Genomic DNA, 1,153,433 nt, shown 5'->3' on the forward strand with positions numbered 1-1,153,433 from the left:
CTGTGCAGTGCAGCACACATGCAAAGTCGGAAAAGAGAGTAGAAATAAAAGAATGTCTCCTTTTAACCCCTGCTTCAAAGTAGCATTATTTTTGGGAGAAAAAACTTAGCTACTGTTGTGAATTGATATTGTTTTGCATCAAAAAGCCGGGCCCACCCATATAACGCCCCTGTGATGCAGAGTAATGCAAAGTGCTTTTTGCACTGCTTTGTGTTACTTTTAGGCAAGTTTTGCACTTGAAAGTAAATCCAACAAAAAACATTTGTGCAGGTTTACATCACTTTTGTGACGCAAACCCAGCGCAAAAGGTTTGTAAATCTGCTCAAAGTATTTTGGGGCCCTAAACTGCCTACAATGTATTTTCTTTGCAATTATTGATGCCATGTTATGTTATGTTATGTTAATAACAATTTCTTAAGCGCACATACACCCTTGAGTTTCTTGGCGCTGTCGGTTCATGACACTAGACACAAATCTTAAGCATAGGCCTGTTGGAAGAGCCACGTTTTTAAAGACTTTCGAAATGTCAAAAGATCATTGCTCTGTCTGATACAAAGTGGAAGAGCATTCCAGGAAGAAGCAGCTAGGTGGTGAAAGCAGCTGCCCCCCTGGCGTTTCTTCTTAAATGAAGAGACATTTGCAAGCCTTAGATGTGTAGAGCGTAAGTTGCGTTGGGGTGTATAGTTGGTAATGGACTGCCTAATAAAAATAGGGCCATTATCGTGGAGCGCCCTGAAAGTGATGCATCCTGCTTTAAAAGCAATACGCTGGGCCCCTGGCAACCAGTGAAGTTTTTCCAACCCGGCTCTAATTGATTGCCACTTGGGTTGCTTCCAAATGAGCCTAGCCGCCTGGTTTTGAACCATCTGAAGACGTTTCAATAAGCCAGTTGGAAGACCCAAGTAGAGACTGTTGGAAAAGTCCAACCGGGAGAGAACAAGGGCGATCACTGCTTGAATGAGTGCAGAGTGTGTTAAAAGGTGGGCGATTTTCCCAATCTTCCTGAGTTGGAAAAAACTAGAGGAAACCACCATTCCCAACTGTCCTTTCAGAGTTAGATCCTCATTAAGTGTTATCCCTAAGCTTTTAACCGATTGAGTCTTTGTAGGGGGAGTACCCATATCGGTTGGCCAGAACTGGCGACCCCAGCTCAGTCCACTTTCCCCAGGCAAGATCAATTCTGTCTTGCCTGGGTTAAGTTTAAGATGGTTTAATGTCATCCATCTCTGTATATGTGACATTACAGCTGTGCATTCGGCGGCCGAATCCGGAGAATTTAAGGGGATGATTAACTGAAGATCATCAGCATAATTATATATGGTAAGATTGTAATTTTTTAAAGAGTAAATGAGTGGGCGGAGATACAGGATAAATAATAAAGGGCAGAGTGACGAGCCTTGAGGAATGCCACAACTAGATGATGTCTTGGAGGCAGTAAAAGAACCTAATCTCACTAACTGTGTGCGATTAGTAATGAAGGAAGCGATCCAGTTCAATGCGGAGCCCCTGAGGCCGGCCTGCTCGCCACGGCTGACCAGAATATTATGGTCAACCGTGTCGAACGCGGCCGACAAATCAAGGAGCACCAGGGCCTGATGAATACCCTTATCGGCATTGGATCTTAACGTGTCCTGGACAGCCAAGATGACAGTTTCCGTTGAGTGAGATGGTCGGAATCCCGCTTGGTTGGGTTCTAAGTAATCTGACCTTTCAATAAAATTAGAAAGACACCTGGATACGTGTGCCTCCAAGAGTTTGGAAAGGAAAGGGAGAAGAGAGATGGGCCTATAGTTGGCTAAAGCTAGGGGATCGGCTCCAGGTTTTTTCAGTAATGGGATCACCGTGGCGTTTTTAAATTTATCAGGAACCATACCCTGTCTGAGAGATTCATTCAGAAGAGGGGAAATTCCTGATGGAATAGCGGAACACACCTCCTTCAAGATATGAGGGGGCAGCTATCAAGGGGCGAGCCCGACTTGACATGCGTAAGAAGAGGAGGTAAAGTGTCTAAAGTGGCTAGATTATAATAGATATCTTCAATAGGATCTCCTCCAGGGAGACTTTGAATATCCTTTTTATGTTGACAATTTTGTCTATGAAGAAGTCGTTTAAAGAGTCACAAAGCTCCTGCGAGGACGTCATAGGGAGTGAAGTTCTTTCGCTATTACATAGGTCATTTACAATATTAAAAGTGTCTTTAGATTTATTTTGAGAGTTTAAAATTTTCTCAGAGAAATAATTCGTTTTACTTTGCCGAATGGTCTTGAAATAATTTCTGCGAGCCGCAATATATTCCTCCTTATCTTGGGGTTTATATTTTGCTCTCCACTTTCTCTCTTTCTGACGTACCTCGAGTTTTAAGTTCTTGAGATCCGAGGTGAACCACTTATGTGCATCCCTAGTACGTGCCCGTGTAAATTTTGTTAAGGGCACATGGAGGTCCGTAGCCTTTAAGAGCCAGTGTGAGATCTCCTCTTCCATAAAATTTACCTCCTTATTAGGTGCTGGAACCGTGGATGTCAGTGTTTTAATAAAGGCAGGTAAATCAATGGCTTTCCATTTCCTAGTTACTCCGCCCGCCAGAGGTGGAATTTTAATATATCCACCGATGGTTAACGCAAATTGGATAAGAGAGTGGTCAGACCAAATGCATGGCATGATAGATGATAATAAGCAGGAAAGGTTAAGCGACCAAATTTGGTCTAGCGAATGACCTTTTTCATGCGTGGCCATTTGTGTATGCTGGGTTAGATTGATGTTAGAGAGTAGTTCTGAGAGTTCCAACGCTTGAGGGTCACTGGAAGGATTATCAAACCAGTAGTTTAGATCCCCGACCAAAAGTATTTTTGAATATTTGGTCCCAAGAAGTGCCATCTGTTCTGCTAGCGACATTAGAAAGGTGGTCATGATTTGGGGAGGTCGATATAGCAAGACTAGCAAAAAAGCCCCACCAGCTGTATCCATTTTTATTACAATGTTCTCCGTGTCACACAGAATTATAGAGGGCAGTTGTATAAATGTATGCTCTTTACGAATAATAGCTGCTACTCCCCCTCCTCTTTTACCTGCCGGGCGATTCTCAGCTATGATGTAATACTCAGATGGAAGCGCTGCAAGAATGTCCGGTAGTGAGTCCTGGGAAAGCCAGGTTTCAGTGACCAGGAGGATGTCCGGTTTTTCAGTGGAAAGCAATAGGAAAATGTCAGTTTGATGTTTGACCATAGATCTGGTGTTACGGTATAGGCACCGTAGTTTTAATTGAGGTTCATTGACCAGTGGGGTATTATGAATTGTGGCGTTTGAGTAAGCTGGTGTATTCTGAGAAATGCCATACATGGCCGTACGTCTCCGTATATGAGGAGCAATGGGAGGACAGAGGTGGAGTGGGGGCCTAAGGGAGATAAGTTTTCCCGCCGAATAATTATGTCTTTGGACATAGTCCGTGGCCCCAGGTCCCGGTCGGTCGCGGACGGGCGCAGACGGGCTTGCCTTAGGCGTGCCTTCGGCGCGCTTCCGGCGCGCCCACTGCGCTCGTCCGCTGCGCGTCCCAGATTCACACATTAATGTAAGGAGTGAGGGCGTGGCCTCTCGGTAGTGGGCGTGGCCAGGGCTTGGCGCGAGGTGGCGGCAATATTGTAATCAACCCGCTGCTGCGCTTGAATCCGCAGCGCGGGGTTAGTAGGTCGAGATTGCGAGGGAGAGATGCCCAAAGGTAGGGAAAGTACAATTAAAATGCTAAACAATGATATTTTTAAAAACAATTACAGGCTAGCAAGCTAAACCTCCCGGCTATGCCTCAGGAGTGTTGGTGTCATAGAGCGCGACTCGTAATCAGCGCGACTTTATGCAGATCGGGTAAAGTGGGCGTGGCCTCTCGGTAGTGGGCGTGGCCAGGGCTTGGCGCGAGGTGGCGGCAATATCGTAATCAACCCGCTGCTGCGCTTGAATCCGCAGCGCGGGGTTAGTAGGTCGAGATTGCGAGGGAGAGATGTCCAAAGGTAGGGAAAGTACAATTAAAATGCTAAACAATGATATTTTTAAAAACAATTACAGGCTAGCAAGCTAAACCTCCCGGCTGTGCCTCAGGAGTGTTGGTGTCATAGAGCGCGACTCGTAATCAGCGCGACTTTATGCAGATCGGGTAAAGTGGGCGTGGCCTCTCGGTAGTGGGCGTGGCCAGGGCTTGGCGCGAGGTGGCGGCAATATCGTATTGTCATGCCATGACCAATTGTCTTTTTAATGTCTTTTCCTTTTAGAATCTAATTTCTGCTGCCTGTGCCATACTGCTTAGAACACATATGCAAAGGCTCTCACCATCTGTAAGGAATGGGTGGGGAGCACTTCAGCATAACATTTCTAATTAAGCTTTAACAAAAACCTCAAAGTTTAGCAACTAACTTGTTCTTATTAGATGATCTGCTATTCCAAACATTTGGGCCCTAATTACGCTGCGGGCAGACTTGAGTTCGACCGACACCGTCTCATTGTAGAAACCGACCAACTGTAGGTCGGCAGTTCCGAACACCGTATTAGGATGTGACCACACATGGTATGAGCTTGTGCTGCAGAAGGTTTCCGCTCGAAGCACAAGCTTCTATAGAGAAATGGGAATTTGTGTAAATCCCTGCACTATGTGGCAGGTGCTGCACTGTGCCTGCCACAAGGTGCAGGGATTTACAGGGGGCACCATAGCAGACCCCAACCGGAGGCTTCAGAGAGAAGTGAGCCCTGCTAGGGTTCCCAAAGCCGCTTTCTGACAGTTTTTCATGTCAGAAAGCCCAACATGAAAAGCCTGTTCCCAACCGACATCATAATCCTGACGGCAGAAACGCCATCCTTAGGGATTATGTTGCAGTTTCCGGCTGGCCGACGGGCTTCTTGAACCCATCGGAAGCCCGCCAGAATGACCAGTGGATTTTACTTCCAACCACCTACATTGTTATTAGGTGGTCAGAAGTCAAACCAGGGATGTTGGTCGGGGAGGCTTTCCAACCGACATACAAATGAGGCCCTTGGATTTTTACTATTTATGTATTACTCAACATGTTTACATGGTTAAATAGCTCATAATGCAATAAATGAAACAGTAATATGTCTTTTTACAATTACTAGGGTGACTCATAGCCTAGCTGATCCCCTTCATAGAAGAGAACTCCATCCTGGACGCCTCCCAATTTGATATCCGCAGCAACCACAGCACCGAGTCCGCCCTCCTCACCGCCACTGACAACATCTGCATGCTACTCGACCAGGGACACACAGCGACCCTCATCCTTCTAGACAGCTCTGCAGCCTTCGAGACTGTTTCACATTGCACTCTCGCAGCCAGACTGCACGACACAGGAATACAAGGAGCCACCCTCGACTGGATCCAATCCTTCCTCTCTCCGGCAGAACCTAGAGGATCCGACTCCCTCCCTTCCTCTCCAAGCCCACGTATATCAACTGTGGAGTACCCCAGGGATCATCACTCAGCCCCACGCTCTTCAACATCTACATGGCCCCCCTCGCCGCCATCGTTGGATAGCATGGGCTCAGCACCGTATCCTATGCTGACGACACCCAGCTCATCCTCTCGGTCATGAAGAATCCCGAAGACACCAGACTCTGTTTTCAGAGAGGTATGAAGAACGTGGCAGCCTGGATGAAGGGCAGCTGCCTGAAGCTAATCTCAGAGAAGACCGAGGTCCTCATCCTATCCTCGGTCCCTGCATCTCCACCTAGGACAACACCTGGTGGCCCTCTGCCCTAGGCAGCCCACCCACCCCCACAGACCACGCTCAGAACCTCGGCATCCTCCTTGACACCTCCCTCTCCATGAACCACCAGGTCAACGCCATGGCCTCCACTAGTTTCAACTGCCTTCGCATCCTCCGTAAGACCTCCAAATGGATCCCCCCAACTGCAGAAGGACTGTCACCCACACACTCATGAAAAGAAGACTGGACTACGGCAATGCCCTATACACCAGAATCAACAAAACTCTTCTACACAAAATCCAAACCATCCAGAACGCCGCAGCCAGACTCGTCCTCGGGACAACGAGCCATGAACACATGACCCTACACCTACGAGGCCTACACTGGCTCCCCTGTCGAGAAGAGGATCACCTTCAAACTCCTCATCCACGCCTTCAAATCCCTCCACAACATCGGACCTAAATACCTCAACGAGAGAGTATCCTTCCACGTACCCAAGAGGAACCTCCACTCCACCGACATCACCCTGGCAGAGGTCCCCCGCATCCACAGAAACAGAACCGGCGGGAGAGCTATATCCTACATCACAGCCAAAACCTGGAACAAGCTCCCTGTGAACATCAGATGCTCCCCGACCCTGCACACGTTCAGGAAGGACCTCAAGACCTGGCACTTCGACTGATCAGGAGCCACAACCCCCCCCCACAGCGCCTTGAGACCCTCTCGGGTAAGTAGCGTGCTTTATAAGCCCCTGAATGTTTGATTGATTGATTGATAGACTGAAGTTTTCATCATCATTCCTCGGGCTTAGAATTTGCTGCCAACAGGTCTAATCTTATAGAAAACGTGTTTCTGAAATCCTCTTTATAGAGTTTACTTCACCTCTGTTTTATCCCACAGGTTAATGCAACACATTTTACTGTCTCATGCACTGCAGTTTTGAACAATCCATTAGAATTGAAAAAAAAGAAACTGTGCGGGAGGCTAACCTCACTCATTTGATTCCTTAAAATAAACCTTGGGTTCTCACTTCACCTTCTCCTCTTGTCTATCACTTCACCGTTTGATGTTACTCTTCCTCCACTCCTTTAAAAAATGGAGGAAACAATGATCCTTATCTCTGGACACTAACTCTGCACACTCAAATCACTCTTTGTTTCATCTTGACAAATACAACAACATACTGTGTACCAAATGATCACCACGCAAGAGTGCTGCCTGCGGTCCTTCAAATGAATATAATTGGCATAAGCTGTTATCAGTTGAATTGAATTTCCGATTTGTATAGTGTACAACTGCTTCCACTGGGAAGCATCCCAGTGCAGGCCAGCAGAGTAATTCAAGGAGTCCTAGTTATTAGCAAATAGAAAGGTCTTCAATCTTTTTTTGAACAACGCTTCAGATTTGAGCACTCAGAGATGGGCTTTTAGCCCATTCCGAATCTTGGCAGCTAAAAGCACAAGCATTTGCAATGCAATAGGTCTCGCATTAGGAAAGTTTAAGCTATTGGTATTGTAAATGAAATTTTTTATTTATGTGTTGGTTTTGAAAATAGCGAATTTAATAGCGTGTCATTTACAATGCCAATAGTTATAACTTTCGCAAATGTGACACCTATAGCATTTGTAATGCAATATGTGTTGTATTTACGTGACTTAGATGTATTGATATTACAAATAACAATGGCTTTTATTTTTTTTAATAATTAATACTTAAATAAAAGTATTGTAATTTATAATGGCAATAGCTTAAACTTTTGTAAATAAATTTTGTGAAGATTATGTTCAGTGTATTTTATTGTGACGGAAATCAAAGAACAGAAGTGAAGTATAACTTTTTTATTTTACATTTGTAATAAAGCTTGAAACATTGAGAGAACATATTTGAACCCGTTGTTGAATGGTTGCACAGATTGATGCTGTGGTGGCGCTGAGTGAGGTTGTGGTTGCGATGAGTGATGCTGTAGCGTTCAGTGAAGCTGTGGTAGCGCAAAGTGATGTTGTAGTGCCCCTGAATGATGCTGTGGTGGTGCTGAGTGATGCTGTGGTGATGCGATAGAGTGAGGGCGATAGATAGATAGAGTAAGGGCGATATATAGACAGATAGACTGAGGGCAATAGATAGATAGAGTGAGGACGATAGATAGAGTGAGGATAGATAGAGTGAGTGGGATAGATAGATAGATAGATGGTTGTGTGTGTGTGGTTTTGTGTGTGTGGGGTTGTGTGTGTGGGGTTGTGTGTGTGGGCTTGTGTGTGTTTTTGTGGGTGTGTGTTGTGTTTGGGGTTGTGTGTGCGGTTGTGTATGGTTGTGTGTGTGGTTGTGGGGATGTGTGTGTGGTTGTGGGGATGTGTGTGTGGTAGTGGGGATGTGTGTCTGGGGATGTGTGTTTGGGGTTGGTTGTGTGTTTGGGGTTGGTTGTGTGTTTGGGGTTGTGTGTGTGTTTGGGGTTGTGTGTGGGTTTGGGGTTGTGTGTGGGTTTGTGTGTGTGTTTGGGGTTGTGTGTGGGGGGTTGTGTGGGGAGTTGTGTGTGTGGGTGTGTGTTGTGTTTGGGGTTGTGTTTGGGGTTGTGTGTGGGGTGGTGAATGTGGGGTTGTGTGAATGTGGTTGTGTGTGTGTGGGGTTGTGTGTGGGGGGTGTTGTGTGCGGGGGGTGTTGTGTATGGGGGTATTGTGTGTGGGGGGTGTTGTGTGTGGGGGTGTTGTGTGTGGGGGGTGTTGTGTGTGGGGGGTGTTGTGTGTGGGGGTGTTGTGTGTGGGGGGTGTTGTGTGTGGGGGGGTGAATGTGGGGTTGTGTGTATGTGATTGTGTGTGTGGGGGATTGTGTGTGTGTGGGGGGGGTGTTGTGTGTGTGGGGGGTGTTGTGTGTGTGGGGGGTGTTGTGTGTGGGGGGATTGTTGTGTGTGTGGGGGTGTTGTGTGTGTAGGGGGGGAGTTGTGTGTGGGGGGGGTGTTGTGTGTGTGGGGGGGTGTTGTGTGTGGGGGGTTGTGTGTGTGGGGGGGTTGTGTGTGTGGGGGGGGGTGGTGTGTGGGTGTGTGTGGGGGGGGGTGTGTGTGTGGGGGGTGTGTGTGTGTGGGGGGGGTGGTGTGTGTGTGGGGGGTGTGGGGGGGGTGGTGTGCGTGGAGGGGGGTGTGTGTGTGGGGGGGTGTGTGTGGGGGGGTGGTGGGGGGGTGTGTGTGGGGGGGTGTGTGTGGGGGGGTGGGGTGGTGTGTGTGTGGGGGGGTGTGTGGGGGGGTGGTGTGTGTGTGTGTGTGTGGGGGTGGTGTGTGTGTGTGGGGGGGGGGGGGGGGTGGGGGGTGGTGTGTGTAGGAGGGGGGTGGTGTGTGTGTGTGTGGGGGGGGTGTGGGGGTGGTGGTGTGCGTGTGGGGGGCGGTGTGTGTGTGGGGGGCGGTGTGTGTGGGGGGGTGGTGTGTGTGTGTGTGGGGGAGTGGTGTGTGTGTGGGGGGGGTGGGGTGGTGTGTGTGTGGGGGGGGTGTGGGGGGGTGGTGTGTGTGTGTGGGGGGGTGGTGTGTGTGTGGGGGGGGTGTGTGTGGGGGGGGGTGGTGTGTGTGGGAGGGGGGTGGTGTGTGTGTGTGTGCGTGTGTGTGTGTGCGTGTGTGCGTGTGCATGTGTGTGTGTGTGTGTGTGTGCGCACACTCACTGACTAACTCTCAGAGCCCTTAAATAACTCTTCAGCAACGGGTCTCTGGGCTGAATAAATTAGAGAGAATAACCTACTACCAGCTAGGTGGACTTAGTCCTTCCTGGTGGCAGCAATGTTGTTAATAGTAGGGACATCGGCGTAAGTAAGCAGACACAGTTGCTAGTGAAAGAAGTTTCTGAGGAGAGAGTGGGTCTTTTGTTTTCCTGAGTTGTCTAGCCTGGAAGGTTGACATGAGCCTTGTGTATAGCTTCACAGCCATTGTGCCAGTTTTGTAGGTAATCCTGCTTGGAGCCAGCATGGTCACTACCTACTCTGAGGAGCCCTCACCTTGTGCAAATAACCTATACGCTGTCGCAGGGTTTCCGTTCTGTCACAGAACTGTGCACAGAGATCTAGAACCTGGGTGAGTTAGGGTGACCCACAGCTCACCTTTGTTTCAGAAATCCCCTTACCAAGCTAGCTACAGTGTCGCATCGGTAGTAAATACTTCCCAATGACTTAGACAATCCAGAACATGAACTTAGAGTACCTCAGGTATCGTGGAACACATGAACACTCTTTCGTTATATTATCATTCCAAACCGAAACTGGGAGGCAAAGAATACAAGTGCAAGTTTGAAATGTTTATTTTTCAATGCAGCATTCTCAAACGCAGTATCTTGTATAATATCAACATACATATTATAAAAATCAGAGTCAGCAGCATAGTCACTAATCCATAGTAAGCAAAAGGTGATAACATGTTATGATGCAAAATCTATAGAATTCTGTATCACCTATATTTTGCGCACCCTAATTAGCATATTATATTATATCTAAGAAGGTCTCATCTGGGTTCTTAGCAGGGCGGACCCATACCTCTAATTCTCAGTAGGAGGAGATCACATCAACAGCTACCAGCTCTCAGCATGCTCAGCATCAAGTGTGTTGATTCATTCCCTGTAACTGTATCTTAAACCCACGTAGAGCCAAATGTTGGCACAAACATTATTTGTGTTATGACTAACGTGGTGCGAGGATCAGGCCTGCAGCAACCTTGTGTTAGGTTATTCTGAGAGTGTGCAGTTCTCAGTGTGCAGACAGTTGTACCAAGTGTACCAAGCACGACTGATACCAGTGCAATAACATATTATTCTCAAATAAATCACATCTTTCGTCTAGGTTAAAAGCTACAATAACAATTAGGTGTCGTGTGCAAACCGAAGCAGAAAGAAAATATGGCGTTTAAACATTTAATAAGCACATGCTAACTTAACACAATATATAGAAACGTAGTAACCATATGACACCCCCCCAATGATCCGAGGACGGTTAAAAGAGAAAAATATAAGCCAATACTCTATGAGAGGCAAGACATGAAAGCAGAGTTCAATGATATTGAGCCAAGCTAAATGTATGTAAAAGTATGTAAAATTTAAAAACACAAAAATGTATGTATGAATGCCTATAGTGGCCACACAAAATATAAAAAGTCGAACTTGAGGCCTACTTTCAATTAATAGGCCTAGAACATATGAAAAAATCGAATGTTCGTATTGAAAAAGGCACCATTCAGAATTACTAAAAAGTCACGTGCCATAAGGATGGAAGTATTCAGAGTCACTCATCGTTGAATGAATATGCAAAATAGGTAGCTACAGCTTCCAACATGAAATCACTGCCATCATCCGAAAACAGTTCAGCCATCCAATTAAGCAATGGGAAAGAACATACGTGCTCCTCCAACACCGATTCCTCTAGCAACATCAGAGGACAACTCAGTGGGTTCTCGAGAACGCCCTGTGCCAGAAAGTCATGCGCCGCTGCGAATATGTCCCACTGACCCATTAGTCCATGCATCGCTGCCACAGCCATAACCCTTTCGCCAGAACAGACCAACTCGTGAGCCACTACGGGGTACATCAGCTGATCAAAGTTGACGTCAGGAGAAGTCGGTAAACAGAGACACAAATCAATGGCCCAGTCGAAATCACAGCTCAGGCAATGAAACACAGGCTGGACACAGGTGAAATAGGAAAATCTGAAGGATAATCCAAAAGCCGTGCTTAATGTCGCAAGCGGCAAGGATCCATAATAATCAAGCATCCGGTTGCGAAACTGCATCAGTAGGGGCTGAGCGTTTCCTTGCGCAGGATGGGCATCCATGTTTTATAAAATAAAATATCACCAGAACGCCTGCAGCCAAAGCCAGCAAAACAGGAAATCCGCCAAACAGGCTAGCGAATATAGAATGAAAGAACGCAGGGATAATACCAAATACTTTTTCAAATGTAGTCACGAGACCACTGCTAACCATTTTAAAAAAATGAGCCAGGCTCGTTGTGGAGGAGGCATTGAAGATTTGATGAACCAGCTCGCAAAAATGAAACGGCAAATCAGTACTTAAAAGTGCTTGTACTTCTGTGCGTGTGTTTGCTATGTGAAGGACATAAGTTTCGCGGGCAGAGCTCAGGGCCACCTGTTTTTGAGACAAAAGGGCTCTTATACGGCCTAAACCATTGAACTCAGCTCTCAAGGTTGGTATTCTTGGCCAAATTAAAACTTCTGAATTCCCATGCGTGGGTGGATACAACACATTCTTGCAGCAAACCACCCTTTCTGACACGGTAACCACATAAGCGATACCAGCTTCTAAACCACAACAAAACTCGTTATTCAAAAGTAAATAACTTCCGTTGGACAACAAAGTGAACGTGGGAACTATTGCAGGAACTGGTGTCCCTTTCAAAACACAGGCCAAATTAGGTTTGTCCTGATTACAAGAACCATGCAACTGGATGTGTCTGCATATTAGTGAGCGGTCAGGCGACTGTGTACATTCTTCACCATTCAGATTCACTTCATTTCCCTCCTTAAGGCATCTGTAAGTGTATGGTAAAGACCATGTCTCATGGAGGAAAGCGCTGCCTAATGGTTCATATCGCCCAATGGCTATATATTTCATACAATTTGTAAATTTATACAAAGCAAAAGGTAATGTTATAACACCATGAATAAGCCATGTAGCGGCAGTCACTTCAGCCACCGAAAATGGCAGGGATTCTAATTTTTCAATATGTAACATTGAAAATGTTGCATCTCTCATTGATAGCATACGCTGTTTTTCAGTCAGATTAAACGGGGCAAATAATGATGAGACGTTCATAAAAGTCCATGGCACTCGACCAGACTTAAGAGTCTGTAGTGTCCACGCAAATTGCATCACAGAACGCAATTGATTTTGACCATGATATAACACGGACACTTCATCATGTACAATGTCAACAACAGAAGACACAATATTGTTTAACGTGTAAATTCGGGAAGAAAGCGTGTTAATGCTGTTATCAACAACTGCAAGCACCTTCTCTAAATTTGCTTGATCAATAGCTCTCAGGCGTTTAGCAGCCTCAACCTGGGTAACTTTCCAAATTTCATTGTAAATCGCATACAGCCATCGTTTAGATCTACCTTTAGCTGGGCCTTTTATAAAATCGTTCAAATCCACATTATCATTTAATAGAGACAGATGTAGTTTAACTGCAGCTAAAGTGGAATGTTGTAACCAATTCTGACACAGCTTCCCCACAGAATAAGTCGTGACAGTATAGTCTTCTTCAAAACGGGGATCGAGTCTGACTTTTGTGAACCCCTTAGCCAAATCCAGAAAACGGCGTTGGCAAGAATCAGCACTCCTATGCCACAGCAGCCAACCCTTCGAATCCAAACTGGATATGTTAAAGGACGAATTGTGTATAAGAGATTGCAACTCATGAATGGACAAATCAGTAAAATTACCCCAACCTGTATATTCCTCTAAATCTGGGATGGTTGGTGTATTCAATTTTTTGGAAGTAGCCAATCCAAAGCATGTTGTTTGGAAAATGGATGAATTTAAAAACAACATGTGATTCGGGATGAGACATGCACGGTGCAAAGCCTCAGTGCCTTGTACCTGCCAATCTTTGGTACCCCAAACCGATTTAAGGTCAATTGTTCCTTTCCAAAGCTCGTAGCCGTCTACAGCCAACCTGTCTAGAAAGGACTTCGAATACAGCACTTTTGTATCGGTAAGTCTAACTTTGGACATGGACTTTTGTGTCATTTTAAAATAAAATGACTCGGGATTAGATTGATTAAAGTCTGTAAAATAGGTGTATTTTTTCAGAAACGTATTGGAACTGCCCCCAAATGGAGTAGGGCAATGTTCCCATTGTGTATAATTTACAGCAACCCTCCTGAAATTTGTCTTATGTAAAAAATGATTACCATAGTGTTGAAAACAAAACAAATCACCATAATTAATAGAATCCGTGTACAGATCCTCAGCATCGAAGGCAGCATAATACTTTAAATCAGAGAATAATGCTTCTACGGCCTGAATATCCCAATCATCAGAACGTATATTTTGTTTAATTACATCTCCCATGTTTACTCTAAGCACATTTGGAACATTAATCACTTCAGTAGGCCCATGTATCTGAAACCTAACCGCATCCCACACAATCCCATCAAGGACAGGCCAAGCAGTAATGTTAACTGTATTTAAGTTTCGTTTCAGTCTGTGCGCCGAATGTGAAGAGGAAAGAGGGGCCAATGTTCCATTAAGGTACCGAATTCCTGTTCTTTCTTTAACTTAGTGACCATCAATCAGGCGGAAAAAATAAAACACAAAACCAATTGACATAAAAAGATAGAATGAAAATAGGATCAACCAAATGTATGTCCAAGGCGGAATTAAAAAATGTTTTTTAAACAACGTGGCATATCTTGCAATGTTTGTGGGTTTCTTTGAAGTTTCCGAAACAGAGTCAAAAGAGAATCTGGACTGGCCTGCCAAACGGGTCTGTAAATCGGGCATCGATAAATCAGCAGGATAAGTGTAGTTTAGCTCATCAATGTTAGTATCAGGAATAGTATTTAATAAAGGACTGGATATGGCAGGCATCTCGAGGGACACCTCCTGTTCTGCACCAGATGTAATAGCCAGCACAGAGTGCCTCACCATGGAAGGACAGGATGCAGCCGGTGTCATGCTATGAAGAATCGGCCACCCTGTGTGTCTTGACATTGTCAATAGAAATAAATCTGTTTTCCTTACGACCTGGAAGTGGTGGTAAAATGACTGTTCTTGTGCCCTTTCACTCCAAGAACTCGAACCGGTGCTCGATATGAGGGACCAAACTCTTTCTTGTCATCGATCTTCTCTCGAACCAGTTCTCCAACTTGGGGTAGCCAGCCAACTACCGGGATCTGCAGCGCATCATCCGATGTGGAGGGCAAATGTTCCTTTGCAAGACTGTCTCTGGTCTTTTGTAGATTCTGTAAAACATTGCAATGTTCATCTACGTCAAAGGACGTGGCCTGGGCCTTGCTGTCTAGCCCATCGAGGTCAGGTACATACATCTTGATACCAAAGAGCATTTCGTATGGGGTCCGCCCACCCAGAGACCTTCTAGGGAGATTATTAAGCGCACGCTGCACGCCTATGAGGTGGGCTAACCAGTTTCTGCCAGTGCCTATAACTCGAGCTGTCAAAGATTGCTTTAAGTCGCGGTTCATTCGTTCAACTACACTATTACCCTCGGGTCTGTAGGGACTCGAAAATTTGACTTGGACCCCCATCGAAACCATAGCATCCTTATACGCCTTAGAGGCAAATGCCGGACCCTGATCCGAATGGAAGGTACCACAGGCAAAAATTCCCACAAAGACTCGCAAATCCTTAATGACGGTACGTGAATCAGCGCTCCGATGCGGCCATACCCACACAAAGCGTGTGCATGAATCAACTGCTACTAAGATGTACTTATACGCAGTATCAGAAGAAAATGGACCGCAGTGATCCAAATAAACACATCCAAGCGGTTTATTTGAGATGTACAACTGTGTCTGAGGCGGACGCGCAGCAGTTGAAGGCTTAATCTGCTGGCAAATGTCACATTGAAGAACATATTCACGCGTTTGTTTGTACAGTCCCAGCCACCAGAACCTCTGTTGTAGCTGAGTTACAGTGGCCGAGACGCCCGCATGCGCAGACGCCACACCTTCATGAGCCGCTGTAATCAAAGCAGCCCTAAGATCCGAGTTGGGAACTAGGCGTTCGCCAACTTCAGGGATTTTCACATAAGGAACCTTATCAGGACTTAAGTGGTATGTGTATTTAGAAGGGAACCCCGCAGGATATTTACTTCCCATCTCCGTTGCAGCAACAGCTGCCAAGATGTCATCATCTATTTTGCTTTTGGACCTCGTGACTGCTGCAACTAGGTATTTCGATACCGCTGACTTCGCTGCTTCATCAGCAAGCGAGTTGCCAACAGCGTGGACCCCCACGCGCTGATGACCGAGAGTATGAATCACAAAGACAAGTGGCAGTTTCTCTTTAAGTTCCGCCACTCGTACCCAGATCGTCTTGTGTTTTATTGTGCTACCTTTGGAGTCACGAAATTCATTCTGAATCCAAAAGAACAAGTTTTCATTGTAAGACTGGACACAGTAGTAAGAGTCACTTACGATCAAAGTCGTCACACTAGGATCTGCGTACTCCAATGCAAGCATCAGAGCACGAAGCTCTGCTAATTGTGCGGTGCAGTCCCCAAGCGTCTGCGTGTGCACGACACTGGACTCGAACTCATTGTTCACCATGGCACCGACCACAATGGCGCAAGCGGAAACGTAGGCATGTTTAGAGCCATGCGCAACCTGCGCCGAACCATCAGTGTAAATGATGCAATGGAAATCCTCCAACGGCCGCATTGCTAATGGAGCAGGATGAACAAATTCATACTGTAAATACTCCTGTGACCGTAAAGTGGCGTAAAAAATAAACGTGACATCCTGGGACGTCAAGGATGCAGCCCATTGAATCCACCTAGGGTGCAAAGCTTTGGAATTAGGTACACTGGCTTTCGTAACCGCCTCTAAGGCAGGACACGGGGTAACAACCAACATGCGCTTTCCTTGTGACAGGGCACGTTCCTTAAGAATTGCCATCTGCACAGCCGTTAAAACTTTCTCTACAGTGGAAAACCGCAATTCAGCCGAAGTGTACAAGTGTGACTTGTAAGCAATAGGTACTGTGTCTCCTTCATTAAAAGTCAGGTACGTGAAACCCACCGCCCCAGGGATAATTCTTATCACCAGGTTGGTTTGATTATCACGAGTCTGTAAGTATTCAGAAGCGAGCAAATCAGCCTGCAAAGACTGCAGAATGGCTGAATGCTCAGGCAGCCAGCATGATTTGGAAAAAGATGGTTGTATCAAAGCATACAAAGGCTTGATACGCTGGGCATATTCCGGAATGTATGTCCTCCCGAAATTCAGAAAGCCCAGAAGAGATTGTAATTTTTTCAGTGTTGTCGGAGAGCACAATTGTGCGCATTTCTCCAGGAAATGGGGTGCTAAACCCTTCCCTTCGTTGTTAAGCTCGTAACCTAGAAACAACACTGTATACTCTGCAATGTGCGACTTTGCAAAGTTAAACTTGTAACCCATGTCAGCAAAGTTACAAATTATGCTATTTACTCGACACAGATGCTCCCAAAGATCGTCGTCTGTGAGATAAATGTCATCCACATACGAACAAGCAACTGGGTCGAAGCTCTCCAGAAGAGAGACAATGCGTGCGGAAAACACTCCAGGACTGTTCTTGTAGCCCATTGGGAGTCGTTTAAACATTTTTTGCACACCGGTGCATGTAAAACTGGTCCATTGGGAACTTAGACCGTCTAATCTATGGGCATAAAAACCGTTGGAAATGTCAAGCGTGGTTTTGAACCTTTTACGCTCAAGACTATTCACTAACGCAGAGCCATGAGTATTCTGTACTGCACAGTTACGGCAATGCGAGTTCAAATGCCTATAATCCAAAACCAAACGATATGAGCCGTCCGGTTTGTTCACAGTAAAAAGGGGGTTATTCATCGGTGACACACACGTTTCAATTACACCTTGATATTCCAATTGTTCAAGGATAGCTGCGACTGAAGCTTTCGCTTCACGCCGTATGGGATATTGAGGTTGAGGCTGTGGCTGCGACCGTAAAGGAATCTCGTGGCTTGGTGACAATTTATCCCAGCCACACTGATTGCGGTACACAGCCGGCGCAAGCGCCAGAGCCCACTCTTCTGCAAAATGCAGCGCCTCCACCCTCGGCACAGTGTGCGTGAAACTGGGTAGGATTACCTCCTCCCCTCGCGGAGCTGCGAGAACAAAAGGTGGGGGCCAGTCAGCCTCCGAAAGCAAAATGTCATACGTAGACGAGAGATTTTCCCAAAATACCCCTTTTACAGTTCGCTGCATGTCACCTTCAATTAACAGGACAATTTCAAAAAGACGTTCAGGGGAAGCAACATGCGTATCTGCAGTTTCAATCACAACATAAGAATCAGTCGCTGTCACCTTCAACAGTGGACGGAGGGCCTCTCTCACTATGGTAATCTCTGCTGCGCTGTCCAGCAAGGTCAGAGCCCACGTCAGATTCCGAAGCCGCGGTCTCACTATCTGGGGCATAACGATGCGCGGTCAGGGCAGCGACTTTCTTCGTGGCAAACCGTGGTCTCTTGGGCGTAGAGCCTTCCTGCTGATCTCCACTGGCACGCGGGCGGGGCTGACCACGTCCTTGCTGGCCACCCCGGCCCCTGCCGCCCCCTCCTCCACCGGTTGACGGAGCCGATGAGTCCTGAAAGGAACGAGGAGAGCGTTGGTCAGAAGCCTGAAACCTTTCAGGCGATTTAAACATCGCGCGGTCGCGCAAATCATAAACTCGATCCGACTGCGCAGGCAACGGAGACGCAGGAGCAGAAACCTGTGTTTGTTGTTGCTGTTGCTTACCCTGATTCTGATTTTTAGGCCAATTTTGCTTTTTGGACTTTTGTTGACCACTAGTTTCCGATGTCTGACCCTGGGGCTGTTTCTTCTCCTTTTCAGGAAAAGATCTAACCCCCTTCGCATTGCGGCCCACCATTCTGTAAGCAGTCACAATAATCTTTGCCAACTGTCGGGGTCGGTCGGCCTCTTGAACCAACGCCAAAGCGTTGGCCACCTGAAAGTTCACTGCATCCCCCTTGACATTCGCAAGGATCAGATCGCAAACCACTTCAAATGAGCCACACAGGCGCATGCCCAATTCAACAGCCGCCTCTGGTCCGTGTTCGTCTTGAACACGTTTAAGGACCCCACCTAGATTGGTCACAGACGGGGAGCCATAGCACCTCGAATAGACCGCCGCAAAAGTTTTTCCCCAGGTCTCACAGTCAGCAAGGTCAGGAGCCAGATCTTTCGGCAAACTTAGTGTAAGAATCCGGTGCTTATCACCCGGACTCGTATTGGGAAACACAGCTTCCAGCTGGCCGAACTTCTCAGCAAGCCAGAACGGAAAATCGTCCTTTTCCTGGGGCTTTTTACCCATCACGGAATTTACCATGACCGGATTGATTTTCAGACCAGCATGTTCTGCACGAAGCTGTGCGCCCCTAGGGGCCGCGTCCTGAACATTACGGCTAGTGTAATGAACAAGCGCTCTAATCACTTCCACCGCGACTTCATGAAGCCGCCGCAGTTCTCCCACGTTACAAGTGGCACGTCGGGGGTGAGGAGTAAATCCAGCCAAAGCGGGCCACGGAGTACCCGGAATGGACAATGGACGTAACCTCGGAGCGGTTAAAGCGTGCGGTAGGGCGCCACCAAACCAAACTCCATGCTGCCAAGCGTCAATAGGAACTTCCAGTGCTCTGTACGGAGCGTACGCAGCCGGTACAATCGGAAGCAGTGTATGAGTGGAACACACCAGAATTAGCGTCCACCGGCGGAAACGTCACCCACGAATAAAACAGTTCGTACGGGTAAGCATGTTCCGCACTCACCACCAGAACCACAGCCAAGCCCTCTAGAGGAACGTCATACATCCGCAAATGGTCACGCACAGCAATGCGACTATGCAGCGGGATGTCCACGGCTTGAGCCATGTTAGCACAGGAACGAGAAAACACAAAGAATACTTTGTAGCACAACTGGGTAGTAATTCAAAGAAACCGTTTTAGATAGATTCAAGCTTGAAAAGACCTATTTCAAAAATAGGTAGGTTTTTCCGACACTGCCGTTTTCCGGAAACGGGAATGTAGGTGTTAAGGTTTGAATGATATACTACTCGAGTGTCATGAAATAAGGCCAACCCACGTTGGGCGCCATGTCGCAGGGTTTCCGTTCTCTCACAGAACTGTGCACAGAGATCTAGAACCTGGGTGAGTTAGGGTGACCCACAACTCACCTTTGTTTCAGAAATCCCCTTACCAAGCTAGCTACAGTGTCGCATCAGTAGTAAATACTTCCCAATGACTTAGACAATCCAGAACATGAACTTAGAGTACCTCAGGTATCGTGGAACACATGAACACTCTTTCGTTATATTATCATTCCAAACCGAAACTGGGAGGCAAAGAATACAAGTGCAAGTTTGAAATGTTTATTTTTCAATGCAGCATTCTCAAACGCAGTATCTTGTATAATATCAACATACATATTATAAAAATCAGAGTCAGCAGCATAGTCACTAATCCATAGTAAGCAAAAGGTGATAACATGTTATGATGCAAAATCTATAGAATTCTGTATCACCTATATTTTGCGCACCCTAATTAGCATATTATATTATATCTAAGAAGGTCTCATCTGGGTTCTTAGCAGGGCGGACCCATACCTCTAATTCTCAGTAGGAGGAGATCACATCAACAGCTACCAGCTCTCAGCATGCTCAGCATCAAGTGTGTTGATTCATTCCCTGTAACTGTATCTTAAACCCACGTAGAGCCAAATGTTGGCACAAACATTATTTGTGTTATGACTAACGTGGTGCGAGGATCAGGCCTGCAGCAACCTTGTGTTAGGTTATTCTGAGAGTGTGCAGTTCTCAGTGTGCAGACAGTTGTACCAAGTGTACCAAGCACGACTGATACCAGTGCAATAACATATTATTCTCAAATAAATCACATCTTTCGTCTAGGTTAAAAGCTACAATAACAATTAGGTGTCGTGTGCAAACCGAAGCAGAAAGAAAATATGGCGTTTAAACATTTAATAAGCACATGCTAACTTAACACAATATATAGAAACCTAGTAACCATATGACAACGCTCTTTAGAGAAGAGCATAACTATGAAAAGAAAATTGAACCAAGACTATTTCTAAACTCTGCCAGTGGATATCCATGCCAATCTGAAAATATTTTTTTTTAAAAATGGGTTCCAACTTCCCCAATTTCCAGTTCGAGCTGATTCACTGCCACAGGAGAAGAGCAGCTGTGTACCAAGACGGATATCGCTGATAGCTAGTCCCCTCAAGGTGCGGAAACAGCTGATTTCTCGCAATCTTACAGGAAGTAGCTGTGGGTCAGCCAGTGACCCTAGGAGCTGCCTACTTGCAGAGAGAGCCGTGCAAACAAAAGGCTGCCTACCTGTGAAGGAGAACTCGGCAGCAAAGCTTAGTTGTGAGGAGTGGCCCAGTGTGAGTAGAGGAAGTGTAAGAGTGCAGATAAAACCAGTGAAGAGCCCAAGGTCCCTTCGTGTCCCGGCCTGACTGCCTGACTGCCAAGTCCTACTACAAGGGTCAGGAATAGGAGTATCGATACAGGTCCCTAGATAAACATGCTACAGGGGGAGGTGGCAGGGCTAGAGCAACAAAGAAAAGCATTTGCAATGCAATAGGTCTCGCATTACTGAAAGTATGGGCTATTGGCATTGCATTATAATTTGCATCACCAATAGCTTAAACTTCCACTCGCTAAGATACCTACTGTGCTTCGATTATACACAGCAGCTGGTTATGCCCTTTACATTAGTGCACATGGAGTTAATTCTAGTCCCCCTTGCTGCTTTTGCACCCTGCTGGAAGCACTTGCAGGGTATGACGTACTTTACCAAACCAACACACTGAGGTAAATAGGAAACAAATATATTGTGTGGGTTTATAAATTAAAAATGCCAAAAGATAACTGTGTCATAATGGGAAATTCCAAAATAACTACAATCCTCCGATATATAAGACAACAGACACTACCAGCGTCCCATGCCCACACTACTCCAATGGGCAAACCCTTTAGTGATCTAAACGCTGTACATTAGTAGGCCTTATGCTAAGAACAGATGACATTTTAGTAACGAGGTGTAGGCTGGTGAACTAAATTCAAACAGGAACAAGGGTGTGGTGTGCAAAGAACCAGATTACCTTGCATGAGGAAAGAACCTCCTTAAAGGAGGTCCACTGAAGTTATACTGCGAAGAATAACCACACGTTGCCGTCAGCCTTCGTGAAGGTCCACCTCCACTCCTATAAATGTATCGGGAGTCCCACTAACATTTGTTGCATGCTTTACTAGCAAATGTTTTCACGAGTGGGCTCACCCACTCTTTCAGATCCACGGCATGCAGGGGTGAGTTGCCGGTGAAGAAACAGCAGGGAAAGGCCTGTCAGCCCGATAATATCAGTGAAGTTGCCGGCTTGGGGACAGACACATGCATTGCTGTAAAGTAAAGAAGAGCTTCTTCTACAGCTACAAATGTGGATTATGAGTTATTATTTCTACTCACCGTGTACTCAGAAAGACACACAAAATAAACACAGTCTTAAAACGGAAGACAAGGAGTGAAAAACAAGCTGCAGAGCACTCGTAGCCCTACCTTAAAGTTTCCGGGATGATGTCAGTTTTTAAGAAACATGCACCTCTGCAGATCCGTAATTTGTTGATTGGTTGACATGCCTGAAATGAAGCTCATGGTTTCATAATTAGCAGCTCCAATTGACTTAGTTTCGAAACTCATACGTTGTTGTACAGAGATTGTCAGCTGCCATTACGCACCACAAATAGATGCTGCGAGGTATCCCGAGTTCCGTCAGAGTCTGCTCGTTACCATTTTGAAATCTGCCTACAATAAGCATGCCATGAATCATTGTGTTTCATTATGTGGCTATAAACTTCAGGGCTTTGCATATCTATTCTCGCTGATTTCAAATTAAAAAATCTGCTTGAAACCATTATTTTAAAACTAAGGTATTTTCAGGGGATGATGTAGTTGTCTGAAAGATTACATAAAATATTTTGTGCGCACAGCTTTCACCTGGCGACATGCATGAAGTGGCCCTTGAATAAGACGCAATATTTGAAAAGAATTCCCAATTTCTTGCCTGAATGGCTTTTCCAATACCTGATGGTTATTGCAGCCTCAAGTGGGCGGGCTGGGGTTTGACTGCCAGGGCTTCCTCGAGTAAATTGTGGGTCAGTTTAGGGGCACTCCTGTGGGCAGCTGTAAGTGGAGCTCCATTAAGAAAAAAAAACCTCTGAGGCTGCAAGGCAGCGCGCAAACTTCAACCTCTCTATTCTCCACCAACAGCTGTTAACGAGAGAAATGCGATTTAATCACTGTGTAAACAAGCAACGTCCACACTGACGAAATGCAGCCAGTGAATTGGAAAGCAAAGCCTGTGCGCCAAGAAACCATCACACATAATTGAAGCTTGTATAATTTCCATAGGTACATGCCCAGTCTCCGGGAAGCTGAACATATCTGTAATTTAAGATCACCGGGAGCATGTTCCAGATGTGATTTTCCATCCTGGGGTGCCCTCGGAGTAATCTGCTTTGTCCCCTCCAACTGATTAATTTGCAACAGAGCCTTCGGCACAAACTTATCACTAGCCAGGGGGGTCCTACTTGGCTGAGTTTAATAGTCCACGACCTACGCCATTCTTCAGTGGCTGGTAACACCGTCCACGCTCACTAATCACAGAGCGACAAGAAACAAGAAACAAAAAACTGGGCAGAGGGCGTAGGGGCTGTCAGCAGAAGTGAATGAGCCCAGGCAGGTTGTGATGGTGGGGCCAAGCAGCACTGAGAGGAACCGAGCAGAGCAGTCGGCCTGAGGGAGAAATTAAAACAAAAACACAATTGGGGCAAAGGGCATTGTAAATGTGACAGATACAGCATGATTTTCAGCCCTGTTTACAGAAACAGCCTTGCTAAGCTCAGAGCAAGAATGCTCTGCAAAAGAAAAGGAAACCATCACTAAACACGAGTAGGAAACCAAGAAAAAAGCCCCTAGGGAACAGATAAACAGGACAAAGGGTAATGATACTGTAGTTAGTCCCTGCTGCTGGGAGGAACTAAAGAGACAAGTCACGTTTAAAGTACTCGCACGGGGGGTGTGTCTCTGTACGTGACAGGCTGCATAACCAAAAGCTGCCTACGGAAATAATAAGCAAAGCAACAAAGGTGATTGGCCCATGCTGCCGTTTTTGCTGAGGTGCGTCCGTGGTTAAAATGATGGCGGACCAGAGAGGGAGCATGTCTTCAAGGGGTTCTGCCTCCTGATTGGCTGTTGAAATAAACACTGAATAGAAACCTGTGGTGCACGCGCACGCCAGAGGAGCCGACGCGGGAATCGAAACCAGTGGTGCGCGCACCAGAGGAGCGGGGGTAAGGGAGCGCGAAGACGCCGAGACAAGGTAGGGGATGTGTGTGTAAGGGGGGGGAGGGGGTTCTCTGTGTATGTGTGTGTGTGAGTTTGTGTATGCGGAGGGGGCAGTATGTGTGTTTGCACGTGTTGTGAACAGCCTGCCGGAATCAGAGCGCGTGTTGACGCGCGCGACCTGATCCCGGCAGGCTGCTGCGTGCATGCGCGTGCCAGTCTCTTGTCCTCCCCCTTTCAGTCCTTGAAAGCGAGAATGATTGCAATAGTCTCGCTCTGCGACAGCAGGCCTTTGGTCTGCAATCGCAGGGCGAGACCTAAAAAAGGAGAGTCCGCCCATCCTAGTTTGTTAAATCTCGCTACTTGGAAATATCCTTGATAGGCAGTACGAAGGGCTCTTGAAGGAGTCGCCTGGAACATAATTAGCAAAGCTTATAATTTGATTAGTTCATTCATTGGCAGCCAGTGAAATAACTTTAGGCCAACAAGGATAGATTGCACCTTAGGGCGGTTAAGGATTGACTTCGCTGCTGCATTTTGGACCAGCTGTAGTTTATTGATTAACAATGAGGGAGCTTCTAGGAAAACTGAGTTGGCAGAATCTAGCTTACAAGTAACTAGAGCTAGAGCAATTGTCTTCCAGGTCCAGACTGGTAAAATGTTCAGAATCTTTTTTAAAGGTTTTTTTTTTTTTAAGTTTGAAGTTTATTGAAATAAAAACAGACAAAGGCAGAAAAAGAAGAAACAGTCAGAAGTTATGAAAAACAAAAAATCTCTCTTACAAAATGATGAAAACTTATTAAAGCTATCTCATACATAAAAATAAGATACGCAATAAATGTCAGGAACATAAAGGAATGAGGGAACATCTTGAATAAGAAAAGCATATAAATAATATGATAAAACATTAGATGCAATGAAGAAACAGTATAAGCAAATAAGAAAATGCAATCATGGTGGTTTACGAACTTCAACAATACGTAATGGAGAGGTGGGAGGAGGTCTGGCAATCTTAGATAAATATTCGGTAAGGGGGAGCCATAAAAGGTCACGTTTAATTGCTAAAGAAATGGGAGAAACAAAATTAGTGTCTAGACGGTGATTAAAACAAACTGCGTTCCACCAAGCAGTAAAGGAAACATCTTTAGCCTGTTTCCAATGTGATGAAATATGGTGAAAAGCAATGGCTATTAAGAGGTCAAGTAATTTATGTTTGTGGTGTGACCTGGTAAAAGCAGGAGAAAGAGAACCTAGGAAAATGTGAATGACGGAAAAAGAAAAAGTAAAGTTGAAAATCTTTTGCAAGTGGGACCAAACCAAGTGCCAAAAACGTAAAATATGAGGACATTCAAATAGCATGTCTTTCAAATCAGCTAAAGGGCATGGACAGGACCAACAAGTGGAGGGAGTGTCTGGGGAGAATGATGACAGAGTTGATGGAGTGAAAAGTGTACGGTTATAAATAAAGAATAAAGTTTGTGTAGTGTTAGCAGCTCTGGATGTACTGTGAACCTTGGACCAGATTTTATCCCATAAAGTGAAGGACCAAATTTGAGACAAATCTTTTTCCCAAGCCAACTCAACCTTAGATTTAGTACGATCATTAGAAGACTGCAGAGATTTGTAGATAAATGAAGCAGAAAGGGATTGATCAAGGGCATTAGAAATCGAAAGATGTGTGACAGGGATAGAGTTGGTGACCGGGAGCGAAGCAAGGTATTGGGTAAGGGATGGAATCAGTGATAAATATTGCTTATGAGAAGAGGAAGGCAGCGAAAATTGTGTTTGAAGGTCTCGAAAAGGAAGAGGTTGAGTATTTGAAAGAAGTTGGGAGATCCATTTTAAACCAAGAGAATGCCAGGTTTTCCAATATAATGAGCGATTACGGATTTTGAGGAGTTTATTATGCCAGATAGGTTGGGTGTGAGTAGAGGAAGCAGAGGGGTATGTGGACAATAAATAGGGACGAAGAAGAGAACAGGAGTGAGAAATGATGGGGGAACGAAGAGATGATACATTAGAGGAAAAGGAGAGAACTTCTGTGAATTCATAAGGCTGAAGAAAAGAAGATTCCAACGTGAGCCATAAAGGAGGAATGTGAGGAAGATCAGAAGAAAGCCACTGCATGGCTTGTTTTAAGGAAAAAGCATTGTGATATGATTTAAAGTTAGGGAATTTGACTCCACCGAGGGATTTATCCTTTTTCAAAGAAGAGAGTGCTATTCGAGATTTTTTACCCTTCCACAAAACTTTTACTAGAAGAGAGTCTATCGACTTGAAATAATGATCCGGAATACGAATGGGAATCATGGAAATAGTATAGAGAACTAAAGGTGCTAGCATCATTTTGATGGAGTCCAAACGACCCCACCAAGAAAGGAAGAGAGGATTCCAACGATTGATTGATGTAGTAATTTTATTAGAGAGAGATTCGAAATTAAATTTAAGTGTGTCAGGAAGACGAGGAGCGAACCAAACACCCAAATACTTAATCTTAGAGGGCTGCCAGGAAAAGCCAGAGGACTCAAAGAGATGTTTTTGACATAAAGGATTTAAGGGTAAAATTTCGCATTTGTCAGTATTAAGACGATAACCTGAAACAGTTGAGAAAGAGGAAACTTGATTAAGGAAGGAAGGAAGAGTTGTTTGGGGGTTTGAGCAGTAAAATAAAATATCATCTGCGTATACCGATAATTTAGCTTGTTTTTGAGAACCATAATGAAAACCAGTAATATTATCATCAAGTCTAATCTTAGTTAAAAAGGGTTCTAAAGCTAGAATAAACAAAAGAGGGGATAGAGGGCATCCTTGACGTACCCCTCTTTGAAGGGGAAAGTAATCGGAAGTCATACCATTTGCAAAGATTGAAGCATGGGGGCTAGAGTAAAGTAAAGAAATAAGAAAAATGAATTTAGGAGGGAAACCGAACCAACGAAGTGCCTGAAACATAAAATCCCAGCCTATTCTATCAAAAGCCTTCTCGGCGTCCAGAGAGATGGCAGCAAGGGGAGTAGAGAGGGAGGCGGCTTTACTCAGAATGTTAAAGAAAACACGAGAATTGTCCGACGATAAACGACCTTTAACGAATCCAGACTGCTCAGGGCCAATAAGTTCCGGTAGTAGGGGGTCTAATCTAAGAGCTATAATTTTGGCGAAAATTTTATAATTAGTGTTTACTAGGGAGATAGGACGATAATTTTTACAGAGGGTATGATCTTTATCTGGTTTAGGTATTAAACATATTAATGCTTCTTGGAAAGTTCCCTGAGAAGAACCGGAAGTCGCAAAGGATTGGAATAACAAAAGTAGTTTAGGAAGAAGAAGGGAAGAGAAGTGATTGTAGAATTCAATGGTAAAACCATCGGGCCCAGGTGCTTTACCGCGACGAAGGATAGAGACTGCATGTGAGATTTCAGAAAGGGTAATATCCAAATCTAATGATTGGAAGTCAATATGAGAAGAATCCGGAGAGGGGATATCTTGAAAATATGTAAGAAGATCAATAGGGTCAGGATTAGATTCGGGAGTGTATAGAGTTTGGTAGAACGAAACAAATTGAGCTAATATGTCCTTGTCTTTAAATAAAGAAACACCAGCTGGGCCTTGTAAGGATTCAATTTTAGTTCTTTCTTTTCGTATCTTGAGATAATTGGCAAGAAGTTTGCCCATCTTGTTCTGTCCACCGTAATAGCGGGAGTTGCATTTAAGAAGAGAATTTGAGGCAGCATTGGTGGTATATTTATTAAAGTCAAATTTGGCGGATATAAGTTCACGTAGAGAAGATTCAGAGTTAGAGTTATAATAGGTATATTCTAGCTTCTTAATTTTATCTAAAAGTTGAGTTGATTTAGAGATAGATTGTTTTTTCTTTTGAGAAACAAAATTAATAATAAATCCCCTTGCAGCCGCTTTAAAAGAATCCCATACCATGGCAAATGAGGATTCTGGAAGATGGTTAAGTGTAAAAAATTCGGTGATAAAGGAATTAAAACGGGTGCAAAAGTTGGAATCAAGGAGTAAGGAGTTATTAAATCTCCAGCGTCCTGAGTGAGGGGAGAAGGGGATAAGGTCAATATCCACAAAAACGGGAGCGTGGTCTGAAATTAAAATGGAGCCTATATCTGAGTGAATAGCAAGTTGTGCTAGAGGTTTGCTGAGGAAGAGGTAATCAATACGGGATTGGGAGTGGTGAGTGGTGGAATAGAAAGTGTACTCTCTAAGGTCCGGATTACATAGCCTCCAAATGTCAACTAAAGCATTGTTCCGTATAGATGTGACAAATTGGGAATGCATTTTGGAGGGAACAAATTTAACTTTTGAATTCCTATCTAAAAAGGGATCAAGAACTTGATTACAATCACCACCAAAAATAACATATTGTTCATTGAGAGTTACAAGCTTATCAGAAATAGCAGGCCAAAACAATTTATCAACACCTGTAGGAGCATAAACATTGAAAATAACTAAAGGAATTTTATCAATAAGAAGATTAATGAGAACCCAACGACCATTAACATCGCATTCTTGAGATATAACTGAAACAGTTAACTTTTTATGACATAATATAATTGTACCATTTTTCTTACCTAAAGCAGGAGAGTGAAAAACATGACCCACCCAACAACGTTTAAGTTTGGTAGCCTCCGTTTCTGTAAGGTGGGATTCTTGGAGGAGGGCTACATCGGCTTTAAGCCTAGTCAAATGTGTTAAAACTCTTTGACGTTTAATGGGGTTATTTAAACCCTTAACATTCCAGGTAACTACTCGGAATATAAATTATCAAGAGAATGATATAAAAGAGATGATGAAGTAGAAGTAGAAAATGAGTCGAGAGGAAAGGAGAGAAGTAATAAGAATGCGAAAAAGAGTCTGTAAGAGAAATAAATCAAGAGAAAAGATCGAGAATAAGGTAAGTGAAAGGTAGAGAAAAGAGTAAAGAAAGAAAATAGAAAGAAAGAACAGTAGAAAAAATAGAAGAAAGTTAGAAAAATGTAGAAACATACCAACAAATACAGAAGAAAAATGAGGGGTGACAACGCCAGAAGAGGACGACATCGACAACAGAAACTCATGCCATCGAACACCTGAGGAACCAGCATAGGTTCAATTGAAGGGAGCAAAAATACACCGGGGTGGAGAACATGAGGAGAGGATCTGTAAGAAGACAAAAATGGAAAAGAGGATGTTAGAGAGACATAAGAAAAACCAAATATATAAACTGCGCAGTACTAGGACAAAATATACTAGGACTAGGTGTATACAGTAGGGTGGAGGAAACAGAAACTAGGTATAGTAGGATAACAAAAAGATAAACACTTTAGTCAAACAGGAGAAAACATGAACAATTAAACAGGTCTTGCAGTGTCCATGTAGACGGTTTCATGGTGACGGAGAAATTCTTGAAGGACTTGTGGATCTTCGAAAGTTGTTGTCTTGTCTTTGTAAGTGACCTTGAAGAGGCAAGGGTGAAGCAGACCAAATCTGGCACCAAGATCTCGTAGTCGTGGTCGTAAATCAAGGAACTGTTTCCGACAGTCAGCTGTTACTTTAGCTACATCTTGAGAAAGATATAAACGGTGACCTTCCCACATAACTTGTTTCTTAGCTTTTGCTGCTGAAAGTACTTGAAGTAGGTCAGTGTATTGTAAGAACAGCATGATGACTCCGCGGGGTTTAGTGGAAACTTTTGGACCAAGTCTATGTGCACGTTGAATGTTGAGTGAAGAAGAAGGAGGAAGATCCAAAATTTTTGGTAAGAAGGTTTGGAAGAAGGCAGTTGGATTGGACCCTTCTGTAAGTTCCGGAAGATTATAAAGGCGTAAGTTATTTCTACGGTTTCTATTTTCCAACTCCTCAGTCTGCCTTCTTAAGAGAGAGACATCCTTCTCCAACAACGAAATTTTAGCACAGGAAGATTGAAGAGACTCCGTAGATTGTTCCACCAAAAGAACCCGCGATTCAAGTGTAGACCATTTGTCATGAAGAAATTGCAGAGTTTTAGTAGTTTCAGCCATGAAGGGTTTAAGCGCACGAATTTCTTCAAGGATAAGATCCATGGATGCTGAGTGCGACGAGGAACCTGGAGAGGGAGGATCCTTTTTCAGACGTTTCGTAGAGCCAGGTTGCAAAAGCTTACTGGAGGTATTAGCTTTAGGAATTGCCCCATGGGTAACATCTGGTTTAAGGGAAACAGGGTCATCCATGGTCTGCGTCGTGGAATCAGAATCTGAGGATTGACGTGGTTTGGTCTTAGAAGCAGTAAGCTTGAGGGTGCGCAGCTTCCCCATATAAGGCAAGGGAGAAAAATAGCAGTGCTACTCCAGATTTTAAGAAAAAAGGTTCTGTGAGGAAGGCACTCTTTGGTGTGATAATATAGAATAACGAATAATAATGCGTGATATAAGGAGCAAAAGTTATTGGTATCACACACAGCCCCTTTGCAGGAAATCCTCCACAAGATAGAAGAATATAGAAATGCGCCACAAAAATGTCACCACATGATATGGAACTGAAAGTCCAAGCACAAGGACCGGTTTAGCAGTGAGGAGAATGAACAGTGGATTCAGACGCTGAGTTGAACATAAAAGTCACTGGTCATGAGGAAGAGAACTGTATTTATCACGTTTAAGAAGGAACATTGTTGCAGGCATGTCAGTAGCCTGTGAGGTAAATTGCTGTGAGAAGCGGTGCCCTTTAGGATAGTGCAGCGTAGAACGCTAAGCAGCGTAAAGGAAAAAGGCACTTGAGCTTGAAAAAATGAAGAAGAAAGGTTTCTGCTGAGGAGTTATCAGGTAAATGCGCATATTAGTGAGGCTCATAACCTCGAGGTGCATAAAGGAAGCGCTGTGGCGTAAAAAACAGCATTTGCCGACTGAGGGAGAATCGCGGCAAAAGGTGAGGAAATGGCGGCCGCCGAAATAGCGAGCCGCGTCACTAATTGAAGGTGCGCATTAGAACGGAGTAGAGGGAAGCAGCTTATAGCATTCTGCTCACCTCATGCTCCGATGTCCAAAAATGTTAGTGGCGTCCGCGAAAGTCCAGGAAATGCTGAAGAAATTGCTGGTGCCGGCGCTCGAACAGCGGAGCTCCGGAGTCAAGCCGCCATCTTGTGCGGCGCTCAAGCCACGCCCTCTTTTTTAAAGGTTTAAATATGCCAAAGCAGGCCCCTATCACAGTTTTAATTTGTAGTTTGAAATATAGTTCTTTATCAAACTTTACCCATAGATTTCTTACCACTTTGGATAGTGCAGGCGATTCACTAAGATCTATTGCTAAAGGTCAAAAGGATTGTAATTCTCCCCAAAAAGAAGCTCAGATTTACTGGAGTTAAGCTTTAAGCAATTATCTTTCATTCAGTTCACCACATCAGAAAGCCAGACCTGGAATCAGTCAACCAGGTTCACTTTAATCTGCTCAAAGGAAAGCATTAATTGAGTGTCATCTGCATAAGGCAATAAGTTAAAGCGCCTGTGCTCAACTACTTTGGCCAAAGGGGCTTAAATAGCGTGGGCTAAGAGCGGAGCCTTGAGGTGTTAAGTTCTTTGGGGCATATTATCAACGGCCTGCGATAATTATCGCTGGCCGTACATAGAGATAGAAATAATATCGCCGGCTATTGCAGCATGATAACGCTATATATACAATGCATAGCGCTATGGCGATAAAATTTCAGCGATAGCGGTGTTTTTCAGCGATGTTCCATTGAAAACAGCGATAGCATTGCTGATATGACCCTGTGGTCATATCGCCAAAAATGGGAAGTGTTCCTGCACACCTTATTTATATAACACTAAACCTCAGTGTATCAAAAGACTTTAATCAATTTAAACCTCGCATGCGTACTACCACTTGAAAAGAGAGATAAGACCCACCAGCCGCTCGATGTGTTTAACAATCATAAGAGGGCTGTGGAAAACCACAACCTAAAAGGAGCACTGCGTGTTGGACAACCACTGCTGTCTCAATAATTTAATCAAAAAATAATCAAAAGAGAATGAATTGCTCAAAAGGCATGTAAATTTATCATATCATATATTTAGCTTTCCGTAAGCTGTGTGTAGCACCAATTAACATTGTTCAAAACCTGAAACTGTTATGCACTTAATAGCAATGCATGTTTCAAATGTAAAAAAACATTCAATATAAAAGGTATAACATATAATTCAGTCAGCAGATTCTTGCGAAAAAAAGTTCAACATTGTGAAAGACGGTCCCAAGGCATTTCGGGTTCCAGAACTGAACCCTTCATCAGGGGATAAATATTAGAAGTCCATTGAGCCTGGGGGTATACAGTTGTATTATCCACAGGTAACCTACAACACAATAAGTGGCATTATACTCCAAAACACTGTAATCTGCAATGCCACTGCATCAAATGTACATCAAAGAGTTTAGAATTTGCACTCTCCCAGGTTAAAAGTGTGACCATGAAGTAAAGATAGTGCACGTGAAAATGTAAAAGTGCCCCTGAATCCTGTGACTATATCTGCTATGCAACAAGCTTCCCAATTGTCCAAGGAATTGAGTGAAGTGCTCTCAAACCAAACAGGTGATAAACAACAATGCCAACCAAAACTAGTGAATTGCGAAAAAAATAATAGCAAAAGATCGCTGAGGACTATGAAAGATTGTGCCTTAAAGCACCCCTACTCAACCATAGTGAAAATCGAAAACAACAGGGTTCTTACCCTTACATATACTGTGAGCACACTATTATAATGTATGGCTGTGCAGGGCTAAAAGCACATCTGACATCCTAAACGGAAAATAATGCATCATGAAACACATGATCACCCCAAATATCCTGAAAATCAAGCTCTCATATCAGCATTGTAAAACCTCACCCAGAAGTCTTCTAGTAGCTCGTCGTGAGACGAAGTGATCCTTAAGTGTAGTGCAACACACGACTGTTATCCGAGTTCTGGGAAAAAAGGAACGCTATACTGAAACCGCTAAAACATATAAACGATGCGCTCAATTATACTAAAATGCTATTTTGGCAGGCTTACCCAAATGAGATGCAATGCAAGAGTGTGAAACGCCGACCGGTAACTGCCTCTGTGCACTGTCGCCTCTCTTTTGATTATTTTTTGATTATATTATTGAGACAGCAGTGGTTGTCCAAAACGCAGTGCTCCACTTAGGTTGTGGTTTTCCACAACCCTCTTATGACTGTGGTCATATCAGCATAATCCATCTCCCATTAAAAGTATGCCTTAGTCAGGAATTTAACAGACGTTAAATTCCTGACTTAAGGTTGAGGTAGCGCGATTATTTTTATCTTTGCACCTCCTTGTTAAAAATCCGAAGCTGCCTTCACGATATTAATATGTGTTGTTTTCAGAGCCACGCCTTCTTTGCATCTCATTAGCGATGCGAGGCTGTGAAAAAAGCGGGCTCTACATCAAGGAAACACACGCTAGCGTGTCATTGATGATATTGCGATATAATTATCGCCGCTTTTCGCCCAAAAACGGACGATAAAGCAACGATAATTATATCACCAGCACTTGCTAAAATGCCCCTAAGTACCACAATTAAACAAAGGGTTATCGAAGCTCGAGGTTCGATAACCCTTTGTTTAATTGTGGTAGTGGCAGAATGTTCTAATAGCCTTATAGCCCTTCGTAGCAGGGCTATACCGGCAATTAAAGTCCTGCTGTCTCGTTAAAGTCCCTCGCCTTCAGCTCGGGCCTTTAACGATTCAGCGGGCCTTTAATAGCCGGTATAGCCCGCTACGGCGGGCTATAAGGCTACAGTAAGTCTTCAACTCTTTCCGAAATAAGAACAGTGTTGAGTCATCCTGAGGGATATTGGGATTTTGTTCTACATCCTGGATGCTTAGAAGAAGCGGTTAAGGTAGATATACACAGCTGGGACTGTGCTGTGGAGTATTGTGCCTTGCCTTCAAGTAGTACACCAGTAACATATGCAGAATTCACTTGTAATAAACAATCAATAACAGAAATCTACTACAGAGTACATCTCTTCCTTGTAACTAGACACATTGGTTAGTCAACAAACACCTATAAACAGTGATGTCTAGTCCAAAAGCACAAAGATAATTCTCAGTTCAGTCTTGCAGCAGGAGTGCACTAGAGTTTGGTTATGGTAGGGAGTAAACATGGTGCGAATAGACAATAGTGCGAGATCCTTGGTAGTTGGTCATGGTGGTATGCAGGCCTATAACGTTTGATCGCTGAAGCAAGCAGAATGAAAGGTTGGCGGGAGGAGAGACTGCAACACCTAGTAAGTGGTCAAACTGCATAACCGTAACCCCAAGTAGACTGGTGAAAAGGGTAACGTCACAGGAAGGCAAGGAGCCACATTAGGCCTCAGATGGGGCAGAGTTCCAGATCAAACTGGGGACCCAGAAACAGGAGGATGCAAGTAGTCGCTAAAAAACACAATGGCTGAGAACTCCATCTGTAGTTCTAGCTTCTGGATTAGGATGAGTCACTCCTAGGCTTGATAACTTGTCTAATGATAGTAGAAATGGGTTTCCTGCGATGTGACTTTGGCAAAGAGGCAAACAGAAGCCATGTTCAGATCCCATAGTATTGAAGGGGATTTTTTCAGCAATAGGTGATGTGTCCAGCATTGTGATGTAGTGTTCTAAAAAGAATTAGAACATTGGAATGTTGGGAGCTTCATTGCAGACAATGGAGTGCTCCCTGCTTCTACGGGCCGGTAAAGGCCCGCAGAGCAACATTCCAATGTTCTACGAAGGCTTCTCGAAGCTCGAGGGGATTTATATCCCCTCGAGCTTCGATAACCCTTTGTTTAATTTGTTAGAACATTCTGCCCTCTAGTGGCAGAATGTTCTAATAGGCTTATAGCCCTTCGTAGCAGGGCTATACCGGCAATTAAAGTCCCGCTGTCTATTTAAAGTCCCTCGCCTCGAAGCTTGAGTCCGTCTGCCTGCGTGCCCCCTGGCCTCCCCATTGATGTTAGGCCTCTGACTCCTGATGTAGTTGTGCCCCAGTGGATCCCTACGTGAGACAGCCGTCACATGCCTGCTATCCACGTTCACCCGGCTGGTTTACGACTCTGCGCCAACAGCCCTGCCCCCTCCAGAGACACCCTGCATAGACTTCACCCTCGGACATTGTCAATGTGGTCCCCACGTGGATTCCTCAAGAGTGGTGCATGGCGCGCAATGATTCCTCATGGGCTCCTCTTCCTCTGTGTTTTTCTGCCTAGCCCTTTCGTGAGCCTTGGGTGTTCACTCATGACCGCTCCATCACTCTCAATGTCGGGACTCCGTGCGGAGGCGGCACGGCACTAGTGGCCAATGGTGGCAGCCTTCAAAATTTATTTGGGGAACTGACACTACTCTCAGTGATTGACAGTGGTGTCAGTGAGTGTCCCCAAATAAATTATAAAGGCCGCTGCCATGGGCCACCAGTGCTACGCGGCTGCCGCCCCCAAACTTGTGCTGCCTGGAGCTGACTCCATAAGGCTAAAACCAGGAATAAATGGAGTACATTCTTGACCTTACAGGCACCCTTGAAGGGAGAAGTCCCCAAGGCTGATGATGGCCCACCACCAATGCTCAGATCACTGACATACGACCACTGACACACAACTGCTTCTAGATGATTTAAGGTTTCTTAAATGCCCTGAAAATATGATCAAAGTCAAACTAAAGAAGACAATGGTGTCATTAGACTAATGAGCCTATGCGTAGTGCCATTGACCACTTATTCAGTTTTCATAAAACATAAATGAGCATACTGGACAAAGGTTTTTTGAAAGTGAATGTTAAAGCTGTTAAAACTGTACAACCGCATTGTCCATCATTGTTTTACTAATATTTACCACCCTCAACTTTCTACATTCAAAGGAATTATGCCTGAAAACATCTCTTAAACAAACAGAAGACAAAGCCAGAGGAGTCAATTGAGCAGGATGCAGGTTCAAACAGTGGCCCAACCTCTGTAATTTATTTTTTAACAAATAGATTGGATATAGTAAAAACGAACTATCATACGACTTGCTAAAGTTTATTAAATAATAATAGGAATCAGAGAAAACATAACTATCACAAAATGTATTTTATTTTGTTTCAATACAAGAAAAAGAGATAGCAAAAATTGCTGATTAAGCATTTATATTAATATAAACATTAGAACGTTTTTACATCAAACTATAGGACAAAATGTTACACAAACAAGACAAGCACATACAAAGACTGTACAATCAACATGGAGCTTATTCAGAATTAAATAAAACTCCCATAATGCACGTATACATTTATTGGATAGAGACGTCTACACATAATCCATCCACAAGGCCTTCATCAGGACATAATATATGTACCACCATTCCTATATTTCTTAGAATTGAAATATAAACACTTACATTAAATAAATCAGAACTCCCCTTGTTAGAAAGTTGCAAATAACCCAATCTGACTGCATCATCAAATCATTTAAAGAGTATTAATATATTAACTTTTTTATGTACCCCTCAAAAGAAAATTAGTGCAAAATTAAATCAATTATTTTGAAAAGGGTCCTATCATTTGAATTACATAATTGACTAAAGTGCTTAAGTAATCTTGTGGCACCTCCACGTATACAAATAAGATAGTGTGTGGCGATTGGCAGCTACTGCCATACAAGGTGGAATTAGCTGCTGTTGATTTGCGATGTAGTAATGTTATCTGTTGAACAGAGACTCCTGTCCTTGCTGTATCAGTAGGATGACATTATGAAAAACAACCCCACTAGACTATATGTGGCGTAAATTTTGAAAAGTTGTCACCCCAATGCTAATGTTTTTTTTAGTTCTCCCATGAATATATACAGGTGTACAGTGGAGCACATTTGGCAAACATTGCAGTCCCTTGTAGTTGGAGATAAATATCCTGATTGAATGGCAAGAAATTGTTCTATGAGCAGAATTTCAGCATCTCCAGATTAATATTGCTCATAGTCCTAAAGTGAACAGACCTAGTTGATAATGCCTTTTAAAAAGTTTGATGGCCATCCTCATTGCTTATGGATGTATGAAGACTTATCATGTCAGTAGTTACGAACCAGAAATCTTCTCGACAAGTTAGGAAATGTAGTTTCTTTAAAACGTTCTTAGTGTCCTTTATGTAGGATGGTAGGCCTCATTATTGGTTGAAAATGTGCATCAATATATTCTCCCAATTTTGAAAAAATAAGATCAATTCCTCCTATAATGGGTTGTGATGCAAAGCCCCTTTATGTATTTTCAAAAGCCTATAGAAGGTGGCAACTCAAATTTCACTTTTGTATCTGTGTTTCACATATGCCGTGCCTCACTAGTGTGCTTCACTGAGTAAGTTAAGCTATTTAGAGAGTGTTATATTCTATCTTAAGGTATTATTGAATTCTTACATAAGTAACACCTAATTGTGCAGCCTTGAGCAAGCCCCAAGCTTAAAGGTCAATAGAGTGAAGTGCATGTTGGCTGTGCCATGATGATGCTGAGTCTAAATATGGAGATCTGACAAAGTCTGACTCCATAAAAAAACAAGCATTAGAAATGCAATAGGTCTCGCATTTGTTAGAGTTAGAGCTATTGGCATAGCTCAACAGCTACGGGACAGAAATTGCCACTTTGCAGGTGCAAAACAGAGCATTGCTCTGTGAAACAGCCTGAAAGACTAAAACGACGTTGATAGCCTACAGAATAAAAAGGTAGATCGGAATGACCAGAAGGAACCCCGGACGTATTGGGATAGCCAACGCAAGCAAACAATGAGTGAAATCGCCTGGACTTGACCCAAGCACGCAAAGGCGGGAGAATCAGACCCAATGCACCAATAAAAAACCTGTATTTCTAAATGGCACAACAATGAACAAATGGCAATTTATGGGAATGCCAAAAGCCGATAGAGGAGATAACAACAGGTCTTGCAGACAGCACATGTGCGCTGCCTAGGCTCGACCTAAAAATATCTTAGCCTTAGTAATTGTACTGTTAATAATGCTACAAACCCATTGATGTACTACAATTGTATATTAAAAAATGAATTGAGAAATGTAAGGTACAACACACTCCACACATTTGTGGTGTTACTGAAATATAACGAGAAAGGAGGACTTGCCCTTTGAGAATCACTAATATTAATATTTTCCTAAATTTGGAAAACTATTTGAACTCAGACTCACTTTTGTACTTATATAACCAACTGCAATGCCCATCACAGAGAGCATTCAACTTAGAGCACCATCTGTTAATGATTCAGTTACATATATCAGCTAATTCAACCACATTGAATATCACCTTTGGCACAATTAGTGAATGCTGTCTTATTTTGTTCCACAGAACGTAATATATTTTGTTCTCTATCTCAAATGACCAACCCGTTATTCAGGTATAAACTAAATTCTCCATGAAATAACCATTATGCTGTTGCCAAATTCAGTGGTGTACTCCTTGCCGCTTAATAGAACTCTACAGTAAATATGTATATGTGTGTGTTGTACCACAAGCAGGGCACATACCTTTCACAGGCAATGTTTCAGGAGCCACTGGTCCTCCATATTTATTAAAATATGATGGTCCTTCCCATAATGAGGAAGTGTGTACAGGGTGCTCCTAAAAAATCGGAAGTGGCTGTAGGCAACGAATAATAATTCAGAGGGCTTCAGCGAACATTCAATATCTGCAACATCTTCTCTTCTATAATTACTCATGTTGACAAGCAAAAGTGCTTGGGTCAGACTTGACAGCCCTTCACCATATGGCACATTGGAATTGTAAATTGTATTTATATAGTGCTTGATGAGGCATTGGAGTGCTTTTCAGTGAGTAGCATGCTATTCCGGACCCCATGATTAGAAGCTAATAGTTAGTAGATTAGTAATTCTTTTTCTTTTCATTGTTCATTAGTTATGGTACCTAGGTGCTCTTGATTTCTTGTGTATTTAGTAGAGTTTTAGAGTAGGGATAGAATGCTGGGAACGGATTTGTAAAGGCAGACTGCATCACAAAATAAACGTGCACATCAGACCATGTAAATAATACTGCTTCTATGCACATATGGATATTTATATAGAGGGCTTCTCGCCAGCCAATATATACTTACCAAGTGTCATATCTGTATGTGTATGAATAAGTTTAATTCAGCATTTTTATATTAAAAAATCCTCTTTTCAACCTGTGTCCCATCCCACCTCTCTCTGACTCATCACAAACCTTTCTGACTACTATGTAACCCAAATACCCTTCTCAAACTTTTCCCTCCTTTTTTTTGTTATGTCACCTAACTAAGGGCCTCATTACGATTGCGGTGAATCCGCATACTCCGGGCCGGCGGAAGCCACCACCGGCCCGGAGTATGCAGATTCACCGCGGCGGACACACAGATGACCCCCAGCCCGATTAGGACGGCTGGGGGGTCATTTTTACGTCTGCCGCTTTTCTGCCGCGGTCGCCTTCCGACCGCGGCGGAAAAGCTCTAACATGGCTGGCGGTATCTATCAGACACCGCCAGCCATATTAGGATGGTATGACAGACATGCTTTTCCGCGGCGGCTTTTCCGCCGTGGAAAAGCATACGGAGATTCACTTCAGGGGCCCGTTGCGGGCCCCCTGGGTGAAGGGGGGATGTAGGGTGCACATGGGGGGTACCTATGGTACCCCCTCTGCATTTGCGTGCACAAAGCAGCACGCACTGCGCGGTGCCTGCCGCTTTGTGCATGCAAATGCGATGCATGCATTTTCAGCCTTGCGGCGGGTGCAGCTTGAAGCTACACCCACCGCAATGTCAAAGATAGAGGATGTGACCGCCAGGGTGGCGGTCACATCCTAATCTGCACGGAGGGACCGCCGCTGCCCCTGCGGACGGTCCCTCCTACTCTGGGGTGGCGGACGGACGCAGGTCCATCCGCCATCCTAATGAGGGCCTAAGACTGGAAAATGTAGTGCCAGAACAAGCAATAGAGAAAGGATAAATACAGAAAGCAATAATAAAAACATCTGTACCTGGTATCAGAACATTCTTAAATATACTATTATAAACCTTTGCAACCTTGCTTGCCCCCATGTCATTGAGATACAGCACTGACACTGTCATCAATGCTTTGCAGTGAACGGGCTATGCCGCTTCCCGCTAGCTCGAGGCTCCGGCTGGATTTTGCTGGACTCTGTCAACTTGCTTCTTTTTGAAAAGCTCAGATTCAGAGCTCTAAGACACTGGGCTTGGAGGATTTTGGAGAGCAGAAGCAGGATCAGTGCAGGTTCCTCGTGTTACTGGCAGCTACAACTACATTTAAAATACAAAAGGTGTAACAAAAGAATGTTAGAACTGAAGTAAGAGCCTCTATTGGAGGAGGTAAACTGAGACTGGAGGAGAGGTGAAACGGGAGTTGAAGGGCGACGGCAGGAGTGCTAATAGTGAGTGCTGGCTTAAAGAAAACTGGGTAAAGTGACTTCGTTTGGCTTTGCTTGGGTAGCATTTTTGTTTCAGTCACTGCAGTGCTAACCTTGACTCTAATAATGAAGAAACAGCTCAAAATTGCCGCTGCTGCAGCAAAAGCAGAAGCTGCGATTGCAGCCAAAACTAAAACAAGGCTAGCAAAAGCTAAATTGAACCAGACTTTAACTAAAGGTGGAGGTAAAATGAATCTCGGGGAGTGGTCCTTTTGCTCTCAAAGTCCTGAGACGGATGATTTTTTACTAAAGGAGACTAACCTCATAGAGACTTCAGGACTCAAGCTAATCGATAATGATGGTTCTATCTTGCCAGGCGTTGCTACAAAAAGTGATGAGCAGCATAAGAATGCTAGGGAGTTCCCTCTTTTTGCTAAAAAGACTCTACCACCTCCTGGGTCGCCTGGAGCAGTGAAACCCTCCCAGGTTTCACTAGCACTGAACACTTCAGCCACAATACAAGATTCATTATCGCAAGTACAAACTTTAGTCTCAGACCCAGCACTCTCTCCCGGGCCTGTGTTCTCCTTCTCTCCAGGGGTTCTCGCCGCAAGCGTGCAGGGAGCTCAGCCTCAATCGCAAGATCAGCCGATGACTGTGCCAGGGGCGGACCTGTTTAGTAATTAATCTTCAAATTTGGCACTGGCAGCCGCGACTCCGCTGCCGCAGTCTCCTCCCTCCTTCCTCTTTGCTGTTAACAAGGATACCTTAACTCAAGCTAAGGATTGCGTATCAGCTCAGGAAGGTCAGCAAGATCAGTTAGGGGTGCAAGATCAGCGAGAGCATGTAGTAGCTTCAATATTAAGCAAGTTTAAATCGTCAGATCATTTGATGATCAGCGAAGAAAATGACTCTCAGCAAGGATCTAAAGAATGCAATCCTATTTATCATCAGGAGAAGGCTACTTCATATCAGATGGATATTAAAACCATGCTTAGTATGATTCTTGTTTGTTAAGTTGCTATATCTCTTCAAAGCCCAAGGGGCACACGCTTTCAGCAGGTAAATGACTTGTGTTAGCTTTCTATTGCTTTGCCTTTTCAACTAGGCTTCTTTTCTGTTTGGGTGATTAAGGCCAGTAGTATTTTGATGTCACTGTTTCTTTGAAAATTTGTATTTGGATTCCTCTTCGAGGGCTCCTTCTGTTCTTGTGCTTCTGGGGGGTTGGAAGGGGGGGGGGGGGGGGGGGGTCACTCGGGGTGCATTACCAGCGCATCAGAACTAGGTTTTGGGGGGGGGGGTGAGAGTCTGGATAGCAGGGAAAGCCGCATTTCCAAAGGGTGGGTTGGGAGCACTTGGGAGGTGGGGTGGTGGGCACAGTCAAATAATTAAAAAACTGAGCAGTAGCAATAAGGGGCGGGTGAGAATACATCGATCAGAAAAAGAGATTGGGATGAAGCAATGTCAATTCTTGAAAAATTAGTGTATTTAACAAATGTTGTATACTATTGATTAATGTTAATGGGATACTGAATAAGCGTAAATACGGGGGCCTAATACGATGGTTAGTTACCTTAAAACCCCAAATTCTTTTAATTCAAGAAACCCACCTTAAAACTAATTCAACAAAACTATATATCCCGTTTTATTTTTCTAGAGCTTTTTTTGCTTCAGCAGGTCTCGCAATGAGAGGGGTTGCGATTTATTTTTCGAGGGAAGTAGATTGGGAATTCGGGCAAGAGAAGCGTGATCCCCAGGGTAGGTGGATATGGGTTATAGTTAAAGTTATTGGGAGTATCCTAAATCTTATAAATTATTATGGCCCTATCATGAACGACCCAGCCCCTTTATCCGTATTACATAGGCTCCTGGTTGGGGTCCCTGGCCAAAATATTTTAGGAATTGATTTTAATGTTATACAAAATCTAAAATTAGACACTTCAAATAAAAATAAGAAACAGTTGAAGCAAAATACTAAAAAAGCACTAGGTGCTTTAATTCAGGACTATCAATGCATCGATGCTTGGCATAGGCTAAATCAGGCAGCAAAGAAGTACACCTGTTACTCTAGTCAATATCATACCGCTTCACAAATCAATTTCGTTTTGACATCACGATCGTTGGCTCTTATAGCTACTGAAATTGGCCTTAATGCCTTTTCGATCCATTCATTTGTCCAAGTCGAATTGGAAATTGGTGAAGTGAGGAGGAAGAGGTCAATCAATCAATCAATCAATCAATCATCGCATTTATATAGCGCACTACTCACCCAGAGGGTCTCAAGGCGCTGGGGGAGGGGGGTCCGCTACTGCTCGAACAGCCAGGTCTTGAGTTGCTTCCTGAAGGTGAGGTGGTCCTGGGTCAGGCGGAGGTGGGTGGGGAGGGAGTTCCATGTCTTGGCGGCGAGGTAGGAGAAGGACCGTCCCCCTCTGGTGGCTCTTCGGATGCGGGGGACGGCGACGAGGGCGTGGCTGGTCGATCGAAGCTGGCGTTTGGGAGCGTAGAAGTTGAGGCGGCTGTTGAGGTATCCTGGGCCTTGGTTGTGTAGGGCTTTGTGTGCGTGGGTCAGGAGACGGAAGGTGATTCTCTTGTTGACCGGGAGCCAGTGCAGGTCTCTCAGGTGTCGAGCTGAGGCGTTCTGGATCCGCTGGAGTCTCTTCTGGAGTTTGGCGGTGGTTCCGGCGTAGAGGGAGTTGCCGTAGTCCAGACGGCTGGTGACGAGGGCCTGGGTGACCGTCTTCCTGGTCTCGGTGGGGATCCACCGGAAGATCTTACGTAGCATGCGCAGGATGTTGAAGCACGACGAGGAGACGGCGTTGACTTGTCTGGTCATGGAGAGGGAGGAGTCCAGGATGAAGCTCAGGTTGCGTGCGTGGTCTGTTGGTTTGGGTGCGCTGCCTAGGGCGGGGGGCCACCAGGAGTTGTCCCAAGCGGCGGGTGAGGATCCCAGCATGTGGACTTCCGTCTTGTCCGAGTTCAGTTTCAGGCGGCTGTTCTTCATCCATTCGGCTACTCTGGCGGTGGCGGGGTCGTTGGTGAGGGAGAGGATCAGCTGGGTGTCGTCGGCGTAGGAGATGATGTTGAGGTTGTGCTGGCATGCGATGTCTGCGAGGGGGCTCATGTAGACGTTGAAGAGGGTTGGACTGAGCGAGGAGCCTTGAGGAACGCCGCAGATGACTTCGGTGGCTTCAGATCTGAACGGCGGGAGGCGGACTCTCTGTGTCCTTCGGGCGAGGAAGGAGATGATCCACTCCAGTGCCTTCTCCTGGACTCCGACGTTGCTGAGGCATTGTACTAGGGTACGGTGGCAGACAGTGTTGAAGGCCGCGGAGAGGTTGAGGAGGATGAGGGCCGACAGATGGATCACCTCCTTCTCCAAGACCCAGTTTGGGTGGAAGCTTTTAAGGAATGGATAGTAGAGTTTTTTGGGAATGATGAAGGCACAGCTGACGTTCTTTCAGTTTGGGGTGGGTTTAAAGCCGCCGCTTGGGCCAAATGATCGCCTCATCCGCACAAAATGCCCAAAAACGATTCGGTCAAATCGCAGAACTCCAGGCTGCTCTCTTAACTGCCTCAGGATCTTGTAATTCTCCATTGCGGGGCCTGTGGGAAACAGTTAAAAAGGACTTAAGGGATTTCTTTGTTTTAGAAGAAATAAACAACTCTCAAACCTATTTACAGCGGGTGTACGAAGAAAGCCAAATGGTGGGTAAAATGTTAGCCTGGTCGACAAAAACTCTTCAGGAGTCAGCCTGTATTCCAGAACTGCTTGACCCCAAATCCAATATAGTAGTAAGGGATAGATCAGAAATTGCCCGGATCTTTACTGAACACTATACACAATTATATACTACAGAATACGTGGTGTTAGACGGGACCTGGAGGGTCGGCCGAGGACAAGGGGAGAGGTCTCCGGGGAGAGCCGTCTCCAGCGATCGTACAGACAAGTAACTTCCCCCTCCACACATAGGCACCACACAAAGATAAGATTTAACGTTCTTTATAAGCAATCTTGAAGTACGGTAGAATGGTACAAGGAGGTCTGGACTCAGAGGTCCCCTCGATTCTAGTCTCTTGGATGGGAAAGGGGGTAGCGGGACAGTCTTATTACCAAACTGGTAGTTGCGATGAGATGATGGGTAGCTCACAATCCTCGAGCTCGGTGTTTCTTGAGGGACAGGCCGCTGCAGCGCCAGCAGGTCCCGATGAAGGTGGTAGATACAACGGATCTCGGCAGCGCCAGCCGGTTCCAACGAGGGCGGTGATTACAACGGATCGCGGCAGCGCCAGCAGGTCCCAACGAAGATGATAGTTACAACGGGTCGCGGCAGCGCCAGCAGGTCCCGACGAGGATGTAGGTTGCAGAGGGCCGCGGCAGCGCCAGCGGCAGGACGACAGTTCACAAGGTAGGGCTGCGGCAGCGCCAGCAGTCCGTCAATGATGAGTTCTTCTCGGTGTCTCTCGACTCCAGGATACAACTGCCTTCCTGCTCTGGAGCTGCCCCAGTTATAGGTCTGGCGGCCTTTGATGTCCGGACCCTCGCACTTGGAGGTCGGGAGGTCCGGGATGAGGGAGTCCAGACACCCAGCAGGGGGGTGGAGCCAGCGCCCGGGGAGGCTGGGGGCGATCGGCACCTGGCGGGGGAGAACCATCGACACTTCTTTCTCCCATTGACCTGCCAAGTGGGCCGTTCACCTCCTGGGTGGATGGTGGTGCCGGGATGTCGGGGCCTGGCCAGGCCCAGGGTTGGGGTCGGGCTGAGGCCACGCGGCCTCGTGGTGCAGTGTCCAAGATGGCGGCCCGGCCGGGCAATGGTGCTGACGGTGGCCCGGGCCCGTGATACAGAGATGTCCGGGAGTAGGAGTCCCGTAGGGGACGGAGTGTGAGTTGCTTCGGTGGGTAGCACCTGGAGAGCTGACGTCCCGGCTCTGTCATGCGGGGAGGGAGCGAGCCCGTCATGTGGCCTGTCCAACATGCGTCCCCCCAGCTGAAGGCGGGGAGAGTCACCCATCTTCTTGGGGACTCTCCTCGTCGAGGCGAAAAAATCGTGACAGGCCATCCGCGTTGGCGTGCTCCTGGCCGGGGCGGTGTTCCACCGTGAAGTCCATCCCTTGCAGGGAGATGGACCATTGCAGGAGCTTGGGATTCTCCCCCCGCATCTGCATCAGCCATTGCAGGGGGCGGTGATCTGTTTGCACCCGAAAGTGGGTACCGAAGAGGTAGGGCCGGAGCTTCTTGAGGGCCCATACCACAGCGAAGGCCTCCCTCTCGATGGTGCTCCAGCGCTGTTCTCGGGCCAACAGACGTCTGCTGATGAAGGCCACTGGTTGGTCGACTCCCTCGGGGTTCAGCTGGGAGAGGACGGCCCCAATGCCATGGTCGGAGGCATCAGTCTGGACGATGAACTCCCGGCTGTAGTCGGGAGCCTGGAGTACCGGGGCGGTGCACATGGCGACCTTCAGCTTTTCGAAGGCCGCTTGACAATCGGGAGTCCAGTCGACTCTTTTCGGATGGTTCTTGGATTTCAGGGCCGTGAGGGGCCCCACAATGCTGCCATAGTCCTTCACAAACCGCCGGTAGTATCCGGTGAGCCCCAGGAAGGCCCGGACCTCGGTTTGCGTTACGGGCGGTTGCCAGGACTGGATGGCAGCGATCTTGAGTTGGAGGGGGGCCACCAGACCGCTCCCCACTTGGTGTCCTAAGTATGTCACGGACCCCTGGCCAATCTGACATTTGCTGGCCTTGATTGTGAGGCCGGCCTGTTGGAGGGCCCGCAGGACCTCTCGGAGGTGGCGGAGGTGATCTGACCAGTGGCGGCTGTAAACCGCGATATCGTCCAGGTAGGCGGCGCTGAATTCTTCGAGGCCCGCCAATACCTGGTTCACCAGGCGTTGAAAAGTTGCTGGGGCGTTTTTCATGCCGAATGGCATCACTTTGAAATGGTAGTGGCCATCCGGGGTGGAGAAAGCTGACCGTTCTTGCGCCCTGGGGGTGAGGCCGATCTGCCAGTAGCCTGCTGTCAGGTCGAAGATGCTGAGGTAGCGGGCAGCCCCCATGCGGTCGATCAGTTCATCGGCTCGGGGAATGGGGTGAGCGTCGGTCCGGGTGGCAGCGTTCAGGCCCCGATAGTCAACGCAGAATCGGAGCTCAGGGGTGGTGCCGGGGGCAGCAGCTTTGGGGACCAGTACGACTGGGCTGGCCCAGGGGCTGTCCGAGGGTTCGATGACTCCGAGGGTGAGCATCTTGGAGACTTCTTCCTGGATGCAGGCACGTACCCGATCTGGCACGCGGTACGCCCGATGTCTGATGGGGGGACTGTCCCCCGTGTCCACGTCGTGCAGGCACCAGGGGGTGGCCCTTGGGTGAGGGAAAAGAGAGCTGCAAACTGCAGCAGGAGAGCCCGACAGTCTTGGCGCTGCTCTGAGGTCAGGGCATCTGACAGCCGGACCCCATCTACCGAACCATCCTTTTCACGTGTCCTCAGTAGGTCAGGGAGGGGCTCGGAGTCTTCTTCTGTCCCACTGTCTGTAGCCATCAATAGGCTGAGCTCCGGGCGCACAAAGTGAGGCTTGAGTCTGTTGGCGTGTAGGACCCGGAGGGGGTTCCGGGAAGATTCCATGTCAATGAGATAGGTGACGGGGCTCTTGCGTTCGACCACCTTGAAGGGTCCCGTCCACTTATCTTGCAGGGCACAAGGTTCGGTGGGGGACATCACCCATACTTGCTGGCCAGGTACGAACTCTATGGAGGAGGCGTTCTGATCGTACCATTTCTTCATGTCCTCCTGACTGGCTTCAAGATTGGCTTTGGCGATTTCTCGGAACCGCCTGGTCTGATTGCGGAGGGTCAGGAGGTACTTGTAGACGTCTGGAGGGGTTTTCAGGGGGGCCATCTCCCAACCTTCCTTGACTAGGCTGAGGGGCCCTCGAACAGGGTGCCCGTACAAGAGCTCGAAGGGGCTGAAGCAGAGGGACTTCTGAGGGACTTCTCGGTAGGCGAAGAGGAGGCACGGGAGGAGCACATCCCACTGACGGCGGAGGGGCTCTTCTAACCACATAATCATTCCCTTGAGTGTACGGTTGAACCGCTCAACCAGTCCGTTCCCCTGTGGGTGATAGGGGGTTGTGAATCGGTAGGTGACCCCGCACTGCTGCCAGAGGGATTTCATGTATTTCGAAATGAAGTTCGTGCCTCTGTCGCTGACGACTTCCCGGGGGAAGCCCACCCGGGAGAAGATCCCCATCAAGGCTTGGCCGACCACCGGTGCGGTTACAGTTCGAAGGGGGATGGCTTCAGGATAGCGGGTGGCATGGTCCACCAGTACCAGGATGAAACAATGTCCTTGGGCTGTTCGGGGGTCCAGGGGCCCCACAATGTCTATTCCCACTTTTTCGAACGGGGTGGTGACCACCGGAAAGGGCTGCAGGGGCGCCTTGAGTTTGCGGCCGCTCTTCCCGCTGGCCTGACAAGTGGGACAAGACCGGCAGTGGTTGAGTACGTCATTTCTCATCTTGGGCCAGTAAAAGTGGGTCACCAGGTGGTTGTAGGTTTTGTCCTGACCCAAGTGTCCGGCCAGGGGGACATCGTGGGCCAAGTTCAGCAGGAAGTCTCTAAAACGGAGGGGCACCACTAACACTCGACTGGCCCCCAACTCGGCGATTCTCTGTTCACTGTACAATAGATCATTGTCCCAATAGATCCAGTGGGCCCCGGCGGTATCTCCCGTGCTCTGGGCGAGGGCTTGTTGTCGGAGTCCCTCGAGGGAGGGACATGTCTTTTGCTCTTGACGGAATTGTTCCTGGGTGGGTCCCCCTTCTTGACGCCACTGAGCCAGGTCTGGGAGATCCTGGGGCTGAGCGAGTTCTTCTTGAGTTTGTTCTGGGGGGTCGACGGTGTCGGCGTCCCCCACTGGAGCGATCGGGGGAGGAGGTGCTGGCCATTCGGGTTCTTCTGGTCGGGGGATGGCCCGGGCCGCCATGGACCGGGTGGTTACGCACGCCCAGTCCGGAAGGCCCAGCATCCCCAGGTGTTCTCTTCTTTCTACAGCGGCCCATGGGGAACTTTCGAGATTGTTCCCCAGGAGACAGTCCATGGGGGCATCATCGCGGACCGTCACCTTCAGCATGCCGGATACTCCTCCCCACTCGAAGGGGACGCAGGCCATCCGACACATGCTCTCTGAATTGTCGGCTGAACGGACGGGGCAGAGAATGTTCGGTATTATTTGCTCGGGGGTCACCAGGTGACAGCGGACGGCCGTCACACTGGCCCCTGTGTCCCGTAGGGCTTCGGCCTTGCGCCCATTTATGCTCACCCACTGACTATACTTTCTAGTGTTGGCGGGTAGGGGCGCCCGCGGGACCATGTCTCTCCCCCCCAGGCACGCCAGGACCATGGCGGCCGGTTCCCACTCTTGTTGCTCATGTTCGTACTCTTCCTGTTCCTCGGAGACTTGCTCTTCTCCGAGGGCGGCGGCCGCTACCTGGCGGGGCCTCGGAGTCTGGTTCTGTGGACAGTTTGGGTCATTGGCGTAGTGACCGACTCGCTGGCATCGGTGACACGTGACATTGGCTCTGAACCCCGGGCGCATCGGGGGGTTGCCCCTGTTGGCCGGGGGCGGGGTGCTGGTAGTGGGAGCGGCCGGGACGGTGTCTTTTCCCCGGCCCTGGCCTCCTCCTCCTCCTCGGGGACGGTGATGGCCTTGATTGTTCCTATTCTGCTCGTTCGGGCCACCCCGGCCCACTCGGGTGCTCTCCCATCGGTCAGCCTCGGCGGCGAGCTGCCGTGGATCAGTCATTTTACTGTCGAGGAGGTGCTGCCTGAGCTTGACAAAGCAGTTATTGGAGAGGTGCTCCCACACAACAAGGTTAAAAAGCTGCTCGTAGGTCGTTACGTTGCTCCCCTTGATCCATCCCTCGAGGGCTCGGCTGAAATAGTTCACATATTCCACCCAAGTGGTACCCGGGATTCGGGTGCAGTCGCGGAACCTCTGGCGGTACATTTCGGGTGTTAGCCCATATCGAGTGAGGAGGGCGGCCTTCATGTGATCATAGGACGTCATTTGGTGATCCGGGAGCTGTAACAGGGCATCCCGGCCTTCGTTGACGAACCTCCCCCATAGACCGGCTCCCCAGTCACTTCGATCGATCCGGTGAGAGGACATGGCGATCTCATAGGCCTTGAACCACTGCTGTATGTCGTCGTTTCGGTAGAACTCTCGGACGACATCTTTGGGAATGTGGACCTTTGATTCTGAAGTTCCCGGGGTGCGTGGTCGCTCGGGCACCCCCAGGTCCTTGCCTTGCTTACATAGTTCTATTTCGGCTAGTTTGCGCTTGTGTTCATATGCCAGTCTTTTTTCTTCAAGCTCTCTTTGTCTTTGTTTTTCCTCCCGCTCTTCTCGGAGCCGTAAGTGTTCTAGGTTCAATTTTTGTTCCGCTAGTTTTAGTTCTCCATCCATTTTGAGCCGTGCCAACTCTAATTCATGCAGTCTGGTTTTCTCTCGCTCTTGGATCTCTTCCCGGGAGAGACCTGCTCTCCTTTCCTCGGAAGGAGCGGAGTTAGTTTCCGGGGCTTCGCTGTGTTGGTCCCGGGGACCAGCGGTGTTTACCTCTGCCCATGATTCTAGGGCGTGTTTAAAGTCATCTTTTGTGCTCAGACCGGTGGTAGCAATGCCCAGTTCTATACAAAATTGTTTTAATTCTCGATGGTTGTACTCCTCCAGCTTGTCCATTTGGAATTTCTCTGTAGACCTGCTTTCCTGGGCCGGCATTGTGGTTTAGTCGTGGGGTGAGTTGCTTTCTGTACGATTACGCGTTGGTTCGGATCGCGCCGCTGGCCACCAATGTTAAACGGGACCTGGAGGGTCGGCCGAGGACAAGGGGAGAGGTCTCCGGGGAGAGCCGTCTCCAGCGATCGTACAGACAAGTAACTTCCCCCCCCACAGATAGGCCCACACAAAGATAAGATTTAACGTTCTTTATAAGCAATCTTGAAGTACGGTAGAATGGTACAAGGAGGTCTGGACTCAGAGGTCCCCTCGATTCTAGTCTCTTGGATGGGAAAGGGGGTAGCGGGACAGTCTTATTACCAAACTGGTAGTTGCGATGAGATGATGGGTAGCTCACAATCCTCGAGCTCGGTGTTTCTTGAGGGACGGGCCGCGGCAGCGCCAGCAGGTCCCAATGAAGGTGGTAGATACAACGGATCTCGGCAGCGCCAGCCGGTTCCAACGAGGGCGGTGATTACAACGGATCGCGGCAGCGCCAGCAGGTCCCAACGAAGATGATAGTTACAACGGGTCGCGGCAGCGCCAGCAGGTCCCGACGAGGATGTAGGTTGCAGAGGGCCGCGGCAGCGCCAGCGGCAGGACGACAGTTCACAAGGTAGGGCTGCGGCAGCGCCAGCAGTCCGTCAAGGATGAGTTCTTCTCGGTGTCTCTCGACTCCAGGATACAACTGCCTTCCTGCTCTGGAGCTGCCCCAGTTATAGGTCTGGCGGCCTTTGATGTCCGGACCCTCGCACTCGGAGGTCGGGAGGTCCGGGATGAGGGAGTCCAGACACCCAGCAGGGGGGTGGAGCCAGCGCCCGGGGAGGCTGGGGGCGATCGGCACCTGGCGGGGGAGAACCATCGACACTTCTTTCTCCCATTGACCTGCCAAGTGGGCCGTTCACATCCTGGGTGGATGGTGGTGCCGGGATGTCGGGGCCTGGCCAGGCCCAGGGTTGGGGTCGGGCTGAGGCCACGCGGCCTCGTGGTGCAGTGTCCAAGATGGCGGCCGGGCCGGGCAATGGTGCTGACGGTGGCCCGGGCCCGTGATACAGAGATGTCCGGGAGTAGGAGTCCCGTAGGGGACGGAGTGTGAGTTGCTTCGGTGGGTAGCACCTGGAGAGCTGACGTCCCGGCTCTGTCATGCGGGGAGGGAGCGAGCCCGTCATGTGGCCTGTCCAACATGTGGCTACCCGTGACTAAATCTATGACTATTTTAGTCAGGTAGAACTCCCTAGGATTTCAACAGATCTGATCGCCCAGCTACAAAATGAAATTTCCGCGTCTGAAATTTCTTTAGTTATTAAGTCTATGGCGGGGGCTAAAGCTTGTGGGGAAGACGGAATACCGATAGAATTTTATAAAATTTTTGCTAAAGTGTTGATCCCGTTCCTTAGAAAGCTTTATAACTATATTAAAACGGGGGGAGCAGTTCCAAAGGAATTTAAGCAAGCAATTGTGGTTACCTTTCCTAAAAAGGGCAAGGATCCTATTAATTTGAAAGAATATAGACCGATAAGTCTATTAAATGCGGATTACAAGATCCTGATGAAGGTTTGGGCTCAGCATGTTACTCCAGCGGCACAGCTAGTCATTCACGGTGATCAAACAGGCTTTATTGCTGGACGATCTATGGCCTCAAATACAGTTTTTTTTATTCAGGCAATAGATTATTTTAATGTGAATAAGACTCCTGCATGTATCATGATGGTTGATGCGGAAAAAGCTTTTGATTTAGTTAATTGGGTTACTTTCTTTTTGGGGCTTCAATGGTTTGGCTTTCCGCATCAAGTTATCTCCATGATACAAAATATTTATCAGGGAGCCCAGGCACACCTTGTTATTAATGGTAATCAAATTGGGTGAGTTGCTATTAATCGGAGAACGAGGCATGGGTGTCCTTTGTCCCCCCTATTGTTTATCTTCTTTATAGAACAATTAGCATTAAAATTATGCGCTGAATATTTTTCCTCCAATTTCAGGTATGTCAAAACTTAAACTTTTCGCAGATGATGCCATTGTATTTCTTCGTCCCACTAAGCCAATGTAGATAGGATTTTAACTGAGTTCAAGAAATTTCAATTAATTGGCGGTTTCAAAATAAATCCATTAAAACAGAGATTATAATCCTTAACACCGGAGCAGAGTTTTTTCCAGAAAACCTTAGGCCGCAGGTCCTTAAAAATGATCCAATACGTTACCTTGGGATGCTTGTCACAGGGAAATATGGTCAGCTCGCTAAAATAAATTACGAAGCAACCAGTTTCAAAATTGAGAAGCTTCTGGAAAAAATGGGCTAGTTTACCGTTAACTTTGATTGGTCGTGTAGCGCTCATTAAAATGTCCATTTACGTCTGTTGATTTTCCTTTTTTCTACCATCACTATTAAGATCAATATTAGTTAAAACTTTATCAATAAAAATATTTTAAGGAATTAGACTCAATGATTAGATCCTTTATCTGAAAATAGGCAGCTAGAGTTAAACTTGCCGTTCTACAAATAGAGACCAAGCTCGGAGATTTAGCACTTCCTCATTTGCGCACATACTACGAGTCTGCCTTTCTTGATTTAATTGCTTCTCTACTGTCCAATACCGGACGCATGGACAATTTTTTAATAATAAAGAAGATTCAAGAAGCAGGAACCCAGAACCCTACTTTTCTTAAAACTTCCAAACTCCCCAAAATAACTAGGTACAAAACGCTTTTGGATTTTTGCAGTTTCTTTTTAAACAGAGTGCGTTTTCCGGTTTCCATACTTTAACATTGAGCGAAGGTAAAGACTTGGGCCTTCATATCCATTCGACTCATCTCAGAACTTGGCATGATTCTGGGCTTGGGTTAGTGAATCAGTTTTTTATTCAGGATAGAATGATTAGTTGGCAAGACGTCCAGGTGAGATGCCCTGAGCGGAACAGGTTATTGTTTTTTGAGTATTTGCAGATAGTTCATTTTTTAACAAAATTTAAGCTAATATTAAACTGCCCCCCTTCGATGCTTGCTTCTGCTTTATTTTCAGCAAAAACTCAGGGGATGGGTAATTGGTATTGCCTGCTATGATCCCAAAACGATTTCTCTCAAATAGATACGTTTCTGGTGAAAGTTGCTCTGGAAACTCAATGCTCTTTCTCCGGTCAAGAATGGCAAATCATATCATCTACAGGGAATAGGGCATTGAAAGCGGCTAATTTTAAAAGAATGGCCTTCCTTTCACAATGGATGGCGTACTATACCCCAAAGGCTTTAAATAGAATGTACCCTGGTGTGGAAAACAGGTGTTTTCGGTGTCTTTCCACTACAGAAGGGGGATGGCGGCATATATTTTTCACCTGTTCTAAATTAGAGGTGTTCTTGGAAAGCATTTTTGGTTACTTTAGTCGGGCAATTCAGAAACCACTTGCTCCAATAGCGGAATCTGCTCTTTTTGGCTTCACTAACCAAGGGATTATCCTGTCGAGATGGGAGGGCTATTTTCTAGCTATTACAATGTTAGTGGCTCGCTCTCTAATCTTACAAAACTGGAAATCGCCGGAGGCCCCGCTCTACCCTAAATGGTTAAATAAAATGTGTCTTACCAAAAAGTTTGAGGAAACATATGCAAAACGCATCGGGTTACTAACATTTTTTGCGATCTGGGGTTTCTTTTCGGAGGACTGGGTGTAAACCTATTGTTTGATTTTTCTTTTCTGTTCTAATTTAGTTATAAATATATCACGTGTGTCATGTATTTAATAATTGCATTCTTGTCTGTATTTGTTTTTTCTTTAGTCTTTTGTATATATTTTGTTACTTAATCATGAAGATGGATCTCTTTTGCTCTGCTCAATAAAAAATTCTAAAAAAATAAAATGCTTTACAGTATCCTTTTCTCACATGGGGCCATATGTTCGACCATTTTAAGCAGTCACAATAGAGATTTGAGCTGTTTGTTACTGCTAAAAAAGGTTGCAGCATGTATCAACCCTATTTTGCAAGTTGCTAACATGTTACCGACTCGCAAAATAGGGTTTGCGAGACGCCCTCGGGACGCCCCTTCCTTATAGCGAGTCGCAAGGGAATGTAAAATTGTTTTGCAACAGCAATGCGGTCATTTAACAATTACAGTTTACCACCAAATTCAAGTAGGTGGTAAGCCAATCACAAATGGGAAGGGGTCCCCAGGGGACACCTTTCCCTTTGTGATTGGCAGCGAAAAAGTTTTTTAAGGGTAGGCGGCAGTCCCAGGGACCACTGCCTACTCTAAAAAGAAAAAAATTAGGAAGCATTTCATTTTTGTGTTTGAAACGCATCCCGTTTTCCTTTAGGGAAAACGGGCTGCATTTTATTTTTTTAAGTTACTTTATTTCAAAAGCAAACACAGACTTGGGGGTCTGCTGTCCCCTTCAGGCAACCATCCCTGTGTTATTGCCCATTCCCAATGGGTTGCAAATTGCAATCTGCATCATGAATATTAATGAGGCAGGACATTTGCCCCGCCATTGGGAATAGAAAAATGTGTCTGAGACACATTAGGACACTTCCTTTTGCGACTCGCAAATTGCGAGTCGCAAAAGGAAATAGTTGTACATGTGGCTCTAAATGCACAAACAGAGCATACAGTACTAACTACACATAGCAAACATGAAGAAATGACAAGGACAGTTATATTACCTGAAGCAGTAGTGAAATCATAGTCATAGAACCATACTCAGATAAACTGCTTTTTGCCGATGCTCTGTAGCATGTACAAAAAAAATTAAGAATAATGCATGCTGAAGTGGCTGCTGCTGGTAGGTTTGTCATTATTGTGATGCTCGCATGCTTGAGAATGTATGCGCGCACCTGCATCACTACACATGTGTGCGCTTAGGGAATGACAGGGCCCCCATTTTCTTATTTACTGATCAAAGATGGCAGACGGCCTGGCATCCATTGGGCTCTCCAAAAGAAATAAAACTATAGGGCCTGATTTAGGGTTTGACAGACCAGGGAAAGACATAGAGGGTGGTGGAGGACGTTAAACCTGCCATCCTATCTTTACTCGGCTTGCCAAATTTAGAGATGTCAGCCCTCACCATCTCTATGCATTGGCAGGAACTGGCATCTTGGCGGCTTGTGTTAATGTAGGAAAAGTTTGATTGACGTCTCCATCAAACATGCCACTAGGTGTTAAATTTCTCAAAAGTTTTATTTAAAAAAAAAATACCAAACCTACAGTTTGTTTTTGAAAAAGAAAATGCTGATATTGCCCCACACCCTGTCAGTTTACTCCCACATGTGGGGTCATTTACTTTTTTTACTGTCCACTCCTGCCAGGATATACCAGGCTGTGACGGACAGTAAATAAATTCCATACGACTGCCCATTCAAAATACGGTGGACCGTCAAATGGCTTAACCCCAATGGTCCTTAATCCCTTGTGCCATTGGATGATGGTTTACTCCTGTGGTCTGCCCACCTCTATATCGGGTGGGCGGACCATGAGTTTGGCAGAGGGGGTACTCCACCACCATTACAGCCGGGTATGGTACGTGCTAAACTCTAAATCAGGCCTGAAATGTATAACCAAATACAGACTGCAAGAGGAGGCAACATAGGAGTGGCTTCGGTAAAGGTGGAGGAGAAGCATCTGGGAGTGGGAAGAGGTTAGGAAATGAACAAGGGACTTGAGGATTGGCCCAGTGAAGCCTTTAATATAACAAAAGTCAGAGAGCAGTGGGGAAAGGAATGGACGAATTTGGGAAGAGGAATAAATGAGCAATACGGAGCAGGGCAGGGTAGGGAGCAATGTTTCTGGGTGAAGCAGCACAAGGTAGAGAGCTAAAAAACACATGCACTCTCATAGACTGTTGAAAGAAAAAGAAAAAAAGAAGTTCCCTGAATGGGAAGGATGCAGACAATCAATTGTGCCACCAGTCAGTAAGCAAGAAAATACGAGTGACAAGAAAGCCAACCAATGGCAAACAATGGGCAAGACCACTGTAGGTCTTTTGGTATGGTCAACTAAAGGCTTTCACCTACAGACAGCTAAACACTGTTTGTAGGCAATACCTAAAGGCACTAACAAAGTACTTATGTAAATTTCATCTTCGAAGCATTTCTAAGTAAATATGTGAAAACACTAGGGAGAACTTTATAATAGAAGTAGAAACTTGCCAGGTTTCAAAGAATGAACAGTACACACATGCAAAAAAGTGTGCAGCATGTCAGACTGAAGAAGGTGAACGGGGGCCTACAAACCATTATATTAACTTTATACTTGATTACGTTTAGTCCATATTTTATCATATTTATCCTTGTGATATGTATGTTCCTCTCAAGACCCATAAACATTCCCAAGAAATTCCACACTTTCACCTAAACAATGATCCTCACCGAGCCGCACATAACTTGCTATCTTCACTGTGTCTATAAATCAATGCCATGTCAAGTTTTCAGTCCTACACACTTGAGGACACAGTTAACTTCCATGTCGTAATATGGTCAAATAGGAATACAAATTCATACAATACCAATTGTGTTAAACTGTTTTACTTAAACTGGATAATCTAAATGTTCAAGATAAATGTGTTTCACTATTTGGTTGAAATCAATTAATAGAATTTTTTTTTCACAATTGCCTGTTATAACGTTTTTTAAAGGTATTATGAATTAAGGTATTAATGATATTAATCTCAAAAATGGGTTCTCTTTGTTGGTTTTTTACAAAGATTGCATCAATCTTATATCCCTTTACCCTCCATCCTTCCCCACATACTATTATTGTGTGCTTTTACATGTTTTGTTGATATTGTTGCTCTGGAGGATTTCCCCCAAATCCCTACACTATGGGGCTTATTTATGAGATTTTGGCATTGGACAGCACAGCAAGACATCTTGCTGTGCAGCCCTATGCCAAAGTGAAAGGCAGGAATGCATCCTAGTTAAACAATATAGTGCAGTCCTATCCTTTCTCCCTGCGCTGGAGCCGTTTTGGCAGCCTAACGCCAACATAGGCACCCTTGCACCATGGTGCAACGGTGCCCCCATTGCATGCAAGATTGTTATTTGTGCAGTAAGAGGCAGAATGCAGCACACATTGAAAGAGGAAAAAACTAGGAGAAATAAACATAATTCTCCACATTACGCCTCACCTTGGGAGGCGTACGGATTTGGCGCTTCACTTAAGTTTACATCAGGAGACTATAAATGAGACTATTTGCTCACGTCTACATAAATTTTGTAAGCTGTTAGATGACTGAATTCTTCATGAATACAGATCCTAGAAACCTATGGATAATAAAACTTTTTTCCCCTAGATACTGAACTTCTAAATGACGGATGGAGACTTGATCTTTTGAGGGGAAAACAAATTTACCTAGGTACATGGAAATGTATTATCTCATTATTTATACTCAAATATGTTGCCGGCTGAGGCTGTATATTGACTCTTCTTTATGTATCTTTTAAATTTCACTAGTTTTGTATTGCACTGGGCCACAGACAGGTCATACCTGGAATGTGGTGTTTGATTCCGCGAGGAGTTTCTATGGTGAGTAAATGGCTTACTTGCCATGCTGTGATACAATAGGATCGATTCTGGTTACTGGGACTTATCTTACACTGGTATATCGAATTAAGTCCTACTAGCTGCATCTTGGTACGGTCTGAACTTACAGCAAATATGGGTCTTTCACTTGCGATTAGAATAGTGCTACAGTTATTTGATATCACTTTCTACTTTTTATGATTTTCAATTCTATCTTTTGCTTTCATCCCCTCGTAATGTGCACTTTGTGTCACATCACATGTGTTTCTGTTTATTTTGCATCTATCTTGACTACACTGGGTGATTTAGTGGTGACTTTGCGACATTTTCAACTTCCTTTGTTATTTCGTTCTGCTGTTCACCCCCCTATTGTTTATTTTAGTGGTGGTGAGGGACATTTAATTCTATATTGTTTGTGCTGTATACATTATTTATTTCTGCTATTCTATTGTAGCCCTGATGAAGTCATCGGGTGATTGTTTCCCGTGACGAAACACGTGTCAGCTTGGTTTTCTGGCTACATTTGTATGACTCTAATGAACTTTGAATGAAGACTGACTATGCGATGGAAATTTCATGACTGTGAAGAGAAAAGAAAGTAAAATAATATGAATTGACTGAATGAACATTGAATACATAAAGAATCTGATCTGGTTTCTCTTTTCTCTTAGATTCATTACTTTTTGCGCTGTGCTCAGGGACAATAATTTGTTTCTATTGTATTCTTTGTGTTTACACAGAGGAGTATTTAGGATGCAAGTGGCCGTTTTCCCTTTGTTCCCTGGAGCAACTTATAATAGGATTTTTCTGTGAAAATTGGATTTGTGCAAGGTTTAACCCAGCCAAGCTTTGTAATCTACTTAAGTTTACATCACTTTGTAAATCTGCGGCAGCATTAAATTCCATGGGTGTTGCTTGGGAAAACCCACCGCCACGCCCATGGAGACCCTCCCGGGCACAGAGTAAGGCGACGCAGTGATTTGCAATGCGTTTTGATTTACTCCTGATTTATAAAGCCACTCAAAGCTACACAGGGTGGCTTTGTGTGGCTTTCTAAATAAATATAAGAGCCCTGCATCACACATGTTCCACTTTACGTGGTGGAAATGAGACACAGGGCTCTCATAAATAAGCCCCTTTGTTCACAGCTTTTTCCCTTTTGTACCATCTCCACTCCTCCGCCTTCATCAAACCGGTCAATATTTTTCACTTTTCTTTCGGATGGGTACCCCCACACATTGTTCTTTACTGATTTTAACTTTTGTTTCTTTTCTCCCTGTCCTGTGCTCCTCTCCACTTACTTTTTGTGAAAGCCCCTTCTCTATCTTCATTCTTACCTTTATTACACTAATGCTGACTCCGTCTATCCTTGCCTCCTTACGTCCTTTTTTCGGTTCCTCGTCTTCATTATTCACAATTTCTTCCATCCTTTCTTCTGTTAAAAGCCATAATAGGAAGTACTAACGTGATCCCAATTATTGTATGCCTTTATACAACTTCTCTTTTTAAAAAAATCAAATAAAAGAAAGAAAGGAAAACAAACGATCTGTGCATTTGCAATTTCTTTTCAGGAAATTTAGAAGAATGCTCCTATCTTTTTATTATATTAAAGATACCATCCCAATCTTAGATCCGATATAGGGTCTACAAATATTCTTAATGTTAAAGCAGGTTTTTTTGTTATTATTTACCAGACTGTATTGGTACTGATTGGTTCTGAATAAACGGGTTTCTATTAGTGTGTATTTGCAAATTTCACGTTCACAGATTTCCATAGCCAAAATATCAATATTTAACCAACATGTAGAAACAAAACACCCATCACAGTGGACTCCAGTGTCACAGAGAAAATCCAGTGCACTAATGTGCACATTGACTATGATGGAGCGAGCTTTAGAAATGATTTTATTCTGGCTCGTGATGTCATACTCTCATAACTTGAAATAATATATTAATGAGAGTTTGCATGATTTGTTATAATTAAACCAATTTAGAGTAAGATTCCACATCATTATACAGGACTAATGTGCTTTATGTTGCATTTGCAAGTCTGTTTTGTAACATATAACTAATATTGTTTTGTTTGTCATGTTTGTCCTATTGTCTTTGTCACTATTAATATGCGGCTGATCATTCATGGCATGTGCTTTATTATATGTGCTTACATGTTTGTCCTATGTTGTGATTGTCTGTCTGTGTATTATTTAATCATCTTTTTACTCTTTCAGATTTATGAAGAATCCAGCTGGACTCTATGAAGAATGGTAGATATTAAATGTGCTGCTTTATTTGTGTGCTCTGCTAGGTGACTTATACTAATGGGTTAACATTAGCTATGTAGGATGGAAACAGAACGACTTTCATTACCTGAATTAATTATTGTTTTGTGTTTGTTTAAATAATAGTTTTCTGGAAAGTGACGTGAGCTAAAAGTGGCGCAGTGACGCAAGCAAAAGTGGCACAGAAAAAAGGCCTGCTGTTGAAAAGCCACATGAGAAAAACTTATTTTGAAAAGGATGAGAAGCCTATAAACTTTTATTGTGAAAAGGTTTGAAAAGAACTGCAAAAGGCACTCTGTGGAGAGGTTTGCTAATGTGCCACGAGAAGCTCAGAACGGACAGGCTCAAGGCCAGGATGTGAGTCGCTGCATTTTTGTGCACTACACAAACGATCTTTTGCTACAAAATGTAGCAGCCTAAGGAAGTGCTGCCAGGACTCTGTGCATGAACAATGGCTTTGTGTAAAAGCCTGGACTTGAGGTGGAAGATGTCACAGTTTACTGTGGCGTGAGGTGGTTCAGCCAATGGGGAGGCAGAATTCAGCTGATGGAATGTGAAAATAGTTAGTTTAACCATAGTTTTAGGGTATAAGAATAGGCTCTAGGAGCAGATTTTTTGGCTTACGCTTCTTGATTCCAGAGGGACGTGTTCTGCTGTCCGATGATTACACGTAAGGAAAGGTGACTTTTAAAGACTTTGTTTCAGGCGATGAGGGTAGAGACAGAGAGTTAGTTAGGATTTGGAAATGCTCTTTTCACTTATTTCTGCTAATGATTCAGCTGCTCTGTTATTTCTATGGATAGTGACATTATTTTATTTTTATTTTTTTTAAATATATTTTTATTTTTCCCCTTTTTCTTGTTAACTTGCACATTGAATTACAAAACAAAACAAAACAGAACATTTTTTTTTTAAATACATTTTACAGAATATCACTGGTTTGACGCTTCTCAAATCAAAAACCAAAATACATTCGTAACACCAAATCATATAGCAGAAGGACCTAACCTTTAATCTCCATCAATTACTATGCCATCCTCTCTTTCCATATGTTTATTGGTTCCCAAATTTTCAACCCCAATCTCCTTCCCCTCTTCCCCTTCCGAGCATATATAGCTCTCTCAAGGTTATAGCTAGCTAGCAGATTTGATAGCCATACTTGTAAATCAGGGGGTACCTTGTCCAACCATACTCTTGCAATTATTAATCTCAGTACTGCCATTGCTACAAACATAAATTCCTTATGATCCAGTCCAACTTGATTATCTACTCCAAACAGAATCATCCTAGGCGTTAGTTTAACTCTTATATCAAGAGTATTATTAATAAAATCTTCTATACTTTGGATCAAGGTATATAACTGAGGGCAAGTAGCAAACATATGGATAATGTCGGCAGCTGCTGCATTACACCGTGGACAAGTAATTCCAGTGGACCCTCCCCACTTAGCTAGCCTCGCTGGGGTGTAATACAGCGAGAATAGCGTCTTATAGTGTTGCGATTGCAAGGGTCCAGAGCGCAGGATGGTACATCCCAAGTTTAAAGAATCTTGAAAACTTCCTGCATCCTCTCCCAACTTTCCGACCCACTTAGTGCTAACTTTCTCCAGATCATCCATCTTCCCTTTGGTTAGTATTGCATAGAAAGATCTAATTGTGCAATCCCCTCCTGCTTTTATCTTTTCCAAGAGTTCATTTTTATTAAACCCCTCCCTGCCACCTTGCTTGTGCAATAAAAAACTCCGTACCTGCAGGTATTTGAAGAAGTCCTTTCTCTCAATCCCATATTTAGCACAAAGATCTATGAACTGGATTACCCCATCCCCATCTATTATATCCCCAATCTGCTCTATCCCTTTCTGCGTCCATCCCAACATTGTTGAGTCACCAAAAATTTCCATCGGAAAGGAACAGTTTTTGTAAAGCCTTACATACCTATTATATCTGCCCATTCCCATTCTCTTAAGAAATGTATTCCATATTCTAGTTGCTGCCATCATGGTCTTAAACCTTGTTCTTTTATAATATCCAAATTCTACTCTATTTAACAAATTATTTTCTGCCTCCGCCCCCAGTAAAATAGCATACACTTCCGTGGACAATATCCCAACCCTTGCAACACTTCCTCCACCCCCAATTATTCCCTGCATGTATTGTAATGCAGCAGCCATCTGATACATCCGAAAGTCAGGGGCTCCCCAGCCCCCTCTCTCTCTGGGTAAAGTCATGTACCTATACGCTCTACGGGTCTTTCCATGTGCCCAGATAAATCTGTTCAGAGTCCTTTCTATTAAATTAAACCATCTGGCTTCGAAAACTAAAGGAATAGTGCGGAAAAAATATAAAAATTTAGGTAAGATTAACATTTTAACAACATTTGTGCATCCCATAAGGGAAAGGTGTAGGTTATTCATTCTTTCAAGGTCTTTCTTAACTTTGCCTATTAGAGGATCCAGATTTAACTCTACTACTCTTTCCAATTTTGCAGTTAGTGTTACTCCTAGATATACTGCTGAATCAACCACCCTGCTATCCACACACGGAGTATATCTATTTTTAATAATCTGGGTCTTAGTTCTATTTAAGCTGTACCCTGATAGTTTCCCAAATTTCTGAGCCTCTAACTCTATCTCCTTTATAGCTAGAGTAGGGTTCGGAGTTAAAATTGCCACATCATCTGCGTAGGCTAAGGACTTCACCACATTTTCATTTCTTTTCATTGGAGGTATCCTTGCATTCTCCTCCAACCTACGTAGTAAGGGTTCCAGATATAGTGCGAACAATAGGGGAGAGGAAGGGCATCCCTGTCTGGTCCCCCTGGCTATTTTTACTACATCTGAAAGCCCCCCATTCACCCTTATCCTCGCTGCCGGATTCTTATACAGTACCTGGATCGCTTTTATAAAGGATTCACCCAACCCACACCATCTCATTACACACCAAAGATATTTCCAGTCCACCCTATCGAATGCCTTCTCGGCATCGAGAAAAAGTGCTGCTACAGGATCTCCTAGTATTTCTGCGTGATCGAATACTGTAATTACAGTTCTTACATGTTGCGTAGTCCCTTTCCCAGGTATAAAGCCATGCTGGATAGGGGTCACTAACTGCTCAATCACTCCTGCAAGTCTCTTTGCTAAAATCTTAGAATATATTTTAATATCCGAATTCATTAATGTTATTGGCCTGTATGATCCTGGCGTTTCTGGTGGCTTTCCTTTTTTTAAAATTACTATTATATTAGCCCCCCCCCATGACTCTGGGCTAATGTCTCCTACCTGTGCTTGTTGCATAATTATACACATGTCTGCTAATAGTTCGTTTTTGAAAGTCTGATAAAATTCTAACGGAATTTGGTCTGGTCCTGTTGCTTTACCTTTCGGCAAGCTATCCAGAGCTTCCTCCACCTCTCCTAGCAATATTGGACTGTCCAATATTTCTTTATCCTCTTCTGAAATCGCCGAAGGGGATATGTTATCCAAATACTCCTCAATCTCCCCCAAGTTTGGTACCTCTTCTGGAGTATATAAATCTGCGTAGAACTTCCTAAATACCTCTCTTACTGCATCTGTCTCCATAACCAAATTTCCCTGTATATCCCGTATTTCTTTTACTCCTGCTTCGGCTGCTCTCTGCCTAGTTCTAACTGCCAGCACCCGCCCTACCTTTTCACTAAGCTCATATGTCTTTTCCTTGTTGGACAAAAATTTGTCTACCGCCTGCCTAGCCAGGCCTTCCACTGCCTCTGCCTTTAATGCTATTATTCTAAACAGACAATCCTCCAGAGGACTATTATTCCTTATTAACCTACTTAGATTCTCCTCCTCCCTTAGTAAATTGTGCTCTACCAGCTCTCTCCTTACCCTTTCTCTTTTTTGTCTACCCAACACAAAACTCAATGTTTCACCCCTTATTCCTGCTTTAAATGCATCCCAAACTACTCCTACAGCTGCCGTCCCCCTATTAATGTCCCAAAACCCTTTAATCCATTTTGACATGTGCTCCTTATATGCAAGATCCCTTAAAAGTCCCCTCTCAAACGTCCATTGTGCAGGTGATCTTTGTAAGTAATTATTTTCAATGGTAAGTATTACTGGGCTGTGATCTGAGACCACCCTTGGAAGTTTCTCAATCTGTGCCCCCGATAACAAGCTACTAGTTATAAGAAAATAGTCCAGCCTAACCAATATTTTATGAGGGGCCGAGAAAAAGGTACTTCCATCAAGATGTGGATGTAATTTTATCCAAGGATCAATCAAAGAATTATTCCTAACCATATCCGCCAGCGCCCTGAACACCTTCATTTTTCTCCCTCTATAAATTGCATCTATCTGTGTAAATGAGCTCTCTAAATCATGTAAATTGAGATCACCACAACAGATTATGGGTTCAGGCCACTGTGCCAGCTCTGCATCAAGAAACTGAAATACCTCAGGATCATCTTCAGTGGATCCATAGATGGTGGCTAATGATATTTTCTGTCCCCGAAAGGAAATTTCCGCTATAGCCCATCTTCCCCATTTATCCTCCTTCTTTTTCCCCACTACCATATCCCTGTGTCTACCCAAAATTGCCACTCCTCTAGTCCTAGTTTCTTGTTTAGAACTGGCCAATACCCTGAACCCAAGTTGTTCCATTAGATACATCTTGCTCGCCTCAATATGGGTTTCCTGCAGACATACCAAGTCCAACCGCAGGGTTTTTAAATATGCAGCTACCTTCATTCTCTTATTCAAATCATTTAAGCCACACACATTAATTGATGCTATCCTACATATCATTGCATTAACAAGTGTATATACCAGCTAAAACAGTCAATCTTTATCAGCCTCAAACCAATCTGTATATCTCCTCTATACCCCACCAACATATCAATGTGCAAAATCATAATCAACCAATTGTTATTCTCCCCCCCCACACCCCCCTCCCTTGCCGCCCCTGCTCTACTCACCCCTCCCCATCCCCCCCCCTTCACAGGCAAATAGGTCAGCCGACCTATGTGTGCCCGCCTTGTGTTGCGCAAGTCGCTTCCTTCTCTCATCCAACTATTTGCTTTTTCGTGTCACCCACTGATCCCTTTATATCCTATATACTCCCCCGGGCACTTATGCTCCTTTTTGTTTCTTCATTTCCTCTAGAAAGATTCCTGCTTTGATTTCTGAATTAAACATCCAGGTTTTCCCTCTGACAATGACCTTTAGTCTAGCAGGGTAGAGTAAATACGCCTCAAAACCAAGAGCCTGAAATGGTGCAATCAACTGCCTCGTCTTCCACCTCCTCTCTACAGTAAAATGACAGAAGTCAGGCCTGGCGAAAAAGGTACTATTCTCAAAAGTTCTCCTACTCTCTGGCCTTGCTTTGGCTAGGATCTCTTCCCTAAGCAGAAAATTCCCAACATAGACTAGTATAGCCCTTGGCTGATTTTTTTGCCCACCTCTTCCTGCTCCCCCTACTTCTCCCCCCCTCTTTAATGCAAAGGGGAACCTGTGTGCTCTTTGTATTTCTGTTTCCCACTGCCACTGGGACTCTGGGAATGCGCCCCTCAAAAGATTTATCACAAACTGCCTGGCGTCCTGCCCCTCTGCCCCTTCCTCCACACCCAAAAGGCGGACATTGTTCCTTCTCTGCCGATTCTCAAAATCCTCCATCTTCCAACGCATATCCTCCGCCATTTTCTCATGTTCGGTCTTAAACGTTTGCCAACTCCCCACGTCGTCCTCGAGCTTCCCTGTCCGCTCCTCCACCTCTGTGACTCTGTCGACCAACTCATCATACAGTTTATTAACCTTCCTTAGGCTATTCTGTATTTTCTTTGATGCCTGCCTTGCTCTGCGGCTTTCTGTTCTTGCTTCGTGTTGCATCTGCCTTAACGTTGAGAATAAAGTCTGGAAAGGGTCTTGTGGGGGAGGGATATTGCCACTTGTGGTTCTCTCAGCCTTATTAGCATGCATATCTTCCTCCTGGTACACTTGAGAGGTTGCTGAGTAATCCCATAGGAGACGTTTCTCTACTTTAGTGTGTTTCCTCTTTTTCATAGTAGACTCTTTACCAGAGGTGCTTATGCCTGACTCTGTGCCTTCATCTTCCTCTGTACTTGATTTTGCCGATGACAGTGACTCAGAGTCTTCATTTACAGAGAAGAACTCTCCCTCTCCTTCTAGGGATGTACATTCTCCCCCATGGGGCTGTTTAGTTACATTAGTCCCCTCCTCAAGGCTTATTTTTGTGGAACTTGCTATACTTTCTCTGCTCCCCCAGGAACCAGTCACTTTACGAGATTCATTAATTTCTTTCTCTACCTGCATTAGTGCGCCAAGCATGTCTGCTGTAGTGTCTCCCCTGGTGCCTGTGTTCTCTTTTTCAGCTTTTCCACTGACATTCACCCCTTTACCTCTATCTTCCGCTGGCATTTCGTCCTCAGCGTGAGCTCCTGCATGTTCACCGTCTGTCTGCGGTGTTACAGCCTTCTGTGCCTCTCTCCACGCTGCCTCGGCCCGTTGCCTAGCAACCACCTTCGCGTCTTCCGTGTTCGTGTCAGTTGCGTCCTCGAGGATGTTTCCAGCAGCAGCAGCGGGAGTGTCAGCGTCTTGATTTTGAAGGATACTCGGGTTTCCTGCATCTACCGATTCTGTCGCTGGCTCCAAGGGTTTTCCCGCTAGCATCTCTGCCACGGTGGGTTGACGCATAATTATGTCCCGAGCCTTTTGCTCGTCTCCCTTCGCCGGCTGTGACATGCTTTTACCCGCCGTACTAGTTACTTTTCCGATCACGTTCAGTTTCCGCATGTCACTCTTCTTACTTTTTTCCGCTGGTGGAGGAATTAATTTTTTGATCGCGCCTGTATTCCTTGCTGGCAGGGGATCCCCTTTCCCACTACCAGCTCCCCCTGTCTTCATTGCAACCGGAGTATCGGGGGGTTTCCTTGTTCTATCGTTTACTTTTTCCTTTTCTTTTTCTTGATTGACCATGCGTGTGGGTGGTTTGGGAGCCATATGCCGGCGCGTTTTACCAAAGTGCAAAAGTCCTTCTTTCAGCAGTCTCCAAACCTGCCCAATCCGTAGCAGTTTCTTCTTGAGGGATATCCTTTCAAGCCAGCAACGCCCGGTCTCCATTAGATCCTTTCTTCATGGGTGGCACAGAATTCTCTTCCATTCATTTCTTGAGAGAAGGAGAGTGCGACCTCTCAGCACAACAGCTCGGCGGCCATCTTGCCTCCCCGGATAGTGACATTATTTATGCAGAATTTTAGTAGGAGCGCTGGATCAATTTTTGGTAGCATTCGTACGGTTATATGTTGTTTTTGACATACATGTTACATACATGATACATGTTGGTATAGTCATAGGATTAATGTTTAACATATGTTGAGTTTTTGATTTTGTCAGATTGTTATATGTACTTTTAAGGGTGTTTCCAGCAGTGTGAAAAATTCCTGGTTTGCCATGGCAAGGTAGTGTGACAAGAAGAGTTACACAGTGCATTTGTCTGTTTCAAAATTGTGGTATAGAATATATCACGTGTTGTGGACGTACAACACAAGTTTAGGGACCTTAGATGTGCATGGTTGAATGTATAGTGAGGATTGCCTATGAAATTGTAGCATTAAGCAGAGGGACCTGGTGAGCCTGTTTTAAAACTTTCTGTGAAGAGAGTAGTAGGATTTATCCAAGCTTGAGAGAAGGGTGAGATAGTGTCGTCTATTCTTATCAACGTTTGACGTTTTCTGTGGTTGGTTCAAGTCCTGCCAAGAATTTGTGTGTGTATGATCAGGGTTTTCTGTTTGAAAGTGTGTGAATGATTTTGTAATATCAATTGGGTTAAATTTTGAATTGCTAAATGTATTTGCATTCAATTGGAGACATAATTGGTTATTACCTGTTAGAAGGGTAGGGTAAGAATTGCTCTATTGGCGATTGAGACTATTCTGTGAGAATAGCGTTGTCTATTCCACGCTGAGAATTCTTGAATGAATGTATAAAACTATCTCTTTGTTTAGAGAAGCAGGCAGATGGTTTCTTTTGTGTAGTTACTAAAATGTCCCAAATGTAATTGTAAAGCGTTTTAAAAGTCTTCAGGGTAAAGTAAAAGCATTATTAAAGTGCTCCGCGCTACTTAAATACATTTAAAAGTATTGCGCGCTATTTAAATCAATTCAAAAGTGCCCCGATCGAAATTGTGAAGGAGGGGCCAATTTTAGGAGTGAGAGTGTGTGAGGAGAAAGCTTGGAGCCGCAGCGGCTGTGTGCGTCATAGCCGCCGCGCTCCGATTGGCTGTGGCGTCCGGAGCGTCACAGCAAGTCACACTGTGATTGGCTGGAGCGTACTTAATGAGTTGTGTACACATACAAGTCTTCCTCGCCGTACTATTGTTTTTAAAAGAAGAAGTATGTTGCAGCTGATGCGCGTGGTGAGCGATTGAGTGTCCTGTTAAAGTCACATTTCTCAGGAGTGGGGGCTGAGTACGTGGGAGAAGGAGAGACTGCAGAGGCAGTGTGTGTCACAGCAAAGGCGGACTGTGATTGGCTGGAACATCACCAATAGCGGTGTGATTGGCTGAGGCGCAGGGAGTGTGTCGCAGCTGATAGATGTTTGGGCTTTGGAGCGGCTGGAGAATGTCGCGCATTGTGCCTAAGCTAAGTGGCACGTTGTTGTGAGCTAACGAGCTCAGAGTGTTTGGCTTTGTTTCCCTTTGGTGCGAGTACCTTGGCATAAAATTTTTATTGTAAACAGGCAGATATCAGAGCCGCCGTGCACTAATTGGCTAAATGGTCCGGCGTGTCACAACAAAGCAGCGTTGTGATAGGTTGAAACGTTATAGACACCGTATTGTGATTGGTTGAGGCAAATTGAGTTGTTTTAATAGCGTGAGGGAAAGGAAAGGGATCGCAACGGCAGTATATAATACTGTAGCTATGCTGTGATTGGTCAAAGCATTTGTTGTGATGTAATTGGCTGATGTATGTTGTTTTCCTCTGCTGAGAGTGTTTTAGCCTTAATATTGCTTAGCGCTAATGTCCAGAGCTTTGTTGTATCTAAACAGATCACATAACTGTACAAAGTTTTAAATGTACTTTGGAGAAGTAGGTCTTATTAAAAAACAGTGGATAACAGTTATTACAGTAGCCACACTGCTAAAGACATCAGCTATAGAAGTAATAAGAGCAGAGGCAGCAGCAATATCAGCTGTCACAATATTAAGTAGTAGTGCAGCATTAATAACTGTCACCAGAGCATAGCAAATAGAGCCATAGCAGAATTAGCGTCTACTAGAATAGGAAAAATATGAAACAGGCATAGTTGTGATTTCAGCTATCCCCACAGTGGCATCAGTGATTATTAAGCCAAAATTAAGTTCGGAGAAGACTGATTTAAAGTTGATTGACAAAAGGAAAAATAAAAGGGTTGTGCAACATAATTAAATAAATAAATATTTCCAAGCATTTTGCTAGTTACTGTATTAATTACTGGTGTAATTATAGTGTACCACAAAGCTGCATATGATTTATTGATAGCAGCATAAAAATAGACAAAGTGCATTAGGAAGGTTGCGCTGTGTTCAAGGTGGCGCACGCAGAAATACATTTTAAACATACCCAATCACATTTAGGTGTTTGTTGTTGCAAAATAAATGTTTTACATTGCTGTTTTGTAAATACATATTTTTTCCGAGGTTTATTAAAAATAGTGATGCAGGTAAATTAGGAGATATATTAAATTGACCAGGTTATAAGGTTTTTCTACACCTGATATTGATAAATTAATTAATTAATTGATCAGCAAACGCTATAAGGCCAATTAAGTGAACCCATTTACCTATTGTAATTATTTTGATTATTTTTAAAAAAACATGGATAATTATTATCCAAAGAAGAAGAAAACATTTTTCTGCTATCAGAAAATGAAAAATGTATTTAAAAAGGTTAAAAAAGGTTGTTGAAATAATTTTAGAAGAAGAAGATGAAGAATGGACTCCCAAATCAGCGAATATAAATAATAAACCTGTCAGAGAATAATTAATTTATCATTGTAAAAATTATGTTGTAAATAAAGAACAGGACAGAAATTTATGCAGATCCCCAGAACAGATTAATGTGATGCCAAGAAAGCTGATTAATGTAAAGCCAAGAGTCCCAGTTCAGATTAATAGAGTCCCAGCTCAGACCCTTTCTCAAGGTGTCACAACAGGTAGGTATGATGAGATGCCTAGTACTTCTGAAATTAATATTCCTGATCATGTAAGTTCTACAAATGATTTAATTGACCAGTTAATGTCAGACATGGAAGCAGTGACAGTTCCTGTGGTAATTGGACCTGTTCCCCCAGTGCTTAGAAAAGATGAAACTAGTCCCACAGCTTTAACGGTTCCATTGAATTGTGAAATTCAAAAGTTTGCTGAAAAACTTTATTCTAATGTACCTGAAAACGAGCTAGTAATGATTCCAACTCAGCAAGAGAGAGTGATGACTCTAGTTTCACCTAGTGAAAACTCTGTTGTTGACCTGATTGACCTGACACAGCCTGGTAAGTACAAATTACTGGATAATACAATCAGTACAGACAGATTAAAAAGATTACAGGATGATGAGGACATTGAAGGCTTGAACAATACAGGTAGGATTGCCTCTGCCCATATAAAAGATTTAATTTGGGCTTTGAGAAAAAGGGGTAGTCTGAAAAAATGGAAGACAAAACGGACGAAGAAAAAGGAGAAGGAAAAAGCAAATTTAGCTGTTATAAGAGAGTGTAAAAGTCCACAGATGCAGAATGAGATAAATCAGCAGCAACAGTTACTGAATGAACAACTACAAATTCAGCAACAGGAGGTGATTCAGCAGAATGAGATACCAAATCATGTTAATAAGCAGAAATACAATACAGATACAGGATTCAGTGGAGTCCAGGAAGACAGACCTGATCCAGTTAAAATTGCAAACAAGCAGGGAAACTCATTTCCTAATGTTCCACAGTACAATATGAAGTCAGAAACAATTGAAGGAGTTAATCCTGTTATTGAAAAATGTATTGAGCAGGGTGTCCTAAAAGAGATTGAGAACAGTCTTTGTAACTCACCAGATATGAGAATTAGAAAGCCAGATGAAAGGTACAAAATAGTACAGGACCTGAGAAAGGTTAACAAGATAGTTATCCCTTGTTGTCCTATTGTGCCCAAACCAGCAGAGATATTTTGTCAGATATCACATGATGCTGAGTGGTATTCGGTCACAATGCACCCAGAGAGTCAAACAATTTTTGCTTTCAGGTTCCAAGAGAGAATTCCCAGTCAGGTAACTATTGAGAAAAATAAAATGATTCAGGCAATGGAATACCCAAAGACACAAAAACAGGTAAGAATGTTCCTAGGCATGGTTGGATACTGTTGCCAATGGATTAGTGGGTTCTCAGTAATTATGAGGCCATTGCAAAGTCTGACAAAAGCAGATATAAAAGACCAAATTGTCCTGACATAAATTGAGATCGAAGCCATTGAGCAATTTAAAAAGAGTTTGAGTGAAGCTCCTGTTCAGGGCATGCCAGACTTCAACAAAGAATTTGAGCTTCTTGACAAAATAGCAGTGATAATATGTGCTGCAAATGGAGAGAAAAATAATTTTGTCTCAAAAGGCAATGAGCACGCAGGTACCATTGTTAAATTCTGTGCTCAGGAGTGGGTTGCAATCAATGGGGAAAAATTCAATGTAAACGTTGCAAGCATCCTCATACTAATCTTTGCAATTCAGACATGGCAAGAATTAAAACAATTACAAGATGAGGCACATGATGAGGAGAAAAACACATGGCTCAAAGAAGGTTTCAGACAGCAAGAGGAAAATGAAATTTGCTTTTACAAAGATGACAAACCTGTTATGCCCAATTGCATGATTGCTGACATGGCACAGATGTACCATGGTCCAATTGAGAGTTTGGGAACCATAGGCCGGGAGGGTGGTTCATTTACAAATATTCAAACAGATCTTTTTGAAGTGCCCCAACATAACAAACTGAGATATGTCCTAGTCATCATTTGTTTATTTTCAAATTGGGTGGAAGCTTTTCCAACAAGAAAGAATGATACAGTTTCTGTATTCCATCAGTTGGGAACAGATGTGGAAAAGGAGCAGGCTCATGATCTATTGCCTGGAGACTTGGTCAGAACAAAGGTTCATCGGAGGCGAAACTGTCTAGTACCCAGGTGGCAGAAAGCAAGACAGGTGATACTAGTCACAACAGATACTGGGTGGATGCATATCAATCATACCCTTTGTGTACCTGCACCTGATAGCCCTGATGAAGATAGTGAATACACTGCAACTGATTCAGACTCTGAAGAAGAAATTTCTGAAGAAAATCCAGATCTTGAAAATCAACAAGGTGGTCGACATCTAGATGATGATGTCAATGTGAATGAAACATTGAATGAAGAAGATCTAGAGATTGTGATTCTAGATTCAGAAAATGATGAAAATCTGCTAGAAAAAGAATCTCAAGAAGAAATAGAAGATTCTGAAGCAGAAAGGGATTTAGGAGCAGAAAATTCAAAGCAAGAAGACAATAAAGTCCAGGAGAGTATTGAAAAGCAGAAAAGTAGCTCTGAATGCGGGAACAAGAATCCTGAAACTGGGAAGCTGAAGGTGATCCCTGAAGAAGAGGAAGAATTACCAAGTACCAGCTGTAAGGATGATGTTCCTAACGGAGTGAAGGTGCCGAGTAAAGAAGTTCCTAGGTACAGATTTAAAGTCTCAGAAAATGATACAGATGGGAGTGATGAAGAGTCTGAGATAAGAAAATTCAGAGGAAGGGCTTGGAAAGCTGAATATAAAGAAAACAAGCCTAAGAAGAAACTCTTGAGAAAAGGTGATGTCTGGCCTAAAGATTTAAAATTCAAATATGAAGTGTCAAGTCAGAAGAGTGATTCAGACAAAAAAGAGCAAGCTGAAGAGAAAATTGAAATGATTACCAGGAAGAGCAAAAGACCATTGAGACCAAATGTAAAATACAAGTCTTCAGAATGGGTCTACATAACTATCCCTCCAATAGTTGAGGAGCGCAGTAGCAGTCAAAATGGTGACAATGACTAGGTTTAAGGTTCTTTAAGTTGAGGTTTATTTTTGGCATAAGGCTGAAGAAATGTTGTTAGGTGACACAAGGTCGAAGAAATTGTGTTAGCTGGAAACACTTTTAAGTAAGACGCAAGGTCGAAGAAAACATGTTTTAGAATTTGAAAAAAAAAAGAGAGGGTATATACTATGTACTAATTTTTCAAAAATTTACTTTTTGTTTTTTGTTTTGTTTTATAATACTCAGATTGATATTTGTTTTGTTGGTGCAATTCAAAATGTAGTTATGCAATTCAAAATGTTGATACCTAAATTCATTGGGGGGTTGGGGATTCATAGGTGGAAAGGATCCAACTTAGCTGAATAAAGAAAGGGTAAAGGATATAGAATTAGTAGGATGTAAGACTCAATACTAATTATGAGAGTTGCAGAAATATAGATGAAATTAGATTTTAAGTACTAATCCTGAAACATGTTCAATAGATAACATTTTAAGTATAATTTTTGGGTGTTGTTTGGTGATTTTGAAATCACCAGATGAGGGAGTTGATGGAGCGAGCTTTAGAAATGATTTTATTCTGGCTCGTGAAGTCATACTCTCATAACTTGAAATAATATATTAATAAGAGTTTGCATGATTTGTTATAATTAAACCAATTTAGAGTAAGATTCCACATGATTATACAGGACTAATGTGCTTTATGTTGCATTTGCAATTCTGTTTTGTAACATATAACTAATATTGTTTTGTTTGTCATGTTTGTCCTATTGTCTTTGTCACTATTAATATGCGGCTGATCATTCATGGCATGTGCTTTATTATATGTGCTTACATGTTTGTCCTATGTTGTGATTGTCTGTCTGTGTATTATTTAATCATCTTTTTACTCTTTCAGATTTATTGAGAATCCAGCTGGACTCTATGAAGAATGGTAGATATTAAATGTGCTGCTTTATTTGTGTGCTCTGCTAGGTGACTTATACTAATGGGTTAACATTAGCGATGTAGGTTGGAAACAGAATGACTTTCATTACCTGAATTAATTATTGTTTTGTGTTTGTTTAAATAATAGTTTTCTGGAAAGCGACGTGAGCTAAAAGTGGCGCAGTGACGCAAGCAAAAGTGGCACAGAAAATTGACGCTTTCTGAAAAAAGGCCTGCTGTTGAAAAGCCACATGAGAAAAACTTATTTTGAAAAGGAAGAGAAGCCTATAAACTTTTATTGTGAAAAGGTTTGAAAAGAACTGCAAAAGGCACTCTGTGGAGAGGTTTGCTAATGTGCCACGAGAAGCTCAGAACGGACAGGCTCAAAGCCAGGATGTGAGTCGCGGCATTTTTGTGCACTACACAAACAATCTTTTGCTACAAAATGTAGCAGCCTAAGGAAGTGCTGCCAGGACTCTGTGCATGAACAATGGCTTTGTGTAAAAGCCTGGACTTGAGGTGGAAGATGTCACAGTTTACTGTGGCGTGAGGTGGTTCAGCCAATGGGGAGGCAGAATTCAGCTGATGGAATGTGAAAATAGTTAGTTTAACCATAGTTTTAGGGTATAAGAATAGGCTCTAGGAGCAGATTTTTTGGCTTACGCTTCTTGATTCCAGAGGGACGTGTTCTGCTGTCCGATGATTACACGTAAGGAAAGGTGACTTTTAAAGACTTTGTTTCAGGCGATGAGGGTAGAGACAGAGAGTTAGTTAGGATTTTGAAATGCTCTTTTCACTTATTTCTGCTAATGATTAATATTTTCTTGAATTAAGCTCTCTTTATAAATGCTGAATAAAACTTTCTTATGACTTTTTCTAATGCTTGCTTAATAATGTTCCAAACCTAAAATTTTCCTGAATATGTTTAAATAAACTTTTAAAATGACAAGCTGGTCTTGTTTATTGTAAATAGTTTTTATACAACATATCAGATCCATTCACCTCATGATTCAGCTGCTCTGTTATTTCTATGGATAGTGACATCATTTATGCAGAATTTTAGTAGGAGCGCTGGATCAACTACTTCAGACATCGCATGATAAGGCAAATTTGAAGAGAAATTCTGAGAAAGGAGAATACACAAGGGGGAATATTTATCATGATGTTGTCTCGCCCTTGCACTACACAAGGAGGTGCAAGGGTAACCCAACAACAAAGTCAGATTTACCAAGTCACGCAAAGCCACCTTGGGTGGCCCTGCACTGCTTGAAAAATCTAGAGTAACGCAAGGCAGCGCAAATCGCTGCCTTGTGTTACTTTCCTCCAGGGAGGCGATCCATGCATGGAGCATGGGTGTTTCCACCCATCGACCCATAGATTTTGGTGCAGTCCCAGATTTACCATTAATGGTAGACCTGGGAATGAGTCAAAATGCTATGCCTCCTCAGGGGACGCGTAACGAGGAGAAATATCTTAATTCCTCCTCTTATTTTTCTCCTTTAATTTGTGCTGCAATCTTAAACCCACATAGAAAGAGGGAAGAGCCTTTCAGGAATGTTTTTGTGCAGGAAGGTACCATTGTGCAAGGGTGGCCATATTGTTACTAGGCAGACTAAAGTATGCCAGTGCATTGAAAGGACAGGAATGTGCAGTTTAATGATAAATACCGCGCATTCCTGCACTTTTCCTTTCATGCAGCGCAGCAAGGTGGCTTGCTGCATTGTGTTGCGTTACGTGAAAGTTTGAAAAATATGCTCCATGATGTTCAGAGGTAGAAGAAGGTAACCCTGCTAACTGAGCATTACAAGTAGAATGTAACCAAATGGGAGAAGATATGGGCGGCATGGAGACTGTACAGGGGAGAATCAATGGATACCCAGTCTGTGTCTGACCCCGGTTAATGCGATACATGTATTCTGGTCTTAATTGCTGACTACGTTGTATGTGATGATTTTATGAGTCATTTTACCTCCTTTCAACCCACTGAACTTATGATGTTGACTACTGAAGGCATGTCATGGACCTGGGTGAAATGTGGGGACCGAACTGTTACTGATGATTTTCGGATGACCTTCCTCATTTTGGTGTCCTACGAGGTTCAGATGGTAACAAATGGACGAACATCCACGAGCTTGGTCTTTGTATGCAGGTCACAATGTTAACGATGAATGTATGATTGCCTTTGTCTTTTATGTGCCAATGAATTTCCGATGCCGACTACTGTGCGATTTTATGGAACTTGTTACTACAATAAAAAGATTTTCACAAAAAAAAGTTGAATGTAACCAACAGTGTATATAGTCAATGCAGGAGCAGTGCAAGCTGCATTCAAACGCAGGGGAAAGGAACAGCCAGAAACAGTGCAGGCTTCCTTAACACAGAAAAGGTAGGTACAGCATGGCAGTCGATGTGCAAGCCATCACTCAACAGAAGAGTTAGAAAAAATTCAAGTTCATGTAGAATTAAAACCGGCACAGTACAAGCAGCAATAGTGGAAGGCAGCTTACCCCATTGTCAGCACAAGTATAACACAGTAGCAGAAAGGCAAGTACGGGACAGGGAATACGTAGGATGGCACAGGTCTGCTTGGGGACCTTTATGCTTTATTCAGTTCGTCAGCTGACCACCCTTTCAACTCAAAGAGGTCCCAAGCTATTCTTCTACTAATCAAAACCATGCCCTCCTGCATCTTCAAAGGTCCTCTGCCAGTCCTGATACATCTTCAGCTGGCTCTCAAATATGTCTTGGGATCACAATTCGACCTTCAGAAACCATTAGTTGGCGCCAGGTCCTCCACTGTCCCTTGGTTAAAATCAATTATTCAGCACTCATGTCTTCCACTATCCCTTGGTTACTTGCAATTAGTCCTCATATGGCAATCAGACTGACTATGCCTGTTCCCCTTTTATAATTACCCTCTATTGAGCCACAGCCTGCCCTCAGAGGACCCATGAGACCTTCAGACAGTCTCATGTTGTTTTGCCTAAATCTCATAAGCCATTGGCAGGCCCTCGCATTCCCTCAGTTGGCCCTCATAGACCCTTAACCACATTCAGCCAGTCTTCATAGTCCCGGAGACACATCTGTTGAATCTTAGAACATATCACACAGCCTCGTAAAGCCCTATAGGTTTCTCTTGGGCCCCCTCCACTGACCTCTGAGATCATGAAAGGACACCTGCTAGCCCACAGTCTCTCACTTTGAGTCTTATAATAACATGGTCTTAACTAATCTGCAAATACTAGGGTTCTTCTGGCACCTTTCTTTCAAGAAAACCTGGACTTTAAGCTGTGCCTTCAAGAAAGTGTTAGGCCCATTTGCATCACTATGAAGTAAACATACTGATATTGCTAACAAATTAGGAGACTGTGCAAGCAAAGTGCATGTAAAAAATGAAATATGTGTGTGAGCACACTAAAACATACATCAGTCAGTACACACACGTTATTGCTTTTGCTTTTTGCAACATGTTATAGCAGTCTTTCACTTTTGCATCAATACTAATAAGTCATCTGGACAGCACTATATGCAAAATCAAACTTCACTTTTACTTAGAAGATTGATAGAGTGAATGTGATCGAGATTGGTAGTACCTGTATGAAGTACTAAAACCAATCTAGTCTGATTTGTGTACGTAGTTAATCATAAATAGCAAGAATACACGATATATTAACTATAACTATTTTTTAAAATGCATACGTTTTTCGTTTGGCTGTGAGAAGGCCATGTTATAAGACAACTGTTCTTTCTTACCAGACACATTTTAATGTATTTGTTTATCTGCCATCTGCTGTCTAACTTGTGAAGTGACAAGCACAGCACATTGTGGTTTTTCCTGAAGAAAAGCTGAATTTAGATGTAAACCGGAATTAGCGTCACAACTGAGTGTCCTTTAACCCCGGTATTGTCATAAATGTGAATACAGAAGGCGGTTCTTCCGGCAGCCAGCACAGGTTTTCCATTTTGGATCTAACACCCCCACGAGAGCAATTCGAGTCCTACAAGGGTGACCAGACCACAGTTTGAAAACCACAGCAGTAAAGGATCAATGTGTCTTTATCAGTGTGTCTACTGGTGCACTATTTATTTATAAAGTTTTATATAGCGCGAACTTGATCACAGGATATACTCTGCGTGTGCAAAGTGCAACTGAAGGTAAACATGATCGTAAAGTACTGTTGAGTAAGATAGTGTAACCGAAAAGGTGAAAACTTTTTGTTACAAGATAACAAGGAATTATTCAACTTCCACACATATTTATGTGTATTTTATTCAAGAAGTTTTAATCTAGAAGTAATATACTGAACAAGCCCTTGTGATTTTGCAAGTTTGCCAAGCATATCTTTACGATTTCCTGGTGAAACTTCATTTAGATGAGATAGATGGTGAAAAGCCATTAACAATTACTTAATAGCCATTTATATATGTTACAGTCAAAGTGTGAAATCCCGCATTCTATAGAATGCCTAGGTAAAGTATAGAATGCCTGAAAATGCCTGTAAATCGAACGTCAAAGTATGAAATGATTGATATTTTATACATTGCCTAGGAATTGTATACTTTGCCGGATTGTCTGCCGGCAAAGTATATAATACGCCTAATCCCGCCATTTTATTCCCGCCCGGCAATGTGTGAAATCAGGCATTCTATAGAATGGCTAGGTAATGTATAAAATGCCTGAAAATCGAACGTCAAAGTATGAAATGATTGATATTTTAAACATTGCCTAGGCGCTGTATACTTTGGCGGATTGTCTGCCGGATCCCAGAGACCAAAAAACTGCAAAGGGGTGGCTCTAATCAGTATGGCTGAGCCGTTATCTAGAAAAACAAAAAGAATATGCCAGTACTGATCCAGAAATTTAATTAACAAATGTTAGAACACAGAACCTGAACCAAAGATTCAAGACTGGGAGCTGATTAGTAGCTTTTATTATTTTGTTCAATTTTGTCAAAAAGCAGATATGTTTTTAGAAAATGTTGTTCAAAAAAGTAAACAATATTACATGCCAGGTACAAAAATACGGAAAAAGGAAATCTTTCATCATATCAAACAAGTCACAAGCATACAACATTCAACCATTCAGGAACAATGGGGAAAATAGGACGTGTGTAATATATTACAGTGAACAATATTTACAGTGGACAAACAAGCACAAGAATGCTGGAAAAAACCACGGTCTGAAAAGTATTTCGAAGGGTATTACTAAAAGATTATTTATACAAAAAGTACATTCCTTAAAAAAATTCAAATATTCACAGTTTTTTTGTTAGGGAAAAGAAAGTGGACAAAGTGATGTACAAAAAATAGTGATAAGCAACAAGGCGATTCAAATGAGCTTATCACCCATGCAGACTCGAGAGTGGTAGTGGGCCTACGCGTTTCGAATCCTGCTGGTCTATGAGGATTCTCATCAGGGCCTTTATTTATATCAAAATGGTGGAGTTACATCCAGGTATTAAATTTCACAGCATCATGGCTGGGGGGAAAATTGTACCTGCCTTGGTGGTAAGTAGGGATGCTATACTAAAGGCGGGGTCACTTGAAAGAACTGTGGTAGTACCTCCTATACTTGAGTCTTTGTCTTAAGGTACAGACGCCGTCGAGGTGAGCGTAAAACAATGCACGAGGTCAGAGAGACTGGAGATACAGTGTAGCAATTGCTGTAACCGACACTCTAGTTTACGTAGTTTAGCGGACCGTAGTTTAATTGCGAAGGGCGTGGTCCGCTGAACGCGACTTGCTGATTACAAACAAATCAGAGGCCCGTCAACGCGGCGCTGCACGCAGAGGGCATATTGGAGATAATTAATATGAAGCTCTAATCAAAAACCTCGGGCGACGGCGTGGCGGGGGGGCTGCACTCTGGGTGAAGCGCCTTAGCTTCACCCAGAGTGCAGCCCCCCGCCACGCCGTCGCCCGAGGTTTTTGATTAGAGCTTCATATTAATTCACACCAGATCACAATTCACCGTATGTCCAAAGAACTTAATGAGAATTGAAGACGTTCCTTACCACGAAATACCTCTCCGATCTGCAGCTACTTCTCAGTCCACAGGAAGTAGCCAAGGATTCGTCAGGTGTATGTGCAGAATATGAGGTGCCTTTGTGTGAAAAAGAAAATTAAGTGCAATTCAAAATGTCACTCTAGCCTTCCCTGCTGCAAGAAGTAGGTCATGCCAGTTCTGCTTTGTGTTTCACTGATAACAATATTCTGTTCGCATTCTTCTTTAAGTCGAGAAATGTATGTACAAGATGAAAGTGCCAAAATAGAAGGTGTTTTTGTGCTGCAACAAGTAGGTCATGCCAGTTCTGCTTTGTGTTTTACCAGTAACAATATTCTGTTTGCATTCTTCTTTAACTCGTGAAGTGTATGTACAAGATCAAAGTGCCAAAATATAAGGTGTTTTTGTGTGAAGAATAAAAGTGAGTACAATTCCACGTGTTACTCCGGCCTTTCTTAAGGTAACAAGTACTTCAAACTCAGTTCTGCTTTCATTGTTTTCCGGTAAGAATATCCTGTGCTTTATTTCATAGTTTTGTTCTTTCAGTTTCAAATGCGTATTAATTAATAAAGGTTTCTCATCTTGTGCCCTTTTAACACTTTGCGTAAATGGTACTGGTCATTCTGTATAATGCCTAGGAAGTGTATAGAATGCCTAGGAAAAGTATGTAACATTTTCACAAAAAACGTACATTTCCTAGTTCGCCTCTAAACCATCAGGCATTCTATACATTACCTAGGCATTCTATACAATACCAGGATTTCACACTTTGCCGAATGCCTAGGAATCTCATCTTGTGTCCTTTTAACACTTTGCGTAAATAGTACTGGTCATTCTGTATAATGGCTAGGAATTGTATAGAATGCCTAGGAAAAGTATGTAACATTTTCACAAAAAAACGTATATTTCAAAGTTTGCCGAAAACCATCAGGCATTCTATACATTACCTAGGCATTCTATACAATACCGGAATTTCACACTTTGACTGTAACATATATATTTTTTAAATCCCACTAAGCCAAAAGCAAGCAATTCTAATTACTTAAATTATTGGACAGTGTGGTGCAAGTTGAATTCCTTCCTTCCTGCCAAAATCTCCAGTAACCAAAATATAGCAATACTCTTAAGCACTAGATTAAACAGTTAATCAGGAAATGTTATGGAAAGATCCTTGTGTAATGAAAAATCCAGGTGTCCCTGCAAATCACTAGATCAAATAGATGGCTGCAACATATAAAATAATGTTTTTTATATATAAATTATTGAAATTATCTACCAAAATAAATTCTTTGCAACTGCACTAAACAAACACATATTTTCTTTTTTGTTTTTTACTGCAAATACATGTCCACGTAATCGGGAGGTTTAAGTGTTCTTGAGTGCAACATTTGTACATTTCGGAAGTAAATGTTTTGATTTGAAGGCTAAAAATATATCTTTGCGGTCGGTTATTTACTCAATGAACTCTTAACAAGGATTGGTGCCCATGAACTGGAAATTACTGCTAGAACTATGGCTAGGCACCTTCCATGTGACATCTCCCAACCCAAAACATACAGTTTATTTTTTCCAGTTTTTAAGTCATTTTCATTCTTTTACCTTTGTCTGCCCCTTGTGAACTTGCTTCGCCCTTTTTGCTGGTTGTGCTGATTTATATTGCATTTAGCTGAACAGCCATGTTATCTGATGGCAGCTTTGGCCTGCACTTTACCTGCACTTCTGACGTAAAACGCCTCTTTCGCATTGGCACTAAGCGGGAATTCACAAATGACAATAGAACTACAATCATCATTTTCTTAAGGGCCTCTTGATTCTTCTCCTGAGACTATCTGGAACCTGTTGAGATTTCCACTGTCTGAGTCCTAATTTCTGTCACGTGCACCCCTTCTATTGCTATCTATGAGGCAAGAATAAGAAGTGCTGTATTGTGGGAGGAATTACCATTGGTGCTCATTATCTTGGGAGGTAAAGCCCTGTTCACTCAGTGTCTTTTAAAATATTTTTATTTTAAAAAGCATGTTTTAGACTTCAAGTAGGCATTAAGGGCCCGATTCACAAAAGTAATCTAAGACAAAATCCTAACTTTATGACTTTCGGTATTCACAAAGGGCATTTAGGAGTAGTAAAGTTATGAATCCTACCTTTGCTACTCCTAAATGCCCTTTGAAAATACCGTAAGTCATAAAGTTAGGATTTTGTCTCAGTTAAACTTACCTTTAGGTCTGAAGTTAACCTTAAGTTAAATCGGGCCCTAGGAAAGTTTCTTCCACAGAAAATGGTGTCTTGTGCCGAAAACTGCCTACTCTCTGCCTTAGGAAGGAAAAGAGCTGGACTGGACTCCACACACTGACCCCATTATTATTACATTTCTTATATAGCGCCAGAATCGACCCCCAAAGGGGTATCTCCGTGCTTGCCTTGGGAACCCGTCCTGGTTTTTCCCTGTGAGATAGCCCCTACAGGGCATCCCCAAGGTGAAAGCCAGGCATCCCGCCGCGGGGGGGGGGGGCCGTTGTGGAGATTAAGCAAGCTTAATGCCCAGAGTTGCAGAGTGTGAACCCATGATTAGGTCAGGCACTGAAGCGAGAATTATCGAGTCCGTGGACATTTTGAGCTCAACACCCTGCCGCGTCGGGAATCGAACCCTGGTCCCGGGTCTGACCTCTGCTTCAGGGTCTGCCTGCTCTAATCAGTGAGCCACACTTCTCCCCATGCGTCAAAGGTAAGGGAGACATTTCTCGAGAGGAACCGGGTTCGAGAGCAGCCCGGCACTTAACACACAAATCAGTTCGGACACCGGACACCGTTAGCACAGTGAAAGTAAAGTCTAAATATTGCATTTTTGTTTGTTGTTATGTGTGCTTACTTGTCAGTTTTAAAAGATGCACAGTAGTCGTCCAGGTAGGAGACAACAGGTTTAGCCTGGTTGAATAGGCATAAGGATAGAAACCTCAGTGTGTGAGTGTATCCCACAACACAAAAGGACCAGAACGCGGAAGGATGAATGTAAGTGCAAAAGAGATATACTGATCCACCATGCTCCTCTGCTAGCCTCGTCAGGCCAACAGGGGTTCAGCCAAACACAAGGGTGCCTGTGAGCATGAGCAAATGATACCTTCCTTCTTCTCTCCAGGAAATCAGTTAGAAGAAATGATGGAAAGTTCCCCACCCTTACCAGTCTTCCAATTTCCATCCCTCCCTCCACGAGATGAGCTGCAGCACCAGGCTGGCAGACACCTTGTATTCCTGTGAGTAATTATGGAATGGCAGTGGGTGCTAAGAAATCCAAGGTAAAAGAAGAGGCCTTGGCAAAAGAGACTTCTCCCCATGCTGTCTATATTTGACCAATATGGAGTAAGCGCATATTTAAAAAGTAGGTGAGACTCACTAATGAGGATGGAAAGGGGAGCTTTCCAGAAGGAGTTAGCTTTGACGTAGAGTGCTTAGCTAATTTGAGAAAGCATCTAAAGGATCCTAATAAAATAAAATAGATGCAGAACAGTTGTTAGCGTTTCTTGATTAGGATGAGGACTGCTTAAGCTTAAGCATAAATTTCGAGTCCATATGGTGAAGCAGACTCACGAGAAACTCAAATATCAAATCAATCATTTGAGGATCAGGATGTGTTTTCCCTGTGCCCCACTGTTCCCACATCTGCCCTACTTTTGTTCCCAAATTACTGATGCACCGGAGAAAACTTTAGGAGGAATAGAGGAGGTGGGAGATGCTGGTGCTTCACCTGAATCAACTGCCAGAAATGAGGCAGTGCTGGTGGGTCTATCACTATAAGGAGTCAATGCACTGATGGACGCAGTGAGCGGAGCAAGACTAGTAATTAGCAATAAAGGGCCTGATTCACAAAGGTAAACTGAGACGAAAGTCTAACTTTATGACTTTTTCACAAAGGGCATGTAGACTGCCGACTTTGGTGCTGGACACCAGGGATCGAGACTCGGGTCGCGTCCACATCCTGTGATTCTGGGCAAATCACTTAATCTCCCCATGCCTGAATGTGTAATGTAAATACGGTGCTCGTGTAAAGCACTCCAATACCTTTGGGTGGAGTTTGCACTATATAAATAGGCAAAAAAGTAGTAAAATTAGACTTTTTTTTCTCAGATAAACTTAAGTTTTGGTCTTAAGTTTAACTGAGACCCAAAGTGACTTGAAAGTGAGTTAAACTTAAGACCAAAACTGTTTTTTTCCTAAGCTGAATTGGTCTGACATGATTCAGTTGTTGAGAATGGTGGTGCTGATTGAGATGAGAGATCAATTGGTGGATAAAAGCCATTAACCTCAAAAGGGTCCAGTGGAAGAAGGTGCTTCAGTAGCAGTAAAGAACAAGCTATTGAATGCTGGTTTGGACATCTGTCTGGTCAAGAAGACTGAATGAACTGACATGCAGCTCCCTGGGTATAAAAAGCAAAGTGCTCCGCTTTGAGTAAACAAGAGTAAAATTCTCTCACTTGTTCAAAGCAGACCACTTATTTGCTATGGCATGGCAGGAGCAGTGCTCCCACCATGCTAGAACAAAGTGCAATGTTCTGGGGTTTGGCAGGCCTGGACATTGCTGGAGTCGGACCTGGCAGTCCCCAGGACCATCTAGGGCTCCTGGAGGGGGGCCGCGTGGCCCTCCTCCCATATTCAAATTTGCCCTGGGGAGGTGGTATCAACGGACCCTCTTCATTCATGTATTTGTGCCCCGGGGAGGTGGTGATCACCGGGGCTGCAGTGGGGAACCAGAACCCCCCAGCATCATTATTAATTTTAGCCCCGGGTAGGTGGCGCACTCTGGGCTACTGGGGCGCATAACATCCCACATTACGATTATATGTTTATTCTTGGAGGGGGGCCCATGCTCCCCCTCTTATATTTTCAAATGCCCCAGGACCTGGCCAACCCGGTGCCAAAAATTAAACGACGTGAATCCTGAATCCAACGTGACTCCTGCAAAATTCTTTTTTTTTTTACAAAATGCCTTTTTTGTCTCTGTGGAACCCCCCAAGAGGCCTAAGGGGTCAGGGTGTTTCTACACTGCCCCTTATCCTCTTTTTACTGTTTTTTCTTGTGACTCAGTTCAACCGAGCCAATCAGATCTCAGGCACGAGATTGGGAGTGGTTGCGGATCCACTGCCGCCACTGTTGTATATCTGAGATATCTTTACATTTCTCAGGAACTACTGAATGAATTTACACTATTTATCAAAAGCGGCACTTTGTGGGCCAAGAGCTACATGTTTGCCAAATTTGGTGTAATTTTGTTCAACAGTTTGGGGTGTAGATTTGTCTAAATTTTCCTATGGAAATTAACATGGTAAAAAAGTGTTTTGGGACCCCCCCCCCCTTTTTCTTGGCCCCTATTTGATGGATCACCCGGAAATCTTCAAGGCTGCAGCTGAAGCAAGAATCAAACAATTTTTTTAAATTTTGTGAAGATTTTTAAAACAACGCCAAAGATATAGAAAACTGAAAAACAGCTTTTTAATGGAATTTAGGTCCTAACTATACCTACCTGCTGGCGAGCGTCAGTAGGTAATATATATTTAGAGTGCAGATAAATAAGGTAAGGTATTTTATATTTTACGTAAAATAGAATTTATATAAAAAAAGGAATTTCAAGGACATTTAGAAACCTCTTCAATCAAAGGCTTGTATACACCATGCAAAATAGCAATATTATTTAGATGAATGGTGGCAGCCCTTTCCATGGAAAATTAGATAGGTACAATATAAGGACACTCAGGTCTAGGGTTGTAACATATATAATACCACCAAGATTGAAAAAAAATGTTTTTTGAGTTTTTCCTTAGTTAGTTGTAATGCAACATCTAATATAAGTTCAAATATTTTAACATACAATAATTCCAGCCTTCTAATAAGCTGCCTAGGAACAAATTGTCCTATGAAAAATAAACATTTGATTAAAACACAAAATGTATCTATTCCCAAACCTTACTCCAAAAGTTGTGAGTATCATAGCAAATAAATAATAGGTGTTTGAAGTCTGTGTTACATTCGTTACATGACAAAAGTGTTTCGGGAGTTATCTTAGACAAAACCTGTGGAGTTATGAGAAGTTATTTATATTTGAAAAATTTGTATTGGGTACCATTTGCTCTTCTTGAGCATTTTCAAATCCTGAACCTAATTTTATTCGAAAAAGTTACAGTCCAGTTAACAGTAAGATCTTATTCCCACTTCAGTTCCATTGGTGATTTTTGCCTCTTTGTATCAGAAGATGTAATATTTGTATATAAAGAGTGGAGCTTGCTGGTGGGGGGCGTGGCCAAGCAGGCCAAGATGGCAGCAACATTCCTCTAGTGCTCCGCAAGGCAGCCCGAGATTATGTCTTAAACTGATCATACAGCACGGCAAGCCCAAGCATAGTTCAAGTGACGACGGGGGTGTCTGCCGGCCCCGTCGGAGTGATAAGGGAGCCACGGATAGAAGTGTAGGAGCCCACGGCGGGCTCGGAGACCAGACCGCAAAATGGTGGCATCCGTTGCAGCCTAAGCGCTCCCGTAATCGGACTGGGGACGGGGGCCTGGCCTGGCCTGGAAGGTCATCCAAGCGGAGCCACTCAGTTGAAGAGGGCAGGTGAGAGCATCACCGCAGCGGATTGCGGGACCCCCAAATCGCCGGATCCCCAGCCCGGGTGAAGGCCCTACCGGGCGGGAGATGCACGCCCACATTACACAGTACTGCAGCGGCCCCCATATCGAAACACACAACACCGGGGGGCACAGCGGCAGCGGGTGATGGCAGTCACGCCTAACAGGCATTAATCTCCCAGAGAGCCTTAAGGCGCGTGGGTGACGTGACGAGCTCAACGGATGGGCCCTGTATGCACGTCTGCACAGGTCACCACACCAGGATTTCCCAGACCTTCCGAAGGGATATCCAGACATAGTGGGCCCCCAGCTTGAAGCGGACGTTCTTAGCGGCCTGTGGGGCATAATTTAACCACAGAGCTTGCCAGTGGTCTGACCAGGAGAGCCCTGCGACCCACCATTAGAGTCACTCCTGATAGGAGAGGTACCAGCAGCAGACCCCGAAATGTCCCAGTGACCCCCTGAGGACCAGGGTGGGGGCCTGGGTGTGAGCTTCTGCCTTCCATGGAACCCTGAGCAATTCAGCATCGAGGAACCTCCACAACCCAGCGCTGCACACCCCAGGGCCGCAACACTGATGACACCTGTCGGTGGTGTCTGGCGGGCCGTCACCACGACACCCTTCTCCACGAGGAGACAGAGGCCCCCACCCTCCCCGCAATGGCGCCGGGCTTTGAGGCGCACAAGGGAGGCACACACTCGGGGGGAGGGCTGCATGAAGGGAACAACAGGAGGTGGTGGTTTCAACCTCCCTTAACAACCGAACGTGCCACCGGGCCACAGTGGCACCCCAACAATACGAAGTTCGAGTCCATGGCCCGTGAGGCGTGATGTAGCTGCTGTGTCCATAGGCGGCCATCCCCGGGAGTCCCAGAGGCTGCGAGGGATCCAAGTAGTAACAGCAAGCAGAAACTGCACTTCGAGTAAGGGAGTCCCCCCAGCACATCATAGCGACCGCGACGGGCAACCAGACAGCGTCAACAAATCCAACGCACAAGGGGAGTGCTGCGAGTGATCGCCGGTGGCGATCAACAGAGGACGTAACCAGAATGGGACGCCAACGGGCGACGACCACAGCTCAGGTTGCGGGGCCCCCCGAGGCTATCGTCCCCGATACCGCAAACCTCAGGACCGGGAGGGAACTTGACAAGTTCAGACTTGATGTCAGCCAAACTAGACAAAGTCCTAGCAGCGATTGAACAATCAAGAGTGTCCATGGAACACAAGTTCGGGGAGCTAGCCTCGGAACTCAACCTGCTCTGAGACGACTACAGGAAACTAGCGGGCAAGGTAATACAAAATGGGAATTGATGCTGCAAACATTAGAACCGCAAGTCCAACAACAACAAGACACCCTGAAAAACCTGTAAGCACGGATGAAGATTCTGGAGGACAGAACAGATGATTTAGAAGGACGATCCCGGAGAAGCAATATCCGCATTATCAATCAACTGGAAGGAGTGGAAGGTACCAATCCTCTCAAATACATTGCAACGTGGATTGCGACATTCACCCCTGCAGGCACACAGGGTGCCGGCCCAAAAACCACCACCGAAGTCGCCCCGAGACCATTCCTCCTGAAACTGCTCCATTACCAGAACAGAGACACTATCCTTCGGGTGGCTAGGAGACAAGACATGATCAGAGTGGAGGACAAACAGGTCATGTTGTTCCCGGACTACTCAAGAGCAGTACAACAACAAAGCTCCACCTTCCTAGCGGTTAAACGTGTCCTACGCCAGAAGAACGTCCAATATGCACTCCTGTTCCCGGCCAGACTTAAGATCATTCACGATGAAACCACGCATTTCTTCTCGGATCCCGTGTCGGTCAGCGAATGGGTTGAACAACACCTGACAAATGTGATTAATCCCAGAAAGTCACAAACCAATCGCCCTCCGGGCCGCCAACGGCATCAGCATAAAATGTCACACTTACCCTACTCAACTCACACTCAGATTCCTTCCAGCAAAAACTCCCCGGATCTTACCCAGATCGTCGCAGAACGCCGAAAAGCACTTCAGGCGGCTGCGGAGGTGGGGCTCCCGGGGGACAGCTTGGACAGCGAAAGGGGCCCGCACATATTCACGTCAGAAGAGGAGGGTAGCGACGGGAACACACCGGGGGATGGCTCAATGACTCTGCCAATAGTGACCCCCCAAATGGCATACACTTTGATTTAAACTTTCAGGGCCGCCAGGTCATACCCTGAAGAAAATGTAGGGAGCCGTTCAAGATCCATGAACTATCTACTCATGTAGGGTCATCACACCAGGACTATGGCAGATGGTCCGGCATCTGAGGGGCTGGACAGCCCGCCACCACAGCGGACTACACCACACGACAATGATTGCTGTAGATCTAATTGGGCAGCAGGATGACATAGACAATGATCGGGCTGCTGTAGCGACGGCAGCTGGTGAAAGCTGAAGACCACGCACCCTGTGAAACGAACTAAAGTTAGCACATGTTGTGCAGTTTGGACATACCACCCGAGCGATAGGTCCTTCTAGTTGGGATAGTTTCCTGTTTGTTTATGTTACTTTCCCCTGGTTCATTTTCCACACACATACCCGGGGAACCGAATACAGAACATGCAAGATGCCGGTGGGATTCATAGAGGTTGTCACTCAGGAGGGAGGAGGGCACGAGCGCAGAAGGGGGGGCCCCACTATATAAAACATCGCCTAGACATCAGGCACTATGACAGCTAGGCTCCCTAACAAAGACCTGAAAGTGGTAACATTGAATGTCAGGGGTATGCATACAGCAAACAAGCGATATGCAATTTATGCTTATATGAAAAGACAGCAGGCACAGATAGTACTCCTCCAGGAGACAGACCTTACAAAGACAGAGGTGGATCGCCTATGCAAAAAATGGCGGGGTATAATATGTGCCACAACATACTCAGCATTTGCCAGAGTAACCCTAATTTGGATTAGGCCTGGGATCCCCTTTAAAGAACAATTCAGGGTAGTCGACAATGATGGCAGATACTCCCTGATAGCAGGGCACCTCGAGGGCAAAGATATACTGATAGGAAGCATTTATGCTCCCAACGTGGGGCAAGAACAGTACTGGGCCCGCCTCACTGGGATATTAGCACACTACACTACAGTACCGTGGTTACTGGTTGGAGACTATAATTGCACCCTAGACATTGGGTTGGACAGATCGCATCCCCCGCCGGCGCATTCACCTGCATGGAAAGAGACAGAACTTTTTAACACTTCGGTTACCCAGTGGTCACTAGTAGATACATGGCGAGACAGGAATCCAAACACTAATATATACTCATTCCACTCCGTCCCACACAACCTCAGGGTGCGACTCAACAGATTCCTCTGCTCTGATGCATTACTTCCTCAAATACGACACACTGACTACTTAGGCAGAGTTTTGGCCGATCATGATGCACACACTGTGATCCTTACATCCTTAGATGGAGGCCAACGTATCCTCCAGTGCCCACGTGTAAATTGCCCCGGGAATGCCTCACAGACCAGGCGTCTGTCATACACACAGTGAACACATCCAGGGATATTTCTTGCTTAACGCAAACATTGCCTCATCCAGATCGGTGGAATGGGATGCATTCAAAGTTGACACTGTATTCAGCACATAGTAGGGGTTCGGCAGGTGCTAGAGCAGTCACTACGGACTGCGGAACTTACGAGAAAGCTAGATACGGGGGAGGCTACCCTTGCTCTGGTGGCGACTGCGAAAACAACATATGCGAAAACCATGGATGACCTTCGCAAATACAGTTTCAGAGAGTATGCTGCCCGAGCACATAGAGAGGGAAACAGAGCAGGTACACTTCGCGCCTGGTTCGCGAGACAAGACACGGACATGCCACCTATCACAGCACTACGGGACAAGGCTGATACTATTAAACAATCACAAGTAGATATACTTTGCATCTTCCACGACCATTACACAGGCATCTACTGTGCCCCGCCACAGTTAACCCACCTGATATTAACCTAATTCCTCCACTCCACTCCCTTACCAGGCATTCCACCGATGGACGTAAAGGCACTAGACACACAGATAATCTCCCCGGATGTTACCAGCGCGATCAGGACATTGGCACGTCGGAAAGCACCAGGAATGGACGGCTTTCCCCTTGAATACAATTCCGCCTTCTTGAGACAGTTGTCGCAACAACTAGTGATCATGTTTGACGATGCATTGAAGAGAGGCAAACTCCCCAGTTCGATCAGGGAATCTACCCTGGTGACATTCCTCAAACCAAACAGAGATCCCACACTCCCATCCTCATACAGACCATAATGTTACTTAAAGCGGATTGCAAAATTTTAGGGAAAATATTAGCAGCTACATCCAGGTCCTCCCGCAACTGATCCACCCAAACCAAAATGGCTTTCTTCCCAGGCATAATGTATCGCAGAACATATGTAGGCTCTTCCATATACAGGATAGGGCACTGGACCACTTCCCGCCAGCCGCATGCCTAATTTTCGACCTCGAAAAGGCCTTCGATACGCTCACGTGGCCCTATTTATATGCAACCCTTCGTAAGATAGGTGTTGGCCTGACTCTAATGGCATATACGCAACTTCTCAATAAGGGCCTCACCACTAGGGTGAAAGTAGGAAAGTACATTTCGACCCCACTTGCGGTGGAGCGGGGTACAAGGCAGGGGTGCCCCTTGTCCCCCCTGCTTTTCGCCTTGGGAGTGGAGCCCTTGGCCATTCGTCTACGACAGGAGGGTGAAGCCTGGGGTATTCCAATTGCGGATACAATTCATTGCGTGTGGTTATACGCCGATGACCTTTTGATTTATGTGCGAGATGTCACAAGAGATCTAACACCAATATGGACAATACTACATACCTTCGCAGAGGTCTCCGGACTTAAAGTTAATTGGGGAAATCAACGATCTTTCAACTCAGCCCCCACCTTGCCCCCTCTGAGATCACAATAGGACCCCAGAAACTCGGGTGGAATGCTGCGGCACCCAGATACTTAGGAGTGAGACTGTATCACTCACCTGAAGACCTCTACGAGGGGAACCACCGTGAGACGTTGGCAGGACTTCAAGCGGCAGTAGCCTTCTGGAAGACCCTTCCTTTGGCTCCCATAGGACGTGTAGCCTTAGCGAAAATGATAATGGTGCCCAGGCTGCTCTACACCTTTACCAATCTCCCAGTGATACTGCCAGGTCTTTTTTCAAGAACTAGACAAGTTACTCACAGCATTGATATGGGGGGCGGTAGACCTAGAGTGGCCTTACGAACCCTCTACTTGCCTACATCACAGGGGGTCTGGGGGCCCCATCCTTCGAGGCCTATTTTCTGGCGGCTCAGATCCAGTAGCTGTCCCATTGGACGGCAGAACGCCACATAGAGGAGACATTTACTAATGACGGCCGGATACCTCTCCCGGCCATTCAGAAACTGCTGATGCCAGGAACCAGACCAACGAGCACACACCCCTTACAAGTGTCAAAAGCCTGCAAATGCATGCTGCGCATACACCGACTTTCAAGGGGTCCACCCCTATACTCCCCATTTCTTCCATTAGTGGGATTCCCACAGAAAGAGAATTACTACACATCCGGTGCCCTGCGGGTATGGACGGAGCACGAGGTGACAGAGAGAGGGGCTTTGTTTGAGGACGGGCAACTGAAAACGTATGCTCAAATGTGCGATAGTTACAATCTTCTCCCTGGGCAATTCTTGATGCACAGACAGCTAGTACGCAGTGCACAACAATATTGGGATCTTACCCTGGGGGAACCACTGACACACCCAGTGCTACACACCATCCTCCGAATGGGCAGAGGCAGACATTTAGTTACCTGGCACTATAAAGCAATAGGGGAACTGATAACGGCCCCACTACAGGCCCTACACCTGAAATGGGAAGACGAGATAGGTTGAGTGCTTCATGACAAGAAATGGGAAAAGGTCTTAGAATACTCAAAGAAAGTATCGCGGAACGCACGATTCAAAAACATTCAATTTAACATTCTACACCATATAAGCTCCATCAATTTTACCCAGACACACATTTTGCATGCCCAAGATGCCAAATGTCCGAAGCAAACTTCAACCCCACGTGCTCTGGGGCTGTCCCGTGCTTCAGTCATATTGGGGCAGTATATACCGGGTTCTAGAGGCAACGGTCCATCTCATGCACATCACCTCATGGGAGGCCTGTGCTCTAGGGATCTTCCGCAGGCGGAAGACAGAAAAGGTGCAGTGCCGCTTTGCATCCCTAGCCCTGCTCCTGGCAAAGCGGGAGATAGCCATGTACTGGAGGGCACCTGCAGGACCCCCAGAGGCAGCCTGGATCGGAGGGGTAAAAAAAATGGGGGGCAGCAGAAGAAGCCATATTGAGAGACGAGGAGGTGAAGGGCATTCGTAAACACCCCATCTCTATGGAGTGGGCGCAACTCCAGTTCCAGTTCACGCAAGAGACAACACAAGACGGTTCACCCAGGGACACACCAGCCCAGTCCCAAACCCCACCCCTGTCCCCGATAGAATCAGCACATACCACGGCGCAATAGCTGCTCCAAATTAAATGCCGATCATGCATCGGGAACCCACTTGACTGGCTCCCTGACTACTGCAGGGAAACATTGCCCCACTGTAGATGTCTCTCCCATCCCGATTTTGACACCGTAGACACCTCGCGGACGTACTGGTACCTACCACATAGTAAATACCTGTCACACCATTTCTTTTTTTTTTCTTTTTCCTGCAAACTCCCCGGATTCCCCCAAACCCCTCCCCTCCCCACCCTTAGTTCACAGTTTCATGTTCACCCTTTGACACCGCGGAGTAGGAGCTTACACATTGGGAGCACACACATGGACATTAAGCAAGGAGGGGCGCCAATATGGAGTGGGGGACTACATACCAACCCGCACCATCGCGGAAACCCACTCAGTCAAGCACCCAGTGGCAGCCACCCCACTACATCCCACACTAGATTCCAAGCAGAGTAATACTGATGTACGATGGGATAACTCTTGATCGATATGGGAGATGTATAATGGGATGGCAGTTACATAATGTGTCTATATTATTTGCCTGTCTATATACACCTGACGTACCATCTAACTTGCACATGCATTATGTTGTACCATGAAGAATAAAACTCTCAATAAAAAAAATGTAAACAAAAAAAGAGTGGAGGCTGCTGGTCATAGGAAAGTATCTAAAGGGGATTACCTGACTACATTAGTGGTCAGAATTCTTTCATATATAGCAGATATTATTTGTGCTTTAGTGTTAAATTTTAATGTAAGTGAATTCAAAAATTTAACTATATATTCAGAGACAGATGATATTTTATGATCTTTAAATAGTTGACAAGCCTATATTAACCCTATCTTTCTCCATGGGTGTAAAAACAATCATCTGTTTTTAATTTTAATAGGTTTAAATGATAGATAAATGTAAGATATTATCTACATCACTAACATGCGGAAATAGCATACAGCACATTAATTTGCATATGTTTTTACGGATGAGTAATGTCATGTAAAAAGTTTCTTTTTAGTTGCACTCGCGAGAGGACAATTATCATCAATTTTACCTAATAGCCAATAAGTAGATTGTCTCCATCAAAATAGGTAATGCTATAAGTTATAAAATCTGGAATATTAACTCCACTGTACCGTTTATCCGTCTTTAACTTAAGTAAAAACAAAGTAGTGTTCTGCACATAATCCACATACACAGATAATTGTATTTGATTTTCACCACAAATCAAACATTGTACAGAATCTTGCCTTATTTTAGATTTTTAAAAATGCTCAAGGGCCAATATAAATAATATAAAAGGTAAAGGATACCTTTGTATAACTGGTCTGTTTATCTCAAATGGTGGTGAGATTAAACCATTACCAAACAAGAAACTTGTGGAGTGGGGTACAAAATAAATATTAAACTGATAATTCTGGGATCGAAGCCAAGCTAATTCGAGACTTGCACGTCAGTTCATACAGCAAAGGATTTTTCAGCATCAAGCACGGCAGTTGCTAAAAGACCTACTACTATTGGACCCGCTTCAAATATAAAAAAATAGCCTTTTATTATCAGCAATGTAATGTAATTGCCCATTTATACCGCGCTACAATCGCTCAGCGATGAATCTACCTTTAACAAAGACAGCCTGTTCCCATCTCAACAGATCTGACAGGAGCAGATCTAAATGAAATATTATAATGTTTGAAAAGATCTGATAATCAGTATTAACCGTGAAAATCAGTCTAAGATTCCTACAGAATCTATGATCTCTAATTCCATTTGGGATGAAACAAACCAATGCATTTTGAAATTTATCCTGAGCTGGCCTTCTTTTAGAAAAGCGATTATATAAATTATGTAATTTTGAAATTAACACGTGAGAGAAAAATTATTAAAATTCAAATGAAAATTCATCTGGATCTGGTTCTTTGCCTTTTATAAGTAATATAAGTACTGTTATAATCTCTTCACAAGAGATATCAGTTTTCCAGTACCTGTAAATCAATATTGTTTGGTTGTATTGATGCAAGATATGCCTTAAGTCACTCATATTGAGGTATTAGTGGAAATTGTAATAAATTGAAACTTGGCTTTTATAAATTGATCATAGACCTTCAGAAACATGGTTATGATTCAGACGATTAATATTGATGTTCTACATTTTTTAGATTTTGAATAATACTAAACTGTTCTCTATTTATAATCCTTTCTTTAATTGATAATTTTGTGATAATAAAATCCTGACCTGCGGCCTTGAGGAGTCCCAAACCATTTTTATAGAAACATCACTAGTAGAGTCACCCATTAAGAGAGTGTTGTTAAATCTCCATCTTCTGTTCCTATTTGGAGCACAAAATAATCAAGGTCAACAGTAATGGAGACATGATCAAATATTAGAATTGTAGCAACTTAGCATTATTTAAAGTTTGTGATATATTCTCAGATACAAATTTATGAACAATTTGGGACTGGTAATGATTGTTGGGAGAGACAAATGTTTACTCCCTTAAAGTAGGATTACACAGCTACCATGCATCAATAGTGATCTCTGAGTTTTTGTACTGAGAAATTATTTATCCATTTTTATTAGATAAAATATATTAAGAATTTCATTCCAGTAAAGGATAAGGAATCTGGTTACAAGTTCCACCATGTAATTAACTGTCATCAGTAATAATTAAAGCATCATTCTTAAAAAGTAACTTAACAGGCCTCATCATAATTCTCTGGAGAAATAAGTTGAATATTAAGACTTTTATCACATAAAATGAACACATATTTCTTTTTCCCTAACCTGAACAGGAAAAAACACAACCTATACAGCACTTTTTAGGCTTAAATATTTCTTTTTTGCTCAGATATGGTGCCTGTAATGCAATGTTTGCTTTAAGCGAGACAATCTATACTACTATCATAAAGGAAGAACTTTCAGCCTTTGAGGTGGGAAAACTCGGGAACCACAGCACCAATCCACACACCCGATACACCGTTGGAATCGTCAGGGTGTGTAGATGGTCATGGGCTTTATAAATGTAAAAAAAAAATGTTATTTAAAAAATTTACAGTAACAAAAAAAGTAGTCCCTCCGAAGTAGCGCCGGCCGGGACGTGTGTGCTCACGTCAGGAGCGCGGGGAGCGCGACGAGGAGCGGCGGTCATGGCGCGGGGGAGGAGCGGTGACATGAGGAGCAGCAGACAGGCCAGCGGCGGTGCGAGCAGCGGACAGGCTGGAGGAGCGGCGGCTGAGGTAGGGGAGTGGCGGACATGGCGTGGGGGAGGAGCAGTGAGGTGAGGAGCAGCGGACAAGGCAGCGGCGGTGCGGACAGGCGGGAGGAGCGGCGGCTGAGGTAAGGGGACCCATGTCGGGGCAGGTGGGGGTCGGGGCAGGCGGGGGTCGGGGCAGGTGGGGGACGGGCCGGGCGGGGGCCCGGGCTGCTGGACAATGTTGGGGCGGGCGGGGGTCGGGAAAGCCTTTTGCTCCCGGACAAGGTCGGGACGGGCTGCTAGTTTGTGCTAAAACTCTTTTGGGCTTATTTATAAGCCCTGTACGCCACTGGAACATCACTTTTTGTGATGTTCTGGTGGTGGACAGGGCTTAGCCATATCTTCAAGGCCATGTAAAGCCACCCTGCATGGCTTTTCGTGGTCTTGTGGCTATGGAGTGAGGCAACACAGCACAAGTCGCTGCATTGCCCCACACTGCGATGGAGAGGAGTGCCATGGGTGTTACGTTTGGTGTTCCCATGTAACAACCATGGCATTTGATACATTCTCAGATTTACAAAGATTGTGTTAACCTGGGAATGCGTCAACGTTTTATGATTCCACAGGGGAGCCACAACAAGGAGAAATATCATTATTTCTCCTCGTTTTTTCCTCTTTCTATGTGTGCTGCATTCTGCAGCACACATAGAAAGAGGAATAAGCCTCCATGGATTCTGTTTTTGCAGTAAGGTATCCCTTTCTGTACAGAAACAAGCCAGTCTGCGATGTAGGCTCCCTTGCATCATGGTGCAAGGGTGCTTGCGTCGACGCTAGGCAGCCCATTGTGCACCTGCACAGGGGAGAGGAAAGAAATGTGCTGTATCTTGTAGATACGGTGCATGTCTGCCCTTAGTTTGTGGCGCAGGGCAGCACAGAAAGGTCATGTGCTGCGATGCCCTGCACCACGCTGCTTGTAAAAAGGACATTTGTCTTTTAATTGGAGAGCCTAATCCCTTGACATTTCATAAAATGCTCTAACTACTATATTGAAAAAATAAGTGAAGACCTATTGGCTACACTTCAAAGAAATGGCATAGAAGAAAGATAGAAACAAAAATAAATGCATCATAGATTCATGATACTGACAAAGAAAGAGTAGTAGAATTAGGCTAGATTTGAAAATCATGCAAGAATAAAGGAGAAAATAAATATTTCCATGTATGGATGTGTCTGGAGTTTATAAAAATTATCAGTAATTACTGTGAGGGTGCTGGGCCACACCCTGCTATCCCTTTTGGAGACTTGGGAAGAGGAGAGCAGCTCTTTATAGGATATTCAGTAAGGGTTCAGGAGAGGGATGGGTACAGAAGACCAATCTATCAACCTCAGCTTCTGCATGGGGAAATATACAATCGCCAAGAGTGGCGCCCTCCATCTGGCTTCATGGATGTGTCCAGTGCCTTCGATCATGTATCCCAAACTGTGAGGTATCATGGAAGGTTTGGGCATAGATAGATCATTCATTACCACGATTAGGGAAATTTATTGTGACTCTAGTGCTTCTGTTTGGGCTGGCGATGGGGAGTGCTCTGAAACATTTAGGGTGTGCAAGGGCGTTAGTCAAGAATGCGTCCTTGCACCTTTCTTATTCTCCCTCTATATAAACCATCTGGAGAGGGCCTCAGTACTAAGGTGTGGGGACATGTCCCGTATTGGAAATCGCCCAATACCAGCCCTATTCTATGCTGACGATGTGTCACCATGCGTCGCACACCTGTAGCACTGCAGCGTCTCTCGCATGCTTTTGCATCCATCATGGAGGGACAAGACATGAAGATTAGCACTAAAAAAATCCTTTGTAATGTCTTGCCGTTATAGACCAGGCCCGAGGCCTGCTTTTAAACTTCATGCTACCCCTCTAAATCATTTGACTAATTTCAACTATTTGGGGTAACCTTCAATTGCAGGGGGTCCTGGTCTTCACAGATAGACAATAGAAACAATCAGCTAGCAAGGAGTATCAACACAGTTTATTCCTTCGCTGCAAACTGGGTAAAAGATCGCTCACTCATATATTGGCTATTTATCGTGCTAAATGTGTTGGGCTGGCTACCTAAGGCACAAGCGTTTGGGGCTCTCAAGCGCTATTGCAACTACAGATTACTGAAAATAAATTTAAACGCTGCCTATTGGGTTTACCACCATGTAGGAAAGCACTCTTTTTGACCTGGTCACCCCCACTTTTTGCCTGGTATTCGATGTGATTTTGACTGGAAAACCCGGTTCCAGCTAACCAGGCCCCCAGCGCCAGATCTCTTTCCCAAAACTGTACAATTGTTTCCCCCATTTGGTAATACCCTTAGTACCCTCTGAAAGCCCCTAGGAAATGGTACTACTGGTACCCAGGGTCTGAGGTACTAAATAGGGTCCCTAAGTGTGGCAGCACAAATTGTGCCAACCTAGGGGCCCCCCACCAAGCTCATGCCAACTGCCACTGCAGGCTGCGTGTCTTGTTGCAGACAAAAGTGAAAAACCGGCATGGCACACAGCATGTGTGCCCTGCCTACTGTCACTGCATGCAGTATAGGGAAGTCACTCCTACAGCAGGCCTTACAGACCTAAGACAGGGCGCACTATAGTATGTGTGAGGGCATCACCACATGAGCAGGTATGCCCCTGTGCTAGTGAGTTCCATTGCTGCCAGAACAAGTGAACAGGAAAGCCATTTTACAAGCATATGCTGGACACTGGTAGAAACAAGTTCTCCGGCTACATGATGGCTTCACTGAAAATAAGGGTTTTTGGTATCAAACATCTTTTACGAGTAAACCCACACTGAAACCAGTGTCGGATTGAGTAATACAAGCACACAGAAGGCACCGTAGGGGTGCCCCTGAAAAACTACCAGCCACTGGTGTGCTGACTGACTGTTTTTTGCAAGCCTGCCATCTGAGACAAGATGCTGAATGCCAAAGGTTAGGGTCTTTGCTTTCCTGGGTCATAAACGAAGACTGCGTGAGCAGGGGATGCTTTGCACCCGCCCACATGATGACCTGTGGATTAACATTCCACTGCCTTTGGTATGTAAATCTGGCTTCTCTCACAGGAGTGGAAACTAATGCCCTTTATTCAGAGTTCTTTGGCACCTGGACAGGCAGCAAAATCAGCTAGCGAGACAGGTGTGTCCACCCTCAGGTGAGCACAATCCCTGAACTGAACTAACTAAATGTGACTTTTCAGAAGCGACAATTTTGGTGTTGGCAAATTTACGATCTTTAGGAGAGGGTTATGTCCACTTCTCCAGGAAGTGGCCATATAGGAGGCATAGTGCCCCCAGGGATAACTAGCCCATTGGCTACTACCCTACATTCCCCTAACGCCCCTAAATTCAGTATTTAGTGGAGCCCTCACACTAGGAAATCAAATCCTACCAACATGAAGAAAAAGAGGGGCAGAAGAGCAAGAACTGCAGAAGAAAGCAACTGAGTTGGCAAAAGCCCTGCCGGCCTGTTGCCTATTTCTTGACAATTGTGCCAAAGTCATCTTGCCCTGAAAGCTAATTACTCTCCACAGCCTGGGTGGACTGCCAGCACTTCTCTAAAGACACAAGAACTCCTGTGGAACATCAAAGCTGTTTCCCTGCATTTTGCAGGTACCAAAGACTGGGCTGTGAGGCTCCAAGACTGTGAAAACCTGACATCGAAAAGCCCCACTGCACTCGAGCCGCCTAGCCCGAGCTGAAGTGGGTCAACGTGTTTCCCCAACTCTCCAGACTGGAAGCCCACCTGGGTTTTCCTTGCTGTGGACTTCTTGATGCAGCCTGCACCATCTGTTTGCAAGACCCATCTACCACGACTGCTCCCGGTGATGAAAACTCTTTGCCTTACGACACCTCTGCCTCCATTGCCGGTGGCCCATGGAGAAGAAGACCAAAGGCGTCCTGCCATCCCCAAGCATCGTGAGGATTGAGCCCCCCGTTTTGGTTCAGCTCGACTGGTCTCCCAATCCAACACTGCAGCATCTGGTCACGAAGACCAATTCCCCTTGTCTTGCACTGGGAACCCTACACTGGTTTGCACCACTTCACCCAGCCGCCATTATGCCACTGGAGGTGACCTGCTGGTGCTGTCTTGGACCTTGCCCGATACTCACCTAAAGTCCAGGAGGTTGACCTCGTACATTGCTGCAAATAACTCATATGCCATATTTATTTTTCCTTCCATAGGATACAATTGCAGCCTCTGCAAAATGCACTAAGTTACAACAGCTTAACTGCCAATGTTTTTCTCTTGAGAAATGTACTTATCTAAATGCATTGAGCCTCATGGCAAAACATACATAAAGATGAGTGTTATATTTATAAATTGGTGTGGATCTCCTTATTGATTCGTGGGGATCATTTGTTGACTATTGTGTGTGTGTGTGTAGATGTCTAACACTACTCTCTGATAAGTCTGAGGCTGCTCGACCACACTACCCCCTCATAGACCACCTTGGGATTGCCAGAGCAAGCCCGGTCCATTCGTAAGGGAATACCTAGACTCTTTGCACAGTGTATCTCGTTTTGATATACTACATAAACAGCCAGCTTGCTACACACCGTCTTTTACCTATTTCATCCCTCATAGAGAGTTAGGTCTTTCTCATCTTAAGGATGCCCTAAGAACCTGCCCACTGTTACTGTGGTGGAGAGTTTGGGTTATTGAGGCCCTCTCCCTAAATAGACTGCTAATCAAGGACTGGCTGTCCCTAGCACCCTACAGGAGTGCTAGGGACTTGGCAGTGGGCCTTGGTAGGCAGGACTTATTTGAAGAGCCTTTGCGATCCTTGCCCATAACACCCAAAAAGACACTGAGGGACTCATGCTATAGATTTTGGAAGGATGAGAGATGGGCCAAGGTGTCCGCACCCCCTTCTGTCATTCGCTATTTTCATCTTGATCCCCCTAGGAGCATGCAAACATTTCTATCATACAAAGCACATCATTATCAGCAATTTATTTAGCTCAGGTTTCACCTTAACGTATTTCAGAGACTGGTTACTTTTCCTCAATGCTATGACTGGCTGCGTCACCTTGTGCCCTGCCCATGCGATCAGGTGTCTATACAAAGTACATTACATGTAATGTTTTTTGCACCTTTTATTCTGTTCACAGGTCCATGGTCCTTTAACCATTTTTAGCCAAGCAGTCCTTGTGTCATTGCACAGTAGTTTTGCACTTTCAACAATCTTTGGGCTCAGAGGAGATTGCCTTTATTGTTTATTCATTTTTGAGGTAGGTGCTCAAGACAAGGAAATTGCATGGATAGCTCTGTCCGTAAGACCAACACTTTTGTGCACCGAGGTTACTGACTAATTTTAATCTTGTTTTTTATACTGATCAAATCATTTTGATTGCTGTGATGTATTTTGATCTATGCATTATTATCACTTTAATGAAAGATTTTTCACTTCTGTAGCATTATATCAGGTATTGAACCGTGGGATCGTACTTTGTGTGCATCCTGATTTTATCTTGGTGGGCATTGCTTCAACTTGCCATGTTTAATCCTACTATGTACTGTTTTTGTATTTTATTTTTACTCTTATGGTCTATTGTAATTCAAACGAATAAAGTTCATTTGACTTGACTTGACAGAAAATAGCCTTCAATCAATGAGAAACTTTAGGAGTATCCAAGCCTTTCACTAAATATATATTTTTTTAAATCCTCGATCTTCTACGGCCTTCATGTGTTGAAGTCTTGTTTTTATACATAACTTTGAAAAAACATGGATGAAAAGGACCACATTAAGAGCTTTGAGTTTCATCTATCGGCTGTGAATTGTGTCATATCTTGAGAGGAAAATAAGTTATGACTGGACCGCCTTTGCAGCCGTAATGAACTTAAGTAAGTCAAAAAATTCAAGAAAATGGATAATACCTCTTGTTTGTTAAACGACGAAACAAAATTGTTTTGTGTCCCATTCTGTGGGCTCTTTGAATATTTAAGAAATTGAAGAGGGCAATTCTAACACGTTTGGTATTAGGGTTTGAAAAGACTGAATAGGGTCACTTCCTTCAGGCAACACAGAAATTCTAGAAGTATTCCTCTCATTATGATTTCCCAAATCTTCTGCTTGTTTTTGAAGAAGATTTATTTGTGATTGCATGTTTTGATCTTTGTATTAGCGTTGTCTAGGTCACTCACCCATTATTCAACATCAGTCATTCTCTCTTCAATTGAATTAATTGTATGTAATCTTTGCTTAGTTTCTACGGTATATGGTTGCACCACTCGGATTTCTTGCCAAAGTAACTCCAGTGTTATGGAGGAAAGTATTTTGTCTGGGTGAAGGAGGGTTATTTTTAGGCTGTTTGTGTGTAGAGCTGCTAGGGTTTAGTGACACTTTAGGGATAAGGGAGCTGGAAGAGTTTCCTACTGGTATCAATTTTGGTGACAAGGTAGAGGCATTTGCATTTTGCTTGATAGTATGAGGTTCTTCAATAGTTTCTAGATAAGATTGTTTTAAGTTCAAAGTATTTTTTAAGATCGAGAAGAACAAGTAGTGTTATTTCATTTTAATGTTCTTATTTTGAGCTTGCAGAAGACAGCCTGATAAAGTAATAGTAAATACCTCAGAATCAGAGGAACCACTGGCTACCAATAACAAAAGCCATCCCAGCTGGAACTAAAGTAATCTGAAAAGTAATGTGTAAAGACTTGTTGGTATTAAAATCTCTCACTGAGTCTTTGGCATCCACATGCATGAAGGTATTTGTCAGCAAGCAAAAATGAAAGAGTATATTAGTACGTATAATGAAAGGATGACTGAAGGAGTAGCTCAAAATTAAAAGAGTATTTGGCATCTGTAATACTCTAGAGTTGTTGATATAACAGGTTAGAGTAACAAAAAATAAAAATGCTATATTTTGTTTGAGAACATTTTACTTGCATACCCATAAATAAATAAAATGTCATTTTACCAGCCAAGTAATGTTACAAATATGTGAGGCGTGACCTCTTTCAAGAAGCCACAGGACACTCTAAATTGCACTCTTATTCCCCATGTGTTTTTTCAGTATAAATACAAGGCCATATGTATTTCATTTAGAGCTAGAAATATGGCTTCAACTGCTGGAGATTTATGTCCTGTACTTGGCCTTTACTCCTCAGCTTGTTAAGATCTGTAAAGTTGGCAGGTAGGGCCTAGCACGTGTGTGACATGGGGGACCCGGACGAGGGGCCCCCTGGTATGCCTACTAATGTCTCTGCTCTTTTTATACAGCATACAGAGGCCTGGAACACACCAGATGTCATCCGTCGCCGGCCCGATGTGGAGAACCGGCAGCCTTACTCCTTTAAGGGGGCGGATCTGGAATGGCGGCACGCCCTCCCCGAAGAGGTAAAACCCATCCCGGAGTCGACCCAGGGGTGCGAGACACCCGGAGGCGGAGTAGGAGATTGGTGGCGTGAGTGGCGAGACAGCGGAGCGGAGTGGACGGAAGAAGACGAAGATCGGAGGACGGAGGAGGACGAGGAGGAAGGAGAGCGTAGTACGGAGGTGGAGGACGTGGAAGAACATCGCGGGAAAGACGAGGGAAACGGAGCGCGACCTCGGAGGAGGACGGGGAGAGAACATCAGGTGGAGCGGAGTTACGAGGACGTACCAGGGGAGAAGGCGGCGCCAGGACCGGAGGACGACACCGAGGACGACTACTGCTTTAAGCCAGGAGGCTCTGTGGATCGCGCTTCGCCCAGCCACACTAACACGGAAGTGTGGCTCACCAGGTACGGTCCAAGTTCACAGGGTGGGCGGGCATTAGACGAGGCAAGCCCCATTGAATGCACGAAACCCCTCACTGCACACCCTTGTTAAAGCTCATTACAAGGGGTCACGTCACTGAGTAGGGGTCAGGGTTTGCACGTGTGTTCCCCCACCCCCTTTTCCCTGCAAGAAGTGTCGTACAGAACACTTTAACTAAGAGGGCTTCTCTTTTCTTTTGGTATACCGGCACAACGAGGACATCAAGACGGCGGGGAAAAGGCCTACAACTCCCAGGAGACCTTGGGATCGACGCTCTGGAGGGGGAAGATCGACCACGGAGGAGGCAGAACAACCCCTACCGTTTTACCGTGTGCCTGTACAGAAACGCAGACTATATAAATTAATAAAACCTGCCCTACCCCGACAACCTGTGTCAGCGAATCTATTTGAGACCCACACTGAAATCCCACAAGGTGGCAATTAGCTCTGGCAATAATGGACATGGACTCTTAGTACAGGTTAGCCGGAAAGACCCCGAGCGGTCTTCCGCGTCTTTATTTATACCCCGGCGCGAGCCCGCCCCGGGGTTGTGCGTGCGTGCGTGGGTGAAAGATACAATGTAGTGGAGAGCCCGAGTGGCTCTCTACATCCCTCCTTTGTTTTAGTTCTTTCAGCTCCCAGACACTCGGACCACAGTTCAAGGAGATGTCCATGCAAAGTCTCTGAGCCGTTGGCTGGGCATCGGATTGGGCCTCAGGCTGTAGCGATGATTCCGGGTCCCAGATGGTTCGACAACCCCAGCCGGGGTTGTCCTTGGATCGGCGGACGCCTCTACTGCCCTTGGTTGACTCGGCTCGATGCCGAGGCCGGGTGACATTGGCCTCGGTTGAATCTCTCCTCGTGATGGTCCTGGCAGAGAGCTCGGGGACTGGGGATAGTCTGCATCTTCTAGCACCAGCTCCTCCGCTTCCGTTTCTTCCGCCCGCTGGTGTCCAGCGGCTGCTTCAGTTGCCTTCCTGAAGCATGAGATGTTTCGTGTCACGGTCTGTCCGTTTCTTTTTGCAGTGACCATTGTCCCTTAAATCTTGTCCACTCTCCACACTTCGGGTTCAAATGGTGTTCGAAACTTCCATCCAGGATGGCGGTCCTTGACGACCACTGCATCCCCTTCTTTGATGTCTGGTTCTTTGGCACGGCGATGCAGGCTTGCTTTGGCGTTGGTGGCCTGCCTCCGTGCCTGGGTGGCCTCAGCGTCCCTCTCTGCCGGCACCCACACACTCGCCGTGGGTATGCTGTCTCTGGGGGCCCGCTTGAACAGCACGTGAGCCGGGGCGCACTTGGTCGTCGAATGTGGGGTCTGTCGGTATGCCCCTAGAAACTGGTCTAGTGCCATCTCCAGGTCTTCACCATTGTCCACTGCTATCTGAATCATCAGTCTCTCCACTTCTCCGTTGGCCTGAGGCCACAGCGGGGTGATCTTTCTGTGTTTGATTCGGAGGGCTTCCAGGTATGACTGGAACTCTCTCCCTTGAAAGGGGGGTCCGTTGTCGGACTTGATTTCCTCGGGGAGTCCCATCGTGGCGAACACGCGGTTTAGTATCTTTTTGACCTGTGGGAATGCTGTGGATGCGATGACTTCCACGATTGGGAACTTCGAGAAGGAGTCCACCAGCACTAACATGTGCCTTCCGTCCGGGAAGCTGCCGAAGTCGATACTGAGTTGAGTCCAGGGAGCCTGAGGCACATCTTCCGTGATTACAGGTGCTGGAATGGGTTCGCCCCCGGTGATCGTGCAGGCGTGGCAGGCTCGTATCATTGCTTCCACTTGGCTGTCCATCGCTGGAAACCACACCTTGCTCCTTAGGCGCACTTTTGTTTTAGCCATGCCTTGGTGTCCCACGTGGGCTAGGCTTAACGCTCGTTGTTGGAGGCCTTCTGGCATGACAATGAGGTGCCCTTGCAGGATCACTCCTTCCTCTCCCACACTGAGTTCGCTGCGTATGTGCCATAGCTGCTGCTTAGCATGGCTGACTTCGGGTCGGAGGCTAGCGGCGCCATCGAGGAAGTGGGCCCAGCGGTTTTCCTCGAGGGCTCGGCGGACTTTCATGAGAGTCTCATCTTCTGCAGTGGCGTCTCCGATCTCCTTGAGTGACATGTTGTCTGGACACGCGGCCTGCGTGACCATGTGCACAATCTCTTCCACTTCCTCCCCGTCCTCGGTGGGCGGCTGTTGTGAGGTGACGTTCGGGTGCTGTGACAGGTAGTCAGCGGGGTTGTGAGCCCCGGGTCGGAACACAACCTTGAATCGGTAGCCCTGCAGCTGGACAGCCCACCATTCGATCCGTGGGGGAGCCAACCGTGAGGTCCCGGCAAAGAGGGGCAAGAGAGGCTTGTGGTCCGTGACCACCGTGAATTCCTGTCCACAGAGGTAGAGATGGAAATGCTGGCATGCCCACTTGATGGCCAGGGCCTCCCTCTCTATCTGTGCGTACCTGGTCTCCGTGTCCGTCAGCGCCTTGCTGGCATAGGCGACTGGTCTCCACTCTTCCGGACCATACTCTTGCAAGAGAACGGCTCCTAGTCCCACGGGACTGGCGTCCACAATCAGTTCGGTCCTTCTCCGTGGCTGGAAATAGGCCATAGTGGTGTTGTCCAGAAGACCAGCCTTGACGTTCTGGAACGCTTTATTTGCGGCCGCGGTCCAGTCCCATTTCTGATCGGCTCGTGTGAGGGCCCGGAGAGGTTCCGCGATGGCAGCCAGGTTCGGAATGAACCGGCCGCAGTACGTGGCCATGCCCAAGAAACTGCGCACTTCAGTTGGGTTTCGAGGTGTGCTGGCAGCTTTGATCGCCTCTGCTTTCTTTGGGTCCACTTTGAGGCCTTCCCTGGTGAATGTGTATCCAAAGAAGTCCACCGATTCTTGGTAGAAGGCACATTTAGCTCGGTGCAAGGTCAACCCGCTGTCGGCAAGCCTCTGTAGGGTCGCTCTCAGGTTGGTGTGGTGTTCTTCGAGGGTCGAGGAATACACAAGAATATCATCGCTAAGGTTAATTACACCTGTCAGTCCTGACAGAACCTCACGAATGGCGTTTTGAAAAACCTCGGCCGCCGATGAGACGCCGAAGCTGAGCCGGGTGTAGCGACGCAGCCCTACGTGCGTCGAAAAGGTGGTGATGTATCTGCTGGCCGGCTCCAACTCCAGCTGGTGGTAACCTGAGTTGAGGTCCAGCTTCGAAAACCACTTCGCCCCGTTGAGGTCCGCTATGATATCATCCATGGTGGGGGTGATATGCCTCTCGCGCTTGACAGCTGTGTTCGGAAGTCTCATGTCCACGCATAAGCGAATGGCTCCTGGCTGCTTTGGTTTGGGGGCGACGACCAATGGGGAGACCCAGGGTGTCGGTCCCGACACTTTCTCGATTACCCCCAGATCTTCGAGCTTCCGCAGCTCCTCTTCTACTTGTGGCCGGAGATTGAAGGGTACCCGCCTGTGCCTGAGTGCGACGGGTCTGACTGTCGTGTCTATGTGTAGTTTGAACCTCCGTCCCTTGAGTTTGCCTAGGCCCTTGAACAGCTCGGGGAAGTCCTTTAGCATGAAGTCCGCGTGTGCCTGGTGCACCTGGTTGGCAAAGAATACCAGGCCGAGATCTTCCGCGGTGTGGCAGCTCAGGAGGGTGCCCTTCTTGCCCTCCGTGATGTGAAACTTGGTCTCCGTAGAGTATTCCCCATTGACTACGGTGGTTTGGATTACTCCTCGAAGAGGTAGCGGTTCCGTCCCTCCATAGGTGTATATTTTTGCCATAGATGGTGCCAGTATCGGTTTCGGGGACATCCTTTCATATTGATCCGAGTCCATGACGTTGACGGACGCTCCGGTATCTATTAGCGCGTTGACGCTTGTCCCGTCAACGGTAATGGAGCACATGGGTGGCAGCCTTCTTTTCGTAGATGCTCGGCTGACATAGGAGACAACGTACACCTCGTCATCTTCGTCGTCCTCATATCTGGGCCGTCTGTCTTGTGCCTCGGTGTCAGGTGGAGGTCGCTCCTGATCAAGTGATAGCTGTTGGATTCGCTATGTCGCCGCTCAGGCACGTGGGCCTGCTGATCTGAATTTGCCTCCCCGGCAGACAGCGGCAAAATGATTTAGGCGTCCGCATTTGAGGCATGTCTTGCCTTTGGCGCCGCACGTGGCGGTGGCAGGGTGATCTTCGCCGCAGTATCCGCAGCGGTTGCTCCGTGGTGGGCCTTGTCTTTGCCTTACTGGCGGGAATCGCCTGTGAATTGCGTCTACCCGCTCTTCCTTGATGGTCGGGGGTCGCGCCGTTGTTGGGGCGATGACTGGGGTGCGCAACGCCACCTCCATCTCTTCAGCTCTGGCATCGGACAGTTCATGTGATCGGGCCAGGATAAGTATCTCGTCGAGCGATATCCCTGGTTGCCTGAGGATTAGTTTTCTCAGCAGCTTCGACTTGCATCCGACTATAATTTGATCCCTGATTTCTTCCCTGGGGTCGGTGAACGGGCACGTGCTCGCAAGTCGACGGAGTCGAGCATAGTACCTGTCGACGGATTCAGACTCGCGCTTGAACTTGAACTTTTCGAAGTCATTGTTCAGCTGTGGGTCGAAATGGGCGTTGAGGGCCGCGACAGCGGCATCGTAGTCATGCTCGGGTCCGGTATTGGGGAGCGATTTGAACAGGTCGTAGATTTCTTGCCCAACGTAGAGGATGAGAAGTGACCTCTTTACTGTCCCATCTGTTTCCCTGGTGCCCTTGAAGTACAGATTAAGGCGTCCGACCCACGCTCTCCATCGGAGCGCAGCTGTCGCTGGGTCTGAAGTCTCGCTGAAAGGCGGGATGGGCGCCGCGCCGGCATGCAGGTGGGCAGGAAGTGCAGGTGCAGGGGGTCCTGCCGGGGCTTGGGCTCCCTCTTGTGCTTGGGCCTGTGGGAGGACTGCAGGCACTACTGGTGGCGGCTGGTCTGCCGGCGGTGGGGGCTGAACAGCCCCGTCTTGGGGGGCTCCTGTCGCATTCTGGCTCATGGTGAGGCCCTATGCGCGGTGTTCTGGTGCTTTCCGGAGTCAAGGTGGCGTTGGGGTGCCACGTGATGGAGCGCTGTGAGGACTGGCCCAGGAGGTGTGGGCCGAGATGCAGGCGGGGCGCCTGGGGCTCCAGGTGTAGGCAGGCTGGTGTTTGACTTTGCCAAGGCTTGTTATGGCTGTGCAGTTCTTTTCTCTTTTAATGATTTTTTTTTTCAAACAGGTGTCTTGGTACAGGTGGCAGGTTTCGCGTGGATGCGCTGCTCAGGCGTGCACAGGACGTCCAACTGCCGATCCGAAATTGCCTTTGCCTAGGCTTGATGGTGGCGTGTGCAGCGCGGGCGGGCGTAGCGCCAGCAGGGCTGAGTGCGGAGCCTCGCGAGCACACGGGGCAGAGGCGCCGCTCGCGTGCCTTCTCCAGAAGGGGCGGGTCCGCTGTAGGCCGTGGCCACGTGGTGCAGCTGCGGGGCCTCGTAGAAAGCAGGCGCACCTCCTCCACGCCGATCGGGGATCGCGCAGGTGGGGCAGAAGAAGAACACTCACCCGCAGGACGACACCGCTATGCACCGGCTCCGCGAGTCCCGCCAGCTGAAGGCGCTCCCTCACGGGAGACGCGTGGGCGGGTCTCGGGTGGAGGATGAACCGGCACAATGGAGCGGGTGGGCACCGCAGCAGGAGACCGGCAACACAGCGAGCAGGCGGCAGCAGGCACGTGTGGGGAACAACCGGCCTCGTCGCCAGTGTAAAGTTGGCAGGTAGGGCCTAGCACGTGGCAATTAGCTCTGGCAATAATGGACATGGACTCTTAGTACAGGTTAGCCGGAAAGACCCCGAGCGGTCTTCTGCGTCTTTATTTATACCCCGGCGCGAGCCCGCCCCGGGGTTGTGCGTGCGTGCGTGGGGTAAAGATACAATGTAGTGGAGAGCCCGAGTGGCTCTATACAAGATCAAGATTTTTTTTGTTTTTCTGCCCTGTATCGCCTTTTAATTTGATAGTATATTAATCTAAGAAATCACAGTGTCAGAGTGTTCATGGTGACTGTCTAAAGTAAACAAAGAAGGTGAAATAATGAAATGTGTCAGGAGGTTAGACTAGAAATACAGTCAGGTCGACTCTCCATTGGACCTAAAGAACATGACATGGCAGACAGGGACTAACTGCCACAGTTTGTCCCTGATTTCCGCCGTGTGAGGGGATTGAACACAGCTGAGGAGTGTCTTCAGTGATACCGGACACCGCAGCCGCGGCAGCAGCAGGACAAGCGGGTTGGGTTGGGTTGGGTCAAGCAGAGTCACCCTATCTTCACTGCTCCCCTCTCCCTTCTCGCTCCTCCCTTCCACAGCTCTGACGGCTCTGACACTGTTGGTTTCTTTGCACCTTCGCACCCCTGCATCCAGCCCTAACTGCCAAACTGAGCCGGAGAACTAAACTAAAATTAAAAACGTGTGGAACCAGCAGCACCACGATTTAATTATGATTCAACCACATCACAACCATATTACATCGCAAGCCCAGTCTCAGGGCACTTGAACTGTCCTCACTGTCCTCTCTGTCCTCACTGCCTGTCTGCCTGATCGCGTTTGATCTCCCCAAATTTTACTTGATCACACCCCTGGCGGACTTTAAGAGACCAGACGTGTGGCTTGCAACGGGCCCAAAAGCAAAGCAAAGTAACCAGAGCAAGCAAAACAAGCAAAGCAGCACAAGGCAAGGCACGGCAAAGGAAAGCAAGACAAGGGAAGCCTAGCAAAGCGCAACGCAAAGCAAAGCACCAAGCAAAGCAAAGTAAAGCATCAAGCACAAAGTACCACAACCCAGCAGCTGGGAATGCGTTCAGGAAAAACCAGAGGAGCGCCCCCACCCAAATCAAAGCACAAGGCTAAGGGGGAGCTAACGGCACTCATTGCAGCCCTTTTCAGCAGGGCGCCACCAGAATCGGATCCACCACACGGTAGAGATCTAGACTTGCTGTGTGATCCAGCATCCTCGAAAATTCTAACAGCTTCAGCCAGCGCAACCCAACTTGAGGCAAGCATTGAGCCAATAGCGACTCCGAGCATATATACAGCATCGACCTCGGACGCCAAGTGTAAAAGGGCTCCACAGCCTCTTGTACGACCCATATCAGGTCCCACTCAGGCCAAAACAGTAGCAAACGGGCCCTGATTACTGACTTTTTAAAAATCGACACTGCAATGACCATAAGACTCCGAATGCAATAAATCAACTCAATCTACCACAGCCTCCACAAGTGAGGCGCCCACAGGCCCCTCACAGGATGGAACCACCATTAGAAGTTAAGACGACAGGGTAGCCACTTCCAAAACTACCACTGTAGTCCCAAGCCTCCAAACTCTATATTCTGGTGCACTTCACTCCTCAGACCAGCACCAAAGGCTAAAACCTGTGGTAATTGAGGCACAAATTCATAATCACTTCCAGCCTTTCCAGTCTCTCTTAGCATCCCCCTGCTTGCAACCACCACTCTCACCTTTTTTCTCACTAGGCTCCCAAGATCCTAAAAGCCTCAATGATGGCGCCACCAATCTTCAATTGATCTCAAATACCATGAGTCCACCTGGCAATTTGATCATGCTATTGGGCGGCTGCCACCGCGAGGCGATAAAGCCTACCAACCCTAAGACAAACTGCAGAGACTGGCCCATACAATCTTCGCATCAGCCTGAATCTACACAACATAAAAGCCACTTCCTAGCCAATCTGAACTACAGGAGGAGTCGTTCTTTTAGTTTGACACATACCGTTCCACCCCACTTTGTCACTCTTTCAAATTAAGGACACAAAAAAAGGGGCTTACCTTGCACGCCCCTCAGAAGTCAGAGCGATCGGCTCCCAGCCTTCACCAGCAATATGGAACACCACGCTCACGCTCCCACTGACATATCCAGCTGTTCCCCAACACCTTTTGTCGGGCCACTCTTGCTCAACACCCTAGATACAATTAGCAAAGCCATGACCCTCCATGCGGACAAGCTTGACACCCAAGTAGATCTTTTAAACATTCTAGCTACTCACGTCCAGGGGATCAAACAAAAAATATATAGCTTCAATGAGATGATTGCAAAGGTACAGCGAGACCAAGAAACTACATACCAATCATGCCACTGCCATTGCACCCAAATCATTGATAAACTTGCTATGGTTCCAATTTTACTGACAGACCTCCTGGGCACTACCAGGGAAGCCCTTTCAAACAATTCTCACAAGGCAGGGAAAGTTCACGAGGCCCCACGGGAAAAGGATTTTTCATACCCCAGGCCCACAGAAGAACAAATTATCGGCAGCATGGGCACCTCCTCAACTTCAATCTTTGAAAACACACCTGCACCCACGGCCGTAAATGCCCACGATAACTCTAATACCTCGGCTCTCAATTTCTCGACAACTATGATCAGTCTCCAGGAAGGCCGGCGAAAGTAACTAAGCCATTAACTAAGAGTAGAAAAAACACCTTAGAAAAGCGAGAAAAAGTAAACAACTAAGTCAATTAACGTAACTACTGTCCTACTTGAAGAAGGAAGGAAACAAAGCATTAAAGACGAGGTCTCAAATACTTTGGAAACAACAAGCAACAAGAAATCCCTAATCCCCCCACTTGACTCCCTCGCTACATTTAACAGTCCAAATTACACCAAAATTAAACAAACGCTGCCAGACAACGTATACAGTCTATTCAAACCGCCAACTAGGAAAGAGAAGCAACACCATAACACCTCATTTAAGCAAACAGCAAATACTGCCTCTCCGGCCAGGATTGAATTGAAAGATCGAATTACAATGCGCCCCAGACAGGACAACACGCTAAAGGATAATCATGGGAAAGACGGCCGCAACCTTGACAAAATTAAAAAGCCAGGTTCGGAATGCAACGCCACCACCAACATAAAGGTCAATAAAACTCCCACACAAAACAATACTAATGTCTCTCCGCTCTTGCCCTTGATGCTCTCAGGGCCCACAGGGGAAGCAACTACAATGAAACATGGCTCTCATTACGCACCGCAGCCTGAGATCTTCCCAAATAATAATAAATTGGACTTTATCCCCCACTATGTCTCAAGGGGCAACCCGACATCCTTAATAGAAGGGTTCTGTTAAAGTTATTCAAGGCACTCCCTTCATTGAGCCACATTAACTCCAGGGACATTGAAAGCACAGGGTTCTATCAGAATCAGCATTCTGCGGAATTCCAAGAATCAACCACCGCCACGTTCACCGACTCCCTCCTTACTGAGCAAATCTGGCAGCAGAGGGTCCCCTTTGAAAAAGGGGGCATTGTGTTAAAAAAGAACGACCCCCTGTGTTATCCCAGCCCATTACACATGCCTAAACGTCAAGAGGGTCTGTTAAAAGGCGCCAAAGGCCCGGACAACCAAAGTCCTCTTCCAGGCATAGACTCCAAGGCCAGGAAAATCACAATCACCTTTGCTCACCCCAAAGCCAGTCAGCCCACTGGACCCCGGCACTTAAACATGCCCGGAATCTTCCAAGCCGGGGCATGAAAAAATCCACAAGTTGCCACAAACTCACTCAAAGGCTATAAAGTCTGCTCCTGGAACGTGTTTGGTCTCGGTACGAAACTAGAAGACCCAGACTTCATGGAGTTTATCACTCAGTACAAAATACTCCTCTTCCAGGAAACCTGGCTAATAAAATCTACCACCCTAGTAGGTTACAAGGAATTCCAGAATCTGGCTATAAAAGGGACTAACCAAGGCAGAGCAAAAGGGGGCCTCTCCACCTTCATTTCAACCGATACTTCCGGACTGGCCGTAGCCGTAGACTTTGATTTCCCCTGGCTGTTATGCGTCAAACTTGACATTCCGCCTTTCACCAGCCTACTGATCATAAATATTTACATTCACCCCGCGCCCAAACAAAAACGGGAAAGTATTGACCACTTATTTGCCTCACTTGCCACTCTAAAACATGCCTACCCCGAAGCTAACATCATTTTGTCAGGGGAATTCAATATGACTTTATCGCAAGAAACAAATGGCACCAGGAGGCACACTCAGGCCAAAACTCGATGTGACACTCTTGGCAACCAATGCGCAGTCCACCTGTACGATCTCACAATGCGAATGCTTAATGGTCATAGCCTGACAGACACTCCAGCAGCATACACAAGGGTCACTCAAAAGTCAGCCTCAATTATCGACTATTCTTTCACAGACCATAACCTTGTTACTCAGATCACAAACTTTCAAATCTTGGACAGAGCAGAGAGCGACCACCAACCGCAATCCTTCACGCTCTTAAGAAACAACACAAATCCAATTCTAACTAACGCAATGTCGCAACAACCTCATTGCTACAACCTCAAATGCCTCACTTGGAAAAAGGATAATATAAGTGACTTTATGGAAACATGTATCAGCATCTTGTAGAATTCCAAAACCGAACCATCGAGCATTCGGGCTTGGGAGTCATTCACCTTTGAACTAAATCAAAAATAGTCCAAACACTACTTGGTGGGCAGCCATTTTACTAAGGGCGACGGTCTAGTCTCCCCGCACCTCCCTGACTACAAAAGGGTGGGACTCCAAAGCGCTCGAGAGATTGATTACTAACTTATCGCGCTAACGGGTGCACTAGTGATGCATTTGGGACAAAGTGTTTTAAATGTGTAAACTTTTTAAATTTAAACTTTTAAAATTGTCAGATTGCATTATTTGAATTATTGCAGTACCGTAATTTGTCGGGCTACTCCCCGGTCCACCGCAGCGATCTTAGGCTGTTTAAGTGGAGGGAGGAAAGCGCTAGTGTTGCCGGATTGTTACTTGGTGGGCAGCCATTTTACTAAGGGCGACGGTCTAGTCTCCCCGCACCTCCCTGACTACAAAAGGGTGGGACTCCAAAGCGCTCGAGAGATTGATTACTAACTTATCGCGCTAACGGGTGCACTAGTGATGCATTTGGGACAAAGTGTTTTAAATGTGTAAACTTTTTTAATTGAAACTTAAAATTGTCAGATTGCATTATTTGAAATATTGCAGTACCGTAATTTGTCGCGCTACTCCCCGGTCCACCGCAGCGATCTTAGGCTGTTTGAGTGGAGGGAGGAAAGCGCTAGTGTTGCCGGATTGTTACTTGGTGGGCAGCCATTTTACTAAGGGCGACGGTCTAGTCTCCCCGCACCTCCCAATCTTTATTAGCCTCCAACCCAAGCGCAGAGGTGACGCGCAGCGGGAGCGCCTCAGACGCGCCGAAGAGGCGCCAAAGAGAAGCCAGTCTGCGCCAGTCCGCGTTCAGACGCTTCGGGCTTCGTGGTCAGGCATTATGGTAGGGCAGCGCATTTCATACAGTGCTTCTATGCTGCACGCCTTACGTCCTATTTTTAATCATTGTTGCACTAATTCTATCCCTCCTCACCCCACTAATATATGCTGCAAAACCTGCGATTGGAGCCTATCTCCCTTGAGCATAGGCAAACAAGCTAGTAAACAACAGTCTTCACATATCATGAAAATGTTGCTTCTTAACTGTCGCTCACTCCCTAAGCATCATACAGAACTGGCACTATTGATTGAGGAATACAACCCAGAGGCCCTTTTTTTAACTGAGACTTGGCTTCAGCTCCAAAATGATGCAACTGTAGTTTGGGCCATCCCTCAAGGCTATGCCATTAAGCGCCTTGATCGCCAGTCAGGTAGAGGTGGAGGATTGGCTATTATTTATAAGGACATTTACAGCTGTCGTGTCACTCCCTCGACCACGTTAACATGTGAAAGTTTATACTTTTCTCTGTATTTTTCCCCCACTAGCACTTTCTCTGGAATTTTGGTCTATCGACCACCGGGCTCTCCCGGCGACTTCATTGCCGATATAACAGACTTGGTTGCTAATTCAGTGCTTACCTCAGCCAATTTCACTCTGTTAGGTGATCTAAATTTGCATTTAGACGATCCCCTTGATGTTGCTGCTAATAACCTTCGCCTAAACCTTCAGGCTATTGACCTGACCCAGAAGGGGTTTCAGGCGACACATAATAGGGGTCATCTCTTGGTTCATGTTTTTAGTAATTTAGACAAGCTTTCAGTGGAAACGCCGGTGCTACTGCCTTGGTCGGACCATTTTTTAATCCCTCTCACATGGTCTACTAACACTCCTATTACGGCTCAAACCCATGACAGGCATTGGGGTAGGAAATGGAATGCTCTTCCGCTTCCTACATGGGAACAGGCCCTCTCTGAACAGCCGCCCCGAACAACTAAGAATCCTGATCTAGCAGTTCTTAATTTTCACAACTGGATTTCCAGCACACTTGATGTAGTCCTCCCGAAGTGCTCTTTGCAAACAATAAAAAGACCGAAAGTTGCCCCATGGTACTCTCCTGCCCTTAGGATGTTGAAACAAGCCTGCCGGAAAGCAGAGAGAGCATGGAGGAAAGACCGCTCTCAACTCAAGAGTTCCGAGTATAGATCAGCGATAAGGCATTATGGGCCAGATGTAGGAGCCTTAATACCGGTCGGAAACGGCCAATTTCGGCCGTTTCCGACCGGTATTTGGCTTTTGAGATGTAGGGGGCATTTTATTTACAGAATCGGTATATTTACTGATTCGGTAAATATACAGAATCGGTAAAATACTGAATCGGTAAATTTACAGATTCTGTAAATCAAGATGTAGGTGGCACTGTAATCAGTGCCACAGGCCCTTACCGAATCGTTATTTACCATGGAATACTATTCCATGGTAAATAACGAATTCCAGTGTACATGCACATCTGTGCATGTACACCTGTGCCATGTGGCACACATACATGCCCTAAGGGCATGTCTGTGTGTCAAATGGCACACAAGCCAGAAACAGGGGTGCAACAGGGTGTCAAAGTGACACCCTGTCACCCTTGCAAAATTGGTAATTTTACCGATCTGTAATTACAGAATCGGTGTTTGCCATTAATTCCTATGGGCTTCAAGGCCCATAGGAATCAATGTCAAATACCGATTCTGTAATTACAGAATGGGTAATTACCGAATCATACAGATTCGGTATTTTTACCGATTATTTTACCTACATAGCAATTACCGAATAGTGAATACCGAATCTGTAAAATTTGGTATTTACCATTCGGTAAATTGCTATTACCTACATCTAGGCCTTAAAGAGCAAGATAAAACTTGCCCAAGCTGAGTTTTATGAAATCAAAATTAATACGGCAGCCAACTCCCCTAGGGAAATTTTTAAAATTGCAAAATCTTTGATATCCCCTCCGTCCGAGAGACTAACATCAGAGGGTGCACAGGCCCGCTTTGAGGATCTTGCCACCTTCTTCTCCCAGAAGATTCAGGCCATCTATTCCCAACTAGCGACAAATGGCGATGGCATATTCTCCCCCTCTACTTTAGACTCAGACTCGCATGTATCATGCTCTTTAGTCACCTTCCCACACCTGGATTCCAATACTTTAGATACTTTGGTCCAGAAGGTCACCTCAGGATTCCCAAATGACCCAGCCCCGCCCCAGACCTTAGTAAAAGTAATCGACACCATTCGCCCGTCTATGCTGGAGGTTCTCAATACCTCCATTACCTCCAACTCTGTCCCATCCACGTGGAAGTGTGCGTTGGTAAAGGCTTTGCTGAAAAAGCCGAACTTGGATTCTAAAAATCTTTCCAATTTCCGCCCTATCTCGCTGCTTCCGTGGATGAGTAAGCTGTTGGAGAGACATATCAACAAAACATATGGGGACTATTTGGAGTCCAATAAACTTCTACAGGTCTCCCAAACAGGGTTTCGTCCTCAGCATGGCACTAAGACCGCCCTCCTGACGGTCACTGAGGCAGCCAGAGCTATAATGGACCGAGGTGGAAAAACTGCTATTATACTTCTGGACCTCAGTGCCGCGTTCGACACTGTTAACCATGCCACACTATTACATCGTTTGAAGGGCATGGGGGTGTCGGGCGCGGCCCTGATGTGGCTGACCTCTTTTTTAGAGGAACGCTTTTTCCAGGTATTTGAAGGCGAGGTGGTATCATCAAAGCATCCGCTCAGCTGTGGGGTTCCGCAGGGCTCCTCCCTGAGCCCCACATTATTCAACGTTTATATGCAGCCTCTAGAGAAGATAGTCCTCCCTTTTGGTGTGCGGATTGTCACCTACGCAGACAACACCCAACTTGTGGTCTCTTTGGACCACAAGGAGGGCTCGTCTAACACCTTGGGCCCGTGTTTAGAGGCTGTTGCCTCAAACTCAACGGGGAGAAGACCGAGATTATGTTGCTAGGTAACTCTTCTCCTACCTCCCTGATGTCAAACTGGCCTTCATGTCTCGGCGCTCCCCCTAAAGACCAGATAAAGAGCTTAGGAATCTGGCTGGATAGAGCACTGGATTTCTCGGTCCAAGCTACTAAAACTGCCTCTGTATGTGTGGGGCTAATGAAAATGCTCAGGAAGGTGCTCCCCTTACTTCCATTCCAGGCAAGAAGGGTCATGGTACAGGCCCTAATACTCTCTCGCCTGGATTATGGAAATGTTTTATATCTAGGGGCCCCAGCAACAGTGACAAAAAAACTTCAAGTCACTCAAAACTGTGCCGCACGCCTTTTGCTTAACATCCCTCGCTGGCGGTCAGCGAGAACTGCCCTAAAAGAGCTTCATTGGCTCCCAGTGGCTGCCAGAACACTGTTTAAGGCCATGTGCATTTGCACAAATCTTTTCATCGAACTGGCCCGGCAGTGCTGTACACCTTAGTGTTGCCGTATGCGCCGCCTAGAACTCTTCGTTTGGCTTCATTGCATTTGGCAACCAAGGCAAAAATTAAGAAAGCCCGTTGGGGTGGCCGTTCTTTCACTCACTCAGCAGCGAAGGCATGGAACTTCTTGCCTCTAACCCTCAGACAAAACAACAACCTGATGTCATTTAGGAGAGATTTAAAAACCTACCTGTTTTCAAAGGCGTACTAATTTACCCTGTTGCCGGACACAGTAATCAGTCATCAGCGCTGCGAGGCCTCCGGGTAGTTATGCGCTATATAAGTGGAATTTTTCATTTCATTTAATTTCATTTCATTTCACAAGCTACTGGCAGAAAAGCAGGAAAACCATTGGGGGCAGCATGGGACACCAAGAGCCTCAGAGCTCAAAAACAACAACTGAATAAATACCTACGAAAACTAAGAACACAGGGCTCATCTTCCACCCAAGACCAACTACTTAAAATGTCCAAAGCCAGAAAAGTCCTTAAAAGAGACATCATGGTGGCCAAGAAAGTATTCCAAGAACATCTCTGGGCAAACCTCCATTACTCTTGAAAACAAAGAGACTCCAAGCTCTTCTGGGAAATCATCAACCAGTTAACAAATGGCAGGAACCGACACCATAACTCGGACATTATGGAGGAAACATGGAGAGCCCACATTGAATCATTATATAACAAATCTTCCCCCAGGCATCGTCGATTGTGGCTTCCAATCAAGTAACGGAGCCACTGCTAGAGACCCAGCCAAAAATTACTCCCCCCTCTGATTCAGATTTTCTTCCGCAGATCCTTAAAGAACAAGTCTTAAAAACAATAAAAAATTAAGATCTGAGGGTGCCCTTGGGCCTAATGGCCTCCCGAATGCCTTGTTTCGGCACAACCCACCATTCTGGGTAGATCATTTGTCTCCTCTGTTTTCGGAAATTCTAACCTCTAACACGATCCCGGACTCTTGGAGGGGAAGTATTCTAAGACCCATATATAAATCGGATTCCCGTTCCGATCCTTCAAATTACAGATTGATTGCGTTAATCGATGTGGAGGCTAAAATCTACGCATCAAACCTGCTGGTATATCTAGAGGACTGGGCTGCACGAAAAAACCTTATTCCACCTACGCAAACCGGATTTAGGGCCTGGATGGGCACCCTGACGAACATTTCCACTGTAACCCTCCTGGCCAATCAAGCTCTCAGAAAATCAAGGCCACTCTTCATATGCTTCATTGACCTTAAAGCAGCCTTTGACAAGGTTTCAAGAGCTAAGCTATGGGCAAAAATGCACAATTGAAGGGTCCCAGCTAAGTTGTTGGAGGCCATAATCAATCTGTACTCCCAGACATGGGTCCAGATCAGGAAAGGAGACGGGCTCTGCATTACTATGAAGATTCACACAAACAACGGGCTAAAACAAGGGTGCGTGCTGACACTGTGTCTCTAACATTTACACTGCCGACATGGATGAGCACCTTCGGTCAATCCAATGTGACCCTCCGAAACTTGGCAAAACACCCATACCCAGCCTTCAATATGAGGATGACATCGTCTTACTGGCGCAAACGCCAATTGGTTTGCAACAACTAATCACTGAACTTGAAGCTTATACCACCTCGGTCCAACTGACCATCAATCACCAAAAAACGAAGGTGATGCGCTTTAACAAACACCATAAAGCCGATCGCAAACTCACTTGGACTGTGGACAAGCGACCTTTGACCGACGTGGATTCATATAAATATCTAGGCTTCCAAATCGATCGCAAACTCACCTTCAAGATTCATCAGTCCCAAAGTCGCACGAAATGCAAACATCTGCAGTTTGCCTTCAAAATCTTAAAAAACAAGCTTGCAGGCGGCTCCACTGGCCACCTACTAAAGGTTATAGCAGCAAAATTCCTGCCCTCTATCTCATATGGCACAGAAATCCTGAATGGCAAGAACGCTACAGGCTTGAACCTGGAACAATCTGTTTGCAATCCCCCGCCATATTCTGCAAGCCCAAATCTGACTTGAGTATGGTCTAAGAAACCAGATCCCCGACAGACAAGGCACACTAGTCAAGTACTATTGGAGGATGCGGGACGCAGAGGAAAACACACTCGCACACCACTGTTGGGTAGAAATCGAAAAGCAAGCCAGCCTCAAGAATTCCATCTTCAAAGCTCTGAAGGCCTCACTCTCAGCACTGAAATTAGAGGAGGCATGGCTTACAGCTCCTACCTACTCCGGCTTTAAATTAGTGGTCAACAAAGCCATAAAATGGCATTCTTTATTATTATACAAAACTGCCCTAGCAAAAAACAAACACGCCTGGGCCGTGATGCAGTCATACCAGAGGTTGCAACCCCAATCCTACTTGCTAGATCACTTCCCGCATCAGAAAAAACACTTTTTCACTTTATTAAGGCTTGGGTCATACCCATCAAAGGACCTAACCCCGAAATGGAAATACGTATGGCAATCAAAGGAATGCCGCCTGTGCGGAGCTTGGGATGAGTCCTTACTGCATCTACTATGCATTTGCCCTGCTTTAACAGAAACGCGCAAAATGGGCCTCCGGGAGGTCTTCAGGAAGGAACAAATAAGAACTTGTAGAGCAGCAGTGATTCACTGTCTCATGGGCTCATCCATCCCACTGTCCTGCAGAGCCATAAACTTTCTAAGAAACGCAGCAAGAGACCTGCCAATGCAGAACCAGTTAACCAACTCCTGCAGCGTTAGATCATTCGGCTTCAAAATCACCAGACAGCTTTGCTAACATGTTAATACTATACAAAAAAAAAAAGAGAGAGAAACCAAAAAATACCGCCTTTTATATCTTTTATGAAATAATAATTACGTATATCTTTGTATGTTTTACTCATGGCGGTTTTCCCACCCTTTTATGTTTTTTTTTAATGAAATCAAATAAAAGTATATTGACTTGACTTGACTTGACATGGCAGGTACAACCTCATGGGACAGCCTGTTGCTTCATGAAAATAACCTTCACCTACAAGGAGGACTGAAAAAAGGGATGTTAATATAAATTCACTGTTGTCACTGTCCAATTTCTTCCAGTCTGTCAAGGAACTTGTTAGCAGGGGACCATCTTCTATTGGTGTCAGCCACTCTCCCCGCTTCTTTCTGCTACAAGGAGGACCTCTTTAGAAATTTCTGGTACACTGTGACATAAGACCGAGAAAAAGTATATATAAATATCACTTGGTGCAGTGTGGTTAAATAATAAGCGAATTATTTTATTCCTGTCTGCGGTCCGTGTACAGAGAAAATCGACAAATATTATGGTGTCTATAGCATGTAGTGATTGCATTCCATATAATTAAGCTCTGCAAATCTGCAGAGCTTGGCTGCTTAAGCAAAATGTTGGGCTTCCCTCCTAAAAAATAAAAACATACGATGTTGCTTAAAGCATCAGTTTTACCCCAACGATTTAAATGGTGGAATAGAAATGGTGTTTCCCTGTTTTGTAGGCTTCTGAGGGTTTCTTAATGCGCCAGTGATATTCAGAGAATACGTGGCAAATTTACGCTGGGTTCTTGAAAGTGCTAAGCACTACAACCATCGAAGTACACTAAAATAGTGAAGCACCACAGTCTCCTGACCTCCGAACGAAAAATGAAAACAATACTGCATGAGGGGACCCCACTAATACAGACATGGTGCCATAGCTGCAGCTTTATTTAACCTTGCCAGTCCCAAACTCACTGGCATGGGTGACCAGCACACTCTGACCTGCAGCCCTTCACTCTGCACAAAAGCACCAGCAGGGACAAGTGCTACCCTTCGCTTGGTCTTTGCTCTTATCTTGCCTGCCAGCCTATATGGGTGCCAGGGATCTCTTCAAGTCTATTTCCCCCCTTCATCATCATTATAGCTCAGTTGCTGAGTAAACTGAAGGCTGCCAACATACCCCTTGCATCGTGTCATTCCCACCTGTGTGCTGCAGCCAGTGAGATTGACACTGATGCTGAGGAAGGGAGCCGCACATGCTGACACCAACACAGCAGCCTCCCCACTTCAGCACCCCTCGGGAAAGTTAGCTTACATAACAAAGGTGTAGCATAACTACATATAGCAAATTGCATGAAAAGATATTCTTACTGTTCCTAGTCTGTTGGCATCGTTTTATAAAACAAAGGCATAATGGTAATGCCAAGGTAAGCGTAAATATGGGTCTGCGCCAAAATTAAGACCAGCTAAAACCTGGTCTTACTTTGGTGAAATGAGGAAAAGTGTCTCATTTCTCCTCGTTTTTTCTGTTTCCATGTGTGCTGCAGTTTTGCAGCAGACATGGAATCAGCAAAACGTCATTGATTGTTTAAATGCAGGAAAGTGTCCCTAGGCCAGGCAGCAAGGAAAGTGAAAATGTGTTACCCACCTGTTGGCTTCATTAGGATGTTGAAAGAAATGGTGTGGATTTTGGTGCAGCCTCTCTTTTTTCTTCCACAAAAGAAGAGCATAAAATGACAGGCCTTCTCAAAATGCTGTAATACTGGGACTTCAGCTGAATGCCAGCCTCAGTTCAATCAACCCTATATATGTCCAGGAAACCCATGTTCAGGAGATTCAGACAAAAACATTTCTGGATCCATCTACCTTATGGGCATGTTCCTGTGTCAAATTTGCAGAATAGGAATCTCAACACCCGAAACACATTGTGATTAATATATAGATCTTTTTTTTAAGAACCATTCAAGAGGGTCAATCAAGATGTACATTTGCAACCTACCTTTGGATTTCATGATGTGTGTGAAATATGACGATAACTGGTTTAGTTACAATTTTCGTGATGCTTACAAACAAAAGGGAAGAGTTGAGGGGAAATGCCATGCCAAGAGACATTCAGAGGAGTCATAATTATGCATATAACAAAACCAGAAACTGGGGAAAACCTAACTATGACTAGTATCATTACACTCACAGAGTCTAAAAATAGAGTTAATAATCTACCTGTTTGGCATGCATATACATGTATATACTACAGCAATTAGATATGCCAACTTCCACAACTTGTTCTTATGAAACAGAAAGAATCTCTCTTTCAAGGTGTACTGTTGTCCACTCAATCATGCGAGTAGATGTTATATGCTACATGTTTTTTCCTGAAACATAGTGTTCCCCAATTCCTCCAACTAATGTGGAGCTCTCTGTTGGGGGTCAGGTTTTGCGACTTCCTTAATTATCTATGTAACTGTGATCAATAGGTACACGAGCAGTCCAGATCAAGAGTGTGTATGTGATCTATCAGTTTGTTGGTGTGTGTTACCAATTAGTCTGTGATTTGTGGACCATCCTAAATGAGGGTTTTCCAAATTAATAGGTCAACTTCAAAATAGGACGGGTCACCTACTTCTAAAATCAACTTTGGCAAAATGCACCTAACACCCACTTTCTATTCAGTGGAAGCAGTGGGCTTCACACCAGAAAATCAGATTTACACCAACCATCTTCTACATGGATAACACACTCCTCATCACTTTCATAGGAAGCCCTTCTCTCCTCTTACTACTTCATGTCCCAGTAGACTTTGGCAAAGTAACTCATTGTGCCCTCATCATCCTCCTAATGTGCCGAACTCACAAACACTGTAGTACACTTGTTCTCATCCTATATCTCTGGCCGCTTTTCTGTCATTCAGATAGCTGCTTCCCGACTGAAGCAGCCACTAGTGGATTCATCTTTTCTTCAGTGATCCTCAACTTGTTAATGCAAGTGATCAGAGCTCTCTTCACCTACCATGGAATCATAATCCACCAATATGCCAAAGATGCTATTTGTACTTGAAGATTTCCATGTTCAAAAAGGTTAACTGCTCTAAAGTCTAGCTCTTCACCGTCCAAGCGTCTAGGTCAAGCTCATGCTGAAGGTGAGATGAAACAAGAATCAGAGTGAGACAGAGGAGTGTTTATGTTGCGTTATATTTTGTTATTGAATGTGTAAAGAGCTGCGATTACCTCTGAATATATCATATGAATTTCTGCTTAGCAACCACTAAATGCAGAATATGGCGCAACAGAAGCACAATCCCTTGAAATAGTGATAAGCAACATGGAGTCACCCAAGTGGAAAAGACACCCAACACCTGGAGTAATGTCATGTAACTACAGTGTACCATATCGAATCTAACCAAGGAGCGGCAAAAGCTCTACCTCTGCAGGCACTTTTAAGCAACCCATGAATAAAGTATTTGGTTTCTACCTTGGAGAGACAGAAGGCCTGATTTAGAGTTTGGCAGACATAGTACTTCAATGTAAATGCAATGGTGTATGCTGCCCCCCAAACTCTTAGTCGACACACCTCATTTAGAGGCTGGTGGACTGCCGGCTTTCCTTTAATGGAACCCCTGCTAGCTCTTTCAATGAAAATTTTTCTCTGACAGTGTAGGGGCTGTTGGAGGAATGGCCTTACACTGCCCATCTATTAACGGTCTTTTACGGTTATGTCTTTTTTTCTATTGTCACCAACAGAAAAAACATGGTGGTGAGGGAGATAAAAAGCTATTATGACCCCCACACCCCGGGAAAAATCTTCCAAAATGTAGGGATCATTAAGGTTTTTTTTTTGTAGAAAAAAAATGTTTTAACGTTTGATAGGCAGCCAGAAAAACCAACAACAGCCGTCCACCAAACTTTTTGCATCTTGCATGAACCACTGTGGTGGTCATCTCTAAATCTGATGAATGGAATGCCTTCTGCTGAACTTAAAATCATGCTTCGAGTCCAAACCCCCAGAGGCTCTCTTAAGCAACCAGTGAAAATAGTACATAACATAGTATGACTAAACACTATAAAAGCACACACAGCAGACCAAGGTCAAGCACATTAATTCCGTGTCCTCCAATTATCAGGTGGTGCAGTCGCTTCCAACATCCGCTGTTTAGGGATCTCTAAATTCAACCAGTATACAAGAACAAAAGGGAAGGTGCACTCCAATGAAGTCAATAGGGCAAAAAGTATTTTTTAAAGGTCTCTTCTTTATCCAGCATCAAAATAAATTTCAGTCATCAAAGGCACAGCCAACGCGTTTCGTTCCCCTTTGTGCCACGGGAACTTCGTCAGGGCAAAACAGTATATTTGGTGTGAAGCCAAACGTCACGTTTATAGAGGAGTAATCTATCCTTGTAGTAGGCGTCCCAATAATGTAGAACTTTTTAAAACGATTCTGAGGGTACCACATTCATGTTCCCCAGGGGTTTCATCAATTAGTTCTTAATACAGCCCCATTAGTAACAGATAAGCACCAAAATTAATCGCTGTTCTGTTAGGGTGAAGGGCGGTTGCGACAGTCGAAAATAGAGACCTTAGTCAGTAGAACTTCGTACCCAAGAAAGGAATTATATTTCCCCCGCAGAGAAAGTACCTCACTTTAAATCGGGCCAGGTTGCAAAATTAAATAAGTTGGGGGCCGTTCGAGGTGTCTCGAACCTTTGGCGGCCTACGACTCCGGTACCCGACTAAAGGTGCCGCAACTGTGTTCTTTATTGATTGCTACACATATTGGAGGTATCACTCTGGGAACGGCCCCCAACTTATTTAATTTTGGAACCTGGTCCGATTTGAAGCGAGGTACTTTCTCTGCGGGGGAAATATAATTCCTTTCTTGGGTGCAAAGTTCTACTGACTAAAGTCTCTATTTTCGACTGTCGCAATCACCAAAGGGGATGATGGACAGAGTGTTGAACAATGCACGCACTCACCCCCAGTCAAATGATCTGGGTTTAATCCATCATTATTCTTTAGCTCACTCGGCCACCCCAGTTCAGACATGGCCATATGCAGATCAGTCTGACCCTGTGCCTCATGGGAACAGTCCAGCCCGAACTGCCAAGCCATCTCTTCCCAGGACCGGAAACAAGCATCCCGAGACCGTTTTCTGGCTAATCAGCCGTCATCAGCCAGGCTACCTTGAATCCAGTGGCAAAGTGGGCAAGGGACCCACGTCTGGGCATACCCTGCCAACCATACCCGGCGAACAAAGTAAAACCTAAGGGGATGATGGACGGAGTGTTGAACAATGCAAGCACTCGCCCCAAGTCAAATTATCTGGGTTTAAAACAGAAAATGTGTGGTCGCTGCTGAGTGAGTCAGAGTGTCAGCAAATTATTTAGGGTTAAATCAGCATATTTCACTGATGCTGGGCCGGATAACCACATCCAAATCAACAGTTGCTGCAGAAGCCAGGATATGGCTAGATACCCCTCATTTCCTGTACTGATGAAAAGAAAGAACTAAAGAAGGGGAGAGTGGAAAGCTGGAGACAAAGCAAAAGAGATGACGTGATCTACAAATGGAGAATTTACTAAAGATGTCTGGAGATAAATGGCCCTGCAGTCTTGGCCTCACCTCGTCCAGATGGAGATGCAAAACTGGCTGTGATCCAGTATCCAACTGTGGGTGTATAGTGGTGCTTTACTTCACAGTTGGCATAGCAATAACTATTGCTCTCTGCGCATGTAGCCTGAAAGAACCACTAGCAGGCACAGTGAGAAGCTCGTCCTGCCATCAGCTTCAGGGCTCTCAATCGTGCACCATCCCCACCCACCCACAACCTGAACTCACTCTGATATATAGAGGCCAATCAATTAATAATATGTACTATGTAATGGTCATACGTTGCACGAAAATAAAACTACAGAATCATAACATCTGGAAAAATCAAATGCTCTTAGGGAATACATCATGAAGTAATGCATTTGAAATTTAAAAAGTTACTGCTGTTTGAGGACATGGATTACTTTAGGGTTTTTTACAATTAGTGGTTAGAAATTGATAAAAGGTTTTTGCCTTTAAAGTTAAGAACATGAAAATAGAGCCTTGTGAGCCATTCAACAGAAGGCATCCAAAAGATTAATACAAGCCAAGCTACTCTCAACAATTAGCTATGGCAATCTGGCCATCCCGGGGCTATTGTCTGACAAATTGGAGCACCTATATATCATGGCTTTCAGGAAGGTCTTTAGGCTGCCATTCTCAACAAGGCTTACACTGATTCGACTTGAGTTTAACCTAACATCAATGGACATAGAATGCAAAAAAGACATAGTGAAGCTGTACCACTGTGTGAATAAGGCTAGCCCGGGCACCATGAGGGAAGCACTTCAAATACTCTTCACGGACCAAACCAGTCGATGGGCTCGGTACCTTGCTTCAGCTAACAAAACACTATGCCTGACAGCTGATCACACAACGATATTACATCTGCCGACAGTTAGCCTACAAAACCTGTTAAAAAAACAGAGAAAGACCATCTCAAAGAACCATGACATAGACATAATAAGAGTTATCCGGGGCGCTGAGGGTCTTGCCAAATCACATGAAGCCACTCTATGTCAACCATACCTGAAATCCGGCCTGGGCAGACAAGCTCTTCAAAATGTTCTGAAAACGAGGCTTCTAACTCTTCCAATAAAGGACTATAGGGCTCATTGAAAATCCATACCAGCTGGAAATAGAGGATGTCGCCTGTGTCAATACCGTACAGAATCAGCAGAGCATCTCATCTGCTGTTGTCCAGCCTTGGTAAGCCTGGGGCGCAAATTCCTAAGAGCATGCAAGGAGGCCTTAACCCACATATATACCACGAGAGCACCAATGGAACTGGCACGTGCTGGAAAGTTTTTTGCTGCTGCTGGAAAGATCTTACGTCAAATGCAAAGTACGGAAAAATAACAGTGCCATTCCCGTTGAGCAATAAACAAACAAAGCATTTTATGGCCATCAATGATCTTGTACCAAGCCCGACAAGTTAAGATGTACCGACACTAGGGCACTGACTGACCAACCAATGTATATGTCTCTAGATATTTTTTCCTTTCCTTTTTTGCTTTTTTCTCTTTTTATCTCACCACATTTTTAGATGCTTTTTAAATTCTTTTTATTAAGCTATTGTTTTAACTATGATAGTAACATGTATTGCTTTTGTAAATGATTTTAGGTAATCATACAATAAAGTATTCATTCATTCATTCATGAAAATAGAGCCTGATAGAGACCCATTTCAAAGTCAGTTTAATGACCCACTCTTCTTAAAGTCCTGGGTTGGCGATACGTGTAAAGTAGCTGTATGGCCTGATGAGATTGCACAGGCCAAATCTGGTCAGAATGGGGGACAGGGCTATGGATGAAGGGGAATGGTGTGGGAAGGCACAAGAGATGTGATAACTGTGTCAGCAGAGTTGAGGGAGCACTAGTATTGAGATTTTGAGCGGAAACCCAAACAACCCCACCTGCTGCTTATCAAGACGGGGAGCTTTAGTCTAGGCTTTGCTGCAAAACAAGGACAATGACATAGGTGCTTTATAATGTTTAGCACCAGAGTAATTTTAGTGGCACTTTAAAAAGGAGGGCAGGTGATTGGTTAGAGGATGTCACTTTTCTATTACTTGCATTTCAGGACATTTTTACAGAAGATGTGGGGGTGTTTTGTCCAACTGGGGCGACCCTCACAGCTGTCAGATTGGACACTTCTCCTTTTTCTAGTAAGCATGGTTAATTTACACACAAACTGCTTTTCAAATTGTCTGCCACTATGTTTACTTTTACTGTTGTCCCCTACTGTCACAAATGCCTTGTAAAAGGGCTTATTGCTGGAATATCTTCAGGCAAACTAGATAAAATGGAAGCCTTGCCAAAGAAGATGCACAGGAATTACTTTAATACCAGGGTGGTTTCTTAATGCATTTATCATTGTGTGATGTTAATCCTGCATTGATTTAATGTACTATTTTTGGAGCCACACTACTGAAAGAGTTTTGGTGTTCCTGTATTAAAGTGAATTATTGTCTGTTATAGTCTACACTTAAAGATTGCATTTTTAAATGCTTATTTTGGGTTTGGATTTGTGTTTCCAAAAGTGAAAGTTATAAAGCCACAGAGGGGCCTGATCTTCAAAATACATAGGGGCTTATTTACAAGCCACGTGCACCGCCGGTGCGTCACTTTTAATATGGCAAAAAAGTTACGTACTGGCGGCGCAAGGCGCTTGTAAATAAGCCCCATAGTTGTTAATAGAATTCGATTTCGGACATGATTGTGGCAGAGCACTGGTGCCCAATGAACCTCTTCCCACCATACTTAAATTGAATAAAACTTAGAGTTATGCTTAAAATGTTTAATGAAGGCCTTTTTTTTATAAATTGAGAGTTGCAACTTAGGGCTGGTGTTGGGCTAAATTTGGGCTTGTACTGGACAACTGTGGACTGAGGGTGTGCCGGAAAACGTGGGAACAGACCGAAACTGGGACGATGCCTCAAGAAGACTCCTTTCATTGTTTTTACCTCCCCCTCGTCATCTAGGCAGGAGGACTTAAGAGGAGAGGTTAACGTTGGGGCAGCAAGAAGAGGGGGAATGGGACATGTGAGGGGATGGTCACAAAGCCTCCAGACCAGAGGGCGGGTGGATCTAGGGATGGGTAGGCCTGGCCTAGAGTAGGAAGCGGGGCAGGAAATGGGAGCAACAATTGAGCGAAACCTGCAATAAAAAAAACACAAAAGTATTCAGGGCAACAATAGAGATGAAAAGAAAATCCTGCGTTTACCAACTAATATGTGTTTCGGCCACTGCACTAACTCTGAAACAAGTTATTCAGTTTATTGTTTCATGTTTATAAACAAAAGCAGTCCTAGTTTGAGAGGTCAAACAATTAAGAAAAGAGCCACGCTATGCAGCCGGCTACTGTAGCCTAATTAGGGGTCTCAATGGATATACAGTGAAATTATAGAGAAAATGGTAGCCCCTTGGTCCTCTCCTTGCTGCTCCCTACCCCACAAAAGATGGCAGTCGTGCGAAAATGAAGCTTATCCAAATGTATTAAAAAAAACTTGTCATTGGCGGGTACAAAAACAAGGGCCTGCACATTCAGAAATGAAATGGCAGAGGGGATCTGGATGAACTGCACAACAGAAGGCTGCCTCACAGGGCGGGCTGGGTGCATCATATAGAAGAGCTGCAAAGCATGATGAGAGGTGGGGTGAGGAAAGTTACAACAGGCCACACCAATGAGCCACGCCAGGACACATCACTAGTCACATCAGGCTCTGGAAGCTGTGGGGGACAGAACAGCTGATAGCAAGAACAATGCAGGATGGAGGCCCCAGCCACCTGGGCCTGCATTTACCATAAGGACTCCATTCTCGGGGGAACACTGCTTACAAATAATGTGGCAAGTGGTGGGGGACAGCGGAAGCTGAGGGTGGAGGCCATGTTTATTAAGTGGTGCAAATTGCAACAGGAGAGAAAGTAATGTACCATAAGTTTAGGGACCAGGCTGTTTTATATGAAGTAGTGGAAGGGAGTGAGGCTCTGGTTCCAGAGGCAGCAGGAAGCAATACAATTTTTCCGGATATAAGTACCACATCGAATGGTAGGTATTCAGGGAGGGAGAGGAACATCACAGGCTGCTTATGCACTCTTACTTTAACTCTAAAGTTAACCTCCCTGCACTTTGTCTCAAAATGTGTGCATGCCCTTGTGTTGCATTATAGCCTGATTTTGATTTGATTAGATTGTGTGTGGGATTTATATAGCACACGAATGCCCAAGGGCGTCTAGGCGCTCTGCAGAGGAGAATGCCGGAGTTCCAGTTGAGGTTGGAATATGTTAGTTTGAAAAAAGCCAAGTCTTTATTAGCTTTCTGAATCCGAGCAGAGTTGGGCAGCTTTTAATATTTATCAGGAGCGAGTTCCAAACCTTCACTGTACCCAGGACAAAGCTTCTTCCACCCCAGCAGGCTTTTTTTAAATTTGGTGTCTGAAGGAGTTTGCTCTGTGCTGTGCATAGATGTCTAGGTGGATGGTACCAGGTAAGGTGTTGTTTCAAAAATGTTGGTCCATTTCCATGTACAGCTTTGTACGCCAGACATATGGATTTGAAATCTATTATTTTCTTCATAGGAAGACAGTGGAGTTTTTTCAAGCCTTCTGAGATGGACTGGAATTTAGGGATTTCCAGCAGAAATCTGGCAGCCGCGTTTTGTGTGCACTGAAGCTTGACCATGTGCTGTTTTTGAAGGCCTAGGTATAGGGCATTTCCGTAGTACAGTCTAGTGATGGCTAGAACCGTCACTAGTGTTTTTACTGCTTCGGGGGGGTGATGGTTTGTATTTTGTCGATTGATTTTAAAGTTAGAAACACCAAGGAGATGACTTTGTTGACCTGGTGTTGGAAGGTCAGTTTGTCATCAAAGATGATGCCTAGGTTCCTCACTTTTTGGACTGGGGTAGGGTGGGCTCCCATACTGGGGGCCACCAATTCTGTGACCTAAATGAGGTATCTGATCCCAATAGGAGGACCTCTGTTTTGGTTCCATTAAGCTTTAGACAATGTGTCCCCATCCTTTGGTTTATGTGGGACATACATTGTCTTAATCGATCTGCTGTTTCTTCAGGGCTACATGAAATGGACACCACCATTTGGGTGTCATCTGCGTAAGATATTAGTGTGAAGCCGAATTGCCTGATTATATTAGCTAAAGGGGTCACACAAAGGTTAAACAGGGTGGGACTTATGAGGAGCCCTACGGCACCCCACATGGCAGCGTAAACTGCTCTGAGCAGGAATCACAGATCTGAATATATTGGTATCTGTTGTTCAGATAGGATTTGATCAGCTTTTGAGCAGCATTTATGACTCCTACCTCTTGGAGCCTTTTGATTAAAATGTCGTGGTTCACAGTGTCAAAAGCCGCCGATAGATCCAACAGGTTCAATGCGGCCTTGGCACCCGTGTCCAGTATTGCCCAGATCTCCTCTGCTGCCATAATCAGGGCAGTTACTGTGCCATGCCCTTGTCGGAAGCCATATTGGGAGGGATCCAATTGGTCTGCCGAGGAGATAAAGGTCGTTAGTTGGGAGTTGAGAATTGTTTCCAAAACCTTGGCCGGGAAAGGAATCCTTGCTATTAGTCTGTAATTGCTATTGTCGCTGGGATCTAGATTGGGTTTTTTCAATAAAGGGAGAATTGACACCATTTTCCATGTGTCTGGAAAGACACCTGAAGTGACAATTTCTTTGAAGAGTATACTAAGTTGTTTGCCTGGCATTTAACAGAAAGGGGTCACACACTCACACATGGATTGCATACTGTGCACAGAATTACAAAATAATAAATTTTGCAATGCTTTGCTATAGTATTTAATTTCTATTGTATCATAAAATACGAGTTTATACATCAATTCATTGGCAAGGTGTGTTTCTCAAAATGCTGGCATGTGTTCCTGCTGCCTTAGCCACGGCAGAGTGGTCAAACGATGTGTAAACTTCTGGAAGTCTCTTCTAATTATTTTATTTTGTGAATACTAAGTAACCAAACTAATTGTATTTGAGGATGAAGTGGTAAATATAAAAATGTGTATATAATTAGTACATTAAATATAAAACGTAATTTCCATACTCGTATTTTCCTATCTCTTAGCAACAGTATCTCAGACAAGAAAATCTATAGGTTTGTGTAATACAGCCAGGAAATTCCAGAACTGCTAGCAGACATGTTATCCATGCCAGATGACGGTACATCCTTGCCATATCTATTAGTCATCGATCTAGACTACCATCAACCAAACCACAAACAATTATTGTTTATACCTCTCTGTATGAAATTGGCTAAGAGAGAGCAATGCGAGATTTGACCAGGTTTTCTATTAGCTCGGGAGCTATATTATCACCTCTTTTCCATTTAATAGGTTTGCAAGAACCTATAACATGCATATTTTACTAACTGTTCACCTAGATGAGCTTTATTTGAAGGTCCAGAATGTATCTAACTTTTTAATAGCACATATTTAAAGAGACATGGTGATGATGATATGAATCAACTGATTATTGAATGATTGGTGGTAATTAAATGCACATTGTTAAACCTGGCAGCTTTAGGTTGGTCTTCCCCCCAACTTTTTGCCTGCCTCCTCCACTTTCTGACCTTCGTTTGCTGGTATTAGGACCATTGAAAATGTAGGTGATGCGACTGCCATGGTGGGGTTCGCCTCGTAATTCAGATTGTGGAGAGGCTGCCTCAAGGGCGGCCGGTCCCAAATCCGAAACGATGATCACCATCGCAATGAGCCCCAAGGTCAGGAAGGGGCTGTATTACACCTGTGGCAGCTGTCACCATATCCTCATCCCTCACTCCTCATTCTTTATCTCTCACTCCTCATTCCTCACCCCTCAACTGTCACTCCTCACCCATCACTCCCCTTTCCGAATTTCTTAGCCGTGGTCCTTACTCCATGTCCAGTACTCCTCAGCCGTCACTCGTCATCTCTTATCCTTCGCTCTTGATCATCTCTTAGTCCTGATCCATCATTCCTCATCCCTCAGTCTTCATCTCTCGTATCTCACTTCTCATCCCTCATCCCAACTCCCTCCTCACTCCGCATCCCTCAGTTAGTATCCCTCGTCACTTATTCATCGCCTCACATTTCTAAATCCTTACTCTCCATCCCTCACCACAGATCCTTCTGCTGACTCGCCTCATTCCTCACCCTCACTCTTCCCTTATTATTAATCCTGCATCGAACACTCTTTAGACCTCACTCTTCATTCCTCAGCCCTGCACATTTTAAAGACACAATCATTGGCACAATTAACTCATCAGTTTTGAAGTGAGGGGAGGAAATAATCATTGGTTGGCCTGAGCAATGAGGGATGCGAATCGAGAATCCAAAAAGCAGATTGAGGAAAAATGGAGAAGGAGTGAGAAAGAGGAGTGAGGGTTGGAATGAGAGCTGAGAAATGAGAGATAGAAGTGAGGAATAAGTGAGAATTGAAGGCTGAGGGATGAGAACTTAGAATGGAGAAAGAGTAGTGAGTTGTGAGGAGTGGGATGATTAAGGGTGGATGAGAATGATGGGCGAGGAGTTAGGGAGCACTAGTTGAAGAATGAAGATTGACATACGTGGACAGATGATGAGTGGTGGAAGAGAAATGAAAGAATAGCAGAGGGGTGAGAACTGATGAATGAGGGTGTGCTAAAACAAATGATGGAGTGCAGTGCCAATGAATCAGCAGGGAGCCATCATTAACACTTTACGTTAATCAGGCTGAGCAGATAGCCAAACCTTCACTGGAGGTGAACATAGCACGAGAGGCATTGTCAAAATGATTGGTCAGTTACAGTATTGAGTCTGATCAGTTTCTGTAAAAACGGAAGACACAACTTTGTGATTTCATACATTTTTGGAATCTAGTTTAAAGTGTTCTGGGACTTCAAAGCACAGACAGAACTAGAGATGAAAATGTGTGTTTTGGATCCTCAGTGTGGTGGTCCAGGCGGTCATTTCTTGTCAGCTTTATGTGTGTACGTATAAAAGTAAGATAATGGTATAATCATGTATGGTTCAACTGAATGGAAAAATGTAAATATATTGTATTTCTGTATTATTAATTGTACTTGGTGGTGGCAAGTAGGCAGCAGGGGACAGAGGTGGGCTAAAATGGAGAGGACTAGGAATCATCGTCCACAGCCACACAGTACCTGTGGTTGTTGGGTCAGGCAGCAGTCACTGACACACATGACCCCATAGGTCAGAAAGGTGCTAACAAGCAGCACTGTCCCTGCCCAAACACTGTTTGTTGTGTTTATGTGCGGACTGGCTGAAGGACCACTGTTCCGTGTAGTGATGGTGAATGTGGTGACGCGAGGGCCCTGCCCTCACTGATGCTGAGCTGCTGCTGCCAGACAGGACAATAGAGGGAAGGAAGAGCAAGACCTTGGTTATGGGTGAAGACATGAATGAAACTTTCACAGGTAACTGTGGCTTGGCAGGGTATGGCAGTTGTCTGTGGGCAGACATGTACGTTTGCACACTCATTGAGCTAAATGCATCATCAGCCAATAAGAGGCGGGTGCGTGCGAGCCTTGGCAGTCCGTCTTCCTTGTCGGCCCATGAATCTCTGTGATGGCGACTCAAGCAGCCAAGCACTTTTTCACTGGCACGTGCCCTAATGAGCATTTGCCCTCAGTAGTCACGTCTGCTGTCGAAAGCCAGGGCTTACCTTGATTCAGCCTGGCCTGCCACTCGCCAGGGCCTCCTTGCACTGCCCCCAGATGATGTACAGCAACCGTCACTTTTCAATGTAGAACCGGCGATTTAGCTTCCACCCATATACTGCCCGGAGCCGGCTATCCATCAATCATGGGGAGGGCCAGTAAGCAAGTGACCAGGCGTCATCAGAGTCATGAGTGCTCGTGACCCTGTGAGGCGGGTCACGTGTAGTAGACACCCTGCCCATGCTTTAGCTGAGCACGCGCAGTATATTTGTTTATACAAGCACCTGCTTTCACTTTCCCCTAGCTGCTGCCAGCCCCCAGCATGGAGGCCACAATCAGGACATCCCCGTCAACTGCCAATCATGAGGGGTTAGAGGAAGGAAATACAGCAATTTTACTGCATTACCGCAATTACGTGAATTGTTACCAGGCCTGGGTATAGCTGGGAGGCCGGGTGTGCCAGGCCCACCCAAACATGAAGCTTGGCCCATACAGTCAGAGCAGAAGATGCTAGGGAGAACGCACGATGTCGAACTTTGCGAAGTTTTTTCACTTTACTTTAATTCTCAGTTAGGGGTCATTAAGGAATCTCTAGAACTACAAGTTTAAATGTGTACTGATGAAGGGGAAAATACAGGCTTTAGGTGATTTTACCTATTTTTTTACACTGGCTGAGACATTAAATTACTGGTTATGCCGTCAAAAAACATGCGGTGGCAAAACTAGCTCGTGCTTGGGTAAGCTCCATGCAAATGAAGGGGTGTTCTCTGAAAATAGCACTGGCGCTTCAAGTGTGCCAGCCCTATCAGTATTACAGAAGGGGCCGCACAAGCATCTGCGGCCTCTTGTGTATCTGCGATTTAGAAAAGGGGGTGGTGATGAACAGAGTGTCTGAATTGAGCAGACCACTCTTACCCAGTCCAAAGATCAGGGCTTGATCCATCACCGTTATTTATCTCACTGCCCCACCCCGGCTCAGAACCTGGCTATATGCAAATCAGTCTGTCCCTGGCCCAGTGCATCATGGGAACAGGGCAGACTAAACTACCAAGCAAATTCTTCACCAGAAAGGAGACAAGCTACCGGGGACCGGTTTCTGGCATTTCAGCCGTCTTCGGCCCGGCTTGCTTGAATCCTGATGGAGCAGTGAGAAAGGGACTCATGTCTGAGTATACCCTGCCACACCTATAGTGGCCAAAAACGATTTAGAAAAGGGGGTGGTGATGAACAGAGTGTCTGAATTGAGCAGACCACTCTTACCCAGTCCAAAGATCAGGGCTTGATCCATCACCGTTATTTATCTCACTGCCCCACCCCGGCTCAGAACCTGGCTATATGCAAATTAGTCTGTCCCTGGCCCAGTGCATCATGGGAACAGGGCAGACTAAACTACCAAGCCAATTCTTCAGTGAGCTAAAAAACGGTGTTGGATCTAGCCCTGATCTCTTGACTGGGTGAGAGCTTTCTGCTTAATTCAGAGACTCTGTCCCTCACCACCCCTTGTTGTAAATATTATTGTCCACCCTAAGCGTGGAAGGGTATTCTCAGATGTGAGACCCTTGCTCATTGCATCATCAGGATTCAAGCAAGCTGGGCCGAAGACGGCTGTAATGCCAGAAACCGGTCCCCGGGAGCTTGTTTCCTTCCCAGTGTAAGAATTGGCTTTTGTAGTTTGGTTTGCCCTGTTCCCATCATGCACTGGGACAGGAACAGACTAATTTGCATACAGCCAGGTTCTGAAACTGGGATGGTGCAGTGAGCTAAAAAACGGTGTTGGATCTAGCCCTGATCTCTTGACTGGGTGAGAGCTTTCTGCTTAATTCAGAGACTCTGTCCCTCACCACCCCTTGTTGTAAATATTCTTGTGTATCTGCAGCTCTCTGTGTAATACAGCTCCATAAGGTTACCTCTTTGACTGCAATTACCAGGTTTACAATAGTCAGGCATGACAACTGTTCTCAGTTGTCAACAATATTGCTTTCTTTTTCCCAAACCTGTTGTTGTTTTTTAAACTTATCAATGAAAGTATACCACAAAAGACTGACGCAAAAAGTCACAGTTTCAGAGTTCACAGTGTGCAAAGAAATATCTGTTGGGTAAATTGCAAGGATTAAATAGCCAGTCTTCTGAGTGTGAAGATGTAACTGGTAGCGGGGATCTACATAAGCTTGAACTATTACAAACTGCTTGGTATCCAGGTGCTTGTGTTGTAGCCTGGTCTGCTGAAAATTATAAGGGTTGGGGATGACAAGTATAGACATCAGCTCGTACTCTCAAATAACTCTATATGCTCTGGATGCCTGCTTGAAATAAGATCTGATGTAAATCTAGGGCTTGTAGGCTACCTCCAGAATTGACAAAAATTAGACCCACATCAGCCCAACCGAACGTACCCTTGGCCCATCCCAAAAAAAAGTCCTGGAATTGGGCCTGATTGTTACACAGATGCTCCCGTCTCGAAACCTTGCTCTCTGGGGCTCAGTGGTGTTCCCAACTCAGTGACAAGTCCATTTACAGGTCAGCAATGGTACATCATGTATTAGCAGCAGCATTTTAAAGCAAGCTCTGCAGTTAGTGGCCGGCTGAGGGCGTCAGGTCAAGATTCTTCAGCACTGGGCTTGGGGCAATATTGAACTCAGGGATGGCTGCTGCCAATTGAACCTGGTAGGGCAGTAAGGGCATGGGGGGAGGGGCTTCTCTGTTCCTGCTACTCTCCTCCAAGGAAATGGATGGGCCTGAATCCACAGGCTCCCCACCCAATCCAAACAGTGCTCTCATAGTATGAGAGCAGCACCAGGATTGGCCTGAGCAGCCTTATTTGACACTCAGACAGTGCATTGGAGCCTGTGGCATTTCACCAATCTGGCTGTGCAATACAGCTGGTTTGGATAAACATAAGTGTGCATGTCTTGTTTGGTCAAACTAGGACAGCCGGCCAAACAGACATGTACTCTTATAAGTGCCCACTACTCCTGCCTGTCATGGCCCGGCCTGGCCCACTCCCACGTAAGCAGCGCAGAGATATATAAAACTATACTAACAATGTTTTATTATCGTTTTATTTATCATCTGCTGGCAGTGGGGCGATACTACTCTGCCATTACGTAGAAGCAGCCCTTGCTGAGTCCTTCACTCTGCATCAGCCAATAAGAGGCGGGTGCGTGCGAGCCTTGGCAGTCCGTCTTCCTTGTCGGCCCATGAATCTCTGTGATGGCGACTCAAGCAGCCAAGCACTTTTTCACTGGCACGTGCCCTAATGAGCATTTGCCCTCAGTAGTCACGTCTGCTGTCGAAAGCCAGGGCTTACCTTGATTCAGCCTGGCCTGCCACTCGCCAGGGCCTCCTTGCACTGCCCCCAGATGATGTACAGCAACCGTCACTTTTCAATGTAGAACCGGCGATTTAGCTTCCACCCATATACTGCCCGGAGCCGGCTATCCATCAATCATGGGGAGGGCCAGTAAGCAAGTGACCAGGCGTCATCAGAGTCATGAGTGCTCGTGACCCTGTGAGGCGGGTCACGTGTAGTAGACACCCTGCCCATGCTTTAGCTGAGCACGCGCAGTATATTTGTTTATACAAGCACCTGCTTTCACTTTCCCCTAGCTGCTGCCAGCCCCCAGCATGGAGGCCACAATCAGGACATCCCCGTCAACTGCCAATCATGAGGGGTTAGAGGAAGGAAATACAGCAATTTTACTGCATTACCGCAATTACGTGAATTGTTACCAGGCCTGGGTATAGCTGGGAGGCCGGGTGTGCCAGGCCCACCCAAACATGAAGCTTGGCCCATACAGTCAGAGCAGAAGATGCTAGGGAGAACGCACGATGTCGAACTTTGCGAAGTTTTTTCACTTTACTTTAATTCTCAGTTAGGGGTCATTAAGGAATCTCTAGAACTACAAGTTTAAATGTGTACTGATGAAGGGGAAAATACAGGCTTTAGGTGATTTTACCTATTTTTTTACACTGGCTGAGACATTAAATTACTGGTTATGCCGTCAAAAAACATGCGGTGGCAAAACTAGCTCGTGCTTGGGTAAGCTCCATGCAAATGAAGGGGTGTTCTCTGAAAATAGCACTGGCGCTTCAAGTGTGCCAGCCCTATCAGTATTACAGAAGGGGCCGCACAAGCATCTGCGGCCTCTTGTGTATCTGCGATTTAGAAAAGGGGGTGGTGATGAACAGAGTGTCTGAATTGAGCAGACCACTCTTACCCAGTCCAAAGATCAGGGCTTGATCCATCACCGTTATTTATCTCACTGCCCCACCCCGGCTCAGAACCTGGCTATATGCAAATCAGTCTGTCCCTGGCCCAGTGCATCATGGGAACAGGGCAGACTAAACTACCAAGCAAATTCTTCACCAGAAAGGAGACAAGCTACCGGGGACCGGTTTCTGGCATTTCAGCCGTCTTCGGCCCGGCTTGCTTGAATCCTGATGGAGCAGTGAGAAAGGGACTCATGTCTGAGTATACCCTGCCACACCTATAGTGGCCAAAAACGATTTAGAAAAGGGGGTGGTGATGAACAGAGTGTCTGAATTGAGCAGACCACTCTTACCCAGTCCAAAGATCAGGGCTTGATCCATCACCGTTATTTATCTCACTGCCCCACCCCGGCTCAGAACCTGGCTATATGCAAATTAGTCTGTCCCTGGCCCAGTGCATCATGGGAACAGGGCAGACTAAACTACCAAGCCAATTCTTCAGTGAGCTAAAAAACGGTGTTGGATCTAGCCCTGATCTCTTGACTGGGTGAGAGCTTTCTGCTTAATTCAGAGACTCTGTCCCTCACCACCCCTTGTTGTAAATATTATTGTCCACCCTAAGCGTGGAAGGGTATTCTCAGATGTGAGACCCTTGCTCATTGCATCATCAGGATTCAAGCAAGCTGGGCCGAAGACGGCTGTAATGCCAGAAACCGGTCCCCGGGAGCTTGTTTCCTTCCCAGTGTAAGAATTGGCTTTTGTAGTTTGGTTTGCCCTGTTCCCATCATGCACTGGGACAGGAACAGACTAATTTGCATACAGCCAGGTTCTGAAACTGGGATGGTGCAGTGAGCTAAAAAACGGTGTTGGATCTAGCCCTGATCTCTTGACTGGGTGAGAGCTTTCTGCTTAATTCAGAGACTCTGTCCCTCACCACCCCTTGTTGTAAATATTCTTGTGTATCTGCAGCTCTCTGTGTAATACAGCTCCATAAGGTTACCTCTTTGACTGCAATTACCAGGTTTACAATAGTCAGGCATGACAACTGTTCTCAGTTGTCAACAATATTGCTTTCTTTTTCCCAAACCTGTTGTTGTTTTTTAAACTTATCAATGAAAGTATACCACAAAAGACTGACGCAAAAAGTCACAGTTTCAGAGTTCACAGTGTGCAAAGAAATATCTGTTGGGTAAATTGCAAGGATTAAATAGCCAGTCTTCTGAGTGTGAAGATGTAACTGGTAGCGGGGATCTACATAAGCTTGAACTATTACAAACTGCTTGGTATCCAGGTGCTTGTGTTGTAGCCTGGTCTGCTGAAAATTATAAGGGTTGGGGATGACAAGTATAGACATCAGCTCGTACTCTCAAATAACTCTATATGCTCTGGATGCCTGCTTGAAATAAGATCTGATGTAAATCTAGGGCTTGTAGGCTACCTCCAGAATTGACAAAAATTAGACCCACATCAGCCCAACCGAACGTACCCTTGGCCCATCCCCAAAAAAAGTCCTGGAATTGGGCCTGATTGTTACACAGATGCTCCCGTCTCGAAACCTTGCTCTCTGGGGCTCAGTGGTGTTCCCAACTCAGTGACAAGTCCATTTACAGGTCAGCAATGGTACATCATGTATTAGCAGCAGCATTTTAAAGCAAGCTCTGCAGTTAGTGGCCGGCTGAGGGCGTCAGGTCAAGATTCTTCAGCACTGGGCTTGGGGCAATATTGAACTCAGGGATGGCTGCTGCCAATTGAACCTGGTAGGGCAGTAAGGGCATGGGGGGAGGGGCTTCTCTGTTCCTGCTACTCTCCTCCAAGGAAATGGATGGGCCTGAATCCACAGGCTCCCCACCCAATCCAAACAGTGCTCTCATAGTATGAGAGCAGCACCAGGATTGGCCTGAGCAGCCTTATTTGACACTCAGACAGTGCATTGGAGCCTGTGGCATTTCACCAATCTGGCTGTGCAATACAGCTGGTTTGGATAAACATAAGTGTGCATGTCTTGTTTGGTCAAACTAGGACAGCCGGCCAAACAGACATGTACTCTTATAAGTGCCCACTACTCCTGCCTGTCATGGCCCGGCCTGGCCCACTCCCACGTAAGCAGCGCAGAGATATATAAAACTATACTAACAATGTTTTATTATCGTTTTATTTATCATCTGCTGGCAGTGGGGCGATACTACTCTGCCATTACGTAGAAGCAGCCCTTGCTGAGTCCTTCACTCTGCATTACTCTCAGCCGCAGTCGGTAGTGGGAGTACCTGCCGGGCGGTGACGTGGGGAGGGGGAGGGGCAAGGGTGGGGGGTAGTAAACTATGGATTACGAAGGTTTACAGGTAAGTAAACATATAAATAAAAAAATGAATTTCGTTGCGTGCACTGCATCCCCAAATGCGATGCAGTGCGCGCAACGAAATTCGTTTTATTTATTTATATGTTTACTTACCTGTAATCCTCCGTAATCCATAGTTTACTACCCTCGACCCTGCCCCTCTCCATCCCACGTCACCGCCCGGCAGGTACTCCCACTACCGACCGCAGCTGATTACTCTTATTCCCAGTCTGTCTTACTCACTCTGGCAATCTCACTCTCTCATCTTCACTGATATGGCCATTGCTCTGTGTGCTCATAAGAGAGGCCAGGGATTGGGTGAGCACATGTTCTACACACCTTTATAACCATGTGATAGGAACAGGAGAAGATTGTGTTGTAAAACTAATCTCCTCATATTTACAGGGCAGCGTGAAAGGGCTTATTGCAGGCATGTTTCGTTTAGGCAGGGATGTGCTGGTGCAGGACAAACTACTATCCCACGTGTTTAAAGGGAGCATTCACACCTGTGTACATGTCCCCTACAGTCAAGACCTCTATGCCTCTGGGTATCGCAGCACAGTGTGGCTCAGACCTACATCAAATTACAGAGGCTGAGTGTGGACTGTTAGCCATTACAGTCGTTTTACCGTGTTATTATTTAAAAAAGTAATGTTTATTCCAGGTGCAATCTTGATCAAAACTCATTGATAAACAAAGTCTAATAGGTCATTATTTCTGAAAGATTTACAAAGCGCTACTTTTTCACCGACCACCCAAGCATGATAAAACGTATAAAACGACAGGCAAAAGAATTTGTGCTAAATATCTGCTTCAGCAAACACTTTCAAAGACAAGGCTTCTGTGACATGACTTTTAAGATCCTTTTTAGGTCTCGCAGAGGCGTGGGCGGAGCAGTGAAGCTGCTGCCACGCCCAGCGAGAGATTTTTTAAGAAAAAGGGTACTGTAAGCCCCGCCCCGTCCCTCCTTTTCATTGGGTAGCATCAGCGTTTAGGATAAACGCTGGCTTCCCATCGAAAAGGAGGGTTTTCAGTTGCCGCCCTGTCCGCTTTTTAGATCGTCCCTCCAGACCCGAACTGTCCTCTACTTGTTGCTAAATGATAACACGTTTTTCTGATTCGAGAACCTTCGAGCAGTCAGCAGAAAGCCTAGTTGAATATTCCGTTTCTTTATAGCAACTACTGTATTTGTTCCTCAGGTCTGATTTTATTATCCATTTAATAGATCAAACCGAAATATAATTATTTAAGCTATCGTAGATAGCGGTGCACACTTGTGTGAAAATGTTGTGGTCCTCTATCCATGTCTGTGTTGGACTGTCCCATTATTGCACAAAAACAGAGCCGTGTTTGGGACGCAGAATGGCGGTGGGCGTCCCTTTTGCTCGGCCCGACTGTTCAGCTTTTTCTGGATTCCAAGAGTAGGAACCGCGTGTCAGGGGTGACAGGGGTTTAAAGACAGACCGCACCGTAGCGCTGTCGACACCATTATCTGGCTGCAGATAATACCGTTTGACCGCGTCTGCAAAATCAAATGGATGTCCTGCGCTGGCGACCATTGTTGAAGAATTTCGGGTCATTAATGGCAGCACGCGAACTCAGATACACTACTTTCTATACCCCTTCCTTAACGGCACCAACACCCCCGCATTTTACTTACAAGTAACTGGTATGTGGCATAAATATTTCTACTGATAACTCCATTTTCAGAACACCTTTGTTTTAATGAAGATGAGTCTTGTGCAGAAAGAGGCTTAGGTGCGATTCCATTGTTTCTCCCAGACAAAAAATGAAGAGAGCAGTTTTGTGTCATTTCATTTACTATATAATATATCGAGCACATATACCTACCTGGGTTCGCTGGGGAGGGAGGGACTTGCACAAAGCGCTGTATTAGCACAAATAAGCATAAATGAGCATAAATGTAAACATTCCCTTGCTGTTTGAAGCTGCTTGTCTGCCTTTCTTGATAAGGTGACAGACATTGCACCCCTTTCAAGAACTCCAATAAAATCCGCCCGCCCGCAGGCTGCTTCATGCCACTGGGGCTATATTATAGATATAGTGCTCCTGGGCACAGCGGATGTGTGTGGGCCAGATTTTTGCACTATAGATTTACAGATCGAGGTGGGCGAGTCAATAAATTAACAAGGGGAACCGAGCCGAGCCCTGACAATGTTTGGCGAGTAAACTGCGTAACAAACATACAAATATGAAAAAGATTCCTATGAATTAAAAAGTGCCTTTCTTCAACATGCACACGTTTTTCAGTTTAGCACATTACATTTTATCCCTGCCTTGAGAGATTTATTAAAAATGACAGCTTTAAAACATGAACTTAAAAAATATTGATGCCCCTCTAACCCCTTCCATGCAATTAGTAAATTAATAGGCAAGTCCTTTCTCATGTGCCATATATTCTTACATTGAGTAGCATTGTGGTTTATATAAATGCGACACAAAAGATACTTGTATAATACACACCCTGAATTCTTGTATTTCAGAGTGCTCTCAAATGCAATGGGGAAAAAAGAAGCACTGTCAAATAAAATATTTGACTAGGATCAAACAGTTTGGTCAAGTGAGGAAGCCAGGAAAATTTCTCGGTTTTCTGATTACACATTGTGCCATTCATCCTCTAGATGGGCATCTATTTCCCCCTCCTGTACTTATTCTGAGGGCAATGTGTTTTTCTTTCATTATTGGCGCTTTAGGTTAGTGTGGTGGCAGACAGAAGCAACATCAAAGCTCAGAGCTCATTTTGGGTTCAAGGGTCAAATAGCACTTCGAAGGGAGCCAGAGCCAGGCGTCTGGCTCGAGCTTTCAGTGGCTCGCCCATCTCCGATTACTGAAGGGTCATCAGACACTTGCACCGCCTCCTTTGTAAATTAGATCTCGCCAGCACTAAAGGTGAACCAAACTGATCCCAACAAGGCGCACCCAGATATAAATAAGGGTACCCTTTGCCTTAACACTAATGCCATGTTACAGCCACAGGCACAAAGGCAAAGAGTCGCTCCCTGTGAGAGGGTCAAGAAGGTTTCAGGGCACCCAGGCACTAGATTGCAGGCAGGTGGCATCAGTGCACCCATCTGCCCTCTGGGAATATCTGCCCCCCTTTGAGATGTAGACTGGGCACCCACCTGCAATGAAAGACAGACCAGCGACTTCAAATATCAGGTCTGCCTTTCACAATGCAGGCGTGAGTTTGTGGCTGCACTCCAAACACCCCAATGAATGTGTAAGGGCGCAGTGTGCCGTCTGCGCCAGGTGTACCCAGTTAATGTGCGCCACAGCACAGAGAGGGGCAGTGCATCCTATATATGGCCATGGTGCATCCGATCTGGCACATGTGTTAAATGGAGTACTAACCCCTGCGTTCTCCTTTAGGGGCAATGCACCTGAGGTGATGTGGTTTGCCACACTTTTACCCTGTGCAAGTGTGGTTTGTGGAACTGAATGGACCGCTATTTACCTAATCTTAAAAAATGAATTAGATGCCCCTGGTCGTTTTACCACTGCAGAGCACTAGGGAAGCGCTGCTTCAGGTTACTCCATCGGGTAGGCAGGTTAGCGTTAAGCCTTTTAATTTTTGTGAGGGTGTGACTGCAGCAGGTGCAACTTTAGCTGTAGGGTGGAGAAATCACTAAAGTATTGCATGGTGTAGCCAACATGATAGCTCCGGTCCTCACTGTTTTGTTTATTACTATCATTAAGGCGTAAAATGGAAAACTGCCTCAAACCTCTCCCTACTGAAACAAGCATTTGCAATGCAATAGGTCTCGCAGCTGTGAGAGTTTGAGCTATTTGCATAGTAAATGGCAATGCCTTTTATTTACGTGTTGGTTTGTAAAACATAAATAAAAGGCAATGTCATTTCTAATGGCAACAGCTTTAACGCTCGCAAATGCGAGACCTAATGCATTGCAAATGCTTGTTGCTCATTGTGTTTCCTAATGGGGACGGAGGTTGTCTTACGCAGTATATATAAAGATCCAGCCCAGTCGGCGACCCTGTGTGCCTCTCTGAATGAATGCAAAGGACACTAGAGGGGTGCAATGATATGATATCACACTATAGCATTACGTCATAAGACAGTGAAATAAAGTTATTTAAATAACTAATAATAATTGCTTCCCCTGCTTCTGAAGTTGAGCAAAGCGCCAAGAAGCCAGAACGTCCCACACATTAAAAATAAGTGCATCTGTTGAGCACCAGCAAAATAAACCACGAAGTCATGTTATTATAGAATCCTCTCATTCAATATCTCAGGAGATTAACGAACACTTTGTGGTTTGGGACGGTATAATAAGATCAACATTCTTAGAAGTTTGACGTAGCTAAACTGCAAGTCTCTCTTTCTCTGATATGATGCTGCCATCTTGAGGTTAATTCTAGTAATAGAGTATTCTGATTCGATAGCAGTACCATTTTGAAGCACCCCTCACAGCTAAAACAAAACACGAGGAAACAGATAGATAACCAATCACATTTTCTCTTTATTGCATGCGATTAGGGTGAAAATGGTCCCGCACTAATTATTTACAAACAAGAATGGAAATACACATGTGCCTGCAGTGACCGGTGATGGCACGAGGTTACCAGCTTGGGCTATTTCTAAACAACATACTCACCTGGGCCCAGAAAAACATTCACACAATAAGCTGGCAATTCTGCGCTGAGGGTTCAGAATCTTATCTGACTTGAATCTCAATTTACCTGTACACCTTTCCTTACCAAACCTTTATACCTTAGTACTTAATTTCCTCTGGTCGATAGATCAGGTATTTAGAATAATAGGCATAAAATAACCTTTACTTTATTTCTTTGAATGACCACAGACTCGGGAGAGTTATCAAAACTTTATCTTTGCAATATTTTGTGAGTCAAATATGAATACATGTCAATAACCAACTTGTCAAGGAGAAAAATAACTATCAAAGCAAAAAACTTTAGAGACTTAGTAAAATTTCTAGATATTAGTACCTGGGTAGGGTGAAAAAGGGATACGATACAGGACATATCACACAAATTTATATTTACCTAGAATGGTGCCAGGACCAACCCCTGGCTAAGGGCTGGAAAGAAAGGGCTTTTGACCAGTCAGGAGCCAAACAGGTCAAGACAGGTACAGTACAGGACAGGTAGCCTCCTCTAAGTGCAACGCCAGCGTTACAGCCCTCTCTGGGGATACTCTTGTTCCCCTTCTTGATGGACAGAGTCTTCTCCTTCAGAAATCACCCAGTTCTTCTTTCAGAGTGCTCGACCAGCCCTCTGAGCTCCGTGACATCCACGACCTCCTTCGGCAAACGTTGGGTCAGTGACAGGTCTGTGACAAGTCGGACAATCTAACTGACTAAGTCTACCTTAGTTATACCATTTTCAGGGTATGTACCACCCACCAATGTTTCAATATTCATGTATTCCCTTCATTCGATTGGTCAATGGGATGGGGAGAGGTCATCACACCATACTAATGTGAAGGAATCTTCTTTAGTTTAATTGTTCTATGCTCCCACCCTTACATTTACTTTCCCAAGCTTTATTCCTCCCAGCAACATTCATATTACTTTTAATACAATGTATTTTATTTGTTCGCATCTTCTTCCCCTCTCCAGGTCAAGAGGTAAAGTTCTTAGGCGCATTGATTATGAGACAGTTCTTGGCGGACATTCAATGTCACTGTCACAGGAGGTTCAGGGTTTCAGTATGCATGCTTAGAATTCAGACAAGATGGAGTATTCAGTCACCCTCCAGGCCAAAATACGAGCTAATAATAAAGTCAAAGAAGGACATGTTTGAATTCAAAAATATATGAATGCACTGTATACCACTTATTTCTACTCTAATCCCATTGGTTTATTTTAACTATTGCATTAGCAAATTAGCAAGACATGCAAGGTTTAGTTTAAGCAAAAGCAAATGCATTAGCATGTGAGAATAAAAGCGGTCATTTTAGCTATTACTGTGCACCTGCAAAGAATTCCCACCAAAAGCAAAGGACGTCATACTGGGTAGATGCAGTAGACGCATGCACAATAGAGTTCCCATGTTTTCGGCGGCCATATTAAGACACTCTGATTACTCGTTAGTAAAGCACATAGGTAAGCTTCCCCTTGATACAGAAAATGATGTGTGGTGCAATTATTAGTACTAACAAAACATGATGGTTAATTCGTTACATGTTATTTCGAGAGGATTGAGTCCAAGCAAGTTTCTTTTCGTATGAAACCTTGCTCCATCAATCCCCTGTTTGATGGCATTTTATGCAATCGCTAATTACTGAACAAGATGCCAACTTTAGCAGTTTCCTGTTTCAATTTCTTCTATTACTTTAGTATTTACCTTTATTTTCTCTTTTGGAAACCTTTCATTCTTTTATAAATATCTCCTTTCATTTCTTCAAGTTGAGTTTCATCATATTTTCTTTCCTTTCCTTTTTCATTTACTTCATACCATTTTCTTTTTTTGCAGCGTTTGCACCAAATCATTATCATTAAGACTAATGAGGTTATTTCCATTATTGGCATCAGTATTCGACCTACAATGCTTTTCCGAGCATTTGAAAACCAACCACTTACAGAAGAAAGACCATCAGTTAGTCTCTTCCATGCATTATCAACCTCCATTGGTTTCAATTCTTCTTCCAAATTCGTGATATTTCTGACATATCTCCCAATTGCGAGACTTTTGTCAGGTATGTAGGTGCAACACTGTTGCGCCTTCAATATTTTACAGACTCCGCCCTCTTTTGCCAAAAATATATCAAGAGCAAGTTGATTTTGCAAAATCATTGATCTTATCGCAACTAGTTCGGTATTGATCAATAAGAACCCTCCAGCAATGCAGGTCGATAAGCGATCAACCACTGTAGATAATTTACAAATTCTTTGCTTATTCAGAATTACTCCCACTGAAGGTATCAATGCACTGAATATATCTCCCACAATTTCTGAAAAACTAGCTCTTTTTTCATGTTAGTCCATTATTTTCTTCATTGCTTCCAGTGATTCTTTTTACATGGTATACCTTTGGGAATACTATTCCGAAATAGCAACTCCCATACCAATGATCAGGCAGCTTAAAATAGGCTTTGTTTCCATAAATATAATAGACTCCAGGAAATACTGGATCAGTTCCCCCTTTTAGTCCCCAAACCCCAAATATCAGGAAATTGTGTTCACATTCACTGGAACTAACGAATACATTGCTATACTCTGTTTTTAACCTATGAAAACAGATTTTCCCTTTCTTTTCAAGGTCCAGGGACATAGCGCATGAGTTTTGCCAGTTGCAATAAAATCACCCCATTTAGGTTTCTGAGGGTTTGGTTCAGTAGCCCTTCTATAGAAATCCTGTCTCCTTTTCTCTACTACATTGAAAAATATATTTTCTTTTTCATGTAACATGTATGTTAGATTATGCTTATGTGCTTCAGCTATAAGTATTGTTTTCATTGTTAGAAAATATTCCACCATGAACTGTGAATCTCTACTGCTTGGACAGGGTTCATATTTCTGCGCAAAGGAATTTCAGGAAAAATCACTTCTATGTTAGACTAATAATATTGCAGTTTTCCAGTTCTGTTAAATAAACTAGCACAAATACTACATGAAATACCATATGTCAATGGTAAATGTTATGTCACTCCTTCTGTTACTGATGTTGGTAATTTCATGCATACATAACAATCACTAACTTCCATAGTTTCTACATAATGTACTAACAAGTTAGCAAAAACATTTAAATCTGTCTCATTTCTATTTATACTGTGGTGTAATTCTCTCATCTGGTGCTTTTAATTCTACCATGTCTTGTTTAATGTAAGCTACCTTTCCATGTGTACTAGTGCTATTCTGTTTATTTGCAGTCATTAGATAGGGAATGGCTCTTGTCAGTCCTAACCATACTATGAGCACTAAAAATAGACTACCTATGCATATTCTACAGCATGTCTTTATACAGTTTTGTTTCGGTTTTCCAGAAGCTCTATTATCAGCCATTTCTGATTAAGGAGATTGTATTCCACTCTTTGTAACTTTTGTACAGAATACAAACTGTAATTTTAATTATTTGTTTTCAAGTTGGTCTCACTTCTTCATCAATTCAATCAGCACTAAATTCTTCATCACTGTCTCCACTTATTTCCAGATTCTCAAAGTCTTCAAGAACCACATATGTCCATTCAGGTCCCTTGAATTTATTATTCAGTCTTTTTAAACGTGGACTTCTCCTTTTTGGTTTTTCTGATGACAGTCAGGCCCGGACTGGCCGTTGCGGGCCCAGGGCAATCCCCCGGTGCGCTGCAAGGCTGGGGGCCGGTTTTGGGCCCAGTGGGCCATTTTTTTTTACAGGGCCGTTTTTGCAGCATAGCTGCAAAAGCGGCCCTGTTACAAAATCGGCCAAAAACCTGCCCGACAAAGAGCTCGGTCACACCCCCAGGGGGGCGGCCGAGCACTTTTCCCGGGCCAGTTTTGGTTCTCAGTCAGGCCCTGATGACAGTCCAGATTGACTAGTTACTTCATCTACTTATTCTGGCTCTTCACTTATTGTTTTGAGGCGATATTTCAGTGTCTTGATAATACTAGGCCAAGCATCACCTTTTGTGAGTCTTTTAGATGGCACTGTGCTTTCAATTTCTCCACGTGCTCTTTTGTTTTCGTTGATCTGTGGCACACTTCAAATAGTTCCATCTTCTGAATTCCTCTCTATCTGACCTTGTCCAGGGCTTATTACTTTTGCCGTTTCTGCCTGGATGTGTTCTTCTACACTATTCTGACCATGTTCAAGAGTCTTTTTGCTTTGACTTTGTTCTCCTTTTTCTTCCTGAACTTGTTCTTTTTACCTAACTGGTCCTGCTCAGGTCTTACTATTTCTTGATTGTCTTCTGCCTGGGCGTTTTTTCTCTAGTGTCTATCTATCCCTCTTCAGACTCACGAGTGCTGTTTCTATTTTCTTCTGTCTGAGTGTATTTCTCTTTCCTTATCTGGTCCTCCTCAGATTTAATGTTAGCTTTATTTTCTGTAATCTGAGTGTGTTCTGCTATTCCTGTCTCATCTTCACTATCACTCTGACTTTCTAATCGAGTTTGACTTCTGCTTCTTACAATGATTTCAGGTATGTCCACTATTGGGATCCAGTCGTCCTGACTAGTGCTAGGTTGTTCGTGATCAGCTACTTCAGAATCTATTGCTTGTGATTCTTCAGCTGTTCAACCATCTGCCCTCTCAACTCCTTCAGCTTATTGAGTTTCTGTTTCGACAGGTGCTGTTATCCTCTTTGTGTGGCTGGCATGTATCCAATTAGGCAATCCTGCACATTAGACAGCTGTTGTTGTAACCAATATAAGTGGAGAAGTGTGGCTCAATGGTTAGAGCGGCAGACCCTGATGCAGAGGTCTGACCCGGGACCAGGGTTCAATTCCTGCCTCGGCGAGTCTTGGGCTCAATTTCCTCGGACCTGATAATTCTCGTCTCAGTGCCTATTCAAATCATGGGTCCCACTCTGCAACTCTGGGCAATGGCCCCAACAGCGCTGGGATGCCTGGCTTCACCTTGGGGGTGCCAAGGAGTGGACATTTCACCGGGAAAAGCCAGGAAGGGTTCCACAGCGGTATGTGATACAGCACCAGGACACCCCAGTTGGGGTATTAGTGTGCTTTACAAGTACAAATTACATTTACATTTACATAACCCGATGTGGCTTTCCCCACCGTGGTGCTAGACAAGATTCTCGAGTGTGCTCTTTCACTACTACCCAATCACCAGGATTCAAATCATGTGCATGGTTTGGCTGCCTGGCAACAGCATCTTCCCCAACCTAGTGAGAGATAGAACGCACTTGGTCAGCCACTCTTTGCAATATTCCAGTACCAAATCATTAGTTATATTTAACAGCTTATGTCCTGGTATACATGCTTGCCTCATTGCCCTTCCCATGAGTATTTCATGAGGACTCAAGCCTGTATTTTTTGTCTGGTCTGCTTCTGAGTCCCATCAGGACAAGAGGTAAAGCATCAGGGCATTCCAGTGGGGTGGATGCACACACTTTTCCCAGTCTTGACTTAATTGTGCTGTTTAGTTGCTCCACCACTTCAGAAGCCTCTGGGTGGTATGCACAGTGCAGCTGTTGCTAAATTTTAAATGCTCCACAAATTAATCAAATTATTTCATTATTAAAATGAGACCCGCGGTCTGACTCAATAGTTACTGGAAAACCAAATCTAGGAATGAGCTCTTTCAATAGGAGTTTTGCCACAGTTAATCTGTCATTTCTTCTGGTCGGGTATGTCTCCACCCACTTGAAAAATAAACAAACAATGAAAAGGACATATTTCAATCCTTGACTTGCAGGTAACTGAATGAAATCAATCTGAAGTCTTATGAATGGACCCTCTGCTTTCCCAATTTTTCCTGGACCCTCTGCTTTCCCAATTTTTCCTGGACAAACTATTGTTTTTCTGCCTGGGTTCATTTGTTGACAAATTAAGTATCTCTGGCAAAGACCAGGGGCGTCACACAGGCCCCCGTGGTGCAGGGGGGCCCTCACTCTCCAGGGGCCCCTCAGCAGAGGAAGACGGCAGCAAGCAAGGCAGCAAGGCTAAATTAAACAGTGACGGGATCATAAACAATAAATTACAGGGGATATTAACACAGGCCCCCGCAGGGGGCCCCCATGCTCCAGGGGCCCCCTCGCTCACTCTCGGCAGAGGAAGACAGCAAACCAGGCCTATTAAAACAATGAGCGCAAGCCACGGTGACGGTCACGGGCTGCTATTTAACTAACCATTAATTATTTATATTGGGGTGTATTAACATAAGCCTCCGCAGGGGGCCCCACACGCTCCTCCAGGCAGGGCCCCCTCACTCTCAGCAGAGGACTGAGGAAGATGCAGTAAGCTGCTGAAGCAAGCAAGCAGACATTGGCAAGCCTATAAGCAGTTACAGTGCACAGCAGCCGCGCACGCCACGGACGGTGACGGGCCTCGCCCGCCTCTATAAACATTAATTATGGTGCCGTCCATGGTGCGTACGCCCTGCCGGCCTGCCTGAGCCTTTTTTAAATTACTTAGATAGTTGGTATGGGTACGCACTGCGCAGTACGCCCAGGCAGGCCGGGTCTTCTTCATAATTAAAATGGTGCGTGGGAGTGGCGGCGCGCAGACTCCGTTGCTGTCTATGCGTCTGCATGCCACGGTGCCGCGGTCTTCAGGGTGGGGGCGGGATTGGTGACCAAGGCTGACAATTTTGTCATGCGCATGCGCATTGTAATTAAAAATGCGCGTGACTTTAGTACTAGCTGTAGGGTGCAGCCGCCGTGGTAATAGAAGAGTACTAGCCCCTGCCTTGGCCTGGTGGCTAGCCTCACCCAGTCGACTTGTCTTCTGCTGCTCGCCCTGCTCGCCTTCAAAGCTGCAGGCCAGTCAGGCCTAAGGTGAACGAGTATTTCGTGTCCTGCCTGCTCAGGACTCGGAGGAATCGGTCGGATCTAATGATTAATATGAATGAAGCCGGCTATGCATTTTCAGGCATGCATTGGTGGTATAGAGAGGCACAGAAGGGAGATGACCGGAACCGTTAAGAAAATATCCCTTAGCACTGGCACGGGGCTGGCTGGATGTCGATGAGATTTGGGGGGGGGCGGGAGTACCGATAGTAGTGCTGAGCCTGAGTCTGAAACTGAAAGCAGATAGTAAAGAGTAGGTAGACCTGGGAGGGGCCAGCAAAGCTTCAATGTTCCCACTCAAGTGCCAAAGAGATGAGAGGCTCCCAGCGCAAGGCCGCGAGCGTGGGTAGGACACAGGGTGGATCCCTGGGTCCCAGATAGCGGAGGGCCCAGCTGGTGCTGTCAGCTGCAATGGGTTGTGATGTGTAGACAGCATTAGACCAGCAGGGGCATCGGGAGACACCCTCGCCATTAGGGACCAGCCTTATATTATGCTGGGTTCCAGAAGGTAATACTGTTGTATTATTAAAATCTTTACAATTGTATAAAAAAAGAACACTAACACTGGTGAGCATAAGACCGATTAAAAACCCATTATGGAGCAAATAACATCATCCTGTTTTGTAGTAATGCGATGCCTCAGGTTTCCAGGTCGCTTTGTGCCCATGGACTCTTTTGTGGCAATTAAAATCATTGGTTCCGTTAGACTAAAATGAATCTTAACAGCAGAACGACTTATAGTGGCAAGTAAAAGCCCTAAGGCTGAGCTGGAGACATGGTGTGTCCTGCTGACATGAAGTAATTAGAAGTCACTGGTGGAACGTGTATTTTTTGCAGCTTTTGAATTAGACAAGTTGTAAGATTTGTTTTAAAAATTGTAGATTGTCAGTCCAAACTATAATTTACCGCAAACAAATAAATAACAATCTAGGCATCTTCCTCTCTCTCCTCCATGTGTCTCCCTTTTTTTGCTGCATTCCCTATCTTTCACCATTGCCCTGCCACAAGTGTGCATCAAACACCTCCAATGTGTGAAAACATATACAGGTTATCAGGATCGATTGATTATTTTAGGATATACAAAAACACTTTGGCAACCCAGAAATACCTTTCCGATTCACTAGAATGTTTTTGAGACTGATTCTATATCGCAATTATGAATAGCATGAAACGGGAGTTCCTTCTTAATGGTGATGCACAATCACATGTATCAGTGGTTTGTAACCTCAATTGTGGTCGATAATCATTGATCAGATATCCACACTCATGCTAACAGTTGTGCTGGTATTTGATTCTCAAAGGCGAGTGTCTGTCATTTTGGTAAACAGGACTTGTCCCTTTAATGGAAGCTGGCTCTTAAAAAATGTTTGTCCTTTTCGAAATGTAGCAGCAGGGCAGAGGTTGCTGTCTCTCGCAGACCACCATATCTGCGTTTGCAGTCACACAGTGAGATGCAAATTACAAACAGCCTCATTTACGTTCATTAGAAAGGCCACTTTGCAACTAAATGGATAATTTACAATACCACATCTTTGAACACAAGTCACATAGCATATTGCTTGGCTATTTGCAAACTAGTTGGTGTGAAATTGGCACTTTCAGGTTTGTGAACAGGTATTAATACATTGGCCCCTTACTTTGTCTTTCTTTAAAGTTTAGTGTGGAAAGCTAAAGGATGAGCAGAGAGAGCACAATGCACCCAAACTTGTACTTCTGAGAATTCGGACCATAGAAGCCCAGGCTGGGGGTCAAGTGGGCCCATGTCATCACAGGCTTGGCTGCCACATGGCCCCCGTGTCAATGTGACACCTACTGCCAGTCTTGGCTTTTAGGCTACCTCAATATTCGTTTTTACACTTGCAGGTTCGCTTTCACATCATAAACATGAGCTTCCAAATCCCACAATGGAAACTGCTGTTGTCTGAAAAGCCAACCCTGGCTGAGTTTGTCCCACATGCCCAGGGACCAGTGGTGTAAAGCAAAATGACGGGCCACCATGCAAACTGTATTGCGTGGCCCCTGACATTACAAACCGCCCTGGGAGTTTTCCCAGGTGCATGCATCACTAGCTGCTCCATTCAAGGATTTTTCTCAATATTCTGGGACTTGAAGCCTTGTTTATTTCATTATAACTCAAAATAAAAAAAATATACCAGCTGGGCAAACATTGGTAAATGATTTATGACAAACCCTTAGTGGGTGTCTGCTGCACTTCAGATGAAGCTGGGCCAGACCTAGAGCTACGTAACAAGAGTGGAAGGAAAAAAAGAGGGGTGGGGGCGCTTAAAGACAGAAAGAATGGAAAGTAGAGAGCAGAATGGAAGGAAGGAGAGGTGGGGAGACAACATGAAAGAGAGTAGAAGGGAAGGAGGAAAAAGGAAAAGGGAGTGATGGAGAGAAGAAAGGAGGGTGGAAGGTAAGTATGGAAGAAACGCTAGAAGAAAATAGAGATGTGGTAAAGCAGAAATAAAGGAAGGAGAGAAGGAAAAAAGCTTGCAAGGAGATGGGGAGAGAGTGATGGGGTAAAGTAAGAAGACAGCAAGGGAGGAAGAGAAGGAACAAAGAAGGAAAAGAAGAATGGAGCTACAGAAAGTGTTGAGGGAGAATAAAGAGAGGGGAAGAAATGGAAAGAGTGAGAAGGGAAGGAAAGGAAATAGGAAAGAAGAGAATAAGAAAGGAAATAAAAGAAAGGTTGGAAAGAATGAAAAAGGTCGGAGGTACTGAATGTCGCCCGTTTTCAGTAGCCTATTTTGTAGCCTTAGTGTGGTAAGGGGTGATCCAAGGGCTCAGCGTGCGCACCTGCATTTTCTAATGCTGATAAAGGCAGATTAAGTGTCCTATTGCCACAGTATATGGTGGTCAGCAGGTAGCCTCCACCCCCCCAAATCCGCAAGGATAGCCTCAGACATTGTAGCCACCCTTTATGTGGTGGAGGTAGTTAGTTTTTTCCTGGCTGGCATGGCTCAGCATGGTTTCATCTCCTAAGGCTGATAAAGGCAGGTAGCAGGTCCTGTCGCCACAATGCCAGGGGCCAGCAGGATGGGGCCCACCCAGGAGTCAGCAAGGACAGCCTCAGACATTGTAGCCACCCTTAATGTTGTGGAGGTAGTTAGATTTTTCCTGGCTGGCAGGCCTCAGAATGTTTTCATCTTCTAATGATGATAAAGGTGGATACAATAGACTCCATCAACACACTCAGCTGGTGAAGTTGGCATTCAGAGGGCTGAACAAACAGAGAACTACCAATTATGTGCCATTCTGCCCTACCAAATCTGTGCCAAGCTGCTGTCCTACCAGATCTGTGCCATACTGCTGCTCTACCAAATCTGTGCCATGCAGCCCTACCAAATCTGTGCCATGCTGCTGTCCAACCGATTCTATGCCATGCTGCTGTCCTACCAGATCTGTGCCATACTGCCGCCCTACCAAATCTGTGCCATGCTGCTGTCCAACCAAATCTGTGCCATGCTGCTGTCCAACCAAATCTGTGCCATGCTGCTGTCCAAAGAAATGTGTGCCATGCTGCAGTCCAAACAAATCTGTGCCATGCTGGTGGCCTAGTCAAAACAGTAAACGCCAGGTAAGCCTCTTTGTTACCCTAAAATGTCCTTTGTTACTAATAATGAAAGTGAGAGTTGTTCTGGGAGGACATTCCAGAAGGCCAGGAGGATGCTATAAAGAGAAGGGCTATCGGGGATCTATGAAACGTTTTGTGTGGCATGGAGGGGTGAGGATGGAAGGGTGAGATGAGGCAAGCCAATTCGCTTTTGCGTTGTCAGGGCAGGAACCTACTAAGGCTTTGTCTCTCCCGCTGTCATGTGCAGGGTACCAGTCTGGGTCGGATATGAGCAACGAGCTGGCCAGGGCTCGGTCAACTGATGCTCGTTTGAGAGCCATGGAGGTGGGCTTGCGGCATGAGCCGCTGCTCAAATTTAGGATTACTTTGACCTACCAAGAGTAGATGATATCTAGTCCTTTTAAAGTTTGTGCAGCTTCTGCCAAGCTCGCCTACCTTGAGTGTTTTCCTCTTCTTTTTCTCCTTCATGGGGCATACTTGTTCAGCAGTAATCAGTGTCCCCATGCAAGAGGCTCTGGCTTGCTGAAGAAGTGACTGTTTAATTTTTTTTTGTTTCAACTCTTGTCCTGCCTGGCATTAAATCCTCTTGTTCCAGTCTGAACAGCCACCTCAGTTCACGTCACAGAGCGCTCCTAAATGGAGACAGACGTGTGTTTACAGTCACTCAGGGCAGCTTGTAAAATCCAGAGCCCAGTTTGCTGCTGCTAGGGCGTGCTTGATGGACTCTGGCATTTTCTGTTCCTTTAGGCTCCCGAGATTTCAGTAGGAGTTTGGCCACTTTCCCTTTCTATACACATTCTGCATAAGACTGACAGGCTAGTCCTTGATGTATTAACGCATTTAATGTGGTGAGAACAGGGGGCCTCTACATGCAGACATTCAGGCCAGCGAGCAATCCAGAGTAAGATGGGGTAACACAGGCAAGGTGATACCATGATATTAGGAGCAGCGAGAGGGGGGGTGAGAGAGAGAGGGGGAGGGAGAGAGAGAGAGTGAGGGGGGGAGTGTGAGATAGAGAGAGAGAGACAGACAGAGAGAATAGACCTGTTGATTTCTAGGACATATGTAGGGTAATGCCGTGGATGAACATGAAAGATGCAGTATCTATACAACCAGGGTAGCCCCAACGAGTGCAGGTAAGCAGGAATAGGAGAGCATAGGCAAGGCATGACTAGAGAATGCAAGCAGCACAAACCATGGGCCTGAGGCAGGATGACATCTGAAAGCCTAGGCATGCTGTGACCAAAAAAAGAGCCCCAGTCTGCCTATTCCTTACATTTGAAATTAGGAGTCATAGATTATTCAGGCACCCTGGAACACAATTAAAAGTGTTTTATATTTATATTTGTTGTTCGAAGTATGCACAGATAAGTGCTGAAAATACAGCTTTAGGTGACTGCTTATTTTTGTCCTGTATGGGGCATCACAATAATGAGCTGGCAACCCTATTCATAAGACTGGAAGTTTGTTGCAGGATCAGCACATTATTTCCCTCACCCTTGATCCCTATTAGTGCCAGAATAACAATAGTTTAACTTGTACCTGAAACCTTACACTGCTGTCAGTAACATGCTGAGTTACCTCAAGTGTCCGGGAATGCACCCTTCATTCAGACAACTCACTCCTCATTCTCGCCCTTAATTTTTACGCTCACCCTGCACTCACAGCAATCACAATGCACTCACACTGACCACCATGCATTCACACCATTCACCCGCTCACCCTGCACTCAGTCATTATTCTGCACTCGCAATGCACTTTCGCTGTTCACCCGGTACCTCACCCTGCAGTCATTGAAGCGCTGGGATGCCCCACGGGTAGCCATGCGCTATATAAGTGCGTATTCATTCATACAAGCACACTACTCATCCTGCACTCATGTCACACTTCACTTACCTGTCCCCCTCACTGCTCAATCTGTAATCTCACTCAAATAAGCCCATTACTAACCATGTATTCTTTCGTCCAAGCAACTCTGCACTTACATTTGGTCACCTCAATCTCCCTGCAGTCACTCCCATTACCCTACTCTCACACTGTTGCATCACTCACCATGTTCTCTTTAATCTATGCCTACTCAGGACCAGCAACTTTAAACGCTAGGCATAGTATTTTCAGAATGGACGACTCTGTGCAGTAATCACCAAGGTGGGATTATTAATAATAAAGTATCTTATAGAGCGCGCGGCTACCCCCGACGGGGGTGTACCGGCACTATACGGATACAAGGAAAAGGGCAGTTATCGAGAGGACTAGGGAAGGTTAAATAGCCATGTTTTTATTAGCTTACGGAAACTAAGTTCCGAGGGCGCTTTTCTGATTTGAAGGAGTAAGGAATTCCAGAGGGTGTGGTAGTTTTAACTACAAAGGAGCGTCCACCTATTCTGGCTTTAGAGAAACGGGGTGTGAAAAGGAGTTCCAGATGGTTGGATCTCAGGTTTCTTGTCTGGCGGGATATATGAATGCGTTTTCTCAGGTATAGGGGACCGTTGCCTTTTATTGCTCTGTAGGCAATGGTAAGAGCTTTAAATTCTGTGCACCTTTTTACTGGCAGCCAATGAAGGCTGCGTAAGTGGGGGGAAATATGATGCCTGAGTGGGATGTTTTTTATGAGCCTTGCTGCTGCATTCTGGACAATTTGCAGCTTCCTGAACAAAATATGTATACCATAAAGGGATCTGCAGAGATGAAAAACAAAATAGTGTGCACATATCTCACCTCTTAAGCCATTGCTAAGCCCTGCATCCTATTGCACAATAAGCCGCATGCACCCCAGTTAGTGGCCTTTATGCACAACATGGAATGGGAACACTTCTAACATAGCAACAAATACAACGCCCTTCCAACCACACACCCTACGCATATAGTAGCTTGCTACTCATGTAGGCAAGTGCTTCAGAGCTCCACACAGGGGTAGTAGGCCCTCTATAAGTATACCAAAACAATACATTCAAGACCGCTCCATCCCCTGTCTTCTTGGCTCTGTCCTTTAGCCCCTGCCTCCTTGCAGCCGTCCTTTCAGTTCATGCCTTCTTGCATCTTCCTTCAACTCCTGCATTCTTCGCTCTCACCATCCTCATCCAACTGTTGATTGATTACCTCCTCAATCAACCCCATTCCTTCTGCTATTTCCTTCTTGTGCTTTTTTCAGTTTTTTTACGGAGTTTTATATAGCACGAACTTGACCCGAAGGTATCGGGTATCAGAGCGCTTTACATAGCACCAGTTGCATTACATGTGGACACATTCATTTTTGTTAGGCACAGGAAAAATAACCGAGTTTCACAGGATGTTCAGCGTCATTGCCGAGACTCGAACCCAGTTCCCCAGTTTTGAGGTCGACAACTCTAGCTGTTAAGCCAACTCCTCTCCTCTTATATCTCTCCCCTGAGTACTCACCTTCTTGCATCCATTCCTCCAGTGCCTGCCTTCAAGTATCCCTTACTTCAACTCTCTACATCAATAGTTGGAATGGTTAAGCTACCGTAGTGTTTATTAATAATGCTTTGTATTTTCCTTCCTTTTAGGCAGTATTTATTGGAACAAAACCCACAATTACTATCTTTGTGGTGTACACAAAATATTCTTACTGCTACCTTCATATTTGTGGACTACTACATTGACTTTCTACAATTACATTTTAATCAAAGAAATGAGCAAACAGCCAAGAAAGTATTTAAGCGGTGCTCAAAAGCGGCAAATTAAATCAAAACAAGAGCAGTTTACAGGCAAATATATGAAAATTGACTCTATGTTTAGGTCTCCAGGTGATCGTGATGCATCATCATCTCATGCATCATTACCAGAAGGCGATGCAGCTGCATCATCAACAGGAGACAAAGCAGCATTGCCACAATCCCAATTGGTCCCACCACATGACAAAACATTACAGTGCTCTGATCAAACCACAGCTGTACCTTTTAGCATTGAAGCACCAATTGTGGCAGCACCAGCTAGGCCTACACTGCTACCAGTGACTGAAGGAAGCTCAGAAACTGAGAAAACACCATCAGCAAATGAATCTCTGAGTCTAATATTACAAACAAGTAAGTGCTGAAATTGTAAGTGCACCAGATGTATCACTGCTGCTACCAGTGGCTAAAGAAAGTGAAGAACCAACAAATGTGCTACTTGTTTCTGAAGTATTGCCAAACATTGAATAAGAAACTGAAGACATTATGAGTAAGGATGTGGAATTACATTTAGAAGAACTAGAATCAAGCAATACCCAGTTTTGCCAGGATTTGTACCCGAGTAATATAGGGAACTTTTTAGACAAACCTTGGCATGATACCGAGTTACGAAGGTTTGTCATTAGAAGTGGCCCATGCAAGCCTAGAGGACCCTTCCCACGAGATAATAAAAACAGGTGCTTTTCCACAAAGTACTACTACAAGGAAAATAGGACTGGAGATAAGACTCCAAGACTGTGGTTGTGCTACTCTTTAAAAATGGACAATGCATACTGTGAACCTTGTTGGCATTTTGGAGATAGAAAGCGTTCATCCTATCAGCAAGCATGGGCTAATGGTATAAAAGATTGGCAAGGCATGTCTCAAAAAATTAAAGAACATGAAATGACGCGCTCACATTTAGCGGCTTGTGCTGTACATGGAAGATGGAGGCAGGATGAGACGATCAATACACAACTAGAATCCGACTACAAAGAGCAGGTGAACTATTGGGCACACATTCTGAGTAGGATCATCGATGATACACTTCTGTTGTCAACTTGCAATTTACCTTTCAGAGGACATAGAGAAAAACTAAAAGAAAAAGATGGTGGCAACTTTCTGGTAGTCATTGAACATTTGGCCAAATATGATCCTGTTTTAAACCATCTGATTACATCAGAGAGTAGAGTTAAATACTTGAGTCCTGCTATTCAAAATGTGCTGATTGAAATGCTTTCAAATAAAGTGCAAAATGAGATAGTAAGTAACAAAAACACATTATTTTACTCTATGGACAACATGGGACATTAAAAAAAGAAGACCAATTAAGCTTGGTTATCCGATATGTACACTGTGCCTTAATACTGATGAAATTCCAACTGAAATCAAAATTAATGAAAGCTTTGTTGGCTTATATAAAATTACAGACCAAAGTGCTGAGGGGATAGCAACAGAACTTGTAAATCTTATAGAGGACAAAGGCCTAGTGCTTAATAAATGTAGAGGTCAGGGATATGATGGTGCCAGCACAATGGAATAAGACTAAAGTGGGCAGTTGTCGACGCCAACAAGGTACAAAAGGAAGTTATTCCAGTCAAGTCAAGTCAAATAATGCTTTATTCGATATTTCACTCATAAAAGCATGAACAATCAAGAATATAAAATCAGATTAACAATCATTTCTGTTACAAGATAAAACTTTCAGTTAAAAAATAGGACCTGATTACTATAAAAAAGATTAAAACTTGGATGCCGATGCAGAGTAAAATGTTATAATAAAAAATTTTTTAAAGCAAAGATAACAAGTATAAAATGCAGACAGACTAACAATAAAAGACAATCATGTGACTAACAATCTCTGTCTAATAGACCACGCCCATCCAAGGTTCTTAGCTGTGGCTATTGCTAGGGGCATTAAAGTGCTGGTGCATATAATATGTAAAGCTACGGTGCTACTAGTGGTACCCAAGTTCTTGCACGTTGGAGTTAGCCAAATGCGTCTTGGGTCAGCATAGGCTGTGCAAGAGAATAGGAATGTCCAATTGTTTCTTTAGCGGCACCGCAAGCGGGGCAGCTATCGGTAGATCCGCTTCCCCACCTTCCTGTCAGAGATCTAAGGGAAAGTGCGCCCGCTCTTAATTGGAAAAGGAGCTTTTTGTCGCCCGGTCTAGTTATAGCGTCCCACTAGAGTTCGAGGCAGGGATACAACTTGGCTTCTAAAAATCCTCCAGCTATGGACGCTGCACTAGAACTACTCCAGTTCCGGGCAGCCACCTTCTTCCAATAGATTTCTTTTATGATTTTTTTAGTAGGAAAGATGGTTCCTGCTGGATCTTCCCAAAGCGACCGGAGACCAAGTTCGCTCAGAATTGTTCTAAGTGTTTTAAGCCATCCGATATTATGAAACACATCCACTTTGATGATATCTAAAAACCCCTCGGCATAATGGGAAAGCTCAGGCGTAGTCCAAAGCCTTCGCCAGTATAGAATCGGGCGAAGCTTGACCAAATCTGCAACCGCTTTTCTGCCCAAGTCGTACCTAAGAGGCAGAAGTGGGGTGCTCTTAGGGACACCGGTAATAGCCCGAAAGAACTTGTTTTCCGAAGTTTGGAGTGCCACTACCTTCTTGAATCCCCATAAAGCGCAGAGCGAGAGCCTTCGCTTCGTATACCTGGAGAGCTGGCTTTATTAGTTTCGTCAAAGATTTTCTGTGTTCCGAACCAAGAGCTCCATCCAATTGCCTATGCCTTAATGTGGCAATATCTATGTGCTGGGACCATTTGAGATTATTAGATACATGGATTCCCAGATATGTAAAGGCATTCACTACTTCTAAAGAACGACCATTCATAGTCAACTTAGATTTGAAGCTACGGTGGGGGTTAAAGACCATAAGTTTTGTTTTAGCCACGTTCACTTCGAGGCCATGCTCCCCGCAAAATTGGTCAAAAATAGACAGAGCACACTGTAGTCCACTCGGGGTCTTAGATAAAATCAGCGTGTCGTCTGCGAACATTAAAATAGGTATTTTAGTGCCAGCTAAGGAGGGAGCATCCACATCCGAAGACAATATACGAGCCACAACCCGTTGATATATAATGTTAAAAGTGTGGGCGCCATCGAGCACCCTTGTCGGACACCCCGCTCCACCGGAAGTCTGCAGTCACCACTCCCTGGCCCCCCCCACTGGATTTTAGCGAAGTTAGCTTCGTGGAGCCTCATGATCATTGTCAGCAACTCTCCTGGTAGACCCTGGTTCCTCAGTACCTGCCACAGCTTAGACCTAGGTACCCCGCCCAGTAACACGGTCCTCCAGTGCAGCAAGGTGAAACGGAATACCTGATCCACCGTACTAGTAGACCTGCAAAATCCCGCTTGGAATGGGGACAGAGCGTTGTTCTCCTCAGCCCAGTCAAGAAGCCTGTTTACAACCAATCGACCAACTACCTTATGGGCCTATAGTTGCCCGGGTGGGATCGGTCACCTTTCTTGTATACAGGTATTATTACTGCACCCTGCCAGGATGTCAGAATGGATGCACCCTGAGCTATTGCATTGGTAAGGGGATATATATACTTACACCAACTCTTTGTCGTTTATGAAGACGTCTGCTGGCAGGCCATCTAAACCTGGGGCTCCACCACTGGGCACTGTACTGAGGGCCATCATCACCTCGCTGGTACTAAAAGAATTATCTTTGTAGTAAACAGGACTAAGTCGACCGCCACGGTGGCAGGCTTTGTCTCGGCATAATGGGGTTTAAAATAATTGACCCAATCCTCCTCGGGTAGGTTATTATTAGGATGGTCGGGTATTCCCTCTCTGCCCCACTTTACGATGTTCCATAAGAACCTGGAGTCTTTCCTATCGCTAGCTGCTTTTAACTCTAACCAATGGAACTCGTCCCACAGCTTCTTTGCCTTTATTATACTATCTTTATATTTTTTCCTGGCAGAACGAATAGCCACAGGTTGTCTACCTTTAATGGCAATTCCTAGGGCTAAACGTGCCTCCCTACATTGGGCGTTGTACCATTTTGCCTGCTTACGGGTTCCCCCTCTGTTGTTTTTCGCAGGTTTCAAAAAACAATTCCTGTTGGCACCAAACAGGGTATCATGGATTACAGTGACACAGCTTGTTTCTGGATTGGACAGATTAATTTGTTCAATGGCCAGTATTGCTTGTCAGCTTTGTCAGCTTCAGTGTTAATAGTGGCAATGGCCTGTTGATTGGTTTCAACGTGTGCCCATCTTAACCTGCGCATGTCGTTTGTAGGGTCGATCGAAGGTGGGGCAACCCCCTCAGTGTTTGTGATCACATTAACAGGTGTCCACCATTTGTGCTCTACGCACAATGGGTTGTGATCACTTTTGATCCTCCATTTAACCTCCATATCACAGACCAGGCTCCATATTTTTAAACTACATAAAACATAATCAATTCTACTACTGTGCCGCCCATTATCGAATGTACTGGTCCCAGTCTTATCACTCAGAGTCCTCCCGTTTAATGCCCTTAGTCCCTTTTCGTAGCATATGGCATTCAGACAAATGACATCCTGAGACCAGCGATAGATTATTGTCTAGGAGAGAGAGTGGACTATATCTCCCTGATTATTAACTTCCAAAAAATTAATGGTTTCATAGAAGGACTTCTTACAAGAAAACATAAGGCTAAGAAAAAGCCACACATAGGTTGGTTTAATAAGAACTGTACCAATGCTCTACATAATTTAAAAGAAGCACTGGGCACAAAACCACGTAACAAAGAGACGATTAGAGCACTATGCCACGACTATAAACTTATAATTAAGGCACGGAAAACAGAATTGCAAAATGAGGCTTGGGACAATTTTAGCTTGGCGGCAATCACAAAGAAAGGTAAACTCTTTTGGGAAACAGTAAATTGTCCTTTCTTAAAAGATGATAGCCAACCAGAACTTACCTCATATGTTAATAGCGATAATTGGATTAAACATTATACTTCCATTTTTAACCCAGATAGGTCCGACTTTAGTCAGTCATTCAGTACCACCTGGCCCATACTATCATTAACAATACAATTAGACGAAGTCCACGAGGGACTATCTGATAGCAAAGGAGGAAAGGCACCAGGGCCCGATGGAGTACCTATTGATTTATATAAAAGCGAGAAGGACCTCTGGGCACCTATTTTAACAAAGATTTTTAATGCGGCGGTTGAAGGCCAAATTCCTTTAACATGGGGTCAGTCCTTAATTATCCCCCTACATAAAAAAGGCTGCAATGTGAGGCCAGCAACTATCACCCCATATCGTTGCTGGACTCGTCTTTTAAAATAATGAGCAGGGTTATGCTGAAACGCCTTGAAACTCTGGCCGAAGATAATAAAATTCTTTCTGAAGCCCAATATGGATTCAGAAAAGGCATGGGCACCCTGGAACAATGTGTGAATTTAGATCTCATTATAAATAAATATACTGTGGCCAAGAGGGGGAATTTATATTTATGTTTTGCAGACCTAAGCAGCGCTTTTGACCTGGTAGATCACTCTATACTGTGGCAGATATTCTTGGATACAGGTGCCCCGAAAGAAATCGTTTACTTCTTGGCTAGAATGTATGAGAATCTGTCCAGCAAGGTGTGCTATGGTCCTGCGAAGGGGAATGCACCCCACTATTTAAGGTAAAGCGGGGCATACGCCAGGGGTGCGTTCTTGCGCCATTTTTATTTTCTTTATTTATTAATCACATGGACAATACGCTAAAAAAGATCCTGGCTGACGCACCATCTGTTGAGGGGACGGCTATCCTTATTTTACTTTACGTAGATGATGCAGTTTTGATTTCACGTACCCCCATTGGTCTTCAACCTCTCAGACAATTTTACAATTTTTATTAATGACAGAAAACCTAAAATTGACAAAACTAAGACATTTGTAATGTCATGCGGTAAAACTTCAAATAAACCAGGAAGGAGCTTCTTTCTAGAAGGGATAAAAATGCAAACAGTAAATTCATTTTGTTATTTGGGGGTAACCTTCGCAGGAAACGGAAAATGGGAACAGGAATATAAAAACATTTGCCTTAAAATGAACAGAAATGTAAATGCCATTTTCCGATTCGCAGCGAAGGTAGGAGCAAGAAGAGTTAAAGATATGGTGACCATATACAACGCTAGGTGCGTATCATCGGCACTGTATGGATCGGGAGTTTGGGGTCACCATATTGAGCCATCATTACAGTATGATGAAAATGCCTTTCTTAAACGATTACTGTGTGCACCACCGTCAGCTTCAACTGAAATAACACACCAAGAAGTAGGTTTAAAATATATTTCAGACCTAGCAGGACTCCACCGGCTTTTATTGTGGCGCTCAATTTGGGCAAAATCAGAGACTGCATTTACACAAAGAATAATAAAGGATTGTATTAAGCTCGACCGCAGTTCTAGTATCCTGTGGCTGAGCTACATTCAAGACTGGTACAGCCTTTTGTTTAATTGTGATACTTTAAATGACCCTGAGGCGGTAGACGCAATTTCTAAAAAAGACATTAAAGAAGCTTTTCTTGCCTACAAAAATGATACAAGAGGAAACATAGTCGACTGTTGCATTTTATAAAGAAATAATCCTTTAGACAGGCTTTCAGCTTTATATAGACGAGGTTACAATACTGTTGTACTAACGGGACTAAGGTTAGGGATTGTACACCACCTAGTAGCCTTTCCTGTTTTGAAACGAAGCTCGAATACATTATGCCCTTGTGATAATATGTCCGCGAAACGTTCCTGCCATTTTTTACTCTTTTGTAAACTTTACCATTTTTTTACGGAAATTTTATCTGAAACCTCTGTTTTTAAAATATAATGTTCATACCACCAAAAATGCCCTGAAATTGCTATTCTCATTGGAAAGTCCTGATATTTGTTTCTTCACGGCATCTTACATTATAAAAAGTATTGCAGCCAGGAAATCGATTATATTATAAAAATCGTATTGCGGAGTCTAAATTCTGCCGGACGGTCAAAAAGATAATTCTAGTAAATGGAAGTGAGAATCAACTACATTTTGCCACTTTATATTCGTCACTTTAGGCATACCGTTTTGCACAAGTCTTGTAAAGAACCTTATGGATCTTATTGCACATTAGCATAAGTCACTTTATTGTGCTCCTTTTACACACTGCTGAAATGTATTCTGTAAATTTGTTTTTAATCACTATGTCTAGCATTTGTATAATAATTTAATAAGAATTTGTATTTTATGTCTATGTATGCTTTTATGGTTGTTTATAACACCGAATAAAGCTTTTGAAATTGTGAGTGGTATATATAGTGGAGTGCAAACCACAATACGACAGAAAGAACCCAATGCAGTCTATGTACACTGTGCTGCTCATAATCTAAATTTAGTGTTTAATGATGCTTGCATGCACATTCCTGAAATTGCAGAATTCTATGACATTATACAGAAAGTATATTTATTTTTCAGCCAAAGCATCAAACAGTGGGAACTTCTTACGATTACAAAAGAGAGCACAACTCATTCAAAGCCAACACTGAAGAGACTCTGTCCAACACGTTGGGCATCCAGACATGATGCTCTCCATGCTCAACGCTATCGTTTTATGGACATCATGAAAGCACTCATTACCATTTTACTGCAGTCTAAAAAGGTTGAGGAGTGCACAGAAGCTTAGGGTCTTAGGAAGTGCATGGAGACTTTTGAGTTTGTAGTAATGGTTGTAATCCAAACCAAAGTGCTGGAGACAATAATTATTGTGTCCAAACTGCTTCAGTCTAAAGATCTGGACCTTTTACAAGCATCAAATATGTTAAGTAGTGCAGCAAATACGTTTGCCAGTTTCAGAGAACAGTTTGAAGATGTTAAAAGCTCAGCATCTTTACTTGCAGCTGCATGAGGAGTTCAATTGCATTTTACACAAAAACAACCACGATTCAAAAAAAGCACTTCAATGAACTCTGTGAAAACCAAAGGCTGTGCAATCCTGAAGACAATTTTTAGGTGTCTGTGTTTTATGCTAACATAGATATTGTTGTAAATCAGATTAAAAAAATCGATTTGCTGGTATGAACACCATAATCCAATCCTTTCATTTCATGATGCCTTCAGAAATCCTCAAAGCTAGTGAGGAGGAGTTGTTTGAAGCAGCCATGACCCTGGCAGCTCATTACAAAAAAGACTTGTCCCTAGAGTTTCCACAACAACTCATCGCTTTCAAAGCAGTGTTGAAAGAACAAATACAATTTATCTCAGGTGGCACAATAAAGGATCTGGCTTACCTTTTATTTTTGAGAAACTATGCAATTCTGCCCAGTGTTTTGGATGTTGCAACAGCACTGAAACTTTTTCTAACAATTCCAGTTACTGTGGCCAGTGCAGAAAGGTCTTTTCAAAGTTAAAATTAATCAAAAACTATCTCCGAAGCACAATGATGCAGGAAAGGCTGTCGGGGCATGCAACTTTATGCATTGAGAGTGATCGAGCAAAATAAATAAATGTGACAGCTTTAACAGAAGACTTTGCACCAAGAAAGGCCAAGAGGCAAACATTCTTTCAGTCAAGTACATCGCTCTAATTTAGTGAGCCAAGCAGTAGTAGCCTTCAGCCACCGGTCTAATTTGCCAGTCACTATTCCTGGTGTAAGCAGTCTTCAGCCCTGTGTTCGCTCTTTAAGTATAGTCTTCTGCTGTACCAGCCTTCAAACTCTGAAATACATTTCATCCGGCTCTTGCAAGTACTGTTCCTACTTCAAGTCTGATTTTCTAAATGTATCTGTCCTTTGAGTCCCTTGAGGAAGCAGTAAGTAATATGGTATTCTGCCAGTATATCATACTTTAAATATTTTTTGCATATATGTAGGCTACCTCAATATTCTGAACATACGTTTATAGAGGCAAGAAGAACTTTATTCAGTTTAACCTGACATATATGCACCCCCTACACACTTTTTTTTGCACAGACAGAAGGGACATTATTTGAGTAAACAGCTTTGTTTATTTTGCTGCTGAACTTGTTATTATTTTGCCGGTCCCTTAAATATTCGCGCCTTTATGCACAAACTAAAGGGGCATACTTTGTCGAAACTGGTTTAATGTTTATGCTCCTAAACTTGTTATTGTTTTTATAACTCACATTGAAATATTTGCACCTTTATGCACAAATAAAAGGGACCTTGTTTGACACAATGGGTTTGATGTTTATGCTGCTAAATTAATATTACTTTACCAGGCACTTTTAAATATTTATGCCTTCATGCACAGACAAAAGGGGAATTAGTCTTGACTAAATAGGTTTGATTTATGTATGCTGCTGTCCTTATTACTGTTTTGCTAGTCACTTTGAAATAGTTGAGCCTTCAAAAAGGGAATTGTTAGTTTAAACTGGTTTGATTATTGAATGTGCTGTAGTTGTTGGTTATCAATTGCTTTGCAATATATGTGCTTTAATGCACACACCAAACGGGGAATTGTTTGACTAACCTGGCTTCATTTTTGCATACTGCTGGACTTGTTTTTACCATGCACTTCCAAAGTATTTTCACCTTGATGCAAGAAGAAAGTTGGATTGTTTTAGAAAACATGCTTGATTTTATATTTGTATATTGCTGGACTGGTGATTGCTTTATGTTGCACTTTGAAAGTATTTGCACTTTTTCTTTTCCTTTACCAACTAGTTTGTATAGATTGTCATTAGGTACTTGCTGATATGGTTTGTTTTTATTCTACATGCAGCGTTATTTATGGCGTTGCTTGCACTTGTCTGTAATGCGTGTACCTTAAATCTTGTATTTAGCATTTTTTACACTACGGAAATGATAAATTAAAACAAACACCTGCATCAGTGTTGTTCTGAAGCATCCAAACAGTTTTCTTCCTCAGCCTTGTTTGCCTGCCTGTTTTGCAGTGCTTACTAATAAAGACATTGTGATTGAAATTGCTTCCTCAGTTCACATTATTATCATGCACAACCCTTGACAGTAGCTAGTGTGTGGCATACAGATAATTCACTGGTCTATTTCTCTTGACTTTCGCAGGATACTGAGTTATAGCTTGTTTACTCCTCATGTATATTGTCAGTCAAGTTTTTATGGAATTACAGGTTTGGGTTTGTCTTTCAAAGTTTCAAGGTATTGTCAATTCTATTTCAGACCCTTCATAGTTGTTCTTTCTTCTTCAGCCATAGGCATTTCCTGAGACAATAGGACTCACAATGGGAAAAACTCCATCAAAACAATGCCAAGGAGTGCCTTGGCATTGTTTTGACTGCTGCCTCAGTTAAATAATCTGATTTTGACAGTATTGTTACAAACGTCATAGATTGTATGTTAAGAGTGTTTCCCACTTTCTCATTAGAACTTTGAGAAAGACAATATAGAGGCATTTCATTTAAATGTTGGAGGTTTCAAATCAAAATATGCTAGATTTCTGGGTGGTATGGCAAAGTGGTACATAGTGAGCCATGCCGCCAGGGGGAGGCTCCATGTGCTTTGCAGGGGGGCCCCCTCAAGTTTCTTTACGCCACTGGCAAAGACTCTCTGCGACATTCCTGAACGTTGCATTAAACCAATCTCTTCGAAAAAGTCTAATCATTGCATCTCTGCCTATGTGTGTGTCTCCATGATACATTCTAATCTAGCCATTGGTGCAAGCATACAGTCAGGTAACACAGGTCTCCCATATAAGTAAATTATTACACCATCATCAGTTCTTCTCTGACAACCTATTTTCTCCCATTCTTCCTTTTCTTTAGTTTCTGCTTCAATTTGTAACTCTCTCACTTCGTCCCATGTTCCTATGCCCCCAAGTAGCATAACTTGGCAGCTGATTCCACATGCATCAATTTTCTTGTTTACTGCTATTTTGTATTTAGCACAATGTTGGACAACTTGGTCAGCATTACGATTACCAGCTGTCACTTTATCGTTTCCGGATTGGTGAGCAGCACACTTGACCACGGCCACTTCTTTTGGTAATTGAATTGCTTCAATTAATTCTTTTACAAAATGTCCTGAAGAAGCCATGAAATCCCTTTGCATCCTGAGTTGGACAAAGTCGTGCACAACCCCATAACCATACTGACTGTCAGTGTAAATGGTTACCCTCCAATTTTTCCCAATTTTGCAAGCTTTAATTAAAGCTACCAATTCGGCTACTTATGCAGACTTGTTTCCTGGTAAATAGGATGCTTCGACTATTCCAGCCAATGTGCACACAGCGTAAGCAGCACTCAATCCTCCTTCCTCATGACTCATGCATGAGCCATCTACAAACAGCTCATGTTCTGCATTCTTTAAAGGTTCTACCTGTCTGTCGGGACGTGGTTTGGTGCTTAGTTCAGTAACATCAAGGCATTCATGTTCGACCTCATCTTTTAGCTCCTCAAAAGGTGAATCAGGCAACAGAGTTGCTGGGTTTAAGACAGTACATCTGACTATCATTACATTTTCTGCACCTAGTATAACTCGCTCATACTTAGTCAGCCGACTAGGAGTAGATATAGAGTGCGAGTTCACGTCAGCAAAATCACAACTGCAAGTGGGACATACACTGTCACAGGGTGTCCCATTACAATGGATTCATTTTGTTCCAACTTATGCATGTTGCAGCTATAGATTTTAGGCACACTTGTAATGCAGATGCCACTGGGTCCAAAGTTAAATTTACCAGCAACTAATTAACAAGAATAGCTGTTTTGAATAGAGCAAAAACAACTTGCTTAAGGTATAGCAGATTTATTCTCTTTTGTTTTAAATTTTTCTTTCACTTATTATAACACTGTTTAAGTGCATGGGAATACAAACAAATTTATATACAATATATACATGAAACAACATCAATAACAATGAAACATTTACACGCTTCATACACACTTGGCCATTCAATCATACAAAACACATTCACACAAACATAACCTAAACAAAACTAATGCGTCCACGTAATGGTTGTAGCTCCAATGGAAACAATCCTTTCGTAATTTTGGTTATTAGAGTCTTTACAAATCACAGTTCAAAGGGAGTGTCCACATCTCTTGTGAATAATGAAAGGGTCGTTGTGAAGCACCAATTGTGGACCAAATACGGGACAGGGTCGGTCGACGCGTTTCAAACCCCTATTTAGTTTTGGGGTTCTCCTCAGGACCAATTGGGTTCTGAAAAAATGACAAAACAGCTACTTCAGAATAAAGCAAACTAGGGACTAAAGACCAACTCCATTGTCAAACAACTGCCGCTCCCTACCTCAAGCCATCAGACTGATCAGCCAAACGTCAAAAGGGTCAATTCCAGAATAAAGCGAAGTCATCAAACTTCTCCAAAAGATAACGTATTCCCAGGGGCTGCAGATAGACAAAGTGAATGAATGTACTACATTTAATTGCACACGCTTACACACAGTCACTCCGCCTGTCCTGTCTAGCGGTGTGAAACTTACCCGCTGGCGTGTTTACTTCTGACTCGCCGGTATATTCAAGTCCCTCCTTAAGCTTGAAAGGAGCTGAAAAATGAAACGAAAGGAGGTCGTGAATACCACGCTGTTGCGGGGATGGAAACCCCCCATCAAAACGCTAATGGAGTTTGGGAGAAAACGCACCGGCGAAGGGAAGGCATCCGTCCTTCACTCGGGTGTGACAAATGTTCCGCCCTTGATGTCTGCATGAACCGGCCGGTACTTCCTGGATACAAAGCGTCCCAGGCAGTTATGGGACTTGTAGTTCGATGCACGGGCGGACGTTGTAGAAAAACGTCAGGAAACGAGGGAAAGGATCTCTGGATAGGAGTTCAAGTAGTAGGCTTGTAGATTTCAGAAATTTCATTTAACCCCTTTATAGCCGTATTGAATTTCATGATCAACAACGCCTCGCGCTGTGATAATTTGGCCTCCAAATCACCTCCTCGTGGGTCTCTTTCAATTTTTGATAAAACTGTCCATTTTAAATCAGTTAACTTATGTTTCAAGTTGGTCCAATGATTCACCAAGGGCGCATTTTCAACCCCTCTGCGAATACGCGATTTATGTTGTGTTATCCGATTTCTGACTTCTTGCGTAGTCTTCCCAATATAAACCAAGGGACATGGGCAGATAATAGCGTACACCACGTTTTTAGTTTTGCAGTTTGTGAAGGTGTCATGCTTCCAATGAATGTTGTCATAAGTGAATACAGATTCTTCAATAGTTTCATTGCAGCAAGTACATGTCCCGCATTTGTGATGTCCTTTGGTTGGGGGTAATCCGAATAAGCTTTGCAATGTTGGAGCTTTAACTATCGGGAGAGCAGCCCTTACAATGTGGTTGGCCACGCTCTTTTCTTTTCTATACGCAAATAGTGGGGGTATGGAAAAGTCTTCATGAAGATTTTTCAATAAATGCCAATTGGACATTATGAGTTTTTTATGCTGGTTCGCTGATGGACAGAAAGTGGTGACACACACCATCCTTTTGAGGTCCTGTTTGGTTTTCTTTTCAAGTAAAGTCTCTCGTGGGGTCCACCACGCTCGTTTGATGGAATTTTTTAATAGTTTTTTGGGGTATCCTCTTTGAATGAGACGGTTTTTTAGATGGTCAGCATGTTTGAAATACTCCTCCTTTCCTGAACAATTTCGCCGGATTCTAAGAAATTGTCCGTATGGTAGGTTTTGTCTTAAACTCCGTGGGTGGTTGCTGGTAAAGTGCAAAGCTTTGTTCCTATCAGAAGGCTTGCGGAATAAGGTTGTGCTCAGGCAATCTCTTCATGGGGTTCCACTTTTACATCCAAGAAAGTGATAGCTTCATTGGATGCTGTGACAGAGAACTTAATGTCACTTGTTCGTGAATTGAGCCAACAAATGAATTGGTTTAAGTCCTCGTGTCCTCCTGTCCATATGAGGAACACGTCGTCAATGTAACGCATATAGTTGGAAATGCAGTTACTAAAGGGATTGTCGTTGTATATAAATTTATCCTCGAATAATCCCATGAACATTATAGCTAGCTCTGGGGCAAAGGGGCACCCCATCGCTACTCCCTTTATCTGGTAAAAGAATTCTGAGTCAAATGTGAAAAAAAAATTCTGAAGTGCAAAGCGGGCTAGGTCAAGAATGAAATCGGTGGGAACTCTCGTCGGTTTTTCCCTGCTTTCTAAAAACACCGTCAGTGTTTCCAGAGCTTGTTCCTGCGGGATTTGGGTGTACAAAGACACCACGTCTAATGTGACAAGAAGTTGTCTCTTGTTGTCAAATTTAATAGTCGCTATTCGATTAAGAAAAGCAGTCGTATCTTGTAAATGGGCTGGGATCTTGTGAATGAAAGGTTTTAGGAAAAAATCGATATATTTCGCTACCGGCTCAAAGAGTGACTCGCACCCAGAAATTATGGGGCGGCCTGGTGGATTGCTTTCATCTTTGTGCATTTTCGGGAGCACGTAAAATACTGGGGTTCTAGGATTTTTATTTTGTAAGAATGCTAATTCTTTTGGTCCTACAAAACCTTGGTCAAAACCTTTTTGAATTACTTCGAACATTTGGTTTTTTATTTCTGAAGTGGGGTCTTTTCCAATGCGTCTATAGCAATTTTGGTCGTTTAACTGGCGGTGGACTTCCTGTTTATATTTGGCAGCGTCCCAGATCACGATCGCTCCGCCTTTATCGGCCTGCTTGACTACAATGGTGTTGTCACTTTTTACAGATAATAGGGCATCCTTCTCTGCTTTGGATGAATTGTATTTAACAAAGGTTTTCTTTTTTTCAATTGAAGATATTCCTGATAACACCGTACGTTCGAACGTGGTCACTTCCTTCGGAATACTAGTTCCTTTAGGGCAAAAGGACGATTTTCTTTTGAAACCTGTCACTTCCCCTTGTTGTTCTTCATCTGATTCGTGGAAGAATGTTTTTAGACGAATCTTCCGACAGAATTCTAATGTCTCCAATTTCATCTTTACGAAATCTGTAGGTCTGGACGGGACAAAATTAAGTCCTTTAGTCAAAATAGATGTTTCAGCTGGTGAAAGGATCCTATCCGATAAATTATAAATTGGTGATTTATTTAATTCTTGTAGAATTTCTGACGTGTTCTCATTTCCCATGGTTGGGAAAAGCGAGTACGGCCTCTGAGTTTCTCCTGGCCGCGTCCTAAAAAAGGCGTTTGGTTTTGTTGTTGCTGATATTGATCCGATCGATTGCCTGTTCTATTTTGAGGTTGTCGATTAGTGTTGTCTGACTCACTTCCTGAAGATGAAGTTGTGTCGGAAAAGGTCACAAATTTCCGACGTGACCGTCCTTGGTTGTTCTGTAAGAAACGACGTGAATCTGAGTGTGTATTAAAGTCCTTGTTTAAATACGGGTAGATAGATTCCAAAGAGAAGTTCTTTTTGTCCAGTTCGAATTTGTTATTCTTTTGGGTAACTGTAAAATCCTTGAATTCCAAGATTTCCTTGTCAATTTTTTCCAGAAGTGTTTTAGAATCCGTGATTAGTTGGTTATTTTCAATTTCCCTTTGTAAGGTTGCTATCTCCTCTGCTTCTTGAAGAGATATCCTGTGTGCAGTCTCGATGGTTAGGACCATAAGGTCTCTACTGCATTTCGTTTCGATCCCACTAAAGCCTTTTTTGTAGACTGGGTCGTCAGTGAAAACGACTGGTATATTACGAATAACAAGTCCCGCTGGAATGGTTCCTGACCGGAGGTGTTGAAGTAAGAAATGACCATGAAGGTCCGTCCGGATCTGTTTTTTGCGTAAACGAGTTAGTTTGTCCGACTCGTTCTGAGTATTGGCCGTAAGGCTTAGAGCTGCTGAGGCAAACACTGGAGGGTCTCTAATCAAATTCTGTATATGTTCTTCACTAAAAGTAAGTGTGTCTTTTTCAGCCATCACACAAATAGACACGTCTCAAACACAAAAACACAAATGACAAAAATGAGTGAAAAGAGTACAGACAAATGAGGGAGGAAGAGGGGTTTTTTTTTCAAAAAAACAATACGAACGTGACCATACACAATTGCCCCTACAGTGGGCATGAAACCATATCTTCACAAGAAACAAATACCCTGCGGCAGAAGTTTTCCTACCAAACAGGACCTCGCGAGCAATTGCCCGCTCAAAAGTCAACAAACACACAAGGGCCTTGACTCTTAACTCAGCAGGCTGAGTCCAACCGAAACTATATAGCAAAACAAGGGCCAACGCTGAGAGGTTCAATTTACCAGCAACTAATTAACAAGAATAGCTGTTTTGAATAGAGCAAAAACAACTTGCTTAAGGTATAGCAGATTTATTCTCTTTTGTTTTAAATTTTTATTTCACTTATTATAACACTGTTTAAGTGCATGGGAATACAAACAAATTTATATACAATATATACATGAAACAACATCATTAACAATGAAACATTTACACGCTTCATACACACTTGGCCATTCAATCATACAAAACACATTCACACAAACATAACCTAAACAAAACTAATGCGTCCACGTAATGGTTGTAGCTCCAATGGAAACAATCCTTTCGTAATTTTGGTTATTAGAGTCTTTACAAATCACAGTTCAAAGGGAGTGTCCACATCTCTTGTGAATAATGAAAGGGTCGTTGTGAAGCACCAATTGTGGACCAAATACGTGACAGGGTCGGTCGACGCGTTTCAAACCCCTATTTAGTTTTGGGGTTCTCCTCAGGACCAATTGGGTTCTGAAAAAATGACAAAACAGCTACTTCAGAATAAAGCAAACTAGGGACTAAAGACCAACTCCATTGTCAAACAACTGCCGCTCCCTACCTCAAGCCATCAGACTGATCAGCCAAACGTCAAAAGGGTCAATTCCAGAATAAAGCGAAGTCATCAAACTTCTCCAAAAGATAACGTATTCCCAGGGGCTGCAGATAGACAAAGTGAATGATTGTACTACATTTAATTGCACACGCTTACACACAGTCACTCCGCCTGTCCTGTCTAGCGGTGTGAAACTTACCCGCTGGCGTGTTTACTTCTGACTCGCCGGTATATTCAAGTCCCTCCTATCGCTTGAAAGGAGCTGAAAAATGAAACGAAAGGAGGTCGTGAATACCACGCTGTTGCGGGGATGGAAACCCCCCATCAAAACGCTAATGGAGTTTGGGAGAAAACGCACCGGCGAAGGGAAGGCATCCGTCCTTCACTCGGGTGTGACAAATGTTCCGCCCTTGATGTCTGCATGAACCGGTTGGTACTTCCTGGATACAAAGCGTCCCAGGCAGTTATGGGACTTGTAGTTCGATGCACGGGCGGACGTTGTAGAAAAACGTCAGGAAACGAGGGAAAGGATCTCTGGATAGGAGTTCAAGTAGTAGGCTTGTAGATTTCAGAAATTTCATTTAACCCCTTTATAGCCGTATTGAATTTCATGATCAACAACGCCTCGCGCTGTGATAATTTGGCCTCCAAATCACCTCCTCGTGGGTCTCTTTCAATTTTTGATAAAACTGTCCATTTTAAATCAGTTAACTTATGTTTCAAGTTGGTCCAATGATTCACCAAGGGCGCATTTTCAACCCCTCTGCGAATACGCAATTTATGTTGTGTTATCCGATTTCTGACTTCTTGCGTAGTCTTCCCAATATAAACCAAGGGACATGGGCAGATAATAGCGTACACCACGTTTTTAGTTTTGCAGTTTGTGAAGGTGTCATGCTTCCAATGAATGTTGTCATAAGTGAATACAGATTCTTCAATAGTTTCATTGCAGCAAGTACATGTCCCGCATTTGTGATGTCCTTTGGTTGGGGGTAATCCGAATAAGCTTTGCAATGTTGGAGCTTTAACTATCGGGAGAGCAGCCCTTACAATGTGGTTGGCCACGCTCTTTTCTTTTCTATACGCAAATAGTGGGGGTATGGAAAAGTCTTCATGAAGATTTTTCAATAAATGCCAATTGGACATTATGAGTTTTTTATGCTGGTTCGCTGATGGACAGAAAGTGGTGACACACACCATCCTTTTGAGGTCCTGTTTGGTTAGGACCTCAAAAGGATGGTGTGTGTCACCACTTTCTGTCCATCAGCGAACCCCACTATTTGCGTATAGAAAAGAAAAGAGCAACCCCAAAACTAAATAGGGGTTCGAAACGCGTCGACCGACCCTGTCCCGTATTTGGTCCACAATTGGTGCTTCACAACGACCCTTTCATTATTCACAAGAGATGTGGACACTCCCTTTGAACTGTGATTTGTAAAGACTCTAATAACCAAAATTACGAAAGGATTGTTTCCATTGGAGCTACAACCATTATGAGGACGCATTAGTTTTGTTTAGGTTATGTTTGTGTGAATGTGTTTTGTATGATTGAATGGCCAAGTGTGTATGAAGCGTGTAAATGTTTCATTGTTATTGATGTTGTTTCATGTATATATTGTATATAAATTTGTTTGTATTCCCATGCACTTAAACAGTGTTATAATAAGTGAAAGAAAAATTTAAAACAAAAGAGAATAAATCTGCTATACCTTAAGCAAGTTGTTTTTGCTCTATTCAAAACAGCTATTCTTGTTAATTAGTTGCTGGTAAATTGAACCTCTCAGCGTTGGCCCTTGTTTTGCTATATAGTTTCGGTTGGACTCAGCCTGCTGAGTTAAGAGTCAAGGCCCTTGTGTGTTTGTTGACTGGGTCCAAAGTGGCAGAGAAATATGCCACAGGACATCACATTAGGCCATGTGTCTGTCTTAGGACTGAGAGAGCACAATTGTCTCTTGCATCACAATGCAAACTCTTTGAAATAATCTGGCATACCTAACGCAGGTGCTTCGCACAGACAGTTGCGTAATTTCACGAAGGCTGTTATGCTTTCATCATCCCATTCTACTGGATCTCCTGCTCTTTTCTTTGTCAATTGTATCAATGGTTTAGCTAGTACTGCAAATCCCACAATCCACTGCCTGCAATATCCTACAACTCCAAGAAACATTCTGATTTCTTGCTGAGTCTGAGGTAATTTCATGTTTCTAATTCTGATTCTTTCTGATGTCACTCTTTTGACCCCTCTTTCAATTTAGTGTCCCAAGTATTTGACCAAAGTAGTACAGAATTGTAATTTCTCAGGTGACACTTTATGTCCACCTTCAGCCAAGTGGTTCAACAATGCAATGGAGTCAATGACACAATCATTTTGAGTTTTAGACGCGACCAATAAGTCGTCTATGTATTGCACCAAAACGGACTGTCTGGGCAACACCAGAGATTCAAGACATTTTTATCTAAATTGGATTAAAGATTGATGAACTTTCTGTGTACCCTTGTGGAACACGATTCCAAACATAAACATGCTCATTAAATTTGAACGAAAATAAAAACTGACTGTCTGGATGCAATGGAATGGAGAAAAAGGCATGGCATAAATCAATTGCAGTGAACCCTCCTATATCAGAGCCATGGTATCTGATATAGGATCACTGCTGGATTCGGTACTATTGGACTACATGGCACAACAATTTTATTAATTTTGCGTAAATCTTGAACCACCCTATATTTTCCGTCTGGTTTCTTTATGCCAATTATTGGTGAATTTCAGGGACTACTCATTATTTCCTTCAATATGCCTTGCTCAACCACACGTCAAATTTCTGCTGCAACACCTGCTTTTATTTCTGGGTTCATCTTGTATTGTCGGTTATTTGGGTCGACTGCACCTTCTTTTACAGTCACTTTTACTGGGTGATCATTTGCCCTCAATCCTACTTCTTTTCCTTTAAAGTCCCACACATCAGTGTTTACTGTATTCTGGACCTCCTCTGGTAGCCTGTCTGCCGTCATCTTTTTAACTACTATATTTTAGGAAAACAAGGGAACCCAAACAAGTCGATCAGGGACCTTGGAGTTAATTATTTTAAACAACAGTGGCCCCTGGAGAAGGGAGAGTATAAGGATAATGAATATAGACTCAGTCGTTGCTATATTGAATTGATATGTCCAGCCGGACAGAGGTCCAACAAATACTTTTTAACAATGTAGACAAGATTTTTTTTTTTTTTCAAAACCATTTTTATTAGAGGTTCAATCAAGTGCAGGCACAGTCCTCCACAATCAGGAGGAGACTGTCAACAGTAAGCATGAAAAGGCACATTTGTGGCATAGCATCAAACCCCTCGGATATAGCAATATTCAAAACAAAAGATACATAACTACCCACCAACCCCCCAAAACCCCCCCCAAACCCGACTACTGCCACCCCTTATCCCTCCCTAACCCCGTGCACGTGATCATTAGTCAACCAGAATAGAAGATGTACATAGGTGGGGCCGGCCAGTGGCCTAATGCGCAGGGTCCACATCTTGAGGCAAGGCATCGTCCATGTCCATAGGAGGGTCGAGGGGGAGGCCCCTATAGTCCGCCCACCGTTTCCATATCTTGAAATGTTTGCGGGGACACCCCCGAGCCTCAAAAACAGGCCGTTCCAGTCCCATAATAAAGTCCAGGCCCGCCTTCCAGGCACTAAGGGGAGGGGCTCGCTCGCTTTTCCAGGCCTGTGCCAGGTCCCTCTTTGCCACCACCAGTCCCAGCAGCAGTAGGTGGCGCTTGTAGATGTTGCCCCCAACATTTTCTAACACATGCAGAAGGCCCAGCCGGGGCGTACGGGGCAGATCCCAACCCAGCACCTCAGACAGGCAATCCCAAACCCCGGCCAAAAACCGAGTCAACCGCTCACAAGACCACACAGTATGAAGGAGGGTGCCCCTCTCTGAACCACACCGCAGACATTCCGGGTTTGCAATTAGGCCCGCCCGCCACAGCCGCACCCTCGTAAAATAGGCTCGATGCAGATATTTGAATTGGATAAAGCGGAGGCGGACTGCAATGGCAGCCCGCCGGGGGGATTCAAGAGCTTCGCGCCAATTGTCTTCGTCCAAGGGGCCGACATCGGCTTCCCATAGGGCCTTCAGCGTCGAGAGTGAGGGGGAGCAGTGCGTGACCAGGGATCGGTAGATCTGGGAGACTTTTTTGTCTCCCAAGTCACCCATAAACAGCTTTGCTTCTATGGGACTGAAATCTGGGAGCTGCTCCAGCCCTACTAGGCTAGGGGTAAGGGCGTGGCGAAGTTGGAGGTAGCGAAAGAACTGGGACCTGGGCATGTTGAATTCGGTGCTGAGCTCCTGAAAGGATTTAAGAGCAGTGCCGGAAAGGACATGCCCCAAGGACGAAACCCCAATTGCGTCCCAGCCGTCAAAGCCCTGCAGCGACGCCAGCGCCGGCAGCAGGCCATTACGCCACAGCGGGGTCTCCGCCGTCAGTTTGCCCCACCACCCCATGCGGTGTAGGGCCCTCCGCCAAACGGCAAACACTACCTGGGTAACACGTGGGAGCGACCGTCTCCTCCTGGCCGAGTACAGCAGAGTGTGCAGGGAGGCGTCGCCCATCAGAGCGTGCTCCAGGGCGTAGGCCGGGTCACTGCGGTCCCCATACCACCACTCATTGAGCACCAGGAGATGGGAGGCCTGATAGTAGGACAGCATATCCGCGGTAGCCAAGCCACCGCAGTAGGTAGAGAGGAAGCACGTACGGAACGCCACTCTAGAGGCACCTCCAGCCCATAAGAACCTGCCTAACACAGAGTCAACACTGCGAAACCACTGCGGGTCAATCGGGTAGGGATGATTCTGCAGCTGGTAAAGAAGACGGGGCAAGGCTGGAGTTCTGGACTTTTTGGTTCCGTCCAGAGGTGTCAGGGAACAACACCCAAAGACCCCGGAGTTCCACCTGCCTTGGTGCGCAAATGAACAGAAACACGGGCTTCTCGATGGTGGCGTCAAAGACCAAAGGTTTATTACTGCAGGGACACAGAAATCACAGAATCTACACACGGGCAGAGACTAGGAGCCTGTTCGATTTGTACATTGAGGGTTGCTCCTTATATACCAAAAATTGTGCTTCAGGCAAATATTTCACATGTCAGTACATTCCCAAACCTTTGTGTCTTAAACAATAAATATTTGGCGTTACACAGGAACTGTCGATAATATCTGATGCCAAACATCACGAAGAGGGGTTCCCACTAGTCCATCACAATCCCTTGTCAATATTGCATTCAAGAGCCGGACCGCCTCATCGTAAAGTTCGTTACCTCCCCCTAATAAAGGCCCAGAAGGAAAGGAGCAGAGCCAGGTGCAGAAGATAGAAAAACGGGATAAGAGATGTTTGTGGGTTGTAAATGGGCAAGGCTACCAGCTTCGGCCGCCTAATCATGATCAGGACAATGGACAGGAAAACCAGTTCAGGTGGGCTGGCCTCGGGCAGAGGAGGCAGCCTTTGTCGAGTCATGCAGCTTCAGCGTGATCTGGTTTAAGGTGTACGTGTCATGAAAGAGGTGAATCTCCGGCTAAGGCTACGTGTCCTTAATCGAAATGAAGTGATCAGAGGTTATTGCATATGTGAGGGCAAGAAACACAAAATGGCTGCCATGATCTAAGATGGATGCCATGGGTAGATCGGAAATGTGTTCATAACAGGAGTGCTCTTGCTCGTAACGTAGCGAAAACGCCAGGATATGCTAAATGGATCATTTGCGGTTCACTGATACCAATATTATGTATTTCCGACAATATTGAAAACACGGGTTCAAATCGTCACGGAACCTCAGACCCTCCTTTTGCCCTTACATAGGCAATTAATCTATATCAGAGTCTAGTTCTATGCTCATCAGGTCAGTGACATGCTGTTGTATCATCATCCTTTCTCGTGCCTTTTCTCCAAACGCAGGTGGTTTCCTGAAACAGGTTGCAGCACAAAGACTACACAGAGCTGGACCACACTGGATAATCAGGCAACATGAGAATAGGAATACTAGGGTGACACCAACGACCATAAGAACCTTCCATCCCCACGCTGAGATTATGGTCCAAAACCACTCCATAAAGGACCAGTTTCCCTTCTCTATGTGTATAGAGTCGGAAATCTTGTGTAGCTTAGAGATCGCCTCATAGACTGTTGGAGCATTATTAGGAATAAAGACACAGCAGCTCGATTGGATCATTCTGCATACCCCACCTCGGTCTGCAAGGATAACGTCTAAAACCATACGGTTTTGCAACGTCATGAGTCTGTCCGCCTGAAGCTCAGCTGTCAGATTGCTAAGGGCACCAGCAGTTTCGGTAATAGTAGATTCAACTACCCGTGTTAGCTGACGTATGTTTCTACTATTGGCCATGGGCCCCCAGAACGGAAGGAAGCCTTTGAAGAAGTCTCCAGCTTCCTGACCAGCAGTATCTTCCTTGCTGAAGACACCTCTCGCTACTCTGGTTCTGTGGTAATCAGATGAAGCAGTGTATGTTGGAGGCAACAGTCGAGCAATGTAGCATGAACCTGCAAAGTCGGCAGGCAACCATGTATATGCTCTGTCTCGACAGATGAAGTAGGTACCCCTAGCAGTAAGAAAGGCAGGGGAAGAGTTAGACGGGAATACGTAAGTTTCTACGCACTCACTCCTCCCTAGCTGAGCTCTCGGATTTCTCCCATTACCTTGCAAACAGACCTGACCTCGGTGAGGTACGACCCAGATTGGAGTTGAGCTTTTACGCTTGCTTTCTCCTAAACTAAGGCGATACTCTGAAGTATTCCAACTTAAATACACTCGCAATTCGTCTCTCGGGTAAGATGGAGTATTATTGACATCCTTGATCATGTCAATAATTCCCTGGACTAAAGCTTTGTTGGCAGAGTTATATCTAGTGGAACGTGGTGGACGTGGAGGATAGGTCTCAAGGGCATAAGCAAAGATGGTTTGAAGGGCCTGAAATGATCCATTGTAGCTGAAAGGCAAAACCAGATAGGGAATACCTTTATCCATAGTGTGGGGTATCAAGCCACACACCCAGCAGTCTGTAGTGTTAACTACCAGTTGGTGTTGGTGCAAGAGCTGTACAAAAGTGTTGTTAATGAACTCTGTGCGTCGGGCTTGCTCATGTTCAGGAAACGAATGAAAAGAGTGCATAGAAGAAACAGTAGAAGTAGCAGGATCAAGGGGAGGTACTGTAGTAATTGGCACAAAAATCAAATTTATACTAAAGACGATTCCACCCACCAATGTTGCTAAAATAATCAAAAATGTAACGGCACATTGCATCAAAAAGCATTTGCTACGAAGAATTCTATAAAGTCTGTTTCTGCGAACATAAATCACATTTTCTCGTTGCAGCGCAGGAAGCTCCATCTTCTACAATCCGCTCGCGACCACTGATGATGTGTACGTAGATGAAAATGCCTCTGTCAGCCCTGGGAGTTCCCAGAACCAACAGAAAGATCGACCTTGTGTCAGACCCCTGCAAATTCAAACTAGGCACACAGCCACGACCCTACGGCTACCCAGACGGCAAGGCAATTAAAAACAATAGCAAACTTCCTGGCTGAAGGCAAAAGTTCAATACATCGAAATCACAATATGCAGTTGCCTGCTTTATTTGTCCATGTTTCGTTTTCTCAAATTGTATCTTTGTTTCGCAGGTATTGTCTGATCGGAAAATAGTGTATCACTAGTAACTGTTGCAGTGTTTAAGTTCGCAGATAGCAAAGTTTCTTCTGATGCTGGAGACAATTGTTCAGTGTTCAAAAGAGTCTTTTCAGGAGGAGAGTCAGATTTTGGAGTATCAGTAATCAATTCGGCATCGCTGAAAGGGATGAACTTCGGTGTGCTGTCAGTTTCGGAGGCACCAATTCCCTTTTTCACCCAGTTGTCGTAAGGTAGTGGCAAGGGTACACGCTTTACATGTGACGCGTGTACCCAGTGTTTGCGTCCAGCCACACGAACGGCTGTCCTCGTTGTCAGTAGGACCTGGAAGGGGCCGACGTAGCGGGGCTGAAGATTCTTTGTCCTCGCAAAATTTCTGACCACCATTTGGTCGCCGGGTTTCAGTTGATGCCCTGGACTCTCCGGAGGCTTTGGCAGTGCATCGAAAACCTGTTGATGAATAAGACTCAATTTAGCAGTCAAGTCGTAAAGGTAGTCTATCAACATAGGATATTCCAGCTGACTGAACTCCCTTGGCCTTGGCACCCCCCAAATATTAGCAGGACGACCAAATACAATCTCGTAAGGGCTAAGCCCCACTCGAGAATGTACAGTCGCTCTTGTGGATAACAGAGCCAAAGGAAGTGCGTCTGGCCAAGCTAAACCTGTGGATGCCTGTATCTTAGCTATCTTCAGCTTGAGGGTGCCATTATAACCCTCCACTAGACCAGCAGACTGAGGATGGTTTGCACTGTGAAATTTTTGTTTCAGCCCTAGGCCTGCACACACACTCTGCATAACTTTCCCTATAAACTCACTTCCGTTATCTGACCATACAATCCGTGGCATGCCATACCTAGGGAAATATTCTTTGAGAAGGATTTTGGCAGTTGATAAGGCAGTATTGTCCTTCAGTGGGTATGCTTCTATCCACCTGGAAAAAGCACAAACTACCACCAAGACATATTTCAAATTATTACAGCGATCCATGTGAATGAAGTCTAACTGAATCACTTCAAAGGGGCAGGAAGGAGGAGCGAAATGACCAGCTGGAGTTGGAGTTCCCTTGCCAGGATTATGCATCAAGCACACCATACAGTTTCTCACCACTCTCTCTGCACACTTACTGATCCCATCATTCTTCCAGACCGGAGCCAACATCTTACAGATACCTTTAGAACTTATATGCGCTATTCCATGCGCCATTGTCACCACTGCAAGCACATACGCATCGGGCAACATCCAACGCTGCTGCTCTGTCAAATCAATCCAACATCCATTCAAGTCCAACTTGCCCGTACTTTCTCTCCATACACGTTTCTCTTCCTCAGTTGCTTCTTTCTGAATCTCTTTCACACTTTCCATTGTATCTTCACACATCCCAGACTCAGCGATCCATCTTGCAGACGTTGCAACATACATTCTGCTCATCGTGTCTCTAGCTGTCTGTTTAGCAATTTCATCAGCAAAAGTATTCCCACGTCCAACATCATCCGTGATTGCTTTATGAGCACTGCACTTCACAATCGCAACTTCAGTCGGCAAGGTTAGAGAATCCAACAAGTCGTTAACTAGCTGACCATGTTGAATCTTAGTCCCATGGGACGTAATGAAACCTCTTTCTCTCCACAAGCGGCCAAAACTATGGGCCACGCCAAATGCGTACTGACTATCTGTGAAAACATTTACTCTCTTTCCCTCAGCTAGAACACATGCTCTTGTTAGAGCTATTAATTCTGCAGCTTGGGCAGAATTCTGACTCACTCTTGCAGTCTCCACAATCGTCTTCAAAGTCGTTACTGCATAAGCAGCAGTCACATCACCATTCTCCAATTTAAAACATGACCCGTCCACATACAGCGTACCATCCGGATCTGATAATGGAGTATCTTTCAAATCGATGCGTCCTTTTGTCTCTTCCTCCGTTTTAAAACAGCAGTCATGTGGCTCAGAATCACTCGACTCTTGATCAGTCGGCAACAACGTTGCCGGATTCAATACATTACATCTTTTGATCTGAATATGACTCGCTAGTAATGTCAGCTCGTAACCAGATAATCTTGCACTAGTAAGGTGTTGTGTCTTTGTTCGGTTCATGAGTGTGTCCACTGCATGAGGAACCATGACCACTAGCATGTTGTTCATCACCAAGCCAGCAGATTGTCGAATGGAAGCCGCAGCTGCCGCTGTAGCTCTCAAACAACTAGGTAACGCTCTAGCTACCGGATCTAATGTTGATGAGAAATACGCACAAGGGCGTTGTTTATCACCAAATTTCTGTGTCAGGACACTCAACGCGCAACCTTCTCTCTCATGAACGTAGAGCGTGAATGGTTTACTGTAATCAGGTGTACCCAATACAGGAGCTGAACACAAGGCTTTTCGTAATTCAGTAAAACTCTCTTGGCATTCATCAGACCAAGGCACCGGACTCGGAACATTTTTCCCAGTCAAAGCTACCAATGGTTTCGCTGAAAGAGAAAAATTTGGGATCCACTGCCTACAGTAAGAGGTAATACCTAGAAAGGCACGTACTTCTCTCTGTGTGCGTGGAACACTCATCTGCGTAATTGCTTTTATTCTTTCTGGGGTCAACTTCCTTCCCTCCTTTGACAAAAGATGACCTAGGTAGGTCACTTCTTGGCAGCAGTATTGCATTTTGGAAGGTGACACCTTGTGATTCAAATCAGATAAATGATGCAATAACGATACCGTAGCTGCTTTGCAAGTTTCCTTGTCATCGGCAGCCACTAAAAGATCATCTACGTACTGTACTAGGGCAGAACTTGGAGGAAGGACAAAAGAATCTAACTGACTTTTTAATGCTTGACTGTAAATAGATGGACTTTCACAGTAGCCCTGTGGAGCGCGTTTAAATCTGAAACTTCGACCTCCTAGACAGAAGCCAAAAATATCTCTGCTTTCTTCGGCTATCGGAATGCTGAAAAAGGCATTCTTCAAGTCGATGACTGAAAACCAAGTGGCTGTAGCAGGAATTAACGTTAACAAGGCAGTAATGTCTGGAACCACAGGAAACTGTGGAACCACAATTTTATTAACTTCTCTAAGGTCTATGACAAACCTATATACTGGAGGCTTCGTAGGGTCAGTTCGTTTCAGAATCGGCAATACAGGACTATTACAAACATTTCCTCGTGTTTCTTCAACCACACCCTTCTTAATCAAATCTTGCACAATCAATAAAAGTGCACGCTCTCCTTCACTGGATATTTTATATTGAGGAATTCTTGGAAATTTCACATTTGCTTTCAAAGTAACTACATACGGTGGTATTTCCAAAAGGCCTACATCATTAGGACCAGTCGCCCAAAGAGAATCAGGGAGTGAACGTAGCTCTGGTGGGAGTGCATCCATTGACAAATACATTGGAGAAGTGATTCTTTTACCCAACGTAAGCTGTACCCCTTCCGGAGAACAGTACAATGTCGCATATAGTCGTTTTAACAAGTCTAAACCAAGCAGATTTTCATTACAACCTGTCGTCAAAATCAAGGGTGCTTTCAATTGACACGGTCCAACAGAAATAGGCAAAGGACCAGATATCGGATTGTAAACAGGGGCGCCTGAAAAACCTACGGAAACATTTGTTGAGCCAGACAAAGGTGTGCCAGGGAGTTTCGCATGAATGATAGAACTTTTTGCGGCACCAGTATCCAACAGAAACGGTTCGACTACACCTGATGTTGCTACTGCGACATAAGGCCCACTCTGATCCACTGGAACTGATACTACTCCCTCCCTCTGTCTATGGCTGTCCTAGTACCCATTTTGTTGAAATTCCCCATCTGCTTCACAATAGTCTTCAACTAGATATTGCTGAGATCTATTCTGTTGAGCTGACTGTCCATTTCGTTGATCAAAGTGATTGGAGGGACGATCATTCGTTTGCGGAGGCATAGCACCTCGCCCTCGACCTCTAGAATTCTGCACAAAACCACCACGACCTCTCTGAGCTGCTGCAGCATTGTTTTGCGCTAAGATCGGACATTCATTCTTGTAGTGACCTTCTTTCTTACAGTACGCACACTGATTCCACTGGTATTGAGGCCTGGTTGAACTATAATCTGTCTTTTGATACGAGTTCTGTTGCATATTAGTCTGATTCGTGCGAGGCGGATACGCCTGCTGCAAAAGAACCTTAGTCTTTAAATCTTTCGTTTTCTTTTCTGATTTCTCCTTTTCTTCTTTATCCCTATTTTCGTAATATTGTGCAGTCGCAAGTATTTGCGCAGTTGTGGAAACAGCCCATGCACTCTCTGAATCCTTCAATTTATTACATAACTCAGGTAACAAATTATGCACAAATTTATCGACAAACAGTCTTTGTCCTCCTTCAGTGCTCATATCCTGACCACTATGATCTACAAAAGTCTCTTCGAACCTCGTGAAGAAGTCGGAGACACTTTCGTCTTTCTTCTGCTTGCATGCGGATAATTTATCCCAATTAACACGCAACGCAGGCATCAGAGTTTTCATTAAGTCAATTATTCTACCTGGAAGATTAGCAATTAGGGGTTCGGGTTTTGCACCACCCGTTTGCTGACCATCCGCTGCAGTGATAGCTGCCCAATCACCACCTAAGGCCGCTTGATGATCCTCCCTACGAATTTTAGCCCACACTGGTTGTGGAACTACATTACCAAATAACATGTCGATGTCTGCTAAGTTCATTATACAAGCCTCAACTGTCTGTGTCAATTCCTTGTAATACCCAGCAGGATTTTTACGCGGATCTGGCAAGGCCTGTTTCACCGCTAGCACTTCAGCTCGCTTCCATGGAATGTGTATCCACACTCGTTGGAACTGTGCTGGAGCAGCTGCGATACCTGCATTATCATCACGTTGTATTGCTTCGCGCCAGATTGGAGGAACCTCCCTCATAGGATATTGGCGACTTAGCTTCATTTTACCTTTCTCTAAATCTCTCGGCGAACGAAGAGATGGATCATTCCTAAAACTTAAAATAAGTTCCATCGCTTCTTCAATATTGTCACCCACTATCATTCCTGCAGCAAACTCTTTTTGCACCTTAATTAAATCTTCCAAGTCTGATTCAACATCATCTTCCTCTATTTCCTCACGTAACAATGAGCACATCTCATCAAAGACGTACCGTTGCGTTGGTTCCTTCCACTGCATAAACGTATCTAGTACATCTCTCGTACTATATCTTCTAACTTTCGTAATCCATCTAAGAGCCGTGGAATCTAAAATTCCCCGTTCTTCAGTACTTGGTAACTGACTACGTCTCTGAACTGAATCAGAAGTAGGAGTCTTAATCAAAGATTTATATAAAGGAGACAGTATACTAGCAACAGAATCAGTGATTTTTCTACGAACAGAAAGTGGAGTTAACACACTCGCAGATGTAGAGAACGCAGTAGAGGTAGGAACAGATTGCGAAGCAGTAGGAGTATCGATGAAAATAGTTTGTGAAGTAGTAGGTGTAAGCGAGACAGATACAGGTATAGAAGTCGGCAACCCAGGAAGAGGAGGAGCCGTAGGAACATTCATATTAACCACAGGAGGTACAGGAACTAAATTCTGAGGAACAGGAGCAGGAATGCCAGGTTGTGCAGCTACCGGCAATTGAACATTTGGCACAGGCGGAGCCGTAGCACCTTGTGCATACGGTGGAGGTGATCGTAACAGATAAGACAACAGTGGATCGTTTTCGGGATCCTCTAGTATCTTAGCTGTTTTCGATGGCAAGGCAGGATAGCACTTGTCAATCGCTAAATTACGCTCTCTAATGGCCACCTCAATAGCCTTCTCGCACTCATTATCTTGCAACTGTTTAGTTGCTTGCTCTAGAGTTAACTCTTCTTGCTCTTTCTGTTCTTTCTTTAACCTTTTCATTTCTCTCTGTTTAGACTCTTTTCGCCAGTAACGGAAAGAATCAAACATTGCCGGCCGGGCTTTCTTCTTAAACAGTTTCGCTTCTAAATTATCAAGAATTCCGGGTTCAAAACTACCATGTAGTGGCCAACTAAGGACACCATCCTTCGCAGTGTAGCGGACCCATACCTCGTTATAGGATATAGGACCCACACCAAATTTGCAATATAAGTCATAAAGGGGAGTCCCAATCGGAGGAACCAGACAGGAATCCTCCAATCGTGAGTCACGGTTGCAACCAAAACAAGACAACATTTTCCGACTTACCATTTTCAGTCTGGAACACAAGACAAACAAAAACACGGAACAAATATGTGCACTCGAACCAAGAACTTAGGCCTACCAAAACCAAACTAATGTATCGATACCCAAACTGAACCAAATAGATTATCGTAACCAGAACAACTAGTGATAATCTTACGAAACCAAACCAAACCAAGAACCGATCAAGGATTTTTAACAATCCTCACAAAGTAACCAGCTAGCTATCACTAAATACTTAACTGAGGCACTGAAGACGTCACCAAGGAGAAACCCGTCACGTTTCGCTGTACTAAGGCTGCACCTCGGGTCCAAGACAGGGCGACGGTCAAGGCAACGGCCCACTGCAGCCGTCCTGAACGGGAACCCTCGTGGAAGAGAACGTCAGGGCCACTTTTGCGATATGCCGGGATCGATGAAGTGGGGCGCCTCCCTCAGGAATCTTCACACGAAGCTTCTCGAACTCTTCAGGCTTTTGGACCGGTACCGAATGACGTCGCCCCACGTTGGGCGCCAATTGGAGTTCTGGACTTTTTGGTTCCGTCCAGAGGTGTCAGGGAACAACACCCAAAGACCCCGGAGTTCCACCTGCCTTGGTGCGCAAATGAACAGAAACACGGGCTTCTCGATGGTGGCGTCAAAGACCAAAGGTTTATTACTGCAGGGACACAGAAATCACAGAATCTACACACGGGCAGAGACTAGGAGCCTGTTCGATTTGTACATTGAGGGTTGCTCCTTATATACCAAAAATTGTGCTTCAGGCAAATATTTCACATGTCAGTACATTCCCAAACCTTTGTGTCTTAAACAATAAATATTTGGCGTTACACAGGAACTGTCGATAATATCTGATGCCAAACATCACGAAGAGGGGTTCCCACTAGTCCATCACAATCCCTTGTCAATATTGCATTCAAGAGCCGGACCGCCTCATCGTAAAGTTCGTTACCTCCCCCTAATAAAGGCCCAGAAGGAAAGGAGCAGAGCCAGGTGCAGAAGATAGAAAAACGGGATAAGAGATGTTTGTGGGTTGTAAATGGGCAAGGCTACCAGCTTCGGCCGCCTAATCATGATCAGGACAATGGACAGGAAAACCAGTTCAGGTGGGCTGGCCTCGGGCAGAGGAGGCAGCCTTTGTCGAGTCATGCAGCTTCAGCGTGATCTGGTTTAAGGTGTACGTGTCATGAAAGAGGTGAATCTCCGGCTAAGGCTACGTGTCCTTAATCGAAATGAAGTGATCAGAGGTTATTGCATATGTGAGGGCAAGAAACACAAAATGGCTGCCATGATCTAAGATGGATGCCATGGGTAGATCGGAAATGTGTTCATAACAGGAGTGCTCTTGCTCGTAACGTAGCGAAAACGCCAGGATATGCTAAATGGATCATTTGCGGTTCACTGATACCAATATTATGTATTTCCGACAATATTGAAAACACGGGTTCAAATCGTCACGGAACCTCAAGGCCACCATTTTGAAAATGGCCGACCGGCCGTAGATGTTAAGGGGCATACGTGTCCACGTTTTGATGTCCAGCTGGACCCGGTCCCAGACCGGCTGAACGTTCCGGCCCCACGCCTCCGTAGGCGAGGCAGAGAGGAAGACTCCCAAGTATTTCACCCCCTCCACTGCCATCCGAAGGGAGGCTGCCCACTGAAGGTCCACCGCGCCATCACCCAGCACCCAGAGAGTCGATTTGCGTGGGTTAAGATAGAGTCCCGACGCCCGGCCGAAATCCTGCATCAACTCCAAAACCCGGGGGCCCGTATTCCGAAGGTCGGACATAAAGAATAGCACGTCGTCCACATATAATGCGATGCGGTCCGTGAGATCCGTATTCCAGACGAAGCCCCGATACAGCGCGTCAGCGCGGACCCTAGCAGCCAGCGGCTCCATGGCCAGCGCGAATAGGTAGGGGGAGAGTGGACACCCCTGACGTGTGCCCCGGGTGACCGGGAATCGTGCCGAGGCTGCCCCGAGATCCGCACCGAGGCAGTAACCTCCGTGTAAAGCAAGCAGACATAGGAGATGAAGACCGGGCCAAGGTTCAATAGCGGTAGAAGAGTGAACAGGAAGGTCCAACTGACTGAGTCGAAGGCGCTGTCGATGTCGGCCAGCAACAACGCCGCCTGGTCCTCTGAAGCACCGATAGCATCAATCGCCGCCTGCGCCCGCCGTATGTTGTGTCGTGTCGCCCGATGCGGCATAAAGCCAGCCTGATCAGGGTGAACAAGGGCAGTGATGTGGGGGAGCAGGCGGTTCGCGAGTGCTTTGGCCAAGAGCTTGGCCTCGAAATTAATAAGGGAGATAGGTCGGTAGGAATCGTGACGGTCCGGGGGTCGCCCCGGCTTCTGGAACACAACGATCTCGGCATGCCGCCAGTCCGGTGGGAGGCGGCCCTGCCCGCGCGCCGTCTCCAATGCACGTAGGTAATGTGGCCCGAGCTGCAGATGGAATTTTCTATAGAACTCACTGGGGAAGCCGCTCGGTCCAGGTGCTTTGCCCACATTCAACTGACCCAGCGCGTCTCCGAGTTCCTCTGCCCTCAGGGGGAGGTCAAGAGCATCCCGCACCTCATCAGACACCGCAGCTGGGGGGACCGAGGCAAGATAGTCAGCGACGGCAGCAGGAGCGAGAGCCTCCCGGGAGGCATATTGACACCTATAGTAATTCGCAAAGCTTGCGGCCAGTGTAGCCGGGTCCGTGATAGCCACACCCGCAGCGTCCACAAGGCCTGGGAGCGTGAGGGGCTGTAGGGTTTGTTGACATAACCGATGAAGCATCGTGCATGATTTGTCGCCCCACTGATACACCCGGCTACGGGTGGCCAGCCACGCTTGTCGAGCCTCATTCAATAAGACCGAAGAGTGTGTTTGCTGCGCCTGCAGGAGTCGTCGCAGGGTGATGTCGTCCGCCGCAGCTCTGTGGCGAGCTTCTAGTTCTTCCACTCGCTCCGCCGCCGCAGCAATGCCCTCCAACCGTGCCCGGCGGGCCGACGCGCACCAAGCCAGATCGATACCCCGCAATGTGGGTTTCATGGCTTCCCAGACTATCACCGCGTCTACCCCTACATTCAGATTATCCTGCCAGTACTGGGCAATAGCGCCACGAATATGCTGGGAGTAGTCGGGTCGCTGCAGATGCCACGTGGACATCCGCCAACGGAAGGGCTGGCGTGGTCTGTGCAGGTCTATCTGGACCGCCACTGGGGAATGGTCGGAGAGCCCGCGAGGCCGTATCGCCGCCCCTTTCACTCTGGCGAGGTAGGCCCGTGGGACGAAGGCATAATCTAAGCGCGAAAGGGAGCCATGAACCGCTGAGACGTATGTGTACTCGCGGCGCCCTGCATGCAAATGCCTCCATACATCAGCCCAACCCAGCACATCCAACATAGCGCCCAACCGCGTAGGAGGGGGGACAGGCGCCACCCCGAGCCTCCGCTGACGGTCCACAGCCACATTCACAACATCATTCCAATCCCGCCAATTACCGCCAGGGAATCAGGGAGCTCGGCCCATAACGCGAATAGCCGTTCAGCCAAAGCCCACTGCAGAGGGGGGGAGCATACACACACCCAAACACCACCGGCTCCACACCCACTCTCCCTTGGATGAACACAAAGCGCCCCTGAGGGTCAAGCCACTGGCGCTCGTGTGTGTACGCCAGGCGCCTATGTACAAGAATAGCCACCCCTCTGGAGCCCCTGGCAAACCCTGCATGGAACACCTGGTGGAAGCCAAAGCGCTGGAGACTGAGGGCCTTCGTACCCAGCATGTGTGTTTCTTGGAGCATGAGCACGTCTGCAAGATCCCTTTTGGCCCAGCGTAGTACCGCCCCCCGTTTTATCTTATCTAAGAGACCCCGGACATTCCAACTAAGAATATGCATGGCGGCGCCAGTAGGCGCCAAGCGAGGGACGTCAGCCATCATCTCGATACATCAAACCCCACTCACCCCGGCCCCCGGCCCTGGCCCCAATCCCCACAGTAGCATAGGTCAGAAAGATCACGTGCACCCCAACAAACAGTACCCCAATACCCTCACCCCTCACACTGCCAACCCCCCCAACACACCACCAACCCATCCCAGACCCCCCACCCCCACCCCAATACCTCAAGAAACAATGAAGTACCTGTCGCGGCATGCTGTAGTTTAGGCACTAAACAGAGCACCAAAAGTTAGGCACGCCAATGGATCCCACTTAACCCTCAAATACTAACCAAGCACACACCCCAAAACAAGAACCTCCCCAACCCCAACAGCAGGAGGCAGCCCACCAAACATGCCCTTCCCCCCCCCCCCCCAATCAATAAGCAGCAGTGATAACATCACGAATACAGTGCATTGGTCCACAAGAGTCCCGCTGAGGCCCGTACAGGCCAAGTAATACTGCACCAGATCCGGCCCGGACCGTTGAACAGCAATCCGCCGTCTCAGCAGGTGGCCCCAAGAGAGATGTAGAGATCAAGGGTCAGCCGTCAGGAGTCACGACCCCCCGCCAGAGTGATCCGTCTCCGGCTGTGTGTCTCCCAAAAGAGGGTCCCGAGACAGGGATCTCCGCCTCGACCGGGACTTGCGGTGCCGCTTCCCTTTGGCCCGCTGATCGCCCCGCTCCTGAGAAGAACTGCGGGAAGAGCCGGAGTGGAGCCCCAGCTGAACATGCGGGCGAAGCCGGACCGCCTCGTCAGTCCAAGCAAAGACGGCCTCCGGGGTATCAAAGAAGTGTGTCCTCGAGTTATAGATGACCCGAAGGCGGGCCGGATACAGCAGGGAGTATTGGAGTTTTAGGCCCCGGAGCTTGGCCTTGGCCGCCAGAAAGGAGTGCCGCTGCTGTTGAACTAACTTTGTATAGTCAGGGAAAATCATGATTTTGCAATTATCGAACAGTAGAGTGTCCTTGAGCCTCGCCTCTCGGAGGATAACATCTCTGTCGTGGTAGTTCAGGATCCGGGCTATGATCGGGCGAGGCCGCTCCCCAGCCGGAGGCTTCTGTGTCAGGGCCCGGTGGGCTCGTTCCACCACAAAACAGTTTGATAGGACGTCCGGGGGCAGCCAACCCTCCAGCCATCGGGAAAGGAAGACGTCCATAGGCCCCTTCTCGCAGCCCTCCGGAAAGCCCACAAAACGGAGGTTATTTCGCCGTGCCCGCCCTTCGGCGTCCTCCACCCGGAGCGCTAGGCCCCGCTGCGTCTGTTCCAGATCGGCGACCCTCTTCTTCAGGGCATCGACATCACCCTCCACCGTCGTGACCCGGGTTTCTGTCTCCGTGATGCGGGCCACCGCGTTGCGGAGGTCTTGACGCAGTAACATCACGTCGGCGCCCACCGCGCCGATCTTCGCGTCCAACATGTCCCGGGATTGCGTGATGGCCGTGAGCAACGCTGCATTGTCCGGGCCGGCCGTCTGACTCCCCCCGGCCGCCCCAGCACCATTCCCGGGGCCGGTGAATTTGTCGATGGGTCCCGTTGTGGCCGGGCCGGAGCCGCCCTTGCCCCTCGTCATGGCCGCCAATGGGGCGAACCGGTGGAAAGTATCCGCTTCGGGTCACCTCGCCGAGACAAGCAGCAGGAGGAACGAACACAGGTGCGGGCCGTCCTACGTCGTCGGGAGAGAATGCCGACCCTGGAGCGATGGAGGGCTCCCCCTCTCACCGAGGCGCCGGGGCCACCAAGCCAGGGCCCTACGCTGGATCCTCCGTCTCCGGGCACGCCACAGTCCCGCTATGGGCAGGACGGGGCGATCAGGATATACTGTAGGTTCCCCCAACGACGTGTCGGGTCCTCTCTCCGCAGGGCACGGTCACGAGCCCCTGACTCCGGCTCCAGTGACTCCGCCCCGACAGCGCGGGCCAAGATGACTGAGGCCCAGCCAGCTTCGTGGCGCCACCAGCGGGCGGATGAAAATCGAGGCCCCGGCTCGCCACGCTGCAAGTAGGCCCAGGATGGACGGCCCTCGATGGTCGTGTAGGCGGGCGTCTGGGGCGCAAAGAAGCACACCACCGGGATCCTCCGGACTCCAGCAAACTCCTGCACTAGCAGAGATGGGGGAAGAGGAGGTAGGGCCAGGATAAGTTAGCGGATAAAGAACGGGCTCGCAGGAGCTCTACAGAGCCGCGTCCGCCATCTTCGCCCTCGAAGCCACGCCCCCCTAGACAAGATTTTTCAACAATACAGAAAGTGGTACACAAGCCTGTGCCCAACTTAACACGTGGAAAACATTACATGTACGGGAAAGGGACAAACAAAGGGCTTTTAGGCAAAAGCTTTATGGTTTGTTGTACTTGATGAATAACAGTGTCAAAGGGCAGCAAATCTCATTCAACACCTTTACAAATGGTAAGAGAATCACCCCCAGCAATTTAGACTCTGATTGAGCGTGTATACATCCCACTCTGATTCCTCCTCCTCTCCCCCCCTTTTTTCTCCCTAGGCCACTAGGCCGGCTCATTTCTCCTGAGTAGGCAATTAGAACTAATCGGTAAGTGTGCTGTCACTTACAATCATCAGGTAGTTCACGCCCTAATTATCAACCAAGCTAACCCCGCTCTTCCACCTTAGGGATAATCTCTGTGCACTCCGTTATACAACTGAGTTGCTCTGTTCAGTATAATTCAATACCGAACCTCACATCGAGACCTCTTCAACTCTCCTGGGCTCAGCCTTGAATCCAACTCGGTAAGCCCGTACACTGTTAATTAACTTGCGCTCACTATTATTGCCTATCACGGTTAATACCCACGGCTTTCCTCAAGAGTTATTTCCTTCTAACACTTCCAGCATGACATTATAACCAACTAGGGAAAGACCTCCGTTGAACGCTGTGATCATGCACCACAGTTTGTTCATTTATAAGGCACTGCATAATGAAAATGTATGCGTATTAATTCTACGTGCATGTTACTCGAATCTATGTGTCCTTGCCCAATGCACTTTTATCATGGTTATTATCCGGTTGGCTCTCTCCTCATGAGTGGTCTTTCTCGAGCGTCATCAGTACGTTAGTGTGTGTTTTTTCTTGGGCTTCATCAGTACGCTAATGTGACAAGTTGGTTGAAATTGCCTTTAATTCTGCTAATATGTACTGCTGGATTGTCCGTTCATGTGGCTCCACAAATGTATGTAAATTACTGCCAATTTTACCCATCTGCCTTACTTCTCACCACCGGTACAAAAGGGGGGTGGTGATGGACGGAGCATCTAAACCAATCAAACACTCACACCCAGTCAACAGATCTGGGTTTAATCCATCACCGTTTTTTAGCCCACTCTGCCACCCCAGTTCAGACACTGAACTGCCTGGCTGAAGATGGCTGATAGCCAGAAACCGGTCCTAGGATGCTTGATTCCGGTCCAGGAAAGACATGGCTTGGCAGTTCAGGCTGGACTGTTCCAATGAGGCACAGGGTCAAGACTAATTTGCATATGGCCATGTCTGAACTGGGGTGGCTTGGTGAGCAAAATAACGATGGATTAAACCCAGATCTGTGACTGGGGTGAATGTTTTGCCATTGTGCAATATTCTGTCCATCATCTTGTGTGTTTTGCTGTTCACCCTATGTGGGAAGGGTATGCCCAGACGTGGTCCCTTGCTCACTAAGCCACCAGAGTCAAGCTATCCTGGCTGAAGACGGCTGATAGCCAAAAACCGGTCCTATGATGCTTGATTCCGGTCCAGGAAAGACATGGCTTGGCAGTTCGGGCTGGACTGTTCCCATGAGGCACAGCTTCAAGACTGATTTGCATATGGCCATGTCTGAACTGGGGTGGCTTGGTGAGCAAAATAACGATGGATTAAACCCAGATCTCTGACTAGGGGTGAATGTTTTGCCATTGTGCAACATTCCCATTCAACATCTTGTGTGTTTTGCTGTTCACCCTATGTGGGAAGGGTATGCCAGATGTGGGTCCCTTGCTCACTAAGCCACTGGAGTCAAGCTATCCTTCGTGAAGACGGCTGATAGCCAGACACCAGTCCTAGGATGCTTGATTCCGGTCCAAGAAAGACATGGCTTGGCAGTTCGGGCTGGACTGTTCCCATTAGGCACAGGGTCAAGACTGATTTGCATATGGCCATGTCTGAACTGGGGTGACTTGGTGAGCAAAATAACGATGGATTAAACCCAGATCTGTGACTGGGGGTGAATGTTTTGCCATTGTGCAACATTCCGTCCATCATCTTGTGTGTTTTGCTGTTCACCCTATGTGGGAAGGGTATGCCCTGACGTGGGTCCCTTGCTCACTAAGCCACTAGAGTCAAGCTATCCTGGCTGAAGATGGCTGATAGCCAGAAACCGGTCCTAGGATGCTTGATTCCGGTCCAGGAAAGATATGGCTTGGCAGTTCGGGCTGGACTGTTCGGGTGGCTTGTTGAGCAAAATAACGATGGATTAAACCCAGATCTGTGACTGGGGGTGAATGTTTTGCCATTGTGCAACATTCCGTCCATCATCTTGTGTGTTTTGCTGTTCACCCTATGTGGGAAGGGTATGCCCAGACGTGGGTCTCTTGCTCACTAAGCCACTAGAGTCTAAGCCACTAGAGTCAAGCTATCCTGGCTGAAGACGGCTGATAGCCAGAAACCGGTCCTAGGATGCTTAATTCTGGTCCAGGAAAGACATGGCTTGGCAGTTCATGCTGGACTGTTCCCATGAGGCACAGGGTCAAGACTGATTTGCATATGGCGATGGCTGAAATGGGGTGGGTTGGTGAGCAAAGTAACGATGGATTAAACCCAGATCTGTGACTGGGGGTGAATGTTTTGCCATTGTTCAACATTCCGTTCATCATCTTGTGTGTTTTGCTGTTCACCCTATGTGAGAAGGGTATGCCCAGACGTGGGTCCCCTGCTCACTAAGCCACTAGAGTCAAGCTATCCAGGCTGAAGACGGCTGATAGCCAGAAACCGGTCCTAGGATGCTTGATTCCAGTCCAGGAAAGACATGGCTTGGCAGTTCAGGCTGGACTGTTCCCATGAGGCACTGGGTCAAGACTGATTTGCATATGGCCATGTCTGAACTGGGGTGGCTTGGTGAGCAAAATAACGGTGGATTAAACCCGGATCTGTGACTGGGGGTGAATATTTTGCTATTGTGCAACATTCCGTCCATCATCTTGTGTGTTTTGCTGTTCACCCTATGTGGGAAGGGTATGCCCAGACGTGGGTCCCTTGCTCACTAAGACATAGAGTCAAGCTATCCTGGCTGAAGATGGCTGATAGCCAGAAACCGGTCCTAGGATGCTTGATTCTGGTCCTGGAAAGACATGGCTTGGCAGTTCGGGCTGGATTGTTCCCATGAGGCACAGGGTCAAGGCTGATTTGCATATGGCCAGGTCTGAACTGGGGTGGCTTGGTGAGCAAAATAACGATGGATTAAACCCAGATCTGTGACTGGGGGTGAATGTTTTGCCATTGTGCAACATTCTGTCTATCATCTTGTGTGTTTTACTTCTCACCACCTGCATGCAACTCCGCCACCTTGTGGCATAGCCAAATGTATGCAAAATTAGTCCTCTACTACCTGCATGCCACCCACATGGCAATTACTGGCCATCCTTCTGGAAGTCCTCACACTACAGATGGCCAACAGGTTCATTAGTGCACAGCATGCGTACTCCCCATTTAACGACTGTCTCCAATTGTCCAAATGCACCCATTTCAACCAAGCACGTCTTAGACTGTAATGATTTTTGACACAGATAATTGATACAAGAATACCGGAACTCTACTGCTCCCACACTTGCTATTTCCCTGATAAATCAGTCATATCCATCCGTACACCCCTGCACCTCGTTTTTCCAAAAGTTTCGCATTGAGCCATGCATGGCCTGTTTCTGGAAGTGCATGCTGCATTGTCACGGCACAAACCCCACATCGAAACTCTTAACTCCTGACCAGTTTTCTATGCTTCCTAATTTCTGCAAATTTGTATTTTCCTTCCTGATTTCTTCCTTAGGCAATTGAGGCTTCTGATTATTAGGCATATTAGCCATGTCCTGATGATGATCCACGATATGTCCGGCTGGATCGAAACGCCGTCGACACTTTGAAACACCTTATGCACGAAAAACCTTGTGTGTATTGAATTTGTACATGTGTTGAATGAGATGTGTTGCCCTTTGACACTGTTATTCATCAAGTACAACAAACCGTAAAGCTTTTGCCTAAAAGCCCTTTGTTTGTCCCTTTCCCTTACATGTAATGTTTTCCACGTGTTAAGTTGGGCACAGGCTTTTGTCCCACTTTCTGTATTGTTGAAAAATATTGTCTACATTGTTAAAAAGTAAATATTAGACCTCTGTCCTCCTCGACATGTCAATTCAATATAGCAACGACTGAGTCTATATTAATTGTCCTTATACTCTCCCTTCTACCGGGGCCACTGTTGTTTGAAATAATCTTTTTAACTCCAGCTCTTTGTCTAGCTAACATGATTTTGTACACTTCGTCTTCATCAGGAGTCTTAATTGCAACACCCTCCGGTGAGCAATATATTGTGCAGGTAATTTTGCACAATAAATCCCTTCCTAACAAGTTCACAGTGCTCGAGTCACAGATACGAACTTGTGCATTTCTTTAAAGTTGCCAATACATACCTCCACTGGTTGTGTAATAGGGGTCCTAATCTGTTCATTAGAAATGCTCATTACATGGATTGCTTCTCCCCAGAGAGGGGTAGGCTTGGCATGTCTGCTATTTTCACATTAGAACGGGTAGCACTAGTGTACAATAAAAAGGTGATGTAATTTCTCTCAACCTTACCTACTATATATGGACCTGACTGATCTACCGGCAAGGATGCGCCAAGTACACATTCCTCTTCCCCCCTCCCAGGCACCGTCATAAAGTCTCTTCATCAAAAAATGTGTCCGGCAAAAGAAACTGTGGTGTTACAGAATTTTTCTTACCACTTTCCACCCGGAATCCGGTGTCCACACTGTGCTTGGCTTGACTCACAAAATCTGGCATAGGGGCAGGTGGCAATTGACTCTGTATTACCTGTTGTGGTTGCCTCATTGACACCTCATTCTGCGTCTGTGGATTTAAATTTTGAGTTCGGACATTATTATTCTGTATAAGTTTACACTAATTTTTCCAATGCCCCAGTTTTCCGCACCTGTGACAGGGAAACGTTTTCTTTGCCTCTTCTTTGCTTATTCGCCCTCTTGTTTTCCCCCCACTACCTTCTCCTTGTCCTTCTCCTTTTCCTTGATTATTTGTCTGATTACTCAGCTGAAGTTCTTGTTGCTCTGCAAATTTTACTTGAGCCCAGATTACTTTTTCTTCTAATTTCTTTCGTCTATTATCAATTTCATACTTAAGGATTTCATCAATAGGCTTTGCTTGCCAGCACAACTTATTTATTTTTGGTATTTAATAAAGCGCAAACAATTGCCCGTGGGAGTCTCGGCGCTGTTACTACTGCAAACTTCTCCACTACTGAGCTTCTGGCAATTACTGATTAAACAACCAGGTTTTCAGTTTTTTTCGGAATGACATGAGAGTGGGGCTAGTCCTGATGAACTGGGGGAGTGTGTTCCATAATTTTGGTGCTGCCACCAATTGCCATGATACCACGAGTCTTCAATCCCACACGGAGCCGACGCAGGTTAGGCACATGGTCAGTAGTCGCAGGCTAATTTTGCATGCTGCCAACACAAACTTCTGGAGGGTGGGTTGGGGGTTATGTTACTGTTCTGAGACCGTATGTCATTCCGCTGCATGTAACGGAGCAGATGACCACATGGTTACACGCAGCTGAATATATGTACACGCAGGCAGACTCCAGGCATGATTGTACAGCGCGACAAATGCGGACACCCCTGCCTCACAGATGACACAGAGGGTAGATAACACAAGTAATGCACACATAAACCTTCTCACATGGAATGTTCGTGGTCTGACGCAGCCCAAGAAAATTTGACGGGTCTTCGCATACCTAAACAGATGTCATATAGATGTTGCGTTCCTGCAAGAGACACACATTGCACCTAATACACATCAATCCATAGGCAAAAAGTGGGCTGAATCTGTTCATTCCGCCACGTATTCCTCTTATTCTAGGGGTGTGATGACATTGGTACGTAAAGGGTTGAATTTCAAAACACAGCAGGTTACACTGGACCCGAATGGCAGATATGTTATTGTATCAGGTACCCTGCATGGTCAAAGACATACATTTCTTAATGTATATGGCCCAAATGTAGATGCACCCGACCTATTTCAAGAACTGTGGGGTCACTTACAGCAGTTAACAGTTAACAGACACCCATATAGTGTGCGGGGGCGACTGGAATGTGACACTGGCGGACGACAAAGACCGCTCCGTGCAGGTCCCTTGAACCGCACAAACAAGCTAGAACCAAACTCCTGCACATGCTGAAGGACTTGTCATTGACGGACATATGGACATATGGAGACACAAACACCCTAACGTACCAGGCGCTACACACATCTCTGCTTGTCATAACAGTTGGTCGCGCTTGGACTACTGGTTAGGAACAAATAATGTCATACTTTGGACACAGGACGTGAGCGTCCTCCCCAGAACACTGTCAGACCACAACCCCGTGCTGCTCAAACTCACCGTACCAAATTATACTCCACCCCCCCTTCAATGGAGGTTCAACTCACGTGCTCTGACAGATATACTTTACGCGGACACTTTTCACACAGCGATCAAAGACTACTTTCAAATAAACGAACCCACGGTAGATGATCCATGTCTGTTGTGGGAAGCCTTTAAGGCCACGATACGTGGTGTGTGCATGAGCACCACAGTAGGCATCCTTCGTGACATACGTCAACAAATTAAACACTGCGAAACACGTATGAGGGAATTGGAGAGGGCTTACGAGATTACACATGATTCACTATACTGGGAGAACTACGAAAATTACACACGGAACATCAAACACTGGTTGATGATGAAATAAAATATCTGGATAAAAAAACACTCCGCTAGATCTTATGGGGAAAGTGGCAGCCAAAATTTGCGAAGGTAGAAGTCATACAGTGATTCTGGGTATTAAATCTGGTGATGGCGCAATACAGACACAAGCCACTGACATCCTGCATTGCTTCGTAGAATCCTATGGAGCGTTATACAAATCACAACCACTCGTGTCGACAGACAATATTAACAGCTACTTCAGGGAGGTGGCGATAGCGTGGCTTTCGGATAATCAAAGGGAATATTTAGCGGCCCCCATTACAGTAGAAGAAGTCGCAGATGTGATTAAATCACTGCCGAATGGTAAAGCGCCAGGCCCGGATGGTTACACAAACGAATTTTACAAACAATACGCAGACATACTGGCCCCTCATTTGGCGGGAATGTACGGAGCCGCTTTTGACCAAGGGGAACTCCCCGCAACGCTTCGGGAGGCAGTAATAATAGCTCTCTTAAAACCCTCTAAAGACCCAGCTCAGTGCGACTCCTACAGACCGCTTTCGCTGATAAATGTCGATTCCAAAATACTGGCGAAAATCATGGCAGTGAGACTGAAACCATTAATGAACAACTTGGTGCTACCTGACCAGGCGGGGTTTGTTCCAACACGTTCCACGTCCCACAATACCCGGACACTGATTGCCTTGTCCCACTATCTCCTACCCAACACGAAGGCCGTAGCGGTGCTATTGGATGCCGCCAAGGCATTTGATTCTATTGAATGGAGCTATCTGATTGCAGTCCTACACCGTATGGGATTCCCCAAGAGATTTGTTCAATGGGTTTCTTTAATCTACACTAAACCATGTGCCATGGTCCGAGTAAATGGGTACTTATCTGACAGCTTGGCGATAGAACGCGGTACTAAACAGGGATGCTCACTTTCCACCCTCCTTTTCGCCCTAGCATTAGAACCCTTGGCCTGCATAGTCCGCCAGAACTATAAATCATCTGCCCTGCAATTTCCCTCCAGACCATTACACATATCACTGTACGCGGATAATACGGTGCTCTACGTTCGTGACCCCGCTGAACATCTGAATCAGCTACTGAGAGAATATATTAAATTCGGCGGTCACTCCGGTTTAACAATAAATTGGTCGAAGTCCTACATTATTCCCCTCACGGACACGACAACTCCCCTAGACACAGAGTACCCACTAGAGTGGCAGCCCGACCCGATACGATACTTAGGGATACTATACCATAGAGATCCTGAGATAGTGATCCGCACGAATTACGGCTCCACGATCTCCAAACTAGAAGATAAAGTAAACCGCTGGATACAGCTGCCGTTGTCCTTGGCGGATCGCATCGCGATTGTAAAAATGAATATACTGCCTAAACTTTTGTACCTCTTTAACAACATCCCAATCACCCCTCCAGGAGAAGTATTCTGTCGCATAAAATGGTTAGTACTACGGCTCATTTGGGCGGGCAAACAAGCACACATAGGCCTCCAAACATTGACACTCCCCTGTGCCAGAGGAGGGTTCGGGGTGCCAGATTTTAAACTGTTCTACCTGTGTGCACAGGCGCAACACGCTGCCTATTGGTATCACTTAGTGCCATACCTCACTCACACTGCGATTGAAGAAGGTGACGCGAAACCTGTCCCACTTTCAGCTATCCTCTCATACAAACGACAACCACTGCATGATCATGACATCAACACAATAGACACCACAATTAGAGCATGGCGTGACCTTGGTCAACTGGCACATAAAACCCCTTTTTATGCACCGAATATGCCTTTACATGATCACTCTGCACTGTCAGTCACGTGCTAGAAAGTGGGCATGTCATTATTGCAACAGGTGGGCATTGAACGGATGGGTGATCTGTTTAGTGATGGCAAATTCATAGACAACACAGATCTAACATACATTCAGAACAAATCACAGATGTTTTGTTTCACACATTTCAGGTTAAAGAGGGCCATGAGGGAACTATATCCTACTTTTCCTAATGAGCCAGAAAGTCTGGACACACTACAATTCATTATTACAACCCAGGATCTATCGCATCTGGTCTCGCGGCTATACACCACTGCACAAGCCGAGATACCACACTCTACAGAGAAGGCTAAATCTAGATGGGACTCGGTTTTGGAGGACTCTTTGACAGAAAAGGAATGGCAACAGACATGCGCACTAACACAAATTCTTACGCCTAATGGCAATCTTAGAATCATACATTATAAATTTCTTCATCAGGCATACTACACTCCGGCACGCATGTGCAGGTACGGCATGCAGGATGACGACAGGTGTAAAAGATGCGGCGCAGAGGGAGCTGATTTTGTACATTTCTCCTGGTGGTACCCCAAGATCAATGAGTACTGGGGAGAAGTCATCACTAAAATTTCTGCCATGATAGGGTTTACAATAGACTGCACGATCTGCATTTGCTTACTGGGCATTGTAACGCAACTTAAATCGACTAAACGTAAGTTTTGTGCGGTTGCACTGTTACTAGCTAAAAGACAAATTTCACAATGCTGGCACAGTACTCTGGTGCCAACCACTACCAGGTGGCTGCAAGACATGTCCAGCTGTAGGGACAAACTCCTAACATATGAAGAAGACCTACCGTTACGTTCTAGGCCAAAGGACTTCTGGTTATACCTCACAGCATATGTGCGCACACTGGAGGCTGATACGGACTGAAGATGTTGGATTTTACCTCTGATTGACAAGGTTTAAAACACTGTGAGTGGGTGACTAGTGGTGTGTTCTGTATAGATGTGATATGGCATTTGCTAGGATTTTTCCGGAATGGACTACTGATATGTGAAGGTCTCATTGTTGGGGTTTTGAACTGTTCCTCTTTTTTTGATACACCAACAAAATGTAAAAAAACAAGACCTAAATTATATGTAATACGCCGCCGGACAATTGGTTGTCGGCCACAAGGCTGTGTAACATCACTTTTGCAATGTGTTTCTAAGCTACTGCAGCCGGCCCCCGGGTTGTAGGCTCCTGGCTGTGTAATCATCTTTTGCTATGAATAAAGGTCTTAAAAAAAAAAAAAATTTAAAAGTACGTACTCTGCCAATTAAAGACCCCCATTCCTAACATCAGGAATGAACTTGCTGCCAAAGTGTCTCTGCAACTGAACATTTGTAAAGATAATTTTGAGAAAAGACATCCTATCAAGTAGGTTTCTTTTGAAGTTGGAGATTAAGTTCCAATTCAAGAAGTCCAATAAAGTAAAGAAGGGAGAGTCAAAGTTTAAGTCTCTTGTGCAAATTACTAAAGTTTCTAAAGGTGCTATTTGGTTTTGGGAAAAGGGTGATGGAATAAAAGGAGTTTGGCAAAGTTATTACAGGAACAAGATAGGGGAATTTTTTTTTGTAAGGTTGTTAATCAAGTAGTTGGTTTAGATAGCACCTGGTGACTCAGGTCTGTTGAATCAAGTGCTGTGTCCTCTAGTGTAGTTTCCCATTTGTCCTCAAATGCCTTTCTCAATCTTTTACTTCAAGGTCTATTTACCAAATTCTCTCGCAGTGCAGCAGTCAGAAATGTTGCACTGGTGAGGAGGAGAGAACAGGAGAGCTCTATAAATAACATGCACTCCAATGTGACACCCCCTGACATCACGCTCTCCCCCTCCGCCACCTCCCCTGACTGGCACAATATATACCTCTCTCCCAGACCAAGTCTGAGATACGGCTCTGTTGAGACTCTCCAACCCTCTGTTGACCTCCACCTCCACCCCCGTCCCCTCGATACTTCTCTTAAAAAGCAACTAGTGAAACCGACCATCAGTCTATGACTTTGAACCCTCACCTTGCACTGGCGTTCAAGAGCTCCAACCCCAATCACAACGTGATTTTCCACACCACATACCCACGGCTATCCTCAGGGACAACACTAACACTGTAAGCCACGCCCCCATGGACAAGCTCCCTCCCTCCCGGGGCTGGCCAGCCCAAGACAACCGGATCCTAGACTCACCTACCCCCTCCTCCATGAATTCGACTCAAAAACTTGTTCTGCTGGAAAGCCAACTAGCGATCGTAATACTAGGTATCAACAAAATCCTATGGAACCTCCCCACACCTCGGGAGCTCACCCAAGGCACACCCACTACACCCACAGCTACCAACACTAAACACATAGCCCCCCTAATGCTCAAAGGCACAGCTGGAACACAACCCCCTCTTGAACCAACCTCGGAGGCCCAAAAGAGCGAGAGACGCAATGTCCATGAGCGAGGCGACCAATCTTGCCAACTCCTACGGCACATCCTCTATTGCCATCTCCAACTCCCAAATCCAGGTTATCACTGGATTTGGAAGAGACAGCGCCCCACCCAGAACGCAGAGGCCTCCAGCCTTTCTTACTAATATCCCCATGGCCCCCCTAACGAAGAGACTCAACAACAATGGGACAACCAACTGCATGCTCAAAAACTGCAGATCAGCTACCAAACACGCAACTCAACTGGCAGAAACTATCCTCACCCATGACATTGACATCACATTCATCACGGAAACTTGGCCGAATGAAACTTCTTCCCCAATCATGGATATGCTTGTGCCCCCAGGTTTCTCTATCGTCAATAAAGACAGGAAAAACCAGCAAAGTGGGGGTATTGCAATCATCCACAAGAGCAACATCTCCGTAACGGAAACGGACTACTTCAAATACAGCTCTTTTGAATACCTAACTTCCACCATTAAAACGATCGACAACAAAACGATATACTGCCACCTCCTCTACCACCCGCCAGGCAACACCCCCTCATTTGGAGAGCACCTTCCCGACCTGATAACTCACTGCCCACTCTCGGATTCCAACAATATAATTCTAGGTGACCTCAACCTGCATTGAAATGAGGAAAACCACTGCTGATCCAATCTCTGAATGATCTTCTTTGCAACAACAACCTTACCCAGCATTGTACAAAACATACCCACAACAGAGGCTCTATCCTGGATGCTATAATAGCTCATGAAGACTCAGTCACTATTGACCACATCCTTCAGACCACCACATCATTCTTTTCCACATCAACCAAACAATCCAATGCTATCCTCATACACCTGTTTCCACCCATTGGTCGAGAAATCTCAGACAGATTCCCCTGGCCGACCTGGAAGAAAGGGTAAGCTCACTCCTTCCCACCATCCCTTATGACCTTTCCGCAACAGAGCTCACCGTGCATTACAATGTCACAATGACTTCCATACTAGACCAAATAGCTCCCTTGAAACAAAAGAGAGTCAGAAACATTCCATCTAGATCTTGTTTCAACACAGACCTGAACTCCGAAAGAAGACAACTGAGAGCTGCTGAAAGAATCTGGCAGAACAACCTGTCCACAATCCACCTCGATCAACTCAAGTCTGAATGCAGCAAATACAACAAACACATCAAGAACGAAAAAATGTCCTTCTTCTGTGATGCACTAGACAATGCCAAAATCAACCCAAAGAACTCTTCAGTGTCATTAGACAACAAACATCCAAGCCCCCTTCATCCACAAAGCAAGCGTCCAAAGAGTTATGTGGTAACTTTGCCAACTTCTTCAATGAGAAAACCACCAAGATTGAGCTCTCAATGGGCGACTACCGCCGACCTCCCATCGAGACAGCTCCCAGGAGCAAAAAAGAACAACCCAACCAGCTTCTCTCCCAACAAAAGGAAATCATTCTACCCCATCTCAGAAGCAACGATCATCGAAATGATTACCAGTTTCAAACCCTCGTCATACATCGTTGACCCTACAAGGGCCCAACTGGCTAAAAAGCTTAAACTCACACTTGCCCCTCTCTGGACCAGGATTATAAATAGTTCCCTGAGAACTGGAGTCATGCCAGACTGACCCAAAATCGGCCAAGTCACCCCACTACTAAAACAAGCATTTGCAATGCAATAGGTCTCGCAATAGGTACGTTTGAGCTATTGGTTTTGTAAATGACAATTTTTTGTTATGTTTTTGTTTTGAAATTAGTTAAAGTAATATATTTGTCATTTACAATGCTAATAGTTATAACTTTTGCAAGTGTGACACCTATAACCTGGGTAGCGCTGAGTGATGCTGTGGTGGTGCTGAGTGTTGCTGTGTTGGTGGTGAGTGGTGCTGTGGTGGTGATGAATGGTGCTGTGGTGTTGATGAGTGTTTGTGTGGTGGTGTTGAGTGATAATGTGGTGGTGCTGAGTGATACTGGGTTAGCGCTGAGTGATGAAGTGGTGATGCTGAGGCTAGAAAGGAACGAAAAAAGAGTGTTACAGAGGGCAGAAGGTCAGAAAAACAAGGGATACAAAATGCTTGAGTTGTAAATGTAGGTATTGTGGTCAAAGTAACACCACCTTTTTTAGGACTAGATAATTACAATTTTTTTTTTCCACTAGAAAAAAAACGTAATCCTTGTGAAGAAAACAAGACTGGGAGGATGAAAGTACAATAAGCTCTTGGTATTGCTGTGGGGAGGAGGGGAGGAGAAATCTGAGACATGGCCTGGTAGTCATTAAAATTGTGAAGCAGTGGGAGGTTTTGAGAAACATTAGGACTTGTTCATACTTGAAAGGCATACTTAAATGGCCTGCGTTAAAAAAGTGAACAGCATTGGTAAATGTTTAGAAGTTGCGCTGCATACTTTGTATTTATGATGTGATTTGTATCACATGCTTTGATGTCTTGACGTAAGCATTAAAATACAAGTTGTTGCCACACTTTGTATTTATGATGTGACTTGTCAAATATATTTGGATGGAATGACGTAAAGAGCAAAATACAAGTCTTGCGACAAACTTTGTATTTATGATGTGACTTGTATATTTTTGTGATGCAATGATGTAAACATGCAAAATACAATTCTTTTGCCACACTTTGCAATTACGATGTGATTTGTATTACATATTTTGATGTAATGACGTAAACTGCAAAATACAAGTTGTGCGCCACACTTTGCATTTATGATGTGTATCACATAATAGAAATCAAAGACGGAAACAGCAAAGTACAATTTGCGGATCAAGTCTGTGGCCTGAGTAATGGGGTTTGAGATTTAAAAAAATGTGGAGCGATGAGCGTGCATGAGAGTGAGTGGGGTGGAATAGACGAACGTGCAGCTGACTGAGAGAGAGGCTGTGGTCTGCGTGTTTGCACGCAGTAAAGGAAAAGAAATGAAATGTACCAAAAGCATGAAACTAGTATCATATATTTAGATGCAATGACGGAAACAGCAAAATACAAGTCGGGCGCCACACTTTGTACTTATGATGTGACTTTGGATGGGCTGTTGTGTTTTTTGTTTCCTTTAGCTCAGATTTGCATTTCACAGCGGATAGCCGCCAACAGATAAGAATCTTTATGGCTGAGCTTAAAGCACTTCAGTATCCTGGTGTGGTTTCGTCCCCAGACGCCCCCCCCCCCCCCCACGAAAAAAAAAACATGATGGTACACACAATTGCAGAGCTTTGTGTTAGTCTTTGTTACAAATGTTCTGTGGTGCGGAGGGAGGGGGTGGAATGGACGAACGTGCAGCTGACTGAGAGAGAGGCTGTGGTCTGAGTGTTTGCATGCAGTAAAGGAAAAGAAATAATGTACCAAAAGCATGAAACTTGTATCATATATTTAGATGTAATGACGGAAACAGCAAAATACAAGTCGGGCGCTACAGTTTGTACTTGTGTGACTTTGATGTAATGACGTAAACTGCAAAATACAAGTTGTGTGCCACACTTTGTATTTATGAAGTGTATCATATAATTGAAATCAAAGACGGAAACAGCAAAGTACAATTTGTGGATCTAGTCTGTGGCCTGAGTAATGGGGTTTGAGATTTTAAAAAATGTAGAGCGAAGAGCGGTATGCAACTCTTACCACGCATACCATTACCACGCATACCATTACCACGCAGAACCCTTCATCACGCATACTTTTACCGCGCATTGCACTACAACGCACATACTATTACAACGCATACCATTACAACGTAAGTATAGGTAAGTATATCATTTAATTTTATATATAGGTTTTAGGGGTGGGTTTGGGTTTTGGGGTACAGGGGTATTTTTAGGTTTTAGGGCTGGGTTTGGGTTTTGGGGTACAGGGGTATTTTTAGGTTTTAGGGCTGGGTTAGGGTTTTGGGGTACAGGGGTATTTTTGGGTTTTAGGGCTGGGTTTGGGTTTTGGGGTACAGGGGTATTTTTAGGTTTTAGGGCTAGGTTTGGGTTTTGGGGTACAGGGGTATTTTTAGGTTTTAGGGCTGGGTTTGGGTTTTGGGGTACAGGGGTATTTTTAGGTTTTAGGGCTGGGTTTGGGTTTTGGGGTACAGGGGTATTTTTAGGTTTTAGGGCTGGGTTTGGGTTTTGGGGTACAGGGGTATTTTTAGGTTTTAGGGCTGGGTTTGGGTTTTGGGGTACAGGGGTATTTTTAGGTTTTAGGGCTGGGTTTGGGTTTTGGGGTACAGGGGTATTTTTAGGTTTTAGGGTTGGGATTGGGTTTTGGGGTACAGGGGTATTTTTAACATATATTTACAAATAATAAAATTTAAATTACTTTTATTAATTAAATTATTTAATAATTAAATAATAAATAATTAAATATAATAATTAAAACAAAATTATTTACATTATATATAAATATCATATACTTACCTATACTTACGTTGTAATGGTATGCGTTGTAATAGTATCTGCGTTGTAGTGTTTTGCGTTGTAAAGGTTTTCGTTGTAACATGACCTGCGTTGTAAAAAATGCTTGGTAATGGTATGCGTGCTAAAAGTACGCGTGGTAACGTCATATATCCGCGAAGAGCGTGCATGAGAGTGAGGGGGGGTGGAATAGACGAACGTGCAGCTGACTGAGAGAGAGGCTGTGGTCTGCGTGTTTGCGCGCAGTAAAGGAAAAGAAATACATTTTACCAAAAGCATGAAACTTGTATCATATATTTAGATGCAATGACGGAAACAGCAAAACAAAAGTCGGGCGCCACACTTTGTACTTGTGTGACTTGCATCACATATTTGGATGCAATGACGACTTGTATCACCTAAAAGAATAGCACGCAAGTAATGGAGTCTATGGCCTGAGTAATGGGTTTGGAGAGAGAAGAGCGTGCATGACAGGGAGGGGGGGTGGAATAGACGAACGTGCAGCTGACTGAGAGGGAGGCTGTGGTCTGCTTGTTTGCGCGCAGTAAAGGAAAAGAAATACATTTTACCAAAAGCATGGCATTTGTGACGGAAACAGCAAAATAAAAGTCGGGCACCACACTTTGTACTTGTGTGACTTGTATCACATATTTGGATGCAATGACGACTTGTATCATCTAAAAGAATAGCATGCAAGTAATGGAGTCTGTGGCCTGAGTAATGGGTTTGGAGAGCGAAGAGCGTGCAGGAGGGAGGGTGAAATAGACAAACGTGCAGCTGACTGAGAGAGAGGCTGTGGTCTGCGTGTTTGCGCGCAGTAAAGGAAAATAAATACATTTTACCAAAAGCATGAAACTTGTATCATATATTTAGATGCAATGACGGAAACAGCAAAATACAAGTCGTGCGCCACACTTTGTACTTGTGTGACTTGTATCACATATTTGGATGCAATGATGACTTGTATCACCTAAAAGAATAGCACGCAAGTAATGGAGTTTGTGGCCTGAGTAATGGGTTTGGAGAGCGAAGAGCATGCATCTTGTATCACCTAAAAGAATAGCACACAAGTAATGGAGTCTGTGTCCTGAGTAATGGGTTTGGAGAGCAAAGAGCGTGCATGAGAGGGAGGTGGGGTGGAATAGACGAACGTGCAGCTGACTGAGAGAGAGGCTGTGGTCTGCGTGTTTGCGCGCAGTAAAGGAAAATAAATACATTTTACCAAAAGCATGAAACTTGTATCATATATTTAGATACAATAACGGAAACAGCAAAATACAAGTCGGGCACCACACTTTGTACTTATGATGTGGCTTGTATCACATAAAAAAATAGGACGCAAGTAATGGAGCAAGTCTGTGGCCTGAAGGGGCATAAAAAAAAACTCTGCGGCCGCGAAATTAAAGCCTTTGATGCAGCAGGGGGCGGAGCGGAACCCCTTGAAGTGAAGCTGCTGGCGGCACCACGCTGGGGAAGTAACAGATGGCTTGGATGTCAAGTTCTTGGAGGCAGGCAGCTCGGACAAAAGCTTGTGCACGAGAGCTCATGCACTCGTGGAAATCCGCTTTTTTGGAGAGCTTAGTTTAACTCTTGGTTTCACGGCAATAGTCTCGTCCTATTTATTCCTGCGGAATGAAATAGGCCGAGACCTAAAAAACGGGCTCTGACCCAAATTACCTCAATAACTTCAGACCTGTCTCCAATCTCCCAATCCCAGCAAAAAATACTGAAAAGGTGTGTTCTCCTTCAACTCACCCAGCACATCGACAGCAACAACCTGCTAGACACTCATCAATCGGGCTTCAGAAAAGGGTGCAGTACAGAGACAGCGATCCTGACTGTCATTGGTGATATCTACAAATCTCTAGACACAGACCGATGCAGCATACTCATACTCCTAGATCTATCGGCAGCCTTCGACATTGTTGACCACAAACTTCTCATCAAGGTATTTCAAGAAAGAGTCAGAGCTGAAGAGATTGTCTTGCAATGTTTCTCTTCCCTCCTGCAAAACCACAATTAACGAATAAAAATAAAAAACTCCATGTCTAACCCACTCCCTATTAACAGGGGTGTTCCTCAAGGATCTGTACTCTCCCCACAACTATTCAACATTTACATGGAGGCTCTCACCAACATACTCAAAAAAGCCAATATTCCCTTCCACCTCTATGAGGATGATACCCAGATCTATCTAGAAACTTCCTCCACAGGTGACATTCTGAGACTAAACAACACCCTAAAAGAATTTCAACGCTGGCTATCCCTCAACCACCTGAAACTCAACAAAGATAACATGGAAATTCTTCTCATATCTAATAAGGAACAGACTCCCCAAATCACAGACTGGCTTAAATCTATCAACGCTCTCAACTGCCAGCTCACCCCAGCCAACTCAGTTAAATCACAGGGAATCACTCTGGATCTCAACTTAGACATGATCAAACATATCAAGAACACTGCAAAGAGAGCCTTCCTCAACCTAAAACTTCTCTACCAAATAAAACCCTTCATCCCTCCCAATGACCTCAAACAGGCAACTCAATACCTGGTGTTGTCCAGGTTGGACTACGGGAACACATCCCTAAGAGGAACAGCAAGAGCCCATCTTGCTTCCCTCAGATCAACTCTTAATGCAGCTGCCAGGATGGTCACTGGAGTAAAGAAATATGAACACATCTCTTCTGCTCTCAGAGAGCTAAAATGGCTCCCAATCGAAATACGTGCCAACTTCAGAACTGCCTGTCTCACACACAAAGCGCTGCACACTGGGAAACCTGCCTACCTGGCCGCCAAACTCATTATGACAAGAACCCTCAGGAGAACTAACACTCTAATTCTCATTCCCCCGAAAACTCGCAAGCAAAAACCACTATCACGCTCCTTCTCTGGAAACGCTCCCCAAAATATGGAACTCCATTCCAGTCCAAATTAGGACCATCCCCTCCTTCCTAAAATTCAAAAGTCAGCTCAAAGACCTCTACCTCAACTATACTCTCCCGAATGGTCAACTGGACTCATCGCGTCTCATTGTTTACCAATGTTTTACTGTGTGTACGACTGCCATACTATGTGCTCGATTTTCTTCACTATAAATGTTGTAAAGCGCTCCGATACCTCCGGGTCTGGCCAGCGCTGTATAAAACTCTAAAATAAATACATAAACTATATCTACAGAGATATGTCAATCTCCCCCCTTTCCATAGTGCTGGCCCACAATCAGGCAGCCATGCGCCAGGGACACAAGTTTGCACCATAATGCAAGGGTAACTGTATGAGTCTAGCGTAGGTTTTGTAAAGGGGTGAGCAGAACTCTCAGAATTTGGCTCTGTGTAATTCTGCAGAGTTACATAAAAACTCTGTGAGATTCTGCGAAGTTCCATCAATGGGACGAAATAGGCATGTTGTGCTGCTTGCATTGTGATTTAGCATTGGTAGCACGTTCTGCACTGAAACATCAGTGCGAATGGCACCACACACATGCCACAGCTACTCGAGTTGATTTTGCTGCTGCTCTGATAGATTTTCTACTCAAGCAGCAGCCTCCTAATCACAAACAGTTGTGACCGCCCGCAACCGTCCACATTAGAAAAATATCTTCGTATGTCATCCTAGCGACTGGAAAACACTCTAGGGGACACCAAATCTCCCTTGTGACTTTCATTTCTGGAGCCACATGCGAGAAAAAGATCCACCATGCATCAAGTGGCGGAATTTGGCCAGCACTCTATGTTACAAGAGTTAGACGGAGTCACCAAAATTCCGCCACTTTCACGGGTGGGGTGAATATTCCATCCATCCCTAGTTTTGTACTGGAGGGCACACTTCCAGTACAAAATACTATGCTTAACCAACTTTTAAACTTTTCCCACGCTATATGTATGCGCACAATGCAGCACTCATGCAAAGTTGGAAAAGAAAAGAGAAATAAAAGCATTTCTCCATGATGGCACCCATTTGAAATATCACTGGAGTAAAGCTAGCCTGTCTGTTGAGGGTTGAAACCCGGACACTGGTCCAAGGATGCTTGTTTCCAGCCCAGTGAGGACCTGGCCTGGCAGTTTGGGCTGGACTGTTCCCATAGGGAGCAGGGTCAAGACTGATTTGCATATGGCTGGGTTCAAACTGGAATGGCAAGGGAAGCAAAAAAACTATGGATTTAGGCCAAGATTTTTGTACTGGGGTGAATATATGACATTGTTCTGCATTCTGTCAATCAATTGTTCTTTTTGCACCTATTTGAAATGGGCACAATTTTTTGTTGCAAAACCCTGCCTACTTTGTTTAGTAGATAGGGATTTGCATCAAAAATCATGGGTCATTGCATCGAAACACCTATGCAGCATCCATGGAATGCCCCCTTGCTACTATACACTGCTTTGTGTTACTTTAAAGTAAATTTTTAGAGCAAAACAAGTTGTGCACTGGTAAGTATATTGGGAAAAAAATTGCGATGATTTCTCACTTTTATGACACAAACATGGGGCAAATCCTTAGTAAATACATCCCTTCTCCTTCAGCCTCTGTGTCAAGTTTGCTTACAGCTGATGATACTTCTTCAGTGCTTCCCAGGGCGCCTAGTGTAGCTGGCAGTTGTAGTTCTGATTCTGAAGTTTCTACACTTCCACATATGGTGCTTAGTTCTCCCCAGGTACAGATGTTTTCTTTTCCTTCTACTGCTGTACAAATGTATTCTTCTCTCTCTACTCGCAATCCCTCTATGCTTACGAGGTTTAACGATTTCTATTTGCATTAATCTTTTTTTCTTTGTTTTTTAGAGGGGGGAAATGGTGTACTAATAAGTGATTGTGTTGTTTGCTTTTGTAAATGTAATGTATTGTGCGCTTACAATGCACCTGCACTTACCTGAAATTACCTGTTTACTCTTGTCCTGAGTTCCACGTTTGAGTACAAGTCTCTGCCTGCTGTTCGGGCATACAAGCCAATAGACCTGGTTCAGGCATCTGTTTAATTAGAAGTCAATGGGCGAAATACATTCTCTCGATTTATTTATTTTAATCTCCCACTTTTCTCTTCTAAAATGTTTACAAGTATGTTTTGGTGAATTGTTCTTCTTAGTCAGTTAAGTCCGAACTTCAGACGGAACAGAGTGCACTTGTTGTGGGCTCCCTAGTTATGTATTAAAGTTACATTTGAACTACTGCAACTTGGGGAGTCTCATTCTTCCTTTCATCCGCCATTCATGTAAAAAAAAATGCTCATTCTGCCCTCAATTGGCTTACCAGTTTTCTGTATGACCGGACGTTCCAAGTTTTTTCGGCCAAATCTACGTCAAAAATCCACAAATCAATAAATAATATTCTTAGCCCCCTTCTCTTCAATTTGTATGTCAGACCCTTGGCGACCATTGTGGAGCAAGCGGGGCTCTCCATATTTTCATATGCAGATGACACTCAGATCATCTTCTCACTTTCCACCAGTCATCATGTCACTATATCTGCCCTTTGTTCTGGACTTAGCAACATTGCCTCCTGGATGCACAACAACAAGCAAAAATTAAACGGAGGAAAAACAGAACTCCTTCTGTTTGGCAATATCACCGCCTTATGGGGGCCCTCCCATTGGCCTGTCCAAATGGGTACCCCTCCCAATCCCTCCAAAACAGCACGCAATTTGGGCATCATTTTTGATAACCAATTGTCCATGAGGAAACACGCTGTTAAAGTCTCTTCCACCTGCACAGTCATTCTTAAATGGCTGAGGAAAATTGCCTGGATGCTCCCCCTAGACACCCAGAAAACCGTAGTCCAGGTGCTTATTACTTCTCGCCTGGACTATGGTAACATCCTTCTTCTGGGGGCTAGCAAAGAGGTAATTCATAAATTACAGACTGTCCAAAACATGGCAGCGCGTCTGTTATGTAATTTACCCTTTCAATCCTCAACCTCCCCCTCTTTGCGTAGCCTTCATTGGCTCCGCATTGAGAGTCGCTCTAAATTTAAGGCGCTCTGTTTCACACATAGAATCATCTGGGGTAAGGCACCTCAATATCTAACATCCTTGATTCATCTGTACGTCCCCTCGCGCTCTCTGCGGTCATCCAACCAACACAAACTCCAGATTCCCAGAATTAGGAGAGCCAGAATGGGCGGTCGTTCATTTGCCTTCTTAGCCCCGTCTCTGTGGAACTCTCTTTCTCTTCCTCTTCGAACGGAATCTAACCAGCTTACGTTCCGTAGGGATCTGAAAACCTGGCTTTTCAATCAATAAACGAGTCTGCAAGCACACTCCCTTTGTCTTTGGTTTAGTGCCGGGAAACGTTCGGGTAGCTGCGCGCTTTATAAGATTAAATATAATAATAATATAATAATAATAATCCGCCATTCATGTAAAAAAAAAAAAAACTGTGATGATACAGAGTTTACCGGGATGACTTATATTTTACTCTCCCTAGTAGAACAAAAATTTGAAAAAACAATTAAAACCGGTATTTCCCCTTTTCAGTTTAAACCCTACATCACAAAAGACCCGATTCAGGTGGGTGATTCCCGATTTTTAAGGAAAACATGGCTTTATTTTGGCTGTCTTCAAAGCTGAAATCGCCTCTGCTTCAGTAGAAGTCAACAGGGGAAATACATTCTCCAGATTATTGTTTTAAAATCTCCCACTTTCCTCTTTTATAATGTTTCCATGTATTATTAAACAGTAAATGTTAAACATTTTAAAATATGTTCTACAGCTGTGCTAATGACCCCTGACTGATAATTTTTGTTGTTGTTGCAGATTTATGTAGCGCAAACTCGACCCAAAGGTATTAGAGTGCTTTACAGGAGCACCAGTTACGTTACACAAGGACACATTCATTTTTAGGTCGAGTATTTGAGACCTATTGTAACCTCTCTTGTAGGCTTAAAGTCACCCCTGCTTTTGATTTGTTTATTTCAGTGTTCTTTAAAAATCCTTGCATGCTAGTGGTCAATCCAGCCTCTTTGTCCCTCCTTTTTCTCGTTGTTTCCACCCACACAGTAGGGGCTAAGTACTATATCATTACATTTTGCTTGCTTAGCTGTGTGTTGGGGGACTCTTTTTTGCCTTTGTTTCCTGCTTGTCTTTCGGTAGTTGAGTGTTCCCCTTCAGTGCCCGTAACTGTTTCAAATATATAACATTTTTCGATGGCTATGTGTAAATCTGGTCAAAAAGGGGTGTGTTTTCCTATCGTGCATCACTGTAAGAACAAGGGACTGCCAGCAAGATTCTCGTATCTACCTCCGTTTTTCTCCGTAAGCCGTTACACAAGCCGGCATGTTCGCGCGCATCAGGCAGCAGCACTAAGCAAGGATATTCTCTTCACGTCCCTGTAGTAGCCTGTTCTAGCTTGGTCCGAATGTTCATTGATTTGGAACCTCAGTGTGTGAGGATTCCGTACCGAGCATTGGTGCAGGAGTCAGTTGGTGGTTGTCGACGCCTCTGCTGCTCTGCCTTGACGGTCCAGTTGATCAAATAAACATCAAGTTCAACTTACCTGTTTCCAGTACCTTCTTCACAACATCGTTTTTGTGGCGATAAGCGCTGGGCCATCATCTCAAACCAGCATGCCTGCAAGCCGATTCACAGCTGTTTTCCGGAAGTGTAGCCGGTCAGCTTTTCAAGTATGGCTCTTCAAGTTTGCACACCTTCTGGAAGCGTGGTGGGCAGAGCGGAGTAATTAAGGTCAGTGCACGTCATGAAAGGCATGAAGGCCCTTGCGTTTCACCGCACATGATGTGGAGGCGTGCATGAAGTTAGCGCGTCAGCGTAAAAATTGAGCGGCGCTGCGTTTCAAGACTGGAACGCACCCCTTGAGTTCCAGAACATCAGTTTCCTGCTGTCCACAAGGATTACAGAACGTGCTCAGTTTCCTTTGTTCTGCTACATCACAATGCTTCCTCTCAAGTGAGCAAGGTCACAGACCCTTTTTCTTGTGCCTGTTGCACAGCAACCTAATAAAGCCTGCTAGTCTAACTTGCAATAGGAATGTGCCACAGTCCCACAGACACAGGGATTTTTCAGGCGAAGTTGCAGCTGTGCAACTCTATTTAGCCTGTGTGAGGTACTGTTATGGGCAGGTTGGGTACTGCAAATTGATAAGTGCAGTGTTTTTACGTTTCTAATTTGGGCAGTGTGCATATTACTGTGGAACAGCATGATTTTACAGAAATTTCATTTTTGGAGTTTCTTGCTTTCTGTGTTTCTTACTACCATATGTTATTCAAGTTGGCGGTTTTCACATTGAACAGGTTACTCAGTTTTCTGTGCAAGTATCCAAACTGTCACCCCTCCTCCACTTTTTTTGGAACAATTAGCAATCAGGTGTTGCAGCTTTTAACCGCCAAGAGGACGCCGACAGCCATCTCCTATTTGGGCTTCTGCTAACCTGATTAATGACTGCATCTCGACTCGTATTATCCGAGCCTGCGTCACAGCGACCGACTACAGAATAGGAAGTCACGTTTTAATTTTGCATCGTTATTGGACCCATGTGAAGTAATCCGAACTCACCATGATCACCCTGAGGACTATAGCGTAACCCCTTATGTGGTCATAAATAAAAACATCCCTCCGATGAAAATACATCAGCAAACCGTTGTCGTTGTGTCCCCGTGAAGGACTATATTTTTATAGACACCACGACTGGCAAGTCCTTATTGGTGCAGACAGTGATATCTCCAACAAGACTGCCTTGTGTCTTTAAATAAAATTAGGCCATCGCTATCATAATATCGAATACTGATAATTGAAAACAACATCTACTATTTTTTAAAGATATTTGTGGCTCCTGAAGAAGGCATTTTCCCAACGCCGAAATGCGCGTCAACACTAATCTTTGCCACTGTTTGATTTTAAATTGATTATTCTGATAAGCTGTGTATATTTTTATGTATTTTATTGTTTACTATTGGATTTGTCATCTATGAACTGTATATTTTATTATATATATGTCTAATTAAAAATAATATACTTTTTATATTTTTTGCCTCAATTGTTCTCCTACACTGAAATCTTGTTTCCCTCTATGTTGGTTCAAAATGCCTAGGTTTGATTTACACATTATGTTTTCCCTGTCCTAGGAATTGTATCTACTTTCTACAGGTGGTCCTTGTTACTTACACACCAAGTGTGTTGTAGATGGCAGCATGCCTTTTGAGGATGATGAACTCATTGATATAGATCTTAGGGATATGGTGATGGTGGTATAAGATGACGGATCAGGGTAGGAAATCCAGAGTTATGTGTCGACCCCTCTGTAGAAATCTTAGGGTGGAGATAAAGTCTTGAAACTTTTAGTAGACTCTGGTGCACGGATCTCTATGATCACACAAGAGCTTTTTGCCAAGACTTGGCCTTCTAGGTCACTTTTACCACCTGATCGTAAGGCAGTTTCTTATGAGGGGCGTGAGATAAATTTGTCTGGATACATTGAACACATACTGGAGTTCAAGGGAAGGAGAATTGCAGGCAAAGTGTATGATGCACACACCAGTTTGAACATTCTGGGCTTGTTTCACCAAGGACTATTTGGCATGGTACTTTGGCCTGGCACCGCAGAACAAGATCCTGTTGTAATAGAAAATCCTGATCTTGAAGAAATTGTCAGCAAATTTCCACATGTTTTTCAGGTGAACTTTTGAAGATTAAGGATTATCAGTATAAGATCATAGTGAAAGACGGTGCCAGACCTATCAAGCACAAGCTTAGGAATGTTCCTTTTAGTATAAGGCATGATTTAGAGAATGAACTTAATTCCCTGTGCGTGAAGATGATAATAGAACCTGTTGACTCCTCCATGTGGTTATCACCTTTGGTGGTTGCCCGTAAACAGAATGGGCAGTTAAGAGTATGTATTGATCTCCGCTACTTAAACAAAGAGATTTGGGTAGATCCCCATCCTCTGCCGAATATTAATGGATTATTAGCAGGTTTCAAGGACGCAAAGGTTTTTTCAAAGTTTGATAGGGCCACTGCCTACCACCAGGTAGAGTTAGCTCCTGAATCTAGACATCTCACTGCATTCGTCTCCCCTTTTGGCACTTACCAGTACGTCCGCATGCCGTGTGGCCTTGCGTCAGCGGCATCTGTTTTCCAGCGGTTAATGTACAACATGCTAAAGGGGATTGATGGTTTATCTGTTTTTCAAGATGATGTCTTGGTTTTTGCTCCAAACAGATTTGCCCCTGATGCCATCCTTCAAGAAGTGTTGTCGAGGTTCCAGTCCAATGGTGTAGTGCTTCATAGGGACAAATGTGTCTTTCTTATCAAGGAGGTTGAATACTTGGGGCACTTAGTCACTGAATTGGGGATTCACCCTAAGTCTAGTCTTGTAGATTTCATAATTAAGTCGAAGGCTCCTTCTGACAAAGCGAGCCTTAAGTACTTCTATGGGCTGTGTGAATGTTATTCACGTTTCATACAAGATTTTGCTAGCAAGTTGAGGCCTCTTTCACAAATGCTTATGAAGGGTGTTGCGTTTGAGTAACATGATGAGGGTCAAAACGTGCTTGAATGGGTCAAGCAACAACTGATCTCACCAAAAGTGTTAAAGCATTATGATCCTGTGCTTCCTTGTACACTGACTGTGGATGCCAGTAATTTTGGTGTGGGGGCTGTGTTGTGTCAAAATGAAGGTGGGGAGGTTGGAACAATTTGTTTTGCCATTAGGATGCTATCTCCCACTGAGATGAAGTATTATGTTATTGAGAAGGATTTGTAGGCTTGCTGGTGGGCGGTAATGCCATTTTGTAATTTCCTTTCGGGTAGGAGGTTTTGTCTGCGCATTAACCACAAGCCTCTGATTTTTATTTTGAGTGGGAAGAATGTCTATAGGATTCACTCATCGTATTGCTCGTCTGTCCTCTAAACTTCTTCAGTTCGATTTTTGTGCCAAGTATATTGCTGAAAGTAAGAATAGTTGTGCAGACTACCTTTCACGTTCCTCTGACATTGTGGAAAGTGAGCACGTTTTGGGTGAAGAGGACAATGAGGAGTTTATTGTTGCGGCTGTGGACCTTCCTCAGCTGTGTGCGATTTATGAAAGTGAAGGGTGCCAGGCTCTCTGTACTGATGTTTCCCTGGCTTTAGTCATAAAGTATGTGGCAATGGAGTGGCCTAGGGAGAGGAATCTGAGTTTTGAGTTTTCAAACCTATCTTCAAGTTGCAGATGAATTGTCCATTGATGATGGTTTGTTGATGAGGGCTGACAAATTATTTCCTCCTGTATGTTTGAGGGCTGAATTGATTAGGCATGCTCATGAGGGGCATTTGGGAGCTACTATGACTAAAAAAAGGCTGCGTCTCTCTTTTTGGTGGCCCTCCATGGACAGGGAAGTGGATGAAATTTTCAAGTCATGTGTGATTTGTTCTAGCTGTGAGAAGACTGCAAAGTTTCACACGCCGCCTCTTCCTCCTATTGAGGTGCCGTCTGCACCTTGGGGCAAGTTGGGGGGCGATATTGTTAGACCTTGTTATGCTCTTGACGCATCTTCTAGGTTTGTGCTGGTCATGATGGACTATTACTCCAGGTGGCCAGGGGTCAGGTTTGTGAGGGAGGTGACCTTTCATTGAGTTTTTAAATGATGTGTTTTTAAAGAAAGGTTTCCCAGAATTTCTTGTGACTGACAATGGTGCTCAGTTTGTTGCCAGTGAGGTCAAGGATTTTCTTCACACTAGTGGAATCAAGCATCTCAAGAGTTCACTGAATCACCCCCAAACTAATGGTTAAGTTGAAGCATGAACAGGGTGTTGGGGGAGTGCATTCAGTGGGCACTTGCTAATAGATGTGTTGTTGCCAACTCTGTGAAAAGCATGCTTTGGTTCTATCGCACCACCCCACATTCGACCACTGGTGTTTCACCTTTCGAGTTGTTGCATGGTCGGAGGGCTGCCACCACTTTTTTTCCAAGTTGGATGAGAAGAAGGGTCAAAGGTGGACAGTAGTATGATGTGTAAGGCGTTGTGTGAGTACGACTCAAGAGAAACAGATGAGATATTTTGATTCTAAGAAGAATGTAAAGGAGATGGAGATTGTCATTGGTGATCATGTTCGCGTGAAGAAACCTGTCCATGTGAGAAAGAGATGTTCCAAGTTTGGTCCCTCTGTTAGAGTTGTGGAAGTTAAGGGCAATCCTGTGAAACTTGTGAATGGACAGTGGTGGAATAAGTATTTGTTGGTGAAGTGCGATGTCTTTGATGATGGTTCTAGCGGTTGCAGTGTAGGTGGCAAAAGGAGTTTTGAATGTGTTGGTCAGTATGATTTGAGACACAGTTCTCGGGTTAAGAAACTTCCTTCTCGCTACAGAGTTTGACATATTCCCAGAGATGTTCTGTTTTCTACTTAATGTTGTTGAATATGTTTTTATAATGCTCTGTGTTTACCTTTCCACTTTATTCCTTCTTCTTTCCAGGTTATGTTAGTTTGCCATCTTTTTCTATCCTTCTCTTTTATTTTCCTTCCTCTTGTGTTTCTTTGGTTCTATCTGTGTTTTCTCTCTATTGTTTTCTTAAGGGAAGACCCATGTAGTAGCCTGTTCAAGCTATGTCCGAATGTTCATTGGTTCGGAACCTCACTGTGTGAGGATTCTGTACCGAGCGTTGGTGCAGGAGTCAGTTGGTGGTTGTCGACGCCTCAGCCTTGATGGTTCAGTTGAACAAATAAACGTCAAATCGATTTTTTATTCTATTGCTTTACTTTTGAAGCAAACACGGCACCCGAGCATCAGCTTTACATGTTTAAACCTAAAGCGCGAGTGCCCCTTTGAACTAAGGTTTCACCATGTCGGCCACTCGCCAAACTTTTATTTACACGGGCGCCGCTTTCCTTCAAAGGGTTGCGGCAGCCGGTATCTTTGTCCGCTTCTAATGGCTGAATTTTCGCTGGGTTTTCTGTACACTTTCTACCTCCATATGCCCTCTGTAGTAAACTACTTCTCCTCCCAACATGGCCACCTGTTGTCATTACACCTTTCTCTATGTCCCTACCTACTCAGCCTCCCAGAATGCCTGTGTACATTTTATGTGGTACTTGAATGTTCATATCTGTAACAAGAGGGGAGAGAGAGACTAAAGTGGATTAATTCTCCCTAGGTAATGTAAACAAACAAAATAGAATCCACTGGGGATAGATAGTATGGTCCCTACTATGGTTGGGAGCCCACAGTGTTGTTTTTAATACCCCTCACACACCAAAAGGACCCTTGGTGTCATTCTACCATCATTGGGGTCTTCGCACCCCTCTACGGAATGCGGCGTGCTGCGATCAAACGTTTGCGCGGGAGCACTTTTATTGTGTAGACTATGGGGGTCATTTGGATGGCGGACGGAAGTGCCTCCGCAGACCCTGAGTATGCGGAACAGGCCTATTTTCCGTGCACCCGTCGCGGACACTCCGACCGCCAAATCAGGATACGAAATACGTGCCAAAATCCGTCCGCGGCGGTAGAACAAGGTCCGCCGCACCACCACACCCAACTACGCGGCGGACGTAACCTTACCAGAGACTCCGCCGTACGGACTGACGACTAGGACCGACCTCCAAATCAAGATGGCGGAAAACACACATAAAAGCGCTGCGGATAAACAACCTGCCTGAACACGGCGGATGCTCCACAGCGACCATACCCACCACGAGCCGCACGCCGACATGGACCCTGCACTACAGGCTTACCCGATACTCTACGCGATCCAGTACGTCCTCGTCTTGGCCCACCATCGACGACGACGCAGGTAGGCACCTAAGCATTCGCTGTCTGGAGAGGAGTACCGGCAAGGGCGGTGACGTAGGGAGGGGGGAGTGACAAGTCCCAAAATGGCCAAATGCCTGTGTACGGCTACGCCTCCAAGGGCCGTGGCCCAGGTAGGGGAGAGTGACACGTAGCAGAAGCAGGGCACAAGTCGGGGTACCACGCGGGTGGATGGCGTCCCCCCACCAATTTAACAGGGAGCATGATAACCATAAACTGCAACTGAGTGGAAGCCACCTTTTGTGTCGTCACTTCCTGTCGTGATGTCAGCGTCCCCCCACTTCTTTTTGCAGGACTTGGGTCCTGAGCAGAACCCACCGCCCCCAAGAAAATACCAATCCACACCAGCATCACACACGCAAGAATGACTCTGACAAAGCACGACACATTAATCCCCATTTTATTTAAGCAGATTCGGAGCAAAGTCACAGTCTAGGATGGAGCATGGCCATAGTGGACACCAGAGCAGGAACATCAGATGCAGTACATCAGTATGAGGATAGCAACAGGGCAGTGTGGACACCAGAGCAGGTACATCAGATGCAGTACATCAGTATCAGAACAGCAACAGGGCAGCAACAGGGCAGTGTGGACACCAGAGCAGGTACATCAGATGCAGTACATCAGTATGAGGATAGCAACAGGGCAGCAACAGGGCAGTGTGGACACCAGAGCAGGTACATCAGATGCAGTACATCAGTATGAGGATAGCAACAGGGCAGTGTGGACACCAGAGCAGGTACATCAGATGCAGTACATCAGTATCAGAACAGCAACAGGGCAGCTACAGGGCAGTGTGGACACCAGAGCAGGTACATCAGATGCAGTACATCAGTATGAGGATAGCAACAGGGCAGCAACAGGGCAGTGTGGACACCAGAGCAGGTACATCAGATGCAGTACATCAGTATGAGGATAGCAACAGGGCAGCAACAGGGCAGTGTGGACACCAGAGCAGGTACATCAGATGCAGTACATCAGTATGAGGATAGCAACAGGGCAGTGTGGACACCAGAGCAGGTACATCAGATGCAGTACATCAGTATCAGAACAGCAACAGGGCAGCTACAGGGCAGTGTGGACACCAGAGCAGGTACATCAGATGCAGTACATCAGTATCAGAACAGCAACAGGGCAGCAACAGGGCAGTGTGGACACCAGAGCAGGTACATCAGATGCAGTACATCAGTATGAGGATAGCAACAGGGCAGTGTGGACACCAGAGCAGGTACATCAGATGCAGTACATCAGTATGAGGATAGCAACAGGGCAGTGTGGACACCAGAGCAGGTACATCAGATGCAGTACATCAGTATGAGGATAGCAACAGGGCAGTGTGGACACCAGAGCAGGTACATCAGATGCAGTACATCAGTATCAGAACAGCAACAGGGCAGCAACAGGGCAGTGTGGACACCAGAGCAGGTACATCAGATGCAGTACATCAGTATGAGGATAGCAACAGGGCAGTGTGGACACCAGAGCAGGTACATCAGATGCAGTACATCAGTATGAGGATAGCAACAGGGCAGTGTGGACACCAGAGCAGGTACATCAGATGCAGTACATCAGTATCAGAACAGCAACAGGGCAGCTACAGGGCAGTGTGGACACCAGAGCAGGTACATCAGATGCAGTACATCAGTATCAGAACAGCAACAGGGCAGCAACCGGGCAGTGTGGACACCAGAGCAGGTACATCAGATGCAGTACAGCAGTATGAGGATAGCAACAGGGCAGCAACAGGGCAGTGTGGACACCAGAGCAGGTACATCAGATGCAGTACATCAGTATGAGGATAGCAACAGGGCAGCAACAGGGCAGTGTGGACACCAGAGCAGGTACATCAGATGCAGTACATCAGTATGAGGATAGCAACAGGGCAGTGTGGACACCAGAGCAGGTACATCAGATGCAGTACATCAGTATCAGAACAGCAACAGGGCAGCTACAGGGCAGTGTGGACACCAGAGCAGGTACATCAGATGCAGTACATCAGTATCAGAACAGCAACAGGGCAGCAACAGGGCAGTGTGGACACCAGAGCAGGTACATCAGATGCAGTACATCAGTATGAGGATAGCAACAGGGCAGTGTGGACACCAGAGCAGGTACATCAGATGCAGTACATCAGTATCAGAACAGCAACAGGGCAGCTACAGGGCAGTGTGGACACCAGAGCAGGTACATCAGATGCAGTACATCAGTATCAGAACAGCAACAGGGCAGCAACAGGGCAGTGTGGACACCAGAGCAGGTACATCAGATGCAGTACAGCAGTATGAGGATAGCAACAGGGCAGTGTGGACACCAGAGCAGGTACATCAGATGCAGTACATCAGTATGAGGATAGCAACAGGGCAGTGTGGACACCAGAGCAGGTACATCAGATGCAGTACATCAGTATCAGAACAGCAACAGGGCAGTGTGGACACCAGAGCAGGTACATCAGATGCAGTACATCAGTATGAGGATAGCAACAGGGCAGTGTGGACACCAGAGCAGGTACATCAGATGCAGTACATCAGTATGAGGATAGCAACAGGGCAGTGTGGACACCAGAGCAGGTACATCAGATGCAGTACATCAGTATCAGAACAGCAACAGGGCAGCAACAGGGCAGTGTGGACACCAGAGCAGGTACATCAGATGCAGTACATCAGTATGAGGATAGCAACAGGGCAGTGTGGACACCAGAGCAGGTACATCAGAGGGCACAGTACAGCAACTTACAGCACACTATCAGGTGGATTGCGTGAAGTACCCGCATCGGACACACTGGCAGCACCAGAAACCGGAGTGTGACACACAGCCACAGATGTAGTGACTGACACGTGAGCCACAGACCCAGATACACTGCCAGCACCTGATACAGGAGTGTGACACACCGACACAGCCCGAGTCACTGACACATGGCCCATAGACCCAGATACACTGCCAGCACCTGATGCAGGAGTGTGACACACCGACACAGCCCGAGTTACTGACACATGGCCCATAGACCCAGATACACTGCCAGCACCTGATGCAGGAGTGTGACACACCGACACAGCCCGAGTTACTGACACATGGCCCATAGACCCAGATACACTGCCAGCACCTGATGCAGGAGTGTGACACACCGACACAGCCCGAGTTACTGACACATGGCCCATAGACCCAGATACACTGCCAGCACCTGATGCAGGAGTGTGACACACCGACACAGCCCGAGTTACTGACACATGGCCCATAGACCCAGATACACTGCCAGCACCTGATGCAGGAGTGTGACACACCGACACAGCCCGAGTTACTGACACATGGCCCATAGACCCAGATACACTGCCAGCACCTGATACAGGACATGTCTCGACTGATACCCTGCCACTAACAGACACATGCGAGTCAACTGCACCAGCGCCACTGTGACCACTGAAATGATGAGCCACAGGGCTGTATGGTCCAGGAGGCAGGGTGGCTCTGGGAGCGGGGGATAGTTGCAATTGGCCGATATCGGATTGTGCATGTGTCAATGCTGTGTGTCTACGCTTCTTTTGGACATGTGCCTGCACCCTGGACAGGACAGGACTCAGAAGTCGACCGGACTGAGAAGCAATGTCACCCACCATGGGAGGTGCATGTGCTGGGGGGGGAATGGTCTCTGGGGACGTGCTGGAGCCTGCTTGTCGTTTGCTGTGTGGCTGCCTTGTGGGCTCTGCAACATGTGTCATGGGGGATGCCACGACAGGGTCCACCTGCATCCGTCCCTGACGGGCCATGATGGGAGTGGAGGTAAGGGGTGACTCCACTGCTGAGTCTTCTGTATTCCGTTTGCCAGAAAACAGCTGTCTCAGAGCAATTATGGGTGATGTATGCCTGTCCCTGACAGCGCCACTGTTCATGGGCGAGTCCTTGGGCCTTGGATGTTCCATTTCCGTCGGAGTACTGTAGTCTGTGGACTTGCCCTGTTCCCTGGATGGTGCCCTCTTCCAGGCAGCAGACTTGTCGTCTGTGGTGTACATATCAGCAGGACACCCCTTCTGCCCGTGTGTGTCCCTGCCCCTGGGACTGTCCGTGGTCCTCTTAGGAGCGTTTGTCTTGTGACTATTCTTGTCCCTGCCCTTGGGAGTGGCACCTTCCTTCGTAGTATCCCTGCCCTTGGGAGTGCCTACATCCTTCCTGCTGTCCCTGCCCTTGGGAGTGGCACCTTCCTTCGTAGTATCCCTGCCCTTGGGAGTGACTACATCCTTCCTGCTGTCCCTGGCCTTGGGAGTGGCACCTTCCTTCGTAGGCTCCCTGCCCTTGGGAGTGCCCACATCCTTCCTGCTGTCCCCGCCCTTGGGAGTGGCACCTTCCTTCGTAGTCTCCCTGCCCTTGGGAGTGCTGACATCCTTCCTGCTGTCCCTGGCCTTGGGAGTGGCACCTTCCTTCGTAGGCTCCCTGCCCTTGGGAGTGCTTACATCCTTCCTGCTTTCCCTTGCTTACATCCTTCCTGCTTTCCCTGCCCTTGGGAGTGCCTACATCCTTCCTGCTTTCCCTGCCCTTGGGAGTGCCTACATCCTTCCTGCTTTTCCTGCCCTTGGGAGTGCCTACATCCTTCCTGCTTTCCCTGCCCTTGGGAGTGGCACCTTCCTTCCTAGTGTCCCTGGCACTGGGAGTATGCGAGCCCTCAAGAGATGTATTCGTCTTCTCAATGTCCTCGTACAGGGCAGTGTCAATGGAAGCGGGAGTGAGTCTTGGCCTGGTAGTACCTTGTGTGTGGGATGGCTGTGCAGCATGTGTACCCATTACACCCAACCCCTCTTTTGCCTCACGTGTGTGTACTCCACTACATCTGACGTTGTCCTTGTGAACACAGTTACCTGACCTAGGGGATGGGGTCTGAGGCCTCCGTGCCTTGACGTGCTGGCTGACGCTGCTTCTAGTGCAATAACCTCTATTAGAGTCCAGATCAGAACATTCACTCCCCCCTGACACATCCTGAGTTGTTGATGGTGGAACAGAAGTACCACCCAGTCCATGCGACTGTGCAATGGCAGACGACACACTGTTAGACAATGACTGGAGTGTCCTGTGTACACCAGCCAGATCACCATGCATACCTTCCATGAATGCCACCACCTGCCCTAACTTCCTATCGTGGTCTTGGAATGCATTAATCATATTGGTCTGGCCCACACACAGCTGTCGCAGCAGATCTACAGCCTCTGCACAAAGTGAATTTTGGGTCACCGAGGCTGGGGCAGCGGTGCCGACACCGAACGCCACTCTGCTCCCCCTACTCCTGCGTGCACGAACAGTACATGGTGCAGTTGGCGGCAGGGTGGGCCCTGTGTGCTGTGTCCCCACCGAAGGTGTAGGTTGTCCACTCCCAGTCTGTGACAACAGTGCTGACTCACCAACACTGTCGGAAGTTGATGACGATGTTGTCTCCACATGCGAGTCCTCCGGGACGGTCCTGTCCCCCTCTCCGCCGCTGGCCCCTTCGGTGTCAGTCTGCGTGTGCGCGACGTCTGATCCGGATGCATTGCCTTCTGTAACCTCCGCCGTCTGTGGCTGAGTGCCCTCTGCCAAAGCTGAAAAGCACAGGAAATGGGTGTAAGTAATGGGCACACACACGTACAGTACTGCTGCGGAATCCCTAAAGCCACTGATGACACTGTCCATCGATCCCCCAACCTGCACACAGCCCACCCCAACCAGTCATCCTCACAGGAATTCTGTGGCGTTGGCCGTAATACATGTACAGCATGCACACTGGGCATGAGGAACTACATCAGCACACAAGTGTTGCCAAGGGGTGACGGAGCACTACAGCATGTGCATGACAACTGAACAGCTTAGCAGGTGGCGTCTCAACATTACGCATGTGCAAGTGAAAAGTTAACTGTGGCAATCACACCAACATGCCATTGGAAATAGACTCACGATAGACGGAAGACCCTAATGTGTGTGGGCAACCATACATGCATTGCACTCACAAGCAACATACACTGACAGTAAGCTTACCGCCACGTTGCTGTTCATCCACACGCAACCGCTCGGACAGGTCAGGATGCGTCACAGCTATGATACGGTGCATGAGAGGGGTCATTGAGCGTCGGGCCAGACGTGCCGTCCGTGGAATCAGCCCTAGTGTCACTTCCGCTACATTCTTGCTCAGTCTGGAAATGTCGTCCCAGCGTTTGTGGCAGTGTGTATGTCGTCTATTGGACACCCCCGCTGCTCGTACTTCACGTGCAATGCTCCTCCACACGTCCTTGCGAAGGTGCAGCTTTACCTACCATGATGGGAGACAAAAGGGTGGAAGTCAGGGGACAGTTGGCCAGTCACACAGATAGGAGCAACACATTACTCTCAGCAGCCATGCACATATCGAATTTTTTTGTTGTTCACACATCACACCGCCAAGTTTCCCAGAGACCAGGTGCCATATCACACCTCATGCACCACAACTCATCCCCCACGACACTTACCGCCTGTCCGGGTGCGCCGTACAGGCGTCCGTAGTTGCGTAGCACAGCGTCCACGAGGACATCCAGCTCCGCGGCGGTGAAGGGACGAGACCGGACCTCTTTGACTCCAGACATGGCAAGGTCACGGAGTATGGCACTAGAGCGGCAGTCGGTGGTCAGCTCCGCAGCAGCAGGTGGAGGTGATGGTCACAGGCAGCAGTCGGTGGTCAGCTCCGCAGCAGCAGGTGGCGGTGATGGTCACAGGCAGCAGTCGGTGGTCAGCTCCGCATCAGCAGCAGGTGGCGGTGATGGTCACAGGCAGCAGTCGGTGGTCAGCTCCGCAGCAGCAGGTGGAGGTGATGGTCACAGGCAGCAGTCGGTGGTCATCGTAGAAAGTTTGCTTTTGCACATCACACATATATAGGGCCCTGTGGCCATGTCAGTGGCATACGGCGCCAGCCATTGGTCCGCCGTGAGAGCGTGTTTGGAATTGGGCCAATGATTGGCTCTGGTGTTGCGGTGAACACCATACGGTACTTGCAATTGGCCAACCGTGGCCCATGTCCACACCTCCCATTGGCTGCACTTGCACAGACCGTCACGCTCACACACCGGCAACTGCACGTGCTAGAGACCGGGACGGATGCATCATTTGCAACAAAGTTGTAACTGTGGCGCCACCATGGCGGGGCACGTATTCGGCGGGGGAGGTGGAGGCCAATACAGCCATTAGGTGATGTCCATGCACATGACAGGTCATGACCCCCTTACAGTGACATTGCATCAGCCAGCCTACACCGGCCGGCCCAGCTCTACCCACTACCGCCGTGCCAGACCTAGGCCATGACCGCCGTTGCGGCCGTGCCAACTACCGCCGCTTCAGGCCCCCTCCACTACCGCCGTGCCCTGGCGGCCCTGGCATAGGTCTGGCACGGCGGTAGTGGAGGGGCCTGAAGCGGCGGTAGTTGGCACGGCCGCAACGGCGGTCATGGCCTAGGTCTGGCACGGCGGTAGTGGAGGGGCCTGAAGCGGCGGTAGTTGGCACGGCCGCAACGGCGGTTATGGCCTAGGTCTGGCACGGCGGTAGTGGAGGGGCCTGAAGCGGCGGTAGTTGGCACGGCCGCAACGGCGGTCATGGCCTAGGTCTGGCACGGCGGTAGTGGAGGGGCCTGAAGCGGCGGTAGTTGGCACGGCCGCAACGGCGGTCATGGCCTAGGTCTGGCACGGCGGTAGTGGAGGGGCCTGAAGCGGCGGTAGTTGGCACGCCCGCAACGGCGGTCATGGCCTAGGTCTGGCACGGCGGTAGTGGGTAGAGCTGGGCCGGCCGGTGTAGGCTGGCTGATGCAATGTCACTGTAAGGGGGTCATGACCTGTCATGTGCATGGACATCAGCTTATGGCTGTATTGGCCTCCACCTCCCCCGCCGAATACGTGCCCCGCCATGGTGGCGCCACTGTTACAACTTTGTTGCAAATGAAGCATCCGTCCCGGTGTCTAGCACGTGCAGACAATTGGAATGTTGAACGCGGGCCGCGTATGGCCAGACGTCAACAGCGGAAGCAGTGCACCGCCATGGCGGCGTCAATGAGTGCATGTCAGCTGACGATGCACGATGCACTATGTTTAATTGTCTGCAGCTGCATGATGAGGGTTGTGTGCGTGATTGCGTGACTCCACACTTCAGGCTCTATCCCATGTTTTCCATGCCATGCCCATCGGTGTGCCACTAATGACCGTCACTTTTGGGTCATGTCACATGCCTTGTTGGCAGTGATGTTGAGGTGCAACAGAGTGCATTGGACATGTTGCAACACATCATGTAGCTGGTGGGTGCACATTGCTACGTCAATCCATGTTGTTGTGACAATCAGAGGTGTCACACATGAGCAAAGCGTACACTGCCTATTACATGTTGGATAGAGTGCGGTGACATGTGTGTGAGTTGCACAGACATGCGTTGTATGTGAATTGACTTCCATTCCATTTACTCCCACACAGGAGGGCTCAAAATGTCCATCGCCCATATACTGTGCTGGAGGACATGGTGGACGAGGAGGTGATCCGGAAATTCAGGCTTGATCGACGTAGATTGCTGGAGCTTGTGAACAAGTTGTCTCGTCACCTGCAGCCGCGGAGAACTTATCCAGGCTCAATTTCACCCACCCAAAAGGTGATGGCGGCACTCCATTTTTTTGCGACAGGCACATTCCAGTACACTATAGGACATGCCGGGGGAATGTCACAGGCCATGTTCAGCACGGTACTCAAGGATGTACTGACAGCCATGATGCTGTACAAGCATGAGTACATACATTTTCCACAGGCGGCAGAGTTGGCAGCGGTCAAGGCAGACTTTTATGCACTGGGTCGCATTCCACACGTTGTGGGTTCAATTGATGGCACGCATATTGCAATAATTCCGCCACGGGCACGTGAGCAGGTGTTTCGGAATCGGAAGCACTTCCACTCCCTTAACGTGCAGGTGGTGTGCCAGGCCGACAACATTATCTCACATGTGTGTGCAAGATTTCCTGGCTCTGCACATGACGCCCACATCATGCGGAGCAGCATAGTCCCACGACTGATGGCAAATCTGCGTCCGGCACAAGCCTGGCTTGTTGGTGAGTATGCTGTGGTGACTGGAGTGATATCTGGGTGGCTTGGTGTGGCCACATGTGCAGGTACTGATGTCTCTCTCTCTCTCTAATTCCCACATACACAGGTGACTCGGCTTACCCAAACAGGCCTTGGCTTCTGAGTCCTATTCGCAATCCCACCACAGCAGGAGAGATGCGATACAACGATGCCCATGGTAGGACACGTCGAGTGGTGGAACGAACTTTTGGCCTGCTTAAGTCTAGGTTTCGGTGCCTAGATAAGACTGGAGGGGCCCTGCCTTACGCACCTGGCAAAGTATGCATGATTGTGATGGCCTGCTGCATGCTCCACAACCTGGCTGTGCGGAATAACATAGAACTGATCTTGGACCCAGATGAACAGCAAGTTCCTCGCCCTCCCGACCCACCCATGTCGACTGATGAGGATAGTGGTGAGGAGGAAGGTGTGGACCAGAGGCGCCAGCTCATTGAACGCTACTTCCCTTGACTGTGAGTGTGCCCCTCTTGTGCTGCTTGTGTATGCCCTGTGTCGGTGTGCTGCTCTAGTGTCATTGTGTTGGGGATCATCTATGTGTTTTGTTATGTGATGTATGCATGTGTGTGTGTGTCTTCATTTATGACTACATGCACTCCTCCATGATGTGTGTAGTGTCAGCCATTCGTGTAGTGATGTGTGTGGTTTGTTGTAAGTTGCACTGCAGTGAGTTGGGATGAGTGTGATGCTGTTTACTAACGTCTGTTTGCGGGTTCTATGTTTCCCTAGGTCACTCCGTTGCGGCATGATTCTGTACCTGTTGGATCCCTGAACCTGGTTACGTCTGTTTCTGATGCAATCATGTGAATAAACATGGAGACAACACATCATTGAGTGAGTAAGTGGTATTTATTTACAGATTGTGCATTGGGGTAGGTGCATATTTACAAAGGAGTGAAGGGGTGGGGGAGTGACAGTCCAAGGTAATGGTAGATGTAATGGACGTGCAGACACCACATAGGGTGGTGTGTGCCTACTGCAGCAGGCCTGTGGGAGGTGTGACCGGATACTTTCCAGGTTGGATCGGAGCCTCAGGTACTCCAATGAGTCACTGTTGGCTCCTCTTGGAGCGTGTGCCATGTGCTCCAACACTGCTCTCGGCCACTTCGTTCCTCGGACGGCCCCTCCGTCTTTGTGCCGGGACGGGGTCGGCTAGGGGCGCAGGCTGATCCGGTACCACATCCGCCGCCAGGGGCGCAGTCGGCGGTGGCGGTGTTGTGGCCGGTGCCGTTGTTTGAGGGGGGGGGGGGGGTGGTGTTGGCGGATGCCCTGGCGCTGAAAATGTCGACCAGTTGGCCAAGCCGCCTCTCGATGGCCCCCAACATGGCGGTGTTTTCCACAAAGTCCTGGTGGGCCCGGTCTGCATTTTCCTGGCTACGTGCATAGCCCGCCTCCACCCGGACTAGTGCTTCATGGCACTGTTGCACAGCATTCAGTGTTGTGTCCTCAGCCCTTCTTTCCGCCCTGCTCCTGCCTGCAGGATCTGCCCTTGCAGTGGTGGGTTGCCTGACTGTCTCCCTGCGTGGCTGGGATGGCGCAGGCCCAGCGTTGGCGGCGGGGTTGGGCAGGGTGGCAGGGGCAGAAGTGGTGGTAGTAGTGGTGGTGGTGGAGGTGGTGCCGGAGGCAGCTGTGCAGGTCCGAGTCGCCGGGGTTGTTGTGATGCCAGTGCCCGTTGTGGTTGTAGTTGCAGGTGTGACCTGCGTGCCAGAGGTCCCTGGCTGGGTGCTTGGTCCGGCACCATCCTCTGCCCCGGAGGTGGCTGCACAATCGTCCCATGAGTGCTCGGAGTTTGGGGATGCTGGAGGCCTGGTGTCAATGGCGGCAGTCAGATTGGGATCTCCTGCAAAAGAAGAATGTGATGATGAGTAATGTTGCCTAGACGTGTACATGTATTAGTGGTTGACATTCAGTCGGCATTGGCACACACCCCACCCACCACCACCACCCTCTCTATGGACCTGGGGGCCTGTTGGAAGTTGTAGTTCCGACCCCTCACACACCCCACCCACCTCCACCACCCTCTCTATGGACCTGGGGGCCTGTTGGAAGTTGTAGTTCCGACCCCTCACAAACCCCACCCACCACCACCACCCTCTCTATGGACCTGGGGGCCTGTTGGAAGTTGTAGTTCCGACCCCTCACACACCATACCCACCACCACCACCCTCTCTATGGACCTGGGGGCCTGTTGGAAGTCGGAGTAGTGACCCCTCACACACCCCACCCACCTCCACCACCCTCTCTATGGACCTGGGGGCCTGTTGGAAGTTGTAGTTCCGACCCCTCACACACCCCACCCACCACCACCACCCTCTCTATGGACCTGGGGGCCTGTTGGAAGTCGGAGTAGTGACCCCTCACACACCACACCCACCACCACCACCCTCTCTATGGACATGGGGGCCTGTTGGAAGTCGGAGTAGTGACCCCTCACACACCACACCCACCACCACCACCCTCTCTATGGACCTGGGGGCCTGTTGGAAGTTGTAGTTCCGACCCCTCACACACCCCACCCACCTCCACCACCCTCTCTATGGACCTGGGGGCCTGTTGGAAGTTGTAGTTCCGACCCCTCACACCCCACACCCACCACCACCACCCTCTCTATGGACCTGGGGCCTGTTGGAAGTCGGAGTAGTGACCCCTCACACACCCCACCCACCACCACCCTCTCTATGGACCTGGGGGCCTGTTGGAAGTCGGAGTAGTGACCCCTCACACACCACACCCACCACCACCACCCTCTCTATGGACATGGGGGCCTGTTGGAAGTCGGAGTAGTGACCCCTCACACACCACACCCACCACCACCACCCTCTCTATGGACCTGGGGGCCTGTTGGAAGTTGTAGTTCCGACCCCTCACACACCACACCCACCACCACCACCCTCTCTATGGACCTGGGGGCCTGTTGGAAGTCGGAGTAGTGACCCCTCACACACCCCACCCACCACCACCACCCTCTCTATGGACCTGGGGGCCTGTTGGAAGTCGGAGTAGTGACCCCTCACACACCACACCCACCACCACCACCCTCTCTATGGACCTGGGGGCCTGTTGGAAGTCGGAGTAGTGACCCCTCACACACCCCACCCACCACCACCACCCTCTCTATGGACCTGGGGGCCTGTTGGAAGTCGGAGTAGTGACCCCTCACACACCACACCCACCACCACCACCCTCTCTATGGACCTGGGGGCCTGTTGGAAGTCGGAGTAGTGACCCCTCACACACCACACCCACCACCACCACCCTCTCTATGGACCTGGGGGCCTGTTGGAAGTCGGAGTAGTGACCCCTCACACACCACACCCACCACCACCACCCTCTCTATGGACCTGGGGGCCTGTTGGAAGTCGGAGTAGTGACCCCTCACACACCCCACCCACCACCACCACCCTCTCTATGGACCTGGGGGCCTGTTGGAAGTCGGAGTAGTGACCCCTCACACACCACACACACCACCACCACCCTCTCTATGGACCTGGGGGCCTGTTGGAAGTCGGAGTAGTGACCCCTCACACACCCCACCCACCACCACCACCCTCTCTATGGACCTGGGGGCCTGTTGGAAGTTGTAGTTCCGACCCCTCACACACCACACCCACCACCACCCTCTCTATGGACCTGGGGGCCTGTTGGAAGTCGGAGTAGTGACCCCTCACACACCACACACACCACCACCACCCTCTCTATGGACATGGGGGCCTGTGGGAGTGCTTTTGAGGTTGGTGAGTATGTGGACTGCATGCAAGGCTGGGGTATGTGGGATGTGTCTTCAGAGTTGTGTGGCCCACACCGTGTTGCTGTGTTTGTGGTGGTTGGTTGGTACTTACCAGCCTCTTCTCCATCAGGAAGTCCATCGAGGGTGTCAGGGTGGAGGATGGTCAGCACCTTCTCCTCCCACTCGGTGTATGGTAGGGGCTCCGGGGGGGTTCCACCGCCGGTGTGGTTGGCCCGGAGGAAGTTCCTGGCTCGAATAGACTTGACCCGGGTCTTCAGGTCGTGCCACCGCCTCTGGATGTCAGCCTTGGTTCTCGGAACGCTCCCGGAGGCATTGACCCTGGTCACGATACGGTCCCACAGGCTGTTCTTCCGAGCTATGCTCGTCTGCTGCACGAGGGACCCGAAGATGTGGGGTTCCACACGAAGGATCTCTTCCACCATTACCTTGAGCTCGGTGTCGGAGAATTTGGGATTCTTTTTGGGAGCCATGGTGCTCGGGGGGTGTGTTTGTGTGGGGTGCGGAGGTGCTGGTGTGTGCTGTTTGGGTATGGTGTGGATGGGTGTTTGTGTGCAGGGTGTGTTTGGGTGTGGGTAATGTGTCTGAATCAAATAGTTTGCTGTTAGTCAATTCAAGTATTGTCTCCTGCTGTCAGCTATGCTGGGATGCAGAGGATTTCGGGAGTGGGTGGGAGTCAATTTATAGTCTGTGTGTTGGCCCTGTGTGAATGTTGATTGGCAGTCAGGTGATAGGTGGGTGTGTTGTCAGGTGTGGTCTATGCAGTTTTTGGGGGTGGGTAAATGTGTCTTGTGTTTGGTTTAGATGTGTCAGGTGGGTTGTCGGCCATTTTGCTGTGTTTGGTGATGGATTCTGTCGGTATGTATGCCATTGGATTGGCTGTAGGGATGTTGGACTTCCGCAGTGGTGCCCCGTTTCTCATTGCATTGCTCCCGCCACGGACGTGGATCGCGGTGGCTACCGAGGTACTTGCGGAGTTATCCTAATTGCGGACACGGAAAGTACGCAGGTATCGCGGGGGAGGATGTTGTTCTCCTGGTCATGTGCGTACGCGGCGGTCGGTGTTTTGTGGGTTACGTCCGCATGGCGCGGAATCGGGTGTACTTCGACCGCCGCGGACGGGGATTGTTGTTCTCCGTCCGCCGCGGTCGGCGTTTCGGTCAGATTTGATCCTAATCGCTAATGCGGTTTTTCCGCGGCAAGGTCCGGAGTATCTTGCCACCTTCCGCGGCGGACGGAGCACGTTTCCGTCCGCCATCCTAATCGGCCCCTATGTGTGGTGGTGTGTGGGGTAAAAAGGGGTGAGTGGTGGAGTGGTGAAAGTGGTGTTTAAAAAATACCTGGATGGTGGGGTCAAAAACTTATTTAATCAAGCCCCCAGCTGGTAGTATTAAAAACGTGCTTGGCGACCGTCGGAGCAGCGCTGAGGGGCAGACAGAGGAATACTTCCCTGGAGACCGTTGCTGATTCTTAGCTGATGGAACGCCCCAATATCTATGCGCAAAAGCTCATGAGGCAATGTAACCTTTAAAAATAAGTCTGATCTGAACCACCAATTGGGCGTTAAGACTGCTAAAATACATACATATTAGGTACACATACACCTAATCCTATTTTATAGAATACACTTTTATATACATAATGCATGTGAGTAAGGTGGGGAATTAAGTGCTTTCCCGTCCTGAAAAAGGAGTTGGATACTCCGAAACATGTCCATGTCGACGCACTAAGAGGTAGCTGTACTTAACTATACAGCAACTACCTCGCCAAGCACGTTTTTAATACTACCAGCTGGGGGCTTGACTAAATAAGTTTTTGACCCCACCAGCCAGGTATTTTTTAAACACCACTTTCACCACTCCACCACTCACCCCTTTTTATCCCACACACCACCACACATAGTCTACACAATAAAAGTGCTCCAGCGCAAACGTTTGGTCGTAGCACGCCACATTCCGTAGAGGGGTGCGAAGACCCCAATGATGGTATAATGACACCAAGGGTCCTTTTGGTGTGTGAGGGGTATTAAAAACAACACTGTGTGCTCCCAACCATAGTAGGGACCATACTATCTATCCCCAGTGGATTCTATTTTGTTTGTGTACTTGAATGTTCCACACTTGTCAGTTGATGGTCTGGTCAGCTGGCGAGGTGTGTTGCTCTGCTGTAACTTAACAAACCTATCCTGTAACTACTAAGAAGTGTCCTGCTGCCTACTTAAACATCTTTACAACATTTTGGCGATAAGGATGGGATAGAGGAGGATGTGTAGTAAACTAGTTCTCCTCCCAACATGGCCACCTGTTGTCATTACACCTTTCTCTATGTTCCTACCTACTACGCCTCCCAGAATGCCTGCGTACATTCTATGTTGTACTTGAATGTTTCACACTTCACAGTCAGTTGATGGTCTGGTCAGCTGGCGAGGTGTGTTACTCTGCTGTAACTTAATAAACCTATCCTGTAACTACTAAGAAGTGTCCTGCTGCCTACTTGAACATCTTTACAACACCCTCCCTCCCAATGAGAACTGGGCTGGACGTGATTGGCTTGGGATGGGGTCCTGGTTTACATTGCCTTTAACTTTTATTTACACAGGCGCCCGTTTTCATGGATTCACAGGGTTGCGGCACCCGCCATCCAAAGTACAGGCGGCAAGCGCAAAATCCTAGAATTGGTAATCTACAAGGACAGTGGAGATTTCAAAATGTTGCTGTAGCCTGAAGCCTGTGCCTGAGAGTCTTTTAAGCTCGCTATAAATGTTTGTATGTGACTTTCGGATTCCTCGCAAGTATGACTTTGGCAGGGCATAGCTGAAAGAAATTATGACGGCTTGCGGCCGGTGCCATTTCATTTCAATGAGCAGCCAGCCTGGCGCTGGTACAGGCAGGCACTTTTATATTTATTGGGCATATGGATGAGGTACGAACTTCCACTGAATACTAAGGTCACCCCGGGTCAGATTTGATGCCCGAGGTGGTATGAGGCACGGGTTGGCTGCAGTTCTCATCATAATTTTTATTCGATGTTGTGTGCTGGTGTTTGTATGCATTCCCTGCTCACTTGGGTGTATGCAAGCTCCTTTATATCTGATTTTGCCACATTCATGTCTTGTCACACATACCGGTTTGTTTTGCCTTTCCTTCTCTAACAAAACAATCGCCTTATTCTGCTGACTTCCTCTTTGCACCATTGACTTCTGTCTGCTGTACACCACCTAGCTGTGGTTGCTAACTGTCGGTGCTGTGAAAATAAAGCCCTCACTGACCCATCAACTCTAGCTCATTCTACTACCCCTGAAAATTACCACCATAAAACCGAAGTGCATACAATGAGTGTTTAGTGTTACATGTTATGTTACTCCATTTAAGTGTATGTTTGTGCATGACATTGTCTTGATTTATGCCTGTGGGGAATACATAGATGGATTCCTGACAGACAAACTTTTTTTCTTGCTGCAAAAGTGATTATAGTTACACAAGAATTAAGCAAAGGAAAGAGAGTAGGTGGCACAATGTGTAATCCGCCCTGGCTCACAGTTATTTTTAGGAGCATAGGCTACAGTGCCAGTGCTGCCGATTGCTGGGGATGACTAATTTCAAGGCTGCCTTGATTTCATTTCACCACATGCCTCTTTCATCCAATTTGCTGCCTCTGTACCTCACTCTTGAATGTTCTATCATCCCTGTTTTCTCCCTTTTCCACTGTTTTCCTATTTTTAATTTCCTCTTTCATTCTCCCTTTTCTGCCCATCACTCTCCTGGTCATTGTCTGATGATGGACAAAATGTTCTGGAAGATGATAAAAAATAAGTCCTGGCCACCAAAAATAAGTGAGAGTGCCGACCCCCTGCAACCCCAGGCTCAAATTAAGTTATCTGTAGGACTGTTAAATGCTTTCACCATACCTTAACCTACTGTAAGCTGTATTGCTTCAGTTGCCTTTCGGTCACTCATTTTTAGATCTCGCTTAGATAGCGTTTACAGCCACTGAGCAGTCATTTTTTTAAAGTTTTTGCCTTTGCCAATCTATTTGTTTTTTTGGTATTAGGCTTGGCAGCCCCCCGACACTCACGCTACTAGGAGCTCACCTAAATTTGCGTTCCTTTGTTATCTAGATTGTAAGCAACAGTTGTATCTTCACATAGATAGTATTGTAGCCACCACTTTCCAGCAAGTAGAAGCAGTGGCTTGGATTACTAGCTGTGTCATTTATATGTTTAAATCCCAGTAGAGGTGTCTGCCAATTTTTATTAAGTATATGGTGTTTTCATTTTTGATGATTTGTACCTCTTTTCCGTGTTTGAAAGCGCATTGTGCAACAACTGTGCAATAAAAACTAAAATGTGTTTTATTTTTGTAGGAGACACAAATGCTGCTACTGGCTGCTTGCTTCAGTTCTTTTGCACTCTGTACTTTGTTCCCTAGATAGCAGGTAGCAGCTTTTCTTTATGAATATGGTGCTGTTTCAAATCCTTATAGCAAGCTATCAGTTGCTATAGTGCAACGGATATTTCGTTGCCTTGGAAAATATCTGGATGGCGGGTATCTCGGGCCGGGGGAGGGAGTTTAAATCATAGAGGAATTTCTTATAATCACATGTGCACATAAGCCCATTTCCTGAATACAGCGTGTCTCAAAGCAACATATGTTACCTTGAAAATTATAAGCCTTCGCTGTAATCCCTGTTGCCCAACTGTCATATACTTAGGGGTTAAAATAACATCAAGGATTGATCAAATAATATCACTAAACTACGATGAACTATTGAAAGAGACGTGTAGATCTTTAAAAAAGTGGCACTCATTACCGATTGGGATAATTGGGAGAGTCAATATAATAAAAATGAAAATTTTGCCCAAATTTCTTTATCTCTTTCGAGCTATACCCCTCCGTGTCCCAAACATATTTTTCCAAAAATTAGAAGGAGTATTAAGTAGTTTTATCTGGGGTTATAGGAAGGCAAGGCGAGCGATAGATCGGCTTAAACTTCCCTTCTGCCAGGGCGGTCTGGAGTTTCCAGACTTTAAACTATATTTTTGGTCAGCCTGTTTCACACGACTACGCAGCCTTATTAATCCAGCCAACACCATCTTTAGCCATAAGTTTACTTTGGGGACAGAGAGCCATACGTTTTTATACAGACTTAACGATCCTAACTACTTCAAAAGGGTCTAATTTAAGACTCTATGTGATGAGGTTTTTACCTTGCGCTCAATTGTGCGAAGTAAAAGTATTTCATGCTATCATAAGGAGTTACCTCTTTGGCAGAACCCAGGGTTACCGAAAATATTCCATGATCTGGTAGGAAAGAAATTGGATAATAGTGGGGTTACTTGTATGCGACATCTATATGATCATAATGGATTTGTTTCATTTGAAAGGCCACAGGAAATACATAAGATACCTGAATCTATGTGTTTTAAATACTACCAGATTAGAGATTTTTTTGTTAAACAACTAAAATTGGAGAAGACAAAGGACTCAGAGATAAAGGCCCTTTTCTATACTGGGGTATTACCATCTATGATTAGTAGAGCATGCAAATGGCTTAGTATTGGGAGACCTGATGACTGTGACAGATTAGCGGAAAAGTGGAGTGGAATTCTGGGGACACCAGTGGCGACAGGCACAATTTCTCAGGCTCTCAATATTATAGATAAGGCTGTACATGCAAATTATTTGAGATTACAACAACACTGCATGATTTGTTTGTTTTATTATACTCCCGATAGAATCGTAAAATGGTCATCGGGTAACAACGATAATAATGAGCGGGCAAAATGCCCAAAATGTGGGTTACATGCGGCAGACATTAAACATATGTTTTGGTTGTGTCCAGAATTGACAATGTTTTGGCAGAAAGTAGAAGATGTTTTACTTAAAAAACGAGGGATAGGGGAACACCTACAGATGTCCGAGGTTATGTTAGGATATAGCTACAGAAACATAAATCACCCAGGCTTGGTCACTGTTCTATTAGTAGGAGCAAGACTAACAATAGCTAGGGTGTGGATATCCTCGAAAACCCCCAACGGTGATGGATTGGTGGCTTTTAGTGAGGCAGATTTATGATATGGAATTTGCATTGGCTGGGACAACAGGGACGCGATCAATGATTAAATGTATGCAGTATGGGGAAATATCTTTGCTTGATAATGTACACTGTTTAAATCTGCTAGGTGGAAATATTTTGCTTTTTCCTCTCATTTATATATATTTCTTCTGTTTTATCACTTTCTGGAAGGAAGTAAACCAAATGATTATTTGTTTATATGTACTTTGCTGATACCTATTGTGATGCCTTTTTCAATTATTTTTTTTTTTTAAATTAGAAAGTAATCCCTGTTGACCATGTCTGCATTAAGTAACTTAATCTTTTTTTTGGCATTCTGGAACTTGTAGTTTTAAATTGTCCATTTTTAAAGCAGGACTACTTGTTGCAAAGAGCAACAAGTTCCAAAGAGCATGAGGCGGCATCTCTGTGACTGATCTGGTAAAGTATTTTAGTTCTAATCTTACTGCAAACTTAACCAGTGCTAAATGTTTTGTACTGACTCACTTATGTACAGTTGCAGAAGCATAGTGTCACACCAGCTCCTAAAGGTTGGAAGGCAGATATTCCTGCGTTGGTGGGGAGCCAGGATGTTAAACACATATGCCAATTAGCAGTTAATCATAGGCCATCAGTGAGCTGGGGATATATTGGGGCTTAATCTGCTAAACACCCAATTACTACGTGAAGGACGTCCAATCCTTGACTGATCACTATCTTAACAATATGACCGCAATAATTAATGAAGTTGCGCCCTTGCAGCTAAAAAAAGCCACCACAAAAATCTCCAATCCCTGGTATGACGGGAGTCTCAGTGACGATAGACGTGCCATGAGGTTGGCAGAGCGCTCCTGGAGATCAGCCCCCTCTGCACTGAACCTAAAAAACCTGAAGAAAAAGAGAAATGCCTACTTCAGGAAAATAAAACAATCAAAATCAGACTTCTTCAGCCGTCAGCTAGACCAAGCCAAAAACCGTCCGAGAAAGCTGTTTGAGCTTATCCGTTCACAAACCAAAGAACAACCCCAACCTCTCAACACTATGTGCAATGCCCCTTCCTGCGAAGACTTCGCCTCTTTCTTTAACCAAAAAACGGATAACATAAAGAATGATCTCCTCATGGACGCAAGCCTCTATCCCAAACCCCACTACATAACACCCACTAAACCAAAAAACAATGCAACCTGGTCAACCTTTGTCACCTACACGGAAGAAGAAATTGGCAAACTGCTCAGCACTCTGAAACCATCCAATCACCTCACGGACCCCCTTCCTGCTAACGCTGTAAAAGTCCTTACCCCGTCGCTCCTTCCACTCTGGACCAAAATCATTAACAGCTCACTTCAACAAGGGATCATTCCCGACTCCCTCAAAGTTGGACAAGTAACACCTTTGCTAAAGAAACCTACAGCCGACCCTTCTGACCTAAACAACTACCGTCCCATTACCAGCATTCCGACTCTTGCCAAACTGCTGGAAAAGTGCGCACAAATACAATTGACTAAACATATTAATCAATTTGATCTCCTCAACTCTCACCAATCAGGCTTCCGAGCCAATCACAGTACGGAAACTGCCATGATTCACATAATCGATGACGCCCTCCAAATACTAGATCATAACGATACCTGCCTCCTCATCCTCCTTGATCTCTCCTCTGCATTTGACACCGTCAAACATGAGAACCTACTCGAACTATTAAACACAAGAATGGGCCTATCTGGAACTGTGCTCAAATGGTTCACTTCTTTTCTGCATAACAGGTCGCAGAAATTCAAGAGCAACAACTTGATGTCCGCACCAAGACCTGTATCGCTAGGCGTACCACAAGGATCCTCCTTATCCCCAACTTTGTTCAACCTAGTTATGGAACCTCTCACCACCTTGCTGCAAGAATCCAATGTACATTTCCACATGTATGCTGATGACACCCAACTCTATCTCAAACTACAATCACCCAAAGACATCACGCTTTTGAACTCAACGATCAGAAGCACCCAATCTTGGCTGGCCGCTAATCATCTCAAACTCAATGCCCTTAAAACAGAGTTCCTCCTGATCGCACCTCCCGCGAAGATCACTACCGCGCAAATGTGGCTTAAAGACCTAACGGCACTCAATGTCCAACCCACCATCGTGGACTCAGCGAAATCCTTGGGCATAACACTTGACACCAATCTCAGCATGCAGGAACACATCAACAAAGCAACTAAGGGAGCAAACTACCAAATCAACACCCTCAGGAAACTTAAACCTTTCCTTCCAGCCAAAGACTTCCAAACTGCGGTACAATCACTAGTCATACCTCGAATAGAATATGGCAGCACCGCCCTCTGCGGTCTCCCCCTAGCTACTACGGCACCCATAAGAGCCTCTCTAAACGCCGCAGCGAGACTTATCACTGGATCAAAAAAACACTCGCACATTTCCCCTGACTTCAAATCCCTGAACTGGCTGCCGTTTGAAGCCAGAATACACCTGAAAATCGCTTGTTTGACCCACAAGGCTGTACACCTGAGCTCACCTAGATACCTCGCTCAGAAGCTGACGATTTCTGGAGGCTCCAGGAACACTAGAGGCACAAACAATCTTTTGCTAAAGCCTAAAAGATTCCGCAAGGAAAAAACCTATAAACGCTCTTTCTCAGGAATGGCCCCCAGGATTTGGAACTCGCTCCCCCCTGAAACAAGGCTCATCACCTCTACCATACTGTTCAAGAGAGAAGTAAAAGCAATCCTCATGGCTAAATACACTTGAACAACTATTGGGGAAAACTACAAAGACTCGATACTCATCTGTACTACTTGTTCGAACCCTTGTATCTTATGTTGACTCTGAAATTGATTTACTTGATTGTTTTATGATATCACTGCGATGTACTCCTAACATGTTTGATGTATCTGCGTATACATGCTCCCCTCCTCTGTAAAGCGCTCTGATATCTGCGAAGATCTTGTTCGCGCTATATAAAACTTTCAAAATAAAAAATAAAAAAATAAAAATACTAGGAGGTTCACTTCAAAGGGCAGAGAACCATGCCACTCTCAGGCCTATTTCAGCATCTCTTTCTTCAGAATGGTGATGCACACAAAATTAAGGGATTTTGTTTAAAATTAAACCTGCTTCTTTGAACTATGACAATTGTAAACTGAAACATACCTTTTTTAAGTAAATTTTGGTGTAAAAAGAGGACACTTTATTTAGCTAGAGCTCATTGTTTCCCGATATATGTAAAATATTTCAATTTCAATAAAAAATCATTTTCTCTTACTTTCTTTACTCTCGAATACAGTGCTCTATGTGCATTTCATTATTTTGCAATAATGCACTATATTTTGTACTCCCACAAAAGCAAAGGTATTTCTAGCTCCCAATTCAAAGCATAAGCGAGCAGAAGCACTTTCAGGAGACGGCCTCCTTTTATGCTGTTAGCCAGACCGCCTGAAAAAGGCAAATGTATGTTGTATTGTTTTGCCCTCTATAGCCAGGGAGGTAGCTATAGGAGACACATTTCAGTTAGACATCACGGGTCCTCAAGCCTTGGAATGTGTCCATAAATGTTTCTGGGGAAAGCCTATATTACTGAATCAGACTGCATGTCACAGTGTATAGTAATTGTATAGCTATTCAATCCCTGGCGGCACAGCTCCCCGGCAAATATATTGCATTGCTAAACACTTTTAAGCTCCCAAAGGCCAATGCGCAACACTTAGGTAAAAGACATTGTCATTTACACTGCTATTAGCTCCAACTCTCGCAAATGCAAGACATATTGCATTGCAAATGCTTGTTTTTTGGTAGGCACTGAGATTAAGTGATTTGGAATCGATCCGAAGCTCGAACCTTGGTTTCCCACCTCCAAAGTCGGCAGTCTAGCCGTGAGACCACATACTCTAAAGACAAATAGGCCATGTTCAAAATTATTACAGAAGATTTCATATGAAGTTCTACTTAAAAATGAGGTCGAGACCGTTGTAGAATATTAAAGGGTGAAATGATCGGCTGTATTTTTCTCTGGGAAACGTGTCGTATACTCACTCAATATGGCCGACTATTTCCCATTAAACAGACGATTCGCCATTGTAACACCCAATTTCAATGCTCGCCAGAGGAATCTCGAACGAGGCTTGAAACGCACAGCCAACTGCTAGAGCGACGGCGGGAGTTACGAATGGGTATACTTCCTGTTTTGTGAACCTGGACTATTGAAACCGAAAGTTACTGCTGGTTCCCGCCCCCTCACAGATCGTGCTGGGCTGCTGCTCCGCTACACTTGTTCCGTCCCGGTAAACGGGTTAACCTGGCGTCGCGCCAGGCACAGACAACTCGAAGATGGCAACACCAGCAAAGCGACTGGCTTCTCATACTAAGGAGGTGCCACTTCCCGACCCGGTGCCCAGCACTAGTAGTGGCAAAAGCCGGGACAAGAAAACGTCCAGTGGTCAAGAAACCATCGTACTGGGCAAGAACCCCGCACACGCCCAGGGTTTTGTGGAGGGATCTATCATAAGGATCCGCATGGAGAACTTTCTGTGAGTCATTTGGTGTAAGAGACGGGTAGTGTACGTACATTTTAACTTCTGCGCCATCATCACTCATCCCGTTGTGTGCTGCCCCCACCCAACACACATACACACCTCCTAGAGTCCCGTGATTCCTATGTCTTAAGGGTTCTATGGGCCTATCATAGACTCCCAAGGCCACCCCTATTGAGAGCTACGACACCATTCCACATTGTATAATGACCCCATCAAATACCCAACACGCTGTTTTTAGCTCGACATGTAGTCTTAAGTTAAATAGGCACGTTGACAGTTACTTTAAAGCTGTACACGCACAGTATAGAAAAAAAGGGTCCATGGTAGTTCTAACTATTCCATGTGATCTAAAATAGATGGATTTCTAGGTAAGGGTGTGTGTCCCATAGTATACATGCACAACCGCATGCTTATCTCCTTTCATAACATTTTAGGATATTTTTACTGTGCAAGCTTTCTGTTACTTGCACTTTTTATTTTAATTAATTTCAGTATTGAGCTGGAATATTAGACGGCGTCCAACTTAACCCTAAGGTGTTTTTAAAACACAACTAACGTTGGTTATCTTAACTTACCTTTTGCAGCGTGCCGTCCGTCCGTCTGGCGTCCGTCAGTCACCGGATGGCCAGTGAAACGTAGATATGTGACTTAAGCAGTGATTAGTGGTGGCTCAAAAGCAGAACCGTTCTGCAAGTTCTCCTCTTATATAGGATGGAGCCCTGGATTTTTAGCCTAAAGTGTTTTACATTTTGGCCTCTTTTAACTATATATTTAACTATACGTATATTAATCTCTATGGCATCGTATGTTATAGTGTTCATACATGCGTAGGTCTTTATGCCACGCCAGTTCTATTTTGCAAGCTCCTAAATGCTAGCATGTATAGACCGAGCTGCCGATGGGTTTGACCTTTTAACCCCTAACGCGTTCTTCTCCTTATGTCCTACTATCCCGTAGTAGTGGGTGGCACTAATGTGTTCCAAGTCTGGCAGGTCTGGTTCTCTAGTATATCTCTTCCCGCTCCCCAACATCTTTAATGTGAAGCCCTGCCACTGATATATATGGACATGCAACTACAATCCTACTTATTGCTAGTGCGTTTAACTTGCTTTGGAAATAAATGTAATGTACTAACCCAATTATTTACTAATAATTACTGGTGCATAGTCTAGTTGTTTGCTTACTGATGTCAAGCCAAACGACTCTAAGATACCTGCTCAGCACTCTGGATTCGTTTATTAGAATCGTCAATAAATAAACCTCAACTTGGTTCACGAAGTGCTCCAAGTATAAAAGTAATATCATTATGTTCGATTCAGGGAAGAGTTCAGGCATTGATAGATGCATAGTTGTTTGACAAAGTATTTCTTGCCTCCTACCGTGTGAAACCGTATCGACTCGTGGCAGAGTTCTGACAATTTAAGCTATTCTGATCTGGCTTGCAAGAATGAGAGGCTATGCGCAGTTTGTATTATAGAGTTTACAGTTTGCATATAGCTACCTACGCACGTGGATGCCATCTCTTCTCTGTTAAAAGATGTTTCGTAAGTGACACGTTATCTTCACTCTGACAGAGACTGTGCACAGAGAGACTAAAACAGCTGCACCTGGATTGAAATGAAACCATGGGAAATAACCCCAAATGTTATTCTGTCAGCAAAGGGCATGCAGATCAAGTGAACATGAAACCATACATCCCCCTTTCCTTGTCAGTTCCTTCATCCCAACAACGTTTGTGTGCAAGTGTGTCAGCCTTTGTGTGTTGGATTGTAAAGGCATAGGTAGCTGGCTCTCCGTGGCATTGCACCTGATTAAACACCCTTTAAGACCCAGGCCTACCAAGTCAAATGCGTGAGGACTGCAGGTCTAGAGCCCAAAAATGTTCCTCTAGCACTGTCCAAGAAGTACACACTAAACAGGTCCTGGATCGGACTTAGCTGGTACGAAACCTGGAGAGAATCTGCACACCGCTAAGTTCAAATTAACATACTTTAATACAAGGTGAGGCAGGCACTGGCACCCCCCAACTGGCCATTTCACCATTTCCTTCAGTGCCTTTACCTTGAGGCCTTCGAATGAGACCTACAACCCGGCAGCCATTCTGCATTTGAGCATGCCTGTGTGAGTAAAGATTGGGAACGCAGCTGCTAGAAACGAAAGTTAGAATTAAGGTGAAGATAGAAAATTATCAGCAACAAAAACAATAACTGGAACGGTAGAGAGAAGGTACCGTGTGGCTCAGGAGTACCACTTAGAGTCCATCCTTCGTAACTTTCATAATAAACACATTTCTTAAAATTTCTAGGTGAGTTGTTTTTGATGGCTAGGAAATCGGGCACAAAATGATTTGGTGGTGCTACAATTATTGGACAACGGTTGTTTAATGGAGCGTTTAGATTGAACTTTCACGTTATGATAGTTGTGACAGGAGGTTCCTTGTCAGTCAAATATGACACATTACTTAATTTTACCACGAGCAGCTTTAATCTGAATAGTTATTTTCGTTTTTAGGTAGCAGCCTATGAGACAACGCAGCTGTCCGGTTTGCTAAAGACATCTTAGGGGCATTCAGAAAGTCGACCTAGGAATGCATTCCACCGTTGCTTAACATTGACTTTGTGGTTTGGAACTCACATTATCTGGCTTTCTATTTGCAGGCTTTATTTGCTTCAGGCTGTCCAGCTCTAGTGCGTCACTCCCGTTGCACAAACCTTTTTTTATTGTATTCTTCCACAAACTCGCTTTCTGTACACAGGCCTTCAAATCTTGTTCTTATCTTGTCACATTTGCTGTGCATTCAAATATAGAGTTTAAATGTCAGACTGTGTCTTCCAGGGAGCTTGGTGTTTATTTTTCTTTCTCTGACTTCTAAGTGAGAATGTTTATGTGACAGTCATGCTTGCTAGTGTGGATCTGCTTGAGGAAGGCTGTACAGGTGTTATTTTTTTTCTACCACCCAACAAAATTTAAATGTCTATAAATTAACTGTGCTTACGATCAAATCAATACATTGGGCGAATAGATTTCCACACATTATTGTTTGTGTGCTGTATACGTCTATCAGTAAAACTGTATTTGGGTTCAAATGTAATGGCAATTTCAATTGAAGATGTGTTGTCTGTAATGGCAATACGCTGCCATACCATGCATATTCCACGTTACCCCAGTCTGCACCACTCCACTGTACTCTGCACCACTTCAGTGCACTCCACTCTGCTCCACTTAACACTACTCCGCTCTACACTGTGTCACTGCAGTCTTCCCTGCACTACTCCGCTCTACTCCTCTCTACTCCACAGCACTCCATTCTATGCAAATGCACTCTACCCCACACTATGCACCACTGCACGTTTCGCCCCTGCACTCTACACCACTCCTTGCAACTCTATTCTGTGCCACCCTACTGTGCACACTGCATTCTATGCCAGTGCACTCTACACCACGTTTCTAAAAACCAATGCAGTCTATGCCAAATTACTCTGCACCAAACCACTCTGCCACTACACTCTACCCTGTTTTACTCTACTTCACTGCACTCTACACCACTCTATTCTATGCCACTCTACTCCGCGCCACTGCACGCTATTCCATTATACTCTGCCCCACTGCACTCCATGTCATTCTACTCTGCCCACTGCACTCTACGCCACTCTACTATACGCCGCTGCACTTTACAACAGTATACTCTGCAACAGTGCAATTTCTGCCACTCTGCTTTATGCCACTCTACACCACTTAATTGTAAGCCAATACACTCTAAGCCACTCTGCACCACTACACCCTACAACACTCTACTGTATACCACTGCACTCTATGCCACTTCACTGTACTCTGGAACAATCTACTCACTGCAGTCTAAGCCATTCTATTGTACTCTACGCCACTCTACACCACTGCACTCTACGCCACACCACACCACTGCACTCTAAGCCATTGCATTCTATGCCAATGCATTCTTCACCACTTTACTCAAAACCAATACAGTCTACGCCACTGCACTCTATTCCATTCTACTCTGCACCACTGCACTGTACTCCACTATACTCTATTCTGTGCCATTGCACTATACGCCACTTTACTCTGCATGCCAATGCACTCTACACCAATACATTTTACACCACTCTACTGTACAGCACTGCACTCCACGACACTGCTCTGCAGCCCTGCACTCTGCCCCTGAACACACTGCCTCTGAACTCTGTGCCACTGTACTCCGCACCATTTTATCTATGCTACTGCACTCTACTCTGCACCACTCTAAGGCAATGCACTCTATCTCACTGTAATCTACTGTCCACTACTGCACTCTTCGCCGGTCTACTCTCCTCTGCAACACTCTACTCTATGCCAGTGCACCCTACCCCACGCTGCTATGCACCACCTCACTCTTCGTAAGTGTTCTATACCACTCCACTCTGCACCACTTTACTCCACCTCACTCTGAAACAATCTACTCTACGGCACTCTGTGCCACTGCACTTAATTCCACTCTACTACACTCTGCGCCTCTCTAGAGTACTGCAATCAACACTGCACCACTCTACACGACACCACTGCGCTCTACACCGCTACTCTACCACTGCTTTCTACCCTGCACCACTATACCGATGCACCAGCCCACTCCACATTGCTCTGTAGCAATCTGTAACTTGCTCAGGAGGTCATCCTTATGTCCCACAGAATCCACATCTTTGCCATGGGTACAAGAAATAGCAGGTCCTTTCTTCAGGGCTTCTCTCAAGTCACAGACAGCAGGTCCAGTTCTCTTATAATCTTCCAGGAAGTTCTTTTCAATGAGTACCTGGATGTGCCACATTTATCCCTTGAACTAGTTACTGGTGGGAATCATTCCTGGGCACTTCCTAATCAATGGGGCAAAAGTTACAGGGGCTACGTCTACCCCCTTTGGGAATTTTCAAAAGGGCGAAATTTTCAGCCACACTTAACCTGGACTCTGAGGGCTACGTGTGTGTGTATGTGGAGTGCACAATAATAATCCTAGTGTCCTCCCACAGCTAACACTAAAATTCAGTTTGAGGCAGTCACTGTACCGCCAGTAAACCCAGAGGCAAAAGTCTGGTGGGACAAACACTGAATCCTTCAACAACCAAATGGTGGATCCACAAGAATTGTCTTGGCATCCTGTTCTGTTTCCTTTCAAGTGTGCTGCAAGGGTTATATGTACATTCAGCAGACCTGTCAAGCAGGAATAGTGCCAAAAAGGATACCCACACAGGGCTAGAAAAATCCGCAGATTTAATTAGGTCTAGCTATTTTTGTGTCCTACTCGCCCTTTCTGGTGAATAGGAAAATAAACTGACTTTTGACTTCTGTCTCTGAAAGCCGAGGAAATGTGACCAAATTGTAAGATTTAAAGGCATCTAAGGCAAAGTAAACGAGCAATAAAAATTCCTTTATATCTTGTTAACTTGTCACATTTGCTCGGATTTCACAGACAGTCGAATGCATTTGTTAGGTCGAGTTGATTTTGTAGGTTACTAGACCTGCAGATCTAGTAAAAATTAAATGATTTTTCGAGCCCTGCTACAGCCTCCACCCTTCCTATTCTGGGGAGTTTGGGGCAACCATCTCTACTCATTTAAGTCAGCCTTTTGTTTGCTCTTGGCAGGGTATTCACACCCATTCAAATCTAATTACTGGCTTGAAGAAACTGAAGAGCCTATGCAAATTAGTCTCCAACAACATCGGGCAGAGAAACAGTAACTTTCCCAAAATTACTTTTCCTTAATGCATTTAAAATCCAACTTCACAATGGAACTGGATTTATAATAACGTGTAGCATGTGCTGCACTTCTTCAGCACAGAGAGCTTCACAGTACTGTTATAAGCGCACAATCAAATTTGCACCAAGTTGTAAGCTGAGGATGTGTTCGGAAATATCAGTGACAGGACATTCTTTTTTCTTTCTGCATGTTGCATGTCCAACTTTTTTTTTCACTTTCTTGAGGTAAATGATGAGTGATTAATGTTAATCTATAAACAGCAAGATGCTGCATTTGCGTCTGAAAGGCTATCGGTGGCCACTGAGCTGTTTAACCTCTGATTTCCTGCAAGAAAATAAAGCTGAAAGCCAGGAACAAAATTTCATGTTGCATTTCACAACTCTGTGCTTTGGTTGTACATGTAATATCACCATCTGCTTCTCAGACAGCATACAATGCTCTGTTGACTAAATGCCAGAATTGGCAACTTGCCAGCTATGTTCTAAAATTTGCAAAGCCAGCAATGGTGTCAAGTTTGACAAAATGTAGTACTCCATTAAAAAAAATAGCTTGTCTCATGTGTAAATCCAAATGCAGAGCTTCCAAAAATCCACTCGCTATGGCAAGCCTGATTTAATCAGGACAAGCTATTTTTAGGGCCAACTCGTCCTTTGTGACGAGTAGGAAGACAAACTGACTTTTGATGTCTGTCTCTGAAAGCGTACCAAGTGCGACAAGATAACACATTTTAACGGCATATTTATTGCTCACAAAGTGAATAAGCAATAAATATGCCTTTAAATCTTGTCATTTTCTCACTTTCAGAGACAAAGGTCCAGTAAATTACTGTTAGATTGAGTAGATTTTTCAAGTTACTAGACCTGCTGGTCTAGTAACATTTTAATGATTTTTCGAGCCCTGAAATGTAAACTCAGTGTGCACATTATGTGAGGATTCACTCACTCACTCCATGCATCAAAACGAGCATTGGCTGTGTGAATCAATTTTTCTTATGTGTAATAGAAAGTTTTATTCAGAGTTTTATGGCACAATAAATTTACAAAGCGTATAGCAGCAGTGCAGCCTTCCATAGCACAAGTAATAGCTTACCAACAGGTGGCAGTAACAGAAGAGACAGATCAAGATTCTTTCACACATACTGGGCAGGTACAATACTTATAGCTTTCACACTAAAGAGTGAGTGAGGGGAGTTAAAGACTGTTGTACGATTTCCATCAAAAACAACAAGTATAAAACTCCAGGAAGAAACAACTAGGGGCTAGATGTAGGTAATCTAATTTTACCGATTCCTAAATACCGAATTTTACCGATTCAGTATTTAGGAATTGGTAATTATGTTGTAGGTAATGAATCGGTAAAATGTACCGATTCGGTAATATTTCTTATTACCGATTCAGTAAATACCGATTCGGTAATAAGAAATACCTTCCCATTCATTCCTATGGGCCTGAAGGCCCATAGGAATGAATGGGAAGCCATTCACTATTACCGATATGGTATTTACCGAATCGGTAATAGGGGGAGCATATGCAAGGGTGGCAGGGTGTCACATTGACAGCCTGTTTCACCCCTGAATCGTGCATGTGTGCACATGTGGCACACATACATGCCCTAAGGGCATGTATGTCTGCCACATGGCACCTTGAAAAAAGCAAAATATTGCTTTTTTAAAGGTATTCGGTATTTACCACCAACTTGTAGTTGGTGGTAAATAACGAATCCTGAAAGCAAAAATGCACTCACTTGAGTGCCTCCTACATAGCTTTTAAGGATTCGGTGATTTACCCGTTCCTTAAAATAAGTAATCAGTATTTTACCGATTCCTTAAAATAAGGAATTGGTAAATTACCGAATCCTCAAAACCTGCCTCCAACTAGAGAACGTTCCAAATCCGGTATGTCGAGTCCCCCTTGTGAGTAGGGATGGGTGAGTACATCCCACTGTATCCTGGGCTGCCTGCCGCCCCAAGTAAGCCGGATGAGTGCTGTCTGGAGCATTGTGAAAAAATTCCTGCCTGGATTATGGGGTATATTCATGAATAAATAAAGAAGTTTAGGCAGGATAACCATTTTAATTAAGGATATGCGACCTGCAATGGTTAGCGGGAGGGTGATCCAGCACGTGATGTTGTCTCTTATCCCATCTAGGGCGCGCCCATAATTAATTTGCATCAGTTCGTCGGGGTTCGCGGAGATCCAAATGCCAAGGTATTTAACCTCGTCAGGACACCACTTAATTGGGAAGTCCGGAGTGAATACCGTGACCGAGGAGGTGAGGGGGAAGAGTTGAGATTTGGACCAGTTTATATGGACCCCGGATAGCCCCCCGAATCTTACAAATTCTTGAAGCAGTGGATTAAGGTTTGTTTGGGGCTCTCTGACATATAACTTGATCTAGTCTGCATAATGAGAAATCAAAATATGTCGGAGAGGGCAGCGGAGCTCCTTATCTTGGCGATACTATTTAACCTTGGCAGCAAGGGGTTGAACCGCGAGGGCGAATAGCAGCGGCGACAGCGGACACCCTTGCCGGGTTCCACAGGAAATCGGGATGGGGGATGAGGAGTGGCCATTAATAAGGACTTTGGCTACGGGGTCAGTGTAAAGTAGATTGACCCAGGATATAATTCCTCGTGGGAAGCCCATGTTTTGCAGGATGACAAAAAGGTGGTCCCATTCCACCGAATCGAACGCTTTAGTAGCGTTGAGGAAAACAGCGGCTAGGGGTATCTTTTGGGTCTACCGTGTGGAGAGTGGAAAAGAGCGTGTGGAGATTGTGTGTGGTCGACCGACCTGGAATGAATCCAGCCTGGTCGGGGATCACCAACTTGTCCATTAGGAGACTGAGGCGATTTACTAGTATTTTCGCGAGGATTTTAGTATCTGTATTAATTAAGGATAGGGGTCTGTAGGAGTTACAGAAATCCAGCGTGATACCAGGCTTAAGAAGGGACGATATTAATGCACGCCTCATAGAGGGGGGCAGATAGCCGAGCTCCTGTGCTTCATTAAAGACTAGCTTAAGGACGGGGAGCAGCTGGGCAATATATGCTTTATAAAAATCCACAGGAAGGCCGTCCGAACCCGGGGCTTTGCCGGACTGCATTTGCATCATTGCGCCGTGTATTTCGTCATTCTCAAAAGGGGCCGCCAGGAACTCCTCCTATGTGTCACACAGCCAGCCAAGGGTGATGTCCTGCAAGAAGGGGGCAAATGCAGGTGCCATACAGGGCAGTATAAAATTCCGTAAAGATATGTAGAATGTCTGCTATCTCTATGCCTTACTCCGTCCGAGTCAGTAACCTCTAGGACATAATTGGCGAATCTTGGGTGCCGTATTGATTGCGCTAGTTGCCCTTCTGGGTGATCGCCATATTTACTCGCAACATAATATTTTCCGCAAAAGCGTGCTTCGGAGTCGGCTGTTTCTTTATATTCCGTGAGCTTATCACGGAAGGTGGAAAGGGTTTGCCCCGAGTTCGTCCCCCAGAGGTCGGCCTCCATCTGTTTGAGTTCATTCTCTAGTTTGTGAAGGGTACGGCGCAGGTCTCGCAGAACTCCAAAGCTTTTGGCCATGCAAATCCCACGTATCGTGACCTTGAAGGCCTCCCATACCACACCCACTGAAGAGACTGAGTCCATGTTGGTCTGGAAAAAGGCGGTAATTTCATCCCCGGTTTCAGCTCTGAACACTGTATCAAAAAGGGTCTCTGGAGCAAGCCTCCATAGGCGGGCGGTGGAGCGTTGATCGGGAGGAGCAATTGTTATGAGCACAGGTGAGTGATCGGAGTAGGTCCTGGCGAGATGACCGGCCTGCTTGACCCAGGTAACAGTGCCCCTGGAGACCACCTAGTAATCTAGCCTGGCCCATGAGGCATGGAGAGCAGTGTAGTGGGCGCCCTCTTTGTCGCCAGGATGTACATGGCGCCAGACATTAGTAAGCTCATGGGTTTTGAGTATGCCCTGTATGGCCACTTGCGTCCTGGTGTAGTGTATGGGGAGGGGGTTAGATCTATCTACCGTTGGATTAAAAGCAGTGTTAAAATCTCCACCCCATATAATGTGTGTTGATCCTATTTGTAGAATTCGGCCCCATAGTGTGGTGTAAAAGTCAGGGTCATCAGTGTTCAGACCGTAACTGTACACTTTTGCGACGGACTGAGTTCCCAGCATGCCCCACAATATACAACTGCGCCCTGCTGTGTGCCTCCTAGGATGAAGGGTGAGTTCAGTTTAACCAGTATAGCCACCCCCTTGGAGTAAGAGGAGAAGACACGTGTCATGGCCCATTTACTAGCAAATGTAGGGGAGCGGGAGGGGTCCAGATTGGTTTCCTGTAGCACTGCTACGTGCACATGATATCTGTCCAAAAAGGAGAGGATCTGCCTGCATTTTCGAGGATCGCGAACGCCTCTAATGTTCCAGGATATTAGATTAAGATGTAAGGCTTCAGCGTGCTATGGCATGGTAATCTGTAGTATAAAGAATAGAGAGTGGCCTACACAATACATAGTGCCTTGTGTTTCGTGTTGTAATGTCTGCGTCCTGTCCATTGAGTTAAACAACAATAAGAACAATTAGCATAAACCCCCCCTCCACCCCCACCCACAGTGGCACCCCAAACGTGCCTGCAGTACTACCTGCAACCAAAACAAAAAACACATTGCAACAATGCAATAAAGAAAGAGTCATTGACCAAAAAAAAAGTGAGCCAGGGGGATCTCCCATATGGGGGTACGCCAGTGGGCTACGAGAACCTCCCCCGTTATTGTTAGACTGGGGGGGAGGGTACTTGGCAAACATAGTGTGTAGATTAATCAGTCTCCAGCAACTAAAAACAGTACGTATGAAAGGACCTTGTCATTTGGGAGATTAATCATACGAGTAGGGATTTATGAAAAGGCAGTGGCTTAGAACAGGGGAAATTATTTAAGCAACATGCATGCAATATCATCACTTATCGGTGGAGTGAGCGCAGGGAAGAAGATATTGCAGTTCATCATGAGCGAGCCGCGGTAATAGTGCATACAGTGTCACAGCACACGTAGAGCTCCCAGCCCCATTTGTTCATGCTAGAAGGAACAACCGAGGCTAGGGGGAGGGGAGACTGCGCTGAGAGATGGGGATTGGGAAAGGCGGTCCGGGGAGTCTCTCGTCTAGGTGTTCTTTTTTACCGTTCGGAGAAAGTCGTCCACTTGTTGCTCATTTGTGAAGAAGTACTGTTTATCGCGGTAGGTGACTCTCAAACGAGCAGGATACAGAAGAGCGTATTTGATCTGGAGCTTGCAGACTTTCTGCTTAGCTGGGAGAAGTTTGCGTCGGGCCTCCTGCACTGCTATTTTGAAGTCAGGGTATTTTGAAAAATGGGCTCCCTCAAACAGCAAGTTCTGATGTTCTCTGGCGAGTTTCAATGCAGCATCTCGATCCCTATAATTCAGGAGGCATGCGATTATCGGCCGTGGAGGGGCCCGGGGGCTGGACGAGGGCTGAGCGATCCATGTGCTCGCTCCACGATGAATTGAGAAGAAAAGGCGGTTGCTCCGTAGGTGGTGCGTAAAAGTTGTTCAAGAAAGTTTTCCGACCTGCCAGTATTCGCACTCTCAGGAATTCCGGTAATGCGGATATTGTTGCGGCGACTTCTGGCTTCCAAATCCTCATTTTTTGCGGAGATTACTTTCAGGAGCTTATACATCTAGGCCATTTGTTGAGTCATCTGTGAGGTTGTGTCTTCCGTATCTGAAATTCGCCTCTCTGCCTCCTTGAGACGTTCATCATGTTTCTCCACTTTTAGGACTATGTAATCCATGCGAGTGCTCACTGAGTCCATTATGGTGGAGAGGTCAGACAAGCTGCGTTGCATGGCCAGCAGGAGGGATTTGACTTCATCATCAGGGACCGGTGTGGGAAGGGAGGAAGCTTTGGTTGGCAGAGGGTCCGTCTCCTCGGTGGCAGAACGGGTGACAGCCCTCTTGGTATCAAAGGGAAGTTTGGTTTGGCGGCCTTCGGATTTTCCCATGGTGAGGGTGCCCTAGGGAAGACAGCTGCGCACAACAGAGACTGCAAGAGTAAGGCGTCACCGGAGGAAGGGGGCCATGCCGGGTCTCCACAGGTAAAGTCTTGGAGACCCGGCATGGAGAGTCTTGAGTTTCGTGTGCCCAGGCCAGAGAAGCCGCAGGCCAAAGTAGGTCAGCGCCTCAGGAATGATGCAGGGGTAGTCTTCCTCGACTCATTTGACAACCTGCACTCAGCGGGGGAACAAAAAGGCAGTGTTAGCCTCCTCTGCGCAGGGTATGATCTTTATCTCCTTGTGGGGTCTCCACAGGTAAAGCCGAGGTGTCCAGAGGATGCGCCAACCAGCAGGCCAGAGGAGTCGTGAGTTTAGTGTGTAGCAGGTCAGAGAAGCCGCGGGCCAGAGGAGCTCAGTGCCTCAGGAATGAAGCAGGGGTAGTTTTCCTGGACTGATTTGACAACCTGCGCTCAGCAGGGGGGGACAAAAAGGCAGTGTTAGCCTCCTCTGCGCAGGGTATGATCTGTCTCTCCTCGCGGGGTTATCGGGTGCAGGTCCGTGAAATATTGTGGTTCGTATGATGGCCCCCACCGCTCTGTCTCAGACGCGCTGAGAGATGTTGGTGCTACGCCTCAAGGCCCGGGCCGGGGAAGAAACCGGCCCTCCCGCAGGATAATGTAGACACTTCGGCGCTTCCCTTCGCAAAACGGGGCCAGGCAGCTTTGAAGCGCTGGGTATCAGTCAGCACAAGTGTCCACTGAGGCGCTATAGTTGATGCGCGCAGGGCCTGGTGGGGGGGGCCGTAAGGGGCGTTGAAATGGCGAAGAGGGGTGCCGCGCTGGAGGCAAGCGCAGGCTCCGATCATCTCACCTGGATTTTCTGATGCGCGGCAGAGATGTGGGTTCCACGGTGACAGCCGGAAGCCCCGGGGGCGGCCGCACTCATCTGCAGCGGCAGGCCCTGGGTCCCAGAAGGGAGAGGGAGACAACAGCGTCTCAGGCCTGGCCACCATGTGCGAGTCCCCGACTCTCCTCCAGACAGTGCAGCCGGCCGCAGGTCACCGCAGGATGCCGCTGCCAGCAGCAGTGAGTTTCTTCAGCGTGGAACTGCGGCGGGAAGCAAGTTCAAGGGCTGATTTCTTAGCCGCTGATAGCAGTTATCATCAGGAGCCCATTCCAATACAGGGGGATCGTGCTGTGATCACTTAAATCAGGATAAAAGTCGGATAAATGAGCCAAGTGTCCAGAGCCTCACAGGCGTGCGGCCATCTTGGTCGTACGCCACCTAGCGCCCCCAGCAGTGTTCAACTTTAACAGAAAGAAACAATATTTCCCATGGATCCTAGGGAAAGGTCAACATAGGTGAACCAGTCAGCAGTCCTGAACATCTTCAAAGGCACAAGGCTTCTGGGAAAAGTACTCTTTCTTGACTGCAACATTCTGCCCGTCACTGAATTCCTCTAGTCCATTTTAGCAGGTTCTGAGACCACAAGAAGCCAGAGGAAACAGAGATGAACCTGAACTTGTATACCCTGGATTCTCTTAGTACAACGGCCAAGGCAAACAAAGAACAACAGTATTCGGATTCTCCTACGGAGTGCTACATCAGCAGCTCTAACATTGGTCAGTACAGTAGTGTAAGCAAAACTTAGGGTCATACTTGTACCATATGCCGATCTGGCACACCCCCAATCACCTCTCTCTCTCTTAGACTGGCTGGGAAGGTGACTGATCACCTCAGGAAAACTCTGTGCGGGAATAATCCTCACCTCAGTGTCCTTAATAGAATTGAAACTTTCCTTCATGTCTACTAGGACATTTTTCATTCTATGGCAGGACCGGAGGCTGGGATTATGCTTGTTCAAAGCTGGTCAACCACCAGGGAGCCCATGTCCAGGATTCGTTTGAAATAGAATCTTTTGAACATGGAATCTGAAGATCAGTCTGGGGCATGAATTATATCCTCGAGGCGGGCCTGTGTGTAAAAGCCTTGGAGGCCAATACCCCTCTGACTGAGTGGGCTCCAAAGTGCGAAATGTCAATGCAGGCCTCCTGTATGACCCATCTGATCCATCTAGCTATGGTGGGGGAAGAGACCGCTTTTAAAGGTTTCCTGAGGGAAATCAGTAACTGTTTCTCCCCGTGTCGACAATGCTCATCTGCCATAGTCTCATAAGCCTTCAGACAGCGCACTACACATAATTTAGGATGTTTTCAAAGGCAGGATACAAAATTGTCCTGGACCCCGACTTTGTGCACCTAGAAATATGGAAGGTGACTCCTTGGGTGGGGGGGGGGGAAATGTTTGAAGACCCGACTGGAGACGTCCAAAGCCCTCACATCGGACTCCTACAAGAGACCAGGCTCAAGAGCATGGGAAGTTTTGCTGATAACCCCTTCCTTGACAGGTATTTGTTTAATTACCATGACTTAAAAACGGATAATACTTTGTTCGCATCCCACAACTTAGAGTATCTGGGTTGCGGTGGAAGCGACAAATGAATTCCTCTCATGAGCTTGCAGGCAAACGGTTGTTCGCCCACCGCATCCCCTTGAACAGAGGCATGGCACATCGAAATCACAGATCTGTGCGAGTTGATAGTACAGTATGCCAAACCTTCTGAAGCCAGGAAGTTCAGGATGTAGACCACTTCGCACTCCATGGGATCCCGATCCCACCTGGACCAGGCTGATCTGTAGCGCTTGTTGGTGCCCCCTGCCCAGGTTGCTTCCAAAATCTTTTGAGTTTCTCCTGATAGGCCATGTTATGTTATGTTATGTTATGTTAACAAAAGTTTGTATAGCGCGCTGCCACCGGTTGGTTTCCTGGCGCTGTGAGAACAGAGTGTGGTCAGAGGAGGAGGTTAAGGATTAGTGATAAGCTTGTGAAAAAAGCCAGGTCTTTAGTAGCTTCCTGAATGACAGGAGGTCAGGACATAATCTGATCTCGAGGGGGAGGGAATTCCATAGGCAAGGTGCCAGGATGCCAAATCTGCAGCCACCCAGCCTTTTGCGTTTAAAGGAGGGCGTTTGTAGAAGACATAGGTGTGCTGAGCGTAGACTACGAGGCGGATTGTATTTTATGATCAGTTTGGAGATGAATTTGGGACTTTTGCCATAGAGTGCTTTAAACATCAAGCAGCTGGCTTTAAAAATGCAGCGTTGAGTTACCGGGAGCCAGTGGAGTGATTTCAGAAGGGGGGTTGCTGGGTGCCATCTGGGCTGGCTTAGAATCAGTCTTGCAGCGTGGTTCTGCACCATCTGTAGACGTTTGAGGAGGAACTGAGGAAGACCCAGGTAGATTGAGTTGGCATAATCTAAGTGGGAAATCACAGTGGCAAGCACCACCTGTATCAAGGCATCGCGGGTCAGAAGTCGGCGAACCTTCCGGATTTTCCTTAGTTGAAAAAAGCATTTGGAAACTACCTGACCAACTTGCGTTTTGAGCGAGAGGTCGCTGTTTAAGGTGATGCCGAGCGTTTTTGCCGATGGAGAAGGGGATGGGGCTGGGCCCATGTCTGATGGCCAATAATGTGGGCCCCAGTATTTAGCACTGTCCCCAGTGAGGACCAGCTCCGTTTTCCCAGGGTTCAATTTAAGATGATTCTGGTTCATCCAAGCTTGGATGAACCTCATAGTAGACTGGAAAAAAGCGATGGACGTGGCTGAGTTGTCAATTGTAAATAGAAGCTGTAGGTCGTCCGCGTAGTTTAACACCGTAACCTGTTTTTTCCTGAGGGCCTGAATTAAGGGGGAGATGTAGAGGTTGAACAGGTGAGGTGATAGGGACGAGCCCTGAGGTACGCCGCAGGTGATAGCTTGTTTAGTGCCCACTAAGTTACCTAGTCGAACTGCTTGGGAGCGGTTCGACAAGAAGGACTTTAGCCAGGCCGCTGCCGTGCCCTGGATGCCAGCCTGTGTGACACGGTCGATCAAGATGGTGTGGTCGACCGTGTCAAAAGCGGCTGATAAATCCAGGAGCACTAAGGCCTGCGGGGTCCGGTTGTCAGCACAGTCCCTAAGTGTGTCCAGGACAGCCACTACCACAGACTCGGTTGAGTGCGCAGGGCGGAAGCCTGCTTGATGGATATCGAGGCAATTAGATGTTTCAATAAAATTGGACAAGCAGTTGGCGACATGTGCTTCCAAAACCTTTGCCAGGAAGGGGAGGAGGGAAATGGGTCGGTAATTTAAATTGCAAGTGGGGTCTGCGCCCGGTTTTTTCAAAAGAGGTATTACTGTTGCCTCTTTGAAGGCACGTGGGACTTGTCCGGTAGTCAGTGAACCATTTAAAAGGGAACAAGCAGGTGCCGGAATTGCTGATAAGCATTCTTTTAAGATGTAGGGGGGGCATTTATCAGAAGGAGCGCCTGATTTCACTCTTATCAGTAGTTCCTGGAATATTTCTGGGGTGATAGGGGTGAATTCACACAATAAGCTGGTTGCTATAAGTTCTGAATCCGAGGTAGAGAAGTCTGAGTCTAGAAGGGAGGGGTTAGGGCATCGGGGGATACTGGATTTAATGGTGGCGATTTTCTCAGTGAAGAAAAGGTTCAGTGAGTCACACAGAGCCTGGGTTGGGGGCAGACTGGGCCGGACTTTATCCAAGTTGGTTAGATCGTTAAGGATTGAAAATATATCTTTGGATTTGTTGGTCGAATTGGTGATTCGGGCAGAGAAGTAGATGGTTTTAGCTTCTAAGATGGATTTCATGTAGTCCTTCCTGGCGCTAATGTATCGGGTTTTAGCGTCAGGGGCGTAGTTGCGGCGCCAAAGACGTTCGAGTTGGCGAAGGGCTAATTTCTTTGCCTTCAGGTCAGGAGAGAACCATTTTTGGGCATCAGCTCTTCGGGCTAGTTTAATTATTTTGTACGGGGCATGTACATCGCTGGCTTCTTGCAGCCAGTGAGCAAGATTGCTTTCAGCTACATTGACATCATGGTGGTGGGAAGGGATGGAAGTGGCCAAGGTTTGTATAAAGTCAGGTTTGGCTAAGGAGTTCCATTTCCTGGCACGGCCGCCGGTAGCTGTAGCGGCGTTGCTTTTAGCTAGTTGGACTAAACTAAATTTAAGCAGAAAATGGTCAGACCATAGACATGGCGAAATTGCCAGGGATGTCACTAAGGGGGAGTTTGTCCAAACTTGGTCCAGTATGTGACCCTTGCTATGGGTAGGTGTTTGAACTTGTTGGTTAAAGTTAAGGTTTGTAAGGAGCTCGGTGAGTTCCTGCGACTGAGGGCTTTCCCTAGGGTCGTTGAACCAGTAATTGAAATCCCCTATCAGTAAAATCCTGGCATGTTCGATAGCCAGGTTGGCGATTTGTTCACTAAGCATTAGGGGGAATGATGGCATATTGTTGGGCGGTCTATAGAGAAGGACGCATACTATGGGAGAGTGGGGCGTATCGATTTTGAGTACTAGATTTTCAGAGTCTGGTAGCTTCAGATTGGTCAGTGCTGTGATTTTTAGGTTGTGGCGAAAGATTGCTGCCACTCCCCCGCCCGGTTTAGAGGGGCCCCGGTCAGAGTGAATAATCCGGTAATTTGGTGGTAAAGCCGATATGATGTCTGGGGCAGAGTCTTGAGTTAGCCACGTCTCAGTAAGTAGAAGTAGGTCGGGCTTATCCTCATCCAGTAAGAGGAAGAGGTCTAAGTTGTGTTTGACCATGGAGCGGGTGTTTAAATAAGCAATAGACAGAAGAGGGGGAGGGGGGACAGGTACTATGTGACTGTCGCGACCCACCGTGGACATCGAGGTGGTGTCCGTGGTTGGGGAGCTGTGATCAGAGATCCTCAGTCTTTGGGCTCGGAGGCGTGGTGGATCATTAAGGAGGCTGTGGCCAGTGTTGTAAGAGAGCAGCTCGTCGCGGGTATAGGTGATAAGGCCAGTAGCACGGCGGGTCCCGGGGCCCGTCAGGGCGCGGACGGGCGCAGACGGGCTTGCCTTTGGCGCGCCTTCGGCGCGCCGCCGGCGCGCCCGCTGCGCCCGTCCGCTGCGCTCCCTTGGTGGAGGGGCCATTTTGTACCGGTGAGGGCGGGATAGGCGGAGCCCTGAACCGCTCGCCTGCTCCGGCTCCTCACCCAAGATGGCGGTGATGGATGTGTCTGTCACTAAGCAGCGCCTAGTCAGCTACAGGGTCTGCAGCAAGGCAAGTGACTAGAGGCTGACAGTAGTCGTCCCTACGAGCTTAGGGGGGGTACAGTACAATTAAAAATGCAGCGCGAAGATCCTATTCAGTCAGGACTTTTAAAACAGATACAGCGATACAGGCCATGGAGTCTCCAACGTTGCCGGAAATCTGCTAGCCCATGAGTGGCATCCGACTCTGTAGGATCAGAGGGTGGGGACATCCCTGGGGATCCCAAAGGATTTTCTGATCTTGGGGTAGAAGGATTGGAGAATCCCAGGAAAGTCCCAGACTTTCAGACTGCAGACTTAAGCCGATAGGGGCATTATCATGACGAACGGCAGGAAGGCATAACCTGCCTCTGTCGACCAGTCTTGGAGGAAGGCATCAATTGCTACTGCCAGAGGGTCCGGCTTCCAACTGAAGTATTTGGGAAGTTGCTGGTTGAGCCAAGAGGCAAAGAGATTACTGAGAACAGGCAGAAAAGGGATTGCAGTCTCCGGAAGACTTGAGGGTCCAACTGCCAGATGTTCATATCCACCCATGCCCTGGAGCACCAGTCCGCGATCACGTTGGATGCCCCGGGTAGGTACTCCGCCAACACCGAGATATTGCAGTCGAGGCAAAATGTTCAAAACTCCTTGGCCATATCTGCTAGCACCTTGGATTTGCTGCCCCCCAGGTGGTTTATATATCGGACGGCTGAGACGTCCATTTTGAGGAGCACACTGCAGCTGACTTTGTCTTTGGTCCAGCATTTGATGGCGTAGGAGCCCACCAATAACTCTAGGCAGTTGATGTGGAGATGCTGCTTGTCTGCGGACCACTTTCCACCTGTAAAGGAGTCCCTGCAGCATGCAACCCAGCCGGACTTGCTAGCACCCCATTCTATAATAATGTCCGGGATGAGCCAAAAATGGCCCTCCCGTTCCACGCCTCCATATGGATCTCCATTCTCACTTCCTCTGTGAGTGGGACTTGCTCTGCATACCGCAGTTCCCTCCGCAGGTGGGAGATCTGTATAGAGGATGACAGGAGCCCCACTACCCTGGCGATCTGCCTAAGAGAAGTAGTCTGCCTGGCTAGGGTTCCCTTCAGCTCCCATCGAATCTTTTAAATCTTCCTGGCTGGTAAACTCAGAGCTTTGTCCACCGAGTCTATGACAAACCAAGGAAGGTAGTCTTCTTCTCTTGAGTGAGGAGGTACTTCTTTTCGTTGATGACGAAGGCCAGACCTTGCAATAAAGGCACGGCCATCTAAAGTTGTTCTGCTAACCATGTTGGGGATTGAGCCAAGAGGAGGAGGTTGTCGAGGTCTATGATGAGGCGGAAACCCTGAGCACTGAGGTACTTTACCACTGGCTTGAGTATTTTCGTGAATCTCCAAGCCATGGAGGATAGCCTGAAAGGGAGAGTTGTGTATATCTGACCCTTCCACAGGAACTGGAGAAACCAGCAGTGGGGGGTAAAGATCGGAACCGCCAAGTAGGCGTCCTTTAGGTCTAGGTGCACCATCCAGTCGTCTGGGCGCAGGAGATCGTGCAGCAGGTGGATTCCCTCCATTTTGAAATGGCGGTAAACCAACCAGCTGTTGAACTCTTAGATTTAAGACTGGGTGCTTGCCCCGTCGGTCTTGTCCACCAAAAAAACGTTGCTAAGAAAGCCCCTTGGGTGGATGTAGGCTTGGGCTATCGCCCCTTTGCGCAGGAGATCTGCCACTACCTTTTCTACCAGGGTGGTTTGGGCTTCGGCAAAGACGAGAGGAGGCAAGCAAGACTCCTGAACCGGGCACAGGTAGAACTCTATGTGGAACCCCCTGTGTGAGCAACTGAGACCAGCCAGGTCACTACTTTTCTGCTGAGCGACCAAGTCTCACATTTTCTGTGGTGGGTTTGAGGGCAACTTTAAACCAATGAATATGCTCTTGGTAAGTTAATGGAACGTCTGTGTCCTAGTATGAAGAGTATTCTTCTGGTGTCTCATCTCATGTAAGTATGAAACAAATGTGTGCGTGCATCTGCAGGTGGGAATTTAATTCAAGAATAATACCTCTGTCCTGAATGCCTTGTGTACCTCAATCACGAATGTAGCCATCCCACCTATTGATGAGAGGCCATAATCTACTAATTTCATAGTAAGTGCATGTCTGCAATTTTCTGAAATGTTAAGAGCACCTTCCTGCTCAGCTTTCTCTGTACTAACACCACTCGTACCAGCGTCTACATTGTTAGACATTATGAGAGGAAGTATTCAGAAAAAAAGAAAATGTTTGAACAGTGTGGGGAACTATAATCTTTCAAGTTTGGGCGAACTTGCAGCCAATACATAGGGTATACCTACTCGGCTACGGCAGATTTTCTCTTCCCACTCCAGACGTCTCTGGTTAAATGTGAGTTTGGGTCTCTGAGAAAGCACAACTGAACTACTCAGATTTGAGCGTTTAATGAGAACGAAACCAACGTTGGCGGCGCTCTGTCGTGTAGTTCCTAAAACTACATAGGATCTGCACGTTTAAACAACATAAACCAAGGGATTGGTGTCCAGACTGATTCCATACACCCCCAAAGGATATGTTAGCCTTTAGACCAGCTAGCTCACAGTGCCCCTCTAAGCCCCCTAACCTTACTCTGGAGCGAATAGTTTCTGGGAACTATCGAACACGACAACCCTTGATCCTGCAGGGATCGTTGAAACAGGACAGTATTTTTCCCTCTGTGAATCATAATCACTTAGTCTCAGAGAGATACACAGAGCAAACAATAGGGTCGTTTTCAATAAGCATTTATTGAACAAGCTTTATTCTAGAATAAAATATGTATGCTGTGACAACCATTAGACAGAAACAGATGTTTAAGATTACAAGCACCAACATAGTAAATAAAAGGTAGAATCCTACCATGGTGCTAAAACAGTGAATATATGCAGGCATATAGATACATGACTGCAATCAAGCATACTCCTACGATGCAAACCCTAAGTGTAGCTAGCATCTATGTGGGTGTAAAGCCAGGAATCCCCTATGAAAGAGCCAACCCCATTACCTGATGGGAGTGAACGAAGGACCACATCTTGGCCTTGAGATGGACACCCCAGAAGGGATGTCAGACCGCTGCATGTTGTAGCTTTCTGCAGGCAGGGACTTCAGTATCTAGTGTCAGTGTGAAGCATCTACTCTGCCTATCCAGTGTTGGTATGGCTCTTTTATAACATAAAGATCACCTTGTGGCTCCTTACACAATCAATATGTTGTGAGTATGATTATGCAAATGTGTCTAGAACAATACCTGCAATTATGTAAAGCAGTTTTTTCACCCTAGGAGGATGAAGATGACCATTTTTTTTTTAACAGAGTATGTTCATGCGGTTATGTACATCATGTGAGGCTAGTTTCCAGGAAACTGGTCGACATTTAATCAGCACCTAACTGTGTAAAAGGTCAGTGCTGGAACCGTTATGCAGAGCAAGGTAGAACAAATGTAGATAAAAGATCACGTAGCTACTTAGCTCTAGATTGGGGTACATAACAGTCGAACTACGAGTTGTGCCAGATTACGCATTTTCAAAGGATATTTTTTTGTTTTATGTATGGAATGTCATGCCATGGCATGCATAATTGGTTTATCAGTCTCTTGTGAAGATTGCATTTGGGATATAAGATCCCATTCCTGAAATCTTACATTGTAACCATATTGACCCCTATTTTGCATCCTTAGCAGGAAGATACGAGTAGTAAACTGTTTGTGACATATGATGAGCTTTGCAATATGACCACATATTGATGTATCTATATACTTAAAACATTTGTAGTCAAGGTTATGAGTAGTCTCGTACAAAATATTTTATCAGATCGTCGGTCTGACATATTGGACTATTGCCCTCAAGGAGAGTTTTAGTGGTTTCTATTTGGTGAAGTCTGCCTAAGTTTTGGCAAAAACAGTGGTTAAATTGTTGTGTACCTTGTTTGATAATCTGATATTGAGCGTTGCCAGATTTTTCAATTTTTTTGGTGACCCATTTGATTGGATATTGTGTTATAGATTTTGATGGTGTGTAAAGACATTGGTAGGGCTTCACGTTTCGACCAATTAATCTTGTACCCTGAGAAGACTGACAATTTAGACACCAGAGACATCAGAGATTCAGTACATTCTCACAATTTCGGGGGGTTTAATATAGTAGTTTGGTCTCCCATGCCTGGACATTGTATGATTTCACCTGTTTTGATTACCTGATGGCTACTGCAAAAGGTTCTAAATCTAGGGTGAAAAAGGGAAGTGACATAAGGCAGCCTTTATGTGTACCTCTTTTGCCATCAATAACATCCAGCATGAATCTGCCATAGGTGACCCTAGTTGTTGACTCCGGGTATAGTCATCTGACTGCCAATAGTTGCCCTGGAAAGAAGTTTTTGATATGATGCATATAATTCCATTCCACCCTGTTGAATAGCTTCTCAGCATAGCACTCAATTTATTTGTCAAGATCCTTATAGGCTTGCCATAGAAGGCATTGAGGAAAAAAAGTGACTTACGGATTGCTTGAATTAATTTCAGCCATTGGTAATTAACCTGGGCTGCAATCCAGCCCAGTCTCTGCTTTACCCATTATGCCATCTCGTACTGCAACCAACTTCACATCATATATCATTCTTGGTTCTGCACCAATGGCAACAGTCCAGTCTAAACTGCCAGGCAGGCCCCCTCTAATTCGCAACTCAAGCTTGAGTCCTATGGTGCAGTGAGCATGAGACTCCTGTCTAGGCAATGACCACAGATACAACTTTCCAGAATTTCTCAGACAGAATCGGCAGAATGCAGCTTGGATTGCGAGAAACAAAATATTCTCTCATGCTGGATTCGTGGACATATGAAACAAAAGTATATTCACAGTCTCTCAATGTTTATGTCTCCTTGGGTCCAGAATGGTGTGAATAGACATGAGGTTGTTCAGGGTTTCTTTGTCTCTTCCTCTGCTATAATCCGGTTTTCCGGGCTATCCTATTAATGGTTGAGTTCCAGGCTCCGCCACTTATCGTTGCCAAATTCTTTAAACATTTTTTCAGTGATGCAAAGAAATTTTATTTTTGGTTAATGACTTAAATTTATCCCACTACTAAAGCGATGTTGTTATTTAAATTTAACATTATTGACCCTCCTGTGAGTCCATCCATGTTTTTGAGTATACTCACAGGGAAATCCTTACAGAAAAGGATCTTCACCCATCTTTTTTTATTGCAAAAACCTGTATGGGGAGAATCATTTGCGAGAGTTGAGCCTGTGGAGGATTCCACCCACTCCCTTTTTAGTTTCTCTCATTCCTTGGCTGTGAAATGCTTTTTTTGAAGTAAGACTATCTTCAGTGATTTCGTAGCAATATATGATAGCAGGTTCTTTCTTATAATGTAAATAAAAGCATTTATATTCAATGACAATCTGTTGATAGGTTTGGTCCTGTCAACAAAAAAACCTGCATTGCTCAGTAATTAAGGACTTCTTTTGTCAATAAAGAATGTTATATATTCACTTTATAAGATACAAGGATCACAGTAACTTCTCAGTGAGGTGGGAGTTGTTTTGGAGTCTCGATAAAATGAGTGTGGGGGGGTTAGGGGGGGGACAGGTCACTTACAAAATGGAAAAAAGGCTGTGGCTAATCCAACAGAGTTGTTAGAAAATATGATATTAATGTGGGCACTATGAAACACCCCCTTTTTATAAAAGAGTGTGTGTGTGTAAGAGAGAGAGCGAGAGATTTCTTTGTGGGGGAATTATGGGATTTGTCAGACACTATTAAATATAGAACATAATCTTGGAATGTTAAAATGAAGGGAATATCTGGGAAAAATCAGTCTCCTTCCTGTAAATGGACTTTAATAGGTGGGCTGTTTGAGTAAGCTAGTCTCATTCATTGCAATGTGTGTTTCGGTATACAATGCACTAATGAACCGACTATATGTCAATCGGCAGGAGGGTGGGGATTATTGGGCCATACTCCAAACAGCCAAGCTTTGCTAAGTGCAGGACGTTTTCAAGGCATAGGAATGACATTTCAGATCTGTCCTTATTCCGTAAGGTAGGGGCAAACGGTGAGCCTCATTAATGTTGAGGGGGATTCAGGAATTGTTGCACACATGAAAGGGTGGTCTCGGTGACAGATAAGGAACTTTTTTTTCCAGTTGTATTGAGGCTCCAAAAGGCCTGTGGTCAAGTTACGATATTGGCCCCACAGGATATTTATTAATCCTTATGTTTGTGTTGTTTACATCTCTTTTTGCACTTCTAAGAAGGGCAAGTAAGCATTATTTTCAAGTTAGTGCAGAGAGTGTGGCGTGTTAGCTATGGAGGAGGGAGTATTGATCAGCTCTCCTTCATTATACTGCTCCCCTACATCCTGCTCCCTCCATACCATGTTATGAAAGTTTGAGGGTCTTGATTTGAGATGCTACATACTCCATCACTGCCAGGCTTAAAGGGTGATCTACATTTATCCTTTTCTTTTTTCATGCAACTCTTCTGGTCGGTTATTGCTGTATTTTGGATACTTTGTCCATTTATGATATTTATGGGTCAGCATTGTTGTTTCTGTGTGAAGGTGTTGCATACATGCTTTGTGCCATGTCCATGAAGGAGTCTTGGAGGGATATTGGGAAGCATTCTTGATCATCCACCTTATGAGAATGTTTAGACTGGCCATCGAAGGTAACCTGCATCAATGCTGGTTAGATAATTCTGCTCTCTTTGCTTCTAGAGAGTTAGGTTATCTCTGAGCTAGGGATGCTTCATATGTCTTCATAAGTGAAGTAGTGTGGCTCACTGGTTAGAGGCGGCAGACCCGAGAGGAGAGGACGGCCCGGGACCAGGGTTCGATTCCCGACGCGGCAGGTTTCTGGACCAGGGTCAGCGGACTCGATAATTCTCTCGCCTCGGTGCCCACTCTGATCAGCGATCACACTCGGCAACTCTGGGCATTAGCTTGCCTCATCTTCACTAACGGCCCCACCAGACCGCCGGGGATGCCTGGTCTCACCCTGGAGATACCCACTAAGGGACCATCTCTCAGGGAAGCCAGGAAGGGTTTCGCAGCGGTCGAAGCGCGGAGATACTCCTCCGGGAGTCGATCCTAGCGCTATATAAACCTGCAATTAATTAATTAATTAACTGTGTTCTCCAGCTGTGTGTTTTCAAACTCTAATTTTCAATAACGACTTAGTCGCTCTCTGTTTTAGCCATTTTGCTCAGGAGTAATGTATAGTAGGTAGTATGCCTTTTGCTAGTTTCAGTTAGCTTTATTAATCCCTATTTAGTCTGTGTTCCTTTTCAGTAACATCTAGTAAGCAGTACCTTCCTTTGTACATGTTCTATAATCTTGCTGCCGGTGAGGTTGCCCTGTTGCATTCCCCATTTCATGTCTGTGTGTGAATCTGCATCATCTCTCATATATATATATATATATATATATATATATATATATATATATATATATATATATATATATATATATATATATATATATATATATATATATATATATATATTCTCTCTCTAACTTCAGCCCCAGGTAAGATCTGTTCTTTCATGATGAATATTTCAAGTCCACTCATATCTGCGAGCTCACTTGCTTTTTGGGGGCCTTTTTCCTTGACACTCTAGCTATGGCACAGTATACATGAGAGGGGGGATAGACAGCCCTTTTAGGATCTGTATCTCTGCTTGAATTTGCCCCTTAAGTTTAATCTGTGCTGTTACTGGAATTGCTTGTCGCAATCAATTAATTTCCAAGCATACGTCCCCATAGATATGTTTAAAAATGTCTAGTCGCCCACACTCAAGCCAGAGCTTCACGTTCTATGGTACTATAATTATGTTCAGCCCCAGACAACCATCTGGAGGCAAAAGCTAACTACTGTACACTCTTTCCCTTCCACCATTTGTGACAGTACTGCTCTTAAACCAACCCTATTAGCATCAACCTTTACAATAGACTTGGCTTCATCTTTGAACCAGGTTAATGCAGGACCTTCCACAAGCAACCGTTTCAAACCTTGAAATGCATCGCCCCCGAAACATATTCAACCCCTTTGCAGAAAATGTTCCTAAGGGGTTCAGTTTGTAAAGCAAAATTCTGTATAAACCGGAATAATAATCACACAACCCTAAGAAGGACCTTAACTGATCTTTATCAGTAGGTTCCGGGCTTTGATTGATTACATAGTCCAAATCAACTTTGGGTTTAATACCAGTTTTGGATAAAATGCACCCTAAATACTCCACTCTGGAGCCATGAAACAATATTTCTCTCCCTTAACTAAAAGACTTTGTCTTTCCAGTGAGCCTAACACATTATCCAGTAATTTCAAGTGATCCTCCTCATTCCTTGCGAAAATGAAACTATCATCTTGGTACTCCAAAACCTGTCTGTCTCCAAAATGTTTAAACATTCATTTCTGAAAGACTGATGCAGCAGAGGCTAAGCGGAAAGGCAAGCGCAGACACCTGTACATACCATAAGGCATGTTAAAAGTAGTTAAAGATCTGGAATTAACACACACATCTATTTGGTGGTACGCTTCCCTCAGGTCAATAGTGGAAAATACGTTCGCATCACCCAGCTGTGCCAATATCTCTTGGGGTTTGGGAAGGGTAGAACAATCTAAAATAATGTTCCTATTGAGACACCTGAGGTACACACAGAACCTCTTCCCACCATTTTTCTTTTTGACTACCACAATGGGGGGAACCCATTCAGAAGAGTCAACAGGCTCAATAACTCTCGCTGAACACAATTTATCTAAAAGAGCCTTCAATCGATCCCTTATACTTAATGGAACATTTCTCACCTGTGCACCAATGGCATATTCTCTTTTTTTTTAAAACAATTTCATATTTGAATCCTTACACCAAAGCCAGACTATCTTCAAAAAGGGATTTCTATTCCTCAAGTAACTTTGTATCTGTTAAGGTTTGCACAACCGGGTCAACTAAAGAGATGGGAAATTCAGTTCCTGGTCTGAGCACCATACCAAGTGCTTCCTGATCTCTCCACCCCAAGATATTGTATCCTTTTACCGCTACATAAATCTTAGTTGCGATGTATCTCCCTTAAAATGTCAACACTTTATTGAAGAAACCCATTAAGTCAATAATATGACCACCAAAAGTGATAATGTGTATGTCAGGAGGCGACAGTGGAGATGAAGGCTACTCTGAATAGTACATTTTGTCAGTAACAATGGTGATAGGTGACCCAGAGTCTACATGACTGTTTGGTCCTACCAATACAGACATCACAAATTGGATCCCCACATTTCCCATTGCCCTGATTTAATTCCACAATTTTGATGGACAACACAACCCTAGTGTCTAATTCTTCGGCTAACTCAAGGTAAAAATGGGGTTTCTCTTCCCTCACAAACACCACATTTTGCTCACTCCTACACACTTGCAAAATGCCACAATTCTTTACACGTCAAACAACGTTTGTTGGCCGCAGGGCAGTGTTTAGCATTGGCCAAATGGTTGTTGGATTTACACCTGACGCATGTGTTGGGATCATCCCAAATCTTTTTCAAGTAAATTGAGAGATTTGGCTTTGGCTGTGATTGCATGCACCTGTTCAGTACCAACATGTTCTTTGCCCATGTTCAATTCATTTGAAGCCTGGGTCGATCTTTCAATTCCTCCTGCTATCTCTAGTGTTTCCTGGAGATTAGGATTCGAACAGCATAACAATTTCTGCTGGATACGTTTATCAAAACAATTGACAACAATTTGATCCCTGAAATAATTATCCAGGTTACCATCAAACTCACATGTTGAAGTTAACACCCTCAGTTCAGCCCAAAAAGTATCAATGGATTAGAATTGTGATTGTGTCCTGGTAAAAAACCTATGCGTTTCTACAATAATAATCATCCTTAAAATTATTTTAAAGCCTATTAACAGCTATGTGTCCCAATGTGTGCATTAATAACTCCACCCAACCCAGCAACTGTGTGTACTCAACAAGTGTAATCTAGAATGAAAATAGTATCAACTAGCATATCATGCTACCCGGCAACAAACAACTCTATTACCATTATGGCAAAAAATGTCAAAGGTTAATGTCAACAAAGCGTGCAGTTGTTGATATAATCCTCCATTTGAAATACCTGATAGAAGAGCATCCAGAATGACAGTAGGAAGTCAGTAAGCTTCCAAAATGAACGTAGAAGGCCATGCCCATCAGCAAAGACACTCAACAATTATGCCAATGGACAACTTGCAAATGCTGAACAGAAACTGTAGTACAACGTTAATGATGTATATAAGAAAGGCGTGCATGTCACCAAAGACTGGCCAATAATAAAGCAACAAGGTTTGCCTGTTGCACAACTAAGCGAACGGTACTACTGAAACTATGTATGACAGGAAGGCATGCCAATCGCCGAAGACAGGCCAATACGCAACAGGAAACAAGTGTAAGGTTGTGAACAGGCCTATGATGAAAGAGTACGGCATGCCTGTCACCACAACCTGTATGCTGAACGAAAAATTAGCCCAAAATATAGCAGCCTCGTGTAACTAACGTGCTTACGTGAGGCGTTTGTCACGCACAAGCTGCAGAGAGTGTGCCAGGGAAGGATGCCTTCTGACTGAGCCTAAAGTATGCGCACGGCCTCACTCGCACTCGTCGGTGGATAATGGTGAGCACGGGGGCAGAAGACCCGTGTTGCAGTTATCTCGCTTACGCAAGGCCTGACGCACCCAACCGCCAACTCCTAACTTGCTCCTAATCAATTACTGTGAATCTGTCCTCTTCACGAAAAAATACTTGGAGGGCACAGATATTACACTAAGCCGAATCCAACGCTTCGTGGCACGAGCACAAAAATACAATAAGCAGTGCTCCGTAACTTGCCTGTACAACTGCAGCACAATAAGCAACACGTAAAGTCCTACTGGTTCTGTCTTGAATGGGGATCAAGCCGCTTGTCGCCAAAACGTGTTGTAAGGAACAACACGAAAGGGGTGTCTTGAAGAATGAAGATTCAGTTTATTCAAGCTGACTGCACACAGCCTTTCCAGCAGCTTGTCCAGGGAAGACTAACTGTCTTATGAAACTCTCACCTAGAATGTCCGTGGCAACATTCTACACCATGTTCCAGGTTCCATTTGAATCCTACATGTAAACCACAACAATCCTTTTACAATAGTGACAGATCAGTGACAAGCTCATCTGGTAACACCAACTGCACCCCAGCTTTGTGACTTTTCTTGTAATCGCTGTTCATCTCAAACAAGCTTATTAGGGATTTGGTGGGATTTTAGGGGCGGGTAAGTTGGATTTGTGAAATTGGTGGTGGTGTGAGATTGTGTTTGGATGTTTAATTCTACTGTCGGGTGAGGAAGGAGATTGTGAATGGCTGGCAATACGTGGTGACCATGTGGAAGAGTGAGAGATTGCTATGTTTGAGGTGTGAATGATTATGAAGATTTGTTAAAGGGGATGTGCGTGGCTAGTGGGGGAGAAATCAGAAGTGTTGGGAAAGGAAGTCATGTGTTGAGGTGGGAGATTGTGTATAAGACAGTTGTGGGGAAAGGTGAACTTTTACAGATCAGTTCAGTGTCCTGCGGTGGGGAATGAGTGGGAAAGGACTGTAGTTGGGTTAGTAGGGTGGGATAAAATTGAGCGAAAGGAATAGAAAAAGGCATTAATAGGTGATAGTGTTGTAGGGAGGTGTAAGTGGTGTGGTCCACAAACATAATTTAAGACAAATTGAATTGAGACATTTTCTTCAAATGTACACTTGGGCCAACAGTTCTTGAATATACTGGCACATAAATATTTATTTCATAAAAGTGATAAAGTTAATATACAGACCCTGAAACCTGCCTGTTAAAGGTATAAGTGGCCGATGCTTTAATGAAACGTTGTGTCTGGTGTCTGCATTCCTGTGATAGTTTGTTTGTACTGTATAATTGCATTATTTTTAGGTACAATAAAGAGGTCTGCTTAAGATGATTAGTTTCTATTTTATACATCATGCTGTTTTCATTGCTCGTGTGGTATAGGAACATTGTCTTCATGTAGGATACTTTAGTTTGAGATGCCTTTTAAATATTTTTTGTTTTCAGAACATACGATTGTTGTGAAGTGTTTCCTGGGCCACACCTGAACATGATAGTTGGGGCGAATGGAACTGGAAAGTCAAGCATTGTTTGTGCCATCTGCTTAGGATTAGCAGGGAAAACAGCATTTATTGGACGTGCAGACAAGGTGAGTACATTTATTTTGTAGATATACGAAAAAATCCATCTTTAGTGTTTTTAGACCTAGAAATAAAAGATCGAATGTTTACATTTTCTTGCAAAAATGTCTTGGAACACATACTTTCATACAGTTGATTTGATAAGGGAAGCACCTTCTGACATACAGTACCACACAATAATTGTTTCCTGTGCCAAAGTGAAGCTTAGAACTGTTATCTAGGTCTTATCTGGAGCTAATGTTTGCACTTCGGATACATGTAGAAAACATATTATGGAATGGTGGCTTAGCTTAGAATTTCAGGGTTTTTATCCCATATTCTCATAAGGCATTGGGGTAAAAACAGTAGTTGGTTACATTACCCACTACAAGGGTATTGGTGCTTTAACCTAGCCTATAGGAAGAAATGGGAATGAGAGAGCATGTTCTACAAACAATCTTCTCAAGCCCAATGTTCAACCCCTTAGAAGGTATGGGGACCTGACATTTTGTGGGAAGTAAGGCAGCTCCATTGAGTGTTCTTCAAGTCGTGAAACTTTAAAAGAGGTGCATTTGGGAATGCACTGAACATCCTGGGGTACTGAACCCTTTTCTTACAAGACACTTGCTTGGCTGGGTTCTTGCGCGACTGCCTACCTGCTGACTGCTCCAAAGTCAATCTTCACTTTTGTTTTTTGGAATCGTTCGATCACCTTCAGTAAAGAGCACAGCTAGCTGGCTATAGTGGCATCATATCTAAGTGAGAGAAACAAACTTTACCAAATCAACTTGAGTTACCTGGTTGAGACTAGCAGAAGAGCGGTGAGAGCTGTTGTCTCATATGTCTGTGGCTTAAACATTGTAGGAGCTGGATTTCTACATCGCTTACAGTAGTGCTGTGACCGATCCTAGCCATGTGATTCCATGGTTCAAAAATAAAACTGAAGTATTAATCTTTGCTGCGGGAAAAGTGTCCTTAGCAGTTCCAGCCACTGCCATTGTCTGATCTGACTACAACCTCACTAGCATGTCTGAATACCTGCACTTGTAGCATTGTTTGAAGGAGGAGAAACGTTCCCAACCTTATGCACCGTTCCAGTCTGCTGACCACACATTAGCCTCAACAACTAGCTGAGTCCTTATGGAGTACAGTTTAGAAAAAGATGTTTATGAAGTTTAATCTTTAACCTTTTGACTGTTTGATTACTTGTTTAAATAATGTAGTTGTTCATTTTCTGTCATTGTGCTTCAATTTTCATTCTTGATACATGTTTCGGTTAGTTACTGCATTTCTACTGTCATATAGATGCACAGCCCTGCACACCCTTTCCCACACCCCAACGAAGGCTAGCCCTCGCCTCTTCTCTCTCAACTGTAACCTCTTGAACTATTGGCTATTCCATTGTGCTTTTTAGGTCGAGCCTAATGCAGCTCGCAAGCTCTGCCTGCTTAGGATGACCTCTTGGAATCACTTCGGACTTTTTGGGAATTACGTGCATGTACTGCACTGTTTCCAATGAGCACTCGTGCATGTATGAAGTTTCCTTTGCGGGAGCGAGCAGCTGCGCCATCTGTTTTCAATTATCACTTCCGCGGCAGCGCTTGTTTTTTTCCTAATGAGCTTTCAAGTACGCGCTTGTTTACATTCAGCGGCACACCCAGGGGCCATCTGTTTTGCACTGTTTTCTTTAATTGCTTTTGTCCTGCCTGACATGCTCTTCGGCAAAGCTCTTTTTTTTTTTTCAACCAACCCCACACGCCTGATGTTTCACTGCTCTGAAGAGACGGCATGCGATGCGAGGGGCCTTAGTATATGTCAACCTTTTTTTTTCTTCAATAAGGCGCTAGCATGGCGCCCTGGTGCATTTCTGTTAACACAGTCAACAATGGCGGGCGCGGCTTTAAGACACCCATCCCGCACCCGGACACCGCACTTTAACTTTAACATGAGCGCCGCGCTCAATATATTAGCAGGTACACACATTCAACCTGTTCCTACTGTGGATACTGTGGAAACTAAGGGTAGTACTCGGCCACCTCCTAGCAGGCCGCAGACGCAGTAGCAGCTCCTTGGACCTCAGCTGCAGGTAGCACCATGGTGGATAGCGCCGGCCTCGAGAATCACTGCATCATGCCTCAGCTTGCATTGTTACTTTCCTGTTCGTGTTCTTAGCTCTACTGCTATTTGTCCGTGTTCACTTAGCTCCAGCCCCCTCCCCGCAGTAGTTTGTGTTGCCTTTCCAGACCTCCACCTCCCATTGTCCGTGTTCAATTTCTTCCCGTTGTTTGTGTTGTCTGTACTCCTGTATCCCTCTACCCCTCATGTGTCTGTATTGTCTTTTACTCCTGCCCCTCCGTTGTCTGTACTCCCTCCTCCACCCGTTGTCTTTTTTGTCTTTACTCCCACCCCCTTTCGTTGTCTGTATTGTCTTTACTCCTCCCCCGCTCCTGTCGTCTGTGTTGTCTTTACTCCCGCCCCCTCACGTTCTCTGTGCCTTCTTTACTCCCGTTTTCCTGTTGTAAATATGCTTGTCCTCTCAAGATACATAGTTTGTAAAGCTCTTTAACACCCTGGGCATATGTTCCCGCTGTAAATAAAAACAAAAAAAAAACCTAACTAATGCAATTAACAAACCTTGTCAGCACGCTTGTGTTAAAAGTACTTTCAGTTTTAGTTCCTCACTTACTAGAAATGCAAGCTAAACGAAGGGGCGAGTTGCAAGGTAAGGAGCAAACCTATTTAAGTTTCACTTGTAAATAGCTATTCACATTGGCTTTCATTTACAAGCATTTTCAGTACAACAGTTTCTTAAGAGTGAACGCTGGATTTTTCACTGTACGAGGAAGCTGCCACGCAACCTTCCCTGGGTGGGTAATTAGTTAATTTCTATTAGTAACTGTGCATGGCTTGAAGTTGTTAAATAAAAATGTTAAAACACTGTTTCTACAAACGTAATACACTAAACTATTACACTCTTTTCAGTAAATATCTGATTTCTTCAGCCATTAAACCTATATTTGCACGCAAGAAGTATGTTTACTATTGTTGACTTTATTCCATCTGCGTTTTAACATTGTGCACAGCATTTTGTATGAGGGCAGAAGCGCTACGTAACATTTTGTTTATTTAATATGACTGTTCTCTTTCGTATGCATTGCTTACTGGTTCTGTCTACAGCTTACCTCTTTCTCAAGCCTGCGTCATTTACAGTTTACAACTTATGTCAGTTGTCACAGCATGAAGGACTGGGTTCTTTGGACCCAGCGGTGCCAGGGCACAACACCTGAAACCTTCGTGGGTAACCTGCTCCGGCGTACAAATCACAGAGACACGGGACACTTCCTTCGGCGTCAAAGAGTCAAGGTTTATTTACTGCAGGGAACACAGAAGTCACAAGAAGTACATCGAGTGTAGTTCGGGGAGACTGCTTCAAATTGTATTTGTGGATCGCTCCTTTTATACAGTTTCTACCCATAGGATAACATGATACACAATAGTTTACAACCTGGTTCCCACAAGTCGCTCTCAGAGGGGTCGCTTAGATCACTTTGAAACACACAAGATCCGGAACATAAGTGCGGAAACATTTGGCGGTTCCCAACTGTAAAAACCCATCTTCCCACCATTAGCAAATTCCAATCAGCAGTAAAGTAGATCGAAACAGGAACGAAGACAGGTGCAGAGGAAGACGGAAACAGTGGGGAAATCGGAAAGGGTGTAAAAGGGGAGTGTCGAGAAGCACGAGATACAGGCATCAAAGGGACGTGCCTAATGAGATGCACGGCTGAGACAATAAGCCCGTGCGGCAAGATGAGCCTCGAGCGGCGCCATCTGCCTTACAGTAGCATCCCCCTCGTCATAAAGACACTTTCAAAGAACATGTGTCTTCCGCAAATATCTTGGGAGTCCCAGGGTCGCGAAGCGGACAGCGTCCGTTCGCTGGCTACTTGAGGGCAAGAGACAAAATGGATGCCGTATCTAAGATGGAACCCGTGGGTACAGATGACAAACCCACATAACAAACGAACGGTTTAAGTTAGCACAGCGAAACTGCGCACACTTGCTAAACTCGTCTTTTGCGGTTCATAGATACTAGACTCGACCATATTCGTGTGAGTCGAAAACACCACTTACAATTGTCACGGAACCTCAGACGCTCCTTTTGCCCTCATGTAGGCAAGCACTAGTCGGAATCATACTCGATATTCATCAGACCATCAAGATGTCGTTGTAGCATAGCTCTGTCCAACCGAGTCCCCTTGGTAACAGATGGTTGTCTCATACACGTTGTAGCACAGAGGCCACATAAGGCAGGACCACACTGCACACAAAGGCAACACGTGAACAGGAACACTACCACAACCCCGATGATCGTCAGAATCTTCCAACCCCAAGTCGACACCAGGCCCCAAAACCAACCAAGTAGCGTCCAATCCCCTACATCCACGTGTATGGATTCGGAGATCTTGTGCAACTTCGAGATGGCTTGATAGACAGTAGGAGCATTATCTGGAATGAAAATGCAACAGCTCGAATGGATCACTTTACATACCCCACCGCGATCTGCTAAGACAACATCTAAAACCATACGGTTTTGTAATGTCATAAGTCTCTCCGCCTGAAGTTCTGTGGTGATATTACCAAGGGCACTGGCAGTAATGTTAGCTGTCGATTCTACCACTCGAGTCAAATGTCTCAGGTTCCTACTATTAACCATAGGTCCCCAAAACGGGAGGAAACCCTTGAAAAAGTCTCCTGCCTCTTGACCGGCAGTATCCTCTTCACTAATTACGCCTCGTACAACTCTAGTCTTATGATAATCGGCATCTACAGTGAACGTCGGAGGCAACAGATTTGCAACAAAACATGAGCCCATGAAGTCTGCGGGCAACCATGTGTATGCACGATCATGACAGATGAAGTACGTACCCTTGGCAGCCAGAAACACAGGGATCGGGGACATTGACAGAACGTAACTTTCAGTGCAAGCACTTACTCCAAGTGAGGCTTGCGAGCCACGACCCACAAGACAAAGATTACCAGTGTGGGGTACGACCCATATTGGAGACGAGCTTTTAAGCTGCTTTTCATTAGTGAACGTACTATATTCCCCTCTATTCGGTGCCCTATAGGCTTGTACCTCTGCCTTAGGGATGAGATAAGCATCATGGATCTCATCTTCCAAATCCTGTATTATCATCGATACCACCCACTGCCATGAGGTAGGACCCGGTTTGGGGGAACGTTCTGGAGAGGGGTGGAAACCTAGTGCGCTTCGAAGCATTGTTTGGTATGCTCGAGCTGACCCTTGGGAACTATACGGTAACACCAGATATGGAATTCCCTTACCCGTAGTATGTGGCATCAACCCACACACCCAACAATTAGTAGTGTTAACCACTAACTGATGCTGATGGAGGAGCTGGATAAAGGAATTGTTGCGGAATTCTACACGTCTAGCCTGTTCGTGTTCTGGTAACATATGAAAGGAATGAGGAGAAGCAGTAGAAGTAATGTTAGGGTAAGGAGTAGGAGTAGGGGTAGGAAGTAAGAAGTAAGACATAGTGTAATACACCCCACCCGCCAAAAATGCAGAAGCAGTTAAAAAACAGTACAAACAATTGGGATACAAAACATTTAGTACGACTAAGTTTCTGCAGTTTGACTCTATACGCCTGAGCTCCTTCCAAATCGTTCAGCTTTGAAAATGCCATTTCCCTATGACCGTCCGCAACGTTTCTTGACGCACTTCGTTCTGTGCAGCAATAGTCAATTCCCAGGAGTTCCTAGGAACCGACGGCCTTTAACCTAGCGTCAAGACCTACTGTCCAGAAGGAAGTACGCGCGCGGCCCTACGGCCCTCAATACACAATATGTATTTATTTAGCACAAATAGTTCAGCTGTGGAAGGAAAAAGATACAAGGAAGAAGCTTGATATATATATATACAAAACAATTTTCAATGACACGAATGTTCAAAGTTGATCATGGGAAACGAAGATATTGCAGTTATCAATTTCAGCAAAGCAAGCAAAAATTTTTATTTGTCCTTAGTGTGAGAACGCAAAGAATATCGATGTTTCCCAGGACGTGTCTGCTCGTCGAACAAAGGATCTGTCGAAGAGACAGCGTCCTGTTGATCAGTTCGTTGGTCTGGTCTTGAGTCTCTTGCTGACAATGTTCCAACAATGGCTTTCTGCTGCGCTGAGTGTTCACCAACAAGTTGTGCGTCACTGAAAGGTACAAACGCCGGCAATGTCGCTGCTTCTGTTGACGCAATGCCTTTCCTCACCCACGGGTCTGCCGGCAAAGGAATAGGGACTCGCTTACAATGGGTAGCATGTACCCAGTTCTTCCGTCCCTCAAGACGAACGGCAGTCCTCGTGGCCAAAAGCACCTGGTGAGGTCCAACAAAGCGGGGGTCCAGATTCTTCTTGCGCGAAAAATTTCGGGTGACAACCCAATCACCAGGCTGAAGCTGGTGGCCTGGACCCTCCGTCTGCGTCGGCAAGGCGTCGTAAACCTGTTGATGAATTAACCTCAGTTTAGCAGTCAAGTCATGTAAGTAGTCAATCAACATCGGGTACTCAAGATCAACGAATATACCTGGCCTAGGAACCCCCCACACATTCGCAGGACGGCCGAACACTATTTCATAGGGACTAAGCCCTATTCGGGAGTGTACAGTCGCCCTAGTTGACAGTAATGCTAGAGGCAAAGCGTCAGGCCACGAAAGTCCAGTCGTAGCCTGGATCTTCGCTAATTTCAGTTTAAGGGTGCCATTGTACCCTTCAACCAGTCCAGCTGACTGGGGATGATTGGCGCTATGGAATTTCTGATTAATTCCAAGGCCCTTACACACACTCCTCATCACACTTCCAACAAACTCACTTCCGTTATCTGACCACACGACTCTAGGCATTCCATACCGAGGAAAGTATTCCTTCAGTAGGATTTTCGCAGTAGACAAAGCAGTATTATCTTTGAGGGGATAGGCCTCGATCCATCGGGAGAATGCGCAAACCACAACCAAAACGTATTTCAGGTTATTGCATCGCTCCATATGGATGAAGTCCAATTGGATCACCTCAAAGGGATACGAAGGAGGAGCAAAACTGCCAGGGGGAGTTGGGGTTCCTTTGCCAGGATTATACATTATACACACCATACAATTCTTCACCAAACGTTCAGCACACTTAGTAATTCCATCATTCTTCCACACATCAGCCAACAACTTGCAAATACCTTTCGCGCTAATATGTGCTAACCCATGTGCCATTTGCACAACGGCCAGTACATACGCATCAGGCAACATCCATCTTTTCTGATCTGACAAATCAATCCAGCAACCATTCACATCCAACCTTCCCGTACTTTCTTTCCACTTCATCTTTTCAGTGTCGGTGGCCTCATTCTGAATTGCTTTCACACTCTCTATAGTATTCTCACACATACTTGATTCTGTAGGCCACCTAACCGAATTCGTCACATACATTCGAGTGCTAAGGTTCCGGGCAGTCTCCTTAGCAATCTCATCTGCAAACGCATTACCACGACCAACATCATCCGTCACCTTACGATGCGCACTACATTTAACAATTGCAACTTGAGCAGGCAAAGTCAATGCATCCAAAAGATCGTTCACAAGCTGGCCATGCTGTATTTTCGTGCCATGTGACGTCAAGAAACCACGTTCTCGCCACAATCGTCCGAAACTATGCGCTACACCGAAAGCATACTGACTATCGGTGTACACATTCACACGTTTACCTTTTGCTAATACACATGCTCTAGTAAGAGCGATCAGCTCTGCAGCTTGGGCAGAATTCTGATTCAATCTCGCAGTCTCAACAACAGTATTCAATGTCACCACAGCATAAGCAGTAGTCACATCACCATTCGGCAATTTAAAACATGACCCATCCACATACAGGATGCCATCCGGGTCTTCCAATGGGGTGTTTTTAAGGTCCACACGACCTTTTGTTTCCTCCTCTGTCCGCAAGTAACAGTCATGTTCTGTTACTGCATCTGACTCTGCACTAATTGGTAACAAAGTTGCCGGATTTAGGACATTACAACGTTTTATCTGAATGTGGCTTGCCAAGAGCGTCAATTCGTACCCAGATAACCTCGCACTCGTCAAGTGCTGAGTTTTCGTACGGTTCAAAAGAGTATCGACTGCATGCGGAACCATCACCGTAAGCATATTATCCATGACCAATCCTGCTGATTGTCGGATGGAGACCGCAGCTGCCGCAGTTGCTCTCAAACAACTCGGCAATGCTCTAGCTACTGGGTCTAAGGTCGAGGAAAAATATGCACATGGACGTTGCTTACCACCAAAAGGTTGCGTTAAGACGCTTAAAGCACAACCTTCCCTCTCGTGAACATATAACGTGAACGGCTTGCTGTAATCAGGGGTACCTAACACAGGGGCCGAACACAATGAATCACGTAATTCAGAAAAACGTTTCTGACATTCTTCCGTCCATGGTAAAGGAGTCGAAACATCCTTGCACGTAAGAGCCACCAATGGTTTCGCTAGCAATGAAAAATTAGGAATCCACTGCCTGCAGTACGATGTGATACCTAGAAAGGCACGCACATCTCTTTGGGTTTGTGGCACAGCCATGCGCGCAATCGCTGCAATTCTCTCTGGGGTCAATCTCCTTCCCTCCTTTGACAATAAGTGACCTAGATAGGTTACTTCTTGACAACAATATTGGAGTTTAGAAGGTGACACCTTGTGATTTAACTCACAGAGATGTTGCAGCAACGACACTGTAGCAATTTTGCAAATGTCCTGAGTATCAGCAGCCACCAATAAGTCGTCGACGTATTGGATTAAAGCCGCACCAACCGGCAACCTAAACGCATCTAGTTGACCCTTCAAAGCTTGACTGTAAATCGATGGACTTTCACAGTAGCCCTGAGGAGCGCGTTTGAACCGGAAGCTACGTCCACCAAGAGAGAAACCGAAAAGGTCCCTGCTCTCTTCGGCAATCGGGATGCTGAAAAACGCATTTTTCAAATCAATCACCGAAAACCATGAAGCCGTAGCTGGAATCAGAGTCAGTAGCGCCGTAATGTCAGGCACAACAGAGAATTGAGGAACCACAATTTTATTCACCTCCCGTAAATCAATAACAAAACGATAAACAGGCGGTTTGGTAGGATCAGTACGTTTAAGAATGGGCAGTACAGGACTATTGCACACGTTTCCCCGAGTTTCTTCAATGACATCTTTCTCGATCAAATCATAGATGATCGCTAACAAAGCTCGTTCACCATCCAGGGAGATACGATATTGGGGAATACGTGGCAATCGCACATTCGATTTCAACTGAACAACATAAGGGGAGATATCAAGTAGGCCCACGTCGTTTGGACCCGTCGCCCACAAAGATGCAGGAAGAGAACTCAATTCCGGTGGAAGCTTATCGAGGGACAAGTACATGGGAGAGACTACCCTCTCTCCTAACGTAAGCTTTATACCCGCAGGAGAACAATACAAAGTCGCATACAAGCGTTTAAGCAAATCCAGACCCAAAAGATTTTCACCACAACCAGTGGTTAAAATCAACGGAGCTTCGAGCTCACGAGGCCCAATTTTAAGGGGCAAAGGGCGCGAAACTGGATTGCTAACGGGGGCGCCAGAGAATCCAACGGATACATTTGTTAAGCCAGACAAAGGTGCGCCAGGGAGTTTCGAATGCATGATAGAACTTTTCGCTGCACCAGTGTCCAACAGAAAAGGCTCAACGACGCCCGATGTAGCAACTGCGACGTAAGGCCCTCTCTGATCAACCGGAACTGATACCACTCCCTCTCCTTGTCTTTGGCTGTCCTAGTAATTACTATCGTCAGTTCCCTGATCGACGTAATAATCGTCTACATTGTACTGCGCAGATCGTCCTTGCGATGATCCACGTTGGTCGAAACAATTATTAGAATTTGACGAGTTATCAGAACGGTCGTTCTGAGCACCACGACCTCTACCACGTGATGCGTGCTGTGCACCACCACGACCTCCTCTAGACGAATTACCACCACTACGGTCATTTAAAGCAGGACAATTGAATTTAATGTGTCCCTCCTGTCTACAATAAGCACATTGGTTGTACCCCAACGAAGATCTCTGAAAAGATGAATCATTACGCGGCTGCGATCGATTTGATTGCGACTGCGATCTATTCTGCTGAGGCGCATTCTGATTAGAACGCGGCGGATATGCTTGTTGTAACAACACTTTAGTTTTCAGCTCTTTCGTCTTTTTATCGGCACGGTCATTTTCCTCTTTTTCTCTATTTTCGTAATATTGTGCCGTAGCCAATATCTGAGCTGAGGTAGAAACGGCCCACGCACTTTCTGAATTTTTCAATTTATTGCACAAGTCGGGCAATAAGTTCGATACAAATTTATCCACAAACAACCTCTGTCCACCCTCAGTACCCATATCCTGCCCACTATGATCGACGAATGTTTCCTCGAACCTCGTAAAGAAGTCTGAAACACTCTCATCTTTCTTCTGCTTACAGGCTGACAACTTGTCCCAATTTACCCTCATAGCTGGCATAAGCGTTTTCATTAACGTAATGATTCGCTGGGGAAGAAGTTCAATCAACTGATCGGGTTTAGTAGCAGCCACTTGTCCAGCGTCTGCCGCTGTAATGGCAGCCCAATCACCACCTAATTCATTCGCGTGATCTTGGTGACGAATCTTGGCCCATACCGGTTGCGGTACGACATTGCCAAACAACATGTCGATATCGGCCAGATTCATTATCGTAGCGTCTACGAGCTGCGATAATTCTTTGTAATACCCCGCAGGATTTTTGCGAGGATCAGGCAAAGTTTGTTTCACCTGAAGCACTTCCGATCGTTTCCAAGGGAGGTGTATCCACACTCTCTGGAAATGTGCTGGTATTGGAGCATTAGCATTAGTATTATCAGCGGGTACCCAAACTGGCGGAACTTCTCGCATAGGATATTGGCCAGACCCATCTCGTTGTTCAATGTCCTCAACGAACAATGCATGAGGAATAGGAGCGGGACGAAGAGATAGCAACCGTTCAATAGCACGTCGGACATTAGTGTCGACTATCAGTCCAGTTGCGAACTGAAGCCGGAGTTCAGACAGGGCGGTCAGCACCTCGTCAGGCGCAACAGCCGCTATCTGATCATGTAAGAACTTGCACATTTCATCAAACACATATCTCTGAGTAGGTATGTTGAATTGATCAAACGTTTCGAGGACAACACGAGGTGGATTTCTAACAGGGTTTATCATCCAACCCATCGCCATATTGTATAGCGCAACACGTTCTCTATTACCAGGAAGCTGGCTACGTCTCTGTGGACCATCAGAACCTGCAGACCCAAAAACAGGTCCGAGCGACTGAAAGAAGTTTGTCGCAAAGGGAGAATCACGATTACGAGTAGAGGGAGAAGAGTAAGACACAGGACTAACAAGAGAAGGAGTAGAGACATTAGCAACGACAGGGGTTAACAACACAGGAGCAGTAGCGTGAGCAGTAGCGGGAACAGGAGTATGTGGAAGCGGAGGAGCAGTAGGAATAGAAACAGGCACAGGAGCAGGAACAGTCGGAAGAGCGGGTGCAGGTTGAGGAATAGGCGGAGGAATAACAAGTGGGAGAGCAGGTACGGCAGGGACCACAGGAGCTGCGGTACCCTGTACGTACGGAGGTGGCGACTTCATAAGATAGGACATTAAAGAATCCTCAACTGCCTCTTCCTTCTTATCCGACTCCGTAGACAAAACAGGATAGCATTTGTCTATGGACATACGCTGTAATCTCTCAAACACTTCCTTATCCTTATCCTCCTTATCACGCTGAAACTGCTCAGCTTTCTTCACTATAGTAGCAACAGTATCTCGCTGACTACGTTTATTTTGTCTGATCTCTTTCTGTCGGGCTTCTTTGCGCCAGAACCGAAAGGCATCAAACATGGCCGGCCTAGATTTACGTTCGAACAACTTTATTTCCAAATTATCTAAGATCGACGCTTCGAAGCTACCGTGAGGTGGCCAACGAAGATCGCCGTCTTTCTTTGTATATTTGATCCAATAATCATTAAAAGCAATCGGGCCTAGCCCATGTTTGCTATATAAGTCATATGTAGGAGTTCCAACCGGAGGTATCGGACACGAGTCCTCCAGCAGGGAATCCGCACCACAAGGTCTAAAGCAACTGAACAAAGTACTGCGACCAGGCATCTTGCACACTAGCCGAGTTTCACAAACTTCAAGGGTTACGGGATTTACCAAGTCCCAGCAAGAACAAAACCCTCGGTCTTTGGCGGCTGCAGTCGTCAAACAAATACAACAACAACAAAGTACGCTAGCAAAGTGTCACCGACAAAAACACTCACACAGCGTGTACAACAAAGACACCCGCTAAAGTGTCTACAACAAAAACACTCGCTAAAGTGTTTACAACAAAGAACTCTGGGAGCGACCCACAAATACTTAACTCAAAGATCAATGGCGTCCTCAGGAAGGCCCGTCAATCGTCTCGCTATACCAAGGTCTACGCCAGGCGCCAAAACAGGTCTACAGTCAGGGTAGCAGTCCGTCGCAGCCGTTAGGAGGCGGGAATCTTCGCGGGAAAAGTCTTCGGGCCACTTATTTCGACAACAGGATCGATGAAGCGGGGTGCACCTTCCCTCGGAGATTTCACACGAAGTTCCTCACGATCGTCAGGCTTGGACCGGTACCACTGATGCAGCCCCACGTTGGGCGCCAACTGAAGGACTGGGTTCTTTGGACCCAGCGGTGCCAGGGCACAACACCTGAAACCTTCGTGGGTAACCTGCTCCGGCGTACAAATCACAGAGACACGGGACACTTCCTTCGGCGTCAAAGAGTCAAGGTTTATTTACTGCAGGGAACACAGAAGTCACAAGAAGTACATCGAGTGTAGTTCGGGGAGACTGCTTCAAATTGTATTTGTGGATCGCTCCTTTTATACAGTTTCTACCCATAGGATAACATGATACACAATAGTTTACAACCTGGTTCCCACAAGTCGCTCTCAGAGGGGTCGCTTAGATCACTTTGAAACACACAAGATCCGGAACATAAGTGCGGAAACATTTGGCGGTTCCCAACTGTAAAAACCCATCTTCCCACCATTAGCAAATTCCAATCAGCAGTAAAGTAGATCGAAACAGGAACGAAGACAGGTGCAGAGGAAGACGGAAACAGTGGGGAAATCGGAAAGGGTGTAAAAGGGGAGTGTCGAGAAGCACGAGATACAGGCATCAAAGGGACGTGCCTAATGAGATGCACGGCTGAGACAATAAGCCCGTGCGGCAAGATGAGCCTCGAGCGGCGCCATCTGCCTTACAGTAGCATCCCCCTCGTCATAAAGACACTTTCAAAGAACATGTGTCTTCCGCAAATATCTTGGGAGTCCCAGGGTCGCGAAGCGGACAGCGTCCGTTCGCTGGCTACTTGAGGGCAAGAGACAAAATGGATGCCGTATCTAAGATGGAACCCGTGGGTACAGATGACAAACCCACATAACAAACGAACGGTTTAAGTTAGCACAGCGAAACTGCGCACACTTGCTAAACTCGTCTTTTGCGGTTCATAGATACTAGACTCGACCATATTCGTGTGAGTCGAAAACACCACTTACAATTGTCACGGAACCTCAAGCAGAGTAAATTGACGCTGCAGTTCATTATATTCAGGGAGGGATAGAGGAAGCTTAGGGCAGCAGCTTCACAGTGTTACAACAATGGGTTAGAGGAAGCATGTGCAAGCCTGAACCAACTGACTTTGTTGGGAACTATGTTTTCTTGTTACACTTGTTTCCTCTTTACCAACCTTTGCCTTCCCCCTTAAAATATCGTTGTCTGACATCCCTCCCCCCTGGTAGGGACACATACTAAGAAATTCAAAGCTTGCACTTAAAGGTTTATTATCCTTATCGGATCCCCTCAGGGCACAATTACATGCTTGCCCACGCCTCAGTTTGTAGAAACATTGGCAATTCTTGTTTGTTAATTGTATGATTTAAAACCGGATTTAAATCTAATTATCTATCACAGCTTTCTTGATGAAGTTGTGATGTGTTTTATTCCACCCTCACCTAAAACTGCCCCTTCGTGCAGTGACTTAACTAAACCCCACCAATCAACAGGGAGATGGGCTGCGTTTTATTAGGCACAATCACCAGTGCATTAGAAGCTCATTCTCGTGAAATTCAAAGGCATCAAAGGTTGATGCCCCCAAACGCTCATAAAGACTGTGCCCTTTTGTACTGCCTAAAGCATTCTAGACAGCAGCCACACTGCTCTACAACATACTTTTAACACATTGGCAAAGCCAATAGCTCTAGCAAAACAACAAAAGAGGATCTCCACAGCTGACCAAGCGATTAGCACCTCAACTTCAACAGTCCCATAAAATGTTCAATGTCATGTGCTGATAACCTCCAAGACCTGCTGTGGTTCGGTCTCACTGGGTTCCCAGATAAAAGCTTGCAAAGATGTAGAGGCAGCACCATGTGTCAAGTAATTCGCAGAGGCAAAGTTTTCTGAAAATATATTCTTCTTTTTATTGATTTTTTTTTTAGGGGTGCTAAAAAAAGATCAATAAAAAGAATATATTTTCAGAATACTTTGCCTCTGCGAAGCTTTAGCAAAACACTTAAAAGGTCCGAAACGCGAGACCTATTGGCTATGCCAATGCTTGTTGGTAATTGCGTTCCTCGGTTAAACCATACCTAGGAAATCTTGCTAGCTATGTCTGGTTGTTACATAAGCATGTTGATTAGTTTTGTCCGATGCTGCCCTGCAGCGGTATTCATACAGTATATTTAGACATTGTGTTTCTTATAAAGGTTAGACTGTAACACAGATTGATATACATTGGTAAAACATTTAAATACATTTTCGCTTTAGTTGCTGTGTATGCATTTGAAAAACCTGTCTTAAATGATCTTAATATCTGATTATCATGAGAGTGCAGCAACTTCACCACAACAAAATAGATTTCGATTGTAGTGTAAGTAAGAGCATTTGATTTACTTTACCTACAGGATCAATCAGTGATGCCAAAAGTGAGCACTCTTTTGGGATAAAGGCAGGATATTAATTAAAGCTACCACAGAAGTTCACATGACCCATTGTGGTAATTAGTTTGGGCTATTAAACTGCCTAGATCTAAACATGAAAAATGTATCCTTGAATTTAGTTTGGTTCCCAGGTGGCCCAGAACCCCTTTTTCTGGCAGTAAGATTTTATTTAGTCCCAATTGATTTGGCTCGACCTTGAATGGGACAAATTGGTATGTGGAAAAAATAGCTGTCTGTGATCAAATATTCCCATTCTCAAACGTGGTTTTCCTTCTTTGTAAACATGTATGCAAAATGAAGATCTCTATAGAATGATGGGTCAGATCACCACTTTTGTTATCGATTGAAACTTGTGCTGTATTGTCTTCCTTCAATGTTTTTTCCCTAGAATTATATTTTACGTGGGCACCTCAATTGTGTCTTGACTCCAGTGCCTGTAGATTTGAGTGATGTTGTATTGGTGAATTAGATTACATATCCAGCTGCTCCATCAGCATAATGAAAATGACTAGAGTGCGGGGAGTGGTTAGGGGGACAAACTCCACATCCCTACACGCAACAATATTTTATTGTTTTACAGGCAACAATATTTTATTGTTTTGTTGCATTTATTTGGTATGCTGTCATCCCAGTGTCTAAATCCTCACCACATTAGTTCAAAATCAACTATTCAAATGAAAATGTATTCAAAAGAAAACGTTGGAAAGCATTAAAAATTAGACCCACTAAATTGCAACCTTTTTTACTTCTTTTGTTAAAAAAAAAACAACAGCATTTGTTAACCCCCCACCTCCCAAATAAGTCTCAACCAATGTCCGATTAAAATAATAAAAAGAAGTATAACAATTCTTTGCAGAAGCCCTGTCTTACAGCATTGCAACACATAGAACAGGATTAGAGAGCGTGCCGCAGACAAAGAATGAGATGAGCAAGATAAAGTCTAAATACAGCAGGGATGTGAAGTATGCTATTGGAACAGGGGTGGGAACCAGTAGGAAGGCGCACCAGCAGGGCGGAGGGAACAGGGAGCCCCTGGGATTTGGTGCACTGAAGGGAGGAATGTGCATAAAGCAGAAGTAAGAAAAAAAAGGAGAGGTCATTTCTCCTTTGGAAAATAGAAACAAAAATATTTTCCACACTGGTTTTTCAACGAATCCTACTCAAACTGTTTGATTCAGAGAATCTGTCTTGTCAATCATTTATTAAACTGTTTGATTCAGAAAATCTGTTTTGTTAATCATTTTTTAAACTGATATAATAGTGCTTCTATTCACTGCTTCATATGTCTATTGTAGAATAATAATGTAACTATGCAGCCTTGACCTCTTAACCATATTTACCCTAGTTCCCATTGGAAAGGAAAATTGCTGGCTCTATAAGATGAAATGCTGGCGCTGACGCTATAAGGGTCCGCTCAAAAATTTGCCTTGGCCACAATGTATGATTTCTGGCCGAAGATAGTGTACTCTTGTTAAAGGGTTTTGTTAATAATGAAAGTGTTAATACCATGCATGTCAGCGGGACCCAGAGGCCAGAATCAGGGAAACATATCTGTGAAAATATTGCCACTCTTTAAGATTACATAGGAACTCAACATACTGGGGGGTGGTTGTTAGTAGGATAACCTTCCGGGAAAATAAAAACTTGACTAGTTATCTGAAACCAGTTTACAGTGAGATAAATAGAAGTAAAAGCCTGAATGCACAGTCCACTGTCCAGTTCTAAAACACAAAATGACAATCCTAGAAAATGTATTACATGCTGCGATCTAAGTCAACAACCTCTGATATTTTACTCTGCTCAATTGCAGAATAAATGTAGGCTGAAAGCCTCAGCATCTCTTGAAGCTTGTTGTTGTTTTTATTGTAAGTGAGATTTGTGTTGACTTCAGTTTTAAAAATGTCCCATTGTTTATTTAAATGGTGCATTTTTAAAACGCAAGCTAACAAAAACCTTACTTGCGAGAAGAAGTAGAGGCAAGCACGGGAACATGGACAAACAGAACTGGCAAAAGGAAACCAGGACAATGCTTGCCCCCCCCCCCCCCCCGGCGCTTTTTTCCTGTCTTTTCCCACCCCCCCATGTGTTTTTCACTCTGCACCATGTATATATGCTCTTTTTTTTCAATAAAAATTACTGAAATAGAAAAAAAACCAAAAAAAACCAAATGGAAACGTAGGCTTGGCTGCAATATTTCTATTTATAATTGCTTTGAGGGTGCAGTGCCATATGTAGCTAATAGAGGTCCATTTACAACTCCACAGGGAGTCCTACTAGCAGCCTGTGGCACTGCACCCTTTCTTTGCTTAGTAGAATTTTTTTGAACAAAAATAAATAAAAACAAACATTAGCATATGCAACGCCAATAGCTCAATGTTTCACTAATGCGAGACCTATTTCCTTGCAAATGCTTGTTATACCCTTCTTTTTGGGTGCAGCAAGGGTCGTGGTGAAGTGTTACCTATCAGTCTTGAATTTCTTCACATTCAAGTTTGGCTTGATATTCATTCTGCCCTACTTCTACATCTGTATATCCTCTCTACCTGCCCCCGATTATCTCCTCTTGTCTTAGTCTCTCCCCTATCCCCTTTTTTGATTGTCCCTCCTACTCCAGTAGTGATCTTCTTCTATACCAATTGAAACGGCTACTATTTAAGACGAACTATATAAAGCACTAAAGACCGGATTGTCTGAAGTGTCTTCTGTAGTTCATATTAGGATATCCTTATGCTGACTGGACAGATAGAGTGGAGTGCTCCTTGATCTCACTCAGTAGGCCCATCCACCAGTCTTGAAGCATAAACTGCTGTTCTGGCTGAAACAAGCAAGTTACATACAAGTCCTCCGCTACTTCTTTGATAGTTGGCACATCTGTAGGAAGATCTGTAGCAGAGTACGATATGGAGATTCATCACAGCCCTACCCTCCTCTCTAGTACTGCTTTACATCACTTCCTATCAGTGTCCTTACTGCTCATTGTCCGTGTCTCACTTCCCTTTGAACTTCCTTCCCACCACTTAAATTCATATTTATTGATACTAATATCAATCCTCTAATTTTCCTACAACTTATGATGGAACCAATGGGCATTGTGAATATAATCTCACCGTTGCTTGCAGTTCCAGGGCCAGTACCCACACAACTTTGCTTCATGTACTCCAATGTATTGTGCAAACTTTATATTTTTAATTTTAACTTACAATATTAGCATTATTTTATTTCAGTGCATGAAGTCCATTCCTATTTGTCAGTTGCATTGGTTTCTTGAAACTAGTTATTTTTAAGAAGCACAAACCAGAACATTGTACGTGGCAAATGCTGTGTTTTTGTAAAGCTGTTTTTGCAGGTTGTGTTTAGATTGAGCCTACCAGGCAGTGCAAGCTGTCTGTTTGCAAAAGAGCTATTGCTGGCTTACCAAGAACATACAGGGGCTTACAGCCCGCCCACTGCTATACATTGTCTTTGTCACTCTTATTGCTTGTTTCTTATTTGATGGCTTTCATTTCCTAGTCTGTCTATCTTAACCCCTGGAACATAGTCTATTTACCATCTCTCTCAAGTCTTGGCTTCTAGCCTTTCAGTGCTCACTTTTAGGACACTATTTTTCTTGTTTTGCTTAAGCACCTCACGAGAGTGCAAGTCTCTTCCAGTTTTCTCCCTCGTGTGTTTCTCTGCTCACCAACTACCTGCCCAGTGTTGTTGGTGCTTCTCATGTTTTGCAATATCCCTTGTGTTCTTTCCCGTCGCCAAACACCCTGCCTTCCCCAACTTCAGTATTGATTATCACTTATAAGATTCTCCCCCTCCGTGTTGCCCTTGCTATTGAACTATCTTCCCCTTAAAAACCTACTGTCCCCCATCCTTCTCACTCTCTGCCCTCGCCCCATGCCTAACAAATTCTTCCAGGAACTCTGTTGGAACTAGACATTGTAACCTACGCCGACGATACACAACTGGTTGTATCTATGAACCAGCCTAACACCTCCCCCCCTAACCTCACTAAATGTTTAGTAGCAGTAAATCAGTGGATGACTTCCTCACACCTAAAGCTCAATGGTGAAAAAACTGAGCTTATGATTTTGGGCAACTCACTCTCTCCTGGTCCTATGTTAGATTGGCCCCCTAGCATGGGAAACCCGCCTCAACCTAAAACCCAAATAAAGAGTCTGGGCATGTGGCTGGACACAAAGCTAAATTTCAAGCAACAAGCTACTGTCTTGTCCGCCACTTGCTTTGGCCTGATGCGGATGCTTAGAAAAGTGCTACCACTTCTACCCTTCCAAGCACGCAGAATCATGGTGCAAGCCATTATTCTATCCCGATTGGACTACGGAAACTCTCTATATTTGGGAGCTCCTATTTCCACCACTAGGAAACTCCAGATCACCCAAAATGCAGCTGCTCGCCTCCTTTTAGGCCTGAGCCGGCGAGACTCTGGTACAGCAGCTCTGAAGGAACTGCACTGGCTGCCCATCAAGGCCAGAGTTTTGTTCAAATCTATGTGCACCCCTTATCTTCCTCACAGATCCTTGAGATCTAGTTCAGCTTTCTTGGCCACTGTAAACAGAATCAAACGGGCTAGTTGGGGCGGGCGATCCTTTTCTTGGAATGCCGCCAAGGCTTGGAACGCCTTGCCGGATACCCTTCGCAGCGAATCTAACCTGCTGAAGTTCCGGAAACACTTGAAAACGCTCCTTTTTATCTAACTTGGCTCTCTGACCCTCTCTTGATTCAGACAATACAGCGCTACGAGGCCTCCGGGTTGTCTGCGCTTAACAAAACTCTGTTAATAATAATAATAATAATAACTACCCTCCTGTTATGTTATTGATATGTTTATAACACACTAATTACCTGAGAGGGTATCCAGGCACTTTTAGACGGCATATGAGGAAAGCCAGAGGGCTTACTTGAAACAGCTCTTGTGGAAGTCCAGAATAGAGGGGGTGCTCTAATGTGTTGTGAGAGGTCGTTCCAGACTTTGGGAGCCTGGTATGAGAAGGTGCGACCCCCTGCTCTGCTTTTGTGTATGCATGGGATGTATGTTAGTGAGGGTCCGGCAGAGTGGAGGTTTCTGGAAGGCCTGTGCTTTGTAAATGTGGGTGAGGAGTTTGGAGTGTGTGGACTTGTGCATCGGGATCCAGTGGCATACCCGTAAGTGTGGTGTGACGTTCGGCATGGGATGCTATTTTGGAAGCTGCATTCTGGACGGTCTGAAACCTTCTTATGAACTGTTTGGTGATCCCTGCATACATGGTTTTTCCTTAGTTCAATCTGCTAGCGATGAGGGCTTGGGTGATGTTGCCCGATACAGACTTTTCATCAGCATCCTTAGGGTGTTGAAGCAGGATGAGGCAACTGCTTTGGCAGCCATGTTCAGTTTGTTGTCTATAATGATTCTGAGGTTTCTTGGTTGTGAGCTGGGTGTTGGTTCGAGGTCTGTAGGCTACCACGAGGAGCCATGGCGTGGCGTCTTTCCCGAAGACCACCACTTTGGTCTTGTCTCAGTTCAGATTGAGGCAGTTGGACTTTATCCAGGCGGCCACTTCGCTCATGAATGAGGGGAACTTGTTCCTGGTATTCTGTGTTTTGTCAGAGAAGAACAGTATCAATTGCTTGTCATTGTCATATGAGAGGATGGTTATGTTGTGAGTCCAGATGATATCTGCCAGTAGAGTCATGTAGATGTTGAAGAGCGTTGGGAGTTCCCATGCTTCAAAGGAGCAGGGAGGCATGTTGACAGTTTGGTTTGTTCCAGTAATGAAAGAGCACATTCACTCAAGTCCATGTCCATGGATGCCTGTTTAATGGAGCCGTCAGATCAGAATGGGATGGGAGATGGTGTTGAAGGCTTCTGATGGGTATAGGAGGATAATGGCTGCTGTTTCCCTTCTGTTGCGGATCATCCCGATGTTGGCCATTGCTGCTATGAGGTCGGTTTCCATGGTGTGGTTGGGTCTGAATCCTGATTGTGTGGCATTGAGAAGCAAGCGATTGGCGAGGTGTTAGGAGAGCTTTCTGTCTATGGCTTTTTCCAAGAACGTGGCTGGGTAAGGAAGAAAGGATATTGTTCGGTAGGTGGTGAGTTTGGCCGTGCCTATCGAAGGTTTGTTTTTTGAGGGCGTTGACTGCTAGATGTTTCCATGGTTCTGGAAATATGGCTCTACAGATGGAGGGGTTGAGGATGGGGTTAAGGGCCTCGCTGATGTTTATCAGTCTTTTGTTGAATGCATGATGGGTGCAGGGGTCCAATAGGAATCAGAGGGTATGGTTCTCATGAATGCTGTGGTTACCCCTGTGCTCAGTGCGTCCCATGTTGTTATTGTATAGTCTTCATTCATCCCTGGGAGACTTCTGGTGAGTCCGGGGGTCTGGTTGTGGGGCGAAATTGCAGTATATTATTGTGCTCTTGCTTCAAAAGGTGGGTGAGAGGTCTTTGTACAGATCTTGAATTGGGCTGGTATTACTACCGGTGGCCGCTGTGGATGTGGTGAAATCCTTGAAGATTGTGAAGATTTCTTTGCTGCTTTAGGAGCTGATGTTTATTCGTTTAGTTAGGGCCTGCCTCTTGGTTTGTCACCTGGATTCATCCCACATAAAATTGACTGTTTCACATACAAAATTGTTAACCTGAGCAACTACCCTGTTGCGTGCTAATCTAGGACCCTGATCGATACTGTGACCTTATGCCCCTATTCGGCTATAAATCCATTTATTCCCTATATTGGCATAACCGTTCAAGTGCGATATTCAGAAACTCATCTCTGGCCTCACACGAACAGAGCCACATTCCAGAATAGCTTTCTCTGCCACTTCCTTTGCAACCAATTAGTGCAATGACAGAGCAGAAGTCACTATCTGAGATTCCTAGATTAACACTCTGAGTTCTTCAACAAGATAAAAACTCAGCAAACCTGGAAATCCCCGCTTGCTGTGTTTTGATTAGTAATAGAACTCTAATGAGCACTGATAGACGATCACTTCCTAGTGACATCTTTATTGACGTCTTATGTCCAGCAAACTTACGTCAAACAAGGCACCTTTCAGGTATAAATACTACCAACGTGGTCTTAAGCAAGTCCCCTGTTGCCCGTCGCCTGAAGCTGCTGTTATGCTGAAGATATCATAGCTGCTATCGCTACTGCTATCGCTGCTAACTAGCGAACGATGGTGTGGTGAACCTAGGAGCTGAACAGCCGTCCCCTACAAGAACCCAGCAGATGCAAGCTGCCCGCGGACGCTGTCCCCCCTCCTACTCCTCCTCGACGCGCTGAAGAAGAGACGCTGCCTTTCTCCTGCCGAGAAATCCAGCTCCAGCGTTTCTGGTCTACCCTTGCGGGTGACTGGGATATCGAGCCCTGAGGGAGATACCAGACCTCCATCATTCTATTCCAGAGGTATGGTGTTGACTAAACCCTTGAGAGAGAATTCTTGAAGCAAACCTTGGCAAAACCAACTTAACTTAAAGCTACTTACTTACTCCCCTCCCAAGTATTAGGCTTAGGTCAGGTACACTGGGGTAGGCGTAGTTGGAAGCACCAGTTGAGTATTTTAGCCTAATGTATATATGAATGTATATATGTTTTATTCCTTTTAAACCATTGTATGGCTAAGAAACCATATCAATGCTTTTACAGTATTATTTCGCAATACTTATCTTACTGTACGTACTTTTTATAATAACAAGTCTTGCAATTGTGGCAATTCATTTCTCTTGTACGAGAAGAAAGACTGATCAATAAATGTTAACCCTTTATTGACAAACGCCCGTCTCTCTATTCTCTACATATTTTGAAAGTAAACTGCACCAACCTGACTGAGTAAAATAACTGTCTATTGTTTCACACGACCCTAGAGATTGACTCTTGATCTGAGGAGCAAAGTTGTCATGTTGCACGGTTGTTGGAAAACTGAATCCCTTCTTGTCTGTGCCAGGGAAGCTGATCACTTCCTATTTCAGTCAAGAAAGTTTCCAGTGACCTCTGAGCTAGTTGGTAACAAACCCAATTAAGTTTAGCATAGTCAGTAGAGGCCTGGAAGATCCGCACTTCTACGTCGATACTACTGTTTATGTTATTCCAATGCGCAGGGCCTATTGGGAAAATAGGAACTACGCTACATGGCGCCCAACGTTTGGTAAGGCGATAAACTAACGCAAGACGTTAGAGTAACTCAGTCGTGCATATTTCACACAGACCCCTTTCTCCCGTAAATACTCCAATAGACGTCTGGAGTGGGTGAAAGGTTAAAATCCGCCCGAACTCAGTAGGAAGAGATTCCTATGTAAAGCTCTGGTTTATTCAACGTTGAAGGATACAGTGTTCCAAAATATTGTGACCTAATCTTTGTCTCCTTGGAGACCTACTCTGCAAAGCCTGCATTTATAAAATGTCCGACAGTGAAGAAGAAAGGGAAGCAGCTAGGCTGGCAACCCTACTAATAGAGGAAGACACAAGTCTCCTACAGACTGAACCGGATGCAATTATCATCCCGGTACATTTAAGAAAGTCTATAACGTTAAAACTTATAGAAAACGGACTGACACCACAAGGTGGTACAGTAATCTTCGTGATAGAGGCACACGAATATCGGCAGACAGAGGTATTCTATTCATGGATAAATTTTCCAGCGGCAAACGCTAGAAAAAAGAGTTTCACTATTACAAGATAGAGAAACCTCCGGAAGAGTACGCTCCTTTCGAGGAGACTGAAATCCCACTAAAATTCCAAGAGCACCTGCTCTGGTTTAATGGCGCCCTAAAACATAATGATCATATTACCAGGCTCGGTCCACTAGGTAGACCAGGAGCAACGTGGCCGGTTCTAGCCAGCTACACACCACATCCGGACATTGCAAAAATTTCAAAGGAAGAGCTGTTAGTACAGCTAAAAACACTTATAAAAATACATAGGCAATTAGTCCAATATGTAATGCGGACTCCAACAGTCCAGCCAGCTGTTAATGTACCACAGCTGACTCCTCATCTGGGGAACACTAATAAAATTACACCACAGAACATACAGTCATGTCTTGGTAAAACACCCGTAAAACGGGAACAAATCCCTTTCTGGTTAGCACAGAAAATCACTCAAATAGAGGCAGTATTTCCTGATACTACCCCTATTGAGAAACACAGAATCTTGACAATCTGCCTTCCTATGGGAATCGCACCACACGTGGAGGAGTGCGACACTTGGGGTACAGTCTTTGCTTCCATTTACACAAAAACACATGGTGTTCCGTCTATGGCGGTAATACCAGAAGTGCTAAAACAGATTCAAAATGAATACGGTCCAGAACCCGCTTTAACTCTTGGTATGAAATTACTGAAAGACTTCAAGCAGGTCTCGGCTATATTATTAGCCAACATAAAGGGAGAAGCAGCATCTGTGGCGATCCGCCAGAAGTTGAAGGAAACAGATACAACAGATCAGCCAGTTGAGCTTGCCAGAATCATAGAAAAATGCTATGAAGAATTAGGTAGAGACAGCTTGGGTGGGAAACCAGTAAAGCCCCAACTGCTCGAATATCCTGAAAAATTATTTATTAAAAATAATTCAAACACTCCTAAAAAGAGCTAGGATGGAAATAAACAATCCACTCCCAAGGAAAAAGTTTTCCAGTCCAGAGGAAGGTCTCCTCGACGGAGGGAAAGAACTCCGACTCGAGAACACCAGTCTCCCCAGAGGGAGCCCTCTGAGAAAAGATATAACCTTAGAAATAGGGATAATCTGAAAAAACCTGATAGATATCAAAGTATTGATACACGTCCCTCTCGATCTTTTTCGCAGAAATCGGAAAGAAGAGGACGGTCAGACCCAGGAGAGCACACCAAGTCCAAAGACAAGGAACCTGCTCAGAGTAAAAAATCTCAATTTCTAAAAAAGAAGGTAGCCAGTATTAGAGTAATCAACCATGCCGAGAATACTGAGGACACAGTTGAAAAACGGGGAGTGGGCATTGACAATGTTGGACAGTGCAGCAGAAATCAGTATAGCCCGCAAGATCTTGATGAGTCATCTGGAGACAGTGGACACGAATGAATACATTCAGGTTGAAACTGCCGACACCAGACTTAGCGAGCCCCATAAGATATACGAAATAACATTGCGTATAGAGGGTGATAAGACTAGGAAAATAAGAGGTCTATTTTGGGGTAAACTCTCAAAAGGCTATGATATTCTGTTAGCTGAAAAAGATTGGCCCCCAGAGTTTGTCAGGGAGTGCCCTCGTGGCGAAGAAGTGATTATGCCTTCCTTCTCGAATCACATTCCGATTCACAAAAAATATACTTATGCAAGGAAATGGGCGGTAGCCCAGGCACCGGCATTATATAAAAATCATGTAGGATGGGATGAGGACTCACCTCCTCACAAAATCCAGTTAAAAAGTGAACCAACTGCCCAACGGCAGTATCCCATTAAGCAAGAAGCTAAAAAACAGGTCAGGGAGATCTTAGATCAACTTGAATACCAGGGGGTGATTGAAGCATGCACCTCTCAAATGAACAATCCTTTGTTTCCTGTCTCCAAGACAGACAATTCATATCGTCTAGTTTTGGACTACAGACACCTTAATGCATGATGTAAAACATTTGCAGTACAAAACTCGCATAGTGCAGCCCTAATGAATAACATAGTTAGGAAAAAATATAAAACGACATTAGACATATCTAATGGTTTCTTTTGTCAAAACATTGCACCAGAAAGCAGATATTTGACCGCTTTCTCAGCATTTGGGTCATAGAAAAAATTCTGTCGACTCCCACAGGGGTTCAAGAACAGCCCAGGACTATTCTCAGCTAGGGTAACCGAGTTACTACAAATATATGATGATGAGGCATTATCTTACGTAGATGATATCTATCTCACAGACGACGACTTGGATACTCACTTGAAAAGAGTGAACACCATTATACTTGGGTTCGCAGCAGAGGGTTACAAATTCAACTTTAAAAAGTCTCGAATTGCCCATCTGACAGTACTATTCTTAGGGTACGAATTATCAAGTGAAGGAAAAAGCCTAGCGGACAACTTCTTAGAGAAGTGCGCTGTACTCCAAGCTCCAAAAACGCTGAAGAATTTACAATCCATACTAGGTTTTCTGGATTTCGGAAGAACATACATTCTAAATTACGCAGAGAGGGTTAAACCTCTCTACGAACTAATTAAACCTGATTTTAAACAAATCAATTGGACTCAAAAACACAGAAATTTTGAGATCACTGCAAACAGACATGTTAGCTAAAACAAAATTAGATACACGTGACAACACACGCGATCTTGTAATCCGAGTCATCTCAGGAAGATGCAGATTCACGTACCTAACCTCTAATGAGGGAGAAAAGGTACCAATAGCATACAAATCACATTTGTACACAAAGGCTGAAATAAAATTCAGTTCAACTGAGAAAATTCTAACTGCGGTTCAGACTGCTGTAGCAAAAGAAAGGCCCCCTAGCACAAGGGTAAACGAATAGTAATCGTAACACCTATACCGGCTTTAGAAGCGGTAACTAAAGCAAGCATTCCTAATGCTAAAGCTTTGCATCCGAGATGGATCCAGTGGGTTAATTCTCTTGCTGCAACAGACGTAGTTTACGAATTTGATCCTAATTTAAAGAAACAAGAATTTTTACAATATGAATATGAATGTCTTCTGCCAATTGAAATCCTGCCTCTCGAAGTATACGGAAGTATTATATATACTGACGGATCAGCACAACCGCAGTTGGGGGTAAGCAAGCTTACATTGCTGCGTGCGCGATTGTCAAAGGTCGTTGGCACAAAGGAAAATTTAGACCTATGGTCACTAAAACATAATCTCTAGGAGATTGCTCAGCTCAACGAGCTGAATTAATTGCATTTAAGATGGCGCTAGAAAATACCGATCGCGAATTCCCCACACCAATAGTGTGCGATTCTTATTATTGCGTACAATCTTATAATGAATAACTGCAGAACTGGAATGAAAACGATTACAAAGATGACACAGGTGCCACAATAAAGCATAAATTGCTCTGGAAACAGGTAGCTCTTTTACAGAAAGAACTACAAAAGACTCACGTGATACACGCACAGAGTCTTCAACGTGATGGCGTTCACGTTGCAGGGAATTCATTGGCTAATACAGCCACAGCGGAAGCAACTAACCCGGCTTCCGTAGCCACAAAAAAGCGTACAGAAAAATACATAGACGGGGAAACCATGCTGGCAGTAAAAACGACCGTAAAAGGCGACACTGCCCGTGAACTATCCACTCAATTATGCATACGTAATCGATGCAAACTCCGTTCCTTTTGCTCGAATCCCTGGAGTGGGGGATAGGGTAATTCCAAACAGGGACCGGAGGGGCTTCCTCATACAGGAAGCACATATGGGGTTGGGTCTGAGACACCAAACAATCAGCGACTCTCGGAGAGAATTAGAATCAGAGTACTGGTGGCCGGAAATGAGTGAAGGCATTCATGAGTTTGCAAAAAACTGTGAAGACTGCAACAGAGATCGCAGTGGAGAACCGGCCAGTGTAGTGTCAGAAGCCCTGATAGAAAGCATTAGGCAATCTATCCGCGCTATCAAAAAAGAGAAACGCGTCCCATTGTACATCATTAAGGCTAAACACACTTAAAAAATGTGGCCTCCAGCGCTCGGCTGACGCCAGAACGGTTATAAAAGATCTGCGAGTCTTTATCTGCACATACGCAATTACCACGTTCCGTTCTGACCAGGGTCCTGCTTTCAGCTCTCGAGCTTATGAGGCCATGGCCAGCATGGGAATTGGGTTGCGGTATTCTTGTCCGTCGCACCCCGAAGGGAATAGTGTGGTTGAAAGAAAAAACCGGGACATAAAGCGATCTATAACAGCGAAGGTATTAGGTTCAGGCGCTGGGTGGGTCAAACATTTAATAAGTGTCCAGTCCAGTCTTAACAATTTGCCAAGAAAATCTCTAAAAGTTTTCAGCCCTTACAAACTATTGTTCGGAATTAGAATGAGAATTCAGGACTTAGATAGTCAGGTGTCAGTGGTACAAGATAAGAAAACAGACTTTGACATCAAAGATCGTTTGGCTGTTTTACAGGAACTGAATGAAACAAGGAAATCCTTAAGCAACATAAAGTTAAAGCAACAGCCAGATACCACTGACGAGGCACCACAAGCAACAGCCCCAGCAAGGCCTGTCTGGATTCCAAAGATTGGGGATCTAGTCAGAGAAAAAATTGCGGTGAAGAAGGAATTTGGGCCTTCTTACAGAAAAGCAGTACCTGTCTTGGCAGTCACCGGAACAAGATCAGTTGTACTACCGCCCCTTGCTGGTAAAAAGGAGAACAGAGTCGTGTCTATCGACCTGGTAAAACCACAACCATGTGGCCTATAATCAACAGTAGGCCCAGTGGACTCCTAAGAAACAACAGAATACCCAAACTTGCAACAATCCAAGAGGTTCAAACTGAAAGACTAATCACATTCGATCAGCCTGCAGTGCACAGAGAAGGACTATGCAATAATGCCATGGAACTCGTGCCTCTTGAGACACAGATTGAAACAGTTTGTCAAGAAACACCAGTCTACAACAATGTGGCATCAGAAAGTGCTACCGAAAGACAGATTGAAGGAACAATCCCAACAATTGACAGAACTGCCTCTGGTTATTTCATCAACTTCGACAACTTCTCTAAAGATCAAAACGACCCCGAAGTGATGCCAGAAACTAAAAAGACTTTTAAAGAAAAAGCAACGGAACTCTTTCATCAACTGAAGGAAATCTACCTTATTTAACCTTGGTTAGAGTTCTGGTTCGGTCTAGGTGTATTTTTCCTCCTGCTTTGGCTCATCATGGTACTTTGTTTGGGAAAATTCATTGAGGGAAAATATAGTACAACGGACACAGCAAGTCAGAACATCAACCTAGTCCTCAAACCACACAGATCATCCCACGTGAAGAAAAGAGAACTGTCAACAGTAAATGTCACAGCAATTCCAATACCCGGTGGGGTAGTATGGGAGAAAACGGACTATGAGATCTATGGTCCGGTCGAAATCCTGAAGTATCCTCATCAACTGAAGGTTTCCTTAAGTGACTTTGTAAAACCTAGTACATTCTCTGATGATTGGGACTTTAACAGTATTAATGACATGATGTCTGATTTAGTAATGTCAGCTAGATTCACAGAACATGATTATTTACAAGGTTCGTCTAGTTATGAGCAGTTATTCTGCTACACACATTATGGCGATCATTATTTGCATAAATCTGCACAGCCTAGAAATGTTTTAAGTATAATCAATGGGAACATTGTGCTACACCACCTAAAAGCAGTTCGAAAGCATTTTTTGAGAAATTAAAATACTTCTCAGGGCTTAACACCAGTGATGCAGAAATGTTTTATTACAAACTGTTAGATAAAACAGGAATGAAAACAATGCTGACAAATTCTAAATTAATATATTCAGAAGCATTTTATGAAAAAATGATGACATTTGGTTTTGATTATTGGAAAAATAACATTGAAACGAAAACCATTTGGGGTACAAAAGATTGGCAGGTACAAGGTCTTGAAGCACTATTAAGAACCTGCATGATACCAGAACAAATGATGTTTTTAAATAACACAATTCACCAAACATCCTGTCTTGGCCTAGCTAAGATCAAAGAACTTAACAAACCGTCCATTCCAAAGCCAATACCTGAAAATGTAACGACAGATATTGAGATAGACGTATCTAAAATTTTACATTTTAACAGAACACATCCTGATTGGAAAAAGTGGTTAATCTGGCCTACTGACACAAACAGCTGTCAAGATAGATTCCTGAACAAAACACAGGGGTTAAAAATGACCAGACAAGACCCTAGATACTCCCAGAGACAACATCCAGGGATAGTAACAACATACAGTGTAGGGAAACTCTGCCTCGAATGGCTAGGATCATCCACACTGGCTGAAATTAAGCAACACTTGTCTTTACTAAAAGATGGTGCTGATTTGCGCGATTTCATTCTTGGACCACGCAAACAGCGTCAAAAGCGTTTCATAGCGACCAGTATCTATGCTGCGTACAACGAGGCTTGTAAAGTCACACAAATTGAAACAGCTGAAAAAATACGAGAAATTGATCGTATTAATTTGGAGAAATCACTTTCTGTAGTGGACAATGGGTTAATGACTCTGTCCTCCAAAATATATTTGTTGGACAATATTGTATCTTCTGCCTTTGACATAATAGACAGAGACTTGCTAATGTTACAGCATGGCCAATCTCAATTACGTTCTATTGTACAGGCTATGTGCCTTGGTGTTTAATCAACACAACGTCATTATTTTCCATTTTTAACCTTACTGATAAACAAATCAGTTTGGCACAGAAAGGAGCAGACTATACAATCCTGAGCATCGAAAAACTTGAGAGATTACCATTGACAATGTCAGAAAGTCCTGTCATTGAATGGATAATACACGGAATTATCACAATTCCGATAACAACTTTCCGATTTAAAAAGTGCCTTGAATACATACCTACTGGCCAGTATGAACAATTGGGTAAAGGATATGTAAAATCAGAATGGAAATTACCATACACACATTCATGCTACAGTGACAGCGACAAAAATGTATTTCTTAGTGGTGAAAACTGTAAGCATTCACTAAGCGGTATACTTTTGTGCCAGGGTATTAATTTACACGGAGCCTGTGAAGGTAATTCTAACAACCTTTCATGCCACCAGCTTGTCACACCTGCAACTCAGATAGAGCCCTTCTTTATGCAACTTGCTAACGGGAGTTACATTCTTAGAACGGATCACAGATGTTGTGGCCTTGTGCCAGGGAAAAGTTATCTAGTAAGTGTAACATCCATGGTCAAATGCTGTATGCAAGCATTGTTCCCGAGCGGGCTTGTAGACACATAGACTCCCATCTGGCCTCGTAAATGTAAATGTAAATGTAAATGTGGGATACTTGTATAGCGCACAGTTACTCTACCCGAGTGTCCCGGCGCTGTAGACCGCTGGGGAACCCGTCCTGGTTTTCCCTGTGAGATGGTCCCTTTTCTGGGTATCTCCAGGGTGAAACCAGGCATCCCTGGCGTCTGTGGGGGGCCGTTGTAGAGATGAGGCAAGCTAATGCCCAGAGTTGCCGAGTGTGCTCCCCGGTCGGAGTAGGCACCGATGCGAGAATTATCAGTCCGCTGACCCTGGTCCAAGACCCTGCCGCGTCGGGAATCGAACCCTGGTCCCGGGCCGTTCTCTGCACTCGGGTCTGCCGCCTCTAACCAGTGAGCCACACCTCTCCACAATCGTATAGAATCTCTATTCTATACGAATTGATACTTTAGGCAAAATGAAGTCTGTGCTTTTGCAGACAAGAGTGCCCATAACGTCATCAAAAGAGACGTATGATCTTCTAGTTGCAAGGACAGCTACGGAGGTTCATGACCTTTTATCAACAAATTGCCCCGTGCATTTCGTAGAAATGCTTAGCCAACTCCTTAACATGTCTAGTGCCACAGGCATCCCAGGCATATTTAAGACGATTTTTACGGGACTGCTAACCCCATTTCAAGCAATTCTGGGAATCGTTCCAAATTTTGTCCACTCTGTTTTTGGCGGCATACCCCTATTTTTGGGACTTGTAGCAGGGATTTTATTTTTGACCCTCCTGCTTCGTTATGGCAAGCCAAAGCTCAGACATAGCTCCTATGGGAATGGAAGAGACAATCCTAGCAATCCGCTACCGGGACAGAATAACTAGAGTCCTTGGATTGGCCCGGCTGAGAGATCTAAACATGACCTGGTTCCTTTCATTCAGACCTATACGGCAGAACTGTATCTTACCGGTACTTCGATGTATGCTATGCGGAGATGAGTGCGTGTTGGACATCTGTCTTTCACTTCCATCAGCAGTACCAATGGACGTCGAACCTTTGCTCAGTCCGATAACGGCTCACGCATTGTGTTGTCCCCAGCGGCTACCAATCCTGATGACGGCATTCGTTGAGACTCCTGTGCTCCGACTAGGTGGTAACAGTGGAGCGAGTGACAAAAGCAACATCACCCAGGTACGACCTTCTGTGAGCATTGCTGATCCCGACTATGATGACAGCAATCATTCTCACACTTGCCAAGTTACAGCACTATCGAATTTGGTCGAACTGTCACCCGATTTTGTAGACCAATTCTTTGAGAGCCTGTCTGATATGATGTTCTCACCCGAACAGAAATAATAACTTTGGAGAAGCTTTCCGACACACAGCGTTCCCATGAACTCTGAATTCGGCCTTCAGTTTTGAACAACAAAAACTGCTAAAAGCGTTGGAACTCTATTTCCCCGTTCAAACAATAATTCTTTTGAATTGAACACTTTTTAATATTCACCCTTTTTGGCACAAAAAATTGTTTGCTTAAAGTAAAAACTATTCTTAGAGAACAGAAGCTTCAACTTCTATTTCTAAACACATCTAGAGACATAATAACTTTACACCAGCCTCTAGCAGATTTATTGCAATGCATTTATATGTGATGATTTATCTCGCCCTTCTTCTGTTTCAGAGATATTTCATGTGTAATTCTTTTTGCATAATCGTTCATTGATTTCATATGCTATAATTTTTGAATGATTTCTATGCTTCAAAAACGTACAGTACCTAAATTTTCACGTATTACAAATACGCCTATTTCGAATGCATTTATGTATTTTGGGGTGGGCAATGTTACACATGCATCTTATTGCTCTAGTTTTAGTAATTTGATGGACATGAATTCGTGGAGTGGGTGTTGCGTGCTAATCTAGGACCCTGATCGATACTGTGACCTTATGCCCCTATTCGGTTATAAATCCATTTATTCCCTATATTGGCATAACCGTTCAAGTGCGATATTCAGAAACTCATCTCTGGCCTCACACGAACAGAGCCACATTCCAGAATAGCTTTCTCTGCCACTTCCTTTGCAACCAATTAGTGCAATGACAGAGCAGAAGTCACTATCTGAGATTCCTAGATTAACACTCTGAGTTCTTCAACAAGATAAAAACTCAGCAAACCTGGAAATCCCCGCTTGCTGTGTTTTGATTAGTAATAGAACTCTAATGACCACTGATAGACGATCACTTCCTAGTGACATCTTTATTGACGTCTTATGTCCAGCAAACTTACGTCAAACAAGGCACCTTTCAGGTATAAATACTACCAACGTGGCCTTAAGCAAGTCCCCTGTTGCCCGTCGCCTGAAGCTGCTGTTATGCTGAAGATATCATAGCTGCTATCGCTACTGCTATCGCTGCTAACTAGCGAACGATGGTGTGGTGAACCTAGGAGCTGAACAGCCGTCCCCTACAAGAGCCCAGCAGATGCAAGCTGCCCGCGGACGCTGTCCCCCCTCCTTCTCCTCCTCGACGCGCTGAAGAAGAGACGCTGCCTTTCTCCTGCCGAGAAATCCAGCTCCAGCGTTTCTGGTCTACCCTTGCGGGTGACTGGGATATCGAGCCCTGAGGGAGATACCAGACCTCCATCATTCTATTCCAGAGGTATGGTGTTGACTAAACCCTTGAGAGAGAATTCTTGAAGCAAACCTTGGCAAAACCAACTTAACTTAAAGCTACTTACTTACTCCCCTCCCAAGTATTAGGCTTAGGTCAGGTACACTGGGGTAGGCGTAGTTAGAAGCACCAGTTGAGTATTTTAGCCTAATGTATATATGAATGTATATATGTTTTATTCCTTTTAAACCATTGTATGGCTAAGAAACCATATCAATGCTTTTTACAGTATTATTTCGCAATACTTATCTTACTGTACGTACTTTTTATAATAACAAGTCTTGCAATTGTGGCAATTCATTTCTCTTGTACGAGAAGAAAGACTGTTCAATAAATGTTAACCCTTTATTGACAAACGCCCGTCTCTCTATTCTCTACATATTGTGAAAGTAAACTGCACCAACCTGACTGAATAAAATAACTGTCTATTGTTTCACACGACCCTAGAGATTGACTCTTGATCTGAGGAGCAAAGTTGGCATGTTGCACGGTTGTTGGAAAACTGAATCCCTGCTTGTCTGTGCCAGGGAAGCTGATCACTTCTTATTTCAGTCAAGAAAGTTTCCAGTGACCTCTGAGCTAGTTGGTAACAAACCCAATTAAGTTTAGCATAGTCAGTAGAGGCCAGGAAGATCCGCACTTCTACGTAGATACTACTGTTTATGTTCTTCCAATGCGCAGGGCCTATTGGGAAAATAGGAACTACGCTACAACCCTTGTTTTGGGTAGTAGGACCTCGCGTCGGTGGTGTGGTACATGCTGCAGTAACGGAGTCACATCCAAGACCAAATGTAGGGACCAGAAGACAAGATCCCAACATTCTTCTACTATTCTCAAGTGATCTGGAGCTGCCTTAACACTCAGATCTGTCAAACTCTAGCATTTTAGGAAGTGACAAAAGACTGTCCTTTTCATGCAATAACTTGTCCACATGTAACCATCTGTATGATGGCAGAGAGCAGGGCTGTGTGAAGTCTCTCCCTCCTCCACTCTGTAGTCCTCCATTCAACTCTCTGTTTTTTACAGAGTTTTATTACTGTATCCTGGGTTGCTCTGCACATGTCTCCTAACATACATTTGTAATGGATATTGCAACCTGCAAATTCCTCACATTAGGAATATCCCCAGGCACCACACTGCACAAAAATAATTTTCTCAGGAATGCCGTGTGCTTGTAGGTGATGCCGTGGGAGTCTTAAACCCCGGAAGTGACCGAACGGTGCCTTGTACGACAGCAACCCATTGTGTGCTGGGGTCAGTTATTTTCTTTCTGCACTATTCGTCATGGATTTGGAGTTCTGATCCCAACTTTGAGGGTTTTCCGACGCCTTTTAAAAATATATGCTCAATGTGCCAAAGGACATGGTCTTCCCTAAAAACGACAGTATTCCAGTTATGCCATAATTGCAGGAAGCAGCTGCTGTGCTACTGACCCACTCAAAGTGTCTCTTCGCTGCTTGGACTTTTACAGGCTGCAGGCTCATTTGATTCATATCAGTCGATTAGCAGCAGAAATGTATCTAAGCTGGGCTGTTTCAGTTGAATAACTGAAATAGCCAAGGCCATTCTTTCTTTTTTGACCTAGCTGAAAGAGTTTGGTATCAGTACGAAATCTCATAGATTTTATCCAAAAAGAATACTACAAGGTGTATTTTCTTTGCAGAAACTTGCGGGTGCTTGCCATTTTGTCCACTTATGTCCCCAATGTCAGAGAGTCCATCTAGTGTTATCCTTGAATAGTCTTTCATCTACGTGAGCTGATACTTCATTTGAGCCTTTTTCTCATAATAGTTACAACTATTTTTCTGGTGGGCAAATTTCATACTTATTGTTTTCTTTTACTCAAAGTTGCTTCCTGATTTTCCTGTGAACCTAGAAATGGGACTGCTTGTTTCTTCTGATTTTAATTGAATTTGTCATGTTGTGCATGGTCTAAGATTTTCTTGAATGACTGTAGGGCATCAGGGTTTTAGGTATGGTTGCCCTTCATCAGACAAGAATCCTATGACATCATGTTTGTGTATTTCCTGAATATAGGAATGCTCCTCTGTAACAGTAGTGTTGGGCATTTTAGTGGTTTTGTCTAGCCATCCTTTCTGAAAGCTCAAGATTAGGCATGCAGCATGATCAAACCATGGTAATAAATTGCTCTGGATACCCACGCTTGTATTTCACTCACCTTTTCTTGAAATATAGGTTAGTAATATTTCAATGAATAAAAAAGAGAAAGTGGTGCATAGGATTTAGCACAAGTTGCTTATTCTTTGATCTATATTGCACTTCTAGTCCATACTCACAACAGCCCTTCCTTCATCCACGTCACTCACTGTTTATCTCTGTAGGTTTTATTTTTTATATGGACAGAAAATGAAGATCTATCATTCTGAGAGGCCACCACAAGGTTTATGGGGTTGAGTTGTGGGTGGGGCTGTATCTGAATGTTGGTTTCTTCATTATCAAGAGAGGCAACGTGTCTACTGTACCCTATCGTACACAGAAGCATGTCTTATTAGTTGGAGCAATGGTAGACTAGGAACTAAGATGTGGGTCCAGGAGGGCTGGATCCATACTGGATTTACAGGATCGCTACAGATGTTACATTTACCTAGAGTCCAGAAGGAAATAATTTACATTGTCTGTAGTTACCCTGAACATCTGGTATGTGCCAGCCCTGTCTGGCCTATGTTGGGCTCCCTGGCCTAAGAGAACATTTATTGCTATGATGAAAAACATGTGTTTTTTTAATTTCAGGTTGGTCTTTATGTAAAGCGTGGGTGTGCCAAAGGCCTTGTTGAAATAGAGCTGTAAGTACTGTGTACATTTTAATCCTATTTTCTCTCGTGCCCCTGACTATGTCTTACAGTGGGCAAACGTTTTAAAGATGTTGCATTTTCTAAAATGTTTAGTTATCAACACTTTAGCACAGAATAATATACAAATGTAATGATCGGCTTGTTAAATTGTTATATTTGTGACCCAACTCCATTCTCGAAATGGAATTATTAAATTCTTAGTACAATCACAATTATGAATTCTAAAATTAGTATTGAAACAAAGCTGCGTTGAAAATCGACGCCCTTTATCCATGCATGTAACTAACGCTTCCTTTCATGCCAGGGTAGGAATTGTGCATATCCGAGTGCTAATTTGCTTTTACTTATGCTATCCTTGTGGATGTAATTTATTTCATCGAGATTACTAAGCGCTGCTTTACGCATCTTTACTCATGGTATGTTTATTTGTTCAGATTCAGTAAGCTGGAGCTTGAAGTCTCCTGTCAGTTTCTTGACCTTCCACAAGACAGACAAACATATTATAGTATTTTGCACTCTATGTACTCTCTTATACGATTCTAAAATAACTGCCAACTTGTTCTTCAGGCCTAGGCTATCAAGACTATTGTAAGAAGATATGCATGTATTCAGCACTGTACACAAAACAATGATGCACCATGAAGTAAATACAACTCAACTGTATTTTGTGTTCTTATACCTCAGGAGAGGAAGGATGAGGAACTGTGGTAAACCTATTTAACATGTGGGTGAATTATTATTGGGAAGTAGTGCAACTTGATTTCTATCCTACTTATCTAGGTATTTTCCGCTACACGGACCACCCTTTCGAGCTTTGCTTACACTTTAAATGTTGGTCATTGCTTAAACCTCCACACTGTGGAGAATTCAGCATAACGTTTTATTAGACGTTCTATAGATCCCAGTCACTCGTTTGAGTGTCTTTTGGGTTTTCTGAACAGTGAAGAGGCTGACACAATGTCCCTGGAACACGGGGTGTCAACATATGAAGTAGAACAGTGGTTCCTTGTGGTACATATAATTTTTAAGCAAGCACTTTGGTAAAAAGAATTAGCCTTCAATTAATTTTACATGAAGTGAAAAAGGAATCATTAAATGTTCCCAAAGGTATCACTGTTCTCCTTCATAGCTATATTCATATCATAGGAGGGAAGATGTGATGTACCTGCCAGAGCAGGCTACTTTGGAACTGGGAAACCAGGTTTGAGTTTCGGCGTCATCTCAACATTCTGTGATTCTGGGCAAATCACTTAATCTCCCTGTGGCTACAATAAATGAATGTGTATTTGTGTAATATAACTGACGCTCTTGTAAAGCGCTCCAGTACCTTCGCGTCAATTTCACGCTATATAAAACTGCAACAACAGCAACAAATTTGCTGCTACGGCAGGTTGGTGATTGAACTCTTTTATATTCTAAAACTTGGTGTTTTTAGACCCTTAGATTCATTTCCTTTTTCTAATTAGGAATTTCTTCTTTTAAAATGTGAAAATGAATTTGTTTTGCCATACTTCTTTTAATATTATAATACCTTTGCTAACCTAGGACTTTCATATGATAGTTGTTTTATAACTATGTGTAGATTTACCCCAATGAGGATGCTCCGTATTAAATGCTTGCTTCAATGTTAAGTACAGATTGTATGGATTATGTTGTTACTTTAGGTGGCAGATGTTGAAATCTTCTTTGACATTGGGTTCATAAAGCTGTGAATGCTTGTGAGAAAGTGCCATCGAACTGCTGATGTGCTTTGACTGAGTGTGCCCTGGGCTCCTGCCAACCAGGTACCCAGGGCCTGTGTTCCTTCCCTAAAACTGTGTTAAAACTAAAACCCAATTGGCATCTCTGACCACCTGTCAGCCCCTAGTAAATGGTACCCTAGGTACCCAGGGCATGGTGACCAGAGAAGACCCCTAAGGGCTGCCGCACTTATTGTGCCACCCTTAGGGGCCCTGTACCCTGACACCCACAGACTGCCTTTGCAGGCTGAGTGTCTAAGTACAGAACTAAAGAGTTGACATGGCACACATCCCTGTGTGCCATGCCCACATGACCCACTGCCCTGGCATACCTCAGTCACCCCTCTAGCTGGGTGCCCTATGCCAGTGGTGTGGGCACAGGTGCATAAGCCCTGTGCCCCTACAGTACCCAGGGCCACTCCTGGGCACTGTAAGTGCAGTGCTGTCATTAAGAGTATATGGTGCTGGGAGGTCGACATTGCAAACACCACAGCACCATGATGGCCCCACTGAAGACTAGGAAGTTTGGTATCAAACGTCTCAGCACATTAAACCCGCACTGATGCCAGTGTGAGATTTAATGTAAAATGCACCTGTGGGCATCTTAGAGATGCCCCTTCAAACCTAACCTACAATCCACGTCTGGACTGAGAGGCTATTTAGGCTGCCACACAGCAGACATGTTGCTGGACCCTTGGGTGGAGAGCCCCCTCACTCTCCTGGACCTGCAACAATGTACATCCTGGGCGAGGTGCTCGGTCTCCTCCCCCAGGTTGGGCAGGGGGAAGCTTCAAAGGCCTGCCGCCTCTGTGAGCTTCTCCAGACCATTTGCTGTACCCAGCAACTGCCCCCCCACCGGGCTGACCCCCACTTTGGCGGGAAGACTGGCGGGAAACCCTACGCCAGGAAGGGGGTGTGCCAGCCAGTGCCAAACCCACCCCTCAGGTGAGAGAGGCGAGGTGAAGCACGACCCCGGGCTCCGGCCATCTTGGAGATGGGAAGCCCTGCCCAATCTCAGCTAGGCTCCGGCCCCCTTCCCACCGGAGAGGAGCAGACTAGGGGGTGTACCCACCCCAGGACAGGGACCTATTGGTCCCTGCCCTTGCCCTACCTGTAACGCCCCTAAATTCAGTATTTAGGGGCTCCCTGAACCTTCCTTCCTCAGATCCCGATAAGAAAAGAAGAAAGAAGATCAAGAAGAAGAAGACCCGCCATGCAGCTGCAAACAACAGGACGACCCCAACTGACTTGGCCCCAGCCCTACCGGCCTGTCGATCCTGGAACCTGCTCCTGCTTATTCCCGGCGACTACTGCAGACAGCAACCTAGGGACCCCCGGAGGACCTACCGGCCTTGACCCTCTTAAAGACTGGAACTCCCATAAGCAGAGGCTCTGCTTCAACAACCCTACCCCCGGTGCCAGCCAGGAAGCACAAGACCAACCCACTCTGCACCTGCCGAGCCCGGCCCGTGCAGAGTGATCCAAAATCACGAGGACGTCCCTGCACCCCGTGGCCCCCTGTGCCCTCCTTTGGGGTACTCCTCTTTTCTCCAAGATCCCAACTTACCTCTCGAAGTGGTAGTGGTACCTGAAGAATCTTCGTCCCCGAGTCTGCAGCCTTTGTTCCCTTTTTACCTTTTCCATTGAATAACATTGGGCGCTCGATGGCTCAAAAGCACCTTGCACCCAGCCGCCGAGTGCCGCTGGAAGTGCAGCTACTACCCTACTCTACCTGCCCACTTGCCCTGAGTAAGTGACCAGGAGCTCCGCTCCCACAGCCGTGTGGCCTGCTTGCTTGCAGCCACCAACCGAAGGCCCCCTCCCCTCTATTGGATAACATTGGGCCTAACTATCTCTGCACCCGGCTGCCCCTGTGCCGCTGAGGGTGTACCAACTGTACTTACCTGACCCTGGGGGACCCCTGAGTCTATGCCCTGAACCTTAATTTCACTGGTCGAGTCCTCGCCTTTAAAAACCAATACCCCACTTTCCTGCCATAGGATAACATTGACAGGTTTGACTCGAAAAATCTTCTAAGTAGTGTGAAGTTTTGAAACTCCTAAGATATTCCTATAAAATCAACCGCATACCGAATTCCGATGTACTCACCTGTGATCAGGAGAGAAGCCAGTACTGTACCTTGTAGCCCACTATTGAACTGCAAAAGTAATCCTAACCGGGTTTACTAGTACCGTATTTTCCGGCGTATAAGAAGACCCGGCGTATAAGACGACCCCCTACTTTTCTTGACAAAATGTAGGTTTCGTGCTATACTCGCCGTATAGGACTACCCCCACTTCCTAACATCCTACAGTCCCCTTTCTATCTCCATGGACTGAGGAGATCATGTGGTACTGACGCTCCTCTCCTTCCGATGAGCTTAAGAATTACGGAAGGAGAGAGAGATCAGCACATGTGGAGGAGCGCCTCGTCTGCCTGGGGATGTGCAGCTGCAGTATAGGTAGGGCTCACGGCGCCATTTGTTTGCTTTTAAAACTTGCGCAGTGTTTGTCGGTGGCTTAGAAGGTTTGCCAGGCGTACTACACTTACCACTTGATAAGTCTGTTGTGGAGGGGAAGGTGATTGCCCAGGACATGCTATGGACACAGCAGCACGTTAGCAGTTTATTTTGTAGTTGTTGCATGTAGCCATTAAATTGTTGCTTGCTAATGATTTGTGAAATGTCACCACAGTCTCAGTTCGTACCCTTGAGTGTGCCCTAGGCCACAGCAATTTTTGATAACATAAGTGGTTACTAGCTTGTCTTATAGGAGAAGCGGTCTGACACCTTCGGGTGAAGTCCGCGCTATGTAAAACATACCGTCAATTTTGGTACCCGGCGTATAAGACGACCCCCGACTTTCCAGAACATTTTAAGGGGTTAAAAAGTCGTCTTATACGCCGGAAAATACGGTAACCTGAATTTTCTCCGTAGGAATCCATTGTCTACTTTTCTATGAATTTTCTTCTGTCTACTTTTGAAAACTTGAAATATTCCTTAAAAATCGTACCTACTACTGAAACGTAATTACTTACCTGTCTTAAGTAGAGATTCCAGTGCTGGACCTAGGAGCCCACTACTGGATTACAAAAGTAACGAGAAAGTACTTTACCTGTAACCTGAATTTTCTCCCATTGGATAACATTGCTAGATTTGCACTGAACAGTTTCTAAGTGTGAACTTTTAAAATACCTTTATATTCCTTAAAAATCATTGCAATAACCAAAACGTTTTTACTAAACTGTTTTCAGCTTGGACCCCAGGACTGAATCTAGGATCCAGTCCTGGAATTACAAAAGTAATTTACAAAGTAATCAACTGCATTTTTTGTAGAAAAACCCATAGAGCTCAATTTTAGATTGTGTTTAGAATTGGGTGCCTACTGCAACCCCTGTACCTGTTGTGCTTACAAAGTTATTTCCTTTCTGCAAAGTAATTACCTGAGATCACTCATAATTGAGAAAAGTATATTTTGATACCTGTTGGTTCTAAAAATAAAACAACTATATCTTTTTATATAAAAACAATTGGCCTGGAGTACAGTCCTTGAGTGTATGAAACCTTTTGCTGACTGAGTGTGTACAACAAATGATTTACACTGTCCTCTGGCACTGCCTTACTGCTCGACCAAGCTACCACTTTTGAGAGTAAGGTCAGCCCTGACTTTAACCTCTGTTATGCCTCTGGGGTTGGTGGTCTCTATACACACTGTACCCCACTTTGGTCCAGTATATATAGAACCACTTTCTCACACTGCTGTGTTAAGATTTTAGAGCACTTATCCAACATGCTTTGCCCATCATCTCTGATCTAAATTTAACTGAAATTGGACTATTGCTCTTCAATAGTTTTGTTATGTTCTCTTCATCCTCTTGAGGAAACTAGATATTCTTTCAACTGTATGAAACCTGAGATCTGAAAATTTGAATGAATTTTGACTTGTCAATTTTATTAACTATATATCACTCTTTAGTGATGACATAACTACACACAGTTTTGCTTGTTTAAGAGTTGTCTCCGAGATGCCTCTTGTTGCCCCTTTCAACATTACTGAACCTAAATTCCATAATATTTAAGATGTTTTCTTTTCCACTGCAAGTTCCAATATTTCATTTTAAATTAGTATTACTAGGTGTTGCCTCGGTTTTCAATTCCAACATTTCATTTTTAAAGTTAGTAATGATTATCTAAGTCCCAGTCTTTTTTTAGATTTTCCTATAATCACTGCAGTGATTATCCAGGTTATTCATGTCTCCAGTCCGCCTATGGTTAGTTTTGCCCCTTTCCTTCACCATCTCTTCCCTCATCTTCTAAACTTTTGCATACAAGGGGCTTAGGGAGGGCAGCCATAGTTCTTCCTCAGTTCTTCCCGGGAAGCCGATACCTCCACCCTCCCTATGTTCAGTGTGCATTTGCCTGGTTTCACTTAGTTCTTGCAGCATCCACTTTGACTGCCCTAACTGTACACCATGTTAGTCCTTGCTACCATTCCAAGTGTGTAGACACTGTTGAAGGATTACCAGAATGTACTGCTATTTAAATGTCAAAACCAGGGAATGCACTATTTGAAATTTAGTTTCCATAATGCCCCCCTTCCCACTTCTCTTGGAGTATAATGTAATTGGACAAATGCATCCATTTATTAACTACATTTGTTTGATCCGAATTACTTAAAACTTTATAAAATTCTGAAGGTAACCAAGATGATTACTATCAAAATTGTGAAATAACCATTATTTTGCTTTTAGCAACATTTATGTTGTAGCCTGATAGTGATCCATACTGCTGATAAATGACACCAGTAATCTTTTCTGTCATCTGTATGCATAACAGCTTCATGATATCTGGTCTTAAAGATTATACATTGAGTGTCCTTGTTAAGTACTACGGTTTTTGCACATTGCTGCAGAATTTATCAAATGACTACAACAGCATATTAAAAAAAAGTCTTGTCTGGTCCTTGGCCAGCAAAATTAATATATAATGATATATAAACCAGGTCAGTTCACTCTGATGAACGTCTATTTCACAACCTTGATTATTGCTTGAGTTTGTTCAGTTTGAAATAAGCATTAGGTGTAATATCTTCCTTATGTTATTAGTTTCAGTTCTCTCTTAGATGAATATTGATTGCTCTATTTTAATAATGTATTCAATAAGATTACTTAATTCTGATCAGAAACCTTTGGTGGAAATAGTCACATTTTATTTTATGTTTGTCTTTATTACATATTGTATTACGATCTTAATTTTTACTTTGGTATTGCCAATCTGCTCTTTAGTTCACCCAACTTTTAGGACTGTGTTGGACTTGGCCCTTTTTTGCAGGGTCATCCCTGAACTTATTGCCTTCCTCCTGTATTTTGTCTGACCTGTTTTTTTTTTTTTTTATTTTATTTTACTCTAGGCACTTTACTACTGCTGATCAGTGCTAAAGTGCCTATATTCTTCCTATTATACATTGATGTATGGATTAGTGACTCCATGATTGGCTGGTTTGGTTTACTTGTTAGAACCTAGTACAGTGCACTGAGTGTGCCCAGGGCTTGTAAATCAAATGCTGCTGGTGGGCTTGCTGCACTGGTTGTGCCACCCACAGAAGCAGCCTGTAAAGTGTGTCCCAGGCCTGCTATTGCAGAGCCTTTGTGCAGTCTGGTACTGCCATGTTGACTGGGCAAGTGCACCCCCTTGCCAGTCCCTAAACCTTCCCTTTGCATTAGAGGTAAAAGGTACGATATGCCCTGGTGTGTGTGGCATGTCCTAATAATGAATTACAGCAATTTCCGTTTTTCACTATTGCAAGGCTACCTTCTCCCCACAGGCCAGAATGGGTAGTTTGATTATAACATCTTATAATCCTAACTGACTTTGGGAACTAGGTAGAAATTCGAGTTTAGTATGCCTGAACTCAGAATGATAAAATACATATTTTAGTGAAGTTGGTTTTAACATTCTGTGTTTGAAAATAGCACTTTTAGAAAGTAGGTATTTTCTTGCCTAACTATCCAGGCCTGCCTCTGCTAGGTTGTGTATTCCATGTCTGGAGTTTGAGTGACATGGGCTGGGGATTCCAGGAGATAGGGTGAGTCAGCACAGGGCTGAATAGAGCTATGTGCATGTAGATGGGTGGGAGGAGTTGCACCTGGGACCTGAATAGGGCTGAGCCTGCCTCCCACAATTCTGGCTCCACCTCCTGTGGTGCGTCTGATGTCCCTGGCCCACACTGTCAAAGGAAAGAAGGAGTCTAGTCAACAAAGTGCTCCAGGACTGCATAGAACTGGTTTGGACTGGGTACAGGACCCCCTGCCTTCAGAGGACAAAAGATTTGGTAGTATAAATTTTGGGACCCAGACCCAAGAACTTTAGATCACTTTTGGGAAACAAGAAGAACCTTTGCCGAGGAGAGGAACCCGAGAAACTGCATAGGGCTGAATAGAGCTATCAGCATGTAGATGGGTGGTAGGAGTTGCACCTGGGACCTGAATAGGGCTGGGCCTGCCTTCCACAATGCTGGCTCCACCTCTTGTGGTGCGTCTGATGTCCCTGGCCCACACTGTCAAAGGAAAGAAGGAGTCTAGTCAACAAAGTGCTCCAGGACTGCATAGAACTGGTTTGGACTGGGTACAGGACCCCCTGCCTTCAGAGGACAAAGGATTTACTAGTATAAATATTGGGACACATACCCAAAAACTTTATATCACTTTGGGAAACAAGAAGAACCTTTGCTGAGGAGAGGAACCAGAGAAACTGAGGAGGAGACTATCCCTAAGATGACTGCTGTTTGGGGGATTGGCCTGCAGTAGTTTCCTGACTGCCAATGAAGGGAGAAAGGACTTTGTGCTACTTTCAAATCAACTTGTAAAGGAGCTCCATGGGCTTGAGAAAGAGCTTGCCTCCTACTGAAGTCTCAGGTTCAACAGACTGCACCTACCAGCTCCCCAAGAGTTCTTCTGAAGTGCCTGCTGTTGTGTTGGGCCTTCTGAGGGACTGCGTGTTGCAAGGAGCTGGAAGCACGACTCACGAAGAAGAATCGTGTTGCTGCCGCAGCCGCTGTCGTCGCATCACTGAAGAAGGGTGTCGCCACTGTCGCTTCGCCTCGCAGAAGCGCCTTGAACGCTGGAGAAGAGTGTAGCCTTCACATCAGACGCCGTCGCATCATTGGAAAAGCGTGTCGCTGCCGCTGTTGTTGCATCACTGAAGAAGAGTGTCGCCGTTGTCTCGTCGCATCGCTGAAGCGCCTCACATCATCGGAGAAGAGTGTCGCAGTCGCAACAGACGCTGTTGCATCACCAGAGAAGCGTGTCGCAGGGCCTGACGCGGCTCAGAAGAATCCTTGAGTCGCCGCACGGCCATCGGGCGTGCAGACATTGTGTCGCATCAAGAAGAACGATTCAGAAAAGGGGGTGGTGATGAACAGAATGTCTGAATTAAGCAGACCACTCTTACCCAGTCCAAAGATCAGGGCTTGATCCATCACCGTTATTTATCTCACTGCACCATCCCAGCTCAGAACCTGGCTATATGCAAATCAATCTGTCCCTGGCCCAGTGCATCATGGGAACAGGGCAGACTAAACTACCAAGCCAATTCTTCACCAGAAAGGAGACAAGCTACCGGAGACCGGTTTCTGGCATTTCAGCGTCTTCGGCCCGGCTTGCTTGAATCCTGATGGTGCAGTGAGAAAGGGACTCATGTCTGAGTATACCCTGCCACACCTATAGTGGCCAAAAACGATTCAGAAAAGGGGGTGGTGATGAACAGAGTGTCTGAATTAAGCAGACCACTCTTACCCAGTCCAAAGATCAGGGCTTGATCCATCACCGTTATTTATCTCACTGCACCATCCCAGCTCAGAGCCTGGCTATATGCAAATCAGTCTGTCCCTGGCCCAGTGCATCATGGGAACAGGGCAGACTAAACTACCAAGCCAATTCTTCACCAGAAAGGAGACAAAACGGTGTTGGATCTAGCCCTGATCTCTTGACTGGGTGAGAGTATTCTGCTTAATTCAGAAACTCTGTCCATCACCACCCCTTGTTGTTAAATATTTTGTCCACCCTAAGCGTGGAAGGGTATACTCAGATGTGAGTCCCTTGCTCATTGCACCATCAGGATTCAAGCAAGCCGGGCCGACGACGGCTGACATGCCAGAAACCGGTCCCCGGTAGCTTGTTTCCTTCCCAGTGTAAGAATTGGCTTGGTAGTTTGGTTTGCCCTGTTCCCATCATGCACTGGGACAGGAACAGACTAATTTGCATATAGCCAGGTTCTGAGCTGGGATGGTGCAGTGAGCTTAAAAACGGTGTTGGATCTAGCCCTGATCTCTTGACTGGGTGAGAGTATTCTGCTTAATTCAGAAACTCTGTCCATCACCACCCCTTGTTGTTAAGCATCAAGAAGAAGACATTTTTGTTTCATTGCACTGGATCTTCATTGCATCACGGCGCTGCTGGTGGCATCGCCACGGAAGCGCAGTAAGAAACCGACACATCACCTCCCCACGTGTAGAAGACCCGACGCACACCCTACGCAGCCCTAGGGACCTGTCACACCACCGTTCTTTTATTTATTTATTTATTTATTTTTGTAAATATATTTTTATTGCAGATGATCTTTACACATTTACGCCGGTCAAAAATTACATAATCGTCATTTAGATTCAACGACATAGAGAAATTTGGTGTACACAGCCATTTAGCCCACAACCCGGAGGACGGGCGGCAATAATCAGAATTGTAATATGTCTACGCACTTCATACTATCATTGCTACATCCGGCAATCAAGGATTCTGCATCTGCTTTTCTTTTCCTCCCGGTTCCCCAACAAACAAACTATTCTATCCCTAGAGTCTAACAGTAAGGTATCTACGTGGTTGTGCCTATTTACTCCCCCCTCTCGCTCGGACCCTCAATTAAAGCTAGTTGTTGGCTTATGAGGCGATCCTGGTCATCTGGTTACAAATCCGAGGAGGGCTTCCTCATCCTGTCCACTGTATCCTTAGTGTATATAGGAATAGAAATTGAAGCTTAACCCCCCCTCCCCCCCGGACTCTGCCATCGGTGCGTCGTTATTAGGTTAGTCATTGTGGGTCTGGAGCATTGGAACTGTCAGATAGGGAAACATGCATTGAACCTGTCGTGTTACGGGAAAGCAGTCCGGTCGTTACATCAGTCCTCTGAGTCGCTTCATGTGTCATAATCACGTAGTGCTTGTACCAAGGCCTCCCATGCCTGCGCAGACTCTAAAGCTTTAACATTCTGCTGTCGCTGCGCTAGTTGAAATCTCAGAGTGCTCTCCCCCCAGCCCATTTAAGGAATTCGTTGCGCCACTTAGCATCTACTGGACCCGTTCGTGCCTTCCAGTTCCGCATGATTTCGCGTTTCGCTAGGATAAGTCCCATATCTATAAATTTGCTAGTGACTTTGTTTTTGGGGGTATGTGGGAACTGTAGGAGAGTAGGGTCTGCTATCCTATGGTCACCCCAAATTTTTGCTTTTTGCTTCACAGGTTTATGACTTAATGTGGCTGTGGGCCTGCTAATCAGACCCACAGCCTGCTGTTCTCTCTCTAAATTACTGCCAATGCACTTTAGGTGCATTACGAATTGGAACTGGTTCACCTTATTGGCCCCTGTAACAGTGTACCCTAGGTACCCAGGGCATCGGTGTTTCCAAGGCCTACCAGGGGCTGCAGCATGTATTGTGCCACCCCTGGCCTCCATATTTGACACAACTGGCTGATCACTCAGCTGGGGTAAGTTGGTGTAATCACCTCTTACTTAGGTACAGTATGCCTGTGCCTAACCCTAAACTGGACACATATGTTCCTATCAGCCACTCCTATGGGAGGCCTCATCAATCCTGGAGGCAGAGTGCTTGGAAATACGGGAGATGGTGCTCTAGCATGAGCTGAGCCTGTCTGCAGCTGTCGGGAACCACTCCCTAAGCTGTTCCGGGATATTGCCATACCATATACTCTTAAGTGCATTATAATCCTCGCGGTTAAATGCTATCTTTGGTTTGGCTTTATCAAAACATGTCGAGTAAGGTGTCATACGAATTGGGATACTATCCCCTCGACAGTTCTGTCGACGGGGATAGCATTCCACTCTTCTAGAGGGACACGACATGTGTGTAGCCTTAACCCCGGTTAAAGTTAACCAGAGCCTCAGCATCACAAAATGGATGCTGCCACCACAGACACGAGTCTGGCCTCCTGCTGCTGACCGAAACTCGGCAGATGGTGGCCTGGACAAAGGGTTTCCTGCCTTGGGAGGTGCGAGCACCACCCCAGACAGGGTTTTGTGTATTGGGTGGGACAGGGCTGAATAGAATCAGACATGCCCGGGGCACACAAGGTGTCCCCGTGCATAAGCCAGTCCAAACCGGTCCTGGGACTTTCCAGACCCAGGCCTGGCGAGGAGCTGGACAAAGGAAAGGGGGTGTAACCGCCCCCCTTCCTGGTTCCTCCCAGAGGAGGGACCTAGTAGGTGATCCACCCCTCAGATTGGGAATAAGAGTGGGAGCAGTGCCATTGCACAGCAGATCATCCTGAAATCAACTTTAAACAAAGAAGAAGACTGGACTTCGACATTCTGCTGCTCAGAAGACTGAAGAGAATCTCCCTTGTGGCCTAGGAGTGGCCACCCTGTGAACACAGGCACCAACCAGCAACTCGACGTCTGCTTTGCCGCCGCCTCCCGCCGGAGCCGGAGCCCAGAGCCCGACAAGAACCAGACTCCCAGACCTCTCACAGCCCGATCCACAGTCCCTGCAAAGAAGGGACCCGTGGAGGCACCGAGTGACGTGGGACCGGACCTCTTGGAAGACACTCGAAAAGCTGACTGCGCAGCATCTGAGGCATCCTCGACGTTGTGCTTTGGGGACTGAGAACCCCCACCACCGAGCAGCCCTTGCACCGAAGATCAGCCCCCCAGCATCTCCACGATCTGCGTGGGGCCCTTTTGCATTGTGCCACTCGACGCGCCATCCCGGCCACTAGCCACGTGGTCAGCGGCCATCTTGGCGACGAAACCGACGAACTACACAACGGGTCTGGTTGCTCCAGACTTGCCCAAGCTCCTGTGAAAAGGAGCACTCGCTCTGACCTTGCTGGTCCGAGTGTTAAGCATCTTTCGATTCCTGCGTGGCTTGCATTAGCCAAGGCCTGTTTGCTCCGATCAGGTCGCCGACACCGCCGACAGCGAGAAGCCTGCGTGGGACAGCTCGTGACCGACTCCTGGACGTCCTCGACCCTCCGGTGTCCACGTGGCTGCAGAGAGAAGCTACCCGACAACGCCTGTTTGCACCCGACATCGCCTGGTTCCAATCTGGTTCCACGGTAGTCACTGGCTAGTGACTTTGAACATTGTCCCCTCTGCTTTCAGGTCTTCACATTTTCAGATCCACCGGAACTCTTCACATCGAGCCGCCTGCAGCATCTCCAGCTCCAAGCACCATCGACCAGCGTGACGAAACCCGACACTACTTCGACCCTGTGCACCCGCTTCCTGTGGGTGAGGTAACTCGGCTCCGCCGGTGTTCCTACACTGGTACACATCTCAAGGGCCTGTGTCTTAAGTTTCAACGTTCTAGGTCACTCGGAAGGTTCCTAACTATCTAACTTTGTACTTTTTACGCACCATAGACTTTACATTGGAAAGTGCGTGCACTTTGAACACTGCACCCGAGTCCCGCGGGCCTTTCCCGACTTAGTGACTGCTAGTCTCGAATAGCTCCAGCGATTCCCAAGGCCCTAGGCCTGTTCCCTTTCTGATTGGTATCTCTTATACCACTTTCTTAGTATATGGTTTAGGTGGCCCCTAGGGCTCATCCTTATTGTGCAACTTTTGTGTATTTTAAACTGTCTTGTGATTTAACGCTTGTGCTTCTGTGCTCATAAAGAGTCCAGGGGATTTTATAGTTAATAAATCAATATATATTTTCAATATATATCTGTGTGGTGTCCCTTTCATTTGGTATTCAAGGGGGTTGTGTATGGTAATACAGCTGGCTTCACATGCCTTTTAGAGTTTAGCCTAAGACTGCTTTGTCCACGTTACCACTAGGATAACTGGTCTACAAGGTTGAATTACAACCAATCATCATAAGGGTTGCTTGGCATGGTACAAAGTGATCACTAAGAATTAGTGAGCATTATATACCAGGCCAACTTCTCACATTGGTGAGCAGCGGATTGGGATCTGAGCTTGCTGTTGTTTTACCATTACAATCTTTGAGATTATCATTTGAAAGATCATACAGGTATCTGCTAGGTACATATAAAACAAGACTAGTATACTTAAGTTCTACTGAACTTAGTTGTTGTAGAGCAAAGGGAGTAGCACACCCTGACTACAACTACTAGATAGGTTTAGTAGGTAAACACCAGTGAAGGTAGATTGCAACACATCCACCCACACTAGAGCAATGTCTGGAGCAGAGGGTTCCACTGGGAATGTCTCTGTTGAGAGTGACCCTCCAAGGGCACCATCCAAATTTGCTATTTTTTCCTTTAAGGAATTAAGACAGCTTTGTGTCTTAAGGGGTCTGAAGACAGGGCCTTCCCCTACTACAGACCACCTAAGAGAGCTCTTAGACCAGTCTGAGACTCTAAAGCCCTCTAAGGCAAACCCCACAGGGGATGCTGAAGGAGGCCATCCTTCAGAGGATGACACTGTAGACACCCCTGTCCCTATCATCCTGGTAGATGAAGAGGAAGAAGAGACAGAAGAGGGGGGGAGCAGTGAGTCAGATGATGACAGAAATAGTCAGGTGCTGGTCAGTAGACTGAACCAGGCTAACTTAAGCCTATTTGGGACTGAATCAGGTAACAACCCATTCAGACCCCCAAGTGGACTTAACCAGAAGCCTAGGAGGAGAAGGACTCACTCAGGTGACTCTAACAACTCCCATGCTTCTAGAGGTTCTCATGGTCACTCCAGAAAGGAGATGACTAGCCCTCAGAGAAGGGAACATGAGGCCAAGATGAGAGAGGCTGAGCTTAGGATCCAGAGACAAGAATTAGAAGTTGCCCTGGCCCAAGAGAAACTTGCTAGAGCAAGACAGCCTTGAGAGAGTGGGGTAATAGAACCCACTGGTGGCAGCAATATCCACAAGGATAAAGACAGGTCTTTTGATAACAGAAACCTGAGTAAGATTGTGCCCCCCTACAAAGCTGGGGATGACATCCATAAATGGATAACTGCAATGGAGAGAGCCTGCAGAGTACAGCAGATCCCTCAGGAGCAGTGGGCAGCAATCTTGTGGCTCTCCTTTGAAGGTAGAGGCCGAGACAGACTCCTCACAGTTAGTGATGGGGATTCTAGAAACTACCTGGTCCTGAAGAGTGCTCTGATTGATGGGTTAGGCTTAACCACTGAACAGTACAGGTTAATGTTCAGAGATACCCAGAAGAGACAGACTCAGGACTGGTCTGAATTTGTTGTGTGCCACTAAGGCTCTGGAGGGATGGTTGCTGGGAAGCAAGGTTACAGACTATGAAGGATTGTATAATTTGCTGATGAGAGAACAAATTTTAAATAATTGTCAGAACCAGCAGTTGCATCGACATTTGGTTGACTCAGATTTGACCTCTCCCCAAGAATTGGGAAAGAGGGCAGATAAATGGGTAAGAACCAGAGTTAAGCAAAAGAACCAGAACCAGAACCAGGGTGGTGACCAGAAGAAAACAGACCAGAAGGGTGGGGAGCAGAAAGCTAAAGACCAGAAGTCTTCAACAGGGCCCCAAAATGATACAGAGGGTGGGTCCCAACTTCCAAGAAGAAAGAAGGTCAGAAGAAACCCTGGTGTAAAACTTGTAAAAACACCTCTCACTGGACAAGTGAGTGTAAAAAGGGTGGAGCCCCCAGCACTGCAGCCCCTAAGGCAACTGCACCCACTAGTACAGCTAGCAGTGCTGGTCCACAAACCAAGGGGGTAGTGGGTATCACTTTGGGAACTGAAGGAGATTCTGACCTAGTCAGAACCCTTACACAGGCTGTTCTGATTTGTGAAGGGGACATAGATTTGACCCCTGACATAAGTCCCAGTAACCTGGGCAAATACAGACAGACACCTTTGATTAATAACAAAGGGGCTCAAGCTTACAGGGACACATGTGCCAGTGTCACAATGGTGACACCTAACTTTGTGGACCCTGGACAGTACATGCCAGGTGATAATTACCTGGTGACCAATGCCAGCAATGTCACTACTACACATAGTGTGGCACTTGTTAACTTTTCCTGGGGAGGGGTAACTGGCAGTGGCGGCTGGTGACATTTGAAAGTGGTGGGGCGGAAAGTGGTAATCACACTGCACCGTAGCACCTCAGGACCTCACACTCTGCTGCCTGCTGTCTCCAGGCCTCTGGGCTCAAGCCCTCAAACCCAAGACCTCAGGCCCACTCATCCTGTAACACAGACCCCCACACTCTCTCTGTAGCCCTCTCACCCCGGACCTCAGACCCTCCCACCCTCGGACCTCAGTCAGCCCCTCTCACCCTCTCAGACCTTAGACCCTCACACCCTGGCTGCAGCCCTCTCACCCCCGGACCTCAGACCTTCACACTCTCGGACCTCAGCCCCTCTCCGACCTTAAACCCTCAGGCTCACACCCTGCAGGCAGCCCTCTCACCCCCGGACCTCAGACCCTCACACTCTCGGACCTCAGCCCCTCCCACCCTCTCGGGCCTTAGACACTCACACTCTGCAGCGCTCTCACCCTGGACCCCAGCCCCTCTCACCCAAGACATCGGGCTCTCACACTCTGCAGCCCTCTAACCCCCGGACATCAGGCCTTCAAGTTCTCACCCTCGGACCTCAGGCAGGCCCACGGACCCTGCCGTGCTTGGCTGAGTGAGAAGCGATCACGGTGGCGCGTCCGACTTTGTGTTAAGACCAGTCACGGCACTGACATTGCTGACAGCATAGTAAAGGCACTAAGGCAGGCATGTTTGATCTTTACAAAAGGTAACTACAAACAGTAAGGAAGGACTGGACCATTCACATATTGTTCCTATTAAAGTGGCAGAGGCTCAATGGTTGCAGAGTTATTGTCACATACAATGCATAAAGACAGTGCATCTTCTCGCCATTCTTATCATGCAGTTAAGTCTTTAGTAGTTACATGACTTCCCAAATTTCATTTCAGCACTGTCTTAATTTAGCGTCTTTTATTCATTTCACAATACTCGAGACGGACCACAGTAGCCACAACGACGATTTGTTCTTATATTATCAGATCCCAGACCTTACCCGTTTCATCTTTGGTTTACTGTTTCATTCCATCAGTGTCTCTTCAAAGCCATTAAAGAATTCTTTTCCACACATGGCAAAGACATTTGGTTTCAGTTGATGTCACGGAGATGTTGCCCACATTCCCAACATACTTGTCACATAATTCGTTCGTAACTTGCCTTTCTTCCATGTCCTTCAAATCGCACGTCGTGCTAGGGTAAAATACCCCTACTACAAACCCTGGCCGGTCCATTAAGTTTTTAAAAATAGAGGCGGCCCTTACAATCATACTCTGTCCGTGTCCTGTTGTTCTTATTTTCATATCAGAACCCTAGGTCTGGATCTATATATCCATTGTGTCTGTCCTGCAACCAAACCCAGCTACATCCACCTCTCGGGCTGGTACAAATCATCGGATACGGGTCCCATAGTACACTCATAGCAGTCATGGACAGGCAGTTGCTATGAATGCCGTCAGCTGGTACCTGCAGATTAAGGACGACCGACGAGAATACATTTTATGCAAGAAATTCACAATTGCACCCAAGCATTCCAGTGTTAATAGCAAATAAATTTGCTTTCAGTCGCTAAAATGGAGAAGCTCTGATAGTAATTTGAGGCAGTGGGAAACAGTACTACCCACTATGCGCATTCTGCCCCCAGTGCATCATCGCCGGCGCCGCCAGTTAAACGCAGACAGTAACTCTGTACATGTAAGCATAGTAAAATATGCGATAACATAAACCAACCAATGGTAATAACGCACCACCTGATGATTGCGGGGATGTTACCACATCGAGGTATTACCAATGTGGTAATACCTCGATGTGGTAACATCCCCGCAATCATCAGGTGGTGGAATGAGTTTACTGACGACGCCCTCTAAGAGCGGTATTGAAGCATGATTCTTAACTAATGCAACGAGGTGCAGTAAAACATTCAGAGTCCAATCAGGGCTTTTACCTGAAAAGAAAAATAACTTTAATCATTCACTACTACATTATGTTAGCGCACGTGTACATAAACAGTATCACAATCACGTACAATAGGCCTAAAAATACCATTTGCCATAATGTAGGACAACAAACAATACTCACCCCACCCCACAGACCTAAAAAGTTCTTTGTTGTGGAGCAAGGAGTAAACAAGAATGCCAGGAATACTTCCAGACTGTTTATTCTGAGAGCCTCTAAGCCTGCAGGCAGGGAGAACGCGTAAAGCTATACTGCAGGCTTTCTAACTTGGCATCTCAGAACTGGCGCAAGGGCATTGTCTGGCATACACTCGAACCGGAGTGGGTGGTAGCGTAGCAGGCAGGCGCAGAGGCGCGGGAGCCATCCTGTGGGTATTTATTTGAAGAACACAAGTTTTTTGCACTTGTGGCGCCTCCGAGCCTGTGGGTCAAATGCGACTCTCACTCTTCATTCTGGTCACAAGACAGTCCCACCCCACAGTTCACACCAGTTTTCAGCCTTCTAGTAGAGTTCTCAGTACAGAGAGTTCTGGACTGGTATGCGGTCATCAGATTCAGCAGGGTAGGTTAAGTTTAAATTAGGGTCACACAGGCCGAGTGCAGCCGACTACTCACCTGCGGCAAGTTACAGTAAGTAACACTAACGCATTTCATTCACATTATGCTAACTGTAGCAGCAGCCTACAGGCAAAAGCGCGGGGGGCGTCTGTAACATGCAGGTACAGGTGAAACAGTACTCGTGAAACAGTGGTGTGGTGTGCGCTGCTACTGTCTGTGCTGTGCACAGTAAAAGACTTACGTCGTAGACGGTGGACGAGGTGCCGTGTCACGGTGGTCGTGAGGTCCGGTCCGGGTCCGTAGGGGCACACTGGGCACACACACTCTCAGTCTCTCACTACTCTGTAACCAGGCCAGGGCAGGACGACGACGACGGACGGACTCCTTGTGAGTTGTGAGTGACTCTAGATTAGAAGACACACTCTCTCTGACGATGACGAGTCTACTTCTACTTTCACTTAGTAGACTTGTTGTTAGTTTCGTATTCTGGTTGTTGTTTTGGTGCGCCACGCGTGGTAATGGCCAATCACCTCTACTTTGCTGGATAATAGCCACAGGTGATTGGCCATGCAGTGCGGGCCGCAGCAGAGCAGCCAACACCCACGCCGCGAGGTACCATCCTGCTGCAGCAGCCAATCCTGGCGCAGCGTTAAGAGCGCCACAGCGCCAGGATTGGTTTACGAGCAGACTGCTATTTGCCCCTAATGAGACCGGGGCCCGGGTCCCATGCCTGTCTAGTCTCTGAGTGATATGGGGGGTGGGGGGTGGATGGACCACAGTACGCATGCGCAGGTCAGTCAAAATATCGAGGCCTCCTGGATTTCACTTGCGCGGTGTGTACAGTTACTGTAGTACACACTGCGCATGTGAAACCCACGAGTCCTCAATATTTTGACTGGCCCGCGCGCAGTTACTGCCAGTGCCAACGCAATTCTGCTTGCGCCGCCCCCCGCACGGCCCACTCCCTTATGCGCTGCCCGATTCTGTCGGGCTTCTCCCGGCCGGGGACGGTAGCACGCTGCTCAGATTAATCCCGTTCTGAGAACGTTCTGACTTAGTTTTTAAATTATGCATGTTGTTGTTGTTGGCAGGTGCGTCCATGGCTAGTGGGGCAACGCCCCAACGCCCCCAATGGACGCACCGCCACTGGTAACTGGCCTAAAGAGAGTTGTGGTTAGTGCTGATCTCCCAGTAGAATGTTTGTTGGTCAATGACCTGGAGAACTCTCTATGGTCAGAAGTTGAGTACAGGACTCATGCAGAGATTTTAGGGATATCATCACATGTCCTTGCTGTGACCAGGTCACAGGCCAAAAAGTGCCTCTCTGAACCCCAGGTCTTGGATCCTGGAACAATGGACCAAGCACCTTCCAAGAAGAAGAACATGAGGGTTAAGGCTGTGCCTTCCCAACTGCCTGCAAGTGAGGATCAGGCTTCACAGGAAGCTGGTCTTGAGACCCCTGAAGGAACTGTCTCTGAAGAACTTGAGCCTGATCAGGTTGAGTTTCTGGGGACAGGGGGACCTTCTAGGGCAGACTTGGGGCAGGCTCAGTTAACCTGTCCTTCTCTTGAACCCCTCAGACAGCAGGCTGCTGCTGAGGCTGCTGGGAATGCTCAAGGTACCCATAAAGTTTATTGGGATGAAGGACTCCTTTACACAGAGGGTAGAGACCCCAAGCCTGGTGCAACCAGAAGGTTGGTTATACCTCTGCAATTTAGGGGTTTCCTTCTTACCTTAGCCCATGATATTCCTTTAGCAGGACACTTAGGCCAGAATAAGACCTGGGACAGGCTTGTCCCTCACTTTCACTGGCCTCACATGTCTGAAGACACCAAGGAGTTTTGTCGCTCCTGTGAAACCTGCCAAGCCAGTGGTAAAGCAGGTGGAACAACAAAGGCCCCCCTGATACCACTACCTGTGGTGGGGGTTCCCTTTGAAAGAGTGGGGATTGATATTGTAGGTCCAATGGATCCCCCTACAGCATCTGGGCACAGATTCATACTGGTGGTGGTGGACCATGCCACCAGGTACCCAGAGGCAATTCCACTTAGGCCACAACAGCTCCTGTTGTGGCCAGGGCCTTACTTGGAGTTTTCTCTAGAGTGGGGTTTCCTAAGGAGGTAATATCTGATAGAGGTGCCAACTTTATATCAGGATATTTGACAGCTATGTGGAAGGAATGTGGTGTTAACTACAAGTTCACCACTCCTTATCATCCACAATGTAATGGGCTTGTTGAGAGATTTAACAAGACCCTAAAGGGCATGATCAAAGGATTACCTGAAAAGCTCAGGCGAAGATGGGACATCCTACTGCCCTGCCTTTTGTTTGCTTACAGAGAGGTCCCTCAAAAGGGGGTTGGCTTCAGCCCCTTTGAATTGTTGTTTGGGCACCCTGTAAGAGGACCCCTATGTCTGGTGAAGGAAGGATGGGAGTTACCTCTCAAAAAGCCTAAGCAAGACATAGTGGACTATGTACTTGGTCTCCGCTCCAGGATGGCAGAGTACATGGAAAAGGCATCCAAAAACCTTGAGGCTAGCCAAGAGTTACAGAAAGCTTGGCATGACCAAAAGGCTGTCCTTGTTGAGTTTCAGCCTGGACAGAAGGTATGGGTGTTGGAGCCAGTGGCCCCAGCAGCACTCCAAGACAAATGGTCTGGACCCCATACAATTCTGGAAAAGAAGGGAGAGGTTACCTACTTGGTGGACCTAGGAACTCCCAGGAGCCCCCACAGGGTGCTCCATGTTAACAGATTGAAGGCATATGTCAGCAGGGAAGACATGGGCTTGCTCATGGCTACAGATGAGGGACAGGAGGAAGAGAGTGACCCTCTCCCAGACCTGCTCACTCAGAACCCTGAGGATGGCTCAGTTGATGGTGTGGCCTTAGGTGGCAGCCTCACTGAACATCAGCAACATGACTGCAGACAAGTTCTACAGGCATACAGGCATATGTTCTCATTGACACCCAGTCAGACTAACTGGTGTACCCATGTGGTGGACACTGGTGACAGTCTTCCTGTAAAGAGCAAGATTTACAGGTGTCAAAAGCCAAAACTCGTTCCTTACCTTAAGCAGAGACTGAAGATCTTGAACGACGTAGAAGTTTTTTCGCAGAGACGCAAGGGACCAACTTCCCAGAAATCTAACTATAAACTTGCTGTCTTAAATTATTCACAGCTAGAATAAACTTAGACTTTAGGGAGGAGGGCCGGTACTGGACGAGATGGGATGGTGAAGGGGTTTTCACTGCCGACCTGTGAAATAACGAGTAAATGATATTTACTATGGGTCTTTTAGTTATCCTGGCCCCCTAGTTCCCTCCTCTTGCCCCTAAGAGTTAATTCCCCTAAACCTTGTCTTTCTAGTATCCTACCTGCGGTCAGTGCCAACTGTCCTTCGTCCAGTATTTCTTGTCGTGGGTTGAGTGGTTGTCGAGGAGTCGTGAAGTGGAGTAGAGGAAGTCCTTTGAAGACTCTCCAGCTCCAAGCACCATCGACCAGCGTGACGAAACCCGACACTACGTCGACCCTGTGCACCCGCTTCCTGTGGGTGAGGTAACTCAGCTCCGCCGGTGTTCCTACACTGGTACACATCTCAAGGGCCTGTGTCTTAAGTTTCAAATTTCTAGGTCACTCGGAAGGTTCCTAACTATCTAACTTTGTACTTTTTACGCACCATAGACTTTACATTGGAAAGTGCGTGCACTTTGAACAATGCACCCGAGTCCCGCGGGCCTTTCCCGACTTAGTGACTGCTAGTCTCAAATAGCTCCAGCGATTCCCAAGGCCCTAGGCCTGTTCCCTTTCTGATTGGTATCTCTTATACCACTTTCTTAGTATATGGTTTAGGTGGCCCCTAGGGCTCATCCATATTGTGCAACTTTTGTGTATTTTAAACTGTCTTGTGATTTAACGCTCATAAAGAGTCCAGGGGATTTTATAGTTAATAAATCAATATATATTTTCAATATATATCTGTGTGGTGTCCCTTTCATTTGGTATTCAAGGGGGTTGTGTATGGTAATACAGCTGGCTTCACATGCCTTTCAGAGTTTAGCCTAAGACTGCTTTGTCCACGTTACCACTAGGATAACTGGTCTACAAGGTTGAATTACAACCAATCATCGTAAGGGTTGCTTGGCATGGTACAAAGTGATCACTAAGAATTAGTGAGCATTATATACCAGGCCAACTTCTCACAGGAACCAGTGGAGAACCCCAACCGCCATGTCAAACTGTAGCGCCCGCTCTGTCACCCCATTAAGAGTATCTCCTACCGAATTCCAGTAGAGGGTCAAACTAGGGCAGTTCCACAACATGTGGCCAAGTTCCACTCCAGTAGCCTGATATCTAGGGCAAGCAGCTGTGTCTATGGCAAAGTATTTTTGTATCTTTCCCGGGGTCTAGTACGCTCGGTGCAAAATATAGAAGTGTACTAATTGGAACCGCGCGTTACGTGTACTCTTCCAGCCCCGGCGCATCAGCTGAGCCCAAGGGGTTTCCTTTCCTATATCCGCTTCCCATTTACCTCTAAGCGCCTCCAGCGGAGGTAGTCACTCATAAGGCATTCTGGTGTACAGGCATGTGACTGCTTTAACCGTCCCAGCCGCCATCATAGTATATTGGCATGCCATTGTTTTTTTGGTTCTTCAAGCCCTCCTCTTCCAGTGTGCCTGTATTGCCCGCGTGATCGCCGCGTGCAGTAGGAATCCAAGAGCGCTGGAAACGATAGTAACATCCCGTCTTCGTAAAGGTCCCCCAGGACTTGGATCCCTGCTTCCTCCCAGTTCTGCAGTTGTGACCAGTCTCCACCATGCGGTAATGCTGTGATGATCCCCAGCGGAATCTCAGGGGCATAAGTGTGGTTCAACCCCGCCTTACGCTGTGTTCGGTTCCAGCATAGCCTAAGTGTACATTCCTCTTGCGTGAGGCCCTTGAGATCTAATCTCTGCTGCATTGCTATGTAGGAGAGCACGTGTCTAGGGGGTGGGCTGGCCATAATCGCCAGAGACACATACCCGGTTAGAACAACCGTCATTCCTTCCACCGCCTGTGAGGCCATGCAATTTTCTATTAACATCTCCCCTTTATTCAACTTTAAGGGTATGTTAATATATTGGCCCCCGGGATCAAAAACTACTTTTCTGTCCAGCTTAAACTCTATAATGGAATCTGTAGCTACAGAAACCAGTTTCACAGTTCTCGGTGACCTGAATTTTCACTTAGATCTTGATCACCTAGCTGACTCCGTTGCCCTCACCACTGACCTTGGCAATCTAGGGTTAAAACAGCTTGTCATGTCCTCCACACACCAAGCAGGCCACATTCTGGACCCCATTTTTTCCAATTTAGAAGGACTCCAAATCACTAACATTTTGCCCATGCAGTGGACAGATCACTTTGCAATCTTTGCGAACATTGCTACTCGCAATGATTATAATAACAATTCCCAATCGGTTCCCAAACTACCGTTTAAAGACTGGAAAAATATAAATCTAGAAAATTTTAAGCTCACACTCATACAAACTTGTCCAGAGTTCGTTGCCGACCCCAATATAGCTCTCCAGCAATTATATGACTGGATTGGTCAGGCATCCCACCAATCAGCTCCTTCCAAGGAACACTCTAGCAACCGAGCTAAACCCTCCGCTCCTTGGTATAACGACAAACTTAGGACACAAAAACAGATAAACCGCAGCAAGGAGAGAACCTGGAGGAAAGACTATGACGCTGTCAGTAAGTCTGCCTATAGGGAAGCTGTTGCCCTATATAAAAATATGATAGCACAAGCCAAAAGAGAATACTATACTGACCAAATCGAGCAGGCCAGGAATTCTAGTAAGCAACTATTCTCCATTACCAAAGCCTTATCAGGTAACTCCCCGGATCTCACGCCTCCCCCGTCACAATCCCTGTGTGACGCTCTTGCATCTTTTTTCTACACCAAAGTAGATGACATTTACCAAGCATTTTCTTCCAAATCACTTCCGGTCTCCACATCATCTGTCACCTCCTCCTCAGCTAATGTCTTTCCGTGCTTTCAATCAGTTACCCAGGAGCAAATAAAAAACACACTTCTGACCATTAAATCAGGCTCACCCCTCGACCCCTGCCCCCTATCTGTCCTCAGACCAGTTTTAGAAGTTATCTTACCGGCACTCACACAGGTCTGCAATTTGATACTGCGGTCAGGCCAATACCCTAATTCGCTCAAAAACACGCTACTAAAGCCTCAGTTAAAAAAACCTTCGCTCGATAAAAATGAGCTGAAAAATTACCGACCAATTGCCAGTTTACCGTTCATTGCAAAGACCATCGAAAAGATCATGAACACCCAGATCTGAGTTCATTGAAGTTCACCAGCTCCTGGACGATGCGCAGTTTGGGTTCCGAAAATTTCACGGGACCGAGACCGCCCTGATCAAAGCCGCTGATGACATCAGGGATATTAGGGACCAAGGTAGCACTGCCATATTGGTTCTGCTAGACCTATCAGCGGCTTTTGACACGGTCGACCACAACATCTTGGTCGACCGTGTCCAAGGATTTGGCATCTGTCATACTGCCAAAAACTTAATAGCCTCCTTCCTTGCTAATAGAACGCAGGCGGTCATCCTAGGACCCTTTCAATCAGCACAACTCTCCGCCCCCGTGGTGTTCCTCAAGGCTCATCCCTTAGTCCGACACTCTTTAACATCTATGTGTCGGACCTAGCTAAGACCATCAAAGCTCATGGGATGAGCCTTACCTCGTACGCCGACGACACCCAACTAGTGTTGGCGATCAAGGGTGACGGAGAGCAAGTAGCTGAAAAATTTAAGAAAGGGCTCCTAGATATAGGAGACTGGATGGCAACAAACTGCTTAAAGTTAAACTCAGAGAAAACTGAGGTGCTTATTTTCGGTCCATTGTCCCCAGCCTGGTCCACCAGTTGGTGGCCAGAGACTTTTGGTACCCCTCCCACACCGACCTCGAAGGTCAGGAATTTGGGGGTTATCTTCGATGATGGACTGAATTTCATGGATCACGCCAATAAGACAGCATCCACTGCGCACCTAAAACTAAAAATGATTCGCAAAATACGTCCTTTTCTTCCCGAATCTGCGATTAAGACACTGGTTTCGGCTCTTGTCCTCTCATCCCTGGATTATTGTAACGGTTTATTTCTCAATGCGCAATCTCGAGTCACCACAAAACTTCAAACTATACAGAATGCAGCAGCCCGTCTTATTACCGGCAAAACAAAGTTCGAACCTATTGCCCAAAACATAAAAGACCTTCACTGGCTGACTGTACAAAAAAGGATCCACTTCAAGGCTCTCTGTATAGTCTTCAAATCAGTTAATAATCGAGGACCACATTTTTTAAGAGACAAACTTCAACTTTACAAACCGACAAGAGCTTTACGCTAAGCCACTCTTAATCAACTGCCTGTCCCACGCACCAAAACAGTGTCCTGGGGAGACCGTCGCTTTCTGGTGGCGGCCCCCAGACTTTGGAACACCTTGCCTCTCAACATCAGACGAAGTGCTACGCTGTTTCAGTTTCGTAAACTCCTGAAAACCTGGCTTTTCTCTCATTAACCATGCCCAACTGTCAATTCTGTTTATTCTCTCTTTTCCCACTTTCTTCAATAATGGTTTTCAGCGCCTTGACGCCTAAGGGTATAAGTAGCGCTTTATAAGTGTCAAAAATAAATAAATAAATAAATAAATAAATAAATTTCCAGGCCCTGTGTTTCCTCGGGACCTCGAAACTCTTGCGCTATTTCTTGTGTGTATGTCTGTAATTGCGCTGCTAGGTAATACGCTTCGAAGTCTGGTACCGCCAGCCCCCCTCTGATTTAGGTCTCATCAGAGTTGTAAGTGCCACTCTGTCGGCCCGTTCCCCAGAGAAAGGACACTATCAATGATTTCAGGTGCCGAAACACAGCAGAAGGAATCCAAATCGGGAGCGTCCTAAAATAATATAGCAGGCGAGGTAACTCCACCATCTTGAGTAGCGCTATACGACCTACTACCGACAGTGGGAGGGTGGTCCAAAAGGTCATACTACCCTTAAGCGCTCTGATGCTGCGAGAGATGTTACCCTCTAAGGCGCCAGCCGGGGTGTGATAAATATAGACCCCTAAATATTTCAGGCAGTTAGGTTCCCATCTGATCGCCCTGGTCATAGTGGGCTAGAGTTCACCCTTGCACATTGGGAATAAGCACGCCTTAGACCAGTTCACCTGTAGGCCCGATATTTCGCCGAAGGTGGTCAGTACGGTGTCGGCTCCCCTCAGAGCTCCGTCTGCGTCTTCTAAGAAAAGCAAAAGGTTGTCTGCGTATACGGAGATGAACTGTTGCCCCGACAGGGATCGTAATCCTTTATAATGGGCACCCATACGAATCGTCATTGCGAGGGGTTCAACTGCCAGTGCAAAGAGCAACGGGGATAGTGAACATCCCTGCCTCGTACCCCTTTCCACCGGATATTGTGGGGATATCAGCCCTCCCGATCTCACTCGCGCCAACGCTGATGCATATAGCACAGAGGTCCACTGTAGATATCCGTGTCATTGCTCTCTATCGGGTTTGAGCAGGGGGATCACCAATGCCTCGCACATAGTGCGCGGCAGGCAACCCAGTTGTCTCGCCTCTTTATATATTATCGTAAGTCGAGGGGCCAACAAATCTATGTATTTAGCGAAAAATTCAATGGGTAGTCCGTCCAGCCCTGTGGTTTTATTGCGTGTCATCCGTTTTATGGTGCAACGGATTTCCCCTATTTCGATGTCCTTGCCCAAGTCCTGCGCTTGCTCGGGTTCGAACTGCGGGAAAGGGAGTCCTTCTAGGAAGTTATCTATGGCAGCGGTACCTGCTGTTAATCTACTATGATATAGAGTTTCATAGTAACTTGAAAAACTGTGAAGAATTTCAGGTTGGGTATACACTTCGACGCCCTCAGATGTGCACATCGAGACTGTTGGCGAGCTACGTTTCGTGGGGTTGGCCAGCCAGGCCAGTAAGGCTCCCGATTTATCTCCCTCCGCCAGGGACCTGGTTATATAAGTCTTATGGTCGAAACTGCGCTGCCTTTCCACTTCAACTGCCACCGCTTCTTTCGCTGCTGTGCACTGTTGTTGAAGCTCAGGGTGTCCAGGCCGCAAGATCTCCACCTCTCGGAGTTTTTTATTTGCCTTGCTGAGGTAGTCTAACAGCACTCTACGCAACCCTACCTTTTTGGCTATACAATATCCTCTTACTACTACCTTAAAGGCATCCCATTCCGTCGCTCTCTCCTTAGCCGTACCCTCATTCTCTGCAAAGTAATTAGTGATCCTCTCCCCCAGATCCTTGTGGAAAAGTGGATCCTCAAGCATTTCGGGGCGTAACCTCCAGGTAGGAACACAAGAGGCACCCGGAAACCACCGCACATCGACCAATAGAGGATTGTGATATGGGATCGTCCTTGTCAAATATTCGGTGTTGGTGACTATGGGTGTCAGCGTTGTAGAGCACAAGAGCGCATTTAACCGCACATTAAGCTCGTGCATTCCCGAGAAGTAGGAGTAATCTCGGGTTTGCGGGTGTTGGGCTCGCTAAATGTCAGTTAAGCCCCACTTTGTTTGCCATTCCAGTCTGCCCTTCGCTATTCTGTATGTTGGGGAGTCCGCCAATGGGGGGTCTGATCTTTCGAGGGCGACATCCACCACTGAATTAAAGTCGCCACCCATCAGTAGTGGCCCTACTAGGTAGTGGGCCAGAGAGCCCGACAGCGTCGCAAAAAAGGTCAACTGGTCCACGTTAGGTGCGTAGATGCTGCAAATGTTTATTTCCCTGCCTCCCAGTTTCCCGGCTATGGCCACAAACCGCCCCTCAGGGTCCACTATGTGTCTGGTCACCTGAATCCAGCTCTGATCCAAATCAGCGCTCCCCTAGCATAAGCTGAACATGTAGTGTTGTAACCCTGTCCTCTCCATCTGCGTTGTAATGCTAGTCCTTCCGTCTTTGTTAAATGTGTTTCCTGTAGTAACGCTATCTGGACTCCCCTGCGCACCAAGTAGGCATGCACTTTGTGTCGTCTTGTCATAGTGTGTAGTCCCCGCACGTTCCAGGTAATGCATTTCAAGTTAGATTCTTCACCCATTGTCCAACAATGCCCTGTGCTCCCTTCTCGACTCAAATTCCACTTGGTTTATACATGTAAGACCCCTTGCACCGATGGCGTGCCCACTCTCTAACAAAACATTTCCAAATCCCCCCACCCTCCCCAGAACAGGACCCAAAGATCGCAATCTAGTTCCCATCCAGACTGACCCAAAAACAAACAAGTAAACCCGACAGTAGTTACCGCAGGTGTGCCTTAGGGGCAATGTGGGGGGTCTGGCGCCAACAGGAAACCACCCTGTACTCGAACCTCCTGTGTGCGATCGAGCTCTGATGACTTATAGTCAGCGCGATGCCTCGCCCTCCACCCAACTATTAGCAGGTCAACAATCCCCCCTATGTGAGACACAGTAAGTCTCCTGCAAAAGTCTCTCTCTATGGATATAACAGCTCACCATTGTCCATCTATTATTCCTTCAGCTGTCTCCGGAGTGATCGTGGGCAAAGGCACACTGTCAGTTTCGGAGTAGTCCGTGTCCGAGCGGTCATCACCTCTGCCTGATTCTGTGCCTTCCGTCAAGGGCTTCTCTTGTGATCCCGATATGCTGGACACCACCTCCAACACTCCTCGCCTCTCCGCTGCTGTCTCCAGTACCGAAGGTCGCCCAGCCCCTCTGCGACCATTGCGTATTCGTCTAGACTTCCGCCGTGGTCGTCCTTCAGTGACTGATGGAAACAGCGAACCAGGGCCGTCCTTTCCGGCTCTGTGCAGTTCCAGCCAGCTACAAGCTTCGTCTGGTGTGTCAAAGAATTTTGTGGTGCCGTCCACTATTATTCGGAGTCTGGCTGGGAAATATAATGAGTACTGTATACTCTCGCTTCGCAGCTCACGCTTAATCGCCAAGAAAGAGGCTCTTTTGCGTTGCGTGTCATAAGTGTAGTCTGGGAAGATGTTGACCTTACTGTTTTCCAGCTGGAAGGAACCATTCAACCGGGCATTATGCAACAGCAGATCTCTGTCCCGGTAGTGCAGCAGCCTCGCGACCACTGGGCGAGGGGGGCGGCCCTGCTGTCACGGCCTAGATGGGACCCTATGCGCTCGTTCCAGCGTGTAAAAAGAGGACAGCCCCTCTGGCGCCACCACCGCCTGAAGCCATTCCTCCAAATAGCGGACCATATCTCCCCCTTCAATTTTTTCTGGTAGCCCCACTATTCGGATATTGTTCCGGCGATTGCACCCTTCGGCGTCCTCTGCTCTTTTTTCCAGAGCGTCTATTCGGGCCAGCACATCCGTCATAGTGGCCGAGAGTGATTTTTGCGCCGGCTCCAGGGTGCCAACCGCACTTTCAACCTCCTTGACTTTATCAGAAAGCTTGCCATGATCAGCCCTGAGCAGTCCGAAACCCGTTGCAACTTGCGCTATGTCTTGTTGGAGAGCCGCTCGCGTATCCGTTATCGCGTTCAAGATCTTGTCCAGCTGGTGCTGGAGGTGCGGGTCTCTAGGTGTCTCGTGGTCCGGTTGTTCCCCCTTGTCCGGCATCTCCACATCTGATGTAGATTGTGTGCAGCCCTTGGCGCCTTTCGGTTTCCCCATCTCAGCCGTGTCGCTCAGCGTTGTTCACGGCTGGCAAAGGGAAGAACCACCAAACAGCAGGCGTATTCCAGCGGGTCTCTCCTCAAATATCGGGCCTCCTCTCTCCGGTATGGACACCTCCCGATCGCACTCTGCTCGAGTTCCAAAGATCAACCACAAGGGCTCCCCTGCCCATTCATCCACTCTGAGTAAGAGCGCCGGGTCGGGGCAGTAGTAATCAAAGTCTCCTCCAACCTTCAACTGTCCGTGTGGCGGCGGTACCTGGCTCCGAGCTCAGCACCCATAGCAGCAGCTCTCTGCCATGGTCACCACGCTGGTCGCAGGCTCAATAAAGTTTCCCTCCTTTCGCAATGCCCTGGAGGTCTGGCCACTCCGTCAGAGTTCTTATCAGGGTGGGGTGGGTGGGGGGGTGGGGGGGGGGGTTTCACACACTCACCAGCGAGCCTCGGGGCCGCGGGTCGGCTTCGCGAGACTCCAGCGAATCGCCCTCACGGGGCCCAGGCCCGATGCGCAGCTCCCGGTGCGAGTCGCGCGGCGGCAGTCGTACATGTCACCGATCCTCCCCCTGCTGTCCAGGCAGCCGTCGCACTCCGCTTCAGTGGGCTGGGGGGTCGGGCACAAGGCTCAGTCTCTAAAGATCCGCTGGGCGCCTGTAAAGACTCGACGCCTCTCGGCCGCCATTTTGATCGCGACGCCGTCCTGGAGCTTCGGATCCCGCTCGGCTTCTCTCTCTGTCCTCTGGTCTCGCCAGGAAATTCTACCGCCTGCCGCCAGTTGCGTGTCCCTTCCCACTCGATCTCCTGTGGGTCAGGGATCGACAGAAGCCTTCTTTTCAGGATAACTCTGACACACCACCGTTCTTGCGTGTATGGAACCAATGCATCACCTTCCCTGCAACACTTTCTTTGACTAGCGTTAGGCATCCAAACGTACATTGCAGAGCCATTGTGCAGTCTGGTACTGCCATGTTGACTGGGCAAGTGCACCCCCTTGCCAGCCCCTAAACCTTTTCTGCATATTAGTCACCCCTATGGTAGACCCAAGGGCACGGTGCATTGTAGGTAAAAGGTAGGATATGCCCTGGTGTGTTTGGCATGTCCTAGTAATGAATTACAGCAATTTCCGTTTTTCACGATTTCAAGGCTACCTTTTCCCCACAGGCCAGAATGGCAGTTTGATTATAACATCTTATAATCCTAACTGACTCTGGGAACTCGGTAGAAATTCGAGGTTAGTATGCCTGAACTCAGAATGATAAAATACATTTTTTTAGTGAAGTTTTAGTGAAGTTGGTTTTAACATTCTGTGTTTGAAAATAGCACTTTTAGAAAGTAGGTATTTTCTTGCCTAACTATCCAGGCCTGCCTCTGCTAGGTTGTGTATTCCATGTCTGGAGTTTGAGTGACATGGGCTGGGGATTCCAGGAGATAGGGGGAGTCAGCACAGGGCTAAATAGAGCTATGTGCATGTAGAGGGTGGGTGGAGTTGCACCTGGGACCTGAATAGGGCTGAGCCTGCCTCCCACAATTCTGGCTCCACCTCCTGTGGTGCGTCTGATGTCCCTGGCCCACACTGTCAAAGGAAAGAAGGAGTCTAGTCAACAAAGTGCTCCGGGACTGCACAGAACTGGTTTGGACTGGGTACAGGACCCCTGCCTTCAGAGGACAAAGGATTTGCTAGTATAAATATTAGACACATACCCAAAAACTTTGGATCACTTTTGGGAAACAAGAAGAACCTTTGCTGAGGAGAGGAACCAGAGAAACTGAGGAGGAGACTATCCCTAAGATGAGTGCTGTTTGGGGGATTGGCCTGCAGTAGTTGCCTGACTGCCAAAGAAGAGAGAAAGGACTTTGTGCTACTTTCAAATCAACTTGTAAAGGATCTCCATGGGCTTGAGAAAGAGCTTGCCTCCTACTGTTCCACAGACTGCACCCACCAGCTCCCCAAGAGTTATTTTGAAGTGCCTGCTGTTGTGTTGGGCCTTCTGAGGGACTGCGTGTTGCAAGGAGCTGGAAGCGCGACTCACGAAGAAGAATCGTGTTGCCACAGCAGCCGCTGTCGTCGCATCACTGAAGAAGGGTGTCGCCACTGTCGCTTCGCCTCGCAGAAGCGCCTCGCAACGCCGGAGAAGAGTGTAGCCTTCACATCAGACGCCGTCGCATCATTGGAGAAGCGTGTCGCTGCCGCAGCCACTGTTGTCGCATCACTGAAGAAGAGTGTCGCCGTTATCTCGTCACATCGCTGAAGCGCCTCACATCACCGGAGAAGAGTGTCGCCGTCACATCAGACGCTGTTGCATCACTGGAGAAGCGTGTCGCATGGCCTGTCGTGGCTCAAAAGAATCATTGAGTCGCCGCACGGCCATCGGGCGTGCACGCATCGTGTCGCATCAAGAAGAAGACATTTTTGTTTCATTGCACCAGATCTTCATTGCATCACGGCGCTGCTGTTCGCATTGCCAAAGAAGCGCAGTAAGAAACCGACATATCCCCTCCCCACATGTAGAAGACCCAACGCATCCCCTACGCAGCCGTAGGGACCCAACACATCACCGGTTCTTGCGTGTATGGAACCAATGCATCACCTTCTTGAACACTTTCATTGTATAGCGTTAGGCATCCAAAGGTACATTGAACTCAATGTATTGCATTTAACAGAACTAAGCTATTTCTACAATTTTTAAAGTACCGTATTGTGGATTTTTGTTGTTTGTGGTCTTGTGTTAAGTCTATATAAAAAGACATATTTATATACTACAACTTGTGTGGTGTCCATCTGTAGTCTTGCCACTGGGTTACTTATGTGTTCACAAATGTTTTACACACTGCCTCTGAGATAAGCCTGTCTGCTCGTGCCAAGCTACCAAGGGAGTGAGCAAGGGTTATTTTAGGAGTGTACCCCCTTACTCTGACTAGACGCAAGGGTCCCTACTTGGTCAAAGGTACCTACCTCTGCCAACTAGAGACCCCCAAATCTAACAGACCGCTTAGTTGAAAATCTTGCATATTCAACAGATATTCAACATTGTGCTTTGCGTCCTATTCCACTGGTTGGAAATTGTATGTAACTGCAGCTAGAACTTGAAAAAACTTTGCCAAAATGTGAGCTGCCATTATAAAAAAAATTCAATGCACCTCCAGTGTGAAAGCCCATACTCTTTTACTGATGCACTACCAACCGTGCTGTCCTGGATACGAGCAGTTAATGAGTTCTGGCCAACCCACTGATGATTGGCTTCAAGCAATGTAATGTGTGCTCCAGACAGTTGCCAGCAGCTGACACTAACAATCTGTACCATGTAAATGAAGAAGCGACTAATGCTAGCAGAGACACTTGACTTGATACCAAAATTGAGGTTTTCACACTAGATAAGGGCTATTTAGGTCTGAGTTTGGTCTCCAGAAAATCCTACCCTTTTCCAGGGCCATATTTATCGCCTGTTGGGGCATGCACTCAATACTAATTATAGTAGGGAAAGAATTACATAGCATGACTCAAAATCCTATTGACAAGAAGTTCAAAATGTATACAAGATTTCAAAACTTCACCAACAGATGCATTGGGGCTGAGGAGGTCAGTTATTCTGAGGCATTCTTTACAGACAATGGGTGGGACATCTCAACATCCGATTAAAGTTTCAAGACCTTCTTCTCTACATGACAGCCATATTGATAACACAAAACTGCATGTTGGCATGTTAGGGGTAAAGGGAGTACATGGAGATAGTGAGTGAGAACACACAATCGCCCACAAACCCTGAAATAATGGGCACAAGGAGTGCATACTTGGCTAATAGGTACGGTGCTCTCTGGAATAGGCAGCACAATTACATTTGAGAATGAACTCTCTAGTATATATTGACTCTTAATGTATTGTCGCATAAATTCACATACATTTTTGACTGCCCCATCACCAGATTATTAAAATCCAAACAATGGCACAGCTCTGTTTGAATTAGTGCATGTTGCTCTATATTGCATAACTATAAATGAATTGTGAATCAATGGTGCACAATTAATGCTTATTTTTTTCCAAACCAGTTACCAAGAGCATTAAGCTCTTGCAAACTCACCCCAACTTATCCACTTGTACTTTATTAGTAAACCTTAACATGAAATCACGTTTTACGGATTTGCCTTCTCAGTGTCTATTATAGATTAAATTTTAAATTGATTTCTTTTATTTTTTTTTATTTTAAACTAGGCTGAAGACTTCTGGAAATATCGTTATCACTCGTGAGATTCATGTGGTGAACAATCAGTCTGTGTGGTTCATCGACAAAAAAAGTAGTTCTCAGAAAATGGTGGAGGAACAGGTTGCTGCCTTAAATATTCAAGTAGGAAACCTTTGTCAGTTTCTTCCTCAGGTAGGAATGTGTATATATTTTGAGTTGTATTCAAAAACATAATTATAAATGTGTAAACATAACATGTAAATATAGCTCACTTGATATAACCTTCTCACATGACATTTGCCATTTTATACCTACTTTTGGCATCCCCTGCTCGAGGTAATTCTTTTTGCTGGTCCTCGAATGGCCAGTGCTGGTTCATATGTTTTCACCTACAAATATCTCTCATTTATTTACTTAAATTCGCTATAAATTACATAGTAACAGTTTATTTCTTAATTGCATTAATTTCAATAAAGTTCAAATTGTATTCAGCTTTATTGTTTGAGACAGCGATCAAAAGGCATAACCATCACAGCAATGTCTGGAATGTACTTTTGGCAGCATCATTTCTATAGAGCAACATGTCTGAGAAGAATCCTTTGCTAATTCCTAAGTATGTCAAATCGGACTGGTGGAAAATAGTTGAGCGCACACAAATTATTGCCCAACTCTACTTTAACTACTTAGATGCTCTGTTGAGTTAATAAACGCGTACCAATCTTCAAATGGTTAGCACACATTCAGAGCTTCCAGTCTTTTTGATCAGCCTCGTTGCCCATTAATTGGGTAAACTCCAAAGTCCATATTAAATTAAAATGGTGACACCTACTTGGTTGTACATACTCTAAATGTACTCATGCTTTATTCAGTCTCTTCCTAATATCCATACTGTAGACATAGCATACCTAACTCATTTATAACACTTACTCTCCTGATCAAGCATTACCATAACAGGACAGAATCACTCTTAAAAATAATATTTATTTGATAACCATAGCCTGGCTAGGAGGTAAAGTCCCTTTTATATTTTTGTATTTCTAAACAAAAACAATGAGTACTTTTCATTTAAGATGTTTAGTTTTTTTAGAGAAGAACATGTTCCTTTAATTTCTTGTTGACCTTTATACTAATTCTCCAATTTTGGAATGAGGTTTGGAAAGAGCTTTCTTAACCCCTCATTATTGTTGAAATGTCCTGCATGCAGGACTAAGTGCATATTTTGGTTAGTCCAATTTCTCTCTATGTATAGTTTGCTACCTTCGGTCTACATTATTCGACCTAGAAACCATAATGAGGGCAACTAAGCCGTCCATGAGTGAAAAATGTCCTAGCTATCATAAAGGAAAGTTTCAATTCTATTAAGGACAAGGAGGCGAGGATTAGACTATTCTTTCTTCTTTAGTTTACACCAGCAGCTATTATAAAGATGTATTCAAAAATCACAAAACTACATTTTCAATAATGATTGGGAAAGAAATAGAGAAATAGTCCATCCAATCGGGAGCCAGCATATCCCTGAAGAGCTTTCTTCCTCTATCCCCCTCTTTCTTCCTGCACGCACAGCTCAGTAGATTGCACTTTATTCCTGCTTGGAAGAATCCTGGCTTGAAAAAGAGAAACCCGTATGTAATACACCGTTGCACAGAGACGACCAGTGTAGCAGATTGACTATTTCAAATCAGCATTTGAACAGTTCAGGTTGAGTAGCTAAGAATACCTATAACGCATGAGCATGCCTGAATACTTTATTAACAAATAACTCTACAAATGGTGGGAATGACATGAACATACCTGTATTGGTGGGCTAATCCTTGCCTCTGTGTTCTTAATTGAATTGATGCTTTCCACTACAACAGCTAGGATTTTTTGCATTCTATGTGAGGACCCAGAAGCGAGGATTAGCGAGGAAAGCTTTTCCACCACTAATGATGCCAGATTCGTTACTTGTTTAAAGTAAAACTTCTGGATGGTAGAATCCGAGGACCAGTCTACTGCATTAAGAATGTCCTCTAAGGAAACTCCTAAAGAAAAGGCTTTGGAAGCCATGGCTCCTCTAACCGAATGAGCCCCAAACTTGGAAGTATCAATACCGGTTTCCTGAATGGTCCAACTGACCCATCCGGCAGTAGTAGGTGAGGAAAATGCTCTATGCGGTTTCGTAAAGGCAATAGGCAATTGTTGTCCACCTTGAGGACGAATTTCCACCGTCATGGATTCATTGGCCTTAATCGCCTGTACCACACACAACATTGGAGCGTCAGGAAAAGACTGGTATGAAACCATTTTTGGATTGCATTTCGTTCTTCTAGAAATAACAAAGGTTACGCCCTTTGGAGTAAACACTCTACCTGTTAGGTCAAGTGCTCTCACATCCCGAGACTCTGCTACAGGATACCAAACACAGTAAAGCAGCCGGCTTGGCTGACATCTGCTTTCTTGACAAAGACTTATTTGAGTGCCATGACTTAAAGAAACACAAGACCTTGTTAACATCCCATAATGTGGAATACATGAGTTCAGGTGGAATGTATAGCCTGATGCCTCTTAGGAGTTTGCAAACCAACAAGTGTTCTCCCACAGGTCGTCCCTCTACCGGAGAGTGACCAGCAGAGATGGCTGACCCCTCAGAGTCCAGGGAGGCAAAGACATTTTGAATGTGGACAACATGTGACCCCACGGGATCCACTTCCCTTTGACACCAACCCAACCACAGGGATCAGAATGAATGGTATCGTTTATTTGTGCTGTCTGTCCAAGATTTGACGAGTAAGATGGCAGGCTCTTGTGAAATTCCTGGGACAGTCCAGCATTCTCTGTAATCCTCCATGCCATGAGACACACGCAGCCAGACAGGACCAGTCGATGTGGATTCCCGTATGGATCCCGGAGAAGATCCGGAAATAGGGTTAGAGGATTTGGAAAATCCCAAGAAAGTTTGATCAGAAACCAAACTTGAGATCTCCATATCGGTGTGATTAGCACCAAGTCTGTCTGTTGTCTTTAAATCTGCGTCACTATCCTCATTATCATGGAATAAGGGGAAAATGAATACCCCGTCTCCTTGCTCCAATCCTGGAGGAAGGCATTGGTCACCTCCTTCCTGTTCTTGTTGCCAGTTGTAATATCTGCTCAGTTGACAGTACAAGTGGGGGGTGAACAGGACCCTACCTGACTTGTATTGCGTGAAACACTCGTTTGTATAATTGTCAAAGACTGATATCTTGCCAATGGCGAGAGTGCCAATCCGCCACCTGATTGGATGTGCCGGGTAGATGCTCCTCAGAGACCGAGATCTGCTTGTCCAAGCAGTAAGTCCAAAACATTCTTGCCAAGTCGGCTAGAGTTTTCAATCTTGTTCCTCCAAAGTGGTTGATGTAACGGACTGCTGCTACATTATCCATCTTGAGAAGGACACAACACTGGACCTTGTCTTTGGTCCAACACTTCACGGCGAAAGATCCTGCCATCAACTCTAGACTGTTTATGCGGAGGGCCCATTCTGTTGGTGACCACTTTCCTCCTGTGTAGAATTCCCCGCAACGGGCTTCAGAACCCCAATCCACTGGCATCCGACTCTATTATCAGGTCCATTTGGGCGCCAAATGTGGCCTGGCCATTCCATGCCTCCATATGGGTGATCCAGCATTGCAATTCATCCTTCGCTTCGTCCGAAAGGGGGATGGACTGAGAATACATGAGACCCTGTTGCAGGTGCAAGATCTTGAGGTGTTGCAATGCCTGATAGTGAAGGGGCCCTTGGAAGATGGCCTGTATAGAAGATGATAATAGGCCCACTATGTGGGCGAGGTGGCAAAGGCAAATGAAGGTTTGGTAAAAGCTTTCCGCAGTTCATGTTTGTTTTTGGTCAACTTCCCATATGCAAGGTTCAAGGTGGCTTTGATGGAGTCCACCACGAACACCAGGAATTGCAGGGACCTGGATGGAGTTTAAGGACCACTGCTTCGTTGATCATGAAACCTAGCGACTCCTGGAGACAGTCTGCTGCAGATAACCAGAAAGTTGGCTAGGGCATTGGTCTATAATGAAGATATTGTCCAGGTAAACTATTAGACCGATACCTAGGGTGTGTAGTTGTTCTATCACTGGCTTTAAGACCTTGGTGAAACACTATGGAGCGTAAGATAGAACAAAAGGAATGGAGGCAAAGTCGAAGATCTGACCCTCCGATTGAAACTGCAAGTTTCGCCTCTGTGGCAGGAAGATTGGCATTGTGAGATAGGCATCCTTTACGTCCAGACGCACCATCCATGCATTATTCTGCAGTAAAACCCTGAGAAGATGGATAACCTCCATCTTGAAGTGGCGAACGACCAACCATTCTTTGAACTCTTTCAGGTTGATGACAGGCCCTTTACCCCCTTCCCTGTCCACCAGAAATAGGTTGCTGAGGAAACCATGAGGATGTAAGGATGTTGCCCAATTGTCTCCTCTACTAGATTCCTTTTCTTTCAGGAGAAAGGAAAGAGAGGTGGTTCGGATTGGTTGGAAAGAAGAGCCATAGAACTCTATGTGGAAACCTTTCACGGTTTGAAGAACCCATGCACCGGACGTAAGAGCCTCCCAACTGTGAAGTCTGCCCCCAAGTCTGATCCCCTAAGACTGGTCAATTCTCACCTTGAAAATTGTGGTAGGAGCCATTACCCCTGGCTTTTCCTCCTGACAACAGGCATAGTTTCTGGTTGGGTAAAAGTTACCGAACCGACTGGAGGCCTGCCACTGTTCTCTATCGATGGCTGTACCTCTGGTGGAGGCCTGGTGAACAGGAGCGGCTGGGCTTGGTGCGTTTGATAGAAGATTGTGCTTTATCAAGGGATTTAAGTGTTGACAAATGTCCCCTACTCGAGGATAAAGGGATCCCCTGAAGAGATTGCCCTGCGTGATAGGGCCCGCTCCAGAAGTCGGGGTGGAGGGACCATCTGAGATACCTGGGGTCTGTAGGTCAGTAGGTGGGGGTTGGGATTCCAAGCAAACCTTTGTGAGGTGGGCAACAGCAGCTAGATTGACCCATGGGCCGTCTGCACTTTTGCGATTGGTATCTGACGGTGGTGCAAAGGGCTGCCCTGGAGGTAGGGAGATCTGGGACCCAGGTGAGTCTTCCCTCGTGGTGAGGGATCTGTGGCACTGCGCTTCAATGCCGAGAATTGTCTGCTCCAAGGGTGCCACAACTTGAGAGACTGCTTTGCAAATGGATACGTCCATAACCTGACAAAATTTGTCTATTGAGAGATAGGTAACCTTCTTCCATTTGCTCTGCTGAGTCAAACATTGTGGTAAGGGAACTGGATCAGTCCCGTAATAGAGGGCAGTAATGGCTTGGCACTGCCGTAAAGGACGTCCGTTTTCTCAGGACAACAAGGCCGGTATGGGGAGGCCTGTGGGACAATGATCCTTATAATACACTGGGATAAGCGGTGGTAGCCACCTGGGACGTGTCCCAACAATGAAAACCTTACCCTCACGAGTGTTCGGTCTCCAGGCGGTGGCTCTGGGAGCCCAAACAGTGTGCAGAGTGAAAGAAAGAGTGCAAAAAGTAGGTGGTAGACCCCAGTGTACCGAGCAACTGATTGTTCTTCACTGCGTTAAAAAACCAGCAGGTGAAAGTTGAAGGAGCTTGGGCTCCTATAGCCGTCGGCCGACCACACCGCGCACGCGGAGGCTGAGGCAGGGGAGCTGCCGCGTAGGAGCGAGAACGGTCCAGCGGCTGCGCTATGGAAAGCAAACGCTTAGTCAGCAATAAAACAGTAAAAACATTATCTACATTACATGACCCATCTAATAAGACTCTCACATGGATATAAATGTGCCTCAATATCATAGAAATTTATAGGTATAAAGGAGGGAATAAAGGCACCTGGCTGAAGCTTCTGGAGCAGCGAAGAAAGAGGGGGGATAGAGTGTCGGCAGAAGGCTTTTCGGGGATATGCTGGGCCCCGATTGGATGGACTATTTCTCTATTTCTTTCCCAATGTTTATGGGAAATGTAGTTTTGTGATGTTTGAAAAAATCTTTATAATGGCTGCTTGTGCAACATGAAGAAGAAAGAATAGCCTAATCCTTGCCTTGGAGTCCTGAAAAAATCTTTATAATGGCTGCTTGTGCAACATGAAGAAGAAAGAATAGCCTAATCCTTGCCTTGGAGTCCTGACATAAAATTCCTTTCTGCCTGTACCATTAGGCCGACTATGCATAAGCATTGCTTCAGTAGTATTTATTAACGTTTTACTAAAAGAACTATTCACAACAATTTCCTCTTAACCACATATGACAAAGAGAGATTTGCTAGGTGGTTCTATTTCTAACTCCCATGTAAACTTTTTCTCAGTCACCTAATTGACTCACATGGGCATTTTATTTTTTTATGTCTGAAGACATTAGGAAAAATGATCCTTCACCTTCCCATTCATTACTGTAAAACCATGGACCAAGTCGTAATCACTTCGTAAATACATACTGAAAATTATCTGTACCTTGACATCTCCAAATTCTTGATCGCTAAACTTCAGGTTCGAGGCATGTGGGCTGCTGAATTCATATCTGTGCATAGATCGCCGCCTAGTGTTGGGTCCGGATGATTGCACATTGTTGTCCTGGAAGAGTCTTCGAAGTATCACGAGATAGGTGGCTCCTCCCCTGGACTACAGTGCGCATGGGCATCGCCTCCATCCCCAGATTGGTTTTTTCCGCCATTGGGTTCAGATGTGTTTCGGTTCCCTCTGTCGGAATCGATAGTTGTTTAACTTTCCTTACTTGAGACCAAAAGGTCTTTAGGACTCGCGCCGGTATTGTCCATCGTTCGGGTTGGTTTATTCATCGGCTCCGAACTTTTGCTGCCCTTCCGCGTGCTGTCGGCGCGGACGGGCCTACACGACGCTCCAGACTCTTCAACATGGAACAAACTCCGTTTAAGAGGTGCCCAGTGTGCGCCTCAAAGTATTCACACCTCGACGTGCACCCAGTGTGCAACAGATGCTTGTCGCCGGACCACGACGAGGCCAGGTGTATGGCCTGCTCCAAGTTCCGGTCGAAGAAGACTCTCAAGCTACGTCGGGCCGCAAGACTGCAGGCCCAGTTATCGGCACCCCCACCAACCAACATCTTTGAAGAAGACGTTGAAGACGACACCGTCCTACAAGTTTCGGACTCTGACCCGGCGTCTGGGGATGAAGACTACGACGCGGGAGATGAGGAGTTCGAGGAAGTCGTCGAGGAGGTAGGGGACGACGACGGGGCCATTGCCACCGTGGAGGATAGCTCGGAAGAGGAGCATCCTCATACTGACTCCAGGGCCGAACTCCAGCATAAGGCCCAGGTCGAGGGATCGCCTTCGGGCCTTACCCAAGACCTTAATATTCGTCCCTCAGCCCCGCCTCCGGGCCCGGCCACGGACATTGGCGATGCGCCACTCCCGGTACAGAAACCGAAAGTGAAAGCATCAGGGTCCGCTCCATCGGTATCGAAACCGAAAGCGCAAGTCGCACTGGTGGGATCAAAGGCTACAGAGGCCTCGGCGCCGAAGAGACCCAAAATGGCCGCCGAGATCAAGAGCCACGCCAAAATGGCCGACCCGAAGACCGCAGTGTCGAAGCCGAAGGCCAAAACGCCGGACATGGCTGCGTCGGCGCCGAAGCTGGTCGACGCTCTGAAGAGCCGCGTCGACGCCAAAAAGGTCGAGGACCCTAAGAAGGCATCCAAAAAGCGTCAGGACGACCCCAAGGCTCTGGCTGCACCGATCCCGGTCGAAAAATCCAAGGGCGGTGCTGTGTCGGCTCCGAAGACTGCACCGACCAAACCGAATCCGGACTCGGAGGACTCGCTCGAGCCAGTCCAGCCCTCCCCGCCCTTTACCAAAAAGGTCACGGAGTCCCTGCAACGCATTCGGAAGGAGGACGTGGCTCTCGGGCCGAAGAATGTGGTGACGAAGCCTCCACAGAAGCCGGCGAAGGCGCAGACGCCGATCCACTTCACGCTGCCGCCGAAGACGCCGCCAAAGGCTTTCGCTCCGAAAGAGGGGGCCGGGGTGCCCTTGAAGCTGGTGTCTACGCCTAAACCATCCTTGGTGGTGTCGAAGCCAAAGCACCAACCACTAGCGGAAGAGGAGCGTCGAGAGGTTGTCATCGACGCCAACACAGGCAAGCTCTCTCTCCTTAAAAGGAAGATCACCCCGGAGCCGGTGTTGGAACATTTTCATATTCCACTTAAAAAGAAGTTGGACTCTGCGGGCGCTTCTGCCCCTCAGGAGCCTACATCTCCACAAGGTCTGGGACTCTCACCCACTCATTCTAACCCTGGAGAGGGTGACGAGGACGAGGAGGAGGAGTACAATTATCCAGCGTACTCGGATCCAGAGGAGGTAAATGAGCCATGGTCAGCTGGAGGCGACCCTGCAGACCCTCAGACTGGGCACGAGCCACAGCTTTTTGCTGCAAAGACTTCACCAACGGAGGACTCTGCAGCCTTCAACGCTTTGATTGAAAGAGCTGCGGCCAACCATGATGTCGACCTCCACGCCGACCCAGTGGATGTCGATTTTCTTTTTGACACTTTCTCAGTGGCTGAAAAGACAGTCAAGACATTGCCAATGCTCAAAGGTGTGCTAAAGCATGCGCCAGAGGTTTTCAAGGAGGCCACCCGGGCAAGAGTCATCAATCCTCGCATTGATAAAAAATACAAGGCGGCGCCCACTGACCCAACATACATCAAGGGGCAGTTGCCACTGGACTCTTTGGTGGTCTCCAACGCACGTAAAAGGGCCAATTCACAGACCACGGGTGATGCTCCTCCCCTTGACAAAGAATCCAAGGTGTTTGAGGCATCTGGGAGACGTATTGCTGCACAAGCAGCCAATATATGGCGCATATCAAACACGCAGGCGCTACTTGCACGCTACGATAGGGCGCATTATGACACCCTAGAAACACTTCTACAACACTTGCCAGATCAGTATAAGGAGGGTGCAGAGATGCTGATTCAGGAGGGTAAACTCATTACTAATGCCTCCATCAAATGTGCTCTAGATGTGGCTGATACCGCCTCGCGGGCCATCAATACTAGCGTTCTGCTTCGCCGGCACGCGTGGCTCAGAATATCAGGCTTTAAACCGGACATTCAGACCACCATCCTCAACCAAACGGTGTATCCAGACCACCTGTTTGGACCTGAAGTAGATGCCACACTAGAAAAAATGAAGAAGGACACTGACACAGCTAAATCGATGGGTGCCCTTCAGTCCCAGCAGTTTCGGGGTGGTTCCTTTCGCCGCTCCAGTAACAGAGGCACCTCAAGGTGTCAAGCGTCACAATCCACACAATTCTATAAAGCTAACACCCAAACCTCATACACCAACAAGGGTAGGGGTGGATACCGTGGCAACAACGTCAAGGGCAGAGGACGTGGAAATAACAGCTCCAGGTCCTCCACCGCCAGCAAACAGTGACGCCTTGTCACTGCCCCCCGACCACACAACACCTGTCGGGGGGAAACTCCAGCAGTTCCTGCCCGTGTGGAGGTCCATCACCACGGACAGGTGGGTCAAATCTCTTATTCAGTACGGTTACTGTCTGGAACTCACTTCCATCCCACCAAACATACCTCCAAGAAACCGTCCTATGTCCGGCGAGCACTTGCACTTGTTGCAGCAGGAAGTTCAGGTCATGCTGCAAAAAGGGGCAATAGAGCTCGTTCCACTGCAAGAACGAGGAACAGGGGTTTACTCCCTGTACTTTTTAATCCCAAAAAAGGACGGATCTCTCAGGCCCATACTGGACCTCAGACCTCTCAACATGTACATTCTGTCAGAGCATTTTCATATGCTTACTCTGCAACAGGTTCTCCCACTGCTCCAGCAAGGGGACTTCCTGGCAACTCTGGACCTCAAGGATGCATATTTTCACATTCCACTGCATCCTTCGCACAGGAAGTATCTAAGGTTCACCATTCAGGACCAGCACTACCAGTTCAAGGTCCTGCCCTTTGGGGTCACCACAGCGCCCAGGGTCTTCACAAAATGCCTGGCGACGGTGGCGGCGCACCTAAGACGTCAGAACATCCACGTATACTCCTATCTGGACGGCTGGCTCATTCAAGCAAAGTCGTACAAACAGTGCGCCAACCACGTGTCCCAAACCATCCACCTTCTGCACGATCTGGGATTCTCACTGAATTACCCAAAGTCCCATCTCCAGCCCGCTCACATACGGCAGTATCTGGGCGCGACCATAGATACTCTGGTGGCTACAGCCCAGCCAAATTCAGTGAGGATCAACAGCATGCTATCGCTGATCCAAAATTCAGACCTCAACACTCTCTTCCAGCACGAGTGTTCATGCAGTTGATCGGCATGATGGCCTCCTGCATCTCCATTGTCCCGCACGCGAGACTACATATGCGTCCGCTTCAGGAGTGCTTAGCACGTCAGTGGACTCAGGCTCATGGCCAATTGAAAGACCTAGTGTTGGTGAGCGGTCGGGCATACAACTCTCTGCATTGGTGGAATCCACAAAACCTTTGCAAGGGCCGACCGTTCCAAGAGCCTGTGCCACAGATTATCCTGACGACGGACGCTTCTCTCCAGGGTTGGGGAGCGCATGTACTCCACTACACAGTGCAGGGACTATGGACACCACAGCAAAAGAAGATGCACATCAATGTGCTAGAACTGATGGCAATCTTCATGGCCTTAAAGGCGTTCAAAGTACATCTGTGCAACAAGGTCGTGTTGATCCGGACGGACAACATGACAGCCATGTACTACATTCAGAAACAGGGAGGTACACACTCTCCACAGTTGTCTCATCTGGCTCAGAGCATGTGGAAGTGGGCCATTCAGAGGAACATCTTTCTCATGGCAGAACACCTCCCAGGCAAGGACAACCAGATGGCTGACCTGCTCAGCAGGCACAGCCACCAGATGCACGAGTGGGAGATACACCCATCAGTACTCCAGCCGTACTTTCAGACATGGGGTCATCCAGAAATAGACCTGTTCGCCACAAAGGAGAACGCTAAATGCCAAAGCTTCGCCGCCAGGTTCCCACACCCGCAATCGCAGGGCAATGCGATATGGATGAACTGGTCAGGCAAATTTGCGTACGCTTTTCCCCCAGCACCCCTGATACCGCTGGTGGCACGCAAGCTCAGGCAACACTCGATGACCCTCAACCTGGTTGCTCCAACGTGGGCTCGCCAACCATGGTACACCAGGTTTCTGGAACTGTCCGTGGTACCGCATCAAAGGCTTCGCCTCACACCCAGCCTTCTGACGCAGAGCCATGGCGACATTCAGCACCCAGATCCGCAACAGCTCAACCTGGCGATCTGGCTCCTGAAATCCTAGAGTTTGGCTACCTCAATCTTCCCCCGGATTGCATGGACATCATTCGGGAGGCAAGAAAGCCCACTACTAGAGCCTGTTATGCAGCCAAATGGAAGAGGTTTGTCATTTATTGTACAAACCACAACATGAATCCACTAGATGCTTCCATTCAGAACATCATTTGTTACCTGTTTCATCTGTACCAGTGTAATTTGGCTTATGCTTTTATTCGCATTCACCTGTCTGCGATGGCCGCATACCTGCAAAATAGACAGCACCTTTCACTTTTCAAGGTGCCTGCTATCAAAGCTTTTCTGGAAGGACTCAAAAGGGTCATTCCACCACGGACCCCTCCAGCTCCAGAATGGAACCTCAATGTGGTTCTTACAAGGCTGATGGGTCCTCCCTTTGAGCCACTACATTCCTGCGAACTTCAATTCTTGACTTGGAAGGTGGCTTTCCTAGTAGCAATTACATCGCTACGGAGGGTGAGTGAGCTGCAGGCCCTCACAATTCAGGAACCTTTCTTCCAGGTCCATGCCAACAGGGTAGTGCTCCGCACTAATCCTAAATTTCTACCCAAGGTTGTGTCTCAATTCCACATGAACCAGACAATTGAGTTGCCAGTGTTTTTCCAAAATCCTGAGTCACTGGCAGAGCGGATGCTCCACACCCTTGACGTCAAAAGGGCACTAATGTATTACATTGACAGGACCAAAGATTTTAGAAAGACTAAGCAGCTTTTCGTTGCCTTTGCGTCACACCACAAAGGTAACGCTATTTCCAAGGCTGGTATTACTAGGTGGATCGTGAAGTGTATTCAGATCTGTTACGCAAAGGCTAAACGTACTCTTACAATTCCACCAAGAGCCCACTCCACCAGAAAGTTGGGGGCCTCTATGGCCTTCCTTGGTAACATTCCCTTAGAGGACATATGTAGAGCAGCCACATGGTCTACCACACATACATTTACAAAACATTACTGTGTAGACGTGCACTCTAAACAGCAGGCAGCTGTAGGGCAGGCTGTTCTCAAGACACTTTTCCAAACTGCTGCAGCTGGCACGGGCGGCCGCCGCTAATGGAGGGACTGCTATGTATTCTATGCACAGATATGAATTCAGCAGCCCACATGCCTCGAACTGCAAATGCTACTTACCAGTATGCATCTGTTCTTGGCATGTAGGGCTGCTGACATTCATATCGCCCGCCCTCCTCCCCGGCGCCTGTAGCAGCTGCAGTGTTCATATATATGCTCATAGCATGGTCATCACTCACATAGTTCACTCCATCTCGGCCACAATGGCTAAAAACAATCTGGGGATGGAGGCGATGCCCATGCGCACTGTAGTCCAGGGGAGGAGCCACCTATCTCGTGATACTTCGAAAACTCTTCCAGGACAACAATGTGCAATCATCCGGACCCAACACTAGGCGGCGATCTATGCACAGATATGAATGTCAGCAGCCCTACATGCCAAGAACAGATGCATACTGGTAAGTAGCATTTGCATTAGTGTAAAACTCAGTTGTTAGTTCAAACCTTGGTTCCAGGGCTTACTTTAGAAACATCCGACCGGTAGCATTTTTCAAGGCACATTGTGGATATGCATTGGCTTGCTTTGGCAAGGAATCACTTTTTAATAGTCTCTGTATTAGCCTTTGTGTCGCCTGCAACTCTGAACCTGTATTATTAGAATGCTGTCTACAGCAGTAAACGCCTGCTCAATCTGTTTTTCAGTTTTTTTTTCTTATCCCTTCCCAGGATACACGAGGCACATTCTACCTAATGCCAGACCTTACAACAAACGTCCTATTGACTTTGCACATGAATCTCAATTTTCTTTATTCCACAAACAACTAAAAACATGGCTGTTCTCTTCTTATTCAATTTCATATTTGTATCCACGTTTCATATTTGCATTGACAGCATCTTAGATAAGTTGAAACCTTTTAGAATAGTAATGTATAATGAAACCTGGTTGAAGTGTTCTGAAAAAGACACTGGGAAGAAATTAATCTGAGTTTATTTCTGACCTTTGTGGTTGGAGTACTTCGCTCAGCAGACCACTAGCTTGGTGACCAGCAGTAAGGTAGACTTCCAAATATCAAAGCCTCGGTTTTGTCAGTGTTAACTTTCAAGGAATTGATCTTTATCCAAGAGACAACTGAATTAAAGTGGGATAGGGTTTTATTTTGATGCTTTCCTAAGTCATTGTTAATAGAATGATTTGGGTACCAAGCGAATAAGGAATAAGAGATTCAACTCATTGTATGGATCCATGTTGCCAAGGGTCAAGTAAAGAAAAGTAGAAAAAGTAGGTTTGAAACATGAGCCCTGGGAGTTTCCTCATTTGAGATGTTTTGAGAAGGACCGAAATGAGGCAAAGGACCTACTTTGGTTCTGTAAGTAAGAAAAGAAAAAAGTCAAGCCAAGGCTTGGATGCAGGTGAGTGTGGGAAAATATACTGTGTCGAATGCCACTTTTCCACTTTGATCCAAGCTCTGGCTGAGGTCATAAGAGACAACAAGTAGAGCTACCTCCCTTTCATGCAGAGGGCAGACTCCAGCCTATCTGATGTCTTGAATATCTTTAGATTTAGCAGAACAGAGGATATGACCTTTTTTTATGGTAAACATATTGATGGGAAAGGCAATAATAAAATGGGTCAGAATTGCTGATAACCTTTAGTTTATTGAAGGAATTTGTAGTGTTTTAACTGTATTACTGTATGTGTTCACAAAGGCTTTATACACACTGCCTCTGAGATAAGCCTGTCTGTTCGTGCCAAGCTACCACGGGAGTGAGCAGGGGTTATTTTAGAAGTGTAGCCCCTTACCCTGACTAGAAGTAAGTGTCCCTATTTGGACAAAGGTAACTACCTCTGCCAACTGGAGACCGCCAGTGCTAACGGTTCTAACAGTCGTTGTTGTTGATGGTGTATGACCAGCTGATTTGGATGATTTTCCTCACAGCGGTGTTGATGAAGGTCTGGACTTTGTTGGTGGTGGTCACTGTTATCATCGAATTTTCTGCTCCAAACAGAAGGTCCGACTTCACGTTGGTGTTAAAAAGCCTGATCTCAGAGGCACTGTGTAAAGCATTTATGAACACATACAGTAATACAGTGAAAACACTAAAACCCCTTCAACAAACTGAAGGTTATCAGTAATTCTGTTCCATTTCATTATTGCATTTCCAATCAATATGTTCACCATAAAAAAAGGTCATATCTTCTGTTCTGCTAAATCTAAAGATCTTCCAGACATCAGATAGGCTGGAGTCTGCCCACTGCATGGAAGGGAGGTAGCTCTACTTGTTGTCACTTATAACCCAAGCCAGAGCTTAGATCAAAGTGTAAGAGTGGCATTCAACACAGTGCATTATCCCACACTCACCTGCAAGCCTTGGCTTGACTTTCTTCTATTTTTACTTCCAGAACAAAAGCAGGTCCTTTGCCTCACTTGGTGCCCAAATCATTCTATTAACAATGACTTGGGACACCACACCAGTTTAGAAAAATAAGTAATCTTTACTAGACTTAACACAAGACCAAACGACAAAAACCCTCAATACTGTCATCAAAAATGGACTTTAAAATGGTAGAAAATAGCTTAGTTCAATGTAGATGGTAAATGCGACACTTTGCTCTCAAAGTACCTTAGATGCATCACGGAAAACAAACAAAAGGTTCACAGGGAAGTTGCTTACACTCGGATGAGTGGATGCGTCGATTCCTTACTGCTGCGCAGCGGAGTTGAGGCTCGCTTCCTTACTGTGTGGGGAGTTGATGCTTTTTTTCTTACTGCGGCCCGGTTACGATGCAACAAGATGGCGCCTCGAATGCGATGCGATGATCCGATGTAATGTAACAAAATGGAGTGTTTGATGCAGTGCAGCAACGTTGGATCCGATGCGTGCATGCCCGATGGCCAAGCGGCAACCTCGGTAACTTATGAGCCGCGACAGGCCCTGCGGCACGCTTCTGCAGTGATGCGATATGCTTCATCGGTGATGCGACGGCGAAAAGCTGCGGTGTCGGCACGCTTCTTGAGCGATGCGATGGCGACTGCTGCATCGGGGATACCCTTCTCCTCGTTGCGTCGCGCTTCCAGCTCCCAGCGACATGCAGTCTTCTCATAGGGCCTAAACAACAGTAGGCACCTCTCTGCAGGTAGAATTTCCAGCAAGGGAATTCAGGGGAGCTGGTGGTGAAGTCTTGTATCCCTGAGACTTCAGGCAAGAGGCAAGCACACTTCAAGCCCTTGGAGATTCTTCCTCAGGATTATGAAAAGTTCACAAAAGTCCTTTTCCCTTTCCTTGGCAAATAAAGTAACCACTGCAGGCCAACCCCAGAAATAGCAAAACAGCACAGGGGCAGTCACCTCCTTCAGCGACTTTGGTTCTTCTCCTTGGCAAAGGTTTGTCTTGATTCCCAGAAGTGATCTAAAGTTCTGGGGTCTGGGTCCCCCTTTTTATACACACAAATCATTTATCTCTGAAGGCAGAGAGTGTCTGTACCTAGTCCAAACCAGTTCTGGGTGATCTCTGCCAGTGCACAACTTCTTCCTTTGTCAGTGTGGGTCAGGTTCATCAGACACTCCACAGGAGGTGGAGCCAGCATTGTGGAAGGCAGGCACAGCCCTATTCATGCCCAGGTGCTACTCCTCCCTCCACTCCCAATGCAGATAGGTCTATTCAGCCTAGTGCTGACTCACTCTGCCTCCTGGAGCCACTTCAGCCCCTGTCACTCACAAACCAGGCATGGAATACACAAACCTAGCTGAGGCAGGCTGGATGGTTAGGCAAGAAAATACCTACTTTCTAAAAGTGCTATTTTTAAACACCGAATGTTAAAACCAACTTAACTAAAATATGTATTTTATCATTCTGAGTTCATGCATACTAAATTCGTTTTTCTCCCATGTTCCCTGGATTATGAGATGTTATAATCAAACTGCCCATCCCGGCATATGGAAACAGGTAGCCTTGCAATAGTGAAAAACGAAATTGACTGTAATTCACTATCAGGACATGCCATACACATCCGGGCATGTTCTACCTTTTACATACAATGCCCATGGGGTACCTTGGGCCTACCTTAGGGGTGACTAACATGTAGAAAAGGGAAGGTTTAGGGACTGGCAAGTGGGTGCACTTGTCAATTCGACATTGCAGCCCCAGGCTGCACACAGGCTCTGCAATGGCTGGCCTGAGCCACACTTTACAAGCTGATTCTGTGGGTGACACAACCAGTGCTGCAAGCCCACCAGCAGCATTTGATTTACAGGCCATGGGCACACATGGTGCACTGTACTAGGGTCTGACAAGTAAATCAAATAAGCCAATCATGGAGTCACTAATCCATTACAACAATTTACAATAGGGAGCACTTGCACTTTGACACTAATTAGCAGTTACAAAGTGCCCAAAGCATCTTGACCAGCAGAAACACAGGAGGCAACAGCAAAAAAATGGAAGGGGGACCCACGCCAATGGTGCCAGGTCTAACAATGACCGATTGCAGCAGACTTTCCAACTCCCTGCTCATGAAGAAATCATTGAAAGTCGCTGAATAGGCCACAGCCTCTGCAAACCAGTATCCAACAGCACAAAGTAAGCCCTGATTGGACCCTCAAGGGAAAGTAAAAGAGAAAGGCCAAGAAACACCTGGCGTAGAGGCCTTGAGGCTGACTGCAAGGAGATGGGTTACACCGGAAGTCCGGTTGAAAGAAAAGCCCAGTACAAAAATGTCTGGAGAGTCCTGGTTGATGGTCTATAATGCAAGAGGGATAGTAGGCATAGGTAAGTAAGTAAGTAGGCAGAGTAGCTGTAATCCTAGCATCAAGATGTCTCAAATACTTTGTAATAACGTTTGGCTGCTGATAATTTGTGTGAGTACAAAGTGTGGTACGGGCGAGCCTGCTAGAATGCAAAGATATAGTAGCTGTCATCCATCTTGTCTAGGATGGAGATGGAAGCGAACAATAAAAGTTGATCCTAATTTCCTCCACCAGTAAATAGAGAAGTCTGTTCGAATGACTGAAGTTGCAGAAAATCTTCCAGTACAGAGAAACTGATAGAAAATTTAAGTTGATTAGTTAGAGGAGTGGGTAGATAGAGAAGTGGGTGCACAAAAACAGGAAAAGTTTACTGGGAAATCAAAACTGAAGTCTGTAATAAATGACAGGAAGCCAGTCAGGAGCAAAATCCAAACTGCATATGATTGTCTTCAAACAAGACAGCATAGAAACACTACCAGTAATCCGCAGAGCTTCAGGGTTTATTGTTAAATGGTTGCTAAGCTTTTGGGCTTGAGACAGAGTTTGTTTTTGTAGTGGCTCTTTGTGAATGGTATTCATCCTTTTGTCAAATGTCACTGAGTTTGCATTGTGGGAGAACTCTGTTGGTTTGTGACGGGGCAGATGGTATGAAAAAGGTGTCTCTACTTCTTTGGTGTCATTGTTGACCGAAGTCTTCCTCTACATTTTGGTAACATGGCTGTAGGAAAACAGATTTCATTATTTCATTGTAAGTGCACTCGGACACGGGACAGGAGCTCAAGGAAGTGCTGACACATCCTTGTTAGTACTCAAGACCCTCAAAGATTCAAAACACGTTGAGGACGAAAAGAATACTTTTTACATGAAAAGCCTTGACCAGACTAGCAGCGTGCACTCACTTGGCATCTTCCCAACTTTGATCATCTTGTTCATATTCTTTCCAAGCTAATAAGTATTACTATTATCCTCTCCAGCATCTTGAGGAGAAGGAGCAGGGTGATCTTATAACTTGCAGGTAGCCAGGGTTTCAAGAGACATGAAAAATGGGTGCACCTTTCCGTGTGCAGATAATTGTAGTTTCAGTGTGACAGGATTGATGATCTCCATATATGGAATTGTCCTGTGTACTTGGGTGATAACGCCCCATTCTTTCTCAGCGATGTGAAATTATGAGTAGATAAACAGATGAGATTATACACTTGATATGCTGGCTGTTTCATTTCTTCCCTAAGTTGCTTTTACTAACATAGCATCTTGAGCTTGTTGCAAATGTCTGAATGCTTTTGAATATTGTTGATGTGTTGAATGTACTGCGCCAGACGTGCAGTGCTTGTTGGATTCTTTATTGGTAGAAAACATGGTTGTAAGCATATGAACAATAAAAAGGAGAGGTTCCCAGGGTCGAATGCATGACATTGTTACAAGCAAATTCAGCTAGGACTAGATCAGTTTGGTCAAAGATTAAGTGTTACTGTTTAGACTATAATTTAACCATTTCGTCTAAGGATGATGGACAGTAGATAAGGCAGATTCCATTTTCTGTACTTTTGATATTTCCCACCAAAATTTGAAGTTAAATTGAGTTCCTCCATGAAGCTGATTAAGTAATGAAATATAAAGTTCGGCAAATTCTTTGGCAGGTGGTATTTTTGAGTTGCCACAAAAAGTGTCATCTGGAGGTGTAATTGACAAATAGTTAAGAGTACTCATCTTGTAGGATGGTGGGCAAAATCAATACAAATTTGAGATGATTGTTGGCTTGGTACACATATAGCTTGCACATGCCTTTCGATTATGATGTGCTGACTTGGGTGCTTCTTGGGTTGTACATAATGTAATAACAATTTCCTATGAATGAGACTCTAATGATAGAGAACCGTTGTTCTGTTTTAGTTGATTGTTCTTTATTATATATTGTTCATAACTATGTGACTGAATGAAAGTACTTTTGAAAATATGGAACTTTAGTGTTGTTTTGTAAAGTTAATAACTGATTTGGGGATTTGATTGTTAATTAGCAATTGTATAGGTTGCAATCTACTATTAGTATGATACTGTAGCATCGTTTATGGTGCTGCACCAAATTGGCTACATAGTTACTTGGTTGATTAACATGCCCATTGACTGCAAATGTATGAAAATATTAAAAGTATCTGACGGTAGCAAGTGCTGTTGGATGTGTCAGTATGCAGTTAATTGCATATCCCAACTTTGTTGGGTTTGTGTTCAGTGTTCTGTATTAATGTGTGCTATTCTGATGTGCAGTGTGATGTGTGCTGGTGTGCAGTGCTGCTGTGAAAATGTTGCTTCCTGGCGGTATGCCCTGTCTATGCTTGATTTGCCTGTTGCTACAGAATTTGGTGTAAAGTTTTGTTTTATTTTCTCTAGGATAAAGTGGGAGAATTTGCAAAACTCTCCAAGATTGAACTTCTTGAAGCTACTGAGAAGTCCATTGGTCCTCCCGAAATGTATGCATTCCACAATGAACTGAAAAATTTCAGAAACAAAGAGAAAGACCTGGAGGTAGATGATATGCAGTAATAGTAGTAACCTCTATTTGGTCATCAGATATTGCAGTTTATTGGTCTGGATTGTGTTGGTAGTCAGCAAATTCTTTGGATTGAATCTATTAACTCAAATGTTTTTCATTTAAATTTTTCTTTTATATTTTACATTTATAAAGGTGTCTGATCTATTGAGATAATAATCCCTGTACAGTGATTATTTAGAGCATCAAGGAAAAACGTTTTTATATCACTAGGCAAGTGTAGCCTTACAACGGCAAAGCTTTTGTACACTAACAAATGTCAACGTTTACTATAAAGTGACATGCACACTTGGCCTGGGTGAAGTGTTGATTATGCAATCCCAATTAATGGGGTTCAGATGCTTTGTATGATTTTGTATCTCTTGCTTATGCTTTTCAGGAGGGGTGTGGGGGAAGACCAGGCGGACTGGCACTGGCCACGATCTGGGCGCAGATGGGCTTGCCTTGGGTGCACAAGCAAAGTGCCCGCTGTGTGAATGCACAGCAGCATGCTTTATATATCTGCTCGTATCCTTGAACATGCTCGGGTTAACAACTATGACCCCTCTTTAGAATCGGATTCTAAAAGGCTTTCTCTAAATGATATATTCACTTACCACATATTAATAGTGAGAGCAGCAGAGCACCACAACGTACCCATTTACGAGGAGGAGGATTTTAAAATTGAAACACTATACAAGAAAGAACATACTACTCCATTTCTGCCCATGTTAAAGACCATGTTAGATTGTACCACAGAAAATCCAGACTTTAAATACCAGTGGTTAAAAGATATTAAGTCATAAATTGGGAAAGAGTAACCATTCAAACAGCCGAAGACCTTTAGGTGTTTACCATAGGACTGATTATCTTTACGAGGTCATTTCCCATCTGACTAGTGCATAGTATATACAGATTGGAAAAGATACTTAGTGCAGCAAATTGGTGACCACCGCCTCCACAAGATATGCAACGACAACACATTGATTCAACTGGCAAACATGTAGTGTTAGGCGCATCAACTTACTGACTTAGTGCTAATAGCATTGCTCTCCTGTTTAGATACAACAGAGATCACTGGGAAATGATAGAGGAACTGCTACCACACGTTTCTGGCACCCAAAAGAAAATAGCTAATAGTTTTGGTATGGAAAGTTCTATCCAGTGCACTAATTAAATGTGCCTTAGATGCAGCTGATACAGCATCAAGGCAGGTGAACACCAACAACGTAATGTGGTGTCTGTCATGCATGGCTTAGAGTCTGTTTTTAGGCTAGAAATCCAGCAACCTCTCATAAGTCTACCTTTTGACTGGCAGCACCTCTTGGTCCTCGGGTAGATGAAATGCTAGAGATAATCAAGATTGAAACAAGACACTGAAATATAAAGCCAAGGGCATTTTACCCAGTCTCCAACAAAAGCAGGGATTCTGCCAGTCACAAATGTGTGTAGTACTCAAAACATTTATGTAATGGTTAAAAGGGCTAAGCCCCCCCCCTAATATCACCAATCTCTTAATGTGGCCTAAATGTTCTACTCGACTTATTGAACCTCTTTTTGATCCAAAGCATTTCTGTCTTCTTCAGTACTTTAAATGAAGGTGGTTATCGTGGTACTAGTCCCATCTTTACACAGTTTTAGGAGCTACAGGCTTTGTCACTTGAAGTATTTTTTCAGCTACACCAGGATAGAGTGGATCTTTAAAGTCACCCTGTCGTTTTGCCAAAAGTAGTGTCACCCTTTCTAGTTAATCAACCTATTCAGCTCCCTTTTTAGGTTTCGCCTATTATCATTCGCTTGTGAATGTAATAGGCGAAAATTCAAGGGCTTGATCGACTCGTCAAACCACTGCGGTTTTCTCACAGTGCATGTGAGTCACGTGACCACAAAAGCGGGTCACGTGACCACCAAGCACGCGCATCTCCCTAATCCGCCTGCCTCCCCTCGCTCGCATTCCCGCCCCCCTACCAGGCTCTCACGCCCCCATCCGGCTTCCCTCCACGCACATAAAACATCTCCAGCGATGGCGGTAAAATGCTGAAGTCAGCATTACTACAGAGCTACGGTCACAGGGCATTGTGCGCCTTTTGACAGAAAGCTACGAACAGAATGGAAAAGGCGAGACCTCAAAACGCATACAATAAAATCAATAACTAGCCGTCATTCCGGACCAGGGTCAACCTCGCTACACCTCGCCCTCTAAATAACTTACTATAGCTGTCCCTCTCGCCTATATAGAACCACTAGCCGTTAGGACAAGATATATCATCACCACACAAAACGAAAATAACTCATTAGAAGGCCCAGGGGGACACAACAAACCTTAACCAAACACCAAACTGAGCGCAGCACTAACTCCTGTATCAGCTGAGCTCCAGGGCGACAACAATCACAATAACAAGAAAAAGACACGTGCAGACTTCATAGCCAATCGGTTATTCGGAATTATGTGCCTCAGACTGGGATTGGCTAAGGCGCCATCAGGTCCCCAATCCAAAATCACCTTTCATAGTAAACCAGTCCTTCACGCCCTCAGACAGGTTCATTGTCGGGGGTTGGCTTTGTTGTGACCCGGAACTTGTAATTTATGGACAAATGAACGAACTATACTGCCAAAGCGGGAATAGTGACCCCCAAACGAGGCATCCCGGCGCTAACTAATGACCAACATTTAAAGACTGACAACCGAGATTAGGCTGGATTTACGTGCAGTCCGTGTGAGTAGCGGACAGGTGGTCGCTTTATTTAGGCTCACAGGAGCTAAGCAACTACTGTCAAAGACGCCTTTCTTTCTCAAACGTGTGTAGTACTTTGGCGGGTGAAATTGTCAATTTTAGCGGGAAACTTGAGTATTTCTTTTATTTTGAACAAAGTCCTCTTCTGTCACTGTATTGATTCACTTGCTGATGCCTTCGAGGAGAAAATCTGCAAAATCCTGGAGGGTTTGCAGGACCCAGTCAATTCCACCACTGGTTTGGGAGCTCCGGAGGCGATGGCCAGTCGACCCCTGCAGAGGGTTTCTCACCTCTGTTTGGAAGCTCCGGCCATGCCTTCCAGTCGACCCCGACCAGAGGACCAGGCCCTCAGCCTGGGAGCTCCGGCGATTGAGGCCAGTCGACCCCAGCTGAGTAGCTTTCCCCTTCCCTCCTTGGAGGAGTTTGGCAGCCTGGCTCTTACGATCTCATCTGGCTCGCCTCTTGACCCTCTTCCTCCAAAACTTTGGAGGGTGTTTCAGGAGGAACTCTTCCAGCCTTTGCACTCCATCTGCTGCCAGTCGTTTGAAACAGGGATTGTACCGGACTGCTGGAAAAAGGCAGTGGTATCTCCGCTCTTAAAAAAAACCTACGCTTGACCCCGCTTGCCTCTCCAACTACCGGCCAATTTCCCTGCTTCCTTTTCCAGTCAAAATCATGGAAAAATTGGTCACCCGCACTCTGTCCGGCTTCTTAGAAGGGAACACCTGGTTGGATGAGACGCAATTCGGTTTTCGCCCAGCTCATGGGACGGAATCCGCGTTAGTGACCGTGTTAGACAATCTGCGGGCGCGAGTCGACAGTGGTCGGGCAGCCTTTTTGGTGCTGCTCGACATGTCGGCCGCGTTCGACACGGTCAGCCATCCTACCTTGATCTTGAGGCTGGAAGAGTGCGGGGTCAAAGATAAGGCCAGGGACTGGCTGATTTCTTATCTGGACAACCGTCAGCAACGGGTATCGCTCCCTCCCTTCAGCTCAGAGGAGCGAAGAGTAGGACAAGGAGTACCTCAGGGCTCAGCCATCAGCCCTATACTCTTTAATATTTACCTCCGCCCTCTAGTCCAGCTTATTAAATCATTTGGGATCTCCGCATTCAATTATGCGGACGATACCCAGCTGGTCTTTTCACTGGAGGGACAGGATGCAGTCCCATTGGATACCTTCCACCGGTGCATGCGGGCTACAGCGGAATGGCTCCGATTGAACACGTTGCAGTTTAATGGAACTAAGACAGAGGTCCTGTATTGTTCCAACGACCGAGTTCCCCGAGATCTCCCAGACGACTTCTGGCCCTCGTCATTCCCAGAGACGGTGTCAGCTGCACAATCGGCGCGCAATTTGGGTGTCATTTTTGGGCCCAACTTGCAGCTAGATCTGCACGTAAATAAGACCACCTCAACGTGCATGATGCTGATCCGCATGCTGCGCAAGGTTCTGCTCCTCCTCCCTGAGCAAGCCAGACCCGAAGTAGTGCGGAGCACCATCCTAAGTCGACTCGACTATTGTAACGCACTACTTCTGGAGGCCCCGGTAACACTTCTGGGCAAGCTCCAAAGAGTGCAAAACATGGCTGCCAAACTTGCCCTCTCCCGCCCCTACCACAGCTCTTCTACGGCAGCGCTACAGGAACTCCATTGGCTGCCGGTCCATCTACGCGTTCGCTATAAAGCAGCGTGCATTGTGTTCAGGGCTATCCATGGCCTAGGCCCGGTCCCCTTGCGGAAAATGTTCGCCTGGTACCTTCCACCCCGAGCTTTACGCTCCTCTTCATCCAGGCTACTTGTAGTACCGCGTTTCCAGAGAGTGAGGATGGGTGGCCGATCGTTCAGAGTAGCGGCGGCCAAACTCTGGAACTCCCTGCCGATATCCCTAAGGAGTCTTGAGGATTTCTTAGCCTTCAGAAAGGCGTTAAAAACCTACCTTTTCCCCAGGACAGGCTAAGTCGCTGAATTTGCTGGTTCATCGTTCAAAGCGCCAGGATGCCCTTGGTGGTGACAGGTTTGCGCTATACAAATATACCACAATACAATACAATACAATTAGACATTTTGCAAGTCCGCCGGAGAGCCATTAGAACAAGCACTGGCATTGCCAATAGGTTTCGCATTTGGAAAGTTGGAGCTATTGGTTTTGTAAATGACATTTTATATTTATATATCGTTATTGGCATTGTCAATAACAATATATAAATATAAAATGTCATTTACAAAACCAATAGCTCCAACTTTCCAAATGCGAAACCTATTGGCAACGCCAGTGCTTGTTTCCTTCCTTCATCCAACTACACTTGCAGAGAGCGCTGTACTTACTTCAGATTTTGGAAGAACCATTATATACCTTATTGAGCGTGCTAAGTCCATTCAATAAACAAAGCAACTGTTGGTTGCCTATGTTCAAACACACCTTGATAAACTAATTTTTAAGACGGATTGTAGTCCAAGTAGTCCAAAATACGGCGGCGAGGTTAGTCCTCAATGTTCCACCCAGGACCCCCTCCCAACCTCTACTGGCTAAACTTCACTGGTTGCCTGTGCGGCAACGCACTAAATTTAAAATTTTGTGTACGATTCACAAATGCTTGATAGGGAAGGGCCCCATATATCTTTCTAAAGCTTTTCAACCCTACATCCCTGGCCGCTCCTTACGATCCAGCAGCCTCCACCTACTACAGGTCCCTAAAATAAGAAAGTCTCGTCAGGGAGGCCGGGCCTTGGCACACACTGGACCAGTGCTCTGGAATTCCCTTCCCCCTACATTAAAAACCATTACCAATCACCTTCTTTTCCGTAAAACCCTCAAGACCCATCTTTTTAGTAGTAGTTAATCTTTCCACTTTTCCCCAGTCACTGAAACGATCGTGCACAGGACAGTCTCCTCCACTGGCAAAAGCGCAGAGATACCCCTTCGGGGGTTTATTCAGGCGCTGTAAAAGCATATAAATAAATAAATAAATAAATTGTAATATGTATTTAAATATACCTATAGCACATTTTACTTGTAAGAAAGGTACTACAATTCCCTTTTTTGGTAATATTCCTTTAGCACCAATCGTAAAGCAGCTACTTTGTCATCTATCAACACATTCAGTGAACACTACTATGTGAACATTAATGCTTTACTGGAAGCACAAGTCGGACACCTTTTTTTACATTTTTTTTTTTTTAGAGTTTTATATAGCGCAAACTAGACCCGAAGATATCAGGTATCAGAGCGCTTTACATAGCACCAGTTCTGTTACACAAGTACACATTCATTTTTGTTAGGCACAGGGAGATTAAGTGAATCTCAGGATGTTGAGCAGCACTGGCGGGAATCGAACCCGGTTCTCCAGCTTCGACCTCCACTGCTCTAGCTGTCAGGCTATACATACTTTGCCCTATGTTCCTCTCTCTCTAGCTGTCAGGCTATACATACTTTGCCCTATGTTCCTCTCTCTTATAAGCTACTGTCCTATCTTGAATAAAAGGCCAATCAGGGTCCTGGAATGGCAAGCTTCTCACTGGGTCAGTTTCTTCAAGGCAATACTACATTAATAGGCTTTCAATTTGGACAAAGATAATACATTTAAACGAGGTGGAAAGTGAAGTCCGATATGCAAATTCACAAAAGTAGCACACTTCTCAAAACAGACTCGACCGGGGGCATAGCCTGTATAAAATAAACCTTTATAAATTATTGATTCTCCTAACTGCCAATAAATTGAAAACAATGCAAACCACAAATCAAAAGTAAAAGATGTTTTAGAACAGGAATATTTTAATCACCATATGTCTACATTTTTGCGTTACCAAAGCCAGAAAGTCACATCAAACTGCAGCAGGGCAGAATAAGAACAATTAAAAATAGAAGCTGGAGAAATTTAATGTGCGCTCCCACCAACATTATTATCACTGCATCTTAAGTCTGGCACCTGCCGATTTGCATTTGAATTCCCAAGCCCCATCACTACCTTTACAATGGTTATGTACCCGGTGCCCACAGTGGTGATAAGAGAAAGTACTTTACTTAAAACGAGGTATGCAGTTCAGGAACTCCATGCCTCATTTTAAGTTATGTCTAATTTAAGGAGCTTGTATGCTGGACCTTTAAGCACTCCTAGTCCCCCTTCTTTTGTAACTATTGATAAGAGAAAGTCTTCAATAGCCAGAAGCATCCTGTCATTAAATTTTCTAGCTTCTCTACTGTCCCTATTTTCCAGCGCGAGCAGCTGAAGGCTAACATTTACTGCTTTATATGGATGCAATGCAATGACTGCTCCATATGAGGTGACAAGCCTTCTTTCCGACTGAAAAGTGCGAGACAAAAGTATTTTTTTGTTTTTTACTAACTTTATTCGTGAATGTGCAGTCATCACCTTGTTATGCATTATTTACGACAGATGTACAATACATCATGCTTTTCATTTTTCTCCCCAACCACACATATTGAGCGTAGCGTCAACCTCTAGAACATAACTCTCCAGTTTTGCGTGCCGTAGGGAATGTCTCTGTTCTCTGCAGGACGTGTATTTATACCCACCCACTCGCTCCCCAACTATCCCTCCCCTACCCTACCAACTGTGGTGCTCCATCTCTCCTAACAGGTCTAGCGTTTGCTCCGTAACGTTGTCCATTCTCTCCCAGGATTATGGAGTAGAAGTTCTTCCAACCACCCCTGTTCCAACCCTGGGCCCGGTACGTTCCTCAACCTACTCTCAGGGTCTTAGTGCAGTCAGGCGTCCTGGGACAGCGACTAGTCCGTACCCTCTAATTCTAGTAGCATGACCTCCCAGTCCAGTGCCATCGGGATTTTCCTCTCCCACCTTCTTCCTCCTTTTTAAGGGCTGCACATTCTATTCTGCCCCATTTCACTACATCTGTTCGCCATGCCTCTATTCCAGGCGCTCTCGGGGACTTCCACTGCATTGTGATTTTTCTAATTGCTTAAAGGAGGCCCAAGTCCACAAATCTCAGCTTAGGTTTTAAAGGTTTAGGGCGAGGCCGCGCACCTGCCAGGCAATACAGCGCACTCTCCATCACTTGTATCTGGGTCACCTCTCGCAGCGTCTGGCACACCTCGTTCCAGTACCCACTTAGCCGTGGGCACGACCAAAGCATGTGGAGGAAATCTGCCTCGTCCGCTCTACATCGTGGGCACTGGTGGGAGGCAGTGGGGAACATCTTGTGAAGTCTGACCGGGGTAAGGTATTCCCTGTGAAGAATCATGTCCTGTATGTATTTAAATCTCACATTTCGAGAGACTCTCTTTGGGTGTTCTAGGGCCACCCGCCAAGTTGCGTCCGTGAAGTCCTCCCCGTGTCCCGTGACCAGGACTCCCTCAGCGCGTCGAGGGAGAGTGCAGTGTGAGTCCTAATCCCGGTGTACAGCCATCTTACCAAGTGACCACCGGCCCCCATGTAGTGCATCAGGTGTACTAGTTTGTGTTGTTGTGGGTGAATGCGTTGTGGCGCCCAGGTAGTTCGGATGTAATGAGAGACAGAGGCATTTAGCATGTAATGTCTGTCCGAGGTCCCTGTCACGTGCACGAAGGCGGGGTAGTCTAACAATAGGTCGTCCCCGAAGAAACTGCCCACGCCTTCAATCCCGTTCGCCGTCCAGTCCCTGAGGGCGCGTTCGGTTAGTCGTCCCTGTGTAGTCGGTATGCCCAGCAGTGGAATGTTATTTGCATATGACTTGGTCGTGGACGTGTAGGCTAAAGCCTTTCTCCAACATAGAAGAGCAGTACGGAGCAATGGGTGGCACTCTCGCGGGATTCTGCTCCTGGGTAACAATAGGGCGTGTAGGTCGCCCCGTGTAAGCTGGCTTGCTGTCCATCCAATTTCTTGGAGATTCCTCCCGGCCAGCCAATAAGACAGCCATTGGAGTTGACTGGCGTAGAAGTAGCCCTGGAAGTCCGGGGCTCCCAGTCCTCCCTGGGATGTGCTGAGTTGTAGTTTCCGCAGGCTAATCCGCCGTCTGCCTGCCCCCCAGATAAGGGTGATGAATAGGGAGTTAAGGGATTCAAAGGTACGGCTCGGAATGTATATGGGCAGGTTCACAAAATAATATAGCAGACGTGGTAGCATTACCATCTTTGCTATTGCAATGCGTCCCATAACAATGGGAGCGAGGTCCAAAAGCCAACACTACCCCGAAGGCCAGTAATGGCCCTAGAAATAATACCGTCCAGTTGGTCCTCCAATCTCCGGTACATGCGGATTCCCAGATATTTAAAGCTGGGTTTGGGCTACCGGGATCGAGTAAGTGCCGAACTGCAGAGAGAGCAGACTAGGCCCCTCGCGGAAATAAAACCCCACAGATTTGTCCGGGTTAATGGCCAGTCCCGATGCGGTCTCAAATCGATGGAAGGTGTCACTTAATCGCATGTGGTCGGCCTCCAGATCTCGGAGGTATAGTAACATATCATCTGCATATAAAGATAGAATGTGGGACGTCCCTGCCACGGGAATTCCCAGGGCCACCGCGTGTTGGCGAAGTGCAATGGGTAGGTTCACAAAATAATATAGCAGACGTGGTAGCATTACCATCTTTGCTATTGCAATGCGTCCCGTAACAGACAATGGGAGCGATGTCCAAAAGCCAACACTACCCCGAAGGCCAGTAATGGCCCTAGAAATATTACTGTCCAGTCGGTCCTCCAATCTCCGGTACATGCGGATTCCCAGATATTTAAAGCTGGTTTGGGCTACCGGGATCGAGTAAGTGCCGAACTGCAGAGAGAGCAGACTAGGCCCCTCGGGGAAATAAAACCCCACAGATTTGTCCGGGTTAATGGCCAGTCCCGATGCGGTCTCAAATCGAGGGAAGGTGTCACTTAATCACGTGTGGTCGGCCTCCAGACCTCGGAGGTATAGTAACATATCATCTGCATATACAGATAGAATGTGGGACGTCCCTGCCACGGGAATTCCCAGGGCCACCGCGTGTTGGTGAAGTGCAATGGCTAGTGGTTCCAGCGCCAACACGAACAACAGCGGGGACAAGGGGCATCCCTGCCTGGTGCCCCGATGGACCGGGTACTCAGCTGACACATGGCGTCCGTTTCTTGCCCTGGCCGTAGGACCAGAGTATAGCAGCCTAATCCACCGCATCAGCGGGGCTGGAAAACCAAATCGGGACAGGGCTTCGAACATGAAGGGCCAAGAGAGCGAGTCAAACGCTTGTCTGAGGTCTAATGCGATACACCCCGCCCGCGTCAACTCGACAGGTGACTCTGTCATGATGGCGTGCAGGCGCCTCGTGTTGAGGGAAGTACTGTGCCCCGGGAGGAAGCCGCACAGGTCGCAATGAATAAATGTAGTCAAGTGGGGTTCAATGCGTAGGGCAATAGCCTTGCTTAGGATTTTATATTCCGTGGCCAGCATAGATAAGGGTCTATAGTTCGCAATCTCCAGGTTGTCTCTGTCTGGCTTAGGGATAGAAATTACTATGGCTTGCATGGTTGTGTGCGGCAGATGACCCCTCTCGAAGGCCTCCCTGTAGATCTGTTCCAGTGCCGGTACTAGTATGCCGGCATAAGTTGAATAGAACTCCACCGGGAGTCCATCCATGCCCGGAGTTTTGTTTTTATTTAGGTGTGTGATGGCCACGCGTATCTCATGTTGGGTGATGGGGCCCTCTATAAATTCCTGTACCTCCGCAGTCAATTGGGGGAAGGGGAGGTCCCTCATGAAGTCAGGTATATGTGTAGGGTCGTCCGTCTCCTTATGGGCATACAGAGCCTGTAAGTGGTCGTGGAATGCCCAGTTAATGTCAGATTGGGTATTCACTAGGTCACCTCTGTGGTTTTGGATTTGGGTAATGACTGGGGTGTCCGGCTTGTCGCGGATTACTCGGGCCAGCAACGCCTCAGAAGAGGCAGTGTCCCGGTTAACCTTCCAGTATTGTGTCAGGGCCTCCAAGATAGTCGCCTTGATTGGGCCGTCTTCCAAGTGCTGGGGGTCGAGCCGCCACGTAGGGACTGGGGTCGGGACTCTACTCCAAGTAATCGTGCATTTGAGGGGCTTGTGGTCCGAGAAAGTCTTTGCTAAGTATTCTGGAACACTCCTCAGTAGGGTCAGTGAGCGGGTGCATAGGAAACGGTCAATACGTGTGTGCAAGCCGTGTACGGGGGAGTAGAAGGAGTACTCTTTGTGTGTGGGGTGTACCTCTCTCCATATGTCACTAAGTCTCCAGCCTTCCACTCGCGCCCTGAATGTTTCAGTGAGCTTGGCGGCGCCGGCGGCCTGTAGGGGTGGGTGTGATCTATCCAGGGCCAGGTCTAACACCGCATTCCAGTCCCCTCCGAGCACCCAGGGTATGTCCGCCCACAGGGATAGGGCTCTGACAACCGTCCGTAGGAATGATTCCTGATCGTAATTCGGAGCGTAGATACAGCCCAGAACAATCAGTTGGCCGTCTAGGGTCCCTTTGACCAAGATATATCTGCCCTGCTCATCTATTTTCTGCTCTATTGCAGTAAATGGAGTCCCGTGACGCACCCAGATAGTGGCCCCTCTGGAAAATGCTGAGTATGAAGTGGAATATACAGTCCCTCTCCACTTCTTCCGCATCTTTTGTGCCTCAGAGGCCGTGAGGTGCATTTCTTGTAAGAAGGCAACGTGTCTGCTGCCTGAGGAGGTAAGAGTGGACCCTATGTCTTTTCTGCACCGCCCCCAGCCCTCGCACATTCCAGGTGATAACCCTGTACTTTCCAGAGTGTTAAGCCATGATCATCGGGCGATGGAGTAATTCCCAGGGGTGGTCTCGTGTCTAGAACACCAGGGAGCTGAACCAAGGAGAGTGCACCTAGAAAGACCTTTAACATTTCTAAAACAAACTTGGCGCAGCCATAGGACATATATATGTAAGAAAGGAAGGGGTATCCCCGACTAGAGTTCCTAATTCGGGATAAGTACAATATTTGGAAAAACAGGTTAATTAGGAACTGGTTTAACTGGAGGACAAGACCTGACAAGAGACAGCAATGACTATAGGGAAACACTGTGCATGGTACAAAAATAGAAGCTTTATTTTATTAAATTATGACAATTTCTTTATAATTAATATGAAAACATTTTTACTTTGTTTTGGGTTTTTCTGTGTGCCATAGGACATTGCTGAGCCTAACATTAACATTATGAACATAAAAAACCAAACATTTGTGCCTTCGCCGTGGGGGGGGTAGGTCCAGCACACTTGTAGTCATTGTGTTACTAGGTCTGGTCTCCACCGGCTCAACGGTAGCTCGGCCGGGCGCTTAATACTAAAAGGGAAGTGCAGTGTAGTGACATACAGAGCTAATATACTTGTCAATAGGCAGCCTCAATCCACACCCCTTGGTATCCAATACAGTGTTGTTTCCAATGAATATGGGACGCTTCGGGGGGTGGGCCAGTGTCTGTTCATCGCCCCTCACCCCCGTGCTCAATCAGATACCGGTGTCCAGGGCTATAAGCCAGCATAACAAAAAAAATACCATGTGTGAACTTCTGCATCGGTGCGGGGTACCTCCCATCCGGGCTAGCTGTCTATGAGATCGTCCGCAGCTCTGGGAGTGATTGTTGGGAAGAGTACCACGCTGTTTTCAGAGTCTGAGTGTCCTGTGGCATCCTCAGAGTCTGTGGTTATTTTCGTCGGGTCGTCCCTGAAGGCGCCGGCGAGGGAGATGGCCTCCTGTCGTTCATCCTGCTGGTGAGTCTGCGACGGACCGCGTTCCGTGCTTCCCTTTCCGGATCCAGACGAGGAGTGGCGGCTACCTCTCGAATTTCTGTCCAATGCTCTCGCCATCTCTTCCTGGGATGCCTCATGGCTGCCGTCCAGTCCCATCACCTCTAGCCATTCTTCAGCGTCCGCTGGGTTCTCAAAGAAGTGAGATTTCTTCCTGTGGATGACTTTCAGGCGGGCCGGGAAGAGCAAGGCATATTTCAGTTGCGCGCTTCTCAGTTTCTTCTTCACCTCCATATAGGAGGCTCTCTGTTTCTGCACCATGTTCGTGTAGTCTGGATAGAGTGATAACCTCTGGTTTTCTAAATGGATGGTGGACCTCTCTCGGGCTTTCCACAGTAGTGCGTCCCTATCTCGGTAGTTGAGGATACGGACAATGAGAGGGCGAGGAGGGTGCCCCGGCCGAGGTTGTCCCGTCGGGATCCTATGCGCTCGTTCCACACAGAAGTATGGGTAGAGTCCGTCAGTCGCCACATGTTCTCTGAACCACTGCTCCATGAACTCCTCGGCCCGCGGTTCCTCACCTTTCTCTGGCAGACCGATGACCCGTATATTGTTCCTCCGATTGCGGCCCTCCGCGTCCTCAACTCGCTCCATCAACGCTGTCACCAGACCCTGGATGTCCCAGATGAATGTGTCGTGTTCAGTCACCTTGGGTGTGAGGTCCGCAATAGCAAGCCCGTGGTCTTTGACCTTGTCCGCCAGCTTACCGTGGTCCGCTTTTAGGAGGGAGAGGTTATTAGTGAGGGTTCCCAACTGGTGTTCCAGCGCTTGTCGGGAATCTCGGATCTCCTGAAGGATAAGTTCCAGTTTATCAGGTTGTTGGGCACTCGGTCCCATCCGGTCGCCCAGGCTAGGGTCGCTACTGCTTGCTCCCGCACCCGCCTGTGGGCCGGCCCCCGTCAGCTCCCCCGGGCTTCCACGTGTCTCGGGCCCTTCCGGACATGGTGCGCTTGGACCGTTTCCCCCTCCCGGAGCTGTTTCTGCCTCTCCGGCTCCGCACTTCAGCCAATGTGTCCCCGGCTCTCCGTATGCCAGCCGCAGAAATGCCACCTCGGCTCCCTCGGTATAAGAGGCCGGCTAGCAGGTTACTCCAGTTTGCAGCCAGGGCCTTCTCAAGGGGTCCGATCCCCTGCCGGGCCGCCGCAGGCAGCAGGCCGATCAGTGTTACAGTCTGAGTGCAGCGCGAGGGGCAGCTCCCCGCCCCGGCTGCCACCCGGTGTACAGGCCCGTGGTCACCAGGCCGTGTCCTCCCGTCCTCCGGCCCACGCGCCCCGGATCCCTCAGCGGGGCCGGTCCGTCAATTATAGGAGGTCCGAGAGGGTAACAGGGCCGCGGGGGGGTCCCCGGGGGTCTGCCCTCTGTAAGGACCGATTCGCTGTCCCAGGCGGGTACCTCAAAATGGCGGCACTTCCCAGCGCTGGGCCTCCACCGGTTCGGGTCCCAGCGCGCTTCTTCTCACTCCCCTCACCATACCTCTACGGTTTCGCCGCCATCCAGTGGGATCTGCGGGGTCCCAGGCCTCCGCCGTCAGTGTCCTCCGGGCATCGGCCCCGCCCGGCAAATCCGGCGCCCAGCTCCGGACAGGACGCAAGTCCCGGGGGGCCGCCGGCGGATCTCCGACTCACTCTGCTCCCCGGCTTCAAAGGCCCCACGCCGCGGGTCTCCGCTCGTCGCTCCGGGAGCCTTTTCAGTGCGTTATCCCGCCGCTGCCTCTTGTCTCTTATTCCTCACAGGATTCCGCCTCCAGGCCACCTCTCTCAGCAGTCCGATGGACCCCGCAAGATTGTATTGTTCGAGACATGTGGGCTGCTGAATTCATATCTGTGCATAGATCGCCGCCTAGTGTTGGGTCCGGATGATTGCACATTGTTGTCCTGGAAGAGTCTTCGAAGTATCACGAGATAGGTGGCTCCTCCCCTGGACTGCAGTGCGCATGGGCATCGACTCCATCCCCAGATTGTTTTTTTCCGCCATTGGGTTCGGATGTGTTTCGGTTCCCTCTGTCGGAATCGATAGTTGTTTAACTTTCCTTACTTGAGACCAAAAGGTCTTTAGGACTCGCGTCGGTATTGTCTATCGTTCGGGTTCGTTTGTTTCATCGGCTCCGAACCAACACTGCCCTTCCGCGTGCTTTCGGCGCGGACGGGCCTACACGACATCCAACCTACTTTCATCATGGAACGAAGTCCATTTAAACGGTGCCCGGTGTGTGCCTCGAAGTACCCACATATCGACGTGCACCCAGTGTGCAATACGTGCTTGTCGCCGGACCACGACGAGGCCAAGTGTATGGCCTGCTCCAAGTTCCGGTCAAAGAAGACACTCAAGCTCCGCCGAGCTGCGCGACTGCAGGCCCAGCGATCGGCACCCCCTCCGGCAGACATCTTCGACACGGAGGATGTCGGCGACAACACTATCCAGGAGATCACAGAATCTAACCCGGCGTCGGAGGTCGAGGACGACTACGGCGCGGAAGACGAGGATTTCGATGAAGTCGTCGAGGTAGGGGACGACGACGGGGCCCTTGCCACCGTAGAGGATAGCTCGGACGAGGAGCTTCCTCAAACTGACTCTGGGGCCAGACACCTTTCTAAGGCCCAGGCCGAGGGATCGCCTTCGGGCCTTACCCAAAGCCTTGATTCCCGTCCCACGGCTCCGCCTTCCGGCCCGGCCACGGACATTGATACGGCACCACTCACGGTACAAAAACCGAAAGTGAAACCATCGGTCTCGACGCCAGACTAGTCGCGCTGGTCGGGTCGAAGAATTCGGAGGCCTCGGCGCCGAAGAAATCCAAGATGGCCTTGGAGCTCAAGGGCCACGCCAAAATGGCCGACCCGAAGACTATGGTATCGAAGCCAAAGGTTAAAAAGACCGACGCGGCTGCGTCAGCGCCGAAGACGGTCGACGCACATAAGAGTCGACTCGATCCCATCAAGGCCGACTACCATAAGAAGGCCACTCTCGACCCGAGGAAGCGGCAGGACGACCCCAAGTCTCTCACTGCCTCGCTTACACTCGACAAGGCCAAGGGGGCGACTGCGTCGGCTCCGAAGACTCCGTCATTGGTCGCCATCCCAAAACCAGCTTCAGAAGACTCTCTCGAGCCGGTGCGTCCCTCCGCCTCGTTCACTAAGAAGGTTACGGAGTCCCTTCAACGTATTAGGGAGGGGCCGCAACAGTCTAGCCGAAGGACCCTGTGCCGCCCAAGCCTCTTCAAAAACCGGCAAAGACGCCAACGCCGATTCTGTTCACGTTGCCGCCGAAGACGGCGCCGAAGGCTTTCAGAGCAAAACCTGGGGCCGGAGTGCCCGTGAAGATATCTTCGACGCCGAAGGCATCGTTAGTGGTTCCAAGCCCACGGCACCAACCACTGGAAGAAGAGGAGCGTCGAGAAGTGATCATCGACGCCAACACAGGCAAGCTCTCTCTCCTTAAAAGAAAGATCACCCCTGAACCACAATTGGAGCATTTCCAAATTCCACTTAAGAAAAAGATGGACTCTGCTGGTGCCTCTGCCTCTATGGAGCCTGTATCACCACAAGCACATTAACTTTCACCCACTCATTCTAATGTGGAGGAGGGTGATGGCAACAACGAGGATGAGTATTCCTATCCAGTCTATTCAGACCCAGAGGATGTAACTGAGCCATGGTCTTCTGGTGGCGATCCTGGGGACCCGCATTCAGGGCAGGAGCCTCAGCTTTTTTCAGCCAAGACTTCCCCAACAGAAGACTCTGCAGCTTTCAATGCACTAATTGAAAGGGCGGCAGCCAATCATGACGTCGATCTCCATGCTGACCCAGTAGACGCCGACTTTCTCTTTGACACCTTTTCAGTCGCTGAAAAAACTGTAAAGACTTTGCCAATGCTAAAAGGGGTGTTGAAACATGCGGCAGAAGTCTTCAAGGAGCCCACCCGAGCAAGAGTCATCAACCCACGTATCGACAAAAAGTACAAGGCAGCGCCCACTGATCCTACTTACATCAAAGGACAGTTGCCTCTGGATTCCCCGGTTGTCTCCAATGCACGCAAAAGAGCCAACTCACAAACTACGGGTGATGCTCCTCCCCCAGACAAGGAATCAAAAGTATTTGAGGCTTCGGGGAAAAGGGTGGCTGCGCAGGCAGCCAACATATGGCGCATATCCAACACACAGGCGCTACTGGCGCGTTATGACAGGGCACACTATGACACTCTAGAGACCCTCTTACAGCACTTACCCGATCGTTATAAGGAAGCAGCAGAAATGTTGATACAGGAGGGGAAGCTTATCACCAATGCTTCGATTAAGTGCGCTCTGGATGTGGCTGACACCGCCTCAAGAGCAATTAACACTAGCGTTCTACTTCGTAGACATGCATGGCTCAGGATATCCGGTTTCAAACCAGACATTCAAACTACCATCTTGAACCAAACAGTCAACCCAGACCACCTGTTTGGCCCAGAGGTTGATACCACCCTCGAGAAGATGAAGAAGGACACCGACACTGCGAAGTCTATGGGTGCCTTGCAGTCCTAGCAGTTTCGGGGTGGTTCCTTTCGTCGCTCCAATATTAGAGGCACCTCGAGGGGTCAACTGTCACAGTCGACGCAATTCTACAAGAGCAACACCCAACCTTCCTATACAAACAAGGGTCGGGTGGATACCGTGGCAACAACGTCAAAGGCAGAGGACGTGGAAATAACAGCTCCAGGTCCTCCACCGCCAACAAACAGTGCCGCCTTGTCACTGCCCCCCGACCACGCAACACCGGTCGGGGGGGAGACTCCAGCAGTTCCTGCCCGTGTGGAAGTCCATCACCACGGACAGGTGGGTCAGATCTCTTATCCAATACGGTTATTGTCTGGAGCTCACATCCACTCCACCCAACATACCCCCAAAGAGCCGTCCTATGTCCGGCGAGCACTTGCACTTGTTGCAGCAGGAAGTCAACGTCATGCTGCAAAAAGGAGCAATAGAGCTCGTGCCCCTGCAGGAAAGAGGTACAGGAGTTTACTCCCTGTACTTTCCGATTCCGAAGAAGGACGGATCCCTCAGGCCCATCCTAGACCTCAGACCTCTCAACTTTTACATTCTGTCAGAACATTTCCATATGCTCACGCTGCAGCAGGTTCTCCCACTGCTTCGGCAAGGGGACTTCCTAGCAACTCTGGACCTCAAGGATGCGTACTTCCACATTCCACTGCATCCTTCACACAGAAAGTACCTCAGGTTCACCATTCAAAACCAGCACTACCAGTTCAAGGTTTTGCCTTTTGGGGTCACCAAAGTGCCTGGCGACGGTGGCGGCGCATCTGAGACGTCAAAACATCCACGTCTACCCTTATCTGGACGACTGGCTCATTCAGGCGAAGTTGGCCCAGCAGTGCGCCGACCACGTGTCCCACACCATTCACCTTCTGCACGATCTGGGGTTCTCACTGAATTACCCAAAATCCCATCTCCAGCCCGCCCACATACGGCAGTATCTGGGTGCGACAATAAACACTCTGGCGGCCACAGCGCAGCCAAATTCAGTGAGAGTCAACAGCATTCAGTCGCTGATCCAAAGATTCAGACCTCAACACTCGCTTCCAGCAAGAGTGTTCATGCAGTTGATAGGCATGATGGCCTCCTGCATCTCCATAGTCCCACACGCGAGACTACAGATGCGTCCGCTTCAGGAGTGCTTAGCATGTCAGTGGACTCAGGCTCACGGGCAGTTAAAAGACCTAGTGTTGGTGAGCGGTCGGGCATACAACTCTCTGCATTGGTGGAATCCACTAAACCTTTGCAAGGGCCGACCGTTTCAAGAGCCTGTGCCGCAGATTGTCCTGACAACGGACGCTTCTCTCCAGGGATGGGGAGCGCATGTACTCCAATACACGGTGCAGGGACTATGGACACTACAGCAAAAGAAGATGCACATCAATGTACTGGAACTGATGGCGATCTTCATGGCCTTAAAGGCATTCAAAGTACATCTGTGCAACAAGGTCGTGTTGATCCGGACGGACAACATGACGGCCATGTACTACATTCAGAAACAGGGGGGCACTCACTCTCCGCAGCTGTCTCATCTGGCTCAGAGCATGCGGAAGTAGGCCATTCAGAGGAACATTTTCCTCATGGCAGAACATCTCCCAGGCAAGGACAATCAAATGGCGGACCTGCTCAGCAGGCACAGCCACCAAATGCACGAGTGGGAGATACATCCATCAGTACTCCAACCGTACTTCCACAGGTGGGGTCATCCAGAGATCGACCTGTTCGCCACAAGGGAGAACGCAAAATGCCAAAGCTTCTCCGCCAGGTTCCCAAACCCGCAATCGCAGGGCAATGCGATATGGATGAACTGGTCAGGCAGATTTGCGTACGCTTTTCCCCCAGCACCTCTGATACCGCTGGTGGCGCGCAAGCTCAGGCAGCACTCAATGACCCTCATCCTAGTTGCTACAACGTGGGCTCGCCAACCATGGTACACCACGTTTCTGGAACTTTCCGTGGTACCGCATCAAAGGCTTCATCTCACACCCAGCCTTCTGACGCAGAGCCATGGCGACATTCAGCACCCAGATCCGCAGCAGCTCAACCTGGCGATCTGGCTCCTGAAGTCCTAGAATTTGGCTACCTCAACCTTCCTCCCAATTGCATGGACATCATTCGGGAGGCTAGAAAGCCCACTACTAGAGCATGTTATGCGCAAAATGGAAACGGTTTGTCATCTATTGCGCAAACCACAACATTGATCCATTAGATGCTTCTATTCAGAACATCATCTGTTACCTGTTCCATCTATACAGGTGTAATCTGGCATATACTTCCATTCGCATTCACCTGTCTGCAATGGCCGCATACCTCCAAAATAGACAGCACCTTTCACTTTTCAAGGTGCCTGCCATCAAGGCTTTTCTGGAAGGCCTCAATAGAGTCATTCCGCCACGGACTCCACCAGCTCCTGAATGGAACCTCAATGTGGTTCTTACAAGACTGATGGGTCCTCCCTTTGAGCCACTACATTCCTGCGAAATTCAGTTCTTGACATGGAAAGTGGCTTTCCTTGTAGCAATTACATCGCTACGGAGGGTTAGTGAACTGCAAGCCCTCACAATCCAAGAGCCTTTCTTCCAAGTTCATTCAAACAGGGTAGTGCTACGCACTAACCCTAAATTTCTACCCAAGGTTGTGTCTCAGTTCCACATCAACCAAACCATTGAGTTGCCGGTGTTCTTTCAAAATCCAGAGTCACTGGCGGAGCGGATGCTCCACACCCTTGACGTTAAGCGGGCCCTGATGTATTACATTGATAGGACCAAGGATTTTAGAAAGACTAAGCAGCTTTTTGTTGCCTTTGCGCCACATCACAAAGGTAACCCTATTTCCAAGGCTGGTATTGCTAGGTGGATCGTGAAATGTATTCAAATCTGCTATGCAAAGGCAAAACGCACTCTTACCATTCCACCAAGAGCCCACTCCACCAGAAAGTTGGGGGCCTCTATGGCTTTCCTTGGAAACATTCCCTTAGAGGACATTTGTAGAGCAGCCACATGGTCTACCACACACACATTTACTAAGCATTACTGTGTAGACGTGCACTCTAAACAGCAGGCAGCTGTAGGGCAGGCTGTTCTCAAGACACTTTTCCAAACTGCTGCAGCTGGCACGGGCGGCCGCCGCTAATGGAAGGACTGCTATGTATTCTATGCACAGATATGAATTCAGCAGCCCACATGCCTCGAACTGCAAATGCTACTTACCAGTATGCATCTGTTCTTGGCATGTAGGGCTGCTGACATTCATATCGCCCGCCCTCCACCCCGGCGCCTTAGCAGCTGCGGTGTTCACATATCATTTCATGGCATGGTCATCATTCACTGAGTTTCACTCCATCTTGGCCACAATGGCTAAAAACAATCTGGGGATGGAGTTGATGCCCATGCGCACTGTAGTCCAGGGGAGGAGCCACCTATCTCGTGATACTTCGAAGACTCTTCCAGGACAACAATGTGCAATCATCCGGACCCAACACTAGGCGGCGATCTATGCACAGATATGAATGTCAGCAGCCCTACATGCCAAGAACAGATGCATACTGGTAAGTAGCATTTGCGTTTCAGGATAAAGCCCGGCCGTGCACGGAGATCTACAAGAAGCCGTCCGCCATCGTGGCTGTTCGGCCACGCCCCCCTGCGAGACAAAAGTTAAAGGGCAAATATTCAAAAAATGTGCTGGGCGGATCTTTTTTTTGAACCCTATATTCAGTAAATCTGGAGTGAGATTGGCAGGGAAACCATGAGCGGATTATATGAGAGGAGTTTATAGTGGCGCCATCCTATGTTACAATCTGGAAGAACGCCTAGAAATTAGTGGTTAATGACGCCAAAACCAATTCCCGCATGGGTCACATGCGTGCATGCCAACAGACCTGAATCAGGCGGGAGACTCACATTTTAGATGTCCCCCTCCTGAAATTGCCTCTGCTTCAAAAGCAGTCCACGGGGAAAATAAATTCCAGCATTTTTGTTTCTTCAAAGTCTACAAATTCTCTGTTTTGAAACTTTGGCATCTATGGACACATGGCAATCCAACCAAGCACCATGCCCTAATTTGGTCTGTCACCCACCTGCATAATGCATTTCAGCGCTTCCTCTAGAGATTAACGCCTAATATAAATGCAATTTCAATTGCAGAATTGGTCAGTGGAGGAGACCAGACCTTATCCATGACAAAACTTGGAACTAACTAGGAAATTACACTCTAAAAGTACACATGTAACGTGCCGGTCTTTTAAGAAGATTGTTAGCAATAATATTATGCATTTCTGGTCAAATGTTACCTAACTATAAACCAAATGCTTTTTCAGAACAGAAATAAATGAAGCTATGTTTGGCCACATACAAGACTCACAGGCGTGAGATCGATTGTCTGTCTGTCTGTCTGTCTGGATAAATATATATATATATACAATCCACAATCTCTGCACCAGGTGTTGTGCCAATAACATATATTTTGTCACACTAGTATAATTGATGAAAAGGGCAAATTGAAGCCTTTCACCTTGTACATGCCTGCAGTCTGTGCGTTCCCCTTTCAGTACATGGAAGCTGCAGTCCAAGAGGCACCCGTTAGTTCTATGCATGCTGCGGATATACAGTGCGGTGTTTAATCCACGCAGTATGCCACATCAATTGCAAATACACAATTGTAGAGTTAAACATATTTATGTAAAGCACCAAAATGATCATACTAAGACGCTCTGGTCTTTAGTTTTCTCACTGAAAACATCGTGCTGTATTTTTTAAAAACCCTTTATATATTTTTCAAACCACAAAGAAAATAAATTACCAGCATATCAATGTGTGTGTCATGGAATGAAAGGGACAGTGTTTTTTATATGGCCGTTCTTATGTGTTCTACTAAATTACTATAATCGTAACATTCAATTACAGCATAAGTACTGTATAGGGAAAAACCTGCCTTAAATGTCTGACAAGCTTGGCTCTGAGCCTCGTCCTGCGTCTCTGCTGCATAAAACTTTCTTATCTTCAAGGATAACTCCAGAGGATGTTGTTTTGGCGGGTGTAAAAAGATACAGTGGAACGTAGACCAAGGAATTAAGTGTGCGCATGCCATCATGTTTTTGCAAACTGCAGTACTGGGCCAAATTGCAAGAAAAAATTGTGCGTTAAATTGCACAAAGCTATGAGCCACAAAAAAGACACTTTGCATCTTTGTCCATCCTCACTTATCTGCATTTCACTAATCTACTTTTCTTCTACCTTTAATAAATAAAATTCACATTTTTTTGTTCCTTGGGTGGATGACTCAGTGTATGATGGGTAGTTAACAAGAGAAGTCGGGAAGCTCTTTCTATTACCACCCTATGCACATCACTGAAACCAACCACAAGGGTCATTTATCCCTTAATGGGCATTATCCAACGGATTCTTCAGACTCCTTCTGTGATCACTCCCAAGCCACTGCATGTAGGGATGGGTTCCTGCTTTCAAGTCTGCACTGTATGTGATCTTCAGCAGTACATGTTGCAAACGGAAACTGTTACTTATCTTTAACAATCTGATTTGCAGCTTGTAGTGCTGTAGCCACAAACGTCAAGCTCGCCTCTCTGGACGGAGCACACAGATGCCTGATATTTTAAATAGTTTGTCACTGTGCCATCCTATGCTCTTCCACCAGTTTGCAGGAACTATTCTGCCTCACATTTGCACATTGGCACTCAGCTAACTGGGAAAGATGACATCTATATTTGAGGCTTGTGTCCTGCTGCATTGTGGGGTTCTGGGAAGTATTAAAAGTCCTCTTGAAACCTAAACTACTACGACAAAGAAACACGTGCAACGACTGAGCCAAACACCAGATGGCTGTGGTGTGCACAGAATGTTAATCTGCTGCACTACAAGTTGCAAACCAGTACACATAGCATTTTCCTTTTTGGTTTTCTTTAGCGCAGCTTTACACATTTAGTGTGAGAGGTGCTTAGTGGAACAGCATACCATTAAAAATTGTTGGTAACCAGGCATTTGATTCTGTCTGTCAACCTTTTGAGGCCTGAGCACCAATTGTCACAATACCTTGAACATTGATGCAGCTTTCCTCTAATGTGCTGAGAGGATTCAGCCAGATGAGCATTTTTGCTGCCAAATATTCTGTATAAAATAATTTGTAGACTCATTCAGTAAATGTGTAAAGAACAACATGTATATGTGGGAAAAGCATCAACACTAATAAACTTCGTTTTTGATTTCTATTTGTATATTGCTTGCCTGTAATTTCAGCCATGATCTCGGGAAAAATGTATTCATTCTAAACTGAAACTAAGAAGACCAAATCCATCTTCTGCAACATACCTCTTTAATCTAACCTACCCTGTGTTTACACACCGTTTTGATTGCCAGATAGGGGAATTCGATAAACAAGTACCTACATTAAGGAGTCAAGTCAAGTCAAGTCAAAACCACTTTATTAGATTTAGTTAAAAATCATAAAAGCATTCTACAATCGCAAGGAAAAAAGGGGCAATACAAATTCATGAGGAATTACAAAAATCATCAATCAATAATATTTACATATTCACAGTATACAAAATGATTAAAAACATCAATAATAATTAATTAATTTACAGTATAAAAATACTATTTAAAAGAGTAAATACTCAGTAAAAAGAATTTATGAAGCTGGTGTCCACCCCCACCCACCTCGCCGGACACACACTCGACGCAGTCTTCTCTTCCAGCACAGACATCGACTTCAGCCACGCCACAGAGCTTCAATGGACAGACCACAGCTGCGTCCACTTCACCTTCAAGAGAACGACGACCCACCACCACCAGCAACAGGCCGCCCGCAGAAGCTGGAACAAGATCACAGCAGACCAGCTCGCCACCTCCCTGAGCCAGCACCCTCCTGCCAGCTCAGCGAACCCCAGCCAGGCCGCCGACAACCTCACGAAGTGGATCAGCAACTGCGCGGACGAACTCGCCCCGCTGAGGACCCCGCCCAGCAGATCCGGCAGCAAGAAAGCCCCGTGGTTCACCGACGAACTCAAGAGCTCCAAGAAGAACTGCTGAGCCCTCGAGAAAGTCTGGAGAAGGGAACCTACACCAGACAACAGGACCACCTTCAAGCTGGCCACCCGGAAGCACCACCAGCTGATCCGCGCCGCCAAGAAAACTGCTTTCAAGGACCGGCTGGACAACAACGCACACAACTGCAAGGAACTCTTCAACATCGTGAAAGAGCTATCCAACCCCAGCGCAGGAAACAACGACATCACCCCATCGCAAGACCTCTGCAACTCCCTCGCTTCATACTTCCACAACAAGATCGCGGACATACACAACAGCTTCAACAACCAACCAACGCACACCAAGACCGATCAACCACCCCCCTCCACCACCCTCCACGCCTGGACCCCGATCAGCACCGAAGACACCATCCGCACGATGAACTCCATCCACTCCGGATCACCGACCGACCCCTGCCCTCACCACGTCTTCAACAAGGCTGACGCTGTCATCGCACCCCACCTGCGAGACATCATCAACACATCCTTCGACACCGCCACCTTCCCTGAGAGCTGGAAGCACGCCGAACTCAGCGCTCTACTCAAGAAACCCACAGCGGACCCCACCGAACTCAAGAATTACCGCCCCATCTCGCTCCTCCCGTTTCCAGCCAAAGTCATCGAGAAGACCGTCAACAAGCAGATGGCCGCCTTCCTCGAGACGAATGGATCCCTCGACCCCTCACAGTCCGGCTTCCGATCCAATCACAGCACCGAGACCGCCCTCATCGCCGCCACCGATGACATCCGAGCCCTGATGGACAACGGAGAAACAGCGGCCCTCATCCTCCTAGACCTCTCCGCAGCATTCGACACTGTCTGCCACCGCACCCTAGTACAGCGCCTCAGCAACGTCGGAATCCAGGACAAGGCGCTGGAATGGATCATCTCCTTCCTCGACGGAAGAACACAGAGAGTCCGCCTACCACCGTACAAGTCAGAGGCCACCGAAGTCATCTGCGGCGTCCCTCAAGGATCCTCTCTGAGCCCCACCCTCTTCAACGTCTACATGAGCCCCCTCGCGGCCATCGCACGCCAACACAACCTCAACATAATCTCCTACGCCGACGACACCCAGCTGATCCTCTCCCTGACCAACGACCCCGCCGCCGCCAGAGCCAACCTGCACGAAGGGATGAAAGAGGTAGCCGAGTGGATGACGACCAGCCGCCTGAAACTGAACTCGGACAAGACGGAGGTCCTCATCCTGGGCTCCTCACCCTCCGCCTGGGACGACTCCTGGTGGCCTCCCGCCCTGGGCACCGCACCCAAACCGACAGACCATGCACGCAACCTGGGCTTCATCCTGGACTCCTCCCTCTCCATGACCAGGCAAGTCAACAACGTCTCCTCGGCATGCTTCAACATCCTACGCATGCTACGGAAGATCTTCTGGTGGATCCCCACCGAGACCAGGAAGACCGTCACCCAGGCCCTCGTCACTAGCCGACTGGACTACGGCAACGCCCTCTACGCCGGTACCACCGCCAAGCTCCAGAAGAGACTCCAGCGGATCCAGAACGCCTCAGCCAGACTCATCCTCGACATCCCACGAACCAGCCACATCTCCGGACATCTGAGAGACCTTCACTGGCTCCCCGTCAACAAAAGAATCACCTTCCGCCTCCTCACCCACGCACACAAAGCCCTACACGACCAAGGCCCGAGCTACCTCAACAGCCGAATCAACTTCTACGCTCCCAAACGCCACTTCTGATCAGCCAACCACGCCCTCGCCGCCGTCCCCCGCATCCGAAGAGCGACTACAGGAGGAAGGTCCTTCTCCTACCTGGCCGCCAAGACCTGGAACTCCCTCCCGACCGACCTGCGCCTGACCCAAGACCACCTCTCCTTCAGGAAGAAGCTGAAGACCTGGCTGTTCGAGCAGTAGCGGCACCCCCCCACCCCCAGCGCCTTGAGACCCTACGGGTATGTAGCGCGCTCTATAAATGTCATTGATTGATTGATTGAAACAACATTTCCATTTCAGCCTTCTGTACAAAACCCTTATGTTACATTTTTAAGTCTCCTCCTCCTGATCCTAACAGCAGCAACAAGATAATTGGCCACGCTAAACATAGCCAAAGCAGAGTCCAGTAATTGGAGATACAGGAGGGCAGGTTTTGCCTGGTATAAGGCTTTGTCCTTCAGTAATGGAACCAGGTATTTCTGTCTGGGCGCAGTAAAAAAATTACAGAACAACATAAAGTGCATATTATCTTGCGTTGAAAAGTTATCGCAATTGCAAACAGGAGCGTCCTCCTCCTTATACCAGCCTTGACTATCACAAAGGACCGTGTAAATCTGGTTAAACCGAAGTTTAACCAGAAGCCACCTGTGAAAGGGGATGTTGACGATGGTAAGGTACGGTTGTATAGTAAGGCGGGTAATGGTCAAATAGTGGGCTCTGACCGTGGGCTTAAGCAATTGGCGTTCCTCCCTCTCTGCATTTTTCAATGTAATAAAATTTACCTTCACCTAATCTAAATCAGATTTCTTTAGACCCTGAGGGACCGAAAAAATATCAGGACGTCCCAGGTCCAGAGAACACTTTTGTATGTATGATAGCCAAGTAATGTTTTTGAAATTGTCCAGTTTTAAACAGTCCACCAATATCTTATGATTCAGACCTAGATTGTTATTGGTCCAGATCCTTATCCATAGCAAGATGGGAGCCATTAGAAGGATGTCAGATATGTAGCCCAGACCAACTTCCTGGTGAACTGAGAACGTGGCTGTAGATTGGGGGAGCCCTAAAGTGGAGCGGAGGAACTTATTTTCTTCCCTTTGAATTGGTTCACTATTTACATAGCCCCACAAACCTGAGCCATACCTGGCTATTGCTACAGATTTCGCCCTGTACAAGTTTAGTAAAGCACCAGTTGGCTTCCCGCCCAGTCTCCTGGAAAAACTTAAAATAGCGTTGGCCGAGCTCCTGACCGCTTTAGTTTTTGATTTCTATTTGTATATTGCTTGCCTGTAATTTCAGCCATGATCTCGGGAAAAATTTATTAATTCTAAACTGAAACTAAGAAGACCAAATCCACCTTCTGCAACATACCTCTTTAATTTAACCTACCCTGTGTTTACACACCGTTTTGATTGCCAGATAGGGGAATTTGATAAACAAGTACCTACATTAAGGAGCACATATTCAAATATTTTTTGACTACCTTTGGCCATCGTGAATTTTGTGCATATAACTCTAGCTTGTACCCGTCTCCTTGAGATTTTGTGGCACTTCTTGCAAGTTATTTTGTTGCTCAACTTAAAGGCCATTTCTTTTGACTTTTGAGCAATATTATGCCATAGACTTATTCCTGATTGAAAGTGAACAGTACTTTACAGTAGCGCCTGCCACAGCTTAAATCCCCACACCATCTACCAGGTCTTATCGAAACAAAGTAAAGTCTAAAGCACTGACAACCTTTTTATTTTGTTAAGCTTCTTGTGATATAAACCCACTTTCAATCTGAAGATAAGCAGACATTTTACCCATACTGGGACACTTTTAGAGGAGTCCCATTCCCTTGTTTTCATATTGTTTGGCATAAAATGACATACTACTGGCTTCACTAGAAAACTTTCATTCATGAGCCATGTTGTCCCACAGCCAGATCAAGTCTTCAATTTGTAGTTTTGCTCACACATTCAGTTGATACAGAATTACTGTACACATTCTGTTAACAGGGTTGATTGATGCCTTTGTGACAGAGCAGATAATGCACTGTGTTTTGTTCCAATTCTATTCCTCTGAGCTTTCATTTCCTCTGGTATTAGTGTGTAAGAGTGTACTATTGCTGTGCACTTCAGAAATAAGAGAAAAGCTTTGACACATTCTTCAAAGTAACATCTTGAAACACTTAATCGTTTTGGATATGACCATCTTCACCTGGCTCTTAACTAAAGTTTTGTGATGTTCTATGGTGACTAGGCATAATCTATTACTACTGGGCAGACATGACTTTGCATTCATAACGTGCACCTGTTACTATAGTTTGGGGAATCTGCAACATCTTACCAAAACTGAATGTCGCGGTACTATGATTAAATAAAATATCAAAATGAAATGTTTTATGTGAGTGATGTTGTTTTTAGTTTTTGAATGTGCGTATTACTCACTTATTTTTCAGAATTCTTGTAAAGAAAAAAATGACTTTTTGGAGAAAATGAAGCAGAGGAATGAACGGCACAAGCAGGATGTGGAAAGATACTATGAACGCAAGCGACATTTAGACCTCATTGAAATGCTGGAAAGGAAGAGACCTTGGGTGGTAGGTTTTTGACTTTGGCAACTTATTTTGGATTTCAAGTCACTCCTGCAGATCAACTAATGACCACATCAAATTGACGGCAATTTGTTTTCTGCTGATTTCAGTGACTGTCACAATAACTTTAGTTTCAGCTTACTTTAGCTCATTTTGTAGAGCTTCCTATCTGGTCTGGTAAATCAGCATATCTATTTAAAAGTATGTTCATGCTAGTTCCATCTCACTATAATAAGGTAATACCATTCATACCTTTGCTCAGCTCTGCTATGCTGATCTCGATTAATGTTGTAGCCATTTCATTCTCGTTTATCACAGTTATTAAGAGGGTGGGTCAGAGTTCCTACTTCTTACATGGATTAGATAGCTGTAAAAGTTTTTGAATGATTGGCGTTTTTAATTGAAATGATTTGTTCTTTTGTCTCTAAAAAGAAAGACCAGTTGTGAGATCAAGTAATGCTGGAAACACCAGGGTTTGGACTTCATTGTACCATATCTTCATCCCAAAGCAGATCTGTGAAATCTTTAGATTAACTGCATTCTCAAAATAACTACTACTCCTACTGGACTTTATGGTCATACTCCATTGATGGTACACATAGTAGACTATTTCCAAGCCAGATCATTTATACAGACACTCAGACTCTCTCTTATTTCCCTGCTGGAAAGGAAATACTTACTCTGTGGTTAGACATCTTTAAAACAGTCTGCTTGTTGAGTGCCAGCAGGCCTCTTCCAAAACTCCACTTGTGCAGTTAGATTAGTTTAGATTCTTGGCTCTGCTATTTTTGTAATCCTACAATAGTTTTAAGAGAAACTACCCTTGTGGATATGATTGCCGTGTGTTTGATGAGAGTCTGCAAATGGAAACCTATGTTTATTTGGGTAGTGCACTCTGAGTGCTGGTTGTTCAGACGTAATATTTTTGTACTTATTTGGATTTTGATCATTTGTGCCAGAAAAGTTACATGTGGAATACAATACTGCATAAAAAGCAATAACCTCTATGAATGATTGCAACCTAAGCAATGGTTGCATTCATGGCAACGCAAAAGAAACAGAACAAAATATCAACGGACAAGAGCCCATCATAGTCTACATGTAATAGATTCCTGTTCACTGTGCTACTGGTGGCGATGAGCCTGCTTAATCGATCTTCATGTAAGAGGCGATCGTTTTTGAGAGCTGCTTTGAAGAAGGATAGGATGATAAATTTCCTCATGTCATGCCATCTGTACCAGTGAAAGTGGTCCAAGTTAAAAAGGGCAAGGAGGAAGAGTGTGGTGGGGAGTGCAGATTTTATGGTTTGATCTATCTGTTGTGTATTACTCTAAAATACTAAACCATGAAGTGATTTGAAAACAAGTATTGATAATTTGAAGATGTTGCTGTTGTATACTGAGCTGGACGTTTGGGTGTCTAATAGCAGGGTGTGGATGATTGTGGTTTTGATTGGAGGTTGGACGTTCAAAGTGAGGTGATGCACATGGAGATTGGCTATGAAGTTAGAGGTTTTCAAGTGAGGCAGTATCATAGGCCAGTAAAACGGCTGTGGCACTATCCCAAATTGGTAATGTCTACTGTTTCTTGAATAGTTGGATTTGATCGGTTCTTACTGCTAAAGGTAATAACAATATACAATCAAATATGACAAAGTAGACCCTTAGGTTTTCTGTCAAAGGTAGGAGGGGGCGGATTCATTGGAGAGAAAATGTTATCCAGCTCTGCGGATGAAAGGAAATTACTTGGATTTTGCAGAGTTGAGCTAATGGCAATGCAGTGTCACATAATATTTTAATACAATTGATGTTATTGGCCCTTTGCTACTTTGGATGTGTTTTAATGGAGTAAAAGGAGACTGGTCTCATGGCAAAAAAGAAATTGGAAAAACAAAGGTATAGAAAGAAAGCAAACATAATAGAACTCTGTGGGCTCTCAGAAGTAGAGGGGTGAATGGGGGACATAGAGACGCTCGTGGACACTGTGTATAAATGGCATGCATAAACCAGGAATATCATTTGCAACTTGTATATGATGCAGAGCAAAAGCGTGGGTATTAGTAGAGTATTGTGGTTAACTTTATCAAAGTCTGTAGATAGTTCCTGAATATTCTACATGGAGGAGTTCTGGTTTCATTGTGAGTAAGTGTTATATATGGGAAAGGGACATCTCTGTGGAATACTAACAATTGTGATTTGGTCAGAAGGAGTTGCAGAGATGTTGAAAAAATTGTTGATAAGCTGTAGAAAGCCTAGTTTGGTTGGTAACTTCTACAATGAGGCAGAGGAATCAAAACATGAAGTAAATGTTCCCTATCGAGTTGCCCAGGCATGTATTTAACATTTTTGTTCTCTCTTTTGTTCTGTCCTTGATGTAAGCTTCATTATAAGTGTCTGCTTTTCGGCAAGGTAGTGCCACTTAAACCTTGTACAAGGTGTCTTGAATTTCCTAACAAAGAATCGAATTCTAACAATATTTTGCCACGGTTATTGTATATGCTGGCAGATCTTTAGCTTTTCAAATGTTAAGCTTTGCAAATGTTAGGTGAATGTCGAAGCATCCTATTATCACTCAGTCAAAGATATGGGAGTCATCTCACCTCATGAGCCTATCCTGTTGTGTGGGCTCTAAAGCATTTTTCATTAACTGGTCATCATACCTGGATTGAAAGAGCCTGTCTTAAATTGAAGAACGTAGTGAAAAGAAGGACATCTGAATGTTTGTGCTCAGTCTGAAATATGCACAATTGTGAGATCTGTGACTAAAGCATCTGCTTTGTGGTGTTTATTTAGAGAAGTGATCTGTAGTTGATATTTTTCAAAAGGAATATGAAAATGTTCGGCAACAGTATGAAGAGATGAAGCAAGGACGTGACCATCTCAAGGACGAACTGAAGAGGCTCAAAGAGACGCAAGCTCCAATGGCACACAGAATACAAGAGATTGAAAAGCAAGTCAAGAACTTTGATACAAAAATCCGAGATAAGGTAATAATTCTTCCGATTTAATATTATATTTAACAGGTCCACATAAATATCTTTTTAGATTTTTGAAACTTTGACAGTAGGGCATAAATATGCCCTGGAAAACTGAATATATGTACGTTTGTTTGTCCGATAATTTAGTTTATTAGGCTTTTGTGACTTGAATATCCAGCCTGGCTTGTGACATTGACCAAAGACTAGACTTATTTGCGTGTGCAATTTATAAAGTAAGAACGGCACTTTGGTCTCTTTGAGTCAATACAAAGACCTGCAGAATTACACTATGCTATCCATATAAATCATATGTATTCTACACTCACTGTAGACCCACCAACAGTCTGGTCTCAGTCATGACTGAATTGTTGGTTGGAGTTTACCCTTTGCCGGGAGCATCTGAGTTGGGACCTTACAGAGTTTGCAATATCACTATTTTTCATCTACAAATTTGTCTGAGCATGTCCAAAGTAGTGTATGGTGTAAGTAAGTAATCTTCATTTGCATCAGTTAGTTAACACCCTTACAAAAAGATCAAAACTTTAAAAACTGCAAATTATCTCATTTCCATATATAGTTACAAATGAAATTTAATTTTAGCAGCAAATACCTTAACAGCAGCATAACCAGTAGCATGGTTTTATTAATTGATTAAGGCATGTGACTCTAAAGGGACTGAGTGCATGAGCATGGTGCACAGTTCCATCAGTTCTGTAGGTTGGATAGGGTTCATTCATGCTCACCTCTATGATAGATTACTATCCCTCATTTTAAAACATCAGTCGGAGCTCAAGAAAATCCAATAAAATTCATTTATTTTGATCCTAAATGACCAATACATGTGCCTAAAACTCTGTACAAAATTCTAAAAATAGATGTAATTCTAATACGAAGTGTAGAATTAATAGCTGAATAGTGATCTCTTCATTAATTATTAAATTCATTAATACTCTCAATAGCCAATAGTGGCCTGAGCCTTGATAGTCGCTGTTCCCTTTTTGTGCTTACAGGGATTTATCATTCACTTGCTTAACTGCCTGTCGCAAACATTTAAAATAGCAGGCTGACAATTGCAAAAACTTCCCAGCGTGGCAGGCAGCAACTGCATCTTTTCATGTCCTAAAATTTAACAGCAGGAAAACTGGTCACAGCCAGTACCTTCTAAGAGCCATTAGGGGGAGCAAATACAGATTATATGCAATAAAGACTCAGACTATGTTCCACAGAGTTGATAAGTGCCTTTCATACGCCTAAACCGATATTCTTTCAGTGGAATCACGCCATACCTAAGGCGTAGCAAACTTTGTTCCATTGGCATTTGCTATGACCGATCCAAAAACCCTGAAACTCCAGTTTTGTTACACTGAGGAAGGAAAATCCCTGATCATACCATAGCAGAGATTGCTTCAGTATCCATTCGTCTAGAAACTGGTCTAGCTGATTTTGACAATACTCTATGCATAAATGTTGGTGGAATATTACTGTCCCAGATTTCTTCTGCTGCTTAAGTGTTTACCACAGATGTAAAATATTGATGATACTTTTGACTACCAAATCAGTTGTTTCAGTGTACCGATTTCAACGCTCCTTGCATTTTACACATTAACCTATAAAGTGAGATTTTATTAAACTTTTGTCTGGGTAGATTGAATGCAAGGTGCAGACACGCTAATGATGCACCGTTGGAAAGCGAGAAGACTAAGTGATAGCACCGGTTCTGGGCACAATCTAGCCAAGCCTCTAGGTGATCTTTAACGGTAAACGTCCCATACATTAAAGTTTGCATTGTTTTGGAGTTTATCGCTCGGCACAGGTCTGATACTTGTGGCCCATTCATTCTATGTACCAATTTTAAAAATGTGACTATTTGAGCTAGACCAGCTTGCTTCTGGGAGCCCAGGTGTTTTTTTATGAACGCCACGACTATTAAAATGTACACCAAGGTATTTGATGGTTGATGTTAGCGCCTTGATGCCCTTGGGCTAAGTTAGCGCGTTAAAAGGTTTATATTCATTCATTCATGTTGTTTCCAGTTTTTTGCTACCCAAATACCATGACCATTTTATGGCGTTTTTCCTACAAATTATTAAGATTCAAATTACTCAGCTGTTAATTTCAATATTATTCATTTGACAGTCTTCATGGCCATTTCCATCCCGCATCAACTGTGGAAGCTCAGCTGGGTCAGAGGTGTTAACCTTTTTTCTGAAGCCTATTGTTCAGCTCTTGAAGTAGGATCTTGGCGTATGCCTTCTGTCTACATACAGCAATGCAATTAATCTATAGTTGGCGGGGTTGTCACTCGATCCCTTTTTATGTATAGGAACCAGGATCGAACCCAGCCAGCTTTCTAGATTAGTATTGTGCATCCTGGATTGAGTGAATAACAAGAGCATCATCCATGCCCATTCATTACTTGCTACTTTAAAGACACTCGCTGGAAGACCATTTGGTCCCGGTGCACCTGCTAACTGTATAGATCTGATGCTCCTGTGTACTTTTCATGAGTTGCCCATTGGAAATCAGAAGCCAAGGCCCTTGAGTGCTCAACTAGATTGAAGAAACCTAATGGTTCCATTTATTGATTGGCCTCGTACAATTTTGCAACATATGTCGACCAAGATGCTGCTGTAATATTACCAAATGTTTGTTGGTTCTTAGGGTTCATTATCCCATGTACCTGTAATCGAGAAACTGCGTGTATTAGTGGATACCAGGTAAAAGGTGTGTCTGTGGGGGGGCACTACTGCAACAGAAACCCAGTTTCCTACACTGATGGCTTGATTTGGAATTGAAGCACACATCTGGCCAATAGTTGTAAGTAGATGTTTGCCTTACAGTGCCCCTGAGGTCAACGGTCCCCTTTCCTCTTCACCAAGCTCCACTCTCTTCATAGGCGGTTGCTGCTCGGATGGCGGGGTGTCTTTATATACAACTGTTTCTTATGTTGCTTACCAAAACTTTGAGGTTGGGCATCAGTAGTTTCTCCCACTGAGAGCTAACGTTACACAGTAGGCCTCATATTCCCGTTTCAAACTCCTCAAGTTTCAGTAATTGGGTGCAAGTTTCGTCTTTTGAAGCGCTCAGTGACTCATTATGTTAAATGTAGTTTTGACCAGGAGAATTATGTTGTCTCGTGAAGCTTGTGCTTTTGCTGTTCCCCGTCACCCTAACAAAAAAAGCACCAGCTGTTTAGCTGCTGGGCCTTATATCTGCAGCTTCCCTTTTTCTAGAATGTGTCATTTTGTAGTATGCGGTTTGTACCTCGTGAGTTAATGAGAACGTGCCTGCTGAAATCCTCTCTTTAAAGAGCAAGTCGCTTGCAGTCATAGCTCAGAAGTGACTCCTCGCCAAGTGTGATACGCATACATAGCACATTGCATGCTCGGGGTTTACGAGCCCCCTCATTCGTGGAAACTAATTGAAACTACAATGGCCATAATGCAGTTCAATGTGGGTAAAAAGCGTGAGTGAAAGAAGGTGCCACACGTAACTTGGGGCAACTTGTCTGCTCAGTCTCTTTTACTCTCTAGAAAACTAATATATCAGTACCATTGAGTGGGGTAATTATAAAGGGTATGGTATAAAGGTCCATTTGTGGTGTACCTTTTTCAGTAGGGTTTAGTGACCGCGGCACGATATTCCGTTTTTTTATCCTGCCTGGTGGAGGGAGTGGGCAGGTCAGAGAAAAGTGTGGGTGCATCCAACACATTGCACGCAGCCTGGATCCTTACTCTAAAACATACTCACTGATGTCTGTGCTAGATGTTAGAGAACACATCTGCCCAATAGTTGTGAGCAGGGTTGCACAGTTAGTGGGCCGTATCACGCACCTCTGCCGTGCGCTTACGGAATCCAGCCGCTAGCAGCAAGCTTGAACTCTTTTGCTATTGAAAATAATTTTTGGGGAAGGTGGTATGGCACGCATATTGTTAGGCAGTTACTCTTTTAGCAATGAGGATGTTAAGGCTCCATAGTCATTGTCTGCAGTGGGTTGTCGCAATATGGCATTACACCACTAAAGATAATGGCACTGCTGCTGCGACACGGCATCCAGAGAGGTAAGTCATTGGAGCTCAGACGTGCATGTTATTGAACAGTTGATAGCACCTGTTATTAAAGCTGGCTATTGCTGTCCAAAGGTGTTTACTGATTTCACTGGATATTTTTTATAAGCAGGTGAAGTATTTAAAAAAAAAAATTCCAAATGGACATATATATAGGGGAATCACACCAGTCTGGTGCCAGTACATCTCAGTCACAGAACAGGTATAGCGTTGACAGATGCAATATCAGCTTCTCTTGCATACAGCACAGCAGCAGTAATTCCGTCTTTCCTCTACACACAAACACAACCAGAGCCGGCACACACTCCTTTGAAAGATTATCAGACAGCTTAAAATAAGTCTCCCCAGAAAACGCAAAACTGATGTATTCTGCTCCTGTCATTTTGCAACCTAAGGCTATTCAGATAAAATATTTGGGCATGTTATAGTTTGCTGCAGTGTTTGGGACAAGGTGATGATCTATACATCTTCCTCTGTCAGGCATGTTGTTATTTTTCATTTTCTACCTCCATTATTTGCTGGCACAAATGGCTGAGCTCATTAACCACCCTGTACAACACATATTATTATTATTTTTTGAATTTTTCAACGTAGTCTTTCCTCCTCTGTGCTTGGGCTTCACCTTTCATATGTTGATATGAGTACAGTTCGCTTAGTTCCCATGTTCCTGCCTTTGTGAAGCCCATTATTAGCTGCTATGGGACAGCAAAGGACTCTATGCATGTTTAATGTAGGAGTAAAATAAATATTGACTGTGACATCTTCTTTTCTGTACATGATATAGGGTATGGAAATTAAAGAGACAGCTCAAAAATGCAAACAGAAACAGGATGCGCTAGAGAAGAAGGACAAACAGGTAGAGTGGTGCTTGCTTTTTGATCTGCTTGCTTTACAGCACTTTTTTTGTTTGAAAATATATGATTTTACTTATGTTAATGATGTTGTGTGTGACAGCTATATAGAGACCACATATTGGGAATGTAATTCATAATTGAGAAAAGCCAAGCACTTGTCTCTCATTCAGCACTATTGATGCGTTTTTGTTTCTTGATTCTCTGGTGCAAGTATTATGAAATTTGCTTAGCCAAAGGAAAACATTTCTCTGCTACCACCACAGCCCTTGATAATAAGAAAATATAATTTATTATTATTTTCCACTGCCTTAAGTAAAAAATAAATTAACCTTGTTTAGTCCTTTCAATTTGGTAATACTATAAAATAATTCACGCATGTTAAGAGCTAAATCAAATTGTACAGTGGATTGTGTACAGCAGAGCGCATTAGTCTGATCATATACCCGACCTTTTTCACAACAGGGGACTAATGTCATGTTACAGGCAATTTGATTCAGGAACAACATTACATAACATTCTCACATGCTCATCTTTACCTCAACTAATAAATCATCTAAGTCAGAATATACCATACCTCATGTGCAAAACATAGGACAAAAGCTGTAGACCCTTTTGAAAAGTGTGCCCATAATTCTGAGAAAGCTAAAAAGGCATGGGCATACAGAAGCGTGCTATACAAAGCAGATAATATACATACAGATTAGGTGTGTACGCTGCTTCATTTACTTGGTTAGTTCCTCAACAGTTTTGTGTAAATGTCTTTACTTGTTTGTATAAGTGACAAATCAGTTTAAAACATGCGGTACTTTGAATTGCACGTACTAAAGTACCTCCTTATTTGATGTTGGCTGGATATTGGAAAGTCTTATCTAGCTCCATTCAACTTTAAAATTGATCGCTCTGGGTGGAACACATAGAGTAATTATTTGTGCACAATTCTGGCTTTAGTTTTGTGTTTTTATTTGGAAGTACTTAGTTTTAGTTTAAAATGTTTCTCTTAAAAGTGCATCTACGAAGCATCTAGAAGTTCTGTACTCTGTTGGTAGTCATGCTTACAACCATGCCTAACTTTTTCACTTCCATTCTCTTCTTCTTTTACCTGGATTGAAGGGTGAACTTTGTCCACGGATAAACTTGCCCATGTGTAATGCTGGACTTGAGATAAGATGAAATTCTGTAAGAGGTATGGATGATTAGGGCAATTAAAATTAATGAATACCTGGCCACCAGCCTACAAAAATTAAACAGACATATTGCCAAAAAGGCAAGGTTTTATTATCATTAAAAAGGGCATATGTATGAAGTGTGCATGCCCTAGATAAACCCCCACCTCATCCAACTGGATGCATACTTCTTTAACTTAACAAATGTTTAAAAGACAAGGAACTGTGGACCAAGAAGACAACAACATCACCACGTAAAGAGGGAAGCACTACATTTATTTGTTCTGTTATTAGGCACTAGCATTTTGTGATTGGATTACTCTGAAGAAAATTCTGCTGGACGAAAATTACTTTTTTGAATAGCAAAATAAACGTATTGGTTGTCCAAGTCACAAACTGCATGACTGACATGAAGGAAACCTCGATAATGCTTCAACCACAGTTTGCCCACACCTTGCCTGCAGGTTTCAGCAAAGAAATCTCAGTTTTGGTTCATTGACTATTAAAACGACATATGCCCTACCTTGTCTACCTCTTGTGTGTCAGGCCTAGCAAAAGATTAGTGCTGCGGAGACATTGCTGTTCCTTATTTTTGTCAAGGGTATTTATTCTCATTGTGTAGGTATCCACTTTGTGGCCATATGGCAACATTTTCTAAAGCTGTTAATGCTTAGCTTTGATTGTCAGTACCACAAAGGTGGCAAGACACATACATGTGCATTTGTACACCTTCATCTCAACATTGCAGGATTTGTCATCTCCTGAGCTGGTATCTAAACTGGTCCATAGAGTGAAATATTCATTTGGAAGTCATTATTATTTTGTTTGATTGTTCTCATAAAGTTGAGTTAGAACACAAAATACAAACTTGCTTACTACCACAGTACAAAATAATTACATTTCTGCTATGGTTGGAGTGTCTAACAATACATTTGATTGCTGTCCTTGTAAAACAGTTAATTAGCCTTCATTGTACAATACATTTTTGGTATTGTTTTTCCTTTTGTATTAAAATTCAAGCACTTATAAGTTTACCCCCAACTCATCAATATTTTCAATCAATCAATCATAGCATTTGTATAGCGCACTACTCACCCGGAAGGGTCTCAAGGCACTTGGGGGAAGGGGTCTGCTATTGCTCGAACAGCCAGGTCTTGAGTTGTCTCCTGAAGGCGAGATGGTCCTGGGTCAGCCGAAGGTGGGTGGGGAGGGAGTTCCATGTCTTGGCCACCAGGTAGGAGAAGGATCTTCCTCCGGCGGTGGCTCTTCGGATGCGTGGTACGGCGGCGAGGGCGAGGGCTGTCGAGCGTAGCTGGCGGGTGGGCGTGTAGAAGGTCAGGCGGTCGTTGAGGTACTTGGGGCCCAGGTTGTGGAGGGACTTGTGTGCGTGGGTGAGGAGTCTGAACGTGATTCTCTTGCCGACGGGGAGCCAGTGCAGGTCCCTCAGGTGGCCGGAGATGTGGCTGCTTCGGGGGATGTCCAGGATGCGTCGGGCGGAGGCGTTCTGGATGCGTTGGAGTCTTTTCTGTAGCTTGGCTGTGGTTCCGGCGTAGAGGGTGTTTCCGCAGTCCAGTCGGCTTGTGACGAGTGCCTGGGTGACCGTCTTCCTGGTTTCGGTCGGGATCCATCGGAAGATCTTGCAGAGCATGCGTAGGGTGTTGAAGCATGATGAGGAGACGGCGTTGACTTGTCTGGTCATCAAGAGGGAGGAGTCCAGGATGAAGCCCAGGTTGCGTGCGTGGTCTGTTGGCTTGGGAGTGATGCCCAGGGCGGGGGGCCACCAGGAGTCGTCCCAGTCGGAGGGCGATGGTCCCAGGATGAGGACCTCCGTCTTGTCTGAGTTCAGTTTCAGGCGGCTGTTCTTCATCCACTCGGCGACGTCTTTCATCCCTTCGTGTAGGCTAGTTGTGGCGGGGTCTCTGGAAAAGGAGAGGATCAGTTGGGTGTCGTCGGCGTAGGAGATGATGTTGAGGTTGTGTTGGCGTGCGATGGCTGCGAGGGGTCTCATGTAGATGTTGAAGAGGGTGGGGCTGAGTGATGATCCTTGTGGTACGCCGCAGATGACTTCGGTGGCCTCGGATCGAAACGGGGGGAGGCGGACTCTCTGTGTTGTTCCGGCGAGGAACGAGATGATCCATTCCAGTGCCTTCTCTTGGACGCTTGTGTTGCTGAGGCGTTCGACTAGGGTGCGGTGGCAGACCGAGTCGAATGCTGCGGAGAGGTCCAGGAGGATGAGGGCCGCTGTTTCCCCGTTGTTGAGCAGGGCTCGGATGTCGTCCGTGGCTGCGATGAGGGCGGTCTCGGTGCTGTGGTTGGCTCGGAAGCCAGACTACGAGGGGTCGAGGGATCCGTTCGTCTCGAGGAAGGTGGCAAGCTGTCTGTTGACGGTCTTCTCGATGACTTTGGCAGGAAAAGGGAGGAGCGAGATTGGGCGAAAGTTCTTGAGGTCTGTGGGGTCTGCTGTTGGTTTCTTCAGTAGGGCGCTGAGCTCTGCATGCTTCCAGCTCTCCGGGAAGGTGGCGGTGTTGAAGGAGATGTTGATGATGTCCCGGAGTTGGGGTGAGAGGATGGAGTCTGCCTTGTTGAATACGTGGTGGGGGCAGGGGTCGGTTGGAGATCCGGAGTGGATGGTGTTCATCGTGCGGGCTGTGTCTTCGGTGGTCACCGTGGTCCATGTGCGGAGGGTGGCGGTGGGGGGCGTTGGTTCGGCGGTTGGGTGCGTGGATGGTGCGCCGAAGCTGTTGTGAATGTCGGCGATCTTGTGGTGGGAGAACGAGGCGAGGGAGTCGCAGAGGTCTTGTGAAGGAGTGATGTCGTTGTTGCTGGTGCTGGGGTTGGAGAACTCCTTGACGATGCTGAAGAGTTCCTTGCTGTCGTGGGCGTTGTTGTCCAGTCGTTCCTTCAGTTCTTTCTTCTTGGTGGTGCGGATGAGCTGGTGGTGCTTGCGGGTGGCTTGTTTGAGGGTGGTCATGTTGTCTGTGGTCTGGTCGAGGAGCCAGGCTTTCTCGAGGGTGCGGCAGTTCTTCTTGGAGTTCTTGAGTTCGTCTGTGAACCAGGTGGCTTTCTTGCTTCTGGGTCTGCTGGGAGGGTTCTTCAGTGGCGCGAGGACGTCTGCGCAGGCGGTCAGCTACTGTGTAAAGTTGCGGGCTGCTTCGTTGGGGTCCATTGTGCTGGCGGGCGGGTTCTGGCTGAGGGAGGTGGTGAGCTGCTCGGCGGTGATCTTGCTCCAGCTCCTGTGAGGAACCTGTTGCGGGTGGTGGTGGGTCATTGTTCTTCTGGGTCATTGTTCTTCTGAAGCTGAAGTGGACGCAGCTGTGGTCAGTCCAGTGAAGTCCGGTGGAGTGGCTGAAGGTGATGTGCTTGCTGGATGAGAAGACGGGTTCAAGCGTGTGGCCGGCGTAGTGGGTGGGGGTGTTGACCAGTTGCTTGAGTCCGAGGTTTGCGAGGTTGTCCAGCAGGGCGGCAGTGTTGCGGTCCTTGTTGTTCTCCAGGTGGAAGTTGAGGTCCCCTAGGAGGATGCAGTCAGCGGAGGGGAGGGCGTGCTGGCTGATGAAGTCCGTGATGTCTTTGCTGAATTGTGCGCGTGGTCCCGGGGGTCTGTAGACGAGGGTGCCTCTGAGGGTTGTCTTTGGGTCGGTGTGAATCTGGAAGTGGAGGTGCTCGGCGGCAGAGAAGGTGTCGTGATGCGGACGATGGCGATGCCTCTTCCAGTCTGGTTGACGCGGTCCCTCCGGGTGATCTTGTATCCGTCCGGGATGGCGATGGCGATGTCGGGCGCTGAGGAAGCGTTCATCCAGGTTTCCGTGAGGAAGGCGACGTCTGGTGATGAGGTGTCGAGCAGGTTCCAGAGTTCGACGGCGTGTCTGTGGACGGAGCGGGTGTTGAGCAGGATGCACTTCAGGTGGTTGCTGCGGGTGCTCGGTTTGGCGGGTGCGGAGCAGGTCCGGAGGCAGGTGAATTTGCAGGCTTGGCAGGTGAAGGGTCCGTGGGTGTGTTTCGGGGTGGCTCGGTAGCAGGCGGGGGTTCGGCCGGCGTTGAGTGCGTTGAGGGTGGCGGCGTCGTAGGTTCGTCGTGTGGGCAGGCATCTTCGGGGGCCAGGGGTCCTGGCGCTGGGCGCCGTCCAGGCGCAGACGGGCTTGCCTTTGGCGCACAATCGGCGCGCCCGCTGCGCGTACGCGTGCACTCTGCCATAAATGGAGAGTGGGGAGGGGCAAGGGAGGAGCAGCTGGGAGGCGGGAGCGGGGTGGCGGGGGGGGGGCAGCGGTGGGGTACTGCTGGAGGGAGCGTGGGTGGGGCCGCGGGGGAGCAGCGGCAGGGAGCGGGGTGGGGCAGGGTACAAGCGGAGACACGGGGCACAAAGCGGCACAACAAGTACAATCCAAGGGGAATCACAGAGAGTACAATATCACACAACACAAGGACGGCAGAAATTCACAAAGAGTACAGTATCACAAATCACAGGGACGGCGGAAGGAGTACAATATCAAGATCACAAGGACGGCGGTACGAGGCACACAAGGGCGGCGATACAGGTACTGAGGGCAGGCAGGGTCCACAGTCAGGGGCAGAGCTCCGAGGCAGCAGGAGGAGGCCGGGCACACTCGGGGCGGACCACGCGGCGGGAGGAGGGAGCAACTGGGTCTGACCAGGTCAGACCCGGTCGCTCCATTTCTGAATAGAAGGTGGATATGTATCCTTCTGTTTCTTGGCAATTCGATTTCTCACTGCTTAGTTTGCAATATACATTATATTCTCTTTAAATCTTTTCTTTGTATTTTGAAGGAAGACCAATTATAGCAGTTTTGTTTGCTGTCACGAAGTTTTGCCACATTAAAGTGGTTAAGTAGTTTTGCTCTTCTAGTCCTATTTCTTGGACCTTCTGACTTTCCACAAATAAGTGTTCCCATGAACCCTTAGCACTAAATTGTGACATTGTGGATCAGCTTCTGGAAACCGTTCCTGAAATTTAACCGCTGTGTACTAGCACCTAAATAGGGTAAAATATGGTATAAGTTAATTTGATCCCCAAGTTAACTTCTTCATTTTCAAACACCATTGACTTTGCCCTTCATTTGATTTTATGGGTAACGCTTTCCACTTATCCGGAATCTCCCTAAATGACTCTTCTTACTCTATCCCTATTTTAAAGAGTGAAGATATCCTTTTAATCTTCCTTTTTGACAAACAGCCATGCATTCAAATATTTTACCGCTAAACCAATCCCTTAACTGCAAATGATTTAAACTAAATACCCTTGGCTGGTAGAATGAATTGTTCTTTTGTCTGTGAAATTGATTTGAACTCTGATCCCTTCATTAAATCACCCTAAAAATGAAATTCCCTAGTAGTTGTCAAAACTTGCTTCCTTCTTGTACTTCTGAGTTTGTATTTGGTTTCTCCCATACGGGGATTACCTCCTGTAGTGATGGGATAGTATGATTCGGTGATAGCCCTAAATATCATAATGCAGTTATGTCTCATTTTAAATAGAAATTTCTTTAAAAAATTGCGGTGGTACTGGCCATATTGAAATGGATGCCAGTTAGCACCCTTGCCCAGTCATCTCTTCTTATATGCTTGTGTCCATGTTAGGGTAGATCTAGTTTTGCAGCGTGAATCTTTCTGGATTCACTATGCTGTGCATTATTCCGCGATCTGGTGGTTGTGTCCGGATTCGTAGTCTTTTTTCTCTTTTTTTTTTTTATTTTTTTAGCCCAGGTGGGCATCGACGTCCCACCATTTGGTGCACCTTCGTGACGTCGGCACGCTTCCTGCGGAAGCTCCCACCCTTGGGCGCCATCTTCAGATTCTTTTTCCCGCCGTTGGGTCTGGATCGTCGCATGAAGCTCCGGAGAAGTTTCAGGAGAAAAGAAGGAAATACACAGAGTTTTTGAGAAAAAAGGACCGAGGGAAGTCGGAGAAGAAGACCTCCTAGAGCCAGAACGAAGAAAGAGGAGAAAACCGCGTGATACTCGACGGCCAAGGAGAAAGCGCGCGCAGGGGGCCCCCTGAGCGAGCACATGGACAACACCCCATTCAAGTTCTGCCGTAATTGCCACCACAAGTACGCGCAGAAGGACCAGCATCCAGTCTGCAACCTCTGCCTGCCGATCGACCACTCCAGCGAGGATTGCAACGCCTGTTCAATCTTCACGCCGAAGACTTTGAGAGTTCGTGAGAGACAGAGGGTGGCCCACCACACTATGCAAGGGAAAGGGACCACGCCGACCCTCTACCAGCTGGGTGCCTCCTCCGACGAAGAGGAGAACATCGCCGAGGGACCAGATGACTTCACGGTCGTAGAGACCGATGTGAGACCTTCAAAAAAGGTAAGAGAGTCTACGACCCCGAAAACCCAGACAGGGCCGAGAAAGCCTGAGGGAGAACCCCGAAAAGCAGAGGCTAAGTCCTCGAAAGGAGCGCCGGCGACGAAAGTTTCGACGTCCGAAGCCGCATCCTCCGAAAGGCCCAGCGGATCCTTCGAAAAGGACTCCCAGATGGCAAAGACCAGCGAAAAGCAAAGGTCGTCGAGGCAGGCCCTCGAGAAGGGACCCTCGAGCGAGAAGACGCTCAGAATGGCCTCGACGTCGAAGGTACCGTCGAAGAGACCAGCCGAAAAGCTTGACGCCGAGCAAGCGGCAGAGATGGAGAAAAAGAGAAGAAGGCTCGAGGCCGAAATGGAGAGTATGCTCCAGAGGAAGAGAGTCTTCGAGGAAACAATGAAGAACTACTCGATTCCCTCGAAGACCTACTCGATTCCCTCGAAGACCGCTGCGACCGCCGAAGAGGTAGAGGTGCAGGAGGACTTCGAGGCCGAGGAGCCGCCTAAAACTCCGACCCCCACAGATGAGGGAGAAGAGGAGGACTTCTACCGCTCGGAAGGAGATTACCTCCGCGAGAGCTACTACTCAGAATCCTCGGCGTCGCTAGAGGAAGAATGGCAGGATCTCAAGGCCGATAACCCCGAGGAACCTGTGGAGACATACCCTTCGAGGCCTTCGCCGCCAGACGACATCGGGGCTTACTATGAGGTCGTTTAGAAGGCTGCAGCAGTCTACAATGTGAAGTTGGAGGAGGAGCAGACAAAGGCTGACTTCCTGCTAGAAACTTTGCTCCCCTCGCAGACGAAAAGCAGCTTCCTGCCCATGCTGAAGAGCGTCACGGCCCAAGGGACTGAAGCCTTCAAGGAACCGGCCACATGCAGGTCAGTGACCCCGAGGACGGAGAAGAAATACAAGCTCTCCTCCGAGGACCCCCCTTATATCCAGGGCACCGTGGCAGCTGACTCTATAATCGCGGCAACGGCCAGAAGAAGGGCCAACGTGCCAACCACATCTGGGCCACCACCTGATAAGGAAAGCAGGAGGATGGACCTCACTGGAAGGAAAATTGAAAGAAATGCCGCTATGCATTGGAGGATGGCAAACTCCAATGCACTCCTGAATAGACACCAATATCAGCACTGGGATGAGATGAGCCAGTTGCTGAAACACATGCCTGAGGAGTACAGGCAGAGGGCAGCCCACCTCGTGGAGGGGGGAAAGGACATAGCAAACGCATGCCTGAAGACAGCCCTAGATGGGGCAGAAACATCTAGCAGGCTGATGGCCATAGGCATCACTGAGAGAAGGCAAGCCTGGCTCAGAATATCAGGCTTCAAGGCAGAAGTGCAAAATAACATCCTGAACACCCCCTTCAATGGGGAGACGCTGTTCGGGGCATCAGTAGATAACAAGCTGGCTCAGCTGAAGAAGGACAATGAGACAGCCAAATCGATGGGAGCCCTACAATTCAGGGGGATGCGGAGAGGCACCCCCACAAGGAGACCAAATGGTAGAGGGGGAAACCAGCAATCACATTCGCAACAGTCGCACCACCATGGTCAACAGAGTGACAACCAATGGCACCAGGGTCAACAGAGGCAGAATTGGAACTCCCAGAATAGGGGCCAGTCCTTTCGAGGGAGAGGAAACGGACGGGGCCAGAGACGGAGAGGTGGTGATCAACCCCCCCAAAAGTGACTCCATGAGGAAGGAGGCGCTCACCCACCGAAAGCCTCAGGGGGGAGAGCACCAACAGCTAAGGGGAGGCTCACACGGACACGGCTCAAGAGAACACACAACACCAGTAGGGGGAAGGTTGAGATTTTTTCTACACGAGTGGAGAAAAATAACCACAGACAAGTGGATACTAAACATTATACAGCACGGATACTGCATAGAGTTGGAAAAATATCCACCAAGCAGAAAGCCAAAGAGAAGGGGTCACAAGGGCAAAGAACTGCAGTTGCTCCAAGAGGAAGCTCAAGAACTGCTCCTCAAAGAGGCCATAGAACAAGTCCCGCACAGAGAACGGAACAAGGGGGTGTACTCAAACTACTTCCTAGTACCAAAGGCGGACGAAAGCCTAAGACCCATCCTGGACCTACGGTTCCTGAACACCTACGTAAAAACTCAAAAGTTCAAGATGACTTCCCTGCAAGAGGTCATCCCACAAATAAGGCCCGGGGACTACTTGTCCATCATAGACCTAAAAGACGCATACCTGCACATCCCCATGAACAGGAAACACAAACACATGTTAAGATTCAAGGTGAACGAAGACCACTACCAGTTCACAACCCTGGCTTTCGGACTCAAGTCAGCGCCACGGGTCTTTACCAAATGCCTCGCGGCGGTGGCCGCACACCTACGAAGGAAGGGTATACATGTGTACCCCTACCTGGACGACTGGCTCGTGAAAGCAAGCTCTTACACGAGGTGCAAAGCTCACGCAGAACAGGTCACAAAAACGCTCACGAACCTGGGCTTCTCCATCCACTGGAGAAAGTGCTCCATGGACCCAGAACAAGTGAAAATCTTCCTGGGAGCCCTGATCAACACGGTCGAATGCAGAGTGACACCCAGCGAGAAGAGAACACTCAGCCTGCTGAGGGAGAAACGTCACTACCAGAAGGGGCAAGTTCTGACAGTGAGGACGGTGAGCAAGATCTTGGGGATGATGGCGTCATGCATCCACCTGGTCCCCAATGTTCGGCTAAAGATGAGACCACTACAAGAGTGGCTGCAACAGCAAGGGTCACAAGCAGAAGGAAGTTGGGAAGATCTAGTGGTTGTTACGCACAATGTGCAGGAGGAGATGAAATGGTGGACGAAGGAGAATATAACGATGGGGAAGCCTCTAACGCCACCGGACCCAACTGTGACCATCACCACAGACGCATCCCAGAAAGGATGGGGTGCACACATGAACAGGCTCAGAGTGAGGGGTCTGTGGAACCCAGGAGATGCAGTCAAGCACATCAACTACCTGGAACTGAAAACGGTGTTGCTGGCCCTCAAGGCCTTCCAAAAGCTCCTTTACAACAAAAGGGTGATGATACAGACAGACAACACCACAACGATGTTTTACATCAACAAGCAAGGGGGGACTCAGTCATTCCCCCTGTCGAGCTTGGCTCAAGAAATATGGAGATGGGCGATCCCACTCAGGATAGACCTGCTTGCCATACACCTGCCAGGGAAGGACAATGTGGAAGCGGATTGGCTCCGCAGGCAAGCATCGGTGTCCCACGAATGGGAACTGAACAACCAGGAGACAGAGAGTCTGTTCAGGAGGTGGGGCACACCAACAATAGACCTGTTTGCAACACGCCAGAATGCAAAATGCCAACACTTAGCATCGAGGGAACAGGAACCGATGTCCCATGGGAATGCCCTATGGATAAGCTGATCAAAGAAATTTGCCTACGCTTTTCCACCAACGCCACTGATCCCCAGAGTCCTGAACAAGTGCAGGTCGAGCAACATGACTCTCATCCTGGTGGCTCCCCAATGGGCGAGGCAGACTTGGTACTCTCAGATTATGGAGATGTCGCAGGGCGGAGCACACAAGTTCCCAAAAAGAAGAGACCTTCTCTCCATGGAAGGGGGACAAGTTCTACACCCAGAACCAGAAGGCCTCAGCCTGTCCGCGTGGCTCCTGAGGACTTCGAGTTCGCACATTTAAAACTACCAGAGAGCACACTTCGGGTGCTGAGAGAAGCAAGGAGACCCAGCACGCGGAAGTGCTATGGGGAAAAATGGAAGAGGTTCATGCAGTGGTGCCGTAGGAAAAACCTGGAGAGAAAACTGACTAGAGAGTCTACAGTACTTAGATACCTCACGCACCTGATCAAAGCTAAACTAAGCTCGTCCTCGCTGAGGGTTCACCTGGCAGCGATTGTGGCATACACAAGAGGAGAAACAGGAAGAAGTTTCTTCACTTCCAGAGTAGTTAAAAGGTTCTTGGAAGGAGCGAAGAGAATAGCGCCACCCAGGAGGATGCCGCCGCCGGCATGGAACTTGAACGTGGTACTGACGGAACTCATGAAGCCACCGTTTGAACCCATCCATAAAGCGTCACTACAAATGCTGACAATGAAGACAGCCTTTCTAGTAGCAATAACTTCGCTACGCAGAGTGAGCGAGATACAAGCTTTGACGCTGCAAGAACCGTACATACAAATACACAGTGACAGGGTCGTGATGAGGACAGACCCGCATTTCATGCCCAAAGTAGTATCTAAATTCCACATGAACCAAAGTATCCAGATACCTAGCTTCTTCCAGAAGCCCACGTCAAACGTGGAGAGGGCGCTCCACACTCTGAACGCAAGGCGGGCAGTAATGCACTATATAGAAAGGATGAAAGAACACAGGAAGACAAAACAATTCTTTGTGTCCTTCGCAAGGAGTCTCCTGGGTAGACCAGTGACTAAAAACACCATAGCAAGATGGATTGCCAAAACAATACAGCTCTGCCACATGCAAGCTGGTGAAGAGCTCACGGAGGGGCCACGAGCCCACTCAACCAGAAAGAAAGGGGCAACGATCGCCTTCCTGGCAAACACGCCCATCCAAGACATATGCCTGGCGGCAACATGGGCTTCAGTGCACACTTTCACTAAACACTATTGCGTAGATGTGCAGATTAACAAGGAAGCACAAGTGGGCCAAAGAGTGCTTCAACATATCTTTAACAACCAACGCTCATCTTCCACCCAGCCGCCACATGAGTGACAAAACCGCTACGAAATCTATGCACAGCATAGTGGATTCAGAAAGATTCACGCTGCAAAACGAATAGTTTCTTACCTGTCGGTGTAGTTTTGCAGCTTGAAGATCTTTCTGGATTCACTAGCGAACCCACCCACCTCCGCCAGAAAGATGAGGCTGGAGAAGGTGGAAGGACATGGAGCAAGATAGGAACGTTTAACAAAGACATATATACGCGAAGAAGTTTACGTTGAAGGAAAGTTTAAAACACATAGCCATGGATTCACCACAAAAAAGAAAAGAAAAAAGAATCCGAAGATGGCGCCCAAGGGTGGGAGCTTCCGCCGGAAGCGTGCCGACGTCACGAAGGTGCACCAAATGGTGGGACGTCGACGCCCACCTGGGCTACAAAAAAATAAAAAAAAGAGAAAAAAGACTACGAATCCGGACCCAACCACCAACCACCAGATCGCGGAATAATGCACAGCATAGTGAATCCAGAAAGATCTTCAAGCTGCAAAACTACACCGACAGGTAAGAAACTATTCGTTATTATCAATTGTTTTAGATGAACGGTTGAACCAACCATATAATAGTTTTCAAAATGTGTTGGGGCAGAGCCCCCATTTAATACAGTGTGGGATATGTTACGACGCTTGATTCTACTTGTTTTGCTTGCCCAGATAAATTTGGTAATAATCAAATTGAGCTCTATTAAATAATCCCTTTGTTAAACAACATGTAATAATTTGAAATAGAAAAAGGTATTGAGACAAAATCAGTCTTATTAACCAGATTAATTCTCAAATTAATGAAGGTTTATCTTTTTCACAAGCAGCGCATATGTTAATCTTCTACTCAGTATCGAGGAAGATGCATTGTTTAGAGATTTTGTTTGGTTTCAGGAATATTTTTGTAAACCTCAGTTGTAGGCAGTACTATCAATGTATTTCACAATATTATTTTAGAAATACTTTTTATCAACTGAAAAGAATTTGTTTTTGGGAGAAAAAGGAGAGAAGAACCACACACACCTAGGGGCTGATTAGGATGGAGGATTTTCCGCATCCTGCGGGCCGGCGGAAGCCACCGCCGGCCCGGAGGATGCGGAAAATCCTCTGCGGACCCACCAAAGACCCACCGCCATATTAGGATGGCTGGTGGGTCCTGGTTTCAGTCCGCCGCTTTTCCACCGCGGTTGACTTACAACTGCGGCAGAAAAGCTGTAACATGGCTGGCGGTGTCTATCAGACACCGCCAGCCATATTAGGATAGAGTAAAAGAGATGCTTTTCCACAGCGGCTTTTCCGCCGTGAAAAAGCATACGGACCCCCTTCACCCAGGGGGCCCGTTGCGGGCCCCCTGGGTGAAGGGGGAGTGGGGGGGGGTGCACATGGGGGTACCCATGGTACCCCCTGCATTTGTATGCAGAAATCGGCAGGCACCGCGCGGTGCCTGCTGCTTTCTGCATACAAATACAATGTATGCATTTTTAACATTGAGGCGGGTGCAGCTTGAAGCTGCACCCGCCGCAATGTTAAAGATAGAGGATGTGACTGCCACCCTGGCGGTCACATCCTAATCTGCACGGAGGGAACGCCGCTGCCCATGGGGACGTTCCCTCCTACTCTGGGGTCGCGGACGGACTCAAGTCCGTCCACGATCCTAATGAGCCTCCTAATTTGTAGATTTTTTCCAAACTTTTTTTATTTTTTGGAAAATCTGACATAGCGTGATCATGAAGGAGAAAGACATCCCCAGATCGAATCTTAAGCGACCGTACCCGCGGCACTTAACCAAATCTTCCGTATTTCTCCTCCGGCCGGTGGAGAAATTAAATGCATTTACTTCATAAGATACTACGATTGAATCCCCTGTTGCGTATGGTGTCGGCTGACACATCCCCACTCTCCTGCCTAGACTAAGATAGACGCAGGCAACTTCCAAAACCAACAGGCTGTCCACCTGTTTTTTAGTCCTGATGAAGACCCGCCACGGTTGCGATAAAGCCAGCACTACTCTATAGGGTCGAAACGTCGAGGTTGTCACCTATCAGTCCATACCAAGTTTCAATGATAAAAGGAGAAACATATGTACTTGTTGGAACATATGACTTTCAATCTTGGACTGATCTATTGTTGTTTTTATGTATTTTTGTATCAACACACTGTCAACATCACTTGTCACTATCATTCACTCGAGCACGTATCTGTTATTGATATACTTATGATAATTATGTTTTGAACAACCCGTTTTTATTCTCACTAAAGATATATCTATGTCAGATTTTCCCAAAAATAAGAAAAGTTTGGAGAAAATCAAAACATTTGTTGTGTGTAGTTCTTCTCTCCTTTTTTTTCTCCCAAAAGCGATTTCTTTTCCGTTGAAAAAAAGTATTTCTAAAATAATATTGTGAAATAATTTGAAAGTACTGCCTACAATTGAGGTTTACAAAGAAATTGACTTATCTCCCAACAGAACCATTGTTTTTTGTACAATCTTGGAACCCAGGTTCTGAGGGTCACTGGGCCACCCCATTATATTTAATTGTTTCAGGAGTAAACGTAAAATACATTCCATCCTGTCTGCTAAATATGAGTCTACAATGTAACCAAATTATGTGATATGAAGCCTTGAAAGTTTTTATACATTTCGTTTTTTAATCCATCTGGGTCAAGAATATTTTCCCTCTGGCAATTCTCTAATGGGCTTTTTGATTGAAATCTTTTTTAAAAGGATCAATGTGCAAGAAAGGTCATCTCTGCCAAAAGCTCTTCTAGATCCCTCAGTCTGTAGCTTATTAGGAAATTGTTATAAAGATTTCACTGTTCGAACTGTACAGTTTTCTCTACTCCGTCGCTGGGGCCACCCATTCTGCTTGATATTTAACTGGAATGGATACCCACACTATTCACACTCCACCAGAGGCCAGAACTGTGCTGAAGCTGCTGAAGTCTCAAGAGGTCACCTCTCCTGCACGTCCAAGATCTGGAAATGCCGTCCAGGGAGATGGAACATGGTTCCTTCCTCAAAAGCGTCACTCAAACTGTTGTAAGAAGAAATGTAACACGAAAGGAAGGCAATCCTAGAAAAGCTATAAGATATAGTGGAGATCAAGTGATGAAACAAATGACACCTCTCTTGCCCGAGAAGACATTGAACAAATGCAGGCTTGCAGCCCCATGCTGCAAAAAGTTAGCTGGCCTCAGCACAACACTGCCACCCTTATGAAAAAAGAAATGCGGATGCACTAAAAGGTTTATAAGTAGCATGGCGGGATGGTGGTGTTGGGCAGACAGAGGAATTGTGAACAGTGGAGGACACACTTGGTATGACCACCGACCTGATGGACTGGTTTGATAATCCTATCAGCTGGGAACTCTAGTTTTAGGGGTGATGTCGGTGGGGTGTAAGAAGTTGTTTGAGTTTATCGTTTTTAGTGTGGGTGGGTGCCGGCACAGTAAAAGGGGCACTATAACAAACTATCTCACGACTACTGCACTTAACAGGAGTAAGGAGGCGACCCCTCCATCCTACTTAGTCATCAAAATCCCAGTGAAAGTCCACAGTGGTGAAAATGATGAGCCTCAGTGTTCAGGGACTTAATGCCCCAGCTTAACATGTATTCTTCCTGAGCATGCTGTAGTTTAAATGTGATCTGGATCTTACAAGAAAAGCATCTCCTGAAGCAAGACTGGGAGTGAATTTGATCCCCCTGGTTCTCCTGACCGTTTCTCTCTTCTAGTCCCAATAAAAAAGGGGAGGGGGGTTATTTTATTGCCAAACACATTTAAGGGGAAGGTTCTATACACTCCTGCTGAAACACCAGAGCCTGCTGGCAGTGCAGATTTCTATGGTAACCCACATTTTCAGGCTGACTTCTGCCTATGCCCCAATGACAACTAGGAGAGGTTCCTGAAGGAATCCCTAGCACAAACCATGGCCTGGCTAGATTTTTAAGTCCTAGAGGTAGGAGGATCTGAATGTGCTAATTGAACACTCTCTACATTGCTACGCCCAGTAGGTTGGACATTCGGTAGCTCTATCCAAGGCCGGAATAGATGAGAACACAAAATCCTATATGGAGGGACTGCATTTTCTTCTCTGCTTCACTTCAACTTTCGCAAGGTTAGACTACTGCGTGGACACTTCGCAGAGACTCAAAAACATGACACTTGGACATCATGGGTCTCCTCCTTGTCTGACCAATTACCTGTCACAATAACATTGCAGGACCACCATACCCCTGCACTTAACCAGATGTGGCAATTGAAAGACAACCTTCTGAAAAGCAAGATCATGCGCGTACCCATTGGGAATAGAATTGCTGAGTTTCTACAGGAGAATGAGGTGTTCGGTGCCCCAAGTTGCTGTCCCCTGGGATGCCTTTTAGTCCGTGATATGGGAGGAACTGATCTTACTTGTGGCGAAACCTAATGTGGAGAGACTGGATAAAAGGTTGAAGCTGGAGGAGTGGTCGAAGGAATTAGAGGGTCAGCATAGACTCGCAGGCTCATCAATAATATGGTGCTAGCTCATACAAACCAAACAGGAACTCAAATCCTTAACTATGGACAGTGAGGAGTATGTTTTGCTCTGTACAATAAAGGGTGGGGGGCTGGTAAGAATGAGAGGCGAGAGTAAGAGGGGAACTATAGAACAAATTACTATTGACAAGGGGAAGTGTTCTACGAAAATGCCAGGAATACTGAAGCTTTTCAGCAATTTTACACAAATTTATGTTAAGTGGAATCTCTCCTAATATATGAGATTAACACTTACCAAGATGTTGTAGAGACCCAGACTTTTACTACACAACAAACAGGCCACCACAATAGAAAAGGATATTGGACTGGAGGAAGTCCTTTCCGGTATAGCCAAATTACGCCCTGGCAAAGTCTTCGGCCCAGATGGCTTCTCCACTTTGTTCTATAACCTATTTTGCTCCCTATTTGCGCCAATATGGATTTCTTGTATAATTCATTTGCAGATACAGGTGCCTTCTGACCCACAATGAAGGAAGCCATTATCATGGTGATTCATAAACTAGACGAAGACCATTTACAGTGCACCTCATATTATCCCATCTCTCTCCTTAACGTGGATACCAATATCTTTAAGGCCCCTATATGCAGTGACTAATCAACCCTGATTAAACCGTTTCTATCTTGGAGAGATATTGCAATGATAACACAAAATTGATCCTACACATTTCTGCAAGACTGCACCATCTGAGCTGCAAGCCTTCTTGCTATCTATAGGTGCTGAAAATGCTTTGGAACTGGTTTTCTGACATTTTCTACAGGAGGTGTTGACCTCAAATTCAGGGCTCCTTAATGAGCAGCTACTCACATCCCAGTTCCAGAGTGAGAGTGAATGGAGTGCTCTTTGATTTACGGACTGTAAGTAGAGGACCATGTTTGTTAACTAACTCACTGACCTCCCTCCTGGTACTCCTATATGAGCTAGAAACTTTTGGCAAAGTTTCGGGGTTCAAAATAAATATGTTCGAGGCATGAGGGCTGCTGAATTCATATCTGTGCATAGATCGCCGCCTAGTGTTGGGTCCGGATGATTGCACATTGTTGTCCTGGAAGAGTCTTTGAAGTATCACGAGATAGGTGGCTCCTCCCTGGACTACAGTGCGCATGGGCATCCTCTCCATCCCCAGATTGTTTTTTTCCGCCATTGGGTTTGGATGTCTAATCTTAACTCCAGTTAAATTACTTGTACTCTTTCTATTCCTAAGGCCAAAAGGCCTTCTTAAGGTCTGTATTGTATCGTTCGGTGCCTGGCCCTTTCGGTTCTTCGATCGGCGTCGAAAGAAGATTCTCTCGACTTCACAGACCCAGTCTACATGGACGATGGAACGGACCCCGTTTAAGCGGTGCCCCGTTTGTCACTCAAAGTATTCGAACTTGGATGTGCACCCAGTGTGCAATACCTGTTTGTCCCCCGACCACGACGAGTCGAAATGTTTCGCCTGCTCACGGTTCTGCTCAAAAAAGACTATCAAACTTCGACGCGCAGCACGGCAGTCGGCCCAGCGTTCGGCACCAGCGCCTGCAGACATCTTCGATGCCGGGAACGAGGAACTCTTCCAGGATGAGGAAGAGGCGGAAGACGACGTTCCCGAAGAACTGTCGGAGCCGGCGTCCGAGCAGGACTCCAATTTCGAGATGGACGAGCCAGATGAGGAGTTCGCCCACGACCAAGACGTCGTCGAGGTAGGGGACGACGATCAGGCCCTTGCGGCCGTTGATGACGACTCCGGTGGAGAACCGAGTCCGCCCGCAGTTCCAGGTCCTATCATTAACATTCAGCCCTCTCCGGCTCCGGTCGAGGCATCGCCGAAAGGCCTTAGCCAAGATCCATCCTCTAGGTCTACAGCCCCGCGACATAGCCAGGCTAAGACCCTTTCGAAGGAGCCATCGGTCGATAAATCAAAATCGAAACAGACGGAGCACAAATCGAAACCGAAACTGATCAAAATGTTGGTCGGTTCGACGTCGACGTCCTCCTCGAAGGCTGTCGACGACCCTTCGACGCCGAAGATGCCTGTCGGCGCCAAGACTGGGACCTCGAAGCAGGGTTCGGCCACCAAGACGGTCGCCTTGAAGGCCTCGACGTCGGTGCCCGCGTCAACTACCAAACATGGCGAGAAGGGCAAAGGACTTCGGTTGGGAAAAAGTCTACAGCCACCCCTCTTGGGGCTCAAGACTGGGCTGGGTAAAAGGGTCGAAGCCACGGGCAAGGACGCCCTGACTTTGTCGTCGACGCCCAAGGATGGAGGCGCACCGCGCCGGGAGCTCGATTCGACGCGGTTGAGCGAGCGGCCTACACAGGCGTCGAAGAAACCCGAAACAAGCGCTTCTGGTTCGAAGCATGCGGACTCGACGCTGCTTAAGTTTGGCCTTCCGCCCACGGCCCGTCCAAAACAGCTCGAGGTTTCCAAGATGGCGAAGGTGTCCTCCCATGCACAGGTCTTCTATCATGAGCCTTCTTACGACAACCAGGCAAAGCTGTTTATTGATTCGGAGTCGGGCAGGCTTACCGTCCACAAGCGGAAGATCGCGCCTGAACATCCCTTGGAAGGTTACAAGATTCCCCTCAAAAGGAAGATGGTCTCCACCACCTCTCCGGTTCTTGTTGAACCTATTCAGGACTACTCGCACCATGCTTTTCAATCTCCAAAAAAAAAGTGAGGAGGACTTAAATGCGGACTATAGCCAAATGGGCTTCTCTTACAATACTGACACTGATCAAGATGTCTCAAATTAATGGTCAGGAGCGGGAGATCAGGGTGATGACCCTGATGACCCCCAGACCGCACCAGACTCTCAGTCCTACATTGTGAAACCATCACCAACTGAGGACACTGTTGCATTCAATGCTTTAATTGAGCGGGCAGCCCTCAACCATGACATCGAGATGCATGCTGAGCCAGTGGATGAGGATTTTTTTTTGTTGTTTGATACCTTCTCCACGTCTGAACGCACCACCAAGACTCTGCCCATGCTTAAGGGGGTCCTCAAGCATGCCACAGCCATTTTCAAGGAGCCAACCAAAGCCAGGGTTATAAATCCCCGGATCGACAAAAAATATAGGCCTGCCCCAGTGGACCCAACCTATATCAAAGGCCAGCTCCCTTTGGACTCCCTCGTGGTGGCTAATGCACGCAAAAGGGCTAACTCTCAATCAACTGGTGACGCTCCCCCTCCGGACAAAGAGTCAAAAATCTTTGAAGCGTCTGGGAAGCGTGTGGCGGCGCAAGCCACTAACATTTGGAGAATAGGCAATACACAGGCCCTGTTGGCTAGGTACGACAGGGCGCACTACGACACCCTAGAACAATTAATGCAGCACATGCCTGACATGTACAGAGAGGCAGCGGAAATGGTTATTCAGGAGGGAAAACTAGTCTCCAATGCGTCAATCCAATGCGCCCTGGATGCAGCGGACACTGCAGCAAGGGCAGTCAATACTAGCGTGATGCTGCAGCGCCATGCCTGGCTGCGCATCTCAGGGTTTAAATCCGAGATCCAAACTACTCTTCTCAATCAGCCGGTTAATCCGGACTTCCTGTTAGGACCCGAAGTGGACACAACACTTGAGAAAATGAAAAAAGACACTGAGACGGCGAAATCCATGGGGGCTCTTCAGTCACAGCAGTTTCGGGGCGGTTCCTTTCGTCGCTCCGGTAACAGGGGAGCAACAAGAGGACAGGCTCAACAGCATTCACAGTACGGCAAAGGCAACACGCAATCTGCCTACACTAAAAACACCAGAGGTGGATACCGTGGGAACAACACCAAGGGGAGAGGCTGCGGCAATAACAGCGCCAGGTCCTCCACTCCCAGCAAACAGTGACTTCATGTCACTGCCCCCCGACCATCTAACACCTGTAGGGGGAAGACTCCAGCAGTTCCTGCCACTCTGGGAAAACATCACAACAGACATGTGGGTGAGACAACTTATCCGTTACGGCTATTGTCTAGAGCTAACCTCCACCCCCCCAACATACCCCCAAGAAACCGTCCTATGTCCGCAGAGCACTCACTCTTATTGCAGCAAGAAGTACTCTCCATGCTGAAAAAAGGAGCCATAGAACTCGTGCCTGCCGAGGAAAGGGGTGCAGGGGTTTACTCCCTGTACTTCTTGAAACTCATGCAAGGAGGTCTTTGCGGTAGTTAGGGAGTTCATGGCCCCCAGATCCAACCTGCCCCAAGGGGCTCCATCTGAGTTGTGGGTCTGTGACCTGCCCAGATTTTTCACAGATAAGATTAAGTCCATTCAGGACTCCTTCGCAGTGGGCTCAGCCGTGGCGCATGTGAACGTGGTGATGGAACCGGTGTGGCGGACTTCGCAGGCTGTGGTCCTTGCAGAGTTTCCACCTATTTCCACCGATGCTTCCTTGGCGCTCCTGGCCAATCTCAAGTCGGGTTCGCCATTAGATCCCTGCCCGGCTAAATTTTTGGCTAAGATGGCGCCTGTGGTCAACCCTGTGGTCAACCCACTTGTGAATTTGTCTCTGAGGGAGGGGCAGGTTCCATCGCCCTGGAAAAAGGCGATGGTGAGCCCCCTCCTCAAGAAGCCTGGGCTGGACCCGGAGGTTTTGGCCAATTACAGGCCGATTTCCCTCCTTCCGGCGCTGGCCAAGATCACAGAGAAGCATGTGCACGGCGTGCTTTCCAGCTTTCTTGAGTCCAGTGATCTGCTACTCCCTTCACAGTCCGGTTTCCGTCCTAATTTAAGTACGGAGACGGCACTGTTGGAGGTGAGGGAGATCATTAGGGAGACGCACTTGCTTTTCACGTGTGGGAAGGATCAAGCTTTCGATGGGAAGAACATCCGGGGCTGCTTGGAGTCGGTCTTCAGCTGGTTCCAGTCGAATGGCCTTAAGGCCAACTCTGATAAATCGGAGGTGTTGCTTTTTGGCTGCTCCCTCGACCCTGATTGGCGGGCCTGGTGGCCGGCGGATATGTGTCCCCCTGCCTTGGCATCGCTGGTGGCAAAGAATCTGGGTGTGAAGATGGATAACAGCTTGACACTGGTGCAACATGTTCGTGGTCTTACGGGCATTTGCTTTGGGCTACTCAAGATGCTCCGGAAGTTTCTGCCATTGCTCTCGGAGGAGCATAGAAAGATCACTGTGCAGGCCTTGGTTGGTTCCAGATTGGACTACGCTAATGTCCTGTACAGTGGTCTCCCGGACTATCTTGTTCAGCGGCTGCAGGCTGTACAGAACGCTGCAGCGCGCGCTATTTTTGGCCTCCGTAGGCGAGTTGGAGCCTCTGGTTTGTTGCAGTCGTTACATTGGTTGCCCATCCGGAAGCGGATCATGTTTAAAGTTCTGAGGCTGGCGCATAAAGCGCTTTTTGGCGTGGGCGCGAAATACCTCCAACGCAGGCTTGCCTTCTACCGCCCTGCCAGATCTTTACGATCCGAATCTTTGTTCTTGGCTGTGGTTCCCCGAATTAGGAAGGCACGCACCGGAGGGCGCTCCTTTAGTCTGAAGGCCCCTCAGTTGTGGAACACCCTTCCTCTGGCCCTACGGTCCTCTGCTAATCTGTTTCACTTTAGGAAAAGCCTGAAGACTTGGCTTTTTAACCTTTAGTACCTCTGTTGTTCTTTCTCAGTTGTTCGCTGTATGGTGTTATGTTTTTTATTCTGAGCTGCCTCGATAATGCGCCGGGACACTCCTCTGGAGTAGCCGTGCGCTATAAAAATAAATGTATAACATAACATAACATAACATTCCAAAAAAGGACGGGTCCCTGTGGTCCATTCTAGACCTCAGACCCCTCAACCAATACATCCTTTCGGAGCACTTTCACATGCTAACTTTACAACAAGTCCTGCCGCTGCTCCGTCAGGGCGACTTCCTGGCCACCCTGGACCTCAAGGATGCGTATTTCCACATTCCCATTCACCCAAGTCACAAGAAGTATCTCAGGTTCACAATCAACAGTCAGCATTACCAGTTCAAGGTTCTGCCGTTCGGGGTCACTACTGCTCCCAGAGTTTTCACCAAATGCTTAGCAACTGTGGCAGCACACCTTCGCAGAGAAGGTGTTCACGTGTACCCCTACCTGGACGACTGGCTCGTGCAGGCCAAATCTGCAGAGCAGTGCGGCCGCGACATGTCACGTAAAATTCACCTCCTTCACAGTCTGGGGTTCTCTCTGAACTACGCAAAGTCTCACCTGCAGCCGGCCCATGTGCAACAGTACCTGGTGGCGACACTAAACACCCAGTTGGCTACGGCGCAGCCGAACCCAGCCAGGGTCAACAGCATGCAAACGCTCATCCGGAGGTTCCAACCTCAGCGATCCCTCCCAGCGCAAGTTTTCATGCAACTGATCGGCATGATGGCATCCTGCATATTCATTGTCCCGCACGCAAGGCTGCACATGCGACCCCTTCAGGAATGCTTAGCCCGTCAGTGGAGCCAGGCTCATGGCCATCTAAAAGACCTAGTGTTGGTGACCGGTCGTGCTTACAGCTCTCTGCATTGGTGGAACCCACAAAACCTTTGCAGGGGACGACCGTTCCAAGAGCCTGTCCCACAGATAGTGGTAACGACGGACGCATCTCTCCTGGGTTGGGGGGCGCATGTCCTCCACTATACAGTGCAGGGACTATGGACAGCACAACAGCAACGGATGCATATCAATGTGTTGGAACTCACGGCAATCTTCATGGCACTGAAGGCATTCAAGCTGCACCTGTGCAACAAGGTCGTGTTAGTCCGGACGGACAACATGACCGCCATGTATTACATCCAGAAGCAGGGAGGCACGCACTCCCCGCAGCTGTCTCACCTAGCCCAGAGCATGTGGAAGTGGGCCATTCAAAGGAACATCTTCCTCATGGCAGAGCATCTCCCGGGTGTCGACAACCAGATGGCGGACCTGCTCAGCAGGCACAGTCATCAGATTCACGAGTGGGAGATCCACCCGTCGGTTCTCCATCCGTACTTCCAACAGTGGGGTCATCCGGACATCGACCTCTTCGCCACAAGCGAGAACGCAAAATGCTCAAGCTTCGCCGCCAGGTTCCCACATCCGCAGTCTCAGGGCAATGCGATATGGATGAACTGGTCAGACAGATTTGCGTACGCTTTTCCGCCAGCCCCCCTCATACCTCTGGTGGCGCGCCAACTGCGACAACACTCCATGACGCTCATCCTAGTTGCTCCAACGTGGGCGCGGCAGGCTTGGTACACCACTTTCCTGGAACTTTCAGTGGTGCCTCACCAACGGCTGCGTCTTACTCCCAGCCTCCTCACTCAGAGCCAGGGCGACATTCAGCACCCAGATCCCCAACAGTTGAACCTTGCGATTTGGCTCCTGAGGTCATAGAGTTTGGGTACCTGAACTTGCCTCCTGAGTGCATGAACATCATCAAGGAGGCAAGGCGACCGACTAGCAGAGCCTGCTATGCAGCCAAATGGAAGCGGTTTGTTATATACTGCTCCAACAATAACATTAATCCGTTGGACGCGTCTACGCAAAACATCATATGTTACTTGTTGCATTTGTACCAATGCAACCTTGCGTACAGTTCCATCTGGCGGCCATAGGCGCTTACCTTCAAAACAGGCAACACCTTTCCGTTTTCAGGGTACCAGCCATTAAAGCCTTTTTAGAAGGACTTAAGAGAGTAATCCCTCCCAGACACCCCCCTTCACCAGTCTGGAACTTGAATATCGTTCTCACCAGACTCATGGGGCCGCCCTTTGAGCCACTCCATTCCTGTGAAATACAGTTCCTCACCTGGAAGGTGGCCTTCCTAATAGCTATTTCATCGCTACGGAGGGTCAGTGAACTGCAAGCTCTCACAATTCAGCAACCCTACCTGCAAATTCATGCGAATAGAGTGGTGCTTCGCACCAACCCTAAATTCATGCCAAAGGTAGTTTCGCAGTTCCACCTTAACCAAAATATAGAACTGCCAGTTTCCTTTCCTAACCCAGACTCGGTGGCAGACAGAGCACTGCACACCTTAGATGTTAAAAGAGCTCTCCTGTATTACATAGACAGGACAAAAGACTTTCGAAAGACTAAACAACTGTTCGTTGCATTCTCTCCACAACATAAAGGCAAGTCTCCAAGTCAGGTATAGCCAGGTGGATTGTTAAATGTATCCAGATCTGTTATCAAAAAGCTAAGCGCACATTAACAGTTCCCCCTAGAGCGCATTCCACACGCAAGTTAGGGACTTCCATGGCTTTCCTGGGTAATATTCCTCTTGACATTTGTAAAGCAGCCACATGGACCACCATACATACATTTACCAAACACTACTGCGTAGATGTACACTCCAAACAGCAAGCTGCTGTAGGACAAGCTGTTCTCAGAACTCTTTCAGACTGTTGCAGCTGGCACGGGCACCCGCCGGTAAGGAGGAAACTGCTATTCATTCTATGCACAGATATGAATTCAGCAGCCCACATGCCTCGAACGGAATATGCTACTTACCAGTATGCATCTGTTCTTGGCATGAAGGGCTGCTGACATTCATATCGCCCGCCCTCCTCCCCGGTGCCTGTCACAGCTGCAGCTCTCAGAAGCATTTTCAGGCATGGTCATCACTTTCAGTATTACACTCCATCTCTGCCACAATGGCGAAAAACAATCTGGGGATGGAGAGGATGCCCATGCGCACTGTAGTCCAGGGGAGGAGCCACCTATCTCGTGATACTTCGAAGACTCTTCCAGGACAACAATGTGCAATCATCCGGACCCAACACTAGGCGGCAATCTATGCACAGATATGAATGTCAGCAGCCCTTCATGCCAAGAACAGATGCATACTGGTAAGTAGCATATTCCATACAAATCACAGACTCTGGAACTTAATTCACCTGAGACATTCAATATGGCCTACAGAGACCAATCCCCTTCTCTTGGAATCAACACCATGTAAATTACCTGGAAAGTATGACCTACAACTGAGAAAATGGTCGAACAGAATTACAATGACCTATTAATAACCTCGTACATATTTACAAAACTGGCAGATTGGCAAGCTCTCCTGAGTGGGTTGAATTGCATTAATCAAGATGACATTCGTCCAAAAATCTTATATACAATGCAGGTAATGTTACTGGAGCCCCCTACGAGCATGGTGGACAAATAGCAGAAACTAATGTAGAATTTAATTTGGGGTGGTACGAAGGCCACTTACTGAAAAGACAAGCATACCTTGCACCAGCGCAGGGTGGATTGTAAGTTCAATAATTAATGCACTGATAAATCGCGGTGAAACTCCAGTATATTTTAGAGCAGCACAGACCAACTTCAGAGAAATACAAGTGTTTAATAGACCAATCTATTGCAGACGTCCATATTTGGAAGGTTCCATGACTAGCTAAGGAGCATAGACCTACCTTGGGAAGCATACTCTTTCCTGGTAATCAGAGCTGCATTAGAAGCCTGGGACAGGGTGGTTTCCCGAGTGTCCTACGTCTATACCCTCTCTGCTGATACCTGAGAAATATGGGTTACTGGTTGAGGGAGCTGGAACCCCTACTCAAGCAGCAACAACAATCTTATTCAGGGTCGGGCACAAGCAAACCCCACAAATTAACCTGTACTCAACCCTCTGATACCTCGGCACAGAGCAGTCAGGCTTCACTTCGAGAAAATGTGTATAGTTTTGCTGAAAGCTCTTCAAACAGTAATAAAGGAAAAACACCACACAAGAAAAATCCCACACCAACGTAGGGTAGAATTTAATAAATAAAACAAGACTAAAATGACACAAATCCAATCAGTAGAACCGGCGATATGCAAGTGTAATGATTACAATGAAATTAGTGCCAAAGAGCATAAATAAGTTGCTGTGGGTATCCAGTCACGTCGGACCGGGACACAATCACAAATTCAGGCATACCGTGATGGAGCGCTGGTCGTCAACAGGGAACCAGTTGGGCCCACTGAACTAGAGTACCTTAAATCCGGGCTGCGGAGTGTTGAAATGTCCTGCGTCAAAGATGGGTCGTGTAGCTGAGGTGATGCAGTGATTATGAGGAGCTGTGATGCAAGAACCTGCGTCGTCGTCGAGTCAGCTGTCGATAAGAGACATGTGATGCGAGGGTCTACGTCGGGATGGCATCATGCAGCAGCGATTCCGAAGCGGATTGCAAGGTTGATGCATAGTCCTTACGCTGGGAGAATCCTCAGAACAGAGGCAACGTGTCAGTTCTGCTTAGGGTTGTGCCGTGCGGCAAAGGAGATGCGTCAGTTCTGTTGCACCCACAGATGGGCTAGCAGGGCATCGTCAGGCTCATTTCCAAGGGTCCAGGACTGAAGTGGCACCGCTTGGCTGGGTAGGACTCACAGATGGCAAAGTCCAGATGCTGGGTTCAAAGTTATTAGGAGCCTTCTGTCCCTGAGGCTCTAGTCAGGAGGCCAGCCAACTAGCCCTTGGAGTCACTCCTGGTTTCAACAGATGCAGGCTCAGTCCTTCCTCCACAGGCAAGAGGGTAATAGGTCAGCATAACAGGGTAGCAATACTTCAGAGTAGCAGTCCAGTAGAGTGGAAGTTTTTTCATGAGCACCGCAGCCCTCCTTGGCCACAGGTCCAGAGGTGTACTGAAGAGGTCCAATATTTATGCCTGGTGTCTCCGTTGAAGTGGGAGAAGTGCATAGGTTTCCTGACTCCCCTGACTCCAGACTAACTACAGGGGATATGCAGTTGTTTGTGTGGAGGCGAGACACAACCTAGTCAAGTGAAAGTAGGGCTGTGCCCAGCTCTGCCTTCCCATTGTGCCAGTGATGGCCCATCTATGCACTCCCATGCTGTGTAGGAGAAATACACAGAGCCCAGCTGTCCGCTATTCCCAGGTATGTGACCCAGAGACAGGCTGCAGGCTTTAACTGGCTACAGCAGAAAAATGCCAACTTTCACTCTGAAGTGTACCTGATTTGCCAGCAAGTTATTTTGAGTTGCATTGACTCAGTATGGATATAGCCATTTCAGGCATTGCATGCTGTTGCACCTCGTGGTTTGCTCAATGGTATATGTGCACAAATGGTTTTAAACTTTTTTCATTTTTCTCGTTTGTGGTTGGGTGTTTCATAGCACTTGGTTGCAGATAGAGATGTTTTAACACATGGGTTCTATATAAGGATCACCTTGACTACCGGTGACTTGCTGAATAGCGTAGTGCTATTTTGTTGTTTCATTGAGTGTTTTTAGGTCTCGGCTGGCGTGGGCTGCGCACATGCGCAGTATCGCTGGCGAGATTTTGTGTTTTGGCGTAGCTTCTGTAACAGGCTTTAATTCCTGCCCCTCTTTTCCATTGGCCGGCGTCCCCGTTTATGGTGAACGGTGGCCAGCCATTGGAAAAGAGGTTTGTCTGACATAGACTTTTTCCTGTTTCGGACGGCCCACTTGGACGGGCTCGTCTGCCTTCCTCCCATCGTAAAAGCTTTCTTATCTTTATGGGGCCATGTGTTTCAAACACATGGCCCCATAAAGACAAGAAAGCTTTCACGACGGACGAAAGTGAAAGCGGACCGTGCTTGTTCCTAGGAAACGGTGTGCATAGTGGGTGATCATCTTTGGGTGGGTCCGTCTGCACAAGTTCCTGGCGAACTCCTTTATCATGATTACACTCACTCTGACTGTCCCAGGTGTGGGGCTTGGCTTAAAAAGCGTGGACTGGAGGAGCTGAAAGACAGACTCCAGGTGGGCTGGGAAGAAACCGAGGCAGTGAAAGCAGGGCTTCAGGAACAGGTACATACAGGAGACCGAGAGCCCATGCATCCGCCATGCAGGGCAGACTCTGCAGGCAGCGCGTGCGAGGAAACACAGTGACACCATTGTTTGCAGCCTGCACTGCATGTACACAAGCATACGATAGGGTGTCTGCTTCATGGAGATTCAATGCACTGGCGCCGAAGAGCTATGTATGTGGGAATAAATATGCATTACAGTAATCATCAATTAATAATATTTTAAAAAACAATTAAGACGATCCAGTGAAAAGAATCTCTGGTTGTGAGACTTTATCAAGAATTAAGTTAGTGTTCTGTGTTAGTTGGTGTATAGAATATTAGAGTATGTTTTTTTTAAATCTAGTAGTCTCTTTTCCGACTGTCCACTGATGTAGACTGGCAGAGATCAATTGTGTTTGCATTTTCTTGCCTTCAGGAATCTGTTTGCTGAGGTACTTTGAGCTTGGGGAGAGCAGTTTAGTATTACACTTGCTGAACGTTTTCCTCCACGAACCAATTAGTTAATGGGCATTGGCACACTTTACGAAATGCTGAGGATAATTTAGCCAATCAGAAGGCTTGGAATGTATGCAGTTGTTTTTGTCGCTAAGTGGCTTTTAAGCAATTATTTTCTACGCCTTTGCGTTCACATCCGTGTTTTATGTATTACTTAAGTGTTATTGACCTGTGCTTAGGGCGTTAATATCTGATAACACCCTCTGCTGAGTGCATGAACGACCGTTAAGTGCCCAAAGGCGAGGGCATAGTAACAGGGAAAGAGTGGTAAACCGTGTTTAATTACAAGGCAACATCAGGGCAGCAATGCCTTTCTCATCTCCCCTCCATTCGCATCTCCAGTTATACCATTTTCAAGCGCTGGTTAGGAGTATGGTTTTAAATTTAATAAGCCAGCATGCAAAGTGCTCCTGTCTTAAAATGACGTAATGACCATAGCTGCCGACTTTGGAACTGGGGAACCAGGTTCGAATCTCAGAAGTGGCTAAACATCCTACATTTCTGGGCAAATCGCGTAACCTCTCCGTGCCTACCACAAATGAATGTGTCCTCATGTTATGTAACTGGTCCTCGTTTAAAGTGCTCAAATACCTTTGGGTCGAGTTCAAACACTACAAAACAGCAACAAAAAAATAAAAATGTCAAGAGGGCTTGCTTGCCATGGGGTCTCATGTCAGTTATTATAGTAATCTAATCTTTGAAGGTGTTGTCATAGTTTCAGATAAATGGGGGGGAAAGCTGTAAGTAGTCAGTACGAGAATAATGATTTAGCGCACAGCCCATGAGGCTTTGATAATGCATGCTTTCCATTCATTCATTTAAGAGTGTGCACAAGACACATTGCACGTTTTTGACAGGTATTTCCAAAGATGTCAACTTGTATTCGATTATAAAACAGGCCAAGAGTGCCATGATTTTGAAATCAAATGTTGTATACCCAAACTTTCACAAAATAATGCATGAACGTTATGATACAATTGTCAAGGTTATAGTGCAGGTCTTCCTGACAGGAAGGTTGGGAAGTAGCTGTCCCTGATTACATTTCAAAGGATTCTACCAGCCCCCGCTTCATCAGCTGGAGCGGGGGATTTGGCCCTTCTAGGCCAATGAGCTATTAGTGCAGAGGAAGCAAAAGTCACCTGTTCTTGTCAGAGCTGACTCGAGACACAGCATCAGATCTGTACCTTGTAACGTTTTGCTCGAGACACTGATGCTGCTTGGAGACTGCAATCCACTGGCTTATTTTTCCATCTTATGACAGGCCTATTTAGCACTACAACTCCCAGAGGGCTTTCCCAGGGCTGCTTTCCTGAGCATGTGATACTGGGTGCAGTGATGTATTCCAGATTCCTGTCGGCTGCAGCGTGAACCTGTGTTGCCAGATCGGTCTATTTCCTGCACAAACGGGCGATATTTTTCCTATTTGTCCAGGAAAAACCTTAGCGGCCCGGTGAGTTATTTTTTAGCTTATTTTGCCACGGTGTGTAGATTTTTTTGAAGTGAGTTGGCGCCCCCTTTAATGTTTAATCACACAGATTTGTAAAATATGTGCACTGTCTGTGTCTCCTTGAGCCTGCTGTGCCTCCTTCCCATTGTCTCAGGAACCTTTACTATCCGCCCAGGCTAACTCCCCCCCCCCCCCACACCCCACCCCCCCCCACCATTGGCCTTGATAGAAGCACACACGTGCGGTGATGGCAAGTGCTCCTCCGTCTGTTGTGTCTGAAATATTGACACAACCCCAGCAGTATCACTGATCAGAAGGCCGACAATCTAATGTAGTGCTTGCAAGCGCTACCATTGATGACCGTTTTGAATTTTAGCTGGGCCCATTTCCTCAAACACCCCACTCATCAGGAGAGAGAATTCGCTGTGTGACAGTGAGACCCCAGAGAGAGTTAGCAGGAGGAGATGGGCCTGTGCCCACTTTTGGTCTCTGTCTGTGCAGCACAGGTCAGCTAGAACAAATGAGCTGCCCTGTAAGGTGAATACGCCTGCTGCAAAGCACAACATGTAATATGAATATCATAAATTGGATTTATATGATAAAAGATCAGTGAATTACTGCTTATGTCGAAGAGATCCCTTGGTTCATTGAAATACGTATGCTGCAGTCCTTCTAATATAGCACAGTGAGCTATAAACTAGCATCAAGGAGCTGTATGCAAACTTCAAGTTATCGTGTTAGAATGTTATTGCTTTTTTTCACAATTATTAGTTATGATTATTCTGTGGCTGCTAAAAGGTGGGCATATGAGTAGTAATATTTTTATTAGTACAGACACCCAATGTTTTACATCCTGACTTTGTTTTTCCCCAGATCAAGAACTTTTTGCATTAGATGCCTACCAGTATGGATGATGTGATTCACATGTATGCTTTATTGTCTTTTCATATCATGTGATGATAAGCGCCATAACAGAAATTAAGTTAAAGAAATAGTAGCTACTACTTGCATCATTATGAGTAACTTTCCCATTACAGATGCATCTGACATTCTTACAGTTCAAGCATATGTATTAGGGGTCAAACAAAGACAAAAACCTGACATAGTTTCTCTTAAGTGGTTGTAACAAGCTGAGTGCCTTTGTTTTCCATAGTTTTAGTTAAACAAAAAGAATCCACGAGAAAGAAATGTGTATTATGTATTGGTGATCCCCACAATGGTTGGGAGCACTTAATGTTCTTTTAAATATCCCTCACACACCAAAAGGACCCTTGGTGTCATGCTTCATCATTGGGGTCTTCGCACCCCTCTACGGGATGCGGCGTGCTACTGACCAACTACTACGCGGGAGCACTTTTGATAGTTTAACTATGTGTGGTGTGTATGAGGTATTTGTATTTTTTATGTGAGTAGTGAGTTCTGAAAAGTGTGGTTTAAAAAGTACCTGGCGTGTAGATTTTGACAAAAAACTTTAATATGCCCTCGTGCTGGTACTGTTAAAAGGGGGAAAATGAGGTAATTAGTATATCAATGTACAGTACCTCTTGTGTGCGATGTCGACATGTTTCGAAGCTAGGCTTCTTCAGGACAGGTTGCACAGGTCCCCACCTTAATCACGTCCTTTGAAAAATTAATTTTTCGGTAGGTAATATAAAAAGTGATATTTACACCAAAAAAGGCTAATATGTGCCTACTTCTATATTCCAGTATTATCTATAATGAGAGACTTGCTGTAGAGGTATAGTATTGCATCGACGGAGCCAGAACTTTCCCCTTCGATGGCGCGGCTGTCGTCGACGAGGTCTTCATCGCCGTCGACAAGGAGGTGGTCGTCGACATTGAACTCAACAAAGCCTTCGTCGACGAATGTTTCTTAGGCAAGGCCGTCGACGAGACTAATTTCTTCGCCGTCGACGAGATCTTCACAATGGAGGTTATGGGCCTAACCTCTTGGTACACCGTCGACGATGCGGACGTTTTTCGTCGTCGTGGTCTTCGTCGACATAGAGCATGTCATCGTCATCGTAGGTACAACGTCGACGTATCTTGTTGTCGACGACGGGCGCAGCTTGGGACTGCAACGCCAGAGAACCAAGTCCCGTATGCGTAGAGGCCAGCAGATCCCGTGGGGAGACAGACTTTGGAGCGTCCACAAACTTCTTCCTTTTTAGGAAAGGAGAAGGCATCTCAGTCTCCGACCCACGCTTAAGAGAGGTCTTGGAATGGCTGGAAGACACACTCTCCACATTGGATATAGGATTATCTGTAGTCTTCAACTTCTGTAGCCACAGAAGGAGACAGGCCTCTCTATCCTTCAGGGTCTTTGAAGAAAAAGTTCTGCAGAACTTGCAGTCCTTTACCTCATGGTCCGGGTACAGGCAATAGATGCACTTTTTATGAGGGTCCTCATGGAACAGGCGTAGTTTGCCACATGAAGAACAGGGCCTGAATAAAGATTTCTTAGTAGAAGACATTTTGTAGAAGTTGAAAGGTTTGAAGATAGAAGAAACTGAGCAGAGCTCAGGGAGACTCCCTTCACACGAGGTGCGGTAGAAAATCTGAGGGCTTGAACTTCTGAGGAGAAGGTTCTAGAGCATGGGTACTCACAAACTTTCTCTCGGGGGCCAAATTTACTGTGTGGTTTGTGGCCGAGGGCCGCACTGGTGGGGGTGGGATCAGTGGGGGAGGGGGCGGGTCTAGAGCAATATAAAAACTGTGACCATGAGTTTGAACACAGCCCCTGCAGCGGACGCCTTCGTCCACTGAGCCACCAGACCAGGCACACACACACATTTCTCTCTCTCTCTCTCTCTCTCTCTCTCTCTCTCTCTCTCTCTCTCTCTCTCTCTCTCTCTCTCTCTCTCTCTCTCTCTCTCTCTCTCTCTCTCTCTCTCTCTCTCTCTCTCTCTCTCTCTCTCTCTCTCTCTCTCTCTCTCTCTCTCTCTCTCTCTCTCTCTCTCTCTCTCTCTCTCTCTCTCCTCTCTCTCTCTCTCTCTCTCCTCTCTCTCTCTCTCTCTCTCTCCTCCCTCTGTCTCTCTCTCTCCTCCCTCTGTCTCTCTCTCTCCTCCCTCTGTCTCTCTCTCTCTCTCTCTCTCTCCTCCCTCTGTCTCTCTCTCCTCCCTCTGACTCCCTCCCTCTCTCTGTCTCACTCCCTCCCTCTCTCTGTCTCACTCCCTCCCTCTCTCTGTCTCCCTCTCCCTCGTCGCAGTCTGTCTCCCTCCCTCTCTCTCCCCCTCCCTCCCTCTCCCCCTGCTTGTCTGTTTCCATGTACAGACTTCTGGCTAGTAAACCTTTATATAAAGACAGTACACTTCTAAATAATAGCCCTTCAGGAAGTGATCCAGTATTGAAGGTGATAGGAGAGGGACTTCACGCCCACCACTGATTTAAACGATGCATATTTTCACATTGCAGTGCATTCATTTCTCAGTTTTATCTTCTTTTTGTGGCAAGCGAACATATCCCCAATTTAGTCTTGCGTTGCGGAATAATGTCAACTACATGGGTATTTACAAATTGTTTGGTAGTGGTTGCGGCACATTTTCAAAAATGCCATTTACTGGCTCAAAAACTTTGCTACTCAATCTTGGATTTAATACCACGGTCAAAAAGTCACATCTGCATTCCTAGCAAATACCGAATTTTCTGGATGGAACTCTCAATTGAACTATGGAAAATGTTTAAACTTAAACCGAGCGACTATGGTTGTTTCTACTTTACTACATGTCACAATCTCTAACAGTGAGAAAAGTAAGAAACTTAATAGAAAGGCTGGTGGCATGCATCCCATTGGCTCTAAATGCTCATTTTCAAATGAATTCCTTGCTGGAATCATTGGCACAGCAGAGGTTAGAAGCAACTGGAATCTAGAAAGACCTACTGTTGTAGCACTGAGTAAGATACAGTCTAAAATGATTAAACAATAAGAATGTGATGCTGGGCAGAGTTTTGCAGACCCACATTCACTAGTAACTCTGTCTCCCTCCCTCTGCCTCTCTTTCCTCCTCCCCACCCCTCCCTCTCCGTCTGTCACCTCACCTGGCGTGCGTGTGTGTTCGCCAGGGCTGAGGCAGCCTGCCGGCCGCACCCGAGTACTTCACAGGTCTTTAATAGACCACTGACTTGTTAATGAGGCTTTGTTGTATTTTGCCTCTTTTTAGCGCCCCTGCATTTCCACTCTGACCTTCGCTGGAATAGCCCGGACCCCATAGAGCGCTGCTGCAACTGCAGTGTTTGTGGACACTCTTTATATTAAAAAAAAAAAAAAACACCCGGTGAAAGGGTCTGTCAATCCCCGCCCAGCACAAGGGCACAGCTCGGCAGAAAGAGGCCCTGGCACCGGGCGCTTTCAAAGGCTTCACAGAGAGGCCCTCAGCGCCCCAAGGGGCTGCTGCCAACCGAGGCTCTGAGCAAAACAAACACAGCTTTTGGAGGGTGACGCAAATCATTTAATGTGCACGCAATTCAACACCTTATGCGTCTCGCTCGCTTCTATAACACTCACTGCAAGAACAGCCGCGCAGCTATGAATTACCAGCCGGCTTCAATTAAAGAAATTAATTTGAATTTCATTTGGGGTGGATCTTTATAGCGATTAATGGCACAGATCTAGCAGTGCTTGGCGCGCGAACACCACTACATTGTATGGACTCAGTTTACGGGGATCTTCCACAGTAATAATCGTGCACATGGCAGGGTGGCCAGGGGTACCACACACAATGGGTATTACAGATGTATGCATGGCCCGCAGCGGTAGGCTTGCTGGGCCGCCGCTGGCCCGCGGGCCGTACTATGAGTACCCCTGTTCTAGAGGGTGCTGGAGCCTGATTGGCTGGAATGTGGACTATCATAATGACATGGATATGTTACTAAAGTGAATTCTCCCTTTGGGCCTCTATGGGCCTATGTTGTTCTCTGGTACTTTTAAAATTTTCTTTGACTATTATATATATATATATATATATATATATATATATATATATATATATATATATATATATATATATATATTTGATGTTTTAGATGTATATTACTACTAATTTATGTACCGTGGGACTTCGACGACGGGGAATTATTCAGGCATGTGAATCTATGAAAGACACCAATACTGGAGAACCACAGTTTACAGGTAAGTAACTTTTGTTCTTTATACCATGAACTGAGTTATCTCTCCCTCCCACCTTCCCTCCCACCTCTTCCTGGTCTGCTAGTCTTCTGCCGTCCATCCCTCCTCGTACTCCTAATTTATTTTCATTATCCAAATGGTACTGCTGGTGTGCAATGGGCTAATCAGTAGAGTCTGCTCGGGCTATCTTCACTTATGTGCCACGTATCTGGGTTGGTCATGGGGCAGGGTTAGCAAATATCAGTGGGATATCTAATTGTTTGAGTTCTTCCAACATATTGTCCCATTCCATAGAAATGGGGTGTTTTCGTAATCCCTGTGTTTCCTCGCGTCTAAGTGCTGCGCTTTCGTCACTTCCCCATTTGACTACCTCGTCCCGCCATGCGTGCTTTCGGGGACTCTTAGGGCACTTCCATCACATAGTGATTGTTCTAATGGCCAATATAAATGCAAGGTCTAAGAAACTCGATTGGACTTTCAGGGCCCTGGTACGCTTGCGCAGACCCAACAGGCATTCCAGGATGTTGTCTGTAATTGTGAGGTGCGTGATTTGCCCAGGTGTAATCTGGATCTTTCCCCCGTAATCACGAATATGTGGGCAAGCCCATAACATATGAACAAATACCGCCTTTTCTGCTTTGTATCTCGGACAGCAGTTTTGGGCTTCAGGGAACAAATGCTTTTTATCCGCTTCGGAGTTAAATAAGATCTATGAAGCACCATAGTTTGAATAAATTCAAGTTTGGCGTTACGGGAGACCCGTTTGGGGTGTTCTAAGATGCTCGCCCAGGCTTTGTCCGTGAGTTCTGCGTCAGTTGTCTCTGCCAATTCCGTGCGGAGGTCTGTGAGGGCACTGGACACCTGTGCTCGAAGGCCTGTATAGAGCCATTTGACTAGGTGGCCACCCCTCCCCATATTGTAAAGTAGATGTACTAGTTCGTGTTGTGGGGGCTCACTGCATTGAGGCACCCATGTCACCCTAATATAGTGCACAATCGATGCATGTAGCAAGTAAGGGCGGTCTGGTGTGCTAGTATTCAAAACAAAGGTGGCATGGTCTAATAGATTGCCATCTCCAAATAGAGAACTAACCTCTGCCTCGCCAGCATCTATCCAGTCATGTAGTCTAGTCATCGTGAGCTTACCTCCTGTGATTGGTATCCCTAATATCTGAAAGAGACACGTTGGTGATGGATTCCTTACCTTAGAATATGCCCAGGTGTCAGACTAGATTCGTAAAGCTATCATCTGCAGTAACCCTGCGTGTCAATAGGCGTCGTCGTACGGCTCCGCATGCGTCGTATTCACTGAGATAACGTCACTGGAGCTACTTAGACACCCCCATGTGCACTGACGTCAGTTCTTTCTTTTTCCCTGCAGCAAGGGCAGATCTGCCCCGGCGTCTACATGCCTCAACAGTAAGTGGGGAATCCGCTGCATGCCTCTCCGGAAGGGGCCTGCCCGCCCATCCAGGTATCGTATCTGTTCACTGTTAGTAGGCTCCAAATATTACCTCATGCCCAGTCCAGCCGGAACACTCATCGCATGCAGCAGGCAACAGAGCACCGGGAAGGGAGGAGGAGGGGGGGGGGGGGTAGAGGAGGCCCACACTCGGCCCGGCTCAGACCACGAGTTGCCCGCTCTCACCGTCTTTCAGTGCCACGTTGCGCCATGGGCTGAGCAGTCCCACCGGTGGCGTCTGGACCCCGACACAGCTGCTGCCTGTTACCGGCGCGGCCTGCCGGCCAATAAGGGCCAGCCGTCAACCACACCAGGGGTTCCCAGGGACACATTCGTCTGGGGTTTGCAAGGGCCGCAGCACGCCAGCCCCGGTGAGGCTCTGCAGGTAGGCCGTACACCCCTCACCTCGGGAAACTCCACTGGTCGTCAAGAGATGCCAGTTCAAGCTGCTCACCTATGCTTACGAGGCACTACACAACGTAGGACCAGCGTACCTCAGCAGTCAAATTCATTTCCACCAACCTTCCCGGAAACTCCTGTCTGAATCCCTCTCCCTGGCAGCCACCCGACGCATCCACCAGACAAACCGTGGAGGCCTATCGTTCTCCCACCTGCCGGCTAAGACCTGAAACAACCTCCCCCTGCACCTCCGAGCCTCACCATCGCTCCAGCAGTTCAGGAAGGACCTCAAAACCTGGATATGTAACCAACAACCAAGCAGCATGTTCTCCTAGCACCTGGAGACCCTAACAGGTTATGCAGCCGCGCTCTCCAAATCTTGATGGATTGATGTTTTCTAACTTTTTGTGAACTCATAATTTGCGTACAATTATCTCATTTTGATTTCATCCAGCGCACGCAGAAATTTTGCTTAAATTCTTGGCTTCCAAATTATTATTTACTTTAACAGTCACTTTGGCTAGACGCCTTTTGCAAACTATCACTTATGAACCCACCACTATATCCTACAGGATGCTGATGCTGCATTTTTTTAAGCAGTCATTTCTGTCTGGCTATATTGTTCTTTCTAAATTTTAATTGAAACAGATCTTTATATCGCTAATATGGTGGAACAATGATTTCAGAACTAACGGACATTTTTTTTGACTTTGGTTGAGCCATAAAGGGCAAACAGTGTCAAAATTAGGTAAATTACGATGGATTATATCATGCAAGAAGTTGCGCTACCAGATCGCTTAAAGGCAATTGTTAATTAAAACAGCACCATATTTCACTTGAGTAAAATCTACAAAGACTGCCTCTTAGGGCGCATACAATTGAAATGGTCTGCAACGTGGCAATACAGTTAAGTGCTTATCACTAGTATTTGGATTTTGATGGCATCTACAACACCGAGACGGTACTTGGTGCATTAATATATCTCTGCAGGTAAAGCATATTCACCTCTAACCTGCCTCCTCTTGGATCTATTTCTGTCAGCTGTATGAAAATAATGTAACTCTAAGCATTGGGTTTGCAGCTGGTATTGTATAGCCCTTTGACTAGCACATTGTTCCCGCTGTTGAGGCTGTGTAGTGCTGTGATACATACTATCTAGTTTTGGTGCTAGCAAGAGATTATATGATTGGTTTCTGTGCCCGTTTTGGGTCAAGCAGAGGCCCACTTCAGAGATTTGCATGTCCAAATTTGCATGAATGGTTTGTAGAGCACATGGTTGGTGTGAGTTTGGGATGGTAACCCCAATCTCTTATTTGATTCTATTCTGTCCCATGCAATGTCTCCAAGAGGTAGAAGAGCTTCAATTGTAGTCAATGTTTTATAGACTGAGACTTGATGAGAAAAAACGTTTGCAGAGCATGTGAAGTTATGTTTGAGGAAGAGATGAAAAAGCAATATTTGTATGCAACACAAACTTTTTACCCTTTGATCATTAATAATGTTAATGTGAGTACAAAGTATTTATTTTTTCACAGATAGAAGAAGTGCAACAGTTCTTAAGGATGAAGCAAGATGAAGAGATGAACAGACAGAAAAAAATAACTACCATTCGTAAGATGATAGAGGACTGGCAGAATGAGCTGAGTACCATGGGCAACTGTGGAAATCTGCAGCCAGAAATAGATGCAATAAGTGGTGAACTGAGGCAAGTTCAAGAAGATCGGGCAAACATTGACAGTCAAATGAGTGATCTGAGAAGAGAGAAAGAAATCTTGGAACGAGAAAAGAAAGGTAGAATTTATCAAATTTGCTCTTTGTGTTACCCTTTCAGTTTAGTTGGCAATAGTGTTCATCATCTCGTTCATACATTATTTTCTGAATGAACCTCTTTCTAGGTGTAACAACATCTCTCACCATTACTTCTCTTCACATAACATTATCAACATCTATTCCATCTTATGTTCCATTTCTTGGCATTGTTCTCACAAAATGACAAAAAGTTGTAATCTGATGAATTTTAGGACTGGCATTTGCCAAGACACTTTGCTTTTATTAAAATGGTTTGCTTACTATATTAATTTATAGGGGCTTTCAACTGCCCTCTTTATCCATTGGTCTGTGATTATCATTCATGTTTTAATTCTGCCCACTGCAGCATACCGTATGGGGCAGCCACCTTCAGCCTCTGACTAACTTCTGTGTGAGTGATGGCATTCTTCCCGTTTCCCAAGGAGTGCATCCACGAACAAATTAGTTCCCTTAAAGGCCAGTGAATAGTATGGCAATTTGTTTGAGACACCCAAAATATTTTTTTGATTAGCTAATTTTTAGTTTATTTATTTATTATCAAGGACCCAAAAGTTCCCCAACAATGAGGTTTTCAAAATGCCATTCCAAAACAAACATTGACAAAACCCAAAGGCTGGTGTGCAACAGATCTTTAGAGTTTGCCAACCTTTTTTCTATCCTGCTCAGAAGTGATTGGTTCTCCACACCTGCGATTGAGAACGATATATTTTTATTTTTGATCCCTATTTTTTAATGTATGATGCAGTTCTCAATTGTTTGCCTGTGTGTATTTTAAGAATCTGAAAGAGACTGTTAGTTATGGATTCCTCACCTTAGAATTCCCCCAGGCATCAGACTGGATCCGGAGAATTTTTTTTCAACAATACCCCTGCGTGTGATCGCTGGAATGACGTCACTGTATCTACTTAGATGCCACCCCTGCGTGCTGACGTCAGTTCTTTCTTTTTCTATGCCAGCCAGCGCAGATCCAGAGAGAGCGATACCTCTTGTCTCTTTTTGACTACTCTTTTTGACTTTTGTAGACTTCTTTTCGAGTTGGTTAACTCCTGGTCCACGAAGGGATGGCCCATCCTCGAACCGGCTTCGAGGTTTGCGACTCCTGTCGCAAATGGATGTCTGTTACGGACCCACACATCGTGTGCCTTTGGTGTTTTGAGCGCGACCTCGACCCAAAGTCATGCTCCGACTGCCGGGCCATGAACCCAAAGTATTTGCGAGAGTGGTCCTGATAGCTTATCGAGGCCCGCCATCAGCTCTGCGCCGCTTAAGGTCCCGGTTGAGAGCGAGGTAGCGGGACCGGTAGCGTAGCCATCATCATCCCGACTCGTTGAAGTCTTCGGGTAAGTCGAAAGCACAAAAAGAAGGTGAAGAAGCCTCGTCGCTCTTCACGTTCTCCTCGGCCGGAGCGATGCGGGTTGTGGAAGGTAGTCGTCCAGCTCCACCCTAGGAGCCTGTTGGGTCGACTCCAAGCCTTCCCCCCCTTTTCAGGGAGCTGGAGTGACCCCTGCCCAACTTTGTAGTTTTTATGAAGCCCTCCACTTGATCTTTGGGCTGCCCGACTTCGCCGGCGTGCCTTCCGGCCCCGCAGACTCAGCTGGGGGTTCTAGGCCTTCGATGCTGGCAGATTTGGCCCCAGCACAGGGCCTCCAGGGATACAGGCCTGGATCCGAATCGGTGCCGGTCGACCTAATGACACATTTGCTGTTGAATCCACTGACGACACCTACGCCGCCGATTGTGTCCCCAACCGACGTTGACCCTGGCCTCCACCCTGACCTGGACACTGAGCCGGACTGGCAACGACCGATTGGCGTCCCTTTTTGCCCTTAGTGGCAGCCAGAAGAGGATGAAAAGGACTGGGAGGTGTCTGGTGACCCTTTGGCTGACCAGTTGAGTGAACTGGACTGGAGAGAGGAGTTGGGTGATATGTGGTCTGGATACCTCACCAGACCCTGGTATGCTTTCTCCCCCTACTGTGGCTACGGAAGAGGGAGCCTTGTATGCAGTGTTGTTGCGTAGTGCGGCTGGGCTTTAAACCTTAAACTTCCTATGGTGGTGGTCAGTACCAACATCCTGAGTGAGGTGCTTCAACCGGCAGAGGCCTCTATGGAGCCCCTACTGCCGTTCAATGAGGCCCTTACTGACATCCTGCTGGGCACCGGGTCCAAGCTCAGCACAGGGGTTCCTAGAGATAGAATGATTGCCCGACGCCACTGCCCGGCCCCGGGCGACCCACTTTTCCTCTCCCAACACCCTGCTCCTGATAGCTTGGTGGTCCAAGCCTCTAGTTCTAAGGACGCATTCCCTACTGCTCCCCCAGATAAGGAATTCAAAAAGCTAGACCATCTTAGGAAGATGTTTTCTTCTGTCCGCTTGGGACTGCGGTCTGTGAACACTGCATGTCTTTCAGCAGACTACAGAGAATCCAGAGTACCTCCGCACGCCTGATCCTTGACGTCCCCCGCCGCGACCGCATCACCCCCCACCTGAAAAACCTGCACTGGCTCCTCGTCGACAAAAGAATCTCCTTCAAGCTCCTGATCCACGCACACAATGCACTCCACAAAACCGGCCCAGCCTATCTCAACAGTCGACTCTTCTTCTACGTACCCAACAGGTGATTGATTGATTGGGCTGTTATTCTCACTCTGTGTGGGACACAGTTGCGCAGGTTCTGCCACAGTGCCCAGAGGAGGCCCGGGCCACTCGTGCAGACGCTGACGGAAGAGATGCACTGAAGTTCTCCATCCGGTGTGGGCTGGAACGATTTTGATGTCCGTAGCCCTGCGACGCTACACCTGGCTGACATCCACTGGCTTTTCAGGTGATGTCCAATCTACTCTTTTGGACATGCCCTTTGATGGCCGTCATTTATTTGGTGATAAAGCGGACAACGTGCTCGAGCGCCTTAAGAATTCCAGGGCTACGGCCAGATCCTTTGGCCTCGCTACCACCTCTCGCCCAGCGCAGTTTTCTTTTAGCCCCCTTTCTGGCTACGGAAAGGAGGCCCGCCACATTCCACCCAGAGCAATAAACCTGCACAAACTGTTTAGCCTCTGCGTGGCTGTGGATGTGGGACCCAACGTTGTGGGTCAGGGGGCCAGCGAGCTGGCCAGTCCACCAACGTCCCCTCTGCCGCAATCAATCAAGCAATCATTACATTTGTAAAGCGCGCTACATACCCGTGTGGGTCTCAAGGCGACCCTCCTAGTCTGTCCTTTCAGGGCAACCAGTTGCCAGTGGGCGGCAGGATCCGACTTAACCTCCCCCACTGGCAGACCATCACATCAGAAAGGTGTGTTTTGCAGTTTGTCCGAAGGGGCTACTCCCTCGCTTTTGAGACTACCCCTCCACCCATGCTAGAGGATCACTTGACCCTTCTCCATCAGGAAGTTACGTCTCTCTTGGCCAAGGGGGCTATCGAGTGAGTTCCTGCCCCAGAAGTAGGTTGTGGCTGTTATTCCCACTACTTTCTGGTGCCCAAAAAGGACAAAGGCCTGCATCGTATCTTGGACCTCAGGAACATCAACTGCTTCCTCCGAAAGGAGGAGTTCAGAATGTTGACATTGGCTCAGGTCTGCCCGCAACCCTGGAGACTGGATGGTGGCGCTGGACTTGCAGGACGCCTATTTCCATGTACCCATCCTGCTGGCCCACAGGGGTCACCTATAGTTCACGGTGGGCCAAGAGCACTCTGTTTACTGTGCTCCCCTTTGGCCCTACCAGCGCCCCTCAGGTGTTCACAAAATTGATGGCGGTGGTCGCAGCTCATCTACACAGATCAGGTGTTCCAGACTTCCCCTAGCTCGACGACAGGTTGTTGAAGGCGAGCTCACCCCACACTGTCATCGCCCACCTCCAGACTACGGCAGACCTCCTGCATTCACTGGGGTTCACAGTCAACGTGCCAAAGTCGCACCTGAACATATCTCAGAAGCTCCTTTTCATCGGAGGGGTTCGGTACACAGCACAGTTTCGGGCCTTTCCTCCCGAGCAGCGAGTCCGGGATATTCGTGCTATGATACCGATGTTTCAGCCTCTATACCAGGTTTCAGACAGAATGACTCTGAGGCTGCTGGCCCTCATGGCCTCCTGCATCCTGCTGGTGGATTATGCCAGGTGGCATATGCGGACTCTGCAGTGGGACCTGAAGTTTTAGTGGGTGCAGCATCATGGGAATCTTTCCGATTGCGTCCAGATCTCAGACGGCACGGCACACCCATTGCAGTGGTGGCTAACGAACCAGGATTGGGTCACCAGCAGATCCCTCTCCCACCCCATCCAGAGTTCACAGTGGTGACAGATGCTTCACTTCTGGGGTGGGTCTGCCTCATGGGAGAGGCGGAGATCTAAAGCCTCTGGTCTCCGGTGGAGTTTGGGCTCCATATCAACTTTCTGGAGCTACGGGCGATCTGTCTTGCACTGAAGGTATTCCTTCCCTTTGTCCGGGGAAGAGTAGTGCAGGTGTTCACGGACAACACCACCGCCATGTGTGGTACTGCAACAATCAGGGTGGGGTGGGGTCATGGACCCCATGTCAGCAGGCTCTCTGCCTTTGGACATGGCTGGAACATCAGGGCATATCTCTGGTGGTTCAACACCTGACAAGGTTCTTTGAATGCAAGGGCGGACAAACTCAGCTGCAGGTGCATGATGGATCACGAATGGTGTCTTCACTCTGAGATGGTGCAAGGTCTCTTTCAGCAGTGGTGAGAGCCTTTGTTAGAACTATTCGCCACCGAAGAGAATGCGCAATGTCAGCAGTTCTGCGCGTTGGAATTTCCAAGCCTATATCAAAAATGAGTTGCCTCTGACACCATACATTTCACGCATAATTTTGTCCAATGTCCTATTTATTGACATTGTCCGCATTTGTAACTAAGCATTTTCTTCAAAACTGTTCAATGGTACCCACTTGGGGTTAGCACATTGTTTATAATCATCTCCTTTGGTGAAAAAAACATTCAACATATATCCAAAATGACTTCCTTACATAAACGTTTGTCTACACAACATTTAACAATACTATACATAAGTACAAAACGATAAAAAGACCTATTTTGCTAGTGTTTTCGCTCCTAAACAAACAATCTATTTCAAATTTGCTACTCTTTCAAGTTAGCTAAAAAGAGAGGGGTCTTACTTGAAATCAATAGATTGACTATCTTTGGGGTGTTAATACTTTGCCCCACAAAGAATCAATGATTACAGTCTTGTATGAGGTCGGAGAGTTCCTTTTTTGTGTTTTTTTTGCCGTAGCGTGAGATACTTCTCTCACTATATGTCCTGTTAATTCACTGGGTCATGAGGCATACACTTCTCTTGGCCTGAATAATAAGCCTACGCGTTTCGACCTTCTGTGTGATGACAGGAAATGAATTAGGAAAGGTCTTCATCAGGGCTCGCTGCTGTTGCTGTAGGACATCATGCTACACCTGTGGGGGTGTAAGGCATGTTTTAGTTCGGAGTTAGGAGTCTCGTGGACAACTTCTAGACTTGTTCTTAGTGCTGTTAAAATAATATGTGAGGGTCACGTACCCATTGGTGAAAAGGATGGTTCCTCTTGTCTTATACGTGTCTTTTTGTAGGTTTGGTCAATGAGCCCGGCGCCGTGACGTGTCTTGAAGTGTCTAGCGGGATGGTGTCTTATCTTAAAGTTAATCCGGGATACACTGTGGAGAAAAGAAGAAAAAGAAGATGTTCGGCTTTCCTTTTCATTCTGATTTGCCATATTTATCTAGCGTCTTGGGGTTGATATGGTTTGAAAATGAGACGCTATGTTCAGGTTGATCATGTTGTGCCTTATCGTATGCAATGCTCCGGTGTTGCATCGGAATTGCTTGTTTGTGCGCTTGGGACTAGGTGGGCCCCCCATAAAATTCTTCATTAGCGCGCTTTTCAGCCGGTAGTCGTATCCTACCTGTTACTCGTATGGTAGCAGTTCTGCCGCTTTCTTTTCTTTCTCCGATTGAATTGGGATGTCGTCTCCTCGCTGGACGGCATCTCCTCAGTGCCGTGCCTGTCTGTTTCCTGGTTTGAAACCGCAATCGCCAGTTATTGGTTCTTTCAAGGCTCGTTTATAGATAGCGACGTCCTTATTGGTTGAGCACCTTCTCGGTGTGAGAGCTGCTTCCTAATTGGTCAGTCGAGGTGGCAGGACGTGTGGTCGCGTTGCTAGAATGCATGACGCTTGCCGCGTTCTTGTTTTGTTTTTTGGTTGTTGTTTAACCGGGGCGGCCTTATGGATGTCAGTCTTTATGTCGCGGTGTGGTACCGTTCTTTGCGCTGTGTGGAAATTTCATAACGCTGTTTCGACGGGGCCTCTAAATTGGCTGCTGTGATTTGATAAACGGTCCTGCTATGGAGGGCGTTGTGTGCTCGGCGGCATTCCAGGAAATGAGACGGCAGTCACTTGATGGAGTAATTTTAGGTGCCAGTGCTTATGGAGGCGCTGGTTGGCATATACATAGCAAATGTTAGGTTGTCTGTGGCATTCCTTGAATGGGTCATACTCCGAGTAGTTCAAGTTTCTTGCTGGGACGTGTTCGAGTAGTGCAGGTCTGCTTATTTGACTGGTATTTCGTGGTACGTCAGATATAGCTTGACATTTCAGCAAGTTCATTCAGTCCATTGTCGACTGTACCTAGATACATAATGGTTTTTGCTTCCTGCTTCGACAGATTGTTGGCCACGTTTTTGCCTTTAATATGTTTTACAAAAACAAAATTCCTTTCTGTGTATTGCAATTTAGAGCATAAATGTGATTTGTCAACAATGACACCTTTCTTAAAGCAATAGTATCCCCAACTAGTCATATACTTGTACATAAGTCAAATCATAACAAAATTTATATCAAAACCATATTTATTAAAAAAAAGTTACATCAGTAGACTTTATATAGACATTTTCTTACACATAAAAATTCACACATGTATCTTCTTAAGTCACAATAAATCATACTTGGTACATAAATATATAATAATCAATTAAAAAACAGTTGTCGACGCGTTTCGGTGCTTCGATGTTTAGGACACCTTCCTCAGGACTTATATTAAAAACATCTTCTTTCTAAAAAAATATATATAGCATTTATTAGTATACAGTATATGGGGATTTTTAACTTCAAAGCTCATAAGGTGTCAAGAACACAATTAATCCATTTATCTTACATTTATAGCAATTTTATTTTGCGGTACCAGTGTTGATCCGGCAGTTGAGGCAACAATGGATGATCCCCTACAACTCTGCTTTATCGTCTAGGATCTGTATATACAATGACATTGTTTTTTAGAATATTATTAAACCATTTTAAAAGTGGAGAATATTAGCAGCAGGACTACAAACATTATTGCTTACTTTATTTTTTCTCTAAAGCCATGCGAGTCAATGGATAAACTCCACGGAACTTTGTATTTAAGGTTTCTGCTGGTTGTTAAAACAGTCCCACTCCTTTGTTTCTAAGGGGTTTGTTGCGATCGTCTTTCCTCTTTTTAATTTGAGGTGATCCTTAACATCTGGATAAACAATAGGAAAAATTATATTTAATAGGGGCGCTGTATATATATTGCTAACATATATACATCTAGCTTGCAGACCTTTTACATGAATATTATATTTGGTACTGATATACTTATTCATTAGTTTCAAAATAAAATTAAAATAAAAAGGAGCATATTCTTTCCTCCCATTATGTTTTAACTTTATGTATATTTAGATACATCCTGTGTCTGCACTGTGTTTGCGTTTTTAAGTTTTTAAGTGAAGACATACTGGAGAGCATGCACTCAGGGTTGCTGTTCGCTCACTGGATTTTTTTTAATGTATAAGCGAGCAAGCAAGCTCCTCATGTAAGCAAAACCCCAGTCTATTTAACTAGCTGGATCCCCTTTTAGATTATAAGCAAGCTAGCGGGAGGTACTCGTATTATCAGAATTCCGGTCCGTTTAACCAGCCCACTATCGTCGTTAAAGCACAGGCTGCTCTTACCTTAATATACGACAAACGCACCGCCGGCCCGGTCTCCCTGGTATCCAGTGTCAGAATGAACACTGCACCGGGTTGTCTCTATATATACACGCGTTAATTATAGTTAAAAGTAGTTAATTAAAAGATTGTCGGCGCCTTTGTTGAATTAAGACGTCCTTGCCCGCAGAAAAGTATGCGCCATGTTTGTAGTTTTTTTAGGACGTTCTCGTACACAGTAGAGAAAGGACTGTTTTGGGCAAATTCACATCTTAAATTATCGTGTTTACCCTCCGTATTCAAAGTATATATATATATATATATTTATAGGATCGTGATCGGAATGACGGAACCTATTGCTTTTAATTTTTTAACCATAAACGAGTGGTGGTCATTATTACATATTCAAACTATCCTGCAATGAATTTCAAGAAAATGTATTTTATTTTAAGCAAATTGCTTTTTCATAAAATTCGTTAATTCAACTTTTTTTTTTGTATTCAGCTATACTGTTTATATCCATTTTGAGTATATTGGTGCAATGGTGCGCTAAATATATTTTTTTCGTAACTCCAGAGGCATGTCCGCCATTTTGGTAGTTTGCTCATGATTGATAGAAACTACATCTATTTCTTGCACATTTACTGTTTATACAGAATAGATAGAGGACGCTCCCGTGGTGGATACTTGTAATTTTTAAGCAATCCGCCCAATTTGTAAATATTAGAGGGTGTATATTAAAAAAGATTAAAGCCGGGGGCTTGTTGAAAACGGGCCATATGTTATGCATGTTTCTGGAAAAACAATTAATTTGTTATGTTTAAGCAATACATATACCCACATGAATAGACTGGGGTTTTGCTTACATGAGGAGCTTGCTTGCTCGCTCATAAATTTTAAAAAAGGGAGATCCAGTGAGCGAACAGCAACCCTGAGTGCATGCTCTTGACCAGTATGTCTTCACTTAAAAACTTAAAAACTCAAATACAGTGCAGACACAGGATGTATCTAAATATGCATAAAGTTAAAACATAATGGGAGGAAAGAATATGCTCCTTTTTATTTTTATTTTATTTTGAATCTAATGAATAGGTATATCAGTACCAAATATAATATTCATGTAAAAGGTCTGCAAGCTAGATGTATATATGTTAGCAATATATATACAGCGCCCCTATTGAATATAATTTTTCCTATTGTTTATCCAGATGTTAAGGATCACCTCATTAAAAAGAGGAAAGACGATCGCAACAAACCCCTTAGAAACAAAGGAGTGGGACTGTTTGAACAACCAGCAGAAACCTTAAATACAAAGTTCTGTGGAGTTTATCCATTGACTCGCATGGCTTTAGAGAAAAAATAAAGTAAGCAATAATGTTTGTAGTCCTGCTGCTAATATTCTCCACTTTTAAAATGGTTTAATAATATTCTAAAAAACAATGTCATTGTATATACAGATCCTTGACGATAAAGCAGAGTTGTAGGGGGTCATCCATTGTTGTCTCAACTGCCGGATCAACACTGGTACCGCAAAATAAAATTGCTATAAATGTAAGATAAATGGATTAATTGTGTTCTTGACACCTTATGAGCTTTCAAGTTAAAAATCCCCATATACTGTATACTAATAAATGCTATATATATTTTTTTAGAAAGAAGATGTTTTTAATATAAGTCCTGAGGAAGGTGTCCTAAACATCGAAGCACCGAAACGCGTCGACAACTGTTTTTTAATTGATTATTATATATTTATGTACCAAGTATCATTTATTGTGACTTAAGAAGACACGTCTGAATTTTTATGTGGAAGAAAATGTCTATATAAAGTCTACTGATGTAACTTTTTTTAATAAATATGGTTTTGATATAAATTTTGTTATGATTTGACTTATGTACAAGTATATGACTAGTTGGGGATACTATTAATTTAAGAAAGGTGTCATTGTTGACAAATCACATTTATGCTCTAAATTGCAATACACAGAAAGGAATTTTCTTTTTGTCACGACATTTCCCGGTTCTTTCTGGGTTAATTAGGGAAAACTCTCTCCTTTTCCTGTTTTAATATGTTTTGCCACTGTCCATTTAATGTCATCTGGTCCATGTTTTTTTCCGATGCAATGCGGGACCATTGGTGCACTTTCTTTTCTGCATCTAATCCTAGAACGGTGTTAGGATATTCTTGTTCTGACCGGTTGACTTGTTTTCCCAATATATGCAAGGCCGCAAGGGCACACCACACAGTATATCACGTTATGGGTATTGCAATTCGTGAAGTCCTCATGTTTGATTTGTTTTTGGCCATATGTAAATATTGTTCCTTCCAGTGTGCTGGCACAAGATACACAATTTCCGCATTTGTTGTGCCCTCTGATGGGTGGAAGATTCAATAGTGACTGGATGGAAATGTCTTGTCTGGGCAGGGATGTGTCTGCTCGAACCAATTTGTTTCTCACGCTCTCGTTCTTTTTCAATGCAAAAATTGACGAGGCTTCAAAAGGTTTCAGACCTTTTACTGTATTCCAGTTTTTGGAGACGATTTTCTTAATTTCGGTGGTTGCTCCTGAAAATGTTGTCACACATACTATTGGAATTTCTTCCTTGTTCTTCTCTTTGGGGTCAGGAGGGCATCTCTGGGGATATACCATGTTCTCTTCATAGCTCTCTTCAGTAGTTTTCTTGGGTAGCCCCTCTCTAGCAGTTTTTGCATGAGCTCTTGGGCATTGGAGAAGTAATCGATTTTCCTTGAACAGTTTCTGCGTAGTCTCATGAATTGACTTAAGGGTATATTTTCACGTAGATTGCGTTGATGAAAACTTGAAAAATGTAAGAATGTATTTCGGTCCGTCTCTTTAGTATACAGAGTGGTGTAAATAGTACCTTCCTCGTGTTTTACCATGAGATCAAAAAAATTGATTTCTTTTTTATTATATGAGAATGTAAATTGGATGTTGGGATTTCTGTCGTTGAGCCAAACGACAAACTCTTTAAGTTGATGTTCTGCACCTCTCCATAGCATAAAAACATCATCTATGTAACAACGCCATATTTTGATATGGCTGTCGCATGGGTTGTTGTTGTAAATCCAAGCCGGCACTCGCTAGGCAATGCTTTTCGTCGCAAGTGGAGTTGCCGTCTTCTATACGCCTTTCCACCTATACCACTTCTGCCCAGAGTGCTGAAGAAGAACAAGCGCAACCGGGCCTAGGTCATCCTTGTGACTCCGGACTGGGCATTGAGAGTCTAGTATCCCGAGCTCTTACACATGGCCATCGATCCTCCGATCAGACTACCTCTTCAGGAGAATCTTCTGTCACAGCTTCAGGGGATGGTCCTCCACCTGAGCCTGTCCAGCTTCCACCTCTTTGCGTGGAGATTTAGCGGCGACAGTTGACCGCTTTCGACATTCCTCCCGAAGTCTGTAACATTATCTTGGCAGCCAGGCGTCCCTCCACCAAAACAGGATACGCCTGTAGAGGGACCAAATTTGAGGCATGGTGCACAGCAAAGGCTGTGGATCCCCTTTCTGCCCCTCTTTCAAAATTTATTTTGTTCTTCCTTACTTTGGCCCAGTAGGGCTATTCTCTGGGCACCCTTAAGGGCTATCTATCGGCTGTTTCAGCCTTTCTTCTGCTTCCTGATCAGCCTTCTCTTGTCAAGTCCCCTATTGTAAATCGTTTCCTTAAGGGAATTACTCACTTGTTTCCTCCAATTCCTTTCATAATGCCTCAGTGGGTCTTGAATCTTGTTCTGACTTACCTTATGTGCGTTCCTTTCGAGCCGCTACATAATTGTCCACTCATACTATTGACACTCAAACCTCCCTTTTTGGTTGCCATCACCTCTGCTCGCAGGATGAGCTTCAGGCTCTTTCTACGAAACCTCCTTTCCTGGCTGTTCTTCCGGACAAGGTTGTCCTTAGCACTAAGCCTTCTTTTGGACCCAAAGTGGTTACCTCTTTCCACATAGAACAGACCATCATTTTGCCCACCTTCTTCCCGCCCCTGCATCCTTTTGAAGAGGAGGAGAGGCTCCACCTTCTAGATTCAAAACGTGCACTTTCCTTTTACCTGGATCACCCAAGAGTATTCTGGGTGGATTATCAACTCTTTGCTGGCATTGTAGGTGCCATGAAAGGACGGTCCGTGCAAAAACGAACCATCACTTGATGTGTTGTCCTTTGCATTAAAATATGCTATTCCTTGGCGAAAAAGGAGCCTCCAGTAGGGCTGCCCTTGGCCCCTCCCCCGCACCTTCTGGCTCGGCGAAGAGCCTAGGGGTGATCATCGACTCCGATCTTTCCCTCAAAGGTCACGTGGGGGCAGTGATCTCATCCAGCATGTTTCAGCAGCGAAAAATTCGAAAGATCTCCCACCTGCTCTCGCATGCGGCACTGGTGCAAGTTGTGATCTCCCTGGTAATATCCTGTCTCAACTTCTCCAATTCCCTCTACCTAGGTTTACCCCAGTCTTTGCTCCATCGCCTACAAATTGTCCAAAACCAGGCAGCAAGACTAATCTACAAAACTCTGAAGTGGCAATCGGCGAGACCCCTGCTGCGTAAACTGCACTGGTTGCCAATCGCACTAAGAGCCGCCTTTAAGACAGGCTGCCTTATATTCAAATCACTTCACTGCAATAGCCCGGACTTATTGAAGGACCTCATTGTAAAGCATCGCCCGGCCTGCAATCTCCGCTCGGCCTATCTACACTTACTGGTCACTCCCACCATCAAACTGAAAAAGTTAGGAGGTCGCAGGTTTGCCCACCTGGCCCCAAGGCTATGGAATTCCCTCTCCCTGGCGATCAAGACCAGTAACTCACTACTGAGTTTCAGAAAGACCTTAAAGACCTGGTTATTCTCTAAGCCCTGCTAGCCTGCTCGGCCGCACCTTCTCCATACGTACCCAGCGCCAGGAAACTTATGGTGTCAGTGCACTTTACAAATTCAGCTTAACATAACATAACAATGATATAAACCAATAGTTTTTCTTAAACACATGATTCACTTCCTGCAACACTGCTAGAAATTCCAATTGAATCCATAATTCATGCTATCTCTAAGAGTGGATACAGTTAGAATACAGCTTTAGACAAAGCTACAAAATAAATTTCATTTAGTTTCAGCGCAGCCCCACAGACTAGATCCCATGTCTTCTACTTTATGAAAAGGCAAGCACTGTAGAGAGAAAACATACATACAGAAAACTTTTCATTGCACTTTTTTTGTCAAAGGTATGTTTACTGAAAATTTCAAGTGCAAGGAAAGTACCAGACAGCTTAATAAAAAAATACATGGCCATCGCAGAAATTCCCACATTGGATAAGATACAGTCAGGATGATCCAATAATAGGCAGTGTAAGCAACAGAGATTAAAAACAACAGGTGACGAAGGGAGCAAGTCTCCCGCTGTGGGTCCAACAGTATATTTAAGAGTCATATGCTATACACAGCTGGGAAGACGGTCCCTATAAACTCAGTTGCAAGTCAATCAGCTAACATTCTGAAGAAAGCGGAGGGGAGGAGCCCCCAAATTCCTGCTAAGGGAGACAAAGAAGAACTGGACATAGCGAAGTGGCCTCAAGAAAGGCAGGCCAAGCATTGAACTAGAACAAAACAGACCCCCCTCCCCGCCCCCCCATCCGACCAAATCCCCCCCCCACCCCACCCTCCCCCTGCCCCCCGTCCCTAGAACCCCCCCCTGCTAACCCCCTCCCCCCTGGTTGCGGCAACAGCTACTAAAAGACTAGGGAAACAGCGAGGGAAACAGGACCAGCAGGTAGGAGCGCAGCAGGCGGTATAGTATGTTCATATTTGGAAGAGATGTAGAGCCCTAAGTTCATTGCACTTTTAAAAGTCCCATTTTCTTCAGCAGTCAAATCAAGACGTGAAAGGCCTATTACATTTATATTTTGCAGCCTCGTTATTCTAACTTTAAACACACACAAATAAACATTAAACTTGTAATTATTCTGCTCTGACATCCCTCTCTGATGGTTTTTGAAATCATCACAAACACACCATACTACTCTACAATAGTCTCTCATTATTTTTTACTCTTTTTCAGTTCCACATAGGCTTTCAGCTTTTCGTAAATCTTTGATTTGATGTCATCCAGTTTAATTTCTTCTCTTTCTTTATCTGGTCATCATCTTCAAGCAAATTAATGTAAGTATTTTCCCTAAAATTTTCAAACAAAACCTCTGGAATCTAGACAACTAAAATGTAGCATTACTGTGATTTAAATCGCATCAAAGTAAGTCGGTCTAAGCAAATGCAGGCATATAATTCCGGAGTTCAATTCACAGGTTCAATGCAGACAAAACTATCTTCAACAGGATACCTAAAGTACAAAAGCAATACTCTTGAAGTGAGCATAAGCTATCAAGATGTGCTTTAAACAAAAAACCTTACATCTTCTCATAGGTTTAAAAATTGTTTCATTGCTCCATATGGAAATTATTTAGTGTAGATCACCATCATTCTTAGTTCACAGCTATTCATGGATATTCTCCTAATAAAAATCATTATCCAGTATTTGGGTGTCTTTCATAGATTCACATGCCTGTATCATTCCCCGTCGCCGAGACGGGAGCCTCCGGTACATAAAGTAATGTCCTATAGACATACATAGAGAAAATAGGCCTAAGGACCTCCCCTTAGTAGCCTTTCTTCGTCCTTATGTAAAAAGGACCAAACTCTCACAGTTAGCCAATCAGCTCCGACCTCCCTCTAGAACCTTCCTGGGAGGAGCCTCAGTCCCTCAGATTTTCTACCGCACGTTGTGCTAGGGAGTCTCCAGCCTGAGCTCTCCTCAGGTTTTCTTCGAAATCATCAAACTTTCTCTGAAAGTGCTTCTTCGATCTCAAATCTGCAATAGAATACTTCACTGCACTGTTCTTACAGTACGTTTTTCCCTTCCACTGCCTTATTCCATGTCGGAATCGCAGAAAAAGGCCTCTTCCATGTCGGAATCGCAGAAGAAAGCCCTTTTCAAGGCCTGCTCCTCATGTGGAAAGAAACGGATCCATGCGGATGATAAGCACGATCTGTGCTTGTATTGCCTGTACCCTTACCACGTCTCTGACAAATGCAGGGTGTGTAGAGCCTTCCCTAAAAAGACTGTGAAGGATAGAGAGGCTCTTCTTCTCGCATGGCTCGACAGGCTTAAGGACAGAGACACTCTGGAATCTTCAGAAGGCAGTGTTTCCATGTCCTCGAAAGTCTCTAAAAAGAGGCCCAGGGTACATTCCCCTGGCCATACAGACACTCCTCCTAAGAAGGCACACAAGAAGTCTTCAGAGGCGAGATCTACGACATCTTCAGTGTCTGTTCGAGACGATCAAACTTTCAAAAAGCCTGCTCCGTCTACCACTAGACATGCCCAGAGGACTACCTCGGTCACGACCACCGTGTCGACGACGTCAGCGTCGTCGCACTCAGCGGCGGCAACCACGACTACATCCTCGTCCTCAGGTAGACCTGTTTCCTCTATCATTCTGCTGAAATCATCGTCGAAGACGAAGACCTTGTCGACGACGGAGTACCCGCCGACGACGTCAGCGTTGACCAGCCCATTGTCGTCAAAATCGCTACCGAAGAACCCACCGTCGACAAAGAAGACGTCGACGGGAGGCTCGAACACGAAGCCGTCGACGAAGGAGTCGACGCCGAAGACGCCGGTTTCAACGGCGGTGTCGACGAAGGCTCCGATACCGGGCTCATCGACGTCGAAATCGTCGCCCACGACAAAGGTGCCGTCGACTACCCCGTCCTCGGTCAGGTCATCGTTGACGACAGAAGCTCCGTCCACGGGCGAATCGTCGACGGAGACGGCGCTGTCGGCGCCATGGAAGAAATCCAAGCTAGTCGAGGTGTCGGCCCTCTCGTTAACACCGTCAACGGCTCCCTCCACCGCGGCAGGATTGCAGTCCACATCTGACAAAACTACCAGGGTGCAGATTACCCCGGAATCAACGTCTCCGAGCAGAGTGGAAAAGCAGCCACCTCAGGAAATCTTCCAAAGCGAGGAGTCTGAAGAGGAGGACCAGCCAGGTCTCGCTACCTCTATCTCGGACCTTAACGTCAAATGCCAAAGTACTGATGAGGAGCATGAGGACTTCGCTTATCAGGAACACTCCGTCCACACTAGTGTCCGCACGGAGGTCACCCCAATGATATACCTGCCGGAGACCCTTGTCAATGACCTGCGGTACCTAGTGCAAGATTACAAACAACGCTTCCCGGATGCGGACAGTGGGATTCAGACACCGGTCACAAGTGCCCCGGCGTCCGCCTCAAATCACCCTCCCGCTCAAAGCAGCCGCGAACAGGCCCGGCCTCAGGTGGTGAGACCCCGTGACAAGGTCCAACCTCAGGCGGAGGAATCCTCAGAAGAGGAGGAGGAGGAAGAAGAATTAGAGGAAGGAGAGGTCCAAGACGTCCACTCGGACCAGCATGACGAAGATGAATATGTAGCGTCCTCCCCAGCTTCGTCGTCTCCGGCGTCGCCGCACCCACGCCAAGCGGACTCGGCGCCAGCGGACATTGGCGGCTTCCACAAACTGGTGGACAGGGCGGCTAAGAGGTTTCATATGGTCGTGGAATCGACTGAAACTGAATGCTTTTTGCATGACTTCAAAGAGCACAGCCAAAAATCGGCTAAATCTATTCCGATTATTGAGTTTCTATGGGACCAGGGCAAGAAATTGATGCTAACGCCCGCTTCTGTGCCCGCGGTGGTGCCACGCCTGGACAAGAAATATAAAGCCCCACTTACGGCGGCGGCTTGCCTCAACGGCCACCCTAAGCCGGATTCGGTGGTGACTCAGGCGGCCCAGAAACACTCCCGCAACTTATCCTCCCCGCTGTCCGCGCCTCCTGACAAGGAAGGCAGGAAACTGGACACGATTGGAAAGAGGTTCACGACTACGTCAGCAATGACAATCAAGGTGGCCAACTCCATCGCCCTGCTGGGGCGCTACAATCGCCAACTCTGGGAGGACATTGCCCCTTACGTACAAGAACTGCCCGACGCAGTCCAGAGCGAGGTCAAGGCCCTCCTTGTGGAAGGTCAGAATTCCGCTGAAGAGATAATCGACTGTGCTATCGACGCAGCCATGACTGGGTTCCGTCAGCTCGCTGGAGCTGCGGTTCTCCGCCGTCAGGGCTGGCTAAAAGCTACATCTTTCCGCCAGGAGGTTCAATCGAAGGTGCTGGACATGCCCTTCGACGGCCAGCATCTTTTTGGTGAAAAAATCGATGAGGCCCTGCAGGCCATAAAGAAGGATACCGATACCGCCAGGGCACTGGGCACCCTGCAGTCACGAAACCAGTCCTTTCGGGGCGGCCGCTCCAGAGGTCAGTCCTCCTATAGGGGTTCCTACCAGAACAGGTCCTCTTACTCGTACAATAACAGAAATCAGTTCCAGCACAAGCAGCAACATGGTAGACAATCTTCCTATGGCAGATCTACCTTCAGAGGCAAAAATACCAAGAAGGGCGCTGGCGGCCGCCAGTGACCGATTACTCCAGCCAGTCCCACCACCGTCTCCATCCTTTCAAATTGGAGGAAAACTGACCCATTTCCTCACCAATTGGCACCAAATTACCACGGACCGGTGGGTCCTGCAAATGATACGATTTGGACATTCTCTCGAATTCACAAACATCCCTCCCAATACGCCTCCCCTGAAACGGACGCACAAGCACCTACGCCTCCTTCTCCAGGAACTGTCCGTCATGCTACTCAAAGGAGCGATCGAAAGGGTTCCAGCATCCTTGAAGGGGACGGGATTTTATTCCCACTTCTTCCTTGTGCGACAGAAGGAAGACAAGTGGAGACCCATCTTGGACCTCCGGGCGCTCAACACCTTCCTACGGAGCCAATCATTCAGGATGGTGACGATCCAGGAAATCCTGGGCACGCTGGAAAAGGGAGATTTCATGACTTCACTGGACCTCCAGGACGCCTACTACCACATCCCCATCCTCAAGCGTCACAGAAAGTTCCTGAGGTTCGAGGTAGCAGGCAGACATTATCAGTTCAAGGTCCTACCGTTTGGCCTCAAATCCGCGCCGCGGATTTTCACAAAGTGCCTTGCACCGGTGGCGGCTTTTCTACGTCAGCTGGGTTACCAAGTCTTCCCCTACCTAGACGACTGGCTGGTAAAGGCACCCTCACCTGAAGGCGCAGCCGAGTCCTCCAACGCCTGCACCACTCTTTTTCAGAAGCTGGGATTGACACTCAATCTCAAAAAATCCTGCACTACTCCGACGACAATGATTACCTTCCTCGGGGCTACCTTGGACACGGAGTGCGCAAGGGCCTTCCCCTCAAAGGAAAGGACGGACAAGATACTGTCCCTGGCCACGGCTGTGGCAGCAAAGACACGCCTCAAAGTCCGGACTTACACCTCCTTACTCGGAATGATGTCTTCCTGCATACTGCTCATCCCTCACTGCAGGCTCAGGCTGCGCCACTTGCAGGAAGCTCTCACGAGACAATGGACTCAAAGTACTGGCTCGTTCGAAGACATTGTAAGGATAACGCCGAAAATTTCCAAAGGTCTGCAATGGTGGAGACATCGAAAAAATCTAACGACAGGCTTGCCGTTTCTCCTTCCGGCGGCGCCTCTGGTAATCACGACAGATGCCTCCCTGGAGGGCTGGGGAGCTGTTCTCCAGGACCTTCGGATCAGCGGCAAGTGGGAGGATCAGGAGAAACTGCTCCATATAAACCTTTTGGAGCTGAGGGCGGTCTATCTTGCTCTACAAGCCTTCCTGCCACGCATCCAGAACTCCCCGGTGCTCGTCAAAACAGACAACACCACGACGATGCACTATCTGAACAAACAGGGGGGAACGCGGTCGCTCTCTCTATCACGCGAATCGCAGAAAATCTGGAACTGGCTGGTGTTGCACGGAATCTCGCTCAAAGCGGACTATGTTCCCGGAAAGGACAATACCATCGCGGACGCCCTCAGCAGACAGAGATCCCTCTCCCACGAGTGGGAAATGAACGACGACACTCTGGCTCACATCTTCTCTCAGAGGGGTGTCCCGAAAATCGACCTGTTCGCCACCAAGGGGAACGCCAAATGCCCAAGCTACGCAAGCTGGCATCCCCAACAGGGGTCACTAGGAAATGCTTTTTCCATTGGTTGGTTCAGCGTGTTTGCGTACGCTTTTCCTCCGTTTCCGATGATCCCGAGGCTCCTCCGGAAGATGAAAGCAGAGCCTTGCACCCTGATCCTGATTGCTCCGTTCTGGCCGAGACAACACTGGTTCTCGGATCTGCTTCGCCTCTCCATCAGGCCTCCGATTCGCCTGAGGCAGCACCCGAACCTCATAACGATGTCCAACGGACAGGTACAGCACCCGAGCCTCCACTCGCTCAAGTTATCGGCCTGGCTCCTGAGCACAGAGAGTTCTGTGAACTAGATATCCCGCAGGACTGCAGGGAGGTTCTGGCGAAAGCGAGGGCAGGTAGTACGAACAAAACCTACTCCCTCAAGTGGAAAAGGTTCTGCATTTGGTGTTCGGACCAGGGCCTGCGGCCGCTTGATGTCACCCCTGAACAGATATTGCCATACCTCCTACATTTGGCACAGTCAGGACTAGCACACGCATCCATTAAGGTTCACCTGGCAGCTATCTCTCGGTTCACTAGGACCTTCACAGGGCCTTCCCTGTGGTCAAGTAGGCTGGTCAAACAATTCCTAAAGGGGCTCTACAGATCCTTTCCGAGGCCTCGGAAGGTCCCTCCGACCTGGCAACTGAATCTGGTGCTCAGCCAACTCATGAGACATCCGTTTGAACCCATTTATCGGGCTTCTATCAAACACATCTCTTGGAAAACAGCGCTCTTGCTCGCTCTGACATCGGCCAGGAGAGTTAGCGAGCTACAAGCATTGTCCATTCAGGAACCATATATGCAATTCAGGCACGACAGGGTGGTGCTGAGACCGAACCCTAAATTTATACCAAAGGTGCCTTCGGACTTTCATCTCAATGAACCGATTGTCCTTAAGTCCTTCTTTGCGAACCCTTCCACGGCGGCGGAAAGGGCACTGCATTCTTTGGATCTCAAACGATGCCTAAAGTTCTACTTGGATAAAACCAAGGATCTCAAAGTCTACACAGCTGTTCGTGGCATACAGCAGCCCAAGATTGGGCCTGCCTCTTACGAAACAGAGCATCTCCAGATGGATCTCCTCGGCGATTGCATTCTGCCACGACCAGGCCGGACGGCCTTTGACTGATCTTGTTACTGCTCATTCCACCAGGGCGATGTCCACGTCAGCGGCGCTATTCGCTGGAGTGCCAATCTTGGACATATGCCGGGCGGCGACCTGGAAGTCTCCGCACACTTTCTCCAGGCACTACTGCCTGGATATCGAGCTTCAGAAGGATGCGGCTGAGGGCCAGGCGGTGCTGCGCCATCTCTTTCAGTGAGGTGAGCCTTCCTACATCCCACCATCCAGGTATGCACATTCATTATGATTGTAAGTTTCTGCTTAAGCTGTTTTTCCCATGTTATTGATGATATGTATATTGTCTGACATGACTGCAGAGCGACTTGCATCACAAATGTGCATATATAATTGCTAGCTACTCTGATTCAGGCATGTGAATCTATGAAAGACACCCAAATACTGGATAAGAAATGCGTTACTTACCTGTAACAGCAGTTATCCAGTATTGGTGTCTTTCATAGATTCACATGCAACCCTCCCGCCTCCCCTGGAAGGACTCACATCCCTCTCTGACAGTATTACGCCAACCTAGCTGGATGCGTACGAAAATCTGAGGGACTGAGGCTCCTCCCAGGAAGGTTCTAGAGGGAGGTCGGAGCTGATTGGCTAACTGTGAGAGTTTGGTCCTTTTTACATAAGGACGAAGAAAGGCTACTAAGGGGAGGCCCTTAGGCCTATTTTCTCTATGTATGTCTATAGGACATTACTTTTTTATGTACCGGAGGCTCCCGTCTCGGCGACGGGGAATGATTCAGGCATGTGAATCTATGAAAGACACCAATACTGGATAACTGCTGTTACAGGTAAGTAACGCATTTCATAGTCTCCGATCAAATTGTCTTTCTTCTGGTTCAGTCTTTTTCAAATATGCCTATTTAGGTGCTGTATACTTCTTGTTTGGCACTCCTATTCTCATTGAGGCACTACTGATTATTCCTTCAGATCTGGTGCTGCATGCAATGCTCTCCTTCCTTCTCTCACAAAGGGATAGAGTGTAACAGGTCAACCAATACTCTTGTGGTAGTCCAGAATCAAATGATCACTACCATTTACAAATGGAGGTGAAGGAATACCAGCAATTCTTATAGCTAGACACATCAGAATGTATTGAGGAAATGACCCCATAGCCTTTTTGGGCGTGATCCTCTTACTTAACCAAGGAAAGGACACTTGTAGGTTTCAATGTTGCGGAAGGCAACACCTTTGCTTGCTTTGCTTTCAGGGTTCCATTGGCCCTCTCTACAACTCCTGATGCTTCTGGGTCTTATCAATGCAATTTCTGCTCCATCTTCAGAGCCATGCAAAGAATTATCAAAATGTAATTCTTAAAATGAGTTTGGTTCTCTGATTGGGAAGTAGTTGGGAAAGCGAATCTAAGGATCAATTCCCACATCAAAAGCTTGGCCACAGTCGAGAGCTCTCCTGGGTCGGTAGGCTTCAACCCACCTTCTAAACAAAGAGTGATTTACTAAGATATCTTAGTCCATTATATGGTATCATTTCAACACAATCTGTCTGTAATCTTGTGAAAGATCCTTCTGAGTTCCAGATATTGCTCATGATAACTAATTTCTTCCTTTTTGCATTCAACTGCTGTCAGGTAGCGCACTGTTGATAAAGTGTATCTGCAACTTTAAAACAAGAATTAAACAGTGACAGCATACGGTCAAGTCCCACATCTGTAGGTCCAGGAAGATATCTTGCCATTTTCAACAACATGCACTCAGATAACACAATGCATATATCTGTGGACATCCAGACTTCATTCACATCTATTGGACATCTCTCCTTTTCCTGTCCTTTCTGTTCATCCTCTTGCACCTCATTGTGCAGTTCCCTCAACTCCTCGAGTGACCGAGCTGACACAGACAATAAAGTACTCACACGTTCTTATTCGTATTCTGAGTTTCATTTATTCCCAATGTACGAGACGGAAGAGAGAAGTACTTGTTTGAGGCATATGAGCTGCAGATCCTACACTTAGCAATAGATCGCCACCTGGTGTTGGGCTCGGATGACTGCAGGTTTTTGTCTTCTTGGAAGAAGTCTTTGTAGTCACAAGATAGGTGACTCCTCCCTTGGACAATACTGCGCATGGTCATCACTCCTTCCTCAGATTGTTTTTTCCCGCCACTGGGTTCAGATGAAAGTTTTCCGCTCCGGCTAGAAAAGATTTTTTCTGCATTTTCGAAGCGAGCAACTTTAGATAAACTTATTTCGACATTGAATAGACTTTTCGATATCATCAGCTCCATTCCGGTGCGTCGACGCGGGCCTTTGGGCCTATCGGCGCCGTACGGCCTACGCCTCATGGACAGAACTCCATTCAAGAGTATGTCGAGCAGAATTCCCTCATAGCGGCCATCACGAGGTTTGCAACCTCGGTCTCTCGCCAGAACACGACGAGTTAACCTGCGCAGCCTGTGCCTCCTTCCGATCGAAGAAAACTATTCGGGATCGGAGGGCCTGTCGACACGAAATGAGGAGATCAGCGCCAGCACCGGAGGCCATCTTTGAGGAGGAGATCTCCGAGGACGAAGATCCGATCGAAGATATCTCCGAAGACGAAGTTCCACTCGTCGCCGAGGAAGACTCGCCTGATCTCCAGATCATATCTGGGGCAGAGGACTTGGACGATTCGATTCCATCTCGACAACCTGTGAGTACAACTGCCCCCGCACAGCATACACTACCCAAGACCAAGGCAGCGGTCGGCACTCCGCCCATGGGGCTCAGTCGAGACCGAAATTTACCCTCCGACGCCCCGCCTTCGGGCTCGGCTCCGAGGAAAAAGATTACGCCTTCCATAAACACCCCATCTTAATCCAGACTACACACCACAAGACAACACAAGTGCACCATCACAATCCGTGTGTCACTCCACATAGCACCGCACAGAACACTCCACATAACACCGCACCGAACACGCCACATAACACCGCACAAAACACTCCACATAAAACACACCACATAACACTCCACAACTCACTTGACAAACTGGCCTATATGCTCACGACAACTTCAACATTTCAGGGGCATCTGGTGTACTACTGCTGTCGGCCCGTTATAAATCCATACAATTCCAGGACCCCTTAATACTGACATTTTTGGTGGTGCAAATCTCAATAAAAAATGTGCACTGAATTTGCACTTATTTGCCCTGTAACCATCCTCTGCTACCAAAATCTGTTGGTGCTTTGTACTTTAATTTTTAAAGAGCCAATTGAATGGAGTGTGGGTTCCTATTTCTTAACTGGGTTCTTGCACTCTGAAAAGTCCGCCCCGTTTGGAGCTAGATGATGTGCTGGTATACAGAAGTGTCTTTGGATGGTTATTTTTCCTGCAGATTTTTCACCTTATGAATATCCTAAGGTACCATACTAGAACCAGAAAATGTTTCCCCTCAGCTATAGCTCTCCATTTCCACCAGGTGTCATCACTCTGCTCCAATAGTGGCCCCACCTACCCAGGATGTGATGACTTTGCCCTATTTATGGCACCTACTGGTAACAGTTCCTTTTTTTCTGTGCTTTACCGATGTGGTTCTCAAGCTGATCTTTGGTGTTCAGCAAATTTCCTCACATCTACTAGGACCAATTACGTCAAATGTTGCATTTTGTGTTCTCAGGACACAAACCATGTCAGTGTTGATAGATGTCTGTGTTAGAGCTCCACATCATTTGAATGTGGTGTCTGATGCCTGATCATGATCCTTTAGCCTGCACCTCCTTACTTCTGAAAACTATCAGAGGATACTCCCTCAGGCTCCAGCTCTGATTCTGAAGAAGATACCACTTGTAAAAGTGTCTCTCTAATTGTTCTTGAGCATATTCTGACGCTGTGACTCTACTATTACAACAGTGTTTGCTGTCACCTTGGCCCTCAAACGCTGCAGAGATAAATTGTATAGCAAGGGAATAGGTTAAGACTTACTCAAGGACTAACCTCTTGCTGAGCCTCTTCTCCATAGCTAATGGATAAGCTTGAATAGCTGAACGTTTTGGCTTCGATTCAAACACCATGGACATGCCTAATTTGGATTTTTAGTGCACAGAGGAAAATTAATCGGAGGCTGACTACTTTCTCCCTTCTTATCACACAGATGATTGACTATTTACGGTCTTCAAAGTACAAGTGATCTTGATACTTCTCCAGGAACCATCTCATGCGCTTTATGTTATCCTTCTGAAGAGGTTTGTTCATTTGAGTTGCCTTTTCAACTGTGATGACTTAACATTCTTATGGAAATACTGCAACAGTCTCCAGTGGTTCCTGCTATTTAACGAGGCAATATTAGAACCAATACTGGCAAACTTGCAGAAACCCTTTTCGAACCTGGCAGATCACCCAGAGTAAAAAGGCCAGTTATTCTTCATTGTAATTTCTTATTGATTTATGCTGCTTTGAAAAGTTTGGCTACTCAAGGGTCTTCTACTAAACCTAACCCTAGTGCTCTACCCTTCTGCATTACTACTGTGAGTCCAAATGGTCTGACTGCATTGACTGCAAATCTTTGCCTCTGGGATTTTTACTTCCTGCATTGTGATTGCCAGGTGCCTCCTCAAAAATTGGTTGTGATTAGCCTTTCGCATTGCATGAACATTTTCTATTTGGATACCTAAACACAATTTCTTTAATGTGACTTAGACTGATGCAATGCCCCTATCTTTGGCTTTAGTGGTTACTGTGTGCAGGTGCTCCTGGATGCACTACAAAGCCTTATCTGGGGATACTTAACCTGCCATGGACACTGCCAGAAAATGCATTAGACATGCCCTTCAGTAAGTATGTTTTTTTTTGTAAAGTAACTTCTTCCTGACGTGGTTCGAAAACAGTTGTGCTATGGCACGCTGGCTGGGATTAGTGTCCCCAGCAAAGCAGTTACAAAATCGTTGCATTTGTGGCTTTTCGAGCTGCTGGGCATCCTGGCAGCATCTGGTTTCCAAGCCAGCTCAGAACCTGCAACAGTTCAAAAGCTCCACCCCTACTTGTGGGATACAGACAGGCTATGAGATCTGAACAACAGCAGCTGCAGCTCCACTCTTCTTCCCTCCTCCCACTCCCCCACTTTTTCACTTGCTTGACTGATTAAGAACATTTATTTGTCCACCCTCTATCATCAGCTTCCGGTAGAGGGGAGGGTCGTTCCTTTCCAGTTGAGAGTCCATTATGACTGATTGCTGGATGCTCAAGCTTATTCTCATGTGTAATGTTCATGGAACATCTTTATCTTGGAAGTGGATGTTCTCGCACTGTTGCACAGGGAGACAGTAGAAGTGGCGCCCTTAGAGGAGAGGAGACAAGCAGATGTTTTAGTCTCGCTATATTTGGTATTTTAAGAAGGACTGTGACCTCTGTCAGCTTTTGGACTAGAGCCTCTTCAAGTTTTTTGTTCTCCACAATAATTTCAAAATGCTGTCTGACTCAGTTCCTCTTGGCCCTGAATGTTGACAATTAAATGATATCGCTGGATCTTCATGATGCCTGTTTCTATTTGCTGATTTCTCTCTCCATCTAACAGGCATTACCATGTATCACAGCGAGGCCCCAGCACTACAATTTTTGATCTCATCCTTTGGAAAAGACTCATGAAGCAGTCATATTAACAGAGTGCTAGCTGTAGTGGCTTCCTCGTTCAAGATGTCAGGAGCATTTTATTACCATTCTTGATGTGATTCCAGTATTTTAGGGCCTGATTCTAATCACAATTTTGCAGGTTCTTTACCTGTTGATGCTTTTAGCATCCGGGGAGTAGCTCTGCTCATGTGAAAAATCTTCACACACGTCGATTGGTGCCTTCCTTCCAACGTAACAGTTGGTCATCCCTTGGTTCTCTGCAGTTGCAGGACACCACCTTTTTGGGGGCTGGGCTGCTCATCTGTGGGAGATAACCGTGTAAGCCCTTCGGTCCCCATCAGAACAGCACAGGCACACTAATGTGCTGGGGCTGAAGGCATTCTATCTACACTAGTAAGTGTTTCTGCCCTCTGTCTCTGGGCGGGTTAGTTCAGAAAACGTTTCGGCCATCCATTATATTAACCACCATGCCACATGGGTTAATGGACCTTGTGTTGTGAGGTCTTACATTGCAAGTGGACTCTGCAACAGGGCATTTTCCTTGTGGTGGCTCATTTTAAGGGCAATATGAATGTGAGGACACAGATTTCTTGAGTCACCTGCCTCTGAATTCAGTCATGAATGGGTGCTCCATGCTGTTGTAATAGACATTATTTTCCATACCGGAATGTCAATAAAATGCCATCTGATCTGTTACTTGCAGTTCACATCTATTAGTGCACTGGGGGACAACTTCTGGTTAAGATGGTCTCTGGGGTTGCCCTGTGTTACTTTCAAAAGGCGTGCAGAGTGTGCAAGAGGAAAAAGGACAACTAGTTGACATCACCCCAGATGGTTCGAGGATTGGGTACGCCGATCTGTTTAAACTCAGCCTTTGTTTAGGTCCATAAATCCATTCCCATTTATATATTTATTTACCTACTTGTGTTTTCAGTAGTCTAGTCAGATTAACTGTATTGCATACACATAGGAAGATTGGAAATCAGTAACATGGACCAAGTGTAGAAGGTGGTGTCAGGGTTGAACTACAATATATTCAAGAAACGTACCTTCTAACAAGCCAACAGCAAGATTGTTATTGAATAGAGGATTTCAAAAGATGCTGATGTACAGGGACCGATTGACCTCCACTATACCCTTATGAAAACCTTAATTGCTCCATATCCTTCATTACTTCAAGCATGGATTAGATGTACTGTTAGTACCAGATGACAAGACTATGAGGGACAGCTCCCAACTATCAACGCTTGTTGTTTAAATATGAAACGTTGCTGATTTGTGAGTTTAGATTGTGTGGAATGAGTTACATAACGTTTGCCTCTTCCAAGCATTATGTATAAATAGATAACTGTAACAGATCAGTACTAGATAGAATCATCCCACCTAGCATATGGGAGCATCAGAACTCAACTGTGGAATAGAGAGGATTGCAAGTACAGCATTAAATTGTATCACGCTGTCTTTAACCTCATAAATAATACAGTCATGCAATGTAGTTAACAAGTAATTCAGAGTTGGGGCCAATGCTTTCTTCCAGGGCTGTAAAATACAGGTGTTTGGGATTTTATCGTGATGAATCCAACTATTTTCATACTTGCTATAATTGGAGATATGGAGCATACCCAGTTGTATTGGAGAACACGATTTTGCCGATACACTACCCTATGGAATGGGCTATGGTCCAATATGGAAAAACAGCCTGTCTTCCACAGTATGAAGTATATCACATTCACACTGTCTTCAACGCCAGCGTTATAAGTGGGGAGGGAACGTTGTTTTCTACAGTTTGAGAAGAGCCCAAGGCTAATATGGAGTAGTAGGAAACATTTAGTTGAACACATTTTTGATGTTCGTCAAGTGAAGTGAGAGGCATCCTCCCATCATGATCAGTCAGTTGTATCTCAGCATTGATTGCCAGTACATATTCAAGGATGAAGCAAAAGGATTGGAGTGTATGTTGTTATTAAGAACTCTATACAGACCTGGTATTACTTCCTTTTGTTGCCCTCACTTAGTGAGAGAGTTCTGTATGTGAGAGCTTGTGGCAGTCAGTGGATCCTTACCTAGTTGACCACAAAGGCAATGTAACACTCGATTGTATTGCCACAGGGAATGCATGGGAACTTCAAATTTAGTGCACATTGTTTGTGAGGGTTTGAGCGACCCTTCACTTATGAATGCACAACTTGTTCAATTTCTCTAGAAGCCCAGGAATCCCAATTGACAGTAACTCCTCCACCGTCACTCCTGCATTCTCCTGAAAGGGGGACTGGCTGGTACAAACACAGGTCTCCATCCAGTTTTTTGCGGCCAGTTTTCTTATTGACTGGCTCAGCCATGAGAATCTGGTTTCTCACTGAATGTTTTACACTTTACTGTTATACAGTGTAGTCTGGCCCTTTTTGTAATGTAGCTTGTTTTATTTCAATGTCAATGGCCTTAGTATCTCGTACATTACAGGAAATCATTATTTTAGAGCTCAATAATGGGAGCGTCCCAAAAATGTAATTGTATCTAGAGATAACAGCTGTCTTATTTACCTTTACTTTTCTCCTTCGTAAACGATGCAGTTGGGAAGAATTTTCAAAGTCAATATGCGTCTTGGAAATTACGGTGGGGTAGAGATCGTCTTCTGCTCTACTTACTAACCCTTGTTTCAGAGAATCGCCAGACATCTTAATCCTTTCTGGGCCTCTTCCGTCCTGAGCCTTCGAATACAGACCCTCGTAGTGATAAAGTACATATGCATGGGTTCATGTTTTCCATGGTTGTTTTTAATTTATGACTGAAGAACAATTAAAAAGGAACACATCAAGCCAATATGCCTGGTAACAAATATTATCTGGGAATGTGATTGTCATCAGGATATCAGCAGCATGTAGAGACCACATGATTGCTCCTTTGGGAAATGCTATGTATGCCCTTAATCTCTTCCTATAACAGCTCCTTTGGGAAATGCTATGCCCTTAATCTCTTCCTAGCCTCTGATCGCTGGAGACTGTTTCTACCATGAGTAAGAAAAGGGGAGAACGAGAAGAGGACATCCCTGCCAAATGCCTCTCAATCCTTGTAGGTCTCACTAGCAAACCCCCACAGTGCACATGTGCTATCAGGAAATCATGTAGCTACTTTTTCGTTGATATGAAGCCATTTACCCCGCCAAATCTATCTAGCATTCAGACAGAATTTCCCTTTCCACCCAATATGATAGCTTTTTCGGCACCCAGGGACACAAGCTAGACAACCTCTTAATGTCTGCAGAACACAACAGGAGGTGAGGTAGAGTTTTCTGGTGGTTACTGGAGGACCCGCCTGGGACAAATATCACTTGGGTGGATGTATCATTGAGATTATGACTTTGCACCGCCTATTGGTCAATCCTCACATGTATGTTAATAAGCGAGATTTGTCTATAGCTACCATGGTGTACAGGGCCTTTGTCTCCATTAGGGAATATCTCATACAATCTTTAAATGGCCATCAGTGTGTTCATCATTTTGGCATCTTAAAAGGCATCAGATAGCATGGGAACATGATTTTTTGTCATCATATATAAATCTCTGGGGAACCGGTCTTCCTCTGGGTGTTTGCAGTTCGGAGATAGTGATGGCAATCTAGTCAGCCATGTTTCCTCTTTCCAGGAGAGCCCTCCCTTCATCATTCAAGAAAGAGAGTTACATGGACATTTGAAAGTTTCCTTCTCTAAAAAATTAATGAGTCTTCCTGAGTCAAGTCAGGCACACCTCCTCATAGCTACAGCAGATGTCACATATTATTGTGTATTTCTCTGTGGCGTAACTGAAATGCAAGCAGCCAGCCCACCTTCTTGCCATGCTTAGTGTTTTCTTTGCTATTCCACCTGTACTCCTTCTACAGCAGAAACATTTTATGAAACAGGATTGGAATTAGCCAAAGACTTTATGCCAGAGTATCGTTTTGTGTCGGTGAGCGAAGCAGTCCAAGAGGTGCACTTCTGCCACCAGGCAATGGCCTTCCGTGCATTACCCCCAAGTTATTCAACATCTGTGAAAGATTGGGGTTATACCTCCTACACTGGAAGGACATAACCTCAGGTCAGTGGGTATTATCCAGCATTTCCCATGGTTACTGCTTGGTTTACTCTCTGTATTTCCGAATCCCCAAAAAGGGCAAGACATTGCAACCATCACTTCAAGACGGTCACCCTACAAGACTTTATCCTACTTTTCCATATTGAAGCCTTCCTTACACCACTAGATCTAAAGGACATGCCCTTTAACATCCCGACCCATTGAGCACACTGACAATATCTGAGGTTTGTGCTAAGTGGAGCAGATTGACAGTACAAAATGTTACCTTTCAGCGTAACAGCAACTCCAAGAATATTTGCAAACTGATTGTGTGGTCTTGGCTCAGTGGATGTACAGTCAAGTACATGTGTTTATGGATCTAGATGATTGGCTGGTAAAGGACACATGTTGTTGACCATGCCTTAACTGTACTCAACAGGTTATTCAGCTTCTACCCAAATAGAACTTCATACCCCTTCCCAGAACAAATTACCTGCAGCAGACCAAGGCGTTTCTGGGAGCAATGCTTACATCATTCACACCAAACGTTTCCCCCAGCGACTAAAGTGATGGCATTTCAAGGAGTGCTTCCCCTTTAGCGGATATTTCATCCTCTGTCAGTGACAATGATAATAAAACTGCTAGGAATGATGGTATTGTGCATTGCACTAGTACCTAGAATAAGTTTACCCATGCGACCTCTACAACAATGTTTATGAATGGGGAATGGGAGGATTCAGTGTTGGTAGAGACAGTGTTCAGCACAAGCTACATTGGTGTAACAATAAAAGTGCATTATTAGTCAGATCATTCTAGACTTCCAGTTGCATATGAACATTTTCTCGGCCAACAATCTTAATTGTTGGGGTACTCACAGTGACAGTACAAGGAGATTAGTTTTCTTAGGAGCAAATACTACACTTCAGTGTGTTAGAGTACAACTAGCCCTTCAAGCTTTTATAAAATTGATTCATCTCATCTCAACCCATTTTATCATACATTTGCCTCCTGGTAGGTAAGGGATCACTAGGTAATGTATTTCATCTAAATAAATTGGAGATAGTATATGCATTTCCTCCCATTCACCTTCTTTTGAGGGTATTCATAAGTGCTTGGTCTCCCATCCATCGATAGTGATCAGTACACCTCTCTTTACCCCCTTTTTTAAATGACAGATTGATATCTATTCTCTTGAGAGTTGTCTCCTGGCACCCTAGCCTTCCGCCTCATCCTTGTTTATGGAACACTTTGCAGATGATGGCATCATCTGCGAAAGCTGAGTTTAGTGTGACGTTGCTACTAAGCACTGTCTTATGTTATTAACCATCTCACCTGCTTTATCTATTAAGTAATTTCTTTCTCTCCCTAGTAAGCTGATCCCATAGTCAAGAAGAATATCTAATGCCAATTCTACGATCTTATCCACATGTTCCTATTGAGAATGATCATTCTTCCTGTTGGTACCTGAATGAGTTGTTGACTGTCAGGGAAGTGAATATAGTTTTATCTCTCTTCCCTTTTGATCCGTAAACCTGAATTTGAACAAAGTGGTGATCATGATTCCAATGATCTGCCTCAAAATGCTTTCCTCTTTTTTCCTCCGTGTGAGACTGGATTTCTTTTCAAGATGGCAAAGCCCAACTGAAGAGATTCTGCACATCCAAGTTGTAGATAAATGTACTAGTTCTGTGAGTTGGGTAAATCTTTCCTATCATCCTTGTACCTATCTGTCACTTAAGACTGCCGCACAACTTAAAAAACACCTGCTGTTGAGCCTATCAGTGCTTGATAAGTGGTGTTCTCCATAAAATGCTTACTTTACATGGTTCTTACCCCCCAATGAAAGTAAAAGCTCTTCGGCAGGTCCAAAAGCAGAGACCAGTTTTTCTGTGAAATTTATCAGACAGGAAGATGTACTACATCGTCTTATTCTGTTTCTAGGATTTCTCGCTGTACTGAGCCTCTTAAGGAGATCTTATGTTTGGATGAGAAATTAGCTTTGTACACTTCTGTGCATGCTTATGTGACATTAACGGTGTCTAGGATTGGCTACACACGAATCTGGCAAGCAGGAGTCATGATGAAGATAACAGTATACTTTTTATTCTACCTCATTGTTGAATCACATTCCATATAGATAGTATTTCGTTGCTTATGGTGTATTGCCGCAGTGACCTGTTGATTTTCAGCAGAAGCACTTTGTTACAAGTTGTATTTTCTTCTCACATAGTTGTTTTTGTTTATACAGATCAAAGTTGTTTTTGTTTATACGGATCAAAGTTAGTATCAGGTAGAGGCTTAGGATAACCCTACCTTCTGTTTCTTTAAGTGCTAGTAGCGAGGCCCAAGGCAGGGAGAGTTAATTTAGTTGAGAGAAAGGGCAGTGTGCGAGACGGTTTAATTGCATATCGTTTTTGTAGTGGAAGTCTGAGTTTAGTCCTTCTATTTGCTATAATGGATAGCTTCATGCTGTGCATCTACTGAGTAACCTGAGTTAAGAAGTATGGTTCTACTGCCCTCTTACTGAGTGTCTTGGGTCTTTTTGAATGGTTGTGGTTAAGCAGTTTACTTCACGCTTACTCTTTTTTTTGTTAGGACTCCAGGATGGACGCTGGGCGTGCCTGTTACTCAGCATCTAAATGAATAACCTTTACAGCAGCTAATAAGAAAAACAAAAATCCTCAAACAATTTGTTTTCATGAGTTTCTTGGATAGTTTTACTCTGCTCAAAGCACTGGTTGGAACATTCCTAAATATTAAACGAGGCCTTAAGTGGTCTTTTAATTTTCTTTTGCAGGGTTATGGTAGCTCCTTAACGTAAAAGAAAAATGATAATGATAATACAAGCCAGGTGCATTCATAAACCATCTCTATATTACGAGGTGGAACACAATCATTTTAATAACCTTAGAATGCGCTTTGTTCTGTTTATAAAAGTCAAAAAATGTCTTTGAATGGCAAGTCATTTTTTTTTATTATTTAGTATTAACATCTGCACCAGTGACTTCTAACTTTCATAACCCTCACAAAACCAGCATGGTTTGTGGTTCTGGAATGCAATTTCACTTCCGATATGTCCACTGGTTTAGCAACAAGACAGCGCCTTAGTCTGACCCTTGTTCTGAAATAAAGAGTAACTGTATCAGTTTATTGACATCTTTGCTCCTGAACGTTCTACGACTCTTTATGTTGTTAAATATTATTGGAAGTTATTATGTAAAATTGTTAAAATCACTGAAACAAAATAATTAAAACAATGTAATTTTACAAGTCATTTTAGTTAGTCTGTTACAGGCACTTGTCTGCCTCTCCCATGCACCCAGGCAGAAGTTACACCATCTCTAGCTTATAGTGAGCAAATGTTAGCGTGTTGATTATTTCCTTTTAGAGGAAGACCCTGCTTTTGTGTACCATGTAGTGGTTAATGGTATTTGTGTAATTGCAGGGTGCCCTTAGGAGCTTTACAAGCATTTTCTATTCATTAATATCAGTGCATATCCATTCATTCAGTATGCACTGGCTGTAAATAGAGGGTATGAATGCCCAGCAAGATCTTGGTATTCTGCAAATTGTAAAGTTCTCCTAAAGGTATCTCTGCATTACTTGGCAAGAAATGTATTTCTTTACGTCTCTGTTTTCTCTTGAGTTGGAGGCAGAGAGTGGACTTGCGTTTCATAGTTTATGATGTGCCTAGAACTAAAGTTTAAAGATATTTGTGAACCTGTATTGATATGAAAATTCATAAACTTCTCACAGTAGGAGTCTTCTGTAAAAATTTTCTAACGGGTAAACGTGCAAGGTGTTTCTTTTGCGCAGTCATAGCCTTTTTTTTATTTTTTAATATTGTATTTTATTATTTTAGTACAGATACAGTAAAATAAATCAAACATACAATAGACCGAAAGGAAAAGTGCAAACTCAAACAATAGGAAAGTAATATGGATCGCTAAGATAAAAAAAAATATTATGCCTTTTTTATTGTTGGTACAATTAATATCTGGTCCAAGGACAGGAACCGTCTTTCCAATAGAACTATAATCAGTTTCAAAAAGTCTTGTTATCTACCACCGGGAGTAACTTCAAGTTTTCTCATTTCTAATATCATTGTATTGTATTGTAATTGCATTCATATAGAGCTTACTACCCCATACGCGGTGTTGAATCGCTATTCGGTGAGTCGCATGCTACTCTGGAACCCAAAAAGGAATAGTGGTGAATTAGTATTGTGAAATATGAAAGTAATTTGAGTGGTGGATATGCTAGTCAGTTATTTGGATTGAGAAGGATAGTGGAGGGATCATACACTTCTGATTTCTGCACCTGCAAGATTGTAAAGCCCAAAGCCATACAGTAGATTATTTGCTAAAATAAACTAACTTCATGTACTAAAGGAGCCCAGAAGTATTTGTCTAAATGTTGAAAACATACTTTGCGTGCAGACACTACTTCACCATGATTAATCTTTCCGGATCTGGACCAAAAGTAGACACTGCTAATGTCCATATGAGTTGAAGCTTTACTAGAATCTGCAAAGCTTTTTTTAAAGAGCAAGTGGCTAAAGAAAATCTTTCAACTGCAACAATGACAGGCTTGTTAAGCTTGTCATTACGTTATTGGGTCGCCAGTCAAATAAGGAGGACGTGCAGATAACTCTGAGGGCTTAATGGTTGTGCTTGGTGACAAGGTAGATAATGCAATTGCCAGATAAAGCAATTACATTCTGAAAAATGGACTGAAAATGTTTGAAACTGAATTTGGAATAGATACATTCCATTATTAAGAAAGGGCTTAATGTTTTACCCCAAATCATAGAGTAGTAATTTGTGTAGAATTGTAGAACTCCAAGTTATTAATCTTCATATTGACCATCAGTCTAGTTGAGTGTCACATATTGAAAGGACTGCCATAGTAGATAGTTTGCAGGAGGCAATTGTTACGTTAATATATTTGTAGAGCACGCGAATACCAAACAATGACGTCTCAACACTAGTGTCTGTACAATAATTTGAAGGAGAAAGGCGACTGGGACCCAATTAGTGACCAAGGGAAAAAGCCAGGTTTTTAGTTCTTTTCTGAGTTTTAACAAATTAGACTGCGCTCTGAGATGGTCAAGCAGTGTTTCCCACCATTTATAGGTGGAATGGGAGGAACTTATTCCTCCCCAATGGGCCTTCCTGATTCTAGCTTATTAGCTGTGACAGATCGAAGATTGCGAGTGAGAACAAATAGAACATGAAATACATGACCAATATATCATCACATTTAATATTAAATCAAAAGAAAAACAACTCACAAATATTCTGCCAATGATGTCGTACATAAAAATACATTTCCAATACTGTAGATAAATTCTAATAGATAGATAGTTTGGTGGACAGGATCTTGATACAGAAACTAAAAATATTTAAATAACCATATCACCGTCCCTGCTACTCAAAGGCGACCAGATTACTCTACTCACTGTGTTTCCCCTAATAAACAAACCAAGGTTGTGCATGTTATATTTTTTGATTGCTTTTTAAAAGTGTATAGCTTCATTGGTTAGTCGGATCCTCTGTTTCATTAACTCTCTCCCACCCACAATATCAGGACACATGCAGATCATGTTGATCTGATTTTCAAATATCCGGTCCACACAATCAGTACAATGCTCCACAATGCTTTGCTACCTTCCATTACTTAGTTAGCTTCCCAAAAATGTATATATTTAATCCCAGACCTTTAAAAGCCATGTACATTTCTCTGTTGAGCCAGCTTGGTGTACTGTTAACTGAATCATGAAATGTTTGCAGAATATTTGTGAGTTGTTTTTCTTTTAATTTAATATTAAATGTGATAATATGTTTGTGTATTACATGCTGTGTTTGTTCCAGCTCAACAAAGTTTAAACTTGAAATTAAATGTGAACTTTAAATAAAACTGATAAGACAGAAAATGTATAACTGTTTTTGTGTTACCACTTTGTAGTGTTCATCCTTTTCGTTACTAGTGAGCTTATCTACAAAACGAATACAAACTGATACAAAACAAATTACACATCTAGAGTTCCATAACCAGTAACATTACAAACGTGGTCTGTTGGACTGAGCCTCTGTTTTATTTTCTCTCACAGATAAAGTTAACCGCATTAAGCAGTTTGATAATTTAATGAACCTAAAAGAAGAGAAACTCCGGACACGATTCAGAGACACTTACAATGCTGTCATGTGGTTGCGGGAGAACAAAGATAAATTTAAGCGTGGTGTCTTTAAACCTATAATGCTAGAGGTGAGTTTTATTCATTGCATGTTTACTAGCAGAAACAGCCTTAACATAGCTTAATTAATATGGCATAAAAATACAGGTATGTGGTGCCTTATCTCTGCTGAATTGATGGACCTTTGACAATGTGGGTTTCCACAATACACAAAATGCTGTTGGGACTCTCTGCTTGCTGCAGAATAATTTTCTCTGGCCACGTATTTTCTGCTGGTCAATGGATTGGGGCCTTGAACAGCACACTGCTTAAGTTTCATTTCTTTTTTGTCTGTTGTGAACCTTTTACAACAAGTCAGCTTTAATTACCGGAGAGGGGTAGCTCTTGATAGATTACATGAGTGATATTCTATTTCAAATGTTTCCTTTCAATTAATCAAAAATTCTCGATTCGTTAATAGTTCACCTTGATTTGCAAGCTTCATATATTACTCCTGGTGTAATCTGGTGTTTGTTCAGATGGGGAGTAGCTCTGCCAAAAAGAGTAGAAAAGTGAGTTGTAGTCACATTTGGTTAAATTGATTTGCTAGCTTGAGTCTTCAGAGTTAGTTTTCAGAAATGTAACCCAAATTTATCCATAGGATACCCAAACAATTTATTGATTATTGAAACATTAAATGAAAAAAGAAAAGGAAAAACAAGCACACGGAAAAAATGTTTTTGTCTGAAAAAATATATTGTATTGAGTCAATCAGAAAATCAATTGATGGGGATTAAATGAACAGATTAATGTACGTAAAAAGGGGTTATGGACAGATGTACATATAAATCATTATATCAGTTCATAACAAATCATCAACTCCTTTGATTAGTAGAGAGTAACCAAGTCCATTCATGTACATAGGTAACTCTAAGAGAAATGGATTGCTTTGGAGGTGATGATAAGGTCGACGTTTCGGTCTTTATTGCAGATGTCTATTAGACCATCATCAGGACTGTTATGTTTTGCAAAGGAAGCCCCTTAGCAATATGGTGAAAGTTTTTCAAACGAACGAAAGAATAGTGAATGTAGTTCACCGCAGCAGTCTGTTGTAGTTCTAACATTCAGGAGTATATAAATTCAGATGTCAATCCAGCACAAATGAAGGAGAACTCATACAGTCGCAAATGAGACAATATCGTTTTTTTCTCATGTATAGGCAGCGCTTTCCGTATGAATCTTGCTAGCATTTGTTCAAATCTGAGAGAGAGAGAATGCACACGGGTGCTGGTGAGAAACTAGCCCCACAAATGGCTCAAATGAACTATTCTGTCTTCACAGCTTGGCATATGTACCCCCGAAATAGGCTTGCCTGTCCATGTGAGACTCCCATAACAGCTCAATATCCAAGAGGGTAGAGAATTAAGTTGACCAGTAGATAGGATGACCCAGGTACACCACAAAGAGCTGTTTACCTTATACATCGAGAAAATAGTCATCTGGACTTGAAGGGTGTATCTGAATTGGTATACTGAGAGCTGTGAGATTTTTTAAGGGGGTAAAACTGAAAGAATAATGAGTACAGTGTTTTAGTTTGCTATAAAAGATGAACTGTAAAGGCTTTAGTTTTTTTAGTGAATGCTGGCACTCTTTTTGTCTTCCGCCTCCTTCTCCTCCCCATATTCCTGTCGCATCTATGAGTCTCAGAGAGTAGTATGTAAGAATATTGAAGCATAAAAATATTGTACTTTAAAAATACCATAGCCAGATTATCGGCTCCCAAACTATTGTGACGCTAAGCATATGCAGATAAGATTTACTGTTCTTACCTCAACAGCTACATACTATGAAGATACTTATATTTTGTCAATTAATGTAGTTGTGCATAGTAATTCTATAATTAGATATACATAGTTACCATCACAATATTTAGTGGCTGATATTTGGGTTACAGTATTTTTATAGCATGATATTAATTTAAAACTCAGTACTCTGGTAATGTACTCTCAGATTAAGTAAACTAACTGGCTCTGTAGTGACTGCTCTTATCTAGTTCGAGATTGCACTGGTAGGAATCCTTGCCCAATCAAACAGTGTAACCAGTATACTGTTTGAAACTCAGTAACTAGCAAGTTGATAGGCATTTTCCACCCAACTGAAAGAGTTAGGCAACAAACAGTCAGTAGCATGTACATTTCAGGAGTTATGGGTATTACTTCATGAGCAGTGTCGTGGATGAAGAGGAGATCACAGAGGAGGTGATGGGTGGAACTCCAAAGCCGAAATAAACAACCTCTCATAAAATCAGCAGGTAACTCTTCTGACAGCCAAATTGGTTCTAGTCAGTTGTTGGGTCTAGCAGCAGAGATGGCATGAGGGTAATGCCAGCTCTCCCAGGTGGGCCACACACATTGGAATGAGAAGCTGGGCAACAGGCATTGCAGTGCGAAGCAACATGTAGCTTGTATATAGAAGGACAACTTAACCTAGAAGCGAATCTCCTGTCTTAGGCTGCCAACCATGTGTCCTTGGATAGCACAGAGATCAAAACATATGGCACTTAAATACAATCACACCACAAACCTGCCTTCTAACCCATAGCTCACCACATCCGTGATTTGGTGGGGGGTATTTAGAGCAGGACCTCCTTTTTGGGAGACTGAGTGAACTTTCATCAAAGATTTTCATGATTCTGTGACCCCCCCAACCGCTAAAAAAAACAACGTTCATCTCAGCAACTCTCTCCCTTAATCTGGTAAGGGGACCAGTCGCCTTGCTTCATTTTGGACTGGAGTACACTTTGGGTGTACTTCTTGTCCAGAGGAATCTTTACTTTGGTGAAGGAAGAGTTAGAAACATTTAGCACCCCAAGTAGATTCCAGGGTACCTAGACACAGAAGAATAAATGTGTACACGAAAAGCAAAAGCTTCCTAAGAGAGACAGTCCGTTTTACAGTGAGGACTTATGCCCCTAAAGTAAGCCTGGGCGAAGGTTGTGGTGTTCCGCTACGCGGTACTCCTCGAAGTGCAAAAAAAACTCTGCTGAGCATACGCGACCTTTCACAATGAGAAATCTGATCGCCCTCATTGAGAAATCTCGGCGAGAGGTGAATTTTCCTCGCTTGCACTGCCAACTTGACGTTGACGAATGCGAGCTAGGAAAAAACTCCACTATGCGGAGCAGAGTTGCTCGGGACGTCACAAGCTCTGCGTAACAAAGAGTGCGGAAAACTCTGCAAGCGGAGTTCACCGCCCAGACTTACCCTCAAGCCAAAATTGTAAATAAATACATTTCTTTTTATTAAGTTATTACGTGTGCCATTTCTGTGCAGTGATTGTGCAAGAAGTGAATTTTAACTTTACTGCAATGTTTTCTTCATTTCAAAATTAACATTCGTAGAATAGCATGGCTAACTGGTTAGCAAAACACTAAGGAGCAATTTTTGATTATGGACATTTGTTTTAATGTTCTATATTTGTTATGTGAAAAATAAAAATTAGATAATATATTTAGAGGTTGTATTGAAATACAAGATTCCTTATGAAGCCCTTTTATTCTAATTATCTGTGTTGTATTGAATATTTATAAGAACTGTTCTATTATTTATGTATTAAATGTTATTTTGAGATTTTTATTGTGTGGAGATTTTATGCTGCTTTTCATATTTCCAATCATAATTGCTCCCTTCTCTTGGCCTATGGCTGTATGGCCCTATCAGAGAACAGCTTTTTGAGCACATATTGGTGGTGTTATCTTGCTGTGAGCCTCTTACTACAGCCAAATGTATGTTGAATATTAACTTTTGAAGTTTTCCCATATGGCCTGTCTTAAATCATGGTGGAAGGTGGATGCCATCTATTGTATTTAATTTGTTTTACTTAAACTCTCCTTTACAGATCAACATGAAAGACCAGCGAAACGCTAAATATATTGAAAATCACATTTCAATGAATGATTTGAGGGCTTTTGTTTTTGAAAGTCGGGAAGATATGGAGCTATTTCTAAAAGAGGTAATACCAAGCCGATTTTAGTTGTTTGGTAGCCAATACCAAGCCGATTTTAGGTGTTTGGTAGCCATAGGGATTTTGACAAGCATATCAAAGCTCATCCACTTTATATTTGAAAATGGATTCAAATCTTTGAGTAATTTCATGTTAATAACGTAGGGTATGCAGATCCAAAATTGTATTGGACTTAACGAAACAATATAAATGGCACAGTGAATAAATTCTTACTGTAATACACATACTTTAGATTTGTGCAGTCTAATATAACTTTACTAGTGATATTTTTTTTAATTGTTTAACTCAAGTTTAAAAGTACATTTTTTGTGTAGCCTTATAGGAAAATATTCACAATAATTTCACGTAAAGAGAAGTACACTTATCTGTGTTCTGAAAGCCATTATTGCCACAGGAAGAATTGTCTATGTATTCATTCTATCTGATTACTCTATCCAATATGTAGAGAGATCTTGGGTGGGAGAGGCTTAAATGTTATACTGAATTTATGTGTCCATGGTTACCCAACATAAAACAAATACATAGATTTAATTTTAATTCCACAGATAAAGCATTATAAATTACCCTAGAATCAAGCAGTGTTGTCTTGCTGTCAGTCCACTGTTGAACATACATGCAAGCTTCCCACTAAGGAAAAAGGGTGTGGAGAAAGTGCCCAAACTCTGAGATGTCTTCAGTGCAGAACTCTACTTCAACTTCCCTACTGATTGGACAAATAAAAAAATACTCAAGTAGCAAAACTGCTTCCCAGAGGGTGTTCAGGCTCTAAGTGTCTCAAGCACAACCTAGAGAGAAAGGGCAGATGCAGTCAAGGCTATTGAAATAGCCAAGTTCTTAATTTCCGTCTGAAACCCATGTGATTGGCCAGACACAAATATGCAGATATAGGGAATTCTACTGTTGAGCTGACCGGTAGGAGAAAGGTCTGCCTTGCTGATATTTGGTGATCTTGGGGATCACCAGTAGGTTCTGCAAGCTCGAGCGAAGGTGACAAGTGGGAAGGGAGTGAATAACTTTTTGATGTAGAAAGAGCATGTGTTCTAGGCCTTTTTGTGAAAAGCAAATCGCCTTATACTGGGTATGCTTACTCATCTGAAGCAAATGGAATGTTTTGAGGTGCTGTTTGATAGAAGCTTACTTGGGTATGTGAAGAAGAATACTGACTTCCGTGTTCTGCTAACTCTGAAGAAGGTTTTGACGAATGCCTGAGTATAGTGAATTCCATAATCTAGTGGAGAAGAAATAAGGGCCTGCACAACTGTTTAGTGCAAGGATGTTGAAATCAAACTCCTGAGTATATGGAAACAGGAGGCAGCCACAGCACTGATTTATGATTAAAATAAATATGCGATTGTCTAGTAGAACACCCAGGTTTTTTACATAGGTGGTAGGGCCTAGGAGGCAAACCTAGTGTTCGAGGCATATGAGCTGCAGATTACACACTCTGCATATATCGCCATCTGGTGTTGGGCCCGTATGTTTGCAGTTTATTGTCTCGAAAGATTCTTTGTAAGTCACGATATAGGTGACTCCTTCTTTGGACAATAATGCGCATGGGCATCGACTCCATCTTCAGATCGTTTTTTTCAGCCATCGGGCTCGGATGTGTTCCACGCGTTCCAGTTCGGTATCGTTACCAAGTTAACTTTCGACCTGCAATCTTTACCCAATTCTTCGGTATTGTCTCGATCGCGTTTTCCCTTTCGACGCGCATCTTCACAAACTTCTACTTCGGTTCCAGTCGTCGAAGCAGGCCTTCGGGCCTAGCTGCGCCATCGGCCTTCATGGCTCATGGAAAGGACTCCCTTCAAGAAATGTCCAATGTGGAGACAAGTTTCCACATGCTGATCTGCATGAGGTGTGTAACTCTGCCTTTCACCTGAACATGAGGCCAAAGACAGTCCGGCTTGTGCCTCTTTGCGCTCCAAGAAAACCATCAGGGATCGTCGAGCTCGAAGAAGCATGGCTCCAACATCGACATAGATACCGGATGACATCTTCCAGGAAGCTATTGATGTACCAGAGCAGGAGCGGATAGAAGAAGGCAGCCTTAGCGCCTCCGAAGCCAAGGAATCAGACGTCGAAGAAATCACTCTGGGGCAACGGGTCGTAAGTACTGACGTCGACCCTTACCCCCCGCTTACCAATCCAAATGCTTTGGTAACACCTTCACCTTCGGACCCATTTGCACACCATGAAAAAACTTCCCACGCCCCTCCTTCGGGCTCTGCAAAGAAGTCTACAACTAAGCCTTCAGGCCACGCAGGACCTAGTCCGCTTTCTGTCGGTGCTAAAACCCCATCCTCGACACCGGGCAAAGAGAAACCGAAAGAAAAGCCATTGTCTTCCTCCGCGCCGACGACCAGTTCTGCACCGGCGCATTCGGCACCGAAACCAAAAGACACTCATTCTTTGTATCCGAAAAAATCCTTGGAACCAAAGAAACCACCTGTGAGAGAGTGCCATCTTTCTTGCCTTGGTATGCCCCCACTTTTTTTCTGAACTGCTGATGTGCTTTGACTGAGTGTGCCCTGGGTCCCTGCCAATCAGGTACCCATGGCCTGTGTTCCTTCCCTAAAAAGAAAAGCTATGCTGGAACAAAATACCCAATTGGCATCTCTGGCCACCTGTCAGCCCCTAGTAAATGGTACCCTAGGTACCCAGGGCATGGTGACCAGAGAAGACCCCTGAGGGCTGCAGCACTTATTGTGCCACCCTCAGGGTCCCTGTACCCTGGCACCCTCACACTGCCTTTGCAGACTGAGTGCCTGAGTGCCACTAAAACAAGAGTCGACATGGCACACATCCCTGTGAGCCATGCCCACAGACCACACTGCCCTGGCATACTTAAGTCACCCCTCTAGCTGGGTGCCCTATCCCATAGGTGAGGGCACAGGTGCATGAGCCCTGTGCCCCTACAGTACCCAGGGCCATTCCTGGGCACTGTAAGTGCAGTGATGCCATTTAAGAGTATATGGTGCTGGGAGGTTGTCATTACGAAATCCACAGCACCATAATGGCTACACTGAAGACTGACAAGTTTGGTACCAAACTTCTCAGCACATTAAACCTGCACTGATGACATTGTGGGATTTAATGTACGATTAGGCTGTTCGGAATTCGGTTAAACCCGATTGTGCACGATAATACCCTACCGGTGGCAAATCAGCTGACCTGGTTTAAACCGAGTGTCACTGATTTTTCACATTTATTGCACAGCGTGACCACTTGAGGGCGCCAAAGCAGTACAAACAGAACTGTAAACCGTCACTCCCACCCTCTCGCTGCACCTCCCATCTGCTCCAAAATCTTCAGAGCGTCTCGTACAGCACCATCTTAGCTGGCTGCAATGGCGAATGCTGAGATGAGGTAAGGGTTGGATTGGGATCACAGATAGAGCCGGGGACTTCAGAAAAAGTTGCCCGATTCACAGATCGTGCCTTTATGCATCGCTGTTTTTTTTACCGGATTGATCAGCGTTAAAATGCCTTGACTAACATGAAACTGTGTCCTAAACCTGGCTATATATTTTGTGTAGTTTTATATAGTGTGATCTCAACTCACAGGCACTAGAGTGATATACATGTGTGCCGAATATATACAAGACAACGTTTCATTTTATTGTAGGCCTTTGAAGATTATGCGAGTTGCCCAGAATCACAGGCTGCTGAGCAGGCGCTGGGATTCTGTCACTTCACAGCGAGGCCCCAGTAAAGGCACACTCCCTCCACCAAAGCCTAAGACACTGGGGCCGACGTGATGATACCTGGCCCCCAGCGAGGCTCTGTATACTTTTTCCTCCCCCCCCCCCACTATGGCCTGAATGAGGCAGCCTGACGGGGAGGGGTGGTTTGTAAAACGCTGCTGCTGGGCGGGTCCGACACATGGGGGTCGAGGTGTGAATGGCTCGAGAGCCGGAGCAACACCTGGCACCCAGCCTGGCTCAAGTGGAGGGGAGGGGGGTCACTGAGGTTACGATGGCCCAACGGACAACGCTGCTGTACTCCTCCCTCCTCACTGTCTCGCTTCAGTTTGTCAGTACGGCAGGGGAGTCGGACAGCAGGGAGAGTACAGCAGCGTCAAAGTACATTTTTGGCACGTATTCCCAGACCGTGCCTTTATGGATCACTGACAAAATTGCACCAAAAAAAGCATATTTTTTTTAACCGAAAATAGCAAGGAAATAAAACCTGGAGAGCATTCTCAAATGTCAAAGTAGCATATCTAACTAGATATTTTGTGTAGTTTTATATAGTGTGCTTTTTATAAAACCTTTGTTGGGATAAAAGTGGTGTTTTCTTACCGGATTGATCAGCGTTAGAATGTCTTGACTAACATGCAAACTGTTACCGTGCTGTGTGCCGATTACATACAAGATAAAGTTTTGTTTTATTGTACGCCTTTAAATATTAGGACGAGTAACCCAGAATCAGAGGATGCTGAGCAGGTGCGGGGAATCTGTTGTGTCAAAGGGAGGCCCAAGCAAAAGCACACTCCCTCCACCGAAGCCTAAGACACTGGGGCCGAGGTGACACTACCTGGCCCCCAGTGAGGCTCTGCATACATCTTCATCCCCCACCCACTATGGCCTGCATGCAGCAGCCTGAGGGGGTTTGGAAAACACTGCTGCTGGGGTGGTCCGACACAAGGGGGCTGAGGTGTGAATGGCTCGAGAGCCGGAGCAACGCCTGGCACCCAGCAGCATGTGATCATTATCAGCTTGTGGGCATGAGATACAAGGGCTTTGTATTATAGAATTTTTTCATTTTACGAAGTGATATAATGAATTGGGGATCATAACATTTCGTGATGCACAGTATTGTCACATAAACATTCTGCCTAACAGCCCTGATGACTAGCAGGAGAATATAAAAAATGCTTGCTTTTTTAACAAACATTGGAATCCCTGTAACCTCAGGTGTGCTGCCTGCCAGAAAATATATTGACAACTTTTGTTTACTAAGTAAGCGAAGGGCAGAGTTTTAGGAAACATATATGTTTATGGAACATGGAGAGAAAAGGAAGCACCTTAAAACAATTAATGTAGGATAACAGTAACAGGCTCCATGGGGGTGGGAGGGCAGCCATGTGGTGGGATTAACGGCTCGTTAATCCTGTGAACTAAATTGTGCACAGAAAAACATTCCAGTAAAATTGTTTTTGTAATAGACTTTTTGAGATAAAACTTTAAACAAAATGTGCCTCCCTTGATGCCTCCTGAATAGCAGGTTCTCGCTGCGGTTTCCAACCATAAACACGTACATTTATAGTGTTTCTCAATCACAGATCTGTGTTTTAGAAAAGTACAATAGGATCGCACATCTGAGAGCATAAAAATGTGTGTCAATGAATGTGTTTCTTTTAAGTGTAGAAGACATGTTATGCTCCAGGAGCGGCATCTAACTTTTATTTCTGAAACACATGTGCCTTGTCCTTACTCTGGTCCCATCACGCCTTTGATTAAAAGGAGGTAATAACTCATACCCCATTCCTCCAGCACCCTCTGCTTTGGGGCTCATGACACCGCTTCCTGGGCCAGCCATGTCTTGCTCCTACGCTGGCCAGTAACCTCACATTTGGAGTAAGCACAGATTTTAGAAATCATTTCTTGTAAGTTGGTAAGATGCGACTTTGCAAAAAAGGTTTTGTGAAGGGCCTAGTCTTAATGTTACTACTTGTTCTTATATGGTGATGACAAGGCACGTCTTTATTACTGTATATCGAAACCACATGTTCCTGTTCATGGCACTGGCACACATATACTGATTATTAGAGCATAAACCAGAGCAGGTACACTGTCTACCATGCATCAGTGAAGGAAGCGAGCAATAATAAAAGCGAAACATTTCATAAACACCGGTAAACCACTGTTTCTTCTGTTTTTTATGGCGAGAAAATGAGTAACCACTGAAAAGCACTGTTTTTTAAAGATATTGAAATCACTGGAAAACACTGAAAAAAACCCACCAGAATTTACCAAAAATAGAAACTGAAAACAGGAAAGCCTATGTACGATGCAGGAGGGGGCATCTTAGAGATGCCCTCCAAAACCCGAACCTACAATCCACGTCTGGGCTGAGTGGCTGCAGAGGCTGCCACACAGCAGACAGGTTGCTGGACCACTGGGTGGAGAGCCCCCGCTCTCCTGGGCCTGCAACAATGCACATCCTGAGCGAGGTGCTATATCTCCTCCCTCAGGCTGGACAGGGGGAAGCTTCAAAGGCATGCCGCCTCGGAGAGCTTCTCCAGACCATTTGCTGTACCCAGCAACTGGCCCCCCACCCATTCTACCCCCACTCTGGTGGGAAAAACTACATCTCGAAGGAGGGAGTGCCAACCTATGCCAACTCCACCCCTCAGGTGGAGGAGGCGAGGTGAAGCACAACCCAGGCTCCGGTATCTTGTAGATGGGGAAGCCTGCCCAATCCCAGCTAGGCTCCTGCCCCCCCTCCCACAGGAGAGGAGCATGCTAAGGGGTGTCCTCACCCCAGGACAGGGACCCATTGGTCCCTTCCCTTGCCCTACCTGTAATGCCCCTACATTTAATATATAGGGGCTCCCTGAACATTCCTTCCTCAGATCCCGATATCAAAAAAGAAGAAAAAAGATCAAGAGGAAGAAGACCCGCCGCGCAGCTGCTAACAGGACAGCAACAACTGACTTGGCTCCAGCCCTACCGGCCTGTTGATCCTGGAACCTGCTCCTGCCTAATCCCGGCGACCTCTGCGGACAGCAACCTTGGGACACCCAAAGGACCTGCCTGCCTTGACCCTCTCGAAGATTGGGACTCGCAGCATCAGAGGCTCTGCTGCAACAACCCACCTGGTGCCCACCAGGAAGCTCCGGACCAGCCCACTCTTCACCAGCCGAGCCCGGGCCGGGCCAACCCGAACCAAGACCACGAAGACGTCCCCCCGGCGACTGGGACCCGAAGTCCAGTGCCCAAAGACCCTCCTCGACGAACCAGCCGACGCCTGCAGACTCAGAACCAGGCCCCCCCCCCCCCCCAACCACGACCAGCTGAGGGTAAGCTTTTCTGACACCCAAAGACACACCTGCACCCGGCGCCCAACAGCCCCCTGTGCCTCCCTTTTGGGTAGCTACCTGTGCTCCAAGATCCCAACTTACCTCTAGAAGTGCTGGTCGCCCCTGAAAAATCTCCAAGCCTGCAGCCTTTGTTCCCTTTTCAAGATCCTCATTGGATAACATTGAGCACCCAACGGCTCAAAAGCACCCAGCCGCCCGAGTGCCGCTGGCTGTGACCTCTTTGTCCAAGCTCCCAGAGCCGCATGGCCTGCTAGCCAGCAGCCACCAAACGAGGGCCCCCTTTCCCTTATTGGATAACATTGGGCCTAATGACCTCTGCACCCGGCCGCCCCTGTGCCGCTGGGATTGAACTAACTGTACTCACCTGACCCTGGGGGACCCCTGAGTCTATACCCAGAGCCATAACTTCACCAACCAAGTACTCACCTCGAAACCGGTAATTCACTTACCTGCCATTGGATAACATTGACCCATTTTGACTCGAATTTTTTTTTCGTGAAGATTCGAAAACTGAAAATAATCCTATAAAATCAGCCAAAGTCCGAATTCGAAAGTACTCACCTGTGAACAGGGGAGAAGCCAGTACTGTACCTTTCATCCCAGTACTGAACCACAAAAATAATCCCTAGTGGGTTTACTAGTAATCTGTATTTTCTCCATAGGAACCCATTGTCTGCTTTTCTATGAAATTTCTTCTGTCTATTTTTGAAAACTGTAAATATTCTTTCAAAATCGTGCGAACTACTGAAATGCAATTACCTACCTGTTTTGAGTTAAGCCCCCAGTGCTGGCCCTAGGAGACTAGCGCTGGGTTACAAAAGTAACGTGATCGTACTTTACCTGCAACCTGAATTTCCTCCCATTGAATAACATTGTCAGATTTACCTTGAAAAGTTTCTAAGTGTGCACTTTTAAAACAGCTTTATATTCCTGAAAATTCCTCACAGTAACTAAAATGTTTTTGCTAACCTGGTTTCGGCTTAGACCCCAGGACTGATTCTTCGATCTAGTCCTGGAACTACCAAAGTAATCCAACTGTATTATTGATAAAAAGCCAATTGAATTCAATGCTAGACTGTGTTTCAGAACTGTGTTGCTCACTGTTTATACTGTAACTATTGTTTGCACAACCTTTATTGCTTCCTTTACATGAGAATACTGATATCGAGAAAAGGATATTTTTATAACTGTTGGTTCTAAAAATAAAACCACTATATATTTGGATATACAAAAAATTGGCCTGGAGTTCAGTCCTTGAGTGTAGTGTGTGAAACCTTTTGCTGACTGAGTGTGTACAACAAATGCTTTACACTGTCCTCTGGTACTGCCTGACTGCTCAACCAAGCTACCACTTTTGAGAGTAAGGTCAGTTCTGAATTTAACCTCAGTTATACCTCTGGGGTTGGTGGACTCTATACACACTGTACTTCCTTCTAGTCCAGTATATATAGAGCCACTTTCTCACACCACCGGTTCCAAAAACACCCGGCACCTCCAATCCAAAAAAAACATTGGTGCCAACTAAGCAACCTGTTCCAAAGACTCCTACCAAATCTTCGAAATCCACAAAAACTCCTCAGACCAAAACAAAGGAGCATATAATTACTCCAAAGACTGTGCCACATAAGCATTCGGACCCGAAAAAAACGGCACAGAAACACCATGCTTCAGAGGAACTGCTTTTTGAATCTGATCCTACACAAAAAAACTCTGGAAAATGGACAACCTACACCATCTCCTCTTCACTTAAAGAAAAGAGACATTGCCACCTCTCCTTTAAGGATCCCTTTTCCACCTTCTCCACAAGACATTTCTCCTATTCCATCTCCAAGACCAATACAATATCCTCCACCTCCAGATACTGATGATACCACTAGTGACGAAGGCGATAATGAAGGGGATAATGAACCTCTACCAGACCCTATTCATTATATCCCAAATGATCCATGGGAAAATTATGGCACACCAGATGTTCCTGATGTACCACAGGAAGATGCCTATCCATCGAGACCATCCCAACCAGAAGATACCATAGGTTTCACTCAGCTAGTACACAGGGCTGCACAATACCACGGGGTAAACTTACATACAGACCCCATAGAGGAAGACTTCCTCATGGACACTTTTACAATATCCCAAAGGTTCACTTCTATTCTACCAATGCTAAAAGGGGTAATTAAACACGCTCCTGAAGTCTTTAAAGACCCAGTTAGAGCTAGAGTCATTAACCCTAGAATAGAGAAAAAGTACAAGGCTGCCCCAACTGACCCTTCATAAATTAAAGGAAAGCTTCCATTAGATTCACTAGTTGTTTCCAGCGTCGGGAAAAGGGCAAACTCTCAAACATCAGGTGATGCTCCACCCCCTGACAAAGAGTTAAAACTATTGGACGCATCTGCCAAAAGAACAACGTCCCAAGCAGCCAACATATGGAGGATTGCCAACACACAGGCTTTACTAGCCAGATACGATAGGGCACACTATGATGAGCTAGAGACCCTACTACAACACCTTCCAGAAGAATATAAATCAAAAGCCCATGATCTTATACAGGAAGGTAAAATAATAACTAATATCACTATCAAAGGAGAGAGAGAGAGGACTAGGTAGCTAGTCCGTATCCCCAGACTACTCCATGGGGCTAATTTGGCAACCACCTTAGTCATACCACCAATATTGCTACTCTATTCGCCGCTTATTTATCGTCTACACAGCACTATAGATATTGACAATTAAACTGTTTTGTGAATATGTTACCATAGTAAGACTTTCCCCTGTATGCGTGTTTTGTCATACTTGTTGTATGTCCAGTAATGCTTGAAGAGGGAATCCCCCTCACACATGTAAAGCACCTTAGCGAGTGCTACACATTTTCAAAATTACACAATCACTTAAAATTAAGTAATCTGCACCTACACACTTTGGTCCTGAGGAATGCCAGTTTTAATCATAAAGGCCTGGCTGAAAAAATGTAGACCACACCTGGATGTAGGAGACCCTAATTAACACTCCTATAACATCCATCAGCCTTTTTTAATGCTAACAGTGACCCAGTTATTAAAATATAATTTACCCTCGGGTACTGGGATCCCTGTATAGCTTTTAAACTTTCACCTTCACATCACTACACTGCACACTCAGAAACATACCTGCTCCGCTGTATTCAGGCGTCGAAGCACACCCGGGACACACTCGGTGTCACTGGGTGGGCCCGATGATGAAGCATGCCACCAACCAGGTTGGTGGGTGAGGGCTTCATGAACAAACAAAAGGGTTTGTACCCTTTTGCCACTGGCCCTGGGAAACGCACCCATACCTACGGACCACGCACGTAACCTGGGCTTCATCCTGGACTCCTCCCTCTCAATGACCAGACAAGTCAACGCCGTCTCATCATCATGCTTCAACAGCCTACGTATGCTCAAAAAAATCTTCCGCTGGATCCCCACCGAAACAAGAAAGACGGTCACCCACGCACTGGTCACAAGCCGACTAGACTACGGAAACACCCTTTATGCCGGAACCACAGCCAAACTACAGAAAAAACTCCAACGCATCCAAAACGCCTCAGCCAGACTCGTACTAGACATCCCCCGCCAAGCTCACATTTCCGGCCACCTGAAAGACCTCCACTGGCTTCCCGTCAACAAGAGAATAACGTTCCGTCTCCTCACCCACGCACACAAAGCCCTCTACGACCTAGGACCCGAATGCCTCAACAAGCGCCTGTCCTTTTATACCCCCACCCGCCAACTACGATCGTCCAATCAAGCCCTCGCCGCAATTCCACGCATCCATAGATCCACCATGGGGGGAAGATCCTTTTCCAACTTAGCGGCCAAGACCTGGAATTCTCTCCCCACCCACCTCCGCCTTACACAGAACCACCTCTCCTTCAGAAAACAACGAAAAACTTGGATATTCGACAAGTAAATTACCCCCTCCCTCAAGCGCCTTGAGACCCTCTGGGTAAGTAGTGCGCTATATAAATGTTAAACTTGAACTTGAACTTTCTTACAGTCTTGAGTCTATGCAAATTCACAAATAGGCTAGTCCTTATTGATTTCACAAAATGAAAACTAATACCTCCATTCTCTGTGCTCTAGATGCTGCAGGTACAGCCTCCCGAGCCATAAACACCAGTGTCCTTTTACGCAGTCATTCCTGGCTAAGGATATCAGGGTTTAAACAAGAGGTTCGGACTACGATACTAAACCAACCCTTTGACGAACAACACTTATTTGGACCTGAAGAAGATTCATCTTTAGAAAAGATGAAAAAAGACACTGACACCGCCAAATCAATGGTTGCCTTGCAATCACAAGCTCCCAGAAGTTCCTTTCGTTGCTCTTCTTATAAGGGCGCCTCTAGAGACTTCAACATATATAATGCCTCCACTTCATACAAAAGTACCACACAAACCTCTTCTACCAGAGTTTATTACAGAGGAGGCTACAGGGGCAATAACAGCAAGGTAGGGGCAAAACTACCAATACTCGTGCTGCCACCACATCAAAACAATGACTTCCCGTCTCTCCCCCCGGACCATTCTACTCCAGTCGGAGGACGATTAACCCAGTTCCTACCTGTCTTGAACAATATCACCACAGACAGATGGGTGAGACAAATTATCCAATCTTGTTATTGCCTGGAGCTCACTGCCATTCCCCTCAATATACCACCCGGACAGCGTCCAATGTCAGCAGAACATTTAGCGCTTCTAAAACAAGAGGTGCTTTGCCTACTGCACAAACATGCAATGGAGCCAGTTCCCCTTCAGGATTCCCCTTCTTGCATCACAGTCACCCGATGCTGGATTCCGTCATTTCTCAAACGCACATGGAAGAAAAATAAATCCGGCCACCTCTATCTCAACTCCTTCTCACAAGGAGGGTCGTAGACTGGACATTATGGGGAAGCATTTTTCGTCCATGGCTTCAGTTACCATCCGAGCGCACAACGCACTAGCTATCACTAGCCGCTCAGATTCTCAGATGTGGTCTGATATGGCGTCTATGCTAGACCTTATCCCTGAAGATAGGAAACAAGACGCTAGGAAGATCTTCCTTGAGGAAGAGCGAGAAGCCTCTGAGACCATCGACTGTGCTATGGATATATCCAGCACAGGTTTCCGCCAGCTGGCAAGCACAGCAGTTTTAAGGCGCCAGGGATGGTTGAAGGCCACTACCTTCAGACCTGAAGTCCAGACAAAGATTTTATACATGGCGTGTGATGGGGATTCTTTGTTTGGTAAGCACATTGACAAGGCGCTGTTGTCCATAAACACTGACACTGCAAAATCATTGGGCACCCTCCAATATAAAAAGATGCCTTTCAGAGGAGCAAAAGGACACGCTTTTTCACCTCATACAGAGGCAGTTACCAAACCTATTGACCGCAACTGCCACAGTTCAAGCATGCTCTTGTTCCTTTGTAAACTTTCTTCAGAGATGTTTTTTGCTTCAACATTTCACCTACATTTTGACTACGAGTATAGGCAAACACAGGTGGTTTCGAAAAAGAAGCATTGAAATCCGGCTCTAGATTGAGTATCGTCCAGTGTCTTGTGATTATCCTTTTGAATTTGTCACTAAGAGTTGAATATTTAGAGACAGCCACACTCCTTGTGTTATCCTTTTCTATGAGTGTTTTCATAAGGTTTTTTCTCTCAATGGTCTCCACTCGTTTCCTTGATTCCTCAGCATTAGACCTAGTGCCCTTAGTCAGGCTCAAGATGAGACATCTGCAAGAGGATCTTCAACAACAGTGGCTGCAAACTTCGGAATCCTTTGGCTTTGAAAGCAGCATTGCAGTGGTGGTTCTACGGATCAAATCTTTCCAAAGGCCTCACTTTCTTGCAAGAAATTCCAGACTACATTCCGACAACAAATGCCTCTATGGGAGGCTGGGGGGGACACTTACAGGGCCCCCAAATTCAAGGCAAATAATCCAGTTCTCAGAAGCTAAAGCACATCAACAGTCTGGAGTTATAGGCCATATGCCTTTCTTTACAAGCCTTTTAACCAAGGATAACAGGTGCTTCCGTACTGCTTCATACGGACAATAGGACCAATATGTTCTACAGCAACAAACAAGGGGGAACCAAGTCGTTCACGCTTTCGCAAGAAGGTCAAGAATTATGGAATTGTACAATGGAGCATGGAATCTCTCTCACAGCCCAGCACATTCCAGGCTTGCACAACACACTAACAAGTGCTCTCAGCAGAGCAACAGACAATTGCCATGAGTGGAAGCTCAGCCAATACCAACTGAACAGTAGTTGCGATATGGGGGAAACTAGCGCTAGATCTGTTTGCTACAGACGCCAACACCAAATGCCAGTCCTATGCCAGCAGGTTTCCACTCCCGGAGTCTCAGGACAATACCATTTCGATGCAATGGCCAGGAATATATGTCTACACCTTTACCCCATCCCATTGATCCCCAGGGCTAGACAAATAAGGACAGGGTCCAGCCCTACCAGAATAGAACTCCTGCAGTTTCTGGTAGGGAATGAGAAGGACCACCCATCCCCTGAGGAACACTCCTTTGAGAACTGTTCTATGGTAAGTGCAGAAACTGATTTCCTACCCTTACTTGGGCATAGGCAAAGTCCTATGAACTCATGAAGGGCACCCTGATTAAAGGATTTGGATTCACAACTGAGGAGTGCAGAATTAAATTCATTGGTGCTCAGAAATCCCAGAGTCAGTCCTGGGTTGGAGATTGCAGACTACTCAGTAAAAACACCAGGTGGCTGGTTGACTGGAGGTAAAGTGCACCATTATGAAGGACTTTATAATTTGTTTATGAAGGAACACATTTTAAGTAACTGCATCAATGAAAAGTTGCATCAGTATCTGGTAGACCTAGGTCCAATTTCTCCCCAAGAATTGGAAAAGAAGGCAGACCACTGGGTCAAGACGAGGGTAACCAAGACCACCACTGTGGTTGACCAAAAGAAAGGGGTCACAAAGCCTCTCCAGGGGAAAGAGGGTGGGACACCCAAAGATATAATACAAGTGTCTTCTAAAGGCCCCCCAATATTCTGGTCAGGGGGGGTGCCCAAGAACTCTTCCCAGCCCACTAGTCGGTACAAAGGGAAAAATGTTGATCCTGCAAAGGCCTGGTGTTTCCGCTGTAACAAGAAGGTACACAAACTGGACATGCAGTTTGTCGCAACAAACCAGCCCCTACTCCACCACCAGTTTCTACTTGTGTGACAAATCTCCAGATAGGTTCAATAGTGTGCCAATCAGGGTTCACACTGACGCTGTTTTAGTCTCTAAAGGGGAGTGAGTATCAGCCACTGTAATTGTCTGTCCCCCAAATGTAAAGAAATACCTGCAGTACCCCTTATTAAATGGCATTAAGATAGAAGCCATGAGGGATACAGGTGCCAGTGTCACTATGGTGAGAGATACACTGTTTTCCCCAGAGCAATACCTGACTGGAAAAACCTATCCAGTTGCCAAGGCTGACAGTGTCACACTACACATCCCATGGCTAAAGGTAGGAAGATTGGTGAAACAGATTCCATACAGCAAAAGGATCAGGACTCCAATCCTCAGGGAGAGGACTTGTCAGTCCCAGAGGGAACTGAACCTGTGGAGCTTGAGCCTTAGGAGGTAGACCTCTTGGGACCACAGAGACCCTCTAGGGAAAAGCTGTGCCTTGGGCAGCAGGTCTGCCCGACTCTTGAAGGCCTGAGACAGCAAGCTGCTGCACAGAAGCAGGGAGATGTCAGTGGCTCCCACAAAGTCTATTGTGAGGAAGGACTATTGTACACTGAGGCCAGAGACCCCAAACCTAGTGTCACTAGGAGAGTGGTAGTGCCTCAGTTGTACAGGGAGATTCTACTCGATGTAGCCCATCACATCCTCCTAGCTGGGCCTCTGGGCCAGACCAAAACTTGGGAAGGATTGGTCACCCCCTTCTATTGGCCCCAGATATCTCAAAAATTGAAGGAATTTGTAAGCTCCTGTGTCACCTGTCAAGCCAGTGACTGGAGGACACCCAAATCCCCCCCTGATCCTACTTCCAGTGGTTGGGATTACCCTCTGAAAGGCCAAGGCTGGTCAAAGTAGGTCCACTTGAAGCTCCCACAGCCTCAGGAAACAAGTTCATACTACTAGTAGTGTAGTATCATGCTACTAGGTATCCTGAATCTATTCCCCTTAGGACTGCCACAGCCCTATGGTAGCCAAGGCCCTCATTGGTGTCTTCACCAGGGCAGGGTTTCTGTTGTAACTTAAGTTTACCTGCTAATCAGCTAGAATGTGTGTGGTGTGGAATGTTGGATGGATGGAATGTTGGTTGTCAGTTAGTGTTAGTTGGGTAAGGGCTGAGTAGCAGGGCAGCTGCTCCTGGTGGGGTTTTTCCTCTTAACGTCTTGTAATAACTTAAATAAAGGTATCTACTTAATCTACGCCAGAGGTCCGGACTTCCATTTGTTTACAACAGTTTCCTAAGAAGGTAGTATCAGACTGAGGTTCCAACTTCATGTCTGCATACTTAAAGCACATGTGGGATGAGTGTGGAGTGTTCACAACACCTTACCACTCACAAACCAATGGTCTTGTTGAGAGATTAAACAAGACAATGAAAGGCATGAAAAGCTAAAAGGAGATGGGGTGTTCTGTTGCCTTGCCTGTTTTTTGCCTACAAAGAGGTGCCTCAGAAGGGAGTAGGGGTTTCATCCTTTGAACTTCTGTTGGGCCACCCTGTAACAGGACCACTCTCTTGTGAGGGAAGGATCGAAGAGAGTCCCATCCTGTACCAAAGCAAGATGTGGTGTACTCTGTGCCAGGCCTTAGTTCCATGAAGGCAGAGTACATGCATAAAGCATCCAAACACCTTAAGGCCAGCCAGGATATCCAGAAGCTTTGGTATGACCATAAATCTGCACTGGTAGAATTCCACCCAGGGCAACAGGTGTGGGTTTGGAGCCAGTGGAACCAAGGGCCCTCCAGGACAATTGAAGTGGCCCTTACCCTATCCTAGAAAAAAAAGAGTGAGGTCACCAGCTTGGTAGACCTGGGCACTAGCATGTCCCCCAAAAGGTGATGCATTTGAACCGCCTTAAGCTCTATTGTGACAGGGCTGATGTAACCATGCAGATAGTTACTAGTGAGGATCAGGGGGCAGAGAATTACCCTATCCCTGACCTCCTCTCTTTCAGCCCCCATGATGGGTCAGTAGATGGAGTTGTCTACTCAGACACTCTCTCTGCCGAACAGCATGCGGATTGCAGACAGGTTCTGAACAGTATGTCCAGCTCTTTTCCTTGACCCCTGGTCAGACACCCTGATGTACCCATGATGTGGACACTAGACAGCTTGCCTCTCTAAACAAAAATCTATCGCCAGTCTGACCAAGTCAAGTAAAGCATTAAAGCTGAAGTCCACAAGATGCTGGAGTTGGGGGTCATTGAGCTTTCTGAGAGTCCCTGGGCCACCCCGGTGGGCCTAGTCCCCAAACCTCATCCACACAGTGGAAAAAGGGAAATTAGGTTTTGTGTGTACTACTTAGCCACAGACGCTCATTCCATCCCCAAGGCTGATGAATTTTAGATACAGTAGGGGGTGCCAAATACATAAGTACCTTAGACTTAACTGCAGGGTACGGGCAGATTGACACGGCCCCTAGATCAAAAGAAAAGATTGCATTCTCCACACCTGATGGGGACGTCCACTTCACTGTGATTGCCTTAGGTCTAAAGAATGCCCCTGCCACCTTCCAAAGGTTGGTGAATCAAATCCTTGCTGTGTTGGAAAGCTTTAGTGCAGCTTATCCTGCTGATATTGCTGTGTTTAGCTCTCCTTGGCAGGATCACCTGGTCCTCCTGGGGAAGGGTTTACAGGCCCTGAAAGCTACAGGCCTGACTATCAAGGCATCCAAGTGCCAGATAGGGCGGGGACCTGTTGTGTACTTGGGCCACCTTGTAGGTAGAAGCCAAGTCCAAACCATTCAACTCAAAATCCAAACCATTCTGGATTGGGAAGCTCCACCAACCCAGACCCAAGTCAGTGCATTCCTTGGCTTTACTGGGTACTATAGGAGGTTTGTGAAGGGGTATGGGTCCATTGTAACCCCCCTCCCCATTCCCCCCTCACAGAACTCACCCCCAACAAGATGCCCAAGAAAGTGAAATGGACAGTTGACTGCCAAAAGTCTTTTGACACCCGAAAAGAGGCAATGTGCTCAGCACCTATTCTCAAGGCTCCAGATTACTCCAAGCAGTTCATTGTGCAGACTGATGCCTCTGAGCTAGCGATATGAGCAGTCCTATCCCAGATGAATTATTATGGACAAGACCAACCTGTGGCTTTCATAAGCAGAAGGCTACTCCACAGGGAACAGCTATGGAGTACCATTGAAAAGGAGGCCTTTGCTCTCGTTTGGTCCCTGAAGAAGGTGAGACCATACCTGTTTGGTACTCCCTTCCCAGTTCAAAGTGACTGCAGACCGCTCAGATGGCTAATGCAGATTAAAAGAAAACCCCCAAAACATTTTGAGTTGGTCCATATCCCTACAGGGAATTGGCTTTACATTGGAACATAGACCTGGACTGCACATGCCAATGCACATGGCCTTTCCAGATTTTTCCACTTTGACAATGAAGACTCTCTTGGGAAAGGTTAGTTTCATCCTCTTTCGTTGGGGGTGGGGGTTGTGTAAGAAAGTGCCCCTTTTTGCAAGGTTACCCCCCACATTTTGCCGAACATCTGATGCTTCCTGACTTGATGTCCCCTGGGTCCCTGCCAATCAGGAACTGAAGAGCTGTGTTGACCCAGGAAGAAGAAAAGGACACCAACTGCTTTAGCCCCAGCCCTACTGTCCTGTCCTGTCTGTGATCTGCCTACAGCAAGAACCCCGGCGAGTCCAGTAACCAACATCCCCCAGAGCCTGGAGGACCTGCCCTACAGCCATCTTACAGACTCCTTGAGCACCGAATTTGCTCATGCAAAGACTCACCCACAGAATCCGGATTCCTGCGATTCTGCACCTCTCTTTACCTGACGCCTCTGGCCCGAGTTAGTGGCCCAACACCATGAGGAGATCTCCCCAGTGATCCTGACCTGGGATCTAGTGATCCCCGACCTCTCTCAAGCTTAGATATAACACCTGCAGACTCAACCTGAAGGGTCCCCCAACCAGAGCCGGAAAGAAAATTCAACGCCAGAAGACACCCCTGCACCTGACGCGCCAAAGCCTTGAGTGGGCCAACTGACAGTGTCCAGGCATCACCCACGCATCCAACTTACCTCTCCAGCTGGTTGTCGCATTCAGGATGTCTCCATGCCTGCAGTGTCTTCGCTGAACTGAAGATCTCCATTGACATATCCCAGACGTCGATTTGACACACTGCACCCGTCTGCCCCAGTGCTGCTGGTGGTGCGAATTGAGTGCCCATGTAGACCTTGGGGAACCTTGGTCCGAAACCCTAAAGCTCCCACTCATACAATTTGTACTTACCTGAGAAACCGCAAACCCTTTTTCTCCCATAGGAACCCATGTTATGAGATTTTGGGCCTAAAATGTTCTAAGTGTTGAACTGATGTTTGTATGGAGAAAAGATAACTAAACGGCAAAGTCTAAAAAGTCTTACTGTGTCTTGTGAGATCCTTAGTTGTGGTATCTAGGTATACCACCCCAGCACTCAATGTAATCAGAAAGTAATTCAAAAGTATCCTAAAAGTAATTACTGTGTAATTCAAACTGCTTTTTAAAGACATGCCAACCTGCAACAATTGCAAATCCATTCCAAAGTGTATTTCTGTGTAAAAGGTTACTATTGCAAGTACGTTTTACCTACCTGTACCAAGCCTGCTTGGTTCTAGTAATACAATACAAGTATACCTTTTTTTATACTTACCCAAATGGTCTGGATTCTCTCTGAGTGTGTGTAATCAGTCCTTGAGTGAGTTAATACAATAAATGCTTAACACGCCCTCTGGATAAGTGCTCGCTCATACTACCACAAAGAGACCTGTTAGTACTTACCTAACTTAGCCTCTGCTATTCCTCTGGGGACTCCCTCGGCTCTGTGCACTCTATACCTTACTTTGGTATTGTATATGCAGAGCCAGCTGTCTACAATGGACAACTGAAAATATGTTTCTTTCTGACCTTCAGTTTGGTTTTCGTACTGGCCTTGGGACAGTGGAGCAGTGCCTGAACCTATATCTTTTACTCAACAGGTATACCGTGGCCAAGGAAGGCAAGGTTTAGCTAGCCTACATGGATCTGAGTTCAGCCTTGAATTGTGTCAACAGGTCAAAACTACACAATTATGAAAGACCTAGAGGCAAAGCCCAGAAGTATGTACTTTTTGATGGCGCTTCATCTAGATGTACCCGCCAGTGTGAGATTTGGGCTAGCTGAAGAGACACAGCTGAAGCGTTCAGGCTTGATCGAGGTGTATGTAAGGGTTGCGATTTGCCACCTCTCTTTTTTCCACTTTTTGTCAATTGGTTGGAGAAACATCTCCTGGACTTTAATGCAGATTGATCTCAGGTAGGAAGCCGCAGCATACCTGCCTTGATTTATACTGATGACACCTTTTAATGGTCAGAACTGCGATTGACTTGCAGTGACTACTAGACCAGTTCTGTACTTTTATGAGCAGTTTGGATCTAGGTGTCAGTCATGCTGAAACGCACATAATGGTCTTTGAATCCAGGGATAAGAAAAACAAAGCCTTTAGAATAAATAATGTGGAAATTAGCTAGGTCCCCTTGTATCCATGCTGAGGAATACTTTTTGATGACATGCACCTAGGGCACCTAGAAAGCTAGCAGGGCAGCTGCTCTTTCAAGAAGCACTGAGGTGGTTCTAGGCTTTGCATATAGACTACGAACAAAACAGATTAAACAACTAATAAAATTCTACAAGGCCAAGTGCTGTCCAGGTACTACATTTGGACCTGGTGTATGGGGCATCTCTGACCAAACCGGGCTGGAGAGAGTGGAAAATGACTTGATGAAAAGAACGTTAGTTGTGCCAAAATTAACTAGTAATTATTGAAGTGGTGTTATGGTACATGAATGATGCTACAAACACTCTCTGAAAGAGACACGTTAGTGATAGATTCTTTACCTTAGAATATCCCCAGGCGTCAGGCGAATATCTATATGCGCCAGGTAGCAATACCCCTGCGCGTCGGTAGGAGTCGTCCGCGGCTCCGCATCCGTCGCCGGCGTCGTTAGCGCCGGAATGACGTCGTCGGAGTACTTAGACGCCGCCCATGCGCGCTGACGTCAGTTCTGATACACAGCTTTTCCGCGCCAGATACGCAGAGCCATGATAGAACCAACACTGGTGCCATGAAACTAGGGCCCTGAAAGGGGATGACCTTAACCCTAGATATTAGTTTGCAGAACGGGGAGGATGGGTGGGTCGGTAAGGAATCTATCACTAACTAATGTCTCTTACAGATATAGCGTTACACAAGTAGTAACTTGTGCATATGAAAGAGACACGTTAGTGATAGATTCCTTACCTTAGAATAGATACCCCAGCAATACCAACCCCGGTGGTGGGTCTGCAAACCAATAATCACACCAGAAAGTCCTGGAGTACGGAACGGCCAAAGAAGCCATCCCTCCGGACTTGGCTGTTCAGGCAGTAGTGTCTTGCAAACGTGTGCAGCGAGGCCCACGTAGCTGCCTGGCAAATGTCCTGCAAGGGCACTCCTCGGCCCAGGGCAATTGCAGTCGCCATGGCCCGAGTAGAATGAGCCCGCAATCCAACAGGGGGCTCCTTTTTGGCCAAGGAGTAGCATGCCTGGATACACAAGATGATCCACCGCGAGATGGTCCGCTTGTGCACCGCCTTTCCCTTCTTCGCGCCCACGTAACCAACAAAGAGTTGGTCATCCACCCGGAACTGGCGTGTGCGATCCAGATAATAAGAGAGCGCACGTTTTGGGTCCAGACGGTGGAGCCTCTCTTCCTCTTTCGAGGGATGCGGAGGCGGAAAGAAGGTGGGCAAGGTAGTGGACTGCCCGATGTGGAAGGCGGTGACAACCTTGGGCAGGAAAGAGGTTCTCGTATTGGGAATAGCTTTGGCGCCGATTGAGGGATCTGCCTGTAATTTTCCTTAAATTTGCCTCGCTGCGCTGCGCTCCTTCCCTGAAAGTTTCGGAGGGATTCGTCAAGCGGGGGCCGAGAAAAAAGGGGGGTTCCAAAACGTGTTTTCCCCATGTTAATTTCCATAGGGACATTCTGACAAGGCTACAGCTCGAACGGCTGAATGGAATTATACCAGATTTGGCAAAATGGTTGGGACTGGTATGCAGCAGTGCCTTTTGTATGTTTGGTGTAAATCCCTCCAGTAGTTCTTGAGAAAATCGAATTTGAAATTTTTCAAATGGCATTTTCTATGGGACCTTTAGAAACGGCTGAACGGAATTACACCAAACTTGGCAAAATGGTAGGGATAGGTATGCAGTAGTGCCTTTTCTATATATGGTGAAAATCCCTCAAGTAGTTGTTGAGAAAATGAATTTGAGCAAATTATATATCTATATGCGCTCAACATTCTATTGGGAATAACTTTGGCGCCGATTGAGGAATCTGTGTATATTTTCCAGAATTTTGGCCAGCTCCGCTCCCTCCCTGAAAGTTTTGGGGGGATTCGTCAAGCAGGGGCCGAAAGGTGGGGTCCCAAAACTGTTTTCCCCATGTTAATTTCCATAGGGACCTTTAGACACGGCTACAGCCCGAACGGCTGAACGGAATTACACCAAACTTGGCAAAATGGTAGGGACAGGTATGCAGTAGTGCCTTTTCTATATTTGGTGAAAATCCCTCCAGTAGTTGTCGAGAAAATTGAATTAGATCAAATTATATATCTATATGCGCTCACCGTACGCGTACCGTACGCGAGTGAGTTTCTGATTGGCTGGCAGTCGACTGTCAACATTCCAAACTGTCCAAACCAGGAAGTGTTGGCCACCATCTTGTTTTTCAGGAGAACTTAGGCACAAGAGAGCCCAAAACAAGGGTGGAAAACACGAAAAGGGGGCAGGGCAGAGACCCCCAACCCTCTAGCCCTTCCCAGGGGGTCCCAAAAGGAGCCCCAAGGGCAAAAAAAATTAAAAAAAATAAAAAAAATTGCGGGTTACGCGCACTGTGCGCATACGGTACGCGTACCCTGCGCGTACCCCGCGATTTAAAAAAATAAATAAATCATTTTGCACTTGGTGGTCCTTCTGGAACCCCCTGAGAAGGGCTAGGGGGTCAGGGGGTCTCAACCCTGCCCCCTTTTCGCGTTTTCCACTGTTGTTTTGTGCTCTCTTGTGCCTCACTTCTCCTGAGAAACAAGATGGCTGCTCAGGTAGTCCTAGAAGGATAATAACATATATAAACGTTATCCGCTAATAGAATTAGCATTTACAAAACCTTTGAAATTTATTGAAAAAAAATGTAGGTTTCACGCCTGATATAGTTTGGAATTAGCATTTAAAAAACCTTGCAAATTCACTGAAAAAACCATAGGTTTCAAACCTTATATAGTTAGGAAATGGCATTTAAAAAACCTTGCAAATTCACTTAAAAACCATAGATTTCAGGCCTTATATAGTTAGGAATTAGCATTTTAAAAACCTTGCAAATTCACTTAAAAAAACATAGGTTTCATGCCTTATATAGTTAGGAATTAGCATTTAAAAAACCATTGAAATTGCTCCTATAGAGTTGTACTAACTATATTCCGCGCACCCGCAATCCACTGCTGATGATGTCACATATTACATCATTCATGACATGGTCAGTGACATCACTGATGACATCTCAAATGACATCACTGATGACATCTCATTTGACATCACTGATCACATCACTGATGATATCATTCATGTGATAATACGATGCACCTCCTCACACTCTAATATAACCTTTGATACACCCAGTATTAAATACAGACTACCATTCTTGAAACCATTGACACACCAATACCAGTTACTACATACACACTCACTGATTCCTAGGTCTACACAAACATTCACTCATTCACCAATAGAATCACTCATACATACAGTCACTCATCAATACAACACTATCATATGCACTCATACACCTATCAGACACTCGCACACTGCCACTCATCCATGGAGTTACTCACACACCTAGTCAGTCATGCAAAGAATCAATCACACTTCCATTTCCTCAACTATACAGTTATACACACAACACCTTACTTATTCAAACATATACTAACACATACTTACTCTCTTATATAATCACTGATACAAGTACACAATGATCCATATAGCCACTCGCACATTCACTTGCTCTCATTTATAGTCATTTATATATGCCAACTCTCACTTGCACTGTGTTTTACATATGTACTTACTTGCACATGTAGCACTGAGATATCCATTCACTCACCAACACACCCATGCACACAGTCAACTGCCCATATAGCTGTTTCCACATGCACTCTTGAACTCATACACCTAGTGAATCAACTGCTCACACATCTATGCACAGTCACACACCTCCCAGCCACCCACACACACACACTGTCTCCCATTCAAATACTTGGGCAACCAATCAATAACCCATATAGCCACTCATATAGCTACTGATCAACACATGCAGCAGCTTACACAACAACAGCCATACTGATGCACACATTCAGACAGTTTAGTAACTAACCCATGCATTTAGTAAGACACATTTAATCACTCACTCATACAGTCAGTCACGCACCTACTAAATCCTTCATCCAGACACTTATACATCCACTCATTCTTCAATATGTAAAACATATTTAAACTTTACAGAAACACAGTCACTGGATGATGTCATCAGTGATGTCAAATGAGATGTCATCAGTGATGTCATTTGAGATGTCATCAGTGATGTCACTGACCATGTCATGAATGATGTAATATGTGACATCATCAGCAGTGGATTGCGGGTGCGCGAAATATAGTTAGTACAACTAACTCTATAGGAGCAATTTCAATGGTTTTTTAAATGCTAATTCCTTACTATATAAGGCCTGAAACCTATGTTTTTTTAACTGAAAAATATATATATATATATATATCCTGTAAGAGGAATGCAACAAGAAAATTTACGAGGTTCACTCTTCACCTGGTTAGCAAAAACCTATATTGTGTGTGTTGTCAAGGCTCACTTCCGGATTGATCGGATTACCGCAGAGACATGGGGTCTCCTTCTTATTCCTAACTTCGACACTTATCCTGTGTCCCAGAAGATTATTTTGGTCTTTTACAAGCTCAATAATCATTGCCTTTATGGACTTATCCGTCCCACAACGACCCCAAATCAGCTTGAACTCACTCCAAGAATTTTGACAAGTAAAGCTGACCCTGCACTTGATTCCCCTCTGATGTGAAAGCCCCGTTTCTTCGCGACTTGGATACCGTAATATTTGTTCTATCGTGAGTTGGGAACTCATGACCTACTTCTTGCACGTGACCTTTTCCGGGTTATCCCAGACCCCGACCGGGTTGGAATTATCACCGGTATAGGGAATACACATACCGTCTATTACGACTTGGCCCTGGAGCGTCAGAGTGTTCTCTGACGAAACACGTCGGCTGGCTGGTCTTTATACCAACAAGCATTACAAGAAACAAGAAAAGTCACGACGACCATTGTTTTTATGTGTAGAATATGAACATACTCTGTGTTTTTTTATTTTTTATTCTTTTTATTGATTTTCAGTAACAAATAACGTACCACCATTGAATAATGGAAATACAACAAATGCCAGTACTTTTCTGCATTCTTCACCCCGTCGTGTGTGATACAGAGAAAATATTGCCATGTTCAGTTTAGTCAATAGGCTAGCAGTATGACAGAGTACATGTGTCAATCACCCGACGTGGTCGGTTAGATGCATTGTACATCAGAATTCACAGCATTCCGTTGGTATCAGTATCCTGCAAGAAAATTGTTAAATAATTCCAATAGTCCTTTGGTCTGGACCTGGCCGGCAGTTCCTCCTCGTATGTTAGCAAACGATCTCTGCAATGTATCATGTCTTGTAGCCATTGTTTCGTGCTTGGTATTTTCGTGCCCCCCCCCCCCCCCCGCATTGAGATATTTGCCGTTTGGCCAGTAACAGAGCAACCGCACAAAACTTACTTTTCCCAGCTTTAACTGTGGAAAGGAGACCCAACAAACAAACCTTCATAGAGCATTCGACCTCCACCCCCACCATTTTCTCGAGCATAACAGTGACTTTCCCCCAATATTCCTGTATTTTCCCGCAGGACCAGGCCAGATGAATGAAGTCTGCCTCTTGTGACCCGCATCTCTTACATCTAGCATCGTCCCTTAGTCCATATTTATGAAGTCGCACCGGGGTGTGGTACGTTTGATGCAGATATTTTAAATGAAGGATGCGCAAATTCTCATTCGAGGTGAGTAACCTAATTAATGCACAAGTGGTGTACCATTCTTTTTCTGATAACTGGTCTGGCAATACCTCGTTCCAGCGTATCAATGCCTTGGTGGAAGTGTATGGAATCTCACTTTTAGCCATCGTGTATAAACGCGAGATTAGGTGTGCAGTGTTTGAGGATGTTATGAGTAACTGTAGTGTTTCCAGGCGGGGGGTTCCGTTGGGTAGTTCGGGTAAAGATCGCGGATGGCTCTTTGCAATCGGTAATAGGTGAAACGGAACAGTATGGTTTGATTGCTAATATAAGACAAGTCGTCTATGTGCCTAAAAGTGCCCTCGCAGTATAGGTCCCCAAACGTGTCTATACCTGCATGTTTTAGGAGCTCCATACCGACTTTTTCGGTAGTAACTGAGATCTTGGGATGATGGTGCAGTGGCAGTGCTGGGGCATAGAACGGCGTTATGTGCGTCAGTCGGCCTAGTGTCCTCCACGTGAGTGTGGTTGTGTCAATTGTGTTGATATCCGCCGAATGTAGCAGCGGGCGTTTATGTGTAAGTATCGCTGTCAGCGGTATTGGAAGGACGTCCCCCTCCTCAACCGCTGTATGCGTTAAATAAGGTGTGGGGTGGTACCAGTATGCAACATATTGTGCTTGGGCACAAAGGTAGTATAAATAAAAATCTGGGACACAAAAACCTCCTTTTTCATAGGGTAGGGTCAATGTCCGCAAGTCTATGCGTGCTTGTTTACCCGCCCATATGAGTTTCAGAACTAACGTGGTTATGTTTTTAAACACTGCCTTCGGGGGTGGGATCGGTTTATTGTTAAATAAATACAGGAGTTTGGGAAGGATATTCATCTTCACTATTGCAATGCGATCTGCCAATGCCAATGACCTGTCGATTTTCTCTCCTATCCTGGCCAGTACTCTATCATAATTAAAACGGATAACCTCCTCGGGGTCTCTACTGTACCAGATCCCCAAATATCTGATCGATTCAGTTTGCCAATCTAGCGGGAAATCTGTGGCATGTTGTGAGGTGGTGTCAGTGAGTGGAATTATGGATGATTTGTCCCAAATAATCTGTAAGCCAGAGTGTCTTCCAAATTTTATGTATTCCCGCAGTAACGAATTTAAATTTTGGACTGTGTCTTTGATATATAAAAGCATGTCGTCCGCATACATGGAAATGTGTAACGGCCGACCAGGGAAGTGCAGCGCTGAGTGATTATGTGTCTGTCTAATGATGCATGCAAGCGGTTCTAGCGCTAGTGCAAATAGCAAGGGAGATAGAGTGCACCCTTGCCTTGTGCCACGCGCGATGCGGAAGGGAACTGAGATGTACCCATTTACGCGAACTCCAGCTACTGGGTTGGTGTAGAGAAGCGTTATCCAGGTTATAAACCTTGAAGGAAATCCCATACGTCGGAGTACTGTTAGCAAATATGACCACTCGATCGAATCAAAAGCCTTGGCGGCATCAAGCATAACCGCCACCGCCTTAGTGCTGGGTGTTAAATAATGAGATGCCGCGAATAATGATCTAGTGTTGTGTGAGGTTGCCCTTGTGAGTATGAACCCCGCCTGGTCTGGCAATATTAGGTTTGTCATTAGGGGCTGCAGTCTTACCGCTAGAATCTTTTGCTAGTATTTTCGAGTCTACATTCAGAAGTGATAAGGGCCTGTAGGATTCACAGAGATCTGGATCCTTATACGGCTTCAGGAGCGTTATTAGCACAGCTTCTCGTAGTGACAGGGGTAATGTGGCCTGATCAAAGGCATTACCATACATAGCGACTAGGTGAGGAGCTAAAATGTCTACGTACGTTTTGTAAAATTCACATGTATACCCATCATGGCCTGGTGCTTTTCCATTAGGAAGTGATTGAATGATTTCCGTCACTTCCTCTACCGTTATAGGCAGTGCTAAATATTCTCGCTGATGGTCCGAAAGCCATGCAATGGCGATATCATGAAGATATCTGTATGTTTCTTCTGGAGGTGGTGTCTGCTTGGATTCGTACAATGTGCTGTAATTGTCTACAAAACAGCGGAGTATGCCCTCTGGGTGTGTCAGTAATGTACCTACAGTGTCTCGTATTTGTGTTATAGTTTTTGACCCCTTCCCTTCACAAATTTTCGACGCTAGTACTTCCTCAAACTGTTTAGCCAGTGAGCATTTAGTGATATACTTTAGTTCGTCTGCAGCATACGTCTGGTGTTCGGTGCATACCTGTCTGAGGTCACCCAGCAGGGCTGTTTTCAGTGTCCGCTCGTATTCCTTTTCTAGTTCTCTCATTCTAACTTCACACTTTATCTGTTCTCTGATATCCCTCAGTATCCCAACTGTGGTGCTCATACAGACCCCTCTCAGAGTCGCCTTGAACGCTTCCCAGAGCGTGCCAGGGTCGTCTACCGTCGCTACATTGAACTGTAAGTATTCTTTGATAGCGGTGGCTATTGTGTCTGCATATAGAGGGCCCAGAAGTGCTTTAGCGTTAAATCTCCAACTAAATGGAGGTGGTGTGGTATCTGTAACTTTAATATTATCGGGTTATGGTCGGATATGGTCCTAGGTAGTGTTGTTGTTAATGTTCTTTACCATAATAATATGTTGTCTGACCCTAGCCAGTAGTCTATCCTAGACCAACTGCTGTGTGCCATATTGATGTGTGTTGCAACAGTCACCTCTGGGTATCTCACTCTCCAGATGTCTTTAAGGGAAATACCTTCCATGATGTCCCATATCTTCCCTCTGGCCCGCTTATGTGGTTCCTGGGAAGCAGCAGATCGATCCAGTGAGTCACATAATGCCACATTAAAATCCCCCCTCCATATAATGTTTGTGTCAGCGAATTCCAGCATATGATTCGAAAGTTCCTGAAAAAATTCAGGGGAGTCAACATTTGGGCCATAAACATTTACTAATGTCAGGCGCTGACCTCTTAACATTCCAGACACAATCACATATCTACCATTGGGATCAAGAATTGACCGGGTGATTTTGAAGTTGACACCTTTCCTGACTAACGTCATCACCCCCCTTGAGTAGGAGGAGTAGGTGGCAGAGTAACATGATTCGGCCCATTTCATTCCAATCTTCCTGCACATCGTCGGAGCTATATGCGTTTCTTGCAGTAGTGCTATATCTACATGATCAAAATATGATATCAAAATATGCAAACATTAGTCTGATCTTTTTAGGATTTGTGAAGCCACGCACATTCCAAGTTATTAGGTTTAACCTGTTATTACCTGGCATACCTTTGCTTTTGCATATGATATAAATGTATACATCTCTCATCAAGCCCAGTTGACACACAACATGCTGTAAAAAACGTGAGTGACCTTATACTCTGCTCATTAAACACAACCTGGATATTAGCAATGCATCTTAAATGCCCTGGCACTTTCATCATAACGAAACCCCAACTAGCCCTATTCCCACCCACTTCAGCAACCCAATTTTGCCGAAGCCATATTTCCCCATAAACTGTATCATAAACCATAACTTTGTGGGGATCTCCCATGTAGAGGTCCGCCGGGGACACACATTCACCACCCTACTGAGAGGATGGGGGCAGATCTATTACACAAGTACAGATCGTAGGTTGAAATTGAACAAATAATCCATCATCAAACTGGTGTGAAAGGTCCGCCGCACTGTCCACATCAGAGTTTGTGGCCCTGACAATGGAATTACACCCAATGAAAGTTTCAGTTCTCCACCCAGCGGCTTGTGTGGCAACCAGTTCTAACCCGCACCTCCAGATCGCGTTCATGCGCGGGCCTTAGTGTAGGCTGTGGGAGACGTGTTGTGTGGCCCATAACAGCGTGACAGTCAGTGGCAGCCCATATAGGCATTCTACAAACAAACATTGCCTTTTTGCCAGCGATTGCTGAGTGTCCATGACCCCACATGACAGTCTTTCCGTCCCTAAAGTGACGTGGATAGTCAATAAATCCTACTTCTGGGTGGTCGCACAACGCACAGCTCAACACAATAGTTCAAAACCATACCGTTGTTCAGAATCTGGCTGTCTCTCTTCTGTTCACCTTTTTCCCTTTGTGCGCTACCCTTTTGATTAAATCCATGGGAGCTTTGGGGGTTGCCAGAAAGGTCGTCTTTTCTTCCCACGTAATCTTCAGACGAGCTGGATAGAGCATGGCGTAAGGTATCTGCAGTTCTCGGAACTTGGCCTTGGCTGTGTTGAATTCTCACCTTGCCTGCTGTACTGCGATCGTGTAATCCGGATAGAATTCTAATTTATTACCCTGAAAGTTAATTTCACCTTTCTCTCGCGCGAGACGGAGGATGTTATCTCTGTAATTTAAGACACGTGCGACTATCGGTCTCGGAGCCGCGCCTGGTGGAGGTTTTGGTGCCAGAGATCGATGTGCTCTTTCGATAATAAAGATAGATGACATGGAATCATCACCAAATATGTCCTTGCACAGTTGTTCGATATATGTCTCCATGCTCCCTGTGTTGGTCGTCTCAGGCAGGCCTGCGATGCGTATGTTGTTCTGGCGCGATCGCGCTTCCAACTCTTCCGCCTTCGCCTTGACGACCTCCAGGACCTTTTCCATGCCTGTGCATCTGGTGGTTGTGGAGTGGGATTCATCCTCTACAGCGGAAATGCGTTTCTCAGCTTCGTCCAATCTCTCCCCTTGTTTATCTATCTTGGCTGCCATACTATCCATACGTCCCGTCAGGTGGTCTAGCTTGCCATTGATATCCTGGAGGTTTGTTTTGATGGCTTTGAGAATACTCTCCATATTGCATTCTTCCGAACCTCCAGCGTCCAAGTCGTCGTCTCTGGGTTCAGTCTGGCCCCTTGGAGTTTTACGTGTTTCAAAGTTTATCTTTGATTGTTGCTTGTCCGGCTTACCCATGACTGTCCGGTGTGGGTCGTTGTTCAGGCCAGTGCCCAGTGGAAATTTACCAGCACTGTCCCCGCAGTATGGTCTTGTGAGTTGAGGCTACCAAGCCAGGAGTGAAGTTTACTTTTTATCGGTATTAAGAAGGTTTGCTCCGATAGCAGTACAGGGTCCGCTGTCTTGAGAGGCCTCGTTTGTGTACTTGGACAATGTGGGCCGGTAGGCCTAAGTTGTACTGAAGCGTGAATACGGGCGTGGTATGAGAGTCAAGCTAACTGCGAGTTCTTCACTCGTTGGGCTAAGGTGCCTGCCAGGTATCGTTGCCATATGGGGTTGCAATAGACATTTGGGTTAATGTTCCAGATGTTAGCATAGCAACTACCACAGCAAGACTTGGCCTTACGGTGTCCTGTGTGTCGTGTCTTCCAGTATAGCCCGTGTAGGACACATCAGTCGCCGCAGTATAATTTGAAGTCGAGTAGACGTTATCTTTAGTATGCGCCTTGTTACTCCCAGGATATCATGTCACTCCCTCATGATAGGCATCGCTCGCAGGTAGGGGTGGTGACGATCACGTATTTAGGCTGGCGCTCCTCACCCACGCCACCCATCTGGGCCATAGCAGGTATAATGTCTATAGCTTGTCCACAGCTTAAACACTGTGGAGCCCGTGAAACATATAACTGGCCAGTCCATGCTTTCGTTGTCAATAAGCAGTCCCCTGCTCACTCATTGCGCCCTCGGAGCCATTAGCCCCCACCTTAGCGCTCAATACTGAGAAGAGGTACCTGAGCAACTGGGCACGGTGTGTCTCCGTCGCTGTAGATGCAGCGTGGTGTTGGAGCCTCAACTATTCAGCTTGCCACTCACTGCGGGTCACCGCCATTGGCCCGTTGGGAGAGGGGGTTATGGCGTGAAACTGTGTCAGCAGGTTAGGTACGTGTTATTAGCAGGTAGGGGCATTCACACGGACTTGCCGGGTACATCAGTAGATTCCGACCAACTTTTGCGGTGTCGGCATACGCTGTCCGTGTTGGAATACACTAATAATCGCCAATTGCTACTTGCAAAACTTGAGCGCCGTCATCTTGTGGTTACGATGTTCACAGTAGTGCAGCCTGTAGTTAACACCCCACGAGTTCCATGGAATCTGTCTCCCGCAGAGGTACCACGCACCCTCACTGTCTTGCCATTTACAGTAGAGAATCTGTACTGTAACCTGTATGCCGCTCCTCCTGCTCCAAGCGCTGCTTATCCCCTTTGCTGCCGTGGTATGGACGCCGCCATTTTGCGCTCTCAAGACAGACCCCGTTTCAAATCAAATTAGACCCCACGGTTGTCTCCGATTCCCCGATCTTCGGTGCTAGAGTGGCCCACCTCATCTTTCTCGTAGCCGTCTTTTGCGATCCGCACCTTCCGCGTCTGCATGTGGCTGGTGACGAGTTTCGGCCTCTCCATGCCTATGTGGACGGACGGCAGCCATGTTGCCTCGATTCCTCCGTGAGTTCTCCGGAGTAGTTTGCCCCTAAATTAGAGTCGGCATTTGGCACTGGGTCCGCTCCAGTTGTGCAGAGGACCTTCCCATCCACCGCAATTTGGCTTACGTTCGTTGAGGGTACATTTAAGCAACCTTACACTGCAGGTACCGTATCTCCCCGGCGGAGCTGCCTGTTCAAGCAGCCATCCCACTGTGCGCCTCCTAGCGCCTCGACAACATACTCTATTTTTTGACGTTGTGTGCACAGGTCTGTTGTAAATGTTACATGTGGTTGGTGTTCCAAACACTAAGTAAGGGGTTAAAAGGGTCGCCCCTTTCCTGTCAGCACCATAGCAATTAATTCTATCTCCACTTGACTGCCGTATACCTTGTAGAGCGTCATTTGTTCCTTTATACTAAAAACCCTTTTCTCCTGGCATCACATAGTGACATAAGAGGACCGTCTGCAAAGGGGCATGTGGGAGGGGAGTTAAGGGTCTGTCATATATTTACGTCCAACCATGGTTATTAATATTTTATGTGGTGGTATCAGATAAGATCCCAGTTATGGTCTCACTGTTTGTTTTTGTTAGCGGGTAAAAATTTAGGGCCAGGTGTAGGAAGGCTATTACCGGTCGGTAACAGCCGAAATTAACGAATTTCGGCCGTTACCACCGGTAATAGGCTTTTCTGATGTTGGGGCCGAAATTAAGGATTCGGTAATTTACCGAATCGGTAATGTAAGGAATCAGTAAATTACTGATTTCTTAAATAGAGATTCAGTAAATTACTGAATTCCTAATGTAGGGAGCACTTAAATGAGTGCTTATCCCATGTTAGGATTCGTTATTTACCACCAACTACAAGTTGGTGGAAAATAACAAAAAAAAAAACAAAAAGCAATTTTATGCAAATTGCTTCAGTGCCATGTTGCAGACATACATGCCCTTAGGGCATGTATGTCTGCAACATGTGCACCCATACACAATTGAGGGTTTCAACAGGGTGTCAAAGTGACACCCTGCCACCCTTCAATGTTTTCCCCCTTTTACCAAATCGGTATTTACCGATTCGGTAATTGACATTCACTCCTATGGGCCCCCATAGGAATGAATGGCAATTAACGAATCGGTAAATACCGAATTTTACAGATTCAGTGAAATTTACCGAAAAATTACCTACATACTATTTACCTATACTTAAATACCGAATCGGTAAAATTCAGTATTTAAAGAATAGGTAAATAGTATTTACCTACATGTGGCCCTTAGAGTTACAGTTCACTCGTAGATAGGTGGTGTGGAGCAATGCGGGAGTACATTGTTGTGAGCATCTCGTTAGGACAACGTGTACAGGCAGCGTATACGTGGTGCATTTGTGGATGGATGGATGTGGATTTGAAGTTAATTTGATTATACAACATATATTTCAGACTTCCACATGCCATAGGTTTAAACACCATTTTAAGATGGCGGTGAAACTAAGTTGTCAGCAACCGCACTAGCACTCAGCATCATCCATCCTTATACTCAGCCGTCACGGCAGTTTGTGTATACAAGGCACAGCCTGCAGGTTGTTGCTTTTTTAGTTTGTTTTAATTTTTGGTTCGCACATTGTGTGATTTAAATTTTTTTTTTTTTTTTTACTACATTCAGAACGTACTCTGGACCTCTGATTCTCTTCATCCAGTGTTCCCAACATATTCACTTTGCTCACATACCGGTCCACATGCCCCATGCATGGTTTTCACAATAGCGGACTTGCATGTATCGTCCCGATAATCTTTTCAGGTTTGGTGAACGCAAAATATAAGTGTGCCGTCATGGCGGTACGTTTATAGAACGCATAGCCCTCCAGTTGCTCCTTTTTCTTTAACTTTCACACACTCAATACGGGTAATTCTTCATCGCTTTTGAAACGTGCACAGCACAACTAGTGTTCACAATATATTTACATGGCGCACATGGAGGCTAACATGCCCCATACACCAAACCTGACCATCAACACGCTTCCTTTTAGATTTATTGTAAAACATATAATTGCCATCACATACATCCACTTGTCTCCAAAAAAAACAAGTAAAAAAACATTTCCATTACTACACCAGTAGCTCTAACTCTAAAACATGCTAGACCTATTGCATTGCAAATGCTTGTTTTGAGTGCAAACATGCCTAAACATCAACAAAGGACTTACCCCCCTGTTACTCAGACCAGTTTAAAGCTTAACAAAATAGGGCTCCTGGAGATGATGTGTTTTATCTTAACAAAGCATAAACTATAGTGTTAGTGTGGATTTACTGATTTAAGGGGGCAGATTCAAGAACCTATTAATCTGTACTAACCGTAGTGTTCAGGACAATACAAGTAAACTCCTTTTTATGTTTTGCACACTAAATTGTTTGTTTTTACCTTTTTTCTTTTTAGGTCCGTGACAATCAAAGGTTAAAGGTAAACGCGGTGTGTGCACCAGTTGAGCCCTGTGGAGAAAAACGACCTCAAAGGCACATTGAGGAGCTCCAGTAAGTTTTGAGACTTGATTCAGCATGGGCCTTTGAAATATGATTATTTATACTTTGCTACCAATAATGGTTGTTGCATCTGTGAACTCAATCTTATTGCCTTATCTTTTAATCAAGCAATTGCCATGATTGTGTCTCCCATTTTCAGAGGCGATAGCCTTGTCATTAAAAGAAAAGGCGAGTTTAATGAGATCTTCCATAAAACAACATAAGCATGCTTGGAGATTGAAGCAGGCATATATATGGCTGTTTTCTTTTTCTGATTATGATATTTCCATATTATGAAAGGGGACAAATATTTTATGTTTGTGATTGAGGGGAGCAACTGCCCTTGTGTGCTAATGAAAGTGCTAATTCCAGACACTGTTGAACATTGCATCTTGCATAACTGGATCTATTGGACATCTCTAGTATTGTTATTCTCTGTATTGTGCATTGCTTCAGAGATTTTCATACTGTGCCCAGTAATTTCATAATAATGAATGTTCGAGGCATGTGGGCTACTGAATTCATATCTTGTGCATATCTTGTGCATAGATCGCCGCGTAGTGTTGGGTCCGGATGATTGCACCTTGTTGTCCTGGAAGAGTCTTCGAAGTATCACGAGATAGGTGACTCCTCCCCTGGACTACAGTGCGCATGGGCATCTTCTACATCCTCAGATTGTTTTTTTCTGCCATTGGGTTCGGATGTTATTCCTCTACTCCAACTTCGGAACCGAAACTAAACTTCATTAAAAGGCCAAAAGGTCTTCGACTTCGACGGTATTGTTCTCGCTCGGTACTTCTTGACTCGACCAAACTTTCCATCTTGATCCGGTCGTCGACGCGGGCCGTCGGGCCTTTTCGACGCCACGTGGGCCTGCTGTCGATGGAAAGGAGTCAGTTCAAAAGGTCCCCACAATGCCACTCCAAATTCCAGCATACTGACAAACATACAGTATGCAACAAGTGCTTATCACCGGAGCACAACGAAGAAAATTGCCCAGCTTGTGCCCAATTCCGTTCGAAGAAGACCATCCGGATTCGACGGGCCGCTAGGCAAGAGATGCAGCGACCAGCACCGGAACCGGAGAACATCTTCGATGACGAACACGACCTACTGGAAGCGGTGGACTCTGATCTAGAGATCGTCACCGTCGAGGACCAGTCGAACTCCGACAACGAGATCCCACTGGGGCAAACCGTGAGTACACAGCCCCTAATGCCGCTTATCCCAAAACTGAAGGCTCCGGTCGAAGCATCGCCTAAAGGCCTTAGCCGAGATTGACAAGTCCCTTTAGAAGCCCCGACTTCCAGCTCGGCTCCGAAGCCAAAAACAAAGCCTTCCGATAGCCCAGGTCCAAGTAACGTTCTCCCCAAGAAGGTTGTCGAACCCAAGAGGGTGGTCGAACCGAAGAAGGCCGTAGAGCCAAAGGTCGTCAAACCGAAGAAAGGCGTAGAGCCGAAGAAGGTGGTCGAACCAAAGAATGTCGCCCAACCCAAAAAGGTTATCGAGTCTAAGGCCATCGAGCCGAAGAAAAGCCTCGAACCAAAGCGGGTCGTCGATCCGAAAGGAACACAAGACCCAAAGAAGGCAGTCAATCCTAAAAAGAGTGGAGATCAACAAAAACCTGTCTAACCGAAAAAAGTCATTGAGTCGACAAAAAACATTGAGCCTAAAAAGACTGTATAGCACAAAAAGCGTATCGAACCAAAAGCTCAAGTCGATCCGAAAAAGGGCGTCAACCCAAAGACAGTCGGCGAGCCGAAAAAGACGGCTAAACCAACAAAAGACGTCGAACCGAAAAAGGTTACCGACCCTAAAGCAACGGTGGAGCAGAAAAAGACTCCACAACCAAAGGCCCTCGAGCCGAAAAGTCACAAACAAGTCAGTAAACCAAAAACATCGGCGCCAAAGACACGGACAGTGGAAGAAGAACTCTTCCATCCCGATTCGGAATCAGAGGAACAAACTCAACTGTATATAAGCCCTGAGACTGGCAAAGTTACAGTTTATTACCAGAAAAAGAGACCATTGGATACAGACACTCCTTCCCCTGTTTCTCAAAAGAAAAAGGACTTCGGTACTTCTCCCTCTAGGCCCTTTACTACTACTCCTCCTTTCTATCCCAATATGCCTTTTGTGCCCTACTCCCCTACACATTCTGACTATAATGATGAGGATAACATGGGGGAAGATCCTCAAGATGACTTTAACGAACCAGAGGATCCACATCCACAGGATGACACATAGGAGGATCAGAAGGATCCATACGACACACAACCCATCCCTGATACCGCCCCATACCCTACAAAGCTGTTGCCTACCGACGACACCATTGTGTTCAACCAACTGCTAGATAGGGCAGCAAAATACCACAAGGTCGACATGCACACTGACCCAATAGAAGAAGATTTTCTATAGTAGTGGCTCACTGGTTAGAGGCGGCAGACCTGAGAGCAGAGGACAGCCCGGGACCAGGGTTCGATTCCCGGCGCGGCAGGTTTCTGGACCAGGGTCAGCGGACTCGATAATTCTCTCGCCTCGGTGCCCACTCTGATCAGCGATCACACTCGGCAACTCTGGGCATTAGCTTGCCTCATCTTCACTAACGGCCCCACCAGACCGCCGGGGATGCCTGGTCTCACCCTGGAGATACCCATTAAGGGACCATCTCTCAGGGAAGCCAGGAAGGGTTTCGCAGCGGTCGAAGCGCCTTGGGACCCTACGGGTAAGTAGTGCGCTATATAAATGCCAATACAATACATTTATTCAACACTTTTCCTACCTCTGAGAAAAATGTCAGGACACTTCCTATGCTAAAAGGGGTACTAAAACACGCGCCAGATATATTCAAAGATCCAGCCAGAGCACGTGTACTCAATCCCAGCATTGAAAAGAAATATAAAGCGGCCCCTACAGACCCTGCTCACATTAAAGGACAGTTGCCTCTAGACTCACTGGTAGTAGCAAAAGCTCACAAAAGAGCAAACTACAGGAGATGCTCCACCTCCTGACAAAGAGTCTAAGATATTGGAAGCCTCAGGCAAGAGAGTGGCCTCACAGGCTTCTAATTCATGGAGAATCGCAAACATACAGGCTCTACTAGCTCGCTACGATCGAGCACACTATGACCAGCTTGAGGGTTTTATGCAACACCTGCCAGAACCTTACAAAGCTCAGGCTAATGACCTCATTCAAGAAGGCAAATTTATTACCAATTCCTCCATTAAATGTGCGCTTGACGCAGCCGACACAGCAGCCAGATCCATTAATACTAGCGTTTTACTACGCAGACACGCATGTCTACGTATCTCTGGTTTTAAGAATGAGGTGCAATCCACCATCCTAAACCAACCAGTTAATCAAAACTTCCTGTTTGGCCCTGCAGTAGACACCATTTTAGATAAAATGAAATAAGATACCGAAACTGCTAAATCTATGGGCGCACTGCAGTTTCAACAACAATAGAGGTTCCTTTTGTCGCTCCTCCTACAGAGGCACCGCACGAGGCAACACTTCACGGACCTCCTCTACATATAAAAGCAACACACAAAGTTCCTTTAACAAAAACTCTAACAGGGGAGGTTATAGGGGCAATAACAAGGGCAGAGGACGTGGCGGCAATAACACCAGAGCCTCCACTGCCACCAAACAGTGACTTCATCACACTCCCTCCAGATCATCTAACACCTGTCGGAGGCAGAGTCAAACAATTCCTACCAGTCTGCAACGCAATTACCACAGACAGGTGGGTGAGACAAATTATACAGTATGGTTATTGCCTGGAACTCACTTCTACTCCACCCAACATACCACCCAAACACTGTCCTATGTCCAAAGAACACATCACCCTGTTACAACAAGAGGTGAAATCCATGCTAGAAAAGGGGGTCATAGAGCCAGTCCCTATTCAACACCAGGGGACAGGAGTATACTCGTTATACTTCCTTATTCCCAAAAAGGACGGGTCCCTCAGACCAATATTGGACCTCAGACCGCTGAACGAATACATACTCTCGGAGCACTTCCACATGATCACTCTACAACAAGTACTCCCGTTACTCCAGCAATGCGACTACCTAGCAACATTAGACCTCAAGCACGCATATTTTCACATATTTATACATCCAGCTTCAAGGAAATACCTCAGGTTCACAACAGAAGATCAACATTTTCAGTTCAAGGTTCTCCCCTTCGGGGTAACCACAGCCCCGAGAGTATTCACAAAATGCCTAGCGGTAGTAGTTGCACACCTCAGAAGGCAACACATCCACGTGTTTCCATACCTGGACGATTGTCTCATAACTGTTCTAAGAGCCGGTTCCACAACTAGTACTAACAGCGGACGCATCACTGACAGGCTGGGGAGCCCACTTACTTCAATACACAGTCCAAGGGCTCTGGACAATCAAACAAAAGAAACTGCACATCAACCAACTAGAGTTGCGAGCAATATTTCTGGCACTAAAAGCATTCCAAAAATACTTGTACAACAAGGCCGTGTTGATCCGGACGGACAACATGACAGCCATGTACTACATCCAGAAACAAGGAGGCGCACACTCTCCACAGCTGTCCCACTTAGCACAGAGCATATGGAAGTGGACAATTCCAAGAAACATTTTTCTCCTAGCAGAACACCTGCAAGGGAAAGACAATCAAGAAGCAGATCTACTAAGCAGACACAGCCAACAGCTACACGAATGGGAGATTCACCCCGAGTTCTCCAACCATTCTTCCAGAAATGGGGGCACCCAGAGATGGACCTGTTTGCCACAAACGTAAACTCAAAATGCCAGTACTTTGCCGCCAGGTTCCCACATCCGTTGTCACAGGGCAATGCGATATGGATGAATTGGTCAGGCAGATTTGCGTACGCTTTTCCACCAGTCCCACTGATTCCGCTGGTGGCACACAAACTACGTCAGCAGTCACTCACAATGATCCTGGTTGCTCCCACATGGGCAAGACAGCCATGGTACACAACGTTCCTGGAACTTTCAGTAGTCCCCCATCAAAAACTGCGCCTCTTGCCATATCTTTTAAATCAGAACCATGGAGAAATCGAACACCCAGATCCCAATCAGATGAACCTAGCGATCTGGCTCCTAAGGTCTTAGAGTTCGGATACCTTAACTTACCTCCTGATTGCATGAACATTATCAAGGAAGCAAGAAGGCCAACTACTAGAGCATGCTATGCAGCTAAATGGAAAAGATTTGTAATCTAGTGCAACAATAACCAAATCAATCCATTAGATGATTCCATCCAAAAAATTATCTGTTACCTCTTACATCTTCAAAGATGCAACCTACCATACTCTTCTATAAGGCTACATCTTGCTGCTATAGCAGCATATCTCCAAAAAAGGCAACACCTTTCCCTGTTTAGGGTACCACCAATCAAGGCTTTTATGGAGGGACTTAAAAGGATAATTCCTCCAAAGCACCCACCTTCACCAGTCTGGAACTTGAATTTGGTACTTACCAGACTTATGGGACCTCCTTTCGAACCACTCCACTCATGTGATTTGCAATTTCTAACATGGAAGGTGGCATTCTTGTTTGCCACCACCTCCCTCAGGAGAGTAGGTGAGCTTCAAGCACTAACAATTCAAGAACCCTTCATGCAAGTACATGCAAATATGATAGTACTTAGGACCAACCCTAAGTTTATGCCAAAATTCATATCCACTTTCCATATCAATCAATCAATAGAACTGCCAGTTTTCTTCCAAAACCCACAGTCAGTGGCCAAAAGAGCACTATACACACTAGATGTGAGGACAGCTCTGCTATATTATGTTGACAGGACTAAATCATTTCGGAAAACAAAGCAACTGTTTGTTGCTTTTTCACCGCAACATAAAGGTAATCCCATCTCAAAATCAGGAATAGCCAGATGAATAGTGAAATGCATTCAGATATGCTATCAAAAAGCTAAACGCGCACTGACAATTCCCCCAAGAGCACACTCTACGCGTAAAATGGGGGAATCCCTGGCTTTCTTAGGGAATATTCCCCTTGAAGACATATGTAAGGCAGCAACATGGTCTACCATACACACTTTTACTAAACAATACTGTGTAGATGTGCAATCAAAGCAGCAAGCTGCTGTAGGCCAGGCTGTCCTTCAAACTCTTTTTCAGACTGCTGCAGCTGGTACAGGTGACCACCGCTAGAGGAGACACTGCTATACAGTCTATGCACAAGATATGAATTCAGCAGCCCACATGCCTCGAACGGAATATGCTACTTACCAGTATGCATCTGTTCTTGGCATGTAGGGCTGCTAACATTCATATCGCCCACCCTCCTCTCCGGTGCCTGTCGCAGCTGCAGTATTCTCTCTTGCAATATTCTCTTTTGCATGGCCATCTCTTACTTTGCTATACTTCATCTCTGCCACAATGGCAAAAAACAATCTGAGGATGGAGAAGATGCCCATGCGCACGTTAGTCCAGGGGAGGAGTCCCCTATCTCGTGATACTTCGAATATTCTTCCAGGACAACAAGGTGCAATCATCCAGACCCAACACTAGGCGGCGATCTATGCACAAGATATGCACAAGATATGAATGTCAGCAGCCCTACATGCCAAGAACACATGCATAATGGTAAGTAGCATATTTCTTATCCACCACAAGGCCAGATGAAGCAGCTCCCGCGGCACTGAACCTAACTGTCAAGGTTGAGGATAGCTCTAGCAGTGCCCAAGCTATCCTATTCCACTCCAAAGTAGAAGCATCCTTTTCTCAGTTCCAGAAAGATTTTTTGAGCGAGTTTCCTTTCCCATCTAGTGATCAATAAAGTCCAATAATACCTGAGGATTTTGACTCACCAAAAATGGGTTCATAAAATAAAAGTAGTGATTATTAGAGTGTGATTATTTGTGTCTGGTTTTAAAAATCATTTAAATTCTCCACCAGCAATAAATGTTAATAATTTTGGCTAGTGGTGCACTCAAATGTGGATTTAAAACCATGTGTAAGTAAACATGTAGCTCTCTTCTTTAATTACACAAGGTTATTATAGTGCATGCCCTACAGTGTTAGATACTGTCCCCCTGCTAAGATCCCTATGTATTGACACAAACATCATATGACTCTCACCCTGTGACAAATTGGGCTGGTGGTTGACGGGGGTGTGAGCCCTGGTCAAGCACCAACCACAATCCTTGTTGGGGTGATATAGGAAGCTGGCTCTGTATATACTATACCAAAATGAGGTATAGTGTGCACAGAGTCCAGTAGAACCCCAAAGGTAGGCAGAGGTTAAAGTAGATCGCATATTACTCTCCATTTGTGGTAGTGTGGGTGAACAGTTAGGTTTTATTAGGGGGTAGTGTTAAGCGTTTGTTGTACACACTTAATCCGCAAATGATTGTACACACAAAGACTGAACTCAGACCAATTTGTTTTGTGTAAAAATATTAAGTTATTTTATTTCTAGAGCCAAGCCTGGCACAGGTAAGTGAAATAAATGAATGCAAGTTCAAATGCAGTTGTTTGAAATACAGGTAAATCAAGGATTCGAAATTACTGTACAGATTACTTTTCAGTTCGTTTTTGGATTACATTTAAGTTACTTTTTCTACTCAGTGTGATATGCCTAGATATCACACTGGGACATTTCCTTGAGAAAAAGTAGGTAAAATCAGTTTTGTACAGTTGTAATTTTTCTGGTTTTCTTACAATTCAACTTCACACTTGAAGCCCATGGTCCACTCAAAGTACATCAGCAGTTTAGCAAAAATTGGGGGCAACCATGCAAAAAGAGGGCACAATCTTACAGGTGAGGCACAAGCCAACCCTAAATTTTCCAGTATTCAAACCTCTTATAGCTTGGCACAGAGCATTCAGGCTTACTTCAGAGACAATGTGTGAAGTATTTGTGCAACACTTCGAACAGTAAAAAAGTGAACATTGCTCACAAAAAGGATGTCACACTATGTAAAATAGAACCTTCTTTAAAAATTAAAACAAAACAAACTCATCAAAAATCCAATTAGTAGAACTTCAGATATTCAGTTTTAAAGATTTTTATGACAATAGTGCAAAAAAAAAACAGAGTGCCAACTTTAGATATCGGTTCGCGCTGGACTGGGCCAAAGTCAAAAGTTCAGGTGGAGCGCGAGCCAGCTACAGGGACCAAGTTAGGCCTGCTGAACAAAGTGCCTTTAATCATGGTTTGCAGAACGTTGCGAGGATCTGTGTCAAAGGTTTGTCGCGCAACTGAAGCAATGCATCAGTTCTGAGATACAGCGAGGCTGTGACGCAAGGGCCTGTATGATCAAGGATTCAGTCAACAGGGCTTGCGATGCCAAGTAAGGTGTTGGGGATGCTGCACACAGTCGGGGCGATGCATCTGTTCTGAAGACTGGTGAGGTTGCAATGCGGAGTCCAGCGTTCTCTTCAAGGCTACTGTTGACGAGAAGTATGTGGGCCTGCGCTTTCATGCACTCGCCTGGTCCCAAACGCGAAGACGACACTGGAGTCAATGCTGATGCTCCTATCCCTCTCAGATGAAACCCCTCAGTCATGCTCTGTTCCCAGGGGAAGGTGGGTAGGGGCAAAATAGGAAGAGACTTGCGATACTGGATCTGCTGTGCGGCGATGCACACTGCTTACCAGGATGTGTCACTCCTGACACCTTTTCTGTCTGCGAAGGTAGGAATGTATGGTTTTATGATGTTGCAATACACTGAAAACAACAAGAAAAAGCAATTACCATCAGTACACTAGCAGGCCTTCTTATACGTTGGTATTGCAGTAACTTTAGTAGCATTCACTTACATGCTTCTACAACGCAGAATAAAAATAGGATACCAGGTTCACAGATGCTAAACTCTGGGACCCTCAAGGAAGGGCTCCAAATACTGGTTTAAGTCCCTAACACTCCCGAAGTAAATCTCGAAGCATAGGTTGCAGTATCTTGCACTCCCAAAGTTACACTCAAAGCATGGGTTGGAGTTTCTGGCACTCCCAAGGTATAGTAGGAACACAGATTGAAGTATTACACTCCCAAGGTAAAAATAGGCATAGAGGAGTATGACACTCCCATGGTATATAAAGAACCCGGATTGGAGTATAACTATCCCTAAGTACAAAAGGCACATTGGTCTTGGTACAAGGATCACACATGAATCAAACTTTCAAAAGAGAATTCTCTAGGCACTACTGTTCATCAAAAAAACACAGAGCGAAGTATCTAGTCCTTGTAGAAAATATAATTCAAAGGTCACGGTTGCAGGAAAGGTCTGGAGCAAGGACAATCAAGGTGAACTGCAGTTAAGTCACTGAGAGGAAACTTGAAGACAACTCTATAGTCTGAAGACGCCAATATTCCGGCCTGCTTACTACTATAAAAAGATAGTGCGCACTAACCTGATATCAAGATCTTAGGCCTAGTATTTCAACTGGTACTAAGTTTAAAGAAGGTTTCAAGGTCTTGACCCGGGAAGTCGCAGACGGACTGGAGTAGCTGAGCAGGAGGTGGAAACAAAGGATGTGTTGGGGAAACTGGAGCCAAAGGAATCGCCAGAGGAACTTAAACTGCAACCGGGAAGAGTGCTGTCCTTGTCCCAGCAACAGCAGGAGCAAGGGAAGCCATTGGTTCATATGTTCAGGGAATGCTTGCAAGCTCAGGCGTAATGGAATCAGGGGTAGAAATGAAACTCTGGCATGGAATCATAGTACGCCATAAGGTGTACACAGGGTCCAGGATTAAGAACGCTTGTAGTTTGGGGAATAACACTACACTGAATCAAGCATTAGTGGAATCAGTGGTCTTGGGTAAACTCAGGCAAGTTATTATAGCGCGGCATAAGGTGCCACAGGGGTAATGCAATTTGAGCCTTGCATTCTAACCCAACTACACAGAAGGCGCAAGAAAGGGTCGTGAGACGCCGCGGGTGCATCGTTTAGTGGTGGCTCCGATTGGGCTGCAGCAGCGATGCAGATCTTTGCTACGGGTCTAATCCACGCACACAGCAGAGGAGATACATAGGTTCTGCTGGATCCACAGAGGCTGGCAGAGCACCTTAAGCCCACTTCCAAGTGTCCAGGACTGGGGTGTTGCCACTTTGCACTGTAGACTCACAGATAGCAGAGTCGAGGTGCAGTTAAATGGTTAATAATGAACTGTTGTGTCCCTGAAGCTTCAGATTAGGAGACCAGACACATAGCCCTTGAGTCACTCTGGGTTCAAGAGATGCAGGTCCAGTCCTTCTCACCCAGGTAAGAGGGCAGCAGGCTGCAGGTCAGCACAGCAGGATAGCAGTCCTTCAGGGCAGCAGTACAGCAGAGTGGCAGTTTAGCAGAGTGGCAGTCCTTCCAGCAGCCCTTCTAGGTCTAGGTCCAGCTCCTCCCTCCCATCCTGCCAATGATGGCCCTTCCAGGCTCACCTAAGCTCCTTATTGTGTGTGGCTGTCTAGAAGGAATACACAAATTCCAACTGTCACCCAACCCAGTCAGGTGACCCAGAGACAGGCTGCAGACACCAAATGACTGAGGCAGGAAAACGCCATCTTTATAAAAGTGGCATTTTCAAAATTGTAATTTAAAATTCGACATCACCACAAGTAAGTGTTTTTAAATACACCAAACAGGAACTAGTTACCATTTGGAAATTACATGTATAAAATGTAATACAGTAACTCTAATGATATCCTATGGGAGAGGCAGGCCTTGCGGTAGTGAAAAACAGCTTTTTGAGTTTTTCACTACAAGGACATGTAAAACTTAGCTGTACATGTCCAACGTTTTTTAATGCACTTCATTGTGCCCTCTGTGCAGTCCAAGGCCTGCTGTAGGGGTGACCTGTATGTATTAAAAAAGGAAGGTTTGGGCCCAGCAAAAGGTTTATTTTCCAGGTCGACAGGGCAGTTTAAAACTGCACACACAGGCTGCAATGGCAGGACTGAAATATGTTTAAAGGTCTATGGCACAATCAGTGCTGCAGGTCCACTAGTATCATTAAATTTACAGTTCCGGGCACAGGCAGTGCAAATTTACTAGGGACTCGCAAGTAAATTAAATATGCCAATTGCATACAACACAATCTTATCATTTTACGGTCAAAGCGCAAGTACTTCAGCACTGGCTGGCAGCGGTAAAGTGCACAGAGTTCTAAAAATAGCAAAAACAAAGTCAGTACACAGGAGATCTGAGAGCAAAAATGTTAGGTGGAAAACTGCGCCAAGGATACCAGGTCTAACACACCCAAAGAAGATTTCTCAAATTAACTCCATTCTGTAATATCATTCAAATCATCCTTGACCTAATGATGTGGGTCTGAGAGTTTAGAAGCCCTGTGAAACCTCCCAAGCTTAAGAATCTGCAACCCACCTTGCTGCCATCGCCCCCTAAAGAATCACAAAGTGTATTCTCTGCATTTCTCTGCCTCTTCTTCCCTCCCACTCAACAAGTCCTTCAACGTCCTGTGCATCTTCATGAGGCTTGACACCCAGAAGAAGATTGAAAGTGCCTGTAACGCATACAATATGTTTGGTATAACATATATGTTCGAGGCATGTGGGCTGCTGAATTCATATCTGTGCATAGATTGCCGCCTAGTGTTGGGTCCGGATGATTGCACATTGTTGTGCAATCATCCTGGAAGAGTCTTCTAAGTATCACGAGATAGGTGGCTCCTCCCCTGGACTACAGTGCGCATGGGCATTCTCTCCATCCTCCGATTGTTTTTTTCCGCCATTGGGTTCGGATGTTACTATCTTAGCTCAAGTTACGAAAACTTTCTACAAAGTCAAAAGGCTTTCGACACCGTCGGTATTGTTTCGTTCGGTACCGATAACTTTGCTTCGAGAGGACATCGACGAATTAGCCGTTTTTTTTCCACACTCGACCCGATCTTCGATCCACGATGGAAAGAAGCCCATTCAAAAGGTGTCCACTTTGTAATGCAAAGTACCCGCACATCGATGTCCACCCGGTGTGCAACAAGTGCCTGTCTCAGGATCACAACGAAGCCAACTGTATGGCTTGTGCCCGGTTCAGGTCGAAGAAAACTCTTCGGATTCGACGCGCAGCTCGATTGGAGTCGAAGAGATCAGCGCCTGTTCCAGAAAACATCTTCGGGACCGAAGACGAAGAGGTCGTTGATCTGGAGGAAGAACACTCTGATCCGGTTTCGGACCATGACTCCGAGTATGACGCCGAAGACGAAGAAGTATTACAAGAAGACGAAAACGTCGTCGATGAGGTAGGAGACGACGCAGAGGCCTTTTAGGCCGTAGAAGATAGCTCAGGCGAGGAGCTAGGCCCAACCGGCTATACGGGGGCCGACGATGAACCGCTCAATAAGGCTCAGGTCGAGGGATCGCCACAAGGCCTTACCCAAGATCTACAGAATCGTTCTACAGCCCCGCATACAGGCCCGGCTTCGAACGTACATACAAAGCCATCGGTATCAAAACCACCATCGGTCGATCCTAAGAAATCGAAACCGAAAGCATCACTGCCAAAAACTGAAACCGAAAGTGCAGCTGGCGGTGGTCGGCTCCAAGGCCTCGAACCCCTCGGAGCAGAAGAAACAAAAAAAGGCTGTCGATACCGAGAGACTCAAAAAGGTCATCGAGCCGAAGATCGGGGCGCCGAAGACCAAAGTCTGGGCTGTCGAGCCAACGAAGCCGGCACCGAAGGGAGTCGACACTCACAAAAGGCCCGGACCAAGGTAAGGGTTCGATCCTCAGCCAAGCCTGCGGACAAAACAAAGACTGGCTCCAAGGACCCAGTCGAGTCGAGTCGACGCAGTCGAGCCCATTCATAGCCAAAGAAGTGTTGGAGTCACTCCAACACATCAAAGATAAGGCTACAGCGGTCGGGCCGAAGAAGGCCCCAACACCGAAGCTGGTCGGAAACGTTCAAACCGCATCGATGCCAATCAAATTCGGCTTGCCACCGACGGAGCGTCCAAAAATGTTCGAACCAAAGAAAGTTATCGGAGCGATTAAAACAGTGTCTGTGGAAGTGGAGGCTACAGAGGAGCCTGAAGAACAGGAGTCGAGGCAGTTCATCGACTCGGTAACTGGTAGACTATCCATATATAAAAGGAAGATAATACAGAAACTCCCATGGAGTCATACAGGATTCCCTTAAAAAAGAAGAGGGATTCAACAACATCGCCAACTCTTGTGGAACCTCTCCAATCCTATGGACAAGACCCTCAAACTTTTTCAACCACATACTCAGATGTGGATGCACGGGATGACGAAAATGAGGATGAAACTTATCATGTGGACACTGATCCCGATGATCAAAGCCAACCATGGGCAGACCCAACTGACCCAAAAGATCCATAGTCTGCCCCTGACACACATGTGTACATCTCCTACTGAGGACACTACTGCCTTTAACGCCCTCATTGAAAGAGCTGCAAGTAACCATGATGTGCAACTACATGCTGACCCTGTGGAGGGAGACTTTCTGGTCGACACCTTTTCCACTTCAGAACGCACAGTCAAAACCCTGCCTATGCTAAAAGGCGTCCTTAAGCATGCTGGTGACATTTTTAAAGAACCCACCAGGGCCAGGGTATTAAACCCAAGAATTGAAAAAAATATAGACCGGCACCTGTGGACCCTACTTATATAAAAGGACAGTTGCCATTGGACTCATTAGTTGTTTCTAATGCACGTAAGAGAGCAAACTCGCAGACTACAGGTGATGCTCCTCCTCCTGACAAAGAGTCCAAAGTACTGGAGACTTCAGGAAAAAGGGTGGCAGCACAGGCAGCTAACATCTGGCGCATTGCCAACACTCAGGCACTCTTAGCCAGATATGACAGGTCCCATTATGATACCCTTGAGACACTGTTGCAACACCTACCAGATCAGTACAAGGAGGGTGCAGAACTACTAATCCAAGAAGGACAGCTTATAACAAATGCTTCCATCAAGTGCGCCCTAGACGCAGCTGACACTGCAGCCAGGGCCATTAACACTAGCGTCATGTTGAGGAGACATGCCTGGTTAAGAATCTCAGGATTCAAACCAGAAATACAAACATCTATCCTCAATCAGCCAGTCAACCCGGACTACTTATTTGGACCTGAGGTTGACACCACCCTTGAAAAAAAAAAAAAAAGACACCGAGACTGCAAAATCTATGGGGGCTCTGCAGTCACAGCAGTTTCGGGGTGGCTCCTTTCGTCGCTCCAATACTAGAGGACCTTCAAGAGGCCAGTCCACACAGCAGACATAGTACAATAAAGGAAATTCACCATCCACCTTCAATAAAAACAACAGGGGTGGATATCGTGGAAACAACATCAAGGACAGAGGAAGAGGAAACAACAGTTCCAGATCCTCTGCCAATAACAAACAGTGACGCCCTGTCACTGCCCCCGACCATATAACACCTGTCGGGGGGAGACTACAACAGTTCCTGCCGGTCTGGAAATCCAGCACCACAGACAGGTGGGTGAGAGACATTTTCCAGTCCGGGTATTGTCTGGAATTAACATCCACTTCACCCAACATACCACCAAGACACCGTCCTATGTCTGCAGAGCACTTACACTTATTGCAGCAGGAGGTCGTCAGCATGCGGCAAAAAGGAGCCATAGAGCTCGTGCCTGTAGAAGACCAAGGCTCAGGGGTGTACTCTCTGTATTTCTTATTACCCAAAAAGGACAGGTCTCTCAGACCTATACTAGATCTCAGGCCTCTGAACAGATACATTCTGTCAGAGCATTTTCATATGCTCACCCTACAACAGGTTCTGCCGTTACTCAGTCAGGGAGACTTTTTCGCAACACTGGATCTAAAAGATGCGTATTTCCATATACCCATACACCCATCACACAGACAGTATCTCAGGTTCACTATTCAAAATCAACATTATCAGTTCAAAGTCGCCCCTTTCGGAGTAACAACGGCACCCAGGGTGTTCACAAAGTGCCTGGCTTCTTGGATATATTATAGGAAAAGTAACCAATACCTTAAATATCCATTATATATCTTTGTATGTACCCTGCTTTATGTTATTGTTGATTTTTTGTACAGAATTATTCTTTGTCTTGAATCCAAAAATAATAACTCTTCAGACAAACAAACTATCCTGGTTTCATGTTTTATTATTCATTTACTGTACTCATGATGTTAGTGTGGTAACATCCTTTGTTTCTCATTGTTAGAAACCCTTTAAGTTATCTGAACAGCCGCTGATTGAATTCAGATTTAGGTACTCTGATTGCTTCTTAACAAGTCCTAAGTAGTGCTGAAAGCTCATACAAATGAAACCCCTTGCTGGCCACTTCATATTATACTAAACTTTGCCCGAGCCCGCAAGAGTATATTGGCTTACTCACCTTCCAAAACACTGGCGACAGTAGCAGCACACCTAAGGAGACAGCACATACATGTCTACCCTTATCTGGACGACGGGCTTATTCAAGCAAAGACGGCCCAGCAGTGTGCCAGCCACATGTCCCACACCTTTCATCTCCTTCACAATCTGGGATTCTCGCTGAATTATCCAAAGTCACCTCTTCAACCCGCCCACGTGCGACAGTACCTGGGCGCAACAATAAACACTCTGGCAGCCAAAGCACAGCCAAATTCGGCGAGAATAAACAGCATGCAATTGCTGATACAAAAATTCAGACCTCAACACTGTGTTCATGCAGTTGATAGGCATGATGGCCTCCTGCATCTTCATAGTCCCGCACGCAAGACTACATATGCGTCCGCTTCAGGAGTGCTTAGCACGTCAGTGGAATCAGGCTCAAGGACAATTGAAAGACCTAGTGTTGGTGAGCGGTCGGGCATACAACTCTCTGCATTGGTGGAACCCACAAAACCTTTGCAAGGGCCGACCGTTCCATGAGCCTGTGCCACAGATTATACTGACGACGGACGCATCTCTCCAGGGATGGGGAGCTCATGTACTCCACTACACAGTGCAGAGACTATGGACAGCACAGCAAAAGAAGATGAACATCAACATTCTGGAATTGATGGCAATCTTCATGTCAATGAAAGCTTTCAAAGTACACCTGTGCAACAAGGTCGTGTTGATCCGGACGGACAACATGACAGCCATGTACTACATACAGAAGCAGGGAGGAACACACTCTCCACAGTTGTCTCATCTGGCTCAGAGCATGTGGAAGTGGGCCATTCAGAGGAACTTCTTCCTCATGGCGGAACACCTCCCGGGCAAAGACAACCAGATGGCGGATCTGCTCAGCAGACACAGCCACCAGATGCTCGAGTGGGAGATACATCCATCAGTACTCCAACCGTACTTCCAGCAGTGGGGTCATCCACAGATAGACCTATTCGCCACAAGGGAAAACGCAAAATGCCAAAGCTTCGCTGCCAGGTTCCCACATCCGCAGTCACAGAGCAATGCGATATGGATGAACTGGTCAGGCAAATTTGCGTACGCTTTTCCCCCAGCACCTCTAATACCGCTGGTGGTACGCAAGCTGAAGCAACACTCGATGACACTCATCCTAGTTGCTCCAACGTGGGCACGCCAGCCATGGTACACCACGCTAGTAGAACTTTCCGTGGTACCGCATCAACAACTGCGGCTAACAACCAGACTTTTGACGCAGAGACATGGCGAAATTCAGCACCCAGATCCGCAACAGCTCAACCTGGCGATCTGGCTCCTGAAGTCTTAAAATTTGGCTACCTCAACTTGCCACCAGAATGCATGAACATCATCAAGGAGGCAAGAAGACCCACAACCAGAGCATGTTATGCGGCTAAATGGAAGAGGTTTGTCATATATTGTAACAATAATGCCATTAACCCACTGGATGCATCTATTCAAAACATTATCTGTTATTTGTTGCACTTGTATAGATGTAATCTAGCGTACAGCTCCATTCGTATACATTTATCCGCAATTGCAGCTTATCTTCAAAACAGGCAGCACCTCTCACTATTCAGAGTGCCTGCCATTAAAGCTTTTCTGGAGGGACTTAAACGAGTAATCCCTCCCAGACACCCACCTTCACCAGTCTGGAATCTGAATGTGGTCCTCACCAGACTTATGCGACCACCTTTTGAACCTCTACACTCTTGTGAGATTCAATTTCTGACCTGGAAAGTTGCTTTCCTAGCAGCCATTACCTCACTAAGAAGAGTTAATGAACTCCAGGCACTAACCATTCAAGAGCCATTCATACAAGCACCAACCCTACATTCGTGCCTAAGGTGATTTCGCAGTTCCACATGAACCAAACCATAGAACTGCCTGTTTTCTTTCCTAATCCAGAAAATGTCGCAGAGCGATCTCTGCATACATTAGATGTCAAAAGAGCTCTTATGTACTATATAGACAGAATTCGGGATTTCAGGAAAACAAAACAACTGTTTGTTGCCTTTTCTCCACAGCACAAAGGCAACCCCATTTCCAAAGCAGGAATAGCCAGATGGATAGTTAAGTGTATACAGATTTGCTACGCAAAGGCTAAACGCACATTAACCATTCCTCCAAGAGCACACTCCACACGTAAGTTGGGAGCCTCCATGGCTTTCCTGGGGAATATTCCTTTAGAAGAGATATGTAAAGCAGCCACATGGTCCACTACACATACATTTACAAAACACTACTGCGTAGATGTACATTCAAAACCGCAGGCAGCTGTAGGACAGGCTGTTCTCAAAACTCTGTTTCAGACTGCTGCAGCTGGCACGGGCGGCCGCCGCTAACGAGAGGGACTGCTATATAATCTATGCACAGATATGAATTCAGCAGCCCACATGCCTCGAACTGAATATGCTACTTACCAGTATGCATCTGTTCTTGGCATGTAGGGCTGCTGACATTCATATGGCCCGCCCTCCTTTCTGGCGCCTGTAGCAGCTGTAGCATTCAGAATTACTATTTAGCATGGACATCACTCACTGTATTACACTCCATCTCTGCCACAATGGCGAAAACAATCTGTGGATGGAGAGGATGCCCATGCGCACTGTAGTCCAGGGGAGGAGCCACCTATCTCGTGATACTTCGAAGACTCTTCCAGGACAACAATGTGCAATCATCCGGACCCAACACTAGGTGGCGATCTATGCACAGATATGAATGCCAGCAGCCCTACATGCCAAGAACAGATGCATACTGGTAAGTAGCATATTCATTCACTAGCATTAATCTTCCTCCAAATTTAGTCCACCCCAAATGTCTACAGCCATCATAAGCTCCCTGCCATTATTTTCACAAGCAGCTTAAAATTAGTGTTCAACAATGTGACTGCAACCAGTTCTCATGTTAGGTATTTACGGATTCGCTATTGATGACACTAAAGCCTGCTGCATCGTATTTGATGGTTCCAAATTATTTCTAATACTTGAACATTTCCTTAAAAGAATTAGGCAAAAACATCAAATGTTTGTAAATTCTTTGCAAAAACACTGCCTCAGGAGTTTCAGCCTGCAACAATTGCAGAGCTTCTCTATCAAACTTTGGTAAATCATCTGTCAGATGATTCTGCTCAGGTATGCAGCGTTACTGTTATATCTCTTACAGGTAAAGCTTCTATTTCAGACCTTCACCGGCAGTGACAGTCACACTGTCAAATGTCCCTGCTACAATCAGGTCTAGCTGTCTGCTACTACTCTGAAACTCTGGGAGGCCTTTCCTTGGTCCCATGCTGCTCAAGCAAATTTGAGATGGTACAGATTTGTGCTTGTTGATGGGCACTTTGATTAATTCCTACTAACCTGGGTGGCCCTTGGTCTTGGTATATTGTAAGCTCTAGCACAGGTGCTATGTATTCATCACATTCTGATGAGGACTCTGGAATTACCTCAAGGTCTGAAACACAGTCAACAATACTGCATCTAGACTAGGGACATACCATATGTAGGTAATCTCTATTTACCGATTCTTAAATGCTGAACTTTACCAATTCGGTATTTGAGAATCGGTAAATAGTATGTAGGTAAAAATTTGGTACATTTTACTGATTCAGTAATATTCGGTATTAGCGAATTGGTATTTACCGATAAGGTTATTCCCGTTCATTCCTATGGGCCTGGAGGCCCATAGGAATGAATGGGAAGCCATGCACTATTACCGATTCGGTAAATACTGAATCGGTAATAGGGGGGAACATATTCAAGGGTGTCAGGGTGTCACATTGACACCCTGTTGCACCCCTGAATCATGCATGTGTGCACATGTGGCGCACATACATGCCCTAAGGGCATGTATGTCTGACATATGGCACTGAGAAAAAAGCAAAAAATTGCTTTATTAAAGGTATTCAGTATTTACCACCAACTTATAGTTGGTGGTAAATAACGAACCCTTAAGGCTAAAATGCACTCGCTTGAGTGCTATCTACATAGGCTTTAAGGAATCAGTATTTTACAGATTCCTTAACATAACGAATCGGTAAATTACCGATTCCTTATTTGCAGCCTCCTACATCTCAAATCCCTAAATACTGGTCGGTAACAGTGAAATGTACCGAATTTCACCATTACCGTTGCCGTTAGTTTGTTTCGCATTAGTATTTATTTTCTCACTACAGTCACTTGCAACCTTTTACATAAGTGTTTCCCTTTAATAATTATCACTATGTGATCACCAGCAAGGAGCACTTTTCTGCAATCCTAAGCTTTTGAATTAAATCAAGAGGTCTATAGTGATTTCTCTTCATGCTGTTTATATTCTTCACTACATGAAAAGTTTCTGGTTCAACTGCTGTTGTGTATTGTGAGTAATCAGCTAAAAGTTTGGTACCCCTATGGCTGGACATTCTACAATACCAATAAAGAGTTTTTAAAACATTTATTTTTAAAGCCCATGTACAACCTCTATCTACGGTGCCTCACAAAGGCATTCTCAGAACTGTACTTGCGACCTATCTCCTCTTGCCTACACCCCTGGAGAAAAGGGTCGGCTGGCTCAACCCTATTCAAGATCTTAGTCATTTCTGCCTAGGGCAGCCAAATTTATGACGGACAGGCAGTTGTACTTTGTCTTCTGAGGAGACCAAAAATGTTTTTGAGTAATCAAGCCAGCTTCCTTAACACCCAGTTCCTAAAGTTAATTCTACGGTGTTAAAAGCTACTGAAAGTGAAGTCGATCTTCTCAAAGGGGCTCCTGCTTTGATTGTTTTTAAGCTGCCCACTATTAGCAACCCAGCTTCTACTCCGTCAACATTAGATACTTTCACCAGCCAATAAAGCCTAAGCCTATACCTAAAAACCTTGCTCTATAACACAAATTTGCTTCCAACTTTATACTTTTTCCTATATACGCCTTCTTTTTTTTCTGCTTGGCTTATCTTTCCAACTATGAAGAATCTGCATTGGAACTTGAGCATTAGCCATAAAATGTATCTTTGCTCAACTTATTTCTGGTATTTGTTTATTTCCTTGAACATTTTTCATAAGTCTTCTTGGATACATTGTATGTTCTGGCTTTGGCTGTGCAACCAGTAAAAATGGTTTTGAACAGAAGGCGCATGTACAGCCAAAGTCATTTATTCCTATTGTGCAGTCTCAACTGTTGTTGTATGGTTATCGCATCCAGTGACTTATTACCCTCCCAAACAGTATTCCTTTCCTGGTAGCAATGTTAAGATAGATATTTGCCTTTAACGTATTTCAGTTCATACTTCTATTCTTTGTTCTAATTAAATGTTTTTAACCTGCAATACAGACAATATCATGTAACTGCTTCCCTTTTCATTCCACACAGACATTATGGATTTTTCTCTTATTTAAGAGAATTATTTGACGCACCACAGCCTGTGATGAGTTATCTCTGTTTTCAGTACCATGTTCATGAAGTCCCTGTGGGAACGGAAAAGACACGCTCTATGATAGAAACGGTAAGACATTTTCGACGCCAAATATGTTCATTGCCAGTGGAAGAATGAAATGATACATTCCAAAACTGCGAAGCAGTTACCATCCTGAATGTGTTTTCTGCAGTAATGGAAAGGGCTTTACGTAGGGTTTTGAACATTGAGACTTTTCTCCCTAAAAAACCTTTATTTTAATACTGCTCTCCCCTGAGGCGGAAGCCGGGGGATTCTCTCTCTATCCTTTATTTTTAAAACTTGTACCTGCACTTGTACCAGCTGATATTGTCTGTGCATAGGGCAATGATTAGTTCGATGTATTTTTAAATACATTTTGGGTGGTTAAACCTTGGCGCTTACCTTCTACAAATCATCGCGCGCTGCAAAGCGCAACTGCAGCTTTCACCCCCAACAGCGCTGCCCTCTCGGTCGCGGTCACGTGACTTCTACCTCACCCGCCATCTTGAGGAGGGAAGGGCTGCGCTCCAGTCTATCCAGCGCTCCCGCCCTCTTAGATTACTTAAGGGGCGTTTCTTCTACCACCGGCAAACTAACGGCTCTTCAACCAAAGATGTTGTAGGTGCTGCCACTTCCATAGCCCTTATAAATGCTCGCTCACTCGGTAAGCATAGGCAGGAAATATTTGATCTGACAACTGATTTTAAACTCGATATATTGTTTATTACCGAAACATGGACAGATAATACTTCACAGCCAGATTTGGTCATCGCCGTTCCAGAGGGATTTAAAGCCTACTGTCAGGACAGGCCTAAACAAAGAGGGGGTGGGCTGGCCATAATTGCCAGAGATTCATATCCTGTCAGAACGACATCTATTCCATCAACTTCCTGTGAGGCCATGCAATTTGCTATCAACATTTCCCCCCTGTTTAATTTCAAGGGTATACTAATATATCGTCCTCCAGGATCAAAGACGACCTTCCTGTCCAACATAAACACCATGATGGAATCTGTAGCCACAGAAAGTAGCTTCACGGTTCTAGGTGACCTGAACTTTCACCTAGACCTAGGTCACCTTACTGATTCTGCCGCCCTCATTGCTGATCTAGGTACTCTAGGGCTAAAACAACTTGTCACATCCTCCACCCATCAAGCAGGCCACATTTTAGACCCCATTTTTTCTAACCTAGAAGGACTGAAAATCACCAATATCCTGCCCATGCCTTGGACCGACCACTTTGCAATTTTTGCAAATATAGCCACCAATAATCACTGTAATAACAATCCTCAACCTATACCTAAACAATCTTTTAAAGATTGGAAAAATATAAATCACGAAGATTTGAAGCTCATACTAGAACAAACCCACCCAGTGTTTGCTTCAGACCCCAATTTAGCGCTCCAGCAATTATACGACTGGATGGGCCAGGCAACACACCAATCAGCCCCTTCTAAAGAACACTCTAGTAACAGAGCTAAACCCACCGCACCTTGGTACAATGACAAACTAAGGACGCAAAAACAGACAAATCGTAGCAAGGAAAGAACTTGGAGAAAAGACTATGATACTAGTAGTAAATCTGTCTATAAGGAATCCTTAGCACTATACAAAAACATGATAGCGGAAGCAAAAAAAGAATACTACAGTGATCAAATCGAGAAAACTAAGAACTCCAGCAAACAACTATTCTTAATCACTAAAGCATTATCAGGCAACTCCCCAGACCTCACTCCCCCCCCCCCCCGTCACAATTTTTGTGTGACTCTCTTGCCTCTTTTTTCTACACCAAAGTAGATGATATCTACCAGGCGTTCTCTTCTAAATCACCTCCGGGTTCAATCTCATCTACCTCTCTCCCTCCAGCTAACACGTTCCTTTGCTTCCAACCAGTCACCCCGGACCAAATAAAAAAGACATTATCTACCATTAAATCAGGTTCACCCCTGGACCCCTGCCCTTTATCTGTATTCAGACCAGTAATGGATGCCATCATACCGGCACTCACACAGGTTTGCAATTTAATATTGCTGTCAGGCAATTATCCGGACCCTCTCAAAAACACTTTACTAAAACCTCTGCTAAAAAAACCATCACTGGACAAAAGTGAGTTGAAAAACTATCGACCAATTGCTAGTCTACCCTTCATGGCAAAGATGATTGAAAAAATCATGAATACCCAGATTTCCGAGTTTATTGAAAAACATCAGCTTCTCGACAACACGCAGTTTGGGTTTAGAAAACATCACGGGACAGAGACAGCCTTGATCAAAGCCGCTGACGATATCAGGGTCATCAGGGACCAGGGTGGCACTGCCATACTGGTTCTGCTAGATTTATCAGCGGCTTTTGACACGGTCGACCACAACACCTTGGTCGACCGTGTCCAAGGACTTGGCATCTGCCACACCGCCAAAAACCTAATAGCGTCCTTCCTAGCCAAAAAAACTCAGACTGTCATTCTCGGACCCTTTCAATCTGCTCAACTCTCTGCTCCCTGCGGAGTTCCTCAAGGCTCATCCCTGAGTCCGACACTTTTCAACATCTATGTGTCGGACCTTGCTAAGACCATCAAAGCACACGGGATGAGCCTAACCTCTTACGCCGACGACACCCAACTAGTGTTGGCGATTAAAGGCGACGGAGAGCAAGTAGCTGAAAAATTTAAGAAAGGGCTCCTAGATATAGGAGACTGGATGGCTACAAATTGCCTAAAGCTAAACTCGGAAAAAACCGAGGTACTCATCTTTGGTCCACTCTCGCCAGCTTGGTCCACCTGTTGGTGGCCAGAGACCTTCGGTACTCCTCCTACGCCCACCTCGAAGGTTAGGAACCTCGGTGTCATCTTTGATGATGGACTAAATTTAATGAACCACGCCACCAAAACAGTATCAACAGCACACCTGAAGTTAAAAATGATCCAGAAAATACGCCCTTTTCTCCCTGACTCTGCCATTAAGACATTGGTTTCTGCCCTTGTCCTCTCATCCCTGGACTATTGCAATGGGCTATTCCTCAATGCTCAAACCAGAGTAATTGCAAAACTTCAAACAATACAAAATGCGGCAGCTCGCCTTCTTACCGGCAAAACAAAGTTTGAACCCATTTCCAAAAACATAAAAGATCTTCATTGGCTTACTGTGCAAAAAAGAATTCATTTCAAATCACTTTGCATAGTATTTAAAACAATCAATAATCAAGGACCATATTTTCTAAGAGACCAATTACAATCTTACAAACCCACAAGAGCTTTACGATCAGCCACTCTTAGCCAACTGGTCGTCCCTCGCACCAAAACAGTTACCTGGGGTGACCGACGCTTTTTGGTGGCGGCCCCCAGACTCTGGAACACCTTGCCCCTTAACATCAGACAAAGTTTTACACTGCTTCAGTTCCGTAAACTCTTGAAAACCTGGCTGTTCTCTCATTAATCTCTTTTCTTTTCCTCCCTCACATCTGTTCACTTAACTGGCTTACCCCCTCACATTTCCTTAGTTAATATTGGTTTTTAGCGCCAAGACGCCTACGGGTATATGTAGCGCTTTACAAATATTAAAAATAAATAAATAAATAAATGTTAAAAATTGGGAAGTAAAATCACTTTCCTGGAAATAATACAAAAACAAGTCATACTTTTTTAGCTGTATTTTTTTACGTCCAATAATTGAATTTGATTTTATATCTGAAACTTCTAGCCACAGAATTTTTACCATAGAATTATCCCCAGGCATCAGACTGGATCTGGAAATTATTTTGTGAGCGGTAACCCTGCGCACCTGTAGGTGTCATCATTCTGCTCTGCATGGTGTCGTCTGTGCCAGAAGTGACGTGCCTATATGGGTGCCACCCCAGCATACTGATGTCAATTTATTCTTTCCACGTCAGTCAGTGCGTGTCCAAAGAAGAGGTCCCCAGTCACTTTTTGACCTACATTTTTTCAACCCTTTTGACAAATTTTTATGAGACATTGTCTCCTGGTGCAGCAGGGATATTTGCGAGGAAGGTTTGCTTTAAGCCCTGTGGCTCCAGTCCTCAGCAAATGTCAGTGATGGATCCACACCTCATCTGCCTCTGGTGCTAAGAGCGTGAGCACGACGCAAGACCTGCATCGATTGTCACGCATTGCAACCCCAAGGCCTTGGCCCAGCAGGCTACTTGCCGCACGACTTGAGCCACCACCACGATCTTGTTCCCAGTCAAAAGGAAGGTCCCGGGATCAGTTGCTAAGTCACTCAAGCTCTCGGCTTCGCACTCTAAGTCGTCCGGGCATTCGAGTAAGTCCAACAATCGCAAAAAGTCAGAGGTTTTGACTTTGCCCCACCTGTCGAAGTCATCCGAAGAAACGAGGGAACGTCCGTATTCTAGGCCTTGGTCTGCAGTTGAGTCTGAGCTAGGGCCGTCTCCACGCCTCCCGGAGTTTCCTGGCGCCAGAGCCATCCTCGCGAAATTCTATGAGCTGTATGAAGCCATACACCTCAGATTTGGGTGGCATGCCCTAGCTGGCATGGCCTCGAACCGGTCTTCTGCCGACAGGTCCGCCATCTGCGCCAGTCGGTCCCCTTGAATACATGGACGGATGTGGACTGTTCCAATCCAGCCACCACTGTTCCCATTCTCATCCTGGACTCTTACACAGAGCTGACTGGGCGTTCTATGACTCCAGTGCCGAGAGACCTCCTAAACTGTGCCCTATTCCTACGGGCTCGGACTTGGGGATGAACGGGAGAGGCTACTGGACTCTGAGGAAAATTAGCCCCTAGATGTCACTGAAGACACCTGATGTGACGATCTGGCTGGAACCACTGGACTGGACACCTTTACAGAAACTGCCTTGGTCTCTCCTCCTACAGAGGAGGGAGCCTCATTCTCTATGTTGGTGAGAAGGATGGCCAAGGTCCTAAACCTTCAGCTGCCCTCTGTGGCTGTCAAGACAGTGGGCCCGATTCACAGAAGGCACTTACTCAGTAAAGTTAGGACTACTAACTGTACTACCCCTAAACTGAGAAAAATCCTAACTTTAAGTCTTTCGGTATTCACAGAAGGCATTTAGGATTCCTAAAGTTAGGACTCCTAAGTTCTTTGAATAACAAAATGAGTAAGTGCCTTCTGTGAATACCAAAATGGTAGTAAGTTTAAGATTTTGTCTTAAGTTAGTTCTGTGAATCGGGCCCAATGTCTTGAAAGAGGTGGTTCACTCTGGAGTGACCCCATCCGAACTGCTTCTTCCATTTAATGAATCCCTAATGGATCGCTGGGCCTCTGGTGAGTAGGACAATAGCCTCCCGCCATCGCCACAGCCCAGGAGACCCCAGTTTCCTTACCCAGCACCACACCCCGGACAAGTTCATGGTCCAAGACTCCACTTCCAAACTAAATCCCTGTGCATTCTGGACAGCTCCACCTGATAGGGAATCCCAAAAGGCTGGATACCTTGGGGAAGATGTTTTCTTCCACCAGTTTGGCACTGCTGTTGGTGAATACCACATGCCATTTGGGCCGATACTCCCATTCATTCTGTGACTCGGAAGAGGGCCTGGCAATATGCTCCCAGGCTATGGCTGATGGGAGAGATGCGGCTAAGTTCACCATACGTTGAGGACTTAATACGACTAAGCCTGGGCAATGAACTCCGTTTGTGGAGTTTGCGAAGTTTTCCGCACTCCACGGAACACGCGGATTAAAAAAAAAACTCATTTTTTTCCTCTCTCACGCTTGCCACCGTCAAGTTGGTGAGCGCCAGCATAGAAAATCCACCTCCCAGCGAGATTTTTCTTTGCTTCGCCCGCAAATGTCAAGTTGGCTTGCAAGAAAAATCCACGCTCCAGTGAGATTTCTCAACGTGGGTGGTCATGACCACTCAAGTCGAGAAACCTTCCGTTCGCATTGAGAAAGCTGCTGCTAGAGTAGAAAATCTACTCAAGCAGCATAAAAGAGGCAGCGCCCGCTTGTGTTACGCATGGTGCAGTACGTGTTGACTGTGCAGTGCATGACAAACACCTGGCACTGAAAATCAACATGAACAGGCACGACCAAACCCACTCTTCCGCTTGCGGAACTCCGTATAGCGTGGCAGAGTTTTGTAGAATTCCGCCAAGGCCTAGATCTGACCGACTTGCCAGGCAGAGCGGTTTAATCGTTGGTGTCCTCTATGCGCTAGCTTTTTGGGGGATGTCCAAGCCGTGCTCATGGACATGCCCTTCGATGGCTTCAGTCTCTTCGGAGACAATGCAGACTTACCAGGTCCTTGGGCCCTTCTGTGGGCCCTTGCCAACCCCTGCCCTCCTTACGCTCCTTTTGTGGCCACAGAAGGGACTTCCAGCTGTGCCTCTGACCCCCCAGCCCCCTCGACATGCAAGCTTCCGAGCCCGTACATGTCTGGGCACACGGTATCCACAGTCCCCGTTGTTAGGTAGCCAGAGGTCGTGCCAGTCCACTGCCCCCACCCTCCCTCGGTGGCCTCCAAGTCTCTTTAGTTTGCCCTCAGACCATCCTGGCAGGTTACACCATAACCTGCCACACTGGAGAGCGATAACATCTGACCACTGGGTTCTCCATATTTTCCAAAGGGCTATTTGCCCCTCCACCCATACCACCCACTTACAACAGGTATATGTAGGATCACCTCTCATTACTCCACCAGGAAGTGGTGGCTTTATTCACCTAGAGAGCCTTAAAGAGGGTGCTGGCATCAGAAGTTGATCATGGTTGTTATACCAGCTACTTTCTGGTGCCGAAGAAGGATAGAGACCTTTGTACTAACCTAGACCTGCGGCCTCTTAATTTCTTCCTGAAAAAGGAGAAATTCAAAATCCATGCTCACCCAAGTTCTGTCTGGACCTGGACCTGGAAGACTGGATGGTAGTTCTGAACTTGCATGACACAAGCTTCCATATTCCCATCCTGCCTGCTCACAGACGTTACCTGCAGTTCACAGTGGGCCACGGGAACGTTCAGTTTGACATGCTCCCTTTTCGCCTTGCTAGGGCTCTTCGGGTGTTCACCAAGGTGATGGTTGTGGTTGCAGCTCATATGTGGAGATCAAGGTTTCCAGTTTTTCCTGCCTCGATGACTGACTATTGAAGGCGGGCTTGCCCCAGGTGGTCGTCTCCCACCTAAAGACTATGGTGGACCTCCTGCACTCACTGGAGTTCCCAATCAACCGGACAAAGTCACACCTTATGCCCTCCCAGATGTTCCCTTTCTGTTCTGGGCGCAGTGCAGTTTCGGGTTTATCCTTGCGAGCAGCTAGTCAAGGATATTGAGGCTATAATACAGATGTTTCATCCAGTGTCCTAGATTTCAGTGAGACTGACTCTGAGGCTGCTGGGCCTCATGGCCTCCTGCATCCTTCTTGTGATGCGTGCTCGATGGCATATGCGGGTTCTGCAGTAGGACCTGAAGTTCCAGTCGGCGCAGCATCAGTGGAATCTGTTCGACATGGTCCAGATCTCGGAAGGCACTACTAAAGACCTGCAATGGTGGCTGAAGAACCATGTTTGGGGTCTGTCCCCTCTCCCTTTGCCAACCAGGTCTAACAGTAGTGACAGACTCATTTCTCCTGGGCGGGGACAGCCATCTGGGAGAGGTGGAGATTTGAAGATTCTAGTCTCTGGTGGATTAAGGACTCCAGATCAACTTGCTGGAGCTCCAAGGGATCTGACTAGCATTAAAAGCCTTCCTATTATCCATCAAGGGAAGGCTAGTGCCGGTGTTAACGGACAACACCACTGCCATGTGGTACTGAAACAAACCGAGCAGGGTGAGGTCGTGGATCCTTTGTCAAGAGGCTCTGCTTCTATGGACATGGCTGGAACTTAAGGCCATTTCCCTGGTGGTTCAACACCTGGTGTACTCTCTGAATGTAAGAACAGACAAACTCATCTGAAGATGCCTGAGGTGTCATGAATATCGTCTCCCCTCCGGCGGTGGTGCTAGGCCTCTTTCAACAGTGAGGGGAGAGCCTTAGTTAGATTTCTTCACCACGGTCGAGAAAGTGCAGTGTCAACAGTTCTGCATGCTGGATTGTCCAAGGCAGCTCTTACGCGGAGACGCTTTTCTTGTGTCAAGTGGTGTTTCAGTCTTCTGTACGCCTTTCCGCCCGTACCACTCCTCACCAGGGTTCTCAAGAAGGTCAGTAACGACTGGGATCAAGTCATCCTTGAAACTTCATCTTGGCCTCAGAGAATCAGCTATCCCGAGCATGTCCATCAGTCCTCTGGTCAGGCTTCCTCTTCGGGAGAATCTTCTGTTGCAGCAGCAAGGTAGTGTCCTTCATTAGAACCTGTCAACGCTCCACCTTCATGCGTGGAGGTTAAGGTGAGACAGTTTACAGGTTCGACCCCCCCCATAGTCTGTAATGTTAATTTGGCAGTTTGCCGTCCCTCCACCAAGATGGTATACACCAGCCATTGGAGCAAGTTTGTGGCATGGTGTAGCGCCCAACAGGTTGATCCTGTATCTGCTCCTCTTTGCCAAGAGATTTTATTTATCCATACCCTTGCCCTCTCTGCCGAGGCGACTTCGGCCCCAGCGCCGACTGGTTCGGATCCAGGCTTGAAGGATATGGTGCTGTTGGGGTGCGGCTTCTCTGGGGCACCTCCTTAAGACCACGGCATCTCTGCCTCGCCGCATACTCCCGCGGGAGTCCCTGTGGTGTTGAGGTAGGTCGCTGGGGCTCGGGTCGCATCCCCGAGCCCCTCTCGGTCCTTTGACAAGGTGGTCCTGTCTAAGGCCGAGATGACGCCGCTATGGCGCCGGCAACGGCTGGCCCGTGCAGAGCCACAGGGGTCGGTGGACCCTCCTCATCCTGCTCCGGGTCGTGGCTGGGGGGGACCCCTCGTCCTTGTTCGGGACCCTCTTGTCCCTCCCCACGGGCGGCTGCCTCGTCGGAGGGTAAGTCGGAGGTTGAATCGTCCCTGGCACAGCCACATGGGTTGCCTGACGATTTCCGCCACATTCTGGGCCGCGGCTGGCGGAAGGCTTAGTGTCACTCCCCAGGCCCTTTCCGTTCCTCCGCCCAGGCGGCTGCCTCGGCGGGGGTCGAGTCGGCGTCGCTCCTGCGCCGCCCCGAGGCCAGTTCGGCTCCAGCTCCACTCCGGTCCCCGATGCGGTGTGACTGGGAGAAACCTTGTCCGGAGACGCTGGGTGGTGCTGAAGTTCTGCCTGAGGCGGTGGACTCTACGGCTCCGCGCAGGAGTCGTGCTGCGGATTCATCTTTGGACGCTCCGTCTTCTCCGGAGGCAGGCTGTATATTGGTATCATCCTCCCCGGAGACTGGTCAATGCATGGTCTATCTTTCACTGGCATCGTCTAAGGGCGTCTCCCCGCCTTTCCTGAGGCAGAGGTGTTCGTCGGAAGAGCGGCAGGTCCCTCATTCTTCAGCTCCTTCTGACTTCCAGGTCTGCCCCTTTCCCGTCCCGCTTGGCTTCGGGGATGGCAACCTTAGTTTGCAGCAGTTGCCCACGGAGGAGCTGCTTTCTCCACCGCAGGGCCCTACGGAGGCGGGTGTGGCCTTTGCTCATGCGGTGTGCACGGCCGTGGGCATTTTGCGCATGGGTGACCCAGTTGCTCACTTTCCGGCGGACCATCTTTTGGAGGTTCTCCCCCAGGGCTCTGGTGGGAGGGAGATCTTACTTCCCTTCGAGGGTTTGCTCCTTTCCTCCCCGACAAGCCCTTGAAGGCGTCCCGCCTGAGGGGATCCGGTGCCTCACTACCTTCTGCACGGGCATCTTCTGGCGCCGCGTGACCTGGCGTGCCTTTCCTTCCACCCCTCTGCTGCCAGTCCACTTTTGAGGACCGCCTTTCCCTCACTGCCCCACTATTGACTCTGCCGTCCCGGGAGGACTGCTGGCTGGATTCTTGGGGGCGCAACATGTTCGCCTCGACCAGCGCTGCCCTGCGGGCCCTTAACACCTTGAGGGTTTTAGCTAGTGCCTCCTCTTGTGTGTGGGACTCGGCTGAGTCTCTGGGATACGCAACCTCCCAAGAGACGGTCCAGGTGGACTTACTGCATCATGCTGTGGATGGCCGGGATCTAGCAGCGTTTATTCTCCGCTCCACTCTAGACATCTCAGAGGTGCTCAGCCGGGCCACGGCTTCCTCAGTCTTGGCTTTGGGACGGCGTGTTCCCTGAAAATATTCGGGAGCGGCTCATTTTTCTTCCGTTTGACGGCATCCTGCTGTTCCATTGCCCGGCTGACTCCGTCATCCAAAGGTTCCTGGCAGGCCACAGGTAGCCATGCGCTTTACAAATCCAATTCCATTCCATTCCACCTTATCCTCCTCCTTCCCCTTCTCAGTGACTGCTGAGTTGGGCTGGGTCTGGGCCTTCTTAGCCCGCTTGTTCTGACTGTGGAGTGTGCTTTCTGGCCATTGAGTCCTCTTTGGGATTATGACATTGTTGGCTGCTGGACGGCCCTTTTGTTGCCTGTATGTGTGTGTTTGCTGGAGTGGTTGCGCAGACTCAGCCCTGAGATTAGGACTTCTGCTTTGCTTGGGCTGCTTGTCAAGCCCTCTGCGGGGTGTTTTGTTCTCGTGGTCCTTTTGTTTTTTCCTCTGCTGTGGAAGTTCTTCTAATAATAATAATAATGATAATATTTAATAATAATAATAAGGAATTTTATAAAGCGCCTGGTTACGCCAAATCGGCGTGTCCTCGCGCTAGTATAAGTGGGAGAGGCAGAGCCACAAAACCTAGGACGACGTCAGAGCATAACTATTAATGTGAGAACAGGTAAGTTTTGAGATCCTTCCTAAACTTCATCTCAGATGACTCCAACCGGTGGTTAAGAGGAAGTTTATTCCAACTCTGGGCCGCCAAAAGCCGGAAGGACCTACCACCCATCCTGGTCTTCTTAACTTTAGGGACTAATAGCAGGCCAGTTCCACTAGATCTAAGAGGCTGTGCAGGCGTATAGGAGGTAAGGAGACTCCGCAGGTACACAGGGCCAGTGCTCTGGATAATGTGATGTCACGTGCATAGAGCCTTGAACATCACTCTCTTCCTAACAGGAAGCCAATGGTGCTCAAGGCTCTTTTGGAGGCAGCCCTCCTGGGTTGCACGAGGACCAGCCGTGCCGCTGCAATCTGCAGCACCTAAAGTCTGTTTAAACATTTAGCAATGGCGCCCAGATAAAGTGTATTGCCATAATCTAAACGAGAAGTAACAAGTGCATGCACCAGCGTCTTCCTGGCCTTTATAGGGAGGAGATCCATGGTTTTCCGTAGGCTCTTAAGGACTCCAAAACACGTCCCCACTACACGTCTAGTGTGCGGTTCAAATGTAAGGTTAGAATCCAACCGTACACCCAGGTTCTTTGCCTGGGAGCACAGTATAGGAATTGAGCCCAGGCTTAAAGGCCACCACGCTGATGACCACACTGACGGACCACCTCCTACCACAAGCACTTCGGTTTTAGCTCCATTAAGTTTCAGGCAGTTATTTGCCATCCTGGAGGCAAGCTCCTGCCTGCATGCCCTGAATTTGGAAGCTGCTGAATCCGGTGCCTGCGATAGTGAGAACACCAGCTGGGTATCGTCGGCGGTTTACTACCTTCTCTGCCACTTTAGCCAGATACGGCAACAGCGAGATAGGTCGTAAATTGTCAAGCTTATCGGGGCTGATATTCTGTTTCTTCTGTAGTGGAAGAACAATTGCATTCTTCCAACTATCAGGCACCGTATAGGTTCTAAAAGATAACTCCAGGAGATATCTTGTGTATGGCTCAAGGATGGCAATACTCTTGCCAAGCAGTTTAGGTGAAGCAGGATCTCTGGGCGAGCCAGACTTAATGCTTACACAGATTCTACTAAGCAGCTCGGGGGGAGGGATGGTGAAACTATCCAACCTCCTACTTTCCCCGGCTCCTTCAATCTGCTCCACAAATTCTGTACCCGTCTTTACAGTCCCAGGAAAGGAGGAATAGATTTTCTCCACTTTCTCTGAGAAAAAAGCTGCAATACGGTTACATGATTCTACCGAGCCCTCCATTGGAGCGACTGACGCTGCCAAGGAGGAGATCTCCTTATAGAGCTTAAATAGTTCTTTGGTGGAGTTTCCTGCTGCTCCAATTCTGTCCACATAGTGCGCGGCCTTGGCCCGTCTAATAAGCCCATGATACTTTTTACATTTTTCAAGATATTCCAATTTGTCTTGACTTGAAAAACCCTTTCTCCATTGCCTCTCAAGGCGCTTACACTCTGTTTTAGCCAGACGTAAATCAGAGTTAAACCAAGGTGCTGATTTCTGTGCCCTGCCCAAGATTTTATTAGGTAGCAGCGGGCCACACTATCTAATGCTTCTGTTATATGCCTCTCTAAATTGAGGCAAGCATTTTCAATGTCAGTGCCCCCCCGGGGACCCACCTAGGGCCAGGGCTTTGTTAAACTCGTTCCGTGAGAAACCTGCCCACTTACGACAAGGGCAGTTCAACGAGGGTTGATCATGGACTCTTGGTTTTAAGACATTCACCATAAAGGGGACCGGAAAGTGGTTTGACCAAAGGACAGGAAGGGGGTGGTAATTTCTACACCCTCCCAATTGGCAAACACAGGATCCAATAAGTGGCCATGCTGATGGGTAGGCGCATAAGATTTCAGACATAGCTGTAGCGTCTGAATTTCCTGGCAAAGGTCAGTAGCCCCCCTATTCAGAGGGTCCTCCTGATGGAAATTGAGATCACCCAGCAGTAAAAGTTTGTCATTTCGTAGGGCTAGGTGCGTAATCCCCTCCAGCAAACTGGGCCCAAACCATGTTTCTGGGCCAGGTGGTCTATAAACCAAGAGCCCCTGCACCGTAAGGTTAGTACTGACCCTAGTCTTTTTTTTTTTTTTTTTGAAAACCTTTATTAGTCTTGCAATCAATTACAGGTACGGGCCTACAACCTTCTCGGCCGGCCGCGAAGCAGAGTAAAAACGTAGCAATCAATGCGGAAAGTCAGAACAGTTCAAAAGCCAGGGCGATACGTAGACCAGGAGACAACTCGTGGACAAATGATCAGGTCCGAAATCAGGATTACTGAGGTTCATTTTTAAATTTATAAGAACTGAGAAAGTGCCATACAATCACATATGGTCCTGCAACACAGCACGCAATCAGGATGTCAACAATAGTATAAATACAAACGAAGTAGTGGGGAAAGGCACACAAATCAGGAGAAACGTAGGCACAAATCCAATGGATTGCAAACCTAACCCCACCTCTTCAAACAATACACGTTACAGGAACCGTGAGTGAAGACGACACTATAGAAAAAGGAAAAAGACTAAGGGCCATGGAAACAAAGGAAATACTAAACTAACACCCATCCCGCAACCCCCCACCCTGCACACCCGCAGAAGGTCATGGCCTACCTCCCAGCCGCGTGCCTGTCGCCCTAATAGAACCCGAAATATAGAAAGATAGGGAAAAGGAAAAAAAGGAAGGAAGAGAAAATAAACGGAGGAGGGCCCTCATCTCGCCGCCCGGCCCCGCCCTTTACCCCTACACTTCGGAAATCACAAGTAGGAAACAATACCATAAGGAAGAATAACACATCCCGAGTACAAAAACAGTGAAATATCGATCAAAGTTACCCACTGCACCGTCTGTCAGCAATAAAGCAGATAGATTGTAAACCACCTCATCCCTGACCCCGTTTGGCGGTAGTACCGCCCGAAGTCCTCTCGTTAAGCAATGTAAAGCACAGTCCTGAGGGTCCAAACAGCATGGATGAGCCCAGACGGGGCGAAGCCATAAAAGAGCATAGTAATCCAAATCTGTCCAAATATTGAGAGCGAAGATCAGGCAACAACAACGCCGGTCCCATGAACCTCCCAAAGCTGGCAAATGATAACATCATCCAGGAGAGGAGAGACAAATAGTTTGGCCACCACCACGACACAACCAGGCCAGTCCAAGAAGGAAAACAGCGCTCCACCCCCAGCCACCAGCTGGACATGTGTCCCAGGGATACCTCCATACGAGCAACCAAGACAGTCCGTGCGGGCACGGGAGCCCGGTCTTCAAGTGACCCAAGGTGCCCCCGAGGATCCGAAACCTCCTCCACGGATACAGCAGCAAGTCCATCGGCCGACCCCTGGAATAGGACCGTGGCCGCCATAGATGGCGAAACAGCAATGGCGTCCATCCTTGCACCCAGGTCTCGGGCGTGGCGATCAATAGTCTCGTGCAAAACTGTTAGGGCAGCCAACACGTCCCAGGATGTGAACTCCGTCATGCGTTGCGGGCATCCCGGCCCCTTCCTTGCAACAGCCGCCCAACATGGACGTGGACCGCAGAGAGGGGCACCGGCCGCCATCTTAATCCAGTCGGCCCGTCCCTCTTCACCATATTCAGTGATCAGGCCTTACTGTGAGGGCACCGCAGGATGCATCCCCAGGGCAAACGAACTGTGGGGCAGGGTCCAGAAAGGAGAGCCACCAAAAAGGCTAAAGTCCCGCAGGGTCCCGGGATTCGCCCGCCTATGTCGGGGGCAATCTTTGGCTATGCCCTGGCAACAAAATTTAGAGAGGGGGCAGGAGGCAAGCGCCCCCCTCAATCCTGGGCTGCCACGCTGCCCCTCAAGGGTCCCCGACAAGCGGGTCGGGTCTTCACCGCTGGCAGCGGTCCTTCATATCATCGGCCCCCACCGGCAGGCTCTCCACCGCCATCAACGGCCGTTGGTGCTGCAGCTGCGGCCGTAGGCCCTGCCTAATCAACGCCCCGGTCTCACCATCGCATGGGCCGCAGAGCAGTCGGGGAAAATTCCCAGGATCGGCGGCACGCAGGAGCTCCGGAAGCAAAGGTAGGTGCACGTTTTCTTCCCTTTATCAAGGTATGCCTCCGTGGGTCAGGATATTCGACAGACGTGTGGGGCGAAAGGGCTCGCGGAGCCGAGCGACTATGCGGCCACTTCGAATGCCTGCTTGGCTCCTCCCCCGGCTGACCCTAATCTTGAATGAGCCCACCTCACTATCTGCTATAGTGATAGGTTCAAGAGAGCATTGGACCTGTCACCCTATCAATCCTAGTTAGCATTTGTCCCAGAAGGTAATGCCTCTAGGATTTCTGGCTCAAAATCAGAGTATAACCACGTCTCCGTGAGAAACAAAAGATCGAACTTCCCATCAGCATGTAGGTCAAAGATGTCCAGTTTGTGCTTGAAAAGAGATCTGCAATTCAGCAAACCACAGTGCAGCCCTAAGCTCCCTGGCTGCAACTTTCTTACAGTATTCTAGCTAAACGAGCAGTACTTACAACCACCATCCTGGTCAGCCGTCCTGCTGTGTCTACACGCACTAGCTATAATGGGGCGTATATCGTGTAATTGCCAAATTCAGCTGGATTCTTACCCCTGTGTGGCCAGGGGTTCTGGCCCCGGTCCCCTTACGGCGCGGACTGGCGCAGAAGTGCTTGCCTTTGCGCGGCTGCTTTTGCATGTGACCTTTATCCCTGTTCTCCTTTAGCCACTAGACCGCTAACTGGCCCACCAGAAGTGCCTTGGCTCTCCCTTCCTCGCCCTCCGCGCAACTGCGCTAATCGCCGCGTCTGACCGGGCGGGAAGGAGGGAAGATTGAGCACAGGCCACAGGAGTACTCAATGGAACCCCCAACTTAAAAAAATAAGCGAAAGGAGCCGCGAGCATAAGCCCCCAAGTACGTTTTCCTTTTGTTAAAAATGCAATTCAGATTAAAATTATAAACACATCAAGGAGATGCAGTGTGCCAGCAGTGTACCGGCTCTGCCACCGCCCACTCACTCAACAAAGAGGGTTCCCATATCTTGGCACTTAACGTACCCTATTTGGGGTAGTGGTAGCTGTTATATAGCTTGCGCTCGGCTAGGGAGCTCTGGTCACCTTCGGGTGCCGGTTCTCCATGGCGTTTCTGTAAGTTGCTTTTGCTTCTTGAGGTTGTGTGCGCGGCCCCTCATAGTGTTGGGGTCGGGCATTTTCTCACCTTCCTGCCCCTGTCCTGAGGGCTTGGGTGATTCTGAGTGCTCCTTTGTCAGGCGTAGATTGCCTGGTCTTTCTGTTTCCTTGGGATGTTCTTCTTGCTTTTGGCAGCTTATGACTGTTGGCGCTGTTCTGGCTGACCTGTTGCCTTCCATCTAGAGGGAGTTCGCCTTCCTTCCCTCTTTTCCTTAGGCTCTCTGGGCTACTTCTTCGGCTTCTTCCTCCTCTTCCTGTTCTGGCATTGGATGGAAGCTCTGTTGCCTTGTGAGGGATTGCGGTGCTTCGTCCCCTCTGGCCTTGCCCTTGGTTCTTCTGCTATGAGGCTACGGGCCTCTTCAGTCTTCAGGTGGTGTTCTCCTTGTGAAGGTTCCTCTTGCCTGGCGGGATGAAATTTCTCTTCTAGCCTGCAGATCTGGTCCCCTGTGGGACCTTTTGTTCCATCCGGGCTGGTGGGGTCCTTTCGCAGACCCTCCTTCCCCCTGTGTATTGCTAGGGTATCTATTCTATGTGAAGGAATCTGCGGCTAGTAGTCTTTTTCAGATGTATGAGCTACTTACCTTCGGTAATGATTTATCTGAAAGAGACGATTCTAGCCGCAGATTCCTTCACGGCCCGCCCTTCCTCCCCGTTCTGCGAGGACCCTTGAGTTGGTCTTCGGTACTCTCCTCCTGGTGGGGGGCTGGGTCTCCTGTGAGTACCTTCTTTGGCTCCTGACTGGTGGCTCAGTCTGATTGCCGTCCATTCCTCCTCTTGGTTCCATGGAGGTTGGTGTTACGATGCTTCTGTGCCCCCTGCTCTGGTTACTCCAGGTTATGGGTTTTTTTTCCCTTCAATCTCTGTCCTTCCTATCATTCCATTCCTGTTGCTGCTGAGGGTCCTGGCCCCTCTGCTTTCCTCCGAATAGGGGTCATCTGGCTAGGCCTTGCCCTTCTTCCCTGGGGTGTGGTTGCCCTCTATGATGGGGTGGCTTGGAGGTTTGTGTTTCTGTCTGTCTTGGGACTGGCCTTCCTTCCTTCTTTCTGGATGGGTGTGGTGGGCCTGTTACGTTTATCATGGCTTTATGCATGTTCCTTGTTTCAGGGGAAAGGCTGTCTATGTGCTGGCAGCGTGGCTGCTCAGGGTTCTGCTCTGTTCTTTCTCTGCCCCTGCCTTAGGACACTGCAGTGTTGCACTGTTCTTTCTGGTGTCGTTTGTCTCTCCTTTTTCTACTCTTTTGCACACTGTTCCCAAGCTCCCACAGTTTTTTGTCTGGTGCCTTCGCGTTGTGGTGTGGAAAACTTCTCCAAAGAAAACGGACTTAGGCACGCTGGGATGGGTTTTATGTGACCTCGCTGACGTCATGTATGTGGACAATACCTGGGCGGAGTCGCGTGGTGTCGCCCCGCCCACGGCACGCAGGGATGCTGTGGCAAAAGTTTTCCGGATCCAGTCTCACGCCTGGGGATAAATCTACGTGAAGGAATCTAGAATCGTCTCTACCAGATACATCGTTACCGAAGGTAAGTAACTCGTACTCTAAGTGTAAGGAAGATAGCGGCCTCCATAGACTAAGATGTAGTCGGGACTTACATATAATGAAGTCAGACCTTAGGGACTTTACGACACTGTAGGCAGGTAATTGAAGGCAATGAAAAACTGGGTAGTTATCTGCCAACTCACTACGCTTAGACTGGGGGAGTGTTTCTAACAATGAGAAATACTCGCATGTATAGCGAGGCAGAAGGAGAGCATAGAGTTCTTTATGGTGGTAATGTGCCTGCCTGGTCAGTCTAGTTTACCAAAACAATCGCCCAGCTACCTTTTTATAATCTCACATCTATATGGTAACAGCCTCACTCTTACCATTGGGGACAATCTAACATAGGGTTTTCTTCAGAGGAACCTTCCTCCTTATTGGAGAATTCCAGAGATTGAGGAGGGTGGTAAAATGTGCTTTCAATTTTTCTCTTTGCATGGGGCAGTGTGCAAAATGCAAATATTAAGTGAGCATTTTACCTCACTTTAGTAGCCAGCAGTGAAATAAAAATGGCAGCAAGGTGAGTGGCAGCCATGACCAATCTAGAATCTGAGTCTCTTTCTAAGGGCTATATGATGTGTTTTTGGGTAGGCTAAATGGATTAAATTGTCTGGACCTTCCATCGGATCTTGCATTGGAGCACATTGTGACACACATTCGGGACCAAACGTGCAAAATGTGCTTAGAGTGCTTTTTGATTTACTCTTCTGCACTCTGATGGTAATCTTATAGTACCATACTATTTAAAGTAAATATGGCAATAAAATTGTAGCAAACGTTTTTATGGTCCTAGTATTACATGTAAGGAAAAGTGCTACTTGTCTTCCCATTTGTTGCCATTTTCACCACATGATATTGTATTTCCATCTAGGTAATACGTGAAACCAAGCTTCGTCAAATCTACACAGCACAAGAAAGATATACGGTCAAAGTTTCTGCATATTCAAACAAGACTATTTCCAGTAATACGTCACTAAGAACAGCACAGTTTCTTACAGTCACTGTGGATGCAGATGAAAGAAGGCTACTTGAAGACCAGCTCAAGGTAGACAATATGCTTTACAGTGAGGAAATCTAAAGTTCCTCAGCATTGCTTCTTCTCTAGATGAGCTTTTTTTTGTTTTTTTTTTGTTATTAACATATCTGTAGGTTCACTTGATTCTATAGTTGTGGGTTACTTTGGTCAAGAATGCTTTGTCTGTGAAGAGTTAATTTAAATTCTCTGTGTCATTCAGTTTTTAACCCATAGCAATGACAACTAGTCTCTTTCAAGCACCACATATATTCTTCTATTTTATTTGCATATTAGATCTTTTCTATAATAACCACTATCTGACTGAGTTGTGTATTAGTCTCTTTGACACACAGACTTTTCCCTTTCCCTCTCCCTTTCCCTTTCTCATTCTCCCCCTCTCCCTCCCTCTTCCCCGGTTTGGCTGCTTTCTGTCAACAGCACTCTATCTGCAGTATGTTCCTTCACATCTTTGCAAACCATTTTTATGCTGTAGTTTAATTGAATAATATTAAGCACCCTTTCTTTGCAGATTTCCATTTGGAATTATATACAGGGTCACTTTAGTACTTGTAATTAGTGTAGGTAGGCAATCAAAAATGTGCATGCCTTCTGTAACCTCCGACCATAACCCCTGCAAGAGGGGATCACATGTTTTTTATGCTGAAGACCCTCACACAGTGATGGGGTTTGGGTTGGGTGAATCCATCATATTAGAGGCATATGACATGCAGCATGCAGTCCCTTATTTATATAAAGATGGATATGAATGTTTCTGTAGTGCCCCCGTCTCCTCTGTGAGATAATTGTCAATATTCGGAGAGGTGAGGTTCACTCATTAAATTGTCCTTTTAGTGAAGTAAAGTCCTTCCCCTTTAGTATGGTGAAGCCCAACGTATGTTATGGTGGGTTTGGTATAGCTGCTTTAATGAGTTGACCTCTTACCTCCAGATTTAAGAGGGGCATGGTACACCACCACTTTATTTTCAATCAAGACAGTTCTTCGTGTTTCTTTTCATGTTTCAGGATATAAATAAAAAGATCCTTCAGCTGGATTCTTCGGTTGCCACCTTGACAGAAAGACAGAAACAATTGGATCGCAAAGATAATGAATTGAGGCAACGGAAGAAGGAGCTTTATGACCTAAAAGCAAAAAAGCGACAACTGGAGCAAAAGATTAGCACCAAACAAGACAGGTGAATATTTAATCTAAAAATTAAGAAATCCTTATGATGACATTCATCCAAACATGTAGATAGATAGAGAGACATATGTGTAGGCAATGTATATTTCTTTGACAGTACATAGATTCAAAGATTTGTCTTGACAGTCACATAATTAATTTGCATGAATCCCATGAAAAAGAAAATACGGTTGATTGTACCCTCTTCTAACCTGTCTACATAGCTGAGTATTTTTAAAGGTTTTGTTTTTAAATTGAAAGCTGACTTTTAAGAATGTAAATATTGCATGATACATGCTGCTGCCTTCCTGAAAAATAGTTTTAACCAATTCATAAGCCTGCTTTTGCCATAGTTGTATGTGCATTCAGGTACTGAACACTTCTGTTTCTTTTCTCTGTTAATCGTGAAATAATCTGTTCGAGGCATGTGGGCTGCTGAATTCATATCTTGTGCATAGATCGCCGCCTAGTGTTGGGTCCGGATGATTGCACATTGTTGTCCTGGAAGAGTCTTCGAAGTATCACGAGATAGGTGGCTCCTCCCCTGGACTACAGTGCGCATGGGCATCGACTCCATCCCCAGATTGTTTTTGTCCTCCATTGGGTTCGGATGTATATTGGTTCACTCTGTCGGAATCGATATAAAAAGTTTCTTAAGGCCAAAAGGCGTTTAGTTTTTCGTCGGTATAGTCTAGCGTTCGGTGCCCGATTACTTCCAGCTCCCTTCGGAGCCGGATTTCCAGAGAGCGCGTGCATCTCGACGCCAAGGGCCCTGTCGACGCCAGAGGCCTTATCGACAAACTATCATGGAACGGAGCCCGTTCAAAAGATGTCCCGTGTGCAACTCAAAGTATCCCCACATCGACGTCCATCCGGTGTGCAACAAGTGTCTGTCGCCGGATCATGATAAAGCCAGCTGCATGGCTTGTTCCCGTTTTCGATCCAAGAAGACGCTTAAGCATCGACGCGCTGCGCGCCAGGAGGCCCAGCAGACTGCACCGGCGCCTGTGGACATATTCGATGCCGGGGATGATGAAGGAGCTGACCGGGAAGTTCGTGAGAACCTGCCTAATCCCGCGTCGGACGTCGACTCCAACTACGATGAGGATGTCGAGTTACTCGAGGCGGAAGAAGTCATCGACGAGGTAGGAGACGACGACGGGGCCTTCGGGGCCATGGAAGATAGCTCGAGCGAGGAGCTAACTCAAACTGACATTGGGGCCGAATCACTTCCTAAGGCTCAGGTCGAGGGATCGCCAGCTGGCCTTACCCAAGATCTTCCAATAAGTTCTATGGCCCCGCCTTCTGGCTCGGCTTCGGACATTACTATGGAGCCGCAACCTGCAAAATCGAAACCGAAAGTGAAAGCTCCGGTCTCGACACAAGTGAAAGCACTGGTGCCTACATCGAAACCAAAAGTGCATATTGCTTTGGTCGCCTAGAAGTCCTCAGATCTGTCGGCACCGACAAAGCAGAAGGCCGTTATCGACCCGAAAAAACAGCTCAAGAGCGTCGAGGCGAAGTCTACCGCGCCCAAGGCAAAGGTCAAGGCGGTCGACCCGAACAAATCGGCGCCAAAGACAGTCGACACCAACAAAGAACTCAGTGACCCCAAGGTTCTCGAGCCTCCGCGTCAACAGGCCAAGACCAAGAGTGTACAAGGCCACGAGTCCACGTCTGGGGGTGCCCCGGAGGAATCCGTAGAGTCGACGCAACCGTCTGCCTCCTTCACAAAGCAGATGGCAGACTCCCTAAAACGCATCAGGGACAAGGCATCGAATGCCGGGCCTAAAGATCCTCCACCTTCGAAGGCGGTCGACAAACCGCAGAAGACGTCGACGCCCATCCACTTCACGCTGCCGCTGAAAGTGGTGCTGAAGGCTTTCGCCCCAAAGACAACTACAGACGTGCCCAAGAAGGCGTCTTCGGTGCCGAAGGCCGCAACAGCGGCTCGGCCATAAAGCATCGACAATCCTCGTTGGAAGAGCAACAGGAACACTTTATCGATGCCGAAACGGGCAGACTTTCCATTTATAAGCGTAAAATAGCCCCGGAACAGCCAATGGAGTCCTACAAAATTCCACTGAGGAAGAAGAGGGACTCTACTTCGACGCCCGTTCTTGTAGAACCAGGGTCTCCGCATGGCCAGGATGTCTCACCTACTTATTCGGATGTGGACATTGGGGAAGGTGATGACGATGACGAATTCAGCTATCCTGTCAACACTGATCCAGATGATACCAATGAACCCTGGGCAGCTGCTGCTGACCCAGGTGACCCTCACTCTACCCCGGACACTCAAATGTATGCGGTAAAGACATCACCCACTGAGGATTCAGCTGCATTTAATGCCCTCATTGAAAGGGCAGCAAAAAATCATGACGTTCAGCTCCATGCTGACCCCATTGAAGTAGACTTTCTTTTTGACACCTTTTCTGTCTGAGAGGACTGTCAAGACTCTGCCTATGTTGAAGGGTGTCTTGAAGCATGCTGGGGAAATCTTTAAAGAGCCTACAAGAACCAGGGTGATAAACCCCAGGATTGAGAAAAAATATAAACCGGCACGTAGTGACCCTACTTACATCAAGGGACCGTTGCCGTTGGACTCTCTTGTTGTTTCCAACGCCCGGTAGAGGGCTAATTCACAAACGACTGGTGATGCTCCTCCCCCAGATAAAGAATCTAAGGTGTTTGAGGCATCGGGGAAAAGGGTGGCCAATATTTGGCGCATTTCAAACACTCAGGCTCTTCTAGCCAGGTATGACAGGGCACACTACGACACACTTGAGACCCTGTTAAAGCACCTGCCAGATGAATACAAAGGCAGCTGAGATGCTCATCCAAGAAGGGAAGCTCATATCTAATGCTTCTATCAAATGTGCACTGGACGCAGCAGACACCGCGGCCAGAGCAATTAACACTAGTGTTATGCTGAGACGACACGCCTGGCTTCGAATCTCCGGGTTCAAGCCGGAAATACAAACCACCATTCTTAATCAGACAGTAAACCTTGATCATCTATTTGGCCCTGAGGTGGACACCACCTTAGAAAAAATCAAAAAAGACACTGAAACTGCTAAGTCCATGGGGGCCCTGCAGTCCCAGCAGTTCCGGGGTGGTTATTTTCGTCACTCAAGCAATAGAGGTGTTTCCAGAGGCCAGCTCTCCCAAACCACACAGTACTATAAAGGCAACACGCAGACAACATACACCAAGCAAAGCCGGGGTGGATATCGTTGAAACAGCACCAAAGGCAGAAGTCGTGGAAACAACAACTCCAGATCCTCCGCCACTAACCAACAGTGACGCCTTGTCACTGCCCCCAATCACGCAACGCCTGTCGGGGGGAGACTTCAACAGTTCCTGCCAGTCTGGAAGTCCATCACCACAGACCGGTGGGTCACACAGCTTATCCAGTACGGTTATTGTTTGGAGTTAACATCCACTCCACCCAACATACCCCCAAGACACCGTCCTATGTCTGACGAGCATTTCCACTTATTGCAGCAGGAGGTACTCGTCATGCTGCAAAAAGGGGCAATCGAGCTCGTGCCTGTGAAAGAAAGAGGCACAGGAGTTTACTCTCTGTACTTCTTGATACCAAAGACCCATACTGGACCTCAGACCCCTCAATCAGTACATTCTGTCGGAGCACTTTCACATGCTAACACTGCAGCAAGTTCTACCGTTGCTCAGTCAGGGGGATTTTCTCGCAACATTACATCTGAAGGATGCGTATTTTCATATTCCGCTGTACCCGTCACACAAAAAATACCTCAGGTTCCCCATCCAAAACAAGCATTACCAGTTCAGGGTTCTACCTTTCGGAGTCACCACGGCACCCAGGGTGTTTACGAAGTGCCTGGCGACTGTGGCGGCGCACCTACAGAGACAAAACATTCACTTCTACCCTTACCTGGACGACTGGCTAATCCAGGCCAAGTCAGCCCAGCAGTGTGCCGCCCACATGTCCCACACCATTCACCTTCTTCACGATCTGGGATTCTCACTGAATTACCCAAAGTCCCACCTGCAGCCCGCCCACATACGGCAGTATCTGGCTGCGCCCATAAACACTCTGGCAGCCACAACACAGCCAAATTCAGTGAGGATCAGCAGCATTCAATCGCTGATACAGAAATTCAGACCTCAACACTCGCTTCCAGCAAGAGTGTTCATGCAGTTGATAGGCATGATGACCTCCTGCATCTCCATAGTCCCGCACGCAAGACTACACATGCGTCCGCTTCAGGAGTGCTTAGCACATCAGTGGACTCAGGCTCACGGACAGTTGAAAGACCTAGTGTTGGTAACCGGTCGTGCATACAACTCTCTGCATTGGTGGAATCCACAAAACCTTTGCAAGGGACGACCGTTCCAGGAGCCTGTGCCTGGCTATCTTCATGGCGATGAAAGCATTCAAGGTACATCTGTGCAACAAGGTCGTGTTGATCCGGACGGATAACATGACAGCAATGTACTATATCCAGAAGCAGGGAGGTACACACTCTCCACAGTTGTCTCATCTGGCTCAAAGCATGTGGAAGTGGGCCATTCAAAGGAATATCTTCCTTATGGCGGAACACCTCCCGGGCAAGGACAATCAGATGGCGGACCTGCTCAGCAGGTACAGCCACCAAATGCACGAGTGGGAGATACATCCATCTGTGCTCCACCCGTACTTCCTAAGGTGGGGTCATCCAGAGATAGACCTGTTCGCCACAAAGGAAAACACAAAATGCCCAAACTTTGCCGCCAGGTTTCCACACCCACAGTCGCAGGGCAATGCGATATGGATGAACTGGTCAGGCAAATTTGCGTACGCTTTTCCCCCAGCACCTCTAATACCGCTGGTGGCACGCAAGCTCTGGCAGCACTCGAAGACTCTCATCCTGATTGCTCCAACGTGGGCTCGCCAACCATGGTACACCACGTTTCTGGAACTCTCCGTGGTACCGCATCAAAGGCTGCGCCTCACACCCAAGCTTTTGACGCAGAGCCATGGCGACATTCAGCATCCAGATCCGCAACAGCTCAATCTGGCGATCTGGCTCCTGAGGTCTTAGAGTTTGGTTACCTCAACTTACCTCCTGACTGTATGGACATAATCAAAGAGGCAAGAAAGCCCACCACAAGAGCATGCTATGCGGCGAAATGGAAGCGGTTTGTCATTTATTGTGCAGACCACAACATTGACCCGCTGGATGCATCTATTCAGAACATCATCTGTTATCTCTTACATCTGTACAAATGTAATCTGGCCTATGCTTCCATTCGGATACATCTCTCCGCAATGGCTGCCTATCTCCAGAACAGACAGCACCTCTCACTTTTCAGAGTACCGGCCATTAAAGCCTTTCTGGAAGGACTCAAACGAGTCATTCCACAGCGGACCCCACCAGCTCCCGAGTGGAACCTAAATGTGGTCCTCACCAGGCTGATGGGTCCCCCTTTCGAACCACTGCACTCATGTGAGATTCAGTTCTTAACATGGAAAGTGGCTTTCCTTATAGCGATTACATCGCTACGACGAGTTAGTGAACTCCAAGCACTAACTATCCAAGAGCCATTTATTCAAATTCATTCCAACAGGGTTGTGCTTCGCACTAACCCCAAGTTCCTTCCTAAGGTGGTTTCTCAGTTCCATATCAACCAGACTATAGAACTACCGGTGTTCTTCCAAAATCCAGAGTCAGTTGCGGAGAGGATGCTCCACACACTTGACGTCAAAAGGGCCTTGATGTACTACATTGATAGGACCAAAGATTTTCGGAAGACTAAACAACTATTTGTTGCCTTTTCGCCACAATATAAAGGCAACCCCATTTCCAAGGCTGGTATAGCCAGGTGGATCGTTAAATGTATTCAGATCTGCTATCAGAAAGCCAAGCGTACTCTCACCATTCCACCAAGGGCCCACTCCACCCGGAAGCTGGGGGCCTCCATGGCTTTCCTTGGAAATATTCCTTTAGAAGACATATGTAGAGCAGCCACATAGTCTACCACACACACATTTACAAAACACTACTGTGTTGATGTGCACTCCAAACAGCAGGCAGCTGTAGGGCAGGCTGTTCTAAAAACACTTCTCCAAACTGCTGCAGCTGGCACAGGCGGCCGCCGTTAATGGAGGGACTGCTATGTATTCTATGCACAAGATATGAATTCAGCAGCCCACATGCCTCGAACCGAATATGCTACTTACCAGTATGCATCTGTTCTTGGCATGTAGGGCTGCTGACATTCATATCGCCCGCCCTCCTCCCTGGCGCCTGTAGCTGCTGCAGTTTTTCACACATACTTCTAGCATGGTCATCAGTCACATAGTTTCACTCCATCTTTTCCACAATGGCTAAAAACAATCTGGGGATGGAGTCGATGCCCATGCGCGCCGTAGTCCAGGGGAGGAGCCACCTATCTCGTGATACTTCGAAGACTCTTCCAGGACAACAATGTGCAATCATCCGGACCCAACACTAGGCGGCGATCTATGCACAAGATATGAATGTCAGCAGCCCTACATGCCAAGAACAGATGCATACTGGTAAGTAGCATATTCGCTTCTGGGCCTACAATCTGCCACTTCCATTTTAATATTATGAGAGGAACTCGCCTAATAAAGAAGAACGTCACCCTATCATAGATGCAGTGTGAACAATATTCTTGTAACTTTGACTGTGTAATCTAGTTGTGAAACCAGATGTAGGATTTTATTCGGAATCTTTACCCAGCTAATCCTAGTTTACAGAAGATATAATTCTCTTTAGCTCTTACAGTATTCCAGATATTCCACCAATGGACCAACGTATCCACCATACTCACATAGACTAATCAAGGATGGCATGCAGCCTAAGCTATTTTGGAATCATCCTGAGGATCAAAACTAACAAATTGCTCCATATCATCTCACGTCAAGTCTAGATACCAGTATACAAGCAAAATAGAAGACCCTTCTCTCCTAGGTACTTAGCCATTATAAAACTGGTATACCAAGTTATTGCACTTCTGGCTAGCTTTTTCCAGGTCTAGGGAAACATCCGTTGCTTATTTTCACAAGAACTGGTAATTTGTCTCATTACTGGTCAGATGCCAGGCATATGACTATGTCCTGATCAACAATGCTCCCTTACAGTTTTGGCAGAGCAATCTTCTCAGCTTGTTGAATCTAGGAGGAGAAGTGTTAGACCTGTCAGCCCTCTGGGTGGTCCCTCCTATTTAATTATTTATTTTTGTCCCCTTTTCGCCCCTCAATCTTTTTATTTTTTGATGTCCACTGGGCTTTTCAGGTGTTGACCTAGGGGTTAGGTGCTCTTTACCCTCATAGTCTTTTTCCTGAGGCCTAAATGCCTTTCTGACTGAATACATAGATACACAAAATGGTGGCTGGTGACTGCCACATTTTTTACCTCAGAGACCTGGGCCATAGGATTACACTAGGAAGGTACTAGAACCTTCTGGAGGGTTCTGGTAGCCAGAGCTAGCCTATAAAAGGCCAGAACCAGGGCGGCCATTTTAGCTATTGGTGAGGAGTGACCAGAGAGCCAGTGAGAGCCTAGTGAGGAGTGAAGCGTTAGTGTGGGGAGGCAAGCGCACTGTTAGGAGATAGACTGTCCTTTGATTCAGCTGCTCTACCTTGCCGACGTAGCCCCCTACCTACTTACTGAGCCCTGGCAGCTCTACATCATTTATAGGCTCCTGAAGCCATTAAACTTCCTTCATAAAAACGTAGTTAATTGGCAGGGGAAGTCAGTGGGGACAGGTCCTAATTAAATAGGAGATTGTTCCGACTTCGCTCCCCCTTTCCTTTGGGTGACCCCGCCTGAACTGCTCGCTTAGAAGTTGTGGGGTTAAACACTTCTTCGCTCCTTCCATGAGAGACTTCTTGGCCAAAAGAAATTAGACCTACCTGGTAGCGATTGGCGTGTGACGACGCCGTCACCAGACTACTGCCGCTGATTCCAGGGCCCCTGTGGTGGAAAGTTTGCTGGGCGGATCTGTCTGGGGTCAGCAGGGCAGTGAGCTGAGAGGCCAGCGTTGCGGAGGACAGCTAGCGCAGGCGAGCGGGTTTCCGGAAGGAGGGTGATGAGAAACTGAAGGAGGCCGGCCTGCGTAGTTCCCTCCCCCTCTGACGGACGAGAGGAGGGCGGAACACAGAGCTGTGAGGAACGCCAAGAAAGTCGCGGCGGAGCTCCGGCCCCGTCAGCTGCTTTGCATCTTGCAGCGCAGGGGTCGGAATCATCACGGAGCCGGGATTCCTGTGTACCGAGGCTCCAGCAGGAGCGAGAGTGGAGTAAGGACGAGTCCCCCAACAACGCGGTAAGACCGAGAGGGGGGAGAGCGGAGCCCCCGGGTCTGAGAGGGCCTCGTAGCTGGACGGAGTAGTGGAGGGAGGGGAGAGCCCGCCGAACCTGTATTCAAAGACCGCAGTGCACCTGCTAACAGTTGTCGGAAAGGGGCCAGTCAATCAGCAACGGGTTTGGGGCAACTTCTCTTCAAACTGTGTTGGCGGTCAAATAATCCAGACGCCACGAGTGTGTGACTCCATAAATATCCTATTGTACCTACTAGAGGAGGCTGCCTGCAGGAGAGCATTCTACTGTGGGAAGGGTAGATGGCAGCTTAACCCTTTCGATGCTGATGACGAGCTCAGCTCGTCATGATGCACGGTTGAGCTGTGCTGATGACGAGCTGAGCTCGTCATGAAACAATGGGAAATGGGTGCCATCCAGCACCGGAGGGGAAAACACCTAGCAGCGAAGGTGTTAAAGGAGACGGGGTTACCACTGTAAGGCCAAACCATTGGTGTAGCAGAATGGGACTGTGAAAGCTCGCACTTTCAGTCTGGACCGAACGATCTAAAAGGGCTGGTTGTGAACAAGAGAATATTCTGCTTGTGGGTTTTCAGAGCTCCAATCCCATACACCTTGGTATTACTGTGCTACTAGTGGAGCTGATGCCTGTAACTTCAGGTTCATTATTGCTGTGAGATCACATGGTGAATGAACAGCCTAACCTGGTGGTAAGGAATATCTATGCTTGCTGAATACTAGATCTATGAAGCATATTTTGTTTGTCTAAGGTGCAGGAGTTGATACAGAATTCTCCTTTTCAGAGAGAAGGGGAGAAAAGTGTCAGTAATGTTTTATGAAACTGTCCTGTTGCTTATTTCATGTGAAGCTATTTTATGTACTGAATCTAAAGTCTGCTAAGTAACAAAGAGGAACTAGAGAATTTTTATAAAGCAAACCATATTTTCCTAAATTTGGTGTAGCGTTGTTTTTTTTAATGGATGGACGCTGAGTTACTGCAGGGTGTGACGCAAGCTTAACAATTTTGCCTTTGGATTAGACCTTATCTACTCTGTGCCAAGCTACCCTATGTGGTCTGGAGACCCCAGGTCCAACAAGAAGTTTAATTATTTCATGAAAATAACATATCTATGTCCAGGCTTCAATGAAAGATTCATCTTCTTATTTACCATCTCACAATGATAGTTGGAGTTTAAATGGTTCACACTCCGTAAGGCAGCAAATGTAATTTTGTTGTAACTGTTACCTTGTTTCAACACATCTTAGATTAGTTTCTCTGATGCCAAACATGAGGAAACTGATAAGTTTAGAAACCTCAGGCTTTTACTGTTGAATAAGATTTCATTAAATAATTCACCCTGTGGCACTTATGAATTTACCCTTGGTTGTATTTTATTGACCCATCAAGTACCCCATCTTCAAAGTCTTGCCCTACACGTTGATAAACTCTTACCACTGCAATTTATGTCACCCAACTTCAGCATCCCAGACCTATAATTGTATAAGCCATAAACACTAGCACTGGGGCCGAGGACTTGATTGATTCCTATTAAGCTGCCTGTTTTTATACTATTTCGGGACACCCCACCTCCTCAGATAATTGATTATTTCTTATGGACCATGCTTGTACACTCAAGGCAGCTTGTAGTTGTGGATTTATTTTTGTCTATTTTAAAAATATTTTACATAAATTCATACGAAAATCCTTAGTCTCTCAATTTAAAAATGCCAAATTCTAACATAAATGTGACATAATACATGCTTTTGCGATGTTGAAACTTTTTTTTAATAAATTTTTATATTTTATGACAGATATTGGTGGGTTCAGCATTACTTGGACAGGTGTGTGCACTTAAACAAAAAAGGCTTTTAGAAATTCTCCCAGGACAGGGCTCGAAAAATCCTCAAAACAGTACTAGTCCTGCAGGTCTAGTACCTTGAAATATCTCCTCGACTTAACTGCAACCTTCTTGAACTCCGTCTCTGAAAGTGGAGAAAATGTGACAAGATAACTAGATTTAAAGACATCTTTATTGCTCATTAGCTATGTGAGCAATAAAAATGCCTTTAAATCCTATTATCTTGTCACATTTGCTCTGTTTTCAGAGACATAGGTTAGTTTGTCTTCCTACTCGCCAGAAAGGGTGAGTAGGGCCTAAAAACAGCTCGCCCTCGTTAAATTTAACTTGCATGTGTGAGGGGTTAAGTGGATTTTTCGACCCCTACAGGAGGTAAAACCTAACATACAAACAGTATGTGTGCTAGATTTGAAATCCATATCACACTTTTTTTTGTTTGTTTTTTAGGGGTTATTAGCACATATTGCAAGAACCATATTCTAAGCAGTGAGTAAGCCACCAGATTGAAAATGATAGATCCAGTGCCTAAGTTCCTGCAGATGTTTAGTTTGTAAATTATATTAAGTGGAACCATGTTTCATGTCTTTTCACGTGTAATTGTATTTTAATAACGTAACACAATACTGAAATTCATTGTCAAAAATGTCCTCTTGGGCTGTACCGGTAATGATTTTTTTTGTCATCCCATAATTCCATCATTGTGTACTGATCCCTCAACCCTACAGAACTGCCTACCCACACTTTAAGTTAATGTATCATTTATATCCGCCTGCAGCATATCCTTAGGGGTTAATCCCAATTGGTACTAGGAATGTAGATGTTAAACCAAACTCTTATATTTAATCCCTGCAAATCCTAGATCCAGGCAAATTAATGCTTTAGTGAAGAGAATGAGGCAAAAAACGGTATCAGCTTCTAATAAATGTCAGTGGAATCCCCTCTGTCCATCTCTCTCTGTTCAGAATTAAAAGGTGCACTCTGAGTTAGCCTCGATGTGCCAAAGAATATTTTTACTTAGATGTGGTTTGTGAAACTGTTGTTTAGAGCCCTGTTCCAGTGTCTCAATCAAAACTTTCCATCTCCATATACATTATGCTTTTGGATCAGCTATAAACCACAAGACACAATACCTAAAGGTAATATTCACCATCATAAATCTACTGCTGACAAGGACAGGATGAGAAGTTGCATTGCACCAGTAAGTGAAACTACTTCTAGACCGTTAAGCTCCTCCAACACCAACCTGACCTGCGTGCCCAGGATTCGCCTGACCCGGATGGGTGGTAGATCCTTTGCTTTCCTAAGCGCGACTATGTGGAGTAGCCTCCCGGTGGCCCTCATACGTAATACAGACTTACTTTTCTTTAGGAAAAATGTGAAAACTTTGGTTTTGCAGCGTGAATCTTTCTGGATTCACTATGCTGTGCATATTCCGCGGTCTTGTGGTTGGGTCCGGATTCGTAGTCTTTTCTTTGTTGTTTTTTTTTGTAGCCCTTGTGGGCGTCGGCGTCACACCTCCTCGGGTGCATTTCCGGTGACGTCGGCATGCTTCCTGCGGAAGCTCCCACTCTTGGGCGCCATCTTCAGATTCTTTTTTCCGCGGTCGGGTCTGGATCGTTCCCGTTGGGCTCCAGACATTTTTGGAGAAAGTACTGAAAAGGTTTGAAGTTGGAGAAGATATTGGAAGAAGAAGACTAAAGAAGACTTCGCAGACCATTGACGAAGAGAAAAGAAGGAAAAAACCTTGAGAACTTCGACGATCGTCGACGTCCACGCGGTCAGGGAGGCCTGAACGCTCGAGGATGGACAACACGCCGTTCAAGTTCTGCTTAAACTGCAGACACAAGTACGTGCAGAAAGACCAGCATCCGGTTTGCAACCTTTGCCTACCGGTAGACCACAGAAGCGAGGACTGCAACGCCTGCTCCGTCTTCGCCCCGAAGACCCTTCGTGTGAGGAAGAGCCAGAGGGTAGCACACGCCACCCTCGAAGGAAAGGCTCCGACGCCATCGCTTTACGAGCTGGAGATGTCCTTGGAGGAAGAGGACAACGCTGCCGCTGAAGACGACAGCTACACGGTCGTAGAGACCGATTACAAGAAGACACCTGATAAGGTAGGAGACTCGACGTCCCACAAGAACACGAGAGACTCTGAGTCTCGAAAGTACGAGGGCAAGACCCAGAAGGTGCAGACGCAGCGACATCTGCCGTCCGCGACCACACACAGGCCCAGCGGATCCTCGGAGAAGGAGTCCTTGGCGCCGAGAGCTGTTGAACAGCAGAAGGCGTCGAAGATCGTCGCCGAAAGGGACCGATCGACGTCGGGGGAGAAAGACCCTAAAGCCTCGGCGCCGTCCAGGGACCCGAAAGCCAGTTCGACGTCCAAATCATCGACGCCGAGAATCTCGCCTATCATAGAGGGGCTGGGGCAGTTGGTGAAGGACCTACCCCAGGATGCCAGGCAGAATGCCGAAAAATTGGTCGAAGAAGGGAAAAACGCGGCAAATTCTTGCCTTAAGACGGCCCTGGACGGAGCAGACACCACCAGCAGGCTCATGATGATGGGTGTCACGGAAAGGAGACACGCCTGGCTCAGGATCTCAGGGTTCAAACCTGAGGTGCAACACAGTATCCTGAACACACCGTTCAACGGCGACACGCTTTTCGGAGCAACAGTTGACGATAAACTCTGCCAACTCAAAAAAGATAACGAGACGGCAAGATCCATGGGGGCATTGCAGTTCAGAGGCAACAAAAGAGGCACCCCGTCACGGAGGCCCGGCGGAAGAGGTGGAAACCAGCCAGGTACATCGCACCAGGCTTTCCAGCAAACGCACCAGGCAGACTCACAGGCTCAGCAAGGTCCAAAACAACCACAGCACCTCAAACTTCAATGTTGTAACTGAAGACTCATTAGCATTCTGTAATGAAGTTCATTTGAAAAGTTTTATTTTGATTTAGCTCATTTGAACTTTATCAATTATCATTTTCTCGATTAACAATAACATTTCTGGGATGTAACATTAAATTTAAGTGAGATGTGCAGGATGATTTTTTTATTTTGGACCACAAGAAGTGTCAATGCTGTAATGACATTACATGAATCTATCCTTGGATTAATCTACTTAAGAGTAAAAAGCTTAATTCAGGCTAACCCCCCTTCTCCCAAGTTACAGAAGAAAAGTCGGTATGTCCAAGCTCCTGAACAGCATTGTGACACGCTATCTGAGAACCTCGCAGACGATTGGATCCAAAATCCTCCCTTCAGTTCACCCAAGATAGGGGGTCAAGTAATCATCACACTCTGCCACCATAAGTTTTCTTCTTTATCCTCACCCCTTCTAGGGTGCATGCTTCCACAACTCCATATGTCTTATTACTGATCTACTCCTCCTTCCCTTGCCTTAGTCAATATTGGAAGGAACAAAGACCAAGGTGATATATGGGGGTGGCCCACTTTCCTTTTCTCTTTTACCAACCTCACCCAAGACCCACAAGGTAGTGGTGATATCAGGTTTCCACAGCAAAAACATAAAACTGGGGTCTGGAGGTTTAGAACTACTCTTAATGCCTCTGATGTGAGGAATGGGTAAAGAATTTTGGATACCCCTGGCTGTAGCCTTTATTAGCTCAATCTGTTGGTGGGCTGTTTGAATCAAATTAAGGGTCTTTAGGTGTGCTCCTTAGAAAGTGTTGAATATTATTGGCGGGCATCAGAAGTTAGATCCATCGGGTTTGGGGAGAGGCTGCATTCCCCGTGAGGGAAATAAAGCCCTTCAGCAGATATGGTCGGGCCAGATACGAGTAGGGCGAGACAGTGGGTAAAAGCAGGGATCTGCCATGACATAAGTAGGGATCTTAGTGTAGTAGCCCATGTGTGATATATTGTAAGCAGCTGATTCACTGGTTCATTAATGTTTTCTCCTTTGCCTGTGTTCTGCTTCTTCAGTGGTTGTTAGCTTCTTTGCATTACCATGTTCTGCCTGAATAATTCTCCTAAGGGACACGTTATGAGCCATAAAGGTATTCAGTCAGGTTCTTGCAGTATCATACTGTACTGTTTTTTAATTTAGCAAACAGATTTATCAGCAGAGTGCATGTCGCCATCGCCTTGCCCCCGGCAAGCCAGCTTTTTTCACTCCGCACCCTTCCCCAGAGAGCTTTGTGACACAAGCTTCCACTAATCTTGCAAACCTGAATGCCTTACAGACTCCTGTCCCTGATGAGGAGTCTAAAAGTCGAGACCTTTGGGAAGAGTGTATTTTCTTCACAAGTTTAGCTCTCTTGTCAGTCAGTGCCAGCTGCTTTTTTGGCCGCTATTTCCAAGCTCTCTTTAATACTGTTGCTCAAGTACTCCTAGGTGTCCCAAAAGACATTCGACCTGTACTGATTCAGGCTATACAGTATGGCAGTGATGCCTCTAAGTTCACCATCCATTGTGACCTGGATAGCATGGATTCCATTGGGATAGCTGTTGTCACTAGCATCGCTATCCATTGCCATGTTTTGTTAAGATCCACAGCTTTTTCAGGTGATATTCAATTGTCCCTTATGGACAAGCCCTTTGATGGGATTTGCTTTTTTGTGGATATAGTGAAATCCCCTCTGGAACATTTTTTAAAAAGCAGGATCACAGCAAGCCAGTCAGTCTTTCAATGCAGCAACCCTGCCAAAACCCCTTGAGCGCAAGCCTTTAGTGGAACACGGCCACCTGGATAGATGTAGGATCCGATTTTTACCTGGTTGGCAATAACATAACATCTGACAGGTGCATCCTACATATTGTCCAGAAGGGGTACACTCTACCTTTCCTGGACACATCCTCTACTGTCCTTGGATCTCCTGACAGAGGTCCATATGTCTGTCTTACTGCAGGATATGCAAGCCCTTTTGGCCAAAGGGGTTATCAAGAGGGTGGCTGCATTGGTTGTGTGCCATGGATGTTTGTACTGTTTCTTTCTTGTGCCAAAGTAGGGAAGAGGCCTTCATTCAATCTTAAACCTGCGCCCTCTCAAAGCCTACCTCTGGAAGGAAAAAGTCAAGAGGCTTGCCCTGGCCTTGTCTGCCCTTGACCCTGGAGACTGGATTATAGTGTTGGGGCTGCAGGATGCTTATTTTAATTTCAACATCCTTCAGGCCCACCGGTGTTATCTGTGGTTCATGGAGGGACAGGAGCATTTCTCAGATAACTGGCCTCCCCTTTGGTCACACCGATGCCCTGTGGGCATTCACGAAAGGGATGGCGATGGTGGCTGCAAATCTTTGGAGGTCATTCTTCCACTACCTTGGCGACTGGCTGCTGAAAGCAAGCTCATCCCAGGCAGTCGTCACACACCTCCAGATTACAGTGAACCTCCAGGCATCTTTGGGGTTCACTATAAATGTTCCAAAGTCACACCTGACTCCTGAAATGCCCCCTTTCCTGGGGTCCATTCTGAACATGGTCCTGTTAATTGCCTTTCTACAGAAAGTAAAGTCCAGGACAATCAGGCTATGATCCAGATCTTTCAGCGATGGTCCTAGATTTCAGTGCTGCCAACTTGGAGGCTGCTGGAACTGATGGTATCCTGCTTGTGAAGTACACACGGTGGCATATTGGGGCTTTGCAGCAGGATCTGAAATCTCAGTGGGCCCAACATCGAGGGGACCTCTCCAATCATGTACAGATCTCTGAGGAGTCCACAAAAAATATGCAGTGTTGGTTGCTAGACTGCAGTTGTGTCAGTGGCTCCTTTCCCTACCCCACCCAAAGCGAACAGCGATAAAAAAAAAGCATAGTTTCTAGGCTGGAGTGGCCACCTGGAAGAGGTGGATATCAGAGGCCTCTGATCTCAGGACAAAGCCCAGCTCCACCTCAACATTCTGGAGCTGAGAGCCATCCTGCTTGGAGTTAAAAGCCTTCCTGCCATCTGTCACGGGAAGGCTTGTGCAGATGCCTTTGACAACACCACACTATGTGGTATTGCAAAAAACTGGGCAGAGAGAGGTCGTGGACCCTCTGTCAGTAGGTGCTGCACCTCTACAAATAGCTGGACCATACAGGAATCTTTCTGGTCGGAAACCACCAGGTGGGATCTTTGAACAGCAAGCTGTCGAGGCCTTGCGGATCACAAGTGGGCAGTTACCCCTGGAGGTGGCGCAAGGTCTCTTTCACGCTTGGGGAGAACCGTCACTCAATCACTTCGCCACTTTGAGAACGTGCAATGTCAGCAGTTCTGCGTGTTGGAGTTCCCAATGCCTGGTTGTCTCTTAGATGTGTTACACCTACAGTGGAACTTGGGACTGATTACTCAAAAAGATCAGGAACGGCTTGGCCCTAGGTCATTCTAGTGGCCCCGGATTGGGCACAGAGAGTATGGTATCTAGAGCTCCTTGGCCCGAACATCTGTCCTCCGATCCCATTGCCTCTCTAGGAAGATCTGTTGTTACAGCAATGGGGCAGGGTCTTACACCTGGACCTCCGCTATCTACACCTTCATGCTTGGAGAGTCAAGGGTGACACCTGAACACCTTTGCTTCTCTCCAGAGGACGATGACCCTCGGGTAGGTCACTTCCCCACCGCTCCTGGTCCGCCTGCCAGTCTTCTTGCCTCCTGCTCCTCCCTCCAGATCGGCGCTCTCCTACCCTGTTCGAGCGCCGCCTGGAATGCCTGCGCCTGGACTGAGTGCCCCTGTGTGCCTGCCTGCCCCATTCTCTTTTTTTCTGTACCCCCGCCTGGACTGCCTGAGTGCCCGTGTGCCTGCCTGCCCCATTCTCTATTCTGTACCCCCGAGTGAGTTGGTTCGCCCGCCGGGCTCCTCAGCCCCGTTTTTCCCGCTGCTGCCTCCCGTGCGGCCCCGCCCCCCCACACCCATTGGATTCTTCCCTCCCGCTTCCCAGCTGTCCCCTCCTCCTCTCTTATGACGCCCCCGGAGCGACCGCGCAGCGGACCCGCGCAGCGGACGCGCGCAGCGGACGCGCGCAGCGGGAGCGCCGATTGTGCGCCGAAGGTGCGCCAAAGGCAAGCCCGTTGGCGCCCGTCCGCGCCTGGACCGCACCCAGCGCCAGGACCCCTGGCCCCCGAGAACGCCAGCCCGACCGACGGACTTACGACCCCACCACCCTCAACGCTGGCCGGAACCCCGCCTGCTAACGAGCCACCCCGAAACGCACCCACGGACCCTTCACCTGTCAAGCCTGCCGTTTCACCTGCCTCCGGACCTGCACCGCCCCCGCCAAGCCAGACACCAGCAACAACCATCTCAAGTGCATCCTGCTCAACACCCGCTCCGTCCACAGGCACGCCGTGGAACTCTGGAAACTGCTCGACGCGACAGCACCAGACATCGCCTTCCTCACGGAAACCTGGATGAATGCCTCCTCAGCACCCGACATCGCCATAGCCATCCCGGACGGATACAAGATCACCAGGAGGGACCGCGTCAACCAGACGGGAGGAGGCATCGCCATCGTGCACAAGAACACCATCCGCATCTCGACCAACTCCGACGAAACCTTTACCGCCGCCGAACACCTCCACTTCCAGATACACACCGACCCCAAGACCACCCTCCGAGGCACCCTCATCTACAGACCCCCGGGACCACGCACACAATTCAGTGAAGACATCGCAGACTTCATCAGCCCGCACGCCCTTCCCTCCGACGACTACATTCTCCTAGGGGAGCTCAACTTCCACCTGGAGAACAACAATGACAAAAACACCACCACCCTGCTGGACAACCTCGCCAACCTCGGACTCAAGCAACTGGTGAACACCCCCACCCACTACGCTGGCCACACGCTCGACCTCGTTCTCATCCAGCAAGCAAATCTCCTTCAGCCACTCCACCGGACTCCACTGGACCGACCACAGCTGCGTCCACTTCAGCTTCAGAAAAACTACGACCCACCACCACCCGCAACTGGTTCCCCGCCGGAGCTGGAGCAAGATCACCGCCGAGCAGCTCACCGCCTCCCTCAGCCAGAACACTCCCACCAGCACAATGGACCCCAACGAAGCAGCCAGCAACTTCACCAAGTGGCTGACCGCCTGCGCCGATGACCTTGCACCACTAAAGAACCCTCCCAGCAAACCCGGCAGCAAGAAAACCCCCTGGTTCACCGACGAACTCAAGGACTCCAAGAAGAACTGCCGCACCCCCGAGAAAGCCTGGCGGCACGACCAGACCACAGACAACAGGACCGCCCTCAAGCGCGCCACCCGCAAACACCATCAGCTGATCCGCGCAGCCAAGAAGACAGCACTCAAAGAACGACTGGATAACAACGCCCACGACAGCAAGGAACTCTTCAGCATCGTCAAAGAGTTCTCCAACCCCAGCGCCGGAAACGACATCACTCTCTCACAAGACCTCAGCAACTCACTCGCCTCGTTCTTACACCGCAAGATCGCCGACATACACAACAGCTTCGACGCACAGACCACGCACCCTACCACCAAACCAACGCCCGCCACCACCACCCTCTGCAACTGGACCCCGATCAGCACCGAAGACACCACCCGCACGATGAACTCCATCCACTCTGGATCACCAACCGACCCCTGCCCACACCACGTCTTCAACAAAGCCGACGCCATCATCGCACCCCATCTCCGGGACATCATCAACGCCTCCTTCAACACCGCCACCTTCCCGGAGAGCTGGAAGCACGCCGAGCTTACCGTCCTCCTGAAGAAACATACGGCGGACCCCACCGACCTCAAGAACTACCGTCCCATCTCGCTCCTTCCTTTCCCTGCCAAAGTCATCGAGAAGACCGTCAACAGACCGCTCGCCGCCTTCTTCGAGACGAACGGATCCCTCGACCCCTCGCAGTCCGGGTTTCGGGCCAATCACAGCACCGAGACTGCCCTGATCGCAGCCACCGACGACATCAGAGCCCTGATCGACAACGGGGAAACAGCGGCCCTCATCCTCCTGGACCTCTCTGCGGCGTTCAACACTGTCTGCCACCGCACCCTAGTGCAGCGCCTCAGCAACATCGGAATCCAAGAGAAAGCACTGGAGTGGATCATCTCGTTCCTCGCCGGAAGAACCCAGAGAGTCCGCCTCCGCCCGTTCAGATCCGAGGCCACCGAAGTCATCTGCGGCATACCACAGGGATCTTCACTCAGCCCAACCCTCTTCAACGTCTACATGAGCCCCCTCGCAGCCATCGCACGCCATCACAACCTCAGCATCATCTCCTACGCCGACGACACCCAACTGATCCTCTTCTTCACCAACGACCCCGCCACCGCCAGAGCCAGCCTACACGAAGGGATGGAACACGTCGCCGACTGGATGAAGAACAGCCGCCTGAAACTGAACTCGGACAAGATGGAAGTCCTCATCCTGGGATCATCACCCTCCGCCTGGGACGACTCCTGGTGGCCCCCTGCCCTGGGCACCGCTCCCAAACCAACGGACCACGCATGCAACCTGGGCTTCATCCTGGACTCCTCCCTCTCGATGACTAGACAAGTCAATGCCGTTTCCTCATCATGCTTAAACCCCCTGCGCATGCTCCGCAAGATCTTCAGATGGATCCCCACAGAAACCAGGAAGACCGTGACCCAGGCACTCGTCACCAGCCGACTGGACTACAGGAACACCCTCTACGCCGGAACCACAGCCAAACTTCAAAAAAGACTCCAACGCATCCAGAACGCCTCCGCACAACTCATCCTGGACATCCCCCGACAAAGCCACATCACCGAACACCTGAGAGACCTGCACTGGCTCCCCGTCAGCAAGAGAATCACGTTCAGAATCCTCACCCACGCACACAAGGCTCTCCACGACCTGGGCCCCAAGTACCTCAACGACCGCATGACCTTCTACTCGCCCACCCGCCAGCTACGATCAACCAGCCACGCCCTCGCACCACGCATCCGCAGAGCCACCGCCGGAGGAAGATCCTTCTCCTACCTGGCAGCCAAGACTTGGAACTCCCTCCCCACCCACCTTCGGCGAACCCAAGACCATCTCACCTTCAGGAAGCAGCTCAAGACCAAGGTGTTCGAGCAGTAACTTACCCCTCTCCCCCAGCGCCTTGAGACCCTCCCGGGTGAGTAGCGCGCTCTACAAATGCCGTGATTGATTGATTGATTGATGATGTCATCTTGGCTGTCAGATGTCCCTTGACAAAAATTGTATAGACCAGTCACTGGGACAAATTTGTGGTTTGGTGGTGCTTCCAACAGATACTCCCTCCAGGTCAAGCTATCTGATGTTCTGTCGTTTGGTCTCTCCTTTTGACTTCAGAAGTTGTTTTCTTCTACCTTTGTTATGCAACAATGGCATCTTAACATGGTCCGCGCATAGTTCATATGCACTCCTTTTGAGCTGCTGCTCAGTTTGCGGATTCTTGCCCTCAAGACAGTGTTTTTAATTGCCATAACATGCACACAGCTGATGAGCGAGCTCCAAGCTCTGTGTATCACTCACTGTATTCCACCACCTTCCCAGACTACTCGTTTCTGCCAACTGGGACATCTTTTCTTCCAAATTTAGTGATGCTATTCCACGGGAGTCAAATCCTCACCTTGCCAGCGTTCTGTGGTCCACCTCGCCCCTCTAAGGAAGAAGAGAATAAACTCCATCACCTAGACCCCAAACGAGCACTGCGCTTTTAGATTGATTGTAAGAGGGAACAAAATGTGAGGAAATGCATCTTGTTTGGCCACCCCCAATGTTTTGAACGGATGCTGCTGGTTTTTCCACTCTGAGAGTGCACTAAGGCCTGCTAACCAGAAGTCATCGCTTGTGACCTTATATGAAAGTGTGTTCGTTGAATTGACTTGTACCCAAATAGCATAAACTAGCGTACTGGTAGGTCCCTGGTATATGGTACCCAGGGTCTGTAAGTTAAAAGGTCACCCCAGGGACTACAGCACTGGTTGTGCCACCCTGGGTATGACAAATGTAAAACATGGCTTCCTGTCTGCCATTGAAGACTGGAAGGACAGTTTTAAAAACTGCAATAGTCACTTTGCCATTTAAAGTAATGGCAAAGCCAAGTCCTTTTTAATATTTGTAAGTCAGCCCTAAGGAAGGCCTAGTAAGCCCCTAAGGCAGGGTATTAAGAAGTGACATGTATTTTTTATTGTTAAAACAGTAAAAACGTACAATTGTCATTTTTACTGTGGAAAAGACTAGTAGACTCATTGGCGAGAGTAGAGTTGGAGGCTGCCACAGCAGATCTCTTACCTCTGACTAGGACTAATAATGTCGATACTGTAAGTAATCAAACAACTTGTTCCATTAAGCGCAACTTAATGCCCAAGTCGAAATTTTTGTAACTTGCTGCAGTGTTTTACTTTTACAAAGTTTCCACTTTGTTGCCTTAAATCCCCTGTGCCCGGCCATGGTTTAACGTGGGGTCTGTACCTGAGACAGCTTTCTTCCCTCCTGGGGAGAGATGCAAAGGTCTCCCAGGAAAGGAGACAATAAAAACCTGCAGGGGAGAGCAATGTTACCCCTCCCTGGCAGGAAGCTACACTGGTGTTAGCCCAAAAGGTGAATTTCAAAGGAGAAACTGCCTTTGAAGGGCAAGTGGTAAACACTTTGGAGAGGGCTGCGCTATTGTTTAGGTAGACACACTGTTACTCTGGAACGAAAGGGGAAACCAATTGCCAAAACGTTTCTTCAGTGATGTTTAGCCTCTTTGGCAGCCACACGTCTGGGTTGGGCTAGGGCGCTCTACACAACAAGAGGAGGGTTCTGCCATGTTGGAGGAGGGCAGAATAGTGAATTCTTGAATAGCCAGATGCCACAATTTGCAGGAAGTGGTCATCTGGAGGGAGGGAACCTAGTAACCCACTGACTGCATCTACCCCCAAGGAAATTATCTGGGTGTAAAAAGAGCACCCGGAACTCGGATCTCGATGGACTGGAGAAGAGGACCGAAAATGGACTGCTCTGCTGCACTAAGAACCGGGTGTAGAAATGCTGCACTATCATGAACTGCACCTGCTGAAACTAGTTGCTAGGAAAGAAGAGACTGTGCTGTGTCCTACTCATGGAGAAGTCGTCCCCATGCCCAGCTGAAGCAGGAGACTCCAAGAGTGAGGTGGTAGCCCAGATCTTCATAGAGCTGCTCCTTGTCACTGTGCAGCACCAAGGATTAGGAACCGATGCTCAAAGTTGCACAAGAGTTTGCTGAACCTGGGAGAGCCGTCAGAGTGAAGCTTGCTCGCTCAGAAGGTCAGTTACCCTCCCAAGGAATGATTTGCCTGTGACCTCCATACTGGATGACTGGTAACCCAGTGGTGACTTGACTTTTGCCAGGACAGAGAGGACTTCGAGGAACGTTGAACCCTGTGGCCAGGATCACTTCAGTAATCCCACTGACCAAGGAGTAGCTGCAGGTAGACCCCCGCCTACAGCATCGAATCCACAGCATCACATCCACGGCATCTTTTAGCATCCTCAGCATCCTGTAACCCTGCATCAGGACCACTTCCAAAGGAGTCTATGGTAAGGAGATAGCAGTGCATGGAACTGTTTTTGAATACAATGCGGGTCCCCCTTGACTGGCTTCCTGCCACAGTTGTTAATTTAAAACAACTTCAAGTAGCTGCATTGATACTTACCCAAGTTTTTCTTGAGAAAGTTTCTAAGTGTCAAATTCCTTACATTTGCTAGTGTTTGTTCACGGTTAAGTCAAAAGTGCATATTTACTATCCCTTGTAAATGCTGTATCCCCAGTTCCATCCAGTGGATCTTTTTTTCATTTTGGTGTCTAAAAATACAGTCTTTGATTAAAAAAAAAATTGGTGTTTGATTTCTTGAGTGTTTCGGGCATTTCTTCTTTAATTAGTTTGTGTAAGCCTGACTGCTCAGAGGCACAACTACCGAGGGTTGAGCTATGGGTTTAACAAACGAAACCTACTTGACCTAAAGGGATTGGTAATTATATTAAACCGTGAGGTCACGCACCTACACCTTATAATAAATCCTATTTCCTCACAACAGAGTGGACAATCCGCTTTTTGTGGGATTTGTGGGAGCAAATGAGGCAAACCATGCAGAACTTGACCATTTTGCGCTGGATGATGCTCTGATCCAAGATCTGCTATGCATTGGACAAGAAACAGCCATCACAAGGGGTGGGGACTAATTCCAAGGGTGTTACCACTGCATTGGCATGTGGAGTTCCATTAGTGTACATTTGTCTGGCAGCTACATGGGCATCTTTCTATGCATTGACAAAGCATTTCTGTCTTCACAGCCAGGTTCGCAGAGAAGGTCATTTCACCCACTCTATCCCACAGGACTTTTATAATTGAACCAATTCACAGACCGATCTTCGAATAGGTAATGCTTTCGTATGTATTTAGAAGGTGAGGAATCTATGACTAAAAGTCTCTATCAGAAGAATAAGTTACTTACCTTTGGTAATGGTCTATCTGATAGAGACTACTAGTAACAGATCCCTTAACATATAATTATCCCCAGGCTTGAGATTGGATCCCGAAAAATTGTTGCCACAGCATCTCTGCGCGCCGGGGGGTGGCACTGCGTGACGACGTCCGTGGACGTGGCGTCAGCGAGGTCACATAACTCCCACCCCGGAGCGCTGATGTCAGTTTTCCTTCTTTTCCGCGTGCAACACGGATCCGGAGTGAGTTCCCTTGACCTGTTTTCAGGCCTCTTTTAACGCCATTGCGTTGGGAACAGTGTGCAATGCCTTTGGGTTTCAAGGTGTGTGCTTCTTGTATGCGTCAGATGTCGGCGACGGACCCTCACTCTATTTGTATGTGGTGCTGGGCAAGCACCATGATTCTACGGACTGCGACGCTTGTCAGCATCTCAAGTTGAAGTGCCGGCCAGAGCGCCGGATAAAAATTTCTATCGCCCGCTTGTCCAGATTGGTCTTGTCACAGCGTCCGTCCCCTACATCGGAAGGGTCCAGAAGCTGCGGATTCCGGCTGCAGCATCGTCCTTCACGAGGCTCCACTGGCATTGCTCGCCCGCCGGTTAGTCCTGCAGTTTGTCACTGAGGCCTGATCCTCGTTCTGGAGAGGGCGCGGGTTCCACTCGGGACGTGCGCCCTCTGTTAGAGATGATATCTAGCCGCGGATTCTACACAGAGCTGCTCTGCAAGCAGATTTCCAGGGACAGGGCTTTCCCCTTTCAGGGCCCTAGTATTTCAAATCAGGTGTCAGTGTATATCGTGGCTCTGCACTTTTGGCTTGGAAAGTTGTGAAAAGTAACTGACGTCCGTACACTGGGGTGTCGCCTATATAGGCACCGTGCACGTCATTTCTGACGCCGACAAAGCCATGCTGAGCCAATCGATGGCACCTGCTGGTGCACAGGTGGTATTGCTCAAGAAAAATTTACGGAGCCAGTCCGGCACTCGGAGATAATTCTCAGGTAAGGCATCTGCGACGAGATAGTCTCTACCAGATAAGGTGTTACCAAAGGAAAGTAACTTGTTCATCTGTTGCTGAAGAACAATAAAGCATGTCCGCAGTCTCACTTTCCTTCAGCTTGTTTTACCATCTGTCTTTGACCATTACTGCTATCCCAAGGTTTTTGAAAATCTTTCTGCTTTGCTACTTCAGCCTTCTGGTTATCATTCTTGTGTACTCCTTTATCTCATTACTCAAATTATGTCACAGACTAGTCCTTTAACACTTTTTTTTTATTTATCTCTTCTTTTCAATATTCTTAACCTCGTTTTGAAAGTATTTTGATAAATTGTGATAAATAAATAAACCTGCAGTTAGGAATCAAGAACTTTTTAACCTCTCAGGTTTCTGTAAATAGTAAAACACAGAAGGATTAATTCTGTCATTGCTGTTTAAAATAGGGAAATCTTGTTTTAAACTTTTAGGATTGTTGATAGGGTTTGGTAGTGTTTCCATTGCATATAAATGTATATTCCCCTGAGACTGTTGACTTTGTGAATATGACGATGACCATAATGATGAAAACATAACGGTTCATGATAATTTTCTGCATCGTCTTTAGTCAGCACCTGGAAGCTGAGCAACAAGATGTTCCATGCCCTAGATATGTTTTTTTTCCGAAGGCCTCTGTCCTCTTCAATTCTCAGGGCAGCACTATTGGTAGTGGCCGTTGCAATGCAAGTGCAGAAGAGGAAAGATACGCCCTCCTGCGATGTGTGGCTTGTGACAGCAGCAAAGCCAGGCCAAGAAAGTGAGCTATTACTATATTTTTCTTAGTACAGGGAAAAGAGCGGAGTGCTCAGGTGGTCCTGCTCCACAGAGTAAACTGGGCACTGCTATGTAACCAGATCTGGTGTCTGCCTGAAAGCGAACTTGCCAGAGGAGTGGCGACATCACCTGTGTCCACCCCATGTTGCAAAAGCTTACTACCTGTTCCTGAAACACCTAGAAGTCAGCATGCTTTCTGAGGGAGGAGTGGAGACTGTCAACCCTGATGGAGGAGTGACTGTCCAGGAAGAGCAAGGTACAGTGTGATAACTGTATGGCAGGTCTGCAGAACTGGTGTACTGTGGGGAAGGTCTATGTGCCCTGGTGTTTGGAGGCCCACAACTCTCCAGTGCGGTTCCTGTTGAGAATCATGAACCCGCAGGGTGACCTGAGCCACTGACCCCTATCTGTGAAGCTACAGTGTGACTTGAGTCACAGTGCCCGAATTGTGAAACTGATGCGTGGCCTGAAGCCCCACTGCACCTGCACCCATTTCCAGCATGACACAGAGATACTTTGCATTCTGAGATCTTTGCATACCTGAAGCCATGTGCCACCATCCTATCAGCCAGGCCTGTGTTGAGGTCTGATTTGCCGTAACCAGGCGATGTATGGCTGCTCTGTTCTTAACCTGAGCGTGGCTGCAGCAAGCACTCGCCGACCTGCTGTGAGAAGATCCAGCTTTCCTCTGAACAGCCATCCCCGTTCACAGTCTCCTCACCCAGATGATACTGGCAAGGGGGCAGAGAGGAGCTGCTGGCTTGCACTTGGCCCCAGAGAAGACGAGGAACCATCAGGCCACTCTCTGACTAGCACCAGCCCATTCATGGACTGAAAGATATTTGTTGGTAAGAACGAATTAACAGAGTGTTAGAAAACTGAGAGCTAACATAAACGTACAGGGCTAATCTGTACCCAAGGTTAATTGTGCTAGAACCAGACCTAAAGAAGGAACCGCCAGGGACAGTAGCAACCAGGGGCGCCGTCCTACTCTAGTCTCGGGAGACTAAATGTCATTATGTACATTTTGCTTTGTGTAATGTTTATTATTTAAGTTTCTTCTTGGAAGTCAGACACTGAGTTGAACAGTCATTTACTATTCTAATGTGTGTTGAGTACTGAGCTTGAGCACCTCCACGCTACTTCCCTGGGGGACCTGCTACTGATCGCCATCACTACCACAAAGTTAATTGCCGGAGTGCTCATACCTGGGCCTGTTTACAGAGCCATAATAGAATGCATTGCTGGACATCACAGAAAGACGACCTCAACCCCCGGTCGAAGCTCAGTAGCCCCTACTTGCTCCGTATCGACCTCCTTCCCTCAAAGGATTTGGCATTCTTTCTGTTCAGATGCCCCAAATAGTTTTTCTAGAAGATGATGACTCAATGAGTCAGGCAGTTTTCTTCCCCCACTGGGCATAGATGGTGGCGTCTGTAGCCTTCAGAATGCTAGTGGCTTGGACACTTTTGATTAAGTGGACTAGGGAGTGTCCTTCGTGATCCCTCCCAGAGGAAGTGGCCTCATTCACAGCTGTCCTGTGTAAGGCATTGGAGGTCCTTGAATTACCTCTGGAGAAAAATGAGGAAAATGTCTTCCCAGGAATCCTGTTTTGCCACCCTCTGCAGTGAAGACCTTGCTCACATTCACTGACGCCCAGATGGACTGGATTTTGTTTGCCTAGAGCAAACCAGCTCCTACTCCTGCAGTAAACCGCCAAGTCTCCCACCACCATTGTCAAGGTCTTGGAGCCACAGAATTTTTGAGAGCTCAAGAAAGAGGTGAGGAGTCTACGGCTAGTGGAATAGACGCCAGGGAGATCATTATCATGGGAAAGTGGGAGGTGCTGATGTGGAGAGAAGCCTGCACTGGCCACGAGGAGGATGCCATCCATGCAATGTTTATGCTTAGAGGATGTAGAAAATGGGGTTTAGACTTTTCTCAAGCTGTATCGAAAGCAAAATAGAGATCGGACTTCCTTTGCACTGCACACTGGCCTTTTTGGGTTGAGGTGGTAAAATCCCCATCTGAGGTTGTTGGATTTAATCGGGACAGTTGTGCCAAGCATGCACTGCTGGGAAATGTAGACATGGAGAAAAAAAAATATTTAAAGAGTTTGGTATTCCAAGCATTTGTTGGTTTTCAAAAGCGACCGAACTAGAAAACGTAAACATCCGCGGCAAGCACCAAGATTAATGATGGTGAAAGGGCATCTTTTTAATTTCTGAAGCGTGCATTAAAATAGTTGAATTTGACTTTGAGCATGTGGTTATAGTTGACTAATCAAAATAGAATATTAAAAAATGTGGTTAGCTAGAAACAGCCCAGTCATCATTACACTGTGAACGACTTTTAAAGTACTTAAAGTGTTACCTACTTCATCTATAACTCAGAGTGGTCACTGGTTACAACATTTGCATGCACTGCCCATTCCCATATTTTAAAATGGAAAAGATCAGACACTACATTAAAGTACAAATGTTGTTCTTTGTTTACCCTTAGCTTAAAACAGATGGAGCAGGAAGACATAGACCTGGAATTAGAAGAGCAGCGTGCAAATACCAAGATAAAAGCAATTAACATTCAAAAGGCAAAGCTGGCTGTTGAACTCATGCAGCTCATAAAGGTACACCTCATATAATAATTGCATTGTTCTAATTACGATTTCTTTATTTACTGTTTCAACAGTGAGGAACTATTTTTCTTTGTCTAAAGATGGATGGTGAAGTAAGAAAACAGGTGAAAGTGAGGTTCCGTTACCAGGAAAGCCAAGATAGGAATTTTCCCCTTTGTTAGGTGGACAATTTAAAGACGCTGGAAGAGGCCCTGGATTGTTCTTTTCTTCGATGATTGCAATTGAAGCTATTGATATAATAAAATAAATTGCCAGGCCTGTAGATTTTGAAATAATAATGCCACAAAGCTAAATGCCTGATAGTGCCAGGCCTGTAGATTTTGAAATAATAAAGCCACAAAGCTAAATGCCTGATAGTAGCACTTAAAAAAAATATTGCAATCTGTTTGCTTGCTTTGGTAGAATGTGAGGTAGCGTTATTGTAATTGTATTGTAATTGGATTTAGATAGCGCATACTACCCGTGTCGAGGCGTTTAAGTGCTTTTTGGGTGAGTAGCCCACTACTCTGGAACCTATAAAGGATTAGTGGTGAATTAGTATTGTAGAAATATGAAAGTAATTTGAGTTGTGAATATGTTAGTTAGTTATTTGGATCGAGAAGGATAGTGGATGAATATAAGAGGGAAAAGCTTTGTATTTATATAGTGCTTGCCACCATGTTGAGTTGTTGAAGTGCGTTTTCGGTGAGTAGCACGCTCCTCTAGCACCCATAAGGATTAGTGGTGAATTAGTACAGTGAAATATGAAAGTAATTTGAGTGGTGGACTGTTAGTCTGTTGTTTGGTTTGAGAAGATTTATTCATGCACAAGTAAACCTCTTATAGGTGCTTTAATGTGGGTTGTGGGGTGGAGTAAACGTGTTATAGCCTCTGCATATTTATTCATGCAGAAGTAAACATTTTATAGCCGCTTTGATTTGGGCTGTGGGGTTATAACGTGTTATAGCTTCATCTGTATATTTATTCATGCACAAGTAAACCTCTTATAGCCGCTTTAATGTGGACTGTGAGGTGGAGTAAACGTGTTATATCCCCCCTGAGAATATTTATTCATGCACAAGGAAACCTCTTATAGCCTCTTAGATGTGGGCTGTGGGATGGAGTAGACGTGTTATAGCACCTTTGGAATATTTATTCATGCACAAGTAAACATCTTATAGCCCCTTTGATGCGGCTGTTGGATGGAGTACATGTGTTAGTCTCCTTAGAATATTTATTCATGCACAAGTAAATATCCTACAGGCTCTTTAATGCGGGCTGTGGGATCGGGTAAACGTGTTATAATCTCCTTAGAATATTTATTCATGCACAAGGGAACATCCTGTAGCATTTTTAATGCGAGTTTTGGGATGGAGTAAATGTGTTATAACCCCCTCTGTATATTTATTCATGCACAAGTAAGCATCCTATTGCTGCATTAATGTGGGTTATGGGGTGGAGTAAACATTTTATAGCCTCCTCGGTATAATTATTCATGCACATATAAATATCGTATAGCTGCTTTAATGTGTGTTCGTGAGGAGCAAACATGCAGTAGCCGCTGCCGTGTATGGGTTCACGCAGCAGGACTAAACAAGGAATAGCCTCTTCAGTGTGTGCGCAGAGGTAAACGTGTTATATTATCTTTATTATGTGTGCTTGAATGGGGTGTTATAGCTTACTTAATTTGGGTTATGAGGTGAAGTAAACGTGTTATAGTATCTTTGCTATATGTGTGCTTGCATGGAGGTGTTGTAGCTTACTTAATCTGAGTTATGAGGTGGAGTAAAGGTGTTAAAGTCTATTTAAACATGCTATAGCCTCTTTAATTTACGATTGTAAAAAGTAAGTATGGGAGAGCCTCTCCAGTATGTGTCTACATGCACAAAGAATAGACATGATATGCATAGCCTCTTCAACTTATATGTGTGCGTGGACAATTATGTATCAAAGACAACTTTACAGCTTTTCTTATGCATCCATCTGTCTTCTATAATTTGAAATAACATTCAGATTACCATTAACTTTCAGTGCAGATCTTTGATGCGCCTAAACCTATGTGTGTGTAGCGACTGTTTAATGTTTAACTCCGCCAATCTAATGAAAGGAGAGTTAGATGATACAGTAATATGGGTTTAACACTGAATCAGTACCAACAGTTGCTTTGTCCCTCAGTTCAAAGCCAAATCGTAGGGAAATGGAAACTCAAAACATAAAGTGACCAATAATGATTTACAAATACTTGAGCTACATTAGTATTAACTTGTATTGAAGAGAGCATGCCTTCTGTTTGCTTGTGCTGCAACATTTTTTTTATATGGCTTAGCATACTTCTTTACACATCTTGTGTGTTTTTACATCCTCTTTGAGATGTCTTTAATTTTTAAACATGATTTGGCATGCCTACTTTGCATTCAACTTAGAATTGCTCTGCTATGTCTGCCTTGCCCTTTTTCTTTTGCCTTTGCCTCTGTATGCCTATTTTGTTTGCAGTGTGGCCTCTTTGGTCCTCCTTTTACCATGCCTTGCCAAACGATCCTTAGGTGCATGTCACTCGGCCTTGTTTCTTATGCTTCAGAAGTATCTTTATTTTTTTTTTTTGGTTTACATTTGCATGGCAGTGTGAAAGTGTCTTGCCACTACTCTTTAGAAGCTTGATCTCAGCTTGAACATCAAACAGCGTACCTCTTCCATGCAAAAATGGCCTTTTGTGTGAATATCGATCAGGTCACCAACTCTCCATGGGTACGATTTAGACTGGTTAGAGTTCTTGTGAACCCCTGTCATGCTACCATATTGGACCCTACCTCTCAAGGACTCTGTGATAGAACTTTTTTTCAGCTAATATTCCACAGGGCTGTTGCCTAGTTTTATTTAGTGTCCACATGCACACTGACTTATATCATACGATCTTTGGTGTAGAGTCCATGACTTATACGGATGACTTTGTTTTGCCTTAGGTCTATCTATTCCAGAATGAATACTATCCTACTGAAGGGCAGTGCCTGCAAAGCTGAGGTCCTGATCTTTGGTTTAGACAGCCTGTGGAGTAACCCCTTTAGATGAGCTTGCCACCTTGCACTGCAACCAAGTTAAACAGCTTAGATTACGATTTGACAAGGAATTCCATGTCGGGGATCAGATGAACACAGTCAAAATCAACTGATTCCCTCTGATTAGTGTTCTTAAGAAGATCCTTCCATTCATACTTAAACATCTGCAAGCCATGGTTGTGAAAGCACACATACTTTCCAGATTACACAATGCAAATGTAAGCTAACACTCTTGCCCCCACATGCATTAAGCATTTTTTGAGTCGCAAACGGTGCGATTCCTTAAAATCGGCCGTTTGCGATTCCAAAAATGCTTTTTCAGATGCATCATTATTTTGTAATGGAAAAAGCTAATTTTGCGACTTTCCAGAATGCGATTGCATTTAAGGAATCGCAAATTTGCGATTCCTTAAATGCAATGCATCATTTTTTATAAAATTGCGATTTTGAAGATTGCAAGTGCAATTTACCACGAGGTTGAACCTCGTGGTAAATTGCGAAAAATGTTTAAAATGTTCAAATATACATTTTAAACAATGTCATGTTACAGACACACATGTCCTTAGGACATGTGTGTGTGTGAAACATCCATTTAAACAAACATTTCAGGGGTGCACGGGGGGGTCCTTTGGACCCCCCCCCTGCACCCATGGAATGCATCAACATTATGCGAGTTCAAAATTGCGAATTCGCAATTTCCATTGATTCCTATGGGCCTTTTGGCCCATAGGAATCAATGGGAATAGCGAATTCGCAATTTTGAACTCGCATAATATTTGCGATTCGGTAAAAATTGTGATTTTTACCGATTCGGAAATATTATGCACTTTTTTTGATGCATCCCGTTTTGGGAATCCATATTTGCGAATCGGTAAAATTCGCAAATTTGGAAACGCAAAACGGGAGTTTGATGCATGTGTGGGTTGAGGTCCATTTGGTGACTCATCTAGAAATAAAATCTCACCTTTTTTGTGGTGTCACGTGATGAAAATGTGATCAAGTAAAAAAAAAAATATATATATATTTTTTTTTTACTTTTACCTATTTTTGACAAGTTTTTCAAAACACTTTGCCCTCGGTGCCCCAAGCAATGGCTTGGTAGTCCCTTTTCCCTTTCATATTTCAAAATGGTTAACAAGCAACCCATTTGTTCTACTTAAGTCAATCGGTCAATAAAAACTTTATTTCGATTTTACAACTTTATAATCATAAATGTGCATTAATACTTTAGTTCATTGCATCAAAAGAAGAACTTTTACTGCATACTTACATTTAGTACACCATAAAACCAGAGTGCACTTATAAAACGAATTCAAGCTAACCATCCATTTTCTTTGTGATATAGATAACTTGATAAATGTACGACACTACTTAAAATTAATGACATTGCAAAGCCAGAGTGCACATATGAAACAAAATAAAACTAACCGTCCAGTTTCTTTCTACTATTAATAGCTTGTCTAAGATATAACACTACATGAACACAGACTTCCTCTGTTTCTAGGTTTTGCAAAAACACCAGTGCTGTCCTACGGAGTCTTCTCTTATATTTCTTTATCAATAACTTTGTGAATGCACATCTGGGCACATTACAATAATGACAGAAATCAAACAATCAATCAGAAAAACATAACATGGAGCATTCCTTGGGAAGATATTACTGCAAGGGCATTTCTCTAACTCTATCCACCATTCATTTCAATTTGGGAAAGAGACAATGCAATACACCATATTTACTCTTAATTATTATTATTATTATTAATTGGGTTTTGTAAAGCGCAAACAACCTGGAGGCCTCGTAGCGCTGTGTATAGTCAGACTATTGTAAAGGAAAGAAAGTTAAATGAACAGATAAGTTTTCAAATCCTTACGAAATTTTAGAAGGCTGGGTTCACTCCGAAGGGGAGTGGGCAGAGAGTTCCATGCCTTTGCGGCATTCCAAGAGAAGGAACGCCCGCCCCATCTGGTGCGTCTGATCTTGTTGACAGTGGCCAGAAAAGCAGTACTAGATCGCAGCGATCTCTGAGGAAGGTAGGGGTTTGCTAGGGAGCAGATCATGGTAGGGGCAGTCTTCCACATGGCTTTATGCATGATACAAAAGGATTTGAACAACACTCTGGCCTTAATGGGAAGCCAGTGCAGTTTCCTCAGGGCCATTGTGCCTGATTCCCGTTTGTTGAGGCCTAATAAAAGGCGGGCTGCAGCATTTTGTGTCACCTGCAACTTCCTTATTGTAGAGGTGGGAGCCCCTAAGTATAGGGAGTTCCCATAATCCAAACGGGACAAAATAATGGCTTGCACCATTATTCTACGGGCTTCGAAGGGGAGAAGTGGTAGCACCTTTCTCAGCATACGCATGAGCCCAAAACAAGTGGCGGACAGAGTAGTAGCTTGTTGCAGAAAGCTAAGGTTAGTGTCCAGCCAGATGCCTAGACTCTTTATATGGGACTTTGGTTGGGGCGGAGGGCCCATACACGGGGGCCAGTCCGACATAGGACTGGGGATGGTTGAGTTGCCTAGCATCATGAGCGCCGTTTTCTCGCCATTTAGTTTTAAATGCGAGGTAGCCATCCACTGAGCGACCGCTACCAAACAATTACTTAGATTCGAAGGGGAAGAGTCAGACTGGTTCATAGATACAACTAATTGTGTATCATCGGCGTAAGTCACTATGTCAAGGCCGAACGAGTGCACTATATCAGCAAGAGGCTGCATATAAATATTAAAAAGGGTAGGGCTCAAAGCCGAGCCCTGGGGCACACCTTGGTCCAGGGGCCAAATTTTTGAATGGGTGGTGCCCTCAACAACCTCAAAGGAGCGATTCTCCAAAAAAGACTGAAGCCAGTGCATGGCCTTCCCAGAAATTCCCATTTGATGGAGGCGGTGAAGGAGAATGCTGGTGTTGACAGTGTCGAAGGCGGCACTAAGGTCGAGCAGCATGATTGCTGTAGTGCCGCCCTGATCCATTTGTTTCCTGGCCAGCTCAGTTACCGCCAAAAGAGCCGCCTCAGTTCCCAATTTGGGACGGAATCCAGCTTGGGAATCATGAAGTAGATGATGATTTTCTAAGAATTGGGTAATGGACGTGTTAATGTGTTTTTCTAAAAGTTTGCTGACCCACGGAAGGAGAGAACTAGGTCGATAGTTGGCCATGTTCTCCGGGTCCAAGGTAGGCTTTTTCAGTAGAGCCTTAACTTGGGCACATTTCCAGGCAGTGGGCACTGAGCCTGTGGTAATAGAGGCGTTCAAAATATTAAGAATGACAGGTTTGATGGTGTCCTCGATTTTTACTAGCTGGCAGGGGGGGGGGGGGCAGGGTCCGTAGGAGATCCAGATTTAATTTTCTGCATGAGGGCCTCAAGTGAGTTCTCATCCAGCAATGGAAACTCATCTAATTTTGGAGTCATGGTGTTTAGTAAAGTGGTTCCTGTATTCTGGAACAGATTGGGTGGGTTAAAAACAGAGGCAATTTTCTGTATTTTACTGTGAAAATATTCAGCTTGACTATCACAGCGGGTCTGGACTTTGCTAGGGTCAATGGGAGTCGGAGGGGTATCAATCAGGAATTTAGCTATCCGAAAGATTTCTCTAGATGAGTTGGAGGCGGTAATAATTTTTACTTTAATCGTATTAAAAAATATTTCAGATATCTATCATTGATACAAACCAAAAAAGATTGCATTCCCTCATCAGCTAAGAGTGTAGAATGTGATCTATAGCTTATCTTTTATCTGATGGCAGAGGATCTTTCCTCATCCAAATGCTGAAGGTACAATGTCATTAATTTCCCTCCTTCCCATCCTTTCCAACCTGCTAGGATCCTCAAAATAATGAGAACATTCTAATTTATCACAGAAATGTTTAATATATCTTAACCAGGGTATGCAACCTGCCTGGTCGAAACGTAACAGTCCTGAATTATCATTATGTTTAGTTGTGCCTCAGCCTTTATCCATACCCTGTGCCATAGTAAAATAGATTGTACCTTAAGATCTTTAACAAACTTCACTGCCATTTCAAAATGGCACAGCAAGGACAGACAGCTTGAGGGAACTGTGAGTTATCTCTTTAGACACATGGTCTCAGACTGTTGTATCCTTCTTACAGTCAGGTGTCCCCAAATGCCTTTGCTATAGGTTGCCACAGATATATATTTGACTTGATAATATACATAATCGCCTCATGGGCTTCATGACTATCCTAGAAAAAAATGCAAAGGGGGCATGGCATGCTTTCACAAATTGGTAATTTGTAGACAGTATCTACTGTTTCTAAGATCCCTATGACTCAAAGAAGACACCCAGATAAAATCAAGTCTTAATCTCTACTAATGGTGTATCTTTAACATAGAAGAGGGTGGGGGAGCTCTATTAGAGTCACAAGTCCATGGTAAATGGCTTAAAAAGATTGACCTTGAGGTCTAAACCTGCTGTGAATGATTGAAAGCTACCCAGTAATGATTGAAGGACAATTGGGGTACAGGCCATTAAAACCACATGATTCACATAAAGCCTGGGGATCAGATGATGGCCTACCTGTAGCATGTCCATGCACCAAGGACACCTCAAGGTGGAAGGTTGGTCGATAACAAGTCCGAACATCCCAATTTCCTTTTTTGGAAATGAATATCACCAACCCCGACCAGATGGGCAATTTCCCAGTTTTAATGGTAGCCCTTAACACGTTAGTCAACAACGGACCCCATTGATTGATATTTACCTTGAATATATCGGCTAAATCCTGCCAGGCCCAGGAGGATTTGCATTTGGGCGCTTATTTGTAGCCATATACACTTTCTGTAATGTGGGCACAAATACAGGGACTTCTCCAGTTTTCTAGGTCAACAACTTCATATTCTGGTTAAAGCCATATAGGCGCCCCTCCTCCCCCGTGACTTTTGAGTAGATTGTGGAAAATTACCTACCAATTTCCTGCATAGTAATAGCCACTTCCAGGGTGTGGGCCTTCTCGACTCTGACATATTCATGGTTTATAACTTGCCAAAATCTAGTTCTGTATTTTTCATTGCTAGCAGTGACCAACACTGCCAAAGCCTCCTCTTTTATCTCTTTTGTTTCCTCATTGTAAGTGTTTTTTATACTTCTTTCTGCATAATGCGATCTCTGACTATCATCTCTTCACTCTTTTCATAGCCACCCAAAGAGCAGCATGAGCTACTGTGCAGTTATGGTCTAACAATCCCCCTGGTTTTAAAGCCTTCTATATCCTGGCCTTGTTAATTCAGATTTTACTTAGTCTGATAGTTCAGCGAAGATCAGTTTAATATCTAAGTCTGTGGTATACTCAACAGATAATCGGTTTTTATTGATCAGCTTGCAGAGAAACCCCTCTGGATTGACCCTATTCCATTTGATATTTCTTCTACTTAATTGATAGACTTAGCTGAAAGAAAGAGAGACCATAGATAGCGCGACATTAAGCACTATACAAACTCATACATAACTCTTAAAAGAAAACCTGAACAAGCAGATTCACTATCACATACTCTAGTAAAAGAGAGAAAAAGAAGAATCCTTCATCTCTCACCTCTGTTTCGTAAAGGTAGTTTGCTCCAATTTCACTGGAGGGAAATCAAGTGTTGATACAACACCACTTGTGAGCCACAGTGTAGGAACAGTGATGCTCTCCATGTTACAGCACACTAACATATGCTGCCTGTGGACTTTCTCAGGCAGAAACTGCAGATTCTACAGAACATGGCAGCTAGACTTTTCTTTAAGCTGTGAAAGTATGGTCATGTGTTGGAAGCTGAGCAAAAAGTTCGAGGCATGTTTAACCACCACTTCTTTTATGAAAGTTCAGGCTGGAGGTATGGCCTTTTCTGTCCTGACCATACAGCTGTGGAATGACATATCTGTTACTCTTCAACAGACCATCAGTGAAAGTGCTTTATGCATGGTCCTCAAGACCCATCTGTTCTTTTGGTTGTTTGCATGTCAATGTTGTCTTGTGCACTTTAAACACTAAAATTCCTTTCAGCGAAAAGTACCTTACAAGTATTGTTACTCCCTCACTCTTTTCCTGAAATACCTCATGGGATGCTTTGATAGTAAAATTCAGATACCGAATATAAGGAATCTGGTTCAGTAAAAACAACCGCAAGGGCTTCCTTATACATAAATTAAAGTGTCTCTGCACCCTTCAGCAGTTGTGAGGCAAGGCAAAAGTTTTGTTCTTTACCTTTCTTCCTCTGAATCTTCACTGTCCCAACATCATTTGCATTTCCATTCACAATGCATCAATCATGCTACTTTCTGGACAATCTAATCAGGGCAATGTAGACATGCTTTTCAGTTTATTAAAGGGTCATCCATTGAATGAACTTTCCTCATGTTCCTCTTGGCATAAGCAAAATTCCTTATAATCTGCGAATAAACTCCAGCAAACAAAGAGAAAAAACAACCTGCTTGTGACTACAGAACTAATATATTTGTGCAATTGCCTTATCAAAATCTGCCATTTGTTCTACCCTTCCCTTACTTTAGCTTAGCCATTGATTCTAACATAAAACTTGCTGTTTTCTGCATTACAAATGAAGTAATTTATCTATGACCAGATAAAATATTCCATTAACTGTCTGGTTATTTTAATTCAATATTGTTCTCAAACAAATCTGCAAATGTATCCTAACTAATAATAGTGAATTGTGACCCAAAAGTTGACTAACTGTAGAATTCCCTTAACGTTTACTTTGTAATTCTCTGCTGTTTCCCTTGATCACCAACAGCCAAGGTAATCCTTCATGTCCTCAAGCACATCTTTTACCACCCACAAATTTGCTTTATTATGGAACATATACCATTTAGATTAAAGCTAAGCATTTGTTTAACCAATAGCGGACAATGGTTATCTATTACCTGAAGCAGATGCTTCGTCTTACTTGGCACTTAATGTCCATGATCTTTTACTTGCTTACATTTGCTTTTCTCTGACATAGTGTTTATTCTGGCACAACAGGCATTATCCCGGCCCCTTGATTTACCTCCATAAAAAATTGTTGTCCAGAGATTTTCATTTTTGATTTGTGTTTTGGATCATTAGAGAAGTAATTTAATTTGGGTAGTAATTTCTGATCCAGGCGGAATTTTTCTCCACATGATTTTAAAAATTGGCAGACGTGTTGCAGCGATGATGTAATATTTCAGGAACCAGGAGACCTATATGCTCTATTTTGGTCTCAAAACATAGGTATATAGAAATTAAACAAATAATACTGGTTTTTAATCCTTTTATATATCCACCAAACAATGTTTATGATCTGAATATGAAAAAAGAAAATGTATCACTCCTGTTTTAGACACGTTTTCATAGTTCACTTTATTTATTTCTGCAATCTCTTGTGGTACATTTGCAGAATGTTGAACATTTGAGAAGAGCGTATCGACAGGGACATCTTTTTGTAGCACAGGTTTTGCAAGTACTTGTAAGTTCTTTGGGTAGAGGCTTTAGAAATTTAATAAGTTTTAGCTCCTTATCAATATCTTCCCAACCAAATTCACACAGACCTTTCTCTACATATGCATGATCCAAAACATTTATACATCTTATGATCAAGTAGAGCGCTCTTTTAATGTGTCTGCGCTGAGAATATGATGTCAGTGGAAGATCATTTAGCTGGACTGATTTTTTGAACTCCCTGTACCCAATATTGTAAAATGTGTAACAGTCATTACTGGTTTTCCACACACATCGAAAGTATTTTTCTACGTCTTTAAAGTCACATTCTTCTTCTGTCTCAGCAAATCCTTTTAGAAACTTCACAGATTCAGCAGTTAAAGCTTCATGGTTTGTTCCAATTTTGCTCATAGTGTCATCACCCGTAAGAATATGTGCGTTGATAAGAACACTGTGCATCTCTGGGTCAAGTTTCTTATACAGAATGTGTAGCGGGATTAAGTGTCTTTCCTTGCCTATGTCATAACATGACAATAACTCTGACAATCCTTGATTTATGAACATTGCAACAAATCTAAGTAGCACATTATTAACATCTGTGTCATTTGACAGTACAATGACTAGGTTGGAACCATTTTGGACAGCCCACTCACACGTGCCACAATACAACAGTCAGCTTAATCCAATTTGTTGTTAAGTTCTTAAACAATATGGCCTGTATCATTTGACTAAATCTCTGCAGGCACTAACTTCTCATTGACAATCATTCCACTTGCAATAATTGGAAATTCAGTCTTCACAGAAGCATCAGCAGTGTTTTGGTGAGTTAACATCTCAAGTTTATCTTGTTTGATGTTGAGGACCAGAATTTATCAAGTTGCACAGGTATAAGTGTTGAATTCTTGATGCTGGCAAAGTCAATTGTTCCACTTGTAGACGTTCGTCTGCTTCTCTTACATCTTTGACAGATAGTTTGAGATAACTGACAAAGACAATGCAATACTTGCAAGATGCTTACTGACTTTGATATCTGTAACGCAGTCTGAACGACCTTCAACGTTTTGAATCGATGATCTCTTTACCATTTGCAAACGTGACATATAGTCCTCCACAACAGTAGTTTTTAAATGAGGATACCTTTTTAAATTGAAATTCTTCAGGTGAAAGTTTTTCTTCAAGCTCCTGTCCGTGTTTGTGTTTAACTGGTTTTGTTGCAGCATCTCCATAAAATAATGCTTTTGTTGGAAGGTCATGCAACAGAATGTCCTCAATATAGTCACCCCTTTATTTTCCTACATCCATCTCTCGATTTGCTTGCGAAAGTTGTTTTTTTGTAACCGGTTTTGTAGTAGCTGGTCGGACGGAACTTACTATTGCAATTACAGAATGGAAGTAAGTTTAGTGATAATGTCAAACAGCTTTTTCTCTTTCTATGCAAATATCTCCTGCTTCTTTTCTGCATTTAGATTCAATTCATGTTCCAGAACATCTAGTAGACGTGTTGTTATATTGTTATCCACAATTGTTTAATATTAAATTCAGACAAGACTGAGGTCATGAAATTCGGTAGCTTGACCCCGTCTTGCTCCCCAGCATGGTGGCCCTCGGACTTAGGCCTCCCCCCGACACCGGTGAATAAAGTCAGGAACCTAGGTGTTCTATTTGATAATAAACTGTCATTTGTAAGCCATGACAACGCGGTAGTCTCTGCATCTTTTTACACTCTGAGGATGATTAAGAAATTATTGCCGTTTCTCCCAGCCAGAGCAGGCAAAACCCTGATGTCAACCATGGTTTTATCTAAGGTTGACTACTGTAACGGTTTACTATTAAACGCCCAAGCACAAGTTCTGAATAAGCTACAACTTATCCAAAACTCTGCTGCCAGAATTCTAACCCACACCCCAAAATTCTCGTCTATCTCTCCGATCATTCGACAACTACACTGACTTCCGGTCAGGAGCCGCACAAAATTTAAATCAAGCCTTCTCTGTTGATACGCCCAAAAGAGCGTTGCGCCCTTCCTCTGCCAATCTGCTACCAATTCCCAGCACTAAAAAAGTGAATTGGGGAGGATAGACGCTTCACGGTCGCTGCCTCTAGGCTGTGGAACACTCTCGCCCTCCAAATAAAATTTGCCCTTCTCTCATGATCTTCCGGAGACAATTAAAAACTTGGCTCTTAAACCAGTAAGTCCTGATTTCCACGCACTTGATCTGAACAGCGCCGAGACACCTTAGGGTATTTGTTGCGCTCAACAAATTGCATAAATAAATAAATAAATAAATTTGGTCATGAAGTTCTGTAGTTCCACAGTCTGAGTCATTTTAAAGGGGGTTTCCTTGCTGCTGCATGAAATGGAGAAGTCTGCCAACATCTTTATCAAAATGTTCCTCTCTCTTTCCCACAAGTTCGTGGTGAGGAACAGTTTCACGATTGTCCATTAATTTTCATTGGTCATCTCGCTGAAAACATTGTAAATAGAAATGATTTCACAGTAAACTAGCTGCCATTGAGAAACATATTCACTTTTACGTGTCTGACCAACAATTTCCTTGGAGCTTTTCTGTGATCTCTGGATCGTCTGTTCCAGTTTCATATCTGGAGCCACAGCATTGAACCTTCCCTCTCTGTTTTTCACCACAAAATGTATTTTGATACATTTTCTGTTTAGGTATGGTTATTCCACATCTAGCTTCTTCACTCTTTCCAAATACCAGGACCCATATCTTTGGTAGTTCATGAAATTGAATTCATGAAACACAGTAATCAGTGACTCCACAATCTTCACGTGCAGCTCCCAATCACCTTCACGATCAGCAATACCTAGTGTTTCACTAGAGCTATCATGTGTAAAACATTTACCCAGTACTTGCAAAGTTTTGAATTTTCTTCACATTCTTAGACAAACTCTACAAACTTGGTTTTCAAGTTTTCTGATTTTGAATTGAGTGTATTGAATATTGCCTAGCTTTGCCTTATGTCTTTTTAATCAAGTGCACCCTCTGCCTTGTTCACATCTGAGATGGTTTGCAAAACCTAATTTGTCATTCTTGTTCCAGAAAACATTCAATGCAATGTTTCTATAGCCTCAGATATTATGAGCATACCTTGTAACAAACTAACATAATGAGTTCCACTCAATACTGACTGGCAGTGTTGCTTCCAAATATTTTAGCTTCAATAAGTGCATTGTCTATGCCTCATCCACTGGAAGAACCTCATGCACACTGCAACACATCTGTTATCATGTGGGAAACGCCCATCATTGGATAAAGATCCTCAAATTCTACTTGATTGTTAATAAAAATGCCAACTACAATACAGAAAACACCTTCATTGCAGAAAATAGTTTTATCGAAAAAAAAGGTATACTACACGAAACACAGTCAGGTTTCAGGGCTGGCTTCAGCCCTGAGACTGCCCTCATCGAGGTTGCTGAGTCGATCAGGTGGTCGCTAGATTCAGGAGCATCAGCCATGCTGGTGCTCCTGGATCTATCTGCCGCCTTCGATACTGTGGATCATGGTAGAATGCTGCTTAGGTTGAAGGACATAGGTCTGGAGGACAAGGCATTGAGCTGGATGCACTCCTATCTTACAAACCGCTCTCAGAAAGTGGCATTGGGTGCCTTCTCCTCTAAACCAAAACGGCTGTGGTGTGGTGTCCCGCAAGGGTCTGCTCTTAGCCCGCTACTTTTTAATGTTTATCTGGCCCCACTTTTCACCTTAATTGCCAAATGGGGGGTCAAGGCGATTTCGTATGCTGATGATACGCAACTAGTCTTCCCCTACGCTGAGGTGTCAGAAGCAGCTTTTAGCAAAATAAAAGGATGTCTTAGAGATGTAGCCAGCTGGATGAACACTAACAAATTAAAATTGAATGCAAGCAAAACTGAGGTACTATTCTTTGGGAAAAGTACTCACCCCTCCCCTGATCTATGGTGGCCTTCTGAAATGGGCCCAGCACCAACCCCTGGAACCAATGCAAAAAATCTGGGTGTAAGGTGGGACGAGACGCTCTCCTTTTCCTCTCACATACAACAAGTCACTTCTGGTTGCCACCAAAAACTCCGAAACCTCCGAAAATTTCTCTCCCTTCTACCAATTGATTGTAGAAAAATGGTGGTCCATGCGACAGTCACATCCAGACTGGATTATTCTAACGGCCTTTATCTTGGCCTCCCGAAATATCTGGTACAACGCCTGCAGAGCATGCAGAATGCGGCTGCGAGATTGATAAAACACATTCCTTTTAAACATCATATCTCTCCGCATCAGCACGAGCTGCACTGGCTCCCAGTGGCGAGCAGAATAAAATTCAAAGCGCTCAACCTGGCGTTTAGAGCACAAAAAGGGACATGTCCCAATTATCTTAAACTACGACTTCCCCGTTACCATCAAGAGAGACACCTGCGATCGAACTCTCGGCTCCAACTAGCTGTACCACGAGTTAGAAGGGCTAGACTTGGGGGCAGGTCTTTTTCTGTAGGCATGGCGAAACTCTGGAACTCCCTCCCCTCTGCCATCCCATCTGCCACGTCAGAAGCTAATTTGAAGAAACTCCTAAAGACTTGGCTCTTTTTGCAGAAAGCTTAGAACTTCACCTTGCATTCCACTCTGCTGCTGTGGTTTCTTTTCAGCGCCGGGACACCTCCTTGTGAGGTAGCGGTTCGCGCTTTACAAGAATCTGTATTATTATTATTATTATTATTAAAATTGGCAGGATAGTCTGGTCTTCAAGCTGAGCGTGCACATTTTAGAAAATATTTTGAGCTCTGTATACTGTGGCTTAGCTTGTGACTGGAGATTTTATTACTGGTAAATACACAACCTTCTTCAGTGGGATGGTATTCTGGGAGATCAGAGCATGACTTCCAGCCCCCAGAGAAACTGACCTTTCTTTAGCCTTCAGTCTGCACCAAACAAGCGATATGATAAATTCAGTTAAATCAGCTTTGCAGACTGCAGCTTCAGGTAGAAGATCCATGTCCTCAGCCACTTTGAAACTTTATGGTAGGCTGGGACGTGTTGGTGGCCTGTAGTGATTTTGCACACTTTGGCAAGGCAGTTGGGTTATAACTTTGCAGCTTCGTTTATTTACACCTACAACGGACTCAGCTTGTTTTCCAGCAGCTACTTCATTTGTACAGTCTTGAATAAGCACCATGGCAGTATTATGTGTGCTGGAGGTTCCACACAAAGAAGAACGGTCTTCAAAATAAAAACTATCAAGAGCAGCAATTGTAAATCCTTTCCTGGTAAAGTGATTTGGAAGTGGTGTGCTGTCGGATTCACAAGACTTTACAGCATGAGCTGCTAACAAGTTCCTGCTCTGTACTGTGTACTTCAGAAGGTCTTAAAATGGTCCCTGCTGATTTTACTGCATCCTGTGATCTTATTGTTGCCAGCAGAAACTCCAGGAGTCAAATCAGCTGAGAACACCATAACCTGCCCAGCATCCACCTCCATGTGTGCAGATTGAGCGGTGGCAGTTGAGGCCATTTGACTTGCCTCCTGAAGTCTGTGATGTGATTCTGGCAGCCAGGCGTCCCTCTACGAAATCGGTATACGCCTGCAGGTGGAACAAATTTGTGGCATGGTGCACAGCAAAAGCTGTGGATCCATTTGCTGCCCCCCTTTCTGAGGTTCGCCTCTTTCTCCTTTCTCTTGCCCAGCAGGGCTCTGCTCTGGGCACTCTTAAGGGCTACCTCTCTGCCATTTCAGCCTTCTTGAGGCTTCCTGATCAGCCTTCTCTTTTCAAGTCCCCTATTGTAAATAGATTCTTGAAAGGCATCACGCACATGTTTCCTCCTGTTCCTTTCGTGATGCCTCAGCGGGACTTTAACCTTGTTCTAACCTATCTGATGTGCGCTCCTTTCGAGCCAATTCACAATTGCCCTCTTCGTCATCCCACTCTTAAGACTGCATTCCTGGTTGCCAGCGCCTCTGCCAGAAGAGTGAGTGAGCTCCAGGCTCTATCTTCTAAGCCTCCTTTCCTTTTTGTCCATCCGGACAAAGTTGTTTTAAAAACTCGTCCTTCTTTCCTGCCCAAGGTGGTTACGGCCTTTCACATTGGGCAGTCTATCACCTTGCCCACCTTCTTTCCGCCTCCGCATCCTTCAAAGGAGGAAGAGAGGCTCCACCTTCTGGACCCAAAACGTTGAAGGACTGGGTTCTTTGGACCCAGCGGTGCCAGGGCACAACACCTGAAACCTTCGTGGGTAACCTGCTCCGGCGTACAAGTCACAGAGACACGGGACACTTCCTTCGGCGTCAAAGAGTCAAGGTTTATTTACTGCAGGGAACACAGAAGTCACAGGAAGTACATCGAGTGTAGTTCGGGGAGACTGCTTCAAATTGTATTTGTGGATCGCTCCTTTTATACAGTTTCTACCCATAGGATAACATGATACACAATAGTTTACAACCTGGTTCCCACAAGTCGCTCTCAGAGGGGTCGCTTAGATCACTTTGAAACACACAAGATCCGGAACATAAGTGCGGAAACATTTGGCGGTTCCCAACTGTAAAAACCCATCTTCCCACCATTAGCAAATTCCAATCAGCAGTAAAGTAGATCGAAACAGGAACGAAGACAGGTGCAGAGGAAGACGGAAACAGTGGGGAGATCGGAAAGGGTGTAAAAGGGGAGTGTCGAGAAGCACGAGATACAGGCATCAAAGGGACGTGCCTAATGAGATGCACGGCTGAGACAATAAGCCCGTGCGGCAAGATGAGCCTCGAGCGGCGCCATCTGCCTTACAGTAGCATCCCCCTCGTCATAAAGACACTTTCAAAGAACATGTGTCTTCCGCAAATATCTTGGGAGTCCCAGGGTCGCGAAGCGGACAGCGTCCGTTCGCTGGCTACTTGAGGGCAAGAGACAAAATGGATGCCGTATCTAAGATGGAACCCGTGGGTACAGATGACAAACCCACATAACAAACGAACGGTTTAAGTTAGCACAGCGAAACTGCGCACACTTGCTAAACTCGTCATTTGCGGTTCATAGATACTAGACTCGACCATATTCGTGTGAGTCGAAAACACCACTTACAATTGTCACGGAACCTCAGACGCTCCTTTTGCCCTCATGTAGGCAAGCACTAGTCGGAATCATACTCGATATTCATCAGACCATCAAGATGTCGTTGTAGCATAGCTCTGTCCAACCGAGTCCCCTTGGTAACAGATGGTTGTCTCATACACGTTGTAGCACAGAGGCCACATAAGGCAGGACCACACTGCACACAAAGGCAACACGTGAACAGGAACACTACCACAACCCCGATGATCGTCAGAATCTTCCAACCCCAAGTCGACACCAGGCCCCAAAACCAACCAAGTAGCGTCCAATCCCCTACATCCACGTGTATGGATTCGGAGATCTTGTGCAACTTCGAGATGGCTTGATAGACAGTAGGAGCATTATCTGGAATGAAAATGCAACAGCTCGAATGGATCACTTTACATACCCCACCGCGATCTGCTAAGACAACATCTAAAACCATACGGTTTTGTAATGTCATAAGTCTCTCCGCCTGAAGTTCTGTGGTGATATTACCAAGGGCACTGGCAGTAATGTTAGCTGTCGATTCTACCACTCGAGTCAAATGTCTCAGGTTCCTACTATTAACCATAGGTCCCCAAAACGGGAGGAAACCCTTGAAAAAGTCTCCTGCCTCTTGACCGGCAGTATCCTCTTCACTAATTACGCCTCGTACAACTCTAGTCTTGTGGTAATCGGCATCTACAGTAAACGTCGGAGGCAACAGATTTGCAACAAAACATGAGCCCATGAAGTCTGCGGGCAACCATGTGTATGCACGATCATGACAGATGAAGTACGTACCCTTGGCAGCCAGAAGCACAGGGATCGGGGACATTGACAGAACGTAACTTTCAGTGCAAGCACTTACTCCAAGTGAGGCTTGCGAGCCACGACCCACAAGACAAAGATTACCAGTGTGGGGTACGACCCATATTGGAGACGAGCTTTTAAGCTGCTTTTCATTAGTGAACGTACTATATTCCCCTCTATTCGGTGCCCTATAGGCTTGTACCTCTGCCTTAGGGATGAGATAAGCATCATGGATCTCATCTTCCAAATCCTGTATTATCATCGATACCACCCACTGCCATGAGGTAGGACCCGGTTTGGGGGAACGTTCTGGAGAGGGGTGGAAACCTAGTGCGCTTCGAAGCATTGTTTGGTATGCTCGAGCTGACCCTTGGGAACTATACGGTAACACCAGATATGGAATTCCCTTACCCGTAGTATGTGGCATCAACCCACACACCCAACAATTAGTAGTGTTAACCACTAACTGATGCTGATGGAGGAGCTGGATAAAGGAATTGTTGCGGAATTCTACACGTCTAGCCTGTTCGTGTTCTGGTAACATATGAAAGGAATGAGGAGAAGCAGTAGAAGTAATGTTAGGGTAAGGAGTAGGAGTAGGGGTAGGAAGTAAGAAGTAAGACATAGTGTAATACACCCCACCCGCCAAAAATGCGGAAGCAGTTAAAAACAGTACAAACAATTGGGATACAAAACATTTCGTACGACTAAGTTTCTGCAGTTTGACTCTATACGCCTGCGTTCCTTCCAAATCGTTCAGCTTTGAAAATGCCATTTCCCTATGACCGTCCGCAACGTTTCTTGACGCACTTCGTTCTGTGCAGCAATAGTCAATTCCCAGGAGTTCCTAGGAACCGACGGCCTTTAACCTAGCGTCAAGACCTACTGTCCAGAAGGAAGTACGCGCGCGGCCCTACGGCCCTCAATACACAATATGTATTTTATTTAGCACAAATAATTCAGCTGTGGAAGGAAAAAGATACAAGAAAAAATCTTGATATATGTACAAAACAATTTTCAATGATACGAATGTTCAAAGTTGATCATGGGAAACGAAGATATTGCAGTTATCAGTTTCAGCAAATCAAGCAAAAATTTATTTGTCCTTAGTATGAGAACGCAGAGAATATCGATGTTTCCCAGGACGTGTCTGCTCGTCGAACAAAGGATCCGTCGAAGAGACAGCGTCCTGCTGATCAGTTCGTTGGTCTGGTCTTGAGTCTCTTGCTGACAATGTTCCAACAATGGCTTTCTGCTGCGCTGAGTGTTCACCAACAAGTTGTGCGTCACTGAAAGGTACAAACGCCGGCAATGTCGCTGCTTCTGTTGACGCAATGCCTTTCCTCACCCACGGGTCTGCCGGCAAAGGAATAGGGACTCGCTTACAATGGGTAGCATGTACCCAGTTCTTCCGTCCCTCAAGACGAACGGCAGTCCTCGTGGCCAAAAGCACCTGGTGAGGTCCAACAAAGCGGGGGTCCAGATTCTTCTTGCGCGAAAAATTTCGGGTGACAACCCAATCACCAGGCTGGAGCTGGTGGCCTGGACCCTCCGTCTGCGTCGGCAAGGCGTCGTAAACCTGTTGATGAATTAACCTCAGTTTAGCAGTCAAGTCATGTAAGTAGTCAATCAACATCGGGTACTCAAGATCAACAAATATACCTGGCCTAGGAACCCCCCACACATTCGCAGGACGGCCGAACACTATTTCATAGGGACTAAGCCCTATTCGGGAGTGTACAGTCGCCCTAGTTGACAGTAGTGCTAGAGGCAAAGCGTCAGGCCACGAAAGTCCAGTCGTAGCCTGGATCTTCGCTAATTTTAGTTTAAGGGTGCCATTGTACCCTTCAACCAATCCAGCTGACTGGGGATGATTGGCGCTGTGGAATTTCTGATTAATTCCAAGGCCCTTACACACACTCCTCATCACACTTCCAACAAACTCACTTCCGTTATCTGACCACACGACTCTAGGCATTCCATACCGAGGAAAGTATTCCTTCAGTAGGATTTTCGCAGTAGACAAAGCAGTATTATCTTTGAGGGGATAGGCCTCGATCCATCGGGAGAATGCGCAAACCACAACCAAAACGTATTTCAGGTTATTGCATCGCTCCATATGGATGAAGTCCAATTGGATCACCTCAAAGGGATACGAAGGAGGAGCAAAACTGCCAGGGGGAGTTGGGGTTCCTTTGCCAGGATTGTACATTATACACACCATACAATTCTTCACCAAACGTTCAGCACACTTAGTAATTCCATCATTCTTCCACACATCAGCCAACAACTTGCAAATACCTTTCGCGCTAATATGTGCTAACCCATGTGCCATTTGCACAACGGCCAGTACATACGCATCAGGCAACATCCATCTTTTCTGATCTGACAAATCAATCCAACAACCATTCACATCCAACCTTCCCGTACTTTCTTTCCACTTCATCTTTTCAGTGTCGGTGGCCTCATTCTGAATTGCTTTCACACTCTCTATAGTATTCTCACACATACTTGATTCTGTAGGCCACCTAACCGAATTCGTCACATACATTCGAGTGCTAAGGTTCCGGGCAGTCTCCTTAGCAATCTCATCTGCAAACGCATTACCACGACCAACATCATCCGTCACCTTACGATGCGCACTACATTTAACAATTGCAACTTGAGCAGGCAAAGTCAATGCATCCAAAAGATCGTTCACAAGCTGGCCATGCTGTATTTTCGTGCCGTGTGACGTCAAGAAACCACGTTCTCGCCACAATCGTCCGAAACTATGCGCTACACCGAAAGCATACTGACTATCGGTGTACACATTCACACGTTTACCTTTTGCTAATCCACATGCTCTAGTAAGAGCGATCAGCTCTGCAGCTTGGGCAGAATTCTGATTCAATCTCGCAGTCTCAACAACAGTATTCAATGTCACCACAGCATAAGCAGTAGTCACATCACCATTCGGCAATTTAAAACATGACCCATCCACATACAGGATGCCATCCGGGTCTTCCAATGGGGTGTTTTTAAGGTCCACACGACCTTTTGTTTCCTCCTCTGTACGCAAGTAACAGTCATGTTCTGTTACTGCATCTGACTCTGCACTAATTGGTAACAAAGTTGCCGGATTTAGGACATTACAACGTTTTATCTGAATGTGGCTTGCCAAGAGCGTCAATTCGTACCCAGATAACCTCGCACTCGTCAAGTGCTGAGTTTTCGTACGGTTCAAAAGAGTATCGACTGCATGCGGAACCATCACCGTAAGCATATTATCCATGACCAATCCTGCTGATTGTCGGATGGAGACCGCAGCTGCCGCAGTTGCTCTCAAACAACTCGGCAATGCTCTAGCTACTGGGTCTAAGGTCGAGGAAAAATATGCACATGGACGTTGCTTACCACCAAAAGGTTGCGTTAAGACGCTTAAAGCACAACCTTCCCTCTCGTGAACATATAACGTGAACGGCTTGCTGTAATCAGGGGTACCTAACACAGGGGCCGAACACAATGAATCACGTAATTCAGAAAAACTTTTCTGACATTCTTCCGTCCATGGTAAAGGAGTCGAAACATCCTTGCACGTAAGAGCCACCAATGGTTTCGCTAGCAATGAAAAATTAGGAATCCACTGCCTGCAGTACGATGTGATACCTAGAAAGGCACGCACATCTCTTTGGGTTTGTGGCACAGCCATGCGCGCAATCGCTGCAATTCTCTCTGGGGTCAATCTCCTTCCCTCCTTTGACAATAAGTGACCTAGATAGGTTACTTCTTGACAACAATATTGGAGTTTAGAAGGTGACACCTTGTGATTTAACTCACAGAGATGTTGCAGCAACGACACTGTAGCAATTTTGCAAATGTCCTGAGTATCAGCAGCCACCAATAAGTCGTCGACGTATTGGATGAAAGCCGCACCAACCGGCAACCTAAACGCATCTAGTTGACCCTTCAAAGCTTGACTGTAAATCGATGGACTTTCACAGTAGCCCTGAGGAGCGCGTTTGAACCGGAAGCTACGTCCACCAAGAGAGAAACCGAAAAGGTCCCTGCTCTCTTCGGCAATCGGGATGCTGAAAAACGCATTTTTCAAATCAATCACCGAAAACCATGAAGCCGTAGCTGGAATCAGAGTCAGTAGCGCCGTAATGTCAGGCACAACAGGGAATTGAGGAACCACAATTTTATTCACCTCCCGTAAATCAATAACAAAACGATAAACAGGCGGTTTGGTAGGATCAGTACGTTTAAGAATGGGCAGTACAGGACTATTGCACACGTTTCCCCGAGTTTCTTCAATGACATCTTTCTCGATCAAATCATAGATGATCGCTAACAAAGCTCGTTCACCATCCAGGGAGATACGATATTGGGGAATACGTGGCAATCGCACATTCGATTTCAACTGAACAACATAAGGGGAGATATCAAGTAGGCCCACGTCGTTTGGACCCGTCGCCCACAAAGATGCAGGAAGAGAATCCAATTCCGGTGGAAGCTTATCGAGGGACAAATACATGGGAGAGACTACTTTCTCTCCGAACGTAAGCTTTATACCCGCAGGAGAACAATACAAAGTCGCATACAAGCGTTTAAGCAAATCCAGACCCAAAAGATTTTCACCACAACCAGTGGTTAAAATCAACGGAGCTTCGAGCTCACGAGGCCCAATTTTAAGGGGCAAAGGGCGCGAAACTGGATTGCTAACGGGGGCGCCAGAGAATCCAACAGATACATTTGTTAAGCCAGACAAAGGTGCGCCAGGGAGTTTCGAATGCATGATAGAACTTTTCGCTGCACCAGTGTCCAACAGAAAAGGCTCAACGACGCCCGATGTAGCAACTGCGACGTAAGGCCCTCTCTGATCAACCGGAACTGATACCACTCCCTCTCCTTGTCTTTGGCTGTCCTAGTAATTACTATCGTCAGTTCCCTGATCGACGTAATAATCGTCTACATTGTACTGCGCAGATCGTCCTTGCGATGATCCACGTTGGTCAAAACAATTATTAGAATTTGACGAGTTATCAGAACGGTCGTTCTGAGCACCACGACCTCTACCACGTGATGCGTTCTGTGAACCACCACGACCTCCTCTAGACGAATTACCACCACTACGGTCATTTAAAGCAGGACAATTGAATTTAATGTGTCCCTCCTGTCTACAATAAGCACATTGATTGTACCCCAACGAAGATCTCTGAAAAGATGAATCATTACGCGGCTGCGATCGATTTGATTGCGACTGCGATCTATTCTGCTGAGGCGCATTCTGATTAGAACGCGGCGGATATGCTTGTTGTAACAACACTTTAGTTTTCAGCTCTTTCGTCTTTTTATCGGCACGGTCATTTTCCTCTTTTTCTCTATTTTCGTAATATTGTGCCGTAGCCAATATCTGAGCTGAGGTAGAAACGGCCCATGAACTTTCTGAATTTTTCAATTTATTGCACAAGTCGGGCAATAAGTTCGATACAAATTTATCCACAAACAACCTTTGTCCACCCTCAGTACCCATATCCTGCCCACTATGATCGACGAATGTTTCCTCGAACCTCGTAAAGAAGTCTGAAACACTCTCATCTTTCTTCTGCTTACAGGCTGACAACTTGTCCCAATTTACCCTCATAGCTGGCATAAGCGTTTTCATTAACGTAATGATTCGCTGGGGAAGAAGTTCAATCAACTGATCGGGTTTAGTAGCAGCCACTTGTCCAGCGTCTGCCGCTGTAATGGCAGCCCAATCACCACCTAATTCATTCGCGTGATCTTGGTGACGAATCTTGGCCCATACTGGTTGCGGTACAACATTGCCAAACAACATGTCGATATCGGCCAGATTCATTATCGTAGCGTCTACGAGCTGCGATAATTCTTTGTAATACCCCGCAGGATTTTTGCGAGGATCAGGCAAAGTTTGTTTCACCTGAAGCACTTCCGATCGTTTCCAAGGGAGGTGTATCCACACTCTCTGGAAATGTGCTGGTATTGGAGCATTAGCATTAGTATTATCAGCGGGTACCCAAACTGGCGGAACTTCTCGCATAGGATATTGGCCAGACCCATCTCGTTGTTCAATGTCCTTAACGAACAATGCATGAGGAATAGGAGCAGGACGAAGAGATAGCAACCGTTCAATAGCACGTCGGACATTAGTATCGACTATCAGTCCAGTTGCGAACTGAAGCCGAAGATTAGACAGGGCGGTCAGCACCTCGTCAGGCGCAACAGCCGCTATCTGATCATGTAAGAACTTGCACATTTCATCAAACACATATCTCTGAGTAGGTATGTTGAATTGATCAAACGTTTCGAGGACAACACGAGGTGGATTTCTAACAGGGTTTATCATCCAACCCATCGCCATATTGTATAGCGCAACACGTTCTCTATTACCAGGAAGCTGGCTACGTCTCTGTGGACCATCAGAACCTGCAGACCCAAAAACAGGTCCGAGCGACTGAAAGAAGTTTGTCGCAAGGGGAGAATCACGATTACGAGTAGAGGGAGAAGAGTAAGACACAGGACTAACAAGAGAAGGAGTAGAGACGTTAGCAGCAACAGGGGTTAACAACACAGGAGCAGTAGCGTGAGCAGTAGCGGGAACAGGAGTATGTGGAAGCGGAGGAGCAGTAGGAATAGAAACAGGCACAGGAGCAGGAACAGTCGGAAGAGCGGGTGCAGGTTGAGGAATAGGCGGAGGAATAACAAGTGGGAGAGTAGGTACGGCAGGGACCACAGGAGCTGCGGTACCCTGTACGTACGGAGGTGGCGACTTCATAAGATAGGACATTAAAGAATCCTCAACTGCCTCTTCCTTCTTATCCGACTCCGTAGGCAAAGCAGGATAGCATTTGTCTATGGACATACGCTGTAATCTCTCAAACACTTCCTTATCCTTATCCTCCTTATCACGCTGAAACTGCTCAGCTTTCTTCACTATAGTAGCAACAGTATCTCGCTGACTACGTTTATTTTGTCTGATCTCTTTCTGTCGGGCTTCTTTGCGCCAGAACCGAAAGGCATCAAACATGGCCGGCCTTGATTTACGTTCGAACAACTTCATTTCCAAATTATCTAAGATCGACGCTTCGAAGCTACCGTGAGGTGGCCAACGAAGATCGCCGTCTTTCTTTGTATATTTGATCCAATAATCGTTAAAAGCAATCGGGCCTAGCCCATGTTTGCTATATAGGTCATAAGTAGGAGTTCCAACCGGAGGTATCGGACACGAGTCCTCCAGCAGGGAATCCGCACCACAAGGTCTAAAGCAACTGAACAAAGTACTGCGACCAGGCATCTTGCACACTAGCCGAGTTTCACAAACTTCAAGGGTTACGGGATTTACCAAGTCCCAGCAAGAACTAAACCCTCGGTCTTTGGCGGCTGCAGTCGTCAAACAAATACAACAACAACAAAGTACGCTAGCAAAGTGTCACCGACAAAAACACTCACACAGCGTGTACAACAAAGACACCCGCTAAAGTGTCTACAACAAAAACACTCGCTAAAGTGTTTACAACAAAGACACTCGCTAAAGTGTCTACAACCAAGAACTCTGGGAGCGACCCACAAATACTTAACTCAAAGATCAATGGCGTCCTCAGGAAGGCCCGTCTAATCGTCTCGCTATACCAAGGTCTACGCCAGGCGCCAAAACAGGTCTACAGTCAGGGTAGCAGTCCGTCGCAGCCGTTAGGAGGCGGGAATCTTCGCGGGAAAAGTCTTCGGGCCACTTATTTCGACAACAGGATCGATGAAGCGGGGTGCACCTTCCCTCGGAGATTTCACACGAAGTTCCTCACGATCGTCAGGCTTGGACCGGTACCACTGATGCAGCCCCACGTTGGGCGCCAACTGAAGGACTGGGTTCTTTGGACCCAGCGGTGCCAGGGCACAACACCTGAAACCTTCGTGGGTAACCTGCTCCGGCGTACAAGTCACAGAGACACGGGACACTTCCTTCGGCGTCAAAGAGTCAAGGTTTATTTACTGCAGGGAACACAGAAGTCACAGGAAGTACATCGAGTGTAGTTCGGGGAGACTGCTTCAAATTGTATTTGTGGATCGCTCCTTTTATACAGTTTCTACCCATAGGATAACATGATACACAATAGTTTACAACCTGGTTCCCACAAGTCGCTCTCAGAGGGGTCGCTTAGATCACTTTGAAACACACAAGATCCGGAACATAAGTGCGGAAACATTTGGCGGTTCCCAACTGTAAAAACCCATCTTCCCACCATTAGCAAATTCCAATCAGCAGTAAAGTAGATCGAAACAGGAACGAAGACAGGTGCAGAGGAAGACGGAAACAGTGGGGAGATCGGAAAGGGTGTAAAAGGGGAGTGTCGAGAAGCACGAGATACAGGCATCAAAGGGACGTGCCTAATGAGATGCACGGCTGAGACAATAAGCCCGTGCGGCAAGATGAGCCTCGAGCGGCGCCATCTGCCTTACAGTAGCATCCCCCTCGTCATAAAGACACTTTCAAAGAACATGTGTCTTCCGCAAATATCTTGGGAGTCCCAGGGTCGCGAAGCGGACAGCGTCCGTTCGCTGGCTACTTGAGGGCAAGAGACAAAATGGATGCCGTATCTAAGATGGAACCCGTGGGTACAGATGACAAACCCACATAACAAACGAACGGTTTAAGTTAGCACAGCGAAACTGCGCACACTTGCTAAACTCGTCATTTGCGGTTCATAGATACTAGACTCGACCATATTCGTGTGAGTCGAAAACACCACTTACAATTGTCACGGAACCTCAACGTGCGCTATCCTTCTACCTCGATCGCACACGCCAGTTCCGGGTGGACGGCCAGCTCTTTGTTGGCTACGTGGGCGTGAAGAAGGGACGGGCGGTGCCCAAAGGAACCATCTCTCGGTGGGCTGCGTTGTGCATAAAGGTCTGTTACTCCTTGGCTAGAAAGGAGCCCCCTGTTGGGCTGAGGGCCCATTCCACTCGGGCCACGGCGGCTACTACTGCCCTGGGTCAGGGAGTCCCCTTGCAGGACATCTGTCAGGCAGCTACGTGGGCCTCGCTGCACACGTTTGGTAGACACTACTGCCTGGACAGCCAAGTCCGGAGAGACGGTTTTTTCAGCCGTTCCGTTCTCCAGGACTTTCTGGTGTGATCTTGGTTCGCAGACCCACCACCGGGGTTGGTATTGCTGGGGTATCTATTCTAAGGTAAGGAATCTAACACTAACCTGTTTCTTTCAGATGCACAAGTTACTTACCTTCGGTAACGATATATCTGTAAGAAACAGTAGTTAGTGTTAGATTCCTTACCGCCCCACCCATCTTCCCCGTTCTGCGAACCGATATCTAGGGTTTAAGTATTTTCCCTTTGAGGGCCCTAGTTTTTATGGCACCAGTGTCAGTCTCTGGCATGGCTCTGCGTTCCTGGCGCGGAAAGCTATGTAAGAACTGACATCAGCGCACGAGGGCAGCGTCTAAGTACTCCAACGTCATCCCGGCGATCCTGACGCCGGATGCGGAGCCGCAGACTATGCCTACCACCTCGCAGGGGTACTGCTACGCAAAACTTTCCGGATCCAGTCTGACGCCTGGGGATATTCTAAGGTAAGGAATCTAACACTAACTACTGTTTCTTATAGATGTATTGTTACTGAAGGTAAGTAACTTGTGCGTTAATTGGAGCTAAATCAAAAATAGACTGCAGGGTGTTCTCTGTTTCCGGGTGTGCAACATCCTTTCAGCAGCATGTTGTATGATCTTCTCAGAGACTGCTCTGGTTTCCTTTCTGATAGACGGAGAGAAAAAGAGCCAAGTGAGTACCTGGCAGGAGTGCGAGGGTCGCACCTGGCACGAGTGTGATTGTGGTACCTGGATACAGCGCTCCATTATGCTTGTGCTTAAGCTTTTTTCTGCGTTATTGCCTGTTCTTCAGCCATATCATTCAAGAAGAAAGCCTAATCATATAAAGAATGGGAAAGGGTTAGAGCCCACATATTTCTGTGATAAATAACATTATTTATCTCCGTATAATGACACATTTGTGCCAGCCTCTCTATTTATTCACAACTTTCTAATCTTTTTTTCTTTCTTTTTTTAAAGAGTTGTATGGCTTTAAACCTGCAGAAAGTGGAAATGGTGCTCGAGAGCACAACAGTGTCCTCAGAGAAAAATAGGTTGGAGTTGGAATATAAAGCGGCAACATCACAATTAAGGGACCTGGAGGTAAAAAAAAATAAACGTGATGTATTATGAACTGAAAGTACAATCCCATGCTTGACATTTTCTAAACACGTTGGAAGTGATATATTAGAATTTAAAAGTCACTGATGCATTTTCTTTTTGTGATTCATTTCTGTAATCGACTTTAAACTATGAAACGCATTGGGCGCCCAGAATGAAATACAGATGTAGGGTCAAACATGATTAGCTTCGGAAAAGTAGAATTACAAATTGGTACAGTCAATTAGTTTACATCTCTGGGTTCCTCTATACACAATATTTGCAGAGCATCTGCCTAACTTGCCCCCCCCCCAAACCCTATAGTACAGTATCCATCAGCTTCCAGGGATTGTAGCTTCCCAATGTAATTAAATGTCTTTAAGGCACCTTAACGCGAAAGGAAGTTTAAAACACAGAATAAAATACAAATATAATACAATATTAATAAAGCCAAATACACCGAGATACCATGTAGCCACCTCCTAGTATCCCAACCTCTATTTCCTTGTGCCATCCTCATCCTGCCATATCCTGATGCAGTTTTTGTGAATATTCCTCTGTGCAATGTAACTGTGATCCCCACTGTGGGCCAGTGTTGATGTCTGCCCCCTGGCCTCCTGCTCTTTTGGTTGTTAGAGCATGTTTTCCAACACCAATGCTTTTTCAGTACATTACAATGTTTTCTAAGAGCAACCGCTTTATAGTAAAGCAGTCCTAGAATCTTAAATTGAGTTTCAGGATATGAATTTCCTATGGCAATTATCTGTATCTCTGCATTGTTTTTCAGGGCATTTTAGAAGACATTTTGTATTTCTGTAACCCAGTTTCCCTTGTTCTCAACACAGGGAATGCAATTGCTGTACGGTAGAACTATGGGACCGTTTTCTACAGCACAAAATAAATAATCATTGAAAACCTGGATAAATGTATTACTCTGACCCACCACTTGTCTGCTAGCGTTTTTTTAAGTCACTAATTTTCTCCTCCTGGATTGATCGGAAAGCTGTTCCTGCACAATATCTCCAAGCATTTTTGGTACCTTGGGTGATTTTTAGTCAGGAGATACGATCTCCAACCCCCACTGCCTATTCTTGGGCTTATGCATTATCCATTAGTCATGGATTATAAAAAATTAGAGTTTCCTTCTTTATGCTTGCAGTGCTTGAAGCGAAACCATCCCATACATATGATATTCTGTAGGAGTTGGTTTCTTCAAAGATAGGCCACTCAAGAATTGGTTCTATTGGGGGAGGATGCTTTACTAGCTCCCAACGATACCGGATCAAAGATTAAATACAATGAATGCACAGAACAAAGCACCGTACCATCATTTATTTATTTATAAAGTTTTATGTAGCGCAAACTTGATCCTGAGGGATTACAGAGCGCTTACCAATTTGAGGGAAAGGAAGGTAACAGTGCAGTACATAAGTCAAATGGAAGTATAAAACAGATCGTGAATCAAATAGGGCTCACATAACAAGGCCAGTTAAAAATCCTAGGTGTCAGCTAATACATAGCGACATAGGAGGGGAGCAAATGATTCAACAAGAGAATACATGGTAAGGAATGGACTTATGTACAATTTGAGTCATAACTTGGAGCATCACCGGTTGAGCGCATAAATATGTCAAGTTACCAGCACAACGCACTTTACAAGCTCTGAGGGACACCAGATCAATTACTAATCACAGTGAACGCTCAGACATTTAGTATATTATGGGTCCTAATGGTGAGCATCCCCGGAAACTGGTACAAGGAGGGGCCCTGGATATGTGACCGTAAGCCCTGCATAGAAATGTCGGATACAAATGGGGCCCATTGCAGGCATTTCCACAAACTACTGCTGAACATTGTGGTGGTGTCTGCTGTGTAAGGGGCGTAATTTTATTAATTATCCTGTTTTTGTTTAATTTTTTTATAATTTTAAATAATTGTACAATAAAATTATTTTAACTTTGAGGGAGGAAAGGAGATCCTGTAATTCTGTTGAGTTGTGTGATCCAAGTTCCTTGTCATTATGGAATACTTTGGCACAGGAGAGAATTTCCAAGAACATCCATTGCTAAAACATGGACGTAATGCTAAAGGAAATGCATGTTCGAGGCACCTGAGCTCTATAGATCACATGCTGTGCACAGTCCGCCATCTAGTGTTGGGTCCGGATGATTGCACTTTGTTTATCTCCGGAGAAGTCTTTTCCAGTCACAAGGTAGGTGACTCCTCCTTTCGGTGATAGTGCACATAGTCATCAACTCCATTGTTAGTTTGTTTTTTCCGACATCTGGTTCAGACGTGATTTACTGTCTTCCGATTCGACACCTTTCCTTCGGTTACCTTCTGTGCGCAAGACACTCCCCCTCTAAAGTATTGTTTCCAATTGCGTCTCCTTTTCTATCAATGTATTGTATTAAAACAATCTTTTGAGTGGAAAGCTGTGGAAGGTTGTCTGGCTGACCCACATTCGATTAAACAAACTCCCTTCAAATTCTGCCCTCAGTGTCACGCGAAATACCTGCACACCAACTCCCACAAAGTGTGTAACCTTGTTTGCCTCATGAACACAGAGAACAGGACTGCAACGCATTCCAGGCTTTCCGCTCCAAGAAAACACTTTGCAACCGTCAGGCTCGACGTTGCGACATGCAGATCCAGCACACAAGCTCCATTCCGGACATCTTCGGGCAACAATTGGACAAAGAGGCTGGGGAGGCCATGGGAACCAAGGAGGAGCATGAGTTGATTCCCATTTCAGAGCTCGACTCTGACCAAGAGGGAGACATCCGACGAGTACAGACCCCCCTCGTCCCAAGATCCAACTCCACGTAAAAATAAGGCTCCGCTCCAACCGTGCCCTCGGGCCCCGGTCGGCACCGAGACCACGCTTCCGACGCCCCGCCTTCTGGCTCGACACCGAAGGCTACTAAAATGCCTTATGGCTCCGAAAGGACTAACCCGAAAACGAGCTCCGAGCCCAGACCTTCGGAGTCGAAACACAAGTCCAGCTCAGACCCACATCAATCGACAGTGAAACACACATCGGATCTGAAGACACCAGCGCCTAAGACTCCGGCACCGAAACCTTCGGCACCAAAACAGTCAGATGTGCCAAAATCACCAAAAAAGCACAGTTTCGACGCTCCGAACGACAAACCGGATCTAAAACAGAAAGTGTTGTATACTGGACACATCACCACTAAAGTGACTTTAAAGAGAAGGACTGATACAGAAGAGGAATATCACATTCCTTGAAGAACTACTGTTGGAACTAACCCTTCCCCTCTCCTCTTCCATCACCTCCTTTCCCTCATTTTCAACCAATTTCACCTGAGCATTCACCACCACATACACCTGAGAACCAGGATGATGGGGATGATGATCACCCACTACAAGACCCATGGGGCAACTACAACACCAATTCGCCCACAGACAATGATCCTGACTTCTACCCTCACAAGCCCTCTCCACCGGACGACGGTGTAGGCTACATTGAATTACTGGGTACAGCTGGCAACTACCATGGGGTGCAGCTACATAAAGAATCCCTAGAAGAGGATTTCTTCCTTGAAACCCTTAGTAGCACTCACAAGTCATTACACACAATACCCATGCTCAAAGGGATGATCAGACATGTAGATGACATCTTTAACGACCCAGTCAGGGCTCGTATTTATACCCCCAGGGTAGATAAGAAATACTAGCCAACGCCATTGGACCCGGTGTGTATATATAAGGGGACAATTAACATTAGACGCCATGGTTTTTTCCAATGCAAGGAAAAGAACCAACTCCCAAACTGCAGGAGATGCTCCACCCCCGGATAAATTATCTTAACTTATTGATGCTTCGGGGAAAAGGGTGGCCTCTCAGGCAGCAAACTTCTGGTGTTTCTCTAACACTCAGGCGTTGCTAGCACGATACGACTGTGCGCACTGGGACGAGATGGAACAAATAATCAATTTTTGGCCCAGGAACTTAGATCTAAAGCACAAGATCTGGTGCATGAAGGATAACTTATTTCTAACAATGCAATCAGATGCTCCCTAGATGCTGCAGACACTGCTGCTAGAGCGTTAAACACCAGCATCCTTTTAAGGAGACACGCCTGGCTCCACATATCTGGGTTCAAACCCCAAGTTAAAGCCTCCATATTAAATACACCCTTTGATAAGGAACACCTATTTAGTCCAGTGGTAGATTCTTCACCCGAAAAGATGAAGAAAGACACTGAAGTGGCCAAATCCAAGGGAGCCCTTCAGTCAACACAAAGCCATGGTTCCTTTCAATGCTCTTTTACTGCGGAGGTTCCAAAAATACCTCCTTGGAGACTACCTCCATCTACAAGGGCAATAATCAACCCTCTCCATCTAGTGGTTACTTCAGAAGGGGTTACAGAAGTAACAACGGCAAAGGTAGGGGTAGGGGTTCAAACACTCGCACCACCCCCTTCAATACAAAACAGTGACTTGCCTACACTTCCCCCTGACCACTTAACACCCGTCGCAGGAAGACTTTCAGATTTTCTACCAATCTGGCAGTCAATAACAGACAATTGGTTACTACAAATTATCCGTTCTGGTTACTACATGAAGTTCATCAACACTCCTCTAAACATTCCAACAAAGTCACACAAACTTTCACCTGATCACCTACAGCTCCTCAAACAAGAGGTGCAGTCTCTCCTTCTAAAAGGGGCTGTAGAGCCCATACCACCACAACATCACGGGTTGGGTGCGTACTCTTTTTACTTCCTAATACCCAAAAAAGATGGTTCTCTCAGGCCAGTGTTAGATCTCGGAGAACTCTATCTTTACATTCAGTCTGATCATCTCCATGTGGTAACACTTCAGCATGTACTACCTCTTCTCCAGAAAGGCGACTTTCTGTCTACTCTAGATTTAAAAGACGCCTATTTTCATATTCCAAACCACCCCGCTCATTGCAAATTCCTCAGGTTTGTGGTAGCTGCTCCACATCAATCATTTATAGTTGCTTGCAATCTCTCTAGCTTCTAAGGCCTTTCACACTCACTTGGAGGGCAAAGCTATCTTGGTCCGTTCAGACAACAGGACAGCTATGTATTACATACAAAAACAGGGGGGACACACTCTCTCTAACTGTCCCACTTAGCCCAAGACATTTGGAAGTGGGCTATTCACCACACACTTTATCTACTAGCGGAACACCTCCCAGGAGTGAACAACCAAATTGCAGATCACCTCAGCAGGCAGAGGCGTCAACTACATGAATGGGAATTTAACCATTAGGTTCTCCTCCCATACTTTCAACATTGGGGATTCCCTCACATAGACCTGTTCGCCACACACCAAAACGCAAAATGCAGAAGCTACGCCTCCAGTTACCCACACCCACAGTCTAAGGGCAATACACTATGGATGAACTGGTCAGGGTTATTTGCCTACGCTTTTCCGCCTCTCACACTCATTCCATTAATGGTTCAGAATCTCAGGCAAACATCTCTCACACTCCCACATGTGCACATCAACCTTGGTTCACAACCCTGTTGGAGCTGTCTCTGGTTCTGCTTCAAAAGCTGCAGATAACCTCCAGTCTCCTCACAGAGCCATGGAGAAATCAGACACCCAGATCCCAAACAGCTGAACCTCTCAATCTGGCTCCTGAATTCTTAGAGTTTGGTTACTTGAACCTTCCACCAGAATATGACTTCTTAGGGAGGCTAAAAGGCCTACCACAAGAGCCTGTTATACAGCTAAGTGGAAGCAATTTGGTATTTATTATGGTAACAAATATATCAACCCTCTTGATGCTTCCATTGATGCGTCCATACAAAACATCATCTGCTATCTGTTACACTTGCAACAGTCAGCATTGGCTTACACCTCCATTAGACTAAACCTGGTGGCAATAGCTGCATATCTACAAAATAGACAACATTTGTTGTTGTTTGGACTACTTGTAATCAAAGTTTTCATGGAAGGACTAAAAAGAGTCCTATCGTCAAGACTCCAACCTGCTCCAGTGTGGAATCTTAACATAGCCCTCACAGGAATAATGGGCCCACCTTAAAAGCCCATGAACAAATGCGAACCACAGTTCAATCAAATCAAAGAAACTTTATTCGGCATTTACAAACACCATAAAAGTACAGGTTAAAAGATAATATCATGTATATACAATCTTCATTCCCAACATTTGCGCGAACAACAGTTCCTCTCTTGGAAAACCGCTTTCCTCATTGCAATCACTTCATTAAGGAGAGTGAATAAACTACAGACATTAACCATATAAGAAACTTTTTTCCAACTACACAGAGATAAAGTAGTTCTTTGTGCCAACCCTATATTTTTACCTAAGATAGTATCTGCATTTCACATAAGTCAGTTGGTAAAATTACCTATATTCTTCCCTCAACCTGATTCAGTTGCAGAACGAGCTCTACGCACCTTAGATGTCAGAAGAGCACTTTTGTACTACATTGAAAGAACAAAATCTCTTTGTAAGACAAAACAACTTTTTGTTGCTTTCGCGCCACCACACAAGGGCAATCCTATCTCCAAATCAGGTAGAGCAAGGTGGATTGTTAAGTGCATTCAAACTTGCTATGCGAAAGCCAAGAGAACTCAAACTGTACCCCCTTGGGCACATTCCACTCATAAGCTAGGGGCCATTATGGCTTTCCTGGGAAATATTCATTTGCAAAGCTGCAACATGGTCTACACTACACTCATTAACTAAACACTATTGTGTAGTTTGTTCGCAAGACAACGAGCCAATGTGGGTCAAGCTGTACTTAAAACACAATTTCAAACAACTCCAATAGCTACAGGTTAGCCACCGCTTTGGGAGGATACTGCTATATAGTCTATGCACAGTATGTGATCTACAGCTCATATGCCTCGAATGAATAAAATTACTTACCCAGTAAGCATCTATTCTTGGCATGTAGAGCTGTAGATTCACATACGTCCACCCACCTCCCCGGATACCTGTGTCTGCTGTAGTTCTCTGTTAATTTACATACATATGAATGAACATCTCTACTCATTACTATTACTCCATTCTCATCCTCTGCGGAAAACAATCTAACTATGGAGTCAATGCCCATGTGCACTATCACCGAAAGGAGGAGTCACCTACCTCGTGACTGGAGAATACTTTTTCGAAGAAAAACAAAGCGCAAACATCCGAACCCATGAATAGATGGCAGGCTAGGCACAACATGTGCATCTACAGCTCTTCATGCCAAGAACAGATGCTTACTGGGTAAGTAACATTATCCTTTCACGATGAGGAATAAAGTAAATAAGAATTACATTAAAATCTTTGTTTGGCGAAAAAAATGGAAACTGTGGTGGGTTCTGTCAGTGGAGTCAAAATTGGATTGCTGTCCTGGAAGATATTGAGCCCAGGATAAATACAAGGATCAAACTGAAAATGAACCTCTGAACAGACGTAACAACATTTAAAGGTTAGGAAGATAGCTCTCTTAGGGCCATATGAATCACTTTTTGGGGATTCCTAAAGCTCTTGCAACAGTAAGATTGAGGCCTTCACAAGGGCAGTCCTTAATCTGATAGTAGCATTTAATGGGTTTATGGCAGAGCTGGCAGAAACAGCTCACAAATTTGTATATCCCAAACTCTCCTCTACTATTTTGCATGCAGCCACAGACCTTCGTAATGTGGTTTGAAAATTGTCAAAATTAGTAGATACACTGGCTGTGCAAATATCACTAAGGAATGTCAGAGTGGACATTACATGAGACCAATCACATCAAACATGCAGCAATGCATCCTAGGCAAATTAAAGACAAAATGCTTTTCTAAAGTAGTCCTGTTCCAGTAGTACAAGTTATAGGGAGACACACGTCAATGAGATCCCTTAGAGGTAGGTTCATTGTCCTCCAAGCTGATGAAGGAAAAGGCTACACAATGTAGTAACTGCTGACACTTTTCTATGTAAAGCTCTGTTTGGTTAATGTACAAATTACAAACGTACTATTTTCAATGATTATACTAAACTGATCTGTAGTCTGAGAATCATTAGATACAAATGAGGCCATTAGTGTTAAAATTAATAAGCTTCATAGAAACAAAGTACACTATTATGTTACTGTTGTGGAACTGGTCCTTGCGAATATGGCCCCCAGAAAAGTGCTGGGCTGTCCCTGTTAAAGTTGTTTGATTCCTCACATTGTGAATATCCACCTGCCATCAGATCCAGACACGCAAAAGCAGTACTCCTGTGAGCGGGTAGGTGGTGTTGTGTGACTCTGTGCCAGCATCATTATGCTCAGGAAGTGACGAGCTGAGCTGTATATAGGTGTCGCTCCAGGCACGTTGACGTTGATTCCTTTTTTCCCATGCCCTCAATCACAGATCCGGAACGCTACTCCAATTGTCTTTGATTGTTTTTTCTTTTTTTTACCAAATTCTCTTTTTTACTAGTGTGCTAGTGAAATGTGCCACCATCCAAAACTAAAGGGTGTAAACATTTTCGTGATTGTCACAAGGAAATATCTGTGGTATGACAAGGTATGCATGTGGTGCCTGGATTTAGAGCACACTTTAGTGAGGGTATGTTGCTAATATTTAGCCTCCCTCGGGTGCGCCTTGGGGCCCAAGGATCTGCAGAGGTCTATGGATAAGGTCCTAGCAGCAGGTGTGCCCTCAGTGCAGACTGTTCCTATTATACCTCCTTCGGGTTCTGAACAGCCTTAAGTACCGTATTCGGTTCCAGCCCTGCTCCCTGTGCATATTGATACTGGTGCCAATTGCGCTGGAAGAAGATCCGCAGTCTGTAGTGGCCTCCAACTCCAAATAAGCTTAGTCTTGACTGAGGCCGTGCTCCAATCCCACTTTAGCGCAGATCGTAGCCAATCCTTCTGACTTTGGTACATTGCTTTTACCATGCGGCAGAGCTCCTACCTTACATTAGCTCTTTTCTCAGATTCGTACTAGAGCAACTATGATGCAAGACTAATTCTTCCAATAATATGATTAGGACAATTTGTATGCCAAATTCAGGATGGTAATGTTCTGGACATCTCACCAAACACTGGACTTGTATCTCCCCCTGGGCCTGCCACAGAGGAGAGTGCTTCTTTTCCCATGGTTATGCAGTGGGCTGCAGAGATTCTCGACCTGTAACTCCGTACAATGGAGGTGAAAAGAATAGTTCTGACAGAGGTTCTTCAGCCTGGTCAGGTGTGTACTGAACCTCACTTGCCATTTATCGCAGCCTTAATGTATACCCTCTTGGGTATTTTTTAGGCTGCGGTCGGGGATCAAGCCAGCAGTGTCCAGCTCCTCAGGGACAGCACACTGCCCAATCATCCACCTCCCCCCACTGCCCACAGTTTCAAAACTGTGTTAACTTGTGAATACCACCCATTGCAGGCAGGATATAGCATTTTCTCCACGGACAGCATTATATTAGATCATTGGGTGCTAAAGATTATCTTTCGAGGATACACCTTGCCATTCTTGGCAGACCCACCACATATAACTCCAACTACATTTCATTTTTTGTGGGATCAAATATCCATCCTCCAGCAAAAAGTTTAGGTTCTTCTGCCCAAGAGACTCATCGAAAGGGTCCCGGCACCGGAAATAGGGACTGAACGTTAATCCTTTTATTACCAGTGCCCAAAGAGGATGGAAGTCTCTGTCCAATATTAGATCTTGGCCCTCTCAACTTCTTTCCCAAGAAGGGCAAGTTCAAAATGTTCATGTTAGCCTAGGTTCTATCTGCCCTAAATCAGAGTGACTGGTTTGTCGAGCAGGACTTGCAGAATGCCTACTGTCACATCCCATCTGCAGGCTCATAGGCCCTATTTGCGGTTAATGGCTGGTCAGGAGCATTTTCCGTTTTCTGTACTCGCTTTTGGCCTTACAGTGCCCCATAGATGTTCACTAGAGTGATGGCGGTGGCAATTTAAGTCCCACTGGGGCATCACCAAGGGTTTTGATGGAAACAAATGTTGCAACCCTTCCAAAAACGTCATCACAATGGATAATTTGAACAACGAAGGCTGATCTGGCAACCACAAGAAGGCCGAAAGAGCTGATAAGTAACCCAAAGCAAGACCTTGCTTGGCTAGGTACTGAACAAACAGTAAAACTTCAGACAGTATAAAGCACCTTTGAGCACTCAGGCCTTAATAAGAGGAATCACACAATAAATGTTTATATGCGGATCCTTGCATTGTTTTATTCTTAAACAAATCCACATGGGTCCTCTAGCCAACATGTGACTTGTCTCTGGTACTTGAGGCAAAAACAAGTATAAATTAAGTTTTAAGCAACATGTACATTGAATCCAAGTAATCGTCCACCACAGTATTACAACCTGTGACGGTCACAATCACTTGCTCTCTAGTGAGTGATATAATAGGAATTATTAAATGTGCTAAACAACTACATGAAGAAAAGTTGCCCCTAATTGTGACAAGTTATCGTGTGCACTTCCGAATCAAGAAAACCCAAGTTATTAATTGGAGAGAGGAACCCAAAAAAGTGATGGAATAAAAATAAAAGGAAATATAAGTGTAATACCCATGTCGGGAATAGAAGCTCAACATAACACTAAATTTCAGTATTTAGTGATCAAAATGGGGAGTGCAGAACAGCACTTGTTTCATTCAAAGGTTGCTTGAACTGAAGCATATAAAAATATTTAAGGTTCTAGTGCCCAGAATTTGCAATCGAAGAGTAAGATTCCAATAAGCATTAAACTATCCCCAAATAGATTACATTTGTGTAAGGTCCACCATATTATTCATATCGGTACGTGTCCCCCTCAAAATATATCATTTTATACTCGATTTGTATTATAAAACCAAACAAATTAGCTTAATACTAGGAATATCCCCACATAACATTGCATCATGTGTTACGAAAATCTCTCCAAATTCAATTTTGCGCATTACAACTTACTTCATAGTCTATAGCCCAGTGTCCACATTTCAAATACATTTGTAAATATCTAATTTAATAATAGGTCCAGATTTGTAAAACGCGACTTATGGGTAACCAGGCGCTGGGAGTCATCAGGGGCATTAAGTGAGCTATTGCCCAGAGTCACATGTTAGCAGGGATCGAACCGCAAGCCCCGAGCTCCGGAGTCAGATGCTCTGGCTGCTGCGCCACACCTCTCCCTTACATGTTATTTAAATTAATTTGACCACAAATAAAACTAAATTGGTCAAATTTACTCAGGAGAGAACTGATTAAGTAGGTAATCTGGCTGTAAAGGGTCAATGTGTCAGGTGCCCCAGAAATTCGTCCCATCTGCTGGTGTACATTAATTATGTGAAGGGATGCCTCACCGCTAAGATGACATCAACAACCTCAGCGGGTAGTTTGAAGGAGGTTAACTGTTGCCGTTCAACATCCAAGAATGGAGGTGCAAAGTGTGCAGGCACTGATGCAATATCCTGCCTTGTTGCTGCAACGCAACATCCTCCCAAAGAGGCACCTTAATAAGAGCAAAATGATCATTCTAGCCCCAAGCTTCACTCAAGATGAAATGAGTTTCCATGCAAGAGGTGCTTTGGAAACTCCAACACACAGAAGTACTGACATTACGCGTTCTCAAAAATGGCGAAAAGATAGTGCAAGCCTTCCACCAATGCTTGAAAACAGGTCGTGCCACCTTCAGGTGCAACTGCCATTATTGATTCGCTCTACGCCTGCAGCTTAGTTTGTCTTCCCTGGTATTTAAAGATCTAGTCAGGTTGTTCACCACTAGAAAAATCCCTTTGTCAGTCCAGCCACATGCAGAGGCTCAGGGCCTTCTGACACAGGGCACAAGTCCCCTTATGTATTTTTTGTACGATGTAAAAATAGGGTACTATCGGGTTATCTGTGGTGAGAAACTCTGCTTCTTTGTGTGTAATCTACTCATTCTGCTTGGCTTCACCAATCAATATTTTAATCCTGTCCTGTAGTCTCCTTGTTGGGACTGATCTCAAGACACCATACTTCCTCCCCTCTCTTTGTAGAGTAAGACAGGCCTCTAGGTAATCCCTCTCATGTTAGATCACAATTGTGACGCTTTTGTCGGCTGGTTTAAAATCAGGTGTGTTTTTATGATTTGGGACTCCAAAGCCTTTCTCTTTCTGATAGATGCTACCCTAGAGGACATGAGTAGGGACTCGGTCAGTACCATGCCGATGTCAGTCTAGTTTTGTGTGTCACTTATCTCACAGCAAGAGACCCCCCTCACGCCTTTAATTTTATGGCAGATTTTGTTAAAACCTTTTGACAGTGTGTGACTACGGGGCATGCTCTCCTAGCTCCTGAGTAGCACGACAATTATCCCAATTTGGGCATGTGAAGGTATGAATGCTGAGGACGTTTTGCCTGATGTGCGTTTATCCCATATGTTCCCACAATCATTAAGCAAGGATTGCTTTTAAGGCATGATTATCATTGACCACAAAATAAGTGTGTGATCTAGAATACGCAAAGCAGTGTGAATTACCGGGTGCGCGTTCAGCTTGCGGGACAGGTCATTTGGGAGTAACATCCCTGTGAAGCATGCATGTTGTGGAACTACCAATTTGGTGACCAAACCTTCAAACAGTTCTCTTATAGTAGATGTTGTCTACCTCATGTTTTCCCTCTCCACATGGTGATTCCCACTTAATATAAATGTCATATTTTAAAATAATTTATGCTTTGTTCATTTCTGTTACAGGAAGATTGATGCTACATTGAGGCGAGTGATTTAAACTCTCTGTTCATACGATTTTAGGACTGCATGCTTTATGTACAAGCCACTAAGTAGTAAATGTACACTACACCGGGTCATTTAATTGCTTTTACATTCTGAAGAAAGCCCTGGACCAGATATGCTGCAGTATAGGGGCTGAAACATATCAGCGATCCTTTTAGGGTCTTATATCCTTAGCACCCTATTAATAATGTTTTAACATATACCCTCTTAGACCACTAATGAAAGGATCCCTTGGTCTGGGCAAGGTATTTTTATAGTCTCCCTGGTAGAGCTAATATGAAAAGAGCTCCTTGGAACATGGTTGAGCCCATCCTGGCTTTTAGTAGCCATGGTGGACCCGATGATGAAGTATGGCACTATTAAAGTGTGTGAGGATCATAATAATGGAGATAGGATTTTTCTCTCGTAGGACAAGGGATGCTCCATTTTGTTGTTGTATTTCTCATTAGGGAGAGCGTATCCCTTGGGCCTTTGTCTCACCACAAAGTCTCCCCCTCCCTCCTGATGGACAGAATTCCTGCTGGACCCCTCCCATATCTTTTTGTAATAGTATTTGTAGCAAAGTGACCCTTTTTCCGTGGTTATTACCCACTTTGTGCCCGACACATGATGCATTTTTGACTTGGTGTTCCCTGGGTCCCTGCCAATCAACTTTCCAGGGCTTGTGTTCTTTCCCAAAGGTGTACCTCTGTACCCACAATTGGCACATCTCTGGCCACAGGTAAGCCCCTTGTAAAGGGTACCATGGGTACCAAGGGCACTGTGACCAGGGAAGGCCTCTAAGAGCTGCAGCACCTAATGTGCCAACCTTAGAGGCCCTGTACTTTAAAACCCACATACTGCCATTGCAGGGTGCGTGTTTTGATGCAGAGAAAACTGAAGAGACGACATGGCACACATCCCTCTGTGCCATGCCTGCAACCCACTGCCTGGTGCCAAGGTAAGTCACCCCTCTAGCAGGGTGCACTAGCCCTAGGTGAGGGTACAATTGTATGAGCACTGTACTCCTGTAGTGTCCAAGTCCATTATTAGACATTGTAAGTGTACCCATTAAGGGTATATGGTCTTGGAGTTAGTCATTACTAACTCCACAGTTCCATAATGGATTTACTGAAACTTGGGATGTTTGGTAGCAAACTTCTCAGCACATTAAACCCACACTGATGTCAGTGTGGGATTTAACATAAAATGTGCCTGGAGGGCAACTTGGAGATGCCTCCTGAAAGATGTCCAGCCATGGTGTGGTTCTTGAATGGCTGCACGCTCTTTGCCACCGCCAGACTGGTTTATGGACCCCTGGGTAGAGAACCTCCGCTCTCTGGATCCCAAAACAAAGCCCATCCTGGGCAGAGGTATCATGTATCCACCCCCCAGCATGGGCTGGGTCCATGAAAAGGGAAACTTCAAAGGCCTGCTGCCTTGGTAAGCTGTCCCTGTCTTTTACTGCCCTCAGCAACCGGCTCCCACTGGTTCTGACCCCCACTTAGAGCAAGAGAATCGATGGGAAACCGAACTAGAAGGAGAGTTGTGCCCACTTTTGCCAATCCCACCCCTAAAGTGGAGAGGCAAGGTGAAGCACACATATCAGTCCCCTCCATCTTGGAGATGAGGGGACCCAAACAATTAGGAAGAGGCTCATGCCCCCTCTCACTGGAGGGTGGCATAATAGGGGGTGCACTCACCCCAAGAAAGGGACCCATTGGTCCCAACCTGCACACCCTTGTAATGGCCCTAAATTTAGCATTTAGGGACGACCCCAAACTTTGCCTCCTCCAATTCGAGGAAGAAAGAAGAAGCACCTAAGAGCTGTGCTGACCCAGGAAGAAGAGGATACCTACTGCTTTGCCACAGCCCTACCGGCCTGTCCCAACTCCCACCTGCCTACAGCAAAGAAACCGGCATGTCCAGCAGCCCCCCAGAGCCCGGAAGACCTGCCTTCATTCACCTTACGGACTGTCTCCCATGAGCACCAGATTTTCTCAACGACGACTCCAAGACCAGAACCCAGACCCAGGCGGCTCTGTGTTTCTGCACCCGACACCCATGGCTCAAGTTTGAGTGGCCCAACACCGCAAGGAGGTTTCCCCAGAGAGCCCGACCTAGGATCTAGTGATCCCTGACCTCCCTCAAGCTTCAAGACGACGCCTGCAGCCGCAACCTGAAGGGTCCCCCGGCTGCAACGTAAGAAGACACGACGCCAAAAGACACCCCTTCATCCAACACCCACAGCTTTGGATGGCCCAACCGACGGTGTCCAGGCATCCCCCATGAACCCAACTTACCTCTCCAGCCTGGTAGTCAACTTAAAGAAGTCTCCCTGCCCGAGCCTGCAGCCTCTTTGCTGAACTGGAGGTCTCCATTTGAATCCAGTGGGTCCCCGACATAGCCTTGGTACACTAAACCCGGCCTCCCGGTGCCGCTGATGGTGCAGCTCCTGTACTGAATGTTGGCTTCAGCAGTGCTGACCTTAACCCCAGGAGCATTGGCTCCCACACCTGAGTGGCCTGCTCGTAAGCAGCCCCTGACCGAAGGCCCCCCTTAACCTCATTTGCTAATGTTGGGGCCCCAGCATCCGGCCGCCCCAGTGCCACTGGTGGTGCCTACCTAGACCCTGGGTAACCTTGGTCCTAACCCCCAAAACTCCCTCTTGCAAGTCGTTTACGTACCTGAGAAACAGCTAACACTTTATCTCCATAGGTACCAATGTCTGTATGAAAGAAAAAGTAACTAAATTACAAACCCTCAAAATTCTTACTTACCTTGTATTGTAGGATCCCCGGTGTGGTATCTAGGCATACCATCCGAGTAGTCGATGTAATCTAAAAGTATTCCAAAAGTAATTACTATGTAATTTGAACTGTTTTGAAAGCCAATACAAAACTGTAACAATTGCACTTTCAACCACAACTGCATTTCCTTGTAAAGTCTTGCATTTGAGAGTATATTTTACTTTCCTGTCCTGCTTAGTTCTAAAAATAAAATACAAGTATACCTTTTTTTATACCTGCCCAATTGGTCTGGATTCAGTCTCCGAGTGTGTGCACCAGTCGTGATTGAGTGAATACAATAAATGCTTAACACACCCTCAGGATGAGCCTAGCGTCTTGCCTACACTACCACAAAGAGAGCAGTTGGCACTTACCTAATTTAGCCTCTGCTATACCTCTGGGGACTCCCGGAGTTTTTGCACACTATACTTTACTTTGGTATAGTATATACAGATCCAGCTTCCTACAGTATTCCTGAAGAGTGCCTGGGTGACCCCACCACCACATCTTGGTCATCAGAAAAGGGATATACATCTCCTGTCTGTGAATCTGCTGAATAATTGTTTATATTGTAGACATAAGATCAACTGAAGGAGTTCAATTGGAGGTGATCCTGAGGAATACGAAAGATGTGCAAGGCTATTAGGCACAAACGGTGTGTGACTTGGCCATCAGACATGAAGGGGCGTGGCTTGACCAGCCAACAAGGTGGGCGCAATCTGAACTAGCTTCCACTTGACACCGGTAATCCAGAAGAATCCTGCCTCACAAGGGCTCAAGAGCACAAAAAACAGTGGTAGGTTAGCAACTAACACAATGCAGTACCTACCAGCTAGAGTAGAAATCTGACATGAAGTCTTGCTCCTTGGCATCTGAGGGACCCTGCTGGCAAGCCTGGGAGCTCCGAATCATCTGGTGGCTGAGACGGCTAAAGTAGAAGATGGGGAGTGGGTGGGAGCTAGGGGTGAGAGTATCAACTAGGGTTGTGGAGCCTGCACACTTCACCAGGGCTCTCTCTGGATAAGGCTTCTCCAGCAAGTAGCTTGTGAGCTACTTGTAGCTCTCCAGCTAGCCATAGGTAGCTCTTCTCTGTGCAGCCTAGTTACATAATTTCAAAGCCTTTGCTTTGTTGAGTTAATATATTTGTACAAAAGTTTGGAAAGCATGCATTTGAAACAAACGTGTGTATTATCAGAACTCGTAAGCTGATGTTTGAAGAAAATGGTTTAATTTCCCAAATATATTTAAAGCTGGTATTTGAGTGATAAAAATGAAATGGTGTTGGCAAGATTTGTTACTAAGATTATTAACTTGGTGTTAGGGGCATTGCAGCCATAGCTGTTATATATTATTTACATTACAGCTAGCAACCGTGTCTGATGCACTGAAGTGCCCTCTGCTGGTAATATTTGTATATGGTGGCATTTGTAGATGGTGGCCAGTAGGTAATCTTTTCTGATGGGTTAATTACCTCTAAAATATTAATAGTTTGGGAGGAATTTAGTTGAACATAAGTAGCTCTTATAACAGAAAATGTTTGGAGACCCCTGCGCTCTACTCTGTGCTGGCAGCAGCCTGAGGCTCTGCCAGGAAAGACAAGGAAGGATATGGTGCAGTAGTAGCCTGGTCCCATCTACCACTTTGGTGCCTGGCAGCACCTAGTAATGCAGACAAGTCCCAGCAGACATGTGGACTTGAGATGGGTCTGTGATGTTGGGAGCTTGTGAGCAGTGAAACCATCAAAGAGCCAGCTTGTCATCCCACCTTACAGCCTCCCTCCACAGTGAAGAAGGGCAAAACCTTTTCTCAAAGTGAGATGGGCTCACCTGCGTGTGCTCGAAGCCACATCAGGACTTATTACCCCCGGACTAACAGTTGATCTTTTACTGAAACTGCTGTGACAGGGATGTTGCCAAACATTCTGATCCCAACTCGTTCACCAAAGACTAAATTCAAGCTTGCAATTGATGTCTAGATACAGGACAGCCAAAAATTAATAGAAAGGCCTCTCATGAGAAGGAAGTGGACACTGTGAATGAAGTCAAAAGCAAAGGACCCACTGAGAATGAAGAATGAGGGCTTGATCAATTAAGCGAATACCAACCCAGACAAACAACAAATTCCTTAAGCTATTGCAGCAACTAGAGAAGCAGGTGGGCTCAACACATGTAAATCTAGGGACCCTCCGAGAGGATCAACGTAAAGTAACAGAGTAGCTCACCTTCTCCCGGGGGAAACATGGCGGCCGCAGGTTAGGCGCGGCTCGCTGAGTCCTGAGCTCTTCGCTGCGTTTTGAATCTTAATGCCGTAACTAAACCCGACATTCGGGGATACCTGTTGCGAAAAGCTTGTTCAAGAGCATTAGGAAATTCAATCGTCATTTTCAATCGTCATCACGAGGGGAGTACATCGGATGTGCCTGCCATTCTCTCCGGTCATCGCCGCCTCCAATTCTCCCCTCTGCTGGGGGCGGGCAGCCGTGGAGATTAGGAGCGGCCGCCGTGAAAAGCACACACATGGCGGCTGTAGTCGGAGGTGGAGGTGGAGGCAGGAGAGGAGGGAAAGAAACGCCGAGAATCACTGCATCAACCGTTCTGGAGGCAGAGAAGGTAGAGGAGACAGACGGCACGGCTGAAGCCGAGAGGGTTGAGAAGGCTGGTTTGCCTAACCACAGGGGCACTGTTCTTCGAGATCCAAGTAAGCTTTTTTGTTTGTTTGGAGAGGCGCCCAGTGTAGTTCCAAACAAAGAAGTGTTAGACATACAAACGAGTGTTACAAGGAGTAAAACAAAAGGCAGAGACAGGGACAGGGACAGGGAGACTGGGCTGGAGGAAGCACTACAATTCTCAGAGTGCATCACAGAGTGAAATAAAAAGAAAAGCTTTAGTACAAAAAAAAAGTATTAGAGCCAGCTAAAGACAGACATAATACACTAAAACAAACCATGAGTAAGAACAAGAGATCCAAAGCTCCTGGGGACATAACTTCGTTGCTGCGCTCGTATTTCAGAGCTTTGCCACAGGTTCTACAGATCACACAAGACATGGCGGAAGCGCTGAAAAACCAGCAGGATGAACAGTCTGAATATTGCGTGTCTGTCTCGAGATCAGATTTAACCGACGCTACTTTGCCGGAGGGGGGGGACATTAGAAGTCCCTGTGGATGATACTCAGATCACTTTGACTGAGTCATATACAGAATGCACTGTAGAAAGTCTGAAAATTGCAAAATCAAAGGAATTATTAGAAAAAGAAAGCCTAACAACAACTAAATTGGGCAAGAATAAAAAGGCTACTCCTCAAAACTTAGATCCAGTGATTGGAAGTGCGCTTGAGGCAATAGTCTCTTCTATATCAGAAATGAGAGAGAAGATAAGGCAGGATTTTGTAATATCTAAAAGCCATCAAGCAGAGATTAGAGCTACCTGTGAAGAGTTGGGACAAAAACTTGAAGGCCTCTGTGAGAGAACGGAGGCATTGGAAAGCTCAGTGGGCCTACTGACCACAAATTTGGAAGTGGCTAGATCTAAAATTCACACTCTCCAAAGAGATGGGGATGACATGAGAGAAAAAATTGAAGTGTTAGAAAATTACTCTAGACGCAACAATATTCGACTCCTTAAGATACCAGAGGGGAAAGAAGGTGGGGATCTTAAGAAATGAATTGTACATCTAATAAAAGATACACTGAACTTGGAGGAAACGGTTGAAGACCTAGAAAAAGATATCCAGCGAATACATAGGGTCCGTTTCGCATGAACCCTGCAAGGACTAAACCAAGAAAAATTCTAGTTAATTTTCTGACATATGCTCTTAAAGAGAAAATTTTAAATCTTGCCCTAAAAGCAGGTTCAATAAAGGGTCCTGATTTCATGTTTGAGATACGATCAAATCTCTCAAAGACTACACTAGAGAGGCAATGGGAGCTGGGGCAACGTATGGATAAATTCAGGTCATTTGGCGCAACGGTACAGATGAGATTCGCTGCATTCCTCCGGATCATGTACAACAACAAGATGCACAATGTCCGCTCCACTCACGACGCTGATGAACTACACAATTCCATTAGGGATCACGCTCAAGCTCAGGTGCACAAGTCAAGTTAAGCAAGATAATAAACAGTTACATGCACAATGACAAAAAAAATGAATAAAGAAAAATAATTTAAAAAAAGAAAAAAAGGGGAAATAGTGGGAAAAAAAACATGAAGAACACATGTATTCACTTTGAGTAAGACAATCATAGACACGAAAAGTTTAGCACATCAAATCAAATCCATCCTTTTTCTATTTTAAGGTGATCTCCTCTTAACAAGGTCTAGATACGGCTACCTCTTTTTACTTTTCTTTACGAAAAATGGTAGCAGTGGAGGGGGTAAGGATAGGCTACTGGCGGGCGGAGCCTGGCTCAACACCGAGCCAGAATAACTAAGGGGGGTTTCCCAGGGGGGGAGGGTTGGGGGAGGGAGGGGGACAAGAAAGCAAAAAATCCTCATTTGCCAGTTTAATTTAAGGTTCTAGAAACCAACCTTTCTCAACAACTGAACAACAATATGCTAAAATCAGAGAAACATCGAATCTTAAAGCTAAAGATGATGGAGATGGTAGGGGGTGAAGTTAAATTATGACAAATTTAAATTTCATGTCCTGGAACGTTAATAGTCTGCGAGTGCAAGGAAGAAGACACCGGATCTTACAATACTTGAGAGACTCGCAAGCGCAGATCATTGTGTTGCAGGAAACTCACCTTCTTAAATCAGAGGCTACTACTATACTAAAGAAACAAAGATGGATAGATAAATTCTGTTCCACTGACCACAATGCGAACGTAAGAGGGGTTATATTTATCTTTAAAAAATCTGCAAGAGTACAAATTCTAGACTGCAAGGAAGATAAGACAGGAAGATAGCTGATAGTTAAAGTCTCTATTGAGGGTCAGACTAAGATATTGGTTGGCTATTATGGTCCCTACTCCGATGACCCATCACATCTGGATGCCGTAAGAAATCAACTAATATCAACCCAGGACCAATAATTTGGATGGGAGACTTTAATATTGTTCTTGATCCAAGATTAGACAAATCGACTAAATCTAGAGTCCCTAGCACTGTAAAATCAAGAGAAACCCTCAATCAATTATGAAACATCTAGGTTTGGCGGATCTGTGGAGAGAAAGAGTGGGCAGTAAGCCAGGAGTATCCTTTAGAAACAGTCGCTTTAAGCATAAATCCAGAATTGACTACATTTTTTTCAGCTACTGTCTAAAGGACACCCTAATATCAATAGACTATCTACCATCACACTTATCAGACCACTCCGCGATAGAATTTACTTTGAAAATAGGCAACCTAGTTAAACATCCTTCCTGGTCTTTTGATCGGACACTTTTCCTGGAGGAGAAAGAGGTCAAATTTATATCAGACGAGACCCTATCCTTTTTTGATATTAATAAAAATTCTGCTACCCCTACAGTGGTTTGGGAGACATTTAAGGCCTTCCTTAGAGGGCAGATTACTAATACAGCCTCTTACAGACGGAGAACATATAATGAAAAGATTAGGACAATAGAAACAGACATGAAACTTCTAGAATTAAGATTGGACCCGACATTAATAACATCTCCAGAACATGATAAGCTGGCTGAATTAAAAAACCACATGGAAAACATTCTACAAGAAAGAATAAATAAAAGGTGGGAAGTGAGTAAATCTTCCCACTTTGAGTTCGGAGAAGCTGCAGGAAAAATATTAGCATGGAAAATAAAAGCTGATAAAGCCCTTAACTATATTAGAGAAATCAAGGGCGCAGGAGAGACTGAGACTAGATCAACTAATCAAGAAATAGGAAAGGCATTCTATGAATTTTTTGAGGAGATCCATAAAGAAGATCTCCCCAATGACCAACAAGCAAGAGATAGGTGGTTAGATGCTATTACACTCCCAACCTTATCAACGAACCAAAATAAATCATTAGAGAAAGAGATTTCTGTGGAAGAAGTAATAAAAGCAATTCGCCACTCAAAAAAGGGTAAAGCGGCAGGCCGGATGGTCTGCCAGGAGAAATTTGCAGATCCCTTGAACATATTATAGCTCCAGAACTCACGGTACTTTTTAATGGTATCCTATTAAATGGAGATCTACCCCCATTGTCTTGGGGAGAAGCCACAATAGTACTCATTCCTAAACCTGGAAAATCTCCATTAGAGTGTGGGTCATACAGACCAATATCACTTCTTAATAGTGATTATAAAATATTTACAAATATTATCTCCACAAGACTGGCTAGCGTCATTAGTAATATTATCCACCCTGATCAAAAGGGATTCATTAAAGGGAGACAATTAGCGGAGTAAACTCACGAACTAGTGGGGGCCATAGATATCGTAACTGCCGTCTCCGCACCCCTGGCCACTCTGACCTTAGACGCAACGAAAGCGTTTGATAGAGTCAATTGGCTCTATCTAAACGACGTATTAAAAAAATTCAATTGTGCGGAAGGTTTTTGCAGAACAATTAAATTATTATATAACACCTTCTGCTAGGCTAATGATTAATGGGGGTCTAACCGATGCCTTCAATATAACTAGAGGTACAAGGCAGGGCTGACCGCTTTCCCCGCTCCTTTTCAACTTATATATTGAACCGTTCGCTCAAATTTTAAGGAACAAGGCTAATATTCCATCTTTTAGCTAAGGAGAATGGGAAAAGCGGGTAGCATTATACGCAGATGATATCTTGGTCTGCACATCTGATCCAGTCAAGGCACTCCCAGTTATCATCGCATGTGCTAAAGACTTAGGCCAGATATCGGGATACGACATAAACCCCAGCAAAACTGAGATTATGGTATGGAACCTTCCAAGTATTCAGTTAGGGGCAAACATCTCAACATCTATGCGTTATTTAGGAATAAGAATAACCCAGGAAGTGGATAATATTGGATCAAATAACCTAGAGAGAATCCATATTGAAAGGAAAAAGCTTTTAAAGTCCTGGTCACATCTACCACTTTCCATAACGGGTAGAGTAAATCTAGTTAAAATGTGTATCCTCCCTAAGTTCACTTTTATTTTTAATACAATTCCAACTGCATTTGAACAGAAACAAATTGAAAAATCCCAAAGAGAAATTAATTAATTCATATGGAATTATAAAACAACAAGAATAGCATGGAAAAAGTTGAGAAGAAGAAAGGAAAAGGGGGGCCTTGCACTTCCAGACTTGTTGTACTACTCATGGGCTTTCCAGATGTCATACTCAAGAATGTTACTAAAAACACCATCTAATTTAACTCCTAACTCCATGTACAAAGCAATTCTATTGGGGGTAAATTTAACACCAGAGGGTTTTATGTTTAAATTTTTAGAAGTCACAAATTTTTCAAAAAAATTAAACTTAAAATGGCACAATCATGTGCTAAAAATTGTAATAACATAAGAAAAAAAATAGGCTTGTCATATTACTCTACGTACTCTCCAATTTGGGACTCACCCGGCTTACCATTATTTTTGAAAGACAGGCTCTCAAATATCATAAAACAAGCAGGTATTATTAGGTGGGGCCAACTGCTTAAAGACGGGAAATTAATAGCCTGGAACGAACTATATGAACTTGTAGGAACAGGAATATCTAGATTTAAATATATCCAACTAGACAGCTGGGTTAGATCACAGAGCCGCATAGACACCAATATTGGGAAAATTAGTACTCTAGAACAAATGCTGGTAGAGCGACCCAGTGGAGGGAAAGAAGTAGCTACATGGTACTGGCAGATGCTAGAAGAAAACGATGGGGAGTTTAAACTACCAGATGAGTTATGGGGATCAGCGATTAATACTCCTTGTGACGAGAAATGGCAACAATCCTGCGGCTTACTGTACAAAACGGTAAAACCTGCATGGTTATGACGTAACCATCTATTTTCAATTCACCGCGCATACATAACACCATTAAAACTGTCTAAATTCCTACCAGACAAAAAATTTAATAAATGTAACATGGTAGGTGCCAATGACATACACATGTTCCTAGACTGCCCAGATCTTTCAAATTTTTGGGAAGAGGTGAAGAACACTCTAAATTCTATTTTACATACATCTTTGTCAATTACTCTTCCACTTGTCATCTTTGAGATAGAAGACAATATTAAGGGCAAGGAGAAATCTTTTCTCTTCTATGCAATTTTATTGGCGAGAAGACAGATCTGTATAAAGTGGATTGAAAAAACTCCCCCTTTACACTCTCGGTGGCTTTCATCTTTATATGAAACTTCTAAAATGGACCTCAAAAGAACAGCTAGTAAACATAATTTGGCGTTTTGGGATCTCTTAATTAACTGAAGGTAAACCCGGGTTTTTTTTTTTTTGGTTTTTGTTTTTTTTCCCCGGGTCCGATGATTATGCCATCAACGCTCCTGGACCAGGGCCAGCTTGGTCCTACAGGTTGAAAAATACCTAGATGGAGTCAAAGATACTTTCTTTCTGGTTTTGGGACACCTCTGCCACCGGAAAACCAAATCACGTCTTTAAGTCGTGCAAGGTGGTTGGTATGACCCTTGTCGGAAAGGGAAGGCAAATGAGGATAAAAAAATAAAAGAAAAAATAAATAAATTAAAAAAAAAAACAGAGTAGCTCAAGCAGATTCTTTGCTCAGGATATCTAATAGAGACATCTAGCCACAGATTCCTTACTTAGAATCCTCCCCAGGTGCCAGACTGGATCCGGAAACTTTATTCCCCACTGTACGCCTGCGCGCTGGCAGAGGGTGTTGAGCAACTCCGCAGCGACCTCTTCCTCCGAATGTGATGTCAGCGAAGCCCATAGGACTCCCTCGCCGATATGCTGACGTCTGTTCCTTCTTTTCCGCACTTGCAACGTGGATCCGGAGTGGAGTTTGAGCCATTATTGGGCCTTTCTTTTTCTCTCTTCTCGTCTGTAAACAGTGTGCCTATGATGTCATGAAGGTTTAAGCCCTGTCGCTTTTTCGAGAGGCAGATGTTGATCACATGTCTTGGTGAGGAGCACAACTCTGTCACCTGCGGCTCCTGTCAGTCGCTCCGGCCGAAGGCGTTGAAGAAACTCCATATGAAGCTCTTCACAGGGCGGTTTATGATGAACCACAATGTTGTCTGGCTTGCCCGAAGCAGAGCGACAGGTCCAGGTGTTGCTCGGGTGGGGAACCGTCACCTTCTAAGACGGGTCCAAAGTCCCAACGTGCTAAACATAAGCTTGATGTCGTTCCACAACTGCTGGTTGCGAAGGCCTCTCAAGCAACACCGTGCCTCCCTGCATACACCGGAGCCTGGGCGACCCTCGACAAAATGAAAGAATACTTTCTTTCACTTCAACTTGTCTTTGACCTTCCGTCTCCCTCTGGTGCCCTTTCAAACCCCAAGGAGGTAGGCAGTGTCCCAATTGCATCCTCGCTGGCAGCTTCGGTCGTGGTTGCAGGCGGGTCCCCTGAATGACTTTGCGTATTTGACGCGGTGCCGGTGCACAGTCCCCTGAGGTTTACACCTTCAGTGTCTGTATCTCCTAAGCCGGTGACATTAGTGGTGCCACTCAACCCGGATCCCATTACTATTTCAGTCTTCGAGTCGTTGCCACACCGGTGTCGTGTTTGGCGTTGACTGTGCCGCCTGTTGTGAACAATGCTGCTAGAGACCCTATTCGATCTTTTTCTAGCTTTCCTACAGGAAACCCTTGTTTAACAGGCAGAGAAGAGAATGTGGGGCATACTCTTTTGGTACTCTTGTCCCATCTGCCTTGGAAGATTCTTGGCTGACTGATATGGGCGGTGCTAGTACCTGCAGTCCTCTCCAGCTTCAGATCTGCTTTCCCGTCCAGGCATTGCAATGGAGGACAGTTCTGCTTTATCAGGGGTTTTGAGAAGGGAGGCTGCAACTCTGAACTGCCACTTCCCTTCGGTGCAGTTAGCTACAGATTCCTTGATGCAGATTTTCCATCAAGGTGAGAATGGAGTTGTCCCGTTACTCCCTTACAACGACCCCCTCTTTGATATGTTATTTGGGGCTTGGGCGCAACCTGTCACAGGGGCTCTTGTTGACTGGGTAATTGGCCATAGGCATCATCCAGCCCCAGGGGATCCTCCCTGCCTCTTACGGCTCCTTACCATTAAAGGGCAGCTAGTACAGGCTGCTTCTGCATCAGCCGAGCTTAGTGCCCTTCTGGTAGTTCCCCCATGCAAGGTCTCCAGTTGGTTGGATACTTTTGGTCAAAGTCTCTTTTCTTCTGCTAGTGCAGCCTTGAGATCAAAAAACACTTATGGCTTAGGTAGAATGTCTCATGCCATCTGGTATTCGGTTGCACTGCATCTGCGCTCTCTGTCATTTTAAAGGTTTTATATAGCGCTGCTAGACCCAGGGGTATCAAAGCGCTTTACATGAGCAGAAGCAGTCAAAGAAAAACAATTGTTCAGGGTAAACAAAACCAGCAAGTACATCTCACATTAAGTTAAAAGGGGGCAAAAAGCACTTTACATGAGTAGAGGCAATCCAGAAGAGCAATTTAACAGGGTAACAAAAACACGCAGGTACAGCTCACAATTCAGATAAGGGAGGGGGGGGGGGGCAAAAATTCTGAGCGGATTAGAGGGTAATAAACAACTAAATAATATAAATGGCTGTCACAGTTTAGGGCAGAGAAGAGAGTTTTGACGGAGAAAGACTAAAAGGTAGAGATAGGGGATAATGGTAGGAGAAGGGGGTGGGGAAAAAAGAGGGTAAGGCCAGAGTAAACAGGGTGATATGTAAAAAGGGAGAGCGAGGTGAGAACCAGGAAAAAACAGAAGGATAACCCATGCAGGGGAAGCAGAAAGCAAGGTCAGAGGCGTGGTTATGGACCCCAACATTTGTTGAGAAGGTGATGTTTTAGGTCTTTTTTAAAGCTGAGGTAGGAGGGGGTTACAACGCAGGTCCCGAGGGAGGGCAGTCCAGATGTTCGGGCATTCCCGAAGGAGCAAGATTGTATGGTTTTCTTTTTTAATTGTGGTGGGACGAGGAGAAGCGCATTCATGCTTCTCATCGGTCGGGAGTAGCCCGCTTTATTTAGTTTGTTTGTTAGGTACAATGGGGTTTGTTGGTGAAGAGCTTTGTGCGTGATACATGCAGTCTTATAGAAGTATCTTCTTTCAACGGGTAGCCAATTTAGGGCTTTAAGAGCCAGAGAGATGTGGTCAAATTGTTTACAGTCAGTGATGAGCCTGGCAGCCAGGTTGAGCAAGATCTAAAGGGGGCTATATGTACTTTAGGGGTTCCGGTGAGGATAGCATTGCCATAATCAAGTTTAGAGAGGACTAGTGATTGGACAACCCATTTGAAGTCGTCTAATGGAATGAAGGGGTTGACTTTCTTGAGGTGTCTGAGAGTGAAAAGAGCTCCTTTAGCAGAGTTTTTTTTGTGGTCATTAAGAGTCAGATTTTTGTCAAGAGTGAAACCAAGTGATTTCGTAGAGTTGGATAAGGAGAGCGAACAAATGAGGGCATTGAGGTCCGAGATCCATCCTTGGATTGGGAGCTGTTTGTTTTTTGGAGACGAGAGAATAATTTCAGGTTCGAGGCATGTGGGCTGCTGAATTCATATCTGTGCATAGATCGCCGCCTAGTGTTGGGGCCCGATGATCGCACATTGTTGTCCTGGAAGAGTCTTCGAAGTATCACAAGATAGGTGGCTCCTCCCCTGGACTACAGTGCGCATGGGCATCAACTCCATCCCCAGATTGTTTTTTTCCGCCATTGGGTTCGGATGCATATTGGTTCACTCAAGTTCGGAATCTATATAAAACTTTCTTTTGGCCAAAAGACCTTTAGTTTATCGTCTGTATTGTCTTGCGATCGGTGCCCAGTTCTGTTCCAGCTCAGTTCCCGAGCCGGACATCCAGAGGAGCTGCGTGACTTTTCGGCACTGAAGGCCCGGTCGACGCCAGAGGCCTTATCGACGAACAATCATGGAACGGAGCCCGTTCAAAAGATGTCCCGTGTGCAACTCGAAATATCCTCATATCGACGTCCACCCGGTGTGCAACAAGTGCCTGTCGCCGGATCACGATGAAGCCAGCTGTATGGCTTGTTCCTGTTTCAGATCCAAGAAAACGATTCGACTTCGACGCGCAGCGTGCAAGGAAGCACAGCAGACGGCACCTGACCCGGTGAACATCTTCGATGCCGAGGATGATGAGGAAGCAGACCGAGAGGTTCGAGAGAACCAGTCTAATCCCGCATCGGAGGTCGACGCGGATGTTGAGATGCTCGATGCCGAAGAAGTCGTCGACGAGGTAGGAGATGACGATGGGGCCTTTGGGGCCATAGAAGATAGCTCAAGCGAGGAGCTAGGCCCACAAACTGATACTAGGGCCAACATACTTCAGAAGGCTCAGGTCGAGGGATCGCCAAGATCTTCTAATGGGTTCTAAAGCCCCGCCTTCGGACATTTCTAAAGAGCCACAAGTTGCCAAATCGGAACCGAAAGAGACAGCTTCGGTGTCTACGCAACCCAAAGCACAAGAGGCAAAATCAAAACCGAAAGTGCGTATTGCTTTGGTCGGCTCGAAGTCCTCTGAACTATCGGCACCGACGAAGCATAAAGCTGTTATCGACCCAAAGAGGTCGTTAAAGGGCGTTGAGCCAAAGACTGGCACCCCAAAAACACCGGTTTAAGGTCGTCGACCCAAAGAAATCGGCGCCATAGACCGTCGACACCGACAAAGGACTCAGAGCTCATAAGGTTCTCGAGCCTACGCGTCGACCGGACAAGGCTAAAAGTGGTGCGCCCCTCGAGTCCACGCCTGGCGGTGGCTCGAAGGATTCCGTCAAGTCGACGCAGCCGTCCGCTTCCTTCTCGAAGTAAGTAGCGGACTCGCTGAAGCGCATTAAGGAGAAAGCTTCGGCTGTCGAACCAAAGGATGCTCCACCTCCAAAGACTGCCGATAATCCTCAAAAGGCGTCGGCACCCATCCACTTCACGCTGCCGCCGAAAGTGGTACCGAAGGCCTTCGTCCCTAAAATGGCCGTTGAAGCGCCCAGGAAGGTGTCAACGGAGCCGAAGCCCACAACTGTGGTACCGGCCTCAAAGCATCGACAACCCTTGCTCGAAGAGCAACAGGAACAATTAATCGATGCCGACACAGGCAGACTTTCTATTTATAAACGAAAGATCGCCCCGGAACAGCCCATGGAGTCGTATAAAATCCCATTGAAAAAGAAGAAGGATTCCACTACAACCCCAGTTCTTGTAGAACCTATATCTCCACGTGGCCAAAATTTCTCGCCCACTTATTCGGATGTGGAAACAGGAGAAGGTGACAATGAGGAGTACAGCTATCCTGTGGACACTGATCCAGATGATCAGAATGAACCCTGGCCAGATGCTACTGACCCAGTGGATCCACACACTGCCCCAGACACATGTGTATGCTGTAAAAACATTGCCTACTGAGGATTCAGCGGCGTTTAATGCACTTATTGAGAGGGCAGCCAAAAATCATGATGTCCAGCTCCATGCTGACCCTATTGAAGTGGATTTTTTGTTTGATACCTATTCCACCTCAGAGAGGACTGTCAAGACTCTGCCTATGCTGACGAGTGTCTTAAAACATGCTGGGGAGATATTCAAGGAGCCTACAAGGGCCAGGGTGATTAACCCCAGAATTTAAAAAAAGTACAAACCGGCGCCTGGGGACCCTACCTACATTAAAGGGCAGTTGCCGTTGGACTCTCTGGTTGTTTCTAATGCCCGGAAGCGGGCTAACTCACAAACAACGGGTGATGCTCCTCCCCCTGATAAAGAATCTAAGGTGCTAGAGGCATCGGGGAAAAGGGTGGCAGCTCAGGCGGCCAATATCTGGCGCATTTCAAACACTCAGGCACTCTTAGCCAGGTATGACAGGGCCCATTACGACACACTGGAGACCCTGTTACAACACCTACCAGATGAATATAAGGAGGCAGCAGAGGAAGGGAAGCTCATATCAAATGCTTCTATCAAATGTGCACTGGACGCAGCAGACACCGCGGCCAGAGCAGTTAATACAAATGTCATGTTGAGGCTACTTGCCTGGCTCAGAATCTCCGGGATCAAGCCAGAGATACAGACCACTATTCTAAATCAGCCAGTAAACCCTGACCATTTATTTGGCCCAGAGGTGGACACCACCTTGGAGAAAATCAAGAAGGACACTGAGACTGCAAAGTCTATGGGGGCTCTCCAGTCGCAGCAGTTATGGGGTGGTTCTTTTCGTCGCTCAAGCAATAGAGGTGTTTCCAGAGGCCAGCTGTCCCAGCAAACACAGTACAATAAAGGTGGAGCGCAAACCACATACACCAAACAAAATAGAGGTGGCTATCGTGGAAACAGCGCCAAGGGCAGAGGTCGTGGAAACACAGCTCCAGATCCTCCGCCACTAACAAACAGTGACGCCTTGTCACTGCCCCCCGACTTTACAACACCGGTCGGGGGGAGACTCCAACAGTTCCTACCGGTCTGGAAGTCCATCACCACAGACAGGTGGGTCACAAAGCTTATCCAGTACGGTTATTGTCTGGAGTTAACATCCACTCCACCCAATATACCCCCAAGACACCGTCCTATGTCCACAGTGAATTTGCAATTATTGCAGCAAGAGGTACTCGTCATGCTGCAAAAAGGTGCAATCGATCTCGTGCCTGTGGAAGAAAGAGGCCCAGGAGTGTACTCACTGTACTTCTTGATCCCAAAAAAGGACGGGTCCCTCAGACCCATACTGGACCTCAGACCCCTCAATCAGTACATTCTATCAGAACACTTTCACATGCTAACATTGTAGCAGGTCCTACCGTTGCTCAGTCAAGGAGATTTCCTCGCAACATTAGATCTGAAGGAGGCATACTTTCATATTCCGCTACACCCGTCACACAGAAAATACCTCAGATTCACTATTCAAAATCAGCATTACCAATTCAAGGTCCTCCCTTTCGGAGTGACCACGGCACTCAGGGTGTTCACAAAGTGCCTGGCGACAGTGGCTGCACACCTACGGAGACGGAACATTCACGTCTACCCTTATCTGGACGACTGGCTTATCCAGGCAAAGTCGGCTCAGCAGTGTGCCGCCCACATGTCCCACACCATTCACCACCTTCACGATCTGGGATTCTCACTGAATTACCCAAAGTCCCACCTTCAACCCGCCCACATACGGCAGTATCTGGGCGCAACAATAGACACTCTGGCAGCCAAAGCACAGCCAAATTCAGTGAGGATCAGCAGAATTCAATCGCTGATACAAAAATTCAGACCTCAACACTCGCTTCAGGCACGAGTGTTCATGCAGTTGATAGGCATGATGGCCTCCTGCATCTTCATAGTCCCGCACGCGAGACTACATATGCGTCCGCTTCAGGAGTGCTTAGCACGTCAGTGGAATCAGGCTCACGGACAGTTGAAAGACCTAGTGTTGGTAACCGGTCGTTGTAGGAGAGTAGGGTCTGCAATCCTATGATCACCCAGATTTTTTGCTTTTGTTTCACTGGTTTACGACTTTCTCTGGCTGTGGGCCTGCCAATCAGACCCACAGCCTAGCTGTTCTCTCACTAAATTGACATGTGTACCTTAGGTGCATTATCCAATTGGGACTGGGCCACCTTATCAGACCCTGTAACTCAGGGCATAGGTGTACCCAGGGCCTACCAGGGGCTGAAGCAGGTATTATGCCACCCCTGGATGGCCATCTAAATCCGACACAACTGGCTGCACGACAGCTGGGGCAAGGTGGTGTAATCACCCTTTGCTTTAGATATAGTATACCTATATTTAACCCTAAAAATGGACACACAGATTCCTATCAGTCACTCCTATGGCAGTGCTTGGAATTGTGTGAAATGGTGCTCTGGCATGAGCTGAGCCCGTTTGCAGCTTGCGGAACCAAGTCCTAATAGCTGTTCCATGATAACGCATACCATATACTCTTAAGTGCATTATAATCCTTGCGGTTAAATGCTATCTCTGGTATTGCTTTATCAAAACATGTCGAGTACGGTGTCATACGAATTGGAATACTAACCCCTCGCCAATTCTGGCGACGGGGTCAGCATTCCACCCTTCTAGAGGGACACGACATGTATGTAACTGTGAACCCCGGTTAAAGTTAAACGAAGCCTCAGCTCCACAAAATGGATGCTGCCACCACAGACACGAGTCTGACCTCCTGCTGCTGGGAGTCCTTCCAGCGAGGAGAGCTTGGACAAAGGGTTTCCTGTCAGGGGCGGTGCTAGCACCATCCCAGACAGGGTTTTGTGTATCCTGGGTAGGCAGGGCTTTACAGGAAGGTGACTGCTGAGTGGCACCCCGGTGCTCACTACGCATCTGCCGGCTAGAACCAGTTCCAGGGGCACTTTCCTGGCCTGGGGAAAGTCCGGCATGGGAGAGGGGTGTAACCACCCCCCTTCCTGGTCCCACCCCTAGGGCAGGACCTAGTCGCGTACCCACCCCTTTCTTTAGGATAAAGGCAGGAGCGGGGACCCTTCCAAATTAGATCATCTTTGAATCCTGAAACTACTTTCTACGAAAGGAACTCAAGACTTCTTCTCAAGATTTCTCCCGTGTGACTAAGGAGTAGTCACCCTGCACCCGCAGGCACCATCTAAGAACTCTGCGGTTTGCTGCACGTCCTTCCTCCGGAATCCGACTGACCAGCTCGACGAGACCCGGCTTCCCTGGTACCTCTGACCTCTACCTACCTCTACAGCTAAGCTGAGAACCGTAGGTGCGACGAGACCTCGAGGGACCGGCCATCATCAGAACTGCACGACTTCTATCCAGCACGACCGCCAAGGGATCCTCTGGTGAGTGCTTTGGGGTCCGAGAAGCCCCGACCCTGAGCAGCTCCAGCACCGAAGTCCAGCCTCCCAGCATCTCCACGATCTGCGTGGGGCCCTTCTGCTTTTTGCTGCTCACCGCGTTGTTTGGCTACTAGCCCGCTGGCTTGTGGCCTTCTGAACGACGCCCGACGACATCACTGCTGCTGGTCTGGTTGCTCCAGACTGGCCCTTGCTCCCTTCCAAAAGAGGAGCACCCCGGACCCTCCTGGTCCACTCCAGACGCCATTTTGAGTCCACCGCGTGGGCTTGAATTTGCCAAGACTTGTTGCCCCAATCCTGGGTCCAGCGACGTTGACAGCATCATCCATCATGGGACAGCTCGCTCCACCATCCTGGTCGCCGACAACGCCTCCTGGTCCGTGAGATCTGCAGAGCACAGCGTCGCCCACTCACCTAGTCGAGGTGACTACCATCCGGTGCCCTCCTGGTGCCACCTGACTACTGGCTAGTAGTCACGAACTTGGTCCCCTCTGCTTTCAGGTGTCATCCATCTTCGATCCAGGCTTGGATCAACTCGAACTATCTTCACTGGTCGCCTGCCAGCAACTTCTTTCTTCAGGCTCCTGGTTCGTCTACGAGGATTCCCGACGTCTTTTGAGACATATGCAGCTGCAGCCCCTGGGCTAGGTAAACTCGGCATTTCGGTGCCCCAGCATAGCCTCACTATCCAAGGGTCAGGATCCACTGTCGTTTTCGATCTACCTAGTCGGGTTCGCCCGAGAACACTAAATTTGTGAAATCTAGCTACCATAGACTTTGTCCCGCATTCCGCGTGAGAGTGCACACTCTACACCCGAGTCCCCTAGGCCTCCTACTAGTAATCTGAAGGTTCAGTAACGTAGTCCTAGCGATTCCAAAGCCTATTAGTACAGTACTTACCTGCTAGTAATTTCGCATTCCACTTTTAGAGTATATGGTTTTTCGTGCCCCTCGGGCATTTGTGTAAATTGTGCAATTTGAAGTATTTTTATAAGAGTTTGCTTAGTACCCTGTTTTCATAAAGAGTACAGGGCTGTTGTGATTCTAATAAATACACTGTTTATTTTCATAACACTTGTATGGTGTCCTTTCACTTGGTGTTCAAGGGGTATATGTGGTGGTATAATAGCTGGCTTAACACGCCCTCTAGAGTTTAGCCCGAAGACTGCTCGTATCCACGCTACTAGGATAGCTGGTCTATAAGGTTGACTTACAACCAATCACCATAAGGGTCGTTTGGACTGATGCATAGTGATCACTAGAATAGTGAGCACTGCATATCAGGCCAACTTCTCACAGTCGTGCATACAACTCTCTGCATTGGTGGAATCCACAAAACCTTTGCAAGGGACGACCGTTCCAAGAGCTTTTGCCACAGATCATTCTGACGACGGACACATCTCTCCAGGGTTGGGGAGCTCATGTACTCCACTACACTGTGCAGGGACTATGAACAACGCAGCAAAAGAAGATGCACATCAACCTTCTAGAGCTGATGGCTATCTTCATGGCGATGAAGGCATTCAGGGTACATCTGTGCAACAAGGTCGTGTTGATCCGGACGGACAACATGACAACCATGTACTACATTCAGAAACAGGGAGGAACACACTCTCCACAGTTGTCTCATCTAGCTCAGAGCATGTGGACGTGGGCCATTCAAAGGAACATCTTCCTCATGTCAGAACACGAGATGGCGGACCTGCTCAGCAGGTACAGCCACCAAATGCACGAGTGGGAGATACATCCATCAGTACGCCATCCGTACTTCCAGCGGTGGGGTCATCCAGAGATAGACCTGTTCGCCACAAAGGAAAACTCCAAATGCCAAAGCTTTGCCGCCAGGTTCCCACACCCACAGTCGCAGGGCAATGCGATATGGATGAACTGGTCAGGCATATTTGCGTACCCTTTTCCCCCAGCACCTCTAATACCGCTGGTGGCACGCAAACTGAAGCAACACTCGATGACGCTCATCCTGGTTGCTCCGACGTGGGCACGCCAACCATGGTACACCACGTTTCTAGAACTTTCCGTGGTACCGCATCAAAGGCTGCACCTCACACCCAGGCTTTTGACTCAGAGCCATGGCGACATTCAGCATCCAGATCCGCAACAGCTCAACCTAGCGATCTGGCTCCTGAGGTCTTAGAATTTGGCTACCTCAATTTGCCTCCTGACTGTATGGATATCATAAGGGAGGCAAGAAAGCCCACCACCAGAGTATGCTTTGCGGCGAAATGGAAGCGGTTTGTCATTTACTGTGCAGACCACAATATCAACCCGCTAGACGCTTCCACTCACAACATCATTTGTTATCTGTTACATCTATACAAATGCAATCTGGCATATGCTTCCATTCGCATACATTTGTCCGCAATAGCAGCTTATCTACAAAACAGGCAGCATCTCTCACTTTTCAGAGTGCCAGCCATTAAAGCTTTTTTGGAGGGACTCAAATGAGTCATTCCTCCCCGGACCCCGCCAGCTCCTGAATGGAACCTAAATGTGGTCCTCACCAGACTGATGGGTCCACCTTTTGAGCCTCTAAATTCCTGCGAGATTCAGTTCTTGACGTGGAAAGTGGCTTTCCTGATAGCGATCACTTCACTGCGACGCGTTAGTGAACTCCAGGCACTGACTATCCAGGAGCCATTCATACAAATTCACTCCAACAGGGTGGTGCTCCGCACTAACCCAAAATTTCTTCCTAAGGCAGTTTCCCAGTTCCATATCAATCAGACTATTGAACTGCCTGTGTTCTTCCAAAATCCTGAGTCAATGGCGGAGAGGATGCTCCACACACTAGACGTCAAGAGGGCCTTAATGTACTACATTGATAGGACCAAAGATTTTCGGAAAACAAAACAGCTGTTTGTTGCCTTTTCGCCACAACACAAAGACAACCCCATTTCCAAAGCAGGTATAGCCAGGTGGATTGTTAAGTGCATTCAAATCTGCTATAAAAAAGACAAGCGCACTTTAACAATCCCCCCACGGGCCCACTCCACCCGCAAGTTGGGAGCCTCCATGGCGTTCCTTGGAAATATTCCTTTAGAAGACATATGTAGAGCAGCCACATGGTCTACCACACACACATTTACGAAACACTATTGTGTAGATAGGCACTCCAAACAGCAGGCAGCTGTAGGGCAGGCTGTTCTAAAAACACTTTTTCAAACTGCTGCAGCTGGCACAGGCGGCCGCCGCTAATGGAGGACTGCTATGTATTCTATGCACAGATATGAATTCAGCAGCCCACATGCCTCGAACCGAATAGGCTACTTACCAGTATGCATCTGTTCTTGGCATGTAGGGCTACTGACATTCATATCGCCCACCCTCCTCCCTGGCGCCTGTAGCGGCTGCAGCAATCCTAATTACTCTTAGCATTGTCATCACTCACTGTGTTACACTCCATCTTTGCCGCAATGGCTAAAAACAATCTGGGGATGGAGTCGATGCCCATGCGCACTGTAGTCCAGGGGAGGAGCCACCTATCTCGTGATACTTCGAAGACTCTTCCAGGACTACTTCGAAGACTCTTCCAGGACAACAATGTGCGATCATCCGGACCCAACACTAGAGGGTGATCTATGCACAGATATGAATGTCAGCAGCCCTACATGCCAAGAACAGATGCATACTGGTAAGTAGCATATTCGTTTTTTTAGGGTTCCGTTTAAGATGGTTGGAGTAGAACCAGGATTGGATCTTACACAGGGTATTGTTTAAATGAAGTACATCAGAGTGGGATCCAATCTGATCGTAGAATTGTGTGTCATCAGCACAGAGGTGATAATTGATTCAAGCTTGTTTCAAAATGAGGGCAAGGGGTTCCATAAAGAGGTTGAAGAGAGAAAGGGAGAGAATAGACCCCTGAGGGACGCCCAGGGAGACAGGTGTAGGATTTGAGAGGCAGGCATTGATTTTGATTTGTTGTTCTGTCCTGGAGGAAAGAAGCGAACCATTTGAGGACCAAACCATTTAGGCTAAAGGGAGCTTCAAGCGAATTAAGTAAGGAAGAATGGTTAACTGTATAGAAAGTTGCAGAGAGGTTCAAGAGTATAAGAAAGCATTTCTCACCATTGTCAAGGGAAGTGTGGATGTCATCCACAATGTTTAGCATGGCAGTTTCTGTACTGCAGCCTTTCATGAAACTGGATTGAAAGGAGTCAAGTAAGTTGAAATTGCCTATGAGATTGTTAGGATCATTGGGGTCAGCAGTGAGGGTTTTAAGAATGGGAGTGATTTGTCCAAGTTGGAGGGAGTCGGGGCACATCCAGTGGCAAGGGAGTATTGATGAAATTAGTCCAATAAGGGGCAATGAACTGGTTAAGATCATGAACTAGGTTAGAAGGGAGAGGTTCTTTGGTGTGCGAGGTCTTCTTTAGCTAAGCAATAATATTTAAGACTTCAAGCTCAGTCATAGGACGGAAATTATGCCAGGAAGCGTTATTTGTCAGTTGGAAGTTGGAAGGGATGTCATCAGGAGAAGTTGGAATGGGTAGGTGAGTGGTAGGATTAGGTGGTCGGGCGGTGTCGACAAAGGAGGTATGTCTTAGGAAACGCCTAAGGCTTATTGGGGCTGGGCGGGACCTGACTTAGAGGGAAGGATTGGTCAATTTAGTCCCAGAGGAAGTTTTTTAATTTTATTTTTTAAACATGTATTTATTGAGTTTTAATCCGATATGGCATACATTACATTTTTTTGCATATAATAGCAGACGTAGGAAAGATATACGTATTCATCATTCTTGTCTTCATAAAAGCAGAAGAAAAGTGAAAGGAATAAATCATGGATTATGCAATAGTACTTTGTAACAAATCGAGCCCTCATTTGTAAGATCTAATTACACATGGCACATTATGATTGATCTTTGGGGAAATGGACTGCGATACAGTACACATGGCATCTATTTCAGAATTAACAGAAAACATAGCTGTGCTGGGCTTTTTATGAGGGAGGGGAAAAAGGGGAGGGTCAAGTTATGACATTCTCCCTATATCAATACAAATTTATTTTTTTTGTAGTGACAAAGTTAACTTTATGATCCCGTCTCGGACAATGCGTCAGATGGGACCTCTGCGGTACGTGCCAGGAGATAGCCCTGGAGAGGGTCCCAGACATCTTTGCGCCTTGAAGCTCGCGGAAATGTTTCAGCATATGTAGTTAGCTGCTCCTGGCAGTATATTAAGACATCAAGCCACTCCTTGAATTTTGGAGCTCGTCCCTTGCCCCATCTACAAGCCACTCTACGCTTAGCAAGTAACAAAGATATGGTAAGGTATCAAAGGTATAACTTGGGGACACATTCGGTATAACCTAACAGAGCCATCAGGGGTCTGCACTCCAGTGAGATAGACGTCATACGCTCCTGGGCTTCGAAGATTTGCACCCATTACTCTTGTACCAGGCTAAGTGCATGAAACCAGCCCCCAGACTACCACATCTCTCACAGCGATCTGTTTCTTTGAATTTGAACCGAAACATTTTGACAGGCGTATAATATAAGTGCTGCAGGAACTTGTGGTGTGTAATACTCAGTCTGCAGCTGGCAGAGATTTGTTCAGTTTGTAAGCAACAATATTTCCATTGTTCCTCTATTATTTCATACCCTAGGTCTGTGTTCCATTGTGTACGAGAAGCGCTAGGGCGCTCTAACAGTTGTGTGCGTATATTGTGGTCGAGTGTAGAGACTAAATGCCCAGGCAGTGTAGCTCCCAGCATTTGGTGTAAGGGTGCAAGGTTTGTGGGTTCCTGAGGAAAGTCCGGAATAATGGATCGTATAACCTGACGGAGGCAGACATATAGAAAAATGTTGAGGGAAGAGGGTTGCATCTCATGAAAAATGTGGTCAGATGAGCGAAATGTACCATCATGAAAGAGATCCGCCCCCATTTGGTAATGTTAGTGCTCTCGCATAGTTTGAGAAAACCCCTTTCTTGAAGTAGTGGCATCCAGGGATGATAGGACTGGGGTAGCAGCGGTGAGTACAACATGGGAGATTTAATGAGACCTAAGATGCGATGCCATCAACCATGCCCGTGGTGGGTGTCATGTCACGCGTGCGAATGGGTGAATGTAGTATCCCATCCAAGGGGATCGGGTCAGCTAGCCAGTGCTCCGCCGCAAGCTGTGGCATGTACCTAGGGGGGGGGGGGGGAGGGGGGCGTTAATCCAATAATAGGCACAATGAGCCTGTGCACTTGAATAATATGATTCGAAGTCTGGAATATCGAACACTCTGTGCGCATAGGGCCTCGTGGGTATCGACCATTGTAGTCGAGGCTGCTTACCTCCCCATACCAATCGTATTATTTCGGAGCGGAGTGTCTTGAAAAAATATCTACCTGGAGTATAAGGTATATTCATGAATAAAACAAGATTTGCAGAAGCACCACCAATTTCATTAAGGAAGCTCAGCCTGCAAGCAAGAGTGGCAGGGAAATCCAACAAGTGACGCTGCTTGTGAGCCGGTCCATAGTGGTACTGTAATTGAGGCGTATTAATTCTTCCCTGTCTCCTGAGATTCAAATCCCCAGATAACGCAAGTCAGTATCGCACCACTCCCGCGGGAAATCCAGGGGGAATCTAGTGACCGCAGATGTTAAAGGGAATATCTGTGACTTCCCCCAGTTGATATAGACCCCAGAGACTTTCCCAAAAACAATGAATTTCCGCAGCAGGGGATTAATATTTTGCTGTGGGTCTCTTACATAGAGGGTAACATCATCCACCTAGAGGGAAATGTGGCGTAAGTTACATCGGAGTGCCTTGTCCTGATGGTGTTGCCGCAGCTTAGCCACCAAGGGTACGATCACGAGGTTGAATAATAGGGGGAATAACAGGCACCCTTGCAGGGTGCCTCTTGAGATAGGGAATGCAGACGATAAATGATCGTTTATTAAAACTCTAGCCATGGGGCGTTGATAGAGTAACCATATCCAGGACAGGAATAAGGGGTTAAAGCCCATGCGCTGCAGTACTCCAAAGAGGTAGTCCCATTCCACTGAATCAAACACCTTGGTGGCATCTAAAAACATTGCTGCCAATGGCAGTTCGGGAGCTACATTCTGCAGGATGGAAAAAAGGGTGCGGAGATTGTGTGTAGTGACCCGCCCGGGAACGAAGCCCGATTGAACAGGTAGGACAAGTTTGTCCATTGAGAGGGCTAACCGGTTAGCAATGACTTTGGCCAATATTTTCATGTCGCAATTTATCGGCGACAGTGGTCTATATGAATCACATGACGTTGGGGACTTACCAGGCTTCAGAAGGGAAGTAATAAGCGCCTCTCTCATAGATGGGGGAAGTATGGCACTCTCCAGAGAGTACTCCGATCTCTTTCAAAATTTGGGCCATCAAGTCTACTTAGGTTTTGTAAACTTCGACAGGAAGGCCGTCCAGACTTGGTCCTTTTCCGTATTTCATCTGCATTATCGCCTCTCAAATTTCATCGATCTCAAAAGGGGCGCTTAAAAAGTCCTGTTGTGAAACACCCAACCAGCCAAGCGCCTCGTCACCCAGGAAGCTATCTAGCTCAAAATGGTCCCTTCTTTGCGAGGTGTACAATGTGGAGTAGTGTGTGGTAAATGTTGCAAGTATGTCAGTCGTGTCTCGGTGTATCACCTCCCCAGGTCCTAAGACTTCCAGTATATAGTTAGAGAATCGTGGCTGCCTTATCACCTCAGCCAGTGCTTTCCCAGGTTGCTCACCCACTCCATACCTGCAAGCTACCCAGTATTTCCCTCTGAATTTTATCTTGTGTGCTGCAGTGGTAGTATATTCTGACAGAATTCATGTTGCCTTTATCCATCTCCCCCTGCCGCAATCGAAGTCTCTAGTGTCCGGAGATCCTTCTCAAGTTTCTGTAGAGTGCCCTGTATATCTCGAAGCACCCCAAAGCTTTTGGAGATGCAGAACCCCCTAATCATGACCTTAAAGGCCTCCCATATAGTTTCCACATTGTCCACAGAAGCTCTATTTCTCTGAAAAAAAATCTTGGATTTCCTCACCCAGTTCGCTATGGAAAACCCCATTTAATAATGCTGTAGGCTGCAGTCTCCAACTGCAACACAGTACGCCATAACCCGGAGGTGTAAGCAGAAGACTCACGGGGGAGTGGTCTGAAAAGGTCCCAGCTAAATGGGCGACTTCTTGTAGGTATGGCCCCAAGCCACTGGAGATCAGGCAATAATCCAACCGAGCCCAGGCAGCAGCCTGTGTCGTAAAATGTGTACCCTCCCTTGCACCAGGGGGAAGATGGCGCCATGTATCTCATAAACCACCTTCTTCCAGGATCCCCTGTAGGACTGCATGAGATGTGTTGTAGTGATGGGGTGCGGTGTTGGACCTGCCTACTGCAGGATTAAGGGCTACATTAATGTCTCCCCCCAGATGATATGGGTAGAGCCGATGCCCACAATTTCCCCCAGAGGCCAGTAAAAGAAATCAGAAGTGTCGACATTGGGACCATAGCAACATATCAGAGTGACAGCGTCCGTGCCCAGACGTCCCCATGCAATGGTGTACCTCCCTTTCTGATCTATGAATGTACCAGCTAGGGCAAAAGGTGTCTGTAGTACGAGGAGAAAATCCTGTACTCTGCCCAGTTACTGGCGAAAGTGTTAGTCTGCTGCAGGTTAATGTGGGTTTCCTGGAGCATGGCAATATTTATCTGGTGACGATCCAGGTACGCTAGTATCTGCCGGCATTTCCAAGGGTCTCCCAGCCCTCGGACGTTCCAAGAGGTTATCCGTAATTGTTGCCTAATTATCGAATCAGCCATTCTCCCCATTAGCGTGTAAATAATGACAGTGTATTACTGTACTTTTTGCATTAAGAACAAGAAGATATTCACAATTGTGTCTGTTTTGCTGTAGTATATACCTAATTAAAGCCTTACCAACAAATCCCCCATCCTCCCCCACACACTGAAGCATCCCAATCCTGCCAGACATGTCTACCCCTCCCTATTCCCTAAAACAAAAGTCCAGTAACAAACTGCACAATACTATGCAAGATGTGCAAAATAAAGAAAAGGGGGATCTCCCATAAGGGGGGAACTCCTAGGCGGCACAAAAGTACCCCTCCCCCTCAAAGTGTTAATGAGATGGAAACTTCTACCCCTGTGAGGGTATGAGGGTGCCTGGTTCAGTTGATTTCAAATTACCCTTCATGTGGCGTGACTGGCCAATCGGGGTGGATATCCCATGACAATAGTAGCATGATGCATTAGTGCCCGTGGCTTCATATCAGCACAGTGTCTCAAGGTCCAGTAAGAGAGTGTGTGAGTCCCACACAATTAAACGATCATTCCATATTCGGTGAAGACGATCGAGGCGAGGCATCAAAGGGGATTGCAGCGGCATTCTGGCGCTTGAGACGTTTCAAAAAGTCTTCAACTTGTTGTGGTTTCGTATAAAACATCTGCTTGCCTTGATGAGTAACTTGTAGACTGGCTGGATACATTAGATCATAGTCTAATTGGGCTTGTCGTAGCTTCTGTTTAACTGGTAGAAAGGGTACGCCTTTCCTCCTGCGCCGCCCGTGAAATCAGGGTATATGGTGAATGGTACTCCCTCAAAATGTAGCTCCTTCTTTTCCAGAGCCACCTTTAGAGCGACATCAGGGTTCCTGTAATTCTGAAGACGTGCGATAATGGTTCGCGGTGTACTTCCAGGTGGAGGTCTCGGGCCTAATGAGCGGTGAGCCCGTTTAACTAATGGGGGACGGGGGCGCAGGAGCACCAGACACCAGTAATTACACAAGTTATAATTGTCCCCCATTGCAAGGGTTTCTGCAGAATATTGGAGACAATAGGGTTGGGTGCGCACTAGTGTGACCCGTGAAGGATTGGCTGTGAGTAACCGTGAGGGTGATGCAGGTCTCTTCTACTGTCGATAAACACAATAGTATCTTTTGCGCACCTTCGTGCCCCTCAGTCAGTGAGAAAACTCTTGTACCTCTGGTCAATTTATCACAGTATGCCTGTCACCCTGGCCCTGGTATAGTGAATTGCACAACAAAATGTTATTACGCGCACAGGGGTTCAGCAGGGCCCAGTCCTCATCAAAATTATATTTGGGCCAGGCTCGTCCCCAGCGGTGACCTCCGCAGCGGGTTGACCAGGGCAAGCTCTGCAGGATGTCAAAGACGCGCTCTGCCGCTTATGGCGATCCGCCACCCGCGTGGCCTGATTTAAAATTGTGCTGCACCCCTGGGAGCGAGTTCAGAGCTGCCGCATGGGGGCGGGGGGCAGGCGGCTACCACTCTCAGCCCCAGACGCCCCTCACGCAGCAGCCACTGGAATCGAACGGTACTCGCCGAAGCGCCTGGTCGCACTCACCGCTCCTCCAGAGGATTTCAGCAGGTGGGCCCGGCAGCCATGTGGGGACCAGGGTCCTTGCTTAGCGTTTCACGCCCAGCCACAGCTCTGGGCAGAACGAGACCTCACGGTGGCGGAGGTGTCGATCACCAATTTCTGTGCTGAACAGCAACGGGCAGAGGTCAATCTCGCACTGCAAGTTCCCGATGTCTCGGGCTCCACAAATCGATGTTTACGCGTCAGCTATGGCCATCTGGGCAGGATTTCTTGCAGGATAACGGCACCAGGCTGCGGGAGCCTCACTAGAGGGCGGCCATTCTGCTCGTGCGTCACCTAGTGCCCCCTGTCCGAGAGGAAGTTTGCAATTTCGGCACATCTCTCAGTTGAAGCCATCGACTCTGGAGGGGCAGATGATGTTTGTTGTCTAACAATGTTAAACAGTTCTCTGGGCCTATTTTTGGCACGATCAGGTTGAGCTCGAAAGAAGATTACCTTTTCATTGAAAATGTACTTCTTATAAGTTGATCTAGCAGATTTGAGGAGGGCAAGATGAGAGGGAGAGGAGTGTTGTCTCCATGTTCTTTCTGCCAGTCTAAGTTGTCGTCTTTAGTGTTAGAAATGGGATCCCTTGCTGGCCAGGGCTTGCGCCAAAGTCAGTCAGAGACCACCACTCCTAAGTCAGGCCAAGGGAGTTACACCCCAAGATAACCCCTGCTCACCCTCTAGGTAACGTGGCGCGAGCAGCAAGGCTAAACTTGGAGGCGATGTGAGTTAAGTATTTGCGCACGCACCCCAGCAACAACACCCAGGGCCCACCACAAAGGAAACTCCACACAAGGTTATATATAAAAATAGCCTTTGTATTACACCAAAACACATTAGATAAAACACACACTTTACAATGTGCCAATAGGCACGGGCAGATTTTACAGGGGATATGTACAAGACAGGGCCACCTGGACCACTGTCAGGAATCAGCACTTTTAGAACTTAGAATATAAATCACTGTAGCACAAAATAGAAGATAAAGCACACAACCAGTAACCACTGGTGACCGGTAAGTACCACCTACGCAATCCTAACCACCTTAGGAACAGGTCACGCAGGGAACTAGGACCTCACTAGCACCACCTGTACTAGCAAGAACAACCACCTAAGTATCACAATACAAGTAGGGGCATAAGCCTGGGAACAAAACACATGATGCATAAACATACATTCAGCGGTGTAAGGAAGGAAAACACATGATGCATCAACAACACATTCAGAGGAGTAGGAACAAGGCACATGACGCATAAAAACACATTAAGAGGTGCAGCACAGGAGAACACATGATGTATAACCAACACATTCAGAGGTGTAACAAAAGAACAATTGCGCCAAACTCACATAAGTCACCACCTGTGACTGTCCCTAGGCCAACTGGCCTTGTTGGGGCTAGGACGCCCTGTGTCCCAGTGTCAGGGGGCCTAAACGGAGCAGCTGCCCACGAAGTGCTGGTCAGCTGTGGAACTACTGGCAGGACAATGCTGGGGCCAACGTTGGAGCCTCACAGGCTCTGCCCAACCAACTGCCCCCTTGGAGCCTCGCTGGGCTCTTCAACAACTGTGGGGCCCTGGAGTCTGTCTCAGGGCTCTAGACAAATAGGGCTGGACGTTGGAGTCCCGCTTCTCTGTGGACTCGGAAAGATAATGGCAGCAAGAGCCTTCTAGGCTCTAACACAACACCTGAAACAACGTGCCCCCGGGGAGCCTTCGCGGCTCAAACAATAAATGCCCCCAGGAAATGCCTGCTGGACAACGTGGGAGCGGCCCGCTGCCAAGTGGGGCCGCTCTGGGGGGCAATTGCACTGGTGCCTTGCTCAAGCACATTTCTTCGCGTCGCGGCGCCCCCTCTTACGGGGATGCTCTCCGGCGGGTTTCTGTGGCCTTGCAGGGCTCTCTCAATTTGTATAAAGGTCTCAAAAACCGGTGTCTCCGGGTTGCAGGCACTCTCTCCCGCTTGGCTGCGCTGTGCGTTGAGGCCTGAACGCCTAATAGCGCTTCCGTGCGCCTCGTACTATCACCGGGACAAGGCCCCACCAAATCTCACGCATCTTGCGTGAGATGCATACACCAGAAGCCAACCAGGTGTACGAGTCGCACCAAGCTTGTGCGACTCGTACCTTCAGGCGTAGGGGCACAGACACAGCTCAAGGCGTACCCATGTGCGGCACGGCCTTTGAGACAAGGTGCGGCAAATGGTACGCTTCAGGCGTACGATGCGACCCTCCCGCAATTCGCATCGTAGTGCGAGTCGTACCCGGCCGGTCACAACACGCTGGTACGGCTCGCAGGATCAGAGGCGATGCAGCTGGTGAGTACGCTTCCAGCGCACTCGGGCGCGTAGATGCGAGGCGTACGTCTCGTAGCAGGCTCACAACTGCAGGTTCGAGGCGTACGTCTGTCCCCGGGAGCGGTTTCTAAGCAGCCAAGTGCGGCGTGGGCAGCCGTGAGACTGCAATTCAGTGGGGCAATGCAGGGTGGGCACCGGCTGCGAAGATAAAGCGCTCCCAAGCGCTAAGGATAAAAACACAGCGCTCCCAAGAGCTAGCACACCATAAAGCGCTACCAGGCGCTGTGAGGACTATAAAGCGCTTCCAAGCGCTGGGGCGTACAAATAAAGCGCTTCCTGCGCTAGATGCCCAACAAAGCGCTCCCTCAGCGCTACAGGGGAAATGAAGCGCTCCCAGCGCTTAAGGGAGAAACAAAGCGCTTCCAGGCGCTTGGAGGCCACAAGTCCAGCAAAAGTCCTCCTGGAAAATGCAGCAAGGCAGGGGGGCAAGGCTGGGCCCAGAGCCAGCTCACTGGGCCTCCAGGCAGGGAGGCAGTCTAAGTGGCGGTCTTCCTGCCCAGCAACAGCAGCAGCCCCCTCAGGATCCTGGAAGAGAACAAACTTCTGTGGGGACACAGCCCCATTTTTATACACCACATTCCTTTGTCTGTAGGTGCAGGGTGGGGGAGAACCAGTCGCAGCTGGTCTGTGAGCACTGTTGATGTGCTCAACCACCCTCTCTATTCACTGGCAGGCTAGAGTCATCAGTCGCACCACAGGGGCTGGAGCCAGCATTGTGTGGGGAAAACCCAGCCTCATTCAGGACACAGGTGCACTCCTCCTCAGCTATCAACATGCTAATCTCACACTCACCACTGGGCAGACCCATCCAGCCTTCCTGGAGCCAGGCTCACCAGCCAGCTCCAGCCAATCACACGCCAGGCATATTTTACACTAATATGCCAGCTTCTAGAAGTGGCACTTCCGCACAAGACACAATCATGTCACATACATCATTGCGAAGCATTCAATCACACGAGTTTGCCCATACCAAATTCAAGCATGCACACCTCGCGCATCAGGAACTACCAGGGACACCGACATTCCCCATGCATTCCTATGGGAGGGCAGGCCAACCTTACTCCACGCACTCAGAGTGCGCACGCACTTTCCACTGGGACACAGTGGAAGTGCGCAGAACCCCAAAATCACCATCACCAGGTCACCATTAAAAGCAAAAAGTTTAGGGGTGAACCTGCCAGAAGGGCCAAGTCCAACATTTAGTTATTGAGTTCAGGATGGAACCTAGATTTGGATTGAATTTTTCTTTGTTGTTTTAGTTTAAGAGGGTCAATTTGGTCCAGGACATCACTAATGGTTTGATTGAAGTTTTCAGTGAGCTTGTTAGCATTTTGGGACCGAGGGGCGAGATGAAGTTGAGCTTGGAGTTTAGACTCAAGTGCACCAGGGGGGGGCATTTGTTTAAGGTTTCTAGTCCACTTCATGGGTTTGTTATATATTGTAGGAGGGAGTAGGGGACTGGTTGCGATCTTAAACAGAATGAGGTGATGGTTAGACCAATTGATGGGGAGGATGCTGAAAAGGGAGGCCAAGTCTGTGTTGGAAATAATAGCGTAGAGTGTAGCCCCTTTGATATGGGTTGGATTGTGGCATAGTTGCTTAAGGTCATTCATCTCTAGAAGGTTGAGGAGGCGCATGACAGTGGGATCCAATAAGTTATTACAGTGAATGTTGAAGTTTCCTAAAAAGAGATTTTTCGAGTCAGAAAGGGAGGAGTGTGTGAGAAGGTCGGATAATTCATCAGCGAAGAGAAGAGGTTCACCCGGAGGATGGTAGATGTTATGTAGTCTAATCGGAGAAGTGCCATTGACAGTGAGTTCAATGCCAAGGTATTCAAAAGTTAAGTGATCCGTGTTCTTTAAAAGGGTGAGTTAGAGTTAATTTTTGCAGATTATAGCCAGTCCACCCCCTTTTCTGTCGGTCTGTCTTGCCTAATGATGGCGTGGCCGGTGGGGGTGGGGTGAGCAAGTCAAGAATAGCCGTCGAGTGGTCATTGAGCCAGGTTTCTGTAAGGAAGGCAATGTCAATAGCCTTGCTGAGGATCGTTTCTGATATTTCCGTTGCATGTCGACTGCCGATCTGCAGTTAACAAGCATGCAAGATAGAGGATTTGGGTTGTCTTTGACAGGTTTGCAAGAGTGGATGGTGGTAAGCTGCACTGGAGGTCTAGGAGAGATGGGTGAGGAAGGGACTCTGTTAATGCCCACAATCACTGGGATGCTGGAGTTAGGGAGGGGTGATCTGTTATCAGAGGCTTAGATAGGTAGGAGTTACATGGGTTAATTAGGTCAGAAGTGGGGAGGTAGCTAACAGCACGAAGTGGGCTATGAGTTCGACTGCAAAGTCCCCCATCAGGTGTGTTGGGAAAAGTTGTGGGAGCAAGAGCAAAAGGTATCAGTGTGATTGGGGTAGGTTCTGTTGTTGAGGGCATTGTTATCCCCTCTGAGTCGTGTAAGTTCAGTCGTCATAGCTGAGAGTTTGCATTCTATGTTTATTAGTGCCTGAGCTATAAGATTAAGGGGGAAACCAGCTGAAAAGGAGGGGGGTGAGGTGAGGTCAGTGTTAACAGGGGAAGGCAGTCCATCGAGCGGAGGGGGGAGTGAGGCCGGGGGAGGAAGTCTGAACAGTGTTCAGGCTGTTGAACAAATGATTCTGCATAGAGAAGGACGGGTCAGTAATAGAATCTGGAAATGTGGTTGGAGAGGACAAGAGAGACTGAGGGTTGCAGGGATCAACCACTTCGGATTCATTGGGAAGGATGCTAATAGGAAACGGAGAGTTAGGTGTAGGGGAGAGTACAGTAGGATATCCCAGGGGCAGGGGCCAGTAAGTAAGAGTAGGGTTAGTGGAAGAGAAAGTAAAGGAAATGGGGGCTAGAGGGGATCGGTCGAAAGAAAGATTAAAAATTGGAGCATGAGATCTAGAGGTCGGAACACGGGGCGTTCCAAGGGGAGGTATGTGAGTTGGGGAAGAGTTTGGGGGAGATTCTGAGCATGTGGAGGGGTCAGTGGGGAGTCGGTCGAAGGTAAGAAGAGAGGTTGGCATATAAGACATAGTGGGGGGGCAGCTTCTTCAAGTGCTGCAAGATGGCAGAGAAGCAGACAAATTTACAATTAAATGCAGTATGGACAGTACGGATCCTATCGGTAGGAGTATGGCTCAAGCTGTTGCGTTGTGCAGGCATGCATGGCTATGACTAACTGGGTTTTCAGAACCCGTAAAAGGCACTCTTCAGAATATACCATTAGATGGTGTCCATCTGTTTGGTGAGCAGGCTGATTCAGTCTTGCATTTGTTCAATGCTGGCCGATCTGATAAAACCACCTAATAGATTCCATGGTTGTGTTTTGGTTCCGGCCTCAGGACTGCATTTCTACAGGCCTGAGTTTAACCTGCTTTTAATATGGTGTCACTAACACCTTTCCTTATATGGAGTAAAAGACTAGTCCGTTTCATTTTGCCTTGCACTCCATCATGGATTTACCTTTTCTTTTTACTGGCGATGTTCCAGTGGGTGTCGAACGATTAGTGCTGTTCTTTTTGTTACTCTGCTAGGTGCAGAATTCCTCTATAAGTTGTCGGCAGCAGATGCTGCTTTATTGGAGTACTGGTTCCTTACGTCATGTTGACCAGTTTTCGCAGCTACTCCTTCGCAGTATATACTTACCCTATGTAGGGTATCTCTAGTACACTTTCTTTAACATTTCTATCTATACCCATACACATTTTGGGATATGTGTTTTCCACTACTCCATATCCATACGCAGGAATGCAGGTTGCTCTGCTTACATATGCATCTGGATATGTATATGTACTCTTTTTCAGATGTATACTAGTATTTATGTACAAATGTGTGTGTGTGTATATATATATATATATATATATATGTGTGCGTATAGGGGAGGAAATCATGAAAAAACATTAAGGCAATTGGAGTCCAAGTATATTTTAGAATTAGACAGCAAACACCCTAAAGGACTAAACAACACGGAGGATTTACACAATTTTCTTTGATCCAATAGCCTCTGCCCAACTGCAATTCTACATACATTTACATCATCTACCTATTTACCATAATGAAATTTTGAAATTTTACTGTTTCCCCCGACCCCTAAGAATATATTTTTATCCATTTTAATATATACATTGCATCTTTTATGTATATATCTTTGAGCATACCCCTCTCTTTTCCCCTTTAATCTTATTTTGCACATTAAGCAACTTTGCACATGCATATTGCACTATTTTTTGAAATTCATTAGGCAGCTGCTAATTTGTCTGATATACCGATTTACACATAGCACATTTGCACATTGCTACTTTTGCACTTATAGCTAGTACGTTACCCATATTGATAATCTAAAGGGAATTTAAACTTTAGGAATTTATTCCGTAAGGCTGCAAATTGTCTGCAAGTACTGTAACCAATGCATATTTTAACATTCATGATTTTTATAATAAGGTATTTGTACAGATGGATAGTATTTATTTATTTATATATATATAACTTTCTATTGCGATTTATATATGTGTATTTTATATTTATATTCATATTTATATAATAGCCAAATACATGAATGTTATCAATGTTAGTATATACATGCCCAATTTCCAGTACTTATCTGCGATACCGCAATGTGCATTCAAGCATAAGAATTCCTATGAATTATCGCATGTGCAAGAATTCTGTCCAATGTGTTTACAAAATATATGTGCTGTTAGGTATTTTATCAACAGATTTACAACACAACAGCATTTATGCCAGTGAATGTTTCTTTTATGTTTAGTGATCACGTGATGGGGGTGTAAGCATCACACATAAAAACAGAGCATAAATATAGAAAGCGGACTGAGTTTCCGCCAAGTGAACAAGAATACATCGTTATTCGAAACGCGTCTGACCTGAAGCTGCAATAAAATTAAGACCTGCTTCACAACGAACTTCTGGTGTCCGTTTCCCGTTTATCAAGCATTACCGGCTCGTGTGCGCGAGAACTAGTGGGAAATTTTCGTTGGATATTACCCTGCGGAAGCCAGGTTGATTCCGCTAACGAACCCCTTACCCGGAAGTGGCCGCCACCTGCAACCTCCCTCAACTTGTTTCCTGTAAGGAGAATTTCCGCGGCAGCCCCCAAGTGACGTGAAAGGACCGATACCGACACGAGTGCAACTTCAACAGGGTCGGAGGACTCTCGGGAGCAGCACATACGACGGTGAGTGTCCAAGCGCAGTTTGACTCGGTGGGTAAGTGTGGGCAGGCACAGCTGACTCTCGCATTTGAGCCAGCACTACAAAAGAATATTACACAGCCGACATGTCAGCGGACGCGGTCCGCGCTAGGGAAGCAGCAACTGACGATCTTTTTAGCAAACTGCCAACTGTTACAACGCGGGGAAACAGAGATACTGTTGAATCCCATGTCAAAGTAGATGATACTGCAAAAACACTGTTAAAACGTTTGGAAAAATGCATGAAATCGGAAATCACCAAATGGTGGGAGAAAAAAATCAGTGAGGACTTCGTATTCTCCTGGCCCCCAGTTATGAGAATCCAGACCCCAAAATGTTAAGAGAATGGGGTGCAAGCAACCTCGAGGCCTCCGTGAACATGGTCCGGATACTTATCAAATATGCTGAATCGGATTGACTTAAACTGTTGGAAGAAATTTTATAGCATCAGTGAAGCTTTGGGCAAACTAGAACCAAATGATTTTATTGACAAAACGCGGAAGGAAATACAAGACAGGTTAAACAAACAAGAAGATAAGATCAAGCAACGGAAAGTGTACAAATTCGCCAGAGACCTAGTGGACTACGAGTAAGGAAAAATATACACCTTTGCGCGCAAATACGAAACAGCAAAGAAACTCAAAGCCAACCCCAACAAGAATAAAGTGCAGCCCAATACTGCAAAAGCAGGATGTTACACAGAAGCAATTTCTGATGCAAGTCTAACATTGAGTGAAACCAGCTCAAAATTGCAGCAATGGCAGCACCAATGAGGAAAGCACAGAGATAAGAACACTTGATCTAGGGAAAGAAATAGATTTTTTAGTGGAGGACCGGTGCAACACCCCGAGGCCCCGGAAACCGACACAGCCCCAACCGCAAACAAAAGCAGAAATGTCAAAAGCGAGAAAGGCGCAATAAAGTCAAATGTAAAGCCAAAAAGAGGATATTGGCGCAGATGATGGTGAGCAATAAAGATGACAAAACTATCATAAATTTGACAAAGATGCAACTAGATGACAAAGAACAAATCCTAAAACTTGGTCTATCTTACTGCCTGCCAAACGACTTTAACTATACTCAAACAAGGATAGACATTTTCAATTACATCTGCAAATTAAAACTTATAAAATTCTTCACCGTGAAAAAAGGTCTAGCAAAGAGGCAAATATCTACAACGCCGGCTCCGTCCAGAAAAAGCAAACTGCTGGTTACAGACATTCAAACATTACTTGCGGCACAGTCAATAGCCTCTAACGATGAAGACAATGAAGCAGATCTATCCACCCAGCAGCACTTACAAAAAGTTGCAATAAGTCAAATAGGGGCAGGCAGCAGTCCCTTTAAGAAGAAATCCATTTTTGTCCCGCAGATGCCCAAAGATGCCATCGACATATACCAAGAGAGGGTATCAGATGACATCAAACAACTTTACTAAAGGCTCAACCACAAACCAAAGAGATCCAGCTATAACCAATGCAATATGCCAAACTAATGACCACACTTAGTAAAAATACAGAGGTGATCATCAAACCCTCTGACAAAGGAGGGAATATAGTCCTTTGGCCAAAGGAAGTCTACCTCAAAGAAGCCCATCGACAATTATCCGATAAAGCATGCTACAAAGAAACAAACAATAAAGAATACAAGGCAGCCATTGAGTCACTTAGAAAACATCTTCAACAATGCAAACGGGATGGCATGATTTCAAAAGTTGAATTTGACTTCCTATGGAGTGAATTTCCTACTATACCATCTATATATTTTGTTCCTAAAACACATAAAGGCACTAGCCTGATTCCAGGACGTCTACTCATATCGGCAATAAACAGTGCAGGTGAACACCTATCACAATATGTAGACTACTACCTGCAAGACCTGATTAAATAATTGCTGACCTATGTTAAGGACACAAGTGACTTTTTGAATAAGATCAAAAATATCCAATGGGAAGAGAATATGAAACTAATAACTTTGGATATAGAATCACTGTATACATGCATTGATCATATTGTGGGACTTACAGCGACCAAACAACTTCCTAAACAACAAACCAATGCAGTGTTATGAACATAACAAAATCATCATCAAAAGCATTGAATGGTGCCTAAACAATAATCATTTTATGTTTGGAACTCAAATGTATAAACAGCAGAGGGGTGCAGCGATGGAGTCCTGCTTCTCCCCAGCTATGCCTGTTTGATGGTTGGCTGGTGGGAGGAGCAGACCCTCAAGATGAAACATCGAGAACAATATGATATGCATGTCAGGTTGTGGCTGAGATTTATCGACAATGTTTTTTTATCATATGGCAGGGCAGTGATGACAGCGCCAATGATTTTATTTTTGATCTCAATGCCAACCAGGCCAACCTCAAATTCACCTCACACATTAGTGATAAGGAGGTAGAGTTCTTAGATGTGAAAGTATATGTGGAAAACGATGTAATTAAAACCACCCTCTATAGAAAAGCCACAGCAGGCAACTCTACACTGCACGCGACTAGTGCCCACCCGAAGCATTTAATAGAAAGCATCCCCTACGGTGAGCACCTGAGAATTAAACGCATATGCAGTACTACTGAACAAGAAGAAATCTGCATGAGGGAGGCAATAGAAAGATTCCGTAGTAGAGGATACACTACATCTACCCTTAACAAAGCTCTCAATAAGGCGAGAACCAGATCCAGAGAGTCTTTACTAGATCCTCCATTTGTCAGCAGTAACTCTGAAAATGAAACTGAAGGGGATGAGGAGGGAAGCACTGTACCTAGACTAATCCTCACTTTTAACAATCAACATCGTAAAATACGATCAATTATCAACAAAAATTGGCCGATTGTTTTGACGGATGCAGTTATGGCCCCTGAGGTGCCCAACATCCCTACCATTATATACCGTAGAGGCACCTCAATGAGATCTCAGGTAGTACGTAGCAACCCGGAAACCATCAAATCCAGCAAAAACACTTGGTTAAAGCGTAGGGTGGGTTTCTACAAATGCACATCATGCAGGGCCTGCAAATTTGGCATTACAACTACCAAATACAAAACCCCCTTCAGTCCACATGAATCTAAAATACAAGGGTGTTTTAGCTGCAAAACAGAGTATGCCATATATGTCCTGACATGCACTTGTGGCCTCAGATATGTTGGCAGTACTAAGCTACAAGTGCATGTCAGGATACTCCAACATATTCGGGCTATAGTCAATAACGATACGGCCTACCCGGTAGCCAGACATTTTAAAGCTGTCCATAACAATGATCTTAAATACTTGGAGTACTTTGTAATTGCTGCCGTCCCTGAATACCTTCGGGGAGGAAATCGTGAAAAAACATTAAGGCAATTTGAGTCCAAGTATATTTTAGAATTAGACAGCAAACACCCTAAAGGACTAAACAACACAAAGGATTTACACAATTTTCTTTGATCCAATAGCCTCTGCCCAACTGCAATTCTACATACATTTACATCATCTACCTATTTACCTATTTACCATAATGACATTTTGAAATTTTACTGTTTCCCCTGACCCCTAAGAATCTGTTTTTATTCATTTTAATATATACATTGCATCTTTTATGTATATATCTTTTAGCATAAACCTCCCTTTTCCCCTTTAATCTTATTTTGCACATTAAGCAACTTTGCACATTGCACTATTTTTTTAAATTCAATAGGCAGCTGCTACTTTGTCTGATATACCGATTTGCACATAGCACATTTACACATTGCTACTTTTGCACTTATAGTTAGAACGTTACCCATATTGATAACGATCTAAAGGGAATTTAAACTTTAGGAATTTATTCCGTAAGGTTGCAAATTGTCTACAAGTACTGTGACCAATGCATATTTTAACATTCATGATTTTTATAATGATACGGTATTTATACAGATGGATAGTATTTATTTATATATATAACTTTCTATTGCTTTTTATATGTGTGTATTTTATATTTATATTCATATTTATATAATAGCCAAATACATGAATGTTATCAATGTTAGTATATACATGCCCAATTTCCAGTACTTATCTGCGATACCGCAATGTGCATTCAAGCATAAGAATTCCTATGAATTATCGCATGTGCAAGAATTCTGTCCAATGTGTTTACGAAATATATGTGCTGTTAGGTATATTATCAAAGGATTTACAACACAACAGCATTTATGCCAGTGAATGTTTCTTTTATGTTTAGTGATCACGTGATGGGGTTGTAAGCATAGATAGCAGACTGCGTTTTCACCAAGGGAACAAGAATACATCGTTTTTCGACCACCACGAAAATCTCTCTCTCTCTCTCTCTTTTTTCTCTCTTTGTTCTCTTTTTTTCTCTCTCTCTCTCTTTTTTCTCTCTCTCTCTCTCTTTTCTCTCTCTCTCTCTCTCTCTCTCTCTCTCTCTCTCTCTCTCTCTCTCTCATTTATATATATATATATATCCGAGGTGGATTCGAGATGAGGTACCTGCAAGCAGAGGAGAGAGTCTGTCAGGAGTGACATGGAAGACAAATGCCCTTCGAAGTCGGGTATTGCAGAAGTATTGACGAGGATCTAGACTCTGCAGCTGTGAGGACCAGGCGACGCTGAGGAAGACCAGTAGCCGTGCACGAGCTGTCCCACGAAGGATGTTGAGTGCTATGGGGTCGATGTCCGGCAGGAGAACCAATAAGCCTGGGCAAATGCAACCAACGCAGGAATTAAAGAAGGAGCAACTTCAGGACCAGACAGGTCCGGGGGACTCAACACAAGCAGAGGAGTCGGGTCAGTCCCCTAGCAATCATGGGAGCACAAAAGAAACAAAGTTGACCCTCAACAGGACCCACAGGCTAGAGGCACTGGAGTCAAAAGAGGACCTTGAGCAGCTCACCAAAACACGCAGGCCACGGTGCAGTCGATGTGATGTGGGTGAAGACTTTGGTCACAGGGGGTGCTTGAGGTTGGGGCTACTTGGAGCCCAAAGCTCTTGGAGGAAGGAAGCGAACAAGCCTTTGCAACTGCAAGTTGACGCGGTGCACAGGGGTTCAGTAATTGCAGCCCCCACAAGGGATACTGTCCTCAACTTGATAATAGGGCAGAGCAGGCCTCGAGAGCTGTGGACAACCACCACTTGTGTTGCAGAACCTTTCGGAATCCTGAGGAGCTCAGGATCAGCAGACCAGTTGATTTAGTTGCGGTGCCTGCAAATGCAGGGAAGTGACTCCTTCATGCAAGGGAGATTCCTTTAGGTGTCTGTAATTACCTGATAATTCTGCCAATCACCAGGGCATACTGGCCTTATCCCCTCTTGGGACCCAAGAGGACACAACACTTCACAATATTTACCCAAGAAAGGAATAATAGTAATAATTACCTGGAATATATGGCTATTGTCGAGGAGCTCGCAAACAGCAACAACAACACAAGAACAATACCAGTGCAGACAAAGCAAACAACCCGGGGGGTACAACAACGCAAACAAGGGGCCACTCGGTAAAACAACGCAACAAAGCCCACCCAGGTGGGACTGTATAAACAATGCATACTCCTCCTAACATTGCCTCGGGTGGAATACTTGTTATTTTGGGCTTCCATGGATGAGAGCAGGACGTCTCTCTCTTGACAGTTACCTGCAGGAAGGGAAACTTACCATCCTTCCGAAGCTACAGCATTTGGGTCAGAAAGGCCCTGACCTCCCATCCCAAGAAACACAGACAAATAATTATATACTCTGGAGTTTCTTTATTACACAATGATAGAAGGACAAAAAGAAAGAAAACACTACTATGTCACGATAGGCCTTCTTCAAATCAGTACCTAAGCAATTGCTAAATGCAATTAATAATACATATACAGAACTTGTATGTAAAATAAATGTATGGAACCTGAAAATAGGAGACAATAGTTAGATAAGAACAGTTAGAATGTAAGAGTTAGTGGAACACCTCACCAAGTTTCTACACATCCTGCTTCCACTTCGTCAGAGGGGAGTCCGTTTCTCCAGCCGAATCAGGATTCTCTGCTCCACAGTCACAGCTACACGTTTGCACTGTGATGAACTACCAGTGGTCGAGACCCAAACACCCCCTTTAGTACAAGTGGAAACGTTGGTTGAAGCTTCTAGCACGCCTCGCCCCCTGTTCCCATCAGATTCCGTACCACTCCGCACCAAGGCCACAGCATCACTATCTAGGTGTTTGTTATGACTCCGGGGCAGAGCGGGCACATTCCTCCGACAAGAACCGGTTCCTACCAGCATACAAAGTGCAGAAAACAAGTGAGAAGTAAAACATGACTCCTCACCCAAAAAAGCTTGGAAGATGGCGACAGCTTAGAAAATGGAGTTGCTTAAGCATAGGCCACTATTCCTGCAAAGAGCCTGAATTAGTATGCAAGATGGCATTAGAGTATGCCAAAGCCAATAGGTGCCCTGCCTTTGAGCAAGCTACAGTCAGACACAGAAAGAACATTATTGAGTCTTACTTTGCAGCTAATTCATATTATGCAGGCCTACACAGCATTATATTGGAGCAAAATATACTGAGATGGTAGTGGCCAACCGTCATAATCGAGCTGTTTCCATACAAAATGGCTCAATCATTACATTCCACCCATGACCATTGTCCAATACCAGGGAATGTATATAAACATTAAACAGACTGTAAATCATTACTAGAATAATAGGAAACATAACTGACAGATCTGGTTATAGTACCTGGTCAAAACATATTCAAAAGATTTGGTACACATTGAATGCAGCAACATAAAGCGATAAGAAAGCAAATTACTAAGAGTGCACCACCCAAAATAGAACGAAGGAAATTAAAATCAGGCAGTCACCCAAAAAGCCAATTAAACCACACATGATCCAAATTTTGACGAACTTCTAAAGACAGATTATGCAAGGCATCAATGTGGAATTGAATAGATCTCGAATGGTCCGAAAGATTAAAACAACACAAACCTTCGAAATCAGTGCACCTGTGATCATGTTTTAATAAGAGATAATCAGTAGCAGCCCTATTTTGTAAAATAGATCGGCTCTCACCCTGTGCATCTAATAAAAATTCTGACAAAGCAGTTGAAGTGAGATTGATAGATTTGACCATGAGACAAGCAATGGCTCTGGAATTGTAAATTGAGAGCCCAGGAATTCCCACAATTGAAGCAACAAGACCTATGTATTCTGATTTAGAGAGCAAATGTAGATTAGATTCACAATATTCATCTAATGGAGGTGCCTCACGTACAGTTTGAATATGCATAGAGGGAAGCAGAGGAAACCTGGCCAGGCTAAGTCTAGTTAAGGTACACGGTCCTCCGGAAATGTTCGCAGGAATAAAGGACCAAGACATATTTCCACAAGAAAATAGCCATCCTGTTGTTATTTGGACACTTTTGTAATAACTAACTGAAAGAACAGTTGTTCTACAAGACATAGAGTTATGAACCGAAAGGCACAGATAGGGTTTACAACTATAACACAAAATCTGTACATGTCGGGGAAGCGTGAAATTTTTTTCTAATTTAATTTGGATACATTTGCCAATTAATCTTGGATCACACGTAAAATTAAAACCGACATCACCATCTGTGATGTTATAAGTGGTGACAGCAAAAGTTTGAGGTGCATCAAGACCAGATAACACCGTGCAGGAGGCACAATAATCGTACACTGACAGACGACTTTTCTCTGTTTCAATGTCAACACTGCTGTCGGTATTCGTAACGTTGAAAGGATTAATTGGAACTGAAACGAGGCATGTGGACAAGATGTCAGGGACGCTTCTCATGTTTGACATGCAGAAATAGGAATTGTTCAATATCTTCTGTGCTAAATTCTCCCAAACATTTGTAGTGTCAAGTAGGATCGAATCAGATCTGTGTTCACGGACGATCGTCTCACTTTTGATTCTCCACGGCCCATCTCGGCCCCAAACTCACCATGCCGAAAGGAGTCCAGCGACAACACATCCCGCAGCGACAATCCATACAATGACCTAAAGAAAACAAGTCAAAAACAGGCATTATTCATTCTCGAAGATAACATTTGTCAGCTGGGACCTGGTCCCATTTTTCCTGTCCCGGTTTCATGACCAGTATTGTGTTATCACTGCCCGTGGTGATTATTTCAGCCGGTTCAGGGGGTCGATTAGTCGACTGTACCCACACTTTGGCTCCTGGATTTTTATCAGTTGAGCCAAAACCACCTTCTCCACGTACAGTTAGGAGGGTTGGGACAGTCCCTTTTCTCACCACACCTCCAAGAACTGGCATTATAACCAATTGGGCAACCCGATCATCAGGTTAAACTGTCAAATCCAGATCGCCACTGTTCAACAGAATAATTTCGATTTCAACTTGATAATCAGAATAGATTACACCGCCCAACACTTGGATGCCTTTCAGCGCTAGTCCAGAGCGTGGGGCGATTAGACCAAAGTGTCCTGCTGGAATTTGGACACCAATTCCAGTTTCAATGAGGACAATATCCCTTTGCTTTAACACATGTTGTTTCAAAGTATGCAAATCTAAACCAATAGCTTCAGGAGTCGCTCTGTGCGGAGCCAAGGCTTCGGGAGTAATTTCCCAGTTAACAATGGTAGCCACTGCCGTATGGGGTTGCATATTTACAGAAGGAGACAACATTTGCATAATGGGCGTATCAGAATTATGTAAAGGTCGATTTTTGAGAATTTGTAAGGCATCAACTAAATGGTTCCCCCAATTGCGTAATGAACCATCAGACAGTTTTTTCAATTGATCTTTAGGAAGGCCGTTCATTCGTTCAATGAGACCCACCGCCTTTGGGTAATAAGGAATATGAAAAACCCACTCGATATTGTGTTGCGCACAATATTCTTGCACCATCCTCCCTTTAAAATGAGTGGCATTGTCCGATTGAATTTGTAAGGGGACCCCGTAATAAAGAGCAATCAAATCCAAAGTCTTTAGTGTATTTACCTGAGTAGTACGTTTATAAGGGGATACAACCAAATATCCTGAATATGTGTCTACAACTGTACATACATATTGACAGCCTCTACAGGTTGGTAAGGGACCTATGTAGTCTATCTGCCAGATCTGTGCTGGTGACTTACCTCAATGTAACTGATCTCTCACTATCTGTGGTACCTTTCGTTGTCGGGAATGCTGGGAAATGGGGCACTGTAAAATTACTGTTTTAATCATATCATGGGGAAGATGTATTCCTCTATCTGCTGCCCACCTGCCAGTAATCTTTTTCTCCAAAGTGTCCACACTTTTGATGTGCCCACCTCGCCAATCCAACCAGGTCAGAAGTCTGCTTTTCCACCTCTGCCTCAGAGATCTTAGCATTTTCGTCTACAATGAGGTTAAACCACATATCGAGTGAATCAATTGAAGAGTGAGCGTCAACATGAAATATGGACACAATACTTTGAGGAAGCATATCCCACACCTCTTTCCACAATTCTTTTCCCCATATTTCTTTTTTGTTAATTAGCCAATTATGTGTGTGCCATGTGGGAAGCCATGTCGCCAATCCATTAGCAGTCGACCAGGATCGGTATAAATATGGCAAACCCCTGGTAATTCCTGTTTTAAAGCCTGATACACTTTATAAACAGCATAAAGTTATGCAAACTGACTGCACTTTCCTTTACCAGTCGTACTCAATAATTTCTGGGAAACAGGGTTATAGTATACTGCTTTCCATTGCCTCTTTGCTCCAACATACCTGACCTGGCTGAACCATCCGTAAACCACACATGCTTTCTATCCTCCATGGAGAGATCGCTAAATGGCTTACCTCACTTAACAGGAGATTCTTGTACTGAAGGTATGTTGTAATCCACATCAGTCTCTTCTATTGGTGCCTGCGCCACCTGCTCATGTAACATCGCTGAACCCTTAGGATACACTTGAGCCCTGTCCTGTATGTACCACTTCCATTTGATCACACCAGCTTCATGTGCATGTCCAATTCTATGAGTTTTAGGGGAGCTCATAACCCATTGCATAATCGTTATCTCAGGTCTCAAATTTACATCGTGTCCCAAAGTCAATTGCTCTGTGTCTACCAGAGCCCAATAACATGCGAGTAACTGTTTCTCAAAAGGTGTATAACACTCACCAGCATCAGGCGATTTTTTTCGTCCAAAATCCTAGAGGTACTTTGGTCTTACCTTGTTTTTGCCATAAACTCCAATTCGCATATGGACCCTGTACAGTCACATTCAAATCAATATCACCATCTCGCACTGGCCACAAATCCAAAGCATGCTGAATAGCCTCTTTTCGCCAGTTCAAATGCAGTCTACTGTGGCTCACCCCACTCAAATGCATTTTTCTTCCGAGTAACCTTGTACAGAGGGGTCAAAATCTGACTCACATGGGGAATGTGCTGTCTCCGAAATCCAAACAGGCCAATAAATCTCTGAGCTTCTTTCCTATTTCAGGGTACTGCAAATTCTTTAATTTTCTGTCTCACTTGTGAGACCACCTCTCGATTTCCTTGATGCCACTGAATACATAGGAATGTTACACTTTGTTCTGGGCCCTGCAATTTATCAGGATTAATCTCCCATCCTTTGCTTTGCAAATAGGTTACAATTTGATCTAACTGAGTTTGGACTTGCTCTTGTGTCTCGCCTTAAATCAATATGTCATCAATGTAATGACAAATTTGTACTCCAGAAATTATTGGTACCTCATCTCAATGCTCTGCCACCAGCCAGTGACATATCGTCTGACTATGCAAATAACCTTGAGGCAGACTTCTAAAAGTCATTTGTCTACCACTCCATGAAAAACGGAATTGTTCCTGACATTCGGGAGCTATAGGAATAGAAAAGAAGGCATTGGCAATATTGATAGTTGCATACCAAGTCCCTGAATGTTTCTGAATTCTCTCAATCAGTGTAACAGTGTCCGGGATGGCAACAGTCAAAGGTGGTGTGTGTTTATTCAGTTCGCGATAATCCACTGTCATGCGCCATGAATTATCACTTTTGCGCACCAGCCACATGTGATTGTTCCATGCAGTGGTAATCGGAACCACATCCCCGGCGTCCATCAAATCTTGAATAGTAGCACTGATCTATTGTTTCATCGAAATCACTTTAGTCGCCTGAGGCACCTTTACAGCGGCCTTCTCTCACAGCATTAGCTGAGATATAGCGTTTTGTTCCAAAGTGGTAGTACCCATCATCTAGACATAATGTAATTCCTTTCAAAATGTAAATTCCAATAATATATTCAGAAAGGGGCACAACTAGTACACTATATTCTCTTTTTGGTATTTGTTCGATTCCTAATTGGAGATTAGTTTGTACTGCTGGGGTCTCTTTACCGCCAAATCCTGATATTGTAAAATACTGTCCTCTAAATTTCTTGGGATTTCCATATATCAAAGTGGCCTCCACTCCTGTATCTACTAAGGCTCGGGCCCGTTGCATTTTACGATGCTTCAAAAAAATTCTATATCTACATAGGGTCTATGATCTTTGCGAGTCCAGTTCTGTACTGGAGCTTGACCTATTTCCTAGTCGTTTTTGTTCCTTTCTTGCGCCTAGGACAAATCAGGATAAAGGCTCTCATATAGTTTAGGAAGTACGTCTTCCTCGTACACTCTCTCTTCATAATATGATTTTCTCATATTCCTGCCGCTCTATGACCTTCGATCAGGAGACCTACCTCTTTCATTTCTCATTCTCAGTTCCGGAGATCTACCTCTTTTATTTCTAGCTCTGCCTTCTAAGGAGCCTTCCCTCTCGTATCGTGTTCTATATACTGGGGATTCTTTCCTTCTCCCCCTATATGACTCGTCACTATTTCCTTCTGAATGTCTTTGTTCATGATCCTGTTTATTAACTCTCCTGCCCCCTTCTTTTCTGTCCAAACCTCTTTTCCGAAATATGGTCCATAACTTTGGAGTAGGTTTCCCATCTATTTCTTCTTTTCTCACCCCGTCCTTCATTAGGGCTGTAAATAAGTCTTTTCTAGTCCATCTGTTCTTATCTGTACGGACCTCAGGTCTAGAGGGTCTTTCTGTCTTCATCCATTCTCCCAGTTCGCCCAACTCACGAAGTACCTCAATCACCTGCGCTAAAGTGTTTCCTGTTTGATTTATTAGCAATGTCATCATTACCTGCTTATAAGCAGGAGGAGCAGTACGAATGATTTTATTTCTTACAGAAGTGTTAAGTAGTCCTTCCATTAATCTGTGTGCAGTACCTAGGAAAATAAAGGTTTTCATTACCTCTTCCTTTTAAATCTGTGTCGCATCTCTCAACGTATACCATGGCTTCTCATTTACTGGCCAATCTGATTCAGTCGGGTATTTATGACTGCATCCGGCCACAGCCATTTGTAATAGGCTAATCTGGTCATTAAGCCCATAGTTTCTGAAATGTTCCTGAATTGTCGGGTCTGTACTTATCGTGCAAAATGTCAATGCATCTCCTTGATCTAACATTACGCCCGCAGCACCCAAGTCATAGATGCGAACCATCCATGTAAGTAAGTTCTCACCAGGTCTCTGCCGAAACCTGTCCAAAATATCATTAATCTCTTGTTGCGTGAAATTCTCCAAGCTGTCCCCTTAGGATGTTGTGGACAACCCTGCAACTTTCTCCGATGTATCGGCTGCGCATGCACCTCTCTACGCTCCTCTGATTTATTTTTGGTCTCAGTCTTAATAGGCTCTGTTTTCTTGTCCTTTTCCTCACCCGAACCTGAAAACTCTGAAGAATCCCAAATATTTCCATCCCATTTCTCGGGATCCCAGTCAAGCCCTGCTTTTGCAGTGACTAAGTGTACCTTCCTCTTACTAACTCTCCCTCGCTTGTTCCTGTATTTGTACTTTGCAACGTGCACTGCAGCCCTTTCCGCTACGGTCTGATAAGTCTCTATCTTGTACAACAATAATTTATTTTGACATGTTAACAACGTAGTGGCATTCTTTGCTTCAACATACTGTTCTTCCAATTCTTTACAGTCACGCTGTAACTTCACATATTTCTCATGTATCATTCTATAAGCATTTAATAAAACTCATCCTCTCCGTCCTAATATAGGAAGCTCTTCTCCTCTTGTTACCAGCACTTTTTGCAAACATGAAACCACCTGAACCGGTTCGGCTTCGAATAAACATGCATTCCAGTTTTCACTCAAACCAGCACATTTCGCCCATTTATGAGCCAATACTCCATACGGAGTCGATTCCCATCTGGGAATTTCCATTGACAATTGAGAGTCAACCTTTTGTTTTCCTAGAAAACTTAATCTTCTCTTTTCCCTTTTAATCCACCTCTTCGATCCTGTGATTCACGACGCCAAGATGTAATGACCTGATAACTCTGCCAATCACCAGGGCATACTGACGCTATCTCCTCTTGGGACCCAAAAGGAGACAACACTTCACAATACCTACCCAAGAAAGGAATAATACTAATAATTACCTAGAATATATGACTATTGCTGAGGAGCTCGCAAACAGCGCCAACAACGCAAGGACAATACCAGTGGCGACAACAACGCAAACAACCCGCAGTACGACAACGCAAACAAGGGGCCACTCGTTAAAACAATGCATAAAGCCCACCCAGGTGGGACTGTATAAACAACGCATACTCCTCTTAACAATGCCTCGGGTGGAATACTTGTTATTTTGGGCTTCCCTGGATGAGAGCGGGATGTCTCTCTCTTGACAATTACCTGCAGGAATGGAAACCTCCCATTCTTCTGAAGCTACAGCATTTGGGTCAGAAAGGCCCTTACCTCCCATCCAAAGAAACACAGACAAATAATTATTTACTCTGAGGTTTCTTTATTACACAATGAGAGAAGGACAAAAAGAAAGAAAACACTACTATGGCACAATAGGCCTTCTTCAAATCAGTACTTAAGCCATTGCTAAATGCAATCAATAATACACATACGGATCTTGTATGTAAATAAATGTATGGAACCTGAAAATAGGAGACGATAGTTAGATAAGAACAGTTAGAATGTAAGAGTTAGTGGAACACCTCACCAAGTTTCTACACATCCTGCTTCCACTTCGCCAGAGGGGAGTCCGTTTCTCCAGCCGAATCAGGATTCTCTGCTCCACCGTCACAGCTACATGTCTACACTGTGATGAACTACCAGTGGTCAAGACCAGAACACCCCCTTTAGTACAAGTGGAAACGTTGGTCGAAGCTTCTAGCAAGCCTCACCCCGTGTTCCCATCAGATTCCATACCACGCCAAGGCCACAGCATCAGCTAGCTAGGCATTTTTTATGACTCCGGGGCAGAGCGGGCACATTCCTCGGACAAGAACCGGTTCCTACCAGCATACAAAGTGCAAAAAACAAGTGAGAAGTAAAACATGACTCCTCACCCAGAAAAGCTTAGAAGATGGCGACAGCTTAGAAAATGGAATCGCTTAAGCATAGGCCACTATTCCCGCAAAGAGCCCGAATTAGTATGCAAGATGGCATTAGAGTATGCCAAAGCCAATAGGTAAGTGAATGAACACGAAAGGGAGCTTCCCCAAAGAATGAAAAATGAAACGATGAAAATCAACGAAAAACACCCACAGAAAGGCTGAAATATTTTTTGAAGAATTTATTTTGAGTCAATCATGTATAATAGAATTATTAAGACCCTATTTAATAAAGGTCAGCTTCTGGAGTACAAAAATTCTTTAAGTGATGGAAGCTTAAATAAGCGTCAGCCCAAATACAAATAGAACAATAAAAACATGACACTTCATTCTTTCATTCTAACAGTCATTCACACGCTCTTATTCAAACAAACCAGTTGTTCACTATCAATAACAACATCAAAGACCGTCATGCAATGGGAAAAAGCGGCGACGCGCGTTTCGGAAACACAAAATTATTTCAGAAGATCCTTCATCAGGGCACATATGTTTAATCCATAGATGAGTCGATTCAGTCTCAATTGTGGGCTGAAAAAGCAAATCTGATAAAAATGATGAAAATGTCGACTCGAGGGGTTCAATTGGCTTTTCTGTTCAACCCAGGTGATTTGTAGGCTCGTCAGAATGATTGGGCAGACTGGGAAGTTCAGCTGTTCCCCTCCTGAGATGAAACTATTTAAAAAGTGGCTGAACATACGAAAGATCAGGGACAATATAACGTTGTTCCCATGGTCTTGAGAGTTCCCTGGAAGCCAAATAATGAAATCAAGGAATTCTGTTCCTGATGAAGTGTAGCAGTATATGGAGGGAGCAGAAAGCTGGAACTCGATGGGCTGCTTTCCTAGTCCTAAAACGCTGTGTCCTGGTCTCGCAGTAAGCCCAGAGTCAGCATAAATCAAAAAGACGTCTGTCTCCGCGCGTGTCCGGAATCGGGATGGAAAAAGCCAATAGGTAAGCCCTGCCTTTGAGCAAGATACAGTCAGACACAGAAAGATCATTATTGAGTCTTACTTTGCAGCTAACTCATACTATGCAGGCCTACACAGCATTATATTAGAGCAAAATATACTGAGATGGTAGTGGGCAACGGTCATAATCAAGCCGTTTCCATATAAAATGGCTCAATCACTACAGTGTCTTAGATGTTTCACAGGCCTTGGAAGGTTCCTGTATGATGCAGAGGCACAGACAATGCAGCAGACTGGAAGGGAGACTTAGTCGAGCCTAAACGAAGTCCCGCGAAGTCCAGATTGTCCAGACAGTAGAAGATGTGGTGTCGCACGACGAATCTAGGGGCCCACCCACTGGTAAGCCCTTACCTGTGGGTGGGTCTCATTGGTAAGGGTTGGGACTATTCAAAGGATCTGGACAGGAGGGAGGTTACTTCCATGTACTTTGTCCAGTTTTACGCCATTGTGGGAGCCATTGGCTCCCAGGACTGGTTTGAACTGGACTGTGCACTGGGACACCAAATATGCCCCTCATGCAGACTAAGTGGCGCTGGCAATCACACCCACCCGGTCCCAATACACTAAATACTATCTGGGAGGTTGTCACACCTCCCTGTGACAGGATGCCTACTGTTCTGGCTTTCCCTGCTCGAGCTTGGCTCAGCAGCAGGAGGGCAGAAACGTGTCTCTGGTCGGAAGCACCCATTTTGTGCTGTCCTGGTCTAGAAGGTTGGCATCTGGAATGCTGAAAGCCTAAATGAGGGCTCTTCCAGTGCATGGAATCATACTCTCACAACATTTACCTTGTGGGAGTATGATTCCAACATGTTTGATACCAAACATGGTAGGATTAGTTGCAGCCAGTTTCAAGATGTTCACCGCGTGATTACGTGGTGCTCATCTATATGGAATATGGCTGCTTCACTGACAACCAAGGAGAATGGACTCCATAGGCTGTAGGGTTGTTCTGCTCATGCAGGGGCACCCTCTCACTTACAACCAAGCACCCTGCTTTCATGATTGTAAAGGCCAGCAATAGGGGTGACTTATAGGTTTTAAGTGCAGTGACCCAATATATAGGAAACCTATATCTTTAGTAGGTGGTTTGAGCACCAGCCTACGCAGGCTGCAATGGCAGGCCTGTGGTTCCATTTTGAATGGCCTCCCATGGGTGGCATAATGCTTGCTTCAGCCCATGCGGTACCTATGCCCTGGGTACCTTAGTACCATGTACTAGGGACTCATAAGGGTACCCCAGTATCCAATCTGGGATGTACCTAAGTACTGAACACAACAATTTAAGAGAGAAAGTAGATATATATGGGCCCTGATTAGCAGGATCCCAGTCAGACTGGTCAATGACGGCTTAGCACCAGGCTAAAAGTGTGAGTGACTAGATGCAGATCCTACTTTCCTACAGTGTTGAAAACCTATATGGCTAGTATACATTGAGGGGGACCAAAGGTGATTTAAAGGAGAAAGCGATTGAGTGCATAGGAGGCTCAGGTGGTTGATTGGTGTACAGGACCACAAGTAAGTTGCCTGTAAGAACCCAAGGGGTAGAGAAATTGCCATGTTGACCCTTATCTGTGAACATACGATACACTTTAGCGTTATGCAAAGTAGCAAAGGTTTTTTTCTTAACCTTTAAGTTTAATGGAAACATAGAAATTTCACAAAGTTGCATGGCAAAAATTGAGTGTTCTGTTTAAATAAGAAAATTGATCTAATGAAATAGAAGAGTGTTCAGTGAGTGCGGTCCTGGGGTGAATTTTTTTTTAGCGTAATAATTGGTATGCATATTCAGACGTTTAGGGTGAATAAACTGAGACGTTCTTTTTTCATTTTGAATAGAGCAAGTTTGTCGATTTTGATGAAAGAAAGCGAAACCTTTTGGAAAGATGCAAGGAATTAATGAGAAAAGCAAGACAGACGTGTAAGCTTGGTCCTGATCAACAGGTTCCTCAAGAGTACCAGACCGTGAGTGTACAGATATTAAAAGCATTCTCAATGTAATATTTTACATGTGTGTGTAAGTTTAAAAAAAAAAATGAAAGATTTTGGCCTTTATGGACAAATGCCGGAAAAGGATTCAGTACTATTCATGTAGTTAAATTTTCCTGTTCCTGTTTCCTAGAGATAATTCTAAAACTTTATTGCATTAATTATTTTGTACATCTTCTATCTGAAAGAAACACATAGTGGAAGATTCCTTACCTTAGAATTACCCCCAGGCGACAGACTGGATCCGGAAAGTTTTCGTCAGCAGTACCTCTGCGCGTTGGCTGGTGGCGTCGTGCGGCTCCGCGTCCGTCGTTGGCGTTGTGGTCGCAGAGATGACGTCGCTGGCGCTACTTAGACGCTGCCCACGCGCGCTGACGTCCGTTCTTTCTTTTTCCTCGCCAACAAGTGCAGATCCTGGAAGACCAGGAACCCCCAGTCAATTTTTGACTGACTTTTTGAGGCTTTTTTTCTCCAATTTTTCATCGAGTCTTCGACTCCTAAGGTGCAGTTAGGATGCCCGGTTTTAAGTCCTGCGAGGACTGTCACCATATGATGTTGGTGACGGACCCGCACCAAGTGTGTCTTTTCTGCCTGGGGCGCGACCACGACCCCAGGTCATACCCCGACTGCCGGGCCAAGGTGCAAAAAAGTTTGCAGAAGCGGTCCCGAAAGTTGCTGGAAGCCCAGCAGTCGGCTCCACGATGTTCGATGTCCCGGTCCCATGCGAGGTCAAGGGACCGTGCACGGAGACATCGTCGGTCTTCGGGATCAAAGTCTTCGCACTCAGGTCAGGTAAAGCAAAGCACAAGAAGTTGAACAAACGACATTGTTCTCCGACTTCCCGTTGCAAAACATTGCTGAGGGTGCGGGTGGTGCCTCCCCCACGGCTCCGGCGGTGCCTATGCAGACGCTGCCGGCCTACCCAACCCTTTCCGGGTTCGTTGGCGACTCTGGCCCAGATACATGAATTCCTATCAGCCATGGCTTGCATCTTTGAGCTGTCGGGTCCCGCTGGTGCGCCTTCGGGCCTGGCGGTCCCAAGTGGGGGTCCTCGCCTTTCACCGCCGGTGGCTCCGACCCCGGTGTCGTCTGCTCCGGCCCCGCGGGACCCCCCTGGATCCAGGCCTGGATCCCGGTCGACGCCGGTTGACCTTATAACACCTCCACCAACGTCAACCACGCCGGGACCACTTCCAACGTCGCCCGCTCCTCGTGCCGGCGTCGACCCCGGTTTCGGCCACGAAGTGGATGCAGCGTCGGCCCGGCGTTGTTTGATGCCGTTTTCGACGCTGCTCCGGGATTTCTATCCCCATGTCCCTTCTCCTTATCTTCAGCCTGTGCACCAGCCTGGGGAGGAAGAGGGGGACTGGGAGGGGTCTGAGGACCCTCTCGCAGCTGCTTGCGAGTCTGAACGGGACTGGGCAGAGGAGTTGGGGGACGCCAGTGGTCTGGATACCTCACCAGACCTTGGCATGCTGTTTCCTCCTACCGTGGCTACAGAGGAGGGTGCTAGTTATGCTGTGGTATCGCGTAGGGCGGCCGAGGCCCTACACCTTGTGCTCCCTACTGTGGCCATCAGGACTAACCTCCTAATGGAAGCGCTTCAGCCATCAGCTACTTATGCGGAGCCGCTGCTTCCCTTCAACAAAGCACTTTCTGACATTCTTTTGGGCACCTGGTCCAGATCCACCACAGGGGCTCCTGTGGACAGGAACGTGGCCTGACGCCATCGCCCAGCTCCAGGTGACCCCATTTTCCTCTCCCAACACCCCACCCCTGAGCGCTTAGTTGTCCAAGCCTCTGCTTCCCCGACTGTCTTCCCTTCCGCACCACCAGATAGGAATCCAAGAAACTGGATCAGTTCTGAAAGATTTTTTCTTCCGCTGCGGTCCGTGAACACTGCATGCCTCTAGGGCCATTATTCCCACTCTCTGTGGGATACGGTGGCACAAGTGCTGCCTCAGTGTCCGGAGGAGGCCCGGACAGCTCTCTCCCAGGCTGTTTCACAGGGGAGAGACGCAGCTAAGTTCATGATTCGTTGTGGCCTAGACACCGCCGACTCAATGGGCATGTCGATATCAACGACGGTGGCGGTACAACGCCACACCTGGTTGAGGACAATTGGATTCTCAGGGGATGTCCAAAATTCACTTATGGACATGCCCTTTGATGACCATCACCTCTTTGGCAACAAAGCAGACCATGCGTTGGAGCGGTTTAAGGACTTGCATGCTACGGCCAAGTCCTTGGGACTCTCCACAGTCTGTCCTCCTCTGTCTGCTTTTTGCTCCTTTTGTGGCACCGGAAGGGAAGCCCGCAGCGTTCGCAACAGAGCCACAAGCCTGCGCAGCAACCATCCCAGCTCGGCTGCAGACGTGGGTTCCGCCGTGGCGGACCAAGGGGCCAGCGGGCAGGTCAGTCCACCTCCACCCCAGCCACTACTGCCTCCAAACCTTCCTAGTCCGAGCTTTCAGGCCATCAGACGCCAGTGGATGGCAGGCTTCGCCATCACCTCTCCCACTGGCGCACCATCACATCGGACAGGTGGGTTTTAGACATAGTCCAAAGGCGCTACTCCCTCCCCTTCCAGACAACCCCTCCAGCCATGCCACCTAAATACCCCACTGCATGTCTGGGGATCACTTTGTGCTACTTCAGCTACTGTGGCCCTCTTGGCCAAGGGGGCCATCGAGCACATTCCGACGCCAGAAGTAGGTCGTGGCTGCTATTCCCACTACTTTCTGGTACCAAAGAAGGACAAGGGCCTGTGTCCTATCTTAGATCTCCGGAACGCCAATCGCTTGCTACTCAAAGAGAAGTTCAAGATGCTCACTTTGGCTCTGGTCTTGTCTGCTCTCGATCCACAAGACTGGATGGTATTGCTGGACTTGCAGGATGCTTACTTCCACATTTCAGTCCTGAAGCCCACCGGCGTTACCTGCGGTTCACGGTAGGCTACATGCTCTTTCAGTGCACAGTGCTCCCTTTTGGCCTTACCAGCGCCCCTCCGGTGTTCACAAAAATGATGGGGGTGGTCGCAGCTCATCAGCTCAGATCAGGGGTTTCAGTAGTCCTCTATCTCGACAAGTGGTTGTTGAAGGCTGGCTCGCCCCAGACAGTCGTATCCCACCCACAGACTACGGCGGACCTCCTGCATTTGCTAGGATTCTCCATCAATGTGCCGAAGTCACACCCGATTCCCTCTCAGAAGCTCCTCTTTATCGGAGCTGTTCTGGATACAGCACAGTTTTGAGTCTATCCTCCCGAACAGCGAGCCCTGAATATTCAGGCTCTGATTCTGATCTTTCAGCCTTTATCCTGGGTTTTGGTCAGAGTGATCCTGAGGCTGCTGGGCCTCATGGCCTCCTGCATCCTGTTGATCAGTCATGCCAGATGGCATATGCGGGCACTGCAGTGAAACCTGAACTTCGAGTTGTCGCAGCATCAGGGGAACCTGTCCGATCACATCCAGATCTTGGAGGGCACTGCACAACAGTTGCAGTGGTAGCTCTCAGACCGGCATTGGGTCGACAGCAGATCCTTCTCCCAACCCCAACCGGAGTTCACAGTAGTGACGGATGCGTCTCTCCTGGGATTAGGCAGCCACATGGGAGAGGCGGAGATCAGAGACCTCTGGTATCCGGCGGTGTCCAAGCTCCATATCAACCTTCTGGAGCTTCGGGCAATCCTACTTGCACCGAAGGCCTTTCTTCCCTCTGTCAAGGGGAGACTAGTTCAAGTGTTTACCGACAACACCACTGCCATGTGGTACTGCAACAAGCAAGACGGAGTGGGGTCGTGGGCCATATGTCAGGAGGCCCTACGCCTCTGGTCATGGCTGGAACATCAGGGCATTGTCTTGGTGGTTCAACACCTGCAGGTTCTCTGAACACCATGGCGGACGAACTCGGCTGCAGGTGCATGATGGATCACCAATTTCGTCTTCACTCTGACGTGGCTCAGGGGCTTTTTCTGCAGTGGGGGGGAGCCTTGGTTAGATCTGTTCGCCACTGAAGAGAACGTGCACGGTCATCAGTTCTGCGCGTTGGAATTTCCAAGGCGGCACTCGCTCTGAGACGCTCTTTGACGTGATAGTGGAATTGAGGTCTGTTGTACGCTTATACTACTTCTACCCAGAGTGCTGAAGAAGATCAGGCGCGACCGGGCCCAAGTCATTCATGTGGCCCCGGACTGGGCTAGAAAAGTTTATTATCCCGAGCTACTCAATGTGAGCATCGATCCTACGATCAGACTGCCTCTTTAGGAGGATCTGCTGTTGCAGCAGCAGGGGAAGGTCCTCCACTTGAACCTGTGAAGCCTCCACCTCTTTGCGTGGCGATTGAGTGGCGGCAGTTGATTCTTTTCCACTTGCCTCCTGAAGTTTGTGATGTCATTCTGGCAGACAGCGTCCCTCCACTAAGGTGGTAAACGCCTGCAGGTGGAACAGATTTGTGGCATGGTGCACAGCAAAGGCTGTGGATCTTCTTTTTGCTCCTCTTTCTGAGGTCCTTTTGTTCCATCTCTCTTTAGCCAGCAGGGCTCTGCTCAGGGCACTATCAAAGGTCATCTTTCTGCCATTTCGGCCTTTCTCAGACTCCCTGATCAGCCTTTTCAAGTCCCATGTTGTGAATAGATTTCTCAAAGGCATTACACACCTTTTCCCTCCTATTCCGTTTGTGATGCCACAGTGGGATTTGATTCTGGTTCTTACTTATCTCATGTGTGCTCCTTTCGAGCCCCTTCATAACTGTCCTGTTCGTCTGTTGACCTTGAAGACTGCCTTCCTGGTTGCTATCACCTCCGCTAGGCGAGTGAGTGAGTTCCAGGCTCTTTCTTGTAAGTCTTCTTTTCTGTCGGTCCATCCGGACAACATTGTGCTCAGGCTTGTCTTTCCTTTTTGCCAAAAGTTGTTACGGCCTGTCACATTGGGCAGACTATTACTTTCTCCACCTTCTTTCCGCCTCAGCATCCTTCCAGAGAGGAAGAGAGGCTCCACCGTCTGGACCAGAAACATGCGCTTTAATTTGATCTCAACCGCACACAGCAGTTCCAGGTGGATGACCAACTCTTTGTTGGCTATGTTGGCACCAAGAAAGGTCAGGCGGTGCGTAAGAGGACTATCTCCCGCTGGGTCGTCTTATGTATCCAAGCCTTTTAAACTTTGGCTAAACAAGAATTTCTGATGAGGCTGCGTGCTCATTTCACTAGAGCAACTGCTGCCACTACTTCATTGGGGCGTGGTGTCCCCCTGCCAGACATTTGTCAGGCAGCCACGTGGGCCTCGCTGCACACGTTTAATAAGCATTACTGCCTGGACAAGTCCAGAGAGACGTTCTCCGGGACTTTCTGGTGTGATCTTGGTTCGCAGACCCTCCATCGGGGTTGGTATTGCTGGGGTATCTATTCTAAGGTAAGGAATCTATCACTATGTGTTTCTTTCAGATGAACAAGTTACTTACCTTCGGTAAAGATATATCTGTAAGAAATATTAGTCGTAATAGAATCTTACCGCCCCACCAACCCTCCCCGTTCTGCGAACTGATTTTGTAGGGTTAAGATCAAACCTTTCAGAACCCTAGTTTCAATGCACCAGTGGTCAGTTTACTGCATGGCTCTGTGTTCCTGGCGCAGAAAGTCGTGTACAGAACTGACGTCAGCGCACATGGGCAGCGTCTAAGTATTGCCAGCGACGTCATCTCTGCGACCACGACGCCAACGATGGACACGGAGCCGCACAACGCCACCTACCGACACGCAGGGGTACTGCTGACGAAAACTTTCCGGATCCAATCTGAACCCTGGGGGTCATTCTGAGTTAAGGAATCTATCACTACTAATGTTTCTTACAGATATATCGTTACCGAAGGTATGTAACTTGTTCTTTAGAACTATCTGTTGAATTACCACATTTTTACAAATAGTCTTTATCATCATTTTATTTTACACAGTTGGCATTCAAGAGATCTAAGATATTTAACTTTGGTACTCTCCAGAATTATGAGATTGTGGAATCTTAAGTAGATCACATTGGACTTCATTGTGAATGCACTGGTAAGCCCAATGGGACCGGTTCCTTCTGATTATAATTTGCGATCTTTCACATTGAGGTTCAGTATATAACACCAGGAGAAAACATGCGTGAAGTCATTTTAAAAAAACGCGCAATTCCTGCTCCACTTTCAATTGGTAATTGTGGGGAAATAACATGGATTATTCTAGGGCACTTGTAAGGAGTCCAATAGCAGTTAGCATTGATAACTACCTCTGTATTATGTTAGAAGCATTATTATAGTTCATTTCTCCAATTGTGCTCCTACTTGGCCCTTGTAATCTCCTGTCTTTCCCCTTGGGTTTTAGTTCATGTGGCCTGTGGACATTGTTTTTGATTGTGGTTTTTAGGGTCGAGCCTGCGAGTGCATGCTCTAGCAAGACACTGTTGTATAGAGAAAAAGGGCTTGGAGACCACCCATTGAATACCGTTTGTTGTCTTAACGTCACTTTTCTTTACCGGCTCCGTAATTGGCTAGTGCTCCAGAAACTTAACTTCCGATGCTGTTTGCTTATGTTTTAATTTTAGACTTTTGGGAACTGATCTTTCTCTTTTTAACCGATGTTACTGTTTACATCACGCATTTAAATATTTGGAGACGTTTTCATGAATATGTTTGTCTGGCTGTTTAAAGAGTACGACTTTTAAGTAATGTTGTTACTATGTAGGTAAACTTTACACCGTCCGCCTGCTCAAGGTCAGTTTTGAGGTGATATTTCCACAGGGCGCATCAATATTTCCAAAGGTTTTCAGTAATTTTTACTTTATGCGTATGATCACTGTCTGCTTTGAAATAACCTCTGTAGTAGGTTGTAAAGCCTACCATGAAGCGGATTTACATTTAATTATTAACACAGAATCATTAGAGTTACACTGGAAAATGCTTTTTTGGGGCACTCACATGTGCTCAGCTTTGACATAAGGTTTAAATCGGTTGCCTGAACATGAGCTTGTCTTAAAACAATGCAGTGCACCGCAAACACAAAAAACACGCACTGAGTAACAGCAACATAAAAGGTAAGTTTGGGCGCATGGTGTAAACATTAAGTCAAAGCTCAGCATACGTTAGTGCGCTGCAAAATCATTTAGTACTAACTCTAATCAGTTGTTTACCATTATTATATGGTAAAAAGGCTAATGTCAGGCCCTTTATGTACCACTAACAGTTTCATTTAATTACGGGCAATCATCACAATGACCAAGTAAACATTACATACACTAGCATAGCAAGGAAGCCATGGACCCTGGTGCAAGCAGGCCTACTGTTGTAGTCCATAAAATACAGTAATGATCAGGATTCAGTGGGCCCTGTGCCACTGCACCTGCTGCATCAGTGGTAGCTAAGCCCCTGATTACATGTAAACGTTTGCAAAATATTTCAATGTCTGTTGGAACTATTATCCCTCTAGGCCGTCCTAGATCACAGAACTGTGGAAAGATTTCCATCTAAAGCCAATGCAAGTGTTTAGGGACTTGGTAACAGTATTAGTCAAAAGCAGGGCACATTCATGAAAGCCATTGGAAATATTTAGCTGCTCGGCATACGTATTGCTTATGCTTCCATTAAATATAACATGTGTTAGACCTGGCATCTTTTTGGGTGTTTCCCCTGAGTTGTTGCTTTCTGACCTTCTGGTTTTGACTTTGGTTGTGCTGGTTTAGTGTCTCTGTGTACTTTCTCACTGCTGTTCAGTGTTAAATTGCAAGTGCTCTTATTATAAATTGTATTAGGGATTGGTGTTTCCTTGATTGGTGTATTTGATCTACTGGTCAGTCCCTAGTTAAGTGCACTGAGAGTGCCAGGGCCTGTAAATCAAATGCAACTAGTGGGGCCTGTCGAACTGATTGTGCCACCGCAGGAGTAGCCCTGTAAAGGTATCTCAGACCTGCCACTGCAGTGTCTGCGCTCAGTCTTTACTGCCATGTCGACCTGGCAAGTACACCCACTTGCCAGGCCCTAACCTTCCCTTTTATTACATGTACGTCACCCCTCTAAGGTAGGCCCACGGTACACCTATGGGCAGGGTGCAGTGTATGTGAAAGGTAGGACTTGTACTGGTGTGTGGAACATGTCCTGACAGTGAAATACAATGAATACAATGTATTTAGCTTTTCACTATTGAAAGGCTATCTATCCCATAGGATAGAATGGGAGATACTTTGTAACATCTTACAAGCATAACTTCCCATTTGGATAAGATAGAGAAATGGAGTTTAGTATCCCTGAACTCTGAATGTAAAAATGCATCTTTTAGTAAAGATGATTTTTATGTTGTGTTTGAAAATACCATTTTTAGAAAGTGGGTATTTTCTTGCTTAGCTATACTGTGTTCCTCTGCTGGGTTGTGGATTAACTGTCTGGCTTTGGAGTGACAGGTGCTGAGGATGTGCATTCTCTTCAGACAGCCACTGGGTGGGGGGAGGGGGTTGAGGTGTGTCCTGCTTCTCCTGAATGAGTCAGGGCTGGGCTGAATAGACCTTGGCTTCATTTAGAGTAGTGGGAGAAGATTTCCTTGCGTCTGAAAAGGCCTGCTCTGCCTTGAACAATGCTTTCTCCATCTCCTGCCGGGAAGCCGGGCCAGAGAGGACAGAACTGGTTTTGACTGAGCACAGACACACACACTGCCACTAGAGAACAAAGGGAAATGAGGTATAAATATGAGGCCCCAGAACCCAGAATTTATTAACTCTTTTGGACCAAGAAGACTGGCAAGAAGAAGAGCTGGAGAAGCTGTGAGGAGGAACTACCACTTTGCGGTGTTGGCCTGAAGCAGCTGCTTCTGTCTTGGGCAGTGAAAGGACTGGACTGAACTTTCTACAACTTCTTTTTGTGAGTTTCTCCAAGGGCTTGAGGTAGAACTTGCCCCCTGTTTAAGAAGTCTCAGGAACAACAAAGACTTCAAGTACATCTGCTGTTAGCACTAGGAATTGTGTGTTTTGTGCTTCAACAGTAGAGAAAGCAACCTGATGCCGTCACTGCTGCCGCTGCCAGCTCCGTGTCCTGAAGGCACCACAGAGAATACCGCCGCAATTCGCACCGCATCCCTGGTCTCACCGATGACGCCATTCGCCACGGCCACTGAGCCCCTGCTTGCACTGCAACCTGTGGGCACTGCACTTCACACAGCCTTGCATCATGCTGCCATCCAGGTACCCCCATCGAGGACGCTCTCCTCCGTCATCGACGCCTCTGCTTGCACTTTGTTTCGAGGGCACTGCTCATAAGTCACACGACACACCGCCCCCAACCCGCACACCAACCTTGGCCTACCAACGCCGGCGCCATCGACTCCAGTTCATCAGCCGACGACAGCTCTTCAGCAACGGAGATGCCACTGCTTACACCGTGACCTGTCAGCACCACGACGAGCACCGCAGCCCTTGTCTCACTGACGCCACTGGATGACCATCGCCAAGCCGCTGACTGCACCACGACCTAGGGGCACGCTGCGCCTCTGCATCTCGTACCCCAGCCCTGACACCTGCCAATGCAGGCGATCCTGACTACAGTCATGAGGAGTTTGAACAGCAATGTGTGTGACTCAAAGGGCCTGACGACTCCTGCACCAACTTCTGGAACCAACGCCTGCCGACACAGCTCTTTGGAGATCAACGAGAGGTTGACGACACCCAGCATTTCTAAAGGCACTGTTTTGCTGATCCTCCGACACCATAGCTCGCCTGTGATGCCGTGGTCAGCTAGAAGTGTTTGGATTTGTTGTTCACAACACTGTGATAGCACCAAACTGAGCTATCGACTACAAGTAACTGTATTTTGATAAAATGTTTGATTATTGAGATTACTGAGAACTGTATTGTGGACTTCTATTATTTTTGGTCTTGTTTGCAAAGATAAAATATTGGTTATTTTTTCTAAAACTGGTGTGGTGTCCTTTTGTTGTGTTTTTACTGCATAACTGTTGGTTAGGTGCAAATACTTTACACACTGCCTCTGAGATACACCTAGCTGCTTGTGCCAAGCCACCAAGGCGGTGAGCAGGGGTTATTTCAGTAGTGTATCCCCCTTATCCTGAATAGGAAGAAGGGTCCCTACTCGTACAGGGTAACCACCTGCCAATTAGAGACCCCCATTTCTAACAATATGAAACTGCAAATAATATACACAAATGTACTAACCAATGTCAAAAATAATTATGAACAAAAAAAAATACTCTAACTGCACCTGTACAATTTTGTACTACTACTTAACAAACTTTTAAAACTTAAGTTATATTTACAAATACATTGTTTCCTAAGTTCACTCTTTACAAACCATGCATATGTTGTTTCACATTATTTTTGCAGTATTACCAAAAGCATATATTTACAACCATAAAATGAAATTTTTGCCCAACAAGCATTGGCGAAGAGGTCCAATGGTTGAGAGGATAAGGAATAAGGTGTGGATCTGCTTTCCATAAATCATTCATGGGCAAAATTAGCCTTATTGCCAAAAAAAAGGGCCATCAAAAGGCATATCCATTAGGGACACCAGGTGTCCCCAGACAAGCCAGTGGATCTCATACACAAGTGGAGACATAGCACCACACTAGTGCTCACTGCACACCCCAAGCAGTCGGTAATGTAAAGGCCAGCCCAGATGACATTTAGCTGTGCTCTGGCTATCCTGAATGGCTTGCGCCAAAGAAGATCAGAACTCCTCTGGAACGGATAGCAAGACCTTGATGGGTATATCACAAAGGGCATGCAGACGATGGCCTAACTGGCAGACAGCATTGACTAAATGCAAAAACAAGCTGGCAGAGGTGAACATCAGTTTTATGGACACCTTAGTCCTTTTCAACTCCATGTCCAGAGTGGTCGTAGGAAACGCATTCGGTTTAACCTTATTGGTGGAAGCTTGAACAACCGCACTCTCAGGATTTGGATGCAGAGTAAGGAAGTAAGGGTCATCTGGTGCCACCCTATGGCATCTGGCAACCGGTCTGTTTACTGGCAGGCAAGAGCAGGGCTTTGCCCAGATATCCATAAGGGTGTCAGTCAGGGCTTCATTAAATGAGAGTTAGGGCTCAGATAAAGCATTCCCCGGTGCAAAATTTCAGACAGCACATTGGCTTTTACTTCCACTTTGAGTGGGATAACAACCATATAGCTTCAAATATGAATCAACATGAAGCAATAGGGACGTAATCCCTTCCCTCATGCCTCCACGATGGAGAAATTCAATTCATGGTTGAAGTAACAATACGTAAAGTAATGTAAAGTAATTTTGACCACTTAGATATGCCCTCAAAAGTCAGGCAGGTGAATTTGGTTATACCCAAAAAGAAAAACATCCTAGGTGCAAAAACCATTGGGAATCAAAACAGAGTTATGCTTTGAACATTAAACCGTATTTGTAAAGTGCGTAAAAATGTCATATACCAAAATTAGATTGCAAAGTCCCCGTCCTGCACGCGATGCAACCACGCTCCTGCAGATTTCGATCACATGATATGGCAGTGTCCCGCGCTTGCACCATTCTGGGCGGAGGTTGAGCTAGACCTCACACAGACCCTGGGTTGGGAGGTTCCCCATGACTCTTTACGTCTCATCCTGTGGGTGTTTGACGGCCTCGATGGCTCCAGGTTCGATAAGCGCTTCCTCGGACGCTTTCTCAGTCGTCCTTCCTTTCAATGTAATTCACCTCTTTATCATGTATGATTGTGCTGCCATTGTTTTTATGGTCTGTTTTCAAAATACCAATAAACTTGATTATCAAAAAAATAAATCAGGTTGCAAAAAAAGGAAGGAAATTAAGAAACCGCTAAAGACTGAGACAAAATTGCACTAGAGCTGTCTATTCCCATGCAACGTCAGGTGTCCGTTTTAAAAGCGAAATAATTTTGTTGGAATTTGATGTCCACAAAACTTGCCATTTTCAAATCCATAATATTAGTGGGCTATCTGGCTCGAATTAGGCTTTGCTTTCGATAACTGTTTTTGCCCATTTTTTTGGCAGAGATAACATTTTGTAATTGTATGAAAGTGAATGGTTTCCAAATTAATGTTAGTCCAATTGAGACCATGAATGCAGTTTTGACCACAGGAGTGAGTGAAACGGCTAAATCAATTAACCTCATTTTTTTCAATGCTTGCATGAAAGTCCTGAACATATTTTAAACTATACACTCTAGACCAGATGCAAATTCCAGAGGCAGGTACACATCATTTAAATATTACAGAGGATCAGAAAATGTGACCTGTTATACAAGGATCTGTGCAACTAATTCATACCCCCCCCCCATTACATTCTTACTTGGATTCGAACCTACGAACTATATGGTAGCCACAGTGCTATTAAGAAATATAATATATAATATATATATATATATATATATATAAATACAAACACACACGCTGGACATGCACGGATTTGTACATATATATATATATATCTCGCAGTTTCCGTATCGGCAGACACAAAACTACAATCCCAGTAGTAAAGAAGATACGGACACGGACCTCAATTCAGTGCTTTACTTTATTTTCGGTGCTCAAGCGTCACGACGCGTTTCGGTCCCACCTTGGACCTTGATCACTATATATATCTCAGATTCACACCTCTCCAAGAGAAGCAATGAGCCGTCTCATCATCTTGCTTCAACATTCTTCGCATGCCCAAAAAAACATTTCGCTGGATCCCCACCGAAACCAGAAAAACGGTCACCCATGCACTGGTTACAAGCCGCCTGGACTACGGAAAGACCCTATACGCCGGCACCACCGCAAAACTCCAGAAAAAACTCCAACGCATCCAGAACGCATCAGCCAGACTAATACTTGACATCCCACGTAAAGACCACATCTCCAGTCACCTGAAAAAACTCCACTGGCTCCCCGTCAATAAGAGGATTACTTTCCGCCTCCTAACCCACGCACACAAATCACTTTACGAACTCGGACCCGATTGCCTCAACACTCGACTTTCCTTCTACACCCCCCCCCCCCCCCGCCCCCCCCGCCAGCTACGCTCCTCCAGCCAAGCCCTTGCTACCGTGCCTCGCATCAATAAAACCACCATGGGAGGTAGATCCTTCTCCTACCTGGCTGCTAAAACCTGGAACTCACTCCCCACTCACCTTTGTCTCACTCAGAACCATCTAGCATTCAGAAAGCAACTTAAAACTTGGATATTTGACAAGTAATCCCCCCACCCTTCCTCAAGCGCCTTGAGACCCTCTGGGTATGTAGCGCGCTATATAAATCCATTTGACTTGACTTGACACAATCACGGTAAAACTGGCAGATTTATTTGCATCTTAAAAGCGCTGGCATCTCTCTGTCCCTGATGCATTTCGGTCTGACACAGACCTTTTTCAAAGGGTACGCCAGAAACATCCTCGGGGGCTGGAACCGAACCCAGCCTATTCCTGCATTTTAAAGTGTTCGCCCCCCTGGTGGGCGGCCCCCGGTGAGCCTTACTTTGATGGCATTGTGGTTACCGTAGTTCAGTACCAGTCCCAAAAAGATGTTTGAATTACTTTCCGCTTGTTTTAAAAACGTGATCCCCTTGCAGGCTTATTTTCGAATATATATATATCTCCACAAAGCAAGTTACTCCTTCTGGATCTCCGCGACCCGAGAAAGGTGGCGTGCACGTCGGCGGAGTTACTCCGACAGTAATTTGCTCTCATGCACCATAAGTTCATAAAACACGCTCTCAGGACAAACGAGGTAGTCACCAAATCCAAACAGTGCTGTTTAGATTTGGTGACTACCTCGTTTGTCCTGGGAGCGTGTTTTATGAACTTATGGTGCATGGGAGCATATATATATCTGATAGACATCTAGCCGCATATTGCTTATTTTAGAATCCTCCTCAGACGCAAGACTGGATCCGGAAATTTCCCCAGCAGTACCTCTGCTGACCAGTAGATGGTATTGAGCGACTCCGTAGCGATATTGTCCCCCGTATGTGACGTCAATGAAGTTCATATAAACCCTACCCTGGCGCCCTAAAGTCAGTTGTTTTTTTTTTCCACACTAGCAGCGTGGATCCGCACTGCAGTTCCTCCGGCTGTTCTTGCCCTACTTGACTTTCTTTTGTCGACGGAGCAGTGTACCTTTTTCTACCCTTCTTCAGTGTCCTCTGGGTTTAAGCCTCAGACGGCAAATGTCCACCCACCACGACCCCTTCTCGGTTTGCATGTGGTGTCTGAGTGAGCACTATGAATTCGATGAGTGCAACTCTTGTCACCAGCTGCGACTGAAAGCACGCAGGGAACAACGCATGAAGCTCCTTGCTGCACTGATGTCACAGCAGTGAAGTCTTCTTGTCGTCCTAGATCCCCTAGGGGCTCTAAGGATCAACAGCGTGTCAACGGTAGAAGGCCTTTTCACGGTCGTCACTCTCCTTTGATGTCCAGAGGAAAGTCTTCCGTAGGCTGTCGAGGTACCTCCTGCCTTCGTCGCTTTAATCTGGTCCCCTCTCTTCTGTTGAAGTGTTGGGCATGAGTCCGCCCGCAATTCTATTTTTCTGTTGTTAGCATCTTCTGGACGCCCATGGACCCCACAGAGGTGCATGTGGTTGTTCCGGTTTCCCCGCCAGGTGGTTCTGTCTCGGCCAGGGGCGTAACACAGGCCCCCACATCCTGCAGTGCGGAGGGGACCCCAGCTGCAGGGGGCCCCCTCAGCACAGTACTCAGTCCTAAGCGCTCCATATTAAATCCGCAGTGGGGGCCCTTCCGTGTACATTGCAGGGGGTCCCCTTAAACTTTTGTTACGCCACTGCCCTCGGCTTCCAGTTTCTGACACCATAGTGACGCCGGTGCCCAGCCCATTGAGGCTACCACTTTCGGCTTCTGGTCTGCAGACTCCAATGTTGGCATAGGGCTCTTGTCTACAGGTTCCAATGGTGGTGCAGTCGATGCCGATCAACGCTCCTTCTGATGTTGGTGCATTGCCTTCTTGCCGCTGACCGACTTCGGTTACGGCGTTGGATGCGATGCCAATGTAATCTCTCGTCTCTGACTCTTTTCTTCTGTTCTGGAGCCCTTCCTCTGGTTTATCCTTCTGAGGATCATCGTTGTGAAGGTACTGAGGAAGGTGTGGTGTCTCCATCCCATTTTGAACATGTTTCCACCCTCTATGCAGTCTAGCTGGTTACTTGACCTGGGTGACGCCAGTGGCTTAGAATCTATTCCACCCTCTTTTCTCCTCCTGGTTTGGCTATGGAGGAGAGTTCTTTTCTGGCTGACATGCTCAATCGAGTTTCAGTTGTATTGGATTTACAACTTCCTTCTGTTGAATTGTCAACAGACCCTGCACGTGGCACTTTACTTCCTGACCATTTTAACATGGAGCCTGTCCTTCCTTATAGTGAATGTCTTTTTTTTAACCCTCTTTTCTCCTCCTGGTTTGGCTATGGAGGAGAGTTCTTCTCTGGCTGACATGCTTAATCGAGTTTCAGTTGTATTGGATTTACAACTTCCTTCTGTGGAATTGTCAACAGACCCTGCACGTGGCACTTTACTTCCTGACCATTTTAACATGGAGCCTGTCCTTCCTTATAGTGAATGTCTTTTTGATATTCTGTTGGGTGCTTGTGCTAAGTCTGAAACAGGACTCCCTGTGGATTGCTCGATTTCTCATAGGCATCACTGGCCCTGGAGGATCTGTCCTGTCTCCTTAGACATCCATCTTTTCAGAGCTTTGTGGTACTCGCTGCTTTAGCCACCCAAAATATTAATGTTATCCCTCCTGTCCCCCCCGGATAGAGAGGCCAAAAAACTTGACGCTTGTAGTAGGCGTATTTTCTCTCCTTCTAGCTTAGCCCTTCGGTCTCTGAACACTTCTTGTGTCCTCGCCCACATCTCCCACGCCTTGTGGGACTCAGTGGAATGCCTCTTGCCCTACCACCAATTCTGTTGGCTGGTGATGACCTCTTCCATAGCCCTATGACGGCATGCATTGTTGCGTGCTTTTAGGTGTTCGGAGGCTGTGCAAATTACTTAGATTGACATACCTTTTGATGGCACCTCCCTTTTTAGTGCGCATGCCGACTCAGCTTTACGCTGGTTCAGAGATAGTCATGGTGGTGCGGATTCTTAACTCTGTTGTTGTACCAGGTTGTCAGGACAAATTGTTCCCTCTTGTATCAGCTCTTATCAGCCTTCGTAGTGGCGAGAACTTTTTTCCCTTCCCCTTCTTGCTGTAGGGGCTTTACTTCTAATTATTCTGACAGTGGCAAATTTAGTGTCCAGCCCTCTGAAATAGATTTTACTTTTCGGCCTTGTGGCGTCCTGTTCTTTAAGCTTCCTTTTGCTGCTTATTTTTTTCTACCCAAGAACTTATTCTGTCTGGAATTCTGTTAAGTTGTGCGGATGCACTTTAGCCTTCTTCCCTGTTTTTGGGGGACTTCAATTTGAATGCCTTAGGGGCAGCTTTTGAGCTACCTATACACTTAGTATCCCTTATAGGAACTTTGACTTCATTTTGTCTACTTTTGTTCATGTGGGCGGTAATCATATCACAGGCAGGCAAATTCTTCCCCTGGGTGCCGTTTTCTTTTCAAGCCCTTTTTCTACTATATCGTGCCCCTGCAGCTAACTATCAACAGTTTTATGTTCGTTGTATTTGTTTTTACCCTTTAGGTCTTCCTACTTACCTAATTGGGTCATAGCCCTTACTGGGTTATACATATCTGCCATCACACCCCTGGAGTGGCTATTACATCTGCTGTTCTTTTCATTTTGTTCCCCTGGGACCCTCTCCCTTTGCTTGTTGTTCCATGTCTTGGTATCCTTCTTTCACAGGAGGCTAGGTTTCCCTTTCTATTCTGTATCTTCCTTCCTCCTCGTGGGTGGAGATACTGTTCTCTTCCACACAGCTCTGTATGCCACTCATGCCTTTCGTGGTCTTGTTTTTCTATGTGGGGACTACTTTCTCCTTTTTTCCTCCTCACTTTGGGAAAGATGCAACTACCCCCTCTCCTTTGGGTGAGTATTTCATTACTTTTTAATTGGGCATATCCTATCTTCTTTCCAACTGCGTATTTCTGCTGCTTATGCACTGTCGCACTGTTTCCATGGGTTGGACAGTATGTGATTGTCTACTTCAACTTTGTGTTGCCCTTAGTTTCTCCTTTTACTGCCTCCTGGCACCCTTCCTCAGTTGGTGATGTTGGTTCTTGAATGGGTACCCTTGTTTTCCTGTAGTGGCAATACCCTCCTCTTAAGTAGCATTGTGTACTGTCATAACTTCTTCTTTACGACAATAGGATGTATCATCTCTGTCTGTTCTTGCAGGTACCCTTCGTTCCTTCACGTCTCGTCCTCCCACTTACTGGTGAGGATGTGAGTTACCTTCGTTGGAGTGCATATGCTTTCACTACCCTGTATGACTTGTGTGTCTACTGAAAGTTCTATGTTTTTTTCTACGCCTATTTATCCTTATATGCATTTATCTTTGGATGCATATGTCTCTGCATATATATACCTGTCACTTGAATGGATCTCTTGTTGATGTATTTTACTTCTGATATATGTATGTGTGTGGTCGGTGCACATATGGTTGACTAGCCGTCTATATGGTGTTCGTCTTTGCTTTTTACCTACACCCTTCTTGGTGACCTGGTTCAGCCTTCTTGGTTGTACTCGTCGGTTTCTTTCCTTCTCCTCAGTGAGCGTCTGTAAAAAAAATTCGGAGGATGCCTTATATACCTTCAAGGTTCTCAATGTCAATCCGGTTTTCTTCACAGTTCTGGTTGTTTTCTAGCGATGCCCTTCAGGATTCATTGTTCTGTTCTACTTTTCAGCATCATTCTTTTAATGGAGGTTAATTTTTTCGAATTCTGTTTCTCGGGATAGTTTCCTTGACAATCGGTGGGTGCTTTTTATTCATTGGCTGTGTTGCTAGGGCTGAGCACGCTGTGTACGCTCCTTCCATTTGGTTTGATCATGGACTCTTGTTCTTGGTCCTTTTCCATTGCTTCTTAGGCTGCATTCCCTTTGGGGCTGCTTCTGTACTGGTTCTACACTGTGTTCTTACGGTCTTATAGCTTTCTGCTCCCTGCAGGCTTCACATAGTCCTTCTTAGGGATCGGTCCTCTCAGTGAGCCTCTTGCTTCACCTGTCATTTTCGGGTAGTCTGGTCCCTTTCTATCTTTTGGGCCAGAGGCTTCTCCTGTTTGAGGATCTTTGGTGAGGTCAGTTCGCAGCCCTCCTCCAATAATGGTATTGCTTGAGTATCTGATTCTAAGATCAGGAATCTGCTGCTAGATGTCTCTATCAGATGGACAAGTTGAGGGAGGACGCATGCCATTCTCAAATATGCATCTGGTCCCCAGGGAGGTGATGGTCCCAGATGCCCCCATTAGTATTTATTTAGCTCACGAAAGCTGGTGGATCCCAGGACATATGTAAGCCCTGGTGGGGGGCCTCTTCCGTGCGGTCCCTCTCCTTTGCTTTAATCGAAGCCCTGGGGAAATGGTGGTCCCTGGGGCTCTTAGAGCCTAATAGGGGGGAGTCTTGCAGGCCCCTTTCATAATTTCTGTAAAGCCCGTGGAGGTGGTGGTCCCTGGGGCTCATAAGGGCCTCAGGAGAGGAACCCGTGTGCTGTCCTCCTTTATTTTTTCTAATGTATGTGCATGCCATTAGGACCTGACGCATCTGTGGGCATTTTTTTTTTAAAAAGCGCTGGAGGCCACACTTTAAAAAAAAAAAAAGTTTTGCAGCAAATTTGTAGTGATTTTCTGTGCAATTTAAAGAAAAATTATTTACTTATGGGGGGTGCCTCTTGGACCCCAGCCCCAAGGATTAGGGGGGGATCAGTCAAGCGGTGGTTGGGAAAAAGTGGGAGAGTCCTAAAACGCAAAACACCCATGCATTTTTCATAGCCTTTTTTTTTTAAACAGGGCTACCGCAAAAACTGCTGAACAAAATTACGCCAAACTTTGCATGAAGCTAGAGCTTGGTCCAGAGAAAGTGCTTTCTGTGACTTGGTGTTAATCCGTTAAGTAGTTTTTGAGCTATTGAGTCGTATATCTGGATGGCTGGGTTTGAGGGACTCTTGCAACTCAGTTTTAAAAAATAGAGCATTCTGATTGGTCTGGGGAGGCTTTTTTTTCCCATGAGCTAATTTGCTCCCGGGGGAGAGAGACTCCCACCGCAGCTAGCCGCTCCTTTTTGGCTGTCAGCAACATAAAGAAAAATGTTTCTGCCAGCCATTACAGGACGCGAGGGACTTATCAATGTATTTAAAAAAAGAGAAGAAATAAGGGGGCAGGCTAGGGATACACTAGCCCTTGATCAATAGAGATCTTTAAAATGTCACTATGTCAGTGAAATTTTCTTCACCTAACATTACTTTAACTTTTGCTTTTTCAGCGCACAAACACACGTTCACACCACAGTCTATCAATCTTTCTCTATCTCTCTCACTCACTCTCTTTCTGATCAGATTTGCTGCAGAGGGTACGTCAACTTCCTTGGAAAAAATGCATTACACACTTCAAGCAAAGTTTTGGAGTTTGCTTGAAGCAGAGGCAGTGTGCTATAAACTACATTGAAAACGCTTGCTGCAAAGTAAATGTATGTGCTTACACATTCTATAGGCTGGGTAAGCGGAGGATAGCCTGGCATGGAGCCGCTTAAACCTGCTGCAGATTTCAGAATGGACACCTCAGCCTTTTCTCCTCTTGAGGTCGGAAGTTAGAGAACCTTTAAATTGATCAGTAATAACGTACAAGGCTTATAAACTGTTTAAGGACTTTATGTAGCTCTGTGCTACAATGATATTGTGCTCTGAAAGCAAGAATTAACAGGAAACATTGGCTGATCTAGGAATGGCTATATATTTTATTGTAAGGTTTGCCAATGTGTAGTCTGTTACACTGCAACTTTTCTCAAGATCTCTTTACAGTGAAAGCAGTTCATGTAGTTATGATTTATAAACTGAACAGTAGCCACTGTTTGAGTAAATGGTTCAGACCTTTTGCTGTTAAGAAAGAATCATCTTATTGCCCACTGGCTTTTGCTGACGTGTTCTCTTCAGTGTGATGGGCAAGAGAAAAACAATAGATCGTTTCTTTGTCACAAAAAGCTGTTGAACATTGTTTCATTGTGCTGCAAAGTTAAATATCCAGAGAGGGGTGGATTTTTGTTTGCCAATGAATTATTGACCCCTCTGCCTTCTGTGAGGATGCTGTTTCATATGCATTAGTAAGAGGGCTGGAAAGAGGGCAAATATCATTTCAGAATGTCCTTTTAAATGACTTATTTTTTTTTCTCTCTCTTGTAGGCTTTCCAAGCACTCCCAAACACGCTGGATGAAATAGATGCCTTACTGAATGAAGAGAAATCAAGAGCTTCCTGTTTCACTGGCCTCAATCCTTCAGTATGCTCTTTTTTTCCCACCTCCCACACCATGTTTTGAGATTTTGGTTGTACTATACTTGACAGCATGAACAATGTGCTGTAAATGCCAGATTCTGACTCTCATTAGAATTTTAAGTAGGTTCTCCAGAAGGCACAGTCTGTACTGTTGATGATAAGATTGTATAAACCTGATGTAAAAGTTTTATATTGGTTTTGTAGATCTTGAAGCTAAATACAGTTTACCAGTCCTTGTTAAAGAACTGTTCGTTTATTTGTGTGTGCTTTTATGAGTTGACATTTGTGTATATGTTGTGTTGTCATTAGGTTGTTGATGAATATACAAAAAGAACAGAGGAAATCTCTCAGCTGACAGAGGAATTAAATCAAAAGAAGACTGAGTTGGAAAACTATAGGCAGAATATTACCCAGGTAACAGACTATAATCAATATCTAAGGTCGATTTTATTGCTGTTTACACACCTTTGCAGAGACATATTGTGAGAAAGAATAAATAATCAACTGTTGTGACCGCTTCAAAACTGGCTTTTTATTAGTGTCACAGTAGACCTTTAGTCTGATTGCTGTGGTAAAATAGAATTCTGTACTATTGCAAGTTATTTGTTCAGCGTCTCTTTCATTAGCAAATTCCTTTGCATATATTAAATACACATATTAACCTTTCAAAAAGTAGGCATTTTGAAGACTACATGAAAAACCATAGAAGGGATCAAGTCCTGCTTTGCTTTCTTGTGCCTGTGCTTTAACTTTGACTTACCCTACGACTGGGAGTGGGAACAGTCATGAGAACAGCTTTGTGACCCGGGACTGGGCCCATGACTTGAAATGGTAGCAACTGTTATTATGCTCTACAATGTATTGTTTTGCCTCGTGATCTTAACCCCTCCCCTGCTGATGACGGAACCGCTCCGTCATCAGCTGCGGTGGCGCTGTGCTGATGACGGAGCGGTTCCGTCATGGCCCGGCCGCCGCGCCTGCGCGGCGCGTTCTATTGAGCGGGGCGGGCCATGACGGAACCGCTCCGTCACGAGCACAGCTCAACCGCAGCTGGTGACGGAGCGGTTCTCTCACCAGCATGCGGCCGCCGCGCGACCGCCCCGCCCTGGTAGCGCTGCGGCGGAATAGCCGCCCCAGCGAAAGGGTTAAATAACCTTTGGTTAGATATGGGCACATTGGAGCCCTGCCTGGCGTCAAAGGCACACCTCGTCGAGGATTCGTGACCGACAGCTACTTGCAGCAGTCCTGGCATTGCTTAACCGCTTGCGTATGGCAGGAATTCCAGCCCTGTGCTGGACATTCCAATCGTGGCCGTGACATAACCATTCCGTCATCAGCACAGCCCAACCGTGACTCGTGACGGAATGGTTCTGTGACGAGCATGGAAGGGGTTAAAGCCTGTTTTTTTCAGAGAGGACTTGGATCCCTAAGACACTGTTTTGCAAAATGTTGAATGATTTGGAAGACTGATATAGATAGCAGTGGAGAAGGAGATACACGTTGAAGAGGGCAGAAAGAATGGAACATGGGCTTGAATGGCACATATCACATCAGTTCCTTTCTTTCCACACCTTTTGACACAGATTCATATCTCATCTTCCAACTTTGTTCGATTTTTACAAACACCAGAATTTTATTTTCATATTTCTTTCAGCGAAAAAACAAAGTGCACAATGTCTAGGGTTGACTTGCAGTCTTGTGAAAAAATTCTCCTAAAGCAATCAGAGAGTGGGAGGCAAAAGCTGTATTTCGCTGAACACAAAAAGCGAGGTAGGTTGCACTCCAAACAGTGTATCTGCTCCCTTTCCAAGTTACCTTCTTCTGATAAATCGAGAAACAAGTTGTGCCAGAAGCACAAAAAGTACAAGCGGGACTTGTCCTTATGTTGCTATTCTTGCTCCGGAGAGAGATCATGCAGTTGGCACTCCAAGGACCGGCTTCGCTGCCACTGCCTGAATCCGAGCCTGCCCGAAGGTTGTCTTGGCTGGTTCGCATTGCCAGGGCTGTTGTCTACCCCACAGCAGATAGAGCATGGACAGATTTGCTACATCGGTTTAGGTCATTTCTGGCTCCCTCTGAACACCTTTGGCTCCATGGAGTCACAGGGGCCAACAGTTGAATTTCCATCTGTGGATTCAGTCTGATGATGACTGACCCCGGTTGTTCCTTGATCTGTGTCCTTGCATGGGACAGCCCAACCTTCCACTCTGGTGCCTAAGGCCACGGAAGCGACAACCTCCAATCCAGCGGTTCCTGCACTAGATCTGGTCCCGAAAGCCATCTCATCAACAGAGTTTGGCCTGCACCAGCCCTATGTCTTGTTAAAAGATCACCAAGAGGTACCCCTAACCTGGAGGATCCCCAGCCTCATGCTCAACATCATTACTAGAAGAGGCTGAAAGCTTTGCTCAGATCAGATTCTAGGGCTTCAAAATATCACCCACTATGAAGACGTTAATGAGGAAAGGAATTGCTTACTTCTCCCTCCTCCCGCCCCTCACTATACTGAGACTGCCCTTTACCTAGGTATGCTGAATTCCACTGGACTTCCTGTTCCCCATTGAGGACAGTGCCTCATTTGCAGCAGTACCCCGCAGAGTAGCAAAGAATCTAGACTTAAAGATATCTGCAATAGGAACTAAGAAACATTTTAACACAGCTGTGGCCTGTGGCCCTTGAGGCCTTGCTGCCTGTAACGTGGGCTAGAAGTAGACCAGGACGAAAGTGGTGGTTTGTTTAACAGAGTGCTATTTATTCGTACTTCTGACACCATACGGAAACAAATTGTTCTCACTGGGTCTGGTATTTCAATAGTCCACACACTGTCTTTATCCCAGGGGGTTATGGGAACTGTAGTCCGCTGTTTTCTTTCACAGTTCAGGGAAGTGCGTAGCGGTATCGTCTGCCGGTTCGGGACTTGTTGGTGCTCCACTTTGCGGCAGGCCAAAAGGAGAAAAGAGAGAAAAGAAATATCAGGAAGGGTTTCTCCTTCCTTCCTATGTCGCGGGATGCAGGGGGAAAGTGAAGGGAAGTCACCACTGTGTAGCGCTCTTGCGGCAAATAACAGGCTTCCTAGGCTTCCTCACCCGTACCGCCCCCAGCCTTCCCCGGAAGCCAGGTCCCTCCCGGTAACAGTCTGAGGCGTCCCCGTACCTTGTTAAGCCACGACCCTTCTCCTGGGCCGCGGGGGGCTTCAGCGTAGTGCCAGCTAGGGTCTGGCTGCCCTTCTCTTCGTTCGTCCGCTCTCTCGTCCCGCAGTGAAGGCTTCTCGGCAACAGCTGGCTCCGGCTTCTCCTCCGACGCGTTGTTCCACGGCAGCACCTCAAAGGTCGTTACCAACGTCTGTTCCTCCCAGGCAGGTCCCGACGAACGACGGTCTCCCTCGGCGTCTTCCTTTTTCAGAATGCCTGTACCACGTGATCCCATCAGCTAGCCAGCCCCGGCAGAGGAATTAAAGGGGCCGTATTCATTCTGTGAACATAGAATGGGAGAACAGTGAGGAAAAAAGTGCCCCGACTGGGCATCCACAGAGTCCATGTCCTCACACTGCCCTTCAGCAATGCACTGTTGGAATCTTTGATGGTGACCTGGTCTAAGCCATGTTCAGCCCCACTTGTAAGTTGCCCTGCAGCTAAGCGTCAAAGGCCCACCCCTGGTGAGCCAGCTTTTCTGACCCAGCGAGTCAAAAGACAGGGAGTCAAGACATCAGCAAAGCAGTCTTTTCTTTAGCCAGCTTGTCCTACAGCCTGTGAAAAGTGTTTGCCTGCTAGGACGATAAACACATGCCCTATGGTAAATGGCCAGGAAGATCTTGCTATCTTACTCTAATGCATTTCAAAATAACTTTGCTCAAACAGTCCAAAACCGACAAGAACTAGGCAACTATGTCTTGAGGCCTAACTAGACACAACAGTTTGTTGTCTGACATGCTACGAACAGCAGTGTAATGATCAGCGGTCAAGTATCAATGCGTACCACCGGATTCTCTGGGGATGTGCCGGCATCCTTCATAGACATGCCAAGGCTCCAGACTTTTCGGTGAAAAGGCCGATTCTGCTTTTAGACCACTTCACTGACAGCCATTCTACAGTATGCTCTTTATGCCTGGTCTCTCGGCCTCACCTGTTTTACCAGCAGTGCCAGAAGCTCCTAGTATACTTGCAGGATCTCCCCCAACACCAGAGACAGCCCTCACAACCTGTACAGCAGCCAAAACAGTCTTTCCGCAGCTTAAGAGGACACAGTGTCAGCAAAGGCTGTGCACATTACCAAGAACAGCCATTTTCCTCATCACGCAATGTAACTGCAGCCAAGCCTCTGATTTTGATTCCTACGTAATGCTCAGCCAGTAGAGGCACACATTTGTTTTTTCCTGCCTGTCTAGCATACAGTTACATTGGATCTGTGGCTATTGCCCATTGTTCAAAGAGTTTACGCCACACCATTCACATAATAGCCTCCACCGATCCTACGCCTTTTCACTCAAACTAGAGTGGATCATGCTGACACCATTCTACATGAAGTTCAGTCACTTTTAGCCAAAGGAGCCTTAGACCGCATTCCCTTCATAAGAGCTGCCCTTAATACAGTTTTGATCAAGGCTTTTCCACCACTGCAGAAACTATATTGTGTTCCAGATCAGGCATTTTTAGGCTTCTTGGGCATGACCTCAATCATTCTACTGGTCTCATGTGCCTTCTGGCATGTGCAAGCAGTGCAGTGGAATCTCCAGCACCTGTGGGCTCAAAACTGGGGTCGTCTATTTGACTACATCCCATATTGATGGAGAGAGTCTCGGACTTTCAGTGATGGCAGGCAGACACCTTCATGTTCCTTGGCAGGCTGTGTCCTCACCCCACCCAGAGCTCACAGTGGGGATAGATGCATTGTCTCTGGTTTGGAAAGACGTTTTGGAAGAAGTGGCGATCAGGACCCTTTGATCTCCAATGGTGCGAAAGCTCCATATAAAACTCCTAAAGCTCTGCCCCATTCCGTTGGCTCTGAACACCTTCCATTAAGGGGAGGCCCATTCAGGTTTTGGTAGACAAAATAACCACCATGTGGTATTGCAACAAGCAGGGCAGTATGGGGTCATTGACCCTGTGTAATGAGGCACTGCACCTTTGGACCTTCAGGAGATCTCCTTAGTATCCAACCATTTGGGGATAGGGGGTGGGTTAATATATGCCAGGGCAGATGAGTTAGACAGACTTCAGCTGGTGTTCCATGAAAAGCATCCTTGCCCATTGGGACGGGCCTTGGTTTGATCCTTTCGGGAGAACAGTGAAAGTGCAGCGGCATGATTACTGTGAATTGGAGTTTCCAACAGGAGGCTCCCTGGGGGGTGAATTTTATCTGTAGTGGGATGCACATCTCCTGTATGCCTTCCCACAGCTACCACTCCTGCCTCTGTTGAACCTGCACATCTACCCTCTAATTTGTCAATTTCTTTGGCAGGGTCTTGCACCCAAATATCCACAACCTACATCTCTTACGTATGTAGATTGAACCGTGGCAAGTGATTTTGATTTACCCATTGAAATAGTGGATGTTATTCTTGCAGCTAACCGACCATGCACAAAATCTATATATTCGGGTCGTTGGGCAAAGTTTGTGGCCCAGTATGGTAACCATCAAGTTGATACTCTACAGGCCAAGTTAACTGATGTTTAATTGTTTGTATTATCACAGGCCAAGGTAGGCTTTGCAGTGGGCATCATTAAAGGTTATTTTTCTGATGGATACTTCTAACCGCAGAGTCTTTACCTTGGAGTACATCCTAGGTGCCAGATTCAATACAGACACTATAGCAGTGCCCCCTCGCACTGCAATGCAGAGCTGTGCAGCTTTGCGCTGGTTCCATACCGCCCTGGCAGTGACAGCAGAGTCGCATATAAGCTCTGTTTTCAGTCCTTCCTTTCTGCGCCTTCCACCATGGATATGAAGCGCCACCCCCAACTTTGTCAGTTTTCCGATGACTTCAAAAACAATTCCACCAGTGTGCTAGGGAACAATGTCCTCCTAAAACAACAGTTTTCAAGCCATGCAGTGACTGCAGGAAGTAGATGTCTGTCATAGACCCGCACAAGATGGTTTTTGGTGTATGGGCAGAGCAACGACTCTTAAGTAATGTGAAAAGTGTACCTTCATGCACCTGAACATGATCCGAGACCGGGGGGTGAAGTGTTATGTTGCTTAACACAAGAAGTCTCAGTTGTTGCATAGGTCCTACTCCCAACCCAAGTGACTGTCATGGCCCAGTCCTTTGGCTGTGCGCCACTCTGACTCCAAAATTAAGGCACGAGGATGCCATGATATTAGTTGCACCCCTATGAGGTCTCCAGCCCCAGAACCAATTTCTCAGTTGGTTCCTCAGGAATATTTGTTCTAGAAGAAGTGTGAGGAATTAAATATTTTAATCCTTTTCCAGTGAGGTCCAGCAGTATCTTCTGTGCTTCAAAAGGGTACTTCAAAGGGTGGCCATCGAGTCTTTTGTCCTACTTAGGATCTTCAGTGACACAACTTGTGCTGACTCTTCCGTTATGGCCCGTATATGTCATACACACACTGGAAACAGATTAAAATATCTAATTCCTCACACTTCTTCTAGAACAAATATTCCTGAGGAAACTATTCACAGAGACACCCACAGTCTCACCACACCTACCACCCCGGTACTGAAGAAAGCCCACTTGACCCACAGAGGCAACATAAGGGCTGAAACATGTTGACCATTCTTAAACAATATTCTGGTGCGGGAGATCCATAACGAAATCTCATCACGCACTTACAACCAATTTTTAAACAATAACTCTAATCCAGATCTATTAAACTGAAACCTGGCTGTACGAGTATTTTTTAAGTCACTTTAGTATTTGACCTGAGTATCCCTGATCACTACTGCACTAACCAGGGGTACACCTCCGGGCGGAGGAAACATGAGCACTAACCCCATGATGATGCTGTCATGTGATTAACAGTAGACGGAGAATCAAGATATACTGCTACTCCTACCATCTGCAAGTGAATGAGGTTTTTTTATTGGGACATAGAACACAAAGAATTGCTAACCCAGGTTTTCAGGACAAGTGAACCATTCCCCATTTGATTTTTGGATATAGATTAAGGAAGCTGAATGGATCATAGCTTCTTCTGCTCCCTCCACCTTGATTATTTAAACCATAGTGGCTTCAGTGCAAATCTAAAAACATTGAAATTCTTTAGAATCCAGTCTCATGTCTGTTGAAAGGTAAATGATGTATCCAAAGTGAAGTACTACTTCCAATAGGTACAGAGCTGCAGTTGCTGAAGTTATTGTTTTTTTAATCTTGTCTCCCCTTTTTAAAAATCTGTAAAATCTGGCATCAGAGGCTTACGTCTCCCTCCCTTCTTTGCTTCTAATATATATTTTTGATGTATTTGCAGGTAAAAGAAAGGTGGCTTAACCCTCTGAAACGGCTTGTGGAACAAATCAATGAAAAGTTCAGTGATTTTTTTACGTCCATGCAGTGTGCTGGTGAAGTGGATCTTCATACAGAAAATGAGGTATGTTTCCTTTTTTTAAATATGAAATTTATACTGACCTTAAAAATTCTTGTTAATTTTGTTGATATAATATTGCAAATGTAATTTTAGACTTGAGTTGGTTTTTCACAATTGCAACATTTAACTTTTTATTTGTTTCATTCTTTCATTTGACAACCATGAACACACTCTAGATTGGATTGTAGTGGATCACATTCTTATTAAGGTTTCCTTAAACAATTTCTTCAACTGTAATTTAATGTATCTGATATATTGAGCTTTGAGCAGAGGTTTCAGTCTCAAGTAGCCAAATTTCTCTCATTGTAACACTTTACTGGGGCCCAAATCACTTGAGATCTTGTGTTTCTCTCGCTTTATCTGTTCCTTCAATTAGAAGAGCAATAGAATAGGAGCCATGTTCTATTAAAGGGGGTATATTTGTTTTGGCCACACTGCCATACAGTTTTTTTCTTTGGCACAAAGTAACTGAGATTTTGCTCTTAATGTAGGTGATCTCTTCATCAATAAGGTGAAGCAGCCAAAACCTAACCTTTAGAGTGCATCTTATTTACTAATCTATTATAAGTAGTTGTATGAAGGCAGATCACCAACTAAGCAAAATCTATTTATCTCCCCAAAGCTAGCAATTTGAGAGATGGGTATTGGCCTGAAAAAACTGCACCTTGTATAAGAAACTGACAAAAAAGGAAGTACTAATAATCTGGCTGGAAACACCTCACAGGAAATCAGCGTTCTTACATGTTCAATAAAATTATCAAGAACATATTTGCTTTGCATATAATGTGATTGGTTAGGTAATTAATTTCTGATGGATATTTCTACACCACATTTTCCTCACCTTGTGAACCTCCCCAACTGCTAGGCATCTGTCATGACTCAAGCCCACTCTGGACATGGCCGATCGAAGCTACATACAGGCACCGTCCATGCTCACTGTTCTTTTTTGCACATCCATTGACTCTGCTACTGAACTTGAATCCTACCAGTTTCAATGATTACTTTCTTTAAAAAGTCTAAAACCTCATCTGACTGTGTAGCAGAAATGTTATCACCGACAACCAGCAACCGAGAGACAACACTTTATATGGTCAGAAACAAGAAAAAATGTAATTCCAGATTCCGGTTGCTGTTATCTGATAAGTCAAAGTCGAAGAGAAAGTTCAAGAAGTATACGTGAAGCTCTTCAGTGTCCAGGCACTCCCATTCTCAGTGGGAGGTTGCACGGTTGGCATTTCCTGCCCCTGACTCTTCCTTATTTCTCAGAACCCATTCCAGATTTGAAGCTGAAACACCCTGAGTTTCCAGAGCCCTTCTCAGCTCATCGTCAAGTTTTTAACTTTGCTCAGGTTCTCTCTGAGACATATTCTAGTACTACAGAGCATTTTAACCTCCAACTGCACCAATGCTGGCGCCAATGGCCAAGCTTGAAGTCTGACCACCTTGCACCCAGTGCTGGGCTATGCTTCTACTCCTTCGGCGAAGACCTTGCCTGATGTTGCTGCATCACTGTTGTCACTGGCTCCAGTGATATCAAACCTGGATCCGTCGACGCTGGCCTTGGATTTAGACCCTTTATCAGCGAGGGTTCGCCTAATATTGCTCTTCAAATCACTAAAGGATGTTCTTGTGCTGAATTATTATTTTATTTTATTTATTTATTTTATTTTAAGCATTTATAGAGCGCAGCTGATACCTTGCAGGCTTCCTGGCGCTGGAGAATACTCTGCTGAAGAATAGACCGGAGTGGTTAGCAGGTGAGCAGGGATTTAAGGGAATAGCCAGGTCTTGATGCGCATCCTAAATGGAAGCAGTTGTGAAATCTGGCGTATGTCAGTAGGCAGGCTGTTCCATAACTTGGCCGCTGCGACCCTGAAGGATCTGCCCCCAGTTCTGGCTTTGTTGAATCTGGGCACCTTTACCAGACGGGCTGATGATGATCGTAAGTCTCTGGTGGGAGTGTACCATAGGAACAACGCTTGCAGAGGTCTGGGCCCAAGTCCATGCAGAGCCTTAAAGACGATGCAGAGGGACTTGAATGCCACACGCTGCTTTAAAGGTAACCAATGTAGCTCGGCCAGGGCTGCTGTGGCCGAAGACCTTCTCGTCCAGCCAAGAGCCAGCTTGGCGGCGGCAGATTGAATTCTTTGAAGTCGGTCCATCAGCGTGACTGGAGACTCAAGGAGCAGGGCGTTACAATAGTCAAGGCGACTGAGTATTGTGCACCTGACTATCGACGCCCGGGCTTGTGCAGGGAGGAGTGGCATGATTTTACGCAGGGAGCGTAGCAGGGCTGTACAGATCCCCACTGTTTTCGCTACCTGGGTTTCCATACTCAGCTTGTTATTGAGCATGGCTCCCAGGTTGCGGACTGAGGAGACTGGCAGAGGTTTATCCCTAGTCTCAGGTGGCCAGAATTCACTCAGAAACTGGCGGGGTATGTTGGTGCCCGCACAGAACAAAACCTCTGTTTTGGAGGAGTTAAATTGGAGGGAATTTCTGTGGAGCCACCCAGCCGTCTCTCTTAAACAGTCGTGGAAGGTTGTTAAAGGAATGGAGTCTTCTCCTTCCCAAGAGAGAATGAGCTGCGTGTCATCAGCATAATTGATCGTTTTTATCCCAAAAGACTTAATCAACGTGACCAGCGGGATGAGGTACACGTTAAAAAGAATGGGGCTGATGGAAGAGCCCTGGGGAACTCCCTGAGGCACCGGTGCAAAGGTAGATTGAAATGGGGGGAGGGAGACAGCCTGTCTCCTGTCCCACAAGTAGGAGTGAAACCAGAGCAGCGCTGTGCCATCCACACCTGCCTCACCTAGTCTCTGCAACAGCGTGTTGTGGTTGACCGTATCGAATGCGGCAGACAAGTCCAGCAGTATCAGTGCTACTGGCTGGCCCCTGTCTGCACGCATGCGAAGAACCTCCACTCCACTTCTTTAACGTCACAATTCGAGAGGATGGAAGCCTTTTTTCCTCTCTTATTCACATGCCTCATCCAGTCCAAATCGAATCAGATGATGAGGCGTAGACAATTTACTATCTCCACATTATACTTCTGATGGTACTTATTTTGATTTGCAATGGCCTGAATCAACGCTTGATCTGCCACATGTCTCCCCCTCCAACAAATGAGAAATCTTCCTTTGTGGAAGTCCCGAGGAGAGTTGCAAAGTGTTAGAGCTACCTGTTCCAACTGAGATTAAAGTTAACCTACTTGCATAACTCCTTTAGCCTGGGCCTTGGACCTCTGAGCCCATATAGCCATTCAGTGAGGCTTTTGTTAACTGTATCTTGGCAGCCTGGTCTAAGACATTCTTTGGGTCCAGCTCCACTTTTGCTAGACGTGATAGACTGGCACCTGGGCACCTGAAGGTTTTGAAACAGTGCTCTTGTAAAGTTGCAACAAACTCTTTCTCTTATACACTTCTTGGACAGGTAAATAAAACATATTAATGAGGTTGCTAAAAAGGTTTTCTCTTTGAGCAGCTTTGCATTGCACTCTTTCAATGCTTTATGGCTTGCCACTGACGCACTCTTTGGAAAGTGAAGTTTTGCCAGCATTTCTGGAGGAACTTCATGCATTCTTTACATATTTTACATATAGAATTCAGGATGGCAACAATGCAGCAAACAAGTGTTGTCCACTGACTTGTTGCCTCTTCTGTGGAACCAGTATCCTCCACCCACATGCCTGGTTGTTTTCCACCAGACTCTCAGGAGCTGCCCAGATGGGGGGTGATAAGGGATGAGGACAGCAGCAACAATCTTCCTTCTCCAGGTACTCAAGCTCATCAGACCAATAGGTTCTGCATATTGTCCAAGTTGGCTATGCCCTAGCCTGTCTGGATGTTCTTCTATATTTATATTGATTTCACACCATTTTTGGCAACTACTGGTAATGTTACTCACCACGATTGGGGTTGAGATGGTGCCAGGTGCACAGTGCAGGCACTTTTGCTATTCCCCAAGGACAATGAAGGCCTACAGCCGATACTGAACCACAGAATTCTGAACTCATTCCTTTGGACGGAGACGTTCAAGATATTCAAACCTTGCTCAAATCCTACTGTTCATGGAAAATGGACCTGGACCTGCAAGACCTGTTCTTTTACTGATCTTGCAATCCCACAGGCAATACCTTAGCTTATTGCTGGGACCAAACCACTTTCAATTCACGGTCCTAACCTTTGGCCTTATATATGCCCCTGGAGCCTTTACAAATGTCATGTTAGTGGTGGCTTCCAGTATTAAAGTACCTGTACGTGTGCCTCGTCAACTGACTGTTGAAGGTGAGCTAACCACTGCTAGTCTTGGAACACCTGCAGAGTTTGTGCCATTGCTGTTCCACCTGGAGTCCATTTCTCATCTGCAACCAGCAAAGATGCTGCTCTTCATCTGGGCTATCTTAGGCACAATCGCTCTAAAGGCCTTACCTACTGCCCACGTAGCGGGTCCAGGAAATCCAGGCTATTGTTTGATTGTGTAGAGTGAAAACATCTGTTCCAGCCTTGATATTTTTGAGGCTGCTAGGCCTGTTATCATCCTGCTGATGCCCTATGCTAAGAGGCACATGCAGGCCCTACAACGAAACTTGTGCCTGCTTGGCCCCAGATTTGAGGGTGCCTGTACTGCAAGATTTACATCTCTGAGGTAGCTTATTGGAACTTGCTGCAGGTGATTGACCGATACTAACCGGACATGCAGATGATGATTCAGCTTTATCCCTCCAGATGTCACTGTGATCACCAATGTATCATCCCTTTGGGTAGAGGATGTGGCCTTCCAGCTAGTGCAGTCGATCTTGAAGCTGGGGAACCGCGTTCGAGTCTCGGCAGGGACGCTCAACATCCTGTGATTCTGGGCAAATCACATAGTCACCCCTTGCCTACCAAAATGAATGCGTTCGTCTGTAGTGCAACTGGAACTCATGTAAAGCGATCCGATACTTTCGGGTCAAATTCACACCATATAAACCGCCCCCCTGCACCCCCCCCCCCCTCCCTCCCTACCCCCCCCCCAAAAAAATCTGCACTCTTCTGAGAAGGTGACTTAGACAATGTGGCAATCTGGGGTTTTTCTCTCCATTGTAGCAGATTTACCACATACATTTCCTGGCGCTGCATGCCACTGGACTGGTCTTCAAAGTGCTTCTGCTATCAGTCAGAGAGTGTAAATCTAAGGTGCTTTAGGAAAACACAACTGCTAAGTGCTACAAGCAGGACAGCATGGGCAATCCTGCTTTCTCTGGTGGTGCTAAGGCTGTGGCTGGCACTCCTGAGGGAATTCAAGAATGGTGAATCACCTAGTGGAGTTCTCAGCATCCTAGCAGGTGAGCTTAATATGTGTCAACTTAGCAACCACAGCTGCCTTTTATGTATACATCAGACGGCAACCTGGATCCAGGAACTTTTACAATGGCCTCTGCATGCTGAAGAATGAACCCATCACCCTCTGTCTTGGAGCTGTCCTGCACATGTCACACACAGATGCTTGTCATGAACCAGTACAGCTTCTGCCTATGGTGTCTCTGCATCAAGCGAGTTTTAAGTCCTATGACAAATGCACCCTGATGAATTGAAAAGGTTATCAAGGACTGAGTAGCTAAACAGTACACCGCCCAACATAAAAATAAAACCGGGTCGGTCCCACTCCATGTTCCAAGGCTGATCCCATTCACCCTTATTGGGCAAGTCCAATCACAAGAAATCCAAGTGACACTTTTTCACTTGTAAACACTCCTGCTCGAGGAAGAGATCCCTTGGTCAGCATTTTAAAGGCCAGACTCTGGCATTGATATCTAACTCTGATCCAGTTCTGGAACCAATGTGCCCTGATTGTAACTATCCCGTGCTTACGAATTTCATCAGCGGTTTAGTAGTTTTCAGGTTTACTCAGGGGGCCTTGTCTATTTCCACAGGCAGCCCTTTCAGCAGCACCAATTGCACCTTTATGTGGCTCTAGGGGCATGAGTGGTCTCCAAGAGCCACAGCAATTCTTTTTGCCTGGTGCTACCTCCACCAAGCATCTTTAGTTTTCTTTCCATCTGCTTTTTCCAACCAGAATGAGACAATCCAACTCTGTCTACCTCTCTGGGGGAAATGCCATTAACAACATGGGTTAAACGACACATGTTGTTGCAACGCAAGTGGAACAATGCTTGCTTTAACCACACATATATCTTAACCACTCATATGCGTCGGAAAGGCAGTCAGTGGTATAGTATTGGAGCGAGTCTGTGTTGCAGACTCCTGCAGATGACATTCACAGGAACTGTGGCTTGGTGAGTAGTTTTTTAGTTTTATTCAGGTTTCATTGTGGTGGTAAGGGTAGTGTTTAGGGCTGGGGCCAGGTTTTAGGGCTCAGGGGGGGTGGGGAAGGGCGGCTAGGATCAGAATAGCTATAAGGGCTGGGGGCCGGGTTTTCGGGTTCGGGGGGGTGGGGTCATGGTAGTTTTGAGGGCTGTGGGCGTGATGGTTTGCAGGAGTGGTGGCCAGGTTTTAGGACTCAGGACGAGGGGGGTGGGATCTGATCTTTTCCATACATATGCGTTTACCAAGCATGCCTTTACAACTGAATTTGTTATAAAGGCATGCATGGTAAAGATGCTGTCATGGTTGAGAAGGAGTTGTTTGACATGCGTTCTGTCATACAACCCCTCTCTGGTGCTCTGTTATATTGGACCAGTGGGTCCTTGAAATTGTTAGAGACGATTATGCTCTTCCCTTCTGTGCACCCCCCATTGTTTGTCCAGTTTTTTTTTCAGATAGAAGATGATCATGCCACTGTTTTTTCAAAGAAGTGACGATGTTGCTTACGAAGGCAGCAATCGGAATCGTATCCAATATTCAGACAGGTTTGAGTTGCTATTCCATTGACTTCCACGTCCCCCAGAAGGATGCAGCCCTGTGACCAGTTTTGGACTTCAGAGTACTGAATTCATTTTTCAAGAAGAAGATCAAAATGATGACACACTCTCAGGTTCTGCTGGTCTTGGGCCCTGAGGACTGGATGGTGTCTATAGAGATGCAGGATTTCTTCTTTCATTTGCTGATCCTACAAGCACACTCAAAGTATCTCTGCTTTATAGTGGGGTTAGGTCACTTCCAGTTCACCCTCCTGCCTAGCAACTGGGCGTCAGCCTCTCTGATCATTACAAATGCACATCTTACCTTACCTCAACAACTGCCTATTGAATTTGGGCTTGCGACAACAAGTTTCAGACCACCCTCAGACAATAGTAGTCTTCTACTATCTCAGAGGCTTCCCTTCAATGGAATCAGTTCTGGATATTGGCGTTTTAAAGAGAGTCTGAAACATTGAGTCTATAACCATGATATTTCAAGCGAGACCTATTGTCCTGTCTTTTACAGTTCTGAGACTTGTTCTTCTAGCATCTTTTATCCTGGTACATCGCACACCTTCGCACACTGCTTGTTTATTTCTCTGCTGGTCACTCTCTGCGTCTGAAAGTGTGGAATAGACCAATGAATAAACTGACATCAGCACGCAGGTGTGGTGTTCTGTGTAATGCCCAGAGGCAAGAAGAAGTTGTAATGAAAATTGTGTGGCCCCCTTCCAGCGAACAGGAACTATAAGAAGAATTTCTGGATCTTGTAAGGTGCTCAGGGAGATTTGCAGGGTGGGAATTGTGTGGTTAGAGTATCTACTAGAAAGAGCATTAACAAAAGTCTGCACCCTTAGGTAACTCAAGAAATCTTTGCCTGGTGTGCACACCCTTGGTGACCATTTTCTCCACCGTTAAAAATTCTCAGTGTCCAGATTTTTGCTTAGTAGAGTTTCCACCTTGCTAGTGTCATGGAGACACTTTCTGCATGCGATGGAAAGTGAGCCTTCTGTGTCTTTTCACCTGTGGCTTTAAGCCAATGAATTCCAAATGTACCACAGGAATGACCACATGGAATTCTGGTGGTCCAAGAGTGATTCCAGAGGATCTTACACTCTAAACCTCTGACCCTGAGCATTTGCCCTCCCCTTTGGCTTCTACTTCATGGGGACAACAACTGGGTACTCTGGCTGAGACGCCACCCCCTCATCCATCAAAATTGAGCACGTCCACTTGAGAAACTTTGGAGTTTCAGCAGAATAAGTGGTTGTAATTCTGGCTGTCAGCCAACCTTCCAACAACTCCATAAAGTCAGGTTATTTGTCTTATTTTGTCCCATGGCGTGAATAGAAGCATATTGACCACTTGCAGATGAAGTTGTCTAATGTTATTTTGTTTTTCTAGTCTGTGGCTGGGCAAGGCTTTGCTATGGGCACAGTTAAACTGTTTTTATGCTCTATTGCAGTCTTTTTTCGTACACCTGATATGCCGTCATTAGTCAAATCGCCTGCTGTGGTGTGTTTCCTTAAAGGGAGCAGGAGGAAATATGGGAAAGCTCTTTATCAAGTGACATTGGGAATAAATCTGTCTCATCCTTCCTGATGTTCGTGTAATTTGAGCTGCTATTTAGCTATAATCTCTAGTTTCTTCTTTTTTTTTAAAAAATACTTTATTTGTAGTTTTCCAACAATGGAACAAATAAACTTGAGCAGTCATTTACAGAAACCTTTCGAGACAGTTTTTATCGACACGTTCTTTAGTTCACGCATGAGAGTCCCTGGTGCCCATTACAGGTCATTGTACTTTTACACTTCCCTTGACATAGCAGCGCTTTCAGTGACAAAATACAAAAGAAAAAAAACATCAGGGCTAACATAGGCACCTCACACACTGTTTTCTCCATCAGACCCACTAGACTGCTCACTGCCTAATTCCACTGCTGAAACAGTTCTCTGCTCAATTCTCTCCAACTTGGTATGTCCTCATCTAGCTTTTCGTCCTTTCGACATGCCTTGATATGCAACTCCTCAGCCAAGGACCACTCGGCTACATCCCTTAGCCAGTTCGCAAAGGAAGGAGATCTCTCACCCACCAAACAGATGGCTACCCTCCGTTTAGCCAACACCAGTGCCAATTGTACAAGCTTATTTGCCATTTTTCTCTTTTTGCGTTGCAGCACTAACCCCAGGAGGCAGTGTCTAGGCGTTGCCTCCAGCTCAATTCCCACCCGTCCGCCGATGCGCACTACTACATCAATCCAGTACTCGTGAACTTCTGGGCAATCCTACGCCAAATGCATGAAACCCACATATATGCCATGACATGTAGGGCCCTCATGCGATCACGAGGCATCTATGCGATGGAGCTCCGCCGTAGTCATGTATACACGGTGCAAGAAATTATAGTGCAGCATCTTTAACCGACCATTGTAGGACACCTTATGCGTTAGCGCACATGCACTTCCCCGCTTCTTTTCCTCTATCGGCTCCTGCAAATCCATATTCCACACTTCCCACGCCTTAAGGGCTAAGGAGCCAGAGTCAGCCGTCTTAGCCTTATACAACAAGGACACCAACCTCGCCCACCTCCTCAAGTTAGCAGTATATCTAGAGTTTCTGCGGTCCAGGGCATGGACGGGTACAGTGGCCACGTCATCTTGGCCACTTCCATCAGACCAGCGTATTGTAAGTATTGCCCCGGACTCAAGCCAAATCCCTCACACGCCTGCTCAAACGTGATATAGGTGTCATTAATATACAAGTCTGCCAACACCATACAGCCACCCAATCGCCATGCCTGAAAAGACATGTTGTCCACCATACTACGCACCAGAACTAACTGCCAGATGGACAGTTCCGGGTGAAAAGGACCCCGCCCCAGTACAATGACTTTCTGCCATATCCAGGCTGTTTTCTTAACCAATACAGCTGCCCGCACTTGCCCCAGCACCCTCCATCAGTCCACTGGTAGGTCCTCTGCCAACACTTGTCCAGCAAGCAGGTTTTTTTCCCAACAATCTCCTTCATCTAACCACTGAACAACATGCTGCAGATGTGCCACATAATAATATAGATCAAATCTAGGGACCCCAAGTCCACCTTCCTCATATCGCTTTTGAAGCACACACAGCGCAACCCCACAACGCTTTCCTGCCCAAAGCAGAATTACCAAGAGAGAATTCAATTTTCGAAATACCTTCACAGAAATCGGGCACAGCGCATTCTGAAAATCATAAAGACATCTTGGCAACAATACCATCGTTGCCACTGCTATTCTGCCCATTAATGACAGCTGCAGTGTATTCCAGAATTCCACGGAGCCCGCAATGACTCAACCACCCTATTGATATTCAACTGATTCAGTCTAGCATCCACGTGAGCCACCTGTACCCCTAGGTATCGGAAATGGTCTGTCTCCCACCTCAGCTCCAGTCCAGGCAGTTCTGCAGCTTCTCTCATCCCCACCAATGGAAACGCCAGGGATTTGCGCCTGTTAATGCGCAGCCCCGAATTAGTTGCACACCGATCCATTAACCCCAAAAAATGTTGTATGGCTTCGCCGGGAGACGTAACATAAAAGAACACATCATTGGCGGAAAGTGAAATTAGGTGCGAACTGAGCCCAATTTGTATGCCCCTGCAGCCCAATTCCTGCTGGGCCCAGACTGCCATAGGCTCTATAGCCAGAGCAAACAGTAGCGGGGACAAGGGACAACCCTGCTGCGTGCCCCTTCCCAGCGACCATTGCGCCGACTTAGTGTGTCCCATCCACGCACACACCACAGGATCCATGTGTAGTATTTTGACCCATCTGCATCTCCCAACCCCAGCTGGCCAAGGATTGACAACAAATACCCCCAGTTCACCATTTCCAACGCCTTTTCAAATTCAGTGGACACCAGAGCCATCTCCTCAGGCGCCCCCTGCGTCTCATTCAGTAGGTGTGTCAACCGCCGCAAATTCATGGATGTACTACGACCCGGAATAAAACCGCACTGATCCTCGTGAACTAGGTGGGCCATATGCGGTCCCAGATGGTTAGCCAGTACTTTACATAATATTCTTATATCTGAATTGATCATTGTCAGCGATGGGTATGCCGCCGGGTCCTGTGCATCGCTGCCCGGCTTAGGGATCAAGCAGATTTCACCCTCACGCATCGTAGGGGGTAATATTCCGCTGTTGAAGGACTCATTGAGAGTCTGTGACAGAGGTCTAACCAATATCGCCGAGTATGCTTGATAATACTCAATGGGTAATCCATCCCCACCTGGTGCCTTGGCCCTAGGTATGTCCTCCATCACTTCCCTCAATTCCTCTTCAGTAATGTGCTCAGCAAATTCATTCCTGACGTCCTTAGATATACCTGCCTTAATTGAAGGCCCTCCAAAAATGGGACATATAGGTCCGCGTTAACCCTCAGGTCTACCTTAGAGACAGACTGCAAGTGGTGCCGGAAAACTTCCAGCATAGCTGCTCGGTCATAGGCCAGCTCGCCCAAGTGGGCTCTAAGACAAGTAACCTGAGGGGGGCCTGCTCGCTGCGCAATATTCAGGCCAATAGATGACCTGCTTTGTCTCCTTCTGCATGTAGCCGCTGATGATATTTCGTAAGAGTGTACTTATCCTGTCTATCCTAAGTGTCGGCAACCTGCTCACATATCTGTCTCTCTTGGTCCTGGATGTCAGCCTGTCCCTGTGATCCCTACTGTAGATCGGCCAACTTTTTCTCCCTATCCTGTAGTTCAGACTGAAGCTGCCTCTTAACGCCATACATCAGACCCATTGCCGCCCCGGACCACCGCCTTCATCGCATCCCATTCGTGGGCTCTAGTGCTAGCAGTGCCCCAATTAACGGTCAAATATTCCGTCAAGGCATCTGATATTGCCTCCTTCCCTACCGGGTCCTCCAAGATATCAACGGGAAGCCGCCACCCGCTGGGGCCCTGTTCCCTTGCATTCCACTGTACTGTGCAGCACACAGGTGTGTGATCGGACAAGAACCGCACCAAATGCGTGATCTCTGCCTGCCATTAATGCTGGGTGCTCGGTCGCTAAAACCCTATCAAGGTGACTGTGCATTGTGAGTGGGCATGAAACAGGTAAACATCCTCAACGTCGGGTGATGCTCCCTCCAAACATCCCAGAGACCCAAGTCCCGCATTAATTTCTAAAGTTGCTTAGTCATACGCGGTTTAGTGCCCCCTCTGGGAGGGTATCCATCCAGATCCGGGTCGATTACACAATTAAAATCTCCCAACCAGATCAAAGGGGGATCTATGGCTACAGTAATCAGATCCTGCAATGACACAAAAAAGTTTGTGTCGTCGACATTTGGGGAATACGTATTCAGTATACTAATATCTTTCCCATCTAGCTTGCCCCGCAACAACACATAGCAACCATCAACATTCGCTTTGGCATACTGCAGTGTGAACAGGACCCCAGGTGCCACCCAAACCAACGCCCCCCCTAGCATAGGTAGAATACGACAAGTGAAATGCCTGTCCCCTCCACTTTTTAGCCAGTCGCCGCCCCAACATCATTCAAATGCGTCTCTTGCAAGCACGCCACCATTATCTTATGCCGCTTAAGAAAGGATAGGACTCTGTGACGCTTTGCGCAAGGGCCTAATCTCTAGTTCCTTAACTTGAAAACTGTGTTTCTCATATTAATGTCTGCGTATTGTGTGGGCAAACTTCGGATATTGTTGGCACAGCCTTCTTGTACTGCCTTCTTTCCTGGCAAATGAATTCTTAGGACACGTACATCCTTCCTTCCTTCTGAAAGTAGTGTCAGCTTTCCATGTGGTGCAATCCATTACTCTTCCCAAGTTCTTCTCTCTCTCCAACTCATCCATCTGAAGTTTCAGAGCAGTTGCACAGACTAAACCCACAAAGTGCCCTAGTTTTTATTTTTATTGGTCTAAAAAGTACTGTGTTGGTGATCAGCTGTTGGTTTAGTCAATGCAAAAAATGGAAAGTTGATTCAAAATCGAACCTTATCCTGATGATCATATCCTAGCCTCAAGCACTTGCTTTATAAAGTGTTTACAGTACACACAATTATGTTCAAAATCGCAATTCATATTCAAAAGTTGTTTTTAATTGTTTGGCCTGTTGATCACTTCTTTCTTTCTAGCCACAAAGCCAATCTGTGGAGTCTCTGGCGTACTTGCTCTACAAGCTTTACACTTTGAAAAGGTGCAAAATCGAATGTTAATCTCTGGATTTATGAGACCTTTCTGGCACAAAACGAAGTGTTTACTGAACAGCATTTGGATTAAGTACACTTCAGCACGTTGTGGGACAGGACTGAATGAATGAATAAATACATTAATTGGGTCAATTAATAAAAATTGTTACAAAGAAATCGAGCAAAATGTCTCCACCACTCACTTTCTTCAATCTAAATAATACATAATTAGCAGATCTAATAATCATGGCTAAAACATGGATAAGATCAATCTAAAAATCGCAACACTTGAGCGAAGCGAAACAGATAAAATGGGTATAAACCACATATTAAAACCGTAGTCTGATTCTAGTCTGTGATTGAGACTTTGCCTAAGAGTTCTTTCACCTTGTGTGCCAATTTTGCTAATCTGGCCAGTTCCATTGGGATCTCCAAGTTAAAGAGAAATTTCATGGCATCTGTGCAAGTATGTGTGCCATATTTTAAAACAGAGGTTTCAATAAAGTGCGACATGCGCAAATCATAAAGTGACATATGCAAACCAAGTGAACTATAGATTCCTCATACTGATGACACAGTCTACAAGTAGTAACCGCCTCTAATGATTTCCAGCGCGTGTTGATATCTTTTCTCAGCAATACCATGAGTCTTACTGCTAATATTCGTTTTAGAATTGTCTTGTACAAGGCGGCATCAAGATATGGCTGCCTCAATCGGTCATGGTAGGAGCTAGCTAGTATCCTAATGTTACTGCTGGAGGACTCCAGTTCCTTCATGTTATCTTCCTTGGATAATAGGCTTACTTTTAAACTATCAGGTTGATGTATGAAGTCCTGCCAATTAGTCACATCAAGGTGCAGTTCAGTGCAGGCGGTGTGGCGGCCGTTGGTTCATGAATTATTGCCTTTCATAAACATTTCTTTCAGAGTTGCTTTCATTGTGTGCGGAGGTGCCGCACAGACCCCTCGATAGTACCGAACGATCGATGCCCAATGTTCGTAATTTTGTTTATTTAGCACAAATTCAAGTCGTACCAAAACGTTCCAGGCATGGGCCGGAATCTGGAAGATCTGCTTGAATGCTCAGCAGTTGACATGTTCCATGACATTGATAAATGCTGTGGGAAATACTAATTGGCCATATGTGATTGAGGGAAGTAGCTTAGCTCTTATGACTTTTCTAATGGGTTCAGTTGTCGGGCTGCTTAGTTTGGAGTTCAATTTACATAGGGCACTACCTTAGCTTTTGATTTGATGGAAGCAGTGTGTGCTGTAGACTTCCCGTTACTCATAAGCCAAACCCCCAAGTAATTATATTTGGTTGTTCTTATTATTTTCAAGTTGCCCATTCTCCAATGTTGTTTAAGTTTGTTGGCATATTACCCGAATATTACTACCTTCGTCTTTCCTGCGTTTGCTCTTAAATCATTTCCGTTGTTATAAGTGCTTAGTGCATCCAATGTTCTTTGCTTACCTGTTGTGGTGTGATCCAATAGCACCATGTCATCTGTGTACTGCATTAAAAATTGTCTAGTTGACCCAATTTCAGCGGGTAACAAATTGGCTTTAGATAATTAGGGCTCGAAAAATCCACTCGACCGCTTGCATACGCGAGCTAAATTTAATGAGATCGAGCTATTTTTAGGTCCTTTCTGGCAAGGAAGAAAACAAACTAACTTTTTTTTTATCAAACACATTTTTATTAATTTTCCACAACAAAGATTCAGGGCACTTTGAAATTCAAAGTGTAATATTTACATCACAGTCTAGTGGGAGGGTCGGAGCTTCCCATGGTCATAATGTACCCAAGGCTCATCCGCAACACATCTGTAGAGTTCAGCATCTATAAAGATGAGGTACAGTCCTAGCGTCAACCATAAGGGATAATTGCTGAGAGCAGTGACGCCTCTGTGAATGTCTTTGCGCTGAGTACACTCTCTAAGCTCTATAGACCAACCAGTTGTCAGTGTGCGTGCCTAACTAGTATTGTCCCTCCAGAGCTCAACAAGAATTGAAAGTGGACACTATACCAAAAATCAAATATTAAAAAAAAAAACAACTAGCCCCCCTCCCCCGAACTTCCTTACCCACCCCTCTCCCCATTGGTGGAGTTGCTATACCGTAGAGTGTCAACCGTATGGTGATCCTCAGAGCTGGAACAGATGCAGGGCCCTGAGTGTGGAAGGGCAGACCCCTGACGGCAGACCCTTCGAGAGGAATGAAACCAAAGGTCCCCATCGGTATTCAAAGTTCTTAAAGTCTTCTCAGGATATATCAGATATGGGTTCTAAGCTTAGCAGCTCCCACAGGCGGGAATGCCATAGGGACATCGCCGGCGCTTCCCTCTTCTTCCATGAGCCGCCACAGCCAGTTTGGCAGCTCCCAAACATAGCCACATAAATCTCTTATCAGCCCTGGTTTGGTGTTCTAGCATAGGGTCTTTAATGCCAAGCAGGGCCTCTGTCATTGAAGTCGGGACGGGGTATCCCAGAATGGTCTTCACCTGAGCTAGAATCTCCTCCCAGAATGGCCTAATGGAGGGGCAGTCCCACCAGATGTGTTGGAAGTCTCCCAAAAGGCCGCACCCCCTCCAACATCTATCCGACATACCTGGAAAGATTCTAGCTAATTTGGATGGGTATAAGTACCAATCCATCATTACCTTCAAATGGGCTTCTCTTAGAGCTGTGGATTGATTGAACCTAAAGATATCCGTCCACAGGTGGGTCCACTCTTCCTCCGAGAAGTCCCGCCGGGCCATCCCCTCCCACCATGACATATATTGTGGACGGAGGGCAATTTCTGTGGAGAGTAGGAGCTTATACAGTGCAGAGATAGCCCCCTTCATGGATTTAGTTTTAAGGAGGAATGATTCAAACTTGGTGAGGGGTCTGGTGGCACCCTCCCTAATTCGTGGGTCAAGAGCCCAGTGCAGCAGCTGTGCGTGATGATATCGCCCGTGGTCCCCAACCCCATACTCCCTCTTGCAATTCTCGAATGTAGGGGGGTAATAGTTGTGAAATAAGTGCGTCAGTGCGAGACATCCCCCCTCCTTCCAGGCGTCAAACGTCCCCTCCCGAAGCGCTGGGGGGAATGAAGAAGTAAAGTGAATCGGTGTGAGTGGTGACGGGAAAGACGTCCACTCCGCCACGGAGTCCCACACCCTAAGGGTAGTGCGCGTTGGGGTGCTGATGTATGCGTTTGGGGGTCTGTCCTTTTTATTGCGCCAAATCAAGTCCCAGATCGTCCTACCTGCTATACTGCGGTCCATGTGGAGCCAATGCTTCTCCGATTCCATTTGTGACCACTCGACCAGAATTCGCAGTTGGGCCCCCTTATAATAGAGTCTAAGATCAGGGAGTCCAGCTCCCCCCTTCCTCTGTGGTCGACGGAGCATGAAAAAGGAGAAGCATGCCCGCCCTCCCTGCCAAACAAACTTCAAGATCATTGTCTTCAGGCGTTTAAAAAAATCCTCTTCCAGATCTATGGGGAGCGCCTGAAATAGGTATAGCAGTTTGGGGAGGAGAGTCATCTTTATAGCATGGATGCGCCCCAACCAGGAGAGAAAGAGCGGCTTCCACCTCGCCAGATCCGTTTGAATGCGGGAGAGGATTGGGGGAAAACTGGCTGCATACAGTTGCTCAATCTTAGGCGTCAGCTGTACCCCTAGATATTGTATGGAAGAGGATGCCCACTCCAAAGGCGTTAGCGTTCGGAGTTGTAAGGTTTCTGTGTGTGAGAGGGTAAGATTATGAAGGTAGGACTTATCCAGGTTGACCTTGAAGCCCGCCGCTCTTTCGAAGGAGCTAAGCACTTCCTGTAGGCATGGAAGCGAGCCCAGCTGGTTAGACAAGGAGAGGAGGACGTCATCCGCAAAGAGTGAGATTTTGTGGGATTCACCAGTGAAAGGGAGGCCCTCTATCCCCTGGTGTTCCCTAACCGCTATAGCTAGGGGTTCTATACTAAGGGCGAAGAGCAGGGGGGACAGGGGACAACCCTGTCTCGTCCCCCTGGAGTGGCAGAATAAGGTAGATTGCACACCGTTGACTGAGACTTTGGATTTTGGGTGTCTATAGTTGGCCTGAAGCATTGTTATGAATTGGGGGGAAAAGCCAAATTTCGCGAGTGTGGCCCATAGAAAACGCCAATCCACGCGGTCAAATGCCTTTTCCGCTTCGAGGCCGACTAGGACCGCGGGAATTTTAAACTTGTTGGCTTTCTCGATTAAGTGGACGATACGTCGGGTGTTGTCATGTGTTTGACGTCCCTTAATGAAGCCCGACTGATCGGGATGGATGATAAGTGGCATGAGTTCATACAATCTTTTGGCTAGTATGGAGGAATACAGCTTTGCATCAATGTTTAGGAGAGCAATGGGCCTGTGAGAGGTGGAGCGAGTGGGATCCTTGCCTGGTTTGGAGATCACTGAGATCACCGCCTCGGCCATGGAGTCCGCGGTGTCGCCGTCCGCGGCCATCCGATTAAAAAGCCGGACCAGGTGTAGACTAATGTCAGCCGCAAAAGTCTTGTAAAAGACCGCGGTATACCCATCAGTGCCAGGCGCCTTGTGGGGTTTCAGTGCTTTGATAGCTGATTGTACTTCCTCGAGGGTGATTGGAGCAGTGAGAGCCTCTTTCCATTCCGGGGAGACCTGTGGGACAGGCAAGTCCCTCAGGAAGGCGTGTTGATGGTCAGTGTCAAGTGTATCAGCCGCATACAGGGATCTGTAAAAGGACCCAAAAAGACCCGCCTTATCCTCGTCCTTATGGAGTAGAGTCCCTGACGTGTCCTGAATACCCCCTATATATTCTCTTTCTCTTTTGTCCTTCAGTTGTCTGGCCAAGTGCTTCCCTATCTTATTACCCTGAGTGTAGGATAGGTTGCGCAGCTTGAGGAGGGTGAACTCTGCTCAGTTATTATAAATGACCCGCAGCTTGCCTCTGAGTGCCGTGAGTGTGTGAAGCGTCTGCCTAGTGGGTGCAAGCTTGTGGGCCTGCTCAGCAGTCGTTAGTTCCTCCTCTAAGTCTTCCCTCTCTTTTGCTCGCTGTCTATTCAGGGCTGAGTTGAGCGCTATGCATTTACCTCGCAAAACCGCTTTAAAGTGTCCCAGGTGTTGTATTCAGAGGTCTCGTGTGGGTCGTTAAAGGTGAAGAATTCTTTGATAGTCTCCCTCAGCTGTGCAGTCGATTCCTTATCCCTCGTCAAGGCTTCTGGGAAGTACCAATGGGCAGGTTTCGGGGCATTACCCAGCCATGTAAGACACACCGTATACATCCCATGATCAGACACCGTGATGGGGAGTATCTTAGCATCCTGTAGGTTACCCTGCAGGGACTGACTGAAAAATATGTAATCTAGTCGTGAATAAGACTGGTGCACATGTGAAAAGGAGTAGTAGTCTCGGGTAAGTGGGTGTAAGACCCGACATGTGTCCAAAAGTCCCATGCTCCCAATATGTGTCTGTACAGAGTCGGGGAAAGTACCAATGTCCGATCGGCGTGTGTGCGTGCTATCAAGTGTTGGGTGCCAGACCAGGTTAAAATCCCCCAGGAGGAATAAAGGGCCCTCTGCAAAATCATTCACCTTTCCGAACAATGAAAGCAAGAAGTTCTTCTGGCCAGTATTGGGGGCATAAATCGATACAAAAGTGCTCATCCTACCCTTCATACGGCCTTTGATCATCAGCCATCTCCCATCTTTGTCGCCCTGAGTGCCCATAGGTTGGAACTGAGCGGCCGAGCTGAAGAGAAGAGCCACCCCCTTTTGTTTAGTGGATGCTGAGGCTTTACAGATAAGGGGGATATTTCTTATGTTTAAGACGGTGTTCTTCAGTTTTCAACAAGTGCATTTCCTGTAGAGCTACGATATCTAAATGCTGATCTAGAATATATTTCCAGACCTTTTGGCGCTTCCGCGGGGAGTTGAGCCCCTTGACATTCCAGGTTCCTATAGTAAGTGGCATTCTAAGTCAGTCCTGTTATTTCCTCTATAGAAGCCATTCTCCGCCTTGCCCTCCCCTGTGGAGCACCCCCTCCTCCCATCCTTCCCTGCCTGTGTTGATTAAATGCCTCACCTACGTTGACGAGGCCACCCAAGCCCCCACCCATGTCAGAGCCCCCCTGCCGGTGCCCCCCACAGACAGACCATAACACGTCTCTCAAATAAATTACGGTGAGAATTCGTACAGTATCGTTAGCACCTGTCCCCTCCTCCCCAATACACCCCAACAGAACAATGCAAAAACATTTCCAAACATGAAATCCAGTTGTTGAGCTATGACCCAGGCCACTGTAACGTCAGTTCAGTTCAGACCTGTAGTATATAAGTACTTGTACGGGTTATGTGGCAGTGGCGGCTCGACTGCTCGAGACCCCCCACCCCGTCCCCCAACCATGTCGCCATACTTATCTAAGTGTGACCACCACTTAAGCTCTCAGGAGTCGGCACCAGTGTCCTTGGAAACCTCCTGAATTGCTGCTACCTTTTCTTGTGCCATTGTCTCCAGATTTGGCTTGAGGCTTTTCCTGGAGGGGCGTCCGCGCCTCACCTTCTGCCAGCCGTCGCCTGTCGCTTGGGAGGATTTGAGCGGGGTTCTCGAAGAGCAATCTCCCCCCCCCCCCTCTTCGTCGTCAGGTCGGTCCTCCTCGTGTGGGATACCCAGGAGGGAGCAGGTGTCTCTCAGGGAACGCAATTGGTGGAGGGTTCCATTCCACTTGAAGATTAACCTAAAGGGGTGTCCCCAGGAGTATGGGACCCCTTCGTTGCGGAGGAAAGTGGTGGCTAGTTTGAAAGATCTCCTCTTTTGTAGGGTGATTGCCGATAGATCCTGAAATAGTTCCACAGCATGGCCCTGATATTGAAGGGGCTGTTTGAGACGTGCCAACTTTAGTATGCGCTCCTTGAGAGGGTAGTCGGGCAAAAAAGCCAAGATGTCGAGGGGGGGGGACCCCTGAGTTCGGCAGGCCGGACCCACCCTATGGGCTCTATCAATACGGATCTCAAATTCCTCACTTTCTTCAGGTACTGTCCGGAATAGGGCTTGTAGGTAGCCAGTGATATCGTCCCCCTTTGCTCTGGATGGCACATTTCGAACCCGAATGTTGTTTCGCCTTGAGCGATTTTAGAGGTCCTCCGTGTGGGACTGGAGATCTGTCTGTTGCTCGTTAAGCCGAATGATTTGTTGTCTAAGGTGCTCCACTTCTTCGCTTCTGGCTTGTCCCGAGAGTTTATTCGCGGCGACCCGCTCCCCAAGTTCGTCGACGTCCCGGCGAAGCTCTTTATAATCCCCCGCCATTTCTTGTCTGAGGGATTGGATATCTTCCTTAAGGGAGGTGAAGAGGGCCTCCATGAATGCCTTGGTCGCCGGGGCATCTCCCCCCTCGCGATCTGCCCCTTTAGGGGGGGGTCCCTGAGCCGGTTTGTCCGGGCTTTTTTCGGCCTTAGAGGCCCCTTTGGACAGCATGTCGGTTATGGTGCGGTTCCCTTTGCGGTTGGAGGAAGCCATCTTCTCCCCTCCAGTTGGCCCTGCCGTCTCCCAGCCTCTTCGCCTGCTGGACGGGATCGCAGTCAATTTGTGGCGGGCGAGCAGTGGGGCGAGGGGAAGTGGCGCGCTTGGGTCGCGTTACCTCTCGGCGATGGGCGCGTGCCTCTTGACATCGTGTTCTGGCGCTGCCGCCCGCGGTCCTCCAGAGCTACCCGCTCTTTCGTGTCTTCGTGAGCTCGGCACCTTCTCTCGACCCCAGGTTTCCGCCCTGCCCGGGGACTCGACCCATTCTGCCTCGTGCTGCGTTGGTGGATCGCCCAGCTCATCCAAGGCAATCCCCCCGTGCGATGGTCCTTCCGGAGGTCCCCGGGGACACAGCCACTGTCCCCCGGTCCCTCTCTATTCCCTGTGGTTCCAGCGACTCCGGCCTCCTTCATCGGTCAAGTCCCTGACCGCAGACAGCAGTGGTGATGTGCGGTTTGCGCGCTCGGCGCTAGGGCCGCCCTTGCATGCCACGGCAGGGGGCTCGATTCGTGCCCCTGATCTCCTGCGCTTGTTCTGGGCCCGTATCCCCGCTCTCCCACACAAGAGGCTCAGCCGCCCCCGTTTGTGGCCAGGCGGCAGCAGACCTTCCGCCGCCGTTGCTGAGAACCAGTCTACAATTTCCTGGGCCTTTGCGTCTCTCCCCAGGCTCCCCGGGCGATGTAGGCTCGAGCGTACCCTTCCTGGGGTGGTGCCGCCCTCACCTGTGTGTGCAGTCCGAGGCGTGTGCAGTCCGAGGCCGACTCGCCTCCCCCGGCTAGGCCCAAGCAAGGGCCTCTCTTGATCCTTCGCACCGGTTCCACTGGCTCCTCCCTCCGCGGGTCGCCTGTCCGGGACCCCCGGGCGGATTCCGGCGTACACCTCCTCCGGACCTCCGCATCAACAGAGGGAGCCTCCGGCGTAGCCACCCAGTCTAGCAATAGCGGCGTGGGCCCCGCACACTCCCTTCACTGCGGGAGCCGGATCGCCTCTCTTCGTGCCTTAGGACGGCCCAGCCGGCGCCTCCGCTTCGCGGCTCACTCCTCCGTCTCCGGGACTCGTTGGGGCCCCCAATCACCCAGCGGGCGTCCCCCTCGCCTCTGGCTGCCGACACCGGGGCCCGGCAGCGGAATGGTCCGCTAATTAGACTCGGCACAGGGAACAGGGACGGGGAGCCTCCGAAGAACACGTCTGGCTAAGCCGCCATCTTGGCCACGCCCCGAAAACAAACTAACTTTTGTCCTCTGACTGTGAAAACTGAGCAAATGAGACAAGGTAACAAGATTTAAAGGCATTTTTATTGCTCACAAAGTTAATGAGCAATAACGATGCCTTTAAATATTGTTATCTTGTCACATTTACTCTTCTTTCAGAGACGGAGGTCAAGTAGGTTGCAGTTAGATCGAGGAGATATTTCAAAGTACTAGTCCTACAGGACTAGTACCATTTTGGGGATTTTTGGAGCCCTGGATATTGTTTTGCCGAGGTCTGCAGTGTATAGGTTAAAAAGCAGAGGGGCCAATACACAGCCTTGTTTTAACCCCCGGTCTGCGTAGATCTTTTTAGTTGCTGAATTAATCGATAGTTTCACCCGTACCCAAGTTCGAGTGTAAAGAGAGATTATTGCTTTCAGCAGCATCACGGGTATCCCTCAGTTTTGTCATTTCCGCCACAGCAGGCTCCGATTAACCCCGTCAAATGCCGCAGAATAGTCGACAAAACATGCGGAAGAGGTGGCTGCTTTTTCTGACTGGACTGTTCTACCAGGTAAGCGAAAGCTGAGATGTTATCCAATTTTGGTGCTCCTGGCATGAAGCCGGATTGATAGTCTGGTAGGATTCTGTTGCATTGACCCGATCTTGCAGCTCTTGCAAAAGGAGGCTCCTTTTGCCTCAATATCCAATTGGGCAATCAGCCTATAATTCGATGGATCTCTGGTGTCAAACTTTTTGTGAGGTGGTTGCAGCAGAGAGCTTTTCCAGGTTCCTGTAATCGTTGAATTAGCCAAGCAATACTGATAGAACGGCGTAAGTACAGTTCCCCAAAAGTCAGTCTTCTTTGAAGAGATTTCCTGCTAAGCCGTTAGGACCCGGAGCCCGTCCTTTCTGATGTTTTTTAGTATTGTTCTCACTTGATTCCCTACATCAAGAGATTTGGTTGTTTCTTCAGCGGTTGGAGGAAGAATGTTGGGCAGACTAGTGCTGATGGAGAGACGTTGGTTGAACCATGGGGACTGATTTGAAGCCATAGTGTACAATGTAGACACATGGGTAAACCATGTTTGACTGGCGACCCCATTGTGCCCATCGTGGCCATGCCCAGGCAGCCTATTAAAGTATGACCAGAATTCCGCCTGTTTACTTGGAGTCAACAGGCTGAATATATACAGCCATTGAGAATCTTGCTGTTGTCTTTTAAAGTCCCATACATTTTCCCTGTGTATTTTCCTTGCTAGCAGTTGGGTTTGAAATGTTTTGTCCTTTCCCTCATGATGTGAGTGCGGATGGCTTCTATCGAGGCCCGCTTACTTTGCTCCACTTTTCTGCACCTGGGTTGAAATTGGCAGCATACCTTTTCTCTGGAAGCTCGATTTTGTTTTGTTACCTAGCAAAAGGTGGTACACCTCCGGCACCAGTTTGGTCCAGTTCTCAGAGACATTGCCTGCTGTGAAGTCTTTAGCGAGTGTTGACCAGTTGCTTTTCCAATTTAGTAGACCTGATATGTCTCTTTTATTCCATTTTAATTTCCTCAGAAGTGCATGAGTTTCCTCCCCTTTGGATTCACTTAAGAGGGCGATGACTGGAAGCCAGGCCATTTGTAAAGTAATGACTATGGCCAATGGGGAATGATTACTAGTCTGCATCGCAGGTTTTTGGAATTCTGACACTTGTCCATACAGGCGATTGCACTTAAAGGCATAGTCAATCGAAGATTTATTTTTCCCCTGTAGGTCTTTATTCGTGGCTGAGTTGGGAGATTGAGGCGTTTGTATTTATTTCAATCTGTATGTGTTTAGAAACGTGTTAATTAGCATTCCGGCGCGGTCCTGCGGCAATCCTGCATCGGGTGATGTCCCCAGGTTGGGGTGTTAAAATCCCCACCCATTATAATCCCACAATTTGGGTGACTGCTTAACAACTCTTCAAGTATGTCCACTGGAGCCCTCATCTCGCTGTGTCTAGGTGTTTCCTTGCAGTTAATCACCTATTGTGATTTTAAACATACTTTCGTGTACCGTAAACACTTTATTAACACCTTGGCTGCTAGGTGTTTTCCCCCCCTGTGCTGGAAACTGCACTTATCCTGCATTCATGACGAGCTCAGCTCGTCATCAGCACAGCTCAACTGTGCATCATGACGAGCTCAGCTCGTCATCAGCATCGAAAGGGTTAAGCATGTGCTTGAGGATAGGATATGGTATTGACAATGATCTATTGATCACGTGATTGGGGAGTTAAGTGAATCTCCCTATCTCTGATTCGGGAGTGGAGTGCATCTCCCTATCTCTGAGAGTACTGCAACCGTAATTACATTTTTCAGATATTTTGTGTAGTAACTACCTGAGCGCCAAGTCCTTATTTTGATCGCCCTCATGAGACTAACCTTATCCTGGTTAATTGACCTCTACATCAAACTGTTATGCCGTAAGAAAGGACCTATCACGAGTACCATAGGGCTCATTCCACATGGGTGAAGGCCCTGGCTTTTGTGTTCCCTACTTGGGCATCTATAAAGACACAATGTGGGCTTCTGTCCATACCTTCACCAGGCACAACTGCATCGATTCACAGGTCCACATGGAGGGCCATTTTGCCTGTTTGGGTCCTGCAAGTGTAAGTCTATTCCTCAAACTAACCCAGCTTCCTTTGAGAAGGCATTGCTTTGCTACTGGTTCATAAGGTGAGGAATCTGCAGTTAGACGTATCCATAAGAACAAAGTTACTTACCTTTCGTAACTCTCCTTGTGATGGTTACTATCTAACGGCATATACCTCACTGTGTGTCTACCCCCCTGTTCTCTGGAGTGGACTTTTGGGAGTAAATAAGATTCCCAGTTAGATTAATTCACTGCAAGTACACTGTCCACTCTTGTCAACCATGCTACGCTTCTGAAGCCATGTAAGAAACAAGATAACTGATATCGCCACTCAGTGGCAGCACCAATATCTATTTGTCTCGTCATGACTAGGGTGTGACAGAGCCAGGGCAAAGGACTGTAGTGCCACTAACAGGCAAGGACTCTTGCAACAGTTTTCCTGAGCCTGCCTCTGGAGAATCGGAAGATGATGACATTATGTATAGATAGTGATCCACCAGAAAGAGCGTTACCAAAAGTAAGACATATTTGTTTCCACAGTATATGATAATCTAAATATTGTTGGTCTGACATTCCTTTCCCTTAATTATTTATCCCTCTTGGTTAAGATTATTCAAGAATTGTATCTACCCTGTGTATCACGATTCTATTTTGCCACTAAAGAGATCATGTGTTTCAGTTTGGTCCCCTTTTCTAGAAGTCAGGTGTCTAACCTCCTCTTGCGCAGAGTTGAACTCTTTAACTATTATAACAGACCGTGTATTGAACAGGCTCCTGCTCTGCCCTTCTTACCCCATACCTCAAATAGGTTCAATAGGTCTATTACTGCCATCCCATAAGCTCTCCTTTATCCAGAGTCCCTTGAAATCAAGTGACCCTACCTTATCGATGACTCCATGATTCAGATATTTGAGGACTGTTCCTCGGTCTCATAAACCTATACGAGGCTATCCATAGCCCCTTCTCTCCATGTTCATTAGAATATGTGAGCCTACCTCATGGTGATCCTGCACTAACTTGATTTTTCTATTGGTTTATATTTATTGCCCCATTTCTCTCTCTTTAAAGCACCTTATGTTGCATGACCAAGTAACCTCTTCCTAATTCTAATGGCTAATTGTTGATGGTGTTATTATTAGAACTTTGGCTTAGGTGCTCTGTTGAATTGTGATTCCCTTGCCCACCTCTAAGGTTTTATCCTGAGTGTCAGCAGAAACCTGTCTTGTGACTTGTGGCATCTCGGGTTCACAGTCACATTTATTCCTCTTCAAATAGAATACTTTTTCTCCATCTACAGAGAATGCATTTCTTCAAAACGGTTTTATGATGTCAAGACAGTTTGATACATGAAAGTATTATTGCCTGTTGTGGAGCTGTCTTTCAGGAGCCTCTGTCTGCTCTTCTTACAATCGTGGACGCCCTTTAAGCCTGACATTGATCTCCTTCTCAATGTTACTTGCCGGATTCAGAGCAACCTTATGATGGTCAAGATTCTTCGATTTCAGACCCAGAAAGGTGCATTGCTTATTCTTTATAGGTTTCCCTCACATCTTACACCGTGTGCAGGTCTCTAGCAAGCAATACACCATAATTGGGTTCAGCTGTAGTGTTCACTGTCTCATTGCGTGTACCACATTTGTCACCATCAAACAGTCATTCTTTTTTCCAGTTTCTGGACCTTAACACAGACATTCTATTGTTTTGCATTGACTTTTCAAATAACAGAATTTTATAAGATGATTTAGTGATTTTTCAGCAAAGGAGCCTTGCAGTTGTCTTTCCCCTCATGTTTTTATGGGACAGCTATTAACAGATGAGCATAGGAATCCGATTATAAAATAATACTTTTACCATGAGCAAACCAAAGGATTAATTTTTCATCTTTAATTTTCTAGCAGGGTAAATATACCACCAAATGTCATTAGAGATGGATGTTTGCTTAATCATTGCACTGGTGATTTGTTAAACCTCTTGGATTTCCCAAAGGACTTTACAAACAGTTGTTTGGGCGATCCAGCTTTGATTTCCAGATGCCAAAATTGGCTCTCTTTCTAAATTCTTTTGTCTGATGTGCTCTCTTCCCCCATAGTTTTTATGTCTACAATGCTGTGCAGCCATTAAAAAAAGCTGTTATATATCTATATTTTATAACTTTGAAATTCTTGTAAGCTGTTGTAGCAAATGGAGCCTTCCTATTTAGTCCACAAGGATTTTTCACAAATGATTACCCAGGTTTTGGACTTTTACTATGTGTGACTCTCACTACCCGAGCTTCACTGAAGGTATATTCACAATAATTGGACTGACTGTGTTAACTGATTGTGGACATATTTTAAGATAAGGACACCCCTTGTTGTGCAACTATAGTAAGAGGCACTGGGCTGGTTGCATGTGAACAAGTGCAGGCTGTACGAGTGAGACTACCATTGTGCATAGCCTGTATTAGAAGGAACCCTGCAGATGTTGCTTCTCTGAGGCGCTTACACTGTGTACACATTAAATGCTAAATCTACCATAAAGAGCATTTTGCTCCACTTAGGCCTAAAGGGCCCAGCAAGGTACCAAATAGTGATAAAACATGCACACTGAGTTTGAATTTGTAGTCCCCAATAAGTCACATCCACAACTTATAGGACTTCAGGATTTCTCATATATCTGTGGTGCAGTTCATAATCAGATTACAGGCCTTTGTCTTCCCTCTTGGGCCAAGGGCAAGTTAATTGCTCTGATCCCAGCAGCGGTTCAAAGGCCCTCCCACACAAAAGAGGAATTAACAGTGCTTGACTCCATTCCAGGAACAGGAAATGGAAAGCCCAGTTCCATTAGAAGAAAGGAAGAAGCCCATACCTCTGGAGTTAACACAGGAGGCTGCTCAACTTTAACGTTTTGGTGGGAAAGGATCAGGAAGCTGTATAGGCTAGGGGCACAGCTGAGTCCCTCAGATGCGTGTTTTCCATAGACAACATGAAGTCACCATCTTAGAGTGTCCTAGAATGCTGTGTAGAAGGGTTTGGACAGGAGTGTAGTGATGATGTGGCATCCTAGGATTTGCAAGGGATGCCTTGCCGCCAGAACATTTCCACCGCACTTAAAAAATACTGCACAAGAGAGAGAGACAGTTGAGAATTCCCTGGACATGGGAGTTTGACAGGGAAAGGATGCCCAGCTGAAAGGAGAAGTCCCCTTATACCTTGCAAAGATGGACTGAACTTTGACTCAAGCTGACCCCTGGGACTAGGATGGGTCTCTCCAGGGCCCATGGCGATGGCCCCATTATGCTCCCGGAGTATCAGTTGGGGAAAACAACCTGGACTCCACTGACACCTGTGTACCCTTCAGGAAGCCAGTAGGTTCTGTGATCTGGGGTGTGCTGCAAGGAACATGTTTTACTGGCTGGTTGTTGAGAGGCTGCACAGAATGTCCCCATTAGCGGAAGAGGAGCACCAGGAGCTAGCCAGAGAACAGATTGGGTGCAGGAAGCAGTAAAACCGAGCTTATTGTGGAAGGCACCCTTTAGATGCCATGAGGCCAAAGGGAAAGGCTCCCCGTGGCTTGAGTTGGCTGCCAGGAGCAAAACAAGCCCAGGATGAAGAAAATCAGTCTTATGGAGCCAGAGATATGCAGCATTAAAGAATTATATTTGTAAAAGCCAACAAAACTAGAAAACAAGCGTGCAGAGAAAGCAAGCGTGCAGCGTTTTGCTTGATCTCTTCCAAAAGCCCCCAGTCTGGCTGGGCCCAGGGATCTGTGCATCTTTACTAATGTATATTTTGATGAAGAGGCGCTGCGTGTGTGGCTCCCTCCCTGACCTCGGTGACACCATCCCCTGAGTTAAAGGACACAGAGAAGACCATCTTGGGGACCCCATGAAGTGTAATTCCTATATTGCCAATAGGCTCTGCGCACTGGAATAATATATCCTATAGATTAGACGTAGGACTGAGGTCGACTAGGTCTCTATCGAATATATTAAACTTAATAGTGAGTGCCCGCTATCTCAGAGGTCACTAGAAACTTTCTCGAATTCACAAGAAGGGATTAGTTTCTGGCAACTGCATAAATATGACAACTTTGTTTCCCAAGAGTAAGAAATATATCTCTCGAGTCACGGAAACAATAGATAAGTATTTCACTCAGTCAATCGTGCATGCTTCGTTTCAACAGAGTATGTAGAGAAATAGAGAGATGGGCGTTTTCAATAAAAGGTTTTACTGAACAGTCTTTTTTCTCGTACAAGAGAAATGAACTGCTACGATTGTTAAGCAGACTGCAAAGTATAATGCATACAGCGAGAACAATATTATAAAATAATACTGTAAGAGCATTGTATTGTTCCTAAACCATATATAAATTATACATAAATAACAATTGTGAGAAGTTAACTTGGCATATGATGTCCACTAGTTCTAGTGGGCACCTTGCACCAGTCTAATCGACCCTTATTGATGATGGTTGTAAAGTCAACCTTAAAGAAAACTATCCTAGTGGTAGCATGGACCAGCAGTCTTAGACTAAGACATCTGTAGACGAGTTAAGCAAGTTTTTTTACCATATATAATCCCTTGAATACCAAATGAAAGGACACCACACAAGGTACATATCCAATATATATGTATTTAATCTAAACACAACCCCTCTGCACTCTTTATGAGGCCAGAGGTAAAATACAATACAGTCACACAGTTAATACACAATAAGTTGCACATTATACGTTATGCCCTAGGGGCCTCATTAACCATATACTAAGAAAGTGGTATGTTCAAGGCATGTGGGCTGCTGAATTCATATCTGTGCATAGATCGCCGCCTAGTGTTGGGTCCGGATGATCGCACATTGTGGTCCTGGAAGAGTCTTCGAAGTATCACGAGGTAGGTGGCTCCTCCCCTGGACTACAGTGCGCATGGGCATCGACTCCATCCTCAGATTGTTTTTTTCCGCCATTGGGTTCGGATGCAAATTGGTTCACTCAGGTCGGAATCAATATAAAAGTTTCTTTAGGCCAAAAGGCCTTTAGTTTTTTCGTCGGTGTTGTCTTGCGATCGGTGCCCAGTTCTGTTCCAGCTCAGTTCCCGAGCCGGATATCCAGAAGAGCTGCTTGCTTTTCGACGCTGAAGGCCCGGTTGGCGCCAGAGGCCTTATCGACGACCCATCATGGAACGGAGCCCGTTCAAGAGATGTCCCGTGTGCAACTCCAAATATCCCCACATCGACGTCCACCCGGTGTGCAACAAGTGTCTGTCGCCGGATCATGATGAAGCCAGCTGTATGGCTTGTTCCCGTTTTCGATCCAAGAAGACACTTCTGCATCGGCGCGCTGCGCGCAAGGAAGCCCAGCAGTCTGCACCCGAGCCAGTGGACATCTTCGATGCCGGGGATGATGAAGGAGCAGAGCGGGAGGTTCGAGAAAACCTGTTGGATCCCGCATCGGAGGTCGACTTCAGCTACGACGCTGATGTTGAGATGCTCGATGCAGAAGACGTCGTCGAAGAGGTAGGAGACGACGATGGGGCCTTTGGGGCCATGGAAGATAGCTTGAGCGAGGAGCTATGCCCACAAACTGACACTGGGGCCAAGACGCTTCATAAAGCTCAGGTCGAGGGATTGTCACAAGGCCTTACCCAAGATCTTCCAATAAGTTCTACGGCCCCGCCTTCGGGCTCGGCTTCGGACATGTCTAAGGAGCCGCAAATAGCGAAATCGAAACCGAAAGTGAAAGCTCCGGTGTCGACGCAAACAAAAACACTTGAGAATACATCGAAACCGAAAGTGTGTATTGCTTTGGTCGGCTCGAAGTCCTCGGACCTGTCGGCACCGACGAAGCAGAAGAACGTTATCGACCCGAAGAGACCGCTAAAGGGCGTCGAGACAAAGTCTGGCACGCCGAAGGCAAAGGTCAAGGCAGTCGACCTGAACAAATCGGCGCCGAAGACAGTCGACACCGACAAAGGACTCGGTGATCAGAAGGTTCTCGAGCCTCCGCGTCGGCCGGACAAGGCCAAGAGCGGTACAACCCCCGAGTCCACGCCTGGTGGTGCCTCGAAGGATTCCGTCGAGTCGACGCAGCCGTCCGCCTCCTTCTCGAAGCAGGTGGCAGACTCCCTAAAGCGCATCAAGGGCAAGGCTTCGGCTGTCGGGCCTAAGGATCCTCCACCTTCGAAGCCTGCCGATAAGCCTCAAAAGACGTCGGCGCCCATCCACTTCACGCTGCCACCGAAAGTGGTGCCGAAGGCTTTCGTTCCTAAAATGCCCATCGACGTGCCCTAGAAGGTGTCCACGGTGCCGAAGCCGACAACTGTGGTCCCAGCCGCAAAGCATCGGCAGTCCTCGTTGGAAGAGCAACAGGAACAGTTTATCGATGCCGAGACAGGGAGACTTTCTCTTTATAAACGAAAGATCGCCCCGGAACAGCCAATGGAGTCCTATAAAATCCCACTAAAAAGAAGGATTCTACTACAACACCTGTTCTTGTAGAACCTGTATCTCCACGTGGCCATGATGTCTCGCCCACTTATTCAGATGTGGAAACTGGAGAAGGGGATAATGACGAATACAGCTATCCTGTGGACACTGATCCAGATGATACTAATGAACCTTGGGCAGATGCTGCTGACCCTGGAGATCCACACACTGCTCCAGACACTCATGTGTATGCTGTAAAAATGTCGCCTACTGAGGATTCGGCAGCGTTTAATGCACTCATTGAAAGGGCAGCCAAGAATCATGATGTCCAGCTCCATGCTGACCCTATTGAAGTAGACTTTCATTTCGACACCTTTTCCACCTCAGAAAGGACTGTCAAGACTCTGCCTATGTTGAAGGGTGTCTTGAAACATGCTGGGGAAATATTTAAAGAGCCTACAAGAGCCAGGGTGATAAACCCCAGGATTGAAAAGAAGTACAAACCGGTGCCTGTGGACCTTACTTACATTAAGGGACAGTTGCCGTTGGACTCTCTTGTTGTTTCTAATGCCCGGAAGAGGGTTAATTCACAAACAACGGGTGATGCTCCTCCCCCAGATAAGGAATCTAAGGTGTTAGAGGCATCAGGGAAAAGGGTGGCAGCTCAAGCGGCCAATATCTGGCGCATTTCAAACACTCAGGCACTCTTAGCCAGGTATGACAGGGCCCATTATGACACACTGGAGACCCTGTTACAACACCTACCAGATGAATACAAGGAGGCAGCTGAGATGCTCATACAGGAAGGGAAGCTCATATCAAATGCTTCTATAAAATGTGCACTGGACGCAGCAGACACCGCGGCCAGAGCCGTTAACACTAGTGTCATGTTGAGACGACATGCCTGGCTCAGGATCTCCGGGTTCAAGCCAGAGATACAGACCACCATTCTAAATCAGCCAGTAAACCCTGATCATCTATTTGGCCCAGAGGTGGACACCACCTTGGAGAAAATCAAGAAGGACACGGAGACTGCAAAGTCTATGGGGGCTCTACAGTCGCAGCAGTTCAGGGGTGGTTCTTTTGTCGCTCAAGCAATAGAGGTGTTTCCAGAGGCCAGCTGTCCCAGCAAACACAGTACAATAAAGGTGGCGCGCAAACCACATACACCAAACAAAGTAGAGGTGGTTATCGAGGAAACAGCGCCAAGGGCAGAGGTCGTTGAAACAACAGCTCCAGGTCCTCCGCCACTAACAAACAGTGACGCCTTGTCACTGCCCCCGACCATACAACACCTGTCGGGGGGAGACTTCAACAGTTCCTGCCAGTCTGGAAGTCCATCATCACAGACAGGTGTGTCACAAAGCTTATCCAGTACGGCTATTGTCTGGAGGTAACGTCAACTCCACCCAACATACCCCCAAGAAACCGTCCTATGTCCACAGAGCATTTGCACTTATTGCAGCAGGAGGTACTCGTCATGCTGCAAAAAGGGGCAATCGAGCTTGTGCCTGTGGAAGAAAGACGCACAGGAGTTTACTCACTGTACTTCTTGATACCAAAAAAGGACGGGTCCCTCAGACCCATACTGGACCTCAGACCCTTCAATCAGTACATTCTGTCAGAGCACTTTCACATGCTAACACTGCAGCAAGTCCTACTGTTGCTCAGTCAGGGAGATTTTCTCTCAACATTAGATCTGAAGGATGCGTATTTTCATATTCCACTGCACCCGTCACACAGAAAATACCTCCGGTTCACCATCCAAAATCAACATTACCAGTTCAAGGTCCTACCTTTCGGAGTCACCACAGCACCCAGGGTGTTTACAAAGTGCCTAGCGACAGTGGCGGCACACCTACAGAGACAACACATTCACGTCTACCCTTATCTGGACGACTGGCTTATCCAGGCAAAGTCGGCTCAGCAGTGGGCCGCTCACATGTCCCACACCATTCACCTTCTTCACGATCTGGGATTCTCACTGAATTACCCAAAGTCCCACCTGCAACCCTCCCACATACGGCAGTATCTGGGTGCGACGATAGACACTCTGGTGGCCAAAGCACAGCCAAATTCAGTGAGGATCAGCAGCATTCAATCGCTGATACAGAAATTCAGACCTCAACACTCACTTCAGGCACGAGTGTTCATGCAGTTGATAGGCATGATGGCCTCCTGCATCTTCATAGTCCCGCACGTGAGGCTACATATGCGTCCGCTTCAGAAGTGCTTAGCACGTCAGTGGAATCGGGCTCACTGACAATTGAAAGACCTAGTGTTGGTAACCGGTCGTGCATACAACTCTCTGCATTGGTGGAATCCACAAAACCTTTGCAAGGGACGACCGTTCCAGGAGCCTGTGCCACAGATCATTCTGACAACGGACGCATCTCTCCAAGGTTGGGGAGCTCATGTTCTCCACTACACGGTGCAGGGACTATGGACAACGCAGCAGAAAAAGATGCACATCAACGTTCTAGAACTGATGGCTATCTTCATGGCGATGAAAGCATTCAAAGTACATCTGTGCAACAAGGTCGTGTTGATCTGGACGGACAACATGACGGCCATGTACTACATTCAGAAGCAGGGAGGTACACACTCTCCACAGTTGTCTCATCTGGCTCAGAGCATGTGGAAGTGGGCCATTCAGAGGAACATCTTCCTCATGGCAGAACACCTCCCGGGCAAGGACAATCCGATGGCGGACCTGCTCAGCAGGTACAGCCACCAAATGCACGAGTGGGAGATGCATCCATCGGTACTCCACCCGTACTTCCAAAGGTGGGGTCATCCAGAGATAGACCTGTTCGCCACAAAGGAGAAGGCCAAATGCCGAAGCTTTGCCGCCAGGTTTCCACACCCACAGTTGCAGGGCAATTCGATATGGATGAACTGTCAGGCAAATTTGCGTACGCTTTTCCCCCAGCACCTCTAATACCGCTGGTGCCACGTAAGCTTAAGCAATACTCAATGACTCTCATCCTGGTTGCTCCGACGTGGGCACGCCAACCATGGTACACCACGTTTCTAGAATTATCCGTGGTACTGCATCAAAGGCTGCGCCTCGCACCCAGGCTTTTGACGCAGAGCCATGGCGACATTCAGCATCCAGATCCGCAACAGCTCAACCTGGCGATCTGGCTCCTGAGGTCTTAGAGTTTGGCTACCTCAACTTGCCTCCTGACTGTATGGACATCATCAGGGAAGCAAGGAAGCCCACCACCAGAGCATGCTATGCGGCGAAATGGAAGCGGTTTGTCATTTATTGTGCAGACCACAACATCAACCCGCTAGACGCATCTATTCAAAACATCATTTGTTATCTGTTACATCTATACAAATGCAATCTGGCCTATGCTTCCATTCGTATACATTTATCCGCAATGGCGGCTTATCTCCAAAACAGCCAGCATCTCTCCCTTTTCAAAGTGCCTGCCATCAAAGCCTTTCTAGAAGGACTCAAACGAGTCATTCCCCACCAGCTCCTGAATGGAACCTAAATGTGGTCCTCACGAGACTAATGGGTCCACCTTTTGAGCCACTGCATTCATGCGAGATTCAGTTCTTAACATGGAAAGTGGCTTTCCTGGTAGCGATTACGACGCATTAGTGAACTCCAGGCACTAACTATCCAAGAGCCATTCATACAGATTCATTCCAACAGGGTGGTGCTTCGCACTAACCCTAAGTTCCTTCCTAAGGTGGTTTCACAGTTCCATATCAACCAGACTATAGAACTGCCTGTGTTCTTCCAAAATCCTGAGTCGGTTGCGGAGAGAATGCTCCACACGCTTGACGTCAAGAGAGAAATGTACTACATTGATAGGACCAAAGATTTTCGGAAGACGAAACCACTATTTGTTGCCTTTTCGCCACAACACAAAGGCAACCCCATTTCCAAGGCTGGTATAGCCAGGTGGACCGTTAAGTGTATTCAGATCTGCTATCAGAAAGCCAAGCGCACTCTAACCGTTCCCCGCGGGCCCATTCCACCCGGAAGTTGGGGGCCTCCATGGCTTTCCTTGGAAATATTCCTTTAGAAGATATATGTAGAGCAGCCACTTGGTCTACCACACACACATTTACAAAACACTACTGTGTAGATGTGCACTCCAAACAGTAGGCAGCTGTAGGGCAGGCTGTTCTAAAAACACTTTTCCAAACTGCTGCAGCTGGCACAGGCGGCCGCCGTTAATGGAGGGACTGCTATGTGTTCTATGCACAGATATGAATTCAGCAGCCCACATGCCTCGAACCGAATATGCTACTTACCAGTATGCATCTGTTCTTGGCAAGCAGGGCTGCTGACATTCATATCGCCCGCCCTCCTCCCCGGCGCCTGTAGCGGCTGCAGCACTCAGAAATACTTATAGCATGGTTATCATTCACATAGTTTCACTCCATCTTTGTCACAATGGCTAAAAACAATCTGAGGATGGAGTCGATGCCCATGCGCACTGGAGTCCAGGGGAGGAGCCACCTATCTCTTGATACTTCGAAGACTCTTCCAGGACAACAATGTGCGATCATCCGGACCCAACACTAGGCGGCGATCTATGCACAGATATGAATGTCAGCAGCCCTACATGCCAAAAACAGATGCATACTGGTAAGTAGCATATTCGAAGTACCACGTAAGAGGTAGAAAGCAGGCCTACGGCCTGTAGAATCGCTGGGGCTACACTAAACAACCAAAGGTTAGGAAGTAGGAGACCCACGGGAGCCGCGTGCAGTGTCTAAACACAGGCGCGGGTTCCCATTGACTTTCTATGGAGTTCGTAAAAGTTAAAAAGTTAGAAATAAAGGACACTTCCGGATGGACTAGGATGGAACCCTTTTAAACTAAGACACTTCGAGAGTCAAGACCCACGGGAGCACCGGAGTACTCATGTTACCTCACATAGGGAAGCCGGGTGCATAGGTGCTTTTTCGTGTCGGGTTTCGTCGTCGTTTCCTATGGAGAGCTGCAAAGAAGTGCTGCAGGCGACCAGGGGAAAAGTATCCGAGTGGATCCAAGGGTGGATCGGAGATGTGAAGAACCTGAAAGCAGAGGGGACAGAGTCTGGGTCACTAGCCAGTGACCAGGAAGGAACCAGGCGATGTTGCGTACTTGAACGTGAAGAAGGTGAGTTTGTCTCTTCAGCCACGAGGTCCAGGAGGCAGCGACGATGACCAGGAGCTGGATTCGAGCTGTCCCATGATGGATCTAGATGACTGCAGCGTCGGTATCCAGATTGGACCCAACAAGGCTTGGCAACCGCCACCCACGCAGGATGTAGAGATTGGCTCTGTTGCAGACCAGCAAGGTCTGTGGTGCTTCTCCTTTGTAGGGAAGCTGGGGCGAGCCTGGAGCAACCAGGATCGCAAGTTAGATTCAAGATGGTGACTTCAGGGGGCTCACTAGCCAACGGGCAAGGAGCCGGGACGACGCGTCGAGCACAAATGTAAAGGCGGGGCCCACGGGACACTCGCGGAGTTTGGGGGCCTGGGCTTCAGGTCAAATGATGCTTGGGGCTGGGGCTTCTCGTACCCCAATGCACAACTTACTGAGGCTTCAGAAAAGGAGTGCAGGTAGCAAAATGCAGGATGTCCAAGATGTCCGGTCTCTCGTGTCCGCCACGGGCATCAGCTTTGCTGTGGGTGTGGGTCGGGGTCAGAGAAGTCTGGAAGTCCAGTTCTTGAGTCGCAGAGTCGTAGTTCCGGCGGTAACCTTGAAACTGCAGACTGGCAAAGTTGCTCTTGGTGCCTGTTTGAACAGGGTGGTCACTTCCTTGACCACAAGGGAGATGTCTTCCGTCTTCTAGTCAGAATAGAATGTCGAAGGTCCAAGAGTTCTGTATCAACGTTTCGTTCCAGGATAATCCAAAGTCCTGGGGACACAGCTCCTATACTTATATTAAGCTAAGGGGCTGGATTACCTGTCTAGGTCCTTCCTATGGGTGGACCTGAGAAGGGTTTGGTTACACCCCTTTCCCTTTGTCCAGTTTCACGCCAGAGCTGGGGCTGGAGTGCCCCAGCAACTGGTTTGAACCAGGCTATGCATGGAGCACCTTGTGTGCCCCAGGCTATGTCTAGATGCATTCACTGAATGCAGCCCTCCCTGCCCCAATACACATAACCCCTGTCTGGGGAGGTGCTGGCACCTCCCTGGACAGGAAACCTATTGTCCAGGCCGCCCTTGCTGGAGTTTCCCCCAGCACCAGGCGGTCAGACTCGTGTCTGTGGCAGCAGCATCCATTTTGTGATACAGAGGCTCTTTTTAACTTTAACCAGGTATAGCAGTAACATACATGTCTTTTCCCTCTAGAAGGGTGGAATGCTACCACTGCCGCCAGAATTGGCGGGGGTAGTATTCCAAAGTGTTTGACACCTTACACGACATGTTTTGATAAAGCCAAACCAAAGTTAGCATTATCCACGAGGATTATAATGCACTTAAGAGTATATGGTATGGCTATATCATAGAACAGCTATAAGGAGATGGTTCTGAAAGCTGCAGAGGGGCTCAGCTCATGATAGGGCACCCTCTCACATAAAACCAAGTACTCTGCCTCCAGGATTGTCGAGGCCTACCATAGGAGTGGCTTATAGGTATATATGTGTCTATATGTAAAGGTAGATATAGGTATACTATAAGTAAGGGGTGATTACAACACCTTACCCAGGCTGTGTGAACAAACCTGTGGTGTCAGTTTGGAAGGCAAACCAGGGGTGGCACAATACATGCTGCAGCCCCTGGTAGGCCTAGGGTACACCTATGCCCTGGGTACCTATGGTACATTAAACAGGGGCTCACAAGAGTGACCCAGTAACCAGTCTGGTATGCACCTAAAGTGCATGGTATCAATTTAGAGTGGGAACAGCTGGGCTGTGGGTCTGATTGGCAGGCCCACAGCCACATTAAAGTCGAAAAACCAGAGAATAACAGCAAAAAGTGGGGGTGACCATAGGAAGCAGACCCTACATTCAAGAGTGTACCAAACAAGTATGGCCTCAGCTTCTTCAGGGCCCAAACCACAGCAAAGGCATCCCTCTCAATTGCTGACCAACGTTTCTCTCTAGGGGTCAGCCTTCTGCTAATAAAAGCTACTGGCTGGTATTGACCATCTTTATTCAGTTGTGAAAGAACAGCACCTACCCCCAACTCAGAAGCATCTGTTTGAACAATGAATTCTTTGGAGTAGTCTGGACTTTGCAGAATAGGAGCATTGCACATAGCCTGCCTCAGGTCATCAAATGCCTTTTGACCGCTTACTGTCCGCTGAACTTTCTTTGGCATTTTCTTGGAAGTTAAGTCATTAAGGGCTGTCACTATGGAACCATACCCCTTGGCAAATTTCCTGTAGTACCCTTTCAGGCCCTAGAAAGCTCTGAACTGTGTCTGGGTGGTGGGAGCAGTCCAGTCCTTAATGGTCTGGATCTTGCTCACCAATGGTTGAACCTGACCTCTACCTACAAGGTGGCCCAGGTATACAACCTGACTCTGCCCTATCTGGCACTTGGTAGCCTTGATAGTTAGGCCTGCCTTTTGCAGGGCCTCCAAAACATTATTCAGGTGGATCAGGTGGTCTTCCCAAGTGGAGCTAAAGATAGCAATATCATCAAGATCAGCTGCACAGTAGTCTCCAGACCTGAGAGGACTTGGTTCACCAGCCTTTGGAATGTGGCAGGTGCATTCTTCAAGCCAAAGGGCATTACCACAAATTGATAATGTCCTCCAGGGGTTGAAAATGATGTTTTTGCTTTTGCATCATCAGCTAGTCTGATCTGCCAGTAGCCAGCTGTCAAGTCAAATGTACTCACAAACTTGGCAGATGCTAATCTGTCAATGAGTTCATCTGCCCTTGGTATTGGATGGGCATCTGTCCTAGTGACAGCCTTGAGACCTCTGTAATCCACGCAAAACCTCATCTCTCTCTTACCATCTTGGGTGTGAGGTTTAGGCACCAGGACTACTGGACTGGCCCAAGGGCTCTCTGAGGGCTCAATGACTCCCAATTCCAACATCTTTTGGACCTTTGTCCTGAAACAGTCCCTGACATGATCAGGTTGCCTGTAGATTTTACTCTTGACAGGCAGACTGTCCCCAGTGTCCACTTCTGTTGCTGTTGGTCAGTGAGGCTGCCTGCCAAGGCTACACCATCAACTGAAACATCATCAGGGTTCTGAGAAAGCAGGTCTGGGAGAGGGTCACTCTCCTCCTCCTGCCACTCATCTGTATCCATGAGCAAGTCCATGTCTGCCCTGTCAACATATGGTTTCAATCTGTTGATATGAATCACCCTGTGGGCGCTCCTGGGAGGTACAAGGTCAACCAAATAGGTGACTTCTCCCTTATGCTCAACAATAGTGTGGGATCCACTCCACTTTTCTTGGAGAGCTGCTGGGGCCACAGGCTCCAACACCCACAATTTCTGTCCTGGCTGGTAAACAGTAAGCACAGCCTTTTGGTCATGCCAGGGCTTTTGCAATTCCTGGCTAGCCTCAAGGTTTTTGGATGCCTTTTTCATGTACTCAGCCATCCTGGAGCGGAGACCAAGTACATAGTCCACAATGTCTTGCTTGGGAGGTTTGAGAGGTAACTCCCATCCCTCCTTCACCAGACAAAGGGGTCCTTCTACAGGATGCCCAAACAGAAGTTCAAAAGGGCTGTAGCCAACCCCCTTCTGTGGGACCTCTCTGTAAGCAAAAAAAGAGGCAGGGTAGCAGGATGTCCCATCTTCGCCTAAGCTTTTCAGGTAAACCCTTAATCATGCCCTTCAAGGTCTTGTTGAATCTCTCAACCAGACCATTGCACTGTGGATGATAGGGTGTGGTGAACTTTTAGTTCACTCCACATTCCTTCCACATAGCAGTCAAATATCCAGAGATAAAGTTTGCACCTCTGTCTGAGTCAACCTCCTTCGGAAAACCCACTCTTGAGAAAACTCCCAGGAGGGCTCTTGCCACAACAGGTGCTGTTATGGTCCTTGGGGGAATAGCTTCTGGGTATCTGGTGGCATGATCCACTACCACCAGAATAAACCTGTGCCCAGAGGCTGTTTGGGGTTCTGTTGGTTCAAAAATGTCAATCCCTACACGTTCAAAGGGAACCCCCACCACAGGTAGTGGTATTAGAGGGGCCTTTGTGGTGCCACCTGATTTGCCACTGGCTTGGCAGGTGACACAGGAGCGACAAAACCCCTTGATATCCTCTGACATATGGGGCCAGTGAAAGTGTGGAACAAGCCTGTTCCAAGTCTTGTTCTGGCCAAGATGTCCTGCAAGGGGAATATCATGGGCTACTGTGAGATGGAAGCCCCTGAATGCCAAAGGTATAACCAACCTCCTGGAAGCACCAGGCTTGGGGTCTCTAGCCTCTGAAAACAGGAGCTCATCATCCCAATAGACTTTGTGGGTCCCACTAGCATTCCCTGCAGCCTCAGCAGCACCTTGCTGTCTGAGGGGTTCAAGAGAAGGGCGGTCTTAACTGCGCCTGCCTCAGATCTTCCCTGGAGGGTCCACCTGTCCCAAGAAACTCAACCTGATCAGGCTCAAGCTCTTCCAAGACAGTTTCCTCCTGGGTCTCACAATCCACTTCCTGTGAAGTCTGACTCTCTTCCTGAGGCAAGGGGGAAGGTACTGCCTTAACCCTACTGCTTCTCCTCCTGGTAGGCAACTGGTCCATTGTTCCAGAATCCAGTGCCAGTTCACTATTGCTATTTCTGACCTGTGACCTAGTCACAGCAAGGACATGTGCTGATATTCCTAACATCTCTGCATGGGTCCTATACTCCACTTCAGCCCAAGCTGAAGTCTCCAGGTCATTGCCAAGCAAGCATTCCACAGGGAGGTCTGAGCTAACACAACCTTTTTGAGGTCAGTTACCCCATCCCCAAGAAAAATTAACAATTGCCATACTGTGAGTGGTAGTGACATTGCTAGCATTGGTCACTAGGTCATTTTCACCTAGTATGATCCGTCCAGGGTCCACAAAGCCAGGCGTCACCATTGTGACACTAGCACATGTGTCCCTGTAGGCCATTTTGTCATTAATTAAAGGAGTCTGTCTGTACTTGCCCAAGTTACTGGGACTCACAGTAGAGGACATAGCCATGTCCACATCACAGACAAGAACAGCTTGAGTTGGTATTCTGACTAGGCCAGAATCCATCTCAGTTCCCAGGGTTAACCCTACTACACCCTTCTGTTAAGAACCACCATTTGGAGCTGAACCAGGGGGGACACAGTTGATTTAGGGGCAATGGTTGCTGGAGCTGCCTCCTTCTTGGTGCACTCACTGGTCCAGTGAGTATTTACCTTACATACTTTGCACCATGGTTTCTTAGAACCTTCTTTCTTTTTTGATTGTTGGGGACCCCCACCATTAGAAGCTTTTTGGGGACCTTAAGAAGACTTCTGGTCTTTTGCTTTCTCATCACCCTTTTGGTCTTGCTTCTTCTGATCACCACCTCGGTTCTGTACCTACTGCTTCACCCTGGTCCTGACCCATTTGTCTGCCTTCTTTCCCAATTCTTGGGGAGAGGTCAGATCAGAGTCAACCAGGTGCTGATGCAATAACTGGTTCTGACAGTTGTTAAGAATTTGTTCTCTCATGATCAAATTATACAATCCTGTATAGCCATTAACATTACTGCCCAGCAATCCGCCTTCCAGAGCCTTAGTAGCACAATCTACAACGTCAGTCCAGTCCTGAGTCTGTGTCTTCTGGGTATCTCTGAACAGCAACCTGTACTGCTCAGTGGTTAAGCCAAATTCATCTATCAGAGCACTCTTCAGGACATTGTAGTTGTCAGCATCCTGTTCACTAACTGTCAGGAGCTTATCTCTTCCTTTGTCTGCAAAGGAGAGCCACAAAATTGCTGCCCACTCACTCTGGGGTACCTGCTGTACTTTGCAGGCCCTCTCCAAAGCAGTTATCCACTTGTGGATGTCATCCCCACACTTGTAGGGAGGGGCAATTTTGCTCAAGTTTTTATGGTCATAAGACCTTTCCCTATCTCTAGGTACTGTGCTGCCACCAGTGGGCTCTAGCCCACACAACTTTTTCTCTCTTTCAAGAGCCAGGGTCTCTTTTGCAAGGGCAGCTTCTTGCCTCTTGATCCTAAGCTTGACTTCCTTCATTCTAGCTTTGCGCTCTCTCCTCTGAGGGGGAAGTCATCCTCCTCACAGCAGAGGCACTGGACCCTACTGAGGAATCAGAATGAGCAGACCCACTGGAATGTGATCTGTGCCTTCTGTTTCCTGGGTTAGGCCTACTGGGGTGAGTGGAGGGGGGCCTCCCCTGGCCCTCTCCACCTCCAGATAGTCCTATGTTGCCCAGGGGAGCGTCATTAGCTGCATCCTGATCATCATCCTCATCAGAGACCAATGGATCATCTCCAGTGGTAATTCCCTCTGCTGAAAGATGGCCCCCCCTCTCTACTACCATGGTTACCTGGGTCTGATGCATTATCTACATCATGAGCCACTAAGATATCTACCAGGTGGTTAAAGGTTGGACTCTGTCTTTGTCTCAACTTTCTGACTGCACAAAGGCTTCTCAATTCATGAAAAGTGAATGAGTCATACTTAGAAGGCACCCTCTGGGTTTCTTCTTGAAGAGGTCCACTAGGGCCTGCTTCCAATGACATTTTCTAGTGAGGTGTGGTGTGTGCACCTACCTACACTAAATGGTTTCTTACTAGAACCTCTCTAGGAGTTGCAGTCAGGGTGTGCTAGGCCCTTACCACCTACACCGTGTATCTAAGACTTGATTTATATGTATCTACAGGTACCTTGATATGATCTTTCAGATGATATTACAAGATTATTTGGTAAAACAAATTGCAAGCTCTTATCCCAACCGCTGCACACCAATGTGAGAAGTTAGCCTGGCATATGATGTCCGCTAGTTCTAGTGGGCAACTTGCACCAGTGTAATCGACCCTTGTTGATGATGGTTGTAAAGTCAACCTTATAGAAAGCTATCCTAGTGGTAGCATGGACCAGCAGTCTTAGGCTAAGACTTCTGTAGGCGAGTTAAGCAAGTTGTTTTACCATATATAATCCCTTGAATACCAAATGAAAGGACACCACACAAATTATATATCAAATATATATGTATTTAATCTAAACACAACCCCTCTGCACTCTTTATGAGGTCAGAGGTAAAAACACAATACAAGTCACACAACTAATACACAATAAGTTGCACCGTATACGTTATGCCCTAGGGGCCTCACTAACCATATACTAAAAGTGCTATAAGTACCACATGAGAGTTAGAAAGCAGGCCTAGGGACTGTAGAATCGCTGGGGCTACAACCAAAGGTTAGGAAGTAGGAGACCCACGGGAGCCACGTGCAGTGTCTAAACACAGGCGCGTGTTCCCCTTAACTTTCTATGGAGTTTGTAAAAGTTACAAAGTTACAAATAAAGGACACTTCCGGATGGACTAGGATGGAACCCTTTTAAACTAGGACACTTCGAGAGTCAAGACCCAAAGGAGCCCCAGAGCACTCGTGTTACCTCACCCAGGAAAGCCGGGTGCATAGGTGCCTTTTCGTGTCTGGTTTCGTCGTTGTTTCCTATGGAGAGCTACAAAGGAGTGCTGCAGGCGACCAGGGGAAAAGTGTTCGGGTGAATCGGAGATTTGAAGAATTTGATAGCAGAGGGGACAGAGTCTGGGTCACTAGCCAGTGACCAGGAAGGAACCAGGCGATGTTGCGTGCTTGAAGGTGAAGGTCAGTTTTTCTCTTCATCACGAGGTCCAGGAGGCATCGACTATGACCAGGAGCTGGATTCGAGCTGTCCTACGATGGATCTAGATGACTGCAGCATCGGTATTCGGATTGGACCCAACAAGCCTTGGCAACTGCAACCCACGCAGTATGTAGAGATTGGCTCTGTTGCAGACCAGCAAGGTCTGTGGTGCTTCTCCTTTGTAGGGAAGCTGGGGCGAGGCTGGAGCAACCAGGATCGCAAGTTAGATTCAAGATGGTGACTTCAGGGGGCTCACTAGCCAACGGGCAAGGAGCCGGGACGACGCGTCGAGCACAAATGTAAAGGCGGGCCCACGGGACACTTGCGGAGTGGGGCGGCCCGGGCTTCAGGTCAAATGATGCTCGGGGCTGGGGCATCTCGTACCCCAATGCACAACATACTGAGGCTTCAGGAAAGGAGTGCAGCTAGCAAAATGCAGGATGTCCAAGATGTCCGGTCCCACATCTCTCGTGTCCGCCACGGGTCTCAGATTTGCTGTGGATGTGGGTCGGGTCAGAGAAGTCTGGAAGTCCAGTTCTTGAGTCGCAGAGTCTTCGGGTTCCGGCGGGAGCCTTGAAACTGCCGACCGGCAAAGTTGCTGTTGGTGCCTGTTTGAACAGGGTGGTCACTCCTTGACCACAAGGGAGATGTCTTCTGTCTTCTAGTCAAAATAGAATGTTAAAGGTCCAAGAGTTCTGTATCAAAGTTTCGTTCCAGGATAATCCAAAGTCCTGGGGACACAGCTCCTATACTTATAGTAAGCTAAGGGGCTGAATTACCTGCCTAGGTCTCTCCTATGGGTGGACCTGAGAAGGGGGTGGTTACACCCCTTTTTCCCTTTGTCCAGTTTCACGCCAGAGCTGGGGCTGAAGTTCCCCAGCAACTGGTTTGAACCGGGCTATGCATGGAGCACCTTGTGTGCCCCAGGCAATGTCCAGATGCATTCACTGAATGCAGTCCTCCCTGCCACAATACACATAACCCCATGTCTGGGGAGGTACTGACACCTCTCTGGACAGGAAACCTATTGTCCAGGCCGCCCTTGCTGGAGTTTCCCCCAGCACCAGGTGGTCAGACTCATGTCTGTGGCAGGAGCATCCATTTTGTGATGCTGAGGCTCTGTTTAACTTTAACCGGGTAAAGCAGTAACATACATGTCTTTTCCCTCTAGAAGGGTGGAATGCTACCCCTGTCGCCAGAATTGGCTAGGGCGTAGTATTACAAAGTGTTTTGACACCTTACACGACATGTTTTGATAAAGCCAAACCAAAGTTAGCATTAACAGCGAGGATTATAATGCACTAAAGAGTATATGGTATGGCTATATCATAGAACATCTATAAGGAGATGGTTCCGAAAGCTGCAGAGGGGCTCAGCTCATGCTAGGGCACCCTCTCACATGAAACCAAGCAATCTGCCTCCAGGATTGTCGAGGCCTACCATAGGAGTGGCTTATAGGTGTATATTTGTCTGTATGTAAAGGTAGATATAGGTATAATGTATCTAAGTAAGGGGTGATTACACCACCTTACCCAGGCTGTGTGAACAGACCTGTGGTGTCAGTTTGGAAGGCAAACCAGGGGTGGCACAATACATGCTGCAACCCCTGGTAGGCCTAGGCTACACCTATGCCCTGGGTACCTATAGTACACTATACAGGGGCTCACAAGAGTGACCCAGTAACCAATCTGGTATGCACCTAAAGTGCATGGTATCAATTTAGAGCGAGATCAGCTGGGCTGTGAGTCTGATTAGCAGGCCCACAGCCACATTAAAGTCGAAAAACCAGAGAATCACAGCAAAAAGTGGGGGTGAGCATAGGAAGCAGACCCTACTCTCCTACAACAATGACTAAAAATACTCAACTGGTGCTTCAAAATACGCCTACCCCAATGAGCCTAATCTAAGTCTAGTACGTGGGAAGAAGTAAGTATTGTGTAGAATAGGTTTTAGTTTTCTTTGCCAAGAATCTATCCAAGATTTCTCTTAAATTCTAATCAGCTCCATCCCTTAGTTTAGAATGAAGGAAGTCTGGTACCTCTGTCTCGTTACTCGATTTCCCAACACCCCGCAAGGGGAGCTTGGAAACACTGGAGCTGGATTCTCAGCGATAGAAAGGCAGCCTCTTGATCAGTGTGTCAGCTCGAGGGTCGGCTTCCTTCTGCACTTGCTGTAGCGAGCTGCGTCGGGCAAGTAGATAGTCAAACTGGTCCGAACCACCGTGTCTTGCTAGAGCAAGTGAAGGTATATTTATACCTTGAAGGTGTCTAGGAATGCCATGGTTTGACGTAAAGTCAGGCATAATAACGTCCGGAAAGAACCCCTAGGGAATTGTTGTTCTTTTCAAAGTACATGAGTTCTTGGACAAATCAATATTCAAGCAAGGGGAAGTTCCCTATCTGCTCATGCCGATTTTCCAAGAAATCTTAGTGACGTTTGGTATGGGTGGAAGTAGCCATACCTGTATTTGGTCTGCATGGGCTATATCTAAATAAGGGCTTGATTTCTATGCCTATATAAGGGCAATGTGAATTGTAACTATATAAGGGCATGAATCGGGAAAATTCACTCGGAGCCTAAAACGCCCCACAACACCCACTCCACTTTATTATGTGTGACATTACTAAGTTCTAAGCACATAAAACATATCTAAACATGATGTGTTAAAACCCCACCTAAAATACATAAAAATGCATTCGAAATGGTTGTACACTCAAAGAGCATTTGTGCTGTACGCATTTAAAATTGTTTCATTCAAAGCATATAGATGACATTTGAAAAACGCTATCCGAATGAATCATAAAAATGCATTTTTGAAATGGCTCTTAATTACAGAAAAAAGTCAAGACCATTACATGGCAGATTATATAAACTGTTTGAATGTGGACAAGAAAAAATATTGTCTCTTGGAAGTATTCAAAGAATTCTTGTTCTCTAGGAATAGTTCTACTTTAAGTAGATTACTTTGTGCCAAAAAAAATTATAATTTTTGGAAAAAGGTCTGATCATAGAAAAATAGAGATCCAAAGTTAGAAGTTTGTTTTGAAAAGTGAAGGTCGAATTCAGAGTCTTACAGAACTCTGTGTGCTAACTTTAAAAGTCTGTCATTGTTTGGAGAAAACATCAAATCTTCTAAGCTGGTAAAGAATTTGTCTCCTACTGTAGGTGAAAGTTGGACTACCTCGTTAAGCAGATCAACTGCACATAAATGAGAAGCATCGCCGTTAGTGTCAGTCGCATTAGCAATGTTCGAAGTAGATGGTATCTGTGTGCCTGTCGCTCCACGTATCTCACCGTCTGCATTTTGCGTCTGTGAGATCTCAACGAATGCCGTCATCAGGATTGGTAGCCGCTGGGGACAACACAGTGCATGAGCCGTTACTGGTACAAGCAAAGTATCAACTTCCGTTGGCAGGACCGATGGGATCGTCAGACAGATGTCTAGCACGCATTCTTCTCTACATAGCAGGCATTGTAGAACAGGTAAGATGCAATCTTGCCAGATTGGTCCGAATGATAGAAACCATGTGGTATTCAAATCTCTTAAATGAGTCAATCCCAGTATTTGTATCATGCGCTCACGACACTTCATTGCCAGGAGGGTGTTCTCCAAGTTGATCTGGGTGTCGATGGTGACTTGGCTTGCCATATCAGAGTAGAAGGAGTAAAAATAGTATCCCTGCTATGAGTCCCAAAACGAGAGGCAGTCCGCCAAACCTAGAGGGCACGAAGTTTGGAAAAATGCCTAGGACTGCTTCAAAGGGCCCCGTTCAGCACCGAAGACACCACCCGCACAATGAACTCCATCCACTCCGGATCCCCAACCGACCCCTGCCCCCATCACATCTTCAACAAGGCCGACACCATCATCGCACCCCAACTCCGGGACATCATCAACACCTCCTTCCACACCGCCACCTTCCCGGAGAGCTGGAAGCACGCTGAGCTCAGCGCCCTCCCGAAGAAACCCTCAGCGGACCCCACCGACCTCAAGAACGTCCGCCCCATCTCGCTCCTCCCTTTTCCTGCCAAGGTCATCGAGAAGACAGTCAACAGACAGCTCGCCGCCTTCCTCGAGACGAACGGATTGCTTGACCCCTCGCAGTCCAGTTACCGAGCCAACCACAGCATCGAAACCGCCCTGATCGCAGCCACCGATGACATCAGATCCCTGCTCGACAACGGGGAAACAGCGGCCCTCATCCTCCTGAACCTCTCCGCAGCGTTCAACACTGTCTGCCACCGCACCCTAATACAGCGCCTCAGCAACATTGGAATACAAGGAAAGGCACTGGAATGGATCATCTCGTTCCTCGCCGGAAGAACCCAGAGAGTCCGCCTCCCCGGTTCAGATCCGAGGCCACCAAATTCATCTGCAGAGTACCACAAGGATCAGCACTCAGCCAAACCCTTTTCAACTTCTACATGAGCTCCCTCGCAGCCATCGCACGCCAACACAACCTCAACATCATCTCCTACCCCGACGATACCCAGCTGATCCTATCCCTCACCAACGACCCCGTCACCGCCAGGACCAGCCTACACGAAGGAATGCAAGACGTCGCTGAGTGGATGACGAACAGCCGCCTGAAACTGACAAGACGGAAGTCCTCATCCTGGGATCATCGCCCTCCGCCTGGGACGACTCCTGGTGGCCCCCTGACCTAGGCACCGCTCCCAAGCCAACGGACCACACACGCAACCTGGGCGTCATCCTGGACTCCTCCCTCTCGGTGTCCAGACAAGTCAACGACGTCTCCTCATCGTGCTTCAACACCCTGCGCCTGCTACGTAAGATCTTCAGATGGATCCCCATCGAGACCAGGAGGACCGTCACCCAGGCACTCGTCACCAGCCGACTGGACTACGGGAACACCCTCTACGCCGGAACCACAGCCAAACTCCAGAAAAGACTCCAACGCATCCAGAACGCCTCAGCACGACTCATCCTGGACATCCCCCGACACAGCCACATCTCCGGCCACCTAAGAGACTTGCACTGGCTCCCCGTCAGCAAGAGGATCACGTTTAGGCTCCTCACCCACGCACACAAGGCCCTCCACGACCTGGACCCCAAGTACCTCAACGACCACCTGACCTTCTACACGCCCTCCTGCCAGCTACGATCGACCAGCCACGCCCTAGCCACCGTACCACGCATCCGCAGAGCCACCGCCGGAGGAAGATCCTTCTCCTACCTGGCAGCCAAGAACTGGAACTCCCTCCCCATCCACCTTCGGCTGACCCAGGACCATCTCTCTTTCAGGAAGCAACTCAAGACCTGGCTGTTCGAGCAGTAACGGACCCCTCTCCCCCAGAGCCTTGAGACCCTTCCGGGTGAGTAGTGCGCTATACAAATGCTATGATTGATTGATTGAAAGGGTGCTAACAGACCCGAAACAATTGTCTCAAATGCATGTATAATACCACTCGTTTCAGACACGTTTAAGATTTGACCTAACATTTCTGAGAAATGTACAGGGCAGTTTGTTGATAAAAGGGCATATATCTCTGCAGAAGTCCTTGCAACTCACAGATCATACGTCTCTTTTGCCGAGGTCAGTGGCACAGTTTTTTGTGAAAGAATGGATTTCATTCTGCTTAAAGTGTCAATTCGAATAGAAGAGATGTTCAGTGAAGGCCATAATGGCAACTCCCCGTCTGTCTTAGTTTTAGGAAACAATGCTTGCATACAGTAAGTGACCCTGGCTGACACAGTTACGAGATTTGGGGTTCCTGGCAACATGCCACAGCAGCTGTGATCATTCAACATAATGTAACTTCCATTAGAAAGCTGCCTAAAAATTGGATCAATCACTGCAGCTGGAGAACCTTGCAGGTGGCAGGATAAGTTGTTCGAAGAACCATCGCAGGCCCCGTGTAAATTAATACCCTGACATAGGAGAGAACCGCTTAGTGCATTTTCGCAATTTGTACCACTAAAACACTTTTTCCCCCCACTCCAACATCTGGGTGCATAAGGTAAATCCCAGGATGTCTTGATGTATTCTTTACACAACCTTTCATATACACCTGCTGGTATACGTTTTAAACAATACTGAAAATGAAAAATCATAACAGGCAGAGTGATTGTACCGTGTATTATCCAATCTGTTGCTGGTTTCTCAGAAACAGTTAGTGGTAATCTTTCCAGTTTTTCAATGCTCGGCACTGTATATAGTCTGCTCCCCTTTGTGCCAAAGTGATTTGTTTATCTGTAAGGTTAAATACATAAAACTATTTCGTGGTTTTGATTAGACGCCAAGGCACATAGCGAGAACGAAGGTTCTGTAACGTCCAGCCAATAACATTATAGAACGCAATTGTGACTGACCATGTTGTAACATGACCACGTCCTGTTCCATTATGTCTTTGGCAGAGGATACTATGCTGTCCAAAGAATATATTCTGGATGACAGAGGCGTTAACCCATTGTCCACTACAGAGAGAGATTTCTCTAAATTAATACAATCAATTTCTCGTATTCATTCTGCATTGTCTGCTTGCGTTGTTTTCCATGCTTCATTGTAAATGGCATAGATAACGGCGTATATAAAACGTTTATGACGTGGTTTAGGAGGTCCATGTAAGAAGTCCCTCAAATCAACGCCATCTTTAAGTAAAGATAAGTGTTGTTTTACTTCTTTTAGTGTAGATTTTTGTAGCCACTCAAGGCACAGTTTTCCCACACTGTATGATGTTACTATCCCTGGATGTTGTCTCTGGACATATCTTGGATCTGGCCTAGTGAATGTGAACCCTTGTGTCTTATTCAGGAATCTATCTTTACAGTTCCTTGTGTCTGTGGGCGAGATCAACCATTTTATCCAATCAGGATCTGTTCTGTTGTTAAGTAAAATAGTATGTTCGAGGCATATGAGCTGCAGATACTACACTTCGCATTAGATCGCCACCTGGTGTTGGGCTCGGATAATTGCATGTTGTCTTCTTGGAAGAAGTCTTTGTAGTCACGAGATAGGTGACTCCTCCCTTGGACAATAGTGTGCATGGGCATCAGCTCCATCCTTAGATTGTTTTTCGCCATGATGGGAAATGATCCAGTTAGTAGAAGTAAAGAAAAAAGATGTCCATGCGTGTGCATCTAAGTAAGATAAAAGTGGAACAGATACAAGTCCCGGGGAGGTGGGAGGGGGTGTAGTGATCTGCAGCTCTACATGCCAAGAACAGATGCATACTGGTAAGTAGCATTTTCTGTTTGAGACATATGAGCTGCAGATACTACACTTAGCATCGATTGTGCAGCAGTGTCTCCCCTAGCGGTGGTCACCTGTATCTGTTGCAGTAGTTTGAAAGAGAGTTTTAAGGACAGCTTGGAATACTGCAGCTTGCTGCTTTGCTTGCACATCAACACAGTAGTGTTTAGTGAAGGTGTGTGTTGTAAACCATGTTGGTGCTTTGCATATGTCCTATAGGGGGATGTTTCCTAATAAAGCCATAGAAGCTCCTAGTTTGCGTGTTGAGTGCGCTCTAGAAGGAACTGTTAATGTATGTTTTGCTTTTTGATAGCATATTTGTATACATTTCACAATCCACCTTGCAATTCCACCTTTTAGGAAGATTGAGGGTGTTTTTAATAAAGACCTTTTCAGGACTTTCAGTCAGTTGGGGTTTCACTGGTTTACCACCCAAATGTCTCTACCTAGTTCTTCATAGGATTTTTCAATTATTCTGGCTAGTTCTTGTGGTTTCTCAGTTACATCAAATTCTCTTAGCGTTTGGCGGATCGCCACGGATGCTGCCACACCTTTAATATTACCTAATATTATTGTTGAGACCTGTTTGAAATCTTTCAGTAATTTCATACCTAGATTTAAAGCAGGCTCTACTCCGTATTCATTTTGAATCTGTTTCAGGACGTCTGGTATTACCGCATTGACGGAACACCATGTGTTTTAGTGTAGATTTCAGCAAAGACTGTTCCCCAAGTGTCGCAGTCCCCAGGTATGGTGTGATCCCCATTGGTAAACAGATTGTTAGAATCCTGTGTTTCTCATGAGGGGTAATATCTGGAAATTCTGCCTCGATTTGAGTAATTGTTTTAGCTATCCAGAATGGAATTTGTTCCCTTTTTGCAGGTAATTTACCAATGACTGATTGTATAGTCTGTGGTGTAATTTTATTTATGTTCCCCTGGTAAGGGGTGTGTTGTGGAATCCTTATAGGAGGTTGGACTGTTAGAGTCTGCATTACATATTTAACCAATTGTCTAAGGATTTTGATTAGTTGTTTTAGTTGAACTAATAGTTCCGCACCTGTCATTTCTTCAACGGCAGGATGTGGTGTATAGCTGGCTAATACCGGCCATGTTGCTCCTGGTCTGCCTAGTGGACCGAGCCTGGTAATGTGATTTTGATGTTTTAATGCGCCTTTAAACCAGAGCGCACACTCTTGGTAAGTTAGTGGAATTTCAATATCCTTGAAAGGAATGTATTCCGTTGGATGTTCCTCTTCTTTGTAGAAGTGAAACACATTTGTTACTGGATTTGCTTCAGGGAACATAATCCATGAATGGAATACCTCTGTCTGACGATATTCGTGTGCCTCAATTACAAAAATTACCCTCCCGCTTCTTTATGATAGGCCATTTGTAAGAAGTTTTATAGTGATGGTTTTCCTTAAATTTTACGGGTCGATTATAGCATCCGGATCGGTTTCTTGGAAACCTGTAACGTCAAAGCCTGGTAGGGCTGCATCTGCTGCAGCTCCACCCGTTGCGTTGTTAGGGAATAACAGGCTTTTGTCAGAAAAGCAAAATTATTTGCACAGTTTTGGCATTTTTCTGGGACATAGCCTGTTTTTGCTATTTTTTGTGCTTTCAACCTTTTTCCAGTTAATGGTAGAAATGGGTATGAAAGCAATAATGGATCCTGGAAAGCGATACATTTTAGAAAAGTAGACCAAATGCTGAATTCAGCAAGGGGTCATTTGTGTAAATCCATCAAGGTTTCTTTATAGAAACTAACAGTGAAATATAGGAAAATTTGAAAATTAGTTGAAAAAAACAATTTTTTGTATCAACGTTTGCACCTGTAACAACTTCTAATTATGACAGCTCTTTGAAAGCAATATACCATTACACCCACTGGACTTTACTGGTTGTGGGGATATATAGGACTTGTAGGTTCACCAAGAACCCGACGAATCCAGAGCCAAAAACAGAGCAGCGTCTTGCAATGGTGTTTTTTAGGTCTCGGCCTTGCGTTGCAGTGCGCAGCATTGCTCGCGGAGGGAGAGACCTGTAGTAGGGGATTTAAGAACTATGGTAGGAATCGCACACAAGTGTGCTTTTCCTTTTGGCCCACGTTATTGGCCTTTGCATGCGTATTTGTTTTTAGGTCTCGTTTTTTATTTGCACTTGCATTACTTTAGCATTACGTGGCTACCCACTCTAAGAACAACCCACAAACGCAATGTATACACCAAAGTGCTAAGAGAGATAAGTAATTGGCAGGCGTGTGGGTTATGAACATTTAGAAAAAAGTCATCGCATAACTAGGCATAGGTGTCACTCTCCTTAAAGCTGCATTCTGGCTAGTGCACTTCTCGAGCTTTAAAAATAAAATGACGTTTCAAAGATGCCTGCTGTAAATAGCCCCTTTGCAGGAAAGCTGCTTGCGATACCATTTTCAGTGATTCTAAAGATGGCACTGTGCGTAACGTGACGTTTCAGTAGTGAGCATTCTAAATTAGAAGAAACCACAACATGGCTGTTGACAACGCGCGGTGCCAACCTTAAGATGTCCCATACATATTCAAAAAAAATCTCCATATGTTTTTTGTTTATTTGACCTCACCAACATGGCCGGGAGGCCCCTGTCTGGAAGAGCCGTGTTTCTCAGAATGGATTTTAGCAAGCCCGAGTGCGCCTGCGCTGTTGCCGGCGGTGGCCTGGAGTGCAGCGAGTGGGGCTAAGGTGGTGTAAGGGGCCCACGTAGACTTACCACTTCCTCTCTCTGAGCAGCGTTGTCTGGGGCACGGGCAGGCCAGAGATTACGCATGCGAAGCCCACCCGCTTTCCCTTTCCTGAGTGAAGCATGACCAAGCCTCAGTCAGCGCTGATGCTGCGGAGGCAGTTGGCACGCAAGGGGCGAGAATGAAAATTAGCAGTGACAGTTGTGGTGATGGCAAAGTGCCAGGTATAAAAGTGAGAGACCTGTAGGACCCACCTTCTCCGGCACACTCTGTTTCACCTTAATAGAACACTTATGATACTTTAGCCTGTCATCCTGTGTCCTGACAAGTCGGGAAAGGGAGAAATATGTTTGTCTTCTATCCAGACCGGTACGTTGATGAATGTGACCACCAGCGTCTCCTTCCTTGGCAGGACTGTTACATATGCTTCCTGGTGTCTTCTTTCCCCACAAGGCTGTTGAATGCAGCACCCGGCGTACTTCTATATGATAAGTCTGATAAATGGTTTCGAGGTAAGAGGGGTGCTGTGTTTGACACAGTTACCTGTGCCTTCAAGACTATTAAATGTTCCCTCCATTACCTTGAACACTACTAGCCGGCTAAATGTGACATCTGGGATTTCTGTACTGGCAGGGGGTCAATTGTGATGCATTGTTACCTTCATATGTCCTAACTAGGGTTGTTTGACTGTGTCTATTGTCACACGTTTCTCAAACATTGAGTATGCGCAGCTTCACGCTAGTAGCGACACAGGTTGAGCTTTCTTTTCCATGCACACTTGAGTCAAAAACACCCCACAAACCACAGTCTGTGCACATAGGCTCTCTTTCTCACTAACTCTACCCATTAATAGTCCTGCTTAAATACATATCCCTACCCCAATTCCTCTTTGTTGCAGCTTCTCTCCTTGGTGCTTCAATAAGCACGGTAAGTCCACAACTCTGGTCGTCAAACACGTCATTAACCCCTAGCTACATAGATATGCAACAGCCAGTAAGTATCCTTTTCTCTGACATAGACGCTGCTTTAAACATGATACCCAGTATTGACTGTCCTGGCCAAGTTTCAAACGTGAAGTGTCCTTTGCAGTTACACATTCTTAAATATGACACATACTCCACTGCCTTAGTAATGGTCTCTGTAAACCTCGTATCCTATAGCCAAACAGGTGTGTTCCTTGAATGTGACACCCAATGTCTTTTAACCTTTCATGGGTGTATTTTTATATCTGGTACTCTGCGACATCTGTCCTGAAAACTCAGCAGTGTTTGTAAAATGGACTCAGTTTGATGTGAATACCAATATTCTCCTCCCGTTGTGATGCCTTTCGATATTGGTCCCTACAGGAATCAGTGCAATTGTTTTTGTTCTCTTTATCTGCTATCCTTGCTTGAATTGATTGGCTATGGCACATTGGTGTACTTTTACACTAAAAGGATGTAAAGTCTTTTTAAGATGAAGCTATAGTCACTGAAGTTAAGACAAAATGTCCCCAACTGGAATAAAGGAATTGCCCAAAGGAAGGCAACAAAGAAGCTCAAGCTCACTGGGACAAAACTGGTTACCCTGTTCGTGGGGAACAGCGTGTCTTGGCATACTGAGGGGCTTGATCCATGTTCAAGCCTTTTATATTTAGTCGAGAGTGTAGTACTTTAAGAAGATCCACAAGTTGTTGATGCCACTTGAATCAATAATCTAGCTGAAATTGGCTTCATTTTAAAATTGTTTCAAATGAGTTGCTTCCCTTCCACAAAGTTTTTGCATTTCGTGACCTCATGGTTAGATTATGTAATGTTTACCTAGGTATCACAGACCACCTTCTGGATACACTGCAGCAAATACAATACACTGCTGCTCTTTTCATTTTGACCTATGGCTTAGAGACCATGTCTCCGCTGCCACTAAAGGAATCGACCCTACTTGTTATCAACCTAAATTGAAGCTAAATACTCCACACCATCTTTTATAGCCTGTCTTTGTTGTGTTGCTGCAGAGCCATATGCTTTGTAAACCGAGATGCACAGATCACACTCTCCTTGTCCTAGTGATTCAACCATGGTTTTTAGGCTGTCTAGGACCACCACCTCCTTGGAAAAAGGTTTCATAGTTCTCCATGGATAATACCCATTCCCAGCTCTCACAAATAACAGAGAGGTGGCATTCTAATTCCCAATCCTCACTGTGTTTATTCCCCATATGTAGTTCTTTATCACTCTGTTAACTAGTAACCGCAAACACTTTACACCTAGTGTTCAATGCCCCATGGACTCCCAGTATCTAATCCCTCCCCATGGCAGACCTAAATTGACTCCTCTCTGCCCTTGCCTGTTACTGCCTTTCTTTGATTACGAGCAAAAGGTTTTAATTACATGAAAATTCATCTTCCAATACCATAACCTTCTGTCTTGTTCTTAAGTTAGTTAAGGTTGTTGCTCTTAGAAGTTTTTATGGTTTGCAGCACTTTAATACTCTTATGGCTCCCAAACAAACGTCTTAGTGTTCTGAGCTGAGATGTCGGTAAAAAAGGCGCTCTAGACTTATTAACTATAAACACAAGCTCCCTCTTGACCTCTCTATTTCTGTAAGGGATAGCAGTAAAAGCCGCCTTCTTCAGGACCCGCCAGATTATCAAAGATGGTTCTCTACACCCTGGTTTTTCCTCGCAAATTCCTTACATGAGAAGAAAGAAAAAGATCCCTCAAAGTTCCAGTCGTAGCAGCATCAACTTCATATCCACTTAAATGTTTCAATGTCTTATCACGGAATACCGCTTTTTTTATCTTGATTCCCCAAGTGTGAGTTTCTATTATTGTTACTCCTTTTCGTAGTATACTCTCTCCTGGGAAGTATCTGTAGGGCTAGGTAGTAAAAATCTGTCATCAAAAGCAAAGCTCGTCACTTTCTCCGGAATGATTCTGGTCCAACTGAAACATGCGTGAAACCTCGATGGATGGCGATATGAATAAATTTAGGGTGTCCTTTTCTGCAAAAAGCTATCCCGACAATAGCATTTTAATCATTCCGGAGACACTGACGAGCTTTGCTTTTGATGACAGATTTTTACTACCTAGCCCTACAGATACTTCCCAGGAGAGGGTATACTACGAAAAGGAGTAACAATAATAGAGGGAGAAACTCACACTTGGGGAATCAAATAAAAAAGCGGTGTTCTGTGAGAAGACATTTAAGTGGATATGAAGTTGATGCTGCTCCGACTGGAACTTTGAGGGATCTTTTTCTTTCTTGTCATGTAAGGAATTTGCAAGGAAAAACCAGGGTGTCGAGAACCATCTTTGATAATCTGGCGGGTCCTGAAGAAGGTGGCTTTTACTGCTATCCAATGCCACCGAAACGCGTCGCCCAAGTCTATATTAAATCCTACAATTTGTAGTGACCCTGTCTGTGGGCATTGGGCAAGAACCAACATAACACGATAACTTGCACAGATATTTTGGTGTATGAATGTGTGTGTAGTATGTATGCATAGTTTGACTGTTGCTTGTTCTCTGCCTGGTTGTATATAGATCATTAAATGAACTTATGAATTGCTTTTCTTGTTACTAAAATGTATAGATAGAGAATGCTTTTTTTGTACTTTGTCAATGATAACAATGTTTATAAAGGAATAACAAAGAGAAAAATAATTTAAACAGATAAATAAAAAAGAGAATGGAAATAAAAAATATGTAATTTTTGTGTTCTGTTATGCCCATGCAATAATTGAAGAGGCAAAACCCTTACAAAAATAGAGAGGTCACGAAGGAGCTTATGTTTATAGTTGTTGTTTCAAATTCCTTTCCCCTCTTCTCCCTTACTTGCAAATTAGTACCTTTGAGGGGGTCCCATTACTTACATAGAGGCTCTGGACTTATTAAAACATAAGTTTGCAAGGTTTTAGATTCCTTAGTGTCCTTGTTGTCATTGCGGACAGAAGGAGCACTGCAACAGGCATGCAGACCGCAACACAGACCAGGAAAGGCAGGTGCCGCTATTAGACTGCTATTAGACTCATGCTGCCCAGACCCAGCCATCTTGATAGCTGGCCAGAGAGCGGCACAGCACGTTAGCAAGCATTTGCAATGCAATAGGTCTCACATTATTAAAGTTTGAGCTATTGGCATTGCTAAATAATGCAACACCAATAGCTCAAACTGTAATAATGTGAGACCTATTGCATTGCAAATGCTTGTTATTATGTACCGGGTATATAGCAGTTATTCTGGCAAAATGTATACATGGGCAATTCGGTATGAAAGACTCCTATCTATTTCTGAAATGGGAACTAAATATAGAGTTTAGAAACAGTAGATATTTGCACATTTCTGAAATTGGGAATACTCCTACTAGCATGAGAAATAGCGCTCATTTTTCAAAATGACTTATTTTTTACACATTGTCTTTCATTTGGAAGGCAGAAATGCATTGAAAGTCAATAGGCAATAACAGTTGCTTTACAAACCTGAATTACCCTAAGTCTCCCGATATAAATGGTACCTCACTTGTGTGGGTAGGCATAGTGCCCACGACAGGAAACGTCTCAAAATGCAACGTGAACACACCACTTTTTCACAATGCAAAATTACCATTTTTTTGCAAAGTGCCTAGCTGTAGTTTTTGAACCCTAGCTCTGCCGGCACCAAGGGAAACCTAGCAAACCTATACATTTTTAAAAAGTTGACACGACATGGTATTGTATGTTCGCCTTCCCCGGGACAATTTATCTCCACTGATTCGTGAAAATATACGGTTCGGTAGTTTTTCAGGGCTGCAAATTAACTGGCACCAGTCAGTCATATTTCCTCTTACTTCCAGCAAAGTGCAATGGTCATCTGAGTTCCCTTTGGAATGGTGCACGGACTCTGTTAAATACTTGGGTGTCCACATTCATATTGACACTGCCCTGGTCATTCGTCTTAATTACGGCACTGCGATTGATGCCCTGGAGACACAGGTTACCCGTTGGTTGCGCTTGCCCCTATCCATGGCGGGCAGAATTGCAATCATTAAAATGGTTGTTCTACCCCGTTTTTTTTATTTTTTTTAATAACATCGCTATCCCTTTAACTAAAGTCTTTTTCGCCCACCTTCCTTCAGTTCTGATTCGCTTGGTTTGGGGTAGCAAGGCCCCTCGAGTAAGCTGGAAGGTCCTGACACTACCACCCGGGAGGGGAGGGCTAGGTTACCAGATCTGTATTTATATTATTTAGTCGCCCAGTGTTGCTACGCATACGCCTGGTTCCACCCGGACGCATGCATCCCATATTTAAGACCAGAGGCAGACCTGGTCCACCCGAGATAGCTTCTCACGATCCTTCCTACCGGCTTTCCGCATGATCCCCGGGACATTCAAACAGTTTCTACCACCTGCTGGGCTTGGGTTAAATTGCGTAAGCTGTTGGGGTTCGATCTTTTATACTCTCCAGCTTTGCCCCTGCCCAATTCTGCTCTATTCACCATTACTGGTGAAACAGTGATACAGCACACCCTGGCTAAATTCAATTTAAACACCCTGGGCGATTTGTTTCCGGATGGGCACGTTTTCTCATCAACAGAAGAGGTCCGGTTTAGCGACCGCTCCTTAATGGACGCCTTCATTCTTGCTCGACTACGCTCGGCCTTGCGCGCCAAATTTTCCTCTTTTCCACTTGAGCCAACGGAATTCACTCCCCTCTCCTTGGTGATCCAGAGTCCCAATAATGCCCACTTGATCTCCAAACTGTATAAACAATGTGGTACACTCAAACCCATAGATGACTCAAGACTACGTGCTGCTTGGGAGGGAGACCTGGGTGGACCCATCTCCAACGATCAGTGGACTTTCTGCTGAAGCGCCCCGACTGACATTTCCTTGAATAGTCGTTACAAGCTGCTTCATTTCAAGTTCCTTCGCCGGCTGTACATCACACCAGCCCGTACACACCGCATTGACAACTCCAGGCCACACCACTGCCTTAAGTGTCTTGCCCCGTTTGCTGATTTTGCACACTTAACCTGGACCTGCCCTAAAATACACCAATACTGGCTGGATGTCCACTCTACATTTGGAGACATACTATCCATGGCCCATTCCTCTTTACCTGAGATTGCCCTTTTGGGTTATGTGCTTAATTTTCCGAAGAAGGTTCGCCGGCAAGCGGCATTAGGTTTCCTTCTGGCTCAACGGGAGATCGCATTGGTGTGGGGCAGTAAACGGGCCCCCACGTTCCACTCCTGGTTAAACAGCATGGCGTTTTGCAATGTGAATTGCGAGGAATTTAGCACTTTACTCCCCACTGCCTCCAGACCGGTCGACATTTGGGGTCCGTACAGAGAGTACATATCTCGATGCAAGTCTGCCTGCGAATCCCCATTATATTCCGGCATCACTCCCTCCTGAGTGGGATAGTTGCATGTTTCTCCACACATTGCATAGCATAGTGAGGTTCATTACACGCCCACTTGGCCCCCTGGCTATTAGTGTGGGTTTTAAGAGCTACTCTTGATTTGTTGTCCTGCTCATCCCACATATTTTATGCATTATTGTCTGTTGGTTGTAGCTTATGTGTCGGATCACTCTGTTCATAAATTTGATCGCAAGTCTGTTTCGCGCAGTCATATCATTGCAGCGTATTCCATTTTTTATTTTATTTTTTATTTTATTTTATATATTTTTTTTTTGCATTGTATTCCTTGAACAGGGGAAAGTTTCAGTTTACATTTGATGGTAACATGATTGTTTTGTATTGTTTTATTACCTCTCTTTTCTTGCCTCATCTTTCTTTATGCAAAATGAAAAATAAAAGTTAAAAAAAAAAAACTAATACTCCTGAGACAGTAAATCAGAATTTGATGGTTCACCGTGTCAAAGGCTGCGCTCATGTCGAGGAGAATTATGGCAGCGGAACCCTCCTGCATTCAGAATCTTTCTCGATTCTTCCACATATAAGTCGGTCTCTGTACCCTCACGGGGGCGGTGGCCTGTTTGTGAGGGATGGAGCAGGTTGTGGAACTCGAGAAATGCGGATAGTGTGTGATTAACATGTTTCTCTGTGCTTTTGCTACTTCCTGGGAGCAGCGAGATTGGACGGTAATTGCCCAGATCCACAGGATCAAAATGCTTTTTTTTTTTTTTTGCAGTGCTTTTATCATTGCCTTTCCTCAACTCGTTTTTTTATTTCTTTGTCTTCTTGCCTATGGAGCATGGCAAAATTAGTTGGAACTGACTACATACAGTCAGCACCTTTATGTCCCGCACATCATTTTCTGTGACAAAGCCTTTCTGTCTAGACTCTTCCCTATTCATTGTGCAAAAACAGTTTTAACTCCTTGTCCGTGCTTGAATGAGTGTCTTCTATAGACGTACAAAATTTGTCATATAAAGTATTCATCCTCGCTGTATTTATGTGTTACTTTTCTATTTGCATATACTGAGCTTTATAATCTGAAAAATCTTTTGCTCTTTGTTTTACAGGAAGATTATGACAAGTATGGAATCCGAATCAGAGTGAAATTCCGTAGCAGTACCCAACTTCATGAGCTAACTCCTCATCACCAGAGTGGAGGGGAGCGTAGTGTATCCACCATGTTGTACTTGATGTCCCTGCAAGAACTCAACAGATGTCCATTTCGAGTTGTTGATGAAATAAATCAGGTAGATATTCTCCTTCACTGAGAGCTGAATGCAGCTATGCTTTATGAAAGCTCAGAAATCATGATTGCGGCAATAAAGATCACTTTGCTTATGGACAATTCTAAAATCAGTGTCCTCCACTTAAGTGCTAAACTCAACACTCCTGCTCTTGGTTTTGTGATGGTCTGAAAAGCATTCGAAGCTTTAAGATTTTAAGAATGGTTTATGGGGACTAAATGGGTCCACTGCTTCCTGTACAAACTAGAACCTACAGAACAAAACAATGTATATTAGAAATACATTATGATATAGCTGATTCATTCTGTAGCTATTAATAATCTTTATCCATCCTCTGTGGCAAACTCTGGAATAAGGAGAAATTATCCAATTACTTGCTGTGACCAAGCTACCTCTGCTCTCCCAGTCCCAGCAATTGGAGATTTTAAGGTCTGTTACTCTGCAGAAACTTACTGACCCCTTAAAGGGGGCTTTACCAGTGACATCCACAGGTAAGGATTCAATCCCTATTGAACTATACATTGGTTTACTAGCATAAATATTACCTTTTTTTTAATTTTTTTTTAATCTAATCAGGGGTATCATGCTAGGTGGTTGCCTACCTTGCTCATGGTCAGAAACTAACATTATGGTATTCTGTTAAATGGATAAGGACCCCACTCTGGTAAAAACCCCTCTTTACCATCATATACAAAATTCTGTGTCTTGGCTACCCCGTGGCAGCACAGATTCTTCCTCGGCAGAGACCTCACTCCCCATACCACCTTGACTGCAATTTTTATTTGACTGGGAAGAAGCTAGAATTAACTGCCTCTAAGTGATAGATTTAGACATGAAAAAAGCATGTGACATGTGATAGGGTGGAATATCCGTTCCTTTGACAGGTGCTAGGCATATTTGAGTTTGCTGAAGTGGTTATCAAATGAATACAGGCTAACTGCCAGTGACCAGTAGGGATGGAGCCAATTAGTGTGGTTTCTTCTAACATTTTTTAAATTACTAGGTGGACTAGTCAGGTATGTTCTTTGTTAACTTGCCTATATGCTTTCTATATGGAAGCATTCCTAAGAATGCTCATCACACACCTTATATCATGCCAATCAAACTTCCACCTGAGGTTAAGCTTTGGCCTTTGTGAATGATGTATTCATTATTACAGGGGGTTAGGATACTCCACTCTCTACTACTAAAGAAGCTGCCCTTAGACACAGTAAATTATCGGGGATACAAATAAAATTCTGTAAAGTTGGAAATCCTACATATAGATATACTTAATGATCAGTCTGGTCAAACAGTGGAAAGTATACATTATTTTGGCATTTGTCTTGCAACCCGTTACATACCTCTTAGAGAGGCCATTTATAAGAGAATACGGAGTGAGGTCTCCTTAGTAATAAATAGGTGGGTGGGCTTCCTATTTAATTCTCCCAAGAATCAATATTATTAGAATTACTTTCTGATCAATACTTCCAACTACAGACTCCTCACTTTGTGAACATTCCCACAGGCATTCTTCTTTACCTTCATGCCCAGTTTCAGCAAACATTTACCAGTATGCTTAGGAAAAATGTCACCTCCTAAGACAACAGTGTTTAAGCTGTGTACGGACTGTTGCAAACAGATGTCTGTGACGGACCCTCACAAATGGTCTGTTTGGTGCCTGAAGTTGCACCAGGACCCCCAGGACCTGTGATGACTGTGCCCAGATAAATCTGAAGACCATATGGGATCGTGAGGACAAACGTTACTTCACGAAACACTGGAAGACTAACCCTTTCGTGGACATGCTCCTTTCACAGCACAGCTCCATCTGGTAGCTGCTGTGTCCATGCTGCTGCTGACCCAGATGTCCAGTGGTAGAGTGTTACTGCTCTGCTGCTTGACTGCCCTTCTGTCTCTCTTTCTCTGCTCATTCTGTCTCTTTCTGCTCTTTTGCTTTTCTCTCTCTCCTTTATTTTGACTTCTTCTTCCTTTTTGAGCTTTGCTTTCTCTGTCCTTCTTTCGATTTCTTTTCATTTTCTTTCTTTACTTTTCATTTTCTTTCTCTGCCTTTTTAGGTCTCGCCTGAGCCAGTGCGCATGCGCTGCCCTGCGAGGCTTTTAGTAATGGCTTTTCCACGCTAAACACACTTGTGTGTGTGTGTGGTTTTTTTAGCACCCGCAATTGGCCTTTGCATGCGTCTTTGTAAGAAAGACTGCACGCAATTGGTCCAAGGCGGGTGCATGTCCCGCCTTCTCTGTGGCCTGGCCTGGCCTTCTCCGGAGCGAGCAGCGGCCCGCTGCATTCCTTAAATTGTTTGCAGGGCGCATCTGTTACCAATTGGTGCGTTCGCAGTTGCCACGCTGCAACCCGGGTGCATGTCCCGCCTTCTCTGTGCCCTGGCCTACCCCTCTCGGGAGTGAGAGGCGGCCCGCTGCATTCCTTAAATTGTTTGCAGTGTGCATCTGTTACCAATTAGCGCGTTCGCTGCGCTGCCCTGCTTGTTTATTCCTGATGCATGCTGCGTGCACTATGGTAGCAGTGAGCTCGAAGAGGCCACTGAATAAATGACTGACAATCGGATGAATTATTAAGTTATCAGGTCTCGCCTGGGCCAGCTAGCTTTCGCTGCTCTGCAAGGCTTTTAGTAAGAGCTTTTCCACACTAAAAACACGCTTGTGTGTGTGCTTTTTTTTAGCACCTGCAATTGACCTTTGCATGCGTCTTTCTAAGAAAGACAGCAAGCAATTGGTCCAAGGCGGGTGCATGTCCCGCCTTCTCTGTGGCCTGCCTAGCCTTCTGGGGAACGAGCAGCAGCCTCGCTGCAATCCTTAAATTGTTTGCAGGGCGCATCTGGTATTGATTGGCACGTTCTCAGTTGCCACGCTGCCACGCGTGTTTATTCCTGACGTGCACTGCGTGCAATATGGTAGAAGTGAGCTCAGAGGGGCCACTGAATAAATTACTGAAAAAACAGATGAATTATTAAGTTACCAGCTAAGGTATTTTTTGTAAAGTAGTCGGGGTAGTGTACATAAGTAGATCACTCCCACGTCACCATTATACCTTCGCTTTATATAAAGTATGTTTTCTCGCAATAAACCCCGTCTCTCTTTTAAGCGCGAGTTGATTTGATGCCGGTGTGTTGGTGCGGCAGTGGAGAGCGCGTTATAATAATGTACAAACAAACATGCCTTAACATTCTGTCGTTGTGAATCCATATACTTGTATGTTTGAACATGATCTGCTTGTGTGCGTGCGCTGTGCATGTGTGTTGTTTCTTTGTGTGTCAGTGTGTGTGTGTGGGAGGACGTATTGCTTCTGTCTTTGATACCCATGCCCACGTGTTACTGAGATGCAGGGCCCGGCTCCTGCTCCCCGGGGCTCAGCCCCTGCAGGTGCAAGTGTTTGTGTGAGAGATTGTGTGTGTGCGACAGAGACTTTGTGTGTGCCTTTATGTGAAATTGTATGTGTGTGCACCCTAGAGAGAGAGAGACAGGTTGTATGTGTGTGCGCGAGAGAGACTGGGTGTGGGAACGATTGCAAGTGTTTGTCAGAAACATTGTGTGTGTGTGAGAAAGGGTGTGTGTATAAGAGACTTTGTATGTGTGCAAGTGAGTAATGTTGTGTGTGTGGGAGAGAGATTATGTGTGCGTTTGTGTGAGATTGTATGTGTGGTGTGCACGATAGAGAGACAGGTTGTGTGGGAGATAGAGAGACTTTGTGTGTGTTTCGTTCTCTGTGGGCACTAGTGCTTGCGCCACTGCAGTGCACCCGAGTGTTTGTGTTACATAATTGCTGTTTAGAGGAAGTTCGCGATCAGCAGCTGACACTTATAGGGTCCCAAAGGCGAGACCTATTGGTTATGCCAATGCTAGTTTCATTTTCATTTACCTCCTGCTTTTGTCCATGCTGCTGCGATCCCCCGCGTCCCCCTCCAGTGTCCCTTACCACTCCCCCTCTCCCCCCCCCCGACCAGCTGTCCAGCCCAACCCCTGCAGCACTACTTAATGGTGGCCAAAGGCAAGCACTTAGGCGCCTGGTCCGAGCTAACTCCAGGGGCATGGCTCTCAGACTTTCCACCGCTACGACCCCAGTACCCTCCTCGCCTTTAACCCTGGACGCCATGGCGCCTGTCACCTGGTGTCACCGATGAAGCCTTCGTCTACCGGAACTGCAACCACGCCTTCACCCACTCCAACACACCAGCTTCTCTCGCCGCCCAGGCGACCAACAGCACACCCAACCGAATCAACTGCATCCTCCTCAATGTGCGATCCCTCCACAAACACGCCATGGAATTCTGGGACCTCTTCGACGCCACCTCTCCAGACATCACTTTCTTTACGGAAATCTGGACCAACCCCTGCTCTGGACTGGACATAGCCATGGCCCTCCCAGATGGCTACAAAATCACCCCCAAAGACCGCCTGACCGCCTTGGAGGAGCATTGATTTCGCCCACAAGAACAGCCTCCATACTTTAACGATACAACGACGACCATGTAACACCTCCACTTACAGATTAGGAACAACTACACCACCACTCTCCGCAGCAAGCTCGTCTACAGACCCCCCCAAGCCCTTTACCGACGCACCCCAAGCTCTCGCATCCACCGACTGCAGATCACTTGTAGACCTCAACTTCCATATAGACAACCCCAGGGACCAAAACACCGCCTCCCTACTTTAGAACCTCACCTTCATCGGACTGAAGCAGCTAGTCACTGTACCGACCCACACAGCCAGACACAGGCTTGACCCTGTGTTCTCCGCCAGCTGGAATATCCGCTGCAGCCAAACCACCAATTTCTCCTGGAACGACCACTACTGTGTGCATCTCGCTTTCGCCACGCCCCCCGTACACCACCACCCTTATTACCCCCCTTTCGCAGCTGGGGAAAGGCCACCGAAGAACTTCTCATCGACTTCCTCAGCAGAACCACTCTGCCTACACCAACTGACACTTAACACCGCAGCACGCAATCTCCACTGATGGCTCTCCGACTGTGCCAACCCTCTGGCACCCCTCAAGAAGAGACCTAGCAAGCAACAATCCAAGAAAGCCAGCTGGTTCACTCCTGCCCTCCTGCCTTCCACGAGTTCAGACGTACCTGCCGATGACTTGAGAATAGATGAAGGGACAACAAAACCCCGGAAACAGACTCAACCTTCAAATCCGCCATCAACGCCCACCACCTCCTCCTCAAAACCACAAAGACAATGGCCTTCCAAGACAGAATCAAAGCCAATGCACACAACAGAAAATAACTCTTCGCCACCGTCAAGGAGTTCGCCAAGCCCAACAGCGAGACCACAGACATCCCACCTTCCCAAAACCTCTGCAACAAACTCTCCACCTTCTTCCACCACAAGATCAAACAGATCTACGAAAGCTTTGATGCCCTAGACCCTGTTACTACACCCGCCACCACTACACACAACCACACCACACTCCAATAGACCATGCTCAGCTGGACCCCGCTCACAACAAAGAACACACTCAATACCATTTAGAGCACCCATTTAGAAGCCCCATTGGAGTCTTGCTCTTACCATCCCTCCTTATAGTGCGTCAAATCGAATAGAAGCCATTGTCTAACTTATTTTCTCCTCTAAGAGCCTTGCTTTGAGATTAGTGAAGGCTAGCTGTCATCCAGGCCACTACTCCCATGCCATTTAGGACACTGTGACACAAGCTTTACTGGCTGTTCCGGATGGCCTACGGGCGTCCTTCACACAGTCTATTAAGGATGGTCGAGAAGCGACAAAATGTGTATTTGCTCTGGCTTGAACACGACCACTGCTTAGGTAGAGCAATAGGTACCAGTTTGGCACTTCAGCAGCATGCCTGAATGTAGTCTGAGCTTCTCTGGGGATGTCCAAGCATCCCTTATAGACATACCATTTGACAACTCTTGTCTCTCTTTTTGCGCCAAAGTGGATTCAGCCCTGGAAAAATTTAAGGAAAGCAAGGCTACACTACATTCCTTTGGTCTTTCCATCAGACAATTTCACCAACAGTTTTGGCCCTTCTGACAGCGGTCACAGTTTCCAGTTTAGCCAATGCCAGAACCAGTGTTTCAGCCCAGAAGACCATTCTGCCCTTTTGTGCTTCAGTTCTCAGGGACAATGCTCAGGACTGTGGGGACAATGTGCAGCTCAGTCCCACACCGCTCCAGCATCTTCAGCTGCAAAACTGCTTTAGTGTTTCCTTGCTGGCACACAGCCACACTTTTGAAGACAGGATCCAATGTTTCCTTCTGAGGCAGCAGGCCATCACTTAAAACACGTGGGTCTTTCAAATTGTCCACTGGGTCTACGCCCTCTGGTTTCTTTCTACCCTGCGGCACCTTCACCACCATCATGGATGCTGACAGAGCACCACTTGTCGATTCTGTAGCAGGAAGTGCAGGCCCATTTGGCCAAAGGGGCCATAGAGACTGTTTTGTAGGAAGTTGAGTAGGAGCTGGATGTTACTCCCGCAAATAGGCCTGATCCCTATTTTGCATCTTCACCGTCTCAAAGCCTTCCTGCGAAGGGACAAATTTAGGATGCATTTGCTAGACCAGTACACCTCAGAGACTGGATGGTGGCGTTGGACCTGCAGGACTCTCTATTTCTATTTTGCTATTCTTCAGGCCCACAGGTGGTACCTGGGATTCATGGTATGCCAGGAATATTTTCAGTTTTGCAGCGTGAATCTTTTCTGGTTTCACATACTGTGCATTATTCCGCCATCTAGTGGTAGGAGCGGGAATTACTGTATATATTTTTTTCGTGGTTGGTGGGCATCGACATACCACCATTTGGTGTCCTTCCGTGACGTCGACAGGCTTCCTCAGGAAGTTCCCACTTTTCGTCACCATCTTCAGATTCTTTTTTTCCGCCGTTGTGTCTGGATCGTTACGGAAGGAGCTCCAAGGATTATGAGAGAAGAATCCACGAAAATTGAAGAAATTATTTCTAGAGGTCAGTGATACCTACATTTGACGTTTCGATTCCAACAGTCGCTGTAGGCTGAAAGGTGAAAACAACAAAACTTCAAACAACTGGATAATGCGCATGCAGGGGGCTCCCTGCGCAAAGTAATGGACAAAACACCGTTCAAGTTCTGTAACAAACCACAAGTACGCGCAGAAAGAACAGCATCCAGTTTGCAACTTTTGCCTCCCGCTGGATCATCAAAGTCAAGACTGCAATGCATGCTCAGCCTTCACCCTGAAGACGTTGAGGGTGAGAGAAGGCAGAGAAGGGCCAACTACAACATGCAGGGACACCACCATCGCTTCTAGACCTGGTCCTCTCCAGCGAAGAAGAGGACAATGTCGCTGAAGGGCATGAAGTCGACAAGGACACAGACCTCCAGGTCGTAGTGGTCGAGAAGAAGACTACTAAGGAGGTAAGAGATACGTCGGCCCCAAAAAGGTAGACCAGTAACGAAAAACAGACTCTAAAGCCTCTAACGGAGCCTCGGCATCGAAGCACTCGACCACCGCAGAAGGATCCAAAGATAGGCACTCCGTCGGATCCTTGGACAAGGACTCCAGAACGGCAAACACCCTTCTATAATCGAAGACATCGAAAGATGGGCACGATAAAGACGATTCGACGTCAACAAAGGAGAGGTCAAAACAGGCTTCGACGACGGCACCGGCGTCGGCAAGCGCAAAAAGAAAGGCCAAAATTCTTGGTGTCGAAACACACGCAACCGAAGTTGAGAGAAAGAGGAAGCGCCTCAAAGCCGAAATGGCGAGCATACTACAGTGTAAAAAAGAATTTGACAAACTTGAAGCAATTCAAGATACTGCGGAAAACTTCTACAGAAGTAGAAAAAGTCGTCGGAGTTGCAGCCTCCAACAACACCCGAACCGCTCAACGAAGAAGAGGAGGAAGATTACTTCTTCCAGGAAGAGAGGGACATAGATGAACACACGTACGTGGAGTCGGCGACCTCAAAGACTCAAGATCTCCAATGGCAAGATCTCAATGCCGAATCACCAGAAGAGGCGATTTATTACATATCTCTCGAGGCCCTCACCGCCAGATGACATTGGGATGTACAATCCTTTGACTAAAAATGCAGCTGAAACTTATGGAGTGCATTTGGAAGAGGAGAAACCACAATCATGTTTTCTGTGGGAAACTTTAATGCCAATACAGTCAAGAAACCAATTCCTTCCAATGCAACCAAATGTACTAGATCAAGGAAAGGAAGCGTGTAAGGAGCCTGCAATGTGCAAGGCAGTCTCACCAAGAGGGGAGAAGAAATGCAAACATTCTTCTCAAGATCCAATCTACATCAAAGGGTCAGTAGCAGCTGACTCTATTATCACTTCCACGGCTAGGAAAAGAGCATATGTGCCAACCACTACTGGCCCACCACCGGACAAAGAAAGCAAGAGGATAGACCTTGTGGAAAGAAAGGTTGCATGAATTGCGGCTAACCAGTGGCGCATAGCTAACTCTAATGCATTGCTGAACCGCCATGCATATCCGCATTGGGAAGAGGTAGGGGTTCTACTTAAACACCTACCAGAACAGTTCCAAAAGAGAGCTACTACCCACTTAGTGCAAGGGGGGAAAACATTGCAAATACATGCTTGAAATCTGCTCTGGATGCAGCAGACAAATGATGATTGGCATCACAGAAAGAAGGCATGCTTGGCTGAGAATCTCAGGTTTCAAACCAGAAGTCCAAAGCAACATTATTAATTTACCATTCAATGGAGAACAACTGTTTGGGAGCATTGTTGATGATAAACTAAATCAGTTGAAGAAAGACGACACAGTAAGGTCTATGGGCACTCTACAATTCAGAGGCATGCATAGGGGCACCTCGTCAAGAAGACCAACAGGTAGAGGGAGTCACCAACCTACTACCTCACACCAGGCACACCAGGGATCAAACCAAGGTCAACAGTAGGGCTAACAACAGAACTAGCAGTACCTGCAGGGAAGACAGTCCTTTCGTGGGCACCCACGGGGAAGGGGCCAACAACCAAGAGGCGTCCACAGACCACCACCAAGTGACTGCATTCCAAAAGGGGCAATTTTAGCGAAAACTTCACAAAGTGTACCCACAGCATTACAACCTACAGAAACTCAACATTCTGTAAGCAAACAGTTCATTCATCATACAACACCAGCGGGAGGCAGACAAAAATATTTCCTACAAGAATGCAAGGAAATAACTACAGACAAGTGGGTGATGAACATAATCCAATGCAGATACACCATAGAGCTAAACAAGCAACCTCCTAACAAGAGATCAAAGCTAAAGACACATTCACAAAGGGAATTATTTCAATTGCTGGAAGAAGTGCAGGAACTTCAAACAAAATATGCAATAGAACATGTACCTCACAAGGCAAGGAACAAAGGTATTTACTCAACGTACTTCCTAATTCCAAAGGGAGATTGAACACTACACTCTATATTAGACTTAAGGTTCCTAAACAAGTACATAAAAACACAAAGGTTCAAAATGACAACACTGCAGGAGGTGATACCTCAATTGCAAGGAGATTACATGGCAACCATAGACTTAAAAGACGCTTACTTGCACATCCCTTTGAATGAAAGACCCAAGAATCTTTTAAGGTTTGTGGTCAACAAGACACACTATCAGTTCAAGGTGCTAGCATTCAGACTCAAATCAGCACCAAGAATGTCCACAAAGTGTCTAGCAACAGTAGCCGCACACCTAAGAATACAGGTAATTCATGTCTACCCGTATCTAGATGACTGGTTGGTAAGAGCAAGCTCTTTGCTCTTACTGTCTTTGCAAACCGCATATACAACAGGTGATACAAACACTAGTTCAGCTGGGCTTTTTCAATTCATTGGAAAAAGTCATCAACCGCGCCAGAACAAGTAAAGGTGTTCCTAGGCGCAGAATTTAACACAGTGTTAGGGAAGGTGTTCCCAAGCAGCAAGAGAACATTAGCTTTACTGAAGGAAACTCATCTGTACCAGAAGGGGCAACATCGGACAGTGAGGACAGTGGGAAAAATACTAGGAATGATGGCATCATGCATTCATTTAATTCCAACATCCATCTACCCATGAGACCTTTTCAAGAATGGCTCCAACAACAATGGTTACAGTCAACAGGGAGTTGGGAGAATCTAGTTGTTGTCTGGTCTTGCCCACACTGTCGGCGGGAGGGAGGACATCTATACACTTCTAGTGTTCCCCGATGCTTTATTCTACAAATCACCTACGGATGATGGATAATGTGTGCTATTTGAAATGTTTGAGGGGGTTTTGTTTTTCCTTTTATTGGGGTTCTGTTGGGGTAGGGGTCTTGGGGAGGGGAGGGAGGGGTTCCAGGTCCATGGGTACCCTTTGGTGAATTATGGCGCAAGGTTCCCGTTAGCTAATGGGAGGCCCAGTTGGCTGTATCTTTGGCGGAGTGGTCAGTTCTCCCTTATTCAGCGCGCAACAAGTGTGGCGAACTTCTTGACTGCTGAGCGGGTAGAGTCTAATGTGAGTTATGCCTGCTACTGAACTGCGAATTCTCACACTGAATTTCTGAGGACTTAACAAACCAGTAAAGTGCAAGGCAGTCCTTTCTTTTCTGGAGCACTCAAAGGCTGATATTTGCCTTCTTCAGGAGACGCATTTATTACACAAGGATTGTCACAGGCTGAAGTCACGTTGTTTCCCATTCCAATTTGTTTCTTCAGCTTCAACTAAAACAGCGGGGGTTGCGATATTGGTAGCCCAACGTTTCAGGGGGAAGGTTCTGCAGAAGGGGGCGGAGATAAGAGGGAGGAGGTTGTCCTATAGATTTTCCCTGGTGGGGTCAGTATTTACGGTTTGCTCCTCTCAGGCATGGACTCTCTCTAGCGGGGGTTGGATGAGATGTGAATGGTGGTCCTCTGGCGCAGCTTTCACCCAGGCGTTAGGGAATATTCATACTACTCGAATGCACATAAAACTTATGCTCGATTGGATTACTTTTTAGCTTCCACCTCCCTCCAGGCACTAACTACTGAGGTAGGAATAGGCATCGAATCACTTTCAGATGATGCATCGCTGACTGCGGTGTTCTCCTTTCCGCCGGTGACCCGGCCCACGAGTTGCTGGAAATTGCGCGACACGCTATTACACTGTAAGGACATAGTGGAGAAAATCAAAGAGGTCATTGCGGATTATTTACTACATAACAGCACTACCGACACTTCCTTGGCAACGCACTGGGCGTCACTTAAGACGGTATTGCGCGGCGAGTTCATTGCGGTCTTGGCAGCGGAAAATGAAGAGAGGGCGCGTAAGAGGGAAAAGCTCACGCTGAAGACGAAGGATTTAGAACACATGCACCATAGGACGGGCGCACCCAGGGTTTGGAAGCAGCTGCGACTAGTAAGGCAGCAGTTAACTGCGTTGGACCAAGATTGGGTGGAATACGCGGCCTTAAGAGTGAGGCATATGTATTATACTGGGGGGGACAGGTGCAGGCGTTTATTGGGTCGTACACTCCGAGAAACCCGGCAGCGGCAAATGGTAAAGGAGATTAGCACACGGGGCGGGGTACTGGCCACTGAGGACGCCGAGATAGCGGCAGCATTTCGCGATTTTTATACTTCCCTATACACCGGGTCCTCGCTCGATCTTGCTGCAGGGGAATCATTCCTGGCGTCTGTTCCCCTCCCAGTCTTGACAAAGGAGCAGGTAGATCTCTTGGACCGAAGTATTAGACCGGAAGAAGTCATTGCGGCTATATCAAGGCTTAAATTAGCGAAAGTGCCGGGGCCCGATGGCTTCTCAGCTATCTTTTATAAGACATTCTGCCCTCAAGTTGCCCCTTTGCTAACTGCCCTTTTTAATTCATTCTTAGACCCGGGGACCTCCTGGATGCCACCATATCTGTTATTCCCAAGCCAGGGAAGGACCACTCGCAGTGTGAGGCATACCGCCCTATATCCCTTCTCAACGTCGACCTTAAAATTTATGCGAGCATCTTGACGGCTAGGCTTGCACCGCTCATGCCGGGGCTGATTGATCCGGACCAGGCTGGGTTCAACTCGGAGCGCCAAACCGCGGACAATACTAAGAGGGCACTGCACCTGATAGAGAAGGCCATGCGTACGACCGGTGAATACATGATGCTCGCGATCAACGCTGAAAAAGCGTTCGATCTGGTCCACTGGCCGTACCTGGAGCAGGTTTTAGTGAAGGCAGGGATGTGAGATAAATTCCGCACCTGGGTCTTGAATTGTTATACATGGCCCACTGCGACGGTTCGAGTCAATGGTTGCTCTTCGTCCGCTTTCCCATTGAACGGGGAACGAGACAGGGGTGCCCCTTGTCGCCCCTGCTCTTCGCTCTCTACATGGAGCCGTTGGCGCAGGAGATGAGACTTGCCCCGAAAGTGCGAGGGATTAAGTTTGGTGCATTTGTGCATACAATCAGCCTATATGCAGACGATGTCCTTCTTTCCTTGTTTTCTCCTAGAGAATCATTGCCGGCCTGTGTCGATATCCTGGACGCGTTTGCACGAGCGGCGGGCTTTAAAGTTAACATGAATAAATCGGTGGCTTTGGACATCTCGTTGGAGGGGCATACTCGGGCCTACTTGCAGGAACACTTCCCCTTTCTCTGGGCGACGGGCGCCATCCCATATCTGGGAATTTAGTTAGCGGCCACACTGCAGGATACGGTCCGAATCAACTATGCTCGGATTCGTCAGACAGTCTGACTAGAGTTGGGCAGATCGAGGCGCCTTCCACTGTCCTGGTTAGTCCAAGTGGCTGCCATAAAAATGACAACCCTCCCGCAGATTCTTTATCTATTTCGTGCCATTCCGTTGTGCCCCCCACTTGAATCACACGAACAGCGGATAAAAAGCTCATATCGGATTTATATTGCATGCTCTTAGATCGGTATACACACGTCTACAACTCAGGGAAGGCACGTTGGGAAAAGGACCTGGGGCGTATGCTTAGCGGCAAAGACTGGGAGGGCATTTACTATCGTGCGCGGCACTCCGCTTACCATATGGGATTGACTGATACCCTCACTAAAATAGTATCATATTGGTACTACACTCCTGAGAAGCTACACGAGATTGACCACACGAGGGAGGTGTCCTGTTGGCGTGGGTGTGGGGAGAGGGGTACTCTGGTCCATTTACTGTGGGATTGTGCCCAGCTCCAGGGGTATTGGAAGCTAGTCCTTGATGAAGTAGATTTACATTTTGATACAGAAATCCTGCGATTCCCTTCCTATGTTTTGCTAGGATTACCTAACCCAGTCACTTATCCATTGCGATCACGCAGAGGTCGATTAATTGCCATAGCTTTAGGTTCAGCACTACAGAACGTTATATCACATTGGCGTACCCCACACGTTCCCACATTTCGAGGTTGGTTGCATCGCCTATGGAATGTTCTGGGTATGGAAAAGCTGTCTTTGATTGGGGCGGGAGAGGGTGCCAGGTACTCGGAATTGTGGCAGCCATTTTTGTCCCTACTTGCTACTGAATTTCGGGAAGTGACATGTCCCCGGTATCTACGTATACTGCGTTTGTCACAGGGAGAGGGTTAAGAAACACTAAAGTGGAATGTCATGTTGGCACAACGAGTTATTGGACCTGGAACGCGGGTGGTGGGTGGGTAGTCGGGGGGGGGGGGTTGGGTGGTTGGTTATTGTTTTTGCTTTCTTTATACATTTGTTTGCTCATGCAGGATAACCAGTTATGGCGTTGGCCCCACATTCATGTTTGGCTCAGCATATGTTATTTCCAATGTCTCCTTATGATGGCTTCTGATGCACTGCAAATGTGGACCCTTGTGGAAATGTGCTATGCATGTATGTATGCTTATTTGTTAATGAACAGATTTAATACTAAAAGGTTCCTAGAAGGAGCAAAAAGAATAGAAATGAATGAATGAAATGAAAATAATGTTTGTATAGTGCGGTAGCTACCCTGAGGCGTCCTAGCGCTACGGACAGGCGAATGTAAATGAACAGTGGGAGCTTAGTCTGACCTATTGAACAACAAGGTTTTTAGCTTTTTGCGGAAGGACAGTAGATTGGGCTCTGATCGCAGGTGGAGGGGGAGGGAGTTCTAGAGTGGTGCTGCGTTGTAGGAGAACAAGCGCCCGCCACATCTGGCTCTCCGGATCTTGGGTATGGTGACCTGGAAGGAGGAAGCAGATCTGAGCTGTCTGTTCGGGTGGTAAGGGGTGATCAGAGTGTGATTAATGGTGGTACCCCTTTTCCAGAAGGCACGATGGGCAACACACAGGCCCTTGAATTCGATTCGGTTCCTGATTGGGAGCCAGTGGAGAGTTTGAAGTTCTGTTTTGACAGGGCGACGAGGAATCTGAAGAAGGGTTTGGGCAGCACATTTTTGGGTGACCTGGAGCTTATTTAGGGTAGCCTGGGGGGGCCCAAGATAGAGGGCATTCCCGAAGTCCAAGCGGGACAGAATGAGACCATGTATCATAATCTGCCTCGCCTTGAAGGGTAGTAGGGGAAGGAAGCAGACGGCTGAAAGTTTGGCTGCTTGATGGTTGAAGTACAGAGCCTTATCCAGCCATACACCCAGGCTCTTAATTGAGTCCTTGGAAATGGGGGCAGGTCCAAGACAGGATGGCCATATGGAATCAACAGAGGGGTGCGGGGTGTTGCCAAGAACCATCAGCTCAGTCTTGTCTCCATTCAATTTGAGCCAAGACGAGGTCATCCATGAGGTCACTGCTTCTAAGCAGTCCCTCATGTTGCTGGGTCCATAGTGGGTTTGGTTTAGAGCCACCACTAGCTGAGTATCACCTGTGTAAGAGATTATTTTTAGCCCGAAGGGGCGGACAATCTCAGCTAGGGGGCTCATGTAAACGTTAAAAAGCGTGTGGCTCAGGGAAGAGCCCCGCAGGACACCGCAGCCCAGAGGTTTGCTAGGGGAAATAATGTCACCCTCGAAGACTTGGAAGGAGCGATCCGACAGGAAGGACTCAAACCATGTAATTGCAGTTGAAGAGATTCCTAGGTTGGTCAGTCTGCACAATAAGATATTGTGATTTACAATGTCGAAGACGGCACTTAGGTCTAGGAGGATAATAGCAGCGGTGCCTCTTTGGTCCATGATCTTCCAAGCCTCCTCTGTCACGGCGAGGAGAGCGGTCTCGGTCCCATGCATGGGTCGAAACCCTGTCTGGGAGGGGTCCAGAAAACGGTTGATTTCAAGGAACTCCGTCAGAGTCTTATTGACGTGTTTCTCAGTGATTTTACTTAGCCAAGGCAACAGGGAGATGGGTCGATAATTCCCTGGGTTATTTGGATCTAGGTTGGATTTTTTAAAAAGGGCTTTGACCATGGCCCGTTTCCAGAGGGGCGGGACGATACCCGTAGCGAGAGAAGCATTTACCAAATCGAGAATGGTGGGGAGGATGTGCATGGACACAGCAGGGAACACGGGGGTGCTGGATCGTTAGGGGAGCCGGATTTTACCTGAAGCAGGATGGTTTGTAGTGTGGTGGGATCTAGCGGGGGAAGTTTTTGAGAGTAGCGGGGGAGTGAATCCCTGACTTTGTAGGTTTAATGTGCGAGGTGGGGATTTGAGTTTGGGAAAACGAGGAGTAGATGGCTTATATTTTGTTGTAGAAAAACTCTGCTAGATCGTTGCAGCGGGTTTGAGCATTGCAGGGATTTTGAGGTTTTTCTGGGAGTTTAAGAAGGGTTTTTTCAATTTGATATATGTCCTTGGGCCTGGAAGCTGCTGCATTAATTTTATTTTCGAAAAAGGTTGCTTGCGCGATTCTGATTTCAGTTTTGTACATTGCGGCTCTATAGGCGGTTTTCCTGGTGGGTGAGTAGTCCAGACGCCATTTCCTCTCCAGCTTTTTGCATTGGCGCTTCCTTTCTCGTAGATCCTGGGAGTACCAGGGGGCCGCCTTGGTGCTACGCTTGGATTCAGTGCATTTTATAGGGAGTACCGGATCAAGTGAATGTGTTACCCAACTATTATACTTTCCATTGCCTAGAATGGGGTCTGGATTACAAAGTGGCCTGGAGGTTTCGAGGGTCGCTGCCCATTCGGCCTGGGGGAGTTTGGACCAATTGCGTTCCCTTTGAATAACTGTGGAGGAGGGGGGGGTGGGTGAGTGGAGTGACCCAGGAGACAGGGATCAAGAAGTGATCCGTTCATGGGAGGGGATTCCAACCAGGAGGTCTGCACAATTGCTAAAAATAGGGTCAAGGAGATGACCCTTGGAGTGGGTAGGTTTCAGCACTAATTGTTGGAGTTGTAGTGCTGCAAGGCTGGTGGTCAATTCTATGGCTTTGGTCTGTGGGGTCATCGAAATGGATGTTAAGGTCCCCTAGGAGAGTAAAGTTTGGAGAGCTGCATGCTTGGTTGGCTAAAGAGGAAGGCAGGCAGGAAAGATATTGTCCTAGGGTCCCCGGTGGGCAATATATGAGTATCCCTGAGAGGGAGCTGGTGGGGGAGAAGGGGAGGCTTTCGCAGTTGGTACTGGGTTAGGGGAGTTGCGGCAGTCGTAGCAGTCTTTATAAATGATGGCTAGGCCGCCTTCTCTTCCTGATGGTGCACCAAAGATGGTGCAAGTGCCCACATGGAATCTGAACATAGTTCTGATTCAATTAATGAAAGCTCTGCATGAAGCAACGCCACACATGCTCACTCTAAAACAGCTTTCTTAGTAGCAGTCACATCTCTACGCAGAGTTAGTGAACTACAGGCTCTAACACTACAGGAACCGTACTTCCAAATACATAGTGAGTGGTCATGAGGACAGATCCACATTTTCTGCCAAAGGTGGTATCACAATTCCACATAAATCAAACAATACATATTCCAAGATCTGATAGAGACATCCAGCCGCAGATTCCTTAACTTAAAATATCCCCAGGAGTCAGACTGGATCGGGAAAACTCTGTGCAGCAGCACCTCTGTGCACCGGGGGACGGCGCCACACGACCCCACCCTGACGTTGTCCACGTACGTGACGTCAGCGAGTCCCTCCCGACGCACTGACGTCAGTTTCCTTCTTTTCCGTGTGCAACGCGGATCCGGAGTAAGTGGTTCCTCTGGCCTGTTTTCAGGTCCCTTTTGACGTTTCGCGTCTGGAATATTGTGCGATGCCTTCAGCTTTAAAACGTGTACCTCCTGTTTGCGGCAAATGTCCGCGATGGACCCACATCTTATCTGTATGTGGTGTCTGGGCAAACTCCACAACTCGACGGATTGCGATGCCTGCCAACAACTCAAGCCGAAGTCCCGGTGGGAGCGCCGGATGAAGCTCCTTTCGGCTCGTCTGTCCCAGTCTGAGTCGTCCCAACCTCCGGCCTCCTCATCGCCGGCAGGCCCCTCTGGTTTCCAGTTGCGGAGTCGCTTGCCCTCTGGGACCCGGAGACGACGTTTGCCCCTTATGGGTAAGTCGCGCCACATGTTGCCGAGGTCCTCAACCTCACTTCCATCTGTTGTCGGGGGCACTAGTTCCTGGAGCCCTCTGGACGTGCGCCCCCGAGAGTGGCCCCTCCCCTATCCGCCTTTTCTGGCCACGGGGGCAACTCTGACCCAGATGGAGGCTTATGCTGCTACCCTGCATACCTTCCTTGGGGCCTCTCCTGTCCCTGGATCGTCCTTGGGGCCTCCGCTACTTATGAGCTCCCTGACGGACGCGCAGGTGGGTCCGCCCCGGCACCAAATAAGCCCTTGCCCTCCAGGGACGCTAGAGATACGGTGTCGTCAGTGTGCGGCCTGGCTGGGTCCCCCTCTACGACCCATAGTACCCTTGCCACGCCGCATAGTACCATCGGGCTCCCTGTGGCGTTGCGGGTGGTTGCTTGGGCTCAAAGCCTTGCTTCGAGCACATCTCTGCCGTTCGGGCAGGCGACTGCCTGTCCGGAGCTGGGGTCGGCGCTGGTCCGTCACCGTAGACTCCCCTCCCCGTCTCCGCTTCTTTCTTCGGAGTCGGAGCTGGGCTCTGGCGCCATCCCCGGGTCTGGCGCCATCCCCTTCTTCGGAAGCGGAGCTTGTCGTGGTGGACGTGGAGCTGGCGCCAGATGGAGCTGAATCGGCGCCAGACGAAGCAGGGTCAGCGCCGACCGAAGTCGTTGTGACTCCGCCCCGGGTTGTTGACTCTTCTCCAGAAGCTTCTGGAGAGTTTGGCATTGCCTTCACGTCCAGCGAAGCGGGATCTAACCTTGCTTGTGCCCCCCTTGGAATTTGTGGACCCGGCAGGATCCCCGCCTCCTCAGGAGCCCTCAGTGACATCTAGGGGCTAATTTTCCTCAGAGTCCAGTGGCCTCTCCCGTTCATCCCCAAGTCCGAGCCCGTAGGAATAGGGCACAGTTTAGGATGTCTCTCGGCACTGGAGTCATAGAACGCCCAGCCGGCTCTGTGTAAGAGTGCAGGATGAGAATGGGAACAGTGGTGGCTGGACTGGAACAGTCCAGATCCGTCCATGTATTCAAGGGACCCAACTGGCGCCGATGGCGAACCTGTCGGCAGAAGACCGGTTCGAGGCCATGCCAGCTAGGGCATGCCACCCAAATCTGAGGTGTATGGCTTCATACAGCTCATCGAATTTGGCGAGGATGGCTCTGGCTCCAGGAAACTCCGGGAGGCGTGGAGACGGCCCTGGCTCAGACTCAACTGCAGACCAAGGCCTAGAATACGGACGTTCCCTCGTTTCTTCGAATGACTTCGACATGTGGGGCAAAGTCAAAACCTCGGACTTTTTGCGATTGTTGGACTTACTCGAATGCCCGGACGACAGAGTGCGAAGCCGAGAGCTTGAGTGACTCAGGACCCCCATTCTTCAATGGGGCTCCATCCTTTGGGCATTGGTCGCACCCTGAGTGGCTTGAAAGACTTAGTTTCCAGCCCTCACCTACAGATGAGTTCCTGTCCCCTCCTCTGAGAGCTACTGAGGCCGGTGCAGCGTTTCTTAGAGTAGTCTCCTTAGCCACTCGTGTTCTAAACATGCAGCCCCCTTGCCTGTGGACCCTCTGCCTGATGTCCTTCACCATGGGTCGGGGATTATAAAGCCGCTTCTGCCCATTGAAGCTTCTCTTTATGACGCCCTTTTGGGCTCCTGGGCTCGGCCGGCATCTGGTGGCTCGTTCTGTTTTGCACCACCACTGTCCTGCTCCACATGATCCAGTTTGCTTATTTGTTCACCCAGACGTGCAGGGGTTTGTTTTTCAAATTGCCTTCCCTTCCTTGCCTCAGTTAATGCTTCCTCCCTCCTGGGAGTCCAGATGTCTTGAGTCGTGTGGTCTTAATATCTTCGCCTCCACCAGTGCTGCCCTTCAGTCACTGAATACAGTGTGTGTTCTGACTCGGGCTACCTCTGCCTTGTGGGACTCTGCAGAAACTCTGTTTTCCGCCACCTCTGAAGGCGCTTGTGTTAACCTCCTTCATCTTCTCCTGGATGGCTGTGACATTGCTGAAATTACTATCCGCGGGGCCTTGGATCCTGCTGAATCCTTAGACCGAGCTGTGGCTGGTTCGGTTGCCATACGGCTCTATGCTTGGTTGCCGGATAGCGTTTTCCCAGAGAATATCCAGGAGCGCCTTGTTGATCTGCCCTTTAATGGGGTCCCATTGTTTGATGCCACACCGAATTGGCTGTTCAGCGCCTCCTTGCGAGTTTTCAGCCTCCCCCATAAGTCTGTATTTAGCAGGTCTTCTTTTCACATGTTCTGGGGTGGTTACCTTCTTGTTTAGCATCCTTCAGATGCACAATACGTTTCAGGCTGGCAGTAAGCCTACTGTAGCCGTGTTCCACAGGTAGTTTGTGTATGGGCATCTTACTGTGGTTTGCCCCAAGATGTGTTCCCCGTTGTTTAGGGGTGTGACATTCTCCAAGTGCGGTACTTGTATGCTATTGTATAGCTCCGCTATCTGTCAAGTGGTCCTAGAGAAAAGCTATACCAAAGGGAATGATGGATGGAGCGCTTGAGCAAATCAAACACTCACCCCCAGTGAACTGATCTGAGCGGTCCTAGAGATCCTTTTAGGCTCTATACGTCCACTGGCGCTTTTATCTTACCATTGTACAGTGTTTAATATTGGGACTTTTGACGCTATCTCCTTTACGCTATGAGTTAAATTACATATGTGCATTATTCTTCTCCTTTGGAGGCTTTTTCCTTAATTATCACGCGTAAAATGCGGCTACCTCCTGCCATGAATGCACTAAGTGAGATCCTCCTTTAGCACCCGTGTGGCGTGGTTGTGGATCATTCCACCCCTCCCTTTTTTGCTAGGTATGTATGTGTATATATATATGTATTAAATTGCATGGTTGGTAGTATGTTGTTCTGAAATAGAACTGGCTCAGGGACGAATGTATTGTGATGAGTAATGCTGTTTTTTGTTAAGTGCACGGACACTTTAGATAATTTTCTGCTGTAGTGCAATATGAGTGGACTGTTTACATATAGGAAGTACTGTTGTTGATATTGAAGCATTAGCACTTTATTGAAATTGAGACACACTTTAGCACTGGCACTTTATTATCCTTATGTGCAATATATAGATAAATGTTTACAGTAAAAGAATACTTGTTTACAGAAGCACTTGCACTTTATGACTAATAAATAAGGTTGATTTGATAGATTAGCATTACCATCTATATAAGTCCCACTTTGACCTATGAGGTATATAAGATCAGAAGAGCCATGAGGTTAATTTAACCAAGATTCAGTTGTTCATCGCTAAATACATTATGGCAAATACTTGAGAAATGTTGTGGTATAAGTAAGGAATAATCTCTAATTGATAAGAAGGTCCCATTTGTTGAAATAGGCACTGGCCTCCGGAAATTATGAAACCTTGTGTTTGTGTTTACAACATGAAAATATGCACTTGCACTTTAATTATTGAATTGTTTTTTACGAGTGACATTACTGGGTTATGTTTACTCTTATTCAGGGATTTTAACATTTGTTTACTTGTATATCTGCTTTTAAGCAGAATAACAAATGTTTTTACCTGTGAAATACCCATTTCCGATGTACTTAAAAATGTTAAAATGTCCGCCGTATTTACAAACAACTGTATTCTTTACTGTGAGTCCTTTTACAGTTTTTACTACCTTTCACATGCATTAAAGGAGGGTTCCATGATAACGCAAAAACATTGTGATCAAGGGAGCTTCACACACACACACACACACACACACACACACACACACACACACACACACACACACACACACACACACACACACACACACACACACACACACACACACACACACACACACACACACACACACACACACACACACACACACACACACACACACACACACACACACACACACACACACACACACACACACACACACACACACACACACACACACACACACACACACACACACACACACACACACACACACACACACACACACACACACACACACACACACACACACACACACACACACACACACACACACACACACACACACACACACACACACACACACACACACACACACACACACACACACACACACACACACACACACACACACACACACACACACACACACACACACACACACACACACACACACACACACACACACACACACACACACACACACACACACACACACACACACACACACACACACACACACACACACACACACACACACACACACACACACACACACACACACACACACACACACACACACACACACACACACACACACACACACACACACACACACACACACACACACACACACACACACACACACACACGTTGCCCATGGATACCCTTTTTTCTACATCCCAAATCTCTTCGCTCCTGCGAAGTCTGGTCCTATGTCTCCGTGCTTTAAGGACATTGTCAATGCTGTACTCTGGCTCACATTTGTTCTAAGAGACAGCGGTTATGTTCAGTGCGGTTAAGTGCACTTTGTTGCTTTTTCTTGAATCCTCCAAAATAAGGGTTCCTTTTGCGTCCCACTCCCTGGGGTGGTACTCCAGCTTCACGCTGCTCCTTTCTTGGTGCTCAGATCAGATGCTGGTCTCTTTCGGAGGATGTGGTCTAGAACTCTTCACAGCTCCTATTGGCACTTTTGTGCCTCTCCTGCCACTCCCTTCAGTGGTGTCATTTTCATTTGGATATGACCCTATTCTGTATCTGCTGTGCCTGTGGGACGGCTCCTCTGATGCCGGTCGTCCCAGGTTTTGTGCCCTGTATTTCTGTATTTGTGAGTTAGTTCTCACCCTGGCCTTCAAGCTGCCTACTTGGGCCGTTCTATGTTCATTTTGTCTGCGCCACCCTGTTGTCCCGGTGGCTGTGTGCTTTCTGCATGTTTCAGTTGTGGCCACACCAGCGTGCTTCAGGTTGATACTGTTTGCCCCTGTCACCCCCTTGGGTGGCTCGGTGCGCACTTGACGTGTTTCTTGCTCCCGCCTGTTCTCCTCATACGTTGCTCAGTTCCTGCCTCTTGCCCATTGGTTCTTGGATTTGGCCTCTCCGGCCTCTGTTCTATGGGCTAGCCTGGCAGGTTACTTCTCTTCATGTTGTCTTCAACCTTTGGTTGGTGTCCACATAATGCACCATTCAACTGAGAGTGGTCCTTCTTCCTCCTTCGTTCTGGACTCCCTCTCTCCCTCTTTTGGCCTGGGATATAACTGGTTCCGTTATACATCCCATACTCTTATGGGTATGGTGTAGCACCATTCTGGCTTTTTTAGATGCCTTGCTTCCTGTTATCTTTTGCTCTTCACTAGTAACTTGGGTTACTGCCTGGCTGTTCCGCCACAGCTTTTCCCATAGTCTGTCACTTTGTTGCCAGCTCAGTGCTTCAGGCACTTTCTGTTGTACTGTCGCAGACCCACCTCCCCGTGGAGGTGAGGAATCTGCGGGTAGATGACTCTATCAGATGTACTAGTTACTTACCTTCGGTAACGATGTATCTGGTTGAGATGTTGTCTAGCATCAGATTCCTTAACGCCCACCCTTCCTCCCCGTTCTGCGAGGGCCTTGCCAATGGGTTTTCTCCATTTGCCTCTTCAGTTGCCATTGGTTTTCTTTCACGGGTGCTCACATTCGTGCGCCCTTTGGGATTTGCTACATGCGGCTGACTCCCTCCATGGGGCCTCTTTCCTCCAAGATGGTGTCTTTTGCTTTTCCTTCATCAGGAGATTCTTCTTTTTCTTTTTCTCCTGTTACCTTCCTTCCCTCCCGCCTTCTCTATTGACTCAGTGCTCTCGTCTCCTCTATAGTCTTCTTCTTCGGGGATCTGTGGAGCTCTGTTTCAGACCTCCATTACTATAGAGGAAGTGCCAATCTTTCATACCTTCCTGCAGTGGATTGCTGTTCTTTCTGTGCTCCGTCCTTGCTGGGCGGCGCAGATGTACATGACATTTTTGTCTGTTGAGAATACTCTTCCCTTGTTGCTCGCACTTGGGGAAGTGTCTACGTTTCGCTTTATGGGGTTCTTTCTCACAGCTTTGCTCCACTCTCGCTTTTCACTTCTATGTGGACAGTCTCTGATACTGTCTTTTACGATGGTATTTGACACCATTCTACTTCTTCTTTATTTCACAGATTTTTCATCCTTTGCACACTGTTCCCATACTTTCACAGTTTTTGTTGGTGGCTCCACGTTGTGCCGACGTCAGGGTGGAGTCGTGTGGTGCCTTCGCGCGGAGGTGCTGCTGCAAAAAGTTTTCCGGATCCAGTCTGACGCCTGGGGATATTCTAAGTTAAGGAATCTGCGGCTAGAAAATGTCTCTACCAGATACATCGATACCGAAGGTAAGTAACTCGTACTTACTTTCAAAAGACAAAGGCAGAAAAAACTCTGCATACACTTGACACTAGGAGCAGTCATGTACTACGTTGAAAGAACCAAAGAATACAGGAAGACAAAACAATTCTTTGCCTCTTTTGCTAATAGCTTTTTGGGAAGACCGGTAACCAAGAATACCATTGCAAGATGGATTGCACAAGCCATTCAGCTATGCCACAAACAAGCAGGTCAAACATTACAAGTAGCACCACAGGCTCACTCAACAAGAAAGAGAGCAGCTATAGTCTCATTTCTGGCAAATACTCTAATTCAGGAATTTTGCATGGCAGCAACTTGGGCTTCCGTACACACATTTACAAAGCATCACTGTGTGAACTTCCAAATGAATAAGCAAGCACAAGTGTGACAAAAGGTCTTACATCATCTAGTCACAAACCAACGCTCATCTTCCACCCAGCCACCACAAGACGAGCAAACTGCTACAAAGTCCATGCACAGCATGTGAATCCAGAAAAGATTCACACTCCAAAACGAATAGTTTCTTACCTGTCGGTGTAGCTTTGCAACTTGAAGAATTTTCTGGATTCACTAGCGAACCCACCCTCCTTTGCCAGGAAGGATGAGATGAAAAGAATCTGAAGATGGCGACCGAAGGTGGGAGCTTCCGGAGGAAGCCCGTTGACGTCACGAAAGGACACCAAATGGTGGTATGTCGACACCTACCAACTACGAAAAAGAAAAAACAAATACAGTAATTCCGGACCCAACCACTAGATGACGGAATAATGCACAGCATGTGAATCAAGAAAATTCTGCAAAACTACACCAACAGGTAAGAAAGTATTCGTTCGCAGTGCTCCCTTTGAGTCTCTTCCGTTCCTTCCAGGTATTCACGAAAATAATTGAGGTGGTCGCAGGACACCTTCGGTGGTCTGGAGTTACCAGCCTTCCCTTATCTCGACGACTGGCAGCTGAAGGCGTGCTCGCCCAGGCAGTCGTCAGTTACCTCCGGACGATGGTTATCCTCCTAACATCGTTGGAGTTCACTGTCAACATGCCGAAGTCGCACCTGACTCCTTCACAGACACTCCAGTTCATTTGATCTATTCTTGATAGAATATGGTTCCTTGCCTTTCCTCTGAAGCTGAGAGTCCAGGATATTGACTATGATCTCAATGTTTCAGCCTCGGTCCTGGATGTCAGTTACCAAGTAGCACATGGACCTCAAATCACAGTGGCCACCACATCAGGGAAACCTGCTGGATTCTATCCAGATTTCATAGGAGACTGCAAAACACCAGTACCACAACTGGGTCTGTGGTAGACCCCTCTCCTTACTCCACCTAGAGTTTACGAAGGTCACGGATGGATCGCTTTTGGGTTGGAAAGGCCGTCTGGGGAAGGTGAAGATTAGAGGAATCATTTTGTTGGAGTTGAGGTTGGTTCGCTTGGGGGTAAAGGCCTTCTTGACCACCAACAGAGGAAGGCTGGTGCAGGGGCTCACAGTCTACACCACTCTACTTTTTAAGCTGCTACATAGTTGCCAATTGAGATTTCTAATGTTGAAGACTGTCTTTCTCATCGCCTTAACATTAGCTTGCCATGTGAGTGAGCTGCTGGCTGTTTCTGTCAACCCATCTTATACGACGTTCATCCCTCTATGCAAGAAAAGAAACTCCGTCGTTTGGAACCTGAGAGCACTAAGCTTTTATATTGATCACATCATAGAACAACAAGCAAGGTGTAGTGCGGTTCTGTGCCAGGAGATTCAGGGCCAGTTGTGTTGGTTGGAGTGTCAGGTATTTTCCTAATCACGAACCACAATTTTTTGCTCTGAGCCCACTCCATTGGATACTGTATCTACCCTCAGGTTCTTCATTTCGCTCCCAACCCCCTCCCCTCACCTTCTTTTTCTGTGATGTGTTCTCTTTTTAACATCTAAAAAGGTCCCAGTTAGGAATCCGCAAACTGGTACCAACAGTTCTTCATGCTTTGTTTCTAATGGTGCAAAAAGGTACAAATAGGGAACCAGGGTCAGATCACAAGTGTGGCGCATTTATGTAGCTTTGCGCTGTCATTCCCGGGGTTGTAGGGAGCCAGTTTGGATCCTCGCAGCACCATCTAGCAACACTCAGGAGCATTGCTGGAGAAAGTTTTCTGGTCCAGACTGACGTGTGGAGTGTATTTTAAGGTGAGAAATCTGCTGTTGGGTAGAGTATACCACATAAAGGGCTTTACCGAAGGTAAGTAACTTTGTTCAGTTGAACATATCGTAATGCCAGTCAAGGTGAAAGTAAATGTTACCGTAAACACTATGTTATAAAGTTAACAGGATGATGGTAGGGGTCCCTTTTCATTCATGCCGAATATTCAGCCCTCCAACCAGCATGTGTAATTAAATAGAAATTTTGAACACAAGGATTACAAACTGCCTCCTATCAAGTAAACATGCTATTTTCTGAAGATAATGGTTCTTCAGACAAGTCTTAATGGTCTTATGAATGTAATGCCAGAAAACACATACTTCAGCAATGCCTGTAGGCTCATTGTCCTAACACTTTTGCAATTGGACTGAATGGTTCTAAATAAATGATGCAACTCTCAAGTGTTTTTCATGGTGGACCGAAGAGGTGCTAAAAAAAGGGTGTTTCATTCCAGAAAGGACAGTCCACTGTGACAGATGCAACACTGGCAGAACGCTGTGCCAAATTGAATGGCCTTTTGACTATGGAAGTAGCATCCTTAAGAATATTCACCTGATCTGAAAGAGACAGTTAGTTATAGATTTCTTACCTTAGAATTACCCCCAGGCGTCCGAATGGATCTGGATAATTTTGTTTAACAGTACCCCTGTGTGTCGGTAGGTGGTTGTCGGTCGACTTCAGCTTCGTGGTCACCAGGATGACCTTGCGGGGCCTACTTAGACGCCACCCCTGCGCGCTGACATCAGTTCTTTCCTTTTCCATGCCAGCCTAGCGCAGATACATAGAGCTTCCCCTTTACTCACTTTTTTGACTAAGCTTTTTTCGACTTTTTGTCGACTTCTTTTCAAGTCTTTGACTACTAGTGCGCAAGGAATATCCCATCGTCGGACTGGCTTCAAACCCTGCAGGGCCTGTCACAAGCTGATGTCTGTGACGGAACCGCACCTCATGTGCCTTTTGGTGTCTGGACCATGACCCGCAGTTGTGCTCCGACTGCCTGGCCATAATTCCATAGTCTTTGCATGAGTGGTCCTGAAAGCTCTTGGAGGCCATGCATTCGCCTCCGCGTCGCTACTGGTCTCGCTCAAGGGGAAGGTCTTGAGACTGTTCACTGAGCCATCACACCTCGTCCAAGTCTTCAAAGTCCTCGGATAAGTCGAAGCACAAGAAGGTGGCGGAGAAGCACCAGCGCTTTTTGCCTTCTCCCCGTTGGCCGGCTGACGCTGGTTCCGAAGCGTCGTCGCTCTAAGGCTCTGGCTTCAGTGCCTCCTTCAGGAACAACTCCGCGCCTCCCTCCGTTTCCAGGAGCCGGGGTGTCCCCTGCCCAACTTTGTGTATTTTACGAAGCCCTATACAGTATCTTTGGGCAGCTTGACTCCGCTGGCGCGTCTTTAGGCCCCGCGGAACCGGTTATGGGTCCTGGGCCTTCGATACCGGCAGCTCCAGTCCCGCGCCAGAGGGCCCCCGCGGATCCAGGCCTGGATCCGGATTAACGCAGGTCGACCTTCCCCAGTGCCTATCCCAGTAAAGATGCTCCCGGCGTCCCCCCGGCCAAAGACATCCCCATCCTCACCCCCGAGATGAAGCCAGACCAACGTCAGGCGAAGTCTAATCCGATGCCGGAAGGTACTTTTGTTCCCCAGTTCAATACTGTTGTTCTCTATCGCCCAGAAGGTGGTAGTTAGGATTGGGAGGGGTCTCTGAACCCTTTGTCAGACCAGCTTGAAAAGCCGGGCTGGAGAGAGGCCCTGGGTGACGCCAGTGGCCTGGACACTTTCCCAGACCTTGGCATGGTTTCTCCCCCTACTGTGGCTATGGAGGAGGGAGCGTCTTACGCTGTGGTGGTGTGAAGGGCAGCCTAGGCCTTGGGCCTGGAGCTACCTTCAGTGGCCGTCAGGACGAACCTCCTGACAGAGGTGCTTCAGCCTGCAGCAACCTCCTCTGAACCCCTTTTGCACTTCAACAAGGCCCTCACTGAGCACTGGTCCAAGCCCAGCATATGTGGCTCCTGTGGAAAGGACAATTGCTCGCCGCTATCACCCGGCTCCAGGCAACCCAGTTTTCATCACTCAACACAATTTACCCAGAGAGCATGGTGGTCCAGCCCTCTACTTCAAAGGGCGCATTCCCTTCTGCTATCCCAGACAGTGAATCCAAGAAGCTGGATCATCTTGAGAAGGGCCTCGCTTCCCATCCATCCCAGTCTACTTTTCGCCCCTATTGTGGCTACGGAAGGGGCATCCCACCACATCCTGCCCAGTAAGGTCACCGGTTTATGCATGCTGCCCAGCCTCTGTGTGGCCGCGGAGTGGGACTCGGCGACCTCTTGGGTCTGGAAGCCAGTGGGCAGGCCAGTCCACCCCCCCACACACACACACACCAGCCTCCAAACCCTCCTAGTCCGGCCCTTCAGGACCATCAATGGCCATTGGGTGGCAGGATTCACCATCACCTCCCCCACTGGCGATCCATCACATCAGACAGGTGGGTTTTGCTAATAGTCCTAAGGGGATACTTCGAGACTGCCCCTCTCTCCGTGCCACTGTCTTTCGATCTCATTTTTAAGCCCTCTTGGCCAAGGGAGTTATCAAAAGGCTTCCTGCGCCAGAAGTAGGTCATGGTTGCCATTCCCGCTACTTTCTGGTGCCCAAGAAGGACAAAGGCCTATGTCCTGTTCTAGACCTCAGGGCCCTCAACCGCTTCCTCCAGAAGGAGAAGTTCAAAATGCTCACGTTGACCCGGGTCCTGTCTGCCCTCGACCCTGGAGACTGGATGGTGGTGTTGGACTTGCAGTACGCCTGCCTCCATATTCCCGTCCTGCCAGCCCACAGACGCAACCTGCGGTTCATGGTAGGCCACGGGCATTTTCAGTACACTGTGCTCCACTTCGGCCTTACCAGTGCCCCTCAGGTGTTCATGAAAGTGATGGCGGTGATCGCACCTCATCTGCCCAGATCAGGAGTTCCAGTTTCCCATATCTTGACGACTGGCTGTTAAAGGCAAGTTTGCCTCAAGCGGTCGTCTTTCACCTACAGACTATGGCTGACCTCCTACACTCGCTGGGGTTCACTATAAACGTGTCGAAGTCACACCTGACTTCTCTCATATGCTCGGTTTCATCAGAGCTGTTCTGGACACAGTGAAGTTTCGAGCCTATCCTCCCGTGCAGCGAGTCCAGGATGTTCGGGCTATGATACTGATGTATGAGCCTCTATCCCGGATTTCGGTGAGAATGACCCTGAGGCTTCTGGGCCTCATGACCTTCTGCATCCTGTTGTTGGATCGTGCCAGGTGGCATATGCTGTCTCTGCAGTGGGACCTGAAGTTCCAGTGGGCGTAGCATCGGGGGAATCTTTCAGAATATGTCCAGATCACGGAGGGAACTGCACTACAACTGCAGTGGTGATTAACAGATCAGGATTGGGTCAGGGGCAGATTCCTCTCCCTTCCCCAACCAGAATTTACAGTGGTGACCGATGCATCACTCCTGGGATGATGCGGCCATGTGGGAGAGGCAGAGACCAGAGGGGTCTGGTCTCCGGCGGAGTCCGTTCTCCACATCAACCTGTTGGATCTTCGGGCAAACCACATGGCACTGATGGAATTCCTTCCATCCCTCATAGAGAAGGTAGTGCAGGTGTTCACAGACAACTCCACCGCCATGTGGTACTGCAACAAAGAAGGCGGGGTGGGGTTATTCAAGTCCCCTATTGTAAACAGATTCTTTAAGGGCATAATTCATCTCTTTCCTCCATCTTCTTTCATAATGCCCCAGAATCTCGTTTTAACTTATCTTATGTGTGGTCCCTTCAAGCCTCTTCACAACTGTCCTTTCAGGCTCCTTACCCTGAAAACTGCTTTTCTTGTTGCCATCACCTCTACTCGCAGGGTGAGTGAGCTTCAGGCTCTTTCTTCTAAGCCCCTTTTCTTCTCTGTGGATCCAGACAAAGTGGTGCTTAGGAGGAGACCCTCGTTCCTTCACATAGGACAAACGATCACTTTGCCCACCTTCTTTCTGCCTCTGCACCCTTCCAAGGAGGAGGAGAGACTTCACAGTCTGGACCCTAAACGTGCGCTGTCCTTTTACCTAACCGCACCAAAGATTTCCAGGTGGATGATCAACTCTTTTTGGCTATGTGGGTGCCAAGAAAATTTGGGCTGTCCAAAAGCGTACCATCTCCCAATGGGTTGTTCTTTATATTAAAATCTGTTACACTTTAAAATCTGTACAATAAGTTCCATTTTGCTAAAGGCTTTCCAATAAATCTTGCCCTTTTCCTTCTTAAACTAATTCCAGACTTCAATTCTAAATAAAACAATTTCATTGCCTTCCTTCTTTGTGAGCTATGCTACCTTGGCAAATATATCTTTACATTCGGGAAAGCTGATGTGGAGAAGTTTCCAGTCCTCAAAGGTTGCACAGTGGCTCTGTAGGATCTGCTTTTATGGTTAGCCCCTTTTTGCTGGTGTCAGTTTTTTTTTTACTAGTCTAACTGGGATCCTGCTAATTAGGGCCCCAGTCACTGCGCTTTCTCCCTACATTTGACTTGGTAAGTACTCTGTACCTACACAGTTGGCTCTGGTGTACCCCTATAAGTACCTAGTATATGACCAATATAAGTTTTCTTATATCTGAGGTCACAACACTTAAAACCTATAAGTCACCCCTAAGACAGGCCTTTATATCCTGAAGGCAGGGAGCTGTGTTATAAGTGTGAGGGTGCCTCTGCATGAGCAGGACACCCCCTACAAACCCCAGCGTCTTGTCTCCAAGCTTTGTAAGTGTGGTCAGCCATTTTGATACACATAAAAGCCATGCGTCTTTACGCGATGGCTAACTATATAGCGACTGTGCCGAACCTGGGCATGTTTGGTATCAAACATGTTGGACTCGTACCCAAACACTGTTACCTGTGTTGGAGGTATGATTCCATACACTGGGGGGCTTTTCCGGGAAGTCCCCAGTACTCCCGGTAACAGTCTTCCAGGGTCTGCCAGCAAACTAGTGCTGCTACCACACCTAGACACGATTCTGCCCTCCTGCTGCTGAGCTGAGCTCAAGCAGGGGAAGGTAGAACAATAGATTTTCTGTCACCACCTCCCGGACAGGACTTAGTGTATTGCGCTGAGGTGGGGGGCCAGAGCCACCAGACTGCAATGAAAGACACATTTGGTGCCCTCCTTGCATACTCAAGTTGAAACCAGTTCTAGGAGCCCTTGGCTCACGCTCTGGCGCAAAACTGGACAAAGGACTTGAGTGTCCTCCCCTGTATCCAGCCATTCCTCTGGGAGGGACCCCCTGAGTCGTCCGAACCTCTTTCTTAGGGTATAAAATGGCTTACCTATGGGTGGGTCCTCAGATTCGTCGTGGGACAAGACTCAAACCTGAAACCAAGTCACTCTTCAATCGCCTGGACACTTGGATTTCGACTGGAAACAAGACTGCACCAAGGAAGACTCCTGCTGCTCCTTTTGTCACTGTTCTACAAGTCTTCCTCCTCATCTGTGCTTCAACAAACCTGTGGGCATCAAGTACACTAAGATAATCTCCTTGGAGTGAAGGATTCCCGCTCTTGCATCTGCAGGCACTGCGACAAAGCTGACCGGGCTTCTGCTCCTGACATCCCACAGACTTCAAAAGGCTCAGCAACACAGGTGGTGGTTCTGCAACTCCCTTGAGGCCTGACCTGTCCTCCGTGCAATTTTGAGGCCAGTATACCTCGCCAGAACCGCTGGGACTGAACCCATGTGCACCACGTCGACTTGCTGTTGCCAAGGCCTTTTGGCTCTGCACTCGAGAGATCTTCGGGCTACAAGAAGCTCCAGCCTCCCCTCCAGAATCTCTTCCTGGCAAGATCTTCATCCTCACTGCATCCTCTGCACCGTGGGCCTACATCTTTGGTGAGCTGCTCGAGGTCCTCTTGTAACTCCTATGCCTTCGGCCTGTGGGTCCTCTCGAGTGTATTTTCCTGCTTCTTTGGGCTCACCTGCTTGCTCAGGCCTGCTCTGACTCTCCTGCACTTGGTGAGCCCTTTTGACCTTGCTGGTCCCAATGTTGCTCCTTCATCATTTTCTTCATCTTTTGCTGGTGCCAAAGCTTGTTGGTGCTCTCCGGCCACTAACCCCCTTGTTCTCGACTTCTGCCATGGGGCAGCTCATGAATGCCTCCTGGTCTTCCTCAGCATTACTAGGTTTTCACATCTACAGCGACAAGGTAACTGTTATCACTCCTGCATCTTCCGTCATTGGTAGGCATTGCTGATCCGTGCCGCCTGGTCAAGAAACCAAACTTGGATTCCACCGGACTCTTGCACAGTCTTCGCCAGCAGCATCTTTACTGAAGTCCTCCATTGTGATCTATGGCAGTTTCCAACGTCACTTCGAACCTTAGCACCTGGCTTCTCTGATGTAGGTATCCTGGTTCCTGGGGTATCCACGTATGGGGTGACACTCCAACCTTCTGTCTTCCACAGGGTTCTTCAGAGTCCACTGGGAAGGGTCCTTCTTCAAAACTGCAAACGTGACTTTCCTGTTGACTTCTATTGGGTACGCAGCTGTGTTTCCACTCTATACACAGCCTCTGTGGGGTTCCTGGGTACTTACCTTGGGTGGTTCCTTGGGTCTCCAGCTCTTCTCAGTCTCCTGCTCCAAGTCCCGACTTTGGTCGCAGTTCGCATTCCACTTTCTTAGGATATGGTTTGTCTCCCCCTGTAGACCACTGTGTATTGTGCTTACTTACCACTTGCAATGTAAGTATTCTTGTGTATTTGTGTTGAAAACTCCTGGTAGGGGTTAGTGAGTGTTGTGTAATAAATAGATATTTTTATAACTACACTGTGTGGGTCTTTTTTGTTTAACCTACAGTAAATGATTAGATCTGGTAAGACAAGCTACTTAACACTCCTTCTGGACTTAGCCTGAAGGCTGCTCTCCACATCTACCACTTAGAGAGTTTTCTAAGTTTATCTAAGACAACTAAAACCATCATAAGGGTTGCCTGGATAAGTGCAAGGTGCTTGACCCAAATATGTTTGCACCATATACTAAGCCAGCCTTCTACTGGCTCCTTTTACCAAGTATATTCTGTCTCAGGAATTATTATTTTTGTGGGTCTGGTTTTCCACTGTAACCCAATTTGCTTAGTCCTTTTCTGTATACCACATTGTTTCCACTGAGGATTTGTTTCTCTTTTCTGCTGTTTATGAATATCAGAGAGAATAACTTGATTGGTAAGGTAAAGAAAGTTAAATGTAATCCTAATTCAAGTGAATTTTTGCTTCTGCAGATTCTACACTTGTACCGCACTTCTCTGGAGTCCGGAGCTAGTATTGTATTGAACAGTATTCTTTTGTCAGTAGAAGATGATGATGTTAGATTTCATGTATGCTCTGCTTAAGTGATACCTTACTGTGTATATTTAGTGCCTTTGGAGCAGGCAGCATTAGTGTAAAAACATGTTTAACATGCTTCGCATATCATAAGGGGTGGAAGTGGCGAGATGTGGAGCTGTACTTAATATTTTTGTGTCATATATGACCTCTTGGACTTACCTGAGCCATGTGACTACAACAAAAACTGATCATGGGAGTAACCCTGGGAGAGGACCAGGAATGAGTCTGCACCCACGACCTCAATGGGAACCACTTCTTCGACATCTTGAGTTGTGCCACTAATAACTTGGCTTCACGTTCTTGTACGGCATTTTCATTCATTTTCTTACTGCGTTCACACAACTTTGAGTCGTGTTTAGTACAGAAGCACCAGAGATAATTATCATGAGTGGCAGTAACTGACATCTGCTGTAGGTTACATGACCCACATGGTTTAGAACCCTGTTGTTTTAGGGGGAGACACACTGCACACTTTTGTGAAACCTTTTTGAGAGATATCTGTCCGAATGACAGGATGAATAGCTGTGGATCCGCATTGGTAGTCGTGGAAAGAAAGGAGCTGACGTCGGCATGCGCACTTGGTGGTCTTATCCGGAACCGACTGACCCGGCGCTGAACCATCTGTTTATGTGCTAGGGAATTACTTGAATGTTTCTGGATCCAGAACGGCACCTGGGGAAATTCACAAGGTGAGGAATCTGCAGATAGTTTCTACCAGACATTGAGTTACTAAAGTTAAGAAATGTGTTCTTTGCTCATACAGAGGCAGTGACTTGAGGAAAAGAAATTGGGTTCCAACCAGTTTCATCCTCCACTTTCATCCCATTATCTTAATCCTGCTCTGAGTCTTTGCCTGGTAGCTTTCTTTTACCAGCATTGGGAGGTAGAAATAAAAGGCCAATTGTTTCTCTAGATCTTGCAGTCACCTTATCAACCTGCCTTCCAGGAAACACTACCACCTATTCGTCATTCAGTATGCTCGCCTCTCCCCAACATAAGCCTCTTGCCTAAGGATGTTGCTTTCTTCCTGGACAACTTGCTGTTCACAAGGTCCCCCCTCATCAGACTGGTCTGGGTTGCTGAATCACAAATATGTTTCCAAGAAGATAGGGACAGATTCAGAACAATTTTGGATCTGAAATTTCCAAACAAATTTCTTAGAGAAGGGGTTTTCAAAATGATGATCCTTTCTCATTTTCTAGGGACTTTAGTAGGAGTAGAGCTAGTTGGGCTCTCTGAATCCTTAAGATGCCTGTTTCCACATCCCAGTTGCAATCAAGCAATATTAATGTCTGAGATTTGTGGTAGCTGACAGAGAACTCAAGTTTGGGGTACTCCCCTGTATCCTGTCATCTATCACCAAGGATCTTACAAAAGTCTCCCCAGTAGAAGTATCAATCTGCACAGAAAGGGGATCAATCGTTTTCTTTTTTCAAAGAACTTGCTGGTTGGTGAATGCATTGTCCACAGAGTTGGTAATGCACCACCTAGAAATCACGGTTGTGCAGAAGCAAGGATTCTCAATATACTATTAGAGGTCCACACTGATTTTGTTCCTGTTTCTTTTTTCACCAGCCTAGACCATAGGAACCTTCAGGACATTTCTCACAGTAGTCGGATTTGCCTAGCACTCACCTGATGGTGTTGTCCGTCTCCTTCAAACGTTGAGGGTTGTGCTTTGATTGTTGGAGCTGATGACTTCCTTCCTATGTCTGGCTCTGCAGGCATGCCTCAGAATGTGCAGATTGTAGTCGGTGTTGAGACAACTTTGGAATAGTTTTTCCCACATCTTTTCTGGCTCCCTCTGATTCAGACCATAGACTAGCAAGCATGTAAGGAGAATCTTTTCAAAGGCAAGTCATTTCATTCTCCTTGTCTTAAGTGGTTGTAACAACTTGTGCATTTATCTTTGGCTAGTGCATTCTCCTATACTGACGGACAACACAGCAGCAATCTCTTACAGGACATTTCTAGATGCGAGGTCCAAATCACTTAGTGAGGAAACATTGACTCTGGACTCTGTCTAGACGATAACATTGGTCTGTCTGCAGCTCATCTTGATGGGGAGTCCTGGACATGGAGGCACTCCCCCAGAACAGACTGTCTCTTTGCCATAAGTGTGAATTCAGGATGTGCAGGATAAGATTTTCTTCCAGTGGTGGACACCAGAAGTAGATCTTGCTGGTGCATGGCTCAGCAGAAAATGTTACCTATATTGCTCACTGGAACATCTCAGTCCTGATTCTCCAGAGGAATTATGCCCTAAGCCTGAACTTGTCCTTTACTCTCCGCTATGCTTTTCCTCCAATCTCATTGCGTCTTTCAGTAGGTAATCCAACACAAGGTCCAGATCATCTTGATCTCCCCAGATTCGCCTCTGTGTCCTTGGTACTTATGCGTCTTGTAGCTGAGTTGCAAGCCCACCTGATGGATCATTCTGCTAATGACCTTCTTCCCAGTGTATAGGTTAGATGTTACATCCTAATATGACTTTGATCCAACTTTTACCATGGAAATTCGGAGGCTAGGTATAACAACATATGCGTTTCCTACCAATGTTGTTATAGGTATTCTGTTTTCTGCCAAGCCACTCTCAGCTAGGTTATATGCCCTAGCAAGTGCGTGAGCTTTGCTCACTGGTGTGAGGAAAACTCTCTGCTTGTATATTTGTTCCACTCTCTTTAAGTTGCTTATAGCAGTGATTTTTTGTAAGAGGGTTCCAGACCAAGTTTCCAATGGTTCCCTTTAGGGTCCCTCATTGGAATCTGTCTGGTGCTGACATTTATATGGATATCTCTTTCAAGTCCTTACACTGATCAAAAGTCGATTTGAGGAACTACGGGTGGCAGAATTGGAATTAGCAACTAATATTCAGTTCAGTCTGGAGATCGATCAGAGTCAGAGGGCGGTCGCCATATTAAAATCTAAAATGTGGAGTTTTTTGGCCAGGATCTAGCCGCTAAATACGTGCAATTTCGTACGCTGATGTACGAATTTAGTGAAAATTCTGGTAAAATTCTTGCTAAAAGGTTACAACAGAAAAGTGTTGCAAATCGCATTGTCCGAGTCTTGGACCAGCAGGGTCGTAATCTGAAAGAGACACGTTAGTGATAGATTCCTTACCTTAGAATATCCCCAGGCGTCAGACTGGATTCGGAAACTTTTGCGTAGCAGTACCCTTGCGCGTCGGTAGGCGTCGTCTGCAGCTCCGCGTCCGTCGTGGGCGCCGTGATGACGTTGTCGGAGTACTTAGACGCCGCCTCCGCGTGCTGACGTCAGTTCTTCTTTTTTCCGCGCCAGCCAGCGCAGATCTGGAAAAAGCAGTAACCCTAGTCAATTTTTGACTAACTTTTTGGGATAATTTTTGATCATTTCTCGAAGTCTTGCGACTCCGATCGGTGCCGTAGGGATGCCTGGTTTCAAGCACTGCAAGGATTGCGACCGCACGATGTCGGTCACGGATCCTCACCACCTGTGCCTAACTTGTCTAGGCGTCGACCACGACGACAAGGCCTGCTCCGACTGCCGGGCCCTCTCTTCGAAAGCCAGGCGGGAGCGGACCCGCAGGCGACTCGAACTCCGGCAGGTCGAGGGACAGGTCGCGGGGACGGAGCCACCACAGCTCCGGGAGTCGGCACCACTCCTCCGGGTCGAAGTCGTCGTCAGGTAAGAAGCCCAAGAAGTCGAAGAGGCGTCATCGCTCTTCTGACTCCCCCCAACGCTCGCATGATGCGGCCGGGGGTTCGGGTGACACCGCCCACGCGGCTCCTTCGGAGTCGCGGGCGTTGTGACCCGCCCCACACCCTCCGGTCCCTGGGCGAGACGCGACGCCGGAGGACATCGAGCGCTTCCTCATGGCCATGAGGTCCCTTTCTCCTCCGACGGGCTCTGCGGCGCCTTCGGGCCCAGCGGACCCGTCTGGGGCCCCTAGCGGGTCAGGGGATTCGGCCCCGACGCCGTCGGGTGCTTCGACCCCGACGCCGCCGGCGCCGCAGGGCCCCACAGTCCAGACACCGCCGGCGCCGCAAGGTCAAGCAGTCCCGGTGCCGCGGGACCTCACTGGACCTTCTTCGGGTTCTGGATCGTCACCGGTGGACCTTACGACCCCCCCGGCGTCTGTCCGTCAAGTGTCACCTCCGGCGCCGTCCTCGGGCGGCGCCACCCCGATGCCTCCTTTGCTCCGGTTCCGGCGTCGGAACGGCGCCGCTTTCGACGCCGTTTGGAGATTTTCACTTCTACGAACCGGCCCCATTGATTGAAAAACCTGAGTATCAGGAGATGGGTGATGAGGAGGATTGGGAGGGGTCTGAGGACCCTCTGACCAAGGAGTGTCAGTCTCAAGAGGACTGGGCAGGAGACCTTGGGGAGGCTAGTGGCCTGGACACCTCTCCAGACACTGGTTTTGTCTCCCCTCCTACCGTGGCTTCTGAGGAGGGGGCAACCTATAGTGTGGTGTTGATGAGGGCTGCCAAGGCCTTGGGCCTTGAGCTCCCCGTCGCGGCCGTGAGGACTAACCTCCTCACTGAGGTCCTTAAACAGCAGTCAAGCTCGGCCGAGCCTCTGCTGCCTTTTAATGAGGCCTTGACCGTCGTTCTTTTGGGCACTTGGTCCAGGCCCGCTACGGGTTCGCCCGTAGATAGGAACGTGGCCAGATGCCACTGCACGGCCCCGGGCGACCCATGTTTCCTGACCACCCACCCCACCCCGAGAGTCTGGTCATCCAGGCCTCCAATTCCCAGACCGCATTCCCGTCGGCTCCGCCGGACAGGGAATCCAAGAGGTATGAGCAGTACGGGAAAAAGATCTTCTCCTCCCTTAGTCTGGGACTGCGGACTTCCAACACCGCATGCCTCTTGGGCCGCTACACCCACTCTCTGTGGGAGACGGTTGCGGAAGTGCTGCCAGAGTGTCCGTTGGAGGTACGGGCCAAACTCGGCCAAGCCCTTGTGGAAGGTCGGGATGCAGCAAAATACTCCATCCGGTGTGGGCTGGATACCACCGACTCACTAGGTAGAGCGATGGCAACGACGGTGGCGGTTAGACGTCACGCCTGGTTGAGGTCCGCCAACTTCTCGGCAGATGTCCAAAACACTCTGATGGACATGCCGTTTGATGGCCGTCGCCTTTTTGGCGACAAGGCAGACCACGCGCTTGAGCGCTTTAAGGACTCCAGGGCTACGGTCAAGTCCTTGGGACTCTCGGCCCCGTGCCAGCAAACGGGTGCCTTTCGCTCCTTTCGTGGCCAAGGAAGGGGCGCCCCCACACGTGCCGCCAGCCACACGCCGCAGACTAACATCCAACGCGGTGGCGGCCGTGGAAATCGCCGTGGAGGCGGTCGGGGACAACGGCGAGGCCAGTCCACACCTTCCCCTGCAGCATCCGCCTCTAAACCCTCCTAGTCTGTGCTTCTCGGCCCATGTGACGCCAGTGGGAGGCAGGGTTCGCCATCACCACTCTCACTGGCGCACTGTCACTTCGGACAGGTGGGTGCTGCAGATCGTCCGGAGGGGCTACTCCCTCCCCTTCGAGACGACCCCTCAAGCCATGCCACCGCAACACCACTGCGTATTGGGGGATCACTTGCGGCTTCTGCATGAGGAAGTTTCGGTCCTCTTGGCCAAGGGGGCCATCGAGCGCGTTCCTGGGCCAGAAGTAGGACGTGGTTGCTACTCCCACTACTTTCTGGTACCCAAGAAGGGCAAAGGGGGCCCACGCCCTATCTTGGACCTAAGGAACGTCAACTGCTTCCTCCGGAAGGAGAAGTTCAAGATGCTGACTCTGGCTCAGGTCTTAGCTGCCCTGGACCCAGGAGACTGGATGGTAGCGTTGGACTTGCAAGACGCTTATTTCCACATTCCCGTCCTGCCGGCCCACCGGCGTTACCTGCGGTTCATGGTAGGCCACAAGCACTTTCAGTTTACCGTGCTCCCCTTCAGCCTTACCAGCGCCCCACGGGTGTTCACGAAGATGATGGCGGTGGTCGCAGCTCATCTGCGCCGGTTAGGGGTCTCAGTCTTCCCCTACCTCGACGACTGGTTGTTGAAGGCGGGCTCGCCCCAGACAGTCGTCAACCACCTCCAGACAACGGCAGACCTCTTGCACCAGCTGGGCTTCTCCATCAATGTGCCGAAGTCACACCTGTGTCCCTCTCAGAAGCTTCTTTTCATCGGAGCGGTTCTCGACTCGGCGCAGTTTCGGGTTTACCCACCCGAGCAGCGGGTTTGGGGTATACAGGCTCTGATTCCAATCTTCCAGCCTTTATCCCGAGTTTCGGTCAGGTTGACGCTGCGGCTTCTGGGGCTTATTACTTCCTGCATCCTTCTGGTGCATCACGCCCGGTGGCGTATGCGGGCTCTGCAGTGGGACCTGAAGTTTCAGTGGGCCCAGCATCAGGGCCACCTGTCCGACCATGTGCTGATCTCTGAGGGCACTGCGAGACAGCTGCAGTGGTGGCTCACGGACCGCGATTGGGTCAGCGGCAGATCCCTCTCCCTTCCCCAACCGGAGCACGTAGTTGTGACGGACGCGTCCCTCCAGGGCTGGGGAGGCCACTTGGGAGAGGCGGAGATCAGAGGCCTCTGGTCTTCGGCGGAGTCCCGGCTCCATATCAACCTTTTGGAGCTGCGGGCGATTCGTCTAGCACTGAAGGCATTTCTCCCCTCTGTCCGGGGGAGTGTAGTGCAGGTGTTTCCGGACAACACCACCGCCATGTGGTACTGCAACAAACAGGGCGGGGTGGGGTCGTGGACCCTCTGCCAGGAGGCTCTGCGCCTTTGGCAATGGCTGGAACATCAGGGCGTGACTCTGGTGGTTCAACACCTGGCAGGTTCTCTGAACGCCAGGGCGGACGAACTCAGCCGCCGGTGCATGATGGATCACGAATGGCGTCTGAACTCGGACGTGGCGCAAGGCCTCTTTCTGCAGTGGGGAGAGCCTTGGTTAGATCTATTCGCCACCGAAGAGAACGCGCAATGTCATCAGTTCTGCGCGTTGGAATTTCCAAGGCGGCACTCTTTCGGAGACGCTTTTCGTCGTGAGTGGAGTTGTGGTCTATTGTATGCCTTTCCGCCTATACCACTTCTGCCCAGAGTGCTGAAGAAGATCAGGCGCGACCGGGCACAAGTCATCCTTGTGGCTCCGGACTGGGCACGAAGGTACTGGTATCCCGAGCTACTTAGTATGTCAGTCGATCCCCCGGTTCGTCTGCCTCTTCAGGAGGACCTTCTGTCGCAGCAGCAGGGGACGGTCCTCCACCCGAACCTGTCTAGTCTCCACCTCCATGCTTGGAGATTGAGCGGCGACAGCTGAGGCCATTTGACTTGCCTCCTGAAGTCTGGAACATCATTCTGGCAGCCAGGCGTCCCTCCACAAAGTCGGTATACGCCTGCAGGTGGACCAGATTTGTGGCATGGTGCACAGCAAAGGCTGTGGTTCCCCTCAATGCCCCTCTTTCTGAGGTTCTTCTCTTTCTCTTGCCCAGCAGGGCTCTGCTCTGGGCACTATCAAAGGCTACCTTTCTGCTCTTTCAGCCTTTTTGAGGCTGCCTGATCAACCTTCTTTGTTCAAGTCCCCTATCGTTAATCGATTCCTGAAAGGCATCACACATACGTTCCCTCCTGTTCCCTTTGTGATGCCTCAGTGGGACTTGAACTTGGTTCTAACTTTTCTGATGTGCGCTCCCTTTGAGCCACTTGTCAACTGTCCTCTTCGCCTTCTCACTTTGAAGACTACCTTCCTGGTAGCCATCACCTCTGCCAGGAGAGTGAGTGAACTCCAGGCTCTATCCTGTAAACCTCCTTTCCTTTCAGTCCATCTGGACAAGGTTGGGTTGCGGACAAGGCCCTCTTTCCTACCCAAGGTAGTCACGGCCTTCCACATTGGGCAATCTATCACCTTGCCCACCTTCTTTCCGCCTCCGCATCCCTCGCGAGAGGAAGAGAGGCTCCACCGTCTGGACCCAAAACGTGCGCTCTCGTTCTATCTGGACCGCACACGCCAGTTCCGGGTGGATGACCAACTCTTTGTTGTTTACTTGGGTGCTAAGAAGGGGAAAGTGGTGCACAAGCGGACCATCTCGCTGTGGATCATCTTGTATATCCAGGCGTGTTACTCCTTGGCTAAGAAGGAACCCCCTGTGGGGCTGAGGGCTCATTCCACTCGAGCCACAGCGGCTACAACTGCCTTGGGCCGAGGTGTGCCCTTGCAGGACATTTGCCAGGCGGCTACGTGGGCCTCGCTGCACACGTTTGCAAGACATAATTGCCTGGACAGTCAAGTCCTGAGGGATGGCTTCTTTGGCCGTTCCGTCATCCAGGACTTTCTGGTGTGATTATTGGTTCGCAGACCCACCACCACGGGGTTGGTATTGCTGGGGTATCTATTCTAAGGTAAAGAATCTATCACTAACGTGTCTCTTTCAGATGCACAAGTTACTACTTGTGTAACAATATATCTGTAAGAGACATTAGTTAGTGATAGATTCCTTACCGACCCACCCATCCTCCCCGTTCTGCAAACCGATATCTAGGGTTAAGGTCATCCCCTTTTAGGGCCCTAGTTTTATGGCACCAGTGTTGGTTTTTGGCATAGCTCTGCGTTTCTGGCGCGGAAAAGCTGTGTCTAAGAACTGACGTCAGCACGCGGAGGCGGCGTCTAAGTACTCCGACGACGTCATCACGGCGCCCACAACGCCGACGACTGACGCGGAGCCGCAGACGATGCCTACCGACGCGCAAGGGTACTGCTACCCAAAAGTTTCCGGATCCAGTCTGACGCCTGGGGATATTCTAAGGTAAGGAATCTATCACTAACTAATGTCTCTTACAGATATATCGTTACACAAGTAGTAACTTGTGCTTCAGGATACTCCAGCAGGGGTAATGGATGTCTTTAAGAATTTCTATACCTCACTGTATGCTGAGGAATCTGGTGTCTCTCAAAGTGAGACTCTGGCGGATGACTTTCTTCAGACCTTAGACACTTTGGTGATCACACAATAGCAGAATGAGGTACTCTCTGCCCCAATTACTTGGGAAGAGGCCGAAGTGGCAATTAAATCTTTGGCTAATGGGAAGACTGCCGGCCCGGACTCTATTCCTTCAGAATTTTACAAGTCGTTCTCTGCATTGGTTAGCCAGAATATGTTATCAGTGTTTAGGGCCGCACAGGGGGGTGTTGTACCTGATTCCTGGCGTCAAACTATGGGGGTATTATTCAAAAAGAAAGGCAAACTTGAGCTAAATCCCTCTTCTTATCGTCCAATTTCACTTATCAATACTGATAGTAAAATCTATTCTAGAATCTTATCTACTAGACTTGCTCAGGTAATTGCCCCCCTGGTCTCGCTGCGCCAGCACAGGTTTATCCCGGGCAGGGATACAGTTGACCATGTCCGTCGTGTCATTGCGCTCTTGGACTGGGCCCAGACCACAGGATCCCCCCTTGGTGTGATCCTGCTGGACGCCGAGAAGGCGTTCAACAGGGTCTCCTGGGGGTTCCTGTGGGCTGTGCTGCGCTGGAAGGGCTTTAGCTCTCAGTTCATTCAGACCCTCCAGTCATTATATATCGCTCCAGTCGCTACAATTCGTATTTCAGGGCAAGAGTCAGGGTGCTTTAACATCAGCAGGGGAACCAGACAAGGATGCCCCTTCTCGCCCCTGTTCTTTGCCCTGTATATTGAGCCTTTTCTTAGCATAATTGAAGCGAGCGAAGACATCTTTCCGATTAGGTTTCTGGAGGAGAGTACAAGACATTGGCCTATGCCGACGACATCGTGATTTTAACCAACTATGTTGGATCTGCTTTCCCTGCTTTAGAGATGTTGGCTGCACAATTCGGAGCACTCTCCGGATATAAGTTAAATAATACAAAACCCGGGTTATTCAGTCGGAAACTATGCCCCTTTCTGCTTTGTCTGTAACTGAAGCAACATACCTTGGGGTTCAAATTCTTCTGCAGTCATTGCAATTCCGGACTTAAATCTTCACGCAGTTGTCGACTCTCTCAACACTTAGTTGGAGAGGCTAGATCATCTACACCTGTCACTATATGGTCGCTGCAGCCTTTTGAAAATGTTAATCCTTCCGAAGCTTTTATACTTATTTAGGATCATTCGTTTGGTAATCTCACAGACAACGTTGGTCAGGGCTGAGAGGATTTGTCTTTGGTTCCTTTGGGGTTATCGCCGGGCACGAAGAGCGGCGAAGTGGACCTGTCTTCCCAGGGATCGTGGGGGTTGGGCGGTCAGTAATCTTTTATTCTATTACTGGTGTGCCATGCTACAACACTTTGGGCCACCATTGCTGGGTGATAGGGCCGACGTTCCTCTATGTACCAGGCCACCTATATACGACATAGCCCTGGGGGACGCTGCCAAGGGTGTCTTAACGCGGGTGCTCGAGACGAGTTATTTAAAAAAAAAAAAAAGATTTAAGGTTATTTGGGCCATGTTTTCAGTCTGGCAGAAAATCCGTCATAAGCTCACTATCTCGGAGGTTAATTTTTATACCCCCTTCAACGCTGCAAATGTGCTGCCATCTATATTTCAGGATAGTGTTACTTTCAAATGGCAGAGCATGGGCTTAAAAGATATTGGCGATCTGGGCCTTGATGGACAGTTGGCCTCTTTCTCCTCTCTGAGGGAGAAGTTCCATTTGCATTTTAGTGATTTCTTTCAAATATCTTCATATCAGGAGCTTCTTAGATAAACATTATCATGACACTCCCACTCTCTATTTCAAGATTGCTCTAATTGAACTTGTTAAAACAAGGGCCTGAATAGGTGCTATTTATCGATGTCTATCATCAGATCTTCATGATGACCTGGATGTTCAGAATAATAAGTGGGTCGGGAAACTGGGTATTTCAGGAGTGGATCTGTGACCTGCGCTGGAGTTAGCTAGCTATGTTCTAGTTTCAGGCAGCTTGCGCACGCAAAGCTATATGGCTATGTTTGACTTATACCTCACTCCGGCTAAGATCGCTAAATGGGCGGGGAGAAAGGGAGACTCCTGCTCCAGGTGTAGATTCCAAGCGGCAGACGCAATTCATATGTTCTATTCGTGTCCAAATCTGAGGGACTTTCTTGGGGACATTGAGGTTTTTATTAACAAGGTGCTTAATATTCCGGTGGAGATTTCTCCAGAGCTAGTTATACTGGGGTGTGAATACTCTGGGACCATTGAAAGATCAAGATATATTAGAGCCTTTCTGTTTATAGCCATGGCAATGATACAGCTTTGTATAACCTCGCAGTGGTTAAGTTTGGAGTCTTCTATGTATTTGTTGAGGGGGAGAAGAAGGCGTCGGTTGGCCTCTAAGATTTGGGCCCCTTTAGAGCATTGGTCTAATCTTTGAAAAATAATCTTTTTCTTTTTTTGTTATCTAGGCCTTTTTTTTTAAATCAAGTTTCTTACTTTTTAGGTCTCGCCCTGGAATTCGCATCCGAAGGATGCGTCCAGGGTCGGAGACTTATAGTCGTCTGACACGGGGGAATGAGGGACACAAAACTGTGACGAGCGGGTGGATTGAGCTGCGTGCACGCGCGTCAACATTCACGCATGCGCACATCACAGCCACACGCATACACAGCACTCACGCATGCGCACATACACACCCCCGTCACCTACACGCATACACAGAGACCCCTCCACACACACCAGCCCCTCTCCTCTCGGCTCCACACACACGCACACGCATTTACACTTACACAGACACGCAGGCACCCAGACAGGCAACCCCCCCCCCCCCCTCACACACACGCATACACACAGACTCCAGGACACATACACACACACATGCACGCTCACACACATACACAGCCCGCCGCCGCGTGCGCGCGCGCACACAGATGCCCCCCCCCCCCCACACAAGGCGAAGCCCCACTCACCGGCTTCCTCAGTGCAGCGGCTCCCACCGGCAGCAAGACTCTTCTTCGGCACCGGGGCGCAGGGTAGGCTCCTGCCTGCTCCGGTGCTCCAAACAATCGCGGCTCTTCCGTGGGAGGCGGGGTAGGCTCCCGCCCTCCTACTTCCGGTTGTCCCGCCCGGCCTGCCTGACTTCCTGGTCGCAGGCCGGCGCAAAACGCTGAAGAGTGCTTGTTTGGATTTAGAATAAGCCCCCGCCCCCGTGTTCTGGGAAACTGCGTGTTTTTTAGGTCGGTTCGAGTTCCTGACGGTGAGGGAGAAGCAGAAGCAGCCTCGAATACAGATTTCCAGTGTTCGGCAGATTAAAGGCCCCCGGTGCATTGTTCGAATACCACGAGATTAGTTTCCAAGGAGATGGATGTCCGTTGCTATAGGCACCGGGGGCCAGGAATTAGGATTGTGTTTTTTTTTTTCATCTTGATCACGCAAACCGGTTGCTCACGCTCCACAATTTAAGCGTCCGTTTACAAAACCCGACAGGAAAGCTGAAGAGCGGATTGCTTCCTGGAATTTATTTTCCTCTCCCGCCACTCGTTTCCATGTACACAGCGTTTGGTATTAACCCCCCACCCCCCAACCAAAGTCGCTCCTCTTTCTTTTTTGTTGGGGCCGAATACCTGAGTGGGTCTGTACTTTTCAACAGTATTATGCGCACACATACCATTTTTGTAAACAAGTCCAACTGCCCTTGGAAAATCCTTTCCATCATACCCTACTGATCGCAAATCCGAGAGATTTCGGCTCTTAACCAAGGTATAAGCAGAGATTGTGGGTCCATATCTTCAGAATATGAGACCCATCGACATGCTTGAGCCGCAAGGACCGAAAGTGAATGCATATTGATTGTAACTACAGTTTATTAAAACTTACAATAAAATAATGCTCGTTACAATAAAAAACACAGTAAAAGAGCTATTTAGTCTCGTGTTACGATCACATAGCAGACATCGTTCCCTGTTTAAACACAATGCTAATTCGATAGCATTATTGCTGAATCCGTGCTCAGTCAAGAGGAGCGTGCTAGGTGCATTGTTCCATGCCAATAAGAACATGAAGTAGAGTGCGGAAAAAGTGTGTGGTGCATGTTTTAAAATGAGCAGAAATAGGGCTGGGGCAGGAACAGGACTGATCATTAAATAGGGCTCAGAGACGACGAAAAGTGCATGTTATAACATCAGAAGTTAAACACATGAGAGCTGTTGGACCGTGGCCGTGGTTTGTAGAATAATGAAGTTGCTTGTTGGCGAGGAAAGGCATGAATAATGAAGAGAAAACTGAACCACCGTCATAAAAGGCCCAGAACCGTTATGCACTCGGAATACGGCAAACGTGGACAGTGACTTGGCGTGCGTGCTCTGCGGTGTCAGCGCGGTCAGGGCACAGTTATCAGGTACCCCTATTCTGTGATGCCAGCAAGGTCAATTTTGATTCAGCAAAGGTCATACATTTTGGGAATTTCCCAAAGCATAAGATCTTCTTGAAGTGAGGCTATAATACCTTCGTACATGTGCGGGTTCCGGCTGTTTCAAGAACACTCTCTTCTCGGACGGGGCAAGTGCAGATATGGCAAATATCTATCTTTGGGTAGTGGCAGAGCCGGCAAGCGGTCCCGCCGGCATTCCGGCTTCTCCAGGCCAGGAGATTGCATGCAGTGTGAAGAAGCTGCCTTATCGACAATTCAACAGTCTGAGTTTCGCCTTTAGACTAACAGTGAGTGCAGAGTGCGTGCAGAAACAGTGAGTGCAGAGTGCATGCAGAGTGAGTGCAGAGTGACAGTGAGTGCGGAGTGACAGTGAGTGCGGAGTGACAGTGAGTGCGGAGTGACAGTGAGTGCGGAGTGACAGTGAGTGCGGAGTGACAGTGAGTGCGGAGTGACAGTGAGTGCGGAGTGACAGTGAGTGCGGAGTGACAGTGAGTGCGGAGTGACAGTGAGTGCGGAGTGACAGTGAGTGCAGAGTGAGTGCAGAGTGACAGTGAGTGCAGAGTGAGTGCAGAGTGACAGTGAGTGCGGAGTGACAGTGAGTGCGGAGTGACAGTGAGTGCAGAGTGACAGTGAGTGCAGAGTGACAGTGAGTGCAGAGTGACAGTGAGTGCAGAGTGACAGTGAGTGCAGAGTGCGTGCAGAGTGACAGTGAGTGCAGAGTGAGTGCAGAGTGAGTGCAGAGTGACAGTGAGTGCAGAGTGACAGTGAGTGCAGAGTGACAGTGAGTGCAGAGTGACAGTGAGTGCAGAGTGACAGTGAGTGCAGAGTGACAGTGAGTGCAGAGTGACAGTGAGTGCAGAGTGACAGTGAGTGCAGAGTGACAGTGAGTGCAGAGTGCGTGCAGAGTGACAGTGAGTGCAGAGTGACAGTGAGTGCAGAGTGACAGTGAGTGCAGAGTGCGTGCAGAGTGACAGTGAGTGCAGAGTGCGTGCAGAGTGACAGTGAGTGCAGAGTGAGTGCAGAGTGAGTGCAGAGTGACAGTGAGTGCAGAGTGACAGTGAGTGCAGAGTGCGTGCAGAGTGACAGTGAGTGCAGAGTGAGTGCAGAGTGAGTGCAGAGTGACAGTGAGTGCAGAGTGACAGTGAGTGCAGAGTGACAGTGAGTGCAGAGTGACAGTGAGTGCAGAGTGCGTGCAGAGTGACAGTGAGTGCAGAGTGCGTGCAGAGTGACAGTGAGTGCAGAGTGAGTGCAGAGTGAGTGCAGAGTGACAGTGAGTGCAGAGTGACAGTGAGTGCAGAGTGCGTGCAGAAACAGTGAGTGCAGAGTGACAGTGAGTGCGGAGTGACAGTGAGTGCAGAGTGAGTGCAGAGTGACAGTGAGTGCGGAGTGACAGTGAGTGCAGAGTGACAGTGAGTGCAGAGTGACAGTGAGTGCAGAGTGACAGTGAGTGCAGAGTGACAGTGAGTGCAGAGTGCGTGCAGAGTGACAGTGAGTGCAGAGTGACAGTGAGTGCAGAGTGACAGTGAGTGCAGAGTGACAGTGAGTGCAGAGTGACAGTGAGTGCAGAGTGACAGTGAGTGCAGAGTGAGTGCAGAGTGACAGTGAGTGCAGAGTGAGGGCAGAGTGACAGTGAGTGCAGAGTGACAGTGAGTGCAGAGTGACAGTGAGTACAGTCACTCAGCACCACCACATTATCACTCAGAACCACCACAGCATCACTCAGAACCACCACAGCACCACTCAGCACCACCACAGCATCACTCAGCACCACCACAGCACCACCATAGCACCACTCAGCACCACCACAGCATCACCACAGCCCCATTCAGCACCACCACAGCATCACTCAGCACCACCACAGCACAAATATGTTCTCTCAATGTTTCAAGCTTTATTACAAATGTCACAAAAAGATGTTAATATTTCACTTCTGTTCTTGGATTTTGTTACAATAAAATACACTGAACATAATCTTCACAAAAGTTATTTACAAAAGTTTAAGCTATTGCCATTATAAATTACAATCACTTTTATTAAGTATTAAAAAAAATTAAAAGCCATTGTTATTTGTAATATCAATACATCTAAGTCACGTAAATACAAATGTTGCATTACAAATGCTATAGGTGTCACATTTGCGAAAGTTATAACTATTGGCATTGTAAATGACAAAGCTATTAATTTAGCTATTTTCAAAACCAACACATAAATGAAGATTTGGTGAATTTCCATTAAAATATTTGACTTTTTTACTAAGATATTATTATACTGTTTTATGCAAACAAAATTTAGATACTGCATAAATAACTTTAATAAAACATATTTTAAATGTAGCTTTTTATGTAAAAAAAACTATAGCATAAAGCAAAAAACAATTGCCATTTACAATGCTAATAGCTCAAACTTAAATAATGCGAGACCTATTGCATTGCAAATGCTTGTTATAATGGGCATTGATTTAACCTTTGTATCTTCTCCACTGTCTTCTATTTCTTTTTTTTCCTTTTTTCTTCAAGATAAATTTCATTGCTTCCTGATCAAGATGTATGTGCTTATGAATATTGTATCCACCACTCGGTAATAATAAAGAAAGAAAAAAAAATCAAATCCTTACACTGTTGCCCATTAAAATTCTTACATTGTGAAGATGTTTTTCTGGCAGCAGTAGTTTCTGCCAGAAGAGTGAGGGATATAAAAGCTGCAGACAGTCTTTAAGGGGCTGTCCCCTCTATAAGCAAGGAGTGTCAAGATAACTTCTATCCTGTATCGTATTCTATCACAAGTAGGTGAACTGACCTCTGGGAGGAGAAGTGATGGCGGAGTCAACTAGAATTGTTTCATGAATGGCAGCCTTATATGCCAGAGTGCTTTTGCATGGCATCTACCAGTTTGTGACTTGTAAGTGTAGGCATACATTTACCAAGCACTACATTATGGATATGGATGAGCAGCAGATTCTTCAGTGGGACAAGCACTTCTACACTACCTCTCCCAATACTCGGAGCATGCTTTCTCCTTCTTAAAGTACTTTGAACTGCTAACTATTCTAGTTCAAGCATGTAAATCCGTGAAAAAGCCAGTCCTCGAGATTTCAATGAGAGCAGCTCTGATGCTTCTGGGCCTCTTGGATCATCCTAGTGGACCACGCAAGGTGACACATGCAGGCTCTGCAGTGGGATCTGAAGTCTCAGTGAGCTAAACACCATGGGAATCTATCAGATTCCATTCAGGTTTCAGAGGAGACTGCAAAAGAACTACAGTGGTGGCTGCTCAACCGTAATTGGACCAGAATCTGATGCCTCTCTGTATCCCACCCAGAGTAGGCGACTATCACGGCTGCATCATTGCTACGTTGGGTAGGTCATGTGGGAGATGTGGAGGTCTCTGGCAGAGGCTCGTCTCCACATCAACTTTCAAGTGATTCTCTCAATCAAGGAATAACAGGTAGAGGTGCTCACAGGCAGCAGAACTGCTTTGTGGTATTGTAATTAACCCTGTACCAATGAACTCTAAGTCCCTAGAAGTGGCTGAACTCTCAGGGCATCTCCATGAATACACAGCACCTGGCAGGATATTCATATGTGAGGGTCGACGAGTTCAGCAGACATTGCCTAGTGGATTGCGAATGCAATTAATCTCTGAGGTGGCACCAGCCTGGCTCTATCTATTTGCTACTGCAGAGAACGCAGTGTCAAAACTATTTTGCGCTGGAGTTCCTAAGGCCGCTCTCCCTCAGAGACAGTTTTGTCCGCTACTAGGGTCAAGACTTCTGTGTGCCTTACCACTGCTACTTCTCCTGCTCAGAGTGCTTAAAAAATCAAGAAAGACTGGGGCCAAAACATCCTAGTGGCGCCGGACTGTGGGAGGAGAGTCTGATATTTCTATCCATGATCATCTGTCCTTCAATTGGGAAGCCCCTTTTGGAGGACATTCTGTTGCAACTGCCGGGCCAAGTCTTGCACCTCAGTCTGCACAACCTGCACCGCCGTGTGTGGAGATTGAACAGTGACAGTTAATACCTTTTGATCTTCTTCCCAAAGTAGTTTTTGTCGTTCTGGTTGGCAGGCTTCCCTCCACCAAAACTGTATATGCGATACTCTGGGAAAAGTTTGTTGTCTGATGCTCCCCCTCTTGACATTCAACCCCTACAAGCCAAGTTATCTGGTATCAGAATGTTTTGTCTTTCTCTAACCATGCAGTCTTGCTGTGGCAACAGTTAAAGGTTATCTTTTGGCCCTTTTTACCTTCTAACATTTGCCAAATCACATATCCCTGTTCACATCACCTGTTATAAGGCATTTCTTGAAATGGCTGATCCTCCTGATCCTGCCAACACTTTTTAAGATGCCCCAGTGGGAACTTAATTTTGTTCTCACATACCTGATCTGCACACCCTTTTAACCGATGCCCAGCTGCTCTCTCCACCCTAAAACAGTGTTTCACATTGCCATAACATGTGCTAGTCTAGTGAGCGAACTCCATGCTCTGTACAACAACCAATACACATCTTTCTTCCCTGACAAGTTGGTCCTCCGGACAAAAATAGCATTCCTCCTGAAGGTAGTCACATCCTTCCACGTAGGACAATCCATCACCTTGCCAGCTTTTTAAGCTCCACGTTATCCCTCCAAGGAGGAGGAATTACTCCACGGCCTGGATCCTAAGAGAGCCCTCAGCTTTTACGTCAGTGGGACCGGAGACCATCGAATGGATGATCAACTTTTAGTGGGCTTCTCTGTAGCGAAAATAGGGAAGAGGGTGTAAAAGTTAACCATCTCCTAATAGATTTTTTTATGCATTAATATCTGCTATGGGCTACCCACAAAGCAGCCCACAAAAACATTTGCACGCTCATTCTACCAGAGCAGAATCTGCTACCACTGCACTGGCTCACGGTTTCCCAGTTCTTGACATCTGCCAAGCTGCTACGTATGAGTCCCTCCACATGTTCATTCATAAAATCTCACTATTATAGGCTACTGCCTGGATTACCAGGTCTGATGTGATGAGTATTTTGCCCGATTTGTCCTGCAGGATTTCCTAGTCTGAGTCATTCCACAAACAACCCACCTGGAGAAGTACTAATTTGGTATTTGATTACAAGGTGAGGAATCTGCGTTTACAGGTCCAGAGCAGAAGAATCAGTTACTTACCTTCAGTAACTAGTTTTCTGTTACATACTCTAGCTGCAGATTCCTCACCTATCCACCCTCCTCACCGTTCTTTGGAACAAACTTGTACAGTCCATTAACAGGATTCCAATCTATAGATATGCACGCTGGCATATTCTGGTTTCTTTGGGCTCCGGGTCCACATGGACTGGACTGAGACCAGAAAGAAACAGATGTAAGCGTGGAGGTGACACAATTACAGTTGTCCCAACGTCACATCTAGGACAGAACTGATCCAACACGGAACCGCATGATGCCACCTACTAAGGCGCGAGAGAATTGCTATTGAAAAGTCTCCGGATCCATTCTAGCACCAAGGGGAATTCACAAGGTGAGGAATGTGCGATTAGTCATTGCCAGAAAAGTTACCAACTGTAAGTAACTTGTTTCTTCCCAATAAGCTATTGAGACATGAATATGGCCATAGTTAATGCTTTTGTTCTGTATTTTGGATCTGATAGAGACATCTAGCCGCAGATTCCGTATCTTAGAATCCTCCCCAGGTGCCGGACTGGATGTGGAAAACTTTTCAGCAGTACCTCTGCGTGTCGGTAGAGGGCATGGAGCAACTCCGCAGCAATGTTGTCTCCTTAATGTGACATCAACTAAGCCCTCCCCCCGACGCACTGACGTCAGTTCCTTTTTTTCTGCACTAGCAACATGGATCCTCATTGCAGTTCCTCTGGCCGTTTTGCAGCCTACTTGACATTAAGTTCCTTTTGTGGAATTGTCTACAGACCCTTTACTTGGTGTTCTACATACTGATCAATCTAACGCTGAACCTGTACTTCCTTATAGTGACTGTCGCAGGGATTCCGTTCTCATACAGAACTGTGCATAGAGACTTGGAACCTCAGTGAATTAGGGTGTGCCAAAACTCACCTTAGTACCCAAAATCCCCTACCAGACTAGCTACAGTGTCTCATTGGTGATCACAAACCCCCAATGCTTAGACAAACCAGAACATGGACTTAGTACACCTCAGGTACATGGAACACATGAACGCTCTTTTGTTCTACAATCATTTCAATCCAGAACAAGGAGTAAAAGAGGACACGTGCATATTTGAAATGTTTATTCACTAATGCAGTGTTCTCAAACGCAGTATCTTAGCTAATACAAGCAAACCTATTATAAGAAACAAAGTAATCAGCATAGTCACTAGTCCATAGAACACAAAAGGTGAAAGCATGGTATAATGCTAAAAGGAATAGGGTTCAGTAACACCTAATTCTCACCCTCCCTAGCTAGTATATTATATTATATCTAAGAAGGTCTCTTTGGGTTTTAGCAGGGCGGCCCCATACCTCAAGATCCTAGTGGTTAGGGATCACATCATCTTCCACCAGCTCTCTGCATGCGAAGCACCATCAAGTGTTTTTCTATGCTCTTGTGCAAAACAATATAAAACGCGCCTAAAGCCAGAACTTGGCCGCAGCTGCATGTATGTTATGTCTAGGATCGTGCGAAGATCAGACCTCACAACAACCACTGTGTTGAGATATCCTTGAAGGTTTCTGCACTCACTGTACAGACACAGCTCACCAAGCAAAGCTGATATCAGAGTAACAACATATTATTCTCGCATGAATCAAAACATTCTACTAGGCTCAAAGCTAAAGCAACAGCTATGTGTCGTGTGCAGAAGCAGCAGAAAGGTAAAATGGCGTTTAAACTCCTAATAAGCTCATGCTAACTTAACACAGGATATAGGCAATGTATATCTATATGACATGACTTGTTTTTTCAATATTCTTCTGGGTGCTTGGGCTAAACCTGAAACAGACCCTGTGTGTATTGCTATATTTTTCACAGGCATCGCCCAGCCCCAGGGTATCCCTCCTGCCTCCTTAGACATTCCTCTACTAGAAGCTTTGTGGTTCCAGCTGCTTTGGCCACCCAAAATATTGATTTTCTCCCTCCTGTCCCTCCAGAGAGTGAAGCCAGGAAATGTTATGCTTGTGGTTGGCGTATTTTCTCTTCTTCTAGCGCTGCCCTGCGTTCTCTGAACACTTCTGGAGTCCCCCACCTGCGTCTCCCACGCCTTCTGGGACTCAGTGGAACGCCTCTTGCCCTCCCTTCCGGAGGAAGCTCGGAATGCTCTTGTTCCCCTGGTACGTGATGGGCAGCTAGCTGACACTCTTAGCATCCGCTGTGGTATGGATACCACCAATTCCGTTGGTCAGGTTATGGCCTCTTCCATAGCTCTACCTCGGGTTGCATACATCCAGATTTTCAGAGGCTGTGGAAACTACTTTAATTGCAAAGACTTTTGATTGCGCCCCCCTTTTTTGGTGCACTTGCCGACTCAGCCTTGTGCCGATTCAGAGATAGTCTTGGTGGTGTGGAGTCTTAACTTTTCGTTGTGCTAACGTTGTCGGGGACAGTTTATTTTCCCTTGTTTTGACTCTTGTCTGCCTTCATAGTGGGAAGTACTCTCTCCCTTCCAGGGTTTCACACTGTGTGGTGTTCCTGCTTTCTGCAAGTACTTTTCTTATCAGTTATGCTGTCAGGGACAGGTTTAGTTTCCAGCCATCTGGAACACATTTTGCTTTGCGGTCTCATGGGAGTCTGTTCTTACAGCTTTTTTTCTGCCGCTTCTTCTTCTCTTTCCTAGTGGTCTTTTCACATGCTGTTATTTTTTGCTCTTCCTGCTACTGCCTGCTGACATACTTCCTCAGTCGGTGGCATTGGTTCTTGAACGGTTACCCTTGTTTTCCTGTACCGGGCGATACCTACCACTTCCTGCTCTGTGTGGTATTGTGTTGCGGTTTCCCAGCTTTATTTTTCTGTCTCCACCTCAGTTACTGTCTCCACCTCTTGTTTTACTACGGTAGGATGTATTATCTCTGTCCTTTCTTGGTTACCTCCGTTCTTGGAGTGTCCCTCGTTCCTCCACTTCTCATCCTCCCGATCACTGGCGGAGGACGAGTTACCTTTGAAGAAGCGGTTATGATTTTGGTTGCATTCTATTTGAGTGGTGTTTCTACAGGAATGTGTATTGTTTTTATATGCATGTATGTGCCTATCTCTTGAATGGATCTCTTGCAGATGTCTTTTACTTCAGTATATATGTGTGTGTTTTGCACCTTTGGTCATCTAGCCTTCCATACAGTGTATATCACTGCATTTTAACTGCACCTTTCTTGGTGACCTGGTTCAACCTTCTGGTTGTGCAAGTATGTTTCCTTCCTTTTCTTCAATGAGTGTCTCTGTTACATTATTTTGGAGTATGCCTTATAAATCTATCAAGGTTCTCAGTATATAGGAAGTTTCTTCACTGTTACTTGTTTTTCTGACGATGCTCTTCAGCATTCATTGTTCTCTCTCTTTCTCCATCATTCTACGATTGGAGGTCCCTTTTTTCGAAATCTGTTTCTCTGGATAGTTTGCCTGACCATCGGTGGGTGCTCTTTGTTCATTGTAATGTGTTCACTGTGGCTGAACACATTGAGTATGCTCCTTTCATTGGTTTTGAGCCTGGACTCTATGGCCTATTGGCCTTGGTCCCTTTACATTCCCCGATCGTAGGTTGCATCCCTTTTTGGGGCTGCATCTTTTTACTGGTTCGGTTGTTTTTTCACAGTCTTCTCGCTTTCTACACATTGTGGGCTCCCGTAGTCCTTCTTGGAGATCCGTCTTTCGGTGAGCATCTTGCTTCACCTATCATCTTTTTGATACTGACTTCTATTTGAACTGAGGGCCCTGTGATCTCCTATATCCCCTCTTTGCTAAATGCCCCCTACCGATGCGCAGAGGTACTGCTGAAAAACATTTCCGATCCAGTCTGGTGCCTGGGGAGGGTTTTTAAGATAGGGAATCTGCAGCTAGATCCTGTCTCTTCCATTAAAGGTGTTACCGAAGTTAAACACCTTGTCCTTTTAGTTTTGTTAATTGGGAATCCCAACATAAAATAGCTGCTGTATATGATTTACGTTGAGCTATTTAAGCGTGAACTCAACTTCTCAACCTGCTGTATTCCTTAAAATCCTGCATGAAAAATTTACCTTTCATCCCTTATTTTAAGTGGTAGGTATAAACAAAGGCATTTCATCTTAATCAAGATACAAGAGATACTGTGTATTTGTATTTACTCCATGAAATTGTATCAACTCCATGTGTAGCTCGTGTAATCTCTACTTTGCCAACTCTATAAAGGGCTCTGATACCTTTGGGTCACGTTTGTGCTATATAAAACTGTATAAATAAATACAAATAAATGAAACTTCTCAGAATGGCATTCTCTTTTCATTTCCCAAGGGAATGGACCCAGTCAATGAGAGGCGGGTTTTTGAAATGGTGGTGAAGACTGCCTGCAAAGAAAGCACTTCTCAATACTTCTTCATCACGCCAAAGGTGAGTCAGCATTTTTTTCGTTCATTTTTACATTACAAGCTTAATCGCCTTAAGTCTAAATTCCAGTTTGGTACCTTAAACAAGCACATATACAACCAATGACAAATCAGTTCCATTTCATGTTTTACACAAATTTGTAATACAATGTGAATTATTTGAGACTTTAACTATTATACATTTTAGCTTTAAATCTAGTCCAGACATCCACTGTATTGTACACAACTTTCTTGCAAATGACAAATATATATATTTATTATTCATAAGTCACGTTTTGCTGCACAGAGAACTTACTTTAAATTGAGTTCTGCTGGTCCTAGGATATAGAGTTAATAGATTTTTGTAAGTGTGTGTAAATTAAGATTGCAGTTGATTACCTTGCAGTATTAAACATCATATTTTAATGCTAGAATTTCCGTTTCTGTGAGTGTGTGCGTTTTCATTTAGGAATTCCATACCAAATAGAAATGTTTCACATTCATGCCAGTTTGCACATTGTACTTTGCTCTTTTGTGGAACAAGGGCACTTGTCCACAATTATCTGTATCCTTGTGCAGATAGTCTGCTGTATTATTAGTTGAGGTCCCCTTTTTATTAGATAGGAAAAATGTGGTTCTAAAATGAGAAGACCATTGCACTTTAGATTCATATTTGCACATCATTTTGTTCTAGGTCTGTTTAAAAATTGGAATTGTTGTATAAATGTGTTCCTGGCAGGGCTCCGTCTTGCTCCTCCTCCTCCGCCTTATTCTCCTTCTCCTCCTCCTCCTCCTTCCCCTCCTCAGTGACTGCTGAACTGAGCTGGGTTTGGCCTTTTGGATGCCCTTGCTGAAGGCTGTATTTGCTGGCCATTGGGTCCTCCTTGATGGGACTTTGGCATTGTTGGCTGCTGGTCGGCCTGATTGCCTGTGTGTGTTTTTTTGCTAAAATTGTTACACAGACTTGGCCCTGAGATTAGGCCGTCTGTTTTTCTTGGGCTGATGTCAAGCTTTCTGCTGGGCTGTTTTTTCCCGTAGTGCTTTGCTTTTGCTTTCTCGTCTGTTGCGGAGGTTCTTTCAAAGAGGATTCCCATGTTTGGGACGTTATGGTGACTGCTTTTTCACTGCAGCATCAACTTTTCCCTTATTAAATGAAGTATATATGATGATGATTCAGAGAGATGTATCAAGGGAGTCCGATCATTTTGCAAACCCCACCCTGGATTGAGTTTATCAGTTTGCCTTTTACATGTATAGTAAAGTTAGGTCATGGGATGATTAAAGTGGCTGTTAAAGGGGCATCATTCTAGAGCGGAGGGGGGATGGGCGGTGTTGGATCTGGGGGTCTCTAGTTGGCAATGATATTCACCTTTGTCCAAATAGGGACCCTTACTTCTAAGTCAGGATAAGGGGATTACACACCTTAATAACCCCTGCTCACCCCCTTGGTAGCTTGGCACGAACAGACAGGCTTATCTCAGAGGCAGTGTGTTAAGCGTTTGTGAATATACACAGTAATACAGTGATAACACTACAGATGGACACAACACAGGTTTTATGAAAATAAGTATTCTTTATATAGACTTAAACACAAGACCACAAACGACAAAAATCCACAATACTATACTAAAAGTTGACTTAAAGATGACTTTGTCGCATTTAACATCAACTTGAACTAAGCAACTAAGTTCTCAACAAAGTACCTGGATGCGTAGCGCGAAGTAAACAAAAGGCTCGCAAAAGGGGAGATGCGTCGGTTACGTGATCCGGGGAACGGTTGCATCCCATGACAGTCTTGCGACGACTCTGTACTTTGGAGCCACGACAGGCCCTGCAACACGCTTCTCCGGTGATGCGATGGCGACTCTCACGATGGCGTCAAGCTTCTCCGGTGATGCGACAGCAGGCAGCTTCGATGAACACACACTTCCAGGGAGATGCATCGAAGGCTCGCTTCTCTGGCGATGCTACGATTTCAGCTGCGGCGGCGACAAGCTTCTTCTCGATGCGTCGCGCTTCCAGCTCCCAATGACACGCAAATGTCTGTAGATAGAATTACCAGCAAGAAAATTCACAGGGGGATCTGGAGGTGAAGTCTTTTGTCCCAGAGACTTCAGCAGGGGGAAAACACAGTGCAAGCCCTTGGAGAATATTCTGTAGATGATGAAAGTTCTTAAAAAGTTAATTCTCCTTTCCCTTGGCAATGAAGCAACCACTGCAGGCCAACCCAGCAAACAGCACACTGGCAGAGGGGCAGTCCAAACTCCTGCAGCTTCCTTGGTTCTTCTCCTTGGCAGAAAGGTTTCTTGTTCCAGAAGTGATCTAATTTCTCGGGATCAGGGTCCCAATATTTATACCCCAAAACCCTTTGTTCTCTGAAGGCAGAGAGGCCTCTGCCTAGTCAAACCAGTTCCTGAGCACTTTGTTTACATGACTCTCTTCTTCCTTTCACTGTGCAGGGCAGAGACATCAGACAAGCCACAGGAGGTGGAGACAGCATTGTAGAGGGAAGGCCCAGCCCTATTCTGGTCCCAGGTGCAACTCCTCCCTCCCATCTAGATGCAGATCTCTCTATTCACCACCGGGGTGCCCCAGCCTGTCTCCTGGAATCCCCCAGCCCTGTCACTCACAAACCGGGACAAGGAATACACAACCCAGCAGAGGCAGGCCTGGATAGTTAGGCAAGAAAATACCTACATTCTAAAAGTGGTATTTTCAAACACAGAATATTAAAACCAACCTTACTAAAAGACGTATTTTATTATTCTGATTTCAGGCATACTAAATACAAGTTTTTCTACCATGTTCCCTGAGTCAGTTAGGATTATAAGAATGTAATAATCTAACTGCCCATTCTGGCCTATGGAGAACAGGTAGCCTCCAATAGTGAAAAACGAAAATGGCTGTAATTCACCATTAGAACATGCTACACACATCAGAGCATGTCCTACCTTATACTTACAATGCACCCTGCCCTTGGGCCTACCATGGGGGTGTCTAACATGAAGCAAAGGGGAGGTTTAGGGACTGGCAAGTGGGTGCACTTGGCCAAGTCGACATGGCAGTGCTAGACTGCACATAGGCCTTGCAATGGCAGTCCTGAGACACACTTTACAAGCTGCTTCTGTGGGTGGCACATCCAGTGCTGCAAGCCCACTAGCAGCATTTGATTTACATGCCCTGGGCACACATGGTGCACTGTACTCTAGGGGCTGACAGATAAATCAAATAACCCAATCATGGTATAACCAATTAGTATATCAATTTAACATAGGGAGCACTTGCACTATGGCACTGATTAGCAGTGGCACAGTGCCCAAAACATATAACCAGCAAAAACAGAGTATGCAGTCCATCAAAAATGGAAGGGAGACTCACGCCAATGATGTCAGGTCTAACAGGCGGTCCAAGACTTAGAACTGTATTATCTAGCGGCCCAACTGCAGTGACTCACGCAGGCAGTTGCTCGAGATTTCAGGGGACCGAATGGGTTGGGTTCCACGGCATGTATTATCCTTTGTGGTTTTGGGCCAGCGTATGCGGGTTGCATCGTTGACTTATGAAGAGAGAGCACTATGGGCATACTGGAATAGAAGTAGGCGTGTAGGGTAGGCGAGACTCGACCGTACGCACCGGAGATACTTCTTCGAATGTGTACTGCCCTTCGGCACGGAGGGGACTGGTCGACGTTAGCTGAGTGGGAAGAATTGGGACTGAAGATGGTTGGGGTCTTGTACGAGGACGGAGCTCTTTTGCCCCACCAGTCACTGCAGGACAAATATGGATTGCCAAGGGGTGATTTCTTGTTGCGTGCCGCTTTGGTGGCAGCAATCCAGGAACACTGGCGGGAAGGGCTGCTGGAACCACAGACATCCCCAACGTGCTAATATGTAGTAATGGCTGCAGGGACGATAAAGGCTGTAACATGCCTCTATCGGCGAATGATGGGGAAGGGGCTTCAACGGCTAACTCGACTGCGAGAGAAATGGGAGATGGATCTGGGCAAAGATGTACCTTAATCGACTTGGTCTAAATTGGTGGAGAGGCCATGGAAGGGTACGAGGAATGCTTCGTTATACACAGGGCGTGCCTAACCACAGAACAGATAAATAAATATTTTAATGTGGAGTCCGCATGTTGCCCCAGGTGTCGTTTGAATGCTGCAGACTTCCTACACATGATGTGGAGTTGCCCGCAGCTTGGTACATACTGGGTGGAGGTAGTCGAGGTCCTATGGGGGGTAACGGATCGACAGATAGAAACCCCCATGGGAGCATGCATACTGCACTGGTACCCTCATACAGCACGCACCCAAGTAACGTGTAAATTCACTCTGACTCCTTGGGGACCCCACAGGAACCTGCTGAGGCACACTGCATATAGCTGGGCTATGGGTGGCCATAAGGAGGGCGGAAGCGAGCGCTACCTGTGGACAATGACTGTACGCACTGTGTCCCATATGTTGCTCTTACTGATGAAGGTCTTGTAGGGAGGGGAACGTTATTTGGGTTGAAAACCAATAAAATATTTTTCAAATTAATGGGGCATCAAGTTTCCCAGATGCCTCATTATGTTGTGCCTTTCTAACTTATACTTCTAACCACAGATTCCTCACATTGTGAATTTCCCCTAGGCGCCAGGCTGGATCCAGAAAAGTAAAAAAACAGTGCTCCTTCTCGCTGATAGGTGGTGGTGTTGTGCGTCTCAGCATCAGCTCCGTTTTGATCTGGAAGTGACGAACGCATCTACATTTAAGCACCACCTTTGTGTACTGCCGCTTTGTTCACTTTGTGGATATTTTTCTTCAAAATGTTCCCGTGTTTGAAAGAACGTGTCAGCCCCTAAAACTACAGGGTTTAAACCTTGTAGGGACAGTCGCAAACAGATGTTTGTGAATGATCCCCCCAAGGTGCATCTACTGTCCCTTGGTTCGATGCACATTTTCCAGGACCTGCTACTACTGCATCCAAATGAATCCAAAAGCCATTTGAGAGCTCAAAACTCTACTCGGCGAAGTACTGCAAGACTCCACGCTGGTCCCACCCCAGGTTGTAGTCAGGTGTGCAGCCTGGTCATCTTCGCGTAGCAGATTTTAGTCACAAACAAAGTCTTCCATTACATCCAAGCAGGACTCCACCACTCGGTTTCTCCTGCGAATGTGTGAGGGCATCATCATGCCTCACAGTGTTTCTCCTGTTCCACTTAGGAGTCAAGTCCATCCTTAGTTCTGATGTACCCTGAGTTTCCCGCTCCATCAATACGTTTGTAGAAGGTCAATAATTTTCGAGCGACCATGTTACTCATATTTGGATTGTTTCCGGCTCCCTCTGACGTACCTTTGTGTACCAAGCATCTGCAGAGTCCTTTAATCTGGTTACCTTTGGGTGATTCGTCCTCAATGCCATCTGTGCCCTTGACCTTACTTCTGGTTCCGCACCAGTGCTGGTGCCGACTTCAGGTCTGTAGGAAAGTAGCATCTGCTTCTTATGGTTACCCCCACTTTCTGCTAAATGTGATACAGTTTTTAACTATTCTGACTGGGATCCTGCTAATCGGGACCCCAGTGTATCTGCTTTCTCCTTAAACTGTTGTGTTATGTACCTAGGTACACTCCAGATTGGATACTGGGGTACCCTTGTCAGTCCCTAGTTTATGGTACCCATGGCATAGGTACCCAGAGGCCTCTCATGGGCTGAAGCATGTATTATGCCACCCATGAGAGGCCATGCAAAATGGAACTACATGCCTGCCATTGCAACCTGTGTAATTTGGTGCATGCACCACTTACATAGGATATAGGTTTACTCTTTCTAAGGGTCACTGCGCTTAAAACCTATAAGTCACTCGTCTAGCAGGCCTTTACAATTCTGAGGGCAGGGTGCTTGGTTCTAAGTGAGAGGGTGCCACTGCATGAGCAGAACACCCCTGCAATCTACGGAGTCCATTCTCCCGGGTTGTCAGTGAGGCAGCCATTTACGACATATAGGCAACCGCGTAGTGACCAACTCTAAAACGACTGAAACAACCCCCATTGTGTTTGGTGTCAAACATATTGTAATCATACCCCACACCGGTAACCAGTGTGGGAGGTATGATTCCAACAGTAACCGGTGTGGCAAGTATGAGGACACCCCTCAGAAGCAAGCTTCGTGGGGTCCCTGGTGTTCCCAGTACCAGCCTTCTAGTCCTGGATAGCACAAAATGGTTGCTGCTGACCAGAGACACATTTCTGCCCTCCTGCTGCTGAGCCAAATTTGAGCAGGGGAAGGCAGAACAATAGGCATCCTGTCACAGGGAGGTGTGACCCCCTCCCAGACAGGATTTAGTGTATTAGGGCTGGATGGGTGCGCTTGCAAGCAACTGAAAAGTCTGCATGAGGGGCACATTTGGTGTCCCTGTGCATAGCCCAGTTCAAACCAGTCCTGGGAGCCATTGGCTCCCAGTCTGGTGCGCAACTGGACAAAGGACATGGGAGTAACCTCCCCACTGTCCAGACCCTCCCCTGGAAGGGTCTCCTGAATCTTGCCAACCCTCTTCCGTGGGTACAAAAGGCTTAACTGGCTGTAGTGCTTTAGATTCGACATGGATACGATTCTGAACCAGAAACCACTAAACTTTGATTGTCTGGACACTCTGGGCTTCGTTTGGGCCCAACTTCATCCCCCTCTCAGTCTGAAGCATCGTCTGTACCCGTGCACCATAAAGGATCCGTACGGGACCTGTGGAGCATCAAGGACAACCGAAGATATCTCCCTTGGAGGGAAGGATTCACTCCCCTGCATTTGCAGGCATTGCAAAACTTTTGTCCGGTCTGCTGACCCTGAGCTCTTATGGACTCCAAAGGCTTCAGCAACACAGGTGAGTTTCTATGTCCCTCGAGGTCTGAGCTGCCCTCTCACCAAGTTTGAGGTCAGAATCCCTCATGGGGGCTGCAATAAGCGAACCCCTGTGCACCGTGTACATTTGCAAGTGCATTTGCCTGTTGGTGTTTCCCGAACAAGTGCATTGGGCTCCGAGTAGTCCCAACCTCTGGCACCATTCCCTACCGAGAACTTCGGCCTCCTCGCACCAAGTGCTTCGTGGGCTGTTGTTTGGTGAAATCGCTCGAGGTCCTCTCGCATCTCCTGTGCCTCTGGTCTGTGAGTCCTCTTGAGGGTCAACTTTGCTTTTCTTTGGCTCCCCTGGTTGCCCCAGGTCTGCCATGACTCCCCCTGCTGTGGTGAGTCTCCCGAACCTTGCTGGTCTGAACCGTACACATCCTTGACCTTCTGCTTGTGTTGCCGTTGCCAAGGCTTCTTGGTGCTCCTGCTGGTCACTGACCCCCTCAGTGCTTGACATCCTTCGTGAGACAGCTCGTATCCGGCTCCTGGTCTCCGTAGCTGTAGAGTGAAGGACTCTATCAACACACCTGAAGCACCCGACATCGGTGGGCATTCGTCTACCGAGCCCCTGGTCACTCCTGAGTGACCCAGACTCTGTCCCCCCTGCTTTCAGGTACTCTTCAGCAAGAATTCCTCTTTGAATTCCAACAGACACTTTCTTCCTTCCAGCAGCGGCTCTTCTTCGAGGTCCTCCCTTGGGTTCGACAGCGGTTTCCGACGCCACTTCAGACCTATGCACCCGGCTTCCCTGGGATAGATAACTTGGGTACTCCGGTAGCCACGGGTGGTGTGGCTCTCCAACCTTCTGTCTTCCACAGGGTTTCTTCGAAGTCCACTGGGAAGGGTCCATAAACTCTAAAAATTCAACCAGGACCTTCCCATAGAATTGTACGAAGCACAAGGTTGTGTTCCCACACTGCTCCCGTCCCGTGGGGTCCAGGGTGGTTCCTTGGGGTCCCAGCGATTCTCCATCCTCTCAACACTGGTTCTATACCTCTTTCTTAGGTCCTCCCTGCGTTTCCCTCCCTTTCCGGGACCGGGAGTGACTCCCGCCCAGCTTTGTACATTCTACGAGGCGATGCACGCCATCTTTGGGCGGCCCGAACCTGCCGGCGTGCCTTTGGGCCCCGCAGACTCAGTTGAGGGGCCTAAGCCTTCTCTGCCTGCAGCTCCAGCCCTGGTGCCGCAGGCCCCCCTTGGATCCATATCTGGATTCGGATCGGCGCTGGTCGACCTCATTACGCCTCCACCGGCGCCACTTCCTCCGGCACCACTACCACGTTCGACGCTGGTCGCCCCCCAGCTGGCGTCGTTCCCGGCCTCCATTCCGACATGGAGCTGGACCGGCGGCGTCTGAGGCCCGATCCAGTGCCGACAGGGGTTTTTATGCCCCTGTTCACTCCTGGGGCCCCTTTTCAACCAGAATGGTACCCAGAGGCTGATGAGGAGGACTGGGAGGGGTCAGGTGATCCTCAAGCTGACCAGGAGACAGTGAACAGGACTGGAGAGAGGAACTGGGGGATGCCAGTAGTTTGGATACCTCGCCTGACATTGGCATGTTGTCTCCTCCTACCGTGGCTACGGAGGAGGAAGCGTCGTACACAGTGGTGTTGCGTAGGGCGGCTGAGGCTCTCAACCTCGAGCTTCCCATAGTGGCGGTCTGGACTAAACTCCTGACAGAGGTGCTCCAACCGGCTGAGAGCTCTTCGGAGACCTTGCTACCGTTTAATGAAGCCCTCACTGACGTCCTTTTGAGCTCGTGGTCCAGGCCCAAAACAGGGGCTCCTGTAGACAGGATGATTGCCCGACGCCACCACCAGCTCCGGGCGACCTCACTTTCCTTTCCCAACACCCCACCCCGGAGGCCTTGGTGGTCCAAGCCTCCACTTTCAAAATAGTCTTCCCTACTGCTCCACCGGAAAAGGAATCCAAGAAGCTGGACCATCTTGTAAAAAACATTTTCTCTTCCGCCAGCTTAGGACTGCGGTCCGAAAACACTGCATGTCTCTTGGGCCATTATTCCCACTCGGTGTGGCATACGGTGGCGCAGGTGCTGGGCAGTGTCCGGAGGAGGTCCAAGCAGTGCTCTCCCAGGCTGTTGCCACCGGTAGAGCTGCAGCGAAGTTTGCGATACATTGTGGGCTGGACACCGCTGACTCGCTGGGCACGACCATTTCAAAGTCGGTTGCGCTTTGTCGCTACGCCTGGATGAGGTCGACTGGTTATGGGGATGTCCATAACACCTTGATGGACATGCCCTTTGATGGCCGTCGCCTTTTTGGCGACAAAGCAGACAACGCTCTAGAGCGTTTAAAGGACTCACAGGCTACGGCTTGGGCCTCTCCTTCCGCCCTGCGCAGTCTTCTTTTGAATGAATGAGAGAGTTTATAAAGCGCAGAGATACTCCAAAAGGAGTGTCCCGGCACTACAGAATCACACGCTGCTGACACAAGAATGAATTAGCTTCCAAAGAGCCAGGTTTTCAACAGTTACCTGACACTCGGCAAATCCTGAGAAAGTCTGAGGGGCAACAGAAGTTTATTTAATACCTGTGCCCCCAGATGGCTAAATGATTTTCCTCTCCTACGTGCCAGTTGTACCATAGGTACGCGGGCATATGCCCCCAGACTTGATCTTAAAGTCCTCTTCGGGGTGTACCGTCTAACACGCTTTCTGAGGTAACTGGGCCCCTTGCCATGGAGGGCCTTATAAAACATTACCAACGCCTTCAATTGTATTCGCTCCCTAACTGGAAGGTAGTGAAGCGACTTCAGGTGTGGTGCCATATGGGACCTTGATTTTAAACGGAGGATGGCCCTGGCGGCGGCATTCTGCACCCCCTGAAGCCGTTGCAAGAGGCAATTGGGCAGACCTAGGTAGAGAATATTCGCGTAGTCCAGTCTTGATGTAATCAGTGCCTGGACCGCAATCCTCCTGCAATCCAGCTGAAGAAGTGGAAGAAACTTTCTCACCATCTGGAGTAGTCCGATGCAGGTCCCAACCAAGGCCTGAACCTGGGCTTGTATAGAAAGTGCGTCGTCAACACGTATTCCCAGGTTTCTGACTGTGGATTGAGCCACCCTGGGGGGAGAAAATTGTTCCCACCCACTATTGAGTCCAATCTTGCACTTTAGGCAGCCCAAAGAGGACAATTTAGATTTTTCTGAGTTACACTTCAGTTGTTTTTTTTTATCCAGCCGTCCAAAGACAACAGTTCGGCAGGATCTAATCAGATTGCCGTCAAACTCATTGGCTCTGTTGCAAGAGAAAACCAATTGTGTGTCGTCGGCGTGATAGAATTCACTTTTCAATACCCAATTACCCATTGATGATGTGTGAGTTAGCATCATATGGCTAACTGATGAAGTTCGCATATGCGCCTATGCTGAATTATTTTACTTGCTCCTTTACATATATTCAAATACATGTGTGATTTTATAGTTCCTTAGCTTAGCCTGTGTGCCACCATTTTGTGTACCCCTCTGTGCCTGCGGGCCCTGCTCACTCATATGCCCCTCCCGCAGGAATACAGAAATTCACTAAGACAGCAATTTTCGTTTCTCGGCTTACTGTGGCCGAAACTAACAAGTTTCTTTATCAGTAATGTTCTCATGCCCAGAGACGCCGAAGCCTAGCTCCATGGCCTTGAGTAGAGATAATGATGTATCCCTTGCAGGTGCAGATGCCTGCTGTATGAGAGCATTGTCCACTGGTCCGAGGCTCGGTAACTTTCCACAAGGGGCGTACCCTGTTACTGTATTGCATTATAATGTATTGCTGTGATGCAGCGAGTCAGTCCTCTCGTTCGCACTCCTAGGAGTGAGGTCGGACAGGGCCCTCTCATATGAGTGTTGTTTGGCCTAATAAAGACTTTTGTTCATTCTTCTCCACTGTCCGGCTGACTTCCTATATAGCGACTATAAGTGAGTGCCGTAAGTCACTCGGGTGGATTTGAGCCACGCTTATCAGATGGCGCCCGAACAGGGACCCCGCGATAAGGATCTTTCTCACCCGTAAGTGGGGAGCAGAAGACCGGGGACCCGCTGGTCGGCACGGTGGGCCCGGGTACCCATCTGATGCCGAGCTTGGTTCTCGCAGCGCTGCCCCACCCTGCTGATCGGGAGAGGTCCCGGTTCGGATCTTACGCCGGGGTCCAGAAGGCGAACTCGAAGCTGACCGTGTTGGTCCTGGCAGCCGGAGGTGGAGAACGGTAGAGGTCGGTGCCGCCTACGGAAGGTGAGTGGTCCACCTGTGATTGTTTCAGGAACAGGAGTGTTCCGGGAGACTAGGGTGTCTCCAGTGGTTTGAGGAGCCGGTGTGCTCCTGGGGCTAGTGTGCTCCGGGGAACTCAGAGTACGAGTAGGTGCTCTGACAGACTTGACGAGGTTGGGGAAATATCTAGATGTATTGTTTGTAGCGATCCGACCGGGTGGTACTGTGGCGAAGGCGTGGCTCATTGCGGGCAGACTCTGGTGCTTACCCTGAGCTCCTAGAATGGTGGCTCAGTGGAGGTGAGGTCTGGGTCTCCCGTGGTAAAGTGTGCAGTGATCCATAGTGCCGCACGGGTTGCGGATCTGTTCCCCACCCTCAGAACAGTCCGTGCACTGTTCGGTCTGCGGTGGAGTCCAGGTTCCCCAGGACTCGGTCGACGGGCCTTGTCCCATTGGTAACACGTGTTTGAAGGTATTGTATACGTGTGTGTGTGGTTCCCTGATACATGTCTATATGTGTGTGTGAACGAGCTCGAGCTAGCGATTCAAGGTAACACAGTCTGTGGAGAAGTGTTTCTTTCACACCGAAGTAGAGATGCCGTGTTTTAGTAAGTTACGATGTTTTGGATGTTGTTGTAGAGCATCAGATACTAGACTGGCCGAGAGCCAACCTGCCCCCCCAGAGGGCACTCCAAGCTTTGATATGTATGTCAAGCATGGACTGGTCCCGATTTTGTTTGGTACTTTGTGGCACCGGTACACTGCTGATAATGTGGATTTACAATGGCCTTTAACGGGTTCTTTCGATGAAGCTAAATTGGATTATTTGCAGGACAAATTGTTTGGTAAGCGTAGCCATCAGAGTATGTTTGATTCTTTGCGAGTGTGGCAGAAAGAGGCCAGGAAACGCAAGTTGAGAGACGAGAAAGAGGCCTATAAAAAGTCCACCCAGACTATGGCGCAGAAGGCGAGAGAACAGGTTGGAAATGAGAATGCGCTGCGCATGGAACGCTCAGATAGACTTTGTAGGTTGAAAGAAAATAAAAGTTATGTAGTACATGAGGACGACCCAGATGAGATGGAAGACATTTTGAATACCCGACCCCCTCCCCCTTATGCCCCACAGCCCTTGTACCCCTCCTTGCCAGTTGCGGCCCCCGGTAGTGAAGTTCCGGGTCTTTCAGCAAGCGCTCCCCAACAATTCTCGCCCTCGACACCCCTCGTCTCCTTACTCCAGACCACTTCACCTGCACCCTCACAATTTTCTTTAGCACTCCCTACTGTCTCAACTAGTACCACCCCCAGTCAGGAGATGCTAACGCCGCTTCGAGGCGCAGGTAGCGGATTACTCTCGCAGGTACGGAAGTTGCTTACGCGTTCTACAGTTGGTTTAGACGAAAAGAGTATGGTGGCTAATCAGGCATGTCAGTGGGCCAGGAATAATATTTATTCGTTTGAGGATATTTGGTCCACTATGAAAGATTTTGAGCCTTTGATGCAACAGCACGCTTTGTGGCATATGTCAAATGTATTGATACCACTATGGGAGCAGGGGTATGGAGGTGTGGCTCCAGCGGTTTTGAGAGACATACAGGCCGGAGCCTATAGAACGAACACTGGGGTGAAAGAGGTGATGAGTAGTTTACGTGCTCTATTACAATACAGGAACGAATTACCCTCCGCAGGCACACCCCATTTCCCAGGTCTCCATCCAATGCGTGAGGTGCACCCTATTTTCCATCCCGAGGTCCCCGAGTTGCTGGATCCGGTGACGAAGGCTGTTACCAGGAACAGGATAGATGCACACTTCCAGGAACAATGGGTGTATACGCCATGGAAGAGAAGTGAGGTATTATCATTGAAGGCTCAGCTACCGGATTCTAGAAAGAACCCGACTGCCTACTACAAAGAGCTAACTGAAGCTGCGTCTTCCACTGTGATGACTTTAGCTGATGTTGAATTGTTTTTCGGGCTTCTGGTCCCGGTTGATGTGTGGCGGCAAGTGAAGGGTACTGACCACGCGGAAGAGTTAGGAGGTACGTGGCAGGAGTTACAGGACTGGGATAAGGAACGTAAGCCAGGGGAGAAGCCGAAGGCTGAGATTCTAGCTTTACCGGGGCGTATAATAAAATATATGCATTCTCTTATTCCCCCGAAAAAGGTAGATTGGGACAAGTTGACGGCTTGCAAGCAAAAGAAGGATGAGGCAGTCTCGGACTTCTTTACGAGGTTTGAGGAAACGTTCATGGATTTTAGTGGACAGGATGTGGCACAGGATGGAGGGTTACGGCTCTTTGTTAATAGGTTTGTCACGAATTTGTTGCCTGAAATTTCGGCGAGATTGCAAGCTTCGGAGAGTACGTGGACAACGTCCTCTCCTTCGGGTATTCTCAGTATGGCACAGTACTATGAGCACAGGGAAAATGAGAGCAAGGACAAGCAGGAAAAGAAGGCTAAGGATTTAAAGACAAGGGTTTTGTTGCAGCAGGTGGCGAGAGGCAGAGGCAGGGGTGCGGCGCCGAGTCGCGGAGGCGGATTTGGGAGAGGTGAGAGCAGGGAAAGGCTGGGACCGAATCAGTGCGCGAAGTGCAAGCAGGAGGGGCACTGGTGGAGGGATTGCCCGCTGCTTCAGTCGAGTACTGGTGTAGGGCGCGGGCGAGGAAGAGGTAATGGTGATCCTGGGAGACAGGTGGCACGGTCAGAAGGAGGCGGGAGACCGGGTGGAAATTATTTTGACAATAATACAAACAGACAACAGTTGCAGAGGGGTGGTGGTCAGTACTATAACGATGATTATTCAGTGGACGATTTGACGGGGTTTTCCCACAACTAGGACAGCGTAGGACAGAGCATGGGACCAGTACTTGTGGAAGTTGATCAAAGGGGACCCTATGTCGAGGCAGATTTATTGGGGTCTCAACAAAAATTTCTAGTGGATACGGGTGCAATGAAAAGTTCAGTGGCTCGTTCTCGGGTCCCAGGGGCGGCTCTGTCTGGCAAAAATAATATTTCTGTGGGTTTCGCAGGTACCCCGGTGGTTAGCCCCATTTCTAAACCTCTCACGTTGACGATTGGTCCTTTCACTGTTGACTCACCGTTTCTATTGACATCAAATTGTGGGGAAAATTTGTTAGGCCTGGATTTATTGAAAAGATTGCACGCCACTATCTATTGTTCCCCAGATGGCGTGTACCTTACTTTGGGCCCGAATGTCGCTCGCCCATTACAGTGTTTTTCAAAAGATGAACAATTACCACCTGAATTTCAAGGCATACCCGACAGCTTGTGGGCTGTCAATGATACAGATGTAGGTAAAATGGATATTGCCCCAGTGACCATAAGAGTGAAGGTGGGGGCGAAATTACCCAGGGTTCCGCAGTACAGGATTCCTAGGGAGGGAGAGAAGGCCCTGTTACAAATAATACAAGATTTAATACGGTCTGGTGTAGTGGAAGAGACTGATTCGAACATATGTAACAGCCCTATTTTACCTATCCTTAAAAGACGGTCACCTGAAGCTACTGATAATGCTCCTGATGTCTATAGGTTTGTGATTGATTTGCGGCACGTCAATAGAGTGGTGGAGCCACAGTACCCGGTGGTCTCGGACATTACTACAATATTGACCATGATCCCCCCCTCTGCTAAATATTTCTCTGTCCTGGATTTGAAAAATGCTTTCTTTAGTATTCCAGTACATGAAGAAAGCCGTTATCTCTTCGGATTCTCATTGGCTGGCCGAAGCTTCCGCTTTAAGAGAATTCCCATGGGGTACACTGAGAGTCCGAGCATATATAGTCAGGCTCTAAAGGCGCAATTGGATGAACTGGAACTTCCACCAGGCAACGTCATGTTGCAGTATGTGGATGATATCCTGATAGCGTCGGACGACGAAAAGGGTTGTCGGGATGCTACTGTGAAATTACTGCACCATTTGGCTAAAAGGGGGCATAAGGTGTCCCTTCCAAAGTTCCAATATTGTCGAACGGAGGTTACATACCTTGGCCACCTCCTTTCGAAAGTGGGGAGGAGATTGACGCCAGAGCGCATAAAAGCCATAACTAATATGAATGTACCTAACACGCAGCAAGAGGTGCGCGCATTTCTGGGCATAACATCGTATTGTCGCCAGTGGATACCTAACTATGCGTTACTAACAAAACCCCTATTGTATCTGACTACTAAGGAAGTGCGCGAACCCCTACCCTGGACCCCCGCATGCCAAGAAGCGTTTGAGTCACTAAAAACGGCTTTATGTTCTGCGCCTGTTCTTGGAACACCTGATTACCAGAAGCCTTTTGTTCTTTACGTACATGAGGCGGAAGGTTGCGCGTTGTCTGTTTTAACTCAGTGTTACGGGGGGAAACAGAGGCCTTGCGCTTATTTCTCCGCAATGCTTGACAATGTGGCAAGAGCGCTGCCGAGTTGTCTGAGAGCCACGGCGGCTGCTGCGGTCTCCATAAGGCAATCGGCAGGGCTCGTATTGGGATCAGATCTCACAGGCGTAAGAAATAATCTTTACCCCGTACGGCTCCACTAATGTTGCCAGAGGGGACATGTAAGTTAAAAAGAGTTGGGCTCAGGCAAGATCCCTGCAGTACTCCTACTTGTAGGCTGGGCATAGCGGATGAAAAAGGAGGGGTCCGTATCACTTGCACTCTGTCCTCCAAATAAGAGGTTAACCAGGCTAGAGCTTGCCCACCAAAAACCATGCCTTTCAGTCTGTCAAGAAGCTTCCTGTGTGGCACTGTGTCGAACGCCGCCAACAGGTCCAACAGTATCCGGATCGCTCTGCCTCCCTGATCCAACCTTTCCTTTATTTGTTCTGTCACCTCCAGCAGTGTCTCAAGAAGGACAAGGTGGTACAAAAGGGGGTGGTGATAGACGGAGCATCTGAACCAATCAAACACTCACACCCAGTCAAGAGATCTGGGTTTAATCCATCAGCGTTCTTTAGCCCAATCCGCCACCCCAGTTCAGACATGGCCATATGCAAATCAGTCTGACCCTGTGCCTCATGGGAACAGTCCAGCCCGAACTGCCAAGCCATACCTTCCCTGGACCGGAAACAAGCTTCCTAGGACCGGTTTCTGGCATTGCAGCCATCTTCAGCCAGGCTTGCTTGAATCCAGTGGCAAAGTGAACAAGGGACTCACGTCTGAGCATACCCTGCCAATTTATGGCGAACAAAGCGTTACAAAAGGGGGTGGTGATGGGCGGAGCATCTTAACCAATCAAACACTCACACCCAGTCAAGAGATCTGGGTTTAATCCATCACCGTTTGAGTGTTTGATTGGTTCAGATGCTCCGTCAGACTGATTTGCATATGGCCTTGTCTGAACTGGGGTGGCAGAGTGGGCTAAAGAGCGGTGATGGATTAAACCCAGATCTGTTGACTGGTTGTGAGTGTTTGATTGGTTCAGATGCTCCGTCCATCACCACCCCCTTTTGTTCCACTTTGTTCGCCATAAGTTGGCAGGGTATGTTCAGACGCGAGTCCCTTGCTCACTTTGCCACTGGATTCAAACAAGCCTAGCCGAAGACGGCTGCAATGCCAGAAGCCGGTCCTAGGAAGCTTGTTTCCGGTCCAGGGAAGGCATGGCTTGGCAGTTAAGGCTGGACTGTTCCCATGAGGCACAGGGTCAGACTGATTTGCATATGGCCATGTCTGAACTGGGGTGGCAGAGTGGGCTAACGAACGGTGATGGATTAAACCCAGATCTCTTGACTGGGTGTGAGTGTTTGACTGGTTCAGATGCTCCATCCATCACCACCCCCTTTTGTGCCATCAAGAAGGACAAGGGCCTGCGTCCTATCTTGTATCTCAGGGACATCAGTAGCTTCCTCCGGAAGGAGAATTTCAAGATGTTGACGCTTGCTCAGATCTTATCTGCCCTCGACCCGGAAGACTGTATGGTAGCGTTGGACTTTCAGGACGTTTACTTTCACATCCTGTCCTGCTGGCCCACCGGCGTTAGCTACGGTTCATGGTAGGCCACAAGCATTTTCAGTTCATGTGCTCCCCTTTGGCCTTTACCAGTGCCCCTTGGGTGTTCACGAAGATAATTGCGGTGGTCGCAGCTCATCTGCGCAGATCAGGGGTTTCAGTCTTCCGCTATCTCAACAACTGGCTGTTGAAGGTGTGCTCGCCTCAGGCAGTAGTCTCCCACCTCCAGACTACGGCCGACCTCCTGCATTCGCTGGGGTTCTCCATAAATGTGCCGAAAGTCACACATGATTCCCTCTCAGAAGCTCCTCTTCATCGGAGCGGTTCTGGGCACGACTCAGTATCTGATGGAGACTACTAGCCGCAGATTCCTCAACGTAGAATTATCCCCAGGTGTGAGACTGGATCCGGAAACTTTTTTGCCCAGCATCCCTGCGCACCGAAGAGACGGCATCAGGGGGCTCCGCCCAGGCTTCGCCAGCGTACGTGACGTCAGCGAGGTCACATAAGTCCCGCCCCGGTGCACCTACGTCAGTTTTTTCCTTTTCCGCGTGCAACGCGGATCCGGTTCATGCTCGGGCCTGTTTGGGCTTTTCCCTTCTTTCCCTTCTGTGTTGTGGGACCAGTGTGGGGATGCCTTCAGGCTTCAAGTCTTGTAGATCTTATGGGCGCTTGATGTCGGCGACAGATCCTCACCTCATTTGCATGTGGTGTGTGGTGGAGGACCACGGCTCCACTGACTGCAAGGCGTGCCAGCGGTTGAAGCCGAAGTCGTGGCGGGAACGCCGGATGAAACTACTATCAGCTCGCATGTCCAGATTGGCTTCGTCGCCTCGCTCAGCCTCTGTGGACGGTTCTCGGAGCGGGCTTCATCGTCGTCGCCCTAATCCCTCTCCCATGCCGTAGGAGCATCGCTCACCGGTGGGTAAGTGTCGCAGCTTGTCCCCGAGGGCTGGTTTCCGGCCGGTTGGTGGTGTGGGCTCTCCGCGAGTGATGTGGCCCCGTGTGTCGTCCCCCTATCACGCTTTCCCCGGTGAGGGGGCGTCGAGAGCCCAGATGGAGACATATGCGGCAGCTTTGCAGGCCTTACTGGCTTCTCCTCCTTCACCTCCTGGGACGTCAGCGGATCCCCCACACCGTAGCGGGGCCCTCCATGGCGTTGCCGGTGTCTTCGGCCCCCGCGCCGGCTAGTACGGATGCAGGCTCGGAGGATGTGGTGCCGTTGGGGTGCGGCCCTTCGGGGTTCCCTTTTTCGGACCACAGCGTCTCTGCTTCGCCGCAAACTTCTGCCGGAGTCTCTGTGGTGTTGTGGGAGGTCACCGGGACTCAGGTCCCATCCCCAAGCCCCTCTCGGTCCTTTGACAAGGTGGTCCTGTCTAAGGCCGAGGTGACTCCGCTACGGCGCTGGCAGCTGCTGGCCCTGGCGGAGTCGGCGGACCCCCCTCGTCCCGTCATGGGTTGAGGCTGGAGGGAGACCCCTCGTCCCTTCCCGGGCCCCTCTCGTTCCTCCGCACAGGCGGCTGCCTTGTCAGAGGTCGAGTTGGGGCCGGCGGCGTCACAGGTATCGGTGGGTCTCCTCTCGTCCCCTCGTGGGTCGAGGCTGGCGGGGGACTCCTTGTGGGTCCCCTGGTCCCTCTCGTCCCTCCGTGCAGGTGGATGTCTCGCCGGAGGTCGAGTCGGTTCCCCCATGGGCCGAGGCTGGCGGGAGACTCCTTGTCGCTCTCCGTTGGCTTCTCGTTCCTCCACGCAGGCGGCTGCCTCGTTGAAGGTTGATCGGCGCCGTTCCTGCGCTGCCCTTTGACCACCTCGGCTCCGTTCCAGCCCCAATCCCCGGCCCGGGTAGAGAGGTGGTGGCCCCGCCGGTGTCTCCTGAGGTGTTTGATGACTACGACGCCCTGCTCCAGGTTGCGGATTCTACGGCACCGGACAGGCATCACATCGTGGATTCGTCCTCGGATGTTCCCTCTTCTCCAGAGGTTCTGCGCCTGCTGGTGTCATCCTCAACGGAAACGGGCCACCGCTTCCTGGGGTTCTCCCTGGGGTCATCAAAAGACGGCTCCTTGCCGTCGCCGCAGCCGTTGATTTCGTCGGAGGAGCCACAGGTCCCCCACTCTTCGGCTCCTCTTTCTCCCTTTCAGGCTTGGCCCTTGCCCACTCCGCCTGGCTTTGGGGACATCCGCCTTAGCCTACAGCCGTCGCCCACGGAGGAGCTGCTTTCTCCGCCATGGGGCCCTACGGAGGCGGGTGAGGCCTTTGCTCGCACTGTTTCCACAGCTGTGGGGATTCTATGCATGGCGGATCCGGCTGCCCATTTCCTCGCGGATCATCTCTTGGAGGTTCTCCACTAGGGCTCTGGTGGACGGGAGCTACTGCTCCCCTTTGAAGGTTCGCTCACTTCCTCTCTGACGGAGACTTGGGGACGCCCTACCGCGGGATCCGGTGCCCCAACACTTTCTTCATCGACACCTTCCGGCGCCGCGTGACCCGGCGTGTCTTTCCCTCCATCCCTCTGCCAGTGGGCCCTTGTTGCGGACCGCCTTTCCTTCCCTGCCGTCGCCATTGGCTCCAACTTCCCGGGAGGCTTGTTGGCTGAACTCTTGGGGCCACAATATGTTTGCTTCAACCAGTGCGGCTCTGCGGGCTCTTAACACCTTGTGTGTTGGCTGGGGCCACCTCTTGTTAGTGGGACTCATCGGAGTCCCATGGATCCGCAGCTTCTCAAGAGGGTGCTGGCATTGATTTGCGGCACCATGCGTTGGATGGCCGGGAGCTTGCGGCGTTTATTCTTCGCTCCCCTCTGGACATCTCAGAGGTGCTGGGTCATGCCATGGCTTCGTCAGTGGCCCTTCGCCGCCATGCTTGGCTTAGGGACAGTGTGTTCCCTGAAAATGTGTGGGTATCGGTAACGGCTGGTGGATATCCCTTTGACGGTTCCCTTTTGTTCCACGCCCCGCGGACTCAGCCAAACCAGAGGTTTTTGGAGGGGCTTGGGCCTCCTCCTCCTCCCCTCAGTGACCGGTGAGTGTGGCTAGCTCTTGGTGATCTTCTTCCTTTTGGGCGAGTCACCCTTGTGGTTCTAGTGCTGTGTGTTTTATGGCTACTCGAGCTCTCCTTGTGGAAGTTGTGGTTCTGTTGGCTGCTGAACGGCCCTTCTTTGTGTGTGTTTTTGCTGGGTTACCTGCTCCAGGTTGGCCTGAGATTAGGTCTCCTGTGTTTTGTCCTGGGCTGATTGATGAGCCCTCTGCGGGGTGGGGGGGGCGTGTCTTTTACTGTTGTCCTCTGCTGCGGAAGTTCTTCCAAAGAGGTTTCCCATGTCATGGGACTTAACTTACCCTATGTGGGGTAGTGGTAGCTGTTATATAGGTTATGCTGAGCTGGGAGGTCGCGGTCGCCTTCTGGCTACTGCTCTCCTTGTCGTTCATGTACGTTGCAGGTGCACTTGCGTTGTCTTTGCGGACCCCTCGCTGAGGTGTGTCCTGGCTCTTCTGCACTTCATGTTCTCTATCTTGGAGACTGAGATCCTTTGCGTCCCTCCTTCTTCTCGTGTAGCCTGGCCGGTCTTCCAGGGGGGCCCTGGGCTGTTCTTCTTGCTTCTGACTGCTTTCTTGCTGTCTGCGCCGTTCTGTCTGGTCTGTTGCCTTCCAACTGTTGTGGGCTCGCATTCTTTTCCCTCGTTTCCTTGGGCCCTCTAGGTTGTTCTTTCCTCTTCCTTGCCCTTGCACTGGTTGGAGGTTTTTGTTACCTTGTAGGGGTGTGGGGTGCTTCGGCCTCCCCAGGCTGTGCCCTTGGTTCCTCTTCCTCTTCTTCCTGTGCCCCCCTCTTGGGGTCGGTGGTGTTCTGCTTGTGGGGGTTTCCTCTTGCCTGGGGGGACGAGGCTCTTTGCCTGTCTGTTGGACTAGTCCCCTGTAGGACTCTGTTATGTCCAGGCTGGTGCGGTCCTCTCGCAGACCCTCCTCCCCCGGGGTATGGCTAGGATATCTGTTCTACGTTAACGAATCTGCGGCTAGTAATCTCTATCAGATGTACGAGTAACTTACCTTCCGTAATGATGTGTCTGGTAGAGACGATTCTAGCCGCAGATTCCTTCACGGCCCGCCCTTCCTTCCCGTTCTGCGAGGACCTTTTGATTGGTCTTCTGCACTCGCCTTTCGGGGGTGGCTATTTCTCCTGTGGGTGCATTCCTTGTTCTTTTGACAGGCTTTTTTGTCTTGTTCTTGTTCCTTCCTCCTCAGTTGGCGCCTTGGGAGATGGATCTAGGGGTGCTCTTGTGCTCTGGTTGTTCCGAATTGAGGCTTGCCTTTCCTCTCCTCCCTCCCTCCCTCTTGTTGCTAAGGGTTCTGGGTCCTCTGTTGACCTCTGAGTTGGGGCCCCTTGGTCGTGCCTTGCCCTTGCCCTTTGGAGGGTTGTTGCACTCTGTGCCGGGGTTGCCTTGGAAGTTGACGTTCCCTGTTTGTCTTGGAACTGGGGCCCCATCGGTATTCTTTGTTGGGGTCGTGGCCCTGCTACATGTTGTGTGACATTTAGCTTCTGGTACCTGTCTCTGGGGGGGCTGTCTACATGCTGGCAGGGTGGCTGTTCAGGGCTGTGCTCTGCTGTTTATTCCTTTCCTGCCTTTGGGTGCTGCAGTGTTGCCACTGCTCTTTGTGGTGTTGTTTGTTACCATTCCTTTTTAGGTCTCGCCCTGGCGAGAGCGCGCGCTCCCACTTCCCCCCACTCACCGGGCTCTTTCTGCGTAAGGACTGCGTGTGTGTTCCCGTGAGGTCGCGCGCTTTCGCTTCGGCTAAACCCGTGGTGGTCGTCCCTTTTTTGTCCTGTTTGCTGAAAAGAATGGCAGACTGGCAAGAAATGAGCGCTTATCTTCTGCACCAAGGTACAGGCACAGGTAAGCTGCCTTTAACGTATAACTTGTTCTCTTTATGTCGTTCTCTCTGGTTTTTGTCTCTCTGCCAATCCCTCTCTCGCCCTGGTATCTCACTGAAACGCAGTTCTGATGATGGGCCAGAGCCCCTGACAAACCAGGGCATCTAGCTCAGACTTGTTTTACCTGTCGCCTGCCCAAGATCAGCATACCGAACCGGCACCTCCTCACCACTTCCTGTCAGCCAATAGCAACCCCCAAGCCCAGCATACTCTGAGAACTACACTGCTATGGCACAGCACTACCAACTGCCTGCCTTCCTGCCCCTACACTGTTAACCCGCGGTGCAGCCACAGGACAGTGGCTACTTTGCCCGTGTCTGCCCCGCAACACGTTGTTCCTGCCATGGAGGTTTCCCACAGCCGGGTGCAGTTAATAAGTACAGGGACCCAAAGATATGGGGCATCACAGAATAAGAACGGACGTGGTACAGGTAGGCTTTTTTTATTTATTTATTAGTTTTCACTTTTATATAGTGCAAACTATACCCGCAGATATCGGAGCGCTTTAAATCAGCATGCTTATAACAAGCAAGACTAGCACTCTATATTTCTGGCAGCTTTGCTTAGCATAAGCAACAGCTAACCATTCACAAACAATGTTTATATACCAATTGCAGATTAAAAAAAATAATTTATGCAAAGCATTGTCATTTACAATGCCAGTAACTCAAACTTTAATGCTGCGAGACCTATTGCATTGTAAATGCTTGTTCCACTTTGTCTGCTCCTTCGCATACTGTTCCCATACTCCCACAGTTTTGTCTGTTGTCTCCGCGTTGTGGCGCGAAAAAGTTCTCCAAAGAAAACTGACATAGGCGCGCCGGGGCGTGACTTATGTGACCTCGCTGACGTCACGTACACGGGCGACGCCTGGGCGGAGCCGCTTGATGCCATCCCCCGGCACGCAGGGATGCTGGGCAAACAAGTTTCCAGATCCAGTCTCATGCCTGGGGATAATTCTACGTTAAAGAATCTGCGTCTAGAATCGTCTCTACCAGATACATCATTACCTAAGGTAAATAACTCGTACTTCAGGTCTATCCTTCCTAACAGCGAGTCCGGGATATTCCGATTTTTCAGCCTGTATCCTGGGTTTCGGTCAGAATGACCCTGAGGCTGCTGGACCTCATGGCCTCCTGCATCCTGCAGGTCGATCATGCCAGGTGGCAAATGTGGGCTCTGCAGTGGACCTGAAGTTCCAGTGGGTGCTGCATCAGGGGAATCTATCCGATTGCGTCCAGATCTCGGAGGGTACTGCACGACAAATGGAGTGGTGGCTCACGAACCAGGATTGGGTCAATGACAGGTCCCTCTCCGTTTCCCAACCAGACCACACCGTGGTGACGGACACGTCCTTTCTGGGATAGGGCGGCCACATTGGAGAGGCAGGGATCAGAGGCCTCTGGTGTCCGGTGGAGTCCGGGCTCCACATCAACCTTCTGGAGCTCCGGGCGATTCATCTTGCACTGAAGGCATTCCTTCCCGCTGTCCGGGGAAGAGTAATGCAGGTGTTTACGGACAACACCACCACCATGTGGTACTGCAACAAACAGGGTGGGGTGGGCTTGTAGACCCTATGTTAATAGGCCCTCCACCTCTCGACATGAGTGGAACATCAGGACATATCCCTGGTGGTTCAACACCTGGCAGGTTCTCTGAATACAAGCGTGGACGAAGTCAGCTGCAGGTGCATGATGGATCACGAATGGCATCTTCACTCTGAGATGGTGCAAGGTCTCTTTAAACAGTGGGGAGAGCCTTGGTTAGATCTATTCACCACCGAAGAGAACGCGCAATGTCAGCAATTCTGCGCATTGGAATTTCCAAGGCGCCGTTTGCTAGGCGACGCTTTTCGTCACGAGTGGAGTTGCGGTCTGTTGTACCCCTTCCTGCCTATACCACTTCTACCCAGAGTGCTGAAGAAGATCAGGCGCGACCGGGCCCAAGTCATTCTGGTAGCTCCAGATTGGGCACAAAGAGTCTGGTGTCCCGAGCGGCTCAACATGGCCAGCGATCCTCCGATCAGACTGCCTCTTCGGGATGATCTTTTGTCGCAGAGGTAGGGGACGGTCCTCCACCCGAACCTGTCCAGCCTCCACCTCCTTGCGTGGAGATTGAGCGGCAGCATTTGGCATCTTTCGACCTGCCTCCTGAAGTCTGTGATGTAATCTTGGCAGCCAGGCTTCTCTCCACTAAGACGATATACGCCTGCTGGTGGAACATGTTTGTGGCATGGTGTACAGCAAAAGCTGTTGATCCCCTTTCTGCCCCTCTTTCTGAGGTTCTCTTGTTTCTTCTTTCTCTCACCTAGCAGGGCTCTGCATTGGGCACTATCAAGGACTATCTTTCGGCCATCTCTGCCTTCCTTCAGCTTCCATATCAGCCTTCCCTTTTCAAGTTCCCGGTGGTAAGTCGCTTTTTGAAAGGCATAACTCCTCTATTTCCTCCTATTCCCTTTGTTATGCCTCAGTGGGACTTGAACCTGGTTTTAACCTATTTAATGTGTGCTCCCTTTGAGCCACTTCACAACTGTCCTTTAAGGCTCTTGACTCTCAAAACTGTGTTCCTGATGGCCATCACATCTGCCAGACGAGTGAGTGAGCTCTAGACACTTTCTTCTAAACCTCCTTTTCTCTCTATACATCCGGACAAAGTTGCTCTAAGGACTCGTCCATCCTTCCTGTCCAAGGTTGTCACTGCCTTCCACATCGGGCAGACTATCACCTTGCCCACCTTCTTTCTGCCTCCGCATCCTTCGCAGGAGGAAGAGCGGCTCCACCGTCTGGACCAAAAACATGCGCTTTCTTTCTATCTGGATCGCACAAAACCGTTTCGGGTGGATGACCAGCTCTTTGTTGGCTCTGTGGGTGCCAAGAAAGGTCAAGCCGTACACAAGCGAACCTTTTCTCGATGGCTCGTTTTGTGTATAAAAACATGCTTTTCTCTGGCTAAAAAGGAGCCTCCAGTGAGGCTATGCGCCCATTCCACCAGGGCGACAGCAGGCACTACTGCCTTGGGAAGAGGAGTTCCTCTGAATGACATCTGTCAGGCAGCTACGTGGGTATCGCTGCACACGTTTACCAAACACTACTGACAGCCAAGTCCGGAGAGATAACTTTTTTGGCTGTTCTGTTCTCCAGGACTTTCTGGTGTGATCTAGGTTCGCAGACCCACCACCGGGGTTGGTTTTGCTAGGGTACCTATTCTAAGGTAAGGAATCTATAACTAACGTGTTTCTTTCAGATGAACAAGTTACTTACCTTCGGTAACAATATATCTGTAAGAAACATTAGTTAGTTATGGATTCTTTACCGCTCAACCCATCCTCCCCATTCTGCAAAATTATTTCTAGGGTTAAGGTCATCCTTTCAGGGCCATGGTTTTGGGCACCAGTGGTCAGTGTTGCGCGTGGCTCTGCGTTTCTGGTGCGAAAAGTCTTGTACAGAACTGACGTCAGCGCGCATGGTTGGCGTCTACATAGCTGCCGCAACGTCATCCCTGCGATGACTGGCGCAGATCTGACTGATGCCACTTTCCGATGTGCAGGGGTACTGATGACGAAGAAACTTTCCGGATCCAGTCTGATGCCTGGGGGTAATTCTAAGGTAAGGAATCTATAACCAACATATGTTTCTTACAGATATATCATTACCAAAGGTAAGTAACTTGTTCATTAGTGCTATTTACTATCATTTCTGTGCTTAAGTATTGTGTGCTTTGTGATGATCTCCGTGTAGGAGATACTATTTCGTCCTAGATAGTGTTATATTATAAATACATATTTTTATAACTACTGTGTGGTTCTCCTTTCATTTAACCAATACTATAAGGTTGCATTCTGGTAAAACAAACTGCTTCAAGACTAAGCCTGAAGGCTGCTCTCCCCAGCTACCTCTTGGATAGCTTTCAAAGGTTAACTTTGACTTCTTAAATCACCATAAGGGTTTATTGGGCGGGTGCAAGGTGCCCACTTTAATTAGTGGACAGCATATACCAGGCCAACTTCTCACAGGGTCCATCACCGAAATGTGTGTCAGATCCTCAAATGTAGAAGCCTGTGCTGAAGGAGGAGCCACAACTCAATGTATTATTTATCCAGCACCAAGCTGACTTCATCTCAACCCTAATTGAGGCCGCAACCAGGACTTGATGTGTTGCATCCAATACTCAACACATGAGATTCGGACACTATACCTCTGCTGCGCAGCCACGCACACACACTATCCACTGCTACGCTGCTATGCACATACACTGTAGCACTTTTAGGCTTGAACTCAGACTGCATTGAGCCATATGGAGATGAAAATAGAGGAAATGGGGATGAGTTTGCCCCACCTTATGCTAAAGCAGCCAATTGGTATATGGTTGATTTCCCTCCCTAGACCAGCAGTGCAGGAAAGTGCATCTTTTGCAACTGTGATTTGGAGGGCTGTGGAGATCCTTGACTTCCTCTTCACTACTATGGAGGTAAAAACGAATCTGCTTACAGGGGTCCTTCAGCCTGGCCAGGCACCGATTAAAACTCTCCTGCCCTTAAACGAGGCCCTCACTGACACGCCGTTAGGCACTTGGACGTAACGGTGCTCATGCCCCGTGGTCATTCAACAAGTCTCCCGTTGCTATAGACCAACTTCAGGCGACCCTGATTTCTTAACCCAGCATCCAACTCCTGAGTGTTTGGTGATGCAGGTGTCCACCAACACAGTAAACCTTAATACCTTCCCTACTACCCCTCCTGACTGAGTCCGAAGGTATAGAATACTTTAGCAAACAAATGTTTTTCTCAGCCAGCCATCCCTTGAGGTTGGTCAGTGCCAGTTGTGTGCTCGGATGCTCACGCTCTGTTGGACGTGGTTGGTGAGATATTACCAGTAGTTCCAAAAGACTTATAAGCTTCTTTGGCACAAACCATTCAAGATATCCAGGAACCTGTCAAGGTTGTCATACGCAAAGCTTAGACACCACAAACCGCCTAGGAAGGACTATAGAAACAAGTGTGGTGCTCCGGTGACAAGAACAGATGGCATCCACAGGTTTCTCTGTGGACGTCCAGCGGTCATTGATGAACATGCCCTTTGATGTCTCCCAACTGTTTGTTGAAAAGATAGGCTCTGCGCTAGAGCGTTTTAAGAAAAGCCATGCCATAGCACTCTTTTTGAGCCTTTTGTTTCCAATCTGGCAGTCCCTCCAACAGTTTCACCCTCCGCTGTGCCTCTTGGCCCGAGAAGGTCGGTGAGGCATCAACTGACTCCATTCTGGCGGGACCTCCCTAGGTGTCAGCGGGGCCCTCCGGATCCGTGCTCGACAGGTAGGAACCTTTGAGCTTCCCACCTGTAACCCCTATATTGGATCAGTCGGCATTGACTACACGGTTTGCCTCAACTCTGTCTCTTCCCTGCGACACTGTGGTGTTGTCTTCTTGGCAGTGGTCGGGGACAGCACCAGTGAAACAGTCCCTTTCGGAATACATTCCTCTGTTTTCGGAGGACCCCCATGCTATTTTCTCTGTAGCACATGGATATTTTAATGATGTACATACTCACATAGATGAGCCTCCACTGGAGTTTCATTGGGTTTCTGACCTTGGTCATGCTAGTGGACTTGACTCTTCCCTATCCTCTGACCTGTTTTCTATACCTCACCTTGCTTTGGAAATTAGCTTGGCTTTTGTAGTTTTGTAGTTCTGTGGCTGTATCTCCCTTCTGTGGAGGTGTCCATTGATCGCCTGCTTGGGATGTTTCAGCAGAGCCAGCTGAGAACTGAGCCGGCGCTTTTCTTCAGTGAAACCCTCTTTGATATTCTGTTGGGCACTTGGGCTAATTTCATGGGCCTCTGTGGACCGGTCTATTTCTCATAAGCACCATCCTGACCTTTGGGACCTGCTCTGTCTTTTCCGTCAGACTTCTCTGTGAGGCTTTGTGGTTCAGTCTTCTACAGCCTCGCCCGACATCGACGCCATGCCTGACATCCCTCTGAACAGGGAGTATAAAGGCCTGGATGTTTTGGGCTGATATCCCTTTTTTGCTACCAGCTCCGCTTTGCAGTCTCTTAATAAGACTTGTGTTTTGGGCTGTTTTTCTTATGTGTTGTGGGATCTGGTCTCCCTCCTCAGTCCCCAATGACTCTCTGGACACTCTTGCTCAGTTGATCCAGGATAGCAGTCAGACGGCTACATTGCGGATTAATTGTGGCATGGATACCACAAATTCTGTCGGATTGGCCGTGGTCCTTTTGGTAGCTCTTCGCTGGCTTGCCTGGCTCCGTACCGCCGGCTTCTCTGAGGCTATTCAGTCCGCCTTTGTGAGCATGTCTTTCTATGGTCAATATCGGCGTGGCTTGCAAGCTGACTCTGCCTTTAACCATTTTTGGGATAGTCAGAGTGGCGTGACATCTTGATCCCTGATAGGCCTCTCCCCCACTGCTCTCTGTTGGACTGGGCACGACCTCCTGATTTCTTTTTTATGTGGACTGGTATAGGGCAGTGCCCGTTGTCGTCATCTTCTTTTCACTTGAAGACTCTGCATGGAGTTTAGTATGCCCCTGTCCCAGCAGGTGGTTCTTTACTTGCATTTCTCACCCTGTCTTTGACAGGTTATTATTCCTGGTTGTTTTTTACCCTGTTTGGTGTCCACGCTGATGACTGCACATCGTTCTTGTTTTCTTTCCCGGTTCTGCTTGGGGTGTTAACCTGATATTGCGTGTATGCACTGTTGCCTTATTCCCTTCTAAAGGGTACTTTGTATGCCTTACGAATACTCTGCCTTATGTTTCTGGCGCCAGAGTACCCCTTATAGGGGACTCCATTTCCAGTGTTGTTGTGCACCTGTGCAGGTCAGTGGATGGTGCATAGGGGTTCGTGCCCTCCCCCATTGTGAGGGTTTTTCCACACTGGTTAGGGGTTTTGTTCTCTCCACTCTTTCTGGGGCCGTATTACAATAAGTGGCCCGGGGGCGCAACGCCCCCCCCCCCCCCCCCCCAGGGCACTTAGATATTATAGAAGGGGGCGCAGACGCTTGTGTGTCCCCTTCTATAATACCGATGGCGCTAGGACACTTACAACATCAGCGCTATCTTCAGAGGTTGTTCCCTCATTTGCATAGAGGCGTGCCCAGTGCAAATGAGGGAATTCCTTTGACTCTGCACCCGCGCCACATTACAGAAGCAAGCGCAGAGTCAAAGGAGCCCTCAGGAGGCGCACTGACAGTGCACCATTTAAAAGGTTTCGCACTCCGTACAGCAGCCCACTGCAGGGGGTAAAGGGAGTCCCATGGACCCCCCCCCAGACATACCCTTGCAGGCGGGTGTAGTCACTGACTGCACCCGCCTGCAAGGGGATATCTATTACCCTGTAAAAGTGCTGCCTGCACGGTGAAAACACGAAGCAGCTGCCTGGGGCAGCACATAGATCATTTTAGCGCGGGAAGTAATTGTGTAAGAAACTGACGTCAGTGGAAGGCTTATATGGACTCTGACTATGTCACATCCTGTGGACGATGACGTGCGGAGTCGCCCGACGTCCTCTACCGACACGCAGAGGTACTGCTGTAGAAACATTTTGAGATCCAGTCTTTAGCCTGGGTATAAATCTAAGGTAAGGAATTTGTGGCTAGATCTAGTCTTCTCCGAAGGTAAGTAACTTATCAACCGAACCAGGTCTCACTGCCCACACCAGAAGCTTCTAGACCCTTTCTGAGGTCAGCCTGTGGGCCCAACAGCCAACAACCTGGACATCCGGAGCAACATACTTACCAATCCCCACCCCCTTCGGCAATAACCTCAAAACCTCTTCAGTGCACCTTTTGTGATACACATCCATCCAATTAGCACAAGGGTCAACCACTTCTTTCAGGGGTTCCTTCAAATTTTTCAACCGGGTGATGCCCTGCTATTCCTTTTCGATCCCCACACCTGCCACCTACATCAGAGCAGTTTTCTGAAGACCATCTGTCTGTTTTACGCCAGGAACTGCAGGCTCTTTTGACCAAAGGAGCCATATAGAGGGTACCGACCTCTGAACCGGGGACTGGATGTTATTTCTGCTACTTCCTTGTGGCCATGGAGGATGGAGGCCTTCATCCTATTCTAGTCCTTCATCCATTTAACGCTTTCCTGTGCAAGGGCAAATTCATGATGCACATGCTTGCCCAGGTTCTTTCTGAACTGGACCTACAGGGCGCCTACTTTTACATCCCTGTCCTGCATGCCCACAGGCGCTGCTTACATTTCAAAGTGGGCCGTGAACACTTTCAGTTTGCTGTGCTCCCATTCGGGCTCACCAGTGCCCCTCTGGTGTTCACATAGGGGAAGGCAGTGGTTGCCGCTCGTCTTCAGAGGTTGCGAATAGCAGTCTTCCCCTACTTTAACTACTGGTTGCTGAAAGTGGGTTTGCCTCAAACAGTTGGGGACCACCTGCAGACAACAGCCGATCTCTTAATTTCGCCAGGGTTCGGCATCAAAATGCAAAAAACACAAAACACCCCTCACAGTTGTGACAGATGCATTGTTGCATGGTTGGTTTTGGGAGAAGTGGAGGTCAGGGTATTCTGGTGTCCTTAAGAACAGCGCCTTCACAGCAACCTTTTGGAGTTCTGGGTGATACGCTTGGTGCTAAAGGCTTTACTCCCTTCCATCAAGGAGGAACAAGTGCAGGTCATTACAGAGAACACCAATGCCATTTGGTACTGCAACAAGCTGGGCAGGGTGGGTCATTGGCCCTGGGCCAAGAGGCTCTTTGCTTTTGGAACTGGTGGTGTAATCTGGGCATCTCTCTGGTTGTATAACACCTGGCAGGATCTCTAAACGCCAGGGCATTCAAACTCAGCTGGCATTGCCTAGTGGATCGCAAAAGGTGACTACGCTCAAAAGTGGCATAGGGTATCTTCCAGCAGTGAGGAAAAGAGAACATCTCTATCTTTTTGCCACCGCAGAGAACGTGCAGGGTCCATACTTTTGCATGTTGGGGCCCCAAGACATTTCTCCCTCGGAGATGCCTTTTGGTTGGACAGGAGCTCGGGACTCCTGTACACCTTCCCGCATCTACCTCTCCTGCCCAAAGTTCTGAAGAATAACAGGAACGACTGTGCCCAAGTCATCCTGGTGGCTACAAGCTGAGCCAGGAGAGTGTGGTACTCAGAGCCTCTAGTCACAAGCAGCTGTTCTCCTCTGTTGGGCGGTGCCATTGTCATATCCGCAGGGCAGGATACTGCACCTGAGCCTACAAACCTAGCACCTCAATGCTTGAGTGGCAACAGTTGACAGCCTTCAAACTCCCTCCCGGATGAGTGATGTAATTTTGGCAACCAGGTGTCCCTCTACTAAGACCATCTGTATGGGACTGTGGGAGAAGGTTGTTTTTTTAGTGTTCATTGTGGGACATCCAACCCTTACAGCCTAATTGCAGATGTTCTCCTTTTCTCCCTGTCTCTAGTCAAGTAAAACCTTGGAATGGCAATAGCTAAAGGTTATTAGTTGGCCCTATCCTCTTTACTACAATTGCCTGATAAGCCATTTATGTTTAAATCACATAGTGTGATATATTTTTTAAAAGAGCTGACCCCTATGTTCCGCCAAAGCCCTTTGAGATGCCCCAGTGTGATCTTAACCTGGTTTTCAAATACTTGATGTGCATTCCATTCAAACCAATATACAGTTGCCCATGTTAAAAACATTGTTCCTGCCTGCTCAGCGGCGTGACCTGTGGTTTACGGTAGGCCAGGAGCGCTTTCAGTTGACAGTGCTCCCCTGTGGCCTTATTAGTGCCTTTCGGGTGTTCACCAAGGGGATGGTTGTGATCGCAGCACATCTACGCAAACAAAGGTTCCAGTGTTTCCCTATCGCAATGACTGGATTTTTAAGGCGAGCTCGCCCCAGGCTTCATCTCCCATCTCCAGACTACAGCCAACCTCCTGCTTTCACTGCGGTTCACTATTAACGTTCCAAACTCGCACCTTAATTCCTATCAAACGCTTCCTTTCATCAGAGCTATTCTGGACACTGTGCAGTTTCGAACCTATCCTCCCGAGTGGTGAGTCCAGGATATTCAGGCCATGATATCGATGTTCAGCCTCTTATCCTCGATTTTGTGAGAATTACTCTGAGGCTGCTGGGCCTCATGGCCTCCTGCACCCTGCTGGTGGATTATGCCAGATGGCATATGCAGGCTCTGCAGTGGAAAATGAAGTTCCAGTGGGCGCAGCATCAGGGGATCTTTCCAAAGTCGTCCAGATCTCGGAGGGGACTGCACGTCATTTGCAGTGGTGACTCACGAACCAAGATTGGATCAGCGGCAGATTCCTCTCCCTTCCCCGACAAGAGTTCACAGTAGTGACAGATGTGTCACTCCTGGGATGGGGCGGCCACATGGAAGGGACGGAGATCAGGAGTCTCTGGTCTCCGGCAGAGTCCGGGCTCCACATCAACCTTCGTAGACCCTATATCAAGATGGTCTCTCGCATTTGGACATGGCTGGAATATCAGGGCATATCCTTGGTGCTTCAACACCTGGCAGGTTCCCTGAAAACCAGGGCGGGCGAACTCTGCCGCCAGTGCATGATGAATCACAAATGGCGTCTTCACTCAGAGGTGGTGCAATATCTCTTTCAGTAGTGGGGAGAGCCTTGGTTAGATGTATTCGCCACCGAAGAGAACGTGCAATGTCAGCAGTTCTGCGCGTTGGAGTTTCCAAGGCAGCACTCGCTCGGCAACGCCTTTCGTCGCAAGTGGAATTACAGCCTAATGTACGCCTTTCTCCCTGTACCACTTCTACCCAGAGTGCTGAAGAAGATCAAGCACGACCTGACCCAAGGCATTCTTGTGGCTCTGGACTGGGCACGAAGAGTCTGGTACCCCGAGCTCTTGAGCATGGCCATCGATCCTCCGATCAGACTTCCGAAAGATCTTCTGTCGCAGCAACAGGGAACGATCCTTCACCCGAACCTGTCCAGCCTCCAACTCCTTGCGTGGGGATTGAGCGGAGACAGTTGACAGCTTTCGACCTTCCTTCTGAAGTCTGTAATGTCATCTTGGGAGCCAGGCGTCCCTCCACTAAAATGGTATGCACCTGTCGATGGAACACATTTATGGCATGGTGCACAGCAACGGCTGTGGTTCCCCTTTCTGCCCCTTGTCCTTACTTATCTTAATTGTGCTCCATTTCAGCCACCATAGATGTCCTCTACGTCTTCTTACTTTAAAGACTGCTTTCCTGCTCACCATCAGCTCTGTCCTCCAAACCTCCCTTTCTTGCTGTCCATCCAGACAAAGTTGTCCTTCATACTATGCCCTCTTTTCTGCATAAAGTAGTTACCTCTTTCCACATAGGTCAGACCTTCACATTGCCCACCTTCTTCCCGCCCCGCACCTCTCCCAGGAGGAGGAGATACTCCACCATCTGGACCTAAAACATGCACTGTCCTTCTACATTGAGCATACTAAAGACTTAGTGGTGGACAATCAACTCTTCGTGGGTTATGTGGGTGCCAAGAAAGGTTGGGACGTGCACAAACGTGCCATCTCTCGATGGGTTGTCCTAAGCATCAAGATCTGCTATTCTTTGGCAAAAAAGGAACCTCCAGTTGGACTGCGTGCCCACTCTACCAGGGCCCTTCTGCTTTGGGACGTAGAGTTCCGCTGGTTGACATCTGCCAGGCAGCCAAGTGGGCTTTCCTGCACACGTTCACCAAACATTACTGCCTGGACAGCCAAGTACTGAGAGACAGCTTTTTCGACCGTTCTGTTCTACAGGACTTCTTGGTGTGAACCACCTGGGTTAGCATTGCTTGGGGATCTATTCTAAGGTAAGGAATTTAGAACTACGGTCTCTTTCAGATGAACAAGGTACTTACCTTCTGTAGCGATGTATCTGAAAGAGACATATGTAGTTTTAGACTCCTTACCGCCCCACCCATCCTCTCTGTTCTGGGAACTGACTTCTAGGTATAGGGACTCCCTTCCAGGGCCCTAGTTATGTGCACCAGTGGTCAGTATCTTACATGCCTCTGGGTTTCTGGCATGAAAAGTCGTGTCAGAACTGACGTCCGTGCGCATGGGCAACATCTGAGTAGACACCGCAACGTCATCCCGGCACCCACGACGCAGAGGACGGACGCGAAGTCGACAGACGCCACCTTCCGAAGCGCAGGGGTACTGCTACAAAACAATTTCTCCGGATCCAGTCTGACGCCTGGGGGTAATTCTGAGGTAAGGAATCTAGAACTACATATGTCTCTTACAGATACATTGTTACCGAAGGTAAGTTACTTTTTCACCATGAATCGTATATGCTTTCCATTGCAGTCCATTGGTTAACTAACACACTTATAGTGTACACAATTTTACTATTGTAGGCATATTATGAAGAATAACATAGTTGTTGCTCAATCGCCAGAGCTGTAATCAGAAATTGATACTTCAGGGTCACAAATCATAAAATGATACATCTGGTCAGTTTCATTTAACTTTTATTGGAGAAGAAATCATAAAAGTACAAGTCTATAATGTTCAATCATAAAACGTCAGTACACTTGTTTATAGAAGTCTTACTATTTCTCATCCTGAAAATATTTGAAGTTAAAAAATGTGGAATTCCGTGGTTAAGTGAGGTACTAGACTGAATCCCTCTGAAAAGCTTCTTTTCAATCCTGGGATCAAAACAAAAGGGAAATTAGCAAATTAAATGAGTTGATCGAAGCTTTGCTGAAACCTCCGAACAATCCACCCACCATTCAGTCCTTGTAATTCCTGTGAAAAAGATCCAGAGAATAGGACTGCGATATGGGAGCTAAATGGACCTAGCTTTCAAAATAAAACCTTGATTTGCATGTTATTTTCTAGATCCTTGGCTGTGACCCCTGACATTCTTCGAATCAATAAAAAAGCAGGACCACAGACAATCACTTACATGAAGTGAAATATGAAGGATGCTTTAACACTTAACCGTAATTTGTAAAACTGGTTATGGAAAGCCACACATATAAATTCTAGTTCTTTTCCTAACTTTTATGCCTATCTCCAATGTAACACAGAATCTGAATATGGATTTTCCTAGCCAGACTCGAGAAAATGTAAAGTACACACCACGAGTGATATATCTGTATTATTGCGAGTCCCCACTGGCAAACGGAGGACTAAGTGATGTAACTGAAGAACCAGCACTGTAGCGTCAACCTTTACATCCTTAACCCCTTCCATGCTCATGACGAGCTCAGCTCGTCATGCAGTACAGTGCTCCTGTGCTCATGACGAGCTGAGCTCGTCATGAACAATGGGATTCCTAGATCATCAGCACCGGGGGGGAATTGCTATAGCATTGAAATTAAAGTAAAAGAAACGGCAGTGATCGAAATGGATTTGTCCATTCGTTCATGCAATATCTGACACTCATTATCTTCTAATCTGAACAACCAGTAGCAAAAATGATAAGGCTATGACGCCGATACCATTGTCCTGTCGCATTCTGAACTAAATCAGTCTCGACCTTTGCTGAAGTCGCATCCCAGCACTCCAACACGCCTGGCCCCTGTACACTCTAACTCATACGACAGTGCCTTTACCCAGGAGCCGCTCTTCATTGCTCCAATAACTTTTTGGATTGGACTCCGTCTATAGTCAGCCTGCTTTTGGTCATTATGGGGATGAATTTCCCCCAAAATATAAGTTTGACAACTATTATTCGGACCCACAAGAGGCCCGTGGATTGGACAGGTGTTTTGGTGAAAACTAATATCTTCACAGAAGTTTTACAACCTGGACTGACCTTATTTGAACTTTTGCTGCTGTTCAACAAAGCCCTGACATACACCCTGATGGGTGCTCGTGCTGAACCCTGCTCCTGGCCACCTGTGGTCAGATACGTGCATGATGCGTCTGACCTGCTCTAGGTGACCCTGCATTTATGACACAGGAACCAACTGCTGAGAGCCTGGTAGTTCAGACGTCCACTAGCAGGGTCAAGCCACATTCTTTCCACTATGACCCCCCCAGAAAAAGAGTTGAAAAGAAGTGAGGCATTTTGAAAGAGTATGTTCTCATCAGTCTTTAGGTTAGTTAAAACCAGCTGTTTGCTGGGTAGGTATTCCCATGCATATGGGACATTGTCACAGAGATCTTACTAGCAGTTCCAGAAGTCTTCGCACTATCTTGGCAGAGACCATTTAAGCTGGCGGGCGCAGTCAAACACATCGTATAGGGCCTCCGCATGACTGACAGTTTAGACAGGGCAGTTGTGACTAGGGTGGTTCTCCAGCATCACTCATTGATGAGATCCACGGGCTTTTTGAGGGACTTGCAAGCATTGCACATTAATATGCCATTAATATGTTTTTTTTGGCAGGTCTTCCACTTTGGCGAAGAGGCTACCTCCGCCCTTGAGCGCTAGAAAGAAAACTGAGCCATTGCGCGCTTCCTCTGTCTTTTCCCATCCCCAAGACAGTGTCCCCTTTTGAAGCTTTGCTTACAGACGGTCAAGACCCACCGCCCCAACAGAATGTACCCTGAGTTCTTTCGGGCTAGGGCATCCAGCTATCTGAAAGAGACACATTAGTGATAGATTCCTTACCTTAGAATATCCCCAGGCATAGACTGGATCCGGAAAGTTTTGCGTAGCAGTACCCTTGCGCGTCGGTAGGCGTCGTCTGCGGCTCCGCGTCCGTCGTCGGCGCCGTGATGACGTCGTCGGAGTACTTAGACGCCGCCTCCGCGTGCTGACGTCAGTTCTTCTTTTTTCCAGCGCAGATCTGGAAAGAGCAGTTCCCTAGTCACTTTTTGACTAAACTTTTGTGATCTTTTTGATCCCTTTTCGAAGTCTTTACGACTCCAACGGTGCCGTTAGGGATGCCCCGCTTCAAGCATTGCGACGAGTGCGACCGTACCATGTCGGTCACGGATCCCCACCGCTTGTGCCTGATGTGTTTGGGCGTCGACCATGACGACGAGGCCTGCTCCGACTGTCTGGCCCTGTCGAGGAAGGCCAGGCGGGAGCGGTCCCGCAGGCGACTCGAGATCCGCCAGTCGGCCCCGCGCCGTGTGAGGTCCCGGTCCCACGGGAGGTCGGGGGACAGGTCGCGGGGACGGAGCCGTCACAGCTCCGGGAGTCGGCGCCACTCCTCCGGGTCCAAGTCGTCAGGTAAGAAACACAAGAAGTCGAAGAGACATCATCGCTCTTCAGACTCCCCCGACGCTCGCGCGATGCGGCCGGGGGTTCGGGTGACACCGCCCACGCGGCTCCTCGAGAGTCGCGGGCGCCGCGTTCGGCCCCATACCCCCCGGTCCCTGGGCTGAACGCGACGCCGGAGGAGATCGAGCGTTTCCTCATGGCATGAGGTCCCTTTCTCCTCCGATGGGTTCCGCGGCGCCTTCGGGCCCAGTGAACCCGTCTGGGGGCCCTAGTGGGTCGGGGGCTACGCCGTCGGGTGCTTCGGCCTCGACGCCGCCGATGCCTTCGGGCCCGGCGCCGCAGGGCTCCGCGATCCCGACACCGCCGGTGCCCTCGGGCCCGGCGCCGCAGGGTACAGCGGCCCCGGCATCGTCGGTGCCTTCGGGCCCGGCGCCGCTGGGCCCTCTTCGGGCGATGGATCGTCACCGGTGGACCTTACGACCCCCCCGGCGTCGGTCCGTGTGGTGTCCCCTCCGGCGTCATCCTCGGGCGGCGCCGTCCCCGATGCCTCCTCTCAATGGGTTCCGACGTCGAGTCGACGCCTATCGGCGCCGCTCATTACACCGTTCGGAGATTTTCATTTCTATGAACCTACCCCATTCACTTACGACCCTGAATCTCAGGAGATGGGGGAAGAGGAGAATTGGGAGGGGTCTGAGGACCCTCTGACCAGGGAGTGTCAGTCTAACATGGACTGGACAGGAGACCTTGGGGAGGCCAGTGGCCTGGACACCTCTCCAGACACTGGATTTGTCTCTCCTCCTACCGTGGCTTCGGAGGAAGGCGCTACTTATAGTGTGGTGTTGATGAGGGCTGCTAAGGCCTTGAGCCTTGAGCTCCCCGTTGCGGCCGTGAGGACTAACCTCCTCACTGAGGTCCTTAAGCCGCAGTCATGCTCCATGGAGCCTCTGCTGTCGTTTAATGAGGCCTTGACGGACGTTCTTTTGGGCACTTGGTCCAGGCCCGCTACAGGTTCGCCTGTAGATAGGAACGTGGCCAGACGCCACCGCCCGGCCCCGGGCGACCCATCTTTCCTGTCCACCCACCCCACCCCCGAGAGTCTGGTTATCCAGGCCTCTAACTCCCAGACCGCATTCCCGACGGCTCCCCCCGATCGGGAATCCAAGAGGTACGAGGCCTATGGCAAGAAGGTGTTCTCGTCCCGTAGCTTGGGACTGCGGTCCTCCAACACTGCATGCCTCTTGGGCCGTTACACCCACTCTCTGTGGGAAACGGTGGCGGAAGTGCTGCCAGAGTGTCCGTTGGAGGTACGGGCCAAACTCGGCCAAGCCCTAGTGGAGGGCCGGGACGCAGCAAAGTATTCAATCAGGTGCGGAATGGATACTACTGACTCGCTGGGCAGAGCGATGGCTACGACGGTGGCGATACGACGCCACGCCTGGCTGAGATCCGCCAACTTCTCGGCAGATGTCCAGAATACACTCATGGACATGCCGTTCGATGGCCGTCGCCTCTTTGGCGACAAGGCAGACCACGCGCTTGAGCGCTTTAAGGACTCCAGGGCTACGGTCAAGTCCTTGGGCCTCTCGGCCCCGCGCCAGCAAATGGGTGCCTTTCGCTCCTTTCGTGGCCAAGGAAGGGGCGTCCCCACACGTGCCGCCAGCCACTCGCCGCAAACTGTCGTCCAGCGCAGCGGCGGCCGTGGAAACCGCCGTGGAGGCGGTCGGGGAAACAAGCGGAGCCAGTCCACACCTGCCCCCGCGGCATCCACCTCTAAGCCCTCCTAGTCCATGCTTTTCGGCCTATGTGACGCCAGTGGGAGGCAGGGTTCGCCATCACCACTCTCACTGGCGCACAGTCACTTCGGACAGGTGGGTGCTGCAGATCGTCCGAAGGGGCTACTCCCTCCCCTTCGAGACGACCCCTCAACCCATGCCACCGCAACACCACCGCGTATCGGGGATCACTTGCGGCTCCTGCAGGAGGAAGTTTCGGCCCTCTTGGCCAAGGGGGCCATCGAGCGCGTTCCTGGGCCAGAAGTAGGTCATGGTTGCTACTCCCACTAATTCCTGGTACCCAAGAAGGGCAAAGGGGGCCTACGCCCTATCTTGGATCTGAGGAACGTCAACAGCTTCCTCCGGAAGGAGAAGTTCAAAATGCTGACACTGGCTCAGGTCTTGGCTGCCCTAGACCCAGGAGACTGGATGGTAGCGTTGGACTTGCAGGATGCGTATTTCCACATCCCCGTCCTGCCGGCCCACCGGCGTTACCTGCGGTTCACGGTAGGCCTCGAGCACTTTAAGTTTACCGTGCTCCCCTTCGGCCTTACCAGCGCCCCACGGGTGTTCACGAAGGTGATGGCGGTGGTCGCAGCTCACCTGCGCAGGTTAGGGGTATCAGTCTTCCCTTACCTAGACGACTGGCTGTTGAAGGCGGGCTCGCCTCAGACAGTCGTCAGCCACCTCCAGACTACGGCGGATCTCCTGCACCAGCTGGTATTTTCCATCAATGTGCCGAAGTCACACCTGTGCCCCTCTCAGAAGCTCCTTTTCATCGGAGCGGTTCTCGACTCGGCGCAGTTTCGGGTTTACCCGCCCGAACAGCGGGTCCGGGATATACAGGCTATGATTCCGGTCTTCCGGCCGTTATCCCGGGTTTCGGTCAGGTTGACGCTGCGGCTTCTGGGGCTGATGGCCTCCTGCATCCTTCTGGTGCATCACGCACGGTGGCGGATGCGGGCTCTGCAGTGGGACCTGAAGTTTCATTGGGCATTAGCACCGGGGCAACCTGTCCGACCATGTCCTGATCTCAGAGGGCACTGCGAGACAGCTGCAGTGGTGGCTCACTGACCGCGATTGGGTCAACGGCAGATCCCTCTCCCTTCCCCAACCGGAGCACGTTGTTGTGACGGACGCGTCCCTCCAGGGCTGGGGAGGCCACTTGGGAGAGGCGGAGATCAGAGGACTCTGGTCTCCGGCGGAGTCCCGGCTCCATATCAATCTGTTGGAGCTGCGGGCGATTCGTCTGGCACTGAAAGCATTCCTCCCGTCTGTCCGAGGGAGTGCAGTGCAGGTGTTCACGGACAACACCACCGCCATGTGGTACTGCAACAAACAGGGCGGAGTGGGGTCGTGGACCCTTTGCCAGGAGGCTCTGCGTCTCTGGCAATGGCTGGAACATCAGGGCGTGACTCTGGTGGTTCAACACCTGGCAGGTTCTCTGAACGCCAGGGCGGACAAACTCAGCCGTCGGTGCTCGATGGATCACGAATGGCGTCTGCACTCGGACGTGGCGCAAGGCCTCTTTCTGCGATGGGGAGAGCCTTGGTTAGATCTATTCGCCACCGAAGAGAACGCGCAATGTCATCAGTTCTGCGCGTTGGAATTTCCAAGGCGGCACTCGCTCGGAGACGATTTTCGTCGCGAGTGGAGCTGCGGTCTGTTGTAAGCCTTTCCGCCTATACCTCTTCTGCCCAGAGTGCTGAAGAAGATCAAGCGCGACCGGGCACAAGTCATCCTTGTGGCTCCAGACTGGGCACGAAGGTACTGGTATCCCGAGCTACTCAGCATGTCAGTCGATCCCCCGGTTCGTCTGCCTCTTCAGGAGGACCTTCTGTCGCAGCAGCAGGGGACGGTCCTCCACCCGAACCTGTCCAGTCTCCACCTCCATGCTTGGAGATTGAGCGGCGACAGTTGAGGCCATTTGACTTGCCTCCTGAGGTTTGCAACATCATTCTGGCAGCCAGGCGTCCCTCCACAAAGACGGTATACGCCTGCAGGTGGAACAGATTTGTGGCATGGTGCACAGCAAAGGCTGTGGATCCCCTCAATGCCCCTCTTTCTGAGGTTCTTCTCTTCCTTCTTTCTCTTGCCCAGCAGGGCTCTGCTCTGGGCACTATCAAGGGCTATCTTTCGGCTCTTTCAGCCTTTCTGAGGCTACCTGACCAACCTTCTTTGTTCAAGTCCCCTATCGTAAACAGATTCCTGAAGGGCATCACTCATACCTTTCCTCCTGTTCCCTTCGTGATGCCTCAGTGGGACTTGAACCTGGTTCTCACATTTCTGATGTGCGCTCCCTTTGAGCCACTTCATAACTGTCCGCTTCGCCTTCTTTCTTTGAAGACTGCCTTCCTGGTAGCCATCACCTCTGCCAGGAGAGTGAGTGAGCTCCAGGTTCGCTCTTGTAAGCCTCCTTTCCTTTCAGTCCATCCGGACAAGGTTGTTTTGAGGACTAGGCCCTCCTTCTTGCCTAAGGTGGTCACAGCCTTCCACATTGGGCAGTCCATCACATTGCCCACCTTCTTTCCGCCTCCGCACCCCTCGAGAGAGGAGGAGAGGCTCCACCGTCTGGACCCAAAACGTGCGCTCTCGTTCTATCTGGATCGCACACGCCAGTTCCGGGTGGATGATCAACTCTTTGTTGGGTACGCGGGCGCTAAGAAAGGGAAAGCGGTGAACAAGAGGACCATCTCTCGATGGATTATCGTGTGCATCCAGGCGTGTTACTCCTTGGCTAAGAAGGAACCCCCTGTTGGGCTGAGGGCTCATTCCACTCGAGCCACGGCCACTACAACTGCCTTGGGCCGAGGTGTGCCCTTGCAGGACATTTGCCAGGCAGCTACGTGGGCCTCGTTGCACACGTTTGCTAGGCACTACTGCCTGGACAGTCAAGTCCGGAGGGACGGCTACTTTGGCCGTTCCGTTCTCCAGGACTTTCTGGTGTAAATATTGGTTCGCAGACCCACCACCACGGGGATGGTATTGCTGGGGTATCTATTCTAAGGTAAGGAATCTATCACTAACGTGTCTCTTTCAGATGCACAAGTTACTACTTGTGTAACGATATATCTGTAAGAGACATTAGTTAGTGATAGATTTCTTACCGACCCACCCATCCTCCCCGTTCTGCGAACCGATCTCTAGGGTTAAGGTCATCCCCTTTCAGGGCCCTAGTTTCTTGGCACAAGTGTCGGTTTTTGTCATGGCTCTGCGCTTCTGGTGCGGAAAAGCTGTGGCTAAGAACTGACGTCAGCACGCGGAGGCGGCGTCTAAGTACTCCGACGACGTCATCACGGCGCCCACGAAGCCGACGACGGACGCGGAGCCGCAGACGACGCCTACCGACGCGCAAGGGTTCTGCTACGCAAAACTTTCCGGATCCAGTCTGATGCCTGGGGATATTCTAAGGTAAGGAATCTATCACTAACTAATGTCTCTTACAGATATATTGTTACACAAGTAGTAACTTGTGCGACAAGCATCCAGGCCCACTGAGACAGTGAATCTCTGCTCTGGTAGCAGCTGCCAAGCCAGGGTAGTTTACCCTTAGCAGCATGCAACCACCCTGTGGGAGGCAGAATCAGTTGTTTTCTCCATGGGTGGCTGCATATTATTTGATAGGGAATTCTTGAAGATATTCCAGCGGGGTTATTTGCTGCCATTCCTTCCCATCACACCTACTCTTCAGCATACATCAGAGGTGCTTTCGGAGGAGTATCTGTCAGTTTTGCTGCAGGAACTGGGTGTTAATCCTGGTATTTCCTAGTCCCGAAAATGGCTGGGCCATCGTCTTATTTTAGGTCCCCGTTTTCTCAGTTTCTTCTTGATCAAGAACCGCTTCAAGATGATTATGCTGGTCCAGGGTCTATCTGCCTTGAATTCAGGAAAGCATATGGTTGCAATGGGACTGCATGACGCCTGCTTCTGTGTTCCGGTCTTGCTCTCTCACAGGTACTACCTGTGGTTCAAGGTAGACCATGAGCATTTTCAGTTTGCCTCGCTCCCTTTCAGCCTCACCAGTGCCCCTCATATGTTCATGAAGGTGATGGCAGTGGTCAAAGTATACCTTTGGAGTTCAGGGATACCAGTCTTTCCCTGCCTCAGCAAATGGCTTTTGATGACTGGTTCACCACAGTCAGTTGTGTACCACCTACAGACGACCGTGAACCTCCTTACATTGTTGAGGTGCACAATCAACGTGCCAAAGTCAAATCAGACACCTTCACAGAGGCTCCCTTTCATCAGAATCATTGTGGATACTGTGCGTTTTCAGGCCTTCCCTCTAGATCAACGATTTCTGGACATTCATGATATGATCATGGTGTTTCAACCTGTCCTGGGTCTCAGTGAGGGTGCTTCTGAGGCTTCTTGATCTATTGACATCCTGCACCCTGTTCATCTATCATGCTAAATGGCATATTCGGGATCTGAAGTCTCAGTGGACCCTGCACCAAAGGAACTGTTCAGATTCCATGTATGTTTTGGAGGAGACTGCAAATGATCTGCAGTAGTGGCTGCTTGATTGCAATGGAAAACCCTCCTTACCCCACCCAGAGCGGACAGTGGGGACAGATGGATTGCTGCTGAGTTGAGGAGGTCATCTGGAAGAGGTGGAGATTAGAGGACTCTGGTCACCGCCAGAGACCTGTCTTAACGTCAACCTACTGAAATCACTTTGTGTTGAAACCCTTCCTGCTGTCCGTCATGGACAGGCTGGTCCAGGGACTCACGAAACAATATCACTGCCATGTGATATTGCAAAAGAAAGTGCATGGTTGGGACCTGGGGGCCCAGTGCCAGGAGACCGTGTGCCTCAAGATCTGGATGAATGGTCAAGGGTTTTAACAGATTGTGCACCACCTTGCAGGATCTTTCAACTCTAGAGCAAATGTACCAAAAATGGGAGTTCCACCCAGAGGTGGCGCAGGGCCTCTTCTAACAATGTAGAGGACACTGGCATTATTGCTACGCTCTCTCCAAGAACATGCAACGTCAGCACTTTCGCATTCTGGAGTTTCCCTGAAGGTTGTCTTTTGGAGACACATTCCACCTAGAGAAGAGCACGGGACTCCTGTATTGTTACGCCGCTAGCTCTCATGCCCCGAGTTTTGAAGAAGATCAGAAAAGACCAGTTCAAAGTCCTATTCAGAGCATGAGCCTCTATGCTCCGATCAGGCTGCCACTTAATTATATCGACTACGTGACGCAGAGGAGTACCAGGAGCTGTGCAAAAGCTGTCCCATGCAATATGTCAAGAGCCATGGGGTCAGTGTCTGGCAGCGGCAGCCAGCATAGTTGAAGAAAAAAGTGCAGTTTCAGGACCAGCAAGGTCAAAGTGACTCACATGAGCAGATAAGTCAGGACAGGCCCCGAGCAAGCATGGGAGCCCACTGGAGCCAAAGACCCCCAAGAGGACCCACGAGCAAAAGGCACAGGAGTTGCAAGAGGACCCTGAGCAGCTCACCAGAAGATGAAGGCCCACGGTGCAGAGGATACGAGGCAGGCGAAGGTCTCTGGAGGAGGGAGTTAACAAGCCTTGGCAAATGCAAGTCGTCGCGTGCACAGTGGTGCTGTTCCAGTGTTTCTGTCGAGGGATACTGGCCTCAAACTCGGTGTGAAGACAGTGCAGGCTTCAAGGGAGTTGCAGAACCACCATCTGTGTTGCTGTTGCTGAGCTTTTCGAAGTCCGTGGGAGCCCAGGACCAGCTGCCCGGTCAGCTGTGTTGCGGTGCCAGCAGATGCAGGGGAGTGACTCCTTCACTCCAAGGGAAATTCCTTCAGGTGCCTTGGTTGTCCACAGACCTTGTGAAGAACCTGTATGGAGCACAGGCACATACGTTGCCGCTGACTTGCAGGATGACCAGACCTGTAGCACCAGGAGTTTTCCCAGTGGGAGTCTTGGTTCCCAACACGAAGTCCAGCGAGGTCCAGAGTGCCCAGACAGTTGAAGTTTAAGTGGTTTTGATCTGAATATTAACCCATAAAGAATCTAGGGACCCACCCACCGGTAAGCCCTTAAGTAACCCAAGGAAAGGGTTGGGACAATTCAGGGGTCCCTTCCAGAGGAGGGGAATGGACAGTAGGGAGGATACTCCCATGTCCTTCGTCCAGTTTCGCGACAGAGTGGAAGCCAACGTCTCCCTGAACTGGTTTGAACTGGAGTATGCAAGTAGGGCACCAAGTGTGCCATTCAAGCAGTGACTGGTGCTTGCAAGCTCCCCCACCCTGTCCAAATACATCAAGTCCTGTCTGGGAGGTGGTCACACCTCCCTGTGACAGGATATCTATTGTCCTGCCTGCCTGTAGTGTTGGCTTTCTAGTTGTTTCACATATATCATCATTTGGAATGTTATCACAGATTGGAATGTTATGCTCTGATGTCTCTTTTTCTTCATTGTTACTTAATTATCTTCTTCTCCTATTTCTACGTACCTCCTTTTAGTATCCTATTATTTTGTGTAATTGCTCTTTAACATCTTAGTTTTTGGTTGCAATTGTTAAATGTGTATAAGGGGAAGATGTGTAGTGTTGGCTTTCTAGTTGTTTCACATATGTCATCATTTGGAATGTTATCACAGATTGGAATGTTATGTTCTGATGCTAGTGTCAGTTAGGAGCTGAGGATGGAGCTGACTTTTGACAGCTCCTGGTGGGGATTTACTAAGGAATTTAACTGAGGATTATTCTTACCATCTTATCTTATATGAACTACCACCTCATGTCAACATATTTAATAAATACATCTTTCTACAAGAACCTACGTGACCTGATCTTCACTTAACATCACTACACTGCCTCGAGCTTGGCTCAGCAGCAGCAGGGCAGAGTGTGTCTCTGGTCGTCAAAAGCCATAGTTTGCTGCCCGGGTCTAGAAGATTGGTACCGGTAGCACCGAGGGCCTCCCCGGTGGAACTTTACAATGTATGGAATCATACCTCACACAGCGTTTACGGTGTGGGGGTATGATTCCAACATGTTTGCATGGAATCATACCTCCCACACCGTTTATGGAGTGGGGGTATAATTCCAACATGTTTGCATGTAAAGATACCTCCCACACTGTTTACGGTGTGGGGGTATAATACCAACATGTTTAATACCAAACACAACAGGGTTTGTTACAGCCAGTTTAGAGATAGTCTTCACGTAATGGCGCCTGGCCATTCTATGTATCCTACTGACTGATGCACTTACACCCTGGGAGAATGGACTTCGAAGATTGTAGGGGTGTCCTGCTCATACAGGGGCACCCTCACACTTGGAGCCGAGCATCCTGCCTTCAGGTTTGAAAGGCCTGCCTTAGGGATGACTTTTAGGTTTAAAGTGCAGTGACCTCAGATATAAGGAAAGTTATCTGTTTCAAGTGGTGCGGGCACCAGCTTACACAGGCTGCAATGGCAGGCCTGTAGTCACAATTTGGGTGATCTCTGAGTGGCATGATGCATGCTTCAGCCCATGGGAGACACCTGGTGTACATATGCCCTTGTTACCTTGGTACCATATAGTAGGGACTTATCAGGGTGCACTAGTAGCCAATCTGAGTGCACCTAAGTATTCAACATGTCCAATTTAGGGAAGAAGCACAGAGACTGGGGTCCTGATTAGCAGGATCCCAGTCAGACTAGTCAGTAAAACATAATGACAACAGAAAAAAGCGGGGGTGACCACGAAACCAGAACCTACTTTCCTACACATACCAATAAGATCTCCCATTCTTAAGGAGTAATTGGGATAAACCCTATAGTGGGGAGGGAGTGCAAAAGTAAATAAGATTAGAAATTTTCCTTTCCTACCAGGCTTGAAGTAGTGAATTATCACCATTGTTCAGTTACCCTTAACATTATAGATGTTCTATTTAGACAATGTTATTGATTGCAATAATTGTGATGAGCATTTTCTGCATGGGGAATATGCAATTTTCATGGGGCCTATTTTTTTTTTTTATACAGCTCCTCCAAAATCTCACTTATGCTGACAAAATGACCGTCCTGTTTGTCTACAACGGACCTTTTATGCTTGAACCGACCAAATGGAATTTGAAAGCTTTCCACAGGAGACGAAAAAGAGTGGAGCAGATGGATCAATAAAAGATTTTACTGAAAGTGACTTGAAATTGAACCATTTTGACAAAAAGAAAGCTTACAGATGTATGCTATGTTTCATAACAATCTTTCCTATGGGAAAATTGCTCAGATTTTGCTAAAGTGGAATAACTAGCGGTATTTTTTGTTAGCTTTCATCATCTTTAAGCTATCAAGCCAGTCAAACCGTTTCCAGGTTAACAACTGTTGCAAAAGTGTTCTTTATAAGAGTACAAACAGCTTTTGAAGTTCGAGTAATATAAATGTTGAAAAGTTGTCATTTGGAGCTTTTGGAGAATTTTAACATGTGTTTTCATAGAAGGACCTTGTGGTTAGAGTGTTGGCTACTGCATTTCTCAAAAGAATAAGGAGATTGTCTTGTGCAACAGATAATGAATACAATTTTATATTTCTAAGAAGTGTGTCTTTCTATTTGAAACAAATCTTTAAGATACAGTTTGCTTTTGTATTATAAACTACAGTAGAATATTTTTATAACCATTTAGTGTACCTGTGGCGCATGGGAAGTAAAAACCTGATTCCTTTACTATGTATATTTTACTTTTGATCTGCTTTTCTGCAAAACCTTTGCTGTTTTAGATAGTGTAAACTATTTGAGTCAAACACATTTTGAAATGGAACATGATCAACACAAGTGCAACTGCAAAAACTGTTTCAATATCCAAATCCATTTTTATAAGTAACCTTTACTTTCAGCAGTTAGGAATATTTAAATTTTTTCAACATTCAGCTGTCATAATAGCGTATTTGATCAGAGTTTGTTAGTTACGCACATTAAGTACGACACTGATACACTATAAAACTCCAGAGGGTTGGTGAACAGTTATGTTAGAGCTGTGAACATATTAATATTTGAACTTTTTAAATTGCCATTTATTAACAGGAGTAGTCTTTAAAAAAAAAAGCACGTTTTATTTTGAAAATATGTATTAATATTCTTTGAGTGCAATGCATTAATTTAATTTACCTTGCTATTCAAAATGCAACCATTGGCTCACTCAGACCTGCAGAAAGGAGAAAGTTGAAGTGTTGTTGAAAATGTACAACAATCACTGTAAAATTAAGTGAAGGGTACCTCTTTGTGAATTAACATGGTATATGATATGTTGCCCTTCCATTTGAAAATAACAGAAGAGATATTGATGTCAATTGTTTTGTACAGGCACTGCGTTAAATATTTTTGAGAAGTTCCATTTTAGGACTACTTGTACAGTATATATTAAAATTGAGATTTATAAGAACTTCACCAGATGTTTGGGTTCTTTCTGGATTTCTGCATTTCATTTATTGCTATTGGGCAGTTTCTGATTTTGTTAAAAAAAACATGCACACAAGGCCAGAAATGCAGCTTTCTTCAAATTTCCACAATGTGGACATGCTATTATGAAAAGCTAAACAAAATAAATTAAAACTTAGCCATGAAATCCTTACAAGCATAAGATATGGTCACCCAAACAAAATCTCATATTAATCCATGCCAGTATTTGTACAATATATTCATACTCATCGGTTCCATGCCTCTAAAATAATTATGAGGTTTTGGCTATGTAACACAGTAAGCTGTATATCTGATCTTTCCAGGAATGTATGGCTCTGAAATTTGTATGTAGGCCTTAGCAAACTCATGAGATTTACTTTCTGAGTTCTTGCAAGATGCAGTCAACAAACACATTTTTAAAAGAAAAGAGGAGTATGGAAAGAAAGCGATATTTAAAGAGGCTGCCAGCCCTTTCGGCATTAAAACGCCTCCAGAATAGGATGGTATGCATAATATACAAGGAGGGAACCTGATTAGTACTTGTTCTAGGTTTAGACAGTGTGCATTAAGCTAGTTGTATCACTCTTGAAGAAGTTCTTCCAGGCAAGATGGTGTGTGACAGCTGTTTGAATACAGCTCATCTGAAATATGTATCATAGAGCTAAAATATAATTAATTCAAAAAGGGGCAGACCAAGAGTCTTTATATGTATGATGAGAGTTGTATGCATTGGTTATCCTCAACCATTAGTGAAACGAAGGGTGACTATGTGCCTAGAAATGCCCACTATTTCTGCAACAATTGCCAAAGTTAGAACAGCGTGTGGTATCTTCACGTCTTTACTTTAGTTGCATCTCCAATCCGTGGGGTATGTCTCCCAAGGCACTGGTCGATTGACTCTCAATGGAGTTTGTTCATATCTTTACTAAGTAAATCTTCAAAACATTTCTCTACAAACTTTCATTTGTTTGAATTATTTTATTCCAAATTCTTTTCAATTCTTATTTTGGGTGAGACTTCGTTTCCCAAAATGCATAATTCCCAATTCAACATTGTTTCCAAATCAACATTATTCTTCATCCCAATGCATTTCGGCCCACCGGCCTTCATCAGGACAATCTCAATTAGAACGACGCGGTGCTTCCTACTCCAACACTGCACCGTGCTGGAGAAGAAGCACCTTTTCGTTCTAATCAACATTCATCACATTCCCCTGATGAAGGCCCGTCGGCAGAAATGCATTGGGATGAAGAATAATGTTGATTTGGAAACAATATTGAATTGGGAATGATGCATTTTGGGAAACGGAGTCTCACCCAAAAGAAGAATTGAAAAAAATTGTGAATAAAACAACTAAAAACAAATGAAAGTTTGTAGAGAAATTTTGGGAAGATTTACTTAGTAAAGACATGAACAAACTCCATTGAGAGTCAATCGACCAGTGCCTTGGGAGACATACCCCACGGATTGGGGATGCAACTAAAGTAATATTGAAACAAGCTCTTGATCAGGGAGCGATACCCGGGAGCATGGCACACACGCTAAATTTACGCTTGAGATCCAGCAGTGCACACTCTATTTGTAAATTGTTTATCTTCATGTCTTTGTCATGCATTCTCTCTTTAGTCATATGTCTTCTGCTACTCGGCCAGGGTTACTGTGAGGTAATAGAATGCTGATGTGTGCATAGTTTGGGTGTCAGTTGGAATGCTTGGGCAAGTATGCTACTCCCAGTGGGACTTTCTGGCTTTTATACTACCATCTTCTACCTGTAACCTAAGATTACTAACTTGAGAATAAACCTTATGCTATTTTACCTATTCTACTGGCTACCCTGCATCTTCATTTACCACAATGACGACAAGCTGAAAGACCAAAGCAGAAAAAAAGGCTTCTGCAGGAACATGAGAGGAAAGGAGTTTAAACTGAAGATTGCCTGAATCTAGACAAGAGACCTAATTTCAGAACTGAAATTATACAAGTGCAACCTGAAGGAATTAAACGCCGTAAAGGCCCCACGGTGTCTGATATCCTGCAGTTTGGGGCATTTAACCATATTTTCATCTATTTTATCAACAAGCAAAGCAGACTCTTTCAGTGGACTTTTTTACCAACAACAATGAAGTTGGCCTGTGCAGAACCTCATCGTTTACCTATACATGAGGAATTTAACTGACAGCCCTGCTGATGAAAGGAATGCAGGGATTTGTCAAGTGATTGATAAGAACAGGCAGTGAGCAATTGGTAGCACTTTATTGATCTGGCATATCGGTGATGTCACAGTTGACGACCTGCTTCATTTGCCAAGTGGATGTTTTATCTTAACTCTGAGACAGCAAGAAATCCCAGGCGTTAAGTGAATTTTGGCCCTTACCCCCAAATTGGATACTGTTGGTAGCACAAGGGTTATTGCAGCATTTAAGAAAGGGCACGTGGGCTGCTGTGCACTTCCCCCCACCAGGCGTGTGTAAAGTGCAGAGCAAGTCAAAGGAGCCGCAAGGCGATGTGAAACCACGAGCATGGAAGCCACGTTTGGTGGGAGCCATCACATCAGCATTATTTAGCATTTTGCTGAGGAACGTGAATGGCATCCGTAGATGGCTGCATAAAGCTTGCGCAATATGGAGGCTGCGTGGTATGGCTGCATGTGTTGGCATTGGGCAACTGTGTGTATCATGACCCTGCTGCGTTGTATTTGTGTCCTGCAACCATGTCAATTATACTGACATGAGGCTAGATGAAAAATGCCTACGGGAAAGAATCAATCCGGCATGTAGCTCATTCCTTGTATGAAGTATTTTCTGTAAGTTTTCCTGACTGAACCATTTGGGTAAGGGGTATTGGAACTGTGCTGAGTGACAGAGCAATGTCCAGGCGTGGAGTATCACTTTTCTGCATTTTCTGTTTCAACAGAAATGTATACAAAGTAGTCACCTCAGTGGTTTCTGCTGAAGTATTCTTTTTGTTTGCATATTTACAAATTTAGTTTTATGAACTTCTTTTGAGGAATCTGGGGACTTTTAGTGTCAGCATTTTATTTCCTTATTAGTATATTTTTGAGTGCTGTTCTTGATTTTCTTCCTATTTATTTATGCCATGCTGAATTTGTGCTTGCATGTGTTTGTATACCATTCTTAATTTTCTAGCCCATGTTTCATTTCTACAATGCTTTTTTTCACTGCTGTTGACTATATTCTATTATGGTTGGCATTGACTGCATGTGTAGATTTTTAGAATCGGTATTTGTTTGATTATTTGATTAGTGAATTTTATCCTCCAGTTCCTAAGCAGTAAACCCCTGGGTGCTGTTTGTGTGTTAGGTAGTATGCGGTGTGAGTGTTGCACCTTATGCAAATGTTACTTTTGTTGATTGTTGTGGGGATTATGTTTTTCACCCAAATTTTGATTACTATTACTTGTGTTGGGGCATGTTTATTGCATCCCAAACAATTATGTCAGTTACTTGTGATAGGGCAGGGAAGCTGCAACCCAAACTGTACTTATATTTATTAATGTTGGTTATGGGCAAGTGTTTTGCGCTCAAACCATACTTGTACTGGGGCATGTGTCATTACACCCAGACATTACTTACTGTTGCTGGTAATGGGGCACGTCGTTGCACCCAAACCATACTTGCTTTTACTTGTACGGGGGATGTTTATTTTGTCCCAGACATTTCTTACTTTTGCTGCTGATGGGGCACCTTTTTGCATCCACAGTGTGCTTACATTTATGTTGCTAGTGATAGGCATTTACGTTGTGCCTAAACCCTACTTTCATTTACATGTGTTGCAGCATTTGTACTTGCACCCTAACGGTACATTGTGAGGGGCTGCGGAGTAGCTTCCCAAACAATATTATGTTACAACTTCTTAATAGTACTGGTGATGGAGCATTTTCGTTGCTCCCAAACCTTTTGCTTTGGGCATATGTTTTGTACTTTCTTAGATCCTTCTTGTGTGGTGGTTGATTGGGCAGGTGTATGGCAACTAATGGGGCACACATTTTGCACCTTTGTGCTATGCTGTAGATTCAGTGACTTTAGTGTGAGGTGTCACTTTTGTTGCTCCACTATATTTTATTGCTGAGGTGGGAGAGTGTGGGTGTTTCTCCTGAGTGATGCATGTATGTGTCATTCTTGACCTTGTTTCATTATTTCCTTCCCTAGTCAGTTTTTTTATAATCTTATTGTATGATTGAATTTTTACATGCACCATATTTCTTCATTTTATTATGTTGAGTATTACTATGTTCAAATACTTTTTTTACTCCCATGTTTTGTGATCATCCCATGGGTGTTATGTATTACTTTCTTACCGGGATCCATATTTCCGGGTGGGATCCATATTTTCAATTTTTTCCATAAAGAAGGTAGTTGTGTGGTATCATCATGTCTTCTTAGTTATATGTCCCCTGTTGTTCAGCCAGTGTGACAGTGAGGTAATAGAATGCTGATGTGTCCATGGCTTGAGTGAGTATCTGAAAGAAACACGTTAGTGTTAGATTCCTTACCTTAGAATATCCCCAGGCGTCAGTCTGGATCCGGAAACTTTTGCGTAGCAGTACCCCTGCGCGTCGGTAGGCGTCGTCTGCAGGCGTCCCCTGCGGCTCCGCGTCAGTCGTCGGCGCCGTGATGACGTCGCTGGAGTATATAGACGCCGCCTCCGCTCGCTGACGTCAGTTCTTCTTTTTTCCGTGCCAGTAAGCGCAGATCCAAAGAGCAGTACTCCGGTCTTTTGACCAACGTTGTTTAACTTCTAATCTCTTTTGGTGCCTGGTAGGATGCCCGGTTTCAAGAATTGTGACGGTTGTGACCGCACGATGTCGGTCACGGACCATCACCGACTCTGTCTCCGGTGCCTGGGCCCCGACCACGACGTGGACGCCTGCGTCGACTGCCGGGCTCTCACTAACAAGGCTAGGCGGGAGTGGTCCCGCAAGCTACTTGAGCTCCGGGTGTCGGCCCCGCGTCGGGAGCGGTCCCGGTCCGGCCGGAGGTCCAGGGAGCGTTCGAGGGAGCGGTCGCGGAGCCGCGACGAGCGCTCCGGAAGTCGTCACCATTCGTCGGGCTCATCAGGTAAGAAACACAAGAAGTCGGGGCGTCGTCATCGTACCCCCAAGTCCCCCCGACGCTCGCGCGACGCGGCCGGGGGTTCGGGTGACCCCAACTCCGCGGCTCCGCGAGAGTCGCCGGCGCGGCCTGCCCCATACCCTCCGGTCCCTGGGCAAAGTGCGACGCCTGAGGAGATTGAGGCGTTCCTCATGGCCATGAGGGCGCTCAGTTCTCCGACGTGGCCTACGGCGCCTTCGGGCCCAGTGCTACCGTCTGGGGGCCCTGGCGGGTCGGGTGTCCCTGGCTCGACGCCATCGGGTGCTCCGGCCCCGGTGCCGCCGACGGCTCCGACCCCGGCGCCGCAAGGGCCTTCGGGGTCGACGCCGGCTGGCCTGCCGGCCGGTCCGGCGCCGCTCCCATCGGGGTTACCCCCGACGCCGCCCCCGCGCGGCGCCGGTTCTCCTGTGCCGGCTTTGGCCGGCGCCGGGGCCCCGGCGCCGGCTCCGGGCGGCGCCGTCCCCATACCCTCCCCGAATCCGGACGCGGAGTCAGACCGGCGTCGATCGACGCCGGGCTCGACGCCGATGGGGCCTGTGAACCCCGAGGAGCCGGTCTACATCGTTGACTCCGAATATGGAGATGATGAAGAGTACGGGGAAGGTTGGGAGGGGTCTGAGGATCCTCTGTCTTTTGAGTGCCAGTATGACCCGGACTGAACAGGTGATTTGGGGGATGCCAGTGGTCTGGACGACTCTCCTAACCCTGGCTTTGTCTCTCCTCCTGCCGTGGCGTCGGAGGAGGGAGCTGCATATTCAGTGGTGCTGATGAGGGCTGCCAAGGCCTTACACCTTGAGCTCCCCGTCGCGGCCGTGAGGCCTAACATCCTCACTGAGGTCTTCAAACCGCAGTCATGCCCACAGGAGCCACTGCTGCCGTTTAACGAAGCCTTGTCAGACGTTCTGTTGGGCACGTGGTCCAGGCCCGCTTCAGGTTCGCCTGTTGATCGGAACGTGGCCAGACGCCACCGTCCTTGTCCGGACGACCCCAAGTTCCTGTCCACCCACCCCACCCCCGAGAGTCTGGTGATCCAGGCCTCAACCTCCCAGACCTCATTCCCGTCGGCTCCACCCGACCGGGAATCTAAGAGGTATGACCAATATGGCAAGAAGGTCTTCTCGTCCCTGAGTTTGGGACTGCGGTCTTGCAACACCGCTTGCCTCTTAGGCCGCTACACCCACTCTGTGTGGGATACGGTCGCGGACCTGCTGCCAGAATGCCCCATGGAGGTGAGGGCTAAACTCGGTAAAGCTGTGGCTGAGGGCCGAGATGCAGCTAAATACTCTATACGGTGTGGTCTTGATACGACCGACTCGCTAGGCAGAGCGATGTCCACGACGGTGGTGATTCGTCGCCACGCCTGACTGAGATCCGCCAACTTCTCGGCAGATGTCCAGAATGCCTTGATGGACATGCCGTTCGATGGCTGTCGCCTGTTTGGCGACAAGGCGGACCACGCGCTGGAACGCTTCAAGGACTCCAGGGTCACGGCCAAGTCCTTGGGTCTCTCGACCCAGCGCCAGCAAACGGGTTCGTTTCGCTCCTTTCGTGGCCAAGGAAGGGGCGTCCCCACACGTGCTGCCAGCCACGCGCCGCAACAATCCATTCAACGCGGTGGCGGCCGTGGAAACCGCTGTGGCGGCGGTCGGGGTCAACGGCGGGGTCAGGCCACACCTCCCCCCGCAGCATCTGCCTCCGAGTCCTCCTAGTCCGTGCTTTCGGCCCCATGTGACGCCAGTGGGTGGCAGGGTGCGCCATCACCACGCTCACTGGCGCACGATTACATCGGACAGGTGGGTGCTGCAACTCGTCCGAAGGGGCTACTCCCTCCCCTTCGAGACCACTCCTCCAGCCATGCCACCGCAGAACCACCGTGTGTCGGGGGACCACTTGACACTTCTGCAGGAGGAAGTTACAGCCCTCTTGGCCAAGGGGGCCATCGAGCGCGTTCCTGGGCCAGAAGTAGGGCGTGGTTGCTATTCCCACTACTTTCTGGTGCCCAAGAAGGACAAGGGGGGCCTACGTCCTATCTTGGATCTACGGAACGTCAACGGCTTCCTCCGGAAGGAGAGGTTCAAGATGTTGACTTTAGCTCAGGTCTTGGCTGCTCTAGACCCGCAAGACTGGATGGTAGCGTTGGACTTGCAGGATGCGTATTTTCACATCCCCGTCCTGCCGGCCCACCGGCGTTACCTGCGGTTCACGGTAGGCCAGGAGCATTTTCAGTTTGTCGTGCTCCCCTTCGGCCTTACCAGCGCCCCACGGGTGTTCACAAAGGTGATGGCGGTGGTCGCAGCTCATCTGCGCAGGTTGGGGGTTTCGGTCTTCCCCTACCTAGACGACTGGTTGTTGAAGGCGGGCTCGCCCCAGACAGTCGTCCACCACCTTCAGATGACAGCAGACCTCTTGCACGACCTGGGGTTCTCCATCAATGTGCCGAAATCACACCTGTGTCCCTCTCAAAAGCTCCTTTTCATCGGAGCGGTTCTGGACTCGGCGCAGTTTCGGGTTTATCCTCCGGAACGGCGGGTCCGGGATATACAGGCTTTGATCCCCATCTTTCAGCCGCTATCCCGGGTTTCGGTCAGGTTGACGCTGCGGCTGCTGGGACTGATGGCTTCCTGCATCCTTCTGGTGCATCACGCCCGGTGGCGGATGCGGGCTCTGCAGTGGGACCTGAAGTTTCAGTGGGCCCAGCATCAGGGCAACTTGTCCGACCACGTCTTGATCTCGGAGGGCACTGCGAGACAACTGCAGTGGTGGCTTACGGACCGCGATTGGGTCAGAGGCAGATCCCTCTCCCTTCCCCAACCAGAGCACGTAGTCGTGACGGACGCGTCCCTCCAGGGCTGGGGTGGCCACTTGGGAGAGGCGGAGATCAGAGGCATCTGGTCTCCGGCGGAGTCCCGGCTCCATATCAACCTGTTGGAGCTATGGGCGATTCGTCTAGCACTGAAGGCATTCCTCCCCTTTGTCAACGGGAGTGTGGTGCAGGTGTTCACGGACAACACCACCGCCATGTGGTACTGCAACAAACAAGGCGGGGTGGGGTCGTGGACCCTTTGCCAGGAGGCTCTGCGCCTCTGGCAATGGCTGGAACGTCAGGGCGTGACTCTGACGGTTCAACACTTGGCAGGTTCTCAGAACGCCAGGGCGGACGAACTTAGCCGTCGGTGCTCGATGGATCACGAATGGCGTCTGAACTCGGACGTGGCGCAAGGCATCTTTCGGAAATGGGGAGAGCCTTGGTTAGATCTATTCGCCACAGAAGAGAACGCGCAATGTCATCAATTCTGCGCGTTGGAGTTTCCGAGACGGCACTCGCACGGCGACGCCTTTCGGCGCGAGTGGAGTTGCAGTCTGTTATACGCCTTTCCGCCTATACCACTTCTGCCCAGAGTGCTGAAGAAGATCAGGCGCGACCGGGCCCAAGTTATCCTTGTGGCTCCGGACTGAGCACGAAGGTACTGGTATCCCGAGCTACTCAGCATGTCAGTCGGTCCCCCGATCCGCCTGCCCCTTCAGGAGGACCTTCTGTCGCAGCAGCAGGGGACGGTCCTCCACCAGAACCTGTCCAGTCTCCACCTCCATGCTTGCCTCCTGAAGTCTGTGACGTAATTCTGGCAGCCAGGCGTCCCTCCACAAAGTCGGTATACGCCTGTCGGTGGAACAGATTTGTGGCATGGTGCACAGCAAAGGCTGTGGATCCTCTTTCTGCCCCTCTTTCCGAGGTTCTTCTGTTTCTTCTCTCTCTTGCCCAGCAGGGCTCTGCTCTGGGCACTATCAAGGGCTACCTTTCGGCCCTTTCAGCCTTTCTAAGGCTTCCTGATCAGCCTTCTTTGTTCAAGTCCCCAATTGTAACGAGATTCTTGAAGGGCATCACACACATGTATCCACCTGTTCCGTTTGTGATGCCTCAGTGGGACTTGAACCTGGTTCTAACCTTTTTGATGTGTGCTCCCTTTGAGCCCCTTCATTCTTGTCCTCTCTGTCTCCTGACTTTAAAGACGGCTTTCCTGGTTGCCATCACCTCTGCCAGGAGAGTGAGTGAGCTCCAGGCTCTTTCTGTCCAACCTCCTTTCCTGTCCATTCATTCTGACAAGGTGGTTCTAAGGACTAGACCTTCTTTCCTGCCCAAAGTAGTTTCTGCTTTTCACATCGGGCAGTCTATCACCCTCCCCTCCTTCTTCCCGCCTCCGCATCCTTCAAAGGATGAAGAGCGGCTCAATCGTCTGGACCCAAAACGTGCGCTCTCATTTTATGTGGATCGCACACGCCAGTTCCTGGTGGATGACCAACTGTTTGTTGGCTACGTGGGTGCGAAGAAGGGACGGGCGGTACATAAACGGACCATCTCTCGGTGGGTCGTTCTGTGCATCAAAGCGTGCTACTCTTTGGCTCGGAAGGAGCCTCCTGTTGGGCTGAGGGCCCATTCCACTCGGGCCACGGCGGCTACTACTGCCCTGGGCCGGGGAGTCCCTTTGCAGGACATTTGCCAGGCGGCTACGTGGGCCTCGCTGCACACCTTTGCGAGGCACTACTGCCTGGACAGTCAAGTCCGGAGGGATGGCTTCTTTGGCCGTTCTGTCCTCCAGGACTTTCTGGTGTAGGAGTGTATTGGTTCGCAGACCCACCACCGGGGTTGGTATTGCTGGGGTATCTATTCTAAGGTAAGGAATCTAACACTAACGTGTTTCTTTCAGATGAACAAGTTACTTACCTTCGGTAACGATATATCTGTAAGAAACATTAGTTAGTGTTAGATTCCTTACCGAACCCACCCTTCCTCCCCGTTCTGCGAACTGATACCTAGGGTTAAGGTCATCCCTTTCAGGGCCCTAGTTTCAAATGGCACCAGTGTTGGTTCTCACATGGCTCTGCGTTTTCTGGCGCGGAAAAGCTGTGTACAAAGAACTGACGTCAGCGCGCGGAGGCCGCGTCTATATACTCCAGCGACGTCATCACGGCGCACGACGCCGACGACGGACGCGGAGCCGCAGGGGGCGCCTGCAGACGACGCCTACCGACGCGCAGGGGTACTGCTACGCAAAAGTTTCCGGATCCAGACTGACGCCTGGGGATATTCTAAGGTAAGGAATCTAACACTAACTAATGTTTCTTACAGATATATCGTTACCGAAGGTAAGTAACTTGTTCGTCAGTTGGAATGCGTGGGCTGAGCAGCAAGGATGATGCTCCCGGAGGGGCTTCCCTGCTACCATCTTCTACCTGTAACCTGATACTACTAATTTGAGAATAAACCTTATTCTGTTTCACCTATACTACGGGCTACCCTGCATCTTCATTTAGCGCACAGGAGTTTCTTAAATTCCCTATAGCTCTGTACTTCCATAATTACCAGGATACAAGACTCATCAAGGGATTTGCGGCTAGAGGAGAGCAAAGTTAAATAACATTTTAATTAAGATAGTTCAAATGTATTCGAAATGGGCAAATAAAACCACTCCGACTAGTGCTTAGAATTAACAGCTCACCGCTAAAATAAACAAAATGTCACAATAAAATAATAAGAATTTGATAGACTTCTAGCTGCGGATTCCTTACCTTTGACTTTCTCAGGCATCAGGCTGGATCCGGAAACTTTTGCTGAGCAATACCCCTTGCGCGCGATGTTCGGTGGCTCCAATGAGTTCTGTTACACGTCGGCGTCGTTAGCATCGAATATGACATTGCATTACCTATAAAGGCGCTACCCAGGTGCGCGAGCATCCGTTCTTTTCTTCCTGCGCCAGTTAAGTGCCAATCTGGGAAGAGCTACCCTTTGCCGTCTTTTGACAGGTTTTTTCTCGACTCTCAAGCTGTGCGGGATTTGTTCCAACATGATGTCGGTCACCGATCCTCATCGCGTATGTTTTTGGTGTCTCGAGCACAACCACGATATGAAGTCGTGTTCGGACTGTCGGGCAATTGCCCCGCAGACCCTGAAAAAGCGGGCAATGAAGTTATTTGTGGTCCGGCAGTCAACACTGTCCAGCGAGACTCCGGGAAGGTCATGGTCCCGAACGAAGAAGAGGAGGTAGCTGGACGGCTTCGGAGATCTATGTCCTCTTCCTCCCATCGTGGTGCACTTGGGGAAGAGGAAAAAGAAGTCCAAGCGGACTATATCCTCACTTCAACTGGCGTCCGTCGTCGAGAGAGGTAATGAGCACCGACGTTCTAGGCACGGTTCTGTTGGACCGTAGCCAGAGTTAACTTCGTGTCTCCCCCCCTTTCTGAGAGCCGAAAAGAGTTTTACAAATACATGCGCAGCGTATTTGATTGGAACGGCCCAGCTGGTAAGCCATCGGGCCCTGCGCGGTCGGAAGGGGTCCCATTGGGTTTGACGCCGGTGAGGCCTCAGGGATCCGATCCAGGATCCAGTTCGACGTCCACTGCGACCTTCCCTGGCGTTGGATCTGAAGTTGATGCCTGCGATGTCAACAGAACCCAGAGGTTCTATGTTGTTGCCTGAGCACTCTGAGGATGTGCTAGGCTCAGGAGAGGATTGAGAGAGGTCTGGGGACCCTCTTGAAACATAGGAAGTCTCTGAGGAGAATTTGGACTGGTATGGTTAACTTGGGGAGGCGAGTGGACTGGATACTTCCACAGATACTGGCATGCGTGCTCTGTATCAACAGTAGCTACGGAGGAGGGGGCATCCTATGCCATGGAGGTTCAGAGGCCAGCCGAGGTCCTTGGACTGAAGCTGCCCTCGGTGCAGGTCAGGGCTAATCTCCTGACTGAGATGCTTTAACCTGGGGCTTCCACTTCCGAACTCCTGTTGCCCTTTAATGAGGCACTTACAGACATCCTTCTAGGAACATGGTCTAAACCTAGCACAGGAGATACTGTGACTAGGACAATTGCACGCCGCCATCACCCAGCTCCGGGCGACAGAAAGATCCTCAGCCAACACTCTACCCCAGAGAGTTTTGCTGTGTAGGCCTCTAAGTCCCAAGGCGCATTCCCTTCTGGATTGGGAATCGAAAAGGCTGAATTCATTCGGGAAAAATAAGTTTTCTTCCTTCAGCCAGGAATTGTGGTTGATGAATAGTGCATGCTTATGGGGCCATTTCTGTTGCGCAGGTGCTGCCACAAGTCCTGGAGGAGGAACGTGATGTGCTCTCCCAAGCTGTCAAGGATGGGAGAGATGCAGCAAAATTCACCATACGGTGTGGCCAAAAATTATCCACAAAGTTAGTAAAAAAATGACTACGGGTTACTGCTTTTTCCAGATCTGCGCTTGCTGGTGCGGAAAAAAGAACTGACGTCAGCACGCGGAGGCGGCGTCTAAGTACTCCAACGACGTCATCACGGCGCCGACGACGGAAGCGGAACCGCAGACGACGCCTACCGACGCGCAAGGGTACTGCTACGCAAAAATTTCCGGATCCAGTCTGACGTCTGGGGATATTCTAAGGTGAGGAATCTATCACTAACTAATGTCTCTTACAGATATATCGTTACACAAGTAGTAACTTGTGCTTTAACAACGGTAGCCTTGAAGCGTCATGCCTGGCTTCGAACAACTGGCTTCTTGGGTGATGTCCAAGCCAATTTGATGGACATGCCCTTTGATGGAAGTCTGTAATATTATTCTGGCGGCCACCCGGCCCTTCACTACGTCTGTATATGGCTGCTGTTGGCCGAAATTCGGATTATACTGTACAGAAAAGTCCATTGACCGTCTTTCTGCTTCTCTTTCTACTGATCTTTTATGCATTCTAACCCTTGCCCAGCAGGGCTCTGCCTTGGGAACTCTAATGGGTTACCTTTCTGCTCTGTCTGCTTTTTTGTGCCTGCCAGACCAGCCCTCTCTCTTTAAGTGTCCTATTGTAAATAGATTTTTAAAAGGGCTGGCTCACTTAGTTTCACCCACGCCCTTTGTTACCCCACAGTGCAACCTTAATTTGGTCCTTACCTATCTAAGGTGTGTTCTCTTTGAGCCTTTGCACAATTGTCCCTTCCGTCTGTTGACTATCAACACAGACTTCCTAGTGGCGATTACATCTGCCTGGAGGGTAAGTGAGTTGGAGGCGTTATCTTGTTCGCCTCCTTATCTTATGTCCTTTCCAGACAAGGTGGTGCTTTGCATCAGGGCATCCTTTTTGCCAAATGTTGTGACCCCATTCCATCTGGGTCAGTCCATCACTTTGCCCACTTTGCTCCCCCGCATCCCTCTAAGGAAGAGGGGCATCTCCACCGACTGAACCTAAAAAGAGTGTTGTCGTTCTACCTTCACCGCACAAAAGAGTTCCAGGTGGCTGACCAACTCTTTGTGGAGTATGTGGGAGCAACAAAGGGAAGGGCAGTGCAGAAAAGGACCATCTCTTGCTGGGTCGTTCTTCATCAAGATCTCTTGGCAAAGAAGCAGCCCCCATAGGGATTAAGGGCCCGTTCCACCAGGGGAAAGGCTGCGACTACAGCCTTGACTAAGGGTGTCCCAGTCCAAGACATCTGTCTGGCGGCGACATGGGTTTCTTTGCACACGTTTGCAAAACATAACTGCCTTGATGGTCAGGTGCTTATGGACAGACATTTTGCCTGTTCAGTCCTGCAAGACTTCTTAGTTTAGGATGTGAGTACACAACCCACCGTCGGGATGGTATGGCTGAGGTATCTGAGTCAAAGGTAAGGAATTTGCAGCTAGAAGTCCCTATCAGATAAAGAAGTAACTTACCTTCTGTAACGCATTATCTGGTAGAGAATCTAGTAGCCGATTCCTTACAGCCCTACCCATGCCTCCCCGCTTTGCAGATTGATATTGAAGGACTAGGGTTGTTCTCCCCCCCCCCCCCCCCCCTTTCAGGGCCCTAATTTTGCACACTGCTACGTCAGTTACTACGTGGTTCTGTGCTTGTGGCGTGGAAAACACAAAAAGTACTGACGTCCGCGCACCTTGGTGGCACCTCTATAGGCACACAATGTCATAACCGACGCGGACGACTTCATGCTGAGCCGAATGGAGCCACACAACGTCGTGCGCAATGGGTATTGCTCAGCAAAAGTTTTCGGATCCAGCCTGATGCTGGGAAATTTAAAGGTAAGGAATCTGTTGCTAGATAGAGTCTCTACCAGATAATGCGTTCTTCAGGGTCGGAGTTAATCAGTAATGAAAATGTCAAGAAAACCCCAATTGTCTGATGTAGAGTAAATGTTATGCACCCCAGTTCAACTTTCATGGAAAAAAAATGTGTTTAGGAAACAATTTGCCATACTGATCGACCGAATCAGAATTGGCTGACTTTACTATTTAATGTGGATTTACGAATCCCAGCATAATTGAATTTTTTCAATTGTAAATGTAGATTTCGGACAGGTTTGTGGTTGTACCTTCAAAAGAGGGACAGCACCCATACGCTAATGAGTTTGTGTTCACATAACATGGAAATGCATTTGGGCAATTGTAAAAGTGTTTCTTGGGTGGGAGGTACAAGTGGGGGAGTGGGTGTTTATCAACAGGGAAATTCATAATTTTCACAGTTTCCCAATTTTCCACCTGATGGTAATTCTGCATGCATATTGTGCACTTTTAGATATCAAACTATGTTGTGGGTTTCCCACATTATTTCTATATTTTTCAGTGAAAATAATGAAAGTCTGTAATTTGTTCAAAACTTGTAAGCAGTGTCATGCAAGCACATTTTTTATTCAAATATGGGACTAGTTGCATAAACAACAAAGTACCACTCTTTAAGTGTTAATAAAGGACCACCCCCGAGGTCAATCTAGCCCTAACAGTACATTGGCCGTGATGGTTTCATTCTGCTTGAAGGCTCCTAATAAGATTTTGACTGTGGCCCAGTGGTAAATGCAGGGAGGAGGCTCGAGTCCAAATGGAGCATAATCGTGTTGAGGCAAGCAAAAAGGAACCCTAGACTAGTCTAGCATAAAGATAACTCCTTAAAATGCTAGACATGCTGCTGTCACATAATAGAGTTGGATATATATATATATACAGTTTTGTGGTGACAGAAATGTCACAATGTAATAGAGCACCTTTAAGGACTATTTCAGGTGTTTCACTTAATATCTGATTTCAGTAGACTAAGATTGGATCCAAGCAACATGACCTCTGTCATTGTTAAGTCAAGTTATTAGAGATTGATTTAAAAATAATTTTTCGGAGTGTTAGAAGAGCAGATGAACTTACATTTGCATATGAGGGTTATAGTGGTAGGAGATATGAAGTTCAGAATTAAGTTTTATGCTGCATGTACATTTAGTACATTTGCTAAGTTTGGGAAACTGAGCAAATAGTTGGAAAATGAACATTCGAAGAGCCAGGATTCTGAGTGGAGGAGGAACACCTATGTCCATGGTGATGGTTAATTATTAGGGAATGCACAAAGTTGATTTCTAGTCATAGGAGATTTCATTCTAGCATAGTCATTTGAAGTCAATTTACACATCAGTGCTAATAAAGTTTCTTTTTTTTCAGGTTCAGTAAAAGCATCCCTGGACTTGGTCCTGTTCCCCCTCTTTTTTGACAGAAAGAATTATTTTCTCTCATATTATGACTTGCATGCATCAGGCTTTCTCCTCTCCTCTACTCTCTCTCTTTCCTTCATCTGTCCTAATAATCTGAAAGAAACAGGTTACTGTTAGATTCCTTACCTTAGAATATCCCCTGGCGTCAGACTGGATCCGGAAAGTTTTGCGTAGCCGTACCCCTGCTCGTAGGTAGGCATTGTCTGCGGCTCCGCGTCCGTGTCGCTGGCGCCGGGATGACTTCGTCGAAGTACTTAGACGCCGCCCTCGCGCGCTGATGTCCGTTCTTCTTTTTTCCGCGGCAGCAAGCGCAGATCCGGAAAAAGCAGTACTTCTTAGTCACTTTTTGACTAACTTTTTCGATCCCTTTTGGATCTTTTTTCGAGTTGGTAGACTCTCGGTGACGATAGGGACGCCCAGGTTCAAACCCTGTGCCGATTGTCACCGCCTGATGTTGGTTACCGACCCCCACCGTCGGTGCCTTTATTGCCTTGGGGCCGACCACAACGACAAGTCGGGCCTTGACGTCGAAGGCTAGGCGGGAGCGGTCCCGTAAGCACCTCGAGCTCCGGCAGTCAGCGCCGTGCCGTTCCCGGTCCCGGTCGAGGAGGTGGTCGAAGGACCGGTCGCGGGGCCACAGTCATCACAGCTCGGCGAGTCGACACCATTCGTCGGGCTCCAAGTCCTCAGGTAAGAGGCACAAGAAGTCGAAGAGACGTCATCGCTGTTCCGACTCCCCCCCCCGACGCTCGTGCAATGCGGCCGGGGGTTTGGGCAACACAGGCCACGCGGCTCCGCCGGAGCCGCAGGCGCCGCGGCCAGCCCCATACCCACCGGTCCCTGGGCTGAACGTGACGCCGGCGGAGATCGAGGCCTTCCTCATGGCCATGAGGTCGCTCTCTCCTCTGTCGGGTCCCGCTGTGGCCTCTTCGGGCCCCGCTGGCCCGTCTGGGAGCTCAAGCGGGCCGTAGACTTTGGCCCCGGCGACTTCGGTCCCGCCGCCGCAGGGCCCCACTGGGTCCGGGTCCGGATCCGGGTCGTCGCTGGTCGAACTTACGATCCCTCCTCTGGCGCCGACTCCCAGGGTGTCGCCATCAACGCCGTCCCCGGACGACGTCGTCCTCGGTCTGGATCCGGCATCGGACCGGCGTCGCTAGACGCCGCATTCGACGCCGAGAGAAGAGCAATTCTTCTATGATCTGGCCCCATCCTTTGCACCTGACTATGAGGAGATGGGATGAGAGGAGGATTGGGAGGGGTCTGAGGACCCTCTGGCACCGGAGTGCCAGTCGTATCAGGACTGGGCAGTTGAGCTAGGGGAGGCCAGTTGTCTGGACTCTTCGCCCGACACTGGATTTGTCTCCCCTCCTATCGTGGCTACAAAGGAGGGGGCTGCTTACAGCGTGGTGTTGACGAGGGCGCCCAATGCCTTGGCTCTTGAGCTCCCCGTCGTGGCAAGAGGACTAACCTTCTCACCGAGGTCCTTAAACCGCAGGCAAGCTCTTCAGAGCCTCTACTGCTGTTTAAGAAGGCCCTTACTGACGTTCTGTTGGGCACTTGGTCCAGGCCCGCTACCGGCCCCCCTGTAGATCGGAAAGTGGCCAGACGCCACCGCCCGGCCCCGGGCAACCCTAGCTTCCTGTCCACCCAACCCACCCTAGAGCGCCTGGTGATCCAGGCCTCTAAATCCCAGATCGCATTCCCGACTGCTCCACCTGATCGGGAATCCAAAAGGTATGAGCAATTCGGTAAGAAGCTGTTCTCCTCACTTAGTTTGGGGTTCCGGTCGGTCAACACTGCTTGCCTTTTGGGCCGTTCTACCCAGTCTCTGTGGGACACGGTCGCAGACGTGCTGCCGGGTTGCCCGGAGGAGGCCCGGCCAAAACTCGCTCAAGCCCTTGCAGAAGGGCGAGATGCAGCACGGTACTCTACTCGATGTGGGCTGGATACCACGGACTCACTGGGCAGGGCGATTTCCGCAATGGTGGCGGTTCGCCGCCATGCTTGGCTGAGGTCCGCCAACTTTTCGGCTGATGTCCAGAACTCACTCATGGACATGCCGTTTGATGGCCTTCGCCTCTTTGGCGACAAGGCAGACAGTGCGCTTGAGCGTTTCAAGGACTCCAGGGCTACGGCCAAGTCCTTGGGCCTGTCGGGCCAGCGCCAGCAAACTTCTGCCTTTCGCTCCTTTTGTGGCCACGGAAGGGGCGCCCCTTCACGTCCTGCCAGCCACCGGCCGCAGACTAACATCCAGCGCGGCGGCGGACATGGTAACTGCCATGGCGGTGCCACGGGACAGCGGCGAGGCCAGTCCACATCCACCCCCGCAGCATCCGCCTCAAAGCCTTCCTAGTCCGAGCTTTTAGGCCCATTTGACGCCAGTGGGGGGCAGGGTTCACCATCACCTCCTCCACTGGCGCACCATCACATCGGACAGGTGGGTGCTGCAAATCGTCCAAAGGGGCTACTCCCTCCCCTTCGAGGCGACCCCTTCAGCCATGCCACCGCAGTACCACCGCACGTCGGGGGATCACTTGCAACTTCTGCAAGAGGAAGTTACGACCCTCTTGGCCAAGGGGGCCATGGAGGACGTTCGTGGGCCAGAAGTAGGGTGTGGTTGTTACTCCCACTACTTTCTGGTTCCCAAGAAGGGCAAATGGTGCCTACACCCTATCTTGGACCTGCGGAACGGCAGCGGCTTCCTCCGGAAAGAGAAGTTCAAGAGGCTGACTTTGGCTCAGGTCTTAGCTGCCCTAGATCCTGGAGACTGGATGGTAGCGTTGGACTTGCAGGACGCATATTTTCACACCTCCGTCCTCCCGGCCGACCGGCGTTACTTGCGGTTTAGGGTTGGCCATGAGCACTTTCAGTTTACCGTGCACCTCTTCGGTCTTACCAGCGCCCCTCGGGTGTTCACGAAAGTTATGGCGGTGGTCACAGCTCATCTGCGCAGATCAGGGGTGTCAGTCTTCCCCTATATCGACAACTGGTTGTTGAAGGCGGGCTCGCCCCAGACAGTCGTCAGCCACCTCCAGACTACGGCTGACCTGCACCTGCTGGGGTTCTCCATCAATGTGCCGAAGTCACACCTGTGTCCCTCTCAGATGCTCCTCTTCATCGGAGTGGTTCTGGATTCGGCGCAGTTTCGGGTTTATCCTCCCGAACAGCGGATTTGGGATATTCAGGCTCTGATTCCGATCTTTCAGCCTTTATCCCGAGTCTCGGTCAGGTTGACGCTGCGGCTTCTGGGGCTGATGGCCTCCTGCATCCTTCTGGTGCATCACGCCAGGTGGCGGATGCGGGCTCTACAGTGGGACCTAAAGTTTCAGTGGGCCCAGCATCAGGACAACCTGTCCGACCACGTCCTGATCTCGGAGGGCACTGCGAGACAGTTGCAGTGGTGGCTCACGGACCGTGATTGGGTCAGCGGCAGATCACTCGCCCTACCCCAACCGGAACACGTAGTTGTGACGGATGCGTCCCTCCTGGGTTGGGGGGGCCACATGGGAGAGGCGGAGATCAGAGGCCTCTGGTCTCCGGCGGAGTCCCGGCTCCATATCAACCTTCTGGAGCTGCGGGCAATCCGGCTTGCACTGAAAGCCTTCCTTCCCTCTGTCCGGGGAAGTGTAGTGCAGGTGTTCACGGACAACACCATCGCCATGTGGTACTGCAACAAACAGGGTGGGGTGGGGTCGTGGACCCTTTGTCAGGAGGCTCTGCGCCTCTGGCAATGGTTGGAACACCAGGGCGTCTCCCTGGTGGTTCAACACCTAGCAGGTTCCCTGAACGCCAGGGCGGACAAACTCAGCCGTCGGTGCATGATGGATCACGAATGGCGTCTGAACTCGGACGTGGCGCATGGTCTCTTTCAGCAGTGGGGAGAGCCTTGGTTTGATCTATTCGCCACAGAAGAGCACGCGCAATGTCCTCAGTTCTGCACGTTGGAATTTCCAAGGCGGCACTCGCTCGGAGACGCTTTTCGTCGCAAGTGGAGCTGCGGTCTGTTGTACGCCTTTCCGCCTATACCACTTCAGCCCAGAGTGCTGAAGAAGATCAGGCGCGACCGGGCCCAAGTCATCCTTGTGGCTCCGGACTGGGCACGAAGATACTGGTATCCCGAGCTACTCAGCATGTCAGTCGGTCCCCCGATCCGCCTGCCTCTTCAGGAGGACCTTCTGTCGCAGCAGCAGGGGACGGTCCTCCACCCGAACCTGTCCAGTCTTCACCTCCATGCATGGAGATTGAGCGGCGACAGTTGAGTCAATTTAACTTGCCTCCTGAAGTCTGTGATGTCATTCTGGCAGCCAGGCATCCCTCCACAAAATCGGTATACGCCTGCAGGTGGAACAAATTTGTGGCATGGTGCACAGCAAAGGCTATGGATCCCCTTTCAGCCCCCCTTTCAGAGGTTCTCCTCTTTCTTTTTTTTCCTGCCCAGCAGGGCTCTGCTCTGGGCACTGTCAAAGGCTACCTCTCTGCCATTTCAGCCTTCTTAAGGCTCCCTGATCAGCCTTCTTGGTTAAAGTCCCCTTTTGTAAATTGATTCTTGAAGGGCATCACTCACATGTTTCCCCCTGTTCCTTTTGTGATGCCTCATTGGGACTTGAACCTTGTTCTGACTTATTTGTTGTGCGCTCCCTTCTATCTTCTAAGCCTCCTTTTATTTCTGTCCATCCGGACAAAGTTGTTTTAAGAACGCGTCCTTCTTTCCTGCCCAAAGTGGTTACAGCCTTTCACATAGGGCAGTCCATCACCTTGCCCACCTTCTTTCCGCCTCCGCATCTCTCGAAAGAGTAAGAGAGGCTCCACCGTCTGGACCCAAAACGTGCGCCCTCATTCTATCTGGACTGCACACGCCAGTTCCGGGTGGACGACCAGCTCTTTGTTGGTTATGTGGGCGCTAAGAAGGGACAGGCGGTGCACAAACGAACCATTTCTCGATGGGTCGTTTTGTGCATAAAGGCTTTTTATTTACTGGCTAAAAAGGAGCCTCCTGTGCATGCCCATTCCACTCGGGCCACGGCGGCTACTACTGCCCTGGTCGGGGAGTCCCCTTGCAGGACATCTGTCAGGCAGCTACGTGGGCCTCGCTGCACACTTTTGCTGGACACTACTGCCTGAACAGCCAAGTCCGGAGAGATGGCTTTTTCTGCCGTTCTGTTCTCCAGGACTTTCTCTGGTGTGATCATTGGTTCGCAAACCCACCACCGGGGTTGGTATTACTGGAGTATCCATTCTAAGGTAAGGAATTTAACACTAACCTGTTTCTTTCAGATGCACAAGTTACTTTCCTTTGGTAACCATATGTCTGTAAGAAACAGTAGTTAGTGTTAGATTCTGCGAACTGATATCTAGGGTTAAGGTTCTTCCCTTTCAGGGCCCTAGTTTCATGGCACCAGTGTCTGGTTTTTTCATGGCTCGGAGTTTCTGGCGCGGAAAAGCTGTGTAAAAGAACTGACGTTAGTGCGCGAGGGCGGCGTCTAAGTACTCCGACGTCATCCCGGCGCAAACGACGATGGACGCGGAGCCGCAGACGACGCCTACCGATGAGCAGGGGTACTGCTACGCAAAACTTTCCGGACTCTGTCTGACGCCTGGGGATATTCTAAGGTAAGGAATCTAACACTAACTGTTGTTTCTTACAGATATATCGTTACTGTGCTTCTTCTAGCAAGACATTGTAAAGGGATGCAGCCAAACATGTACAACAACTAGCTGTAACCATGGCATCACCAGCCAAGCTGGCTGGTACCTCCCGTAACTGTGAGGCGCATGTACTTGCCTGTAAAAATCTAATACAATATTGCGAAATCTAAAAGAACTATCCACTGTGCACCATCTGAGAACACCTTCATGACTAGATTTAAAGAAAAAGTGACATGAAAAAGAATGTCATTGTGCCCACCATTCTTCAGTGAAGAGCTAAGCCTCGAGAAGAAGTATGCTGGCATGTGCGTCAAAACATAACATTTCTAGAAAAGCCAACTTTATCATTTTTGGCCTCTTGGGAAATTGCTTGCCTAGTATAGTTCATTCATTTTTTCAAAAAAACATGTGGAATCTGTCAATTAAATTTTGGAAAGTATTGCTGTGCAAATAAAAGGAAAACACTGACTTGAGAATAACTCTGGTTCAAAGCATGTACTTAGTTAATATTTATAAACAATAATGAGTCCCAATACGTAATTATTGTTACTGAAGTGTTAACAAAAATTAGGTGAATGGGGTGTCCACAAATGATTAACCCTTCTTTGGCCAGCAGTAAAGAAAACATCTAAAGGGACCAACACTGACTCAAAGAACAACTGAAACAACTCTCAAATTAATTGAGTCAGAGAGTTGGCTCCCCCCGTAATCCCGGTTTCGTGGTGGAGCGAGCCCATATGCAGAAGCCTCCGCCCGAGGCCGGTCATCGCAAAGTTACTGAATTATCATGACCGGGACATTATTTTCAAACAGCCCAGGGCCAAGGAACCTCTGCTTTTTGACAATGCTCGCATTTTGAACTTCCCCGATTACACAAAACTATTTCAGCAATGGAGGCAACCGTTTCTGGCGGCCACGGCTCGTCTTCGAGAACTTTAGCTGCCATACGCACTGCTGTATCCGGCCCGGCTGCAGATTACATATTGGTCCCGCACTCACTTTTTTGACTCGCCGGAGGAAGTTTTTCAATGGACGGATAAGACGTTGGGGCTGTGCCCTCACAAGCCACTCAGGCGGGAATCAGATTCTTCTTCTAGCAAGGCTGCCAGATGGCAGCCTCAATTGAAACCGAAGGGTCACAGACGTTCCAGATCAAGATGTCGGGCTTAATCTTGCAGTGGATCCTCCCAGGCCGGATCGGGCTCCCAGCAGACTACATCTGCCTCATGAGTGGAAGGGGGGATCGCAGTGCTGTGAGTCTTTGACACTGTCGCATTTATCGGAGAAGCCCGTGAGTGGGCCGGTTTCTCTGTTGGACCTTCCGCGACGGAGAGGGTGCCTGTTGATATTGGGCTGTTTGTTGGGGATCCATTGGTCGGGGTGCGCCGGGACCCCCTGTTGGGGTCTGCCTGCCACACCCGCTGCAACAGATACTTCATCGTTGTAGAGGTATAGAGTGGAGGGTTTGTTGGGTGGTTGCTGTTCTTGTCCCTGGATCGCAATTCTCTGTACTAACATTAGGCCTCCATGCATACATCAAACACCTTTCTCTGCACTAGCGCTTGCTACCACGGTCCTTCTTGGCAGTCCTGCTTGATAGTACGCGTATGCCCTCTGGTACCCTTCACATAGTCAATTGGAATGTCAGGGGGGCCCTGGACAAAATTAAACGTGGGGCTGTACTTCAACAGGCTAAAAGGGTCCATGCTGACATGCTCATGCTACAAGAAACACACCTTATGGGAACGAAGGCACTGTGCTTTCAGCACTATGGTTACGATCAGGTATTTCACTCTGGGTTTGTGAGGGGGTCACGGGGGTGGCAATCTTGATCCACCGTCTTATACCAAACATGCATATTAAGATGTGTGCGGACAATCAGGGGTGGTATTTGTTCCTTCAGGGCATGGTCTGTGAGGAGCCTGTAGTGTTGGGTTGTGCCTATGCCCCCCTCCACTCTGGTGGGGTCTAGTAGAACGACTTTTGACGCAATGGTCTGATATTCCAGAAGGCCTGTCTGTGGTTGGCGGGGACTGGAGCTACGTGCTAGATGCGACCAGGAGGCCCGAAGGAGCTGTGGCTGCTGGCCGGACCACCAAGCTAAGCTCTCTGGTGTTGGGGCTGGACTGGGTGGACCTGTTGCGCCAGTTACATGGGAATGCCCATGGATATACATATCTTTCGGCGGTTCATGACTCCTACTCCCGTCTCGATTAGCTGTTTGTTCCCCAGGTGGCAGCATATAGGGTGGTTGAGGCTGATCTTCTCCCTTAGGGTCTCTCTGATCACTCGCCGGTTGCCCTTACATTACAGTTGGGCCGGGCGAGACAGCCGTACCGCTGGCGCCTCTCGGCTTGGAACCTCCAGAAGGAAGAATATAGGGAGTGTCTAGAAAGTGCTATTGACCAATACCTGACACTCAATGTGGGATCGGTTTCGGGGGCCGAACTCCTGTGGGAGGCTTTGAAGCCCACTTTACAGGGTGTTGACATCTCCTTCTGCGTGGCTGCTCGCAGAGAGGCTCTGCTGCAAGCAGAGGCTAATATTACAGACCTGGAGCAGCGCAGTAGGGGTGACTCTGGTTAGTCAACAGCTGCTGCTGGCACAACAGAACTACGCTGCTCTCCTGTTGGATGAAAACCCGCCTTGCTTGGCTGGCGACACGCAGTAGGGTGTACCAGTGGGGAGAGAAGTCCAGCAAGATGCTCCACCGGTTGTGTCAAGGGATGTTGCACTCCCAGGCCCTCCCTGGTACAACACGTTTGGACGGGGAGCCCATTACGGACCACCTCGGAAATTTCTGAAAGCTTCGCTAAGTATTATGCGGAGTTGTACGCCCCCAGAGAGTGTCTCCAAGAAGATGTGATAGGCTGATTTCTGGATGACCTCCCGCCTAGGGCTTTGTCCGATGAGGCGTGTGGGGCATTAGATCTCCCACTCACAGAAGAGAAATTGGGGGCTGCCCTGGGGGACCTTAACTCTGGGAAGGCCACAGGCCGAACGGGTTTCCCTGTGAATTTTTTAAGAAGTATTTTTTGCAGCTAGGGCCTCACTACCTCAGAGGGGTTGAGGAGGCCCATGAGCAGGGATGCATTTTTCGTGATTGTAGATATGCGGAGGTAGTGGTGTTTCATAAGCCTGGCCATCCCCCGAACCAGCACGCTTCCTTTCAGCCTATTTCCCTTCTGAACGTTGGAGCCAAAATCTTGGCCAAGGCGCTCTCCAATCACCTGCCGTCTCACATCACTACCTTAGTCCAACCTGACCAGGCCGGGTTTATGCCCCAGAGGGCTACCCGACATAATATCTGACGAGCACATGTTGCTGTTGCGACCATTCGGAGGCTACTGGCAGATATGGACAGGGCCTTTGATTCCCTTAGTTGGGTGTACCGATTTGCTTTGTTACACAGGCTGAATTTTGACCTGTGCTTTTTGTCCTACTTGACCTTGCTCTATACTGACCTCACTGCGTTGGTGCGCGTCATGGGCTCGGCCTCCTCCACTTTTTCCATTGGATGGGGTACTCGGCAGGGCTGTCCTCTTTCTCATACCTGTTTGCATTGGCTATGGAACCCCTGGCCGCCTGGGTGCGGATCGATGCGCAGGTGACTGGCTTTGAATGGGCGCACGGATTAACGGATCGCATCGCATTATATGCTGACGACGTCTTATTTTCTCTCATGTCATGTGGACAGGACAGGCCGAGACTGCTCCGCATCCTGCAGATCTTCGGACAATCGTCTGGTCTCTACCTGAGCTCCCGTAAGTCCACCTTGTGGGTTCTTGGGGACGTGTTGGGTCTTGGCTCCTGGGTTTCGTCAGTCCGAGTGGTTACAGGGGGATGAAATACTTGGGAGTATTCCTGTCGGACTCGCCTACCGTGTCCTGGCAAAGGAATCTGGCTCCCGTTTGGGAACGTGTACGGGAGGATCTTAAGACTTGGTCCCATATGCCACTGTCAATTTATGGTTGGTCGACCATATTCAAGATGGTATCGCTCCCCCGTTTACTATATCGATTACAGAATCACCCCTACCATGATTTCCCCCAGATTGTTCCGTCAGGTGAATGCTGCCCTGGGTCAGTTTCTATGCCCTACGGACATGCTTCCTCTCTACGTACTGTGGGGGGCTGGCGACCTCCGACATCTTGTCTTACTATCTGGCTTCCCACCTGCTCGTTCTGAATGAATGGTGGTATGGGGATAGGGACGACCTAGCCTATGCAGTTGAGCAGCGATGTATTGGGGAGTTCTCCCTACATACAATACTATACTCTGCATTGATACGCAATTCACTGCTGTCCGCGAAGAAGGTAGTTTTCCAAATTTGGTGGCAGGCCCTACGGAGGACGGGGTGGTGTAATAAACGGACGCAGGAGACCCAATGCGTTGGATACCATTAGAGTAAGGAGCTTTCAATTGAGGAAACTGCCAGGGTCACTGCGGGTTCCAAGGCCAATTGAAAAGAGAGAAGTGTGTAAAAGATGGGCGACAAAAGACGTAATTCCCTCGAAATTGCACGGTTGTTGCAGAACAAAGTCAACTCTTTTGAAACTTCTTCAAACCAGCATACAAATTGGCTAGAAGGAAAATGTGGTCATGTCTGCGATCCAGTATCATTCTGCAGTGCCTCCTGACTTGCTTACCAATGGCAAATTTGAGTGCCATTATGAAGATAGGCAACGCTTAACTATTAAGAAAGTCAATGTTTAGGACATCTTCAACTTTGAAACATACTCTGATGATGCATTTAGTGTCAAATTTGCAGTGTTCAATCTCTTAGGTTTAATTTAGGGGTTTGAATATTCTGAAAAATGCTCGCTTCAGCACATAAATGTCATATCTGGTAGACTGTTAGTTGTAGACTCCATACCTTAGATTTTATACCAGGCATCAGTCTGGTTCTGGAATTTTTTTCTTCAGCAGTACCCCTGTACGATAATTGGTGGCGTTGGTTGGCTCCTCATCCGTCAACGGTGCCGGGATTACATTGCAGGACCTACATAGACGCCTCCCCTGTGCGCTGACGTCAGTTATTTTTTTTCCTCTGCCATCCTAAGCACATATCCAGAGAGAGCTACCTCTTAGCTGTTTTTTGACTAGTCTTTTTCACCTTTTGTAGACTTCTTTTTTGAGTGCTTGAACTTGTGGTGCGTTGAGGGATGGCCCAACATCGGACCGGCTACAAGCCTTCTGGCTCCTGTCATCGGGCGATGTCCGTGACTGAGCTGCCACAAAAACAGAGGGAGATACGCTAAATTCCAATTGGGACAGGGTGAAGTATAATAAAGCATTAACAGTCCCCTCACAAACATGCAATGATACTACCCACACTAGTATGGTTATTGCCTAAAACAAACTGTTACAAAACCTAGGTCCGTCAGTGGAGCAAAATAATAAATTAAACAATTCAACCGAAAAAAGGTATACTTTAAAAACGTCAGCTTTTATTATACTAATAAAAAAAGAGGGATTATCCTCCACAATTTAAAAACAATATACATTTCATATAAAGAAAACAAAACAGTTGACGCAGTGTTTCGGTGAGTAATCGATGTGACACCTTCTTCAGGACGGTTTTCTCTGTAGCCTTTGCCTGAAGACTAGTGACCAAACTTTAAATAAAAACCAACATGTCCGCATATGATTTGACCTGTTGCTGGTTACCCGGTGGTGTTCAATGGAACGACCTATTACATTAAAAGCAAAAGCATATAAAATGCTGTACGTGTGATGTCCACCGTATTTTAATTGGCTCCAGTCTCGCTCATCACAATGATATTATGCTAAATTGTCTCTAGCGTTGTAGCTTCTTTTTCGTAGTTATGCATGATATTGCACATGCTTGAAACTTTTCTTGAGACTAAAATAAGTCTGGACCTCTTATTTTTATAATTAACGGTCTCACAATTTGCAATCGGCCTCCCTGCCTCCACACAGTACAGCTTCCGGGTCGGGATAAGTGACTGATCTGCACCTCGCGTGACTTTTGTATCTGTAGCACAACTACGGCCCGAAGTTGTACTCTGCGTCGCTGCCGATCCCGTTCGAGGGGAAGGTCTCGAGAATGTTCTCTGTGCCCACACTCCTCGCACAGGAAGTGGTCGGGGAGGTCTTCCGGTAAGTCAGGAAAACACAAGAAGTCTTCGAAAGAGCACAGGTGTTTTTCGGCTTTTCCCAGTCAGTCGGCAGGCGCAACGTGGGATCCCGAGCATCGTCGCTAGAAGGCTCAATTTCTTGCGTCTACTTCTGCCTTTCAGGGAACTGGAGCGTCTCCTACCAAAATGTTGACATTTTATGAGGCTCTGTACCTCATCTTTGGGCAGCCCAGCTCCACCAGTGTGCCTTTGGACTCTGCAGTCAGTCGGGCCCAGGGACTTGGACCCGACGGGGCCGCCAAGTTGATCTCACTTGACCTTCCCAGACGACAACCGTTCCCCCAGTCAGCGACAACCATATCCTCATCCCCGAAGTGGACACAAACTGGACCGACATTGGTCCCTGTGCTTATTCTTGGTAAACCTTTTGGGCTAAAAGGTAAAGAGGAGGACTGGGAGGGGCTGCTGGACCCTTTAACTGACCAGCTTGAAGAACCAGACTGGAGATTGGATCTGGGTGATGCCAGTGGTCTGGACATCTCCAATGACACTGGCTTGCTCTCTCCCACTACCGTGGCTACGTAGGAGGGCGCTACCTATGCTTTGGTGGTGAGCAGGGCAGCCAAGGTCCTCTACCTCGAGCTTCCTATGGGGAGAGTCAGGACTAACCGCCTGATGGGAGCGTCAGCCTATATCCTCTTCTTCGGAAGCCCTGTTGCCGTTTAATGAACCCCTCATGGATGTCCTTCTGAGCACTTGGTCCAAGCCCAGAACCGGGAGCTCCTGTGGATAGCACAATTGCCTACCGCCCACTCCGGGCGACCCAGTGTCCTAACCCAACACCCCTCCCCTGAGAGCTTGGTAGTCCAAGCCTCTTCATCAAAACGTGCATTCCCTTCTGCTCCCCCAGGATAGGGAATCCAGGAAGCTGGATCACCTTGGGAAGATGATGTACTCTTCCTCCAGCTTGGCAATGCGGTCGTGAATACCGTATGCCTTCTGGGCCGATGCTCCCATACCAACTAGGATACGGTCGTGAGGTGGTGTATCAGTGTCTGGAGGAGGCCCAGGCCGTTCTCTCTCTCAAGCAGTTGTGGACAGGAAGAACGCCACCCAATTTGCCATAAGATGTGGGCTGGATACCACCGAGACTCTGGCCAGAACAATTGCCATGTTGGTATCTGTTAGACGCTATGCCTGGTTGAGGACTTCTGGCTTCTCGAGGGATGTCCAGCCTTCTTTGATTGACATGCCTTTTGATGGCGCTTGCTTTTTTGGTGACAAGGCAGACTTAGCATTTGAGCGCTTCAAGGATTCTCGAGCTATGGTCACATCCTAGGGCTTCGTGCCTACCTCTCGTCCACCTCAGTCTGTTTAGTCCCCTTTGTGGCTACGGAAGGGGCACCCACCCATGTCCTTTCCAGCCTAGCCATTGAGTCACGAAAGCTGTCCAGCCTCTGCGTGGCTGCAGACGTGGGACCCATCGCCCTCGTGGGTCAGGGAGCCAGCAGGCGGACCTGTCCACCCTTTCCCTCCCTGCCATCGTTTCCAGACCTTCCTAGTCCCATGTTCAAGGCCCCTCACGATCCGCCATCACCTCCGTTGGCAGTCCATCATGTCGGACAGGTGGTTCTGCAAATTGTCCGAAGGGGCTACTCTCTCTCCCCTTCAAGACTACACCTCCCTTTATGCCATCTTCTTACGATTGCATACCTAAGGATCATTTGGCACTTCTCTACCACAAAGTAGCAGCTCTCTTGGCCAAGGAAGTTATAGAGAGGGTCCCTATGCCAGAAGTGGGTTGTGGTTGTTATTCCTGTTGCTTTCTTGGTACCCAAGAAGGACAAAGGCCTGCATCCTATCTTAGACCTCCGGCCCCTCAACTTCTTCCTCCGGAGAGAGAAGTTCAAAATACTTACCCTAGCCCAAGCTAGAACCAGGAGACTGGATGGTGGCGTTAGACTTTTAAGGATGCTTACTTTCATATCTCCATCCTGCCAGACGTTATCAGAGGTTCGTGGTGGGCCACAAACATTTTCAGTTCACTGTGCTCCCTTTTGGCTTTCCAATGACCCTCGGATGTTCACAGAGGAGATGGGGGTGATTGCAGCTCATCTGCGCAGGTAAAGGATTCCAGTCTTACCTTATCAATGACTGGATGTTGAAGAAGGGCTCGCCCCAGGCTGTCTCCCACCTCCAGACTACGGCTGACTTCTTGAACTCACTGGGGTTCGCTATCAATGTGTCTAAGTCATACCTGACTCCCTCTCAGACGCTCCCTTTCATCAGGGCAGTTCTGGACACTGCAGTTTCGGGCCAAGCCTCTGGAGCAGCAAGTCCGGGATATTCGGGCTATGACACCTATGTTTCCGCCTCTACCCCGGATTTCAGTGAGAATGACTCTGAGGCTCCTGGGCCTTATGGCCTCCTGCATCCTGCTGGTGGTTAATGCCAGATGGCGTATGCGGGCCCTGCAGTGGGACCTGAAGTTCCAGTTGGTGCAGAATCAGGTGCATCTTTCCGACTACGTCCAGATCTCGGAGGAAGCTGCACACCAACTGCAGTGATGGCTAACAAACCAAGATTGGGTCAGAGGCAGATCCCTCTCCCCTTCCCCAACCAGATCTAACAGTGGTGACAGATGTGTTACATCTGGGATGGGGCACCACCTGTGAGAGGCGGACATCAGAGGTGTATGGTCTCCGGTGGATTTCGGTCTCCATATCAACTTTTTGGAGCTCTGGCCGATCAGACTGGCACTGAATGCATTTCTTCCCTCTGTCAAGGAGATAGTGGTGCAGGTGTTCACCAACATCACCACCACCATGTAGTACAGCAACAAACAGGTTGGTGGGATTGTGGGCCCCTTTGTCTAGAGGTTCTCTGCCTCTGGACATGGCCTGAACATTAAGACATGACCCTTGTGGTTCAATACCTGGCAGGCTCCCTGAATGTCGGGGCACACGAACTTCGCTGGTGGTGCCTAGTCGATCACGAATGGCGTCTCCATCCGGAGGTGGCGCAAGGTCTCTCTCAGCGGTGGGAAGAGCCTTGGTTAGATCTGTTCGCCTCGAAGAGAATGTGCAAAGTCAACAGTATTGCTCGTTGGCGTTTCCATGACTGCGCTCGCTCTGCGTCGCTTTTGGTCGCGGTGGAACTTTGGCCTCCTGTCTGGCTTTCTGCCTGTACCACTTCTGCCCAGAGTGCTCAAAAAAATCAAGCATGACCATGCTCAAGTCATTCTTATAGCTCCAGATTGGGCACGAAGAGTCTGGTACCCAACCTTCTGAGCATGGCCATCGATCCTCCGATCAGACTGGCCCTTTGGGAGGATCTACTGTCACAGCACCAGGGGAGGGTGCTTCACCCGAACCTGTCCAGTCTCCACCTCCTTGCGTGGAGATTGAGCTGCGACAGTTGACAGCTTTCAACCTTCCTTTCGAACTCTGTGATGTTATCTTGGCAGCCAGGCGTCTCTCCACTAAAACGGTATACACCTGTAGATGGAACAAATTTGTGGCATGATGCACAGCAAAGGCTGTTGACCCCTCTTTCTGCTCCGCTTCCTAAGGTCCTTTTGTACATACTTTCTTTGGCCCGGCAGGATCTGCATTTGTCTCTCTTAAAGAGTATCTTGGAGCCATCTCTGTTAGATCAGCCTTCTTTATTCAAATCTCCTATCGTTTACAAATTCTTTAAGGTCCCTACTCATCTGTTTCCTCCATTTCCTTTTGGAATGCCCCAATAGGACTTAAATCTGATACTCACTTTTCTTATGTGTGCTCCCTTCGAGCCTCTTCATAACTGTCCCCTCAGGTTGCTGACACTCAAAACTGTATTCCTGGTTGCCATCACTTCTGCTCACAGGGTGAGCGAGCTGCAGGCTTTATCTTCTAAGCCCCTTATTCTATCTGTCTATTTGGATAAAGTGGTGTCAGACCAAACCTTCATTCCTTCCTAAGGTTGTCACACCTTTTCATGTGAGACAATCTGTCACTCTGCCCACCTTTTTTCCACCTCTGCATCCTTCCAAGGAGGAGAAACTCCACCATCTGGACCCAAAACGTGCATTGTCCTTTTATCTTGATCACAAAAAAGACTTCCAGGTTAATTACCAACTCTTCATTGGCTATGTGGGTGACAAGAAAGGTTGGGCTGTTCAAAAAAGAACCATCTCCCGGTGGGTTGTCCGTTGCATTAAAATATGCTGTGCTTTGGGACCCTCTTGTGGGGTTGCGTGGTCATTCCACCAAAGCAACAGCAGGAACCACGGCATTAGCACGTGGAGTCCCAGTTCTTGACAGCCAGCGACGTGGGCATCATTGCACACGTTTACCAGACCCTACTGCCTGGGATTGGTACTTTGCCCGTTTGGTCCTCCAGGACGACTTTTTGGTATGATCTTGGTTCGCAGACCCTCCTCCGGGAATGGTATTGCTGGGGTACCTATTCTAAGGTAAGGAATATTTAACCAACAGTCTCTATAAGATGAACAGGTTACTTACCTTTGGTAATGATGTATCTGGTAGAGATATATGTTAGTTGTAAATTCCTTACCGCCCCACCCATCCTCCCCGCTCTGCCAACCGATTTCTAGGGATAGGGACTCCCTTACAGGGCCCTCGTTTTGATGCACCAGTAGTCGGTTTCTTTCATGGCTCTGCGTTCTGGGGCGAGAAGTTGTGTTCATAACTGATGTCAGTGCGCATGGGCGGCGTCTATGTAGATCATCCAGGTGCCCAGAATGCCGTTGACTGACACAGAGCTGACCAACGCCACCTAATGACACGCAGGGGTACTGCTGAAGTTAAACAAATTTCTGGATCCAGAATGACGCCTGGGGGAAATTCTAAGGTAAGGAATCTACAACTAACATGTTTCTACCAGATACATCTTTACCAAAGGTAAGTAACTGGTTAAAGGAGGCAGACCTGGAAGCAGAGGTCAGCCCGGGACCAGGGTTCAATTCCAGGCTCGGCGGGGTCTTGAGTCCTAAAATGTCCATGGACTTGACAATTCTGGCTCCGGTGCCTACTTGATTCACGGGTTCACACTCTGCGACTCTGGGCAATAGCTTGCTTAATCTCCACAACGGCCCCTCGCGGCGGGATGCCTGGCTTTCACCTTGCGGATACCCTGCCGGGGTTATCTCACAGGGGAATACCAGGACGGGTTCCTTAAGCAAGCGCTTAGAAACCGCTCGGTGATTTGCGCTATATAGATTCCTGTATATTTACATTTTAACATCAAGACAATCTAAAAAAAAAATCACCATCTTGCTTTGGAGGCAAGTGATGGAACAAGTTTTTTATGCCGGAATAGCAAGTAGATTTATACCGGATACTGTGATATAAAAGAATGGTTTTAAACAACAATTCGGACCAATCCCAGTCATAAAGGCTAAGAACAACATAATCAAGTAGGAGACATTTAGGAACCTCCAGTAGATTTAAGCCCAAGACGATCAGGAGACTAAATCTGTGTCATGATATCATACTTTCATCTTCCCAATTGCGAAACACAAGACCTATGTACCCTAAGCATTAAAAAAAACTTTCTAATAAAATACTTCTAACCACAGATTCCTCACCTTGTGAATAATCCACGGAAGTCACAGTGGATCCGGGAACTTTAAAGGAGTACTACTGCATGCCAGAAGGTGGCGATGTGGGCCTCTGCACCAGCATCGTTCGACTTCAGTAGTGACTAGTGGATTTGCATATAGGCACTACTCTGCCCTAGTTGGATCCTCTGACTTATTCACCGGACCCATACTGGTGCCTTTGCAGACTCTGGCTCCGCACTGGTCCACGGTAGGTCAACAGCAATGCCGACTCCATTGACACCAGAGAGGAGACACTACCCATTGTGCTCTTTGACTCAGAAGCTGCGCTGCCCCGACCTTAACCGAAACCGTGCTCGGTATCCATCAAGCTGCCCGTTTCACCCCAGCCACTCGGCATTATGACTCCAGATGGAAGGCCTCCGACTCTACATCCATTATTTGGAACAGACTTTGAAAACTAACTTGATGTGGGAGTTGAGTTTGGACATCACAATCAAGAAGAAAATTGGAGTGAGGACCTCCAGGACACCCCTCCTGACACCAACCTACTCTCACCTCCAGACCCTACCACTGAAGAAAGTGCCAGAAGGCAGCTGAGGTTGTCAACTTCCATCTCCCCACCTTGAAGGTCAAAACTAATACTTTGATGGAAGTTCTCTAACCAGGGCAGACTAATACTGAGCCCCTGTGGCTCATTCATGAGGCCCTCACCAACGTTCTTTGAGGATCCTGGGCCAAACTTTGATCTGGTCCCCCTGTGAATCTGACAATCCCCATCCCCCACTGGATAGGGAGTCTAAAATAGTAGAAATCTTTAGAAAGAGGGTATTTTCTTCCACAAGTTTTGGCTAACTGGTTGGTGAAGGGCAGTTGCCTTTTGGGCTGCTATTCCCTGATTTTCCGCTCTGTAGCTTATGTTCTTCCTGATGCCCCTGAAGACTTTCGGCCTGTAGTGATCCAAGCCATACAAGACCAAATTTACCGTCTGTTCAATCTCAGTGAAGCCAGAATCAGCCACGTACTCCCCACCTTGTTGATCACCTCAATTGCCACGCCCACCTTCCCAGAGGACTGGAAAGAGGTAGAAGTTAACGCCCTACTAAAAAAAAGCATCACCAGACCCCAGCAAACTTAACAACTACCGATCGATCTCCTGCTCTCCTTCCTGGCCGCAATATCAGAAAAAGTCATCAACCAACAACTATCCTCACATCTGGAACGGAACTTTCGACTAGACTCTTCCCAATCCGGATTCTGCAGCAACCAGAGCACCGAGACAGCCCTCAATGCGACTAAAAATGGCATCTAAGCCCTACTTGACCGAGGAGAGACTGTGGCTCTGATCCTCCTAGACCTCTTGGCAGGCTTCGATACAGTCTCCCACCACATACTCATCACAAGGCTGCACAACAAAGGCATCCAAGCAGCCACTCCCAGATGGAGCTCTTCTTTCCTGGAAGAACACAAAAATTCCACCTCCCCCCCCCCCCCCAACACTTCACCTCCGAACCCAAGGAAATCCTCTGTGGAGTACCCCAAGGATTCCCTCTCAGCCCCACCCTCTCCAGCACGTATATGACACCTCTGGCAAGCATCGCCAAAACCCACAGACTCAATATTAAATCCAATGACATTCAAGTCATCCTCTCCCTATCCAAAGACATCACCAAGACCAACTTCCACAAGTGCATGACAGACATAACTAATGATTTTCTGAAACAAGTGCTCCCCATGGGATGTGCCCCTAACCCAACAGACCACACTACAAACCTAGGCATCATTCTGGACAACAAGCTAACCATGATGACTCGGGTCAACTCTGTCTCCTGCTTCTTCATCCTCCACATGCTTCGTAGGATATTCAAATGGCTGCCCCAAAGCTCAAGATGCACCATCACCCAGGCCCTCATCCCCAGCCGACTGGACTACAGCAACACTCTCTACGCAGGGATAACAGCTCAACTCTTCCGAAGACTAAAAACCATACAGAGTGCTGCAGTCAGACTCATACTGGATCTTCCTACATGAACCCACATCACCCCCTACCTTAGGGAACTCCACTGGCTCCTTGTACAGAAAAGATGCCAGTTCAAGCTCCTGGCCCATGAATACAAGGCCCTACATAAGGGTGAGCCTGTCTATTTGAACCACCTCCTGAACTTTCATCAGCCCACCAGACACCTCTCCTCGCCTCCTTTTCTCTAAACCTCAGCCCCTGCATCCGACTTAGCGGATGCGGAGGTCGCTCCTTCTCCTACCTAGCATTGACGAGCTGGAATGAGACACCTAGCACATCTAGGGACCTCCCCATCTCTTCCAGAGTTCTGAAAGTCCCTGAAGACCTAGCTATTTTGATAATCAACCTCACCCTGCCAGTGCCTGGCTACCCTCACTGGTAGCAAGTCGCACTTTACAAATCCACTGATTGATTGATCTGTTGCGGCCTGGATGCCACAGATTCCATAGGTCGGGCCATTGTCACTGGCCAAGCTATATGTCGTCACGCCTGGATGAGAGCCACAGGTTTCTTGAGCGATATTCTATCATTCCTTATGGACTTGTTCCTTTATAGGACTCTCCTTTTGGAGATAAAGCGGACTCTGTGTGTTCCAAAGAGAGCAGGGCCACTGCGTGCTTCTTGGGGATTGTCTGGCCGCCACGTCAAGGACATCAGCTTTTTCAATCTTTTTATGCTCTGGCATGTGTATCCCATAGAGATAGCCAATTCATCCTCAACAGGGGTCACAGGGTATCCCATGTGTTCCCAATCTGCCTATTCGCTATTTCTTACTTTTAATTTTATTTTTACTGCCACAGTGGGGAAATGCATGTAGTGAAATAGTGAAAAAGCATCTCACAAGTAGGGACCACACCCCCCCCCCCCCAAAAAAAAACTGACCATTTTTTTCTGTTTACAGAGTCTGCAAGAGAACATTGTGTTAAGAATATATTATTACTTAATTTACATTTTTGTTTAATTTAGTCATTAATGTTGGTTTCCCAGAGCTATGACATACTGCTTGGTTGGAATCTTTTAAACCTGATAACTATTTTCCTATGAGGGATGAGGGCATTAATTTTTAAGCGTTGAATGCAAGTTTAACTGTTTTACAAATGTGCACGCTTTTGTTGCAATTGCATACTGTGACTATTATTGCGTAGCCTCAAAACCAGTGCTCAGCTGTTGAAGCACCTATTCTTCCACATGCAAACTGGTGCCACATGAACATTAACAAGCATTGGCATAGCCAATAGATCTCGCCTTTGGGACGTTATAAGTCTTTATCCATGTAATAGTTGATATTGTTGCACCAAGGATATTGTGCTGCATAACTAAATACTTATAAAGTCCCAAAGGCTAGACTTATTGGCTATGTCAATGCTTGTTATTTGTTTTCTAGTACAATATAGACTATATTGTACAAGAAAACAAATAAAATTGTCAATTTAAATAAATGTGGAAAAATACTAGCTATAGCGACGTCTTTTGTTTGTGCCAAAAATAAATGTGGATAAATACAGAAAAAATGTCCAAAAAATAAATATGGATAAATACAGACGGAAATGGCAAAAAAATAAATACCATAAAACTGGGAGCCCTAATTATAAATAATTGGTAATTAAATGTAATTAATTGGTAAATCATTTTAATTAATTGATTAATTGATAAATATGTTCTGTAGCGGGTTGTGGGTTTATAGGGGAATAGGGTGGGAAGTAATTTAATTATGTTAAATTAATTAATAATTAGTAGTTAATATTAAATCATTTTAAATAATTGGTAAATACATTTAATTAATGGTTATTTCATTAAAAATAATTGATTAAATGATATATATGATCTGTAGCGGGTTGTGGGTTTATAGTGTAATAGTGTGGGAAGTTATTTAATTATGTATAAATAATTATTAATTAGTAGGAATTATAAATTAATTTTAATTGGTAAATAATTTTAATTAATTGGTAATTAATTTTAATTGATTGGTAAATAATTTTAATTAATTAATAAATAGATAAGTGTTCTGTTGTGGGTAGTGGGTTTATAGGGGAATATGGTGGGAAGTAATTTAAATGTAATTAAGTAATAATTTTTTTTAAATGATTGTTTTGTAAATAATATAATTGTTAATTATTTATTAATTGGTAATTAAATAGTCTAAAATGGTATTGTTTAATATTTATTTTTGGTTAAATATAATTAGCTAATCATGTTTTTTATAATTATGTATAGGTATTGTATATGGTTTACATTTTTTTAATAGTTTATATCATTTAAAAAAAATGCTTTTATTTATAAGTATGTTATTTTAACCCCTCCGCTATCCAACATTTTCCCTACTGTTGCATTCTCTGGAGTTGGAATAGTAATTGTTACCCCTACGCTATCCAACACTTTCCCTACTGTTGTACTCTCTGGAGTGGAAATAGTAATGTTTACCCCTACGCTATCAAACACTTTCCCTACTGTTGCACTCTCTGGAGTGGGAATAGTAATTGTTACCCCTACGCTATCCAACGCTTTCCCTACTGTTGCACTCTCTGGAGTGCGAATATTAATTTTTACCCCTACGCTATCCAACGCTTTCCCTACTGTTGCACTCTCTGGAGTGGGAATAGTAATTTTTACTCCTACGCTATCCAACGCTTTCCTTACTGATGCACTCTCTGGAGTGGGAATAGTAATTTTTACTCCTATGCCATCCAACGCTTTCCCTACTGATGCACTCTCTGGAGTGGGAATAGTAATTTTTACTCCTACGCTATCCAACGCTTTCCCTACTGTTGCACTCTCTGGAGTGGGAATAGTAATTTTTATCCCTACACTATCCAAAGCTTTCCCTACTGTTGCACTCTCTGGAGTGGGAATAGTAATTTTTACCCCTACGCTATCCAACGCTTTCCCTACTGTTGCACTCTCTGGAGTGGGAATAGTAATTTTTACTCATACGCTATCCAACGCTTTCCCTACTGTTGCACTCTCTGGAGTGGGAATAGTAATTTTTACCCCTACGCTATCCAACGCTTTCCCTATAGTTGCACTCTCTGGAGTGGGGATAGTAATTTTTACTCCTACGCTATCCAACTCTTTCCCTACTGATGCACTCTCTGAAGTGGGAATAGTAATTGCTACTCCTACGCTATCCAACGCTTTCCCTACTGTTGCACTCTCTGGAGTGGGAATAGTCATTTTTATCCCTACGCTATCCAAAGCTTTCCCTACTGATGCACTCTCTGGAGTGGGAATAGTAATTATTACTCCTACGCTATCCAACGCTTTCCCTACTGTTGCACTCTCTGGAGTGGGAATAGTAATTTATACTCCTACGCTATCCAATGCTTTCCCTACTGTTGCACTCTCTGGAGTGGGAATAGTAATTTTTACCCCTACGCTATCCAAAGCTTTCCCTACTGTTGCACTCTCTGGAGTGGGAATAGTAATTTTTACTCCTACGCTATCCAACGCTTTCCCTACTGTTGCACTCTGTGGAGTGGGAATAGTAATTTATACTCCTACGCTATCCAACGCTTTCCCTACTGTTCCACTCTCTGTAGTGGGAATAGTAATTTTTACCTCTACGCTATCCAAAGCTTTCCCTACTGTTGCACTCTCTGGAGTGGGAATAGTAATTTTTACCCCTACGCTATCCAAAGCTTTCCCTACTGTTGCACTCTCTGGAGTGGGACTAGTAATTTTTACCCCTACGCTATCCAACATTTTATATAATTAATTGTAAAAATATTAAAAGTATATATAATTTGTTATGTTTTGTACATTTTATTTGTTATTGTTTTATGTTTGTAAATGTATTTGTAAATTAGAATATATTTTAATAATCGATAAGTTAGTAAAGTAATTATTACAACATATTGTTCAGAACATATATATTATATATTTACAGTATATATTTAATTAATGTATTATTATTATATATGTATTATTTATTAATTTTAAACATTAGATACTTTTAACTATGTATATTATATTTATTAATGTTATTTACTTTATTTTACATTTATATTTTAAAAGAAAAAAAAACGATATTTTTAACATCGATATTTTTAACATCGATATTATTTTTTCGATAATTTTGTACTTACCATGTTGTAGATAGGATGTCGATATTCTTGCCCTCGATATTACTGTAGGTCGATATTTTGGAGGTCGATATTTTGTCAGTGATCCGGCACTCACCAATTCTGTGGTCAAGGACAGAGAGCCAGTTGGTCTAAAACTCCCCTCCCTGCGGCCCACCTGCAAAATCCCTTTAGCATGTCCTTAGTAGAGCACAACCACACAGTTGGAGCCCGGATCCAATGATTTTTACCGGGTTGGCAGGCCATAACTTTTCACAAGTGGATCCTGCACATAGTTCAGAGGGGGTACTCCTTGCCCTTCCTGACATCTGACAGAAACAAGTGCAACCGATTTTGCCCAAAGCGGCTATTGTGAGGGTGCCTCCATCGGAAGTGCGTTATGGTTGTTGCTCCCACTTCTTCCTGGGGTTGAAAAAGGACGGAGGCCTTCATTCTATTTTAAACCTTCCCCTTCTTAAATTCAAGATGCTCCACCTGGCCCAGGTCTTATATACCCTAAACCCTGGAGAATGAATGGTGGCGTTGGACTTGCAGTACAAATATTTCCATATTCCTGTCCTGCAGTCCCACCAGGGCTACCTGCGGTTCGTGGTGGGACAGTAGCATTTTCAGTCCACTGTGCTTCCCTTTGGTCTCACCATCGCCCCTCATGTGTTCACGCAAGTGATGGCATCATCTGAGGTCAGGAGTCCCAGTCTTCCCCCTACCTCGACAACTGGCTGCTGAAGGCAAGCTCACCCCAGGCAATCGTCACTCACCTTCAGACTACGGTGAAACTCCTGACATCGTTTTTAGTTCACCATCAATGTGCCAAAGTCTCACCTGACTCCTTCTCAGATGCCCCCTTTCATAGGCTCCATTCTGGACAATGTCTCATTTTGTGCCTTTCTTCTGGATAGGAGTATTCAGCACATTCAGGCTAGGATTGCGATCTTTCAGTCTCTATCCTTAATGTCAATGAGGTCGACTTTGGAGCTGCTGTGATTTATGGCCACCAGGTGGCATTTGCGGGCTCTACAGCGGGATCTGAAGTCTCAGTGGATCCAAAACAATTGGTTCTGTCTGGTATTTCAATTGCTTTTTAATGTTCAAGAAGCATAAGGTTTACTTGTAACACATATCAAAGATTTAAGAAAAGCATGAACATAACACACGCCAAGCCTTGAATATTTGATATTTTCTCTAAATATATTATTGAATTCTTACGTTGATGTGTGTTATGTTCATGGTACTCCTTTTTCTTAAATCATTGATGTGTATTACAAGTAAACTTTATGCTTCTGGAACATTTAAAAGCAATTGAAATACCCGACAGAACCAATTGTTTTGTTTAACATGTATACCCAGGTTCTGAGGGACACCGGGTCGCCCCATTATTTTTTCTAATAAGTCTCAGTGGATCCAGCACCCCGGGTATCTCTCCTATTGTGTCCAGATTTTGGAGAACACTATGAAAGGCCTGCAGTGGTGGTTGCTGTACTGCAATGAGGTCAGAGGTAGCCCCCTTTGTCTACCACACCCAGAGCTGACAGTGGGGACTGATGCATTTGATCTGGCTTGGAGTGGCCACCTGGTAGAGGTGAAGATAAGAAGCCTCTTGTCTCTGCAGAATACCAGCTCCATATCAACCTTCAAGAGCTGAGGGCCATCTGCTTGGCAATGAAAGCCTTCTTTCCGACCATCAGGAGGAGTCTGGTGTATGTGTTTACAGAAAACACCACTACCACAAGCAGGGCGTAAGTGGGCTTGCAGACCTTGTGCAGGGAAGCGATACACCTCTGGAAATGGGTGAAACAGCACGCAATATTCCTGGTGAATAATGACCAGGCAGTACCTTTTAACTCCAGGGCGAACAACCTCTGCCAGTGATGCCCATCAGATCGCAAGTGTCAGTAGCACCTGGAGGTGTTGGAGTTTCCAAGATATTTCTCAGTAGGAACCTCTTTCTGCTGAGGTTGGAATTTGTGACTGCTCCGTGCCTTCCTGCTGATACCTCTATTTCCGATTTCTGAAGAAGATCAGGACTGACAGAGCACAAATAATCCTAGTGGCTACAGATTGGGCACAGAGAGCATGGTATCCTGAGCGCCTGGACATGAGCTACTGTCCTATGATCATGCTACCCCTCCGAGAGGATCTGTTGTAGCAGCAACATGGCAGGATCTTAAACCTGGGCCTCAGCTATCTCCACCTTCATGCTTGAAGATTGAGTGGTGACAACTGAACACCTTCATCCCTCCTCCAGAGATGGATCTCATCTTTGCCGCTAGGTGTAACTCATTGAAATCTGTATATATATGTCTGTTCTTGGAACAAATTTGTGGTTTGGTGTGGCACACTTCACATTGGTTCCCTCCAGGCAAAGTTGTCTTATATTTTGTTATTTGTTCTCTTCCTCGTGTGGCAAATCTTTGCTTTGTGGATGATTAGAGGGTAGCTTTTGGTTCTTTCTTCCTTCTAACGGTTGCCTAACCAGCCCTTATTATATAAACGACCTGTTGTAATGTGTTTTATGTGGGGGGGTTTCAGGACCCCAGCATTTGTTTTCTCCTCCCTTTGTTATGCTGCAGTGGGATCTTAACCTGGTTCTCACATATTTAATTCACTACACAGCTGTCTTTCTGGCTTGTCACCCTCAAGAAGTGTGTTTCCATAACAACAGCACAGCAGGTGAGTCAGCTCCAAGCTCTTTGTGTCAACCCGCCATGTCTTCTCGGGCAAACTGGGTCTGCAAACTCGGCCATCCTTTCTTCCAAAAGTATTTAATCAGTTCCACGTTGGTAAAACCATCAAGTTACTGAAGTTCCATACTCCGCCTCATCCCTCTGAAGAGGAGGGGAGATGCCATCTCCTGGAGCACATAAAATCACAAATCTTTTGCATTCATGTACCAGTGAATACCAAGTAAATGATGAGCTCTTTGTGGGTTTAGCTGGAGCAAAGAAGGGTAAAATCTTGCAGAAAAGGACCATCGCTTGCTGGATCATGCTCTGCATCAAAACCTGCTACCCATTTGCCAAGAAGCAGCTCCCGGTAGGTTGAAAGGCTCATTCCACGCCTCCAGAGCCAAGGCTTCTACCACTGCGTTGGCACGCAGGTTCCTATCCTGGACATTTATCATGTGGCTACATGGGTTGCAACGAGGGAGCAGGTGGCGGAGGCCAAAATGCAGTACTCTGCGGCCATGGCAGACTTACGTAAATACGACTTTAGGGTCTACGCCACTTGAATGCACTGGGAGAGAGACAAAAGGGGCACACTCCTAGCATGGTTAGCAAAACAGGACGCAGACAAAACCCATCACTGAGATAATAGACCCGGGCGGTAATTTAGTGTGATCCCAAATGGACATCTTACGCGCATTTCAGCAATACTATACCACGTTCTACCGCACCCTTACACAGCTCAGACAGGAGGCGATAAGCCACTTTCTGGACCCCCTGCCCATCCCGCACATTACGGAAGCAGAGAAAACCACACTAGATGCCAAAATAACGCCGACCGACGCCACCCATGCGATCCAAGCACTAGGGCGGCACAAGGCACTGGGCCTAGACGGTCTGCCACTCGAATATTACAGCACTTTCTCCTCCCTGTTAGTCCCCCTTCTCGTAGAGATGTTTGCGACCGCACTCGAGAGGCGAGAATTGCCTGGCTCCCTCTGCGAGTCGGTCATGTAACAGTCCTTAAACCACACCGAGACCCGAAACAATTATCTTCCTACCGCCCTATCACGCTCCTTTCTGCCAACTGTAAGATACTGGGGAAAATTTGCCGATAGATATGAACAAATTCTGCGACCCCTAGTTCACCCGGATCAGTGCGGGTTTGTTCCCGGCAGGAATACGTCCCAAAACATACGTCGCTTGTTCCACATTCAGGATCAAGTGGGCGATATGCACCCTAACGCGGCCTGCTTAATCTTAGACCTCGAAAAGGCCTTCGATACCCTCACGTGGTCATAACTTTTTGCCGTTCTGCAACGTGCAGGAATAGGTTCAACTCTCCTAGCATACACACAGCTTCTCTACACCAAGTTTACATCTCGCATTTGCTTGGGCCGATATGTATTGTCCCCCTTTAAGGTGGAAAGAGGCCCGAGGTAAGGGTGCCCACTATCACCCCTTATCTTTGCCCTGGCGGTAGAACCTCTGGCAATATGATTGCGCCAGGAGGGACCCGAATGGGGCAATCTCATAGCGGACACGATGCATAGTGTCTCCATGTACGCGGACGACCTTCTCCTATATATCCCTGATGTTACCGCGGATCTCACATCCATCTGGACAATCCTGATGGAGTTCGCGGAGGCGTCCGGACTTAAAGTAAATTGGGACAAATCCACAATCTATCCACTGCATCCCAACCTTCCGCCGCGGGAGGTATGCATTGGGGAGCACTACCGCGCCCCGTTATCTCGGCATCCGCCTGTACCACTCCCCCACCGACATTTATGAGGGGAACTACTGCAAAGTGCTGGCCGGCATCAGATCGTCGGTGGGATTTTGGAAGAATCTCCAATCTCCCGCTGGCCCGATAGGCCGCGTGGCCATAGCTAAGATGATCATTGTCCCCCGACTTCACAAACTTACCGGTTATCCCTCCCAAAGCCTTCTTTCATGACCGCGACTCGCTCCTCCGCTCCCTCATTTGGGAGGCGAGTAGACACCGGATAGCCCTCACTAACCTGCAAATGCCCACCACACAAGGGGGGGTCTAGGCGCCCCCTCCTTCGAGTCGTATTTTCTGGTGGCGCAATTACAATGGCTGTCGTACTGGACGGCGGGCAGGCACACAGGTGAAACATACACGTCTCGAGGCCCGGTCCCTACCACGGAACTCCGTTGCATGCTGCTCCCAGGCACCAAACCACGGCGGACTTGTCCTCTGCAGGTGTGGGTAGCCCGTCGATGCATGGAGAGAATCCACTGCATGTCCGCAGAGACCCCGCACTTCTCCCCCCGGTTGCCGCTGGTTGGCTGGCCCAAACGGGAGTAATACTTCAGAACTACTGTGCTTCATACTTGGACGGACCGTGAGATAACCGAGGCTGAATCGCTCTTCACAGATGGGCAACTTTGGCCCTATGACCAGCTCATGGAGGACTACGATCTTTTCCCGGGACAGTTTTTGACTCACCGACAGCTCCTGGAACACTACAGGCCGCACTTTGATTTATCTACGGGCGAGCCAACAACACACCCGGTCGTGCACACCATCCTATATATGGGTACAGGCCGGCACTTAGTCACATGGCTGTATAAGTCCATACGAGAACTTACTAACAAACCACTGCTTGCTCTTCGAGCAAAATGGGAGGAAGAACTTCAGCGCCAATTACACGATAGGGAGTGGGAAAGGGCATTTGAGTTCCCCAAGAAGGTGTCTCGGAATGTGAGCTTTAAAAACATACAGTATCATGCCCTACATAGAGCGTATCAAACACCAGCACGCCTACAGCGATTCTACCCAGACACACAATTTCACTGTCCCAGATGCCATTCACCAGATGCACACTTCCAGCACATGTTTTGGAGCTGCCCCACCTTACAACCGTACTGGGCCGTAGTCCTCAAGACACTCAAAGAACTCACAGGTCTCAAAGATATTTATAAGTGGGAGGTGGTCGCTCTCTGGATATTCTGACGACCAAAAACACACAAAGTCTCTGTCCGCTTCGCGTCCCTCGCAACGCTTCTAGCAAACAGAAGTATCTCCATGAACTGGCGAGCCACAATGGGCCCCCCGATGGAGGCGTGGGTGATGCGGTGCAGAAATGGGCGGTGGCAGAAGAAGAAAGTCTGCGGGAGGAGGAGGTAAGGGGACTACGAAAACACCCCATATCTATGGAATGGTCCCTTTTATCCCACCAGTTCAAACAATTACTCACACGCACCGACCCGAGCGCTTCCCAAAGCAACCCACCGAACACAGATGCACAAGCTCCACACGGGGGTACACAAGACACCGCTCCCACCATCCCAACCACACAACAACTCCACAACGTACTGCACCGGATGCTACTATTTTTTTTTTTTTTGTCCTCATTAGCCACTTAGTCGTTCCAGGGACTCTCCAGCCGCCAGACACAATCGCCTCTGTACCATTAGGAAACCAGAAAGTAGTTTCATAACTTTCAGAAAGGCAGGCCTGATGTCTCAGCGAGAAAGAGCCCCGCACAATCTATCTCCATTCGGGCCCGTTATCGGCTGATTGTCCTGTAGCATTATGGCGTGGGGTGCTTCCCATTGGACATGGATTCTTAGGCTTAATCATCGGACCCGGGGGGAAAAAAAAAACCCTGGGTACTCTAGCTGTTCCGTCTCCACTCAATTAAGAAGTTCCAGAATCTCACAATACGGGGACTACAGGTTCTAGCTAATTCTACTTTCGATGTTGCATAGAGTGATGACAACCAGTCTGCATGAGTCAGCGAATTGATGTTAACCTAATTTTTGCATATTTGTCTTCTTGCTAGTAGAATAGCATAGTATAGAAATTCTCTTTCTAATCCCTTGATGTTGTCATTTAGCCCAAAGATGATTAAAGACCATGAAAGAGGGATAGAGATTCTGAGAATTGATTCAAGTGATATCTTGATTTCTTGCCAGTATGTAGTGATATTCGGACACTCCCAAAACATATGTAGGTCTGAGGCTGCTGGGAGAAGGCATTTGCTACAACACTTCCCTGGCTGAAACTTAGATAGCTTTTTAGGGGAATAATACGCTCGATGGAGTGTAAATAATTGGTTGCGCCTCAACCACGCAAATTTTATAATTTTATACCGAAGGCTAAAGGATACTATCCATATCTCTTCTGCCTGGAGTTCTCCCTCTCCTCCCCATAGTTTTACCGGAAGGTTAAATTCGCCCTCTCCTTATTCCATAATGTTCCAATAGTAAAAGGCTACCTGTTTATCTCCATAGGGTTTCTCAACTAGGTATTTTTCTCGAGAACTGTATCCTCCAATTTTGACCTTTTTCTTTATTTGAGTTCGCAGCCAACTGGACAGTTGTATATAGATGAACCAGGATAGTGGTGGGGTTACCCTATCTGAGAATGTTTCCCATTCCATTAAGGTTCCTCCTGCCGCTAACTCTCCCCATCGTTTTATTCCTGCTTCCAATAACACGATTTTAACCATCTCAGTATGTTGCAAAGAGAACCCTGGAAAATCACAGATCGGTGCGTAATTGGAAAAGTATGCTATCCCGACCTTAGATTTGGTTTGAGTCCATTCTTTTAGGGAGCAATATAATGTCTTTAGCCTAACTTTTTTTTAAAATCTCTGATGTCCATACTTAAATAGGAATCCGTCCAGTGGAAGATCGGAGTCCAGTAACATTGCTTTGAACATATGGCCATATGAGTTGTCTAGCGGGATCTTTAATAGCATCCTGGAGTGGGTCAGATGAAAAGCCCAAGCATAGTATTCCAGGTCTGGCAAGGTGAGACCTCCCTTTTCTCTCCTTCTTAACTTCTTCCATGCCAGCCTGGTTGATTTATAGCTCCAAATAAATGCATTGATGTTTTGTTGACATTTAGAAAGTTGCTTGGTATCGAATATTAATGGAATTGTATTAAAGATAAATGTGTATTTGGGGAGGATGGCCATTTTCACTAAGCTAGTTCTCCCATAGATGGTAAGAGGGAGAAAAGACCAAGATTTCATCAATGCCTTGGATTCACGGGAAATCCGATCCAGATTAACCCCTTGCGTGCGGGGCGTATTTTCCGCCTGTGCTGACTCCGCCTTGCGCGGGCGGAGTCATGACGGAACGGTTCCGTCATCAGCACAGCTCAACCGATGCTGATGACGGAACCGTTCTGTCATCAGCATGGAAGGGGTTAATCTGTGTCAAAAGGCTTAAGTCTTTTGTGATTTTAATCCCCAGATAGCGGATTGAAGGTTTCACCGGAAGCTGAAGATTTGTGATGTTCCAAGCCATTATATCTGTTTTTGCTGCATTTATTTCATAGCCTGAAAATTCCTCAGCCCTTTTTATGACCGTAGGAAATGCCTGGGCCGGGTCCGTTGTATAAAGAATGTCATCGGCATATAATCCGACTTTCTTCTCCCAACCAGAAAAAGAAAAAGGCAGAATATTGATGTCCTCTCTTATAATCTGAACAAATGGTTCCACATGAATGTTAAATAAAAGAGGGGAAAGAGGACACCTCTGTCTTGTCCCTCTGCTAATATCGAAGGAATTTGTGCGTGTGCCATTGATTAACAGGCTGGCTCTCGGGTTTTTATACAATAAACCTACCGCTCTACAGAATTTAGGGCCAAAATGAAACTTTTCCATGACTGCAGTTGGATAGGACCAATTGACCCTATCGAATGCTTTTGTTGCATCGAGTGTCATGATAGCGAGAGGCAAGGCAAAGGTTGAGGCAATATCTATCGCTCCGACTAGATCGTAAGTTAAGTCAGCCAGTTGTCGGCCTCTGATAAACCCTTTTTGATCTTGATGGATAATCGTTCCAATCTCACTTCCCAAACGTGCAGCCAAAATTGTCGAAAAGATCTTATAGTCGTTGTTGAGAAGCGAGATTGGACGATATGATCCAGAATCTGCTGGGTCCTTGCCTGTTTTTAAGATTAAGGCAATATTTGCCTCTCCCCAGGAGCTGGGTGGTGTCTCCCCCTGATTAATATATTATTAAAGAGATTCGTTAGAATCTGGGTGACAGTTGAATTTAGCACTCGGTATAGTTCACCTGGAATACCATCCGGCCCTGCAGCCTTTCCCTATTTTAATTGTATAATGACTCTTTCAACTTCCGCCTCAGTTATCTCTTTATCTAGGTTTTCACTCTGTTGCCTGGTCAGCTTTGGAAGGTTCACCTTTCTCAGCCACTCAGTTCTTTCCTCAATGTTAACGTTAATCTCATCTGTATATATGTTTTGGAAAAAATACTGAAGGCTTCTCCTATTTCGAGATCTGTCTTCCTATTGTCCATTTCACCATCTAGCCTCACTTCTCTTATATGGTTCCTAGTCTGGTCCGCTTTTATTTTCCAAGCCAGCAGCTTCCCTGCCGACTCACCATATTCAAAGTGGGAAAGCTTACTGGCCTGCTATCGTTTGTTCAGTCTCTCCTACAGTAACGTTTCTAATTTATCTCTTAACTCCCTTTTCTTTTCTAGGTTTACCGAGGGCCCTTGGTCTATAGACTCTAAGAGTGCCAGATCTTGCTCTATTGTTGATAACTCCTCTCTGTATTTCTTTTTTCTGAAAGAAGCCTGATTAGTAATACAACCCCTTATATATGCTTTCCATGTCTCCCACACACTGACCAGGGAGGCAGAGTCTATATTCCACTCCAGAAAAGAGGCGGTTTCAGTTATAAGATGTTCTCTTTCCTCTTCCTCCAATAAAATGGAGGGGTCGAAAGACCATGAAGCGTGAGTGGGTTCCTGATCTAGCATTAACGAGTTGAGAATAGCTGAGTGTCGGAAATATGCTGAGGCAGATATGTTAAGTTCTTTATAAAGTCTTTTATGGAGAAACTGAATAGAGCATAATCAATACGCGATTTATGTTTGTATTTGTAATTGCGAAAGTAGACACCCAAGGTTTTCCCGGCTCTTTGTCTCCACAGGTCTTCCAATCCCAAATTGGACATACAATACAGAAGTGTGTCTCCCATTTTATTGTGTACTACAGCTCTAGAACTAGGGGATTTATCCAATTTCGGATCCAGCACTAGATTGAAATCCCCCATCCATATTATTGGGTCTGTAATGGTGATCAGGTGATTTTGTAATGTATTTAAATAGGAAGGATCGTCCTGATTGGGACCATAGTATCCCACCAGGGTGAATCACCTTACCTCAAGCTGAACATTGGCTATCAGCCATCTGCCACTCGGGTCTGTCCTCCAATCCGCAATCTAAGCCCTAGCTCCCTTTTTAAAAATGATAGCTATTCCACGAATATTGGCATTGTGATCTGTGCTTGTGAATTTGTCAACCCATTTCAATTTTTTCAATATATCTGTGATCTCTTGTTTATTCAGATGTGTCTCCTGGATTGTTATGACCTGCGCGGGCGAGTCTCTAAGGTACTGCATGATTTTATGTCTCCTTCCTCGTACACGCAGGCCATTTACGTTCCAGGACAGGAATTTAATGTCCCTCATTTATCTTTATCATCCAAATAGCCCGCTTTTCCTGTTGTATTTTTTCTACTATTATCTGTCCATTGTATTTTAATTCAACCAGTCGCTTTATATAACACTCCCTGGAATCTGCAAATTTTAGGAATTTGGCATTTTGCATATGAGGACTTTTTTGTGCTTTCACCCCCCCCCCCCCCCCCACCTTCCCCCCCTCCCTCCCCTAGAAAACCCCTCCTATTTACTCTGGCCAGATGGCTTGCCAGGTTGTCGTCGCCGACTTACTCCCACCTGCAACCCCATCTATCTCGTTAGTTGGTCAATATAATCGATGTCATGTAGGTGGCATATTTATTATATGGAGATGCACACGATAGCATCTAATAAAAAGTAGAGCTAAGAAAAGGCTAAAGGGAGAAAAGAGGAGAACTAATATCTGGCGCATTTGATATTGTATATTATGGTGCTTAATCTTTTCGCTTTACAAGCTATTCATTATTTCTTCTACTTGAAATTTTAACCCTGTGGCCCTATGTTCTCCCTATTGTTAATTTTTTTTTTCCCTTCTTTTTTTTTCTTTCTTTCCCCTTATTTTTGTGTGCGATTGTTTATAACTTTATTTTATTTTTTTTTTTTTGTGTGGTAATATGTCTATTTTTTTTTTATTTATATTTTCGTACATCAGCTCAGTTTGGTGACTTACACTGTCGTCATAGGGTAGAAAGAAAAAAAAAAGAAAGAAGGGCCTTGAGAACCAAACAGAGTTTTTGCCCCCCCCTTTTTTTTTTCCTAGGTGACATCATGTGTCACGGGGTTTGAGAGAATTCGCTGATAGAGACTAATAGTTCGTCCGCCTCGAGAGGAGTCTTGATGTTACAAATAAACAAAGAGAGAGTAAGGGTATGATAGTTCACTCTCTTACCCCTAAAGAATGTTTTTATAAACAACTGAAGAGTGAAGATAACGGAATACCACTGTCAAAAGAGTACTCGATGTGGTAAAAAACATACAAATGGAGAAGGAAAACCAAAGACTGGTTAAGTAAGAACCCTCACTCACCACCTAGTGGTGACATGCTTCATCGTGACTCTTTTACACTGTTGCTTGGCCTCTCCCCTACTGATTTAATAGTACATGGTATCGAGTGGCTCCTTTCCCCACTCAGCGCCTTGTCATGCCGTGTTTGTAATGAGTCTAACTTGGACTCTGTCTCCGTCTCTGTCTCCGTCTCTAGTTCTATTTCTCTTTCAGAACTCTCTTCTGGCACGTGTTCTAGTGTTGGATCCACAATTTTACCTAAATCTCCAAGAGCCATATCCTTCTTTTTACCCTTACCCTTTCGCTTCCCCAGGTTGTCGCTGGTGAATCCCTTCTTCCCTTCTGACCTCCTCCTCTTAGTCTGTGCCTTGCTATTTTTCTGAATTAACACTGCACTGGAAAGGGCGTGCAATTTACTCTTGATATTGTTCAGGTTCGGGACAGGTGCAGGACAGAAATCTTTTCTCGGTATTTGTCCAGCGCTTGTTTCTTGGTTTACGAGCGTCGGGAAGCTTCTGTCTACGCCTGTGTCTATTTCTGTATACTTGTGGCTAATGTAGTCACATTTGACACTGGCAATCGCTATATTTTCATTTGTGTTTGAATTTACGTTCTTTTCTGCCCACTGAGCTTCTAATGGGACACCCTCCCGAGAACCCCCCCTACTGCACCGTTTTGCTGTGTTTCCTCCTCTAGCGAAGGAACCGTGTGTAGCCGCCCTCCGGCTTCTCCGCAGCTCCACGGCTGCCTTGTACCAGCGAAAGGGCGCGGGGAGAGAGGCCCGCCCCTAACACATCAGCTGCTCCGATCGCGGCGTCTGGGGAAGCCTGGAAGCCGCTGAGCCGTTGAGAGAGACGCCGTTGAGGGAACCGCCGGCCCAGGCTTCAGTTGCTCGCCGCGTAGAGCAAGCTGTCACCGCTTCACCGCAAAAACGGCTTATCAGGTACTCAAATCCACCCTAAAGACGCTGGAATCGACCAAAAAAAAATGTTTCTATCGGAGCATCAGGACTGGAGTCTCTTGTCCGGACGTGCGCGCCGCTCTAACTGGCGGACACCATGTTTTCCTTCCACCGGATACTACTATTAGCAGCATTGTCCAATGATAGCCCGCAAACAACGCGGTGACACACCTATTGGCTGTAGCTGACATGACCCAAATGCCCTATACGAAGCATGCACCATGACCCCCCTCCCCCCAGGTACCCCCTGCTTTCTTCTCCCCAGTTCCCCCCGGCATCACTTTACAGAAAAGGCAAGTGGACCCCAGCGACTTGTTTCCCCTTCGAGTACAGAATATATGTCCTATGGCTCCATAAAGATACTACTGTCGTCCAAATAAACAAAATGAGATGTAATGTGATTTTATTGAAAAACTGTTAATAAAAAACTAAAGAATAAATTAAATAATCATGTGGCTACCTGGGTGTCCCTCCATACATTCACAAAACACTACTGTATGGACAGCTGGGATTGCTGAGAGGCGCATTTGCCCTACTCGGTCTCACAGGACTTTTTAGTTTGAGACAATTTAAAGACCCACCACCGTACAGTTATTTCTATGGTATCTATTCAAAAGGGGAGGAATTTGCAGCTACAAGGCTTAATCAAAAGAGCAAGTTACTTACCTTCTGTAACGTTCTTTCAGGTAGAGACTCTAACCACGGTTTCCTCTGCCAGAAAGAGTGTTGCCGAAGGTTGATAACTTCTTTTTAGACAATGTGCAGGAATGTTTCCCCCTAAGACAACAGGATTCTTTCCATGCTGTATCTATCAGCCTGTCAGATGCACATGTCGATCAAAGTCCCACATGGCATCTGCCATTGGTGTTTTGGCTCCCAATTCAACTCGGAGTCCTGAGATAAATGCCACCTGATGCATCCAAATGCCGTCAGTGAGCATGATGCTGTGTTTTCTACCTAACGGAGCTCAAGAATCTGAGTTGGTCCCATTCAAGGTTTTAAAGGCATTCCCGGTTCCAGTTGCTGTCTAAGGAAGTCTGAGATGAATAAAATAAAAAATAAAAAAACAACCCACAAGTCCTGATGCAAGGACAAAAACGCCAAGCCTGATTGTACCCCATCGCACCACTCCCATTTCCCACTTGAGGCAAAAGTTGTGCACTTGGCATTTAAAATATCCAAATTTGGCAGCCTTGTGCAATTCTTTCCCAATTCCATGACTGGAAATGCTGTGCTCCGCATTTCCCAGGTCCATTGTCAACTGTTGCACATAGAAGCCTTTTATGGTTGCTGTCGTTTCCGATGGTTCTGGATCCCTCTGGCATTTCTTCGGTCCTCTATGCATACGTTGGGAACCCTAGTTGGACTTTCACTGGCGGGCCTCCCTCAGTGCCAGCGGACCTAGTTTGGCCTCATCATGGGCCCCTATTGGCATTATACTGCACCTCAACACCCTTGCCATAGGCCCCACTGGTTATTTAAGCCTTGTTGACACCTGCCTTGGCTCCAGAAGCACAGTTCTAGATATCGCCCTGACTCAGGTGTTGGATCTGGGGTGGACTTTATTAAGATTTCAATCTGACACCCTGTTAAATACCTAAAGCATAACCTGTGGCTTAGGAGCTTCAGTCTACTTTCCTTTTGCCTCAGCGCCAGTACTATCAGAGGTTCAAACCTATTTTCAGTTCTGACTGCAGGTCTTTACATGGGCTTGAACAGGTTCTCCCCCATAAAGATGATGAGTAGGTGGACAATTTGCTCATTATACTGGCCGGTACCACAACTTCAGAATGCCAGTGGTTTGGATGCATTGTCAAAAACTGAATTGGATTCACCCATGGGCCCATCAGTTGATAAAGGTGCATCCTTAGCTGTGGTGATAGGAAGATCTGCCCAGAGATTTCCGCTTAGAGAGGCCATCTTGTACACAGAGGTTTTGGAGACCATTCATCCGCTGCAGAGTATCTCGGACTTTCAGGCTATGATCCTGATGTTTTAAGCTTCTGTCTTGACTCCAACCTTGATGTTTCGGAGGCTTCTTTGTTTTCTGTCCTCGTGCACACTGTGGGCGCCTCATGAAGGTTGACATATGTGGCCTCTGAGGTGAAACCTTCTCCTTCAGTGGCCCCAATTTGGGGTGAATCTCAGACAACAGTGGCATATTGGAAAAGGCAGCCAGGATCTTCGGTGGTGGACCACTGTGCTGATCCCATCGTTAGATCTGAGAAGGTCAACCAGCCAAGGCCTTTGTTCTCTGTGTCTTCTGGGGCTGCGTGTCATCTGTCTGAATTTCCTACCTTCAAGGCTTTTCCAACTTCCGCAAGGGCCACGTCCATCTATGTTCTAACAGACAACATGACTGCCATGTGGTACAGCACCAATCTGAGTGATAGGGGGATCCATATGGGCAAGATGTTTTCATTGAGGAAACTTTCTTTGTTAACCTTTTTTTCCTGATCGATACTCTTATCTTGCTGCAGGTTTTTTTTGTAGAATTATTTTTCTTTATATAGTTATTTTTTTATAACTCTTTACTTAATTATGGATAGCTGCACAAAAAGAAATAACTAAAATCCAGATGAAAGGGACTAAAGTATTAAGAAGCTACTCGACTGAAGAAAGATATTAAACATTTCTCTTCAATATCTGCAAAGGGTTATTTCTAGCACTGCAAAATAACAGTTGATGGACAGAATGCAGAACAATGTCATACATTCACCCCAGTACAGAGATCTGGGCCTAAATCCATCGTTTTTTGAACTCTACACCACCCCAGTTCAGACATGGCCATATGCAAATCAGCCTTGACCCTGTGCCTCATGGGAACAGTCCAGCCCGAACTGCCAAGCCATGTCTCCTGGACCGGTTTGTCTGAACTGGGGTGGTGTGGAGTGCAAAAAAACGATGGATTCAGGCCCAGAACTCTGTACTGGGATGAATGTATGAAATTGTTCTGTATTCTGTCCATCAATTGTTGTTTTTTGATTTCTAGCACTGGTCATACGTGTACGAATTTCTTTTTTTTTTTTAAATAGATCCAGGATTACAGACTTAAATTGTAGGCATTAACGATGGAGAGCAATAAAAATATAGATGAAGAAAAGGGGAGAACATTTCTTTGTATTGGTTGAGACCTAAAATGTGGCATGCCAATTACATTTCATAGGTTGGGAGGTAGCAGATACGTAATCGGAGAGAAAACCAGAAACATTGGAAAAGTACATTTGTGATTATAAATGTGTGTTTAAAGGGCAAAGGTTTTCGGAAAGGTGTGAAGTGATAAAAAAGGCCCAAGAACACAGTCCCTACTCATCTACGCATGTGCAGAGGTCGGACGCTATCCCAGAGCCTCCACTGCCGCAAAGTTCGACGCCCGCCAGAGCCAGAGCTAGAGCTGCCATCTGAGCCTGAGACCCCTAACCCTGACAGCCACAGTGGTTACAGGGAGCGGCTTTCAGGTGTAGGCGGCATGCCCTGTAAAATCGCCGGCCGGAACGGCCCGAGAGAGGCGGGAGCGGCGGGAACCATAGCGAGTTGAGGCGGCAGCGGCGGGAACCATAGTGAGTTGTCCATGGGGCTGTGGGAGCAATTTTGGCAGGAACTGCGGGAATGACCCGACGGGAGCGGGAGCACCAGCAAGCCATCCTGTGGATTATCCCGCGAGTCGCCCCCCCGGCAAACACCCGTAGAGACTGTTGCCTGCATTCAGCCAGCCTGTGGTAAAGGAGCCGCTGACTGTACCTTGGAACAAGTGAGTCGGTGCCAGCAAGGTAAGAGGCGGCGGCCGGAGGGGGAGACGAAAGCAAGCGCAGCAGCCGTTAGAGGCAACCGCAAAGTAAGAGCCGGGGGTGGACACAGAGAGGCTGAGTGCCCCCCATGTGCTCCGTTTGCTACCTTGCTACCTTGCTCACCTCACTCGCAGTCAGCTGACATTTTCTGCCATTTGCCATCCTCCACCACTCTACCACTCTTGTTACAAGTGGCAAAACCAAAACAGCAGCAAATCAGCTAAACTAGTAACAGTAACAGACTAACAACGCCACTCACTACAACTCATTACAAACTTTTTATAACAGAGTTAACATAAAAGCCAACAGCCAACTGCTGACAGGTGGATGCAGCGGACCGAGACTGAGACCGAGACTACGTTTTTCAGCGACTTTTTGAGCCGTGGGGAGGTGGAGGTGAAGTGCCGAGTGAGGTGTTGAGAGCCGAGCCAAAGCGGCGAAGCGAAAGCGGAGCAAGCGGAGTAAGCGGTCAAGTGGCGGCGGTTGCGTGAGGAGAGGCCGGCGTGTAGAGCGGCAAGCAAGCGGTAAGAAACGGTAAAGGGCGGCATCTTGGTAGAGCGCTTGCAGAGTGCTGCGCCCCAAGCCCCTTTTTTCCGCCGTAGCCTCTAGCCATCTGTCGCTGCTCCCCTCCTCCCCAGCCGCTTCAGCCGCCTCAGCCGCAGCGTCACGGACACGGACAAACCCGCTCCTCACTCTCCCCCTCCCCCCCCCTGGTAGCCGTCCCCGGCGGGAGTGTTTGGCAGCACCTCAACAGCCTTGGCAACAGCCTTGTAGCACAGAAGTTCGGCGTCCCAGCTCGCGGGAGTGCTACTCGCGTTGCCTGAACCACTCGAGCTCCAGCTGCCATTCTGCCAATTCGCCATACCGCTAAGAGCAGCTAAGAGCAGCCAAGTACCCACCTATCTTCTGGGGGAGTGCACGTGAAGAAAAAGCGCGCAGCAGGCGACACCGCATCGATCAGAAGAGTGGCCATGAGGAGGCGTGACGTGACCACAAGTGCAGGGTGCAGCGGCGCACCGTCAGCCTTCCCAGCGGTGCACCCCCTGCAGCTCAGCCGTCGTGGGGCCAGAGAGGGACGACACCGGCCCGCCGGACAGCCAACGGCGAAGGGAGCGGAGGGAGCAGGGCGTAGGCAGTCCGCCATGAGGTCAGGAAGGGAAAGAAGACCTCCAGCGACCCAGCCTAATAAACGGAAACGGAACAACACAAGCACATCAACAAGCCCAGAGCCACCCGGCACGACCAAGCTGACCAAGCTGACTAAGCAGACCGAACTGACCCCCTGTGGAACAAATGCATCTGAAAACACAATAGGGCACGAAACCTCGTTGGAAGGTGCTGATGAAGGACCCAGCACCAACCCACTTGGTGGGCAGGCAGAAGGACCAGGACTGGGAGCAGAGGGCAGCCCCGCCTCAGCACCTGAAAAGACCAGGGACAACAAAACAAATAGCAGTCCATCTCCAAAACAAGGGAGGCGCAAGAGCCATAAATGAAAAAACAATTAACAACTAATCAAACTGTCAGGACAACAAAGTGAAACAAAACACAACTTTCAGCCCAAAATTTATACTAAATTCAATTTCCTAAAAAACCCAGGGAATGCAATCTATTCTTCAAATAACTCTATAACTGGTCTCCAATCCCTTTTGCAACCAGCCAGCGAGCTCAACGCCTGCCCCATGAATACAGACCACATTATAGCAGAGATCCACATGGCACCAATGCCAAACGAAACAACAATCCCAACTGGACATGGAGCAGAAAACAGGGACAATCTGGCACATCAACAAACTAGAACACCGTCAAAAGAAGGCTGCACCACTCAGCCACCCCCATAAGCGGGACACTCTGAGGAGGTGCAACCATCAAGCCCGATACAGTCACCCGTTCCAACGAACAATCAAGCAAAAGGACACGACAGGAACTCAGGGCCCCCTAGAAGCAACCCGTGTAACCAGCTTGTAACAACAACCCACTCCACCTCCACTCAAGATGCAGCACTAGAGGATGAAAAAATCCGAGAAAACGTAGACCATCTAGTCCAAAATTCCCATGTAAACATAGAACCAAAGTCTCATACCAACACAAGGACTTCCGATTACCTAGAGCTAAAACTAGATCATGAAATGTTCACATCAACTTCTTCACCAACTAAAGATATGACCTTCCTGACCTCGGAAGAATGGATTGACCTGGAGACAGCATATAACGGCAGGCAGCCCACTAACAATATCAGTGAAGAAAGCTCACACCCGCCTCCAGAGAGGACTACGGACTCAGTCAATACTTTTTGGATCACTCTCCTCAACACAATACAGCTATCTTCAACAGCCTTACAGTACCAATCTGACAAGATGGACTTACAACTATCTGTTCTGCAAAGCTTAGCAGAGGCCACAATGGGGATAGATAGGAAATTAGCTGACCTGAACGGACTCATAAAAAGAGGACAAGAGTCAGTCAAATTAACCGAAATAGACAGAACCAGCTGTACCTGCTCGTCAATAATCGACAAGTTATCATCATTACCTACGATGCTGAGCAACCTTCTGGATGAAATAAAACTAAATTCCATAAACTCCCCCAAGCAGAAGTTGGGTTGGAGAGACCCGACCTAAAAACAAACGCGGCAAAGCCATCCCCTACAAAGGCAGGACCCCGAGAAAAAATTACCGACCTGCAAAAACTCAATTCGCCAGTGGGTCAAACCCAAAATGCCATCTTCACAGTAGAAAAGACCACTCAGAACACTCTCACAACTGGACAAACTAACGAACCAGGGAGTATGCAGAACGCACGGGCGCGTCGTAAGCAAAAAAGGAAGGGGCGCAACAGAAAGGTCAACGAGGATTGCCAAGGAGAAAACTGGAATTCCACAGTACCGGAAGGCACGGGGCAACTAGTAACTGTCGATCTTCAAAGGAATGACAACCCCCCTCCACTGAAACCAGAAACCCCACTGCCCTCAACTGGTACGTCAACAGAAGGATTAGAAACCCTTACCATCAGTACCGGTCCAATCAACCAACCAGAGAGAAAACAGGCAGTAAGCAGAATCGAGATAATAACCCAACATTGAATTGAGCCGGCACCAGGGCAATCGGATGGCCACTCAAGGGCAAAGAATATAAATCCGGAGGAAGAAATAGAAGATCAGGAAGATCTAAACCCCACCAAAGACGACATGATTCTGAACAATTCTATAACACGGTGTACCTGCAAGAAGACGAAGATGACACCGATTAAAGCAAATCCTCAGACTTCATGCATCGCAAACACCGGTGATAAGCTTTCTAGCGACCAATCTCTACAGGACATTCAAAAGTGCAAACTAAACGAACAGAACGCCAAACACTCAGAGCGAAAAAACGCAACTAAGGAACAGCCCCATCAGAAAACGTTGCCCACAAGGGAAATAGACCCAGAAACAATCTTCTTCATCCCGAATATAAATCTAAGGGAAGAGTAGATATCCTCAATAGGGGCAACATACTAAAATTAATCAACTCAATAGAAGAACTAAAATCTATAAACACCTCGGACTTGCTATCAATTGAATTCCATCCAGCAACACATTCACAAGGGAACGAGAAAACAAGGGCCACGTGGAAAACCAGGGAGTTAGCAAAATCGATTATGAAGTATGCATCTAGTTTCTCCCAGTGGGAATTCAGCTTGAACCAGAAATAAAACCAGCTTACCCTACCCCACTACTCGAAGATTGGAAGGAAAAACGATCCCCACCGGTTAAATCAATACTCAAAGGAGCACGAAGCTACTCCCCAGGACGGGAACAACACCTGATGAAACCGCAAAGCCCAATGTTTCAACGAACAGCCCATTTAAAGAAACAATAACTCGCACAATAACAGGAAGTGACACCAACTGACAAACAAAGTCAGACCTAGTTACCAAAACCGTGGGTTTCTATAAAAACAAAGACAAACTCAATATTTGCAGTTGGAACATAAACGGACTAGCCGACAAACTGGAGGACCCCGAAACATTGAACTACTTGCAATCCTTTGACCTGATTCTCCTCCAGGAAACATGGGAGCCCAACGACATAACTCTGCAAGGATATACAGCCTAGACACACCCGGCCCGCAAAGAATCACAGTACGGCCGTTGCACCGGCGGTCTGGTAATCTACGCGTCAATATCAGGTATAGGAGAAATTAAACCATCAAGCATAAATATTACCCCGCCGAACGCAATACAGGCAATATCACTCACAATTGGAAAAAACCAAGGAAGCCATCAGTTACTTGTAGTAACACATACATTCATCCCAAGAATAAGCTGACTGGGTCAAACGAATTAGTCCAAGAACTAACAAGACTCATGGAGGATGAAGAAACGGATAACATACTAATGGCAGGCGATTTTAACCTCCAGCTATTTGGCGAACTGACAACTGACGACATGACACAGGAAATGGATACAGTATGGAAAATTCCAACTCAATCAATCCCCTCCAGATACAAACACAGCAACACTGCCTCTCAGCTAGTAAAAGCCCTAGAGAAATTGAACCTGCGCTTTCTCAACGGACGATTTAAAGAGGACATCCCTCCAGCATCAACATACCACTCGTCAATTGCCTCATCCTATCTAGACTTCATTCTAGTTACACTCCCGCTGTACGACAAAGTACATTTATTTAAGATAGGAGACAGAGCTCAGAGCGACCATCTGCCGCTAGAAGCTAACTTAGCATTGACCTGTAAGAACGAAGCAGCAGAAATCAGAAGTATGTGTACAGAATATACCGCTAACTACAAGCGATTACGATGCAAGACCACAGATATAGAAACTCTTGCAATCAGTGCAAAAACAATAATACAGGAAATATCTAATACAACCGACAACCCCATTATCCTATGGGAAGATTTTACAGCGGCATTAGGAGAAAAGCATGCCACAAGGAAGAAAGTTCAAAAAGGGAATACCACTAGGTTTACGCTTGGCAAAGTAACAACAGCAGAAACAAAAAATATCAAGCTCGAAATAAAAAAGACGCTCAAACAACTCCGTCAAGATCCAAACAATTTGGAAATTCAACTGCAGTTATGCAGGTCAAAAGCATTGCTACAAAAGAAAACTTGGCAAAGGAAACGGGAATTGAACAAAGAACTATGGGCTAAAATTCTACATAATTCAAAACAGAAGAATAGCTCTAGCTTTTGGAAGACCATCCACAGGCTTCAACAGCCAGACCACAGCGGTATTACTTCTGAAATACCGGAATCCGACTGGGCTAACTATTTAACAATTCACTTTAATACAAATGACCCCGCAATGAAGAAAGCCGGAGGGGCAGACTCGGAAGAGGGAGCTTTCCACCAATTGGACAAAAATGACATACTCACCAAAAAACCAAACCTAGTGCTCAAAAAGAAAACAACTGGGCCCCACACTCCAGCAGAGGACGAAGCCAGTACCAAGATAGTTGAGCCTAGAAAAATAGAATCTGGATTATCGCCTCAGGAAACAACAGATACTATTCTTAAACAAATCTCGAAGGGAAAACTTGAGGGGGCCCCTGGACCAAACGGGATCCCTCCGATATTATACAAACAGGATCCAGCTTTTTGGTGCACTACATTGACCCCAGTATTCAATGAAGTAAGGGAAACAGGAAAAATACCAGCATCTTGGAGTGGTTCGATAATGAGCCCAATATACAAAAAAGGCGCAAGGATCGACCCAAGCAGCTACCGTCTGATTGCCCTGATAGACGTAGAGGCAAAGTACTACGCAAGCCTCATCTTGAAGGATCTAACAACATGGGCATCAAAAAAGAACATCATCCCAGCTACACAGACGGGCTTCCGGGCAGGCCAGGGAACCATAACTAACATCATGGCGTTAACTCTACTGTCCGACGCAGCAAAAACGGGAAAAAGCTCCCTGTTCGTGTGCTTCATCGATTACAGCGCCGCATTCGATCATGTAGATCAACACAAACTATGGCGGAAGCTGAGCTCATGGGGAATCCCTGGCCCCCTTCTACAGCAGCTGGAAATGTTGCATACTGACACATGGGTCCAAATAAAACTGGGATCTGGTACACACCTATCGAGAAAAATAAAGACCAGTAAAGGACTAAAACAGGGTTGCGTCTTAGCACCAACACTGTTCAATCTCTTCCTCGCGGACCTTCCCGAAGAGCTAAAAACAGTTACATCACACGCACCTCGGTTAGGAAATATTACGCTCTCAAATCTGCTTTACGCAGACGACCTGGTCCTCATCAGCCGGTCTCCTATTGACCTCCAAAACCTCCTGGACAGAACCAATGCATTTTCAAAAGCAAATTCTTTAACAATCAATCTGAACAAAACTAAAGTCATGCCAATGAACTACAACAAAAAACGGAAACCTGCATGGTACCTGGACAATCAAAGACTAGAACTGGTGGCCTCATACAAATATCTAGGAGTCATAATAGAGGGCAACGGCTCCTCCAAGCAACAACTAGCGGCCATCCGCCGGAAGGGCATGACCTTTCAACTATCAATAAGGCCCCTGCAGAAAGCTCTCCCCGACAGGACATTAGCGACACTCTTACAGGTAATAAAAGCTCGCCTACAGCCTATGCTCTCCTACGGCAGCGAATCAATGCGAGGCAAAGATGCAAGGACTCTGGACAATACTATCAGTCGTGCATATAGGGCAATCTTCCATCTCCCTAAAAATTTTGCGCCCGCTCAAATACGTCTCGAATTTGGACTATTGAAACAATCTGTGGAGAGGAAAGGTCAATATATAAAAAGCTGGCGCAAAATTAAAGACTCGGAGCAAGGATCCCTAAATGCCAACTTATGGATTGAGCTTCACGCCAAAGAAATCTCACCTGCAAGGGCCTACCTAACAAACTCATTGGAGATCCTAGGACTAAATACGCTCTGGGAAACAAGAATGGATTTTGGGACTTTTAAAAAAGCAGTGTCGAAAGTCATCAAACTGGTCTCCTCACTTGAGGACCGAGCCACCCTAACCAAGAGAGCGCATGGATGGGTTGTGCTTGAAGGGTACAGAACCACAAAGCCACAAGAGTATCTATCAATGGGCCTTACACACAAAACAAAAAATAAGTTCCTAAACATGCGCTTAGGCAACATACCCATAGCACGTCATCTGGTACCTTGGAAAAGGCCTGATCCATCAAACGCATGTCACCTTTGTCAATCTGCGAAGGAGGATCTTATACATATCATTTGTATTTGTAAAGCTCTTGTGGATGTAAGGCGTTCCATGCTCCGGTCCCTATGGAACCAGAAGGGCGTAAAAACATGTAGGCAAGCAGTAATGCTCTGCTTCAACCCCGAAGAGACTCAGTTAAACTGTAGAACAGTTAAATACTTTGAAATAGTGGCCAAAGAATTAAATGAAATAACACAAGGGTGCGAAAAACCAACTGCACCAGGAGAAAAGTAGTCTTCCTTAATGGCCCTTAAAAACTATAAGACTGTTGGGCGAAACAATTAATCACATCAGGAGAACAGAGATCTCTGCAACAGCCTTACAGCCATAAGAACTATAAGTATTAATAGCTGTGACCAACAGGAAGACTTACTAATTTATTATAGACTCCTTGAGATTTTACCAATGTGCAATATCTTCTTGTTTTTAAAAGTTTTTTATATAGTCAAAGACTTTTTATCTTTTGTGTAATATTGTGAGTTTTTATTAACTGTACAATAAACAAAATTCTCAATTCACAGTATCTACGGCAAATGATGATTTAGCCTTTCCAGTACAGCGAAAAACAGCATTAAAACAAATGCGAGCTATACCGCTCTCAAACAGTTCCAGAAATACCTAACAGAAAAATAAATTGTAGAAAGTGGTGTTGAGTGGTCCACTGTCTCAGAAGAATCATTTAAATCTAAACGTGCAGCAGTAAACTAATTTTTCTGGTGATGTGCTTTATGAATGGAAAGCAATGGTAGTTCACCATCTTGGAACTGTAAATAAAAAAATAAAAATAAAAAAATGGTCACAACATCATGATGTATATTCATGCATGCTTTGGTGACAGATGTGTACCTATGCAATATCACTCTGGGACCTCTATAGCATTATGATGTATAGGCACACATGCATGATAACACATGCTTATACACCATCATAGGTTTTTTCAGCAATATCATAAACCATCAGTAAAAAAAGGCATATTCCTAAAGAAAATAAACATTTGCAAAGAAAATAGCTTGCCAATCTTTTTTTAATTGAAAACTCGGAGCCAATTATTTTGTACATATAGGTCACAAGTAATGTAGCTGGGCTTGTTATCCTCCTCCTCCAGGCTGGTCTTATGGGGCATCCCACGGGGATCAGATCTCTTGACCCCAAAGAAGGGTCTTGGGTTCTTCAGGGTCCAACCCACAGCAAAGGCTTCCCTCTCAAAAGCACTCCAATGCTGCTCTTTGGGAAGGAGTTGCCTGCTAATGAAGGCAACTGGCTGATCCTGGCCCAAATGATTTACCTGTGACAACACTGTCGCTATCCCATGTTCAGGGGCATCTGTCTGAACAATTAATTCCTTACTGAAGTCAGGAGCCTTCAGGACATGTGCTGAGCATAGAGCTTCCTTTAGGGTGTCAAAATCTTTCTGAAACTGCTCAGTACAGATGACCTTTATAGGTTGCTTCTTAGAGGGAAGTTCAGTTAATGGTGCCACTATGGGTCCATATCCTTTCACAAATCACCTGTAGTACCCAGTCATACCAAGAAAGTATGAGGGGATTCCCAGGGCAGAACTGTCTGGATCTTGGGTTACAGAGGCTGTGCATGGCCTCTTCCAACTTGATGGCCCAGGTATACAATAGAGCCTTGCCCCACATGGCACTTGCTTGCCTTGATAGTCAGGCCTACCTGCTGCAGGTGCTCTCAAAAAAGGGCGAGCACCGAGGGAATTAAGGAAAAAGGGGAGCCTTCACTCAAAAAATATAATGCAAAAAAGTTCCCACACCACTAAAAAAATGTTGTTTTCACAAATGGTTGAATGCCCCAACCATCGAACTTCACTGTACAGGGGCCAACCAGTGTAATCCTCTGGTTCCAAAAAGGATTGGGGCCAAGGAACAAAACAGAAAAACTAATTGCGTGCTTTCTCAGCTAAAGTATAAAACAGGAGGCTCCTCATGTAAGCTTCCATCACGAGTCATTGGGTAACAGTCCTGCGAGCTCCTGCTTTTAATCATAGAAGGAGCTCCTTCTTGCAGTGAAGGCACTCACAAAATTGTGCAAAAACCCTTGTGACCCTCAATCAGTATCTTCATCTGACCCAGGGGAAAGGTAATCAATCACCCACACTATCCCTGCTAATAAAACATAAAACCTTGCTGATGGTACATCAAGAGGTCCTCCAATAAACAGAGCACGCCTTACATCCCAAAAAAGGTTCAAAATGTGTCCATAGGACTACACTTAGCTGAGAAAGCACGCCCCTAGCTTTTCTGTTTTGTTTCTTGGCTGTGACACCCCTGTGCTTTTTTTTATACCGAAGGATTACGCTGGCTGGCCCCTGTATAGTGAAGTTAGATGGTTGGGGTATTCATCTATTTTTTAAAAGGACATTTTTTAGGAGTGAGGGGATTTAGGGGTGGGTGGTTGGCATTATACTGCCTGCTGCAGGGCCTGGAGCACTTCCTTGAGGTGGACCAGGTGATCCTTCCAGGCGGAACTAAATGCAGCAATATCATCTAGATAAGCTGCCCTGAAACTCCCCAGACCTGAACATACTCTATTGGCCAACCTCTGAAAGGTGGAAGGTGAATTTTTCAACCCAAAATGCATCATTTTAAATGTAAGTGGCCTTCTGGTTTGAGGACTCCCTGCCAATAACCTGAAGTCAGGTCAAAGATACTCTGATATTTCACTGCCCCCTCTGCTGTGAGTATGGGGTGGGCATCACTCTTGGTGACTGCATTGAGGACCCTCTAGCCCTCACAGAACCTATTCTCAGGCTTCCCCCCTTTAGGATTGGGCTTGGTCACCAGTACCACTGGGCTGGCATAATGACTACTAGAGGGCTCAATCACCCCCTACTCTAACATCTTGGCAACCTCTGTGTTGATGCTAGCCTTGACCTGGTCAGACAACCTGTTATTTAGCTTTTGACAGGCAAGCTGTTACCAGTGTCCACATCATGGGTACAACATGTTGCAAGACCTGGGGTCAGATATAACAGTCCAGCAAACTGTCTCACTAGCTGATAGCAGTTCCCTTGTTTCTGTTTCATTAGGGTGGAAGAGAGAACTTCTTCCATACTGCCATCTTGGGCATTAGAGGATAAGCGGTCTGGAAGGGGTTCACTATCGTCCTCCTCTCCTCCATCAGTCACCATCAGCATGGTGCAACTTGAGCCTTTTCACATAGATGACCCTATGAGTCCTCCTGGGGTACAAAATCTAAAGTAGGTGACTTCCCCCTTCTTCCCTATGAAGGGGTATGGCCAAGTCCACTTGCCCTGCAGTGCTCAAGGAGCCACTGGCTCCAAGACCCACACCAACTGTTGTGAGTGGTACTCAACCATAGAGGACTTCTGGTCATGCCAGAGCTCCACAAGCTCCTGGCTGACCACCAGGTTCTTATTCACCTTCTGTATGTACTCAGCCATCCTGGAACAAATGCCAAGCACACAGTACACTATGTCCTGCTTTGGTTCCTTGAGGGGTCTCTCTCTACCCTCTCCAACCATGCTTAGTGGGCTCCTTACATGGTGTCCAAAGAGCAGCTTAAAAGGACAGGGGCCTCCCTGTAGGTGAAAAGCAAGCATGGAAGAAGGACATCCCATTTCCTTTGAGTTTCTCCCGTAACTCCATTATCATGCCTTCATGGTCTTGTTGAACCTCTCCACTAGTCCTTTGCCTGGGGGATGGTAGGGGTGTTGCACTTGTATGTCACACCACACTCATCCCACATAGACTACAGATAGGCAGACATACAATGTGTGCCTCTATCTGAGATCACCAACTTAGGAAATCCTTGACTGAGGTCCTCTCTGGAGGGACCTCCTACTCCCTGAACCTCAGTCAAATCTGGCAAGTCTCGGAGGGTGCCAGGCCGAGCCCGTGAGAATTAGGCTCTTTGTAAGGTGGATTGGCAGCTGCCATGACCCTTCCCTTGGCCTCTAGGGGTCTGGGCCATTGTTTCAAGCTCCAGGACCCATTGACTCTCCCTTTGCACTCTGTTTTCTGGTGGTTACACAAACCCATTCCAGCAGACCCAGTATTTCTGCATGGGTCCTCCTTTCCATCTCTGCCTAAGAAGATGTTTCAAGATCATTGCCCAGTGGGCCCTACTGGGATGGCAGGAGACACATCTACTTTCTTTGGGCCAGTAACACCTCCCCACTCAAAGTCAACCACAGCCGTAGGGTGTGGCTTTGTGACATTGTCAGCATTGAAAATCTTGTGCACTTATTCAGGTAAGATCTGGTCTGGGGAAACCAGGTTGGCCTTCACTTATGTTATACTGGCACATGTAGCCCATATTTGGAGGCCAGTGATAGAAAGGTTCAATATTCTATCCACAATAGACACTATGGTTGCCTCTGTGTATCCTTTGGGATCTCTAGGGACAATCTCCCACCCCCATCCCTACACCGACCATTCCCTTGGACTAGTCACCATTGGATGCCTTCTTTGTGCAAACTGCATCTCCCTTCTTGTGTCCTAGCAATTTGCAATCAAAACGCACTCCAGCCTTTGTGCAATCAAACTTCTTTTTCCTGATAACCACTCCCCTTTAAATTGGGATGTGGCTCAGGGCCCCCCTTTGGCATTTTTTCGGGACTCTTTGTGTCTGTCTTTCATTTTATCCTCACACCCTCATTCCCCTGACAGCTTTCTTCTGGTCATCTCCCAGGGTTTTCTTGGGGACCGTGGTTTGAACCCACATCAGCTGTCTTTCCCAGTTTCCTGGGGCTAGACAACTTCAAGTCCACCAAATGCTGGTGCAACCTTTCTGAGTGACAATTCGTCAAAATGTGCTCCTTGACAATTAAATTGTGGAGCACTTCAAATGTGTCTTCTTTGTTGCCTTTAATCCTGCCACCTATTCCTTTAACTGAAGTGCACCCATGTCTGTGAAGCCCACTTCTGTGTTGGCCTAAGCTTCTGCCTCTACTCCTCAGTGGTCAAACTAACGAGCTCAATCAGGGTTACCTTCATATGTGGGCAAGACTCTGCTATCTCATCCTCCAATGTTAGCAGTCCATCCCTACCAACTACTGGTCCTAACTCCCATAGCAGTGTTCCAAAGAGTTGTGTACACACCTTCCTCATTTTGAGAGCTCTTTCATTTGAGGCCAGCTACTTGTCAATGCCATTCCCCTAGACATAACTAGGGACAATCCCTTTGGGCAATCTGACACCAGAGACACCCCTGTCAACGGCTCAGTAATGCTTCTGCTGCCCAGCGCCTGTCCCTTTTCTCTTCCAGGGCTATCTTCTTTCAGCAAGGCTTATGGCTCTCTCCTCCAGGTCCAGGGCTGCCATGCTCTCTTGCAGGGACCTCTGACTAGTGATCTAACCTTCTCTGGAAGCAACCCTGGATGCGGTGTGCGAGGGGGGGGGGCAGTATCCCATCTACTCTTTCCAGGATACTGTTGGCATCATCCTTCAAATTATCTTCTTCCTAACTACCTTGGGGCAATTTCTTCTCCAGGTGTGGCGGTACTCTGTGGGCCTGTCTAACTCATACCTTCTTGCCTTGGCTCCCATGTTGATTTTTCTGTCTCTGCAAAGTGCCCTCAGCTCATCTCTCTTGAAGGAGGACTGCTCAGCCATGTCGATCTCTATGCTTCCTTGCAGACGAAGTGACTCCTTAAACTTTTTTCAAACTTGTGAAACTTTCAGGAACTTTGCCACAACTTACTCAAACCATTCCTACCTCGCTGAAAGAAAAAAAACACAATCTGGTCAGAATCCTTAATCGTATCTGTAAAAGAAGTCGGGCAATACTTTTACCTCTAAAGTCTACCACCCAACTCTCTGATCCTCTCCCTTACCTTGTCAAAAAACTCAGCCACATCATCGCTCCAACCTGGGAAAATATCATCAATTCCTCCTTATCCAGTGTCTCTGGGCCTGCCTCCCTTAAACTTGGCAAAATCTCCCCCCTCATCAAGAAGCCTGATGCCAACTCAGACGACCTCAATAACCACACCCATCAACAACCTCCCTCTTCTTGCTAAACAATTAGAAAATGTGTCATCTCTCTATTAATCATCATATAGAGGAATTCAACTCGCACCACAACCAACACTTTCCAATCTGGATTTAGGAAAGGCTGCAGTACAGAGACTGCAATCCTGAACATCACTGGTGACATACACGATCTCCTCGACGAGAGGGAAGCCTGTCTCCTCATCCTCCTGGTCCTCTCAGAGGCCGTTGATACCGTCAACCACAACACTCTTCTCAACACCCTTGCACAAAGGGCAGGCATCAGCAGCATCATTCTACAATGTTTCTCATCATACCTGAGCGAAAGATCTAACCTAACCAAATTAAATAAGTACATATCGACTGTAACATCAGTCACCCAAGGAGTCCCCCAAGGATCAAACCTGTCCCCTACCCTCTTCAACCTCGCCATGGAACCTCTTGCACAGATCCTGAAACAAGCCAGAATTGACTACTGCCTCTATGTAGACGACACCCAAATCTATTTCAAAATTGCTTAACTGAAATACAGCCAAAATCTCAACAACACTCTCTCCCTAATAGATACCTGGCTCAGCAACAACCACTTCAAATTAAACTCCAACAAAACCTAACTTCTCCTGATGCAGTCTAATAACAATCCCAACCCCATCCATCACTGGCTCGACAGTCTAACTGCACTAAACTACAAACATTCTGCATCCATAGCCATCAAATCACTTGGGATTACTCTAGACAAAGGCCTAAATATGAAAGGACATATCAGTGCCTCTACAAAAGGGCCTTCTACACCTTAAAATATATTTTTAAATCAAAACTTGTATGCCCTCTGAGGACATGAAGACCATTATCCAATCCCTTGTCCAAAAACCCACCTTCTGCAAAGGAAGTTCACACTCAACGCAGCGGCTAGACTGATCTCTGGAGAGAGACGATTTAACCACATCACTCCCACCATCTAGAAACTCAACTGGTTACCAATTGAAGTGAGGAGTATATTCAAAACAGCATGCATAATACACAAAGCTCTCTACCCTGGAACTCCTACCTACCTTATAAATAAACTCTCTAAAGCAGGCCAAAAATGTCCTTCGAAGGCTCCAACACCCTTCTCCTCATCCCTCCCAAATTCAAGAAAACCAAGTCCCTCGCTCGATCCTTCTATCGTAACGCCCCCAGAATTTGAAATGCCCTTCCCAAAGAAGTAAAGGCCTCATTTATGATGCCTCTTACGCTGCCGGAACATCACTTTTTGTGACGTTCCGTGGCGCAGCCGCCTGCTCCATATTTACTAGGCCGAACTCAGCCACTTTTTTTGGCTTAATGCTGCCTCGTAATATTGTTCCTTTTAATGCAGTTTTCTGCATTAAAGGGACGTGCAATGGGTGTTGCTGGGGGTGTTCCCAACAACATCGTAAATCTGGGGCAGTGCCAAAAACGGATGCCTCCCCAGGGGAGGTGCAAGGAAGGCACAACGAGGAGAAATATCTTTATTTCTTCTTGTTTTTCCTTTTTTATGTGTGCTGTATTCTGCAGCACACATTGAAAGAGGAAAACCCCTCTTGTTATTGTTTTTGTGTAGGAAGGTTTCCCTTCCTGCGCAAAGAATAATCCTCCTCGCAATGCAGGCACCCTAGCACTATGGTGGAAAGGTGCCTGCATTGGCGCGCGGTAGCCCATTGTGAGCCGGCGCAGGGGAAAAGGACGGTAATGCTGCATATCTAATAGATGCGGCGAAGTCCCTATGTCTAATTTCCTGAGAAGTGTTAGCACATCTCCCTAGGAGGGCAGAAAGCTCTCTCGGGTTCAAGCTCCATGTGTAACCATTAAGGGAACAGGAGATTAAAGGCAACAAAGTGGCAACTTAGTAAAAGTTGCATAGTGTACTAGTTATATTAATTTCAACTTGATAACAAAGCCAGGCTTAATGTAATGAATTGTTTGATACCTTGGAGTATCAACCTTGTTCGCCACATTCTGTAGTTAGCAAAACTGAGGGGTCAGCGTGTAACCCTGCACTCGCTGACAGGGCGACCAAGTTTTTCCACAGTAAAAACAGTCCCGCGTTTTTACTGCCAGAACACGTAAAAAACATGTTCTGCCAATGAAATATGCTGCACCCTGCCTTAGGACCTTCTTGGCCTATCATAGGGGTGACTTACTCAAGTTTAACAAGGACATTTGACCTTGTCATGGCTTTAAATGGCAAAGTCAGCTTAGACACTGCTCTTTGAGTCTGCAACCGAGGCCTGGAAGACTCTTTCTACTTTTGTCACACCCTGAGTGGCACAACCAGTGCTACAATCCCTGGGCTGATTCTCTAACTTACAGGCCCTGAGTACCATATAAAACGGACTTAAATGTAAGTTTGCCCTATGTCAATTTGGGTATAGCACGTTTTGGGGGTAGGGCACTGGCACTGAGGTCTGGTTAGCAGGCCTTAGTGCATTCTCGGACTCAAAAACCCAGCAGCATGAGTCAAAAAACTTGGGGGTGACCATACAAAAAGAGGCATTTTGTTGCACACTCCATTCTGAAGCGTCCTATACATAGCCATAAGCAAATTTCGACCTTCCCCATTTCCAGTAATACAAACAAATATGGTAAGGCAGCTGCAAAGTGCAATGATATGATAATCTCCTTCAGGAACAACAGATACGTTTCTAAGTATTCACAAGAATAGAATAGAAACCTCAACATGAAATCAAAAAAGACTTAAGAAATGGTTCAGAATTCTAATATAAACGAACCAAGAGTGGACCCAACCATTACTCAACAAACAAAGCCATCAAATCCGGACCTCCGAGTAGCACCAAATCATGTACTAATCAGGATGCTCCTGAAAATATAACTTTTAGGGGCACCTCTAACTGACTTTGAAAAAAGCATATAAAGTCACCCAATGACGTGTGCAATACAAACTACGCCACGTCACTGACCCTAAAATCTAACCTGAAGTATGATCAAATGAAGAGATCCCTCCTTAACCTTTCTTTACATCATAAAATTCAGTAAGCACATTCAGAAAAGAAAGCCTGGTTCCAACACCGCGCCTGGACGCTGAGAACCCACAACGCTGCAAGGTTACCTGAAACGGAGATGCAAAATGTATCAGTTGGCAACCGCCACGTACATACCCACCAAACTACATTTTTCTCCTCACCTTTTCTCCCTGCTTAATTCTCCACCCCCATCCATCTTCGGAGCAGTTGACAGACATGACTAATTTCACAGTTATAGCACGTGCCGCACCGGACAAAAGGGAAAAGCTAAGCATAAGTGTGACCACCTAGTACATCGCGTTCTGAAGAGACTCAAAAATGCCAGGCCGGTGCTACTGCTGCTCAAGACTCATGTTTTGCTTCAGGGAAAGGGACAGCTTTGGCTGTTACTCCCGGTAGCACACATTGCGCCATTCTGTCCTCCCTTGACCTCCCATTACCTCCATTGGCATCTGTTTCACTGCTGCTGCTGTTGTTGGTAGATGTTTTTGTTTGCTTTTGTTTACAGCCCTAATGCCCCGAGCTTGTGGCATGAGAAAAAGACAAGCAATGTCTGTTTCCTGTTTGTGTGCATTTTTCCATTATGATGAGATGTGATCTGTGAGACTCAGACTTTCCTTGCCCTAGACTTTCCTTCCATGGTGGTGTCAAAGGTGGTAAAAATCCAGTGAACATCATGTGTGCAAGGGGCTGGAGGGTGCCGTTGCCCTCTTGCTATTTAATATGTCTTTCAATCTTCTGTCCAATTTTCAGTGTAACTGGTTTAGTCCCCACTCCTTTCTTCATTAGGTAAGTTTAAATTAAAATGCATTTAAATATATTACTATCATTTACCTTCCATCAAAGAGTAATGAAGAACAACTTCGGGAGCCTGGTGGTGGTCTTTGGTAGCCGTTCGTGCTACCAGTGAACGAGATTAAAGGGTTTTATTATGACTATGTTGGTCCATTGGACATCTGTAGTTGCAGTGGTGGTGTGACCGCTGCTGCACTGGCGGTCCGACTGAACGAGTGTGGCGGTGGGACCGCCACCGGACCGATGCAACTACCGTGGATCCATGATTCCTGGTGGTGGCGCAGCAGTCTGAGAAAGTAATGTGCTGGTGGTGCCACTGCGGCATATTAAGGGTTTCCTCACTGCACTTCTTTTCATGGCGGTGAGCTGGCCACAGCCATGAAAAGGGTGGCGTGAGGAAACTTAAGGCCCCCTGTTGCCTCTGTGCATGGGGGTGCATCCAGGGGGAATATAGTGTACCCCCCTGTATTTCCGCACCCCTTTTTCCTGCACAGAAAGGAATGCACCACATGCTGCATTTCGTCCTGTGCAGGAAAGTACTGCGGCGCTCCCACGGCTGTGCTTTTCTAGGGCTTTACTTTGAGCCTTAGAAAGGCACTGCTGTGGACCACAGCAGGACAGACTGCCTGCCAGGATTAAACTTGTAATTCGGCAGGTGGTCTGACTACAAGTTTGGTGTCTTAGAAACACAATCGAGAGGCAACAAAATGCACATATAGCATTAGTTTATCAAACATCAAGAGGCAGTGAGTCAGCGAAAGCTTTTTAGTTGATTCTGTAATTCTTTAAACAGTTGTTTTAGACACATGGCTGGCCAGACACATGATTTTACCCTGGGGAAGTCTGTAACGGGGCGAAATGCATTGGCTGTATCTATCAATACTTGATAAAGAAACTGATTAAAGAATTACAGACTCAACCAGAAAGTTTTCTCTGACTCACTTCCTCTTGCTGTTTTATATACTAATGCTATATGTGCATTTTGTTTTGTTGTCTCTCAACTGTGTTTCTGTGCGTGTAATTAATGGGAATTTGATGATTGGTCATCAGAGGTGGGCAATAGCTGATTGATTCACATATAAGAGCACTTTTGGTAGTGATGCAAACAGGTCCCCTACATGGGCGTCCGCAGAAAATTTCCGGGGGGGGGGGGGGGGCTAACCTGGTAAATGAAGAGGCGTGGCTAATGTTAATCAATATGGGTGGGGCTAAAATGGCAGACAGTCAGGATCGGTTAATGCTCAGGCCACACTGAGAAAAACAAGCATTGGCATAGCCAATAGGTCTCGCCAATGGGACCTTATAAGTATTTAGTTATGCAGCAGGTCCCTTAGGCGAGACCTATTGGCTATGCCAATGCTTGTTGTTATATTTGGGCATGTTGAGAGGCTAGGAGACTGGGTCTTGATGTCGGGTCGGGTTGGGAGAACAGAAATGACCTATTCAATTTTAATGCGCAGGTAATGCAACCGGAGGCGTGAAATGAAAGGTTCACTACCAGGAATAACAGGAAGGTAGAAAGTTAGGCTGGTTAGAAAGGTAAGGAGGGGTAAAGGCAGATATGGTGGTGAGGGGAGAAACAGAAGCATTCTAGGAGAGTGCTGTGAGAGAGGGAGGCAAAATGGGAAGAGCCACTGAAAGGTGGGTCGGGTAAAGAGCTTAGTGAGGCAAACAGAAGGGTTGCGAGGGGTGAAGGGTAGACAAAGAAGTGAGGTGTAGAAGAAAACGATTCAGGAGCATAGACAGGTAAATCAAAGATGGAGAGGGTGGAATAACGCAGTCGTAGAATGTGAGAGGGCCAGGTAGAGAAAGGGTGAGGTGTGTCAGAGACAGGTAGAGACAGCTGAGGAAGAGGGAATAATAAAGAGAGGGAATAATAAAGACTGAGGTAGACAGGTGAGGTAGAGGGGTGCGTTGATATAAAGGAAGTGCAGAGATGTGTCATAGAGATTTTACTGAAGAGGAAAAGAAGTAGAGGTATTGATAAAGGAGTAAGGTACTAAAAGAAGTAAGGGGGTGAACAGAGGTAGAACGAGTGGAAGGGGAGAGAACACGTAGAAGATGAATGGCAGGGTAAAGTGAGCGATCAGGGCGTAAGTGTGAGGAGTGTGATGCAGAGAGATATTTGGCAGTGAGCATGCGGTGTGGGGTACAGAGGGATATAAGGCAGTGAGCGCAAGGTGTGGGGTACAAAGGGATATAAGGCAATGAGCGAGAGGTGTGGGGTACAGAGGGATATGTTGTGGCAGTGAGCGCGAGGTGAGGGGTACAGAGGGATATGTTGTGGGGGTGAGCGCGAGGTGTGGGGTATAGAGGGATATGTTGTAGCAGTGAGCGCAAGGTGTGGGGTACAGGGGGATATGTTGTGGCAGTGAGCGCGAGGTTTGGTGTACAGAGGGATATGTTGTGGGAGTGAGCGCGAGGTGTGGGGTACAGAGGGATATGTTGTGGCAGTGAGCGCGAGGTTTGGTGTACAGAGGGATATGTTGTGGGAGTGAGCGCGAGGTGTGGGGTACAGAGGGATATGTTGCAGCAGTGAGCGCGAGGTTTGGTGTACAGAGGTATATAAGGCAGTGAAACACAGGATCTGAAAGAGACACGTTAGTGATAGATTCCATACCTTAGAATATCCCCAGGCGTCAGACTGGATCTTGAAAATTTTGCGTAGCAATACCCCTGCGCGCCCGCAGGCGTCGTCCGCGGCTCTGCGTCCGTCATCAGCGTCGTTAGCGGCGGAATGACGTCGTCGGAGTACTTAGACGCCGCCCATGCGCGCTGACGTCAGTTCTTCTTTTTTCCACGCCAGCTAGCACAGATCCGGAGAAGCTCTACCCCTTAGTCTTTTTTGACTAAACATTTTGATCTTTTTGATCATTTCTTTGCTCGAGTCTTCGACTCCTACGGTGCCGGTAGGGATGCCCGGGTTTAAACCCTGTTCCAGGTGCGACCGACTGATGTCTGTAACCGCCCCCCATCGCCGGTGCCTCAAGTGTTTAGGCCTCGACCACGAAGACCGCACCTGCTCCGACTGCGGGCCCTGGCGTCTAAGGCTAGGCGAGAGCGGTCTCGCAAGCGACTGGAGCTCCGGAAGTCTGCCCCGCACCGCTCCAGGTCCCGGTCCCGGTCCCACGGGAGGTCGAGGGACAGGTCGCGGGGTCGGAGCCCTCGCAGCTCCGGGAGTGGACATCGGTCATCGGGATCCAAGTCCTCAGGTAAGAGGCATAAGAGGTCGGAGAGACATCATCATTCCTCCGACCCACCCCAACGCTCGCACGATGCGGCCGGGGGTTCGGGTGACACCACCCGCGCGGCTCCGTCTGAGTCGCTGCCGTCGCCATCTGCCCCACACCTTCGGGTCCCTGGGCAAGACGTGATGCCTGAGGAGGTCGAGCGGTACCTCATGGCCAAGGGGTCCCTCCCTCCTCAGCCGGGTCCCGTGGCGCCTTCGGGCCCAACGGCCCCTGCTGGAGGGCCTAGCGGGTCAGGTGCTTCGGTCCCGGCGCCGCCGGCGACTTCGGTCCCTACGGGTGTCACACCCGGTGCCTGCTATGGGTGCTGTCCCGGCACCGCAGGCTCTCTCCGGATCCGCTTCCGGATTTCCAGATCTGGGTCGTCGCCGGTCGACCTCACGAGCTCGCCGACACCGGCTCTACGGGTGTCACCCCCAGTGCCTGCTATGGGCGCTGTCCCCAATCCTACCCCCGGTCCGGTTCTGGCACTGGAGCGGCGCCGATGGGCGCCGCTACCAACGGCTTTTGGAGATTTTTATTTCCATGAACAGGACCCATCTGTTGAACCTGTGCTACAGGAGATGGGGGACAAGGGTGATTGGGAGGGGTCTGAGGACCCTCTGGCACGGGAGTGCCAGTCACCAAAGGACTGGACATATGAGCTTGGGGAGGCCAGTGGCATTGACACTTCGCCAGACACTGGATTTGTCTCCCCTCCCACCGTTGCTACGGAGGAGGGGGCAGCTTATAGTGTAGTGTTGACACGGGCAGCCAAGGCCCTAAACCTTGAACTCCCTGTCGCGGCCGTGAGGACTAACCTCCTCACAGAGGTCCTTAAACCACAGGCAAGCTCCAGTGAGCCTCTGCTGCTGTTTAATGAGGCCTTGTGTGACGTTCTTGTGGGCACTTGGTCCAAGCCCGCCACAGGTCCGCCTGTGGATAGGAACATGGACAGACGCTACCGCCTGGCCCCGGGCGACCTTTGCTTTTTGTCCACCCACCCCACCCCCGAAAGCCTGGTCATCCAGGCCTCCACTTCCCAGACTGCATTCCCGACGGCTCCGCCCAATCGGGAATCCAAGAGGTATGAACAGTTCGGGAAGAAGGTGTTCTCGTCCCTCAGTTTGGGACTGCGGTCAGTTAATACCGCATGCCTCTTGGGCCGCTATACCCACACCCTGTGGGACGCGGATGCGGATGTGCTGCCACAGTGTCCGGAAGAAGTTCCGGGCAAAACTCGCCCAAACCCTTGCGGAGGGTCGAGATGCAGCACGGTATTCCATCCGGTGTGGGCTGGATACCACAGACTCACTGGGCAGGGCGATGGCAACGACAGTGGCGGTTCGACACCCCGCCTGGTTGAGGTCCGCCAACTTTTTGGCCGATGACCAGTCCACTTTGCTGGACATGCCGTTTGATGGCCGTCTCCTCTTTGGCGACAAGGCAGACCATGCGCTTGAGCGATTTAAGGACTCCAGGGCTACGCCCAGGTCCTTGGGCCTCTCGGCTCCTTGCCAGCAAACGGGTGCCTTTCGCTCCTTTCGTGGCCAAGGAAGGGGCGCCCCCACACGTGCTGCCAGCCACGCACCGCAGAATGTCCAACAGCGTGGTGGCGGCAGTCGGGGACAACGGCACGGCCAGGCCACACCTTCCCCCGCAGCAACTGCCTCAAAACCCTCCTAGTCTGTGCTTTCAGGCCCATGTGACGCCAGTGGGGGGCAGGGTTCGCCATCAACTCTTCCACTGGCGCACCGTCACGTCGGACAGGTGGGTGCTGCAAATCGTCCGAAGGGGCTACTCCCTCCCCTTCGAGGCGACCCCTCCAGCCATGCCACCGCAATTCCACCGCGTGTCGGGGGATCACTTGCAACTTCTGCAAGAGGAAGTCATGGCCCTCTTGGCCAAGGGGGCCATCGAGCACGCTCCTGGGCCAGAAGTAGGGTGTGGTTGTTACTCCCACTACTTTCTGGTACCCAAGAAGGGCAAAGGGGGCTTACGCCCTATCTTGGACCTACGGAACGTCAACAGCTTCCTGCTGAAGGAGAAATTCAAGATGCTGACTCTGGCTCAGGTCTTAGCTGCCCTGGACCCAGGAGACTGGATGGTAGCGTTGGACTTGCAGGATGCCTATTTTCACATCCCCGTCCTGCCGGCCCACCGGCATTACCTCAGGTTCACGGTAGGCCACGAGCACTTTCAATTTACCGTGCTCCCCTTCGGCCTTACCAGCGCCCCACGGGTGTTCACCAAAGTGATGGCGGTGGTCGCAGCCCATCTGCGCAGGTTAGGGGTTTCAGTCTTCCCCTACCTCGACGACTGGTTGTTGAAGGCGGGCTCGCACAGACAGTCGTCAGCCACCTCCAGACTACGGCCGATCTCCTGCATCTGCTGGGGTTCTCCATCAACGTGCCGAAGTCACACCTGTGTCCCTCTCAGAAGCTCCTCTTCATCGGAGCGGTTCTGGACTCTGCGCAGTTTCGGGTTTATCCACCCGAACAGTGGGTTCGGGATATTCAGGCTCCGATTCCGATCTTTCAGCCTTTATCCCGGGTTTTGGTCAGGTTGAGGCTGATGGCCTCCTGCATCCTTCTGATGCATCACGCCCGATGCCGGATGCGGGCTTTACAGTGGGACATGAAGTTTCAGTGGGCCCAGCGTCAGGGCAACTAGTCCGACCATGTCCTGATCTCGGAGGGCACTGCAAGCCAGCTGCAGTGGTGGCTCACGGACCGCAAATGGGTCAGTGGCAGATCCCTCTCCCTACCCCACCCGGAGCACGTAGTTGTGACGGACGCTTCCCTCCAGGGCTGGGGAGGCCACATGGGAGAGGCGGAGATCAGAGGCCTCTGGCCTCCGGCGGAGTCCCGAATCCATATCAACCTTTTGGAGCTGCGGGCGATTCGTCTTGCACTGAAGGCATTCCTCCCCTCTGTCCGGGGGAGTGTAGTGCAGGTGTTCACGGGCAACACCACCGCCATGTGGTACTGCAACAAACAGGGCGGGGTGGGGTCGTGGACCCTATGCCAGGAGGCTCTGCTCCTCTGGCAGTGGCTGGAACATCAGGGCGTGACCCTGGTGGTTCAACACCTGGCAGGTTCCCTGAACGCTAGGGTGGACGAACTCAGCCGACGGTGCATGATGGATCACGAATGGCGTCTGAACTCTGACGTGGCGCAAGGCCTCTTTCAGCAGTGGGGAGAGCCTTGGTTAGATCTATTCGCCACAAAAGAGAACTCGCAATGTCATCAGTTCTGCGCGTTGGAGTTTCCAAGGCGGCACTCGCTCGGGGACGCTTTTCGTCGCGAGTGGAGTTGCGGTCTATTGTATGCCTTTCCGCCTATACCACTTCTGCCCAGAGTGCTGAAGAAGATCAGGCGCGACCTGGCCCAGGTTATCCTTGTGGCTCCGGACTGGGCACGAAGATACTGGTATCCCGAGCTACTCAGCATGTCAGTCGATCCCCCGATTCGTCTGCCTCTTCGGAAGGACCTTCTGTCGCAGCAGCAGGGGACGGTCCTCCACCCAAACCTGTCCAGTCTCCACCTACAAGCTTGGAGATTGAGCGGCGACAGTTGAGGCCATTTGACTTGCCTCCCGAAGTCTGTAATGTAATTCTGGCAGCCAGGCGTCCCTCCACAAAGTCGGTATACGCCTGCAGGTGGAACAGATTTGTGGCATGGTGCACAGCAAAGGCTGTGGATCCTCTCTCTGCCCCTCTCTCTGAGGTTCTTCTCTTCCTTCTTTCTCTTGCCCAGCAGGGCTCTGCTCTGGGCACTCTCAAGGGCTACCTTTCTGCCCTTTCCACCTTCTTAAGGCTACCTGATCAGCCTTCTTTGTTCAAGTCCCCCATTGTCAACAGATTCTTAAAGGGCATCACTCATATGTTCCCTCCTGTTCCCTTCGTGATGCCCCAGTGGGACTTGAATCTTGTACTTACTTATCTAATGTGTGCTCCCTTTGAGCCGCTCCATAACTGTCCTCTCCGTCTTCTTACCTTGAAGACTCCTTTCCTGGTTGCATACCAAATGTTTTTTTTGTGCAAAGTATGGCTCCGTGTGTGCACTATGTTTAATTTATCATCGACTCTTATTTCCTCTTGATACTTACAAGTTACCCCATGTACTGAAAAACAGTGCTTATTTAGGCGAAAGGAAGCACTAAGGAGAAGAAATTAGATCTAAATTCAAGTTGCTTAATTTTTTGTACACCCATGTCACCAAGAGCTACAGGAGGCATCCTTGAATTATGCCTCAGACCATATAAAGGTGTGTCATTTCTTCATGGTATGTTGCATAGGTGCAAGTGACGTTTACACTATGTGGTTTTCTACATTCTGAATACACTGAGCACGTTCATTCACCAGGAAGGGTAACCTTTTACTAAGATGTGGAGGAGTTCTGAGACTTACTTGGTGCATACGGTATGAGTTGCCCCTCACCACTCCTACGGAAGGTGGGGGGGGCACTTTGTCCTTCTGCTATATAAACAATCCGAAGTTTAGGCTGTGTTTAAGTGCCCAGAATGCTTAAACATTATAAATGAGTAGCAATCAAATGACTGTAGGCTATTTGGTGTTTCTCTCACTCACGATTGGGGTTTTCAAAAAACTTCTAATTTATAATAACAATAATAATATTACATAAACTAAGTAAAAAAGGACATGCACCTGTGTGCTACAGAATGGGCAGGGGCCCTGCTGCTATGCAGTTTGTAAAGACTAATGGTTCTGCAAGATGATGTGCAAATCAGCCAATCCCAGCATCCATCTTGTAACTAACTTTCATCAGTTATAACAGATGTCGTATGTAGCAACCCAGGTAATTTTTCAATCTACCTTTACTTGAGCTGTTGGGAAACATTTTAACTAAAAAGGTAATTTTAGGGGGGGAAATGTAAAAAAGAAAAAAAAAGTTTTAAAATCCTGATTCTGATGGAGGAGTTTTAATAATAGTTTTAATCTGTTCTCTGAAAATGTAAGAACCAGAAAGCTATAATGATCCATGCTCCAGTATGGAGAAACCTGTTTTTAACATGGACTTATGTTATATAAGTGATGTGAACACAAAGCACCAATAAACATGGTCGCACTGAGGAATGTTACTGTTCTTCAGTGTATTTTTTTAAATTGCAAATTAGGACTGGGAGAAATTGGCTACAAGTGCTGCTGATTTCTATGTAAGCGTGCAGTATAGTAGGTTGCCATCTTCAATAGAACGTTAAGGGATGAGCAAAAGTAGGCAATCTCAAGCTAACCAAACACTGAAAATACAGGTGGAATAATCAGTGACACAAAATAAATGCTTAGTGTCTGTAGCTATGGAGTAAGGTCTGGCGTGGGTGAACATTCCAACTGAACTGGATAAGAGGAGAAAGGGGGGTATAATGAAGGCCAGGGACTATAAATTGAAATTGGCTATAACAATGAAAGGCATCAACGAGAGTGTAAAGAAAAGGCAATAGACCAGGCGTACAAAGATGGAGGAATAGGTTTAAACACATACAGAACAGTTTGAAAAATATGCAGTGGGACATACACTTTGTCAGCATATTCTAAGATACGGTGGCCAAGGCGTGCAAAGACTATGGGGATACTGTAAAGGGCAGATGGGTCTTCAACACTGCTCTCCCTAAGGTGCCAACAATGCCTTATATTCAGCTGAGGTGGAGAACAGGTTGTTGCGCCACCAAATGATCACAGTATGTGCAGCTAGGTGGTACATGCTCCGTTAGCAGCCTCTATACGACCAATGCAAGGTCATCACAGCGTATTGCCTGAATCACCAAGGGTCTTTGATGGGGGTTTCCTGGACAGATGATTGTTGGTCCATGTAAAAATATTTGCAAAGCCCTACGGCCATTTCATTATAGACCCTTCTTTGTGAGCTGGACATGAGATAGACATACTGATTGAGGTGCTTGCTTTCTAAAGCACTGAACAACATAGACCATGAATCTGAAGACATGCAAGTGGAGGAAGACCACGAACAGCTGCATTAGATGGTCAAAAACTATTTGTTGCATATGCAGAAAGACATGTACTGTGCCCTTTAACGAGAAGTAGTGGAATGTCTTGTCTCTCTTAAGTTTTCAGGTGGAAATGGCGAAATTCAGGTCAGGCTCACTGGCGTAAGGAAACTTGAGGGGAGGGGCCCCCCCAGACTAAATCGGGAGCTCTCCGGCCAGAGGAATGTGCTGAGGAGGCCCCCTGAAGCTTGGGGGCCTCCCTGCACTGGGGGGGCTGTGGGGTCCTGTATTACGCCACTGGTCAGGCTACAGTGAAGAACACATTCCGGCAACATTTATTGTGGCAAAAGTAGAGCTATGGAGCCCAGTCAAATACAAAATCAGTACTGCTATAACAGCGACATTGTAGTAGTGACGAAAGTGATACTGATGTTGACATAGTAGCCGTTGAGGGTGTAAGCTCGCTTTGGCATTTTCACCAGAATGATATATTGTTGTAAGGAGGGAAGATCCTTCAGTTGGTGAAAGAGATGGGCTCTTTTCTCCTCAGGCCAGGAATTTTCGGATGAACAGGAAAACTATGCAGCACAGATTGAACTGAAACTAGAGACCTTGTCAGACCTGGTTAACCTCAGGCTGTTACCAGACTCGCTATTGATGAACTGAAAATGGGACCGTAGGTGTGAGAACCTGGCCATTGCTCACTCCAGCCTTTCCAAGACCCAGCCCCCTTAGAGTTGATGTGGCATTTAAACCCACACCAAATGTAATGTCCTTGGCACTTTGACTAGAGAAGAGAGAAAAGGTCTGTGAATTGACAGGCAAAGTTGGCAAAACCAAGGAAGAATTGTAATAATTTGGCACACAGTGTCCTCCTTGGCAAACTGTCAATCTTTATGTCAGCTATGTACAATCTGGTAGGGGTGATTCTAAAACTCAGTAAAGGGGAACAAGGATGTCAAAAAGGTTATGTAAGGTGCCAAAGAAAGGTGTTGCTATGGGCGTCATTCTAGCCTTGAGATGTTCAACTCCATCTGCCAATATATGTTTCTGATCTAGAGGCTATTAGCTTCCACAGCATAACAGCTACGACCTTCAACATATATTCCAAAGTGATAATCCTAGAAGGCAATGCTTAGGAGGAACTAATTCTGGAAATCTCTCTATTCACAGTAGGAGCATGTTACCTGATGTTCCGACACCACCCATCTTACTTGTTCTTCCTAGTTGTTGAAACACAAAGGTTCGGCCTAGAGAAACGTGAGGAGGTTTGATTAGGAAAGGGTTATTCTGCTGGAAGGGACATCTCAAATGAGAAAGAGGATAAAACAGTGCTTGCATAGCTACATCTTCCTCATATCTAATATTTTAGTATTCACCTCTACAATGGGGATTTTTCCCAGCCCCAGATTGAAAGGAACAGAGATAGAGATACAGTATTGATAACAGGACAATGATTATTCTACCCATAGGTTTTGGTGCCTATATGTTACATGGGTAAACAACTACTGCATTTTACATACCCACCCAACAAGGTACATCACTGTTGTTTTGTTTCAATGAGTTACTTTCACTCACCGTCTTGAATACCATAAACAGATTAAGTACGGAGTTTTCTAACAGGATCTAAGCCAGAACAGTGCTAAAGTAAAGCATGAGCAAACTAGAATTAGTAAAGTTATTAGACACAGAAGCAAAGAAGAGTAGTATAATTGCCAGTCACATTTGCTAACAGAGTATCAAGTTATTTGTCACTTGGATCAAGGAATTGGTAAGAAAGAATTGGTCTTGCCCACTTGCAAGAGGGCTCAATTTCCTTAAGTGTTCCCTGATGTCTGCTAAAGCTCCTGAACTGTGCTCCAATGATAGATATCCAATCTAAGCAGGAAAAATGGTTGACTCACTGCTGACCAAGTGAATGCCATGGCCGCCCAGGAAGGCTCTAGAAAATGGAGTGATGGATCACAGGCATGGCTTTTTATAGTGTGAGCAGTAAAAATGGCTGCACTATGCAAGATTGAATTTATAGTCCCATTATCCCAACAGACATGTTGTGGTTTTACTGAGTGATGTAAGTAACAATAATATATCCACAGTAATCCTGGTAAGTTAGACCAATTTCCTATCTTTTCTTTTACGCTACTATCTACATGTACATGTTACTTGTAATCAGTTGCTCTGTTCCACATACTCACAAGTGAAGGGGTGCTAGAGAAACTTCTCAAATAAATAAATAATTAAATCTCCTGTGAATTGCATGTCCAATTACAGCACAAACTTTGATATCGCCACCAACACCTTTGACCACAGACCGTTGACTGAAAATTGTATGCCCCCTGAATATCAAAGCTAGAATATCAAGGTATACACATATCGAGGACAAAATATCTAATCCAAAATATCTTGACAATATATATCGTCAAGAGACGTTGATGTGGAGTTATGAATAGTAAATTTATTTCCTCTATATGCACTTACCTTTCAATGTTTTTCCATGATATTCTTGTATCTTGATATTCTCAGCCTCGGTATTTAGTAGTACAAGCATCGAACATGTAATCAGTGTATAGTAGGGAAAGCATCTCAGCTGTTGTTAGGGGTAAGATGAAAAACTGTACAGTACAGGGTCCTTTTCAAACACGGCATGAACTGCAAACATTTACCTATACATCTGTGCCACCAAAAATGTTTGGAAACTAGCTATAAATTTGATTCCTGATCCTTGCTTCTGTGATTCATTTTTAGTAGTCACCCCAACATGTTATAAAAGATCAATTGTTCTGAATTTTGATTTCCATGTGATATCATAAGAAAAGAAAAGAAAACAATAATGGGGAGATTTACTATGATTTTACACTGTGTTTGCATCACAAAAGTGATGCAAATTGGCACACACTCTTTTTTTCCGATATACTTTCCATTGCTAAACTTGCTTAGCACTGGAAATAATGTGAAAGTAACCCACTGCTTTGCATTACTTAGCGCAAAGGGGATGTACCATGGGTGGTGCATAGACGTTCCCATGCAACCACTCAATGTTTCTGATGCTAAACCCAATTTACTAAATAAAGTGGACAGGGTTTAGCATCACAAAACTGTGCCCTTTTGAAGTAGGCGCAAGGAAGGAGAAATGCTTTCTTTTATCTTTCCTTCTCCGACTTTGTACATGTGCTGCACTTTACAGCCCACACACACACAAAGAGGGAAAAGGGTTAAAGTTAGTCTAAGCATGGTATTTTGTACTGGAAGGCTATCCCTCCAGTACAAAACCTATGCTAGACTCACAGGGACACCCTTGCACTATGGCGCAAAGGTGTCTCAGTAGCGCACGGCCGATGATTTCATTGCCAGTGCTGGTGAAAGGGGAGGAGAGTGCCATATTTCTGTAAATATGGCGGTCTCCTCCTCTCTCTTCTTTTCACACAGCGCATCATTAATGGCTACTGCGCCGCATGAATAAGTGGTACATCTGGGACTAAGTGTGCAAAAGGCTTCTTTATCATGTAAATAGTGCATTTTATGCTCAAGCTCTTTTCATATCCGCAGTGTGGTCTATCTCCGTCTTCTGTGACATATGGGACCGAAAGCTGTTCTTCCATTGCCACTTTCAGCATTCCAATTGTCTTTTTCCAAAATAGCTTTTCCATAATCTCCCTCTATCCGTGGATCTGCATTTTTTCAGTTCTGAGCTATCCACAACCTTGCCATCGGATGTCCACCAAAATCAGCATTTTCTTTCCCAGCTGATTCATCATTGTCCCCAATCAGCCCTAAAAAATCTGGGGAAGAGTCATTCATTATTTGAAACGTCTTTTCAAGATGTTGCATCTTCTTACCCAAGAGTGATGAAGCGATGGCAGGACACTGTCATATGATCCCATTCCATCACTATGTTTAGACATCTAGGGCAGTAACCAGAAGGTTGTGGGAAAAACTTTTGTATCCTTGCAAAGGTCAAGTATAATCTGTGCCTACAATAGTACTGTAAACATCTCATATTAGTACCCAACACAAGGTTTTTGGTACACTGATGTAGTCTGCTCCATTCCCCCTCTGAAACCACTGTCTGGTTTTTGCCCCAACAAATGCTCAAATTTTCAACATGACAGTTTAATTCTACAGTTAACAGACTATGGTAAGAAAAAAATATAAATATCTATATTCGCTTGATCTTTTATTTAACCAATCTAGGATGCTGCTCTCCCCCACAGATCTTGTATACAACCCCAAAATTCCTTAGTTTATAAAAAGTTTTTAAAAAAATTGCCTGCAGTTGAATCCTTTTGGTAATCCAGAAAATTACTTTAAATCCTTCTTTTACTAAGAGCTGTTGCTGGAAATGCACCTTGCATTTAATTTAGGATTCAACATATTCTTCTGAGACTTGCTTAGGAAGTAACCGATTATCCAATAATGGGATACATTCATGCCAAAGTAAAACATTTTCCCTACACTTCTCATCATACCCCATATCAGATAAGTAACAATGATAACCTTAAACCAGATTTTCTTCGAAGATTAAAGACAGCTAGATCCTCAGCATAGTAGTGGGGGCAAAGACACCAATGGTTCATAATAAAATTGATTGACTGCTACCAAATTGAGAGGCAAGCAAACAAGAAAATAACTATATAATACACCACAGGACTATGGCAAATGATAAGGCTGCACATTGGCGGTCAGAGGAAATTCAACATTTGGACATTGTGATTGCTGACTAGCCAAGGTGGGCTTCTTCAGCTACTGTGGTCTTGTAGCTGAGAACAGGAAGTCAGCCAACTGACTCTTGAAACCACTTCTACTGTCTGGGACTCGGACGACTTTTCCTTGAGCCGGTACCACAGGCACAGTCCTCTCTTTGCTAGCCCAAGGGTCAGTAGGTGCAGTCCAGTCTTTGGTGCAGGTTCTCTTTGCTAGGTCCATGGAACAGCACAGCAGTCCTTATCTGATCCTTTCTCAAGTCCAGATGTGATCTGAGTTTTGGGAGCCAAGGGCGCCACTTTTATGCTCACAACTGGCCATTGGGACACTGTAAACACTACGTCCTTTCCCGCCTGATGAGAACTTCCTGTAATGTTTGGAAACCAGCTATCCCAGAGTGCAATATTCTGCTCTCTGTGTGTGGAGTTTAGTAGCCCACCCTAGAGGTGTGGCTACCTAAGCGGGCTACACACCTAGAGAAAAAACGGTTTGGTCATATTTTTCACCTCTCTGTCACTGACGCCAACCTGTCTGCCAGAACAAAAGAGCAGCAGCTCTTGTGTGTGTCCACTATTTGCCCTTCAAAGACGGCTTACCTTTTAAGCTTGCGTTTTGGGCTCACACCCTATGTGGCTTCCTACCAGCGACTGGTAACATCTCTTCCAATGGCAGACCTCTATTGTGTTCTTTTTTGGGGGTTGTTCCCACCTCTTCTGTGAGGGCAGAAGGCTGTCTCGTTACCAAAATCTGTGAACGGCCACTGGAAAACTGGAGCAACTGAGTGGCAACTTTCTAAAGTTCCCTTGTACTCCAAGTTACATTACATTTGCCTTGGCTGTCAAATCTGGTAAATTCAACAATTATTTTGACACCTTGAAGTACCAACTTCAGTGGTCCCCTTCAGGAGTTATCACAGCTGAGTTGTCAGTGTGTAACACTGTACTTGCCAATGAGGCTACTATCCTTTCCACAGCAAAAACGACAATTTGGGGTTTTTAATGTTAGGACATATTAAAAAGTATGTCCTACCTTTTAACATAGAGCACCCCGCATTAGGTCTTGATAGGCCTACCTTTGGGGTGACTTATATATTAAAACTGGACTATTGTTGTGTGTTGAAATGACAAAGTCAAGTTAGCTGTTTGAAATTGCTCTACCAGTCTGCAGTAGCAGACTGGGAGACTTGTTTTTACTTTGTCACGCTCAGGGTGGCACAATAAATGCTGCAGCCCATGGGGGAACTTTAACTTACAAGTCCTGGGTATCCCTAATACCATATATTAGGGTCTTATAAATAAGTTAACTTATGACAATTAAGTATAAGCCAATTAAACATATACGTTCAAGGGTCAGAAAACTGGCACTGAGGTGTGGTTAGCAGGCCTGAGTGCATTCTCAAAGTCGAAAAGCCAGTAGCATCAGTCCAAAACTTTGAGTGTGATTATTCAAAAAGAGCCATTTTCTTACAATATCTCACCACGCAGCTGAGAAAGTTATCCCGCTCCTGCCTCATCATGACAGACTTAAGCATTATGAAACCTCCATAACACTATTTTTTTCTTTGCTACCTTGATAAGACTAATTTTAATCTACTTTGGACATGCTTATCAGAAGCAAATTAAGGTAAACAAATCATCACAGCTTTTACAGACCTAGTTCATCACATTAAACAACGTATTTATGAAAGGATATGCATAAGCGTGATGATTCTATCCCACGGTGGTGCCAGAGCTGAGTTCCTCAGGAGCAGTACCCTCCGATGCCCACCTTATGGCAGCACCAACGCTGTGAATATTACTTACACCAGAGGATCGGAGTGGGCTGATGGGGGTTAAGGGTTTTGGGAGGGTACTGCAGGGAGGACGACCTGGAACAGCACTGAATTATGATTAGTGTTGAATTCGGAAGTCAATAACAACGTAACCAGAAAGAATATACATGAGTTAACACTTGAATTACCTGTATGGTATTTAAAGATGTGGCTCACAATACATTACAACTCAGAATCATTAGTGGTGATGTATATACAGAACTTTTGTGTTTGCCTCACACATGAGGCTGTTAGAGGACACTGTTCAATAGTTTCTTTTGCAGTTAAAAGGGATTTGTCCAAAGTCCTTCACACACTTGTCATGCCTGTGACATATTTGTCAACACTCCTTATAATGTACTTTAAATACTCTTTATGCCAATTATTCGTATGTATTCCTATGTATTCAAAACACACTTGTTCCATGCGAACAAGTGAACAATAGCAAGGAACTTTTCAACATCGTCAAGGAATTTACCAATCCCTTGGCCAACTCTAACGACATCACCCCCTCTCAAGCCCTCTGCGACTCCCTAGCCTCATTCTTCCACAACAAAATCGCAGACATCCACAACAGCTTCAACAACCAACCCGGAGACCAACCCATCCGACCATCTACTGGACCTTCACCCCCCTTAAACATCCTTACTGAATGGAACACAATCTCCACTGAGGACACCATCCGCCTGATGAACTCCATCCACTCAGGATCCCCCACAGACCCATGCCCTCACCACATCTTCAACAAAGCAGACTCCATCATAGCACCGCACCTCCGAGATGTCATCAACTGCTCCCTCAACTCCGCCACCTTCCCGGAAAGCTGGAAACACGCTGAACTCAGCGCCCTTCTGAAAAAACCCACAGCGGACCCCACCAAACTCAAAAATTACCGCCCCATCTCGCTCCTTCCATTCCCGGCCAAAGTCATCGAGAAAGCTGTCAACAACCAGCTCGCCACCTTCCTCGAAGCCAACAAATCCCTCGACCCCTCACAGTCCGGCTTCCGAGCAAAACACAGCACTGAGACCGCCCTCATCGCAGCAACAGACGACATTCGAACTCTACTAGACAATGGAGACACAGTCGCCCTCATCCTCCTCGACCTCTCCGCAGCATTTGACACAGTATGCCATAGCACCCTTCTACAGCGCCTCAGAAACATCGGAATCCAAGGAAAAGCACTGGAATGGATCACCTCGTTCCTCACCGGAAGAACCCAGAAAGTCCGCCTCCCACCATTCAAGTCAGAGGCCACTGAAGTCATCTGCGGCGTACCACAAGGATCTTCACTCAGCCCCACCCTTTTCAACGTATACATGAGCCCCCTCGCGGCCATCGCCCGCCAACACAACCTCAACATCATCTCCTACGCGGATGACACTCAACTGATCCTATCACTCACCAATGACCCTAGCACCGCCAAAACTAACCTACACGAAGGAATGAAAGAAGTAGCCGAATGGATGAAACACAGCCGTCTGAAACTGAATTCTGATAAAACAGAAGTCCTCATCCTAGGTACCTCCCCCTCCGCATGGGACGATTCTTGGTGGCCAGAAGCCCTTGGAACAGCACCCATCCCAACAGACCACGCACGGAACCTGGGCGTCATTCTGGATTCCTCACTTTCAATGAACAGACAAGTCAACGCCGTCTCCTCATCCTGCATCAACATTCTTCGCATGCTCAAAAAAACATTTCGCTGGATCCCCACCGAAACTAGGAAAACGGTCACCCACGCTCTGGTCACGAGCCGACTGGACTATGGAAACACCCTCTACGCCGGGACTACCGCTAAACTCCAGAAAAAACTCCAACGAATCCAAAACGCCTCAGCCAGGCTCATATTAGACATCCCGCGTAAAGAACACATCTCTGATCACCTGAAAAACCTCCACTGGCTTCCCGTCAATAAGAGGATCACTTTCCGGCTCCTAACCCACGCACACAAAGCACTCTACGAAATCGGACCAGAATGCCTCAACACACGACTGTCCTTCTACACCCCCTCCCGCCAGCTTCGATCTTCCAACCAAGCCCTTGCCACTGTACCTCGCATCAACAAGACCACCATGGGAGGTAGATCCTTCTCCTACCTGGCAGCTAAAACCTGGAACTCACTTCCCACTTACCTTCGCCTTACCCTGAACCACCTAGCTTTCAGAAAGCAACTTAAAACGTGGTTATTTGACAAGTAATCCCCCACCCCTCCTTAAGCGCCTTGAGACCCTCTGGGTATGTAGTGCGCTATATAAATCCTTTGACTTGACTTGACTTGACTACTTTTGTTTTGTCCATGCGCTTATGTTAGGTAGGCTCAATGTCTGATTTTCAAAGCCTTTCAAAATATAGATTCTATTTTTGGAAAACAAAAGGGACCCCTACTAAACAAATATGTTTGCTATATGTAGGGAAATAGCACAAGTTAGGAAAATTAAGACTAGCAAACATACATTAAAAAACGTAACTTAATAGGTGCAAGAAGGGTAAGTCCACAATAAGATATTTTTAGAAAAATATATCTTTATTCTAATCTTTTGATATTTTTGAATTCATTGTTATTTTTTATTTTTTAGAAAGATTTACGCCTTTTTTCAGAATGTCTGATGCATTAAATCACATTATTTACATTTACTATTCACATTCATGATTCAAAGTACAGAGAGCGGATGTATATGATGATGGCTAGCGGCAGAATAGAGACTACGCGTGTTTTGGCACTGCTGCCTTCATCAGGACACCGTCTTTTAGCATCACTAACAAAAAGAGAACAAAAAATTACTTATTATATATTAATGGACTCTATAATCACCCAAAAGTTAACAATATATACAGTTTTTTCATATGTACATTTTTGATTCAATTACATTTATCTTGCACTGGCTGGTCTTGTTTTTACTTCTCTCTCTCTTTTCTTTTCATAAACTTGTTTTCAACATTTTTGTCTAAAACCAGCATTGTAGATATATTGTCATAATTTATTCGGATACATATAGATGTTGGGGGAACCAAAACTGATCAGAAATATGTAGAAAAAGTGCAAAATAGTGCATTTACAACTGACAAAAACCCAATCAAATACTTCATTTATATATACATATTTACATATAAATACTAAAAAAAAAACATAGTTACATCTATCTTGACTATACACATATTTACATAAATCTACAAAATTATTTCCGAAGTCTACCTATGTTGTGGTTTAATATTTCCTCCAAGGAATGAAGTTTATAGGGAGATTGAAAATTCGAAGGTTAGAGAGATGAATGAAAAAAGAAATAAGATAGAGAAAATGTAAATAGATAAAAAATTCCAGTGAGGTTTATAGAGAGATTGAAAAGTAGAGGCTTAAAGAGATGAATGAGAAAAGAGATGAGATAGAAAAATATAACTAGATGAGTGAAAAAAATGAAAAACTGAGGCGTTTGATCTTGTCTTAATTTAGCGACATAGACCATAACATAATTGACCTTATGCGCAACCATACATATAGAATGTTTCTGACATTACCTATTTATCGGTCATATTATAACCATTGCCCCATTTTTGGATTCACATGGCATATACAATGTACTCATTTTCTATTCCATAAATCAGTTGTTTTTAATTGTGATAGCAGACAAGAAATGGAGTGGCGCATATGCTGAATAATAGTACAGCTGGATCCTCAATACTGAAAAAAGATTGTGAGAAATTTGTCCATTATCTGTACTTAAGTTGGTATGTTACCTGTATAATTGCAATTCACACTCTATTTCATACTTACTTATTTTTCATATGTTTTTGACTAGCTTCTCGACAGTCCCGTGTATTTAATTTGACTTCAGTTTAGTCCATATGGATAGATTTGTATGGTCTGAGGGGATAAATATTGTGGAACACTCGTTGGTTAATGTGTCATGCTATATACGCTTTTAACCTATCTGGATAAAAAGCATTATCGCTTCCTACCTGAAGTTATAGATGAAATTTTCATATATGTTTACTTAATTTGAGATCCAAGAATGTCTCTATATCGATGAATTTAGTAAAAATTCTGAAAAAGCAAATGAATAGTAGTTGTAACATGTAGTATATTCGTTTAGCATATTGATATCGTAAAACTAGGTATTATCTTACTTTCTCTGTATTAATGGATCTTGACGATTAACACAGGGACATCTAGCGATGTTTTAGTATTCCGCCCACAAAGGATATATCTGCAACCAGAATACAGCGTCTTTTTAAATTGAGTGCTTCATAAGAGATAAGGCGTTTTAGTTAGATATATATTGCATAGGTTTCATTTTGTTGTTTGCGTGCGCTTGGCATACCGTGGGATAGACTTCGCTTCCCAGAAGTAGTTACAGCGTTTTAACGGGCCGCCATCGTTATCTGAAATGTAATTAAAGTGGAACACTAAGTTGCTGATAGATAAGCGTAATTTAGTCTGCTTATTTTGGTTTCACAAGGTTAAAGTTCTTTACGGATATTCTTGTGCATTTTGTTGCAATAATTATCGGTCCTTTTCCCTGTGGCTTACCGTATCAGTTCGAATGTCTCCGCATATCTTGGGCTCGAAAAAACGCCATCAGCGGAAGCTGCAATTTCCACATTTTTTTATTTCATTTAGACGCAATCACGTGATTGTGAGATTGTTAGAGCATAAAGATAAAAAGCAGACTTTCATCCGCGAATGCCGTCTTTTATGTTCGATCATGTGGTTGCAGACTTGCATCCATGGTTGCCATTTTGGTGGGGCTAAATTTTGCACTTTGTCCTAAAAGAAAATACATCCCGTATCGTATTAAACGATATTTATCTATCATTACAGTATGCATATTTGTCGTCTGGCACATATGTGGTTATATAAACATGGTCATTGCAGGTTTTTAATTCTACGCCATTTTTATTATTAAAACAGAGTTGTTATTCTTTGTTTACGCCTGGCAAGGTAGGACCAATTGTTGTCATTAAAAAGGTAATGGTTAATTAACAATATGTGCCTGATTTCAATACTTTGTAGTATTTTCGGAGCATTCCGAACCCAAGTAGGGGATGAGTTATACACTGACGACATGTTATTACTTCGTCTATTAAATTAAATACACAGGACTGTCGAGAAACTATTAAAAAACATATGAAAAATAAGTAAGTATGAAATAGAGTGTGAATTGCAACTATACAGGTAACATACCAACTTAAGTACAGATAATGGACAAATTTCTCACAATCTTTTTTCAGTATCGAGTATCCAGCTGTACTATTATTCAGCATATGCGCCACTCCATTTCTTGTCTATCACAATTAAAAATAACTGATTTATGGAATAGAAAGTGAGTGCATTGTATATGCCATGTGAATCCAAAAATGGGGCAATGGTTATAAAATGACCGATAAATAGGTAATGTCAGAAACATTCTATATGTATGGTTGCACATAAGGTCAATAATGTTATGGTCTATGTTGCTAAATTAAGACAAGATCAAGCGCCTCAGTTTATCATTTTGTTCATTCTCTATCAGACCCCAATCTGGAACTCTCATCTAGTTATATTTTTTCTATCTCATCTCTTTTCTTATTCATCTCTTTAAGCCTCTACTTTTCAATCTCTCTATAAACCTCACTGGAATTTTTATCTATTTACATTTTCTCTATCTTATTTCTTTTTTCATTCATCTCTCTAAGCTTCGAATTTTCAATCTCCCTATAAACTTCATTCCCTGGAAGAAACATTAAACCACAACATAGGTAGACTTCGGAAATAATTTTGTATATTTATGTAAATATGTGTATAGTCACGATAGATATAACTATGTTTTTTTGTAGTATTTATATATAAATATGTATATATGAATGAAGTATTTGATTGTGTTTTTGTCAGTTGTAAATGCACTATTTTGCACTTTTTCTACATATTTTTGATCAGTTTTGGTTCCCCCAACCTCTATATGTATCCGAATAAATTATGACAATATATCTACAATGTTGGTTTTAGACAAAAAAAAATTGAAAACAAGTTTATGAAAAGGAAAGAGAGAGAGAACTAAAAACAAGACCAGCCAGTGCAAGATAAATGTAATTGAATCAAAAATGTACATATGAAGACACTGTATATATTGGTAACTCTTGGGTGATTATAGAGTTCATTAATATATAATAAGTAATGTTTTGTTCTCTTTTTGTTAGTGATGCTAAAAGACAGTGTCCTGATGAAGGCAGCAGTGCCGAAACGCGCATAGTCTTTATGCTGCCGCTAGCCATCATCATATACATCCGCTCTCTGTACTTTGAATCATGAATGTGAATAGTAAATGTAAATAATGTGATTTAATGCATCAGACATTCTGAAAAAAGATGTAAATCTTTCTAAAAAATAATAATGAATTCAAAAATTATCAGAAGAATAGAATAAAGATATATTTTTCTAAAATATCTAATTGTGGACTTACCCTTCTTGCACCCATTAAGTTAAGTTGTTTGATATATGTTTGCTAGTGTTAATTTTCCTACCTTAAAATATGGATTCTAACCAGTTCTGTATATGCAAAGAACAGCTCAAACAATGGCCCACACTATATGCAAGCCCTTATCATGTGTTTGAAGCATACGAGGGGATGACCAGCTTTCCTTAGGGCATAGAAAGAGTTCCCTCAAAGCCTGAGCCTGACTCAACCATGACAGGTGGTTGGATTTGTCCAGCTCATTTGCAAATAAACGTCTATGGTAGGCGTTATCCTCTAATCCTACGAATTCCAGAGACGTTTCTGTTTCCCAGACGCTTTACAAAATTTGCTTTTAAAAGAAGGAAGGCTGCCAACAAGTCCCATCATTGAGAGCGTTTGATGATATCAGCTAAAAAGAAGAATTCTAAGTCATTTTGGCTGATCCCTAAATTTGCCTTCGTAGTAGTGTGATTTCAAAGAAGGATCTTTGAAGTGCACAAGTCTCCTTTCTTCCTCAGCCCTGGCTCCAGTCTATCTGTGGGGAGTAATCAGCCCTTGGTTTGGGGTCAGGCCACTACCTATTCGGAAGTGAGTGTCAGCCCCTCCCTCCCTTCCGGCCCAGAAAGAGCCATCAAAATGCAGATGAGTGCTCAGACACCCCTAACCTTCCTGTGTTTGTTGCTGTCTGGAGGGAATGCACAAAGTGAAGCTGTTACCCACCCCAGATGTGTATTGGCCGCAGACTGCAATCACACAGAATAGTAAAAGCATAGAAATACCTACTTTCTAAAAGTGACATTTCTAAAATAGTAATGTTAAATCAAACTTTACCAGTAAATAAGATTTACCATTACCATTCCAAAGACATAAAACATGACAAAGCTACACCTTCCTAATCAGGAATTACAACTTACAAGTGCACTAAGGAACTCCCAATGTTAACCTACGAGAGGAGTAGGTCTCACAGTAGTAAAAAATGAATTTGGTTATTTGTCACTACCAGGAAATTAAAAACGTAATAGTACATGTACTACCTTTTACTTACACAGTACCATACCCTATTGGCTACCTAGTTCCTATTTTAAGGGAGACTTTTGTGTAATAAAAGGGGAGTTTAGGGCTTACTAAAGGGTTTAAAATGCTGAGTCGAAGTTGCAGTAAAACTGCCCACACTGACTCTACAGTGGCAGGCCTGAGACATGTTTGAAAACCTTCTTGTGTGGGAGGCACAATCAGTGCTGCAGGCCCACTAGTAGCGTTTAACTTACAGGCCCTGGGTATGTGGTATCCCACTTTACAAGGGTCTTATGAGAAACATAGATATTCCAAACAGGTTTAAACCAATTATACTATGTTTAGATAAGAGAGCACCTGCACTTTAGCACTGGTTGACAGTAGTAAAGTGCTCAGAGTCCTAAAGCCAATAACAAGGAGGTCAGAAAAAGAGTAGGAGGAAGGCATAGAGGTTGGGGTGACCCTTCATAGAGAACCATTTTCCACCAAAGGTATTTAATGAAGGAAGCAGTTACATTCAGCATTCCCTTGAGGTGGATCTTTACCACTTTAAAAGTAGTGTAGGTTTTAAACTGTTATGGCAAAGGAAAGGCTAATCAGGTAAGTTTGAACTCAAATGGAATTTATTTAACAAGAAAAGTGAAGTTGTGAAGAAGCCACTTCTGTCTTCTCACTTGGACACACTCAAACAGACATTCAGTGGAACGCACCCTGAACAAACTTTATTAGCAGAACAATACAAACAGCATTCTACAGTTGGAGCATTCCTCATGCAACAATCCTAGTTGTAGAACATAATATCTCCTCTTTTTACAATACAAACACAAAGGTGACCCCACATAAAAAATTATAAAAATAAAACAACCTGAAAACTAAAACAGGAAAGATATTATAAATATATTACCTACTGGAAGTCATTAGGAGTTTGTTTCTATTGAAAAAACGTTTTTAATTTTTCCAATATCTTTGGCGCTGTTAAATGAATCTACGCAAATTTTTCAAATCTCCAGCTGTTGTGTTGAAAGTTTCGGGGTGATCCATCAAGCGGGTCTAAGAAAAAGGGGGGGTCCAAAAAAGGTTTTCTCAATGTTAATTTCCATAGGAAACTTTAGATACGGCTACAGTTAGAACTGCTGAACGGAATTACACCAAATTGGCAAAAAGGTAGCTCTTGGTTCAGAAAGCACTCTTTTTGTTAAATGGTGTAAATCCATTCAGTAGTTCCAGAGAAATTTAAACATTTCTCAGAAATACAACTGGGGATGGGAGGATCCGTGAACCCTCTTCATCTTGTGCATGCAATCTGATTGTCAACACGTCTAACCATGAAATGTGTTGGCAGCAATCTTCTGACTTGGTTGAACCGAGTCACAAGAAAAAAGGTTAAAAAAAACTGGGAAAAAACAAGAAAAGGAGTCAGGATAGACATACCTTGACCCCCTAGGCCCCCAAAAATGTATTTTTTTTAAATTGGCGGGATTCACGGTGGATCCGCGAATCCGGCCTAAAGTTTTGAACAAAATGAAGCACTGGCTACAGTGCTTCATTTCCTTTAGGCCCCAGGGACCTGGCCCACCACCTTCCGGGTGCTTATGGATTGAATGTGGGGGGCTATGCGACCTCCCCGCAGCCCTGGGGATCACCACCTCCCCGGAGCTTTATTTTAAAAAAAATGTATGGGGGTTCTCCTGCCACCCCACGCAGCTCCATGGTCCGTCACCTCCACGGGGCTAATTATCTTAAATGCAGGGCACCACACAGCCCCAGGTACAGCCATCTCCACCTGGGCTAAATTCGGAAATAAGCGTTGGGGGCTCCAGCCCCCCCACAGAGCCCCGGGACCTCCACCTTCGCGGGGCTATATTTGAAAATAAAGTGTGGGGGGCTTGAACCCCCTACACAACACTGGGGACCACCACCTCCCGAGGGCTTAAATATTGTTGGAGGGGGCAGCACAGCCCCCCTCGTAGAGCCGCAAGTGGCCCTTGGGACCACCACCCCCCAAGGCCGGCTCAAGCAATCAATCAATCAATCATTCAGAGTACTTGTAAAGCGTGCTACTTACCCGCGAGGGTCCCAAGGCGCTGAGGAGAGGGGGGTGCTGCTACTGCTCGAAGAGCACGGTCTTGAGGAGTCTTCTGAAGGCGAATAGGTCTTGGGTCTGCCATATGTGGGTAGGGAGGGTGTACCAGGTCTTGGTGGCGAGGTAGGAGAAGGATCTGCCACCGGAGGTCGTTCGTTGGATGCGGGGGACAGCGGCGAGGGCGAGGCTGGCGGGTGGGGGTGTGGAAGCTGAGTCTGCTGTTCAGGTAGGCTGGTCCGGTGTTGTGGAGTGCTTTGTGTGCGTGGGTGAGGAGCTTGAAGGTGATCCTCTTGTCGACGGGGAGCCAGTGTATGTCTCTCAGGTAGGGGTGAAGTGGCTGCGGCAGGGGACATTGACAATCAGTCGGGCGGAGGCGTTTTGGAGGCATTGTAGTCGTCGTAGGTGTTTGGCTGGGATTCCTGCGTAGAGTGCGTTGCCGTAGTCCAGTCAGCTGCTGACGAGGGCCTGTGTCACTGTTCTTCTTGTTTCGGTCGGGATCCACTTGTAGATCCTGCGGAGCATGCGGAGGGTGTTGTAGCAGGAGGAGGAGACGGCGTGACCTGCTTAGACATGGAGAGGGAGGAGTCAAGGAGGAATCCTAGATTGCGTGCATGGTCGGTGGGTGTTGGTGCTGTTCCCAGTGTGCTCGGCCACCAGGAGTCGTCCCAGGCTGAGGGGCTGGGTCCGAGGATGAGGAAATCCGTCTTGTCCGAGTTCAGCTTCAGACGGCTGCTCCTCATCCAATCGGCAACGGCCTTCATTCCCTCATGGAGGTTGGTTTTGGTGGTGTGTGGGTCCTTGGTGAGGGAGAGGATGAGCTGGGTGTCGTCAGCGTAGGAGATGATGTTGAGGTCGTGATGGCGGGCCACTTGTGCGAGGGGGGCCATGTAGATGTTGAACAGCGTTGGGCTGAGGGATGAGCCCTGGGGAACGCCGCAGATGATGTCGGTGGCTTCGGATCGGAAGGGTGGGAGGCGGACGCTTTAGGTTCTGCCGGAGAGGAAGGAGGTGGACCAGTCAAGAGCCTTCTCTTGGATTCCAGCTTCTAGGAGGCGTGTCTTTAGAGTGCGATGGCAGACCGTGTCGAAGGCGGCTGACAGGTCCAGGAGGATGAGGGCTGATGTTTCGCCGTTGTCTAGTTGGCGCCTGATGTCGTCTGTGGCAGCAATGAGGGCTGTCTCGGTGCTGTGGTTTCGTCTGAATCCGGACTGGGATGGGTCCAAGATGATGTTGTCTTGGAGGTGGCGGGCCAGTTGCATGTTGATGATTTTCTCGATGACCTTTGCCGGGAATGGGAGCAAAGAGATGGGCCGGAAGTTCTTGAGGTCCTCGGGGTCCACTTTGGGCTTCTTGAGGAGGGCATTGGTTTCGGCGTGCTTCCAGCTTTCCGGGAATGTCGCTGTTTCGAAGGAGATGTTGATGACCTTCCGTAGTTGGGGTGTTATGGCTGCGTCTGCTTTGTTGAATACGTGGTGTGGGTACGGGTCAGACGGAGATCCTGAGTGGATGGAGTTCATGATCTTGCGTGTCTCGTCGTCGTTGACGTTGGACCAGGAGGTCAGGCGGTTGGCGCTGGTGGTGTTCACAGGGGGGATGGAGTCTGGCATAGTCGGGGCGGTCGTGGTGTGGAAGCTGTTGTGGATGTCAGCGATCCTGCGGTGGAAGAAGATGGCTAGTGAGTCGCACAGCTCTTGTGAGGGTGGGATGTCGATGGCGTTTGGGTTGGAGAGTTCCATTACGATGCTGAAGAGCTCTTTGCTGTTGTGTGTGTTGGTATCCAAGCGATCTCTGAAGGAGGATCTCTTGGCTAATCTGATGAGGTGGTGGTGTTTGCGGGTGGTGTCCTTGTGGCCTGCGTGGTTGTCCGGTGTGCGTTCGTGGAGCCATGTCTTCTCCAGTTTCCGACATGCGCGTTTAGAGGTCTGGAGCTTGTCAGTGAGCCAGGTGGCTCTCTTGTTGGTGTGGCTGTTGGAGGGTTTCTTGAGCGGGGCATGGGTGTTGGTGCAGTCGTTGATCCACTGTCTGAGGTTTCGGGCTGCGGCGTCTGGGTTGGTGGGGTCTGTGGGTGGGTTCTTGGCGAGGGAGGTGATCAGCTGGTCTTCGGTGACTTTGCTCCAGCAGCGGCGAGGCGTGGTTGGTTTCTTGAAGGTGAAATGGATGCAGCGGTGGTCGGTCCAGTGGAGTTCGGTGGTGTGGTCGAAGGCGACATGGGAGCCTGTGGAGAAGACAGGATCCAGCGTGTGGCCGGCGGCGTGGGTGGGTGCGGTGACGAGCAATGTCTCTGGCTGCCCACCCCCGGGACATTGCAGTTTGCTATGGCTTGGCAGGAGCACTGCTCCTACCAATCGATAGCACTCTGGTCAACTTCATGGAAGCAAGAGCAGGAAAAGTGCTCTTGCTTCCCTGAAGCAGAGCAGAATTGCTTTTGGGTAGAGGGAGCTGCATGTTTGCAGCTCCCTCTGCCCAAATGCAATGCCGGCTCCCGCAACGATGAGGCCATGCCCCGGGATGGAGTCCTGGGGGCAAAATCGGCCCAAGTAGGTAGGGAACCTCAGACCCCCTATCCATTTTTTGAAAAAACATAAAGCCTGGACCCAGGAATGGGGTCCCCGGGGCTGAAATTGGCCACAAGGCCCCCCCCTCCCAAAAAAAAAGGCCGGGGGCGCCATGCAACCTCCCTTCCTTAAAAAAAAGAAAATACATTTTAAAAATGGCTGGGCCCCGGAGATAGGGCCCCTCGGGCCGAAAGCGGCCTGGGGAGGGGGCTACACGGCCCCCCTCCCCTTTGAAAAGAAAAAAACAAAGGCCTATCTCCCATTAACGATTACAAAACAAAAAATGGGCCAGGCACTCTTGGTTGGGGGATGAAGTTCCCTTTGATGCTGAGGGTTCTTAGGGGCCAGCTAGCCCACCTGTTACCACCAGTAAGCCCCACACAGTGTGATTGCTGGGAGGTGGTCAGAGGTGAGGAAGTCCCCTTGCCTTCTGAGGACTTCAGGAGTAAAGTAGACTTCATCCCTCAAGCAGCACTGCACCAGGAAGCTTCTAGAAAGGAGGGGGGGGTCCAAAAGAGACTCCAAGGCTATATCAGTCTTCACTTAGTTTGTGTAAGAGGGACACACTCAAAAACTCTGGACCTCTTGAGTTTTGAACAGATAAAGTCTTTAAAAGGGTGGCGAGTGTGCTTACAATTCTTCTTTTCATCAGGCTGAATCCTTGCTCATATAGATTGAGTCAAAAGTCCATTTTTTTATATAGAAAGGAGAGCTTTATTGATTCAGGTAAAAACATGAACAGCCGACACGTGTTTCGCCCCCTTTGGCGATTCGCGCCAGGGCTTTTTCAAGGCTGTAAGAGATCAGAATTACATGTATATATTTAGTATAAAATGCCAAAGAATTACCTTTGACCCCAAAAAAAGTGAATAGAGTGTTGGAAAGAAAGAAAAAAAAGGAAAGTGATTAGGGTGAAGCGAGAGAGACTCCAGTTTCTTAAATCCGATGCTTTCATGCATGGTATGATTATTTAGGGGGAGGGTGCAGGTTTTTAAAGAGGTGCTCCTTAAAGATTTGCGGTGGCACTTCCATTTTGAAGTTCCTGATTTTTTTAACCACTGTTGGGAAGAGCAGTGTTGACAAACTTTAAAGGTAAAAGGAAAGGGAAAAAGTTGATACCAGACAGAAAAGAGGGTGCACATGTGTAGTTTTAATATTTAGTTGTGTGAAAATTATCTATAGAAGCAGCAGGCACGTTGAGTTTGACTATTTAGGGGTAAGATTTCAGGAACTCAAAATCAAATCAAGCAGGGCAGGCCATAAGATTCCAAGTGATCAAATTAACACGACAGGAGAGGGTAGAATAGTCATGAATACTCATAGTTAGTACTGCATACCTATTTACATCTGAGTCTGCTCATTGCAATTCTTCCTCATTATTATGCTGGTTTCCAAAAACATCCGATTTTTCAACAGTATAAATCTGTTAATACAACATTTTCATTTAAGTAAAACCTTTGTCTAATATCTTCATGGATTTTTTTGCAAAAACTTTTTTCATTAACAGAAAAGAATGCACCTTATGCGGTATGAACAGTTACTGGGCTGGCTATTACCTTATCTCTGCAAGGCTAGTTTCAAATACAGATAATGTCTACACTGTAACGTTTTTAGATCAAGTCAAATATAGGAGCCGTCTGCAAACAACTTCGCTGGCGTCATAGCTTCTCTTTTGACCCAACGTTTGACTATACACCCCAGGTCACCAATACTATTCCCCGCTAATAATCCGTCCTGCATTGATGTTTTTAAAAAAACCGTTACCGCCTCTCAGTGAAGTGCAACACTTCCAAGCGAAAAAATAAATATGACATAGGCTATGCCTCGCAAAAAAACTTAACTTTATAACGTTAATCTAACAAAATACCCAAATGTGCTTATAGTGATTGAATTACAAGTATTCTTGTGCACTGCTCCTATATTTGACTTGATCTAAAAACGTTACAGTGTAGACATTATCTGTATTTGAAACTAGCCTTGCAGAGATAAGGTAATAGCCAGCCCAGTAACTGTTCATACCGCATAAGGTGCATTCTTTTCTGTTAATGAAAAAAGTTTTTGCAAAAAAATCCATGAAGATATTAGACAAAGGTTTTACTTAAATGAAAATGTTGTGTTAACAGATTTATACTGTTGAAAAATCGGATGTTTTTGGAAACCAGCATAATAATGAGGAAGAATTGCAATGAGCAGACTCAGATGTAAATAGGTTTGCAGTACTAACTATGAGTATTCATGACTATTCTACCCTCTCCTGTCGTGTTAATTTGACCACTTGGAATCTTATGGCCTGCCCTGCTTCATTTGATTTTGATTTCCTGAATTCTTACCCCTAAATAGTCAAACTCACCGTGCCTGCTGCTTCTATAGATAATTTTCACACAACTAAATATTAAAACTACACATGTGCACCCTCTTTTCTGTCTGGTATCAACTTTTTCCCTTGCCTTTTACCTTTAAAGTTTGTCAACACTGCTCTTCCCAACAGTGGTTAAAAAAATCAGGAACTTCAAAATGGAAGTGCCACCGCAAATCTTTAAGGAGCACGTCTTTAAAAACCTGCACCCTCCCCCTAAATAATCACACCATGCATAAAAGCATCGGATTTAAGAAACTGGAGTCTCTCTCGCTTCACCTTAATCACTTTCCTTTTTTTTCTTTCTTTCCAACACTCTATTCACTTTTTTTGGGGTCAAAGGTCATTCTTTGGCATTTTATACTAAATATATACATGTAATTCTGATCTCTTACAGCCTTGAAAAAGCCCTGGCGTGAATCGCCAAAGGGGGCGAAACACGTGTCGGCTGTTCATGTTTTTACCTGAATCAATAAAGCTCTCCTTTCTATATAAAAAAATGGACTTTTGACTCAATCTATATGAGTAAGGATTCAGCCTGATGAAAAGAAGAATTGTTGTAAGCACACTCGCCACCCTTTTAAAGACTGCACCAGGAAGCACCTTTGCAGAGTGGTGGAGTAAGAGGGTTAAACACACCCCACCTTACTTAGTCATACAGATACTTACTCTTATACAATCACTGACACAAGCACACACCCATCCATACGGCCACTCTCACAATCACTCACTCTCACATACAGTGACTTATATACTCCAACACTCACATATACTGCCTTTCACATATGGAGTTACTCGTCCATATACCACTGAGACATCCATTTACTGACCAACACAGCCAAATGCACACTCACTCACCCATACAGCCCCTCACAGATGCACTCATGAACCCATACACCCAGTGAATCACTCACTCACATATCCATTCAGGGAGTAACACAAACCCCCACCCACCCGCACAGACACTCCGGCACCCATACAGGTAATCAGACAAGCATTCAACAAAAATTAATGTGTTTTTCTGTAATGAAATTGGTGCTCATGTAAAGCGCTCTGATACCCGATTTCTCTGGTCTAGTTCGCGCTATATAAAACTCTAAAAAAAATGTTTTTTAAATAGACACTCATGTAGCTACCCACCAATCCATGCAGTCACTTACACACCAACTGACAGACTGATACAGACATTCACGCAGATTAGTCACTCACCCATACATTCACTGAGACACATATGATCACCTTTGAGTATATAATAGAACATTCTTAAACTTTTTCGAAGCACTCACAGTCACTGAATGATATCATCAGTGATGTTATTTGAAATGTCATCAGTGATGTCATTAACCATGTCATAAGTGATGTAATATGTGATGTCATCAGCAGTGCATAGCGGGGGTGTGAGTTATAGTTAGCTCAGCTAACTATAACAGCTGAATTTCACAGGTTTTATACGAGTGAAATTTCAGCCTAACTATAACATTCCTGTAACCTGTGTTTTTTTTCCATGAACTTCTAAGGTTTTTTAAATGCTAATCCCTAACTATAACGTCCCTGAAACCTGTTGTTCTTTTATTGAATATATATGACAAAAACAAAACTAGTCCAGGAAACATTCCAAGAAGAGAACAGCATTACGCCCATGAACTGTCCATGTATGGGACCCTATCCAGCTTCCATGGTACATACTTTTCACGAGTAGACATACATAGCCCTGTGTTCTTGGAAACTCTTTCGGGGACTGATGATTTAACCGCCCTCTAAATAACATAACTAGATGACATGCCTGTTTCTCACCCAGACCTTTTAGGGTATCATCCTGTATCTTCACAATTTTACTGAAATTCCACCTATGTCCACCCTCCACCATTGCAGCATTACAACAAATGTGTTTTACCAACAGCACTTAGCATGGCTCTCTGATCCACACTTTAGTAACTTTATTTTGTACAGATTTACATAACCATGCAGGATAAGAACCATGCAGGTTGTAGAACATACGATAAACTCTATTTGATTCAGGTACCAGGTCTGTGGAAGAGGGTTTTATGATTTAGATATAGAGCAGGCACAATTCCCCATCTTTTGCCCTTTCCTCTAAGACAATTTAGTAGGTCTTGTATCTGTGGTTGTCCTTGTAAATGAGTCTATGATGACTTCCTCTTGCATTTTATTTATTTCTGCCATTTCTAAATAGGTTTTACTAAACGGTTTTGATTGCCCCTTTTACAGAAACACAAATTCATATGTTACCTATTGTTTTTTTTGTATTATTTATAAAAAAAACATTCAATAAACACAATACAATAGGATATTAGTCCGAATGCGGAAGGAGGAATAAAAAATACGATACAATAAGGTGTACAAATCATATTAGGGAATGTGAGCAGGGGAGAAACGTGTTCAAAACCGATTATATATGGTACATTACGAGGAATGGCAGGTCAGGGAGAAAGTGGAACTTCAGGGACATCCATAAGAGGAGGAGTGCAAATATCTCCCCGGTAACTGTTCCAATGACCCCATATCTTACCCCATTTCCAGGGTAACCCCCGTGCCACATAGACCGTTTTCTCCCTAAACATGCACCAATCCATGTTTTCCATCCAAGCCTCGACCGTGGGTGGCCTCTGGGAACCCCACAACTGCGCTATGCCTCTTTTAGCCACCATATTTACCAGGGTTGCCCACTGCGTCTGTGCAACATTATAGTCAGTTGGTTCCCAAACATTCAGGAGACAACGTCTAGCCTCGGGCAGCAGATCAATACCAGGAGCCTCCTTCATCTTATTGTGTATCCCAGTCCAAAAAGCAGCTACTGCAGGACACTCCCAAATTATATGTAGAAACGTCCCGAGCAGCCCACAACTATGCTTACAAAGACCACCTTCTGAATAACCCATTCTAATCAAGCGTGGGCCAGTCACATAGACTCTATGCAGGATTTTAGGTTGCACAAACCGGAGACGGGCCGGAATCGCAACCTCCTTGGGAGAAGAGATTGCAGACTGCCAATCCTCATCATCTAATTCAAGACCGTCTCGGGTCCATACCTCCCGGAGGAGCACCAACAGGTCAGTCCTACCATTGATCAGCTTTTTATAGATCAAAGAGATAGTACTATCTGGCACATGACCATCCAGTATTCTATCCTCAAGCGGAGAGGACTCCGGAATATCCGGTAAAAACCGAATGCAAGGCATGGCGGACCTGAGCATATCGAAAATATTCCCTGTCACTAAGGTTGAACTCAGCCTTCAATTCCTCAAAGGTTTTAAACTTGCCTTTTACCCAGAGGTCACCTACGTTACTGATACCGATCATATCCCATTTCTCAAATCCTTTCATTTTCCACAAGCTACCCAGCTTCTCGGAAGCAAAAAGCGGGGTTGCACGGGCCAGTCGATCCTTCCATCCCATAGCATTGTTTGCGCAGTGCCAAACCCGTACAGCAATCTTTGTGGGCCCGGAGAGCTTCCCTCTATCCAATCTAGAATAAAGCGCTCTATAATAATCGCCCCCCGGCAACAGCCACCTGTCCATGGCAAACGCAGGGTTCAATCCGGGACCATACATACCATGATTAATGGCCCCCAATTGAGACGCCCAGTAATACAGGTTGATGTCAGGGAGAGCGATACCACCGTCATACCATAGAAGCGACAACTTGGCGAGGGCGATACACGAACGCCCATCCCAGATCAACTTCCTCTGGAGACCCTCAATAGTCCGAAAATAGCTCGCGGGAATTACATCAAAGGTGTTCTGAAGAGCATACAGAAAGCGTGGCAACGACATCATCTTAAAGAGCGCCGCATGGCCGAGCGGCGAAAGCGGCAGCTTGCGCCAGCGCACCATGTCCAGCTTCAGCCGGGTTAGCGGCGGGAGCAAATTCTGTTCATATCGGGCAGCCGGGTTCAACGATACATAAACCCCGAGATACCCATCTGTGTAACCTGGATGGGACAATCACGCAGCAAAAGAGGGACATCTCCCGAGAGGACGTATAGGTAAGACTTAGTCCAATTAATGACTAGACCTGAGTTCCTACCAAAGGAGGTGAGGACATCAAACAAAACAATTAACGACTTCCGGGGCGAAGTCAGGTACAACAATATATCATCCTCGTAAAGCGAAATACAATCCTCGAGGTCTGGGGCCCACTGAATACCCTTCATCGACGGTTCCCATCTAATCCAGGCAGCAAGGGGCTCAAGAGCAAGAGCAAATAAGAGCGGAGATAATGGACAACCCTGTCTTGTGCCCCTTCCGAGAACGAAGGGCTCAGAGACCCGACCATTCACCACCACCTGCGCCAACGGGTCTTCATAGAGGAGCCTGACCCAGCCAATGAAGCCAGGACCAAAACTAAACTTGGCGAGTACAGCCCACAAATACGGCCACTCCACCGTATCAAAAGCCATTGTGGCATCCAAAGAGGCCAAGATGGCCGGCTCACGCAATGACGAAGTCCTCGCGAGAACACCATGCAAACGTCGCAGATTCAGGACCGTATTCCGATACTAGATGAAACCGGACTGGTCTGGATGAATCAAGTCATTAAACACCTTTATTACACGATTGGCTAACAACTTAGCAAGAATCTTGGGTTCCGCATTAAGGAGTGATATAGGCCTATAAGAGGCGCAGCGGTCCCTTGGTTTCTCTTCCTTATAAATCACCACTATGGTTGCAAGACGCTGATCACGGGGAAGGGAGCCACTATCTTGCGATTCCAAGAACATGTCACGAAGATATGGCGCAATTTTATCGGGCGCAGTTTATAAAGTTCAATGGGGATCCATTAGGGCCCATCACCTTTCCCGAACGAATAGAGCGGATAGCGAGAGCCACCTCGTCCGCGGTTATTACGGCATCTAGCAACTCTCTATCAGAATCAGATAAGCTGGGCAATGCAATGTCGCGCAACAATAAATGGGAGTCTTCCTCCGGCCTATCAGATACGGGGGAATACACTTCCCGGAGATGTTCCGCAAAACTCTGGACGATCTCCTCGGGTTCAGTCACACGCATACCATTCACTCTCTCAATCACAGGAACCACACGACTAGCCCTCTCTTTTTATCTAACCATGCTATAGGTTTGTCAGCTTTATCCCGACATCATACAATCGACCCTGCTGCTCCCTGCTCATAACTTTCGCGGCATCCGTAACCAACACCCTGTAGTCAAGCTGTTAAAGACGAATAACATGCATCTTCTCACGGGTGACGGCCAATTCCAGATCACGCTCCAGCTCGGTGATCTCTGTCTCGAGTCTAACTACCTCCTCGTTTCTACTCTTCTTCACACCAGCAATCAATGATAACGCCTGACCTCGGATGACCCTCTCAAAAGCCTCCCAGAGCGATACTGCCGAAGACACCGATCCCAGATTCTCAACAAAATACTGGTCAAGAGATTTGACCAACGCCGTGCGGGTCTTAGGGTTACGGAGATACCACGTATTAATTGGGGCTACCCACCCCTCTGAACCTACACACGAGTCTATCCGAAGCCACAGTGGAGAGTGGTCGGATATTCCCCGTGCCAGATGTCGAACCTCAGTTACGGAGGGGGCCTGTGCAGCTGGCATCAAAATGTAATCAATCCTGGAAAGGCTACCGTGTGCACCCGAGTGGAAAGTGTATTGATTCTGGGCTGGGTGTAGCAGTCTCCAACAGTCCACCAGCATGTCTATAAAGCCACTAAGCCAATTCTGTGACCCTGTAAGGTCCCTGGGTGGGTGCCGATCCTCCCTGCCAGAGACAACCGAGTTAAAATCTCCGCCCATGACCAGAGTTCCCTCAGGAAGTCCCAATGCTATTCGCCCCAGGTCAGCAAAAGTTGTCGACTGTAGACCAGGGGGGACGTAAACAGAGATCAAGGATATAGTTCTACCCTCCCACCGTCCAGTAAGAGCTACATAACGCCCCCTATCATTCAGGACCGTTGTATCTATTTCTAAGGGGAGAGAATTCCTAACTCGGATACCCACTCCTCTGGATCCAGAGGTGAACCCCGGATGGGTAACCAGGTGATACCCTCTCCGGTTCATAGCGTGACAAGTGTTACCGATCAAATGCGTTTCCTGCAACACCACCACATCAGAGGAAAGTCGCTTCAACAATTGTAACACAACCCCTTGTTTTATCTTATCCCCCAACCCATTCACATTCCAGCTCATTAGTCTCAATCCCCTACCCCCATCCCAAAAATTAAAGCAGAACTCCACATCCAAATCTAATGATAAAACAATAAGTTGCCTTGCATTAAACCAAAACACACCCACTTGAACACCCCCCACCCTCAAACCAGAAGCCCGTTACAACACCCCCCACCCTGCACCCCTGCGTAAGACTAAATATCCACCCCAACTTGCAGTGTGCCTGTCGGTTTTATATCAAAGTAGTCTACAAAAAGAAACCCCCGAGGAGGAAGAGAGTCAACCCATCGCCCCGTCACTCCCGGGTATGACACATCAAATCATACAGTAAAAGTCATCGAACCATAGTCAGGGTTATCAGTAAAGTTCAGGGGCCGGAAACCATGCTCCTATTCCTGCTCCATCGGGCCGTCTTCCGCTCCTCCAGAATGTTCCTCCCGGCCACGTTGGTGTGGCAAAGTGTCGAGCCAGTCTCCCGCCATCTCTGGACGATCAAAAAAATATGTTCGTTCCTTGAATTTCAAGCGCAGCCTGGCTGGAAATAGCATTGCGTATTTCAGTTCCATCTCCCTCAGTCGTCGTTTCACGCCCAGAAATCCAAGTCTTTGCTTTTGGACTGCCTGTGTAAAGTCCGGGTAGAAACTTACAGTGGTATTTTCGTATTTAGTGGGTCCGCTCATCCGTGAGGCCTGCAGAATAGCGTCTCTATCCCGGAAGTTAAAAATTCTGGAGATGAGAGGTCTCGGCGGGGCACCCAACTTTGGTTTACCACCCGGTACTCTGTGGGCTCGTTCAACTGCGAAGAACTTACTCAGACCCTTAGGAGCGAGGTGTTTGGTGATAAGATCTTCCACAAACAAATCAGCTGCCGGATCCTCTGACTTTTCCGGGACCCCAATAATGCGTACATTGTTACGCCGGGCCCTACCTTCAAAGTCCTCCAACCAGCGCGCAAAAAGATCATTCGAGGTCCGCAGGTTGTGGACAACTGTCTGCAAGTCGGACACATCACCCGTTAGGCTTGAAGTTTTCAGATCTAAAGATTTGACCTTTTCATTAGTTTTTGATAAATCCGTAAGGATCAAATCAACATCGATCGAAACAGTGTCCAGCTTGTGGGCGAGAGTCTCATATTGTTGGCCGATGGACGCCTTCATCCCATCAATGGCACCCATGACGTCTTGTAAAGTCAATTCTGCCGATGAGGCCAGGCCCTCTTTAGTACCATCTAGTGATCTGCTCGGTCCACCAGGGGATCCTTTAGATTGGGCATATTGATCCATATTGTTTGCTTGGGTGTAGCCCCCTTGCCGAGTGGTCTTGGATTTTTGCTTGTCGCCATCAGGTATGGTCGCCATCACAGACAAGGAGGCCTTCCAAAGTGGCGTATCTCGAGAGAAAGTGGCCGCACCGGGAGCTGGGATCAAAGCATCAGCGGCGACCAGAGGGCACAGTCAATCCATGCCCAGTATATGCAGTCATGATATCACCTTATGATCGCTAAGCCATCAAATAGCTTCTGCTAGTAGCAGGCTCTCTCTCAGATAGGATCAGACTGGAGCCTCGAAAGTGAAAGTACAAGTCAGTGTCTCCTCAGGCCGCTGTTGTTCAACTACTGCCCAGGCAACTCGAGCTCCGGGCATCTCCGAGGGGCAGGCCGCAATATTCAAATAGTTGTTATTCCGGTTCCCGAAGTCCGATTCAAATTTGGACAACGGTGTCCGTCTCAGCTATGGCTCGTCTTCAATAACCCGTCAATGTAATCAGGATAATTTTCAGGATAGATGCGGGAGGTTGCGAGGGTCTCGGGAGCCCTGTGCTCACGCGGCCATCTTGGTTGCGCGCGAAGCTCCTCCCCTATGTTACCTATTGTTGTGTGGCGTTTTAGGCTCAGAGTGAATTTTCCCGATTCATGCCCTTATATAGGTACAATTCACATTGCCCTAATATAGGCATATAAATGAATCCCTTATTTAGAAATAGCCCATGCAGACCAAATACAGGCATGGCTACTTCCATCCGTACCTAACGTTACAACGATTTCTTGGAAAATCGGCTTAAGCAGTCAGGGACCATCCCTTGCTTGAATATTAATTTGTCCAAGAACTCATGTACTTTGCAAAGAACTACTATTACCTAGGGGTTCTTTTCTGACGTTATTATGGCCGACTTTACGTCAAACTAGACACCTTCAAGGTATAAATCTGCCTTCACTTGCTCTAGCAAGACACAGTGGTGGTTCGGAGCAGTTCGCCTATCTACTTACCCGATGCAGCTCGCTACAGCAAGTGCCGAAGGAAGCCGACCCTCCAGCTGACGCACTGATCGAGAGGGTGCATTTCTCTCTGCGAGAATCCAGCTCCAGTGTTTCCAAGCTCCCCTTGCGGGGTGTTGGGAAATAGAGTCCCGAGACTGAGACATCAGACCTCCTTCATTCTAAACTAAGGTATGGAGCTGATTAGAACCTAGAGAAATCTTGGATAGATTCTTGGCAAAGAAAACTAAAACCTATGCTACACAATACTTACTTCTTCCCGCGTACTAGACTTAGGTTAGGTACATTGGGGTAGGCGTATTTCAGAAGCACCAGTTGAGTATTTATAGCCATTGTTATTTATGTATGTATTTATATATGGTTTAGAAACCATACAATGATCTTACAGTATTATTTTATAATATTGTTCTCGCTGTATGCATCCTACTTTGCAGTCTGCATTACGATTGTAGCAGTTCACTTTACTTGCATGAGAAAGAAGACTGTTCAATAAAACCTTTTATTGAAAACGCGTCTCTCTATTTCTCTGCACCTCTGTAGAAACGAAGCATGCATGAGTGACTGAGTGAAATACTTATCTATTGTTTCCACGATTCTATAGATACATTTCTTATTCTTGGGAAACAAAGTTGTCATGTTTATGCAGTTGTCAGAAACTAATCCCTTCTTGTGAATTCGAGAAAGTTTCTAGTGACCTCTGAGCTAGCTGGCACTCACTATTAAGTTTAATATATTCGATAGAGACCTAGTCGACCTCAGTCCTACGTCTAATCTATAGGATATATTATTCCAATGCGCAGAGCCTATTGGTAATATAAGAACTACACTACACTATTGCTTCTGAACAACGAGGAGGTTTGTTTCAGAGTTTGTGTTATAAATTACTTTTATGAATGTCTCTTATATTCAAATACAGTTGCTTTGACTCAAATTATTTCAGTCCTATTTAGGTTATTTTTATAGCCAATAAGGGTCAAATATAATTAAGGCTCCCAGTTTTCCATTTTTACTGATTTTTACAGATAAATACAGACAGAAAATAGTATATTTTCTGTCTGCATTTTTTATAATGAAAAATTCACGAAATTGGGCTTTGTTTGAGAGACTTTCCATACTGTCTTTCATCAATTCCAGGACAACAGCTGAGCAGACAGATGGCATGGAGAGTTAAAAAAACAGTCTGAGGTTTTCTTAAATACCGACATATGTCAGCATCCATTTATAGTATAATGCTAATATTTACCTGTGGTTGTATGTCATGTATGATTTGGCTGCTTAATTTGCTAAAACATGATCGGCGTCAAAGTATGAGTGCACATTTATTAGATAAATGTGGAAATATACCCTTTTCCAACTTTGTTTATTGAAAGAACACTAAATATATATGAATGAATACTGATAAGATGGACAAAAAATAAATATGGATAGATACAGATGGAAATGTTCAAAAAATAAATATCATAACACTGGGAGCCCTGAATATAATACTATGGACTGGACTACGAGTTGTATGGTATTTGTGGAGTGGGAAATCCACATTTGAAATTTACATCACTGTGCAATTACGAGTTAAACCCCATGGAATGGGGAACTACCGCAACCGGATTTAAATGGAATTCCGAGTTCTGAGGGCATACATTTCAACCTGCTCTGAGCAGGTGATGATACCTGAAATGCATGTAGGGTGGGGATTTGTTGCTGGAAGCATATGTCAGGCATAGAGGAGGGAAATGGCAGCTGAGTTCTGACAGGTGGAGCATTCAACGCTCCCATCTGCCAAAAAATGACATTTGGTGACGAGGCATGGCTGCTGCTGCAACTAAAACCTTGTGGTTTACTGGGAATTACAACCTGTTAAAATTGGGTCTAGTGTTCCAACACCTGGGAAAAATACGTGCAGAGCATTGGCCATTCATAATAATGCATAGCAGAATTTCAAGGGGTATTTCCACTCTGCCTGACTCATAATAGGGGGTCAATATATAGCCTGATTCTCGTAAACCTAGCAACATCAGTGGTTTCCCTAATGTCTCCAGGATTTCATATTAACATACTGAATATCTCAGTAAAGCAAGGGGTGGATGGAAATCAGGCCAGCCCAGTCATTCGGGAGATATCTGTCTGGCTTTTTATTTATTAACGAAGCTGAGTCCTTTTAACAAATACCAACTATTGATGTGATACATTTGGGGTAAACTCACATTTTTAAAGAGTCAAATATAGAAATTCCCAGGTTACCAGATCAAACACTTTTTATGCATCCCTAAAAACCTGCAGCTATTGGGATCGCCATAGATTCGATTGTTGATAGCTTCAATTAGGTAGAGTAAATTGGCAGAAAGAATCATGTCTGAAATAACCCAACCGTCTATGGTTTTACAAGATCCTGAAGAAATGTCAACATTCAATAAACAATAATTTTCATTAAAAGTTTGTAACCTCCATTAAGGAGGGTATTGGTTGGTTAATGGTACAAGGCACTGCATCTCTGGCTTTAGAAAGATGGTCAAAATACCTTTTTTTAATTTTTAAATGGGTTTGGCACAGGACCACCTTGGTAAAAAAGGTGTTGAAACACTGGGTGCGAATAATTATGTCAGTTTATTATCCCATTCGTTATTAATAAATAACAATATATATAAAAAATGTCTTCAAATGGGGATTTGGCTAGTGCTTTAGTCTTGATATTTCGAATATCTTCTTCTGGATGTCGTTTATAAATAGTTTTTTTTGCTCTCCTCTTTATGTGGGTTAGCTCTAAGGAGTCCTAATCCAAAGTTTAATAGACCTTTATAAAACCTGTCCATGGCTTCATTCTCTTTTTTTTTTTTTTTTTTTGAAAACCTATATTTGTGTGGATGGTTGCATACAAATACGGGCCTACAACCCAGAAGCCGGCCACAGAACAAACTGGAAAGTACCAATATCAATAAAAAGTACGGAGTGGTTACGCAATACTACACAATGCTGCGAGTCCGCAAAGCTAACTGAGTGGAACCACTCGGCACAGGATCAGAGAAGGTTAATTTTTATATTAAGAGAATAAAGGATCGGTTGTATAATAGGCGTCCTGGCGCACATGGCGGGGAACAGAACCAACAACATTATAATAGGGAGTCCATAGATCTGTCATCAGAAAAGTCCAAAACGTGCAAGCCATAGATGCCCTTGCAATTCTTCTTCGGTAGTGTCCACCCGTAACCTCATGTGCCCAAAGACAAGCAGAACATCACTCTCATAACAGTCAAACCATCAGAGAGACGGATAAAGTTGCAATCACTATACAGCCCAACCCGGAAAGCAAAAGAAAACGAAAATACTAGAAAAAAGGAAAAGGGGGACTCCACGTCACTGTACCCGCCCCACGGCGATAAAGGCGATCAACAATCCAGACTGCAAACATTCTTAGGGGCGGGGCGGCTAAGTCAGGATAAGCAGAACATGAAAGTACCATATTATGTAGGAATACCCAATCCTCCCCCCCCCCCCAGTCACTCACCCCGCGGGAATCACGCACAGACATGGAGACCCAAGAAAAGGACACAAAAGAGCCATAGAAACAAGTAACTATCTAATAGACCCCATTCCACCCGCCCCACCCTGCACCCCTGCAGAAGGCTATGGCCTACCCCTCCCAGCAGCGTGCCTGTCGCCCTAAACATGAACCCGAAATATAGAATGAGATAATATAGGGAAAGGGAAAGAAAACAGATAAAAAGGGAAAAAGGAAAGCCAGGGGAGAGGATACCATGTAACAGGGCGCACGGCCCCCACCCCCCGCCCATACAAACAATTAATGCAGCCCAAAACGAAACTGGCAAGTTTTCAGGTAGCCATACATATTAAGGATTCGACAGATTATCACAATTTGGGGCAGTCCATAACTCCATGCACCGAACAGCAGACCTCCGGATTAAGAACCGGGCTCACCCAAGTCCTTTCTTTGCTATCGCCACGATGTATGTCGAAGTAGCGGGCATAAAACAAAGCGGTGAGAGAAGGCCATGGAACAGCCGCTGAACGGCCAATGGAAGCAACCCATGGGATCTCCTCCGCAGATGGTAGTGCAAAAGTTGTTCACGGCAGTCATGTACACCAGTGTCAATGATCACCAGCAAATCTTCCCGCATGCGAACCAAGACATCGCTTCCCCCCCGAAATGCGGGAAACAAACAGCAACCACCTCGGGCCCATCCGCATCCCTGAGGGACGGCCCGGGAACAATGGCGGTCACCACATCGTCTTGCACACAGGAATCTTGGGCCAAGGTCACTTGCCAAATCTGCAGCGCTCGTAGGACGTCGCCAATCGTGGGTTCGCGCCCCCCAGTGCAGGCCCCAGCACATTGCAGAGGTACAGCATCGACATCCCGGGGCGTTCCACAGCATACGGCATCAGCCGCCATTTTGCGAGTACAGCGCCGTCCCTTCGGAACCAACTCCTGGGGTGGGCTCACAGGCAGGGCCCCGGCGGGATCCCCCTCAAGCACCCAAACAGCACCCTCTATGCAGAAACGAGAACCACCAAAAGAGGAGGGACCCGCCGGCGCCACCGCTCCGCTGGAGCCACTCTCCGCCACCGAGCGATGAGGTTCGGAATGGCCGGGCAAGGCAACAAAGGGGGGAGCCACCAACACGGCGTCCCCCACACACAACTTGCCGCACCTCACCTCTGGAACACCAGACGGTAGTCCCAGGCGCGTTCAGTTGCCTCCGGCCTTTTCACACAACGGCATCTTCCGGCCGGCCTCCATCCTCCACCTGAGGCCGCCACCCACACCGTCTCGCCGGCCACTCGCTGAAGGCAAGGTCCCGGTCTCCACCCCACGGAGGCCGCACTTCCTGGGAGGACGCCGCTGCGGACCCACTGAACGCCGGATCCACCAGGGCGGGTGGTAAGTATCAGCAGACCTTCATCTATAAAATGTTATCGTTTTTGGGCAGGATGGGCGGCAGGATAGATGAGTTTGGGCAGGGAGGCCGGCGGAGCCGAGCTACCGTGCGGCCATCACGATGTCGAGCTTGGCTCCTCCCCCATGGCTTCATTCTCATCAAGAATTATGTGGTTCATTGGTCTTTTGATCTTATTTATTGTGTTTTCTGCTGCTTTAACCAAGCTAATATTTTCTTTATTTAAAATGTTCTCATTTTCCTCTGCTACCATGTACCTGTTATATTTACAATATCAGTAGCTTTAATAGCGGACTATAGGTCAGTCTGAATCCTGTGTAATTGTTTTTGGCTCGGTTCTGTAATACTTTTCTGCCAAGAAGTGTGATTTTCCGACAGTTTACAACATAATCATTCAATCACACCCTTTTTATGTAGTCTAATTTGAGCATGATGGGCTATGGATACTCCCTGTAAAAACGCTTTGAAGAGTGTCTTTCTTGTTGTATCTAACCAACATATTCAGTCAAATCAGTGCCACCCGTAATCAGCGTGTTATAAGAGACAAGGATCCCTATCAGAGAATTATTTAGGCAATGTTACACAGAACTACATTACAATCTGCAAAGGTATTAACCAAATGGAAAAATATATTTTTTAAACAAACAAACAAAAAAGGGGGAGAACAACTTCAAACAAAGTGTGGTGGGTAAAAAGGGTGTTGGAAATCACCAGATTTCCAGATCTCAGGTATTTGCATACATGGTGACTTTAACAACAAAATACATACTTACAACAGTCACAATGTGAGGAACATCTTGTGCTCCACATAAATTCAAATGAAACAAATGGAGTCAAGATGTGGTTGTCGACAACGTTTCGATCCCAACTAGGATGGGGGGATCATCATCAGGACAGGAGGAAATATGCCTGGGAGACAGCCTGTATAAGGCCAAGAAAATACCAGAAGGCAGAGAAGGGAAAGGGGGGGTTGGGGGTAAAGGAAGGGAAACAAGAAAAAAGAAAAAAACAGAATAAAGAGAGGGTTGGGAGTTCAGCGATGAAAAAAATCAGTATACGCAATACTTAAGTGAGCTTAAGGAAAAAATAAATATTACAAAAAAACTACTGTTAAAATAAGTCTGCAGAGGTGGCATGGCGAGGTGGTCGTTGATGGTAAGAAACGGCGTAAGCAGTGAAAAATGAATCATAGGCCTAAATGCTGGAAGAATCGCACTCACGAACAGTCTTCGATGGAAAGGTTAAAGAGATGTGGAGAACAGCGTGATGCTGAGCCAAACTAAGGTGAGGAAAGTGACCACAAGCTCAAATTAGGTACTTCATAAGCTTGATAGGTTAGTATGAAAAGGGAGTTGGCCTGACTTATTTATTGTGAAATGCACAAGTTGTAGTCATTATTTCTGGTAGAGTGAATTGTTAGTTCTCTGTGTTAAAGCCTGCAGAGAGGTGTTTTATTACATGGAATCTCACAAATTAACCTAGTAGGCAAGAATTTTGGTGCTGGTTACCCTCTCAGACAAGCCCATGGGGTAGACGATTGGCACAGTAAGAATCCATTATGTCCTCCTAGGAGGAAGTGTGTATTATTTTGCCAACTGTAATTTTGTACACATTTGTAAGTTAATGAATGCCAATGGTTGCCTTGTTCCACACCATAGTAATGAAAGGATTATGGTGGCAAGCCGGTGATGCCATTTGTCTGATCTGTTTTTTAGGAAAAGATACGAGAAAGGCAGTAAGTCTGAGGGGCATATTATCAAGGGGGTTTATCTCCGCTTTTTTGGCTTTAAAAGCCAAGAAAGCAGAGATAAAATTATCTCCCTATTACCTAGCTGTCGCTAACACCAGTTAGCGACAGCTAGTAGGAGATAGCGACCATCTTGTGCCCCACTTTGCATGTCAGTGATATTTATCACTAATGACATGCAAAGTGGGCGTGCCAAGATGTTAGCGACTGGAAAGTCGCTAACACCTGCCCTGAGCAGTTCTTAGCCATGTTATCCAATGGGAGGTGGATAACATGGCTAAGAGCATTAACTCGGTAATGCATGAATATCGCTGACTTTTCAGCGATATTCATGCATTGCAGCCGATTTTAATACCAAGGTTTATCTGCGATAAAAATCGCCGCAGCTCAGCGGTAAATTTTTGTCTCTAACCAAGCAATAGCGATAATTATCGCTATTGCTTGGTAATATGCCCCCTACTTATTAATTTAATCATTTATATAAAGCAAACCATCGCCCACAACTGTGTATCTAGGCGCTGATAGGAGAGGAAGATCGAAAACACAAAATAAAGATGGAAGAAGGCTAATACCTAATAGTGCTAAGAATTTTTTTCCTAAAAGGGGATTCATCTTAATTTTACATGATCAGTCCACAAGCTGTGTTGGTTAAGATCCCAGAAAAAGGAAAGTGTCCCAAACAAAACAGAAAAGGTTGAGTTTTTCCCTAAACAGTACATATTCAGGGGTATTTCTCAAATAACAGGGGAGAGTAATGCAATATTTAGGGCCCATAACTCCCAATGCACTACCTCTGTTCATGGCATCTAGGCACTATAAAATAATTAATGTCTATAGATTTTATTTATTTATTGCAATTTTCTATAGCACGAACTGGAGCAGAAGGTATAGGAGCACCAGTTGCATTACAGACGGACACATTAATTTTAGGCACGGGGAGATTAGGCGATGTGCCAATAATCACTGGAAGCTCGAGCCTCCTGCCAGACTCGAACCTGGTTCCCCAGCTTCAAAGTGGGTGCCTGGCAGTTAAGCCACATCCTCTTAAAGTTCCTTTAGCTGTAGACTTAAAAAAGCACGTTGCAAGAGAAGACTTTTCTCGATCAATACTGTGAAAAACATATGTTAAAGTAAATAGGCCTGTAAGGAGAGGTCGTAACTGTACTATAATAAAGCATGTAAACAAGTATTTTGTTACATGGATTTTCACAGGTTACTGTAGGAGGCAAAGGTTTTGGTATTGGTTGGCCCTTCTGACAAATCCTTATTTTCACTGCAGGAATCCATGGTGGGCCCACTTTGGAGGTCCAGTAGATCGTTTTGCCAACTGCCGTCTTGTACATAGTTAATATGTTGTGCATTTATGCCTGGTGGATGCCTTGTGTAAATACCATTTGACAGCTTTAGTTAGGATAAGAAGCCCATGATAACAATGACAGGCATGATTAGTTATTTGGAAAGTTGTCTCTGATACCTTGTGTTTGTTCCAATTTTTTTATGAAAAGCGATGACTGATGCCTTAGGGCTGACCTATTTTAGTTAAAAAGATATGTAAAAACAATAGGCGTTTAGGGTGGATATTATCATACCATGTTAAACAATGTAGACAGGAAATGAAGTACATGGAGTCTGACAGATGTAAAAGTCAAGGGTTTTGACATCAGTAAGCCCTGGGGGCATCTTAGGAGGGGCTACATATAGTTTTGCCCGTTATAATGTGTATGTTTATAAGTGTATGTGCATGTAGCAATGTGCATATTAAATTACACTTTAGAGTTAAAGTGACAACTTTAGCTACCTGCTAATCTCTTGGCTCTTGCAACAAAAGAAAATCGTAACATTACAAAATACATGCACTGATCTGCATACATCCAGGAACTTTGGATCAGCCCCCTTAAGCCATTGGTCTGGGTGAATGCCATTCACGCTCTGTTTCTGCCCATGACAGCATATAGCATGGGGCAATTGGTCAGCCCACTTCAACGTTTCTGTATTGCACTCCAAGTGATGGCGTTTTCCCTGATCACAGGTGAACATCCACCTGAAACTGAGTAAAGTGCGCTTCAGCGATCTGGCTTTACTTTTACATTTTCTCCTTTTATAGGTCCACCTTTTCTCTTTTTTTATTTTGTTTTGTTTTGGAGATCCTACAAGCTGGATAGAGCTTCTCGGCCGCTCGTTTACTACTCATTTAAGTGCACTGCATCCAGAGTAACCACTGCTACTAAACTGGGTAGCTATCTTGAAGGGTATTGTCCATGGTATATCATTGTTTTACTGGTCTAAGATGGCAGTCAGTTTTTGAAGCAATGTCATCCACATTGTATTACCATACTGTTTAATAAGCACTGTAACTACGCCATGGCTGGTACCAAGTCCAGCTATGAAAGGTGGAGGGTTATGCGCAGAACTAGCTACTCCCCCATGTAAAAAAGATCCTAGTTATAGAAACGTCACCCAAAAAGTAATCCCAGCCTTGGTGAGCGAGGAATCTCCTTCCCGGAGAGCTTGGATGCCTTGTGGTGAAAGGCAGAGATCCCTAGAAGCCACAAAGCTGATCCACCTGCATTCGACCAAGACCAGGGGTTTCCAACCTTTTCAGTAGTTAGAACTACTTCTGATCAGTGAAAATCATTGTGAGCTACAGAAGGCTGAGCAACTCATCTATTGTTACCAAGTAGCCCAATGACCAGCTTTATTGACTTTAAGCCTAATATCAATAGAGCTAAATGCCAAGGTTTGAACTAAATACTTTAACTAGAGACCCTATGACAAGACTGCCATGTGTGTCAGTAAGAGCGTAGCAATTGAGGATGTATGAACATGTCAGTGTGAGTGTGAATGAGATATATATTTATGGGTGACTGGGAGCCAGTGTCGTATGCACTTGAGGCACATGACATACATTTCGTCATATGTGGCACTGTTACATGTATAACGGGAACATACAACAATTTTCTAAAATGGGAGCAATTTAAAGTGTAGAAAAATGTTCAGCAAAAATGTTCATAATATGGAGCATTTTTTCTGCACTTTCAAATTCCCCAACTTAAAATAATGGCTGTATTTTTCAGCTATAAATATGGCACTGTGTCTACCAGCCAGTGGAAGCAAGATGCCTGCTGTGTGTAAAAGTGACACTTTGAAATGGGAGAAAATTAAACTGAAGAGTTGGCTTTATGTTTTTATAAATTCCATAAAACTCATCATTTAAAGTTTCTCCCATTTTTAAGTGTCACATTTACAAACACCAGGGATCTTGCGCCCAATGGTCTGTATACATGGTGCCATATTTCTTTTTTTTTTTTAAAGACCTTTACTGTGTCATGATCATCACACAGCTTCTGGCCTACAACCCCTCGGGCCGGCCGCAACATTTCTTCATGTTATGCAGTAGTTGTAGAGTACACAGCCCCTGTGCCGTCAACCCGGGGGTACGGCGGCGTCATAAATCAGCATGTATATGTGGTTCGCGGTAGAATGCGGATTAATGTAGGTCCGTTTTTTAAATTTTTTTTATTTTATAACTTTAAACAGTATTGTCCCTCATAAAAATTCTGTTCCATTTTAGTATTAAAAACCAAAAAAAACACAAACATGGTCATCAATTTACATCACAATCGAGTCGGTTGCAGCAACAATGAAACATTGAGAAGTCAATTTATTCTATGTCTTCTGAGCTAGTCTGTGGGGTATGTGGAGGCTCGCAAATATTCCCCCTAAAGTCATTCCAGCGTGTCCATATTTCTACCCATTTCCGAGGGCACCCTCTTGCTATGTACACAGTCTTTTCTTGCAGCATGCACCAGTCCATGTCGCTTTGCCAGTCTATCAGTTTTGGTGGGTTAGGGTTACCCCACAATCTGGCGATGTTCCTTTTTGCCACCATTTAACCAAGCGTCACCCACATTTTCCCTTTCGGAGACAGGTCTGTGGGCTCCCAGATGTTCGGGAGACACCTCTTGGCCTCCAGACGAACCTCTACCTCTCACACCTCCGGCATACATTGCACCACCTGTCTCCAGTACCTTTGCACCGTTTGGGCAATCCCATAGTATGTGGAAAAAGGTGCCTGTTCCGCCACACCCCCTTCTGTAAATTCCATCTCCTCCTCTCCCCATCATTTGTAATCTCGTACATGAAATATATATTCTGTGCTTTATTTTCAGCTGGATAAGTCAAAGTCGGGCTGAAATTGCCACCTCCTGTGGGGAGGCAAGAGCATACAGCCATTCCTCTTCATCTATCTCTAGCCCGTCAGCAACCCATTTCTCTTTTAGGGGAAGGAGCATGTCAGGGGGGTTATTTATTAACTTTTTATATGTGAGAGAGATGGCGTGTTCTGTCATGTGTCCATCGAGTAATCTGTCTTCAAGTGGGGAGATTTGTGGTAATTTAGTCTCTGGTGGGATGTTCGCCTGCAGAGAGTGTCGCACTTGCATGTGTCTGAAGAATTCGGTTTGTGCCAATTCGTATGTGTCTTGTAAATGGGCGAACGTGTGGATCCCTTTAGGGCCCAGGATGTCTTTGATTTGGGAGATTCCAATCAGATCCCAGTTTCGGAACCCTTTAGTGTGCCCCAAGTTACCCAGTTTTTCGGAGGCCCATAGTGGTGTGGCCATTGTGAGGACGTCCGACCATCCAAGTTTCTTCTGCGCTATATGCCATATGCCATATCTGTACAGAGTGTTGTGTCTGTCCAGTGAGTCGGTGTGTGCCTGGTTTGGAGTAGAGTGCAACCTCATAGTTTCCCCCAGGGTGCAACCATCTGTCCATCCCGTAACCAGGATCATTGCCGTCACTGTACGTCCCCTGGTTGATCGCCGAGAGGTGGGCTGCCCAGTAGTATTTGCGAATGTCAGGGAGGGCTATTCCCCCATCATACCACCCCAGTGTGAGTTTTCGCAGCGCGATTCTCGGCGCTCCAGCCCAGAGGAGGTCGCGATGCGCCGCCTCAATTGCCGCAAAGTACGCGTTGGGTACCAGGTCTGGATAGTTCTGTAAGGCATAGAGAGATCGTGGCAATGCCATAATTTTGAATAAGGCTGCTCGGCCCAGTAGCGATAATGGAAGGTGCTGCCAGGATTTGGCCTTGCGTTGAAGCAGACTGAGAGGTGGTTTTAGGTTTCTTTCATACAGCAGAGCCTTATTTGTGGTAACGAAGACTCCTAGGTATTTAAACCCGTCCTCTGCCACTGTTATGGGGCACGTGTCAGGGAGCCTAGGGGGTCACCATGGAGGACATAGAGGTGTGATTTACTCCAGTTTATACGAAAGCCGGAGTTACGTCCGAAGCTTGTGAAGATATCAAGTGCCGCCATTATGGACCTGCGCGGTTTGGAGAGGTACAGAAGGATGTCGTCGGTGTAGAGGGAGATTTTGTCCTCCCATCCTTCCGCCCATGCTATCCCCTTCAGGTAGACATCTTGTCGTATCCAGGCAGCAAGCGGTTCTAGGGAAAGCGCGAAGAGGAGGGGAGAGAGGGGGCAGCCTTGTCTAGTCCCTCTCTCCAAAATGAAAACCTCGGAGACCTTGTTGTTAACTAGGACCTGCGCGAACGGTTCCGTATATAAGAGACGGATCCAAGTTATAAAGTGAGGTCCGAAGCCCAATTTACGTAGGACTGCTATCATGTAGGAACATTCTAAGGTGTTGAATGCCATGGTGGCGTCGAGTGAGACCACCACCGCGTCTTCCTGCAGTCTATGGCGTTGCCCCAATACCTCATTGAGACGCCGAATGTTAAGTGCGGTATTTCGATGGGGCATGAACCCTGATTGGTCCGGGTGGACCAGGGTAGGCAGTACCGATTGGCGAGCGTTTTGGCAAGTATTTTTGGCTCCGCATTGAGTAGCGAAATTGGTCTATATGAGGCGCAGAATTCTCTGGGCTTCCCCTCTTTAGGTATCGCCACTATGGTCGCTATACGTTGGTCTTGTGGCAGCAGTCCCTCCTCCCTGCTTCTTTCAAACATGAGCTTAAGGTGTTTACTAATGACGTCTGGTTTGAGCTTGTAGAGCTCTATTGGGAGGCCGTTAGGTCCTAGGGCTTTGCCCGGCCGAAGGTCTGCTATCGCACGCTGGATTTCGGCTTCAGTAAGCGGGCTGTCAAGGGCTTCCCAATCCTCATCCGTTACGGAGGGCATACGGATATCCGTCAGGAGGGCTATCGAGTCCTCCTCTGGACGATCCGACTCTCGACTGTAGACTTGTTTGTAGAGTCTCGCAAATTCCTCCACTATCTCTCTGAGTTCAGTAACTACAGTCCCCGCTGCCGTGCGTATTTCCGGCACTACCTTTCTGGCCTGCTGCTTTTTGTCAAATGTAAATGTAAATTTGTAAAATGTACATGTATTTATATAGCGCAAATCACCGACCCGGTATCTAAGCGCTTGCTTAGGGAACCCGTCCTGGTATTCCCCTGTGAGATAACCCCGGCAGGGTATCCACAAGGTGAAAGCCAGGCATCCCACCGCGAGGGGCCGTTGTGGAGATTAAGCAAGCTATTGCCCAGAGTCGCAGAGTGTGAACCCGTGAATCGAGTAGGCACCGGAGCGAGAATTGTCGAGTCCGTGGACATTTTTAGGACTCAAGACCCCGCCGAGCCGGGAATTGAACCCTGGTCCCGGGCTGACCTCTGCTTCCAGGTCTGCCTCCTCTATCCAGTGAGCCACACTTCTCCACCAAGCCACGCTATAAGTTTTCCGGCTTTGTCGCCCTGGTCGTATAGCCTACCCATCTTGTGTCTTGCTCCCGTTTGGGCTTCCTGAGTCACCAGTTCTTTATACTCCGCTGTTTTAATCTGTAGTCTATGTTGCACCACAATTGCCCCGTTATCTCGTGCCTCCCTGTCCAGTTCTTCGAGATCTGCCTCAACCGACGCAACCTGTTTTAGTTTTTCTTTCCATTTGCCTGAGATGGCCGACAGCGCCTCCCCTCTAATCACAGTCTTAAAGGCCTCCCACAAGATGGCAGGGGAGTCTTCGGATCCCACGTTAATGTCAAAGTATTGGGTAATGGACTTGGTTACCTTCCTGCTAGTGTCTTCGTTTTTTAAATGCCAGGCGTTTACTGGCGCAATGCATCCCTCCCGTCTAGTTCCGAATGTTATATGTGTTAAAACCGGAGAGTAGTCCGATATACCACGGGTTAGGTGTGTTCCTTCTTGTACTGTAGTGTCGTGTTGTAGCAAGGTGAGGATGTAGTCAAGGCGGGAGAACGAGTGATGTGGCCCAGAGAAAAAGGTGAAGTGGCTATCTGTGGGATGAAGCAGGCGCCATACGTCTGTGAGCCCGAACGCCTCAAGGAAGTCAGCCAGCCATTTCTGCCCTGGGGCAACTCTCTGGGGGGGTCGTCTGTCTAGGATTTCTGACACCACAGCGTTATAGTCTCCTCCCATAACCAACTTACCGTCGGGGAGGGAGAGTAACAATTTGCCCAGGTCTGTATATGCCTGAGTTTGGAGGCTTGGTGGAATATATACAGTAAGTAGGTTCAGTGTGTAGCCTTCCCATCTTCCAGACACTACTGCAAAGCGGCCCTGTGGATCAGATTCAGTACGATCAATGTGTATGGGCAGTGAACGATGCAGCAGGATCCCCACCCCCATAGAGCCGGAGGTGAAGCCGGAGTGAGCTACAAGAGTATAACCCCACCTATTAAGGGCTTGACAAGCATTCCCCATGCAGCAATACTGCGTCCGGCTGGTACCGTTTAATGAACTGTAGGACTATGGTGCGTTTGAGTCTGTCTCCTAACCCTGTTGACATTCCAACTCAGAACTTTTAGACTTTTTTACCATCTCTTAGCCATAACCGTTGCTGTGTGAAGTTACCTGTCTCTGCACCTCGGAACCATCCTCGACTCAGTTATTACGTGTTGTACTTGACTGTAACACCTCCCCAACTCCCCATCCCTCCCTGGTCCCCACTCAGCATTTACATTCAATAAAAGTGTTTGTCGTTATCTCAAACAAGTGTCCCCCCCTCCGTCCCCTTCAACTTTATGCCGCAACCCTCCCCCCCTCGGTGAAAAAAGCCCCCCCCCCACCCTGCCCCCTGCTCTGTGGGGTTCAAACTACCCACCACCCCAATTAGCAGAGCGCCTGTCGCCCAACCCTACCTCGGGGAGACCCCCTCCGAGGAACTCTGCTTGGGAACCACGTGGGGCGGCCCCGTCCCTGGCCGCCAGTCCCGCCTTGCCCCATTAGAGTAGGTACCTCAGGCCTAAAGTATATGGAGGACTGTTATAAAGTCCCACGGACCGGGGGTCGACCGGTATGTTACCCAGCCTCCGCGGCCCAACCTTTCATAAAGTTTGTTATATACATTACAGTTCGAAGGAGTCTGATGCGAATGTTCGTGTCTTCATCGCGCTGTGTTGTCTCTGGCCGAGTCCCAGCGGGGACTGTTTGATCAGGAACGCCAGGAACGTTGGCTTTGCTCATCTCCTTCCGATCTTCCCATTGCAGACCCCGGGGAGGGGGCCTTGGTTTCCCGCCACTGTCCGCCATCTTTCCTCGCCTGTGCCTCCAGCTCCACTGTGTCCAACCATTCCTGTACGGCTGTTGGCGAAGTAAAGAAGAGGGATTTGCCTCCAGTGATAATTTTCAGTTTCGCTGGGAGGAACATCATGTACTTAATTCCGCGTTCTCGGAGCGCAGCCTTAACCCCTTGGAATGAGCGTCTCTCTTGCTGGACCTGAAGCGTGAAGTCCGGGAAGAATCGAACTGTAGCCCCCTCGTATTGTAGATCTCCTTGCTGTCTTGCGACCTGGAGGATTGCATCACGATCCCGATAGTTGAGTACTTTTGCAATAATTGTTCGCGGTGGGGCCCCGGGTTTGGGTTTCGGGATCGGAGCCCGGTGAGCCTGTTCGATGGTGAAGATCTTGGACAGTCTCTTTGGCTTTAGGTGGCGGAGGATCAGATCTTCAAGGAAGATCCCCTTCCAGTCCATCCGGTACACCTACTACGCGTATGTTGCTTCTCCGGGCCCTCCCTTCCTGGTCCTCCAGCCTCAAGGCCATCTGCCGGTGTTGGTGGACGAGCTTGTTCACCCTGCCTTCAAGTCATTTTTCAGAGGCCTGTAATGCTTTAATGTCCACTTCGTTGGCCTTGGATCTATCTGTGGTTTTCCCAAGGTCTGCGCGCAGCAGATTCACCTTGATAGTGATTTTGTCCGTTTTCGTCTCGAGGCTGGTGCCGAGGGTCTGAATTGCAGTCATTATGGAGGTCAGGGAGGGTTCTGCCTGGTCTTTGTCGTCCTTTGCCGCCCCACCGGGCTGCGGCTGTGTCCGTGGCACCGCGTAGTTGTCCAGTTTATTGGTTTCGGTCAGCGTTCCCCCTTTGGGCCGCATGGTCGATCGAGCGCCCCCGAGTCCGGAGTTGGCACTGCCTGTACGTATCTGCGACAGTCTGTGGGTCCGCGTCGACTCAGGCCCCACCCTGAAGTCTGGCCCGCAGCAGTCCTCTCTCAGGGTAGCACTCGGGGCTGAGGCCCGCCAAAGGATACCCTGCGATGTTCACGTCCGTGCTCCTCACTGTAGTGATCAGTCGTATGCAGCAGTGTAGTGGGCCTTCAACACCTTCCTAGTATAGTCGTTTACGCCCTCCTCCACCAGCGGGTCCCCTGGGTTCTAACCGCTGCTGTGTTTAGGTTTCGTTCACCCGGCTGGGCGTCTAGGGGCTTGATAAAGGGCCGCTACAGCTTCCCAGGGCTCCTCGCGGCGCGGCCCGTCCTCCCTTCGCTCTAGTGCGACGGTAGCTTGGGGTGGTCGTCACTCACTTTCCTGGTCCCACAGGGACGGCGTCGGATCACGGTCCTTCAATTGGGTCATCAGGCCCTCCGCTACTTTCCGCATCCGTGGCCGGCACCGCTATGTCTGCAGCCAGGCCGAGCTCTCTCACAACGTGTTGGGTGTGGCCACGCCCTCTGTCGACTTCGCGCCACACAGGCCTTGCTGGCGTCGTAGGCCGCAGACCAGGGCCTCGAGTTGAGCGGCTGGCGGCTCCGGGGCTCCGGGACTCAACTCCCAGCGAGCCGCCTTAGAACTTCGATCTCTGTGCAGCGCTCCCCGCAGGTCCCTGGGGCTCCGTTCCAACGCGTCGATGTAGCGCCTTGTCTGAGGGAGCTGGGGCGTCGATGGCAGCGCCTTCCAGCTAGGATAAGGGGTCGGATTTGGTGGGGACATCAACGGTCCCGGCGGAGCTCGGGCTTTAGGCGGCCATTTTCTACGGCGCCTGGCCACGCCCCCCCCATGGTGCCATATTTCTAACTCCGTCCATCACCACCCCCTTTTGTACCGCTTTTGGCCGCCATAAGTGTGGCAGGGTATGCTCAGACGTGAGTCCCTTGCTCACTTTGCCACTGGATTCAAGCAAGCCGGGCTGAAGACGGCTGGAATGCCAGAAACCGGTCCTCGGAAGCTTGTTTCCGGTCCAGGGAAGACATGGCTTGGCAGTTCGGGCTGGACTGTTCCCATGAGGCACAGGGTCAGACTGATTTGCATATAGCCATGTCTGAACAGGGGTGGCAGAGTGGGCTAAAGAACGGTGATGGATTAAACCCAGATCTTTTGACTGGGTGTGAGTGTTTGATTGATTCAGATGCTCCGTCGATCTCACCCCCTTTTGTACCGCTTTTGGCCGCCATAAGTGTGGCAGGGTATGCTCAGACGTGAGTCCCTTGCTCACTTTGCCACTGGATTCAAGCAAGCCGGGCTGAAGACGGCTGGAATGCCAGAAACCGGTCCTCGGAAGCTTGTTTCCGGTCCAGGGAAGACATGGCTTGGCAGTTCGGGCTGGACTGTTCCCATGAAGCACAGGGTCAGACTGATTTGCATATAGCCATGTCTGAACTGGGGTGGCAGAGTGGGCTAAAGGACGGTGATGGATTAAACCCAGATCTTTTGACTGGGTGTGAGTGTTTGATTGATTCAGATGCTCCGTCCATCACCACCCCCTTTTGTACCGCTTTTGGCCGCCATAAGTGTGGCAGGGTATGCTCAGACGCGAGTCCCTTGCTCACTTTGCCACTGGATTCAAGCAAGCCGGGCTGAAGACGGCTGTAATGCCAGAAACCGGTCCTCGGAAGCTTGTTTCCGGTCCAGGGAAGACATGGCTTGGCAGTTCGGGCTGGACTGTTCCCATGAGGCACATGGTCAGACTGATTTGCATATAGCCATGTCTGAACTGGGGTGGCAGAGTGGGCTAAAGAACAGTGATGGATTAAACCCAGATCGTTTGACTGGGTGGGAGTGTTTGATTGTTTCAGATGCTCCGTCCATCACCACCCCCTTTTGTACCGCATATTTCTAACAGAAACAACACAACCATTTGTTTAAATGGGAGGAATTTGAAGTGAAGATACATGCTTCATTAAACATTAGGACATAAATGACTTAATTGAAAGTGGAGAAATACATAACAACTTAATATTTAATAGAAATATTTTTTTCACTTTACATTTCTCCCATTTAAAAAAAATACTGTACGTTTCAGTTATAAACACGGCACAATGTCTACTGTCTACTGGAAGCAAAAGGCCTGATGTTTGACACTTTGAAATGGAAGAAAATTAAATGAAGCGTTAACTTAATCATTATGGTAACTTTTAATTTTCTCCCATTTAAAAGCCTCCAGAAACATAATTTTGTTCTCAGCTCCAATATTGAGCTGACAAGGACTTTTATTCAAGAGTGAAATACCTCAGTGCTTCAGTTGTTCACCTCTGTCCACCCTGGTTATGAATCTGACTGAGAACTGCTCATCATCAGGCCCAGCTATCTTCAGGTTAATGCTAATAATGTAAAACAAACACAGCCTTCCCTCAGTTTAAAAGGTTATCAAACAAAATAAGCCTGTTCCTTGTATACCTAGTCTGACCAAAAGAATGGCGCATGACACAGTATCTAAAGCAGCGCCGAGGTCTAGTAAAATCATTGCTGCTGTCTTTCCATCATCATCAAGAGCAGAAAAAGTGAAAACTCAAGACTAATACAACAAGAACAAGAAGGAAGCAAAGGGAAAGCTTAAGAGAAGAAAAGTGAATTTCATTAATGGTCTTGCCACATAAGTCCAGGAAGCAGCAAGCAATGAAAACTTGAAAGAACTCCACGACATAACAAGGAAACTCTCCAGAAGATACAGCAAGTTAAATAAACCGGTTACAAAGCTGTGAAGACCATAATGGGTGATGAAGCCCATCAGCGAAGATGGGTGTAGCACTATGAAGAATTTTGAAGAACTGCTGAACTAGCCCATGCTGCAGTCTCCTACAGCCAGCTGAGAAAGACTTACCAATTAACTGCAGTATGCAAACAAAGGAATAAATACGGCAAGACATCAAACATCTGAGAAATGGGAAGGCAGCAGGACTTGACAACATTCCAGCAGAGGGACTGAAGGCAGACATTGAAACATCAGCATTTATTCTCTACCCAATATTTTGAATGATTTGGGAAGAGGAAAAGGTGCCATCAGACTGGAAAGAGGGATATTTCATCAAGATCCCCAAGAAAGGAGACCTGAGTAACTGTGAAAACTACTGAGGGATAACTCTTCTATCAACCCCAGGCAAAGTGTTCAAGAGAGTCATCTTGAACAGAATGAAGAAACAAGTCAACGCTCAGTTGTGAGACTAGTAAGCTGGCTTCTACAAAGATCGATCTTACACACACCAGATTGCAAAACTGCACATCATAATTGAGCAGACGATGGAACGAAACTTCCCCATTTATGTCAACTTCATCAACTATAAGAAGGCATTCAACAGTGTGGACAGAGAAACCATTTGGAACTCATCCACTGCTACAGTGTACCAGATAAACTTGTAAGAATCATGAGGAACTCTTACAAGGGAAAGACCTGCAAGACAGTCCATGGAGGAAAGATCACAGAAGCCTTCCAAGAGAGGACAGGAGTCTGCCAGGGTTTTTTTGCTCTCACCCTCTCTCTTCAGCTGGCCATAGTCTGGATCATGAAGACATCCACAGCAAGGAGAAGAAATGTGATCCAGTGGAAACCTTGGATGCAGCTCGTTGACCTGGACTTTGCAGAGTACCTGCCCCTACTATCCCATACCCATCTGCAGATGCAAAAGAAGACAGGCAATGTGGCAGCCACATCAGCATCACTTGGCCTCAGCGTCCACTGGGGGGAAAACTAAGATACAGAAAGACAAGCACAAATGCAGTCACTCTTGCAGGCAATGCACTGGAAGAGGTTGAGGCCTTCACCTACCTGGACAGTGTCATAGACAAGCAGGGCGGCACAGGTGCCAATGTCAAGGCAAGAATCGACAAAGCAAGGGCTGGCTACATTCAACTAAATATCTGGAGCTCCAAGGACCTCACTCTGCAAACAAAGATCAGGCTTTTTAACACCAACGTAAACGGTCTTTATGTATGGAGCAGAAACTTGGGAGGGCAACAGTGACGTCTACCCTCAAAAGTCACGCCCTTCATCATCACCTGTTTGAGGAAAATCTTTTGTATCTACTGGCCACGCACCATGAGAAACAATGACCTATGGCAGCGACTTTACAACTCCCTGCTCATGAAGAAATCAGGAAAAGATGCTAGAGCTGGATGGGTCACACAGCCTTTGCAAGCCAGTATCAAACACCACTAGGTAAGCCCTAACCTGGAACCCTTAAGAGCACAGGAAAAGAGGTAGGTCAAGAAACACCTGGCACCGAGGCCTCAAGGCTGAGTGCATGGAGATGGATACAGACGTGAGATTGAAAGAAAAGCCCAGGACAGAAATGTAGACAGGAGGTATAGTAGGTATATGTACTTAATCACTGTATGCAATACCAAGAAGGCCAGTCACTGTTATGTTTAAATTTTTGAGTATTCTTGATTGCAATCACATGTCCACCATGTTTATGCAGTAGCATTTTTTTCTACTTTCATTATTTTATCTTGCATATGCTTGAGTTTGTGCATTTTATTGTAGATGGATGAGTGGATGAAATTAAGAATGAGTCAGTGCGCGGATGAATGAATAGAAGTGCGAAGATGAGTAATAGAGTGCATAAATGATGAGGTATTGAGTACCTAAGCTTACCAGTAACTGAAGAGAAACTTTTGGTTACAGGTCAGACCTACTACAATTACTATTGTTCGATTTTACGGGGTTGCAAATTCCACCAAAACTCAGCATTGTATCCCACAATAGAACTGAGGAAAGGCTGCTTGTTGCAATAGTTTCTACTGCTACATGTCTTCCACCTGCACCATTGCTCAATGAGCAAAAAATATATTTACGCTAACCCCCAATTAATAAAAAAATGAATGTCCTGTAGCTGAATTCTATTTCTCTTGTGGCTTTATTTCAATTTTAGATTAGCTTTAGCTAAAGCATTTTAAATTAAAACAGCAAAAACAACAGAAATTAAGTAGAAAAAAACATATTTGTTTTTTGGGTTAATCAAATGCTGAAAATAACAGATGGAAGGATTAATGGAAAAATATTAACTTTTTTTGTTTCCAGTGCAAACTTGTAAATGGGGGTATACATCTGGAGTGAATGGAAATTGCAACAGGACCTGATAAGAGGAGAAAGGGACGACAGCGGAATGGGGGCAATGGAAGGAACTTTAAGTTAATTGTTTATAAGGATGAAAAGCATCAGGAAGAGTATTAAAAAAGGGCAAGCAATTCGGCAGAAAAGACATCTGAATTGATGTAAACAAGATACAGAGCATTATGGAACACATACATTGGGAAATACCTGTGATCATCAAAGAAGAAACAGATCTGATAAGAAACTTTTAGCTGTAGATTCCTTACCTTAGAATGATCCCCAGAAGTCAGACTGGATCTGGAATTTTTTTGTGAGCAGTACGCCAGCGGGTGATGTGGTTCAGATCCGTGCCGGAAGTGACATGCGCAGTACCTATATAGGCGCCACCTCAGCACACAGATGTCAGTTCTTTTCTTTTGGCAAGCAGTCAGTGCTGATTTGGAGAGAGCTACCCACCAGTCATCATTTTTTACTGTTACTTTTTAACTTTTTGCTGAAGTTTTTTTAGTCTGTTTCCAGCTGCGTCCTTACCTGCCAAGCCACCACAGCGCACAACCTCCCTAGCCTCTGTGGGGTCAAAGGTGTGGTACCCACAGACCACATGGGTCGGGTAGCCAGAGATCTGACCAGTCCACCACCCCCGGCAGCCACAGAATCATTAGTTAGCCCCCCCGACCAACATGGGCAACCAGTTTGAGGAAGGATATGCCATCACCTGCACCACTGGAGGTCGGTAACATCAGACCACTGAGTTCCCCAGATTGTTTGAAGGGGCTACTCCCTCCCCTTCGTGAATACCCTTCCATCCATGCTATCCACTTGTGACAGGCTGATGGAGGACCAGCTCTCCTTACTCCACCAGGAAGTGGCGGTCTCCTGGCTGAGGGAGACACAGAAAGGGTGCGGATGGCAGAATCAGGCTGTGGTTGTTATTCAAATTACTTTCTGGTGCCCAAGAAAGATGGAGTTCTTCACCAAGACCTGCACTCTCTCAATTTCTTACTGAAAAAGGAGAAATTCAAAATGCTCACGCTCGCTCAAGTTCTGTCCGCCCTCGACTCGGGAAACTGGATGGTAGCGTTGGACTTGCAGGATGCATACTTCCACTTTCCCATCCTGCCTGCCCACAAGCATTACCTGCAGTTTATGGTGGGCCACACACACTTTCAGTATGGTGTGCTCCCTTTTGGCCTCACCAGCGCCCCTTGGGTGTTCACCAAGGTGATAGTGGGGATTGCATCTCATCTGTGGGGATGTGGGGTGCCAGACTTCCTCCTGTCTTGATACCTGGCTGCTGAAGGTGGCCTTGCCCCAGGTAGTTGTCTCCTACCTCCAGACTACATTGTAAACTCTGCACTCGCTGGGGTTCACTATCAACATGCCGAAGTCATACCTGACTCCCTCTCAGATGCTTCCTTTCATCGGAGCTGTTCTGGACACGGTGCAGTTTCGGGCATATCCTCCCAAACGGCGAGTTCATGATATTCAGGCCATGATACCGATGTGTCAGCCTCTATCCTGGGTTCCAGTGTGACTGACTTTGAGGGTGCTTTGTCTCATGGCCTCAAGAATCCTGTTTGTGACACATGCCTGTTGGCATATGCGGACTCTGCAGTGGTACCTGAAGTTCCACTGGGTGCAGCATCAGCAGAATCTCTCTAATATGGCCCAGATCTTGTAAAAAGATCTGCAGTGGTGGTTAATGAACCACAATTGGATCAGCGGTAGAACCCTCTCCCTTCCCCAACCAGATCTGACAATAGTGACAGATGCATCACTCCTGGGGTGGGGCAGCCATCTAAGAGAGGTGGATATCGGAAGCCTCTGGTCTCTGGCGGAATCCAGACTCCACAGCAACCTATTGGATCTCCAAGCAATCAGGCTGGTTTCTAGACTTTCCACCCATCATCAATGGAATGATAATTCAGGTTATCACGGACAACACCACCACCATGTGGTACTGCACCAAGCAGGGTCCGCCGAGTTAATGGACTTTTTTGTCAAGAGGCCCTGCGCCTCTGGACATAGCTCGAAAAGCAGAGCATATGCCTGGTGGTACAACACCTGGTGGGCTCTCTGAATGCCAGGGTGGACAAACTCAACCGAAAATGCCTATCGGATCACATATGGCATCTCAATCAGGAGGTGGTGCAAGGTCACTTTCAGCAGTGTGGAGAACATTGTTTAGATCTGTTCGCCACTGTCGAGAACGTGCAATGTCAGCAGTTTTGCACGCTGAAATTTCCAAGGCGGCTCTCACTCAGAGAGTGGAGCTCAGGCCTTCTGTACGTCTTTCGGCCAATACCACTCCTGCCCAGAGTTCTCAAGATCAGGAACAAGGCCCTAGTCATCCTTGTGGCTCCAAACTGGGCTCAGAGAGTTTGGTATCCAAAGTTTTTGAGCATAGCCATTGGTCCCCAGATCAGGCTTTCCCTTCCGGAGGATGTATGTTCTGTTGATGCAACAGGGGAGGGTTCTACACCCAAACCAGTTGATGCTCCACCTTCATGCGCGGAGATTAAGTGGTGACAGTTGATAGCTTTTGACCTTCCAGCCAAAGTCTGTAATGTCATTTTGGCAGTGAGGTGTCCCTCCAACAAGACGGTTTACGCCTGCCGCTGGGGCAAGTTTGTGGCATAGTGTGTAGAAAAACAGGTTGACCTCTTTTGCTCCTCTCTCAGATACTTCTATTTATTCCTTCTCTTGCCCAGCAGTGCTTTGGGCACCTTAAAAGGCTATCTTTTTGCCATCACTGCATTTCTGCGGTTGGCAGATCAGCCATCCCTGTTCAAATATCTTATTGCACATAGGTTTTTGAAAGGTCTCCAACACATTCCCTCCTTCACCCTTTATCATGCCTCAGTGAGACCTAAATTAAGTCCTCACCTTTCGCATGTGCGCTCCCTTCGAGACGCTACACAAGTGTCCTCTCAGGCTTTTTACAATCAAAACAGCTTTTCTGGTGGCATAACATCTGCTTGGGATTAGAAGTAGGCTCCAGACTTTGTCATCTAAGCTTTCGTACCTCAGCATCTTCCCGGACAAGCTGGTCCTTTGCACTAGCGCTACTTTCCTTCCGAAGGTGGTCAATCCTTTTCATGTAGGATAATCCATCACCCTGTCTACCTTTTTCGCTCTGCTGCATTTCTATAAGGAAGAGGAGCCACTACACTAGCAGGACCCAAAAATAGCATTGCTGTTCTACATGGACCATACAAAACATTTCCACGTGGAAGACCAACTTGTCATGGGGTATGTTGGAGCCAAGAAAGGGAAGGTGGTAGAGAAAAGGACCATATCCCAATGGATTGTGCTCGGTATCAAAATATGCTACGCATTGGCCTATAGGCAAACCCGAGGGTTGCGTGCTCATTCCACCAAAGAAAAGGCTGCGACCACTGCGTTAGCATGCAGAGTCCCGGTCCTTGCCATCTGCCAGGCAGCAACATGGGCCTTTCTGCACACATTCTCTTTCTCTGAGCACTGCTGCCTGGGCAGTCAGGTCCATCGGGATGGACAGTTTGCCCATTCGGTCCTGCTAAACTATTTGGTTTGAAATTGTTTCGCAGACCCAACTCCTAGGTGGTATTGCTTGGGTATCTATTCTAAAGTAAGGAATCTGCGGCTAAAAGATGAACAAATTACAGACCTTTGGTAACGCCATATCTGATAGAGACTATCTAGCCGCAGATTCCTTATCGACTCTGCGAATGGATTTCTAGGGATAGGGCTGTTCCTCTCTCGGGGCCTAGTTTTGAACACCAATAGTCAGTGTTCTTAGTGGCAATGCGCTCCCGGCATGGAAAGGTGAGACACGTCACTTCCAGCGGGGACGACTCTGACAAAACCATGCGGTGCAACGACACCACACACTGGTGCGAAGGGGTACTGTTCACAAAATTATTTTGGATACAGTCTGACGTCTGAGGATAATTTTAAGGTAAGGAATATATGGCTTAAAAGAGTCTCTACCAGATAAGACGTTACCGAAAGTAAGTAACTTGTTCTTTTTGTATTGTAAATGGAGAACTGTGAAGAATACTTGTGAGATAGGTGAAACGTCTTTACTGCCCATCTTTACAGATGCATCAACAAGCAGTATGCAGTTTCTGCTTGTCCAATGAAACATTTGTTGAGTGGACTTTAAGCTGCAGACTGTATTCTTGATCCAAAACTAAAATAATTTCTCACCTTTTTCGGGTCTCAGGTTATTTGTTTTTTCAGTCCCCCTCGCCTCACTGTGCATGCAACACGCGTCAAGACTTTTATCTACACTTTAGCAGATACAAATGAATTTCTGTTTAGTTTTCATCATCAAACCCTGACCTTTATCATAACATCTCTTGCTTTATTTCCCATTACACCTTCAAGTCATGTGGAAGCTCTCTTTCATGCTAAGCTACAAGACAGATATCAGCACAACACAACCACTTAGGAAAAGCCACTTCTGTGACATATTGCTGTTGACACATACCTCCAGATTAACTTCACTGGAGCGAAAACAGTGCATGGCCACTGTTTCTAGGAGAGATGTAAAACGTTATCAGACTCTGGGCCAACAATGTAATGTTCAATTAAAACAGCTTTCTTCACAAGCAACAGTCAAATAAGTACAAAGAGTTGATGCGACCTTGTTTAGTGAACCATCTAAGATTTAATTTTCTTATTCAAAATCTTACATGCAAAACGAGTTACTGCCTCTTCCCAAGAACAGCATTTTGTTGTCTTGCCTCCGAAATAGGAAATACAACCGCGGGTGGTGCAATTTTAACAATACAAATGAAATCGTTCACAAATACAATTGTCCATTGCAGCATTTTTTTTTACAAACAAATCAGGCAAATTTACCGTGCTTCGAGGGCATCAAGATGATGTTATCTTACACGTTGGCACTGGTAGTGTCATCTTTTCAATCAATGTTATCAGTCAATCGAGCAGAATTGTGACCGAAGTCACAACCGTATTGCAAGTATGCAAGCGAAAAGACCACAGAGCTTACCAAAAGAACTCTACACGCACAACTTTTCAAATAAGCTCATTAAGTACATGCCCTGACGAAGGACCTTGCTCCAACATGTTTACTATTTAGTTACGGTCAGATTTACAGGTATGCAAGGCATGGAGGTGACTGGAACCACGCAGAAAATATTGCCCCAACAGATAACCAGTGACACTTGCCCAGATGAGGGGGATTAGAACAATCACTCCCGTAACATGGTGCCTGCCTATCATTTCTGTAGTTGGAAGGAACGAATGGGCCAAAAAAAGGCTGGAGGTAGTTGGGCAGGTAAGCAAGGGACCATGACTGGAAGACATTTGCAGAGTAAATTAATCTGAAACACTGAGTTTACTATCGAACTGTCAATGGAAACAGTGGGGTACTCCAACTTCCTTAACGGGGATTTAATCGCACAAAGATGACTGATAATTTGAGGGTGGTCCACTACTGTAAGCAAAAGACTCCAGCTTCGCTGATACTTAAAGCCATCACTATAGAACATACACGAATAATGATTCAGATTTTTTGGGAATATACATATATGTATACATTTAATTTGGAAATGTGATTTGTAATATGTGTTAGTTTTCACTTGGGAAAGGTTTAGGCCTGTTTGTGATTTCCAAGGGGTGACTGGAAATAGTGTTTGTGCTGAAAGAATTTTTGCTATAGTTTTTTGTAATCACATTTTTTCTCATTATGTGGAGTACTGTGTTCGAGACCACTGTGACATTTGGTCTATATGTAGCCAATGTGCAGCCGTATGGTGCAATCATCTGCACACACCTGTGTGAGGCTGTTATTACAAAACTGAAACAAAATACAAAAGCATTCCAACACTACCTTTTAAAGTGCATTTCCCCGTCTTACGAATCGTTTGTTGATTTGCAGACCTCGAGATCACGACAAAAAATATCACAGCTGTAAAAGTTCATAGTGTGTAATGGGGCATTGGCAATGTATACGTTGAGGTACAAAGAGTACATTTAACCATTATTAAAAGTGGAAATTTGCCTTTTGGGGTAACAGGCCAATACAATACACACTCATTCTTCCACTCTGTCCCTCACTTAATGGACCTGTAATATTTTGGATACTCGAGTAAGTATCCTGGTTCCCTTCAAATAGGGCAAATGTTAAAGATTCTGCTAGCAAACAACAGGATGAGTGCACTCCATGCGTGTAAAATATACACAAACCACCCATGGTCTACAAATGCAGAATATATTGCACATCTTTAATGTTAGATTCAAACACCTAACAACGCAGTAAAAAAACACACTTGGTGTGTCAAATCTTTCTGAAAAAGATTTTACCCGTCATATAAGTGAATTTTTTTATGTGTTTGGTTCGAAAAAAAAATCTTTTTTTTCTCCTCAGTTTCTAGGCAGAGAGACAAAGTTATGCCTTTCTACGTTTTGTGTGACAACTGGGCAACACAATTATCACAAATAACTTCCAAAACATTTAAGTACAGTTTATATACAGTAGGTTGCAGTGAACTATAAAGTGGCTGTATAGGAGCCATTTAAAACAATGGCCCACTTGCAGAGATTTACATTTTGGCTCACAGAGCTCCCTGCGGATGTGTGCGCCAAGTGTAAATCTTTAAAAAAAAAAAGTCTTCCTCACCCTGCTACATTCTCACTTCTCTGAGCATGCATCCTATACTACAACCCCTCCTCCTCTTCCTCACACGCAAAAAAAAAAAAAACACGCCCTGTGAAATACCTCAAAAAAGGCAAATGTCCAAGACAAGCAGAATATAAAATAATATGATTGATTACACTGGAGTTCATCATTCGAGTCTAACCCACCGTCAGCAGGCTGGCGTAGAGTCCACTGTACTGATTAAGTTTACTTTTACGCAATCTCGGAACAAGGAAACCTTCTGAGATGAACTGTGATCCCGCTTCAATAAAAAGGGTTACTATTGTGCCATGAGCTTGGATGTACAAAACATCTTTTTGTGATAGCGTACGTTGCTACAGTAAGGGCCAGGGGCCCAAAAAGTGGATTTTTAAAAATCCATTTTAAATAGTCAGTATTAACAATATCTGCCTGTAGAAAAATCAAAGAGTGAGCAAAAAGAGCTTAGCGTTACTAGTGAGGATACCACAGAGGAAACCACTCGACCACCAGATAGGCAAATTATCTGGGGTTTTGGAAGTAAAACAAATATCATGGTTTTGCTGTCAAAATGTTTAAGTGTGGTAACTTTTTTTAAGACTGCTACTCATACCACAGAGACAAAGAAATGGAATCCGCTACATTTCCTAAAACGATGCAAGTAGGTCATATATACAGTGGCAAAATTAATTAATTTGCTGAAAGTCAAGTTCTTTTATCCGGTCGCTCACAATTCATGAAAGGCAGGAGTTTGATTTTTTAGATTTTTTTATCATGCTGGGTTGAAATTCAGTGTGGCGCCGGGCGTGCTTTGTCAAGTGGTCACTCCTCATGAACCGCTTCTCACACAGGGGGCACCGGAACTGCTTTTCACCTGTATGCGTCCTGTAGTGGCGTGTCAGCTCATCTGATCGAGAGAACTTTTTAAGGCAATCTGGCCATGTGCAGGGGAATGGTCGCTCACCTGTGGGGACAAAAAAGAATGACCTAAAAATTAAGTATTTGCATATATAAAAGCAATCCAAATCTATGCACAACTTATATTTAAGGAGAAAGCAAAATACACCAAATGTAACTAATTGAGATTTAGCCATTTGTTGCCTTTTTGGTTCTTTTGGCCAGCAGACATCAGACACACCCCCTCCCTGAACACCTTCAGGAAGTCTCTTAAGACCTGGTTCTTTGGCTAAACAGACCTGATGAACCCCCCCCCCCCCCCCCCCCCCCCCCCCCATCCACCCCAGCGCCTTGAAACCTTCACGGGCGAGTAGGACACTTGAAATACCCTGATTGATTGACTGGATAATGTGAATAGTCAATGCTGGGGATTGAAGGCCATTGACTACTGTCCATTTGAATTGTGACCTCTTTCCTGTGGACAGACACTGGGTAGGTTTATTCTGACGAAATAGAGGGCAGAATAGATCTGCCTCAGAAAAGCGTCCTATACAAAAATCTTTAACTGCTACAAGCCTACCGATATTCCATCTAGCCTTACTAGGCACCTTGTGTTAGTTTACAATTCATACACACCAGTTAGTGCTGTCACTATGGAAATGACCGTCATCTGGATTTTTGACTAGAGTGTAAGTGGTAATACTTTTTGTTGGGGAGTGTGGTCAAGCGAACTCCAAGGCATGCAGGTAGCCAAAGAACATACACCTGTCTGAAAATATCTAACAGATCTAAGAGGATGAATCCAGGAATAAAACGCTTTCTCTTGACGGCTGGACTTGCTCAGCCTTACAGATCATATATGCGGTGTAAATTATTTTCCCCGGTAACTATCTGGAGGAAAAAAAACAGGACACTGATTCTACCACCAACCATCAGCACCTCCACATTGATACAGAGGTTTCTGAAGCCCCTTGTATGAGTTATGAGAAGTTTGTCTGCTGTGTCAGAATGATGCACGGGGTAATGATTAGGTAATTGGATGGATAGAAAACAGCATCCAAAATCCAGGGTGATAAAAAAAGGAGAATGTGCCACACACTAGAGGGCGTATACAGATACAGTCCCATCAGTATTTGTTAGGCAAAAGACCTTATTATGAAGTAAAGTGGATTCCAGCTTCCGAAGTTGATTAATTGATTTAGGATTTTTTCCCGGACTCTATACAGTTCTTTTTGGACTACTTATCTACTGCTGGTAGTCTTGTGATTTGGAATTCTTTTGTGGCCAAAATAATACTAGATACGTGGTCTAATGGCTAGTTTGTGTACAAATAAATGTTTTGACTATCATTGCACAACCGATGTGTCTAAGGAAAAATAATCCACTCATTACCATCAAAGCAGGCCAGTGAAATTCACTGGGCATCCTGCATATGTAAGTAAAACGTGGGGCACACTTGGCAATCAGTTGAGGTAACTAGGACCAAATCACCAGCAGATAGCTCATATGCCTTTCTGCCCTCAACCAGGTAATCATCAAATTATGTATCTGTTATTTAACTTTTTGCATATCATCTTGTTCTAGCAAATCAGCAGATGGAATCCTGCATCTGAAGTCTGTATATGTATTAAAGACTTGCAGCATAGATCACTTCCTTCCTGTGCATGCTGCAATGCTTAACGTGTGTGTCTCTGTGTGTGTGTGTATGTATATGTATGTGTATGTATATGGAGCTGAAATGTCTAGATATGCATTGGTTTGCTTTCATATAAGAACTTGAGATTTACAGCAGAATCAACCATGAGTCCAGTGTACACCAAGAGCCTCTAAGAAAAAACTTCAAATCATAGAAAGTGATAGGCTTAAAGGGAACAGAGTTCAATTTGGCTATAACTGTACTTCTATTTGATTGAAGACTTACTAAGGGCCTCACTTTAAGTTTGACAAGCAGGGTACTCAACCACAAACATGGCACTGTACTTTGTCTGCCAAACTGACAGTCCACCTGCGCTATGTAGAGGCAGCCGGACTATCATGTTTCTACCACCAATGCCCTTAATGGCTCCAACTGTGGAATCCTTAAACCGACAGACTTGGGGATATCAGTGTGAGTACATCAGACCATTCCCCTTATTCATGATAGCCTGCTGGGCTTTTTTGTTGTCTTCCGGACCACCAAGGAAAACCTGCTCATCCTGAACAAAACTAGATATATATTTTTTCATACACCTTGGAAGAAAGCTCCCAGGGTGACAATGTCATTAGTTATCTGTTTTACAAAAAGAAGCTCACGCTTTGGGGGTTTGTTGTGCCAAACAATTAGTTTGGGGAGTAGTTGCATGAAACACGAGGCCGTTCAGCAGACTTTCAGTGCCTTCAGAAGTGCCACCATCACAGTGACTCCTTTAAAGGCACAGATCTCTACCAGGGCAGCAAAGATATATAAATATGATGGACAGCGGGTTGCCCACCTAACTTTAAATAGGACCCTCAGTAGTTTGAGAGGGAGAAACATGCTTAAAGTATAGTGAAAGAACTTATGAACGAGTTTAACTAAAAACAAAAAATCCTCTATAAAGTTTTCCAAGGGGTTGTCAACACTGCTAAGTCAGAAGCTCCATGATTAAATTGGAGGAAAGATACTTTGTTATGAACTAATCATTTAAGATCAGCAATAGGCGTAAAGAGTTAACAATTTTGCCACCAAAGACAATACATGCCACTTCTGATAGAGCATCATCTCCCCTTGGACAGTAATAGAAAGTTTAATATCACAACTGTTGGGCCCAAAACTGGGACAACCAGAATCAGGTAAAAGCCTGCACAGTGGGAGCACATCTGAATCACGTAATACATCCGTACAAGGATCAGAAAACATAAAGGTACTTCTGACCACCGCACAAGGAACTGAGTTTGGCCGATTCGAGAAGTACACTGGCAGATCAAAGTTGGTCTATGTTGCCAAAAAGTTGATGACGTCTATCACCAGCCCAAATAGATACAAGTGGCTGTCGTCATACCCCTTCGAGTAAAGTATAGAGCTTTCTTACTTTTTTATCTATGTATTTTTGTTTACCAGAATCCACTTTTCGGGCAACTAGAACAAAAGAACTTCATGCTAGAATAATATCAGTTTTCAACTAAGGTTGATGGTTAACATGCACAGATGAAAAGTTGTTCATTTCTAGGGAGACCAATGGTGCCTTGATGTTTATTTAGAGGAGTTGTTTAATATAGTGTGAAAATGAGTTAGCCCACGTTTATTCCATTTCAGTTAATTTTGAGTCTACATGGAATATATTATACAGAGGTCCTACTTTTCATGATACATCTGCATTTCAGCTGCATATTATATATGTATATATATAGCCTACTATGTGTATGAAGCTCTTCTAGAATTGAAGCATAAAGCATAACATGAATTAATCCCATACTTGTTTTGCTTTCAGTACACTCCACAATGGATTACTTAATTAAAGCCCACACTGGTACTGGAATACTTTCTTGTGTAATTCATTCTGATTAGTATTACAGAAATACTAAAACTCTGTAATTACAGCGTAAGACTGAGTAACATCAGCATGGGATATGCGAGATTACATCAAGCACTTTCATTGTAGTCTCTTGCACTGAACTGTAAAAAATATTTTTGTGCTTTGTTATATACTTTTGTGAGATACAGAACTAGGATCCAAGAAACATCGATAAGGTTCCATCCTCTGGTAAAACTGGCATTCTGAGAAAGTATGCTGGGTGTCAATGTACCATTACTGAAGCTCATGAAATCTTGAAGAACCTGTAAGGTTTCAGAAATCCCATTTTAATGATGGTTGTTCTTTCCCTCATTTCCCTTCACAAATATTGGCTGCGTTAAAAAGACACTATGTATCTGAAAGAGCACTAGTCAATGATGGAGTCATCTGATTGGCCTATAGCAATCAACTGTATTTCATACACTGGTTCTGGGGGTCACCAAACTGTTTGAACTTAGGTTTACAGAACTACAACAGGATTGTGTGATTGAGCAATTCAGAAACTTTGCTGCACACTTTATAGAGGGACATCACAGTGCGAGAAGCAAGAACTGAATAGAAATGGGAAAGCACATGGTTCATTATTTACAGAATTGAATGTAAATGAATTCTAGAGTTGTGCTGCATTCAATAAGAGGTTGTGAGTTACATCATAGATAATACATTCACAACCTTTATTTTTGATACTACTGTGAAAACCTCTGAAAAGAAGAAAATATACCCAAGAATCAGATAGTGGATTTCCTGGATGTGATCTTACTGTTATCTTACAAGGAACGCCTGGTCTACCAACGTTATTTTTCCTCTGACAATCTTCACACTCCCCTTGAAGCAGTGTTAATATTTTATCTGGTCTAAAGAAAAGACAGGTTCGCCGATAGCAGTTGGCACCAGGGGTGCATAAGTGTTGAGGAAAACACATACATGAAAGTGGCGAAATACAATTTCACTCTGTATGCCTGTATAGCTGCTTTGGATTCTGTATCACTATTATGCTGATACTTTCTACGCTTTAATTATGGTGAAAGGAAGACTCATCCTTGGTCATACTTCTAGCTCTTTGTGTGGGGAGAAAGCCCAAGACAAAGCTATAAACTAGTCTACTGTTCCTCCCACTGCCCTATGCCATACAGCCAACCTTTGGCAATGCCCTCCTTATGGAATAAAACACGAATTTTGAAACAAGGAATGTCTTCCATACAGTGCAATGAGCTGTGGCAAGTCACACCCCTCTTCCCGGTCATGTTATTATAATTGCCTGGTCCTGTTTTCCTTGCATGAAAGTTACAAGGTTGGCCTTGTAAACTATTTATCAGAATAAGGACGTGGCCTCTAAATATTTCAGAAAACATGAGCTGTTTTTATGAGGAAAACTGTTTTTAGAATGTGAGAATGTCTTATTTCACCTTGCAATTCAAATATCTACTCCTCCATGAAGGGTTTTGACAGGAGCTGTATTTTCATTACAATGCAATCTCACTACAATTTAAGTTTGTTTTATGGCTTTATAGATCTCTTTGGCTGAAGTATGCAGAGATCAAGCAACCAGTGTAATAAGAGTGATTTGGGTGGAACACCATGGGCATTGCAGAAGCTGTCTTGAACGTGCTTTGGACAAATTGCATTTCATTGAATATACAGGAGCAGCTTCACCTGAACTTGAGAACTACCCAGAGTTCTCTCATGTGTGTGTGTGTGTGTGTATATTATATATATATATATATATATATATACACATATATATACACACACACACACACACACACACACACTTAGGCACATGGCAGGCCACTTTATGCAAACTGCATTATGTAGAATCAAGTAATTTTGGATGGACGAGAAAGCATTGTGTACTTTTTCAGCATAAGGTTGTGTTTGTGTCAAACAGCTGTTAAAAGTACACCAGACCACATGGCTATCAAGTTCTAAGACTTCGCCAGAGTAATCAGGATGTAAAGTCAAAAGTTTCACTTTACATTTAAAAAAAATGTGAGAGTGATGTGTGTGAGACGACATTAAATAGGCCTTTCAGACAAGTCTGTGGGATGAGGCCAAGATGAGAGACCTGCAGAGACTGGGCGTGTCTGCAGTACTTTTAATTCATAAGCACCCTTTCAGCTGCAACGCCCCCAACCTCGTCTGATGAATTGAGTGTTTGAAATCACATTTGAAGACCGTGGGATTTGTAGGAGGAATAAAAGCGCTAAACGGCGGCGTCAAAAGACAAGGCGGTATTAATTAAGAGTCTAGAAGAGCATGGCGATTCCCGCCCACCACGTGTGGGAACGTGTAGTCGACAGCATGTTTCCCTCCCCTCCCTCCCGCTGGAGGAGGGAGTGGGCGGGGCCCGAGGCCTGCCAGCGCCGCCCCCGCCTCGCACACGTGGGCCTGGAATGCCTGGGCAGCAGAGAGATCCCGCCGCCTGCGGGAAGTCTAGTCAGGGTGCCTCAAAGGGCAGGAAGGAGACTCATCCTCGGTCATATTTCCCGCTCTTTGTCTGGGGTCACATGCTGGGAGCGTCCGTTGCACGGCGCGCCCTCCCGGTTACGAGCAGAGCACACTGTGGCGCTGAGGAACCTCGCACACGAGCCGCAAGTTCAGTCATAAATGCACACGTCTACAAGTGGATTTTCTTTGGAAAGAGGGAGTGGGGGTCAGTCTTTTGAAGATGGACCCTAACCAGTCAGGGTGCGGCGTCGCCCAGCAATAAAAATCTAAAAGGCGGTTTTTTGTCACATTGAAAAGTAGTATGAAATGAGGCACGATTCTAGAACGGAGTTGCATGTAAACTGACGTTTGGCAACTGTACCTAGGAAAGAGAGGTTCGTCACAGCTCCTGGGTAAAAATCGTGTTTTTGGGAGAAAAAAACTGATAGCCCCCAATGTTAGCCCCATGCCCTAGAACACAAGTATAGGCTTGCACAGCTGTCTCACACCTGCCCCTGTCTCAGGCAACACGAGGTGTCTGCGGCCACCGCCGGGAGCGCCTCCAGACGGCACTGCTCCCCGACACACCTCCGAGTCAGCCTGAAAGAGAACCCCACCTGTGTCCGCGGCTCGCCCCGGTACTCACCTGTGTGCACGCGGTAGTGCGCCTTCAGGTGCGAGGACTTGCCATAGACCTTCCCGCAGCCGCTGTGCGGGCACCGGTGCCTCTTGTCGGCGCCGCCCCTGCCCGGCGGGGGTGAAGTGTCCCTGCTGAGGCGGGGGTCAAGGGTACAGTCCTCCTGTTGCCCCTGGCGGGGGTCAAGGGTACAGTCCTCCTGCTGCCCCTGGCGGGGGTCAAGGGTGCAGTCCTCTTCCTGCTGCCCCGGGGGGCTGGGAGCGGGGCTGTTGCTGTCCTCCAGCTCCGCTGGCGGGGGGCTAGGGGCGGCGGGCGCGCTGCTGGCGGGAGGGTACTCCAGCGCCGTCGGGTACTTGTTGAGGTCCAGCAGGCTCCGGGCGATGGCCAGCAGGGTGCAGTAGTCCTTCCAGGTGTCCCCGAGCCCGGCGGGGCGCTGCGGCTGCAGCACCGGGGGCGGCTCCTTGGCCAGCTCCGACCGCGACCTTTGGCGCAGCAGCAGCTCCGACTCCTCGGGCGCGGTGGCACCCTTGGGCACCGCTGGCGGCGGCGCCTGGCTCTGCGGGGGCATCAGCACGGACGGGCGGTGCGAGATGGACATCAGGCACTGGGCAGCCACGAAGTCGGGGTAGGCGACGGCTTTCATGGCAGCAGGGTCAACCGAGAGTTGCGCTTCCCCCTACCAGGGGGCACGGAAGGGCAGCGCCAGGCAGGAACAAAGGCAGCAAAAAACCGGGTGTCTGCCAGGCAGGGTGTCTGCTTCTCACTCGCAGCCTGTGCTCAGAGAGTCTGACAGACAGACAGACGTCTCTGCACACTCACACCCACAGGACCCACTGCCCCGCCCGGGGAGAGCAGCCAGACCCCTTCAGTGTCTCATTGTGTCTGTTCCTCCAGTACTGTGTGTCTGCCTGCTGCCTGCTGCCTGTTCCTGTCCCGCACGAAGCCGCCTCTGCCCTTGGCAGGAGCATCCACCCCGACGCAGCAGCCCCCTCGGTGATGCACGTGAAGTGACGGTGCACTAGTGCGAAGAAGCAGTATGTCCCAGCACTTCTGAGAAATCCGAGGGAGGGGGCTGCTGCCCTGCCCGCCCGCCCCTGCAGTTTCCAGCGCCTTCACTTCTGTTCAGTCTGCGCGCACGCCGCTCAGAAGCGCGCTTGACTCCCCCTTGTTCTCTCTTGCCGGTTCTGTGTGCTCACACCCCCTGATTCCAGAAACAGCGCCTGCTGCCCCGGCATTTCTGGTGCTCGGGAACAGTTTCGCAGAATCCCGAAGCGTGCCACTCTGATGCAGCTCGCCATTGGTTGCCAATCTAGGTGATAGCATGCTGTTCTATCACGGTGTCCGCCCCCTGTCCAATTAGATCACTCCATTGGTAATGAGGGGGCAGGCTGTCCTTCAACACAAGGAGGCGAGCCAATCACAGCCAGGAGCGGGGCTCCAGCGTGCTACCCATGCATTCACCAGGAGGAATATTAAAAGGGCGATGGCACAAATGGCAAGGAAGGGCCAGGGGACATAATCAGAGCCTATGTGGCATGTCTCCAATGTATTGGCTGAAGTAAATACATTACACACAATTTCAAAAATGGAAAACACATCGACCATTCTCTACCGATCCACCTGTTTTGATTGGAGTACAAATATATTGTCATTCATATTGATATAAATACACACTTAATGAAGGTATGTTTTTACAGGGATGATCAGGTATAAATATAGGCACTTTATATCTGCCAAGCGATTACAGCATCAACCATAGGATATACTGCAGACACACTGTGTTTTGTGTTCTATTGTTTTTTTCTAGTAAGTGATGTCAATGCTGAAAAACTGGATGTGTGGCGTCAAAAACAAACAGATCGTGTGTGATGATGAAATCAAAACCAGGCGTGGGAAATTAGCTTATGTCACACACGAAAACCAGGAATGCTTGCTGATGTCTCAAAGTGCAAGTAGGAATGGAGGTTCAGGGAAAGCTACAAAGGATGAATATCTCCAGTCTGTTGGTGTAACGACTGCAGGTGTGCTGAAAAGCCAACAGATATGGTGAAGTTATCTACTGGATAGGCAGGGGTGCCAGTAGCTGTGGCATTGTAGTAGATGGAGCTAGCTTTGAAGGTGGTGTTGGCAAAAGGATTTGGCATAGTTCTGATCCAGCGGCTCACCAGCAACAGGTACTCCAATACCAAATACTCACCTGGGCCCATAAACACACCTATACAGACACACAGCCTGGCAATAACCGCTGGAGTCAAAGATGATGATTTTCACCATTTCAAGAATAGTCACCTCTTATTCTCGACTAATCTTTCACTGATCAAAAAGTTCTTTCCTCTGGTCAATGGACCATTAGGTGAACTAGTTGATGGTGAAATGACATAAAATAATCTTCTAACATGTATGAAATGACCACACACTCGGGAAATATTTTAAATCTTTATCTAAACAATTTCATATGAACCACTTACAAAGTACAATACAGTCGCCGTCACTCATAGGAAGGATGATTCAATTAATCAAACAAAAATGTATCATACTCCGCAGTGACATTGCTCAGAAAGGAGAGTATAGAGAGAAAAGTACAGACACAGTCATGAAAGTATAGTTATCTAGGATGGTGTGAAAACCAACCTCCTGGCCAAGGAGCTGGGAAGGGTCCCCTGGGAAAGATCAGGCAACAAAGGCTTCAGGACAGGAATCGAGACATGATAGATTACCTCTCTACCACGACCCTTGTGTAGCACCCCTCTCTGACACTCTCTTCCTACTCGAGATTCTTCTGCGATCTTCTTCTAAGTAAATTAATTTAAGATAAATGGTTCTGCATTTGATTCTTCATCAGCATCTCTTGTCACTCCAACAGTATTCCGAGCTCTGCAGCATACAACAAAACTCCTCTCTAACTAAGCCTACCTCAATTATACTCTACAATATTCATGTACCACCCATTAATGTTTCAATATTGTGAAACTACTAACTCTGATTGGACAGGCAAGGGGGAATGATCATCACACCATGCTTATTTTCATCTTAGTCTATCAGTCTATTGTTCAAAGATCCCACCCCTTAATTTTTATTCCAAAATCTTTATTGCTACTCGTACTAACATTATATTGGACTCAAAAGTATAATGTTCATGTATTCCCATTCATTCAAAGAACTGTGAAGCTGGTTCCCAGGGTATGTATCTCTTGCATCCTTGGACTGCGTTCAAGAATCATATCACTTCTTCTGGCTCAATCACACCACGCATGTGTGGAGGTCAAGTGGGTTATAGACTCTGGATTCATACGAGAGGCCCAAATGCATACTAATGATAGGTTTCATTTTCTGATGCCCAGCCCACTTACATTTACATTTATGAGTTAGCATAATGTGTCTAACTAATGATGTATTCATTTATGCATTTACGTTTGTATTCTCCATCCCATTATTCATTTATGCGTGTGAGGATTATTCAGTTTTCTTAGCTTAGCTTGTGTGCCACCATTTTGGGTGCTTTTCTCTGCGTGCGAGTCGCACTCGCACATTCTCCCTCCCGTAGGAATAGGAAAAACCCTGAACGCAGCAGTTTTCGTTTCTTAGCTAACTGTGACCGAAACTAATAACAAAAACCTAATCAGTAATGTTCTCATGCGCTGGAGATGCTGAGGCCCGGCTCCGCGGCCTTGGGCAGAGATAACCAAATGTTGCTATTGCAGGTGCAGATGCCTCTTGTGTGAGGCCATTGTTCACCCTCTCCGGGGTCCAGTACTTTTCCAGTATGGGCGTGTTTTACTCTGCTGTACCATGTTATAATGTATTGCTGTGATGAGATGGGTCAGTCCTCTCGGTGCACTCTTAGGGGTGAGGTCGGACAGGGCCCTCTCATATGGGAGTTTGTGGTCTAATAAAATACTTTGTTTATTCTTCTCCACTGTCCGGCTGACTTCTTACTTGGTAATTATAGGTGAGTGCGGTAAGTCACTCGGGTGGATTTGAGCCACGCTTATCAGATGGCGCCCGAACAGGTAACCCGCAATAAGGATCTTTCTCACCTGTAAGGGGTAGCAGAAGGCCGGGGACCCTCTGGTCGGCACGATGGGTCCGGGTAACCATTTGATGCTGAGCTTGGTTCTCGCAGCGCTGCCCCACCCTGCTGATCGGGAGAGGTCCCGGTTCATGATCCCGCGCCGGGGTCCGGAAGGCGGAACTTTGGAGCTGACCGTGTTGGTCCCGGCAGCCGGCGGTTGAGAACGGTAGAGGTCGGTACCGCGTATAGAAGGTGAGTGGTCCGACTGTTGATTGAGGGAGCTGGGAGGCTCCAAGAGACTGGTGTGTCTCCGAGACCGGCGTGTCTCTAGTGGTTGGAGGAGCCTGTGTGCTCCTGGGGCTAGCGTGCTCCGGGGAACTCAGAGTGCGAGTGGTGCTCTGACAGACTTAGCGGAGGTTGGGTGGACGTTTGTTTGTGGTCATCCGACCAGGTGGTACTGCGGTGGAGGCGTGGCTCATTGCGGGCGGATTCTGGGACTCACCCCGAACCCCTAGTGTGTGCGGTTCGCTGGTAGCGGGTTCAGGGTCTCCTGTGGTAAAGTGCGCAGCGATCTGTAGTGCCGCCCGGGTGGCGGATGTGTTCCCCAATCTCGGAACAGTGAGTGTACTGTTCGGTCTGCGGTAGGGTCCAGGTTCACCAGGACTTGGTCGACGGGCTTTGTCCCATTTTGGTAACACGTGTTTGGCAGGGATTTGACGCATAGGAAGCGTGAATATATGTGTGTGTGTTTAGTAGTGATTGTGCAGTCTGAGTGTTGGTGAGAGGGAGAGTGTGAATTTTGTGTTGGTGGGTGATTGAGTGGGTGAAGATGCCGCGTTTCAGTAAACTACGGTGCCTCGGGTGCTGTTGCGGCGCCCCGGACACTAGATTGGCTGAGAGCCAACCCGCCCCAGTGGAGGGCTCACCTAATTTCGAGGTGTATGTTAAGCATGGATTGACTACAATTTTGCTCAATACTTTGTGGCACAAGTACACTAAGGGTAACGTAGATTTGCAATGGCCGTTGACTGGTTCTTTCGATGTGGCGAAACTAGATTATTTACAGGACAGATTATTTGCTAAGCGTAGTCGCCAGAGTATGTTCGATTCCTTGAGGATATGGCAAAAAGAAGTAAGGGAACGACAGATGAGAGAGGAGAAGGTGGCTTAGAAGAGAGCAGCGCAGACGATGGCACAAAAGGCGAGAGAGCATACTAAGAAAGAGAATGGGATACAGATTGAGCGCACAGACAGACTCCATAGGTTACAAACGGATAAAAGCTATGTAGTAAGAGAGGAAGAGCAGGATGAGATGGAGGACATTTTGAATGTTCGGCCCCCTCCCCCGTATGCTCCGCAATCATTGTACCCCGTGTTGACAGGTTCTGCTTCCCCTGCGGTGGTTTCAGTTCCACAAACGGTTGCTCCTCCCTTGTTCGGCACCCCCACTTCCTCTGTTTCGGCCCCTACTTTGTTGAGAGATGTTGAACAAGCATTGTCTTCTGTCACCTCTTCCGTGACCGCGCCCTTGGTTTCTTTCTTTGCGGCGAGCCCACCTGCCCCCTCTGTTATCTTTTCTGCACTTCCCACTGTTTCTGCTAGCGCTACTCCCCAAGGTGAGTTGACGAGCCCGACTCGAGGTGGCGGAAGTGGGTTACTTACCCAAGTACGTAAATTGCTTACACGCTCTACTGTTGGGTTGGATGAAAAACGATAGTAGCTAATCAGGCTTGTCAGTGGGCTAGGAATCCTATCTATGTACTGGAAGACATCTGGTCCACAGTGAAGGATTATGAGCCTTTGATGCAGCAGCATGCTTTATGGCATATGTCAACGACGCTGATAGCGTTGTAGGAGCAGGGTTATGGTGGAACGGCGCCCGGGTTCTTTATGACACTAAGGACAGAGCCTATTGGGCTAACACTAGTTTGAAGGATGTGTTACAGAATCTGCGGACTTTGCTGGAATATAGAAATGAATTGCCGTCAGCAGGAGGGGCCTATTTTTCTGGAGCGCACCCAATGCGCAAAGTTCACCCTATTTTCCATCCTGATGTGCCTGAAGTGGTAGACCCAGTAACTAATAATGTGACCAGAGCTCGTGTAGAGGCTCGTTTCCAGGAACAGTGGGTATACACGCCTTGGAAACTGAGCGAGGTGTTGGCCCTGAAGGCACAGTTGCCCGACTCTAGAAAAAACCGACTGCTTATTACAAAGAATTGACGGAAGCAGCTTCCTCGACGGTCATGACTTTAGCTGACATAGAATTGTTCTTTGGATTACTGGTTCCGGTGGATGTGTGGAGGCAGGTGAAGGGTACAGATCATGCGGAAGAATTGGGAGGTACTTGGGAGAAATTTAAGGACTGGGATAAGGAACGGAAGCCAGGACACAAACCGAAACCTGAGATTTTAGCATTACCGTGGCGAATAATAACATTTATGCACTCCCTTATTCCTCCAAAGAAGGTGGATTGGGATAAGTTGACTGCATGTAGACAAAAGAAGGATGAAGCGGTTTCGGATTTCTTCACTCGTTTCGAGGAAGCCTTTTTGGATTTTAGTGGTCAGGATCTCTCTCAGGATGGGGGCTTGCGACTTTTTGTGAATAGGTTTGAAACTAACTTGTTACCAGAAATAGCGGCTAGATTGCAGGCATCGGAGAGTACGTGGACGACGTCCACCCCCTCTGGTATTCTGAGTATGGCTCAGTATTATGAACATAGAGAGAATGAGAACAAAGACAGAAAGGAAAAGAAAGCCAAAGACTTGAAGACAAGGGTGCTACTGCAGCAGGTGTCGAAGGGTCGGGGACGTGGAGCCCCACCTGTGGTAGCGGGTCGAGGTGGAGGTAGCTATGGAAGGGGAGAGAAGAGAGAGAGACTGGGGCCAAATCAGTGTGCGAACTTCAAAAAGGAGGGGCACTGGTGGAGAGATTGTCCGGAGCTTCGGTCCAATGCTGGACCAGGCAGAGGTAGAGGTCGTGGTGAATTTCGCAGGGATGACAGACAGTTTGATGAAGAAAGGCGACCAGGGAGAAATTGCTTTGACGGAGAGAGGGATCGACAGCATTTTCAAACTGAGGGTGACCATGACAGAGACAGACATTACTACAACCAGTACTACAATGACGCATACGCAATGGATGACATGACTGGCTTCTCCCATAACTAGGACAGCGTAGGACAGGGCATGGGACCAGTTTCTGTGGATGTTGATCAACGAGGACCCTATGTGACTGCCAATTTGTTCGGGTCTCCTCAGAAATTTTTGGTGGACACGGGTGCTATGAAAAGTTCTGTAGCACATTCTCATGTCCCAGGGGCGGCTCTGTCTGGCAGGAATAATGTTTCCGTTGGGTTCTCAGGTACTCCGGTAAATAGCCCCATTTCTAAGCCTCTTACACTTACGATTTGTCCTTTCACCGTTAACTCTCCTTTCGACTTCGAATTGTGGCGAGAATTTGCTGGGTTTGGATTTGTTGAAGAGATTGCATTCCACCATTTACTGTTCTCCGGACGGTGTGTACGTCACTTTGGGTCCTACTGTCGCGCGTGCGCAACAGTGCTTCTCAAAAAAGACGAGCCTCTTCCAGCTGAGTTTGTGGGGATCCCGGAGACTTTGTGGGCCAGTGGTGATACTGATGTGGGAAAGGTGGATATTGCCCCCGTGTCCATCAAGGTTAAGGTGGGAGCTCGATTGCCCCGGATACCACAGTATAAAATATCTAGGGATGGTGAAATGGCTTTGCTGCAAATAATACAGGATTTGATACGGTCGGGTGTAGTGGAGGAGACGGCCTCTAACATTTGTAATAGCCCCATTCTCCCGATTCTTAAAAGACCCTCTGCTGATGCAGGTGATGGTGCACCTGATGTTTATCGTTTTGTGATTGATTTACGCCACATTAATAAGGTGGTTGAACCCCAATATCCGGTGGTCTCTGACATTACAACGATTTTGACAATGATCCCACTCACCGCCAGATATTTCTCTGTTTTGGATTTGAAAAATGCTTTCTTTAGTATCCCCGTACACCCTGACAGCTGTCAACTTTTCGGATTTTCATTGGCTGGCCGCAGCTTCAGATTTTGTAGAATTCCTCAAGGCTGTACCGAGAGCCCCAGCATTTATAGTCAGGCTTTGAAGGTTCAATTGGATGATTTGGAACTCCCTGAGGGCAATTTTTTATTGCAATATGTAGATGATCTTTTAATAGCGTGTGACACCGAAGATGGGTGTCGAGATGCCACGGTTAAATTGTTGCACCATTTGGCTCGAAATGGACACAAAGTGTCCCTTCCTAACTTTTAATACTGTCGACAGGAGGTTACCTACTTAGGTCATCTCCTATCGAAGGAGGGGAGGAGGTTGACACCGGAGCGCATCAAGGCGATAACTAACATGGCTGTACCTAACACGCAGCGAGAGGTGCGCGCGTTTTTGGGCATAACCTCGTTTTGTCGCCAGTGGATACCCAATTATGCCTTACTAACCAAACCCCTTCTGTATCTGACTACTAAGGAGGTGCGCAGACCCCTACCCTGGACTCCATCATGTCAAGAAGCTTTTGAGTCACTAAAAACTGCTTTGTGTTCTGCACCTGTTTTGGGAACTCCTGATTACCAGAAGCCTTTTGTGCTTTATGTACATGAGGCGGAAGGTTGTGCGTTGTCTGTCCTAACTCAATGTTTTGGCGGGAAACAGAGACCTTGCGCTTATTTCTCTGCTATGCTTGACAATGAGGCAAGAGTGTTGCCGAGCTGTCTGAGGGCTACATCGGCTGCTGCGGTCTCAATTAGACAATCGGCGGGGCTCGTGCTGGGTTCTGATCTCATAGTAATGGTACCGCATGCTGTGGACACTTTATTGAACAAAACGCAGACGCAGCATTTAACTAGTGCTCGTCTTACTGGTTATGAGCTCACATTATTCGCACCCCATGTTACGATTAAAAGATGTGCCACTTTGAACCCAGCCACGTTGCTACCCATCCCTTCAGATGAAAAGGACGATGAAGTCCATGATTGTTTGTTTCGGACAGAGGAGGAGACGAAGGGAAGGATAGATTTAACGGACACCCCCCTAAATGATCCCGACGGGGAGCTGTATGTTGATGGTTCCTGTTTTAAACTTGCGGATGGTACCTCAACTGCAGCATATGCAGTCACAACATTGAAAACAGTGGTGGAGACTTCTAGGGTCCCGTACCACTCAGCCCAAGCTGCAGAAATAATTGCGTTGATGCGAGCGTGTGAATTGAGTGAAGGACTGGACATGAATATTTACACTGACAGCCAATACGCCTTCGGCGTGTCTCATAGTTATGGGCGACTGTGGGCAGAGAGAGGGTTTTTGACATCACACGGACAAAGGTTCCAGAATGGTCCGTTGATATTACAACTATTGACAGCATTTACGCTTCCCAGACGACTGGCTGTGATCAAATGTAGTGCACACAAAGCGGTGGTGGATGATGTAGGACGGGGCAATGCATTTGCAGATCAGACAGCTAAGGAGACAGCTAGGACAAAACTCCCACGAATGTTTGTGGCAGGACCAGCTAGGTGGGTACCGGACGTTGACATGTTCATGAATACTGTACAAAGTGTGCGGAACATACAAGAAAAAGCGACTGAGGATGAGTTGAGGACATGGAAGGATGGTGGGGGACGGTTGGACTTGGATGAGTGTTGGACGGATGTGTCAGACAAAAGACGATGGTTACTCCCGGACGCATATGTCCTCCCAGTGGTGACAATGGCTCATGGGCCAGCTCACATTAGTGCAAAAGGAATATGTAAATTATTGGACCCAGTGTGGAGTAATAAGAACATTTCCAAGATGGCAACCCATTTAGTGCAGCAGTGCATGGTTTGTTTAAAACATAATCCTGGAAAGGGAACACCTGTTCCGGTTGGCAATTTTGCTCCTCCTTCTTTTCCTTTTGAAGTGATCCAAATGGATTATATTGAAATGGAGAGAGTCAATAACCTTAAGTACGTCCTGGTGGTGGTATGCTCCTTTAGTAGGTGGGTGTAGGCTTTCCCAACTAAGGATTGTACAGCTGGCTCAACAGCAAAGATGTTGATAAAGGACTATTTCTCTCGCTACAGATTGCCCCGGGTGATCTGTAGTGACAACGGCACATCTTTCAATGCCAAATTGATGACACAAATATGTAAGGGACTACAGATATCACAGAAATTTCATGCAGCATGACAACCCCAGGCTGCGGGTTTGGTAGAGAGGTTCAACGGGACTTTGAAATTAAAAATGGCCAAAATACAGGAGAGTACAGGGTTACGTTGGACAGACGCACTCCCCTTGGCTTTGCTTTCCACTAGAGTGACAGTCAATTCCACGACAGGTGTCTCACCCCACGAGGTCATTTTCGGCCGGCCGGCCAATGTGTGGGGTGTCCCTAGACCTAAATGTTTCTTGGAAATAGAATACCGTTTGTTGATAGATTACCTTTATGCTTTGACTAAAGATCTCCGTTCTGTTCATCAGCAGGTAGCAGACACCCTGAAGCCACGGCCGGAGGGGGAAGGACACACTATACAACCCGGGGACTGGGTTGTCGTCAAGAAGTACCAGCGGAAGTCCTGCTTGGATCCAAGGTAGTCGGAGCCGAGGCAAGTTCTCCTCACCACCCGTACCGCACTCCGGATCCAGGGCTGCAAGGCGTGGACACATGCGTCCCACGTGAAGCGCGTCCCACTGCCACTGCCATATGACAAATGGGTGAGAAACGGCGTCACTGATGACGAATGTGAAGTAGTTCCTCGGTACATACCCTTCTCGGATGCTTTCTTGAGGGGTGAGGAGCCGGATCAAAAGGAGGAGAGGCCAGCTCCGATTGCAAGTGGTGAGGCCTCTCCTGATCACAGTGAGCAAACATCAGCGGATAAGTCCCCTGCCATTGAGCCCCCCATTCTGTTCACAGATCCAGAGGTGCGAGGGAGCACTCGTTATAATCTGCGGCCCAGGAAGAGAAGGAAGGAGAGCTGAGCACTGTATGTATGTATAGGCATTTATATAGCGCACTACTTACCCGGAGGGTCCCAAGGCGCTTCGACCGCTGCGAAACCCTTCCTGGCTTCCCTGAGAGATGGTCCCTTAATGGGTATCTCCAGGGTGAGACCAGGCATCCCCGGCGGTCTGGTGGGGCCGTTAGTGAGGATGAGGCAAGCTAATGCCCAGAGTTGCCAAGTGTGATCGCTGATCAGAGTGGGCACAGAGGCGAGAGAATTATCGAGTCCGTTGACCCTGGTCCAGAAACCTGCCGCGCCGGGAATCGAACCCTGGTCCCGGGCCGTCCTCTGAAGGGCTGAGATAGGGACTTAGAAGAGAACTGTGCTGAAGAATAGTTAAGTGTTAGGGACGAACTGCTGGAAGAGCCCTGGTGCACTGTCGAGACATTGTCAGATGGGACCCTAGGACTGCACCTGGGCCCGGATTAAGTGCTCCTGAGTTGCAAAAGCTGTGCGACTTCGTCGTGGGATTAGGGAACGAACAATAGAAGCCTGCCTGTGAGGCTTTAACGGACACAGGGAGAAGATCCCTTCTGAGGGTGAAGAACACCCCCTGGCCGGCTTCGGTGTGACTGTGATTGTTTGATTACTTTTTAGTTTAGTTTTGGACTTTTAGTTAGGGAACATGTACCCCTTTGGCCGTCCCATTCCTGGGTAGGAGCAGCCTTTTGCAGCTCCTCATAGCCCAGAACCCGACTCTCCATGGCTCGCTCTGCCCCGAAAAGGAAAAATTGTGGCCATTGTGATATATTTATCATTGTATTTCGAATAATTCTTGGAATACTGTTTTTATTAGATAAAGCCTATCCTGTTCATATGTTTATCCCTACCCCTTCTGCCCTTCCCGAGCACAATATGGTTACTGTTGATTATGGTTAACAATGTTTGCGAAAAGGTTACCGTGATAATGTTTTAACAAGACTCTACATCATGCCCATGCCGTGTATAATGATACAGATTGTTGGGTTTGTGGGTTGCTACCTTCTGCTGCCTATAAAAGGATAGATTGCTGGCACTCCCTTTAACTCCTGTGAATAGTTGTGTGGGGTGGTACACTTTAATTGGCATGGTGAAATTCTTTCAACAACCTGATTTTCTAGATCCTCGATTACCTAGTAAAGGATCTACTATGACAATGCGAGCACGCCCTATGCCCACCTCTTCTCTTGGACAGTTGTTTACTGACGGACGTTTCGATCAGACATTTCTGGAAACATGCTCGAAGAAAGTGGGACGAATTGTGACTCCTAATGACACTGACAAAGTTAGGGAGAGTTTTCTACAGTTGAACTCTTCTCTGGCTTATAGACACCCTCATGTGACAAATGGTAGTAGTCATTCTTTGGTGCCCTTAGCAGTTGTTGGGCCCTCACCATTCTTCTGTATCCTGGGGAGGGGCCCTATAAAGGTTGGGAACAGTTCTTGCAATGTGACTCGGGTGGATTTGAGCCACGCTTATCACTAATTCTAGGGTGTCCTAGTTCTAGGACACCCCCGCGCCGCACGGCCACCAGCTGCTGCGTGTGCTCCCCGCCTTCTGCCTCACTGCCCCGGCTCCGCCGCGTGACCACGCCCCCTGACATCGAGCGGCGTGGTCTCTGCCAGCTTCCCGGCCTGTGTCCCTGCCTGCTGTTGCCATAGTGATCTGTTTGTTTGGTATTGAGCTGTTTGCTTTGTTTTCTTCCTCCCCCATTTGTGCCTGCCTGCGCCTTCGTTTTTTCTCATCCCCGTCTCGTCCCTGCCTGCTGTTGCCATAGTGACCTGTTTGTTTGTATTGAGCTGTTTGCCATTTGCTGTTGATTTGTTTTCTTTCCTTCCCCATTTGTGCCTGCTTTCGCCTTCGTTTTTCTCGTCCCCGTCTCAACCCTCCCCGCTCCCCGCCTTCATCGCTAGCCCCGCCCCTTTTCTTTGTGTACCTTCCCCGCTCCCGCCTCCCAGCTGCTCCGCCCCCCGCGCACTTCGCCATATATGGCGACCGTGCGAACGCGCAGTGGTCACGCGCAGCGGGAGCGCCGTTTGTGCGCCGAAGGCGCGCCAAAGGTAAGCCCGTCTGCGCCCGTCCGCGCCTGGACCGCGCCCAGTGCCAAGACCCCTGGCCCTCGAAGACCCCGGCCGACCCGCCTGACGTACACCGCCGCCAACCTCAGCGCACTCAACACCGGTCGACTCCCTGGATGCCACCAAGCCACACCACGACGCACCCACGGACCCTTCAGCTGCCACGCCTGCAAGTTCGCCTGCATCCGGACCTGCCTCGCACCAGCACCCGCCAAGTCGAACACCAGCAGCACCCACCTCAAGTGTATCCTGCTCAACACCCGCTCCGTCCACAGACACGCCATCGAACTCTGGAACCTCCTCGACACCACAGCCCCTGACGTTGCCTTCCTCACGGAGACCTGGATGAACGCCTCTTCAGCGCCCGACATCGCCATCGCCATCCCAGAGGGCTACAAGATCACCCGGAGGGATCGCACCGCCAACCAGATGGGAGAAGGCATCGCCATCATCCACAGGAACACCCTCCGCATCACGACCAGCACCGACAACACCCTCACCACCGCCGAACACCTGCACTTCCAGATCCACACCGACCCGAAGACCACCCTCAGAGGCACCCTGATCTACCGACCTCCGGGACCACGCACCCAATTCAGCGAGGACATCGCCGACTTCGTCAGCCCGCATGCCCTCCCCTCCGCTGACTACATCCTCCTGGGGGACCTCAACTTCCACCTGGAGAACAACAACGACCGCAACACCAGCACCCTGCTCGACAACCTCGCCAATCTTGGACTTAAGCAGCTGGTGTCCACCCCCACCCACCTCGCCGGACACACACTCGACGCAGTCTTCTCATCCAGCACAGACATCGCCTTCAGCCACGCCACAGAGCTTCAATGGACGGACCACAGCTGTGTCCACTTCACCTTCAAAAGAACGACGACCCACGACCACCAGCAACAGGTTGCCCGCAGAAGCTGGAACAAGATCACAGCCAACCAGCTCGCCACCTCCTTGAGCCAGCACCCTCCTGCCAGCTCAGCGAACCCCAGCCAGGCCGCCGACAACCTCACGAAGTGGATCAGCAACTGCGTGGATGAGCTCGCCCCGCTGAGGACCCCGCCCAGCAGACCCGGCAGCAAGAAAGCCCCATGGTTCACCGACGAACTCAAGAGCTCCAAGAAGAACTGCAGAGCCCTCGAGAAAGTCTGGAGAAGGGAACCAACACCGGACAACAGGACCACCTTCAAGCTTGCCACCCGGAAGCACCACCAGCTGATCCGCGCCGCCAAGAAAACTGCATTCAAGGACCGGCTGGACAACAACGCACACAACTGCAAGGAACTCTTCAACATCGTGAAAGAGCTTTCCAACCCCAGCGCAGGAAACAACGACATCACCCCATCGCAAGACCTCTGCAACTCCCTCGCCTCATACTTCCACAACAAGATCGCGGACATACACAACAGCTTCAACAACCAACCAACGCACTCCACGACCGAACCACCACCCCCCACCACCACCCTCCGCGCCTGGAATCCAATCACCACCGAAGACACCGTCCGCACGATGAACTCCATCCACTGAGGATCTCCGACCGACCCCTGCCCCCACCACGTCTTCAACAAGGCCGACGTTGTCATCGCACCCCACCTGCGAGACATCATCAACACATCCTTCGACACCGCCACCTTCCCTGAGAGCTGGAAGCACGCCGAACTCAGCGCTCTACTCAAGAAACCCACAGCGGACCCCACCGAACTCAAGAATTACCGCCCCATCTCGCTCCTCCCGTTTCCAGCCAAAGTCATTGAGAAGACCGTCAACAAGCAGCTGGCCGCCTTCCTGGAGACGAATGGATCCCTCGACCCCTCACAGTCTGGCTTCCGAGCCAACCACAGCACCGAGACCGCCCTCATCGCCGCCACCGATGACATCCGAGCCCTTATGGACAACGGAGAAACAGCGGCCCTCATCCTCCTTGACCTCTCCGCGGCATTCGACACTGTCTGCCACCGCACCCTAGTACAGCGCCTCAGCAACGTCGGAATCCAGGAGAAGGCTCTGGAGTGGATCATCTCCTTCCTCGACGGAAGAACACAAAGAGTCCGCCTACCACCGTACAAGTCAGAGGCCACCGAAGTCATCTGCGGCGTCCCTCAAGGATCCTCGCTGAGCCCCACCCTCTTCAACGTCTACATGAGCCCCCTCGCAGCCATCGCACGCCAACACAACCTCAACATAATCTCCTACGCCGACGACACCCAGCTGATCCTCTCCCTGACCAACGACCCCGCCGCCGCCAGAGCCAATCTGCACGAAGGGATGAAAGAGGTAGCCGAGTGGATGACGACCAGCCGCCTGAAACTGAACTCAGACAAGACGGAGGTCCTCATCCTAGGCTCTTCGCCCTCCGCCTGGGACGACTCCTGGTGGCCTCCCGCCCTGGGCACCGCACCCAAGCCGACAGACCACGCACGCAACCTGGGCTTCATCCTGGACTCCTCCCTCTCCATGACCAGGCAAGTCAACACCGTCTCCTCGGCGTGCTTCAACATCCTACGCATGCTACGGAAGATCTTCTGGTGGATCCCCACCGAGACCAGGAAGACCGTCACCCAGGCCCTCGTCACCAGTCGACTGGACTACGGCAACGCCCTCTACGCCGGTACCACCGCCAAGCTCCAGAAGAGACTCCAGCGGATCCAGAACGCCTCAGCCAGACTCATCCTCGACATCCCACGAACCAGCCACATCTCCGGACATCTCAGAGACCTGCATTGGCTCCCCGTCAACAAAAGAATCACCTTCCGCCTCCTCACCCACGCACACAAAGCCCTACACGACCAAGGCCCGAGCTACCTCAACAACCGAATCAACTTCTACGCTCCCAAACGCCACCTCCGTTCAGCCAACCACGCCCTCGCCGCCGTCCCCCGCATCCGAAGAGCGACAACAGGAGGAAGGTCCTTCTCCTACCTGGCTGCCAAGACCTGGAACTCCCTCCCGACCGACCTGCGCCTGACCCAAGACCACCTCTCCTTCAGGAAGAAGCTGAAGACCTGGCTGTTCGAGCAGTAACGGCACCCCCCCTCCCCCCAGCGCCTTGAGACCCTACGGGTAAGTAGTGCGCTCTATAAATGTCCTTGATTGATTGATTGATTAATAGGAAAGTCAGAAAGACAAATATTAATTTCAAAATAAAATGGTTTCACTGTATACCACCTATCTCTACTTTAATTCCACTCATTTATTAATGCTTTCCCCGCATTAGAATTAGTAAAATAGCTTGTGTTAGTTTAAGCAAAGCAGATGCTAAGCTTATGAGTTTTCAAGCAGCCATTTTAATGGCATCTGCGCAGGCACAAGAAATCCCCTACAAGCGACAGCTCGTCATAGTGCGTAGGAACAGTTGACACATGCGCAAAAAAAAATTCCCGTTAGCAGCCATTTTAGAATTTCGCTCGAGTTACTTATCAGTAAAACACGTAGGCAAGCTTCTCCGTCTGTTATGTCTAATGTTGTGCGTATTAATTTACACAATACGTGGTTAATACAATATTAGAAGTTAAATGAGAGGATTGCTTTCGAGCAAGTCTCTTTTCTACGAGTCCTTGCTCCATCAGTTCCATTAGGGTAAAGGTGATGGTGTCATGTTTCTTCGGGCCTTTGATGAAACATTCTGCAGCATCTAAGACTCCCTTGAAGTCTTCAAGGCAGCAATGTGGAATCTGGTAGGCCACGGAGCATGGAATTGTCACCATCCAGATGTGATATTTTTGAGACATCAAACCAAAAAGGAGCTTAGAGGGATTTAATGGTGCTCAAGGGATGGCCCTCCACTCAACTACATACAATCACAACAAATCCCGGCACCAAGGACTGGATTCAACTTGCTCTACTGGGCTAGATTTCGCGTGCAGATCCTATGTCAATATACTTATTATTTGACATCAGTACCACTGAACCACTCTCTATGTAGCTGTGGGTCAGGTAATGACCGACAGTCCAACGCTACATCACTAGTAGTGTAATCTCAAATTTAGTTTAAGAGGCTCAAGCACACACATATTATAATTTGACAGTACCCGCACTGTCCGTTCTAAAAGGAACAGACCACTCACACATCTATGGCAAACATTCTGTCCCAAAAATATGTGGTGACAAAGAGAGGTACCTCACGGGCGCACACCATCGGGGTACTGTCAAATTGTGATATTTTTGAGAGCTTGAACGTTTTAAAGTCGCTTTCTGGGAGGAAGGACATCATTTCTTCAGTAGAAAGAGCTGGTATCTAGCTGTCTTAGTTTCATTGGCAATGTGTTCCTTGTGGATGAGGTCAATGTCAAGAGTGAATTCAAGTGAAATGGGTTTGATCAAATGTTGGGGTTTGAATTTGTACTGGCCAACGTAATCAAGCCAAATTTTAGCCAGTCATTGCTGTTATTGATGAGTAGAGTTCCACAGTGCATCATGTAGGAGCCCATGTGAACAAACTGGTGTCAGTTGGAGAGCTACGTCGATAACTAGTGGCAGACGTAACTGGTGAATGCTATTGAAGTTTTCAGGGTGTGGAATAGAGTGGGATGTTCAATGCTGTCAAAGGCAGCTGAGAGGTCCAGCAATATCTAGAAGCAAAGCCACCGTAATCTGTGGTCAGGAGAACATATGCTGCATAATATTCTGAAGTTAGATTGGTAGCTGTGCAGGATATCGTTGGAATTGATGTGATATAGGAGTTGTGCATTTACTGTTTTTTTATGTGCTTGCTGACGAAGTGTAGGTGATTGATGGACCAATAGGTGGCAAGGTCATCAATGTATAGTGTGCGTTTTTTCAATAGAGGGAGTAAATGACCTGTCATGAGAGCTTCTTGGAAGATGCCTTGAGTGAGTGTGAAATGTATGATGGCGAATGTGGGTGAGAGATGGTTAGTTTTTCACAATTAATGAGAGTAAAACATCATCTTAAATGACAAAGATGAGTAGTGACCAGGTGTTTTTATTACGTGGGCAGTTAAGTGGAGGCAGTGCAATGAAGTTTTTACCCCAAGATGGCCTCTGGAAGGTAGGGTTGGGATCACCTTCTAGTGAATATCCTTGCATTAGCCGGCCTCTGAAGCCCTACCGCAGCAACATCGCTTCCACTTACCTCTCGGGAGATTTTGATACATCTGCCACCCAAGCAGCACCGTATTCTTGCTCCTGGACATGGCTGTTCCGATCCGGCAGAACCTAGCCGTGGTGCGCGACAAGAAGAGTTGGATCCCCCAGGCGACATGCAGCTCTTAGTTGACTGTGGGAATGCTGGTGCCTCTCACTATGCACCCCCCTGCTTGTTGGACATTTGTGCCATCTGGCTCTGAAAGTATGAGCCGGCCATCTTCGATGTAGTGGGTGAGGGGATTCGACCGTCCCTCATCTGACCCTGGTTCTAGCTGCTGCCCCCACCTCACTGATATGCTGTATCTCTGGTCCCTGACAATGGTCCTCTTCTGACGTCCCGAGGCTCCCAATGTGACTCTTCCGGGTTGGTGGAGTCTATTCCTGGTGTTGACTAACGATGGTAAGCGCCACCAAGGACTGAAAGCCCAGATGGCCTTCGATCCCTGGAGGAGCCCCCAGTGTCTTCTTCGAAGACAGTGGCGCCCTACAGGAGATTTGGTGTGCTGTGGTGGGAGTGACTTTTACTCAGTCTTCCCGAACCTGCAAGTAGACAGTGAGCCTGTCTGAGTCCAGCGGCTGCCTCCTGTGCAGAGAGCTCTGAGGCCCTATCGACCCGTAGTGTGACATGTCTTGCATGCCCCAGCAAACTAGCATGCTGTGGCTCACGGGCGGCAGGGTTGTCCGGCGGTCTGACTTGGAGTGTCGAGGCCTGCCACCAACTGGACAACAGTGCTCGTTGATGATACCTTCCGGTTTATAGTGTGGCACAGCATTGGAGTGTGTGTGCCTCCGTCCAGCTTGTGCTGCCGTTGTGTGTGGCCGTGGCCGTGCTGAGGGCCCGGGTCAGCTTATGCACTCGGGGAGGGACAGACATTTGGTGCATCTTTTGTCACTTAGCGGCTTTAGTTTTCACTCCTTTGTACATTTCTTGACCCCCCACACCATTTGCTCGTTATGTGCGGGGAGGCCTGTGACTGTCGTGCCCGATGGGAAATTGGTTTGTTGCCTGATATACTTGTAGGTTGACTTTCTCTGTTGGGAATCGCGCTCGTCCTGGGATAGAGCTCCATTTTGGGGAATACCAGATTAGGAGATCTGCCTTGCCCCTCCTCACTCATTTGTGTGAAACACAATGCTCACTCCCGTAAAGCTTCCAACAACAATAGTCTGGGGAACCTCAGCTCTACTACCTACTATTTCTCTACTTCTCCTTCTCTCCAACGGAAGCCACACTCTTCCACACCCTCCTCTGCCCACCGGTGTCCAGTGCCCCTGAACTCAAGAGACTTATAGAGAAAGCAAATTGGTCAACTCTCCCTACCCCTCACCCACTCTCATCCTCCAGTACACCATCCTCTAACCGACACCATCCCGTCTCCTCCCCCACTACTTACCTCCTCACCTATGAGGAATCCACTTTGCCTTCCAACACTCCTTTTCCAGAGGGATCTCCTCTACTAACGACTATCTTCCCTTAGACCTGCAGCCCACAATCCTAACCTGCCCTCCATTGAGGATAAGCTGGCAGACCTCAAGTATGATCTCCAACTAGTTTAAGATAGCGTGCAGAACCTATTACACTTCTCTGTCAAGATGGAGAAGCTTTGGAAGCTCAATCCGACCCTTAAGACTAATCAACTGAGCCCTCCCGCAACAGATAAACACTACAGGAGGAAAAAGTAGTTTTCAAAAAATCCGCTCAGTCCATTCTGTAAAACACGGCCCCATCTTAATCACCATTCCAGGCCCCATAGGTCTACTAACCATCTGTCTAATGATGACATTCTCTCCCTACTTCTATCTTACAACGGCTCTTGCAGTGTCTCATCACCCTCACTATTCAATATCTAAACTACTTCTTCCAACCCAATTTCAGAATTCAGTGTTAACCTCAGAACTATGAACAAGGAAAATGTATTGCCTGTCCCCACATCACACCTAGAAGTGGTAGCAATTAATTCACACATCAAATCAATGCTTCTCAACTGCAGGTCAGCGGTTAAACAGGCAGCGGATATTGCCGACCTCATCCTCATGCAAGAACTGGACCTCCTGATCTTAACTGAAACCTGGCTTAATGACACCTCCTCTCCAGTTTTGGACATCTTGGTCTCTCCCGAATATGACATCATAAGACTTCATAGATCTGTTAACGTTGGGGGCGGCATTGCATGCATCTATTGTTACATTCTTACCCATGTACATACTTCTCCGATGTCCTCCTGTGAACACCTAGGCATTTAAATCTGAAACAATGACCAGATAGTTTGTTTGCTCCACACAATCTACCATTCCCCAGGTGACAATATTCTCTTCAGCGAACAAATAAAGGAGTCCATAGCCTCAAACTCTGACCAACACCCCAACCATATCTTCCTTGGGGAATTCAACTTACACTGGAACAACATAACTGACCCCTTATTGTGCTCCTTCAAGGCTTTTGTCTCCGACCTAAATTTCACCCAGGCCTGCAATGGACCTACCCACAACAAGGGCTCCACCTTTGATTTAATCATACCTAACATTATACAACTTGAAAACATATTGCCTTGTGACTGGTCGTATCACTACCTAATCTCTTTTCACATACAGGAAAAGGGTACTGGTTAGACACGGTCAACCTCACAAGACCAAACAGTGGTCTTGAAATCTGAGAGACATCAGCGTAAATTATCTGACCTCCGTTAGTAATAATCTACTTCCTCCACTCGCTAACATTACAGGCCCTGTATGATCTAGCTGATATTGAAAGAACGTTAATAGAGAGACAGAAGACGAGTGTGGCTGTTTATGTGACTTCTATACCACTGTGTCAGATAGCAGGATACATGACCAGACCAATGGGATGCTAGGAACAGAGCCTCCTGTTCAACTACAGGGTAGGCACACCGAAATATATGCTGTTTCCCATTGGGTTTTAACTCCAATCTTGACTCCCGGCCATGACCCTGTGATGGGATGTCTGGTCAAACAATGCTGTATTTTACATTTTTATGTGGATACTATGCTATGTACTCAAGACATTTACTACTTCCCTTTTTAAAATAATATCATATTAGGAATCTCATAGGAGACCTAAATGTATTTTTCCTGCTGAAAATTGACCAAATGCAGGCTAGATTCCACATTGGCAAGCCAGGGGATCTCAGAGCCTCTGTTGCAGTGAATTCAATCCTTGATAATATCCCTAGTGAGGTTTACCTCCTTATTTTTCCAAACGGACAGCGATAATAAGGGTGGCCAGACTCTAAAGTAGTCTTCAATGCACAAAATGCACAAATTTCTATGACAAATTATATGGGGACGACGGAATTGGTGCCATTAAAACTCTTATGCAAAACCTATTCTTTTCAAACTGCACAGTATTACATTAGTGGATGCCACAGATTTCAGTCCCATACGTTGCAGTGGGTATGCAGGGTGTTTTATATATTGGCAGTAAGGGTGACGGACTGCCCCCTCCTCTGGGCTGAAGTAAGCCAAATAAGGCCTGATTGTCTTTAAGAATTGAATCCTCAAATTTAATCCAGGGTCCTGTGGCAGTAAATGTTAGGCCCAGGTATGAAAAAGTTCTAGCGCAATTTAAGGTGCTGTTGTCTATAAAAAATGTGGACATACAACATTTCTTGGGACCACAGGCCATAAGGTAAAATTCATAAAATTGGTTTGCAGATCAAGTGTGGCCATAAAATCTACAAAACCATGAATTAAAAGACGCAGGGCTCTGGGTGTAGGCGTCATCAGAACAGCATCATCCATGTACAAAAGGGAGGGTAGTATGGAAACTTTAATTTTAGGGACTTCAGATGTAATGTTTGTTAAAAATGGATGGAGGTTATTAATGTATAAAATAAATAAAAGTGGTGCCAAGACGCACTCTTGTCTGACACCACAAAAACACCTATGTCAGGAGTTACATCCCCAGCTGTGGATATTCTGACCCTAGCCCTCATATCTTTATGCAGATATGCAAGAAAGTGCACTAATACTTCATCCAAACCATGCAAAAGAGGAGTTGGCCACAGCTTTGTGCGATTAAGGCAATCAAACACTGAGGTCAAACCCATAAAAGGCAAATACAGGGGGGATTGTTTCGCAATGGTGTATTTCCCAATAATTAGAGACAGGTTTAAACATTGTTCTTTCATTCCGACTTGGTTCCGAAAACCGTATTGACACGGATACAAAATGGACTTTTCCACAGCCCATTCTCTTATTCTGTTATAGAGAACTCTCCTAAGAATTTTTATCATGGTGTCAATCAGGGAAATGCGTCTGTAGCAGCAAGGCTGTGACCAGTCCACCTTTTTAAAAAATTGGCACTATTATGGAGGTAGTCTAGGTGCTAGGAAGTGGGGAGTGAGTCAGACCATTAAAAAGGTTCACCAATAAGGTTGCTCAAAACTTGGAGTTATGATTGATGAGGTCAACTGGGACACCATCCGAGCCAGGGGCTTGCCACCTAAACTCTGACTAATGGCGTTTCCACCTCGCTCAAAGTCACTTGGTATTCCCAATGGATATACTCCATGATGGAAGTACTTGGGGCTTGACTGGCAGCATACATTTTGGAGAAGTGGGCTTTGCTGGTTATATGACAAGTTATCAGGGTGGCTGTGTGGCTCAAGCGCTTCATGTCAGTCACTGCCTTCCAAAATGATTGACAATTTCTTGTTGCTGCTGTCAACTCTAAGGAGTCCCAATGAAGTTGCAACACTTCCCTCTTTCTCCTAGAGGTGACATCTTTGTACCCTTTACTGTGAATTGCCATTTCCAAGGGATCCTTAGGGGTGGCTGTAAGTGCCTTACGTAATTGGCGATTTGTCGCAGAGCATTCATGGTTAAACTAAATGGGCTTAATAATTAACACACATGGTGGGGGGCGATAACTTGTTCTGAATACAACAGGTACTGTGATCTTTTGCTCTTTAAGAGGTTTAGGGTATTCCTCTATACTGGCCGCACCGTGATAACCTATATCTAACTAAACCACCCTGCTACAACCTATACTACTGTTTGAGCGCCATTTTTCCTGCCTACTTCCAAACACCACGCTGGCCTTCCAACTTGTTCCCAATATTCAGGCAAAGCAGGGTGAAAGCCTGGAACACTTCATGTTCTGAGTCATTGTCTGACAAGCAAATATCAACCAAATCTGGTTTCTCAGTAATTGTAGTGTGAAAAAGTTGAGTGGATTCAACGGCTCTCCAACGTAGGGGCCGATTACGATGTCAGGCAGAAAGCCTCCCCCCGACAGTCGGAATCATCTGGACCATGTTGGAACTCTTCTGACCGACTCAGTCGTTTTACATTCCGACCGACCGATTATGATGTTCGCGGTCGAAACATAACTGGTCGGACATTCCAAATTGGTTCCGACTGGCTCTCGGAGTATTTGTGTCAGTCGGAACTGCATTGTGCACATCTATGGACAGCATTTCCGAACAACAGATTTCAATGTTGATTTCCAACAGCCTTTCCGAGTCGGCCTGTCTGACACGAAAAGGCTGTTGGAAAGTGACTTTGGGGGCCCCTAGCAGAGTCTTCTCCATCCTGTGGCCTCCAGTTGGTGACCGAGGGGGTACCTAGGGGACCCCCTGTAAAATCGTGCCCTGTGTGGCAGGCACAATGGGGTGCCCGCAACAAGGTGCAGCGTTTTCCGCACAGACCCCATTTCCCCATTGTGTTACGGCATGTAGTCGGTCAGAACACAGGCTCCCTTAGGCAACAATGGAACTCCGACCGAACAGTGTTCAGTCTCATTGTAATCAGTCAGGCGGAACCGCCGACCGCGAGTCAGTCGGTTCTGAATCCGAGATGGTGTCGGGCAGAAATTTTCCACCTGCCATCGTAATGAGTCCCTTAATCTTAAGCTATATTTGGTTGCTTGCAAATTGCCAGCTCCGCACTCCACCCTAAATTTGAGGTTAGGGAGCAAGGCAATTACCACCTTGATGGGGTTGTAATCCCCATTAGTAGAGCGAAGTACATTCCCTTGTAGTACTAGGTAAGTTATGTTATGTTATGTTATGTTATGTTAGTGCTATTTGTATTGCGCACGGCTGCTCCAGCGAAGGAGCGTCCCGGCGCACCGACAAGGTGGCGAACACAACACAACTGGGGAACAGAAATAATTATTAAGAAATTGGGGAGTGAAGGATTTAACAAAGCTCAGAAAATAAATGAGTTTTAGCGGCCTTGCGGAAGGAGAGCAGGTCACCAAAGGTCCGGAGTTTCAAAGGGAGAGCGTTCCAGAGTGCGGCTGCCCGCACCTTAAAAGAGCGACCCCCCACCCGACTGAGTTTGAACCGAGGGGCTACCGCTAATTCTTGGTCTAGCGAGCGCAGAGTGCGGCCCGGGATGTAAGGGCGCAAGAGTTGGTGCAGTAAGGGAGGTGATAGGCCCTTCAGAATTTTGAAGGAAAGGCACAAAACTTTAAAGTGGATCCGCTGCCTAACGGGTAACCAATGCAAGGCTCGCAAAGATGGACCGGCCGAGCAAAACCTAGGAAGACCTAAGATCGCTCTGGCCGCAGCGTTCTGCACTCTTTGAAGTCGGGTTAACTCAGCCTGGTTTAATTCTATAAAAAGGGAGCTGGCATAGTCCAACCGCGCCAAAACCGTTGCTTGCACCACCAATTGACGAGTTGCGGCATCGAAGTATTTAAGGGCAGGGCGCAGATTGCGCAGGATGCCAAAGCAGCAAGCCGCCGTCCTTTTGGTGTGGCCAACGAAGTTGAGGGAAGGGTCCAGCCAAACACCAAGGTTTTTGATCTCCGCAACCGGAGTGGGGGTCGGCCCCAGCTCAGAGGGCCACCAAGTATCTCCCCATAGGTCTGTCCGCTTCCCAAAGATCATCACCTCCGTTTTTTTGGCGTTTAGTTGGAGACAGTTGGACGTCATCCAACCAGCCACCGCCCTGAGTCCTTCTCTGAATCTTGGGGCATCCACCCCAGAGTCCCCACTGATCGTGACCGCTAGCTGGGTGTCATCTGCGTACGACACCATGGTCATACCACAGAGCTTCACAACCTCAGCCAGCGGCCTCACGTAGATGTTAAACAACGTGGGGCTCAGTGAGGAACCCTGTGGGACCCCAAGAGACAGAGGATGACCTTTGGACTGGTAGGGCGGGGACGCCACACAGAAGGAGCGATCCCTGAGAAACGAACGGAACCACTGGTGTGCAGTGCCGATCACCCCTATCTCCTCAAGACGTTGCAGGAGAATGTCATGGGAGACCGTGTCAAAGGCGGCGCTTAGGTCTAACAAAACAAGCGCCGCCGTTTGACCTGCATCCAGAACTACCCGAAGGTGCTCGACCATAGATAACAGTGCTGTCTCCGTACTGTGGCCAGCCCGAAAACCATTCTGGGTGTCGTCCAGAATGTTGGCACGCGACAGATGACCAGTGAGGGCGGTGTTGACATGCGCCTCCGCGAGTTTGGCTGGCCACGGGAGAAGCGAAATCGGGCGGTAGTTCTCCGATTTTGTAGGGTCGAGAGATGGTTTTTTCAAAATGGGCATTACTACCGCATGCTTCCATTTCAAAGGCACCTGGCCTGATGATAGCGACGTGTTGATTAAGTCGCAAACCGGGCGAGCAAAAACCTGGTCTCTGAACATAGGTGGCTTGAGCGGGTCGTCCGGCGACCCCGACTTAACTCGGAGAGCCAAGGCCGTGTAAGACTCCAAAGAGAGAGAGGGGAGAGAGTCTAGCACCACCTGATCCAACCGGATGGGAGGCCCCATACTGGTTTGTGCAGTGGAGGAAGGGAAGGCCCTATATATGGTCTGGACCTTCTCCAGGAAGAAAGCCGCCGGCGCTTCACAATGAGTATTGGAGCTGATGGAGTTACCGGCCGGCTTCCTTGCCACAAGGTCTTTAAGGGCCTTAAAGATGGTTTTAACAGGATTCCCACTATTGCGAAACTCCAGAGCGTAGTATTCAGCCCGGGTTCTACAAACCGCGCGGTGATAAGACTTGACCGCAGCCATATACAGGGTTTTTTTGCTGCTGTCATACCTCTTCCTCCAGTCTCTCTCTGCACGTCTGCAGACACTTTTCAGAGCCCTCAGATTGCCATCATACCAGGGACTGGGGGCGCGGGAGCCACACTTACTGGAAACCATCGGGATAAGGGAGTCGAGGGCCCTGGTTACCCATCCGCAGAAATGGTCATAACCAGACTCCACGTTCTCCACTGCACCCAGTGGGTCGTCAGTGAGAAGGCGGTGGAGATCTTCCGCCTTTAGTTTGCTCCAGCGCCGTCTGGGCATGGCTCGCAGTGGCACCTTAAGTGGGGCTTCATCAAGAGGACAGTGAATGGTCACGAGTGAGTGGTCTGACCAGGTCAGGGGGAGGGGGGGGGGGCACTGTAACCCCTTCTAAGTTAGAAAAAAAGGGGTCCAGAGTGTGGCCACCACTATGAGTGGGGTCCGAGACCAGCTGGAACAATTGAAGGGCCTCAAGGTCCGCCACCATCCCTCCCACAGAAGAAAGACACAAACTGTCAAAATGGAGATTCAAGTCACCAATGATAGAAAAATTGGCAGACCCTACTGCTAGTGAACTAACCGCCTCAGGGAGAGCCTCTCGAAATGCCACTGAGCTACCAGGTGGACGGTAAATCAGCAATCCTGACAAGGTAAAGTGCGGAGTAACCGCAACCTTGAACAGGGCGCTTTCGCAGCCCGTGATGCTCTGCACACTCCAGGCGCAAGAATAGCACGATTTAACAGCAAGAGCGACGCCACCCCCTCTCGAAGAGCGGTTGAGCGTGTAGATGGAATACTCAACGGGGAATGCCAGATGGATTGTCAAGTTGGATGAAAGAAAGAAATGATTTATTATGGAAGAACAGCCTCTGCCCCTATAAGTAGGTAGTATATGATCAGTGCCACCAGCTACATCAATTACATTAATTGTATCCTGAATGGTCAGATGACTCAAAAACTCAGAACCTCTGGTATCGGTGCCAATCATTGATTTGGTTGAGGTGCTTCCTGCATCTAAAGTAGGGGTTAAAGAAAAGATGGCACCAGTTAAAAGCCCATGAGGCACAGGGTCAAGGCTGATTTGCATATAGCCAGTGTCTGATCTAGGGTGGTGTGGAGTGCAAAAAAACGATGGATTTAGGCCCAGATCTCTGTACTGGGGTGAATGTATGACATTGTTCTGCATTCTGTCCATCAACTGTGTTTTTTGCAATTTTCACCCCGAGTGGGCTGGGTATGCTCAGACGTGAGTCCCAGGCTCTCCACATCACTGGAGTCAAGCTATCCAGGCTGAAGAAGGCTGATAGCCAGAAACCGGTCCTTGGATGCCTGATTCCGGTCTAGGAAAGACATGGCTTGGTAGTTCGGGCTGGACTGTTCCCATGAGGCACAGGGTTAAGGCTGATTTGCATATAGCCAGTGTCTGACCTAGGGTGGTGTGGAGTGCAAAAAAACGATGGATTTAGGCCCAGATCTCTGTACTGGGGTGAATGTAAGACATTGTTCTGCATTCTGTCCATCAACTGTGTTTTTTATCAGTGAAAAGCCTGGCATTAAAATCTCCAGCCAAGCAAACCCCAGCTGAGAGACCTTTAGTGGCAACGTCACTCTGCAAGGATAAAATATAATCAAATAAAACCAGGAACTTGGTATTTGAGACATTGATAAATTCTGCATTATAAAAATTGATAAAATACAGAATCATATTTTCCTTTAATCTTACCACCTGGAAATTATCATTGCTGGTTATGATCAGCTCAACACTACCTCAGGGCGAAAGGTTTACCCAGATAGCCAAGCCACCGGAGGCACACCCAGGCCAAGAGGGGATTGCGGAGGTGCTAAGACATTTAAACCTGACAATTGGTAGTTCCTGTGTAGTCCAGGTCTCCTGAAACATAAGAATGTCATATTGCCTTATAAAGGTTGACCATTCAGGTATCACAATTTTGGATTGTAGGCCGGCCACATTCCAGCTCAAAATTCTTACGGCTGAGTCTCCCGGACATACGATATTACCAGGGGGTGTGGTGGTGGCACATTGTGACAGTTTCTCAGGGGGGTATAGCTGTTTTGCAATCTATAGGTAAACAATCCAGCCAATCTAGCCCCTCAAGATCACTTAAAAGGGAAACATTATTATTAAGTGTAAGCTAGGGGCTTGGAATAGTGTGTCTTAAGAAGTTACTTGGGTCCCCTAACACGTTAGGTTTATAAACATAGCCCAGTGGTTGTGAACAGATGTAATGTCAATCATACCAGTTGCCTCCTGAGAATCCAACAGATTTCTCACTGTTTGGGGTCTGTGAAAATTCACAACAATGCAGTCCCAATCGATGTCCTTCCTGGAACGACCCAACCACCCTACCATGCACCATCAATATCTAATTGAGATTCAAGTTATAAAAATGCTTATGCTTCATAAACCAGTCAGCACTCATTGCCATTATTCTGTTTTAGATTTCTTAAGAGGAGGAACTCCTGCTGGTACCAGAACATAGATGCAGGGGGCAAATCAAATTTGACTTTGATAGCGATAGTATGAGTTCCAAGTTAACTGGGGTTATTGGAGCCATTACCCAGTATGTCAGACTTGTGCTTGGCCGTGAGACCCACTCATGGGCGGTTAGACAGAGCCCCAACTGGGCCTGGTCTAATAGTGTCCTATGGTTTCTCCTGGCACCTTTAGTTGGTATAGTGCCATTATTTACATTAGATTATCTTGGGGAAATCACTCTATTATTCACTATTGAGTTAGTCAAGGGTATTGACACGGGCCCGGCGCTCACAGGAGTGGTTAGCCTATGAATGATGTTAGTCATAGTGCTTTCAATGTGACTTAACTGGGCCTTAATGGGTTTCAACTTTTCCTCTAAAAGTGCATAATCTGTCCCCCAGTGTGTCATAATTAAATGAAGCTGTGTTAACACAGGACGATGTCTGCATCTGCGTTGATTGTGTATGTGACTGGCTAAGGCGCCATGAGGAAAGTTAGTCCTTTCGTATGCCATTAGATCTTTTGGTCCCCACAAATGACTTTGCAACAACCGTTTTCCTTTTGATCACAGGCTCAGGTTCTGATAAAATACTGGCGGACTCTGAGGAAGTGGTAACCCTTCCATTCCATTGGTAACCAGGTCATGAAGGGCAGGAGGGTTAAGCGGGTGGTCTGAGAGTCCAGTGATGCCAAAGCTAGTTGCAGCATTATTCAGTGAAACATTTCTTAGGCTGACAATATTGTCAGGGCCATGGTTGAGTGACAGTCTGCGCTCTGTCAACGTGATTTCCTTCAGGATTGTCCCCAAGGCCCTGTCAGCATACTGCTGATGGCTGTGGTGGAGCAAGGAATGTCAACCTTACCTTCTGGACCCCCACCATCCTTGTGTTGGCCCATGCTAAGAACAAGTTGCACTTCCCAAATGGGAAGTAGATGAAGATTCAAGGGCGAAAGAGAGTGGGCCCAGGCCAGCCTTGTATGGCAGCGGACAGGCGCAGATGGGCACGGTCTTGACCAGGGCACGCTCCCAGGTGATTCCAGCGCTGCAGGATGCCTCAGATGTCTATGGTGCTCTGGTGTCCGGCCAGCTCCCATGTGTTAACCTGGTCAGCTGGGGGATGTAGTCCCATCGCAGCGAGTACGGCTGGTGCGCTGTGCATCAGGGCAGAGTCAGGAGCGAGGTGAGTGTTTCTCATTCATTTCTTTTAGCTCGCGTATCACTCAGAGGCCTGGGTAATATGGGTGAAATATATGCTGAGAGCACCATACAATAACAAACAGACTAATACTAGAAGCAATAATGATCAAATAATATTTCAGAAGTGGAATTCTAGATAGATGTTTTTGTCACCCGTTCCCCCAATCAACTCCTAATCCTGACCGTCTCTGATATGTAAGAGAAATATTATGGAAAGACTGCGGCTATCTCACCAAAAAGCAGCAGTAAGTACATCCATTACAATGTCTTCATTCATTATCAAAAGTACACTACAGCACAACAACATGGAAATGTAGTTACTACAATGAGCATGTTTAAAGCACAAGATAACATAAAACAATACAAACTTACTAATGGCTGGTTTCCACGTTCATAAAATAATTCTAAACTGGCCTTGAAACTACTTTTTCTTACCACGACACAGTGTCGCTACTGCCACAGCATCATTGAGATACATACTCACATCTGCCTCTATAAAATCTTTACATCCATGACCTCTGTGAGACCCTGGCCCTAAAAGTCTTGCCCGCAACACACCTCACACAACAAAGGCTACTGTTTGGACCCCATCCTCCTGCATGATCTACAAGCCAACATCATAACGGGTATGTCCTTTATGTAAAACTTTATATCCGGGTAGGGTGGTTTTCTGTTTAAAGACTTTACTATGTAATAACAATTATGGAACATTTCTGAGACCTCATGCGATGTGTGGGAACCATGGGACGAGGTTGTCTTTTGCCTTGGGCTGCAATAAAAAAGGTGATGACGATTTAATTTTACTGGATTTAGTAAATGTTTCTGGGGCCTGCTTATCAATCATTTCAGAAAAAAACATTTGACTATGTATGGCATTCTAGGGAACTAAAATAGCCAAATGTGAATATGGCCATCTTGGTGGGCTCATGATTGATTTGATTGTTCTTTTTTTAAAACTCAGACCAAACTCAAGGAGGAGAGCATTTATGGCAACAACTATGTTTCATCTAACGGATCAGGCTTGTTAGAAATGGGGGTCTCTAGTTGGCAGAGGTAGGTATCTTTGTCCAAATCGGGACTCTTGCTTCTAGTTAGGGTACGGGCGATACATTTCTAAAATAACCCCTGCTTACCCCCTTGGTAGCTTGGCAAGAGCAGACTGGCTTATCTCAGAGGCAGTGTGTAAAACATCGATGAACACATACAGTAATACAGTGAAAACACTACAAATGAACACCACACTGAAGAAATAAAAACCTTCTAAGGGGTTAACTGATACACCTGGTCCTTTAAACCAACAAAGAAGAGATTGGCACGGAAGCTGAACTATAAAAACAACGCATTTATTAACCTCACATGAGGGAGACTGCGTCATAAGCGGAGAACAGATGCCTTATATATGCATAGGTTACATAGTCAGCATAAAACCAAGGGGAGGTTCTGGCACATACAAGCCTGCTTATTAACTGATATGGGTATGTAAAATTTGGTTGTTCAACAAAGTGGGAGGGTAGACTAAACTGAACACATCAGTAAGAATAGCCTGACAGTTCTATACTAGGAACAGTTGCACTCTACTAGGTAGGCCTTTCTGTGCATGTGCAAGGCTCTGGAAGAGGGACAAAGCACATGGCGAGCACATGACCAACTAAGATGGCTGCCAAGTACAAAATGGCTTTCAGCTCATCTAACAGCGATTTCTGTAATCTTTAACAACTCCAGTTTAGAAAATTAGTAATCTTTTATCTAAACCAAACAAGACCAAAACAACAAAAATCCACAATACAGTAATAAAAATATGACTTTCAAATGATAGAAATAGTTCAGTTCAAAGCAAATTGTAGATGCAACACTTTTCACACAAAGTACCTTGGATGCGTTGTGCACACAAACAAAAAGAGTCGCAGGGAAGGTGACGCGTCGGTTCCTTACACTCAGGGAAGGTGAAGCCGACATTTTTGATCTTTTGGTTAATGAACAACCGGACGCAGTATTTCTCACGGAGACTTGGTTGGCTGAGAGTTCAGGCCCTGATGTTGCTGCCACCTTTTCACCTAACTACGCTGTAGTGAGAAAAGATAGGTGCTCAAAATTCGGCGGGGACATTGCCATTATTTTTAAAAAGGATTATCAGTGCAAATTCGAAAACGTATTGTTCATGAATTGTGAGGCAGCTTTATTTAAGCTGTCCCTGACCCTGAAATGCAAAAACAACAGTTGATGGACAGAATGCAGAACAATGTCATACATTCACCCCAGTACAGAGATCTGGTCCTATATCCATCGTTTTTTTGCTCACCATGCCATTCCAGTTTGAACCCAGCCATATGCAAATCAGACTTGACCCTATGCCCCGTGGGAACAGTCCAGTCCGAACTGCCAAGCCAGGTCCTCCCTGGACTGGAAACAAGCATCCTAGGACCGGTTTTGGGCTTTCAGCCCTCATCAGCCAGGATAGCTTGATTCCAGTGGCATGGAGAGCAGGGGACTCACATCTGAGCATACCCGTCCCACTCAGGGTGACAAATGCAAAAACAACAGTTGATGGACAGAATGCAGAACATTTACCCTTCTCTGGCATACTTGTGTATCGCCCTTCTGAGCCTCCCGCTCCCTGGGCTTCATCCTTCCCCGACCTGCTAACCTCCTTAATTATGAGCACTGGCAATTTCTTAATCTTGGGTGATTTTAAGTTACACCTGGATGATCCAACATGTAAAATAAGCACTAACCTCATCTCTGATTTGGCAGCATTAAACATTAATTTACATAATTCTGGCCCCACGCATGAGGTGGCCCACTTACTGGATCCTATTTTCTCCAGTCTATCTAGCATTTACTGTTCCCCAGCACTCCCTCTATGCTGATCTAACCATTTTATTACAAGGTTCTGTCTGGAACTCCCAGTCAACTCTGTACCTACTATTCCCACCTTAAGTACATTAACTAGAGATTGGAAAAAAAAACTAGACACACCTGCTTTTAACAATATTTTGTATTCTCACGTGCCTATGTCTAAAAAAATGGTGAATACGCTCTCGGTTTCTGTGCAAAATGACTACTCCATACCATTGATAACTGTCTCTCTCTTTCTCAAAAAGGATTAATAATCATCGTCTTCCAGTGCCCCGGTTTACTGAAACGCTGAAAATAGAAAAGGAACTGTGCTTCCGATTCCAAAACTATTTATAAAACGGCAAAAAAAGTGTATCATAATCTCTGCAGGTCAACCCGCACTGAATATGTATCAACTACCATCTCCGATGCTCTGAACTGCTCTAAAACGCTTTTTAGTATGGTCAAGGAGCTCGCTGGATCTAAAACTCAATCTAGGCCCCCTTCACCTAATAAATGGCAATGTGAGGACCTGGCTACTTTTTTTGTCCAGAAAGAAGAGAATATATACTCGGAAATAGTAAGCCTGCAGCTTGATAACCTGCCTTTGCTGCAACTTACTAAATCCCTCCAATTAGTACCTGCACCATCCTCAACGGACAATATCCATTCTGATCAAGATAAGGCACTTTGCACACCTCCTAACTATCTGGACACATGGCCCTTATTAAACGCAGCTTCCTTTAAAGGACTTTGAGACAGTATCAAATCGGGATCACCCAGGGACCCTTTGCCTATCTATGTGCTCTTCAAGGAAAACAAGGGGAACCCTACTCACATAGGAACCAGGGCCAACAATTATATCAAAGAACAACGGTTCCTGTGGAATAATACTAATAATATGAATTTGATATGTAGCTTAATAGCCATTGGTATTAGCACAGAGGGTTGACAAGGATGGTGGAAAGGAATACACAACCAACATTTCTGGCATGTTTTACTTCGTTATATCAATAGTAATCAACTATATTTGAATTGTCACACAATTATGTGCATACAAATACATAAAAAAGGTGCACAGTGTCCCAAGTGTACATGTGAAACCAAAATAACATTACATACAACATAGACTACATAGGAGCGCAGTGGTTTCTTATTGGATACATAAAAAAAGGAAAAGGACCAAGGAGGACATAATTAATTATTAAGGTGATTCTACACGATCGTAGACACTATTTTAATGGTTCAATTCCTTGTTGCGTCGACGGCGTTTCAACCCTCAGGGATATGGGTCTCGTCAGGACAGGGCAATGAGGGACATCTGAATATTATCTCGTATTCACCCATGCATGGTGAGAAATAAACACTCACTTACAGGTAACCCAGCCGGGTACACATGTAGTGGTCAAGGAACAGTGATGAATTGTGTGCATACAATGGCACTTTCAATGTTTTCACAGGACAATGCCCGAGCCCATAGAAGTTTGCGCCGGATAGCATAAATTGCATCCGCGTCTTGAATCGGAATGAATACGATATATTTTATAAAATAAATATAAATATCTATGTGCTCCAGCAGCTTGAGCCGCCATCTCTGCTTGTCATTATGAACCTTTTAAATGCCTCCTTACAAGAAGCTACAGTTCCACCTGATTGCACGCCATGGTGCTCCTGCTTCTCAAAAAGGCCAACGCTGAGCCCGACTTACCCTCTAACTATCGGCCCATTTCTTTGCTATCGACCGTTTAAAAAATCTTAGAGAAACATATCCACGCTCTGCATCGGTTTCTTCGGCGATGTATCGGAAGCAGGTACGGTTGTGCCACGCTTCTTATTGTTGGTTGCTTTCCCAGCTCCCAGCAGCCAGAACAACCTCCAGAAGCCCAGAATGGCTACATGCACCTCTTGGCAGGTCAGAACTCCCAGCAAGGAAGTTCAGGGGAGCTGGGGGTGAAGTCTTTGTGTCTCTGAGACTTCAGAACAGGAGGCAAACTCTTCTTCAAGCCTTTTAAGATCTTCATCTAGCAGGAGACACTGCAAAGTCCTTTTGCCTTTCCTTGGTGGAAAGTAGCCCCTGCAGGCTAACCCCAGACAGCAAACAGCACAGGGGCACTATCCTCCTCAGTTTCTCCAGCTCTTCTCCTTGGCAAAGGTTCCTCTTGATTTCCCAGAAGTGATCTAAAAGTCTGGTACCTCTTTTTAGACAGTAAATCTCTTTGTTCTGTCTTGGCCCAGGGATCTGAGCCAAGCCCTAACCAGTTCTGGGGGGCACTTTGCAAGTGCACAACAACTTCCATTGTCAGTGTGAGCCCTGGCTCCATACACACCACAGGGGGGCAGAGCCATCATTCAGGTGCAGGTGCTACTCCTCCAACCACTCCAAATGCAGGACTATTCAGCCTGGCGCTGACTCATCCAGATTCTCTGGAGCCACTGTACATCCCCAACTCCAAAGCCACACAATCAATACACATTGTAGAAGAGGCACACTGGATGTTGAAGCAAGAAAATGCTTACTTTCTAAAAGTGGTATTTTCAAACACCGAATGTAAAAATCATCCTCACTAAAAGATGCATTTTAACATTCTGAGTTCAGGCATATTAAACTTTATTTTCCTACCTTGTTCCCAGGGGTAGTTAGGCTTAATATATGTTATAAGCAAACTTCCCATTCTATCCTATGGGAACAGATAGCATTGCAATAGTGAAAAATGAAATTGGCAGTATTTCACTATCAGGACACGCCACATATACCAAGGCATGTCCTACCTCTCACATGCATTGCACCCTGCCCACAGGGGTACCTTGGGCCTACCGTAGGGGTGACTAATATGTAAGAAAAGAGATGGTTAGGGTCTGGCAAATGGGTGCACTTGCCAAGGCGGCATGGCAGTATTAGACTGCACACAGGCACTACAATGGTAGGCCTGAGTTACATTTACAGGCTGCTTATGTGGGTGGCACAATCAGTGCTGCGAGCCCACTATCAGCATTTGATTTACAGGCCCTGGGCACACACAGTGCACTGTACTAGGGACTGACTAGTGAATCAAATCAGCCAATTATGGAAACACTAACTGATATATACAATTTACAGGGAAAACATATGCACTTTAACACTGATCAGCAGTGGTAAAGTGCCCAGAGTCATACAATCAACACAAACTGGTCAGATACAGAAGGCCACAAAGCATAAAATCTGGGGATAAACCCATTGTAAAAGCCAGGTCTAACAAGGCTTGAACACCAAATCTGACCGTGTCAATGTAGCGTTGTTCACTGATGACATAATATGCTTTCTGACTGACCCTGAGAAATCGCTGTCCTGAATAATTTCACCATTCCAGGAAGTCTCAGGCTTCAAAATGAAATATTAAAAGTCAAACGGTATGACAGGGGTCAACAAACGAGATGAACAGAGACATTTTAAGGGGATAGGGGTTTTATTGAGTACGATTTTGCACGAGATAGAATAGAATAGAATATCTAGGCAGCATTCTTCCTACAACCATGGGCAGCATTTATTGTAGCAACATCTCACATTTACTGGATTTTCTCTACAAATACCTATAATAATGGGGCAAGTTACAGACTTCCTGGATAGAGAGGATCAGTCCATTAAAGTTAACTTTATTGTCAGTGTTACAAAGTTCCCCTTTTTGAGTGGCCACCTCCATTTATTAGATATAATTCCTCTTATTAGGGCTATGCATACTGGGACACTGCTTTCTATTGACCAGTCCATATGCTCTGACCCCTAAAACCTGTCAATATTGGTTATACTCCTAATTGGCATACTAAACTTATTGTAAGTGCATAGCATGTGGTACCAAGTCTACCCACGGTCCGTAGGTTAAATGTCACTATTGCCACTAGGAGAGTGAAATTGCAAAACATGACTGCAGGCCTGCCACTGTAGACGGCCTGTGCATTTTTCAAACTGCAGTTTTAACCTGTCAACTTCTTTTGACAGCTGAAACGCTCCTGTTAAAAACTAATAAATCACCACTAAGAAGGCCCTATGGCCCAATAAGGCAGTGTTCTAGGTATTTAAAAGGAGGGCATGTAAAATTTTAATGTTAAACATGCTCTTACAGTGACAAGGCCCGAAAAATGTTTTTTTCACTGTAGCACGGTTAGCAGCTCCATAGTAAAGCATTGGGATATAATAGTAACATTTTTTTTTATAACTGTTTAGGAACCAGCTATAAAGTTCATTCTTGAAATGTTTAAAATATTTATTAGAAGCCTAACTCATTGGTAAAGTTGGATTTGTAACAAATAATTTAAAAAAGGTACTTCTAAAATGCCACCCTTTACCTACCTCAAGCCTCTAGAAGCTCATTTGCATGAGCTTCCGACTGTCACCCAGGAGCTGAACAGCTCATTTATTGAGGTGTGAACTTGTTCCCAGAGCTGAGACAAAGGCCTCTGGTGTAGGGAAGAGTTATGCTCCTCTGACAGGATGGGCATCTCGGCAGTAACCAAGAACGTATTCAACTTTAAAGAGACCTACCCTGTCATATGCAGATGTAGCCAATAACTGAACCTGCCCCCTTCAGTGTCTTTTTAGTCAGCCAGGCACCAATTTCAGTGAGAGAGGAGCGGCATCCAGAACCAGTTTTGAGTGTCCACAGAGAAGGGCTTGCTCATTTCCCTGCGTATAGGGGAAAAAAGGCTCTGTTTAGGTGGAGTGGGGCACTGTGGAATTGATTGCAGCAGGGCACACAGGATCACCTGCTAAAGTGGGTAGGGTAACTGTTTTAGTACTTCAGAATGATATCATATTTTCTTACGTTAAGCCTGTCTGCTCTATGCAAGGGCCCCCAGGTCTTAGGATCAGGTTATAATTACTGAAACCTTTAATGGGCTTAACCAGATTAGTGACATTATTTAATTTTCAGGGTGCCCTACATGACAACAAGAGCAGGGAGCAATGTTTAGACAAGTTCCAATTGGAGGCAAGGGTTGACAGTACTCTTAAATTGGGTGTAGCAAATATGTTCCGCCCATTTAGTCTACCGGGATTTTTCACAAATGATTACCCTGTTTTGAACTTTGACTGTGAGTGAGTATCACAATCTGAGTCTTACTCACGGTAACTTCACAGTAATTGGACTGGGTGTGTTAACCGCCAGTATCCCGCTGCTTGGCTAGGATAAGAGGCACTGGGCTGGTTACATGTGAACATGTGATCACAGGTTTGCAGGCTGAGTGTGATAGACTACTGTCAAGCACAGCTCCATATCTGCGCACAGGTAGCATGTCGCAGAATGGACTCTGTAAGGACTGTTGCTAACCTGGGGTAGGCCTTCTAATACGAGTGGGTTTTCATAGTGGAGTTCTGTAGTACTTACTGGAAAATATGTGGTGTTTTCACTGTATTATATATCATAGTTAAAATCTGCCATGAAGTACAGTTTCATTCTACTTAGGCCTACTGGGTCCAGCAAGGTACAAATATGGGGATAAAATGCAACACAAGTTTGAATTTGCAGTCTCCAAAAAAACACTTACACATCTTTTGAGACTTCAAGATTTGTCATGTTTCCTTCACTCTGCTCATTATAAGCCTTTGTCCTTGTAAGAAAACATGATTCTTGGAGCTTTGCCACCCACTTTTTGCCTCCATTTTGACTAGTAAGCACTGGCGAAATGACTCTGTAATGTCCTTAGTCCTGCTAAACAGGACTCAAAGCATGTGATTCGACCATTAAAAAGTGTATGTTTAATAGGCTTATCCCCAGCCGGCATAACTTTACATACTTGTACGCCCCTAGTATACGGTTCCAGGGGTACCTAGGACATCTAAGCTAAAGTTTCTGTCATGGACTGCAGCACTAGTCGTACCACCACAAATGTGAAAGAGCAAAAGCATGACTCCCAGCCTGCCACGGATGGCTGGCAAAGCAGTCGCAAACTACTAACTCAACTTTGCCATTTTAAGCCATGGTAAAAGCCCAAGCATTCCTTTTTATTAATATTTGCAAGTAACCTCTAAAACAGGACTACTGAGCCCTAAGGGCAGGGTGCATTATATTAAAAGGTGGTACCTGTTTAAAGGTCCTAACAGAAAAAAAACACTGTTGTTTTTACTATTAAAAGGCTAGTAGCCCCATTGGCGAGTGCAGTTACATCTGATACTTCAGCAATGCCATCTTCTGAATGGGACTACTAAAATTGGCACCTCGGGGTATTAAACAAATCAGTACATTAAATTCGACCCAGTGGTGGAATCAAATTTAATGTCACTTGTGGGCAAAATGTAACTTTAGTAATCTTCCACTTTGTTGCCCAAGTTTCCATTGTCCGTTTACAGTTGCACCGAAAAACTGTCTTTTAAGACAGCCTCCTGGCTTCCTGGGGATACATGTGAATGACCCCTCAGCATTCCGTCCATCATTTGCTTGCATAGCACTTTTCACCCTAAGTGGGATAGGTATGCCCAGACGTGGGTCCCTTGCTCACTGTGCCACTGGATTCAATCTAGCCTGGCTGATGAAGGGTAATACCAGAAACCAGTTCCAGGATGCTTGTTTCCGGTCCAGGGAGGACCTGGCTTGGCAGTTCGGTCTGGACTGTTCCCACGAGGCATAGGGCCAAGACTGATTTTCATATGGCTGGGTCTAAACTGGGGTGGCATGGTGAGCAAAAGAACAATGGATTTATCCCAGATCTCTTGGCTGGGGTTGTATGTATGATTCATTCAGCATTCCATCCATCGTTTGTTTGCGTAGCTCCTTTCACCCTAAGTGGGATGGGTATGCCCAGACGTGGGTCCCTTGCTCCCTGTGCCACTGGATTCAAACTAGTCTGGCTGATGAAGGTTAATGCCCATAAACCGGTCCCAGGATGCTTGTTTCCGGTCCAGGAAGGACCTGGCTTGGCAGTTCGGTCTGGACTGTTACCATGAGACACAGTGTTAAGACTGATTTGCATATGGCTGGGTCTAAACTGGGGTGGCGTGGTGAGCAAAAGAACCATGGATTTAACTCAGAGCTCTTGACTGGGGGTGAATGTATGATTCATTCAGCATTCCGTCCATCATTTGTTTTTGTGACCCCCAGGAAGGGACATTTAGGGCCTGCTGGTGGAGGAGATGTTATCTCATCCTGGCAGGAAAAGCCACACAGGATGTGAGCCCAAAAGCTAGCTCAAAGGAGAAGCCCCAATTGTTGGGCAAATGGCAATGACACACAAGAAGAGCTATTACTTTTGTACACCCAGACAGGATCGCATTGGGGTCAGAGAAGAGGAACCAGTGGTTGAGCTAAGGTTTGTACAAACGAATGTGACTGGACCAAAGGCGCAGATGTGAGTTTATTACACTACACAATGAGGTTGCATAGCCACACCCTGTAATAAACCACATTTCCTCACAGTCCCCCCTACTGGGCCAAGCTAATTGCTCTGATCCCTAACACGGGGATCAAAAGCCTCTCCACACAATTGGGCAGTTAACAGTGATTTGTCCACTTCCCAAGAACGGAAGGGGGTAGGAACCTTCATTTGATAATTAGGTTATCACACTGCACCTGGGCTGGGACAACCCAAGCCCACTGCAAAAAAGAAGGGAGCCTGGGTCTCTATAGCCAAAACAAAAAGGCTTGCCTGTGAAGTTTTGACGGGAAGGGGTCAGGCGGCTGTATCATAAAGTGGCAGAACGGAGGCTCTAAAGGCAGGTGGTACTAGAGATATCTTGAAGTCACCATTCTGAATTGCCCTATAATGGTATAGAGGAGGGTTGGGACTGGTGTGAAGGATGATGTAGCATCCTAGAATTGACATGGGGTGCCTGATGCCTAAAAATTTCCACCACCACTTCAAAATCCTGGTACAAAAGAAAGACAGTTGAGAAGACCCTGAACTTGGGAGCGACGACGGCAAAAGGATGTCCAGCTGGAAGTATGAGCCACCTGATGCCCTGCAAGGATGGACTAAGCACTTGGACTCCAGCTGACCACCAGGACAATGCAGGGTCCCTCCAGGGTCAGTGACGCTGGCCCCATTATGACCCCTAACGAACAGTTGGGGGAACGGACATACAGGGGGACCTTAGAGAGCCTCCCTAGAGCTTCAGTGGACTGATCCTTGACTCTACTGCTGACACACAGATGCCTGGAAAGACAAAGTCTTCTGCTTGCTGGCTGTGAGACAGATGCGTAGCTAGGCACTGTGGCGCCTGAGCGGTCCCTGCCTCTGCCGTCCCCTGACGGCCACGTTGAAGAGCAGGGAGAGATGGCGGGGGGGGGAGTGCAGTTGATGATTCCTGTGTTTGTCGCCCCCCAGCAAACTCATGTAAGAGTAGGGGACTAGGCTGCTGTCCCTAAAACTCGTGCCACCCAACGCGAACCACCTCCCTTGCTATGGCACTGCTGTGAGCTGTGGAAGATGCACACTATGAAGAAGAGTGCTTCTGGAGCACAGGCAGAGGACAGGTCTGGCACAAACAGCCAGAAAATGCAGCTCCTCACACAATGTCACTATTTAGAGGCCAGGAGGCCTGAAGAAAATGCCCCATGTGGCTAATGCTAGCCGCCGGGAGCAAAACAAGCCAAAGATAACCAAAATTGGCCTAACAGGGCCAGAGATATGCAACCTGAAAAATGTTTTTGTTTACCAGAGAAAATGGAAATAACAAAGCATGTGGAGCCCTGCTGGATGAATCTAAAATTATCCAAGGGGCGGGCCAGTGCCCAGGGGTTGTACCACGTTCAATTTTATTATTTTTGAGGGAGGAGGCATGCATGAGTCTTCTTTCCTAATTCTGCTGCACACATAGGAGGAAAGCACCTCCCAGAATTGTTTTTCTGTAGGAAGGTGTCCCTTCCTGCACAATCACAATCCTACATGCAATGCAGGCACCCTTGCACCATGATGCAATGGTGCCTGTGTTGGTGCTAGGCTGCCGAAAAGGTGCCAGCGCAGGGAAAAAGGACAGGAATGTGCGGTGTGCCATAGATAGAGTGCATTCTTGCCCTTTCACTGTGACGCAGGGCTGCTGCACTGCCCTGTACCAAAGCCCCATAAATATGCCCCTTGGATACTCCAGTATCACTTACACGGTGGCAAATAACAAAGCAGACATATTTGCCTGTACAAGATAGATTAATGTTAATACTCAACACATCGCCCTTACGAAGAGGAAGCGGGGAAGGTGAAAGACGTTTAAGTTAGTGATTCATAACCTTTTATACCCCACATAATCATTACTGGAATACGGAGAAACTTCTCAATCATTAGTTGGAATCTGGGTACCACTGTTGCATTACTGGAAGTTGGGGACACGGGCGTAAGCAATTTGTTTGATTTAAACCTCAAAACAATATTTCAAGCATTCAAACAAAAACGATTAAATATTTTATTTAATTCTGAAAAAAATATTTAAAAATCGAAATTTTTATTCTAACAGGAAGTTTGGGGCTTTTTTTTTAACTTGGGCCACTCATTGCCCATACTATATTCAGTTTGATGCATTTGCACTGTTCCCACAAATCAATCTGAAGATGCCAACTTAAGTTTCGGCCTTCAATAGCAAATTCTTTTACATTTTAGGTCTTAAAATTTAAACTGCTGCTTTATTATTTAGATATACTTTATTAATCAGTTAATATTATTTATAATACAATTTAATATTATAAGCAGTCATGGACCCCCTGAGTAGGTGCCATGAATCTACAGGGTATTTACAACAAGGGGTGGTGAGGGACAGAGTCTCTGAATTAAGCAGAAAGCTCTCACCCAGTCAAGAGATCAGGGCTAGATCCAACACCGTTTTTTAGCTCACTGCACCATCCCAGTTTCAGAACCTGGCTGTATGCAAATTAGTCTGTTCCTGTCCCAGTGCATGATGGGAACAGGGCAAACCAAACTACAAAAGCCAATTCTTACACTGGGAAGGAAACAAGCTCCTGGGGACCGGTTTCTGGCATTACAGCCGTCTTCGGCCGGTTTGCTTGAATCCTGATGGTGCAATGAGCAAGGGTCTCACATCTGAGAATACCCTTCCACGCTTAGGGTGGACAAAAATATTTACAACAAGGGGTGGTGAGGGACAGAGTCTCTGAATTAAGCAGAAAGCTCTCACCCAGTCAAGAGATCAGGGCTAGATCCAACACCGTTTTTTGGCTCACTGCACCATCCCAGTTTCAGAACCTGGCTGTATGCAAATTAGTCTGTTCCTGTCCCAGTGCATGATGGGAACAGGGCAAACCAAACTACAAAAGCCAATTCTTACACTGGGAAGGAAACAAGCTCCCGGGGACCGGTTTCTGGCATTACAGCCGTCTTCGGCCCGGTTTGCTTGAATCCTGATGGTGCAATGAGCAAGGGTCTCACATCTGAGAATACCCTTCCACGCTTAGGGTGGACAAAAATATTTACAACAAGGGGTGGTGAGGGACAGAGTCTCTGAATTAAGCAGAAAGCTCTCACCCAGTCAAGAGATCAGGGCTAGATCCAACACCGTTTTTTAGCTCACTGCACCATCCCAGTTTCAGAACCTGGCTGTATGCAAATTAGTCTGTTCCTGTCCCAGTGCATGATGGGAACAGGGCAAACCAAACTACAAAAGCCAATTCTTACACTGGGAAGGAAACAAGCTCCCGGGGACCGGTTTCTGGCATTACAGCCGTCTTCGGCCCGGTTTGCTTGAATCCTGATGGTGCAATGAGCAAGGGTCTCACATCTGAGAATACCCTTCCACGATTAGGGTGGACAAAAATATTTACAACAAGGGGTGGTGAGGGACAGAGTCTCTGAATTAAGCAGAAAGCTCTCACCCAGTCAAGAGATCAGGGCTAGATCCAACACCGTTTTTTAGCTCACTGCACCATCCCAGTTTCAGAACCTGGCTGTATGCAAATTAGTCTGTTCCTGTCCCAGTGCATGATGGGAACAGGGCAAACCAAACTACAAAAGCCAATTCTTACACTGGGAAGGAAACAAGCTCCCGGGGACCGGTTTTCTCGCATTACAGCCGTCTTCGGCCCGGTTTGCTTGAATCCTGATGGTGCAATGAGCAAGGGTCTCACATCTGAGAATACCCTTCCACGCTTAGGGTGGACAAAAATATTTACAACAAGGGGTGGTGAGGGACAGAGTCTCTGAATTAAGCAGAAAGCTCTCACCCAGTCAAGAGATCAGGGCTAGATCCAACACCGTTTTTTAGCTCACTGCACCATCCCAGTTTCAGAACCTGGCTGTATGCAAATTAGTCTGTTCCTGTCCCAGTGCATGATGGGAACAGGGCAAACCAAACTACAAAAGCCAATTCTTACACTGGGAAGGAAACAAGCTCCCGGGGACCGGTTTCTGGCATTACAGCCGTCTTCGGCCCGGTTTGCTTGAATCCTGATGGTGCAATGAGCAAGGGTCTCACATCTGAGAATTCCCTTCCACGCTTAGGGTGGACAAAAATATTTACAACAACAGGGGTCCTTGGAACCACTGGTTACGAATTTCTGGTTGAAGCCATACGTCAACAAAGATACCATGTCACTGTTTAAGACTTTTGTATTTGGATGGTGAGGAGGAAAGGTCTAGACATAGTTAAGAAGAACAATCAATATATGCAAGTATTAGCCTATAGACCAGGGAGCAAACAGAGTTGAATAAACTGAGCTTGGAAATGGACGTCATTGCTTATGATTCCCCCCTCCCTAGGAACACAAGCTTGTGCGAACTGTTTGTCAGTAAACAAGGACATTGCTCAAGATAATTTGGTCAAGTGTATCAAGAGTGAATAGGATAATTGTATGTAATTATAGGATTAGGCATCAAAATGCATGGTGAAGATGTTCCCTGCTGAATCTGGACAGGTATGTTTTACGTTACATAAACACTCTGATAAATAACCCTGGTGATGTTAAGTTATAACAAATGTTGGCATACTCTTACATGTGGAATGGACAACATTTTACTGCTTGAATTTCCTTGTTACTATTCTTTGAGGTGAACAGTTATCAATCAATCAATCATAGACATTTATAGAGCGCTCTACTTACCCGGAGGGTCTCAAGGCGCTAGGGGGGGGTGCTGCTACTGCTCGAACAGCCAGGTCTTGAGCTTCTTCCTGAAGGCGAGGTGGTCTTGGGTCAGGCGCAGGTCGGTCGGGAGGGAGTTCCAGGTCTTTGCGGCCAGGTAGGAGAAGGATCTTCCTCCTGTCGTCGCTCTTCGGATGCGTGGGACGGCGGCGAGGACGTGACTGGCTGATCGGAGGTGACGTTTGGGAGCATAGAAGTTGATGCGGTTGTTGAGGTAGCTCGGGCCTTGATCGTGCAGGGCTTTGTGTGCGTGGGTGAGGAGACGGAAGGTGATTCTCTTGTTGACCGGGAGCCAGTGCAGGTCTCTCAGGTGTCCGGAGATGTGGCTGTGTCGTGGGACGTCGAGGATGAGTCTGGCTGAGGCGTTCTGGATCCGTTGGAGTCTCTTCTGGAGCTTGGCGGTGGTTCCGGCGTAGAGGGCGTTGCCGTAGTCCAGTCGGCTGGTGATGAGGGCCTGGGTGACCGTCTTCCTGGTCTCGGTGGGGATCCACCGGAAGATCTTACGTAGCATGCGCAGGATGTTGAAGCATGACGAGGAGACGGCGTTGACTTATTTGGTCATGGAGAGGGAGGAGTCCAGGATGAAGCCCAGGTTGCGTGCGTGTTCTGTCGGTTTGGGTGCGGTGCCCAAGGCGGAGGGCCACCAGGAGTCATCCCAGGCGGAGGGCGAGGTTCCCAGGATGAGGACTTCCGTCTTGTCCGAGTTCAGCTTCAGGCGGCTGGTCGACATCCACTCGGCTACCTCTTTCATCCCTTCGTGCAGGTTGGCTCTGGCGGGGTCGTTGGTCAGGGAGAGGATCAGCTGGGTGTCGTCGGCGTAGGAGATGATGTTCAGGTTGTGTTGGCGTGCGATGGCCGCGAGGGGGCTCATGTAGACGTTGAAGAGGGTTGGGCTCAGCGAGGATCCTTGGGGTACGCCGCAGATGACTTCGGTGGCCTCTGACTTGTACGGTGGTAGGCGGACTCTCTGTGTTCTTCCGTCGAGGAAGGAGATGATCCATTCCAGTGCCTTCTCCTGGATTCCGACGATGTTGAGGCGCTGCGCTAGGGTGCGGTGGCAGACGGTGTCGAAGGCCGCGGAGAGGTCTAGGAGGATGAGGGCCGCTGTTTCTCCGTTGCCCATCAGGGCTCGAATGTCATCGGTGGCAGCGATGAGGGCGGTCTCGGTGCTGTGGTTGGCCCGGAAGCCAGACTGTGAGGGGTCGAGGGATCCATTCGTCTCGAGGAAGGCGGCTAGCTGCTTGTTGACGGTCTTCTCGATGACTTTGGCCGGAAACGGGAGAAGCGAGATGGGGCGGTAGTTCTTGAGTTCGGTGGCGTCCGCTGTTGGTTTCTTGAGTAGAGCGCTGAGTTTGGCGTGCTTCCAGCTCTCAGGGAAGGTGGCGGTGGTGAAGGAGGTGTTGATGATGTTCCGCAGGTGGGGTGCGATGACAGCGTCGGCCTTGTTGAAGATGTGGTGAGATGTAGGTAAGAAGGGTCCCAGTAGAGCTTTTATACATTTGCTTGCATTTATTATGGAAAAATCAAATATAATAACATACAATGTCAATTAATCACAAAGCATGATCCATATCCTTCGGTCAATGAAAAGTGCCCCAAGAAAGGAAAGGGGAGTGGGATAGCGTGATGCTGTGGAGGAAAAGGACAGTGAGGGAATAAAGTTTGTGACAACTTATATATTGCAATATTAATTTAGAATGCAATACAGTTTCATGGCTTCAGATCCCTGAGCCGAAGAAATTGGGGGATTATAACATATCCCAAAGGTTAGAACTATTTCTGTTGATACCGAAGAGTTCAGAATAATGGGGGAGTGTCAACAGAACAGGACATAGAAGTAGCCGTCGACGTTTCGACCCCACGCTACACTTGTAGGCGTTTGTCTAGCCTTACATCGGGGTCTTCATCAGGACAGGGTAGTCAACAAAGGAGCACTACAGTATCTAGAAATATAAAACAATAAGGTGTAAAGCGCCGTCAATCAATGTCAAAGTCACCGTAGTGAGCGGTAAACACATTACTAACACTGTTACCATGGGCATTTGCGGGCAAAAGATTGCAAATACTGTGATCAATGTCTTTTGAATAACACGCACAAGAAAAAATCAAAACATGAAATACACATTTCTAAAAATTCTGTACAACCCCTAATGGGTATCTAGTTTTTTAAAAAATAATTATCTGGCGTATGCAGGATAACACACAAAAACACAACTTCCTGACTCGTCCAGGGGAGACCAATTAGTCCAATGCGAAATAGTGACCTCTTGGGGTCACACAGCCCATCCTGTTTGGGGTGCTATGTCAGAAGTAACGTTTAAGCATAGTTGGGTCAGGCCTAGCAAGTATCGAGTGAGAGAGGCAAGGGGAGACTCACGTTACTAGCAAAGTTGAATAAAACCACAAAGAAACATACCTGCTCAGTTCGAGCAAGTGGCAGGATTATGTCCTCATTATTCACGTTGGGTAATTAGGCTGAATCTGTGGGCAAGGCAGCAAGTATTAGTAAACTAAGCGACCTTACTCCGATTAATTTCGCCATTATGTAAGGAATGGGGCTTACCTATATAGTCACCCAAGGTTAGGAGTATCCAGCTCCTATACCATCTCTCCGTGACGGCTGTGCGTTACTACGGATCAGCGCCGGTGTGCCGTGTCTCTAGAGATTCAGCCTAATTACCCAACGTGAATAATGAGGACATAATCCTGCCACTTTCTCGAACATAGCACCCCAAACAGGATGGGCTGTGTGACCCCAAGAGGTCACTATTTCGCATTTGACTAATTGGTCTCCCCTGGACGAGTCAGGAAGTTGTGTTTTTGTGTGTTATCCTGCATACGCCAGATAATTATTTTTAAAAAAACTAGATACCCATTAGGGGTTGTACAGAATTTTTAGAAATGTGTATTTCATGTTTTGATTTTTTCTTGTGCGTGTTATTCAAAAGACATTGATCACAGTACTTGCAATCTTTTCCCTGCAAATGCCCATGGTAACAGTGTTAGTAATGTGTTTACCGCTCACTACGGTAACTTTGACATTGATTGTCGGCGCTTTACACCTTATTGTTTTATATTTCTAGATACTGTAGTGCTCCTTTGTTGACTACCCTGTCCTGATGAAGACCCCGATGTAAGGCTAGACAAACGCCTACAAGTGTAGCGTGGGGTCGAAACGTCGACGGCTACTTCTATGTCCTGTTCTGTTGACACTCCCCCATTATTCTGAACTCTTCGGTATCAACAGAAATAGTTCTAACCTTTGGGATATGTTATAATCCCCCAATTTCTTCGGCTCAGGGATCTGAAGCCATGAAACTGTATTGCATTCTAAATTAATATTGCAATATATAAGTTGTCACGAACTTTATTCCCTCACTGTCCTTTTCCTCCACAGCATCACGCTATCCCACTCCCCTTTCCTTTCTTGGGACACTTTTCATTGACCGAAGGATATGGATCATGCTTTGTGATTAATTGACATTGTATGTTATTATATTTGATTTTTCCATAATAAATGCAAGCAAATGTATAAAAGCTCTACTGGGACCCTTCTTACCTACATCATACAGCACCCAGGTCCCATGTGGATTCCTTGGGTAGAACCCCCCTCTTAGATCGAAGATGTGGTGAGGGCAGGGGTCGGTCGGAGATCCGGAGTGGATGGAGTTCATCATGCGGACGGTGTCTTCGGTGCTGATCGGGGTCCAGGCGCGGAGGGTGGTGGTGGGGGGCGTTGGTTCGGTCGTGACGGTCGTGGCGTTCGTCGGTTGGGTGCTGAAGCTGTTGTGTATGTCCGCGATCTTGTTGTGGAAGTAGGAGGCGAGGGAGTTGCAGAGTTCTTGCGATGGGGTGATGTCGTTGTTTCCGGCGTTGGGGTTGGAGAGCTCTTTCACGATGTTGAAGAGTTCCTTGCTGTTGTGTGCGTTGTTGTCCAGCCGGTCCTTGAATGCAGTTTTCTTGGTGGCGCGGATCAGTTGGTGGTGCTTCCGGGTGGCGAGTTGTCTGGTGTTGGCTCCCTTCTCCAGGCTTTCTTGAGGGCTCGGCAGTTCTTCTTAGAGCTCTTGAGTTCGTCGGTGAACCATGGGGCCTTCTTGCTGCCGGGTCTGCTGGGCGGGGTCCTCAGTGGGGCGAGTTCGTCCGCGCAGTTGCTGATCCACTTCGTGAGGTTGACGGCGGCCTGACTGGGGTTCGCTGAGCTGGCGGGAGGGTGCTGGCTCAAGGAAGCGGCGAGCTGGTCGGCTGTGATCTTGTTCCAGCTTCTACGGGCAACCTGTTGCTGGTGGTGGTGGATCGTCGTTCTTTTGAAGGTGAAGTGTACGCAGCTGTGGTCCGTCCAGTGGAGTCCGGTGGCGTGGGTGAAGGCGATGTCTTTGCTGGATGAGAAGACGGCGTCGAGTGTGTGTCCGGCGAGGTGGGTGGGGGTGGACACCATCTGCTTGAGTCCGAGGTTGTCGAGGTTGTCGAGCAGGGTGGAGGTGTTGCGGTCGTTGTTGTTCTCCAGGTGGAAGTTGAGGTCCCCCAGGAGGATGTAGTCAGTGGAGCGGAGGGCATGTGGGCTGACGAAGTCGGCGATGTCGGTAGATCAGGGTGCCTCTGAGGGTGGTCTTCGGGTCGGTGTGGACCTGGAAGTGTAGGTGTTCGGCAGTGGTTAGGATGTCGTCGGTGTTGGTCGTGATGCGGATGGTGTCCCTGTGGATGATGGCGATGCCTCCTCCCATCTGGTTGGCGGTGCGGTCCCTCCGGGTGATCTTGTAGCCCTCTGGGATAGCGATGGCGATGTCGGGCGCTGAAGAGGCGTTCATCCAGGTCTCCGTGAGGAAGGCAACGTCAGGGGCTGTGGTGTCAATGAGGTTCCAGAGTTCGATGGCGTGTCTGTGGACGGAGCGGGTGTTGAGCAGGATGCACTTGAGGTGGTCGCTGCTGTTGGTCGGCTTGGCAGGTGCTAGTGCGGGGCAGGTCCGGATGCAGGTGAACTTGCAGGCGGTGCAGCAGAAGGGTCCGTGGGTGCGCCTCGGGGTGGCTCGGTAGCATCCCGGGATTCGGCCGTCGTTGAGTGCGTTGAGGGTGGCGGCGTCGTAGGTCCGGCGGGTCAGCTTGATTCGGCGGGGACCAGGGGTTCTGGCGCTGGGCGCGGTCCAGGCGCGGACGGGCGCAGACGGGCTTACCTTTGGCGCGCCTTCGGCGCACAATCGGCGCTCCCGCTGCGCGTGACCGCTGCGCGTTCGCCATATATGGCGAAGTGCGAGGGAGGGCGGAGCAGCTGGGAGGCGGGAGCGGGGAGGGTACAGAAGGAAAAAAGGGGCGGGGTTAGCGGCGGTGGCGGGAAGCGGGGAGCGGGGAGGGATGAGACGGGGACGAAAAAACAGGAAATCAGGCTCTGAAGGGAAACACAAGTACAAATACAATTCTAAACAATAATGCAGGGGTACAAGGCACTAAAGGAACCACAAATGCTATTCTAACAAAAATACAGGGGTACAAGGTTGGATAGCCGGTCAGGCGAGCACAGACCACGCCGCTCGATGGTAGGGGGCGTGGTCACGCGGCGGCAGATCGGGTTAGTTGAGATCTTGTGCATTACATATTGGTGCAAAGTAAGAAGCTGTGTCTAAAAAACAAATTAGCCCAGATTTTAATGCAATGTATTGGATTAACTTAAACACCCAAGTGGTACTATACAGTATATTTAGAGGATAAGAATAGTTTAATTGCAGCACATTTACATGAAAAACACAGCGGGTTTGATTTATATGGGAATTCCAATGCCTCGATTTTCAGGTTTTTTTTTTAAAACTGTACTTGATTGATTTTTAGCAAAGTACAAACAAACACACAGTGTAAGCTAACAGTGCCACACACACACTCTCACGGCATTTACAGAGTAGAGGCTGTGACAAACAAGTAGAATACAGTATTCTTGAGCAGGAAAATCTACCAGCCCAACCAAAATCAAAGTAGTTTGTGTATGTAACCAAGGTTACAAGTCAGCCATTATACAAGGAAGCACCAGTACACACTTGGCCATCAGAAAATGATCATGAGTATTAACACTGCATGTAATCAGCCCTCTGTCTCAGAACTGCTCTTCGAGCTGGAATCACTATCATCCTGGAAAATACCCAGCAATAAAGCCCACAACATTATTGCATCAGCTGCTCCGTCATCAGCACGAGACAGTCTCATGTGGTCTTCTTCTGCCACACCCCATTCCAAGAGATCTCGCAACCAATGGTCCAACAGGAGGACTCTCGTGTTCATCCACCCAATGGCCACCTGCCTTTTCGCCAATACGAGGGCCCTGATTTTCAGGCTTAGAAACCTACCTTCAACCAAAATTGTATTTAAATTATTTTGCCTACATGACTGGGAATAGGGTATTTGGTTTTCCAGACACAATGGGCTTGTCTGAGGAATGCATGTCAACTCTAAATGTAAATATATGAACAACAGTCCTGAAGCCTCTATACTGGCTCCCAATAGCAAGAAGGTCCTATTTCAAACGACTGTCCATCAATCACCGAGCAATTATTGGGAAAGGAAAGAAATTAACTTAAGCAAAAATCATAACATTTTCACAACCCAGGAACTTAAGTTTCAGACTGCCACCTTGCGTGAAAATTTCTTGTTATTGAATGCAAACCATTGGTAGTGCCACTTTCTGCATGCAAGCAATAAAACATTGATATTCCATATCTGCAAAGCTCAGAGTCCTGCGAATCACTGAAGCCCTGATTAAGAGATTTTGGCGGAGTGATGGCGTGGTGGTGAAAATCGCCGAGCCACCGCTCCGCCAAAGCTCGCGCTGCCCACCCACCAGAATATAGAACTTTTTTGTATTCTGGCAGTGGCGTGGCAGTCCCTTGGCAGTGTCTCTTAAGGCTGCGTGCCATTAAAATAGGCACAGCAATTGGATCGCACTATAAGGTTCCTGCACGGTATGGACTCTCAAGTTCATGTCGTGCAGGAGCCTATGTGTATGCACACAGGGGGACACATGTTATGCCCCCCTGTGTGCATTCACATATGCTTTAGGCACAGGGAGTCCCCTTTTGTTTCCTCTTTGACAGGGTTTACATGGCGGTGGAGCTGCCATGAAAAGTGTGGCTGAGAGGAAACTGGTAAAATGCTTGGGACTGTGGCGGTCCCGCCAAGCATATTGCGGCCTCTGACCACCGCTTCTATGCCAGGGAACATCTGTTCCCTGGCAGAGCCGGTGGTCCTGGGGTGGTCTGACTGCCAGAAATGTAATCCGGCGGACGGACCACCAGTGCTGTGATGGCTGAATCCACCAACGCAGCGCCACCACGAGTCTGGCATTCCTCAGACTGGCAGACTTGTAATAGGGACCTTAGTGTTCAGAAGGATGGATAAGACCTGGTTATTGCCAGTGCGAAGCAACAAAGAATCCCCAGATTCTCTTTTCTTGCCCACAAATGGATACCCACAGGACCTTTTAAGAGCAGGGAAGTATTACATCATCAGAATTCCTTCATGTACAACCTCTAATATTAGGGAGTAGCTCATCTTCCTAGAAACTTCACACCCATGCATCTTTCTCAAACAATTACATAACAGTATGATCAATGTAAACATCATTGATCGTCTACTCTTCAAAATCTCAACAGACATACTCCATATTTATATCTCAACATTTTTATTGTTTCCCAAAAGGAAAGGAAAACATAACAGAGAGAGATATACATAGAGACCAGAACATACATAGCCTAGATTAAAAAGCATGTACAAAGTCTGACAGTTTCAATTATGTTTAATGTCTTTGTGGAAGAGAACAGGTAGTGTTGGCACCAAAAGGGCTCAAGTGTAGCAAACTATGATGGAACAACATATATCACTTGACCAATGGTAATCCACTTTTAACCTTTCTTTCTACTCTTTCTACTTCTTAAAATGGCATCCTACTTCAAAATTCCCGAAAACCCTGCATGAAAATAACCTGATTTATAGCTTGGGATTATTCTCTCTCCTGCCTTCCTTTTAGGATTCTTTCCTTACACTCCATGCTCTGCAAGCATTAGTGCCTCTAGGTTTATCCTACCTTTGTATATGCCTCCCACCTTACTTTCCAGTAAAATAACCGTATTACTTTTTACAAAACGTATGTTTTACTTCAGAATAACCGTTCTTGCAAATACTAAAACCTATCTAACGTATTTAATAATCCGGCTCTTACTATCTCACAATATTTAATCCTCGTTACCCTTTTCTCTCATCCCTTTTCTCCACTTACATTAGCTCATTAAAATAATTACATCTAACTCCAATTAACATAGTGCATCAGCACTTAAAAATGGAGGAAATTCTTCAGTTTCCTTAAAGCTCAATATTAATCCAATAACCAACAAATCTACAATAACAATTAATTGCAATTGTATTGACCACTTACTTTGGGCATCTTGCATGAGCAACTGCTCTAAGCAGGTCACATTGGGTCCTATATATCCATTTAAGGTCTCTTTTCACACTGAGATCCAGTAAGACTCCCCTTTATCCACCCTCATCTTCATGCTTCCATTCATGGCATTCTTAGGCCCTACAATTCAACCTCAATGCCGACATTTCTCTCAAATATGCGTGCCCCACAGATGCCATCTCCAAATTCAACAACTGCCTAAATGCTCTTGAAATATTTATGGATCAGAGCAACCTCAAGCTCAATGATGGTGCTAAGATTAAATTAGTGGTTCATTCAAGCTGCTTCACTTCATTCGCCTTGTACGATAATATTGTATCTTTTATGCAGTGTTTGGTAAGAACCGAAATTTGCGACCGAAAAGGCACCTCAGCATGTCCCCCCACATACTTGCAGTAGCCATTAGCGCCTTCTTCCAACTAAAATTCTTCCTAAGAAAATTTTTCTCTGCATCAACTACTCATATCATTCAGTCATCGGTACCCTTGTCAACTCTAAACTGGAATATGTACTGACCTTTATTTAGTCTTCCCAGAATAGCAACTGAATCACTGCCAAAACATCCAGAATGTAGCCCCTGAACAAGACACAGAACTCGATAGAGGAGACCACAATTCACTGCCTCAGCTGAAGTTCCACTATTCCACATCAAGTAAGAATCAACTTCAAAATCCTTCCTCTGTCCTTCAAGAGTCTGCCGGAAACCACCTACTGGTTTACAGTTCACATAGAATCAAATCAAAGAGAAGGTACAAACACAATTATAACCTACCAGAATACCAAATGTCTCTCAATGAAGTACAAGGAGCCAGTGAACCCACAATGAGAAGTGCTACACCAATCCCACTGGTATTCGCGTACACAGTCAAAACCCATGTACAAATCGGTGTCAAACAGTGTCAAATTGAGTGTTCTGATGATGGCATTCTTTATTCTTACAATTTATCTGTCTTACAAATTATGTTTCCAAACATTCTCTATTTACTGCTTTCTTTTAAATTCTGCTTTGGTTTTTCTTTTTCAGATTTTCCAGATTTTTATTAATTTTTTAATAGTCCCATGAAAGATAGTAATTGTTCATGGTTTTCCAGGTGAGGTGTTGGTAAGTGGATCTCTCAAAAGTCTTCAGCCTTACATCCTCAGCAGTTTGCTGACCCTCCATATGTCAAGATAAGCCTTATAACAAAAAAGTGGTGCCAATTTACAAGCGCAACCAATCTTCTTCAAGATATTATAATAACAATAGGGTATTTTTGAGTCCTAATTCTTTTTAAAAGATGCTTCCGTTATATGAACCTTATAAAAATATGGGTGAATTATTATTATTTTTTTAAATGGAGCAAAAGGATATACATTAATCTTCTCATCACAGAATCGTTAATATTGTATACAGTATTGTTCTCACTGCCTCATAATCCTAAAATAATCATGCACTGTGTGCTAGATTGAAATCTGATTTATTTGCTTGCCCTCAATTATCTGTGATCAGATTGTGTAATCAATTTATTAGTACAGCCACTGTGCACCAAAATTCTTTGGTGTAACAAACTTGATTTTAAAGTCACTAATTTGGTAGTCCATCACGAATCATAATGCTCCATAATCGCTACGAGGGAACACTGCCTAAACAAGTGTTAACAATTTTGAATGCCCTTCTAACAGGAGTGCTAAGTGGGTTTAAAAATGGTTTTGAATTTCTAATTATGTATATAAAAAAGATTACGCTGAGCGCAGGGAAACAAACAGCATATTTGCTTTTCTTGTACTTTGAGGAAGACCCAATGTTAGTTGGGCTGCTAATCAAAGGGTTGTTAGATTTGGGGGTCTCTAGTTGGCAGAGGTAAGTACCTTTGACCAAATAGGGGCCATTGCGTCTATTCAGGGTAAGGGGGTACACTCCTAAAATAACCCCTGCTCACCTCCTTGGTGGCTTGGCACAAGCAGGCAGGCTTATCTCAGAGTCAGTGTGTGAAGCATTTGTTAACACATACAGTAATACAGTGACAACACTACAGATGGACACCACACAGGTTGTACAATAAAAAGAAGTATTTTTATATAGACTTAACACAAGACCACAAACGACAGAAATCCACAATACTGTTCTTTAAAAATGGTAGAAATAGCTTTGTTCGCTTTAGTTGGTAAATGTGACACTTTGCGTTCAATGTACCTTAGGATGCGTAATGCTATACAACGAAAGAGTTGCAGGGAAGGTGATGCATCAGTTCCTTACACGCAAGACCGGTGATGCGTCGGTTCCCTACTGCTGCGTACAGGACGGTGATGAGTCGGTTCTTCTCCGCTTGGGGAGGTGATGCGTCGGTTTCTTTCTGCGCTTCCCTGGTGATGCAACCCGCAACGCCGTGATGCGATAAAGATCCAGTGCAATGAAACACGATGGCATCTTCTTCTTGATATGACAACGATGCGTGCACGCCAGACGGCCGTGCGGCAACTCATCGAATCTTCTGAACTGTGACAGGCCCTGCGAAACGCTTCCCCAGTGATGCAACGGCGTCGACGGCGACACTCTTCCCCGGTGATGCGAGGCGCTTAAGTGATGTGATGCGACAGTGGCAGCGGCGACACAACGACAGCGGCTGCGGCACTGACACTCTTCTCCGGTGATTCAACGGCATCTGCTGCAACACTCTTCCCTGGTGATGCGAGGCGCTTCTGCGAGGCGATGCGGCAGCGGCGACACACTTCTTCAGTGATGCGACGACAGCGGCTGCGGCGTCTTCACACTTCTTCTACGTGAGTCATGCTTCCAGCTTCTTGCGACACGTAGCCCATAATAAGGTCCAGCACAACAGCAGAAGCTTCAAAAGAACTCAGGGGAGCTGGTTGGTGAAGTCTGTTGTCCCTGAGACTTCAGCAGGAGGCAAGCTCTATCTTCAAGCCCATGGCGATCCTTTACAATTTGATGAAAGTAGCACAAAGTTCCTTTCTCCTTTCTTTGGCAGTCAGGCCACCACTGCAGGCCAAATCCCATAGACAGCACTTAGCTTAGGGAAAGTCTCCTCCTTCAGTTTTTCTCTGGTTTCTCTCCTCAGCAAAGGTTCTTCTTGTTTCCCAAAAGTGATCTAAAGTCCTGGGGTCCGGGACCCAATATTTATACTCCTATTCTCTTTGTTCTCTGAAGGCAGAGAGTGTCTGTACCTAGTCCAAACCAGTTCTGGTCAGTCCTGGAGCACTTTATTGACAGGGCTCCTTCTTTCCTTTGAGAGTGTGGGCCAGGGACATCAGACACACCACAGGAGGTGGAGCCAGCATTGTGGAAGGCAGACACTGCCCACTTCAGGTCCCAGGTGCAACTTCTCCCACCACTCTACAGGCAGATAGCTCTATTCAGCCTTGTGCCGACTCACCCTGTCGCCTGGAATCCCCTAGCCCCTGTCACTCAAACTCCAGATGAGGAATACACAAGCTAGCAGATGCAGGCTTGGATAGTTAGGCAAGAAAATACCTACTTTCTAAAAGTGGAATTTTCAAACACAGAATGTTAAAACCAACTGCACTAAAAGATGTATTTTATCATTCTGAGTTCAGGCATACTAAACTCGAATTTCTACCTAGTTCCCTGAGTCAGATAGGATTATAAGATGTTATAATCAAACTGCCCATTCTGACCTATGGGGAACTGGTAGCCTTGCAATAGTGACAAACGAAAATGGCTATAATTCACTATTAGGACATGCAACCCACATGTGGGCATGTCCTACCTTTTACCTACGATGCACCCTGCCCTTGGGCCTACCATAGGTGACTAATATGCAGAAAAGAGAAGGTTTAGTGACTGGCAAGTGGGTGCACTTGCCCAGTCAACATGGCAGTACCAGACTGCACACAGGCTCTGCAATGGCAGACCTGAGACACACTTTACAGGCTGCTTCTGTGGGTGGCACAACCAGTGCTGCAAGCCCACCAGCAGCATTTGATTTACAAGCCCTGGGCACTCTCAGTGCACTGTACTAGGGTCGGACAAGTAAACCAAACCAGCCAATCACTGAGTCACTAATCCATACATCAATTTACCATAGGGAGAGCATATGCTCTTTTGCACTGATCAGCAGTGGTAAAGTGCCCACAACAGGTCAGATAAAATACAGGAGGAAGGCAAAAAAGTTCAGGGATGACCCTGCAAAAGGGCCATGTCCAACAAGGGGCCACCGAGAAAAGGAACAATTGCCTACTTTCAGTTGACAAGATACCACGGACATTGACCAAAAATATAACTTTACATTTTGCCCAACAGTAAAGGGATTAGGTAAAAGAAATGGCACTGATGAAATCTAACAGTCATTTAGGACCCAGCTCTCTCTGAGGAAATTCTGAATGCCTGAAATTCCCTCCTTCCGTTTCTCCATCTTTCTTTCTGATTTTCTTTCCATCTTTCTTTCCTTCCTTCTTTCCACCCCTCCTATAATTTTTCCACCCATGCTTCTTTATCTTCTTTATCTATTTACATCAATCCATCTCTCCATCATTGTATTTTCTTTAATTTCTTAATCTGCTAAACATTTCTTCTCACAGTGTATTTATACATCCTTCCTTCTCCTGTTCATCTATATTTCCTTCCCTCCATCTTTTATCATCTCACTTCCATCAATTGTTGCATTCATCCTTTTCTCTATCGATCTACATTTCTATGCACTCTCCTCTCCTTCCTTTTACAATACACTCTTCTCTTCTCTTCATTCATCTATCCATACTCTTCTCTAGTCAATCATCCCTGCATCTATCCCTCTATGTCTCCATCTATCATCCTCTCTCTCTATCCTTCGATTTACCCCTTCCACCTTCGCACCACCCCTCCCTTCTTCCCACTGCAAAAACTAGTAACTTATGAGCTTCTTTTCACTAGATCCATAAATATCAGTTTAAATGTTCCATTTTGTGCACAACTATCCTCTGGCACCTAACTCCTTCTAAAGCAGGGGTGGCATGACACCACTGAAGGGAGTAGCTCAAATAAAATCAGTCTCTCTGTTTCACTGGCCTACTTGGCCATGTTTAGGATCTTTGTCAGGGGCCTTGTCATGTCCTGAAGCTTCCCTTGGAGTAAAAGCCTTGCCCAAAGGCCAAATGAGTATGTTAACACTCCTCAGAGCTTTCTTCTTAATCAGTTCTGTGGGCCATATTGAAGCTCACAAATACTCTGAATGTACATGACTTAGGGAGATGGAGCAGAGCATTCCAGGGCACAGCTTTACACCCTTTGCTAAAACTGGCCACTGCCCTTGGTTTGTGCTGCAGCACTTGCTGTTTAACTGTAAGCCTCTAACGGAAGTCAATTGTCATGCTGTGGGCATGCAGGTGGAGTGTTTTTTAAATTCTCTGCTCTCCCTCTTCCCCTGATTCTTCTAAGGTGGTATTGCTTACTTTTTTTTCTGTTTTGTTTCATAATGTTTCTTATCCTTTATCAATCCCACTTCATCTTCCCCTTCCTGTTTGGGTAGCTGTAGAAAGTTATAAATGATACCTGTTTTTCTTTTTTCTTTTCCAGTTTAACTTACTTTTTTACTTACATAATTTGAACGCCATCTCTTGCCATGCCTTTAAATAAACCAGAAATTGACTTGTATCTTAGTTTTATTTTCAAGATCCAGAATTCATTATCCTGCCCAATGCGTTTTTGGGCAAAAACTCTTGTCTCCTTATCAAAAATCTATTTTAGCATCTTTCTTAATAACCAGGTTTGAGTTTCGTCACTCTGGTAATTCTACAACCATGAACATACTGGTCCCTTTCGGAAACCTAGCAGAGGACCCGCAAGTCTAAAAAGCAGTCCAAAACAACACTGTTAGAGTTTTCTTTGACTTGCCACTAGAAGCATATCACGGCACCATTGATATTTCTTTCATGGTTTATTATTGATTCGAAGACAGAGGTTCAAAACCCTGTGTCTTTATCAAAAAACACCCAATAGAAATATCACAGTGGGCCTGCTAAGAGGAGGGACAATTGGTAAGGGGCCTCTCCAAGCACTGTCAGCTGCCCTCATAGGGTGAAGAACGGGTCTCTTACCAAATCGTGTCCACCTCAGTCAGGGCACATGGGCCGTCCTGCGCCCACCTGCTTCCCATTGGTTGAGTGCATTCAGCAGGGGTGGCATAAGTAGCCAGGTAAGCCTGCACACTCTTGCACATGCTTGAGAGATAAATTGTTCTGTGTCAAGTAGGGACTTGCCATGCAAGATCTTTAGTTCCCCAAAGATGCTCTTCTAACTTGAGTTACTTGAGGGATAGTGTAAAAGGAATTCTGTTGGACTTGGCCCTTTTTGCAGGGTTATCCCCAAACCTTTTGCTTCTTCCTCCTATTTTTTTTCTGACCTGTTGTTGTTGGTTTTAGGACTCTGGGCACTGTCACTGCTAATAAGTGCTAAAGTGCATAGGCTGTCTGTGTAAATTGTGAACATGATTTGTTATCCATGATTGGCATATTTGATTTACTGGGAAGCCAGGGCCTGTAAACCAAATGCTACTAGTGGGCCTGTAGTACTGACTGTGTCACCCACACGAGTAGCCCTGAAAAGGTATCTCAGACCTGCCACTGCAGTGTCTGTGCGCAGTTTGTTAGCTGCCTTTGTGAACTGACAAGTGCACCCACTTGCCAGGCCCTAACCTTCAGGTTTCTTACATGTAAGGCACCCCTAATGTAGGCCCAAGGTAGCCCCTGGGCAGGGTGCAGTGTATGTGAAAGGTAGAACATCCCTGGTGTGTGTGACATGTTCTGACAGTGAAATACTTCCAATTTTGTTTTTCACCATTGAAAGGCTATCTTGCCCCATGGAATAAAATGGGAGTTAATTTGTAACCTCTTATAAATATACCTCCCCATTGGGACCAGGTAGGAAAATAAAGTTTAGTATGCCTGAACCCGAATATAAAGATGCATCTTTTAGTAAAGATGAATTTTATATTGTGTGTTTGAAAATACCACTTTTAGAAAGAGGGTATTTTCTTGCTTAGCCATCCTGTGTGCATCTGTTGGTTTGTGAATTGACTGTCTGGCTTTTGAATGACAGGGGCTGGGGATGTGCATTCTCTCAGATGGCAACTGGGGGGGGGGGTGATGTGTGTCCTGCCTTTCCTGGATGAGTCAGGGCTGGGCTGAATAGACCTGGACTGCATTTAGAGTAGGGGAGGCAATTTCTTTCACACCTGAATGGTCTTGGTCTGCCCTGGACAATGCTGTCTCCCCCTCCTGCCGGGCACCTGCACCAGAGAGGACGAAGCTGGTTTTGGCTGGGTAAAGAGCTTCTCTGCCACCAGAGATCAAAGGAATTTGTGCTATAAAGTGACCCCCAGACCCCTGATCTTTAAACTAATTCTAGAATCAAGAGGAACCTTTGCCAAGGAAAAGAGCTGGAGAAACTAAGGACAACTTACTGCCCCTTTGCTGTGTGTCCGGGGTTGGCCTGCAGTAGCTGTTTCTGTCAAGGAAAGGAGAAGGACTTTGCTGTGTGTTGTGTCCCCTTCTTGAAGAAGATCTCCAAGGGCTTGAGTAGATCTTGCCTCCTGATAAGAAGTCTCAGGAACACAAAAGACTTCCTGCAAATCTGCTGGTGCTGCTGGACCCTGCCATCTGTGAGTCCTACCCTTGGCTGAGGTGCCTCTTTGAAGTTATAGGGCCTCAGAGGTGGGTTTTGAAGCTAATCTCTGCAAGAACCGGTGCGAAGCATCGCAAAGCTGTGCAAAGTCTCTCAGAACCAACAGCGGACGACGCAAAGCCACGCCAAGTCCCGCCGGGCGTCGCAAAGCCTCGCCATGCAGCCCCCAGCACCGACACCAGATAACGCGAAGCCTCACAAAGTGAAGCATCACCTCTGGTGTGTCACGCATCGTACCTGTGCACCAAGTTTTTCCACGCATCACCCACAGACCGGAGTCGTCTTGGATTTCGACACCTCACTTCACCCTACAGACCAGATTTGACTTATCAATTCTCCTGTGTGCAGCAGAACTGTCACAACGACCCCCCAAGGACTCAGAAACTGACGCATCACTGTGTTTTGCAACGCTTTCCTTCTCTCCTGCTGTTTGGCCTTGGGAATCTTGACGCATCTGCAGGTACTTTGGTGTAAAATCACGCATCCATAGTTTTCTATGGACCAAGTTGTTTGAAACCTTCTTTAAAGTCATATTCTTATTACATCTATGTTGGATTTTTGTTGTTTTGGTCTTGTTGCAGTTTAGATAAAGATACTTTACACATTGTCTTTGGGATAAGTATGTCTGCTCATGCCAAGCCCAGGGGGTGAGCAGGGCTTATCTAAACTGTGTATCCCCCTTACCCTGACTAGAAGCAAGCGTTCCTATTTGGACAAAGGTACCTACCTCTGCCAACTAGACACCCCCATTTCACATTAAAGTGCTATTCCACCTGACATTTCCTTCAAGAAGGGACAGTGCTTGGGAGGCTGTCGCCCATCCACTCTACTACCATGAACGCCAAAGAGCATTGGAATGTGCTGAACGAGGAGGACAAGTTGTGAGAGGGGTATGAGCGTCATCAAAGATGCTATAATATTACTGGGGCTCTCTTTTGTTACCACATACCTGGTCTAAGCCTTCTCAATAGGTACCCCAGAAGGATCCCAGTTAGAAGTGGTGCGATGTTACCAGGTGCATAAAGTCTGCACTTCAATTAAATTTCAGTAGGTCAAACCTGACGGAATTAAAAGACTGAAAAAGGTCCAGAAAATACTGGGACTTGCAGAATGAATCACCATCAGGCTCTTAGAAGGGCACTGTCAGTGAAACTGCTCTCCCTCACAGCTCCATCATTAAGTGAGGCCCTCTGTAAGCCCCTGCACTCCTGTAGTTCTGGTGTTCGAGGCCCTCCTTTGTCTGCTTTCTGCCCCTTCATCCTCTCCTTCTGTTCCGTGTCACCCTCTAGCTTCTTCACCCTTCAGGATTTTCTTCAGTCTTTCTCTGCTTTCTGCTCAGTTTCACCCTTTATTCTTATTGCTTTTCTTCACTTTTTCTCTGCTTTCTGCTCCGTTTCACCCTTTATTCTTTTTGCACTCTTTCTCTTTATTTCACTTTTCCTCGGTCTTTTGGCCTCCTTTTCCCAGTTTTTCCTGCTGCTGCTGCCCCCGCAGCCCCTCCCCTAGCACGACCAGCCCGTTCCAGTTCCCCCACTCCCGCCTCCGAGCTGTACAGCCCTCTCCGACCCCTACTTAATGGCGGGCGCGCACCAAAGTTAAGCCCATCTGCGCCCATCCGTGACCTGACCGCGACCAGCGCCAGAAACCCTGGATCTCCAAATCGCCAATGCTACGACCCAGTGGAACTCCACACACTCAACCCAGGCCGCAACAACAACTGCAACCTAGCATCACCAGCCAACACCCACGACCCTTCAGCTGTCATTGCTGCCGGCACACCTACAGCACCACCTGGAACACTGACCTCGCACAACCCGCCCGCCCGCAAGAACACACCCGAACTGAAGACCCTACAATGCATCCTCCTCAATGTCCGATTACTCCACAATCGCCATTGCCATTCCCCAAGTATACAAGATCTCCAGGAAGGACCGCCCCACCAGCCCGGGAGGGAGAATCGCCATCTTCCACAAATCCACCCTCTGCCTAAGCACGCCCCTCGAGGAGCCCACAGACCTGATTGGAACACCTTCACTTCAAGATACTGGCCAGCCCTACCACCACCCTCTGGGGAACCCTCATCTACCAACCCCCTGGACCCCGCGGACCATTTGCCAACTCCATCACAGACATCATCTTCCTGCATGCCATCGCATCCACCAACTGCACCCTGCTGGGAGACCTCAACTTCAACCTCGACAACCAACTGTACCCCCACACCACATCCCTCCTGTACAACCTCCACAACATTGGACTCTGTCAGATCGTGACTGAACCCACGCACGCAGCAGGACACACCCTTGACGCACTCTTCACAACAGGAAATTCCATGACTTTCAGCCACACCACCGAACTCCCATGGACAGACCACTGATGCGTCCACTTCACCTTCAGAACACCCACCATCCACAGGCACCAGCATCTACTCCCACAAAGAAACTGGACCAGAATCACTGACAACCAGCTCACCTCCTCACTCAGCAGCTCCACCCCAACCATCGCGAAAGACGACGATCCCAACACTGCATCCCGAACCCTACACAGATGGATCTCCGACAACACCATAGCCCCCTCAAGAAAAACAACAACACTCACGCCAAGAAAGCCAGATGGTTTACCACCAAACTTTGAGAGTCCAGACGCATGTGCCGCCACCTCGAAAAGGCCTGGTGGAACTCCAAATTCACAGAAGCCCACAAAAACGTCAAAGCCGCCACCAACGCCCACCACCAAATCATCAGAAAAACGAAAAAAAAGTGATTGAAGACAGAATCTCCACACACGTGCACAACAGCAGAGAACTCTTCAGCATCGTCAAGGAGTTCACCTAACCCACCTGCGAGTCTACTGACATCCCTCCCTCACAGACCTCTGCAACAAACTCAGCACCTTCTTCCACCACAAAATCAAGAACATCGACGACAGGTCAATCAATCAATCAAAGACATTTATAGAGCGCACTACCTACCCGTAGGGTCTCAAGGCGCTGGGGGGAGGGGGGTGCCGTTACTGCTCGAACAGCCAGGTCTTCAGCTTCTTCCTGAAGGAGAGGTAGTCTTGGGTCAGGCGCAGATCGGTCGGGAGGGAGTTCCAGGTCTTGGCGGCCAGGTAGGAGAAGGACCTTCCTCCTGTTGTCGCTCTTCGGATGCGGGGGACGGCGGCGAGGGCGTGGTTGGCTGAGCGGAGGTGGCGTTTGGGAGCGTAGAAGTTGACTCGGTTGTTGAGGTAGCTCGGGCCTTGGTCGTGTAGGGCTTTGTGTGCATGGGTGAGGAGGCGGAAGGTGATTCTTTTGTTGACGGGGAGCCAATGCAGGTCTCTGAGATGTCCGGAGATGTGGCTGGTTCGTGGGATGTCGAGGATGAGTCTGGCTGAGGCGTTCTGGATCCGCTGGAGTCTTTTCTGGAGCTTGGCGGTGGTGCCGGCGTAGAGGGCGTTGCCGTAGTCCAGTCGACTGGTGACGAGGGCCTGGGTGACGGTCTTCCTGGTCTCGGTGGGGATCCACCAGAAGATCTTCCGTAGCATGCGTAGGATGTTGAAGCACGCCGAGGAGACGGTGTTGACTTGCCTGGTCATGGAGAGGGAGGAGTCCAGGATGAAGCCCAGGTTGCGTGCGTGGTCTGTTGGTTTGGGTGCGGTGCCCAGGGCGGGAGGCCACCAGGAGTCGTCCCAGGCGGAGGGCGAAGAGCCTAGGATGAGGACCTCCGTCTTGTCTGAGTTCAGTTTCAGGCGGCTTGTCGTCATCCACTCGGCTACCTCTTTCATCCCTTCGTGCAGGTTGGCTCTGGCGGCGGCGGGGTCGTTGGTCAGGGAGAGGATCAGCTGGGTGTCGTCGGTGTAGGAGATTATGTTGAGGTTGTGTTGGCGTGCGATGGCCGCGAGGGGGCTCATGTAGACGTTGAAGAGGGTGGGGCTCAGTGAGGATCCTTGAGGGACGCCGCAGATGACTTCGGTGGCCTCTGACTTGTACGGTGGTAGGCGGACTCTCTGTGTTCTTCCGTCGAGGAAGGAGATGATCCATTCCAGAGCCTTCTCCTGGATTCCGACGTTGCTGAGGCGCTGTATTAGGGTGCGGTGGCAGACAGTGTTGAATGCCGCGGAGAGGTCTAGGAGGATGAGGGCCGCTGTTTCTCCGTTGTCCATCAGGGCTCGGATGTTATCGGTGGCGGCGATGAGGGCGGTCTCGGTGCTGTGGTTGGCTCGGACGCCAGACTGTGAGGGGTCGAGGGATCCATTCGTCTCAAGGAAGGCGGCCAGCTGTTTGTTGACGGTCTTCTCGATGACTTTGGCTGGAAACGGGAGGAGCGAGATGGGGCGGTAATTCTTGAGTTCGGTGGGATCCGCTGTGGGCTTCTTGAGTAGAGCACTGAGTTCGGCGTGTTTCCAGCTCTCAGGGAAGATGGCGGTGTCGAAGGATGTGTTGATGATGTCTCGCAGGTGGGGTGCGATGACAGCGTCGGCCTTGTTGAAGACGTGGTGGGGGCAGGGGTCAGTCGGAGATCCTGAGTGGATGGAGTTCATTGTGCGGACGGTGTCTTCGGTGCTGATCGGAGTCCAGGCGCGGAGGGTGGTGGTGGGGGGCGGTGGTTCGGTCTTGGCGTTCGTTGGTTGAGTGCTGAAGCTGTTGTGTATGTCCGCGATCTTGTTGTGGAAGTATGAGGCGAGGGAGTTGCAGAGGTCTTGCGATGGGGTGATGTCGTTGTTTCCTGCACTGGGGTTGGAGAGCTCTTTCCCGATGTTGAAGAGTTCCTTGCAGTTGTGTGCGTTGTTGTCCAGCCGGTCCTTGAATGCATTTTTCTTGCCGGCGCGGATCAGCTGGTGGTGCTTCCGGGTGGCAAGCTTGAAGGTGGTCCTGTTGTCCGGTGTTGGTTCCCTTCTCCAGACTTTCTCGAGGGCTCGGCAGTTCTTCTTGGAGCTCTTGAGTTCATCGGAGAACCATGGGGCTTTCTTGCTGCCGGGTCTGCTGGGCGGGGTCCTCAGTGGGGCGAGCTCGTCCGCGCATTTGCTGATCCACTTCGTGAGGTTGTCGGCGGCCTGGCTGGGGTTCGCTGAGCTGGCAGGAGGGTGCTGGCTCAAGGAGGTGGCTAGTTGGTCGGCTGTGATCTTGTTCCAGCTTCTGCGGGCAGCCTGTTGCTGGTGGTGGTGGGTCGTCGTTCTTTTGAAGGTGAAGTGGACACAGCTGTGGTCCGTCCATTGAAGCTCTGTGGCGTGGCTGAAGGCGATGTCTGTGCTGGATGAGAAGACTGCGTCGAGTGTGTGTCCGGCGAGGTGGGTGGGGGTGGACACCAGCTGCTTGAGTCCAAGATTGGCGAGGTTGTCGAGCAGGGTGCTGGTGTTGCGGTCGTTGTTGTTCTCCAGGTGGAAGTTGAGGTCCCCCAGGAGGATGTAGTCAGCGGAGGGGAGGGCATGCGGGCTGACGAAGTCGGCGATGTCCTCGCTGAATTGGGTGCGTGGTCCCGGAGGTCGGTAGATCAGGGTGCCTCTGAGGGTGGTCTTCGGGTCGGTGTGGATCTGGAAATGCAGGTGTTCGGCAGTGGTAAGGGTGTTGTCGGTGCTGGTCGTGATGCGGATGGTGTTCCTGTGGATGATGGCGATGCCTCCTCCCATCTGGTTGGCGGTGCGGTCCCTCCGGGTGATCTTGTAGCCCTCTGGGATGGCGATGGCGATGTCGGGCGCTGAAGAGGCGTTCATCCAGGTCTCCGTGAGGAAGGCAACGTCAGGGGCAGTGGTGTCGAGGAGGTTCCAGAGTTCGATGGCGTGTCTGTGGACGGAGCGGGTGTTGAGCAGGATGCACTTGAGGTGGGTGCTGCTGGTGTTCGACTTGGCGGGTGCTGGTGCGAGGCAGGTCCGGATGCAGGTGAACTTGCAGGCGTGGCAGCTGAAGGGTCCGTGGGTGTGCCTCGGGGTGGCTCGGTAACATCCAGGGATGCCGCCGGTGTTGAGTGCGATGAGTTCGGTAGCGTTGTAGGTCAGTCGGGTTGTCTTCAGTCGGTGGGGGCCAGGGGTCCTGGCACTTGGGCGCGGTCCAGGCGCGGACGGGCGTAGACGGGCTTACCTTTGGCGCGCCTTTGGCGCACAATCGGCGCGCCCGCTGCGCGTTCGCACGGTCGCCATATATGGCGAAGTGCTCGGGGGGGGCGGAGCAGCTGGGAGGCGGGAGCGGGGAGGGTCCAGAAGGCAAAAAGGGGCGGGGCTTAGCGGCGGTGGCGGGAAGCGGGGAGCGGGGAGGGAGGACGCAGGGGGCAACACAGGCAAAAACAACAGGCAATACAGAAGGCAAATACAAGTTTACAAATTACAGGGAAACACTAAAAACAGTAGTAAACACCAATGACGACGGGGGCAGGTCGCGGACCACGCTGCAAGGAGGCAGGGGGCGTGGCCACGCGTCGGAGCTCGGCTAGCGAGGCAGCAGGCAGGGAACACGCACACAGCAGCTGGTGGCCGTGCGGCGCGGGGGTGTCCTAGAGCTAGGTCACACTCACCTGCGCCGCTCGGTCGCCATATATGGCCAAGTGCTCGGGGGGGCGGAGCAGCTGGGAGGCGGGAGCGGGGAGGGTCCAGAAGGAAAAAAGGGGCGGGGCTTAGCGGCGGTGGCGGGAAGCGGGGAGCGGGGAGGGAGGACGCAGGGGGCAACACAGGCAAAAACAACAGGCAATACAGAAGGCAAATACAAGTTTACAAATTACAGGGAAACACTAAAAACAGTAGTAAACACCAATGACGACGGGGGCAGGTCGCGGACCACGCTGCAAGGAGGCAGGGGGCGTGGCCACGCGTCGGAGCTCGGCTAGCGAGGCAGCAGGCAGGGAACACGCACACAGCAGCTGGTGGCCGTGCGGCGCGGGGGTGTCCTAGAGCTAGGTCAGCTAGCTCAGGTTTGACGAAGACAACCAGCACGCTGAACCCTCAACAGCCACTCACGACAAGCTGAAGCCAATGATTGACAACTGGACCGCCCTCACCACCGAAGACACTCTTAAGATAATTAAGTCAATCCACTCCGGGGCCCCCACGTACCCCTGCCCCCATCACATCTTCAACAGAGCTGCAGACACCATCACACCCATGCTTGGCCACACCATCAATCGCTCCCTGACGAACGCCTCATTCCCTGACGACTGGAAACACGCAAAGATCAACTTCCTCATGAAGAAGCCTTCGGCGGACCTCACCGACCTCAAGATCTACAGACCCATCTCCCTGCTCCTGTTCCCAGCTAAAGTCATTGAGAAAGCCATCAACAGCCAACTCGCCACCTTTATCGAAGAGCACAACATCCTCAACTCCTCCCAATCCGGCTTCAGAAAAAAACACAGCACAGAAACTGCTCTCCTCGACGCAACAACGACATCGGCTCCCTACTGGACAGAGGAGAAACAGTAGCCCTCATCCTCATCGACCTCTCAGCGGCGTTCGACACAGTCTCTCACTGCACTCTAATACGCAGACTCCACGACGCAGGAAACCGGGACAAGGCCCTTGACTTGATCCACTACTTCCTCTTTGGCAGAACGCAACGGGTCAGACTCCCCCCTTTCCTCTCGGACACCACACCAACCACCTGCGGAGTCCCCTAGTGGTCCTACCTCAGCCCGCTCTCTTCAACTACTACATGGGTCCACTCGCCCCCATCGTCAGAACCTAGGGACTCAACATTGTAGCATAAGCAGACGACACCCAACTCATCCTCCCTTTATACAACAAACCCAACACCGCCAGACACAACTTCCAAGAAGTCATGGAAGCCGTCGCCAAATGGATGAAGAGCAGCTGCCTACAACTCAACACCGGGGTATTCACAAGGGGTTGTACCCAGAAAGTGTCACTGGGACCTGGGCTATCAACGTGATAAGAGGAAGGGGTCCCAGTAATCAAGGAACAGTTTACTACATAGTAACAAAAATAAAACAACCAAGAAACAAATCTGTCCACATTGTTTTAATCACAATGTGAAATGTATATAACAAATATATAATTTTATGTCAGAACATCTCTACACACACCGTGTAGTGAGGACAAATGATGTACATACTTTGATTAAACTGTCACTTGAGAATTTCTTCTTCTTTCCCTCCACTTCCTCCTCACAGGATCACTCCCCTTTCCCTTGTTTCTTGACTATTTCTGGGGCACTGTGAAATTGTGTTCACGTTCTGACATAAAATTATATATTTGTTATATACATTTCACATTGTGATTAAAACAATGTGGACAGATTTGTTTCTTGGTTGTTTTATTTTTGTTACTATGTAGTAAACTGTTCCTTGATTACTGGGACCCCTTCCTCTTATCACATTACAACTCAACACCAACAAAACAGAAGTACTCATCATTGGCCCAAACTCCGATGCCTGGAACGACACCTGGTGGCCCCCCGCCCTCTGAACTTCACCCACCCCCACGGACCACACACGCAACCTTGAAATCATCTTGGACTGCAAGCTCAAAATGGACCGCCTGATCAACTTCGTCACATCCTCCTGCTTCCACACCCTTTGCCTCTTACGTAAGACCTTCAAATGGTTCCCCCTCAAACACAGAAAGACCGTCACTCATGCCCTCGTCACCAGCAGACTCGACTACGGCAACACATTCTACATTGGAATAAACCAAAACCTCACCCGCAAGCTACAAAACATCCAGAGCGCCGTCGCAAGACTGGTCTTCAACTTGCCAAGACACTGCCACATCTCCCAGCACCTGCGCACACTCCACTGGCTCCCCATCAAGGCTAGAATCACCTTCAAGATTCTCACCCACGCAGGCAAGGCCCTCCATGGGCCAGCATACCTGAACAGCTGACTCAAATTCCACGTACCCCAAAGGACCCTACGATCAGCCCAGCTCTCCTACGCCGTGGTACCCCACACCAGAAAGACCAGATTGGGATGCAGCTCCTTCTCCTTCCTTGCGGTCAGAGCCTGGATCGCCCTTCCGCTCCATGTCAGACAGATAACATCGCTCTCCATCTTCGAGAAAAACCTCAAGACCTGGCTCTTCGACAGACCCCCTCCTTAGTGGACTGAAACCTGCACCCCTCCCCCCTCCAGCGCCTTGAGACCCTTACGGGTGAGTAACCGCACTTAACAGACACCTGATTGATTGATTGATTGATTGATTGATTGATTGATTGTGTAGACATGTGTGAGCTACCAAGGGTCTTCAGATGTCATCGTATCCTGGGGAATCTTCACAGCTTGCCCTCGCATCTGTGTAGTATTGTAAAGATGAGAGGAATCAAGTAATGTATAGTTTCCAGAAGATTTATTCTCTGTAGTAAAGCACGTCTGGTTAGATCCACAACCAACAGGAAACTAACCAACAGTAAAGTATAGAACATTCAATGACAGCATGACTAGAATGTGGAACATGACAGCATTTAAAGAATACACAAGTCTTAAAGAGATACTCACTAAAGGTTATAATATAACATACTAAATAAATAATAAACTAACATACTACAATCTGCTCCTGAAACCGCATTATTGAGGGCACATACCAGGTTTTACCTACTGCTTTTAACGGGCAGGTACTGTCCGGTACTGAGTACCTGCGCGTCCTCAATGTGACAGAGAGAGTACCTGCACTTCTCAGCACTAGTGCAATACATTGAATGGGAGAGTTCCGGCACTTCTCAGGAGCAAACAAGTACTCTAAATAGCGAGTACCTGCAGTTTTATATTTCCATTTAAAGCACAGGTTTTACCATGAAGGGTTATTTTGTGAAGACATTTAAAGCACCGAACATGAAATAACAGTGTAAAAACGTATTATGACACAATGGAGAGACACAGGTGCACAGACTGCGTCACGGTGCTTCACCTGTGTCAGTTCCAAGAGATGACGCGCTTGAACTGTGACTGTTAAAAATATCCCTGTTGCTCAGCAGTTATCTTGTCATGCTTGGAGGCCTTTTCGCCGCCCTGTGCGAAAATCTCGCACTCTGACATTTATGGCTTGTAACAGATTCTGCAGCATCAGTTAACAATTGCAATGTATAATAACTACTCGGAATCGGATGTCGGTTCCTTATAATCACCCCTCACCAAAGGCGCTGCAGGGCCCTTCCGAAATGAAGACACATTTAACAAACCAAGTGAATAAACCTGCAAACATTGTTTAACAAAAATGAACACGGTTATTGATTTTGAAGCAAGAAAAAGAATTACAAGATTACGACTTAAGGTTTTTCTCAGAAGTGAGTTTTTTTATGATGAACCTGCGTCATAAAACACTGAAATTTGCCAAATACACCTTCTAACCTATCCATGGTGCCCCCTGGGTACTCCTGTCTTCTTCGATCCTCGACTCCAAATAACTAGTCAATCAGATCTCAATGTAAGTTGGTGCACTGGCCACGCTCGCTCACCTGCCTCTTGCCTTTTCCAAAAGGATGCTGCGTTAACAGGGGTTTAGCTTGGTCAGTAAGATTGGAGATGTGTGAGCAGCAGATTTCCCGACCATCTCGCTGTCATATAATGTTAAAATACATTGGGGGATATTTACAAGCTCCTTGCGCCACCCGTACGTCAATTTTCCAGTGTTAAAAATGACGCAAAAGTGGCGCAAGAGGATTGTAAATAAGCCCCATTATATGGCAAGCAGGGCGCATGAGTGAGGCTTAAGAGGCAGTAGAAAGGGAAAGGAATATGGATTAATGTCAGTACTAAAGGAGAGAAACACAATATTTTGTAAAATAAAAGTTTTTTAGGGCTTTCAAATCAGAGAGGAGAGTGTGTGTGTGTATGTTTTTGTCAGTGTATGTATGCAAAAATCCCAGGTGAAATCTGACAGACACCTCATCATAACCGACTGAAATCACCTGTACTCAACTATTCATCTGCAAATACATTCATTAGAAGGAGTGTAACACCCCAAACACCACCCTGAAGCTATGCCCCTGTGTGTCAAATGTCTCTGGTGCAGTGGTCTCTATGGCATTTCCTATTTGCTCATTGGTACAAGGCCCATAAAGGACTGCAACATTTAAGAAAAACCTATAAAAGTCCATCTTAAGAGTTGCCTTAAAGGGGCCATCCAGTGAAGAGAAAAGAACAGTACTCTTTCCACACTTCTGCACCTCGAATAATCACAAATAGTAGGCTTTCTAGTGTCCTCTTGGTGGAGGATGCTTGCTGAGGTTTTGAGACATATTGTGATATCATTCACCAGATGGCGCATTTAATCTTCTACATCACAAAAATGTTTTATATTGTATTTTCCATTATATTGACCAGAGTTTGTTCAGTTGAGTTCCATTGTGCAGCAACGAGCTTGTGTGTTATCAATTTGCTCCACTTGATTCCCACAATAACCCTGGGGTCTCACCCATTGCTCCTACTAGAACAACTATTAGGAGCAATGGGTGAGTACTGATTACAGTTTTCGAAGGGATGATCTCTCAAGGGTACAGCAACATAAACTGATGACTAAGGGCCTGTTTACGAGGTCAGCTGTCCATAGGAGCGCCTAACCTGTGGTGGCGGTCCGAACATCGCCACACTGCAGGACCGCCCGCAGTATTACAACTGTGGCAGTCGGCCTGCCATGAGACTGCCGGGATCTAGGATCCCACTGGTCTTTCAAGGACAGGAATATACTGGCAGTGCCGCAGCCGACACCACCGAGCATATTGCGAGTTGCCTCACCGCCACCCTTTCCATAGCAGTGAGCTTGCCATGAAAAGGGTGACAGTGAGGCAACAGAGAAGGCTCTAACAGTTTGACTGGTGGTGCATGAAGGGGCACATGTAGTACCCCCTAGATTTGCACCCCCCCCTTTTGCACGGTGTGACATATATGCCACAGCGTGCAGGAATGTGCAATCGGCGCTATAAGAGAAGCAGTCTGTCAGTTAGGCACTTTTATAAGCCTGAGAGACCACCGCTCTCAGACCACTGTAGGACCGCCCCCCAGGCCTGGAAAAAGCTCCTGATCTGGCAGGCAATCGCACCACAAGTTTGGCGGTCCCACAGCAAACGGCGGGTTGCAACATCCACTGTGGGACAGCCAAACTTGTAATCAGGCCTCTAATATTGAATAATGTAGGAAACTGCTAAAATTCCTGGAGGAAGATCTAGTGCACAGTCTGATGGAGGCAATTGTAACAGAGAATTCCACTCCAAAGGTAGTATTTCCTCCAAAAGTACTAAAATCAGGCTTTTAGTATTTACTATTTTGATGGCCATACGTGGCATCTAATTCTTTTTTTGCCTAGTGCTTCCCACTTTATTAATGGATGTATAATCTAGTGACTTATCTTGGTGTTTTGAAATCTCTCTGCTTCAATGACATTACTGTGGAGCTTAAACTCTTCAAAATCCTGCAAGCTAAGGAGCAAGATTATTATAGTCCATGCATGAATCCTGCATTAGCTGCGTAGAGTGAGACAAAAAGTTATGATGTTATGTTTCCCAGCCGGTTTGTTCCAGTGCCACAGCATGTTCACTACTGTAGGAATGAAAGGACCAAAAACATGTCAATCTCCATTATTATCTCTATAAAATTCTGCACCATGTTTGTGTTTTGTTTTTCCATCTACTGTATTAAGGCTTTGGTACACGGGAAAGAACAATATACTTGTCAACGTCTAAAGGTGTTAAACTGCCTTTTAGAGAAGATCAAAGTAAGACCTTTTCTGATACTATGGGATACGTGTAACCATCAATTAATTAAAATATTTTCAGCTGAATTTGTAAGGAACCTCTAGGCTCAGATTTACAAACAGTTTGCACTGGGATTGTGTCACAAAAGTGACGCAAAGGAGCGCAAAATGTTTTTTTAAATCTACTTTCCAGCACAACACTTGTTTTGCTCTGGAAAGTTGCCTGAAAGTAACGCAAAGCAGTGCTTTGAGCTGTTTTGCGTTACTCTGCGACAAAGGGACGTTCCATGGATAGTACATGGGTGTTCTCAAGCAACCACCCATGCTTTTTGACACAAAACCCTATCTACTAACAATAGTAGACAGGGCTTGCACCAAATAATAATGCTACTTTGACACAAGCGTTAAAAAAGGAGAAATGCTTTTATTTATCCTAACGTTTCCCACTTTGCATGTATGCTGCACTATACAGAACACATCCGAACTGGGAAAAGTTTTTAAGTTCATCTAGGCATAGAGGCATATTTATGACTGGGGTTGCATCGCCCTTGCACCACACAACGTGGTGCATGCGCGACACAAGACCAAAATGCGATTTATAAAGCCACGCAAGGCCACCTTGCATGGCCCATAGTGTTTTCATAAATCCTGAGTAACGCAATGCTGTGCAAGTCGCTGCATTGCATAACTCTGCCCTGGGAAGGCGTTCCATGGGTATCACGTGGATGTTGCCAAGCAAATCCCATGGATTTGGACACATTCCCGAATTTACCAAAAGTGGTAGGCCTGGGAATGCGCCAGAATGCTGCGCCTTCCTAGGTGAGGCGTAATTACGAGAAATATGTTTATTTCTCCTTGTTACTTCCTCTTTCTATGTGTGCTGTACTCTGCAGCACACATAGAAAGAGGAAAATGCCCCTCAGGATTGTTTTTGTGCAGGAAGGTGCCCGTTCCTGCACAAAAGCAATCCTGCATGCAATGAAGCCCCCTAGCCCATTGGGCACCAGCATTGTGGAAAAGACAGGAATGCACCGTATTGTAATAAATACGGTGCATTCCTGCCCTTTCCCCTGTAATGCAGTGCAGTGTAGCAAGGTGACTTGCTGGGCTGTATTACTTTTACATCAATAGGCTCCGTTGTATTTTGTACTGTATGGGTACACAAAAATACGGTGGGGTCGCTACAAACATTAAAACACACACACACAGAACTCATAAAAATAAACATCCAAGAAACAAAAAATAAAAGTTCCTTTCCTTATCTTGCAGCACCTCCTCGATGCTCTCCAGTCCCTGGCTCCTGACTCCCCGGAGCACGAGGTGACCTCACACAGCCAACTACCTTATTCAGTCCAGATGCTGCTCTCCTGCTGTGAAGCAGCATGAGTGAAGTGTCTAGATTGGCTGGAGCAGGCTTCCTCAGCGCTCCGAAAGGCACTGGAAGTTTGTGCATGCTCTCCAACCCAGCTGTCCTAGACAGCTGGGTTGGAGAGTTTGAATTGTGCTTGTCCGTTTGGCAGTAGCAAGGCGGCTGGCCAAACAGTCATGCGCAATTCATGCTAAAGTGGCCACTCTTCAATGCTTCCAACAACAAATATATCAGAGGGTCTAGTGACAGAACTAAAGTGTACGCATGATGTGACCTAACAAGGCAACCAAGATAACCTAAACATGTGTGTATCTATCTAGGGTCATCCCCACAGTGGTCAGGAAAGGATGCCCATCAGTCACCACACGGAACCGCCCTTCATCATTTGGGATTCCATCAAGACCACCACTAGGAGAGCCACTCTACTTTCATGGTCGAGGGTCCAGATGTAGAAAGAGGACTCCTCCGCCCATCAGATAGGTCTTACTGTGGTCTTGCTACTCAATTTTGAGAATCTTAGCACACATAACAAGAGGGGGACTGACGCTGCAGTGCACAAAGGTGTGAAAATAATAAAATAAGTGATTATAAAATTGGATGGTGGGGTACTAACAATTTTATTCGTATGCTACCCACTGTTCCAATATTTAAAAAGTAGTCAGTGACAGTCAATATAGTATGGACTGCCCAGATGTTTCATAAGGTCGACATGTTTCAGCAATTAGTGACAAATTTGTCATTGCTTTCTTCAGGACTGTATCTACTGATGGCTACTGCAATAATAGTGATAATGAAAACAAAAATGTGCTCAGAATCAAAATCAGATACAGAGATCACCTGACATCACTAGGTGTTCATATCGTTTTCTTCACTCTTTCCAAGTTATGTGAATGTACTAAAAAGAGGAATGAAAATATGAAGGTCAAAAAAGGGTACCCCTTAGGAAAACACAGCGTACAACATTCAATTCATAATTTATACTATTGTTAGGTATCAATCATGTATACCAAAAGCACTAAACACTAAGTGCACATGTTTTAACATTGGGTCTAATTTAGCAAATACCAATATAGCAAAACAAGAACCATCTTACCACACTTGTAAGAGGTATGGACCTCACCCCACCTGGCCACGGCTCAGGGAATAGGGGAAGCACCGCTCTACAGTAGAAACAGATAAGTACACAGAACTCTGTTAACCTAACCCAATCCATTGATTGTTTGAAAAAATACATTCAGCGCATGTATAACCATGCAATCACTCACTGTCCACTCATAAGAATGAACATAGTCATAGCTATCAATGGCAGAAATCGTATGCTTTTACCAAGTCTCAAGTGATGAAAGAGTCGTGGCTTAAGTTAGAAGATGCTTGCCGCACATACGACTAGAAACAAGCGTGTCACTCAAGACCCAAGCATACCGCTAATGAGCAAGCGGTCGCGGCAAGTTAGAGACTACTTGCCGAGCACACTACTAGAGGCAAGCGTGTCACTCAAAACCCGAGCATACCGCTAATGAGCACGACTCTTTCATCACTTGAGACTTGGTAAAAGCATACGATTTCTGCCATTGATAGCTATGACTATGTTCATTCTTATGAGTGGACAGTGAGGGATTGCATGGTTATACATACGCTGAATGGATTTTTTCAAACAATCAATGGATTGGGTTAGGTTAACAGAGTTCTGTGTACTTATCTGTTTCTACTGTAGAGCGGTGCTTCCCCTATTCCCTGAGCCGTGGCCAGGTGAGGTGAGGTCCATACCTCTTACAAGTGTGGTAAGATGGTTCTTGTTTTGCTATATTGGTATTTGCTAAATTAGACCCAATGTTAAAACATGTGCACTTAGTGTTTAGTGCTTTTGGTATATATGATTGATACCTAACAATAGTATAAATTATGAATTGAATGTTGTACGCTGTGTTTTCCTAAGGGGTACCCTTTTTTGACCTTCATATTTTCATTCCTCTTTTTAGTACATTCACATAACTTGGAAAGAGTGAAGAAAACGATATGAACACCTAGTGATGTCAGGTGATCTCTGTATCTGTTTTTGATTCTGAGCACATTTTTGTTTTCATTATCACTATTATTGCAGTAGCCATCAGTAGATACGGTCCTGAAGAAAGCAATGACAAATTTGTCACTAATTGCTGAAACATGTCGACCTTATGAAACATCTGGGCAGTCCATACTATAATGACTGTCCCTGACTACTTTTTAGGTTTCGCCTCGCCGAAGGCGGCGCTCTGCGCAGCTTTTCGGCGCAGGCGAAATCTAATGTTAGAAACAGTGTGGCTTGGAATCCGCCCCTCTGTTCCATTGGATAGCTCCATAAATGGAGGCTATCCATTGGAACAGAGATCTGTCCGTCATGGCCGGACCAGATTCGTGGGCGTTCCCGCGATTTCTTCCCTCTCCGATCGTCATCGTGGCGGTGGGCGGAGTTTTTTTTTTTTTTAATGTGTTTGTTTTCGTCATTCCATGCCGACCACGGCCGCCGGAAGAAGTACAGGTGAGTGCTTTGTTTTTCTTGCCTTCCCGCCCCCCCTCCCCCTGTCCTTGTGCCCGTTCCCGCCCCCCTCCCGCTGTCCGTGTCCCACTTGTAAATGCTTGTCTTTCACGTGTGATTGGAGTGTGAGTCCTTTGGAGAGAGGCCGTTATCGGGGGGGTAGTGAATGAGGTGTAGGGATTAAAGACTGTTCTTCAACTTTCTTAAATATATTCTAGTGCCATCCAGTCATAAAGGAACACAGGAGTGGGGGCGTCCGTGATGTAATGCGGCCACGGACGCCTCTCATCTTCTACCTTTCTCTCCGCAGCGCCCTCCGTCTACCCACATCTGTTCAGCCACTGCCTCTGGCCGTCCCGGCACTCTCGCCCTCGGTGTCCCCCATGTCTTTTTCCCTCAATACTAATCGTGCCCTCTAACCCTCATTCTGGCATTCAACTTCCTTTTGTGTCACGCATGGAGGCTCAAGCGGGGCACGAGACAGAGAGTGCACCAGTCTGAATAAGGGCAGCATAAGAGACAGAATTACTTTATCCCCACGGCTCCCAATCGAAGCTGTACAGATTGTGAAGTCTTATTTTGGGAGTCAATACTGGATGTTTGGCCCACCTGTGCAAATTCAGCAGCACACCTGACAGAGCACTGCGGAGGCCCGTGATTAGTGGGTGGATCTCGTTGCCAGGCAACAGCAAGACACTTTCAACTTTTAACCACCATAATAACTGCATTTTTTTTCTCGAGGTTTTACCTACACCTTAAAGAAGACAGCTGCGTAGTTACCACATCCTTGTGACTGGGGGTGAATGTTTGCATTGTTCAGCATTCCATCCATCATTTGTTCTTTTGCTTCCGTTGTCCTAAGTGGTCTGAGATTGTGTGTCACATGTTGCAAACCTGGCTGGTGATGTTAGCCTCTCATCCTTCCAGACTGGGAAAACAATCAGCAGCGTGACTGTTCACGAAGCTAACACATCTATGGAGTACTACATGCATGTGTTGCTGCTTCATGGAGTGTGCATATGCTGTATATTGTGTGGTAATCACTTTTCTCATATGTAGTGCTGTGCTGCCGACACATTAAACAAAAATGTATAATTTACAGTGGCCCACTATTTGCCCATCTTAATAGTGAACAGAATGTTAGGGTAAATATGTAGCAGGCTGGAGAAATAAAACACAATACATTCTACACTGTTTAAACCTTTTCGTGTTTTGGTTACACTGATTATTGGAATGAGTGGTCGATTAATATATATTTGAGCCCTTCTTAGAGATTTTATGTTGTGGTCATGTTCTTTATGGTAATATATGTTCCGAAATCTCGATCACTGGTCTTTAACGTAATTTCGTTTGATTTTGAGGTTTCAAAAACAGCCATTTCCCAAGGGACCTGGTGGCGCAGCATCCGGAGTCTATACACCTCTAGGTGATAGCTCTAAAACTGCCAAAGTCAGCAGGGAGTGTTTTTATAAAGGTGCGACCCTGAGGAATGTTCTTGTATGTATGAATGCACGGTGGGAGGTGCGTCTGTGCCAATGTACCTGAATGCGTGCGGCACGAGGGGTGTTGCTCCGAGTGCAGGGATTTCTGTGCCAGTGCGGGGTGAGTGGTGTTCTACAGGAGAAGGGGTGGGCCTGTGTGGATGCAGGAGAAGGGGGTGGCCCTGTGTGGATGCAGGAGAAGGGGGTGGGCCTGTGTGGGTGTAGGAGGACGGGTGGGCCTATCTGTGAGTGCAGAGGCAGGGGGGTTGCATGTGTAAGTGCTGATACAGGATGTGTGCCTATGTGAGTGCAACAGGAGAGGCGTTTGTGAAAGCCAGGGGAGGAGAAGTGGTTTCCCTGTGCAAGTGCAGGGGATGAACAGTGCTAGTGTGAGTTCAGAGTGATGAGTGTGTCTTTGATAGTGCAGCCCATTAAGGTCATACTTATTTGTACTGGCCATGCTTGTTTCTTAACTTCCTGACATTTTGACGCAGCGTGAACACATTACTTTTTGTGGTCCAGCCCACGTAGTTTAACTTGTCTGATTGCAAAAGGCCTACTGTGTGCCTACAACCTGTCCATTGCTTACCATTGGTTGTGTTTATTGTCAATCTCATTTATTTGCTTCTTATTCAATGACTTTTTTTGTCTCGGATTGTACTCCGTGAGAGTGCATAGGTTTATCAGCTCTTTTCTTCTGTCCCCAGTGTGATCCCCACAAAATTTCCACCCCCCCTATGTTCAATGTTTCTCTCTCAGAGCTGTTGGCAATGTAAATAACAATGCCATTTATTTATGAGTAAAAAAAAAAAAAGAAATGTCATGAGCAATGCCAATAGCTCTAATTTTTCCAAAGGCGAAACCATTGCATTGTAAATGCTTGTTAAATATTGGAAGATTGGGTAGCATCCGAATAAAATTGTTAGTACCCCCCCATCCAATTTTATAATCACTTATTTTATTATTTTCACACCTTTTGTGCACTGCAGCGTCAGTCCCCCTCTTGTTATGTGTGCTAAGATCCTCAAAATTGAGTAGCAAGACCACAGTAAGACCTATCTGATCGGCGGAGGAGTCCTCTTTCTACATCTGGACCCTCAACCGTGAAAGTAGAGTGGCTCTCCTAGTGGTGGTCTTGATAGAATCCCAAATGATGAAGGGCGGTTCCGTGTGGTGACTGATGGGCATCCTTTCCTGACCACTGTGGGGATGACCCTAGATAGATACACACATGTTTAGGTTATCTTGATTGCCTTGTTAGGTCACATCATGCGTACACTTTAGTTCTGTCACTAGACCCTCTGATATATTTGTTGTTGAATGCTTGTAGGGAACCTATCGGAGCTTGGTCTTATAAATTTCCCCTGGTCCTAACCACATGTTTTTGCTTGCTCACTTGTCAATGCTGCCAATCAGCAGCAATGACGCATTGGCCCCGCCCTGCCCTCTCCATTCGGTAGAAAGCTGCAAAAATAAAATGCTAATAAAATGCTTGTATTGCCATTTTATTTTTCCAGCTTTCTCCGCATCAGTGTGTGTGTGTGTGGGGGGGGTGGGTGGGGGGCACTTCTCCACTCCTATGGTAAAACTGCCACTGCACAATACTCAAATAAACCACAGTAATGACACACTGACACCCATATTCTCACAACAAAAACTGTAATCTCATGCAGAAACTGGTAATCAGGTAGCATAGATGGAAATACAACTAACCGTACAGTTCTGAAACAAAAGCTGGGACACACCTCCGAATGAAAAGGCACAGGTAAAGTGTAATACAGTACCTAAACTGCGATATGAAGCATAGAATTGATCTGGTATCAAAATGAAAATTGCAATGTTTCCGCCTAAAAGAGGTTACATTGCATCAATAAATACTGTTTAAAGTTTGCAACCTCAAGAGGTTAATACATAACAAAGCAAACACCAACAGTCACATGTTCTTCAGGGGCCCGTCTGGGTTCTTTTGGTTAGGGGTAGAGTGGGATCAGCTCTTGTGTCTTCTTGGGCTGAATGGGTGTTTCATGTATGTCAAGGGCAGCAGCAGCAGGGCAGGCCAGCAGAGCTTCAGCAGGCCCTTCAGGCTTTGTCCATGCCAGGAGGAAGCCTTTCAAAATCAAATCCCAGGCTAGATTTCCTTGTTGCCTGTCAACGCCAACATTACTGTGGGTGGGGCCCAGACGTGGGGGAAGGCGAGCTGGAGAGAACGGAGCCAACAGAGACTTTGCTCTGTGTCACACCACCAAAGGGAGGCTTTGTCCAGTTCTTCAGCACTGAAGGAGCCTGTACAGCTTGAGGCTGGTTGGTGGGTGACGTGCCACATTTCTAGTCCTGGCCTGAAGAGGCCTGTGCGGGGTCACCAACTACCACCCCTTTTTTTAAGCAGCTACACCGCGTGTCTGTGGACAGCTGCCTTGGGTGATTATCCCATGTGCGGGACCAAAGGAGGTCTCTCGCTGACGTGGGGAGTCCGCCCTCCCCCTCCACTAGTGACTTACCTTTTGGAGGGGCACTTGTCCTGTGGCGGCCATTGTGGGGAGAGCCTGTGATGAGGCCTCAGTTTAGGAACTGGCCACCAATAGGGTAAACAACAAAGTTCACAGTATCTGTCCTAGTAGGAGGGCCGCTGCTTCTGCGCTCTACTGGGGCTAAAAGGTAGTCTGCAGGTGTCCCTGTCATCTACGTGTGATTAAAAGTACCTACATGTGCACAGGGAGCTTTATGAGTTGTACACTTCATACTCTAATGTCATGAGACCGAACATTGTGATTCTGGTCTAATATGTCCTTGGTGATACTTAGGGGAGTCATGCTTTATGGTGATATGATGATTCATATGTTTGTGTGCATGACCCAACTGCTCCATATTTACGCCCTGTAATGACAGGATTACGCGTATCTTTTGAGAATCTGCATGTTATGTACAGTGAATACTTACAGGTTGCACACTTCATGAAACACCATCACTTTATTACACTAACTGGGATATTATGACAAATGCCTAGTTGGCTAAGTGATTTATGTGATTGTGGTCTATGTGTTTTATACAATATATGAGATATTTATATATAATCCGGTACGGAGTCTCTTTTGTGGTGTATTTATTGTGTCACTGATGTGTGTGTGTGTTGTACAAACACTTTACACATTGCCTCTGGAATAAGCCTGACTTCTCTGCCAAGCTACCAAGGGAGTAAGCAGTGTTTATCTAGGATGTGTAACTCCCTTACCCTGACTAGAGTGGTGGGTTCTGCCTGGCTCAGGTGCATACCCCAGCCAACTAGAAACCCCATTTCTAACATTCACCAACCTGGGAGACTACCTTTAAAAGGAGGGAACACCGAAATTCAGTGAATGGGGCGCAAAACACATTCCCCAAAAACATATGACTGTTTGGGTCCAACTGAATAGAATAACCAGGGAAATACGATTTCTTGTTTCCTTTGGTCTCTTCAGCCCTATTGAGTACCTTTTTTAGTTGGCTGGAGATATTGAGCAGCTTGTCCTGGCAACCTTTCCATGATTGATCGATCCCTATTGTAAGATCCTTTATCAACTTGGTCAGAAAGGTGACCATTTTACTCTCGATACCGGGTATCATAGCAACCTTGCAATCAAGCAAAGGTCGAGGGCACTGTGCTCATGGGTGTCCCCTGATTTCTTTGTCCAGGGGTTTTCTTTAGCCTATTGTCGATATTTCATGCCTTCTTTTTCACCAGCATCCACTCACAGGACTGTGGGTGATATAATCCTGGGGATCTAATATAGCTGAATCCCCTTTGTTGGATGAACTCTCTGGAGTCTTGTCATGTAGCTTGGATCGTTTGGCCCCTCACCTTTCTAGCTCAGGGTTGGGGCTGTGAATTACATCCGGGTGGGATAATCCTCGCCTCTGTGTCCTTAATCAAACACCAATGATGGCTCGGGCCAGGTTTGTTCCCCAAATCATCATGTTCCTCTGATCCATCATCATCATCGGCATCTCCACAGTCTGGTTTAAGCCAGTGCTGTGCCTCCACAATGGAAGAGTTGTGTACAGATGTGCACCTCTTCAAGAATGCCCCTTAGGCTATTCAAAGATGGCCATAGGAGGCACAGGTAAGCCCTTCTTTTTTGCCTTTTATGGAAATGGGAGTGTTGGTAACCCTTGGAATTCTGTAGGATTGTGAGTCCTGAGTCTTTCCCCATTGGTGGGACTCATGCTCTGCTATAAGCAAAAACTGTATTCCCAGGGGCTCAATGGCAGCTCTTTGCATGAGTCAATGGCTTCTACAATGCCCTCCCCAATCGGGAAGAACTATTGCACTTCCTATAGCTCATCAAGGAGGCCCCTCTATTAGGGTGGAGGAACACCATCTCTCCTGTCACCATCGTCAAATAAAACGGTAATAAAACAGGGTTTAAACCTGTTTTTTTATCGTCTTATTTTAATACCCCCTAGACACGCCCCCAGGAATCTGACAAATCTTGGGGGGGGGGGCCGGTCCAGGGGATGACACTGCTGGTAGGGGAGTGGTAGTGCACTGTTACCCTGCGCAGCGCATGACGGTTTGGCCGGCCGTCTCAGGCCAGCCAATCAGTCATGCGCAGTAAAGCTCTCTCCCGCCCCAGCTGCATTGCTGTGGCTGGAGAGAGCAGGCACAGGCTCCCAGACTGCCTGGGAGCGCAAGTTGCCAGTGTTCAGGCAAATCCTGATGCTGCATTGGCCGCAGTGCAGTCTGGGAGCGGTGTCCAGAAGAAGGAAGAGAGCGATGCGGTGGGCAGCGGTGTTCAAAGTATTTTTTTTTTTTTAATATATTTTTGTCCCCTGAACCTCTCCCTCCCCACCTCCCTCCTGCAGCTCGCCACCCCGCTTTGGCAGGGGACAGACCGCTACTGAGATGCTTTAGCCAATACCCTGCCATGGTGGTTATGGCAATATAATAAGTCACACGGGCTACAATGGAAAATTACTAATGGTAATGCTAGTAATTGTAAGGAAAGATTAGACATAATTCGCCCTAGTTGTCCACAGAGCAATAGCAACTTGGTGCCTGCTGGAGTATCTGGCTCAGTAGAAATGAATACTCTAGCCCTGTTGTGCATCAAGTGGGTGCTGATGGGTGAATAATTGCAGTATAACAATGCCAAAAACCTTATCTGGAGGCCGCAGGAACACTTGTGCTGAGCAGCGGCTGCTCTCTTTGCTGTCCATGAGTGAAGTCAACACAGGCCCAAGATTAGCGAGGGGAGAAAAATTATACTATGTGCAGCCGGCAGGGGCCTCTAACCACTGTAGTGACCTGACGTGTAGGGACCAAGGACGCTAGGACCCTGTGGGTCATGAGGGAGGTGACCAGGTCACCGGACACCACATCCGGTCAGGGGACAGGAAGAGGACAGTTTCGAGTAGGACGACCAAGGGGGTGGACGTGCACATAGCCTGCTGTACAAAGAAGATAATAAAGAGATGTGAGCGCACCAACCTGTGTCCTGGTGGTCATTGTGCTGAGTGGTGCCCACTAAGAGGACACGACATCTGGCGACGAAGGTGGGAGACGAGCCGACACGTATCGAGCCGACGTGCATCTCGGCGCCATCGCCATCTCAAGAACCAGGTGCCCACCCTGGATGTGCAGCAAAGAAGAAAGAAGAGAGAAGAGAAGCGACATCGGAGCCCACCCGACCGCCTCTGAAGAATTACCAGCGAAACTGCGGTAAGCGCGAAGGAACGCGCGCGAGTTCAAAATAGAGTCGCGAGCTCTCGCGAGAGTCTCGGCGGCCATCTTGGGGTCAGGCGGCTGAGCCAATCAAACGCGAGATAGGAGAAGCGGCCATATTTGGGTCAGGCAAGCGAGATTTCGATCGCGAAATCTCGCAGGAAGAGCGGCGGCCATCTTAAGAGAAGGACAAAAGGGAAAAGAGCCATAAGAATCAAAGGAGCGGCCATCAGAGGGTCAGGCAAAGAGGAGAAAAGGCAGAAAAAGACAAGAAAAGGACAAGGAAAGGCCAGAAAAGGCTGAAATTAAAGAAAAATAGCAGAAGAAGAAAGAAAAAAGGGGAATAAAAGAGACAAGAAACTAATAAAAGAGACAAAAGAGAAAGGAAACCAGAAAAGGCAGAAATTAAAAGAAAACAGAAAAAAAAGAAGAAGGAAAAGGGGAACAAAAGAGACAAAAACAGAAAGAAGAAAATAAACCAATAAAAGAGACAAAAGAGAAAAGAAAATAAAGTAAAAGAACAGAAGAAGAAGAAGAAGGAAAAAGAGAATAAAAGGAGAAAAGAGCAGATAAAAGGAAGAAAGCAAGAATGGCAGATCCAAAGCCCAGCGCACAATACTGGAGACCACTACCGTTCAACTTATCGGAGCCACAAACAGGAATAAGGTGGGAAAAGTGGATCAGACGGTTCGAAAGATATGTAGAAGATACAGATGTAGCAGCTGGAAAGAAACTAGGACTACTGTTGAACTTGGCAGGGGACGACGTCGAAGAACTTCTGGTGACACTGCCTACCGAAGAAACAAAAACATATGACCAACTAAAGAAATGTCTAACAGCCAAGTTCGACCCGCAACGAAACATTGACTTCGAGCGATATACTTTTACCATTGCATGTCAACAAGTCGGTGAAACACTAGATGACTTTGCGACACGGCTGAGTAATTTGGTGACACATTGTGAGTTCGACTAATTTGACAACAAGCAAGCAATAAGACTACGGATCATAGAGGGCTGTCGCGACACAGGATTCAGAGCAAGAATATTAAAAGAACCAACTTAATTGGAGAACATCCTGTCACTAGCGAGAGCAGAGGCGAGAGCAACGGAACATGCCAAGGAAATGGAAAGAGGGAAGAGCGTTGAAACAGAAAACGCACACTTTATGACAAACAGATATCGCACAGACCGACGGAAGAATGACTGGAGGGAACAAAAAGAGAGGAGACGACCTGAAGGAACATGCTACAAGTGCGGGATGGAATTCCCACACAGAGGTCCATGCCCAGCATTTGGCCAGACGTGCAGAAGATGTGGTGGAAGAAATCATTACGCCAGTATGTGCCAAGGTGCCCCCTTCAGAGACGACAAGGGGAGAACAGGAAGACAACAGGAATCGACAACAAGACATGTCAGATATATCGACAACGAAAGGAGAAGTTCATCACGAGGGTCAGGCGAAGAAGAGGAAGAAGAGAAAGTGGAAAGACTATATCACATGTCGGAGGTGCACACCGAGCAGAGCGAGGAAGAAGAAGCAGGAGAAACAACACAGCCAGCAGACGGAAGCACCCGAGGAAAGCCGGACCATGCAAAGATAAGTGTAGGAGTGCATGAAACAGACTTTGTGCTGGACAGTGGTGCAACCTTGTGCTGAGTGGTGCCCACTAAGAGGACACGACAACCACCTCAGGCTATATATCGCCGACATGAGTCTTGGGCGCCTGCCCTTCTTGGTGCCAATGTCAGTGTAGGGTGCACCAACACATCTGGGCAAAATGTCTCTTTTAACTGACAGTTGGGAAACCATGCTGGTCCGAAGGAGGTTCAAGTGGTTAATTTGTAAAAAAATAAGAGCCGGGGCTCTCGTCAGGAGGCAGCTTGCACCAGCCCATTGCTCTTGTTAGTGTCGCCTAAAACAGAACCATCTACTAACCATGGAAGTGGGGAGAGGATGTGGCGTAATGGCTTGATCTGCTGACTTCAGAGCTGGGAAACCAGGTTTGTGTCTTGGAGTGGGTTCAGCATCCTGTGATTCTGGGCCGATCACGTAATCTGCCCGTGCCTACAAAAAATGACTGCTTCCTTAATTGGTGCTCATGAAAAGCACCAGGGTTGATGATTATGTGCCCGTGCTGAGCACCAGCTCAAAATAAGCATTGGGTGGTGCTGGTCTTATTCACACCAATGTGCCACAAATTCGAGCACGAAGAGACTGGGAGTGTCTCTCCTTAATGGGGCCCTCAAATCTGACAGCTGTCTGGAAGAAAACATTTTGTTAACAATCAAAATAAAGTTGCAAATGTTGGCAAATCCAAACAGTAACGATCACAAATGGTTAAAGGATGAGGTCAAGAAATAAATTCCTTCTAGAAAATAGTTCCCAAGGCAAAACACTTAACTGACTGCTAAGCAGTGAAGTAAGAGGAAGTGTTGTCCTCTTGAGGACTGTAGTTTTGGGACTGCTCGTCACTGACTGGATAACTTGTTTTACATTTTCTGATGGACTCGTGGCTCACAGTTGTTGCTGGTGTTATTGGTTTTATATGGCTGCAGAAAATAACATAAAGAAAGAACAAGGCCTTGTTTCTAGTCCTGACAGAATTTGGAAAGACTTTCGGAAATCATTGCAGAAACACGGTTGGCTGATGTTAATCCCCATTCTATAGGGACTACTTACACTGACTCGAGAATTTTGCATCCTGGAAATATTGATCCACCTGGTAGTTTAATTTCCAGGTGCGAAATTTCCACCTCGGAATTTCGGATGCACTCATAGTATGGCCCGAGGCGCATTGTTTTCAGTCGTGCTTTTTGAATGAAGTTTACGGAATGTATAAGTTAGCCCTTTCCGTAGACCAACCCCGACCTAATAATAAGGGAAACATAGCAAATCGCTCTTCTATATTTGTAACCGTTTTGGGAAACATCCGTTGCCTGTGCCTGCTGAGGCACCGAGGCTGAGAGGTGAACGGAGAGCGTGTGATACAGCGTCTGTCCGTGAAACAGAAGGGTCTGAGGCAAGTGGAGCAATAATTGACCTAACTCGAGGTGCCTGGTTGTTCAGCTGGGTTAGGAGCTGTCTGAGTGCCATGGTACGTTTTGGAGAAGCTGATGCCACAGAAAAAATATTTGTGGTGATGTGGTACTATTCAGTGTGTTCAATGCAAAGGAGCTGGAGATACACGTCTTTTGTAGGTCTTACAATCTGAATACATGCAAAGATTGAGTCTTAATTTAAAAAGATCTGGGTGGCAGCTTCTTTTCATTTCAGTCACATGAAAATAAAGCTCTTGTCCAACTGGAAGGGAATAGATTTGCTTTCAAAGAACGTTGAACAGTGGAGGATTCTTGCACTATGGACTTCCCATAACGGACTACCTCAAAGCAGCTAAGGAATATGACAAAGTCCTGATTGGAGTCGGAGATGGACAAATGTTGGGGTGCATTGAAAAGACATAGCAACTAGCCAAAGTGTAAAAGCCGTAGTAGTGGAAACATCACCTCGAATTAATGGAATCACTAGGGAGTATTGGCATCACTAGCATAGCAAAGATTTACCGGACGCTGACCATTCACATTCCTGTATAATAGGTCAGTCATATGGTGGTACCGCAAGCACATTCATAGTGTTTAGCCCGAGCATCCTCTATCCAGCACATCTGATAAGCGTGGCTCAAATCCACCGGAGTGACTTACAGCACTCACCTATAATTACCTTATAGGAAGTCAGCCGGACAGTGGAGAAGTATAAACAAAAGTCTTTATTAGGCCAAACAACACTCATATGAGAGGGCCCTGTCCGACCTCACTCCTAGGAGTGCGAACGAGAGGACTGACTCTCTGCATCACAGCAATACATTATAATGCAATACAGTAAATAGGGTACGCCCCTTGTGGAAAGTTACTGAGCCTCGGACCAGTAGACAATGCTCTCATACAGCAGGCATCTGCACCTGCAAGGGATACATTATTATCTCTGCTCAAGGCCATGGAGCTAGGCTTCGGCGTCTCTGGGCATGAGAACATTACAGATAACGAGAAGTGTTAGTTTCGGCCACAGTGAGCTGAGAAACGAAAACTGCTGTCTTAGTATATTTCTGTATTCCTGCGGGAGGGGCATGAGCGAGCAGAGCCCGCAGGCACAGAGAGTTACACAAAATGGTGGCACACAGGCTAAGCTAAGAAACTAATATGGTCACGCATACATTTGAATATAAGCAATAAGTAAGAATATGAATTCAGCATAAGTGCATATACGAACTGCATTAGTTAGTCATATGATGCTAACTCGCACGTCATCACAGGGTAATAAGGGCATCGAAAAGTGAATTCTATCAGACCCTCCTTTTAGCATCATTGGCTAACTATAGCCTCATTTATTTGCAAAAGGTAGTGCCGACATCCATTCTAGGGGCAATACTTTATTTCTTCAGTCCAGAACATCTTCTGCAATAAACATTAACCAACTTGCATCAGCAGGAATTTCAGTAATCATAGAAGTGGCATATTGACCATGTAACTTCTTTTTCGGACGTATATTCGCAGCACACATTGAACAACATGGAGGGAGGCAATATATGCAAAGGCAGCATGACAGAATTACACTCACCACTCCAACCAAACCCATCAATATTTTCCAGCCCCAGGAAGAAAAGGCACCCCAGAGCCACCCTTGGAGAGACCATGTCCCATTATCTTGGTGCAGTTCAGTCGCTAATCTATGCAATTTTTGCACTGCCAAGTTAACAGTCGGGGCCGAGTCAGGGATATAAACGCAGCAAGAGGTCCCGATGACGCGACAGGCCCCGCCCCTATCAGCTAGTATGACGTCAAGAACCATCCTGTTCTGGATCGTAAATAATCTCATAGCCTGAACCTCAACAGAGATGTTAGTCGTAATGTCAGCCTCAACCAGAACCACCTTTTCCATTACCCTAGAGAGTCGTCTAATAGCTCTACTGTTGAATATAGGACCCCAGAAAGGAAGCAAACCCTTAGAAAAATCAGTCCATTGCTGATACGAGGTATCTGTCTGATCAACGTCCTCTACCTGAAGTTCCCTCCTTTTATGCTGCTCTTGCGGCTGCTCCTGAGGACTGGGGAATCGTCGATGAGTTCTGTGGTAATCAGAGGGAGCCACATACACGGGAGGAATCATATAAGCCAGGTAGCACACCCCACCCCAACCCTCGGGCAACCATAAGTATCCATTTTCACCGCAAACAAAATAGACACTGGGTGGGGCAATCAAAGAGGGGCTAACGGGCAGGCGTATTGAAGCAGTCACATTACAAGAGCTATTTCCAACCTTGATGGGACCCCTTCCTTCTATACAGAAAAATGGAGAAGGACCCACCACAGCCAGGGGTATCAAAGACTTGGAGCTGTCGTTACTCTTAGGGGGATGCCTATAAGACAAAGTGGCGTTCAATTTCATGAAACTATCCCTGAGTCGATCAGTATCATTAGGTGTCAAGAATCGACCCAACTTTTTCTCACATGTCTCTATAAAAGTCTGGTCAAAACATCCGTCAGTATATATTCGTCCAAGGGAAGCTGAAGGCAAAGGGCGTACTCGCATCGTCATTGTCCACCCCCTATTCTGCAGCCGTGGAGTTAGGGAATCTGGCTGTTGGAAATATTTAACAAGACCTATAAGGGTGTACCATCCCACACAACTATTTATCGGAGTCAAAGGAAGAGCAAGGAATCTATCTTTTTTATAAGCAGCAGAAGGCAAAAGCCCACAAACCCAGCAATCTGTCATGTTGGTAGTGGCATGTGCATGATGCAAAGTCTTAATAAAAACATTGTCTTTATAATTCTTGCGTATCATTCGTTCACCATAATCGACAGTGATCATTCTGTGTTCTGGAACAGCAGTAGGAGTGGGTGCAAACGTATGAACGGGATAGTATCTGTCTAGGAAAAAGAGTATTCCAAGAGTCACCAGGAAAGCAATTAAAACAATTATGATAAGTACTATTTTACCCTTTCGGGAAAGGGCCAACCAGGGGGAATCAGGCACACGTCTCGGGGGAGCTGCAAAAGGCTGCTCTTCATCAAGGATGGGCCGCCCAAAGGGATACATTTCTAATAATTGTTCAAAAGTATCAAAAATCCAAAAAGAAAAAATCACACTGTTACTAAAAAAAAATAGTCCCAGACAATCCTCAACCGGCCAGAGGGGTTCTTCAACCCTTAAAAAGGGATCTTCTCCCTGTGTCCTTCAAAGCCTCACAGGCAGGCTTTTACCGTCCATACCTACTCCAACGTCGCTGTTCAATTATTCGAAACAAGGGAAGCACTTAATTCGGGCCCCGCGCCACTCTATAGTCTCATAGAACACAATCTTCGGCTAAACACCAGGGCCTTTACAAGTCCATCCCTACCACTAAATCTTCTTTTTCAGAATGTCCACTAAGCCCTTCTTCCAGTATTTAGTCCATCATATTCCAGCACTGTTACTTATTTTCTTCGGGGCCGCAAATTATAGCGAGCGCTCCCTGGCACTTCGGGGTCAGAAAACAAAGCAGGTGTATCAGCGGCAGATGCTGAACTTTCCGATATCTCTTTGCTAGCAACAGAGGGAGTGGTAGAGCTCACAGTATTCTCAATTCCGCTTTGCTCTTCTCCAATCAGTGAAGCATCCGAGAAAGGAACATACCTCGGGATATGTTCACACTCCTGGTCAGCGATGCCATCTTGTACCCATTGATCATAGGGCAACGGGAGCGGGACCCTCCTCACATGAGAGGCATGGGTCCACGCTTTCCTGCCGTCTATCCGAAGCGCTGTGCGTGTAGTGAGGAGCACCTGGCGCGGCTCTGACCACCTCGGTTCCAGACAAGACTTCCGCTGGTATCGTCGCACCACGACCCAATCCCCTGGGTGGATGGTGTGTCCAGGCCCCTCCGGCAACGGCTTCAGAGTGTCTGCTACCTGCTGATGAATAGAACGAAGATCTTTAGTCAAAGCATACAGATAGTCTGTCAACAGAGGGTAAGGAACTTCGGAGAAACATTTAGGTCGGGGCACTCCCCAGATATTGGCCGGGCGGCCAAATACCACCTCGTGCGGGGAGACGCCCATTTTCGCATTTACAGTGACTCTTGTGGAAAGCAAAGCTAAGGGAAGTGCGTCTGGCCAACGGAGACCTGTACTCTCACATATTTTGGCCATTTTTAACTTGAGTGTGCCGTTAAACCGTTCCACCAGTCCTGCCGCCTGAGGATGCAAGGCTGAGTGGAACTTCTGGGTGATGTGTAGACCTTTGCATATATTTTTCACTAATTCAGCATTAAAGGACGTGCCATTATCACTCCAGATCACCCTAGGTAATCCGAAGCGGGAGAAATACTCCTTTATCAACATTTTTGCAGTAGACATAGCCGTGCAGTCTTTCGTTGGGAACGCCTCCACCCACCTACTGAAAGCACATACGACTACAAGGACGTACTTCAAGTTATTGACTCTTTCCATTTCAATGTAATCCATCTGAATCACCTCAAAAGGGAAAGAGGGGGGTGCAAAATTTCCAGTTGGGACAGGGGTACCCTTTCCAGGATTGTGTCTCAAACACACCATACACTGACGAACCAAATTGGTGGCCATCTTGGAGATATTTTTATTGCTCCACACCGGGTCTAACAATTTGCAAATACCCTTGGCACTCACATGGGCAGGCCCGTGTGCCATCGTCACTACTGGAAGGACATACGCATTCGGTAACATCCATCGTCTCTTGTCTGTCACATCCGTCCAACATTCATCCGCATCCAGTCGTCCCTGCCCATCCTTCCATGCCCTCAATTCCTCATCCGTCGCTTTGCCCTGTATGTTCTTGACACTCTGTACCGTGTCTGCGAACATATGAACATCTGGGACCCATCGTGCTGGCCCTGCCACAAACATTCGTGGTAATTTTTCTCTAGCAGTCTCTTTTGCTGTCTCATCGGCAAAAGCGTTGCCTCGCCCGACATCGTCCACTATTGTCTTGTGTGCGCTACATTTTATCACAGCCAATCTTTTGGGTAAAGTCAGTGCCGTTAGCAGTCGTAATATCAGTGGACCATGTTGGATGCGTTGTCCATGGGAGGTCAAGAATCCCCGTTCTGCCCAAAGTCGCCCATAATTATGAACCACGCCAAAGGCGTATTGGCTATCGGTGTAAATGTTCACATCCAACCCCTCACTCAACTCACATGCTCTCAGTAAGGCAATAATCTCGGCAGCCTGAGCAGAATTGTAAGGTATTCTAGAAGTCTCTACCACCGTCTGTAATGTCGTTATTGCATATGCTGCTGTCGATGTCCCGTCTGGTAATTTAAAACAGGATCCATCGACATACAGTTCCCCGTCTGGTTCTTCCATGGGCCTGTCTGTCAGATCCACCCTCCCCTTTGTCTCTTCCTCAGTCCTATACAGACAGTCATGTATGTCATCATCATTTGTGTCATGGGTGTCAGTATCTGTGGGGATAGGTAACAAGGTGGCGGGGTTCAATGTGGCACACCTTTTAATTGTTACATGGGGTGCAAAAAGAGTCATCTCGTAACCTGTCAGACGAGCGCTTGTTAAATGCTGCGTCTGTGTCCTGTTCAATAAAATGTCCACAGCATGCGGTACCATTACTGTGAGGTCTGATCCCAGCACGAGCCCTGCCGATTGTCTTATAGAGACCGCAGCAGCCGCCGTAGCTCTCAGACAACTCGGCAGCGCTCTTGCCACATTATCTAGTATTGCAGAGAAGTACGCACACGGTCTCTGCTTCCCCCCAAAACACTGAGTTAAGACAGACAACGCGCAACCTTCCGCCTCGTGCACGTAAAGAACAAAAGGCTTCTGGTAATCAGGTGTTCCAAGAACTGGCGCCGAACACAAAGACGTCTTTAGTAACTCAAACGCTTCCTGACATGCGGGGGTCCAGGGTAGGGGTTCGCGCACTTCTTTGGTAGTCAGATACAATAGGGGTTTTGTTAGTAACGCATAATTAGGTATCCACTGACGACAATACGATGTTATGCCTAGGAACGCGCGCACCTCTCGCTGCGTGTTAGGTATTTGCATGTTAGTGATCGCTTTTATGCGCTCCGGCGTCAATCTCCTCCCCACTTTCGAAAGGAGGTGACCGAGGTAGGTGACCTCCGTTCGACAGTATTGAAATTTCGGAAGGGACAGTTTATGCCCCCTTTTCGCCAAATGGTGTAACAATTTTACAGTAGCATCCCGACAACCCTGCTCATCATCGATGCTATTAGGATATCATCCACATACTGCAACATTACGTTGCCAGGTGGAAGTTCCAGGTCGTCCAATTGTGCCTTTAGAGCCTGACTGTATATACTAGGACTCTCAGTGTACCCCTGAGGAATTCTCTTGAAGCGGAAGCTTCGGCCAGCCAATGAGAATCCGAAGAGATAACGGCTTTCCTCATGTACTGGAATACTGAAGAAAGCATTTTTCAAATCTAGGACAGAGAAATATTTGGCCGAAGGTGGAATCATAGTCAATATTGTAGTGATGTCCGAGACCACCGGATACTGTGGCTCCACCACTCTGTTTACCTGCCGCAAATCAATCACAAATCTATAAACATCAGGAGTATTATCAGTAGCATCAGGTGACCGTCTTTTAAGTACAGGCAAAATGGGACTGTTACATATATTCGAATCTGTTTCTTCCACTACACCAGACTGTATTAAATCCTGAATTATTTGTAACAAGGCCTTCTCACCCTCCTTAGGTATTCTGTATTGTGGAATTCTGGGCAATTTGGCTCCCACCTTCACTCTTATTGACACCGGGGCAATATCCATTCTCCCCACATCATTATCACTGACAGCCCACAAGCTGTCGGGTATGCCTCGAAACTCAAGTGGCAGCGGGTCGTCTTTTGAAAAGCACTGTAGTGGGCGGGCAACATTCGGGCCTAGAGTAAGGTACACGCCATCCGGAGAACAATAAATGGTGGCATGCAATCTCTTCAATAAATCTAAACCCAGCAAATTTTCTCCACAGTTTGATGTCAATAAAAACGGTGAATCAACAGTAAAGGGACCAATCGTCAACGTGAGAGGTTTAGAGATGGGGCTAATCACCGGAGTTCCTGCGAAACCCACGGATATGTTATTCTTGCCAGACAGAGCCGCCCCTGGGACCCGAGAACGAGCCACCGAACTTTTCATTGCACCCGTATCCACTAGAAATTTCTGTTGAGACCCTAGTAAGTCGGCTTCGACATAAGGTCCCCTCTGATCAACTTCCATAAGTACTGGTCCCATGCTCTGTCCTACGCTGTCCTAGTTGTGGGAAAACCCTGTCAAATCGTCCACCGAGTAATCATCGTTGTAATACTGGCCCCCACTCCTCTGTGACTGTTGTCTATCTGTCCCGTTGTCAAAGTAATTGCCTCCCGGTCTCCCGCCTCCTTCTGATCGCGCAGCCTGTCTCCCAAAATCACCACTGCCCCGTCCTCGTCCTCTTCCTGGACCGGTACCTGACTGAAGCAACGGGCAGTCTCGCCACCAATGCCCTTCCTGCTTACACTTGGCGCACTGGTTCGGTCCCAGCCTTTCCCTACTCTCACCTCTCCCAAAACCACCTCCGCGACTCGACGCCGCACCTCTTCCTCTGCCTCTTGCCACCTGCTGCAACAAAACCCTCGTCTTCAAATCCTTAGCCTTCTTCTCCTGCTTGTCCTTGTTCTCATTTTCCCTGTGCTCGTAATATTGCGCCATACTTAGTATTCCCGAAGGAGAGGACGTCGTCCACGTGCTCTCCGACGCTTGCAGTCTGGCTGATATTTCAGGCAATAAATTTGTGACAAACCTGTTAACAAAGAGTCGTAACCCTCCATCCTGTGACACATCCTGTCCACTAAAATCCATGAACGTTTCCTCAAACCTCGTAAAGAAATCTGAGACCGCCTCATCCTTTTTCTGCTTGCAAGCCGTCAACTTGTCCCAATCTACCTTTTTCGGGGGAATAAGGGAGTGCATATACTTTATTATGCGCCCCGGTAAAGCTAATATTTCAGCCTTCGGCTTCTCCCCTGGCTTACGCTCCTTGTCCCAGTCCTGTAACTCCTGCCATGTACCTCCCAGTTCCTCCCTATGATCCGTGCCTTTCACCTGCCGCCACACATCAACCGGGACCAAAAGCCCGAAAAACAATTCGACATCGGCTAACGTCATCACCGTAGAAGACGCCGCTTCCGTAAGCTCTTTGTAATAGGCGGTCGGATTCTTTCTGGAATCCGGCAGCTGAGCTTTCAATGACAACACTTCACTTCTCTTCCATGGCGTATACACCCACTGCTCCTGGAAATGCGCATCAATTCTGTTCCTTGTAACAGCCCTCGTGACTGGGTCTAACAACTCGGGAACTTCAGGATGAAAAATAGGGTGCACCTCTCGCATTGGGTGGAGACCTGGGAAATGGGGTGTAACGACAGAGGGCAATTCATTCCTGTATTGCAATAGCGCGCGCAGACTACTCATCACTTCCTTCACCCCCGTGTTCGTTCTGTACGCTCCGGCCTGTATATCCCGCAAAACCGCCGGAGCCACACCTCCATATCCCTGCTCCCATAACGGTATCAATACACCAGCCATGTGCCACAAAGCGTGCTGCTGCATCAATGGCTCAAAATCTTTCATGGTGGACCAGATATCTTCAAACGAATAAATATTATTCCTGGCCCATTGGCATGCCTGGTTAGCCACCATACTTTTTTCATCCAAACCAACTGTAGAACGTGTAAGCAGCTTCCGTACCTGCGAAAACAATCCGCTACCTGCACCGCGACTCGGTGTTAGCATCTCCTGACTGGGGGTGGTACTAGCTGAAACAGTAGGGAGTGCTAAAGAAAATGGTGAGGGGGCAGGTGAAGTGGTCTGGAGTAGAGAAACGAGGGGTGTCGAGGGTAGGGATTGTTGGGGGGCGCTCGCTGAAGGACCTGCACTACTAGGGGCCGAAAGTGGCAAGGAGGGGTACAATGGCTGCGGGGCATAAGGGGGAGGGGGTCGGGCATTCAAAATGTCCTCCATCTCATCTGGGTCGTCCTCTCGTACTACATAACTTTTATTTTCTTTCAACCTACAAAGTCTATCTGCGCGCTCCATGCGTAGTGCATTCTCATTCCCCACCTGTTCCCTCGCCTTCTGCGCCATAGTCTGGGTGGACTTCTTATACTCCTCTTTCTCCTCTCGCATCTTACGTTTCCTGGCCTCTTTCTGCCACACTCGCAAAGAGTCGAACATACTCTGGCGGCTACGCCTAGCAAACAGTTTGTCTTGCAAATAATCCAATTTAGCTTCATCAAAAGAACCCGTCAAAGGCCATTGTAAATCCACATTATCAGCAGTGTACCGATGCCACAAAGTACCAAACAAAATCGGGACCAGTCCATGTTTAACATACATATCAAAACTCGGTGTCCCTTCAGGGGGTGCAGGTTGGCTCTCGGCCAGTCTAGTATCTGAGGGTCGACAACAGCATCCAAAACATCGTAACTTGCTAAAACACGGCATCTTTACTTTATCTTGAATCACAACTCAAGTTCATTCACACACAAACATATAGACGGACATCAGAGAACCACGTACACATATACAATATCTCCAAACACGTGTTACCAAATGGGACAAGGCCCGTCGACCAAGTCCTGGGGAACCTGGACCCTACCGCAGACCGAACAGTACGCTAACTGTTCTGAGGACGGGGAACGGATCCGCCACCCGTGCGGCACTATGGATCGCTGCGCACTTTACCGCGGGAAACCCGGATCACACCTCCACTGAATCACCACACTAGGAGTCAGGGTAAGCGCACCAGAGTCTACCCACAATGAGCCACGCTTTCACCACAGTACCATTCGGTCGGATCACTAAAAACAATTATCGCGAAATACGTCCCCAACCCCGTCAAGTCTGTCAGAGCACCAACTCGTACTCTGAGTTCCCCGGAGCACACTAGCCCCAGGAGCACACCGGCTCCTCAAACCATCGGAGACGCAATCACAGGTGGACCACTCACCTTCCGTAGGCGGCACCGACCTCTACCGTTCTCCACCTCCGGCTGCCAGGACCAACACGGTCAGCTTCAAGTTCCGCCTTCTGGACCCCGGCGTAAGATCCGAACCGGGACCTCTCCCGATCAGCAGGGTGGGGCAGCGCTGCGAGAACCAAGCTCGGCATCAAATGGGATCCCGGGCCCACCGTGCCGACCAGCGGGTCCCCGGTCTTCTGCTACCCACTTACGGGTGAGAAAGATCCTTATCGCGGGGTCCCTATTCGGGCGCCATCTGATAAGCGTGGCTCAAATCCACTGGAGTGACTTACAGCACTCACCTATAATTACCTTATAGGAAGTCAGCCGGACAGTGGAGAAGTATAAACAAAAGTCTTTATTAGGCCAAACAACACTCATATGAGAGGGCCCTGTCCGACCTCACTCCTAGGAGTGCGAACGAGAGGACTGACTCTCTGCATCACAGCAATACATTATAATGCAATACAGTAAATAGGGTACGCCCCTTGTGGAAAGTTACTGAGCCTCGGACCAGTAGACAATGCTCTCATACAGCAGGCATCTGCACCTGCAAGGGATACATTATTATCTCTGCTCAAGGCCATGGAGCTAGGCTTCGGCGTCTCTGGGCATGAGAACATTACAGATAACGAGAAGTGTTAGTTTCGGCCACAGTGAGCCGAGAAACGAAAACTGCTGTCTTAGTATATTTCTGTATTCCTGCGGGAGGGGCATGAGCGAGCAGAGCCCGCAGGCACAGAGAGTTACACAAAATGGTGGCACACAGGCTAAGCTAAGAAACTAATATGGTCACGCATACATTTGAATATAAGCAATAAGTAAGAATATGAATTCAGCATAAGTGCATATACGAACTGCATTAGTTAGTCATATGATGCTAACTCGCACGTCATCACAGGGTAATAAGGGCATCGAAAAGTGAATTCTATCACATCCACAACTCTCCCCCATCCCACAATCCTCTCACTCACACCTGCAGTATCCCTCCCTCAATATTCTTCTAAAGGCAGGCCACTTCCATGCTCTTTGCGTTAATCACCTTTTGCAATGTCCTCATTAGCACATGCTTAGCATTTGCCCCCACTGCCCCTTCCAGCATATGTGCAACATTATTCCACCACCTAGACTAGGCCATGCCGCTCTATGCCTCTCCTCTATACAACACTCTACTCTATGACACTCCACTCCACTCTACGACTGTCTATGCCACACCACTCTACTCCACTCCAGTCTAGGACACTCTACACCCCTCCACTATGTGCCACTCTACTCCACTCTATGACATTCTGCCCCACTCTACAACACTCCATGCTGCCACTCTCCTCTAAGCCACACCACTCAATGCCACTCTACTTCACACCACTCTACTCTTTAAAACCCCACTCTACTATGCTCTACAACTCTCCACTATATGACACACCACTCAATGCCACTCTACTTCACACCACTCTACTCTTTAAAACCCCACTCTACTATGCTCTACAACTCTCCACTATATGACACACCACTCAATGCCACTTTACTTCACTCTACACCACTCCACTTGACCTCTCTACGGCACTTCACAGCACTCTAGTCCACTCTACTCCACTCTATGACACTATACAACCCTCTATGACAATCTATTCTACTCCACTCTACGACACAGTACTCCATCACACCTTCCCAGCACAGACCTTGAAACGTTGGGGCATATTTACAACTGAATGGCGGAGCACGGTGTTATGCCACAACTGGGAACACCACATTCTGAAAACGCAGGGATGTACTGTATTTGCAATAATACGGTGCACCCCTGCATTTCCCCTAGCGGTGGCGCTTAAGAGAGTACATAGGCTGAAAACTCGACAACTTGAGTTCCCCAGCAACATGACTACACTAAACACAGTAGTTTTTGGTACCAAAAACCTCCTCAATAAACTCACACTGATGCCAGTGAGGGATTTATTGAAACATGTACATAGAGGGCACTTCAGAGGTGATCCCTGAAAACCTACCAACCTTGGTGTGGTCTCGGACTGGCTTTAGGCAGCCTCCCACGGCCAAACATGTTTCTGGACCCCTAAGTCGACAGCCCCTGCCCGGAGGCACAGGAAGGGGAAGCGGAAGGACTATCGGGAATCAGGGGGGGGGGCGGGGGCTTAGGTCGGGGTAGTTTTTGGGGTATGGGTTTAAACTTTAGGTGGTAGGGCAGGGGGAAAGGGACAGTTTACAGGGGAGGGGGCAGGGGTATGATCTTTAGCTCGCATGCCCCTTTACCCATCATGTCTGTACTACGAACGTGCGTGGAAAAGGCATGCGTGGTAAAGGCATGTGTCCTAAAGACGCAGCCGTGGTAGAGAACGTGTGGTACAGGCATGCGTTGTACCAACATACAAAAATAAATATTGCTGGACATCTGATGATGTCAACCTATAGGGGCCACTCCTCCACAAGATGAAAGATTACAGACTGCAGACTGCTGAGAGACTTGCAACCAAAGTTGGCTTGGAGAGAAGCTCAACAACGTAAAACTAGACATCTTGTTGGAGGGAAGAGGGGGGGGGGACGTAGGACAAAAACATTCCAGTTCCTCCGGGGATTTAACATTGTGCAAGAGGCGCACATTTGTCAGTGGTTTATTATTCCCTATGGTGGTAGGCACGACAAGAGACTGAAGGGGAAAACCAGGGATGCACTGGAGCAGTTCCAAAAAATCTTAGCTCACATAAATAGCCTCAAGTGTATGTGGCAGCTTTTCAGCAGAATTCGCTCTTTTTAGCATCTGCCTGTCACAGGACAGAAGTCAAGTGTAAGTTACCAGACGACACCTAGTCACTAGGGACTTCATTTTACAGTTCTGGGTTTTCTTTTGACAACCTACTGTATTCTGGGAGTTGTAGTCTGGATTAATTTCGAACTGGACTAACACACAGGAAAACAATAAGTTATAAAAGTAAAGCACAGTAATAGAGCCTGGGGCCCTCGAGATATTAAGTCATCTGGTAACTTTAACAAAAGGAACCTATTAGGTATTAGAGGAAGTAGGATAATCAGCCTAAAAATTAAAGAGAGTAAAATGGATGATATAGCCAACAATTTGCACCCCAAATCCTATGCAGGGATAACACAAGTCTTATACCTTTGTATTGCTTATGTCCTGTAGTTTACTCAGGTGTAGTTGTGCTTATCTAGGTGAGGTCTGCGGGTGTTTATGTGTTACGCATACTGAGAGTCCTACGAAGGGCACATGCAAGTTTCACAATATGGATTACTACTGTAAATTAAAATGTTTTCTCAGCCATCCACTGAGGCCGGCTAGGGTTTGACATGGTTCCAGAAACAAAGTTAATGGATGACTTAAAGATTTTTAGTATGCACACAACTGAAGCCTTCACCCCAGGGCATCATAGTCACCACAGATGCCGAAGGACCCCTGGAAAGGTTCATTAGAGGAAACACGATAAAAATGGTACATTTTGAGAGATTGCCACTTTTGTTATGCAATATGTTGAGTAAAGCACAGAAAAGGCGCCATCGCCGAGCTTTGCATGACTGACTCTGACGGGAAATTATTTTGCATGACCTCAGCGTTTCTGGCATGAAGTGATGTTAGGTAGACAGGTAACTAATAACAATAAACACAGTAAGAGGAAACCATAATAGAAATACATATAAATACAAAATAAACATTGTTAGACATAAGAAAAGTAATTGAGGCAGTTATGTAGAGCCCACACAATATTTCTGAATTACAGAATCACTTTGAAGAGGGTAACCAGCATCAGTGTTGGTGTAGCCACTTTCCAAATGAATATTTGTACTGTTAATGTGTACGTTCCCTGAATGAAGGTATGCGTTCTGGGGAAGCACAGAAAACATCAAAGTTTGCATGGTTTTGCTGCACAAGTAAATAAGGATCTATAAAGTTCAGCAAATTAGGGTTATTTGAAGTTTGCAGGATACGGTGCATTGCCCAGAATGTGCCTCCTGTCGTGCATTGATAAGCATACACTCTAGCGGATGAATATCAGTCAATTTGTGGGTGTAGAGTCTTAAATTGCTGTATTGTGATGGCCGGCCCTCCCCGAGAGCCTGCGTGGGTCTTCCTTCGGGAGGACCAAATCGATAGCTATGGCATCTATTTTCTCTTCCAAGGCCTTCCTGGAGTGGGATGGAGTCTTGAGAATCCTGTTGAGTTTCCCAGAGTTGAGCGCTGTCATCGCAGGGATAGCTAGATCACCTGGGAGGGTCCACGCCACCTGGTCCAGCTGAGCGCCGACCTACCTTGGCCAAGTAGGTGACATTTTGTTGGGTTTATTAGTCCCCATAGTAGGGCAGAGAGTAGGTGGAGTCTATGGAGCATAATGAAGTCCAACATAATTAACACATAGTCGTTGTCTGAACTTTCTGTGTTCAAGCGAGATACCTTCACTTGGGTCGGCTCACCCTTAACAAACTCACCGCAGACACCATCAGAGGTGTAGAAGAGGCACAAGAAGCCAACCTGAGGACAGTCTGCAGCCGTCCATGTGGGCATAGGTTAAGAGTTTTGTTAAAAGGAGATCGTCTCTGAGGTCCTTACAACTGTAGATGAATCTTTGGTGTACAGATGTGGATCCTGGGGCTCATTTCAGTTTATGCCGACCTACTGGAGGAAGGTCTCCAGAAAATCGACTGTGTGCCCTTTGCCTGTGCAGTCGAGCCAGAGACGGGGAGACATCCTGTGTGTTCCTCGCTTAATAGTTTCTGAGAGTCCCCTTTCTGTAGATGGACACTCTCCCTCTGTCAATTAGACCCTCAGGCACATTGGGGACTAGCCCTTGGGAGGCCCAGTGTCAAAGTTCTTTGACACAGTGTGTCGCGGCTCTTATAGGGGCAGTCTTTTGCTCCTCTTACCTATCAGGGGGGGGTTCCATTTTTCCTCTGCACTCTTAGCCTCCATTTCGTATGGGTGTGCCAGAAATGACCAGGGAACCTCAGGTGAGATGAGAAAAGGTTCATGTCCCTCCCACTGTAATGGGGCCTCCAGTTTATCTTAATCCAGTGATCACTATAGGGGGAGTCTAGCACATCAGAGGAAACAGACGCTTTGCAGAATGCCGACGCTGATACTTGCTATGTCATGTTGGGTCAGGGAAGCACCGCCTCCTTCTTCAGACTGTCTTCATTCAAGAGGGGCTCCTTATTGGCTCCCACCTTATTCAGGGCATAGGGCTCCACTGGGTGAGCCCAATTTTCCAGTGCAGTTTACCTGCTCCAGGGCTACCATTCCTGGTCACTGGTTTTGGCCTCCACTGCGGTGCGCCACCCAGCTCAGTAGCTCTTGGTGGCTGTGTTATGTCCTGTGTCCTAGGCCACTGGGGCATCAACTTTAAAAGCAAGTAAGTGCAACCCCTGTTGAGGGCAAAGGGAGTTTTTGGATGGAGGAAGGTGTGTCCCTCAAGAGGCCGCCCCCCTGCACAGCAGGTCCCAGCAGTGTTACAAAAGTGGCCTGCAGCTGATATAATGTCAAGAGCAGCCCAGAACTACACAGTGGACTCCTCGAGCTGGGGGGGGGGGGGGGGGGGGGGAAGAAGTCCTCTTTTCTTGCAGCTCGCAGTGAAGATACCTTCTTCTTTCTGGGTATCAGTTTGGCTTGTAATTTTACTGCATATATATTAGGGTATTGAGTTTTGGAGGGCTTGTGTTTTAACATTTTTTTCCTTCCCCACCCCTGGCGTGTACCTGGGTGCCTCGCTCCTACTTCAGGAACTTGAGCTTCATGCTCATTACAGAGGGATGAGCAGCCTTGGCTGCTCTCAGCTGTGGAGTCGGTTCCTCAGGGTTTGCACTTTAGGCGATGGGCGCAGCCTTCCTCCCAGTTTGTCAGCTTCCTGGACTCACTCTGCTTTCATGTAGCAGACTGTGCCAATGGATGGACAGAGGCATGGTTCTGCAGCATGTGGGCAGGTTTTATTATTCTGAAACAGCCTAATCTTAAATCTACACACAACGATCTTTACCCTTTTTCAAATAAAAATGGACATTTAAAAAATATAGAATGGTCTGTCACATAAGCAGAATGCTTTTGCCCGTCCCGAGGGATAAGTCAGGAAACGCAAAGTTCTAACTCTTGTAAAATCCCAAAATAAGTCCCCTTTGAAGAACACCATGAGGTTTTCTGTAGAAGCCGAAGAGAAATCTTCCAGAAATCTTGCATCTGCTAACAAGCTGCCTCAAAAAAACAATAAGGTCCGTTTTACACCGATGTAGTTTCTTTGGACCAAGTGTCAAGTCTAGAACTCTAATAGTGGTTAGATCATTTGGAAGCCTGGAACGAAAGAGCTATCTTTGCGTCGACCTCAGACATTGTATTACAGTAAGATGCACTCCTTACAGGATGCGATGCAAGATGTGGTGGAATCTTGACTTGAGGCACCTGTTCAAATCAGGATTCATCTCTGCACGTAAAGGGGCATATTTATGAGAGAGTTGTGTCACGTTTGCACCATGCAACGTGGAACATGCGTAACACAAACCTCTAAGTCAGATTTTTGAAGCCACACAAAGCCACTTTGCGTGGCTCTCAGTGGCTTCAAAAGTCTAGAGTAATGTAATGCAGCGCAAATTGCTTCGTTGTGGTAATCTGTCCTATGAAGGCGTTCCATGGTTGTTCCTTGGGTGTTCTCATGCAACTCCCATGGATATTGACGCATCCCCAGATTTACAAAAACGTATTCTGCAGCACACATAGAAAGAGGAATATGTCCCCCATGATTTTTTTTGAGCAGGAAGGTACCTTTTTCTGCACAAAAACAATCCTGCATCCAACACAGGGACCCGCACCACGGTACAAGGGTGCCTGCATTGGCTCTATGCTGCCAAAAGGGTAAGGAGAGGAATGCGCCATATTGCCTTAAATATGACACATTCCTGCCCTTTCCCTGTCATGCAGTGCAGTGCAGCGCAGCAAGGTGACTTGCTGCACTGCATTACAATCTCATATATGAGCCTCAAATTGTTTAGAGGTTCTTGCAGGCTCATTTTCAATCAAAACCTTTGCAAAGGACAAAATCAACTTTGTTGTGCTCCTAAGGTTGCAAATCTGACAGCTGTCAGATATGGTAATAATTTAGGGGGAAAATATCTAAACCATTGGCGGAGCTGGTCGGAAGTTTTTAAGAATTCTGCGTTTGCACAAAATTTCAGTTCAGGTAGAGTACTTGCCAGGGAATCTCAACATTGTAGCAGATTGGTCTTCCAGATATCTTTAAGGTACCAGCGATTTGCGTCATCATTCTACAATATTAAAAAAAAATTCTTCTCACATGGTCTGTGGATTTATTTACCTCTCGACTGAACTCTCATCTGTCATCCTTCTGCAGCTGGAGACCAGCCCCTCCAGCTAGTGTCACAGATGCTCTTCTACAAGATTCGCTGCATAGTTGGAATTATACTTTTGCTCCTTTCTTAATGATAGCCAGAGTTCTAGCGCAACAGCAGTGTCAACAAGTAGTCCTTTCCTTAATCATTCCAGTTTGGTGATGCCAGGTTTGGTTTCCAACCCTACTTGAACCTTACTCTAACCGTCTAAATCTAATTGCCTCTGTTCACAGTTGTTACATCTGGCACCATTGGCGTGGGTCTCCCTTCTATTTTTGCCGTTGCCTCATGTATTTTTGCTGGTGTTAGATGCTTTGGGCACTGTGCCACTGCTGTCCAGTGCCAAGTGTGAGTGCTCCCTGTTGTAAATTGATGTATGGATTACTGATTCCATGATTGGATGTTTGGTTTACTTGTCAGACCCTAATACAGTGCAATACGTGTGCCCGGGGTGTGTAATCCAAATGCTGCTGGTGGGCCTGCAGCCCTGGTTGTGCCACCCACAGAAGCAGCCTTGTAAAATGTGTCTAAGGTCTGTCATTGCAGAGCCTGCGTGCAGTCTGGTACTGTCATGCTGACTGGGCAAGTGCACCCACTTGCCAGTCCCTAAACCTTCCCTTTTCTTCATATCAGTCACCCCTATGGTAGGCCCAAGGGCAGGGTGCATTGTAAGTATAATGTAGGACAAGCCCTGATGTGTGTGGCACCATTTTCGTTTTTCACTATTGCAAGGCTACCTGTTCTCCATAGGCCAGAATGGGCTGTTAGATTATTACATGTCTATAATCCTAACAGACTCAGAGAACATGGTGGAAATTCGAGTTTAGTATGCCTGGACTCAGAATGATAAAATACATCTTTTAGTGAAGTTGGTTTTAACATTCTGTGGTTGCAAATACCACTTTTAGAAAGTAGATATTTGCTTGCCTAACCTTTCAAGCCTGCCTCTGCTAGGTTGTGTATTGCTTTGTCTGGTTTTGTGACTGACAGGGTTGGGGGACTCCAAGAGACAGGATGAGTCCGCCCAGTGGTGAATAGAGAGATCTGCATCTAGATGGGAGGGAGGAGTTGCACTTGAACCTTGAATAGGGCTGTGCCTGGCTTCCACAATGCTGGCTCCACCTCCTGGGGAGCGGCTGATGTCTCTGCCCTGCACAGTGAAAGAAGAGAAGGAGTCCTGTCAACAAAGTGCTCCATTACTGTACTTGCCTTCCATAATGCTGGCTCCACCTCCTGTGGGGCGTCTGATGCTTCTGCCCTGCACCGTGAAAGGAAAGGAGAAGTCTGGTAAACAGAGTGCTCAGGAACTGGTTTGGACTGGGCAAAGGCTCCTCTCCCCTCAGTGAACAAAGGATTTTGGGGTATAAATATTGGGACCCTGATCCCATGAAATTAGATCACTTTTGGACTACAAGAAGAACCCTTTACTGAGGAGAGGAACTGGAAGAAACTGAGGAGAGACTATTCCCAAGCTGAAGTGCTGCTTGGGGAATTGGCCTGCAGTGGTTCCCTTACTGCCAAAGGAAGGAGAAAGGAACTTTGTGTACTTTGCTTTCAACTTGTGAAGGATCTCCAAGGGCTTGCAAAAGAGCTTGCCTCCTGCTGAAGTCTCAGGGACAACAGACTTCAATCCCCAGCTCCCCAGAGTCCTTTTGGAAGTGCCTGCTGTTGTTATGGGCCTTCTGAGGGACTGCGTGTCGCAAGGAGCTGGAAGAGCAACTCAACGAGAACGAAGCGTGTCGCCGTCACTGCTGCTGCTGCCGCACTTCTGAAAAAGGGTGTCCCCGCTGGAGTTGTCACACTGCACCGCTTAGAGAGAAGCGTGCCACAACGAAGAGGAAGTGTGTTGCCGTCGCTGCTGCTTGCCGTTGCACTTCTGAACAAGGGTGTTGCCGCTGTAGTTGTCGCAGTGCACCACATCGAGAGAAGAGTCTCGCAACAAGGAAGAAGCGTGTCGCCGTCGCTGGGCCTGCCGTCGCACTTCTGAACAAGTGTGTTGCCGCTGGAGCTGTCGCATTGCACCGCTTAGAGGAAAGCGCCTCGCATCCCCCAGAAGCGCGCCGCCGTCGGAGCTGCTGGCGTCGCATTTCTGTACAAGGATGTTGCCGCTGTAGTAGTAGTCGCATTGTGCGGAAGCTTCAGGCTTCGTCAGAGAAGAGTGTCGTAGTTGGAGCTGTTGCCGTCGCACTTCTGAAAAAGGGTGTCGCCGCTACAGTCCACACATCGAACCGAGAACTTCTTGCATCCCCGGAGAAGCGTGCTGCATCGGAAAGATCTTCACGTCTTTATTTCTTTGCACCTGAACTTTGCATTTCCCTCGCTGCGACATTGCTTGTCGTGGAAGTGCAACGCAACCTAAGGTACATTGACGCAAAGTGTCGCATCTTAAGAACTGAACTGAAGTAAGCTAAATCTACCATCTTAAAGTAACAGTATTTTGTATTTTTGTCGTTTATGGTCTTGTGGTAACTCTATATAAAGAATACTTATTTTTTATATAAAACCTGTGTGGTGTCCATCTGTAGTGTTGTCACTGGGTTACTGTATGTGGTCACAAATGCTTTACACACTGCCTCTGAGATAACCCTGTCTGCTCGTGCCAAGCTACCAAGGGGGTGAGCAGGGGTTATTTTAGGAGTGTAATCCTCTTATCCTGACTAGAGGCAAGGGTCCCTATTTGTCACAAGTACCTACCTGTGCCAACTAGAGACCCCCAAATCTAACAACAGTGTTCTATGTAAAGCTCAGGGTCTCTTCCACAATCCCATCCTCAATCATTCCCTTTTTCTGAGAACTTGGAAAATGAGAGGGCCGGCTGCAGAACCCAGGGCATTTAGCAGGCAGCCTATATCGAATAAGTCAGGGCATCATGTACGTCCAAAGCTTACCAACCTGCATGGTCGGTATGAGCTAGTTGGTGTATGAGGAAGAATATGGTTCCCATTTCAGCGGATGGAACATTGATAGTCAATTTTCTTGCATCACTAGCAGTTCAAGGTGAGTCACACAGAATCGGCAATGCTTATAGGTCGGCTATCTCAGATGATTATACCCGTATGGATGAAAACCCAGTAGAAGAGAATCCGATTATATGTCATCTGCTAAAGTGAGTGCAGGTTTCTAACCCTCCTGGTCCAAAATATATATATTTGTGGGACATTAATATATCTTTACATTGTTTCTTAATTGGACAAATAATGATTTTTTATCTCACAAAATGTTATCTGAAAACCTTACTATGCGACTACGTTTAATTTCAATTAAACGCCTTTCAAGTGTTTACGGCCCTGGATATTTCCATCAGACAATACACGTTTTCGAGGTGTCTATTTTACTATCAGACCAAAAACGGATTTAAAATCCATGTTTTATTATATCCCTAATCAACCAAATGTATGTGCGGGTTCTTGTTTTAACTGTTGTGAACAAAAGACAGGTCTTATAAGAAAGCCCTCCACCTCTGAGTTGTTTATTTCATTTAGGAAACAATACAAACCTCTTACGTCTTCCGCGTTTCTTACCTTTGGAGCTCATTCTATTAGGGGAGCAATGGTGCCTATGCCTTTTGGGCAGGTTCCAGATTGGAGAACATTTTCAGATCATCAGATTGGGCTAAAGATTCAGTTTTTCGCAACTTTTACCGCAAAACAATATCTAATGTTGTTTAGGATGTTATTATTTTGCTTTAAACAAGCAATACATGAGTCTCTAACCTTTCATAGAATGCAGATTTCCCTAGCTATTTGTGAAGGAAAGTCTAGATTTCAATAAAAACATGGCGGTAATCATTATCCCACTCCATTATGTTAATTCCATCCCTTTATATTTCACCACCGTTTCTACAGTCCATTGCTGGAGCCTAAGAAATTGGATATTACCACAGAAATTATTTACTTCAGGATCCATCTACATTTCGTAGTATGCTCTACTTTCTACAAACACTAAGACTCTAGGAATTCACAACGTTTATTTCAGTGTTTTATTGAATTTTCTCGAAATCTATTCATTCAGTTCAGTTCAGTTCAATTAGTCTTTATTTCGAATAAAATTCATAAAAGACATCCAAATACATGTATAATAAAACATTTCATAGTTTGGTAAAATTGTGCGTTAAGATCCCCATCATTTAAGCAGTTAAAAGAGAAAATGACTTATATCTAACAATTTAGTAGCATTTAAAAGAGAAAAAAAGACATTTTACAAATTACAGTTCATAGTTTCTTAGCACGGATAAGCCACAGCCAGCCCAAAAATGTTGCAATACAGATCACAAACTTTGTAGTGCGTAAGTCTCTTAGTTTAAGAAGGGCTGTCTGGCTACTTCTACAATTAAGTGTTTCACAGACTGGCTTCAACCATTTGAGTCTGGGTGATATGTACGCAGGACAGGCAAAAAATATATGTCCCATACTTTCTGCCTGATCGGGACAAAATGGGCACTTGTTGCTTTGATTATTTGCCCACTTTACAGTGAAAGATTTGATAGGCAAAGTCCCCACTCGAAATTGGTGATATAATTTACGATCGAGTGTTTTGCCTATCAGGTCCCAATAGGGTTCAAGAGATGGGGAAATCTTATGCATAAGAAATTGACCTGTTAAGTTGTTCTTATTGGAGAGTGTAATTAGAGCAGATTTTTTATCGGCCCAGTACAGGTCTCTAAATTCCACTTTCGAAGGGAAGATAGAGCTTTCGGGGTGCAACCATAGCTCTGGGAGGCCCATAGAATATAATATTCGTTTGACCTCTTGTAGCCAAGGGATCTTCTGTGCACCCAATAAAGCCCTAACCTCACCTAGTTCATGGGCAAACAAACTAAGCTCTTGGCTCGTCCAAAGGCGACGCCATAGGGCTATAAGCCGATATCTAGCCATCTCATCCAGAGGCCTGCAACCCAAATCTAAAAGCAAAGGTATTGTAGGAGAAGATTGGGGGAGCCCCACTATGTTCCTCAGGAACTTATGCTGTGCACTGATTAGAGCCGGCAACCCTATATATCCCCAGATATCCGCGCCATAAAGGGTAGCAGCGTTCACCTTGGCCTCATAAATTTTTAACACCGGTGCGATACGTTTTGTCAAGGTTTTTTTCTGCTCCTTTAGCAAACATCCTGTAAGGCGGACAAATTTAAGAGTTAGCACCTCTAGCTGTGGTTTCCAGGTTAGTTGGTGGTCCAGAGTCACGCCCAAATAGGGCATGGCTTTAACCTGTTCTATTTGAACACCCTCTAATGTAAAAGAGCTGGAGATGGGTTTGTTTTTATTAAAAATCATAAATTTAGTCTTATCAGCATTGATCTGGAGGTCGTTAGTGGCACAGAATTCAGAAAATCTATTCAAGGCGGCCTGTAGGCCACTTCGAGTCCTTGAAAGAAGCAGGGTGTCATCTGCGAATATCAGCATGGGATACCTTGACCCCCCCAGGATGGGTGCATCAGTATTGATATCTTTAAAGAATGCAACCACCCGGTTGATAAATAGGAGAAACAGGGTAGGGGCCAGCACACAACCCTGCCGGACTCCTCGTTCGACAGGAAAGCTGGTGGTCACCTGACCCTGGTTGCCCCATCTTACATGTGCAAAGTTATCCTCGTGAAGACGCCTGACCAGATCTAATAACTCAGGAGGGAGACCCATATCTCTCAGAGCATCCCAGAGTTTAGCTCTGGGAACAAGGTCAAATGCCGACCGAAGGTCGACAAAGGCAGCGTAGATGACACCACCGCCCAAAAGGACCACCTTCCAGTAGATCATGGTTAGGCGGAACACCTGATCAAGGGTGCTAGTACCTGCTCTGAACCCTGCCTGCTTGGGGGAGAGTATGTTGTTTGACTCCATCCACCCCTGGATTCTAGCAAGGGCCATTCGTGAGACCACTTTCTGTATGGTATCGATCAAGCTGATGGGTCGATAGTTTTTGGGTGAGGATCGATCCCCTTTCTTGAAGACCGGAATGATCTCAGCCCCTTTCCAGGACTGCGGTACCCTTTCCCCGGCTGCGATAGAGTTTGCTAAAATAGTTATATAGGGGACCCACAGAGCTAAGTTCAATTTAAAAAGGTCAGCTGGAACGGCATCAATGCCCGGTGCTTTCCCAGACTGAATTAAACCTAAGGCGTGCTCTGTGTCTAATGTGCTAAAGGTAAGTTTATCCCCATGTATGACTGTAATAGATTCTGGTACGGGACTTTCTGTCAGCTGTAGGGTGTTTTGGACAATAAATTGGGCAGAAAAGAATTTAACCCAATCTGCCGCAGAGACGTGATTTTCAGGGGATGGTGTCTCAGTACCCCTGCCCCGTCTAACTATCTCCCAGAACTTAGTTTGATTAGAATTCTCGCATGCATGGAGGAGGTCTAACCAATATGAGTCATCCCACTCCTTTTTAGCTTCCCATATTGTACGCTTATAAACCTGCCTAGCTGCCCTAATATCGAGTGTGTTTCTAGATTTAACGGCAATGATAAGGGTGCCGTGGGCATCTCTACACTTTTTATTATACCAACCCTTCGGTTGGGTACCCTTCTTTTTACGGCACGGCCTAGTGAGCAGTTCCTTAATGGACGCAAAGCACGCCTCATGAAGGTCAATATTATGAGAAGTGGGTGAGTCAGCGGGGGAGGGTGCTATCATTTTTCCTTTGGTGCATAGGACCAGTTCTTCAATCTGGTTAACAAGCTCAGGGTCAGCTGCCACTCTAGACCATTTGACCCGCCTTCTGTTGTCACATAGGGTGAGATCGGATGTGAGGCAGTCTGATTCCACCTGAGGGTGCCCTAACCCTGGAATCGTAAGTGATAATAAGAGCGGATTATGATCGCTCTCCGGCCTGGTATCAACGGTCATATCTCCTACAGAAGCCCAAGCTTCAATATTGATCAATATATAATCAATACGGCTAGAGCAGGTTCCATTATCGAATGTTGGCTTTCCCTCCTTGTCAGAGACGCTACGACCATTGACTGCGCGAAGGCCCCATTCAAGACAGATCCCAAGCCAATTAAGGGCAGCCTCTGTTCCCTTAACTCCCTTAGTGATTGATAGCGGGGGGATGTTCCAAGTAAGATCTTCTTCAAGGCAAACATCCTCCGCAAGGTTCAGTATCGGTTCAAATGTGCAGTTCAAGTCGCCAGCCACTATTGTGAGCTGGTCACTTTTGTGCTCATTTAAAAGGTCTTCCAGATCGTTAATGATAGGTTGTTTCCGACCAACCTGGCAGCCTCTGGCATAGATATTAATAATAATTAAATCCATACAATTCTCTTTGTGTAGTGATATGCAGAGGAGATCCGGGTTCATCCCATCTAATTCTCTAACAGTGAATCCCAAGCTTTGCCTTAACCATATGGTAAGGCCACCCGAGGCCCTACCCTTCGTACCCTGTATAGCTGGTTTGTAAAAGTTTAGAAAGCCATGTCTAAACAAAGGGGCAACTGACCAGGTTTCCTGAAACAGAATTATGTCGTGAGATGAAATATAGTCTACCCAATCACCATCCTCAAGGCGGCTTCGGAGGCCCGCTATGTTCCATGAAGCAATTTTTATAACATTGGCAGGATTATTAGACTTACTAATTTCAGACTTATTGGTGTTGCATGTTGATAGTGTAGATGAAATACCATTATCAGTCAAAGAGGGGTTGGGGGCGTTAACAGGTGGTATCTGTTGTGCAACTGGTAACTTCAAACAAGCTACACTATTTCCTTCAGTGGAGTGTGTGTTAAGGCCTACCAGCTTCTTCTTTTTTGGGTTCGCCACCCCGAGTCAGTCAACCTTCTCAAGGCAACCAAACATATTAGATGTCGGAACACCGTGCCACCAGGCATTCTGACTTGGTCCCTCAAATCCAAATCCCCTATTCCCAGACTTTTGTATTGTTGACCATGCCCCACCCATCCTCTGCTGATTCCTAGGGGGATAAAAGAAAGTAAGGGGTCTAACTACTACAGTGTGATCATCTTTAGTAGTGGCCCATGAGCAGAGGTGTTGTGCAGTATGAGGATCGGAAAAAGTCACCACAATACAGTCACCCATGATCGATTTACGACTCGGTCCAACCCATGGTACTCTACGTACCATGAGTACATGGCTTCGCTGGTTGCTTGGGAGATGTCTATTTGTGTTAAGCCAGTGTATCACCTTGTTCTTGAGGGACCAATGGTCCTCTTTCATTGTTGGGTCAAGGGTAGGTACACCGGCCAAAACTATGACATAAGGGGTGGCTTCTGGTGGTAGGTCAATGTAACCGCCTCGAAAGTTAGGTCTGTTTAGGTCGGGAGCGAGAGATGGCTGGGTATTAAGGGAAGGTAGGTTGGTTTGCAAGTCGGCTGCAGGCATTGGTTTCGAACGTACAGTAGTCTTCTGAGAGTCGACCCCTGCACTAGAAGCTGTGTGCTTAGGTTTGACTTGCGCTGGGATTTCTTTAGCTGGGCCAGACCTAGTTTTTGGGATAGGGATGGTTTTAGTGCGTGGTTTAGGTATAGGTGTGGGTTTTGGCCCTGGGGTGGCAGCATGGGATACATCAGCTACTATTGGTTGTGGGGGTATCTCTCCCTGTGGAAGTCTTGCGTCCATCTGCTTGAGACTAAGACTGGCCAGTGTAACAATAGTCCTGTCCATCTCAAGCAGATGATTTTCCATTCTGGATAATTTAAGTTCCAGGGGGGTGAGTAACTTCTTAAGTGTATCCCAAACCGTTTGAACAAATTCCTCATCACCCCTCTCGTCCCTCCCATCTACACTCGGTCCACCCTCCATTGAACCAACGTTACTTAAGCCTGCTGAACAATCATCCTGTTTGGCCCTTCCATTTCCCGCCAAAACTTGATTAGTACCACTTACATGCAAATCAGTGTGGGGGCTAGCTGCGTGGGATTTATCTAATACTGCCTCTGAAGCAGGGGCACCTAGTTGGCGGCGGCAATTAAAAAACTGGGCTCTCGCAACCTTTGCCTTTTTGCGAGCGAAGGCAGATCTAGCCAAGCATTTCTTTTGCTGCAATGCCATTTTTTTGGCGTATTTATTGTCCTTCGTGACCGGCTTAGGCGACTTGCATATTGCTTGTACGCCGAAACCGGCTACAAATTTGGGTAGCGCGATCTCCTCCTTGGGATTTGGAGGGAGATCCTTCACAGAATCACCTGGAGACAGGGATGGGCAGTGATGAATATCTGCCGATATAAGCAAAGGGCGGGGACCTGCTGTGCGCTCTGGGGTGAGGGCTGATGCCAATTTGCCTAGTGAAGACTTTTTCGAAGTGGCAATAGTTAAGGACAATTTCCGTGCAGCATCCAATTCTAGGGATACCCTATGTTGCATTTTGGTAATTTCTGCATCTATGGCCAAATTGGTCTGAGTTAAAAAATCATCCAGAGTCCCGTTTGATTTACTAGCCCCCCTTGTGGCTTTGCTGCGTGTTACACGGGTGCACATGATACTCAGAGGGGGGGTAAACCACAAATAGCAATAAACCCGTTCAACTGCAAAGGGGATGACAAGACACAGCCAAGGGACGCGGCCCAGCCCAGACCTCTAAGACCTCGAACGGCCTCAAACGGCCCGCTCTTAGCCCGGTCTTCGCCCCGGGCTGCGTCCCGCGCTGCGGGAGATCTAGGTCAATAAATAGGTGAACGGGTAAACAAGGGGGCGTGGCAGCGGGGAGAGCGGACCGGAAGTTGGTGTGTGGTCTTGCAGGGACTCCTGGGCAATGGAGTCCCCTGCACGCTCGCAGCCCCGCTGACCGCACTCACCCGGTGGCTCTGCAGACCTTCCCTGTGTCCCGGTAGTAAAGTGCACGCACGCAGCGGCACCCGCGGAGCGGGTGCGGCAAGAAGTGGCAAGAGTCCTTTGGTGGCAAAAGTCCTTTGTGAGGCGCTGAGGGCAGTGCAATCCGCTGGAAAAGTGCGTCCGTGTTCTAGATGGCGTCCCACGGGAGGAGAGGAGGTGAGAGGTTTTATTCACCACAGCTGCAGGGGCGGGGGCGGCAGCGGGGAGAGCGGACCGGAAGTTGGTGTGTGGTCTTGCAGGGACTCCTGGGCAATGGAGTCCCCTGCACGCTCGCAGCCCCGCTGACCGCACTCACCCGGTGGCTCTGCAGACCTTCCCTGTGTCCCGGTAGTAAAGTGCACGCACGCAGCGGCACCCGCGGAGCGGGTGCGGCAAGAAGTGGCAAGAGTCCTTTGGTGGCAAAAGTCCTTTGTGAGGCGCTGAGGGCAGTGCAATCCGCTGGAAAAGTGCGTCCGTGTTCTAGATGGCGTCTATTATTAGCCTGCTCAATTGTCCTATTGATTATTCCTCTTTTTCTTTCAGTTTACTTCTCTCACACAAGAGGAGTTGTTGCTCACAGGCAAAATAATTATAGGCATATCGCATTGTTCATTAGCCTACTACAACTTGTTTCCCATTGACTGTCTTTTCAAAGTATCAAGGGAATTGTAGTTTTTTTTCATCCTGGCTGCTGTTCAATTAAAGTTAGAAAAGGAAGCAGAATATTTGTCTCTGTAACTTTAATGAAATCTAGACTATCCTTCATATATAGGTAAGAAAACTTGCAATTATTGATTTTTACGGCGACACTGCACACCAAATTAAGTTGCTGCGCTGTGTTGCTCAAGATGGAGAAAGCAGTGCAGAACCATATTTATTAAAAATGTCCTGCTGCTGCTCACTACCCCTGAGCTGACACACAAATAGCCTGCCTAGCACCACCCACAACCTTTGCAACTATTGTGCAGAGAAGTTTTGTGTGCTGTACCTCACCAGTACAACATTCTATTCCTAACCAAATTCAAATTATGAAATATTCCACACATTAAATGTGCATTGTACAGTGCAGCACACGTGCAACGTGTGGACTATCTGGACAAATTAAAACATTTCCCTTGTTTATCGTCTGCTTTAAGGAGGCATTTGTTTTTGATGCAAAACAGAGTCTGACTATCTTAGTAGAGTGGGCTTTACATCAAAAACAATAGATGCTTGTTCTGAACCGCCAAAGTTAAACCTCAGTAAAGTACCCCTTGATGCAATGTGGCACAAAACAGCACAAAGCACTATTTGCGCTAAGGGCACTGTTCGACCTGGCATAATTGCCATGGATTTTCCCTGTATTCTTTGCCTTGACCTCCTGTGTTTTTGCTGTGTGTTGGACTCCGTTTTGCTGGTCTAGATGCTTTGGGCACTTTGGCACTACTATTCAGTGTTAAAGTGCAACTGCTCCCTTTGTAAATTATTGTTATGGATTTCTGTTTCCATTATTGGCATATTTGATTTACTAGTCAGTCCCTGGTACAGTGCACTGTGTGCGCCCAGGGCCTGTAAATCAAATGCTGCTAGTAGGTTTGCAGCGTGCATTGTGCCACCTACATAAGCAGCCTGTAAATGTAACTCAGGCCTGCCATTGCAGTGCATGTGGGCAGTCTAGTACTGCTGTGTCGACTTGGCAAGTGAACCCACTTGCCAGGCCCTAACCTTCCATTTTCTTACATGTTAGTTACCCCTAAGGCAGGCTGAAGGTAACCCTGTGGTCAGGGTGTAGTGTATGTGAAAGGTAGGACATGCCCTGGTATTTGTGGCATGTCATGATAGTGAAGTACTGCCAATTTCGATTTTTCACATTTGCAATGCTAACTGTTCCCATAAGATTGAATAGGGAGTTTGCTTATAACATCTTATAAGCCTAACTAACCCTGGGAACAAAGTAGGAAAATAAAGTTTAGTATGTCTGACCTCAGAGTGTTAAAATGCATCTTTTAGTGAGGGTAATTTTTACATTCTGTCAGGGGTGGCTCCTCCAGTAGGGCGGAGGAGCGTCGCCTCACTGCTTTCTCGCAGTGCGAGATTCAAGAAACATAAAATGGTATTTTAAATACCAGTTTATGTTTCTGCTTCTCGCACTGCTAGAAAGCAGAAGGGTATGCCTGGTTGGGGGTGGGCTGATGGGCGGGTCGGGGAGGAGTGGCTTGCCCACCAAACCAGCCATGCGCACTCTGCATTTTCTCTATGTAGGCTGCATGCAGCCTACATAGAGAAAATGGCCTCCCCATAGGCGCCTGGCTGGGCACTGTCACCACCAGTCACAATGCTGCCATTGCATCATTGTGATTGGCTTAAGGGAGGGGATGGAGGCTGTCTGCTTCCATTTTTCTGTCTGCAGAAAAATGCGGGACCCGGCCAGGAGCAGAGATGGCTCGGGACCCAGTAAGGTACGTTTTTTTTTATTCTCCCCCCACGCGATCCACCCACCCGCCCCCCACCCACGAGTAATGCCGGCCGCGACTGCATTCTGTGTTTGAAAATATCACTTTTAGAAAACCATCCAATTTAGCCATCCTGTGTGCCTCTGCTGGGATGTGGGTTGACTGTCTGGGTTTGTAGTGTCAGGGGCTGGGGAGGTGCAGTGGCTCCAGAGAGTCTGATGAGTCAGGGCTGGGCTGAATAGTCCTGGGCTGCATTTAGAGTAGGGGCAGAAGATTTCCTTTCACCTGAATGGGCCTAGTCTGCCTTCCACAATGCTGTCTCCACTTCCTGCTAGGAAGGTGCGCCGAAGAGGACAGAACTGGTTTTGACTGAGCACAGGCTTCTCTGCCACCAGCGAACAAAGGATTTTGTAGTATAAATATTGGGGCCCAGACTCCAGAACTTTAGATCACTTCTGGGAATCAAGAGGAACCTTTGCCAAGGGGAAGAACCGGAGAAGCTGAGAAGGAATAATGCCCCTGTGCTGTTTTGCTGTCTAAGGTTGGCCTGCAGTGGCTACTTGCTGCCAAGGAAAGGAGAAGGAATTTGCTGTTTGCTGTGTCCCCAGTCAAGGAATATCTCCAAGGGCTTGAAATAGAGCTTGCCTCCTGTTCTGAAGTCTCAGGGACACAACTTCATTTCTTCTGTCTCTGCATCTGGAACTGCTATTTCAGCTGCCACAGAAGGAAATTGCAACACCAACGCCGGTGAGCGACTCGATAACCTGCACCAAAGCTGTGGGCACTGCTCGTGAAGACCATAACGCACCGCCCCAACTTGCACCGTAGGTCCGTCGCCTATGGACACCGTGCTGCATCAACCTTGAAGCTGTCATCGAGGCCGCTGCCTGCACCGGAGCCGAGGACACCGCGCACGACGTCCACGACGCACCGTCTCGACTTGGACCACAGCCCCAACTTCACTGACACCGGTGCTTCATCAGACAGAGCTGATACTCGAAGTGGGTGACTCCCGAATCCATCGACACCGCACTGTCGTAAGGAACCACAGCCTCAACGTCAGTGTGACGTCACCTCCCTGACACAGTAAGGAACTGAGGCTTCACCTCCCCATGGGTTATAAGGAACTGACGATGCCAGGTGCCAACAAAGCTTCACCTCCACTACACCGTGCATCGTCTTTGCTGCCATCGTTTCCAAGGTACTGTTCTTTGGGGGTCTGCTTGACTCCATGCCTGGCGCCGCACACTTTGCATTTGGCGCCCTTATTTGGGATTTTAATCTGTCACAATGTTGTAATAACTCCAGGTGGAGTTATTTGTTGCTACAAACTTTACTTGAGTGAATACCTTATTTTCAAGGATATCTTGATAGCTGTATTGTGGATTTTTGTCGTTTGGTCTTGTTTTGGTTTAGATAAAGATTACTTATTGTTCTAAACTGGTGTGGCGTCCATTTGTAGTGTTTTCACTGTATTGCTGTATGTGTTCACAATTGCTTTACACACTGCCTCTGAGATAAGCCTGTCTGCTCATGCCAAGCTACCAAGGGGGTGAGCAGGGTTTATTTTAGAAGTGTATCCCCCTTACCCTGACTAGGAATAAGGGCACCCTACTTGGACAAATGTGCCTATCTCTGCCAACTAGAGACCCCCATTTCTAACATTTCAGGGCAAAATATCTTTCATGCTGCAATGGTAATACCCTTGTAAGAATTTTAATGACGTTGCATTGACTTGATGATATATTGTTTTACTCTTATCAGCAAAAGTTCCATTGAACTTGGGAACCTGGAGGGTCTGCGTGAGCCAGCTGGAGCACTAAGCTCACACACCCATATATTATCTCTCATCATTGACTTTGACATTGACTAAATCAGAGTGGATCCCTATGTACAGCAGGCCACATATCTACCTTTCACAAGACGCCAGTGAATACACCAACAATATGGCTCATCACATTGTGTCAAACAGAAGCCTCCACAGACTCCATGTCTGTTTGAGTTTGATGTCCTTTGGGTTCTCTAGTTCAGTGATCTGAAATAACCAATTTCAATTTAGGCATGATCTATCCTGCGCATACACCACCAGATGTTGACAGCACGACAAAGTGGGAGACTTCTATTAGCTATCAGTCCATGCCCTTCTGTGAGCATATGATCACACATCTGTCCTTTGTTCCGAGACAGAAGTTCTATGCTCAACCAGCCACATACACATTTTCTGGCCTAAGGAAATGCCATAATTTCCCACCTGCTATGGTTTGAAGCTTTTCTGCATACAAGATGCTATATTTAAAATCCAAATTACTGAATCTTCTCTTCGCCTCATCAAAACACCATCTTTTTTTCTTGGTGGCTCCAGTGTAAAGTTAGGATACACCACAATTGTAGTTTTTGTAAGGCATGGGCTCTGTCTCTTCGCTGGTTGAAGTACTTTTTTTGATAAATAATCATTCAAGGAGTAGCTCCAGGTAGAGATTAAGAGACCATGGCCATATAAGCTGTCATAACAGAGATAAAGGCCTACAAACCTTTTGTCTTCAGCCTCAACACTGGCCCATAAAAAGGGTGTTAGAATGGGGGTGGGCTACTTCGCAAAACACCTCGCATAAGGCCCAATATGTAGGGTAAGACTGCACCTGGGATCGCATTCAGTTCTGAATGGCAAGGGGGGCTCCAGTCACTTCTTGCTGCTCTTTGATCTAGGCACTTTCTACTCAGGACCCATGGAGTGATGTGGAGGGGAAGAAAACAGCCTGTTCAGGCCAACACAGGCATGCCGTCAGGTCTACAATTTTAAGCCCTGCACTCCGGCTTAGCTGTTCCATCACCTCACTCGTGGTGTCTCCGATGAAGAATGGGAAGAGTGGGGTTCCTCTGTCACCATGGGGTGCTTAGCTGTTCCATCACCTCACTCGTGGTGTCTCCGATGAAGAATGGGAAGAGTGGGGTTCCTCTGTCACCATGGGGTAATGGGAGAAGCTGTGCATTCATCTACTGTAGTAGCACTAAACACAACAACAATGATGGCCTTGTTACAATGTTCGCTTACCTGTATATAAACAGAGTAAGGGGGTGTAGTATTTTGCAACTATTATGACTGTCCCTAAGTTGGTGCTCCCATAGTACAATCACCCCTTCACCAAGGGTGATACGCCCGGCCTGGGGCAAAGGTCCCAGAACAGAAACCTGTAGAAAAAAGGTACCACATAAAAGTCCAGTATAAATGGCTTGTAAGCTCAATGATGTATTCCGATGTAAGGGTGATCTAGAGTTGTTTTTATTCTTCGGGCTCTCCAAAATCTTCGTATAGGGTACAACATCAAAAAGAAAATGCCACCTACATGTTTTGCCGCTTACGGCCATATTATCAAGCCCCAGCGATAATTATCACAAAGCGCACTTAGTGCTAGGATAATTATCGTCGGGTAGCGTGGATTTTCATCACTGAGATAGCGTGCTATTAGCAACGCTTATCTCAGAAGTGATAAAAATCCTCGCGCTAACTGCCAAATGAGAGATTATCGCTGGAAAACCAACGATAATCTCTCAAAGTTTGGCGTTAGCTTGATGATAGGGGCTCACAAACTTAGCCATGATATCCACCTTCCATAGGATATCATGGCTAAGTCAGGAAAATACCAGGTGTAAAAAAAGCAGCGCTAACCGCGGTTAGCGCTGCTTTTTTTTATCACTAACAGGGTTAGCGATATCCATGATAATAGGAGAAATGTCGCTTAACAACATTTCTCCTATTATTTTTCTCTGGAACGCCCCCTTTGCATCTCATTAGAGATGCAAGGGGAAGCGTAGAGAAAAAGGGTGCTAACATGCAAATTTGCGTATTAGCAGAGGCGCAACTAGAGCCAAATTTCGGGGGGGGGCTAAGAAAAAATTTCGGGGGGGGGCTGAACCTTTCATCAGTGGGCTGCGTGGGGCTGCAGGGGCTCTTAGAAGGGCTGAAAAAACTGAAAGGCCTAATTAACATTTAAATGGTCTTGTAACGACCTGTGAAACGTTCGGGTGCGGCTCTGTGTGTGCCCGGGATCTGTCTCATCCCGGGCTACCACACACGACGGGGGGGGGGCTGAAGCCCGGTGAGTTCAATGGGTGTTGCGCGCCTGCGTGTTAGCACCCTGTTGCTGATAGGGAGAACATTTTATCCCCGCTTTCTTGGCTTTTAAAGCCAAAAAAGCAGAGATAAATCCCTTGATAATATGCCCCTTAGATTTTTTCAAAGTTGAGTTTCTGTACCCAGTCGTAAGCTCATAGGACAAGGAGTTGAAGCGTAAGTGATCATGCCCTTCCGTAGTAGCAGCAGCTCATTCGGGAGCGCTCCCTCCATCAGGCTGGAAATGTCGAGGCGTCTTCATCACTCAGTTGTACTGTATTGAAGTATTATTTGTAAATTGTAATGCACACTGAAGTGCCAAGGGGGCACCTTCTAGGCACAAGAAAAAATGAAACATAGGGTATTTCTAGAGAACTCTCAGGCATACATGGAGCTCTTTCACAGTCTGGTCATCTTGTCCATTTGAGAGGTTTTTATGCAAAATTCTCTAGCATCATTTTAAGACATGAGGGCTACAAAGGCTAAAGTAACAAAGTAACCATCAACTATACACTGTCATTTTATCCATTAGCAATTCTGTTCATAAGTTAAAAAAGTGTGTCCAAGGGTCGATGCCTACGGGTCATAGTTGGGCTTTTGCAAGAAAATATGAAAGGCCCTTTAAACTGTTTGAAAGTCCTCTGGTTCCTTGTTGAATTTAGAAAGGAAATGTCCTTAGAATAATAGTCCTTTAATTTACTCTTACACTGGTCGGCACTGCGTGGAATTGCTTCTCTCAATCTCCGCGCGCTCCCCCTAAGGCCGTAGGTAGACTTGATTTTAAATGAGCTAAAGGTGTCAGACGAAAATCTGTTAGAAAACAGTTTCTCTCTGCTCAGCAACAACCAGTACTGAACTTGACAGAGTATGTTCAGTGCAGGAGCTGTTATAGCACATTTTCTGACATCAGAGTCACTGCTAACAAGTGCCTAGATATAGTTTAAATTGAGCAGTAAGGAAAGTAAAAATATATTTTAAGAAATACATTGCTGATTATTCATAGAGATGAACTAGTTGCATGGCTGCAATGCAGCTGCTTAAATAATGGATCCTGCCAAAGGCGATCATTCATAAAAGTGCCTGAGGTGACTAATTAATGTCAATCATTGTTCTCATATGATAAAGAGAATATTTCACCCCGAAAAAACAAAACAATGAGAGCTAATTGGATTAATAATAGAACCTGGCAAAGAAAACTTGGGCAAACCAACTTTGTGCATTTGCTTTGTTTAGAGGGTGTGTGGTACAAAATACGTAGGGTCTCCTTTATGAGGCATTGCGCATTCCTGTTGCGCACTATTTACAAAGTGACGCATCTAAGCAGATGCGTCACTTTGTAAACCCCTGCGCTACATTATACCTGCGTCAGGTATAATGTATGCAGGGGGGGGGCGTTCCCCTGCAAAAAGCCTCGTAGAAGTGACGCAGTGAAATCTATGACAATTCACGGCGTCACTTCTAGGACGCCGTTACGTCAAAATCTTGCTCCTGCCTCACAGCAGGCCTAAGACTGACGCAGGCCCTTTCACATGGGGCTTGCCCCATGTGAAAGGACGCATTGCTGGAGTTGCGTCACTTTTGTGACACACTCCCGCAATGCATCACTTTTGCGCTTACAGATACGTCAGAAATACTGACGTATCTGTAACTCCTTGCGACATGATGCGTCATACATTAAATATGACCCATCAGGTATGTCGCAAGGAGTGCGCACTGAGAAGTGACGCATCGCTGCTTTCACGCAGCGATGCGTCATTTCTCATAAATGAGGCCCTACTGTTTTGTATTGTTTACTAGCAGCCCGCCCCAGCGTTGCCCGGGGCAGAAGGGGGCTGGGGGCAGCATTTCAGGCTTGCGTGCACTCCCGCCCCGGCCCCCGCCCGCCGTGACATTGTCTGTGTCCCGGACAATGTTGTGGCGGGCGGGGGCACGCAAACCTGAAATGCTGCCCCCAGAGCCTGTGCCTTACCTCAGCCGCATTTGTTCAGGGCCAACCTCCGCACCGGCTCCCTCCGCCCCGACATTTCCCGTGTCCCAGAGCCTTACCTGAGCCGCCGCTCCTCACCTCGCTCCTCACTTCACCGCCGCTCCTCCTCGTCATGACGCACCTGAGCTGCCGCTCCTCCCGGCGCTCCTCACTTCACCGCCGCTCCTTCTCGTCATCACGTACGTTGCGGACAGCACTACGTCGCGGCGTGCGCTACTTTCAGGGCACTACTTTTTTTTTTAGTTATATTTTTAAATTTACGTTTTTTAAAAATTTTCTATAGCCTATGTCCATCTGCACATCCTGAGGATTACAGCAATGTATTGGGTGTGTGGATTGGCGCTGTGGTTCCCGAGTTTACCTTGCCAAAAGGTTTGTGTTCTCTCTTTATAATAGTAGTATAGATAATTACGACATTGAGCCAGATCCACTGTGCTGAGATCCTCACCCAACTCTTGTAGCAACTTTTATGTCCAGCTCTCCTTCTTTGTCCTCTCAAGTAGTTGTTAGATTAGGGTTATGATCAGTATAGTCACGTTCAGGCAATCTGTTAAATGACGGATGGTTGATTATCTGAAATTATATAATCTCCCCTCTCTTCTGGCCATTATCTTCTCATTCATTCGCCCTTGTATATCAAAATAAGTAAATCTGATTGGTTATGATCTGTTGATGTATGGCTATTAACCCCTTTCTCCAAGTTCCGCTTTTGTTAATGCACAGATTGTTCAAAGACTTGACTCACTCACAACAGTACTCACAACCAGGCTCATGCACTCACCCAGGCTCGGCTCTTGATAATACTCTGACACGATGAAAGCCTCTTCCTAGATACTACCCATACGCACTGGAAGTCTTGCTCTTCATAATGAAGAGTAACACAGAGTGCTGGTAACACTGAAACTCACCCAAGGACATTTTCTTCATTGCATCTCATGTTAGACAGTGCACTACACTTGATAATACCAGTCTCATTAAAACTATTAGTGACTCCAATAATCACCCCAAGACCTGTTCTTGATAACTTGCAGGCTCATCCAAAAGTCTTGGTCTTGTTCACGTTCAGACTCGCTCTGAGCTCTGTTTTTGGTGATACCGAATCACTCACTGATATGGTCGTAATATAACAGAAAAAAACTGCTGTTCTTTAAAAAAAGAAAAAAAATTATACTTTTTTCAATTTCAACAAATAAAACAAAATAACGGATCTACCATTCCTAGTCCCTTTATAACAAGCCCCATTGCAATCACATATCTGCTCCATTAACGTCTACACCAGGGGCGGCTCCTTCGCTAAGGCGGAAGAGCATTGCCCCACTGCTCTTGAGCAAGGAAAATAAAATTATAATAACATTATTATTATCACTTTCTTTTTCACAGGTTCGGGGCTGGGTTAGGGCAGGGCGGGCTGGAGGCACAGAGGGAGGAGTGGTTTGCACACTCCAAGTGGGCATGACTGCTTGGCCGTCTGTCCTGGCCTGGCCAACCAGTCATGCACACTTTGCATGTTCCTCACCAGGCTGCGTTACACAGCCTGGTGGGAAACATGCCCAGGCCCTCAGTCGCAATCTGAGTGCCGATCCACTGTGCTCAGACCAAACACAATGCCGCACTGCAGCGTTGTGATTGGCTATGGGGAGCTTGGGTGCTCCCTGGTTCCGGAGAAGCGGAGGAAAGACCCGGCCAGCGATTGAGGCAAGTGGTATTTTCTTTTTGTCCCCCTGAACCCTGTCCTCCCCACCCCTCCACCCTCATTCCCTGCCATCCGCTACTGATCTACATCTGATCATTAGGGCCCAAACAGTAAATGCCAGTTCTGCTTTACAGTTCAGGGACCGGTGCCAATCAGATCCTTCCAAGGGTTCCATATTTTGTTACGTTTCTGCAGGCATCCAGGGGTTTTATATATTGTCTCTTCCTCTTGTATGTACCAGTCCATATTGTTCGTCTACTGTTTTGCTTCCGGTGGGGCAGGTGCCCTCGAGAGGAGCACTGTTACTTCTTGCCTCCATCAGGGACAAATTAAACCACAATATAGTGTATCTTTGGATAGTTAGGTCACCCCAGAACACAGAAATTGCCAGTGTAGGGCTAACGTCAATGTTTTCCCCCACGACTGCCCTCATCTGGAGGACTACTTGTACCCAGAAGGATTGGATCTAGAGGCATTCGCACAATGAGTGGATCAGCGTTCCCACCCAACCGCATCACCTCAGACATTTATCATCACCTGCTTTCCCATTTTGAACATCCTGGTTATAGTATAAAACACTTGGTGGAATATTTTGAGCTGTACTAGAAGAAATCCTGTCAAACGGCCACTATCCCTGGGCATCTGCACCCTTCCCCACAATTCATGTCTTCTAACCCTCTCAGGTCATGCCCTCACTCTTCCCTTAAGGAAGACAGAGGTGTCTGATAGTGGACACTGAGTGTCCTCTATATTTGTAAAATCGCATACCTATGAAGCGGGCTGTCAGCACCCGGTATCTCAGAGGCATTTTTTTGGCACGTCTAGTAACTGATCCCTTTACTTGGCGAGAGCATGCCTCACTAATAAATTCCTGAGCCTTTGTCCCCCTGTCAATTTGTTTTGCTCCTGGAATTTGGCAACGGGTATCATAGCTCCCATCTCACATACATCCCCCACTTTGGAGATTCCCATGAGATCCCATTGTTTCCTTCCGTCAAGAATCTTCATTCCAACCAGTGCATCAGAATCCCGCAGGGGTAGCTCTAGCATCAATGTACCCTCACATCCCATCTTCTTGGTGGCTTTTTTCTATATCTTGATCACTGTCTTGTTGGGAGTGGGCAAAATAGATATCACATTAGTATAGGGAGGCCAGGCCAAGCAGAGGACTGGGAAGTTTTCTCCAATGTCCCAGTGCCATGTCTTATCTGTATTTGTAAGCTATGGGGTCTCCCGTCATGAAGATCCCCAAGTACTTAAATGCCTCCGACACCCACCTCATGGGCAAACCCCAGTTAGTAGGTGGTATCAGTGGGATCAAGTGTTCCAGGTCTGCCAGGAATAGCAGCAGGTCATCCAGAGAAGTGGTCAGCTAGATCATTACATTTGGATTAAAAAATGGAGGTGAATCTTCCTTTGTAATTTGATTAGGTATGTCTGGAACAGTTCTGTGGAACGGTTTGTAGTATAGGCAGATTTAGCATAGTATATGATCCGTTTATACATTACTATTATTGAGGCAGTGTACCAATTACAGATTAGCTTAGACTTTTTCATTTTCATGTTGGCAGGAGCTAAATTGTCTACAATAGCAAGTATCTATTTGTCATATCACTCTTTTAATTTGGCAAGAATGGCTCTGAATTCTGCTGGGAGTTTGACAAAGTTGATTTCGGAGTCTATGGACTTTTTTTGTCAATGTGCTTGAGGTCTCTGGTTTCTGGTGTGGAGTATAGAGAGGGAGCATTGAGGTAGCCATTTTTAAGAGGGTGATGTATGATCTAACCATTCCACTTGAACAGGCTATGAGCCCTCACATAGGTCAGTCTTAGAAAAGATCATGTCCATGGGGGCACCCTTTTGTAAGTCTTAGAGATGCAGTGTGGGAACAGGTTATAGTCAACTCAGGAAAATGTGAGTATAGACAAGTGTGTGCCATTGTCATTTCCCTGTGAAGGTTGAAGTTTTCCAGGAAGATTTGGTCACATAAATAGATGCATTGGTCTGTGTGTTTTCCATAAATTCATCAAAGAAGTCATTTTTCAATGCCAGGTATGGTGCAGGATGTTCATTCCCATAGGTTTGCTTGTTGTGTTTGTGATCCCAGCCAATTAGGCATGGGAAAGGGAAGATTTTAGTGGATACAACTTTCAGTTTGAGGGATTTCTTGTACAGTGATGTGATTCCTACATTTTATGCTGTGTTGAATTGATTAATGTTGTAACCTGGAAGTAAAAGACATCAACTAAAAGTGTGGAGGACGAACGTAACCATGTGAGCAAGAACAACAGAGTCACAGGTCAAGATGTGACTAGATAATAATAATAATAAAAACATTTGTTAAGCGCCTGAATACACTAAGACAGTGCGTCTCCGCACTGAAATGCAGTCCAACACAAAGAGCCCACAGCAGGCCATGGGGAGGGAGGGGACTCAGAGAAGAGAAAGCTATTCATCTGGAAATAAATGAGTCTTCAGCTTCTGACTGAACCTAGATTCCGACGGCTCCATACGTAATTCGATAGGAAGGGCATTCCATAGTTTGCTGGCCAAATATCTGAAGGTTCGGCCTCCCATCCGAGTTTTATATATGCGAGGTGTCGTAAACTGCATGCTGCCCGTAGATCTCAAAAGTCGCCTAGGGCGATGGATTGTTAGCAATTTTTGCAGATAGGCCATGTGCAATGCGATGACTGAAGCACAAGGTCTTAAACCTGATGCGTTCCCTCAAAGGGAGCCAGTGCAGGCGCCGAAGCGCCCGTTTACCTGAGGACCTTCTCGGTAGCTTCAGCACAAGCCTGGCCGCAGCATTTTGGACGCCTTTTAACTGGGTTAATCCCCTTTTGCTGAGGCCACAGAGCAGGACGTTCCCATAATCAAGATGGGACGTAACCAATGCGTGGACCAGAGTTTTCCTATCATTCATAGGTAAGAGATCCAAGATCTTCCACAGGATTTTCAAAATGCCATAGCATCTCCCCGCTATCTTACCTATGTGTTGGGAATAGGTAAGCTTGGAATCCAAGAGAACACCCAAGTTCTTCACAGTGTCAGAGGGGATCGAAATAGGACCCAGATCACTAGGCCACCAAGCTGATGACCAGATTGAAGGTGAGGATGTGGCATTTGAAGTTGCAGGCATACAGTTTAGGAGAGCAGCATTGATGTGATGAGTGTTTATTGGTTCACTAGTACGTTAGCGTGTGATATTTCTGAGATTACTAGGGCATATAGATCTTGGATTTTATTTTGGGCTTCTGGTTCTTGAGATGGTGAAATGTGGTGTGGGGTGAGGTCTGGAATTTGGGAGTACTTTACTGACCTGGAAGAGTATTGTATTGAGTCTGAAGTGCTTACCTTTAAGGGAGGATGTTCAGGGGAACTTGGGGAGGGACATGTGTAAAACATCACATCAGTGAGCGTGGTGTTTCAGCTAATGAGGAAGGGATCCAGGAGGAAGTTTTTTATGTAGCAAGAGTCTTAGAGACTGTTCTGAAGGACTTGAATTTGTTTTAGGTAGTTGACCTAGTTGAAGTTTGCACTTTGTGTGAAAGAACAATCTTCATATGCCTTATGGAACAGGATGTTGAAAATCTGCAACTGGGATCCCTTCTGTGTGCCCTTTTCAAGGTTTAGCCTGACTGGGGTAAGGGAAAAATGTATGAGAGGGTGGAGGATGGAGTCTGGGGCTAACAGGAGTACTGGGGGGTGTGGCCAAGATGAAGTAGCTGTAAGACGCGTGCTCCTGTCTCTCCACTCCTGTTGGGCAGATCTGAGTGATTAACCAGTGCTCAGAGGGCCAGGTAGCAAAATTTCCTCTTGGAGGGATGGGTGAAGCAAGGAGCCACCCCCTCCCCAGGACAAACAATCTCGGAGTCCCGGAGTCATCATGGCGCCTAAGGAGAGATGGGCAATCCAGCGTAGGAGTAGGCCGCGCTCGTTTGGACCCTGCAGATTGTCATAGCAGGCCACGAGGTAGCGATAGAGAACTGGCCGCGATCCCGGGGACATTGGAGCAGAAAGGGGATGCATTGGGGTGGACCCTTCTCCTCTAGCACTTGGAGGCACCGCAGAGGACCCGGCCACGGCAAGCGGCAGGAGAGGCTGAGATTGGGCTACAGTGGAGAGGCCTGGAGGCCCCTGCCTGATCAAGGCATAACCGCAGGTCCGTCTGGAGGTACCCAGCGAGGCTGCCGCCCCCTTCCCCCGGCGCGTACCTGTAGCGATCCAAACAACACCGGGACAGGGGCGGGCTTAGACACAAAGGTAAGGCGTGCAGCAGTGGCCTACGGCAGTGGAGGTTGGTGCTGACGGGGCCCCCTCTTACTCCTGCTTTGGGGTGTCAATAGCGGTTCACCCTTTGCCTGTAGGGGGTGGAGGATGGCGGCGGGGACTAGGGGGCCCCTCCGGAGACCTCAGGCAGGCTAGAGCAGCAAGTGCGGTGGTCCTAGAGGGCTACCACAG

At 46.5% G+C, this 1,153,433-nt stretch overlaps 2 protein-coding genes across 2 annotated transcripts; one reads left to right on the top strand and one right to left on the bottom strand.

Annotated features, from left to right (window-relative positions):
- Positions 1-249,706: 249,706 nt before the first annotated feature.
- On the top strand, positions 249,707-878,273 carry SMC5 (structural maintenance of chromosomes 5). Its single transcript, XM_086961254.1, has 24 exons — positions 249,707-250,066; positions 280,061-280,202; positions 316,568-316,620; positions 351,032-351,194; positions 370,507-370,641; positions 398,806-398,946; positions 401,765-401,926; positions 406,769-406,840; positions 445,750-446,005; positions 481,981-482,135; positions 485,941-486,054; positions 520,290-520,384; positions 541,062-541,194; positions 559,445-559,618; positions 560,612-560,781; positions 588,612-588,735; positions 617,138-617,260; positions 684,749-684,874; positions 705,189-705,284; positions 705,590-705,694; positions 712,706-712,825; positions 773,712-773,891; positions 830,005-830,100; positions 876,875-878,273. The coding sequence occupies exons 1-24, from the start codon at positions 249,867-249,869 to the stop codon at positions 877,010-877,012; spliced, it is 3,273 nt and encodes a 1,090-aa protein (XP_086817380.1). The 5' UTR covers positions 249,707-249,866; the 3' UTR covers positions 877,013-878,273.
- Positions 878,274-1,014,589: 136,316 nt separating this feature from the next.
- Positions 1,014,590-1,025,380, bottom strand: KLF9 (KLF transcription factor 9). Its single transcript, XM_086961255.1, has 2 exons — positions 1,024,087-1,025,380; positions 1,014,590-1,017,547 (listed from the first exon to the last, which is right to left on the bottom strand). Exons 1-2 carry the CDS (start codon positions 1,024,718-1,024,720, stop codon positions 1,017,318-1,017,320), a joined length of 864 nt encoding a protein of 287 aa, XP_086817381.1. The 5' UTR covers positions 1,024,721-1,025,380; the 3' UTR covers positions 1,014,590-1,017,317.
- Positions 1,025,381-1,153,433: the final 128,053 nt, after the last annotated feature.

The sequence above is a fragment of the Lissotriton vulgaris genome, chromosome 3_1, assembly GCF_964263255.1.
Source record: "Lissotriton vulgaris chromosome 3_1, aLisVul1.2, whole genome shotgun sequence".
NCBI classification, from domain to species: Eukaryota; Metazoa; Chordata; class Amphibia; order Caudata; family Salamandridae; genus Lissotriton; species Lissotriton vulgaris.

Bases quoted from the DNA above. Each gene is read 5' to 3' on its own strand.
- SMC5 (XM_086961254.1), top strand. From the start codon at position 249,867: ATGGCAACACCAGCAAAGCGACTGGCTTCTCATACTAAGGAGGTGCCA. The intron at 446,006-481,980 runs GTAGAATTTATC...TTTCTCTCACAG, and splicing joins CTTGGAACGAGAAAAGAAAG to ATAAAGTTAACCGCATTAAG. The intron at 482,136-485,940 runs GTGAGTTTTATT...TCTCCTTTACAG, and splicing joins TTAAACCTATAATGCTAGAG to ATCAACATGAAAGACCAGCG.
- KLF9 (XM_086961255.1), bottom strand. From the start codon at position 1,024,720: ATGAAAGCCGTCGCCTACCCCGACTTCGTGGCTGCCCAGTGCCTGATG. The intron at 1,017,548-1,024,086 runs GTGAGTACCGGG...TTGTCCCCACAG, and splicing joins GCACTACCGCGTGCACACAG to GTGAGCGACCATTCCCCTGC.